The sequence below is a fragment of the Tripterygium wilfordii genome, chromosome 17 (genome assembly GCF_013401445.1).
Source record: "Tripterygium wilfordii isolate XIE 37 chromosome 17, ASM1340144v1, whole genome shotgun sequence".
Classification (NCBI taxonomy): domain Eukaryota; kingdom Viridiplantae; phylum Streptophyta; class Magnoliopsida; order Celastrales; family Celastraceae; genus Tripterygium; species Tripterygium wilfordii.
The window spans coordinates 1,528,739-2,602,714 of NC_052248.1; the positions used below are offsets into that span (position 1 = coordinate 1,528,739).

The 1,073,976-nt window shown below is 37.1% G+C and overlaps 171 protein-coding genes, 5 long non-coding RNA genes, 4 other non-coding genes and 9 pseudogenes across 309 annotated transcripts; 87 read left to right on the forward strand and 102 right to left on the reverse strand.

Moving 5' to 3' along the window:
* Positions 1-3,284: 3,284 nt before the first annotated feature.
* LOC119982086 (probable LRR receptor-like serine/threonine-protein kinase RKF3) lies at positions 3,285-5,890 on the forward strand. Of its 2 annotated transcripts, XM_038825275.1 has the most exons (3): positions 3,285-3,378; positions 3,468-5,629; positions 5,713-5,890. In XM_038825275.1, exon 2 carries the CDS (start codon positions 3,682-3,684, stop codon positions 5,593-5,595), a length of 1,914 nt encoding a protein of 637 aa, XP_038681203.1. In that variant the 5' UTR covers positions 3,285-3,378; positions 3,468-3,681; the 3' UTR covers positions 5,596-5,629; positions 5,713-5,890. The 2 variants fall into 2 exon arrangements, with proteins under 2 accessions (XP_038681203.1, XP_038681202.1); XM_038825274.1 differs by having other exon boundaries at positions 3,286-3,378; positions 3,468-5,890.
* A 456-nt stretch (positions 5,891-6,346) lies between these two features.
* On the reverse strand, positions 6,347-9,384 carry LOC119982087. The gene is made up of 4 exons (XM_038825278.1): positions 8,184-9,384; positions 7,334-7,541; positions 6,870-6,999; positions 6,347-6,790 (listed from the first exon to the last, which is right to left on the reverse strand). The coding sequence occupies exons 1-4, from the start codon at positions 9,008-9,010 to the stop codon at positions 6,504-6,506; spliced, it is 1,452 nt and encodes a 483-aa protein (XP_038681206.1). The 5' UTR covers positions 9,011-9,384; the 3' UTR covers positions 6,347-6,503.
* An 889-nt stretch (positions 9,385-10,273) lies between these two features.
* LOC119982088 (methyl-CpG-binding domain-containing protein 4-like) lies at positions 10,274-13,024 on the forward strand. The gene is made up of 2 exons (XM_038825279.1): positions 10,274-10,426; positions 12,167-13,024. Exons 1-2 carry the CDS (start codon positions 10,367-10,369, stop codon positions 12,866-12,868), a joined length of 762 nt encoding a protein of 253 aa, XP_038681207.1. The 5' UTR covers positions 10,274-10,366; the 3' UTR covers positions 12,869-13,024.
* A 76-nt stretch (positions 13,025-13,100) lies between these two features.
* LOC119982084 (piezo-type mechanosensitive ion channel homolog) lies at positions 13,101-34,508 on the reverse strand. Of its 6 annotated transcripts, XM_038825268.1 has the most exons (22): positions 34,351-34,508; positions 34,034-34,248; positions 33,209-33,289; positions 31,090-31,249; positions 30,839-30,993; positions 29,652-29,808; positions 29,339-29,525; positions 28,040-28,155; positions 26,527-26,611; positions 25,084-25,299; positions 24,805-24,982; positions 23,726-23,854; positions 23,395-23,568; positions 23,013-23,246; positions 21,085-22,632; positions 18,300-20,893; positions 17,560-17,955; positions 16,906-17,064; positions 14,892-15,401; positions 14,395-14,539; positions 14,153-14,297; positions 13,101-13,793 (listed from the first exon to the last, which is right to left on the reverse strand). In XM_038825268.1, exons 2-22 carry the CDS (start codon positions 34,080-34,082, stop codon positions 13,658-13,660), a joined length of 7,554 nt encoding a protein of 2,517 aa, XP_038681196.1. In that variant the 5' UTR covers positions 34,083-34,248; positions 34,351-34,508; the 3' UTR covers positions 13,101-13,657. The 6 variants fall into 6 exon arrangements, with proteins under 6 accessions (XP_038681196.1, XP_038681197.1, XP_038681198.1 ...); XM_038825269.1 differs by lacking the exons at positions 34,034-34,248; positions 34,351-34,508 and having other exon boundaries at positions 31,090-31,145; positions 33,209-33,265; XM_038825270.1 differs by lacking the exons at positions 31,090-31,249; positions 33,209-33,289; positions 34,034-34,248; positions 34,351-34,508 and having other exon boundaries at positions 30,835-30,957.
* Positions 34,509-35,329: 821 nt separating this feature from the next.
* Positions 35,330-37,761, forward strand: LOC119982823 (protein RESISTANCE TO PHYTOPHTHORA 1, chloroplastic). Its single transcript, XM_038826397.1, has 4 exons — positions 35,330-35,704; positions 36,556-36,766; positions 37,119-37,288; positions 37,377-37,761. The coding sequence occupies exons 1-4, from the start codon at positions 35,453-35,455 to the stop codon at positions 37,401-37,403; spliced, it is 660 nt and encodes a 219-aa protein (XP_038682325.1). The 5' UTR covers positions 35,330-35,452; the 3' UTR covers positions 37,404-37,761.
* A 481-nt stretch (positions 37,762-38,242) lies between these two features.
* Positions 38,243-41,092, reverse strand: LOC119982552 (transcription termination factor MTERF4, chloroplastic). The gene is made up of 2 exons (XM_038826000.1): positions 40,958-41,092; positions 38,243-40,104 (listed from the first exon to the last, which is right to left on the reverse strand). The coding sequence occupies exons 1-2, from the start codon at positions 41,074-41,076 to the stop codon at positions 38,514-38,516; spliced, it is 1,710 nt and encodes a 569-aa protein (XP_038681928.1). The 5' UTR covers positions 41,077-41,092; the 3' UTR covers positions 38,243-38,513.
* A 115-nt stretch (positions 41,093-41,207) lies between these two features.
* LOC119982553 (auxin-binding protein T85) lies at positions 41,208-44,768 on the forward strand. Its single transcript, XM_038826001.1, has 5 exons — positions 41,208-41,381; positions 42,095-42,201; positions 42,570-42,773; positions 43,759-43,826; positions 44,499-44,768. The coding sequence occupies exons 1-5, from the start codon at positions 41,306-41,308 to the stop codon at positions 44,608-44,610; spliced, it is 567 nt and encodes a 188-aa protein (XP_038681929.1). The 5' UTR covers positions 41,208-41,305; the 3' UTR covers positions 44,611-44,768.
* Positions 44,769-45,093: 325 nt separating this feature from the next.
* On the forward strand, positions 45,094-46,305 carry LOC119982671 (annotated as a pseudogene).
* Positions 46,306-48,391: 2,086 nt separating this feature from the next.
* On the forward strand, positions 48,392-50,109 carry LOC119982892 (BSD domain-containing protein 1-like). The gene has a single exon (XM_038826483.1). The coding sequence runs from the start codon at positions 48,493-48,495 to the stop codon at positions 49,921-49,923; it is 1,431 nt and encodes a 476-aa protein (XP_038682411.1). The 5' UTR covers positions 48,392-48,492; the 3' UTR covers positions 49,924-50,109.
* A 1,215-nt stretch (positions 50,110-51,324) lies between these two features.
* LOC119983049 (RNA demethylase ALKBH10B-like) lies at positions 51,325-56,284 on the reverse strand. Its single transcript, XM_038826703.1, has 7 exons — positions 55,592-56,284; positions 53,996-54,126; positions 53,762-53,879; positions 53,375-53,491; positions 53,162-53,277; positions 52,847-53,001; positions 51,325-52,128 (listed from the first exon to the last, which is right to left on the reverse strand). The coding sequence occupies exons 1-7, from the start codon at positions 56,082-56,084 to the stop codon at positions 51,642-51,644; spliced, it is 1,617 nt and encodes a 538-aa protein (XP_038682631.1). The 5' UTR covers positions 56,085-56,284; the 3' UTR covers positions 51,325-51,641.
* Positions 56,285-63,343: 7,059 nt separating this feature from the next.
* On the forward strand, positions 63,344-68,581 carry LOC119982319 (elongation factor Tu, mitochondrial). Its single transcript, XM_038825621.1, has 12 exons — positions 63,344-63,642; positions 64,624-64,699; positions 64,843-64,935; positions 65,038-65,112; positions 65,574-65,678; positions 65,804-65,894; positions 65,999-66,204; positions 66,646-66,729; positions 66,907-66,972; positions 67,059-67,121; positions 67,400-67,640; positions 68,162-68,581. Exons 1-12 carry the CDS (start codon positions 63,449-63,451, stop codon positions 68,230-68,232), a joined length of 1,365 nt encoding a protein of 454 aa, XP_038681549.1. The 5' UTR covers positions 63,344-63,448; the 3' UTR covers positions 68,233-68,581.
* Positions 68,582-69,156: 575 nt separating this feature from the next.
* On the forward strand, positions 69,157-71,893 carry LOC119982321 (sm-like protein LSM2). Its single transcript, XM_038825627.1, has 3 exons — positions 69,157-69,317; positions 69,542-69,700; positions 71,558-71,893. The coding sequence occupies exons 1-3, from the start codon at positions 69,315-69,317 to the stop codon at positions 71,675-71,677; spliced, it is 282 nt and encodes a 93-aa protein (XP_038681555.1). The 5' UTR covers positions 69,157-69,314; the 3' UTR covers positions 71,678-71,893.
* Positions 71,894-72,156: 263 nt separating this feature from the next.
* On the forward strand, positions 72,157-76,121 carry LOC119982320 (RNA exonuclease 4). 4 transcript variants are annotated; one of them, XM_038825624.1, is made up of 7 exons: positions 72,164-72,519; positions 73,058-73,209; positions 73,304-73,437; positions 73,613-73,839; positions 73,914-74,120; positions 74,911-74,967; positions 75,487-76,121. In XM_038825624.1, the coding sequence occupies exons 1-7, from the start codon at positions 72,488-72,490 to the stop codon at positions 75,713-75,715; spliced, it is 1,038 nt and encodes a 345-aa protein (XP_038681552.1). In that variant the 5' UTR covers positions 72,164-72,487; the 3' UTR covers positions 75,716-76,121. The 4 variants fall into 4 exon arrangements, with proteins under 4 accessions (XP_038681554.1, XP_038681552.1, XP_038681553.1 ...); XM_038825622.1 differs by having other exon boundaries at positions 72,182-72,519; positions 74,911-74,991; XM_038825626.1 differs by lacking the exon at positions 73,914-74,120 and having other exon boundaries at positions 72,157-72,519.
* A 588-nt stretch (positions 76,122-76,709) lies between these two features.
* LOC119982318 (mediator of RNA polymerase II transcription subunit 33B) lies at positions 76,710-86,877 on the forward strand. Of its 2 annotated transcripts, none has more exons than XM_038825620.1 (12): positions 76,710-77,106; positions 77,672-77,782; positions 78,164-78,511; positions 78,729-79,045; positions 79,187-79,278; positions 80,318-80,678; positions 81,039-81,249; positions 82,442-82,556; positions 82,638-82,799; positions 83,225-83,879; positions 85,013-85,156; positions 85,470-86,877. In XM_038825620.1, the coding sequence occupies exons 1-12, from the start codon at positions 76,829-76,831 to the stop codon at positions 86,588-86,590; spliced, it is 3,915 nt and encodes a 1,304-aa protein (XP_038681548.1). In that variant the 5' UTR covers positions 76,710-76,828; the 3' UTR covers positions 86,591-86,877. The 2 variants fall into 2 exon arrangements, with proteins under 2 accessions (XP_038681548.1, XP_038681547.1); XM_038825619.1 differs by having other exon boundaries at positions 76,711-77,106; positions 84,950-85,156.
* A 287-nt stretch (positions 86,878-87,164) lies between these two features.
* LOC119982591 (isoamylase 2, chloroplastic) lies at positions 87,165-90,455 on the reverse strand. Its single transcript, XM_038826060.1, has 2 exons — positions 90,303-90,455; positions 87,165-89,912 (listed from the first exon to the last, which is right to left on the reverse strand). The coding sequence occupies exon 2, from the start codon at positions 89,819-89,821 to the stop codon at positions 87,191-87,193; it is 2,631 nt and encodes an 876-aa protein (XP_038681988.1). The 5' UTR covers positions 89,822-89,912; positions 90,303-90,455; the 3' UTR covers positions 87,165-87,190.
* Positions 90,456-92,200: 1,745 nt separating this feature from the next.
* On the reverse strand, positions 92,201-96,472 carry LOC119982672 (CSC1-like protein At4g02900). The gene is made up of 9 exons (XM_038826159.1): positions 96,438-96,472; positions 96,236-96,311; positions 95,571-95,627; positions 95,212-95,485; positions 95,025-95,070; positions 94,726-94,971; positions 93,840-94,164; positions 93,051-93,284; positions 92,201-92,554 (listed from the first exon to the last, which is right to left on the reverse strand). Exons 1-9 carry the CDS (start codon positions 96,470-96,472, stop codon positions 92,330-92,332), a joined length of 1,518 nt encoding a protein of 505 aa, XP_038682087.1. The 3' UTR covers positions 92,201-92,329.
* Positions 96,473-99,543: 3,071 nt separating this feature from the next.
* Positions 99,544-101,190, reverse strand: LOC119982592. The gene is made up of 3 exons (XR_005464429.1): positions 100,953-101,190; positions 100,535-100,629; positions 99,544-99,877 (listed from the first exon to the last, which is right to left on the reverse strand). It is a non-coding gene; the product is annotated as an uncharacterized LOC119982592 (long non-coding RNA).
* Positions 101,191-102,619: 1,429 nt separating this feature from the next.
* Positions 102,620-104,489, reverse strand: LOC119981993 (EID1-like F-box protein 3). Its single transcript, XM_038825132.1, has one exon. The coding sequence runs from the start codon at positions 103,949-103,951 to the stop codon at positions 103,085-103,087; it is 867 nt and encodes a 288-aa protein (XP_038681060.1). The 5' UTR covers positions 103,952-104,489; the 3' UTR covers positions 102,620-103,084.
* Positions 104,490-107,306: 2,817 nt separating this feature from the next.
* Positions 107,307-124,805, forward strand: LOC119982415 (protein HUA2-LIKE 3). Of its 2 annotated transcripts, XM_038825776.1 has the most exons (16): positions 107,308-107,758; positions 108,292-108,368; positions 112,748-114,850; positions 115,137-115,608; positions 118,007-118,115; positions 118,250-118,362; positions 118,454-118,638; positions 118,715-119,192; positions 119,309-119,759; positions 120,452-120,618; positions 121,901-121,987; positions 122,105-122,181; positions 122,321-122,382; positions 122,841-122,959; positions 124,230-124,397; positions 124,521-124,805. In XM_038825776.1, exons 1-16 carry the CDS (start codon positions 107,645-107,647, stop codon positions 124,551-124,553), a joined length of 4,815 nt encoding a protein of 1,604 aa, XP_038681704.1. In that variant the 5' UTR covers positions 107,308-107,644; the 3' UTR covers positions 124,554-124,805. The 2 variants fall into 2 exon arrangements, with proteins under 2 accessions (XP_038681703.1, XP_038681704.1); XM_038825775.1 differs by lacking the exons at positions 121,901-121,987; positions 122,105-122,181; positions 122,321-122,382; ... (1 more) ...; positions 124,230-124,397; positions 124,521-124,805 and adding an exon at positions 120,848-121,320 and having other exon boundaries at positions 107,307-107,758; positions 120,452-120,628.
* A 2,887-nt stretch (positions 124,806-127,692) lies between these two features.
* Positions 127,693-133,600, reverse strand: LOC119982417. Of its 3 annotated transcripts, none has more exons than XM_038825779.1 (9): positions 133,416-133,600; positions 132,890-132,954; positions 132,311-132,476; positions 131,045-132,024; positions 130,459-130,629; positions 130,208-130,324; positions 129,209-129,388; positions 129,068-129,114; positions 127,693-128,324 (listed from the first exon to the last, which is right to left on the reverse strand). In XM_038825779.1, the coding sequence occupies exons 2-9, from the start codon at positions 132,935-132,937 to the stop codon at positions 127,916-127,918; spliced, it is 2,118 nt and encodes a 705-aa protein (XP_038681707.1). In that variant the 5' UTR covers positions 132,938-132,954; positions 133,416-133,600; the 3' UTR covers positions 127,693-127,915. The 3 variants fall into 3 exon arrangements, with proteins under 3 accessions (XP_038681707.1, XP_038681705.1, XP_038681706.1); XM_038825777.1 differs by having other exon boundaries at positions 130,459-130,632; positions 133,416-133,596; XM_038825778.1 differs by having other exon boundaries at positions 130,459-130,632; positions 133,472-133,580.
* A 253-nt stretch (positions 133,601-133,853) lies between these two features.
* On the forward strand, positions 133,854-136,598 carry LOC119982277. The gene is made up of 2 exons (XM_038825575.1): positions 133,854-134,573; positions 135,263-136,598. Exons 1-2 carry the CDS (start codon positions 134,484-134,486, stop codon positions 135,686-135,688), a joined length of 516 nt encoding a protein of 171 aa, XP_038681503.1. The 5' UTR covers positions 133,854-134,483; the 3' UTR covers positions 135,689-136,598.
* A 204-nt stretch (positions 136,599-136,802) lies between these two features.
* LOC119982276 (uncharacterized histidine-rich protein DDB_G0274557) lies at positions 136,803-138,479 on the forward strand. The gene has a single exon (XM_038825574.1). The coding sequence runs from the start codon at positions 137,595-137,597 to the stop codon at positions 138,216-138,218; it is 624 nt and encodes a 207-aa protein (XP_038681502.1). The 5' UTR covers positions 136,803-137,594; the 3' UTR covers positions 138,219-138,479.
* Positions 138,480-138,896: 417 nt separating this feature from the next.
* Positions 138,897-140,078, reverse strand: LOC119982275 (adenylate isopentenyltransferase 3, chloroplastic-like). Its single transcript, XM_038825572.1, has one exon. It carries the CDS (start codon positions 140,067-140,069, stop codon positions 139,008-139,010), a length of 1,062 nt encoding a protein of 353 aa, XP_038681500.1. The 5' UTR covers positions 140,070-140,078; the 3' UTR covers positions 138,897-139,007.
* Positions 140,079-142,678: 2,600 nt separating this feature from the next.
* LOC119982488 (bHLH transcription factor RHL1) lies at positions 142,679-147,328 on the reverse strand. Of its 4 annotated transcripts, XM_038825903.1 has the most exons (10): positions 147,180-147,318; positions 147,053-147,094; positions 145,991-146,493; positions 145,735-145,815; positions 145,464-145,610; positions 145,193-145,258; positions 144,330-144,395; positions 143,701-143,760; positions 143,350-143,536; positions 142,679-143,084 (listed from the first exon to the last, which is right to left on the reverse strand). In XM_038825903.1, exons 3-9 carry the CDS (start codon positions 146,459-146,461, stop codon positions 143,369-143,371), a joined length of 1,059 nt encoding a protein of 352 aa, XP_038681831.1. In that variant the 5' UTR covers positions 146,462-146,493; positions 147,053-147,094; positions 147,180-147,318; the 3' UTR covers positions 142,679-143,084; positions 143,350-143,368. The 4 variants fall into 4 exon arrangements, with proteins under 4 accessions (XP_038681831.1, XP_038681832.1, XP_038681829.1 ...); XM_038825904.1 differs by having other exon boundaries at positions 142,679-143,536; positions 145,735-145,812; positions 147,180-147,321; XM_038825901.1 differs by having other exon boundaries at positions 142,679-143,536; positions 147,180-147,313.
* A 368-nt stretch (positions 147,329-147,696) lies between these two features.
* On the forward strand, positions 147,697-150,268 carry LOC119982489 (uncharacterized isomerase BH0283-like). The gene is made up of 6 exons (XM_038825905.1): positions 147,697-147,854; positions 147,944-148,156; positions 148,481-148,789; positions 149,010-149,171; positions 149,820-149,903; positions 149,981-150,268. The coding sequence occupies exons 1-6, from the start codon at positions 147,723-147,725 to the stop codon at positions 150,086-150,088; spliced, it is 1,008 nt and encodes a 335-aa protein (XP_038681833.1). The 5' UTR covers positions 147,697-147,722; the 3' UTR covers positions 150,089-150,268.
* A 211-nt stretch (positions 150,269-150,479) lies between these two features.
* On the reverse strand, positions 150,480-152,084 carry LOC119982487 (probable aspartic proteinase GIP1). The gene has a single exon (XM_038825900.1). It carries the CDS (start codon positions 152,061-152,063, stop codon positions 150,621-150,623), a length of 1,443 nt encoding a protein of 480 aa, XP_038681828.1. The 5' UTR covers positions 152,064-152,084; the 3' UTR covers positions 150,480-150,620.
* An 850-nt stretch (positions 152,085-152,934) lies between these two features.
* LOC119982486 (mRNA-capping enzyme-like) lies at positions 152,935-161,997 on the reverse strand. Of its 8 annotated transcripts, none has more exons than XM_038825892.1 (18): positions 161,855-161,997; positions 161,307-161,514; positions 160,976-161,114; positions 159,998-160,146; positions 159,464-159,547; positions 159,296-159,358; positions 158,902-159,033; positions 158,585-158,797; positions 157,699-157,818; positions 157,116-157,165; positions 156,058-156,220; positions 155,829-155,966; positions 154,714-154,836; positions 154,520-154,618; positions 153,931-154,023; positions 153,711-153,798; positions 153,362-153,492; positions 152,935-153,274 (listed from the first exon to the last, which is right to left on the reverse strand). In XM_038825892.1, the coding sequence occupies exons 2-18, from the start codon at positions 161,421-161,423 to the stop codon at positions 153,137-153,139; spliced, it is 2,040 nt and encodes a 679-aa protein (XP_038681820.1). In that variant the 5' UTR covers positions 161,424-161,514; positions 161,855-161,997; the 3' UTR covers positions 152,935-153,136. The 8 variants fall into 8 exon arrangements, with proteins under 8 accessions (XP_038681820.1, XP_038681819.1, XP_038681823.1 ...); XM_038825891.1 differs by having other exon boundaries at positions 161,736-161,973; XM_038825895.1 differs by having other exon boundaries at positions 153,931-154,020; positions 161,736-161,972.
* A 95-nt stretch (positions 161,998-162,092) lies between these two features.
* Positions 162,093-165,137, forward strand: LOC119982490 (small nuclear ribonucleoprotein SmD1a-like). The gene is made up of 4 exons (XM_038825906.1): positions 162,093-162,248; positions 162,337-162,413; positions 164,436-164,627; positions 164,720-165,137. Exons 1-4 carry the CDS (start codon positions 162,235-162,237, stop codon positions 164,779-164,781), a joined length of 345 nt encoding a protein of 114 aa, XP_038681834.1. The 5' UTR covers positions 162,093-162,234; the 3' UTR covers positions 164,782-165,137.
* Positions 165,138-165,581: 444 nt separating this feature from the next.
* Positions 165,582-166,081, forward strand: LOC119982492 (outer envelope membrane protein 7-like). Its single transcript, XM_038825907.1, has one exon. The coding sequence runs from the start codon at positions 165,685-165,687 to the stop codon at positions 165,919-165,921; it is 237 nt and encodes a 78-aa protein (XP_038681835.1). The 5' UTR covers positions 165,582-165,684; the 3' UTR covers positions 165,922-166,081.
* A 1,138-nt stretch (positions 166,082-167,219) lies between these two features.
* LOC119982098 (protein trichome birefringence-like 10) lies at positions 167,220-170,704 on the forward strand. The gene is made up of 4 exons (XM_038825296.1): positions 167,220-168,267; positions 168,544-168,933; positions 169,136-169,294; positions 169,494-170,704. Exons 1-4 carry the CDS (start codon positions 167,750-167,752, stop codon positions 169,852-169,854), a joined length of 1,428 nt encoding a protein of 475 aa, XP_038681224.1. The 5' UTR covers positions 167,220-167,749; the 3' UTR covers positions 169,855-170,704.
* Positions 170,560-171,163, reverse strand: LOC119982099 (antifungal protein ginkbilobin-like protein). The gene has a single exon (XM_038825297.1). It carries the CDS (start codon positions 171,083-171,085, stop codon positions 170,678-170,680), a length of 408 nt encoding a protein of 135 aa, XP_038681225.1. The 5' UTR covers positions 171,086-171,163; the 3' UTR covers positions 170,560-170,677.
* A 1,220-nt stretch (positions 171,164-172,383) lies between these two features.
* Positions 172,384-174,459, reverse strand: LOC119981632 (aluminum-activated malate transporter 8-like). Its single transcript, XM_038824706.1, has 6 exons — positions 174,179-174,459; positions 173,923-174,063; positions 173,555-173,827; positions 173,355-173,464; positions 173,119-173,262; positions 172,384-172,806 (listed from the first exon to the last, which is right to left on the reverse strand). Exons 1-6 carry the CDS (start codon positions 174,441-174,443, stop codon positions 172,483-172,485), a joined length of 1,257 nt encoding a protein of 418 aa, XP_038680634.1. The 5' UTR covers positions 174,444-174,459; the 3' UTR covers positions 172,384-172,482.
* Positions 174,460-177,669: 3,210 nt separating this feature from the next.
* Positions 177,670-186,411, reverse strand: LOC119982673 (annotated as a pseudogene).
* A 7,552-nt stretch (positions 186,412-193,963) lies between these two features.
* Positions 193,964-198,995, forward strand: LOC119983159 (transcription factor BHLH42-like). 4 transcript variants are annotated; one of them, XM_038826851.1, is made up of 8 exons: positions 193,964-194,286; positions 194,454-194,708; positions 196,116-196,212; positions 196,382-196,399; positions 196,481-196,537; positions 196,618-197,197; positions 197,501-198,372; positions 198,663-198,995. In XM_038826851.1, exons 1-8 carry the CDS (start codon positions 194,183-194,185, stop codon positions 198,744-198,746), a joined length of 2,067 nt encoding a protein of 688 aa, XP_038682779.1. In that variant the 5' UTR covers positions 193,964-194,182; the 3' UTR covers positions 198,747-198,995. The 4 variants fall into 4 exon arrangements, with proteins under 4 accessions (XP_038682779.1, XP_038682780.1, XP_038682781.1 ...); XM_038826852.1 differs by having other exon boundaries at positions 193,966-194,286; positions 196,385-196,399; XM_038826853.1 differs by having other exon boundaries at positions 193,968-194,286; positions 196,618-197,185.
* Positions 198,996-200,841: 1,846 nt separating this feature from the next.
* On the reverse strand, positions 200,842-203,360 carry LOC119981656. Of its 2 annotated transcripts, none has more exons than XM_038824737.1 (5): positions 203,240-203,360; positions 203,029-203,094; positions 201,977-202,148; positions 201,306-201,395; positions 200,842-201,194 (listed from the first exon to the last, which is right to left on the reverse strand). In XM_038824737.1, exons 1-5 carry the CDS (start codon positions 203,336-203,338, stop codon positions 201,046-201,048), a joined length of 576 nt encoding a protein of 191 aa, XP_038680665.1. In that variant the 5' UTR covers positions 203,339-203,360; the 3' UTR covers positions 200,842-201,045. The 2 variants fall into 2 exon arrangements, with proteins under 2 accessions (XP_038680665.1, XP_038680664.1); XM_038824736.1 differs by having other exon boundaries at positions 203,029-203,103.
* A 1,139-nt stretch (positions 203,361-204,499) lies between these two features.
* Positions 204,500-207,887, reverse strand: LOC119983081 (pentatricopeptide repeat-containing protein At4g02820, mitochondrial). Its single transcript, XM_038826739.1, has 2 exons — positions 207,506-207,887; positions 204,500-206,154 (listed from the first exon to the last, which is right to left on the reverse strand). The coding sequence occupies exons 1-2, from the start codon at positions 207,785-207,787 to the stop codon at positions 204,898-204,900; spliced, it is 1,539 nt and encodes a 512-aa protein (XP_038682667.1). The 5' UTR covers positions 207,788-207,887; the 3' UTR covers positions 204,500-204,897.
* Positions 207,888-212,889: 5,002 nt separating this feature from the next.
* LOC119981639 (protein FANTASTIC FOUR 3-like) lies at positions 212,890-213,946 on the reverse strand. Its single transcript, XM_038824712.1, has one exon. The coding sequence runs from the start codon at positions 213,928-213,930 to the stop codon at positions 213,040-213,042; it is 891 nt and encodes a 296-aa protein (XP_038680640.1). The 5' UTR covers positions 213,931-213,946; the 3' UTR covers positions 212,890-213,039.
* Positions 213,947-217,782: 3,836 nt separating this feature from the next.
* Positions 217,783-220,549, forward strand: LOC119982201. 2 transcript variants are annotated; one of them, XM_038825447.1, is made up of 6 exons: positions 217,783-217,976; positions 219,023-219,328; positions 219,445-219,528; positions 219,627-219,698; positions 219,862-219,933; positions 220,259-220,549. In XM_038825447.1, exons 1-6 carry the CDS (start codon positions 217,917-217,919, stop codon positions 220,412-220,414), a joined length of 750 nt encoding a protein of 249 aa, XP_038681375.1. In that variant the 5' UTR covers positions 217,783-217,916; the 3' UTR covers positions 220,415-220,549. The 2 variants fall into 2 exon arrangements, with proteins under 2 accessions (XP_038681375.1, XP_038681376.1); XM_038825448.1 differs by having other exon boundaries at positions 217,783-217,970.
* A 125-nt stretch (positions 220,550-220,674) lies between these two features.
* LOC119982199 (liprin-alpha-4) lies at positions 220,675-222,468 on the reverse strand. Its single transcript, XM_038825446.1, has 6 exons — positions 222,312-222,468; positions 222,050-222,217; positions 221,839-221,961; positions 221,513-221,740; positions 221,258-221,422; positions 220,675-221,166 (listed from the first exon to the last, which is right to left on the reverse strand). Exons 1-6 carry the CDS (start codon positions 222,354-222,356, stop codon positions 220,864-220,866), a joined length of 1,032 nt encoding a protein of 343 aa, XP_038681374.1. The 5' UTR covers positions 222,357-222,468; the 3' UTR covers positions 220,675-220,863.
* A 522-nt stretch (positions 222,469-222,990) lies between these two features.
* On the reverse strand, positions 222,991-226,800 carry LOC119983082 (RAN GTPase-activating protein 1-like). Of its 3 annotated transcripts, none has more exons than XM_038826743.1 (2): positions 226,551-226,800; positions 222,991-224,786 (listed from the first exon to the last, which is right to left on the reverse strand). In XM_038826743.1, exon 2 carries the CDS (start codon positions 224,630-224,632, stop codon positions 223,295-223,297), a length of 1,338 nt encoding a protein of 445 aa, XP_038682671.1. In that variant the 5' UTR covers positions 224,633-224,786; positions 226,551-226,800; the 3' UTR covers positions 222,991-223,294. The 3 variants fall into 3 exon arrangements, with proteins under 3 accessions (XP_038682671.1, XP_038682668.1, XP_038682670.1); XM_038826740.1 differs by having other exon boundaries at positions 222,991-224,925; XM_038826742.1 differs by having other exon boundaries at positions 222,991-226,321.
* A 2,368-nt stretch (positions 226,801-229,168) lies between these two features.
* LOC119983150 (cyclin-U3-1-like) lies at positions 229,169-231,569 on the forward strand. Of its 2 annotated transcripts, none has more exons than XM_038826834.1 (3): positions 229,169-229,556; positions 230,403-230,815; positions 230,970-231,569. In XM_038826834.1, exons 2-3 carry the CDS (start codon positions 230,415-230,417, stop codon positions 231,226-231,228), a joined length of 660 nt encoding a protein of 219 aa, XP_038682762.1. In that variant the 5' UTR covers positions 229,169-229,556; positions 230,403-230,414; the 3' UTR covers positions 231,229-231,569. The 2 variants fall into 2 exon arrangements, with proteins under 2 accessions (XP_038682762.1, XP_038682761.1); XM_038826833.1 differs by having other exon boundaries at positions 229,171-229,556; positions 230,393-230,815.
* A 164-nt stretch (positions 231,570-231,733) lies between these two features.
* On the reverse strand, positions 231,734-237,614 carry LOC119983149 (ARM REPEAT PROTEIN INTERACTING WITH ABF2-like). The gene is made up of 19 exons (XM_038826832.1): positions 237,341-237,614; positions 237,045-237,205; positions 236,698-236,870; positions 236,497-236,617; positions 236,348-236,422; positions 236,150-236,244; positions 235,971-236,046; positions 235,728-235,835; positions 235,193-235,321; positions 235,034-235,102; positions 234,862-234,921; positions 234,565-234,688; positions 234,002-234,141; positions 233,249-233,312; positions 233,027-233,106; positions 232,692-232,756; positions 232,479-232,596; positions 232,256-232,380; positions 231,734-232,110 (listed from the first exon to the last, which is right to left on the reverse strand). The coding sequence occupies exons 1-19, from the start codon at positions 237,585-237,587 to the stop codon at positions 232,020-232,022; spliced, it is 2,121 nt and encodes a 706-aa protein (XP_038682760.1). The 5' UTR covers positions 237,588-237,614; the 3' UTR covers positions 231,734-232,019.
* An 8,606-nt stretch (positions 237,615-246,220) lies between these two features.
* On the reverse strand, positions 246,221-247,856 carry LOC119982163 (probable inactive patatin-like protein 9). Its single transcript, XM_038825394.1, has 2 exons — positions 246,732-247,856; positions 246,221-246,618 (listed from the first exon to the last, which is right to left on the reverse strand). The coding sequence occupies exons 1-2, from the start codon at positions 247,662-247,664 to the stop codon at positions 246,388-246,390; spliced, it is 1,164 nt and encodes a 387-aa protein (XP_038681322.1). The 5' UTR covers positions 247,665-247,856; the 3' UTR covers positions 246,221-246,387.
* A 1,372-nt stretch (positions 247,857-249,228) lies between these two features.
* LOC119982057 (fatty-acid-binding protein 1) lies at positions 249,229-252,303 on the reverse strand. The gene is made up of 4 exons (XM_038825233.1): positions 251,873-252,303; positions 250,582-250,831; positions 250,248-250,339; positions 249,229-249,573 (listed from the first exon to the last, which is right to left on the reverse strand). The coding sequence occupies exons 1-4, from the start codon at positions 252,264-252,266 to the stop codon at positions 249,434-249,436; spliced, it is 876 nt and encodes a 291-aa protein (XP_038681161.1). The 5' UTR covers positions 252,267-252,303; the 3' UTR covers positions 249,229-249,433.
* Positions 252,304-254,760: 2,457 nt separating this feature from the next.
* LOC119982058 ((-)-kolavenyl diphosphate synthase TPS14, chloroplastic) lies at positions 254,761-261,161 on the forward strand. Its single transcript, XM_038825234.1, has 15 exons — positions 254,761-254,868; positions 256,237-256,332; positions 256,613-256,689; positions 256,785-257,088; positions 257,376-257,559; positions 258,195-258,409; positions 258,532-258,652; positions 258,741-258,853; positions 258,959-259,185; positions 259,358-259,473; positions 259,748-259,846; positions 259,936-260,178; positions 260,289-260,412; positions 260,497-260,703; positions 260,872-261,161. The coding sequence occupies exons 1-15, from the start codon at positions 254,781-254,783 to the stop codon at positions 261,103-261,105; spliced, it is 2,448 nt and encodes an 815-aa protein (XP_038681162.1). The 5' UTR covers positions 254,761-254,780; the 3' UTR covers positions 261,106-261,161.
* An 8,357-nt stretch (positions 261,162-269,518) lies between these two features.
* LOC119981709 ((-)-kolavenyl diphosphate synthase TPS28, chloroplastic-like) lies at positions 269,519-289,141 on the forward strand. The gene is made up of 15 exons (XM_038824800.1): positions 269,519-269,810; positions 270,038-270,136; positions 270,490-270,581; positions 270,662-270,965; positions 271,268-271,451; positions 271,570-271,784; positions 271,908-272,028; positions 272,109-272,221; positions 272,327-272,553; positions 272,726-272,841; positions 273,117-273,215; positions 273,305-273,547; positions 273,658-273,781; positions 273,882-274,091; positions 288,852-289,141. The coding sequence occupies exons 1-15, from the start codon at positions 269,735-269,737 to the stop codon at positions 289,083-289,085; spliced, it is 2,457 nt and encodes an 818-aa protein (XP_038680728.1). The 5' UTR covers positions 269,519-269,734; the 3' UTR covers positions 289,086-289,141.
* A 10,341-nt stretch (positions 289,142-299,482) lies between these two features.
* LOC119981710 ((-)-kolavenyl diphosphate synthase TPS14, chloroplastic-like) lies at positions 299,483-305,787 on the forward strand. Its single transcript, XM_038824801.1, has 15 exons — positions 299,483-299,774; positions 300,224-300,322; positions 300,614-300,705; positions 300,788-301,094; positions 301,377-301,560; positions 301,693-301,907; positions 302,049-302,169; positions 302,240-302,352; positions 302,454-302,680; positions 302,867-302,982; positions 303,185-303,283; positions 303,374-303,616; positions 303,756-303,879; positions 304,715-304,918; positions 305,292-305,787. Exons 1-15 carry the CDS (start codon positions 299,699-299,701, stop codon positions 305,520-305,522), a joined length of 2,451 nt encoding a protein of 816 aa, XP_038680729.1. The 5' UTR covers positions 299,483-299,698; the 3' UTR covers positions 305,523-305,787.
* A 1,434-nt stretch (positions 305,788-307,221) lies between these two features.
* Positions 307,222-310,847, reverse strand: LOC119982596 (N-terminal acetyltransferase B complex catalytic subunit NAA20-like). Of its 2 annotated transcripts, none has more exons than XM_038826062.1 (6): positions 310,660-310,847; positions 310,475-310,565; positions 310,216-310,348; positions 308,069-308,138; positions 307,750-307,810; positions 307,222-307,670 (listed from the first exon to the last, which is right to left on the reverse strand). In XM_038826062.1, the coding sequence occupies exons 1-6, from the start codon at positions 310,735-310,737 to the stop codon at positions 307,579-307,581; spliced, it is 525 nt and encodes a 174-aa protein (XP_038681990.1). In that variant the 5' UTR covers positions 310,738-310,847; the 3' UTR covers positions 307,222-307,578. The 2 variants fall into 2 exon arrangements, with proteins under 2 accessions (XP_038681990.1, XP_038681991.1); XM_038826063.1 differs by having other exon boundaries at positions 310,475-310,575; positions 310,660-310,801.
* Positions 310,830-314,602, forward strand: LOC119982594 (annotated as a pseudogene).
* Positions 314,603-317,069: 2,467 nt separating this feature from the next.
* Positions 317,070-322,934, forward strand: LOC119982897 (F-box protein SKIP17-like). Of its 4 annotated transcripts, none has more exons than XR_005464526.1 (13): positions 317,070-317,554; positions 318,520-318,695; positions 319,285-319,479; positions 319,573-319,683; positions 320,127-320,212; positions 320,293-320,414; positions 320,929-320,993; positions 321,087-321,159; positions 321,224-321,286; positions 321,360-321,424; positions 321,501-321,575; positions 321,884-322,140; positions 322,428-322,934. XR_005464526.1 is itself a non-coding variant. In XM_038826493.1 (12 exons), the coding sequence occupies exons 1-12, from the start codon at positions 317,093-317,095 to the stop codon at positions 322,086-322,088; spliced, it is 1,698 nt and encodes a 565-aa protein (XP_038682421.1). In that variant the 5' UTR covers positions 317,071-317,092; the 3' UTR covers positions 322,089-322,934. The 4 variants fall into 4 exon arrangements, 2 of the variants coding, with proteins under 2 accessions (XP_038682422.1, XP_038682421.1); XR_005464527.1 differs by having other exon boundaries at positions 322,432-322,934; XM_038826493.1 differs by having other exon boundaries at positions 317,071-317,554; positions 321,884-322,934.
* Positions 322,935-323,105: 171 nt separating this feature from the next.
* LOC119981666 (probable beta-D-xylosidase 5) lies at positions 323,106-326,868 on the forward strand. The gene is made up of 8 exons (XM_038824749.1): positions 323,106-323,572; positions 323,667-324,147; positions 324,237-324,542; positions 324,639-324,808; positions 324,890-324,990; positions 325,176-325,517; positions 325,595-326,008; positions 326,097-326,868. The coding sequence occupies exons 2-8, from the start codon at positions 323,689-323,691 to the stop codon at positions 326,705-326,707; spliced, it is 2,403 nt and encodes an 800-aa protein (XP_038680677.1). The 5' UTR covers positions 323,106-323,572; positions 323,667-323,688; the 3' UTR covers positions 326,708-326,868.
* Positions 326,869-327,278: 410 nt separating this feature from the next.
* LOC119981668 (COMPASS-like H3K4 histone methylase component WDR5B) lies at positions 327,279-328,644 on the forward strand. The gene is made up of 2 exons (XM_038824751.1): positions 327,279-328,021; positions 328,148-328,644. The coding sequence occupies exons 1-2, from the start codon at positions 327,356-327,358 to the stop codon at positions 328,436-328,438; spliced, it is 957 nt and encodes a 318-aa protein (XP_038680679.1). The 5' UTR covers positions 327,279-327,355; the 3' UTR covers positions 328,439-328,644.
* Positions 328,598-332,220, reverse strand: LOC119981669. Of its 2 annotated transcripts, XM_038824754.1 has the most exons (3): positions 331,201-332,220; positions 329,078-329,227; positions 328,598-328,737 (listed from the first exon to the last, which is right to left on the reverse strand). In XM_038824754.1, the coding sequence occupies exons 1-3, from the start codon at positions 331,536-331,538 to the stop codon at positions 328,725-328,727; spliced, it is 501 nt and encodes a 166-aa protein (XP_038680682.1). In that variant the 5' UTR covers positions 331,539-332,220; the 3' UTR covers positions 328,598-328,724. The 2 variants fall into 2 exon arrangements, with proteins under 2 accessions (XP_038680682.1, XP_038680681.1); XM_038824753.1 differs by lacking the exon at positions 328,598-328,737 and having other exon boundaries at positions 328,792-329,227.
* Positions 332,221-332,422: 202 nt separating this feature from the next.
* On the reverse strand, positions 332,423-340,170 carry LOC119981667 (NKAP family protein-like). Its single transcript, XM_038824750.1, has 2 exons — positions 338,599-340,170; positions 332,423-332,937 (listed from the first exon to the last, which is right to left on the reverse strand). Exon 1 carries the CDS (start codon positions 340,130-340,132, stop codon positions 338,606-338,608), a length of 1,527 nt encoding a protein of 508 aa, XP_038680678.1. The 5' UTR covers positions 340,133-340,170; the 3' UTR covers positions 332,423-332,937; positions 338,599-338,605.
* A 2,290-nt stretch (positions 340,171-342,460) lies between these two features.
* On the reverse strand, positions 342,461-344,428 carry LOC119982953. Its single transcript, XM_038826564.1, has 5 exons — positions 344,301-344,428; positions 344,141-344,207; positions 343,407-343,535; positions 343,051-343,272; positions 342,461-342,873 (listed from the first exon to the last, which is right to left on the reverse strand). The coding sequence occupies exons 1-5, from the start codon at positions 344,387-344,389 to the stop codon at positions 342,733-342,735; spliced, it is 648 nt and encodes a 215-aa protein (XP_038682492.1). The 5' UTR covers positions 344,390-344,428; the 3' UTR covers positions 342,461-342,732.
* Positions 344,429-346,079: 1,651 nt separating this feature from the next.
* LOC119982188 (GDSL esterase/lipase At1g33811) lies at positions 346,080-347,816 on the forward strand. The gene is made up of 5 exons (XM_038825427.1): positions 346,080-346,587; positions 346,658-346,782; positions 346,881-347,129; positions 347,230-347,488; positions 347,562-347,816. Exons 1-5 carry the CDS (start codon positions 346,338-346,340, stop codon positions 347,780-347,782), a joined length of 1,104 nt encoding a protein of 367 aa, XP_038681355.1. The 5' UTR covers positions 346,080-346,337; the 3' UTR covers positions 347,783-347,816.
* A 92-nt stretch (positions 347,817-347,908) lies between these two features.
* LOC119982186 (GDSL esterase/lipase At1g71691-like) lies at positions 347,909-352,078 on the reverse strand. 2 transcript variants are annotated; one of them, XM_038825426.1, is made up of 6 exons: positions 351,514-352,078; positions 349,924-350,139; positions 349,429-349,550; positions 348,769-349,008; positions 348,385-348,634; positions 347,909-348,277 (listed from the first exon to the last, which is right to left on the reverse strand). In XM_038825426.1, exons 2-6 carry the CDS (start codon positions 350,084-350,086, stop codon positions 348,051-348,053), a joined length of 1,002 nt encoding a protein of 333 aa, XP_038681354.1. In that variant the 5' UTR covers positions 350,087-350,139; positions 351,514-352,078; the 3' UTR covers positions 347,909-348,050. The 2 variants fall into 2 exon arrangements, with proteins under 2 accessions (XP_038681354.1, XP_038681353.1); XM_038825425.1 differs by lacking the exon at positions 351,514-352,078 and having other exon boundaries at positions 349,924-351,485.
* Positions 352,079-356,026: 3,948 nt separating this feature from the next.
* On the forward strand, positions 356,027-358,247 carry LOC119983130 (agamous-like MADS-box protein AGL12). 2 transcript variants are annotated; one of them, XM_038826809.1, is made up of 7 exons: positions 356,027-356,368; positions 356,713-356,827; positions 357,061-357,122; positions 357,273-357,375; positions 357,667-357,708; positions 357,846-357,887; positions 357,983-358,247. In XM_038826809.1, exons 1-7 carry the CDS (start codon positions 356,187-356,189, stop codon positions 358,076-358,078), a joined length of 642 nt encoding a protein of 213 aa, XP_038682737.1. In that variant the 5' UTR covers positions 356,027-356,186; the 3' UTR covers positions 358,079-358,247. The 2 variants fall into 2 exon arrangements, with proteins under 2 accessions (XP_038682737.1, XP_038682738.1); XM_038826810.1 differs by having other exon boundaries at positions 356,716-356,827.
* Positions 358,248-359,642: 1,395 nt separating this feature from the next.
* LOC119982083 (putative 12-oxophytodienoate reductase 11) lies at positions 359,643-362,913 on the reverse strand. The gene is made up of 5 exons (XM_038825267.1): positions 362,593-362,913; positions 362,166-362,306; positions 361,956-362,086; positions 360,562-360,738; positions 359,643-360,490 (listed from the first exon to the last, which is right to left on the reverse strand). Exons 1-5 carry the CDS (start codon positions 362,772-362,774, stop codon positions 359,898-359,900), a joined length of 1,224 nt encoding a protein of 407 aa, XP_038681195.1. The 5' UTR covers positions 362,775-362,913; the 3' UTR covers positions 359,643-359,897.
* Positions 362,914-363,089: 176 nt separating this feature from the next.
* On the forward strand, positions 363,090-368,001 carry LOC119982082 (elongation factor 1-gamma 2-like). Its single transcript, XM_038825266.1, has 9 exons — positions 363,090-363,194; positions 363,325-363,371; positions 364,254-364,403; positions 364,484-364,544; positions 364,618-364,670; positions 365,180-365,281; positions 365,392-365,905; positions 367,190-367,810; positions 367,985-368,001. The coding sequence occupies exons 2-8, from the start codon at positions 363,363-363,365 to the stop codon at positions 367,567-367,569; spliced, it is 1,269 nt and encodes a 422-aa protein (XP_038681194.1). The 5' UTR covers positions 363,090-363,194; positions 363,325-363,362; the 3' UTR covers positions 367,570-367,810; positions 367,985-368,001.
* Positions 368,002-373,882: 5,881 nt separating this feature from the next.
* Positions 373,883-379,726, forward strand: LOC119982980 (agamous-like MADS-box protein AGL11). 4 transcript variants are annotated; one of them, XM_038826609.1, is made up of 9 exons: positions 373,883-374,015; positions 375,070-375,269; positions 378,080-378,161; positions 378,376-378,437; positions 378,579-378,678; positions 378,857-378,898; positions 379,021-379,062; positions 379,191-379,351; positions 379,462-379,726. In XM_038826609.1, exons 2-9 carry the CDS (start codon positions 375,088-375,090, stop codon positions 379,463-379,465), a joined length of 675 nt encoding a protein of 224 aa, XP_038682537.1. In that variant the 5' UTR covers positions 373,883-374,015; positions 375,070-375,087; the 3' UTR covers positions 379,466-379,726. The 4 variants fall into 4 exon arrangements, with proteins under 4 accessions (XP_038682537.1, XP_038682536.1, XP_038682539.1 ...); XM_038826607.1 differs by lacking the exon at positions 373,883-374,015 and adding an exon at positions 374,478-374,639; XM_038826608.1 differs by lacking the exons at positions 373,883-374,015; positions 379,462-379,726 and adding an exon at positions 374,470-374,639 and having other exon boundaries at positions 379,191-379,355.
* Positions 379,727-380,391: 665 nt separating this feature from the next.
* LOC119982378 (immune-associated nucleotide-binding protein 9-like) lies at positions 380,392-386,253 on the reverse strand. 2 transcript variants are annotated; one of them, XM_038825710.1, is made up of 6 exons: positions 386,119-386,253; positions 384,675-384,926; positions 384,262-384,539; positions 382,374-382,538; positions 382,158-382,292; positions 380,392-380,787 (listed from the first exon to the last, which is right to left on the reverse strand). In XM_038825710.1, exons 2-6 carry the CDS (start codon positions 384,907-384,909, stop codon positions 380,581-380,583), a joined length of 1,020 nt encoding a protein of 339 aa, XP_038681638.1. In that variant the 5' UTR covers positions 384,910-384,926; positions 386,119-386,253; the 3' UTR covers positions 380,392-380,580. The 2 variants fall into 2 exon arrangements, with proteins under 2 accessions (XP_038681638.1, XP_038681637.1); XM_038825709.1 differs by lacking the exon at positions 386,119-386,253 and adding an exon at positions 385,751-385,904.
* A 189-nt stretch (positions 386,254-386,442) lies between these two features.
* On the forward strand, positions 386,443-392,399 carry LOC119982380 (hydroxypyruvate reductase). 2 transcript variants are annotated; one of them, XM_038825711.1, is made up of 10 exons: positions 386,443-386,686; positions 386,944-387,088; positions 387,162-387,306; positions 387,386-387,513; positions 388,919-388,990; positions 389,956-390,082; positions 390,154-390,269; positions 390,679-390,720; positions 391,297-391,509; positions 392,016-392,399. In XM_038825711.1, exons 2-10 carry the CDS (start codon positions 386,987-386,989, stop codon positions 392,082-392,084), a joined length of 1,014 nt encoding a protein of 337 aa, XP_038681639.1. In that variant the 5' UTR covers positions 386,443-386,686; positions 386,944-386,986; the 3' UTR covers positions 392,085-392,399. The 2 variants fall into 2 exon arrangements, with proteins under 2 accessions (XP_038681639.1, XP_038681640.1); XM_038825712.1 differs by having other exon boundaries at positions 386,444-386,686; positions 389,956-390,055.
* Positions 392,400-394,676: 2,277 nt separating this feature from the next.
* Positions 394,677-396,599, forward strand: LOC119982284. The gene is made up of 3 exons (XM_038825585.1): positions 394,677-395,684; positions 395,980-396,032; positions 396,117-396,599. Exons 1-3 carry the CDS (start codon positions 395,331-395,333, stop codon positions 396,484-396,486), a joined length of 777 nt encoding a protein of 258 aa, XP_038681513.1. The 5' UTR covers positions 394,677-395,330; the 3' UTR covers positions 396,487-396,599.
* Positions 396,600-396,947: 348 nt separating this feature from the next.
* On the forward strand, positions 396,948-398,183 carry LOC119982206 (protein phosphatase 1 regulatory subunit INH3-like). Of its 2 annotated transcripts, none has more exons than XM_038825453.1 (2): positions 396,948-397,360; positions 397,696-398,183. In XM_038825453.1, the coding sequence occupies exon 1, from the start codon at positions 396,997-396,999 to the stop codon at positions 397,348-397,350; it is 354 nt and encodes a 117-aa protein (XP_038681381.1). In that variant the 5' UTR covers positions 396,948-396,996; the 3' UTR covers positions 397,351-397,360; positions 397,696-398,183. The 2 variants fall into 2 exon arrangements, with proteins under 2 accessions (XP_038681381.1, XP_038681380.1); XM_038825452.1 differs by having other exon boundaries at positions 397,797-398,183.
* A 2,015-nt stretch (positions 398,184-400,198) lies between these two features.
* LOC119982550 (serine/threonine-protein kinase-like protein CCR4) lies at positions 400,199-402,826 on the reverse strand. The gene has a single exon (XM_038825999.1). The coding sequence runs from the start codon at positions 402,767-402,769 to the stop codon at positions 400,397-400,399; it is 2,373 nt and encodes a 790-aa protein (XP_038681927.1). The 5' UTR covers positions 402,770-402,826; the 3' UTR covers positions 400,199-400,396.
* A 1,676-nt stretch (positions 402,827-404,502) lies between these two features.
* LOC119982549 (receptor protein-tyrosine kinase CEPR2-like) lies at positions 404,503-408,765 on the reverse strand. Of its 2 annotated transcripts, none has more exons than XM_038825997.1 (3): positions 408,382-408,765; positions 405,300-407,849; positions 404,503-405,063 (listed from the first exon to the last, which is right to left on the reverse strand). In XM_038825997.1, the coding sequence occupies exons 2-3, from the start codon at positions 407,812-407,814 to the stop codon at positions 404,708-404,710; spliced, it is 2,871 nt and encodes a 956-aa protein (XP_038681925.1). In that variant the 5' UTR covers positions 407,815-407,849; positions 408,382-408,765; the 3' UTR covers positions 404,503-404,707. The 2 variants fall into 2 exon arrangements, with proteins under 2 accessions (XP_038681925.1, XP_038681926.1); XM_038825998.1 differs by having other exon boundaries at positions 408,392-408,764.
* A 4,280-nt stretch (positions 408,766-413,045) lies between these two features.
* Positions 413,046-422,396, reverse strand: LOC119982264 (DNA mismatch repair protein MLH1). Of its 2 annotated transcripts, XM_038825557.1 has the most exons (16): positions 422,061-422,393; positions 421,560-421,732; positions 421,273-421,345; positions 420,554-420,688; positions 420,230-420,440; positions 419,347-419,495; positions 418,777-418,875; positions 418,353-418,422; positions 418,072-418,207; positions 417,705-417,799; positions 417,503-417,611; positions 416,829-416,994; positions 415,736-415,897; positions 415,000-415,174; positions 413,933-414,135; positions 413,046-413,497 (listed from the first exon to the last, which is right to left on the reverse strand). In XM_038825557.1, the coding sequence occupies exons 1-16, from the start codon at positions 422,304-422,306 to the stop codon at positions 413,453-413,455; spliced, it is 2,247 nt and encodes a 748-aa protein (XP_038681485.1). In that variant the 5' UTR covers positions 422,307-422,393; the 3' UTR covers positions 413,046-413,452. The 2 variants fall into 2 exon arrangements, with proteins under 2 accessions (XP_038681485.1, XP_038681486.1); XM_038825558.1 differs by lacking the exon at positions 415,736-415,897 and having other exon boundaries at positions 422,061-422,396.
* Positions 422,397-422,772: 376 nt separating this feature from the next.
* LOC119982265 (phenylalanine--tRNA ligase, chloroplastic/mitochondrial-like) lies at positions 422,773-428,073 on the reverse strand. 2 transcript variants are annotated; one of them, XR_005464330.1, is made up of 11 exons: positions 427,645-428,073; positions 426,907-427,097; positions 426,473-426,679; positions 426,258-426,375; positions 425,837-425,913; positions 424,980-425,159; positions 424,766-424,810; positions 424,572-424,676; positions 423,571-423,684; positions 423,321-423,471; positions 422,773-422,990 (listed from the first exon to the last, which is right to left on the reverse strand). XR_005464330.1 is itself a non-coding variant. In XM_038825559.1 (10 exons), exons 1-10 carry the CDS (start codon positions 427,841-427,843, stop codon positions 423,421-423,423), a joined length of 1,287 nt encoding a protein of 428 aa, XP_038681487.1. In that variant the 5' UTR covers positions 427,844-428,073; the 3' UTR covers positions 423,019-423,420. The 2 variants fall into 2 exon arrangements, 1 of the variants encoding a protein (XP_038681487.1); XM_038825559.1 differs by lacking the exon at positions 422,773-422,990 and having other exon boundaries at positions 423,019-423,471.
* Positions 428,074-428,412: 339 nt separating this feature from the next.
* Positions 428,413-432,528, reverse strand: LOC119982266 (E3 ubiquitin-protein ligase RNF170-like). 6 transcript variants are annotated; one of them, XM_038825563.1, is made up of 6 exons: positions 432,320-432,528; positions 430,761-430,960; positions 429,917-430,018; positions 429,060-429,111; positions 428,817-428,948; positions 428,413-428,662 (listed from the first exon to the last, which is right to left on the reverse strand). In XM_038825563.1, exons 1-5 carry the CDS (start codon positions 432,408-432,410, stop codon positions 428,833-428,835), a joined length of 561 nt encoding a protein of 186 aa, XP_038681491.1. In that variant the 5' UTR covers positions 432,411-432,528; the 3' UTR covers positions 428,413-428,662; positions 428,817-428,832. The 6 variants fall into 6 exon arrangements, with proteins under 6 accessions (XP_038681491.1, XP_038681493.1, XP_038681488.1 ...); XM_038825565.1 differs by having other exon boundaries at positions 428,413-428,679; XM_038825560.1 differs by having other exon boundaries at positions 428,802-428,948.
* A 526-nt stretch (positions 432,529-433,054) lies between these two features.
* On the forward strand, positions 433,055-434,523 carry LOC119982055 (carboxymethylenebutenolidase homolog). 2 transcript variants are annotated; one of them, XM_038825230.1, is made up of 3 exons: positions 433,055-433,414; positions 433,543-433,834; positions 433,907-434,523. In XM_038825230.1, exons 1-3 carry the CDS (start codon positions 433,288-433,290, stop codon positions 434,433-434,435), a joined length of 948 nt encoding a protein of 315 aa, XP_038681158.1. In that variant the 5' UTR covers positions 433,055-433,287; the 3' UTR covers positions 434,436-434,523. The 2 variants fall into 2 exon arrangements, with proteins under 2 accessions (XP_038681158.1, XP_038681157.1); XM_038825229.1 differs by having other exon boundaries at positions 433,059-433,414; positions 433,537-433,834.
* Positions 434,524-441,436: 6,913 nt separating this feature from the next.
* Positions 441,437-444,021, reverse strand: LOC119982455 (patellin-3-like). Its single transcript, XM_038825836.1, has 4 exons — positions 442,566-444,021; positions 442,358-442,482; positions 442,133-442,274; positions 441,437-442,044 (listed from the first exon to the last, which is right to left on the reverse strand). The coding sequence occupies exons 1-4, from the start codon at positions 443,847-443,849 to the stop codon at positions 441,790-441,792; spliced, it is 1,806 nt and encodes a 601-aa protein (XP_038681764.1). The 5' UTR covers positions 443,850-444,021; the 3' UTR covers positions 441,437-441,789.
* A 7,423-nt stretch (positions 444,022-451,444) lies between these two features.
* LOC119982629 (protein NRT1/ PTR FAMILY 5.10-like) lies at positions 451,445-454,571 on the forward strand. The gene is made up of 3 exons (XM_038826108.1): positions 451,445-451,683; positions 452,312-452,823; positions 453,471-454,571. The coding sequence occupies exons 1-3, from the start codon at positions 451,678-451,680 to the stop codon at positions 454,264-454,266; spliced, it is 1,314 nt and encodes a 437-aa protein (XP_038682036.1). The 5' UTR covers positions 451,445-451,677; the 3' UTR covers positions 454,267-454,571.
* A 94-nt stretch (positions 454,572-454,665) lies between these two features.
* LOC119982631 lies at positions 454,666-455,417 on the reverse strand. The gene has a single exon (XM_038826109.1). The coding sequence runs from the start codon at positions 455,174-455,176 to the stop codon at positions 454,793-454,795; it is 384 nt and encodes a 127-aa protein (XP_038682037.1). The 5' UTR covers positions 455,177-455,417; the 3' UTR covers positions 454,666-454,792.
* Positions 455,418-455,778: 361 nt separating this feature from the next.
* On the reverse strand, positions 455,779-463,280 carry LOC119982628 (threonylcarbamoyladenosine tRNA methylthiotransferase). The gene is made up of 11 exons (XM_038826107.1): positions 463,012-463,280; positions 462,887-462,925; positions 461,955-462,046; positions 460,732-460,981; positions 460,429-460,548; positions 460,281-460,356; positions 459,479-459,687; positions 459,195-459,303; positions 458,016-458,108; positions 457,426-457,586; positions 455,779-456,524 (listed from the first exon to the last, which is right to left on the reverse strand). The coding sequence occupies exons 1-11, from the start codon at positions 463,198-463,200 to the stop codon at positions 455,970-455,972; spliced, it is 1,893 nt and encodes a 630-aa protein (XP_038682035.1). The 5' UTR covers positions 463,201-463,280; the 3' UTR covers positions 455,779-455,969.
* A 197-nt stretch (positions 463,281-463,477) lies between these two features.
* Positions 463,478-474,306, forward strand: LOC119982384 (ran-binding protein M homolog). The gene is made up of 10 exons (XM_038825721.1): positions 463,478-464,118; positions 466,251-466,397; positions 466,565-466,651; positions 467,631-467,676; positions 468,558-468,634; positions 468,772-468,934; positions 470,199-470,267; positions 472,115-472,174; positions 472,670-472,756; positions 473,607-474,306. The coding sequence occupies exons 1-10, from the start codon at positions 463,628-463,630 to the stop codon at positions 473,886-473,888; spliced, it is 1,509 nt and encodes a 502-aa protein (XP_038681649.1). The 5' UTR covers positions 463,478-463,627; the 3' UTR covers positions 473,889-474,306.
* Positions 474,307-474,999: 693 nt separating this feature from the next.
* Positions 475,000-482,674, reverse strand: LOC119982383 (O-fucosyltransferase 9). Of its 2 annotated transcripts, XM_038825719.1 has the most exons (11): positions 482,467-482,674; positions 481,885-482,347; positions 481,113-481,185; positions 480,623-480,690; positions 479,525-479,613; positions 478,160-478,357; positions 477,245-477,449; positions 476,972-477,139; positions 476,402-476,569; positions 476,048-476,238; positions 475,000-475,371 (listed from the first exon to the last, which is right to left on the reverse strand). In XM_038825719.1, the coding sequence occupies exons 2-11, from the start codon at positions 482,305-482,307 to the stop codon at positions 475,203-475,205; spliced, it is 1,752 nt and encodes a 583-aa protein (XP_038681647.1). In that variant the 5' UTR covers positions 482,308-482,347; positions 482,467-482,674; the 3' UTR covers positions 475,000-475,202. The 2 variants fall into 2 exon arrangements, with proteins under 2 accessions (XP_038681647.1, XP_038681648.1); XM_038825720.1 differs by lacking the exon at positions 482,467-482,674 and having other exon boundaries at positions 481,113-481,244; positions 481,885-482,023.
* A 729-nt stretch (positions 482,675-483,403) lies between these two features.
* LOC119982178 (50S ribosomal protein L18) lies at positions 483,404-485,975 on the forward strand. The gene is made up of 2 exons (XM_038825414.1): positions 483,404-483,644; positions 485,429-485,975. Exons 1-2 carry the CDS (start codon positions 483,459-483,461, stop codon positions 485,822-485,824), a joined length of 582 nt encoding a protein of 193 aa, XP_038681342.1. The 5' UTR covers positions 483,404-483,458; the 3' UTR covers positions 485,825-485,975.
* Positions 485,976-486,607: 632 nt separating this feature from the next.
* Positions 486,608-491,210, forward strand: LOC119982234. The gene is made up of 6 exons (XM_038825500.1): positions 486,608-486,768; positions 486,869-487,027; positions 487,600-488,088; positions 488,716-489,945; positions 490,024-490,091; positions 490,746-491,210. The coding sequence occupies exons 1-6, from the start codon at positions 486,718-486,720 to the stop codon at positions 491,050-491,052; spliced, it is 2,304 nt and encodes a 767-aa protein (XP_038681428.1). The 5' UTR covers positions 486,608-486,717; the 3' UTR covers positions 491,053-491,210.
* Positions 491,211-491,811: 601 nt separating this feature from the next.
* On the forward strand, positions 491,812-496,263 carry LOC119983124. Its single transcript, XM_038826802.1, has 5 exons — positions 491,812-492,598; positions 493,193-493,654; positions 493,968-494,345; positions 494,419-494,486; positions 495,773-496,263. Exons 1-5 carry the CDS (start codon positions 491,966-491,968, stop codon positions 495,987-495,989), a joined length of 1,758 nt encoding a protein of 585 aa, XP_038682730.1. The 5' UTR covers positions 491,812-491,965; the 3' UTR covers positions 495,990-496,263.
* Positions 496,264-497,570: 1,307 nt separating this feature from the next.
* LOC119982679 (transcription factor bHLH89-like) lies at positions 497,571-498,594 on the reverse strand. The gene is made up of 3 exons (XM_038826168.1): positions 498,015-498,594; positions 497,795-497,907; positions 497,571-497,690 (listed from the first exon to the last, which is right to left on the reverse strand). The coding sequence occupies exons 1-3, from the start codon at positions 498,592-498,594 to the stop codon at positions 497,571-497,573; spliced, it is 813 nt and encodes a 270-aa protein (XP_038682096.1).
* LOC119982681 (putative pentatricopeptide repeat-containing protein At3g15930) lies at positions 497,917-501,821 on the reverse strand. Its single transcript, XM_038826169.1, has 4 exons — positions 499,812-501,821; positions 498,909-498,963; positions 498,697-498,778; positions 497,917-498,623 (listed from the first exon to the last, which is right to left on the reverse strand). The coding sequence occupies exon 1, from the start codon at positions 501,819-501,821 to the stop codon at positions 499,905-499,907; it is 1,917 nt and encodes a 638-aa protein (XP_038682097.1). The 3' UTR covers positions 497,917-498,623; positions 498,697-498,778; positions 498,909-498,963; positions 499,812-499,904.
* A 743-nt stretch (positions 501,822-502,564) lies between these two features.
* Positions 502,565-509,867, forward strand: LOC119982376 (protein transport protein SEC23-like). 2 transcript variants are annotated; one of them, XM_038825706.1, is made up of 12 exons: positions 502,565-503,398; positions 503,515-503,688; positions 503,828-503,989; positions 505,272-505,414; positions 505,900-505,975; positions 506,054-506,229; positions 506,335-506,416; positions 507,251-507,328; positions 507,765-507,926; positions 508,094-508,357; positions 508,839-508,943; positions 509,451-509,867. In XM_038825706.1, exons 1-12 carry the CDS (start codon positions 502,670-502,672, stop codon positions 509,589-509,591), a joined length of 2,292 nt encoding a protein of 763 aa, XP_038681634.1. In that variant the 5' UTR covers positions 502,565-502,669; the 3' UTR covers positions 509,592-509,867. The 2 variants fall into 2 exon arrangements, with proteins under 2 accessions (XP_038681634.1, XP_038681635.1); XM_038825707.1 differs by having other exon boundaries at positions 506,090-506,229.
* Positions 509,868-510,219: 352 nt separating this feature from the next.
* On the reverse strand, positions 510,220-512,414 carry LOC119982377. Its single transcript, XM_038825708.1, has 2 exons — positions 512,231-512,414; positions 510,220-510,867 (listed from the first exon to the last, which is right to left on the reverse strand). The coding sequence occupies exon 2, from the start codon at positions 510,721-510,723 to the stop codon at positions 510,451-510,453; it is 273 nt and encodes a 90-aa protein (XP_038681636.1). The 5' UTR covers positions 510,724-510,867; positions 512,231-512,414; the 3' UTR covers positions 510,220-510,450.
* A 444-nt stretch (positions 512,415-512,858) lies between these two features.
* On the reverse strand, positions 512,859-517,398 carry LOC119982137 (replication factor C subunit 3-like). The gene is made up of 11 exons (XM_038825343.1): positions 515,790-517,398; positions 515,490-515,600; positions 515,288-515,320; positions 514,874-515,045; positions 514,614-514,792; positions 514,390-514,526; positions 514,045-514,140; positions 513,849-513,918; positions 513,662-513,739; positions 513,433-513,508; positions 512,859-513,245 (listed from the first exon to the last, which is right to left on the reverse strand). Exons 1-11 carry the CDS (start codon positions 516,579-516,581, stop codon positions 513,169-513,171), a joined length of 1,821 nt encoding a protein of 606 aa, XP_038681271.1. The 5' UTR covers positions 516,582-517,398; the 3' UTR covers positions 512,859-513,168.
* A 2,514-nt stretch (positions 517,399-519,912) lies between these two features.
* On the reverse strand, positions 519,913-521,324 carry LOC119983176 (heavy metal-associated isoprenylated plant protein 4). Its single transcript, XM_038826877.1, has 4 exons — positions 521,174-521,324; positions 520,899-521,077; positions 520,515-520,602; positions 519,913-520,446 (listed from the first exon to the last, which is right to left on the reverse strand). Exons 1-4 carry the CDS (start codon positions 521,295-521,297, stop codon positions 520,106-520,108), a joined length of 732 nt encoding a protein of 243 aa, XP_038682805.1. The 5' UTR covers positions 521,298-521,324; the 3' UTR covers positions 519,913-520,105.
* A 345-nt stretch (positions 521,325-521,669) lies between these two features.
* Positions 521,670-522,420, reverse strand: LOC119982908 (late embryogenesis abundant protein 6-like). Its single transcript, XM_038826509.1, has 2 exons — positions 522,197-522,420; positions 521,670-522,106 (listed from the first exon to the last, which is right to left on the reverse strand). Exons 1-2 carry the CDS (start codon positions 522,272-522,274, stop codon positions 521,852-521,854), a joined length of 333 nt encoding a protein of 110 aa, XP_038682437.1. The 5' UTR covers positions 522,275-522,420; the 3' UTR covers positions 521,670-521,851.
* A 165-nt stretch (positions 522,421-522,585) lies between these two features.
* On the reverse strand, positions 522,586-526,215 carry LOC119982907 (uric acid degradation bifunctional protein TTL). 2 transcript variants are annotated; one of them, XM_038826508.1, is made up of 6 exons: positions 525,996-526,215; positions 525,795-525,877; positions 524,830-524,887; positions 524,515-524,616; positions 523,859-524,015; positions 522,586-523,412 (listed from the first exon to the last, which is right to left on the reverse strand). In XM_038826508.1, the coding sequence occupies exons 1-6, from the start codon at positions 526,143-526,145 to the stop codon at positions 522,958-522,960; spliced, it is 1,005 nt and encodes a 334-aa protein (XP_038682436.1). In that variant the 5' UTR covers positions 526,146-526,215; the 3' UTR covers positions 522,586-522,957. The 2 variants fall into 2 exon arrangements, with proteins under 2 accessions (XP_038682436.1, XP_038682435.1); XM_038826507.1 differs by having other exon boundaries at positions 522,586-523,415.
* A 91-nt stretch (positions 526,216-526,306) lies between these two features.
* Positions 526,307-526,379, reverse strand: TRNAR-UCU. The gene has a single exon. It is a non-coding gene; the product is annotated as a tRNA-Arg (tRNA).
* Positions 526,380-526,474: 95 nt separating this feature from the next.
* On the reverse strand, positions 526,475-526,547 carry TRNAR-UCU. Its single transcript has one exon. It is a non-coding gene; the product is annotated as a tRNA-Arg (tRNA).
* Positions 526,548-526,576: 29 nt separating this feature from the next.
* On the forward strand, positions 526,577-532,336 carry LOC119981715 (3-hydroxyisobutyryl-CoA hydrolase 1-like). The gene is made up of 14 exons (XM_038824807.1): positions 526,577-526,710; positions 526,965-527,048; positions 527,142-527,210; positions 527,319-527,382; positions 527,787-527,866; positions 527,960-528,043; positions 528,863-528,947; positions 529,798-529,883; positions 530,314-530,435; positions 531,055-531,115; positions 531,224-531,322; positions 531,557-531,658; positions 531,734-531,775; positions 531,921-532,336. Exons 1-14 carry the CDS (start codon positions 526,681-526,683, stop codon positions 532,056-532,058), a joined length of 1,146 nt encoding a protein of 381 aa, XP_038680735.1. The 5' UTR covers positions 526,577-526,680; the 3' UTR covers positions 532,059-532,336.
* Positions 532,337-533,585: 1,249 nt separating this feature from the next.
* On the reverse strand, positions 533,586-535,155 carry LOC119983084 (E3 ubiquitin-protein ligase PUB23-like). The gene has a single exon (XM_038826749.1). It carries the CDS (start codon positions 535,109-535,111, stop codon positions 533,876-533,878), a length of 1,236 nt encoding a protein of 411 aa, XP_038682677.1. The 5' UTR covers positions 535,112-535,155; the 3' UTR covers positions 533,586-533,875.
* A 3,358-nt stretch (positions 535,156-538,513) lies between these two features.
* Positions 538,514-541,986, reverse strand: LOC119982938 (DAR GTPase 2, mitochondrial). Of its 4 annotated transcripts, none has more exons than XM_038826547.1 (8): positions 541,670-541,986; positions 541,472-541,549; positions 541,266-541,343; positions 540,783-540,933; positions 540,574-540,644; positions 540,309-540,405; positions 539,575-539,780; positions 538,514-539,051 (listed from the first exon to the last, which is right to left on the reverse strand). In XM_038826547.1, exons 1-8 carry the CDS (start codon positions 541,829-541,831, stop codon positions 538,797-538,799), a joined length of 1,098 nt encoding a protein of 365 aa, XP_038682475.1. In that variant the 5' UTR covers positions 541,832-541,986; the 3' UTR covers positions 538,514-538,796. The 4 variants fall into 4 exon arrangements, with proteins under 4 accessions (XP_038682475.1, XP_038682476.1, XP_038682474.1 ...); XM_038826548.1 differs by having other exon boundaries at positions 538,517-539,051; positions 540,837-540,933; positions 541,472-541,576; positions 541,670-541,983; XM_038826546.1 differs by having other exon boundaries at positions 538,517-539,051; positions 540,574-540,638; positions 541,472-541,576; positions 541,670-541,983.
* Positions 541,987-542,375: 389 nt separating this feature from the next.
* On the reverse strand, positions 542,376-545,905 carry LOC119982481 (ent-kaurenoic acid oxidase 2-like). The gene is made up of 8 exons (XM_038825887.1): positions 545,443-545,905; positions 544,221-544,698; positions 543,865-544,131; positions 543,594-543,683; positions 543,414-543,492; positions 543,061-543,167; positions 542,796-542,917; positions 542,376-542,674 (listed from the first exon to the last, which is right to left on the reverse strand). The coding sequence occupies exons 1-8, from the start codon at positions 545,664-545,666 to the stop codon at positions 542,578-542,580; spliced, it is 1,464 nt and encodes a 487-aa protein (XP_038681815.1). The 5' UTR covers positions 545,667-545,905; the 3' UTR covers positions 542,376-542,577.
* A 4,379-nt stretch (positions 545,906-550,284) lies between these two features.
* LOC119982482 (protoheme IX farnesyltransferase, mitochondrial-like) lies at positions 550,285-554,909 on the forward strand. The gene is made up of 7 exons (XM_038825888.1): positions 550,285-550,664; positions 550,995-551,124; positions 551,866-552,003; positions 552,095-552,228; positions 553,050-553,175; positions 553,748-553,851; positions 554,331-554,909. Exons 1-7 carry the CDS (start codon positions 550,318-550,320, stop codon positions 554,717-554,719), a joined length of 1,368 nt encoding a protein of 455 aa, XP_038681816.1. The 5' UTR covers positions 550,285-550,317; the 3' UTR covers positions 554,720-554,909.
* A 389-nt stretch (positions 554,910-555,298) lies between these two features.
* LOC119982859 (NADH dehydrogenase [ubiquinone] 1 alpha subcomplex assembly factor 3-like) lies at positions 555,299-558,242 on the forward strand. Its single transcript, XM_038826447.1, has 5 exons — positions 555,299-555,522; positions 555,706-555,822; positions 556,629-556,663; positions 557,270-557,370; positions 558,021-558,242. The coding sequence occupies exons 1-5, from the start codon at positions 555,344-555,346 to the stop codon at positions 558,105-558,107; spliced, it is 519 nt and encodes a 172-aa protein (XP_038682375.1). The 5' UTR covers positions 555,299-555,343; the 3' UTR covers positions 558,108-558,242.
* Positions 558,243-558,674: 432 nt separating this feature from the next.
* On the forward strand, positions 558,675-562,069 carry LOC119982858 (WD-40 repeat-containing protein MSI1-like). Its single transcript, XM_038826446.1, has 4 exons — positions 558,675-560,111; positions 560,857-560,981; positions 561,075-561,170; positions 561,504-562,069. The coding sequence occupies exons 1-4, from the start codon at positions 559,290-559,292 to the stop codon at positions 561,730-561,732; spliced, it is 1,272 nt and encodes a 423-aa protein (XP_038682374.1). The 5' UTR covers positions 558,675-559,289; the 3' UTR covers positions 561,733-562,069.
* A 373-nt stretch (positions 562,070-562,442) lies between these two features.
* LOC119982861 lies at positions 562,443-564,934 on the forward strand. Its single transcript, XR_005464511.1, has 3 exons — positions 562,443-562,553; positions 564,176-564,242; positions 564,797-564,934. It is a non-coding gene; the product is annotated as an uncharacterized LOC119982861 (long non-coding RNA).
* Positions 562,586-570,489, reverse strand: LOC119982860 (putative ABC transporter C family member 15). Its single transcript, XM_038826448.1, has 11 exons — positions 570,116-570,489; positions 566,947-569,300; positions 566,765-566,851; positions 565,758-566,414; positions 565,352-565,516; positions 564,776-565,070; positions 564,157-564,371; positions 563,674-563,979; positions 563,501-563,564; positions 563,178-563,417; positions 562,586-563,097 (listed from the first exon to the last, which is right to left on the reverse strand). The coding sequence occupies exons 1-11, from the start codon at positions 570,156-570,158 to the stop codon at positions 562,973-562,975; spliced, it is 4,551 nt and encodes a 1,516-aa protein (XP_038682376.1). The 5' UTR covers positions 570,159-570,489; the 3' UTR covers positions 562,586-562,972.
* On the forward strand, positions 565,004-568,599 carry LOC119982862. 3 transcript variants are annotated; one of them, XR_005464514.1, is made up of 3 exons: positions 565,004-565,145; positions 565,375-565,552; positions 568,471-568,599. It is a non-coding gene; the product is annotated as an uncharacterized LOC119982862 (long non-coding RNA). The 3 variants fall into 3 exon arrangements; XR_005464513.1 differs by lacking the exon at positions 568,471-568,599 and adding an exon at positions 567,100-567,235; XR_005464512.1 differs by lacking the exon at positions 568,471-568,599 and adding an exon at positions 565,778-565,789.
* On the forward strand, positions 568,996-571,618 carry LOC119982863. Of its 2 annotated transcripts, none has more exons than XR_005464516.1 (3): positions 568,996-569,368; positions 570,006-570,191; positions 570,991-571,618. It is a non-coding gene; the product is annotated as an uncharacterized LOC119982863 (long non-coding RNA). The 2 variants fall into 2 exon arrangements; XR_005464515.1 differs by lacking the exon at positions 570,991-571,618 and adding an exon at positions 570,498-570,969.
* A 342-nt stretch (positions 571,619-571,960) lies between these two features.
* Positions 571,961-575,443, reverse strand: LOC119982864 (endoglucanase 13-like). The gene is made up of 7 exons (XM_038826449.1): positions 575,054-575,443; positions 574,218-574,358; positions 573,725-574,138; positions 573,528-573,614; positions 573,281-573,430; positions 572,769-573,053; positions 571,961-572,332 (listed from the first exon to the last, which is right to left on the reverse strand). Exons 3-7 carry the CDS (start codon positions 574,079-574,081, stop codon positions 572,015-572,017), a joined length of 1,197 nt encoding a protein of 398 aa, XP_038682377.1. The 5' UTR covers positions 574,082-574,138; positions 574,218-574,358; positions 575,054-575,443; the 3' UTR covers positions 571,961-572,014.
* Positions 575,444-576,029: 586 nt separating this feature from the next.
* LOC119981761 (UMP-CMP kinase 3-like) lies at positions 576,030-580,903 on the forward strand. 2 transcript variants are annotated; one of them, XM_038824881.1, is made up of 11 exons: positions 576,086-576,154; positions 577,186-577,246; positions 577,360-577,587; positions 577,657-577,708; positions 578,323-578,440; positions 579,013-579,169; positions 579,331-579,411; positions 579,535-579,642; positions 579,733-579,801; positions 580,152-580,211; positions 580,692-580,903. In XM_038824881.1, the coding sequence occupies exons 6-10, from the start codon at positions 579,017-579,019 to the stop codon at positions 580,161-580,163; spliced, it is 423 nt and encodes a 140-aa protein (XP_038680809.1). In that variant the 5' UTR covers positions 576,086-576,154; positions 577,186-577,246; positions 577,360-577,587; positions 577,657-577,708; positions 578,323-578,440; positions 579,013-579,016; the 3' UTR covers positions 580,164-580,211; positions 580,692-580,903. The 2 variants fall into 2 exon arrangements, with proteins under 2 accessions (XP_038680808.1, XP_038680809.1); XM_038824880.1 differs by lacking the exon at positions 577,360-577,587 and having other exon boundaries at positions 576,030-576,154.
* On the forward strand, positions 580,174-583,859 carry LOC119982682 (annotated as a pseudogene).
* A 3,459-nt stretch (positions 583,860-587,318) lies between these two features.
* Positions 587,319-591,061, forward strand: LOC119983062 (very-long-chain aldehyde decarbonylase CER1-like). The gene is made up of 10 exons (XM_038826721.1): positions 587,319-587,378; positions 587,529-587,752; positions 587,872-588,104; positions 588,279-588,498; positions 588,615-588,936; positions 589,174-589,281; positions 589,352-589,558; positions 590,285-590,386; positions 590,498-590,671; positions 590,885-591,061. Exons 1-10 carry the CDS (start codon positions 587,319-587,321, stop codon positions 591,059-591,061), a joined length of 1,827 nt encoding a protein of 608 aa, XP_038682649.1.
* Positions 591,062-594,881: 3,820 nt separating this feature from the next.
* LOC119982683 (very-long-chain aldehyde decarbonylase CER1-like) lies at positions 594,882-596,925 on the reverse strand. The gene is made up of 5 exons (XM_038826170.1): positions 596,854-596,925; positions 596,501-596,701; positions 596,302-596,415; positions 596,033-596,206; positions 594,882-595,935 (listed from the first exon to the last, which is right to left on the reverse strand). Exons 1-5 carry the CDS (start codon positions 596,923-596,925, stop codon positions 595,768-595,770), a joined length of 729 nt encoding a protein of 242 aa, XP_038682098.1. The 3' UTR covers positions 594,882-595,767.
* Positions 596,926-597,040: 115 nt separating this feature from the next.
* Positions 597,041-600,720, forward strand: LOC119982684 (annotated as a pseudogene).
* A 3,244-nt stretch (positions 600,721-603,964) lies between these two features.
* Positions 603,965-607,831, reverse strand: LOC119982248 (very-long-chain aldehyde decarbonylase CER1-like). Its single transcript, XM_038825534.1, has 10 exons — positions 607,729-607,831; positions 607,369-607,592; positions 607,031-607,263; positions 606,679-606,898; positions 605,373-605,754; positions 605,030-605,137; positions 604,736-604,936; positions 604,554-604,661; positions 604,285-604,458; positions 603,965-604,189 (listed from the first exon to the last, which is right to left on the reverse strand). The coding sequence occupies exons 1-10, from the start codon at positions 607,786-607,788 to the stop codon at positions 604,022-604,024; spliced, it is 1,878 nt and encodes a 625-aa protein (XP_038681462.1). The 5' UTR covers positions 607,789-607,831; the 3' UTR covers positions 603,965-604,021.
* A 2,612-nt stretch (positions 607,832-610,443) lies between these two features.
* On the reverse strand, positions 610,444-613,821 carry LOC119982317 (very-long-chain aldehyde decarbonylase CER1-like). The gene is made up of 10 exons (XM_038825618.1): positions 613,747-613,821; positions 613,431-613,654; positions 613,115-613,347; positions 612,823-613,042; positions 612,329-612,704; positions 611,903-612,010; positions 611,612-611,812; positions 611,418-611,516; positions 610,990-611,163; positions 610,444-610,900 (listed from the first exon to the last, which is right to left on the reverse strand). Exons 1-10 carry the CDS (start codon positions 613,804-613,806, stop codon positions 610,736-610,738), a joined length of 1,860 nt encoding a protein of 619 aa, XP_038681546.1. The 5' UTR covers positions 613,807-613,821; the 3' UTR covers positions 610,444-610,735.
* Positions 613,822-617,456: 3,635 nt separating this feature from the next.
* Positions 617,457-620,291, forward strand: LOC119982685 (very-long-chain aldehyde decarbonylase GL1-6-like). The gene is made up of 9 exons (XM_038826172.1): positions 617,457-617,532; positions 617,986-618,067; positions 618,189-618,349; positions 618,460-618,610; positions 618,863-618,962; positions 619,036-619,107; positions 619,419-619,538; positions 619,929-619,997; positions 620,112-620,291. Exons 1-9 carry the CDS (start codon positions 617,457-617,459, stop codon positions 620,289-620,291), a joined length of 1,011 nt encoding a protein of 336 aa, XP_038682100.1.
* Positions 620,292-629,385: 9,094 nt separating this feature from the next.
* LOC119982311 (very-long-chain aldehyde decarbonylase CER1-like) lies at positions 629,386-632,747 on the reverse strand. Its single transcript, XM_038825613.1, has 10 exons — positions 632,673-632,747; positions 632,358-632,581; positions 632,038-632,270; positions 631,746-631,965; positions 631,252-631,627; positions 630,827-630,934; positions 630,536-630,736; positions 630,342-630,440; positions 629,942-630,115; positions 629,386-629,852 (listed from the first exon to the last, which is right to left on the reverse strand). The coding sequence occupies exons 1-10, from the start codon at positions 632,730-632,732 to the stop codon at positions 629,688-629,690; spliced, it is 1,860 nt and encodes a 619-aa protein (XP_038681541.1). The 5' UTR covers positions 632,733-632,747; the 3' UTR covers positions 629,386-629,687.
* Positions 632,748-637,255: 4,508 nt separating this feature from the next.
* LOC119982229 (sister chromatid cohesion protein DCC1) lies at positions 637,256-639,455 on the forward strand. Of its 5 annotated transcripts, none has more exons than XM_038825491.1 (4): positions 637,256-637,391; positions 637,891-638,103; positions 638,210-639,130; positions 639,225-639,455. In XM_038825491.1, exons 2-4 carry the CDS (start codon positions 637,955-637,957, stop codon positions 639,325-639,327), a joined length of 1,173 nt encoding a protein of 390 aa, XP_038681419.1. In that variant the 5' UTR covers positions 637,256-637,391; positions 637,891-637,954; the 3' UTR covers positions 639,328-639,455. The 5 variants fall into 5 exon arrangements, with proteins under 5 accessions (XP_038681419.1, XP_038681422.1, XP_038681421.1 ...); XM_038825494.1 differs by having other exon boundaries at positions 637,259-637,391; positions 637,912-638,103; XM_038825493.1 differs by having other exon boundaries at positions 637,260-637,391; positions 637,881-638,103.
* Positions 639,456-639,869: 414 nt separating this feature from the next.
* Positions 639,870-641,991, reverse strand: LOC119982160 (protein NUCLEAR FUSION DEFECTIVE 6, mitochondrial-like). Of its 6 annotated transcripts, none has more exons than XM_038825384.1 (4): positions 641,697-641,991; positions 641,503-641,609; positions 641,365-641,411; positions 639,870-640,323 (listed from the first exon to the last, which is right to left on the reverse strand). In XM_038825384.1, exons 1-3 carry the CDS (start codon positions 641,846-641,848, stop codon positions 641,380-641,382), a joined length of 291 nt encoding a protein of 96 aa, XP_038681312.1. In that variant the 5' UTR covers positions 641,849-641,991; the 3' UTR covers positions 639,870-640,323; positions 641,365-641,379. The 6 variants fall into 6 exon arrangements, with proteins under 6 accessions (XP_038681312.1, XP_038681314.1, XP_038681315.1 ...); XM_038825386.1 differs by lacking the exon at positions 641,365-641,411 and adding an exon at positions 640,802-640,851 and having other exon boundaries at positions 641,697-641,990; XM_038825383.1 differs by lacking the exon at positions 639,870-640,323 and adding an exon at positions 640,613-640,851.
* A 197-nt stretch (positions 641,992-642,188) lies between these two features.
* LOC119982781 (aspartate--tRNA ligase, chloroplastic/mitochondrial-like) lies at positions 642,189-651,493 on the forward strand. 2 transcript variants are annotated; one of them, XM_038826338.1, is made up of 15 exons: positions 642,189-642,721; positions 642,817-642,960; positions 643,143-643,252; positions 643,892-644,003; positions 644,084-644,155; positions 645,131-645,222; positions 645,574-645,694; positions 646,642-646,764; positions 648,715-648,910; positions 649,003-649,190; positions 649,284-649,355; positions 649,972-650,070; positions 650,159-650,239; positions 650,858-650,915; positions 650,993-651,171. In XM_038826338.1, exons 1-15 carry the CDS (start codon positions 642,314-642,316, stop codon positions 651,031-651,033), a joined length of 1,917 nt encoding a protein of 638 aa, XP_038682266.1. In that variant the 5' UTR covers positions 642,189-642,313; the 3' UTR covers positions 651,034-651,171. The 2 variants fall into 2 exon arrangements, with proteins under 2 accessions (XP_038682266.1, XP_038682265.1); XM_038826337.1 differs by having other exon boundaries at positions 642,190-642,721; positions 651,009-651,493.
* A 553-nt stretch (positions 651,494-652,046) lies between these two features.
* Positions 652,047-656,743, reverse strand: LOC119981642 (annotated as a pseudogene).
* A 656-nt stretch (positions 656,744-657,399) lies between these two features.
* On the reverse strand, positions 657,400-659,562 carry LOC119982844 (protein NUCLEAR FUSION DEFECTIVE 6, mitochondrial-like). Of its 3 annotated transcripts, XM_038826426.1 has the most exons (4): positions 659,286-659,562; positions 659,092-659,198; positions 658,111-658,160; positions 657,400-657,687 (listed from the first exon to the last, which is right to left on the reverse strand). In XM_038826426.1, the coding sequence occupies exons 1-3, from the start codon at positions 659,435-659,437 to the stop codon at positions 658,141-658,143; spliced, it is 279 nt and encodes a 92-aa protein (XP_038682354.1). In that variant the 5' UTR covers positions 659,438-659,562; the 3' UTR covers positions 657,400-657,687; positions 658,111-658,140. The 3 variants fall into 3 exon arrangements, with proteins under 3 accessions (XP_038682354.1, XP_038682353.1, XP_038682352.1); XM_038826425.1 differs by lacking the exon at positions 657,400-657,687 and having other exon boundaries at positions 657,911-658,160; XM_038826424.1 differs by lacking the exons at positions 657,400-657,687; positions 658,111-658,160 and having other exon boundaries at positions 658,844-659,198; positions 659,286-659,555.
* Positions 659,563-661,358: 1,796 nt separating this feature from the next.
* LOC119982845 (protein NUCLEAR FUSION DEFECTIVE 6, mitochondrial-like) lies at positions 661,359-662,095 on the reverse strand. The gene is made up of 2 exons (XM_038826427.1): positions 661,819-662,095; positions 661,359-661,729 (listed from the first exon to the last, which is right to left on the reverse strand). Exons 1-2 carry the CDS (start codon positions 661,968-661,970, stop codon positions 661,600-661,602), a joined length of 282 nt encoding a protein of 93 aa, XP_038682355.1. The 5' UTR covers positions 661,971-662,095; the 3' UTR covers positions 661,359-661,599.
* Positions 662,096-662,548: 453 nt separating this feature from the next.
* On the reverse strand, positions 662,549-666,019 carry LOC119982843. Its single transcript, XM_038826423.1, has 3 exons — positions 665,853-666,019; positions 663,459-664,928; positions 662,549-662,804 (listed from the first exon to the last, which is right to left on the reverse strand). The coding sequence occupies exon 2, from the start codon at positions 664,622-664,624 to the stop codon at positions 663,476-663,478; it is 1,149 nt and encodes a 382-aa protein (XP_038682351.1). The 5' UTR covers positions 664,625-664,928; positions 665,853-666,019; the 3' UTR covers positions 662,549-662,804; positions 663,459-663,475.
* A 6,785-nt stretch (positions 666,020-672,804) lies between these two features.
* On the reverse strand, positions 672,805-674,258 carry LOC119982928. Its single transcript, XM_038826530.1, has 2 exons — positions 673,173-674,258; positions 672,805-673,064 (listed from the first exon to the last, which is right to left on the reverse strand). Exons 1-2 carry the CDS (start codon positions 674,241-674,243, stop codon positions 672,960-672,962), a joined length of 1,176 nt encoding a protein of 391 aa, XP_038682458.1. The 5' UTR covers positions 674,244-674,258; the 3' UTR covers positions 672,805-672,959.
* LOC119982686 lies at positions 674,258-676,488 on the reverse strand. Its single transcript, XM_038826173.1, has 5 exons — positions 676,352-676,488; positions 675,762-675,900; positions 674,473-675,672; positions 674,338-674,384; positions 674,258-674,261 (listed from the first exon to the last, which is right to left on the reverse strand). Exons 1-5 carry the CDS (start codon positions 676,486-676,488, stop codon positions 674,258-674,260), a joined length of 1,527 nt encoding a protein of 508 aa, XP_038682101.1.
* LOC119982066 lies at positions 676,245-677,770 on the forward strand. The gene has a single exon (XM_038825246.1). It carries the CDS (start codon positions 676,573-676,575, stop codon positions 677,533-677,535), a length of 963 nt encoding a protein of 320 aa, XP_038681174.1. The 5' UTR covers positions 676,245-676,572; the 3' UTR covers positions 677,536-677,770.
* A 7,303-nt stretch (positions 677,771-685,073) lies between these two features.
* Positions 685,074-689,369, reverse strand: LOC119982821 (ras-related protein RABH1b). Its single transcript, XM_038826395.1, has 6 exons — positions 689,069-689,369; positions 687,847-687,917; positions 687,509-687,597; positions 687,155-687,266; positions 686,080-686,170; positions 685,074-685,503 (listed from the first exon to the last, which is right to left on the reverse strand). Exons 1-6 carry the CDS (start codon positions 689,183-689,185, stop codon positions 685,357-685,359), a joined length of 627 nt encoding a protein of 208 aa, XP_038682323.1. The 5' UTR covers positions 689,186-689,369; the 3' UTR covers positions 685,074-685,356.
* A 165-nt stretch (positions 689,370-689,534) lies between these two features.
* LOC119982822 (acyl carrier protein 1, mitochondrial-like) lies at positions 689,535-690,649 on the forward strand. Its single transcript, XM_038826396.1, has 2 exons — positions 689,535-689,776; positions 690,234-690,649. Exons 1-2 carry the CDS (start codon positions 689,582-689,584, stop codon positions 690,408-690,410), a joined length of 372 nt encoding a protein of 123 aa, XP_038682324.1. The 5' UTR covers positions 689,535-689,581; the 3' UTR covers positions 690,411-690,649.
* A 676-nt stretch (positions 690,650-691,325) lies between these two features.
* On the reverse strand, positions 691,326-692,147 carry LOC119983183 (putative invertase inhibitor). The gene has a single exon (XM_038826888.1). The coding sequence runs from the start codon at positions 692,059-692,061 to the stop codon at positions 691,495-691,497; it is 567 nt and encodes a 188-aa protein (XP_038682816.1). The 5' UTR covers positions 692,062-692,147; the 3' UTR covers positions 691,326-691,494.
* A 2,771-nt stretch (positions 692,148-694,918) lies between these two features.
* On the forward strand, positions 694,919-697,364 carry LOC119982825. Its single transcript, XM_038826402.1, has 2 exons — positions 694,919-695,241; positions 696,648-697,364. Exons 1-2 carry the CDS (start codon positions 695,139-695,141, stop codon positions 697,241-697,243), a joined length of 699 nt encoding a protein of 232 aa, XP_038682330.1. The 5' UTR covers positions 694,919-695,138; the 3' UTR covers positions 697,244-697,364.
* A 342-nt stretch (positions 697,365-697,706) lies between these two features.
* LOC119983042 (E3 ubiquitin-protein ligase ATL4-like) lies at positions 697,707-699,681 on the reverse strand. The gene has a single exon (XM_038826699.1). The coding sequence runs from the start codon at positions 699,596-699,598 to the stop codon at positions 698,561-698,563; it is 1,038 nt and encodes a 345-aa protein (XP_038682627.1). The 5' UTR covers positions 699,599-699,681; the 3' UTR covers positions 697,707-698,560.
* Positions 699,682-703,428: 3,747 nt separating this feature from the next.
* Positions 703,429-704,892, forward strand: LOC119982498 (cytosolic sulfotransferase 5-like). The gene has a single exon (XM_038825916.1). The coding sequence runs from the start codon at positions 703,718-703,720 to the stop codon at positions 704,654-704,656; it is 939 nt and encodes a 312-aa protein (XP_038681844.1). The 5' UTR covers positions 703,429-703,717; the 3' UTR covers positions 704,657-704,892.
* Positions 704,424-708,801, reverse strand: LOC119982497 (probable dolichyl pyrophosphate Glc1Man9GlcNAc2 alpha-1,3-glucosyltransferase). 3 transcript variants are annotated; one of them, XM_038825914.1, is made up of 6 exons: positions 708,630-708,801; positions 707,318-708,211; positions 706,860-707,066; positions 706,419-706,656; positions 705,415-705,832; positions 704,424-704,672 (listed from the first exon to the last, which is right to left on the reverse strand). In XM_038825914.1, exons 2-5 carry the CDS (start codon positions 708,059-708,061, stop codon positions 705,426-705,428), a joined length of 1,596 nt encoding a protein of 531 aa, XP_038681842.1. In that variant the 5' UTR covers positions 708,062-708,211; positions 708,630-708,801; the 3' UTR covers positions 704,424-704,672; positions 705,415-705,425. The 3 variants fall into 3 exon arrangements, with proteins under 3 accessions (XP_038681842.1, XP_038681843.1, XP_038681841.1); XM_038825915.1 differs by lacking the exon at positions 704,424-704,672 and adding an exon at positions 704,918-705,058; XM_038825913.1 differs by lacking the exon at positions 704,424-704,672 and having other exon boundaries at positions 705,168-705,832.
* Positions 708,802-709,846: 1,045 nt separating this feature from the next.
* Positions 709,847-709,978, reverse strand: LOC119983240. The gene has a single exon (XR_005464587.1). It is a non-coding gene; the product is annotated as a small nucleolar RNA snoR111 (small nucleolar RNA).
* Positions 709,979-710,093: 115 nt separating this feature from the next.
* Positions 710,094-712,281, reverse strand: LOC119982150 (40S ribosomal protein S11-like). Its single transcript, XM_038825358.1, has 6 exons — positions 712,163-712,281; positions 712,003-712,043; positions 711,792-711,892; positions 710,764-710,908; positions 710,525-710,614; positions 710,094-710,431 (listed from the first exon to the last, which is right to left on the reverse strand). Exons 1-6 carry the CDS (start codon positions 712,172-712,174, stop codon positions 710,341-710,343), a joined length of 480 nt encoding a protein of 159 aa, XP_038681286.1. The 5' UTR covers positions 712,175-712,281; the 3' UTR covers positions 710,094-710,340.
* Positions 712,282-717,422: 5,141 nt separating this feature from the next.
* On the forward strand, positions 717,423-718,263 carry LOC119982801 (FCS-Like Zinc finger 3-like). Its single transcript, XM_038826369.1, has 2 exons — positions 717,423-717,625; positions 717,741-718,263. The coding sequence occupies exons 1-2, from the start codon at positions 717,507-717,509 to the stop codon at positions 717,913-717,915; spliced, it is 294 nt and encodes a 97-aa protein (XP_038682297.1). The 5' UTR covers positions 717,423-717,506; the 3' UTR covers positions 717,916-718,263.
* Positions 718,264-720,165: 1,902 nt separating this feature from the next.
* Positions 720,166-725,153, forward strand: LOC119981751 (pentatricopeptide repeat-containing protein At1g09900-like). 4 transcript variants are annotated; one of them, XM_038824866.1, is made up of 6 exons: positions 720,166-723,198; positions 723,588-723,691; positions 723,777-723,873; positions 723,976-724,162; positions 724,270-724,483; positions 724,709-725,153. In XM_038824866.1, the coding sequence occupies exon 1, from the start codon at positions 720,272-720,274 to the stop codon at positions 722,939-722,941; it is 2,670 nt and encodes an 889-aa protein (XP_038680794.1). In that variant the 5' UTR covers positions 720,166-720,271; the 3' UTR covers positions 722,942-723,198; positions 723,588-723,691; positions 723,777-723,873; positions 723,976-724,162; positions 724,270-724,483; positions 724,709-725,153. The 4 variants fall into 4 exon arrangements, with proteins under 4 accessions (XP_038680794.1, XP_038680792.1, XP_038680793.1 ...); XM_038824864.1 differs by having other exon boundaries at positions 723,588-723,873; XM_038824865.1 differs by having other exon boundaries at positions 723,588-723,873; positions 724,270-724,375.
* Positions 725,154-725,824: 671 nt separating this feature from the next.
* Positions 725,825-736,329, forward strand: LOC119982753 (eukaryotic translation initiation factor 4G-like). 3 transcript variants are annotated; one of them, XM_038826287.1, is made up of 11 exons: positions 725,825-725,964; positions 726,082-726,314; positions 726,467-726,603; positions 726,794-726,937; positions 727,140-727,213; positions 727,354-727,410; positions 727,795-729,201; positions 729,285-732,106; positions 732,197-732,349; positions 735,525-735,719; positions 735,817-736,329. In XM_038826287.1, exons 2-11 carry the CDS (start codon positions 726,136-726,138, stop codon positions 736,133-736,135), a joined length of 5,487 nt encoding a protein of 1,828 aa, XP_038682215.1. In that variant the 5' UTR covers positions 725,825-725,964; positions 726,082-726,135; the 3' UTR covers positions 736,136-736,329. The 3 variants fall into 3 exon arrangements, with proteins under 3 accessions (XP_038682215.1, XP_038682213.1, XP_038682214.1); XM_038826285.1 differs by having other exon boundaries at positions 729,285-732,349; XM_038826286.1 differs by lacking the exon at positions 725,825-725,964 and having other exon boundaries at positions 725,971-726,314; positions 729,285-732,349.
* A 428-nt stretch (positions 736,330-736,757) lies between these two features.
* Positions 736,758-739,609, reverse strand: LOC119982995 (metacaspase-1). Its single transcript, XM_038826629.1, has 5 exons — positions 739,145-739,609; positions 737,877-738,207; positions 737,453-737,573; positions 737,148-737,363; positions 736,758-736,976 (listed from the first exon to the last, which is right to left on the reverse strand). Exons 1-5 carry the CDS (start codon positions 739,515-739,517, stop codon positions 736,917-736,919), a joined length of 1,101 nt encoding a protein of 366 aa, XP_038682557.1. The 5' UTR covers positions 739,518-739,609; the 3' UTR covers positions 736,758-736,916.
* A 167-nt stretch (positions 739,610-739,776) lies between these two features.
* LOC119982996 (60S ribosomal protein L37a-like) lies at positions 739,777-741,612 on the forward strand. Its single transcript, XM_038826630.1, has 5 exons — positions 739,777-739,892; positions 740,262-740,301; positions 740,916-741,004; positions 741,113-741,195; positions 741,285-741,612. Exons 1-5 carry the CDS (start codon positions 739,806-739,808, stop codon positions 741,346-741,348), a joined length of 363 nt encoding a protein of 120 aa, XP_038682558.1. The 5' UTR covers positions 739,777-739,805; the 3' UTR covers positions 741,349-741,612.
* A 676-nt stretch (positions 741,613-742,288) lies between these two features.
* On the reverse strand, positions 742,289-745,611 carry LOC119982857. The gene is made up of 3 exons (XM_038826444.1): positions 744,421-745,611; positions 743,318-743,579; positions 742,289-742,890 (listed from the first exon to the last, which is right to left on the reverse strand). The coding sequence occupies exons 1-3, from the start codon at positions 745,461-745,463 to the stop codon at positions 742,714-742,716; spliced, it is 1,482 nt and encodes a 493-aa protein (XP_038682372.1). The 5' UTR covers positions 745,464-745,611; the 3' UTR covers positions 742,289-742,713.
* Positions 745,612-750,373: 4,762 nt separating this feature from the next.
* Positions 750,374-755,564, reverse strand: LOC119982600 (putative casein kinase II subunit beta-4). Its single transcript, XM_038826068.1, has 5 exons — positions 755,009-755,564; positions 753,623-753,841; positions 751,651-751,760; positions 751,393-751,558; positions 750,374-750,837 (listed from the first exon to the last, which is right to left on the reverse strand). Exons 1-5 carry the CDS (start codon positions 755,265-755,267, stop codon positions 750,707-750,709), a joined length of 885 nt encoding a protein of 294 aa, XP_038681996.1. The 5' UTR covers positions 755,268-755,564; the 3' UTR covers positions 750,374-750,706.
* A 1,086-nt stretch (positions 755,565-756,650) lies between these two features.
* LOC119982226 (cytochrome c oxidase-assembly factor COX23, mitochondrial) lies at positions 756,651-759,728 on the reverse strand. 2 transcript variants are annotated; one of them, XR_005464323.1, is made up of 4 exons: positions 759,552-759,728; positions 758,447-758,523; positions 757,263-757,380; positions 756,651-756,975 (listed from the first exon to the last, which is right to left on the reverse strand). XR_005464323.1 is itself a non-coding variant. In XM_038825489.1 (3 exons), the coding sequence occupies exons 1-3, from the start codon at positions 759,649-759,651 to the stop codon at positions 757,333-757,335; spliced, it is 225 nt and encodes a 74-aa protein (XP_038681417.1). In that variant the 5' UTR covers positions 759,652-759,727; the 3' UTR covers positions 757,137-757,332. The 2 variants fall into 2 exon arrangements, 1 of the variants encoding a protein (XP_038681417.1); XM_038825489.1 differs by lacking the exon at positions 756,651-756,975 and having other exon boundaries at positions 757,137-757,380; positions 759,552-759,727.
* A 474-nt stretch (positions 759,729-760,202) lies between these two features.
* Positions 760,203-763,118, reverse strand: LOC119982958 (cytochrome P450 714C2-like). The gene is made up of 5 exons (XM_038826574.1): positions 762,677-763,118; positions 761,741-761,967; positions 761,364-761,605; positions 760,900-761,272; positions 760,203-760,714 (listed from the first exon to the last, which is right to left on the reverse strand). The coding sequence occupies exons 1-5, from the start codon at positions 762,963-762,965 to the stop codon at positions 760,286-760,288; spliced, it is 1,560 nt and encodes a 519-aa protein (XP_038682502.1). The 5' UTR covers positions 762,966-763,118; the 3' UTR covers positions 760,203-760,285.
* A 1,768-nt stretch (positions 763,119-764,886) lies between these two features.
* Positions 764,887-765,636, forward strand: LOC119982960 (protein NUCLEAR FUSION DEFECTIVE 6, mitochondrial-like). The gene is made up of 2 exons (XM_038826576.1): positions 764,887-765,179; positions 765,267-765,636. The coding sequence occupies exons 1-2, from the start codon at positions 765,028-765,030 to the stop codon at positions 765,394-765,396; spliced, it is 282 nt and encodes a 93-aa protein (XP_038682504.1). The 5' UTR covers positions 764,887-765,027; the 3' UTR covers positions 765,397-765,636.
* Positions 765,637-766,981: 1,345 nt separating this feature from the next.
* LOC119982959 (cytosolic sulfotransferase 5-like) lies at positions 766,982-768,386 on the reverse strand. Its single transcript, XM_038826575.1, has one exon. The coding sequence runs from the start codon at positions 768,170-768,172 to the stop codon at positions 767,243-767,245; it is 930 nt and encodes a 309-aa protein (XP_038682503.1). The 5' UTR covers positions 768,173-768,386; the 3' UTR covers positions 766,982-767,242.
* A 697-nt stretch (positions 768,387-769,083) lies between these two features.
* Positions 769,084-776,145, reverse strand: LOC119982957 (proline--tRNA ligase, cytoplasmic-like). 4 transcript variants are annotated; one of them, XM_038826570.1, is made up of 14 exons: positions 775,356-776,145; positions 775,210-775,267; positions 775,062-775,128; positions 774,848-774,933; positions 774,686-774,778; positions 774,179-774,295; positions 773,216-773,403; positions 772,460-772,526; positions 771,812-771,934; positions 771,521-771,673; positions 771,066-771,350; positions 770,721-770,939; positions 770,092-770,174; positions 769,084-769,394 (listed from the first exon to the last, which is right to left on the reverse strand). In XM_038826570.1, the coding sequence occupies exons 1-14, from the start codon at positions 775,490-775,492 to the stop codon at positions 769,328-769,330; spliced, it is 1,743 nt and encodes a 580-aa protein (XP_038682498.1). In that variant the 5' UTR covers positions 775,493-776,145; the 3' UTR covers positions 769,084-769,327. The 4 variants fall into 4 exon arrangements, with proteins under 4 accessions (XP_038682498.1, XP_038682497.1, XP_038682501.1 ...); XM_038826569.1 differs by having other exon boundaries at positions 769,084-769,392; positions 770,081-770,174; XM_038826573.1 differs by having other exon boundaries at positions 769,084-769,392; positions 770,081-770,174; positions 775,062-775,118; positions 775,210-775,498.
* A 969-nt stretch (positions 776,146-777,114) lies between these two features.
* Positions 777,115-779,092, forward strand: LOC119981794. The gene is made up of 3 exons (XM_038824936.1): positions 777,115-777,398; positions 778,357-778,386; positions 778,849-779,092. Exons 1-3 carry the CDS (start codon positions 777,115-777,117, stop codon positions 778,859-778,861), a joined length of 327 nt encoding a protein of 108 aa, XP_038680864.1. The 3' UTR covers positions 778,862-779,092.
* Positions 779,093-779,788: 696 nt separating this feature from the next.
* LOC119981717 (phenylalanine--tRNA ligase, chloroplastic/mitochondrial-like) lies at positions 779,789-784,335 on the forward strand. 2 transcript variants are annotated; one of them, XM_038824818.1, is made up of 10 exons: positions 779,789-779,990; positions 780,523-780,713; positions 780,955-781,161; positions 781,252-781,369; positions 781,635-781,711; positions 782,393-782,572; positions 782,741-782,785; positions 782,893-782,997; positions 783,807-783,920; positions 784,020-784,335. In XM_038824818.1, exons 1-10 carry the CDS (start codon positions 779,849-779,851, stop codon positions 784,068-784,070), a joined length of 1,230 nt encoding a protein of 409 aa, XP_038680746.1. In that variant the 5' UTR covers positions 779,789-779,848; the 3' UTR covers positions 784,071-784,335. The 2 variants fall into 2 exon arrangements, with proteins under 2 accessions (XP_038680746.1, XP_038680747.1); XM_038824819.1 differs by lacking the exon at positions 784,020-784,335 and having other exon boundaries at positions 782,931-782,997.
* Positions 784,336-784,346: 11 nt separating this feature from the next.
* Positions 784,347-792,816, forward strand: LOC119981716 (heterogeneous nuclear ribonucleoprotein Q-like). 9 transcript variants are annotated; one of them, XM_038824809.1, is made up of 13 exons: positions 784,347-784,484; positions 785,177-785,507; positions 786,348-786,898; positions 786,984-787,073; positions 787,168-787,407; positions 787,691-787,912; positions 788,004-788,301; positions 788,380-788,696; positions 788,782-788,888; positions 788,990-789,096; positions 789,196-789,281; positions 789,369-789,462; positions 789,656-790,062. In XM_038824809.1, the coding sequence occupies exons 2-12, from the start codon at positions 785,219-785,221 to the stop codon at positions 789,459-789,461; spliced, it is 2,400 nt and encodes a 799-aa protein (XP_038680737.1). In that variant the 5' UTR covers positions 784,347-784,484; positions 785,177-785,218; the 3' UTR covers position 789,462; positions 789,656-790,062. The 9 variants fall into 9 exon arrangements, with proteins under 9 accessions (XP_038680737.1, XP_038680743.1, XP_038680742.1 ...); XM_038824815.1 differs by lacking the exon at positions 789,656-790,062 and adding an exon at positions 792,682-792,816 and having other exon boundaries at positions 784,478-785,507; XM_038824814.1 differs by lacking the exon at positions 789,656-790,062 and adding an exon at positions 792,628-792,747 and having other exon boundaries at positions 784,478-785,507.
* On the reverse strand, positions 791,925-795,318 carry LOC119981795 (annotated as a pseudogene).
* A 1,593-nt stretch (positions 795,319-796,911) lies between these two features.
* Positions 796,912-800,886, forward strand: LOC119982064 (peptidyl-prolyl cis-trans isomerase-like 3). Of its 2 annotated transcripts, XM_038825244.1 has the most exons (6): positions 796,912-797,242; positions 797,340-797,574; positions 798,606-798,704; positions 799,353-799,397; positions 799,994-800,131; positions 800,429-800,886. In XM_038825244.1, exons 1-6 carry the CDS (start codon positions 797,214-797,216, stop codon positions 800,759-800,761), a joined length of 879 nt encoding a protein of 292 aa, XP_038681172.1. In that variant the 5' UTR covers positions 796,912-797,213; the 3' UTR covers positions 800,762-800,886. The 2 variants fall into 2 exon arrangements, with proteins under 2 accessions (XP_038681172.1, XP_038681171.1); XM_038825243.1 differs by having other exon boundaries at positions 796,913-797,574.
* A 286-nt stretch (positions 800,887-801,172) lies between these two features.
* TRNAW-CCA lies at positions 801,173-801,244 on the forward strand. Its single transcript has one exon. It is a non-coding gene; the product is annotated as a tRNA-Trp (tRNA).
* An 882-nt stretch (positions 801,245-802,126) lies between these two features.
* LOC119982780 (trihelix transcription factor ASIL2-like) lies at positions 802,127-804,402 on the reverse strand. The gene has a single exon (XM_038826336.1). The coding sequence runs from the start codon at positions 803,659-803,661 to the stop codon at positions 802,579-802,581; it is 1,083 nt and encodes a 360-aa protein (XP_038682264.1). The 5' UTR covers positions 803,662-804,402; the 3' UTR covers positions 802,127-802,578.
* Positions 804,403-805,574: 1,172 nt separating this feature from the next.
* Positions 805,575-806,453, reverse strand: LOC119982849. The gene has a single exon (XM_038826432.1). It carries the CDS (start codon positions 806,411-806,413, stop codon positions 805,832-805,834), a length of 582 nt encoding a protein of 193 aa, XP_038682360.1. The 5' UTR covers positions 806,414-806,453; the 3' UTR covers positions 805,575-805,831.
* Positions 806,454-809,147: 2,694 nt separating this feature from the next.
* LOC119982250 ((13S,14R)-1,13-dihydroxy-N-methylcanadine 13-O-acetyltransferase AT1-like) lies at positions 809,148-810,700 on the forward strand. Its single transcript, XM_038825538.1, has one exon. The coding sequence runs from the start codon at positions 809,265-809,267 to the stop codon at positions 810,618-810,620; it is 1,356 nt and encodes a 451-aa protein (XP_038681466.1). The 5' UTR covers positions 809,148-809,264; the 3' UTR covers positions 810,621-810,700.
* Positions 810,701-810,917: 217 nt separating this feature from the next.
* On the forward strand, positions 810,918-814,182 carry LOC119982285. Of its 3 annotated transcripts, XM_038825587.1 has the most exons (3): positions 810,918-811,295; positions 812,631-812,830; positions 813,387-814,182. In XM_038825587.1, exons 1-3 carry the CDS (start codon positions 811,215-811,217, stop codon positions 813,406-813,408), a joined length of 303 nt encoding a protein of 100 aa, XP_038681515.1. In that variant the 5' UTR covers positions 810,918-811,214; the 3' UTR covers positions 813,409-814,182. The 3 variants fall into 3 exon arrangements, 1 of the variants encoding a protein (XP_038681515.1); XR_005464334.1 differs by lacking the exon at positions 813,387-814,182 and having other exon boundaries at positions 810,918-811,342; positions 812,631-813,370; XR_005464335.1 differs by lacking the exons at positions 810,918-811,295; positions 813,387-814,182 and adding an exon at positions 811,394-811,625 and having other exon boundaries at positions 812,631-813,370.
* Positions 814,183-816,713: 2,531 nt separating this feature from the next.
* LOC119983091 (probable WRKY transcription factor 12) lies at positions 816,714-819,372 on the forward strand. Its single transcript, XM_038826756.1, has 4 exons — positions 816,714-817,290; positions 817,398-817,468; positions 817,855-818,034; positions 819,058-819,372. The coding sequence occupies exons 1-4, from the start codon at positions 817,036-817,038 to the stop codon at positions 819,224-819,226; spliced, it is 675 nt and encodes a 224-aa protein (XP_038682684.1). The 5' UTR covers positions 816,714-817,035; the 3' UTR covers positions 819,227-819,372.
* A 2,223-nt stretch (positions 819,373-821,595) lies between these two features.
* LOC119982397 (cell division control protein 48 homolog C-like) lies at positions 821,596-834,794 on the forward strand. Of its 6 annotated transcripts, none has more exons than XM_038825743.1 (14): positions 821,596-823,341; positions 824,818-825,425; positions 825,894-826,043; positions 827,439-827,555; positions 827,655-827,759; positions 829,964-830,032; positions 830,139-830,203; positions 830,355-830,556; positions 830,729-830,872; positions 830,959-831,214; positions 832,259-833,098; positions 833,191-833,238; positions 834,134-834,179; positions 834,425-834,794. In XM_038825743.1, exons 1-10 carry the CDS (start codon positions 821,856-821,858, stop codon positions 831,004-831,006), a joined length of 2,994 nt encoding a protein of 997 aa, XP_038681671.1. In that variant the 5' UTR covers positions 821,596-821,855; the 3' UTR covers positions 831,007-831,214; positions 832,259-833,098; positions 833,191-833,238; positions 834,134-834,179; positions 834,425-834,794. The 6 variants fall into 6 exon arrangements, with proteins under 6 accessions (XP_038681671.1, XP_038681672.1, XP_038681669.1 ...); XM_038825744.1 differs by having other exon boundaries at positions 834,437-834,794; XM_038825741.1 differs by having other exon boundaries at positions 832,259-833,238.
* Positions 834,795-837,315: 2,521 nt separating this feature from the next.
* On the forward strand, positions 837,316-839,699 carry LOC119981721 (nucleoside diphosphate kinase B-like). Its single transcript, XM_038824832.1, has 4 exons — positions 837,316-837,466; positions 838,041-838,089; positions 838,338-838,569; positions 839,339-839,699. Exons 1-4 carry the CDS (start codon positions 837,416-837,418, stop codon positions 839,451-839,453), a joined length of 447 nt encoding a protein of 148 aa, XP_038680760.1. The 5' UTR covers positions 837,316-837,415; the 3' UTR covers positions 839,454-839,699.
* A 1,098-nt stretch (positions 839,700-840,797) lies between these two features.
* LOC119983206 (ELMO domain-containing protein C-like) lies at positions 840,798-847,187 on the reverse strand. Of its 2 annotated transcripts, none has more exons than XM_038826921.1 (9): positions 846,560-847,187; positions 845,217-845,326; positions 844,080-844,148; positions 843,694-843,809; positions 843,539-843,548; positions 842,726-842,846; positions 842,071-842,118; positions 841,718-841,812; positions 840,798-841,247 (listed from the first exon to the last, which is right to left on the reverse strand). In XM_038826921.1, exons 1-9 carry the CDS (start codon positions 846,642-846,644, stop codon positions 841,146-841,148), a joined length of 756 nt encoding a protein of 251 aa, XP_038682849.1. In that variant the 5' UTR covers positions 846,645-847,187; the 3' UTR covers positions 840,798-841,145. The 2 variants fall into 2 exon arrangements, with proteins under 2 accessions (XP_038682849.1, XP_038682848.1); XM_038826920.1 differs by having other exon boundaries at positions 843,539-843,593; positions 846,560-847,186.
* Positions 847,188-852,118: 4,931 nt separating this feature from the next.
* On the reverse strand, positions 852,119-854,370 carry LOC119982162 (protein mago nashi homolog). The gene is made up of 3 exons (XM_038825393.1): positions 854,121-854,370; positions 853,864-854,040; positions 852,119-852,377 (listed from the first exon to the last, which is right to left on the reverse strand). Exons 1-3 carry the CDS (start codon positions 854,337-854,339, stop codon positions 852,318-852,320), a joined length of 456 nt encoding a protein of 151 aa, XP_038681321.1. The 5' UTR covers positions 854,340-854,370; the 3' UTR covers positions 852,119-852,317.
* A 645-nt stretch (positions 854,371-855,015) lies between these two features.
* On the reverse strand, positions 855,016-855,891 carry LOC119983021 (uclacyanin-3-like). The gene is made up of 2 exons (XM_038826668.1): positions 855,683-855,891; positions 855,016-855,537 (listed from the first exon to the last, which is right to left on the reverse strand). Exons 1-2 carry the CDS (start codon positions 855,837-855,839, stop codon positions 855,128-855,130), a joined length of 567 nt encoding a protein of 188 aa, XP_038682596.1. The 5' UTR covers positions 855,840-855,891; the 3' UTR covers positions 855,016-855,127.
* A 2,029-nt stretch (positions 855,892-857,920) lies between these two features.
* On the forward strand, positions 857,921-860,476 carry LOC119983199 (annotated as a pseudogene).
* Positions 860,477-862,789: 2,313 nt separating this feature from the next.
* LOC119983198 (RGG repeats nuclear RNA binding protein A-like) lies at positions 862,790-867,135 on the reverse strand. Of its 2 annotated transcripts, XM_038826909.1 has the most exons (7): positions 866,721-867,135; positions 865,637-865,940; positions 865,429-865,494; positions 864,849-864,975; positions 864,225-864,380; positions 864,085-864,138; positions 862,790-863,181 (listed from the first exon to the last, which is right to left on the reverse strand). In XM_038826909.1, the coding sequence occupies exons 1-7, from the start codon at positions 866,911-866,913 to the stop codon at positions 863,008-863,010; spliced, it is 1,074 nt and encodes a 357-aa protein (XP_038682837.1). In that variant the 5' UTR covers positions 866,914-867,135; the 3' UTR covers positions 862,790-863,007. The 2 variants fall into 2 exon arrangements, with proteins under 2 accessions (XP_038682837.1, XP_038682838.1); XM_038826910.1 differs by lacking the exon at positions 865,429-865,494.
* A 2,064-nt stretch (positions 867,136-869,199) lies between these two features.
* LOC119983197 (glycine--tRNA ligase, chloroplastic/mitochondrial 2) lies at positions 869,200-887,507 on the reverse strand. Of its 4 annotated transcripts, none has more exons than XM_038826904.1 (36): positions 887,185-887,507; positions 887,042-887,092; positions 886,872-886,939; positions 885,989-886,070; positions 885,748-885,811; positions 884,917-884,972; positions 884,705-884,782; positions 884,487-884,561; positions 884,331-884,401; positions 883,461-883,577; positions 883,256-883,357; positions 882,447-882,573; positions 881,349-881,432; positions 880,998-881,084; positions 880,344-880,445; positions 880,003-880,066; positions 879,304-879,359; positions 878,755-878,826; positions 878,558-878,640; positions 877,637-877,685; positions 876,632-876,694; positions 876,075-876,164; positions 875,903-875,989; positions 875,621-875,692; positions 875,458-875,516; positions 875,048-875,141; positions 874,477-874,695; positions 874,225-874,319; positions 873,541-873,631; positions 873,360-873,464; positions 872,638-872,676; positions 871,434-871,523; positions 870,579-870,680; positions 869,818-869,899; positions 869,598-869,683; positions 869,200-869,464 (listed from the first exon to the last, which is right to left on the reverse strand). In XM_038826904.1, exons 1-36 carry the CDS (start codon positions 887,428-887,430, stop codon positions 869,366-869,368), a joined length of 3,207 nt encoding a protein of 1,068 aa, XP_038682832.1. In that variant the 5' UTR covers positions 887,431-887,507; the 3' UTR covers positions 869,200-869,365. The 4 variants fall into 4 exon arrangements, with proteins under 4 accessions (XP_038682832.1, XP_038682833.1, XP_038682834.1 ...); XM_038826905.1 differs by having other exon boundaries at positions 887,025-887,092; positions 887,185-887,282; XM_038826906.1 differs by having other exon boundaries at positions 886,859-886,939; positions 887,185-887,214.
* A 6,920-nt stretch (positions 887,508-894,427) lies between these two features.
* LOC119983052 (phospholipase A(1) DAD1, chloroplastic-like) lies at positions 894,428-896,101 on the forward strand. Its single transcript, XM_038826707.1, has one exon. The coding sequence runs from the start codon at positions 894,560-894,562 to the stop codon at positions 895,886-895,888; it is 1,329 nt and encodes a 442-aa protein (XP_038682635.1). The 5' UTR covers positions 894,428-894,559; the 3' UTR covers positions 895,889-896,101.
* Positions 896,102-910,281: 14,180 nt separating this feature from the next.
* Positions 910,282-923,416, reverse strand: LOC119982420 (protein VASCULAR ASSOCIATED DEATH 1, chloroplastic-like). The gene is made up of 18 exons (XM_038825784.1): positions 923,101-923,416; positions 921,263-921,322; positions 920,767-920,817; positions 920,416-920,481; positions 920,210-920,305; positions 919,987-920,088; positions 918,753-918,853; positions 918,473-918,660; positions 917,898-917,938; positions 917,681-917,768; positions 917,472-917,558; positions 917,327-917,381; positions 916,061-916,127; positions 914,005-914,104; positions 912,003-912,064; positions 911,864-911,906; positions 911,454-911,755; positions 910,282-910,805 (listed from the first exon to the last, which is right to left on the reverse strand). Exons 1-18 carry the CDS (start codon positions 923,293-923,295, stop codon positions 910,560-910,562), a joined length of 1,950 nt encoding a protein of 649 aa, XP_038681712.1. The 5' UTR covers positions 923,296-923,416; the 3' UTR covers positions 910,282-910,559.
* A 699-nt stretch (positions 923,417-924,115) lies between these two features.
* On the reverse strand, positions 924,116-925,012 carry LOC119981796. The gene has a single exon (XM_038824937.1). It carries the CDS (start codon positions 925,010-925,012, stop codon positions 924,116-924,118), a length of 897 nt encoding a protein of 298 aa, XP_038680865.1.
* Positions 925,013-930,087: 5,075 nt separating this feature from the next.
* Positions 930,088-935,675, forward strand: LOC119981689 (serine/threonine-protein kinase D6PKL1-like). The gene is made up of 3 exons (XM_038824779.1): positions 930,088-930,372; positions 931,405-932,881; positions 934,670-935,675. The coding sequence occupies exons 2-3, from the start codon at positions 931,452-931,454 to the stop codon at positions 935,538-935,540; spliced, it is 2,301 nt and encodes a 766-aa protein (XP_038680707.1). The 5' UTR covers positions 930,088-930,372; positions 931,405-931,451; the 3' UTR covers positions 935,541-935,675.
* A 1,045-nt stretch (positions 935,676-936,720) lies between these two features.
* On the reverse strand, positions 936,721-941,376 carry LOC119982609 (nitrate regulatory gene2 protein-like). Its single transcript, XM_038826081.1, has 4 exons — positions 939,947-941,376; positions 939,587-939,771; positions 939,070-939,293; positions 936,721-937,831 (listed from the first exon to the last, which is right to left on the reverse strand). The coding sequence occupies exons 1-4, from the start codon at positions 941,259-941,261 to the stop codon at positions 937,045-937,047; spliced, it is 2,511 nt and encodes an 836-aa protein (XP_038682009.1). The 5' UTR covers positions 941,262-941,376; the 3' UTR covers positions 936,721-937,044.
* Positions 941,377-944,709: 3,333 nt separating this feature from the next.
* On the reverse strand, positions 944,710-947,744 carry LOC119982315. Of its 3 annotated transcripts, none has more exons than XR_005464342.1 (3): positions 947,646-947,744; positions 947,029-947,188; positions 944,710-946,662 (listed from the first exon to the last, which is right to left on the reverse strand). It is a non-coding gene; the product is annotated as an uncharacterized LOC119982315 (long non-coding RNA). The 3 variants fall into 3 exon arrangements; XR_005464341.1 differs by having other exon boundaries at positions 944,710-945,966; positions 946,323-946,662; positions 947,029-947,738; XR_005464340.1 differs by having other exon boundaries at positions 947,029-947,738.
* A 1,058-nt stretch (positions 947,745-948,802) lies between these two features.
* On the forward strand, positions 948,803-956,970 carry LOC119981658 (COP9 signalosome complex subunit 7-like). Of its 3 annotated transcripts, none has more exons than XM_038824740.1 (9): positions 948,803-949,252; positions 951,402-951,477; positions 954,399-954,487; positions 954,702-954,791; positions 954,902-954,946; positions 955,069-955,139; positions 955,595-955,733; positions 956,235-956,337; positions 956,561-956,970. In XM_038824740.1, exons 1-8 carry the CDS (start codon positions 949,094-949,096, stop codon positions 956,301-956,303), a joined length of 738 nt encoding a protein of 245 aa, XP_038680668.1. In that variant the 5' UTR covers positions 948,803-949,093; the 3' UTR covers positions 956,304-956,337; positions 956,561-956,970. The 3 variants fall into 3 exon arrangements, with proteins under 3 accessions (XP_038680668.1, XP_038680666.1, XP_038680667.1); XM_038824738.1 differs by having other exon boundaries at positions 948,805-949,252; positions 956,252-956,337; XM_038824739.1 differs by having other exon boundaries at positions 948,807-949,252; positions 956,232-956,337.
* A 4,465-nt stretch (positions 956,971-961,435) lies between these two features.
* On the reverse strand, positions 961,436-962,338 carry LOC119981659 (ethylene-responsive transcription factor 2-like). The gene has a single exon (XM_038824742.1). The coding sequence runs from the start codon at positions 962,235-962,237 to the stop codon at positions 961,485-961,487; it is 753 nt and encodes a 250-aa protein (XP_038680670.1). The 5' UTR covers positions 962,238-962,338; the 3' UTR covers positions 961,436-961,484.
* Positions 962,339-965,326: 2,988 nt separating this feature from the next.
* Positions 965,327-966,114, reverse strand: LOC119983190 (ethylene-responsive transcription factor 13-like). Its single transcript, XM_038826896.1, has one exon. The coding sequence runs from the start codon at positions 966,068-966,070 to the stop codon at positions 965,465-965,467; it is 606 nt and encodes a 201-aa protein (XP_038682824.1). The 5' UTR covers positions 966,071-966,114; the 3' UTR covers positions 965,327-965,464.
* A 2,639-nt stretch (positions 966,115-968,753) lies between these two features.
* Positions 968,754-969,649, reverse strand: LOC119981708 (annotated as a pseudogene).
* A 3,172-nt stretch (positions 969,650-972,821) lies between these two features.
* Positions 972,822-973,595, reverse strand: LOC119981797 (ethylene-responsive transcription factor 13-like). The gene has a single exon (XM_038824939.1). The coding sequence runs from the start codon at positions 973,593-973,595 to the stop codon at positions 972,822-972,824; it is 774 nt and encodes a 257-aa protein (XP_038680867.1).
* A 9,507-nt stretch (positions 973,596-983,102) lies between these two features.
* LOC119981798 (ethylene-responsive transcription factor 13-like) lies at positions 983,103-983,858 on the reverse strand. The gene has a single exon (XM_038824940.1). It carries the CDS (start codon positions 983,856-983,858, stop codon positions 983,103-983,105), a length of 756 nt encoding a protein of 251 aa, XP_038680868.1.
* A 12,100-nt stretch (positions 983,859-995,958) lies between these two features.
* On the reverse strand, positions 995,959-1,001,783 carry LOC119982036 (50S ribosomal protein L13-like). Of its 4 annotated transcripts, none has more exons than XM_038825191.1 (7): positions 1,001,620-1,001,783; positions 1,001,273-1,001,333; positions 1,000,326-1,000,397; positions 999,776-999,942; positions 999,397-999,508; positions 998,706-998,927; positions 995,959-996,425 (listed from the first exon to the last, which is right to left on the reverse strand). In XM_038825191.1, exons 1-6 carry the CDS (start codon positions 1,001,760-1,001,762, stop codon positions 998,706-998,708), a joined length of 777 nt encoding a protein of 258 aa, XP_038681119.1. In that variant the 5' UTR covers positions 1,001,763-1,001,783; the 3' UTR covers positions 995,959-996,425. The 4 variants fall into 4 exon arrangements, with proteins under 4 accessions (XP_038681119.1, XP_038681123.1, XP_038681124.1 ...); XM_038825195.1 differs by having other exon boundaries at positions 1,001,273-1,001,354; positions 1,001,620-1,001,761; XM_038825196.1 differs by having other exon boundaries at positions 1,001,501-1,001,753.
* LOC119981799 (non-specific lipid-transfer protein A-like) lies at positions 996,680-997,126 on the forward strand. Its single transcript, XM_038824941.1, has 2 exons — positions 996,680-997,017; positions 997,117-997,126. The coding sequence occupies exons 1-2, from the start codon at positions 996,680-996,682 to the stop codon at positions 997,124-997,126; spliced, it is 348 nt and encodes a 115-aa protein (XP_038680869.1).
* Positions 1,001,784-1,002,211: 428 nt separating the features above from the next.
* On the forward strand, positions 1,002,212-1,005,431 carry LOC119983005. 2 transcript variants are annotated; one of them, XM_038826642.1, is made up of 5 exons: positions 1,002,212-1,002,351; positions 1,003,420-1,003,535; positions 1,003,866-1,004,156; positions 1,004,304-1,004,914; positions 1,005,083-1,005,431. In XM_038826642.1, exons 2-4 carry the CDS (start codon positions 1,003,428-1,003,430, stop codon positions 1,004,892-1,004,894), a joined length of 990 nt encoding a protein of 329 aa, XP_038682570.1. In that variant the 5' UTR covers positions 1,002,212-1,002,351; positions 1,003,420-1,003,427; the 3' UTR covers positions 1,004,895-1,004,914; positions 1,005,083-1,005,431. The 2 variants fall into 2 exon arrangements, with proteins under 2 accessions (XP_038682570.1, XP_038682571.1); XM_038826643.1 differs by having other exon boundaries at positions 1,002,238-1,002,351; positions 1,003,862-1,004,156.
* On the forward strand, positions 1,005,187-1,013,168 carry LOC119983004 (plasma membrane ATPase 1-like). Its single transcript, XM_038826641.1, has 23 exons — positions 1,005,187-1,005,317; positions 1,006,149-1,006,502; positions 1,006,731-1,006,812; positions 1,006,896-1,007,015; positions 1,007,148-1,007,246; positions 1,007,427-1,007,564; positions 1,007,643-1,007,777; positions 1,007,992-1,008,171; positions 1,008,332-1,008,538; positions 1,008,649-1,008,768; positions 1,009,021-1,009,140; positions 1,009,380-1,009,502; positions 1,009,597-1,009,701; positions 1,009,801-1,009,945; positions 1,010,120-1,010,281; positions 1,010,365-1,010,603; positions 1,010,700-1,010,732; positions 1,010,828-1,010,909; positions 1,011,004-1,011,164; positions 1,011,453-1,011,665; positions 1,012,083-1,012,265; positions 1,012,387-1,012,565; positions 1,012,824-1,013,168. The coding sequence occupies exons 3-23, from the start codon at positions 1,006,765-1,006,767 to the stop codon at positions 1,012,918-1,012,920; spliced, it is 2,889 nt and encodes a 962-aa protein (XP_038682569.1). The 5' UTR covers positions 1,005,187-1,005,317; positions 1,006,149-1,006,502; positions 1,006,731-1,006,764; the 3' UTR covers positions 1,012,921-1,013,168.
* Positions 1,013,169-1,013,746: 578 nt separating this feature from the next.
* LOC119982530 (pentatricopeptide repeat-containing protein At2g44880) lies at positions 1,013,747-1,015,760 on the forward strand. Its single transcript, XM_038825969.1, has one exon. It carries the CDS (start codon positions 1,013,778-1,013,780, stop codon positions 1,015,566-1,015,568), a length of 1,791 nt encoding a protein of 596 aa, XP_038681897.1. The 5' UTR covers positions 1,013,747-1,013,777; the 3' UTR covers positions 1,015,569-1,015,760.
* A 1,062-nt stretch (positions 1,015,761-1,016,822) lies between these two features.
* Positions 1,016,823-1,021,293, forward strand: LOC119982531 (palmitoyl-protein thioesterase 1-like). The gene is made up of 12 exons (XM_038825970.1): positions 1,016,823-1,017,121; positions 1,017,873-1,017,957; positions 1,018,280-1,018,331; positions 1,018,420-1,018,440; positions 1,018,542-1,018,595; positions 1,019,225-1,019,275; positions 1,019,386-1,019,448; positions 1,019,717-1,019,782; positions 1,020,041-1,020,079; positions 1,020,216-1,020,338; positions 1,020,422-1,020,514; positions 1,020,890-1,021,293. The coding sequence occupies exons 1-12, from the start codon at positions 1,017,028-1,017,030 to the stop codon at positions 1,021,166-1,021,168; spliced, it is 1,020 nt and encodes a 339-aa protein (XP_038681898.1). The 5' UTR covers positions 1,016,823-1,017,027; the 3' UTR covers positions 1,021,169-1,021,293.
* Positions 1,021,294-1,021,846: 553 nt separating this feature from the next.
* LOC119982242 (palmitoyl-protein thioesterase 1-like) lies at positions 1,021,847-1,026,727 on the forward strand. 4 transcript variants are annotated; one of them, XM_038825516.1, is made up of 13 exons: positions 1,022,107-1,022,147; positions 1,022,894-1,022,987; positions 1,023,270-1,023,354; positions 1,023,905-1,023,956; positions 1,024,044-1,024,080; positions 1,024,166-1,024,219; positions 1,024,466-1,024,516; positions 1,025,141-1,025,203; positions 1,025,354-1,025,422; positions 1,025,558-1,025,596; positions 1,025,864-1,025,986; positions 1,026,110-1,026,202; positions 1,026,277-1,026,727. In XM_038825516.1, exons 4-13 carry the CDS (start codon positions 1,023,916-1,023,918, stop codon positions 1,026,553-1,026,555), a joined length of 849 nt encoding a protein of 282 aa, XP_038681444.1. In that variant the 5' UTR covers positions 1,022,107-1,022,147; positions 1,022,894-1,022,987; positions 1,023,270-1,023,354; positions 1,023,905-1,023,915; the 3' UTR covers positions 1,026,556-1,026,727. The 4 variants fall into 4 exon arrangements, with proteins under 4 accessions (XP_038681441.1, XP_038681442.1, XP_038681443.1 ...); XM_038825513.1 differs by lacking the exon at positions 1,022,894-1,022,987 and having other exon boundaries at positions 1,021,847-1,022,147; positions 1,024,044-1,024,064; XM_038825514.1 differs by lacking the exon at positions 1,022,894-1,022,987 and having other exon boundaries at positions 1,021,848-1,022,147; positions 1,024,044-1,024,064; positions 1,025,357-1,025,422.
* Positions 1,026,728-1,027,174: 447 nt separating this feature from the next.
* Positions 1,027,175-1,028,907, reverse strand: LOC119982245 (protein ARABIDILLO 1-like). Its single transcript, XM_038825530.1, has 3 exons — positions 1,028,486-1,028,907; positions 1,027,786-1,027,870; positions 1,027,175-1,027,700 (listed from the first exon to the last, which is right to left on the reverse strand). The coding sequence occupies exons 1-3, from the start codon at positions 1,028,725-1,028,727 to the stop codon at positions 1,027,524-1,027,526; spliced, it is 504 nt and encodes a 167-aa protein (XP_038681458.1). The 5' UTR covers positions 1,028,728-1,028,907; the 3' UTR covers positions 1,027,175-1,027,523.
* A 259-nt stretch (positions 1,028,908-1,029,166) lies between these two features.
* On the forward strand, positions 1,029,167-1,033,959 carry LOC119982244 (palmitoyl-protein thioesterase 1-like). Of its 11 annotated transcripts, none has more exons than XM_038825519.1 (13): positions 1,029,167-1,029,413; positions 1,030,131-1,030,224; positions 1,030,506-1,030,590; positions 1,031,141-1,031,192; positions 1,031,280-1,031,316; positions 1,031,402-1,031,455; positions 1,031,706-1,031,756; positions 1,032,378-1,032,440; positions 1,032,591-1,032,659; positions 1,032,794-1,032,832; positions 1,033,100-1,033,222; positions 1,033,346-1,033,438; positions 1,033,514-1,033,959. In XM_038825519.1, the coding sequence occupies exons 4-13, from the start codon at positions 1,031,152-1,031,154 to the stop codon at positions 1,033,790-1,033,792; spliced, it is 849 nt and encodes a 282-aa protein (XP_038681447.1). In that variant the 5' UTR covers positions 1,029,167-1,029,413; positions 1,030,131-1,030,224; positions 1,030,506-1,030,590; positions 1,031,141-1,031,151; the 3' UTR covers positions 1,033,793-1,033,959. The 11 variants fall into 11 exon arrangements, with proteins under 11 accessions (XP_038681447.1, XP_038681445.1, XP_038681449.1 ...); XM_038825521.1 differs by having other exon boundaries at positions 1,029,169-1,029,413; positions 1,031,280-1,031,300; XM_038825517.1 differs by lacking the exon at positions 1,030,131-1,030,224 and having other exon boundaries at positions 1,029,168-1,029,413.
* A 563-nt stretch (positions 1,033,960-1,034,522) lies between these two features.
* On the reverse strand, positions 1,034,523-1,046,028 carry LOC119982241 (protein ARABIDILLO 1-like). Its single transcript, XM_038825512.1, has 12 exons — positions 1,043,936-1,046,028; positions 1,043,401-1,043,559; positions 1,043,226-1,043,306; positions 1,042,959-1,043,090; positions 1,040,011-1,040,138; positions 1,039,006-1,039,093; positions 1,038,465-1,038,559; positions 1,038,044-1,038,107; positions 1,036,773-1,036,948; positions 1,035,788-1,036,009; positions 1,035,107-1,035,191; positions 1,034,523-1,035,021 (listed from the first exon to the last, which is right to left on the reverse strand). The coding sequence occupies exons 1-12, from the start codon at positions 1,045,277-1,045,279 to the stop codon at positions 1,034,845-1,034,847; spliced, it is 2,751 nt and encodes a 916-aa protein (XP_038681440.1). The 5' UTR covers positions 1,045,280-1,046,028; the 3' UTR covers positions 1,034,523-1,034,844.
* A 1,609-nt stretch (positions 1,046,029-1,047,637) lies between these two features.
* Positions 1,047,638-1,051,862, forward strand: LOC119982887 (cationic amino acid transporter 9, chloroplastic-like). Its single transcript, XM_038826478.1, has 8 exons — positions 1,047,638-1,047,977; positions 1,048,551-1,048,957; positions 1,049,428-1,049,604; positions 1,049,757-1,049,981; positions 1,050,067-1,050,243; positions 1,050,562-1,050,798; positions 1,051,344-1,051,433; positions 1,051,566-1,051,862. Exons 1-8 carry the CDS (start codon positions 1,047,722-1,047,724, stop codon positions 1,051,704-1,051,706), a joined length of 1,710 nt encoding a protein of 569 aa, XP_038682406.1. The 5' UTR covers positions 1,047,638-1,047,721; the 3' UTR covers positions 1,051,707-1,051,862.
* A 117-nt stretch (positions 1,051,863-1,051,979) lies between these two features.
* On the reverse strand, positions 1,051,980-1,055,072 carry LOC119982888 (peptidyl-prolyl cis-trans isomerase FKBP20-2, chloroplastic). The gene is made up of 7 exons (XM_038826480.1): positions 1,054,934-1,055,072; positions 1,053,568-1,053,664; positions 1,053,289-1,053,482; positions 1,053,061-1,053,170; positions 1,052,755-1,052,863; positions 1,052,460-1,052,536; positions 1,051,980-1,052,382 (listed from the first exon to the last, which is right to left on the reverse strand). Exons 1-7 carry the CDS (start codon positions 1,054,980-1,054,982, stop codon positions 1,052,263-1,052,265), a joined length of 756 nt encoding a protein of 251 aa, XP_038682408.1. The 5' UTR covers positions 1,054,983-1,055,072; the 3' UTR covers positions 1,051,980-1,052,262.
* A 499-nt stretch (positions 1,055,073-1,055,571) lies between these two features.
* On the reverse strand, positions 1,055,572-1,060,024 carry LOC119982979 (phosphatidylglycerophosphate phosphatase PTPMT1-like). The gene is made up of 7 exons (XM_038826606.1): positions 1,059,865-1,060,024; positions 1,059,562-1,059,769; positions 1,058,464-1,058,586; positions 1,057,831-1,057,924; positions 1,057,036-1,057,118; positions 1,056,853-1,056,942; positions 1,055,572-1,056,298 (listed from the first exon to the last, which is right to left on the reverse strand). The coding sequence occupies exons 2-7, from the start codon at positions 1,059,760-1,059,762 to the stop codon at positions 1,055,927-1,055,929; spliced, it is 963 nt and encodes a 320-aa protein (XP_038682534.1). The 5' UTR covers positions 1,059,763-1,059,769; positions 1,059,865-1,060,024; the 3' UTR covers positions 1,055,572-1,055,926.
* Positions 1,060,025-1,061,426: 1,402 nt separating this feature from the next.
* Positions 1,061,427-1,063,985, reverse strand: LOC119982833. Its single transcript, XM_038826409.1, has one exon. It carries the CDS (start codon positions 1,063,871-1,063,873, stop codon positions 1,061,549-1,061,551), a length of 2,325 nt encoding a protein of 774 aa, XP_038682337.1. The 5' UTR covers positions 1,063,874-1,063,985; the 3' UTR covers positions 1,061,427-1,061,548.
* Positions 1,063,986-1,064,005: 20 nt separating this feature from the next.
* LOC119982834 (actin-related protein 2/3 complex subunit 5A-like) lies at positions 1,064,006-1,066,976 on the forward strand. Its single transcript, XM_038826410.1, has 4 exons — positions 1,064,006-1,064,221; positions 1,064,302-1,064,374; positions 1,064,467-1,064,567; positions 1,066,526-1,066,976. Exons 1-4 carry the CDS (start codon positions 1,064,118-1,064,120, stop codon positions 1,066,659-1,066,661), a joined length of 414 nt encoding a protein of 137 aa, XP_038682338.1. The 5' UTR covers positions 1,064,006-1,064,117; the 3' UTR covers positions 1,066,662-1,066,976.
* Positions 1,066,977-1,067,340: 364 nt separating this feature from the next.
* On the reverse strand, positions 1,067,341-1,069,828 carry LOC119982407 (homeobox-leucine zipper protein HAT3). Its single transcript, XM_038825759.1, has 4 exons — positions 1,069,262-1,069,828; positions 1,068,548-1,068,858; positions 1,068,360-1,068,439; positions 1,067,341-1,068,005 (listed from the first exon to the last, which is right to left on the reverse strand). The coding sequence occupies exons 1-4, from the start codon at positions 1,069,359-1,069,361 to the stop codon at positions 1,067,651-1,067,653; spliced, it is 846 nt and encodes a 281-aa protein (XP_038681687.1). The 5' UTR covers positions 1,069,362-1,069,828; the 3' UTR covers positions 1,067,341-1,067,650.
* Positions 1,069,829-1,073,976: the final 4,148 nt, after the last annotated feature.

Genomic DNA, 1,073,976 nt, shown 5'->3' on the forward strand with positions numbered 1-1,073,976 from the left:
GATCCTGTTGAATAATACAACTAATTAATTAACTAACTTGCTTGTGCAAATAAATTCTTCTTAATTTAGTCACCACCCGTGGGAAATCATAGGTCGTACGCTAAATTTATGACTAAATTGGTATGAAAGAAACAGTGCAAGTGGATTCTATTAACAAATACTATATGACAAATTCATTAGGCATTTTCTTTGCTATACAAATTAAAATTTTTCAAAATCATTAGGCTTTGCATGCAATTCTTAATTTTCAAATGAAATAACACGGAATGTTATAATAATTTGCAATTCTTAATTTTAACGAAATGGTCAAGATTAGTGTACCGGACTTTTTTGTGACATATTATTGTCATTTAAAAATGTTCATCATATATGTAAATTGCACATGCTGAAATAAATATAGCTACATAATCAAGATTATGATTGTTAAAAAGGGAATCTGAGTGTGAAGCAGTGCAAGTGTGTCTTTTTTTTTTTTTTTAATTTGTATATAATACGTATATATATGTGCATACAAGTTTGTCATTTGAACATTTGATATAAATGTAAATTTGAGTTATCATGTCTGCACGCACAGAAGTTTATCACTTGACGAGAGGGTAAATTGGATCAAATTTCAACGCGGGCTACAAGGTTATTATTGCTCTAAGTGATAATCGAACTCAAAACCTTTTAAGTCCATATACAGTCTGGGAGCTCAGAGAAATTCACCACCAGATTATCGCCCAAATGGTTTACTTAAGTGTGTCTACAAGTTGAACAATTGCGTGTATCCCATAATTAGGTATATTAATCCATATATATATATCCAAAATAACGAAGAAAAAGAGTGTATGGTTGAATAGACTAATTCATGGATAGTTTGGATTACCTTTATCTACAAACAAAGGCTGCGTACGCACCTGGATATATATATATATACAAATTGCCTATTTAAATCAAGATCTACATGTGTTTGTTGCATTTTCTAAGTCCATATCCTTTTTTAGGTGCATGTGTTTTTTCCTAACTAGAAAACAACCTTGACTAGTAAACTGACCTAAGTGGGGCTAATCGTAATTATGTTAGTTGGGAATGATTTTTTTTTTATGCTAATGGAGAACGATACTATACAAGTTTGTCATTTGAACATTAAATATGAGCCTAAAATTATATTGCGTAAAGACTTGTAAAAATCTCGCATCACTTGGGTTAACCCAAACAATGTTGTTTATAAGGAAAGTCTCATTTCTCTCCATTAACGAGTCATATTCCTCAAGACTAAGTACCAAATTGTAATGACCGAGTAAGAACAAAGTCATAAAATCTCACTTCCTTGCTTAACCTAGTAAAATTTTAATATATAAGGAAAGTCTCAATGTCTCACTTTCTCGCCATCAACAAGATTTTTTCTATGGGCCTAAGTATCAAAGTGTGATGACACAGGAAGAACAAAACTATGTGAACTTGGGAATTGGTAAACCCAAAGTGAAAAATATCATTGATGTGAGTAGATTGAAATTTCTAACACCACACGCACAAAAATTTCTCAACCCACGACAATTATAAATTAGGCCAAAACACATATTGCACTAGTTTTGGCCAACATAGATAATCAATGATATGCTGATGTTCTAATTATTAAAGATACCCAAAAGAAAAGGAGAGCAACATGATCCTGTTGAATAATACAACTAATTAACTAGCTTGCTTGTGCAAATAATTTTTTCTTAATTTAGTCACCACCCGTGGGAAATCATGGGTTGTACGCTAAATTTCTGACTAAATTGGTATGAAACAGTACAAGTGGATGCTATAACAAATACTATATGAAAAAAATAAAATAAAATACTATATGACAAATTCATTAGGCATTTCCTTTGCTATACAAGAAATAAAATAAAATAAAAAATCACAAGGCATTGCATGCAATTCTTAGTTTTCAAATGAAATAACATGGAATGTTAAGTATGTGCATAGAAAATTATCATTTGAACATCTGATATAAACATAAAATCGAGTTATTATGTCTGCAAGCACAAAAGTTTCCCACATAATGAGAGGGTAAGTGGGACCAAATATTAGCGCGGGCTATAAAAGTATTACTCTAAGTGGTAGTAGTTAAACTCAAAACCTTTTAAGTCCATACGGTTTGATAGCTCAGAGAGATTCACCACCAGATTATAGTCCAAGTGGTTTACCTAAGTGTGTGTACAACTTGAACAATTGCTGTATCCCATAATTAGGTATATATATATATCCAAAATAACGAAGGAAAAAAGTGTATGGTTGAATAGACTAATTCATGTATAGTTTGGATCACCTTTATCTGCAAACAAAGGCTGCGTACGCACCTGAAGATATATATATATAAAGTTGCTACTTGCTTTAATATATAAAATTTAAATTAGGCTATATATGAATCTGATGCGTGAAGCTACTTCTGCTGGCCCATACTCTTGAGTGGGACTAGTGGGACCCAACCTTGTGTGGGCCGCACCAGTTAAGTCCATTAGTGGATGGGCTTACTCTCTGTTTAATTGGGCTCACGAGGAAAAGGCCGAAAAAAGGAAAAAGGACTTGTCAACAAGCGACTCATCAGATACTTTCCTTTCCCTCCTCGTTCTGTCCTTCCTGGCCTCCTGGGCTTTTGCAAAAGAGCACGTGTATGAATTAAGGCCAAAGCACGTGGTCCCACGTGATCTCTAAAACTGTCAAAGTTTTTGACTTTCTTCCGTCCTTTATCTACACTTTGCTATATCCATGCACTCATCGAGTCATCATCACTTTTTATCAGCTGTTCTTGTGATTGACTTTTGCTTTCTTGATGCTGACTTCTAATGTTCCGTCAAGAGATAGAATTCCGTATCGGTTACGCACAAATCTAACCGAATACTATATACGATTAATCACACCTTTAAACAATTAATTAAACATTTTCCCTTGGTTTATTGATTTGGATCTCGACTCAATTGTTAGGTTTAGAAAGAATAAACTCATAAAGGTAATTCAATGTATCAATGAGGGCCGAAATCTCACAATGGATTGTAGTGTGAATTTATGACATGATTAACCTTAAAACAATCAATTAGACATTTTTCTAAACTTAGTTACTTGGGACTGGACCCAAAGACTAGATTTAGAAGAAACAAATCTTAAGGATAATTCGAACCCAAAACGAATTAGGGTATGAATCTCTGACGTGACTAATTAGATCCGATATGTTGCATATTAATAGAGACGTAATGATGAAGTAGAATATGAGCTTAAAAGATTCTTCCAAAATGTTGAATTTAGTCGTTCGTCAAACTTCAAATAATCGCCAAGACTAAAGGTGCCCATAAAGTGTTGGATCAAATGCATTGAAGAGAAGACTATGGAGCTGCAAATTGCGAAATGCAGGTAACTGGGAAACTTCTTCTCAGCCATGCATTTTCCTCCAATTTTTTTTTAATTTCTTTCAACTGTGCCAACAACTCATCTGATCTCAGTTCCTGGAACATGCTGAGCGACTACAAACAAGCAACCCATGTCTGCTTCTCTCTTATTTACTCATCAGCACACCATGATTGGTCAAACAGGCGGCCAAGCCAAGACAAATAACACAAGAAGAAGAAAATAATAATGTAAAGAACAAAAGCTTGAACCTTTATGGTGGTTCTGTAAGATCAAATCTCTCTCCTTTCTCTGCATGTGACAAACCCAATGTCCCTTCTATTCTTAATCAGCACTATCTTCTCCCTAACCCTAACATCAAACTCTATCGCCCAACAGCAAAACGGCACCGCCTCATGCCCTCTGGATTTCACAGTACTGAACAAATTTGGGGTGGAATCGAGTAGGTCCGATGTAGATCTCTCAATGGAGTGCAACTACATCCGTCAGGGCCTCCGACTCGTCCAATCCCACTACCTCCAACTCAATGGCTCGTTCCTTCCGCCACTCGAGTCCGCCGAGGCGTGCTGGATCGCTTACCAGTCCGGCGTCAACCGATACCTTCCCAATTTCGATATCCGCAAGTCCTGCGGATTCCAGACCTCGTGGATTTCACAGGGATGCATGAACATCATTACTAAGACCCAATTCGTATCCCTAATCCCCAACGCCACGTTAGACGACGTGGCTACGAATTGTAACCAGTCGTTGGAGAACAACTCGCCGTGTGCGTCTTGTACCACGAGCTTGTCGAGGCTGCAGGTGTACTTGACGGGGCCTTCGGTGGGGAACGTGTCGGATTGCACGGCGTATCCGTTTATTTATGCGGCGGCGTTTGCTAATCAGTTTGGGCCAACTGACACCGGCACCGCGAAGTGTTTGTTCTCTTTAGATTTGACTTCGGTGAACTCCGGTGAGAAGAAGAAGCGAAATGTTGTTATTTTGGTTGTTTTGATTGGGTCTGGAATTGGGTTGTTAGCGATTATTGTTGGAGCTTGGTTTTTATGCCATCGACATGAGAGATTGAAGATGAAGCAGAGGGAAGAGGAGCTTAGAAGAGCTGAGACGGATTTGGGTTCGGCGTTGGAATCATTTGATGAGAGTACTACTCTGGTTAAGTTCACACTTGAGGCGGTCAAAAAGGCAACAAGGAACTTCTCTCGTGAAAACCTAATCGGGAGAGGAGGTTACGGGAACGTGTACAAAGGTGTTTTACCAGATGGTTCTGAGGTTGCATTCAAGAGGTTTAAGAATTTCTCTGCAATGGGGGATGCAAACTTTGCACATGAAGTGGAGGTTATTGCAAGTGTGAGGCATGTGAATCTTGTTGCTTTGAGAGGGTATTGCATTGACACTACTTCTTTTCAGGGTCACCAGAGGATAATTGTGTGTGATTTGATGAAGAATGGGAGTCTCCATGACCATTTGTTTGGGGCCGCAGAGATGAAACTTAGTTGGCCAATTCGACAAAAGATTGCGCTGGGGACAGCTAGGGGATTGGCTTATTTGCATTCCGGTGCTCAACCAGGTATCATTCATAGGGATATTAAGGGCAGTAATATACTTCTGGATGAGAGGTTTGAGCCCAAGGTGGCAGATTTTGGGCTTGCCAAGTTTACGCCCGAGGGAATGACACATTTGAGCACCAGGGTTGCTGGGACAATGGGCTATGTTGCTCCTGAGTATGCATTGTATGGGCAATTAACAGAGAGAAGTGATGTATATAGCTTTGGTGTTGTGTTTCTCGAGCTTTTGAGTGGGAAGAAGGCACTCCTTATGACTAATGAGAACCAACCCTCTCTAGTAACTGATTGGGCATGGTCATTGGTGAGGAAAGGGAGAGCCTTGGATGTCATTGAAGAGGGTATGCCAGAGTTGGGCACACCAGAGGTCCTGGAGAAGTATGTACTGGTTGCTGTTCTTTGTTCTCATCCGCAGTTATATGCTAGGCCAACAATGGATCAGGTGGTGAAGATGTTGGAAACAGACATATCAGTTCCCTCAATCCCTGAAAGGCCAATTCCTATTGTATCTGAGATGGATGATATTGAGAGATCTGTGAGCACTAGCGGCTCTGGTCACATTGCGTCCTATTCTGGCTACCAGCCATTTACATTTGAGAGCGACTTTCCTTCTGGCCATAAGGAAGATGGGGAACATCTGGATTCTGTAAGGATAGAATAGTGAATATTTGAATTCTCAAATGCAGTTTCCTTAGGTTAGTCTGCTCACGACGACTGATTTATTGATTTAGATTGCGTGGTTCATCATTGTGAAATCATTTGTTGATTCTTTAAACAGGTGTAAAATCATAGTTGATTCTTTAAAAAGTGATACAGAGCACCGTTATACAATTTGCCATCAAATGTATCTTTCATACTCCAGCGGGTACTCTGGTAACACTAATGTTCATATTGCAATTATAGTTGTTAAGACCTAGGTGAGAATATTTGCCTAGAATGCAAGTTAAATTTCGACAGTGACTGGTTTTGTTGAAGTAAGATGCTTGGTGTTTGTAGAAATTTACTTGCACAGGGCGCTTGCCGATAACTGAATCAACGAGTACTGTGTTGATTTAAGCTCCATCCATGAGGTAAGGGTTGATGAATTTGTTCAAATGCTGATAACTGATTTAAAGAGCAGTGCAGACTGAAGCCCCATCCATGAGGCAGGGTCAGTGAAGTTGTTTGCTTTACAAAATATTGCTTTAGAAAGAGTGTAGCAGTGCCACTACTCATTTTCAAAAGCATGATGCTGCCAACAGAAACAATGGATTCTGAGACAGGTATTATTTGAATTCAAACAACTATTTTTCATGTAAAAATTATTTCAAAGGACGAAGAAGCACAGGATGAAGAGGAAGTGATATCGAGACCCGAAGAGGGGAAATAGGGACTTAGATGGTATATAGTCATCTACTTGGTTCTGCAATTACTTTCATAATAAAGATTTTAGATTGACTGCATGTTAACATTGTCATAGATCTACATGACCTAAAAATGTTGCTTTAGGGGCAGTGTGATACTTTGATGATGAAGAGGTGGAAAATGAACAAGAAGAAGAAGGGGAAAAAAAATACAAGTCTGTCTGTGTCATCTTGTTGTTTTCCAAATACCTTTTGATGATGAAGAGGAGTTGTTTGTTATCTTTACAACTTTCTGTCTCGGTTGCTTTCGCTTTCTGGTCACATTTTCTTGAGCATTGTTGTTGTTGTTGTTTTCGTCTGCTAATTTTACTACATCAACTTTCACAATGTGATGATCAGAAGTCCCTTTTGAAGAAAGCACTGAGTATGACCCTGGAACAAACTTGTATGGGGAATTCGGGGATGCCACTATGTAATCCACTCTTGTCCCATACTTGCATGTCCCTTGCACACCTGCATTCAGCAACAAATTCAAGCTTTTTTAAACCAGAATGGATTCATTTTGAAAAACAAGCTTAATTATGTTGATTACTTTGGCCTTTGGCTATCATGACTACTGGTTCACATTCCCCTGCAAATTCCTTAGAATCAGTGTATTGCTTGCTCTTCAAGAACCTCATCACTTCAACCTTTGGTGTTGGCTTCCCTATCTCCTCATAATACTGTAAAACAGCAACAAAATATGAACCATGGAGTAACAACTCAGTTAGTTATATTTTTGGGCTTAAGGTGGATGCATGTAACTAAGGTCGAAAGTTCGAATCAGTTTGGAGTATTTCTCTGGGTTTTTCTGGTTTCGTGGGTTTTTGGCCCACTTTCGAGGAGGGGTTAGGAGCTCTATTTTCATCCACATGGGTTTCCGCGTCTTACCTGTCGCCAACGTGGTACGAACTGTTTTGGCGGCCCAAAGTTTACGCTCACTCAAATATCCGAAGGACAAAAAAAAATGAACCCATATAGATTAGTTAGGATAATTGTCTGATTTTTTTTTTTTACCTTTACGATGTTAGTCCATCGCTCCGAGGAGTAGTCAGATTCATCGAGGGAATTGAGACCGCCGGCCAAAATGTGAGGACCGTCGTTGGATTGGATGATTGCATTAATCTGCTTCATTCTCCAGTTCTCATCAAGATGATCAAGGTGAGTGCAGTTGAAATTGACTTCTCCTACTTGTGGGACATCAATTGTGGCCTTAAGGACATTCCTTTAAGCAGACAAAACATAAAAACAACATCAATGATCTTTTCAGTGCCTTATTCAACTTGATATTTTTAATAAGGCTGTGTTCATTATTATCAGAGAAGAAACTTAACATCAACTGTTTGTTTGTGTGATAGCTATGAATCAACAACACTGATCTCTGAAGAAAGATGAGTAATTAGTTGGAAAACAGCTCTCACTCCGAATATTTTGTTTATTACATAGCATGCCTACATTGTACTGTAAACATTAATTGATTGTAGCACCCGACTTGAGTGGACGGGACACCGCAAGTCTTTGCATTATCAAGCTTAGTGGTGCTCTTTGAGATACCTTGTGGCAAAGGTTTTCAGTGCTCTAAATCTCATATTGCCCGGGAAGAGGAAGTGTATCTAAACTATTAACAAATGCTTATCTTGGACTCAAAACTCTAGGTATGAGCTCATGGGTTGTCCCAAAGTGGACAAAGTGTTACAATGCGGAGGAGGATTAGTTATATTATAACATGATGGGTATGGATGGAAAGAGCTGTCACAGAGATCTTTCCAGACCAATTGTTGATATCAAATTATTGTTCTAAAACATGGCTACTGAAGAAACAATCAAAACAGCGAGAAAACAGAGGAATTGACTGCAAAAAACTGACCTGAAATCGGTGTAGTCGAAGATTTTCTGCGCCTCCCATCGCTTAATCGGCCACTTAGAGAGCACAGCATTGCCATACTCAGGAGCCCAACTTTCTGCAAACACATAATTCATCCCCAAAGCAGCGGCCAAATCTGATAAAGGCTCCATAGCTTTCTCTTCCTCTGCTTTCACATCTTGCAGAGCCAAAATATCAGCATCCAACTCTCTCAACACTTCAACAACTGTCCTTGTACTCCTAAACCGATCTCCATCACCACCAAACACGTCTTGTCTCTCCCTGGAAAACCCTACACTGCTTGCTGCTCTTCTCATGGGAGCCTTACCTCTCAGCAATGAAATCTCATTGTCTGGTAAATTGATCGACACCCTCAGCTTTGATTTTGCAAACTTTTGTTGCTTTGTGGGATTTTGATTCTGGTTGTCTGTGCCATTCATCGGATGCAGAGTAGATTGTTTTAGTATACTCTTCGGACGACAGCGATGATTATTCATGGACTTGGCTCTTAATTTGACATTATCGGCTTTTCCAAAATCATTTTCTTCTTCATAGTCAAGATTCTTTGACTTGTTAGGCACTGCGGGTGCCATGGAGAAGAGGGCAGCATTAAATGTTGCTAAACGTATAGATTTGAGACCGCTCAATTGTTGATGATCATTGTTGGGAAAAACAGTTGCAGAAGACCCATTAATGGTGCTCGACTGATGATCATTTTGATGTTGGCAATTGGATTTCCCAAACTTCTTGATGAGGACCTTGGGACTTGACCGGCGGCGGATCGTCCACCGGAGGCGGCGGAGGAGTGTCTTGTGGAGGAGTCTGAGCATGTTGGAGAATTGGGGGTTTTGAAGGAAATGAGGTGTGGATTTAAGTTTATTGAAGTGATGAGAGTTGCAGAATGAGAATGGAAAACAGAGAGGTTGCAGCGTTGTTTTCAACACTTAAAACTCAAAAAGATTATGAATGCAAAGTGTTGTAACTTGTAAGAGAGGAAGGAGTCTTCTTGGAAATTGGTTGTTGACACGTGGCACCCAAGTTGAGAGGGATGAATAATGAAGACTTTCTTTTTCTTTTTCTTTTTCTTTTTCCTTTTTTTTAAATTATTTTAAAAGTTTTTGTTTCCAACTGCTCCAACACAATGTTTGTGTGATAGTGTGAGTATTGGGTGTGGGTGTTTATTGGACAGTAGAGAAATGTTAGTTATTTGGGACTTTTTTTAAAATTTTTTTGTTAAAATAATAATTATTTTTAAAAATGTTTAATTTGGGTTGAAAATTAATTTTGAGAGATAATAATCAGACACCTAAAAAGTAGATTAAGCCATATAAATTATATACCTAGGTCCCCCTCAAGCTAACCTTTGAGAGTACTAACATTTAGATAATTAATTTGATTAATTTAAAAAATTAATTTAGTAGATATCAATAGTTGACAAAAATGGTATCCCCCAATAATAAATTAGTTAGTTTAAAGATTAGGTATTTAGGTAAAGCATATATACCTTTTGTTTATGGAGGGAGGAAATATGTGGGTCTAATTGGATAATTTGCTGATGACTTGAGAAGATGCCAAATGCATGGGATTAATTGGACTTGCATACATATATATACATACATACATACATATATGTATATATATGAACAAATCAAATATTTATATATATAAGAAGAAAAAGTTCCAGTGCGATGACAGCTTTACTTTCCTGTGTGGGATTCCACATGCATGCATGCTAGCTTGCAGCTGTGTGGGGGGTTCTATCAACATAATCTCGCTCTGCTAGTATTGTCAATTAATTAATTTGGTGATTAAGGGAATCCAAGAATATCTTAATTTCCCCATTTAGTATACATCTATGATCTATACTATACAACCCATGATTAGAAAGAGAATCTTTTTAAAACTAAGAATTATTAGCCTAAATGGGCTGGTGTGGTGGGCCTAAATGGGCCCTCAACTAAAGCACATGGGCTGCTGTGGTGGGCCTATATGGGCTGCGGTGTGTTGTGGGCCTGTAGAGAAAGCGAGCTGCACAGAAGCGCCGCCGATTTCTTCCACGTGGCGTGACAATCAGTTACGTGGGCCTTACTTATTAGTCTTCAGTCCTCACAGCGCACGCCTGCCTTTGTTCATCGACGATTACGAATTTACTTTGTACTTGCATTTGACAGATTAGGAGGGGAACCATGGCGGAGGAACAACCCGACGAAGCTCTGAAAACCCCGATATCGTCGTCGGCGTCTAAGGTAAGAAGCAAATATGTTCTACCACTCCCTTTAAAGTCTCTGGGGTTTCTTCTCTATCGAATAAACCTTCGTTTTTTCTTCTACATTAGGGTTTTTTTTTTTTCCTTCTTTTTTTTGGCTGTTGTAGATGGTCTCGTAACAGTGTGTCTGATTTTGATTTTTGGCAATCGGTCTGATTTTCCCTGGAAAACTTCGAGCAGATCAAATTTTCTGCGATATGATTCCATAAAATGCTCAAGTGAGTCTGTATTGCGATTTCGGTACTCAGAAGAAATTATTTGAACAATTGATTCAAATTCTTCTACTGTTCTTGACAACCGAACTATTGATGAAGGCAGTGGGATCTGGGTACTGTTTTGTTACCTTTAATGTTGATGGTTTCTAGTCTTGCTTGTCTTATTGTGCTACATGCAGGGTCATTGGTGTGTTCTCGAGGCTTTTAAAACCTCACTAATTGCTTTTAGTAGTTCTGTGAGGTTTTTTTATCCCCTAATTTTACCGATTTGGAGGATTTAGTGTATAACTATAAATACACATTCTTTAAATTTACTTAAGCTTTTCAGAAGTGAGAGTTTACACATGCAGGACTATCAACAATGCAAGGCATGGTAGTGCCTTCATGTGGCTCAGTGGTAGAATTGTAGGGATTCAATTCCTGAAAACAGCCTCTGCACATATTATATATGGAAAAGTCTGCGTACATGTTGTCTCTCCCCGACCCCGCTCAACCATGGTTTTGGTTGAGGGAGTCACTAATATAGTAATATAGTCATTTTACTTAAAATAATTAAGAAGCAACAACCTCTTGTATAGATTTTGCATTAATATACTATTATTATAGGATACCTACCTCTTGTGAATTAATGCATTTATTCGCGTAATCCACAAATAACCAAAATATTTCTTTTCCCTATCTCTATTCCAATCAGTCGCAACCAAAGTTCGTTTTTTTTGTTAAGTAATAGTTTGAGTAAGTCTTGAACAAGCCCCCCCGAAAGCTTGAGGCAAATAAAGAAATTTTGTTATACTGTTTCGAGCAATATATCCTTGTCTTATTCTGGTCATTGAATAAATAAACTTTGAGGAATAACTTATTGATTTATTTTCTTTTGGTTATTCTATATTTTCTCCTAATTTTACAAATTTAGAGGATTTCATGTATATATACACATTCTTTACATTTACTAAGCTTTTCGGAAGTGAAAGCTTGCACGTGCTGGAAAAAGCAAGGCATGTTAATGCCTTGAACTTAGGAAACAATTTTTTTTTTCTTTTGTCCTTTTTCACGTTTTGGTTGGGGGATGGGGTTTTGGTTGAGATGTGAGTGGTTTTGAAAAGTTAATACTGTGTTCTAAGAGGCTTGTTTGAAAAATCCGATATCGCTGTTGGTTGTTTATAGTGGAGGTGGGAGATTTCATAGTGGGTCATACTCATCCAATTACAATGTAACCCAGGATGACATGCCTTGTCTTCACAGTGTAATGTCTAATGTTTTTTGGTTTATTGTATTTGTTTTAGTGCTTATCATTTTGTTGCATGCCAGTCTTGTATTATAATTGGAGACTTTTAGGCATAGGAAATAGAGGAGGGGTGATTTGTTCTGCAGTTGTATATCGTATATGAAACTGGCTAATGAAATTTTGATACAGAACATTTTTTTCCTGTGGTTGATGTAGCTCAAATGATTAATAATATCTGAAGTTTCTCTAGGAATTGACTTTTTGTTAAACCACTTTTCAGTCACTGAAGAGAAAGGGTTCTCCATTGCGTTTGGTTGATACGTATGCTGCTCAATGTGTAAAATGCTTTAAATGGAGGGTGATCACTTCAGTGGAGGAGTATGAAGACATCAGAAATAAAGTCTCCGTGGTACCATTTGTCTGTGCTAGAAAATCTGGTGTGTCCTGTGAGGACCCTGCTGACATAGAAAATGATGGCTCTCAAACGTGGGCCATTGACAAGCCTGGCATTCCCAAGACTCCTGAGGGCTTTAAGAGAATCTTGGTGCTCAGAAGAGATTACTCTAAAATGGATGTTTACTATGTTACTCCAACGAAGAAGCGACTGAAATGTCATAGTGAAGTAGCAGCATTTCTAGAAGCAAATCCGGGTCATGAAGGCGTGTCTCCTAGCGATTTCAATTTTATAACCCCTAAGGTTGTGGAAGACACTATTCCCGACTACATTGTGAGAAAGGGTTCGGCTGATGGTAACTCTAATAAAAGAGTTGAAGAAACAAAGGATGCTGTACCATCTGGCAGCGGCGACACTATTCCTGACTACATTGTGAGAAAGGATTTGGCTGATGGTAACTCTAATAACAGAGTTGAAGAAACAAAGGATACCGTGCAATCTGGCAGCTCTAATAAAAGAGAGGAAGAAACAAAGGATACTGTACAATCTGGCAGCGGTGACAATCCAGAGTCAGCAGTATCCCAATGAATGTGTACGCTTTGTAATCTGTTAGAGTAATTAGGTGAGGATTTTGCGTAGTGGATTGTTGCTGTATGAAAGCATTTTTTTCCCTTGCTGGAGAGCAATCATGAAAAACTTGTATTGTTTTATTATGCAACCTGCTCCATTGCACTTGTCATTGATGATCCAGTGTGTCAAGTAGCTCCTTGAACATTTTTATTATTCCAGATGCCTGCATCATAATCTTAGGAGTTTAGGATGGCTTGTCAACCCCTCTACATTACATTTTATCTGCGTTCATTCATAAATTGAATGTATTGACAGTTGAGTAAATGTAAGATCTCAACTTCTGTTCTGTACAGACCCAAACCGAATACTTTTGGTCCTCTTTGTTTTAGTGAAGCTTTATTTTTCCCCAAACACTATAAAATTGTGTAAAGATCCCAAATCTCTATCCACACCCATGGCTAACCTCTAAATTAGATACAGTGCATAAGCGCAAGGTTCTCAGTTTTCACCACTGCGATCTTCAGCATGGCTGACGAAGCCTGCTTTGAGCAATAGTGAATTGGAAGACATTTTCGGCCCCGAGGGACGATGCATTGCAAGGGGCAAATGCTTTGTCTATTACCCCCGCCAATGAGAAGCTCTGCGTTTATATCCTTCCACAAGGAAACTGCATACCCTTTGAAGAAGACTAGACTCCAGTAATCTTCTCCCCAGATCCAGAGTTGTTACAGGGTGACTAGGTGTCATCTACCTCTATCAGCGCCGAATCAAATTTCTTGCACCAGAAAGTTGCATTTAACTTTTGACCTAGTCTGGTTTGGTGTACTCTAGAAGCATGTGAGGTGACCTGTAAATCTTGATTAGGGTCCAGTATAGGACCTCTTCAACTCCCAGCTCACCCTCTGCTCTTGCCGCATATATATCCTCACAGATGGCTATCAACCTACAACAGAACCACAACCAAATATGGTTATGAACTCAGAAAAGGCACTTCACAAGTATAGTCTCCTCTACGAGTTACCGATGAGTGGTGAGCAAGAGTGGGAAAACTAACAGAATCTGAAAGAAGTACAAATCTCAGCCAATTTTAGACATTCTAGTTGTTGTCAAGTTTTCTTTGGCATCCAAAGCAAGCCCATGGAGAGAACATTTTTATTTTGTTCTTCCAACATAAAAGAACTGAAAGCTTTATTTTTTTTTTTTGTATTCAAACCAAATATTTGAGACCATAAAGACGTGACTTCGTTGTATTGTATTTCGGAAAGTGAATTTCATAGGTAGAGAAGAAGAACACAGTCTTACCTATCGCAGGAAGGTAGATTCTCGTAAGGTATTCTCATCCTCAAGTCAGAACATTGAAGTCTGATAAAACGGCCAACTGCGAGCACAAAGGTAATGTAGAGACCCCAAATGCTGAACTTGCTGAGAGTGTCACCAAGAATACCCTCTGTAGTATTACAATACCAGTAAACTCATTGAAGAGAAAACAATTTATACTATGTTATTAGACATATGCATAATGGAGGAATGCATATCTGACTTACGTGGTGGTGTTTCCTCAGATACGATGATGGCCGTGGGTCCCGACAAACCTTCACAGCCGCTCACATTTGATGGATTGATATCATGGAATGACCACCACTCAAAGTTTTTACGATTTCTGACAAGATCTGCACTGATCAAATTTACCTGTATAATAATTTAATAAAGCATGTTAGAAATGATTTAATAACTGCTGAAATTCCTGAAATAACATTGTCACCGATTTTACAGATGTTACACAGCCTTTAAGACTCCAATAGTAATTTGATTACTTTAAAAAAAATCAGCAGCTCACCATAATAATCTAAAAATTTTCATTTAAAGAAACATTATAAAAGATTTCCAAGAAAACCATTACGGAGTAAAAACAATTCCGAAGATAAATCACTTGGAAATGGCCAGCATACTCGCATCATCAACGAAACTAGACATAAATCAGTCCTACGACAGCAAGCTAGAACAAGGATGAAGTCAATGAGAGAATTACAGTACAGTATACCTCTTGTTCAAATGGCCTGACATCACCAGAACCAGTAACACGGAAGTATCTTGGGTAAAGATTATTAGTCCTAAAGCTGTCACTAGAACCATTGAGAGCCTTTTGGACATCTGATTGCCTTGGAAGATCTAGAAGATCAACAGGTCTTTCATATCTCACAACTTCCTTGCCTTTCGGTCTCTCCCTGGTAAGAACCCATGTAAAATAAATATCCATATCCATATCCCAGTCAAGGGACTGAACGAATCTGGTCTGAACCACATCAGGGACAAGCCACAAAGTGCTTGCATCAGGTTGGCAGCATATCAACTGGATATCATTCTTATTATATGTATCTAAATAACCTTGAGGATCAAGATTAGCATCGGAGTTGAGCCTATTCCACTGAAGCTTTTCGCACAAGGTGGTTTGATACAAGGTCAACCTTCCACCAACTGTCTTAATATCAAGCTGAACACTGGCATCTTTTATGGGGTTTGCAATATTTGTTGGGTTGCCACTACTGTACATCTGTAGCAGCAAAACATAGTATCATTAACAAAATACAGCAGTTTATGTTTCTTTGAGAAGGTACTGTACTAAGACTGGCGTGGTCAAAGCAATCCAACAACACAAAGGAACTCCACACGAATATTTCAGAGGCTAAAATATACCTAGTTGTCCTAAGATGCCAAATTAAGGGTCAACAATGGCAGTAACTGAAAAAAACACTATTATTTTTTTGTTGCTCAAAAAGTAAGCAAAAAATATATATATATATATATATATATATATATCACCGAGGGTGAGGAGTTGAACCCAAAACAGAAAGACACGACAGATAACAGCAGAACCTAGATCACAAAGAAAACAGATAAGGGCAATTTGGGGTGGAGCACTAGTGAAAGTATAAAAAAAATTAGTACAATCTCTGGATAACAAAAAGCTTTATGTTGCAGAGCCAATAATCAATGAAATGTTGTGGGTGCATTGCTTTGTCCCAAAACAATCTGTCGTTTCTTTCCAGATACCAGGCCCCAAGTGCTCATTGACATACAGTGAAAGATTATCCTCTTGGATTTGTCTTTGTAAACCAAATTGCATGCTATTAACTCTGCAGGTAGATCCTTGCTAATAGCCAAGCTAACCCCCAGTTTCTTCCTGATCGTTGTCCACATGTTCCAACTTCCAAATCCAGAAGTAGTGTAAAAAAAGCAGCTAAAAGATTCTTTGTTCATTTTGCATAGGAAAATCAGTCTATGATAAGCATGCCCCTTCTTTAAATATTTTCTACTTGGCAATGAACCTATTAGATAATTCGGTTATAGCAAGAAAAGAAAGTGTACATGTCAAAACAATTCCGCTTTTACATTTGTGCTATTCTCGAGTGGGTGACGGGGGGTTTTCGTGAGGCTTTCGAGACTGTACTTATAAGAAATCTACCGACAAAAGTGGGAGAAAAGGAAAAAAAAAATCGTGAAGGCATCATCTGGATTCTGCATCAGAAGTTGACATTACTTCGACAAACAATACACAGCTTGAGTTCTAGAGACATGCAAGCAACACAAGAAGCAATTTTAAAATACTAGCAAGACAAAGAATAATTCATGATATGGATTCTGCACTTAAGTATTCCCCAATATCTAAGCTAAACATAAGTAAGCAACGCAGAGACAAACAGTAGTAGAAGTTCAAATAACTCTCTGAACATAATTCTCACATTAAATATATTTAACAGTTCAAAATACATTCTGTATGCATTCTGTGGCAGATGCTACAAACATTTATCAGCTCACTAGCAAGTTTTTGTCACTGAAAGATTTAGAAGACTTTACTGTATGTTATGCGGTGGCCAGTTGATGGCCATATCAACTTGATTCATTATTTGAGTGAATTATATAGATGCATTAAGTATGTAGAGCTCAGTAAAGAGAATATTCCAAAAACATTAACCTGCAGTCTCTGACGATCAGATCCTATAGAGCTGAAAGTAAGTATGATAATGGCAAGAAAATTTAGTTTCAGTTGTTCTTACCAGCATTGGGGCCCAGATAACGCAGAGTAAGATGAAAAACAGACATATTCCACTGCAACATTTGGTCAGTTTTGTTTGCTTCTCTCCTTGTATATGCCTAGCTCTATTCAAGACTGCATCACATTTGACGAGATACAGACTGGCATTTATGTCCTCCAGCTACAGAAGAAAGTTATATCCAGTTTCAGAAATGAGTATGAAGTTCAAATCAAGACAAAACATGAAATGTAAGCATATGAATATCTCCAGTGAACAGACAGGATATAAATTGACCCACACAAACAAAGACAAACCCATGACACACATCACAAGATAGAGAGGCTCTAACATAAATTGCACAACAAAATTAAACCCAATTCATTCAACATCCACCAGGAACAAATCCCTTCACAGTAATAACAGATGCCTTGTGGTCAGCAACAGTGACCAGGCAGGAGGCTCTAACCATTTAATCGATGCATACACTTTGATGGTTCTGTTTCTCAGTCTCCCCAGTATTATTTTGTTCCTCTTGTGCACTCATTTCAAGAACAGAGTTAGAGAAAAAAAAACAGTAATGATTCAAGAATGATGTTGGTAGTCGTGTCAGTTTATGAAGATCAAAATCAAATAATCAATGAGCAAAGCTAGAAATATATGCGTCCATAAACATACCTTCAGCCAGTCATACATTGTCAAAGATGTGGTTGTGCTAGACCAGTCAAGCACACACCGCAACTCATAAAGGAATGGCAAAGCACGATAAAGTCGATAGCCTAAGTAATTAACCCGAGAAACTTTACTGGTCAAAAACTGACGATACAAAGTGCTCTTATGGGGCATCCCATGCCGGATCTGTATGGCCTGAAATGCCAGAGAAACCGCCTTTGCAAGAAATATAGTACGAAGTGCAAATCGTGCAACGTGTTGATGGGATGGTTCCAAGCTCCAAGCGTATTCTGTAACTGAATATGTGAAGAGAATCAGGTTGAAAAGATAGAAAAATACTTTTCCCGTGGCAAATGAACAAAGGTAAATTATTCGATCAAGAACAATCAAGAAGAAGATAGCCTGCATTCATGGAATGAGTTAAACAGGTCAGAAGTCAGGATAACAGGGCAAGGCAACTACAAAAAGTGATACTAATGCAAAGTAAACTTCTTGCCAGGGTAGTTTCCCATGACTAAGCAGATACAGTGAAAATAGGGTATCCTAGATTTTGTTATTTAGAAACAACATTCGTTTTCTTCATGAAATTGACAAAAAGTAGTTAGTCACATGGCATAAAAAAACAGCATGAATCAAGTGAATCATGAAGCAAACCCAGTAACGAGGATTTTAAGTCCATAAACTTTCCAAAATTAATCAATTGAGAAAATAATGCAAAGTTCAGAAGGATAGAGAGAGAGAGTTACCATTAAGATGAACACGAACTCTTTTGGAAATTGATCTTCAAGCTGATAAACATCAAGAAATTCACTATTATTCTTTATTATAGATTGGTAGAAAATGGCAACAAAGAAAAAGACCATCAAATCTGCACCAAATGTGTAGGCATATAAGTCAACTTCTCTTTTGCCTCCCCCAATGACAGAGAGTATAGGACACAGAAATCCCACTTCTTCAACCAACCCAGCACGCTGTGCTCTACGAATTTCTTCAGTCACATCAGCTGCAGGAGTTAGTGATCTGAACCATTCTGCCATGGTACACCCAGTCAAAGGGCAGGCATATGTAACCTCAAGAACAACCAAGGCCACATTTTGCTTTTCTAGACTTCTTTCAATGCTCTGAACGTGAACCCTGCTTGCAAAAGGGCAAAGATAAGGATTTTTCTCCTTGCATCTCTCATCATGCAGAATTTTAAGCAATCGGTTTATTCCAGACTCTATCCTTTCTGGTTGAATCCCATCCTCTGGCCACATGTGGACATCCATAGACACTTGAACAAAGTAAGGAGGAGACTCTGCTCCCTGAGTGAGTGAATTCCAGTACCTAATGAAGCTTCTGAATATCATTTTGATCAAATCCTTCATTAGGTGTATCAGTTCCGTTGCCCTCTTGCTCCAGCTATAACTCACACGAACGTCTTTTTTGTACAGGGCACTCCTTTGATGCAAACTAAAGTCCATAGAAGTCATCCATTCACCATCTTTCGCAGTTATAGACTTCTGTAAGAGGGTAAATAAGTAGACAAGAAAAAGAGGCAAGGAACTGACAACAAAGGACAGTGTGAATTTGTTTCTGGGAAATCCTAGCTCATGAAGCAGTTCTGAGTTTATACTGAATCCACAGTGCTGGATGATAACTTGGTACAGATACAGAAGCAATATGTAAAGTTCAGTGTAGACTAGCATGACAATCCAGAAGACATAACTCGGACCAGTATTTACACATAGGGCATAGAGGAAGAGAGCTGCAAGATACACCATTGAAAGCAAACTGAAGTTCCATAGAAAGACGAGAATAAAACAACAATAACAGACAACATCATTGTTCGAGCGCATCTGGGACCATATGTGACGGAAGATTCTTCCAATTTGCAGACTTGTGGCATCTGAACTTTTATCAGACTTGAGAGAAGATGAACGGTGCAAGCAAGTGTCCCTTGTTCTCTGGCTCTCCATTTCCTCATATACTCCATCCTCAGCAGATGAGTGCTCATTCATATCTGAATCTTCTTGTTCGATATTCAGGAAGCTCACTAGATTGTTAACAGCCTGATTTCCAATAGACTGTACCTGTGAAACGCCATCACCTATCAGTTGTACTGCAGAAACTAAAGGATTCTCTTTCGACTGGACTGTCTGAGCAGCACTATTGACCACATCTGGTTTGATTTCAGTGATCTCACTATTCATTGGATACTTTGGGAATTCCTCTCCAGAAATTAAGGGGCTCACCTTCAATTGGTCCTCTTTCTGCTCTAAATCATCATTCGCACTTTTAAATAGTTCTTGTCTGATCTCAGGAATCTCAAATTCCATAGGATAGTTTGGAGACTCCAGCAACGCTGAGCTCTCCATGTGTACGCTAGGAAGAGATTCGTGAACTTCAAAAGGTAACATAGAATCCTCTCTTAAAATCTGCTCCTGTTTCCTCGTAATTCCTCCCTCGTTATCTGCAATCCTAGCATCGTTATTTGACATAAGAGAAGAACTCCTCCTCCTTCTAAGGCCTTCCCTCGCAGGAGATGCATCAGCACCATTTACGGTTGAGTTCACACTATGAAGCTGGTTTTGCAGGTTGAGCATCTCAGATTTAATCTTCTCCACCTGCAAATTACGCTGGTGTTTCTTCTCCTCAGATTCGCGAATTTGTTGCAACTGTGCAGTTTTCCATGCAGCTTTTTTCTCTTGCTCATTCACAATGGCACCAATTTGCTCTGCCTCAAGATATCGCGCCACATAATCAAATTCTTGGGAGGAAAACATATATGACTGGAGCGCTACCAGCATAAATATTATTATCTCAACAAGTGAAGATCTAGCAGTTATTCGAAACCCGTGGCCATACTTATAAAAGCCAATGACTTCATATATATAATCTCTTGTCTCACATTTCCCAGAACTGAATCCCCCTAAAAATGGAGACTGATAGGCAAGGGAAAGAATGATAAGAACAAAGTTGTATATGCGCAAATATTTAAATATTTCATTCCTCTTCTTGAGGATTTCCAGTCTCATCCGAAAGAAAACGAGAGCAAAAGCAAGATAACCAAGATGCAGAATGTCATACTCAAGAGTCCCAGTGACCAAGATCAAAGCAAGCACAAGATCCAATAAATGACAATAGCAGTAAAGCCTCAAATAGTCGAGGAAAGTCCACATGCTCTTCGTTTCAAATGAGAGATCTCTCCAAACAAATGTGTACTTGCGCTGAGACATCATTTGGCGATATGTAGATGATCCGGACAAATTAGACAAGTGATCAGCGCGAAGTTTGAAACAAGCAAACAAGAAAACCATAAAATAGCTGATAAGCATGCGGGAGTCATCGATATTAAGTCCTACAGCAAGCATGATACTAAAGGTTAGCAAGATTTAAATAAATGAACATCAAAAGGTAAGAAAAAAATAGGCATCAAGTTCAACAAAAAAGAGATTAATGCTGAGCCAACAATTCTTTCAAAATAATAGTATCTTAGATGAGTGTGCCGCCAATTGAGGAATGAGCTTAATAAGTTTAAGATAGTATTACCTAGCCAACAATTCTCGCAATAATTGAAATAGAGGGATGATATTCTCCAGCAATCATGGCAATGTACATTAGCCTCACTTGGGATACGATCATTTGAAGGAAACAGAGTATTCCAGATTGCGAAGTACTCAAGGATGAGAATGGCAGCAAACAAGAAGACAAATATAGGCCATAACTTACGTAAGATGCGCCGATCCAAGATAATACAAGTAGCGAGCAATGCAATATATAGCAAGGAAATAGCATTTAACAATGCAAAACTTGCCACGAGCAGTGCTATCATGTTTATCTCAAGGCCAAAGAGGTTAAATGAATTCTCAATCCAGAACTTCAGATATACTTTTAAAAGAGATTTCTGCAAGTCAAATCTCTCCTTTCTCAGTGCAAGAATACTCTTCTTGTTCCACTTATGACTCTCCTTTGTGCTCCCCCATATATGACCGAGTGAAAACTTCCTAGAGCTGCTACCTTCAGAGGCTCCTGATTTCGGGGAGATAGGACGAGGTGCTTGTGACTGACCAGAGCTAAGCAATAGCCATGAATTTTCCATCACACCCTCTCGTTTAACAGATTGTGAACTAGAATATAGTGATGGCGTATCTTCCTCGTTGCAAGTTGAGATATCTGTAGAGTCATCTTCTGCAGAGACAAACAATGGACAAGGTTCTTCCCACTTTCCTTTGTTTAGAGTACTACACGGCATCTTCTCAAACCAATGGAAGACATTGTACTGGAGGGTACAGGCAGCAATCACAAGCACTTTTCCCCTTAAGCCTGACTCTAAACCCCAGAAACCTGGCTCATACACTTGGAAACCCAAAAACAGGGCCAAATAAAAATTCTTTTGTCCAGGAAACATATCAGCCTGCTTGCCCCACATCTGATAAAGATATTCAGTTGTCACTAGAAATGATGTGTACATTAAGAATGACTTGGATGGGATCTGAGAAGATTTGGGTAAAGTTGAACAGATGACCAAGCCAAGCAAGAACAGAAAACCAAAAGCACTAATTGGAGACAAAGCAGCATAGAATAGTGCAATAAGCAGGATCTTCTGACTATGCCAAATTAGAAACCGTTTAATAAATCCAACAACTCCAGAATCCAGCAGATCTGAATCCTCCAATGTTGTAAACCTGCTCTGTCTCCTTTCATAGCTAAAAAGTTGCATCACAACCAAGACTGCAAGGGATTCCCAAACATTTTCCAACAATGAAGCTTCTGTATTGTAACCCAAGTAAAAAAATAGGTCTATAAACCTAGATAGCCATATCTTAAAGATGGGAAAGCTGCTCAAGCTATAGATGAAGATAAACACGGCTATTGCATATGCTTTTAGAGGAAACCATAAACGCCTTTTCGTTGTCTCAACAAGTTGTCTTCCAGTTATCCAGACAAGGAGAAGGAAAAGATACCCAAATGATATATAATTGGGAGTGACCAGGTATACTGTGAGGAGAATGGTCAAGAAAGCAATGTAGGTTCCACATGATCGATACACTGATAGAAACTTCTGTCCAACTGCACTGAGAAATGATGCGATCCTCTCTGAATGTAGGAATAACAAATGAGTGTAGAGTGATGACAGCAGTGTAACGGTAAAATCAACAACTAGAAATTGCAATTACAATAGCAGCAGGACTATCATCTAAAGACACAGAATAGAACACATAAATGAAAAAAGAAAAAGAAAAAGAAAAGGTCTAGGCATTGCTTTAACCAGAAAATGTCTCAATAGATTGTTTATATTTACTTATTTAATTGGATAGTAGGTTCAACACTGACCCAGACCCCACAAGTTTATTAGAAACAGCTGTTTTTCCGCCCTTGTTTCAACAATGATAACAAAAATTGCACACTGATCCGTGGTACCTTAGTTGCCAATGTAAACTTCTTTTTTTCTACCCAAATTGTAGATTGATACATACCATAAGAAGGACTATGATGGTTGTACTTGGTGGTTGGGGACGCGTACACAGACAAGAGAACTGATTTATTCAGACCAGCTTTCAAGATGCTAAATCCGATGGGTAGACTTGGGGTATGCTGGACAATTGCTGAGAATGAGAATAGCATTTCAAAACCACGGTTATGAATTGCACAGAAGCAAGCAAGTAAAGCTATTTCCAAGAAATCCCAGGCACTGTCATATTCGAGGAGACCTGCACCATTTCACAAAAGAACTACTATTACTATTATCCTTGTTTCCCTAATCAGGCTTAGACCTTGAGAAATTATAATATACTGTGTCAGATAATCAACTATAATCCATAACTATTCCACATAAAGTAAGAATCCAATAATCCATACCTAATTGCAACAGAATTTCCTTACTTAAAGAGCCTTTGCGCTCCAAAGCATTCGATATTATACCAATCTTAAGAATGTACGATAATGCAAAGTGAGCTTCACATAAAAGAATCAGGGACTGTCGCATCTTCCTGCTGATGTGATGGCTCAGAAGATAGATCAAAAAGAATATCACTGAGACAGAGGTCAGAATATAAACACAATTAGTACGCTTCTAGAAAGTTGAGTCACATTATAACTTTACATCATTTAAATGCAAGATTATTCAAGGAAAATGATTGCACAATATTATTTTCATGCATTAAGATAAATTTTGGTTTGATAAACATACAGTATATGGCGTGGATGAAACCAGGTTTCATGGCAATAAGAAATATCAACGCCAGCATAATAGCACGAGAACATTTGCGCAGACCCCAAGCAATTGTTGCCACAATCAGTACCTTGGTCTCTTCTTCAACTGTAATCGAGAACACAATAAGCCACTATTAGGTAAATGGAAGTATAAGCACAACAAATCAATAAGAAGAAGCATAAATATGAAAGTAGAATTGGTAGGCAAATCTTCCCACTACAATAATTTTCAAAGCAAAAAATATAGGAAAATAGAGTCTCTTTTTATGTGCAGCAAAGAATGAATGTAGCAGAAACAAGAATGTAGCATTTGGATGTGCGGCAACACAAGCACATGATAAGAAATAAGGCATTAGATCTGAGATAGGAGTAGTACCGATTCAACATAAGTTACGAGAGAACAATTTAAGACAATATAGGCATGTAAAAACATAGATAAAGCGATGCTGAGGTGAGAAATAATTGAAAAGGTTCAAGTAGGAGATTGTAAAATGAGGAGATCGAAAAAGACATGAATAGAAGTAATAAGAAATTATATGGGCACTATAGGATCACTGGAGATTATAGCACTAGATAGGAACAAATGGAGAAAGGAAATCATAGTGGATTCAAAATGATTCTTCTTATGGATTCAAGTATTCCCAACCCCGCCCACTACAACCCAGTGGTAGAGTTGTACGGGTGCAACCTAGAGGTCACAGGTTCAATTCCTACAAAGAGCATCTCCACATATTATGTGGGGGTAAGATCTGCGTACATCCGTACATCCAATTTGTCCCCGACCCCACCCATTATGAGAGCCTTGTGCATGGGAGTTGTTTACCTTTTTTATTCAAGTATTCCCAACCTTAACTGTTTTGGACAAGGGCTTTCATGTTGATGAAGAGGAGAAGAATATCAATGTCACAAACAGGACTCGGGACTCCAGAAACATCAAAATGAATTTTGATATTGTTTAAGAAACAAATCACACAGGCAACTCAATCTACAGTAATAGCAATCAAGAAATCAAATGAAAAACAGAAAAATCATGTTTGAAAGGTTAAGACTCACTACCTTCCACTGCAGAATTTTCAATTGAAGATTGACCTCCCTCATCAGACACATAGAGGAAAACCGAGTTGTTCACAAGATTACCCAAAGCAACCAAAATGCCAAGACAAAATTGTGCAAGCAAAAAGAATCCAGGTATTGGATAATGCCATAACCCAACCATCTCCCATATGCCCATGTCCTGTATAGAGTGTCCGAAAAATAACCTTCAGCCGTTTAACTTATAAGGTTATACCTAGAATAAAAGGCATAGAATTTCATGCAGGATAAGTAAACTGATACCTTCCCAAGCTTCAAATTCAAGAATGCAAAAGCCACGTTGAAAATATATGTGCTGACAGCCCACAAGAGAATGAAGGCAAGGAGCAGCCCATTCAATCGGTGCAAATGGAATAAGGAAGGGAAGGCATAAACGATGTAGCCAACATATACAAGTAATCCAAATGCACATATGCTTGCAAAATGGAAACTCCAAAGGGAAAGAGCAAACAAGGACACCTGTCAAACCCAGCAATAAAAGTTTTCATTCAAACAATTAATTATGGATAGACTCAAACAAATAGGAAAGTAGTTTATCTCAGGAAAGAAAGATCATGTTTGGGGCTTTCCAACCAGCAGGAAAAATGGGGTTTTATCCTCCACCAGAAGCTTGACAACAATTCAGATTCATTCTCTCTCTTGCAGTACTTTCAGAAATTGCTGCCCCAACTAATTTCTCTTTCTCCTAGAAACACTAAACACTTTTCCAAAGTCAAACCACCTAAAAAGTTTACATTTGTGGTTTTCCAACCATCAGGAAGAATGGGGTTAAATCCTCCACCAGAAACTTGACAACATTTCAGATTCATTCTTTCTCTAGCAATGTTTTCGGAAAATTCCAGCTCCAACTAAGTTTTCTTCATCCGTATAAACAGAAAGCCCTTTGCAGCAGTCTTACCATCTCAAAATTAATCAAGGACTTTGTCGTTAGTTGGTAATACAAATGTTGAAGAGATAAATGCAGTGGATCCTTTCTATTACACTGTTGATTTTCTATTGAGATTTGTCGCCTTCTCCTTCCTGTCTTAGAGATGGATCGGTGAGCCATTAACTACTATGCATTGCAGACTGGCGACATAGAATGTGGGCGATAGGAAAAATGAATAATGGTTGGAGAGTTGCATTAGTTTGCACTGTATTGAACCTTTGGTTAGAGCAAAACAGCAGTGCTTTTGAGGTGATCTATGGCTGGGGGCTGAAGCCTGCCCAGTGTCAGATGGTCAAGGAAGTTGGTGACCAGATGACAGGGTGATAGTGGCCATTACTATAACAGTCCTCCTAAGGCAGCAAAATTCCTTGTTGGGTAAGTTCCGACCTGCACAAAAGGCATAATGATGTGGGTGTGCTTCGAGAGGCTTGGTGAACTAGGCATGCTTATGAAGTTGTGAACTACCAGAACCTATGAAGCACTGTTCCCTGGAATTGGCTTTGGGCCTTTCCCACGGGGACCTGATCCATCAGTGAGTTTAACTCTGAACATCAAGAATCACCCTACTTCATGGTTATCAGTCTCCAATTTTATTTGTGGTCTCTCATAGTAGGGAGTTCCTTGAAAGTTGAAAGCCATCAGTTTTCTTAGTTTTTTTAGTTGCTTCCTTTCAATAGACCTTCATGTAATTGAAACAACTTAAATGTTATGAAATAGAACAGAATTGCAATTCAAAACAAGTAGTTTGCGATATGTACCGGAAACCCATACGTGAAAAAGTTGATGCTGAAAGTCCTAAACACAGCTCCCCTTAGTAGAACATTAGTGTGTCTCACACCAGATCTGCACAAAATACAAAATTAAGTCTTGAAAACAAACAACAAAAGAATTTTTTTTTTTTTAAAAAACCCATCACTTTTAACCTGATCTACCCTAGGTACAAGTTACCGTACACAACGATAGAATTCCAGAAAGATGCTTGGCTGCTCGCCCTATTTAGACGGGATATGATAGCTTCTTTGGAGTCTAACAATCTTGCCATGTCTCATAAGGACAAGGCCCAAAGTAAGAAAGTTTTGACTTCGCCAAAATAAATACAGCAAGATTCCAAAGCAGTAACCAAATTGGTGGAACTTTAGATCTCGGTTATATGCCACAACAGACAGTAGATAAAATGTGACAGTAGATAAAATGTATATTAGCAAGCTTCGAAACAGACCATAGGTTCTTTAAAACTTCGTAAATTGAATAAATCTCCTTAAAAATAAAGTTGGAAACCATGTGAGATAATACTAGAGCTGTAGACTCATACGATATGATTAACCGATTTAATAAAGCTTGATCTGCATGGTAAAAAGTAATGTTCAATTTAAGCTTAACTGTTGCTCAACTAATTGCAGCCATATCATGCCTGATGTATTCTCTGTTCTTTTTCACCTTCTCTCCATCATTTTTCCTTTTTTTGGAAAATTACAGCTACTGCATGCCAAGCTACTATTTAACGCGATTCTAACAGCCACCATATCTTTTATGTTTTACGGCAACATCCTAACCTTAAACCTTTCCCATTTCTTTTGCATCAATCAGGCTCATCATAAAATTCCTTATCTCAAAAAAAATTTTGATTGACTAAATGGATGCAAAAATTAATCAATTAGAATCCACAGAGAATGTGGATTCGCACTCTCTCTCTCAACAAATTCTGAATCCCTAAGTTGTAATTCAGGCCCGTCACAAACCATATGTAAGAAGATTCCTTAAATCTATTCTAGATTAATACTGGGGCAATGTCCCAATGTATACAAAAGGTGAAATTTTCATCACAATAGGGATAGTCTTGTTCTTTGAGATATTGAACTCTTAAGAGCCTCTCTACTTGCTATTGCCTTCCAAATAATTGTCCCTTGATAATCACTGCCATTATATTCTTGACTTTTTTGAGTCTTTTGGAGATTTATAGCAAGGTATTCCAGATCTGCTATTGGTCTTCTCCAGTCGAAAGGATATCATTTGTCTGGTTTGCCCACAAGAGTGGCAACGCTGGCAATTTTTAAACGATCATTGCTTACCCAAAAATGTTCCATGAGAGACAGAGACTTTTTCAGGCTATAAAACGATATCTAACAATAGTCAAAAAGATGATTCTAAAGCAGCTAGTGGACCTCCTGAATTCAGAAAGTAATCCGTAATGCTTACGCCTTTGTCCTAAAGGATGCCTTAGGAAAGAAGAGGAAGATGGGAGGACAAGAAGAAATAAAAGTCAATTTGTACCTTGACTCACGAACAAAAAATGATTGTTTCAAAGGAAGCAGATGCTCTGTCAAGTTACGTTCTCCCATGGACATGATGAAATCCATTTCTTCCAAATCACACTTGACATATGATAGCTACACATAAAGGCAAAGGAGGTTTATTTAAATATAATGGGGGAAGAAAAAAAAGTTAAGCAAGCAAACAAAAGAGCAGTGCACATTATGGATTATGTTTCAACAAAAGAGCAGTGCGCATACAATAACTTTCATATTGTTAATTGTGGCAAAATTTCGTTCTTGCAGAAGCAACTACAAGCCTGAAAAACCCTAACTTTTCTTAGCTCCCCTTTTGCCAGAGCAGTGATCATCTGACAGCAACTAACCAACTATTTAATTCAGGCAAATCGTTGATTCCAAGGACGAAACTTGGCCTAGCCATACAAATGGTTCACTGCTACCTAGTAGCCACAAGTTCAAATCCTAGAAACAGCCTCTATGCAATGCGCAGGTGTAAGGCTGTGTACATTTTTCCTTCCCCAACCTTGCGTCCACTGCAAGAGCCTCGTGAACGGAAGTACTTAATTTCTTAACTTTTTGAGGCGGTGGGGGATGGGGTGGGGAAGGGTTGTGACATAAGGGGCACGGACAGTCATCAAGAAGGACAACTACACCATCAAAACGGGTTGTCAACTCTTACAAGAACTCAAAATTACTAAACTAAATGAGATCTCATTGATCATATTAAAGGACCAGTGAATTGTTCGGCCAACAAAATATGATGGACTTTCACACACAAAATAGTGAGGGCCAAATGGACAAAACCATGATTCTAAAACTGAAATATTAACGTACAACTAACTTTGCCCAAAACTGTAGTTTAGGACATAATAGCATCATTAACATCCACACAGCGGAAAAGAAAGAAGAAGTCAAACTGAAAGATAAAAGGAGAACGGTAAGGCAACAGTTGATTCAAAAAATATACACTCTTCCATAAGCAGCAGTTGCACATTACTAAGACCATACTTTGTGACCCTATCCTTACTTTTGTTTTTGCCTATTTATGCATACCTGCTTTATATGCATTTATCACAAGGAATAACACATCCCAATCATGCTAATAGTTGGGACTAAGCCTAGAAAACATAAATTAGACAACAATGTCAATTATAGAGGGTCATATCCATTTTACCACTCAGAGATCAGGGGAAAGGTCCCAAATTCTAGATAAAAGGAATTCAGTCTTGTTTACTTTGGGAGTATTGCTGCCACTAAATCTAAACAGTGTTTGATTTATTATTGTGCAACAGATACCTACCATGATATAGAAAAGTATAAGAGAGCCACCAGAACAGATTTCGGGCCACTCTGCTTTGGCAGATATTTTGAATAGACCAATAAAATCGGCTATCCACTGAAACATACTTGGGAACTTTACTGGAAACTGATAGACATAGAGCAGCCCAACACTGAAACCTGCATACAGCTGAAGAGGTCTCCACCACCTTCAAATAAACAAAATAAGCTGAAGGTTACAACTAGCAAAAGAAAGGAGCATGTTTGTGGGCGTATTTCTCTGTGTGTGTGTGTGTGTGAGAGAGAGAGAGAGAGAGAGAGAGAGAGAGACCGACCAGAAAAGTCCAAGGAAATTGCTTGTCATAGACCAATCTACAAGGCCTACACAACTCCCAATAAAAAATGGTAGAGAAACCCATGAAGGATGACTTATCCCCACAACCAGCTGAACAGCTGGCAAAACCAGGCAGGAAGCGATCCTAAGACGAGATCCTATCTTGTAGCAAAACAGAGATATAAATCCAATTAATGTATAGTACTATTTCAGCTTAACAAACACAAAAACAAGGATCATTTGATGCGCATTTTTCAGCCTTTATGAACTGGATTGTGATAACCAAAAAAAATATAGTGAAGGCAAGTAAATTTCATTCATTGACTTAAAACAAATTCTGTATTTCAAACCCACCAAGAAAGAATATTGTAGCTACTAAAACAAGCTCATGCATAATAAATTATAAGATCCTCCAGTACACAACTCACAGCAATAATGTAGAGCTGGCTTACCATGTACACTAGTTCACATAATTATATTCACTTTCTACATAAGAATTATATATATTTTTTCTTTTAAACAACAATATTATTAAGGAGGGTCTACCCATAAAAAGTTCATCTGCCCAAATTGTAAAAGCAGAAATTAATGGGAAGAGATTTCTAACATCAAAGAGAAATCTAAACTGCATACAATAACTTTGAGAATTGAGAGTAATAATGAACGTCCAGAACATGTGCAGTCAACATGTCCTTCAAATGGTTTGTTTCTAACAAAATATGCCAATACTTATCATGTACACAAATAAGAAATTGTTCGAGCCCTTCAGGTTAGTTCATATGCTGCCAGATAAATGATTTTGGCCCAAGACCCAAATAGCAAAATTTAAAAAATTGAAAAAAAAAAAAAAAAAAAAAACCAACTACAACTAGTCTTGAACCGGAGCAATAAATTCACTAGCATGTCAAATGAAAAGGAGTAAAAGTTAACAGAATACTTGCTAGTAGTTAATTTACTGGAACAAAAGGGAAATAATAGCAATTCTAGGCTATCTCCTTTGAAACCATGTTCAGATGCACCACCAAAGTCCTAGTTAAGGCATTCAGAATATGTATTATGAGTTTAAGACATGAATTTGGGAGTAAAGGCAAATAGAAAAGTATGCATATAGGATTTCAATAAAAAAAATTTAAAAACAAAAAATACTAGTGAAAAAAGAAAACTAATTATGATGAACCACTTACAAACCTAAATGTTCAGCAATTGTCAAGATATGACCCCAGCATGAATCTTGCCACGGAACCGGGCCAAACCTTTTCCCATACATATCAATTAAAGCAGCAGAAACTGCCAAAAGTTGAACAACCAAAAAAAAGATTGCAGGAGATTTCCAGGACTCGATTCTGAAAAAGCATGCCGTTGAAAAAAAAAGGATCAAATTGTCAAAGATGAAATGAAGAGATAGTAGAATGCTGCAATAGTTGGAAACTAATTCTTACATCATGAAGCCAATAAGCTTTGCCCACCAAGCATCTGCAATGCTCCACTGATTCCCCTTAATAACCCATAAAATAAGGTATACGACTTGAGCAAAAATGACAAGTATCGAAAACACCACAGTAGGCCATAGTAACAAATATCGCCTTCGAAAACGAAATCCTACAGAACCAGAGTTCCTTGTTAGTTGCACATGAATCTGATTCATGTTAACTATAGCATTCAAATCAACAAGAGGCAGTACGGAAAAGGAAATAATAGCTAAATATGCACACGATATTTGTTAAGATTAGTTGCTTTACAATTCAACCCAATAAGTTAACTTATTGGGTTGGGACATTTCATATCATTTGTACATATTCTAACACTTCCCCTTACATGTGGGCTGGGCAATCTGACAGCCCAACACTAGGGCTACTCTCACACAAGGCCCTCATTTGGGCAACAATAAACATACACAAAGGCTCACACTTGGGGCAGCAACAAATAGGGGTTTAAATTGCGGAAGTTGAGGTTTGAACCTAAGACCTCCCGCTTCATACAATGTTAAGATTAATTACTCTGTCATTCAACCCAATAAGTTAACTTGTTATGTTGGGACATTTCACATCATTTATACATATTCTAACAATATTAACCAAAAAACTTAAAATTTAGAGTCGCTATTGTTTTTTTTAAGGGATGACTTTCAAAATTCAAACTTATCTGGTTCTGAGAAAAGAAAAAAATTACCACCCAAGTTCAAAATTTCAGTAATGAAGCTTACAATTTTAAAACAAACAATGGCATAATAATGCACTTCAAATTGTAGTTTCTAAAATGTCATTCTCTATGATTCATTGCTTTCCACCAACAAGTAAGAAACCAAAGAGCAAGAAATTCTGAAAGAGGGGTAAGTGAGCTCAGAAACAAGCCTTTCGATTCATGTTGGAGTAGCAATTTCAGTGATTGAAGAACTCAAAGCGTGGACATACTACAAAGGAGCAAAAGGGAGGAGAAAACTCATTGGATTTATTCTGTTGGCCATTTTATGGATTGCGTAGAAAGAAAGGAAATATAAAGCTTTTGAGGGGAAGAAAACTCATTTATTATAGCTTAAAAGACCTATGGCTTTTTGGCATTTGTTCTTAGTTTAATGGCAGTTATAGTGTAGATAAAAATGTCTACTTTGATATTTTAGACCTAATTTCTGGTAAATAATCCTAAATCTTCTTTGATTGTACATCGGATGCACCACCTCAGTGTTTTTATTGCTAGATATTCTTTTGCTGTTCAAGGAAAAAAATATTAAGGTCTCTCATGCCAACCAATCAACATGGTACTAGCAATCAAAGACCAAGCATCCCTTATCTGATTTAAAAGCAATATATTTGCAGCAATTAAACTATGGTGCTATAGTACTCGTAACAACCATCTTGAGACCACTTGCTTAGCCTCCTTATAATCTTCTCTGCACCATCTTGGAGCTCTAACAAAAAAATTCCATTCACAAGGGGGAAAGAACACCATGACAACAAACTTATCAGCCATCTTCTCTTGCACTGCGAGTGGTCTTCTAAAATTTGGGCAAATGTTCTGAGGCTGCTGGGCATTTCTTGGGTCACTAATTCTTCAGTGGACAAGGAATTATTGGCTTGGAAGGGTGTAAGCAGGGACAAAAGGCAAGGAAGTTTTATCCAATTAATTCCAATTTCTGTGATGTGGATGCTATGGCTGGAGAGGAATAACAGAGTCTTCAAAAACAAAGAATCGTCCATAGACACTTTCTTAGTATCCTGGTTTGATTGCCTTAGGTTCTGGAGCACTTCCTTTTCTGGGAACATTTTGTAATTTGTTTGGGTTGGACCCCCTTGGTGCTTGAATAAAACTTTTTCCATTCAAAAAAAAAAAAGACAACAAACTTAATTGTGAAATCCAGTTAACATACGTTTTCCTCAAATCAGACTCTCTTGACAATGGTGCCTCCAAGTCAAGCCTTATACCACAAATTCAAACCCCCCAAGGCAAGAGGAAAATAATTAAATAATAAATGTTATACAAGCATAAAGGAGTCTTTTAGCAAAACTAGAGAAAAGCAACATTGGTTGACAGCAAAACTGTTGATTCACAGGAGACACTCACCTATTTTCTGTGCGTCGAATTGAACAAGAAGAAAAGCTATTAAGTCAACAAGAGAAATCAAACTCCAGTTGGTCAAAGAAGCTGCAGGCAAGTAAGAAACATGTAATAACCTCAGTAAGAAAGAGAGAAACCATGTAAACAAAATTCACTGGAAATTATGGTATATATAACAAAAATAACTCAGATATGTGTGCAGTGGAAAATGCAAGCATCGGCGCAGAGGAATGTCAATATAGAAGTACATAAAGACTAAAGTGAGTAACACAATACTAAAGTTGGTAACACAATCTAACTTCACCAGTTTCCATCTGCAGCTCCTTGTGCTAGAATAAACAAAAAAAAAAGTACTTGAAATTACAACAGCCTCACTAATCTCTTCTAAATATTTTTGATACAAATTGTTGAAGAGTAATATACCTAATTCCTAAATTTTCTGTTTCCGGCAACCAAAGGCCTTTTGTCTGTTACAACCCTCTGTGTCTCTAAACATAAAATATTAGCTCCATTTTGTAATTTTTTTAAAGAAAATATAGTCTATGATCTAGAGTCTAGACTTGTGAAAGAAGAAGAACGAACAACTAATCCCAATCATGCTCACTCCTCGCAATATATCTCAAACCCAGCATAGAACGAGATGGAGTGCAACTGTAAAGGACCAGAACCCTATGACACTCGAAAGTGAACTTGCCACATCTTAACAACCACAAACCAATAATCCCAATTATAGTAGGACAGAAGCAACTCCTAAGCTCTAAGTCCAAAATCAAATGCGCGTCAAACAAAAAAGAAGCAAAAGAAACAAACATCCAGAGACAGAGAGAATACCTGTTAAAAGCAGCAATGGCAACACGAAGCCGAAGAGGAAATTCCCCATGCTCTGAATCAGAAGACGCAATTCCGTCAATGGGTTTTCAATTCCGATCAGGATCAAGGAAACCCATTTCCAGGAAAATACAATATTCTCTCGGGAACTCGGAATATGAACCCTCCCAAATATAGAAGTTCAGGTCGTGCCTCCTGTGTGTATGGGTAGTGACAAACTGACAATGAGCGAAAATCAGAAATTCGTTAAACGGGTTTTTCTTAAATCATAGTGCGGATCAGAATTCCCATACCAAAACCAGATGATTGGATTTACATACAAGATAATAGAAATGCTTGTCCCAACCAAATGGTCCAAACAGAAAGTCTTGGGATTTATTGGTACAACGAGTGATACAGAAAGGGAAGCAAGATTTCTTTTATTTAAGCAAAAATGGCGTGTAGTGGGCAGCTCGTGGAGACTTTTATCTTGCTTGGCGTCCGAGTATTGGTACCTTCGATGATTATTGTCCAAAATTCTGGCTTTAAATACCATCTTTTCCCCTTTTTCGTAAACTATAAATATGAATTAGAGTGGTAAATTAGTTTTTTTTCTCTATTTAATGATTTTGACTTACAAGGTTTATTTTTGTTTATGAATCACAAACTTCATGTATAAAAAAAAGAAAAAAAAAGAGATCATCCAACAACAAGAGATGGTTCGGATCAATTGGGTTAGACATATGTGTGCCCAATGTTCGATTATAATGAAACATACATTTCTCAACGGTATTTCAAAAATATATTTATAGATCCATGGTGATTGAATTTGAACGAATCTTTTTGAAGTTCATTATAATTCTCCTATAAACTATTCTTTATCTAAAATGATTAAACTTTTTAATTTGTTAAACTAAAGTTTTTCATAATCTTAATCATTGAAAGTAAACGCCATTATGTGTTATTCATATTATAATGTTTAGTTCCAAAAAATTATTCTCTTTCAATCGAAAAAAAGAAGAAGAAAAGGTTAAGGACATTAAAATTCATACAATAATTAATTATAATTACCATAAAAATCTTTTATCCCAAATTGTTTTAAAAAAAAGTCTGATAAATGTGGTAGGCCTGGAGGTGTCAAACGCGTTAGCTCAAAACTGTCCATTGATCGAGGTGAACATACGGTGCTAGGTCCGAGCCAACACCTCTTTGCGGGTTCGGCCTGGCTTTTCGGCCCACTTCTAGGTAGACCCAATCATTGTCCTCTTGACTCTTGAGTCTTGAGTAAGAGCATCTTAGGAACACCGAGACTTGGTAAATCCGACGTCGTTTCATTTCTACAAGGCGCGCCATTGCTCCGAATAAGGCCTCACATTCCTTATCTGTTCATCCCTCTTCTCCTACAGACAGCATGAGAATCCATTAAAGACTGTGTCAAGCAACATGAATTCGTTGATCTCAACGTCTCTCTGCAACTTCCAAATTACAGTGTTTCATCCCAGATCGACGTTTGCCAGAAATGGGTTCTACAATCCTCGATCGCGTGACAAAACCTTGAAAATAGTTGCAAATGCCAACGAACTTGATACCCAGACAGTAGAAGAACCCAAAGAGGAGATAAATGAAGAACCCAATGAGTCAATCAATGCCTCAAGCCCATCCGCTGGCCCTGTCATTGACAAAGATATCAAAAAGGTTGGATTTTTATGTGCTTTTTCCTGAACCCTTTTTTGTGATTGCCTAGATTATATAATTAGTGCGTTTTCTTAGTTCTTTTGTTTGATGAGTTCTTTTGGTGATTGTTTTTAGTTCCCGTAATGTAATTGATTCAAGAAGAGACTGGCTTTTGGTTAAGGGTTTTTGGCTCAATAATCAATTTGAATTAGTAGGAAAAAATATCTTATGCCATTGCTAGGGAAGCTTCTCAAAGTAGATATGCAGATAGACATGTACAAACCCACATCAACAAGGCCTCAGTCTAGTCTATGTGATGGTGTAGTGTATTTTATCTATTAGAGTAGGCCTGATTCCAATCCACATTTTTTTTCCGAGTTGATTTCTGTTTCATTGTGAGAATATGTAGAAGCTGAGACATAACCCCCAATGCACAAGGCTCTGGCAGTAGTGGTGGAGTCTCAGAAGGGTAAATGTAAGCAGCCTTTCATCTCCTATGGGGGAGTTTTTTCTTTTCTTTTTTCTTTTCCATTGATGCATTAAGATCTTTTCTTAGACAGGAGATGATTGGGATATGATTTCTGTAAAAATTCCATACCCAATTTCAATTCAGGATACTCCACAGGAACCTAAATGATTAACCCGCAAACTTTTAAGAAAAAATTGTTACTTCTGCAAGTTCTTGAAAGTCACTATGCTAGGGTGCGTGTTTTTTTTTTTTTTGGTTTTCTTGACAAGTTCAAACAAGAATTTCAATTGGATTTAAGCTGAAAAGGTTAATGCAAACTGAGATTGGCTAACATTTTCCCTGAATTGAGTATCTTTTTTACGTGATTCCTCGTGACATTCTATTTTTTTTCGTCTCGTGACAGGTTGTTCAGAAAACTGCTGCAACATTTGCACCAAGGGCTTCTACAGCAACAAAAAACCCCGCTGTGCCTGGAAGTACCTTGTACACTGTTTTCGAGGTTCAAGGCTATGCATCAATGCTGCTCGGTGGAGCTCTGTCTTTCAATCTCTTATTTCCATCAAATGAACCAGATATATGGAGATTAATGGGGATGTGGTCTATTTGGATGTTCAGTGAGTATTCCCCTGATATCTCTCTTCATGTATAATATGCATTTCTAGTCTCTGCATGATTACCTCTAGAGTTGGAAATCTGTAACAACATGAAGGATTTTAGTCTATTTTTGTCCTGAACTGATCAAGTAAAACTTCAGGTGCATTAAAGCGTGCAATCCGCTCCCCCAATCCCTAGAACATAAAATAATCCCGCTCAGAGTTCTTAGAAAGTTTGAAAGAACTTCATTTGCGATCTTTTTTATGAAAAGATCTCAGCAAAATTTGAGGGAAATTACCCTTGAAGCTTTTCTGATCAACTTTTATATATTAATTAGAGCATTTGAAGAACTTCAACTTATGATTTTTGCAGCAATTCCTTCCCTTCGAGCCCGAGACTGCTCCAAGAATGAGAAGGAGGCTCTTAACTATCTATTTCTCCTCATTCCCCTACTCAACATTATAATCCCATTCTTCTGGAAATCCTTTGCAGTTGTCTGGTCTGCAGATACGATAGCATTCTTCGGAATGTACGCATGGAAGGTATACATCATAATTTCAAGGTGTGATTTTCATATTTCTTTGAAAACCAGCTTGTTTATGGAAAAAAAAAATTATTTCTTCTGTGCAGTTTGGATGGCTGCAAAGAACGGAGTAGTGTTGCCGCCTTTCCTTCGGATAAATCAGTTGGCTTATCTTCAAGTGCTTCTTAATCCTATTTTGCATGATGGGGCATAAGATGTGAAATATTTTCAACCCATGCTTGCAAGAACTTGCAGCAATTCAATGGAGCTTTATGACTTAGAGCAGTAGAGCTGCAGGTGACAGTTTATGAATAGTACCAATTAAATGTTTGTTTGTATAAAGTAAATGAAAATCAGTTTTATGTTCCTGCTCGAAAGGGTAAATGACTAGTCGAGAGCTCGTGCAATGTGCCTATAGTCTCAACAATTTTTAATCATTTCGTATCATTATTGATTGAGAATCAATTAATATATTTGTTATCCTTAAAACTACATTAGAAATGTACTCTATTGGACTAATTAATCAATATAATTTTTTTAATATTACTTAACTATTATGTTTTTCATGTGTATAAGCATTTGTATAATGATTATTAAGATTTTTTAATACGGTTCATTTATTCAATAAACTATAATCGTAATCATGCATAATAATTTTTACCTATATAGCTCTACATACATTATTTAATTAGTTAAATAGTTTATAAATATAGAGTTATATTTACAATAATAATAGACTTTTTTTTACTTTATTATTAGTCATGAATCATGACTAAGACATAGGAAGTGCAAGGGATGCTCTGTGTGCTGGAACCTGCTTTCTGCAATACCATTTAATAGAGTCGACAAAGAATCCGCACCCTCCCTTCTCTCTATGGTTATCTCAGCAAGAATGAAGAAAGGTCTGTAAATGCTTCTTACATTCAGAAACAAAGAGCTCGACCATAAAACAAAGTGATTAAAAAACAGCATATGCAAGAATATAATGATGACCATAGAACTGAGACATAAATTTTCAGTGAGTTCATGTTGTAAGCATTCATATATACAAGCTCAAAGCAGCTGCGAGTTTCTTCTCAACTGAGAGTAACTATTACAAATAATAATCATGAAAGCATGCTGGGTGGTTGTGATGAGGTCTACTTGTAGATATTGACATGGTATTGGAATTCCTTCAGTTTAGGAAGGTCTGGAGTCTCGGCCATGAACCACCCATAGTCTGCAGCAGCTGACGACTTCATGTTTTATGCATACTCATCATCACTTTCCTCATAGTCAGAACCTGAATCATCATTTCTTGATTCCATCAGTGAATTCATGTCAAATGATGGCTCAGTTTCTTCATCTTCCATGTCAATAATGTCATAGTTCATTCGTTGCTCAAACTTTTCATCGGAGCAATTGAGAAGCCACGAGAGAGAACATTTTAACCCCCGTTTCGCAACCATCTTATGTCTTGGTTTTGTTGTTGACTCCAGACCATAAGTAAAAAATGCAGGGAAAGTAACCAAATCAACCAATGGCCTTCCCATTTCTTTCTGGAAGTAATCAAAGCTAAGTTTCATAATGCCCTGATTTAAGGCAAGCACTTGGGGACAACCAACGACCATCTTGCTCACTTGCGGTATGGAGAATCCACAATCCTTAAGGAAATCCACATGATTTATCACAGCTGTATTGCTGAGGCTAACAACTTGTGGCATTTTCTCAATAACTTTGCCAAAATCCTCAGAACCCAAATCAATGATTGAATGAAGCAACCTCTGTTGAGCTTGTAGCTTTGGCTTTAAGTCAATTCCTATCATCTCAGGATACTGTGCAACTACAGCAGGAAGTAATTCTTCTCGAACATTAAACTCTAAAAGTGACTCTACATTTGGTTTAATAGTCTCTTGCAATCCAAAACCAAGAATGTGCGGTCGTTTCTCAATTAATCTAGCAACAGCTAACCTTGGAATACCTAAGCTTCCAAGATATTCAACAAAAGGCTTGATCACCCGGCCCACGCGCATCCCTAAAATTTCTGGGTACCTAGTTAAAAGCCCTCCAATTTCTCTTCTTGCTACCCCTATTCCTACCAGATAAGCAACTGATGTGCTCATGGTCCCCTCAAGTTTGAATCCCAACACTTCAGGATATCTTTCAAGAACACGAGGAATATCATTTGGCCTAATATCCATCCCTTGAAGATACTTGACCACTGGAGCAAGGTCGATCACAACACTTGCATGGAGAACTTGTGGGTATCTTCTTAAGAATTCCGTAAAAGTAGATTTCCTAACACCCAATTTCCCAAGATAGTCAAGCACAGGAATCATGTTCTTTTTCACACTACAACCTAGAACAAGGGGGTAGTTGTTAATATCTTCTATTGTGAGCCCTAATTTGTGGAGAAAATCAACACGCTCCCTCATAACCTCAACAGTCACAGGAAGTTCTAACCCATCAAGCTCATCGGGAACAATGCCAATCCCCCGTAAGAAGTCATAAACCCTGGCACGGTTTTCCATTCTATCCTTCTTCATTATTGACAAACTTGGACGGCTATAAAGAGATGACGAGCCTCCTAGCTTCCGACCTAAAGGCACATTTTCTCTCTTGGAAGAAGTTAAATCCACAGAATTAGATTCTCTATGTGCAACAGAGTACCGAGACCTTGTAATCAGCCCAATCTTTCGCCCATAATTACAAGGGATTTTCAGAAATGGTTTAAAATTTAACTGGCATTTGCTGTATACAAGAGGAGGTACCTCTGGATGAACAAGCACAATGACAGGTCTTGTAAGGCCGGTAAAGCTCCTGGTTGTCATAATCTCACACAATGTGGTATTGAATCTGCAAAATAAAAATAATAAGTTACTAGCACCAACTAAAGGTAAACACTTCTCTCATTTAATAATATTAACAAGTGGCAATAACATTAGCGACTTCATTTCAAGTAACTGATGTGTGTGTGTGAGAAAGAGAGGGAGGGATTGAAATTGTGGTATTTTTGTTCTTGAACAGTCAATTAGATCCGGTGTCAGGAACCAAAAAAGGAAATTTGTCATCGTGTTGATGGGGATCTGACTACAAACACAAACAGTTGCAGACAATAAAATCATTTCGAATGAAGGGAAAAAAGGGCCTGGGCCTCTTAATATTTGAAAAGAAATCCTAACATCACTATGGGGCCATGGCCAGTCTTCACATTGCTGATTTTGGCATCAATATGCAAGTTTAACGTTCTTGCTTCATAGACGGACTTCCAGACATCGATTTTTATTTCAGTATCTGACTTGATTTCTTGTTTCAAAAAAAAAATGTAAAGTGTGCATCAAGCATCACCAATTGGTACTGTTGCTCCTGTATGCAAGTGGATAATCACAAACTAAGGCAGTAGAATAAAGAACATAATTCACAAACACAATATCGTGAAACCTCTATTACATAATTAGCAAAATATAAAGGTTACCAAAAACCCAATCAGAGCAGTCTAAAACCCTAAACCCCCATTCCAAACCCTTAATTTCCCAAACAAACAGAAAATTAAGAAAAAATTAGATGATACTAGCACTAAAAATGCAGCTTAGTTGTCACTTTAACTGTTCTTATCCACAATTCTTCTCTCTCACGCTTCTACCTCTTTCACTCGAGCTAAGAACATAAAGCCCCAGTTTCCACAATCAATGAAGGAGAAGAAAAGAACCTGAGCGTAAGGTTTCTCCCCAGACGACGATTGAAGGCAGCCGGAGCAAAAAAGCTCGAGCTGAAGCTCCGTTTCGGGAGGAGGTCAAGGACTCGAGGGGACGGGATATATCTTAGCATAGCAAATAGTTTTTTTTTTATTTTATATTTGTTTTCAGAAAATTGACAGAAAAAGAGTCTGTTTTACGGTTTTACCCCTAACCAAAATCTGTTTATGTGCAAACCAAACAAGGCCTCGCTTAATTCGTATTATCAATTAATTAAAACCATACTCTCCATTTCTCTGGTTTCTTCGCTTCGTTAAAATCTTTTATCGAATGAAGAGTTACCAGTAAACCTGAGTGGGAAGATGGCATGGACTTGGCTCATTTTCTTCTTCTCTTCGCTTGTGGTTTCTGCAACCGCTTCTCACTGTTCAATCCAGGGTTAGTTCCTTCTACTCTCACCCTCAATTGCATTCGAGTTTACTCAAATTTAGTTTCTGAGTTTTTATTTTTCGTGTTCTTGTTCTCTGTCGAAGACTTCGTCTAAGCATGTTATTTTGGATGTGTGATTTGTGTTGGATTGTTCATATTTAAACACAATTGTTTTTTTTTTTCCCCATTTTATGGCTTGTTTCACGCAGATGGATTATTCGCAGTGTGGGATGTAATTTTGTGTTTTCGATGCTTGACATTCAAGATTTTTAGTGATAATTAACTATGGCTTCCAGAAAGAGGTTGATGATGTGGGCTACCAGCTTATGAATCTCCTTTGCTTGCACAATTAATGAGTGAAAGAGTTTAGATGTTTTCAGATGCTATATTGGTGGATTAGGGTTTATGATGTGCTGTTGGTTTAATTTAGTGCTTCAATTTATTTTCAGGATTGAAATGCTGATTAAGTATTGACTCTTTTCTATCTTCATCTATGGATTTAATTTAATAACCACATTGAAATTTTGTGCCGCTGCTTTGTGACTTTGGCTTTCAATTGAGATAATGGTGGCCTCAGGACCTTATAAGCCACTAAATGGAGAAACAATAGAAATAGCTTACTTTATTCAGTTAGAGATTCTTTGACCCCTTACAGCCATACCTAAATTATGATGATAGTTGCTTTCTTACTCTCATTGAGTTTTTCTTGGGTACTGATGTAGGCCTGCCACTTGTGAGGAATATAAGTGAAATTCCACAGGATAACTATGGAAGACAAGGCCTGTCCCATATAACTGTTGCAGGTTCAGTCTTACATGGGATGAAAGAGGTATCTGACCTACTGTTACTCTACGAGAATTTCTGTCCTTTTCTTTGAGTTGATTCAGAATTTATTTCCCTTATGAGTTCCTGGGTTTATGATCAGCGGAAAAATTTAGAACTCATATGGAGATACTCAATAACATATAGGTGATCACTAGGAGCTTTATATGGCTGGTCATATGTCACTAGGAGATTAAATTCCCTCATGATTCTTTAAATTTGGTGGCAGTCTTAGTATTATGATAATAAGCTCTTGAAGTTTCTGATAACTGTTTTGATAATACATGTCCTTTTCTACAAGGGATATAATTATGTTGGCAATGCTTCTTTGCCCTTTAGTAGATAATGATTGATATGCTTTGTGGGATTTCCTAGGTTGAAGTATGGCTTCAAACATTTTCTCCTGGGTCACACACACCTATCCATAGGCACTCCTGTGAAGAAGTTTTTGTTGTCCTAAAGGGAAGTGGTAATCTCTATCTTGCCTCAAGTTCTCACTTGAAGTACCCTGGGACCCCGCAGGAGTATTCCATTTTTGCAAATAGCACATTTCATATCCCTGTGAATGATGCTCACCAGGTAACTATTTTACACGTATTTGCAAATGCATTCTGTACTTCAAATATTTGGGGATTAAGAATACTATGCATTAGTACACAACTGTTTGGCTCATTTCTCTTTTTTGTAGCTCCGACATGAAAATTTTCAACTGTTTACTCCTAGATGCATTGTGCATTGCAAATAATCTTATATGATTTTCTTGCTTCTTATCTTCCATTGGCGATACCCTTGCACCTAGATCGATTAGTCTTCTTTGTTATCTTAACCTTAGTTATTTTATCAGACTTTCTAGTCAACTGTTTCTTTTTCACTACATTGATTTGCTAATAAGTTCTCTCTTAATATGCCAATATTTTGCACTATAGATAAATGCAGGGAGTCTAACAGACCTATAGAATTTACCCGAGGGTTTCTTTTAGTCATATAGAAGATCAGCTCTTGTAGGTTTTAATATCTTAATAATTACTGAAGCAACGGAACGTAAAGAGTTGGGTGCTTGTGACCCTCATCTTCTAAATCCTGGGAGGGTGTTTTGCTCTTGATGCTCAATGCTGTTTCTGGCAATTGGTTCATTTGGTGGAGATGTTATTTCTGTCAATTGTGGTTAGGCAATGTGTAACTGATGCAAGTTCATAGCATAAGGTGCTGCTGAAGTATTGCAGGTGAAGATTTTGGCAACTGACAAATATACTGCTTTTAACATGAAAAATAGAGGCAAAAAAACCGATATTATTGAGAAAGAATAACAACTGCTGTTTTTCATGTTGTTGAACATCAGCCCTTGTTTACTTCTAATTCCTTGCCATGTAGGTATTCAGAAGCTCTCATATAGTGGGTCTAGAATTGCACTGCATCTATATCATTTTGGTTCATCCACTAATATAGGTTGTAGGCTAAGTTAATTTCTCACTGCAGTGACACATTTGGAGTTGGTTAAGTGTTCTTGCAACCGCTCTGTAGTTAGTGTTCCTTGGTAGTTGATAATTTACTATTGTGGTTGCAGGTGTGGAATACTAATGAACACGAGGATTTGCAAATGCTTGTCATAATATCTCGTCCTCCCGTCAAAGTGTACGTAATTTCTTCTTTAAATCCTTTTGCATTGCTATACTTTCCATTAATGTGCTGCTACCTGAGTAACTAGTTCAGACTTTTGGTTAAAAAATTACATCTCCCCAGTTATCAATTATGCTTTGCCAGTCACTGCCCTATTCAATTCCATTTTGTAACAACAATAGGTAATCCGTATCTCAAAGTCTCAAACCCAAAATACCCTGTGGCCTGGAATATTTACCATAAGTTTTGGCTCCTCATCCTTTGTCCTCTAGTTATTTTATCCAACTTACTTTCTTCCTGTTTTTTCGCCCTCATTTTTCCAATGATGCATGTCGTATACTTTTTTGGAGCATTGGGAATATATATCCATATGTAATATTTCTTTATAGTTTCTGTTGTCAAAAACTCATCCACTTTGGCAAATGTTTTAAAATCCTCTATTTGTTTGTCATTGGTGAAAATGGTATGGTAGGCTTCTGGAGGCTATTGTTTACTGCTCTAACACTAAACAGAGGCCTTGTTTGACCGTTCTCCGACCCAACCTTTTAATACCCATGAAAGTAGTAGCCCAGATTTATTCTAAATTGATGGTTAGGCTTTGTGAATACTCATTGCTGCAGAGTACAAATAAGATGTCTCTTCTCCATGTCATTTTTAAAAATAATCTCCATCTTCATTTGGTTCCAGGTTCATATATGATGACTGGTTCATGCCTCACACTGCTGCCAAGTTGAAGTTCCCTTACTATTGGGATGAACAATGCCTGAAACACGAAGCACCTCCAAAAGATGAGCTCTAACCTTTACAACTTCTTCATATCTTGTACTGTGCAAAATCTCTGACCTCTGATGTGGATATTGCATGCTTGATGTAAGACCTACATTCGCTACTTTTACTTTGAGTATAGAAATTGAATGGGAGAAAAGCCTATGAACTACCCAAGTGTTTTCTTTTCCACGCCCTTGTACGCTGGTTTGTATATTGGGTACCAAGTACCAACTTCTATTGGTGTTTGTGTGGTAGTTCTTTTGTGCTCCGAAGAATCTTCTCTTCCGCACAATCTCACAAACCTCATTCCATACCCCTCTCACACACACATGAACATAATGTTTATCAATCAATCATTAGTTTCCTCCTAAACCTTCTCTTAACCAGCCTAACAATGGCTGCAACACCTACTCTCTATCTCCCCTCTCTTCATCTCCCCTAATCACCTCCCAACACTCTCCTACCTTTTTCACCCAATAAGGGCAGGATGGCCTTGGCCTTTTGAACTTTAATAATCGACTCCCCATCCCTCCTTGGCCTCCTGTCCCTCCTCCTCCTAAGCACCCCTACCTCTACCTCCACCCACACCATCACCGCCGCCAATGGAGTCCGCCTTGGCATTATTCGAAAACCCACCTCCCCAAACCTCCCTGTATTCCGTGAAGCCCCTGCATACCGCAATGCGGACTCCTGCAATGTTACACATAAAATCCACATCACAATGACCCTCGATGCCAATTACATCCGGGGCACAATGCCCGTAGTCCTCTCAATCCTCCAACACTCAACGTGCCCGGAAAACATGGAGTTCCACTTCCTCTGGTCCCGCTACGAACTCGACGTCTTCTCCAGCATCAAATCCACCTTCCCTTACCTCAGTTTCAACGTCTACCTATTCGATTCCAACCGGGTCCGTGGCAAAATCTCGAAATCAATTCGTCAAGCACTCGATCAACCACTCAATTACGCCCGAATCTACTTGGCCGACATAATCCCCGCCGACGTAAAACGGGTCATATATCTGGACTCGGATCTAGTACTCGTCGACGACATAGAAAAACTCTGGGAAGTCGATTTGGAAGACAAAGTGTTAGCGGCACCAGAGTACTGTAACGCGAATTTCACCAAATACTTTACGGGCATGTTTTGGGCAGACAAAAAATTGGCAAAAACATTTAATGGGAGGAAGCCATGTTACTTCAATACAGGGGTTATGGTGGTGGATGTAGAGAAGTGGAGAGAAGGAGGGTATAGAGATAAGGTAGAGGTGTGGATGGGGGTACAGAAGCAGAAGAGAATATACCATCTGGGTTCACTGCACCTTTTTTGCTGGTTTTGGCTGGGAATATAAAGGGAGTGAATCATAGATGGAACCAGCATGGATTGGGTGGAGATAATATTGAAGGGAAATGCAGGAGTTTACATCCTGAGCCTATTAGTTTGATTCATTGGAGTGGGAAGGGGAAACCTTGGTTAAGGCTTGATTCAAGGAAGCCTTGCACAGTTGATCATCTTTGGGCTCCTTATGATCTTTACCTTTCATCAATACACTCATTGGAAGAATGAAGAAAGATGGTTAAGAGAGCGAGAGACAGAGAGAGTTGTGGATGGGGGAGACAAATCTAAGAGAGAGAGAAAAAACAAAAGAGAGCCAAAAATTATTGGATCATTCTTTTTGGGTTCAAAAGAAGAGATTTTTCAGAAAATGGAATTGAATGTGGGGGAGAGAAACAGAGAGGGAGGGGGTTAAGGGAGGGATTCATCAATTGTAGAGCGTGGATGGATTGATAATTCTAATGAATTTACAGAGAGAATGTTTGTCTATTGGAAATGAAAGATCGATTGATTTTTTTGTTGTTTATTATTGGGCACAATGAAAGATTGCATGGATGAAATATTCTGGGATTTTATAAACCACTGGGATTATCCGATATGAACTTAAACTCGGGCTGTCATGTCCGTGTGCATACGTTTCTCACCTAATGACATGATAAATTGGGTTAAACCTTAACCCGTGGTCACAAAAGGTATTACTCCCCGGAAAATCAAGCTCAAGATATCTTGAGTCCATAAGGTTTGGCCCGGAGAGATTAAAAAAAAGAAGTTTAGCAAATTGAAGATTGTTTTAGCTCTCAATTTTAGCTCAGCATATATTTCAACTTTCAAGTAACTTTTATTTCAAGCAGGCAAACCCCGATATTCAATTACAAACTAACCATTATATATTCAACAACAAGATCATCATCAAAGCCTTTGACCAGGCTCCAAGCTGACACTTCTGTTCATTGCTTCCCTTTTACTTCTGATGAATGCATCTGATTTTTCATTAATATTTGAATCTACACTCCAATGCCTCGGAATCACCCTAGCTACAGCTGCCGGCTCCGTCGCGACATTTTCACTTGCTTTGCTCTTTCCCTTTCTCTTGGCCTTCTCTTGATCCTCTGCTGCACTATCCAGCATAAAACTAACAACCTTTTTTGGTCCTCTTATTCTGATCTCTTGATGAACACTGGAAGTAGCATTTGAAACACCATTCACTGCTTGTTCTTCAGATTGCTTAGAAAACACTGGAATTTCAGCGTCAGACCCTGAAGAGGCCATGATCACTCTCCTAATGCTTCTGGGAAACAGGCTCTCCATGGTGAAATTGAAGAGCCTATGACAAATCCCAAAAGCCTCAAACTGGGTCTCTTTCTTCTGCATGATTTTGCTTGCAAATGAACAAAAGCCACTTGTGCAAGAAAAACAAAAGGAAGAACCACATATATAGAAATATGTATATTTGTATGAAAATTACTGTTTGTTTTGTGGGTTTTGATTTCCATTTGTGATGATTCTATGCTTGAAAGAGATGGAACGTGAGTTTCATGGAAGCATATGTCATCTACTTTTGGGTCTGTGATTCCTTCTCTGGTGGTGCAGTACAAAAGCAAAAGCTAGGATGTGAAAATTCAACCATTTTAATATGTAAGATTGAGAATATTACCCATTGTTAAGCCAAGTAGCTAGTGGAATTCCACCTTGCTTAAAGTTTGTCCTATTCCCTCTCACAAGATTTTTCATAATCTAGATTGAGAGTGGGGCCATGGACATCAAACAAAAGTTATGTGAACGGTTTTTGATGTCCTAATTTGACACACTAATAATCCTTTGGTCTTAATTAACTAATGCTATTACATTCAGTGTGTAGATGCTCAAATCTACAATTGAAGAAAAATCAAAAGAAGTCGATGTGGGCCAACAATAATTCTACAAAAGAAAGAGAATGTGATAGATGAAAAGCTCTTGACATCGATGGGTTATCGATCGAGAAAGTTCTGACGGTTAAATCAATGAGGCAATTGGCCTGAAAACAATATAGGTGGATGCAATGTGAGGATTGAGGACTGTGACTTTGTTGTGTACAATATTCATAAAAGGTGAAGTTGTTACTCAAAACGAGCTATTAACTGTTGAGCCTAAGTATTTTTTTATCGAGATTGTTTCAATATGACCCTACATAATATATCAATCGTACGAATGTGTTTGTTGGTTTGTTTGCTTTTTTTAGATTTCTTTAGAGCTTAAACTTATTGATCCCATCATTGTACTATAGTTGCTTAAAATTGGAACATAGGTAACTTTACATTTCAATATTCTAAATTTCTAATGTTTCATATCCAAATCATAAATCTAAAATCAAGAACCGACCGGTCGATCCCGGTCTATCAAAAATCTGCTTGGTTTGACCGCAAACCGGCCTGCAATTGACCATTGACCACACCCACTCTCTGGGGGCGCACTCTACATTGTGCGTGTTTTAGTAGAATGCAGCGTATCGTAAGCCTATGAAGTTTCTTCCAAACTCTGTTGATTGAAATTCCCAGTCGATTAACCTTGAAAGAAGCTTCAGCGTTTTTTCCCCTCTATAATGGATTTCTTCAAATCCGTTTTCTCGGACGATCCAGATCCTCCGCCAGCCAAACAAGAATCAGATTCTCCCCGAAATGAAGTTCATCAAGGAAGCCCAGATGCCGACCCTCAACGAACCAATCCGGATTCCAGCGACAGTGGTTCTGGAGCGTGGAGCTTCGGGGGTCTGTTCAAAACCATATCCACCAAATCCGAATCAGTCTTGGAGACATACCGTCGCGATCTCAAGGAATTCGGATCGGGTCTAAGGAAGGAGATCGAGGTTGCCCAGGGTTCGCTCGAGAACGTGAGTCATAAAATTGACGAAATTGGGAGCAACGTTTGGAAAGAGACGACCCAGATCATCTCACAAGGTAAGGACGCAATCCTCTCTGCTGATCACGAATCTGATTCTTCGGATTACAATAATAGTGATAGGAATAGTAGTAACAAAAAGTATAGTCGTTTCGATGCACAAGTTCGCGCGATTCAGGGCGATGCGAGCACGTATTGCGATGAGCCTGAGGATTTGGATGACTATAACAAGTGGATATTAGGGTTTGATTTGAAGGAGAAGAGTGAGGACATGGAGAGCTTGTTTGAGGAGAATGGGGCAATGGAGAGTATATATAAGAGGGTTGTTCCAAGTAGTGTGGATCATGAGACATTCTGGTGTAGGTATTACTATAGGGTGTATAGGCTTGAGCAAGTTGATCATTTGAGAGCTATTATGGTGAAGAGAGCGACGGAAGAGGAGGATTTGAGTTGGGATGTTGATGATGAGGAATTTGAGGAGGAGAGCACTGGGTTGTCTAAACCTAATTCCAAGGCTAAAGAGGAGGTGGGTAGTAAATATTCTGGTGAACTTTTGAAAGAGGAGGCATTGCAGGGTGTTAGTTCTGGGGATTCTAATGAGATGCAAGAGAAGGTTAAGCCAGAAAAAGAGACTAATGTGGTACCCGAAGGCGAAATATTGGAGAATAGAAATTCTGAGCAAATTGTGAAGGAGGTTTCTGTTCAGGAATCTGACAAGAAAGAAGACGACATATCCGAAGTGGACAAAGAGGGTAAAGGAAGTGTTGATGGATCTAACAATGAAAATTTTGATGATAAGAAGATGAATTTGGATAAGAGTAATGAAGGTGATGTGTCTAAATCAGATGAGAAAGTGGCTTTGGAAGGGAAGGGTGATGCTGGAGAATCTGTGAAAGACGGTGATTCTTCATTGACATCCGCTCATGAGGAAGAAGACCTCGGTTGGGATGAGATTGAGGATCTTAGCAGCATCGAGGAAAAGGATGATAGAAAAGTGAGTCATGGTGGGAGCCCTAATAGAGCTGATCTTCGAAAACGACTGAGCACTGCAGAAGACGATGAAGACTTGAGTTGGGATATTGAAGAAGATGATGAGCCAGTGAAAGCTCAAGGCTACCTAAGTGCTCTTGTATAACTTACCAAATCCTGCTATCTTTTCTTCCACAATTCTTGCATTAAGTGTTACATGGTGTCGTTTACTTGTTTCTTCCAAGTGCAAATATGTTCTGTGATTGTGTACAAGTGGGAAATAAGATCTTCTGTTCTCACTAATTTGTAGATTCTTCAAAAGATGTGCAATATGCATTTATTTGTTGATTCTCTGGGGTCTTGGTTGTCATCTTAACATGATTTGTTGAAAAACCCTGCGAGATTCTTCTTCCTTAGTGAAGCCTGGAATCTATGACTAGCAAAATGTAGTTTTCATTTTCCACTTCCATGGCAAAGCATATAATCTCTTGGTAGCTAAGCTTCATTGCAGGGGACTATTCAGAGAGAGAAATGCATTATCCGAAGCATCCACTCTAAGATCAGTTGGAATTTTTTTTGAATTATTGGGCACAATCCAAGATATCCTTGTTATAACAATCCATATCAAAATGCAACTCCATGTGCAGCCACTCATTAAATTCTGGCATTATCGTCTGCAGTCCATATTATATATAAAGCCTCTTAAGTAATATGCTTTCGATATATTAACTTTTGGGAATCCCTGCTATCAGGCCACTTTTGAGTTGTGACAAGTCGGCTGCCGTAGCTGCTACAATTCTGGTTGGGGGATGTTAAATTGGCTTGTACAGTGTACACCCTCCACATATGCTCAACCCAATCAATTGTCAACTGAGTCACATCTCGTTTGCCTTCAAAGGTTATTGAGTGCCCTATAGATATATGTTTTGATTTGCTAGATGGGTGGTTATCGCAAATACATGAGGTTGCAAGTTTAACTCTCATGCCTAGCAGTTTTAGCATTATTTTATTTTCCACACAGGTTTCGGTCCGGTCCGGCCTTTCCGGTCATCGGCATGGAGCGAGTTGAGTTGGTAATCCAAGTTTAGAGCTAGCCTAGTTATCCGGTGAGTATGTTAGACTAGGAATCTCGGTTAAAAAAAAAAAAAAAAAAGCTATCGCAATTGGCTATGTAGAACCTAACACCATGGTGAGCTAGGCATTTGCAGTTGAGTCGTGGAATCATGGTAGCCTATAGAATAATACTTGGCAGGAAATGTTGTAGAATATATTCTGGTTTGTCCTCTTTATCTTCTGTGTTGGATCTTCCGAACTCAAAACTATTACTTACACACACCAAATTACCCTAAGATAACTCAAGAGAAGAAGGGGAAAAGCTTTTTTCGTGTTCACATGTTAATATTTTCCTGTGGTTAGTATTAGATAGAACACAAGTCAAGGAACTCAAAACCACAACACAAGCATCCCTTCAAGGCAATGGCAGCAGGTAGCTTCCAACCACTTCCTGTTAAGGCGATGCGAAACTTGCTAAAAAGAAATTTCACAGATTCACATGATGAAATAGGAATCAAAGAAATGCAAGCAAAATACTAAATATCCTTGTCTAAAAGACAACTAATATAAATTGATTAATACGAAATTCGTCCTCTTTTAAAGCTATAATTCACAATCCTCATACTTAACAGCGCGATCAGCTCCCTCGGAAGCCTTGGGGAGATGGGAATGCATGAAACACTACTTCTACTGAGAAGAACGAACCTAGGAAAAAAAACTTCAACTTGCTTGAACACAAAGCTCTCTTGAGCAAGAAGTAAACAGGGAAGTATACCTTTGGCAATAAATATATCGCATTGTCCCTCGAGCAGTTTTAATGCTAACTCAACATCATTGTTCCTTCAAAACACTGGTGCCTGGTTCAGAAGTGGATTCTGCCATATGTGTTTCAGCTGAAGAGGGCAATGCAAGAAGTCGACCTCTTTGGGCACGAGGAGGGAGATGCTTTGCAGGTTTTCTTGATCCCACAGTCCAGGGTAAGAAAACCCCAGTACCTCCATTAGGCATTCTTTTAGGGCTACACATCATAGGGCGTGCAGGAGCCAACATGACCACAGGGGCACGAACAATTCCCCATTTTCCCATCGCGTCCATTGCTTCATAGCCAATGGAGACTCCATTTGGCATTGCATAAGGGCTTGTGAGGCCAGGCTGCCAGAGAGTCATTGCACCTGCCATGGGAGTAGTAGGAGGTGAACGGTCATGGTTGGAGTCTGGTCGAATTCGGAAGAATGTGAGGCTGACTCTTCTGTTGGAAGATGGGCATATGACATGCCTCGCCATGTCAGCACTATTTCCCCTCATGACTAAAAGAGACCTGCAAAATTGTACAGGATCGCAATCACAAATCAGCTTCTCAATTGGGTTCAGTAGTAATGGGGGGCATATAATGGACTGCACATAAAAGAACTATAATGCAATACAAGCCACTTCCAGTGGTACTGTTAATTGTGAGAACACATCAAAAGAATCTCTGTATCAAAACATAATGGTCAGCATATTGTCACAATAATGCAGAATACACTTACAACTGAAACGGTCATAAAAATGCACTGAACCATTTCCAGACATTCAGCCCCATTTATTCTTGTGAAAAGCTTGAGCAGAATATTAATAAGGCCGCCGTCTTCTTCAGAATCTCTTCTCATGTAAACCTTTTTGGCAATAATAGAGACTAACTTCTCTACTTGAGAAGTTCTTTAAGGTCAAATCCAAGTTACGTTCATGGATTCGTGAGCCCCAACTCAAAAGAACGTAAATATGCTCAGTGTAGTATGTAACTAGTCAGATGCTAGGAGACTATCAGTGACGTCCGTTATTTCCTGTAGCTATATGCCCAGCAAAGTCCATTCTACTTTCACAGGCAAAAATTTTGGAGTAAACTTGTCATCTTCCATTTTTATTATTTTATGTCATCTTTCCATGGTTACTTACGGTTCTCTTTCGAGTTCAAACATCACGGCCTTGAGGCTGCCAATTTTTGTTGTTCTGTAACTTTCAATTGTGTAAATACTACTCAGAAATTTAGTGTGTACCCTTCTTTGAGTGAAAGCATGAGTGGCCCTCTATAGTTCCCATCTTTATCGCTCACAATTCTCTGTCCAAAGGCCATGGTTGATTCAGATAGGAGCAGGGTAGCTAAGGGTTGGTCCAAGTGGGGCGGCTTCAGAAAAGGTTGTGAATATTCCCCCTGCACCAAAAGAAAATGAATATATTTATGATGTATCTCTTACCCTATTCATAATTATTCCAACTTACAGTTAGAATGCTCATAACAGAGAATGAAATGTAACCAAATGCAATTTCAAATGTTTTCAAAAAGAATTGACATTTAACAACACAAGGAATACCTCATCAAAGAAGTTGATGATGCAGCCATTTGGTCTTTTGTATTCAGGTATTAATTGCCACTGAATCAGGTGATTGATGACACTTCGGAGAATAGCTGGAATCGGTTCTATGTAACCTAGAAACATAAAAAACATAATCTTAGATTTGCCTTAAAGTTGAGGTAAGTTACGTAGAACAGTTAATAGAAGCAAAACATATAGAAGTATATTTACCAGTCTGGTTGTTACTTGCAGCTTCCTCTTTTACATGTCCAAATATTGGAACCCCAAGCTGAATAAGCTCTCTCTTGTTTCCCTTCACCTCCTTGTTAAACAAGATAAACGTCTCACCTGTATTTCAAATCAAGGAATGTGCAATGTTATGAACAAAAACTCACCAATTCTTGCCTTAATGATTGTTCCAATGCAAGCCAGACACTTGTATTTCATTTCAAGGAATATGCAATTTCTACCATGGAATAATTTAAGATTAGTTATTTTTTGAAATGACGGAAAATGGAATTGTTATAGTGTTGAAAAATAACAAAGAAAAAAAACTCTGGCAACCTCACAAACAAACAAAAGGGTTGAGAGGGAAAACAGTCCAAGTGAGACGGCCACCTAAGAGTTCTCCCTTCTGGCCAGCAGCCCGGAGTTCATTGACAAAGTCAGTCAATTTAGACAGCTCTGAGTCAGTGAATATTTCCTCATACAACTTAAGACCTTTCACAACATTCACCTGCCATTGGCAACAATTGGTCAATTAGTAACAGCCAGCCACATTTATATAATCATTAAAACAAAATATGAATTTCGTCACATGTGCATAAAAAATGAGAAAAAAAAAGAACTTGCATTATGTCCCTTCACTTGCTCCTTAGCTGTAAAACCTTTTGTCAACTTGATTTGTGCAGCTCTCCCCTCACAGCTTTCATGGTTGGAACATATGTCAATAGGTTCAGTGCTGGACTGCACCTCATGAGATCCTGCATTAAAAAAAAACATAAATATTTAAAAAAGGAAAAGAAAAAGGCAAAACGACAATTAAAATGTGAGCCAAATCAGCAATGGTTGGAGAAAAAACAATTTGTAGTCATCATTTTGTTTTTGTTTATGTATAATTCTATTCTACATTCCTAGATGGGCCCCTTTCGTTAGAATTCAGACAAATCTGTGTTGCTTTCGTGACCAAGCCGTTAGTCTCGAACGTGCACCAAACACGTCCTACCCAAAAAGAATGCAGACATCACTCCAACTAACTTTTGATCCGAATATAGAATTGGCATATCCGCCTACCCAAACATAAAAGTCTCTCCACGTTCATTGGATCGCCCACCCGCCGGTTTTTACCCGGCAACTCGTTCCGGTCAAATGAGTCCGCCTACCTCGAGTCAATATAAAAACTAAATTGCTTTGGGATTTGCACCCCAAAAACGATCGTCAAACCCAACAAAACCAAACCCAGTCCCGTGACGTCAAGTTAAGATCAGACAGTTGTAATGATCCACGCCGCCCAATAATGATGAAATCATTGCACACATCACGAGGCGCTTGCATCAACGTCAGGGGATTCGTTAATTCCGAAACTAGCTGTAATATCGACCGCAAATAACCTTTTCGCCACCTCGAAATACTCAAAATCTCCCCAATTTATATTTCGAAAAATATCCACCTAATTTTAGTATTTTTGCAGTTCTTACCTTTTTTATTTTCCGGAAAAATGAATATAACAGTTAATTTTTGGAGAAAAAAGGGGTAAGGATGAAAAATTATTTTAGTATTTTGGCAGTTCTGACCTTTTTTATTTTTGGAAAAAATGAATATAACAGGTAATTTTTGGAAAAAAGGGGTAAGGATGAGAAATTAATCAAAATGTTCAATAAAGCGATCAAACCGTCAAAACGACATCTGCTATTATCTAATAGAACGTTGAATTCAAAGTCAGGAAATTTGCAAACTAAGATTGAATCCCGATCTAGTGGAGAAAAACATGGTTCAGTTCTGTTTGTTTCCTGAGAAAATTCGGGAAAATATCATAACAATTTTGAAAACTATACATGACAATGAAAAATACATAAATAAAAACCTCACCTGCTCTGTTTAACACTTCAGGAAATGTCAGATTCAAAAGCATTAATCATTCTGTTTCAATCATCTGAAAATAATTCAGGACTCAATATCTACTTAGCCAGATTCAAAACCGAATCCGGTTAGCCAATCTGCAGACTAAAGAAAAACGTAAATAATTTCTCAGCAGAATCTCAATCCAAATCCAACCCTCCGAAGCCATTTTTCGCCGGAAAAGTCCACAAATTAAAAAGAACAATTTCAAGAATTCCACAGTTCTCTCAACAAAATTGACATGAAAGAGAAAATTCAATGAATCAGACAGAACAATTAGCTAATTAATTACTTTTTTACATTTATGCGAAGACCAGTATTCATACTCACCTGAATCAGTAATTTCACTCCCAGGTGAATCTTCCTCTTGATTATAAACCTCTCCAGAACCATCTTCGCCAGCATTTCCTTCGCTTTCCGTCACTTTCTCGGCAGTTTTTTCTTTCTCATTTTCAAACACCTCTACTTTCTTCAGGTTCTGATCAGGACTCTTCTTCCCAGACACCTGCTTCAGCTCAAGCGCCACATCAGCAATTGAGTGGTACTTCTGCATCTGAAGCACCTGGATCCAGTTCATCCTCCTCCTGTGTATCGCCGAGAACACAGCGTCGTACTCCGATCCCGACTCACTGAGCTGAGCCAGGTGTGCGCATAGCACGTCGATAATCGCGTTTGCCGCCGCGAATTCCCCGCGATACCAGGCTAGGATCGCGTCCTTAGCGAAGGCATCCGACATCACCACCGGTGTCTGCATCGGAACCACAGCCGGCATCAACGGAGGAGCTCGATCCGCCGGCGCGGCAGGCACTGGTGCCATCGGCATCGCGAGTAAAGTCGACTCACCACCGATATTTTGATACTATAAATCTCCGAAATTTCGGGTTTCAAAGCCTTGGCTATAACTTGTCGGGCGAGATTTCGGCGAAATATATCAAGCTGTTTCGAGAGGAGCGAGAGCGATTGCTGGAGGAGGAGGGGGAGAGCGAGTGTTTGGCACACACGAGGGTCTTGCGGCTGCACAGTGTATGGGGGGACTATATATATTGGTGGCACGCTCCGTACCGCTGGTGCCCGAGTGCATACGTGGCAAAATAAGAGAAGTTGACGTGGCAAATTGGAAATGTAGGTCTAAAAACGGAAGGGGCAGTTTCTTTGTATGACCGTCGGATCTGTTTTTTAAAATTAAAAAATAATATGGATTCCACACTGTTAAACATATCGTACGACATTACACGAAATTCCATGGGTTGTCTGCAGTTCTACTGCAGGGGCTCCGAACCCGTCTAAAATCTGATTAGGAAAGGTTTTAGAAATTTTGAGGGGTTGGTCGAATTACCTAAATGGGCTTGGCCAGTACATATATGGCACGATGTGATAAGTAAAAGTTGTCACAGAAGGAGAAACTGGAAAAGAAAGTTATGGGTATTTTTAGGTCATTGAGCCTCTATTGGTGTAGAAATTGCACATTTAGAATGCGACAATTTCTCAATTGCACATTTTTTTCATGCTCTACTGGCCCAAAATTTGTACTTAAACTAGTACCGGGTTGATTATGGTATTTTTACAACGGACAACTTGCTAGGGTTAACATGCTAAAATTGTCATATTTCTTAGTAATGATCCAAATTTGTTCTCAGGGAACAATGAAGCAAGCAATGTTGATCGCTTGAGGTTAATGTAGATTAGATAAGTTGAACAAAAAGTATTGATGATTGTTTATGTGAGGTTGTCGATGGAATCGATTAACGACAAATCTCTCTAATTCGGGATTTAAATTCAACCCTCCATATCGATTTCTGTTATGAATGATATTGATTTACTGGATGTACATAATGTGCGTTCTAAATCCACGTCACGAAAGAAAACGTCAATTGTATCCTATTAAGATTGTCAGAATCGGGATCTTAAATAAGATCGGATTATAAAATTATAAGTTATTACAAAATTACAGAAGTATTAATGATTGTCCATGTAAGGTGGTCGAATGAATCGGTTACCAACAGAAGGGATTTAAATTCAACTCTCCATGTCTATATTTTTTTATGAACGATATTAATTTACAGGATGTAAACAATACACATTATAATTCTACATTAAGAAAGAAAGCCAATTGTATTACAACCGATATCTTAGATAAGATCCATGGAAGACTGATAAGATCGAATCGTAAAATTGTAAGTTATTGCAAATTTTGAATAATAAATATAAAATAACACAATAAATTGTCTCTATAACAATTAATGTCCAAATCTCTCATTGGCAAATGAACATTGAAAATATCAAATTTTGAAACTACTAGAGCCATGGCACATTGATTAAAAGCATTTATCGACTATTAAGTGTACATATTGACAACTTAATACTTATGATGAAAACAATGGTCAACTCTAATTTAGAGAGAGAGAGAGAGAGAAGGGCATTGATGTAATTGAGCAAAACAAAGGGAAGGCCTAGTATATGACATGGAGGACCTGAGAGAGCATGAATTGCGGGGCCCCTATCATATATTTAATAGCGTAGGTTCGTTTGATGGTGGGGTCCATAGCGCTCTATTGTTGGCTTGTAGACGGAGAAGGGAAGGTGTGTGTGGGACCCAAGCAAAGCGCATTGCGCACACATGCGGACGATACGCTTCACCCCCACTACCACCACAAAAGACACAAAGCAACGACACAGGGTAAAAGATGCTTAGCCGGCTAGGCTGCTAGCTCGGCTCGGATTATCTGCCCTTCTTCTCTACATTGCAAAAATAAAGTAAAAATTTTTTAATTTAAAAAGTAAAACTTTTTAATTAAAAGGACTTTGTTGTCTTATTCCCTAATTTTTAATTAAATTATTTGTGAAGAGAAAGAATAAAGTGTTTAGTAAAAACTTTTTAATTAAAAAGGTCTTGGAAGTCTTATTCCCTAATTTTTTATTAAATTATTTGTGAAGAGAAAGAATAAAGTGTTTAGATAATAAAGTGTTTAATATTGATCAAATTTATTTGTGAAGAGAATGAATAAAGTGGTTAGATCTTGAACAATCATACCAATTATAAATGAATTTGTGTATATAATTTAATCAATATTATTTGACTCATTCTTTTGAAAACCCAAAAAAAGTGTTTTGTTCCATGTCTCATAAACAAGCATATAATAAATCCCATTTGAGGAAAAACAATATAAAGAATGTAATCAACTTTAAAAATCTATCTACCAGTCTACAATGTTTTTTTAGGATTAATTGATATTATCCATTGCATGTACGGATGTAACCATTTAACGATAACTTAATTGGTTATCTCTTTGAACTTATGGTGTAAAGAATCTCGTTTGAGGTCGAAAATTTTATTCTAATCCGATGCAACTATTTTCAAGTGGTTTGTATTAGTTTTAGACCAATTAACATGTCGGACGAATATATATATATATATAATCCATGTATGCAAAAGCACAAGTGGCTAAGTGCGTGCTTATAAATTGAAGCTAAGCCAAGCTGATTAAGCTGAACTTGAATATGGGAACAAACCAAAGGAAAGGGTCCACTATTCCATTATTACCCTTTTTAGCATAAAGTCAAAGGCATAGATGAACATGAGAGGCCCATGTTAAAAGTTCCTCCCTTTGAAAAGTGTTTGTGCTCAATTGGATGGAGAGAGACCATTCCATTACTCACACCCACTCACACAACACTATTGTCTTGTTAGTTTTCTTCCTTTATTAATTGGTTTCCAATTTGAACTCTTACATCTTGTCCTTGTAACAAACCATCAATGGCATCAATCCTTTCAAAAACCCAACAAAACTAATATTAATTCAATATATATTTACAAAAATATTAGAGATCCCAGTAAAAAACATCCTAGTGATCCTAATAGTGAATCTTGTACTTTGATTGATGTAAGTGTAGGGGTCCACAAAACTTAGTGATTGAACCACATAGTGACACATCCACTACTAGGACGAATGAGATACTTTTTACTATGATCTCTATCACTTCTCATATATTTATGAGACTAGAGACTAGAGTGTGGGATAATATTGAATTTTTGTATAAGTTTCATCATTCAAAGTAATATTAATTCAATCACATCTATTCTATTTGAACCTTGACCTCTTGAAGAAAAAGACGCACAATTTATTAATATTGAGTAACAAATGCGATATTGTATGTGTTTAGAGAGATACTCAGGGCAAAGTCTTAGACGCCCTTGTTATTAGTAAAAATAAAAATTGATATATATTTTAACGTCTATTATTCGCTAAAGAGAAACCAAACCCTCAATCCTATTTTATAAAATGTGACAATTTTTAGACAAAATTGGGTTTAAACCTAAACTTAATTTAGATCAAATAACAAAAGAATCCTTGAGTTGGGCATGATATACATATAAGGTGATGATTCCTCATACTTTATAATGCCTTTTTGTGACTCCCTTTGTGTGAAATACAACTCAATATGTTTCAATTTTAGACCATCCAATTCATATAAAAGTGTAGGGATGTCATTTTTTTTTCTTTCTTTTCCTTTCATGGAAAAAACTTTTGAATTGCCTAAACAATGCCACGTGGTTTCATTACATCCGTCCATTTAAAGAAGGATTACATGGATTCCTCTCGTGATGTTAATCTTAACTTTTACTTCTTTAGAGTATAGAATATTGATCCAGCCCACAAATTAATATCAATTATTATATATATATAAAATGGGAAGGGGAATTTAAACTCTGATTAACAGAGTGATACACATCATCCTTACCACTCCAACTAGTGGTTTAGGTGTATCAATTATTATTAATTATATATATATATATATATTATTGTTAGTTACAAATCTAATAAGACCAAAGCTTTTTTGTGACTTCATTCGTTGTCGTGAGATAATAGGATTGGTTTGGACATGACAATTGAAAATCTATATATACACAACAAGAGGAGATGTAAACACTTCCTTGGACGAAGGGGACGGATTGGATTGGATTGGATTGGGTGGTTGTAATTATAATTATTAGGTCGTCATATCTTTGCTATTTGAGCGTGAAAGTTAGGTTTTCGGTGACAAAAGTGTGTTTGTCTTATTAAAATAAATTTGACTCACTTTTCCTACACTTTTTCATGTATGACTCTTTGAAAGTTGGCATGCTTTTTTTTTTACTTTTTTTTTTTTTTGGTCTCTCTCTCTGGTTCTTGTTTGTTTGAGGCATTTAAATGACAACAATGCGATGTGATGCTCAACATCACATGCGGGTGTATATAATTTTGGTTGGTCAATTTTTTTTGTTGGTAACCAAGGACGAGACTATAAAAATTTATCAATTTGAATATCCGATATGAATCTAAACTCAAGCCATCATACTTATGCATACAAAAATTTCCCACATGGTAACAACTTAAGTTGGGTCAAAACCCAATGCATAGCCACAAGAGTATTGATTGGAGTGGGAATCAATTTTAGTTGGTCATGCCAAAAGTAAACACACACACATATATATGAACATAATAGGGTTATCATGAACGGTTATTTGACGGTGGATTATAATTATAATGCGGTCAATTAATGTGAATAAGACATAATTTGAATATATGGATAATGCCTAGCTCATATATATGTTGTAAATGTATATATATATATATTAAACACGTTAATGTCAACCGACTGACTTGGGTTTGTTTATTTTTTTAAAATGCGACATGCCAACATCAACTTATATTTCATATATCAACCGAAAGAGTCTAGAGTGTAGGTGTGGAATTGTTGAAATTCTTAACCCAGACATATTGAAGATATTGTCCGTTCTAAACCATAAGTTCATGGGCCGCCGTCATTGGTTGTTAGTATCAGAAAATGCGTCTTCAATGGAAAGGGGAACTAGGTTTTGCTTATAAATCACTTTGTTGGATTATATCAAACCGATGCGAGATTTTTAGTCTCGACAAGAATTACACTTGAAAATGACATTTCGTTTGGGGGGTTTGATACAGGTAAGCTGGCACGCTTCCTTTCCTTTCAGTATGCTCCCCAACTGGATCATGATCGATCCTATTCTAACATATTTTATGCCTAAGCAGATATAATATATATATATATATATATATATATATACATGCAAATAATATAAAGAAACACAAGGTCAAAACAACACCACTAATTCCCTCTACATCTCATTTAATATATACATATTACACACACACGTAGAGCTAGACTCAGATACATATATGATATACATGTCCACCACACACAAATAATGGTTGCGACATAGTAAACTCTTGTTCTTTGAGGACCCATGAAGAGGGCTCTTATGGAAGCCAATATTGTTCAAACTTTGACATATATAAATAATTTTAAGTTCATATATTTTTTAAATCGAAAACGACAACATACAACTTAATTTGCCCCTTCAATATTCGATATGTCCTTAAATTTAGGCCGTGCACAAAAAGTTCACTTGAAAACATGATAAGTTGGACCAAAACTCAACGTGTGACCACCCTTTCACATGAGTTATAAGTTCATGAAACCTAATTAAATAGCTCAATATATAAGGAGATCAATTGACTTCACGAGTATTATTGCCCTTTGAATTAAATTTGACAGGTAATTAATTAGTACAATAATCATTGTTTTATTTGATCAACCCCCTTCAATTACTCTGCAACAACTCTGTTTTTTTTCTTCCTTAATTTATTTCATATAGTGTTTTTTATTTGGGCTATATATATAACTTTAAGGAATCATGAAGAGACAACAGCAGAAGTAGTAGTAGGTTTTAAGATTTTCTAATAATGGTCCAGCAATGCCAGTGCAAGAAGGACTAGCCAGCTGGTGTATATATGTATTCACCTTTATTAGGCTTACAGCTAAAAAACAATCAATCAATATTTAAAAAGAAAGCATATGTTGAGTTGGGTTGTCTAAGTCATCAACAAAACCATGTGAAAAATTAAATCAGGTGTTGCTGATTTGATGTTCCATACAAGTAGCTGTATTTTCTCTTCTACATTGTTCAGGTTGCAGGTGAAACCAACTAAAGAGAGTATAAGAGAAATCAAATCGGAGTTTTTTTTTAACGGATTTTCTATTTTACCTACTCAAATATTACTTTGTTGACAATATACAATCAGGGGTGCCAAAAAATCGGTTCTGAATCTGACAACAACATGTGTTTACGTAATATTTACATGTTCGGACCCAAACCCGGATTGAATTTTGGACGTACTTAATTGAACAATCCCCGGATTGGGTTAAATCTGGACAAGTAAATTGAACAATAACCTAATCCGGGTAAGGGTCCAAACAAGATTTTTACGTTTGGACCCGAACCCAGTTTTAATTCGGACAAAATTTTTGTGTTTAGATCATGATTTTGAACATATAACTTATGTCAAAACTTGATTTAATCCGAGTAAACAAAAATTTAGTTATTTGAACTTGAAAGAATTTTGCCATCCCTATATTCAATATCTCTATCCAACAATAACTACATCAATATCTATATCCTAAATCTCTATAACGTTAGTACTTTGTTTACATTTGCAATAGTGAATCTCTAGATGCAGAGGTTCACTTTCACAAATTCATAACATAACATATTCTGATGCAACCGCTCTAATGATTTTACATTTTTTTTCCTTTTAACTTATAAATGGAGGTGAGTGCGCTTGGGCCCAATTGTGGAGAGTGGAAGCCCAGCATGGCCCATGACTAAAGTTGGAGGTGAGTCACGTGACCGGAGAAATGGACAATTGTTGGTTGAGCTCACGGAGACTGTAAAGGCTGGAAGCCCAGTATGAAGTGAGTATTCTTGGCCGGTTCGGAGACTATGGAAGCCCAAATAGAGTCAGTGATATTGGGCGGGCTTGGAAACAATGGAAGCCCAGCTTGGTCCATGATCAAGAGTGTGTTTGGATTAAGGGATTTGGAGAGAAGTGAAGGGAAGGGCCTACGTGGCAATTGTTGAGCTCAGGGTGAGCATGCCTAAGGCCTAGCAATTCAGTTTTAGTGGGCCACTTGGGCCTGTTTTAAAAGACTGGGTTTTCTTCAAGGCCTGCTCATAATAACATGAGTCTGGTGCACGTGCGAACTGCGAAGTCCTCGGCCGTCAGACTGCTCAAGCTAAAACCCTCCAACCCCTAAACCCCGAGAAAATCACTTACATTTACACCACTCTCTCCGTCTACTCCGAAGTGATTTTTCTTGGGGCCCTAGATGGCTGCGGTGGCTCTGAGGAACCCTAATTCTAAGCGCCTTCTACCATTCTCGTCTCGTATCTACTGGTCTTTCCATGGATCGGCGACGTCCTTCTCTCAATTTTCTTTTTTGGATTCGGTGTCTGCAAATGAGAGAACCGCTACAGGCTCCGTCGATGGCTGGTGGAGATCCATGGCCACGTTCACGAGAACGTAAGTTCATTTCTCAATTCGCTCATTCGATCGTTTTGTCTTCTGGCTCGCCGTCTACGCGGCTCTCCATTTTTTGTTCCCTGTTGTTTTTTATTTCGATTTTGCATTGGAATCTAGTATACCTTGAATGGTTCCGAGGTGGAGTAAAAGTCCGAGGTCGTTTTAGTGGATAAGATTAATTTGAGAGAATTAGTGGTTTTGAACTCCTGCTCAGAAAGTCTTGCCATTGTACAAACTATGATATTCCATTGAAAGTATTGACATACGATAGGGACATAATCGTATTAAATCTTTCTAGTGGTTTTGAACTCCTGCTCAGAAAGTGCTGCCATTGTACAAAATATGATATTCCATTGTAAGTATTGGCATACGATAGAGACATAATCATATTAAATCTTTCTAGAAAGAGGTATTGTGTTTAATGGTTTATTGTAACAAATTTGGAAGCGAATGCTTTGGGTAAATTTCGATTAGAAGAACACATTTGTTGTTATGCAGATGAGTTGGCCAGGGGTGAATGGTTTCAGCTCACTCCTTAGCAAGTTTTACCATGCTTGGAGTGAGTGGGCACTTCAAGTGTCCGGGGTTTACCAGGGCAAAGCTCACGGTTTCCCTTGTTTAGGAAAAAAAGTTACGAGGAGCTTTTAGATTGAGTTATTTCTGTTAGATTATATCATCCTAAGTTTCATTTTGACAATGTAAATAAAAAAAAAAGCTTTACCCACTTCCCCAAACTGCCCATGTCTCCAATATAAGAAATCCACGGTAAACACCTACCTTTTGGAAATGAATACTTTTTTGATGGGCTTCCCCACACTGATGTAATATAGCACATCTAAACCATAAAAGAATCACTCAACATAGGCAAGCAAAGTGATGGCAAAATGGGTGTTTGTTTTATCTATAATATACAGGATAGTATCTGAATTCTGCATTAAGGTGAGGTTCATTCTCGTTTGTCTGATGCTTTTATTTTAACAGGAAACCTCATGTGAACGTAGGAACAATTGGTCATGTTGATCATGGGAAAACTACCCTGACTGCCGCAATAACTAAGGTTCTGTTATTGTTATGCATGTATTTTTAGTCCCTTTTCTTGCTTTTATGTGGCACTTTATAAATTTTATTGTGGAATCCCTATGAACTTTCTGTATATAATATACTTTGTATGTAGTTAAGACGTGCGATGATTATGTGTAGGTACTAGCTGAAGAAGGGAAAGCCAAGGCTGTTGCCTTTGATGAAATTGACAAGGCGCCCGAGGAGAAAAAGAGAGGAATTACAATTGCAACGGTTGTTATCTGTGTGACTTTTGCATACCATTTTGCTATGCCGTATGTGTGACCATCTCTTTATGTGGAGTACATAAATGATTGGCTTGGCTTGATATTGCAGGCCCATGTGGAGTATGAAACTGCAAAGCGTCACTATGCACATGTTGACTGTCCTGGACATGCAGATTATGTGAAAGTAAGCTAATTTAAGTTTTATCTTGAATGGAAGTATGTGTTTTTCCATGCGGGACCAACCTTAATTAGTGGAACAGATGCAAATAATGAATTGAGGTAGAGGGTTTAGGAAGAACGCAGAGTATATTCCTAAATGACTTATTGACTCATATTTCTAGGCATGTCTGTGTGTGGTTAATATTAAGAAAAAATTGGTTTTCGTTAGTTGTTAGAGTAATAAATTAGGTGCTAAATTTTGTACCATGTTTTTTTTGTTTGACTAGCCCTTCTCAGATGGTGGCCTTTTGAGTTGATTTATCCTTTTGGGCAGAAAATATAATACACTACATTAAAATTTAATTGCTTTTTATTATTATTTTTAATTTGCAAGTCTTTAGAACAGATTTCTTGGCGTTTGTTATATGTTCTTTAAAGAGAGTTCTGAATTTGGGAGTTTATATATAAATTTTAATTGATTTGCAGAACATGATTACTGGAGCTGCCCAAATGGATGGTGGTATTCTAGTTGTGTCTGCTCCTGATGGGCCCATGCCTCAGACTAAGGAACATATTCTGCTTGCACGCCAGGTGCGCATCTCTATCTTGGCAGCTTGTGGAAGCATACTTAGATTATGTACTTTTGCTTTTGTCTCGTCATCTGCGTTTACAGAGTGGAGTTATAACGTGGAGAATTTCTTTGATCCATTGCACAGGTCGGTGTGCCATCTCTTGTGTGTTTCCTGAATAAAGTTGATGCTGTTGATGATCCAGAGTTATTAGAGCTTGTTGAGATGGAAGTCCGTGGTAGGCTGATATTTTCAGTTTATTTATCTATAGACAGTGATTTTCAAACTCGTGTTGTTTTGATTTGTCTAGAACTTTTTCACGCGAGCTTATATTTTTGGCAGAACTTCTCAGCTTCTACAAGTTCCCTGGAGATGAAATCCCTATTATTCGTGGATCAGCATTGTCTGCTCTACAGGGTACAAATGAAGAAATAGGCAAAAATGCCATTTTAAAGTTGATGGATGCTGTGGATGAATATATCCCTGACCCTGTACGCCAGCTTGACAAGCCTTTCCTGATGCCAATTGAAGATGTTTTCTCAATTCAGGTAAAAGGATCGTTTTAGCAATGTTTTTTGTGGATTCATTCTGTTTTTGCCTTGTAATCTTGACTTTTGAGGCAATTAAATAGACAGTTTAATGGATGTATCTCAAATGCTTTTAAGGTAAAATTCATTTAACGAGAGTTATCTAGAGTGAATAACCAGTTAACCACAGTGCTATAATGAAATAGTTTCTAACATCTATTTGCTCCTGCAAAATCTTCATTGTGAGCTATCTTGTACCGATTAGAACTGATTGTGGTGTACTATCTTGAATGATTATTGCTCAATACAATTTTATTACATAACGTTATATCTGGTTGAAAAAGTAATTCTATGCACCATGTTTGTATTCCATAAAGATTTTCTTTGGTTTGTGTGTGAAAATAAATTATCTGTTCTTTGGTAGCCAGTTGAGTGAGACTTATTTTTACATGGTGGTTGAAGGGACGTGGAACTGTTGCTACTGGTCGTGTTGAACAAGGTACCATAAAAGTTGGCGAGGAAGTAGAGGTTCTGGGCCTGACGCAGGTAATGATCAAGTAAAAAATGGTCCTCATTGCTTGTGTAGCATTGTCTTCTTTATTTGCTCTGTACCTGATAAGCATATTATTTTTGATGGGGATGCCATACTCTAAATCTTAAAAACTGATGCTTGACATAGAGTGTTGTATAAATGTGTGGTTTACATCTGGTTTTCTTCTTTAGGGTGCTCCTCTCAAAACCACAGTGACTGGTGTAGAGATGTTCAAGAAGATCTTGGATAATGGACAAGTAAGTGAAAGGTTTTACTCCTTAGAATGCTGGGGATTTTATTTGTATCAAGTTTTGAACCCTTGGTTATTTGTGCATCTAACCAGGCTGGTGACAATGTGGGTCTTCTTCTACGTGGCCTAAAGCGCGACGATGTGCAGAGAGGACAGGTAAGTGGCACCACAAGAGTCCATATTATTATTCTGTTTTCATTAGTGGTGGAAGTTCATGAAATTAGTTTTATATTTGTGAAGTTATATTCTAAGTTTTTCCAGGCTTTTAATAGAAACAATTACTTTTGTTTTCTGATTTATGTGCCTCATCTTAGCTTGCTTCTTATTTCTTGTCTATTGATTTCAGCACATTCATTACAAACGATAGAAAAAGAAGTGAATATCTGCCTATTTTGGCATTATCTTAATTGATTTGATGTATCACACTCATGCAGGTGATTACCAAGCCTGGAACTTTGAAACCATCCAAGAAGTTTGAGGCGGAGATCTACGTTCTCACAAAAGATGAAGGTGGACGCCATACGGCTTTCTTCTCGAATTATAGGCCTCAGTTTTACTTGAGGACCGCAGATATCACAGGGAAAGTGGAATTGCCTGAAAATGTTAAGATGGTTATGCCCGGGGACAATGTTACTGCTACTTTTGAGCTGATCCTACCCGTTCCGCTTGAACCAGGTATGCTTAACATCATATTATGTTAGTGTGTTTTTTTTTTTTTTTTTGAGGAGAAACCTTTACTTACTGTTCTTATAGTATGTGCTATATGTATATTTTATCTTTCTTCAAATGAAAGTGTTTTTCCTTTTGAGATTCCGCATATTTCTCTACAATGAAGTTTCAGTGACAAATTTAAAGCTGTTACACATGATGGCATCTCAATACTCTTGAACTGATCAGGTGGTGATCGAAGTTCTGATCCCAGCGAGTTCATATTTATGATTGTCCCCAAAAGAATAAAAACGAGTGTCTTGCCTTCCCAAATAAAACTGAAGAGAAACTAAGTTCTTGTTGTGATTGATTGTGATTTTTTCCTGAGTTCCTAAATTGGAATGGTTTCATCTAACCTTACATTTTTCGACTTGTGCTTGTTTTGTTAACTTATATACAAAAAGATTACAGACTTTGGTCTAGGCAGTTGTTTTTAAGTGTTGTGGCTAGAAAGGCACTAACATTTTTACATGACATATATACAACAGGACAAAGATTTGCCTTGAGGGAGGGAGGTAGAACAGTTGGAGCAGGTGTAGTCTCGAAAGTGCTGAGCTGACAGTACCCTATGATGGTTTTGGAATCCAGACCCATATTCATTGTCTCTGGTAGAATCACAGAAGGGGTGGGATGAGAGAGTCTAATTCCGACTTTGTCGTAATCACTTTACATAATCAGCATCTCAGCAATCTAATTTGTTGTGGGCATTAGTGTGAAGAGTTTATCCTTCAGTTCCCTTTTGCAGTGCACCATGGTCTACGCGTCTTGTTCATTCTTTTTTTTGCTCCCTCCTTTTTACTTAATTTAAAATAATACAGTATCCCTTTTGAACTTTATCATCGCTGGATTAACACCATCCTCGCAGAATGGGGATCTGCAAGTCATATGCAGTCAATTTTGTTGAATTATTGTTTGTGTTTTGGTGCAAGGCAAGTTTTTATTAAAGGAAAGAAAAAGAAACCTAGGGGGGACTCCTCCCAACAAAAATATATACATATTTTGCCCGTTTGGTTTGGTGTATCATTTTGCACCACAATAAACGCTACTAGTAGCATATATGGTAGTGGGGGCACCAAACAACCATTTTGGAGCTCAAAAGTCGAGGCAATTTTATTGTCATATTGGTTTCGTTTGGTAGATATTTTCATTAATAGTACATATGGTGCATAATTTCGTCATAATTTTGTTGGTAGTATATATGGTGATGGTAGATAATTCTCAATCAACTTGATATATCACAATACTAAAATAATAATTGTTGGACGAGTAAATAGTAATTGGATATAATTTATTTTTCCAAGGCTCAATTTAATCCATGACTCTGCTTAGCTACTAGACTACTAGTCATCCCATCAGATAGAACTTGTCAAAATTTTCATATTTTAATGGAGAAAGACACTGAAGACTGTTTTACTAAGACGAGTCAACTCGGTCACTCAAGAAAACGGGGAAAAAAAAGGTAAACCGGAGCACCTAAACTTATGTTATTTGAAATTAGGGCACCGAGTCCATCTTTTTAATAGCGAGAATTTTTCTTGTTTTCAGACGGTGAGTGTTGTCAGATATTCATATCCTTCACTCGACTTGAGAGTTGAGACTTGAAGTCGAAGCAGCACAAACTCACTCGCAAACTGAGAAACCATGGTAATCTCTTCTTCCTTTCCATTCTTGTGAAACCTACACAAGAATTATTATCAAGAGATCCGCAGCTCATCAATTTTGCATAAGTTCGCTGTGGCCGCTTTCTCTAGATTTTGTGCGTTTATAATTTCCGTTTCTACTCTGTTTTCCGTTAGATTTCAGTGTTTTTTTTGAATTTTATGATATTGGCTCTTTGTTTTTTGATGTGTTATGTTGTATTGGTGCAGTTGTTCTTCTCGTATTTCAAGGACTTGGTGGGTAGAGAAGTGACTGTAGAGCTGAAGAACGATTTGGCAATCAGGGGGACCCTTCACTCGGTGGATCAGTACCTCAACATCAAGCTCGAGAACACGAGGGTTGTTGATCAAGACAAGTATCCTCACATGGTATTCTTCTCCTTTTTGATTAGTTTTTGGACTCTTTATGCCTAGGGTTTTGTCTTGTTAACTTTCGCTTTTGATTGTTGCATTTATTGGACTGCTCGCTAGACATCGTTTGTCTGGATTATTACAGAGGTACTTATTGGGGATTATGTGAGTGCTGGAGGGTGCAATCTAGAAATTTAGGGGTTTTAGGGTTTAGAGGGGGCATTAGTAGTGCATTACAGAGATTTATGTAAGGATGGTTGGGTGTATGGGGAGGTTTTGCCTGTTTAGTCGTTTGGATGAGGTTTTGTCTTTCCAAAGGTTTGGATGTCAATGACTTATGGTTCTAGAAGGTCAATCCTCTTTGTAATAAGGAGGTCCAGGATGGGGAGAGAGAGTGGAAGGGGAATGATGGCCCAGTTGTGTCTGAACCATTAGCCAAGATGGAAAAAAGAAGAGAGGAGGAAGCAGAAAGATACCTGGTTAGCTTGACTAATCTTGGTTTTAGGTGATATCCAACTTTGATTGTCTAGTTAGGTCTCTTAAGTTTTGCTAAAATTGAATTTATAGGGAATATGCATATGAGATAGTTTATTCCCATGAAGGAAAAAGGAAAGCATGCGCGATATAACTTGTTCATGATTAAATTACCAAAAAATTTACTTTAATTCCCTGGCTCACACCCAACTATTTGGGACATACTTTGAAGATGATGATATACTAATTGCTGTTTTCATTATGTATGAGTGGCTGAGTGCTGTGTGTAAGTACTGACTGCAAGATTTAATTGTGAGTGGGAAGCGAACTAACAAAACTTGGGGCAGATGGGATTTCTATGGGAGGAGAAATATAGACTATGCAGCACTTGCTTTCGATGGTTTGAATGGCCTGATTGTTAGTTGTTACTTCTTTTAACTTGTCCAACTTGTAGGCTGAATAGTGAGATGCCAAGCTGTTTTATTTATTTAAACGTGGCAGACGATGTGGCTGATCTTTGTCGTTCAACTTTCTTATGAGATTATTTTTGAGATACAAAATACAATGACATTTGCCAGGTCTTGCATGAGATTGATCAGCAATGGTAGAACGTCCTTGAATCTTGAGATGTAGTATGATTCTGGGTTAAGGTTTTGTAGCTTATCTTCTACACTAAACATACCACCAGATATGAATATAAATTTTATTTTCTTTATCAAGCATTTACATATCTATATAACTTGCTTTCATCAGAGTTTCTGGAGTTTATGCTGTGAAGTAGTTTGGCTATGGTAATCCTTAGGTGGGTGGCTGAGGTTTCAAGTTGTCGAGGCCAATGAATTTAACTCTGAAATATTGATTCTGTAGAATGAAAGACATCTTGTTTAGGGTCTAAAATATCTTTGAATTACCAAATACCTATCTGTATTTTGGGGTATGCTATACACAGGTTTGAAATTTGTCCGACAGGTGTAGAAAACATGCATTTGTATCAAGATTCTTAGCTATTGAACTCTTGATCTCATCTATTCATTCAGGAATTGTAGTTACAGATAGTAGGAGTCTTACCAGTCAAGTAAACCTTGACATGTGATCAAAAAGTATAGTTTGAAAATTGAAATCATCAGGTTATTTGGCAATTGGCATAGAATTTTTTTCCTGTTCTTGTGGTTATTGTTATAACATGCCCATAACTTCAGCTGAACAAGTTGCTCGAAGGACGTCATCATACCATGTCAATTGAACATTTTGTTTTATTGACCCGTATGTTGGTGAATTTCTGAACTTGATGTTTGTTAAATGTCGGCATCTTTGCCTTACCAGTTAACAGCACTGCCTTTGCTCCATCTTATTAGCATAATTTCCTTGATTTGATTCAGCTGACTTTCTTCTCAATCACAGCTTTCAGTAAGAAACTGTTTCATCAGAGGTTCAGTGGTGAGATACGTTCAGCTCCCTCCCGATGGTGTCGACATCGAACTGCTCCATGATGCCACGAGAAGAGAAGCTCGGGGTAGCTGAAATTCATTGGTTTTGAACTATCAGTGTACTTTTACATGAATATCTATCTGATCTTGGATACTGTGGATGTTATAGCTTTCAGGTCCAAAATGACTTTTCTTGACTTTCAAATGGGATTTGAGTTTCCCATGCATTGGGTCCATGATAGCATAAATTTCATAATATGTATCTTGATTTGGTCTGGGAATATGCAGAAATATTTGTTGACAAAAACAAGGTATCTGTGTGAAAATGATAAGTCTTTCCAGAGAGAAAGTCGAAGATTCAAACTATGATAGCTTAGTTAGTGAATCTCTTTGGGGTCAAATTGGGAGTAAAATTACTTGCTTGATAGTTTGATTGGGAGCAAGACTATTGGTGTGATAGCTTAGTTAGTGAATCTCGCGGGGTTATCACGTCGTTAAATGAGAAATTTGGCCTAACTTACAAACAAATGGGACCAAATTTTCCTGTGTCTCAATTTTATGCATACAAAAAAGAATAAAAAATCTCAATTTTATGCATACGAAAAAATTATAAAAAATTGGAGGCGTGTGCTCTTCTCTCCTATTGTACTGTTATGTAAGAGAAGAAAAACATGACATGGCGGATTCTGATTGCTGTAACATGACGTGGTGTACAGCTCATCACTCTCCACTGCAAGGGTTTCAAATTTCACATCCAGTTTACGGCAGCGTTTGTAGAAGGTCGACGTAAAATTCATTTTCACCGTCCTGGTTTGTTCCCCCGGAGATTATCGTCTCCTTTATGGAGAAACAACTAAACTAAACACTTGATCTTCTTTTCCCCGGTTTTCCGTCCTGGACCTCCATGGGAACCGAAGCAAATCCACTTATTACGAGGTCTCTCTCTTATCTCCTGTAATTTTCATACTTTCTTAGAAAATGTGTTTGGCTGGGATAGAGAATCGCGATCTAATGCTTTGGATTTCTTTTGATTGTTGTTCTTTATCTGTCACGATAACGATAATGTGTCAAAAAATGCCTTAGATATGGTATTCTTACGCCTTTTCTTGTCATTTTCTTTTTAAGCATTTTGGGGCATTTCTGGGTTTTGCTTTCTTTTCACTTTCAGAGGGTGCTGGAAATTTATGGTAAATTAATAATTTTTTAGTCAACAAAGCTCAAAATCATTTCAAGATAATTGTTTTTGGCCTTCTTTTACTTGATCAGAAAGAGCATGCAAAAAGAAGAGTAAACGCACCTCTATGGCACTCTGGTTTCAGAGGGATCTAATTATGGTATTTTGTTCGGGAATGGCATGAACATTGATTAACTCCAGATTGGGGTCATGGTCCTAAGATTTTTTTTCCCCTTCTGTTTCGTTCTCTAGGAATAGATTGTCTTGTTTTACAAAATGAAGAGCTTTTGCTTTTGACAGACACAAATGCTCTGCATGCTTCAAGCAATTTAAGAGGAAGGAACATCTTGTTGAGCACATGAAAATTTCTTACCACTCAGTTCATCAGCCTAGATGTCCTGTGTGTTTGAAGCATTGCAAATCCTTTGAATCAGTACGAGAACATCTTAACGGTATGATATTCTGAAAAAAAAGAAAAATGTTAGATATTATTTATGTATTTGTTTGTTCTCTTTTTAACAATTTGTGATTTTTTGTTCCCCTTAGGTCCTCTGCAAAAGCCAACCTGTTCGGAGGTTTTCTCTGTGCAGGGTTGTAATCTTTGTTTGAAAGTCTATAATAGCTCCAATTCTCTTCACAAGCATAAAGAAATATGTTGCCTAGCTTCGCCTGTTCCCCTAGTAAGTTTATTGAAAATATGTTGTTAGGCCTGATATTCTGTCAGAAAATGAGAAGCTTGTTATGTTCCAGTGAGTTTAATCCTTTTCTTTTCAAGGTTCAGTCGCAGAAAATCCTATGAACAATTGCTTTTCAATGTCTGCGTATTACGTTATTGTCTGTCAATGTTTATGCCAGGGAACAGCGTTCATGCATTCTACAGAATGTCAAGTTAACATGTCTGTTTCAAATGATAAAGATCACAATCTTGAGGGTCTTAAAGGAGTTGCTATGGATTGTGAAATGGTTGGTGGTGGGAGTGATGGGTCAATTGACATTTGCGCTAGGGTTTGCCTTGTTGATGAGGATGAGAATATAATTTTCTATGCATATGTTCAACCTGAAATTCCTGTTACGAATTACAGGTACATATATGTTCATATCAGCGTACTGAAGTAAAGATAGCCTTCTTATCTTTATTATCTCGTGAATTTTGCAGATATGAATTAACTGGGTTAACTAAGGAGCATCTGAAAGATGCTGTTCCGCTTATGGAAGTGAAAGATGAAATTTTAAAAATTTTATATAATGGAGAACCCGTCGAAAGGCTGAGACTGGATGGTGGAAAGGCTAGGCTACTAGTGGGTCACAGTTTGGAGCATGATTTGTATTGCTTGAGAATGAAGTATCCTGTTCATTTACTGCGGTATGAATGCTTCTGAAGATTGAACTTGGTTTGAGTGAGGGTAGTTGCCCAGGACCTTCATGGAGTATAGAGTCATTTCCGTGTCATGCCTTCAGTGGCTATCAACTTAGACCACTTTCATTATCAATTTAGTTTGGTTCTTTATGGGTTTCATTTAGAAACTAAATCACCTCATCATGCTTTACATAAATGATTTCACAATCATTTAATGAGTTTGTTTCTCATATGCATATGATTGGTGTAGGGATTCAAGATTTGATTCCCTCATGTTAATCATGATTTTTCCTGGGCAGATAAGATACTTCCGGAATTATGACAATTGACAGCTATGTTTCATTTTCTTTATAATACTTTCCATATGCTAGTATGTACAACACAAACCAGTCCCTATGTCTTCTTTTGTGCCGTTTCCTACATGCGCGTTGATGCATAGTTGTAGGATATCTTAAAGATGACTGTGCAGACGTCCTTTCTTTCACTCTTTGCCCTTCGGAAGTTATCCATTGCCAACCTAAGCTTTTCTGGCATAGATGCTCTCTCTGTTTCTTTGCAAGTGTTATCCATGCTGCTAAGTTCACTAGTGACGCTTTTTGTTCCTCAAACCTTTAACCATACTTCATTGGTGATTGGCCTCACTAACAGCATTTACTTAAGAAAAGTTTTTGGGTTGAATAAAACTACATTAATACAGTCAAAAGTTAAAAAGACATGCACGTCTTATGTTCTACGCAGACATTTTCACTTGTTACATCTTTTGTGCGTCACTTCTCTTTTTCTTTTTTCTATGCAGGGATACCGCAAAGTATCAACCATTGATGAAAACAAATTTGGTCAGCCACTCTCTCAAGTACCTTACTCGAACTTATCTAGGGCAAGTCACTCTTCTTATTGGCTTTCACTGATGGTGAACTTGAATTATTATCAAGTCTTTTGTTGTGTGTCCGCAGGGGATTGTTGGGAATAGCATACCCTTTTTCCAATTGTACTTATGTCCTTATCATGTGCCCCTAATGGTTTCTTTTGTCTCAAAGAAATAAAATTCATATTCTCGTTAAATATAATACATCTAAATGTTTTGTATGGAAATTGCTTTCTATATCAGAAGTGGGACTTCTGTTGTTTGGAACGCCAGATAACTTGGTCAATAATCTCTAGTTCTAATTCAAGTGCTAAGCGTGGTTTCCTTCATTTACTGCCAACTTTTGCTAGAAATAATGCTGGAGTCGCTTTTCTTTTTACCATTTGTCTGCAATTGCTAGTGGTAGAATGCCAAATAGCTCCTTATGCTCGTCGTCATGGAGAGGATTAATGTTTGACATGCCAATTAGTCTCATTCTTCTAATATCATGGGGATTCTGCTTCTCAGGTACGATATACAGACAGCAGTGCATGATCCATATGAAGATTGTGTTTCCGTGATGAGATTGTACAAAAGAATGCGTAGCCAAGATCACCAAATGGAAGGAATGAAACCCCAAAATCTCTCAACCGATTTTGACTCTCTGCAACCTGAGGAACTTGAGAAGATGTCCCCAGATGAACTCTATGAGATATCAAGACCAAACTACAGGTGTTGGTGTCTGGATTCAAAGTAAACCAGGTAGCTTGGCAATTAATTCTTCTCTAATGTGTTGATAGTTTCATATATCATTCTAGATAGCATTGACTGGTTGATGGTGTGTATATTGCTTGGATAGCCTTCTCTTGGACAGTCAATCAGATAGTGATGAGGTTGATGGAGGTTTTGGTTATAAAGAGGTAGGCATCCTTAATTTCCTGCTACTATTTTTCCACCCAACCTCATAAAGTATCAAGGCGTATTGAGCCCAATTGCTTAGGCTAGTAGGTTGTGTCCATTATTGGATATATATCAACGTGGCAGTATCTCCTATTCACAATGTAAGATTCTGTTGTTTGCGAATGTGCAAATGCAAACAAATAGTTTTCCAGCCTTTTTGGCATATTTTTTGGATGTATATGCATAATGAACCAGGGTTGTCTCTTCAATTTGTCATATATAGTGTCATAATCCAACATGCCACTCACTAAGAAATGTAAAATTCCAGATAAGATACAAAATTAAAACTCTTTTTGAAAGTATTATGTGTGCAGAACCTAGACCTAGGGTGACAAAAAAAAATCGATTCGGAGTTGGACAATAATATGTATTTATGAAATATTTACATGTTCGGATCTTAATTGATCTGGATTGGATTACGATGTATCCAATTGATCAAACTCAGATTGGTTTAATCCTGGACTTACTTGTGCAATAATCTAACCATTTTCTAGGCTCCTATATTTGTCTCCAGTTTTGGTTTTTTAATCATGTAGGCTGTAGCAGTCAATAGCTGGCATCTTTGGCACCGAAATTCAAAGTCTTCTTTCAAAGTGATGTATTTTGAAATGAAAGATTTTAGACTTAAGAGATTGTTTGGCTGTAGCCAATTGAGATAAACCCTGAACCCATCCATTCGCTGTGTGGTCAGGTCAAAGGTGAAAATAAATTAAAAATAAATATATTTGAGGAAATCAATTTAATTCTATGGATACCCGCCGCCCAAAGCTGACTTTAAATGCGCACATGAAGACCCATACATACAAGGCTCGAATGACGAGACATTCGACGTCTTCCATGAATCGCGCTCGCTCTCTATAGATATCCATATCTCTGTCTCGATTAACAAAGGAAAACAATTTGGTTGATCATGGCGACGCCGGGTCAACTGAATCAGATATGGGACTCGGTTCTGGAACTCACTAAGGGGGCTCAGGAGAGGAACTGCGACCCGTTCCTTTGGGCGATTCAGATTAGTTCGACTCTCAACTCGGCTCAAGTGGACTTGCCCTCCACTGAACTTGCGCACTTCCTGGTCTCTTACATCTGCTGGGAAAACCACGTGCCTATCACCTGGAAGTTTCTCGAGAAGGCCTTGATCCTCAAGATTGCGCCTCCTATGCTCGTTCTTGCTCTTCTCTCCACCAGGTCTGTACCTTGACCGATACGTATGCGATTTTGGAGTTTCTTTTTATTGTAGAGTGACGGGCATTTTATGACTATTTTCTATGACTTTCTGTTGATTTCTATCAAATAAGGTTTTGATTTTGTTGATTGATAGTATGAATATCCAAATAATAATACCTATGTAGCTCATTTGCATTGCCTTGGAGCCTCAAAGTATGTATGTATTTGCATTTGATTCCCAAGAGGAACGGATTAACATCAAGCTCAGCTTGTGCTGGATTCTGGTAAATTGATTGCAAATAATGTGTGTCAGTCTACCGTCTAACACAATACCTTAGCCGTTATGTACGGGATTATTCTCACATCAATACTTGTAAACCAGATGTAGCCATAATGTATTGGATGTGGCTTTCATATTTGTCCGTGCTAATTTTTTTTATTTTTTTATTTTTATAGCAAGCGCATAAAAGGTATAGGAGTTTAGGGTGTATGAGGAGGTATTTTAGAAATGCATGTTCTTTCATCATTTGTCAATTTTGGTTTCAAAACCTGATTTTTCGCCTTTTATTTCGTTTGTTTGCAACAGGGTTATTCCAAATCGCCAGAATCATCCTGCCGCTTATAGGCTTTATCTGGAACTACTGAAGAGGCATGCCTGTTCTTTTACTTCTCAATTCAATGGACCGAGCTATCAAAAGTAAGGGTCACTCTTATTTCAACTTGAGGTCTTCTCTTATGGCCTCTATGTCCACGTAGATGTAGGTTAACTTGTCCTCTTGTTCTGTAAAATATATCCACAGGATTTCATGGTAAAATGTTGAATTCAGGCTTAAATTGTTTGCGTGCTTACCCCGGTCAATGCCGAGCATATGCTATTGTATTCTTGAAGGATAGAATGAAGAAGTTTTATGAGTCACACAATTAGCCCTGCCCCTTCCAAGAACAAAATAATAGTAACGATAAAGAAAAAACATTAATGGTTTGATAATCTATCCATTATGTTGTTATATGTTTGTAGACATTATTTTCTGCATACTACTACAAGAAGTATTAACAAAAGTTTATGATGCAATTACAGGATCACAGAATCAGTGGATGATGTTCTTCATCTTTCCCAGATATTTGGTCTTCAATTGTGTGAACCTGGGCTTCTTGTAGTTGCATTCATCTTTTCAGTTGTGTGGCAATTAGTTGATGCATCATTGGATGATGAAGGATTGCTTGAAGTTACACCTGAAAAGAAGTCTCAATGGCTAAGTGGACCACAAGATATGGACCTAGATGTTCATGATAGTTTTGGTGATAGGAAATCCAAAAACCATGAGGGGCTTCAGAAATTAAACACAACAATGGCAATTGAGATTATTGGAGAATTTCTGCAAAACAAAATATCTTCAAGGATTCTTTTCTTGGTGTGTCAAAACATGTGAGAACTCTTAAATCTTTTTCTCAGTCTGCCTTATGGTTTTGATTTTTACTGGGGTCTTGTACTGGAAAGAAGTAGAAAACTGACACTTGTTTTACTTTGCTTTTCATAATCAATAAAAGACTTGTGCAGCATTATGATATGCTAAATATGGGGTGACGGTGATGGAATTTATTGATAAAATTGTAATTTGCACACTTTCCATTTTCTTTCTTAGGACATCAAGCTGGGCAGACTTCGTTCAGCGATTCCAAGTACTTGTGGCGAATTCTGCTGCTTTGAGGAATTCAAAACATTTTACTCCAGAAGCCCTTCTGAAATTGAAATCTGATACGCTTAGAGTTTTGTCTCCGCTATACAAAAAAATATCACAGCTTGGTCATTTGACCATGGCTTCTGGGTCTCTGATCTCTTCTGCTGGTCAATGTTTTGGGGCTAGTCATAGTACACTATGGCTACCCATTGATTTGTTTCTCGAAGATGCCATGGACGGATCACGAGTGGCAGGAGCTAGTGCGGTTGAGATTCTGACCGGTATAAGTCAATTATTGTGTTGTATTCGTAATTTTTATTTCTTTAGTTATACTCTTTATGCATTCAGAAAAATCACTGTTTTAACTGATGCAGATGATTTCTATTTCTGAGCAATGTTATTGAACAGAGTATAAACTGCAGGTCTAGTGAAAGCTTTGCAGGCAGTTAACTGTACTACATGGCACGAGACATTCCTTGGTTTATGGATGGGTGCTCTACGGCTTGTTCAAAGGGTGGGCATTTCAACCTTGCTTGATAAATAAACTACCTTAAAAGCAATTGACATCTTTCATATATTTTTGTGTGTGTGAGTGTTTCCGACGTTAAATTGCCTTCTATGGAAAGCTTCTTTCTTTCCCACCTTCTGACTTCCGTTGGAAATAACTATCACCCATAAATTTTATTCTCTTGAAGTTTATGATGTAATTTAATCTTTCCCACCAGCATTGAGTGCCTTTATGTAAAGAGTACAGACTACAAGGAGTCCAAGAAGGATTAGATGTCAATCTGTCCATATTTATGTGCTCCTCCACCCATGCTTCAATTGTATTTCATGCTAAGTCAAATAATCTTGACATCTTTCATAACGAGAATAATAAAATTCAGTCACGTTTTATGTTGATGAAGGGCTGTTTTAGATTTCCTGCAAACCGAGTTGTTTTTGTCAGTGCTTAACCTCTTGCAAGTGATTAGGTTACCCACCTAAGCCCATTAAAATCCCAATACTCAATATTTTGGTTGGACCATGGATCATCTATGTGGTATATAGAAAATGATATAGGAATTTAAGAAATGGCTGGTTAACATCCTCTATGAGTATACGTTACTTTGTAGAGTAACCGTGTCATGGGTATAGTTAAATGTTTTTCTCTATATGTCTAATATATGTATGTGAGTGCTTCTTGTTGCAATGGTTATGTCAATTGTTCCTTATATACAGGCTGGTCAAATAACGTCCTTTTTTTCCAATTTTTATGCTGGGTTTGAAGTGATATATGACTGAGGGCCTGGTTGAATAAAAGTATCATATTTAATAAATAACGTCAGATGCACAATGCTTCGCAGTGGTGGCTGGGTCAGGAGGGCTGTGTTTTGTGGTTTGAACCTTTGACTCATAGGTTGTAATGAAGTAACTCTTACCCCTGAGCCAAGATTCAACCTTTGTTAGAGTATCATAGGCAGACAATCAATTGGGAATTATTTCTCTTTTTCCAGTCACAAAATCCTTTTCATTAACCTTCACTTCTTCCCCCCTTTATTTTTGCATCTTAGGAGAGGGATCCCTGTGAGGGTCCTAGACCTCGGTTAGATAGCTATATGGGCATGTTGCTATCAATCACAATCCTTGCGGTCACAAATTTAGTTGAGGAGGAGGAAAGTGAACTGCTTGATGAGGATGAGAAGAGTTCTACCAATCAAAAGAAGGAAAAGCATGCCCCAGGAAAACGTCGCAAGGATTTGATAGCCAGCATACAACGATTGGGTGATTATGAGAGTTTGCTGCTTCCACCTTCAGCAGTAAGTTTAGCAGCAGATCAAGCTGTTGCGAAGGCAACCATGTTTTTGCAAGGCCTTGCAGTTGGTAATGGCTACTGTGAAAGCATGAGCATGAATGACATGCCCATCAATGGTTGTAAGTGATTTTGTATTTTAGCATTTTCATTCATTTTTGCTGAAGCCCTTAAGTTATGCTAAGAAACAAGATTTTTTTGGTAATGCTTGATGTATTTTACATTTACACGTGAAAATCATCATATGATTGTGCAAAGAGCCAAAGATTCTGCCTGCTTGATGATTTTCCTTCCTCCTGGATTTTTGTACTATCCTTATTGTTGGTTGAAATTTTGAGATATCAACTGGAACTTTTTACTTTTTTCTGATTATGTTCACTTATAAATATAGTGAACTGTCTCTTGCTTATGGTGACTAGTTTTGGAAATCCTTTCATTCTAATCTTTTTTCTCCTCTTTTCCTATTTACCCCCTTTCGGTAGCTGGAAACCTGTGGCATCTAATTGTGGAGGCTTGTATTGCTAGAAGCTTACTGGATACATCAGCATATTTATGGCCAGGCTATGTAAATGTGTGCAGCAACCAAGTACTTCACGGCGTTTCTGGCCAAATGTCTGCTTGGTCATCATTGATGAAGGGTTCACCTCTAAACCCTTCATTGACAAGTTCTTTGGTTGCAACTCCGGCTTTTAGGTATGCCACCACTTTATTTTTCATCAATAACTTCCAACCTTCCATCTTTTATGTGGGTTATTGCGGAGCAGGCACTCAAGCTGAGATGGTAGTGTTTGTCCTGTTGACCACACTGATATAAAACTACAACCATTGAAAAGATTAGAAGTTGGCTACCTCTAATTTCCTTCCCCACCCTACACCTGCAAGTAGTATGTCTTCATTGCTTGTGCAAAATTCCCCAAAATTTTAATAATTGAACCATTCATGTGTGCTATGGTAATGTTTGATTGTTTTAACACAAATCTCTAGTTTCTTGGTTCCCATTGCGTTTATGCCCGATGATAGTTCTTACATTTTCTCCTATCCGCATATCGATTTATTGATAATCACCTAGGGTGGAAATTGTATTTCTATGAAGCTTCTCCATATTCATACACTATTCCTTATTTAACCTTTCTGTTTCACTCTCTTTTTATCAATGATTTTATTTTTTTTTATTTCTTTTCATGCAAATGTAGAAACTAGAAAGCATATGTCGTTTTTGCGCTATAATAGAAAAAAGGCTTTATTTAATTGAATTTCATTGATTTAGGATTTGCTGATTTTTAGTGGCCTTAAAATTGTATTGTAAGTCTTAGTACAGAAGTTCAAGGATTTAAAGCGTTGTCACACAAATCTTGTGGTATTGTATCCCACACTTTGTTGAAGTTCTTGTTGCTTATACTTTAATATGTGCAATAGAGTTGTTGTACCTGCACTCTGCAGACAGGCATGTTCCAAACCAATATTTGTGTGTATCTAATGAGATTTCATTGTTGATGATGCTATAGCATTTGAGTAGATGGCCTAGAGCGTGCTTTCCTTTTTTATATATGATCCCTGTAGTTGTTCAGGACATTGTCTTGTGTTGTGAGGCTTGTCATTTAAACTACTTATCCTTGTGATTCCCTTTCGTTTTCATAGTTTTGTTAAATAGGAGCATCTGCTCTGTTCCGGGAAAAAAAAGGGAGCATTTGTATAAGATTCCTCATGGTTCTAAAAAGCAACTAAACATGTGCTTCTGTTCAGAAAATAGTGACCTAATTTTATTAATCATGACCTGGTCTTCAGTTACTACTTTTGTCCTGAAGCTAGGCATATCAGATGCTCTTTTTTTGTAATTTTATCCCGTGGTATGGCAACTGAATTAAGCTCATGGATTTGATGGAAGCTTAGCAGAGATTGACAAACTATATGAAATCGCAATCACTGGTTCTGATGATGAGAGGATTGCTGTTGCTAACATTCTTTGTGGAGCATCTCTAATTCGTGGTTGGAATATACAGGTAAGAAGTGCAGGTCATTTCCTTTATTTGCTTTCATAGTTTTCTTCAAGAAAAATGTACATTAAATTATTTTGTTTGCAGGAACATGTCATTCTCTGTATTGTATGTTTGCTATCCCCACCCGTTCCTGCTGATCACTCTGGGACTGACAGCCATTTAATTGGTTATGCTCCAATGCTAAATATTCTTCTCATTGGAATATCGTCAGTTGATTGTGTTCAGATTATGTCCTTACACGGCTTGGTAAGTTAATTTCTGTGATCCACCTCTTGTGCTAGCTGCAGTCTGTGTCTGTGTTTGTGTTCATAAGATAAATTTGCACCAAACTGCCAAAGTAAAAGTTAACTGACAAAACATCTAAAGAGGCTAAAAGAAAATTCACATCTTCCGCATCCTTTAGCTACGTGATATCAAAGTTTGCAAACTGCATAAACTGATAAAAATGGGAAAAGCGAAACAAATTAGCCTTTCCGCATCCAAAAGATGCCCTGGCAATCGGTGAACTAATTTAGAATTTCTCATATATTCATGCATGCATGCACATTTTGTAAACCGTGTTGCGGTTTTTTTATTAGATGATAATGGTGAGCAAAAGACGATCCTTGCATATGAATAAAAATCCCAGAGCCTCAAGGTTCCTCAGCTGATATTTGCACATGTATTTTCAGGTTCCAATACTTGCGGGTGCATTGATGCCCATCTGTGAGCTTTTTGGCTCCAGTATTGCCTCATGGACTCTTCCCACTGGGGAAGAGCTCTCTTGTCATGCAGTGTTCTCCAACGCATTTACACTTCTACTGAGGTTATGGAAATTTGAACGTCCACCTCTTGACCAAAGGAAGGGAGAGGGAGGACCCCTGGGGACCAAACTAGGCCCTGAATACCTCTTACTGGTTAGAAACTCTGAACTATCTTCTTTTGGAAAATCAACAAAAGATCAACTCAAAAGCAGGAGATTCTCTAAAAAGTTAATCGTATCTATGGAACCCATATTTATGGATTCTTTCCCGAAATTGAAACTATGGTATCAGCAGCACATAAAATGTATTACTTCTGCCCTTTCTGGTCTTGTCAGTGGGACTGCTGTTCATCAGATTGTTGATTCACTACTCAATTTTATGTTCAAAAGAATTAATAGAGGTGGTCAGCCCTTGAGCTCGACAACTTCTGGAAGTAGTAATTCATCTGGTCCTGGATCCGAAGATGCTTCTATTTTACTCAAAGTACCAGCATGGGATATCCTGGAAGCAGTTCCCTTTGTGCTTGATGCTGCTTTGACAGCCTGTGGCCATGGCAGACTTTCGCCCCGTGAACTGGCGACAGGTTTGAGAGTCTTCTTTAGACTTTTAATATTATTTTGTTTAGTATGCATCGTGCAATATGAAAGAATTTCTGCATTGAATATTCCATTTAATAAGATGATAATAAAAATTTAGGCACTGACAATTGTGGGATGACAGAGTGCTCGTGCTAATGCTGGCAAACGCGGATTTTTCCATTTGATAATTGCGGTTCAATGGACACAAATTTGACTCACTTTATTATTGACTGAAACTTGAATGTGAATTTACCGCAGATGCAAAATTCCTCTACTTCTGTTCCTGTTTATTATTCGGTTTAGCCATTACTTATTATATCTGATTATTTCAATTGATTTTTGACTCGTGATATAAATGTCTTGTACAAAATGTTAAATACTTTAATTACCCCTTAGAAGATAGATGTCTGAGATTTTATGTGGATATAAAGTTCTAAAAAATAGAGTTCATAATGAGATTGCTACAGTTAAATATTTGACCTTGCGTTTCTTTTCAGTGACATGATTTTACTTGTAATTGGTATATTGCTATTGAACTGTCTTGAAGAATCTACTGGATTGGAGTCCCTTGGAAACACCCTCCAAAGGATTGTTATTTGTGAACATATCGAGTCCCAATGTAATGTTTCATTCTCTGGGTTGGATCAGCGAATTCAGTAAATAAGCTGTGCTTATCTTTGCATAGTTCTCAACTTTGCATGTGAACCTATCGATGATGTGCTTCTGAGCTCATTAGCCAGTGTATATTGCATCCATTTATATTATGGAATTTTTAAGTAACAACTGATATATGTTGTGCTTGCTCGAGTTTGAAAGTTAATCAAGCTGATCTTAGTGTCTTCAAATTGTTGGTCTAGCCGAGCTTGTCATTTCCAAATCAAGTTCAAGCTCCATCTTGTTAAAATGTGGCTGTGCTGAGCTTGAAAAAACTAGTGTTAAAGTCTACTCAACTTGTTTAGACTTGTACCCTGTACCCACCCTTTGTTCAGACTGAAAATGTTGTTATCTGAGCTTTCTGTGGTAATTAAGTCTGTCAAGGAGCATTTATATAAGTTAATTGTTTCTTTTATCTCAGGACTCAAAGATCTTGCTGATTTTCTTCCTGCATCTTTAGTTACCATTGTAAGCTACTTTTCAGCTGAAGTTACCAGAGGTGTATGGAAGCCAGTTTTCATGAATGGGACCGACTGGCCAAGTCCTGCTGCAAATTTATCCATGGTTGAGCAACAGATAAAGAAAATACTAGCTGCCACAGGTGTTAATGTTCCAAGACTTGTTGTGGGTACGTCCTTGCATTCTTTCAGCATTTTGTTTGCTATGATTGTTTTGTACCAATTTAAAGCATGAAAAACAACTGGTCTTCAAAATGTGTAAAAACAACCACAAAAGCTCTGCCTAATAGCTTTAAAAGCATTAGTATTGTTAGCTTTTCAACTGGATAATTTTAAGGAAAAAGGGTTATGTAGCTAGCTGCTTATGTTGTTAGTAAAATTTTAGATGAGAATTTAAAATATGGCCAAAAAAAATTTGACTTTAAAATTCGGCGAACCTGATAGATCTATCAGAATAAAGACATGGGTTTATTTTGCTTGCAGGGGGGAGTTCTCCAGCTACGCTTCCTTTGCCCTTGGCTGCCCTGGTAACCCTCACAATAACATATAGACTTGATAAAGTCGCTGAACGCTCCCTTGTCTTGGTTGGGCCAGCATTGAGTTCTCTCGCCTCTTCCTGTCCTTGGCCATGCATGCCCATAATATCTTCATTATGGGTCCAGAAGGTGAAGCGCTGGAGCGATTACCTTATATTCTCTGCTTCTGGTAATGTGTTCCACCATGACAGAGACGCTGTTGTTCAGCTTCTTAGGAGCTGCTTCACATCAACTCTTGGGTTAAGTCCCTCACACATGACCAGCAATGGAGGTGTGGGTGCCCTTCTTGGCCATGGATTTGGCTCTCACTTTTCCGGAGGAATCTCCCCAGTTGCCCCAGGAATTCTCTACCTAAAAGTGCATCAATCTTTCACAGAAGTCTCGTTCATGACAGAAGTTATTGTCTCTCTTTTAATTGAATCCGTTAGAGAGATTGCAAATAGCGGATTGCCTAGAGAGACCTTGGAGAAATTGAAGAAAGCCAAATTTGGGACGAGATACGGGCAAGTTTCACAGGCTGTAGCGATGACACACGTGAAAATTGCAGCTTCGCTTGCGGCCTCATTGATTTGGATAACTGGGGGATATTGTTTGGTTCAATCTCTGCTTGCAGAGAACTTACCTTCTTGGTTTTTATCAGTCCAAGGATCTGACCAGGAAGGTGGGGAATCTGTAGGCATGTTTGCTATGCTCAAGGGTTATGCTCTTGCATACTTTGCAGTCATTTGTGGGACGTTTGCTTGGGGTGTGGACTCATCATTACCAACAGCAAAACGGAGGCGAAGGGTTCTTCAGGCTCACTTAGAATTTCTTGCAAGTGCTTTGGATGGTAAAATAACACTTGGTTGTGACTGGGCAACTTGGCAGGCATATGTCTTAGGGTTCTTGAGCTTGATGGTTGCTTCTGCTCCGAAATGGGTTCTCGAGATTGATGTGGATGTGTTGAAGCGATTGAGCAAGGGTTTGAGGCAATGGAATGAGACAGAACTATCTCTGGCCCTTCTGAGTGTAGGTGGAGTTGGCACAATGGGGGCAGCAGCTGAACTAATCATTGAATGTGGAGTTTAAGCCTTGAATGCCCCCAATGGACTAATTCTAGATAAATTATCTTTTTGAATCTTGTTGATGATGCTTTTTCTAGCCTATAGAAAAACTCTAGCATCTCTAAGATGATAGCTCATGTAAAGTTAGCTTAGGTTGTAAGAAATTAGAGGCTTGATGCCTGTCTGTCTATATTCGTCCAGGTCCTTCTTTTCTCTCTATACTGTACAACATACCCTGGTCGAGGTCGTCATCAGCACAAATCCTTCTGTTTAGATAATTGATTTCATTTTTTATAGATTTAATTTCTTTTATATGGCACTTTTACAAATCTACCTTCTTTTTTTTCACGGATTTACTGAAAATAAAAAGAAAAGATGCGTGAAAAGAAAATTTAAAAAGAAAAAAGAAAAAAAGAAAAAAAAAGAAGAAGAAGAAGAAGAAAAAGAGCCGACTTTTGAAAGACAATATTGGCCTTGCTTCCATCTTTTATTGGAGGATGAATATACAGAAGAGGCTGCAGCTAATGCAGTTCCAGTTGGCAATGCAGAAAACGAAAGAAACAAGGGACGTGCGCCTAATGGAGGTACAAAATTGGTACTGAAGAGAATAAGGGAAGAAGGATTTTTAACTGCTAGGGTTGCTGGCTTCAAATAGAATGCAGCTGTGAGACTTCATTTCATATGTAACTAATCCTGCCATCTGCTCAAGGACAGGCTTACCTTCTTTCGAGAAGAACCCAGGGAATGGAAGAGCAGTATCAACCAGACGCCGCCACGCCATCCCTTCTGGAGGTGGGGGAAGAATAACACTCTCTGAATGGTCAGCTGCATTGAAGGCAACAAAAACATCACCTTTAGAATGCGAGCTCAATTCACTCTCTTCTTTGTCAGCCTTTAATGTCATGGCCAGGAATCTGCAGGATGGATCTTCCCATTTTGGTGGAGACTGATCACTAGCATGCCAGTCGATGTTTTCTTCTTTCAAGAAGTCCCTTCTCTGGAGGAGGTCACTTCTTTTCGTTCTAAACGAACTCAAAAATGAAATGAACTTCATGATTTGAATAGCAAAACCAGTTCCTAGAGCATTCCAATTGAAAGGCTTCCTGTCCTTGTATGAAGTGGAACCGCCAGAAGTTTGCCCAAATTCATCGCCCATGTTAAGGACAGGAACACCCAGTGAAACATATAGAATAAATAGAAAATTACGGATTTGTTTAAGTCTTGTTTCCAGCACAGCAGTTTTATTTGTAGGTCCTTCCTCCCCACAATTCCAACTTAACTGCGGCGCTAGCTTACCACCACTGAAGCTGACCAAGTCCACAAGGGGCAGTCCAATGTTTCTGGAAATGAAATTGAAAGAGAAAGCTGGGCCTCGCCCATCTGAAAAGATATCGCCACTGCCACAAAGCCGTGTTGCAAGGTTACTAAGAAGACCCTCACCCCTCAGATAATTTCTTACATCATAGCAGAACTTTGTATTTATTTCTGACCATCTCTTCCAATGAGGAAAGCGGACTTCCTTTTGCATCACGTTTTGGGGGTCCCAGGCATCTGCAATGATCTTAGTATTTGAGAGTAATGGATCAAAAGCAACTGCTTCAACCAGTGGAGGGCGAGACAAGTATTCACCATGAAACCCTCTCAAAAGAGAGGAAGCATTTATGAAAACAAAACCATCAACATGATACTCGGTCACCCAGTGCCGAAGACTATCCAAAATCAACCGTTGGACAATGGGATAGTTACAATTCAAAGCATTTAACGAACCTAATTCAGCAACCTGGTCCGCATAATAATAGGATGGGTCATCAATGCCTTGCAATGCTCCATCTTCAGCAGTGTGGGTGAAAACAACTTCCAGTAAAACCTCTATCCCATTAGCATGCAACTTCCTTACCATCTCCTTCATTGCGGTAATGGTGGATACAGGACCACCAGAAGGGCCATACAGGTTCATTGGAGAGAAAAAATGACAAGGAAAATATGGTCCTTTATTCTCACCATATGGAAACACTGGCTCCAACAAGATTGCATTCACGCCAAGATCTTTGAAATGGTGCAACTTCTCACTCAAACCAGAGAAGGTACCTGCCGCATCACTAGGCAGCTGACTAGACTTGTCTTTGGTAAAACGCACCACATTTAAATGATAAACCATAAGTTTCTCAATTGCTGTGTTAGGACGAATGTCATCACCCCAGTCAAAAGCAGGTTCATTGGATAATAGTCCAAGATATTTTACAGCCAAACTAGATTCCTGATAAATTCCAATGATTTTGGCATATGGATCCAAACGAACACATTCTGCATTGTCTAAATCTTCCTGAAGAACAACTCCTTTGAACCGATACCCATAGCTCAAAAAATTCCAAGCACTTTTCAATGAGGCATGCCAGACATCACCTGATCGATTTATGTAAGGATCTAGATCAAGTTCTAAAGCCGGTTTGTCTGTTGTTTTGTCATCGTACAAGCAAAGAACCACACCTTTTGCATTTCTTGAAAAAATAGCAAAATTCATGGAACCATCAGCCGGGAAGGAAAGACCTAATGGAGCTGGATGTCCAGAACCAAAACCTACTGGCACACAAAAATTTTCTTTCTTATGGTTCCTGATTTCTGAGCCTTCTGTATCAGTGTTTGACAGAAACTTCAGCGCAAACGAGACATAGCAAGGAGTATGTTTTGCTTCAAACTCCAGTTCAAGAACAAACTTATCTAAAGAATATTTAAAGAATTGAGTTTCAACAGTTCCAGGATCAGAAGCCGATTGCTGAGAGTCCAGAGGCATAATACACGATGAATCAGATCTATATATTCCCCAAATAAGCACCATTCTTTTGTCTCTACTAGTCTCTTGGATAGGTGAAACCTCGATATACAGAACATATTTTTTGACGTTTTCCTTTTCAACAGAAACTTTCACCTGACCACCAACTTCTGTCCTAAATAGGTAAGTTGATACATCTTTAAGTTCTTCAACTTTAGTACTTGTAGCAAATAACTGTTCAGTTTCCTCGACAGAAATTCTTGATGAAGCAAGCAATCGTGAACTAGGATTCTGATATGGAGAACTAATGGCACATTGCAAAACTTCTCCATACACAAGCTTTCTTTCTATACCTACTTTCTCAAAGGCATGCCGCATTTTGCCTCCATGGAAGAAATTGGTAGCAGCTGTTAGTTTAGGTGATTCTATAAATCCAGAGTCCAAAAAGCACGGTCGCATCAAAATAGATGGACAAAGAGTCACCATCTCTCCACGTTACAGCAGCTTATTTAGAGCAAGGAAGCATGGTGTCACTTGCAAGCAAGCAGATATTCCCCTACAAACCTAAAATTTTGTTCTGTTTTGAAACCAAAAAAGGGGGTTAACTGAATGAAGCAAAAACAATAACTTCCACGAATCTTTCGACATTAGGTTACATCAGGGATTTCTGATTTTGGTTCTGTATGTTTACACATTACAACTTGAGCACTCTTAACGCCTGATAACGAAAAGATGCCAAACTACTAATATTCAAACCAACAAAAATTAAACAAGAAACCAACGCAGGAGATCAGCAGAAGAGTGAGAATGAATGTATAAATCAAAATATCATAAAATTCAATGCGCAACAAGTTTAGCAACATCGAAACCAACTCATAACTAATTGAGCGAATTCTAGAAACAAATGCATCAAAACATCAAAAGGAGAATTCATAGAAGGAGAATCACGAGAAGGATTTGAACTTACATCACTTGATTTCTCTTAAGCGCGAGAAGTTGAATCGAGCCGGAACTCTCATAGCCACTAAAAAAGATGATTAGAGAGAGAAGCGAGTGTGAATTTTGTTTGGCATGAGCATTAGAGAGAGTGAATTCTGTTTCCATCGGATTTTATAGGTTTTCTAAGGACCGCACACGTCACAAACACTGAAGGTGATTGAGAATGATTTAACTGAAGACCAAAGCCAAAAACGGTGCCAAACACTTGCGTTTTACCAGCAATGTCTTTCACACACTTTACGTCACCGTCGGCTTAGGAATGTCAAAAATGATTTAACATTATTTGCAGTTAAAATATTATATATATCCTTAGACTATCATATTTTTCTCAATTTTATCCTTAAACTATAAAAATTTTCATTTATATCCTTAAATTATCAATTTGTGCATCATTTATATTCCGAGTCAATATTCCGGTGTTGACCCTGGCAAAATGCTTACATGTAAATATTTTTAAATTTTTTTATTCACTAATTTTACACGTCATAAAAAACTAATTTTCAACCATGTCAGATTTGGCAAAATACAGATCCGGAGGGGATCGATCCAGATCTGACTTCGAAGTTTGATTTGGGTCGAAGTTGATCTCTTATAGAGTTGTCAGTTGATCTCTTATAGAGTTGTTCATACGGACGAAAGAGGCAACCAAGGTAGTCCTGTGTTTTCATGTTTGCTTCTGGAGGACTTCTTTTGCCATGGTTGCAGAACTTGTTTTGCTTCCACCTGCAACTATGCGGCAAGGTTTGGGCTTGGGGACCCTAATAGGTTTGTCACTTCAAAGTAAGTGCTGCAGCTTGGACGATGGTCTTGTGCTTCCCGTCGCCGTACATCATGACATTCCACTTGTTCTTGTGCGCATAGATCTTGTTGCAGGGAAAGTGCTTGTGTAAACAGAAGTTGTTGCAAAGAAATTTGGACAAAGGATGAACTGGTTCCTTTGTTTCAGATTCTTGGTTTTGATTCCTCAGTTTGTTCTTGATGTTCTTGATGGGATTGGGGTTTTGTTAATTGAAGACGAAAGCAATATCATAGATTTGTTTAGATTTATTGTTTTTTTTTTTAATTTCATGGGTGTAAAAAATGAATTTAAATTTTTTTATTTTGTCCATGTCATCAAGCCATGTGTAATATTCGTCGGCGTTTAGTTGGCATCTCAGTATTTTTGTCAAAGTCAACATTGGAAAGTTGACTCTGGATAGAAATAATGTGTAAAACAAAAGTTTAAGAATAGAACGAAGAAATTAAATAGTTTAAGGATATAATTAAGAAAAATGTGATAGTCTAAGGACATATATAATATTTTAACCCATTATTTGCACCCAAAAAAAACTAAATACACTCCATTTTTACTGTACCATAGTTAAAAATATAACATTACTGTTAGATTTTATGGGACCGCATTTGTTGTACATATAACATTTTAATACAACCTAAGAACCGAGGAAGAGTAACTTATGGGCAACCAATACTTTTAGATTTTAATACAACCTAAGAACTACCCAACCCGAACAAAGGCCATTGCAGTAGAAATCACTGCAGTAGTCATCACTGTCCAGTATGTTTATCAGTATGGAGTCTACACTACCCAGCGCCCAGTTTGTTTACCAGTATCCAGTCTGTCTACTGCAGGGACACTCAGCCAACCCAAGCCATAGTCTAGTCGACTACTTCATGTTCTTGTATTTGGTTTGAGCCTTTGAGCCTCCCTCATGTTGCTACAGGCCTTCTTGAATCCCGAAGTAGGTAGGTAGCTGCTCAGTACTTCAAGAGCTGAATTAACAATCTTCAAACTCTAAATCAGAGTTCGGTCTTTATTATCAATATAAAATCTTCGATGAAAGCTATAAAAAAAAACCATTATACCTCTTGGATGGCTTGAAAGAGGCTTTGATAACTCCTATCCATTTCAGAGACTAAAAAGCAAATACATGTTTCCTCCATGTAAAAATCAAAAAATGAAAAGAAGTAAACACTAAAACTAGCTAAATAATGGTCTCAACAACCAGCTTCAGAACCGACATCAGAACCATATCTACTACTACCCTTATTAGAAGTCCTCTTTGTTGGCACGAGTGGGCTGTTATCTTCCTCACCAATCTCCTGTGGTCTGTCCAGTTCACCACCCTTGAAGACTGAGTGTATGTATGCATCCTGAAGGTAAAGTCTTAAGTTTAGGTTTGGTTCTGTAGCCCGTTCAAGAGTGTCCTTTACCATTGCATCCTGTCATCGGTTACAAGATAAAGATTAGCATAGCTTATGCACACACACACAAACAATCCAAGGAAATTAAAAAGAAACAGAAACAAAATATTCCTCAATCAGATTTGGCAGCAAAGCATATGCAAAGTATGTACTGTGTCATCTCTCTGCATCAGAAGACGGTTAATCTAGAAAGTATGATCTAATAGTAACACTCTTAAATTATCTCTTGACTTGGTTCAGAGTACATGACAAAGGCATTTTTTGCCTTAATCTCAACTCGAAATATTTTGCATAATGCTTTTTAAATACAACAGCTTATTGTTACAATCTCAGATACACAATAAGTTTGTCAACAACCAAGGGATGTTTCAGTTTTTACGCACTTCTTTCTCACTATCATGAAAAGCAAGTGATAATTAGAGATCACCATCAGTCAATAAAACACTGTTTTAGTTTCAGTAACACTGTCAACTTTGTAACAAATTCTCAACCCAAAAGATAATTTGATACTCACCTGTAATGGAAATTTTACAAATGCAGATTCGAAACGCCCCTTACAGAATCTATGGAACCAAATTGTAAGAATAGGTAAAGCCACAAGAAATGGTGTTGAATCTTCAGCCTTTTTTGTGCTCAACAATCCCAACAAAAGAAGTTGAGATATTACCAAACCAATTATTATGCGTAGATGCACATCTGGCCAGAAAGCAGCCCCACTCCCGTATTTTTGGTCATAGACGTTAATGATCTGAAAAAGGGGAGCAAAATAATAACATCAGCAGTCCCAAAAATAATTGAAACAGTCTGAAATATGATACTGCTCAATGCCTTTACTGCCCAAATCAAGGACTTGCCAATTTTGGGAACTAAAATACAGAGTGCGGACTGAAAACAAGTGGTAATGGCTGATACATTGCAATGCACTGAATTTATGGTCCTTAAAGTTGCCAAAAGTTGAATCTAATATCAAGAACGAATCTCTGCCTATTCCATTGTACTACCCTTGTGGATACATTTTGGAAGCTGAACTTCAATCAACTATGAAAGTTTGTTACTACTGCTTAATACCAATAAACAAATGGTCAATTGTGTGATAGGCCGCAGATACAAAGAAGAGTGCACTACGGCACACTGAAAATCATATATGATAGGCATAAATGTTACAAAGAACATAAATATTTTATGTCGTGTAAGTTAGGGATGTAAGTCCTGCATTTAAGTTAAGTTCCCTTATTAAATCTTTCACAACTATTAGAATATTGAAATTTGAAAGCATGGCAGCGACTTGCATAAGCTATGATACCTGATGACGAAATACCAAATAGGCAAAAGCAAAGAAGACAACGATGAAAGGAAGAAGTATGGGCGTCACAGCAGCATACACGAATCCCACCAAGAAGTAAAATTGAATCCGAGGTTCGGATGTAGGAAAGGCCAAGGAACCAGGATCCATCGCTTCATCCCTATCTTGGTCAGTCTTAACAAGAAATGAGTTCTTCAGGTGGAACATGATTAATGGTACCAGTCTAAGGATCTCGGCAGCAATTCCAGCCCAGCCATCAACCATTATATAGGTTATGAAGAAAGTGGCTTTCATTGGGATAGACTCACCAACGATTCTTGGAATCCTGGAAGTGCAGCACAAAGTGTCATGTTTGATTGTCTCAATGTCAGTTTACGTAAGAACAACTTACCCATGAGAAAACAAAGATGCGCAAGCCAGTGACCCATATAGACCATGATGAATTCGAACCAAGACACCCAAGAGAGGAAGAAAGGAAGGGAAAAAAAAAAAAAAAAAAAGGACTTTGCATCGATAATAATTCAGATCAAAGGTTATCCCTGCAGCTCAAATAGATTCAGTTCAAAAAATGGAGAATGAAACGAAAAAGATCAAATCTAATCCAGCTCCCTATAAAAAGAAAAGAGAATTTATAATGTGCATTAAATCCCAACAAAACTGTTGCGTTGATCTCACGAGTAATTTGACTCAGAAAATCATAAAAAAATAATTGATGCTGAGAGCATTTCAATAACCACAACTTGATTTTAGTGTAATTTGTTCAGATTTTACGATGTGCCAAATAAATTTAGATTACCTTTATCAAATTTTCTTGTAATATTTTACCTGGGAAAAAATAACATGCATAAAAGCACCTTTTAATAAACAACTAATTAAACCAACATACTCCGTTGGGGGCTTATTAAGAAAACTTTTAAGCTGTTGAAAGGCTGTTCCAGTGATAATGCTTCCAAGGAACACATTGACAAGTATAAACAAATGATACTTTCCAGCAGATCGCCTCTCCAAAGATGACAGTGACGTGAATCCTTCTACTGTGGACATTGTCATCAGAATTGTTGGTAGTAAAATAAGGAATATCTTCAGCGCAATCCCTGGAAGAAAGCCCTGTATCAAAGACTCGATGGACTTGCTGCAAAAAAAAAAATAAAAATAAAAAAACAACAACTGCTTCAATTTTATTACCTCAAACTCGAAAACAGCAAAATAAGATGCCAATTGTTAATGGGTTCTAGGTGTCACTGTGTCAGTAGGCAACAAAAGTCAATTTCATTTTCTAATGCTTTAGTTTAACACGAGGCATTTAACTCTAAGTTAGATCGTCTTTGTAGGTTAACAAGTGTTCAAAAAGGACTCCAGAAGATAAACTTACCAGCATTTAGATAGTGTGGGGTTATTAATGGAGAAGTAAATAGACCAACAGCCGTGTGCAATCTTCGAACGGTGATTTCGATATATGGTATTGCAAGATTATTCCAATAAACATCACGTGGCTCTGGAGCCCATTCAGTCAGCCAAATTGTTGGATTACTTGATTGTTGAGTCTGGGCACAGAGAGGTGCTCCCCATCTGGATTTAAATGAAACGAACGCTGCTGGAACTATAGCCTTAGGATCACATAGAACCCTTGCTGTTTCAGCCTCTTCCTGCAATAAAGTGTCATCTGTATACATCAGGGAATGAGAAGAAAACAATACTCATAGGATTGTTTGGTCGCATAGTTGCCTTTACTTTCTTTTTCTTCATATTCTTTACCAAGAGAACTAAGTAAATTGAACATCTGTTAGGCTGTCAGATTTTTTAAAACAGCAACCAGATGTGAGTTCATGAAAAATTATGAGCATTGGAACGGGAAATGAGGAAACAAGGAAACAACCACCATCACTGTCACTACAACTTGGTACCAAAAAACAGAAACAAGGAAACAGAGTATACACAAGAGGGAAGCATTCTCCATGTAGCTCCGTCAACAAGAAGAATGTTAAATATGAGAAACTCTTTCACCAACCAGTTCAGTCAAAGACAGTCTATCATGTTTTTTGGTCTCTAAAATCCAAACAAGATTAAACCAAAATCATAGCTTCTTGTTTTTCAGAAAAGAGAAGTAACATCAGAACCTCATTGAATGAGCAAAAAATGGAAATCAGCCTAGATAAGTGGTAGGAATGACTTGATCTCTGATCGCACTCTTAAGGTGCAAAAATGTCGTGCATTCACAAAAAAAAAACTATTTCGCATCATTTCTATTAGCTGTGCTGCTGAAATTATAACAAATAATTATACCATGCCAGCCAATATGCCACTTCTGCCGTCTATTCATACATTTCGTAGACAAAGATTGAACAGAACTAGAATTGCAATTGATGCAATCTTGGAAATAAAATATCAGAGCTTACATCTTTGCTCAGTTTTTCAATCTCAGAAGTATAGTAATCAACTGCATCCACTCTAGTTCCCCAAAGACCGCAAAATCTTGTCTACATAAGATAAAAAATAAAAAAAATGAGGCACAGATACCTAATAATAATGTAGACATTCTCAGAAAAGAATATCAATGAAGATAGTAAACCGAAAGTTGATCAATGATAAGAGAAATACCTTTGTAGTTGACTTGATTGAAGGATTTCTATCATTTTTATTTTGGTAGTAGGTTAACCAATTCTGCAAACTCTTCTTCTTCACAACCAACTTTGCAAGATCATTTGCATTGCACACAACCTATTATTTGTATGCAGATGTTATACGCTGTAAAAACTAAATGTAGCTAATATGATAACAACAAAAGATAATCCAAATTATGGTAACTAATTTGTTCAAAACTTATAAGCCACAAATGTTCGTGCTTATACCTCAAGAAGGATTCTCTCTTGCCTCCCCTCGATCTTGATTGAGATTTTTCTGCTCTGTATGCTACTTAACTAGAGTTTGGCACTGCTTATTTTTACCTACTTCTACTTATTTACTAAACAAAGAAAATGCAGGAAAAAATTTTTAAAAATAAGCGGAAGCTGGTATGAGTAAGCAGTGCCAAACATCACCTTGTTATAACAACAATGTTTCAGATGGCTTGCCTAAGATGGAATATAAAGGTGGCAGCAAGCCAAACTGGAAAGTTTATCATTATTACCTTAATTCCTAACGTCGTGATGTCATATTCGCCTCGGACATTACAGCAAGGCAAGTGCTATCCGTATTTTTTACACCAGAAAATAAAAATGCATACCTGATGCATGAGATAATGATCAGGATGATTAACACAGAAGAAATGTTCACTGTGCTCGCTGACTGATTCATCGGGATCTGGAGGAACGTTCCTCACAAGAACCTGCCAAAGACATTGAGGTCAATAAACAGAACAAACTAAAATCAAAATCTGAAAAAGCAAATCCTGACTAGAGAAAAAAGAATCTCATAAATATATAAAAATATCAACTCTGCAGACCTAGAAGAGTAAGAAATAATACTAGGGCTAAGTTCACCGTCGCTCCATTTCACCTGTTTCTGCTAATTTCTAAAGAACAGGAGCAGGTAAACATTAGAAAACCCAAACTCAACCCAAGTAGGCAGATCCAGTTTCAGTTAGAAAGATAGCAACAAGCATGTGGAAGCAACATAGTTCCTGTTTGTAAGATTACAATGTGCAACATACCATACAACACTTATTACTCCTGAAATAAAGTCAGCCAAATATGTCATCAAAACTGGTGAGGTGGTTCCCAAATGATGATCAATCTATTCTTTTCCTGGTTTCCAATAAGTGAATTTACACATGCACCTGAAACGAATGGTCCCACAACCATACTCCACCTCATGCATTATGGGGTGTGGAAATGCAATTACAGTCCTTAGGCCACTGGCAAAGCAGCCTATCTATGTTACAGCCTGGTCAATAAACTATCTTCGGACATACCATATGAACTACTTTTGAACAAAAATAGTAAATGTTTTGGATGTATAAAGAGTCTTATGTTCATCTAAGCTTTCGGCCAAGTAATTCTTATTATTTTTGTCTTATGAAGTATACTTTTAAGCGTGAAATTGACCGACCAGAGTTTATTCGTCATAACAAAATAACTACCAGTTTAAACATAGTTTGAGGCTTTGAGCATCATTTGACAAGGTACAATGTTAAAACTTCCATTGAACTCTTTCTGCAAACTCTTAGTCTACAATACACATCTTGATCTGAAAGTTCCCACGAGTAAATCCCATTATATCCTGACAAGTCTGATGTTCCAATTTCCACCTCATCAACTGATGCTACAGCATCCTACCACACATAAATAACTCTACCCCATTAAGAAGCGGTTATGTATAGAATCTAGATCTTGTCCTTGAATTGAAAATCCTCCTTCTGAAATGTCTTATACTTTCAATGAGAAGTAAACATAATTTTTCCAGCAGGAGAACTGCCTAACAATGACAATAACAATAATAATAGGATTAAGTGATTAAGTATCCGCATCAAATGAAAAGTTTCCATAAGTTAAACAAGTAATAGATGCCTTCATACGTCAACTTCACAGACAATAACATAAGAAAATTTCTGGCAAACCCCCCGTAAATTGATCTGGTCGACGTTTTGCTGATGCTAAAAATTGCAATCGCATTGTGGCAATTGTCTTGTACTCCTTGTATAGAGCATACCATGTCCAACCTGTGAAGACATAAGCCATTACCACATGTGCCCAAAACCTGGAAAGCCATAACATAAGATTTTCTTCGTCAAATAAAATCAACGTGAGTTTGCAAGTTCAAAACTCACAGTCAAAGCATAAGATCCTGGATATTCACTGAAGATAAAATTGAACTGCTACAAACTCTTGTATGAGTATATGACCCAATGAAGCAGATCCAACAGTTTACACCTAGGACTTATCGAAAGAAAATTTCAGCATTCCTAATTTTGCATAAGATTGCATTCCAATGAATGGTAACAAAATCCAACCTAAAGTTAATTTGAAAACCCACATTTTCGTTTTAAGAATACTCTCAAGTCCGGAGGCATCTTCTAACAAGAAAACATTAAGGCATGACAGTTTATTATATCTCACCTTTTGGATCCTGGCGGAATGTTTGAGATTGACAACTTGTCAATATCACTGAATACTAAATCCTTGGCACGCTCTAATGTCTCTCCGGTCCAATTGACTGGCACCAGGATGAAAAAAGCGAGTAAAGTTATCGGTACAAAAATTTTCAACCTGTATACAAATGTCACCATATTAAATATTCATCTAGAAAATAGTGCATCTTAGATGTTTAGTATGTGTATAGAATTACATGTGTTGACTCATGTCCGGGTTATGCTATTAGAAATAATCCTTCACCAATCACTTTGTAATTTTTATAACGGAATCCGTTGCATGGTAGAATAGTGTACTTGAATAATCTAATTATTCAGAAGAACTTGGAAATGATTTTTTGTTACCTTATGAGCAGTGATATAATAAAAAAAAATAAAAAGAGAAAAGTTGTCAAGGAGGTCAAGGGGAGGAGAGAACTCTTGTACACAGTAAGTATAAAAGAGGGAACTGTAATATAAAAGTATAAGAGATAAACACATAATGAAAAATACTGAACAACATAGACAAAGTTCAGCATCGACATAGCATCCCATGACGATAACAAGAAAGCTCAAAAATTCTAAAGAAAAGAGAAGATACAGAACAAGAGGAAGACTTACCCCAGAAGGTAAATCCGTTTATAAACAACAGAATCAAGTCCCGCATGATCTCTAAGCTCTGGCTCTGGCATTCTTAAAGCTGGTGGCATCCAATTCAGAAATTTTATGTATGATAGGGCATTCAAATTGACAAATTTGCTCACAAGTGCTCCAGAGTGTGTTGGACTGCCTCTTATCCCCTTCAAGTACCATTTAGGGAAGTAAACTCTATCATTTATTGGTTGAAGCCGCAATGTTGCAAATGCTACGAAGAATGCAAATGCAGTCAAAAGATTGATAGCTGCTGAAAGACCAATATCTTGAATGCTAGTCATATGTTTCCTTGAATTTGAAGAATAGTAGAAGTCTTACCCTAAAATAAATGTAGAAAAAGTTAGAAGCTAAGTGTATTAATGTGAAAAAGGTAGTGGAAGGTATATGCTATTCTTTGTGATGAAACCAATTTTTAAAAATATGAATATGTTAGGTTAACATTCCAAATTTCTGCTATCAAGTACCAGAATCTTAGAACAACGATGCTTAGGATTTCTGCTTATTACTCAAAAGCAAGGGAAAAATAACACAAGTCAAGTCTACACAATTCAAGTAGAGCCGCACATCATATGGTTTATCTATGAAACCAACAGGTACGATGCATGGAGCAACAGCTTAACAAACAAACAGGTTTACATTCAAACACGCATAGATATTTGCCCCAATAAACATATATTCATATATGAATTGTATCAGCTCAACTGAATGTGTATGAGTTCAGATGCATAAGCATATACGCATCATTGTATATATGCAATTACATGCCCAGAAAACCAGTCAAGGCTCGAGAATGTAACGCATATGTCTTCTGTTTTCTTTAATGCCTGGGATGGAAGCGACACAGAAGACTGTACGTGTGCTGGAAGTCAATCGGATCCATACCAATTGACCTTACGATATGCTACGAGTTAAGATATTCGATTCTAGGGAACCAAAATCTTAAGAATATAATGGAGACAGAGCAATGGCGATGTACCTAAATTAGAGCCGCACTGCAGAGCAAATCAAATCCTAATATTCAGATGCCTCCGGAGTCCGGACGCAGAATTAGATTAAAATAATCTTACGTACCTGAAAAAATCACAATCTGAGATGATTCTCTAGCATCGATTGGATTTCGTTCTTTATAAATCAACAAAAACGACAGAAAGATTAAAATCCATTAAATAAAATGTCATAAAAACTAGAATCAATTATCAGCTTCCCCCTGTTTGGTTCCCGAGAAAAACTCAAGAGAAATATAAAGAAAACCAATAAGATACAAAATCCTGCTCTCCTGCGGTTCAGTTTCTGAAACATGAATCCGTATCAACATACTCTTATACTCGCATTGTTCTCGATTTTCCCGGGAACCAAACAGAAACAGAGAGAGTGTGTGAAAACGGAAAGCGTACCTGACAATGTCGCTTTTGAGCAAAAACCAGGACGAACTCAAACAAGAAAATAAATCATAAAATGGGGTTTCCTATTTCTCTTGAATGTGTGTTGATCGATGTATTTGGGAATGAGAGAAGGCAAACAGTAGCGTTATATGGCGGCAAGAAACGCAAATTTTGCGCCGTTGAAGGGAAACATGAGAAGGAAACATTTGAATCTCGTAGTGACAAAAATGCCCGTTTTATTTCTCTTCGAGAGGCTGAGATGTTCCTCATAGATATATATCTTATAAATCTTAAGTTATTATATTGATCACCGTGTAATTATGATTATCTCCAGTGTTTTGAAAACCGGACCGGACCGGCCGGTCGGACCGGTCCAACCGGTGACCGGCCACTTGTCCGGTCCGGTTGAGGTGCCAAAACCGGTGATTGGTGAACCGGGATATTTCCGGTTGAACCGGCCGGTTCTTCGGTTGAACCGGTCAGAACCGGACCGGTTTTGACCGGTTCGGTCATTTATTAATGTTAATAAGATATTTTTGAAATTTTGTTATTTGTAGGGTTTGAACTCATGACTTTTTATTCATTAAAAAAGGTTTTAACCACTAGGCTATGAGATTTTCTTTATTTAAAATGGTACTTTATTTGAATATATTGTATTTTTATGAAGTTTTCTTACATATTATATGCATATAATATAAATATATATATAAATAATTCATTACATTAAAACCGGTTCGAACCCGGTTTGAACCCCGGTTGAACCTTTGAACCGTGAACCGAAGACTTTTCCGGTTTGATGACCGGTCCGGTTTTAGGAACCTTGATTATCTCTTTAACTCAAGGGTCATGATTATTTACTTAACTTAAAGGTAAGTTATTATATTCATCACTACATAAAGACATAAAATGTAATTAGCATTATCTCCTTAACTTATGGGATTGATTATCTCCATGTACTTATATATATACACGATTACTCTGTCAATAAAGAGTGTGAAAAGATTTATAATCTTATTCATTGTTATAGTTCCCATGTAAACAAAACAATTAAAGGATAGAACTGACCATTAAGATGAAATTTTTTTTAGAATACCATTGAAAAATATGTTTTTCTTTAGAATAAATCATTAACCATATATATGCGAAACTTAATTTATTGTCAACCGAAACACTAGTAATTGAGAGAAAATTAAGTTATCGATAAATGATGTATTAACATAAATTTGTGATGATAAAAAAGCAAATTATAGGTTTGTATATTGAGGCTGGAAACCACAATTTGAGTAAAACCGAGCATTTGTTATAAAAAGTTGGTCACACCAATAATGGGGACCCGAAAGATGAAAAAGAAAAAAGAAAAACACATCATTAATTTAGGATCTAGAACTTCATTGATTTAATCATCAAAGCGTCCTTGGTGAGAACTTCTTTGTTTGAAAATTCTCTAATTTTCTTTTTGAGTTTTACAACAATGTTGATGACCCTCCAATATAAATCATTGATCGTAAAAACAAACACTTACATCAAACAAAACACGACATTCCGCTTAAGATTTATCATTCCCATTATTGTTCTTAACTCAATTAACAAATCAAAGCAGCAAATTTGTGACGCATCCTAATACTAGAGATTGTATGAACTTACAAAATTAACATCCAACTACGGAATTTAAGCAGAAAAAACACAGAAAAATCAAGCTTATATATAAGAATAAAATATAATCATACAGGAAAACCAAGGTATTAGAATGATAACAAGGGGCCAAAAAAGATAGTAGCATCATGGGACGCAAATAGTCAAATTACGGATTTAGCTACAGTAATCAGGGTCAGCACAAAATTCTGTAGTCAACCTCCACGTCATTTTCCACCATGAATTTAACTCCTCAAATAATGCCATGTCATCTAACATATATCAAAAACCACCGACCAATAAACAATCCAACACCTGTCAAGGGTCAAGTCCAGGTCATTAACCAGCTCTCTCTGCATCAACGATGGCGAACAAGGAGGGGGAGGCCAAGGATAGCACAAGTTTGGTTCGAGTTTCAACAGCTACTTATTGGATCCGGGTTTGGATTATGGGGATCCGACAGATCCAAACCCCTACTTCGTTGCCGACGCATGTATTCGGAGAGATGAGACTCAAATCAACCTATTTGTACTCGCAATCGAGCTCGTAGTTCCATTGCTTACTCCGATTCGGCTACCATCGTCTTCAAGTTCATCGTCATAGTCGTCATCATTATCACCACCACTTTGATCTTCATCGGAAGACAGTGGAACAAGCCAACAGGTCCCGTGTAAGTGCCCGTTCAAGCACACGAAATACTCCAGACCTCCGTCCCGTGACCCGAGCCGCCTGGCCGCGCTCTTGGGGATCAATCGAGCCTTGCTCATGCTCCACACGCGGGATCCACAATACGGGCACCTCACTCGGTCATCTAGACCCACCCGCCGTCTGATCAAACAAGCTCTAGTCCGTGATGTCAAGAATCCCCGAAATACCCCTCTGTAAATCCCTAAATCGCCCTCCTTATCCCCTATTGGATGCTCGCACGGGTCGCTTACATATAACAAGTCGTCTCGACACTTCTTGGTCAAGAAGCTCCGACCCGAAGTCTTCGAAAACCGAGATGCTTTGGCTAAGTGACCCGGCGATTGTCGGAAATTCAGAGTCGACTCACAACCACAACAGTAAAACATTAATTTCGCAAGTGCGTGCCAACCATCCCCGATACGCGCAGTAGGTAGACCGTTGGTCAATACGGCTATCATTCGCGGTGCGCGATGCACGCAGAGCTCGCGCCACAGCAACCGTTTCGATATCGCGTGGAGCTTTTGATTCAAAGAGGCGGTTAAGCACAGGACAGTTAAATCCCACTTAATTGATTGGAGAATTAGGAGGAGCATGCGCTCATTGAGTAATCCCGAGTCGCCTGATCCTGAGCCCGAGCCCGAGCCCGAGCCCTGACTCGGCGAGTTGGGTCTGAGTCTCCGTTTCGGAGTCATTACAATTTACAGGCAGCAAGGCTTCTGGTTCTGTTGTGCTGGTTGTCGAGGTAATGACGGTGTTAATCCGGCTATATATAGAGACGTCCGTTAAGTCCCACAGTTGGACACGCGTCGGAAAATAAGTGGGTGTTTGATAAACTGAAATAGATCTGCTGCGCAAGACACCTACGTGTCACAAGCTGGATCCATTTAAGGACGCGTGTTGATAGACATTGCCTAGATGCCCTGACTGAGAATCAACGTCAGCTGCTTGATCTTCATCTGGATCTTTGTTGCCACGTGTCCCTTTGCAAAAGAAACCCCAATTTCTGCTGCAAACGCTCAAAAATATCTTGGTGACTAAGGAGTCTATAGGACTACATGTCGTGTTGTGAACCAGTTTTCGGAGGAGTCCAATATCTTATCAACCTTAATGTTTTGTTTAGCGTCATTTTATCGTTGTAGCAGTAATTGTGGTTGTATACGTGGCTTCTCATGTGAATAACCACGTTGAGCATGAAGAGTTTGGATCGAAGTTATTGTAATTTTCCTATAGTTTAATTATAGACGTCTAGTATGTTTATCAATATGAAATTTCACACAATTTTTAAGATTTGAGAAACTGACTAAACCTCTATAATGACCATTGCATTGACTTATATCACAGGAATGCTCATCCGCAACATTTTAGGGGCAAAGGGAACAAAACAAAACATGTCGTGCCCTAAAGGAATTGAAGTAATGATAGTCATTCATAAAGCATTATAGTTTTTTATATTGACACTATATTTTACATAATTAAATATTCCATATAGAGATATCATTTCTGCAATAGATTATATAATTTGATATGCGAAATTACCCAATTTGGTAATGCATGATCACTCGTGTATCCTCCAGGACCCTCCACATTATATCTGAAGATTAGACTAAGTTTAATTAGCCAAATAAATTAATACTGTCCAACGTCAGAGTATAATACAATATAAGAAAAATTGGATAGTGACCTTTGCTTTGTCAGGGAGAAGGAAACAAGGGCTGTGCTGTCACGCAACGATTTGGTGGTACAGTCCGCTGCGTACATCTCAAGATGCTTCATATCATTATCTATTTTATCCAGGGTACGATCTCCCATAAAAAGAAAAATCTAGACCCATCATTGTTGCCGCGTGTGACTATACTGACAATGGAAAATACATGTGGCACGCGCATCAGATTCTGTTTTGTTAGATCAGAAAATTCCACGAGGGGGACACGTGTTCGGTAATAAGATTTTGTTACGACAGGTGGTGCACGATGACAGGTGGTGCACGACCTTTACACGATGTGGATCAACTTGTATGTAATTCCTGGGAGAGAGAATGGACTGTGGAGAAGGGTTTTTTTTGTCGTTTTCATTGGGTGTCACCGTACAATAATGGTCAAAATATGTCCAAGCTACACGGTCCCTTGATTTTTTTGTTGGAGGTGGGAACTTTTGTTGTTGGACATTGCGGCTTCTGTTTTGAGGAAGCTTATCGGGTAGTTCGGATATTTGTTAGGTGTTTGTTTGGTAAAACGGTTATATTGATTTTGAATATTGATAGAAAAATTGAACTTAAAGCTCTGTTAAATGGATCAAGAAAACAAGCGCGGAGGCGTCATATTAAGGTGTCAATTTTGACCCAGACAACAAAATATGTCTAGTTGCAAAGTGTGAACAAAGTTTCACGTATGATTGCTCGAAAACAACTGATATGATGCACAAAAACTAGAGTTGGGTAGTCTTGTTTTAGAATGAAATCAAAGAATAATATGTGAATGCTATTTTTTGCATTTAGGTATCGTCTGCTCTAGAGTACTATGTGAGGTGTTTACACCCTCCCCTCAATATTTTATTTCAAGAAATAATTTGAACTCTCTTTAGTTTGAGAGAGTGAGTACCAAACTTACCAACCATACTAGATAGTCATTTGGGTACTAAAAATTAAATTCAAACAACTTGTATGTTTTGAGCCACAAGGCTCGCACAATTTGTATTTAAAAGTGACATCTACGACTGCGATAGATAAGTGTTGGATCTTAACTTATAAAGCATTTTGGTGACCCAAAAACAGGGAGGTAAGTGATTCTCACATCGTAGTTTGTGTCACGCTCCGATAGCATATATACAAAAAAAATCCAAGCTAAACAACATGTAGGTGCATAGTCCATTTTCGAAACTCAAATCCGATATGCATGAGTTTATCCTTAAAAAGACACTCTACAATCAAGAGGTGTCGGATTTGAACTTATAAAATATCTTTTTTTCTTCTCAACTTTTGAATGTGGAACATTTTATTTTAACATTGATATCCTTCATCTTCTCCTCCTGATTTCCATTACAACTTAAGTATCTTATAGGACTCTCTAAGAACTTGCTAACAATCTCCTGACAGCATGGTCTCCCCTAAAACGTCACCGTCCTTCTCAAATTCAGTTCCTCTTACTCCACCCATGAATTTTTGCACCTCCAACTCCGAAAAACTCTCTACTACTTCCTCCAATCTATCTGTTAATCCTGATACTTAAGTTGTGGGCCTAATTAAGAGTGTGTTTGGATTGAGGAATTTTGAGAGAAGGGAAGAGAAGATAATAGAAGGGGAGGGGAAGGAAGAGAAGGGAATGAATAATAATTTTTCATCTCTTATGTTTGGATTGATAAAAAAAAGGGAAGGAAATAAAATTAGTTTAATTTATCCTTATTTTTTTTTATGTTAGAGTGTTATGTACAAGGGTAAAATATGTTTTAACATATAAACAAATTGATAAGTCATCAATTTCCTCCAAATGACTCCATCTCTTCCATTCCCTTTAAATCCCTCAATCCTAAGTATGAGCCGACATATCTTATAAATAAGATTATAAAAACATTGAAATATATAAAGGGACTAGTCCACCAGAGAAGCAGCAATAAAGGGCCGAGTCCAAAAGCACGAATAGATTGATCATGTCCGGTTGTCCACTGTCTCTCCAATGTATTGGGCCAAGTCCAAAAGCATGAATAGGTGGATCATGTCCACTGTCTGCCTGTCTCTCCAATGTATTTACTAGTGTCTAGTCACATTTGAGTGGGTTAACTAACAGTGTAGCCCACTAGGTTGTGTAGAATCAGAATGGGCTTAAGCCCAGCCCATTTTCTCCCACAAACAAAGCACGAAAGTATTTAACAAAAATAGAAAAAAGTCAAACAAGAAGCATGAGTGTTTTCGTTGCGATAATGGGTAGATATTAGATCATACGATGTCAGGCGGGACGGACTCTCACGTTAATTAATTATTCAGATTCGTCCACATTACGCGCACGTTAGAACACTCCACCTGTTCTTAACCTACACACTGATGCGCACCATAGCATTATTTCCCCAAACAAAGCTTGCATATCCCTTCTTCCAGACCTTTGTGTGAAGGGTTGCAAAACCAGAAACCACAAATTAGTACTAGTCTTCAAACTCCGCTCCCACCCTGTCTAAATTAGGGTTTCTAAAGAGTCAGTGTTCGTCTCTTTCCCTGTATCTCTTTTGATTTGGTGTGATTCAATGCCTTATAATTGCTTAGCTTTATCCAGCTCCGAAAACCCTAGACAGTGCCGAAGTGTTCCTTTTGCAGACGATTTTGGCGTTGTGGGGGGTTACTGTTTCGAGAAGCGTTCCAATTGTCTACCCTAATTTGATTAGAGCGGGAGAGCGGCGGCATGGCACCGAGTCGCAGAAAAGGCGTCTCTAAAGCGGCGGCCGCGCGCCGCCAGTGGAAGGTTGGTGATCTTGTTCTTGCCAAAGTCAAAGGGTTCCCTGCTTGGCCTGCCACGGTATGTCACGCTAAGCTCTCTCCTCATATCTCTTTCTCTATATCATGATGTAGACGAGTTTAGTTTTTGTGCGAATGCTCCTGTTGAAGAACATTCTTTGGTGATTCTATTTTGGTTTATTTTGTGCTGATTTCTGTGTGGGAGGTGTTGTAGTTGATGCAAGATGGTTTTGGTATTAGAACCTTAAAACTTATCTGTATATTATTGGGGATACTTTTGTTTCTTGAAACTTCATTCTAGGCCAATCTGCAATTGTCTGGGAAGATGACTGTTGGAGAATAAACGAGCTCATTTGTTTCACACTCTATCTCATTTATTATAATGTGATTTTTAAGCATTGCGAATTGATGCTCCCCTTTTGATCAAAGTGTCAAAAACCTGAATTGGTTGCATGTCTTAGGTGAGAATATAGTTTTCGGTCGAGGAACAAGTGTTTTATATTCTGATAATTTTCTTTTAGTTTTCTCTTTTGAGTTTCGTATTTTCTGGTATCAGTTGTGTAGAAAGCTTATTAAGTTTGTTATTCCTGGCAGGTTAGTGAGCCAGAGAAGTGGGGATATTCAGCTGATTGGAAGAAAGTCCTTGTTCACTTCTTTGGAACCCAACAAATGTGAGTACTCATGGAGATCTTATACTTATTTTTTTATGCTAGCTTAGACTATGAATGATGGTGTCCGTTGGCCATTCATTTATATTGTTTTTCTTATTTCAAATACCTAGAACAGTCAATTGTTTACAAGTTGCATCTCGATTAACTGCTAATTGTTTTTCTCGTGAGGGATTGGGATTTGTGTGTTTTTTTGTTTCATGTTGTTTTCTTGAGTTGATATTTTGTGTCCAGTAGTGAAGAACTTGGGATGGCATGTCTTCGTTGGATAGCATTCTGTATAGTCATCTATCTCTCTGTTTTACGTGTTCAGCTTTTATTTATTTTTTTTCTCATATTTTTATTATGGCTGTCACCCCCTCCAACCCTGTAGGGAAACGGTAAAGTTTGCAGTAGATGGCAGTGAATTTTTATTTTTTGTTTGAAAGTCAACTGTATCACATGGTATATTTTTTTGTTGTTCGTATAGCATTGTTATTTTTGATAGGGAAATCGTTTTTTTTTTTTTGGTAAAAAAGGAGGTGTTGATATATAATTGATAAGCAGTTTAGAATTTGAATATGCAGTGTGTGTTTTTAGGTATTTTCATGATTATTAGAAAATATAATCTGAACTGAGATGGTGCTGATGGGGGAGAACTGGACTTTTGTTAGAAGCATGCCTAGGTGCAAAGCCAAGGGGAGATTGTCTAACTGCTGATCGGGTGGCCTATGGATTAAGGCAATTGCTAGCACATTTAGTGAGCAGAGGGGAGGATTGAATAACTAGTGAGTGTGGTTCACACGAAGGAGGGGTATGGGACAGTTTTCAAGATTGGTATCATTCACAGTCGGGGATAGTGGAAGAGTGCTCTTCTTGGATGGTATCGGGGCTCGGAAACTTTGATGGTCGACGGCTTTATTAATTTGTTTTCCATTGCTGAGAATAGGGGAGCTGATATGTTAAATGCTTAAATAATTGAAAAAAAGAGCATTTGGGAATGATTGTAAAGCCTTTGAACAGGTGTCAGGGAATCAGTGTTTGATGGGAGGAAGGAATGTCGTAGAACTGCGTGATAGATAACTGTAAAAGCGATAGTATGGTTAACCCATGTACAAAGATGACTCAATTTCAAAGTTCTACAAGAAGTCGCCTCTAGATATCTTGTTTGTACACATCTTATATTTGTTACACGAGTCTACAGTGAATAAGCTTCACTAGGAACACTTTGGAAGGTTCATAGCCCAATCATCCCAAAGCTATCTTATTTTTTTTTTCCAAAGCTCCATCACTCCCACTCTGCAAGCTTCAATTCTCAACTTGGTGATCCAATCCTGCCCTTAAAGTACATATTTTCCCTCCAAAATTTCTTTCCAGTGGCTGCCATGTTGTCAACTTGCGCCCTTGAGGCACCAAGTCCCTGCAATGCCTGAGGTGCAAGAAACACTTAAGACTTGGGGAGGCACCGAGGGGTGCCCTTTTTTACCCAAGAAACACTTAATACATGTGTTTGAGTTAAGCATGGCAGTAATTTAAAACTATAATAAAAGTATGTAAGAAATATGTGCTGTTAAAGGATATATGCTACCAACACAGTGATCTTGTTTTTCCTTCTTCATTTTTCTTTGTTGTTTTGGCTTAGTGGTTCCAAGGATTTCTAGTAGAAACTCTAGGTTTATCATACTTTCATTTTCTTTTTGGCTTTAATTTTTTTGTGTGCATGGTTTTGTTAAGGCTCTTCCAGTTATGCATTTGTTGGTTTGAAAATAAAGACTAGAAAATGGCACAGCCCAAAATCAGCTGCATTTTGAATTATTACATGGGCCCAATGCCAACAACATTAGTTGTGTTTTGAATGTATTACTTGGATCCCGAGCAACTGGCGTCTTTTTGAAAATTTTCCTAGCTTTAAAAAGTCCCAAACAGCTGCAAAAGTAAATAATTCGCCCAGGCTCACACCCATAGTTGAGGCACAAGGCATCAAGGCTCTTGCCTAGGCGATGCCCGAGTCAAGGCTCCTTGCAGAGAGATTTGCCTGGACTTTCCTTACTATGCTGGAGTACGAGTAAATAGTTGATTAAATGGGTGTAGTTGAATACTTGAAGTGTGTAGCTTGCATTGTGATAGGTCTTAGATCTGCATCATATCTCTCTATTCTTAGGAGATTTTTGACATTGTACCTTGCAAATTTCAGATATGAGGAAATTTGTACTAGTTTCACACTTTTGATGTTTAAGATGATATTTGATATTTTTCTTTGATTGCTTCTGTTTCACTGTTTTTTTATTTCTTTTGGTGCATTTCTTTGATATCCTCCTGCTGTACTTTGTTGTCTCCAATTTCAAATTGTATTTCTCAACAGTAATTTCAAAACTATGCACTTTGTTCATTTGGTTGGGCTTGAAAGGTGTAAGTTTCTTCAGTATTTAGTCAACTGGTGCATGTATGATAAATGTACAGTGTTCCATTTGTTCCATTAGTTGGATGCTTGCTTGTTAATTTTGTTCAGTAGGTGGGATGAGTATTTAGGTTCATTTTTTTCTTGTAAGCCTGCTTCCTGCTGCAATATTGAATTCCATGGTTCTCTCATTTGAAGCGGGCTCATTAAGTGAAGTTTATTCACCTTAATAAGAAATAAAAGATTCGTAAAATTGAGATTTCCACCAGCATGAAGGAAGATAGTTGAAAAAGAGCATAAAATGTTCTGTCCTGAATCTCCTGATGTATTATTCTATTTTGTTTATGTTTCTTTTGTGCATGCTTGTTAATTTTATTTTCACCCAAGTTGATGAACATTTAGGCAGTTAAACTTCGATCAAAATGTTGAATGGATGGGTATATAAGGAATGTATGAGTATTCTATATTAGCCCATTGATTGTATGTTTTATATGTTAATCTTGTGCAGTATGGTGGGATTAGTATTTAGGGTCCATTTTTGTGGGGGCATGGCAATTATCTACTTTGAGCTGATATATTGACGGCTAGTACCATAACCCAATGACCAATGTTCATTTCTTGAGACCCTTCTTATGTGCGGTCGACAACTGGTGATATTTACAATGTGATCCATATTTTTTGACACTTTGTGTCAGTAGCATAACACTTTCCCTTGCACTGGGGTGGCTTTTGGCGCAACCATTTCCTGAATTCATTAGAATTTTGTGACTATTCGATTGTGTGTTTGTCTGCTTATCGGTTGATGGAAATGAGTACTAAACACATTGTAGTTGTATATGTTGTTAGGGTTGCCGTGTTATAGAGGATATTTATGGAAGATATGCAATAGTTTATTTGATTTTGAAAACTGATTTTATTTAAAAACATTTTGTGGTGGTGAGGGATGGTTTTCCATGTTTCTTTGCATTATTTGGATTAAACTGGTTGATGGCTGGGGTGTTGGTGGTATCTTTGAAGGCTGGCGGTGGCTTTTGTTTGATAGCAGTTCCCTGTGCAAAGCTTTAGTTAATTTTGTTTGTCATAGCTGAGTAGAAAAGCATTTTGATTGTGGATTTCTTTTACTGAAAAGAAGCCCAGTTCTGGGCTTTAAAAATAACATTACTGAGAAGAAGCCACAAGGGGCGTTGTTTTTCAACCAAATACAGGAATTATTTGGGATGTTCAATTTTTTGTTCTTTTTTATTTGAATGCGGGAAGGGGGATCCAAGCCTGCATTTAGCAGGTAAATGGTAACTACCTTAACAAAATCATGGTGGATGGTGGATGGTGGATGCGTGAGAGGGGTTGGTCTGATGATCCTATCACAAGATATCTACTCAGTTGCATCCAATAATAAATTAACTTCTAGATCATGTTGCTTGCTATTTCAATGAATAACAGTACTTGGTCAACTATGCCATGGTGTCAACACTGAATGTTCCTCATACCTGTAAGATTTTGTTTCTTTTTTAATTATCCAACAAATAGCCAATGGAATTGATGCCTTACGATCACCTTATGCGCAATTGGACTGCCGAGCATTAAGCCCATTTTGCGCCGATCTGGACACCATGGATGACAAACCTGTGACTCAGGGACTCACATTTCCAGATCTTTTCGACCCTTTTAATCAATGGAGGGTAATATGGGCTGAATCTCATATCTCCTTGCAAAGAAAGTATTATTTGATTGTTGTAATTCCTCTTTTATGAAGATTTTCAATAGTGAGATTTCTTTCCCACACAACTCCCTTCCTCTGCCCACCCAAAAGAATTTAGAAAATGGAGGAAAAAAACTGAGGTCAGAACTCTTAATGTTTCTTTTTCTGAAAAACCTTATCAATTATTTTCTGTAGCTTCTGTTGGATATCTATTTGGCTTTTCTGGTTCTAGGTCATCCATTTTTATCCTCTGATATCAAGAGGGATAGTTAGTTTGTGTTTTTCAAATGGCTTTGAATCGTGCAGAGCATTCTGCAATCCTGCTGATGTCGAAGCATTTACGGAGGAGAAGAAGCAATCCCTGTTGGTTAAGCATCAGGGGAGGGGTGCAGATTTTGTTCGTGCAGTGAAGGAGATAATCGACAGTTATGAGAAGTTAAGGCAACATAACCAAGTTGATGGTCCCAGTATTGGTAACAAAGATGCTCTGAAAGATGGTGTCAATCTTGTGGATTCATCAGCTCAAACCGGGTTGAAGGACCTGGCACAAATTGCTGAAGAAACTCATGATATGCTTATAGAAACTTTAGATTCTACTGCATGTGTGGATAAGCCAGGCACAGCCAATGATGCTCCAGTTGCAGCAGAAGCAGATGCTTTGCCTGATAAAGAGACCTCATCAGGACAATCAGCTGAGAAAGCCACAGTTAACACAACACCTATTATTACTACTTACACATCGCGGAAACGCTCTGGGGGTTTACGATCTAGAAAATTTGTAACACAGAAAGCGCCGACAGAATCAGTTCAAAGGTCCTCACGGGTTGAATCGTGTAGGTTGCAAAACCTTACTCTGCCATGTAACGATGCCAGTATACCTGCTGGAGGTATATCAACTAATCTAATTGAGGATGTTCCTTCAAAAAGAAAGAGGAGAACAAGGAAATCACCAGATGCCTTTGAACGTAACGATGTGGATTCATCTGCTTTTCTTTCGAATGGTAGCGTTGAAGACAATGGTTCTGAAATTGTTACAGTTGAGTCGGAAGCTATGAGTTTGAATGATGGCAGCACAATGGACTCTGGTTGTAAACTCGAGCAGTCTGAGTCAGTTGCTGAGTGTTTGGAGGAAGATGTTGAGTTGAGCAAAAGGCTTGATTTTCAAATAAAGGCAGTCATCGTTAAGAAAAAAAGAAAACCAATCCGAAAACGTGTGGCTAATGGTACAGTTGAGCCTCCTGCCAGACTGGACATGGAGCCAGATTTAGAGGCAGTGGTGCATGATCCTGGTCAGAATTCACAAGATGGCAATGGGAGGCACTTCAGAGATGATGGAGATGAGCACCTGCCACTATTAAAACGAGCAAGAGTTCGAATGGGTAAACCTTCAAATGAGGATGGGGAATCCATTAGTGTTTCGTGGACTGAAAAATCCTTGACCGAAGTTACAGTCAGTTCACCTGTGGAAGTTGCCCCTTCATTAAAATGCAATGATGATAGTATTGTCGATAGAGATTCATCTGCAGTGAAGGGACCCTCAGATAATGAATCACCTTCAAGGGATTCAACTGAAATTCCTGGGGATGGGCCACAGCTTGAGAAAGTTGAGCAAAACCAATCGTTCTACTGCTCAGCAGAAGGTGAAGCTACTTTACCTCCCTCAAAACGCCTTCATCGTGCTATGGAGGCTATGTCAGCCAATGCTGCTGCTGAAAAAGACATAGCGTGTGTCAGTAAGTCATCAGTGATGAAAGCTTCAATTAATGGCTGTTGTGTTCCTTCATTGAGGAGGAGTTCTCCTTTGGTAATAGAAGCTAAAGAAGGGAATAATTTGGAGCAGCAGAGCATGGATTCTTCTAGAAAAAGTGCTGGATTTTGTAGGAGTTTGAACACTTTGGAGGATTCATCCAAAGGTTTAGTTGAAACAGACACTTGCAGTCAACACATTGATAGCTATGATGTTGGAAAGCCCAAATTATGCAAAGACTGTCCAGAGGCTATGCGTTCTATTGACAGCAAAGCACTTAGTAGCTTAACGTTCAACACTCACAATGTTCAGATTGGAATCGAAACCCAAAGTGCAGAACATGCGTCACCGAATCTTGACAGAAGGCAAGATAGTCCAAGATTGAACCTTGATTCATGGGATCAGTTATTGACTTGGGAGCATGAAAGTGATTCTCAAAATACTGACTTTATTGAGTTTCAAGCTGTAAATCATGCTAAAAAACATGATGTTTTGGAAAATTCTATAACTAGTGTAGATGTTGACTCAAGGACTGATGGGGCTACTAAAGTTTCACCTCAAAATGGTGAGGAAGTTCTCCATGTGTGTGCAGAGGGTACTTTTTGCTCAAACACCATGCCTTCAAGGTCTCAAATTGATGAAAACAGCCTGGTTAATGGCATGTAAGTTTGTGTTCTGGGTATTTTTATCGTAGTTTCTCCATTGCTTGATGTTCATTTTTCCATTTAGCATCATCTACAATGGCTGTATGTACTAGAGCAACTGTACTGGACATGTAAGGAATGAACTTCAAGTGAAGATAATTTCCCTGTTACCTGTTTTTTATTTAGTCATTGTGTGAAAAGTTGCTATTGGATTTTGTTCTTATGCATCATTTCATTTTAACAGTTTATATTGTAAGATAATTTCATTCAAAATTTCCATGGCTAATGTACTTTCTTGTTCTAGGTATCTGGTTGTGAAAGATGATGATCATCTTGAGAGACGGAAGGATACAAATTCTGTTTGCATTTCTAATAATATTGAGGCTGGGAAGGATGTGTCATGTGTCAGGTTGAGTCCATCTTCTGCTGATGGAGTTGATTCTCCTGCACAGATGTCTCCCCTCAATACCTCTATCTGTCACATGTCTACTTCAGAAAGTGCCAATTTTGTTCTGAACAATGGCTGTTGTAGTCCAAATGCTCATTTGCAAGACAAGAAAGAAATTTGTGCTTTAGTTACTGATGAAGAAGAAAAAAGTGAATCTGCAATATCTCACAGACCAAAGTCAGCTGGAAGGTCTAGCAGTACTGCGGAAGCACATGCTGCTTTATTATCTTTTGAGGCAATGCTTGGAACACTGACTAGGACAAAGGAGAGCATTGGTCAAGCAACTCGTATAGCTATTGACTGTGCAAAGTTGGGTGTCTCTGCCAAGGTATGGATTATGTTGATTTAATTTTTTTTTTAATGATCTTTTGCTTTTGTCTTCTATGGATGGATCGGGACTCCAAAGTTTACCCTATTTCATTCTGCTTTTATTTTTGAATTTTTTTTATGAACAATGAATTCGGTAAAAGTGAAATAGTTGGAAATGGGAAAGATACAATTAGCTGCTTGAAAAAGAAAAAGAAACGAAAAAGTAAGAATGTGCTCAGAGAATTAAAAAAGAAGAAGAATATAATAGAGTTCAACTATCAAATGCAACTACTACAAAGTCTATAAGATATCCTGAAACGTAAGTAGAAAAGATGAATACCAAGATGAGCTTATTAATTTTTCCTATGGTAACTTTGTAAATTGAATGTGCAATATTTTGATTCTAGTTTCTGGGGAATAGAAATGCTTTTTAGAGTTTCTGTTAAAATTCAGTGTTTGGAATGGTATCAAGTTTTAACACACTGAATTAATTTTAATTGTTCAAGGCTATACTACAGTGTTCCTTGAGATGCAGCTTTTTTTCTTCGAATGAAAAAAGGGGTGCCATCTCATATACAAAAGAAGTGTCCAAATAATATTTAGGGTGTCTTTGCATTCTACAAATTGCTAGTGTATGATAAACTGAGATCCACAAAATCTCATGCATGATTCTTGTACAAGAAAAGTAACCCTGTTGCCACACATATACTTCTAGAATCTTTAAATAATTTTTTGGTGCTTCTCATGTGTTACAAACTGAGATCCAGAATGCTTGATTTTTAATGTGATAAGAAGTAAGGAACCCTCCACAAAGAGAATATTTACTCCCCTTTTTCCCTGCCTTGTGTTGTTGCCAACGTAAGCTCTCATTCAGCTTCACCACCTCAAATTTTGATATTACTTTTCTGTTTCTGATTAAATGTATGGCATTTCTTCCAGAAATACTAGCTACTCTTCTTTGTGTAGTCAAGGGGAATTGACGTAGGACAGCTCTTGCACCTTCTTTAAAGGGTTCTTGTGAGGGATTTTTAGCAATTAGGGTTAAATATAGGGTTTGGATGATTAGGGCTCAAGAGAACTTGAAATTAGGGCTTTAAAACGGTAGAATCAGATTGGATATCGCAGGAAAATTAGAGAAAACGAAGTAAAGGAAAGATAGATAACCTAAGATTTACACCTATGGTTCCTTTGCATCATACAGTCGAAAAGCAAGTCACATGTTTGAAAGCAATCTCAATATTATTCATCATCATCATACCTTGAGAGATTACAGCCACACACACACACACACATCTCCTAGTGATCCTAATTCTACAAAACTTCAAACAATACTAGAATTCCTAAAAAGTAAACTAATAAGATTCCAATTCTAAAAATGAGTTGACTTAACAAAATAGCCTTATAAAAGACTCATATAATAAATTACTAACAATACATTCGAAATTCTAGCATACCTAGAAACTCCGATATTACCCCTTGAATGACAATTAAAGGAAACTTATTAAAAACTGACCCAATAGTAAACTAACTTAAGAACACATAAAAATAAGACTTAAGCCTAGCTAGAGTAGGATCTGTAAGTTTGCGGATGGGTCATGAATCTGCATTGTTAGATCTTGGAATTTGCTCTTCAGGACCTCTTTAGCTCCTCCATCAAGAATCTTATTGCTCAACAATCATGAAATGAAACTTTGTGCTTGAATATTCACCCATCGGTCAAGTTCGATGTATAACATTGGAATAGTATAAGCAATTATCTATGTCTGGTGCCTGCAAACTCGTGGTTTGTCATATACTTTATCAGACTTTGACAACATGTTCTAAGATATCACTGATTCAAGTAGCAAAGTTGTTCTATGGCAGGGTTTCAAACCTTAAAAAATGGTACAAGTGATTGAACTTTTCATCTTTAGGTCCTTTAATCAGTAGTTCTGTTAGTATTTAGAATGCACCTGTATTAGCAAAATTTTTATGTTGCATCTCATATGTTTTTCCTCATCCTACTTAACCCAAAACCCTATTTAGCATTTCTTTAAAGTTAAACTTATGAAATTTCAAAATATAATTTGATCTTGGGGTATGCATATGAAATGAATGGAGGGTAATCTTTGATGCCTATGAATTTGCACCATAATGTTGGATGCTATGCCATGTTATATTTTTTTGTTAAAAGGAATTATACCTTGTGGTTTCTTGAGGGCAAAGAGGTTACTATGTTCACGCAAATTGTGCTATATGTTAAAATGGGAATTTGAACTTTTGAAGCACAAAAGTGAGTCAGCCAGACGTTCTTGTTAGTTGAAATGGGACTGCATGAACTCTCATCCTGTTTTCTTGTTGTGTAATGTTCTGAAATTGATTTTTGAAACTTGTGATGATTTTCTTGATGTTTTGTATGTATTCCCTTTTTTGATTAGGTTGTGGAAATTTTGGCTCGTTATTTAGAAGTTGAGTCAAGCCTGCACAGAAGGGTGGATTTATTCTTCCTTGTTGATTCTATTATGCAGTTCTCACGTGGTTTAAAAGGTATTTTTATTATCTCTTAGTTCTGCTGAGATATTACACCTCTCTAAGACCTTTGGAAGAGGAGGAAATCTCGTCACTATTTTCTTGCATTCTTATTGCTTGCTCTGCAATGAAACTAACTGGGCAATTTCCAGGTGATTTTGGTGGTATTTATCCTTCAGCTATTCAAGAAGTGCTACCCCGTCTGCTGTTAGCTACTGCTCCTCCGGGAAGTATTGCACAGGAAAATAGGAGACAATGTTTAAAGGCTAGTGAAGAAAATTTCTCTATCAGTTAAAAAATTTCCTGCATTTTTTTTTTCAGATTGTGGTTTACTAGCATATGCTTACTTTATACAGGTTTTGAGGCTTTGGCTGGAAAGAAAGATCCTTCCAGAGTCTTTTATTCGCGAACATATGCGAGATCTTGATTCATGGAGTGGTCCTTCTGCTGGTCTCTATTCTCGCCGCTCAGCAAGGACAGAAAGGGCTCTAGATGATCCTGTTAGAGACATGGAGGGTATGCTGGTTGACGAATATGGAAGGTTTGTTTTTTCTTGAATCTATGGCTTCTAATTTGTTTTAATTTATCATTTAATGAGATTGGTATTTGTTGCACAGCAATTCAAGTTTTCTGCTTCTTGGATTTTGTATGCCTCCCATGCTTAAGGATGAAGATGAGGAACATGACTCTGATGGAGGGACCTTTGAGGCTGTTACTCCTGAACATAATTCTGAAGAAATGGAAGCAATTCCTGCTACAGAAAAGGGTAGACATATCTTGGAAGAGGTGGATGGCGAGCTTGAAATGGAGGATGTTGCTCCCGCTTGTGATGTTGAGATGAGTTCCACCAATGGTGCTCCTGCAGTGATTGCTGCGCAGGCTACACAAGATCGATTTGTGCAGCATTTTCCATTGCCTTATGCTCCCCCTCTGCCTCAGGATGTCCCGCCATCATCACCGCCGTTGCCATCATCTCCCCCTCCTCCCCCTCCCCCTCCACCTCCTTCTGTACCTCCAGCTCCTATTCTCGTCCCCCTTCCTCGTACTTGCTCCAGGCCTCCCTATGCTAATGCTGTTGATTCGAAGCACTACTATGTGAGTTTACAAGTGTCTTGTCATTTTTTTTCAACATTTTTCACACAAAAACTGTGGATTGAAATTTTTTTTCAAGAAAAATAAACCCCTTGAACTGATATTTCCAAGATTTGCAGAATATGTGGGATGACTTGCCACAGCAATCAGCTCACCAATCGGTACCTTTAAGACTGAACTCAAGCATTCCCAGTTCCATGCATTACCATGCTCCTAAAAGTAGAGATCACAAAATGCCAACTCAGGGTTTGGATTCTACCAGCTTTCCTGTACGTTCAGCAAATAACCTTCAGAGTGATAGTCCTAGCCTTCATCATAAGGCATACCCTCCACGACCACCTCATCCTGCACCATCAAATCAGTTCTCGTACTTTGAGACAGGCCAGCATATGAAGTCTCGGAGAGATTATCCACCACCTTCCTATCCCCATAGATCACATTCTACATGGAATTTTGATGAGGGAAACTTTTACAACAATGGTGGAAACTTTTACAACGAACACGAGAGAATAAATCCTGCCCCATATGAGATCAGTGAAAGTCGGACGTTTCCAGCGCACCGTTATTCTGGTAAGTTTCCGTTAAAAAAAAAAGTTATCCTGGTAAGTTTATTCTATAGAAAGTAGCTGCTAAACACGTGCAAACAGGAAAGTAATTCGATGAACATATATGAAAAAAATTATTAGACTTAGATTTGGATACTTTTCTTTCCTCTTCAATTACAAATTTTAAACTGCGAGTTCTAATAGTTATTTGTACTGTGATGCAAGCACATACAGGGGTAAAATATATTTCAGTAGTTATTTAGTGAGATGGCCTTGAAATGTTGTAATCACACAATTCTCTCGAGTAATTACAGTTTTGGGTTCTGAATGATGTCTTTCGACCTTACAATCAAAGAGAAGCTATCAAAGTCAGTTTCCAGTTAGTTGTTGTCACACACATTCCTTTTTTTTTTAAGAATATGTGGTACTCATCCAGCATCTAGCAGGTAATGTTCAAATCCCAACACGTGCACTTTGGGTTTTAAGTGATACTAGAGGTTTGTGGATGATTGCTAACAGTCACTGCTTGCTATGCAGGATTCGGTCCAATGTGGTTATGCCTTGGTTTTATGGGCTTAAGATATATATACGTGAAACCTTTTCTGTTGAAAAAAATAATGAAGAGAAAGCAAAGATTAGTTGCTCTTTTGTACTTGTAGGTACTTGCTTTGTAGTAGTTTAATGGACATGTCATGGCTATGTTATTTACCTGTCCAGGACCAAGATACCCTGACAAAGTCAAATCATCTTATGGACCTGGTTCACATGGACCCCCTCGTGAGCAAACAAGATCAATGAACCAAGAGTGGCATTTTCCTCATCGGGCGATGCATCACAGGAACTCCGTGCCTTTTAGACCACCTCCTGATGCTGGCTTTCCAGGTGTTTCAAGAGGTATTGTATTTCTCTGATATTTTTTTTTCTTATAATATAAGTTGAAATTTTCCTTTTTGCTAGGTATTTCAACATTGTTTTTTGGCTGTTGTGCATTTGCTTGATTATATAATATACCATTTGCATTGGCATTGTCAGATGATAAATAATTGAATCACTATTTAGTTTGGAGAGGAGGTTGTTAGATTTGTGGCTCAGATTATCTTTCTTGTGTTTTAGTTCCAAGTGTCTGGCGGTCGAGATGAGCAAATCATTACCGTGCTTCAAGGATTGGTGTGTTATTGCCTACGTCTCCATTTCCTGAAACTTCAAAACGATCTACAGATGAGGCGTTGGGCACAGGTTGCTCTTCTGAGGTTGTACATAAGTAGTCCATTTTCTATTGCAGAAGAGGCGGGTCTTATAGATGTTGACAGGAGTTTTAACCTGGCTCCAGGCTGTCATGTATCATCTTTTTCCAATCTTTTTTTACCCATTTTTTTTGGTATAATTAGTTTCAGCAAAACCAAGATAAGGGTTTTCATAAGAGTTTTTACCATGCCATTTGTCGAGTTGGAAGTAATGCTGTAAGCAGTTATTTTTGTTTATACGCTGGTGGGAAAAAAATCCCTGGTGAATGGATTAGAATTGCGATATGTACCGATCCCGTTCTAGATACTAATGGTAGTGTATGAGAAATCTCCCCTTCCATATTTCTGATGCGCGCGTTAGGTCAATGTGATTACTTGCAATTTGAGCCTGTGGATTTGACAGCAAATTAGGATGACAAAAGACATTTAGCGAAAATGAGCTTTTTAAATTGTAAGAAATGTAAAGTCTCTCGACACTTGGGTGATAACTCAATTAGTGAACTCTCTTGAGTCAAACTGTATGTATTTTGATATTGGGAGCGTTGGGTATTGGTCTAATATCTCCTTTGGGTTTTGATCTAATTTTTTCTCCGGAGTTACACTGTAAATGGACTCTAATATTGGGAGTAATATTACAACATTTTTGTGATCGTGTATTGGGTTTTGATTTGCCTTTAAAAAGACAAATATGATGTGTTAAAAAAAATCTCTCCAAAGTCCACACCCCTAATTCACTACCGCAAATACTCTTGTATGGTAACATTTTGTAGTTTTCGATAGGAAATTTCGATTTCAATTAAGCAGTAGCAAGAATTTTAATTATTCAAGCCGCAAAGCAAGGGAATAGACGAAGTCGAATAATAATAATTATTTTTCCTAAATTATTAAAAAATGATTATTTTATATATATATATATTAGAAGAACGAAAAATTAAAGAAAAAAAGGGAATCAGGCATGGGGGCATCTGAATCGGTCCCGGAGAAATCAATCCATGAATTCACTGTCAAGGTCTTCCTGGTTTCTACATTGTCTAATCCTCCTCCGTTTCTGTTTCTTCTTCTTCTTCACCTCTTCGTCGTTTTGTTTAGAAAATTTGCTTGAGAAACTTCTCGGCTTGGTTTGCAGGACAGCAAAGGAGAGGATGTGGACCTTAGCATCTACAAAGGAAAGGTCCTTCTCGTTGTTAACGTCGCCTCCAAATGGTTCTTTCACTCGCTTTTCCTTTGCCTTATTTCATTTCGTTGTTGTGTTAATCCATTGATGATTCTGTTTTCGTTCCCATTCCTTTTGCCTTATTTCGTTTCTTGTTTTGTTTAATTGGTGTATTTCGGATTGGAATAGTGGGTTTACGGATTCAAATTACACTCAGTTGACTGCGCTCTATGAGAAATACAAGGACAAAGGTTAGCTGCTTAATTGTTCTGTATATCTCGTCTTCGTTTTTTTCAATTTTTTGGGCTTTTTTTTTTCCCCCGTTATTTGCATGAGAAAATGAATTGCAATGAAGAATTGTTTCCAGAGTTTATGATGTTGTTGCTATCTTCTATGTAATATGTTGAATTGTTCTGGAAAATTATGTTATGATGAATTTGAGTTTTTATTTCCGCTTCTTCTTTTCCTTTTTTGGCATCCTTGAAGGGAATATAGCGTCGTGATTCTGATTTCTCGTATACATGTTTTTCTCCTTTGCTTTGGTTGTGGAATATGTACCCTCCTACAACTCTGACTCTCCGAGCTTATGCTTCTTCTTATGAACCTTTAATTAAGGATTCGAAAACCTTTTCTTTTCATCCAAGTTTTATCTGCAATGTCTTCCGGTAATCTAATAAGACCCGAGGTTACTTCATTTCCTGTGTGACAGATTTTGAAATCTTGGCATTCCCTTGCAACCAATTTCTAAAGCAAGAGCCTGGGACAAGCGAGGATGCCCAAGAATTTGCGTGTACAAGGTACAAGGCTGAATATCCAATTTTCCAAAAGGTACTGTATGTCTGTATCGTTTCTACTCCCAACCTAAAATGATTTCTTCCATGATGGGCTTGATCTTGTCTTAATTGAACCTTAACCATTTTTCCATTCAGATTGTGGTTTGATTAGCCTAATATTTTTCTGCATTTGCTGAAGTAACTTGATCAAATATGTTGGTCTTTCAACTTTGGTCTGCAATTTTATAGGTCACCTGCGAATGATATGGTATTTCCAATAGGTAGTTCTAATATTTGGTCATTTGCCACTTCTGCACTACTATTTTAGTAAGAGCTGTAGCCTTATTACTATTTATGAATTTTTTTAATTGAAGAGAAGTCGTGAATAGTAGTTAGAACTTAAAATGCTTGTATATGAAACTCTTCATTCACCTTTCATGGGTCACTTGTGAACCAGCACACCTTCTGAGGACTACCTCTCTCATTCTTTTATGAGCCAGTGGCACAGTCACTCAAGGGCTAAATATTTTTTTTTTCCCAGATGCACATGCGTGGGGTTTAGTATTTTATCTATCTCAAGAGAAATTTTCTGCTATTTTTCTTGCTTTTTATTTTTAATAAACTGTTTCTTTTGGATCCTTGACAACTATATTGAGAACCAATGCTCCCTCTCTCTTTTTTGCGTGTGTTTACCTCATTAGGTGTTTGTATTTCCTGGTATGTTGAGGGTTTCGCCATATGCTTGGTCAGATTGCATTAGTTCTGGTTTGTTTGGTGCTGTTTCAGTGCTGCATTGAACTTCTGTTTATGCAGATTGCAGTTGGCGATTGATCCTGTATGTTGTTTATTACTCAATTATTGAACTACATTTCTCCTGAGAAAAAGAATAGGTGGAAATATTCAAACAAATGGCAATTTTTGTTGATGTTTGAATATGATTGCCGAATGTAGTTTAATTACTCAACAACATTAGGTCCTGTTTGCTGCTGCATAACAGTGGTTTAACTCTAGTTTTGGAAATTTCAGAAATTGGTTGGGTTTGGTTGCATTTTATAGATAGGAAGTAGCTAGATTTATATGATTGTGTAATTCACATAATAGAATACGTGGTATGCATCAGGAACCTTAATTTGCAACATGGAAAGCTTTGCTAGATGTTTGTATGATTGCTTGTGAATAGTCATGGCTGATGTTTCTTGTATAATCTTATGTCACTTCACCCATGCTTACTAGTTTTCCAGCGATCCGTATGTGATCATATCAACTAAAGCTCTACTTGGAACAAGTTTCTTAACATTATATTGCAATCCTGTCTTACGATTCAGGTGCGTGTGAATGGACCAACTGCAGCTCCCATCTACAAGTTTCTCAAGGCAGGAAAAGGTGGATTCTTTGGGTCCAGGATAAAGTGGAATTTCACCAAGTTTTTAGTAGATAAGGAAGGAAATGTCCTTAATCGCTATGGCTCCACCACTGCTCCGTTGTCCATTGAGGTACTCTCTCTCATTCTCGATCAACCACATTATAGAAACTGAAGACTAGCTGTATAATTATTTGTTAGACCTCTGATAAATTCGGTTCCTTATTTCTGCTAATCTGTTTGATTTTGGGTGCAGGCTGACATCAAGAAAGCATTGAGTGAAGTGTGAGTTATATACACAGTGAAGGCGATCATAGCGTGTATATAGAGAGGGCTAATTCTTCTGTTTTATTGAGTTAAATGTAATATTTCTGTGTCTTGTACATCTTATTCCAATCAATGAATTCCATGTTTTGATGTGCAATTATTGTTTGCTTATTTGGTATTTTGTTCAGGTGGTCTGTAAATCTACTCGGTGAGAATATTGGTGTTTATCCTCTGTTCATATGTTGAATGCTCATGTGGGAGTCTTGTGGTTCAATTTGAATTATTATTTATGGCATTAACAAACCTATTGCCACACTTCATTTGCCTTTGATGGTTAACAAAAAGTTGGACTTTTGGGTTGATATTCTGTGCCTTAAATGGCGATATATTTCACAAATGAGAAATAGCTTCAACTTTGAAGATCCTTGGACATTTTTTGTGGTTATTTGCTGTCTTTGGATTGTTTCACCAAAACAAAAGATGAGGTTTTACATTTTTGATAAGGAAGCGGAGGGCAGATATTATTGGGCCATATGCCATTAAATATATAGTTATTGCTCCTTGTCTTTTGTCAATTTTGGTATCTGTATTGATGAGTTGTATGGCAACTTCTTCCTTGTGATTTCCCTTGGATTAAGGTAATCTGTCTTGAATTGTGATTATCGTATTTACTCTTTGTGATTATTGTTGATGATTTTGATACTTCAAGACAATTTTAAGACTTGCTATTGATAATTTTTATCATCTCATTACTAGCCTTGTTGCAACGCCAGGGCACTTACCGAGTTAATAATGATAGTTATTTCAGCAGTTGATATCTTAGTTATTTCAGTTGTTGAGTTGTACGCACAAGATTTCCTTACATCATTGAGACATGTAGATTCCACAATTTCACTTAGATGTTGTGTGTCCAACTCAATGGTTCAGATAAGTGAGATACCAACTGCTATAATTTTTATTATTTTTGAATTTTAGTTGATTATCCCTTGTTAGGAACCCTACTTTGAAGTTTGAATTCATCAACTCTGTCTATATATATATATATATATATATCATGAAGAGGTGGGGTGCTAGCATTCATGATATAAATCTCCCCCATTACAAAACAACATAAAACCCACCCGACGGTATGGAATTTTAGTTGGAAAATGGAGTTCAAATTTGTAGCGACAAACGTTATCATGTTTCAACCATTTTGTTGTCACTACTCCAATTCATAGTTAGCCTTTTTGGATTACCAGAAAGGTCGACACAGAAACGCACAGTAATACAAGTGAACTGGGCCCAATGACCCAACAAGTGTCATGGTCCAACCGAGTACTTATCCATAAACACGGTGGCCCAATATGTCTAAAGATAAGGCCCGTGTAATATTTGTTCTTAACAGTGAAGGGTCAGGCCCAGTCCGTCCCCCACAAAGCCTGAGAAGAAGTGGTGGACCAGTCCGTGAAAATTAACTTTGAGAGTTTTTGACTTTTGAGTGGCCAGCATCGGCATGTATGTCGGTAGAGGTGACAAAATTATGTCTAATCTGGATGACTGAATCTGTCAAACTCAGATTAAATTAAGTTTGAACATAAATTATATGTCAAAAATCTGGGTACAAATACAAAATTTTTATCAGATGCATATCCAAATGCAAAAAATTTGTCCAATTTACATGCTCAGACCTAAATCCGAATCAATCCGGATTTGGTCAATTAAGTACGTCTGAAATTCAATTCGGATTAGGTTCTAGACATGTAAATATTTCATTAACACGTGATGTGATGTTGTCCGACCCAAAATCTATTGAACCTTCTGTTTTTGCCACCCTATATATGAGATTGAGTAGGACTATGAATCAGTCCGGCAAACGGCAACATGCACAAGGATGGTGCACTTGATCACGGATTCTTCATAGTCGATTTCCAAACATTCAAATTTTGGTCTTCAAAAACACCAACTTTAAGAGGATGTGTGGAGACAGATGAAAAGGAATATTTTTATGACACTATGATGTCATATTTATTTAGATATATATAAATATCATATGAAGATTGGATCACAACATATGCAATGAACATATATAGGAAATGGGAATTGACAATCTGAGACAATATGACCCTCGGTAGGGAAAGGGTTGGATGTGAAGTCCATTTCAAGGTTGTTTGGCAAGGAGACAAGCTAATAGCCCTGCTTTGTCATCTTCTTTGGCCAGTGGGTGGGTTCTGAACCATTGGCTCAACAATGGACCAACATTTGTCACCCACCACATATTGCTTCCCACATATCTCCATCTTCTTTCCTTGTATTTGCGAGTGTATATATAAATGTACAAGTGGTCTGGGAGCCTCATCGAACCACAACCCCATTTCTTGCCATACTTCACACCAGACTGAGAACCAAGAACTCCAAAAGGCTTTGTTAACTCAAATGGCAGAAAGGACAATGTCGACAAGTAGCTTGAAGCTTCGATCATGGCAACGGTGTTCAAAGCAGATTAGGGAGCAGAGGGCACGGCTATATATTATCTGGAGATGCACCGTCTTACTTATATGTTGGCATGACTAACCATATCTTGCAATGGAGAGTTAGAAAGTCTGGAACTTGCAGAAGCTACAATATAGAATCTCCAATCAATACAGTTTCAGATTTGCCAAACAGAGGAGTTAGATGGAGTCTGGACTCTCCAATCTCCAGCCATCGTTCATCTGTAAATTATATATACATAAAAGCATGATAGATACAGCGGCGATGATATAACAGCTTTTCAGCACAATTTCACAAATTGACTCAAGTCACATTCAAACTCACTCTTCGAAGTTCCAATCAGCAGGTTTCCTTCTGCACATTCTCGCTAATAAAGCAAAGCAATTTCACTCTTTCAAAGCACTAAAATACCCAGCTCTCACTTATCAGACATTGGGCTTCCATACATTTAACCTTGCTGATCTTGCTTATTTTGGTCAACCAAGTTCACTAATGGGGTGTATCCGTCCTGAAGGAACATATTGGAAAACAGCCGAAGATATTTCCGAAGCAGGATCAGAGTGAAAACTGATAAGGATTAACTATATCCAAACGAAAAAAACCCATCATCTACCACACAAGTATCATAAAAGATATCAGGCATGTCCTGCTGCAATTATAACAGTCACCTGAGGTCACGAATTTCCACATTTATCACTAGGTAACCTCGTAGAATATATAGATAGCAGATGCCATTTATTTATTTATATCCATCATGCATGCTGTACACAAAATCAAGAACCCAGGGTAGCTATCAATGCCAGCTACAATTATCCGAAAATCCATGTGATAGCAAAGTACTCTTAATATTGTCAAAATCAAAATCTTAGGATAAAACCCTTCCAGCACTAATATGCGAGACCTATATGGAATTTAAATTTTATTACCATCAATCATGTACATAGCTAGGTTGTCCTGCTGCAGTTCTGTATCCTTGTCAAAGATATCCCACCCATCATCGAGAAGAGCTCTGTGATCGGGACTAATTATTTCCTCTTCATGCCTGCTTCCTGGTGATTGGGCATACATTGAATTAATTTTCTCTTCATGTCCGCTTCCTGATGATTGGGCATCTGTTGGTGTCTGAATTTCCTTCAATGGTGACTTTGATGTTCCATTTTTCTCAGAGAGCAGATCAAGTGCGATGCTTTTGACAGACGATCCTGAAGATGCTAATCTGCAACTTGTTTGGCTTGAAGAAATAGATTTGCTTAATGGAACACGTTCATCAAAATTCTCTTTAAGCAACCTTATATCCTGGAAAATAACGGATATTTCTCCTCTGCAAAATGTAACCCAAAAAAAGGGGTGAAAAGAAGTACGCAGAACAAAAAAATTTCAAATATTACCACCTGAAATGCCAAAATAACTTCATTTTCAAACTTTTACTCTTTCAACCACCAGATGGCGAGATAATAGCTGGAAGATGTGGGAATTGAAAACAAACCACAATACAACATAAGGAGCCTTACTCCTGCATACAAGGCTCCCGCTATGGAGGTGGACACAGAGAGGGCAAGATGTAGGCAGCATTGTGCCCACATAATGAAAAGCGTGCAACTGTCCAAGTGCGACAAAGCGAGGCACGAGCCGTACTCGCTTCTCACTTAAAGCGAGCGCTTCATGCGCTTCTGACAATTATGTTCCTCAGTACAAGCTCACTGGATGATCAGCACATATAATTTCATCCTACATTCGTGGGGTAAGGGTTTCAGGGGTCCTTGGGAACTGTAAACATGAACAGATATGCATGTCCATGCACCACTGTGCATAGGCAACCATACACAAAGCAGTTACTACATCTATGCATGGTTGAGAGGGCATTTCATTGTGACTCAAGGACAACTGGAAAATGTTATCTGTCATACTATACATGTATTCAGTTATCAGTTCATACGAATCCGTAGACCAAACATTTCTTAGTGAGTTGGTCATATATGCTGAAACTGTCAAAAAAAATCCAAATAACTAAACTAACCACAAATTTCATCTTATCTATCACAAAATCATAAGAAAAGCACTTACTGCAATGCATCAACAACGTGACCCCGGTCAATAAGAAACTCCTGTAACTGCATGAAGCAAATTTAAAAGAAGAATCAAGTCATAAATTATTATGAAAACCAATTTTAGATATAATGCACCACATGCTCAAACACTTCCTACCTTGGAGTTCTCCTCTGCCTCCTGCTCTAGAATCTTAGAATCTTGGACAACCATCTCCATGATTGCTTCTTGTTCAGCTAGCGCATTTCTTGCAGATTCTTCTTTTTCCAGCTTTTCCTGCTCAGCTGCTTTCTTCAATTTCTCAGCCACAGCCAGTCGTGCTTCAAGGCTTTGATGCATCTGCAAAAAAAAAAAAAATTAAATCCAGGAAAACAGCTAAAAACAGAAATCAAGTAACTCAACATGTTCTCTCAAGATTCCAGAATTTCATCATGGAAAAGGTTATGGAACACATTTTATTAGGTTTTATTGGTTTTCTCGTCTTTGAAGACATGATTGCGTTATAGACATCACATTTGGTAGTGCCGTAGTGGTCATTCGCATGAAAGTAAACACAGCAGTCAACTCAAAAACCAATTCTTGTGTTGGTCCGGCCACACGGTATACAAGCCACTTCTTTGGCTATCCTGTATATGCTTATATTTACAAGTTCACCATCCCAAACCAATTCTGATTATGACACACCAAAGGACCATTTAGGGGCAGGGTATCAATCTAAATCAATAAGTAAAATTTTCTAACCTATGCATGCGAGTGGATTCTGCATTGAAAAAAAAAAAGAGTATGAAATTGGACGCCCTAAACTAACTGATAATCAAACAATCAAAAAGCTATGGATAATACACAGAAGTACCATTGCAGATACAAACTTGCAAGAAATTGTTTGTTGGTAAAAGCCTAAAACATATAATTTATGCTCTGCATTTTTTGCATTGACATAAAATAGGAGTTAAAAACAAGAATGTCATTCTACATTAATGTGTGATGTAGTAGTTAGTAAAAATTTCTAAATCATGGGCAAGAGACTTCACTTATACAAGACCAACAGGAAATGCTATCAAAATTCATCATATATACAAGAATAAGAAATTCATAGGTCCCATCTTTGATAAAAAGGCAAAAAAGACTATCAGTTTAGAAGGTGCTTTAAGAGATTACCTCATCAAGAATCGCAAGAGATTTATCCCTTTCATCTGACAGGCTGAGCATGCGAGTTTGGAGCTCCCTCAGTTCAGTAGCCAAAATTGCTTTCTCCCCATAAACTTCCCCTGCATGCTGCAGAAGAAATGAGAAACATCAGGTCCTATTGCTTATTCATTAATGAACCGTATGGAAAGTAGTCAACCAATCATATAACCACAAATAAAGCATAGTATAAAATTTCCATCCTGTAATAAATGATCACACACCATGTTATTTGCTTCCTTTGCATGTTCCAGCATTGTTTTTAGTTTCTCCACCTCGACAAGAACATCCAGTCCGCCCCTCGCAGCTTCCTCTTCAGCAGTTTCGGCAGCTTTCTCCTGAAGTTCAACTTCTCTCATCATGTTCATGACTGACTCCATGGCTGCAAACAGTGTCTTCTGCACCGGCATTACATTGTTCAGTCGTATAAAAAAAATTCATATTTGAACTGAAATACTGAAAAATGATTTTCTCCAAATTCACAAAAGAAGAAACAAACATTGCACGTTCAATATGTATTGCTTTCAAAAATCTCACTTCTCAATCCAGTAACTCTTTTTCCCTTTTTTAGCCAAGTCTTCAGTTCCCTTGATCATTTTTTTTTGAATGCAAAACTTGATCAAGAAAAAAATTTCAACAAGCACACCCAAATATAACCAAATAACTTGTGAAATTTTCATGCTGGACAAACACAAGTAATATACATTAATGAATAGCAGCGAGAATTCCAATTGAATCTCATGAAATGCTCAAAAATGCTGTTATGATAGTTAAGTTTAAAAGAACGGAAAAATTTATAGGCCAATGCACCTTGTGATTCTTGGAAACTTCAATTATCTCCTCAAGAAGGTCAACTCTGCATATTTGGCCAGATCGTGTAATGATAATGTTGGCATCACCCTCCGTGTCCTCCTTTCGTACGACAGGGAATTCATCATTTGACTTCAAGTCAATAGAACCTCCTGCTTCCAGTTTTTCAAAGTCATCAGTTGAGGCACTGGCATCAATGTCCTCATGAGGACTATGACATATGGTATCCACAGTATCTTCTTGAGGCGATGAAGGAACCACCTCTACCATAGAACTGTTTCGCTCCAGCGATGAGCCATCTAAAAATGATTTTGCTTGATCGAGTTTGCCACAACTAATCATATCAAAATCATCAGCACAAGGACCCTCAAATTCTTTCAACTCACCATGCAGATCAATCAGGTTGTCACTGGCACCCACCATCTCATGTACCAAGTTGGTTGGCAGTTCATGAGAAACAGTCACGTTGTCACCACCTTCATTGGTCAAATTTTTGGGTTCATCCACTGAACCAAACCGATCACTGTTTTTTTGAGCAACCCGCAACAATATCAATTCCTCCCCACCAGTACTTGCACTTGACTTCCCATAACATGAATCGTAGAAATTCAAAATTGTAGTAGAAGAAGCCAGTGTCTCATCATTAGTTGAACCAGTAAGATGGGCACCAATGGAACCATCACTGTCATAGGCCTGTCTGGTCATTGACTTTACTCCTGAAGAAGATCCCACTTCTTTTTCTCCACCAACCATCCGGCTTAACAATTTGATTTGTTCCTCATGTTCAGCTTCAACTGCAGAAGTAGTCAGTGCCTCATCATTAGTTGAACCAGTAAGATGGGCACCAAGAGTACCATCATTGTCATAAGCCTGTCCATTCATCAATAATACTCCTGAAGAAGTGCCCATTTCTCTTTCCGCACCAACCGTCCGGCGCCTTAACAATTTGCTTTGTTCCTCATATTCAGCTTCAGACTCCACTGTAAATCCAGTATGTAGCCAAGATGACCCAATCAGACAAATGAATTAAAACTTTCAAAAAATTTCCATGAAAGTACATAGAAGAAACACTATTTTCCATAAAACAAAGACACAAACTAGGAAATAAATGAAAAGGAAAAAAATCTGATTGCATGTGCATTAACAATCACCCAGAAGCCCATGAACATAATGTCATGGCCGAGTCGAAAACCAAATCACAGTATATCTGTATATGTCATCATAGACTCAAGAACTAGAACTCTCTAAGCAGAAGAAAGATATTACCTCCTCCATCAGATGTATCTACGGACCTAATGTCCTTAGGAGGAGAAAAAGCAGCAAAGCTCCTCTGCGACCAATACGGAATGATCTCTGAGATTACACTTTCCACAGCAGCATCAGCATCTTTGGATTGCTCAATAGCAACCGCTCTCAGCAAGCGCTTATCAATCTGCCGTCAAAAGGATCTAGTAAGAGGAGTATTTAACGGAGAAAAAGTACACTAATTAACCATAAATCTGTTATTTTTTTTCTAAAGAATATATCTGTTCACTTGAAGGAGTTTTTCGTAGATCACATCTTATCACAAAGATCATATATATATATATATATAGGACTCAGAAAACCTACAAACATTCAGAATTTCAGCAAATCACAAGAATTTGACAACCACGAAAATTTAATGGCTAGTAAGACAAGGCAGTGTGATTTCAGTAGATAAAAAGATTTTTAATCTCAACCAATCATGCATCTTCATATTTATCCCTTCTTCAACATAAAAATAGGCAATTTTCATTCTGCTCAAGGAAAAGTTTCCTGTAGAAAAAGATATTAACTTTGCCATTGAGGCGAATCTGGCATTACCTGTGGGAATATCTCAATCAACGATCGGTAAACTGAATTGAAGCCCATATTGAAAAGCTATCAGTCTGCAGAGAACAAGTGAAAGAATCAAACTTTAAGCCCAAACGTCCTTAATCAATCCATACTTATAAAGAACCGACACCAAAATCAAGTAATCACACTGATACAATATTCAAAACACAAATTGTTGAGCCGATTCAAAATAGTTTATCTATTGAATCCCTAATTATCATTTTTCAACTAATAACACAGACAGACAGTAGTAGCACAAAGATCAAACCCATAAAGAAGAGGAGAAACCCTAATGGTTGCTAAAAATGGTCGAGCGGAATCAAATTAAACAACCGGAAATTGTTGAAATCCAAACCAAATAAATATCCAATTGCAATGAAAATAGAAAAATTAAAACTATTCCAGCCAACGAGTAGGAAACCGAAAAAGGTCAATTGACATTGAACGGATCAAGTAACTCAACAAAGAATCCCACTGGAAACAACAAGAAAGAGAATCGGCAATGCTATTTTACCTTCTCGTGCTTTCTCGGGAAACAAACCTGAGGGAGTGATGAAGAAAAGTACAGACCTTTCAGGTTTCGAGAGGGGGACGTAGGTTGTCTTGAGAGAGAAGTAAACGCGAGAGAGAATTGTAGGCGAATTTGTAGTCTGTGTTCTTCTCTATTATCGGGAACTGCGACAACAAACTGGGTTTAACAAGGACGCTAAGAAAACGGCCAAAATGGTAATTTGCTTTGTCAAGTAGGGTCGTTTTTGGCTAAGTACACGGAGCTCCGGATTGCTTGGTGGATTTTGACTTGGGCCGCGCGACGCTATTGGGTAATTGACTTCATGTCATCTGTGGGCCATTTGTTCACGTGGGTATGGGCCCATTGAAAGGCATCACTATCACAATACGCTGTCGTTTAAGCGCCTTGCCTTCACGCATTCGTCTTCGTCTATTTTTTGTTCGTTGTCGTTTAAACCAAAAACCCTGTCAATGTTGGCCGGACCCTGCAGCCTCCTCTCGCTCAGAGGCGGAAATGCTCTTCAGAAGACACTCCATTTCAACATTCTTGCACAACCACATACCACCATCCAGACAAGACATATTTCAGGCCTCAAGGTCTTATGGCAGTATGGCTCAAGGAAGGAAATGAGGGAATGGGTTAGGGATTGGTTGGAGGCTGGATTGCATATCCCCTTATGAGGATTTCTCACATTTGGATCAAGCGTCGTGAGAAATGGAGAAGAGGACTGTTGGTCTTTTCCATGAGTTACTTTCACTTTCTCTACGTACGAGGGTTACTACTCCAATTCTGGGAAAGTAGGGATATAGGTTTCGAACAAGTTCTCAAATGTGTTTACAAGGCATTCCGGCATATTTTACGGGTCACTGGAAGGTGAAATTAAGACTGCTTTGCTTAGGGAGGCATATAAGGAGAGTGAGTTCATTGATGGGGATCCGTTGATTGAGATGAAGGATAGGTTTGTTCAGTTGCTGGAGGAGGGATGACAGGAAAGAGCAGAGCAGTTGAGGATGCAATGGGAAGAGCTTAAGCAGGACATGGGAATGATGGTGATGAGTAACCAGGAGTTGGATGAGCAAGAGTGCAGTGAGCCACTCTAGAACAGTTATGACTTATGGTGATAAGAAAATGCTACTGGAGCAGCGTAATAAGCGCGGTCAGGTAAATAGGAGGGGAGGGTACCTTGGTTACAATGACTGTCGTGTGAAGCTCCATATTCTTCATAGATAGTTATTCAAATACATTGAGTGATGGTAGTAATAGAACTGTTCTTTCCACTTTTACCTTTTGTATAAACCCTGTTGGTCTCAAAACAGTAATCTGGAGTGCATGGCCTCAAGGTTCACTTTGATAAAAGAATAGTTATTTTTTTGGCAGATAAGAGCTTAATTATTTTAGGTAATTAATGATCTTATCAATGGAGTATAATCGTTTGAATTTAAGTGATATTGCTAACTAGTGTTGTCACCCATGAACCAGTTTTCTGTGCATATTCCATGCAGAAATAATTATGAAATTAAGTGTTGTTTACTTCTACCTTTTGCTGTGGATTGTATTGATCTAGCAACACCTGTCTGGAACAATCAGTAAATCACCTAATTTTGCATTGGTTATCACACGTAATGAATGAGAGAGATCAATTCAGAAACTGTGATCTTCCATAATATGAACTGAAAACCAACCTCATATCCTTGGTCATCTTTTCTTTGCTTTTGTTTATCGCTCAACAAGACAACCTAACTGAATGAAACAATAAATTTGTGAGTTTGCAAGTATAAAAGGTAGTGAGGATTAGTCTTCGATGCGAAAAAACCATTCACCGATCTGCTTTTTGTTGCATATTTGCCTAGGTATCGATAGCGCAAATGAAGAGAGTAAATGTTCTTGCATCAATGTTCTTCATTGTGTTCTTAATCCTGCCCAAGTTGGAGGGTGCTGTGTGGCCGCCATCAGTGCCTCAACAACCACTCTGCGTCTCCCAAATGGCATTAGTGAATTATGCATGTGCTATGTTGCCCATACCTCCAGGGTCACCTCCCTTTTCTCCCGCCCGGCACTTGCAGGATTATGATCATGAGCACAGACACAGTCTATACCATGGATCTGCCATAGAACAGAATTGTTGCCGCTGGTTAAACAACGTAGATGACGAATGTGTCTGTGCGATGTTGGTCCACTTGCCCTCCTTCCTTGCAAGACCTGTGCACGAGTACACTGTTATTGTTCATAACTCATGCAATGTTACTTACACATGTCAAGGGGGAGTAAAAGCATAATGAGATATTGATCATGTTGATTTATATTACCCTTTTGTCTATTGTTTCCCAAATAGGTTTAGCTACTTTCAATGCTGATTCTTCAGTCAAGGTTGGATTATGATATCTGCTTCATGTTGTGAGTTCACAGTGAATCTCTGACATTACTTCTTGTTTCTTTCACTAGTTACATGTTTGGTTGTCTTACATAGCCAGAAAATTAGCATTTATTTTAGTAGTAAGTGGGAATTTTGGGATTTGTACCCTGCCCATGGACTGGAAGATGGGGTTGAACTAGAAGGTAGCTTTTAGTTGGGTGTAATTGTTAATCCAGAATTTTGAGCCATAATACTATTGTCTAAATCGTATATTTGGTTTAGGGGGAATGATAAAGGAAGCCTTTTATTTTTGTTGCTTTGCTATAATTAATTTGGTATTCAAGTTTGTCAATAGATCCCAAATACTTTCCTAAAATCTTCTTCTGCTACCTGTTGCTCTGTGAATGGATTAATGAATCCTCTCTCCTCATGCCTGGGTATTACTTCCATATGTCTAAAGAATATTGAAAAAGAGATGGAATTTGCGGGGTACCCTTTTTTAGTGTTGCTCGAAGACTTTGAAAGTAAATCCATGCCCCAGTGATTATATTACTTAAGCTCAACTTGCCATCTTGCATAAGGTACTCTTTTCATTTTTTGTTGTCATCAATGATGCTGTACATTCATCAAGTTTCAGCTTGTCATCTTCAGTCACCATTTTTGTTTTATGTTGGCTATGTTTTCAACATGACATGAAGCCTTATCTGCAGCGTTATTGGCTTATTTCTTTGGGGATGCTTCAGACATTTGTAAGTACCGTTTTCTCTACAAGATTTTGTTGCATTATTGCTAATTTGGTCAATGAATTCTATTGGAAGTATTATTTTTGTTTATGGAGGAGAATTACCAGCCTTATGGATTAAAAAAAAACTATCATATGAGGTGCTAGTACATGGCTTGTGGCTAATCCCTGTTAAACTTTGCAGCTTTTATCTACTTATTCATTTTTGTTTGACTTGAAAAGAAAAACTAGATTAGTTGCATATTTTCTGGAATGTCAGTAAAATTGTCGTGCTGTTACACTTCTAATTGAAAGATTGTGCAACACCTGCTATCTTGCTCTGCCTGTGCTAGGTTGCATAGAAATTCTTCTAGAAATTGATTAAACATTTGACTCTGTATTTTCTCTGTGAATCTTTAGGTTTCTTTTGTTAACCACTACATTTAGCTTCGGGTAAATCCCCTTATACTTGAGTTTTCTTCTCTCAAGGAATCTATAGTTTACAAGGGTAATGTTCAAGTTCTGCCTAAAACTTTTCATCCAGAATGTTGAGTTTAAACACAATACAAATAAATAAATGTTAGCGAAAAAAAGAAAGAAGAAAAAAGAAGAAATCAAACTTAACTTTAGGACATAGTTTCATAGCTTTGATTGCTAATTAGATACTAGTTCTTTTAGAATCTTGAATGATGTGCCCAACTTCACTCTATCAACACTGATTTTAAGTGTTTGCCTTGTATTAGCAGTTCATACTTCATACAACTAAAATGTCTTTCCAGTAGTTCATGTGGTTTGGTTGTAGGAACTGGGTTGGTAGAAAGACCTGTAAGTAACAGTCACTATACCACCAGAATAGTAGTTAGCCACACAAAATGAGTGGGATATAATAATTCAGACCTGTACTCTTCTACAACATTTAAAAAACTAAAATCACTCTCTTGGTCCCTTACATTTCTGTCAAACAAGAAACCCTAAATTAAAGGAAACACCAAGTTTATGACTTAACAGTTATAAAAGGAATGTCTGGACAAAATTGATACCCCAGAAAGTCCCCATTTGTTTATGATCTTTTTCTTGATGCATATCTGAAACCACAGATACAGCGCAAATGGAGAGACGCAAGATTTTTGCGCTAATGTTTCTTGCAGCCATCTCAGTGTTCTTGCCCAAAATGGAAAGCCAGGTAGCTCCACGTCCCCTTTGTTCCTCCCAGTTAGCCCTGGTGAACTATGCTTGCTCTCAGCTGCCAATGCCGTATGCTCCTCCTTTATCCTCCTCCCTTAACTCATCCCTGGATGAGGATGGCAATGGCAGCAGAAACATAAGTGGTCATCAGAACCACCACCATCACCATGATCACGATGATGATGACCATGACCATGATGATGATGATGATGACCATGACCACGATGATGATGACCATGACCACCGTCACCACCACCACCACCACCACCATGACCATGACCACGACCACCACCACCACCATGACCGTGACCACGACCACCATCACCACGACCACGACCACGACCATGATGATGACCACCACCATCATCATGGAAGCCCTGTAGAAGCAAACTGTTGCCACTGGCTTACTGAGTTGGATGATGAGTGTGTCTGTGACATGTTAGTTCACTTGCCTGTCTTTCTGGCAAGGCCTGCTCACCAATACACTATCATTGTTGATGATTCATGCAAAGTCACTTATACTTGCGGAGGGAGAATTAAACCATAAGGAGACATCATGATTCATGGATGCTTTGGTTTCTGAAGATTTATCTCTCAAGTCTCAAGTACTCTCCATAAGTCTGCTTCTACTACCTATTATTGACCTCAAGTTGCTACTTGTAATCAGTCTTTACTTGTTCTGGTTCCTATCTCCTGCTAATCATGTTTCTATTATCTTTCATTCCTGAAAATAAAATTGTAGCTGTTCTCTCATTTGTTTAAGCATTGTAAGGTTTTAATTCAGTTGTTCAAAACAGTGACCAGATGTTGTTGCGAGGGGTTTATGCCAGCCTACACTTTCGTAGGGCTATGGTGATCAGTTTGCATAAAAAAACATGACTATTTCCTCGAGTTTTTCACAAGCAGTGTTATGAATTCTAGTGTTTTTTTTGTCCCGACAACATTTCATTTTGTAACAACATTGACATAGTTAGCATTTTTGTTTTACAAGTGGCTATAGTAGTAACATGGCCCATGCATTTGAAGAAAATCATGGCCCTTGTACCACAATTGGTATGGGCCACCATCATCATCACCACCATCCACAGTTCCCTCTTGCACTCAACCAACACAAACGCACATGTAGAAAGTCAGCGCCATCCCACTGTACGGAAGAAATGCGCATGGGTGCGGCTTATTGGGGCCGCCGAACAAGGCCTTTTCTATAGATGAAGTTGCTTTCCAACTGTACGCCTACCACTATGTAGCTATTAAATTTGACATTTATTTAGAATTGAGAATGTCAAGATACATGGGTGATGGGTATGTCTCAGTGTCAGGAACAAGAAATCAACAGTCATGCCATAAGGCATTGTAAATTGTGGTCTCTAATGGTGGATGGATTGGCCGGAATCTCATCGGTCAAGTTGTAAAGAAATTTTCGGACAATGGTGGCGCTCGGTTCGGCCACCAGCATCTTCCATGCCTTGTCTGCCTCCTTTCCGCGCTTTTGGAACACTTGAGTGGCATCAATCCAATGTATGTTCCATCCCTTGATGTTTCTAAGTTTACGTATTTTCTCCACCTGACGACAAGCTAAGTTACAAGTATTATCTTTGGTTTCTTGTATTGCCTCGTTGAGTAGCCTAGCGCGACTTTTCTTGTCCAACAATATTGCTTCATTTCTAAAGTATTTATCGAACTCGGATACCCCAATTGATCTTCTGATTCCCTTAGAATAGTCCCCGGACAGATTGAAAAATTCTATAGCCTCATCCACCATTCCATTTTCGATCATTAGATCCACTCTCTCCGATACAAATTTGTGTAAAACAGGAATTGATACGTCTATCCAAAGAAAGCAACATTCGTACCTTGATTGAAAATTGAAGCCTCTACCATCAATTAGAGTTTCAATGTAAGAATTGGAGCCTCCAATGATGATCGGAAGCCGGTGTCGATCCAAAATGGATTCAATTGTGATCAAAGCAGTGTCACGAAAATTTATAGCTGTGAAATCAGAGTGGGGATTCACTACACCTAGCAAATGGTGCGGGATACCACACCTCTCTTCTTCAGTAATTTTGTTAGTGACAATGTCGAGTCCTTGGTACACTTGCATTTTATCGGAGTTCACTATTTCGGCATGAAATCGGGTAGCAAGGTCGATGGAGAGTCGCGACTTCCCCGTCCCGGTCGCTCCCATTACGATCACAACCTTCTGTTTTTGGAGAGTAGGAGAAAGAATTTCCAGCTTGTGCCTCCCATTTGTTATGTCAAGCATAGGGCTTGGTTGCTTGCACATGATCATGGAAAGTCTCATTGTGTTCGAGAGAAAATATTTTGTATGGTCCTTGTTCTTAATTTCAAAAGGGTAGCATGAGAGGTTGTGTTTATTTATAGGGGACGGATTGAACATATGCTCGTATAAATTCCTCGTTCTGTCACTAACCAAATCCCCCCTCAATCCATTTCGTAGATTTGTCACTGCTTTTATGTGTATGGTTTTTGGAATTAAAGGTAGTCCACTTGCTAGTTGGAGGAGAAGTGGAATTTGTTCCCTCAAAACTTCAACTCTTTTTTCTTTCTTTTTTTTTTTTTTTGTTTTATGGTACGACTTAGTTGGGAATTTGAACACACTTTGTTGGACGCGTACTGTAAAATGGCACTACAAATAAGTGGAGATGGTGTTGTCCCACATCGGTGGAATGTGGGCCTAACGTCTTATTTATAAGAACAAGACTATTCCCAAACCACTAACAAGATCTTTTTCTAGGCATGAGTGAGTTGGGCCTAGCCCACTTGTTTCCATTGGAATCGGATAATCCAAAGCGGACAATATTGTTGGTGTGTATGGGGGTGTGGATTTACAACATGATATCAGAGTAATTCGGTCCAGTTGAACATGACTTTTACTCCATTTGTTGGGTTTGGCATAACTCAACCCACAAATGTTGTTGGATCTGGCATAACCCAGCCCACAAATGCCCTCCACTTGTTGGGTTTGGCATAATCCAACCCACAAATGTTGTTGGATCTGGCATAACTCAGTCCACAAATGCGGGGGAGTGTTGTCCCATATTGGTGAGATGTGGGACTATTTGTTGTTGGATCTGGCATAACCCAGCCCACAAATGCCCTCCACTTGTTGGGTTTGGCATAATCCAACCCACAAATGTTGTTGGATCTGGCATAACTCAGTCCACAAATGCGGGGGAGTGTTGTCCCATATTGGTGAGATGTGGGACTAATGTCTTATTTATAAGGACAAACTCACTCCCTAACCACTAACAAAGCTAGGCGGGCACAAGTATCCACGAAAATCGGATAATCCAAAACGGACAATATTGTTTGTGTGTATATGGGTGTGGATTTACAATAGATGGAGAACATATCTGTTGTGATTCAAACATTATGCTTTGTCTTTGCATGACTAGTTTTTTTTTTTTTTGACATCAAGCACATATATGGTCGATGCGTCATTGGCCTTTGAGGAATAAATTATACGTACAAATGAAGTAAGGAATAAAATGAGAAGAGATTCAAGAATTGTGTTGTTGAGCTCATGTGTAGAGATTAGGAAAGTTAGCCTTTTTCTAGGCTTAAGTGAGTTGAGTATATCCCATTTACTTGGGTTTAAGGAGAAACAAAGTCGGGCAGACACGATATATCCACGAAAACCGGACAATCCAAAACGGACAATATTGTTTGTGTGTATATGGGTGCGGATTTACAACAAATGGAGAACATATCTTGTTGTGATTCAAACATTATGCTTTGTCTTGGCATGACTAGTTTTTTTTTTTTTGACATCAAGCACAATATATGGTCGATGCGTCATTGGCCTTTGAGAAATAAATTATACGTACAAATGAAGTAAGGAATAAAATGAGAAAAGAGATTCAAGAATTGCGTTGTTGAGTTCATGTGTAGAGATTAGGAAAGATGTTTGTCTAGTAATTTGACACTATTTTTTATGATTGCTATGGATTGGAAGGCACTAATTTTAAATCCATTAGTGCCTTTAAATCCACAGCAAACATGTTCAAGATGGATAATATAAGAACAAAATTAGATTATCGAGATGAATATTTTTATAGCTTGAGAAGGCAAGAATGACACCATACAAACTTGTTTTGCATTTAAGGTGAGTGTTGGACTTAATTTGGTGCATTTACGGTTTACCATTTAAGTGGGTCCTAATAGGCTAATACATTATTGTACTTATGTTAGAAATAATTGACGGGCCTTAATACATTGCACCTAATTTGGAATTGTTGACGATTGTGGAAAATAATTAATAATATTCAAGCACTTAGTCACCATGTGTAGCATGCACTATGACAAACTAAACCAGTGTGACATGCATCAAATCAAATTTCCATATTCGGGGGTCATGTGTTTGATTTTCACTATGAACAATACTTGTGTGACCATTCATTGAGTTTTAACTCAATTTATCCTGTCGTCAATTGAAAATTTTTTGTGCATGCAAGGCTGACGGTCCGAGCCGAGTTTAGACCCATATCAAATGTCCAAAAAACATATTTGTATGATGTTCTTTTCGGTTATAAAAAAATTCAAAACTTCCATGAACTTATGCATGCTTGCTTCTTCGTCTATATCAACACTACTCACATAATTAAGATCACGCGATCAGACATTTTTTATAGGTATGGATAGAAAAGAAGTAGCAAATCAATCATTCATGGTTCAACGATTAGACTATGTGGCGTGCATTTTCCATTTTTGAGTGATTACGTTTGCTTCCATTTTCATATCATTTTTAGTGGGAATTATGAAAGACATCTCTATTTTTCATCACGCCCCAATTGGATTGGCCTGAACTCTTCTACTATTTTTTGCCAAAATCACATCTGAATGGTCATATCATTCTCAATTATCTTGTTAAGTTCACACGGTGTTAATGTTAAGACTCGTAAAAAAGTCTTACATCGGTTTAGTATAAACTAACGATTTGATTTATACGTGTGAATCATGAGTTCAACAATAAACACTTTGAAGTCGTTTTTGAAAGAAAAAACCACACGGGCCTTGCGCTCAGAGAACGTGGATAACATGTAAAGCAGAGCGGGTCAAACCTCTCTAACTTTATACTTCTCCTTCTCGTCCCTTCTCATCCCTCAAGTAAATTGGTAAATACTCTTTTTAACTATCCACTGTTGTGTTTTATCATAAGACTACAAGTTTGTCTAAATCAGGTCATGAAAATCTCTCTCAGAATCTCATTGTTGACACATCCTTATCGACTCAGTGATCAGTGTTTGATTTACTGTATTTCTTCAATGAGAATGCCTTTGTTTTGTAGTCCTAGGAGTGTAGTAGATGATGCCTCTTCTTCTCTCTTGAATGAACTGCTGCAATTTTCTTGTTTCAGCCTATAACATCCGGACTTGTGTATCTCGGGACAACCCTGAAGGACCTTACTGAAGTCACGCATGGGTGGAATGAGATTTCAACAATTCATTACCTTGTCAAAACTTAGACTTGAAACAGAATAAGGAGCATATAATCTAAATTTCTACCCAAAATGTTCCAGCAGCAGGAACTGCCAGAACCCCTCTAGTTTTTTTCTTCTTCTTTAACTTGAGTCTAGCATCGAACCAGGCTCTTGTTTACTATTAATCCGCGAAAAAGGAAGGAAAAGTAGAAAAAAGAAGGCAGAAAAAGTGTCGTACTGCCGGGGACTGGAGTATCTTATGTTGCTTGACTTGATCCTTCAGCAGTAGCCATGGGCATCACATAAAGGCCTCTGCTCTCCAGCAATAGGGTTGCCATAGAACGATCGGCTTCTAGTAACTTTCCCATCATCTCTTCAAGTGGTTCATTCATCATGTTTTCATGGAGAACATAGTGACCATATCCCTGCACAGAATATCAAAGCCTATAAATTTTCCTTTTTGATGAGGGCAGAAAGAACAAGGTAAAGCATCATCCAGCTGTTGATATGGGAATTTTGATGAAGTAAAAACATCTTCAAGAAAGGTCTGCATATGTTCATGGAAATTGAAAATTGACAACTTTTATACCTCAAGAAAAATGAAACGTGCATAAGTTGGTTCACCTCCCAGTTTGCTGCGGCTCAAATCCTGCAATATTCAGGTGATTAAATATGTTCATAAGATTGCAAGTTTTCGCTTGTCATACAAAATCACAAGAATCAGTATATAAGATTTATAGAAACCCAAAAGTTGCAGAGATTTTCTTTTTAATGTATTATGTCAACCATCTTCAAGACGGTCACCAAGGGCACATGGTTCACACAAAATCACAGACTGAAGATTTCTTCCAATATCAGATGTCTTAGTGGCTCCAAATGAAAAGTTCATTGTCATGGGAAACAAATTGGCGATGTGTCGATAACAATTGCGATTTGAGGAAAATTACAGTCATCATTCTTGGAATATTGATTTATTTTGAAAGAACAATAAAATATATTAACAGTATTATCCTCGTTTTACTGAATATTTCATTATATTTTATCCACGACAATCGTAAAGATGATGAGCAACTATGTTCACCCTCATCAAATCAAAATACGACGAGTAAACTGAATTTTACAGTGTCTGCTGTGTGATGACAGTTCATATAAAAGCAAAAAGATATATGCATGCATAAAAAACATGTGTTTGTAAATGCAAATACAAGGAACATCCACCTTTAATTTAAATTGCAGATACTTTATATGGTCAATAATTTCAGTCAGAACAGATGCTTGGCTACCCTGCAAAGAGGAAAAGCAAACAATCAGTAGGATGAACTTTTGATCGCATTCCTGCAAAATATAGCAGTCTTAATTTTAGACGGGGTATCCAAAGTTCATGGTGATAGAAGTCCAGATTTCAAACAGCATCCACATTGCATGAGGCTTGTGCTTATGAGTTCTTCAAATTACAGGATAGCTAATTCATAAAGTAAGATAACAAAGAAAATACATCCTAGTTTTTGTTAAAAAATTGTTTGGAGTAAAAGATGAAATTTCCAATGAGTATGGATTTTCTAATATTACAATATTTCTCTCTATCAGCTTTGAATAAATTTGGGTACATGTTCTTGCGGTTCCAATGAGTATGGATTTTCTAATATTACAATATTTCTCTCTATCAGCTTTGAATAAATTTGGGTGCCTGTTCTTGCGGACAGGCAGCCATTTGTCACCTGTCTATCACCTACGGATGCTTTCATTCAAGATTTTCTTGCATATTACAAGATGCCACAACCCCAAACACTTTTACTCTACTGAAATAAAGTATGTGCTGTTCAAACCTGTGGTCTTCAAACATATGTGCTGTCAAACAGTAGAAACACTTAAGTTGATTACCGAACAGAGAATTAATATATGCAGCTTATGAAAAGAAATTCATAGTATGAAGGTAAAGGAGTAGGGGGTAGAAGGAAAGATGAAGTTAAAAGATGTTAAAAGGCATTAAAAGTTCCACAGAAGATTTGAAATAAATAAAAGTTGTCTGGGAGGATTCTCTATAGAAACCAAAAACCATAGACATTTGCATTCGTACATACCTCTGCTGGATGAGGAAGCTGGTCTTGCAATGCCTTCAGTCTTTCAGCAACTCGTAGCCTGCGTAGCTGCATCAAGTTGTAGAATGTTAGGGAAAAAAGAACAAGTCAAGCTATGTTGGATCCAACTAAGGTTTTCCTAAAAGATACTAGAATCAGTATTTTGAGTCTTTGACATCTTTTCCCTTAAAATGAAAGAGTCCGCCATGTTTAATATTAGGAGACAGTGATACACAATCAGTATCTCCAGTGGTTTGAACAGGTGTAAACTTACCCGATCAGTTATGGTAGCTCTTTGATTTTTCAAACTACAATGTGGTTTCAGCTTGAGACCACCACCTACAGCATCTGTTTCTCTTGGAAGAAACTGAGAAAAGTTGCTTTCATTTCCCTTTGCATGTTGTCTCCTTGAAGTAAGAGTCTGCAGCATCAAAATAATAAAATACTACAATGGAAAAATTCATAATATAAAATCTTTAAGATCAAATAATTACTTTAGGAGCAAACTCAGCTGAAGAAACATAGTTTGAAGAAAGTGAAGGGACCTGATTTTGTCTCTGATTGCGAGGACTTGCAAACTTTTTTCTTTGTTCTCCTTCGTTATATTGTTGGAAATAGTATACCTGCTGAAAACCAATGTCGATAAATTTCAAACTCAGATTCATAAGTGAAGATACTTGGGCAGACAGAAATCCCATAAATGATGAACATGGAAGCAAACAGAAATTGTCAAAATTTAGTTTCTGGGTGCAGGGAACTCCCTTACGGGCATTCCGCACACCCTCATCTTACACATCTTACATTATGCTCAGGGTGTTTTACATCAACTGAACCATCAAGATTGTCACTCTCGTGCACAGAGGGAGATGGTTTTGTTTGCCAAACATCCATGCTAAGGGGAGAATCAGCCGATTGAAGATCAAATGCCCTCCCAGGGTGGTTGTATAGTTCTCTTTGAATCTCAGAATCCCCATCAGCTGCATATTTACCACCAAGTGGCAGAGGAATACCCTCCAATGTATCTGTAGTAGAAGCCTCCTCTAAACAAATTGAATTTTCAGCAAGAAAATCAAAATAGTTTTGAGGTGCCTTTGGATCATAAATCCATTGAGATAGAGATAGTGCATTAAGCTGGTTTTCGGTCACACCATCTGCCACAACAAATCGGTGGTTTGTATCATCTTGAGATGCATCGAAGACATCATTAACATCCCCGCCAGAACTCAATGACATAAAATGCATAGGGGTCTCCCAGCTTCTTTGTCCTTCCATTCCAGCAACAACATAAAAGAGCTTAACTAACCCTACATGTCATAATTAACAAATGAATACTCTCCAATTAGGTCATTACCATTCAAAGCAGTTGTGATACATGACTCTGAAACAAATGGATGAAAGAAAAAATCAATAGAACAAAAGGATTTGGGATGGACAAATATCAACCGATTAAATTAAGGTTCAACCATAAATCAAAGACAAACCATAACAGTAAATAATGCTCAGTAGCTAATTTGCAATGAGAAATCTATCAGTAGATTACTGAAACCCAAATAACTTGAGCAAGGATTCGATTTTATTACTTGGGGCTCCAATACCTAGTTAAATCACTAATTTTCTCAATAGTTTACCCTATAGAGAGAGCTTCAATTTCCTAATATCAAATTGAAAACTATAAAAAGTTGACAAGCCTATACATGGATACAAAGTAGCATAAACATGAGACCATCAGAAGGTAAAGAAGTTGGATGAAAATAATGAGCAATCAATAAACATTTCTCAGTTTCCTAAACATCAGATTGGCACACGACGTATATGCATGCGAGAGAAAAACACTGAAGGATATACACAATGAAAAAACCGTACAAATTCCTTTCCTTCTTCCATTACAGAACTTCGTTGCAATCCCTAACAAAAATAAAAAAGAAAAACCCAAAAGTAAACATTCAAGAACATCACATTTACATGGACATATATGGGAGAAAAAACTTACAAGCCAAGATGTTGAAATTAAGGAATGTGCTCGAGGAGAGAATGAGAAGGGGAAAAAGCAGAAACACGCTCTGGGGAGTGCTGATACGTACGGTACAGATGCAGCAGCATTATAGGTTGACAGGTTGTAGGCTGTAACATGAGACTGTGGTGGCGGTGACAAAGCGAAAAGACGGATACACCCCTATGTTTTCATTGAATACCAAAGCTACCACTGGCTTTTACGTGCCCACCAAGAAGTAGGAAAATTATGGCGGAAAGGGTTGGGACACTCTGAGACCAAATCCACAGCTTTTGATCTTCATATCATCATAACGGATGAAAAATTATTCAAATCTCAAATCCTTTGATGAGAATATAATTTTGGACTTCAAGATCCTGGACAGATAATCTACTGATCAAACTATCTCCTATTCTCTCTTGGCTTAGTATTAAATAAATTGTAATGATGTGATTTTGTTCCGATCAACAAAATGTATTAAAAAATATATTTTATTGATATGATCGAGTCAATTGATACGTATGGCTCAGTTTGTATCCATGTATGAAAATAAGGAAAATTCATGCCTTAATCTTGGAAGTCATGTTGGCTCAGCCATACTTGGCACTTTTAAGAACTTTGATTCATAACAATCCAATCCAAAATATGGCAAAAAAGCCTGTCAAGTACTATGTGGTAGGTAGTTCCATCTCTCTTTCCCTATCCCTGTGAATTCCTTGCTGTTCGTTCGTTCGTTCGTTCCATAACTCTGTGTTTATGAGCAGGTGGACGCGTTCACCGACTCCGCCTTCAAAGGGAACCCGGCGGCAGTGTGTCTATTAGAGGACGAGAGTGATAGAGATGACACGTGGCTCCAAGCTGTGGCGGCGGAATTCAATATCTCCGAGACTTGTTACCTCACCCCGATCGCTGAGCCGGATAACAACGAAAACCCTAATCCGAGATTCTCTCTCAGATGGTTCACTCCCGTTGCAGAGGTCGGTTCTTCTTTATTTTGCATATGTGGCACCAAATCAGGCTTTTCTTTCCACATATGCATTTATACTGATCGATTAAGAATTTAAGACTCGATTTTATTCAATTCTCTCGTCTTGTTCCCTTAAAGGCGATATCGGAATCCTTGGAGATCCCTTTCTACTTTTGTTATCGTTCTAATTTCTAATTCTACTTTTCTGCTCATGTTGTCTTAGGTTATGCCGATCGTTAGTTTATGCTCTTTTTCCCTTTCTGATGTTTGCATTTCTAAATCCAATTAGGGTTTATTTCTGTTGAGTATGTGTATACATGAATCTTTGTTGCAGGTTAACCTTTGTGGCCATGCAACATTAGCGGCTGCACACACTCTCTTTGCTACTGGTCTGGTAAATTCTAGCATTATTGAGTTTGAAACTCTATCGGGAATATTGACTGCTAAAAGGGTTCCACAAATCAAGAAAGCTGATGCCTTGGTTCAGAATGGCGAAGAAAAAGAAATATTTCTCATTGAACTGGATTTTCCTACTGTCACAACGACAGAATTTAACGCTGTTGAAGTTGCCTCAATTTCTGAAGCCTTGAACGGTGCCTCCATAATTGATATAAGGAGGACTACCACCACAGATGACCTCTTTGTAAGTCCTGTTCAATTTCTCTTCAATTTCAATACTTTCCATCACAGAACTTGGCAACTTTTGTTTGATTAACTCTGCAACATAAGAATGGAAACAATATTATGAGAGTACTATTTGCTCAGCAGAAAGATTTGAGCCATCAGGAGGTATTGGTTTTTGGTTTGCGAAGGATCCATGATTTACACTCTTATTTTTTGTTGGAATTTGTCTTTTTTTACAGATTGTGCTTCCGTCAGGTAATTCTGTTATAGAATTACAGCCAGAGTTTGACAAGATAGAGAAGTTTCCTGGGAGGGGATTGATTGTTTCAGCAGTTGCACCCCCGGACTCAGGATTTGATTTTTTGAGTCGATTCTTCTGTCCAAAATATGGTATCAATGAGGTAATTCTCAGCATTGGTCTCACAAATGACAAATCATTTTAATGTTTTTGATAATATAAATCTCTCATCCATGTAATCTATTTGGGCTGCCCCTTCCTTGGTGCTTTAGTAAAATATTTTTCCAATCAAAACAAAAAATGCTCTACGCCTCTACTGTTATGAATTGCTGTTTTGCTGCCATCCTACTTTGGCAAGGGGAATTTATACCTGATTTCGTGAACATGACCATGTCATGAAACATTTGATTAACAATTCACTGAAGCAAAATTTTCTTTTGTTCGATAATTCATGTTTTTGAAAATATTATTACCATGATGGGGACTCAAATCTTGATCTGGTTCAAGTACTCAAACAATGCTACCAGTAGGTCAGGAGCTCTTTCTTTTTCTTTTTCTTTTTCTTTTCCACTGAAGGGTCCTTTTCCCATTAATAATTGAATTTGTTATTGCCTAATTGGAGCAAATAAAATGTTCTATATAAACCTTAGTCTATAGCCCAGAAAACTCTTGGAAGTAGGGAACAATATTATTGGATTTTCAATGTACTTGTTTAACTATTGTTAAAATTAAACACCTCTCGCTGCCTACAAATTAAACTAGTATGCAGGAACTTGTATATTTTAAATGTTACGTCTTTTGTATCTTTCAGGATCCTGTTTGTGGAAGTGCACATTGTGCCTTGGCACCTTATTGGAGCAAAAAGCTCGGGAAGAGCGATTTTGTTGCATTCCAGGTTATTTCTTTTTCTAAGATATCATACATGTGCCCTTCAGTAATCTTGCATTACTGATATAGCTTTACTTTGCTCAGGCGTCACCTAGAGGTGGAACCCTGAACATTCATTTGGATGAGCAGAACCACAGAGTGCTGTTGCGAGGCAAAGCTGTTACCGTAATGGAAGGCTCTCTTTTAGTTTAGGTTTTGAGCTATTACCTTGTGCAATTTATAATCAAATTGATTGACCAGGAAGCTTTGATGTTCAAAATCTGAAAAATCTGCTCTTTTTTTTTATTGCTTGGATTATTACAAGTCTTGACATTGCGTTGTCAAACCATATGACAGAAGATCATCTACAAAAAGTATCTTTTTTTTGGTTTACTTCATCTCTGTGTGTGCACACTGCCACTGCATTTATCTATTTTGACAGATCTTTATCGCCAATTGAAAATGATAAAGATCCTACCAGTTTGATATCTTAGTTATCTCAATTGATGGGTGTGACGCACATGAGTCAATTGAATTCACAGGTTTCACAGGTCTCACACGATACACATAAAATTCTATGAATATAACTCAACAGCTAGGATAATTGGTATATCAACTATCTATTGGGATCTCTTATCATAAATCTGTGAGTAAACGACAAAATTGCTTCAGTAATAGCATAGCTTTTTCCGAAGCACTAATTTTATTGATTTTAGGGTTGATTTCATTCCTCTCTTGCGGATTTTCAGATCTTCGTGGATTTTGCAGTGAAATTAAAGTTAGCACACGTGGTTCCATGAACCAAAATGGATGAAGTCAACCCCAATCGGTTTGACTTCAGATCAAACTGTAGCAAATTGTCCTCTATCTGATATCCTCCAATCACGATCGATGTTTTCGCTTTGGCCCCACCATCAACGAATCCCAAGCACCACAGATCCAAACCCTTCTTTATAATCCTGACCATTGAATTAGATCCATAGATTCTCCAAACCACGCTCTTGCTATGTAGCACAAGATCAACGGTCGGTACCCTGGGTCCCACGCGCCAACTCATGATCTGGCCCGCCGGATAGCATACACTAAATGGCTTGACCGGCTTTGTTACTGTGAGGTTAAAAGTAGCTGATTCTTTAACAAACGCTTCAGTCACTGCCTTGTAGATAGAACTCTGTAGCACTGTATATGGATTAACGGTGCTGATCTTGGTCCCACCGAATCCAGACTCATCAATGGCTAGCAGAGACGCATTAATTGGCGCAACTTTCCCGTTGACTACGACGGAAGTCAAACCAATGTAATACTCATCGGACGGATGAGGATACACGATTAGTGTGCTTCCCGATGGATTCACGAGGAGTGGAGTGTAAATAAGGAACAACGAAAGGTCAATCTTGGGCAAAAAATAATACGGCCCACCCGTACCGAAGAAAACCACACCCGGATCCGTCTTAGACCCCGACAAACACAGCGCAAAATAACGAGACGCGGAGACAGAGTCACTAACCTGCGCTTGTAAAGAAATGTTAGACCGGCCCAGCCCAGCCATACCAGTGGCCCCGTTCGCGAGCTTCTTGAGAAGCGACGCTTTCGCACAAGAGAAGATAAAGTCATGGACAAGGCCCAGTGGGCCTTGGGCCTTGCCGTCCGTGGTGGGCAATGCGAGGGTGTCTGTGAGAGCGTCATCCAGGCCCACTGAATCGAGCCCACGGTCGCGAATGATTGGGTTTTCGGGGAAGAGATCGCAAGTGTTGTTTGCGCAATTGGGACCGAAGGGTTTGTCGTAACAATTGCCGCAGGCGAAGGATTGGGTGTAAGTACAGAGAGGAGTGTCGCAGAAGATGTGGTGGTAAGTGGAGGAAGTGTAATTGTTGTAGCAGTTGATCCAGGAGAAGGAGCCGCCGAGGTCGAGGACGAGTTGGGTGGGTTGAAGAGGGGTTTTTAGGAGGATTGGGAGGGTGTATTGGAGGGTAGTATGGTCCTTTCGCACTGGTGAGAGGAATGCTGCTTGTAGAGGGAGTGCATAGAGAAGAAGTAAAGTGAAGGAGAAGAGGATGGATAATGGAAGTGACATTATCGTCTCGTGGCTTATGGATTGGTATTTCCAAGTGTTGTGCAAAGTGAAGTGTTCTGGGGTTTGCATTATATAGGAAGATGCCCAGAAAAGTTTACATTGACTTTGGATCATGAAAACAATAAAGAAATTGTGAGAGTATATCTATTGACTACTTGCAAGTAGTGGGTCTAAATAAATCAAGCATTATGAAGGTTTAGAGTGGAGGAGTGAAGGAGGACTCAGATGGTTTGGCCTAATAGTAAGGAATCTTGTACTCCCTTAGAAGATTTGGAGGTTCCGTGATTCTTTTAAAATTATATAATTCATAACTTAAATTTAATGGATTGAAAGATGTCCCATCATTTCAAATTCTGCGTGAAATACTTTTAGGAGGCATGCATGAACGAGCGGCCATATTTGACTTTTTTGGGTCAATTAGTCAAGGCACCCTCAATCCCCATAGTGGAAGAACCTATCTACAGTGCTATGACTGAATCCTTCATCGATCAGTCTGCTTCAAGGAACATTACTGGTGTGAATCCCATGTCGGAATGGGTGCCATTCGACGTGCGTTTAAGCACCGACAACGTGCTCGGCACATTTGGTCTGGAGCAACTTTGGTGCAACCTCAATGTTGTATGTTTGTCATGATTTGGTGTGCCTTGCACTTGCTAATGGTGGTCCAAATCCTAGGACTTCAATTATTATTGGAGGGTACCAGCTGGAGAACCTCCTCCTAGAGCGATTCCAATGGATCCCCTAAAATAGGGTGAAAATTATTTTGGACACACTTTTTATATTTTTTTAATATCCAACTCATACCCCAAACGCTATCCTAAAATAAGGGATGACATTCTCGTTCCCCACAAAACATTAGATGTGAGGTTGAAACAAGAGATGGTGGTGGTTAGGATTTGGTGGCAACTTGAAGGCTTGGGTTAAGCTCTACTCTTTTGGGCAGGCAGAGCAGACTACATGGGCCAACTTCAACCACACTAGAAAATGCTTAACAAACGGTACTCTTGACAGTTTTTATTTTATCATCCCTGTAGTGACATAATTTACGATCAATCTCTTTCTCCTTCCTTTATGTGTGTGTTTGCAGTTATTCCCAAAGAAAAAGGTGGTGCTTACTTAAAATGCCATGAATATTCTTATGTAAACATCATCAGCTGGCTAAATGTATGAATTTAGGTGGCCGTACATCACCTGCGCCTTGCCATGGTTTGGTGGGCCTTGATATCATTCTCGATTCTGTCAGCATACATTGGCAAGCGAATAATCTCATCAATCTCCTTTAACAAGACATCTGCTGTAATGTTATCTCTGATGCTTCGCATAACCTGGTTTCAAAATCACTGCGTAGCTCAGTATCGAAACATAACAAAATATTGTCAAGAGATAATGATATGCAGAAATGGTGTGAGGACCTTCCTATAGGTATTGAACTCATTTGGGCTGGACTTATCCACCCTGACCCGCATGAATACCCAAATATTTCCATTTGGATCCCAGGAACATTCTATAATCTTCCCTGAATACTGAGACGAATCTGATTCTTCTGCAGGTTAGAGCACGTTAGATATCAGTTGCATGAGACGAAACGACAGTACGAAAAACATCAGTAGCAGACATGTACACAACAATTACCCATTCAAAAACAGAACATCAAAGGGTAATATATTGTTACGTTCTAGTAAAACTGTCCTATTAGAATGAGGGCAAAAAAAGAAGATTGAATATTTTGTTGCAGAAAAAAGGGAAGTCTGATCAATTGACCTCCAAACGTAACCCGGTTTCCATCCATTAGCTTCTTCCTTCCACGTTCGTACAGGAAAAGCAGCTCACAATTATTAGCTCCCAACTGCTAATCAAATATCAAAAACATTTAGGGAATAAAAAAAGCAAGAATGCATATGCAGGAGTACATTTGTTTTTGCCATAGAGTGAAGTAAACTAATAATAACAATTGAATGAATGAAACGAAAGAGGGTTCAACCTCATAGAGAAAATCAACAGAGTTCATATGACCAAATTTCCACTTTAGAAGGCCTTCATGTGTTCGAGGCACATAAGGGTCATCCCATCCCTGCTACAGAGAGAATAACTATAAGTAAGGAAGTCCATAAACTCATTCTATATCAAAAACCCCATTATATGGGACCAGCAAACCCACTACAACATAAAAAAGAACAAGAAATCTAAAAAAGCAGTTAGCAGTATATAGGAGACGTCTGCACTCTGCAGCCAACAACCCCTAAACCGAGCTGGTTAAGGCATATACTCGAATTGGGTGGTACCCAAGTTCGAGTCCACACTCCCACTTACCTATCAAAAAAAGAGACATCTGCAACATGAGGAATAGTTCTTCCATTCTTTATTTCAACCTTTTCGTTCGTACTTTCTTTATGTTTTCACTGGCGAATTTAGTTAATTTAAGAAACCACTAGAGGCAAAAAAGGAGACTGCATACTTGAAAGACCAAACTCTCATGTGTTACAACTAACTGAACAATTGTTTGCTACAACTATTATAATCAGTCAGCTGCTTTAAATAGCTCCCTTTACACAATTCCAAACACCACCTACCTGGAAAATAAGACCGTCCGATTCATGTGAAAGCTGCGGAATAAAATTTCTCAGAAGCTTATTGACAGTAGAAAGCAGCCAAAAACCCTTTCTTCTCACCTGATGAATATTACAAAAAACATAGATTTTAGTGTAAGCAAATTCCACTTATAAGATCAAAAGCAGTTAAGATCCTTGGTGATTGTAATACGCACCCCAAATGGTTCCAAGTCATATCTGTAATAAGGATAAATGCTCTTGGAAAGAGTCTCACGCTCCATATTTCGAGGTTCAATCAGTTCCCTGTCAAGAGTCTTCCACCTTTCATGGAATGGTAGCTAAAAGCATCAACTGATCAGATATATGTCTTATTGGAAATCCTTATTGAAAATGTACAAAGGTAAAATATGTAGATACTTTTTTTCCTCTTCGGAAAAAGGCAGAAACACCAAGTATGTACATTGAATAAGTACATGAGAGCACATTTATAAGGTCTTCAATGGTATATCAGGCATGAAACAGGTTGGTTCTACTCATGTACTAAGGAGAAGTTCCCAATTCAGGAATTTTGTCACATTTCTTTATTAATGTCAACATCTTTTTAATAACAAACCAAAGCCATTCTTCCTATAAGGAGAGATAAAATTTCAATATCTAGTGAATAGGCCAACCAGATTTGCAAGTGTAAATCTCTGTTTATCCCTTTCATCCAGTTAACTTCTTTGATTTGGTATTAAAAAGGAAAAAGGTGTATGTTCTGGTATCCAAACTAAGCAATATTTCCTTTCACGACCAGGAGCTAGATAGTATACTCATTGTTAGAAGTTAAGCGTTTATGAGAGAGTCACAGGGGAGACCTCAAATCTGAGAGACAAGACAGTTGAATGCATTTCATAAGCACAAAGCCAATGCAGCCATCACATAATTTATTTACCTCTGTTGTTGTGTTAAAAAGGTTGGGTCCACTGACACTGTTGTTATCATTCCAAAATAAATTTTCATCATAAGTAATCGCAGCCATAACCACATCGAGAAATAGTGAGATACCACTAAATACTAACCCAAAGATTGCTGTACACATAGCACCTATTCTACAGGGATGAAAAACGTCATGCAGTACTGATAAATGCATCAGGAGCCTACTGAATTTACATTCCAGTTGCGACAGGGGTATGACTCTCAACTAATTTAGACAGCCACAACAATGCCTCAACCCCATATCCTGTGTTCATGGTAAACAACTGCTTTGCAAACACATAAAGACTTCTCACAATTCAAAGGGAGAGAATCAACAAGCTACAAACGAGATTCTGTGTCTAGAATATCTTACCTCAGCAACAGATATCCCATTAATTGCCATGAGATCATAAATAAGGTATCTTCTCTCTTGCTTCTTTGTACGAGGGTCTGTATCAATAATCATCTCCCCATCAAGTAAGGTATAGTGATGAGTCTTTTCAGGTGTACCCTGAAAAAAGAAGAAGTCAAAAGTTCCAATATATTAGCATATAAAACAAAATCAGACAACTATCTGAGTCAAATCTTACACATATACGCACCTTACTTGGGTATTTGCAGGGAAATCTCATCTGGACTCTTCGGAAATAAAAGTTTCTATCGATCAAGTAGCACCCATCCCTAGTTATTAGCATCATATAGCGTGTTCCATCAGCTTTCCATGTTGCATAGTAATAACACTGCCTTAAGAGTTGAAGGTTCTCGCTGCATATTATTATAAATGTGAATTTCAATACTGGGACTAGAATCAATTTTTACAAAAGATTAGAACACATATATAATCACCTAAAACCAAGGAACATGCAATAACCTGGGTGAAAACAGCAGAACTTAAAGATAATATAAGTTTATTTTCTCCTGAACATAGGGGGAAATTACATAGGGGGAAAACAGCAGAACTTAAAGATAATATAAGTTTATTTTCTCCTGAACATAGGGGGAAAAGTAATTTCCAGTAAAACTACTGATCTCACGAGCTGCTTGGCTAAGCCAAATACAGTGAAATATTCAATGACAATGAAAATAAAACAAAGAGAGCAGAAAAATGGTCATCTTCTTCTTTAACAGGGAAAGATAATCCACAGATACCAAACACCTTACATTTCTGTGACTGTAATTGCGTTCATTTCTCATTTTCTTATTTGCCACATTTATACCGTGAATAACCCATTTTTCATTATTTCTTTCCAGGTCAGATTGTCAACATCTAGGAACTTATGTTATCCAAAATGTAAAATCTGCGCAAAATTTTTGCAGTAAAATGTCCATCGCCTCAAGAAACAATCTGATTTCAATCCTAATAATCTTCAATATCTTCAGCCTATCTAATAATTAAAAGCAACTGATTTGCGCCTAAAAATAATCTCAAGAAGTTCAGACTCAACAATGTAATAGTACATCACTTTGTTGATAAGACAAGCCACTACATACTTTGTATTTGATGCATGAACCAAGACATGCCATTACATTATTTGGTCCACTTATAATTGTAGACTGTTGTGACATAAACAAATCGATTCAGTAGGATACATCCACCACTAAGTCACTAACTCAATTTCTGGGGAACAAAATACAAGAACAAAATGGAACAAGAATCAACCTGTTCAGAGAGACTGGGTGGGAGCCAGGAAAATGTAAGTTTCCTCTCAGCTGGAGATTAAAAAAAGGGTTATTACAAAAGTATTCTCATATCAGAATACAGTAAAAGCTGTACCGAGTACCCAAGCAATGATAGATTTATAGCCTGACACATAACACAGTCCATCATCATGAAAATAAATTAGAACTTAAACATTTCACCTAAAATTTAACCAAATACGACTATAATACAACATGTCTCCAGTTGAATTGACCCAAAAAAATTGAAACTAATTTTGCTCAATGCTCATATGGAAGCCAAAAGTGAGGTCTGAAAGCCTTCAATATGAAGTTCTAACAGTTAAACACAATGAAAAACAAAACAAACTAAAATTAGTTTCACTAACAAGTGTCCATAACAATGAAGACAGGAAAACAAGAAATTTCTCGAAAAATGTTCATGAAATTTATGTGTCATTGAAAATAAAATTCTTGAGGTAAAACTAACTTTAGTGAAAGTAGTCATTAAATCCACATTGGAATATAAGATTTGTTGAAATTTAAATTTCGAAAAACCATTAGAAGAGTCTTATAAGAGATCCCACCGGAGCACCCAGCTTAAGCACATGATAGCAATCTTGACGAAATGCTCGAAGCTGGTCAGGAGGTATTGCTTCACCAAGTACATCATCATTTGTTAATCCTGCATCCCTCACATGATTATCCTGACATAATAAAAAACAAAAAATAAGTATCTCAGTTCCATGTGCAAGATGTCTAGAAAGAAAGTTTTGGATTCCATTTAGTACCACATTATTAAGCATGCCTGGCTACCATATCATGGTAATATAAATAGATGAACTTAACCACCATACAACAATCCTAAACAGAATCACCATCATTTTCTAAATCTTTTCACCATGAATAAGATTGCAAAATTTAAATTGTCCCTGAATCGATTTCTGGGGTACAATGTTCAAACTCAAAGGACAAAGCCTATTCCTAGGAAGATGCTTTGAGAACATTCACACCATTTTCGTAATTGTGAGGAAACTGTTTCTACTCCAAAGCCTTTCTAATGACTATTACAACCATATAAAGAACTTATTCCAGGTCATAAACATCTTAGATGCTCTCAAAATTTTATAAAGACACATCTGACTGCCTCCCAACAGCACTTTTAGGGCATGTGTATTCAAATTTAACCTAGTCCCAGGAGCCTCAGAGGATTCAATTTTGGGACCATGGGAAATGACAATCATATCAGATTTTTATGAAGCGGAAACCTCAGAGGACCATGAAGTTTCTGACCACATCGATTTAACCTGAGCAATGTATTACAGAGTAAATTCTGCAACCAATTTTGCATATAAACTATTAAGGTTTCTAGCGATAAGCTTTTTAAGCACGCCATAACAGAAATAAATAAATTAATTAATCCAACACTTAAACTAGTGCAATGATTAAGGGTACGCGCTAAATTATTCATACAGGGGCACACACATGTAAAAGGGCACCATTGCCGTGCTCCTGATGGACCTTATCTTCAGCAGTAGATTCAAGGTCTGGAGACCTCTTCCATTCTGGAGTCCGAGGGCAAACAACTTGTTCAGGTTTCTTTTCATGATAAAACATGTAAAGTGCATCGATATAGTCCTGCTTATATATTCCTGGAGGGCGTGCCATAGCAAATTTATCTATTGCCTGAACCATTGAGTCATTGACAATATAAGTAAAAGCTGTTTTAATCAAAATGCGGACAAGCTGAGTCTAAACAAACCCTGCAATGAGGAAAACATATTGCATACCTCAGTGACAGAAATAGACTCTGTACGCTTAAGAAAATGAACAATCATATACCCAGTACGGTTATGCCCATGTGTACAATGGACAAGAACATACTTCTTTGGATGTGTTTTCTCTGAGCAAAATCTCAAAACCTGGAAAAGAGAGAGTGACAATAACAAGCATGAATCGTAACAATGTAAGTATAGGAAGTAATTTTTATGAACACTACTGCACATTATCCTTGCAGAATTACCAGATCAGATATATGTGATTTATAGCTGAAATTATAGCACGAGTCTATCCAGTTAGACAGGTTCAATTCATATTAAAAAAAAAATCATCATCATCAAAGCCATAACTGAAACATAAATCAGCAACAAAATTAGTTATTAAAGAGAAAGAAAGAGAGGATACCTCAGAGACAAAGTTATCTACTGAAGCATCATCAGGAACAGAATCCCTTCCTTTGCATCTAATCTGGCTCAATCAACAAAGATACTTGGATCATTAAAAAAACACTTAGATAGCTTGCAACAAATGTTGGAAAAAGAATGCTTAGCCAGGAAGGAAAATTTTTCAAACCTTAACATGACGAATACCTTCTTTTGACCATGCCGAAACTGGATAGTAACGATTAGTATTCGTCAGATCAATCACCAAACCAAGCTGAAAGTCAAAGGATTTGATGTTTTGTTATTATGAGATACGCAATCTGGGAAACAATTAAAACGAAGTGCCCACTTCATATAAGGAGCTAAATTGAACACTGTTTGCAATATTCAAAACTCAACAGATACTAGTAAAAATACTCAACTTACATATCCTCCATCACTGGAAATTTGAGCAAAGATTTTACCAAATTCATAAAACAAAATAGTAGAAATTTGTTCAGCGTTTTGAGATTACAAGGAATAATGAAGGGTTAACATTAAGGAGGGAAAAATTAACCTTCATGAACATATGGAAATTCAATTGAGAATTTTCAACCACATGTCCAACATTTAATTTTAGCTTTTCATCTTAAGAAAGAAAATAACATTCCAAAGAAGGACATGTTCCAGTTTTCAACACAAGGGTTTTAAATAGTGCTGATTCTGGTTAGTCGAAGGTACCCACTTCTTTTCCTAGAAGTCTGTGTTTATGAATCACGTGCTTCGGTGAGTATCTTTCACCAGAAATGTACTTATCGAAGGATTCACTTAGTGGAACCTTTGAAGGAATTATACACCCGATCTCATGACCATGTGGTGGGCAATGCAACCACCCTGCAGTACAAAGAAAAATCATGATTTTTTAACCCTATGTTATAGAACATAAGAATCAAACTGTTTACAGAAAGAAATTTTCCAAATGGAAATGATGGGGATAAGGCAGGAATAGATCTGGCAGCTGTGAATTTCCTGCCTAGTTATCCACAAAATCTAAGGCCCACACACAAAGGTGTCAGAATACCAGAAACACGAAGATCAATAAATAGCATTTTGAACAAATGAAAGTTGAAGAAAAATCATACCACCATAAATAGATAGCAGTAAAACACAGCCAAATATATGAACTACCAGAACGACTTTCCTTTTTCTTTTCCTTTTTTTCCAGTAAATTCTATCACCTTAACTTAAACCCAAACTAAAAGCAATAGCACAATTATAGCAACGCCGCCCCCAGCAATTGCAACACCTGAAGCTAGAAGGATATCACAAGTATAATTAATTTTTCAGAGGAACATATAATACTAGGAAATTTCCAAATAAGCCTGAAATCCAAGCAGCAATGGCCCTAATGGGATAACATGGTCCTTCATGACGTCCAACGATGGACACGTTCAAATGTCCAGCAACTCGACAACTCTATCTTAGGGCACATGTTCGCCTTTAAATGAAAAATCACCTTTTCTACAGCCATTGTTCAGATGAATAGTGTTTGCCCATTCAAATCTATGCAAAGATAACATCCTGCATTGTTATATATGACCCAAAATACAAAATATACACATAGTTTCCAGGACTTCCAAACTGCTATATGACACAACCAAAGTTAGATCATTTTTCATAATAGATCCATTATCCATATATATCAGTTAAAACTCAAACATACCATGAGGGAGCGTATTTTCATTATAAGATCCGCGGTTATTAAACTTAAACCGTTGATCATCCCTGAATGATGGAGAGACATGAACGATACCCTCGCCTGGGAATTTTCTTTTGAGCTCCTGTTGTCTTCCATCCCCTTCCTAAGTCATAGAGCAGTCAAGATTAATAAATATGTACAAAAGCATTTTTTCCAATAAATAACAGAATAATACAACAAGAATGCCGGCGAGAAATGAAATCTGAACTTTAAATACATTGCTCCAACTCTATCACTTAGAAAAGTATCAGACGGAGAGAGGGAAGAGTAGGAAAAAGATAAACCTAGTACATACTCTGTACAAGCTCCTAACGGCAGTTTCTTCATGCTCATGCCCTGCAGTTTCCTCAACTACACGCTGCCTGTATATCGCTTCATCCTCTTCAGGCACCAGTGAGACATTTAAATCCATGGAGAACACACTATTCCAACTAAAACCAAAAACGCTGCCAGTCTAACAACACTCAGATGACCAAAAGGATTCTTCTCATTCAACTTCTCACCTATAAATAACAAATTTAAAGAGAAAAAAAAAAAAAAACAACAACAAATTAACAATCTCAAAAATAACAGCAACGTCAATTCAACTATAGGAGCACTATAACTGCTATTATCTAGAGTTCAACAAATTACAAACGCTGCACTCAATCAAAAACTTCATCGAGTTCCTATGTTTATCAAGCCTAACAACATACATACAATCAATCTTGTTGAATTTCTGTACCTGCTCATCGACGGATCGAACTTGATTGGATTCCGACTAATATTGATAAAGTAAGTTAAACGGTGGTTTTCTAGAACGACAAACAAACACAGGTTACAGAAAGACAGCAAGAACCGCACAGTTGCGCTGTCGATGCCGAGTCGGTGGTCTTTCAATATCTCTTTTCTGGCGGAACTGGAGATACAGAGAGAGAGTGCAGGAGAAATGAAATATGCTTGACGATCGAAACAGGGTATCTCTGATCTCCATCCACATGTAAAAGCGCTCGAAGGAAATACTTTTGTCTTAAGATCTCTTTTATAAATCGGCCCAGCCCACAAAAGTATGCGCCACGTTGGACCTAACCTTTGAAAGTCGGCCTGTAGTGAAAACGGCACCGTGTTAATAAGCCCTAATTAATAATTCTCGTCGCAAGTGGCCCTGCATCTCTCGTCTCTCCTCTCCCGCTTCTGACAGTGGCCGTTTGCTCGGAACCCTAGTTCTTCGTATCGTCTCCACAATGAAGCTTGTCAGGTCAGTTTTCACTTTCTAAATCTGTTGTTTCTTCCGCAATAAGACCTCCTTCTTTTCTCTTAATTTGTTTTACTTTGGGTATAAGCAGGTTTTTGATGAAGTTAAACAACGAGACTGTGTCAATTGAACTCAAGAATGGCACTGTTGTTCATGGCACGATTACAGGTTTGTTTAACTTCTTAAGCAACACTTTCCTTTTTGTCAAAAGGTTCCTTGTATCTAGGATTTTGCTAAACCCTATATATAATATATGTATATGCGTATGCGCTTGTACTAGCCGCTTGGATGTATTCTTTCTTACGCCTGAAGGAAGCCGTTGTTGTCACTGAGTTCTGTTATTTCTAAGCCACGCACGTTTGGTAATACTCTGGCTTAGTTTGATCCATGGTTGACGATAGTTTCTATTATGTTGATGAACTGACGCCCTAAATTTATAGATGTGTGAAGGGCATGAATTTCTGAAGGTAAATTTTGACTAGTCCATTGCCTATTTGCCTCATGCTTTGGAAAATTGGAGCTGTAATCCTTGAAAGTTACTGATCCATCAAATTTAGGTTTGGTCTAGAGAAGACAGCACTCTTTGATTAGTCTCGTAACCATCGGGAACTAAGTTGTGTTTCTTTGTTGGTCATCCTTTGGAAGTCACTTCCCAACCATTCTTTGTCAAGTATTGTTTCCAGTTCAAACCTTCATATGACTGCTAGAAATCAATAGATCATGTCGTTGCATGAGACTGTGAGTGCCTAATATACCACCATGGTTTGCTTCAAATGTGTTTGCATTCTTGTGATATTGACTTGACTGCTTTCTTGGTCCTTCTTTGATTCTCCTGTAGCTCTTTGATAAATTAACTATTTTTTGGTGACCTTGCATTAGATTTCTTCATCCCAATGCTCACATATTCGAACCGTTTGTTAGATTTTGTAGATTTCATATCGACTAGGTCAGGATCTAACTTCATGCCAACTTGACTAATCGTTTCTCTCACACTTGTTAAACCCCTTTATGCTTGTTAGACGTGATGCTATTTTGTGCTTGCACCTTAGCAGCTGTATAGGTTTCCTCTCTGTACTTCATCTGGCCTGTTGTCATTACATAGGTGGAGAGATATAGTGCTAGGATATTGGTGAGTATTGTGTGTATTTTGATAGGATGTTGTTTCCATTGCAAGGGTGGATTAAGAGATCTTGCTAGGTGTCCCAAAGGAACTAGATAATTTGTTGCTTGTATAACTTTTTGTAAAGACTGATCTAAGTTATGAGATTCTTCTTGTGCTAAGTAAGTAAGTATACTTTGCTAGTGGTAAACAGTCATGTAGATGGAAACAAGTCATTAGGTATTTGTTGCCTTCGCAGAGGGAAACAAAAAAGAACTTATAGCTCAAGTATGTCACAAACTCACAATTTATACGACCAGGTTCCTCAGGGCCAGCCATATATTGCTGTTGGCTTGCCATTTGTGGTGGTTGAAGTGATCCCTGTAGTAGTGAGGGGCTTGGTTGAAAGAGATGCTGTAGTTCACTCATTAAATGAAGCCAAGAAAGTTAATATTATGTTTAATTAAATATATAGCGAGTCAGTAATCAAAATCGACTTGCTCTGTACTTCATTCAATGACTTTAATTTTTTTCCTGATTTTGAATTGAAAAGAAACTTTCCCATTGTTTTCACCTTGGCTCTTCTTACTAACATCTAATTAGTGTGATTACTATCATGCCTTTGGTATTGGGACACATTGATGATCCCCTTTCTGTTATATTTATATTAACTTAACCTTTTTCATTTTCCTGTTATATATAACTTCTCCATATCATACTCTTAGTCATACTTATGTGTTTTTTTTCAAATCAGAATATGTTTGTGCGTTCATATAACCACCCTCCTCAGTCCTCACCCACCCACCCCCCACCAAAAAAAATACCCTTCAACTGAAAAAAAAAATGGAAAACACACACAGCTGCAATTCAAGCAATTATTTTTATCGTGTTGCTGGCATATGCTTACCATCAGTGCCTTCACTTCACTCACCATCACTAAAACGTGCAACAACATGTTTATTGTTGCATGTATTGAAATTCTTGTATAGTCTTCAGATTTCTTGCAATTGAATTTGTTATTTAGTTTACTTGACTCATGTTCATGATGTGGAGAAGCAATTGTTCTGACCATTTAATTAAGGATCTTGTAGGTGTTGATATCAGCATGAACACTCATCTGAAGTCCGTGAAGCTTACACTGAAGGGGAAGAATCCTGTAACTTTGGATCATCTTAGTGTTAGGGGAAATAATATTCGCTATTACATCCTACCTGACAGTTTGAATCTCGAGACTTTACTTGTTGAAGAGACACCTAGAGTCAAACCAAAAAAGCCAACTGCTGGTATGTTCATTCCCTCTCTGTGATAACACAAATAATCTGTTTTTCATCTGTGTTATGGGTGTTGACAATCCCAATTCTTTTCGAAACTTCAGGGAGGGCTATGGGACGTGGTCGGGGTAGGGGACGCGGTCGAGGACGTGGTCGTGGCCGTTAGATGTTGTTGAACTAAGTTTCAATTTGTGTGACATGGTTGTGTAAACAGCTTGTATGAGAGTTGCTTGGTCACGTAGGATTGTATTCAACGTACTTCTGGTGAACAAACACTTACCTTGAGGGGACTTGATTAAGGATTCTGAATTCTCACCTGGTATTTTGTTGCTTGAATGCCACTGAAAGAAAAGGTGAGGTGCAGGTGAATGTGCTTATGATAGATTGCTGAAAATTATATATTGGTTCAATTGTTCTACCGTAAAGTGACTTTCCCCCTGTTTGATGGGGTCCAGCCCCTCGTGAGTGGACATATAGTATGCTGTATGCATTCAAGAGTGATTCAGATGTTAGTTTTCTGCAGCAGTAATTCTTCAGAGCCCGCCCATCTTTCTAACAAGTTGTGATCTAGACATGTTAAACCTTTTTGGACATATTACCACAAATTATATCATTTTGTCTATAACAACGAAATAAGAACGGGTCATTTTGGTCAAAAAGTTGAGGGCTTAAATGTCCGAATGATGCTTGTGATCTCTAAAATATGAGTCCTTTCATATGGATCATTGTTTACGATTTTTTTTTACGGACTTGGCTTGTGTGAAAGCTCCTAAAATACGATTCCTATTTTGTCTCGACATTAATTTTGTCTCTAATTAATGTCGAGTATTGGATATTAAGTGGATTGTACGTATGTGTATAATCGATACAGGGAACATATAGCATTACAGGAGTCGATATGGATACAAGAAGGCCATTAAACCCTAACGCGCCTAATCAGTCAAATCAAATTCGCAGGTCCCACTGGATTGTGAAATTGCCGTAATCCAGACACTTCCTTGCATACTAAGGAAGAGGAGGTGTTAAAAGTTCAAACTTGTGCAGGTGATTTGTGAGAGAGCGAGAAAAAATGGGCAAGTCCACAGCAACGAAGCAAGCGATGGTGGTGTTTGGGGCGCTCGCATTTGGTTGGCTAGCCATAGAGACGGCTTTCAAGCCGTTCCTCGACAAGGCCAGAGCTGCCATGGCCAAGTCTGATCCCAATCATGATCCCGACGACGAGGAGGCGAATCACACTGATACTGTCGATCAAGCCTCCTCTGACGGCGTTGCTGTTGATTCCTCCGAAGGTAAGTCTGACAAGTAGAAGGAACTAGATTACTAGAACATACATGTAATCGGAGGTTAAATAAAGCAAAAGTTTTCTTAGATGCTCGCGTCTGCAGAAAGTGTCAGATCTATTTTCACCATTTCTCCTCGTATCTCTCTTTGGTATTCTGAAAGTTTTCTGATTTTAGCAGCTCGTATCAGATTATCTTCTGTGATTCTTCTCTTTAACTCGAATTAATCGTTCAACAATTCACGAAGATGAAGCCAATCGCCACGTTCAAGGGTTGTTCTTGGACTGAGAGACTGAGACATTCGAATTGCCGAATTCAGAACCCTAACCGCGACTGTTGTGGTTTTTGGGCCTGTTGGGCCCACTTGGACCAATAATGACAAAAAGGCCTTAAATGGACCTTAACAAGTCGTTGGATGTTTCTTTATATGAAAGGCTGGGCCTACATTGGATATGATATAATAGTACGGCAACCGTATGTAAGGAGTAAATTTACCAATACATACGTGGCACCATTCATGCTTTGCGGCCAAACGACACGAGTAATGTTGCTGCGGCATATTTTGTTTTACCCATTCACAATCAAATTCGATAATCTGGGTTAATATAACTCGTAGTCAGCAAAAGATTGGTCAATTTTCAATTCGTTATCGAATGTTCAAACATTTTGATAATCTAAAATTCAAATTTGTTCCACTCTACTCACTCGAGCATATTTTCTAAATTTCGAACCGTCAATAAATCTACAGATATTTTCATCAAATTGTGAACATGATTTTTTTTGTAAAATTGAATTTTGCTAAAAGTAATACAAGATGTTGATGTCACTCATCCTTTTGTTTCGTTGGTTCAAATGGTCAATTTAACTGTTTGAACCTCTTAACGTATGTGCTTTAAAGGTCGCAGGTTTTAACATCAATTTTTGCTCGACTTAGCATTATTTTCATATTAAATTTCGACCCAAGACTTAACCGGTCAATATGATTTACGGGTATTGTATGTGGTCCATGAATTTACCATTTGGATGGATTCTGATGGATTGTGCTTTCCTTGGATTCTCTTGTTACCCAAAAAGAAAAACAAGAAGAAGATCCAATTCAACCTAGGAATTTGTCATTGTTTTTTCATTTATCAATACTACTTATGACAGTTGTCACTAGCTCATTGTGGCCCTCACCCTTTTTGACACATGAAAAATGGAATGAAAATCAAATTATTTTTATTAAGTAAATATTTGCCAGGATGCCTCATTATTTATATGCTAGTGAGCAGTTAAAATATGCCCAGATTGGATTATATGCCATTTCATGCTAATTTCATGATTATCCACTTAATAATACACGTGTACATGTAATTAGGCCCACTCTCACGACCTCCTAAACCGGCGCTACTCTCCTTTGTTGTTTCAAACTGTGAAGTGCTGGTAGTGCAGAAATCGGTCACCTGTGCTTTTTCCTCCATTTTCAGACGCCATTGTTGGCTTTTCCATGGTTTTATCCTTAAAAAAGCTTCTGTCTTTTTTTGTTTCCTAGTTGATTAGGAAAGCATGTTATACCCATTACAGGCTCTCTCTTTCTCTCCCTGCCTCTTCTCTTGTCTTTCTCACACACTCTCTGTCGTAAGTAACTGAAATATCAGACAAAGAAACATTTTTAATGTTTTTGAATGATTTTTCTCATTTTGGCTGTCATTACTAACGTTGCCGAGAATGAAAATGTGTAAATCTGATTTACCATTTAGTGATTTTCTCTATTTCATGTTTCTTTGCCCTGAGAGACCCGTGGAAAAACAGAGTCTTTAGATTTTTTTGTTTGTGTGGAATATCTTTGCAAATTTGGCATCATCTTCAATTGGGATGAAGAGCAACAAGATACACCCACCTCTCTCTGAACCAGTTAGCCTTCATAAAGCCACCGATATGGGGAAGAACACATCTCCACAACACCCAGAAACGATGACCCACAAGAACTTTTTGAAAAAATTCAAACGATTGAAACCTCATGAGTCCTCTCTTGGCATTCTTGGGATTTCTTTGGTGACTCTTCTCTTTGTTCCTTGTTTTCTCTACTTGGACTACAGGACTTTCACTTGGAGTTTGCTTGATCATGGGGTCTCTCTGCTGTCCTTGCTTGCTCCATCTTCGACATTATCATCATCAAAAGTTGATGGGAATTGGAGGGTGGGATTTCTTGATGAAGAGGGTGATGGGTGTGATGTGTTTGATGGGAACTGGGTTTGGGATGACGGTTACCCACTGTATAACAGTCAAGATTGCTTGTTCATTGATGGTGGGTTTCGGTGTTTAGAGACTGGTAGGCCTGACAATTTGTACACCAAGTGGCGTTGGCAACCCAAAGAATGCAACTTGCCCAGGTTACCTTCTCTACTAATTTCATTTCAAGAATAACTGAATAAGTTTTCTGTTTGTTTCCCGAGAAAATGTAGAATAACACTTTTAATTTTTTTTTTCTTGCTTGTTGGCCTTTTCTGATTTCATTGATCTGCTGCACCCGCAGATGTTGACTCCCTTAAATCCAAAATCCCAAAATGTTTCCATTAAACCTTAAACTTTCCTTTTGAATTAACCAATTCGAACGAATGAAGAAGAAATAAAATTTTGTTGGTGTCTTTCTTCTATTCTATGAACAGATTTGATGCAAGGAACATGTTGCAAAAGCTGAGGAACAAAAGGCTTGTATTCGCCGGTGACTCAATTGGAAGAAACCAATGGGAATCCCTCCTCTGCATGCTTGCCGTGGCTGTTCCAGACAGTTCTTCAATCTATGAGGAGAGTGGAAACCCAATCACAAAGCATAAGGGGTTTTTAGTGTTCATGTTTAAGGACTACAATTGCACAATTGAATACTACAGAGCTCCATTTCTAGTCGTTCAGGGCCGGCCTCCCGTTGCAGCCCCAAAGACGGTGACGATGACTTTGAGAGTGGATAAACTGGATTGGTATTCCAAGAAATGGAGAGATGCAGATGTGCTGATTTTTAACTCTGGACACTGGTGGAATTATGAGAAAACTGTTAGAAGGTAAATATATCTGTTCTGTCAAATTTGATTTCTAGATCATCTTTACGGATTTATGGTTTAATTAAAGTCGCAAAACAATGCAGTTGACAGTGTATGATAACAGCATTAGAAATTAATATGTTTTGCTGCTGGAGTTCTGAACGAAACTATACTGATTAAAATTAATCTCTCATCGACTGATCTTCGGATTTGTGATATTTAGAGGCATTTACTTCCAAGAAGGGAAGGAGTTGAAGATGAACATGAGTGTTGAAACTGCATACCAGCGATCGATCGAGACATTGATTGATTGGATTGGCAATGAAGTTGATATGAGCAAAACCCAAGTCTTTTTTCGAACCTACGCTCCTGCTCATTTCAGGTCTGTCTCTTTGTTATTTCAGCATCGCTTAAAATCATCGTCTGCTTAAACTGCAACGTGAATCAATTTGCATCATCGAAAGGCGATAACATGATCAAACTATGCAATGAATAAACAGCATTGTGTTAAGATGATTGTTTGCATCTAATCTGATATATAAGTTTGTATTACAAAACTAAGACATTTTCTTCATGAACAGTGGCGGTAACTGGAAGTCCGGTGGCAGTTGTCACTTAGAAAAGCTTCCCGACTTGGGCACATTGCCACCGGAGTCCTCCACCGGCAGTTACCAGACATTCTTCAACGTGATATCACAACACTCACATAAGTCACAAGTGAGGAAGTTGAGCTTCTTGAATGTCACAAAAATGTCAGCAGGAAGAAAAGACGGCCATCCATCTTTGTACTATTTAGGGCCTGGTAATGGTCTGGCTCCTCACCACCGTCAAGATTGTAGCCACTGGTGCCTGCCTGGCGTCCCCGATTCATGGAACGAGCTCCTCTATGCACTGTTTCTCAAGCAGGAGCTTGTCCGCTCAAGAAACTCTACAAAACCTTAAACTTTGCCGTTATTGAGACATTAGTTTCAGGACGATAAAAGACTTACAGAGCTGGCAGGCTACATTCTTTGTGCGTGGAACCCGACAACACGGGGTATGGTTTTTTTTTCCTGTAAATAGTATCTCCAATCCATTCTTCTGACGATCATTTGTGATTTTGCTGAAGAAACAGTTGAGATTTTGAAGGAAAGAGTGGTTCCATTTTTTCTCAAGAGAGAGCTTTGTCCTCACAAGAAACTTCACAAAATGTTCTCAAACTTTCCCTTCATTGGTACAGAATGCTTCCACATTATGCCATCATGAGAGAAAAAAAAGAAGAACGCTAAATTCAGGAAGAAAAAATCTTCACTTCACCACAAAGCTGGCAGGTTAAATTCTTGTGCATAAACCAGACATCTTGGTACCTCTTATTTTTTATTGGTAATCGAGAAATCATTCAGCATGTCCTTTGGATAAATGAGTAGGCGTAGGCGTAGATTGAGCCGAAATCCATGCGGATAAAAATAACACTCATAACCCTTCTCAGAAAGTGGACTTAAAGCACATAAGACCAGAAAAATACAGGAAATACCCCTGGCTGAACTTCCGATTTTAGCAACCAAAACCCAGAGATATAATCTACTGAAACTATTGCTCCGTGGTTTAGTGCCTCTTAAAGTTTTATTCATCCTCTTGACGACATTTTTCATTTTTCCAAGAGAATCGTTGAGATTTTGAGTGGAAGTGTTCTTCCATCTTGAGAATTTTATTAACAGATCTCACTTATGGCGGAGGAAAACCTTCATTACACCAAAAGACAAACAGACAAGAGACCACAAACAAATCAATCATCAAATGGGTATTGCTCATACCTCATTGTACAATCAGTGAGCACCGAACGAGCCCCAATCCGGCTCTGACAAGAACCAAACATGGCTGTTTCAGCAGCACCGAGACATGTGGAGCAGTCTGAGGTTGTAAGATTCTTGTTACAAGCAGCATGACCATATGCATAAGAATTTGGATAAGGAGAGATGTTGCGGTAATCATAGTCCTTGTCTGTGGGTGTAGAACTCTCAAGATCTGTAATGACATAGTCTAAACTAATACCAAAAGGATCTCCCTTTGAGTACACACCTGAATTGCACAGAACTTTTTCCACCTTTGTGTTAGGATCACTTGATACCAGACTGAAGAACACCCCAAATAACCCAATCACCATGGTTACAGCTAATTTCGGAGGAAAACCCATCTCTCTCTGCTTCTGCTCCTATCTCTTTGAGGAGCTTTTCATGGAAGGAAAGGATATCTTATTATTGTTGTGCTGATATTGTGGCAATGTTGGTCAATGAAAATGACTGAAAAAACAAACAAATAAAGGTGAGAGACTCTTCTAGATTAGTTCAGTCCAAATCCATAGGCCCAATAGAACCCAAAGTCCAGTTGAGCTCAAGCCCACTAAGGATCGTCTTAAGCCCCCTTTTGGAAGGATGTGAGGTACTTGAAGGAGGAGAAGTGGTTCTAAAAATGACTCTGTACTGTATTTCTGATACCTTTTGGATCCTTTGTAGTGGTCAAAAATGTTCATGGCCTACTCTATCAGGTACGACCAAACTCAATCAATTATTTTGACTAATGGGCCCACAGCCCAATATTTGTATGAAGGAATATGACCCATCATGTGACTCGATGGCCCGCTTCAGAACCATGATCCACAAACTAGGCCCATTGCCCGCCTCAGGTAGACAGCTCAGCTTCTTACTATTAGTCTATTACTACTTATTATAGCACGTGCATACCCATTGGTCTCTCGCCCAAAGCAGCCGACTTCTATCACCTCATTACTTTACTTGCTTTCCCCGTCTCGCCTTCATCATTTGTTTTGGACTCGATCTTGTCTCAACCTTAGGTCTCAACCTTAGGTCTGGCCAATATCCAATCACGTATTTTGAAGCTTATCTCGAGACTTGCACCCATCCAACTTCAGGGGATGAGTAATTACGAACTTATTCCATACTAGCCAATTACATCGGGCTAGTTTCCTAACACACATCACCAGGCAATCATCTTTCTCCAAATCATCCTCGTAACTCGTCTTCACATGGCATTACGTCATTTACTTTGTTTTACATAAACTATAAATAGCTTGCCTTCTTCCTGGGAGAGGGAAGTTTGATACTCTAATAAAATACACACAACTCTCCCTATGGGAACCTTCCCCAAAAAAACCCTTCCTAACAATTCATACACGAACCTTCCTCATTAAACACTACCCCCATTGTGCCTTCCACTGCAGTAAGATCCTCTCACATGTATTCACAACTCATCTTTCAGCTTTCCGTCTCATTAACTTGACCAACAGAGCCTCTTTGGCCTACACCTCTAGTGTCAAGAATTTTTCGATTATCTCAATTTTGTGAGTAATGCAAGTCGTTGGCGGTCTAACTTTATTTTTCTTCAATTATAGATTGAGCAACTACATTCTTCACTCATTTTCCATCAATTGATTCAATACCATTTGAGCGAGAGATTTAGTCTGTGTATGCCATGTTATTATTGTACTAAACCACTCTAAATTGTGACCTCTTCTGGCCTATTTTTGGGTTATACATTAACCTTTTGAGCAAGGCAAAAAGATATTTTTAGGACTCAGCTGTTGAGGAAATTAGCCACTTCACCAAGTTCTTCCACTTCTTTTGCTAGTTCTTCAACCTTCTCCACCATCTCCATCAATGAAAACACAAAGCTTGCCATTGCAAGTCCTTCCCTCTTATCCACTAATGGTTCTAGTCTTGTTGGGGGCATTACAAGGCTTAATTCTACTCTTATTGATTTCAATTTCGGCAATATTGAGTTCTCTGCCTTGCATCTTCTCATTCTCTTGATGCTCTCTCCAACCTCTTTTAGCGTCCATGAGAGGGATGACACAGTTGCTTCACAAGCCTCTTTGATGGACTCTCTTGGTGCCTGCAACTGATAAAGACAACAAATTACAATATTTTTTTGGTAATCGAGGAAGAACCCAACCCGATATGTTATTCGGACAGTTGAATGGGCGTAAATTTCGGACCGTCAGAATAGTCCATACAACGTTAATTGTCAGGTTTTTGCAGGAAATATTTTGACTGGTTGGTTCGAACTCTCGATCTCGGGCACCGTAAACCCTAAGTCCGAAGAGATAACCAAGTAGGATTTCGCCAAGTAGTTCACATTCAATACATAATAACCTTAATTACATGCAATTATTTATGCATAGTAGTCACTGCTAATAACCTAATATTATACCTGTCTAGGAGAAACAAGACAACCTTTAAGCGACAGAATCATCGCAGCTAGTTCTCTAAGAAGTTCACCAATCTTTAGGTATTTCTCCCATGGATGGGAAAAACCAAATTTTCCATGCCATGGTTCCCATTTTGCAAAATTCACCTGAAACCATATTATGCAAGTGTGTCAGAGTAATATATACATATATGTATCTATATACATGATCAAATATGCAGGAAAAACGATTGATATACCAGTGATTCATCCTTAGACCTGGAGTTCAGCACACTCTTGCATTTATCGAAGCCGGGAATTCGCCGGTTTTCCTTTTCATCGCAGATTTTGAAGAATTCCTCTACACACCCTGTGATAGCAGTTGTTAAATCTCAAATTATTGAAGTTGCAGTGCCACTGTTGCATTAGTAATAACCAATGTTCTGGTTTGCAAACTAACCTTCAATGGAAGAGGCAAGGTGTTCAAATCTGGAGACTAAGGAGTCATGAAGCTCATCACTCGACCATATTGGAAAGATGAACAAACTTATGAATATGCAGACAGAGAAACCCATAACGATCGTCGTGAGGCGTTCTCGGGCTAATTCAATAACTTTTTCAGCTCGCAAACCAGACACCACCACCAAATTGAAGGTGAGCATGAATATAATTGCGCCATACTCGTATCTTCTTTTAACCATCGGAACCAATCGAGAATACGTTGCTGCTGCACCTGAAAAAACATCCATGACCACAACAGTCTGCATTCAATCATGCTTTACCTTTCAAAATATTGAGACGTTTGAAATTAATCTACAGAATTCTTACCAAATATGAACACAAAAATGCCAATAACAATGGCATTGCCAATCCCGCCAGCTCGTTGAGCAAAACTTGCTGCTAGACATCCCAATCCACCTCCTAATACGGTACCAACTCCGCGATTCAAGCCCTTGCCAAGTGTAGCACCTGTCGATTAACAGGGGATTGTTCTAATTCTATGTCATATAATTCAAAAGGTTTGTGTTTGTGTGTGTGTGTATAACTGTGTATATATCTATATATATATGTATAAGAAACAAACCTGCATAGAACTCGAAGACGACAACAACAGTCATTATAGCCCACATAGCATTTTCGCCTACTTGTTCATAGAGAGGATCAAGGAGATACAAGAGAGAGACCAAAACAAGTGCAATCCCAACTTTGATGCTATGAACCAGCTTTCTTTCGTTCTCTCTAATGAAGGAAATAGTGGTATGAAACAGAGGATTTTGGGATTTATTATTGGTCTTTTTGGGAGCAACTCCCTCTTCATCTGGAATGGCTACGACAGTAACAGAGTCCATTTTTGGCAAATGACACTCTCTCTAATGTTGAGTGGTTGAGTTCAATCGGAGCAGAAACCAACTATATATAGCAACCCCCCATCAATACACAAGTACAAAGTGGGGCTATAGGCCATTTTGGCACTTGTAAAAGCAGATTTATGGCCTTAAGGAATGAAACATTGACAAAAGGCATGAATGTTCTCCATTGTGAACTTAGTGACTCTAGTGGAACACGCTTGGACAACACAACTCTAACCCCTCTAGTGTAGCCTTATAGGAATTGGAAGCGTGTTGTATTTTGACCTCCTGCTGTGAGGTTAGAGAGGTTCCGAAACTATGGTGAGGTGAGTTGAGAAGACAAAAAAAATGTTCATTGCGTTACTAAAAATATTGTGGCGAGATAAAGGTAAAATTGAATATTTTTCATTGACATAAATTTAATTTTTGATGAATCTATTTTTGAAAAAATATAAATTAGAATAATAAAATTTATTGAGGGAAAATTTGGAAAAAAAACGTGCTTTGACGACGAAAATGCGGTCAACCGCATTGTGTTGGGAGTGGAAGGAGCTCCTGCAACTTCAATTTGAAACTCATCGCGATGTGGTGATACTGTAACACCGCTATACCAAAACACTTTTTTGTCCAAACACAATGCATTCAAGTCAAAAGCGTTACATTTGGCATGTGCAAACATGTTGCCAAATGCACCCAAGGACTATATTGGCCAAGAGTTTTAGATAAGAATAATGTTTGAGACCCTCGAAACATGACTCCCATTTTATCTACAATCAATGTGAAGTGTTTAATGTTAAGTGAGCTCTACATGTGGGTTTATGATCAATCGTTATTTCATTACCACATATATTTGAGGGTAAAATAGAGAGTCATAGTTGGGGATACCATATATAAGTGTAAGATAGGGAGTCATAGTTTGGCGGTCTGTAACATTAGTCTTTAGATAATCTCACTAGGAACAAGACGTGTATTTGATCTTGATTTTGTATGTCACTTACGTTAATGGTTCAATGTCAAGATGTCGTGTCTTGTGACCCAATTTTGCATTGTTTGTGCTTATTTATTGAAACATATTGGACGGAATTAGGTACGTCCAATATGTTGGTGAATCTTTCTAGGTCCAAATCGTATGAAATCGGAAGGTTATGAGTTTGATTTTCATTTGAAGCAATATCCTCGTGACCAAGTGTTGGGCTTTGATCCAACTTTTCTTGTTGTCATGTAAAAAAAAATTTGTGCATGCGAACCTGACGGTATGAGAACAAACTTTTATGATATTGTTCTCAATTACATCTAAAAAATTGAAGAAAATGACGTCAGAAGGCGCATTACAGACCAAACCCATGGGAGAGTGTTGGGAATGCTAATATTTTAAGGTCAAAAGGTGTTATGAAAATGACTCAAAGGGAAGGATATATATATATAATATAGTTGGATAATAATAGGATAAAAAGGGGGTTTCAAAATACTTATGATATAGATAGATGGTTGATTAATATTAATATATTATCACTTCACTAGTGTGCAGGTCTGGGCTGGTTTTATTCGTCATGGGATGACCCATTCAGGTGGTATTAGTTTGGCCATAACTAGCTAGTGCTATATGCTTTATTAAATCTCAGTTGATTGTGACAAAAAACCAGAAAAAACCTCTCCATCCATATTACAATTTAAATGTGTAATTTAGATGTGCATAGAAAAAAATTATATATATATAAATCCCAATATCCATCTAATTAAATATAGATAATTGAACCTAAAAAACTCCATACCCACTAATCTGCACCAAACCAACATGACTCATGAGGTAGAGTAATTAAGCACCTGAGAAAATGCAGTCCACCTGATTATGTGTTGTTTGGCATGTGTAATCACAATCGAAAATGATAAAGATATCAGTTATTGGTATATTTCAGTTATATCGACGGTTTGGTTGGATGCACACGATCCAAGTGAATTCGTTAGCTCCACATATCTTATATGATGCAAATGAAATCATATACATACAACTCAATTGTTAGAAACTGTGATATCAACTGCTGTGATCTTTATCATTACTAAATCAAAACTTGTCTAGTGTTGGGCACGCGTTTCACAATATCATCGTCAGCAGCCAATTACGTGGTTATTAAGTCCGTGCCACGTACGTTGTGTCCTTGTGTTTCTCAAGTACTCTCTCGAGCACTCAGCATCAGAATGTGTAAAAGTCAGATACTATAAAAATAATTAAGTTAGTACTCATTCGTCACTTAGTAAATACTAACAAAATTACATATCACTGGGCCTTAATTTACCTATGAGATTTGAAGGCCCGGTCCAACTCATTACAACCCAACCTAGTCACTTACTGGTTCCGGAGTGGGCTGCTAAACTCCCGACCTGGAGGATTTATTGCATTGGGCGCGCCCATCAAGTCTGAACCACAGCCACTATAGAAATTAGAAAAAAGACCAAGACACACTGTGTGTAGGGTTGGCAAAATACTGGATCACCAAATTTGTCTGATTCGAATTAAATTAAGTTTAAGCATAAGTTATATGTTCAAAATTTGGATCCAAATGTAAATTTTTGTCCGATTTAAAACCTGGTTCAAGTCCAAACGCATAAATCTTATTTGTTTTACTTGTCTGAAATTATTGTTCAATTTACTTGTCTCGATTTAAATCAATTTGAGTTTGGTCAAATAAGAACGTCTGAAATTCAATCCGAATTAAGGTTCAAGCACATACGTATTTTGTAAATACGTGTTGTTGTCCGATTCAGATCCGATTTTTTTTTCCACCCCTAACTAACTATGTGTTCGCAAAGGAAAATCCCTTTTTTGAACAACATTGAGTTGGGGTGGACTTGCGTATTGTGGGTGTATAGTCTCTTGGCTCAGAAGTTTTTATAGTATTGACCACGTCATTAAGTATAGGTTCGCGTGACTTCATGGCCCAAAATATTTCTTTTTTTGGGCCAGGCCCATCACTGTACGTTTCTGCCCATAAAAATTCATCTCCTCTACTATTGTCCTTTGTGGGTTTTATTTAGACAATCTTTTAAGCTACAAGTACTTGAATAAGATTTTCCCTCTCTCAACAATGGGGCTTACCAGATTTTTGGGATTTGGCAAATATTTCCCTCATCTCCATTAGATTATATATGTTGGATATGTGTTGGAGCTTCTTAGTTCTTATTGATGCCTCATATATGTTTGAAAATTTCAATCTGAAATTGCAGACAACTAAGAATGGTTATATACTACTGTTTCAAAGAGTACTTTGGCAATATGGTAGTTGACAGTCCCAGGATGAGTGAAAGCATTGTAATAAAAGCTCTTTGTGACTGTCAAGAATGTTTGCTTGATATTAGAGTCCATGCCATCTGAAGAATTCAGTACCAGCTGCACTAACTCTCTCATATCACTCTCTATTTGGAGCTTTGAAATGCTTTCAGGGTTTGAATTATTGTATCCTCCATTGTCTTGTACCTGAAAATTGTAGAGATGCTTCATGACCCATTAAGTTGTAATGGAAGACAAAATAAAATTAAAAACTGAGAGTATTGTCAGAACCCATTAAGATATGTGCCAATGGATGTGTTAATGATACGACAATTACTCCTCAATCTCCTCCATCAAGTCAACAGCGAGTAATGGAAACGGAGATCACTCCAGCAATCTCTTCATCACCTTAGTAATAGCCTCATGTTTAGCTATTATATCATTCTATACTTGGCATGTAAATCATAGACATAATTGCATACGTAGGTCAACTATACTCTTGTACCTATATATGATGTACTACACCTATACGAATGAATCAAGAAAACTCATTCTTTACATGGTATCGGAAGTCTAGGTTCCACAATCCTCTCTTTCCAAACATAACTTCATCTTCTTCATCATCATGTCTACTGACTCCTCTCCTTCTTCTGATCTTTCTTTTCCCTACTCCGGTGGCTCCGGCACATCAAACTTTCTCAAACTTGATGACACCAACTATCTTCAATGGTTATGTCAAATGAAACCCTTTCTCATTGGTCTAGGTCTTTTCAAGTTCGTCGATGGTTCTTATCCAGCCCCACCGACAACCATTTCTTCCACAACTACTACTGATGCCACCTCCACCACCACTAATGTCTCCATCCCCAATCCTGCGTATGAAAACTGGGTACGCACTGATCAATTTGTTGTGAGTCGCATTACCACCACTCTCGAACTTCCCATCATCTCCCTTCTTATCGGTTGTGCAACGGCAAAAGATCATTGGGACCGTTTACACCTTCATTTTTCTCAAAAATCCATTGCTAGTGCCGCCACACTTAAGTCCCAACTCTTTGATCTCAACAAAGGTTCTAAGACTGTTGAAGAGTACCTCCACCATGCTAAGTCTATCTCTGACAATCTCACCTCTATTGGTAAGCCGATTGATCCGGATGATCTCGTTATTGCCACACTGAAAGGCCTTGGTCCTGAGTATCTTATGCTCCGCACTGCTCTCTACAACAATCATCCTCTCATCTCCTTCACTGAATTGCGCTCCCGTATTCTGGCCTTTGAAAACCAAAACCCCACTCTCCATCAAACCCCATCTATTCCTACTGCTCTATATAACACTCATAGTGGGACTCGTGGCAATCACACTAATACCCGTGGTCGCGGCAATCGTCATTCTCGTGGCGGCAATCGTCACCAATCCCGTGGCTCCTCTCGTGGCTACAATCCACACTCCACTCATTATCAGCCCTCTAGTCCAACGCCATGGCATGGCACCCAAACTTCAAACACTGCATGGAACAACCAAAGTCTTCTGGGTCCAGCACCCCAATGGTGTCCCACGTGCGGCACAAATCAACATGGCCATGCAACCTGCCCACATCGTTACTCTGGACCAGCAATTACGCCATTTGCTGGGGCTCATTTCACACAGCCAGTTCTCCCACCAGACACCACGTGGTATCCGGATACAGGTGCCACCCATCATATGACGGGTCCAAATACTCCTCTTCAAAATCCCTCACCCTACAATGGTAAGGATCAAGTATTTATGGGTAATGGCACCTCCATGCCTATTGCCCAAATTGGTACTATTTCTCTACCTCTTGGATCCACTCGTTTTTCTCTTCCTAATGTTCTTAGTATTCCTGAACTACGCAAAAATCTACTTTCTGTTGCTCAGTTTACAAAAGACAACATGGTATTCTTTCTTTTTGCACCATATTATTATCGCATCTATGATATTCTAACTGGTGCATTACTCTTTCAGGGCCCTTGTAGAGATGGTCTCTATCCACTTCATTTTTCGTCATCTCCACTCTCTCGTGCCCCTCACGCTCTCCTCACTCAACATTCTTCCATTTGGCATCGTCGACTCAGTCATACGTCACCAACTATCCTTGCTAGTCTAGGCTCTTTACTTGGCCAGAAAAGTTCTTTCAATAATTTCTTTTGTACGGATTGTGCTGTTAGTAAATCCAAGGCTTTGTCTTTTGAATCACGTGTTAATTATGTGTCAACTCCCTTTTCCATAATTCACAGTGATGTTTGGATGTCTCCTGTTTCTTCTGTTAGTGGTTACCGTTACTATGTTTTATTCACAGATGAGTTCTCTCGCTATTCTTGGATCTTTCTCATGCGTAACAAATATGAGGTTCTCAATCATTTTCAAAGTTTTGTTAACATGGTCAAAACCCAATTTCACACCACCATCCAAACACTACAGAGTGATAATGGCACAGAATTTGTCAATCATGCCTTCGCTCATTATTGCACACAACTTGGCATCCACCAACGCTACTCGTGCCCTCATACTCCTCAACAGAACGGTCTAGCCGAAAGAAAACATCGTCACATAGCTGATATGACTCGTACTCTCCTCACCACTGCAAGTCTTCCTCTCTCATTTTGGACCGATGCAGTCATGACTGCAATTCACATTATCAATATCTTGCCTACTCCTACTCTAAATTGGTCAACCCCACATACCTACCTCTTTCACAAACAACCTACCTACACTCATCTTCGAGTCTTCGGTTGTTCTTGTTTTCCCTATCTTGGTTCATATTCACAACACAAACTCTCTCCTCGTTCAAAAGAATGTGTCTTCCTCGGTTATAGTCCACAACATAAGGGTTATCGGTGCCTGTGTCGAACAACAGGTCGTGTTTATGTGTCTCGTCATGTAATTTTTTAGGAAACTAGTTTTCCTTTTCTCACATCGCAGGTACCCAAGCTACAATCAACAGTTGCATTGGAGCATCAACCCATGGCTTCAATACAGCCCGAAGTGCCACAAACAGACACCTCTAATCCTCCGCAGCCCATGCTGCCGAGCCATGACGCCCAGCCCAACTCCCCTCCTCTGCCTCTTACTCAAGAGAACGAGCCTACACAGACAGCACTTCCCAACATCGACCCTCTGCCAAGCTCACATAATTGCTCCACCGAGCCCGGTGATTCTTCATTGCAGTCTCAAACCTCTTTGCCCAGTTCGGAATCCAGTACAGAACCCCAACCTAGTGCCTCCGATGATACCAGCCAATGTGCCATTGCCAATCATCTCCCCACCACATCACACCCAATGCGTACAAGATTTAAAGATGGCATTGTTCAACCCAAACAACGCACAGATGGCACTATTCGGTATTCTCTCCATCAAGCTCTTTTAAACAATATTGATGAAATGGAGCCTACTTGCTATTCCCAGGCTATCAAGAGTCCCCAATGGCGGTCTGCCATGACTGAAGAACTGAATGCTCTCCTCAAAAATAATATATGGTCCTTGGTCCCGCCAAACCCATCACAAAACACAATTGGATGCAAATGGGCGTTTCGAATCAAACGGAAGGCCAATGGAAGTATTGAGCGCTACAAAGCGCGTCTTGTAGCTAAAGGGTTTCATCAACAACCTGGCATTGACTATGGCGAGACATTTAGTCCGGTCGTTAAACCGACAACGATTAGAACTGTATTGGGCATTGCTGTCTCTCGTGGTTGGAGCCTACGTCAACTTGATGTGAAAAATGCCTTCCTTCATGGTTTTCTTCAGGAGGATGTCTACATGTCTCAACCCCCAGGGTTTCACGATCCGGATCGACCACATCATGTTTGTCGACTTCAAAGAGCTTTGTACGGTCTCAAACAAGCACCCCATGCTTGGTTCCAACGAATAAGCTCTTTTTTACTAGCTGTTGGATTTCGTCAGAGCCTAGCTGATCCTTCCTTGTTCACTTATCACCATGGTGTGCAACAACTCTTCCTTCTTCTCTATGTTGATGACATCATCATCACAGGAAGTAATTCACACCTCCTCCAACAATTTATTGACACCCTCAGCCGTGGGTTTGACATCAAAGACTTTGGTCCTCTACACTTCTTTCTTGGATTACAAGTTCACCAAACTGACGGCTATCTCCATGTGAATCAAGTGAAATATGCGCATGGACTCTTAGAGAAACATGGGCTTCTTCAATGCAAACCGGCGGCGACCCCACTTGCTGCCAAACTTGTTCTCTCCGCCACTGATGGTTTGTTATTACCTTCTCCAACTAAGTTTAGGGAACTTGTCGGTAGCTTACAGTACCTCACCCTAACTCGGCCGGATCTTGCATATGCTGTGAATACAATCTCTCAATTCATGAGCACCCCACGAACCACACATCTAGCGGCAGCCAAGCGCATCCTTCGGTATGTCAAAGGGACCATTGACCACGGTTTAGTTTTCAGGCCACAACATCAATCGGCAAGATTATGTGCATACTCCGACGCCGACTGGGCCGGTTGTCCTGACACGAGGCGCTCAACCAGCGGATACTTAATATATTTGGGCTCTAACTTGATATCATGGTGCTCCAAGAAACAGCCGACGGTGGCTCGTTCAAGTGCTGAATCTGAATATCGCTCTCTCGCGCATGCATGTGCTGAAACAACCTAGTTGTGTTATCTTTTACATGATCTTGGCGTTCACCTACAATACCCAACACTTCTATACTGTGATAATCTCTCCGCCACATACATGGCTGCTAATCCCGTATTCCATGCACGCACACGGCACATTGAACTCGATTATCATTTTGTTCGTGAAAAAGTGGCGCTAGGAAGTCATCGTGTGCTCTTCATTCCATCCGTTGATCAATTGGCGGATGTCTTGACCAAGCCTCTCCACAAACCACGGCACCGATTGTTATGCAACAAGCTTGTCCGACCAAGACCGTCAAGCTTGCGGGGGGGGGGGGTGTTAATGATACGACAATTACTCCTCAATCTCCTCCATCAAGTCAACAGCGAGTAATGGAAACGGAGATCACTCCAGCAATCTCTTCATCACCTTAGTAATAGCCTCATGTTTAGCTATTATATCATTCTATACTTGGCATGTAAATCATAGACATAATTGCATACGTAGGTCAACTATACTCTTGTACCTATATATGATGTACTACACCTATACGAATGAATCAAGAAAACTCATTCTTTACAGGATGAAAGCATGTAAACTAGAGAAGATGAACTAAGGAGTGGAGGGAATACCAAAAGTACCTGCTGAGGTTGCTTGTCTTTATTGAGTTGGTGATAGTGACCAAGTTGATGGCAAACTCTGTTTGTGAGTTTGAAGAGTCGCTCATACAACAAATCCTGAGGGAGTGGGCGGCCAGCCATCAAGTTTATTGTCTGCACCAATAGCTCTCCTTCTCCTTCTCTTCTGTCTCCTTCCTCTTGCCACGTCAACACCCACTTTTCCCACTATATATAGCCACAAGGAGTAACCAAATTATAGTATTGGATTAAAGAAAATATATTTTATGATTATAAATAATATTAAAAATTAGGTAAAATAAGATAAACTCGCGGATTGATATAAATGGGGAGTAATGTCTTGACCATGCACCACCAACGCATCCTGTGAAAGATGATTTAGTGTTGCAAACACCATCTCAATAAGTCCTTTTGTTGCTTGCTTTCCATCTAATCTCCTGCAATTACACCAACAAAAATAACAAAAGAACAATTTTTATAATAAATTAATATTAACAGTTAAAAACGTCAACAAAGCCAAACTAAAAGAGAACTAGCTAGATGATTTACCTTCCGTTAATGTAACCTCTAATCTTGGCTTTTTGGAATTCGTTTGCAAATGCAATCCTTTCTTCTCTAGAATTTCCAAAATAAGATCCAATTGCTTCTACCAAGATTGCAGTCTTTGCCTAGGCGAATCGCTCTACCGATCTTTCCAGTTCAAAAATACTTGCTGTAGCTAGAAAATTTGTCTTAAGGAGGCCCCTTTTGCTAACCCCAAATCCCCCAACATTGTATACTTCGTACCACCTATACATATATCATATGCATTTACGATTATATACATAAATATATAGCATAATTTGAAGTAAAAAAATATAGAAGTTTAGAACAGTAGGTTTTGTTTTGTGAGCACTTCTTACTGTTGAATATTGTCCCATTCAATGCGATGCAAGGATTGACAATTGTCGTAGTCAAGCTTCGCTAACTCCAGATACACATTGTTGTTGACATAGGGCATCCTGCAGAGAAATAGATACCCACCCACATCCACATGTTACATACATCTTGCGGTCAACGGCCTGTGGGTTGAATATATTATTCTTTGAATTGGTATGTAAAAAAAGAAAACAACTTTCGTACAGAAGATTCACGTAGTAGGTGGGTCGGGGACATGCATGATGGAGAGTCGGCTGTTTCACCTCCAAGTTACATCCCCACAAAATACTTGTTGTATTGAATACATGAATTGAATTATTTTTAAGAAAATAAAAGAATGAATGAATGAAGGATTACCTGTAAAGAGTCTTGCCAATCCATACGTCATCTTGGCCACCATATTGTTCAATGTAAAGCCTCGTCTCCACTCTAGGCAAAGCATGCGTACCACGGAACATCCAAGGCAAACCCCACCTTTTAGAATACATACATTTATACATATACACATATACAATTAGATTCTAAAGTAGACATATTCAACAAAATGATGTAACTGTGTACGGTAACCACATGAGATAATTAAGTCGCAGGGTGTTAGTGTAGAGAATGAAATATCAAATAATCTAGTTTATATTTCCGAAATTGCGTGAATCAAGTCATACCTCGCCTGGTAAATCTTTAGTTATGATCCATTTATCTAGGAGTTGATCAGTGGCTCTTTTTTCCCTTAAGAAATTTACTGAAAACTTTTTGGCTTCCTCAAGAACATTCTCTTCGGGGAACATCATCTGAGAAGCCCTGTAGAGGTTATAGATTCCGGTGATCGCCTGATTTGATTGCCCCACGAAGCAAACAAACTCGTCGCCTTTCTTAAATTGCTTAAACACGTCTAACAAACATAATCAAGACTTTAATTAGATCAAATCACCCATAAATTAAAGTTAATTGCTAGACTTTGATTAGTTGTTGGTGAAAATAATATATATATACCAGGAGAAACCTCGTATCCATGCAATCTAAGCATCCTGAATCCCATTGATGTGTCATCAATATCTTGAACAAGCGAATTTCTTGCCCAACAAATTCCGTCTTTGGTCCAATATCTGAATCAAAAGGTAACTAACCTATTACTAATCATATCAAAACAAACTTTTAATTTTTTGTCGAAAATACCTGTGAACATGATCAAGACATTGTTTGATTTCTGGCTGAAAAAATCTGGAGATTCCTAGGCGTAGCAAGCGATCAACAGACCAAATATGTTCGAACAGGTCAACCGGGTACACATTCGGTACTAAAAAGGTTATACATGTACTAAACATTAGAGACCAAATTAAATACATGTATCCACAAAAACAAATGGTAAAAAAGTAGACTGGCTAGGCTAGGCTAGGCTAGCTAGTTATGAACAAACGGGTACATATGTATAATTTACCTCCTCCATTGAACTTTTGTACCATGTTGTTCAAGTATGAGAAGCAATTGCCATCTTTAGTGTGCATGAGTGCACAGGCAGTGGAAGATGGAGAGAACAAGAATGACCCATCTTTGCATTGCAATCTTACAAGCTTTTCCCAATCCAGGCCTGGCAATCCTTCCAAGCTATGGAGTAGTGTTGTGGGCACATTATGCATTATGTCCTTTGGTATCCTACCACACCCAAACACAATTATTACACACACACACATGTGTGTATATATATATATATAGTGAAATTGATAAGGTTGCTTTTTTCACTTGACAAAACATAATTATTATAACCACACAGGGACATATATACCTTGTGAGTTTGAGATCTCTCTTGGCATAGATGTCTTGCAAGGCTGGACAATCATCAGGTATTTCAATCCCTAGTTTTTTAGCCATCTCAAGAAGTGATGGGAAAGCGATTTCAAATCCTATTGGCATGTGCTCCTCATTCTCCTTTTCTAGCTTGCTTATGTTCTCTTTCACAAATGACAATCCTAATTTTCAAACATATATAAAAAAATTTATTTTGTGTAGTCGAAAATATTTAATTTAGTATCATGTAAAAATAATTAAGCAAAAATGTTAAGCATCTCAGTGTTTTTTGTCTCAACTATCCCAAATATTGAGAGAGATGCACATAATCCATGTAAAATCGTGGGTCTCGCATGCTCCACGTGAAATCGTGTGCATCCACCCCAGTATTTGGGATAGTTATAACAAAAAAAATACTGGATCCGTAAAACTGCTGATAATTAATTAGTAACGCCGAATTGTACCTTTTTTGTATTTGTTGGGGTGAATATTCCATTTCTTGAGAGCGATGACGCAAGCTAACGTATTGATTAACCGATCGTGTGCCAAGAACACGTAGGGGTCGCCCCAAGAGCCATCGGGGAGCTGATTGTTGGCAATCCATTGAAGAGTGGATGGGAATTGAGGAGAACCAGCTGGGTGGTGAATGTTTTCAACAAGTGCAACCCATGCTGTGTCATAAGCTGAAATGCTAATCTCGCCATCCTCCATTGATCCCAACATCGACTTAACAATGCCGACACCTTGTCTAATCTGGTTTTCTAAGGAAACCTTTTTTTTTTCTCAAAAAACAAAATTTATTATTATTAAACCATAAAAATTACAATTAATTAATTAATTGATGAATTGAATCACACCTTAAGAGGCTCTTCTTGTTCTTGTATGTCATCCTCCACAATCTCACGCCAGTTTATCAGTGGCAGACCTTTTTGAAACACGTCCGAGTATTCTACACAAATAATAATAATAATTATGATAAAAACTCTATATTAGTGTAGTAATTAGCATAACTGGTATGTATATACGTATGTGAGAATTCATCTATATGATGAATTCTCACATAAAGGTTTAATGTAAAGGTATAAAATAAGGGTCTATGTTTAATGGTGTGGATGAGTGAGATGACAAGTGGGGTCCACTACTTTGGGTCCCACATGTTTTAAATCAATGATGTAAACATAGACCCTTATTTTACACCTTTACATTAGACCCTTATGTGAAAATCAACAATGCTAGAGATCTCATTAATAACCTGTCGCAACCGGGGTCACGACGCGGACCGGCGTTGGAGGATGAAAAATGTTTAGAGTCGCCACCAATTGATTTAAGGTGCAATTGGACACCGTAAAGACCTGCGAACCAGAGAAAAGGGCACGGGGATCGATTGAGTGTGGGGAAGGTGTTAGGCGCCCCACAACTCCCGTTTGAAAACGGTTACCCTAATTAAATTCATGGCTATCTTATGGATACTTGCTATTTGCAAGATATAATTGTTAAAGTTTGAATTATTATTTTCAACACACTTATCAACTTATGATGGTGTTTATTTGGAGACACACTACCAACTTTTGGTAGATTTAATTTAAAACACCAACTTATGGTGTTAATGATAAAATGTCCTACCAACTTTTGGTAGGTTTAATTTTAGATACCAACTTATGGTTTATTTAATAAAATGCCCTACCAACTTTTAGTAAGTTTAATTTTAAATACCAACTTATGGCATAAATGATAAAATGACCTACCAACTTTTGGTAGGTTTAATTTTAAATACCAACTTATGGCATAAATGATAAAATGACCTACCAACTTTTGGTAGGTTTAATTTTAAATACCAACTTATGGTATAAATGATTATTTGGAAAAGTGTCATCTATCAATTTAACCTATTATTGCCAACTTATGGCAAATTCATAAATGAAATCAAATAAGGTCCATAATTCAAATAAAGGAAATCAACTTATGATTTCTTTAATTGAAATGACCTATATTCAATTTTAAGCCTATATATTCATAATCCACACTTGTACAAATAATCCAAATAATAAATGTCAAAATTATACAAGTTGACATGAATAAGATAAATTACACAATATGGGGGGGGGCAAATATACACAAATTGCAATAAACCAAACAAAATCTTGAAATTGCTCAAGCCTCCATCAACTCGTCCAAATAATATCCAAGCCCGAGCCTCGTCCAATAAAACAAACATAAAGAGAGGGAAAAATAGAATACTCAAATGTAAATCAAGATTTAAATCGAGTCAAGACCACATTACGAGATTCACACATATCCAAACCAAGAAAATCAAATCCAAATATGGTCTCCCCCGCTTTTTCCAACAAGAAATAGAAGAAAAAAAAATGTAAAGAGAAGGGGCTCAACATATTAGTATCGAAAACACTCTCAAGCATCACATATGTCTAAGGTGAATGTAAGAAACACCAAGTCTATTCTTAGTCAACATCAGAGGATGCTAAAAATGAATCAAACATTGAAATCAAGTGTCAATAGAGTAATACTTGAGTGAAAGATATGAGGGGTATGAAGCTTCTACCAAAAAAATCCAAAGAATCGGTTTTCCCCTTTTCTCCTTCTCTCCTTCTCTTCTTTTTTTTGTTTTTGCTTCACCCAAAAGCCAAAGTCTCCTCCTTCTTCTCTCTCACGCCTCCTCTCTTCTTATTCTTTTTCTTTCCTCAATTTGTGCCACCTTTCTCTCTTTGTCTCTTTCTTTTTATTATTTTTCTTTCCCCAATTTGTGCCACACCTTTCTCTCTTTGTTCCCCCACTTTCCTTATTTCTTGGCTTTTTCTTTTTTACTTTTCCATTCTTCTAGCAAAAATCATAAAAAGATGTGACATTTAAAACAATTCTCTTATTTTTAGATATTTTCTAAGATTTGATCTTATTGGGTCAAGATTTGAGTATTTAAGGAAAGGGATTATGAATATCTATGGGCTTATAGGTCAAAGAAATGAGCTTTTGCATTTTTTGTGTTCTTTTTTCTATTTTTTCTTTTTCGGATCGGACGAAATCCGGTTACTACATAACCATCTCAGAAGCATCCCAACAATGTGTCATGCATTCATTGGGTATGGTGACATCATAACAAATGACCCATTAAAAACCACACTCAATTAATGCATGCCACACACTAATAGGATGTTTTTGAAATTGTTATTACTGGGATATTTATTATTTTTGTGTGCGATTTCCTATATATATATATATATATATATATATTTGTTTTAGGGTAGATACCTGGAGTGGTGCGAGCATGCTTGGATATTGCACAGCAGATTAAACGAGTGCTCTCGAAGCTGACTCGTCTGTCTTTAGTACTGTTGGAACTTAATCCTGGGAAAAATAAAATTATAATTATGAAAAAAAAAGAGGCGAAATACAAAATACGGGCTTATCGGTAGGTGGGAATTACGATGGTGCCATTCAAAGTAAAATTTTATTTTGGTCCCTGAAAGAGAATCTTTTTTCAACTGAGTTACTCTTATTTTAAATTTCTCAAAATGTTCACTCAAAGAAGAAAAAAATTTCAGACATGGCCACTTCGACACCAGAATAATCCATGTGGGACCGTGATGATGTCATAGAATTTTGTTAATGATATAGTAATCCATCTCCATATCATTATTAACAAAATTAACAACATATGTGGTTAATGGTATAGTGAGAAGGACTCATATATGTTGATGTTGTTAGACTGCATTGAATTTTTTTTGTAACAGAGCATTATCTTACAATGACCAAAATAAGATTTTATTGTCTCATCATTTTACATGTTGTATGCACAAAAAATAAATGTTACGAAATCACTCTGGCGCCAAATGGATTACTCCAGTGTTAGAGTGACGATGGCTCAATTTTTTCTTTCATCTTTGAGTGATCATTTTGAGAAATTTGAAACAAGAATGATTGAGTCGAAAAAAGACTTACTTTTTAAGGATAAAAATAATTGTCATGAGTTAAAAATACCATATCGGTAAGACCTGTCCCAAACAACTAATTAGGCATTTTCTCAAGCTTAAATGAGTTGGACTTAGCTCATTTGTTGGGTTTAGGAGGAATAAACCCGTGAGGGTAATCCGATGTATTCATGTGAATCGAAACCGTAAAACAAACAATATAATTGGTTATTTAGGGCATGGATTTATGATAATAAGACTTTACTCGTGCCATGCATAAGTGGAAAAGGCACTGACGTGTAACGATTGTCTGAATGTGTCAAGAAGAGGAGGAAAAGAGAATGCAGAGTGTGATTAATATGATAATCCGAGCTGGCATTTTCATGATGATAAAAACTGAATCAATCGATTAAAAAGAAAACTGCAATAGCAATTCATGAAGCCGACATTAAAAGAAGAAGAAGAATAATTATAAGGCAGGAGTGATCGACTTACCGGGGAAAAGCAGAGGAGGATGGAGGTAGGAGAAAGACGAGAGTTGTGGTGTTGTAGAGTGAGAAGAGGAGCAGGAAACATCGAAAATGTTGTGATGAGAGGACATCATGAACATGATTTGATTGGTTTTGTATTTCTGTTCATTTGCAGAGAAAGGGAGCGAGCAAATAGGGGCTTAAAAATGATTCATAAGTGATAGAGACAGAATCGACTTCCCAAGTTTTTGCCGCGAGAGCTAATAAGCGCTGTTAGGTGCATGGGATTATCAAAAACTTTTCACTCTCTCTATCTTTGCGGTCCTGATGTATCTATATATGGAAACCGGACAACCCAAAACAAATAATATAGTTTATATGTATGGGGTGTGGAACCAAAGTTGTGCGGGTCTGATGTATCCACGGGAACAGGACAACTCAAAGTGGACAATATATGGGGGTGTGGATTTCTGACACCAAAAGAGGAAAGCCTAGTTCGGAGAATTCGTGGGAGAATGCGGATGAAGCATCCTGCATGTTGAATTCCAATCTCTCCAGTCAAATGATTGAGACAGATTTGCCATTCATCGAATTTTCTATTGCGTGAGGGATGATATTCATGGGAGAATGCGGATGAAGTAGCCTGCATGTTGAATTCCAATCTCTCCAGTCAAATGATTGAGACAAATTTGGCCTTGGTCGAATTTTCTATTGCGTGAGGGAATTGGTTCCATAGCAAGAAAATTCTGCCCGTAGGGCCCATGGAGGCAAAGACTTCTCGACCATTTTGGAAACCAGTGCAGTCAATACCACGATGGAAGGAATTCCTACTGAATCAATTGGTTCCCTTTTAATCAGCTATAGAAGAGTCAGTAGTCCAACAGAAGACAAAAACAACCACACCAAAACCTATCCTGCACGAACCGCGAGATTCCCACGAGAAACCATGCACCATTAACCATTGACTCACAGCCATGCAACTAGTAGGTCTTGCCTAGAAGTTCCTTGTTTGGCAACAGCATCGTCAGCTACAGAGTTGGAAAGGTAGAACCTAATCAGGACAAAGAAAGAACTACGTACCACAAGCAATAATCACACACACAATGGAACTAAATCATCTAGAGTTTACAGTGCCTTGAAAGTTTCTCCCAAATCTGAAGGATTCCAATGCCTTGCCTTTGATTAAACGCTGATTTGATCTTGGTGTTGTTTTCACCTACCTCACAAAGTTTGTAATTAGTTGGTGGATTATCCTTATACATCTAGAGTACTATTGAATTAGTTTCCAATATAAATTAAATAATATTCGCAAACTTGCACTAATCATACACACAGCAACATAGCACTGGTATACTCACTCGAGCACACATATATGCAAAAGGAATCATTTTAAATGCACATCCAATATTCATTTGTTCATATATTGACTAATATTTTTTGGTCTCTTTTAGATTCTATATATTTTGAGATTCCAATCCCCTTTAGATGTCAACATGGCCCGTGTGTTTGTGAAATAATATAAATATTGTTGGGATATAGCGTAGCGGAAATCACACAAAGCATCACCTGTTGTTCGGATAGAACCTGAGCCTATCCATACATAAACCTCCAAAAACATCCTGCACCAATATATATATATAGGCAGAACCATGCCCACCCAAGGGTGGGCAGCCGCCCCCTTAAATTTTTTTAAAATAAATTATGTATGTATATTAGATTAAGTTTGGTAAGTCAATACATGTCCCACCTTAACCTAATAAAATATTAGTATTAATAAACTACAAGCCCAACTAAATAAGTAACCCCAAAAGATGAATGACCTAACTAACGATGATGATACATGGTCCCCTTAACCAAATAAATATTAATCACAATGAGTTAGTCATTTGAGAATTAAGGTAGGTGGAAATATTTGAGAATTAAGGTAGGTGGAAATATTGTGATACACACACACACATATATATATAACTCAAAAACAAATACGCAAATATATATATGTATATATTCATATATGTATTTCCAACCAATTTCACATCAATTCTGGTAACTCTATACTTAAAACGTTTGATATATTGATGGGTTATATATATGAAGACAATACGTAGTGATTTGTCTTCATGTGGAGCAGCATATTTCAGCTTCTCATGCTCTTATTCTCATAAATAAAACAAAATAAAAATTTTAAAAAACAAAAAACAGAGAGAACGACAGACAAGTTTGATAATTTACTAATTCCACCAGACAAGTTTGTTTTTAAGTAATTAGAATGAATTTAGGGACCATGGTACCTGATAAACATTGATCATGATTGTCAATTATCTTGTTGGGTATAGTGTTCATAATTAATAAGCATGCAAGTTGAAAATCCAAATCCTCCCACACTTTAAAAAATAATTAATATTATTCATAAAAAAAAATTATGACAGCAATAACCAATAATAATCAACACGACAAGTTATGCTCTTGTACTAAGTAACATTGTAAATGGTCCTTATCATTAAGACATCCGTCTGAGAGTGTCCGGCGATAATCTTTTTGTGTTTTTCAATTTTGTTATTGTTTCTTAGTCCTATTGATTGTATGTACTTCATTTTTATAGTAGTTCGAGTGTCTATGAATCTCAATTATTTAATTTATTGAATAATTTAATACAATCATATCTATGTCATTTTTTCGAAAAACAAAAAGACATCGGTCGGTCGATCCTCTACATATACCCAACACAAAAAACTAAAAGATTCGATCTGAAAAAAGACATATATTCCCCATATATTTTTTTATTAATTTATTGACTGAAGTCTTAACCACACTACAATATATTTAAAATTAATCAAAATACCTACTCTAATATTTTTCTAATATGCAATAACCACCAATAGGTTTCTGCCCAGAATATTTCTTTTTCTTCGGCCAGGCCCATCACTACGTTTCTGCCAAGAAAAATTCATCATATTGGGCCACAACATAATTATAGGTTCCTGGCCCAGATATCTCAAGGTATTGTACTATACTACTGTTGTTGTTGAATACGTTGGGCTCAATTTGTCTAACCCAAGCCTGACCCAAAAAAAAATTTCATCTTTCTTATTGAATATTTAATTTTACGTCCATTTTAGACATCCAAAAGTTAATATACAACAAAATTATATATATATATATATATATATATATAAAGGAGTTCTCACATGCGCATCAACTATACATACTAACTTTACGCACTTGTTTTTCAATCACAGATGCATGCAGCTGTTCTCATAACAAATGCGTGTCCCCACTTTTGTTATTCTTTATTAAAGTCATTTGATTTTAAATGCGTATAGTTGGTGCGTATGTAAGAATTCTTATATATATATATTCTAATAACTCAACCTATAATAAAGTAATTTTAATCTTTTAAAATATGACTGTGTCTAATATTAACAACTTTCTTTTCTAACAATCATCCATGCATTATGAACTTTTTCATAATTAAATACAAAAAGGAGGATATTTTGCCAAGAGTGTGGAGAAGCACGTGACGAATGAGTGTTTTGCATCATTTAGGAGATTCTTCAGACAATCTCAACGCTCATTCTTCGCCACCTAATCTCTTACCCACTCTCTTCGACACACACGCGCCACACACCAAAGCCAATCCTGACTGGTAGTAGGGAAGCTAAAACTGTCTGGTAAACCAACCAGTCACAACAAACAAACCCTAATTCTTTCTCTCTATCTCTCTCTCTCTAAAAGACTAAAACTAGTCTATTTTTCCAAGCTTAAAACTTAAAAGTGCTCTTTTACAAATAGAAGCTGCCATTTGACAACCTTTCAATTTTACTTTTTTAATTTTTTTTATTTTTCTTGCAAAAAGTGAGCATTTCTTGGGGCAATTCAAATATCTCCCTCAAAGTCATCCACCTCTCTCTCTCTCTCTCTCATCACAGTTTTCCCCACCTGACATTTCTCAGCTGGGATTAAAGGGCTTTGATTGTCAGCTGAGATTATCATTCCCTCCTTTCTGTCTATTTATTATTCTTAGAAACTCTCCATTGAATTTTTTTTTCGAAAAAGAAATTCCACTCTCGAAATCTACTTCAAATCTGGCTGGAATTAGTTCATCTGAAGAAGCTCTCTCAGCTTGTGGTGATGGCTGCACCGCCCAATAACAAGTTACAAAATATGTTGCAGGCGGCGGTGAAATCCGTTCAATGGACTTACAGTCTCTACTGGCAAATATGTCCTCAAGAAGGGTATATACACCATATATTCTATATATATATATATATATTTGATGATCTAATCAATTCATCGTTTGAATCATCTTCAAATTACATTTATGATGTCAAACTGATTAACGGTGCATGTTTAATTTGGAAAATTTTGATGTATCGATGATTAATTAGTGTACATGTCACAGGAAATTAGTGTGGACTGAAGGGTACTACAATGGAGCAATCAAAACTAGGAAAACAGTGCAACCAATGGAGGTTACTGCTGAGGAGGCATCCTTACAAAGAAGTCAACAACTAAGAGAACTCTACGACTCATTATCCGCCGGAGAGACCAACCCACCAGCGCGTCGTCCTTCCGCGTCCTTGTCACCTGAGGACTTGGCGGAGTCGGAGTGGTTTTACTTGATGTGTGTATCATTCTCATTTCCTCCAGGGGTAGGGTAAGTCATTGTTATAATTTGACTTCTAGCCTTGTTTTATTATCGAAAACAATAAAAATCTCAGCAGTTAGTATCACAATTATTCTAACTACTGAATTCGTTGGTTCCACATATGCCACATAATACACATAAAATCATGTGCGTACAATTCAATAGCTGAGATAACTGATATATCAATTGCTAGGATCCCTATCATAACTGTTTCTTTATTAACTTCAATGCAAAAATTTATTCTTCTTCTTTTTATGAATATAGTGAAACTCATTGAATGAATTTGCACCCAAAAATGTTAAGTATTTGACCGATATTGTCATATTGTGTTTGTCACGCTTTATCGTGTATGTATGTCTGTGTGTGTGTATATATATATGTATGTATGTATGTATGTATGTATGTATGAACAAGGCTAAGTAGATATATGAATTTTGTGCACCTACACTCCTTTTTCTCTCAAGATTTTTGTATAACAGAAATTTAAATTTTCCATTCCTAGGTATCTCCCATTTATGATAGCAAGAACGTAATTCAATTCATAACTATATGAAGAGTGAAATGAAATTGGGGACAGTTGTGTGAAGCTTAAATGCGAACTGGCTATATAAATTGTGAGAAAGAGAGAGTACGTACACACAAGAAGAGAGTAATTGAAACTGTTTCATTGCAGAGCCAGTTGTATATATGTCTAATGAGAATAGTATGAGACCACATGTATGCACCAAAACCTGTTGTTGCTGTGAAGTTGATGTTGCATGAATTTATAGTATGAGTGTTAGGTGAAGGACTTGATTTCATCTTCTTTTCTTGTTAGCATTTGATATTAAATGTTGTCTCTAGCTAGGTCCTCTGGGATTGATGATTGGATCCTCGTCGAAGTAAAAGAAATGTCAACATTGGAAAGATACGTCCTTGAACAAATTCAAGATTGAAAACTACTATTAATTAAATATACCTTAAAAAATAGCATGTTGATTCTTGAGGGGTGTGTGTAAATATGTAATAAAACAATTGAGTCATAAGATATGCATGGTTTCATTGGAAAAAGAGAATGCGGAGTTTTTTTTCCTCTCAAAGTTAGTGTGACGTTCGGAAACCTGGAGGAACTATATGGACAACAACACATGCCTAAAATCGGTGGTAAAGTCGATAGAATCACAACGGGACGTGAAGTTTTTTGAATTCTATTATATATGTTTTTTTCTCTCAAAGTTTTTGTGAAGTCCGGAAACCTGGAGGAACTGTATGGACAACAACACATGTCTCAAGTCGGTGGTAAAGTCAATAGAACCACAACGGGACGTGAAGTTTTTTGAATTCTATTATATATGTTTTGAGTTAGAATTCAAAAATGGATTTGAGGCTTTGAGAGATATTAATGTTAATAGAAGAGGGTGATATATATATATGTAGGTTACCAGGGAAGGCGTATGCAAGGAGGCAGCACGTATGGCTTACTGGTGCAAACGAAGTCGACAGTAAAACATTTTCAAGAGCTATTCTTGCTAAGGTGTCAAAATTACTTTCCTTCCTTTCAATACAAGCATTTTCAATAAGAAAAAACCCATAAGCTAAGCGAATAATATTTATAGTAAAATTATATATGTACCACATATTAGCCCTTAAAATTGCAAGCAACTGATCGATAAGTACCTTGTTTTCTGTCTTGCAATGTGAAGCAGAGCGCTCGAATACAGGTAAAAACTACGTCCAACCCATGCAATATTTTTTACATATATATATATATATAATGGATCATTAAGAAGCTCATATTGCAGACTGTTGTATGCATTCCTCTTCTTGATGGTATTGTAGAGCTCGGCTCCACAGATAAGGTAATTAAAACAAAATCTCTTCCAATAATTTCAAATTACTCACATTTTACGCATATGTAATTAGCTTTCTATAATTTAAGGTTCAAGAAGACCTTGCCTTTGTGCAACATATCAAAACATTCTTCAATGACCAAAACACCCACCACCGCCCCCTTCCTCCCCCACCCAAACCAGCCCTTTCCGGACACTCCACCTCCAATAATCCTCCTTCTTATTCATCCGACCACCTTCACAGCTTCCACTCTTCGCCACTCCCCGCCTTGTACGCCACCACCGATCCTCCAGTAATGGCCAATCAAGTGGAGGATGAAGAGGAAGATGATGATGAAGATGAGGAAGAGGAGGAGGAGGAGGAATTGGATTCTGAAATCCAAACGGAACGTAATACCATCGCGGTGCCAGCTCAGAACGTTGAAGCGATAGCTGAGCCAAGTGAGCTGATGCAGCTGGAAATGTCGGAGGATATACGGCTTGGCTCGCCTGATGATGGTTCCAATAATCTGGACTCGGGTTTCAACATGCTGGGAGGAAATACTAATGCGGTGGATCAACAAGGGCGAGCTGAATCGTTTAGGGATGAGTTGACTCGGAGGTGGCAGGTCGTGCAGGACCCTTTGAGCGGTAGCCTTCAACCGCCGCCAAATTCAGGTACAAACTCTGGTACGTAGGTTTGGGAACACTACTTTAGAGTTCTAATTTCAAATATGCTATGGATCACAGTATTTTTTATCTCAGTTATCTCAAATGTAATGATGAACGCACTGAGACCGCGGGCTTCACAAGCCCAACATGATCCATATGAAGTTGTTTACGTTCATCATGGCATTTGGGATAGATGAAAATGATGATCAGATTAAATTCAGGAAATTATTCATACATCCATGCAAAGCATGCATGTTCTTTCCTTATGAGTGGGTCCCACAGAGCACGTGCCTTCTAATATTTGAAAATTTTATTTTGTAGGTCCCACTTCACTGGAAGATCAAGTGACCCAAGAAGACACCCACTACTCCCAAACGGTCTCCACCATCATCCAAAGCCAACAAAAACGATGGGCCGAGTCATACTCTACGGCCTACTTAACTTACTCCACCCAATCAGCTTTTGCCAAGTGGACAACCCGCTCTGACCACCACCACATCCTCCACGTCCCCGTGGAGGGCACCTCCCAGTGGCTCCTCAAGTACATCCTCTTTACCGTCCCTTATCTTCACACCAAATACCGCGAAGAGAACTCTCCCAAATCACGCGAAGGAGACACGCGCTTCCGTAAAGGAACACCGCAGGAGGAGGTCAGCGCCAACCACGTCCTGGCAGAGCGCCGCCGCCGCGAAAAGCTCAATGAGAGGTTCATCATATTAAGGTCACTGGTCCCATTCGTGACCAAAATGGACAAGGCCTCCATTTTAGGAGACACAATCGAGTATGTGAAGCAATTGCGGAACAAGATTCAAGATCTCGAGGCAAGTAACCGTCAGATGGAGACTGATCAACGTTCAAGATCGGGGGAGCCGCAGAGGAGTAGTAGTTTGAATTTGAAAGAACAGAGAAGCGGAGTGACGGTTGTGGACCGGGCCAGGGTGGGCCTTGGGCCTGGGTCGGAGAAGAAAAAATTGAGAATTGTGGAGGGGAGTGGATCGCCTGCAGTAATTGAGGCGGGGACATCGGTGGAGGTTTCGATTATAGAGAGCGACGCGTTGTTGGAGCTGCAATGTGCGCATAGGGAAGGATTGTTGCTTGATATAATGCAATTGTTGAGGGAGCTCCGGATTGAGACCACAGCAGTACAGTCTTCTTCCAACAATGGTGTTTTTGTGGCCGAATTGAGGGCCAGGGTATGCTCTTCTTTTCTTTTCTACTTTTTTTTTTTGGTAACCTAGTAACCACCAAGCCCAATACGTCCTTCATATAATTAAATGGACGTAAATTTCAAACTGTCAGGATAGCTCGCATCATACTAGTGACAAGTAAAATTGCATGAAACTCATGCGAGTAGGGGCCTGAAAGTGTGATAAGCTCACGAAACCAGAATTCCATATGAAAGTATATGCTATAATAGTATTTAAAATATATAATTTTGAAGAGGATGAGAAAGTTAACCATGGTTTGAATGTTGGAATTGCAGGTGAAGGAGAGTATTGTAAACGGGAAGAAGATTAGCATTACAGAGGTTAAGAGGGCAATTAATCAAATCATACCACAGCCATGACGACTTATAAGGCATTTGTAGAGTAGAAGTAAGAACTGTGTACAGATGTATTGGTAATAATCCTTCAATTGTAACTGATACTGTGTGTTTTTTTAAAAAAAAAAAAAACAGGGGTTTGGGGAGGGGGTAGGATTCGAACCCACAACCTAATGAGTGGATGATTCCTTACATGTAATGTGATTGTCGTTCAACTAATGGTGATCCCTTATATGTATGTTGTTAAGTAACATACAATTAGTTAATTCATTATCCCTAATTATATATCACTTGGAAAAGGCACCAATGGTTGATTTGATCATAAGGAGGGAGAAAATTGAGATTCGGGCCGGGCTTTTGAGTAGAACTAAGGGAGAAGTATTGAAAACACCCCTCTACTTTACAAAACGGGTCAATTAAGCCCTTTTACTTTTTTTTCGGGTCATTCAAGCCTTCGTACTTCGAAGAATGGGCTAAACAAGCCCCTCTTGCTCATTCCGTTATAACGGCGCTGAGGTGACCGTTAAACGTGGCATGACATGTGACGTTGACCACTAAAATAATGACACATGTCATTTATACACTATTAATTAAAATATAAAAAAACTGAAAAAGTAGAATCATCTTCTCCGGTGAAACTCCATCTCCGGTGAGTGAGTAACAAAACCAAGGAAGCGAGATCACATGTCCTCCCTCCCTCTCTCTCTCCAGCAGCCATGGAAGCGACCCCAAGGCCCGATCCCAAATCTCAGCCCACCCGTTTCAAGATCTATTATCTGCACACTCCTCCCTCCCTCCTTCCATTCATTTACTTTCTAGTTCTAGTCATGATTTCTCAAATTTCATAAAGCCAATCATGAATCTACTTTATTCACCACAACTTTCAAAATCAAGCCAAATAATATCTTGAAACCCATACTTCCATCAACTAGGAACTTTCACTGGTTCACTCGCTGACGACCGAAGAAATCTTCATCTTCATTGCTGCACGAGTTCACCGCATCTGGTTTGGTTATCGATACTGCACACTCTAGGTATTTGGTTTTTAGGGGTTTTTTGGGTTTCAAAGAGGAATTTATTCTTTTTTAGTTTATTTTGATGAAAATTATTCTTATTTTCATTAATATTTGTTGGCCATGTCATTTCACAAGTAATTGTTTAATTTCTTTAAAAAAGCCACATAGGGGGAAAAAAAAAATAGCCACGCAAGATGAATTTAACGTCTAAAAGCTTAGAGGGCTAACGAGCTCATTCTTCAAAGTAGAGGGATTTGAATGATCTAAAAAAAGTAAAAGGGCTTAATCGACCCGTTTTACAAAGTAGATGAGCTTTTTCAATACTTCTCCCTAAAACTAATGAATTATATCCTTGCCCAAACCCGAACCAGCCCATGATCAGCTAAATTGGAATGGATGGGTCTTTCCTACTAAAGTTGGTTTCAATTACGGGCCCTCAGGCTCAGGCCCCCAAAAAAAATATGAGTCAAGTCGGTATTTTCTTTTAAATCTTATTTACCAGAAAATTTAAAATAAATTTTAATTACATAAATATTTTTCAATGTGAATTAGTTATTCACAAGTGTAGCTATAATATCCATAGGTAACATTAACCACTTAGCAATAGCCTAACTAGTTATCTCTTCATACTTAAGAGGTAAAAAATCTCGTCTGAGGTCGGAAGTTTGATTTCAAACTGACACATCTATTTTCAAGTGGTTTTGTGTTAGACAGTGGACTATCCTGTCCAAAGAATAGAAGTGATGATTTGACTCATGTTTGTTTGGTAATTCATAGGCATGGCTAGCTAGAAAACGAAAATGACTTATATTCCGAATATTTTCGTCCATAACTGGTCATAACAGTATTACGTTATTTAATTACATTGAATTTCGTTATTATGTTGTCTAATTACATTGATTTTCGTCATTACATTGACTTTCATTATTACGTTGTCTAATTATATTTTATGGATGATTATAGCTGAATTTGTTAGGGATACGAAGCACTATCGGCTAGAATATCAATACATAACATCTTGTAATCCTAAACCCATTTCATTGGACATATATATATCCTAGCTAGCAATCAAATAACATTTTCCAGAAACATTCAAGATGGAGTTTAAAAATAAAATTTATTCTTATATAAATGACATATCGACAGGACCTTATTATGCTGTTTATTGTGTATAATACATTTAATACTTGTCTAAGTGTTAATTAAGCACCAGCAAAGCAAGGAAACGGGAGCAGTTCCAATATTCCCTATTTTATGGTATATGCATGTTGGCATGACAACATCCCCTGCTGACTTGGAGATCGAGGCTAGTAAGTCCACTCCTTGGGGAGAAATAACTCCGGCGATGTATTTTCATTTTGAGAAAGCGAGCAACGTTGGGTTGATTTCTCATTACCTTCATTGCTTTTCATTGCATCGCCATCGCCATCGCGGTCTTTGGCATTGTTATTGTTGTCTGCAAGTATATGTTCGTTGTTACTGATTATATATAGTACTTGTATAGTGAAGAACGTCATTTTTATATGGAAATAAAAAAAAGGGATCATAAATGTAAATAATTAGTTACCTTGGTGATTAGCTATTTTGGGGCCTAATGTATGCCCATTCTTTTTGAGTGCCTCGATTACACGGAAAGGAATCAGAGCCACATGAGAACCTGCAAAGTTGACACCACAATTAGGAGATAATATGAACATCAAAATGCATGGTCATGTAATTTGGCTACCAAGAGTAGTTTTGCTCTCGATGGGAATTAAACTGAATACCTCCCGAATCCATATCACAATTTTATAATATGAAGATCCAAAATGGTCATATATATAATGTCGAATCATGGATTATAACACAAGCATGGGACTCTCTAACTCAAAAGTTTAAACTCAGCCAACACTCCCCCCTTACACACAAGTCGTCAAATATGGGCCTCTTTTTTGGACCCTTCAAATCCCGGTGCGCACTTTGGTCTATCACCAAATGTGTGTAGCCTTCCTTGGATTTACACAAAAGCTGCCCACCTTTAGGCTCTTTTTTTCTTCAAATGGGCCTCTTACTTTCCCCAAATCTGCTAAAAAGTAGGCTCTGAAACCATGTTAAAAATTATGGACCTAAGGCCCATCCTACCTGTTTGGGCCTAAAATTGAGCAATGACTCATGCCCATGCATTTGTGTGTCCATACTCCATACACATGTTTATCCAGATAAATATGTACCAAAAAACAATAGAAGAATTGTCTGTACCCGATTTCATGCCGGGACCAAACTTATTGCCATTGTGGGGAAAAAAAACTCCTGTTCCGGGCGACTTTTGCCATGTATCAAGAAAAACGGCCTGCATTCCGGAGCCTCGAGGTGGTGGATAATTGGGAATTTTTGGCCGTTGATGGCCTCTTTGGCTGCCCTTTGAGTTTTGCTGATACATTAACATGTAAGTAATAAGAGAATCAGTAATTAATCATGCAGCCTTTAAACAAAATTCAGTATTTTTACCTTTATATATGTTTTCTTTCTTAGAAAATCTTAAACACAATATTGAATAATGAATTTAAAATTAGATACAAATGTCATATTATCTTGAAGGCCTACTATTTTTGAATTCTGGTATGATTAATTGGCACAATTAATGTACAAATTTTCTACAAAATTAATTGGCTTTAATATCTCACCCATTGAAACACCATTCATAGCTTTTCTCTACCAACTCACCTTTAATTTTGTTTCCATTCTCAACCACAAACCTCTCCTTTTATTTCTATGTATGTATAGTTGTTTTGTGGGTATATATATTCATAAAATAAGAAAGCTATTAATCACCAATCCAACTAACACAAAAAATGATTCATCAATCATCCAAGAAAAAAAATTAAAAGTCAATATGTAATATCCAATGTCATCAACTAAATATTTTCATTCATAAAACCGTTACAAAGATAGAATATTCACTTGCTTTTTGAATTCATATAAATTCTCAAATTTGCAATCTTTCCATTCACTCTACTCTCACTAAACAATTTATTCATAACCATTAAATCCAATTGTATATATTCACATCGATCTAACCAACAAATCATGTTATTCATGTTACACTACCATTAGATTCTTTTTCTTTTTTCATAATGAACCATAGGATTGTTAAACTTCTGACATTTCTAGGTCTTGATTTACTTCACCACCCTAGAATATATATATATATATATATATATATATATATATATATATATATATATATTCAATCAAAAAAAGAAAAGAAAAGAAAAGAAAAGAAAAGAAGTAGAAAAAGGAGAAATCTTTACCGATTGAGGACGTTCGACAGGCAGGTTAGAGTGACCGCGGCGATGGCCCTGCTGGTGCCTCCGATTCTTCACCACCTACAAAGAGATTTAACAAATCGCGTCGCCAACAGAAAGTTTCATAGCGAATCTCAAATATATACACAAAAAACACGACAAAAACATAAAATGAAATCAAAACATACGATGTTGAGAATCAATCAGACAAACCAACCTTGGCATCGCCGCTTATTGTCTCAACGTTGGGAACGTGAGAGGGACGCCTTGACAGTCTTTCTTGGAGACCGACATTCCCCTTATTAGCGGCAGCCATGAGAGAGAGAGTGAGAGATGGGTTGGGAGGATTTCTATGCTCCAACTTCTGACCTGCAACTTAGCTACTTACTTACGTGTGTATATATAGGAGAAGATTGCGAAGATGATTGACAGAAATTTTATATTTATATATATATGGGACATTTTGAATCCCACTCTCTGCCTAACCACGCGTGAAGCAACGCATTCCTTAATTAGGGAGTGAACGTCAATTTACGGATTTACCCTCACGTCAGGCACAGGAGTTGAGTAGTTGACGAAGGAGACTGTGGAGGACTCCTGTATCTGAATTTTTCGCATGGGCAAGTGCGTGGACATAAAAGTCATTTAATACAAAGAGTCCGGATTAAAATGGTAATAATGATTAATGATCACCTGGGGACTGTAGAGTAAAAAGAGAGAAACAACCAGGGGCATTAAAGTCTTTTCGATCGATATAAACCGTCAAGGTCAAGCAACGCATGTACGTGGACGTGGGTTGGGTCGTGGTCGGTAAACTTCTCCATGTATCTTTGGTTGTTGCAGTTACTCTTGACGTAACGCTCTGACGCAGCCGCACCATAATCCCATAACATACATTTTCTTTTAATTTAGCCTCAAGGTCAAGAGATCCTGAGTTAATACTCTTAATGGTCACGCACTGTGATTTAATCCAACTTATCTTAACTCAGAGAGATCATGAGTTCGATTCTCACTTAAAACAATACTCTTGTGACCATCCACTCTGTTTAGCCCCACTTATCAAGTCGCGTAAAAATTTTCTATGCGCGTAGACCTAACGGCTGAAATTTAGGGCCATATCATAAACTTGTAGGATATCGTTCTTAATTTAAAAGAAAATATTGATCATTTTTAATTACATTATCTGATGTTGGTGATCGGTTGAATACAAGACTCTTGGTACAGTATCATTTTAAATACGCAAGGTCTAGTGTTTCAAGTATGGTTTCCGAACCACCACAACTAACCTCTACCTGAACACAAAGGACATGTTTGGTTTGGGAAAGTGATTAGGTTGATAAGCCTATACAGAGGCAATCCAGAGGTATGAGGGTTGTTATTGGTGAACTACTTACTTATAATATCATACATGCCCTAGTCCATGTGGGTTTGATTTGAAGACTAGAAAATCAGTTTAATCCAATAACTAATATTGTCATAGGAAAATTAAATGACGAATTGCATAACCAATCCACTTCAAATCTGTAATCAACAGACCTAATACAACGGTCAGCATAATATAAAACAGAGTAAAATGAACAAAGAGGGCGAAAAAATCGCAGCAAAATTCTCTTTGGATGAGTATCTAGGCATCCTCACAATGTTTTATCTCGATAGTTCCAATGATTCTAACATAATTCCAAATAACTGCATTCATGATAAACAATTTGTCTATCATTGATGGCAAAGGACTCTTCAGCCTTTCATCAATTGCTTCCTTGAGATGCACAGTGAGATAGTATTCAGCCAAAACTAGATGGAGAATTTTTCACTACACATGCAGTGACAAAGCACTCATACCTTCAACATGATTTTCTTACCTCAAATTTCTTCTACTTAGGAATAATGAGTTGGAACTTCGCTTATGCACATTTTGCTGGTCATTTTTATGAGCTCATGTGTCTCTTCGTCCAACTGCACATTATCCTTTTCCATACGCTCTGCAACTATAAGTGGCATCTTTCCTGCATTAGCATAAGTACGTAAAAGAGAATTATATACCTCAGTACTCACATGGCCAGCACCCCGTAGAATGGCCAAAAACTGCTCTGCTGTTCCAATATTCCCCTGTTCTTCAAGCATCTTCAGTATATCTCTAACCAACTTTCTATCGGCATTCCATTTTTTCACACAGCCAAGGGCCTTCTTAAAGCAATCTATTACTTTTTCTATGCGCTTCTCTTTCAGATTGCCCCACGTAAGAAGCTCCCAAGTAGTGTAAGAAGGAGTGATGCCCTTCTGCAACATCCGTTGGGAAAACTTTTCAGCCATTTCCATCTGGTTTCTATTGATATAAGCCGCAAGAAGTACATTAGATAGCTTAGAATCACGAGTTCCAGAAACTGATTCCCATTCCGTGTATACCTTTTCAGCTTCTTCAAGATCTTCAAGCTTCACAAGTGAAGATATCATGCTCATGTATTCAGCATCATTCAATTTGCGAAAGCATGACTTCATATTTTCCCAAATTCGTCGAACCCCATCTTTATCCCCCATGTTTGTACGCAAAGTGAGGAGGGAGGAATAAGCAAGGCGGTTTTTGCGAGAAGCCCTCTTCTCCATCTCATTCAAAGTAGATGCCGCTTTTGTAAGGAGCTCATTTTTCATGTACAAATTGGTCAATGCACTGTATGTCACCCAGTCTGGTTCTATTTTCGCTTTCTTCAACTCAATAAATGTTTTTTCTGCACTTTCCACATTGTTTTGTGAGGCACATACACTTAGCAATAGATTGTAAGTAAAAACATCAGGCGAAGTGTTCATCTTTAGCTTCTGAATCAGTCCTTGAACCTTCTCCAATTGCCCATTAGAAATGTACAGAGATAGCATGTGGTTATAAGCATGGGGATTCTTCAAGAAATCACATTCTGACATTTTTTCCATCAGTGCCTCAGCTTCAGCAGACATCTTATTCTGGACATAGGTGTGGAGAAGAGCTGTGCAAGTTGCTGGCCCTCTCATCCGATCAGGAAGATCTTCAAAGAACTTTTCTGCACTAGCTAAATTACGAACTTTAGCAATCAAGTCCAAATGAATGGCATAATCACCGGGTAACAGCTTAATATCTTGCTGTAAAGTCATCCATTCACAAATCTGCATGGCAAATCAAAAGAATATATTATGTATAAGGTCAATCATGAAAGAGAAATATAACTCAGACAAAGGTAATACAAATGGGCCAGCAACTCCAGAACTCTTTAGTTTCCATCATTTCCGACACATTAAAGGTTTCAATATGCCATACAAGCTTTGTATTATCGCCACAGTTTCACTGAATCCAACATGAATCTCAAGAAACCTTGTGTACAAATTTCAGATCATGCCCAGCATCTACTAATTCTCAGAGAGTCAAATTGCTTGTGATTGCAAAAAAATAACACAAATCCTACAGTTATTACGCATTCATATTCAGCTTTACGCACGTCATAATTTATCATATTATAGGAAGTATTACACAAAGGCCCCTTCTACTTTATTTCACCTTTCCTACCTAAAGGATAACTTGTACTGAGTTTCCCCTCGGTTTTAAAACAATTGCTAAAGAAAAAATGATACAAGCCAATTTTTTATTAGACTAGGGCGGCAAATGCAAACAAATTAATCTGAAATAAGTCAAATAACAGAAGCCATTATGTTTACTAATTAACACATATGATTTCCTGGCTTCAAGAAACTGAAACAAAAGTAGGAGGCTACACTCCCTCCCTCTCTATATCTTGTTATCAAGAAAAACAAACTGTTTCTTTATCATAGTTGTCAAAGCAACTGCATCACTACCATATTGTTGTCCGCCATGTTGTTTTTCGACTTCATATGGCTGTACGCTCGGCTAGAAGCACATGCTTTTTTTCATTCAAAAAGTATCTTTTATTTCATTCAATCAGTATGTTGATATCTATGCCATGGGGCAACCAAAGATTATGGCAAAACACCTTCTAGCTGAATGCTATTGCTACCACTTTTGAACTTTGATGGCTGGAGAACCAAGAAAAGTAATCACAAGAGAATTCTCCTCCAAATGAGAAGCAAAGTGTGAATTTTCAAAAAAATCTAACTCGCAGGAAGAAAAAAAGGACTCGCAAAGTAAAAGGTATTCAAGACATCATTGGCAGGAAAATTCATATCTCCAAAATAAACTTTAATCAAATGCATTTAGGTCAATGTTGAATTGCTAAGCAAGAAGGAAATAACAAGGGCATATAAAAACAGCTCTAAATTTATCCTAACAATGGCCTTTACAATAATCCGATTGTCACCACAGAACTTCAATGTTAAGGTAACCTATTATCCCTTCAAAATATGTAACCTATTATCCCAAAAACCTTCCTTCTCCACTGATAAAAGCAACCATTCTTTCAAAAGAAGATGCAAATAGAACATTTATGTGCAATTAAAAGTAATACTGGATTCAAAATCGAAAGTGAACGAGCAGAGAAATTCAGACCTCCAATGCGTGCTTGTAGCGCTTGTGTTTGCGAAGTTCCTTGACAATACGGTTGAGCTCGTACTTGCGGACCGTATGGCCTTCTTCTTTCCATTTCCTTATGGAAATCACGGCACTGCGTTTCGAGAACACCAAGCTCAGAAGCCTCTTCCCCAGAGTATCACGTCCGTTACCGCCGGAGCCTGTGACGCCGCCATGCGTAACAACAGCCTTGTCCACCACCGCTTCCGCCGAGAAGTGGCGCACTACGAGGGCAAGGGTTCCGCGAAATGGTCGGAGCATCCTTTACAGAAGCCCGGTAACTGTACAACGGGCTAGTGATTTTGTCCGCGGTACCAAGCGTCGCCGTCTCGACTTCTGTCTTTGATGGAACGCAAGTATGAAAGTATGAAACAACGAGCCGGTCGTGTTAACTGTTTATGGACCGGGCCTGAGCCCTTGGTCGTTTAAATGTGAAGTGGGCTGGGCTACCAACAAAACCAACTCATAAGTCATTCTGGGCCCATTACTCTCGTTTGAAGAAAAAAAAGTTGCCACTCCTAATTTTGATGATCAAATGGGCCGGATTTCAAGGGAATGAAAGATATGTATTTATTTAGAACTCTATATGGCTCTTAAATGGAACAAATTCCCTTCGTGTAATGGGGTTTATCCATCGATCTCGACCAGTTATAGCCATATAGGATGCAATAGAAATCAAAAAATATAATTCAGCTCTACTCTTAGCAACCCCAAGACACTCGAGCCAACTTTTAAAAAGGGATTTGGGGTTCCGAGTAAAAGTTGGAAAAATTTTAAAAATAGAAAAACAAAAATATGATGTTATGTGATGTGACAACCTTTTAAATCATCGGATTCAAAGTGCAAATCCTATAATTTTAAATGAATTGCTAAGCCCTCGGATACCATAAAAATATTGTTAGTGCATATTTGTTACTGTTATCTAAAACTCAAGTTATTTGCAAGGTTTTGAAAACTAGATTGAACGTCAAATCGGAAAATCTATCGATTCAATCAAATAATACAACTTCCTAAATTCTCGATTCATTGGCACAAACCAAATTGGATACATGATTGGTCACCAGTCGAAATGATTAGATCGGCCAGTCTTGTTTTCAAAACCTTAGTTATTTGGAGAGCATGTGTATGATTAGGGATAGAGGTGTAAAGTGTACAACGTGACCCACAATTACGCCCAGAGGTGCAAAGTGGGTGGGTGGGTGGGTCGACCCGTCCTCAAATCAATTGCCTGGCATGCTTACGGCCCAAAGGTAGCTCAATGTATAAACCCTATGTACTAACCATTACACCACAACATCTTTTGTAATATCTATTCGACTATTCCCTTATTTAACTATTCAAAACTTTAAAAAATAAAATAAAATCGGGTCGGGCCAGGCTGGAAACCCCAGCCTCGTCGGTGAAGATGTGCTGGCCGTTGACGTTCCAGGCCTCCGGGGCGTTTCACACCTCTAATTAGGGACACTGTTAAGCTACACGAAGAGCTTGATGGGCCTGCGCTTTTTCAGCCCTCCACAAGTTCCTTCATGAGTGAATATTTGAACTCCAAAAAAGTTTCAGATGTCATTTTTCCTTGGAAAAGCAACGTCTTTGAGTGCCGTTCTGTACACAAAAAAACAGACACACAGAGAGACATTCAAGCAGATTAAATATTCCAGGGTCGGATATTGCTCTTTTTAGGGTTACCTAGCATATCTGGTCCGTATAGAGGAGCTACGCAAGAAACAAAATCCCAGTTTGACATTTTGCACCCTGGTGAACACTGATGGATCTTCTTCTACGTTATACCATATAAAGATTCCGGCAACAATATCATGATTTTATCTGTCCACTGAGCATATTATATAGAAAAATATTCTTATGAAAGTGAGGGTAATGGGTATCTTCTTGCTTTGTTATTATAGCTAGGCCGAGGCAGATGATGTGAAAGCCGAGGATTCTTGCCTTCTTGGAGATCTCACACACTTGACACTCATATCATTCAATCCCAAGAAGAAATATTCTCTCTCGATCTCTCTATAACTAGCTTGTCTAGCTAGTTGTGGAGAGTAGGCCTTAGTCTTATATCATTTTTCCACTTAATTTCCGTCCTAACTGGGATATTTTTTGAGTTGGGAGACCATAGTTTTACGTCTACATTTGGTTTGCTAATCAAATTTTGATAGAGAGGTGTTGGAATATTCCTCACAAAATTTTCCCGTGACAAAGTTTTTCTATCTGTTATGTTGTTGGGAAACATGGACGGTTGAGATTCCTCGACACAATTAAAGTTAGGTACGTTGGTGTCAAGATTTATCATCCTATTTATCAGTCGGCAGTGACTTAATCAAGACCAGCATGATTATACACTTTCAAAAACATATATGTTATAACACTCGAGTCATTAATTGAAATGATATGTGTATGACCTTGATAATCAGAGTTGAAATAATAATTACATGATGACAAGATATCTCTCATGATTCCAATCAACAGACTGGATATCCAGAATCCTCAAAGTTGTAGGGATGTGGGTCCCTATTTGATATCCTATTAGATCCTCTGAAATCCAATTATCCTGTCTTCTCTTGACAACCATTAGAAAAGAATCCTGCGGCCTACTCTATTAATTATGAGTCATTTTCACTCAATTATCCATAAAAAAAAAACTATATCACCAATATTGAAGTTTGAGGTTTTTTTTAAAATTTTTTTTTTTCAATTGCATGGCAAAATTTTAAAACGGACTGAACCAAGTGTTGTTAATTTCAAATTGGTTGATATTTAACAACAACATTGTTTATTGATGCGATGTTTCAGGACCACTGAATATTTTTTCGACACCTATACTGGATCTCTTCTACACATGTTGTCATTGTTTGTTAAATCTCAAGAAAGCATATTCCACATATTATAAGCAAAACAAGTAGCACAATCTAACCCTTATTAGGAGGTCAATTTAATTGAAATTAGGATTATAAGAAACTTTTGGATTGGATTGGTGACATGGATGTCAAAAGCACAATAAAGTGTACAAAAATGCATAAAGAAAGGGAAGTTTGAAATTATCAAAGAGATGTGGAGAGCAGTGAATTGGAACACGTAGGAGAGAAGAGTGAGTAAAATTGAAGGCAACACCACACAAAAATAAATGTTGAAGGACATATATATATCTTTGCGTTGGCAGGATGAGACCGACGCCACTAGTACTTCTATATAAGTATAACATTTATGAAACATTTAATAGTGCGTTACATTACATATATATATATATATATATATATATATATATATATATATATATGGTTTCATTTTCATGGTGTAACATTGCATTGCATGTCATCCACACATGGAAAACAACAACTCTTGCCTTAGCTATCATACAACGAGAGACAATATATAACCCCCAGAGAGAGAGAATATATATATATATATATATATATATATATATATATATATATATATATATATAATTTGTGTGTGTGTGTGTCAAATTTTCTATATGTTTGGTTTAGGTTTGATTGGTGGACGCAATGGTGGGACACAAATACACAATAAGGATGGACCACCCCTCCTTATTAACATATGACTTTATAGTCCCAACAAAAACTAGCTTTCCATGTCATTCTTATCTTTTCTTGCATGGCTACCAATTCATGTATACGTCCATTCCATTACATAGATATATAACTATGCATTGCATACGTAGCTTGCTATAGCTTAATATGGGTGATGGGGCGTTATTTGCTCCTAATATTTTGGGTGAGATGATATACTTTCTCCGACAGTGAAAGGCAAAACAATAACTTGTGGAGGCATTTTTGAGTTTTTGACGTATATATATATATATTCCAAGGAAACGATTGAAAGACTAAGACCACTACATATTGCATGGTCGCATATATATCATCATAAATTCCTAGACTTGAATCATGGATAAGTGTTACAGATCATCAAGGAGGCACTATGCGTAGATATGTAAGGCGATAAATGAACGAGTAAACCACGGAGTTAGCTGGTTATATCTTTGAATTTTGGACGGATGATTACTTCGGTATAGTGTTAAGGTTGAGAGTACGTTCGAACCAATAGGGAGTATTTCTCTAGGATTTTTTAGTCTCATGGGCTTTAGGACCCACTCCCAGGTAGGGATAGGAACCTCATTTTCACCCACATGGACTTTAGCCCAATCATACCTATCGTTAGTGTAGTGTGAGTTATTCTAGTGGCCCGAAGTCTACGCCCACTCAAGTGTCCAAAGGACATGCTTGACAGGGTAATTTCTCGATTAAAAACAAATAAATGAACAAGTACGTACATCCTTCTCTTCTTTGTGTGGTGGATTGAGTAAGTACATGAAAGTATATATTTAGCAAACTTTCACTTATGGAATTCTGAGTAAATGACTGAAAGGATTTATGTACAACCATATGCAACCCAATACATTTGCAAGGTTGGTTTAAGTCAAAATATATATAGTGGATGACAAATATAGACAAACATTTGCTATGGAATTTCTTGATTGAAATGTATGAAGCAGAGGTTAACTACATTTCCATTTTTAGTGGGACAATCAAGAGTATATCCAAACGCCCAAAGCTACGTGTTTCTTCCATGTATAGGAAACTATATATAGTATTCAATTAATATGGGATATACAGGGTGTTAAAGCAATTGTGGGACATTATGGTCTTCAAGAGAGAGGCTAATACTATTTCAAAGCCAAACAGAAAAGTCATGCGACATCTAGAGTCGGACGCTTTGACTTTTTAGTGTCATTATAGGGTAGCTATAACCTTTCCTTTATAACTATTGAAAATTCAACCTCAAACACATTAAATTATATTGTTTGTTATGAACAACGAATTCGTAAGAATTTATTTTACATGGGTTCTTAAACAAAAAAATACATATATTTGAACGATCGGAGTGGCGCAAGGCAAAGATATTGTCCTCTTTGACCTGACGCATGACTCGACTTCTCAATGGGATCTCAATGTGTGACCTCAAGACTTTATTTATATGCATTCTTATGTGAGAATTATAATACATTTATTTATATAACACTAGATGGAGTTATGTCATATCACATTATTCCCTACCTATTGAGGTCACCGCATAGTGCCCCACCATACCCTCACACTCACAAAAGTCACAAATAGTGTTACGTACCACCCATTCGTATTGTATTTGTACGCCCACCCACCACAATTTGCAGTTTGTTTGCCACTCCATCACTAACTACCACTGTGTCTACCCACATGCACCAACTTGTAACCTTAATCATATGCCAAATTGCTAGGGTTTTGAACCAGAAACTCACAACCCTGAGAAAAAAGAAGGGAAAATGGACGAAGAACAATGTAACGATAATAACTCCCATTAGCATTAGCATAAGCATAAATAACGTAGTTGGGTATTGGGTTGGATAAGGTACCCAATACCTAGCTCAAATTATAGCCACTAGTACAGTAAGAAGACAGAGCAATTGACGATGAAAAACAGAACTAGTAGAGATATATGAATGGTAGGGTTTATGAAGCCACCCAAAAGGGTTCCCAATTAAGCAATCCTTTCCTTCCACGTTCACCTTCCTTGCACCTACTTGTTATTGACAGCTTCTTCGCACCCATTTCACCTCTCACTTTCACGCCATTTTCCTCCCCTTCCACACGAAAGATTTCGTCTGTTTCCTCTGTTTCTCCAACGTCAGTATCAATTTTTTCAATGTCTTGTGTTTCGGTTTCACTTTCATCAACGTCAGCTTCTTCTTCTTCTACATCTTCATCTTCATCTTCATCATGGTTACAGTCAGGGGAGAAATGCTTCGGTAGACTAAGCCTAAGCCGTCCGTTGCTTCGTTCAGCTTGAAAATAGTTAAGGCAAGAAGAAGCGGATTCAGCTTTTAGAATCAAACGTCCACCTTCCCTGTGAGGCCTCAATCGGACACCACTGGTTCCGCTAATTGAAGTTAATGGAGGCGGAAAGCTAGCGCAACGTTTCATTCTTTTCTGTGTCACCCTATTTTTGTAGTACTTCGGTGACGACTCAAAATTGTCAAGTTGTTCTTGTGATGGAGTGAAATGAATCTCGTCGCTGCTTTCGCTACAATCACTGCCCGTTTCGCTTCCAAGGCTTTCAGTACACATTTCTAAGCTCTTGGTGCTAAGCTTAGAAGAAGAGAAGCGGTTTTGGAGGGGATGGACATACACCTTTTCATTCTCAATTGCTTCTTTGTTGTTGTTGTTGTTGTTGATTTCAGATATGTTGCTGAGAGATTGGAGAAAACTCCATCCACGCATGTCAATATTGTCATTGCTTTTCATGTTGTTCTCTTCCTTGTGAACCTCGGAGTCAGTGAGGGAGGGCTTAAGCGAAGCATTGAAGAGATTGAAATCCAGACCTTGACACACACTTGATGACATTTTGGATATTCTCAGAACAAAAACAAGGGGAAACAGGGGAAACTCACAGAGGAAAAGCAGGGGAATTTTGTTCTGGTCTGAAATGCGAGAGTTTTGGACAAGTTTTAAGGGCTAAAAAGAATCAAAGATAAGGTTTTAGACAAAACCCATGTAATGGTTTGGAGAATTGACAGAAGAGAAATGGACATAACATGGAGGACATCAAGGGGTGGGGGTTGAATTTATAGTCAGAACCAGCAGACATGGCCTAGACAGTAGACCCTACAGTGGGAATTTGTACACCTATAACTCCCACTAGTCTCACAACAAACTTTACAGTACCACGCGACATCAAATGATAAAACCACTAGTCTCACAACAAAATGAGAACTACTCAGGTGCGGACGTCCCCCACTGTTTCAAACAAAAAGCGAAAAGTTATAGACGTTCGTATAAGAGCCACGCTATATTTTATATATATATATATATAATCCACTACCAAGATTAGGAGAAAGGGGCAGACCAAATGCACACGACAATGATTTCCTAAACATTAATTAAGGAGAAGAGTTGTCGATAATTGGTTGATAGAATGATACTACATTACTATTACTACTACTATAAGCTTAGTAGTTTGGCCTGGGAATTGTCACGAATTAATGAATTTACTATAATACCCATCTTCTGAAAATTAGTGAAAAACAATGTATATGAACGTCATATCAATGGAATAATCTTCCCCTTCTCGAAACAACTTGCATACTCCATTTTGAACACTGCATACTCCATTTTGAACACATTAGTGGGGGGCTTGTCTTTCTGTTGCAAAATTCTCAATCCATTCATACCAACAATATTGTCTGCTTTCGGTTGTCCGATTCTCGTTGATACATCGAGCTCGCACGACGTTGTTTTCCCTTAGGCTCAAGCAAATGAGATAAGTCCAACTCACAAGCGTAGGAAAATGTCTTATTAGTAGAGTGAGGGGGCTTGCCCCTATAAAAGGGTATTATATACCCACATCTTTCGATGTGGTATATTAAAATTTTCACAGTGAAAGTTTCATTTAGGAAAGAAACAACATCAATTGCGTGTTTATTTTTTTAACTAAGAACGTTATCAAAGAAGTTTGTCCGTTGAATAGTTGACATGTGCCTAAACTCGGGCCGTTATACCCGTGAACATAGAAGTTTCTCATATGATGACATGATAAGTTGGGTTAAAGCCTAGCCTCGTGTGTTTTTGTTTGCTAAATCCAGAGACCTAAACTTGCAAGACAAGAAGGAACAAAGCTCATCTATCTTGAATTAGTTTCTCCACACTTAAACCAGGCTTTTTAAGTGCATTGTCTAGGATAAAATTTAGTTTCTTCAAGCCAGGCATTAAGGGCTTCACACTAAATGATTCGCTTCTAAAGGGAGTAATACTAATAGACACTCATTTTTCTCTCTAAACAACCCACACACACACACACTAGCTATCTCTACTAAATCATTTAACTAAGTAAGCAATTCTAAGAGACAAATAACAACTATTTGTACTAAAATCATTGAACACAAATCAAAGTCATTAAAACAAGTCATTGTCTCTTGTTAGCTTATTGAAACAATAGTTTTGAATCTAATGACTTTGATTTGTGGTTTTGACTTACTTAATTAGGTTAATTAGAGATCAAAACCCAAGAAAAGGAAGTGCATGTGCATGTGCTGCTGAGCTAGGGTGACAAGAATATGTCCCTTTTTACACATTCAATCTAAGCCCCTAACCCTCAAATTTGCTTTGCCAATCCAACTTTTTGGTTGCATGCATGCTTTTGATTTATATCATAGAACCAAGCAAATTAGCAAAAGCTACTTCTTTCATATATTAAGAGAAATACCTCTTAATCTTATACTTGGTATAAAAGTCACACAACCATATATGATATTATTATTTATAAATAAATTAAATTATTTTTAAAAAATGTGAGTTCAAACTTCAGACCTTCACTCTTTGATCCAACCAATTTAATTTCAAAAATTATTATCGCGGATGGATGATGCGTCGGCCGATTCTCATGGTACTGGTTTACACATCTCTGTCAACAAAGCCCACACTGCTTTAGTGCTTTACACATCTATGTCAACAAAGCCCACTCCGCTCATTCCCTTTTGGCCATTTTTAGTACAACAACTTTGTTTCATTGATCATTCTCGTTGTCGGTTCTTAGCTTTTTTATGAAGACAAAAAAGGTTAACCGTACATGCCTCTCGCAGCTCTATAGGCCAGCCACATTTTCTATGGCAAAAGATTCATATTAAAGCCCACTACAAACTTCATAGTCCTTTAATTTATAGCAATTAGTCCATCAAAAAAAAAATTTATAGCAATTAGGGATGATGTTTTACTTTCCAAATGGTTTCCTAATCATCTAATTACACAAATCACAAGTGGGATTAGCGTACGTATGAGACGAATACCACAATAAGATTTAACTTTCCATTTATTGTATTCTAACCTATAATTTACGAATTCATAAGTAGGATTAGGATAGGAGATTGATACCATACTAAGAGGGATCTTTCAATTTTGTTATGCAAATAGTAATGCAATTGCAGGACAAAAAGAATAATGATCTTTAATGAGCTTGCATTACAACTTTTCCAGCAAATATGAAATGTGGGGTTCTATATCTAACAAGATATGCAGTAAAAAGACAAGAAAATGAGTTATACCACATTTGCTGACTACTTTGGTTTTTTTTGTTACCAAGATTTCTCCAGCCCAACATGTCTATAGGACAGTTAGGTCAGTTCTAAACTTGGGCTACCAACCCAGTTTGCTCTACACTAATGATAGGTAAGATTATGTCGAAACCCGTGTACATGCCTATCGGACAGTTAGGTTAGTTCTAAACTTGGTATGCCAACCCAATCCGCTCCACGCATATGACAAGTAAGATCATGCCAAAATCCGTGTGAGAAATAACATCAAAATTGCTAGGTGTAGGAGTGGAACTTGTAACCTCCCGCGTTTGTAAGAAATTACCGTAGTTGAGTTCACCACCCCAACCAAAATAAGAAACTTATTTGTTCTAACGTTTTGGTTCGCTAAAACATAAAGCAAAATGAGGACTTTTTGCCATAATTTCTTGCTCTGGAAAAAAGATTCCAAAACTTGATTGCAAAGTATAGCTAGCTAACAAGATTTGACATATATATGAAGATCTTGTATTTCGAGTTCTAGCGTTTTAAGTTTTTTTTTGTCTCAGCATTAGATAGTTCATCTTGCATTTCTTAAACTAAAAGTTTGTCTAATCTGTTATATACGTACCTTATCTTGCTAAAAGGTTTGTCTAATCTATTCTCTACCTCATCTTGATAAGGTTTGCCAACACTTCTTCCAAAAGAACTTTCTGAATGGCTTCTTCAAGTTAAAGCGCAAGTTCAATATTCATCCTAGCTAGGTCTTACTGATCAAAATCTTATAGGAAATCGAACCCTAAACTAAGAGATATGGAGTGGAGAAGGAAGCGTGGAGGAAAAGGGAGGGTGTCATGGAGGAGGAGGAATTGTCATTGTGGTTCGGGAGAGAGAGTTGAGAGGTTCTGGATTTATCAGATCTTATTACCGTTGGAACTTGGGGTTGGGGTAGAGATAGCAGGCAAGGCCCAGTTATTTGGGCTAGATTTGATGATCGGCCCATCATTAGGCAATATATAGGCGATTCTCATCCTGTGTACTCGCATTCAAAATTGCAAATCAGAAACACGAGGCCAACAACAGTAATCATGGTCCCACATTCGCAGATAGCGACAATCAAGGCCGTCAATTTGGTAGACGAAGGAATCAACGCAACTGGACTGATTTGGAATTGGAGTCGCGCGTGTGGCGTCATGTGCCTAAAACTCTGTACTCTCTAGTCTGCAACTCTGCACCTTCTCCTTTCTTATTTTGTGACTTCTTCTTTTGAGGCGCAAGAAAAGTATTCGGACTCTTGAGTGATTTTCTCAGATAGCCAAAGCGACCATGGGAAGGAAATCGAAGGCTGCACTGGCAGCGGAAAAGGTTTCGGCGCAGAAGGTTTTGGTATACGCACTCATCTTATCTGTAAAATAATTTTGCATCTCGTTGTGTTGTGTTGTTTGTAGTTTATTTTTAGCATGCAAAGTTTACATTTTTATTCCGTATTTCTTTCGAAAATGCACTTCCAGATTAGGGTTTTATGGTAAAGGTAGAAACTTGGTTTATTGTTGAATATTTCGCAACTAAAAGGAGACCACCTAAAATATTATTCAAGTCCGGGTGATTTTCCCGGTTGTGTATAATTTCTGGCTGTGCATGCAGTGATTTTTGTTTTCTTTGCTTTTTGGGAATGTTTGTGTTGAGACATCTCAGATAATCAACAAGTTCCTTCAGTCAAGTTTAATGCACTATGATATCGTGAGTATCTCGGGCAGTGAGTAGTTCTTTTGAACTGTGAATCACCTAAGTAGGAATACTTCTATTTTCTGTAAGATAATGAATGTCTTAGATTTAAAGTTATGGTTTCTGATTTATGATTCTGGTAATGTCTCCAAACCCCTTGTGTGTAAGCTGCTTAATTTCCTTTGATTAATGAAGACCGTTCAACTATCAAAATCAGGTTTAGTAACTGTGCTTTTGGTTGAGTTTCTTGCCATTTTTTTCAGTGTCATTTATAGTTGTTTTCTTTACCATACATGCCTTTCTTTACCAGTCTTCGATATTATGGGTCACAAGGGAACTGAGTTTTTCTTCTCAAAGAAAAGGGAATGGAGTTACTAGCTTGCTAGGATAATCATTTTGTCAAAATGTGCCTGTATCAATCAATTTTTTGATTATATTGAACTCTTCAGGCCACAGAGTTTTTTGTTTGCATGGCTTTTAAAAAAAAATTCTCAGTTTGCTTGGATGAAGTTGTTAGTAAAAAATGTAATGTAGTGTACTGTATCATTCATGAACTTTTAACATCATCTGGAAGTTCCAGCTGAAGCCTATAGATCCTTCACAAAAAAAACTGGATATATGTATGTGTGGTTGTGTTTATGTATGTAATTAATCATAGATTGGATTACTGGAAGCTTAAATCCTCCTCTACCTGGTTTGGTTTGCAGCCTAAAAGCACTAATACAGGCTTGGAAAGAGTGGAAACTGAGCCTGGAACCACAAATCCTCCATTGGAAAAGACTGAAATACAAGCAGAAATATCACCGATGGCTGCCAAGGCAATCTCTAAGAAGACTCCAGGAAAAAATATTGGTCCTGCTATTGTTAGGCGGTCTCAACGTCTTATAAGTACGCCATTACCTTGTCGAAATGAGGACATTGAGCGAGTGATTGAAGAAATCACTGCTAGTGAAAGTGACAAAGAAGATGAAGATGAACAGCATATGCATCAGGAGAAGGAGTTGAAGTTCAAGGTTTATGATTTATTAACATTATTGATTTATGTAAAAACCCCAACCACTACAGCCCCCACGTGCCCAATCCTTTCTCCATTAACTAAGTTAAAACTATTTCTCTGGAATCGTTGCAGACAACTAAGAGCACATTTCTTTTTGAAACCTCCTCATATGCTGAAGGAAAATACAGAGGCTTGTACATTGACTCCCGAAAGAAGGTTTTGTTTTTTAGTTGGCATTTTGGATATTTTCCTTTTCATGTCATCTTAAGTAGAGTTATTTTTCTTTATTTGCTTTCTTCAATTTCATTATGCAGATAGAAGCCTTGACAGAGGATAATCGTCAGCTTGCTCTAAAGTTGGATATTGCTCTTGACAAACTTGAAGGAGTAGGTTTCTGCGACACGCCCCATTATGGATATGCTATTCTATGGTTCCCAATTATATTTCTTTGGAACTTGTTGGGCTTCGTTTGTGGACTTTGCAACTCATTACCACATTATGTATATATTTATTTTTGTCTAATTGCTTTTATCCTATTATCATTTGCAGTTCAAAGCCTCAACAAAGGAAAATCATGATCTTGCTTTGAAATTGGAAAATTCTCTTGGAAAAGTTGAAGTGGTAAGTTTCTGTTTGTTGCTTATTCTGGATATGCTATTAAGATAGTAGTATCTTTAGTGAAGTTTGTATTGACTATAAGGCATGAGATGTACCGTAGCGTAGATTATTTTTTTTTCTCTGTGTTTGTTAGATCATATTCTTTTGCTTTCTTAAATATTGTTACATTTCATGGTTGTCGCTATTGTTTTCAGTCAGTTATACATTTTCAGATAAACAGAAAGGGTAATTAGCATAATATCATCAAGTTACGAATTATTGAGCCTTTGTTGTCATCTTACATATGTGACACATGTTTTACTGTTCCCCATGTTTATTTCCTTCGTAGTATGAAAAAGTGCTGGAGATGGCTAAAGAAGTGCTCCTTGTTGCCAGAGCCACTGAGACAGCACCCAATGTTTGTACTGAACCTATAAATGGTGCTCTTACTGAAATTCGTTCATCAAAGAGAACAAGACGTAATCAAGAGAGTGGAAAGAACTGAGCTGGCATATACCAATGTACCGTGTTTAGAATATGTGATTAGGTAATTTTACTGAATGTCAAACTTGCTTTAGTATGTACTCGTATTTTGATTTACTTGGTGGGTTAAGCCTGTATAATCAGCTTGTTTTGATCCTAGTCGTTGATACGTAGTTTTGGACAGAGTTTCGAAATACCCCAAGAAATGTTTCATCTAGTTAGAGAAATGGAAGGTAAAGTGGGCATGCTTTCACCAGCAGATATGGTATTGACATACACCAGTGGGAGAAAAAAAAAATCTTACTCGTTTGCTTATTCATACATTGTGACAGGGTAGGCCTACAGAGTTGCACGTTAACATGGTACATATTTCATTGTCATAAAACATACTGAAAAGAACAGTTTGCCTCCTGCAGTTGCAAGATCAAAACATGTAAGCAATCAAAATTTCACCGAACCCTGCGATTCCCGCTACTTCTCGTTGTCAAAGCAGTTGTCAAGTGAAGTAGAGAAGTCAAAAACATTGCTTCTGGGTGTTCCAGCAGCTTCAGTATCAACATCACCATCTGCATCTTCTGCCACTGTTTGCTGTGGCGAAGAGAAGTCTAAGCACATTCCGCGAATTACATTCTCATAAGAAGCAGAGAGATCTTCAGATGTAAGTTGATGATACTCTACAAGTTGGTGAAGACATTGGTTTTCTCTGGTCAGATTTGCGTTCTCATTCGCCAATCTGGATTTCTCAGCCAGCAGTGCCTCCAGTTGAAGCCTCACCTTTTGCAACACAGAATTTTGAGTTGAATATGAATACATAATTTTGTTCAGAATGTTTTGCTTGATGATTTAGAAGGAAGAAAAGGATTACCAGATCATCTTCTTCAGGTCTGATTCCTTTCACAAATCCATCTCTAAGCCTTCGGTTTTCTTCCTCTAGCAGAGCACATCGCTCTTGCATAAAGCAAAAATCAGACTTTATTGACTTCAATTCTCTTGCCAGTGTAGCTGCTTTTGTAGCCATGGAAATGGCAATCTGCCCAAAAGCAAGAAGTAAAGCAACCCAGAATCAGCAATTGACAGAGTTATCAAAATATTTACGGAACATAGAGAAAGATAAACCAACATTTTTGGCTTTCTTCAGCTTCTTGTCTCTTGGGTTTTGTTCATTTTCCTTCTGTGAATCATCTGCTTGATCCTCTGAGCTATCATCAAGCTTCCTTTTTCTACCTGTCTTTTCGTCTTCTGCGATTTCTTCTCTCTCTGGTAAACCCTCTTGTTTACTCTCCAAGCTCTTGAGATTAATGTGGAATATCTCGGTCATTGTCGGTGGCTTAGCCAGATCCCTAGCTCCCTAAAAACAGAGCAAACAGAGCAAACAGAGCCTAATAATCAGTCATTATCACCGCCTCCTGCTCCAACATTGCAGATGAGTTTTTCAATCGACTTTACCTGGAGAGCATTGTCGAGATTATTGGATAATTGAGACAATGTTTGAGATACAGAGTCAAATCCTCTAAGCAGAAGCTTTGAGTCCTCCTTCATCTTCCTCATCCGCTCCGACTTCTCTTCGTTCTGCGCACAATCACAAAAGCAATCAATTCGATAACATCAACATCGAACACTGAACAGCAATTTATGCAACTACCAACTAAACACTCACGATTTTCGCAGTTAAAGAGTGGTCAAGATTGAGCCGATCTTCGCTTGCGGGTAGTTTTCGGTGACGATCCTCAAGAAGCTCATCGATCCGGCCACGAAGATTGCTCCAGAAGCGCTTATCGGAGCCAGGGCTGAACAGAGGAGAGGACGCCATAAAACTGGCAGACTCCTGTGACCAATTTCGACGAAGGAGATTAGAAGAAAATTAAAAGGAAAAAAAAAAAAACAGAATGAGCTCGCAATCGGAAGAGCAGGGCATAAACCTTGTTGAGGCTTGCAGGGGATGGTGTCTCCACTGAAGCTGCCATGAGAGAGTGAGCGAGTGGAGTGGAGAAACGCAACGGCTAGCTTCAGGATGAGGATTTTGAAATCGATGGACCGCAGATCGGGGCAACGTTCCGAAAGACTATTACTATATAATGGAGATCTGTGCATTTGGGTCCCACTCCTTTCTGATTCGATAAAAGATATACTTTTTGACGCGCCCCAGCAACCCCAACGAATCTGACGGATGTAATTCACTCTTTATAATGAATATCCTGTAGGTGATTAGGACCTGTTGGACTGTTAAATTGCCTTTTAGTTATTTTTATTTTTTTTTACATATTTAGTTGTCTTTTTTCCTTTTTCTTTTTTAACAGGGAAAGCCTCATATATTTGACTCAGTTTAATTGATTTTATCTTTCAACTAATCAACTTCATTGATATCAAATATTAAAAACCTATTGATTATAATTTTTACTCTTTTAAAAGCATTAAAGCACATCATCAATGGATTAAACTCAGTTAATTTTTACTCATTTAATTGCCATTTACCTTCTTTTTTTTGAAACCTGAGCCACTATTTTTTTGAAACCCGAGCCACTAATGGGAGGAATAAGAATAATGTATATCATCTTGTTAACTACGGTTCGAATCCCCCTCCTCCATTTCACCAAAAAAAAAAAAAAAGAGTTAACCTTCAACAATCCAAGCCTCATGAAACTTCACAATAAAAATATAAAATGTAAATATCTAGAAAAGAAGATTTCAGATTTGCAATCTGAGTCTGAGGTACATTAGCATAAGCTAGAAGACTAATGGTGCCTACGCAAAAGAAGAGGAAGTTTTACTAAGCTACAACTGTAACCTGAATTTCTAATTTCTAAATGGAAACTGGAGATATTCCCAGAACAAGACTAATCTGGATGAATCCTAGTATAGTCAATGGACATGAGCAATACATGGAATACAGGCAATTGATCTTTTAATCTTCTTGCTTGATGTCAAGGTCCTTCAGTTTTGATCCCAATTCATCCTCATTAAATCCACCCTCCTCTTCAGCCTCGTTGTCGAGATCTTCTCCATCGGGGTCATTCTCATCCAGGGATCCTAGCATACTAGGGCAGTTCTTAAACATATCCTTCACCTCATCTATTCCTTCATCAGATATGAAATTTCCATTGATATTTAGCAACTTAAATCCAGGTTTGTGAACAACAGACTGTGCCAAGTACCTCGCTCCTGCCCTTCTGAGCGAATTCGAGCTTAAATCAACATCGGTTAACTGCCAATGGCCCACTTCTAATGCCTTGCCAATCAGAATCGCGCCTTCATCCTTCAGTTCATTCTCAGACAAGTTTAATTTTGTGAGGAATTGTTTTACCGCGATACAGGCTGCTAAAGACGAAGAACCTTTGGCTGTAATGTCATTGCCAGCCATGTCCAGAACCTCTAGTGACGGAGCAGACTCCTTAAGAGCATTGGCAAGTGCCTCAGCCCCCACATCTTCCAAGTTCAGATAACTGAGGTAAACCGCACTAAGCTCTGCAAATGCACATAGAGATTTGCTCAGAGAAACACCAGCTTCCACACCAAACATATTGTCACGCAAATCAAGCCTTTTCAAGTGGCTACACATCCTGAGTGCCTCGGCAAGAGCAATGCCGCCATCTTCACCTACCCTTGTGGACGAACAACGGAAATCCTCCAATGCAGGAGAATGCTTGACAATTTCAGAAATAGCAACCGCGCCTTCATCTCCTGTCATGTTGTTGTGAAACTGAAGGATCTTAAGCTTCTTCGTGGAAGGAATTAGCTCACAAACCGCTCGTGCAGCTTCCTCTGAAATACCATCATTCATCAAATACAGCTCCTCCAAATTATTCTGAGACTTCAGGAGCTCTGCAAATGCCCTGACACCCTTTTCCCCCAAAGCATTGTTTGAAAGGTTCAGATACCTCAAGTTACAACCTTCCAGGACCAAGGAAAATATGTTCATGACTTCGAGAGCTTCTGCCTCCGGCCTTCCAGCTACAAAATCCGACAAGTCTACTTCTGTCAACTGATCCTTGATAGAAGACAAAATGGGCTCTGCCACATGAGCTGCATCTAATCCAAAGCTCCTGTTGCTGAAGCATATCTTAGTAAATGAGTTTCCAGGCTCTCGTAAAGGTTTTAACAGCTCCTCTGCCTCCTCTGCATCAATAAATGCCCGTGGACCTCCAGATATATCGAAGACAATTCCTTGAGCAGCAGTAGCTTTCTCAGCAACCACCACCTCTCCATCCTTTGCTCTAGGGCCTCTTTTAAGAACCTCCAGCATGAGTCTACTAGATTCTTTGGCATAAATCTGCACTGCAGAACTTCCATCGCCATCTGGCTCTTTCACAAAGTTTTGGTTCGCAGTAGCATAGGCTACCTCTTCAATTTTCTTGGCGTCCTCCTCGGCGTCTACCTTGCTGAGCAGGCCATATTTTCTGGAGATAAAAGATGGGGTGGTAAGATTCTTTGTCATCCTCTCCACAAGTGACAGCCTGGTACCCTGACTTGGGGGCCACAATTTGACCGACAAGCGATGTTGGAAAATTTGCGTTGTAGAATCCATGTCAAACTTAACTGTGAAGTGTCATAAGTCATAACCACATTAAATTTTGACCAGAAATACACAGCAAATGAAAATTGCAATTATGTATCTTAAATAGCACAGCATAGACCTCAACATTATCTCCAATACTTGTATTTACGATTTCAGAATACAGCATTATCTTCAAGCAATAAAGATCGCTCTCGACAATTTTTATGTTATAATCTTAAAAACAGAAAGCACTTGGGTAAAACCCAAATCTCGGCAGAATTGGCAAACTATGAACATAAAATCAAGAAAAACCATTTATCACTCCCAAGAACCCAAATATAAAATCACAAAGATCACGGATCAACAAAGACACAAGTAAAACAATGGTGCATTGACAGGTCTATGCTCTAGATGAGAAACTATGTAGCAAATAAATTGATTTCCAAAAGGCTTAAAAAAGTGATGAGGGAATTGCATAAACAACTTTAAATCATCCAAAATTGCACAGATTAAATACAATGTGGAAGATATTACCTGATAACGTCAACTTTTTACTTTGAACTTCCGAGCTAAATCTCATGTTTCAATAGCAACACTAAAGTACATTGTTAATCGATAGAAACTATTCTAACAGTTGATAAAACAGCAAGTACACTAGTTCAATAGCCACTGCAGGAATTCACAGCTTCCTCTTAATTCTCGCAAGAGCTAGTAAATCAGAAAATTGTTTTGATTGTCTTTTACAAGCAACATGAGAAGAAATAATAAATTAAAGTTCAAACATTTTCAGGCGATTGGGGACGGATGAGGTAAAGTCATAAAATAAGTTGAAGTACTAAACTGGACTTAATAATGGTGATGCCCTGGCGAGGGATAAGAAAAATAAAATGAACAAGTATAAAACTATAATCATATCTTCTCTTTTGCTTCACTTCAAATTTCTTTCAATAACTTCAATCAAATAGAAAAGATATAAAGGCATATCAACAGTCTGTAAAGTATCTAATATCAGCAGTCATGGAATGTACAACTACAAGTCAGAAGACTCAGAACACCATTAATAGGTAAATCACTCATAAACACCAGACAAACTGAAATTAATCATTTGCAGTTATGTTTCAAAATTGCAACCAAAAACTAAAGAAACAGTCACATCTTGTAGACGATTGTGGCTTGTACTCCTCACATCCCTCCCACAAAACAACAAATCTCAATCTTCCGTACAATATGTATTCTCGCGTTCCCCAAAGGAAAAGAAAACATCCAGACATCCAATGAGAAATCATGATATCCACAAATTCTTTGAACAGTAAAGGGGATAAATCTTGACGTAGAAAACCCAATACATTAAACTGAAGAAATTAACATCTCGAGTTTCAAGTTTCCTTTACTTCGGGTAACTCGTCCAGCTGTCCACCAAACCAACGGAGAAAATTTCTAAAAAAAGACAAATGAATAGCAAGGAAAACTGTAACTGAAGCAGCAAACACTTGCAATCATGAATGATTCTAAACTGCGGGTAACTTGAAAGCCGTAATGGATTCAAAGAAACCCCACTCCCTTTCTCTTGCTTCCGAGATATAGAAGTAAAAGAGACATCTTTTTCACATACAATCTGAAAAATCAGACTAAATAAAACAATTAATGTAGAGATTAAAGGTAGTACCTGATTGAGCAATGAAGCAATCAAAACCCTAGATTTTTCCGAGAAAGCAAACAGGTAACTGTAAACCCTAGTTGTGGCGCAGAGTCGGGGACGTTGTGAAGTCGGAAGGAGGATAAATTAACTTCCTTTGATTGAAATCGAGAATTTGGGGATTTAAAAGTATAATCGTAGTGGTGGTAGTTCATTGTAATTTAATCAAACGCAGATATGATCAAAATTACTTCATGCGGGAAATCAAACCATTCCCAAAAATTAAAAATGAAGAATTGGGGGTTTTCTTCCGCTTCTTGAACCCCTGCGTGCGACTACGAAAATGCTCTCAACCACGGGCCACTACGGGTGGCAGGGGTCTGCTGTAGTAAAAACTACAGCAGATCCCGCTGTAAGTAATTTGGGTCGCAAAAAATTTTTATTTTATTTTGAAAAATTATAGATGTGTAGTTTATGATCTAACGAATCCAACGATATATTTTTTGTTCGAAACAAAAATCAAATTCATCTTGATCCAGACACCGAATGTTTTGTGTTTATATCCGACGGTCTAAAATTGTTAAGCATTTTTCATATAGCATATGATTTTTGTTTTGAACAAAAAATATATCGTTGGATTCGTTAGATCATAAACTACACATCTATAATTTTTTCAAAATAAAATAAAAATTTTTTCATCCCGAATTGTTATTACAGCGGGGCCTGCTGTAATTTTTTTACAGCAGAGCCCCGGCACCCGGGCCACTACATATCTTGTTGAACAAAGTCAACAAACTACTTGACCTGGATGAGTTTGGGCCGATTTGGGGCCTTGAAGGCGCTATAGATTAGGGCCATGGATCTTGCTGCTCTGCCCAACCCATGGGCCCAATCTGTTGTTATTATAAGATTGAAGAGTTGGTGATCTGATCTCCAGTCTCTAGTGATGATCCAGTCAGAAACAATAATTGGCCAGTTCAGTTGTATGTATATTGATCATATACAGATTTGGCCATAAAAAAATATTTGTTGATGGAGGGAGTGACAGAGACATACCACCAATTCTTATGTCATTCTTGGTCCACCAACATGTCTGATGTGTCCCCCTGTAGCCCTGTATCCTTCTAGTTCGGTGGAGGATACAGTTTTTGTCACATAGGCATCAAGTGCTCTCCAATGTGATTCCCTGAAGAAAAAAAAAAAACCTTATGCCCACAATTATTTGAAACATGAAACAAAATTATTTGTAGCCAAACAAATATCCGCCTCATTTTGTTGGTCAGGTCCAATCAACTTTAAGAAGCTAAAGTTAACGAATGGTGACGGGGCATGGACGGGGGAGTAAGATGAAATTTATTGGGACATGGATGAATGAACGGACACAACAATGATCTTTTATTGGGTCATTTTTTCTAGGATTATTGGGTATGACGTGAAACTTTGTTTGCCTTTGACTTGTTTTTATATTTAACTTATTTATGATAGCTTATAATTTAGTTTATTTTTTCAATTAAAGTTTTACTAAAGGGAACCTAAATAAGATATTTAACGATAGTTGGGGTATAAGTTGAATAAGCTAAATTAATGGGGACAAAAAAAAATGTAAATACTAGTGAAATACTTAAAAATTGTAGCATTTCAAAACTAGTATAAAATGTTCCCAAAACCTCTCGAATTATGTGTATCAAAATTGTTATTTGGATGGATACTAACATTTATACTAACAAGTAGTATAAATATTTCTAAAAAATCCTTACCAAACTGGGCCTTAAATTGATGGCCATCGGTCAGCATTAATGGATGGAATTACATTAGAGGCCCACCTTAGGAAGATATAAGCATTAAGACGACCATATGGTTAGGATTGTCCCTCTGAAGTAGTATATAAGTTTCCCCTACAACACACTTTTTTTGCCTGGATGTAATACTCTGGGTAGTGTGTTGTAGCTGTCTCAGTATATCTACTTTAGTTGTAACTCAAAAAAAAGACGACCATATGGTTTGTCTAATAACTATTGTTTGTTTGACCAAGTGGAGTCGTCAAATCCAAATGATGCACTCACAGTGCCCTCTGTTGCGGCGTAATTTACTAATTTTTAGATGTGAATCTGAATCTAAAATATCGCCCAAGGAAAATCCTGTATTTTCCCTTCTATAGAAGTGGTGTCATCCGATTTGAATGATTGAATTTGTCTTATCCAAATTAAATTAAATTTGAACATACGTTATATGTTCGAAATATGGGTTTAAACATAATTTTTTTGTTCAATTTAAAACTGAATCTGGGTCTAAACACATAATTATTGTTCAGTTTAGTTGTTTGGACCCTAATCTGGATTAAATTATAATCCAATTTAGTTGTCTGAATTTAAACTAATCCAAGAGTGATTAGTAAAATACGTCAAAAAATGCAATCCATATTAGAGTTTGGATATATAAATATTTCGTAAATAGGTGATATTATCCAACCCAAAACTGACTTAGATCCGATTTTTTTTTCCATTCCAATACATACATAGAAGCCAAGATTCTATAACCGAATTAAGGAGAACAAATAAGCACAGATAATTACAAAATACTGAGATTAGTCATATCAATGAAGTTAATTAAAAAAAAGAGGAGAAAAAGAAAGCACTGGTTGGTGGTAGCTGATGGGTCCGATATTTTTCACTCCATAGAAGCCAAGAATCCAAGCTTTTCCCTGCCACTTAACCCAGCACTACCCAGAACCGACACTATCTTCTGTGAAAGTAAAGTTTTTTACATATATCTATATTCTATCAGAAGGAAAGATGCCTACTTTATATACAACTTCCATGTGAAGGCTGATAAAATAAAGCAATCTCTCTCTCTCCCTCTGCCTAAGATGCATTCATGTGTAGAATTGTAGATACATGGCAGGGAGAAGAGAGAGAATGGTCGACTCCACTGTATGAAACAATTCCTGTTCCTTTTCTCTTTATGTTCAGTGCATCTTCTTAGTGCCTGACGCTTCTGTAGTCACTACGGACCAGAGGGACGATATCTTCAGAATCTGTGAGTTCTTTATCTATATAATTGGGATTTTTGCATTTCTTTGACTGTTTGATTGTTTTATTTGTATTATTTCCTCGTTTGATGATATGGGTTTACACGCGATGGGATTTAATGGGTAAAGTTCTTCAAGATTGCTTTCTGTCTGGATTTGACATGGTGGTCTGATTTTTGTCTTAAAACGTAGAACCCTTGCGGTTTCTTTTATGGGACAGTCAACTTCTGTACTTCAATTCCTTAGATTCTGATGATGTTTTGAAGTTCTTAAATTTCAATTCTTGAAGATTTTGTTCGGTTAGCAATTTTATCTCTCTATATCTATGCTTTTAGGCCCGTTGGCGTTAGAACAAAATTGGTTGGGTGGCTATGAGTTCTGGTCTTGATAGATAGAAAAAGGTCTGTTTATGAATCAAGCTTTCCATTCCTGGTTGGAAGTTTTTCGATCTCTTCACTAGTACACTGTGCTGCTTCATCTGTACCCATCTATGAATCGAGTTTATCGTTCCTTGGGAGTTTGAATCTGGGAAGATATGAACTCATTTTTATCTGTATTATTGATCAGAAAATTTTCTTTCTGAAATTTTCTTCAATTAAGTAGCTTGTATTGTAACGTTAAGGAGCTGGCAGTAGCACTTGTTAAGTTGTGGATTCTTGTACGAGTCAATTTAATCATTTGAAATTTGATAGGGTTTCAACTTTCAAGTTACTTTTATGGTCACCTTGTTATGGGAGAGAAAATAATCATTAGCACTTTTCTTATTCATCTTACTTTCTCCTGGAAGTGTAAGCATTTAAGTATTATGCAATAAGCCAGCAACAATAAGCTAACTCTTATTTAGTGTGTTGCAGCACAACCTGGTTATGGGAACTAAAGAAATAGCTATTGAGAGCTTGGACGCTGATATTTACGTCACTTTGGGCCTTGAAGGATCAAGCAATGCTGTTCCGGGGAGCCTTCGGATTTTATCCCTTCTTTCTTCGCTTCTTGAGAGAACTGTTCATAAAAATGAGATGTTACTTGAGACAACATCAGTTAAGGATGTTGTTACCATATTTCATGGTCTAAGAGCACCTAATATAAGCATCCGGCAGTATGTTGATCGTATCTTCAAATATTCTGGCTGCAGTCCCTCCTGCTTTGTTGTGGCACACATTTATGTTGATAGATTTCTTCAACAAACTGACGTTCGGCTGACTTCCCTTAATGTTCACCGGCTTCTTATAACTAGTCTTATGGTGGCAGCAAAATTTATCGATGATGCGTGAGTACCAATTCTCAAATATATGGGTGTCTGTTGGTGCAATCATTATTATCATAGCCTTATCTCAGAAGGCATATACTGATTACGGACCTTTTGTACTATTTTTTTTGTGATTTAGATATTTGATTCTCGTCTTTTGAAATGTATTTTGCAGATTCTTTAACAACGCATACTATGCAAAAGTTGGAGGAGTAAGCACACGAGAGTTGAACAGGTTGGAGGTTAAGCTTTTGTTTACGCTAGATTTCAGACTTCTAGTAAGTGTCGATACGTTCAGAACGTACTGTTATCAGATGGAAAAAGAAGGTGCAGAATGGCATCAGATTGAAAGGCCAATGCAAGCATGTAGAATCAAAGATAATTGGTCGAAGAAAGATGATTCTACCACTTGTGCTTCCACAGTTGCTAGATGAAGATACATATTGCGTCAATGTATCCTTGCAGTTCCACATTCTGTTAAATACACACTATGGTTCAAACTTCAACCATGCAGATGTTAAGATGTTGCAGGGCACTCCTACCGACATGTTTGAGCCATTGCTGATTTGAGCTTGCCCTAGGATTAGATCTTTGTTAGCGTGCTTTTGTTTTAGGCCCTGTATCTCCCTCTAGTTTCACGCTTTCTGCTGTTTGGGTCTGGGTCTTACTGCATGCAAAAGCATGAATAATATGTATGATTCTGTGTCCTCATACCACTTTGTGTTTACTCAAGATTTCATTGGGTTGCATTATTTGTTCATATGATTCTATTTAACTAAGGCATACTTGGCCAGCACAAATGATGGTGTCAATAGAAATCAAGAAATGTTCTTTTAGGAACTTGTGATGAATTGGAACAATCGTTGCTATAAAATATGATTGATTTAGGTGTTTGGAGGGAGTAGTTTGCTTAAAGCATCAGATTCTAAAACAAAAACATTGTTAGAAAGCGAGAGCTATCATATTTTATGTTACGCAACTCACATCACCACAGTTTCGGAATTCGTCTCACCTCATTACATAAGGTCAAAATCGCTAAATGAGAAATCATAATTGGGCGGAAAGGCTGGTTCAGCCTGGTTTTATGTCGTTCAGTTTTGCCTGATTACAATAATAAATTCACTCATGAGCTAGACAGTGGTCGCTAATTTTTCTGCACATTCTACACTAGTATGGGGAGTGGGAGGGGAAGACCAAACCTAATGCTAAATCACCAATTGTTGCATCAACTTTGCGAGGATTGGATAGGCTTTGTGAATTCTTTTGCAAAGAAACTGCGCATCTCCGGGATGATGCGACGAATCAAACGAGAATACCTGCATGTTGCACACAGAAGTGGCCATTTTTCGTCCATTAAACTTGAATGAAACCATAAGATTGAATTGAATAAACACAAGCATTCAAGAAACTTTTTTGATAAAAAAAAAAATGTAGTTTGTTGAAGAGGCAAGGGAAAGATACCATGGCTTCATGCTTAATTTGTCATAATGCTCCAGTATAAAAAGTATACAAGCACGTCTTAAAGACATAGCATTAAAGGCCTCTGAAAATTCGTACGTAAGAGAAACATTATCCACTGAAATGTCCTGAAAAAATGTTTTGAGGAACTATCAGATTAGCAATTAGTGTTAAGAGACATGACATGGTAAGACAAATTATCAAAGCAGCTAATATGTTGGCAAACCTGTGCAATGGCATATTCACAAATACTCTTGAGGCTGTCAAGTAGATACTGGTCCGCCGCTCTGAGGAGATCCTGAGCAATATCTATGTTGATATCTACTGATCCTGTGTAAATGAATCTAGACCGCAAACAGATAGCAAAAGCATTAGAACTTAGAATGCTGATCACCAAGGAACCTTTGTTTTGGTTATCAGAATGGTTTAGTTTATGCACCTCATCATCAACTCAAAAACATCCCATCTAATATTTGGAATCTCCACGTCCTCGACATCTCTCTCCTGCAAAAGCATTTTTGTAAATTTTCTTATCTCTATGTAACATATCAATTTAATGTTTTCACAAAAAAAATTTTAATGTTCATCAGTTTCTTATATCTAGACCATAGTAACTACTATAGTGTCTATGAGCCAGCTGAGCCACGAATTCTTTGTGAAGAGAACATGATGAAAATAGCCTCAGATATTATCCTTTCCAGCCATGTGATGTTTATATTTTATTAGTCTTTCAAGGATATATATATATATATATATATATATATGAATACTCACTCTGTAGCCACCATCAAACATTGCACGAAAAGCCTCTGATGAAGCAATCAGACAAATTCTGTGGGCATAAAATCTTCTACCTGGAGAATAGAAGCAAAATTGCACATTAATGCCAATTATGCTAACCAAACTTTCACAATTGATCTTGAAATGAGGGGATATAAGAACTTAAGAATATCTAATGAACATATTACATGAGAAGATAAGGGATTGAAATCATACCTTCAACTACGAATGTAACATCAGATAATGTAGGATTGTTCACATATTGTTCGCCCAAGTATACCTGAATGATAAAAGTAAAGAAGCCTAATTCATGGAAGCTTTTGATATATATACTAAGGGGTACATCCTATGATACAAAAGTTATGCACGATAGCGGACATATGATGGTCAAGTACATAAACATGTTATATGATGACTGAAAAATGAAGTGACAACGAAATTGATCCAAGCAATCATTAAGAAACATCAAAGCTGAACTATACCAAATACAAAAACACACATCTTGTGCCTATTCATGGGAGAAAATGCCTTGTTTTGTTTTTTCTATTTAATATATATATATATATTTACTACATGTGACCCAGTGGCAAAGTTTCTGTATTGCAGGAATACTAATTTGTAATGTGAAACAGTGGAAGTAGAACTATTTTATCCTTGGGAAAAAGGGTATATCAGAAAAGGCTGCAAAAATAAAACTCAGCATAAGAAACGGAGAGAACTAAGCTATCTGGACGGCAATGTGTCTACAGTCTCCACAAGTTGACTGTAAATCATAAGTAATTAATTAAAACCTACCTAAATAGAATTTCAATCCCGAGACTAAAACTCAATATTTCAGAGATATTTCATATCACTCCAAAAACTAGCGCAGAAAGCTTGCAAGCAATAAAGACGTAACAGTACAGTCAAAATGAAGACACTATCATCTGGGGGACTCCTAAATCAGCTAAACATAAAAATGAAACATACACGTGGATTCGATGATAGAGGAGTTGCATCCTCCTTAGTGACTGAAGTTGCTTTGACAGCCAACTTATGCAATGCCACCGAAACATCTTTTTTCTGCTTTGGTAGCCTGGACTCAAGAAGCTCCAACAGCAACTCTAGCCCTGCATTAATTTAGAAAGCAAATTGTAAATAATTCCCCAAAAGGCCTTATTGAGGGGAGAGGAGGCTGGTCTTTGACCGATGTGGGACATTTTGTCCAACACCCCCCGCACTCGTGGAGTAGGTATCTCTGCCCAAGGCCCAACGAGTGGACTTTTTATCGAGGACGAATGCACATCTACTCCTATACCATGTAAATAATTCTGGACCCTATCCAACTCCCCCCCAAAAGGCCTTATTGAGGGGAGAGGGGCTTGCTCCTATATACAGGCACTTTGCTTGGTCTTTGACCGATGTGGGACATTTTGTCCAACACAAATAGAATAAGCTGTCTAATTAGCTAATCTTTTGTAATGGAACAACAATTTTAAAACGGTAAATAAGAAAGACACTTCTGCAGATTATGGCATCGCAATAATCTATACCGTTATTATCAAGAAAAATGTTTTTCCGATCATCTGGACGACAAAAATGAGCAAGAGCCAAAGCAACCAATTTTTTAACAGCTTTATCTGCAACCCTCATCAAATATAATAGATGGCTCAACACCTGCCAAAACAATGTATCAGGAATGGTGTGCTGTTTTCTGAAGATAATATTCATTTCATAGGTGAATAATCAATTTTTCTTTAGCTCGTTACCAAATAGCATAAGAGTGAAAAATAGTAGAAGGCAAAATACAAATCAGATTAGGGAATAAGAAAAGAAGTGTAATAACTAACTCGTCCATGAATCTTCTCCTCCAATCTTTCGCATGTTTTGGCTATACAAATTCTTGTTCGCTGCATGTATGAGATGATGATTATGAGACCTACCCAACATTGCTACATCAAACTACATAAAAAAGGAGAGTGTAATTATATCCAACACTAAGTCACAAGCTGGAGTGCATACTTGAGCAATGAATTCTCCTCTTTGGAGTTTCTGAATACCTCCAAACTTGATAAAATCTGCAACATTGTCCTAAACATAGAAATTTTATAAGAATTTCAACAGACTTGAAAAATTAGATGATGAATACAGACAGGGTACTTTGCAATTGAAAAACTGTACCTCATTATCTGCAAGACCAAAGAGTGCAAAAGCAGCATTATGCTGAAGAGATTCATTTTCTGAATCAAGAAGCTCAAGTAGAGGCACTATACCACCATTTTGAGCGATTCCAGCTTGATTATGTGAATCCTAAGATGAAGAGACTTTAGCCAATTTTAAAGAAATAATTATGAAAGAAATGAACAATATACTATTACCTAAGAAATTAAACACTATAATACCATTTGGCATTAAGAGTCACCGACTCTCAGCAGATTTAAGAAATCACATATTTAAGATTACAAGAACTTCAACTCAATTTTTTACAGTAATAAGATGGGTAGTGATGTTTATGGGAACTTCTTCCTTTGATGAAAATTGAAAAACCAAAATTTATAAATGATTCAGCTGCTACAGAAACAGTGGCATAGCAGTATCAACACCAAACATCAAATGCAATTTTTTTCAGAACCCCAAGATAAAATATCCAGTCAAAGATGAATATAAAATTGCTCGAAGTGATGATACTTGAGCAAAAGGATTAATAGGGAATAACCTGTGCCAACCTCCCAAGTGCAAAAGCAGACATTTCCTTAACCTGCAGATCTTGGGAATGAAGCATCTCAATCAGTGGCTGGACAGCACCTCGCTGAGCAATATGCACCTGCAGGAACCTCATTGTTGTGAAGTTGAAATACACAAGGACAGACACAGGAAAGAGTGGAATATGCAGGGATATACACAACCATATGCATGTACATAGAACTGAAACAAACTGAAAAAGGCAAACTCATTCTACCTTGCAATCAGAATCGGCTGCAGCAAACTGACCCAGTAACAAAGCTGCCTCTTTTTGGCTCACTGAACAGGAGGAACTGTCATTGAGGCTACAGATTAGTAAGGACAGACTGCTGGCAAGGGAAACCAATAAATAATGATTCTCTGAAGAAAAAGTGGAAGAAAGCGTCAAAGCCCAACCTGAGTAATCTGATAACAGGCTGTAAGGCTCCAGCATGAAGAACTTCGTTCTTTATGTCCGGAGATGAGTGAACCAGATTTCCGATCACACCGACCTGAAAACCTCTGGAAAAGTCAGCTAATGCAAAAAGTGACTACCAATCCAAAATAAATTATGTGAATTAGAGAACAAAGAGAAGAAATTTGACAAGAGCTAACCGCTTCAGAATGTATGGAAGCATCATCAGATTGAAGCATTAATACAAGTGCAGGAAGAGCATTGCATTCAATAATCTGTAAATTTGCATTCAATGTCAACAATTGAACACAATCAAAAGAATACTACATAAAGCAATGAACTTGCTAACCTTTTTCTTATTCTCATCATTTCTGTAAGCAAGGGTTCGCAAGGTCCCCGCAGCTGCTCGCTGTACCTCATCATCACCAAACTCGAGCAATTCAACCAGAGCTGGGATACCACCTTCAATCCTGAGTGCGAAGGAAAGGAAATCATTAAGCTGGAGGCAGCAATTAACAGAAGCTGTTGGCAAATATGTAAACAAGCAAACCTGACAAGGGATTTAATGCTGCTATTCTCATATGCAAGATTAGTAATTGTGTCGGCTGCTCTGCAGATTACACCACTGTGTGCCTGATAACTACAACCAATTTTATGCCTATTTAATAAGTCCACGAGATGAGTTAGAGCTCCAGCATCGACTATCAGCTGTTGATGCTCTGGCTGTTTAATACAAACAGAATAATTTTATTTTAGTAAAGAATTTATCACGCACAAAACAATGAAACATCACTTCAACCAAATTGAAGCATGAGTGCTAATAAGAATCGTAGGAAAACCAAAGCAACAATTGAATCCAAAAATGAAGAGTTTAATCATAACGATCAAATATATTACCTTGAAAGCTAGTAATCCAAGAACAGCAGCACATTCTTCCTCTACTGCATGCTTGTACAGTTTGGGAGTATCATCCCCTTCTTTTGGCGAAGACAGTACTTGAAGATGCTTTGTTAGTGCTGGCACAGCTCCACAATCCACAATCAGACTCACAGTGTCCTCTAAAAACAAACAAATCGTAAATCAACCGATAAATGAAAACCAATCAAGGAAACGGACAATTTTCGCTATCAAATAAAAAAATATCCAATGACGGAATAACAAAAGCAAATCTGAAAGTACGGCAAAGTAATTACCGGTTTTGGCGATCTGGGAGAGGAAGTTGGCGGCTTTCCTGGAAGCAACGCAATCTGGTTTAGCTAGAGAATTGGTAGAGTTAAGAATTTCGACTTGAGATCTGATCTCGCACATCAAACCTGACGGACTGTCGCAGGACTCGATCTTAGAAACCTTGCGATCGTCTTCATATTCCTCAAATTCTCGCTCCAACATTCGTTTCAGGCTCCGTTTTGCAGTGGTTGCTCGATTCTTCTGGTTAGCCATGGTGATGGAGAGTGAGCACAGCCCTATTCTTTCACTTTCAGGAAATGAAATCTGAAAATTTTTGGGGGTTTAGAACTTAAATATACAGGTCCGATTTAACGCGCGCCCGCTAACTCTGTAAATTTTGAAAATTTAAGAATTAGGTTCCCGCCACCATTTATAAAGCCCATAGGCCCTCGTAGGCCCATACGAACGTCCTATGGTATATTTTGGGCCTTAACTTTCCCACGTGGGCTTTGCTACAAAGGGTCGTCTCTCGGTCTCTGGACTGGAAAGGCTTTCAGCTTCAAATTGCATAAAGCCCATGGACTTTAGGGGATTCAAACAACGTGCACAAAGCCCAACAGAAAAAGCCTATTTAACTGTGAAGTTATTACAAGATATTTTCCTCCAAAAAAAAAAGCATTGTAGATGGTTATGAATTGAAATCATCTATATATGTTAACAAAGCCCATGAATATCACTCAACAGTATCTTTACAGTTTGTATTTTATACCATATGTGTAGTTCTGTACTACTACTACTACTACCGAGAAAATTGTCGGCGATGTTAAATGGGCCTAAATGAAGCTTCCCTTTATTTTTTTTCCAGCAGACGTGGCACCAGATTCTCCAAGCGCATTTGCAGCCATTCTCACTGCCTCTGAGTCCGTGAGTACAGTACTAGCATACTACATTACTACTGGTACTGGAATATCTTCTTTATTTTATTTGTCTCACACGTGTAAAATGACAAAAGAAGTCAATTAAACCTACCTCCGCCACCTATTTGTCTTGAAGTAATAAAATTTTCTTTTTTTTTTTATCGCCATTGAAGTTACCAAGCATGATCACGAGCTTCCTCTGCATGCACTTACTATTATTAAATTGCACACAACAGCTACCATGTTAACGTGTAACATATGCTTCATATAGCGACACTACCACTACTACTAGTAGTACACTAGTATTCATATACAATAACAAAAGCATGCAGCCCAAAATAAAACGGAGGAAGTATAAAATCTGAGCCCTTAACATTTGGTCCAACTTGTTGGGAGTGTTCAGGTTACCAAACCAATCCTCAATATATTTCCTAGTATTGAGGAGTATGATCGATGAGACTAGTATTGATATGCACGTACGTTGTTTCACATATAGTGTATATGGGTCAGGGAATTCAAAAACTATCTGCAAAATCACTATTTTATACTATCTTCTGATCTTTGAGTTATACCAAATCAAACCACATATGCAGTGAATTGAAATTAGTGAACGAGAAGGGATAGGGTTGACTTGTTCAGCGAAAAAGGTTGTACCACGAAGATCGAGCATTTATAATTGTGCACACGAGGACCATCGAACCATGGGCCCGCCGCACCCGCATGTGTGCCGAGTGTCACCCAGTCTTCTGCTGCGCTGTGATCCAGTCATCGATGCCTATTCTATAATATGTATTACAGTATTAGTCTAGTGAAGGTAATAATACGGTAAGAGTAGGAATATATATATATATATATACGGCATAGAATATATTGGAAAAAAGCAAGTACGTACGTGGTTTTCAGAGGTTATAATAGTTTTAGCCTTTTTGGATATGAAAGCTTGGGTTTAGGGGAATCTCGTGACACAACACAACCCAACCCAAACTGACACTGCAAATCTCCCACACTACACAGTAGCTAGCTTTTTTAGAAGAAATGCATGCAGTGTACGTTTTGTAAAGATAGATGTAAACAAAACCATCCCTATTGATTTCTCAGCATCCTATGGTTTTTTTTTGGGTTGATTCCCTCACTCAGAGATTCCCATCACACAGAGCACATTGTCCATGTACGTATATATGCCTATCTCCACAAGTTCTCTTCTCTTTCTAAATTAATTTAATTCACTATTTTTCTCTACCATTTAATATATATAGCAAATGATGTAAAAAAGAAAGAAAAAGGAACAAAAAACAACCAAATAGGTTGTAAGATTAATAATGTTGAGGGATGGATAGGCAGTTTCGTCGAAGAAGACAAAAAGGTGAGAAAAAACACAAAGGAGACAAAAAATCTTATCAAAATCTTAACAAACAAAGAGTATAGATGCATGCATAATATGTAAATACAAAATGTTTTGTACGAACGCCTACAGATCAGGGATATGAGAGAGATACCACACGTGTAATGTGTGGTGGGACTCGAAGGCATGGGTGATCTGGATTGGTGTTTCCTGTTGCCAACCTGGCATGGTCAGACCTAGAGGATTCGGACTTTGGTATGCGTGATTGCCCCTTTTGTTTTCTTACACATTTGTGAAATCGATAATAGCACTTCCAAATGGTTGACTCTTGGAGTCAACAGTTTTCACACTCTCATTGAATTAATGAATTCTCTCCTTTTTTGTTATTAACAGTCTTACAGATATCAACCTTTTTTTTTCATAGCTGTCATAAATATTGACATAGATGTATACGATTTCATATAAATCACATGAAACATGTGAAGTCTACGATTTCACACATATCATTTGCGTCAACGATCTCAACGTTTGTGATTGTTGGAACAGTATATGTTCTAAGCATATATATATACGTGCATGCACGTAAGAAACTATCATGAAAGTTCCTTAGCTTAGCTGTGAATAGGTCCATTGGTCCAAGGACAAACAACAACTAGGTTGTTTTTGGTTACGACTATTGCAATGGATAAAGACATAAAGCTCATTTTTTTATGGTCAAAAACAGCCGTCCACATATATAAATGTATCAAACTTTAAACCTTCATGAATTGACGAGACTCATTTAATTTGTAACGATAGGTCGATCGATCCATTAAAACTAAGTATTGGTTGACATTAATTTGCATGGTGTGACGCAATTAAACCGTTGTATGCACATAAATATCTTCACAAGATACAAAATTGTGAATATTTACAAGGTTCATGTGGTGGAGCCCTTGAGCTTAAATGAGACCAGGACATGAAGGACGATGGGTCGTACTTTGATGGCGATAGTAGCTAGCATTCAAGAAAATAAAACTCATAACTCATAAATATTAACATACTGGTGTTACGTTCAATCGCATCAGATGAGTAATTTATGTACGAGTGGAATTGACGAGTTTAGTTTAAATTCATATCGAATGTTCAAAAAACAAATTTGTATAGTATCGTGATAATGGCATCGCATTTGTGTGTGACCCATACCTAGTTGCACCTTAACATAAACAAAATTCATTTATGATACATATCCGTACCCCCTAGAGTAGTTGGTTCCCAATTCAAGATAATATACACACACACACTTGTATGTGCATTATTAATTGTTACCTAACCTAGCAATTTGACACGAGTTTTGAGTGTTCTGCTTCAAGGTAACAATTACCCCCCTTTGTAGTCACCTCATTCAAATTATTCTTTGCCACAAACCAGTGGAGATCATCTAGAATAGCTAATTAAATTCCCTTTGGTGCCTATAGTTATATATATAGTTCAACAATTATTTATCAACTTAATATATTATTATATTGAAACACTACATATACACGTTATTTTTTCGGTATTTGTAGGAAGTATACATGCATAAAAGTACAGGTGTAACAGGATAACAGTCCATCCCTCCATACTAATAACATTTTTTGCGCTTTGGGTTAGCTCATATTGACATGCACGTCTTTGTCTTTTTTTTTTTTTGATAAAAGTCTTTGTCTTTCCAGTCCAATATCAGCCCATATTAATTTGAGTCCATGAAAAACATTTGTTATTAATTTGAAAATTTGACTTATTATATTTTATACTTCACATCTTCTCATGAGCGATGTGTGACAATAGACTTATTCCTATCGTTACTCAATAGCTTGTCCAACGCCACAAAACTCAACACTGCAGAGGTTTATGTCCTCGCCCACTTGAGCTGGATACTACAGATGATGTACACGCTAATTAAATAAAAAGATTGAAAGAGCGATCAACATTGCTTGGCCTGGTGGAAATGGAGAAGATTCTTTAGAATAACTTGGTTCCTAATCTAATGTGGTTCTTGAGTACCCCCACCACTATAAATCACTCAATCCTTACGCTAATCCCTCTAATTTTTGTTCTAACTTGGGTCTTAATCAAATTGGGTACTTAAGATTATATACGTGGTCATCGATCGATCATCAATTGAATATGATTTGCCACCACCAAACAATGCCATTTAATGAATCAAATTGGGTTCTTAAGATTCTCTTTGCTTTCTCATGAATCAAATTGAGCTAACCAATTAATCACAAAAGCACACATTTTTCTTCTTGTAAAGTGTAATTAATTATGATGATAGTTATCATAAGAGAGGCTAACTACCAGTCACTTTAAGTTAATTATAGAATCTACTTTTCCAAAAGAAGAAAACATTGATAAGAAGCCAAGACATGAGGCTATAAAATTAAAAAAGACGTCTCATAGAATATATATATATATATATATATATATTAGACTAAAATAAGAGAGCCTAGCTACTTCCAAAGCCTTCTAGTGTAACAATTAATAATGGTAATATGTTAAAAGTTGGGAAAACAAATACAAAAGGTTTTGGAATTACCTCTCTAGATGGAATCTAGCAAGAACTTGTGGGTACGTAGTAAGGGGTAGTATCAGTTTTATATAGAGTTAAATTTGAGTTCCCCAAGTGAAATTATACTTCGCGTGCTAACTCGACAATTGAGTGAGCATATGAAAGTCCAAAGAAAACAAATTGATTTATAAGTTAAGATCCAACAATTCTCGACCGTAGATAATTTTTTTGAGGACAAAATTGTGTGCTGACCTAAATCCAAAAATGTACAAGTTATTTGGGTTGAATTTTCTTACAACCACAGATCGAATTGTTAATTGATACTTTTTTGGAAAACCACCACAATTTTCAATTTGTTGTTATAATTAGCCCACGAATATACCTTATTAATAAACAAGTAATGCCAATTCTACGTAATGTGTTGTTAATTCAACATTTTGGTCCCTTAATTGTGGACATTACACTTGTGTTTTTGTTTGTATATCTATATATATATACACCCTAATATCAATTCGATAAATTAAAGTGTTGCACCCCAACGAATTAGCATTTTTAAGTTTAACAATTAGGATGGTAATAAGAAACAAAAACGTAGAAAATGATACAAAGGAGTACCTGTCAGTCAACGGAGACAACAATTACACGGGAAACGACAACGTATAAATAGAATAAGTAAATCTAATCTGTCTACCTAACACGACTTACAGAGGAAAAACGAAACATACAGCCACGTGTTGTGAAATTATCAGTCGTGCGCATTTGAAAAAGGACAAAAAAGGTCGCCGTGATTAAAGGGGTTTACTTTTGATATTAATATTAATTAATATTGGTTGTGGTGGTGGTGGGCCAACGTGGATGGATTACCCTGTGATTTGACCCGACTCTCCAAGCTTGTCGGATTCATAACTATTTTAGAGCCGCTCACAGCAGTGAGCCGATTCTAAGCCGCTAAGCCTCAAGTCAATGACCCCACCAGTTTTCGTACATCAAAGTATATCTCATTAATTATATATTTATATCCATAATCCATGGATCAAGGCAATTAATGACAGTGAAAAGGGGTTTCAATTATCCAAAATGATAAAAAGATCCCGGTGATCCCTACTGTTGAGTTAGAGGTACAAAATCCAAGTGAATTCGTGAGCTCCACATGTTTCATATGATACACATGAAATCGTATACGTACAACTGAGTAACTTGGATTAAGGGTGTCAACGGCCGGTTTTTTGACACAAATTTAATCGACCGTTCTTTCGGTTATTGGTTTAGTCGATTTTTTCGGGTTTTCAATCGGTTCTCACTAACATATATTTGACAACAATCGACCAATCAATCGGTTTGTTGATCAATTCGATTTGACACGATTTTTTTTTGACAACCCTAACTAGGATACCAATTGTTGAGATCTCTAGCATCATTGATTAATTATATCTCTCTTCTTTCTACTCTTCCTAGGATTCCCATTCACATAGATCCATGTCGACCTCTTCAATTTTAAAATACAACACATGAATGGATCAAATTGTCCTATGTTGGGGATGCATATATGATATTCTCCATACTCTCTACTATTATCAACACAACAAAATTTATACATACCCGGATCTCGTCCTCTGAATACACTTTTATATTAAAATTGATGCCCAAAGGAATGATTTTGGATGTTAGGATGATGGACCGAACATGTTTGTGTCACAATCCTTATTATAGTCACCTAACGGGATCATGCTTATTGTAGACTACAGCTTTTTTTGATCATTGCCTGCACTATAAATATTCTCATTGTGAAAACCTTAGATATAACGAGTTATTGTATTCAGAGATAGCTCGTAACTTCATCAATGAGATTTATCATCGCCACATGTAGACGTTGACAAAATTGACAGTTACTTCCACATGAATCAAACTGAACGAGTCTAGCTAGTAACTGAAGTTATCCTTAGGAAATTCACTTCCACATAAAGGAATCCATGGCTAAACTAGATTGAGGTCCCATTTTAATGCAAGTAAGCAACTAGTGGATGTGTCCCATGCCGACACTAGTGGTGATGTACACTGGCTTCACCTACCCAACTTACAATTTACAAAGGAGTTTTTTTGGGTTACTTTTGAGGGATTGAATGTTGGGGGGCAAAAGAAGAAGAAGAAGAAATTAATTGAGATCTTTCGGCTTCTGCAACCACCAAATAAAAAAGTGGGGTTTGATTCCTCTTCCTTGTCTGTTCTGGGCAACAAGCAAATTTTATAAAGGGATGGGGTAGGACTTCCTTAGATAACCACATTTTCCGTTCAGTGGGGCTGGAAGGGAACACTGTTTAATGTTGAGGGTTTTTTTTTTTTAAGTGGGTCATGCTCCAATTACATCTTTTTCATTGCTAAAAACATGTTACAGTCTCCAGATAGATTTCTTCTCTTTTTTGGTAAGTGGAACCACCAGTTAGCCATCGGACAATTGACTCGTAAATTCCGGATCATGTCATCCATGAGACTTGATTTTACGACCTCTTGCTTATGTCAAAAATTACCACAGTCAAATTTATCATCTCAGCCAATGATTCGTTGTTGATTCCCTCTCCATTAGATAGAGAGTTAATTTCCATTGATAGTCTCTTTTTTTTGTGTGTGGTAAATCTAGGTGAATTTATTATGGGAGAATTATTAACACTGAAAAAAGGGTCATAGAACGCAAATGACCCAAAAAAAGAATCCAAAAAAGAACACGAAAACCTGACAAAACAAGCCAAATTTCATTGGTGGTAGTCATGTATTCAAACTCTTAAATCTTAATAAATAGACGAAGGTGTGAGCTACCAATAACAAATTTTTTTCCCCAAGTGTCATTGTGTTGGTCAATGTGATATGATTAGCCTGAAATTTGGGAAAGAATTTCAGTTGGTATTGTCGGGTCAATGTGGTGATTATTAGCCTAAAAACATAACATAATCAAGACCTTCACGGCTCAAGCATTAAGGAGGTGTAATTATTTGCATTAGTACAATAACCAACGGTAGCTCTAGTTACATCATCATGTGAATTAACAGTAACATAAGAGCTGCATGCTTTCATTCCATGGCAGGAGAATTGAGATCACGTGATATAGATGTGACTTTTAAAATCATCACCGTAAATTGAGGGTCAATAAATGGATGGTTCAATGCTTTCACTTTCCTATTCGAATTCGTTTGTGTTAATTTGACAAAAAAATACTGGACCATAACCCATCATTAGAACAAACGCATGCTATATATATACACCTATGGTCAATGAAATTTTGAAGCACGTCTTGTACCCCCGGCAATGGACCACCATGGCATGGGAATTCAGGTCCAAAGTTTTACGCTATTTGCGGGGCATAATTTCACAATCAATCATATGTAACTATGGACTAACGACAATTCTGTAAAATTCATAAAAAGACGTTAGAGATTCCTTGACCTGAAAGATTTCAACCAAAGAAACCAAGACAATCAAGTCAATCACGTATCTTTTTTCCGGTGTTTTCTATAGTATTTTGTCATTCATTCCCCTTTTTCTCTGTTGTGGGAGGCCCCTTTCATTGGAGAGACGTCCCGTCCCTTTGTTGAAGATACGAGTCTTATGATTAAATTGATTCAGGATCATTTTATTTGGCGCGTGTTAGAAGTAATTCATGAAATTTGGTATTTCCCCAAGAGTGGTTAGTGCTTTGAATTTATTGTCATAAATGGGTGTACGTCTAGTGGTGAATATGGAGTGCTTGATGGGACATAGGCAAGAACAAAACCTTGACTAAAGATTTATATGACGATGGATTGCGTCAGATGCAAATGAGGTCGAAGTCGACCTCTCATGGGGTTTTGTTTGTTATTACTGGGAAAATGATGTCGGAGCGGAAGAGATTGAGGTAATTCCGAAAGATATGAGGTCATGACGTAAGAAACAATTAATTCAAAGTGATACGATCATACCTATCACTAACCTGCATGTTTTGTTGAATTAGTTGGATGACGGTTTTTGATGATTACATTACTCTTGGTTAATAAATCCAAATTATAACAAGCATAACCATCTTCTCCATTTTGGAAAGACCAACCGACAGTTTATAGTCTTAAGAGCATGACAAGATAAGTAATCCCCAAAACTGAGAGATAAAAACCGTAATTATTAGCTAAAACATAGTTAATTAAGTGAACCCGAGGTGGGCCACAAGTGGGTTACATTACAGTGATTACACTGAGGAAAGTGGTCCAAAAATAATTATAAAAAAGCTAAAAAAAAACTGCTGGGGTGGAAATTCTAAATCTAACGGTTTTCCAGTGGGCTAACGGCGGTGAACTTGCAGGGACTAGGTGGCAGACTCGTGTTCCTCCCTGAATCAACAAGGCGTTGCACGAAACTTCCGATTCTCTCGTCGTTAGTTTCCGTTAGTAACCGCTTCCCGCCAAACGGTAACGACTCCACCCCTCTCTCCTTTAACACCTCCTCCGCCTCCATTCTCGGGCCCACCACTCCCTCACTCATCAAACCGTTTGCCTGCACAAAATTTTTCACGCCGTCAATCACTGTTTTTAAAATTTTTTTTTTTCGATTCAGCGACAGGAAAAAATGGAGATTAAATTATATTAAATTGAGAAATAATTAATTACCTGGATTCTGACGTAATCCGTTCTATTCCAGCAAAATGCGTTACCCATCATCTGGTCGACCGTCTCCGATACACCGTCAAGCACAATCTCAACGACGGACGACGTCGAGCACTGGTTGGTGTTTCGAAGCTTTCTTCCACACGATGTATTTGATGGTCCGTTACCTATGGACAGAACCAGGAGGTCCTCAACGCCATTAACCGACGGGAAATCGCGCTTGTTGTGAAGCACGTGTGTGACGGCAGCCGCCGTCGGATTGTTCATCACGAGACCGCCGTCCACGGCTGTGCACGAGGTCTTTCCGTCAATTGAGGTCAAGGAAAATGGCTTGAAGAGGCTAGGTGTCGCTAATGTGGCTCGGCACACCTTCCAGAGTTCGAAGTTGTAACTCGGCGACTCGGACGCGTCGGCTCGTGAGAAAACGAATGGAGCCGAGCTCTTCAGGTCAAAGCACGGAACGAGAAGAGGCTTACACGTTTCTTTTAAGGTCAATAACTCCCCGTCTTCTCTCTTGAATGCTTCTTTCAGCGCCTTGTCCATGCTCTTACCGGAGAATTTCCCTCGCCGACGGAGAAGTCCGGGGAATTTGGCCTTGAACAAGTCAGAGTTCTTGTTCCCGATATATGCAACAGCCTCTGCTGCAGTAAAAAGAGGACGGCCTGTGCCATCATCGGCAGCGAGCATAGCAGCGAGAAGAGCGCCAATACCAGTTCCGGCTATGATGTCAAAAAAATCAGCTATTCTTGCTTGTGGATCGCCTGTCTTGAGTCGGATCTGTTCCTCCAGATGGATAAGGGATGCTCCTGCTACAATGCCGGTGGTTCCACCTCCATCAATACTGAGTACTCGAGTCTTGTTTGTATTCTCACAGTGCGAGAGCCATTTCTGCTCCAGTTTTGAGAAGATCTCAAGCGTTACCTTACTCAGGTCCATTAATCTGTATCTCTCTCACTCTTTCTTCCTTACAAATCTGTCTGTGAGTATTTGATGAGACGAATCCGTGAACAATGTGATTACTTGCACACGCTCTCTTTGTATCACTCTCTGAAGCTAAAACAGAGACTCTCTGTGACCCACTGAGTTAAAACCGGTAGTGAGGATGGATGGATGGTGGATGGTCTCGTAGGTGGAGGGGGTAGTTATATATACGCCGAGTTCTTGGACTGTGACTATTTTATTTAATTATTATTATTATTTGTACTGCTATACTCTGGGATTAATAAAAATACTAGCTGTTGGTATTTCAATTAGCCGAACGGGAATGATAAAAATTTTAACGGTTAATATTTCAGTTATCCGACCTATTAGTCGAATGTACAAAAATTCAAGTGAATTTACGGACTCTACATATCGATGCACCTGAAATCCTGCACATACAACTCAACAATTAAGATAATATAGATATCAACGGACAACGGGACGAATCCTTATCATTACTGTTACCAATTTTTTCTACTGTGTTTCGACGTGCAAGTGCGCGTGTTCTTATCCTCGGCTTTTTAGCCGGCTCGGCTCGCGCTTTCTTCAAGTCTGTACTCTGTCGTTTTATTATTATTATTATTTATTTATTTATTTTAGTGGGGAAGGTGCCATGGAAGGAAACTTGAAAAGAGGTGGAAGCACCATGATTCATGAATTTCATTTTATCCAATTATTAATGAAAAAATAAAAAAAAAGTTAATGTGATTGTTGAGTGCGTCTGTTGGGTGGTTGGGGGAGCATTTAGTTATTAATTACGAAAATAAAGATTTCAATTGAATGTCTGAATTCAAAGTTTCTTTAAAAAAAAATAATTAGAACTTCTCTCTTCATTTCACCTTGTAAAATGCGTGGACAGGCTACAACCTTTTGATTATTAATTACGTGTATTAACTAGAATTAAATAAGTTCAAAAATTGTGTACTGAAAAAATAAAAATAAAATGCAGGCAGCTCTGGTAAACTAAATTAATTTTCCAAAAATTGGGCCTGGAGTATAGAGAGGGCTCCGGCTCCGGACAATAGACTTTTGGCCTCTATTTCTGAAAACCTGGGCTTAACATGTAAACCAAGGCCCACCACACTAACCTTCTATGGATCCAACAATTCAGATAAAACTTGGAACAATATTCATTCACAAGCGAAGTTTTGGTGAAATTGTTGAAGCTGCAATCTAATGGTAGCTGTAGGAAATTCAGTTCCGGGTAGGAAAATAACACGTGTTTATGAAATATTTACATGTCCGGACTTTATCCCATATTGAATTTCGAACGTTCTTAATTGACCACACCCAAATTGGTTTAAATCCAAACAACTAAATCAGATAATAACCTAATCCAGTTAGGGTCTCGACAAATAAATCGAACAAAATTTATGTGTTTGGACCCTAACTCTATTTTAAACCGAACAAAAATTTGGTGTTTGGAAGCGAATTTCGGACATACTAATGTCCAAATTTGGTTTAATCCGGGTTGGATAAATTAAGTCATCCGGACCGGACATAATTTTACCACCCTAGGTAGCTGCGCACTCCAAGATGACTAACCTTAATTTAACGCATGCCAATATTTTCTACACAAAATCCAGTCATCAAATGCATATTGGGAAGAATTTTGTTATATAACTGAAATTAGCAACCACATAAAGATGATATAATGATGCAGCAAATGCTCACCACTACTAGAAATTTCCTTTTAATTGAGGATACCTTTGGTGAACACTTATCTAAGAGTGAAGAAAAGACGCAAGTTTCTGCTCAATGACTGCTTTGGCCTTTTCATCAAATGGCTCCTCACCAATATATAAATCCAGAATAGAGTGACAGAGGAGTTTGCTCTGTATGCTTCCCACATCCTTTCCATTAACTACGTACGTAAAAGCAAATAAAAAATAAATAAATTAGTAGACTGTACAGCAATCTGAATTACTATCTCAGGTATAAATAGATCTTCGATCTACTGGTTAGTTAAAAAGACGAATGTGGTACTATTTGTGTTCCACATAGGTGGGATAATTATAAGGTAAGCATACATGAATGAAACGAGTAGGTCCATGTCTGGCATGATCATCAGTGTACATAAACAACATAATTACAAGAATGCAAACTGTGATTACAGAGGGCACAATGCTCCTCAGAGAGAGTAAGATCCAGTCAATCACCACATGGCAGAGCCCTTCACTATAGCTCCATTTTACCATTTCAAGTTTCATCGAATGACTACAGTTCCATTTCTTATTTTTTTAATAATTGGGTAGACATTATCAAAGTTTGCAACACGCTTCATATGTGTTTTGAAATCCAGATAAGCATGAATTAAAATCTATATCATGGTTGCAGTTCTTAGATTCAGTCTCGGAAAAGGCCCATCAATCGTAGCAATTTTAGTCAAAGCTCAAATCATGTCACAAAATTCAACTGACACAATGTTTATGGAAAAGGATGGATATATATATGTAGTCCTCCACCCAAGCCCCAAGGTGAATCTAAATAGTAAATATTCTCCATAGGGAAAATTTAAAATAGGTAAGAAAAGCTTACTTGTTGTGCGAAGTACATGGCCTCGCTCCTTTGAGAGTTCTATCACAGAGCCTCGCGGTATTTTATATTCATCCGTAAACAAGGAAGTGAATCTGTAAATGAGTAGGCTATTAGGATCAACCGCGATATTTCATTATCAAGTGTAAAGTGAGTAAAAAATGACACCCGATTCCATGAAATGTGGTAAGACAGTAATGGGACAAAAAATTCCAATCTAGGGGCCAAAGTGTCAAACAAGATTCCAAACAGAGCACTAAGATCCTAAAGATGCGTGTATTCCAATATAAATATATGCCATGTGGAGAAAATATTATTGGTGGAAATGATGATTTACCTCTGAAGCAATTCCTTATTATCGGATCCCCCAAACTTTTGTAGCCTGTTTCCAACAGACTCTTCAAAAGCACTACGCACACTGCGAATGCTTAACCTACCATAGACTATTTGAAGCCTTACTGTCATGCAAATGTCATTTTCCATGAGATCCATATTGAACTCCTTGTTTTCCTTAAGCTCAGAAATTGAAAGTTTCCCATATTTCTCACCAAGCAGGTTCTTAACGTCATTGTGATCCGCATAAACACCTGTGCAAAGAAAAGTTTCAGTTGTGACAGAGAAGTAAACAATTATTTCATCAATAATTTTCTAATTTTCACATTTTGTAGGAGTGCACTTTAGCAGAATGTAAAATAATTGAGTTATCAATTACATTATTGTGAACATTAAAGTCATTAACTATTCTACAATACCTACAAATGTCAATATCAAACCATGAATATGGGAAAAGACAGTCCTAGTAGCATTATAAAAAAAAAAAAGTAACATACTAATTGAAAATTTAAAGTGTGCTCCAGTTGTACAAAATGGAGATAATTGAAAATCTGTGCACCTAACCAACGTTGATGTGCATTATTTAATGAAAGAGTTTATACTTTATGGTATAATATTAGTGCATGGACACTTCGGAGTTAAGAACATGTTGTGAGTTGTCACTTCTAGTAGTTCACACTTCACAAAAATGGATGATGTTTCTCTGACCAAATAAACTGCCTTTGCGTTGCTTCCAAAAAACATGACAAATAACGATGAATTTACAAACTAGAATTTGATAGGCAAGTGGAGCAAGCTACAAATCCTCTTTAATCAGTACAGAGGTATCAATGTTCGCCTCCAAAACCTAGCAAATAGAGAGGCATCCGTAGCATATAAAAAAGGTATCTAAAAGGGACCTCTTTTTTTTTAATCTAGCTGCATCTTCACTACCAATAATCTAACACCTGAATAGCATTTTGCAAACCTCTTCAATGACACAGCAGAGACTTAATCAGCTTGATGCCACTGTTTAGCTCGTATTCAAAACCAACACGAAAATTCTTTGCGTAATCTTTCTTTTTTGGGAGAGAATGCATGGCTTACGGTCAATTTCAAATTTCTTGTGCTAATAAACGCAACATCTAATTCAAAATCACTGGTCAATGAAGAAAGAAAGTAAAAGACTAGCAATCCGAGCTGAAATTATTCAAATGTTCAATGTGCATTATACCGTTAAAGTATTCTAACTCAATAGAAAGACAACATGCACTAAGAGTTTCACAAAAACAAAAATAGGCAAAGACATGCGATACCAAAAGCGTAGACATCAATGTTCTTCAATCCCAACACGCTCTTTCTCCTCAATCCAACTCCAAGAAGCCGCCGAGAATCGGAAATCACCGGAGGAAACGAAGCGCCTGTCTTGGATTCCACGACGGGAGACGAATCATCAGCCAGAGAGAGTGATCCCCAAAGTGGAGAGGAGTGTTTGGATAACAGGGAAGCCAGTACATCTTGAAGAAATGGGCCTTTTGGTTTGTCGGCACTCAGCGAGGCAGCTATGCCTCCGGAAACTGCGGCTGCTCCGGCAGCGATTGCCACAGAGAAAGCGGTGGCGGAGAATCGGCGGGAGGAGGTGGCACGTGTATGCAGATCGAGGTGCTTTCTTGGCTGAGAAAACGAGAATGGAAAGCGTAGCGAAAACATTTCTTTGTTCTCTCTCTTACCAGTCAATTTCAAATTGCAAGGCACTTGCGAAATTTACATGATTAAGTTGGGCCATTTAGATGATCTGGGCTGAAGTTGAACATGATTTGGATTTGGGCTTCATCCAATACCACAGTTGGGCTGGCTCAGTCTTCAGAAATCAGAACTAGGTAGTAGGTACGGTCCGTTTAATTCATGAACGTCTAGTTAGTTGACTAGTCATAGCCACCAGTGACAATGGGCTTATGAATCTCAGGCCAGACCCACCATCCATAAAATTATTCGGAGAAAATTTTAATGTTACTGTTTTTAATGTCACTGTTTCTAATGTCACTGTTTTTTCTACCATTAATTTCATGAAGTTTAGGGTGTCTTTTATTTGTTATTATTGCTTATAACCATGAATCTAATAAATCATCAGTTTCCATTGTCAAGGTCAAGACTTTGTAGTAGAAGCAAGCGGCATTAATAAATGAGCCGAAGGTTCTTAGAATTTTGCTTCCTTTATTCCCGCTTGATTGGATCTCATTTATTCCTTTGCATGAATTAGGGTTGAACTTGCACCTCCCTATTTATAGAAAACTTCAAGCCAAAATAACAATAGTGGCCTTCATCTTTTGTCAAGGAATGGTGCACCTCCTTATCAAACATTAAAAGCTTCATACTGTTCCTTTGCATGCATATGGATCCCTTCCACACAAAAGCTTTTGCCGACACTTTCTATTGGCTAAGTTTTATCCACCCATGCATGTAACACTCACACACACCTTTTGTATATGAGTTTGTTTTCTTCTTTATCATTTAATGTTTGAATGCCAAGTCAAGCATGGCTTTTATGGTGGTGACCCCCCTCTACATGGAGTTGTAGGTTCCGTTTGGTAGAGCAGTTGTGTTGATTTTCAACGCTAGCTGTTAAGGCGTGGAAAAAAAGCTGAGCTTAAAGTTGTAAAATAAGCTGTGAGGTGTTTGGTAGAGTTGTTAACTGTTGTTAGCGGTTAGGTTGGGTAAATATATTGTTTGTATGTTTTCATTTTAATTTTTTTTTATTTCAATAAAAATTAATTATATATTTAATAAATAAATAATCATTATTAATTTATAAATATAATTTATTAAGTAAAAATAATAATTACTTTAGTTTAATATTTAAATAAATTTGTAATATAATATATACTGCATATATAAATGAAAGAAAATGTCAAATTTAAAAAATATATTATTATAATTATTAATATATATTTATAATTATAAATCTAATTTATTAAGTCTGAATACATCTTATTTGGGGTTCATTAGTAATATTTATTATTCAAGTGGGTCTATTATTTTTTTTTTATTTTAAAAGGGAAGTTTGACAATAAAATTGGTGGGGCCCATATAAAAAAATTGAAAAAAAAAAAGTGAGGGCGTTAAACGCCCTCACAAGCTCCAAAATGGAGCTTTTCATTTGAGAGCGATACCGCCCTAATACCACCCTGAAAATTGGGTTGTTTGGTAAAGCGGGCCGCGAGAGCGGGCCCGCTAGCTGGACCGCTCCGCAGCCCGCTTTACCAAACACTGCCTATTGTTCCACCACCCAACATTATTGTAGTCCAAGCAATTCTAAATAAAATCCGAACTTGGAATCATCTACCTCCCAAGTCCAATGGCCTTACCAATCACTGGACATCTCCACCTCCTTGCACCCTTACCTCACCAAGCTCTTCACAAGCTCTCATTACGCTATGGACCCCCTAATACACATATTACTGGGCTCAGTCCCTTGTCTTATTGTTGATTTCTTGCCTCTCCAGAAATGGCTAAAGAGTTCCTTAAAACCCACAAAAACTCCTTTTCGGATACACCTAAAACAGCGGGCATTGATTACCTTACATATGGCTCTGTTGATTACTCTGAAGGTTTTTTTGAATGAAAGGAACGGGAAAAAAAAAAAAATATTAGAGAAGAAGAATACGCAGTTAGGAAGAGCAGAAGAAGAAGAAGAAGAGTGGTTGAGAATTTGAAGTACGATTTCGTATCTAAACCTATTTTAGAAAAAAGGACAATATTTGATTGTACTTGTGTGAAAAACATGTATTTATATGGAAAAAAGGAAATTTAACTCGACTTGTATGTCCAACATTTATGAAATGGGTACTTAAATGACATTTGTTAAATTATTTTAATATCAAAAGCTGATAACCTTTGTCATAATGATATAGAAAAAATAATCATGTACACGTAATAATCTTTGGAAAAAATCATATTTGTCTTAGTGATTTTAGTTATTGAGGTGTGTGGATATGATTTAAAGTGTATGTGTATAGGTTCCATAACACTTTAAATTATAGCAACACATCTCAGTAATTGGGATCCCAATTATTGGGACGAGTAGTGTTATTGTGTAACATTTGTCATAACAATAACCTTTTTACCCCCTCTCCATTACTTTTGAATCCTTTAAATGACCCTGTTTGCCCTCTTTTTCTTTGCAGACTGCAAACAAACACAACCACGTGACAAAGCCAATCAATCATGTTCATGTCCTCCTCCTCCTCTTCTCACGCCAGAAGACCACAACTCTCCTCTTTCTCCTACCTCCACCCTCCTCTGCCATTTCCCGGTAGGTCACTCTTGCTTTATGATTATTCTTCTTTAATTAATATCGGCTTCATGAACTGCTATTGCAGTTTGTTTTTAATTGATTGACCCAGTTTTTATCATCAGATTATTGTGAGAAAATCATGAAATGTAGCCTGGACTGAATATCAGATTAATCACACTTACTACGAGAAATTGTCGATTTTTCAACTACTAAATCGGTTGAAAATGTAGGAAAAATCGATTAAAAATCTTATTTTCCAATTGATATAATTCCACTGGTTTCCAATCGATATATTTTCATTGGAAAATACTTCGTTAGAAACTTTTTTCCAACCATTTTTATAATCGGTCAGTAATTTACAATCGATATTTCTGTTGTAAAAATTTTGTTTTCCGTTGGAATATTTTTTGGTGGGTATGAAAAATATTTCGTTGGAAATATTTTTTTCAACCGATTTTGAATCGGTTGGAAATTTGCAACAGATATATCGATTGGTAATGTTATAATAAAATTTTTAAAAAATAATTTAGTTATACTTTATGCATCCTGTTCAAAGTTCTTTCAAGATAGAAAACTCACGAATCTAAAACCACATCAAATAGTATTTCATCAAATAATCCAATACATCAAATACTATTTCATCAATTTATCGTAAGATTCAATTAAATAACTTAACTTAAAGCAATTCAATTCTATTCATCATTCTCATTTTCACCTCCCTCCTCTTCCTCATAAATATCACCACTTCATTATCTTGCCTTGATTCGCGGAATGAATAGTGTGAATGTTGATGCTGCAGCTGTAATTCAAATAACTTAAATTAATTTCTACAAGACTCCAGACATGGCAGAACCAACATGTACGCTAGCTGCATCTATTCCCAAAAACCAGTGTAAATGAATCTGATGATTACAAAAGCAGATGCATAAACTACCATAAAAAAATCCGTAAAAAACAGAAGATGAGGGGGAGCAGAGATCCATAGATGCATAAACTTAGCCAAAACGCAGCTGAATACAAATTAATATAAATTAATCAATCTTTTTCTTTTCCTCCTCATTTTCATACATCCCTAAACCTTCTTCGTGAGATAAGTTGTTAGTGCCTCTATACTTCTCATTATGGCACCATCGTAATTGCCACCTATTGACAAACCCATATCTGTATTTCGCTTTTATTTATTTCATAATTATAATCGGGTAGTGTTAACGGGTGCCATAAAAGTACTTGTTAAGGATCGATTATAATATATCACAGTATATCATGTGTGATGAATAGTCTCTCATCTATTTTTTAAATTTAAAAAATATTTTTAAGGTTTCAATACACTTTTTTCATCCTTATTTAGTGATTAACATTTCCCATTATATTTTTATTTTTGGGCAGGATTAAGTTTTTTCAGTACTAGAGACAAACGAGTCAACTTTGATAGCACTCGCATAATCTCCATTGCAAAATCCAAGCCTGCTCGCACCACTCCAGGTATGTACGGTAAAACAAAACTTAGTAATGATAGAGATTCCAGTAACTGGTATTCCATCTATTCCAGCTGTTGAATTGTATGCACGTGATTTCATGTGCATCACGTGAGACATGTAGAACCCACGAATTCACTTGGATCCTGTGCGTCAAACTTTGCAGCTGAAATAACTGGGATACCAACTATCAGGATCTTCATCATTTTCGAACAAAACTATATGTAGTCATATATACGCATACACATACTAGTTCTAATCATAATTATTATTATTAATTTGTGTAGAATACTCGGACGTTCTTCAGACCGGTCTGCCATTGATTGTGGAGGATGACATACAAGAACAAGAGGAACCTCTTGAGGTGTGACTCAATTGATCAATTGATCAACTAATTAATTAATTTTATTTTTTATGGTTTAATAATAATAAATTTTGTTTTTGTGAAAAACAAAAAAGGTTTCCTTGGAAAACCAGATTAGACAAGGTGTCGACATTGTTAAGTCGATGCTGGGATCAATGGAGGATGGGGAGACTAGCATTTCAGCTTATGACACAGCATGGGTTGCACTTGTTGAAAACATTCACCACCCTGGTTCTCCTCAATTCCCATCCAGTCTTCAATGGATTGCCAACAATCAGCTGCCCGACGGCTCGTGGGGTGACCCCGACGTGTTCTTGGCACACGATCGGTTAATCAATACGTTAGCTTGTGTCATCGCTCTCAAGAAATGGAATATTCATCCCCACAAATGCAAAAGAGGTACAGTTTGGTGTTACGTCAGCAATCTTATAGATCCTTGTGTTTTTTTGTCCCAACAATCCCCAAATGTCGAGATAGAAGTACACGATTTCATATGAATCATGTGAGCATGCGAGACCCATGGTTTCAAATTGATCATTTGCATCCATATTAGCATTTGGGATGACTGAAACAAGAAACACTAGGATCTTTAGTATTTCTACTTAATTATCTTTACCTAATACCAAAGTAAATGTTTTCGATTAAACAAAATATAAGTTTTAATTTTTTTTAAATGTAAAAATTAGGATTGTCATTTGTGAAAGAGAACATAAGCAAGCTAGAAAAGGAGAATGAGGAGCACATGCTAATAGGCTTTGAAATCGCTTTCCCATCACTTCTTGAGATGGCTAAAAAATTAGGGATTGAAATACCTGATGATTCTCCAGCCATTCAAGACATCTATACCAAGAGAGATCTGAAGCTCACAAGGTATGTCAAATGTGTGTAGTTCTAGACTTCTAGTGATTATGTTTTCTCAAGCGAAAAATGCAACCTTATTCATTTAAATTTTAAAACAAGTATGCATAGGTTGCTAGAGTGTGTGTTTTATCAATACTAATATCTCACATCGTATAAACATAATCAAATCGAGTGGTAAGTAAAGTTCTAACACTTGACACACAAGCATGTGTTTTTTGGGTATAAGAACCATTGAAGTCGTTCTATGAAGAACAAATTTGTGCAGACCCGTGGTCAAGAGTGGACAATAGCCTTAATTTGTTTGGACCTAGATTTCGAACATGATATTGAAGTAAAGACTAGATACATTTGGACGTGGCCTCTACCTGTCCACTTCGTGGGCACACATAACTCAATCTACAAGTGCATGGAGTGTCAAGACTAATATCCCACATCCTATTGACATAACTCAACTGAGTGGTATACAAGTATGTCCTAACACCTCTCACACAATGATGTGTCTTCTTCACGTAAGAAAAATGGCGACATCCCATGAAAAACAAAATCGTGCGGGCTCGTGTTATACAACGAACAATATCTTTGATGCATTTAGCCTTGGATTTCTAACATGTATTACATGTGATTATTTTCTTTGTGTGTGGTAGGATACCAAAGGACATAATGCACAATGTGCCCACAACACTACTATATAGCTTGGAAGGATTGCCAAGCCTGGATTGGGAAAAGCTTGTAAAATTGCAATGCACAGATGGGTCATTCTTGTTCTCTCCATCCTCCACCGCCTGTGCACTCATGCACACTAAAGATGGCAATTGCTTCTCATACATAAACAACCTGGTACACAAATTCAATGGAGGAGGTAATGTATATATGTAGTGCCATTTTTTTTTTCTTATTTGTGTTTGCCCACATAGAATTTGAAAGACTACTGTAAATGTATTTATTCTCTAATGTTGATACATACATGTATAACCTTTTTAGTACCGACTGTGTATCCGGTTGACCTTTTCGAACATATTTGGTGTGTCGATCGCTTGCAACGCCTAGGAATCTCCAGATTTTTTCACCCAGAAATCAAAGAATGTCTTGGTTATGTTCACAGGTATATATAAGAACTGATTAGTTTTGGACAAAAAAATTAAAAATTTATTTTGATATGATTAATTAAAGGTTAATTACTTTTGATTTAGATACTGGACCAAAGACGGAATTTGTTGGGCAAGAAATTCATGTGTTCAAGATATTGATGATACAGCAATGGGATTCAGGCTGCTTAGGTTGCATGGATACGAGGTTTCTCCTGGTATATATATATATATTATTTTCACCAACAACTAATCAAAGTCTAGCAATTAACTTTCATTTCTGGGTGATCTGATCTAATTAAAGTTCTGATTATGTTTGGCAGATGTGTTTAAGCAATTTAGAAAAGGCGACGAGTTCGTCTGCTTCATGGGGCAATCAAATCAGGCGATCACCGGAATCTATAACCTCTACAGGGCTTCTCAAATGATGTTCCCTGAAGAGACAATTCTTGAGGAAGCCAAAAAGTTTTCAGTAAATTTCTTAAGGGAAAAAAGAGCCGCTAGTGAACTCCTAGATAAATGGATCATAACCAAAGATTTACCGAATGAGGTATGACTTGATCCACGCAATCTCGGAAATATAAACTATATTATTTGATATTTCATTCTCTACACCAACACCCTGCAACTTAATCATCTCATGTCATAATGGGACACCGTTGCGTCATTTGGTTAAATATGTCTAGTTTAGAATCTAATTTTATACGTATGTATTATAAAAGGTGGGGTTTGCCTTGGATGTTCCGTGGTACGCATGCTTGCCTAGAGTGGAGACGAGGCTTTACATTGAACAATATGGTGGCCAAGATGACGTATGGATTGGCAAGACTCTTTACAGGTAATCCTTCATTCATTCATTCTTTTATTTTCTTAAAAATAAATCAATTCACGTATTCAATACAACAAGTATTTTGTGGGGATGTAACTTGGAGGTGAAACAGCTGACTCTCCTTCCTGCATGTCCCCGACCCATCTACTGCGTGAATCTTTTGCACGAAAGTTGTTTCATTTTTTTACATAGCAATTCAAAAAATAATATATTCAACCCAGAAGTCATTGACCGCAATATGTATGTAACATGTGGATGTGGGTGGGTATCTATTTCTCTGCAGGATGCCCTATGTCAACAACAATGTGTATCTGGAGCTAGCGAAGCTTGACTACAACAATTGCCAATCCTTGCATCGCATTGAATGGGACAATATCCAAAAGTAACAACTACCCCTCAAAAAAATTGTTCCAATTTGTTTTTTCCCTTCAAATTCTGATATAGCCGTAAATGCATATGATATATGTGTAGGTGGTACGAAGGCTACAATCTTGGGGGATTTGGGGTTAACAAAAGAAGCCTCCTCAGGACATATTTCCTGGCTACATCCAATATTTTTGAACCCGAAAGATCGGTAGAGCGACTCACCTGGGCAAAGACTGCAGTCTTGGTCCAAGCTATTGCATCTTATTTTGAAAATTCTAGGGAAGAAAGGATTGAATTTGCAAATGAATTCCAAAAATTTCCCAACACAAGAGGTTACATTAATGGAAGGTAAATAATCTAGTTTTAATTTTAGTTTGGCTTTGCTGACATTTTTAACTGTTAATATTATTAAAAGTCTAATTTAGTATATATTTTTTTTGTTGTTGGTTTTATTGCAGGAGATTAGATGTAAAGCAAGCAACAAAAGGACTTATTGAGATGGTGTTTGCAACCCTACATCAATTTTCATTGGACGCATTGGTGGTGCATGGTGAAGACATTACTCACCATTTATATCAATCCGTGAGTTTATTTGAAATCATAAAATATATTTTCTTTAATCCAATACTATAATTTGGTTTTATGTACAACTTAATATATATATAGTGGGAAAAGTGGGTGCTGACGTGGCAAGAGGGAGGAGACAGAAGAGAAGGAGAAGCAGAGCTATTGGTGCAGACAATAAACTTGATGGCTGGCCACACACCCTCTCAGGAGGAGGAGTTGTATGAGCGACTCTTCAAACTCACAAACACAGTTTGCCATCAACTTGGTCACTATCACCACCTCAACAAAGACAAACAACCTCAACAGGTACTTTTGGAATTCCCTCCACTCCTTAGTTCATCTTCTCTAGTTGACATGCTTTCATCCATTGGCACATATCTTAATGGGTTCTGACAATACTCCCAGTTTTTAATTTTATTTTGTCTTCCATTACAACTTAATGGGTCATTAATTAAGCATCTCTACACTTTTCAGGTAGAAGACAATGGAGGATACAATAATTCAAACCCTGAAAGCATTTCAAAGCTCCAAATAGAGAGTGACATGAGAGAGTTAGTGCAGCTGGTATTAAACTCTTCAGATGGCATGGACTCTAATATCAAGCAAACATTCTTGACAGTCACAAAGAGCTTTTACTACACTGCTTTCACTCATCCTGGGACTGTCAACTACCATATTGCCAAAGTACTCTTTGAAAGAGTAGTATAAGATCAATTGACATTTGATCGATATTTGATAATATGATGTTCAGTGAATATTGTAGATCACCATTCTTAGTTGTCTGCAATTTCAGATTAAAATTTTCAAAGATAAGGCATCAATAAGAACTAAGAAGGTCCATCGCATATCCAATAGAACAAAAATGCATTGCTTACATTCAAGCAAATGACATTCAATTTCAAATTGCATGCGATACTATTAGTTTCACAAAAACAAAAATTAGCAAAGACATGCATGTGATACCAAAAGCGTAGACATCAATGTTCTTCAATCCCAACATGCTTTTTCTCCTCAATCCAACTCCAAGAAGCCGCTGAGAATCGGAAATCACCGGAGGAAACGCGAAGCGCCTGTATTGGATTCCACGACGGGATAAGAATCGTCAGCCAGAGAGAGAGAGAGTGATCCCCAAAGTGGAGAGGAGTGTAATTATCAAAACAAAAAATAAAAAAGTGGAGAGGAGTGTTTGGATAACAAGGAATCCAGTACATCTTGAACAAATGGACCTTTTGATTTGTCGGCACTCACTACGCCTCCGGCAATTGCGGCTGCTCCGGCAGCAATTGCCACAGAGAAAGCGATGGCGGAGAATCGGCGGGAGGAGGTGGCACGTGTATGCAGATCAAGGTGCTTTCTTGGGTGAGAAAAAGAGAATGGACCGTTTAGATGAACTGGGCCCAAGTTGAACATGATTTGGATTTGGGCTTCATTTTCTTACGGTTCGGCTCCATCCAATACCACAGTTGGGCCGGCTCAGTCTTCAGAACTAGGTAGCTACCGCCCGTTATAATTCATATGTCTACTTGTCTAGGCAAGTGGGCATAGCGGGCCCACGGCCACCAGTGACAATGGGCTTATGAATCTCAGGCCTGACCTATCAGTGAATGGGCTGATAAACACTTGTGATAATCTTTTACAGCAAAATAACCATGTCCAGGTAAAAGAAGAGCCAAAATTAAAATTCCGATTGAAGAAGCGCAGAGACGGACGTCACGGTCATGGTCAAAAAATGTGAATGTGTTTATAAAGATGACCCTACATATTAAAACTCAATGCCTTTTAAAAGGACAAAACTTTGCCCAACATGTAAATTATACCTCAAGAGATTTGATTTGATTTGAGTATATAATTAATTACACACGTCACTCGTGGACCTGGATGAAAAGTAGACGAAATTAGATGACTACAAATTATATATATGTATATATATATATATATATATATATATAGGGATATCTGATTTTATGTATTAGATGATAGAACCATGAGTACGTAAGACTGACTTGGAACAATGACAAGGAACTAAAACTTGACTGTTCAAGAAAGCATATGCGATTTGTAAGAAACCAACAAACTATTATTTGTTTTCTTTGTTAGAGCAATGATTGTTCAAAAATATATATATATATAGTGTTAATTATACTTTTCATCAACGAAATATAGGGATCGTTCATTTTTAACACCTAAAGATTTTTTGTTACAATATAATCATCCAATGTTTTAAAATGAGACAATTTAATGACTCGGTCAGATTTAACACAGTTCTGGTCAAGGTTCCCATTGATGTGGCATTAAGTCAACAATTTTTGGTCAAAAATACTTACGTGTTTGCTTACTAGAAACCACATAAACAAATTAAAAGAAAAAATAAATTAATAACAAAGCAATAAGCCAAGGACACATAAGCTGGATGCTCAAATAATAAAAAAAAATAAAAGAAAATTATCACATGAATTCTAGAACCCAGGAAAAGGAGAGAGAGTTATAGAATAATCGTTGATGGACAAATGCATGACTTTGAGATCTGAGAGAAGTCGAGCTCGTGAATGGACAAATGTGCCGAAGGAGATAAGTCCCACAAGTGAATTCCGATTGAAACAGAATGGACAAATGTTCCACGTGAATCTCATCCTTAATTTCCCCAGCCTCCTCATCAAATTCCCTGTCAACCCTAGCCCCAAACCCGATAAATAGTTTCAAATTTCCAAAAAATACAATCAAAATCATGGAATTCTTCCATTAAAAAAATTAAAGACTCAATCTTGCCTGCAATTATACAACAACAAGACGCACGCCAGATCTCTGCCTGTAGAGTTGGAGAGAAGTTAGAGTTCTAGAAAGAGATGAGACAGAATAGAGTAGAGATAGAGTTGGAGAAAAATTTGCTATTTTATTAATTTTCTTTTTAGAAATTTTAGTCTGAATTTACAAGTCACGTGTCAAAGATTATCTTTGTTGGTACATAAGTATATGTCGACCCAAATATATTAAATGGATGTCACGTCAGTGAAAACCTGCCCAATACTATAACAAATCTGACCAAATCCTTGAATTGTCTCATTTTGGAATATTGAGTGATGACATTGTAATAAAAAAAATCTTTGGGTGTTAAAACTGAACGACCATTATATTTCGATGATGAAAAGTATAATTAACCTATATATATATATTAATTTTGTAACTTGACAAGTTAGATGGAGTATGGTAACTTTTGTGATGAGTTGGTGGTTGTTGCATATTAGAATAACATTTGAGTAGTTATTTTGATTACGGTTATGATAGGGATCCCAACAGTTTGTATCCAGTTATTCCAACTGCTGAGTTTGTACGCATAAAATATCATGTGGAGCCTATGACTTCACACTTGAATTCTGTGCGCTCGACTCAGCAATTGAGATAACTGAGATATCAATTATTGAGATCTTTATCATTTTTCGTTTTGATTAATTTGTTTTGATTTAATTTCAGATTAAGCTACAGGTGTCAGCTTCTTATACGTTTAATTAGTTCAAATTTACTTGTTCACGTACATGCACATTGAAAGTACACGTGGCTAATTTGTTTTTATAATACCACTACTTTGGTGATAGTGTAATGGTGAATCTCTCTTGGTCAAGCGTATGTATTTGGAAAGTATTGAGTTTGATCACTGAAGAAATACCCTTGTGGTCATGCGTTGAGATTTGACACAACTTACGCAATCATAAAATGAGAAACTTATGTGCGCGTGGGTTTGACAAACCAAGTTTAGGAAATATCAGATGTTTAAAGGCAACCTTTACGGTTTTACGTTAGATTTTGATCCAATTTACACTGACACAAGGTGAAAAATTTATGTACATGCGGGTCTAACAATCCGATTTTAGACACATCAAATATTCAAATGTCTAAAAGACGAGCTATATATATCATATGTTGAAAGTAAAAGTTTGTATATATATATTTTTTATATTCGGTAAGTCTAGTTTTCTGCTGCCTTTAAATTATAGAAATGGCAGCAAAAAATAAAGATAAAAAAGTGTGTAGTGTGGTTCAAACTTCAAACTCCAGCCAATTAATGAATAAAAAAAATATGGGGAATAGAATCCTTTTTTCAGATCTAATGCTTTAGATTTTGTGTTGGATATCCGGAAGCATTGATCGACGCCTTAATAATATATATATATAAATTCTTTTATAAATACCCAAAGTAAAGACTTAAAATAAGTACAGTTTTTTGATCATTGATTTAAGTGAAATGACTAGTAGAATCCATTGTTTTGAGTCTCACATGTTTTAAATCAATGGTGAAAACATGTGTACTTATTTTAAGTCCTTACTTTAGATACTTATAAGATAATTCCTCTCTCTCTATATATATAAAATAAGGACGATCTACGATATTAATTATACTACTAGAGCATTACCTTGTCCTGTGGATTATTACTGCTAATATGATGATAATTAACAATCATGATCAATGTATGTTTATTAAGTTCTTCTAATTACTTAAAAACAAAGAGTTGTTTGCTTGGGTGGAATTAAGTAAATCACCAAACTAATTGTGTGTCATTCATTCTCTCTTTTATATTTTGTTTTATTTGTGGGAATAAGAGCATGAAAAGCTGAAATATGCTGTTCCACATGAAGACACACACCACTACGTACTGTCTTCATATAATAGAACCCATCAATATCAAAACATTTTAAACATCCTGAATTGATGTGAAATTAGTTGGGAATACAAATATTATATTCATATATATATATATATATATATATTATATTATTTCACAAACAACCTGGCTGTGTTACATCTAAAGGGGGTTGGAATCTCAATATATGAACAAAGGAATATTGGATGCGCATTCAAATATTTTGCTCAACTTTTGGTGTCTCTATATATTTACATACATACATACATATATATATATACACACATCAATGTTACGACTTGTTTGTTCCACATGCGGGTTTATAAGAGAAATTAAAGCCCATCCTTTCTAACTCGCATGAGACTTTTTTGTGATCAAACTTTGGCCCGGATCCTGCTGTGCAGAAAATATCAAATGACGAAAGAGAAAAACACAACAATCTCAATACAAGATTTAACGTAGAAAACTTCAAAACCGGAGAAAAACCACGAATGCTGTTAGAAACAATCAGAGAAATTTATTATGTGAAAAATTGTTACAACCACACTCTCAGAATATTTTCTCTCACCCAGAACCCAATTACACCCAAGAGAATCTTCCCAAGCTTGTTCTCTCTCAAGCTTAACTCTCTTATGTAATTCTTGTTCTACATCTCTCCACACTCTCATCACATCATTGTGTGATCCTTGTGATCTACGTCTCTCCACTTCATTGTGGAAACTTGAGATGATTCATAATTGAAGCCATGCCTCTATTATAGACATCCACAAGTCGGTTTACCTGCAGCAAGTAATCAACTAAGACACGCGTGTCATTAGGCGTTTTACATGCATCAGTCTCCAACAAAGTCACGTAAGCCACCATAATTGACCTTAGAAAGCCTTTTCCCTCATTTGACAACATGATATTGACAGTTCAATTGAACACGGTTCTCTCATTGTCCTTGTCACTTACTGCACAGTCGCTTTTCTTCAACAATACTGACTTTTTAATCAAGACTTTAACTAAAGATCCATAATGAGATGATTTTGAAGTGTTTGAGATGATACTTTTTGATAAATTAAGCGCTAGATGTTCATAATGGGTACTTGAGATGATACTTTCTTGATAAGTTAAGCACTACATGCACACTTGTGATAAAAAATGACACTTGAAAAATTAGTCCATACTTGATCTTTGAAGTGTATGGTAATTGATGAATAGTGAAGAGAGATGATGAAAAAGGAAGAGAAATGTGATGAAAAGTAAGAGAGAGATGATAGAAAGAAAGAGAGAAAAGATGAAAAGGAAGAGAGAGGGATGAAAAATAAGAGAGAGATGATGAAAAGGAAGAGAGAGAAAATAAAGAAAATGAGTATAGAGTGTTAGAATGTATGGAGATGTGATGAATAGTATAGGTTGTGGGACCTAGTCATCCAATTAAATTGTGCCACCTAAGAGAGAGGAGAAGAGAGAGAATATAATTTAGGGAAATTTGGAGTGTGTGCACAAGTTAAACCATTGTGGATGCTTACACCGACAATCATCCTTCATAGTTTTTGCTATGACATTACAATCATATTCCACTATAAAAGAATATACCCATTCAGAACTTCATCACTCCAAGATTTTCCTTTTTCGCACACATGTCGAAAAAATCTACTGAAATTTATGATGCAACCCCCCATGCTTGATTTTTCTAGAAGTTCCTCATCCCCTCAACATCCTTCCCACTACACACCCTGCATAACCGTCAAGCCAATGCCCGTGTGCAAATCTGTGGACCCGTTTTTAGTAACCTATCATCTTTCATGGCAACACTACACTACAGTTAAGTTTTGAATTTTTATCTCCTATGGAGAAAAATTCAGGTAAACTACATAAGAGAGAAAAATTCAGCTAAACTACAATTTAGTTTTGAATTTTTCTCTTATGGAGAAAAATTCAGCTACACTACAGTTTAGTTTTGAATTTTTTTTTGAAGAGGGTGTGTGTTTGTTAGTCATGGATGTGTCTTCACCTAGCCACTTATTAGGTCCGACATAAACTGGCCCACCATGTGGAGGAGTGTTATGACTTGTTTGTCCCACATCCTTGGTTTTTTTTTTTTTTTTTTTTATAAGAAGAATGATAAACCAGCCCACCATGCGGAGGAGTGTTATGACTTGTTTATCCTAAACATCGCTTGGTTAAGCCAAGTGATGTGAATTTATAAGAGAAAGGCTATCCCCTCTCACTCGTATGAGGCCTTTTCTCTCTAGGCTCAAGTATCATTAAGTGAGACGGTTCAAAGTAAAACAAAATCGTGCAGGCCTGATGTATCCACGAGAATCGATAAATCCAAAACAGACAATATCATGAATGTGAGTAGAGCTAACCGGCTAGGATTTTCAACAAGACTTGGGATAGTCCCATGTAATTAATAAAAAATCGAGCATCCAACAGAAGGAGGAAGTTACCAGGGGTAGTCTGACTAGTCTCTGTCAAGTTGATGAGAAAACTCATAATTTTAAGGGAATTTCCAAAGCAGTTTTTGGCTACTTGTTGATGCTGGATAGTACTGGTACTACTACACGATAGTTTAGTTTTGAAAAAAAAATTGAAGAGTGTGTGTATGTTAGTCATTAAATCCTTATGTGAGAATTCCTATATATATATATATATATATATATACATAGAAATTCTTCTATGTGAACCAAAAGTGTAAACTAACTTTATAAACTTACTTTTCAACTATAAATGTGAAGGGTCCCACATAAAATTTATGATCCTCACTTTTGTTTTGTTTTATTACAACAATTGGATTTGAAGTTCACAAAGTTAATTGATTCACACTTTTGGTTCACATAGAAGAATTTTTATATATATGGGCAATATTAGAAATACCACATATCATAATACAATGATATTTATCAACCAAATAACTTAATAAGATAATTACCTAGTAATACAATTCTCATAACCAGATTACTTATAACGAAAATCCTATTACCATTTTTGGCTCATTGAGCTACATACCATTTTTCACACAACAACTTATTGCATACACGTAAATGTCAAACATTTTTTTTTGGTACAAGACAATATGTTGTACCTTTTTAATTTTATTTTGCTAAAAATTTATGGATATTTGAATCCCTTCATTTTCTTCAAACACAGTCATAAGCTGAAAAGTCTCAATTTAATTAGTCAAACTCAGATGTCCTTGCTGGAAGAAAACAGCTGATCCACCTAACTCGACTACTGCCCGGGGGCAGTCGACAACTTTAGTATAAATAGCTCACTCTCATGATAGTATTTACGCAAAAATAGCAATTATTCATATGTAGAATGACCCATATATGATCACAATCATCAATTTATATATATATAACTAAGGATCCACAAGGCTTCTCCTTAATTCAAGGTGCCACGTGGACGTCTTTACAAAAAAGTCTACATAGACAAAAGAAAATTTTAAAATATATTAGAAAACTTTAAGAACCACAACCACACACATAAATATATTGCAAAACTTTAATACCCACAACTACATTCATACACTTTAGGACCCACAACCACACTCATACAGTTAATAGTATTCAAATAATTTTAAAATTATATTGAATTGTATGGGAATTTAATGTTTCATAGGAGTGGTTTGATGTTGTTTTGGTTTCTCAAATGTCATGTATTGCTAATTATGAGAGTCTTTTGATATTACTCAATTAATGAAATTCATTTGTAGTATTTAGTTTGAAAATATTTTGTGTGTCTTTGGCATTGATTACCATCATTTTGTGGGAATTTTTGTGTGTTTTTGATGTATTTTGTGTGTTTTTGTAGTATTTAGTTGATGTATTGTGTATGTTTAGAGTTTGGTCAGGTGTAGTAGTCTGTTTGGATTGCAACATACACAACATGAGAGGCTTTTTCAAGCTATATTGTTCTAATGTGTAAGTAAATTCAACCCATTTGGTATTGGAACATGTAAGTGGTGATAGGAAAGCACTGTAGAATTCAATGAGTTGTTGAAGGTCAAAGTGATTATAGGCACAAATCTACCAGTCATACATAACATTTCAAAAATATAAATTAAAAAATCTTATTCTAAAAATATTAAGAATTTTATTCCAAAAATATCATTTCAAAAATACTACTTATGCTACATTGTACTTCTCGATATTAAATGTCACTTTGTAGAGATTGTTGTACTAACCATACAATATTGTCTCATAAACATGTCTTTGGTGACCTATAACACTTTGTAAATACTAGCGACGCAAATAAAAATTGATAAACTCTTAGCATACTTATTCCTTATGCATCAAATTTCTTACACCCTATTAGAAAATTTTTTTCTTCGCAAATTTAAAAAGTATTGTACATATTTTATCTTCATCTCACAATCATCTCTATTTTCTACAATTAAAGCTCTACTGCTCTTCATGTTAACAAAACTTCCACACATCTCTATTTTTCAATCAAAATATGTGCCCCGCGAAGCGCGGGCATGCAACTAGTTATATATATACAGTTAGAGAAAGTGAATAGTTTTGGTTTAGGATGATCCCATGCACCTATTAGCGGGAATCTCTTGGGAAGTCGTTTCTGTCTTGTTGCCCTGCCCCTCCACCTCCTCCCTCTTATTACTTTTGAATCCTTTTAAGCCCCCTTTTTGCTCTGTCTCTCTCTCTCTCTCTCTGTGTCTCTGCAAATAAACATTAACACAAATCCAATCAATCATGGTGATCATGTCCTCTCATCAAATCTTCTCTGTTTCTTCCTTCTCCTACCTTCACCCTCCTCTGCTTTTCCCTGGTAAGTCACTCCTGCCTTATAATTCTTCTTCTTCCTCTTTCTCTTTTATTCTTAATCTGGGTTTCATTAATTGTTTATTGATGAGTTTCGTCGATGATTAGTTTGTTTCTAATTCGATTGATGATCAGTTTTGATTAAGTTCATATTTGTCTTTCTCCTTTATTTTTTTTACATTATAAAAACGTATGTTAATAGTTAATACATAATTATAATTTTATTTTTGGCAGGATTAAGTTCCTACACTACTAAAGACAAACGAGTCTGCTACTTTGATAGCACTCGCTTAATCTGCTGTGCAATATCCAAGCCTGCTCGCACCACTCCAGGTATCTACGCTAAAACAACACAATATATATATATATATATATATATATATATATATATATATATATATAGACACACACACAATAAATCTCCTATGTGGACTTAAAATACGGATTACGTTTTGAGGGTGTTGATAAATAAAATGACAAGTGAAATCATTGTTTTGGGTCCCACGTGTTCCAAATCAACAGTGAAAACATAGATCTGCATTTTAGATCTTTATTTTAAGTCCGCATAAGATAATTCTTCATATACGTACAAGTTATTCAACCATACGTATATACATACGAGTTATACTAATTAATACACGGATATACAGTTTTAATCATAATAATAATAATTATTATTTGCGTAGAATACTCGGACGTGCTTCAAAACGGTCTGCCATTGATAAAGTGGCGTGAGATTGTGGAGAATGACATACAAGAACAAGAAGAACCTCTTAAGGTGTGATTCAATTAATTAATTAATTGTAATTTTTATGGTTTAATAATAATAAATTTTGTTTTTGTGAAAAACAAAAAAAGGTTTCGTTGGAAAACCGGATTAGACAAGGTATCGACATTGTTAAGTCGATGTTGGGATCAATGGAGGATGGTGAGACTAGCATTTCAGCTTATGACACGGCATGGGTTGCACTTGTTGAAAACATTCACCACCCTGGTTCTCCTCAATTCCCACCCAGTCTTCAATGGATTGCCAACAATCAGCTCCCCGATGGCTCCTGGGGTGACCCCTACGTGTTCTTGGCACACGATCGATTAATCAATACGTTAGCTTGTGTCATTGCTCTCAAGAAATGGAATATTCACCCCAATAAATATAAAAAAGGTACAATTTGGCGTTACTAATTAATTATCAACAGTTTTACGGATCCAGTATTTTTTTGTCCTAACTATCCCAAATATTGGGATGAATGCACACGATTTCACATGGATTACGTGGAACATGCCGGATTCACGATTTTACATGGATTATGTGCGTCCCTCTCAATATTTGGGATAGCTGGGACAAGAAACACTAAGATTCTTAACATTTTTGCTTAATTATTTCTACATGAAACTAAATTAAATATTTTCGACTAAACAAAATAAAATTTTTAATTTTTTTTTTTATATATATTTGAAAATTAGGATTGTCATTTGTGAAAGAGAACATAAGCAAGCTAGAAAAGGAGAACGAGGAGCACATGCCAATAGGATTTGAAATCGCTTTCCCATCACTTCTTGAGATGGCTAAAAAACTAGGGATTGAAATACCTGATGATTGTCCAGCCTTGCAAGACATCTATGCCAAGAGAGATCTCAAACTCACAAGGTATATATCTCCCTGTGTGGTTACAATAATTATGGTTTGTCAAGTGAAAAAAGCAACCTTATCAATTTCACTATATATATGTGTGTGTGTGTGTAATAATTGTGTTTGGGTGTGGTAGGATACCAAAGGACAAAATGCATAATGTGCCCACAACACTACTCCATAGCTTGGAAGGATTGCCAGACCTGGATTGGGAAAAGCTTGTAAAATTGCAATTCCAAAATGGGTCATTCTTGTTCTCTCCATCGTCCACTGCCTTTGCATTCATGCACACCAAAGATGGCAATTGCTTGTCATACTTAAACGACCTGGTACACAAATTCAATGGAGGAGGTAAAGTATATATGTACTGCCATTTTTTTTCTTCCTTATTTGTGTTTGTTCGTAGAATTTGAAGGACTACTGTAAATGTATTTATTCTCTAATGTATGTTGAGTACGTGTATAACCTTTTTAGTACCGACTGCGTATCCGGTTGACCTGTTCGAACATATTTGGTCTGTCGATCGCTTGCAACGCCTAGGAATCTCCAGATTTTTTCAGCCAGAAATCAACGAATGTCTTGATTATGTTCACAGGTAGATATAAGAACTAATTAGCTTTGGATAAAAATTTTATTTTGATATGATTAATTATAGGTTAATTACTTTTGATTCAGATACTGGACCAAAGATGGAATTTGTTGGGCAAGAAATTCACGTGTTCAAGATATTGATGATACAGCAATGGGATTCAGGCTGCTTAGATTGCATGGATACGAGGTTTCTCCTGGTATATTTATATATATTATTTTCACCAACAACTAATCAAAGTCTAGCAATTAACTTTCATTTATGGGTGATTTGATCTAATTAAAGTCTTGATTATGTTTGTTAGACGTGTTTAAGCAATTTAAGAAAGGCGACGAGTTCGTGTGCTTCGTGGGGCAATCAAATCAGGCGATCACTGGAATCTATAACCTCTACAGGGCTTCTCAGATGATGTTCCCTGAAGAGACAGTTCTTGAGGAAGCCAAAAAATTTTCAGTAAATTTCTTAAGGGAAAAAAGAGCCGCTAGTGAACTCCTAGATAAATGGATCATAACCAAAGATTTACCGGGCGAGGTATGACTTAATCCACGCAATCTCGAAAATCTAAACTAGTTTATTTGATATTTCATTCTCTATACTAACACCCTGCGACTTAATTATCTCATGTCGTAACGGGACACCGTTGCGTCATTTGGTTAAATATGTCTAGTTTGGAATCTAATTTTATACGTATGTATTATAAAAGGTGGGGTTTGCCTTGGATGTTCCGTGGTACGCATGCTTGCCTAGAGTGGAGACGAGGCTTTACATTGAACAATATGGTGGCCAAGATGACGTATGGATTGGCAAGACTCTTTACAGGTAATCCTTCATTCATTCATTCTTTTATTTTCTTAAAAATAAATCAATTCACGTATTCAATACAACAAGTATTTTGTGGGGATGTAACTTGGAGGTGAAACAGCTGACTCTCCGTCTTGCATGTCCCCGACCCATCTACTGCGTGGATCTTTTGCACGAAAGTTGTTTTCATTTTTTTACATAGCAATTCAAAAAATAATATATTCAACCCAGAAGTCATTGACCGCAATATGTATGTAACATGTGGATGTGGGTGGGTATCTATTTCTCTGCAGGATGCCCTATGTCAACAACAATGTGTATCTGGAGCTAGCGAAGCTTGACTACAACAATTGCCAATCCTTGCATCGCATTGAATGGGACAATATCCAAAAGTAACAACTACCCCTCAAAAAAATTGTTCCAATTTGTTTTTTCCCTTCAAATTCTGATATAGCCGTAAATGCATATGATATATGTGTAGGTGGTACGAAGGCTACAATCTTGGGGGATTTGGGGTTAACAAAAGGAGCCTCCTCAGGACATATTTCCTGACTACATCCAATATTTTTGAACCTGAAAGATCGGTAGAGCGACTCACCTGGACAAAGACTGCAATCTTGGTCCAAGCTATTGCATCTTATTTTGAAAATTCTAGAGAAGAAAGGATTGAATTTGCAAATGAATTCCAAAAATTTCCCAACACAAGAGGTTACATTAATGGAAGGTAAATAATCTAGTTTTAATTTTAGTTTGGCTTTGCTGACATTTTTAACTGTTAATATTATTAAAAGTCTAATTTAGTATATATTTTTTTTGTTGTTGGTTTTATTGCAGGAGATTAGATGTAAAGCAAGCAACAAAAGGACTTATTGAGATGGTGTTTGCAACCCTAAATCAATTTTCATTGGACGCATTGGTGGTGCATGGTGAAGACATTACTCACCATTTATATCAATCCGTGAGTTTAATTGAAATCATAAAATATATTTTCTTTAATCCAATACTATAATTTGGTTTTATGTACAACTTAATATATATATATATATATATATATATAGTGGGAAAAGTGGGTGCTGACGTGGCAAGAGGGAGGAGACAGAAGAGAAGGAGAAGCAGAGCTATTGGTGCAGACAATAAACTTGATGGCTGGCCACACACACTCTCAGGAGGAGGAGGAGTTGTATGAGCGACTCTTCAAACTCACAAACACAGTTTGCCATCAACTTGGTCACTATCACCACCTCAACAAAGACAAACAACCTCAACAGGTACTTTTGGAATTCCCTCCACTCCTTAGTTCATCTTCTCTAGTTGACATGCTTTCATCCATTGGCACATATCTTAATGGGTTCTGACAATACTCCCAGTTTTTAATTTTATTTTGTCTTCCATTATGTCGCAACCGGGGTCACGACGCGGACCGGCGTTTGAGGATGAAAAATGTTTAGAGTCGCCACCAATTGATTTAAGGTGCAATTGGACACCGAAAAGACCTGCGAACCAGAGAAAAGGGTACGGGGATCGATTGAGTGTGGGGAAGGTGTTAGGCACCCCACAACTCCCGTTTGAAAACGGTTACCCGGATTAATCTAATGGCTATCTTATGGAAACTTGCTCTTTGCAAGGTGTAATTGTTAAAGTTTGAATTATTACTTTCAACACACTTATCAACTTATGATAGTGTTTGAAAAAAAGCTTGGAATATTACTATCAATTTATGATGATTTTTATTTGGAAATAGATTTGAAATAACACTATCAACTTATGATAGTTTTGGGAAAAGATTTGTAAGAATACTATCAACTTATGATAGCATTAAAAAAAAATTGTAATATTACTAAAACTTATGATAGTTTTTATTTGGAGCCACACTACCAACTTTTGGTAGATTTAATTTTAAACACCAACTTATGGTGTTAATGATAAAATGTCCTACCAACTTTTGGTAGGTTTAATTTTAAACACCAACTTATGGTGTAAATGATAAAATGTCCTACCAACTTTTGGTAGGTTTAATTTTAAACACCAACTTATGGTGTTAATGATAAAATGTCCTACCAACTTTTGGTAGGTTTAATTTTAGATACCAACTTATGGTTTATTTAATAAAATGTCCTACCAACTTTTGGTAGGTTTAATTTTAAACACCAACTTATAGTATAAATGATTATTTGGAAAAGTGTCATCTATCAACTTAATCTATTATTGCCAACTTATGGCAAATTAATAAATGAAATCAAATAAGGTCCATAATTCGAATAAAGGGAATCAACTCATGATTTTCTTAATTGAAATGACCTATATTCAATTTTAAACTCATATACTTATAATAAATAAATAAAAATCCAAATAATTAATGTCCAAGTTATACATGTTAATGGGGGTGATATACTCAACATAAGGGCCAAATATACATACTTAAACAAAGAATAAAGAATATCTTAAGCAAAATCCTAAAATTATTCAAGTTCTCCTTGATCCCGGCCCAAATGATGTTCAACTCAATCCAAACCCAACAAATAAACACAAAAATGGGGGTCAATATGGGTATTCAAATATAATATCAAACCAAACACATACTTAAAGATTTACATATACATATAAACATATATACAATATATGCATATACACACATCCAAACCATGTATAAATACACACATACCGTACACATATAAACATAAATCTCTAAAAAAAACCTATACAACTTATTCCTAATGTTGCCGGGTTTTGAACAAAAAAACATATATACAAAACATCAATTATACTCAAACCGGACATCAAAATATACTCAAACAAACAACAAATATATTCAGTATATTAGCATGCCATATTGACTGATTATGAATGAGTCAAATCCAAATCCAGTATTGCAAAACCAAGTCCAAATCCCGTACCAATACCACCGATTATCATTCTATATAGAACTTGAAAATTACAAGACCAAATCCGGCACAAAAACCAGCAAATCTATTACAACTAGCAGGGTAAAAACAAGGAATAACCTTAGTCAATCATCATCAATATCGAACAAAACAAAAACCCACATCATGAACCAAATCTATGAGCAAAAGGTTTGAACAATAACGTAAACATATTGGCAACGAGTCCGAACAAACACATAGAATAAAACCAAATTTGAATCAAGGAATTTGAGTCATTACCTTCTCAAGGAGACAAAGAAAACCAAACTTCTTCTCTTCTTTTGCTCGGTTGCTTCTCCAAATCTCCTCCTTTCTTCTTTCTCTTCTTTTTTGTTTTTGCTTCACCAAAAAACCAAAGTCTCCTCCTTTCTTCCTCTCTCTCACGCCTCCTCTCTTCCTCTCTTCTTTTTTTGTTTTTTCTCCCCTACAAAGTCTCTTCTCCCCTCTTCTTATTCTTTTTCTTTCCCCAATTTGTGCCACATTTCTCTCTTTGTCTCCTTCTTTTATTCTTTTTCTTTCCCCAATTTGTGCCACATTTCTCTCTTTGTCTCTTTCTTTTTATTCTTTTTCTTTCCCTAATTTGTGCCACATTTCCCTCTTTGTCTCTTTCTTTTTATTCTTTCCCCAATTTGTGCCACATTTCTCTCTTTGTCTCCTTCTTTTTATTCTTGGCTTTTTCTTTCTTATTTTTTACTTTTCCATTCTTCTAGCAAAAACAATAAAAAGATTAAAACAATTCTCTTATTTTTAGATATTTTCTAAGATTTGATCTTATTGGGTCAAGATTTGAGTATTTAAGGATCCAAGAAAGGGATTATGAATATCTATGTGCTTATAGGTCAAAGAAATGAGCTTTTGCATTTTTTGTGTTCTTTTCCTATTTTTTCTTTTTCGGATCGGACGAAATCCGGTTACTACAGCTGCCCCCCTTTGTATGTCCTTTATGAAATAAAAGGCAAACAAATGCGTAGTCAACCGAGTTTCGTACGAGAATTGAAATACACGGGATCACTATGGCCATTCCTGGTTTGGCCAAATGTTTGTTCAAGAAAATAAAGGGGCACGGGATCACAAGGCCATTCCCGGCTTGGCCAACTGTTTGTGCAAGAAAATAAAGGGGCACGGGATCACAAGGCCATTCCCGGCTTGGCCAACTGTTTGTGCAAGAAAATAAAGGGGCACGGGATCACGAGGCCATTCCCGGCTTGGCCAAATGTTGGTGCAGAAAAATAAAGGGCACGGGATCACGAGGCCATTCCCGGCTTGGCCAAATGTTGGTAGTAGAAAAATAAAGGGCACGGGATCACGAGGCCATTCCCGGCTTGGCCAAATGTTGGTAGTAGAAAAATAAAGGGCACGGGATCACGAGGCCATTCCCGGCTTGGCCAAATGTTGGTAGTAGAAAAATAAAGGGCACGGGATCACGAGGCCATTCCCGGCTTGGCCAAATGTTGGTGCAGAAAAATAAAGGGCACGGGATCACGAGGCCATTCCCGGCTTGGCCAAATGTTTGTGTGAACTTTATGCAAGAAAATATCCATGAGTGTATGAATGTATGAAGAGAAATTGTATTTTATTTTTTCATTTTGAAAATTCGACTTCGGTTAATTGTCGTCAGCACCATCACCCCTATCATCCTGCCATTATCCCTCATGAGAAGACTGCATCTTTTGATTCCATCCTATCTTCAATCTGCCATGTTACCCTTATTCTTGTATCTTTCATTCTCTTTTGTCTGATCTTCCCATCGATTTACTGTTTACATCTGATTTCCATCAAATCCGACGTATCTTTAATGCTAAACAAAATCTCCCTGGCCTCCACTAATGCCTTTTAACGCCATTTAATTTCTTTTAGCCCTCCTAGAGTTAAGAACACCACAATCTCTCCGACTCCCCCATGCCTTTTAGCGTCATTTAATTTCCTTTAGCTCCGTCATAGCCAAGAACACCAAAATCTTTCAAGTCCCTGTGAAGAACAATATCCTAATGCACTTGTCATAATTCTTTTATTACTTTACTCAATTTCAAATAAATTCAATAGCATGGCGATGCTTGTACTATATGAGAATTTTGCGCAAGCAATCAAAATTTTGATGAAAACAATCAATGAATTAGGAACTCAGAAATGAATGACCTCAGAGCATTTTATTAAAATGGATAGATAACAAGAGAAACTGACGAGGTACGTATATGATTCCAGAAGGTTAGAAACAAAGGAAATAGCAGAAATCTTTGCAAGATATGAATGAAATAATTCCGATTCCGCACAAAACTGCCCCAGTTTTGTGTGCCCCCATTTTGCAATTATTGAATCTGACTACTTCCATATCACTCGTCTCCTTCGCAGCCTCATCATGCATACCCCTGAACATAGCCAACTCACCTGTGTACAGCCTCGCCATCTGTCATTCATTGTATTTCCTTATATTCATCTCAAATCCTCGAAAGGCCTCTGCCTCATTCCCCTTAGTTGCTTTCACCACACCCTTCTGATCTCAATATTATTTGAAGCTCCCATGAAGGGTTTTCACTATAGTAGAGACTTTTCTTTTTTTCCTAATTTTTGCCTGAAGCGCCCACGGGGGATTTTCACTCCAGCGGGATTTTTATTGCTCTAATTTTTGCCTAGACTGCCCTTTCGGGTTTTCAATCTAGCGAGCTTTTTACTCTAATTTTTGCCTAGATCGCCCTTTCGGGTTTTCAATCTAGCGAGTTTTTTTTTTTTTTTTTTTTTTTTTTTGCTAGGGGTAATACTTTTTGATGGCGTCTGCATTCACCGGATTAGGCAATTCTTCTCCATCCATTCTTGTCAATATTAATGCTCCTCCTTCAAAAGCTTTTTTCACCACATATGGTCCCTCATAATTCGGTGTCCACTTCCCTCGGTGATCCTTTTGAGGTGGCAAAATCATCTTCAACACTAACTCTCCCCCCCTGAAGCTGCGAGGCCGAACTTTCTTATTATGTGCTTTCATCAATCTTCTTTGATACAATTGCCCTTTGCAAATTGCTCTTAATCTTCGTTCTTCTATCAAATTCAACTGCTCATATCTCGTTCGAGTCCATTCTGATTCTTCCAAACCTGCCTCCAGAACTACTCGAAGGGATGGAATCTCCACTTCGATAGGCAAAACTGCTTCCATACCATACACCAAAGAGAAAGGAGTCTCCCCGGTAGATGTGCGTATTGATGTCCGATAACCATATAGAGCAAAAGGGAGCTTCTCATGCCAATCTTTGTAATTCTCTGTCATCTTCCTGATGATCTTCTTGATATTCTTATTCGCCGCCTCAACAACCCCATTCATCTTTGGTCGGTATGGCGTCGAATTATGATGACGAATTTTGAACTGGTCACAAAAACCTTTCACCATTTTGCTATTGAAATTCGTGCCATTATCAGTAATAATTCTTTCCGGGACTCCATATCGACAAACAATCTCTTTCCTCAAAAACCGAACAACCACGCTACTCGTCACATTAGAATATGAAGCAGCCTCCACCCATTTGGTAAAATAATCAATGGCAACCAAAATGAAACGATGCCCATTAGAAGCCTTTGCCTCAATTGAACCGATGACATCTAATCCCCACATAGAGAAAGGCCATGGTGACGTCAACACATGTAATGGATTAACGGGAACATGTGTCCTGTCTGCATTAATCTGACACTTGTGGCATCTATTTGCATAACTTATACAATCCCTCTCCATGGTTAACCAATAATACCCTGCACGTATAATCTTCCTTGCCATTGCATATCCACTAGAATGAGTCCCACATATCCCTTCATGAATTTCCTCCATGATTTGCTTAGCCTCAGCAATATCAACACATCGTAAGAAAACTATCCCATCATTCCTTTTATAAAGAACATTTCCACTCAAGAAGAAAGATCCCGCCAATCTCCTGATGGTACGCTTATCATTTTCTGATGCTCCTGATGGATATTCCTTCTTCTCAATGTACTGTTGAATATCATGATACCACGGTTTACCATCAGGCTCTCCCTCCAAATTTAAACAGTAACCTCGAACTTCTCGTTTCTCGATTTTAATCACCTGCACTTCCCCTTTTGGGTCTACATCAAACATTGCTGCCAGAGTTGCCAGAGCATCTGCTATTTGATTTTCTCCCCTTGGGATATAATCCAGCTCCACCCAATCAAAAAACTTGATTAATTTTTTGATATGCTGGTAGTATGGAATAAGCTTGTCATCTTTGGTTTCCCATTCGTCATTCAATTGCCTAATCACCAACTGTGAATCACCATAGACCTGTAGCCTCCTAATCCCCATATCAATGGCAGCTTGAATTCCCATCGTACATGCTTCATACTCAGCCACATTGTTGGTACATTCGAAATACAACTTAGCTGTAAACGGTATAACCTTCTCTTCAGGTGATATTAACACTGCACCAATTCCGCATCCTATAATATTAGAAGCGCCATCAAACAACATAGTCCATTTTGCCAAATTCTTTTGATTCTCTTCTTCTATCGACACAGTCATGACATCAATATCTGGAAATTTCAAATCCATAGTTTGAGTATCATCAATCGCTCCCTCTGCCAAATAATCTGCTATTGCACTCCCCTTGGTTGCCTTCTGTGTGACATATAAAATATCATATTCTGATAATAACATTTGCCATTTAGCTATCCTCCCTGAAAGAGAAGGTTTCTCAAAAATGTACTTGATAGGATCCATCCTGGAAATCAACCATGTAGTGTGATAAAGCATGTATTGTCTAAGTCGATGCGCAGCCCAAACCAACGAGCAACAAGTCTTCTCTAACATCGAATAATTTGCTTCACAGCTGGTAAACTTCTTGCTTAAGTAATAAATGGCATGCTCTATCCTTCCTGATGAGTCATGTTGTCCGAGCACACATCCCATCGAACTATCTGAGACAGTCAAATAGAGAATAAGCGGCCTGCCAGCCACAGGAGGCATCAACACTGGAGGACTTTTCAAGTATTGCTTGATCTTTTCGAAGGCTACCTGACAATCTTCATTCCACTCAGTAGAGTTACTTTTACGCAACAATTTAAAGATAGGTTCACAAGTAGCCGTCAACTGTGAAATGAATCTGGCAATGTAATTCAATCTTCCCAAGAAACCCCTAACCTCCTTTTCTGTCCGAGGGGGTGACATCTCCAAGATCGCCTTCACTTTATCAGGATCTACTTCGATTCCTTTCCTGCTTACAATGAAACCTAACAACTTCCCCGAGGTTGCCCCAAATGTGCACTTAGCTGGATTCAACTTCAATTGATGCTTCCTTAATCGATCAAACAACTTCTGGAGATTCACAATATGATCTTCACCTTCTTTGGATTTTGCTATCATATCATCGACATATACTTCAACTTCTTTATGCATCATATCATGAAACAAAGTGACCATGGCCCTTTGATAAGTGGCACCGGCATTCTTCAAACCAAAAGGCATGACTTTATAACAGAAGGTTCCCCATAGAGTAATAAAAGTTGTTTTCTCGCGATCTTCTGGTGCCATCTTGATCTGATTGTAACCCGAAAATCCATCCATGAAAGAGAAGGTAGAATGTCTGGCTGTATTATCCACTAAAACATCAATGTGAGGAAGAGGGAAGTTATCCTTTGGGCTTGCGCGATTAAGGTCTCTATAGTCGACACACATCCGAACTTTGCCATCTTTTTTGGGGACAGGTACAATATTCGCCACCCATTTTGGATATCGAGCCACTGCCAAGAAACCAGCATCAAACTGCTTCTTCACTTCATCTCTTATCTTCAACAACATGTCTACTTTCATTCTCCTCAATTTTTGTTTCACAGGGGTACATTCTGGAATTAATGGCAACTTATGAACAACAATGTTTGTATCAAGACCCGGCATGTCCTGATAAGACCATGCAAAGACATCCTGGTAACTATGCAATAAATCTATCAACTTCTTTTTGCTTTCTCCTTCAAAGGCAGCTCCTATCTTGACTTCCTTTTTCTCCGTTTCAGTTCCCAAATTCACGACTTCAGTTAACTCTTGATGCGGCTGTATTATTTTCTCTTCTTGATTGACTTGTCTTAATATCTCAGGAAAAATCTCAATTTCTTCGTCTATTTCATAGTCAGATTCAACATTGCTAATGGGTGCATCAAAATCTGGGTCATTAAGTTCGTCCTCTTTATTATCATCATTTTCAATCCTGTTAAAGAAATGAATGAAAGTGGTTTTGAGAATGGAGAATAACACTTGAATGGAAATGAAGAAACATGAATATGGATGACTATCAAGAGATTTTCATTTCATGGAAAAGGAAATGTGAACAAAGATAGAACATGCAATCGCCATACTATAAAATCTATTGAAAGCAAAGTAAAGCATGCTCATTACAAAAGATCCAAACGAAAGCCGTGAGCTAGGCCCACGATGGTAGTGCACTCGGGATTACTCTTGCAGGTTCTTGAGAGATACTGGGAGCTCCAAACTGGTCCAGTTGCTAAGTTTGAAATTTGAAGGACGCGAGATGACAAAGCAAGGTCTAGCAGCTGAACTCTGTTCCCCTTCCACCACAGCAACTTGGAATTTTTCAAAATGATCACATATATTTGCCAAAATCGCCCTAGTTACACCAGTCGAGTTTTGAAATGACAGTTTTCCAAAAACTGCCCCAGTGTCAGTCAAACTTATCTTGTTTTGCATCCCTCCATACACAAAACTGTCATAAAGCCAGGGAATCGGTTTCTTTTCAACTTCCAATTCCTTTCCTTCCAGACGGGCAAGCCTCTTCGCCTGTTTTTCTGCTTGCACACGATTTCTGTCAACCCTAGTTGGCTTATAACCCAAACCCCAACGTTCTGGATGTTTCACCATTTCTACTGGCTTCTTAATTCCCTGTCGATTCTTACCGAGTCCTTCTCCTGGGCGAAACCCCTTTTTCAACATAAATTTTGCTACATTCTTCGTAACCTTTGATATTTGTGGCTTTAGGGGAGAAAGTCCTTCCTTCCCGTAGCTAGCACTAGCAATTTCAAAAGATTGGAATGAACTCTGAATCCCCTCTGTCGGAGCATCAATAGGAGAACTATTAGACAAGCTGGCAACCATCCATTCTGACTGACCCTTTACTATGTAAACCTTTCCATCATAAACAAATTTGAGCATTTGGTGCAACGATGATGGAACAGCTCCCGCAGTGTGAATCCAAGGGCGTCCCAACAGGCAACTATAGGTTGGTGAGATATCCATTACCACAAACGGCACATTGAACGTTACACTTGCAACCTGTAAAGGTATTTCAATTTCTCCCATAATCTCTCTACGTGTTCCGTCGAATGCTCTCACTACCATTGGTACTTGTCTTAGATAAGATCTGTCAATTGGTAGCTTCTCAAAAGTCTCCTTTGGTAAAATATTGAGGGATGACCCATTGTCCACCAGGATACTTGCTAATTCCTTTCCACGGCACATGGCTGAAATATGCAAAGCTTTGTTGTGCCCCATCCCTTCAGGCGGAATATCATCTTCAGTAAAGGACAGCAAATGGGAGGCCAACACATTTCCTACAATGCCATTGAAAGAGTCTGTAGGAATCTTGTCTGATACATATGCCTGATTTAACATTCTCATCAAGACTTGTCGATGTGGTTCAGAACTCATTATCAACTCCAAGATCGAAATTTTTGCAGGGGTTTTCTTCAATTGATCCACCACCATGTACTCACTCTGCCGAATAATTTTCAGGAACTCCTGAACTTCCACGTCAGTTACCACTTTCTTTTTCTCTTCTGGGCGTACAAAAAGACCTTCTTCTGGAATAAAACCTGACTTTTCAACTTCAGGTATTGCTTTCCTTTTCCTTTTACGCTCTGCTTCAAGGTCCACCATTAGATTCCCTTCTGTCTCATTTCTCGTGTAACATCTTCCACTCCGGGTAACTCCACCGACGCCAGAAATATTATCTACCACTTCTCCTTGCTTTCCACTAGCTCCTGCTTCATAATTCCATGGCACAGCCTTGTCATTCTTGTACAAAGGATCTATTTTTGGAGTCACAGTCATTGGCTTGTCCTCTGTAGAGTATTGTAGAACAAAAGGTTTCACACAATTCGGTCTTGGTCCTTGGTAGTAACCCCCTAAGACATTGATATGGCCCTCTCGACTTTCTCCTTCTTCAAAAATAATTCTCCTCAAATCCATCAACTCTTGTACGTTCTCTCGAAAATCATTGCATTCTTCAATAGTATGACCTTCCATTCCACTGTGAAATTTGCAAGTCTTAATTGTGTCAAGTTGATTACTTTGGCGGAAAGAACTCATCATTTCAATCATCCCTTGCTCCTTTAAGATGTCAAATAACTGGCTCAATGGCATCGTAATCTCTGACACCCATCTCTTGATAACACGAGACTCACCAACACAATTCACACCCTCATTTCCATGGTTTGGCAGCGGATTGTTGTTAACATTTGGTTTGTCCACAGCATCCAAGTTGAGCCATTTTGCTTCAATCATCCCCTGAATTAACCTCTTGAAAGTCAAACATGCTTCAGTTGAATGTCCGGGTGCGCCCCCATGGTAAAGACATGTAGAATTTGGATCATACCAGGTAGGATATGGAGGCTGGTGAACTCTTCCAGGTATTGGTACTACCGCCCCTTGGGCTTGTAGCTTAGTGAAACACTCCGTATATGTCATAGGTATAGGGTCAAAACGTTCCACCGGCCTTCTGAGTCTTGGATTTTGGAAATTTGGACGAGGGTTTTGGTAGGTATTTGGGTTCTGAAAGTTTGGGTAAGTGCTTGGGTTTTGCGAGTACTGATTGGGTAGCGGTGCATTGAATCGGGGTGGGTAAGGATTTCGGATGTGGTGTTGGTTATAGTAGACTTCTGGGTTTGACATCCTTGGGGCATTGCTTCTAGGGCGATAGTCTGAAGTAAGCGCACCATAAACAGCGGGATCAAAATTTACAGAATGCACTTCAGTCTTTTTGCCTTTACTTCCTTTAGCTGGGTCCGGTTTATCAAGGGTGGGATAATGCAGAGTACCTCTCTTCATACATCGTTCAACTCGCTCTCCTGCCTGTATCATATCAGCTAGGTTATTGTGGCCACCGCCCGCCAAGTTGGAAGTATAAGGTTCCTGGAGAGCATCAATAAAAGCATTCAACAAATCCTTCTCTGATAGTGGTGGAATTATCTGAGCTACCAAATCCCTCCATCGATGAGCAAACTCCCTGAAGCTTTCCCCACTCTTCATTGTTGTATTCTGCAGATCATAAATGGTAGGGATCTTCTCTTCATTGTGCTTATATTGCTTCATAAACACTTCAACCAAATCCTCCCACGAAGCTACTGATGAGGGATTAAGGGTATTGAACCACCTTTGAGCTGCCCCAATCAGACTATCTTGGAAATAATGCATAAACACTCATTGCTTGCATATGGCTGCATACGTCGATAATACATCGTTAAATGATCCAATGGAACTCCAGTGCCATCAAAACTCACTGAATTTTGGTAGTACAAAATCATGCGGAATATTCAGATTCTTCACAAGGCACAAATTGGTCGGATTCAGCATCCCTGAAACATTAAAACCCTCCATGGCTCTTAATCTCTTTTCCAACTTCTTAGTGGCATCTATTGAGTTATTTTCTTCATTCTGAACTCCCTCATTCACTACTCCGGCTGTTACAACTCCTGCAATATTAGCATCGACTGGGAAGGGATTATCATGCACATGGGTCTCAACTGGATGAATATATGTCGGGTTCTGAGTGGTTGCCTGTTGGGAAACATACTAATGCTGATGCAAACCAGGCAAAGGCTGATTACGAATAGGAGTAAACCCGGGTGGGTAAGTTGGTATTTCCTGGTGCAGATGATTCTCAGGAATCTCTAGTATTTCAGAATTTTCAGCTACTCCCTTTCCTTTCATCAGCAACACCATATTCTTCATCAATAAGGCCATCTGTTCTTTGATTTCAGCTATATCCTAATTCTGACTATGCTCACCCATTTCCTGCTCCATATTCTCAATAATTCTTGATTGTAGGTGAGTCTGATAGGGGTGACGATGTTGCTTTTTGAAAGCTATGATTAATGATGCACTAAAATCCCAATTAAGAATGTGTACAACAAAACATCAGCCACAAATGAATAAATCACACAAAAATAAAACATGCCATTACATGGGGTATCCTAAATTTCTGGAGGTTTCGGCCATGGATCTAGGGCTTTATAAAGTGCATGGGTAAGTTTATTTAACTACTCCGCGAGGTCCCAGATCATGTTGCTTTTAAAATCCCAACTATTGGGACAAAAGCTCCTCCCTTAACTTTTAAGGGAAGTCGATCCGGTGAGGATATCTTCCACTATCCATGCGGAGACGGAATCTCACGAGAATAGTGGTCAACCCTCTCTAATACTAAAGGTGGAGCCCGGGTGGTAGGCTACAGTGAGTGTAAATGTATGAGATGACAAATACTTTACCACAACAAAATAAATCAACATCTCTAACATATAAAGGAAACAAACAATTAATCATACAAAAAGAAGTAACCGTAGCCAATCAATTTAATCATATGGGCTTAAAAACCTGGTTTCCCCAGCAGAGTCGCCAGTTGTCGCAACCGGGGTCACGACGCGGACCGGCGTTTGAGGATGAAAAATGTTTAGAGTCGCCACCAATTGATTTAAGGTGCAATTGGACACCGAAAAGACCTGCGAACCAGAGAAAAGGGTACGGGGATCGATTGAGTGTGGGGAAGGTGTTAGGCACCCCACAACTCCCGTTTGAAAACGGTTACCCGGATTAATCTAATGGCTATCTTATGGAAACTTGCTCTTTGCAAGGTGTAATTGTTAAAGTTTGAATTATTACTTTCAACACACTTATCAACTTATGATAGTGTTTGAAAAAAAGCTTGGAATATTACTATCAATTTATGATGATTTTTATTTGGAAATAGATTTGAAATAACACTATCAACTTATGATAGTTTTGGGAAAAGATTTGTAAGAATATTATCAACTTATGATAGCATTAAAAAAAAATTGTAATATTACTAAAACTTATGATAGTTTTTATTTGGAGCCACACTACCAACTTTTGGTAGATTTAATTTTAAACACCAACTTATGGTGTTAATGATAAAATGTCCTACCAACTTTTGGTAGGTTTAATTTTAAACACCAACTTATGGTGTAAATGATAAAATGTCCTACCAACTTTTGGTAGGTTTAATTTTAAACACCAACTTATGGTGTTAATGATAAAATGTCCTACCAACTTTTGGTAGGTTTAATTTTAGATACCAACTTATGGTTTATTTAATAAAATGTCCTACCAACTTTTGGTAGGTTTAATTTTAAACACCAACTTATAGTATAAATGATTATTTGGAAAAGTGTCATCTATCAACTTAATCTATTATTGCCAACTTATGGCAAATTAATAAATGAAATCAAATAAGGTCCATAATTCGAATAAAGGGAATCAACTCATGATTTTCTTAATTGAAATGACCTATATTCAATTTTAAACTCATATACTTATAATAAATAAATAAAAATCCAAATAATTAATGTCCAAGTTATACATGTTAATGGGGGTGATATACTCAACATAAGGGCCAAATATACATACTTAAACAAAGAATAAAGAATATCTTAAGCAAAATCCTAAAATTATTCAAGTTCTCCTTGATCCCGGCCCAAATGATGTTCAACTCAATCCAAACCCAACAAATAAACACAAAAATGGGGGTCAATATGGGTATTCAAATATAATATCAAACCAAACACATACTTAAAGATTTACATATACATATAAACATATATACAATATATGCATATACACACATCCAAACCATGTATAAATACACACATACCGTACACATATAAACATAAATCTCTAAAAAAAACCTATACAACTTATTCCTAATGTTGCCGGGTTTTGAACAAAAAAACATATATACAAAACATCAATTATACTCAAACCGGACATCAAAATATACTCAAACAAACAACAAATATATTCAGTATATTAGCATGCCATATTGACTGATTATGAATGAGTCAAATCCAAATCCAGTATTGCAAAACCAAGTCCAAATCCCGTACCAATACCACCGATTATCATTCTATATAGAACTTGAAAATTACAAGACCAAATCCGGCACAAAAACCAGCAAATCTATTACAACTAGCAGGGTAAAAACAAGGAATAACCTTAGTCAATCATCATCAATATCGAACAAAACAAAAACCCACATCATGAACCAAATCTATGAGCAAAAGGTTTGAACAATAACGTAAACATATTGGCAACGAGTCCGAACAAACACATAGAATAAAACCAAATTTGAATCAAGGAATTTGAGTCATTACCTTCTCAAGGAGACAAAGAAAACCAAACTTCTTCTCTTCTTTTGCTCGGTTGCTTCTCCAAATCTCCTCCTTTCTTCTTTCTCTTCTTTTTTGTTTTTGCTTCACCAAAAAACCAAAGTCTCCTCCTTTCTTCCTCTCTCTCACGCCTCCTCTCTTCCTCTCTTCTTTTTTTGTTTTTTCTCCCCTACAAAGTCTCTTCTCCCCTCTTCTTATTCTTTTTCTTTCCCCAATTTGTGCCACATTTCTCTCTTTGTCTCCTTCTTTTATTCTTTTTCTTTCCCCAATTTGTGCCACATTTCTCTCTTTGTCTCTTTCTTTTTATTCTTTTTCTTTCCCTAATTTGTGCCACATTTCCCTCTTTGTCTCTTTCTTTTTATTCTTTCCCCAATTTGTGCCACATTTCTCTCTTTGTCTCCTTCTTTTTATTCTTGGCTTTTTCTTTCTTATTTTTTACTTTTCCATTCTTCTAGCAAAAACAATAAAAAGATTAAAACAATTCTCTTATTTTTAGATATTTTCTAAGATTTGATCTTATTGGGTCAAGATTTGAGTATTTAAGGATCCAAGAAAGGGATTATGAATATCTATGTGCTTATAGGTCAAAGAAATGAGCTTTTGCATTTTTTGTGTTCTTTTCCTATTTTTTCTTTTTCGGATCGGACGAAATCCGGTTACTACACATTACAACTTAATGGGTCATTAATTAAGCATCTCTACACTTTTCAGGTAGAAGACAATGGAGGATACAATAATTCAAACCCTGAAAGCATTTCAAAGCTCCAAATAGAGAGTGACATGAGAGAGTTAGTGGAGCTGGTATTAAACTCTTCAGATGGCATGGACTCTAATATCAAGCAAACATTCTTGACAGTCACAAAGAGCTTTTACTACACTGCTTTCACTCATCCTGGGACTGTCAACTACCATATTGCCAAAGTACTCTTTGAAAGAGTAGTATAAGATCAATTGACATTTGATCGATATTTGATAATATGATGTTCAGTGAATATTGTAGATCACCATTCTTAGTTGTCTGCAATTTCAGATTAAAATTTTCAAAGATAAGGCATCAATAAGAACTAAGAAGGTCCATCGCATATCCAATAGAACAAAAATGCATTGCTTACATTCAAGCAAATGACATTCAATTTCAAATTGCATGCGATACTATTAGTTTCACAAAAACAAAAATTAGCAAAGACATGCATGTGATACCAAAAGCGTAGACATCAATGTTCTTCAATCCCAACATGCTTTTTCTCCTCAATCCAACTCCAAGAAGCCGCTGAGAATCGGAAATCACCGGAGGAAACGCGAAGCGCCTGTATTGGATTCCACGACGGGATAAGAATCGTCAGCCAGAGAGAGAGAGAGTGATCCCCAAAGTGGAGAGGAGTGTAATTATCAAAACAAAAAATAAAAAAGTGGAGAGGAGTGTTTGGATAACAAGGAATCCAGTACATCTTGAACAAATGGACCTTTTGATTTGTCGGCACTCACTACGCCTCCGGCAATTGCGGCTGCTCCGGCAGCAATTGCCACAGAGAAAGCGATGGCGGAGAATCGGCGGGAGGAGGTGGCACGTGTATGCAGATCAAGGTGCTTTCTTGGGTGAGAAAAAGAGAATGGACCGTTTAGATGAACTGGGCCCAAGTTGAACATGATTTGGATTTGGGCTTCATTTTCTTACGGTTCGGCTCCATCCAATACCACAGTTGGGCCGGCTCAGTCTTCAGAACTAGGTAGCTACCGCCCGTTATAATTCATATGTCTACTTGTCTAGGCAAGTGGGCATAGCGGGCCCACGGCCACCAGTGACAATGGGCTTATGAATCTCAGGCCTGACCTATCAGTGAATGGGCTGATAAACACTTGTGATAATCTTTTACAGCAAAATAACCATGTCCAGGTAAAAGAAGAGCCAAAATTAAAATTCCGATTGAAGAAGCGCAGAGACGGACGTCACGGTCATGGTCAAAAAATGTGAATGTGTTTATAAAGATGACCCTACATATTAAAACTCAATGCCTTTTAAAAGGACAAAACTTTGCCCAACATGTAAATTATACCTCAAGAGATTTGATTTGATTTGAGTATATAATTAATTACACACGTCACTCGTGGACCTGGATGAAAAGTAGACGAAATTAGATGACTACAAATTATATATATGTATATATATATATATATATATATATATATAGGGATATCTGATTTTATGTATTAGATGATAGAACCATGAGTACGTAAGACTGACTTGGAACAATGACAAGGAACTAAAACTTGACTGTTCAAGAAAGCATATGCGATTTGTAAGAAACCAACAAACTATTATTTGTTTTCTTTGTTAGAGCAATGATTGTTCAAAAATATATATATATATAGTGTTAATTATACTTTTCATCAACGAAATATAGGGATCGTTCATTTTTAACACCTAAAGATTTTTTGTTACAATATAATCATCCAATGTTTTAAAATGAGACAATTTAATGACTCGGTCAGATTTAACACAGTTCTGGTCAAGGTTCCCATTGATGTGGCATTAAGTCAACAATTTTTGGTCAAAAATACTTACGTGTTTGCTTACTAGAAACCACATAAACAAATTAAAAGAAAAAATAAATTAATAACAAAGCAATAAGCCAAGGACACATAAGCTGGATGCTCAAATAATAAAAAAAAATAAAAGAAAATTATCACATGAATTCTAGAACCCAGGAAAAGGAGAGAGAGTTATAGAATAATCGTTGATGGACAAATGCATGACTTTGAGATCTGAGAGAAGTCGAGCTCGTGAATGGACAAATGTGCCGAAGGAGATAAGTCCCACAAGTGAATTCCGATTGAAACAGAATGGACAAATGTTCCACGTGAATCTCATCCTTAATTTCCCCAGCCTCCTCATCAAATTCCCTGTCAACCCTAGCCCCAAACCCGATAAATAGTTTCAAATTTCCAAAAAATACAATCAAAATCATGGAATTCTTCCATTAAAAAAATTAAAGACTCAATCTTGCCTGCAATTATACAACAACAAGACGCACGCCAGATCTCTGCCTGTAGAGTTGGAGAGAAGTTAGAGTTCTAGAAAGAGATGAGACAGAATAGAGTAGAGATAGAGTTGGAGAAAAATTTGCTATTTTATTAATTTTCTTTTTAGAAATTTTAGTCTGAATTTACAAGTCACGTGTCAAAGATTATCTTTGTTGGTACATAAGTATATGTCGACCCAAATATATTAAATGGATGTCACGTCAGTGAAAACCTGCCCAATACTATAACAAATCTGACCAAATCCTTGAATTGTCTCATTTTGGAATATTGAGTGATAACATTGTAATAAAAAAAATCTTTGGGTGTTAAAACTGAACGACCATTATATTTCGATGATGAAAAGTATAATTAACCTATATATATATATTAATTTTGTAACTTGACAAGTTAGATGGAGTATGGTAACTTTTGTGATGAGTTGGTGGTTGTTGCATATTAGAATAACATTTGAGTAGTTATTTTGATTACGGTTATGATAGGGATCCCAACAGTTTGTATCCAGTTATCCCAGCTGCTGAGTTTGTACGTATAAAATATCATGTGGAGCCTATGACTTCACACTTGAATTCTGTGCGCTCGACTCAACAATTGAGATAACTGAGATATCAATTATTGAGATCTTTATCATTTTTCGTTTTGATTAATTTGTTTTGATTTAATTTCAGATTAAGCTACAGGTGTCAGCTTCTTATACGTTTAATTAGTTCAAATTTACTTGTTCACGTACATGCACATTGAAAGTACACGTGGCTAATTTGTTTTTATAATACCACTACTTTGATGATAGTGTAATGATGAATCTCTCTTGGTCAAGTCGTATGTATTTGGAAAGTATTGAGTTTGATCACTGAAGAAATACCCTTGTGGCCATGCGTTGAGCTTTGACACAACTTACGCAATCATAAAATGAGAAACTTATGTGCGCGTGGGTTTGACAAACCAAGTTTAGGAAATATCAGATGTTTAAAGGCAACCTTTACGGTTTTACGTTAGATTTTGATCCAATTTACACTGACGCAAGGTGAAAAATTTATGTACATGCGGGTCTAACAATCCGATTTTAGACACATCAAATATTCAAATGTCTAAAAGACGAGCTATATATATCATACGTTGAAAGTAAAAGTTTGTATATATATATTTTTTATATTCGGTAAGTCTAGTTTTCTGCTGCCTTTAAATTATAGAAATGGCAGCAAAAAATAAAGATAAAAAAGTGTGTAGTGTGGTTCAAACTTCAAACTCCAGCCAATTAATGAATAAAAAAAAATGGGGAATAGAAACCTTTTTTCAGATCTAATGCTTTAGATTTTGTGTTGGATATCCAGAAGCATTGATCGACGCCTTAATAATATATATATATATATATATAAATTCTTTTATAAATACCCAAAGTAAAGACTTAAAATAAGTACAGTTTTTTGATCATTGATTTAAGTGAAATGACTAGTAGAATCCATTGTTTTGAGTCTCACATGTTTTAAATCAATGGTGAAAACATGTGTACTTATTTTAAGTCCTTACTTTAGATACTTATAAGATAATTCCTCTCTCTCTATATATATAAAATAAGGACGATCTACGATATTAATTATACTACTAGAGCATTACCTTGTCCTGTGGATTATTACTGCTAATATGATGATAATTAACAATCATGATCAATGTATGTTTATTAAGTTTTTCTAATTACTTAAAAACAAAGAGTTGTTTGCTTGGGTGGAATTAAGTAAATCACCAAACTAATTGTGTGTCATTCATTCTCTCTTTTATATTTTGTTTTATTTGTGGGAATAAGAGCATGAAAAGCTGAAATATGCTGTTCCACATGAAGACACACACCACTACGTACTGTCTTCATATAATAGAACCCATCAATATCAAAACATTTTAAACATCCTGAATTGATGTGAAATTAGTTGGGAATACAAATATTATATTCATATATATATATATATTATATTATTTCACAAACAACCTGGCTGTGTTACATCTAAAGGGGGTTGGAATCTCAATATACGAACAAAGGAATATTGGGTGTGCATTGAAATATTGTGCTCAACTTTTGATGTTTGTATATATTTTACATATATATACACATCAATGTTACGACTTGTTTGTTCCACATGTGGGTTTATAATAGAAATTAAAGCCCATCCTTTCTAACTCGTATGAGACATTTTTGTGATGAAACTTTGACTTGGATCCTCCTTTACATAAAATATCAAAGGACGAAAGAGAAAAATGCAACAATCTCAATATAAGATTTAACGTGAAAAACTCTAAAATCGAAGAAAAACAATGAATATTGTCAGAGACAACCAAAGAAATTTACTATGTAAAAAATTGTTACGATCACACTCTCAGAGTATTTTCTCTCAAGCTTAACTCTCTTATGTAATTCTTGTTCTACATCTCTCAACACTCTCATCACAGATCATTGTGTGATCTACATCTCTACACTTGATTGTGGAAACCTGAGATGATTAATAATTGAAGCCATGCCTCTATGATAGACATCCACAATTCGGTTTACCTGCAGCAAATAATCAACTAAGGCAGGCATGTCATTAGGCGATTTACATGCATCAGTCTCCACCGAAGTCACGTGAGCAATCATAATTGACCTTAAAAAGCCTTTAATTTCCTCATTTGACGTAACATATTGACAATTCAGTAGGCAATTGAACACGTTTCTCTCATTGTCCTTGTCACTTACAGCATACTTGCTTTTCTTCAACAATACTGAATTTTTAATCAATACTTTAATAACTCTATGCACTGAGCCCCTCGACATCTTTTCCACTACATACCCTGCATAACTGTTAAATCAATACCCGTGTGTAAACCTGTGGATCTGTTTTGGGAAGCACTATCCCAACCCCCTACTTTCAACCCCCTACCTTCTCTAGACTACTTTAATGACTTTTTCCAATCTCATCCGTTGAATGACTTTTCAATGGTTTGAAATTATAAAAAAACATCACCTTTTGCTTAGTGGTCCTTGCATCGTAAAACTCGCCAGCCCCTTTTTTTGACCGTTCATGTATTCAATCCACCACTCTCTCATGGACTCCAACTCAATATATATTCTCTGTATAGGACAGAGAATATATTCTCTGACTATACATGTGTACATATATGACTATAAATTGAGAAGAGTTTGCAGAGCATTTAAAGAAGCTGCAAGAGATAGCAGTAGTGTGTGAGAGTCAGATATCTGCATTTTGGGAACCACACAACTAATAGGGTCGAGAGTCAGCATGCCAAGCTAAAAAGATATTTGTGCTCGTCACAGTCAGACTTGGAGAAGTCAATTGGCTAAGGAAATTGAGGGAAATATTCAGACCTTCATCAACTTCTCTTCGTGAACCGGCTGTGAAGACCAACACTAGAGGGCGTCCGTCCACAAAGAAAAATGTAGCCACCAACACTCGTAATAATCCGACAGCATATGTCATTGATGGGAGTGATTTTGTTCAGCCTCGGGAGCCTCACAGACACAGTTCTTCATCCGGACGCCCCGAATCGAAGATTTTTGAATACGATTTTTTGCAATCTTATCAATCAGAGAGACACAATTGCTCCTCAATTTACAATACTCAGTCTATCTCTACACAAGAAAGTTCGATGTTAAGAAAGGAAAACTACTATTTACGATCCTATATTGATCAGTTTCCAGCTATACTGCACCCTTACATCAGGGACGTGCAAGATGTAAAAGCTGATGGAAATTGCGGCTTTCGATCGATAGCTGTGTGTTTTGGTCATGGGGAAGATGAATGGCCCAATGTTCGGTATAACCTGATGGCAGAGTTGGACGCATTTTGGAAACAATATGTTGAAATACTTGGCGGTGAAGAGAGGGCATACAGTGTTAAACACTCACTGAACTTTTTTCAAGATGATGTTGCAGCACCATTTGAGCATTGGATGACAATGCCAGATATGGGTCTATTGATTGCTTCTGCATACAATGTGATATTGCATGTTCTTCATCATGCAGAGAGTTGGACATATCTACCACTACGTACAGCTCCTCCATCACCCTATCTACTCGTTGCCATTGCTATAGGGCACGTAAATGGTAATCACTACGTCAAAGTTGGTTTGACAAGGAATTATCCAATGCCTCCCATCACACCCGAATGGGTTCACTGTAGACATACCTGTGCAGCTGCATGGGCGACTCCGTATGCGGAACGATTAGATGCGTACATGCACTCATATGGATTCATCAAATCTTCATCTGAAGCTTTTATTCATGTACTTGAATAAATTATTATCTATGTCTTACAAAATTATGATAATTAAAAAAAGCAAACAAATAATCTTAATCAAAATATTTAAATTAATAAATGTATATATATATTATCTGTCCTATATGTGTGTGTATGTATATATCTATATATATATATGTGTATGTATATGAGATGAGACATGATGAAAAGACATGACATGACAAGACAAATAGTGACAACCTAAGGGGAGGGGGTTTAAAATAGGGGGGGTTTGTTTATCAATTTCCATCTGTTTTTAATAACATATCCTCTTTCATGGAAACACTACACTAAAGTTTAATTTTGAATTTTTCTCTCTTATGGAGGAAAATTCAGCTAAACTACGTAAGAGAGAAAAATTGAGACAAACTACAGTTTAGTTTTGAATTTTTCTCCATAGGAGAAAAATTCAAAACTAAACTGTAGAAAAATTCAGCTAAACTACAGTCTAGTTTTGAATGTTTCTCTTATGGAGAAAAATTCAGCTACACTACAGTTTAGTTTAAATTTTTTTTTTTGAAGAGGGTGTGTGTTTGTAGTCATGGATGTGACTTGTGAGTAGGACTGAGATTTTCAACATGGTATTGGAGCAATGTCTCAATCATGTTGAACGGGTCTTCACCTATCCACTTATTAGGTCCAACATAAACCAACCCACTATGCGGAGGAGTGTTATGACTTGTTTGCCCCACATCGCTTGGTTTTTTTTTGATAAGAAGAATGATAAACCAGCCCACCATGCGGAGGAGTGTTACGACTTGTTGGTTCTAAACATCGCTTGGTTAAGCCAAGTGATGTGAATTTATAAGAGAAAGGCTTTTCCCGCTTACTCGTATGAGACCCTTTCTCTCTAGGCTCAAGTATCATTAAGTGAGAAGGTTCAGAGTAAAACAAAATCGTGCAGGCCTAATATATCCACGAGAATCGATAAATCTAAACCAGTATAGCTAACCGGCTAGGATTTTCAACAAGACTTGGGATAGTCGCATGTAATTAATAAAAAATCGAGCATCCAACAGAAAAAGGAGGAAGCTAGCAGGGATAGTCTCTGTCAAGTTGATGAGAAAACTTATAATTTTAAGGGAATTACCAAAGCAGTTTTTGGCTCCTTGTTGATGATGGATATTACTGGTACTGCTGCTAGTCATATAAATAGTGTTTCAGTTGACTGATCATATATTTGTCGGAAATGATTGTGAAATGTGCCTGTTGCTCGATTTTACCAGTGTGTGTGGCAAAGGAGATGAGGGATTAGGGATCAAGAGAGATTTGGTCCTACCTATCATGATTCTCCATATCCTACTTACCATCAGGTCAACATACCAGCCTAACAATCATGCATGATCTAAGGAAGCACCCAAACTCAATCCACTCAATCCAAAGAATGAAAACTTCCTAACGACAACCTAGAGAAGATTCAAACTCAAACTAGAAATGATCATGAAGAATCCTCATATCACAACGAATGATCAAGATCCCAACAGACTTGAGATATTAAAATCCCAACAGATACGACCTACAACACTAGAAAAAGAGGATGATCAGACTCATGCAAGATATGCTCTTACAACCGAGGCATTTTACTTCCACTTTGATTCTCTGAATACGATTTCTGACTTGAGCGTCGAAGTGTCCTCTGGCCACGAAGGGTCGCCCTCTCCATTGTTCTTACAGGATTGATGTAGGCTTGCCGCTTAGTCAGCCGTATCATCAGCTGATGTGAGGATTGTCCAAATTTTTGCATCCACAGTGTGTGTGTGTATATATATATATATGTGTATATATATATACACACACTACTTCTTGTGTTTGCGAGATAGAACATATTAATCAATTTTACAGTGGACATTTGACTAATTAAAGCATGTAAGGGATCACCCACCCATTAGGTCATGGGTTCGAACCTACCCCCTTCTCAAATCCCTGTTTCAAAAAAAAATAAAGAATCTAGATGAAGCGTACGTGATTAACATACATGTTCGGAATCCATATAGACCCAAAAGCGATTATGAGTTCATTCGGATATATTGACCACTTAACTTTCTTATACTTATTCAATATGAGACTCCAATTATTTGTGAATTCTCAAACAACAGAGAAGATCGACTTGGGCTTGACTTGATTTCTATTAATCTATTGGAAAAAAAATCATAAATAATGTTAAATAAAGTGGATATTACAAAAAAAGAGGCTCTTGTTTTTGGATGTCAAGTATGGTTCTTGAGAGATGATCGATTTCTCTGGTTTACATCATTTTCCAAAAAGAAATTCATTAAAAGCCCGATTGGTTATCCTTATATTGTAATGACAGTTGTATTCACATTAGATGACAATGTTTGATATTCATTTAATGTAAAAATAGTGTAATCAAATTACTTGGTAAAGTGTAATCAGATTTCTTAAAAAAATAAAAAGAAATCTCAATACCATGCATCTAAAATTTGGTATTCTGTCCCATAAAAAAAAATATTCTCATTACAAAACCAAACATTTATTCCTTGAACAAATATATCCTCAATGGTTACAAATTATCTACAGCTGTATCCTTACATATTTGTATATCATGTATGTCTAAATACATGCATATATATTTCATTTTCAGATCTATAATTTTTTATATATACATATACCTTGCAAATGAGCCATTAGTTGAGTGGCAATGACTTTGCATGTCCCTGACTTCAGGTTATGAGTTCTAGTCTCACCTCCTCCGAATATTTATAAGGAGGTGTGTGGGCTAAGTCTGCCCTTGCGTGGGCTTGATTTGTGTCTCCTGCGTGAGGCATGTTGACACCTGTACTTTCATAGGCTTGATCTGGGTATTTGTACTTGTAGTCAAAAAATATATATATACATATACCTCAGTTTTGGTTTCACATGTATACAAAATCATATGCATACCTTTTATATTATATTATATGTGTTTTTTTTTGTTTTTACATATATTTATTCACCATATATATATATATACACATACAAATGATTTCTCAGATAAGGGTCTAATATAAGGGTGTAAAATAAAGGTTTATGTTTACATCATTGATTCTCCTATGTGAACCAACTTTTCAACCATAAATGTGACGAGTCCCACAGAAAATTTATGGTTCTCACTTTTGTTTTGTTTTATTACAACAATTGGATTTGAACTTCATAAAGTTGGTTCACATAGGAGAATATATATATATATATATATATATATATATATATATATATGGGCAATATTAGAAATACCACATATCATAATACAATGATATTTATCAACCAAATAACTTAATAAGATAATTACCTAGTAATACAATTCTCATAACCAGATTACTTATAACGAAAATCCTATTACCATCGCAATACAATATTACAATGTAGCTGATAATTTTTGGCTCATTGAGCTACATACCATTTTTCACACAATAATTTAATTATTGCATGCACGTAAATGTCAAACATTTTTTTTTTTTTTTGGTACAAGACGATATGGTATACCTTTTTAATTTTATTTTGCTAAAAATTTATGGATATTTGAATCCCTTCATTTTCTTCAAACACAGTCATAAGCTGAAAAGTCTCAACTTAATTAGTCAAAGTCAGATGTCCTTGTTGGCAGAAATCACCTCCACCTAACTCCACTACGTACTGCCCGGGGGCAGTTGACAACTTAGTATAAATAGCTCACTCTCATGGTAGTATTTACGCAAAAATAGCAATTATTCATATATAGAATGACCCATATATGATCACAATTATATATGTATATATAACCGATTCCGCGATTCCTTTCCTTTTTTTTTGGCTACTTGTCTTTCATTTTTTTTTCCCTTTCATTAGCCACATATTGATTTTCCAATCCCAATCTCGCCCTAATTGGAAAGGCCACAATTGTTATTTGGTAGACCTTGATGTCTAAAAAATAGTTTTGAAAATAATCGAGTGTTCTTTAGAGATCGGAACTCTTTAGAGATCCTTTCTGATGTCATGTTATAATTTGAGACGCCCATATATATATATATATATATATATATATACACACAGAGTTAGACAAAGTGAATAGTTTTGGTTTAGGATGATCCCATGCACCTATTAGCGGGAATCTCTTGGGAAGTCGTTTCTGTCTTGTTGCCCTGCCCCTCCACCTCCTCCCTCTTATTACTTTTGAATCCTTTTAAGCCCCCTTTTTGCTCTGTCTCTCTCTCTCTCTCTCTGTGTCTCTGCAAATAAACATTAACACAAATCCAATCAATCATGGTGATCATGTCCTCTCATCAAATCTTCTCTGTTTCTTCCTCCTCCTACCTTCACCCTCCTCTGCTTTTCCCAGGTAAGTCACTCCTGCCTTATAATTCTTCTTCTTCTTCTTTTTCTCTTTTATTCTTAATCTGGGTTTCATCAATTGTTATTGATGAGTTTCGTCGATGATTAGTTTGTTTTTAAATCGATTGATGATCAGTTTTGATGATCAGATCGATCCCCCCCTGATGACTGAATCCGAGACCGCTATCGTGAGAAAATTATGAATGCCAGCCCGGATTATCAGATTAATCACACTCTCCATTTTCTTTTCCAGTTTTCCTCCTCATTTCGACACATCCCTCGACCTTTTTTTTTTTTTTGTCAGATCAGTCGTTAGTGCCGTTCTGCTTATCAATGGCACCATCGTAATTCCCAACTACCGCTAAGCCCATATTTGTCTTTCACCTTTATTTTTTTTTTACATTATAAACACGTCTGTTAATAGTTAATACATAATTATAATTTTATTTTTGCCAGGATTAAGTTCCTACACTACTAAAGACAAACGAGTCTGCTACTTTGATAGCACTCGCTTAATCTGCCGTGCAATATCCAAGCCTGCTCGCACAACTCCAGGTATCTACGCTAAAACAACACTATATATATATGTCGACTTAAAATACGAACTACGTTTTGAGGGTGATGATAAATAAAATGACACGTGGGGTCAGTATTTTGGGTCCCACATGTTCCAAATCAACGGTGAAAATATAGATCTATATCTTAGATCCTTATTTTAAGTCCGCATGAGAGAATTCATCATATACGTACAAGTTATTCAACCATACGTATATACGTACGAGTTATACTAATTACTACACGGATATACAGTTTTAATCGTAATAATAATAATAATTATTTGTGTAGAATACTCGGGCGTGCTTCAAAACGGTCTGCCATTGATAAAGTGGCGTGAGATTGTGGAGGATGACATACAAGAACAAGAAGAACCTCTTAAGGTGTGATTCAATTCATCAATTAATTGTAATTTTTATGGTTTAATAATAATAAATTTTGTTTTTTGTGAAAAAACAAAAAAAGGTTTCCTTGGAAAACCAGATTAGACAAGGTGTCGACATTGTTAAGTCGATGTTGGGATCAATGGAGGATGGCGAGATTAGCATTTCAGCTTATGACACTGCATGGGTTGCACTTGTTGAAAACATTCACCACCCAACTGGTTCTCCTCAATTCCCATCCACTCTTCAATGGATTGCCAACAATCAGCTCCCCGATGGCTCCTGGGGTGATCCCTACGTGTTCTTGGCACACGATCGATTAATCAATACGTTAGCTTGTGTTATCGCTCTCAAGAAATGGAATATTCACCCCAACAAATACAAAAAAGGTACAGTTCGGCGTTACTAATGAATTATCAGCAGTTTTACAAATCCAGTATTTTTTTTGTCTTAACTATCTCAAATACTGGGATGGATGCACACGATTTCACGTGGAGCATGCGAGACCCACGATTTTACATGGATTATGTGCATCCCTCTCAATATTTGGGATAGTTGGGACAAAAAACACTGAGATGCTTAACTTTTTTGCTTAATTATTTTTACATGATACTAAATTAAATATTTTCGACTACACAAAATAAATTTTTTTATATATATTTGAAAATTAGGATTGTCGTTTGTGAAAGAGAACATAAGCAAGCTAGAAAAGGAGAATGAGGAGCACATGCCAATAGGATTTGAAATCGCTTTCCCATCACTTCTTGAGATGGCTAAAAAACTAGGGATTGAAATACCTGATGATTGTCCAGCCTTGCAAGACATCTATGCCAAGAGAGATCTCAAACTCACAAGGTATATATGTCCCTGTGTGGTTGTAATAATTATGTTTTGTCAAGTGAAAAAAGCAACCTTATCAATTTCACTATATATATATATATATGTGTGTGTGTGTGTGTGTGTAATAATTGTGTTTGGGTGTGGTAGGATACCAAAGGACATAATGCATAATGTGCCCACAACACTACTCCATAGCTTGGAAGGATTGCCAGACCTGGATTGGGAAAAGCTTGTAAGATTGCAATGCAAAGATGGGTCATTCTTGTTCTCTCCATCTTCCACTGCCTGTGCACTCATGCACACTAAAGATGGCAATTGCTTCTCCTACTTGAACAACATGGTACAAAAGTTCAATGGAGGAGGTAAATTATACATATGTACCCGTTTGTCCATAACTAGCTAGCCTAGCCTAGCCTAGCCAGTCTACTTTTTTACCATTTGTTTTTGTGGATACATGTATTTAATTTGGTCTCTAATGTTGAGTACATGTATAACCTTTTTAGTACCGAATGTGTACCCGGTTGACCTGTTCGAACATATTTGGTCTGTTGATCGCTTGCTACGCCTAGGAATCTCCAGATTTTTTCAGCCAGAAATCAAACAATGTCTTGATCATGTTCACAGGTATTTTCGACAAAAAATTAAAAGTTTGTTTTGATATGATTAGTAATAGGTTAGTTGCCTTTTGATTCAGATATTGGACCAAAGACGGAATTTGTTGGGCAAGAAATTCGCATGTTCAAGATATTGATGACACATCAATGGGATTCAGGTTGCTTAGATTGCATGGATACGAGGTTTCTCCTGGTATATATATATAATTTCCATCGACTAATTATCAAAGTCTGTCAATTAACTTTAATTTCTTGCTAATCTGATCTGATTAAAGTTTTGATTATGTTTGACAGACGTGTTTAAGCAATTTAGAAAAGGCGACGAGTTCGTTTGTTTCGCGGGACAATCAAATCAGGCGATTACTGGAATCTATAACCTGTATAGGGCTTCTCAACTGATGTTCCCTGAAGAGCCTATTCTTGTGGAAGTCAAAAAATTTGCAAGAAATTTCTTGAGGGAAAAAAGAGCTGTTAATGAACTCCTAGATAAATGGATCATAACCAAAGATTTACCAGGCGAGGTATGACTTGATCCACACAATCTCCAAAATCTTAACTAGATTATCTAGTATTTCATCCTCTATACCAAGACCCAACGACTTAATTATCTCATGTTTTAGCGGGACACCGTTACATCATTTTGTTGATTATGTCTATTTTAGAATCTAATTTTATATGTATGTATGTATATATATGTATTATAAAAGGTGGGGTTTGCCTTGGATGTTCCATGGTACGCATGCTTGCCTAGAGTTGAGACGAGGCTTTACATTGAACAATATGGTGGCCAAGATGACGTATGGATTGGCAAGTCTCTTTACAGGTAACCTTCATTCATTCATTCTTTTTCTTTTTTAAAAATAATTAAATTATATTCAAGCCAAAAAGTTGCATTTTATAAGATATAACCTGAAGGTCACAAATTCAATTTCCGAAAACAAATTTTCCATCACGCATTTCTCCGACATAGCCCACTACAGAAATCTTGTGCTTAAATGGATGTGGGTGGGTGTCTATTTCTGCAGGATGCCCTATGTCAACAACAATATATATCTGGAGCTAGCAAAGCTAGACTACAACAATTGCCAATCCTTGCATCGCACTGAATGGGACAATATCCAAGAGTAAATAACTACCCAAAAGAAAATTTTCTAATTTGTTTTCTCCTTCAAATTATGACATATATATATATAATGCATATGATATATGTATAGGTGGTACGAAGAATACAATGTTGGAGGATTTGGGGTCAGCAAAAGGAGCCTTCTTAAGACATATTTTGTAGCTACAGCCAGTATTTTTGAACCCGAAAGATCGGTAGAGCGACTCGTTTGGACAAAGACTGCAATCTTGTTAGAAGCTATTGCATCTTATTTTAAAAATTCTAGAGAAGAAAGGATTGAATTTGTAAATGAATTCCAAAAATTTCCCAAGACAAGAGGTTACATTAAAGGAAGGTAAATCATCTAATTTTTTTTTATTATCATTTTAGTTTGAAATATAAATTATGTCTATATATATATTTAAAAATTTAATATTATTAATTAAAAGTCTAATTTAGGATAAATTTTTTTTTTTTGGTTGGTTTTATTGCAGGAGATTAGATGGAAAGATGGCAACAAAAGAAGTTATTGAGATGGTGTTTGCAGCACTAAATCATTTTTCATTGGATTCATTGGTGGTGCATGGTCAAGACATTACTCACCATTTATATCAATCCGTGAGTTTATCTTATTTTACCAAATTTGTAATATTATTTATAATCATAAAAATGTATATATATATATATATATTTTATTTAATATTTCCTTTCCCTAACCAAGTCAGAAAATGCCTAGAAAATCATGCATTCCTAGTAAACAGGTAAAAAGATAATAATAAGAGTAGGACAATATTTAAAATACACATGCTCAAGATTCCAAGTATAGAGCCAATTATCTCCTCAAAAAAGAAAAAAAAAAGTGTAGAGCCAATTAGTTATTTTTTTTTGGTTGATAATTAGAGCCAATTAGTTATTGGTACTCGAGTACTAATCCAAGTGGGGAAGGACAAAAGAAAATACTACTTCCAATTACAATATTTTATTGCTTAACAGCCAAGTGTTCGAATAATAATTGTATTGTATGTCATGATCCCCAAAGGGCATATGGGTTAGTGATTAAATAGATATGATCACTTACCCATATGATACGTGGCTCAATGAATCTCTGTTGGATTAAACTATATCGATTCTTATTTGGAGTAATATTTTTGTGACCTTACGTTGAGTTTTAGTCCAATTTATCATGTCGTTAGGTGAGAAACATATGTACTTGCGAACGATATGAGTTTAGACCGATATCAATTGTAGAAACAGCAAGCTCTCGATAAAAAAAAAGATTTTATAGATCTAGAAATGTCATTTCTCAAATGGGTTCTCGTAATAATAATGTCAAATCAATTTTCCAAAAACCCTTTGAACCCATTTGAAACGTTGGGTCGGTAGAAACTACAAGGTACTAATTCCAATTTCCAACACAATAATTTGGTTCTATGTGCAACTTTACTATATATAGTGGGAAAAGTGGGTGCTGACGTGGCAAGAGGAAGGAGACAGAAGAGAAGGAGAAGCAGAGCTATTGGTGCAGACAATAAACATGATGGCTGGCCACACACCCTCTCAGGAGTTGTTGTATGAGCGACTCTTCAAACTCACAAACAAGGTTTGCCATCAGCTTGGTCACTATCACCACCTCAACAAAGACAAACAACCTCAACAGGTGCTTTGGAATTCCCTCCCCTACTTAGTTTATCTTCTCTAGTTTACATGCTTTCATCCATTGGCACATTTTTTAATGGGTTCTGACAAGACTCCCAGTTTTTTAGTTCGAAAATGATAAAGATACCAACAGTTTGATATCTCAATTACCTCAGCTGCTAAGTTAGACGCAGAAGATTCAAGCAAATTCGTGGGCTTCATAGATCTCACGTGATGCATATAAAATCTTATGTGCCAATTATAATAACTGAGATATCAACTGTTTGAATCTCTATCATAATTGTTTTTAATTTGGGTTCTTGGTCCGACCACTTCGGTTTTGTCTTCCATTACAACTTAATGGGTCATTAATTAAGCATCTCTACAATTTTCAGGTAGAAGACAATGGAGGATACAATAATTCAAACCCTGAAAGCATTTCAAAGCTCCAAATAGAGAGTGACATGAGAGAGCTAGTGCAGCTGGTACTAAATTCTTCAGATGGCATGGACTCTAATATCAAGCAAACATTCTTAACAGTCACAAAGAGCTTTTACTACAATGCTTTCACTCATCCTGGGACTGTCAACTACCATATTGCCAAAGTACTCTTTGAAACAGTGTAAGATTAGTTGACATTTGAATATTGAAAATAATGTTGAGGTCATTGTAGATAACCATTAGTTGTCAGCAATTTCAGATAATAAGGTCCAACACATATCCAATACAACTAAAATGCAACCCTGCTATACCCTTATGCTCACAAATAATTGCTTCCAATATCTGATCTCAGTGGATAGATACAAGGTAAAACCACATTACTTCGTTGAGCTTTGTTGGCATAATGATTTCCTCACAAATGAATGATTATTGGCAGACAGTGTTGACTCATTACAAATTCCATAATCTATTGGAGATGAGGGAAAGATTTGCCAAATCCCAGCTCCATTGTCGAGAACAAGAGGGGAACTCTTATTCAAGTACCTTTTTTGTTGTCTCGCACATCACACACACTCGTATAATTACACATAAGTGCACATAAATACTACCCACAAGGTTCGAACCCTACCCACCAGTAGAAATACACAAATGGTAACCAACTAGTAGCTTAAAAATTGTCTAAAGAACACCCACAAAGGACAATAGTAGTAGAGAAATAGGTGCACAAACTGTTCACTTGTGCATGCACCCATGTGTGTGTGTGTGTATATATATATATATATATATATATATATATATATACTCTTGAGAGTCTCTTTGCAGCCTTTCAAGTGAACGTAGACATTACTTGTATTATAGTCAATTCGCATTGAAGATCTGCTTCATTAGTGGAAAGCAATATGCACAACTGGGGAGCTACTCCTCAATCACATGTTAATTTTGTGTTTTGACTCTCTTTTTTTCGACTATGACCGGGCGTGAAGAATCGTCTTATGGAAACATCTTTTACATGATTTTACATGAATCATGAAATTCTACACTCTTCTGCTCAACATCACAGAAAACAGAGAATGTGTCCATGATGGAAAAAGAACAGAGCATGACCACTACAAAATGATTCACCTGGAGTGGAAAAACAACTCCCCAGAGGAAGTCATAATTCTGTTAAGTCATGCTCCCCCACACATGCCCATCATGAATACATTACATCAAATTCAGGTCCTAAAGCAAGTCTTTTTACACTCACAAACAGAGTACTATGCATCATGAGAATTCTTGGGTTGTTCACTTGGAATCATCATGAATAAGGTTTGCCAACATACAAATAAAAGAAAAGGAATTCGCTTCGACAGTATCAACAGAGGACTGAGAGTGGAAAATTGTATTTTTAGGACAGATGGGAACGAAGGACATTGAAAAGTTTGGACTAAACAAGCTCTGTTTGGAAGGAAAAACCTTATTTCAGTCCATTCTCTGTTCTACTCTTTTTTATTTCAGCTATTACAGAGTTCTTGTTCTATTCCCACTGAATTCTCATTGCATTAAATATAAGGCTCAAGAATGCAGAGTTTAGAAGAACAAACTTGCTGGTTCTACATAAGTTTAAGAGCTAAGTTAGGCTGCTGGGTTTTAGAAGGACATAGTTTGACAATCAGTATTAGTCCACTCTATGAATCAAAAATAATTGGGCCTTCAAAATTTTTTATCCATTCACCACCATCCTACCCACCATAACTAAACTAAACTTCATAATCTCAAATTATGTGGGTCCCAAGTACCTTCCCCAGATTACCATCTTCATCAGCAACAGAGGAATTTTTTTCATAAAAGACCCACACTATAGAGTTTCTAGAGAGTAGATGGCAAAGGAATCAAAATTCCGTATGGCTTTAAACAAAGGTAGATATGATGTTAAATTAGTCCACAAATTAAAATGCTGAGTACAAAGATCATTTTAAGTTTGGCAATCCATGAACTTTCGGCATTGTAAACATAAACAGAACATGTAGTAAAGATATCTGTTGAAAGAGATTATAAGCTTACAGTAACAACCTCCATTGGCGGGAATGCATCATGCCCAAACTACGAGGACTCCAAAGAAAGTAGAGAATAAGAGAACTCTCTTCTGCCATAATGCAGACTAAGATCCTTAAATCTCTTCATCTCCAAAAAAAAGTCAGAGGACACATGCTGAGGCGTCATCAACAAATTCAACGGGCTAAGATTCCATACAAAACAAAACTAATCATACTCCAATTCGTCCGGAGTGATTGGTCGCTTAAGGGGGACGATAGACTTCTTTTCAACATCCCGTGACAATGCTTTCCTCATATCTGGAAAACAAACAAAATCGGAAGAGATGAGATAAGAATTTAGCGAAAAGAAATTGCTTTCAGTAGGCAAGGAACCCACCTAATCCATCTTCCTCTCCTGAGTAATAGCGAAGCACTCGTCTATAGATCACATAACCAAGCTGACAACGGAACAAAAGTTCAAATGAGTATCCCATCCCATCCAAATGAACTTTGAGAGAGACAGAGAGAGTGAACTCAAGAAGAGAATCTCATCGCAGGAATGCCAAAATATTTACATAATTTTTTAGTGAAGACAGAATCTCCAAAACTGATGGAAACAATGCATCTTTAAAACTAAATATGCATTATAAAACTAGTAAAAATGATATACTACTAAAGAACATTTACTTCTTTGAAGTAGGCAAATGAAGTACCACCTTTTCATACATCTTGATAGCTGGTGTGTTTGACGCCCTCACAAAAAGATCCACAAAGTAAGCTTTATCACTACAAGAAAAAAAAAAGGCTCTAAATAAAGCAGAAGCTTAGACCAAATGCAAAGACTTTCACATGAACAACAAAAAAAAGAAGGGGGGGGGGGGGGGCGGGGAAGAAGGCTCCACATGGTCATAAAATGGCATTTAACATGCTGATCTGTAATGGGGAAAAGTGGAATTTAACTTAAGTGGCTGAAAACAAAACTGTTCAATGTACTGTTAATACTGTAGCGGTACTCCCAATCTGAAGGAGAAGGATTGGTGTAACAACATCATAGAGAGAAGCAGCCATGAGAGAGAACAATGCAGCAGACCAACAGCTAGGTTACCACAATAGTATTAGTGGTTGCATTCATACCACAATAATATTGAACCTTAGTATTATTGGTAATAACTTTAGAGATTCACATTAAACCTATGCCTGCTCTGACCGAGATCTTTGGTGATGATTCCGTATCAGGATTTCCAATCCTAGCAGGAAAAGGAGGGAAATGGATAGTCTTACTGGTAATAACTTTCGCAATTCATATCGAACCTTAGTCTTATTATGTTTGCATATTAAAACCCTATTCACGCAATATCAGACTACCAGTGTACTCAATCTGCCCCTTCCCTGGAGCATAAATATTGCTCATGCTCAGCTTACTACAGATCTACGAAAAAAATCCATGTCCTAAAGCCTTAGTAAAGTAGTAAACACATTACCTAAGTGATATATGGATTCCCCTACACTGAAATAATTTGCTTTCTTACCAAGTCTCTGATGAAGTAGCAATTTGTCTATCATTTCACATCCTCCTACATTTTTCATGAGAAAAGTTCATTTCCCTCAATGCAGATCACTTGCAACATCTATGAGCCATGGTACTATATATATGTCGGCACCGATTTTGCATCAACTTTATGCACTTACTTTCCACATCACGATGTCAACTCCAAGAGAGATGCAATTTCAAGAAATGGACCTTCCATGCCAAATCCACATTAAAAAATCCAACAGTATCCAAAGAAATAAAACTTTGAGCAACAATTCCAATCAGGAGCTTTCTTCAAATATCTCGCATTTCAAACTGAAACAGTAAAAGCTATGACCTCTAGGTTACACCTCTACAACAGTACCACTGGATCACATGTTTAGTTGTGATGTCACTCATAATACGCTTCCGAAATTAGATATTGATACTTGTACCACATTACTTTTTCATGTTAATTTTCAAATGCACTATACTTGAAGTCTTGAACACCACCCTCTCAACAGCATCGACTACTTGCACCATACCAATATAATGACTGAGTTTTCATAAGAGGCAACTAAAAAAAAGAATTGCACAAATGAATTTTGCAATAAAAAAGTAAACACTCGCCCAAACTATCTCATTGCTTGAAATATGCCATAGGACAGCATCTTTTAGACAAAAAATGGAAATGGAGCCAATTTTTCTTCTTTTGTTGACATAAAGCTATGCCAACCCAGAAAACTGCTCAATGTTTTTAGGTATGTGAATCATCTACTTCTCAAATTTATCACTCCCAACATAACATAAATTCATTGTAGAGCAGAAATACCCTAAAAACGATCTATGTTGTTAACATACATCAGTAGTTTGCTTAAGTTCATTACAAGCCTAAAATCAAAGAACTCTCCAAATCTGTTTATTGTGTCAAAATTCATGGTTTTTAGGGTAAAATTCAATCACCCTGGTTATTAAATTTGAGATGAGAAACAATTTAAAATTAGTATACAAATGGTTAGGATTTAAGGAGAGTACTAATTTAAGAACTCGGTACAATGATGTCCTAATTCTCCCTTGTAAGGTTGTGAGAAAGATACCAAGCTAATCTATAATGACAAGTTGTTACGTGTAAGAGGCCATCTACCAGGAGGTGCTTTTTTCGAAGAAAAAAGAACTGACGGAGTGAGTGTGTATCAGTGTTACGAGAGGGTGCTTTCAAACCATTGTTGAAGCTGTACTAGGAGAAATAAACACACTAAAGCAGAAACCAAAACAACAATTAAAAGTTTCCATTGCTGAACACTAAACAAAGTAGGGCATAAAAGCACAATTTGTCTCTCCAAATTCACTTACATGTTATCACTGGTGTCTTCCAGCAGATTCATTAGTTTCTTAGCCAATTGCTGCCGGCGGTACTCCGGAGAAACAGTAACTGCCGTTACATGACCATGCCAGGACTCCCCTTGACCCTCAACTTTTCCCATAACTGCAATGTTTCAATTGCATCAGAGCCAACTATATATCCTCTCCGAATTCACGGAAACTAAATACCCAAAAAAAAAAGTGAACTTTAAATTAAAAAATAAACAAGAAGAAGGAAGACAGAACGCACTATAGCCCATGATTCGGTTATCGGGTGCTTCCCCGACATGGAAATAGTCCGGCCATCTTGCCAGATAGGTCATGTAGAATGACATGTTGAACTGTTTCACGCTAAAAAGTGGAGCTTAATAACCATTGATTAACACAATAGTTCATCAGATAAAACTGTAGGAAATAAAGAAGAGGAAAGCTTACAGTTTCAGTGAGGTGGTCAAGGTTCACAGAAGCAAAACGAAGAAGATCGTTACAGCAGAATCGGCGAATCGTCGTCATCTTTCTACCCTTCGCTTCCGGCGACTATCTCACTGTCGATCCCCAATCGTGTTCTGACAGGAAATAGAGAGAAACAGAAGATGGGTTTATTATAATCTGCGACCAAAATACTTATTTAAATTGTAGTTAATTAATAATGATAATACTTATTAATTATTAATAATACACTAATAATTATAATTATTGTTATTGTTTATTTGTTTTCGCAATAATAACTAATCTTCTGTGTAACCCTAGCCTCTATGGATCTCCTCAAACCAGAAATCCTCAAGAAACGGCAGAGCCTGGCACAAGACGCCGGCGGCAAGAGATTCTTCAAGCGCTCCGAGATTGAACAGAAGGAGGTCCAAAGACTAGAGCAGGAGAAACGCGAGCTCGAAGCCAAAGCCCAACAGCAATCCACCGCTACCATCACCAATTCTAATGGTACTGCTACCACCACCTCCTCACCCGCCATCACCACCTCCTCCAATTCCCTCACCGATGAGCAGAACATCGACAACCTCGTCCTCCCTAAACAGCAAGTCGTTCACCGGCTCAGGTTCCTCAAGAAACCAATCACTCTATTTGGAGAGGACGATGATGCCCGCCTTGAGCGATTGAAATACGTTTTGAAAGCAGGACTCTTCGAAGTGATAGCGATATGATAGAGGGGCAGACTAATGATTTCCTGCGTGACATTGAAGAGTTGAGAAAGCACCAGAAGTCTGGGATGTTTAGCAAACGGAAGCGGAAGGATAGGGAAGAAGGTGGAGGGAAGGATGGCGAGGGAGGAGGAGACGAGGAGCTCAGTGGAGATGGAGGTTCCAGTGGCCTTGATACAGATAATGATTTGAAGCGAATGAAGGCAACTTTTGAGGAGTTGTGTGATGAGGATAAGATTTTGGTGTTTTTCAAGAGGCTGTTGAATGAGTGGAAGCAGGAACTGGATGAGATGCAAGAGTCTGAAAAGCGGACTGCCAAAGGGAAATCCATGGTGGCCACTTTTAAGCAATGTGCTCGTTATTTGAATCCATTGTTTAAGTTTTGCAGGAAGAAGGTGAGTTGTTTTTTTCGTGTGCTTTAGTAGTTGAATTTTCTTTTTGGGTTGGATGATATTATATGTATTGATTTATCATTAATTCATTATTGTAGTACTTGATTGATTTTTAATATGTTTGATACTGTGAGTCTGTGGCCTCTACAAGAGATTGGGTTATACAAGATCTTGTTTTGTTGTTGGTAAATGTATGGATAATACACAGAACTGGCAGTGTGGCACTGCATTTATATTATTGAAACATGTACATAGATATGTCATACCTATCTATTATTCTTGAAGATATTAACAGTTTAGACAACTAGTGAGAATTCAGGTGATGGAAGATACTGACAGTAGTAGGGTTAAATAATGTTTATGTGGCTTTAGATTCTTCCTTATAATGAGCATTAGGTGTAGGGAAAAGGGGTGTTCTTTTTCTTTCTAAATAGAAGTTCCGGGACACTTCTACGATATTGACTTTAATGACTCATACAGAGTCATACTTAAACCATTTATTAACTTATAGATATCTGAAAATACACTAATTGCCGGACTTTATGGTTCACCACGATACCATATAAATGTCGTTAGTAGCAGTTTATTTTTCCTTTTTGTCATAGTTCAACACGAACTTTAGCAAACAAAATTTAGTGTATAGGGTCCACATTTTTCTTGATAGACAAACCCCCCTACTTCGACTCTGGTTGTATTGAATCTATATGATTATACATTACTAATTGTTCCAGGCTTCCAGCTATTTTCTGGAAGAGGTGAAATGAGGCTACGCCACAGAGGCTTGACCTTTGTAACAGTTATTATTCCAACTATTTCAAATATTACGTTAAGGATGATTTGTTGCTTTCTTATTCTTCTTCTTCTTATGGCATGATACTTGTGAAGTCGTTTAGAGAGTATGAAAGTTCCTGTAATTTCACCACACTGTTGATGGAGGGACCTTTATGTGATGAAAGAATTGGAAGGGGGTGAGAATTATGTTGTACTACTTTTCATGTCTCTTTCCCCATTCTTGCTATAGTAGTCAAGTGACCATTAAGAGTATTATCGAGGAATCAACTGGACAGGAATACAGGATAAGCCTGCTGTCTGAGAGTTTTTGAATGTAAAGTTCTATTTTCAGTGAATCTGAATGAAGTGAAACTTAGTGGAAGGATCAGATTTGGGGATGTGTGAATTGGAGAAATATTTTGCTAAAACTGTTTATCTCTAAAGTAAATTAGATTGCTAGAGCATTTTCTTAGCTTGATATCTTTATGTTCCCAAGATTGTGTAGGTTTCAAAATGCATTGCGGGGAAATTTGTTTTAAAACACTGATATAACTTTAACGGAAGCCCGCTTTGATGGAATGATAATGACAATGACAATTCTTTAAGTGCAATTTTTTTTATTTGAGTGCAAACGAGAAATAGGGAAAAAAACAATGGGAATTCACATTACAGTGGGGCTCATAACATAGTAGAGCTCATTGTATGTGATTTCACCCTGCCCTATGATATATTTTAAAATTTAAATTTTCTAAAAAAATGGGGGAAAAGGAAAAGAAGAAGCTAGTGCAAGTCTTGTAACTACTATTTCATGGTTATCTAAGCCTATGCTACATGTTTTTCTTATCTTCATATTTATACTTGTAAGTTTGCTCTAAAAAAATATTTATACATGTGAGTGTAACTAGACTGTAGCATATTCTCTGAAGTCCGATTCAACCTCCCCAATCTCTTTCTTTCTTATGTAAATGCCAGTGCACTTGACTTGGTTTTGTACTCGCTTAGGCTTGTCCATTGCAAGGTCTTTCATGTAACACCTGTTGCATGATGTTATTGACAAATGGCTAGCTAAAGCATGATTGAAGTCATCTCGAACCTAGTGCCACTGCTGTATGAAAGATAGTGTTTATCAAAATCTTCTTGAACCAATTGCCACTGGTGTATTGAACATAGTGATTCCTATCAACTGGCCCCTCTCCCTCTCTCTGTACCACAGAACAGAACACTTGAACTTTTTTTTTTTTGTGTGTGTATTTTATTTGTTTTCATGAACATCACTGATGTTATATATGTCAGTTGTTCATACTTAACACACCACACCGATCTTTTGCACCTTTGACATCCTGTTGTTTTCTGTATAGGTCCTTCCTGATGATATCCGTCAAGCATTGATGTTAATGGTTGACTGCTGTGTGAAGCGAGATTACCTAGCTGCAATGGACCATTATATTAGGATGGCCATTGGTAATGCACTCTGGCCTATTGGCGTGACTATGATTGGTATTCTTGAACGTTCAGCCCGTCAGAAGATCCATACCAGCAGTGTTGCCCACATTATGAATGATGAAACAACTTGCAAATACTTGCAGTCTGTATAGAGATTAATGACCTTTTTGTCAACGGCGCTATCCAACTATGCCATCAAAAGCTGTTGAGTTCATCAGCTTGGCAAATGGAAGTGATTTACATTCCTTACTAGCAGAAGAGGGTATTTCTGGGGGGAAACATCCCTCAGAGGAAAGGCTTCGACTAATGCCTGCTCCAAATGATAGTTAGGTAGTAATTGTATTTGGCCAGCAATGGTGGTTTTTTAGTAATGTCTGACCACTGTATCCTTCTTGATTGATGTGTTGGATAGCAGAATTAGTTCCTCCTTTTTTTTCCCCTTCTTTTGTATAAAGCCAAAATGCATGTACCTGTTACCTACTGTAATAGTTATCATCTGTTTGTTGGAAGCAGCTAGCTTTGTTGATGCCCTTTTTTGGCGTTGACTTGGAATTGTATTTCCCTTTTCTGTGGTTTGCCACATTATATCTTACTAACCCTGAAGGAATGTCTCCATGATGTGTGTTTTTTGTTTGATCCAGTGAGGTCTGGAAGTTGAGGATTTTTCCCATGCACTTTTTAAGACAATTAAGTCAATGCGAGGGGAAATCTTACTTGGTTACAGGTAACAATCTTGACTTTAAAATTTTGTTTATTTTCTTTGATGGGCACTTTTTTCAAGTTTCAGTCATTTCCAGTTCTCTTGCTAGGAACTTTCCTGGAAACTTACAGTTGGAAGTTGTAACTTACATTGTTGCTTCGATGAAGTTATTTGGAAGCACTCTCATGACCAACTCTTAGTAAACATCCTGGTAGCTTCCTCGGTTTTTCTTGTATAAGTTGAGAGTTTGCTGCTCAACATTAGTCTCCAGAACGAAGCTGCTCTGTCATACCATGAAGACCTGTTTCACTGCTGATATGTTGCCCGTCCATCGAAGAAAAAGAAGACGATCTGTTGCTTGTAGCCAGTGCATCATCTACCACCAAGAAACCACCTTCACTCGCCAAATTATTGACTGGGGCTTGATAGTAAATGGTGCTGTCACAGCATACAGAGCATACGCCAGTGGGAACAAAGACATGGCAGCCCTTGTTGTTTATGTGTACGTCCTTATTTTTGGCTTGCAACCCTGCATAACACTGTTCCGTCGACTGTCAGAGAAGGTTTTGAAGCTCACGATCTGGGTTTTATTTTCAGCGATTATGTCTGTGGTTGCATATTATTTGACTGCCAATAGTGGTCCAGTTGCAATGTTGGGTATCTGCTCAATTTCAGTTGCCAGCAGTGGCTTCTTCTACCTCTACTTCGTCCATGGTTGTCAGGAGAAAATCATTTTTCAGTCTCCTTCAAGTGACAGGGTGTATGGCAAGGGAATCAACAATTGCACTTCAGAGAATGTTTGAGCTGTGTGAGAGAGCGAGATCTCTTTGCCACTATACGATTCCTTTAGAATAAACCAAGTATGAGATTATTGATTGAATACTCAATAGGTTATTGTAATAAATGATGGTTTCAGTCCTTGATTGTGACTTGTGAGATGAAGTTTTAGAATATGAATTAAATATTAAAAAAAAATCGTCTTCCCATATTATTGGGAACAAATTGTATGGTTTTAAAAACATAAGACCATTCTCAATAGTCTCCCTATCTCTATCCCTATTTTGTAGTGTTGCAGGACAATTTTGTAAGATAGAGATTCACTTTTTACACTGTGCACCCAACAAATTCTTTATACAGATTCCTTATATCATCAAATTTGAATATTTCATCTTTAAACACTTTATATATTATATTGATATGAAAATAAATGCAAATAAAAATTTATATTGATATGTTTAAACTTTAATGCTCAATGCTCTGAACAATTCCAGAAAATTTTAAGCATTTAGTCCGAATAATGTTGAATCGATTGATAATTGATTTCTCCGGTCTATATGGATAGCTACTTGTATTCGAAAGGTACTCCCTCCACACTCGATTTCTTGGCTTCAGTATCAAGGAGAGTCGATGAGAGCGCTCTAGAGAAGAAGAAGTCGTGAGGTCTCAAATGAAGCACATGGTCTCTACCCCTTGGTAGGGCTGACGTGGCAAGTTTTAGTGGGGTCTAAAATGTAATTTCATACACATAGGGAACGGTTTTTCAATCCCTCACATTGAGGAAGAAAATCAGATATAGAGAATAAATTAGAGAGTCATATGAGGATAGGGAAACTGTTGGGTCTTTTTTTTTTAATGGGCTCTTCAAATGTGAGGATAAGGAGTATAATAGGGAGACTGTTGGAAGTGCTCTAAAGGGATCAACTTGGACTTGAAAAATTAGTTAATGATCCAATTCAAATCTCACTCTATTTCATTTCAAAAGATATTTTGTTTTTTTTGTTTTTTTTTTTAAATGTGATTGAAGTGTTTGAACTTAAACACTATATTACTATTATTCGGTTTGGGACAAAAATCCGCACCACTTTATTCTTCTTGGATTATCATCATTAGTTCTTAAACCCAGAAAACACGTTGATTCTTAGACTCATAAAATGCGTTGATGGTGCGAGAATGATTGAACTTTGGTTATATGTCATTTTGTTGGGTTATGTCAATCCAATACGAGATATTATGCCACTTAGTTGGGTTACACTAATCTAATTTGGGACAAAGTCTTAACACTTCTCTTGACTTGTAGCGTGAGTTATGTCAGAACAAACAAAAGAACAGATAAAGATCGTGTCCAAATAGATCGAGCTTTTATTTTGATACAATGTTAAAATTAACTCAAACACTAAAAATCAATATGGTCGGTTTTGAGCCAAATACTCATACACTTTTATTCTTCTTGAGTAATTCCTATTGATTTTTAGATCGAGAAAACGCGTTGGTTTATTATGCGAGAGAATTTATCAATTTAACCTATATATATATATATATATATATATGTGGGTTATGCCAATTTTAATACGAATTAAAGTCACCACAAAATGTTTAAGAATGCCGTCTTGTTCCACTCATTCCCGATGACGTACGCGCACGTGTGCCACGTGGCCTCCCCTTTGTCCGTCTTCCAAACTCTCACAACGTCGTCAATCAGAAACGAACGCCTCTCTTATCCACCTCCAATGGATTCATTCCACCACACCTCGATCACCATGGCCAAACGCCCCTGCCCTTGTGTCTCTTCCTCCACCACCATAGCCACCGCTTCTGCTCAAAATCATATGTTCCCGAACCTAAACCCCCAGACGGACCATCTCCTTCACGCATTTCTCAGCCTTGCAGACTCCCCCTCGCACTCCCTCGACTTCTGCCTCGATCGCCTCCTCGACTCCGCTACTTGTGATGCCAACCAGTCCGTCCTCATCGATCGCGCCCACAAATTGAGCTCTGTCCTCCTCGACGCTGCCAACCGCGCCGCCCGAAAGCGCGCTTCCACACACAATTCTCTTACCTGGCCTCTCCCTCCCGATCTAACTATCAAGGTATTTATGCCAATTTTACGGTTGATTTTGTGAGATTCTCTGGTTCTCTGAATTCGGATGATTTTGATTTAATCGATCGGATTTAGTTCGTCCGTGGATGGTGAGATGCTTTTGTAGCGTGTAGTTGAAGGTATACGAAAATACCTATATGTGATGGTGCTTTGAAATTATATTGTTATTTGGATAATGCAGTTTGCTTGTTTTAATTCTTTATTTGTTTTTCCCTTCTCTCATAAACTCATTGCATTATCATTAATTACCTGTAGCAAGTGTTGATTTGAGAATGCACAATGTTTCTATTTCAATGGATGCAATAAGCTTCTTTTTGTTGAGAATTCTGATTCAGCAGTTTCGTGTGCTTTTTGTTAGGAGGATCAAGTCTTTGCATTAACAGTTCGGAATATATGGTTTTGGTTATTGATACAGGTTGGAGTTGTGGTGAACACAACTGGTCAGGGTGAAAATGTTTCCTAGAGCTGGATCATAATTGTACCAATAACTACTCCCTATCAGAATATCTGCTTTTACAAAAAAAAAAAACCTTCCACTTTCCCAAAGACTTTAAAGGATTTAATTATGTAGGATTTTTATTTTCTTTACATTTTGAATGAATTATGTTTACTCGTCAAGCAGATGTTGAATCAATTTGAACATGATACTTTGGCCATCCTTCTGGCTTGCAATGCCCTGATGAGCTGGCTGTTCTATCTATAGGCCTTGTGGTAACAGGTCACTGTTATTATTGAGGCATTTAATTTGGTTCTTGGAACTGAAGCTTCTGCCTCTCATTTTCTTTTTCACTTGGGGGGCTGTACATAATGAATTCTCCATTATTTTAATGTATTTCATAGGGAACACATTGATGTTGCTATGTAGCAATCTGTGATTTCGCTTTTGCTGTTGGATTTCATTTTAGTGGAAAGAAGCCAATTTTTCAAGTAGTTGATGTCTATAGCAATTTACAGGTATTCTCCATGCTTGACACACAAAGCTTATGCTTTGCTGCTGCGTCATGCTCAATGTTCAATAAGTGTGCTATGGATCCATTGTGCTATGCAAATATCGACTTGACAACTGTTGTCCCAAAAGTCAATAATGCAGTGGTGTCTACAATGATTCAACGAGCAGGAAGAGTCCTTGAGTAAGTAATTTAATCGATGAACTTTATATTTCATCTTTGCCTTTGTAGAGATTGCTAACTGCACATGAAGTCATTATCTTATATTGTCGCGTTTACTTAATCTTTTTTCCAGTGAAATTATTAACTAGCAATCTCTAAAGGCTCACCAAACACATAAAGTTGTGCTGGATGGTAATGCTGGCTAAGTGAATCCACATTCCTCTTTGACTAATAACTAGCAAGCTGTTCAATCATTGGTCCTGGGTGGCATGGGTTATTTGATAAACTTGATCCATTATGCTGATAATTGAGTTAGCCCCTTCTCTCATTTCCCTTGCCTAATAGGAGGGAAGAAATTCTGGATGGTAAAGCATTTTCTTGTCTCTATTATTGTGCCTTAGTATTGCTTAATTTTATTATTTTTGGTATCATAACTGGCAAAAGCAACAGGAAAATCCTTGTGTGGAAATCTTGTAAAACGAGTGATTATACAGTTTTTTTGGGAACAAAGTACTTTATTCTCCTTATTCGTGCTTCTTTGATTATTTTATCAGATTTATTTACGATGCAGTTTTTCTCATTTTTTATTCCCCTTTAACTGGTTTTGCAGGTCTCTTAAGCTTGGCATAGTTCCAGGCCCTACTTCGTCTCCTGGATCTTGTCAACCATTGGTTTATACCATCCGAAATTCTGTAGAGGTATCCAAATTTTCATGGACCGATAAAAAGCCCAGGCACGGGAAGGAGTCATCTATTCTGACAAGATCCTGCTTAAACTCTTTAAGTGGGGACAATAGTGCTGCTGGGTATGATTGAATAACTTTACTTAAAGAGAACCCCTTATCTTGGTGTTGGGTGACTTGTCCTGTTCTTAACTCTTATAACCCTCATTTTGTCAGGACTCTTTTGAGAAGGTTGCACCTTTACAATATTGAAAGAATGGACAGTACATCGCTTAGTGGGGCATTATCAGCATGCACATCTCTTCTTGATCTGGAGATTGTTGGTCTGTAAGTTCCTTTGATCCAATTTTTCCCATTGTTATTGTAAACACTCTGTAAGATGGTAATAAGTATGGTCAAGGGCTGTATATCAAGTATGTGTACCTGTTGTGCGCATGTTAACAAAGGCCTAGGCATCTGTACTAGATGCCATCAAGTCAGTCTTTGTTAGTAGATGATGGGTTAGGTATGAAAAAATGTGAGGCACAAAAATACATATAATAAAAGCTAGATTTCCTTTCCTTGGTCTGGTTTGTTCTGCAATGTTTAAATTTTTTAAAACTTTTCTTGCCCTTCCCCGTCCTTGCATCCACTGTGGGACCCTTGTAAAAATAGGAGTTTGTTACTTTTCGTCTTTTTCAAAAGCCTTTTTTCCTAAAATCCTTTGAGCGTATTGACTTATTTAATCATGACATGTTCTTTTTCGCCTCTCATTCTACTTTTGGGAGCAGACATGTTGAATTGAGGCAAACATTGATGTCCGTGAGCATGTTTTGTCCCTTGATAGAGCGTTTATTCTTTGAGTCGTCCAAAACAGGTGGAGTACCTCCTTCGTGAGAATATTTTTTCCTCTTTGTCATATTAAATTGTAAGATGATTATGAAATGTTTAATACAGGACGAGATGACAGTTTGAAGTCACCAACATGTGTTGCCCTAGTAAACAATTGCCCAAATCTGACTTCACTGGCACTCAGGGGGTTTAAGCTACATGATTTTAAAGTTCGCATTCTCCTTAAGGTATGTTTAAGGACAGTTGCATGACACTCATGATAACCTTGATAGTAGTGTGATAGATGAACAAGCCAACAAGGTAACATTTGTGATCTTCTATTGCTGAACTAGTGAACTCTGATAATAAGCTTATTAGTCATCAGAGTTCAGTATAATATAAATATAACCATCGTACAAATCTCTGAAGTAAGAAAGCAATTTTCAATCCTGTTGGCTTGATGTTTCAAGTGTTGTGTGTTAAAATTTACTGGACAAAGGCATTCAGATTTTAATTTTTCAGCGTTAGTATCTAAGCATAAATCTAGTAAATTTCGTTGTCATTCGTTGCTTTGGGAATGAATTTTTGGTAGTTATGACTCCTAGAAATGTGGTCATCTCAAATTTATTGTTCTATTTGCTGCTCCTTGTGTATCTTTGTAGAGCTAAGGGGTGATTTTCTTATTTTATATTTTGGCCTTTGACAATGCTTGCCATTTGTGTTGAACTCTGGCAAGTGTATTTATTTCTTCTACTTGTGCAGGGATTTCGAAAGCTAAAGTATGTTGACTTTTCGATGTCGTATTCAATTAGTGGAATGTTTTTGAGGTCTGTGTATCTCTTATACTCTGTGATTGGCGAGTCCTTTTATGCGTTCCTTTATTGAAATTAAAAGTCTGTTTTTTCCATATTGAAAATTAGGAACCTTGGAAGCAGCTTAGGTGGTCATCTACTAGAGGTTTTGATTTTGAGGGACTGCATGCACCTTAGAGAGGTAACTACAATCTTGCTGTTCCATCCATGACTCTCCGTCTCTCACATTGATTGCCATTTTGCAGGTGGAAGTTGCTCGATTATTGACAGCAATTCTTTCTGGGGATTTCAAATTCCTTCGACATCTTGTGAGTAGATTTTCTTAAGCTGAATTTAATCCCCGGCTTGGTGCTCAAATTTCTGACTGCTGCAATCTTATAGGACATATCCAATAGGGAAGGTTTAGCTTCTGAAGGTGACTGGTATCAGAGGTGTTACAACTCAAGGTAAGGGTTATCTCCTCTGGATTGATGTGCTTGTACCACTTCATTTCTTTGTATAATTTTGGACTATTTTATGCAGTCTAATCCCCGTAAGGCAGGTCTTGCAAGAGAGGCCTGGCATGTGCTTGTTGGCTGAGTTTCCCTCAGAAGGAAGGTTAGTTTATTCTTTGGCTACCATCAAGGGTACTACAACTTCGTCATAATCATCAAGGCTTTTTTCCAAGAAATTTAGGATTAGCTACAAGAATCAATAAGAAAAGTTAGTTGGAGTCCCCTATGTGGATTCTCCCCTACCACGCATTCATGTGTAAACCCAAGTTCGCAAGGATTCCTATAAAATCAATGCCATGGCCTATCTTATGACTCTCATAGAGAAAAGCTCTGAATTTCCAAAAGAGGTAGAAAATGACTCATGCATTTTGAACTTTACTGCAGTATTATTAAGTATCTTGGGTTTTGCAGTTTCATCGATCTTGACAGCGATTTGAATAGTGAGATCAGTCTGCCATCCCAGCTGAGCAGTCATACATCAGATGGTTCTTCATTTACGAGTTCGTCGGATAGCAGCTATAGCAGTGATCGGAGTAGTGGCAACGACGAGAATCGAGATTCCGGTTTTGTAATTTTGGAGGAAAGCTCAGATGAAGTTGACTTTTTGCCTGGCTAGGTAACCTACCAAGCATGGAAAGGCTTGGAATCCTCGACCACCAATAAATTGAGTACTGCTCTGTCTCTCTCCCCCCCACTCTCTCTCTCTCTCACACACACACAAACACACACTCACACACTCATATTGACTCACTTTTATAAAGACAAGTATCCTGGAGTTCTTCCAAGCATGCTAAGCAAAGATTTCATAATTGGCCTGTGAAGCTCTTAAAAAAATGTTGGGATGTTATTATAGTTAAATTTTCTGATAGAAAAGCGAACCACTTGAACAAGTGGCGCTGTTCTTCCATGTTTCTTTCTATTATAACGTGACAAATACTGGGAAGAAACTTTCTAGGCAGCCCAAGCTCTTGCCAGATCTATGAAGAACATAAACTATTTTCTTGATGGTGGCTTCCATCACTTAGTACAACTACAGACTGCAGCAGGGAATTTATGGAGCAATTGGTTTTCCATTATGAGGCTGTAAATAGCGAAGGGAACCGGCATTCGCTTGCAGCGGATTCGGCGATAAGAACTGACTCGGCGACAGGCGATAGAGAAGTCAACCTTTGATGCGAGGTTTTTAATCAGTCTTGGATCTTGCAGTTGAAAGTAGTTCTTGAGAGAGGAAATGGCAAAGCCAAGAACCAAGCTGACTGAATGAAAGCCTTTTATCTCCCTCACTTCGAAAAAAAGGGTTATTTTTATGGTTCTACCATTTCAGTATTTTTTTTTTGTATTTAATGATTGTATTTTTATATTCATAAAACGTTGCAATAATTTGTCTGAAATGTTACGGGTTGACGGTCCCAAACTGGAAAAATCTGTTCAAGTTATTAAAATGGAACAAATTTTCACTTTGACTTGAAACGACTATTTTTCCGCAACTGTAAATTATATTAACCCATCACTTTTCTGCCATTTGTGATCAAAACCCTTGTCAAATTATATTTCCGTCTCCTCTATTTTGGGGTCTCAAACATTATTCTTCCTGATCACATTGTATTGCCATGTAGCATTTAGCAAGCCAGAATTAAAGAATGACATACAAAAGCCATCCCCAGAGATTTGGCATAATCTCTCCTGTGGTAACTGGTAACTGTCCTTCTCATGTCTGCTAAATGGGCTTGTGGTATCAACCTCTGCTATTATTAATCCTTCTACTATTGTCAACATAATTCTCTGTCATAGAAGTATAGAAAACATAATAATTTGGTCAGGGGTGATTGTAGTATTAGCCTGGAAGGGACACCATACACCTACTATATATTCTTTGATATCTAAATTCCAACACCCACAGATTAGTTCAAACTAAGATTTCTCTCTTTCAAACCAAATATGAGAGGGAGATTTCAACAGCAAGCCTTTGCCTACATTTAGCAGAATGCAACCCATCCATGGATATATCAACCCTGAACTAAAAATAACCTTCGGACATTTCTTCTTATCGCATTCGTGTCAAAAATAGCATATATGCCACAGTCAGTGCAGTTATAAATGGTAAGAATGGTGGATACAATCCTACAATGTATATGTCAATATGATGTATGATCATGCGTCTATAAATACCAGCCTAACTTCCTCCATTTTTCAGTCAATTACAGAAATAAAAAACAATGGCAGGAGTCAGACTCACATTTGTTCTTCTAATTGCCTTCCTAGCCATTTCCATTGCTTCAGCTGGATACCAAAAGAAAGGAGGTTCAGTCTCTGCTGATGAAGGTCCTATTAACAATCACACCCATGTATGCCATCCTGCAAGATTTGCTGAGCTAGGTCTAAATATGGCAGACTTCCTCTACTGCGATAAGTCTCTGCCATTCGAGGTCAGGGCTAAGGACTTAGTGGACCGAATGACATTGTCCGAGAAGGTACAGCAGATGGGAAATAAAGCCACTGGCGCTCCGAGGATAGGACTGCTAAAGTACGAATGGTGGTCGGAAGCACTTCATGGTATCTCCAATGTTGGCCCTGGTACCTTCTTTGATGATACAGTTCTTGGTGCTACAAGCTTCCCCACCATCATCCTCTCAGCTGCTTCTTTCAATCAGTCTCTCTGGAAATCCATTGGCCAGGTTATATTCTTTTAAGGATATAATTAGTATGTAAGGTCTTTTTTAAAACGAACATATCATTAATTGATTTTTTCTTCCCAATATTTCAGGCTGTTTCAACAGAAGGAAGAGCAATGTACAACATGGGGAGGGCAGGACTGACATTTTGGAGTCCAACTATCAACGTAGCGAGAGACCCAAGATGGGGAAGAATTACTGAGACACCAGGAGAAGATCCTTATGTAGTTGGAGCATATGCTACCAGCTATGTAAGAGGATTGCAAGATGTAGAAGGAATTGAGAGCACAAGAGATTTGAATTCCAGACCTCTTAAAGTTTCTTCCTGTTGCAAGCATTATGCCGCCTATGATGTTGATAACTGGCAGGGAGCTGATCGCTACCATTTTGATGCAAAGGTGCTTATTTAGCTAGTTTAATAAACTCTTCTTATTGAAAGTTAAATCATTTCACTATTGATGTCTCCAACATTGTTGTTTTTCGTTTTTTCTAAGGTGACTGAGCAAGATATGTTGGAGACATTTCTTAGACCATTTGAGATGTGTGTTAAGGACGGTGATGTAAGTAGTGTTATGTGCTCTTACAATCGTGTCAATGGTATTCCTACTTGCGCTGACACAAATCTCCTCAAGAACACTATAAGAGGAGATTGGAATCTTCATGGGTATCTTTTTAAACTCTATCGTTGCTCGATTAACCCTCGATATTAATCACCCTAGATTTTTTAAAATCATTTCTTCTACAGGTACATAGTTGCAGACTGTGATTCAATTGAGGTTATGGTTGACGACCACAAATTTCTAAATGACACAAAAGAAGATGCTGTTGCAAGAGTTCTAAAAGCAGGTAAGTTAGCATTTAATTTCATATGCTAAATAAGCACTACGTTCTGTCTCATCCTCGAATGCGATGGCTTAAAGTCAGAAAATACTATCATTAAACTGGTCTAATCCCACTAATTGATACATAGTTTATGCATTAGATAATGAGTTTACTTATGTGATTTTAATTTCATTAACAATTTATCTTAGGGTTGGATCTTGACTGTGGAGATTACTACACTAAGGCTCTTGGCAACTCCGTAAACCAAGGGAAAGTGAAGGAGGCTGACATTGATAAGTCACTCAAGTACCTTTATGTGGTGCTTATGAGGCTTGGATTCTTTGATGGGAGTGCATACTTTGAAACACTTGGAAAGAAGGATGTTTGCTCTGACGAGCACTTAGAGTTAGCAGCTGAAGCAGCTAGAGAAGGAATAGTTCTTCTAAAAAATGAAAATAATGCCCTCCCTTTGAAGGCATCTGAGATCAAGAAACTAGCCATAGTTGGGCCTCATGCAAATGCGACTTCTGCAATGATTGGAAATTATGCAGGCAAGTTTTGTTTGTTGTTAACTGAAAACCACAAATGTAGTTTCCAGTGAGTAATTATGGCTAGGTTATTTTTATAGGTATTCCTTGTCGGTATGTTTCTCCAATCAATGGCTTCACTAAATTTGGAGAGGTGATATATGAAAGGGGATGTGACGGGGTTGCATGCAAGAATCAAAGCTTGATTTTACCAGCCATTGAAGCTGCAAAGAATGCTGATGCTACCATTCTTTTTGTGGGTTTGGACTTGTCAGTTGAGGCTGAAAGCTTGGATAGAAATGATCTTCTACTTCCAGGTTACCAAACTCAACTGATCAACAAAGTTGCAGAAAGCTCACAAGGTCCTCTAGTTCTTGTCATTATGTCAGCGGGAGGCATTGACATCACCTTTGCCAAGAACAATCCTAAAATTCAAGCCATTTTATGGGCCGGATATCCCGGTGAAGAAGGTGGTCGAGCCATCACAGATGTTGTTTTTGGAAACTATAATCCTGGTAATTATGTATTATCCCTAGAGGTCACATGTTCAATTCATTGTTGTCATTTAAGATTTTGACGTCTTGAACTTGTCTTTGTTATCAGGAGGAAGATTACCTATTACATGGTATGAAGCCAATTACGTCTCCAAGCTACCATTGACATCAATGCCATTAAGACCTGTGGATAGTTTAGGTTATCCTGGAAGAACCTACAAGTTCTTCAATGGCTCAACTGTCTACCCGTTCGGCTATGGCCTTAGCTACACTAACTTCACCTACAAGCTAACATTCCCAGCAAGGCCACTCCAAGTCAAACTAAACAAGTTCCAGCATTGCCACAACCTGAACTACAAAGACAATACTAACACTCAAACATGCCCATCAGTTGTAATTGATGACTTGAAATGTGGGTATCAATTCGGGTTCGAAATTTTGGTCCAAAATGTTGGAAACAAGGATGGAAGTGAAGTTGTCTTGGTTTACTCCAAGCCTCCAGAGGGAATTGTTGGGACTCATTCCAGGCAATTGATTGGATTTCAAAGAGTATTTGTGAAATCAGGAGGAATCCAAACAGTGAAGTTTGCATTTGATGCTTGTAAGAGCTTAAACATCATTGATGGTTCAGGCTACAACTTATTGCCTTCTGGTGGACACAAGATAATAATAGGAGATGATGAAATCTCATTTCCTATTGAAGTTGGCTATTCTAGGTAGTGGGTTATAATACCCTATTTTCTCTCCTTTCTTGTTTCTTTCATACATTCTTTGAAGGAATTTGGTATAAGGATTGACATGGCAAGAGTCCAATGAGATGTTCTCTCTATTGATTCTTCTTAATATCTCTACCTATTCATGGCTTGTATTTTAGTTTTAGTTTTTTCCTCCTTTATCAAGTTTGATTTATGTTATTAAAAAGCGAGAACTACCACATAAACCTCTCTACTTTTTGCAAAACAGGTAGAAAAATTAAGAGGACTCATCGATTCGTTTTGTAAAGTACCGAGACTTCTGTGATACATTCCCCCACCCCAATTAAAAATCATGTGGAAAAACTATAAACAATCTCAATGCATAAAATTTAGTTATTGAAAACAAATAGAAGCAAGCAAGAAGCTAGAGAATAGAGAGGAATGAGGAATTTGTTACCGAAGGAAGCTTGAAAGTTCGTAGGGGCCATAACAGCTGGGCCGATTGTCTAGCCAAATGGGCCGATGCAGAATCCAGTAATCTTCTGGGCTGGGCCCTAAGCCCGTGTGTTCTGTTTTCCTTTATTATCATTTTTTTTGCTGAAAACAATTTCGTCCCGAAGCAGCCATAGCCGCGGTGGTGAATTCACTGAATTGTAACCTTGAATAGATTTCAATGGCGAGCGGAGGGGGTAACACGCAAGCCCCATCGGCGCCCTACAAACCCTACCGTCTTATGAAAACCTTAACGGCCCACAATCAGTCCGTCTCCTGTGTCAAATTCTCCAACGACGGCACCCTCCTGGCCTCCGCATCCCTGGACAAAACCCTAATTATCTGGTCCACCTCCTCCTACTTACTCATAACCCGCCTTGTCGGTCACTCGGAAGGTATCTCCGATCTCGCGTGGTCCTCAGATTCCCACTACATCTGCTCTGCGTCAGACGACAAAACTCTCCGTATCTGGGACGCTCGTTCCCCCTTTGAATGCCTAAAGATTTTGAGGGGTCACTCGGGCTTCGTGTTCTGCGTGAACTTCAATACGCGATCAAACCTCATCGTGTCGGGATCCTTCGACGAGACGATTCGTGTTTGGGAGGTGAGAACTGGTAAGTGCACAAGAGTAATCAACGCTCACTCCATGCCTGTGACGTCGGTGAATTTTAACCGTGACGGTTCTCTGATCGCCTCCGGTAGTTATGATGGGTGTTGCAAGATCTGGGATGTGGAGACTGGAGGCTGCTTGAAGTCGCACGCCGAGGATAATGGCAAGGCCGTTTCCTTCGTCAAGTTCTCTCCCAATGGCAAATTCATTCTCCTTGCCACCCTAGACAGCACTCTGGTAAGCCTTTTTTTTTTTCGAGATTTGTGATTGTGACTGAATTTTTCTTGAAGGTTACAATCACGAAAATTGTGAATTTGCAGTCTTTTAGGGTTTTAACTTGCTGGGTGTTCTTCATGGCTGCAGAAACTGTGGAACTACACGGCTGGCAAGTTCTTGAAAGTGTATACTGGTCACTCCAACAAACAATACTGCATCACCTCTGCATTCAGTGTGACGAATGAGAAATACATAGTGAGTGGATCAGAAGATAACTGTGTTTACATTTGGGATCTGCAACAGAAAACCATGCTTCAAAAGCTTGAAGGGCACACTGCCACTGTCATTTCTGTAAGCTGCCATCCTATTGAGAACAAGATTGCTTCTGCAGGCCTTGATACCGATAGAACCGTGCGAATTTGGGTGCAAGATGCCTGAACTTGATCATCTTCGACAAGGAGGTGCATCCTTTTGAATGCAGAAAAACAGACAAAAGAAGAAGAAGCTCTTATGTTCTGAATTTAATTTACTGATAATTTATGTCCAATGCCTCAAATCACTCTAGATGATCTTCTTATTTTATGATGAGTTGTAAATGTGAGACTGTAAACTATAAATTTTACATAAGTGCTGATATTTTGTCATCAGGGCTGCAATTTTGATTTCATTGGCTCTTCTTCAAACCAAATCATCTTCAGCACCACTTGTCACTCTTTCTCGATGCTCAGCAATCATGTCTGAATATGCCAGAGAACACGCTCAATAGAGAAATACTATGTCAATAATAAGCATATTTGGTCTGAAACCACAGTAGCTTGAAAAAAATACAGAAGGAAATATGAACTGTGCCGTATGTATGTAGAGCTAAAGATACATCAAAAACAAGCAAAACTATATAATGAATGAAAGATGCCAGTCTCCTTTAACCAAGTTAAACAACTCTCATGTACAAAATTCTCGCAAGGGAGAGCTCGGGGACAGGCAGTCTTATTTGTCCCCTTCTGCATTATAACGAAAAAAGAGCAGAAGTGTAACAAGGAGCAGAGAAAAACATAGATTAGTGGGAGATGATCAAACCTTAAGGATAAGAGTACAGAAAGGTGTACCACCATGCACATATCAGTATGCATGAGATCGTTGTAAGTTGTAACCACAACCGATTGCAAAATTAGCCAGTTACAGGCAATCACTAGTACTCTGGTAAGTGTTATTGTCCAAGATTGACACCTGATAACAAAATAATGGAAGGAAATAAGGTAGTTTCTTTTTACAAGGTAAGGTTTTAAGGAAATAAGTTTCACACGTGGATAAAACTAACAAACATGTTTGTTTTTGTTTTGAATGGAACAAACATGTTAAATTGTGAACAAGCCATTATAATTTCAATTTTTTGAAAGATTCATCAAAGTAACACAGAAGGAATCTTCCACAAAGATTAGTTAATAACTTATGTATACCTCACAATGCTGAATGCTAATTTGAAGAAGGAAATGTCTGATTTATTATTCCAGTTTCCAGATGAGTAAAGAAAACCATCTGTAAACTGAGGCAGTATATAAAATGCTTTCCTCGCCAATGAAACTGGAGCATAATCAAAACAAAAGGCTCACCCGATAAATTATGATAGTGCTGTAATTGTATTCTGAGGAACTCGTTTTGGGTATAGTCCTGTCGTTAGGAGGATATATGCCTTTTTTAACAGAATCTGAAAGTTACCCTCAATAACTTCCTAAATGGAAATTGAACATGGACATAGGCTTTCAAGTCTATGTATCAATTCAGGTTGTAATTAGCCATCCAAGGAAATTGAAGGGAGTGCTAGCACTTCACATGAGACCTTGCAACTCTATCACCACAAATGGGGTTGTAGTGGAAAATTTCCATTCCACACAACCCAATTGTTACAGCAGTAGATCATTTTCATTGCTAATCATCACCATCTCAAGTTTCCTACTCTCACTTTACCCCAGTACTAGGAGGCTGACACTTCTAGAACTGCCTCGCGAAAAAGGGAATCTACCAAAATCCTATCATAACATAACAATATGAAATGATTACTTCTTTAGTTGAACTTCCAAGGTAGCCTCAGTCTTTTCACTATTCTTGAGTGCAATTCTTAGAAGAGTAAAGTGATTCAATAATTTAACATCTAATTGTGCGAATGAGCCGGATTTGGCAAGTGAAAGTAAAGGAGGGTCAATTACCTTCTCTTATGTGGGAATTTTCATGGGTGCTTGCAAGGGCGGATTTAGGGGGGACTACACTAGGCTGTAGTCCCCCCAAATGTTTGGTAATTATATATATATACTTACATATATATACACATATATACATGCACATATATACACATATATATGGATACATGCATACATACATATACATATAGATATATACTAATATAAGTATACATAAATAAATAAAAATACAATTATATACAGATTCATACCTAAATATACACTTAGCCACCTAAAAAAAACACACTCCGTACCTACTCTCCTTCGTTGGTGCAAGTGTGTAACCATATTGCTTCGTAAGTTCGTCTCAAGACTCTCAACTAACAATAAGCCTAAATGTCTAATCAACTAATTTTAGTAACTTGTACTATCAATTAAATAGATGTAATGTAAATAGCCTAAAAAAAAATTCCGGGGGAGCTGCCCCCGGACCCCCACCAACTTTTAACAGTCCCCCCTAACGTGAATTCCTGGTTCCGCCCTTGGGTGCTTGCAACACTCGGCTATATTTGCAGAAACTCACTTTGTTTTCCTTCTCTCAATTAGGGAAATATAAAGAGAATATAAGCCTTCTTAACAATTACACCGACAAGGCCCAATTATACATTTTTCCTCATTTGATGTCAAAATGTATTTGTAATTTTGCAATTATAAGCATAAATTTGTTTCCTTTCTACTCTTGAACAACCAATGGAATGATAGTTTACTCCTATTTTCCTCTTTGCATCTATTGTTGACAACCAAAAAATGAGAAGTTATAACTCCCATTACCTTATTTTCCCTTCATTTACTCCAAACTAATAGATACCAAAAAGTGTACACAGAACCCCTGCAGAAATCACACCAAAGGTTCTGATGGGTTGTACACGATAAAACGACAAAGCTTGGAAGAAGAAAACTTATTAATGACAGTGAAAAAGATAATGAACAAAATTTGAGAACAAATAAATATGTAATTCGAAATACCCAAGAAGGGAAAGGCTGACCGGGATGGCTTGGTGTCCCAGCATAGTCATATTCGAGAGAGAGGTAGTTGAGGTCGCCATCCATGTCTTCATCGACACCGTCTTCATCGAAAAACTGAGGCTCTTTCGGGTCACGCGAATTACCAGCAAATACGGCATTTTACTGCTAAGTCTTGTGGAGTTACGAGGCCACAAAATGGGATTGACGAAGTGGGTTTTGGAAGGGCAGTAGAGAGTTGCACAGTCGCGGAGAACAAGAGAGGGATTGGGGAAGAGACTGAGAGTCCATATTTCTGTAATTTCAATTTGGATGAAACTCTCATGCGCCAAACTAACCATTGGGCTTCGGGCCTCCGCAACAAGGTAGCCCTTTACATGGTCCGGCCCTTAACATGCGGCGCACACACCAACATAAGCAAAGATGAATATGTCATGGATCTAACTAACCATTGAAAAACCGACTTACCAATGTTAAGATTGTCCAATCTTATAAAGCAGTTCACTTAGTCACATCTTCCGATGTGGGATGCTTGATAAACCACCATGCTTTCGCACCAACGTCAGCGTCGATTGCATTCTGCCTGAGGCTTTCACCCGAATAGTCCTTCCCCTTACACATCGATGGCCGAACGGATCAATGGTTATTAGGAGCTGATAGTTTAAACCACGACGTTTTCTAATTTTTAAAAAGTCAATAGACATATGAATTGTGCAAATAAAAAATATGACAATGAGACTGTAACTGACAGAAATCATGTCCAATGACTGACGAGGCAAGCTTGTTATTGGATAGAGAACAGTACTGGATTCCATAATCCATTAGGTTGACAAGAATAATGGATCTTGATCAAATGTAGTAGGCATTTATCTTACATTATCGTAGCTGGGTTTAGTGCAAGGCTCATCACCTATGAAGACATTGGAGCAGCAGCTCTGCCTTCAGCTATGGAAAAAATGATAGCACTAGATTTGGCTCAACCAGGAGGATAACTGGATAAGAAACATGTTTTTTCAAAGAAAGCCATACTTTTCCTATGAAAAAGTTTTGAGTACCATGTATGTAGTAGATCGAGTAACCATCCGAAAATGACCACATTTCAAACCAAGGCAGCAGCGAAATATGTAGCAATCAGCTCATATCCGAAGCCCAAACAAGAAGTAAAGCAGCTATTCTCACCTCAATAGATTTCATTTTCATTTTTGGCATTGACAACCTCAAATGGTTAGCAGGAAAGCAGGGCTTCAATTAATAAGAAGCATGCAAGAGTGTCCTTAAAGAACAGAAGATGTCAAGATCGTTGTCAACAACAGCCAGGCAGTTCAATTACCTGCGCCTTTGTACATCTATCATGATGCACTAGACTAGACAGTCTCTCTATAACTAAAATGTACTTACCGAAGTTATTCACAACCAAAGAACATGGGGAAAAAAAATGCTGGCCCTTGCACAGTATCTCTAGACCAGCATCCACCGTCAATTTTTTGCAGTTCCCAACGTGGCCTACAACTCACCGAAGTTTAACTTTAAAGCAGTGTTCATCTTGGCCCAACCATTGGATCAAAAATAGAATCATCACTTCATCAGGGAGACGAGGAGTTCATCAGGGAGAAGAGAAGAGTTCGCCTAATACATAAAGTTGCATTTGACCCTTCTGCCAATTTTATGAGAATGCCAACGAGCTGACAGCAACCAGACTTGTAACACACTTGGAACGATGAGAATACTTGACCAACCATCCTGTGTGTAAAGACCAATAAAAGATGTTAATTAGTTTAAATGCATCACAGAAAGATGCTCGTATGCTACCTATCAAATGTTAATAAAGCATCATCAGCATAATACCACTAATCAAATATATGGATTGAGTCCATGCTGTCATGTCAAACAATTACTATCAAACGCACCAACCGTATCTACCTGATCTCAAGAAAAGTGTAAATACAAGAACTTCCAAGCGCGCACAAGCAGAAGGAAATAGAAAGAGGGTCCCCCCCCCCCCCCACCCAATTGCTAATCAAAAGAATGAGCCAATGCTGTTCTGATAATGAAGGCACCACAACCGGTACAGTTTAGATTATTTTAGCACAGTAACAGCAAAAACTGAGCACCAAGATATTACTGTTAGTCTAGCCGTTCTACTGCTCAAGGGAGTTTTCATTCCAAGACCAAGAGAACTTCAGAACATCCTCATAACTATTTTTCAATAGAATAGTTCAAAAATAGTAATAAGAACTACATAACCCAACAGCACAAGAACTAAGCAGTCTTGAGAAAATTGATATCATAGCAAAGCCAAGATGTTAATTACTTCTATACACATAAGAATCCAACAATACATCACATGCACTAAGACTTTTAAGTTTAAACATCTGTCATATAACCATCAACCATTCAATATTTGGATGTTTCACCTTCCATGTGAACTTACATAAAACCATGATTATGAAATGCAAAGCATTTAAGAATAATTAAGAAGTATTTCAGGCATGTTATAAGATTCAAATAAGTTGTATAGTTCAAGAACTTATAACATCGTAATAAAAATATTCATAAGATTCAACAGAAACTCCTTTTCAGCTAATCATTTTCAGAGTAATTCAGCCATCTTATAAATCCAAATCTCATACTATACCAAAAAGTGAAACATGAACACAAGAACAATCGAGAATGGAACCCATAAAGAGTTATTTCATTGAGAATTGTCAACAGGGTGTCAAAACTGCAATCCCTTATAGTTCCCCATAAGCTAACAACACCAACAATAACAACACACAATAGTAACACAATATGGCCCTATAACAACCAACAAGAGTTCAATTCATCATTGCAGCCTCAATACGACAATTCAACAGCTCCTTCTGAATCTATAAGTAATATAAGATGGGAGGCATGTCAGTGTATTTGCGGGCGAGTTCCTCTTGATTTTTATACTCACGCGGTTTGGCTTTGTGTGTACCTTGGTTTATGGGACCCGCATTCTCTTCTTTTCCTGGTGTTGGCATGTGACTGGGATTTTTGTGTGCTGTTTCATGGGTCCCACGTATATTAACGTTGTGCACTGCCAGTTCAACCAAGAGATTCATGCATGGGAGACACCTGTTATTGCTGAATTCATAAGATTGACACGTGTTGCTACTTTCAATTCTTCCACCATATCCTGCCAAACCTCTCACCTCTCTTTCGATCTCATAGCCAGACCACCGCCATCACCATCCCTCCTCCGCCAGTCACAATAGCGTCTCCCGTCGGTGCCAGCCAAGGCCATGTTCAGTATGGCCATCTTTTGTTTATGGTTTTCTGCAGGTGCATTATTGGATCCTAGAGACTTCGTTTCTCCCATTTGTCGTGATGATGAAGCTGGTGCAGATAGTTGAACCCTCTAGTGTTTTCTTTATCGGTTCTCTTTTCTCCAACTTATCAATACTTTTTTGCTCTAAATGGGCTCCTCGATTTCTATTGGACCTTGCACCAGAAACTTGGGTTTCTTGGATTCTTAACTGGTGTTTTCTTTTCTGGCTCTGATTTTTTGCAGGTAAATTATTGGATCTGGACACTTGGTTTCTTCCATTTATGGTTTGAAGAAGCCGCAGATGGTTGATTCTTCAAGCATTATCTTTTTGGCTCCTTTTTTTTCCATACTTATCAAGACTTATTCGCTCTAAATGGACTCCCACTTCTTCTTCTCCAACAATGTCATCAAACTTTCTTGGGGGCCAACTATGCTTGGATCCAGCAGAAGGAAACCCAGCAACAACAACGTGGGTTACTCTAATTCTCGATTGGTGTTTTCTATCATGGATCTGATTTACTGGTGGTTTATTGGTTCCTGAAGATATGGTTTCTTCCATTTGTGGTGATGAAGAAGCTGCGGATTGTTGACTCTTCGAGTATTTTGCTTTTGGCTTCTCTTCTTCCAACTTATAACGACTTCTCTTCTTCCACCACATCTCCCGAAGGCTGTTTCCACTATTCTTTCTTCTTGCAGTGATTCAAATTGGCGCACTAGATCTGCCACCTGACATATCTACGAACTTTTATGTACAGGTATGATACTTCTTAAAACCCGCATAGGAAAATTTTGTCTTTAGAACCTACTTTTTTTTTTCCCAGCTGTACAGCTTATCTTTGGCATGTAAGCATTGTCTTCTCTATTCCAAAGATTGTATGTTACAACGGAACCAATCAACCAGATAAATTTAGCGACTTTTATTCTACCGTATACAAGCTCACATCTACAACAAAATTGCCTTGGATGATTCTTTTTTCCGCTGATCTTAGCATATTTACAAGGTTTTTTTTGTTGCCATGATTCAAAATGGTTCATTTATATGGTACTTTCTTACCAGTAGTTCTTGCCTACTAAATTTATGAAGGCCTTTTCCTTTTGCTTTTGAAAGAATTTATGGTGGTTTCTAAACGTGAATGATAAAATGTTGTCTACTTACTGGTACGAAGGCCTGATAAAGAACCCATTGTCTATAGGTCCTTTTCTCATCAGAATCTTGCTTCTTTCTTCGATGGCGTCAGTCTACAAAAACTGTGGTTAGTTTAGCGAATTAATGTTCTACGTTATTTCTACTGCTTCGAATTTTGCTTATGTGTCATATAACAATGTTTATTCCATAAAATTTTTAGATATTGCAACACATGAAAGCAAGTGGGAAGGAGCATTCGATGCCCTATCAAGTGATACCAAGGTATAGGGCTTTGGAAGCAAAAAAAATTTCCAGATAGTTTTTGGAATTCTGTTTACGTTTTCGTGCCAATAAAATCAAAGATTAAAATAATGACACTCCAAAAGCCCACCTCTCCCTCTCCACCATGATAAAAGAACTTTCAGAGGGAAGTCATTTTAATTTTTGAATGATTGTTGAAATGTGGTGTTGACATCTTTAACCCATATATCTTTAGAGCCAGTCGGTGTTTGCACTCATCGGGAAGACACATGTTAGTTTCTTCATGTTATAGGGCTCAATTTAGTTGTTGGGAAGACACATGCTAGAAACTACAAACTCACAAAGTCTATATGTTTAAATATTTTTCAGGCAACTGTCGAGGAAGGTATTGTAGTTGTTGGTGGGTGTATGATACTGGGAATTGCATCAAAGGTGATGGCATAATGCCGAGGGAAAAGTAAGCGCTATATCATCTTTATTCTTTGTTAGCTATATCATTTGATAATTTTGGCTCCAATAAAATCTGGATCTTAATTTTGCATCCTGTGAATACAGTAGTACTACTATAGTACCATATTTGCGGCATCAATTATCAAGTTTTCTTTCACAAGTAAATGCGTTGCTTTTGATAGTTAGTTACTTTTCTTAGGCAATTGAACTCATGGTATGCAGGTATTCGTTCGACAGCCATTGAGGTCCAAATGTCCAATCACCATATGTGGCTTAGGATGTGAATCTTCGGATTCTTAGCATTTGGGGTTCTAATATTAAGGTAAGAATTTTTTCATTGTTTTTACTCACTGTGTTTTCACCTATATGTTTTGTTTCTTGCTGATATGTTTATATTTTTCCTTTAAATTTTTTAAGCCTGTAAATCATTCAAAAATTTAGATTAGTTTTTTGGATAATTATATATATAGAAATGGTTTGTTCTTTTTGGTGTAGAGTGAAGGCTCTGAAAGAGATGGTATAGTGATTAATGAAGATTGGGAAGGATCCATGCGGCAGATAAAGGAATTGAAGGGTGTCAAGTACTAATAGGAAAGGTATTTGAGAGCAATGTTTCATTGCAATAAAAAATTGTTTTAATTATTTTTGTTACATCTTGATTATTCCTTTTGGCTTATCTGCTGACCTTTTGTTTCTTAGTCTAGCCATATGGTGAAAAATATTTATATAGTGTTGTGTGAACTACGATTTTTCTCTGTTTTATTTTTAGAAAGTTTGCTTAAAATAAATGTTGTGGCTAATGATATTTGTAATTATTTTTTAAAATTCTAGCATCTGATTTACTACAATATCTGAATAAAAAGTTAAATCAAATTTATGTACTTATGTTTTATACGCAAATTGTCATTTCAGATATTCTGTCTCATGGTATCCTGCTTTAGTCCCATTACAGAACTTTATTAGGTTAGCTATGCACTTTACATGTTTCTAACGATTCACTTATTGTTGTCTTCTTAGAAACTAATATCAATGACTCATGGGGGACTTCGGTATGGTTGAACGAGGAATTGGATAATTGGATTTGTCAATTTATAATGCATCTCATCTTACATCTACCAAGCAATAACAGGTAATTATTATCCTACTGAATTATGTATAACTATTGTAATTGAAGGAATGTGGATTTTACTCAGTGATACAAGGCCAGTGTGAAGTTATGATCTTTTGGCCGACTTACATTTTTTTGCAGAAAGAAGCTAATGACTGAATTTCATTCATGAAGAAACTTTAGTAACATTTATGTGAGTATCTTGATGAAAAGTCCAAACACGGAAACACCAACAAAGTATGACTTTCGAGGGACCAAAGTGGGTTTCGTGTTGGGTGTTCACATGAGCTGCATTGTTATTTTAGTTAATAGCTTATACCTTTTTAATGTAGGATATGATTCTAATGTTGGATATGGGTGCAATGTTTTGACAATACTAATATGAAGATGTTTTGCTATTCTAGGACTATTACTTAGCACCATCATTGCAGAAGCTTATTATTAAAGCATTTTATATGTAATTTTTAATTCATTATTGACAGTTTATTAAAATACTATACATATCATTCTTCCAACTGCAAACAAACACAATGCTACCATCTTTAAGTGTTACTGGATCAAACCATCAAGTAGACACAAACTTCGCAATCTTTCTCACCAGAAGACTATATACATATGTCGTAAATTTTTAAATTCTTTTCCATGCAGGACAATAATAACAAATCTTGAAACATACATCTTCTCACCAACAAATACTCCAACAAAACTAATACAGAAGAAATTCACCCGCGCGAAGCGCGCGGGTGAAGAGCTCGTTATAATTCATAATATCAGTATACGAACAGTCTCTCATAAAAACACTTTCAAAACACAACATAAAAATTAAATCCCTGAGACCCATTGAGCCATTTTTTACCAAATGGCTCGTTGATTAATTTTGTTTCCAATCATGTATCTTTCTCCATTTCTCGTTTTGCAACCACCAAATTTTTAGCCTGGTTAGTTTTAACTATAACAGTGTATTAAGATTACACAAACCCTTAGCCCATCATGCACATGCCAAAAGCTTCACAGTATAAAAAAATAAACAAAGAACTGAATCTTATGGCACTCTAAAAAGAACCAATTCAAACGAGGCGATGTCATTCAATCAAAAACATCCTAGGAAACATTAGGCCAGAAGTGCATACGATAGCATAACAATACAGGAAACATTATACATACATCATTGTCAAGGATCAACACAATCTTTTGCACCAAAAGGATCATGAGTAGGACCAACATCCTGCCCAATATGGCGTTGAACCAACCGCTGTAAATCAGACATAACCTTCTGCTCGCGTTTTGCCTTCTCTTCGTAGTTAAACATAGCCAATGCACGCTTGTCTTCAGCACTGTAAACCTGATTTTCTTTCCTGATACGAATGGCATTCATCCTTTGATGCCTACTACCACTCATCACATATCCAAGAGTCTCGAACTTCTGAATCTCCTCTGCAGAAAGACCCACTTCACCTCTCCGTGGAATACGCTTCCCTTGCTGCACATACTGGGCAATGGCATCACCTTCTCCTGGTCTAAGTGCGCCACCATAACTGATATGCCCGTCAGCTCTCGGCAGCGGCATTGGCCCAACCACAGGCTCATTTTCCAAGGTGGGCTTCTTCCTGGACTCAATCATCTCCTTAAATTGCAATGCCTCGGCATCAAGTTCAACCTTCATTGCCTCCTCTGCCATCAACTTACTCTTAGCATCAGCATCAGAAGCAGAACTTTCATCACTCTCTGTCTCAGACCTTTTGTTTTTCTTGCTCCTTTTAGACGAGCTCGAAGAACGCTTCAGTGTTTTCAGCTTTGCAGGGTCATCTCCAGAACCCTCCGAATCACTCTTTTCGCCAGCACTCTCATCTGAATCATATCTATTCTTCCTCCTTCTGCTCCTTTTATTACTTCTATGACTGCTGCGTCGCCTGTTACTACTTTTCCTTGATTTCTTTTTTCTTCTCTCTCTGTCGGAATCATCCGATTCACTTTCGCTCTTAGTCTCGGTATCCGATCCACTATCAGTATAAGATGATGATTTCCTACTTCTACGCTTAGCCCTCGAACTCCTCCTCTTCTTTGATCGTGAATCATCCTCAGACTCGCTCTCCGATTCACTGCTCTCTGAACCGCCAGATTCAGAATCGGCCTTTCCCTTCCTGCTATTCACCTTTTCTTTCCCCTTCTCTCTCTCACTCGAATCGCTCTTTCTGGCATCATCCCATCCGAACTTCTCCAAAATCTCGTCAGGTTTTTCTTCTTCTAGTTCATCGTTTTCATTCCTTGGCGGACTCGGTGTGAGGTTCCATATGCAATACTTCATCGATTTCCGCATCCTCTGCCTCTTGAGCCTCCTGCGCTCCTCCAAACTCAATCCTTTCAATTCCTCGTCAGATTCCGAATCGGAACGCCTCCCACGGTCCAGATAAGAACGGTTTCTCCCGAATCTCTTAGGAAGAGAATTTAGGGTCTCGCCGTACCTGAAACCAGGGCCTGGACTCGGGCTTCTTCTTCTAGGGCTAGAGTATCTGGGCGAGCGCGAGCGATAGCGGCGATCCGTCTCTCGGCGGTCTTCATAGTCATCGTAAGAGGGGCTTCTGCGCCGATGACGGCGGTAGTCCGGGGATCCCTCGGATTCAGGGTTGTAGCGGCCGTTTTCGCGATCGATCCGGCGTGGTTTGTCGGGAATCACGACGGTCGACGCTGGACGTCCCATTAGATACAGAGGTTTATGATGATTGACCTAGTCGAATTCTGGATATTATCGTCGAAGGCTCTAGATAACTCTTATGGGTAATTTCCAAAATTTAAAATGGGCCGCTAACTAAGCCCAGGATCAAATGGATCAAATCAAACCGCTCAGGGGAAATTTCCATTGGGCCTAATCCATGAATCCATCAATAAAGGCCTGAGGCAGTCTTATGGACCCAATCTAAATTTACACGTTGGTTCAAACTCCAAACCCACATTGTATTTCAAATATTTTGAAGCGTTAGCACTAAGGGTTACAAACTCTGTTGAACATAAGTCATATATTCGAAATCAGGGTACGAACATAAATTTTTTGTTCTGTTTAAAATTTGATCCGGATCCAAACACATAAATCTTGTCCATTTTAGTTATCTATACCCTAAATTGGATTAAGTTATTATCCGATTTACTTGTATGAGTTTAAACCAATCAAGGTGTGGTCATTAAGTACGTCCAAAATCCAAGTCGAGTTAGGGTTCAGATGTTTAAATATTTCTTAAATATGTGATGTTATTCGACCTGAAACCGATTTTTTGCCACCCCTAATTAGCACCAATCAATGTCACCCAAATAAACTATACGATCTCCAAACATGAAAAAATCGTTCAAAATGTTGTAAAAACATCTCACTAGATGCAACATACTTTTCAAATAAGATTGAACTTAAAGCATGAGTCCCTGCTTGCAAGGAATTCAAACTATAAATACATATATATATAACGTGTTAGGTGTTTACAAAGCTTATGTCCAACTACCATAACATCTTACCATACTCATCTAATTTCATATAAATTAAGTACCCATAAGTGCTCGTCGGTTATCTTTCTTTTGGCCTATAATTTTTTACATAATAAACCTAGAACGTAATTAAACAAGTACTAGTAAAACTCGATTCTCACTAGGAATAATATCCTTATGAACACGCGTTAGGCTCATATCGAATTGCAATCGACAAACGTTGCATGATGTCTAGGTCGGTTAAAAAAAAGAAACAATTCGTAAATATGGTATCTTTTAATGTTATTAGTTGATGGTTTCTAATACTCACAAACATGAGGAGCACATATGCACAATTTACTTGTAGAATTTGTGAACAATACCTAGAGAGCAACGAAGAAACCCACAAAATTGAGGCTTGAGAAACAAGTGATGACATAAATGGATTTGTAGGTGTGAAGGGTGTGACTTAGAAATAATAAAGTTGCAATTACTTTGGGTTAATCTCTTCCCCTACAAGTGAAAGATAAGAAAAGTGAAGAAGACATGGCACCAAGATAGCATGAGTTTTGTCTAGAAAGGGATTGATCAGACTATGTAAACCCTAATTAAGGTACAGTAATGTACAAGGGACACCCTTTTAGATTTAACCCCCATGAACCTCAAATTGTTTCCAACTTTTTCACCTAACAAATTAGGACCAAAACCCAGCAAGCAGAGCCACTTTCTTCTCTCAATGGGGTGGCTTCGCTCACTCGTCTCTCCATTGAAGAAGTTCTGGGATCGTCTTCACTCTGCCCACCAAAAGCGTAAATCCCATCCTGTCCACTCCTTTTTCTTATTAATCTAACGTGTTGTCTGTGTATATTTGTGACTGTAAGAGCAATTCTAAATTGCAGGGACAGGGATATATATTTTGTACAAAGATGTGGAGTCATGTCCGTGTGAAGATGTTCATGTTCTGTGGTCGATTCTGGTTGAATCACATTCGCCGCAGAAATGATGCAGCAGCCAGTCTCCCCCCGGAAATATTTCTCGGATGTTTGGTACAGCTTCTCCCATGAGCTTATAAGCTCCAAAATAAGCTGCACCAAACAGGCTAAATTAATATTCTATGTACACATATATGATCTGCATACAACAAGTACCAATAAATGGCCCCTCTGTCTCAAGTCGTCGTCTTCTTCTTCTTCTGTGTAAGTACAACGTTGATACTTGCCACTCTTGGCTTCATGTATAACAATTACAGCCATGGATGGTTTGGTTTAAGGAAGTATCTACACCATTAGACAGACTCCAATCATTTTCTTTCTTCTGCCATGTTTTCACTATCCATGTATTGCACATTTTTATCACAAAACAAAAATATTAGGGATCTCAGGAACTCATTTTGTCCCCTTAATTGATGTAAGTGTAGCGACCCACAAAACCTAGTGATTGAATAAGAGAGTGGCATGTCAGTCACTGAGATGACTGGCGGAAGAGCTCTTATTTCCTTGCATAGGGGGAAAGGCCCATGGGTTGTGGGTGAAACAGGATGAGATCCAAAACTTGAAAATACTTTCAACAATGAATATCAAGTAAAAAATCCTGTCTTTTATTTACACCTTATCACACTCGAGCTCACCCAACTGCGGAAGAGAAACAAACGACACGGATATCACACCAACCAATGTGTCATGTATCCACAATCAACACTACTTTACTTACAACATCCCCAAACTGATCACAAAATCGGAAAAGAAGCAAAAAATTTACACTCTCACTGTACATTTGAACTACAGAAGGAAAGGACATACTTGAATCACAGGTGGCATCAACAAGGATAATAACTAGAACCATAATGCTTCATTCAGGAGATCCTCCTCGCCAATGTCCCCATTCACTCATCCCACATTCTGAGAGAAATTTATGATAATCTGGTTCCAGTTTGTTGTAATCATGGAGCACCTCCTCGAAGGAATCTTGATCTCGATTGTTTGAAAGACTCTGAATATCAGTAAAATTAGTCAGCATTTTGAGTGAAAAGTAAGTGAACATTGCAATATCTGTTAATACATTGGTTTTTCATTTCATCATCTGAGCACGGAGGAAAAGAAGAGATAATTCAGATGTTAATGTTCATAGAAATTATCACAATTCACAATCATGGAACCGAATGCTTACACTGGAATGTGGTGTTGCTTCAGAATCTAGACCGTCTGGTTCACTTGTGTCAGCGAGAGCAGATTTCCATCGTCTCCTTTTCATACCACAATGCTCATTTGATTCTAGAATGTCTTGCTTTCCAAAATCTCCAATAAATTTACTGTAAAAGGCACCAACTATGCATCTAAAGCAAAATGCTAAAAGAGGAACCAGAACAAGAAAATAGCCGGAGGATTTACCCTGATAATAGAATGGACAAAAGAAGAAGCCTGTTTAGATCACTACTACTATTGATGAAGTCATTGTAGTAAAACAAGTGCAACGTTATATCAATATCAAATTATTCTAGGAAATACCAAAACAAATGCGCTTACATGAGGTAAATTATAGGAAGGTATCATGACAAGAAATCTTTGATTAAAAAATCCATGGAAGATAGTCATGGAACCTTGATGTCTTCCTTGTAAATCAGATATAGGTAAACTGCTCTTCTTGGTAAGGCACTGGTTAAAATAACAAGTTTCAAACACTATCAGAGGCAAAGAATTCACACATAATTGCCTGAAATCGAAGTATGAAGTCATATAAATGTTAATAATTTTCATAAAATCATCAAAACACGCTCAAATGACACGCCATAGATCTTCTTCTTCTTCTTTTGATAAGTGAGTATTGCATTAAAAGAAAAATATGTACAATTATACGAGGGGGCATACCCCAAGATCAAAGTCCGGAAGAAGTCTCCCAATAATAACCAAAAGAAACCCCACAAAATCCCAATAATCTCTATATCCCGAAGGAGATACAAAAGAACCAACAAATCCCAAAAGGAATAACAAAGGAACCCCATAGATCATTATAGTGCAACTGATAAAATCAGACAATATATCAAACATCTTTTGTGCATAAAGTTGAAAACTTTCCTCAGTTGATCTGCATATCAAATGTTCAATTCATCATGGAATATAACCTTAAAAAATCCATCAAAAATTGATAAATTACAAAAACCAGACTCACTTCTTGTCATACCAGCTCTTTATCTCTCAAAATTTTCCCCAGCAACCAAACAGAGATCACTAAAACATTAAGAGAGAGATACTAATGGTACCTCCGCAAGGACTCTGAGATGCTTTTTGAAAGAACTCTTACTGTTGATCCAAGATTCTGAACAGCAACTGAAACAAAGCGAAACAGTAAGTGCATTAGGCACCAAAGAAACCCAACAATCTGATGATTATATTAACCAATCACCATTACATCTAAACAACCTATCAATTGGGATTGTTCTTGCTGTTGCTGGGTTTGGAAGAACTTTTGCGAGCGACGGGTTTCCATTGAGGCTTAGCTTCACCTCCATCACACATACTCTCTCACATTTGCTTTTTGTTTTTTTTCCTTTTCCAAAATTGAAAATTATGAACTATATATAACTTGGGTCGGGCCAGCCCCACCATGAACAAAAACTTTCCTAAACAGCCGGGTTTAAAATGAATTTGAGCCTAAATTTTATACAAAGCCCGGTCCATGAACAAAAACTTTCCTAAGCCCTTCTTTTACCGGACCGGGCCAAGTGACTAATGATGAATTCTTGTTAAAATGAGTTATTTATTTGGGGTTATTTTATTAGGGTCTGTTTGGTTGAGTTTTCTAAAATTGCTCTCAAAACAAAATGAAACTATAATTTTTTTAACAGGGAGGGTGGATTCGAATGTTAATCGTCAGGATGATACACACCATCTTTATCATTTCAACTGGTGATTCGGGTGTGAAACTAGTTAATTATTAATGACAAAAGTTTCAAAAAGTTACATATTAAATCAATTGAGAGTAGGTCGGGTATGCTATGCACCGGACTATCAACCATTTTGGTGTAACGAACCATTATTTTTTTTTTATAAAAAATATAAATAATTTTGACCGTTGGATCAAAAAATAATGGTTTGATGCACCGTTCACCAGACCGACCCTCGATCCGCTTTAAAAGATCATTATATTCCAACATAAAAATATTACTCATTTACTTGATTACCTATTAATATAGTTCCATTTATGATATATTACAATTTTGGAGAAGCAATAACTCAGATGATATTGAATATCTCCAAAACTTGGAAAGATATCCTATATGCATGCAATCAATGTTGCATACACTAAAACTCCTATAACAAGAAAACAAAAGTATTATCATGCTATATACAGTGCATATAATAATAAGTAGAAACCAAAAGTGTTGCAGTGATATCTTTGCATTATAGTATTGAGCTTGTTTAATATTCCTACAGATGCAGATGAACTGAAATGGTGCCCGAAGCAGGAGAAATTTGTTCTTTGTCAAAGGAAAAGATTAAAGCCCCACCTTTGAATTAGTTGGGATGAAGTAACTTGAACTCTAGGTTGATGACTTGTCAGTTAAACGATTTAATGAAATTTTTGGTAATTAAAAGAGTTGGAAGGGTCCAACTAGGTCATGGAATATCCAAACGTTTCAATTTAATAAACAAAAGTTCGAATTTGTTTCAGTCGGATAACTCAGACATGTTTTCCAGCTTTCGGACAGTCAAATCACTTACTTGAAGGGCCTTACATGGTGAAATGCCTTGTGTGAAGAGAATAGTAGACTATTGCATTTCATGGGTGTTAGGCCTGTGTTATATCGAATGGGTGACACCACCATTGTCATTCATGGTTTAGGCACATAAAGGAGGTACTGCTACTGGGCCCCCCCCCAACCCTCTTGAATTTATTGTTTCTTTTAGTTATTAGGTGTTCACATTTATTTGTTTTCAATACTTCAGATACCATTTTAGGCATATTCGAAGTTGGTTTGTTATATGTGGATGTTCAACAAAACAAACAACTAATAGTTTAGTCGGTGAATATCTTTCAGTTAAATCATATAGACTTTGGCCCAAATTAGGTAGGAAATTTATGTGCATGTGTGCTTGACAGTTCGCATGTTTGCTTGACAGTTCAAGTTTAGATTTCTATCGGGTGTCCTAAAGATAAACTCATATGGTATCGTTCTCGATTACTAAAAAAATGTCGATGTTCAACCCAAAGAAACTCTTTCTATCATATTCCTCCCAACCCTCATGTCACGGGACACTAATTTGCATCACCGCTGCTGCAGCATCACAAACTCAAAAGTCTCCATGTCCCATACCCTCTCATGAGCCTTTCTCACAAAAATTCACAAGCTCAAAGCCTCAGCACATGAGTCACATAAATTCTATAACCAACCCCCTAAGTTGACAGCCACTATAAATGTGGATTCAAATTGGGGTTGCTTTCACTCAAAATTCAGAATGAGTTTCAGTAACTTGGTTTTATCTGTTTTTCTGCTGGTGTTATGGTCTGCTAGCACCAAGGGTTGCGCTCAGCGACAGGCGGCGCAAGGGCCGTGCTTCTTCATCTTTGGTGATTCGTTGGTTGACAACGGAAACAACAACCGGATGATTACACTTTCTAGGGCTAATTACAGGCCTTACGGCATTGATTTCCCAGGGGGTGTCACTGGCCGGTTCACCAACGGTCGGACTTATGTCGATGCACTAGGTAAATTCTCTTACTCAATACATAACTGTTGCATTGATGTGTGAAACATGTATCCTTGTCCACTTCGCAGCACAACTTCTGGGATTCCGAAACTACATTCCACCCTATGCCAGAGCTCGCGGCCGTGCATCAATGAGGGGAGTGAATTATGCATCAGGAGCAGCTGGCATTATAGATGAAACTGGAAACAATCTGGTATATATGAAATATGAAGTCAAAAAACTCAAAACTCAAAACCCAGAATTTGTTTTTGCTTCTTAGACGATGATTTGTTGTGGATTTCGATTTTACAGGGCGATCATGCTTCCATGAACCAGCAAGTAGCAAACTTTGGCAATACTGTTCTTGAAATGAGGAGGTTCTTCAGAGGAGATACTAATGCACTCAACAATTATCTAAGCAAATGTATCTTCTATTCCGGAATGGGAAGTAATGACTATCTGAACAATTATTTCATGCCATCCTTCTACACAAGCAGCTCAGATTACAATACAACAGCTTTTTCTGCAAAACTTCTTCAGGATTACACCCGCCAACTAACTGTAAGTTGTGGACGATTTTCGAACCTTCTTGTTTCCAACCAACAGCCTGAATTTCTTCAATTTCAGTATAGTTTTGAAATCTAAGTTGAATGTTTCGCAGCAATTGTATAGCTTGGGAGCTCGGAAAGTGATTATAACAGCAGTTGGCCAAATTGGTTGCATACCTTATCAGCTTGCGCGATATCATGGCAATGGCAGCCGGTGCAATGAAGAAATCAACAAGGCGATCAGCCTCTTCAATTCGGGGCTTCGAAACCTGGTCGACAGTGCTAATAGTGGTCAATTGGCTGGAGCAAAGTTTGTGTACCTAGATTTTTATCAGAGCACCAAAGATATAGTTCAAAATGGGTCTGCATATGGTAATCTACTGCATATACTTATGTTCATACATATATACATACATCTGTAACGTGCATATATCTGTATATGCAGGATTTGAAGTGGTAGACAAGGGATGCTGTGGAGTGGGAAGGAACAATGGGCAGATAACTTGTCTTCCCATGCAACAACCATGTCAAGATCGCCGGAAGTACTTGTTCTGGGATGCATTCCATCCAACAGAGGTGGCAAATATTATGCTTGCTAAAACAACATACAGCACCCAATCTCCATACACTTACCCTATTAATATACAACAACTGGCAATGCTGTAATGTGATTCCAACTTAATTTCTTTAATTTTCTCTAATCACTGTAACTTGCAACCTGCAGTATTTAATTTGCTCTAATAAAGAATATTCTCTGAGTTGAGTATGTATATATAGTTGAACAATGTGATATAAGCCAAACACAAGAACTGATCTTTCATTTCATAAAAGTTCACCGCTCAAACAATACCAAAGTCAGACACACAATGACTAGAGAGACGAGCAACGTTATTGCATAAAACAAGGCAACCTTCTAGGTTACGTAGTTATTTGTCTAGGAATCATAACTTGCCAGCTGTTCTATGTTCATGGGATACACAATGCTTTGGTCTCCATTGAATGCCTTCCTTGCCATCAAAATGTTCACAGCTGCTGTTGGGTGGAATGCATCCCAGAATATGTACTGTTCTCTGCTTGGACATGGTGTTTGGAATGGAAGGCATGTAATTTGTCCTCTGTTTCTCCCAATGCCACAGCACCCACGATTCACCACACTAAATCCTACATAAAAATATATCAACATTCATTTCGATTACCGAAAACAAGTAGGAGATAGAAATAGGCAATGCCAAATTCAATCAAAGTTTAACAACTGTGGCAATGCCTACCATACTGTTCTCCATTGGTGATAAGGTCTTCAAACAATCGAGCAATGTCAATGTATGTGAATTTTGCACCAGGAAGATTGGTGTTGAAGTTGTTGATCATAGCCTTGACATTTGCATTGAAAGGTAGAACAAGCTGGTTAACTTCTTCATTGCAAATCCCAGCTGTGCTCTGAGACAATATGCTTGGTATGCATCCCATTCTTCCTAATCCTGGAATCACAAACTTTCTTGCACCAAGGTTGTATAGGGACTGCAAAAAAAATTTCAAAAAAGAAAAGAAAAAAAAAGAATGAACTTGGATTTCTAGCAATTTCTTTGGGATGTAGGGCCATAAATATAATTGGGTATTAATTTAAGGTCAAATTTAAAGGATATCATATGTACCCTGAGTTGCCTTGAATATTGTTGAACCAGAAGATCAGCATATTGTTGTGCATTATACTGATTCTTAGTGTTGTAGTTGGGCATAAGGTAGTTGTTCAAGTAGTCATTGCTGCCCATACCAACAAAGAATATCGACCGTCCGATTGACTGAGCCAGATCAACTGCCCTAAGATTACCTGTTATTTGATCAACTGTGTTCTGAAAGTTCCTGATCTGCTCATCAAATGGTATGCGACCCACCTGATCAAGAACCACAGTACAAAATTAGGATCATTACTTATTACTTTGCAGTCCTTCTGTTGTCCAACCAACTAGGACTGCATGCAGATGCTTCTTGTGAAAAAAAATGTGCCATCATTTAATACTTAATAGCTTATTTATTACACCCATTTAAGGCACTGCAGAATAACACATAACCTTTTCTTTCATTCAAAAAAGAATTAAAAAATTGAAATAAAGCTCGGCTTAACCTTAAGGGAAAAAAAAAACATCAATGGTACAAAGAAATGTAGCATCTGATGAATAGGCAGAGTAGCTAATAGGTGTTAGGTGATTACTGATTAGTTTCATGCATTATTGCCATACATGAAGTAAGTTGATAAAAACTAATGCCTATATAGATACATATAACTCCAGATATTAGCAAGTAATGGGCCTTACAAAATTTCTTCCTGTGATATCAAGGATTCCAGCAGCAGCTGAGGCATAGTTTACTCCATGAAGCACTTGGTCTCCTGATGCTTCATTGTATGCAGGGATGAGTGGAAGTCCAAGTAATTCAGCTGCATGCAGCAGGGTTCATTAACAACAGTCAATAGGAACAAGAAAAACAATTATGAAATCAGAGTTATAACAAGGGATTTTTTTAGAAAAATAGGGTCATTGGATTCCTTTCCCTGGCATACAGCTTGACAAATAATTAGCATGGCAAGACTAGCTTTTCTATTGAACTGCAAAAAAGAATTGATGAACTAGATATATATATATATATATACACCATCTAAAACAGAGGATCTTATATATATCATGCATGAAATGCACATTAGTTGCGAAGCAATATTTAAGGTCAAAATTAATTTATCTTTCACCATCTAAAATAGAGGATCATATATAGCCAGACACAAACAAGCATACAAAGTAAGAGAGAAAATATACCTATTTCATCAACCATGGTGTAACCATTGGAGAAGCGACCAGTGGGGCCGCCATTGAAGTCAATACCATAAGGGAAATAATTTGCCTTGGCAAAGGAAGGAAGGTTGTTGTTATTTCCATTGTCAATGAGTGAGTCCCCAAATATGAACAATGCAGGCACCATTTCTCTCCTCCTCACACCACCTTGTCCAGGCCCAAATGGATCTACAATTTGAGCTGAAGCCACCAAGAAAAACGTAAGGAAGAAATGTAAAACGAAGGTGGCCATTAGAGAGGCACCCAGACAGATACTGATAGGAAGAGAAAAGCACAAGCAAGAAATATTAATGAAACTTGAATAAGTGTGAAAAAGGAGAGGTTTTTAATAGTGGAGAGGAAGGTGGGTGGTTGAGTTTGTAGTAAATGAATTCATCTGTTCTCTACCTTGTAGTAATTACACTCAACATTGATCACTGCATTGTAGGCATTTCCTCTTTATACTTGATTCACAGCTTGGCCACTCTATGGGTGAGGGGCCTGAAGTGGATTTTTCCTGTAGTGTACTTAGTGTTGATTTTTACCCTTGGATTGACTCAAATCTCAAAAAGAGTACAAGTTTTAACATTTGAAATTGTCCATTTCTCTCAAATAGACTACAAATTCATTACATTAAGTGTGTGTGTACACTAGAAGCTCCCCCAACCCCCACTCTACCTCTTCTTTTTTGGTAACAAGGGAATCTTATTCAGAGTCACATTAATTTACACTTCTTAATGTGGAAACTAGCCAAAATTAGGAGATTAATCATTTGTTTGCCTTCTGATTCAAGTGAAGAAAGCAGATATATATGTGTTACTCTTTGAATAATTCATAATTCTAATTATAATTTGTTGGTTTCCCCATCTAATTGTGACAAATGGGTGGTCAAATATTTAACGTCTTCAAATTAATTGCTAGCTAGCTCGTACTAACAAGTTCAGTCAATACTTAATAACCCAGTTCACAGTAAATTAATTAAAATTTTCAATTCTTATGGTCATGTGAATTTCATGAGATTATGCCTGAACTCAGCACAGACATAGTTAAGCATAAAATCCCTTTATATCCTGATGCCAAGCCGGTCAAGCAGAAAGAACGGAGAATTAGGCCCGAATGGTTAGCCTAAATGCTCCTGAGTAGACTTTCTTATTGGGCCTTGCTGTGGTAGAACCTAGTGAACCAGGTTGACTACTTCAATGCAAAAAAAAAAAAAAAAAAAAACCACTGTACACTACTGTATTTCTTATGCTATTCCCTTTCTCAAGTTCTGCATGATGTTTTCTTATGCATACAAATACAAGACACAAACATAAAATTTTGACCCCATGTACCAAGCAAGTAACCATAGATATTGGATTCAATGCAATTTCAGAAGCGAATTTAAAAAATTAAATAGGGTCATACTTTGATTTGAGTTCAGATATTCAAATGCTGATAAAATTGCAAGCAATGGGTTAGAAGAATTAATTTCCCTACAACAATTACACAGAACTAGAAGTATGTGCATTGGAAAAGGATTGACTTTTACCATAAAAAACTCAGGGACAGAGATAAAAGACAACACGCAAAAACCTGTTAGGATGTAGGAATGGGAATGAGCCAATTGAAGCCGCAATGAGTGACAGCAGCATTAAGATCATGGAGTAGATATCCATCCAATTCTCAATCTCTTTGAGAGCCCAACAAGGTAAGCAATCCAAAGGTACACAAGGTCATTAAATTTGATCTTCTTTTTGCCAAAATTTGGCATTCCCAATATAGCCCGTATATGTTCGATGATTGTCTTCAATCGGGTGCATCATGCATGCGTTCATCATGCTTTTGGCTTTTGCCGGCGTAAATATTACTATCATAGAGGAATATGACCCACCCATCCATTAAGGCTGTCTGCAGATGATCTTAGTTTAGCCCTTGAAGCGTATCCTGAGTCCTGACTTGCCCTAAGCCTAGTTACTGAAACAGATGTTACCAATTAAGTTCGTAAACGCATCGATCAAAGAGGGTTTTCGTTGCGGATAAGAATCACTGCTTGACCATCGTAGTAGCTGGGAGAGGTGACGCTGGACAGCTCCTCTTTGCCGCTGCAGGTACGACGTCGAAGACAGGTCCATCGCGGAGAGAAGCACCGGCCATCGGCTGCTCAATTGGCAGTGAAGCATAGGTTACAAAAGAAATGGGCCTCCCACGAAGTTGGTTGCAGACTTGCAGTGGGCCGATCCTGTATTTCGAAAATGACCAACAGCCTGGCCCATGTCATAGTCGGATGGGCTCTTTAAGTCTTTGGACTAGCAATAGTTTGGCCCATGACTTTGTTAAAAAGGCCGGTGAATGTTTGGGAGTTGGGACTAACAAGTACCAAATTGGGCTCAACCCAGGATATGGGCCAGCCGAAAAGGTGTTCAGTAACTTATAAGCTCAAGCTTTTGAGCTTGGATTGGGCCCATTGAAACATACATTCTTTAGAGTAGACCCACAACTATACTCCGGTGGGCAATCATGTACCAGTTAAGGGTGGCAAAAAATCAGTTGCATGCTAGTTCTGGGCAAGACAACAGTACATGTTTATGAAATATTTACATGTCCGGACCCTAACTCGGATTGGATTTCGGACATACTTAATTGATTAAACCGGATTGGTTTAAATCTGAACAAGTAAATCGGACAACAATCTAATCCTAATTAAGGTCCGGACAAGTAAATCAGACAAGATTATGTGTTTGAATCTGGACCTGATTTTTAAACTGGACAAAAATTTTGTGTTTAGATCCAAATTTCTGACATATAACTTACGTTCAAATTTGATTTAATTTGGGTCGAACAAATTTGGTCATCCAAACTGGACAGAATTTTGCCACCTCTATGATCAAGATGAATAGATGATGCATACCAGGTGTGGGTATATACATATAATATAGTGAATTGAGTTAATTAGCTTAGGGTGGTTAACTAATTAACTAGGTTCTTGATCGTACCAAGTTGGGTTAAAAAGCCACTTTCTTTAATCCGACATTAGTGTTTGGGGTGAGCTGTTTGTTTTATTAATTAACTAATTAATTATAATAATTATTATTATCATAAATAAAAGTGATCATTTCACGAGAATCAATCTTAATTTGTTGGGTTCTCAGGTTCCCCTTTGTATTAATTAATAAGTGTAATTAGACGGCTTTGGAATCAGAATCTAATTGAAATTTATAATGCTTTTGCGACCAACTTGGTGCTTCAATGACACTTTAATTAATGCCAAACTACATATTTATAGGGAGAAGATCCAAAATGGCCCCTCTACTTTTAGTTGTTAAAAATAAACCATTATACTATGCGAACCGAAACATTTAAGCCCTTGTCATCCATAACTATTAACTTGGATGATGACATGGCATAAGAATTGTGAAGTAGATTTTATTTTAAAAAAAAACGTGGAAAATGAATTGGTAGTGTAAAATGAAAAAACTCAAATCACTCTCTGAAAGTTCAAAACCCTAAATCACTCTCTCTTCCAAATCGCGCTTCTGCATTCATAAATAGCAAGCCTGCTTCGACACCTGCTTCTTCCCCTACTGGTATGCACCCTTGATGTGTAGTCATTGTGTTTTCTAAGTCTTTTTCTCTCTTGAAGGCCGTTGTGCAGAAAACTCTGGAGGTTGAGGTGACTACAGGACAATGCAGAAGAGCAAAGAAGAGAGTGTTGGCTGAGTTGATGGGATATTGTGCGGAGGAGTATGGACAGCTTATAGATTATGGGGAAGAGCTCATGAGATCCAACCCAGGCACCACTGTTGCTATACTGACGAATAGGTAGCAACCAGATTCACAAGCCGTATTTCAGGGATTTTATGTTTGCTTCAAGAGCTGCAAACATGATTGTTGGCAGCATGCAGGCCTGTTTTAGGAATTGATGGGTGTTTCTTGAAAGGCTTAGTGAAGGGAGAGTTACTAACAGCAATTGGTAGGGATGACAACAATCAAATGTTCCCAGTTGCTTGGGCAGTGGTAGAAGTTGAGAATACTGATAGTTGGACTTGGTTTCTGAGATTGGTAAGGCAAGACTTGGGCATATTGGATGGTGGAGGTTGGACAATTTTAAGTGACAGACAAAAAGTATGTATTTTTGGTATTTTATTGATATTTTTTTCAATGTCCTTACTACTGATATGGTAAATAACAATATTTTTTTTTCAATGTCCTTATTTGTAGGGTTTGGTTGCTGCTGTTTCAATGATGTGGCCAAAGGCATAGCACAGGTTTTGCTGCAGGCATATATGTATGCTAATTGGTCCAAAGAACACAAGGGCAGAGAATTTTGTTTCATGTTAATGGTGAATCTTATCAGGGTCTGTTTTTATAGTTGGTTGCATCATTGCAGATACCCGAAAAAAGAATTCAAAGGGCGAATATCGCCGAGAAGCATTTTTACCAATTTTGTTATTTTTTCAAAAGTAGAGGGGCTTATTTGTTCCTTTTGTTGAAGATGAATGGCTTATTTGTTCCTCTAAGTGTAATTTGTGTACCTCCTGTAATGTCCACTTCATAAGTTAACAGCGCCGTTACTCCACGTGGGCAACGATTTAATAGAAGTTCATCATAAGGGCTTAAATGTTTCGGTTCGTATAATATAAGGGCTTATTTTTAACAACTAAAAATGGAAGAGCCAAAAGAGCACTTTTGCCAAAGTAGAGGGGTCATTTTGGATCTTATCCCATATTTATATATAAACATACACATTTTAGGTTTTTATTTTAAACCCGCATTGGAGAATTCGTGTAAATATATATACATTTGATTAGACTTTCGATTGTCTTTGTACTGGCAGGCTTGTAACAGGCAAGCAACCAACGACTTGCATGAATGGATTTTCTTGCAATCCTAGGTTAATTAAATAGTAAGAGTTTTAATGTACGTACCATAATCAAGTAAATTATAATTTTGTTCAAGAACCAATTGATATTGTCTATTTGATCCCTAGACATCGTTCAATTTTATAAGGAAGGGATAACATATATATATGTGTGTGTGTGGGATCTAATTAATCTTTTTCACGTAAAGGAATGGATGTCCACATGGAAGAGAATATACAAGTGGCAAACCCTAAGTAAAAGCATGCAACTTATGATTATCTTGAGATATTTCAATAAATCTTTTCAAGGTTTTCTATTGAATGCAAGTGAGATTTGACAATGTTCTTTATTGTTTACCTTTTCCCCTTTTCCTTTTTTGGCTATCTAAGATTCTTGTAGTCTTCAAGGTTAAGTTGAGTGAGACTACTGGTGATTAGATGTTTTTTTGTCAAGGAAACAAATAGCATGCATGAAATGCCTGAAAATGCCAAGAAACGAGGAAAAAGTATTGGTGGATGGAGAAAGGCAAAACAGTACACACATGGGCAGCTCATTGGCTAATGTGAGCTCATGTGGGCTGCACATGATAAAGCTATTCCATGCACCATCCCATATACAATATTATAACACTCGGCGTGGGCGGGGTACACGCCTCTGCAGGGCAAGTTTTGATCGCGTTGGATTAGCTAACGAGCGATGAAGGGGTTAAATCTCTTATTTCATATCGCTTAGGGGAAGATATGAAGTGCAGTATATAATATATATGTCAAACTTTCAAACAAGTAAAAGTGTTTTCCCTTGGAGGGGATGCACTTAACCACATTGGAATTTTTTAGTTAAGCGTGATCCTGCAAGAATAAGATTGAGCCACGAGGGCCTGTGAGTCCCAGTGTGACTAGGCCACAAAGTATTACTAGTGCGGAGGGGTGGACTGTTACTGTATATATATATATATATATATATCTATACACATTATATTACCTTGTTTTTTATTCAAAAAATATGATGGGTGACCAATGGTTCTTTCTTAAACATGTCATATTCTCAAGACATGATGATTTAATTAGTAGTAGCTATTTAGTGGATGGAAATAGTTTTGCTTGGCTGTTCATGCTTCTTTTTTTGTTGGATTGATGTGTAAAAAGGAAAAAGATATGCCCAACCCAATAGATTTATATATATTCTTGTTGGGGTAGAGAACACCAATTAAAGGGGGACTATATATAGAGCTCAAGCCATCAAACATTGAGAGGCATTAAGTTTCACAAGTAGTTCTCTTGCTCGCAACAACAAGAAGCTAGTTCAAACTAGTGGAAGGTTGTCTGCTGATAAAAAAAACAACACAGCCACCAAAACTAGAAGAAAAAACACCAAACCCTAGAAGAAGATCCACACATAAATATATCAATGGCTCGTGGAAAGGTTCAGATGAAGAGGATCGAGAATCCGGTGCATCGACAGGTGACCTTCTGCAAGCGCCGTGCTGGGCTCCTTAAGAAGGCCAAGGAGCTCTCTGTGCTCTGTGATGCTGAAATTGGACTTGTCATTATCTCTTCCCATGGAAAGATCTATGAACTTGCCACCAAAGGGTCTCCATCTTTCTCTCTCTAGCTCTTCTTTTTCAATATATTGCTCATGTCTTGTGGGTCACTTAAGCGTTAGGGTGGGTCTAAACTATCCTAAAAAAATTTAGGATTTAGAATTTACGATTTATAAGCAGATGAGGGTGTCTATAGTCGAAACTATGACCGTCTCATATGTTTTTCAAAATTAAAAATTGTGTGGATCCCACACTTAAAGACAGATCGGACGGCTGTAGTGAAAATTGTAGTGACTGTTTACAGTTTGCACTGCATGTACCCTTAACTCGTTTATAAGTCCCTAAAACAGTACGGAATGTTTATTGTTGAAATTTTGTTTGTTTCTTTTGAAGAAGCATGCAAGGGCTTATTGAGAGGTACATGAAGTCGACCCGATCATCAGGATCTTCGCAACAGCCGTCTGAAAATGAACAACAAGCTGCCATTGATCAGCCACAACCAGCCCTGGTATGTGTTTAATTATTATTAATCATGATTAATTAATCTTTCTCTTAATTAATAAAGTAACTTACAGATAGATGCATATTAATTGTACTATACTGTATATATAACTACTATATATTATCATCATTCAAAAAGTTCTGCATCGGATGCTGCATCCATTAATGTCTTCTTATATATATATATGTATGTATGTATGTATATGATGTATGGATTTATAATCTTATGCATGCTTGCAGGAGGTTAAAGAGGAGATCAACGTGCTGAAACAGGAGATCGAAATACTCCAGAAGGGACTCAGGTATATTACAAATGCTTGAAAACAGTACTGCCACTAATAATATTCTTTCTTGGTCTTCAATTCTTCTTTCTTCTTCTTTTCTTTTTAGATTATATATTTCGAAATATGTGAATAATTAGTGGTATAAATATTATATCATGCTTGTATTAGGTGCATGTTTGGTGGGGGAGCTAATGGCATGATAACTTTGGATGAATTACTTATACTTGAAAAACATCTTGAAGAATGGATTTATCATATACGCTCTGCCAAGGTAAGAATATTTGTAGTCGGTTTTGGTCGGGTTTTTTAACATAACTTAAACTGATCAAACAGTCATTTTTTTCGATATTTTGTTCGTTTTTTCGATTCGATTTGGTTTTTAATGGAGAAATGTGTCAGTTCGATTTCGATTGAGAGTTTTTTTCAACAGCCCTACTTATGGGAGAATTTGTGTGTGTATATATATATATATATATATATTATCGTAAACAAATAATTAACTCAAGTTAATTATCATTATTTGATGATGAGATATTTAATTATGGTATTAAAATGAATCCAGATGGACATTATGCTTCAGGAAATTCAACTATTGAGGAACCAGGTTAGTTCCGAATTAAACTCATATAATTAATTAGATCCTCCTCTTCATTTACATAGTCCAAATACACAACTTAATTAATTGTTATTAATCATTTTGCTAAGGAAATTAATAATTTTATTTTTTTCCCATTGTTGAAGGAAGGAATACTGACAGCTGCTAATAAACATCTCCTCGAGAAGGTAATTAACACATAAATATATATATTTTGTGTCTTTATTTAGGAGAAAAAAAGATATACAAGTAATTTATATAAAAATTTTGTGGCTTTGTGCAGATAGAGGAGAATTATATTGGGACTGCTAACTTTGCACCAGTGATCACTAATTTTCCATATCCGCTAACTATACAGAATGAGATATTTCAGTTTTAGAGAAATTTAATTTCCTAGGTTTGGAGTACTGTAATAATAAAGTTAAAATAATTATGGATGTGTTTGTAATATATATGTCTACATAGGTTGTAAACTGTGTAGATATATATATAATCCTGCTATTAATTGACGCAATGGAGTGTGATATAAGAAGTTTTTGTTTGGAACATATATCTATATATTTCATATAGATATATATGTTTCCAAGTGAAATTATTAGTTTCAATGAAAAAGTGTGGCCTATGGTTGATTTTCTTTCAAGACATTATTAGGGTTTGTTTGTATGTTTTCTGTTTTTTCTGTTCCCGACCGTGTGTTTTTTTTCCTTCAAAAAATGTCTTTGTTTTTCGTTTTATGTTTCTACGTGATTTTTTGTATCTTGTACTTTTCTAAAAAGAACCAAACACATTTTAAAATTTTTCTTCAAAAAATGAAAAATACATGAAAAACAATCATACCAAACAAACACACACTTACTCTCGCTTTCAACTTTCAGCTCCTTTGATTCTCTCATCTCATGCTCAAACTCATTCCATTATGAACCAAATATCCCCATATCCGCCAACCCCAATAAATTTTTAGATTAAGTGGGTAAGAAATTAGATGAACATAATTGTTTTTAGATGGTCCACAAGTTTTCAGGTAGACCCATTGAACTCAAACTATGATGATATCGGGGAGAGAATCATAAACCACTTGGATGATGGTCTAGTGGTAAATCTCTATGGGGTCAAACCGCATGAGGTTCTAAGTTTAATTTCCACTAAGAACAATATCATTGTTGCCACGCGCTACATTTATTCCCAACTTATCATGTCTTTAAAAGGGAAACGACCATCCATGGATAATATAGCCAACCAAACAAAGTACTTTTTTTACGCAGGACTTTATTTAAGAGAAATAAAATTATATTATTGAGGTCAGTAAGTGCCCTCATATTTCTAGCTAGATTTAAAATATCTATGGGAATATTGTTAATAGGGGTATACGTCGGGTCGGATCCCGGGTTATCAGACTAGATCGGACCCAACTTGATTTTTTTAAGACCTTTCAAACCCAAACGATACCCTTAACATTCCCGAACAATTGGTTGGGAAAACCTAAGCCCTAATTCCTGAACTCTAAATTACCTTAAACACTAATTTCTAACCTCTAAACTCTAATATATCATTTAAAAAAGTATGACTTAACATAATTTTTGGGAGAGAATTGTAGTTACAATTTGAGCCCATCCAAGCTCTATTGCTGTAAGATCTCTGCCTGCCTATTGGTGCCAAAACAACTCTGACAAAAAATCATCATCAAGTAACTAAATCAAGCATCACACTGTCATGAACCAACAAACATCATATGATCTCCTCCAACATTATCTTTTGGGTAGAGATGGGAGGCTACAAATGAAAATCTTCTTTTGCTCTTTCAGAGCTCAAGAGAGAACAGAGAAGTAAATCAGGTGTTTAGAGAAACTATCAGTGGCTGGTGACACCCAAAAGCTGCTATTTGACCATTGAGAATGTCATTACACACTTGTGCACAAAACAACAACAAAAGAATGAAGAATGCTATAACATATTTTTTTTCTTCATCACATAAATTCAAAGGGCACACAGAAATTACAAATTACACTTCTGACTGTAGTCACTATACAAATGAGAAAGATTGTAGTTTCCGCATCTTGTAAGGAGTATAAGTTGGGAGATTATATGCATAGTCCCTTATTCAAACTATACGATGTGCATTGATTGGGGACTGTTTCAATGAGTATTGTACAACAGTAGAAACTTTATACAGTTTCAATTTATTTTCTCCCTTCACAAATCTAAGGTGTGGATTCCAGAGATGGATAATCAGTATAACCAATGACCGGATCAGGTGTATAGAACGTCTTCCTCTCATACTTATTGAGAGCCGCATCGACCTCGAATCTCCTTGGCAAATCAGGATTGGCCAAGAAATGGCGACCATAAGCGACGAGATGTGCATAGTTCTCTGCCACAGCTTTGTTACCATCTTCCCTTTCATATCCACCTACTGCAATAAAAGTGCCACTGAAAGCCTCTCTCATTGGCAAAAGGCTATGAGGGGTTTCGGCTTTTTCTCTAGGTTTTATCATTCTTGGTTCAACAGCATGGAGATACAGAATTCTGTATTTATTTAGGGATTGAGACATGTAGAGAGCTAGTGTTGAAGGATTTGAATCTCCTGATTCCATATAGTTTGCAAAGGGAGACAACCTTATTCCAACTCTATCAGCACCAATCTCATTAGCAACAGCTTCAACTACTTCAAGAGCAAATCGACATCGATTCTCTAATGATCCACCGTATTCATCTGTCCGGTCGTTCACTTGATCTTTCATGAACTGATCAATGAGGTAGCCGTGAGCTCCATGGATCTCAACTCCGTCAAAACCTGCATGAAATATGTAAGTTTTCTGGCAGTTCTGGAAAAAAGGAATAAAAGGATGGAGGAAGAAAACTTTCCAGCTTCAATAGCATTCCTTGCAGCAATTCGGAAATCATTGATAACATGTGGAATTTCATCGATCCTAAGGCGCCTTGGAGGTGAAAAATGGTCAACCTCCACACCGTTAGTTGAAAATTGAGGAGGCAATGACTTGTCAGTGCAAGAAATTGGAGCTTGCCCATTTGGTTGAAAAACTAAACATAATTCCAGTAATGGAGAATGATTAACCATCCAATCTAATAATCCATATATATATTTTTTAAAATATAAGTAAACAATCAGGCAATAGTATAATGAACGGTTAAGCAGGTTATTATATCATAGAATCCATTGACATAACCAACTTCACAGAAACTATTTAACATGGCAAAAGAAGATGCTTGTCCAGATTTCTTAGCTGATGACATTTCCGAAAAACTTGTCAAAGAGAGGATCACATATGATAGAATCTATGCAGAGATTTCCTGATGCAGTCACCAGAGGCTGCCGGAATATTTTCCTAACAGCAGATAGCAGATCTGAATAACAGAGAGAGAATTAAAACTACTTAGTCTGTGAACAACTATTAAGAAAGGAGGATAGTAAATGATACCCCAGATTACAGAAAAGCTAAAAAATCAATAAAACTCTAAGGCAGAAGCAGAATATGATAAAGCTCCTCATTTGACCCTTTTTATAAATGTAAAACTGAGCTTCAACTCTTTGAACTCTTCGTTCCTTAGAACCTAGAAACCGTTACTGGCACTCCTCAATTTCTTGGCACCTCCTCTTCAACCCATTAGCAGTTAGCATTACATCACTGCATTTTTCCTTTTTTGCTTGACTGTCTTTTGGAAAACCACGGGTTAACTTTCAACTTTGAAGTTATTAAAGAATAGATCATCTCCATGCAGCCATCAAAATGGTGGTCCATGAGATTTAATGAGAAGTCTCATCTATAACTATAACCAAGGACATATTCACACATGGATTTCAAAATTTAGAATTATAGTACTTCATTCTCTAATTCATATCATCTTTGACTCATACAAAATGTTGTAAACAGCCAGAGTATTAGTCCCCTGTAACAGCATTCTGATTTTCTTACATAAAAAGTTTAGGTTAAACCGTCAATATACAGCCTTAACCCAAGAATGAAATTCTACCTTGCCGACTCTTATTTTCCCGCAGTAAGGCCATGAATTACATATCAGATATAGGGCTCGACATGTATTGCTTTAACAAGCTTCTGATCCGGATATGTAACTTGAACGGCATGTTTCATAGGCATCAGCGAACTCATTGAAATAAGCAACCTAAGATTTCTTGTAAGCATGCTTATAAACATATAGAGCATAAAAAAGCGAAATGAAATCTCTTCACTAAACAATCTTCAGAGAAAAAAAGAAGAAGCAACTAGCCAATAACTCACTGCTTTTAGAAACCCTTCCAGCATGCCAAATCTGACAAAAGAAAACCCCTCCGTTGGCATGCACAGCATCTACAATGGGTTTCCATGCTTCAACTTGTTCTTTGGTCCAAATACCAGGTGTTCTTGGATACCTTTATACATACGCAAAATCAGACCACTTTTGAATGCCAGTGTTCAAACCAAGAAAGCAAATCTATCAAAACAAGTTACCCTTGGGCAGTTTCTGATATTCCGGTGGCTTCACCAATAAGAAGACCCCCTTTGGTGGATCTCTGAGAGTAGTACAATATGGCATGAGGCTGAGCAACATTGTTGTATGATCTCATTCTCGTCAACGGCGCCAAAACAATTCTGAAAAACAATTGAACGTTTAAATAACTAAAAATCTAAATAAAAAAACCAACACCCAACAGTATTAACCAATAAACTTCACATCTCATCTCTTCTCTCCCACTCTCCAGAGCCTAATAGGAACACAGCCTTGAAGGTTAATCTCAACCCAAAAGTTAAAACTAGTAAATAAAGCTCTGAATAAGCAGATATGGAACAACTATGATATAGATATAAAATATCATAACCATAAACCATCACAGATACGGAATATGAACATTATGGATGAAAATATTGAACACTGTACCGATGAGAGAGATTGAAATTTCCCATCTTGTAAGGTGTGAGAAGAGGAATAGTTGGAGTTTTAGAAGACATATGGCCATCGTTATTGCTGGTAATCCCTTCCTGCTGTTCTTTCCCTGCCATTTGTGCTCTTGAGTGGCAACTAATGAAGTTAAATAAACAGGGGAAAGATAAGGAACCCATTTCAGAGTCTACTTCACGCAAAAATGTGACCAATGCCGAAGGAGATGATTGGAATCCACCACCATACTGCCATAGTGGAGCTGCCTCCAATGGTTTTTCCAATAAGCAAGATATTGACCCTTCATTGCTTCGGAAGGCTGGAAATAAGCCAGGTTGGTGAAACCATATTATCTAAAACCTTTTTTTTTTTTTTTTGGTGTTGTATTGGGCCTGAATTAGTCGTATATGGGCCTAAATAATTACTGGATCGCGTGGGCCCATCAGGACACTTCCAGCACTTTTTTTATTTTATTTTTTTATTTTTAGTGAGAGTCGGTTCTATATTTATGGTCAGTACACAAACCCTAAAACCTCTCTGAACAGTCAAACAACACTTCTTAGCCTCCGCTCTCACTCTTTCTCCGAGAGTTAGGCCGTCAGGTTCTTCTCCTTCTTCTCCTGTATATCTTTTAGTGTCTAATTGTGTTATACTTCGTTCTTTTATCGTTTTGTGTTTGAATTTCGGCGTTCTTGTTTTCAATGTGTTTGTATATTTCTACTTTGTTAGCAGATCTTGTTGCATCGAGCGAGCACTCCGATCTGTTAGCCATGGCTCTGGTATGTATTTCGAATCCTTTAATTGGGAAATTCGATTTATGATTTCTGTGCATAGTTTTTTTAGATCTATGTATTTTTCTGCCCTAAAAATAGAAAATCGTTATGGGCCAAAGTGATGGTTACCTGCGATTAAGTGACTATATCTGAATAGAACGCGTAGAGTCAATTTGGATTGTGTAAATAGCAAGGACTGAATTGGATTAGATTTTCATAGTTTCTTTTGTCAAACTGGTGCACAATTTAGCTAGGATGAGTGACTTGTTATATGCTTGTTGTTAAATAGAGTTTCATTGGAAATGTTAGGATTAAGGCACTAGACAAACCAATCGGCCTCTACTAATATTTTTCAAGGTGTTGGGTTCCGATTACTTTAGATGGACAGCAATTGTTTGGCAGCAAGTGGCTTTGGTCTGGGGGATTAAGTCATTGCTATTATTGGTGTATAACGATTGATAATTACTATTTTTAATGGAGTTTTTATGAAGTCAGATCAACAGAGGAATTATTTTGCATTCTCTGAGGACACTGTTAGGCAGGATATTTTTACCTATGACATATAGAGAATGTTTTAGTGGAGTATTTAATTTCTAAAAGGTTTGTACGTTCTTTGCTCATATACTGGATCTAAAGTCTTAAGGGGCAAAAGACATGGCCTGTCATTGAGAGGGAATTTTTGTTGAAAATTGGGAATCATATTTGTAATTGTTCTCTGTTGCTTCTAATAATTTATTTTTGCTAATTTATATAATATTTTTCTGCATTTGTAGCCATATGGTAATTACCATTATCATAAATCTTTATTGGATAGTTGTGTAAATGATTTCGGTTTTGAAGTTTTTTAATGCTGGAGATTCTAAATATTGTGTTTTGATCTACTTATAGGTGTTGCACTCGGGAAGCACAAATAAAAATGCTTTCAAGGTTCTAATTGCTGCAGAGTATTCTGGTGTCAAAGTTGAATTGGTCAAGAATTTTGAGATGGGTGTGACGAATAAGGCTCCTGAGTTTCTCAAGATGAATCCCCTTGGAAAGGTCTGCTATCATATTTGTGAAGTTCTCCATTTGTGGTAATTTGGTGTATGTGTTTTTCCCTAATGAGTTCTTCATATTAGGTTCCTGTTCTGGAAACACCTGATGGCCCTATCTTCGAGAGCAATGCCATTGCTCGTTATGGTGAGATGATATTTTAATTCTTCATCTGGTTTTCCAAATTGCAACTTTTATCGACTGTTGTTGTATTTCACAGTTACCCGATTGAAGGCAGATAATCCTCTATACGGATCTTCATTGATTGAATATGTAAGTTGTGCATAATTTGCTTGCATTTCAACACTAACAAGAAGGGAAAAAAAGAAAAATAGTGCGATGGATTCTAGTTCTATAGTCTATCCCTGTATTTTTTTGGTGTGCACTGTATCTGTAAGTCGTTTAGAGGGAAAGAACATGTTCAGTGTGTTGTCCCTTAAAGTGGTACTTTAAGCAAACGAAACTCTTTGGGTCTTCAAATTTACAGTGCTATATATTTAGGTGTCTTCTCTCTGTATATATACATGTAAGACTCAAATAATTCCTACATGACACTCTAAGAAACTGTAATACTCCGTCTTTGAAGCTGTACTTTTTCCACATAAGCATTTCATAATCGAAATGAATGAGTTTTGTTCATATAAGCAAAAATTCTTGATGCCTCCTCTAGTACTAAATCTACATGGTGGCTTAATTTTGTGACGCTTATATGGTTGACTTGGATGGATTCTTTCAAACTGCTGTTGTCTTTTTGTTTATCATCTTGGAAATTTTATTGGCAGGCCCATATTGAGCAGTGGATTGATTTTGCATCAATGGAGATTGATACCTCCATCGCACGCTGGCTATATCCACGACTTGGCTTTGGTGTATACCTTCCTCCGGTTAGTATTTTGCTTTCATACTGTTTTCTATATCCAATATGTAGTATCTTGCAATAGTGGCTACAGTTGACTCATATCTTAGCATGTGCTCTCTTGTTAATTTTCTGAAGGCCGAGGAAGCTGCAATTTCTGCGCTGAAGAGAGGACTAGGTGCTTTGAACACATATCTAGCTTCAAACACTTACCTGGTTGGACATTCTGTGACGCTGGCTGATATTGTCATGACATGCAATTTGGCATATGGCTTCAGCAAATTGATGACTGCAAGCTTTACAAAAGAATTTCCTCATGTTGAGAGATACTTGTGGACTATGGTTAATCAGCCAAATTTCACTAAGATATTGGGTGAGGTGAAACAAGCAGAATCTGTTCCTCCTGTTCATAAGTCTACACAGGCTAAAGAACCTGCAAAACCCACAAAGGAGGAGACAAAGAAAGAGGCCAAAAAGGAAGCCAAGAAAGAACCAGCAAAGCCTAAAGAAGAGGATGAAGTTGAGGAAGAGGCACCCAAGCCCAAGGCAAAGAATCCACTTGATCTTTTGCCTCCTAGCAAGATGATTCTGGATGAATGGAAGAGACTTTATTCAAACACAAAGACCAACTTCCGTGAGGTTGCTATTAAAGGTATTTTTTTTCTTAAGCTTCTCAATATTTTAAATATAGCAGGAACAATCTTTCTTTTCTTTTTTTGTGCTTATGTGAACTTGGTAACATTAGCTATCGCTGATGGTCTTGGAATTCTATCAGTGTACCTCTTTCATCTCTAATCACCGTTGCTTCTCCTGTTTATTGAAGTTAGTAAAGGCCATGTGTTATGGATGTTACCTCTTTTATCTCTAACGACCAATACTTCTCCTGTTTATTGAAGACTTAAAGATTTGATGGTAGTAAAGGCCATACTTTATGGATGTAGGATGACTTCAGTATCCGTTTAACATTAGCTATCGCTGATGGTCTTGGAATTCTATCAGTGTACCTCTTTCATCTCTAATCACCGTTGCTTCTCCTTTTTATTGAAGTTAGAAAAGGCCATGTGTTATGTATGTTACCTTTTTTATCTATAACGACCATTGCTTCTCCTATTTATTGAAGACTTGAAGTTGGTAAAGGCCATGCTTTATGGATGTTGGATGACTTCAGTATCCGTTTCTTTTCTGTTGTTCTCCTTGTTCTTGTAGCTGTTTTTTCCGTGCTTCTGTTTTTTGCTTTTACCATTGGAGTTCATCTTTTCCGATTATTTGGTCAAATCTAATCAGCCATCCCAAGGGTATATTTCCATCTACGTCATGGTTCTTGCTGATACCTATTTTGGCTTGCAGCTTTTTATAGCATTTTCTAGTAGACATTGATTTTGAGTTTCATTGGTTGGGAATGCTTGCACCTGTCTGATTGTAAGCATAACTTCAAACTCCTCGATTTAATATAATTGAAAATCCTTCTAATGAATAATGCAGTGGCCATTTTTCCTCTTAGTGGTTGTTTTCCTTTTCTTCATCAACACTGATGTCCTCACTCTGTGCATGTTGGTGGTTCAGTTAGTCCAAGAAATGGTCCATTAATAGCTTCAAAGTCGCCAGTGTAAATGTCACTGTCTTTAAAAAAAAAAGTTGACCTTCAAATGCATCTTCTCTCCATATGTCTGCCTGTCTCCCAGTGAACTTTTTTTGTTGTGCAAGAGAAGGAAAAGCCATTAAGTTCTAGTATCATAAGCTTAAGTTGGTCTCCCCCCCCCCCCTTCTTATTTTCAAGTAAGTTTGGTGAGGTATTTAATCACTGGTAACAGAGAGGGGGTGTTGGTTGTTTTCTTCTGTTGCTTTCTCATCCTCCCTAATAATGGGAGGGAAGCAACCCCCCATTCCGCCTCACTCTTGGGTCGGTTATTAACATTTTCTTTGGTTCCTGTTGCAGGCTTTTGGGACATGTATGATCCCGAGGGATACTCTCTTTGGTTTTGTGACTACAAATACAATGACGAGAACACAGTCTCATTTGTGACGCTCAACAAGGTTGGCGGCTTTCTGCAGCGTATGGATTTGGCTCGTAAGTATGCTTTTGGGAAGATGCTGGTGATTGGCTTAGAGGCACCCTTCAAGGTGAAGGGCCTGTGGCTCTTCCGTGGACAGGAGATCCCTCAGTTTGTACTTGACGAGTGTTATGACATGGAGCTGTATGAATGGAAGAAGGTTGACATTGCAGATGAGGCACAGAAGGAGCGTGTGAGTCAGATGATTGAAGATTTTGAGCCTTTTGAGGGGGAGGCTTTGTTGGATGCCAAGTGCTTCAAGTGAGAAATATCCCGTGTCTGGATTAGGGTCACTTTTAGCCTTTGGGAGTCTCAAAATGAACTTTGTTTTTGTTTTCTGTCTTCCTACTTGTGACTGCCAATCATTTTTGTCAAAATCTTGTCATATGATGTGTTAGTCCATCTGATGTTTATTGGGATACAGTTGTTTAAATTACGTTACTTACACCAGTTGAATCGTCAGTTTAGAGTGTTGTCTGTAGATTATATATGTGGAGGTTTTGATGGTGTTCGAGGGGGGGGGGGGGCCGGGGCCGCCGTATGTGCCTCGCACATCTACGATATCAGGGCTCGAAGCCCGGCCCAGGTATGATTCGGTCCCGAAGCTCAGTCAATGCCAGACCCAAGTTAAACAAAAAAGATTTTCCAAAGAAGAAAAACAATGTACATTAAAGTTAAAGAAAAATGCATTATGTCGCGTGATTGTCTCGTGACGGTTTTTATTCTTTTTCTATCATCTAAAGAAGATGTGATTGTGGTCGTGGAATTACGTACTTGTTGTAGAGGATCTTCTTCTTAGAATAACGCGTTAGGTTTTGAGGCAACGAAGAATTCTTTTGATTTTTGGGGGCGATCTTGAATTCTCCAATAAGTAAATTATAAATTTTTTTTCCACTTCGTTTTTAGGGCCAAAATTTCCTTCGTGTTGTTGGGATCCAATAGGTCTCACCAAACCCACCTCTGTTTCTATTAAAAAAAACTTGATTTGGGGTTTCCCAATCGTGTTAGCTCACATTATATTAATATTTTGTTGCCGCATATCATATAGAATGTCTCATACTGGTTAAAAATTCTCAACAGCTGCATTTGAATATGATATGTGATCTTTTATGGTAAAACGTCTGACAACTTTTATCTTTAAAGGCTTAGCTAAAGACCCATCAAGTCCCACAGATACAAATAAGGCTGCGACTCACAATGCATCAAGTACCTCTGTTGGGCTTAGGGTGTTGATCATTTTTCTCGCTTTAGTTGCAATTGTCGCATTTGCTGTGTTATTATTCAAGATATGGCAAAAGAAGAAGAGAGAACAGCAGCAGGCCCGCCTTGAAGTTGTTTGAAGATGATGATGAGCTCGAGGTTGAACTTGGCATACGTGACTGAAATACTGCCTTTTGTTTTTCTCTACCGTGTGTAATTTTAACCTGCACTTCGTGGTTGTTGTTGGTCATACACAAGTCCTTGTTGTCTTCTTGTTAGGTTGTCAAATAATTATAACTAGTTTGTCTAGTATATTCTACTTGTATGTGTATATTCTATTCAGAATAGTGGTCTAAGACTCTAAATCGACAAAATTTTGTTTTTTGGAGATTCCATTTGTTTCTCATTTATTTTTCTGTGCACCCAACATTTATCATGATCTGCTTAGAAATTTCGTGCTCACTACTAAAGCATAATATTGACAAGGAATTGACAAATGATGATCTAAAACTAACTTTGATTCTGGATGGTCAGTGGAAATATCGCTGATAGATATTGGTTTGGGAATTTGAATGTCTGCAAAAAATGTTTTCATTACCATATTCGGTTGTCTTATTCTCACTATGACTTAATTATCTCATGTAATGTTTTCATCTCATGAATTTTCAACTTCTTTGATTTCGTCTTGTTAAGTGTGCACCTCAGGGCTAGACAAAGGAAATACGTTTTATATTTCGTTTTGGCAATGTGAGTGTGTGACTAAGTAAGATGAAGACAACTTCTTAACCGAAGGTTAAGCAGATGTGGAATCAAATAAGAATTTGTGGACTTAGGTTCTGTAAATATTAGGTGGGATATTTGTGGATGTCAATGTGGCTGATGGTTTTCATGAGGAGGTTCTGTTTGGAGTTCTATAGGAATATAGAGAGTTGGATGAGTGTAGTTTGTAACTGGCAAGGCGAGGCTCAGTTGAAGCTTAAATTTAGTATGGAGTAGCATGTGCAATGATTGTTTGGTGCAAATCTTGTTCTTTGGATTCATACGGGGATGAAGAAGAGACTGCTAAAAAATTTCAGTGAAATTGTTGTTAGAGGCAGGATTTCGATTTTATGAGAAGCTGATTTTGTTTAAGGTGGTGTCGGTGCACAGTGAGATGGGCTGAACCAATTGAAGTTATAATGGTGAGTTCCTTTGAGATCTCTTTAGATGATTGATGGAGCAGCACAAAAACAGCTGTCTGTTTGATTGTACTCAGGGTTCTGCATGATCTTAGAGCCATCTCAAGTTGATGTTGCTAATGCTATGAGATATGTTCTCTTTTTCTAGCTTTTAATAATTTGGTGACCAAAGATCTGCAACCTTCGTATGTTTCGCCACCTGGGGCAGCACACTCCTTATAACTATCACGCACTTCAAAAGCATTAGCGCTTGTTTAATAAGTGTGAGTAACGTATTTAAAGCACGCAATAGGAGTTTCAGCATCCATACATCTCAACAGTGTGGATAATTGTAGTTCCTCTGTTTACATATCAGTTAGAAATAAGTGTAGCGCCCACACCGGGTAATATATTTAACACCGAAATATCAGTTTCAGGTTTGGATAATGATTTGAATTGTGGTTGTCTTGAATTTGAAAATCTCCTTAATATCTCTATTTCTGTGTGCACACGTTTGTGTGTGCATGGTAAAGATCAGGGAGTACATGTTTCTTGAATGTGATAATGCCTAGCTTGCTGATATCGTAGATGTGCGAGTTGCTGGGAGGGAGGGTAGTGGCATCCAATGATATTATGAAAGCTATGATATATAAGTATCAGTAACACTAATACCCCTGTTACAGACGTCATGCTGGCAGTTTCTTCAGTATGTCATATATGTAGCTTAATCTTTGCCTTTGGTATTTGTTTCTGTTCTTCTTTATCGATTTCAATGTATGGAAATGGTTGCTTAGCTCTTCACTCTAGTGAACTTTTCTATTGTCATAACCAGTGGTTGTCTTTCTCAATGGTTTGAAAACCAATGCCCATTTTTTGCTTTCTCCTCATGTTCCGTGTTGCTCATTGGCTGATAGATGGATTTGATGTCTTTGACTTCAAACATATGATATGATCATAGGACACCCTTATATTGTGTTACACTGTTGGCAGTGCCTAATGGCTAATATGTCCTCAAATATATTTTCTTTCAATCTTATATTGGATGGAATGCTTCTACTTTTAATGCTGTATTTCCCTTTTTTTTTTGGGTTTGAGGATGCTGTTACTGTATTTGTTCTGTCTTTTTATGATATTTGGGAGGAAGAAAGACACTAGAAAGGAGTACATACATGTGACTTTTGTAGTATGCTGGAGTCTGAACCATCTCCAAATGTTCATTTTTTATGACCTGATGAATATATTCTGTTTTGCTCTTTTGCTTAGCTAAAGTTTGTTGAAGTTTCTTTTCATATCTGGTATTACTTACCTAGGTGAATTATCGCTTAAAAAAGAAGAAGGAAAACTCCTGTGCACAAAGCTCTCGTAATGGGCGGCGTCGGGGATAGACATAATGTACCTAGTCTTTACTCCCACATAATATGTGGGTAGATAGTTTCTCAGAATTGTAACATGTGACCTCTAGGTTGTACCCTTGCAACTCTACTAATGAGTCATATGTACGTATCTTGTATTTAAAAGATAGTCAATTCATATGCCAAATCTGGTAATGGTAGGTCTTTGCTATGCCTATGGTAGGGTGGTCCAACTATGTCATTTAGACAGATGAGCTTGTAATTTTCTTCAATTACCACCTATGTGACTCATTAATGGTGATGGTGTTTCTTTGGTTATGGTACTAGATGAACTAGTTTGTTTGAAAATTGCAGGCACTCTCTGAAAGGCCGAACCATTTTGAGGTCAAACCACATTCAAGTTGCTTTAGCTCCCAGACTACTATGATCTATCCGAAATTAGTAAGCATTAGGCCTTGTTTTATGATTCTAATTTGATGCTGGTCTACTAAACCTCTAGGGTTCATTGCAGACTTAGTTGAATATTTTTGCAAAGTATTTGATGATGAATTCCTCTTTGATTTCTTGTGCTGGCACACTATTTTGTAACCCAGAAACCTGATTTGTGCTTAGCTTAGCTTTTCTTAGCATGTTGTCTGATTCCATGGATAGATTTGAGTAATCTTGTTATATCAACGTGTTTTCATGGATAGATTTGATTCATGTTGCATTTGAGTTCTGGTTGAAAGGTTGATTGGATTCTCTGCCCTAGTCAAGAGTCAATTACAGGCAGACAATGCATCTGCTTGGTCAAGTTTGAAATGGTAGGAGTCTAGGAGATGGCTGCCAAATAATTATGCTGTTATTTCAAAATTGTTCTTCAAAATCTATTTTTACTGGTTATATTTTTAGCAAGTGATCACCTATTAGAATGTGAAATTGACCTCTGCAGAAAAATACAAATTCAACTACTCTGAATTCTCCTGGTTGATGTAGAGCTTTTAGCCATTCTTGGGTGCCTAGACAGATTGTGCATAAGACATTGCCTAGTAATTTTTGATTAACACGTCTATTAGGGTTTCACAGATTTCGTGGAATATATATATATATATATATATATATATATATATATATAAAGAGTGAATCATGAAAAGGATTGGAGGAACTAGAGGGTTGATGTTAGTGGGAAATGACTAGGCAATAGGACCACAAAAATGGTCCTTGCATTACCAGCTATAGAATGAAATCTAAATCAACCATTCCACCTTGTTATGGAGAGATGTTGCCCTTCTTGCTAAGATTTTGAACATATCAAAAGCAAAATGGGATTGGTTGTCGAAAAAAGCAGAGAATTGTTGGTCCTACTCCTACTACTTGTGAAAATGAAGGAAAGGTAATAACAAGCAAAGAAGAAGACATATTCCAAGCAATTACGTGAATGAATAGACACAACAAATCTCAATAAACAAAACCTTAACCAGATTCATAGAAAGTGTTTTCTCCTGCAAGATTTTTTTTTTCTTCTTTTTTTTAATTTTTTTTTTATAATAACTAGAGTATCCAAGGCTTAAATAATTTCATGTGGAAGTAATATCAATAACCCAAGAGTTGGATTTTATCTAACTAGCATCTTTAAGCTCGAAAGGCTTCTTAGGAGGGTAAAGGGTCACATTCTTTATTAGATTTAAAACTTTGGTTTCTATTTGAGGGATTCTGTAGCATTCTTGCCTTACCCAAAAAATAAATAAATCAATCAAGGGTTTAATTAAATTGATGCAAATTAACTAACCAATATTAATATCTAGCTACCAACTTTTTTTTGCTCAATTTTTTTCTAAGACCCCAAACAGGGTAAATTAAAATAAGTTGAATTCATCAATAAAGCCTAGAGATTCGTCAATTCATCAGTTCATCATATACTAAACCAAATAGAGTACAAATATATATATGTATACTCTTTTTGTTATATTCTGAATATGGTTTAGATGGTAGGCATGCATGCATATATATCATATATATGTATATCAGTATATGCTAGCTTCAACCTCAACTTTGAGGAAATAAGTTGGAATTCCAGAGAGTTATTTAACAAGTTATTTTCCAATTTCAGATAAGCATTGGTGTGTGTCTCTTAATTTGTAGGATGTATATGGCAAGTTAACTAATCTTCAATTGATTGTCATTTGTCACCACAACAACAGATTCTACTGACTTACCTTCAACAGTTCTACTCATGATATACACACACACACACACACATATATATATTGATAAGCTTAAGTGAAAACTTGATCAAGCCTAACCAAAATTAACTAGAGGCAGCCCTTCCCACTTATACCAAAATTATATCTCAATCAGCCTCTTCTATATATATATATACACACACTTTATGTTAATCCAAAAGCAAATGACTACGAATATGTAAACAAATTCCGAAATTGACTAAATTTAACAAACGAAGAATTGACTTGCAATTCTAATTAGCAAGTCTTGATTTCTTTTCTCAAAAGTCAATTACACGTGAATGGCTGGCACCAAACCCTAGCCTATATAATATATATATATATATATATATATATATATATATATATATATTTATTTATTTAATTGTGTTTAGATTATAAATATCATACAAGGAAGGGTAAGATAGTAAATTGATGTGTATGAGTAAATAAATAAGAAATGAAAACAAATATTGCTATAAATGGTTCGAATTCAGACCTGCAAAGCTGTTTAATTTAGCTAAAACTACAACATCTTGCACTCATTTTTGTATAAAAACAATTCCCAAGTCATTTTCAGAACTATTCTCTTTCTCTCTCTCAATCTCTTAATATAAACTTGGTCTTTCTCCCCATCACTATCTCAGTGGAGTAAGCTAGACAAACAAAGCACGAGCTATAAATACACATAGAAAGAAAGAAAGAAAGAGAGAGAGAAGTGTAAACATATTTGGGTTTTTTCTTTGGGATTCTAAATTTTCCGAAAGCTGAAGTTAATCGGAGAGAGTCTCTAAATCCCAGGTCTGTTTTTGTTTTTCTGTTTGTGTTTCTCTCTTCTTTCTGATCTTTTAAAGAAAAATTACATTTTATCATACATCTATAGTTAGATTTTATAAAAAGATATATATATATATGCTTCAAGTTTCAATACATATATATATATATATACATACATATATGTGGAGGGAGACATAAATGCAGAGTGCAAATTTAGTTTTGTGTGTAGAGAAAAGATTTTTCTTAGATCTGCATATCCAGTGAAACAAAAATCTTAAATTCACTTTTTTTCATTTCTTCTTGTGATCAGTAGATTCAGTATCCATCTCCCAGATTTGCTAGCTTTCATTGTTTTAGTGCATTTTTTTGTATTTGTGTGTGTTTTAATTTTGACATCGCACAAAGCTTGTATATATATATATGTTTTAACTATTTCTTCCCATAAATGGGTTTAACCTAATTATAAGACATAAATTATTGTGCCATGGGTTTCTATTATCATGATTACTGTGTATTTTTGGGTCTCTTGGTTCCAAGATCTTCAACCTCCATTCTCTCAAGCTTCTGAAGAATGACCATATGTGGGTATACAAACACATGCACAGAGAGAGAGAGAGAGAGAGATGAGAGGGTTTTATAGATGATATGGTACATAAAATTAGCCAAATATGCATACAGCTTTGTCATTTTTCTTTTTGATTGAACTCCCAGTGTGCTAGATCTCCTGTACTCAATTTTTTCTGATAAATCGAAGATTTTTCCCTTTATTTTTATTATTAATGATTAATTTAAGGTTCTTCTCATCCCAAGCTAGTTTACTCTTCTTTTGTTTTTCAAAAGAAGTTTCTTTTTCTCACAATTTCTGACAATAATACTATATTTTTTGGCTCTATCAGGCCATGAAAGAAAACCTAATTGTGTCTCTCTCTTTGCATCAAAATTTCATGAATTCCCTAGTGAAACTTCTCTTTTTCAAAGTTTTCCTTTATATAAATAATTTTTTTTTTTTTTTTTTTGTCTTTGATGATTTCCTAATGTGGGTTGAAGGGACTAATTGTGTTAAGCTTTTTAATAATAGAAAGAGATACCTAGATCCATGGGGAGAGGAAAGATTGAGATAAAGAGGATTGAGAACACAACCAACCGTCAAGTGACCTTCTGCAAGAGAAGGAATGGACTTCTCAAAAAGGCTTATGAACTATCTGTTCTCTGTGATGCTGAAGTTGCACTCATTGTCTTCTCTACCCGCGGCCGCCTCTACGAGTACTCTAACAGCAAGTAATTCTTCTTTCTTTTTGTTTCCTATATATATCGTCAGAAGAAAATGAGCAACCATATCATAGCATCCTTTGTATTTGATGTTGTTGGGTTAAAGTGTTTGAAAAGAGTCTGAAATGCACTTAGATGTCTTGGTTTCCAACGCATGAAGAAGAATTATTAGTGTTGTTCTTTGACATAGTCTTTTTAACTTCTATAAATTAATTACAATTAATAGAAGATGGATGAGAATATATATATGTGTGTGTGTGTGTGTGTGTATTGTATGAGATTACATATTAATTAGCCTTTAGGTCTAAATGTTGAAAGATAGAATTATTGTTCATTTGTTTATAGCTATTTTTAGTTAATTACTATATATGTTTGCTTATGCTATGCTACATACATTTCAATTAAATTTCAATGGAGGAACCATTGCCACTAACAGAAAACAGAAAATTATGGAATTTTGCCTTGATAAAAATGTTGCAATTAGGGAATGATGAGAACTGCCTTTTGAAATAGGGTAAAAAAAAAAAAAAAAACTTAGCTTCTTTTAGTTCACACAACAAACAAGAACAATAGATTTGACATATATATGACAGGAAAGAAAACTACAAAGTTTCTTCGATTCGGATTATCTAACTTTGTACATGTAAACTTACACCAATTTGAATGTTTGTATAGAACTCTTGTAATTTTAGTTGTCATTTCAATTTTCCTTTATAGTGTTGCAAACCTTGACAATGTGTAGTGGACAAAACAGTATAATAGGCCAAAAGGGTTTCTTTTGTGTAGTTCTAATCCTTCCCTCTTCTATCATATGTATTAATACATGTGATCTTAGCCATCCCAATATTCTTTTGTTTCCTCTTCCAGAGTTCAAAGCCTCCCATTTTGTGTGTATAAGTCTAACAACCCGAATTTATGCACATACGTGAAGTTCAATGGATAAATTTATATGCTCTCTATCATTAAAAAAAAAAAAAAATGTCAAAGCCCCCCATATCTTTTGTTTGTCCTTATGGGGTGATAAAAAAAATTGCATTATACTGCCTTCTTTGATTGGTTCTATCTCATTTTCTTACTGAAGTTCAATAATTTTAAAATAATTATTCTCTCATATACAATATTAATTAAGAGTTGAAGTTGATTGATGCTTCTTCATCTTAGGCTTCATACATAAATGTTTTAAAACTCTAATTTGTGTTTTGATATTGATGCAGTGGTGCTAGCTTATATACTTTCTGGCCCTAGTGTACAGTTCTTTTTCTTTCCCCTTTTGGGCCCAACAAAAGGTGAAGTTTGTCTGATTTTGACCAACAAATAAAGAAAAAGAAATTCCCACAAAACATATATATATATATATATATAATAGCACAGAGAAACTCACAGTTCCATTGACAACATTGACGGCCTTTAATTAATGTATTAGAAGAAAAAGACTCCATCATTTTAATTGGAGTCAGCTCCAACTGAGCTCTTGTTGCACCAAATAGGGTCTGTGTAACCTTGTGTGATGCACTCTTTTTGAATCTTTTAGGTTCCTTTTTCTATGTCATAATTCAAGACAAATTGCAAATTGCAAATTCAATGGCTGGCATGCATGAATAGTTTGTACATAGAAATGGCTCATATTTATATTTACATCTCTATACTGATGCATGCTTAACCTATTCAACCCATCCTCACAAGTGATTTCAATTCATACTATGAACCCATTTCTAGCTTTGGAGTACTCCATCAATCCCATCTCTTGTATTTATTCACTTGTAACTACTATAACTCTAAAAGTTCACTACTTTTTGTTCATTTTTCTTCACCTAGCATTGTACTTAGGTTTAAACACTCTTCTTTTTTTTTTTTTTTCTGTTCTCATGTTTGAGCAGAAAAGTAAGCTGACTTTGAGTCACAAACTAATGAAATGAGAACTAAAAAATTAATGCTGTTTGGCTATATTTTGATGTATATATAAACCCTAGATTTTTCAAATTCACTCTTTGTAAATATTTTATATTAACTCTTTATTAAATTAACCCCGTTAGAGACTCATCATATTTAACCGAATGTGAGACACCAATCACATGTTTGTCCCGATAATTACGGGTATGAACAACAAATTAATAAGGACCACATTAGAAAGTACTCACAAACGGGACTTGAACCTTGAAATTAAAAAGAAATTAAACTTAGGGTTTGCATGGTTAGAAATATTATAATTGTAGTGAACAAGTCATATTAATTAGTTGATGTGTTTCTTTTCCTTACATATTGCCTCAATTTATATATGATAACATCTCTATTCTACAATTATCATCATCCGAGTTTTTATTTCAAAAGTTTGGGGTCGACTATCTCTAATCTAGAGTGTATATAGTATTTTAAAAAAGGAGATAAAAGGTCCAATCCTTTCCTCTTGAGTTTCTTCTGCCATTATCAGCTTTGGCAACTTCCCATACCTTTTGTTTGTAGCATTTTAGGGAAAGAAGATCTAAAATATTTTTTTAGTATCAGTTTTCTTTTCAACTCTCTAGAAGAAGTGAAACTTTGAGTGCTGTTTCTTGCATTTTCTATTACTATTCGTAGGTTAAGTGATAAATGAAAGAGAGAAAGAAAGAGTACAGTCCTCATTTTATTGACAGAAAGTAGAAGATATGTACTATTTTGATACTTTTCATTTACTTTGAGTTGTGACTTTTATCACCATGAAATTACTGGATTACAGTCCATGATATATACTATTCATTTGCTTAATTTAATGAAGTTTTGGTAATTCTGAATCTCTTAATAACATATAGATTTAATAATTAATTTGGTTTTGGTATATGCAGCATAAGATCAACCATAGAGAGGTACAAGAAGGCATGCTCAGATAGCACTAATTCAAACTCCGTTAGAGAAATCAATGCTCAGGTAACCCATTCTTTCTTTCTTTCTTTTACCTGGTTCAAATCCTAGTTAGAGGTAATTATGCTCTAAACCCTAGCTAGAAATATATCAAGACATCCATGCATGCTTAGAAGGTGAAGCATGGATAAATTAACAATTCCAAGAATTTAGACCATTAATTAAAATTATTAACTTTCTTGTTATCTATGGTGTCTGTATATATATGGATCGAATGTAGTATTTTCAACAAGAATCAGCAAAGCTTCGGCAACAGATTCAAATGCTGCAAAATTCTAACAGGTATTGATCGAGTAATTATCCCCATGACTTGTTTTATTTATTAGTCTCTAAATACCCAAAGGGAATTAATGTCAGACAAATTAATTTATATTTTGCTATGTATCTAACATCTACGGTTTTTTTTCTTTGAATTGGTTCAAGGCATTTAAGTGGTGAATCTTTGAGCTCCCTGAGTGTGAAGGAGCTGAAGCAGCTGGAGAACAGACTTGAAAGAGGAATTAGTAGAATCAGGTCTAAAAAGGTACAAATTGGCAGAACCCACTCCAAGAAAAGAAAAGAAAAACTACATATAAATTATATATATAGATATCATTTTTACTATATAGCTTGATATATATTGACGAATAACTCTCTATCTTATATATATTTTCCCACTATTTTGATCTGATTTAATGCCTGTTATTCATCTCCTGGAACAGCATGAAATGTTGCTTGCTGAAATTGAGTACTTTCAGAAAAGGGTAATTACTGTCTTCCCACAATAACTTTTAATTTCTTTTATATATATATATAAATGATTTCTGATGAAAGCCTTGTAGATATGATTTCTCTGGTACATGTTTGATTAATTGATTAATTGTAGGAGGTTGAGATGGAAAATGAGAGTGTTTTTCTTCGAACTAAGGTATATATATATATGATCGAGCAATAGATTTATCAACTTCCCTATTTGCATCATATTGTGTATATGTGTATATTTATATATATTTACGTCATATATATACTAGTTTAATTTGTGATGAAAATGATCAGATAGCTGAAGTAGAGAGGCTCCATCAGCAAGCAAACATGGTGACAGGCCCCGAACTGAACGCGATCCAGGCATTGGCTTCGCGCAATTTCTTCGACCCAAACATGCTTGAGACTGCAGGAACTGCCTTTTCTCATCCTGACAAGAAGATACTCCATCTTGGGTAATCCATCATCATCTGTGGCTTTATGAGTTTGACATTAAAGAATAACTATATATATATATATATATATATATATTCTCACTTCCACTAATTGTCATTGTTCCTTGCAGATGAAGCAGTGGAGAACAAGTATGCATGCAAATGGAAATGGTGGTACGTGATGGTAATAATATTATTAGTTGGAAATCAATAAAGATATGTCTTTTAATTGTACTATGAATTTGTATTTCCAAGGATAAATTGGAACAAGTGTTCTATTTGAACTGCCACTCCCTCTCCCCCTGGAAGCATGATTTTATTTATATAGTTTTTGTGGGACTCTTATGTAATAATTAACTCTAAGTTGGAAGATAATGGTATGTATGTGTGAACTTATACTCTTTTCTATTTCTTCGAAAATGATAAGGATTCCAGAAGAAGTTGATATCTTAGTTATCTCAGACGCACATTAGTCAAGTGAATTTGTGAGTTTCATGTCCCACATGATACACGTGAAACCCTTGAGAGCATTCGTAACCCTGGATCTCAGCCCATGATCTTGTGGCCCAAATTTGAAGATGTAGCCACGGATCTCTACTCGAGTCCATGACTATTCACAACTGTAAAAGTGTTATGTAAAACCCATACTTGTTGACCCAATTACTCGAAAGTCCATGCTCAATCACACTTTACTTGAAGCCCATAGTCAAGCCCTTAAAACTGTGAAGCCCAAATAGGGTATGAGGCCCACGAAACTCTACAGAAGCCCAAGAAAACTTAAGCCTGTAAAGCCCGTACTCAAGATCGTTTGTGACCCAGGATCTCAGACAATGGACCATTTGCGGCGAATTTCAAGATGTAGCCCACTGAACTCTACTGGGCCACCCTCAAGCACTCAAGATCTTTTTATCTCAGCCCATGAACTATTGCACAAATTAGGAGAAATGGCCCATGGAACTCTACTGGACCCCTCGAAAACTCACAACTATTAAGCCCATAATCGAGCCTCTACGATCATTCGCAACCCTGCCGCTCAGACAAATCAATCCTGCAAACGAGTAGAAAGTAGAAACTCCACACATTTAGTGAGGGGGAAGCAGTTCAAAGTTCACACATTTACGTAGTAGTGGATCAAGGTTTTATAAAATAAATACATAGAAGACAGAAGCAACCACTCGATGAGCAATGGATCAATTCACTTTGCATTGCATCTAATACAACAAACTGAGTACTAGCATATTATAATATTGTCAGAGAATGTGACAACTTTTTGCTCGACTGCGGAGCTCCTCAGTCTCCTTCTGCGCTTTCTCTAAGTTCTCCCTGAGTTTGCGGATTTCATCATTTGACTTCTCTTGCGCTAATTGGGCCATCTCTTGTGCCTTCAGCCGTGCAGCTTGCTCCGCTGCCAATTGCTGTTCAAGTCTACTGTTCGTCTCTCTGAGCTTTTCCTCAACCTAAAGAAAAACGTCGATGATAAACGACAGTCAAGATTTCCAAACACTTATTGCGCAGATAAACCGGAAGGATGGGCAGAACAAACAAAATACAAATAGAAACACAACACGAAAGGAATGAATGAATAAATCCCTAAAGCCCTTGGTATCTTGCTTCCAAGGAAACACCGCATCAAACATTCAAAAAACCCAAGCAAGAGAAGCCTTGCTAGTGGTTTTTTCCCCACACCAATCTATATCCCCTCAACACATCAATTATTTCACAAGGAAAACGAAAACCAAGAGAACACCAATGGCGAAAGCACTCTGCTGGGCCAACACTGACACTGGGAGATGAAAGTTCATTCCATAAATGTTTCTCATTCCATAGCTTTTATCTTAGGTAAACACCAAAAAGCTTAATGGACTACCCATGTTAAAAAATTGAATAAAACCCAACTACCTTGTTTGAAATGTAATTTGCCACAAAGCACAGCATGTATACCATAAATGAAAACATAAGAAAACTGCATATGCAGAACAGATGTCAAATTTGAAATTTGTCAAATATTTCTTAGTAAAATCATGGATAACTTGATCAAATCACATGAATGAAAACATAAGAGGACTGCATATGCTGAACAAATGTCAAATTTGTCAGATATGTCTTAGTAAAATAATGGATAACTTGTTCTATTGATTTGATACGTGAACTCTCTCTTAGCATTACTCAGTATTTAATATATTTTGATAAATGACACCAACACTATATGACAAATCACAATCTATAAGATAAATATCAACTCGCTTTTGGCCTAAAGCATATAAGGATTCCAAGCAGAGAGGGAAAGAGATTGCAAATTCCATACCGTCAGCATGCAAAGAGGGAAAGAGTGACCAGCTACATCAAACAGAAAACAATACCATGGACTATGTCTACTCCATGAAGGTAATCCAATCAGTAAAATCAGTGTGAAGAATAGAGGTCTTAAAAGTTAATTTACCATTTTAAACAAGAGGGCATTTAAAGTGCCTAATGGATGAGATTTATTTGTGGATGAGATTTTTTTGCGGATGAGATTTTTTTTTGCATTTGCTAAAGCAGCACTCTATTCAATTGGTCATAGACATTATAAATAATTTCTGTGGTAAAAGAGAAAATATGGTAGATGGCCTGGGCCAATAATTGCCAGAACAATTTCATGAAGGGAAGGGAATCCTGCAATATCACTGTTAGGCATCTTATATCAATCGCTCTCCCTCTGTCTCTCTCCCATGCTTCTTAATCAAATGTCCGGAAACAACATATATATAATCTAGCCTGCAATATATTAAAGAAATAAAGAATACAAAACAAACAAAGAGAAGCATAAGTAGAAAAACAGGAGTACCATCTCAGTGATCTGCTTTAGCTGCTCTTCATATGATGCATTAATCTGCTCCTTTAGCTCCAATATTTCACGTTTTGAATATCCACTTAAGGAGTTAACCTCTTCTTGTTGATCGCGAAGTTTCCTAGCCCCTTTCTACAATATTCATGAATTTATTATCAAGAAACAATTACAGTTGATTCGCAAAAAAATTATAAATAAATTAAGCACACAAACCTTCAATTCAGCAAACAAGCTATCAGTATAGGGTTGTCCACCAGCTTGTGATGTGACCAAGTTAACAAGGGACAGAAGTTGCTGAAGTTGTTCAACTTTTTTTTGTCCATCTTTGGTCTTGTTATCAAAAAGCACTTGCCGGTTATTACATAGAGCAAGAATTTCCTACATCAATGTTAGAGATGATTGAAATATAAGCATATTTGAGATATTTTATTTTAGAACGATCAAGCAAACTAATATATATAAACTAGCAATTGCCAGTTGAAAAGGCCAACATTCTTCCAAGAATGTCTACAGAGGAATCAAAAGGTACAACTGAGCTGGCCAAAGCCTCAGATGCCAAAACAGTCATAGATAGTGTCTACTGTCTACAGTATCATAACAAGTTAAAACTCACTAAATTAATGCTTTGTCACGCAATCTATAACAAAAGATAAACCAATATATTAACCTACAAGTAAAGTAATTTAACTAACATAGTCTTTGCTATGGAACTTGACTCCAGCAAAGTTAAACAAGAATCATGTAAATGCTGGAAGTGTTTTCAACATAACAACCAAAGCAGAGAATAAATGAGATGCTTAACAAAGGAGAATATGGAACCCAATAAAGTGCACCAAATCTACAGGATTTAATAAAAAATGAAAATTTGATACTCGGTCAAATTCTGGTAAATTGGAAATGAATTTAGTTTCTAAGATAAAGTCCAAGCCAATCCAAAACACTGAGAGCTGAATAACAGCATTATCATGTTTACGCACTTAATTTACTGAAGCAAAATTTTGTGATTGCATTAAAGAAAGCTTGATGTAGGACAACTTTTGAAGTTGTTCTCTTCTACAATCAGAAAATTGCTTTTCAAACTGCTGAGAATGGTAATGTCACTAGTGATTTATGGATGGGTGCTTGTGGATGGATGAAAAGAACAATGATAATCTTAGGGTCTCAGTAAAACCTCCAAGTAATCTCCTCTAGAAGAAAGTTTGATGGAGTCTCAGCACCAAAATAAAACAATCTCTCAAGAGAATTTATTCAAATTCAGATCTATGGAAACTGTATTACGAGTTAGTATAAGAGTCCTTTATATAGAGAGCCAAAGTTCTAATCCTATATGGAAAAATAAAATACTTCTACTTCAAACTAGAAAATAATCTACTAACTCTAAAAAAGAAAAGACTTACTAGTTCTATAAGAACAAATCTACAAATTTATAATATTGTTGAAATACAAATTAATTCAAATTTCTGCTCAAAGCTACATAAGCTAACTTATGATAGTGTTCCTAGTGTAATGCATCCCTTCCCCATGTAAGTAAAGAAAGATATGTCGCATGAAGGCATGAAGGATGTCACACGTAAGAATATATAGTAAGACAACCACACATGCAGTTAGATTATAGGGTATCATAGATTATAAGCCATTTATAAAGGAAGCAATAACAGAAGTATAAGCAAACATTAGTTTATAATCTGAGGCATAGACTTCAAGCTAATGTGGTGGGTAAAATTTGACTATGGTTCTGGAATTGTTCCATCTTTTTAAAAAATCCTTTAACTTAGATTTTCAGTAGTCCATAAAACAACTCATGTAATAGCTGACTAGTTACCCTTTAATTACAGTGTACCAAAAAGGGGATATATCATATAAGTCAATGCAGAAAAGTATAAAACTAAGCGAAAACACACCCCTAATCAGTTAATCAAGTTTTATTGCTAAGAAACAACCTATTAAAAATTCAATATGGCGTACAAAAGCATGAAAGCATTAGTTCACATACATCCACGGAGGTCAAAAAGATTAATGCTCAGACTCAATCCACAAAGAACCAAAAAGTAAAAAAATGTGTATCACAAACCAATTATCATAACATGGTTAAGAAATTAACCTTTAAAGGTTTTGGACATTCTCGACCCAAATAATCTTCTAGAGTCTCGTCATTATCTTCAAGTTCATCACCACCAGTGAAGACAACAATCATATAGTCAAATATTTTGCTTCCAAACAATGTCTCCAAACTACGAAGCGCGGCTTCTTCTTCTTGAGAAAAACGAGTCCGAACTGAGAAAACTACAAGGACTGCATGGATCCCATCCTTTGCCAAATCAATACATTTCACAATTTCTTTGCCAATAAATTCAGACCCAACTGAAGAATCAAACAACCCTGCGATGGATGATTCACGTTAGTATTTGTATCTACTAATTTGTGCACATTCACGCTATTCCTTAGATGTACAAGTACAACAACATGCGTCATATAAGTTCACACACAATACAGGTAAGTTTTGCATGTTCATACCGGGAGTGTCAATGACATTAATAATTTGACCATCTTTCATTATAGTTTGTTGCAGCTCACAAGTACTGGTCACACCAGATGAGCTAGCCCTTGATTTGAAGGCTTTTCTTCCAAGAACGGTGTTGCCAGTAGCACTTTTTCCATTGCCGGTTCGTCCAACCAAAACCAATGTTCGAACTGCAATCGATGGAGATGTAAGCTCCCAATCATCATCTATCGAACTTCCACCCATCATGTACGACCTGAGTTAATCTTCACAGTGCAAATACAATTAATCATCAATCAAAACCCCAGTAAATGATAATACTTAAACTATAAGTCTCTTGACTTCACCGAGAAATCTATCTAGCCAACGTTCAAAAAATATTGTTTATTGATAAAATAAAGTGCTACTAAACAAAAGTTGAAAAATTATATAAATAAAACAAGCGCGAGCTCAAACCATTAAAAATATGGATATAGGAAATGCAGAATTGAGCACAAAAAAATGCCAAAAAGTAGACATGGTGCGATAAATATCATGATCTTAAAATTAACCAAGAATCAAGATTGATGAACTTTTGGACAAGTGACATAGTGAAATCAGAGAGCAGAACATGGCCAAAAAAAATGACCTTCATCTTTAAATACATACTTGAACATCGACTTAAGATAACAGAAATGTAGCTAATGATATCACTTCCTTCGGATTTGCTTACCTTCTACGCAAAATACAACATAATCTTGAGAAAATATTCGTGACACAAATCAGCAATACGTAAAAAATTACATCAAAATCAAAATTGATGGACTTCTAATCATCAATTAAACGTCTAATATAAATAGAATGCACAAATCACGATTCTCGACAATCCATAGGTAAATATGATATTGACAAGAGTAAGATCAAACTTCAAAGGCACAAAATTTTCGTTAAAATCAGAACATAAGAGGTAAAACCTAGAAAATCCCAATAAAGTAAGAAGAGGAGAGTCGATCATACAATCGATGAAAATAAACATGAAATCAAACAACTAAATTAGAAAACAATAAGTTTTCTCGAGATTTATGAAGACAAATGAATCGCCGAAGATTACTTGCTTAGCCGAGAAGGAAAGTGTGAGAAGAAGAGCCGATAGAGACAAGGCTCAAGCTAAGGATGACGATAAATCTCTACGGCAATCCAGGCAGTCAACAACTCAACATTGTAGTCAACTGCAGTACAGGGAATTGGAAGAAACTGGTCCAATAAGGAATTCCGAATTCGAGTCGACCATCTATTGGGCCAAGTACGAACTTGAGGCCCAATTCAACAAGCAAAGACAGAAGCACATAGTTTCCTCAAAAAAACACCACCCAATTTAAGAAAACTAAACAGAAACCCTAGATTAATACACTTGAGGGAAATCATACCATCTCAACAAAAATTTAGTAACAAGTTCGCAGTCATAAGAACAGTATTTACCTTAATTTGTTGAATAAAAGTGATTGAAGAGGAGGATGAAGAGGAAATTAACCAGAACAAATAGATAAATGGAGTTCGGAACAAGGAATGTTGCGGAACTCCGTGCATTGTGAGACTCTTCAGATTCCAGCGTTGTTATCAAGGTTGGAAAAGGAAGACGCAAAGCCCCGCGCAATCTAAACGCATTGTGAACATGGGCTTTTGGAATTGGGCCTCGAGTTTAGGGGCAGCCCAATACTCGGCCTGCTTTCAAGTCCATAAGCCCAGTTTTAAGAGATGCTTTTTCCCTTTTGACGACATCGTTTTCTGGAAGCAGATTATTGTGGCAAATACCCGAGGGAAAGAAGAAGGAGCATTTCGACTTTCCATAATCACTCACGCGGAAGCAGGGGAGGAAGTGGTTAGGGAAATCGATGTTGAATTGAAGACTGAAGGACCCATTGAAGAGGACGAAAGTGGTGATTAAGCAGCTATCTTCCCTTCTCTCCAAGACCGTTCTCCTCTCTCAATTCGAAGGCCGCTTCTTTGACCGCTACGACTGGTTCTGCTTCCATCCGGGAAAGTTCAGGTTTTTCTTCTGTCTTTTATTCTTTTTTATTTTTGTTTGGATTATATCAGTGACGAAGATGATCACATAGATAAGGTCTGATTAAGCTGACCCAATTATAATTAAGCCACATATAATAATCAGAATCAAGAAAACTCTCTGTAAGTTATCATGAGAGGTGAAAGTAGGGATCTTTTGTTCCATCTCTATTCACGTTTCGGGAAAAACCAAACGATCATACTCGATACTCAATAGCCTCTGTGTTTTTGGCAACCAAGGTCAACTCATACCCCACCAATACGCCAACTCAGTGGAGAAGGAATGGCGAGGGATATCGTCACTCGCGTTCTCTTTTGTGGGCCGGACTTTCCTTCTGCTTATAATTACACCAAAGAGTATTTGCAGAGCTACCCATTCATCCAGGTACGTGTTTATGCATATAAATTGTTTAATTTTGATAAAAAGTTTTTGACTTTTGTGTGTGAAAATATTGTAGGTTGATGAGGTGCCTTTCTGCGATGTGCCTGATGTTATAGGGGAGTACCATATGTGTGTAGTCAAAAACTTGCGCTTCGATTCAAATCTTATGTCTCGTGCAACTCAAATGAAGGTCATGATGCAATTTGGAGTTGGGTTGGAGGGTATGTGAAATTTGGATTCCTGCTTTTGTGATGGTTACTTGATGGGTTTAATGTATGTGTTTGTTTGGGTTTGTTGAAGGTGTTGATATAGATGCTGCTAAAAAGTGTGGGATCAAAGCGGCTAGGATTCCGGGTGATTTGAGTGGGAATGCAGCTTCTTGTGCAGAAATGGCTATTTATCTAATGTTGGGCCTTCTCCGAAAGCAGGTTGGTGTTTTCTTTCTGGGAAAGAAAATTATTCAATTCATGTTGCTGTTTAACCTAGGGGCGCCAGGCGAGGCGAGGAGCACCCTAGGTGCCTCGCCAAGCCTCAATCGTCTGGCTTCAGCCAGGCGTGGCCTAGGTGCGCGCCTCAGACCAGTGCAAGGCTGGTCAGGCTGGCGCCTAGGAGAAATAGGGTTAAGTGTGTTGTTTTCACGGAGGGAAGGCTCGTAAGCAATGCTTGGTTTGTTTTGGAGGTTGAAGATGAAGTGAAGAAGACGAAAGACTTTTCTTTCTAAAATTAGTAATTAGTAAATAAAGGAATTTATTTTATTTTATTTATGTGGATGTTGGCTTTTCGTACAAAAGGTAAAAAACGCAGACATGATGTCATATCAGAGCCATAATTACTCTATTTTTTTAACCCTACATGCCCTGTCATCATATCAGAGTATAATTACTCTATTCACCCTATGGTTTGAATTTTTCAAGAAAAAACTCGGAGCTAATTTACAATTATAGTATATGTAATGTATGTATACTGATCCATTTATAATATAAATAGAGTTATTTATATTACAATGGACTGGGCACCTTGTGCAGTCCAGGAATTTTGAGCTTTATCATATATTTATCATTTTTTAAGAAAATTGCTCCTAGCTTTGCTCGGGCACATGCCTTGCGCCTCTGGCGTTTGATAGGTGGTGCGTCTTGGTGTGCCTCTTGCCTTTAACAACACTGGTAGGGAGTTATTTCTACAAATGCAATGCTCATTTGGGTAGAGGAATGGCGTGGAAATGGAGTTGAATCAAGGGAAACGACATGCTTTAAATGAGAAGATAAAAAGAGTAGCACTTCTCAAATAAGGAATCATTATGATAGAAATCCTCTGACAACACAATCCTTTGGAAATTTGTGTACTTTGCACTCAGTTTTTAGTTTCTCCTTTATCGTCAAATTTATTTTACCTGGTGAATCTCAAGCTTGGGTCAAAGAGGAGGCCCCTTGTAGGCGTGTAGGTTCTTTTTTTATGCGTTTCTCAATCTTGGCTTTAATATGGATGCTGAAGAGGGTCTTGGGTTGTCTGATTTTGAAGTTTTGACTCAAATCATTTAATTGTATAATCGAAAGATCCTTGGTCGTTACCACTTCACAGGCATTTCCCATACTCTCGAACGCATATCCATCACTCCTGGTTCATAATGACTTTGGAGCCTTTTCTCTTTGTTGTTTCAGATTTTCACTTGTGTTTTACTTTTTTCTTTTGGTTTCTCTTTTTTCGTAGTGCAGAAGTTCTTTGTTTGGTAACTGTCACTTAAATTCCCTGGATAATTGCAGATATCGAATATGCATTTTACCTTCATTTTCTTGGGGATCCAATGATTTTTTGCACCTTGTGTGATCATTACAGAATGAGATGAATATTTCTGTGAAGCAGAAAAAGCTTGGAGAGCCAACTGGTGATACTTTACTTGGGAAAACAGTAAGTTCTTTTTCTGCCATGCAATGCCAGAAATTTCATATCAATGATAATAATATTATTTTCTTTTTTTAATGAGTTTCTTTGAAATTTCACTAATGCTGGGCACTGTGAACAAATACATTATATAAGTGATAATAGCGGCTTCTGCATTGTGTTCAATGTTTATAATTTTATTGAGAGGAATAACATACAATTGTTGCCTTGTATTTATGGCAAAGACAACCAATAGCCATTAATATGACTTAATCATCAGTCCTGCAAAGGGGCTGTTGGATTTTCATATTCTTTAATAAGTTTAATCAAATCGGCATGAGCTGACATCAAAGCAAGTTCTACGAATGTGAATCCTATTGGTGCTTTTTCGTTGAAGTTTTACCATTGAAGACATGACACAACATCCACTGGACAGGGGCAACAGGGTTTGTGAAGGGCAGATGTATGCAGTCTTAGCCCCATGGGTGTATATACTGTAAACGCCTGCTTTATAGTAATGGCCATAAGTTGGCACTGTTAGTCTTTTAAAGAAAAAAATCGACAGCCTGGAGCTACTGCAAGATCTTCATTGGCTACAAAAGCTTACTGTTAATTATCCTTCTTGTCATTATTTAAAAGGCTTGGAAAGAAAGAAACTCGAGGGACTTTGCAGGTTAGGAAAATCCTAACGAAGGATACATTGTTACAGCTCCTGAGTTTCTGGAGCTTTTTCTTGCAATTTTGACGAACAGCAATCGTTTGATGTAACTGATTCTTCTGTCATACGTAGTCTATCCCGTTCATATTAGGGGGTGTTACCCGCATGGTGCCTTTTTCATTAACAATACTTATCCTTTTCTGCTCAAAGAAAAATGATCATGCCAGTATTTATCATCAAACGAAATGGTTATTCCTTCTGTTTTCAGATATTTCATCTATGATAACTGTATCCTAGTTTCTTATGGCCTACTAAATTCTCTTTGCATGTGCAGGTCTATATTATGGGATTTGGCAACATTGGGATTGAGCTGGCCAAGCGCTTGCGACCATTTGGTGTAAAAGTTATTGCCACAAAAAGGAGCTGGGTCACAGGTTCACAGTATTCTTGCCAATCTAACGGTATCTAAGGGAAAAATATAGATAGCAAAACTATTGTGAAGGGTTTTTAACTTGGTTATGAATATTGTCAGATCTTTCCACGAAAAGTGATGATTTGGTTGATGAGAAGGGAAAACATGAAGCTATGTATGAGTTTGCAAGCAAGGCTGACATAGTTGTTTGTTGCTTGACTTTAAACAAAGAAACAGTTAAGATTTCCTCTACTTCTTTGTTTACTCTGGATTCGTGTGCTTCCATGGAGTATGATACTGACTGCAGATTTTGGAGACGTATTTTACATATATACATTTGTATCTACATACTTGCTCAGAATTTGGAATGGACCAAGTTTATATTTTTAACATGAAACTCATATAGGCATAAAGGGATATGCATAGAGATTTGCATTGTAAGTTTAAGTAGTCTTGATGAGTTGATGAAGTGTGTCCAATCTGTTGTTACTTGTTACTTTGGTATATTCATTTCTCTTCCTTTCATTCATTAGAAAATTAGAACTGTGTCTTGTTAGATACAGAGGTTATGAAAATTCATTCTGTGAGTACAGATAGGCTAGAAGATAAAGCGTCTGGTCAGTTAACATCTTGGCCTTTTTTCAGGTGGGCATTGTTGACAAGTCATTCATATCTTCTATGAGAAAGGTTTGTTTCACTCAGATTTCTTTGAAATTTCACCGCTGCACGATGGTGATTTATTATTGTTCATCATTCTCTCCTCTTTTAGTGTAAAAATTTATAGCATTGAGAACTTCCTTTCAAATTCCTATGAAATTACATCTAGAGGTACACCCTAATGGGTGGGTGAAGACTGAAGAAGAATGCCTGAGTGAAAAAAAAAGAAAGAAAAAGGATTTGTGTTTTTTTCATTGTGAACCTGTAATCGATGATAACACCCAACATCATTTCAGACTTTTTTTCATGTGAATTACCATATTCATGGTTATTTGACCAAGAAGAAATTGGGAGAGGAAGCAAGTTTTTTTTCTCTGTTTTCTTCATTCCAAGGTGGTTTCGTTGGGGGGGTTGGGGGTACTCAAGATCTAAACAAAGAGCATGACTGCATGAGCAAACACTTCCATATGGTTAAATCTTTAGTGAAACAACTTCCGCTAAAGATCTATTTGATAAAGGAGCAGCTTACCGTTGTTTTTCAATATTTTTGAATTTTGATATCCTGGTTAGATCATCTCCGCCAAATTTTTACTGTTGTTATTTCAGGGTGGTCTTTTAGTTAATATTGCTAGAGGGGGATTGCTAGACTATGCAGCTGTTGTTCATCACCTTGCGGTTGGCCACTTGGGAGGCTTAGGCATTGATGTTGCTTGGACTGAGCCATTTGACCCTGATGATCCAATTTTAAAATTCGAAAATGTTCTAATCACACCTCATGTTGCAGGGGTTACAGAACATTCTTATCGATCAATGGCTAAGGTACAAATTGTTGTGTATTTGCTGAGTTCTTCAACTAATATTACTTTAATTAGGTTTCAGTGTCATATTGTTTTCACTTTATATTTTTTGAGTATCTGACACAGTGACACTCAATTTACATCATCTCGTAGTCCAGAAGGAAGAACTTATTTAACTTCCTATTTTAATTCTTCGATAAAATTTACGTAAATGGCTTTGCCCTGCCTTGTCAAGCTGCTATTCAAATCATGAAAATTGGCACTTTACCGATTATGATTATTCCCTGTTTCTTGTAAATGGCTTCACCCTGTTCTTTCGTAGGAGCTTTGATACTCTCCCTTGGTTTTATTTCATTGCACGGTCCTTCTTGGAGGGGAAAAAAAGATTCTTTATTGCAATTAGAGGCACAGATTTTCCGTGAAGTTAAAAATCATTAATCTATTGCCTAGTTAATATCAAGTTATGTAAATGTTCTTGAATCTTTTGAGCATGGCCTCTTGGTTTTGCTGATGGTTGTGCCGTTGCAGGTCGTTGGTGATGTTGCCCTCCAACTTCACGCTGGCACTGCCCCGACTGGGATAGAGTTTGTCAATTGATTCAGTACCGATATCTGCTTCTTCAATTGTTGGGAGCAAATAATTTCGGATGCAACTGAAGACAAAGATTGTTTACAGATGTGAATTGATCTTTGCCTCAACACTGTTCATGTTTGCATATCTGCTCTTATTTGAAACCAGATTATGGACATTTATTTTTTTCTTAACAGTTGGAAGTCAAAAGGAAAGGGTTTCCATTGAAGGCCAGACCCTAATCCCAAATATTTGTTTGACATCAAGGCATTTTACCATTGCTATTGTTATTGCATTGCTTATGAAATGGTCAAAAGCAAGTGTCTTTTTACTTTTGTATTCAATGACGACTTTCAATACGTTTTTATGGCACATAGAATTCACATGCAACAACACTCACAAATATATTTTCCGCATGGATTTGAATCTGTATCGTGAGTAGAAATACACGAATGATTAGCCAGCTGAGCTCTGGCCGGTAGGACTTTCAATACTTGATCTCAATATATAATGCACAAAGCCAAGACCAACCAAAGAACATAAAGCCATGTCCATCCAAACACCACCACTTAGAGTCCACCATGAAGCTGGAAATGTCAACTTCAATACCAAATACATCTAAACCTAAAGCCCTTACGTAGCAACTGGTCTCTTTTGGTCAATCAATCAATCCCTGGTTTTTCGTGACCAAACCATGTGCAAGGATTTTAGGTTTTGTGTTGGTGACTTTGTTCCCCATGTGGGCATGCATGGTATGGTCTACACAGTAATGGCTTGCTTGATTGAATGACCCAAAATCATTGCACAAAAATTCCAACTTCCCTTGTCCTTTCCTCTCTTTTTCTCAGCTCTTTCAAAAAATTTCAACATTTTCACCTCTCCTGTATAGTCTCATTAAATGTTTTCATAACTTTTTTTTTTAAAAACAACACTCCTGCTTCCATTCTTTGAGTGTTTTCAAACTGTTAGTAAACCAATGAGTTCTACTCAGAGGCAGATCAGACCCATAAATGTTCAGGACCCAATACACAGATGGTGCATACTGTACTCAACAGTTTCCAGTCAATCTCCAACTACCAGTTCTGAAATGGTTAGAATTCCATAGATAGCTGTGCTATCCCCTACTTTTTTCTGTTTATGTTCACATTTATCCATCAACAGAGATTTCACTTTTCTGGGCTTACCCTATGAAGTGAACCATGCCTAATTATTGTACTCCACAGCTTCAGAAGCATTATTGAGTTCTCACTGTCTCTGTTTTTTTTTTTCTATCTTTTTTTCCTGTGTGTGAGTGAGTTTTCGCTATCTGTGCCAACCCTACTATCCTTCTATAAATCTGTCCTTACTTTTAGTCCATCATCACAGATTACCCACAAGAGTGGAGCTGTGGAGCAGGAAAATGAATGGTTACTCAACTTGTTGTCAAGTTAGCCTTCAAAAATCCAGATCCACTGAATTCTCTGAGTTTTACACTCCTCTTCATGAAACCAAACCCATATTGAGCCATAATTCTAAGAACCCAGATAGAAAACCAATCCAAAACAACCAAAACAATGTTAGAAATTCAGAGCCAGAAGAGGAAGACAATGAAGATGGAGAGATATTTGGGGTGATTTTAAGCAGAATATCTTCTGTTAAATCCACTTGTTGTCATGTGGAGAAGGAAAAGTCACTTGCAGGTGGTGCAGTTGGGAGAGTGTTTTCTATGAGAAGTCTTTCAGTTGGAGAAGGATATTCTAGGATTCATTACAGTGATGATGGTGAAGAACAGTCCACATTGCATAAGAGAAGAAGTAGAAGAAAGAAAGGCCATTTCCTCAGGCGCCTTTTTGGATTCTAGGCTATTCCTCTGTTCTGTATACTCTGTTTTTGCTTCCCAATATTACATGAAACTATTTCTTGGGTGTCTATGAGTCAATTCTTCTTTTGGCTGTGGTCCTGTGATTTGGTTACAAGAATTTAACCAAAAATTTTAAACTTTGATTAAATACAAAATTGGGTTGTTAATGTGATTAATGTTTCGATTTAAGCATTTGGAAACTTCTAATTGCATTCTTACTGGATAATAACTAGTGGGGTCTACAAAATTAGGTAAGATAAGAAACTTGCATTGATGGGGTAGAGTAAGTGGTGGACACACAGTTCATCAGTATTCAGTGGTGGTACTTCAACTTATACAAAGCTAATATTATTGTATAATTAAGTCCCACTTGCAGTTAGTTCAAAGCCTTTTAACAGTTCTCTCTGAGACTCTAGATCTATATTAGTGCTCGACTCAAAATTTTGTTTTAGAACAAATTGAATTGTGACTATGAAGCTTTACTACTTGTTTTGTTGCATGTTAGCCATGGCTCTCTTGGCCTCTTCAGGTAATGGTGTAGTAGTGTTTGCCTCACTTTTACCCATATATCAGTATCCAAAATGGGAAAACAGAGCAAACACTGTTTTCAATGTCAAGTGTTTGTATTAATGTTTTCATATTATTTACAGTAGCATGGCATGATTATATTGACTGTGTAGTTTATGAAGTAATGAGGTTCTGTTTTGTTAATTATCTGTGGTGAAACATGCAATCCAGTGGGGACAATGGAGGTGATCAAAGAAGATGGAGGGAGGTGTGTGATGGTGATGGACCCAAATGGATGCAACCTCTCATCTTGTAGGCAAAGATGTTTTCAACAGAAAAAATGGGTATGGAGCATGTTTGTCTAATCTTAAAGAGGGTTCCTATCAATGTGTGTGCTACATTACTTGCATTTAACTTGTGGAAAACCCGAGTTGAGGCTCATATTGGATGTTCAAAGGTTCAAAGGGTAAACTTGTAAGGTGCAGTTCTCGTTAAAAAACCAGGAGATAATTGCAGGTGTAGTTCTCAAATTAAGCGAACTAAAATTTTATAATATACAAATGCCTCTCTTCTGCATAACTTAAGCACGTTACAACTCACAATAACTAGGAACAAGCCCAACTCCATTTAGCAGGTAGTGGCCCATTGAAACTGACCTGTTTGAATGTGGTGATGGAGTATGGACCATACATTGCACACAAGTAAGTTACTAGTCCATGACCCATCTTACCCATCCATACCTTATCTGTCTTTGGAAAATTTGTCATCAACTCATCCACACAAAATTAAAAGAAACAAAAGAAAATCCAAATTATAGCAGCAACAACGACAACAACTCAAAACCCATACTGCTGGCTAGCATTCAATGATGATCATGGAAGTGCTGCAAGTTATATGGAGATGGGGAGCAGTTTTGTGAAGAACACATGAAAAGCATGGCTACAAACTTCCATTACCACATTTTAGGAAGAAGTCATGTGTATAGAGAGACCAATTATAGATATACAAGGCATAGCTGCAGGGTATTTATACAGCAGAACAAGGGTTTGGAATTGGAGAGATGCAGAGTTGGTTTTGTGCAGTGTTGTGGATCTCCTACATCATCATTGAAGAAGGAAGTTGGGCTTATTGATAGAGAATACTTGGTGAGTGAGTATGGATGGAATGTGAGGAGATTGGCTGAGGAGAAACAAGAAATCAGAGAGGCAGCAAATATTCAAGCTGAAGCATTTCATACCCCAGTTGCTCTCTTCAATGATATGTTCTTTGAATTCTTCAAGGTACCATTTCCTTCCTTGCTGATGCTCTCTGTTTTTTCTTTCTGATTTCCCTTGTGGGTCCCATGTTTGCTGCTGTTTTTCTTCAAGTTACAACAGTACTTTGTTTTTGTTTGTTCGAAATGTTAAGGATTCTAGTGTCTTTTGTCCCAGAAATCTCAAATGCTGAGATGAATGCACATGATACATATAAAATCGTGTGTGCGTCCATCTCAACATCTGGGATAGCTGGGACAAAAACATTGGAATTCGTAAGACTTGGTGTTGTTTGTTTGATTGCATTTCTTTCTGGGCACAGGCTGAAGTCATTTCTGGGCTGCTTTACAAACTTAGAAACTCGCCTCCAAACAGGTAACGTTGTGGGTCTTGAATGGAACATTTAAATGAAAATTATTGGAGTTTTTAAGATTATTCTGCTGGTTTCATGAACACCAGGTATGCATGTTTGGTTGCTGAGGCCAAGCAGAAACTTGTGGGGATTGTGGATGTTACTGTGATGAGGGATGAAGCAGTACTGCAACATCTACGTGGTGCAGAAGAATACCTTTATGTGTCTGGAATTGCTGTCCTGCAAACTTTCAGGAGGCAGAAAGTAGCAAGTGCCTTGCTCAAGGCCTGTGACATGCTCTCACTCCAATTGGGTTTTGATTATCTCGTCCTTTGGGCCTATGAAGATGATTTGGGTGCTCGTAAATTGTATTCTAGTGCAGGTTACAAAGTCATCTCTGGTGATCCTCCATGGATTTCTACTTGGATTGGAAGAAAACGCCGCATTCTTATGATCAAACGATCTCATTCTTCTTAGATACAAGAATGCTAATCTTACTTGAACATAGAACCCTCGAAAGTGTCTCTATATACATCTCTTTTCTTTTAAATGTAAACTGTGCGTTTACCATGCAAATAAGTATACAGTGACTCAACCATGGTGCACAAAATCATTTGGGTGATAGTGTGGGACCAAATCATATGAAATCGGGAGATCTTACGTTTGATTATCATTAGGGGTAATACTCTTGTGATCACGCACTGAGTTTTGCTTAATTTACCTTATCGTGAAGTGAGAAACTTATATGTGTGCGCAAACATAAGGGCTAGAATTTATGCACATATCATATCTCCAATGGTAACATTGTGCATAACAGTAAAAATTGTGGGACCCCTGCCGTTTAGTAACAGTCGAATCAGTCATATTTGGGCTTTTAATTTTTGGCCCAAATTACTGGCGTAAGCCCAGGCCTCAAAGTTGTTGTCGGACTCGTACGATCCCTAAATTGGTTCCCTGGAGTCCTAACCGACTGCAGTGAGATCCGTCATGGCGCAACAGGTGACGGCCTCAACATCCTCTGCAAGTGCAAACACCGTGACTCTTCAATACCCTGCCCCTCCTCTCCAACAACAACAGCCGCCACAGACACTGGTTCTCCGGCTGAACCGGAAGAAGAAGGTGTCATGGAAGGAGGGTACAGTGGACAACGAATTCATGCAGAAGAAAAGCTCCAAGATTTGCTGTATCTTCCACAAGCAGAAGCCCTTCGACGAGGACGACAGTGACGATGAACACGATCATGATCATGATCACGGTCACATTCATGATCTCGATCACGATCACGATCACGATCACAACAACCATCAATCCGACTCCCAGTCTTCGTCCAACGACGGCTGACATCTTGATTGTGAGTTTGTGAAATCAAATCAATTCATACGTTGATTTTGATTTTATTCTTTGTATATGTAAATCCAGATCTCAAGTCATAGCGTCTGTTGATATTTGAGTATTAATAACTCATATTATGACACTGAGGATACGTATGGTTTTCAATAGTGATTGGTGGAATCATGTCCTGAGAGTTTTGGGATTCAGTGCTATTTTCATGCTTTTTTTATTCCAATTGAGATTTTCTCTTATTTTCTGTGCTGTAGTTTTTGTCACAGTTCTTGTACATCAACTGCCATAAAATCAAGATTAAAGAAACGAATGACATATTAATGCTGCAAATTATTGAATCAGGTCTAGCAACCCTTAATATTTTGGTTTTTCTGACTCTTGTACTGAGTTGCTTTTCGCTCCCTTCAACCTGATACTTAAGAGGCCTTTCATGCTTTCACTAGCCATGCTTTTGTTTCATGCTGAAGAGAATGAAGGTTTGCTTGTGTACTTTGATGACAAGATCAATTTTTGACCACCTGAATTTGAATTGCTGGCGTGCTCGTTGGTTGGAGTTGGACATTGAACTAGTAAGTTCAAGCTTAGCCCCTTTCATTACATGGCTGTGGTGAACATCGTTTTACCATCTAATTTGTGCCATCACTTAATGGCAGCATGTTGTCATGTCTAGAGGTGACGTACACTATCAACGAATTCTTTTATGGAGAAAGAAGTAGATAAGTTAGAAGATGTATGCATATTTGGACTGCGAATGGAGCTAAATACATCTATAGTGTTTTTATCATTATACTTTTATTCCTTTTGAATGACATATAATTCTGGGAAAACAATTGGACTTGAAGCTGTTAATTGTACTAACAAGTTGCTGTGTAGGGTTCTGCAATTTTCACAGGAGTAGGTAGGTGGTATATATTTTGGGAATCATGTGATAGAAATGGAAAAGGTTATAGGGCTTCATGTGAGTGAAATTTGAGTGATGTTACAGAAATATAAGAGGATAAGTGCGAATGAATAGGAGGACCTCCTTTTATTAGTAGACTGAGAACTGAAGTAATGTGTCACAGTCTCATGGTTAAGTGCGGGACCAATTGGTAGTGTTAGGATGATGGGACAGTGATACAAAGTGCCTTGAATTTCTTGTCAAAGAGGGTATGTAAGGCTTCTGGAATGATTGATTCATCTTTTCAGGGAGTCAACTAGAGAGTATATGGGAGAAGGACAATGAATTAATGATAGGAGATTTTCCACTCTTACATGATGTAGGTAGAAGGCACTTTTTTTTGCTTACAATGTTGCTTCTCATTGATTCCAGGTCTTGTATTTGTGTTGCTTAGAAACTCACTATGAAAAATTGAATGATTGATGGATATATATATATATATATATATATATATATATATATATATTCCTTTTTGTACAGTAGAATATGCAATGTAGCTAATAAATACTATCCTTGATGGTTCTAGTTTTTATGCTAACAGGCATTATGAAAAAGTTTTGTTCTCTAGGTCATTTCGGATATTTTTCCTACATTTTGGTGGTAGCTTCGTTTGTTCTGTAAGCAGGTCCTTTGTACCGTTAAATTTATCAAAGTATGGCTTGCATTTTATTGTTTGTCAATAGATTAAAATAAGTTTAACCTTATTCGATTTTGGCACTCTTTATTGTTGTCAATGTTAGAACCTCTTAGTAGAATAAGTTTAAAGCTACTAGAGAATAGGAAGGCTGCGTCGGGATCTCTGACTGTATAGGTGCAGAATCTGCCTCAGGGATTCAAGTTAGTACTGCTACCATAAAAATTCTGCAATACAAACTACATGCAGTGAAGTCATGAACTTGTGTAATAAAATTGTTCCAACATCAGGTCCCTGTGTTGTACTTGTACCCTTGTAGTCATGTAAAATTCTCTAAAATTCTTTGTGCAAGTTTGGTTTCTCAAGATGGTACTGGTGGGGTAGAAATAATATTTCAATCTTCTTGTGTATTAAGTTCTAAAACTGCTACTATGTGCAATAACTGCATCATTGACTTCTGTATCTCCTGATTGCTATAAAGTTTCATGTTTATACATATTACTATAAGATTTGGCTGGACTGACTTTGCAGTGCATTGATCTCCTAATACCTAGCATTTCTATAAATAATCATATACTCTACAGTATCTTCCTTCCTTTTCTAACCTATAAAACATTGCTCTGTTCAGTATATTTGTGCATTTTAAACCTCTTTTTGGTACAGCCATGATACAACTAGCTTTCAGGTTCTGCTAATTTGCCATTTATATTCCTACACAGACATTGCTTGATTCTTCCTCCAAAATCTTCCTTATTATAATCCCCATTTGTCTTTACAAATCCTAGCATTAATTATGTTGACTCTTATGCATCTAGAGTTCAATAGTTTTTAATGTATGTGCATTATGCATCACCCCACCAACACTTGATTTTAGTGGTCCATGAACACGTTTTGCTTTTCTAAATTTGATTTTTCAGTAGGACCATGAAACAAAAACTTCCGAGTCTTGGTTTCATTAACGAAAGTTGGCGTATTATGACCTTCCAGGCACCAGCATATTTGTTGTGCTGCCGTTGATTCTTCAATGTCAACAATTTCTCCCCACTTAGACGTTCATTTTTTTTTGATAACGTCGAATTCACTCAGCTGCGGGTCACAAGGAAAACTCTAGAACCATCATGAATCAATTGAGATTTGAATTCACGATCTCCCGTTTGCGTTAAGAGTTATCGTGATTAAGTTCACAATCTCAGTCAACGACCCATTGTTACCACTCATACTTTCATTCTCAAGTAAATTCAAAGACTTATTCTCAAAGAACCAATCATTTGAAACAACCGAACCACACTGAAGAGGAAAGTAATCCAAAGAAGAAGAAGAAAACATACATCCCAATTTGGTCGCCATTTGGAGTAGGTACAATGGCATATCGACAATCACTTTTTGTCTCAAATAATGTAACAAATTATTCAGAACTTTACATAGACTAATCCATGGTACTTGTGTGTGGGCATACCAACCCACAAAGACTACGTGGATGACCCGGTCGTGGACCGGGACATCGACGAAGGGTGAACCAGACAGGCATTGAAGGCTCTTTCTAGACTATCTACAACTTCAGTCATAGAAGGTCTATCTCTACCTTCTGGTGTCACACAGTCTGCCGCCAAGTACCCAACATACCTAACTGCCTCTATTTCAAATGGCGTTGGGGGTGGAACCTTTGGGTCCAACACTCTATGAATCTCATCGTGAACAATATATGGTACCACATAATCAACCACATTTCTTGGCACACCACTCTCATTCTTGTGAATGGCTTTGAACCCACTCAACAACTCCAGCAATACTACTCCAAAACTGTAAACATCGCTCTTAGTATTCAGCTGCTGCAGCCTGTAGTACTCAGGGTCCATGTACCCTACAGTTCCGGCTGCACGCAGCGACAAGTGTGACTCCTCCTCCCCCGGACCCATCAAGGAGAGTCCGAAATCGGACACCTTGGCTTTCCATGTGTCGTCCAAGAGTATGTTCGATGACTTGATGTCGCGGTGTATGATTGGGGGTACAGAGTAGATATGCAAGTACTCGATCCCTCTTGCTGCATCCAACGCTACCTTGATCCTTGCGGCCCAAGAAATTAAGGGTGAGCTCTCAAGTTTGTGGAGATGGTCATGGAGTGTTCCATTGGCCATGTACTCATAGATTAACACACGCTCATGGCAGTCCTCACAGAATCCTAAGAGACGGACGAGGTACTTGTGATTGAGCCGCGACAGGTGTTCGAGCTCGTTAATGAAGGCATTGTCCTTGTCTTGTTCCCTTCTACTGACACCTGTGAATGTTGAAATGTTTGATATTTCTGCTCTCTTGATTGCAACTTCTCTTCCATCAGGTAGTGTAGCATAATACACTGCTCCAAAGCTGCCTGTGCCGATTTTATGATTCTCCGCGAAATTGTTTGTGGATTGAAGTAAGACTTCCAATGGAAACTCCTCCAAATTACCTGCATTTCCCATGCTAGTTAACTGGCTAAGCCTCTTCTCCAATACTGGTACTGCTGCTGCTGTTTGGTTTTGGTTCGGATTTAGTTCTATCGAAGGCCGTGTCTCTTCTAAGGGCCCTGAATCGTGAACGCGACACCCTTTGACCGCACAATATTTGAAGAAAAAGTAGCCCAGGACGATCAACAATGCCAGGGATCCCACACACCCCATGACAAGAAAAGCTACCATTCTGGGGCTCCCATGATGGCTTGAGGAACTCGATTGTTGCGGCGGTGGAGGAGAACATGGTGGTTGTGGTGGTGGACATGATTGAGTTTCGGTCTTACAAGGCTGGCATATGCATCCTTGGCCACAAATTCTGCCTGAATACGCCAATGGACCACAGGGACACTCATTTGAGTCCTTTCTACAGGGTCCTGGTAGTACCTCTTCAAACACTGCATAATTGGTCTCAAAATTCTCATTACCCCAACATTTCAAGGAAAAATCTTCAGTCAATACTCCACAGAAAACCCTTCTCTTTGCTTCAATTGAAACAAAAAAAGACCCTGTCAGATTTTCTGGCAAACTGAAGTTGTTCTGCCCCCAGCAAACTACTTTCCTATCAGTCCTCAATGCACAACTACGATTATCTCCCAAGGCCAATGACATGAACTCCCCTTGTGGAATCTCACCAACCGAATCACCCCAACAATTCAAAGAACTACTAGAATTGATTGCACAGGCATGTCTAGACCCTGCAGCAATGACACTATAATTTCCTTCAGGAACATCAGTAATGCCACTATTGGTACCATTTGGTGCGCAAAAAGGCCTTCCAGTTGTTGACAATCCACACATAAAGTCGCCGCCGACAGCGATTTTCGAGACGTTTTGAGAAATTGTTGAGTTGAACCTCCTCCACTGCCAGCACCCAAGTTGATTGGAATCGCCCACAAGACCACAAATGTGTCTGTCTCCTTCTTCAAGTTCATTAATGGTGGTGTTGTAATAGATTCTCTTGTGCTCCACGATAGTACCACTAGCAGAGAATCTCCAGCAAAATATAGCAGAAGTGGATAAAGAAGAGAAAGACTTCAAGGCACACATAAACCGATATCCTCCGACAAGACCAGAATAAGAAGTATTGGGAGGACTCACAGGGATTTGGATTCCGGGAGGAAAACTAGAACAGTTAAGAGAAGATTGATGGGTTAATGCACAAACTAAGGTCTGATTAGAAGAAGTATGAGAGATTGATACAGTTGAGAGTGAATGAATGAATTGAATCAAAGAAAAGAAGAATAAGATGAAGAAGGAGAAGAGAGAGTGAGCCATAGAAATAATAATTGTTTGTGGGTATTTGATAAATTCATGGGTGGTTTTTGTATAAGAGATTGTGTTCTTTTTGGCCATTCTGAAGAGGAAATTAAACGCGGCTTGGTTCAGGATGACCAAAGACCAAGTCTTTTTTGAATGAAAGAGAGAGAGTTCCTTATTTCCTACTCCGTAGAAATTGAAAGTCCAACGCTGAAACAACAAATTAAATAAATATTTAATAAAATTGGAACTAACTATACACTTTAATAAAATTAGTCTCAATTCTTTGTATCCATCAATTTCAATATTTTGTCACATTATTCTAATATTTTAATTTTACTATCTCATAAATATGGAATTTCCAGGTTATTATGCAAGACTTGACCATAATTTTTCTTGAGGGAGATGTGAACTCAAGGTCTTTGGATTTCTTTGGACCTGGAAATAGAACCAGTAAACCAGCAAATTGGACTTGGAATAATTTGAGATGATTTAGGGCTTTTTGTTTGGGTTTGTTTGCTGTGAAAAAAGGAGAGGAAAAAAAAAAAACTTATTCCTTGAGAAAACTTATAAAAATTGGCAAAAGAAAGTAGTGTTGATTTAAAAACTACAGAATAACTAGAAATGAAGATGATGATTAATATCACTTCTGTTTTTGGTAACCGAGAATTCTCAACCCGCTCCACGTTGAAGTTAGGAAAGACCGGATCAAAATCCGTGCGGAAAATAATGCCGAAACTGTTGGGCGTATGAATTAAACTTGCAACCTCCCACAATTACAAGGAGTTACCACATTCAAGTATTTCACAATCCCAACGAAAACTTCTTTGATGATGACTATTATCACTATAAACATATCGAATGTCAAAAAGACAAATTTATATAATATCGTTCTTGGTTATCTAAAAAATGATGATTTAAAAATATTACTTATCATATGTGGTTGTTAATATCCCCATAAGCATTGACAATGATATGTGGATATTAATATCACTAATAGTTTTCATCAAAATAATAATTTATAATATCCTAAACTTACTATTTCCTCTCCAAGAATTCAAAACAAAATGCAAGCTGAGCCAAACAAGCAAGACTAGAATCCTCATCATTTAGCCCAAAATACAAGGTGAATAGCATAGCCCTTTAAGTCAATTGTTTGACTAAGAACCTGGATGACTAGTCAACATATATGCATTGATTAAACACATGAACTGGTGGAGGTTCATAAAAAAATCCAGTTACAGTTTGTATTCATAGTCAAGATCACTACAACAAAGCATAGTAAAGGTACTGGACCTGGAAACTTTCTACCTTACTTTTTAATAAACATTATTTGCACCCCATTTTTTATTAAATGCACCTCATTAACCCTTTAAAAATACATTAGAGTGGGTGTAATTAGTAAAAAATATGATGCAAATAATGTTGATATATTTTTTTCTAAATTGGGTCAGAACCTTCTATCAAGTTCCATATAATGAGGTCATAACTTATCAGAACTTTTTACATTATACCTTTTGTTACGATTAGTTACTTTGTCATTTAACCTAATTTGTCAGGTTAGAACATTTCACATCCACGCGCACAACAAACGAGACACAATATTAAGACTACTCACACAAACACAAAAACTCACACTTAGAATTTCGATGTCATGTTAAGTTTAGTTACTATTATTCATCCGAATAAATTAACTTGGTGGGTTGATACATTTCACATCATTTATGTATATTCTAACAACTATTATTCAATATACAGAACCCCATCAGACGAAATTTTGGAACAAAATATGTATTTCTACCCAAAAAAAAAACCCTTCCCAGTCAAAATTAGACTATAAGACGACCAAATTATTTATATCTACCAGAAAAGCAACCAAAGATTGGTGCCTCTAGAGTCAAAATTACAACATATCACTAAATTCTGCAAACAAGTTGCCTGGAATATAACTACACTCGCTGATAAAGTTTATACAGAAATATAAGCCAACTGGTAATGAAAATACATACCAGACAAGAAAATTTGAGAACCTTCTCAGTTTTTTGAATAACTGTTGTCCGGAGACTTGAAAGTGCAAGGATCAGCATCAACAAGCATCTTGACAACATCTCTCATGGAAGGTCGTAGCGTCGGAAGCTTGGTGGTGCAAAGGATGGCGATCTTCAAGACCTTAATCATGTCGTCTTCAACGGATTCAGACACCACAGCACTGTCAAGAACCTTAATGATGTTTTTGCGGTCATTGAGACGAGTTAAAACCCAATACACAATATCTTTCCCTTCTCCGTACTCATCTTCGATGGGTTTTCTGCCCGTAACCAGTTCGAGTAGAACCACACCAAAGCTATACACATCACTCTTTGCGGTTACTTTAACAGTATATGCCAGTTCTGCATAAAAAAATATATGGCGATCAGTGTAAACAGAAGCAACCACAACCTTTCACTACAAAGATTTTGTTTCTGTGGGAAGGAACTACTAATTGCAAGGTGTGCACAGAAACTAGAACTTCAATTATCTCACAAAAAGGTTCGAAACTACCAGGAATAGTAGAAAGTGCAGCAGCAGCAGCAACAAACAAGAACCGTAACAACAATGCTCGCAAAAAAGAAGTTTGAAAACATACCAGGAGCAATATAGCCATGAGTGCCAGCAAGGAAGGTATTATCAGACACCCCAAGAGACTTCTCTGCAAGCTTTGCAACACCAAAATCAGCAATTTTTGGCTCGTAATACTCGTCAAGCAAAATATTGCTCGATTTTATGTCTCTATGAATGATGGCTGGTAAGCAATCATGGTGAAGATATGAAATTCCCTCAGCAGCTCCCAAAGCAATTTTATACCTGTGATACCAATCCAACTCTGGCTGCCCACCTTTTATTCGTCTGCGAAGGGCTTGGAACAGATTACCATTTGCCATGTACTCGAACACCAAAAAACTTGAACCTCCATTTAGTAAACAAGCATAGAGCTTCAATATATTTCGATGCCTGATTTTCCCCAAAATCTCCATTTCAGATACCAGAACTTTCACCTTATCCCCTTTCCATAGTTTCTTTACAGCCACGGTACCACCATTTTTCTTCAACTCTAGGCGATAAACTTTCCCTGTACCGCCACATCCAATCAAATTGTCGTCTTCCAAGTGAAAAAGTTCGTCCTCGTCAATTTCAAATTGGTGGAAAGAGGCAAGTTTCCATTTTGGATCTACCCCTTTTGTCCCCTCCGCATCATTTTCCATATCAGTTTCACCATGTTTAAAATTCTTGTAACTCACAAGCATCAAGCAGGCTAAGACCACAACCAAGACCGATGCTAAGATAGAGAATAGAACCAGCCTGTCTTTGTATGCCCTTCTCTGACTGTGATCCCCCACGCATACATCGATCGTAGAGTTTGTTTGGGCATTGGAATTTTGGTCAACGCACAGTTCTTTATTACCAAGAAATGGGCTTTCTCCACCCATTCTCAAAAGCTCAGAAGGAATCCTTCCTGACAACTGGTTATCAGACAAATCAATGGAACTAAGCTTCAACGTTTCTAACTTTTGTGGAATCAAACCGGTAAGATTATTTCTTGAGAGATTCAGAGAGTTCAAAGAGTTCATTTGAACAATTGTTCGTGGGATTTTCCCAGTCAAAGAATTCGATGCAAGATTCAGCTCCACCAGTCTCCCACAATCACCAAGTTCAGGTGGCATCGAACCAGTTAATGAATTTTCTTCCAAATGCAGGGAGGTCAACTGCTTTAGAGAACCAAATTCAGAAGGTATTTCACCTGAGAAGTCATTATGACTTAAATAGAGCGCCTGTAAGTTCTTCAGACTCCCAAGTTCTGATGGAAGCTTACCCGAAAACCGATTGTTCTGCAAAAACAACTGATTCAACTTGGCAGATAACCCAATATCAGGTGATATCCCTCCAGTAAATTCATTATCTTTGAAATCTACTATTTTGGCCAGTGGCAGTGCCCAAACTCCGTCCGGAATTGCTCCCGACATGCGGTTGTTGCTGATTCTTAACCTCTCCACTGATTTACACTCGGTGTAAGAATCCGGTAACTCCCCAGAAAAGTTGTTGCTCAGAGCCAGTAAGTACTGTAACCTTCTTCCTGTGCATAAGTACTTTGGGAAAGGACCAGAAAATTTGTTCTCTGATATGTCAAAACTATTCAGAGGCGAAAACCGACCAAAGTTTGCCGGAAATTCCCCTGAAAAACTGTTTTTATAAATTGAGAACCCATCAAGATGACGCATAATGCCAAACCCAGAAGGGATTTCACCAGAAAAGTTGTTATTGGATATCTCGAAGACCTTTAAGGACTGCAAACTTCCTATTTCCTCAGGCAATTTTCCATACATTTGATTGTTGGATACATCGAAATCCGTCAAAAGCGAAAGACTTCCCAGCTCTGGAGGTATTTCCCCGGTCAACTTGTTTACGAAGAGCTCGATTTTAGTGAGCCTTTTCAATCTACCAATGGCTTTTGGAAATTCTCCGGAGATGTTGTTTCTCGATAAATCTAGTGTCCCCAAGGACTCCATGTCAAATATAAAATCCGGGATCTCTCCTCTCAGATGGCAATTTGCCAGAAAGAGATATGTCAAGTTCTTCAAGTTCCCAAGACTCTCAGGAATTTCACCTTCCTCGAAATAGTTTTGGCCCATTGAGAGGAGTGTTAAGCCAGTAAGATTTCCCACCCAACTTGGGAACGGACCACTGAAACGGTTCAAAGACAAATCGAGAAACCTCAAGGAGCTTTTCAGGCTGGAAAGATCTGGAATGACTCCAAACAGATGATTTCCATCAAGTTTGAGGATTCTAAGGTTCTTGAACACCAGTATCGATGGAGGAATCTCTCCGGTGATATTCTTATCCACCACAGAGATCGCAATGACATTCCCATTATCATCACAAAGAACTCCAAAGAAGTTACATGGAGATTCTGATTCTTTCCAAGAACCAAATGCATTTAAGGGGTCTTGCAGCTGGTTCTTGAAGTCAAATAGTGCCTCAGTCTCTTCAACAGTGGTGGAAAGTGAAGGCGGGAAATTTGAAAACCAGTTCAAGAACAACAAGGTAACAAGAACAAGGTGATGGGTTTTGAACATTGTGATAAAGCTCAGGGGCAAAATGGTCATATCTTGATTTCACAGATTATGCTTCAATTTATTGCCTGCAACCCAGATGAAGAGAAAACATCCACAACCCAATTTACATTGTTCATTATAATATATATTACATCACAGAATTAATAAACAAATAAGAGATTTAGCTGTTGAATTTGATTGAAAGATAAGAGAAAAGTGGGACCTAAGTGAGGTTAGAACATCAGTTTTTGTTTGTAGCTGTGGATTCTTATCATCATCAAGAGTATCCTTTGAAGTCACTCATGACATTCTTTTCTTTGGCTTATTGGGTGTTTATTTGTTTAGCAAGTAAAGCAAAATAAACAAAAAGAAAGAATGATTGGAAAGCAGATTGCCTTTAACAGAAATCCATGATAATCAATTAAAATAATTAGTTTAATTATGAATTAATTCATGAACTAATCACAATACCTACTACTTCAACCGAAAGCAGTATCTTTTTTGGATTTTGAACGTCCCAAAAAAATAATTAATTAATTCAGAAAATGAAACCCACAAGAGATTGATTTGAAATTTGAAAACAAAAGATAAAAAGTAATTGAGAATTAAAGGAATTACCAATATTCACCTTGAGTTAGAGAGAAATGGGTGTCCAAGACTGAAGCTTGATCTTCACTTCACCCTGCTCTGCTCTGCTCACCACAATCCCCCTGAATCTCAGACTCCAAACATCTTCTTTCAATCTCAAGCTCTCAACACAAAATGGAAATATGGGTCCTGTTTTATTATTCTGGAAGAGAAAATAATGGGTTTCCGGAGAGAGTTAGAAGGAAGTGTTTGTTTGTTTGTTTGATTGTTTGGTTTGAGAGAAATTAAGAAGAGAAAATTCCCAGTAAGGAATAAGGGAGGATGAGGAGGGTGTTACAGAGACCCGAGAAGCACAAATATGAAAGAAATATTGGGGGAGGTTTTAGACAGAAGATGATGTTCTGCCCAGCTAGAGAGAGAGAGATGGCAGATAGTGACCTCGTAAATGGAGAAAGTGACGTAAATTATTTGTTTTGTTTTGATATCGATGGGATGTATCAGTTACAGAGTTGCACTGTTTGAGTCAAGTAATTTGGACTTTGGTGTCAGTCATATGGAGTTGTCAATTTAAGAATGTTTCGGATTTTAAAAATGTTAGAGTTTACTGTAAAAAAAACATTTCAGTTATCTAGTAATAAATCTTATCTCTTGATTGATATAACTATAAGGGTTGATAAAACTTTGTGATTGAACCAGAGAACGACATATATACTATTGAGATGTTTTTTACTGAAATCTCCATCACTTTTGTTTGGATTTTCAATTTTACAGACTGAACAGTCTGTTTTTCTTAATTTCTTTCTATCAGGTGAAGAGAGATAACATATTAAGCATTGCTAACAAATGGTATTTGAATAATCAAAACAGTAAGCATAGAATGTTTATTAACTTGCAGATAACACAAGGAGGAAGAAAATTGGGAATTGGAGACCTTTCTATTGCATGAGAGTGGACACCACAGTACCACACCCGTGCCCAGTGCCGACAGCCACACCACATACATATTATTGTTCTGTTTTTTGTGTTACTGGGTTCCATAAAAGCTCTTGGACGCATGTCTGAAATCAGTACAAGTGTTCAATCAGATGATGCTGATCCCACACTTCAATAGAAGTTACCATCAATCATATATACTTTGCTTGTAAAACTGGAGTGTATACAATCCTTGGACCACTTGGGTGATGATAGCCTTAGTGGTTCTTTTTAGGCAGCAAAATCTTATCAAATCTGATTTTTACTATGAGTAATTTTTTTTTTTTATCCACATCTTAGGTTTTGCCAAACTCACATTGTCTCATATGAAAAAAATTTATGCGCTCGAGTTTGATGGTCTGAATTTAGGTCCGTAGATGTATAAGGGTGGCAAAAAATCAATTTCGAGTTCGGACAACATCACGAGTTTACTAAATATTTACATGTGCATATCCTAATCTAGATTGGATTTCAGATATACTTAATTGATCACACCTAGATTGGTTTAAATCCAAACAAATAAATCGGACAATAACTTGTTCCGGATTAAGGTCCGAACAATTAAACGGGACAAAATTTATGTGTTTAGACTCGGACTTGATTTGAAACCGGAGAAAATTTTTATGTTTAGACCCAAATTTCAGATATATAACTTATGTCTGAACTTGATTTAATCGCGATCGAACAAATTCGATCATCTAGATTAGACATAATTTTACCACCCATATATATATATATAGAAAGGACAAACTAATATCGTATGTTTTTTACCAAATAAAAAGGGTACAAGGCTTGAAGCTTCGCATAAAAAACCTGCACCACAGGACAGGAGACAAAAGTCACAAAACACTGAAATGACAATCATATCCATAACGAATATTTAAAAAAAGAAAAAAGAAAAAACAGTCCTGCATTCCAGAAGTTTTGACTAAAATCCTTGTCCTTAATTAATTTATTTTATGGTCAAATCCTGAAAAGTAAAATTGGGGTTTTTTTTTGTCAAATTAACGAAGTGTTCTGTAATTGAAGTGGATAAAACGATTATACAAAGAGGATTCTTATGCATTGCATGGCATGGCTGAGTTGTCCTTTTAGTAATTAATTCCATGAAGAATATATTACTGTTTGTAGTCAATAAAAAAAAAACTATTTAATATTATTGTATAAATTCAACAGCGGTTCTCATATGTTTATTTATTTATTTATTTTACTTTCAACTAAGAGTGACGTGTCAAATCAACCCACCAAAAATACTTCTCAAACAAAAATGATAAAAATCATAGCGTTTTGATAACCCAGTTATCCTAACTATTGAATTAGATGTCCTAGATTTAAGTGACGTTGTGGACTACATATGTCCCATAAGATATACATAAAATCTTGTGTCGTTGTGCGTACAATTTAATAGATAGAATAATTGGGATATCAGCTACTAAGATACCTATCATATTGTAACTGTTTCTAAAATAGGTAGAAAGTAAATAATAATAACTATTATTATTACAGTGATCTGTATTTTAAACTAATTCACCCAAAAAACACATATGATATGAATTATTGGATTACCTAACAAACATACAAGGAAAAAAACCCTACATCAGACAGTACAATGAATGAATGGTTGATGATCAAAGTATGTGAATTTAGGACAAAAAAGTATGGCAAATGGAAAAGATAAAAGTCTCGGCCATTTTAATGCAATAATTATAGACATGTCACCACCCAGCTTACCTATATCGATCCACCCCACTTAATTATATCTAATTAATTTCCTCTAATAACAAAACATATCAATTACTTCATGTCTGTTTCTGATACTCAACATTTTGGAATCTCAAGTTCTAGATGTTCCTCCAAATATTACCACACCATCACCACCTTTGGCACCATTGATTTGGAATCACTTCCCTTGTACCTAGCTACTTCACTTATGCATATATATATATATATATATATATATATATATATATATATATGTCCCATTCGGACTTTGGTGATATTAGTGGGTATCTTAATCAGAATTTACTTGCACTGGACGTATAGTATACTATCAAGAATGGAAAAGGCATATTAGCTGTAGGATTCTCATGACTCAAGAGTGTTCAGTTGATTAAGGAATCAAATTCAATCCTACCACCACCACCACCACTACCATCAACACCTTTAATTAAAAGACAAGTCTTTCACTCTCAATCTTTTTAAATAATTGGTATAACTACTACTACTACTAATTACTTATTCAATTAATATTATTCAAAAAGTCTCGGTCTTTTTCTCCCCTCCAATTTTATGTATTTTCTAATAAAAATTTGTCATTTTCGTGCGTGCTCTAGATTTTCCTTCTAGTATAGAGTATATATATACCAAAATGCTCTGGTTCTTAATTGTTTAATTTATTTTTTTGAAATGTGAAAATTGAGTTAGAAATTAAAATATAATGCAAAGTACAAGCAAATCTCAAAGATTATATTGAATGCCTTATAATTCCAAACAGTTTATTACCCTACACGTATATCACGTACACTTGTATTATTAACGAATGGAGGTGTGTGTGTGGACAGTGGACAGGGACATTGATAATCACATGTACAATAATTGAATCCATATTGCTCTGTCCTTTTGTTCACCTAAATTTCTAGATCCATATATACATACATCTATATATATGCCAGTTTGTCATATCTCAAATTTAATTTTTTTCCTCTACTACATTGAAATATAGGAACCGAATCCTAAACTTTTATAGAGTTTAGTTACCTTAATTAGCAAAAAGCATTTCTTTTAGGCAAATTTTCCTTTACGTCCATCTCTCTAACTATGTGTGGAATACAATGAGAGGTTTTATTTAAATGGTTTGTTGTTGTGATCGTCTCAATCCTAATGATTTTGATACAATTAACAAGATTGTACACAACTTCTTTATATTTATGTCTATGTACCATATATGGAATTTTGTTTTAACTTAATCATGCCCTTTATACGTTTATTTATCTACACAAAAGAGTGTATATCAGTATATATAGGTTGTTTTTATTGAAATCTTCAAAAGTTTTGGTGCCATAAACAGATGTATTAGTGTATTATTAACCTTCAGTGGATCACACGTCAATATATGTCTCGTGGTTAATTTGTTGCTAACAGGATGATAACTTAACCCATTATCCATGGATGTCTGGTATGAAAGGCAATTTATCTACGACATCTGATAACCGATTTTTATCCTAAACGTTAAATCCTAAATTCTATATTCTAAATCGTAAATTTCTTATCGTAAACGTTAAATCCTAAACCCTATATTGTAAATCGTAGATCTTGGACTATAAATCCTATATAAAATTATTGAAAGCCTGAATACGCGTCATTATTTAAAGCCTGAAAAGCCCATACCTATAACAAGACATTTATTCTTTAGCACTTACTAACAGGTGTCCTCGGTCGAATTTTGACATAAAAATAACTAACCAATCGTTTGGTTATTGATGCTTTGATCAATTTTTTTCGGGATTTTGATCAATCCTCACTAAAATTTCTTTGATGATAACCAATCAATCGGTTCGGACGATTGGTCGGTTCAATCCAAATAATTAATTTGGACAGCCCTATGTGTACGTATGTAGGCCCATCAGGTTTCATTGTGGAGTGGCAATTAGATAGACAAGATAGGATAAATTTGTCATATTGTCAAATGAAGACAAAAAAACGAAGAAAAAACACGAGAGGACTGATGCACATAGCTGGTGGTGGATGGCATCCAACAAATCCACATCCAGATTTGTTCAGAGATTCAATGAACCAAATCTGGTCCAGATTTCGATAGAGGCAAAAATATGGATTGCGACAGGGCCCATGTTGGGCACACTGGGCTTTCAATATAGGGCGTTTGAAAGAAAAGGTGGGTTGCGATTAGTTGGGAAGCCCAAACTAACCGGCCCACTAATTGTGAATAACATTCTACATTGATTCATGTTCAAAAGGAAAAGCTATCACCACCTTGTAATGGAAGTTGGCAGGGAAAAGTATCATATCAGGCAAAAATGAGCATGTAAGCTACTCTGAACACCAAAAAACTCGCATAATAACTGCGATCAGCTAGTCCTCTCTCGTTAGGTCCAGATAGAACTTATCCCCATTAGCATCTTTCAAAAATCTTGTACAGCTTCTCCAACGACGCTACCTGTAGAAAAAAGTTGTTTGGAAATAGCAGCAACAATGGTAACTGACATCCTTCAATTTTATTGATAGACCCAAAAAATTAGATCATAACGATGATGGCGATAACAAAACATTAGGAGTCATGGCTTCTCAATAGACTAGAACTATACACCTCACAATGTACTTAAATTCATGTTGTAGTTATGGCACAACTGACAGTCGAACAAAAAGAGAAGTACATACAATACTTTGGTTTGTTTCTGAACCGTAGCGATGCATTAAGCTAGAGGTATGCAGTCATATGGCTTACATAAGGTGTTGCAAACCTTAATAGGAACTTCTGAGCTAGTAGCTCTAGAAACCCAGAACACATTCACCTATTGAACTCCTCAGAGATTTAAACAAAAACAGCAGACCAAAAAATGAACATAGGCAGCAAAAAAAGTACTATCCTTACCTGTACAAAAGTTCCATTTGTTGCCATTGAGGATGGTGGTTTGAAAAAGAGTCTCATGGATGGAAACAGTACATGCTGGATTGACCATTCACGCTGGGCCCATGCAGTCTCTGCCTCCGAAAGTAATTCAACCTCCATTTCACTCTCCATATCAAGGTTTTTCTGTTCAAGCTCCATTTTACTCTCCGTATCAAAGTTTTTCTCTGTCACCACAGGAAGAAAAAAGAATTTGGTAAATGGTCATATGTTCCACAACAGGAATAGCGCGGTTTAAGGTGCAACAGGGAAATGATCCTCAACAGAGTTGTTACCAGATATTTATCTATGGGAGCCACTGTATGAGTTAAAAATCTTCCAAATGCTACCACTAAGGTATTTCTTTACTCTCTTTTTTCTCTCTTCTTTCTCTCTCTTCTTTTTTTTTTTTTTTTCTCCTTCTCTATTTGGCATGCCTAAGAAAAGCTCGCTTATTTCTATTCTCACATACACAGAGAAAGGGAAAAAAAATCAATTGTTAGTCATAGAAAGTGTAGATGAAACCCTCCAAACAGTTTTATTTTCTAAATAAGCATATTTACTTTACATCATATACGAAAAATATATAAATTAAGATTTTTTTTAATCTTTCAAAACTAATGACTTCAGGAAAAAGCTTGAGAACTTGGCCAATTATTCGCTTTTAGAAATAAGAACCTTGTCTTCTTTTAAAACAATGACAACAAAGCATTCAAGAAAATAACTGTGAGGCCATCATGATAGGTCATAGCCCTATAGAAAGGTCCCGCAGCAAATGATAAAACTAAGGGTAGAAAAGAACTTTGGCTCCCTGGAACCCCTTCATACGCTTGTATCATTAATCTCGAAAGTTCAGTGTTAGTGAACCAATTATGAAAGAAGAAATCCTATAGCTTGTTATGACAAATAATTTGAAACGGGCACACGAGGTTCATTGGATCCACAGGAACATTAGCCTTCAAAAGCCACAGTATATCTTAAAAGTATCATCAAGTAATTCAGGAGACAATCATGAACAAAAGTGGCAAGAACTTGCAGTAGTGAAGATATACCCATATCATAAGAGGGAGTTTCTTCATCCTGAGGAATCCTGACTGGTTTTCTCTTTCGGTAAAATTGCAAGTCATCGCCTGATGGCTTGGGCAACAGAGGGGGATGCATGGCATAAAAGTTTCCAAGAGCAGCTGCAATTGTTTGAAAGCAATTCCTTTCATCCTCCCAATCAACCTACAAAATGGGCAGAAATCAGAGTTTTACAACACGAATCGTGTTTCTAAGATGAAAAGGAAGGTAGTCAAATAGCAATGTTCAAATATTTCATGACTTTTTCTCATATGCTATCAGCAGATGAGGATATGGTAGTACTTGAAAAATGTGCAGATACAAGACATCATCCACCTCCCTAGATTTTGCTTTACCAAAAAGATGTTATAAAGAATCGTATAATTTCTCTACACTCTCGTGAAGCCTTTAACTTCCAATATGAAATACCAGAATAACGAGGCTATTCTAAATTGTATCTGTTCCCTGTTCACTAAATATTCTCTCATGACTACACCTCAAGAAGCAATAGATGCAGTATGAAATAGTATTAGATAAACATGAAAGTATGATCAGAGAATCTTGTCAGATGTCACATATAATATGTTGCATCATTAGCTCCAGAAAAGAAAAGCGACCATTTGCCTGTGCGTGAGCTGACTTTATTTTTTAAAATGAATATGACTTGATCATTTGCGGATCACTAAGGCATAGAAGAAAAATATCATATAAAATTTTGGAACCTACATCATTGGCCAAACAAAGTACAAATTCAGGAACGCGATCCATGTCAGGTGTGTGCTGGTCAAGTATTACAGGAATCCTAGACAAGTTCCCCTGTTCATCAATATAAATGCAAAAAAATTCCTCCAGCATTTCAGCCTTCTTCTTAAGCAATTCTGTATTCATCTGGTAAAAATCAAAGAACAAAAGTCAGCGTCAGCAGACAGCCAGCTGAAACATATCACTGAAACAAGATTGTATTAGAAACCCATTCTATGCTCGATTTGATGCGCTGAACATATTGGCTCTAAGACCTGACAATTTGATGAGTAAAGGGAACCGTTGGACAAAACTAAGAAGAAGAAATTTACTGATGAAGCTGTTCTTAAACTCAAAACGCACTCTCTTTTCATTTCTGATGTCATTCCCCTCCTCTTTATCTCTAGTTTTCATCCACATCACTCCCAACATAATTTGAATATTTACGTATATTATTGCTATTGCATGCCTCACAGACAAATTTCTAATCTAGAAACATATGTATACATTTTACAACAACGTTTAATTGTTTTAATAATATGAAGTCCTAAGATTTATTGAGACCACCCAATGGCTCAAAAAAATAAATTTCTTTATTTTATACTAGTATTGACTATATCTAATACTAAACAATTATCTGAGGCCAAAAATAGTTTGCAGCATCAAAGTTAGGAAGTTGACATAAAGCAGATAACAGAAATGTATACTCCTATACAATGAACAAGAGGGCACTCAGTAGTCAATATAACAGAAATCCTAAACAATGCATTTGTTCTTACAAATCATGGACCCAAACCAGAAGACAGCTCAGCTAAAAGATAATGATTGAAAAAAGTCATGATCAGGAAATTCCAGGCAAATAATTTTAGTTTCCATGTTGTCACAAACACCAAATGACATCATAGTTTGCACGTAACTTTTCTATGCAGATGACACAAAATTTTACTTAGATTCCAACAGGTGTTCTATTATTTTTCCAGCTATCAAAAAGAAGTTTAAATGAACCTGGCAATAACAGCAAGGAAAAACTTAGTGGACATCAAAAAAAGAGGAAACCAAGCCAAAAAACATGGATTACATCTGCAATCTTCTCCTTCAGGTCATCATTTTCTATGCTTTCTGGATCTAAGTCTTCCTCTTTCAGGGCCAACATAATCAGCTCTGACAGGGGAGCAGGATCACTTAGTTGGATAGCATTAAAATGACAGAAACGGCGCAGAACCTGCTGATACATAAGCTCCTTGCTGTACATGAACAGCGAGAAATTTTTGATCAATTAACAAGTAGTTACACAACTCAGTACAGCACATTAAATATTAGCAAAAATGCTCCCAACACCAATTTTAAAAACTACACAAAATATGAATCAGTACATTAACTCTTCAGATTCAGTAATTCCAGTTGCCATTGATTTTCAGGATAAGCACTGAAGCACATCATAACAAGCTATCAACGTGATACGGACATAGAATAAACACAGATGCTCACACACATAAACGGAAACAAATTAAGTTCAATGTGACAATATATGTACATGCATGCATAAGCACGCACCTCAATACAAGTGTGCGAGCATATAGAGAGACAAAAGGTGAAAAGCAGAAAACTTATATTTCAAAAGCCAGCAAAACTAAAGAATCAATATATCTTGGAAAACTTCATCCACACAGAACATGAAACACATCAAGGAACAACGAGTAACGACACATATTAGCCAAAAATCTGTCACATATTTATAGACAGAATCATTACCTTAAGTTCACTACATTTGCAAGATAAAGATGAGTATTGTGTTGAAGCAATGCAAAAACATTATCTGCCATTCCAATATACGTGCAGTGTCGTGCAATGTCTAGCAAACCTGCATAAAAATGTATTAATGGACACATCTGATGTTGTAATTTTCTTGACCGAATAAATCTCATTGCTAATAACACAAGAACGTTGGTCCCACCTGAATGACAATTGCCATCAATCTCATCGATAAGCTGTTGAACACTAGTAATGTCAGAACTTTCCTTTGGGTTCCTTCTTTGCCTGACAGAGGACCTATAATACACAAAAGGAAAATACAATGAAGTCCTTTTTTAACTTATTATTTTTTTTTTTGCAGGAAAAGTAGTAGGGAGGAGTTAAGATGGCAATCATTCCAGTATTGAAGCATCCTATTGAACTGTCAAACAACAAATGTCAATGAACATACTTCACTTAAAAAACTACAAGGTTGCCTTATTGGATAAGCAAAGGGAAAAGAAATATAACTTAGAAAGTAATTTTCTTTCCACGTATTGATTTTATTTACAAGTTCACGTTAAATATACCTCACAGCAGTTAGGCTAGAGTTTCCATCAAATTGGTCTGCAGGCTTCTCATGCAAATAGGCATGCAACCTTCCAGCTGGATCCAATGAATCTGTTCTAACCATTTTATGCACCGGAACTTTTGCCAACTTCAACCCTGATAAAAATAAAGTTACATGAAACTAGCAGTTGTTTTGATAGACTGTCAAACAAGTATAATATTTGAATGATACAACCAACGAGTGAAGCCTCCAAAGTCTAAAGTGAATACAGAACAATTACAAGAAAAACATATTCCGTACCAGAGGGTGAGGGATTGAGATGCAGATCTTTATTTGTACCAATAGTAGCAGATGTTGAAGACTCCACAGTCTATGACATTCATAAGACAAACAATGAAATGAAAATGCAAAGTTAATGTTCTGTGTTCATATATGCAAATCTATGTTCATATTTGACTATGCATTGAAAAAGTACTGAACTTTGTTCTAACAATGACCTTAACTGAAGAACTAACTAAATATTTTGGAGCAAGCGAAGTCAATAACTTCACACCTTGACCAAATTTACATGACACTTAACCTGTTCATTCAAATTCTTCAGACATTTGATGCTGATACTTTTGCAGGTAGGCAATGGGAAGTGAGCTTTACTGATTGTTTTCAGCTTGACGAAGCAGAAGTTATACTAACAAACAGAGGAAAGATCAGGTTCTTCAAAATATACCTGTTCTTGGAATGTCCTTGTGTCATTTGAGTTTCTCAATTTAGACTCAACTGTTGATTGTATCTTTTCAATTATAGCTTCCTGGTTCAAAAGGCTCACCTGCATATCGATATACGGCCTGTTTTCAATAAGAATACTAAAAAATGTAAAGCACTTGACAAAGGTTAGTGAGCAAGGATGAAAAACAAGGAGGAGAAACTTGTTGGTTTACCCTCTCATATTATTGAGAAATAAGGGGTGAAGAAACTCACGATAATTTCCTAGTTCCTAAGAGGTGTCTACTTTCTGCAATCTCATTTTGTTAATATGTGAGGATATGAGATTCCAGAATGATGACATTTGCGAGTGAGCTAATGGTAAATCTGGATTCAACTAATATTCCTTTACATTGGATAGTACATTTTAAGTAAAATCTAAAAGAAAAGAATCACAGTTCAACATTAACATTCATGATAGAATAAACTAGCTACTTTTGGTCAGCAAAAACTGTAGAACTACTAAAATGAGTACTGTTTTCAGGAGGAGGAGGAGGGAGGGAGAGAAGAAGGAGGGGGGGGGGGGAATATGTACCTCTCTCTTTGTGGGGTGTACATTCACATCAACATGCTCTGGTGGCAGTACAATAGACATGTATATGAAGGGTTTGGATGCTTTTGGCAATGTCGCAGCGTAAACAATTTCGATAGCTCTCTTCAAAGCTGTACAATCCACCAATCTATCTGGCATAAATTAAAAGGAAAACAGAATACAAGGATTGGATGAGCCTTCAATACAATTTGGTAAATCTTGATTATGCTAGCCTAGGTTCAAAATTAAGTAAAATTGAATCTTTAACAACTTAACGTCTGTTTAAAGATTATTTCAGTGCTACTGAAAGAAAATTCATTTATACCATCCAAGTCTAATGCTAAGACTTTAAGAAAGAGAATATTGAATTATTGACCAAAAATGGGACACGGTTCAAAATCAAGGGACCAAAAAATTTGTGAGCCCCACAGACTGAATGATGTAGCTACTCATACAATCTTCAACATGAAACAAAAATGGAAATGGAAACATTTGGCTCAATGTAAAGCTTAGCTATTCTTATTCTCAAAGAATATTTATTATCCTATTGATGGGACAAAACAAGAGCGAGCACGATCACCCACGACCTCTTCTGTTCAAAAACAATAATAATGATACAAGACTCCATTCTCCCCACTCTTGTGGGCATAATCACACTCTTAGTTTAAAAACCATCAGCTAATGGGAAGATGCCATTTTGGGTATGCGACATTAATCGCAAAAGAATATTTTCAGGAAAAAAAAAGGAGTAGTTTATTTCACAAGTACAATAACTAGTGTGCAAGAGTGTTGCTTTCTGGCAATAAAACTTTTTTGTACACCTGAAGAGTAGAAGTTAAAAAAAAGAAAGAAGGTGACCAATTTTGAGTTCTACACCACCACATACCATTTATAAAAAGCACCATTGTTATTTTCTTCGCAACATAATTTAAATCGGAGATAAGTCCATCCATCTCAAAGACCGCACTGGAAGGGTCATTTTCTGAAGCTTCTACTTTCATCAAATTCAAAGCAACTGACACCCCATACACAGATCTGATGGAATCAAGCCTCGACGAAGTGGCCACTGAGTGAACATCAGCTCTAGCAGCTCCATGCTGATTACAAAACAGATTATCACACTACTAAGCCATCAAACACTAATGCCAACCATGCAAAGAAAGAATACAGCTTCAAATGATACCAGTTTCAATGCCCACAAGAATCTAACCTTTCTGCAAGAAAAGCTCACGTTTGTGTGGTGAATAGCAAATCGGCTTAGCAAGTCTACAATTTTTGAATAATCATCAGCAGAGTTTTGTAGTGTCTTCCTCCGAGCAATCATGTTGTAGAACAAATTCTCTACCTGATAAATTAAAAAACAGTAAAAAGAGTCCTGACTGGTTCGTAATAAAATTTCAGTCCATGAAGATCATTAGCACATATGTAAAGCCATTCCTAAAATTTTGAATTAATTTTTATTTCCCTCTTCAGACAGATGACAATCAAATCATACCATATAATTTCTTAAAATGAAGTTAATCATGATGATATTATTACAACCTAAACTATAAATATAAATAATGGAAAAGCACAAAATCTAATACTGAATAAATAACTAATGCGACTGATTCTTTACTTTTCAAGTTTTGATATTCTCAACCACATATCCATTATTGCACCCTGAATTTCTACAAGACTACGTGGCAGTGGCAGTGGCAGTGGCAGTGGCAGTGACAGAGTTGCAAGGGTGTAATCTAGAGAGCACTAATTTAATTACTGAAAACAGTCTTTCCACGTATTATCTGGGGGTAAGGTCTACGTACATCCTGTCTATCCCCGATCCTGCCTACTACGGGATCCTTGTGCACGGATGTTGTTTACCTTTTCTTACCTATGCCAGAGAGAAGAATGACCTAAGCAATGTCAAGTAAAATGTACTGCTAATACCATTATCTGCGTTCCTTTTACAGCAGCACAAGGCTTTGGTTCATGCTCCATGACACCATCTCTGTATGATACCCTGCACAACAAACTCAAATACTCAAACTTCAACACTTAATTGCTAAAAGAATACCGACGGTATTTTCATAACTATATTTCACCTGATTTTCTTTTACTATCCAACAAAACAATGTCCAATCATCTAAAAACCTAGTCTGCATTACTTTTAAAAGCCAGAACATCATAAGATATAAATATTGACTAACTGAAAAGAGTGACATGAATCCACCCACCTGTAACCGTGCAACTGTCCTTTGGTTATGGTGGTGACAGTAACATGACCAACATAGGTCATGCTTGCCAATGCCTCCCCTCTGAAACCCATTGACTTTATCGACTTTAAATCCTCAAATTCACACAACTTGGAGGTCGTGTGCCTCTCACACAGTATGGGCAAGTCCTCGTACTAACAAAAACCATGATAAGGAAACATATGTAAGCGGAGATAAATAAAACAAAGGAGACCGAAAATAGTTAAATAAAATAAGTTGAAATATTCAAAAGCAAATTTGACAGAAAATTAGCTACTCCTTTTCCGGATTCAATCCCTAAAAACTGAAACGAATACATATTTCACCTGCCCTGCATGATAGGGCGTCAATTTTTTAATTTTAAAGAAAAGAAGTAAACAGGACTAATACAACAGAAAGATTTGTTCCTTTTTCTTCCAGTTTCTCAGCAACCAAACGCACGGAAGAGAAAGAAGTAGAAAAGACACAAATATAGGTACATACGCGAATTCCGTGGCCGTCATCGGAGACTTGGATGAGCTTAAGGCCACCGTCCTTGACTACGACATTTATGGAGGTGGATTGGGCGTCGAGGCTGTTCTCCACCAACTCCTTTACGGCCGATACTGGCCGTTGGATCACTTCTCCTGCCGCGATCCTATTCACCACCGACTGATCTAGTCTCTGAATTTTTGGAGGCTCCTTTAGCAGCTCTTCTTCCACAACGTCTACTTCCATTCCCATCGTCATCCCTAACTTCTTCTCCTTTTTCCTTCTGGTTTCAGACTTTCAGTGGCACTCATCTAGTTCCCGCGGTTTAACTTTTAATGTTCCATACTACTTTTAGGTCGCCCGACCCAAAATGCCAATTGTCTTGTTGGTTTGTGATGGGATAGGGGTTGGGCCCCCCTTTTTAGCGAAATCGGACCAGAGTTGAGTTTGCTGGACTGACTAATGTAAGCCCATGGGCCATGGGGCCAGCTTTGGGCTCCTTTAAGGGCTGACTAACTTAAGCCCATGGGCCATGGGGGCTAACTGGCATCACCTTCTCAACAAATTATGGCTTAAATAGCCCAATAGGATTCTTTTATTGAGGAATTCTCCAATCAGAGTTTTCACTCATTTTTTTTTAATACAAGAAAAAGGGATGGAAGGCTCAAACTCAGGACCTCTGAAGAAAGCTCAAATTTGAAATCTCTATGAGAAACCACGCACATTACCAACCACCATCTGAATTCTGAGCCACTCGCGTTCTCTGTTTTTACACATTCTAGAATTTGCGTTCTCTATTGTCATAAATAATTATATATAATCATTCATGTTCCGTTTCAGTTCACATTTCCATTCCCATTGTCAACCAAACACAACCTAAAAGATCTTCTTGTGGTTCCATGCACTCTGTCCCTCTTTTCCCAGACAATTATACATATTCATCTGCATGATTTGCTTGTAACAGTTAAAATTTGCATGAAACTATGGAATAAACTCAGCAAACAAGATACGACAGTTTGAAATACAAATTCAGTTTTCAAGTATTCTAACGGCAGAGAAAGGGAGCGAGAGCTCTTTTGGTCACAGACTCAGCAGAAAATCATATGAAACATAGAAGCTGGCTGATTATTTGCAGACGACATATCTCTTCCTCGAGTACTCCATTTAGTTTCTCAGAAATTGCATGGTGTATCCTTTAAACTTCCACAAATGCCCGAAATCTAGGTTTACTCAATACTCATAGTTTGAGGGACGAAATAAATAACTTTATACCTGTAATAGTATGTAGAATTGAAAAGAATTTACGAAATTTGAGTAGCTGGAAGGTGTCACAAGCATGGGGCTAAAGTGGACAGATATTGCCAAGAAACTCTCATCTCAGAACGACATTTAATTTGCTCTGCACCTGTTCTCTGACATTCCACTGCACATAGAGTTATAAGCAAGTCAAAGAATATTTAGTCATCTCTCCAGACAGAAGATTTTAAATAGAAGTAAAATAGCAGGGGGGAAAAAGTGATACCTGCAAATCATTAATTTCATCATCGGTGAGTGAACGTTCCATGGATCGATATGTGATCCTATAACAGTGACTTGTCATTTCTTTCTTATTGGTAAAATTGTCTATCAGACTCACCTGGCAATCAGAAGACGCATTGAATGCAAAATTGAGGACCACGAGTTTGGTTATAATACAAAAAAAAAAAAAAAAGGCCAGGAATTTTAGATCAAATCAGTCAGAACATATCCACATAGACCACAAAATTAACCGCTGAAAAAATTTCAAACCCATAGCAACATATCAAAGATTCCAATATCAAAGCATCAAAGCTATACAATCTCATGGAACAATATAGCCATTTCTCCATATTTGGTACTTCAAAGTTTACAGAAACAAAAAAAATTTACCCAGAATTCACACGTCTACATATAGTGCATAAACAGCCAAGTAAATATTTGAACAGTTCCAATAACGTTAAGGAAGAATGGGCAGCCCCTTAATTTGATCCTAATCAACACGCATATCTGAGTTTTTCTTGTGAAAAATGTGCATATCTGTGTAGGAACTGAACTGGACTCTGCTTATTGCTGTATCATCCCACCAATACCAGCTTTGTACCCATTCAAATGAAGCCTAAAACCATGCTTTACATCTGCCACAATCACTTAAAAAGTTTGCATGGAATAGCATCTACAGATGTATATATATATATATATATATATATATATATATATATATATACAAGTTATATAACTCCGCGTAGCTTTTCAACCATGAATATGGAAGCACATGTGTGAGAACGACTAATCACCATCCTCTATGATAATATCCTACTTAAAGTCAAAAGAAACATTAAGAAGTCAGCAGATTTCATTTTACAATAGACTAAATACAAACCAGGGGCCAAAACATATAAGAATCAATAAGTACCCCCCAGATGACAAACAAAAGAATCCATAAGATCAATCTAGTTGAACAAGTTTACAGTGAACGAGAGAAAATTCTGCCAAGAATGTGCATACCTCCTCAACAAGATCCCCAGCAACTCCTCTAACAAGTTCACAAAAATTGTTCTCTGTGAATGATTCGCTGATCCAAAAACTTATATCTTTGTAACAAGGAGGATACTGTAAAAGAAGTTTCAAGCTTTAAGGGTTCATTGGTTGCTTGGGTTATGCCAAAATAAAATATGCATGTGTATAAGAAATAACTATACCTTTGAGAATGGCTTGAATTTGATTCCAAGTTGGCCCTTGGAGAACTGAATTCAAAGAGTTTCAAATTAGTTATGAAGGAGCACTAAACTAAACAGATGCCAAAGATGCCTATTCGTCCAAAATAATTTCCAAAATATCTAGACAACATACGCTATGGTGTTAAAGAAAGTTAGAAAACTACAAACACATTCATGAAATGAGGCTAGGAACCACCTGAGAGGTAAATCTCTCGTCATTAGACCAGAAAAGCCGTATATCTGGTATGTCAAAGAGTACCATTGCCAGCCGCTCCAATCCAAGACCAAAAGCCCACGCAACATTGTTCAGTTTGCCACTTCTCTTTAATATTTCTTGCTCCATCACCCCGCAGCCTAACACCTCCAACCACTTCTCCTGGATAGTTGGGACATTGTTAGCAAGTCACAAGCAAAGGAACTTTTTGAACATCCGGAAATTCAACCTAAGAAGAAAATAATAATTGGATATCGAAGAAAGCATTAACAAATATCTTAAATCAAAACTCATTAAATTGACTCAACAACATGTTATGACATACATCCCTCAGTGTCAAACACTCTGCATAGCCCCTCCAGACCGATAAAGGACACAAAGCTGTTACAAGTGATAGTGCTTCTACTGCTTGTGTGTGCACTTCTCTTATTTATGCAATTTAAAGGTTTAAACATCCAAGTAATGAATCCTACCCATTAAAAAAGTTACATTTCTTTGGACATTGAAGCTTTTTTTCATGTCAGATTGTGTATACTCAAGCAATCATGCATCAAGGTTTGAATGCATCATGACCTTACCGTTCAATGTCCAGCCCATCTATTAGAGGAAAGATGACATTAAGCGACAAGGCCATCATTTCTTCAGATGAAACAGACTTGCATACCAGATTTAGTTTAAGAAACCAATGAACAATGGGAGAAAAGCCTAAAAAAATAGCAGAGCAATTGTGGGCAAAAAAATGTAGGAGACAAATATAAGTATAAATACTTCAAGGTCAAAAAAAAAAAGTTCATACACGCATTGGTATCTTTTGCAAATGATCCAAACAAATAAAGTACCTTAAAGTATATCTCAAGTTCAAATGATGGATTGGTGAATGGGAAATATGTGTCGACCCAGCGCATCTCAACAGCACCTAAAATTTTTCAGAAGAAAGATGGCTTCATAAGTATCAGCCTTTGGTAAACCTGCAAACATCATAATGATCCAAACATACTAGCTGCTAAGACAAATTTTTTTAATTTTGTAGAAGAAATAAAAAACGCAACCCATCTTGTTAAATAATAGTAAATCAGTCCTCTCAAAGTGTAGAAATTTTCGAACTTTAATGCCTTCTACGCATAATCTTGATTACTCTAGAATCACAAACCTATACTAGTTTCCCACATGAATAGCATATTGCACATAATTCCTTTTTGCACATAGTTGAGATTATGATACATTTATCTGCATTTTAAAATTTTATCGTTATAATTTTACCAAATAAGTGGCGTGCCAAACCCTCGAGACATGTCTTTAAATCCCCAGCTGCAATAGACGTTGCATCCAGGTCGGATGCCTCCCAATCATTTGGAGAAAAGACACGAACCCCTTCCATCTATGTTTCAACAAGAGAGGATAATTAGAGCAAATGAGTGATAAAAGCAAAAAGGCTAATTGACATAAATTCCCCATTACAGCAAGAGAAAATAAACCTGGTGGAAAACAGGGTAATGAGTGGAATCAATAGAATCTCTTCGATAAACATCTCCAGTTACAAGAAAATGAGTGTGTCCACTCCTCAATAGCTCAGCCTGATGAGCACTTGTGTGGCACCTCAAAACAGTTTGAGGGTCAACATAGTATGTGTCATTGGAGCTCCTACTTACATGATCAGCAGGGACCAAGACATCATCAAAATTCTGCGGAAGGTAGATCAACCAATCACCAAAGAAGAAATCAAAAGAAAATAAAAGATTGAAATGGGTAAATCATAAATGGTTACAACATAAATACGAATTTTTCAATGAAGATCCGCAATGAAACTACAGACATGGATGATGAGACCCAAAAAAAATGCATTTAATTCAGACAAGCAGATACATTGATTAGTTAGCAACAAACTCTTCACAAAAATTAATGGCCTCACCTGCTTCACTGAAACAATAGGGCAGAGATCATCAAATTTATCGAACTTTTGTGGGTAATTACTATCAAAATACTCAAATATTGCATTCTTAAGAATCCCAATCGGGTGCTGGTCCCTCCTATGAAGTTGCATTCCAAGTTTGGAGAAAATTGTATCCGGAACATTGTTTGTTGGGTCATCCTTCACCACATCTATCAACCAAATCATTCAAATCCATCAGAACCAATTAATGAATATACACGGACATACACATGAGGCACAAACACCCTACTTTCACAAACAAGCAATACATTAAAAGATAGAAAGTGAAATTAGAGTTCCAGTTTTTTTCCCTGGACAATGAAGAGATGGAAAAATCACAACACAAGATTGAAAAAACAGCACCCAAAAAAATATCATGATGTTAAAGTAACCTAAAGCAAACATGTCATCCAGGGCCTAGTAATCGAAGTCCAATGGTAAATTGTGGACGACGCGGAAACTTGGAACTGCCACAATACTGATACTCAAAAACCGAACAGTACATCCATCAAAAAGACGGACCAAAAAATGCTGCAAAATGATAAGACAATTAATGAAATCGCAGCACAAAATCCACTGTGAAAAGGGAAATGAACAGAACCAGTTCGGAATAACCATCACAACTTAACAACCAATAGAAGAACAATGAAATCAAAACACGGTCCTAAAGCGAAATTCTACGAAGAAACGATTCGTCTTTATTGCTTTTGTCCATACCGTCTCGAGCAATCTTGACTCCTCCGAGCTCTAGCACAGAAGCCACTGGTCGCGTCCACTTCTTGTTGGCTGAAAGAGCAGCAGAAGAAGAAGAAAAAGAATTTGCGGACATGCAAAAAGCAAAGTTTTTAAGGCCATTTCTCCGGAGAAAGAGCGAGGTTTTGTAGAAGATAGTGGAGTGAGCGATTGAAGTTGCCATTGCCGTACTCTTGTCAAGAATAAGTCTCCCGAGCCTCCATGTCTTAATCTTATCGACTTCAGTCGGTCCGACCCATCTTCTACCGGATCATACGGCTAAGCAATTGTAGCCATTTGAATAGCCCATCAAGCCCAATACTCTTTTGGGCTCAACAAGCCCAATTCTGGGAAGGAATTATCAGTACTCAGTAGCAACTACTAACTAGCATGTGTAGGATCAATCAAACACCTTTTTTTTTTAATCGGGGCTCCAGTCCAACGGTTTGTGACCTCTACGTCAGTTTTAAGCTTGGACCTGACTGCCACAGCCCAAACTACAACGACAGATGCCTTTAGACAAGGCCACAACCCTCATAAGTGAGCTGCAAAGCTCATGAAACCGGGCAATCCTGAGAAATATCCTTCATTTGTGAGATAATAAGCTTCTGACGACGATCATTTTAATTTATGTCTGCTGGAGTGGAGATGACGAACCAGAGTGCATCCACGGTGGAGGGGCGTTGAGTTTCCTGGCGAACGTCTGGAGAAACGAGTTCTCCGTCGTCTTCTACAAATGGGGTAGCCTTGGCAAGCAAGCAAATGTCATCTCTTCATATGTTGGAAACATCTTCCAAAACAAACAACGATATACAGAACATGTATGCGTTTGCAAGTGGAAGAAAGCCACTAACTCATTGTTTCCAGAAAATCCATAGACTTAATCCATCAATAATTATACAGAAGAAGTAACAATTGAGAGATAAATTACAATCACAATGCGAAGAAACTAATGAATCCCGGCGCCTCATTCTTGACATCGAATCCAACCAGTCCGATGCCACTGCATCAACATGGAAACTGTTATGAACATGTACTGCATTATTATTTCTATGAAAAACAAGAATGTCTACGCACAAAACTGCATCCTTTACAACTTTTGATAATCATGTTTCGAGTTCTGCGAATAAGAGCAACCTTACATTGTTTACATACACCATGCTCGAGGGCGTTTCAAGAAGAACCTCCATGACGAAAAAAGAGTACCGACCGATAGATGGCAGCAACATGGAGAAAACAAACGAGTGCTATGACAAGATCATCCAAAAGGCCAACTATTCCCAAAATTCCTGTGATCCATACAAATCTTCTATGAATTATGATAACAATATAACTAATCGTTGCTCAAACAAATCCAACAAGATCCTTCAATAAAAACATGATCCAAGTAAGAAAGGCACCTTCTGGAATAATATCTACAGGGCTGATAATGTAGACAACACTGAGTATCATCTGTACATAATAAAAGACCGCCAGAATCAGCAACAATAATAAAAAAATATTTTTTTTTGAAAGCGTAACATAATAAAATAGTATCCCCGGATGTAATCTTAAGTTTCTTGGAAACAAAAACTGGCAGCACAAGCTAATTCTTGAAGGTAACAGTTATCTCCTTGTACCTTTTTGTTTTGAGCGTCAACTTTCACCTTCAACTGTTCTACTACGTGTTTTCTGTAAGAGCGTGAGATTTATACATATCCAGTTTTAATAACTAAAAGCCAGCCTCATCATATAGATCACCGCATAAGATATTAGAGTTGAATTTCTTGCGTACTCTTTTTCCCCTTAAATATCCACCCTTGAAGTATATGAAACTCATATTTACTCAAGTATATCAAAGAGTTTCTAATCTGTCCTAATCACTATTACATTAACATTCCGGCCTTGTGATACCTAATGATTTGTCAAGGGCAGAATAAAAAGGTCATATCCAGAGCACTCGGCTCTGGATGGGGAAGATGTAAGCAGTGGGAGTTTTTCTCCCACATTGCGATGCGGATGTTTATATTGTTTAAACCTTTGCCACTATACTACAACAAAGCGATTTTATCACTATGTTAAGATTCACCCCCTTTGTAAAGATTGAACATCAAAAAAATGTTAGGAGTTCATGAAAATATGCAGCATCAGATATAAGGATGCATATATATATATATATGTGCACCAATAAGATATAAGGATGTAGATATATGTATACATATTAAAGAAAATACTGTAAAAGAAAGATCATTTAATGCTTAGTTGCTCAATGTCTTACAGCAATATAGACCCGGGCCTTGATGACAAGAGGAAGTGATCTCTGAGGATCCAACATTTCTCGCAACAACCTTCGGAGCAGAAATGGGAGGTCTTGCAATCTCTGTGGAAATATTTGAACATCAATCTTAGCAAGCCAATGAATGAAACGACATCGTCATAATATTCCAATTCAGCTATTGTAAGGAATTTTTCTTAAGATAATTTGAGTCACAAATATAATTATAGTAGGGAGAAAATGTGAGGAATTCTATCAGAGAGCAACAATGATGGTCAAAGACACAAGCACACAACTTTATAATAGAAACTTCTGCCTTCATAACAATAGCTTTTTATCACTTGCTAACTACAAGAAAATCAGAAGTGCTAGTTCAAGAGATCAGAGTGGCAGCTACTAATTCAACTAAGCTGAATTACTTTGACATTGTCATCTTTGAAGATTGTTTACTCTAAAACTTGACACCTCAAACTAACCACAGGACTCCAAAATAATAAAAAATGCAATGGGAGCACAGGTTTCTGCAAATCCATCATAGCTCACCTGTAGAACAAACACATCCGCATGTTATTACCATCTATAGTAATTATTGACATGAATCAAATATAGATTTAGAATGATCTAACTGATGTGCATACATGATACATCAATGCAACATTTCAATGTTCTATGCTGGAAATGATACGTCTGCATCCTAAGAGTTCTAGGCAAGTTGGCCAGAAAGCGGAGTCAAAGAAACAGGAAATACAGATCAGATAAAGGTATTACAGCCACGCTGACGTTGTCTTTTTATGGAAATATTAATTGCAAAGAATACTCTGTAATGATTGTATCATAATATGCGCACCTGAATAAGACCTCTGGTATGTCCGCCAAAATAACGATTGTATGTTTCAATCTTACCCAGAATCTCAGCAACAGTGGGGTTGTGACGCTCGCTTAATGAAGCCTCGGCAGGAACCAGCAAAGTAATCTGACGACGACATAGTGGGCATTTACATGGCTGAAGTGCAGAACCATGGTGCCAAACAAGCAATATACAATTTCCTACACAACCACATAAGCAAGTAAACTATGTTATTATTACATGACAGTGGCATCAGATACCAAATATTTTCTAAATAAACTCTAAATTCTAAACTAAATTGACTTTTCAAAGATCGATTTAACATCCGGGATACCTAAAGTTAATTTGAAAACTAGATTTCGTTATAAATTATTTGACATAAAAATTGTAACTTATCCAATCCAAGAACTTATCTTGTAATGAACCACAAAAATCTAATTGCTTATTGGATTGCAACTCCTATTACATTGGTGATTGGCAACCACTTCTAGCCTTCTATATGGTCATGATGAGTCAATCCAAGGTAAGTGTATGCAATTACTCAGGCACACTGTGCCTAGCACAGTTAGATGCATTCTTTAGACTCCATGAAGACCATTCATGTCCATCAGCTTGAACACCATTTTATCTTTAATCCATTTGTCCTGGTATATCATACAATTTGAACTTTTGACGTAGCTCTCACACTGGTGCAGTTCAAACTCCTTGTGCCCCCTGCACCTCAGATGATGATTCAAGTCATTGCTTTAATTGGTCTTACAATTGCACTTATTTTTTGTTCAAAATTGAAGCTGAGAAAGAACTCGTAATAGTAAATAATACATGGCTGGTCTGGACTCCTAATCCAAAGATTTCCTAGGCCAACAGGCTAACGTAATCAATTGATTGATTAGGATTGTATCATTGCATCTAAGCTCTTACCCGGATGAAAATCTCCGCATTAAAATTTCATGAATTACTAAACCAGCACCCGCTAATGACCTCTTAAAAGTACCTCAGCCACCATATCCAACAAAGAAACTTTCACAACCTTCATGAGGTAGTCCATCACATTCCCTCCGTATGTAACTAACAAAGAGTTCAGATTTCACTTTCCCTACGACCAATTCCCTCAATGTGTTTGACTTTCCATTAACTCAATTATAAAGCCCATTACAGAAAATAAGGTAAAGAAGAAAACTAATTTCGAAAGTTGATCATTGTCATCACATTCCTAATTATCAATATATACATGCGAACATGCATATGCAAATCCATATAAGAAGTCAAATTGAAATTAAAAAAAGACAAATTTCTTTGAATGCCCAACGAAGCTGCCAAAATAATAAAATCTTATAATCAAAATTAGCTCGAAACTACGAATTTCAAAAAGGAATCAGAGCAACGCAACAAATTCTACCCAATAAATATTCAATTAAACCCAGAATAGTTAATCGCCTAAATTTTATTGGAAACCACTTCTCACATATCCCCATTTTTCCAGCATTGTTTTCCCAGCAATCAAACGAGAGAAAGCCAAAAAATTAATGAGAAGAGATGAAAGAGAAGAATTATAGTACCGCAGAACCAGTGTGAACAATTGGCTTGACAAGGAGTGTTGAAGCTCCCGTGGCAGATAGAGCAGATATCATTCACTAGGGGCTCCTCCATCTCTTCTTCTCCTTCTGCTTGTAATTCTTTAAACCGACTTCCTCTCTCTGAATTTACGTACTATCAAAGGAACCGTTCAGAAGCGAAGGAAATTAGGAAAACCCCAAAAAGGGTAATCTTTGACCATTCGGTGGGAAGGAACATAACATAGGCCGCAAAATCACAAAAGGCCCATTAATGAAATGCCTGATGGGCTTGAATCTGGAGGCCCAGAAAGCCCAAACACTGATCCAATAAGGAAACGTTGCGTGGTGATATTACAAGAACTGCGACCACACTATAGGCGGTGCATAAATCTCTTAAGGTCAGACGTGTAAATCTCGACCCGTTCTAGTTGCCTAGGATTATTTCAATTTTTCTTTAATCATATTTTGTATGTTTGAGCGTTGCTAATCGTTTGATTTTCTAGTCTCAGAAATGTCATATTATTCGCAAACAAGTTCTAACTATAACATCCTATCAAGACTGATATCCCATATCGAATTAACATAATCCAATTAAGTGGTTTATCATGATTTCTCACGGACGTGTTTTTTGACCTAAGAACCAATCACGACACCCAATAATAACAAATGTAAATATTTCTGCATTTTCACATTAGTCCAAGCCCTGCTTTAATTGATAACAATTCGAAAATGATGATATAACTATCTTGCTATATAGGAGATGTCAATTTTCTTATTCACGAGTTGATATGGTAGAGAGCGTAATATTATTTTGTGGATTCGAATAATCCGTTTGTGGATCAAATTATCATGTAAGGCAGGACAGGAAGACACAGATATGTCCAAAGTCGAGAGTTCAGATATTTTTCAGCTCCAGACAATCTGCCCTGTTCTGAGGTCTGTCTGAACGAAAATCGCAAGTAGTAACTGAAATGGGCGTGGCCGCAGCCTCCCCTCCAACCTTGACACCTGTGTTTTCCGCCCCCAGAGGCGGCAGCAGCAGGCCGTTTCCTCGCCGCCGCCTTCACTTTCTCACACGCTCTGCTTCGCACATGACAAGTGCGTCCCCTCTCCTTTTTTTTTTTTTCTTTCCTCTGCGGATAAATACTCTTTAATTATAAGAACGGTAGTATGGACGAATTGTTGGTCATGCTGAAAATCTGTATTTTTTTACTGTAAAGCTTCAGTTTTTGTTCAGAAGGAATGGAATCGGAGATCGTTTACAAAGAGCTCCATGTACAGAATATCTTCTAGCTTACTGGAAGTCAAAGATGGAACAGACGATGAGGCTTGCGAGTTAGTCAATGGAGTTGAGATTTCAATAGGGGATGGTGCTACTGCTGATAGTATCAATGCCCATCTCTTCACGGCTGTGAAAAACAACAATGGAACCGGCATACTTCTCTTGTCTGATGTATTCGGATTCGAAGATTCAGCCACAAGAGACTTCGCTTATCGTGTTGCCTGCAATGGCTACAAGTAAGTATGCACTTTTCCTGAATCTCCTCTGTTCTGAACATTCACTCATTTCTAATACAGAGAATTCTGCAGTGTTTTAGTTCCTGACTTATTCCGTGGGGATCCATGGAATAAGGACCAAACAAAGACTACATTTGAAGAATGGAAGGCAAGGCAAGATCCTCATAGAGTTGCTAAAGACATTGAGGCATCAACAAAATGGATGGTTGATGAATTCATCGCTGCAGGAATCTCAAAGAAGCTTGGCATCATCGGTTTCTGCTATGGAGGAGCCCGGCTGATAGAAGTTCTGGCACGAGATGGAGGAGTTTGTTTTGGTGTTGGGGTCTCGTTTTATGGCGCAAGAATGGATCCATCCCTAGCATCTAGTATACAGGTTCCAGTTCTGCTTGTTTCCGGGGATGATGACTCGTTTTGTCCAGTCGATGTCTTGAAGGATATTGAGAAGAGAATTGGCAGAGGTTCAAAGGCGGTCATTTACAATGGAAGAGGCCATGGCTTTGCTCATCGACCTGGATCGCCTGAGGAAGATCGAGATGCTGAGGAGGCGTTTATGATAATGAGAAACTGGTTGTATGATGGCTTGATTGCAAACATTTGAATACTTTTCTGCGTTTTTTGGTGTATGTATGTTCTACAGGTTACTGCTGCTGCTAGTAGCTCACGCAATAGAAGTTTTGAACCGATCATTGTGTCCCTGCAAACAAAATTTGACCATATGATTACAACAGGCAAAAGCATCCAATACTGATTCCTTAGCAAGCTCAATCTTTCACAAATTGTTATAAACAGCACGTCGAGTTTTGAACTGATAGCACAATACCAATTCCAGAAACAATCAAACAATACAATCCAAGTGAATCCAAGATGAGGACTTGAAAATTAGCGCTATGGGGAGTTCCTAAGGCAATAAAGCTTAAGTTGCGGTCCTTCGTACAACATTTCTTTAGTTCAAAGTTGAAGGATCATGAAACAAGAATGGGCAGAAAGAAAATTCAACAGTTGCAATATATCCATTTATTTCCTCCAATTTTTCCCAGCTTAATTTCCCTCAAGGGTAGAATTACAACATAAAAGCAAATGAAGAAATGAATGAGAATGTGTCAACACAACCAGGATACAGAACCCTTCTATACAGAATAAAGATTAAGAAAGCTGGACTTACAATCACTTAAATCACAAGTCTGCCTGAGGAGCAGGAGAATCTACAACAAGAAGGTGCCAACTTCGCAGGAGAATCTTCAACCCTAGCAGGTTCCGACTTCGCAGGAGAATCTACAACCTTGGGAGGTGCCAACTTCGCAGGATATCCATAAAAAAAATACAAGAACACTCTGTATATGCAGATCCTAAACCAACTCCAGCACCAAAAGCTACAGATGCCCAGCGAGTCGCCAAACTCCCTGCCCATAGTAATAGCATGGTACATTGATCAAGTGAAAGCAATTCACTGGGACTACATACAATCAACACAAAAATTCATACCATCTCTCAGGAAACCAAGCTTGTTTAAGGAGAAAGAATGTCTGAACTTGAAGTCTTGATCACAATATTATTTCAAATAAAGTCACGACAACCATCACAATACCATTTCAAATAATGTCAAGATAACTCTCGCTCATCATGCAGTACAAGATACCGATCTAAATAATTCAACCAAACTAGTAGGTTTTGAATATAAAATGGAAAACATCAGGCTATTCCTGTTCCCAAAGGCAAGTGAATGTAAATGCACATTAAACATAAGTGACATTATTTATCATGACCTAGCACATACTTATACTAATGTTTACACACAAGTACAGTTGGAGGATCTTTCTACAACCAGATTCACAGGCACAATTGCAAACTCATTCAGTTCCTAGTTTAGCATCAAGTCAAGTAAAATGAAAATTTGAATTCAATACTCTCAATGGAGAAAGATTCGGCAAACAAAAATCAATTTGAGCGGGGACCTAACATAATCCATTGTGTCTCAGATTCCAACAGCAACCTCATATGCATCGTGTGTGTATTGACAATGTGGTGTTTCAACAAAATTATAGATGTTTGTAAGCAAATCAAACTCTACAAAGTAGGGGGACAAAAAAAGATGCTTCTCTTAAAAAAATGTCAGGGAATTCGTCCAAGTAAGAATTGCAACACAGAAGAAAAAAAATACAATGTACAAAGTAACTGCATCTGTTCATTAAGCGTTCAGATTCTCTGATTGTCAATTTGTCACAGTGAATTCTACAACAGACAAGAGGAATTCCTAATTTTATCTGGAACATTCTAACTCGCAAGAACCCGAATCATAATCAGATCCTTAAAGTATATAATCGCTGAAACAAATGTCAAGAACGAAAAATAGAATACGAGGCTTTCTAGAGAACCAAACAGAAAAGCCTGGAAAATAAAAGAATACCTTCGTATAAAGAGAGAGAGGACTTCTTTTTTCTGCCATTCTTCTCGTTTAGGTCTTCTTATGGTGATGCGTTTTCTCTCCTTTTCTCCTCCTCTCTTCCTGTACAATCTTTATGCTTTGCTTCATAGCAAGGATTTTGTTACTGCTAATATATCTCCCTTTCCTGTATTATATACGGAGACGACGATGAAGGCGCGAATCGCTACTCCTGGCGATGACTGAGATAAAATTGAACCAGGACAGGACTGCAGTCTAGGGCTGCAAGGCCTATTGGGCTCGGCTCGCTTAGGGTTCTATTTGGGCCTGACTCTGGGTTTCAGGACCAATTCTAGGAGACGTAAATCACTAAATCGAAAGGGAATCCGGCCCAATTCTAACAGGACTCCTTTAAGCATTTAAGTAAATTGAGGCCCAAAAACCTGTACTGTTAATATTTTCTATTTAGTGACAAATAAATATTTATCAATTTTGTCTCTTTTTTAACGGTAACATGTAGTCATGTACTTAAATTATTTCCTTACACACACAAAGCAAAATGTGCATTGCATAAATGTGTCATTGTTTGGGAGCTTCGCATCGTTGGGTTGGGTGGGATACGAGTTATGGAGCTGAATTTGCCCCTTATGCTAAAGATTAGTCATCACTCATCAGTATACAGTTTCTGAATGATAACCAAAAAAACTGGGAATTAGCCTAGTGACTATATTGTCGGGCTTTGAGGAGAAAGATCGCTTAGGTCACGCATTCAAGTTGATGGGCCATAATTTCTTGGGGTTTCTCGGGTTTCGTGAGTTAATCACTAATGGAACAAGCCTCTTTTTTTAGGAGGGAGTTAAGAGCCCTATTATTGGCCTCGACCCAATTTTACTCGCACATTGAACTTGGGCTTGGGATTAAATTAATAGTCTACTGTACACATGGGGTGACCATCCCGAATTTAAAACTGATCTAGAGATCACAAAAGTTGCCGTTGAGATGGAGCCTTCCAGGTCACCAAACAAAAATGGCCCCCACAACCCGTGGTGGTAGCAGCTTCAAAGTTGGAGAACTTAGGTAAACTATTGCTCACAATTGATAACCCAACCTCCAAAAAGAAGCTTATTAATTTACAGCTTCAAGGTCAAACCCTATTTTGAAAATGAGGATCCCCACCACACTAAGGGCTTAAGGTTGGAACGCATTGAATGGGGAAGTTAATCAAATTATTTCTTACAGTACTTTTTTGGATGAGTCATTGTTGGATTTGGTTCTGTTTTTTTTCTTTGCCATTGAGGATGTGTGGGGCATGGCTTGTGGAGAGTGGCACATGGGTTTCAATGATTTGGGCACACAAAACAGATTTGAGGGATGGTGGAGAGAAAATTTGGCAGCAGAAGTTAATGATCCATTGCACATTGTAGTGAGTGTGGTATATGCTCTGTAGTCCTGCATGTATACTGTCCTTTGTATGGATGTGTGTCATATTATTAGCAAGTTTTATGCCCCTGTACATTCATAAATCATGTGCGCTCTGAAATTCAAGTCTTTGGATTCATGACGTTGTATTTGATATTCTTTTGTTTTCCCCTTCTAAGCAGTTAGAAAATTCGGCTCCAACACTAGAAACGAATATAACGAATATAGTCCGCTTTGGACCAAAGGCGTGTATGGATTTGTTCTCCTTGGGTCATTGTCATTGATTATTAGGTTTAGAAAACGCGTTATGGTTGTGTGTGAGAGACTGAACATTTGTTTACATATCACTCGGTCAGGTTATACCAAATTGATGATGTGAGATAGAGTCTTAACCTTTTCACGCATGACTAATAATAGTGGCGGCCATTCTGTTTCCGCATTCACAGAGTAGTATATTAGTCCGTTGAGCTTTCAATTGTTAGGTGGATTATTATGATAGGCGGGTTTCAAGTTTCAAGCACTTTTTAAAACAGGCGTGACAACTTGGGACTTGTTTGCTTTACAAATCATCTTTACCTCCTTCATCCTTGCAGTTTTTCTTTGTTTAGAATATCAAACAGCTTTAACAATATTTAATATATTCAAAGAGGAATCAAATTATTGCAATGCCAGATTGTAGAGACTGCAAGGTATTGCATTCTTTCCGTCCGGGAAAATTTGGTGGGCTCGATCGAGATTCTTAAGAATTTTAAGCACGGTCGAAACGAAATAAAGTTAGTTTAATAGGACATGCAATATATATTTGGGAGCGTCTGTGTACATACACGCCCACCTGTTTGCGCGTAGATGATGCTGAAAATTCAAAGCAATAGCTGGTTGGGTCAAACTATCTGAAAAATGTTGGTAGGAGCATGAGCGCTGTCTAACCCATGCGACCTGTTCTTGGGATCGGATCACAGCTGCTTCATATATATATATATATATCTGTGTGTATGTATATCCAGGCAAGAATACATACGTATGTGGACACAAAATGAAGCTTCAGACAAACAAAACGGCCATGCACATGCCTCTGTCCCCCCCCCCGGCCCTTGCACTACTTTGTCTACTCATATTTGCTTTTGGTTTGTCATGTCGTTTTCACCATTTCTGTACAGTCTATCTTGCATCCACAGCCGCAAAGTTATCCTAAACCAGAAATCAGTTCCCATTGTAACGGTAAGGGAGACTGCAGCGGTTTCTATGGGCTACTACATAATTTTATCGTTAATCATGCAAGTGTATGTTAGATGGATAGTTTGATGGTTAACAACATGCCTAGTCAGCGTGAGAGGTGGCGTTGAGAAGGAAGATTTCGAATTTGTCTTTGAATCAACACAAGAAAAAATAGAATTCGTTGAATCAAGGGAATGCTAAAGAATTCGCACGAATCCCAACAGCCATGATCCCAATACTCAAGATCTCAACCGTCCTAATGACCATGAGATCTCGTAGATATAGTGGGGAGTTTGCTGGAATCACAACCTCTATAAAGGGAATGCTCCGTCCCAAGTATGCAAAAACAACTGAAAAACTTACTCTTCAGAAATATTACTGATTTGAGCATTGAAGTATTCCCGATCACTCACTCATTCTTCCTAAAATTTGTCATTTGCGTCACAGCCTGAACCCTAATTAGTGACGTATAGATCAATCAAAAAAAATCGCATCAACATATACTATTTAAGCTTATAAGAGGGGATTTTTGTCTATTTGGATTTTATTGTTTACCTGGGTAAGGACAAAGTTATCTCTATCACCTTTTTTTTGAAAGTACACAGATAGCAAGTGGAGATACCTGATATTTCAAATCTTTGAAGAATTAAAAATACCATTCATGTTGCTACTACAGAATGAGCAACATGGGCCATCATCACCTTCCATTGTTGCAATCTGGAAATCAATCTGGGATTTTAACAAATACTAGCATTTTAGACTATGACCCATCTATCCTCCCAGCTTTGTTAGGCCAGTCATGACTCAAAATGATTTTATTCCAAAATGATAAGGGGCTGAACTTAGTCAATGGAAATGATTTCAATTGTATCTCATTCAATAAAGTGGATACTACAATAGAATTCGTATCAATTTATTAGATAAGGTTTGTTGAAGTGACAAACATAGTCTTCATAAACACTTCCCATAGTATAAGCTAAAACCTAACAAAAATGTTAGGGATCTCAGTCATTCCAGTAATCAATCTTGGCCACTAATTGATGTAAGTGTAGGGGCCCATATAATCTAATTTACATCAATCAAGGGACATGATTGATTACTGGGATGATTGAGATTCTTATCACTTCTGAAAAATTAAAAGCATGAAATCCTACAGATGATTAATTCACCTACCCAAGGGTTTAGTCGGAATACAATCTCAAGTTTTTTTTTTCTTTCAGGCAGTTGGGTCGGCGTAAATATCAAGCTACGTCTGGAGCCCACAAGAAAGAAACGGGTCTCCTAACTCCTCCCCAAAAGTGGGCATGCAGACCCGGAAAAACTCAAAGAAATACTTTCAGTTAGTTTGAACTTCCGATCTTAACATCATCCATCTTAAATCCATAAAAATAACCAACTAAGCGAGTTTGAATGTAAGAATTGAAATTGATATAATAATATAAAAACTGGTTTTTCAATACGTTTTATTATTTTTGAAGCAAATGGGGCCATTTTTCTTCAGCATTGTTGTGGTAAAGCAGGGAAAACAAAATCAGCATAATTGGCATCCAAAGAAAATCCAAAATTGATGATGTGATGGGGTAAAGCAGAAAAAGAATCTAGTGATTTGAGATTGGCCAACTCAATAGAAAAGAAATATTGATTGTTTCAAACCTCTATGCTCAAGGGATTATTGGAGTAAACAAATGGCAATTAAGGTTAGATGAGTTGGATTTGACCATCACTAACAGACAAATCACTGGCGATTGAAGCATTTGATCTGCAACCTTCGAGAAAGATGGGAGTTAGTGACCTGGACAATATATAATATATGAGTTGCACAAAAAAAATAAATAAATAAAATTTCGCTTAAGAAATATCTCATACTCCTACACCAAAACTGCTACACTGTTCACTGATGATGATATAACATCCATAATCAGAATCACTCCTTTAATTAAGGTGGGTGGAGTACATGATTAGGAAACCAAAACTCGGATTCTTTAAAAGGGAATCAAAATAAACAAACCAATCAATCATTTGGGTGATAATTTAATGGTAAATTTGGTAAATTTTTTTGAAAATAAATCGTATGACTCAGAGATATTTGAATTCAATTCTCCTTGCGAACAATACTCTTGTGGCTACACATTAAGTTTTAACTTAACTTTCGTTGCAATGCGTAAACCTGAGTTTAGAGTCTTTAGACCCATATCGAATGTGGAAAATATAAGTTTATATATTGTTATTCTCAGTTTTAAAAAATCAACATAAACAAAAAGCACACAGATCAGTACTTTTGTTTTGACCATGCCTACCCAAGGCAGAAAAGCAGGGAGAACCCTAAAGGACTGTAAACTGAACATTACTGGGAAAAAGTTACTGCACCTATGCCCTCTTTTTTTTTTTTTTAAGGTAAAGCAAGGTTTTTGAATAAAGTCGTAAGGCCATGCCTTTGTGTCATTGTGTGCAATATAGAAACAAGCAATCATTGCTAATGCATGCCCTATTCAGACAAAGCCAGGTTGGTTGGGTGGCCTTTTCACAGCTCATCAAATTCAAAAAAACATGTTGAACATTTGGGTGTTCAAGATTACAGAGTGATATGAACAAAAAATGATACATTTATATATAACAATGATCAAGACAAAGAAACACCCAACTATTTTACACAGATTTTACAGGCAAGAGTAACAAGGTTTAATGTCAACATTTCCATCCATGCTTCTTCTTCCCACAAGACTATTTTACCAGTAGTTCAGTAACAATTGTGTTCATCACAAAAAACAAAGTAAGCCCCAATCTAATAAATAAAATCCCCAAACTGTGAAATCAAAAATAAATTTGGACAAAATAATAGGTAAAAGAAAGAAACCCTGTTTTCAGAATCAAAAGAACCCCCCTTCTTATTTTGCATTTCAATGGCGATTGGAAGCTAAGAACCCAGGACTATGTGTGCTCACTCGGATGAAGTTTTGGTCTTGGACCTGTAAAGGAGCTTCTTCTTCTTGGAGGTTTGGTTATCAATGGTGATCACAACCTTGCCAGGGTCACCAGTCTTGAAGCTGTCAGAGATGACTGGTTCATCTGTAGGGGTGATCTTCCTGGTCTTTGATACAATCACTGTATAGCCGTCCTCTGCACTCGGCACAAATTCAGCTCCGTAACTCACATCCCAACCAATCACTCGGAGTTCCCAAGCAAGATGGCTTGCCTGCAAATTCAATCCTCATTTTCATAAGCACATTTAATCAAACAGTTAATATGCAGTATTATTAAGGATTGAAGAAGAGTCCGCCCACCTCTGTAAGTGCGAATTCGACAGTATGTTTGGATGTTGGCTTGATTGTGACCTCTGTCAGAGGGTCAGATGTGGTGAATTCCTGCTCACCTTCCCTGCTAAGTCCACCAAATTGAACTGGTACTTGTTCAGGAACTATGTACCTGCACATTAATTGCAGACACATGAGAGAAAGATACAAAGATCAAAGACATGTCTGCAGACATATTAATGGAAGTGCACTGACTTGAAAAGGGTTTCAGCAGATTTGGATGGTCCTGCAAACACAAACTTGCTCTTGGTCCTCTGTGTCAAGAAGGGGCTGATCATCCTATTGAAGGCAAGGTACCACCATGGAACATTGATGAAAACCTTCAAAACCCAAAACCCAATTAAGAACTCAACATGATTGATGATTCAATTAGGACTGGAAAGAATTTTTGATAATCAAATACCTGTTTGGCTACGAACTCAGGATAGTTATCTTGAAGCAAACTCAAGGCCTGGTTTGTAGCGTTCCTGAGATCTCTTTTGAAAAATCCAGGAAAGACTTTGAGATCATTAACTTGAACAATAGTATTGATTCCACTAGGACTGAAATCAAGTTTCCTGATACTCTTCTCCAAGAACTGAATCCTCCATCTGAGGAACTTAACGCGCTTCTCTTCATCAGAGAAGGAATTCTGGTACAGCTCCTTGTCCTCAAAAGCACCATAAACGTTGTAGCAGACTGGATGGCCTTCCTTATCGAACCCCTGCGTGAAAACAACCTTATCCAATGCATTTCCGAGATCTTCCTCGAGAAGAGCCTCGATTCCAAACTCCTTTCTCCAGCGAACTGTGTTCTTGATCATGGAGAATGCATCTTTCACCTTGAAATCCCTGGCTCTCAGGAATTTCAAGAGTATCACATCGCTCCTCTCGTCCTGAAGAAGTGGTATTCCCCATATGAAAACCTCCTCTGGGGTTGGAGGAATTTCAGGTTCTTTCGGCTCCTCCGCTGCCGGCTCGACTTCTTTAGCCGGGGCTGAAGTCTCTGGCTCCGCGGCGACTGAAGGAGCCGCAACTGAGACAACTGTCTCTTCAATTGCCTCCACCGTCTTGGCTCCATCCTCGTCCACAACAGTCGACTTCACCACAACCTCAGCAACAACCGCCGAGGCTGGTTCAGCCTTCTCCTCTTCTTTCACTTCAACCTTCTCCTCTGTCTTTTTCTCCTCGGCCTTCTCTGGCTCAGTCGGCGTCTTTTCAATCTTCTCTGAAGGCTCTGCCGGCTTCTCCTCTGCCTTTTCCGGCTCAGCGGGCTTCTCCTCAGTCTTCGCCTGCTCGGTTGGCTTCTCCTCAGCCTTCCCTGGCTCAGCCGGCTTCTCTTCCTCCTTGGTAGGAGGAGGCGGCGGTGGTGCAGTGAACTCGTGCTTATTCAAAGCATCTTGAATGAGTTGTTTCAGCTCTTCCAGAGCCTTCTTTTGAGGATCAGGAAGTTCGCCAGCAACGTTACTCTCTTCCTTGAAAGAGATCGATTGCGTGATCTTCTGATCTCCTTCAGCAGCTTTTTCCTTCTCGGCCTCTGCCACAGCTTCTTCTACAGCGGGCTTCTCCGGCGCCGGCTTTTCTGGTGCCTCGGGTTCCGGCTCCGGAACAGGCGGCTGCTCTTTCTCCACCACCACCACCTCCTCCGTCGGTGGCACTACTTCAGAAGTCGCTGGTGCTGCTGCCGGAGTCTGAGTCTCCTCTGCCATCACTTCGCTGCGTTGGCTTCCTAGACTGGTAATAGACGATAATCAGAGAGAGAGAGAGAGGGAGGGGTGTCTTAGAGAGAGAAAGTGTGGCTGTTGAAGTGTTGATTGTGTTTGGTATAGAGAGATGGAAGATCAGAGAAGATGAAGGGGCTTAAAAATAGAAGATATGGCTTGTTAACGAGAAGAACCAGTCTGTCTCTGTGAGGACGGTAATGCCAGGCCAGCTAGTACACCACTTCTTAAGTGGGTCCCATTCCACTTCCATAACCAATCCCCTTAATTTTGCTATTTTTTTTTGGAATTTGTTTGTTTTTCCTTTCTAAAATCCTTAATTTGACAAATTATTCTTTTCTTTCCTAATTTTCTGACACAATGTCTGGAATTTACGTCTATTAATATGCTCCGACCATATCTTTGTGTACCTTAATTTTCTATTTCTGATTTTAACTCAGCTGCAATAGAAATGTTTTCTTATATATATGTCTATCCCAATAGATTATCAAACCAACTCTTGTTGGTTGTGTATATATATAACTAGAAACCATATTTCAAATGCAATCCAATTTTATTTTTTGAAGAGAAAAAATAATATTGTCATGTATTGTTGTCTTATATTAAGAATCACGGATAATATCAATGTTACTATTGATTATTGTCTTTAGAAACATAATTATTATGAAACAAACAGTAATTATGATCAATTCATATTGTTATGTGATTTTCCAATGTGTGTTTTTTTTTGTATGATGGGATCCACAATCAGTATTCTCTGGGTGAACACTCGATAAACCCATTGCGTATATGTAATTACCCAACAAACTAAGCATATCAAAGAAGCCTATGAAAAATCTATGCATAAACTCATTCTTGCAAATATAATTGAACTCTGTTCAGAGAATATGACTAACATACATCTTATCATCATGTCAACACGATTATTAGCATATAATTGAACTCTGTTCAGAGAATATGACTAATATAAACCTTATATCATGCCAACACGATTATTGGCATATTCCAACGTGTATTTGTTTGTCTTGTAAACATAACTTAACGTGAATATCACTCTGTCGCAACGAAATGTACAAAAACCTCACTTATCAGCCGTTTTTTTTTCCTTCATGATTTACTGTTTTCTTTTCTCAATTATTATTTTATAATAAAAACGACATTTACAATGAAAAATTGAAAAATAAAAGAAAATAAGACAAAGACCACTTGGTGTGATTGGACAAATTCCATTGCCCAATCCTGCAAGCAAAAACAATGGGCGGCACAATCTTAATAAAGTCAAAAAAAATTTTAAATCAGAAACTGCTTTGCACGTAATAAGAGAATATTATTATTATTATTATTATTATTTCTACAAAATCTTATTTTTGGTCTCCCTCTCAAAATTCTAGATTCTTTCATTCAAAAAACACTTTGGAAAATCTAAAGGAAAATACATCTTGACAGAGCTGTCACCGTAATCCAGGACAGACTGTCATAAGATCACAATCTCTTTCTTCTATATTTTTGAAGATTTTAATGATCAGACAAAAGAAAGAAGGAAATAAAACGAAAAACCTTTGGCGTTATCGTCTTTTCCCTTCATTTGAATACAAATGCCGGCGAGAACAGATAGATAGATAGTAGTGGGACCCCCGCAAGGGCCTTTTCTTTTTACTTCATTATTATTATTCCAAAAGGCAAGCTAAATAAAGCTGCTGGCTGGTTTTTCTTTGCTGTCACTTTCTTTGGAAAAAAATAAAATTGAATATTGAAATTCATTAAACATCAATTCTTATCTTTTTATTTTTAAGAAATAAATTATGCAATTTTTTTTGGCATTGATTAGGTTGGATTTCTATTTTCTAAGTTTCTAATATGTTAAATTTTTAATTTTTTCCTAATATTTTGTTTTTATTTTCATTTAGTGTGTACATTATACATATATGATGTTTTCTCTGATAAAAGCTGTCTTCACTTCTAAAGATCTACGGTTTTTGTTTTCTCTAATCGTTAAATCTGATCAATTACTGAAATTAAAACTGATTAAAAAATTGAGATCAAACCCTAAATCAACTCAGACCCATCCGTTTGCCTACCCAAATCGCGATTTCTTCTCTCGTCTGCATCACGCAAAAACCTTATTTATCGCCCAGCTCACTCATTATAGAAGCGTGATTGATGTTTGATTTGTTCAAACAAAAATGGAACTGTGAATACTGATGTGAAGCCCACATGACATATAAGCTAGAGAGCCGTCTTTTTCTAGATTTAAATTAAGAAAGCAACAATAGATAAGAACCAATTCAACCTAACCACAAAAAGACTCTAAATTCTATGCTAAGTTCAACACATATATCATTAATGTGCAACACATTCTCTTACGCAAGTATAATCAATAATTAATTTGGACTTTAATTGCAGAAGCAAGTAATTAATATCGTCATAGAGTTAAATTAATGAAGTGGTTGCATTATATAAATGTCCAGGACTATTCAACCTAAATTAATCTCAATCCAAATTAGTCTTGTTCTTATCAGACACGCAGCCGGCAGCGAGAGTTTGAAGCTATCAAAAATATGGGACATAAATGGGCCAACAAAACGTAAGATTCAAAAGGAGGGCTTTAAGCCCATTTCTTATTAATGGGCTCTTTTTCTGCCATACATGGCCCTCCACTCCCAACTCATAAGTCCCAAGTCTAAAGTTAGCTGTATATTTATTTATTTATTTTTGTAATGAGAACCCACGACAAACAACAGCAAATCTAGAAAATTAATATACCAAGTGTCCCAAAAATAATATGTTACACAAATGACTTTACTTTATTTTCAACTTAATAGTGTGTTTGGATTGAGAGATTTGAGGGAAAGGGAAGGGAATTCTCTCCTAATTCTCTCCAAATCTCCCCCTTTAATGAATTCTTTATTCCAATCTTCTTTAAAACACTCTTCTTAATATTTTATAAACTATTCAAACAAGGGAATTAGAAGAAAACTTTATTTTTCTTTCCTTCTTTTCCCCTTAAATTCCTCAATCTAAACACACTATAAATGTATGAGGGCTAGACAAATCCACTCATTATTTGACATATCATATCTAAGACATTTGGGACATTAAAAATTTAGGATACTTATCATTTTTGAACAACCAATTGCGCGCACACACACATATATGTAGGGGTGTACATCGGTCGGTCGGTTCGGTTTTGGACATATTTTTAACCTAACCAAATTTTTTTGGTTAATTTCATCCATTTAACCGAACCATCATTTTTTAGACGGTTAACCATCGGTTCGGTTAACCTAAAATTTCGGTTTGGATTTCGATCGGTTCGGTTAATTCCAAATATTTTGGGTCAAAGTCAAAGCCCAAAGCTAAAACACAAAAACCTTATATTTTGGGCCAAAGCCCAAAAGCCATTGATTTTTTTAGATCAATGACCTAGAATTATAGTACATAAATATATTTTAATAAATAATAATGACATATTAATAAATAATCTCATCTTTTAATCATTTTATCATTTATCACCTAATCAATAATAAATAATAGCATATCGTACAACATGATCTTTTAATCATTTATTATATATTTATATTTATTATATATTTATATTATGTGGAATGTGTTACTAATTTAGCATATAATATGATTTATAATGTTAGAGTTTAGGATTTATAATTTTAGGGTTTCAATTTATAACTATATTATAGTTAATAGGGTTTAGGGTTTACATTCATAAAGTTTTATAGGGTTTAGGGTTCCCATTTAAAAAAAAAACAAAAGGTTTAAGGTTTTATAGTGTTAGAGTTTAGGGTTTATATTATTAGGGTATAATTTTATAGGTTTAGTGTTTTATCGGTTAGGGTTTAATTTTATAACATGAATATAGTTATATAGTTAATAGGGTTTAGGGTTTACATTCATAAGGTTTTATAGGGTTTAGGGTTCCCATTTAAAAAAAAACAAAAGGTTTAAGGTTTTATAGTGTTAGAGTTTAGGGTTTATATTATTAGAGTATAATTTTATAGGTTTAGTGTTTTATCGGTTAGGTTTAAGTTTATAACATGACTATAGTTATATAGTTAATAGGGTTTAAGGTTTACATTCATAAGGTTTTATAGAGTTTAGGGTTCCCATTTAAAAAAAACAAAAGATTTAAGGTTTTATATTATTGGGACCTTTAACCTTAGGATTTAGGGTTTAATGGTTTATAGTATTTGTTTTGTCATATTATTAACTTCATCATCATATTTAATGATGATAAATATAAATATATAATATATTGAAGGTATTACATTACATGGTAAGTTACTAAGTTGGTACTTGATAACATGAATTAATACTTATTAATTGATGTATATTATATTTATTTTGAATTTTTTATATGAGTATTAGTAGATTTTTTTTAGAAGAATATAAGTATGAAATTATTAATATGTGGAAAATTAATAACATAATTATATATTTATAAGAATAATCATATATATATATACACATATTATTACATATTTATATAATATCATATATTTTCGGTTCGGTTAATTTGGTTAATTTTTTATGTTAACCGAACCATTAACCGAAAACCGAAATACTCACAAATCTCTAACCGAACCGCCCAATCGGTTAATATTAACCGATAAATTCGATTAACGGTCGGTCGGTTCGATTCGGAAATTCGGTTACAACCGAAATTTGCACAGCCCTACATATATGTTTGTGTGGGTCGATGATTAATATATAAATTTATTGTACAAAATAAGTCTATATATATGTACATTTGCTTTGTAGTTGCAGGGCCTTGGAGAAAGTGTTCTTTTGAATATGAGTATATCAACTTTAATTTCTTGAATATTTTTCTCATTGGGTGGAGAAATCGGAGTGCAATGATTAAGGAGTGTCCCAACCACTAGTGTGACAGGTATGGTCCACCTAACATCTATATTATAGGCTGAAGAAACTCCACCAAACACAACGTACGTATTAAAGTTAATTTGAAGTGTATGTGTATATATATATATATATATATCTGTTTAATTAATTATACGAATCTATGCCCCAATCCTTTTGTTATAAACTTAAAACTTCACATTCCTACCTGTCCAGACTCCAGACACGTTAACGTACGACTGAACTTCAAGCTGAGCATCCTAGCTGGTCTTCCCATAAACTAAATAAAAGAAATTATACATCTTAGCTGGTTATTTTGCTTGCTTTGTCATAATAATTCCAGCTAGCCTGTGAACACGTCAATTCTACACTGCACTAAGTCCAGCAACAAGCCAATAGAAGTTGTCAAGATGACCAAAGATACCGAGGTAAAGGGACAAACGTACCCAAGTGATAAACCCTAATTTTCTAAGTCCTTCTGCCACTGTTCAATCACCAGAGGTCTGTACATCCTTGGTTCAGCCATGCATCAACAACGACGAACTTTTCCGGCGACCTCCCACGCCTTGGACAGCCACCAATCTGATGTAATATGGGTATTCAAGAAATAATTGGTACAAAATTAAAGATAAACCTATAATTATGCATGACCACATGAGTACTAGAATGGAAGTTATGACACATCTCAACAGATATTATGAGAATTGATATGACAAAATGAAGGGTCAATGAGTTGATTAATTAGGGAGAACGATATATGGGGGTCAATAGAGTTAATCATGGAGAGCAATTGATTAATCAACTCTACCTTCAAATAAGTAACTATGAATGCCAACAAATATCTTCTTCTTCTTCTTCTTTTACTTTTGAAATCTTTGGACCTCCTCTTACCACATCTGAGAAATCGATTGGTAGTGAAAATTATATCTTAGACTGCTTCTGTGGGATTATAGTTTATGGGTCAGGGTTATGATGAGGACCATTTTGTTAAGAAAGAAAGAGGAAGATGTTTTTGCTGCAGATCGATAAGGTGTGATGGATAAAGGTTGATACACAACTATGCAGGCAATCCATGGATCCCAAAGTTCTGCATCATTTTCGTGCTTATATCAAATATTGGACCTAGGCTAAAGGTTTATACAGGAATAATATTCAGCGTTTTTATAAGGTTGTTGTTGCCATTGTTCATGTAAGACAGCGGAACATGGGCCTCTCTACAAATTTTACTTGCTGGCTATGTTATGACAAAAAAAAAAAGTCCCACATGGGTTGGGACTTACCCAATCAAGTGGTATATATATATGGGCAAAACCCATCCCTTATATGTAATAAGACATTTTTCTATATATCCCAAGTGAGTTGGGTTTTAATTAATCATACTAGTTAGGTTTTGACCGAGTGAGTTAGGCTTCAGAATGTAGTAGCTAAGCTATGAAGGAACAAAGTCGTGCGGGTTCAATATATCCACGGGAATCAGACCATTCAAAATAGACAATATTGTTGACATGTGTAGGGGTGTAGATTTCTGATGGGCTAGTTGGAGCAAATGTTGTAGTATTTGTTTTGTTTTATTGTTTTGCTAAATATTACATTTACAAGAGGGAAATTACATGTTAAATATGGTTAACTATTCAACTGATATATTGTATTTTTAATGGCCTGATGTGAGAGTTCCCCATTTATTGTTGATCGAATAAATTGCTATATATATATATATATATTTGATTCACTATTTGCAGGTGTTTGTAGGAAATAGGAAAAAACACAATTTGACTTTTTCATACCACCTACATTTCATCTTTTTATAAATCTAACGATATATATGCTTATTATTTAAAATAAAAATTATATTCAACATGGAAAAAAAACACAATTTTGAACCGTTTAGTATAAATTCAAAACTTTTTCTCTTTCTTTTTGATATGAATTTCATTTTTATTTGGAACAAAAATTAATTATGTTGTTGGAATAGTAAATCTCGTCGTAATCATATTTTTTTTTAAAAAAAATAATCATGATTGCTGTACTAAAATTACAGCGAGACCGCGGACTCCTAAACCTAATGTCCCTTGTTGGTCAACGTCTATTTTAGCCAATCTGATTTTTTTTTTGCGTGATATTAATTGAACATTTCATAATACTTGATCCAAATTTTTTTTTTCTAATTATAGTACATCTGATCTGATTGACTAATTGTCATTAGATTTATAAAATAACGTTTATGGATGCACTCTTCATTGGGTCAAAATATATCATTTACCATATCTCACGAAATTCATAGAAATTGCAAAAAAGAGAGAATAATTAATCAAATGAAAGTCAAAATAAAAATTTTCAGTTACTTTCGGTTTCGGAAATTTGGTGATTTGGTCTAATCGACAAAATCCTCGTCCTACATAAACCACGTGAACTACTGCATACAAACAAATATATAAAAAAGTATTTGTAAAAAAATCTGTTTTACGTACGAGGATTCGGCAAATATGGAAGCCATTGATGAAGAAAAAGCAGCACAGGCATTGGAGCTAAAACAAGTGGTAGAGGGTTCCGTTGATTATAGAGGCAGTCCAGCCCTCAAGTCCTCCTCTGGTGGCTGGAAATCTGCTTTTTTCATCATAGGTACTGTACTCATTCATTCTATATATGTGTGTGTGTGTGTGTATATATATATATCAAGAGGACTTTAATTAATGACAGAAGTCCATTTAAGGTCGGTTGATTGAACGTTGTAGGTGTGACAGTTGCTGAGGGGTTCACGTACTATGGGATCTCATCAAACCTGATAACTTACTTGACGGGTTCACTTGGCCAGTCGACGGCAACGGCAGCCGCGGCCACGAACGTGTGGTCCGGCGTATCTTCACTGCTGCCTCTTGTAGGTGGTTTTTTAGCTGATTCTTTCTTTGGCCGATACCGCACCATTGTCATTTCTTCGCTTCTCTACATGCTGGTATATACCAACTCTTCTCTCTCAATTCAATTTAAAAAGAGAAAAAAAAAAAAAATCTTTTCAACCAAGGAAGACACATTGACAGGGTCGACCTTAGTCATTTTGATACCCAAAACAGCACAATATAGTGGTGTCCTATAAAAAAAAATCGTAACAATATTCACAATTTTTATTACAAAAGTGGCTTATTTTCGGGTTGGGCTGAGAGAGAAGGCAAGGGAAGTTGTTAGGTTTTTGTGAGCTTATTTTTTATTTAAGTTGATTTTGGGTTGTTAGACTATTGTTTTGGGGGGAAAAAAATTTAAAGTTTGGTGTCCTTATAGTGCTGGCCCCCCAAGCACCAACTTTGGCTGCTTTACCCCATGACCGGCCCTACATTGACAATATGGCATAGAAGTAAAATCTTATCGAAAATGTTAGAGCTTTTGTCTTAGCTATAACCAAATGTTGGGATGAAAGTACATGATTCATATGAAATTGTGGGTTCCATATGATCCATATGAAATCGTGTGTGTTCATCTCAATATTTGTAATAGCTGGGACAAAAAATACTGGGATCCGTAGAGTCATAGACTACTATTGTTGTTCATGCTACGGTGTGACTGATTTGGCCTGAAATGAACTGCAGGGGCTAGGGTTGTTGACTCTACTTGCCGTGCTTACTTCTGATTACCAAAACACGAGTAATACCACATCAAGTTCTCCTCCACAAATCTACGTGACCTTATTCTACTTGGCTTTGTACTTAGTCGCAATCGGAGAAGGTGGGCATAAGCCTTGTCTTATGGCTTTTGGAGCAGACCAATTTGATGGAAAAGACCCTGAGGAGAGCAAATCCAAAAGCTCATACTTCAACTGGTTGTATTTCAGTTTCTCAATGGCCGTCATCTGTACACTTTTGGTCATGGTCTATGTTCAGGATAACTTTGGCTGGGCCCTCGGATTCGGAATCCCCTGTTTGATGATGGGAGCTTCATTGTTTCTTTTCTTGCTTGGAACCAAGACCTATAGATATACTACTGCCCAGGCGAATTATAAAGACCACCCATTTGTCAAAATCGGCAGAGTATTTGCTGCATCAGTCCGACGCCGGAGACCACCGATTGCCGCTGAAGAGAGAGCTTGTGATTCCAATACCAAGTAAGAACTAAGAACATTATTTCTAAACGACCAAAGCCTTATTGTTTTCATGGACAACCATTTTATTTCAGGACGACTTGAGTACTTGCAGTCCCTCCGTCTTGTTAGAAATATAGACTGGGGACTTGAGTTTACTTGGCATTGGATTGGATGTGAGCCCACTATCTCAAAAGTCAATGGCTCATGAGATTAGATTCATCCAATACCTTATAAACTATTGATCACAATTATCATCATTTTTCCATGTAAGACTTTGATTTGGGCGTGTGCTCCATGTCACCAGTAGCAATCCTGGGGTGGGACGACCTAGGCCGCCATCCTAGGGTACAAATTTTTGAAAAAAAAAATATTTTTATAGTAACTCAAATCCATTTTTAAAACAAATCATTCCGATAATTCTTAACAAATTTCAACTTAAAAACCAATGAAGAAAAAATAAATTTTAAAAAAAGGTAAAAAGAAAATAGGAGCCTCTTTTCTAGAGTTCGCCCAAGACCCTCTATAGACTCAGGAATGCTATTGCGGCTCACTCGCTTCCCTTGTTCCTCTTGTTCAAAAATTTGGCTATTATGTGGTTATAATTTCTTTTGCGTAAGTGAAAAAGAAAAAATAGAACTTCTCTAACGTTGCAATTTCTTCCTCCTCAGCAAACCATTGCTCACACCAACTAATCCTGTAGAGGGTAGAAAAGTCCGTAGTACTACCGGGGAGGTTGAAGAAGCAAAGGCAGTATTAAGGCTCATTCCAATATGGGCTTCATGCTTGGTATACGCCACTGTCATGGCACAAATTCCAACATTCTTTACAAAGCAAGGAGTCACACTGGACAGGAAGATCGCCTCAAATTTCGTCATTCCCGCTGCGTCGCTACAATCTTTCGTTGGCACTGCAATCGTTCTCTCAATGCCAGTCTATGATCGAGTTTTCGTTCCGATAGCAAGATCTATAACCAGGAAACAATCTGGCATCACCACGCTCCAAAGAGTTGGGATCGGTATGGTCTTATCTGCTACTTCCACAGTGATTGCAGCTCTAATTGAAATGAAAAGGCTTAAAACAGCAGAAGAATATGGATTGGTTGATAACCCACAAGCAACAGTTCCAATGAGTATATGGTGGCTGGTTCCTCAATATATTCTATTTGGTGCTGCAGATGTTTTCACCATTGTTGGTCTGCAAGAATTCTTCTATGACCAGGTCCCAAAAGAACTGAGGAGTATGGGTGTGTCGCTTAATCTGAGTATTTTCGGCGTGGGGAGCCTCTTGAGCAGCCTGCTAGTCTCTGCCATTGACAAAGGAAGTAACAAGAGCTGGTTCAATGATAATCTTAACCAGGCACATCTTGATTACTTCTATTGGCTACTTGCTGGACTAAGTGTTCTAGGGTTGGTATCCTTCTTCAATTCTGCTAAATCTTACGTTTACTGTAAGGAAATTGCATGAAATAATTACATTTGAGCCACAAAGAATAAAAAAAGGCCAACAATGGTGGGCTCTCAAGATTCCATATGGTCCAATCTTCCTTGGCCATACTCTCTCGTGCCATAATTCATGTTTGTGGTTTGAAAACAATTATTGTTCGATCAATCATTGCTTGGCTGGAAACTTGACGTATAATCAGGTCAGGGAAGCGCATTGCAATTGCTAATATTGGATGAGTTTTGATTTAGACCTTTAACTCCTCTTGTTAAGATGATGGTGCCAATTGGTTACATTCGTTTGTGGATGCGTATTTTTGCATTTGGATATTGTCCGCTTCAAGACACTTTCGACGGATTTTCTAATAAGTGCTTTTGTGTTAGAATTGAGAAATTATATGGCTCGAATCTTGAGTATTCTCTCATGAGTGGTGAAAATGTGTTTGCTTCAGTAAAAAGAAGAAAAATACTAAAAATGCTAAAATCCAAAAAAAAAAGAACAGAAAAACGATAACTAATGTGATTTTACACATAATTAACCTGTACAATAATCAACCCAAAAGAGGACTGCCATCAACATTTGGATCATCAAATTCATCACCACAATCGTACACAGATCGAACGAGCACCAATTGATCTTCCAAATACCTTTGAAGCAAACCGACTTCGTCTTCCCCTTGATCGCCGCCACAAACGCACAAACCCTCCTCGCACCGACGCAGAGGCTCGGCTTCTTCTTTGATCAGCAACTCCTTTCTTCGTCGCCTGCAGAGGCGTATGCAGACTTCGGCGGCGCAGAGGATTGGGAAAGTGGCGCAGAGGAAGGGCAAAAGAAGGGGCGAGCAGAGGAGCAGAAAGAGGAAGCGGCTACATGGCCTCCGGAGCCGGCAGCTGCAGGCGCTGATCAGCATAATCTGGCGTGCCCGCGCGAACATCGAAGGGGGATTGGTGGAATAGTTGTGGTGACTTGCTCGTCGGGTTTCATTACGTGATGGCTGTGGTGGAGAACAAGTGGTTTTGCCGTTTTGGTGTTCGCTGGCTCAAACCACATCAGTACATCACATGAGGTGGGGAGTTTTATACATGTTGGGGCATGTCATGTGATGTGACTGTTGTCTGTTTTTTTGGCTTTTTCCTGGGTCAAAGGTTGGAGTAACCCTCAATTGTTCCTTTCTTTGGTGTTTATTGTAATTATTTTTTAACAAATGGCTAGCGCAAATAGGAGATACTGAGTTAAGTTATATGGTATTTTCATTGTCCTCTATGTATAGGATAAGCCACTTATCTTTGCGCACTGAATCTTGACCCAAATCTCAATTAGCCCATGGTGGTTGTGGCAGGTCAAGCGCAAACCGTTGCTGGAGACTTGCTGTCTCAAGGAGAAAGGGCGCACGCAATATTGAGCTGGAGGGATCCAACTCATCCAAGACCCACAGCTATCTTCATCATCCTCTCATAATAGAAAAATTAGTTCCAAAGGATGTCATCTTTTATAGAACAAAGTTCTGTCAGTTGCAGTAACAAGAAGCATCACTTCTAAGCAAATACTCGAAATGAGAAAGAGCATCAAGATACCTTGATATTGGCGCCAACAATACCTGCAAAAGCAGCAAAACTGTTTCTACAACAACAGAAATTTTCCAATATGCTACACCTCAAGACAACCCTCAACTAAGAAACTCCTTCATTTTTTTTTTCAAATGCAATGGTAGGGCACAAAAAACATGTTCAGTTGGATGGCAGCGTGCTAAAACTAGGATATATTAGTAAAACCACAACTGTGAATAAGCTGAAGAGCATCCCACCCAGCAGAGCCTTGTCAATAACACCCCACTGACCAATGGCTCCTCGGTCCCATTCATGCTTTTCCTCGGATCCCGAGGCTAAGCCATCCTCCACTCTTTTGTGCACCTGAGTCTTCCGTTTCCTCACTAGCCATGCAAACAGATTTCCCTGATTTCGGTCTTTCAGTACCACTTCACCTTGTGAAATAGCCCTTTCCCCGTTTATTTCTGCTCCACAGCTTCCTGATACACAAGTGCACGATTCGGGTTCTTTTACACATGCAGAAGTCTTATATTCTTCGGACCACAGAGAATGTTTTTCCTGAGCAGACATTCTCTTCTCAGAAGCAGTTCTACGTTTTATTTGGTTTAGAGTCTCAATTACTTCTCCAAAAACTGACCATCTTCCAACGGATGTTATCTTCACAATAGCTGAAGCACCTAGCATACTTTCAGGAGCAATTATCAGTACCTGCACATATCCCTTGGTGTGCCCAACCTTGGAAATAGAAAAGAAACTTCTAGTTAGAAAATTGAAAAATCATGTTTACACGAGATACACAAAGGGTAGTATCAAAGAACCTACCAAATCTATCATAATTGCAATTATGGAAAGTAAAATTTAACCCTTCTTATGCTATATTTCAAGTTAAAAACATCATAAAGGAGGTGTAGGGGAATAGAGGATCTGCACTTTTCAATCACCTTGGACTATATCTTTGCAACATACTGAAATAGAATGTTCAACAACTAAAAATCGATTTCAGAAGGAAGACAGAACAAAATATTGCTCTTCCTAACTAGACACAAAATGGGAAACCACCTAGAAATGCACAGCAAATACATTCAGATTTCAGACTCTTAATGAACCCAAATCTTGGCTTGGATTCCTTTCTTTTTTGAACTTCCAGAGAGGCATTAGTTCAGTTTTGTTTTTCTTGAAATGGAAAACCAATTATTTCGGTTTAGTTGAGTTTTCGTTCTTTTATTAACTAACAGATAAGGTGAACCTATTAGATTTTCAACCCCCTTCAGAAAAGGTCAGTTTGGGTTTTATTTACCCTATCTGTTGGTTATACCTCACCTGAACAGATCAAACAAATGTAAAGCAATTTGTGATCCAACTGAACTAAGAACTTGATATGCTTTTGGCTAGATTACCAATTAGGTTCCGTTCAAGATTCTCCCAAAATGGACTAGTTTGGATTTACCCCAATCAAACTGGTAGATGTGCCCAGTGACCAATGTTATACAGGAAACATGAACGCAGATATATTAGAATTATAGATCATTTAAATATCATATCCACTACCATGACGTTTGTACGACTAAATAACCTCAGTAAAATATAGCACAAATCTTAAAAGAGAATAATTTAGGTATTTTTCAGTTGGCCTTACCAAATGAATCCCATCCGTTGCAATGTCCGTTATCCAAACCCTTTCTAGCCTGCCCTCCATTCCATCATATGGTGTGAAAGCTTCAAAGACACATGTCAATTCACGGCTCCGCTTCTTCACTATGGTACTTGGAACCTTTTTCATCCTTGCAGCAGGTGTCCCTTGGATGGAAGAAGATAAAACAGAATTAAAGTGAGAAAGATGAAAAACAATAATATATAATGACGAGGTGAAGAACAAATTTTTAACAATAAGGAAGAATGGTATGGTTTTCATCTTTGATAGAAGTTTAGATAAAGGAAAGGAAGGTGATGCACCTTCCACCTGCTCGGTTAGGAGGTGAAGGCAAGAGTAAGGAAAAATTAAAATTATATACCCTAATCAATTCAATTTAACATCCCAAATATTCTTTTCTTGTTGCACCCGATTGTTTTACAATCCCCCTCCAAGTTAACAGCAAAAGCCCCAACCATATATATTTTCCCTTTTAGACATCAAAAAGGGAGATCACAGTGGAACAATCAAAGCTACATATGATTTTGAACGGAGTGATAAAATTGTGGAGATACACCAAGTCATCTGCAATATACCTGGTCTAGGATAGAACTGTGAAATATGAACTTGAGGAAACCTGTACTCCTTTATAAGGCTAACAGTTTGAGAAAAATCGTCATCTGTTTCACCTGAAAAACCAGAAACATCCTCAAGTGCCTCAGTGAAAAACTATTAAGTACTTACCCGCAGAAAATCCAGGAAAAAAAATCCTATTAACATGCCAAAAGATCTTTGCAATTTGCATGATTGAGCTTTTGCATAGACTCACAACAAACAAATCAGAGCCAATATCCTGGCCTATGGGTCCATTGTATGATTTCTCACCAATCAAACCTTGTATCATAATTTAAGAGCTCTCTTCTGAAAGGACTTTACTTGGACCTATATGAGCTGACAATCCTAATAATACGATGGGGTTAATTATGCATGGAGCTATAACTTTTATATTTTTTGGTAGCATTTTTAGAATATTTATTTTATTTTCTTTTTGAAATTTAGGCACATGATATAGATATGTTTCAAAAGATATCACAGGTTATTATCAAACGTGTATTAGAAGAGTAGATCAGTCGAGGTTTCCAAACAAAAAAGTAAGCACTCCCCTTCTCCTTTTTAATCCCCAGATCAGAAAGCTTACCAAAAAAAAAAAAAACACTAGATCAGACAACTTTTCTACACCATAAGACTCCAAAGCACTAATCTTCTTTCTTTTGATGAAACCCAAAAGTTATCATCTCTTTTTCTAACCCTATCATCTCATCCTGAATTATTTCAAATAAGCCATCAATAATTCAAAGTGATAACAGAAGCTGCTTTTTCACCGAGCAGTGACACCCATTATGTTCCAATTGTGTACAAAAAAAAAAGTGTCCCAAGTATACTGTTCCAATAACTCCCAACCTGTATAATTTCTTAATTACTTCATACGTTCCAATCATATTATCGCAAACTCTTATATGTAAAGATTTTATTTCCAGATAACACTATTCCTAGTGGCATGCAATTGATAATCTTGAAAGTTGAAACTAACTGTAGCATATAATTAATTATTCCTCGAGATCGTACTATGTCCTTCAAGTTATTTCACTTGAGCACTGTTCCAGATATAGCTGAGCAAAAGACAGAGATCCCAAAAAAAAGGAAGAAAAAGAACAAGAAAAAAAGAAAATCAACTATAAAGAATCAAGAAGTGGAAACCAACTACAAAAACAAACCTGGGAATCCGCATATTATATCTGTTGCAATCTGCATCCCTGGTACTAGTTCAGTCAAAGTATCTACCACAGTCCTGAACTTGGCAATAGTGTATTCCCGATTCATTGCCTGAGAGAAAATGACTATCGTATAAGCCAGTGCCAATTTATGGGATAGAGATCTCAGAAAAGGGGAAAGAGTTATAGGATTTTGTGGGTGAAGAGCAAATCATTACAGTATAAATAAAGAAACATAACTGCAAATCTAATGAAAACGACATTGGTAAACAGAGCATTGGACTTACACTCAAAACAGCATCACTACCAGATTGCACAGGAACATGAAGAAAGGAGTATACACACGGGTGTCGCAGAACCTCTGCTATCTCTTTAAGGTGCTCCAGAATAAAGGGCGGATTGGTCATCCCAATTCGAAGCATAGTACTTCCATCTGGAGGAAGTTCTGTCACAATAGCATTCAATAAAGTTGGAAGGTTAACCCCAATGTCACGGCCTGCAATAGTCCAAACCAAAAATGTTCAGCGACTCGTATCATCCTAATCACCATTGTTGCTCCTCATGCTACCGCTACTAATCATCATCAAAGCCTTTTTCCAAAACAATTTGAAGTAGCCAAGCCATAATAGAAAATTAGTTCCTAAAAAAATCACCCCTGTCTAATTCTACACTGTTGACTACTACTTGCCTTAACTTCTAATCTGGGGCATTGAAGTCCCTTTCTTTTCGTTTTGTAGATAAGCGGAAAAGGTAAGGAAAATACTGGGGGCACTGAAGTCCCTTAAAGGTCTCAAAGCAAGCCCTAAGCGGATGCAAATTTCAGATACTACTTTGTTTTCCCTTTCAGTATTAGTGGATCAATGGATCTTGGCTCCTTCCAGAACATTATAACCTGTGCATCTTTTTTTTTTTGGGTGCAATCATGTATGTGATAGCTATCGCCCAACCATCCTCTTCAATCCAATCAGATATTCCCCTTGGAACTCAAAGAAGATGTATAAACAGTAGGTAAACTTGAATTTGGAGCTTGACAGATTAATTTTGAGCTGATTTTATTTTTGGTGGTAACACAACGTTAGAATAAATTACCATAAGCTCCAGTATCCTCACTGCTCAACCATATCTCCTTAACTCCATCAGCAATGACTGTTTTTACACGCCCTACCTGTGGCATTAAAATTTCAATGACACAAAACCAGATAAATGACAAGCATCTGCATCAATGTCATGGACTTACAAGGCTCTCAATAGTGTAGCTTCCCAAATGACCCCGAGCATGCTTTGTCTTACAATAAGTGCATGCACCTAAACAACCAACATTAATTGGAAGAATCTCCACAAACTTGTTCTTTCTCACCTGTTAGAAAATTCAAATTTATAATCAAATAAGTTAAAACTTGACCTTTGTAGTAGTTCGAGATTCCAACGAGTTAACGAAAAGCAACCAACAACCATTAAAGAAAGTCCAACAATGGAAGAACTTTCTCCCAAAGGTAAAACTCTAAAAGACAAGAAAATGACAATATGAAACACTTCACACCTTTGGGAGATCAAGTGCTGGCAATGTCTTGCGGTTTAGAAGCCGCACCTCATGTCCTTTTAAGGTCTCTTCAACAACCTCAACTACACGGTCAATTTGCTGGACTCCGACTATACTAACTCCGTCTAGTTCTTTCAAATTTCGACTTCCCTGAGGCACACACCCAGCCACAACCAGGGGCTTTTTTGCAAGTTTACATTTGGATATCAGAGTATCCATGGCAGACTGACTAGGGGATTTTACAGTGCATCTGCATCAGGTCAAGTGTATCGTCAATCCACAATAACAAGATATCAATATGATTTGACAAGAAAGTTTTTAACAGGATGATCATTTCAAATGTGTTTTTTTTGGTAAAGTCTATAGCATCACAGAGACCAATTGGAGTTCAAAAAACTTGTTTTCTGCTTTTTAATTGATATATATTAATATATAGTTTTAACCTTTTGTTGAAAAAGAAGGGGAAGGATGAGAGGAGGATAATTCCAAGAAAATATTGGAAAACACAATCAGGTGTAATTAACTTCCATGCCTATAAAAGTATAAATCTTTGTGAAACTGCTCAAGAAGGGTCTGTCAGGTCAAGTGTATTGTCAGTCCACAATAACAAGATATCAATATGATTTGACAAGAAAGTTTTTAACAGGTTGATCATTTCAAATGTTTTTTCTTGGTAAAGTCTATAGCGTCACAGACACCATTTGGAGTTAAAAAAACTTATTTTCTGCTTTTTAATTTAAATATATAGTTTTAACCTTCTGTTGATAAAGAGGGGGAAGGATGAGAGCAGGATAATTACAAGAAAATATTGGAAAACACAATCAGGTGTAATTAACTTCCATGCCTATAAAAGTATAAATCTTTGTGAAACTGCTCAAGAAGGGTCTGTCATTCTAAATCCAGTGTACAAGCATATGTTGACACCCCAGATTCATCCTTACCAACTTTGATAATTTGCAAGATTGGCCATAACATCATGAAGGAATGAAATCATAGCAGGTTGCTCCTAAATTCATCAAACAGATGAATGACTTTAACTCGGGCTATATTTTTTCTTCAAGACAAGTAGAACTATAATGAAGTTTTCTCCAAACATATCGCAAATCACTAACCACATCAAAATAAAGAAATATACGTTGGTTTGCCATATAATTAATTGGTGGCTGAAAGAGAACGAAAGACCATGAAAACACCAATAATTCAAAAAGAGGAAGGATACTCACGTATTTATCAGCCAAAGATCTGCCTCATCAGAATTCTCTGTTAATGCATACCCAAATGCGGAAAGTTGGCCACCCATATATTCACTGTCACTCTGGCAATACCACGGTCACGAGGAGTATCATTAAGAAAAATGAAAAAAGAATGAACCTAAGAAACTTCAATCATTCACGCTGCTTCATTGATCATTCTCATCAACATGTCTTAAAACCAGCTTTTCCATTAGGTATACCACTAGAAACAACGACAAAAGATCAGTAACTTCCTCATCTATTTTTTTTTTCCCTTTGAATTTTGATTAGAAAACGAGTTATATAATAAGATTGGAAAACTCATGTCTGTTGCAGTTATACAAAGTGAATTTGTTAACGAACTGATCATCTACAATCATATTCGAATTTGAACCTTCGATTTACCAAATTGAAGCACTAGGTTTCTCAAAATCCTATACATACAAAACCTTTAAATGGTTGCCTAAATTATAATAATTACAGAAACATAATTTTCCAGGTGTATATACATCCTGATACTTCTCACCGTTCCCTTATTTTAGTCCCTTGATTTTTAGTTTGTTTAGTGTAGCATTTCGTAATTCAAAACACTGCAAAACGCAGTAGACGAACTCATCACTTGAATATATTGCCTCATTTAAAATTGACAATAAAGAAAGAAGATGAAGCCGGGCAGCTACCTAAACCTTGAGAAATCTCATAAAATTCAAATTCAAATGTATCAATTAGAAAATTTCAAGTCAAATCAAGTACTAAAGCAATAGCAGGATCGAACAGAATAAAGATAACTATAAACAGATACACTAATGAATTTTATTGCTTGCTCAGAATATGAATCCGAGTATCCCAAAAAAATTTAGTTCAAACTCTATCAGTGAAGCTCAACATTTATCTACCAATTGAAATTAAATTAGAAGGCTTGCCTGGTTATGAGAGCATCCAAAAGTCTTGATATATATCGTCTGCAGTAAAGCAAAAATATCAGCAAAAACAACAATCAATTACAAAACATAAAACATGTAATAACTGAGAGAGGCGAAGGGCATACCTCGGTGCCAGGGATTTTGGAGGAAGGAGGAGCAAGCAGGTCATTGATTTGCGGACGCTTGTCCTCACTCAGGTTAGGTTTGTTCCTATTCTTCTTGGGTTTAACGCCAACCGCATTCAGAGGCAACCGAAAACCTGGAGGAACACCGCCGCCGCCACTCCCAACCAGCAAATCCTCTATGTCTTCCATTTCGCCACCACGCTCACACGCCCAGGACTGTAAACGAGCGAGACTCAGAAAATTACCCCATGAAAAGAATTCGTGCAAGGAAAAGTAGCAGCGTTGCAACTAAACCCTTTTCAAGTGCAGATCCGAGCTCAATTTCTGTGGGCTGGGTAGATCAGAGGTCAACTGTGGGCCCAAGCCCAGCTCTGTAAAATAAGTCATTGGCTGAAGCCCAATGGAATTAACGGCTAAATGAGTTTTAAAAGAAGGAATTATTGCGATTTTGCACGGTTCACCATGATCACGCCACGTCAGCTAACCCGAAAGCTAGGTTAAGAAAAGCGAAAAAAAGAAATTCTTTGATCTTCCTCTCACTTCAATTCCCAGTTCGATTGAATTCTTGAAGGAAAGCTTGGAAGTCATTTCTAGGTTTTCTTTCTCGCTTCGCAAAATGAGTATCACGAACAACGACAATAACAGTAACAGCAATAGCAATAGCAATTACAGTAATTCCGGTGATCGAGATCTAGGGTTGTACTTCTTGGAACTGGTTCGTCAGAGGTCTTCGTTGGCGGCTGCTCTTCCTCTTAGACCGGGTTTGATGGACCAGGACAAGAAGCAGTCCCAAGACCAGCGTGTGATTGGGGTCATGGAAGCACCAGGGGAGGTGGATGAGGACGATGGAGAGGAGGAATTGCCGACGGAGCTGAACACAATCAACAGTTCAGGTGGCTTTCTGGTGGTGTCCACCGATAAACTTTCTGTGAAGTACACGAGCGTTAACCTCCATGGGCACGATGTCGGAGTTGTGCAGGCCAACAAACCCGCTCCCGTCAAGCGCCTGGTCTACTATTTCGAAATTTTTGTCAAGAATGCTGGGGTTAAGGGCCAGATTGCCATCGGTTTTACCAGCGAGAGCTTCAAAATGAGGAGGCAGCCCGGGTAATCTGCTCTCTCGTAAAATTTTGATTTCGGATCTCTAGATGGTTCGATTTTATTCAGTTTTTCTTTGCTGAGAAAATGAGAGGAGAATCATAGTTTCTAGTTGCATTTTTGTCCTAAGATTTTTTGTGGTTGTTCATGTAATTAGGTGTTCATTTTTGCCTATAAAATTGAGGATGTATACTAGGAAACAAGGACTTTTCTGGCCGTATAGTCATTGAGTAGAACGAATTGAAACCTAAAGCATGGGGAAGACAACTCTTTTTATTTCCTCCTCTTCTTCGAACTTCTTCATCATATGGGCTCCAAGGGCCTGTCCGCCTGTGTCCTTGTGGTTCTTATTGAGTTTGGTAAAATAAGTTGTGTTTGACAAGAGGGCAAACCTTGACACAAGATGACCATAATCAGGGGCACGACTGCTTACATCTATGGTGCCATTTCTATTCCTTGCAATGATGTCACAGCCTTGCCTACTTGAGCATGGTGTTTTTTAGCTGTGCATCAGTGTCTGAGTACTAAGAAAAATTTGCCTTTGAAATAAAGTGTGGTCGGGACAAGCTATCGTAATCTGGTTTTCATGCTAAGGTTCTATGTGGATCATTATTCATGGGAATTATTGAGGAGAAAAGGAATGCTTAATGAAAAGAATTGTATTTTCTGGAAAGTAATTGTGGTTTCACTTTATAACCAGCAAAGAAAAGGAATGCAGCTTGGGTTAGGTATGTTTCACTTGATGGTTGGAATAATATTTGCCTTAGTCTACTTGATGAAAAACCATGAAAGTGAATGTGAAAAATAGGAATTAAGGATGTTTCTTCTGATAGGTTGTGTGATGAAATTATTTGACAGTCAATCTGGTTGCTGATGAATTGTGGAAAAATGGAAAGAAATTAAGGGGAAAGGGGAATAATTTTTGAGTTAATCTAATTTAGTATGAGAAAAGACAGCCTGGTGTGGGATGGGATGGTTGTTTCTTTGTTTGTGGTGTCTTTATTAGGCCGATTACTTCCTGAGAAATGGAGAGGAAAATATTTTTTGTGTTTATCCAATCAAAATTATCTTTTATTATGGCCTTATGTTAATTGTCTGCCTATCTGTGTATTTAGTTGAAGAATTCATCATTTGATGTAAAAGAAATTTGGTCATGAAAGAGTGAAAGACAAAAATATTGCTTAATAACTAAGCAAAAGATGAGGGCTGCTTGCTGAAGTTGTACTGTTTGTCACAGGAATTGGTTTGGTTGAAATGCTGAAGGGAAGAAGTTTCCCTGTAATATTTTGTTGTTTTGACTTTCCGTATAGAGGAAGATAAGATTGATGAATTCAATTAATAGTGAGGTGAGAAAAGTTCAAATTAGTTGGGCCCCTCGAGGTGTACTATACTGCAATCATAGTTGTTCATCCCAAAACTTATTGATGCAGGAGCTAAAGAGGTCTCGAAAGAGTAAATTCAAAGATCTATGCTACGTAGATCTTTGGCATCTTATAGGGTCTTTTCTAGCTAATATTTAGTTTAATTTTATGTTTTCATAAGCTAGTTTATTATTGGGTCTTAGTAAGGATATTGTTGGAATTTCGAATTTTTATACTAACAAGTAATAAGTATTTCTATTAGCCTTTCATTAGGTTATTTTCCTAAGTCAAGTCAAAGTTATAATTGGAGTCTTCTGAAGTTTACTTATTAGGAATTCTAGTATTGTGTGGATGTAATCTCTCAGGGACAATGATGATGATGAATGAATAATATTGAGATTACTTTCAAGCATGTGACTTGCTTCTCGATTTTGTGATGCAATCCTCCTTCAGTGTGATGCTTAGGTTATCCATCTTTACTTTCTTCGTTTGTTCTACTTTCCCTACAATTTCAGATCTGATTTCTACTGTTTTAAGCATGTTTTTGAGTTCTTTAAACTCCTTGATTTAGCCCTAATTGCTTAAATTCCTCCCAACAACTCATTAGTACGAGGTTAGCGAAAGCTGTCCTGCGTCACTTGTGGAGAAAGGTATTTGGTCCAGCATGAAAGTTTATATCAATATGCTATTTGCAAGACCTACGTTGTTAACTTGTCGTGCATGCTTAAATTTCTTGCTTTGGAATTACATTCATATTTATCAAATTTCCTCGTCTGGCAGGTGGGAAGCAAACAGTTGCGGATATCATGGAGATGATGGGCATCTTTATCGTGGACAAGGAAAAGGGGATGATTTTGGCCCAACCTTTACGACCAATGATACAGTTGGGGGTGGCATTAACTATGCATCGCAAGAAATATTTTTCACGTAAGGGTTGTAGGTGCCAACTTTTGGCATCCAAAATGTTGCTAAATTGCAGTCTCTGTATGGGGATACTGAATACTACTTTTGGTAGCTTTATTTGCTTTTTACTGTTGTCATTCTAGTGCTTCTAAGGTTATCATTTTTACGTGGGCTGTTTATGCTGATGTCAGTAAAAATGGGACTATTGTGGGAACGGTGTACAAGGACATAAAGGGTCCCTTATTCCCTACAGTTGCTGTTCACAGCCAGAATGAGGAGTATGTTGTTCCTTCTTGTTTAACTTTTTTTTCCATTCTTGGCCATAATTACTTCTATTCAGTTCTTTAGTGCTATATTTAAACAACGTTGCTATTATATTATATTATATTATATATATATATATATATATATATATATATTACATTCTAGTTTGGGGATTAATTCTCTATGTTCGAAGTATATTAAATTCGATGGTTTTCGGTTTGTCATCTACACTTCTCTTAACACTTGTCAACATTAGCAGATTTTTAACCGTATATCAATTTGAGATGATGATGTGTATCTTGTGAGAAGCTTTGCCTTGTTTACTTGAATTTTTCATGTGCACGTGTGCATTGAACTATATTGGCATTGGTTTTAATTTAAAGCTGGTTACTCTACAATAGATGATTGCGTTTCTAAATCTGTTTCTGTATTTGTGGATGACGACAATCTTGTGTGCTTGGGCTTGTGCCCCACCTCATTGTGATGGACTGATGGGTGATCCAGTCTCACCACTAAATATCCTTAGGATCTTATCTCAATCCAATAATATCGTTGCAAGAAAGTTTAGGTTTTGAAGTCTGAAACCAGGAGAGACTAAAAGAAGGAAACAGTTTGGGTATCGTGTCTCACACACTACTCCCACGTACTTTATTAGCTGCATTATCTCCCTGTCACTTATTATTTCTGAAATGTAATGAGGATAGTAAGCATATAAACACATGTTTTTTTCCCATTTCATTAATTTTTTTTATGGTAAATAAACTTTGTCAAGGACCAAAGGGTGCAGAACAGAACTTCTTTATTATCTTATCCCCACTTGCTAATTATGCTACTGCTTATAACATTTAAAAAAAGAAAAGAAGAAATGCTAACATTCAATGAATGTAAAGCTTCTTGTACATAGGCCAGCCTTAGTGAGTTTTCTTTCATTTGCTAATTTTGCTGATATCATCATGGTAGCTGGTATTTTTTATTTTGATTTCTATATGGCAGGATTGAGGTCAACTTTGGGCAGAGACCATTTGCTTTCGATCTCAAGGTAATGTGCCGCTTTCTTTTTGCCTTCTTAAATGTGGTAAATTAGGTTTCAATGTTTTTCTTCACCTCACTTTTTCTATGAGATTTGCCTAAGCTTTAAGAAGCTAAATTTGTTGGTGGATGATGCACTAACATTCAACTTTGTGCCAATATTCTGGTCAGGTTGTTTCTTTCGTGTTTTCTCCTTTTTTTAAGGCAGAGTTAATATTTCTTTCTAGCTCTAAGATTTAGCCTGTTTATTATTCACGCCTTGTTACTTGCGTCTTGAAACACGTGGTGTGAAGATGCCATTCTTTTATGGTGGGATTATAGTTGTATCTGAAGATGCTAAACTGATGTTATGTGGATAATGTAAAACTTTGGGGTAGGAACTTAGTTTGCTGGAAGCTAATAATCTCTGAATTGTTGAGTTTTTGCTTGCAAAATCCTTTTGAAATATTTATCGTTTTCTACTGTTTTTTATACTAGTGTGGTTTTTTGCAAGATATGGAATAATGAACATTTTCTTGGTTGTGTTTCTTGATTTGGTTATTACAGTCACACCAGTTCTTTCTGGATGCTAAAGCTCTTTTGTAATTTGTTGGAACAAAAACTTGGCAATTTACATTTATAAGGCTCTACATTTTGGCTTTTCTGCATCCATCTTATGATATGCTCTTCTTTAAATCCTGTGATTAAATTAGGGGAACGCCACTTGTTCCAGTGGTCAAGATCCTTACCACCCTGCCCCTACATCCACATCCTTGCTAAGCAATCAAAAAAAATCTCGCAAATAACACTGACAAATTTAATTTTATCTGGTCATAGTGATAAGTACTATGTCTTTTCCTTTCTTTTGAGTGATTATGTTGATGCAGTCTTTTGTTACTACGGGTTGATCAGGAATATGAAGCACAAGAAAGGATGAGGCAACAAATGACAATCGAGAAGATATCTTTGCTACCAAATGTTAGTCATGTGTAAGTCTACCTTGATTCATTCTCCTTGAAACATAATGTTTCTGCTTTAGGGTTAGTGCCGTTGCAATATTTTCTTGCCAATGAACTTGAACAATTCATATTTTTCAATTGGAATTTATTTATATTTTGTTGAGCAGAATTGTTCGTGCCTACTTACTACATTATGGCTATGAAGAAACACTTGACGCATTTGACTTGGCAAGTAAAAGTACCATACCTCCTATCAATGTGCCTCAAGAGAATGGTGTTCATGAGGAGGACATGGCATATGCCTTAAACCAGAGAAAAGCAATTCGTCAGGTGTGAACTCTCTCCATCAGTGTTTATAAATGAATTACTTTATAAGAACTTATTTATTTTGGTTTTCGTAAATGTGATGAGGGAGATATAATGAAATTGCTGAATCACATTCCTTTGTATAAGGACATGCATGCATGCAAATGTCCATACAAACATTGTTGTGATGTTGATAATAGTGATGAGCTGTTCTGCCAAAAAATCTAGTGTGTTGCATGTGAGCTGTATTTCTATTTATCCTTTTGTTCTTTGGCTGAGCAGGCAGAAATACAAAGCTAAACTTAGCAGCAGCCTGAAGACAGAAAAGACCCAACTACCCCATTATGCCTAACAAAGAGTTAGACCTTGTCTTGCAAGGAACACTGACTATATCCTTAGCCCATGCAAACCAAACATCTAATCGATCTAGGCATGTACCAAATCCGAGGTGTCGAGGGACGTCTTAGAATTTTAAGCAAACATTTTCTCGGAAAGAAGAACAAAATGAAATACTAACTGCACTGGTCATAGACAGCCATAGTCTTATCAGGTTTTTCTTTATTAGTTATTTCTGGATTTTCGTGCTAGTTCTTAAACAAAATGCAGATAAACTATAAGGACAATTAATTATATGCACATGAGGATTATTTGGAAAGAATCTTTAGGCTCATTAGTCATTATGGCTTGTGCTGTACTCAGCAAGATTCCTCCATTGGTTTCAAAAAATAAAAAGAAAAAGATTGGTTATGGCAATTAAGTTCAGTAGGAAGAGTCTAACGATACTTCTCATTGATCTTCTTTTTCTTTTCTTATTCTCTTGGCCTGGATTGCTTAACTGTGTCAAATTTAGGAGCTTTATTTCCTAGGTCCGGTGTTGTTTCTCGGTCTGGTTATATGCTCGCTGATAATGGTTTTTTTTAACATTTTGAACTATGCTTAACCTTAAAGTCATATTCATTCTTGTGTTTTACCGTACTGTCGAATCCTTTCTTGAAAATTCAGGCTTGGTGCAGTAACATAATTTAGTTTTTTGGAAATTGTGACTAGTAAGTGATTTTGGAAGGTTCTTGTTTATGATTTCGGGCGTTTGAAGGGTCTTGCGCCTTAGTGCGCCTTTTGCCTTTGACAACACTGTGTCTTCCTTTGATGATCATTAAACTTTATATTATCTATTATTCTCTTGCTCGTCCTTTGCTTTCTGTATTTTTTTTCTACATATTAGTTTATTTCTTCCCCCGATTAGAAGATGTAGCATATGCTGACCTTTTTTCTTCTCTCCTCAATGAAGCTAATTAGGAATGGTGAGGTTGATGCTGCATTCAGTAAACTCCAAGAATGGTATCCCAAGATTGTTCAGGTAACTTTATTTTAGTAGTGTTGCGGTTGCTATCATATCACTGTTTAATGCATGTCTTGTTTTGTCAATTTGCTCTACTAAAGATTACTTGTCGTAGGTTAAAAAGTGTTATATGTACTGCCAATAATGAGTAAACACCGGCTAATATTTGGTCTTTTATGTGGATGGTATGGAAGGAGTAGTATAATTGTATTTTCAATTATAAGGAGTCTATTTTCAATGCTTTTATTGATGGCTGGTTTACTGTCTTTAGGCTAAACTTGGGAGGAGGGTTCGCGATGGTTGGGGAGGGGAGGGTTAGGGAAGGTTCCCATAATTTTTTTATGGAAGCCCTCCCCAACCACCGTTAATCTTCCTCTCAAGCTTAGCCTTAATCTTTGATGCTTTTTTGTGTAACAACAGTTTTGATTCTCGAGGCTCTAATCTTAGCCTCTTTATAGCTTCTAGTTCTTAAGGTTGGCCCAGTATGATCTAGTTTTAGGCTACTGATGTAGATTTTGTTTAGAATTGAGTGAACCAAAAACCCTAACTTCTAAATTAATCCCAAAATCAAGAACCCTTGGACGGAAATTCTCAATTCCTAGGTCCAAAATTGAAACAAAATTCTTGAACTTCTGGATTGAACATGATCATCTTGAATCTCTCAGGTAGGGTGGGATAAACTCATATTCCCCTCTCAGCCAAGATGTACGCGGACCTTACCCCTACATAATATCATGTGGAGAGGTTGTTTCAGGAATTGAACATGTGATCTTTAGGTTGCATCCCAGCAACTCTAACATTAGGCCATATGTTCGTCTGTCTCAAACTCTCAAAACACAATAGTAAGCAACAGTGTGCACAAGGTTCCTGCAGTGGTCGGGGTCAGGTAAGATGTACGCAGCCTTCCCCTTGCATAATTTGCGGGGAGGCTGTTTTCAGGGTTTGAACCTGTGACCTCTAAGTTGCGCTTCTGCAACTTAACCACTGGGCCACATGTTTCTCTGTAAAGTAAATAACTCTCATGCACAAGGCTCCCGCAGTGGACGGGATTAGGGATATGTAGGATGTAGATCTTACCCCCACATAAGATGTTGAGAGATTGTTTTAGGAATTGCACCTATGATCTCTGAATTGCACTCCTGAAACTCTATCCCTTGTTCGCTTGTAAAAGTAAACAATTCTCGTGTAGAAGGTTCAATCCCTGCAATTCTTGTAACCTAGACAAACGGAATAACTTTCAAAAAAGTACTTAACTAAAAGGGAAACATTAATATGCTTGTAACTTGTATTTGTTCATGAATACTGCCAAGTTCAGCTCCTCATGGAACCTCTGATATATTTGATCAACAATCGTGATAGGCAAGTAGAGTAAGATACTTTTCTCCAAACTGAAAAATGGAATGAAGTGAATGAAATTTTAAATGGTATCATAAACTTGTTAGTTGCCATTGGAAGCTTTGTCAGCTCTTTTTCATTTGTCTTTTTAGCTTTTCTTTTTTGAACAAAGATTTGAAGAGTCTTGATTATAAAATTTTTAAGACTTATCGGGTACTTGGGGAAGGTTGGCTGATCCAAATATATGTGTGTTACGCGGAGCAAATCAATGCCCGTGGTTTCTTCGTATTGAAAAGATTTTTTTTTAGCTAAAACAAATTGATGGCAATCTTATGCTGTAGAAAACTCTGATCTGGACTTCATCCCTGCATATTTTTGGGTTTCAAAATTAAGATGTCTTCTTGGTTCATCGAGCGCTAATTAACTAATCTAAGGATGGAGTGCCACCAACATGCCCATTGATGCTTCTTGCTAATACTATTGGTGCTTCATCTTTCTTTTGTCTTGATTATGAGCTTTTCTTTGTTCAGGATGAAAAATCGGCGACTTGCTTTCTACTTCACTGTCAAAAGTTCATTGAACTTGTTCGGGTATGTTTTCTTTTCTTCATGATATCTGTCAATCCTATCATTTGTTGACAGATATTGGGCCATGCTCTCTCTCTCTCTCTCATTCATTTGAAATGGTTGGGTTACATTATTTTAAATAATGTTTTCGATACTTGCACTTTAATCCCTAGTCCCTACCATTCTGAAATGAATTCTTGGATGGAATATTGGAATTTGATCAATGTGTATTGTGTACCTTAGCAAGTGCCAATTGATATATATGTATGCGTGTTCAATTTCTGGACATGTAACACCAATATGTTGAACTGGAAGGTCTAGAATGGGAGAATAAAGTATTCAATAGGCGAACTTGCATGTTTTATTGCTTCATCTCTGTTACTAGTGGATACTGCAGTGTTGCTTCAATCAGGCTGTCTTCACAAACATTTTTATTGCTTGATGTGTGACTTGAATGAATTTAGATTTCCGATATTGTGTGGTTTGGACAAAGCAAAGATGTAATGATGGTTATCATAGGTTGGAGCTCTGGAAGAAGCTGTGAGATATGGAAGGAATGAACTGGCAAGGTTTTTTGGGTTGGCTGGATTTGCGGATATGGTTCAGGTACTGTAGAGATTCATTAGTAGGACTCCATGGAATTCATGAAACCTCTAAAATATTTTATATTTTATTGTACCTCTTTTTCTAAGCTGTTCCGATGTAGAGTGATGTTCTCAATGGTTGAATGCTTGAAATGCGATAGGGTAGAATTCACAATCCTCCGATATGTAGTTGATACCTGGTTCACTTCAGCCCACCAGGTCACATGTATTGGAAGTTGGTGGTGTTTTCTGTGTGGTTCTTATTGCTGGATTTGTTGAATCTAATCAAACTCCAATGACTTCTTTTGGGACTTGAAATAGTCACTGCTTGAACATGAGTTTAGTTTTTAACATCTCTATGTTCTGTTCAATAGGAGAGGAATCTCAAAGGGATGAAAGTGACAATTTTTGAACTGTAAGGGAAGGAGATCGGGACAAGTTCTTAACATGGGATGGTCAATTTATATTTTGAAAATATTAGGAACAGTGACTATTAAACGAGTTGTGTGTGCTCCCTCCTTTAAGTTTATCAACTCGTTCTCGTAAGTCATAAGTTGCATGAAGGTGATCAAGATATGTTTGCCTTCTACTAGACGTAGCAAATTTGTTGACATACATTATAATGCGTGATAGATTACTTGAACTGAACTCTGCTTGTGCATCGTCCTAAACTGTTCCAAAAGGCCGATAAAAAACAGGCTTCTGAAAGAATTAAGGTTTTAGTATTCTAATTAATTCCTTTAAATTCTTTAGCTGGTTGGAGCTGTTCCGAGGTGTTTATTGCCTTGACTCATCTTTAGTTAGCCTGATCATTACTTCCTAATCAGAATGAGGTATAGAGCTAAATCATCTTTAAAACTTAATATTTTCAGGACTGTGTTGCATTGCTGGCATATGAACATCCGCAGGAGTCCTCAGTTGGATACCTTCTCAAGGATTCACAGCGTGAGCTTGTAGCTGATACAGTAAATGCCATGATCTTGTCCACAAATCCCAGGGTCAAAAATTTGCAAGGCTGCTTGCATTCATGTCTTGAGAGGTTACTCAGGCAGCTAAGTGCTTGCTGCTTAGAGAGAAGATCCTTGAATGGGGACCAAGGCGAAGCTTTCCGTTTGCGCAGAGTACTTAATAGTGGTAAGAAGGCGAAGTTCTAGTTGGTATATTTGTTGTACTTTTCATCTTCTGTTCATTTGGGCAAGTTGGTCTATATATGAAGATGTTACCAGTGAGCATCATATTGTTTGTGGCATTTGCCCTTCGGAGTGGAAGCCCTCTATGTATAGGCAATCTGTGTTCCTGCTTCACTCCCTCGTAAGGTTGCGGTCTTCTGTACAGGACTGTAAGCTTGTGCTAACAAACTTGAATGTGAAAAAAAAAAAAATTCAACTACATTCAATGATGTTTTCCATATGATTAATCTTTTAGATCTAAAGCCGGGTGAATGATACGTTGTGTTTCGTTGTATATACATTTGGGGTTCTGGGGAAGCTGTAATTGGTAAAATCGTTCGTCTTCCATTGGATTGTATGGATATATTGGAAAAATGAATAAGTTGGTTCGTGGTTGCGTGCTTGGATGAGGTTCCCCTTTTTGGTGGAAGTTGTAGATTCCACATGCTACAGGTTTTTTTTTTTTTTGGGACATTTGGGTATGTTATTGGGTTTGATCAAGAACCCAACTGTGTGGTCAATTTTCACGTGGCAATCTGCCTCTTGAAAAGAATAATATTGTTGGTCACTCACCATACTCTTCGCACTCTTGGTCGTGGGGTGAGTTAACCAATAGTTTTGGTCTTAACTTAATTGGTTGGTCCTAGGACTAAGCTTTGTTAAACGTGGTTTCTAGAAAATTTCAGCCCAAATAACTCTTGATGTGCTTGAGGTTTCTCCTTGATATAGATTAGCTTCTTTTGAAAGCGGCAAGTCCTGTTCTTAATTTGTGAGACACTGGGATTTCAAATGGTGATGGTTCTGTACTTGGTTCATAAAGAAAGTCCAAGATGGTTGGAACTTGGAAGAGACGTTTTATAATGTGCCTAAAAGCGTGCATTGCTTCAGAACAGAGAATAATGGATCGCAAGTTCAGAAGTTTTTTTTTTAATCTGACAATAGAAGCACGCATATACAATACACCCCACATGCATTCACACAAATGCACACAACATGCGGCCCCTAGGGGCACACCGGACAGATATACACAAATGGTAACGAGCAGAACTAGCACCGGCGTGTGTAGAAGTTAAGAGTTATAATATGAAAATAGACATGTTACTAGTTACAGTGTACTTTCACATAACTAAGAAAAACTTCTGATACATTGTCAATGTTTCGTTTACAAAGAATTTGAAAGAGAACGAATGACAGTGGAGTCTATGATCATAAAAGAATTGAATCCTCAGAAAAGCAAAGAATTAGATTCGGTGCACAATTACGTCATAAATTACAGAAGCAATAAATACTTATCTTCCTTTACTTGAGTTGTGTACTATTATTGTCTTCATTGCCACCCTCCATTTGTTTACACATACAATCTGGCATGGGAAATGTGTAAAGTGATGCACTGGGTTTTTTCAATTGAAACCCCTTCGAATCACTGTGGTGAAGCATATCTTGCATCTGTTGTTTGAAGCTCTCCCATCTGCAAAATTTAAACATGAAAATTTCGGTTAAACAATACTCACATGATGTGCACACGATGCCAAAAATTGATAGAAAATTAGCAATGAAATGCAAAGTCTGACAAGTTTGAGTTGGAAGTGTCAGAATAAAGTCCATGAAGAATTTCTCTGTGTCAACATGAATCCATATGATGTGGAAAAGACTTGCCAAAGATGAGATGCTTGTCCAATCGATAAAAAAATGACCACCCAGAAAAACATGGAAGTTCTTTTTCAAATAATGAAACCGAAAAAAACATAGATTCTAACTTCTAAAACTAAGTATGCCAAGGCCTGTAGCACCTAATAAAGATGACACAAGCCTCAGGGTAAGAATCATGTTGAGTTCATGACATTTAGCAAGAATTTCCTTCAGCTATCAAGGCCTGTAGCACCACTGATGGAGAAGGGTAACAGTTGAACACGTGCTTCTATACAAATTGTTAAGTCTTTTTACTTCAAGTAAATCTCAACAAAACACTTAGAGAGTACCGAAAGAAACAAATTGATGAAAATTATTTCTCCATTCTCAGAGATGTCACTAGAGAAAATAATAGTTTTTGAATGATAAAAATTATATTGAAACACCAAGAACTGAAATGGCTAATAAGCTAAAAACAAGAAAACTGAGGTTTGAACAATTGAACTAAACTATACCTGATATTGGGACTATCAAATAGTAGCGCTAATTTCCTCTTGTCAGGCATTATTGTTTTTGCATGCCCTCCATACATATGACGTCTATGGCCCACCAAGAAGTGAGGGAAGTTTCCACCTTGAGTTGTAACAAATACTTCACTATGTAGGCAGACTGTATAATCGAGCGCAGCCAACCTAGATGCATGGCCCTACATCAGAATTTTAAGCATTAAACTGATTGATGTTTCGTTGTGTTTTCTTCATTGCCCTTCTCATTTCTTTTTCACTTTATTTGTAATAAATTTTGATTCATTCCAGCAGAGAAAATTATAAGTAACTTTTAAGTGCATTTAATGATTGGCATGATGATACCTTAAACACTGCAAGTTCTTCTGGAGTGGCAAGCGTATCTTTGGTTTCTAAACGTGGAAACATCTGTCTAAGAGGAGCCATATACTTCGCTTCATAATAAATTTTTCCTGCTGCAATGTATACTGAGGTAGTATTATCAAATCCCATGCCCCTTAGCATCATCCCAATCTACAATGCCAATTAAAAACAATTTAATTATCAATAAATTTTAATCAATTGAAAAGATTGTGTTTCTCAAAATGAAAGATATGAAGAACAACAAAATTTCCTAAAGAAAACCACCAACTGAAGGAATCATTTGAAGTTCAGTTTTATTTCAGATAATTCAGAAAATGATTGAAAAGCATCGAGAGAAGAGCCTCCCATAAGAATATGAAGCTCAAATTAAAGAGTTCAGCAAAGAGTACCGACCATACCACACCCAACTTATGCATGTGGATCATGCCTTAAAGGGTGAGAGCGTGTGCGTACATTCAAGCTTTTGCATTTATGTGTGGGTGGGTGTGGGGTGTGTGTGTGTGTGTGTGTGTGTGTGTGTGTACACAGAGAGAGAGACAGAGAGCTAAATACCTCCAGTGGAGTTAAAGGGCATTTTCCATCCATCCGATTGACTCCTGGCCTTATTACTCTACCTCTTCTCCTAAATTTTCCTCTCCAGCCTCTTTCTCGGGCAACATCCATTTCACGTTTCTCTTCATCTCCACCATCATATTCACAGCACGAAAATGCAACCATATCCTTTACAAAGAGAAAATGGCACTTTAGCAATTGTTCGCAGTATTGGCTACTAAATAGTTTATGAAAATAGTGCATCCTTGGAAAGTAAAGAAACAATAATAACACCATTTCAAATCGCAGATGCACTGAGACATATTTCCCCTCACTCTGAGAACTGTTCTTGATCATCCGTTCAACCATTTTCTCAGCAAGTGTTCTTATTGGGTCTGCAAACCTCAGAGCTTCAAAATTGGCTAAGCATCTAAGCCGTTGAACATATGAAGGAACATCATGAGCCAGTCTGTTTGAGAAGGGTGCAATGCGTACAGCCCTACACCATGAGGAAAGAGGAGCAATTCAGATAACATACAATGTACAAGCTCATAAGTCATAACCACAGGAAAGAGTCTATAAAAGGGTAACATCCACAAAATTGCAACATGAAAACAATTTCATATTTTAGGTTCATAATGCAATAGGTATGTGTACATGCTGGCCCAGTTGCAACAAGGTGCGTGACTTCAGTTCTTTTCACAACATAAAACATAAATGACAAGTAGCTATATGGAAGACAGAACACAATCCACAAGCCTACACCCTCTCCCCAAGAAACGTCATGAACATCTTCATCCTCCTCTCAAGATTTAAATCATCAAACTTATCTTACACATGATGATCAAACTTTCAAAACCTCTTCAAATTGCTTACAAATGCTCGTTGGCTCCATACTACTTACACAAGAGTTTATCCCAAACTTGTAAAAACAAGGGTATCTCACCTTCGGTCCCTCGACTTCTCAATCTAGGACAACAAAAAGCCTCAAATTAAGATTACTGTGCCTCAACACTTTAAACACTCAGTTAGATTAGCATTTTATGCTCAAACAAAGGGATTTAAAAACAAAGAGACGCATGGAAAACCAGAGACTAGTAAAAAGTTCATATGCACACTTGAAAACCGAAAGGAATTCATTTAGTTTCTGAGCAGAACTGCAAGCCAACCCTTTAGATGATAATAACAAAAAAAGAAAGGATCACATACCTCATCCGGATCATCTTTGGAAGAACCTTCTCAAGATAGTATGTGGGACTTGACCAACCTTTTACTCTCAGATTTACAATGCTGCTTATGTTATTATCAAACTGCTCAAGTATTTCTCCAGGAAGTTCTCTGACTACATTCACATAATTATGAAGTGCTGGAATGAAAAAATCTTCATCAAATATGTCCCCAAATTTGCTGTTATAGAAGAGAAGAAAATGAAGAAGAATATAAGCTGCTTTTAAATACCTGGAAGCCTTAAAAAGCAACACTTCCATGAAACATGGGAGAGCTACAAAGCAAATAAACCAAATATTTCAAGATGAAGTGCTTGAATACCAAAAACAGAAAAATACAAAATAAGGGGCAGATGGTAATGTGACTCCCATTTCTGATGTGAATTATAAGCTGAATGGGATTCTTATTTACGGGTGTTTTAGTAATAGCGAGGAGTTTTATACAATTTTATCATATTTCTGGAACTGGTTGCATTTTGTTTTTCAGAATTCAGCTAATTAGCCCTATAGAGCTAAGGTCACCCCATAATTTTCTTCCTTTTTTGGTCAACTTGGACGTCCAAGATTATAACTTCCAAACTTTTCGTGTTTGAGAATCCTCGTTTATGCTATTGAGGTTCTCCTCACACCAGTCATTCAATGTACATTCAAAAGTAAAATAAGACTACTCTCAGGATTTTATTTATATATTACCCGCAGATTCGAGACATATGCAGTAGAAAAAAAAGAAGAAGAAGAAGATATCACTGCAGAGGACCTACAGTGTGCCGAGTGCCAACCTTAAGTTAACAATAAAAGGAAAGCTAATGTTAGCAAGCATTCAAAGCAATAAGACAGCCAACTAAAATTCCAAAACCTTCAACTGTAAATATATGATTCAAATAATTGGAAACTGGGGGGAGACACACACACACACACAGAGAGGTGCCATGTCACATGCTGAAGCACCATCATCCAATGTCTAAATCAGACAATATAAATCCACCTCAAGATAGACAACAAAAGCATAAGGACTTGTGTTGTGAACATCACCTTGTCCCCCAACATGTACATATTGCATTTTCACTTCCTATCAAAAGGGGTAACACTAATTTCCTAAGCCACTACACAAGAAACACATCCACATGTGGAAAGAATACCAATCTTCAATTTCAAAGACTAGAATCCAGGCCTAAAGCATCATTTGATTATTTTAATCTAAGTTCATTACTGAGCTGTATTTGAAAATCAACAATGATGTGGATGACTACAGAAAGTTTTCTTTCTTTTGTTCTTCTATTTTAATTTCTCCTTGTGGACAACCACAAGGAAATTCAGAGGGAAAAAAAAAATTTGGGATAGTAATCACCTGGAATCTTGCCAAACACTGTTTAAATGAAAAATTGGGATCACAAGGGTTGCATTTAGCAACCCTGCCACAGCAACTGCATCACATATCTGTGTGGAAGAACAAAGAAGTGAACAATAAAATAGAATCCATAAGATGTAGCAAATGATATAAACTTTCCAAACTCTACACTGCATCAATGCATGTATCAATCGACAGAGACCAAACCAAACACGAAACAAACAAAATTAACCAACTCATCATGCCCAATTTAGTGGCAGCTCATTGCCAACATCCAATGTTACACTTGTTTATGATTCAATGTACAGGCAAATATGTGGTCCAAGGGTAGAATTGCAAGGGTGCAACCTAGAGGTCACAGGTTCAATTCCAGGAAATAATATCTTCACATATTATGTGGGGGTTAAGGATTGTGTACATTTTGCCAATCTTGACCCTACCCACTGCCGGAATTTTGTGCACAGGTGTTGTTTACCTTTTTTTACCTTATGAGTTATGTATGACTCAACGTCTTCATCCAGTACATCTTTTGTTTCTTCTTGTCTTCAATTTAGATTCTAAAATTAAGCAAACCAAACTCAAAATGTATTGTAAGTTTTGACAACTATGCTCTCAGGTATTATGTCTAATCCAACTTACCTAGTATAGGAAAATACTCATTTCTTAGCTTAAATGTCCATTCCAGAATATATGAATATGCTGGGATGTTGTTTTGAATGGAGAAAGATAATATTATTGAAACACATCAAAATGGGACCAATCAGGACATTAAGGATGTAACAAATTAAAAACACTCTCTCACATTACAATCACCCCCGTCCATTGGAGAGAGATAATTACATACGCATCAAGATGCTGATGATGTTACCCACAATCTAGATGGTATTGTGAATATATTTGACTTCAAGTTGTTCATTTAAGTAAGATATCCACTTGATGTCCCTTGTTCTAAAAAATTATTTATCATGTGAAAAAAATGACAATGAAGGGGAAATGAATTTACTTCACACAGAAATATGCTCAACTGTAATTATTTCAATGATGAGGAACAAGATAATTAATTTAAACTTGGGGAAAATTTTAAGAAAGAGAGCACACCGATAATCGTTGTTGGTTCAACCCCCCATTTGCTTCAATTATGAGGAAACCATTGGAATTTGGCAAACCTTCAAGTAAAAACATCATGTTTAGTAATCATAATGCCTTTTCTTAATCAAAAAAGAATCTCATTGCAAAGCAGTAATCATAATGCCTAAAATAGAGAGCAAGTTAAGTTGCCCTGAACATGAATTATATACAGGTACTGTATAAAAAGACCTAATTATGAATGGATAACCAGTAGTTTCTTGGCTACAGCTACTTCTAAGAATGTTAAAAAGAGAGATGTTTTTATTGATAGAGCAATACGGCATACATTCATATAACAGGTTCTATATACATGACATAATTCCCACACCATATTAGCTAATAAGCACTCTAATGCTTGCATATAAAACCAATGGTTACCAAAACTAATGATTGGATGGATTACATTTTGAAATTTAGGTGAGGAATTCTCTTTTCTTGAATTGATATAGAGTAGTCAAACCTTCATTAGTTATACTCATCCTGCTGCAAGGCTTCCAGCGTTGAATCGGTTTGGGATTCCATGCTGTCATCAACTGCATCATTTTCATTGCATTGTTTGTCACTCAATATGTCAACGTCTGCTTTCCACAATCTAAGGAAATCTTTCAGTCAATTGCTTGTCACTCAATTGTTTCACTCATAACATGCATTTACCGATTGAGACTGGGTAATTCAAAGGATTTCAAGTTTAGATTCCATAAATTGCTCTTATCAATTTAATTCTAGAATTAAGCGTATTCTTTTCCAATTAAAATATAGGATTACTGATGTGGTAGGACAAGGGTATTCTTTTCAAATTAAGAATTAGGAAGTCTTTTACTTTTCTATGCAAGATCAGGATTCAGTTTTTTATACAAGAAAGTCTGCTACAAACAATCCTGAACGAATTGTGTTTGAATAAAGTTTCTTTAGTAGATTTGAATTTTATTTTATTTTTTGCAGTGACACTCCATCATTATTATTTTCCTCGCTAAGATACCCAGAAGGCCTAATTAACTTCTTTTTTTTACTTAGTTGTTTTCTTTTTCCCTTCATTTTCCAGTACTCACAAGCTGTTACAAACCTGAAAAACCTTTAGTCACTCCAATCGGTAACCTAAGCCTTAAAACATGCATCAAATTCCTTCATAATCATATTAGAATTTCAGTTCCACATCCATCCAAGCCAAACGCCAAAAAATGCGAAACATTCAAAATACGCAATTCACAAATTGCATGGTTAAGAGAAAGTACCGCGTGGCGACTCCCATTGTTTTCAGCCTCCATATAAGGCCACAACTTCTCGAAAACCTGTGGACTCCTGTACACGGACCCCGGCGGGGCACGCTTGCGCACAACAACACCACCGACATTGTTCAAATCAACGTCGAAACTGAATGATCCCATATACAACACCATCCCCGAAATATACAGCAGCGGCGCGAACAATAGCAAGCCCCTCCTCTTGAACACTGAAGTTATCAAGACGACCACCACTCTCTCCACTAAGCTCTGCTTGGCAGCTCCCACCCGGGCACCACCACCGCCAGCGCCCTGACTGAACTTGCTCCGACAGTGTCGGAACCGAGGCGATGACGGAGAGGAAGGCGTCGACGCCGTTGAGGTGGCGGCCGCGCAACGGCCGTTGCCGAGGCGGCTGGGGCTATAGGGGTGCATTCGAGAGTGTGAACCGAGTGAGAGCAGGCCTTCAGAAACCCTAGAAGAAATTAAAGAACTGATACAATCATTTATTGCAGGTGGAACAGCAGAGAGACTGAAAATCAGTAGAAAACCAAAGCATTGTCCAACAATAGAGAAAGTAATTACGTGACTTACAGAATTAGTTGAGAAGAGAACCAGATGGAGACATGGAGTTGAATGGAATGACTAAATCTTGTTCAAGTGACCAGAAGAAGAAGTGGTTGATTCAATTCTGAAGAAAGAAAGAAAGAGGAGTGATCGTGTTTACGAGGATTGAGGGACAGTTGCCGGGGTGACCAGTCAGTTGTTTAGCTTTGGACGAGTGGAGTAGCTGCGTGTCCCCGCGCCCTCCCAAATGGTTCCTTGTGGGGACACGCAGAGATTGGACCGGAACCATTTTGGGAGGGCGCGGGGACAAAAAAAAGAAGATGTTTAGAACATTCAAGATGTACGCAAATTGTTTTTTTTTTAATAGAGATGAGAATTCGAACCCTAAATTCTGATCATATATACACCATTTTTATTGTTCCAACTAATTACTTAGATGTAGATGTATGCATATTTATCTCTATATAATATGCAAATAGTTCTATTTTTTAGAATTACATTTGTGACCTTGAAGTTGCATCACTATAATTTTAATGAGTCAAACTTGTATATAGAATTATTTTGTTTATTGACGGTGAAGTAAGACTTAGCTTATCAATTTATTATCATAAGTCAGAACAAGTTGATAGGATATTTTTTTACATCCTCACATCACTTCCGTGTGACGATATGGGGACGTAAAAAATGAAAGACAATGATGGAATTTCTCTCGCTTTTGGTATCGCAGGCTAACGAAAGCCTTGTACGATGAGCTATTAGTTCAATGGAAGAGCGCGTCCTTGATAATTGCTCAAAATGGGTGTTTATAATCCAAATTCAAGGATCTTGTTTTGTTACAAGAAATGACATTTCGTTTTAGAGGGATCTTGATATAATAGATTTTATATTGTTTTTAATAATAGATTTTTTTTTATTGTGTTTATAATCCCCGAATGGGCCGAACTGTATAGGTAGCCAAACAGAGCATTACTAGGAAGCACTAGTACAAGTACTCAGCCCAACGGGAGAGACCGGTAGAGATGGCTTGCAGCTTATCTGCTTCTTGCGCAGTCTCACGGGCACCTACTCGATCACTCATCTCCTCCGATTCACACTCAACTCACTCTGTCAAGCCTACTTCACTCTCATGGGGCTCTTCATTTCCCTCAATTAACATCTTCGCCAACGGCCTTGTCACACACCTTCCCAAGCCACGACTCAATAAGGTATGCTGCTCTAGATATGGTTCATCTGGTTGATTCCCAGGAAAATAAAGAAAATTGATAGGCGGCTAAACCTAGTTTTTAGGTTATTTTGGATTGCAAGTGGAAAACTCGTCCCAGTTTACACCGGTCTGTGTTAGTTTGGGTGCTACATGGTTTCAGATTTTAGCTTCTCTTATTTTACTTAATTTCCCTGGTAATCAAATGGGGGAGCTTGGTTATTGATTTTGTTAAGGGGACTAATCTCTGCTCTGCTTTATTGAGGGTGCTTAGTATCTCATTTATCTCTCCTTGTTTTGCTACTGTGATGGGATTTTTTTCCCCTTATATAAAGTAAAATTAAGGATTTGGTGCTCTCGGTTCCTTTAGGTTAGAACGTTGCTCGATTCCATTTAAAGTGATCATCTTTCAAACAAAAATATTTTACATGATTGAAATAATGGAATGTGATTCTGAGAATAAATTTATGGCATCCTTTCCATTTAATTTATAAAAGAATGAGAGAAAAAGGAGTAAAGATTAGTGGTGCACAATGTAGAATCAAGTGCAATGGCATCTGTAGGACCAAAGAATGTGTCATAATATCAATTGTGAAAGCATTAGACAACTATTTGATTCTTTGAAATTTGTTTTGATTACTGGGTAATATGAGAAAGAAGTCATAAATAATTTATGTGGTTTAATTCTGGGATTGAAGGTAGGATTTATATCTAAGATTTAGCAATACAACGGATGTAGTTTAGGATTTGATTCTTTTTATCTATTTTTTATTTTATTTTTGTAGTACATGTTTATGACATTGAGTCTATGACATGGGGGATCTTGCATCTGTGTCCTGCTCAACATGTTTGTGACATGATTACTTAATCCTTGATAGAGCCATTTGCTGGCCACTCCAGCTTACAAAGATTGAGGCACCTTAACTAGGAAACCAGGGTTTGGTCTTAATCTCATACAATATGTTAATACTGGTAGTTCTGGCAGGGTGATGGAAAAGATATAGACCTTTGCAAATCCTCCCAATCTTACCTGTGGTGTTTTCTGTTGCACCTCTCTCTTCCTGTCTATCTTCCTTACTCCCTTTACTGACTTTACTCTTGCTCTTTTTTTTTCTTCCTTTCACCCGTTATGCAGCCGTCTTTCTTCTCTGCCTTGTTACTGCATTTTTCGGTATCTTTAGCTAGTTCCATAGTTCCTATATTGCTAGTGTTACACTGTTTCTCTCATATGCTGCTTCCATCTATCTGTTTTTGGTTTACTGCTATAGCTACGTCACCCTATTTCTTACCTTCGGGTTCAGTCCCCGGTTCCTTTGCTGCTTTATATCTTGTAGGTTTGTGCCATTTCTGATTGTTATTTTAAGGCGTAATTTAATCTTTTTGAGGAATATGTCATTAAGCTATTGGTGAACATGTGACCTAATGATATAGTTGCGGAGGTGCAATCTAGAGGTCATAGATTCAATGCTTGGAAATAACATCTGTGTCTATAAACATTTTGTATGTCACCTACCCCGCCACTGCGGGAGCCTTATACACCGGGGTGTTGTTTACTTTTGTACCAATGCCATTAAGCTATGCTTTGTTGAATAGACACTCAGACAGTAACTGGAGCAAAACCAGTAGTTGTTTATTGAAGAATGAATATTCTACAGTGTGGTGGTGTTGTTTGCTTGCAATACGTTGATGCTAGCTTTAGTCAACTTTGTTCCAAAGGGGAAAGAATCCCTTTCTAAATTACTTTTAGTGTCAACATTCAAAATTAAAAAACTATTATCGTCGTTGTAGGATGCTTTTATTCAAGCTGCTTGGACCAGGAGATCTAGAAGTGAAGCTGCAAAGAGACCGAGTAGGAAATCATGGAAACAAAGGACAGATATGTACATGAGGCCTTTCTTACTTAATGTTTTCTTTTCAAAGAGATTTATTCATGCAAAAGTGATGCATCGTGGAACGAGCAAAGTGATATCAGTAGCTACCACGAATGCCAAGGATCTTAGAACCAATTTGCCATCTCTGACGGATCACAATGCATGTAGACTTATAGGGAAGCTTATCGCTGAACGCTCAATTGAAGCTGATGTATATGCATTGTCTTATGAGGCAAGGAAGGATGAGCGCATCGAGGGTAAGCTTGGGATTGTTATTGATACAATAAAGGAGAATGGGATCATATTTGTTTGATTATTTTCCCAATTACTGTAGCTTGTATCATTGTATGAATTTGGAAAACAGCAACGTTGATGAGAAGATCAGTCCTTGTGGATTCTCTTTGTACTGATAATTGCATGACTATTATCTGGCAATGCTATGTTTTGGATTTTAGCCGTTCAAACTTGAAAATGGGGATGAGGCCAAACAGGTTGTCTAGTTTTGGCTTTTCCATAGTTTATGCAAGTTATAGTCATGATGAAATGTATAGATATTTTTTTAATTATAATTTTTTTTAACAATTAATACCGTTTATCTATCATTAATGCAGAATTTCCATACTATACCAGTATACCTTACTAAAATCAGATAAATTAAATAGTATGATTTATAATTAGTAGGTTTGGTAAGTAAATTAGAATGTCAAATATAATATATAACTATTTTTAAAATATTAGTTTATAGTTAAAGGATGTTTGACCCGGCTAACCGATTTATCGGAAACCGAACACCTGACCCGTTCAACTCTCAATTATTTGATCGGGATTATGAGGTCAACGATGTATTTTTTGTTTTAAACAAAAATCAAACTTTTGAAAAAAAAAAAAAGAATAAATTTTGAATCATTGAGCATAAACACAAAATATTCAATGTCTATTTTGACATGAATTTGATTTTTATTTAAAATAATAAATATTTTGTTAATGTCATAATCTCGATCAAAACACAATTATAATTTTTTTTGAAATTTGTAAAAAATTGTGAAGTGTGAATTTACAGCGGGGTCCGCTGTAAAACTTTTACAGCAGACTCCGGCTTCCCCTTCCAACTGTGCCCGCGTGGTTTGGGGATTTTGGGTTTGGCGGGAGATACCCTTTTTTCTTTGTATGAAATTCTCTGTTCACTCAAGAGTCTAGTTCCAAATCATGGAGGAAATATCCCCGTCTCCAGTCCGTTCGGCATCGATACATCGCTCGGTGATTCTCGCATTTCTCTTTAACTTTCGTTCTCGCTCGGTATGTGTGGCTTTTGTATCATTTAACCTAATTTTCGGGTGTGTTTTATTGCGATGAACAGAGAAGGACTAGGGCATTGGCATTCAATGAAGAAAAGAAAACGACTTGGGCACGCACACGGAAACGCACCGGTGGCTACCAACCCAGAAAAGCAACTGATGGCAGTGGAGATAACCTTGGCTGCAACAGCGATGGCTCAACCCGTAAAATCCCGGAGCAGGTGGACAATAATTCCAAATTGACGTCCTAGAGTGTGAATTTTTATATCATTATTGTGCTCTCGAGTTCATATATGCGTATGCTGTACACGTTTTGAATAATTAGGTTTGTTTTAATAAACTAAAAAGTTAGAAAAAGAAATCGAAATTTACTTTGGCATGTTCTTGTTGCTGCTTTTGTTGAAGCATTCAAGCGAAATATAGTTTGATATTTAGTTTTGAGTTCTTTTGTTAACTTGTCGTTAGTGTCAAGTTAGAATTGAGGTAAACAACAATAACTCCTTTGCACAAGGTTCCCGTGGTGGATGGGGTCCGGGACATGCAAGCAGTACACATAACTTACCCTCACATAATATGTTGAGACACTATCTCCAGGAATTGAATCTGCGACTTCTAAGTTGCACCACTATAACTATACTATTGGGCCACATGTTCGCGTGTAGTGTCAAGTTAGTATCATAGTCAGAGACAAAAATAAGTTGTGCTATTTTCATGTTTTTCAAAATTCAAGTACAGTTTTACTCATTTTCTTAATTTCTGCATAGCTCATTTTGTCGAGTGTTCTACTCTTCAGGGTCTAAAGCTGCCTATCATCAAAAGTTTGTATTATCTACTTGTCAATTTGTCTCAAAATGAACCATTGAGCTGGATTAACTGGGAAACGACTGATTTGGATCAATTAGATAGGCAATTTTCTCAACTTCAGTTCAAAGGCACATATACCATCTCTAGTGTGTTGTTCAAAGAACTTGATAGAAGGTTCCGAGAACTATTTTCTGATTCACATGAAGTTTCTGCTAGTTTGGCTCATAGACACGCTGACCTGCATATGGATATGTCAACCTCTGCTGAAGAACTAACGATGCTTTTACGATGTTGTATGGTGATCTTGACATTCCTTGGGCCTGAGCATCGTCTTCTTATGGGTCAAGATATTGTCTCGGTACTCAGTAGATTGGTTTCTATATGCGTAAGTGAAGCCGATGACAGAAGTCTTGTTGCTTCCACATGCATTTCAGAACCTTCAGATCCTTGCCGTGCCCTTCTATGCGCTCTACTTGAGGTAAGGTAGTTCTCGATGGTCCATTCCAAAAAAAGGTGATTTTCAATGATTATTCTAATTCTGTTGAAAATGTTATTACACCTGTTAAGTATTGCTCATTATTATTCTCTAAAATAAGTATATTCTTCCTTTTGCTTCTGGACATGGATTTAGATTCAGTTGTTGTATAGTTAGTTTCTTCTTTTTGCTGGATCATCCCTCCATCACATCCTTTTGCATCTGCTTAACCTGATTTTCCTGTTTAAGAAATTATTTCGTGTTCAGCTAGGTTTGTGTGGCTGTTGTGGATTATTGAAAGCCATTAGATGTGTACAGTTTACAAAGCAGAGTGATATGGATCCAGAGCTTGGCTGTTGTCCTGTGGCTCCTAATGGGCTGTGATCAAAATATTATGTGCCACATGGCATGCATATTACTTTTATAATCTCTATGCTACCTTTGCTCGTGCCACATTGTCATTTATAGATAATAGCATCATTTGTTTAATAGAGTTGTTGATTTCTTTGTAGCTATGGACATTTGCATAAAAACTTTACTTATCATTCCTGTTTTTTCTCCCCTTTTGTTTCCTGATACATACTTTTCTTCTGTTAGCCAAACAAGGTTCACCTGAAATATTTTCTTTAGGTATCTGCAGATGAGCTTTTGGCGCATAAGAATTTGAGAGAGTACTTCATGCGAATTGATTCTGCAAGTGAAACTATATTTAAGCACCATTTTGGTCTTGGTGATCTTGGATGTATACTGGAACTGATATCAGCTCATTTTATTTTGTCAGTTTCTAACGAGCTAGCATATAAAAACTTCATCAGCAGATTATTTTGGTCGTGCAGCAAATGTTACATGGATCCTGAGATGAGCCTGTCATCTTCATTAGCTTTGCTTCTGGACCCCATCATGCTTTCTGCACCAAAAATGCTTCTGGCATATCAGATTTTATTGGTTTCTGAATCCATTGGTATCAGCGTTACTTCAGACAAAATGAGACCAGATTTCGGACTCATAAATTACCACACTGCATTTGAAAGGTCTGTGACCTTTTATGCTAGACACATTGCTAGCTTGCACATGGATTGTCAAACTTTAAGCACTGATTTTCTTACAAAGTCACGTATGCTTGGGAGTAATTGTCAGCCCTTATTTGAAACCTTTCTTTCTTCAGCTACAAGAGAAAAATTATTTCATCTACTCACGAAGACCAATGATTCCTGTGATTTGTCTTTTCGCAATATGTCCTCCTTGACAAAGTTGGACGTGGTGGCTGCATCTATGGCATATGTAAAAGAGAGCCTACCTGTTTTCAATAGTACCTATGAAGTTGAGATCTTATCAATCTTACGTTTCATAATACTAAGGGTTTCTTCTGATGATATCAATGATGCTGGATTGCTTAAAAACAGGAAGACAAGCACCGAAGATATGTATCTTATGGCTTCTATATTGAAGTTAATGAGTTGTTCGATGTTACAAATCCTATGGTACTTAAGCCATAGAGGGAATTCAGGTTCTGTGCCAACCTCGAAAGATGCAATGTCATGTAAGGAATATGAAGCTATGATGGGTATTATCGGCTGTTTTCAACAATTTGGGGTCCATCTTCCAGTTCCGAAGTTCTTATACGATATTATGGAATCTCACCCTTCAAGGCACAAAGAGTCGAAGTGGATGCTTTTGCATTTTGCGAGCTTGCTGTCATTTAGTTATATTAGCCTGATTGATTTCTTGGTGAAGGACTGCATATTTGCTATGATGGTCGTATTAGTTTTATTTACCTTTGAAGAGGGAAATTTAGATGCGCTGAGTTCAATGTTGCATTCTGGATTGGAATCATGTACATCTTCCATGAAGAAAGAAAAGGTAATCTTGTATATCTTTTTGGCTTGTCAGGCTTATTGTTAGTTATTTCACGCCTTTAAATTCTTGAACATGACGCAGGTCATGGCAGATAAAAAATGTAGCAAGACTATTACATCAAACTTTCACAAGAATTGGATGCACCTGAGGTATTTCTTTTTTTCCCCCCCTATCTTTATCATATAAATGCCGTCTTTAATGGGTAATTTTTGTGACCATGTAAATCTTGTCCTCAAATCCTGAAAGAGATGCTGAATGTTTGTTTGGATACGTTTTTGGTGGTAAAAAAATATTTCATTTGCGGTGAGGTAAATGCAATAGCAATAGTCTGTCTATTCAGTTTGTTGGTGTAGAATTTTGATATAAGATAGAACTAAGCTGAAGTATTTGCAAGAGAACCAAAATAACTTGGGTTTTAGGGCTTTAGAGTTTAGATTGAGATTTTCAGATTGGGCTTCTGATTTAAGGGAGAAACAGTGGCACAATAGTTTAAGTTTGGCAACATTGTAGGATAAAATCTGACCATTTTGAGATCAACCTGGGTTTTCCTTTATATGTTTTCATGCCCAAGACATGTCCTCCAAAAACCATAAAACTTATTGTATTGTTCAAGCATGTTTCTGGAGTATAATGGTACGACAGAGGTGTTACTAGACTGATGATGATGTAAAACGTTTGCTCAGTGTTGCGTATACCTAGCACCCCCACCAAATTGAGGATCAGTCTCTTATTGTTGTTTCGTATCATGTATCGAGTATTGTAGCAACCTTTTATCTCTCTCATTACCTTATGTTTTGCGGCAGGCGTTCTCTCAGAATCTCTAACAAAAGAATGCAAGACCAAGAAGACATGGAGTCTGCTAGCATAGAAGAGGAATCAGATAAAAGTTGCAATGGTGAGAGTTTTCTACGGTGCAGGCTAGAAGGGTTGCAAAAATTGTCCGATGTTAGTGATCTAGCGGATTTTATTAAGTGCCAGAGTGGGAAAGACTACTCTCTCTGGTTGAAAAATCGTGAAAAATTTAGACAATGGAAGCTTGAGAGAGTCCAAGGCTTAAGAAGGAAAAAAAAGAAAAGCGTTTGGAAGTATTTAAAAGGAAAGAAATTGTAGAAATGTGTGTCTTCTTTTTGTATTTTGAATGTGCATGACTTTTGTAGCTTTATTCTATCAGTTCCTTCTCTTAGTCTGTTTCTTGTAATCTTGTATTTTTTTTTAAATAGTCTTGTAATCTTGTTTATTATGGACCTCTAATACCATTTCAAATGACATTAAAGTAGTTCACACATTCAAAATTGAAATCCCTAATTATGATTTAATAAAAAACATAAGAAAAAAAATATAATGATCAGCGAAACTCGTTAAACCTCATTACAACATATGATTGATAGAGTATACGTTAGAATATATGTTATTCATCACTACTCTAGGTGTGGCGTGGATTAGTATACGTTGTAAAATGCGTTGTTTAGGTATTTTTGGTGAAATTAAATTTTGGACATAGAGAATAAATTATCAATTTACTAATAAGGATATATGTAGTGTGTTAATAACTATTCCATATATATTTTACATAAATATATAGACCATAATAAAATCCTCTATTTGTCCTTTTTTTACACGTGAGAATAAAGACGGTGAGACAACAGTACGGAAATAACTTTTAAGTAATGATAACGACGTGTTAAATCTTTTTGTCTGTAGAAATTACCAAAAGCCAAAAGACAAGACAAAGCCCCCCATAATCCGCTTATTTTATTGTATAAAACATTCTTAAAACTGAATTAAAGCGAAATAATATTTTATTTTCTTTTTAAAAAAATGAGAAATAGAGCAGTGACAAATTCTCTTTATTAGTTTGCTAAGACTTCTCAGTCAAACCCAAGCCCCCAAAAACCCTAATTTGAAAACCCTCCATAATTCTGAAAAAGCACGACACTGACAACACCAGTTTAAGCCTTCCCGCCCTCATCTAGCGGTGTTGAAGCTAAAACGAGGAGAAGAGAGAGTGAAATGCTTGTTAAGGATGCAGAAGTTGCTAAGCCGAAGCCCCTCAGGCCCCCTCCTCTGTACTCATGCTAATCGTTCTCTGTCTCTTCCTACTATATGTGTTGGGTTTTGTGCCAACGAGAGTCGATTTAGGTCTTTGACCCCTAAACCCTTAACAATGCCCGCCAGTACTCCCACCGCCTTCCCTGGCTCTGCTTCCACTCTTGCCGCTTCCTTGGCCAAGAGGAATCTCAGCAACAGTGCTGTTTTCTTCGCTCGCAGTTACAACAGCAGTAGCAGCACCTGCCGCTGCTTAATAGGTGATAAGGAGTCAATAAAGCGGCTGCCTTATCGAGCATGGATGGTGACCCGCCCCGCGTGGTTCCACACGGTTGCTGCTTTAGCGGCAGCAGCGGATGGATCTAGTGGATGTCAAAAGGACTTGGGGAGTGGGAGCACTGACGATGGAGAAGAGGGCATGAAGGTCGACAAGGAAGCGGAAGAGAAGCCGGTGAGGTTGAATAGGCGGCAGAGGGGTTCCGGTAGTGGAGGAATGGCAGCCAATGTGGATTTGTTGGCAATACCGGGGGTGGGACCCAGGAATTTGAGAAAGCTGGTTGAGAAGGGAATTGGTGAAGTGGCTCAGCTAAAGCAGTTGTATAAAGACAAGGTAATTGGCTTAGTATTTTTGTTTGTTGATTGAGTGTTTATGTTAAATTTTTCCTTTTTTTTTTTTTGGGGTGGAAATTGTGTTCTGTCATCATTTTAAGTGATACTCTTTTGTTGTACTTTTGTGAGATCCGCTTTAAGTATAATGATGATAGTGCTAATGGACTGTGAAGTTTTGTTGGCGATTCTGGGGTTTTAAGAAGAAGCAACACTGGACTGGGTTTTCTTATTTTGTGAGCCTTTGAATTCGACTATGGTTTTCTAATGTGTTTTTGATTTGCAATTGAATGGGAAATTTATTGATGCTTTTTGTCCAAATTTCGTATAAAAACATATGGTTAACCGATATTTTTCAATCTTGAGGTGAATTTTCTGCATTTTTTATATGGCCAACTGTTTGATAAGCCAACAGGGATGAAATAAATGGACTGTTCTTATTTTGTTTGTTGTTGTTCTAACTTTGAAACCATGGTTTTGATTAATCTCTTGAGATTATACCATAAGCCTTTCCTATGAACAGGATTACCCTTAATGTATTTGCTATGGTCTATCTTAGTAGCACGTTGACTGAGATTTCTGTTTTGTGTTTATGTAGTTCTTTGGGAAGTCTAGTCAGACGATGGTAGAGTATCTACAAAGTTCTGTAGGAATTATTCACAAAAACCATGCTGAAAGTATAACAACTTTCATAAAAGAAAGTGTTGATGGAGAGTTAGAGGATTCAAACTCAGATGTGAAGCCAGCCCCGAAAAAACGACTTACTTTCTGTGTCGAGGGAAATATCAGTGTTGGGAAAACAACATTCCTTCAGAGAATAGCCAATGAAACACTTGAGTTACGCGATCTTGTTGAAGTGGTTCCTGAACCAATCAATAAGTGGCAGGATGTTGGACCTGACCACTTCAACATTTTAGATGCTTTTTATGCTGAGCCAGAAAGGTATGCCTATACCTTTCAGAATTATGTCTTTGTCACTAGAGTTATGCAGGAAAGAGAATCATCTGGTGGAATTAAGCCCCTCAGGTTGATGGAGAGAAGCGTTTTTAGTGACAGGATGGTAAGCATCTCAACGTCTTCTAGTTTGTCTCAAGTAAATGTATAATTAAGTCATCCTTTTTTCAATCATAAAGTTTGGCAGGATGTCATTACCTTCCACAGTGCTTATTGTTCTCAATCCAGGATAATTATGATATTCTGGGCATAAAAATAACAAAAAAGAAATTTAGTAAAGGATCTGGATCTTTCCCACTGTTGATTTTGACACATCCCAGTTAATTTCTTTTCTAGCTTGGTTCGTCTCCTTCACAAGAAAGAAGAACATGATTATTAGTTTCGTGGCTGATGCATTTTATCCCTGATAATTAATAAAGGTCTTTGTTCGAGCTGTTCATGAAGCAAATTGGATGAATGAGATGGAGATCAGCATTTATGACTCTTGGTTTGATCCAGTTGTATCATGCTTGCCTGGGCTGATTCCTGACGCTTTCATCTATCTTCGAGCGAGCCCTGATACATGCCATAAGAGAATGCAGCTGCGTAAGAGAGCTGAAGAGGGTGGTGTCAGCCTTGAATATCTCCATGACTTGCATGAAAAGCATGAGAGCTGGCTTTTCCCATTCGAAAGTGGAAATCACGGTGTATTATCTGTCAGTAAGCTACCCTTGCATATGGACAGCACTTTACATCCTGATATAAGGGACCGTGTTTTTTATTTGGAGGGTGATCATATGCATTCAAGTATTCAAAAGGTACTCTTTCTACTTTATCTTTCTTTCAAGTTCTTAATTGAATCAGAAGCTTAGTGTTCTCTGCTATTGGCAGGTTCCTGCTCTAGTTCTCGACTGTGAACCAAACATTGATTTCAGCAAAGACATTGAAGCAAAGAGAGAGTAAGATAACAATCCCTTGCATCTTTCCTCTTATTAGTAGACCTGAGAAATTTTGATCAATATTTGGGTCCTTCTTTGTTTCTTTTTATTGTGTTTTTTTTTAACCCAAGGGGGGTGGGGAGAGGAGGGGAGGTTTGGTGTTCTTTGTCCCATCCCTGCCCTGCCCCATTTTCTGGGGAAGGGGTCGTATAAATTGTTGTCACTTGATCGGAACCATGCTCTCTATAATTGCCTTTTCGAGAGTATTGGAATGCATTTTTCTCCATGTGAAAACCTTGGTCTGGGGATAAAGTTGTTTCATTGCAACCCCATCTCCATATTTTTAAACCATGATAAGTTGGGTTCATCACGTTCCCTTGACCATGCGCTGTAGTGTAGATTGGGTCAATTTTATATGTTGGTTGCTGTTTTGTGCTTTTATTACTTCATTTCTGTTGCCAATTATGCATTTCTATCTAATTGTGTTTAAATTGGATCTTGTTTCTGTAGTATAACCGTATGTTTGATTGATTATTGCTCAAGTTCTATTCTTTGGTGTGCCATAAAAGGCTCTTTTGAGATGCTCTAAAGCACTCTGGAGATTAATTGTGGAAACTTTGCTAAAAATGGAGAGTTTGTGTTGCATTCCTTTGTTTGCCTGTGTATGTCGTCATGTTTCTGCACTTGTATTTTTTTGGGTTGGATGTATTGAAAACTATGACCTGAAAGCTATGTATATCAAGATTGGTTCCATAGACACTGATTGGAAAAACTTGGAATGACTGGTTAATACTCTGAGATTGTGATTTTTTCATGTCAAGATGATAGCATCTTCTGTAATATTTTAGATTATTGTTCTGTAACTTATTGTTTATTTTTTCTCCTTGTTTTGTTACCTTTGTATTGAGTGGCACGCCATTGGTGTTCTTCAATAAAGTTTTTTCCATTTAAAGAAAGATTGCTGCCAGAGATTAAAAAAAAGGATTGTTATTTGGTGGTTGACTTTTGGAAGAACCTGTCCTGATGAAACTTTTATTTTGATAGCCATCTGATAATCTGGTTATAATGATGAAACTTTTCCCAGTTTGAAAAGCAGAGAAGATGACCTGTTAGTGTGCATAGCATATTTTGAAACATTTTTGACAACCTGTAATCAGACAATATCCATTCCAAGGGCTGTAGGGCATCACGCATGATACATGCTTTCCTTTATCTGCTGGGAGTTATGATAAGGAATTACTCTTTCCGTTGAATCATATATTTATATTCCTTTGGATTAATTTGTTTCACAATTTGGTTTGGTGAAGGTATGCCCGGCAAGTGGCAGAGTTCTTTGAATTTGTGAAGAAAAAGCAAGAAGGTCCATCCATCAAAGCTGGTGAACAGCGTCCAACGGGTATTGAACGGCAGGTCTTACTGCCCTCAAATGGTCAGTTTTGGGTACCAGATGGGAAGCACTTTCCAGAGTCGGCGCTCAAGTCTTTAGATTTCAGACGAGCGATGTCCATCATGTCTGGCCAGTAATTTTTATTTTTCCTGTTGGTTTCTCCCAAGCATCAGCAATAGGTTAAGGTATATCTGTTTCTTGTGTGACATGCCCCTGGATGATTTATCTAGTTCCTGTGCAGTAGATGTTTCTAACCCCCTAGTCTTAGGAGATGTAAAAATTGTTTGGCTGTTTAATATTTTGGTAGTTCGCTTGTTTAGTTATTGAAATCTGTGTTGCTGAAGTTGCTTGAGATTGGAAGATATGCTGAAATTTCTGCAGACACAGTGCTTTTAGAACAAAATTCTCATACAACTGAGCAACTATCAAGACTGCAGTTGAGTTGAGACATTATTCAGATTGATCAAGAGTCAAAGTTAGCAACATCCCTAGTAGCCTTCTAGAAATGAAGGTGTTTGTATGTGAAGGGATTGAGAGTTTTTAACTTGAAGGTGTTTAAATATAGGAAAAGGAATTGGTGGAATGATTTGCACCATTGAATATAGTGGGTGTAGTGCTGTCAAATCCAATGCATGGTTGCATCGGATGGGGGAGATCAATTGGAATGGGTTGGAATCATTTCAGCCCCGCTATCCACCTCCTTAACCCTTAAATTTGGAGGGTTGGATAAAACACAACCCACGAGTTGTTTGGGGTTCTTCCCTCTCCATACTTCGAACTTGTCTCTCAAACAAGGTTAGGTTGCCGAACCTTGGCTTCAAAAGCACCCCTAACCCCTCCTCCCAGAGAGGCCATTAACTGATTAAAGAGAACATTTGCATATCAGAAAGAGATCTGAGAGAGAGAGAGCTCATACTCGAGCATATTTCTTCAGTCATTCCAAACGAAGCATGCAACCAATGCCACCAAAGAATACGATAATTTGCAGATCCAAAAACTAGTAAATTTGGTCCGAAATTCAACTCAAATTCCAAAGCAGATCAAGAAATACTATCAAACTTTGAACCATTTATAGCAAATCTTTTGAAGCATGTCTAAATTAAGAAGCAGACTGAATACCAATAAATGTCTAAACATAATTGATAACAGAGAAGATTTTCAAGCATCAAAAGGGTTACTTTTATCATCCATACAGTCTAATATACTCCATTCTTAACTGAAAGTGGTAGAAGACTCTGAAATAGAAAGACTGATACAACCTAGATTGGTGGGGTGGCTGCGTACTCTGTCCACAACCTCAATTAGTTTGTTGGCTACAGCACTGGCATACACAGAAGAACCTTCACATATCTGCAAAAACATTAAAGCCAAAACTTAAAAGATACATATAAATTTGTGTATGTAATGTAACAAATGGAGAAATTAGTTTATGCATGTACCTTAGTGCTAAAGAGAAAACTGTAATAATCACCAATATGGGCTCCTGCAATATGATGAAGGTCCAATTGAAGCTCATCAAGGACCTTGGACACCAACAACAAGAAATTGATCTTTCTGTGAACAAGCTTGACTGTGACCTCATCATCAATGATTTGGACATCGACCTCGGTCTCTTTGAATTTTCTCTGAAGCCAGGAGCTTCTTAAGGACCCATCACCACCAAGAGGCTTCATGTTACAGCTCTCTACATCACCGGCAGGATAGTCTTCGGTCTTGTGTCACTTGGTCCTCTCTCTGCTACATCCCTTATTATCTACTAGTAACTTGAGCTCATTGACAGTTCTTAGAAGCTCTTTGATATACTCAATTGCATCTCCCACAATCGATGCTCGATCACCCTTGTTTGCACCAATTAATCAACAAATTGCATTAATCAAGAAAGTAGATCTCGGTTTTTCATATTTAAGAATGAAAATTAGGAGGTAGACAAGTGTAAGTATACCTTAGTTAGGTTGGGAACCAAGCTCTTCAAGGCAGTGTACCTCTGGTTCAGATATTCTCTCCTACCGCGTTCAGTGGCGAAGTGTTTCTTTCCAGTACCTCCCCTTTGCTTACCTACACAAGGCATTTCCCCTGCATTGAAACTGAGAACCCCCCTTTATCGTGCTGATCTCTCTGATCCTGATCATCCCCTGCACCCCCAAACAATGAGCCCGGCAAACTGTAGCTGCCATGGGGTAGAGACTGAAACAACTCTCTCAACAATGGAGGCTGCAGATGGTATAGTGGGTCATAAGACGATGCATTAGTCTCCACCATTGGAAATGAAAAGGAGATTGATGAATTTGGGACCAAAGAGGAAGCTGAGCATCTAGGCAATTGATGGAACAGGTTGAGAATTTCTTGGGTTTGAGTTGGGATTGAAGACTGGTTGTAATTATTGTTGTCATCAATTTGGAGCTGTTGATGGTCAGGATTGATGAAACTCATGTCTTGCATCTCAATTTCATGAACCCAGTTAGGGTTAGATTGATCATAAATTTGGTTCTGATTCTGGGTATGGTATTGGGTATTGTTAATCCCATTGGACAAGGCCAGTTTTCGTTGAAGGTCAATTTCAATGGCAGCGGCAGCAGCATCAACTTGGAGAGGTTTATTGTGATGGTGGTGGTAAGAGACTTCTTCAACACTGTTTGTGGTGCTACCACCCACCAATTGTGAAGGTTGAGTCAGGTGAGAAAACCCATCATCTGTAACTTCAGGCATGGTGTTGGGATCAAAACAACCCGTCTCCTCATACATTTTTTGGACCTATTTGAGTCTTCCTGTCACTGCAAAACAAAAAGGGATGAACCAAAAAGTACACACGAAAAGCAATAAATCCAAATATGTAGAATAACCAACCTCAAATGGTATCTAGTACCAGCACACAAGATTGCAAGGCCAAACCCAAGAATTCAATATTGGGAAGGGAAGCTAGAGAAAGCTGAGAGAGAGAGAGAGAAAGAAAAAGGTTAGGGTATTGAAATGCCTGTGTGTGTATATATATAGAGAGACTATTAAGGGGGAGAGAGAAGAAAAGAAAGCAAAATCTGGAAATTTGGCTTGATGAGTACTTGATTTCTTCTTTCTCCTCTTGTACGTTATTTTTCATTTGTGATGATTTCCATTCTGCAACAGCAAAGGAGGTTGTTACTAAGATTCCCACCAGTGGACTCCACTTTTATCTCTACTTTCGTACTCCTCCTGAACCTCCTCCCTACTCATTAGTCATTATCTTCACTTTCTGCCATTCTTTGTAATTGTATATAGAGGTTTGATTAATTATTAAATGTTTTGTGATATACTATCAAATTATGCATACAATGTGTTTGGATATGAGTCTGCATTTAACTTGGATGAAGCCCTTCATGTAATTTGTGATTATTCCACCACCACATGTGTGCTAATGGAGATTGGATTTATAGGTTTTTTAAAAAAAAATAAAATCACAACTAGCATGCAAATCGTCTGCGTAAACTAAACCCTCTAATGGTTATAACTGTCAATAGTTAATGAACTTCAAACCAAATTGGAAGGTGAAACAAGTAGTTATAAAAAGATATAAAAATTAATTAATTAGTAGGGAATTGAAGACCCTTTTGTAGCTCATGCAAAGCTCGTGAAAGGTAAATTTGTTGAATATTTTTCACTGTCCTGGATTCGTTTCTCCTTGAATAACAGAAAGAATGGGCTTCTATCTATTATTTTCGAACAAAGTTACAAAACATATATCGTTGGATTAGTTATACTAAATACTACATATTTATGATTTCAGTCACAGATAATTCTTTCCAGTATTCTTATAAAAAAATAAATAAATTCTTTCCAGTATGTTTCTGACACTCTTCCATAAGTCGCATGATCATGGTATGAGCAAACAAGACAAGAAAACAGTTTTCATGACACAAAGGCATGTGCGATTAAATATCAAAGTGTAATCACAGAGCATAGTTTAAAATATGTTAACTGTGACTTACATGTAGCTAGTTTGCTGCTTGAGCAAAGACTCCTCAGATTGCTTGATATCGACCAATAGAATGGTGCTGTACAATTAACAGGTCTTTGTTGTATCAATGGAATGCTTTGCCGTGTGTCCAGTCCCCATAGTTCATCAACTGACTTGTAATTTCATCCAGTAACTCGTATAATTGTTTACTCTTGGGGTGTGATTTGTCCCCTTTACGGAATTCATGAACCTCACCATCAACTTCAATTGAACTACACCCTGGAGTTTTCTTCATCTTTCTTTGTTTCATTACCTTCCTCCATTTCAATGAGTCCCTCCATCTATCTGCATAGGAGTATATGTTTGACATGATAATGTATGCACCATCTCTCTCAGGTTCCAACTTCATTAGTTTTTTCATGATAATTTCTCCAAGCTCGACCTTTGAGTGAACTTTACAAGCTCCGAGTAATGCTCCCCACACAGAGGCATCAGGTTCAATAGGCATTTCTTTTATGAACTGTAGTGCCTCATTTATTAGTCCAGCACGACCCAAAAGATCAACCATACAACCATAGTGTTCCATGTGACGACTTAAATCGTGAATGCTCGACATGTCCTCAAAATGTTGACGGCCCTGTTCTACTAGTCCAGCATGACTGCACGCTGAAAGTACACCAACAAAGGTTACTTCATCTGGCTTTATGCCCATCCTAGGCATCTCGGAGAAGAGGCTCAATGCCCTCTCAGCTTCGCCATGCATTGCCAGTCCAACAATCATGGCAGTATACGTATAAACATCTCTGTATTTCATGTCATGGAAGACTTTGAAGGCTTGGTCAATGCTTCCACACTTGGCATACATATCCACAAGGGCATTCCCTACAATCCCATCTGCTCTCCCAACATGAATTTTGTCAATATAGGCATGAACCCACTTCCCCAACTCAAGCATTCCAAGATTAGCACAGGAATTCAAAACAGCAACCAGAGTAACATCGTCTGGCTTAACATCCATACCTTGCATCTCACGGAATATGTCCAAGGCCTCCGTAAATTCTCCTTGCTGAGCTAGTCCTGATATCATTGAATTCCAGGAGACCACATTTTTAATGGGCATTCCTTCGAACACCTTACGAGCATACTCAGCATCGCCACATTTCAAGTACATGTCAACCAAGGCGTTGCCAAGGAACACATCCTCGTTGATGCTAATCTTATGCACCATATACCCATGAATCTTTTTACCCAGAGACAAATCCCCAAGTTGGGAGCACGCAGAGAGCACAACTACCATTGTCATTCCATCAGCACTTATGTTGTCTTCACACATTCGAAAGAACGCAGCAACAGCTTCCTTGGGATAGCCCATCTTCGCAAATCCCTGAATGAGCGTCGTCCAAGAGACCAAATCCCTCTGAGAACAAACGTCGAACAGCTTCCGAGCCGCATGAATAACCCCACAGACGGTATAAAATCTCATCAGCGTGTTGTTGACGAATACATTCGACACCAGAGCAAACTTGACTGCGTGAGCGTGAATCTGGCGTCCCTCGCCCAATGCACGACAACGTGTGCACTCCTTGAGCAGATAAGGTATGGTGTACGAGTCCGGAACTAGGCCTCCGCCTAGCAACTCAAAATACACTTCCATGACCTTTTGTATGTCTTCTTTGCGACTAGAAAAGCCCTTGATAATGTCATTATAAACAGCGATATCCGGCTGTCTGGAGACACAATGGAGCTTCTGTGTTTCAAATTTTCGAACTTGTTTGATCTCCCGCACGGATCTCCATCCCCGAACAAGGGAACATAGTTGCTCTTGAGACCCGTAAGTAATACTACTGCATTGGTTGATCACTAAACTTGCCATTTTCAGTGTTTTAAGCATAACATTAGCAGCACAAACTCGAAAAAGAGAATGAAAATACGTCGAAATCTCCAAAGACAACGAACAGATCCTCTCTCTCGGGTCAGATGTGAGAATACAATTAGGGGTGGCAAAACGCTCTCTGAGTTCCGATGATAGAATTTGTTCCATGGATATTAAATCACGTTTGGACATTAATAAATTGGATTTTCGGGTCTAAATACTGGTTTAAAATTGGATTCGGATGTAAATATAAAAATCTTGTCTATACCCAGACGCTAAGTCAAATTAGATTATTTGTTGAATTTATTTGTTCAGATTTAAAACAATCAAAATTTAAATCAATTAAGGACATTCGAAATTCAATATGAATTAGGAGCTAAGCATGTAAATATTTCATGAAGACAACGAATAGAGCCTCTCTCAAATCTTTCACTCTGTTCAGATGAGGGGATACAATTAGGGGTGGCAAGACCTGTTTGGTTCCATGATTGAATTTGTCGGAGTTGAATTAAATCAAGTTTAGACATAAATTATTATATCCGATATTTGAATCCAAACACAATATTTTTGTCCAACAATAAAATTGGGTTCGGGTCTCGATCTAGGTTTAAACATAGAAATTTTGTCTAGTTTACTTGTCCGGATTCTAATTGAGATTAAATTAGTGTCTGGTTTATTTAAAACAATCTAATTTGATCAATTAAATACGTTCGAAATTCAATCCGAATTAGAGTCCGACATGTAAATATTTCATAAATATATAATGATATCCGATTCGAAACCGAGTCCAAACCAATTTTGTTAATTCTCTAAATACAGTAATTGTTTTCACTTTTCTGGTGCAAGCCCAGCCCAATATACAGTTTTAAAACGCTACGCATGAGTCTGCCCATATAAAAGGCGTCCCACGTACCAAGTCAGCTTCTGGGGGAATGACAGTCAGCTTCCACACCTTCTGCATAATTTTCTGAATTACGACAACGTCAACAAGTTTTGAAATCTGAATTGGACGAAGAATGGCGGAATTTATGGACCTGGAAGCGCAAGACGGGGTGAGGATGGCGTGGAACGTGGTGCCAGGGACAAAGCAAGAAGCGGCGAACTGCGTTGTACCGGTTTCCGCCATCTACACTCCGATCAAGCACTTCCCGAATATGCCTCTCCTTCCCTACGCTGCTCTCCGCTGCCGCACTTGCCGTTCCGTCCTCAACCCTTTCTCCATCGTTGATTTCACCGCCAGGATCTGGATCTGCCCGTTCTGCTTCAATCGGAACCACTTCCCGCCTCAATATCTGTCTATCTCCGAAGACAATCTTCCGGCCGAGCTCTTCCCTAACTACACTACAATTGAGTATGCTGAGCCTCAGTCTGCTCATCCTCTAACTCCTCCGGTACTACTCTTTGTCGTCGACACCTGCATCATTGAGGAGGAGATGACATTCCTCAAGTCCGCCCTCTCTCAGGCCATTCATCTCCTTCCGGATAATTCACTTGTGGGACTCATCACCTTTGGCACCTTTGTCCACGTCCACGAGCTCGGCTTCTCTCAGATCCCCAAGTCCTACGTTTTCAAGGCTACCAAGGACGTCGTCTCCAAGGATCAGCTCCTTGAACATATGAGCTTCTTCCTCAAGAAGCCTAAGCCCCTTACTGGTGTTGTTGCTGGAGCTAGGGATGGTCTCTCTCCGGAGAGCATCGCTCGCTTCCTGTTGCCCGCCTCAGAGTGCGAGTTTGCACTTGAGTCGGTCTGTATTAATTTACTACTTCTGTATTGTGTGTTCTTTTCCTGCAACTTATCCTTCTTGTTTTTTTCTTTTTTTTCCTTTTCTCTTGATGGTATTGAAAATGAATTTATTAATAGGTTTTGGAGGAGCTTCAGAAAGATCCTTGGGCCGTCCCTGCTGATCAGCGGGCCGTCAGGTGCACTGGCACAGCCTTGAGTGTGGCTGCCAGCTTGTTAGGAGCTTGTGTTCCTGGTTCTGCTGCTAGAATCATGGCATTTGTTGGTGGGCCAGCTACTGAAGGACCTGGTGCTGTAAGGAGTAGTACTTGTTCTTCTCCTTCTACATTATTGTTAATATGCTCAATTGCATAGGCATCCTCTTATGAACGCAAGCTTACTGCATTTCACTTGTTAATTTTATATTGAACTGTTATATTATAATTCTTTGTAGATTGTGTCTAAGAATCTATCTGAGCCAATTCGTTCACACAAGGACCTCGACAAAGATTCTGCTCCCTATTATCACAAGGCTGTCAAGTTCTATGAGGGACTTTCCAAACAGCTTGTACATCAAGGACACGTGCTAGATTTGTTTGCTTGTGCCCTGGACCAGGTAATAGTCACCTTTCACATACTATGCATTGAGAACATCAACAGCAGTGTGTATCGCAAGATTTTAGTGCAACTGGAAAGTGGAATCATGTTGACAAGTGGAATATGTTTACGTTATAATTTGTTAAATGAAGATGCAAGTTTGATAGTGCTGCGAAGAATCCTAAAAGAAGTAAAGAACTCTCAGTGAAGAAATTGAGTTTCGGCCTTCCCCATGCTTGTTTGAGGCTGAATACTGGAAGTTTTTAAGTACTTTATTTGATGAATGATAAGCAGTTCTAATGGAAGTTAGGCAATAGGGGTGCCTCCCAGCTACAAACATCTAGAAGATACAGAACTTATAACGTCTAACAACTAATTCTCATACTAACTGGGGGTGCGGCTCAGTGGTTAAATGGTTACCATTCGCCCTATGAATAAAGATTCAAGTCCCCATTAGGTATAATAAATCAATATAGTTTATCCATAAAAAACAACAAATCTTATTTACATCAAATTGTCCACTATGGCATTATGCCAATAGAAAGAGAGGAGTCTCATTAAATATTTCAGTGTCCAAAGATGTTGACTACTGATTTCAATCTTTCCAGATATCCTTTCTCAATCTTCCTTTTTGTCTATGTTGTTTCACTGGATTTACTAGAGGAAACAGGCCCTTCATGGCTCTTGGAATTTTGACTCCCACCTGTGTGATATGATTCCATCATACTCACTAACCTCATCACTTCACTGTTGACTTCCATTAGAGCCCATATCTCTCTTCTAAAATTGCTCCAGCTAGAATACCCCTGCATCTCTAATGGTTTTCCATAACCATTTCGTACCTGCCATATCCAGAAACACTGATATTCTTCTTTCAACGACTCTATGATGCACCCAATATTATTCACCTTTCCCTTGAGCATGGAACCAAGTGATTTACCTTCAGTTGCAATGTATCTCCTCCCTTCCTATATAATTTGGTTTTGGGAGGCCTGTCTGCTGCCTTTCTCTGGATGAACTCTAACAGCTAACGTGAAATTATGCTATCAGAGCAATTAAGTCTGGCATTAAACCGAACTCCACATTACTGATCCATTGACAACCATGATTTGGAGGAAGAGAATATATGCGTTTCTAGCTCAGATATATTTATTACTAATACTTGCAAAGTATAACTTTACATAATATTGTGAATCATGTTAATTAATTGTCTACTTTCTATTCTGATTTCTCTGTGTAGTTCCTGTACGTTGGATGGAACTTAATGAGAGTTCTCTTTGCATGCCTTACTCTCTTCCTAGGTGGGTATTTATGAGATTAAAGTTGCAGTTGAAAAAAGCGGGGGGCTTGTTGTGCTAGCGGAAAGTTTTGGACATTCAGTATTTAAGGACTCTCTTAGACATGTTTTTCAATCAGGCGAAAATGATCTTGGTTTATCGTCGAGGTAAGGCTTTGTTGAACTTATGTCATTCCAGTTATTGTTACTGAAGTTGCAAAAGCTTTTATGTTTTAGCAATCTTAATTCCATCTTATTCCGTAATTAGTCCATTAGTTCTTATTAATTTGTGAATTAGATCATTAGTTTGTTTGGATAGTTAAGAATATGTGTTCTCCAAATTACTTTGTTATCCGTCTATGAAAGAGTCACATATCAAGCAATCCTAGTTTTGACCTCCACAACAACTGGAAATTTCATATATTCGTGTAACACATTGTTGACTGTAGTCTTATGTACAATGTCAACCCTGCCAATTTTAGTACAATCATCATAGAAGAATTGCTGTAGTTGTTAAATTTAGATCGTGTTATCATGCTTCAAACCTGAAATACAATGAGGAGTGCTCCTTATTGGCCTTATGCTAAAAATTTGTATACTATCTTAAATGAAGAACCATCTTAATGGTCATCATTGCACATTTTTGTATGCAGTGGTATATTTGAGATAAACTGCTCAAAGGATATTAAAGTTCAGGGCGTTATCGGACCTTGTGCATCTCTTGAAAAGGTACAACTTAAATAGCTTAGTTGGTTTTTCATATCTGCCAGTTGTGTTTCATTTGTGGTTGTTGGTGACATCATGCAGAAAGGTCCTCTGTGCTCTGACACTGTAGTTGGCCAAGGGGGGACCAGTGCTTGGAAGTTGTGTGGCCTTGACAAAGCCACATCTCTGAGTATAATATTTGAAATTGCCAGGAAGGACAACCCAGAAGCTACCGTTCAATCCACAAGCAATCAATTCTATTTTCAATTTGTAACTTAGTATGAACTTCAAGCTCATGATCTTTTCGGAATTATTTCTCTCGTTGTCTCTCTTATCAATGAAGATGTAAACACATTTAACTTCTTATTGCTCCTTTTCCACAGTTACCAGCATAACAGTGGTCAAATGAGACTTCGTGTTACAACCCTGTCAAGAAGATGGATAGCTGGTCCTGGAAGCATTCAGGCAAGATCTGCTGTCCTCTTGGATAGAATGTATCATTAACTTATTTTCCTCTAGTGGCTGTTTGTGAGCTGAAATATTGTTCCCGTGTTGAAGTCAGTTTTATAATGCTTGGAGCATAATACTTGTATAAGCATGATTCCAAGCGCCCAAATAATTTTTCGATCAATTGAACTTCGTGGAATAACTGAAAATTTTTGGATAAAGTGTTCTTAAAAACTCTTCTTTTCATATTAAATTCTTTCAATTCTTATTTATTTTTAGAGAATTTCAAGCATCACTGTTAAATTTAGTATAGCATGTTGATGCATGCTGTCAAGTGCTTACTAAACTGGTGTAATCTTGAAAGGTTATCACTGGGTGAAGTAAGTGATTTGATATATCCTAACATTTATCTCTATTGTCATTTCTTCATCTCTGATCATAAGGGGAGGAATTAGCACTACGTATTTTGATGGAAAATGCATAAATTAGAATTTATGCTGATTTAGTCCTTGATTTTGAAGATATTGCTTTCATCTCTCACAGTAGATTTGTATGGGTGTTAATTTGTGTTGCCAAAACTTGATTTCCAATATGGTGGAGGGTTGAATAACAATTTATCCTTTTATTTATAGAATTTTTTAAAACTTTATTTTTTGGCAATGTCATTTGCGTAACAAAATTGATTTTGAAAATCTTATTCAAAGATATAATGTTGCTGAGATTTTTCAAGTCAAAGATTTTATGGATTTTACTATTTCTGTTGTTTTCTTGTGTGTTTGTGCCCTTCAGTTCTTCTGATAAATTTTGTTGGGTATGCTGGCTCATTTGTAAATATACTTTGAAATACTGTAGGATTTGATAGCCGGATTTGACCAAGAAGCAGCCGCGGTAACGATGGCACGCATTGTTTCTTCCAAGATGGAAATTGAGGTAAACACTGCATATTCGCTGGTTCTATTTATTTGTTAGTAGGGTGATTGCACTCTTGAAGTATGTAACTATTCACTTTGCAAAAGCGCCTGGAAGGTTAAGCTCCTAATTTCCAAGTGCTTACGTGTAACAAAACACGTAATGAACTGCTTTTTATGATAAAGATTCTTTGAACTCCCACACTGCAATATTAAATGGGAGCTTACTTGTGTACTCTTTACTCTTTATATGAGTTTGTTATTAGAGGTTATTATGTTGTTACTTGGTTAGAGTTGAGTAGTAGAGTGGGTGTCTTTGAATCTTATATCTTGATTGTAGCCAGATTGTTATGACTTTTGTGAGGGTAACTTCCTAGTGGTTGGGGCTTTGATAAATGTTTTTAGCTTGTCTATGTTTTATTTTATGGCCAGATCTGAGTGATGTAATTGGCTTACAGACGGAGTTTGACCCCATAAGATGGCTGGACAAAGCTTTGATACATTTATGTTCTTGTTTTGGCGACTTCCAAAAAGACAGTCCATCTTCTTTCAGCTTATCTCCCCGTCTTTCAATATTTCCTCAGTTCATTTTTCATTTACGGCGTTCCCAGTTTGTCCAGGTATGTCAGTACGTCTCTCTGTATAGGTTAATCACATTATCTTGAACATCTTATGAACATTTTGAGTTATTTTTGCGGAAGAAGAGTAAAAATTAGCACTATAAACTTATTTTGGTAGGTATTGACTGAATTTTACATGTGCACTTCGGTATTTCAATTTGTTTTAGGTCTTCAATAACAGCCCAGATGAGACAGCATACTTCAGAATGATCCTGAATCGAGAAAATGTGGCCAATTCAGTTGTGATGATTCAGCCTTCATTGATTTCGTACTCATTTCATTCAGGACCGGAACCAGCACTTCTTGATGTGGCAGCTATTGCAGCTGACAGGATTCTGCTTTTGGACTCTTATTTCACAGTTGTTATTTTCCATGGTGCAAGTATTGCTCAGTGGCGAAAAGCTGGATATCATAATCAGCCTGAACATCAGGTAATTTTCTCTATTCATGGATTGTGCAAAATGTTTAATGTATTTGCTCTTTTGGTTAGGCATGATGTAGGTAAGCCTTCCCCATATCTGATGTTAAATAAAGCAGACCCAATGTAGAAAACTCAACTATTTGTGCCACATCAGAAATTTGATTGTTCAAACAATTGCGTGGTTAGGGATGTCATTGCGCTTTTACATGGAACATTGCTATGCACTCAGAATATGATCCAAAATGTCATAGTAATTGGTTTCGTTCTCTTCTAAATTTATCGTATTTTCTATATTGATCATGTTGGTTTCACCAACTTCTCTGTTTTAGTGAGCAAGATGTTTCTTGCTTCACAGGAGTCAAATGTGATACTTGTGCCAGAATGTAGTTTTACTTTAAATTTCTTCTTCTTTTTATTTCCATTTGGAGCAAAAGTTTGCAGCTCCTAGAATCTGGTGTTGGTTAATCTGGACTAATATATCTCTGGTTCAGGCGTTTGCCCAGCTGCTACAAGCTCCTCGTGATGATTCTGATGCTATAATCAAGGAAAGGTTTCCAGTTCCTCGTCTGGTCGTTTGTGATCAGCATGGTTCACAGGTTAGTATCTTTCTTGACAAGTTGTCTGATGGTTTAGATGCCAATGAAGCTGCGATTATGAGAAAAGCTTGAGCCTGCAAATACCGGAGCCCCCTCTACTAGAGAGTAGCGCTTGACAATTATTTAGGGAATGTCCTACTTGTCAGGTCTAACATCAATCTTCCCGTTTAATTTGAATGGGAAGTTCTGGCGTGAATAGCATGTAGTATTTGGAATCAATCATACATGACTTCTACAAGAAAATGGATTGGCAGTTCGTTTCCATGTTTCAAACGGATGGATTATTATATTTTATTCTATTTTTTGTGGTCCACATTTAGGTCCGTAAAAAAAATTCTTCTGCTGCCTGAAGTGCAACATCTCTGTACAGAGAATCTAGAAAACTGCACCATGCCTAGAGAGAAAGAAGAGAATTGCATTAATTTGGGAGTTTGAGTTATATCCCATTATTTTCGCTATATAAATTGCATTCATTGTAGGAGCACTGACACATTATTTTTGCTACAGGCCCGTTTCCTCCTAGCTAAGTTGAACCCTTCTGCTACATACAACTCAGAAGCTCTTGTCCCAGGCGGAGACATCATATTTACTGATGATGTTAGCTTTGAGGTCTTCTTGGATCATCTTCAGAGATTGGTAGTTCAATAAAATTTTGACATTGCTTTATCAATTTTGTAAAATTTGTCTTCAATTTTTTGTACAGTAGCCCATGCCAATTAATTTAGGTTTTTTTTTTTTTTTTTTTTTTATGTTTTTGAGTTCATTATTTACAAAAACATGTTCCTCATTTAGCTAAAAGGTGACATGAGTCATGCATGCAAGTAGTCAACAGTCGTCGCTGCTCTTTTACCCTATGGGGCCCTCTAACACTGATTTTGTAATTTTGAAAGTAGGTAATTTTTATTATGCATTTTTGGAGGATCAGAACTGTTTATTTTATTTTATTTTATTTTATTTTGTTGACGGCCATTTGAACCCATCCGCTGAACCCCTGGACCCATGCATTGCATCTTCAGAAGTTCTCTACACGGAATCAAGGGTAAGTGCGCTAGCATTTTTATCAAGGGGGAATCACCTCAAAGTGTTGACGAAAGATTTCGAATCTAGGACTTGGGACCCATAAATTTACATGGAATATCAAGAACCAATTCAGCCAACCTCATGGGGCATCAAAAACAGTTTTGATACCCCAAGACCTCTGGTGCTTGAACTAACTGATCAAAGGGAAAGCTGTGGGAGTAACGTGTGTGTTGATCTGGAACAGCGGTTAAAAAACAACAAAAGTGCAGATTCTTTTCCCTAACATTTTTATATCCTGAACTGAACTAGTACATAAATACTAAGATTAGCGGAATAGCAGTTCTAAAGAGCTAAGCTACTATTGATAACTTCCATCCATGTTCCATGCTGCTTCAAATCATTCATTATTTTTCCTGTTACATATCCTTGAGCATTCCAGGATTTCCCGTTACAAATTGACACATCCAGTTTAAGAAACAAACAAAGATTATATAATATATTTAGGAATTTCACCTTTTCGCAACAGGGAGAGGGAGTACTCAGCGGCATCGAAAAGATCTTCGATGTTATGGAGTGATCTCTCCTCGGACGCCACCATGAAAATGGTACGAACCTGTGCCTTCTTTGCCAGCCTTGCTGCTAAATTGAGTGGCAGTTCTGGAGAGTTAAGACTGCGCAATAATTGGCGATAAAGAGAGAGAACCCGACCTCTGTTCTTTGCCAGATCCTCTGCTGTTGCCCATAACAAACCTTTTGCCATTGCTCAACACTTGACCAGAAGGGCTTGAACCGTCTTACAGTTCACCTCTCTTTTACAGGCTAAAGACCATCAAGGCATCAATGCAAGCCACGGATTCTAGCCCAACATTACGAACAATTTTAACTATCCCCAATCTCGATCACACTGCAATTCATTGCAAGTTGAAGACTTAAAGTTCATATCATCAATAATCAGGAAGACACAAATAATATAGAATCCAAGATACGAATATACAATCTGCATGCCTCCATCAGTGAGAATGAATGGACTAGTGGAACTGCCATGTGAGTATCCAGTGTCTATAAAATGACAGTAAGAGGTACAGCAATTTAGGTTGTGGTTTTGGCATTTGAAAATTTTCAAACGCCATTTTGACAAGCATACCATGTAGTCAAATCACGAATGCGAAATTGAAAGAAGATTCCCTCTCTAACAATTCCACAGCAACCAGTTACACAGATGAGAGAGCTCTGCAATCTACATATATTAAATCTTTTTCTTCAAATAAAAAAAACTATTCAAAACATGTAACCTCTTCAAGCAAGTATGTCTACACTGGACCCACCACTTTAGTGTAAACCGGCTACTAACAGCCACTCACAAGCCACTATTATCATGTTAAATCCAGCAACCCATCGGCTTCTCCAAGTTACTACCACAACGACCTCAAGAACCCCATCAAAGCAGATAATCAATGGCAATTAATTCATTGAGTGATCGAACCAAAACAAAATGAAAGTACAGTACGTCGAAATTCATGGCATATTCAGTAAACTACTGTTATATATTTGACAATTGGAATGATTTGCTTAGTTAGACACATTTAAACTCAGATCAAAGTAAGACTCTTCATTTTTATCCAAATAATGTACGTCGTATAATTGGAAAGTGTTACTCGCAGTCGCAGACTTTAACTGGTATACCATTCATGCTTCCCCAGACCAGTGAAACCAAAACCAGATTCCTGAATTTTACTGCTCATCCTATGCATTTGAGCATATTTGTTAAGTATGCAAAGCGCATGCGCAAAATTCAAAAATTATTTAATAATAATTACAAATTATATATATTTGAGCACACAAACAAATTCAATTACCTAAAAAAAATTCATAATACTGATATATTCTGGTATGTTCGTTTATGTATCAAGAACTCAAAGATTCCAGTGGAGTCATGGAGAAGAAAATTGTCAACCTCTTAAAGGGTTAATCAATCAATTCCATGTACTGATGCATGAACAATTATCCCAATCAACGTGCAAACTTTGTATAATATGTGTGTGCGCAAAATTCTACACTACTTGTCAACATACACCAACACATGTACACGAAGACGGCAAGACCCTTGTCAGCATGTGAAAAAAAAGACTAGATCATCATACAATCCTCTTCACAAATCACAGCCAATTACTTGCAAAACAAAAGAAGTGGAAAAATATTTAATAAAAGAAAATGAAGTAAAAAAAACACACATTACAGAAGTTACGGTACTCAAAAAAAAATCGCACCTGCAATTTAAAGAGAGGAGACACGAGGCAAGGCTCGGAGACAGAGAGACGAGTCGATGACAGAGAGAGTTTCGATCGACTGAGAGAGGCGTGGCGGCAGAGAGATGAGGAGGCGCAATCTACAGAGGGATGAGTCGACAGAGGAAAAGAAAGAGAGCAGTAAGGAAGAAAGAGAGGATTAAGGCTATACTTGTGCTGAGTTTCTCAATTTCATAATGACCAGGCCCAAGCCCATCCATCAGCCCAAGCCAGAAGGAAGAAGAAGAACAGGGATTACTGGATTAGGGATAGAGTTGTGGATTTCTCAATTTCATAATGATCAGGCCCAAGCCGTTGCCATCAACCCAAGCCCTAAATTTAGAAGACCAAAAACCACTAGTTCCCCAACTCACAATTTTCTGGTGTTTGTTTCAAAGTTCTCTCCTTTACCCACTTTCATAAAACATACGTAAAAAAAACTAATATTTTTAAAACTATCAAAGAAGAAATGCCACTTAATTTTGGGTGGTTCACACAATGCTGTTCCTCATTCAGCATAGAAATGTATGTAGAAGAGAAAATGTTTATTATAGCATTTCTGTTTATTCGTCTTCTATTTGGTTTCCTATGTGCAATATTATCTCCATAGTTGCAGTCAATATTTTCCATTCTATTCAGCCAAACACACAGTGCTTTTTACTGTTCTTTTCACAACAGAAAAGAACTTAAAAAGACAAATCCAGACCTTCAAAGTTCGGTCACTCTTATGCAAACAGGGATAGATGTAAGAAGCAAATTATCTTTTGCTTCATAGCTTATTCTAGGTACTTTTATCACAAGTAAATTATTCAAGTCCTCCAAATCTCGAGCTCGAGAAGAGAATAACATAGTAGATAGGCAACACTCTCTCTGCATTCCGCGATGAGAGTGAATAAGTTTTTTATAGGAGGAGGTCTCCTTCACGATCCATTGTCACATGGCATGCTCTTCCTTTCAATCGAGCACTTGTAGAAGCTCATGAATTTTGCGATAAACTCTGTTCAAAGGAAAAAAGGACCAAAAAAATGTCACTTAACTTACGGTATTGAATCTTGGTCACCTTTGTCTTGACAAGTTCTAAAATATTTTAGCACAATATTTTTGTCACACAAAGCTGACCGTATTTACTATTATGTTGTTACTAAAAATGCAAACGAAAATTGGAAGGAGATTGGATTCTTTACCTTCAATTCTCATAAAATGATGAAAATTCTTTCTCACGTGGTTTCTGCCACCTTCAAACATGTGACCTTTGTTTTTCTGCATACAAAAGAAGATGAAGTGAATTCACCACTCATTCTCTTGAGCGAAAGCAGAAAATTCATGTGTTTGTATGTGTCTGTGTGTACATGAATATAAACAGAAAGAAACTCAATTAAAAAGGAATCAAGAAGGTGAGTTTTGTGATCATACGCTGTATTCTTGATACAAATTTTTGAGTCCAAGCTTTAACTGCTCATCCAAAAGCTTGTTCAGTTCTTCCACCAGCGACTGCATATGCATTTGGTTAATTGATAGAAAAGTTTAAAACCTTTACAGCTGAATCCATTGGAGCATGTTGGTTAATGACTAGTATAAACCAAGGCCAAAGTCGTATTACCTTGAAGATATAATCGTTAGATACATCATGCTCTACAAGATTTTGAAGCTTCCCCCGAATCGTATATAGCCTGTGAACAAATTGATATCCTATAGTTAATTTTTGTTATAAGGAACCTTCATTTATCAAATCTATGTATGAATTCTTTCCCAGCACAAGCAGCTAGAATCATCAATTGAAGATAAAGACTTCTTACTGTTTGGGGCTCTGCTCTGCCACTATATCCTTGGCAATGGTAGCAATATCATCTTCCCACCCAGTCAAAATTTGTTGATGTTCCACAAACGGATAGCTATGTTGTTGCGCAACCCATAAAATGTTAATGAATTGAGAAATGTAAGGTAAACAGATTGCAAATTCAAATTTCTTCCCAAATTTTATAATACAAAGGATGTCAGTTTGGAAATATTATGTTCCTCATGCAGTGATGAGATTTAATTACTCGGTTACTCCTTACTATTAGATTGTAATTTGGCCAATTCAAGAAAACAGGATATAAGGATTAAAAAAAAGGCATACTTAATGAAGGGCCTATTTATACCTTTTCTGCCAGGATGCCTCGAATGATCTGATGGCTTGACGGAGATTGTTCTTAGAGTTATCCGCAAATTTTTCAGCCAGTTGAAGCGGCAAATCTATGCCTTCCTGTTTAGCAATATACTCCAAAACTTCCACAATCTGAACATGTTCAAAGGAAAACTAGTTAAAAGTCCTGGACATGAATGGCGTGACTTCAAAATCAGGTTTTATGAAAATTGTTCCCACCTCTTCCTTTGAAGGTGGAAAAAGCTGAACAACAGTGCAAAGGTTCTTAATTGGCTGAAGCTTTGAGACATCAGAGCAGCAGAAGAAAATCTTATTAAACCCTTTATACCTCTCTAATACCCACCGCATATATAGTAAAGCATCTGAAGATAGCTTGTCTGCTTCATAGAGAATGATTGCTGCACAAGGTAAAAATTAGCCAAATAGAGTGAAGCACTCACGTTAGTGTTTCTAGAGCTATTTTGAGACTAGTTGGATACCTCGGCAGCTATCAGATTTGGATTGCAATGTTTTGTTGGATATCCTGCCATGCCTCTCTTTGATGAGTTCAACAATCACATGCTTCTCATAACCTTTGAGATCAGAGAGATTGACTTCTACATGCTTAGAAGATTTCTTCAAATGTACTCTAATACTACCTATTGCTTCCCCCTTTTAAAATGAAAAGGGAAAAAAAAAAAAAAGTTGTCACTGATTAGGATCAGTAAAGATCACAATAAGTTATTTAGCTACTGATCTAGTCCTCTAATTTTCTACATTTGACAGAGAAAGCTTTGGCATATTGCCAACAACAGAAAATCTTTTAGTGACAGTAACATATACACTATTGGTGAGAGTAAAAAGTAGAAATGAAGTGAATCGAATCACAAACAGCATTGTACAATGAGAAGTACCTTCAAGTCAAATGCCTTATATTCCTCCCTTGTCTGTCAAGCAAAAAACAACGTTTGTGTGAATGAAATAGTCTTGGTTATCAATGTGAGCAGAATAAAAAGCAGTACTGGATAATTTACTGTCTCTTCAAACCAAAATAGCAGTGTTTTTAGTATTCCAAGCCAGTAATATTATTGTGATGATGATAAAACATAACAATACCTTTACCCTGTCGAGTCCATAAGCTTCAACAAGCATAGCCCAGATCATTGTTCTCTTCCCCACTCCTGGAGGTCCTTCAAAAATGAAATGACCACAATCTGCCCCTCTCGCCTATAATAACATCATCAAAACCTAATTTGATTCAGTACTCTTTTCACATGCATTAAGATCGAATAGCATCAAAAAGGGTGGGAAAAAAAACTGGGAAAAGTGAAATGGTCCGTGAAACACCGTTTATCCCCTAAAACTTAAGCTTATGAGAAGAGCAACCATTTAATTACTACTCTAAAACAAACTTACCAGGCCTTGCAGATGAAAGGCTTTGTCTCTATTGCAGATGAAGTCTTTCAATGTTTTGGGTCTGTACTTATCTGCCCATACAAACTCCCTTCCAGTACTCACCACTTTTTCAATATCTGTGTCCTTCTTCTCATCACCGATGGCAACTATTTCAGCTCGATCAGATGGTGATGTGTTTTGTGCTAGTGGTGGAAGTACTTGTGGTGCTGACTCACTCTCCCTCAATGGCTTCCATTCGGTTTTTTTAGGAGCTACCTTAAACTCCTTATTCACCACCTTGATTGCAGATGGTTTGGTACTACCTGATGTTTGAGATGAATTTTTTGTTTTGGTATTACTTTTGGTTGAAAAGCAGGTCCCCCATTCCTGAACCTTACCCACGAGGGTCCAAAGAGAGCTGGAATTAGTAACTGAGGTACCATGGCTGTCGCGTTCAGGACTTGATAGCTTCTCACGGTTGATGATGAGTGAGAAATCAGTAAGTCCTTTGTAATAAGGACTGCACTTTGAATTCTTACCATCCACGCCATTTCCATTAACATCTGCACGAATAATGGCTTGCCTTATATTATGTGCCTCAAGACTCTCCTCTGTTAGGCCCGACTCAATAGCAGTACTCCTTCTTGCAGGGGCGATCAGCTTGCTTATGCTTCCCCAACCGAGCCAGAGAGAGGGCTTGTAGCTGGTAGAGCAAGCTGAACGGAGAGATATATTTACAGGAGCTGTGTCATTTAAAAAAGCTGCAAGGTTAGGATCGGATGAGCTGCGTTTGAGTACTTTTGATGGAGTCATTGAGATCACAAAGGATAAAGGAGGAGAAAAGATTGAGATGATGGAGCAGAAGAGTTGAATTTTTCTGTAGTTTCCAACAACACAAACTCTTGGTAGTCCTCAGGCAGGCGATTTCGCCTATGATTAAGATGAAGTTTTAAAAGGCCGCGTCCATGGCGTGTCGAGATAAACAATGGCTTGCTTTTGTCACCACCTGAATTACTCATTAGCTGTTGCTTAGCTATAGAAGACATCTTTTTATACACATGAAACAGAATTTCTAGTATTAAAACATGCGTCTATTTAGATCGGCAGCCGTATACTACAAACAGCTTTGAATCCAGTTTTCATGATTGGAATAAACGGAATGATTTAGACCCAAAAGAAAGGCTGAAATCAGGAAACTAACATACTGGAAGAACATTCTCGGGAAAGGAATGAAATTGAGAACAAACTCAACTGAATACAACCAGCAGTAATCTTTTGGCGCATTTCCTCGAATAGGCCGTGTGCACCCATATATGAACTCCTTCAAAACCGAAACTTTTCAACTTCTAACATCCCCAACATTGATCAAAGTTTCAGACTGTGTTCTTTCGTTAGATCAGAACTCATCATCCAATTCAACTCTCCGCAATGCAGATCCAGGCATGCTTTCAATGTAACATAACTTCATGAGAACACTCGTAGGACTCGGTCGAGCACAATGTACACAACCAAAGCACAAGATACAGGCATATCTTTCTGGTTCCCAAAAGCTCTTACCGAGTCCCTCTTGGAGCAATCCAAGCATCAAATCCAAGGAAATCGAAACAGCGACTACCGAGATTATTGTTCACGGAGTCTCGGCTTTGTTAGTTTGCATCTCTAAATTGGGCCTTTAATCAAATCTAAAGGTGGGCCTTGATTATCACTTGATACGTAATCTGCTACCAATGGGCTGGAACGGGAGGTCAGTAGCTGTGGCCCGCTCTATAGTCTATAGTCGATAGGATGTGAGGTTTTCCACAGCCCAAATTCTCTAACGAGACTGAGCCCAATTCCCGGTCCTGCGTTTAATGACCCAAGTTTGGTGGAAACTGGAAACCATAAAGGCGTAAACAAAGGATGAAAACCGTGGACTTGCTTTTGCGTAAATGGCAGTGTGGCACCAAGTTTGACGGAAACCATCATTTCTAATAATTAACTCTATATTTTAATTTTAATTTTAATAATTAATTCTATGGGAACCTGGTTGGACTTATAATCTAATTTAAATAAATAAAATATATTATCTACATGCGAACATTTGATCAAGTGATTAAGTTGCATACAAGTTCAAATCCCGGAGATAACCTTTTTGCATGTTATATGGGAAAAACGCTGCATACATCTTGTATGTCACTGACTTTGTTCACTGTGAAATCTTGTGAATTGTTTACCCTTTCAATTTTCGTCACCTCTTATTGAATTTGTATATTTTCTTACACTTCAAATAATGTCTTTTAGGTATTCAATTTCGCTTCCCTACCATCTCTTATGCAAATTATCTTGATTTTTCCCACCGTCGCGTCGCTATCTTTACATCGAACATGCTCGTACAGCTTTAAACGATTTTCTCGCAACTTATCTTCAATTGATGTTATTCAAACTTTAATTCTAATAATCTCATTTATTATATTATGACCGTACATCCAACAAACATTCACATTTCTATTGCAAACATATTTTGGACTCCCACCTAGTAACTTAATTAAAAATAATTGAATAACTTATAAATTAAATTTTATCATTGATTTATAATTAATGCACTTCCTTGTCTTTTACAAAATTAAACATTTAAGATAGTGGCCTCAATCTATCTGCCCTGCCCATGGATATATATTAAATTAATCAGACAAAATTATACACGAGTGATGATTAGGCAATTACTATACATATGGTCAGTATATAAATAATTGAATATATGTGTGACAAATTTTTTACAAACATATGTAGCTACATAGCTAAATATTATATAAAATATTAAGATATAATAATATAAAATTAGGCTAGTTCTGGGCATGCATTGGGGATTTTGTTTATTATTTTTTGACTTTTGACTAAGTTATATTGGCTTGGAACATCTCACGTGGTCTCCCTCTTCTCCCAAAAACCCTAAAAAAATGTAATTAAGCATTATCAATACTTACATTGGTCCTTCTTGAATTTCTTGCTTGTTCAAGAGTTTTATTTACAAAATGTATGAATATATAAGTTTTTGGAGGCTCCTTTCGAATATATAACATATGGAGTATTGCAATTTTTGTTTGCGCAAAGAGTTTAGCAGGTTCAACCCGATGATCGAATGTTCTAATGTTCCAACTTTAGAATTGAAAATTGAAAATTGAAAATTATTCCAATATAAACACTCGAGTAGATTTTTGACTATTTGACCAAGCAAAATGATTTTGAGTTTACGTCATGTTATGTTAATTGATTATGGGTTGTCCTTGAAACATGTTAACTAATTATGGATACGGTAACTTTCGAGTGGCTGGGGTCTGTTGTAGTGACTGTAAAGTCACTATAATTTGTTTTTAATTATGAATGTATTTTAATTGAGTTTATGAGTTCAATGATATTTTTTTTTGTCCTAAACAAAAATAAAATCGAACTTGACAAAAATACAAAAATTCTACACCGTTAATACAAAGTCAAAAATTTCTCTGTCTCTCAATCTCTCTTGATATGAATTTGATTTATGTTTGTGATAAAAAAATCGTTGAACTCGTAAATTTGATCAAAACACAATTATGATTTTTTTTATTACTCCACTGTAATCACGCATAACTTTTTTTTGGTTCTCTTGCACGAAAGGAATTTTTTTTTAATTACAAAGTAACAATATTATACTAGAGGACTAAACGTTTCTTTATGAAGAAGCAAATCATTTTTTTTCATAAAAAAAATTCATAGTTGTTTCTTTTTCCATCCTTTATTTTTTGAACTTTTCAAATACGTTGAGTTTGGTAGAAGGGTGTTAGAGTTGGTAGACGGTTCGTGAGAGTTGAAAAATGGAATGATTCAGGGATATTTTGGGGTCTCAAACATCATTTGAACATGGTTTAGGATGGCCCCAATATAAATTTCTTTCTATGAGAACCCTCCTGAACTCTCCTCTTCCCAACTCCACGAACCCTCGTGCCAAGTATAGTATTGTTTAAAAAGAATGAATTTTATCTAATTTGATAAGCTATCTTATATGTATTTACTAACAAATATGGAGTAATTTAGAGGAACATATGTATGAGAATTACACAAATTAAAGCATAGTGATTAATGTGGAATTGTGCAAAGTATAGGTGCATAATTTACATATACTACAAGAATCTCAAAACTAATATTCCACCCAACCTAGTGGTGTATCAATAAAGGTCTTACGCCTCTCACACATATACGTGTTTTTTGGACCTAAGAACCAATGATGACGGCTCATTAAGAACGAATCCATGCCCGATGTGTTTGGGTTTGGATTTCTAACACAAGAACCTAGAAAATACATTCTTTCAAGTATGCAGCTATAGCTAGATTATGATACAAGCATTTGGATTTTCATCACTAAACAACTGAGGAGCATAGACATAGTGAATAAAGTATGGTGTAGCCCCCTCTTTAGTTATAACTGCTGCCTCAACCTTCTTCTCCTCCTTAAAGTACTCTGTGATTTCATTTTTCTCTCCTGATTTAGCTTCAATTCTTGGCTTCTCCGTCGATGATTTGTCTTTCTTTTCTTCCTTTTTCTCCGTTACAAGTTCCACGTGTTTGTGCACTTTCTTTCTCATGAATGCTACTAGTTTATCAGACTCTATCGTTCCTTTCACGGTCAGAGTTTGCGCTTTCATGTCGGTTTTAACACTGTGAATACCTGCAACAATGTTTCTCATATCAAAAAAGAAAGAAGACGTGAAGATGAGAAGTAGTTTAATTCGTTACCTTTCTGTTTAAGCAATTTCTTTGTAAGGTCATTCTCGCACTTGTCGCAGTGCATGTGAACCTTCACTGACATTGTTCGTATAATTGCCTGCAAAAGTTTAAAGATGAAAATCAAAAGAAACATAGAAACTGAGTGAGTTACGAAATGCTGAGATGAATGCACACGATCCATGTAAAATCTTGGGTTTCACATGCCCTACATGATTCATATGAAATCGTGTGCATCTAGCTCAGCTTTTTTGATAACTGGGACAAAAAACACTGGGATTCGTAACACTATTGTTTATCTTATGAATTCATGCAGTTGATTCTGAATTGCTTGGTACAAAAATTTTGATGAAAGAGATGATGATGAGTAGATTTAGTTAGTGATTGAAGGCTCACTTCTTTCTTCTCCCCAGCACCGGAAGTAATGGTAGTGTTCTTGGCCTTGATCTTTGGTGATACCAATTCAACATTCTTCTGACTCCATTTCTCTATAAGCTTATGGATTTTAATGGCGTCAATCTCACCTTTAACCTTAATTTCACCCTTCTCCGTATCGGCATCCACACTGTAAACCCCTAAATATATAAAGCATTTCAGATCATCCATCGATATGGAAGATATGGACGAAATTAAGTAAGTATATATCTATATATATGTATATATATGAATACCCTGGATTCTCATGAGAGGCTTCTTGATCTCGGATGCACATTGCTGGCAATGAAGGTTCACTTTATAGACGGCTGTGATCACTTCATCATCAGCTTTGATCTCTTTAACTTTCTTTTCTGCCATTGTAGTATAGCTCAAACCCTCAAGGGCTCCTATTCTTTATATTGCAGAGTAGTAATCTTGTCTAACGTTAGAAGGCTAGATAGAATGTTTGGAATGATTTGCAAGTTTAGTTTGGAGGCAAATGTTTGGTGAGATTTTGTTCATGGTGGTTCACCGAAAATGTATTTGAAACTTCTGGAGAGACAACACGACTATATATATATATATGTATGTATATTTCCTTTGAACCAGTAAACTAACTTCAAGACCTTAACGACTATTGCTAATATTGTTGATTGACCTGGTCTAGCTTGGGATTCTGACATTGTGGATCCAATAAGATTATAAGAATAATTCATTCTTTCCCTCCAAACAAATTATTCAAACAAATCGTATTCGTAAAAGCTTTACTTATAAATCATTCCGTTGGATTATGCCAAATCGATGTGGGATTTTAATGTGGACAATGACAGATCATGAAATTTGATTAAATAATAAGAAAGGAAAAAATCAAACACAGACGTTATTGGTGCCATCTGGAGCAAGTTATGAGTTGGTGGTCCACCAGTGACGGTTTAGGAAGGCGGAGCTCTGCCAGCGGCACCTGTTGTGGTGGTGGGGTGGTGGTGGTCGTGGTAGATGGGGCCAGTGTCAGTAGCAGCAGCATTACTATGATTTGCATTTGGTTTCTGGTTTGTATGTTTTTCAATCTCCCTCTGCGCTCTAACCCCAGCTTTAGAGACATGCAGCTCCATCTCAGCTTCTGCTTCTTTTGCCATTCTAACTTCGTGAGCGATATCCATCCTTGCTTTCGCCAATTCCTTCTCCGCCTGCATCGACTCATGATCAGGACGTTAAGCTCATTCTGATACCACTATTTATGTGAATTACACTATAAGATATGATATGAAATCATTAACCTTCTCCTCGGCCTTGGCTTCAGCCTTGACCTTGCGCATTTCGCTCATATCATGAAGCTTGTCCTTCACAGCCTGCATTGTTCCTCTTCCTCTTGATCAACTCAACTCCTTGGTATTTTGTTAGTACTCCAAAACAAACAATCCCTGATGCTTTTCTCTCTAGCAATCAAACGCCATCTTTGCTTATATATGCAGAAATACATGGCAATCCTGCAAGTCCTGCTTAAATTTGTCCTACATCTTGGTGCCAACTTGTGGTTCTGGTGCCAAGTTCACTGAAGACCGATTCTCATGTAGAAATTACAGGCCACAAACAGTCAACTCTTGGTGACAAAATGGGCAATTGATCAGTTGGAATGAGCTGGGCTTAGGGTTACAACTCAAGCGGATGGATTTGGCAATTGGACCTTAATATTTGAAATTCTAGTTACAAATTACAATCAACATCCAATCAAGAAGGAAAATAACACAATCTAAAACAGTAAAATCTCTATCTTTCAAACCCGGTAACATCAGCACAACAGTTCAGAACTTCAAATGCTGTAGAACCCAGTAACCAAAGAGGTGAGCTCAGTTCTCGTAGCATGGCAGAAGAAAAGGTATATAAGATTATTGAATATCATCAGGACACCAAGGAGTTATTTAAAATTGAAACGATTTGCTCGCCACCGTTTACAACTTCCTGAATTTTGGCAAATTTGCTAGAGACAACCGTTCGCCAAATGTTGCAACAGTTTGTCCATAACGACAACCACCAAGTTCTAGCTTCCGCGATAAGTGGAGAATGAAAAGGGTGAAAGCAGGAGAGGAACATGAAAATGCTGCCACTTCTGTGACTCTCTGATTTCAAACACAATGGAAACATAGGGAAAGAATCCTTCTGGGCAGTACTTACCCGTGTTGAAATTAATTTTGTATATCCCTGGCTTCACAGCATCAGTTATGCTCATCAGTTGACCACTTCGCCCATCTGAATCAGTACTTGAAGACCCCAGAAATACCCAACCACCGATATCTGCCCCACCAAAGAGAGGACGGGGTTGAGCGCCCTGCCACATTTCCAGAAGTACCTCAACACCAGCAGCAGGAGATCCACAAGAAACATCCAGCACGTGCGTTGTGATGGGTGGACGGGTTCTAGGTGGAACTTGAGAGGCTCTACCGGCTGAAGCTTCAGAAGCAGCAGTTAAATGACCTCCAATGATACTCACACGATCTTCTAAAGTTCAAAAATGTATTTTTAAAAATTATTTCTGATTCAAAGAGCAGCGAATGCATAGAGAGGAAGCAAATGCGAATTAACGAAGAATCTCTTCATGGCTAAAGACCACTCTAAATGTGTTAACTTTGTACAAGTTTTAGACTAGAAGGATTGGGAAAATATTCATATGTAGACCAGTGTGTCAATCTCTGAAAGACCATACACTTACTCAAAAGAGAGCATGATTCCGAGATAATTCACTGAAGAAGTCTTATAGTGCCTCATTTAAAATGAACAACACTTTAGAGGAAGACGACATGTGGCACTTCCGAAAACTTTAGCAAACGAGCATGCACAATTGTCTTAAGAAGGCAACTCAAAACCAAGTACCGCTGATTTGGCAGCCAAGTAGTTTTCAAGAGATCGAAAGAATCTCCAAAGGACAAAAATAACAGACATACCTTCTACTTTCTTTGCAACATCTGTAGCACTGTGCTCACCACTAGGAACAGCTTTTTCTTTAGTTGAGAACAGCTTTGCAAGTCGTAATTCTGTTACCTTCATTTGCTCCTGGGCCGCATTCTCAAACTCAATAATGGGCCTGTTTGGGTATCTTCTCTGCAAAGAAAAAGAAATTCACATTAAATAAAATCTCATACCACAAAGGGTAGTTACATAATTTAACTTACAACAGTTCTAAAAGGAAAAACAAACAGCCAAGAGACATTCTGAGAATACGAGACACATTCTGAAAAGTTGGAGGAAGAGAATGCGCCTCACACCATAGGCAGCTCATGTATAGGCTTCATACTGTCATCAATTCCAACACCAGTGTGGCTTAGAGATATGAGAAAGTTACTAGAACAGGTTTTACAATATCACAACTAGGAACTGCTGTTTATAACTGGGTTTAATACAGAAACCAGAATCAATATATCTTAACCACACAATAAATGTAGACAAAGCAATCCCACAGGAACTGTATCAGGACAACCAAGACCTTGGCCAATATCTTATTGTTGCACAGGACTGTTTTTGTTTGTAATGGTCAAAGGATAAAGATTAGAATATCGCATTGTGGTAAAATGGAGAAGTAAACTTTGATGTGATATTTTACCTTCAACTCAGAAAGTATTTCAGCACTGCTCCTCCCTGAGGCACATATGAGAAACACAAATCCAAACTTCTGCCTATACTTAGAATTCCACTCCGCTAGTTCCTGCAAATGCTCGTGGATGATATCCACGAAAAAGTAATTAGGTGCAACCGTGCAAGGTAAATTGCCTAATTCTCTGAAGAGAATAAAAAAGCAAGAGAAAATCCAATACTGCCTCTTTAAAATTATCTATTGATTCCTCTTCAAGAGCTTTTCACTAAATAAATAAAAAGAGATAATCATAATCAACGCGTGAAATTACTGCAGAAGTCCAACCTGTAAACCAGAACCAGTTGCTGTTGCCAAAGCAGTTGATTGCTCTCCCTTACTCCACCTTCAACAATAATTCCAAATAAATCACTAAATATAAAAAGCTCAAATGAACGAATAAAGGGCAGGGGACATATAACAAAAATGTTACGGTATACAGTAATAAAAACAAAGACCTTTACTTGCTGAAACCCCGAAAAACTTTGTAAACCTTAACTGAATGAGATAAGAAAAACATGAAACCACTGTACACTATAGCGCAAACGCAATGATCTCAGCTTCAAGGAGATGAAATTCAAGGTCAAAACAGAATAAACCAATGAGCCAAAAATGTTAGTGAAAGGCAGTTAGAAACTGCTGTGTGTATATTTATACATACTGGACTAATATCAGTTAAGGCTTTGACGATGATATTATGTTCTATTAAAACCATCAGGTGAAGCAAGAAAATTCACTTTGCTAAACAAACAAATCAATCTCACTGCCCCAATTTTCAATGTACTGAAAATACGCTTCAAAATTGTGGCTAAACATTCTCTTTTTAACCGGGAAGGCCAAGCCCAACGGCCACTTCGTGATGCATGAGCTAGTTTTAAACTCGGGTCTGACTGCCACACAACACGATGACAGGTGCTTTAGATTGGGCTGAAGCCTGTGTGAGTAAGTGGGCTGAAGTCCCCCAAAAGTGGGCTGCAAGAACCACCGAACCAGGGAACACCCGGTAACTATCCGAGCCAGTTTTGAATTCCGGACTTTTAAGTCCGGAAAGGTAACCAATCAAGCTATCACCCAGTTGTTAAATTGTTGCTAAACCCTAAACGTTGCATACAAAAAGAATAAGATCAGAGCAACCAAAAAAAAATAAAAGGTTACTGTCCTTGTGGATGCCAGAAGTTGTCGCAATAGAAGCAAAATTTTGATGATCAAGACCAGACGTAATAGGGAAAAAAAAATTAAAATAGAGAACAAACTGAGCAGAAGTGTCGACTTTGCGGCTACGTTCTCCAATCTGAGGATGAGCTGAGAATGCTTCCAGCCAACCATTCACATCAACCTTCCACAATCCACTCATCAATCAGCATATACAAATTCAAAAGGAATTACTTCATACTCTATGGATCTCAAATATTTATCAAAAAGAGATCAATTTTACAATTTCAGTAGTGGTAAACCTTATTGAACCATATATCTCTGGCGGCAGTGATGGCTTCCTTCAAAGAGGGAAAAGGAGACGCCATCGCCATTTCCTTAGCGAACTTGGTGCTTCCACAGCATGCCAAGTATTCCAATTCCGATGCCGACATAGTAGACTCCGCTTCCATATTCACTTTCTCAACTCTTTCTGGATTGCTCGGGTCTTCTACAAGTCTCGACTCTCGAATGGAAATTGCAAAACTGTCAAAATTACTTATTTTTATTTTTTAGTCACTATAAAATAATTATTTTAATTTAGATATAAATATAAAAATGTTTACATTTGTGGCACACCAGGTGGGACTCGAACCCACAATCGCCTGATTAGAAGTCAGACGCCTTATCCATTAGGCCACGGGTGCCATGTCTCTGGCGTTTGCCGAAATGAAAATTATACAAATGTTAAAATTAGTTATTTACATACAATAAAAATAAAATAAAATAATTAATTTCATGGCACACCCGGTGGGACTCGAACCCACAATCGCCTGATTAGAAGTCAGACGCCTTATCCATTAGGCCACGGGTGCCATCTGTTTGGCTTGTGCCTTTTACAATTCAATTTTATTTTTAACAGAAAGGGCATCACCATGTGATCTTAACCCCTCACAAGGCAGAAGCAGAAGATTCGTAGCGGACGGTGGGCTTTCTCGAGAAACTGCTATGGCTTCCGCCGTTGCTCAGGAAGACCAGGTCTCTCCAATTGCTGTCTCTTTCTTTCCTTTTTGTCTTTTGGTTTAAATTATCTAATTAACTAAGAAGATGAATTGGACTGATTTTCGTCACACAATCGTCGAGAATGGATGATTATGTTCCATCATGTATGTATGATATGTATCGAATGCTTTAACTGCTAAAACTTAACTTGTAATCTTCAATTGTTTCTATTGAATTTTTACACCCTTTTCTTTTCTAGTTCAGCTCAAATTTTCTGTTTCTACATACAGGTTCTTGTACAAGAAAACTTGTCCGCCACAAAAATATTGATACTGAACAGGCCTAAGCAATTGAATGCGCTTTCATTTCAAATGGTAATTTACAATACTTGATAACTTCGTTGCTGCTATAATCTTTCATGGTATATGACCATTACATATGCATTCACTTTTTAAATTTGGTTGTAGATTTCTCGGCTTTTGGAACTTTTCGTTGCCTATGAACAAGATCCTACTGTGAAGTTGGTTATTCTAAAGGTACTGTCTTTGCAACACAAATTATTCATGATTTCTGTGGAATGGATGCTCAATTTAAATTCTACCCCCACCTTTGATGGGTATTGATCACTGGGTATGTGTTTGTAGGGAAAAGGAAGAGCATTTTGTGCTGGTGGTGATGTTGCTGCTGTGGTTCGCTCTATAACTAAAGGTATTGGTTCTTCTGGTTTCTGTGTGGACCTTTGTAATTAATCATTCATCCTCACAGCAGTGATGGATCACAATTTAAGCAGACATGGAAGCAAATCTGTATCCCTTTAGCCTGCATTCCTTATACTTGAAAATTTTCGTTTCTTATCGTTTGTTTTGTAAGTAGCCATCAACCATCAGTTTGATGCTTGTAAGTTTCGCTTGATTTTGGGGTGAGGAATGTATACTTGGTGTTGGTGGAAGAGGAAATTATTGCAGTTTGATTGTTTTGATGCACTGTGTTTGGAGAAACAGTGAGGGGTCATTGCCCAAACATACAAGTCATATACCAGAGAAACACTAGCTAAAGGAGATAGTGATGCAAAATTGATAGATTCTGTTCATTTTTCCTTTTGTTTCCATCAGATAATTGGAGAAGTGGTGCAATATTTTTCGGGAAGGAGTTCATCTTAAATTATCTCACGGCAACATACTCAAAACCCCAGGTATTGAGGTAGCCAGTTAGCCTCCATAATCTAGTTATTTATTAACTTCAGAAGTTTTTCTACTTACAGCTTGTCATCCTAACGTAATTGAAGGTATCGATTCTCAATGGCATCGTCATGGGAGGTGGAGCTGGTGTCTCAATACATGGAAGGTTCCGTGTTGCAACTGAGAATTCGGTAATCGCTCTTTATCTCAGGTTTAAAGTAATAGGGATTTGACCAGCCTCTTAGGGAACATTGCTATGAAAAAAAATTCTTTAACTGAAAATTTATGCATTAATTAATTATTTATAAGTTGTCATCATTATTTTAACTTATTTTAACAGCATCCACAATGATCTAGTGGTAAAAGAGGTTACCTCGACCTGCAGGACAGAGGTTCAAATCCCCTTCCCTTCAATAAAGCAAATAAATAAAATTGACATTCAAGAAAAAACTTTATTTATAAAATTTTAATGTGGTACTTCTGTCGCACTACTTACTATGTACCACTCCCCATGGTGCCCTAGTTTTTATGATTGTATGCATGAATAAAAAAGTCACTCAATAAGGCGATTAGAAGTTAATAACTACTGAAGCTATTGAAGGATGGTGGAACTTTATTACTGGTCCAATCGCATGTTTCACAACCTTACACAAAAAGTAAAAAAATACATAACAAAATCTCTCTAATAGACATAACTATTCAATACAAACCATATGAAGCCCAAAGGATACATGAGTTGGGATACAGAAACTCATGTAGGACATTGTTTAAAACTAGTGTTCGACGGAACAACATGCAACCTCAACCATGTCAGTTATAGGATGTTCTTTTTTGGGTAAACTGCCCATGTGAAATCCCTTTGTAATGCGAAAATGTCAACGTGTGGCAGCGTAGAACTGGAATAAAGTAAGTAATCCGTTTATGCCTCTGGCGCAAAGAGCCGAAGAGAACACTTTTAATCAATTATGTTTTTCAGTTTATCTAAAATTATGTAATCTGATTTTTTACAGATCTTTGCCATGCCTGAAACAGCTTTAGGGCTGTTCCCTGATATTGGGGCCTCTTATTTTCTGTCAAGACTGCCTGGATTCTTTGGTAATGCCAGTTACACCTTTTTCCCCCCTCTTGAACAGCAATGTCAGTTACATCCTGTACCCAAGAAAAATTTAGGGTAGTGAACTAGCATGTTTTAGGATGATATCGTTGCATGGTTTCGGTCATGCACATGCAATTTATTGCTGCATGGAACTGTAAACATTTTCATGGACTCAGTTCTCTCTCTTCATTTTTTTTGCCTCATTGAACCTTGAGTGAGCAATGATGTTACAGAGATTGTTGTTTTCAATGTCAAACTGGTTTGTTTATTTAATTCTTTGGCAGCAATTTTCACTTTTGGATCTTGAACCATCCATGATCGCATGTTGTCGATAGTGCACTTGCAATTGATTGCAGCATAGAACTATTACATGTTCATGGATTCAGGTTTCTTTTTTCATTGTTTTTTTTTTTTTTGCTTCATTGGATCTTGATTTATACATGTTGTGGTTTCTATGGTAAACTGATTCCTGTTTATTTCAATTATTTGGCAGCACATTTCGCTTTGGATTACCCCACACCGTCTATTTTGGTTACTTTGCCATGCATTAGTTTAAAGAAGTGAAGTTATACTCTCTGAGCATACATTAGAAAGTGCTGAAACATAAAACCTCCTCTTGGCTCCCAAAACTAATGCAAACTTGTAGCTTCCTCTTAAACTCTTATGAGTTTCAATCGTTTTGCATTTTTAAATATATCTCTTTTTTCTTTTTCTTTTCTGCCTAGGTAACTCAGATGTAATCATATGCCTCTTCAATTGCTTTGTTGTTGTAGCAACCATTATTTTATTGCTTGGAGGCCTGGCTTTCATTTGTGCATAGGACGTTATTGTTCTATGTTTTCTTGGCAGGAGAATATGTTGGTCTTACAGGGACTCGGTTGGATGGTGCTGAAATGCTTGCATGTGGCCTGGCAACTCATTTTGTTCCTGCAGCGGTATGCGTTCCCCATTTCTATACTCAACCAATTATAAGTGTACCCACATCAAAATTGAAATAGCAAGGTCAGACTTGTGTTGGTCAAAAGTCATAAAATTCTGGACTTCACATGGAGATTATAATTGCCTTTGACTAATGCTTGGGCTATTATGCTTGTCAAGTATCACAAAATGGGTAGTAAACTTTTATTTGTTTGTTTCACCCAATCAAGTTACCTATATAACATTAAGAACTATGCCGACCATTTAAGTTTCCTGACATTTTAACTGCGAAAAATCTTTTGCCCCTGTTCGTTGTGTTATCATTGCAAGAAGAATGCATCACAGGATGTTTTAAATCAAATACAATATTCTCAAAGAACATAGTTTTAGCATTTTAGGGTACTCATGCTGCATAGTTAATGACTGAATGCCCGTGCGTGAATGCAGAAATTGAATTTGTTAGAACAAGAACTATGCAAGGTAGATTCAAGTGATTCAGCAAACATTTCAGCTATAATTGACAGATACTCTGAGCAACCTCCTTTAAAAGATCAGAGTCCTTTCCATCGGTTAGTTTTCGGTGACTAGTTGTGACTCTCTTTTCTCTTCAGTTTTCATCTGTGACCATATTCTATCTAGCTAGTTTGTATCAGCTTGAAAATAACCTGTGCAGCATTTGCACCTGAAGGTTTGTGGCTTCAGCTGCATCAGTTATTCTTTAGACTTTTTTTGTAGAGGGTTTAGGCTTGCCTGCTTCTAAGCTTGGGATAACAAGAATTCAATAAGATATTCTTTCTCCTGGTTAGGCAAGCATAATTTCTCTTGAATTAAATAGTCCATACTTATCAGAATTTGTATCTTGTAAAATATACTGAATATGTTCAACAATTGCTTTTCCTGGAAATCTATGAGAGATTTATATTCTTAGATTCTAGCCCGTACATGCATGTATCTCATGAGATAAGCGTCTAATTTTTGGTATTTTTACATAAAAAGGGCTAGAGAATGAGCTCAAACATGCAATCCAATATATGATTGTATAACATTCAAGTCCAACGCAATCCATAAGTTTCCAATAGAGGTTTTTCCCGGCAGTTGTCCTTTGGTTCTTGCGTTCCAGACTTGCTAATATGGCGTTGCTGTATGTTTTTTTAGATCCTCATTCTCAGTGGTTTCTTATGGCTTCAGGTTAGATGCTATTGACAGGTGCTTCTCACAAAGAACAGTTGAGGACATCATAAATGCCCTCGTAAGTTAATTATGGCAAACATTTTTTATGGGGAGAACTCTTTTGTAATCCTCTTCATATCTCATGATAGTGAAAACTGTGTTGAATCTTATGCTCTCTATCAAATAGGAGAGAGAAGCTTCAAATATGCCAGATGTTTGGATCTCTGCTGCAAGTCAGTCGCTGAAGAAGGCTTCGCCAACAAGTCTTAAAATTTCCCTCAGATCGGTAGGTGTTCAGCTTTCTTTAATATTTTTTTTATTAACAGTAAAGATTAGATATGGAACTGTCCTTCTCAAAGTAAGTACCTAACAAAATATGGTTTTTTACTGCTTAATATGTCAAGGTTAGAAGGAGAAGGAAGATAAAAGAATAATAAATTAGTGATTTATTATGCTTAAAGCCATGAATTCAAGTTTCCTTGATGCGTTAATGAATAAAAACATCTTGTTATGCTTCCAGATTAGGGAAGGAAGACTCCAAGGTATTGGTCAATGCCTTATTCGCGAGTATAGAATGGTTTGTCATGTCTTGCGGGGAGAAGTCAGCAAGGATTTTTTTGAGGTTTGATCTGGCCCAAAGTATATATTTTCTAACATCTTCTTCCTTGTTCCTCTTATATCTTGTGTTCCCTTGCAGGGTTGCAGAGCTCTACTGTTGGATAAGGATAAGAACCCGAGGGTAAGGAGACTCTTTTCCTTTCACTCCATGATTTTTCTATTATAAGATTTCCATACGAAATCTAACTTGATCTATCATTCATCACCATTCGATGAATTATACGGTATAATTTGTTTTTCCTCGTCTCTCAAATAATCTCGAACAGTGGGAACCTTCAAAATTGGAGCATGTCCGCGATGATAAGGTTGATCTGTACTTTGAAAAGGTGAACAATGAAGAATGGGAAGATTTAAAGCTTCCCCCTAGGTCCAACTTGCCTGGATACGCCATTGCGAAGCTTTGAAATTTCATTTCAAATGACCGTCACCATTGCTCGATGAAAGGAGCATACTATTTGTGGATTTGCCAGGAATATATTTGAATAAACTGTTTTTATATAGCAAATTTGAATAATCTAGCTACACAATCGATTGCTTCCCTGTTCCCTCGACACTATGATATCATAAGAGGGGAAATTTACTGTGAAGCAAACTGAGATCATGACGAAACAGCATGTCCTCACATCTCATTGCAGGTGCTCTTGTTTCTCTCTAATATTGGTACTCTGCAGTCTGCTCTTCAGCATCTTTCACACATGTCCACAATCCATCTTTTGGCCTTGTAAAGCAATGGTACTCGGTCTACTTGCCATTGACAATAAGTTTGAAGGGCCCTTGGGTTGGCTCTTTTTTGGGCCACCAGTTTTGCTAATCAAGTCTATTGCCATTTTGCCCGGCTTGGCTTTTAACTTTAAGGGGTTTTTTTTTGGGGCAGATTATATTTTCGATTGCATCACAAACCCAAATCACCAATGGTGGCGGTGTGTTTAATTTCTGATGATCAAAATTTAACACTCTTTATCCGACCTGATTTAATCCACACGGAAAGAATAGTACTAAAGTGTGCTTGAAATGAGTGGGTAATTAATCACTTGGGTGATAGCTTAATTAGTGAATCTATCTCTCTAGGACCAAATTGTATGGACTCGGGAGGTTCTGAATTCGGTTTCCATTGAGAATAATACTCTTATGGCCAAGTGTTGAGTTTTGGCTAAACTTACCCTATAGTCAAGTGAGAATCTTTGTGTGTGGGTTTGACTGTTCGAGTTTAGACCCATATCAGATGTTTAAACAATGAGTTTGTATGTTTGTATGGTGTTGTTTCCAGTTAAAAAAAAGTAAAGAAAAACTAGTGCATCATGTGAAGTTTCATCACATACACGATATTAGCTGTGGCTTGGGCTTGCAAAAATGGGTTGTTTTGGTGGTTTAACTAAGATTACGCATGACCGCCAAACCCACAAGTATATATATCACAATCACATAACGACACAAAGGGTTGACCTGAATCTCACCCCATGCATGCAGCATTCTCTATCAAATATAATTCAAGAAGGAAATTTAAAGATTGGTATTAGGTGAAGGAAGGCCAAAAATCAATATATATATATATATATGACACTCCATCGATCAGGTAAAAAATTAAATCTGAAAGTCCAAGCAAACCCTAGATGTGCCCGGAAGATTGTAGGGGCATTTAGTTTGGAAGGATGTGGCTCGAGATCCTACTGCCTCACCAGCCAACCACCAACCTCTCTAATCAACCACAACCATGTAGTGGTTCCTACTTCAACCATTTTTTGATGAGCAATTCTCATGTAAGTGTGGCCGTAAACTTTAAATTTTACGGGCTTCTAATCTCAGCCGTTGGATATGATCAACGGCTGAAATTAGGTCATTAAAAAGAACACGGATTCATTAGATAGATTTTTTTTTAATGTTATTAAACAATCAGATACCAATCCAAATTGAGTAAAATTCAAGCCCAAAATATGATATGAGATTAATCCAAATTTTACATATAATGACACAGCCCTAATTGCATATGAGCAGGATTACATGAGTTGAACATATACATATGATTTCCTAATTTCCAGGAACAACTACTGACAAAGACAAGAATAAAAAAAATGACAATTAGTGATGATGATATAAGTTCATGAGAAAAATCAAACCCTCCAAAATAAACAAAGCTATTGGCTAAAATTCTACTTCAAACTTAATTGAGAAAATTATAATTATCTCTACATGTGTGTGTTTACCATCAATTCATTTGATTAATCTATTTCTCTAAACCCAAATACTCATTCAACTCTACAGGGAAACAAGGGTACCTCTTCCATGAATTACCATGCAACTTGAACATCTTCATCACTCTCCCTTTTGTTGATGATCTTCCATCAATATGCATCAACGCCAAGAGATTCTTCACCGATCCGCAAATCATCATTTCTTCCACAACCTTCTCTGTTGGATTGAAATTACAGATCAACCACAATATTTTAACAGCTAACTTTGTTGCTGCATTTGATACATGTAACAGTTTCTTGGTCACCGCCGCGATTCCGAGTCCATGCTCTACTAGAGCCAACCTTCCCTCTGCGATTTCGCATAAGAGTTTGATTAAAAGCAAGATTTTCTCACACTTGAATCGATTAGAGTCCAGTAGGAGCTCTAACAGGAGGCATATTGCACCGGCTTCAATGGCCTTTAATCTGCTTTTCTTTGAAGAACCCAGTATTTCTATTAGTACTTCCAAGGCACAAGAACTAGCTTTGCTACATATCTCGTCGGATACGAGCTCTAACAAAGACTTAAAGAAATCGATACCTTGGTCTTTTAACAACCAGTTGGAGATCAAATTGGCTTTGGCCAATTTTTGAAAGATTGCGATTGCGTAAAGCCTTGCATCCGCGCTTCCTCTTTGAAGCATCAGAGTCACAGCCTTTATACATTCTGGTTTCGACAATTGATCGAACATCTTGTCTTCTTCAGATTGTAATGGTAAACGATGTAAAATCCCCAACGCTTCTTCACACGCTCTGAAGCCATCGAAATCGACAAGAACTTGGATTACAATCTTCACAAGAACCTCAATTCCACCAGAACCAATAAAATCCATGATCGTTAAAGTACTACTCCAATCACCAAGAACAGATCGGAGCTTCTTCAGGGGAGTTACCTTGAAAGGGGAAGATTCAATGGCACGAAGCAGGGACACCATCTCATCGTGATTGATTGAAGGTTGTGGCGATGAAGAACAAGATTGAGAATCTGGGTTTGTTTTGTTGTTGTTGATTTGCCAGTTCTGGATGAGACGTTTGAGGGTGTGGTTTGGAGTAAGGTCGAAGCTATGGAGGCATTGCATGGTTGCAGGGCACGTGCTCTTCTTGTAATTGAAGAACCATTTCTCGATGTTCTTGCGTTCGTAGGTGAGGCCGGTGGAGACTGTGACTGGGTCCTTCATCACCTCCTTTGAGATTGGACACCTGAAATCTTCAGGGTAGTCTACCTCCATTGTTGAAGAATACTTCACTGCAGAAGCTATAGTTTAAATATTCATCTCCTACGGTGCCTGTATCTGCTATTTATATATATAGAGAGAGAGAGGGAGGGAGGGATGGAGATTGATAGAGAGAGACTATTGAGCAAGTCTAAAATATGGAAACTATTCAAAAGTCAAACATAAGAGATGCTACATACCCTAAACATGATGATGATATTGAACTATTGATTGCTAGTTGTTGTGATGCTGATCTTACATGGAAACTCACAAGCAAAACCTCAAGCAAAACCTATTTATTGAATAACGGGTGGTTCGCGGTAATTCTTAACTTAAGCGGGAACGGGAGGTCGTGAATTCAAGTGTCATGGGTGTTTCATTATCGTAATTTATGAAATAGACCCTTGCTTAACCTACGTCTACAAAAGTCACCTGCATTATCTTTTTACACTGTGCCTCGATCCAGGTCTCAACTAATACATGGGGATTGTAGGGTCTTCTATATGACTCGGGATTTATTAGTTAGTTGTCTGATGGACAATTGGGTGATTTCCATGTACCAAAACAAACCTATTTATTGGACAAATTATTTTGACTTTTTTCCTTTCTTTCTTTTCTTGTTTGTTTTGAATTAAATGGGCACACATGGTTTTTAGTTTGCTTCATGTGATCTAATTTGTATAGATATGGTAGTTGACCTAGTCAATTAGAAGCAAGGTATTTGAAAATGTTAATGGTCAAAGGGTAATTGATATATACAGATTTTACTTTCAAACCCAACCCTAATTTGCTACAACTTATCTTAATTGGTGAACATTTCGTTCAATTTTAGTCAAATTTACATTTCTCAGTTGGGGATGGGAGGGGCTCCAATTCCCTCTCAAAGCTCATGTTAAATCATGAATCTTTCTTTGAAAATTACATATTAGAGTTTAAGAATTAAGAATTAGTATTTAGGGTTTAGAATTTAGGGTTTAGTGTTTAATTTTTAAATTTTAAGGTTTAGAGATTAGGATTTAGGGTTTATAGTTTAGAATTTAGAAGTTAGTATTTCAAAAAAATTTCTTCAAAATCTAGTATATTATAATATTATGAACACCAAAATATTGAATCAGACATTTTAATTTATGATTTAACATGATTTTGATGGAGAATTGGAGCTCCCCCTATCCCATTTGGGTTGACTGTGATCAATACATTTGGCAAGAATTACTGATTTCCATAGTAACTAATTTTCACAGGTATCATTCTCTTTTTATGAGGAATTAATTAGATGTTTTAGACACATTTGTGGGTGTTGTATGTCTCCGATCTCGCCTGATGCTTGAGTGTTGTATACGAGTGTTGTTTATATCGAAAATTATAAGCATTAATATTACAAATTAAGGCTCCGTTTGGCAGACAATTTTGACAGTAGCGTATATACTAGCAGATATGGTGGTAGCAGATATGCTGGACAATAATGATAGCAGATATGCTGTCTGAATGGTTGTTAGTGTTTGGTTAGACTTTTGCTGGTAACATATATGCTGGATAATATTCTGAGGCAAATTACGCACAGGGGTATTAGGTATTTTAGTTATAACAGATGCATATAAATGTCAGATTAAATAAAAATTAATTTATAAAACAAAGATAATTAATTAAAATATTTATAAATAGTTAATTAGAAGAGTTTCATAATATTCCGTCTTACAAATATCTATAAATAAATTCAAATAAGTTCATACATTAAAAATAAATGGGCATCATATGGTGATGAGTTGTTGTGCAATAAATATCTAGGGACAATCCGGGTAGAAAAATCGAAATGGTCTCAATATTGTATGAAATGGGACAATTTCCAAAAGACAATATTATTGCCTCGAAATTGCCTCGGATTTCGAGTCGCAAAATGGCCGTTTGTTTGCATCAGACAATATATTGTCTGGACCAGCATATATTGTTTCCACAATGGTCTACCAAACGGGGCCTAAATAAGGATTTTCGAAAAAAATTATCATTAGCCAACTCCCCTATCGTCTTCTTGAAATAAATGATTGAATATTTAAACTTCTCGTAAATTTCTTTATATTTGAATTATCTAACTCCTCTGAGAGTCTTAAGTTCGAAAAATTCACCCCCAAACACAATGTAGAAAAGGTCATCTAGGCAGGCCAAAAATATAATTTTGAATTTTTGATGGGTCAACTAAGAATATGCTGCAAACTTGGCCGACCTTTTTTTTTTGTGTGTGAAAATATTAAGGGCTGACTTTTGAGAAAAAGAAGAAAAAAAAAAAAGCAACTGGTAAGAGATCTCAAATTACGCTAAGACATGCAATAGCTAGCTTTAATAATGGACTGGCGATAATATAAGAAACTAAAATCAAAAATTAAAAATTAAACTTGAATAAATAAGTCGTGGAACAACTTGTACTTGTATCATTGTATGCATATATTCAAAGCCTCTGGCTGAGTGGCTGTCGTCGCCGGTGTTTACTGTCCAAAGCTTTGAATATTTACATATATGTGTGTGTATATATATATGTGTGTGTACATACGTGTTGAAGACTGAATCCTTAAAAAATTGTCAAAACAGCCCCGCTTACTCTTCTTAAATCTCCAAAAAAAACAAGATTATTTTTGTTTCGTGCAGAGCATATTCATTTGTATATAAAACTAGGGTGGCAAAAATTTGGTTCCGGATCGGTTCTAGGTCGGACAACATCACGTATCTACGAAATATTGACATGTTTGAACCCTAACACGGATTGAATTTCGAACATACTTAATTAACCAAACTCATATTGATTTTAATCCGAACAAGTAAACCGGACAATAATATAATCCGGGTTAAGATCGGACAAGTTTTAAAAAAGATTTATGTGTTTGGACTCGGATCCGGTTTAAATCGGATAAAGAATTTGTGTTTGAATCCAGATTTCGAACATGTAACTTATGTCCAAACTTAGTTTAATCCAGGTTCGGCAAATTTGCTCATCTGGACCGAATAAAATTTTGCCACCCCTATATATAACCATCAAAATCACGACATAATACCATATATTTATTTCACATTTACATAATCTCCTCCAAACTAAACATACTCTTCAGTCATCACCATCCCTATACTAAACTTAATCCACTAATAATTAACAAGTGCTAGTGTATATGTTAATATGATTTTCCAAACCCAGAAAGCAATCAAAGTTGATGATCATTCGCAATGAAAAATATTTAAGTGGGTTTGGTCAAAATGAGATTAGTTTTGTTTTGTGTGATTTCATGCAGATGTGACAGTCAAAGGAGGTTGTAATATTGATGTCTTAACAGGCAGTCAAACTCTAATTATGTAATTTAAATTTGGGATTAAGACAAGGAACATGGCATTCATGTGGAGGAATAATAAATATTTTATATTTTATGCCATCCACATTGAAATTTTCACAACCTTCGCTGGCTCTCTTATCTTGTACAATTACAAACCCTTGATTCTTTCTTTCTTCCTTTCTAGATTTTTTTTAATTATTTTTCTTAAAAAAATATTTGAACAGAAAAATGTGCAATTTCCAGCAAAGAAGAACATATCATGATGACTACTCAAAGCAAAATGGTGAGCCAATATGTGGTGTTTTCAGTATAAAAAGATCAATCATGACAGATATTATATATTTTCGTTTGTCCATAAAGGACTCAAAGCAATGAAAATAATGTAAGCATCATAAGGAACTCATTGGAAGAGGGTCTAAAGTATAATGACCAAGCCTACCTGTACGATACAGATTGAGTAACTTAGCAGCAACTTTACCATGAGCATCATCATCCCCTAATTCTGCAGGAACCTGAAAGGCTTCTCGCAAGGAAGTGAACTGTATCTTGATGAGTTCTTTCAAATCCAGTTCATTTTCCGGATTACCATTGTAAGTTGATATCGTCTCAAACAGTGTCCGGCGAACTTCTTGCACTATGAAGTCCTGTATGAAAGGATTCATAAACATCATTTCCAATTGATCGAAATCAGGAATTCACATGCCTTTTCAAATGTCTCAATACGCTCCAACTCCAACTTTGAAATTCAAATGATCTGTGACATTATGGAGTTTTTGAGTCTCTATCTTCATTTTTCTCACCTAATAGGGTAAACAATAAGTAAAGATAGAATGCCATGTATGTTCACCACTTTGGTGGAGTTGAGACTATAAGCCTACATTCAAGCAAGCAAGTGTGAACAAGTGCTTCAGATAGTACAAAATTTGGTTGCAGTTTATGATAGAAATTGGTCAAATGGATTCTCTTTCATTATTGCACCACTTTGTGGAGGAACCTAGCTGCTGTTCAGACGAGCAATTTGTGAACTGCTTTAAGACACTGTGTGCATTACCCACTACAAGGAAATTTCAAATAAAATTTGGTTTAATTTAAACTGGATGACAGACGTTTGACCTCTTAACAAACTTTACCCAGTAATTTTATTGTCAAAGACTCAACCTCTCATACCTGAGTGTGATCCGTCCGATATTGTCTCTTTCGTTTTACATCCGAATCAGAGGCGCTAGTAAACTCTGCTTTCTGGTCTTCCAATGATCTTTCATCTTCATAGGTGGAAAACCTTGCCCATTTCTTATATTCATCACCTGAACCGAGAATAGATAAGAAATAGCAGGCTAGTACTCTTTCCCCAACTAAACAGTCTTTAATTGCTCCTGCAATGGGGATAAGAAAAGGCAGAGATATGATAATGGATGAAATTGGAACCAGAATTGCAAATCATCCCACAATTTAAGGATATACTCCATAGGGCACCTGAGGAATACCAAACACTAGCTCATATAAAAACCACCTTTCTCCCCACAAAACATTTACCTTTTTTCCTTGAGCAGTTGCCAAATATTATAAAAAAGGTAAACAATTACTGTCCATAACACTCTCGCAGTGTACAGGATTGGGGACAGGTAGGATGTGCACAAACCTTACCCCACATAATATATGGAGAGGTTGTTTCCAGGAATTGAACATGTGACCTCTAGGTTGCACACCTGCAACTATAACACTATGCCACATGTTCGTCTATAAAATGTAAACAACTAACATGCTCAAGGCTCCCGTAGTGAGCGGGGTCGAGGATATGCAGGATATACATAGACCTTACCCCCCAATAATATGTGGTGAGGCTGTTTACAGGAGCAGGAATTGAACCCGTGACCTTTAATATCATCAAATTTTAATCACACCTGTTAAAGTTAGCTTAGAGCAGACTTCGACATCATGAATTTCAGGAGGCAAAATTCCAGGAGTATCTAACACATAAATATTCGGATGGCTAGCAATCTGGAGAGTGAAAACCAAAATTCAATTATAACATGGTCAATAAAAATAAATCAAGCGAATACGAAGAACGTAAATATAAGAGATTCTCTTTCCACTGGTTACAATGCTAGCAAATTGTAGCTAAATTTTCAGGCTATAAATAATCTCACAATATGAAAGGCTAAGTACCTTCAAACTACTGATATTTTTTGTCTCTCCTGGCTGTGGACTCACCGTTGCATGCTTCAACCTCCCTTTCTCTAGAAAACCCAAACCCACACTCATGGACTTAGTTTTACTCAAACTTCTGATACTTAAGAAGTTATAGGAGAACTCTTCCCCAGTTATTAACATAAATATGCGTATAAACCCAACAAGATTTTATAACATTGAAGTACCTGCAGCACTGATCCTTCCAATTTGATGCAAAGAGTTGGCAAGAGCTGACTTACCAACATTGGGAACCCCAGCAAGCATTACTGTGGTGGTGTAACTAGAATGACCACTCCTTTTTAAATCTCGGATCTGGGCTTGCAGAAAGTTGAGGAGCTATATGGAAAGAAAAAAAACCCCTCATGAATCTCTGTTGGATTAGCATGCAAAGAAACAGAACATAGTGCACAATAAGTTTATAACAGTTGATGCAGATATTAAAGCCGTATCCTACTCAGGGTCTAATGAAAACAAAAATGTAAGGAAAGCTTGCAAAACTCATACTATGTCTCCTGAGTTTGTAATTAGTAGTGAGACAGTCAAGTTTTCAGCAACCAATGCAGGGTAGAGCAACATATGCATTCGCATGACTTTCTGATGCATACAATCTGGAGAACACAATAAATTGAAACTAAAATGAGAACTTCAAGAAAGAAGAGCAGACTTACTCCTTTGACACTTTCCTTGTTATGGGAATTGACTCCATAAGAAAAGCAGTTTTGTTGCTCAAAATACCTTGCCCACCCCTACAAATGACACAACATTAATACACAAAAGCAAAAATATTTTATAGTGCTGAACCTATTTGTGGCATTCCTTCTTCACTTTTAACATCCAGAGAAGTCAAATATTCGCAACAGCTGAAAAATATAACCTGAGAGTGTGTGCGACTAGCAAGGTCCATCTTGTTCATCACTACGATCCGTCTTGCACGGTGATGGTAGTTCCTCAACTGGTGATTTTCGGAGGAAAAAGGAATCTAAAAAAGATATCTCATTATACATAATATAACACATACATATGGGTTGATTTAGACATATCATCGAACAGTTGGCAGAGGCTAACGAAGTACCCGAGCATCTCTGACATCAAGAATGAGATCAACCATGGGGATTCGTTCAACGACGGCGTGAGCGGCTGCAGCCATGTGAGGGTTGTACCATCCTTTCCCGTTTCTCGCAGCCACCTGCACTGCTCTTCCTATTTCGTTTGCGATTGCTTTCTGGCTCGCCATTCCTTCCCTCCAATTTCATTGAACGCAACGACTGTTAAAGGTCGTTGATCTTAATTTTTTTCCGCCGGGCCCTAACATTTTCATGATTTGATCTCGTGTATCGGACCATACCAGACCGGGCTAGGCCCGATGGCCCTGGTGTGACTCTATCTCCAACCGGACCAACCCTATGAAAATAATTTGGACCTGAAATTTTGGCCCAGCCCAGTCTATTAGAGAAACAATTTTGTTCAAACCACCAAAAAAACAGGTTTTATGGCCGTCATCATGTCCCTCCATCAAAAAAATATTTTTGAACTCGTAAACTCTATTGTTGCTATAGAGCCACTATAGCGGGATCTGATGTAACATGCCACTATTGAGGTACACACATGTCAATGCAGCACGATATTTACAGAAGACGCCTTATCATGTCTTTGCTCATTTATTTTATCATTACACCGATGTTTGATGTAACATATTTATTTATGGGTTTCTATTTTAAAAAGAATAACCTTGAAATTCCCTTCAATTTTTATCACTTTTACATGGATAGAAAGGAAACAGCATAAACTTGAAAGACTGCATTCACTAAACAAACCCAACAAAACAACAATGTAACAGAACAAACCCTAAGAAAAGAAGTGCACACTTCCCTTATGTAAGCATAAAATGCACCAAAAGTCTATAAATATTTATTATTGTGTTTATTATTATTATGAAAAACAACAACGTGCTCTCTCTCTCTAGATATCAGTCTCTCTCTATTATGATAAACATTTTGTGATCCTTGCGACGTAGTTGTCTATCGGCCTTGTGTGAGGCAGGTACATTATGGGGCTCTGGGGATTCAATCTTTCAAGCCTGTCAACAAAGAAAAAGAACGGGACTAATTAACTTCTCTCAAGTATTGAAGAATGGCTCAAACTATATGTTGTAAACACTAGCAACTTTCAACAAAGATCAACGTTGTGGAATAACACACCGATAGTTAAGCAGAAAGTGATGAAGAAAAACAGATACTTCAAGCTTGGCAAGATCGTTTCCGGGGCACAACCTGCTCCCCGCTCCGAAGGGAAGGAAAGTTCCTGCTTTGGGTGTAAAATCCTGCACCCATTATTCAAAAGATTATATTATCATACCGCATCATACGGCCCCGAATGATCACTGGATTGTTTATGCAGAGGAATACAATGTAAATGTGTCAATATATGTATGTAAATAAGATCCATTACTGTATATTTAATTACCTCCCATCTCGAAGGATCAAACTCCTTTGGATTTGAATAAACTTCAGGATCCAAGTGGACACCCCTAAACCATACCAGAGCTCTCCAACCCTTGGGGATAAGATAACCTGAATTCAAAACGGTTCGTTTTAGCACATGAAGAGGTGATCGATTTTGTTTCTAGTCCAGGAAAACATTCAAGTACAGTTGAAGAGATTTGATCTTTAATAAGAAAAAGAGAAAGAAAATTGCTTTTGTTTATTTATAAGCACTCGAGCCATTATCTGATAAAGATGGAATTCTGCAATAATTCATCAAGCACCATAACAGTAGAAAGTAGAAACAAATTAATAACTCCAGAACATGGAACTGACCATTTATGTAGACATCCTTTGTAGCCTCGCGGAAAACAGTGAGTGACAATGTTATAACACGAAGCGTCTCGTCTATCACCTTCAGAATTCAATGTTAAGAAAACAGATTGAGAATTGTGTTCAGACATTGAACCAACATGCTTTGGCAGAAGCTAAAGATGAACTGTAGATTTTTTGTACCTTTGAAAGGTAATTCATCTGGTGATACTCCTTAAGCGTCAACCCCTTCTGTGTTGGTGGCCTCCTTTTCACAATCTCCTCTTGCTCAGCCTGAATTATAATCAAGAGTATCGAAGACCGTAATTTTACAAACAAACTCAAACACGAAAGTAAAACATTATCAGCCAAGTTATCAACTTGCTAATTGCTGTGAATTATCTAATGGTTTTGCACTGCATGAGGACTAGAAGAAAGATATGATACCCAATAACCCAAATCGAAATTTTGGTACCTTGGCCTTTTGGAAAATTTCAGGATTTTCTTGAAGGAAATGAGTAACCCACATGATGGTATGGCCGGAAGATTCATGACCCGCATTCAGGTACATCAACAGGATATCAATGATCTGCTCGTCAGTAATTTTCAGACCATTTTCATCTTCAACATCCATCAGAGCATCCAACAAGTCTTTCTTCTTTGGTATAACAATATTGCCTTTCCTCTGATATCTTCGATCATCCACTACAGATTGGAACATAGCCACTAGCTTTTTCCGGGCCTAAAATTAAAATATCCATTTGAGAATAAAGCTGAAGAATTACATCGATCAGAAACATGGATAGATAAAAAAATTTACAGGAAATTGACCTTGAGAGCATTATGGTAAGCAAAACCCGGAAGATTGACTGCCATGGCTCTAACTCCATGATTAAGCGTAGTGTATTCTTTCTCCAAATTCTCCATTATCGCTTCACTCTCTGAGCTAAGGAAGATGTACATTATTATTCTGAAAGTAAGCCTCCTAAGTTCAGATAGGAACTCAACTTGCTCCATATCTGACCATTTGTGCAAGGCAGATATACTCATTTCCTCAATGTACTGCAGGTAGACAGACAAGGCCTCATGACCATTGACTGGAGCAGATGTCAAGCGGCGGAGACGCTTGTGTTCCTCATGAGGAAGGCAAACAAATGACTTCTTTCCAATAAGTTCCACTGTGGAAATAGGCCAACCAGGCTTGAATGAATCATCATCATTTAGAACTTTTCTGCATGCCTCAGGAGTTGTAACAATTATACTTGGATTGCCAAACATGAACGCCTTGTAGATTCCAGTACGCCCATATCTGCAATTTTTATGTAAAAAAAAGTATCAACAGAACGTTACAGCAAAAAAACTTTGCCTTCCAGTGATTGAGACCTGAAACGTTTTCCAAACATCTCAATGACTTCAAAAGACAACTTTAAGTATTTCCATAACAAACCAAAAGCTTGATTTGGTGTCTAATACTTTGCAATTTCACATTGTTGGAATTTTCTCAGGTTCCCTATTAGCAAAATAATCATTGCCCAAAAGTAACCCATCAAGAAACAGAAAGGCACACTACCAATTATATATAGCATAAATCACTATGTACTCCAGTTTTTTTTATTAACAATCTCACTATCTTTTTGCCCTCCTATACTTTTTATACTTTAAGAATAAACAATTAGACTGCTAACACCAAATAAATTTCTAAGAAATTAATAAAAATGAAACTAAACTTCCTAAGCTTAAGCAGCAATAGATCAAGAAGGGTGGACCCTGATCATAAATGAATCCTTCCGTATCATATCAGACAGAAAATAGACCAAGCACTAAACTAAATTACTTCTGTGACTTCCATGAAAACAGGATCCTTAAAACTCCTAGTAAATAACAGAATAATATATATATAAAATGCATATAATTATACACAATCACAATAGTGGTACTGAGAGACAGGGCTACCAGAACTAAAAAATATTATCAAAGAATTTCAACAAAATAATAAAATAGTATTGATAAGGATTCATGTGGGTGTGTATATTGAGAGAGAGAAAAGCATTACTTGTTAATAAAGCTGCGCAGAAAAGATTCAGGGTCCTGGGACTTGAAAGCTTGGAGGAAGGACCACATATTGCCAATGAATGGCAAACCCAAATCACCAGGAGGAAGAAGATATTGCTTTTCATTCAATTTGGCTTCATACAGCCACCAATTCACACGCTTGAGAAGCCATTTCAGAGTGACAAAAGCAGCAAAAATTACTACAACCATCCACCCCAACCCCATTGTTTGCTCTTTGAGAATCCACTACAAACCAGAAAACCAAGATGAGGTTTGAGTCTTAAGGAATTTGTGATTCTCAGTGACAGGGGCTTTCTCATCTCAATCTGTCCTCCTTTATATATGGTAACACATTACACATGGAAAGACCCTAGAGGCCATGTATTTGTGTTCTGGATTGGAATTTTTCTAGAGAGATCAATATGGTTATATAAGGTACAATATCTGCAAAAAAGGAATTTTTGTAGAGATTAATATGGTTATATAAGGTACAATATCTCAGCATTTAAGGAGGGAGAACTATTAAGGAATTACAGATATGGAGAACATTTGTCAAACAAGTGTTGATTATTTTCAAGATTCTTCATCATCGTCAGCATTCCTGTGCTCACATGTTTCAGATTCTTTGGTTCACTCGGTAACAACTGTCATCCCTTGAATCAGTAGTTCTTTTAAGCATAAAGTGTCCAACAATGACCACAAATTTCTAATCTTTTCCCCAAAACTTTGAAAACATTCAGTAACTTGAAAAACCCATTTCATTCAGTGAATGGTCTTCATCACTAATACTTTCCTTCTGCAAAGTTTTGCTCAATCTCCTGTTCTGGTAATACACATCACTGTATCAGATCAAATGTTTACATTTGGGGCTGTGGCACAATTTGGCCTTATAAGAAATTTCTTAGCTATTTTTGTCTCTCTCCATTGCATGGGTGACAGTGAAGATTTGGGTGTCAGTGAATAAACTTGAATTCAAAAACTCATGTGGGTCTCAAGGCAATAGTAAACATCAATGGGTGTGATTAAAACTTTAGGCTATGCAGTTATAAAATAATAAAAAAAAAACACTGCAGGCCCCCTCCTCCCACAAACAAGGAGAACATGCCTATCTTTTCATGTCCTATACAGGCCATACCTTGTTTAGGCATTGATTCCATTAACAAAATACAGAGAAATTTTCTATAACCCAGATGTTGCAAGTGCAAATAACACATGGATATCAACCATAAAATGTCGGAAGGAAAAAAGTTTTGATTCTCTATTAAACTTAGAATCACTGTCATCATTGCTACACTAGTTCTTTTCTGATTGAAGTCCATATGTGCCATCCTCAATAAAAAGATGCAAAATATTATTCATAATAATGGACCTACCACACAAAATGTCTGTAATCTTTCTCACCAGGACAGAGCACATGTGATAAGCTATTCAACAGCTTCTTCTTTAAAGATATCTTTCTGCAGTTTCTAATTCTTGTTTCCTTGCAGATAAATAATGGTTGAACGCAAATCTACCATGTCTCAATTTTCAACTTATATGCAACGACTGAAAGCACAAAATGCAAATAAACTGATTTTTCAGTTTGCTGCATCATGATCCCAAAATGGCCACTGCAGTTAGGGTCAATAGGGGGAAGGGGGATGATAAATTGGGTATGGGATGGTATTTGGACAATTGAATACAAGCAAGTGGACTGGTCACTCAAAAAGCACAAAGAGAAGAAAAGACCATTAGAAAAAGGCAGAGAAAATGTTCTCTAAAGAAAGCACAAGAATGAGTTCTAGGAAGTTCAGATCCATCTTTGGATCTTCTATGTTTTTCCTATTAGTGGCTATTGTGATTTAAATGTTTGTCCATGGATATGTAATTATTTACATCTTAGCCTACAAAAGTAGTAATCCCCACATATCTCCACTGATGAGTCTTTGGAATGTGCAACAACAGTATAGACACTCACTTTCAAAAGTCCCAAAAGCAGGAAGAAGAGATTCAAGGAAAATATTAGCTTTTTACTGTTATTGTAGGAATAGTGTATAAAAGTAGCATAGACTGATATCTTAATCATCTACTCTCCAGAGACGTGGAAGATTCCGTCAATAGCAAAGATAAAAAAGGAAGTTGCCAACCACATTCATTTACGAGCAAGATAAAAAAGTTTCCTTGTGAAAACATTGTGAGAATCATTATGTTTTATTTTGTACAAAAGAGACATCTTCAAGCCATGCATGTAGGTCATCAGCCTACATAGATTGTGATCTGCAGTTCTGCACACACTGTATTTTGCGCATTCCTAGATCACAATACATCAGACAGTGTATAATAAACAGCAAACCACTAAACAAGTTTTTGACAAATAGAACAAGAAATAAGAAATCAGCTGTCCAGGCTAACCCTTTATTTCTCCTGAAGCAACAGGTAAGCCTTTGGGCTCAGGTGACTCTGAAGATATGGACATCAGCTCAGACCTGTACTTCTCTGCTCCATGATGATCTATCCCATCAATCAGCTCTTCACAGTTCAGTTTCTCCAACGAGCGCTTTGATGCAATAATCTTGTCTGGTAATGCGTAAGAGATAGCAATAAGTGATTCCCTCGTCACTTCCTCAGAAGTCTCCTTGCCAATTGCTGTATTATCCATAAACAGTCTGCTTTTCCTGCATGCATCACTTTCAATTCAGTTTGATAAACGATTTGCTATGCCTAGGACAGGTAACATTCATACAGATCCGTAACACCAAAGTAACTGCAAGAAAAACCACAGCAATCGAGACCAAAAAAGGATATACGCTGCAATCTATGCTACTGGACTACGATCTTCTCTCAATTCCTAAATCAGAACGTAATATGAAAGCTGTAACAAACACAGGAGCACATAAATTTTACCCCTCTATGACACAAAGAAATACTCGCACATAACATCAGTTTTAAAAATTAAAGTGCAGGAATCGATACCAAGCTATGACATATCAAATAACTATAACAGGAAACATACATTGCAGCTTATCAAAAAAAGAGAGGAGGAAACATACACAATATGATACAGCCACAAACAGATCAGATGAGTGGAAAATCTACACAAATGAGGGTTCCATCATATAAGTCCAACCAAAACTTGCCAGTGTCTGACAAACAACAAGAACTCTGAGACGTCATATGTCAACATTTTGTAACGGGAAAAGGTTTATCTCAAAATCCAGCTTTCCACTAAAAAATTGTTTACAACCCATTTCAGATTAGAACAAACAATCGAGAGAAACTCCCAGATGTTTTGACAGTTACAAATATAACAGTAAACGAATAATGTCAAAAAGGCACTATACCAAAATCAACATCCATAAATTGAATCCCAAACGGCAACAATGTCAAAATACAAATTCAAACTCGGATTTTAAATGGAAATTCAATTTTGCAAGAGCTTTGTGGTTGCTAGTTGCTACAAGTCGATAAAGCTCAGTGATTCTATACCAGGAATGAAGCTATAAGATGGGGGCATTAAGGTCTAATGACCTCCAAAAGCACTCACTTCCAACAACAGCGACATGTCTAAGAGAATTCAATATTGCGTATAATTATAAATCAACGTCCATAAATTGAATCCCAAGCAGCAACGATGTCAAAATACACATTCAAACTATGATTTTAAATGCAAATTCAATTTTGCAAGAGCTGTTTGGTTGCTACTGGCGATGAAACTCAGTGATTCCACACCATGCAAGAAGCTATAAGATGGGGGCAATAGGGTCTAATGACCTCTAAAAGCACTCACTTCCAACACCAGCTACATGTCTAAGACAATTCAATGTTATCCTCTACCAGGCAGAAATAGGTATCGAAGGGACATGCAAGTTTATTCATACAAAACAACAAATAAGGCACAGGCATGATCTTTCAAACTTGCAATACATCCTCCAGTCTTTATAACTAGACAAGGAAATTAGCACCCGCATCCCCTCTTCATGCCCTGTCCTCTGAGTAGCAGGTATTCATCAGATTACCAATCTCATTTAAAGCCCCTGTTAAAAAAGGTTAGTCATTTGGCTCAGATATTTACTACTTCTTCTCAATCTTATGATGGAAGTAAAAGAACTGGCACTTATCTCACTCAGGTGGTACTCACCAGTCACCACAAAATAAAAGTACAACTCTTTTACCACTTTCAAGCTTCTTTTTTTTTGAATGGAAAAAGTTTTATTCAAACACCAAGGGGGTGCAAACCACTTTCAAGCTTAGTTCAGTTGTAAATAAAAACCCCAGGATTACATAATTTCCAACTGTAATAGGTGATCACTGTAACCATAGATAAACAAAACCAAAGTCAAAAAACAGAAGTTTCAAAACCCAAATCACTAATATCAACAAATCAATCAAGTGGTTTAAAGTTTAAACCAAAAAGAAAGATCGGAGAGATCAGATATGTAACGGAGCAAAGCTAAGATTACGTGAAAACATATCAGATCATTCCATATATCTTGGACTTGACAAACAAAGCTCAGGTTATATGATAATCAACCTACAAAACGCACAGAGAAATCAACATGAAGAACCCATAAATTCTTTTGCATCAGACAGACAAACAAAAGGTACAGGTAAATCGATTAAGAGAGACAAAGAGAGTGCCGGAGATTGCGATCGTTAATACCTGTTAGGAAGGGAGGTTTTGACGCCTTCTCGGTGCGCAACCCACAACTATTTAGTGGTTAATTAAGATATAAAATTAAATTAAATATTATGGCGACGTGGTTATCTCACCTGTAATTTAGGGTTTAGGGTGGACGAACTTATTCATTAACTATTTACGGTTCGCCCCTTTCGGCCTTCGTTTCTCTCTGGGAACTGGAACGCTATTCATCCGAAAACAGGGAATCGTTCGTCTACGATGTGGAGGAACTCACTGAGTTTATCTTCGTCGCTGTTGCAGAATCCCAATAGCTATGTATCATCGTCGTTATCAAAGTCCGCCATTAACGGAGTCGTTAGTTCGCAACTGTTATCTCACTATTCGTCGTCACCCCCGTCTATCCCTTCCGCGACAGCAACATCTCATTCGGATTCATTGAAAGTCGGATTGGGGATAGGGCTTCTGAATCATAAATCTGATGGAGTTCGAGGATTTGTGTCTTCCTCGGGCGCTATCGGCGAGCTCTCCTCTTTGGCTTCGGCATATGTTGACCTCGCCCGCCACTACGGTCGCTGCTATTGGGAACTCTCCAAAGCTCGCCTCAGGTAGAATCGTGGCCTAAATCATTGAGTCAGCCTTCCCTTTAATTTGATCGGTTACTTTGTTTAGTCCAATATGCTGTTTCTGAGTCTACAATTCTGATAAAGTAAGAAGCTTTTTTTCATTAGAGCGCTGCATCGATGAGAAATGGAAATCACGGTTTCTGCTTGGGGATGGATGTCACCGGATACAGTAGCATGTTAAGCCAAATTTTATATTGGCTCTCCAGTCCTTTAATTGCTTTACTCAAACTGCTTTGCACTTTTACGAACTTTGAATATTTGAACTCCTGTTTCTGGACTTTTTTTTAAGACTTATGTGTGCAATATTTCCAGCTTGCTAGTAGTTGCAACTTCTGGAACGGGATATGTTCTCGGGAGTGGCAATGCTGTTGATCTTTCCGGGCTTTGTTGGACTTGCGCTGGTACCATGATGGTTGCTGCATCTGCCAACACCTTAAATCAGGTTTCATCTTCAGACTTGAGTACAAAAATTTGTCCGAATTCATGTTAATTCAATCTTGGTGATTGGGTTTGGAAATGTGAATCACAATTTATATGAATGCTTAAGTTAATTATCCAGTTAATAATTATTGCTTTGATGGCTCTCCTATTCATGGAGTCATGGGCTGACTTGCTCTGGGAAGCCTAGCACGCGAAATGATTCATTTGATTTGCAAGTTAGAAGTTTCCACTTTAGACCTTGCCTTGGTCTAGCTCCATTATGTTTTGACGATAATCAAAAACTTTGTCTCCATCAGTTTGGGTTCAGCTATTTGAATCATTACAGAAGTCAATTGGAGTCCACTGTTGATTTTCTTTTTCCAACCATTCCTATTTAGAGCCACGCTTGCCACTAATCCTATAGAGCCCTTATCCTTTCTTGTCACTTTCATCCATGCCTTTTTGGTTTCCCATTACTCTCTTTACTATTGCCGACTTGTACCACTATCTCTACTTTGTACACTCTCAAACCATGTTAAATGCTATTTTTGCATCTTATCTTCATGAATTGGTACTACCCTACTTCGGGTTGAATGGTCTTGTTTCTCATCCTATAATGATATTAAATTTAGTGCATGCTTGAAATGGCTGTGCTTCTGGGTTGGAAATGGAACTTGGGATCGGAGGAGATATGCAGATGTCAACCTTGTTGAATATTGAGTTGGAATTCTCAGTTAAGCGATTTTATATTGTGTGTTGTTAGGTGTTTGAAATAAACAACGATGCTAGAATGAAGAGAACAAGGCAAAGACCATTACCCTCAGGGCGCATCACTATTCCTCATGCTGTTGCCTGGGCAACTTCTGCTGGTTTAGTTGGCACAGCTATATTAGCTAGCAAAGTGAGTGATTAAGTATGATCTTGTACTTTTTATTTGACCCATTTTTTGTTGTAGAGTTAACTTTGTAACCTCCACAACAAGGTTGTTGCAGGCTAATATGTTCGCAGCTGGGTTTGGAGCTTCAACCCTTGTTCTTTATGCATTTGTGTACACACCATTAAAGCAGATTCATCCAGTCAACACGTGGGTTGGGGCTATCGTTGGTGCTATTCCTCCTCTCCTTGGGTAAATACTCTTCATTTTTTGGATATTTTAACTGTACTTGTTCTGTTAGGATTTTTTAGGACTTAAGATTCATTGTGTGAATGGATTTAAAATTACATAGTTATATTGTGCTTTTCTATGCCCATTTATAATGTAAAATTATGTTATGCCTATTTCTAGACACTGAAGACATTCACTGGATCCCAATAAATATCTACAACTTGGAACTCTCTTTCACATGCAGTCTCCATTTCCTCATTCTTTATCTCAAAAGGCCCAGATATGGTGTCTTGTGATCTTGTCATCTTGTCATCTTGTCATCAGTCGGCTTATCTGGGTCTGGGATGGTCCAGTTTGCCATCCTTCCATCTCTACAGGCTAGGTGTTCAGCTGAAAGGGACTTGCTGAATCCGTTTATTGGCATGCCCTGGACCTGGAGTGTTGTAGCATATAATGTTTGATAGTAAATTGCATTTAAAGAAGACTGAAAATTGAATAAATTATAGTCTAACGCGTCATATAATACCTTGAGATTCCCTTCTAGATCGTCTTTTCATTATTGCTGCCTCTGGACATGCTAGACCATCAATTTATCAGCTTTGGAGTTTTTGTGAGAGCTTAAAGGAAGCTGTCTAGCCTCTAAACCCTAAGTTTTATTCTGGTTTCTATTTTCCCCTTGCTCCCTATCTCTGGACACTTCTAATGATCGTATAAATCATCTTGAATTTAAGTTGAAATGATTATAAGCAGGTCTTATTCTGATGATCGTATAAATCATCTTGAATTTAAGTTGAAATGATTATAAGCAGGTCTTATTCTGATTCATATGCTTTGGTTTCTAGGTGGGCTGCAGCCTCTGGCCAGGTTTCACTGAATGCAATGATTCTCCCTGCTGCTCTTTACTTTTGGCAAATACCTCACTTTATGGCCCTTGCATATTTGTGCCGAAATGATTATGCTGCTGGAGGGTAAGTGGATTTACTGTCATTTGGTATATTTATCTATGAAATAAATCATTTGTTCCTCACTTTGGCATCAAGTTTCATCCAAAACTTTTACTCAAGAATCAATATTCCCCAGGGGTGACGGCTGATAAAACTATGTTTTGGCTATGTAACGGTTTTCCAGTTTGCACAAGGGGCATGAAAACATAATCACAATGTCATTTACTGAACGGTATTTGCTACTAAGTACACACACAGACACACTGAACATATTGCTTATATATCTTATTGAGAAATAAGTCTGACCAGCCAGATAAAAACAATGTAGGTTAACCTTCTGTTATTCGGTTCCCTTCCTTCCCGCCCACGTCTGCCTTTTGATCTTTCTCCTGTCCCATAGTAGGAAAAAAAAAAACAAAAAAAGAAAAGAAAAAAGAACGGAAAAGTGATCATGAGAACATATTGTGAAGGTGATTGCCAACACGTATTAGATGTGAGGGGGGCAGGGCTGAGTATTTAATTGTGGTCTTGATCTTCAGTGCATTTACCTCGGGTCTTTTCAATGCTTTCCCATTTTGATTGTTTTGGCTTTTCAGGTTTAGGATGTTCTCGCTTGCGGATGCTTCTGGTCACAGAACTGCCTTGGTGGCTTTGCGGAACTGCCTATATCTTGTTCCGTTGGGCTTCTTAGCCTATGACTGTGAGTTCCATCCTTATTAATAGATAATATATTTCCCTTCCATCCTAAATCCCCCATATCCACGTGCTCTAAAATGTTTGGTCCTTTGAAGCAACTTCCTTGAGTTTCTCTGTTGATCTGGTTTTCTATGCTATTAATATTTGATTATCTTTTTCTTTTTTTCATTCCAATATATCAAGTAGTCACATTAAATAATTCTCAGCTGATTTGCAGAGCACCAATACTTTCATACAACTCATTTGATTTACGCATGAATCATACAAATATTCTGCATAGGTATTTGTCATCAAGTTAATTAGAAGATTCTACACAAATACTGTTATTTCTATATTCCTCTCATGAATTTGGGCGTCACTATTGTCATATCATCTCATCTCACTTTCAGAATATTGAATGCTGATTTTTTTTGTTGTTGATTTTAAGTTGTATAACAAGTTTGCCGATTGTTATCATTTAATTTAGCAAGGTTTTGTCTGCAGGGGGTTTGGCATCTGGTTGGTTTTGTCTTGAATCATCAGCCATCACCCTAGCCATAAGTGCTGCAGCATTTTCATTTTACAGAAACCGGACAACAAAAAAAGCTAGAAGGATGTTCCACGCTAGCCTCTTGTATCTACCCGTATTTATGTCTGGGCTCCTGTTTCACCGAGTCTCCGATAACCAACAATACCTTAGAGAAGACAGTTCAGATACAGTATTCCAGCTTTCATTTTCTGAACCATCTGTAATAGATGATGATGAAAATGCTAGTTGGAAGAAGAATGCCAGGGATTCCAGTGTTAGTTCGAGCTTTCATCGTCCTCTTGTAGCCTATGCCTCCATCGCGCCTTTTCCTTTTCTGCCAGTGCCATATTATTCTGCTCCTTGATATATTCCCTCAGTAAAAATTTTGTATTTGTTCTATATAAGTATGATGCGGAGATCTCTCTGTAACTTGTTTCAGGCTTTTTCAAATCAATTTATCCCATTTCCCTTGTGATTTGGGTGCCGCATACTTGGATTCTTTGTCCAAGAGGAAAAGTTCAGAATAATTTATAGTCAAGTATATATTCCTATAATCTTGTTTGGTCTTGGTTTGGTTAAGTCAATGATGTAGTTTATAAGTCTGAGTTCAACCTCAGACACCCGATGTGAAGGACAAAGCTATGCGGGCTTTGAGCCCCAAGTGAATAATTATTCGCGTCTCTCAAATTCTTCAAATTATAAAGATGCTTGTGTTAAATCAATAATTATACTTGGCAAATAGTGGGCCTGGCCTTGGCCAAACCTTAAAAGAGGATAGAAGCTGGGCTTCAATGGTTTAATGTTGAATACTTATGTATTCTCTCTTGGGCTTTTATTAGCCACTATATAATCTTGGGCTTTTTTGGAACAGAAACTTGGGCTAAGGCCCAAACCGTATGAACACTTGAACAGAACCAAAGAGCGAATCCATTGAAGTCTGAAGAACAGAAGAAGAGTGACGGAGGGAGAGGAAGGTCAAGGGAGAGCGATGGCGGTGAGACAGAGAGCAGTAACAACTCTTCCAAAGCTGATACAGAGTCTGAGGAAGGAGCGCCCAAAGCCAATATATAATAATCATGCGTTGCCATCGCTGAGACGGGCTTTCTCCCTCTACGATCAGATCAATCTCATTGATAAAGTCCCCGACGACCAGCTCCTCTTTCAACAGTACCGATTTTTCCCCTTTTTGGCTTTCTTTTTTATCATTCCCTGTAAAACTACCTTGAATCTGATCTATGCTGGTCCTTCAACTTTTTCCCTTTTAATTTATTGGTTTGGCATAACTGGAACTGTAAGTTTTTGAATTTCGATTTTATTGAATTGATTGCGATTGGTTTATCTTCTGACTAGGTATCATGACGACGGTTTCACCGTGAACGGGGTTCGGTATGAAGGCAGCTTGCTCTGCGTGGGGAATTTGCTCATGTCTTGGTCCCCTAAAAAGTTCTCTGAGATTACTCCAGACAGGTTTGTACTTTTTTTGTTTGTTTGGCCTTTCCTGGCTCCCCTTGGTTTGGTAGGAATTGATGCTGTTTATATGGAGTGCATTAGGATGATGACTGGAATGGTTTATAGCATGTATGTTTAGCTATGTTGATTCTACTTTGACTTACTGTTTTATCATGCCAGTCCTTGCAATAAGAGTCATTCTCAACTAAATATTATGCTTGGAAATTTTTTTTGAGTTCAATGTTAGCATCAAAATCATCACTTGTTGACATTGAAGAAGTTTTGAAGTCTGTGCTTTATCCTTTTTTGTTGTATATCATCATTTGTCACACTTTCAAATAAGTGAGCATTTAGTGGGAAAGAATATATGAAAATGCGTTGTTTCCAGCCACATCAAAACATTATTTTGGATCCTGTTCTTAGCTTCCGTTGTCCTTAAGGCAAATCGGATGTAAGAACTGTGTCTCTTTTTTTTTTTCTTTAGGTAAGGAAGAAAGGGGATAGGGGAATCCTTAGGCATAGAGCAGACATTTTCTGATGGATGCATGATCTCAAGCAAACGTAGTATAGGTTAGATGTTCAGTATTTCTTTTTGTATCTCACAAATATCATGGAAAATATGCACTGATTTGGAGTTGTTCTAATTGATGTTTTCAGTTTGGCCCAAGGTTAATTCTAATATATGGGCAGTAATGGCATGCTGAATTTTGCTTGAGTTGCTTTTAAGGAGACTGGTGATGATTTTTTTAACGCTAGATTGAGAAGATATTGAGGTTTATATCCATCTCTAATCTATCTGGCTTTATTATTTTGCTATGATGCAGTTTATCTATGTTTCAGATCATGCGGCCTATTCCTGGTAAGAATTCAAATATCATATTTGTGTTTCTTTTTTAATGGGAGAGATGTGGTGCTTGATACAGCTAATACATTTCCAACCATAGGAAAATAAATAATAACAAGAGGAGAAAGGGATGATGCTTGTTGTCTCTGGAAAAAATGGTTTAGTAATATTTTACATTATCTCTAAACAGGGTAAAAAAAAAGGCGAACATGTGGCCCAGACACAGTGCGGCAGTGCCTTGTGGTAGAGTTGTAGGGGTGCAACCTAGAGGTCACCGGTTCAGCCTCTCCACATATTATGTGAGGGTGAGTCTACGTACATTCTACCTGTCCTCAACCCTATCCACAGCCGGAGCTTTGCGCACGAGATTTGTTTACCTTTTTTTTTTACTAAGAGGGTAAAATAGGACTCCTTACATGTCCCAAACTAATTCCTAGACCAAAACATATGCACCTGTGCTATCTAAGCCACTTGCTTAGTTGTTGTACTTCTGACCTACCATTTTCACTGAATTAGGAGCCAGTCTAACATGGTCAAAATAAAATTTCAGTCTTCTTCTTTATCGCTTTTTACTATTTGACCTTTTTACCTATTGATCCTTTATGTGTGGTATACATTCAGAAATTCTGATCCTTGGCTGTGGAAGGGACATTCAACCCGTGGATCCTGAACTTAGGCACTTCATTCGGTCTACTGGCATGAAGTTAGAAGCTGTCGACTCGGTAATACTCTTGTACTATACAAATTTTCGCATATGAATCTATGAGAAAATAATAGTCAAATAAGTGAATGAAATGGCACAATTATGAGTTCTTGTATGAGTCCAAAAACAAGAAAAATTCTATTTGATCTAAATCTTGCATTCTGGAGACCAGAACTTCTGTTTCTCCTTTAAAAGAGTTAGCCGACGTCACTAGAGCCCAACCGTTCCAGGCTCTTGACGGCTTGGTTTAGAACTTCAGTTTTAAATACTGAATCACCTTCAAAGCATCAAGACAATGCTGATCGGTATCTTCATGCACCAAAAAGGAAGAAAGAGAGAAGTGGAGTTCTTTTTTTTTGTAGGTTGGGGGAAGGGGAAGGGGCTAGGGCTGTTACTTAGTGTCACTAGGTTTGTGAACTTTGAAGTTTTAACCCATTTTTTGCTTCAGGCACCATTCCGTTCGCTTTACTGTTAACATAATGAGATAGTCAATAATCCTTGTGTTTTGCTAGTTGCTACTAGCATAAGGTTATATTCATTTCCTGAAAGTAATCTAGTGTTGTTTTCCATTTCTTACGGAAGTGAAACATTTGTGTAGTGACTTGTATGATGTTTTGCTGACTTGTATCATGAACGTGGGCTATGTTTCACTTTCCTTCTTTTCTCCAGAGAAATGCTGCATCAACTTACAACATATTGAACGAAGAAGGCAGGATTGTTGCTGCTGCGCTTATCCCGTATGGAGTTTCTACATGATGCCTAGATGTCGTCATGCCATGTTTAAAGATGCTTAGTTGCAATTCTTCTCGTCATGCCATTCATTGACCAATGGACGCATTTCACCTTGTCGTCATAAAACATTATTAAAAGGAACACGATCCCTTATTTGGCTAGCAGTGACTGACATGTATAGTCCATGGTTTTTTTTCCCCCTACTGTACTTGAGGTTGTGTTTAGCTCTTCAAGGTGCATTTTAATGCAGTGTGTGCTACTCAAACCTGTGAGAGCTGCTAGATGAATAATGGGGACGGACTTCCTCACATCCTCCTTTATTTGGTCTGCCTACTGAAATCTGATGAAACCGTAATTGCTTTCCAAATGGAGCCTTGGGGTTTAGTTGGATGGTTTTGGTTATGTTAGAGCACAACGTCCCCTTTACAGATGATATGTGATTCATTACGTGACTATCTAGGCTTAGGAAAATTTTAGTCACACCCCACTTTTTACTAAAACACCCCGTCAACTCAGTTTTATAAGGAATTGTCAACTCAAATTGAGGTGTTTTTAGTAAAAAGTGGGGTGTGACTAAAGTTTTCCCTAGGCTTATTGTAGAAGTGTATTATCAGCTGAAAGCCTGAAACATTGTTGAAGGAACAGTGGATAAAGAGAGTGAAATGCTGCTTTATTTTGTTCTAATGTACATATTGCAGTTTTATCTGGACAGACCCTCGAAATTGGGGGTTGACACTTTTCCTCTGAATTCCATTCACCATTGATACAGATATGAAATCGTGTGTATTTAATTTTAACTTAGTTTTGGAATTTGGGATAACGGTAATATAAGACGCTGGATCCCTATCGTAAAACCCACGAAGGATGCAACGTAACCATAACGAGAAGGCAAAGGGACTTGATTTTTCAATTAGGCTTTTTCGCTTCTCTTCACAGCGGCGGGAATTCAGTTTTCCCTCTAAATCCCTAAAACACACCAGGAGAGACATTCAATCCATACAGTCCGGATTAGGGCCTGGTTCTCTCCTAGTCTCCCCGGAATCTGGAATGCCTGGTTCTCTCCGCTCCCTCTGGTCGAGTGGCTACGCTTCTTGGCAGTCCTAGTTGGGTTAAATTTGAACTGCTCGTCTCAGACCCTTATTCTCTAGTGAAATTCTCTCTCTTTTTTTTGGGAAATTGTGATCGAGCCGAGTCCATCAAAGAAAAATGGGGAAGGACGAGGAGGTGAGGGGAGAGATTGAGGAGAGAATGATAAACGAAGAGTACAAAATCTGGAAAAAGAACACTCCTTTCCTTTACGATTTGGTCATTACTCATGCCCTAGAGTGGCCGTCTCTCACCGTCGAATGGCTTCCCGGCAGGGAGGAGCCACCGGGGAAGGACTACGCCGTCCAGAAGATGATTCTTGGTACTCACACCTCCGAGAACGAGCCCAATTACCTCATGCTTGCACAGGTTCAGCTTCCCCTCGATGATACCGAGAACGATGCTCGCCACTACGATGATGACCGGTCCGACCTCGGCGGATTCGGTGCCGCTAACGGCAAGGTGCAGATTGTACAGCAGATCAACCACGACGGCGAGGTCAATCGCGCTAGGTATATGCCGCAGAACCCCTTTATTATCGCTACCAAGACCATCGGTGCAGAAGTGTTTGTTTTCGACCACAGTAAGCATCCTTCGAAGCCCCCTCTTGACGGCGCGTGCAACCCCGACCTGCGGCTTAGGGGTCACACCACCGAGGGTTATGGGTTGTCTTGGAGCAAGTTCAAGCAGGGGCATTTGCTTAGCGGTTCTGATGATGCCCAAATCTGTCTATGGGATGTCAACGTCACTCCCAAGAACAAGGCCCTTGATGCTACACAGATCTTCAAGGTCCACGAGGGTGTTGTTGAGGATGTGGCCTGGCATCTTAGGCATGAATACCTGTTTGGTTCTGTAGGTGATGACCAATACCTGCATATATGGGATCTCCGCGCTCCGTTGGTTACCAAGCCTGCCCAGTCCGTAGTTGCTCACCAGAGTGAGGTATACATGTTTCAAAACTTGTGCTCTTGGTTTTCATTTTCTTTAAATTTGTATCTATATTGACATGAAAGATTTGTAAAATTGAGAAAATTAGGACCTCATAGCAAGAAATTGGACTCACCATTGTAATTGAATGAGTGGTATTGCCAGGTGGATTGCAGAAAAAGTAAAGAGAAAAAAAAGAAGCATCCCAAGAACTGTAATCCTCTTGTTTTTACACTCTTGGGCCAAAATCTATTTTGATTGTCTATCAACAGCATTGCAATAAAAAATTAAAAAAAAAATTTGTCCAATGACGCTGCAATGCTTACAACCTCCCCTTTTAGCTTAGGGGATAGTGGTTATGGTATAATGGATTAAATGACTGTAGAGCCCTACTAAATTTGGATGCTTTATTCATTTCTATGTGGCTCAAGAAGTATCCTGTTCTTTTGCCTGTAAGGGACTTCTTGGCTGGAAGTTTTCGTTATGGAGTTTGGGTACTATGTTTAGTACACCATGACATGGGCACCACAGTGCTTTCACCAGATGATTATTCATGTGAGGGAAAATATATTGATACTATTCAGACTGCTTTGTTTTCTGATATATGGTCATGAAATTAATGCACTATCATATTGTTTGATAATGAACTGAATTTATCTCTAGCGCAAATGGTAAGAGTTGATTGCATTGTTTTCCATGCCATAAGCTTTATATTTGTTTTGTAAATTAATAAGATAACGATGTTGTGATTTTGTGTTAGGTTAACTGCTTAGCTTTTAATCCATTCAATGAATGGGTTGTGGCAACGGGGTCTACTGATAAGACTGTTAAGTTATTTGATCTGCGCAAGATCAGCAATGCACTCCACACGTTTGATTGTCACAAGTAAGTATCCCTTTTTTATATGTTTTATCGAGTACTTTCAGCTTAGATCCTTTTTATTTCTCTTGAACCTGATCTTATGCCATGATGTTACAGAGAGGAAGTTTTCCAAGTGGGGTGGAATCCAAAGAATGAGACTATTCTTGCTTCGTGTTGCCTTGGGAGACGGCTTATGGTGTGGGATCTTAGCAGGTCTGTCCTTGATTGATCCTTTACTTTTTCAAATTTAGGTTTTGAGGGACTGTATTGCATAAACATTCATTCAACTGTGAGGTTCTCTCCATTAAGGGGGGGAATTATGAGGCCAACATATCCTAAAAAGTGCTGCATTGAAAGCTGTGATAAAGAAGTGCTGGAATATTGGAAATATTGACAAATCGATATCATGATTCTTCTACGAGCTTTTTAATTAAGTAATTTTTGTGCTCTGAAGAATGTGGCCAGAGTTGCTTCCTCTGTTTGTTGAGTGGCTCTATGATTATTGTCTTTTACAATACCAATGCTTATTGGGGGCCTTGTTTGCAGGATTGATGAGGAACAGACGCCAGAGGATGCTGAAGATGGTCCCCCTGAGTTGCTCTTCATTCACGGTGGTCACACTAGTAAAATATCGGATTTCTCGTGGAACCCTTGTGAAGATTGGGTTATTGCTAGTGTTGCTGAAGATAACATCCTTCAAATATGGCAGATGGCAGAGAATATCTATCATGACGAAGACGATATACCAGCAGATGACACCACAAAAGTTTCTTAAGTATTGCTCATACCGAGGGACCAAAGTAGCTTATCAAACTATAATAGGGGTTTATTGCAGTTTTTTGTTCTTACTACTGAGTTGTGGAAAATGTCTTTGGCTCCATTGCTGTCCTTTTACCAAACGTGGATGCCTTATTGTGTTTCAATCCTTGTACCCAACTGTCGGAATGTCCTACAAATAGTCAAATATTCTTTATTCGCAGAAATTATCCTCAGTTTGTAGGCATTGGAAGGTCCAAGCTTCTGCAACCAGAGTAGGCTCAAGTTCAGGGAATCTGTATTATGTACTCTTTTGTCCCCCTCTTTTTAAATTAACTACTGAGAAGCTTCTGTCATCACTTTCTTAGAGAGTGTTGTTTGCTTTTCTCTTCCGATTCCGAGAATCCTGTCCGACGGCTCTTATAACGGGAAGGCTTCCGCCGCTGCTCAACGCCATTACCTCCGAACCCCCCATTCTTCTGTTATCTGTGCTTTCGTAATCAGAGTTGTGCACTTGCGCGTATGCATGGGCCGACTGCCCGGGAATATTCTGGATCAAGCCCAGTTTCGGCTCATAGAAGGCCTCATAGAGTGCCGGGTAGGGTAGTCTCAGGAGCTCATCATCTCCCTTTTCGAGTTTCGACCATTCTGGGTCCAGCCCAATATTGGCCCAGAAAAGGCCCAATACAGTGCTTCACGTTAAGTTGAGAGTTGAGAGTTGAGAGTTGATCGGCTAATCCTCTCCATTCCCCTTTTCTGCGCCCAGATGTGAACTTCTGGTGATATGGAACTGGAAGAGACTGGGTTATTCATTAGGGCTTAGCTCGAGGATCGTGAAAGGTATGTCCTCACTCTCTATTTAGTTAGTGTTCTTTTTTTTTTCGGTTGAATTTATTTGGTGTCGTTTATGTGCTGTGCTTGGTAGCTGTTTTAGTTCTTTTTCCTGGGTTTGGGTTCTGGTGTGTAAATTGCAAATGGTAACCCATCCAAAAATTCTCCATCATCCAATATTACTATTACAACAATAAGAATTCCACAAAAACATTGATATGCTTATATCCTGCTTTTGGATGTGCAACTTCTCTTTTCTGGGGTTGTCCTTGAAACGAAAAGAATGAAAATTAGCTCTCCATTTCATGTTGTTACGGTTACTACAAGCGGGTTCTTGTTGATTCCATGGCTTCATTCGGTCAAACTGTCTACTGGCATCATCCGAGGATGTTTTCAGTTTTCATAGACTCTGACTAGCCAGAATTTAATTATGTGGACTTTTCTTTGCTGTTGAAGCCCTGTGATCTCTTGGAGTACTCCTTTATCAGTATTGAGAAGAATGAATCCTTTCTTTCAAGTAGCTTTGCAGGGGTATCATACTCCGCTACTCTTCCTGTTAAGGGCAAGTAGATGTTAATTTAAATAATCTCTTCTGGATCATATCACTTGATTATATGATTTAATTATGCTTACCATCATGGAGGACTAAAACAAGATCACTGCCAATAATTGTGTGGATTCTGTGTGCTATTGTCACAACCGTCTGATCTTTGAATTCCCGACTAATAATCTTCTGTATCACACCATCAGTAGCAGAGTCTACTGATGCTGTTGCTTCATCTAACACTAGAATGCTGCTCTTCTTTAGTAAGGCTCTTCCAAGACAGAACAGCTGCCTTTGCCCCACACTCCAATTTTCTCCGTTTTCAATCACTGCCATAGCCATCAGTGTTAAGAATTCTTGATGGAAACAAACTAAATCAGCAATCAGTAGCAGTCAAGTTAATGAACCTGACCTGTGGTATCCAATTTCTCTTCCTTAGCACGCACCAGATCACCCAGTTGACACTTGTCTAAAGTCTGCAATATTTGGGGGTTTTCAATGATTAGTCAATAACCTGTGTTATAGATAGGACATTATATTTCACAAAAAATGTCACTCTAATTGTCTCTTTGTAGGAATGATTACCTCCCATACTTCATGATCAGAATATTGCATTAAAGGGTCGAGGTTTCCTCTCACTGTCCCTTCAAACATTGTTGGGTCCTGCGGAATGATGCTTAGTCTTGACCTCAAGTCATGAAGCCCAATGTTGCAAATGTCTACATCATCGATTATAATGCTCCCTTCTCTGGGTTCAACAATCCTGAAAATAGCCTGTATAAGGGTTGATTTCCCACTACCTGTCCTTCCCACGACACCGACCTTCTTCCTTCCAGGAAAGGTGCAGCTAATATTCTTTAAGACAGATGGAAGATGTTCTGCATATCGAATCTGGGAGGAAAACATATATACTATACATATTAGTAAATAGAAATAAACATGCTTGAGTGGGTACAGATGTTACAATGGATCTGCTACACTGCAATTGATTGGATCTCTGCTTATCAATCATGTCAATTTTGAAGTCTTTCAAACATTTTTCAATTTTATATATATTCTAATACTTACATGCAAATTTTTAAAGCAGATTGTTCCGACTTCTGGCCAGCTAGTTTGGGGTCTTCTTTCTTCAGTCAATTGAGGTGCTTCACTTGGTATGTTCGAGTACTGAAGTATTCTTTCCACTGAGATCATTTTATTTTCTGCGTTGCATATATTCCATATAACTGAAGCTTGCAAAACATTCAAATTTATTCCATACGTTACTGCCAACCCTGCAATGCCTGAAAGACAAAAGTACAATTGCATATAAGTGATCTCTCTTGAGTCACTTCTTTAATCCCTTTTGCTTATTTCACTCTAGTTTCTGGATAAATGAATAAATAGTCATGCTAAGAAAACAGGCCAAAATTTGAGTACTGGTTTGGTATGTTGGGATGATATCATCCTATATGAGTCAGATACATGCATGACATCCACTTGAACTGATCCTTCCTGGGGATTGGTCAGTGGATAGTGCAAAACTAGTGAACAACTTTCATGGATTTTGTGTGTGTGGTTGTTATGGTAAATAATCTGTAAAATTTAATGTCAGAAGATTCATGTGGTGGATTCTCACTTGTTTCTAATATGGATTCATATAATCGATCACAACCAAACATAGTGTGTGACGATGATGATGACTTACTTGGATTGATGATTCCTTCAGGGAGGGATACCAACACAACCAATGAGAAGGCGAACACAAAATTGGATAGTATATTCAGTCTGAAGGAAAGCCATTCCATTGCAGATACGTTGTGAAACCACGGCCTTGAATGGCTGTCTATAAGACAGAGGTTTGCATTGAAAAAGCGGTCTTCTTGATCAAAAGCACGTATTGTTGCTGCACCTGATAGCGATTCTGAAAAGTGGTGAAGGATTGGAGCCAACTGTATCTGTGCTAAGCGAGCCAATTCTCTTGCTGTTGGTGTGTAATATTGCTGGAGCACTCACCAATAATTTATCATTCATTATACAGAACATGACAGCAATTCAGATATTGCATTGAAAGCAACGTAAGGATGACTCATTTATTCTTTCGTTTAATATCATTTAAAATATGCCCTTCCAAACTTCACTCAAATGTTCCATTAGGGCCTTTCAAGAAACATCTTAAAATTATATTCTTGTGCATTCATTGTGGGCATTCCTTAGTGCGATTTCCACATGCTAAGATTATAATATCCAAACTATTTAGAGAAGATGAGAAGAAGTTGCTTACTTGGTACCATATGCATATTGCAGTTACTGGAATGAAGATAACAAATACAGCCCATGCTCCATGCGACATCACTGCAATGGTCCCTAGTAACTGTATTATCGAGATATCACACCAACTTAGTCTTCTTGCGATTTCCAGGTCCAGCACACTTTGATCTGTAGATGACTGTTCATATGATTGCATTAGTGTGTTGGTCTGAAGGTAAATATTTCATGGAATCATATCTAACGTGTTGGTCCGAGGGTAAATATATATCTTGGAATCATATCTAACATGTTGCATAACTTTCCAATGCTAAGGAATAGTATATAAGATTGAAAGTACTTGGGTATATTGTATATAATATTGTGTAGTTGCCAAATCGGAAATTTTCTGATAGTTTTTTTTTAGTTTTTAAGTTACTCACCCGGTTTAGGATCCTTCCAGTTGGGGTTGAATCAAAAAATGCCATTGGTGCACGGAGCATCCGCTGCAGCATGTTTGTGAAAAGCTTCTGTGCTGTCGAAATTCCTGCTATTGCCACTAGTGATGACCGCACCAATACGCAAGATGAACTGCCAACCTCTAGTAGTATGTAAACTAGTAATACTCTATTCATGCCAAATATTGGCTTAGCCTCACTTGTAGGAGGAGTAGCCCATGCCATCCAGTAGTTACTGGCTAATTGTAACACTTGGAATGATGACTCTGCCAAGATAATGATTGGAATAAGTATTCCACCCTTCACAGTGGTCAGATATGACCAGTAAACCTCTTTTCCAATGCTCCCTGTCTCTCTCTCTTCATCTTGCACCAGTTTTCCTCCCTTTTCTGTTATCTCAAGGGACAGGTTATGCTCTGAGTCTGAATCATGCTGTGTGTGTAGTAGTTCGGCATTTGAACTTGAGTCAATTTGGGATTCACATTCATGTGCTGGTTCTTGAGATGTTATACTTGAACTTTCCACTGTGAGAATTGACTCTAGAGCTTCATTATGAGCACCAACTAAAACTTCAAATCCTATATTCTGTTTTAGAAGTTCTTCAAACGTTCCAGACTGTGCAATTCTTCCATTTTGCATCACCTGTCAAGATATATCAGTAATCATGTTATTGTAAGCATTCCAACAGCTCACAAACCTCTACCTGGCAAGTAACTTGAGTATTTCCCAAATTCCCCAGCTTTCTCATCGTTTTGTATGATTTGATGATATTTATGTACTTTCTAAGAGAGGATTTTCTAGATAAACAATTGATGAAATTCCTGATTATTGTGAAAATCTATAGAAACATGCTTTCCATTGCTGATTATATCTTCTTCTTTTTTTGAGTCATCAATTCATATCCATTGAATTAATGAGTATGTTTGGCATTCCATGTTGTTGTTCATAAAATGACCATGCTTATTAAGAACTTGTGCAGCAATTTTTCTTACCAATATGAGGTCTGCTGCTGGGAGAAACTCAACTTGGTGGGTAACATATAATATAGTCTTGTCCTTAAGTATCCCCATCAGGCAGTCCTGCAAAATGTTAATTAAATTACTGTTGCATTGGTGCATGAGAGTAGGAGAATATATATACTAGTGCAAAGCGCCTAGAACTAGAAGATACTTACCTTAAAGAGTTGGGTTCCTGTATGAGCATCCACTGCACTGAAAGGATCATCTAATAGATATATATCTGCATCTTGGTAAACAGCGCGAGCTATTTGTATCCGTTGCTTCTGCCCCCCACTCATATTTATCCCTCTTTCTCCAATCTCTGTTAGGTCACCATGGGAAAATAACTCAAAATCCTTTGTCAAAGTGCATGCTTCAACTGTTCTGTCATATTTGGCACTGTCATATGGATTCCCAAATAAAATATTATTCCTGATGTTTCCTGTCAGAATCCATGGTGACTGAGGAACATAAGCTTTTGTTCCACTGATCTTCACTGACCCTGATAGTTTCTGTATTTCTCCAATAACACAAGAAAGCAGGCTAGATTTTCCTGATCCTACAGTTCCACAAATTGCCACCTTCATCCCCCTCTTTACTTTTAAATGTATTCCATCAAGGGTTGGGCTGCTTGACTCAGGATCCCAACTGAACTTCGCGTTGTCAACGTCAAGAGTGTACTCTGCTTGATCTGTTGGAACATACTTTATGGCATCCAGCTGAATTTCTTCTTCCCGAAGGAAGGAAGCCACTCTATCTGCTGAAACTTTAGCCTGTGCAATTACTGATAGTAAATCAGGTAAACTGAATATTGGGTCCTGTAACATTCTGAATGTAGCTAGTGCAGATAAGACTCTCCCCGCTGTGAGTTGAATCCCCATGAGCATGCATGCTCCAAAAGTTACCACAGAAATGAATGCAGGAGACCCGCAGAATATGAAAGCTGAAAATGCCCCCAACCTTAGTGATTTCCATAACCAGTTATACTCTATTTTTCTCAAGCATTCTAGCTTTTCGAGAAACTGAGTATCCCATGCTTGAAGCTTTATTATCTTCATGTTTCGAAGAACTTCTGAAGTGGCTTTCATCCTACCATCCTTTGCCTGCATGATATTCGACTGGTATCTTTTCTGGATCCTCGTAATGGGTATGTTGAAGGCCATCACTGTTAAAGTTGCAGCTAATGCAGCCAATGATCCCAAACCTATATTTGTATGTAAAACATAGACTGCGAGGGATATTTGTATCGGCAGCATCCATATGGTGTTCACATACCAGATGAAATCAGCAATTCGTTGGATATCCACACCCACATAGTTCATAATCTCTCCACCAGTGTGACTTTGGCGAGATTGGCTTGACAGGCGCAGACCCTTTTTATATATTTGAGATACCAATGCAGCTCGAAGTCGAAGGCCCAGCTGGCGAGCCCCGAAGATCCATTGCCTCTGTGCTATTGTCTCTACTGTCTTTGCTCCTAGAAATGCTAGAGCAAGAAGGTATCCAGTCTCTAATCTCTGAGTTTTCTTCTCCGATAAGAAATTTACAAAGTCATTGATGAGATATGGGCCAACATATGATGCTGATGCACTGACGACTGCAAATATTGCATTTATTGCTGCTTTCTTTCTTGTGAAGAAATATATTGCTCTAAAGATTGATGGGTTTGTGGTTTGATCTTTCTCCTTGATTTTATTCAGATTTCCAGTGAAGGAGCAACAGAGAAATTCAGCAGAGTCTTTGACATCCACATCCGGGATATCATTTTGTTCAAGAGGTTTCTTCATGCCGACAGCAAAGAGAGGATTGAGCCAAGAAAAAGTGATGAGTTGGAGAAGACTAGCTCTCCCATATAGAGATTTCTCTTTGCTTTCTGAATCCTTGTAAGTTTTCTGAACGAGAAGTGGCTCGGTGATGCCACTGGAGACCACAAAGACAGTGCCTGTCCTACCGCGGATCGAAATACCCAGCAAGAAGGTGGATGCAAGAAGACAAATGAACTCTGCATAATCTTGTATTTGAAGAGGTTCATGGTTTGCACCTCTGAAATAGGTATCAAGAAAGGTGCATATAACATGTAACAAGAAGCTACAAATCCACCATGCCCTTAGAATCCAAGGGAACTTGTTGTTCTTGCTCTTCCAAATGCAGTATATTGCAATTAGTGTAATTGCCCATGACAATACTTGCATAATCTCTGATGAAAAAGCTTTAACTCTGGCCTTGCAATGGTGGATCTCGGAACCATTCAGAAGCATCAGTAGCATCAGACAATGGGTTCCCAGGAGTACTGCAGAAGAGACTAGGGTGGCTTTGTAAGAGAAGCTGAACTTGACACCAATTGGGTGCTTGGTTGTGCCTTGGTCTGTACCCTTTATTTGGAACTTGCATATTTGGCACAATATTCTGTATACAAACTGGATCAATAAAATTCCCAGGAAACCTAGCTGGATGGCCATGCTTAGGTGCTCCCATAAACAAGGTGAGTCTAACTGCAGCCATGCTTCCCCAAACCGAAGGAGGTTAAATGCTGTCACAGAATATAAAAACAGGTTATGAACATCTTCAACAAGGGCACCTGGACAATTTCTTTCATTGGTATGCTCTCATTCTGCTCATTCATCATATATGTAAGGTACTCATAGTTGCACACATGCAGCAGACACAAAATTCATACTCTTTGAGTAGTCGATAAACTGGATTTAGCAGCTTTTTTTTCTCTAGCATATGGTTGTAGTTTGGTCAATAACTCCGGTGATATTCATTCCTATATCTGCTTTGATGCCTTGAGTATTCTACTTGATAGATCTTGAAACAGCTAAATAGTTGAACTTTATCCTGGGCATATCATCCTTTCATCATATTTCTCACTATTGGTCAAATCTCTGCTTTTCACACTGTTATTATCTGCCTTTCGCACTGTTATTAACTGAGCAAAATCCATAATCTGTACCTAGAACTTTGATTTTGGAAGCTCCCTACAGGTTTTAATTTCTGCTAGATTGCCAATTCAAGTTTTGATGTATTCTATATTTGTAGATTTCATTACGGTGAACTTTGTTGTTGCCTAATATCGTCACAACTATTTAGTATGTAAATAGTGTTGCATTGCATGCATAGAACTACTCATCCAAGTTACTAACAGCACAAACACATATCATCCATGCTAATATGAGAAATTAATGCATTTTACTATCACTAACCACATATCATCTCCACACATATTTTTTTGCAGGTAAATTCAAAGAACAAGGACCAAATGGTGTGTTGTGCCTCAAGATCAATTGAACAACAGTTTCCGTCGTTAATTATTTTGGATGAATAAAAAACAGTGAGAAAGCTTACACGATGAAGTACGTGACGGGAACATCTCTTCCAAATGCATCATCCTCCTATCTCCAGCGAAGGTAAAGCATTTAAGGTACCTTATTCCATCACTCGATAAATCATTTCATCTTTGCAAATGAATTTATAGTAGTAATGGTATCTATTGACACTTAAGTCATTTTTTACAATATTATGGTGGTTGTGTTTTGTCAAATATTGCTTGGTATAGTACTTATAATGGTATAGTCATTTTTTATGGTATATATATGGTTGGTATAACTTCAGAGATGGAATTGTGCAATATTTAACAAACCCCAACCACCATAATATTACTATATAATTTATTAATCTCTGAAAATACTTGGTGAATAATTTGTGAGTTATTGTGTGGGTTCGATAGGTTTATCGCGTGCACATTCGAAGGATAATGACTATAATATCAAATGCAGAAGAAAAGGATACAACATTCCTTCTGCTTTTAACTTTTTTATTGACCATAACAGGTTGGTTTTGGTAAGGTCTTTTGATAAGCATCGATCATACTATCATTTAGTCTAGGTCATACTTTTATAAGAGAGTTTCGTGGTGACTTCTATTTTGAATTTTTTTTCTAATTGCTGGCCTTTTTTTATTATTTATATATGGTGACTTTTATTTGTCTGTCTGGATAAATTTATTTGGTAAATTATGTCGATTATATATATTAAAAATCTTAATAAATCAAGGGAGCGACCAAGACTCTAGATTCCACACACACGTATATATATATATATATATTGGTTTAAATAAATGTAAAGCAGTCTAATTTACATGATAGTGCTAGCTTTTGAGTACTCTGACATGTATTCCATTACACATGCATGTGTTATGAACCCCTTTCAAATCTAACCCAGCAAGAATGGAGAAGAGGAAAGACAGAAGAAGAATACAAAGAAGGAACAAAGAGTTGTGAAGAAAGACTTCTTCATTTCCTTTTCATTATCAAAAACTGTCCCTAACAAACAACTACAGCAGCTCTTATAACTAAAACAAGGCACCGACTTAACTAACGGAGTCTAACAAACGTTAGGACCTAAACGCAACCTAACAGAATATTCTAATGGAGGTAAAATACAATTCCAGGATCCTATCAGCATGTGAACTTTTGTCTCATTCTATCATTGATAACTTTTTTTTAATTATTTTCATGTAAATTATAATGCTTTTCTTTTCCAATTTTGCCAAGTAGGGATTAGGGAGATCGTGGAAGAATGAGCAATACCCATATGACCAATTGTTAGATTTTGAGTCTTTTTACTCAATTTATCATGTCACTAGATGAAAAATGAACTTCTCTCTTTGGTTTTATTTACTTATCTAGAGCCCCTAGCCCAAACAAGAGTTGAACATGAAGATGCGGGATTGGTGGGTAATGTCTATTGAATACAACGGACTTATCTCTTGGGCTTGTGTCTTCTAAATTAGAGCCCAAGCCCAAACAATGGACTCATCTCTTGTGCTTTATTTACTTAATTAGAGCCCAAGCCCAAACAAGAGTTGAAAATTAAGATGCGGGCACGGTAATATTGATTGAAATAACGTGAGCTTTATTTACCTTCAGTTTTTATCTCATTATATTTACACCCTATAAAAATTGAAAATAACAACTCCAAATAACAAAAAATTGAGGTGTAATTGATAAAAATTGAGTTGCAAATAAAGCTCACCTTGAAATAAAATGGACTTATCTCTTGGGCTTTTATGTTCTAAATTAGAGCCCAAGCCCAAAAAAGAGATGCAATCTTCCTAAGAGCCCAAACGCCATTCAATTGCATAAAATATTATAATGTCTAAATTAATAATACTAACCCAAAAAAAAAAGTCTAAGCTAATAATTCTATTTTATTAATATTTAATTATTGATTTATAAGGAGAAATTCAAGCTAACCGAGCAAGAACGCCGGTAAAAGGCGCCACATTAACGGTAGCCGGTTCGGCTTGTTGAAAATTGTTTCTGGAGTCATAATACCCATCACTTTGATCCGGGCCTCCGACTATTGCTCCATCCAGCACATTCGGGTTTGGGCCATTCTGATTGAACCAAGATCCGTATCCACCTCTGCAAGTCACGGGTGTAGGGTCTTTCTTTATTGATATAATAGACGCTCCTCTATGATGAACTTCGGTTGGATACTTCGACCCGTATCCAACCATGTAGCTCATGTTCTTCGGGTTTGAACCCAACATGTAATCTACCTGCATTTTAGGGTTCACAAATATTACACAGAGTGAAAAAACATAAGTATACGTCCTAATCATGCAAACACACAAAGATGACAGAATTATATTTAGATATAGGGAATTAGGGTCTTGGTCTAAACCCGATCTGTACGTAATTTTTTGTCCATGCAATTGTTTGGAAAATGGTCTCAAAAGGTACGTCACTTGACGGGTGACTTCTATACATTAATGCTCTGTTTGTTTTAAGGAAAACTAAACTTTAGCATATTTTCCCAATGTGTGTTTGTAGTTGTTTTAGGTCGCATATTTGAAAATATATATTGAAAAACTAACTATTTCCCCTCGAACAATTATAGTTTTTCAATGAATTACTATTACAAAGGATCTAATCCTAAAAATTACATTTATAGGTATACTAATGGTGATGAATGATGATAGTATATAATGATACCTGCGATTGGGCGAATGAGATTAGGTCGGATGGCCCAACGCTGCCACCGGGGCATTGGATGGAGGCACTACTTGTTTGAAGATAGTCGCTGTAAACGGAGGCGATGAAGGAAGCAGCGGCGACATATTGGAAGTTATTCCATTGATGAATCCATAACAAACCTCCTGGAGTCCTTCCCAAATTGCTGTTGCCCTTTTGAAGGCAGGAGCATATGAATTGCTCTGCCTGGTTCTTGTATTGTCCCCATGTCCCTGAACTCTTCTGTAATCTCCCCTCCAAAACTAGCTACACAACAAGAAACATAAGAAAATAAGGAAACCTTTGTGTTTAGGTACTGACTTATTATGTCACATTGGATTAACATAATCCAATCAAGTGTCATATAAGTAAAGGTCAATCACCTCTTATATAACAAATCCATTTTTTAAACGGATAATATTTGTTGATGTGTTTAGGCTTGAATTACAAAATAAAATTTGTATTTGATTCTGAAAATTATTAATTATAAGTACCTTTGCAATAAGAACTTGCGCACCCACAAACTTATCATCCCAAGAGAACTCAGATCTTGTGCCATCGGTGCCTCTTGTACTGAGGAAATCTAGGTATTTTCCATCGTTGGTTGCACGGTGAAGCCATGCAGCTGCCCACACTAATTCATCCTATATATCAAAATCTCTAAATAATTAATTAACCACTGAAATAATGCTCTATAAATATATATATAAATTGACTGATGATATGGTTAGAATTTAGAACCTCATATCCACTGCTGGAGTAGAAACCCCCTGCAACTCCTATGCTGTTCTGGTAAAGTCCTTGGTGATTACAAGCAAACTCAAACAACTGCAAGTACATATATAGTGGGATGAGCAACGACATTATTGTAGATTCACTCTGTTTCTACTAACACAACATGTATGCTACTTTTTTGACATAAGCAAGTCCATGTATACCTGCTTTGCATGACCAAGAAGCTGATTAGCATACTGCCGATCAGTTTGCCTGAAAGCAATGGAAGCAGCAGCAAGAGCAGCAGCAGTTTCTGCAGCGAGGTCTGAACCAGGGTGTTGATCATCAATCCTGTATGCAGTTCTTGGGGTTGTCATGTCCTCTGGTCTCTGCCAACAGTCATGATCAGAGTAACCATCCCCAACTTCTCCGTACAAAACATCCGGATCTGGGTGTGCATTGATCAAGTAATCTGTGCCCCATCTGATTGCTCCCAATGCATTTGAGAGTTCATTTCTTGAACTAAGATGATCACCGAAATCAACTGCGCTCCATGCCAGCATTGTCATAGTGAACGCCATTGGAAGCCCAAACTTTACATTGTCACCGGCATCGTAGTAGCCTCCCACAAGATTAATCTGTCCGGTGACAATGTTAGGTTCGAGTCCTCTCACACGTTAATAATAATTTAAAAAAAAAGAGACAAATATAGCTTACTCCGGAATCTGCACCATCATTGAGCCCTGAATCTCCACGCCATTGAACTCTTTGGTCAGGTGGCAACTTTCCAGACCTTTGAGCCTCAAAATACAACAATGTCTTGGTAAGTGCAGCCCCATAGTCACTTAGAACAGCTCCCTGAATCAATGACAAAATGGAGAGGCTAATCAAACATGAAAAAGTATTTCTACAAGGCATGATTTACTCTTTTGAGTATAAAGAAGATACGAGTCAAAGAAAAAATGTGTGGAAACAAAGATACTGAACTGGGTTACTTCTATTTGTAGAGAAAGCTAGATAGTAAGAACCATAGTGGCTTATTTAGATGGTAAGTTTGTCCATTTTTGCTGCTAATTCCAATTAACAAGGCTGTGATAGTGCATTTAGGTAATAAGATAGTATATTAACAGATTCTATTGCATTCAATTTGATGATGAGTGGGAAATAATTTTTTTCAAATTGTTTAGTTACCAATTTAAAGAGATTTTGCAAGGCAATTTGTACATAAACTTGCTAAATATGCAAACAGTTGGTTGACAGCAGTAATGGAGATCAAGGTTATGGAATCCTTTCCCTTTCCTGGGTCCTATTAACAATATTACCAAATCTCAAATGAAGAAAAATGAAAATAAGTTACGATTTTAAGAAAGAAAGATTTGATAATGGATAATTTATACATAGAATCACATCACATCAGCCGTACATAGTACAAAACGATTCACACTGGTAACTACTGTTATAATTCAAGAAATAATCATTCATCATGTACTTATACCGTCGAATTTAAATTAATTAATGGTGTAATATTGAAAGAATATAAAATAGTGAAATACCTAAATTAAATTCAAGAGATAAACCCGAAGGGTGTTCCCTCTTTGACGGCACCCCTCGTGTTGTTCGCTACTGATTTTCGATCAATTTCAGAGTCACTCTCAGTGGCGGAGCGAGGAGACGTTGCAGGAACGGCAGAGGGTTTAGGGTTCTGGTGGCTCGGAACGGTGGCGTTTTTGAGGATCTGAGATTGGGAGTGGCGTTCAGAGAAATGTTGGGTTCCGAACTTCTAAGGCTGCGTGTGTTGATTCGAATTCGATTTCCTTGATGTTGAAGACAATGGGTTTGATTTCTTTCTGGGAGGCATTTCTCAAGAGCTGAAAATCTAGTCCAGCTAGGGCTTTTCCCTCCAATGGCTTCCCCTTGTGAGCCCGTGTGGTTTCCCGCTTAAACTTTTTCTTGCTGCGATGGGAATTGGGGAAAGATTAATTGGGATGGGCCTTTGAGGCCCATTCATACTTTCCCCAAAACTAGAAGCCCACTGATCTGCGCAGACTGCGGGTCTAACCCATAACTTCTCAGCCCACCAAATATGAACTTAGGCCCAATAATAAACTCTGAAGTGAAATCTGAATGATCACTTTTGCTTGGACTTGAAGAATTCCTCTGTGGAGTTTTCAGGCTTTCAAGTGGAAGCCATGACCAAGACCCATGCCTGAACTCCCATCATATGTAGATATAGGGATAGTGGGTTTTAGAGATGAGATGCCGTGGTGGACGGTTGAGATGCCGGTTTTCGGTATCACTCAAATGCTCCCTGTTGCAGGGAATAATCCCTAACGGTTTGGTCCCGTTGGGATCTCTGATGCGCAATCAGCTTCACATTTACTCAAAGAACGCGCATTTAATTATTGCCTTATTCGAAGTTTTAACCGTTTAAATCACGCAATCCGTATGTGAAGTTCCCTTTTTGCCATTTATACGGACCAAAAACGCCACATAGGATTGGGGTAGGCTGGCCATTACATTTCAAACATCTCTAATTTAAAGGCAGCAGCACGTTTCGCGTCCTTTGTCACGGACCTCTTCCTCAATAAGGCTCAGATCTCATTTCCCTCCACTTGCTTTCCCCCTTCTCTCTCGCGCGCCCTCGGTTTTCGAAGGTTGGTTGCTCTGATCTGCCTCTATTTCGTATTAGTGGATCTACGATTCGAAATCTCTTATTTGCATTTTGGAAGCTGTAGCTGTTTCGTTGGTGATTTAATTGGTGTTTTTTTTTGTTGGATTTTTTCCAAACATTTCTTGTTTATCTCCGATTTCATCCGGATCTGAGCAGGTTATCATTGTGATCTCGTTTTCCTTTCGAGTTTTATCGCCTATGTTTGGTCGCTAAGAAAACTCATGAAATTGTTCTAGATTTTGAATCTATCATTTTGTTATGTTTCTTGTGTTTTTGAATTACGAGTAGAATTGAAATTGATGCAGAAACGTCTCGTCTACAAAAGCTACTATTTAATAGAGCTAGATGATGTTATTGTTTTGCCATTCAACTAGAAGGTTTAATGATTCCTCACTTGGATCTGAGCAGTTTTATTCTGTACATGCTTGCCTTTTCCTTATACATTGGATTATTGTTAGTGTTGAAATATACTTTGCTAGAAATGAAATGAATCAATGAATCAAAATGATACCTGCTCAGATACGCACAGGCATGCTTGGTTGTTTGAACTGAGCATATGAAATATCTAGAAATCTATTATTTAAAATTTTCTGCAATAAAATGGGAGTTCCTGGCATCCATCAGCTGGATCTGTCAAGATTTTATTAAAGTATTCCTGTTTATACAAGGAAACTTCTTGTTAGGTGTGTCTGATGACTCTGATCACACTTATGTTGAGTTTGGCAACAAGTTCAAATGACTTATAATCTTGCAGATTGTAAATGTAGCCTTTGTGATTAGTGATATAATACATCACACATAAGTTGAACTTCGCCACTGCAATCACATGTTGCTAGATTGTTAAATCAGGCCTTTGCGAAATACTCAATCAATTCCTTTCTGTGGGTATTTTATGTGCAGACTATAGTGGGTTTGTTTGATCTGTAATTGAAAACATGTATTGTTCATTAAGAGTTACGACATTGGTACTTTTTTATTAATTTTGTAGATTGACTATGTATTCCTTTGATGCAGACAATATTCAAACTCAAGTTAGTTCGTACTCATGGGAACTGCTGTTGATGCTGTGGCTAAGGTAATAGTCCGGTTAATTTGAGGTTGATGGCAGCTTTATGGTAACATCTTGTTCTTGTTTTTAGTTTTCATTTTATGCGTGATTCTTTTTCCCTTTTTTTTTGTGGTGGATAGGATGTTGTTCAGAAGGATAAGTAATGCAATCAATAGTTACTATTTATGGGAGAGTTAGAGGGAGCAAAAGAGAGTTGCTGCAGAAACATGTTTTCTTGCAGGAAAAATATCCAAGAGGATTAGAACCAAAAATTATCCAAGAGGACTAGAAAAGGATGACAAGGATTGAGAATCAGACAAATGGAAATTCAAGAAATAGGATCATTCAACTATTGGACTTAAAAAAAGGTTTTCACGTATTTTCATCCTTGATTTAATTTTCTTAGCATTGAGTTTTTTTTATTTATTTGGTTGTAGGAGGCAAATGGAAGTGTAACTGAGAAGAAGACTGAAGTTGTCTTTGTTTTGGGTGAGTATTTTTTGTTTTAAGTGTTAAAATTTTTTTAATGCAACTGTGGGGTTCTGAAATCTGTATCAAATTGTTCAAAACAATTTAATTGTTAATGGATTTAGATTCATTGTGTCTATGTATCTTTTCCATAGGGAAAACTGGCCATAACTTAATTTTTTTTTTAAATATTATATATATATGTGTGCGTGTGTGTGAGCGCGCGCGTACATATACATGCATCACCAAGAAAGGAGTCAAGCCTATGGCTTTCTATTTTTCTTTATCATTTGGATTTTGATCTTATGCAATTTGTGTTTCTGTTTTTATTTCGAGAGTCTGAAATTTCAGTGTTCTATCTTCCACTATGTTCGGGCTTCAAACCAGCTTCTATTTTCTTTGCTAGCATAATGCCATAAATCTGTTAAATATGTAGGAATAATTTGACGATGGGTCTTGATATTTAGCAAGTGCATTTATTTGTATAATTGCTGACTTGTGGTGCCTCCTTGATATTTACAGTGTGTGTTTGTTGCTTCTATGAATATCTACCCCAATTTTTTCCTCCAACCAGTTTATTAGGTAGCTCCCTTCCTTATGTCTTATTATTGTGTTTGAACTTGTGTATTGACCAGGTGGCCCTGGCAGTGGAAAGGGTACTCAGTGTGCAAATATTGTCCAACACTTTGGATATACACATCTTAGTGCTGGAGATCTTCTTCGAGCAGAAACTAAATCTGGTTCTGAAAATGGGTATTGTGCTTTTTTTTTTAAAATTCTTTTAAGCTGTGATATTCACTTTTGAACTCTGTACCATTATATGAAGTCTTGCAGAGTATATGTGCGTGTATGTTTGTGTTTTTATTTTGGTTTTCAATATTCCTGTATTTTAACTTTAAGCTTTGTTTTCTGTCTCATTATTAATGGGTTTTGAAACTATGCTTATCTTCTGTTTGTAAACTCAATATAAGCCTCCTTTTAAGGAATTTACTTTTACATAACACATTGAATAATGACAATTTTCGTAGTCCATGTTTTTATGACTCAGATTTAAGATCAGTTTTTGTATAATCTACTGGCATTTTCTGGAAATATGATTTGTTGGATCCATTACGTGCTTATTTTGTTGTGTATTGTGCTTTTTGCATTGAGTGGCAGAGGTGGATGTATACTCTTGTGTTAACATCAGTATCTGCCTTTCCATCTATTCCTTCCTGGAGACTATGTGATTGTCAAGTACTTTAGAATAGGGAATATTTATGATAGGAAAACTTTCTGTCGACTTTTTGATCATATAACACTCTTTCTTTCCTTGTGCTCTACAGAACCATGATTCAGAACATGATAAATGAGGGAAAAATTGTCCCTTCAGAGGTAACTATTAAGCTTCTTCAAAAGGCTATGGAAGAAAGTGGCAATGACAAATTTCTTATTGATGGTTTCCCCCGTAATGAGGAGAACCGTGCGGCGTTCGAAGCTGTTGTAAGCTTCTACACAAGCTCATGATTTAGACTTTTAGTTTGATTTTTTATTTATTTATTTTTTGGCTTGGCATTGAAAGACTCTCATTGTACAATAGCTATTTCAGCATATGTTGAGTTTAAGTCATTGATGTATGTGATGAAATTAAGTCCTCCCTGCAGACTAAGATTGAGCCAGAATTCGTCCTATTCTTTGATTGTCCCGAGGAAGAGATGGAGCGACGCATTCTGAGCAGGAATCAGGTTAGATAAATGTGCTTTCTTTTCTTCTCTCAATAAGAGTTGAAATTCTTTCAGGTTTATTTCTTTTTTCTATATCAATATCCTCCTGTTTCTGTTTTAATTTTAATTTTTTTGTTAATGAAGGGAAGAGCAGATGATAATGTTGAAACAATAAGGAAGCGATTCAAGGTTTTTCTGGAGTCCAGTCTCCCTGTGGTTGAGTACTATGATGCTAAGGGAAAAGTCCGAAAGGTAACGTTCTCTGTGCAATTAGATTCTCTTTTTTTTTTTTCTTTCCTTTGAGTATTTGAAGCCATTGATCTTGTGGTGCTCTTGTTCCAGATTGATGCTGCAAAGCCTGTTGAAGAGGTTTTTGAGGCTGTTAAAATCATTTTTACACCAAAGGAGAAGGTAAAACGTCATAGATGTGCTATCTTATTGACTCTCTTCCTAATACACTAAGTGTATAGGAAAATGTAATTCTGAAGTTTTGTGTTAAGGCTCTTGAACTAGGCACGCAATATGCTGCTCTGACAATTTTAATACTGTTGCTTTAGTTATGATAAATTATGAATCTTAATTAATGCTCAATTGGTCAAGCTTTGGCCAGCTGTCTTCACTGTAGAATGACTTCACATGGACGACTAATTTGCTTTTCTTCTGTACCCGAAACAAAGTGTATGCAATGAATGCTTGAGCAGAAAAGAGTATGGCTATTGAAGTCTTTTGTTAACTGAATAATGTGAATGAATGGTGTGCAGGCTGCTGCTTAAGACACTGCAGATGGACCACAGAGTTTGTTAGACGTAATTTCTTACGAGGTAATGCTATCGTTATTCGGTTTTCTTATGTGGATAGTTGACAAACATACATGCCCTCTTTGTCCGTTGCATGCACAACAAGAATTCAAATGTAGAATTGTTTGCTGGTAATTCACTTTATAGATCGTTGATAATGTCACGTTTTAAGAATATTATTCTGCTGTTGCGTCCTGGATAGATAATAGTCGTAAGTAGTCGATGTTACATTCTCAGGAATGTTGAAATTCCTTAGTAAACTTGTGAATGAGAATTTTGTTGTCTAGTTTATGTAGAATCAGGTTACTATTCTTAGTTAAAGGTGGACCATAAAGCAGTAACATCACAACTAACAGTAACTATGTGAAGAGACTTTGTGTGCGCGATGTCAAATATGGGACCAAATCTGTTGTTGGACTTCTATTTTATTTATCTTCTGTAATTATTATTTTTTTGGCAAGCTTCTTGGATCATGATAAATGCCTTTTTTACCCTATTTTTCAGGTATTGTTGTCATTCACCGTGTATTTTGGTATACTCTATGGGGCAGGTTTTCATAGTTTATACTTCATACTTTATGGGGCCATGGGGGTATAGTCTATACGTGGTGTTTTTTTCTCAATGTTTCATTTTGGTTACTGTATTTCCAGAACAATATTAATAATAATATAATAATAATACTCATAGTGCACCTATTTGTGTGCTTATTATGTTAATTCTATTTTCTTTTTTCTTCGTTGACATACTTTTATTTCTCGTAGTTGATCAAACAACATTACCCTCTTTCTCGTTTTCCTTTTTCTGTGGCAAAGCGCTGGCAAGCCCCGTTGGTAGAGAATAAGATAAAGAAAACAATAGAGAAACTGGGTTTTTTTTTTGAAACAGGGGAGGGGAATTCGAACCATTTTCGTCTCCTAAGTTTAAAGGTTGAGGAGGTAAAAGTATCAAAGTAAGGAGAGAGACGTTAATTAATCGTGAATTAATATTTGAAAATGTTAAGGATTGTAGTGTTTTTTGTCCCACTTATTTTAAATGTTGAGAAGGACACACATGATCCATATAAAATCGTATGTCATCACATTTGAAATAGTTGGGACAAAAAAAATGTTCATATTTGTAGGATTGTTGATTAATATTTCGTTGAACAGATTTCATTCCTTGCATCACACGCAATTTTAGACAAATTACTGTCTCTTCATGCCAATCTACGATTACGTATACAATACCATGGACAAGTCTATGGATTCCGTATACCAAACATCTCTCCAAAGACCTCAAGACTCCAATATGTGGTTCACTTAACCCATTTGACCACACCAGCAAACACTTCTATTTCTATATGGTCTTTGTCGCCACTCACCATATGGTCCAAGGCCTTGTCTTGGTTCTATGGCAGTGGCTTTGTGGTCACACAAAGGAATTCCTTCAAGAAAATTGTCTCGCAAACTTGGCTCATACCAACACATACCATACAGGTAATATACATATACATATATTCAATAGTTCTATTGGTTATATCTCTGGGTTCAAGGTGAATGACGTTAAAATCGGGAGTTCGAACTAATTGAGAATATTTCTGTGGGTTTCATTAGCATGGGTGGTGCGGGTTATTCTGACAGCCCGAGTTTCACGTTCACTCAGTTGTTGGGCTGGGTGGTTCTTCAGTCTAAAAAAAAAAAGGTGTGTTTCTATTAAATCATGCTCTAATGGTGTGTTTCTATTAAATCATGCTCTAAATTTTTTGTAGTACTATGTGTCAAGGAAAAGAGAAGTGATAAATGAATCAATTGAGGAAGCCATAGTAGAAGCCGAGGAAAGAGGGGTTAAGGTTCCAAGTCTAGGTCTTCTCAACCAGGCAAGTTGTGTTCTTTCCATTCAATTCAGATGAATAAATTTTTGGATTTATATGATGACCAACAAGCAACAATGTTTTTTTTCAGGGGAAGGAGCTGAATAGATATGGAGAGATATACATACAAAAGTACCCAAAACTGAAAACGAGAGTGGTAGATGGGAGTAGCTTAGCTGTTGCTGTTGTGCTCAATAGCATTCCAAAGGGAACCAATCAAGTGCTTCTGCTAGGAGTCACCAGCCTCAACAAAGTTGCTTCTGCCCTTGCTCTTGCTCTATGCCAAAGCAGTATCCATGTTAGGTTTTTTGTTCTCCGTTGTAGGCCCATCAAATCTTTGAAGCTCATTGGGCCTACTGTTATATTATCCTCAAGGCCAGGCCTTTTTTACACTTGTCATTTCTGGTCCATAAACCTTTTACAAGGGGCCCATTTTCCGCTTAATGAAGCTGTTGAAACACAGTCGTCCGTCATAGGCCCATTGAGCTCCCGGTCACATCATTTTCTCTTGTATCTATAGAGGTGACAAAACGTTGTCCGGTTCGAATGACCACTCCTATGTATAGATCCTGAAGTCCCAGTAAATTTTGGGCCTATGGAATCTTTTCATGGATTCCCATTGTGGGCCTAGAGAATTATGGGCCCATTACTTGTTCTTGAATTGTGATCTTTGATTCCTTGTCAATTTAGAGGATCTTATTTGAGGTGCAGTCTTTTCTTTTCTTTTCTAATATGTATGTATTTATATACTCTTGACATGGTAGGTCTGCATCACACATGAAGACAAATATAAGAAGCTAATTAGGCTGCTTCATGACAAGAAAAGAAGCAACAATTTGGTCCTCACAAGTCACAAGAGCTACTGATCAAAAGGTCAAATATATATCTTATATCCTCATCTGCACTATAAAATAATCCCCAATAATTATCCTCTCTTTTTCTGTTGATTTTAATAAGTAAAAATTGAATATTGTGACAGGTTTGGCTGATTGGGGATGGAGTAGCAGACAAAGAACAGCTCAAGGCACCTAAAGGAACATTATTCATTCCCTTCTCACAATTTCCTCCAAAGAGTATGGGCCATGATTGCTTCTATCATCACACACCAGCAATGCTGGCTCCTAAATCTTTTCAGAACATCAACTCTTGTGAGGTGAGGTTATACAATAATTGACTACGTTTGAGGTAACTGTTAAGACTAATTAAAAAATCTCACATCGGATTGACATAACTCAACTGAATGGTTTATAAGCAAAGATTCACTCTCTCTTATACAACAACCAAGACATTTTCTGGGCTTAAATATCATAGATGTAGGGCTGTCCAAAATTATCGATTATAACCGTATCGATCGGTTGGGTATTTTTCAAAAAATTTACATATTTCTTTAAAGAATCAACCGAAAAAACCAATCGATAACCAAAACAACGACAATAACCGACCGATTGATCGGTTAAATTTATGTCAAAATTAATTGTGGACAGCCCTAATAGGCGACGGTCTGGAAGAACAAAATAGTGTGGGCTCATGCCCAAAATGAACAATATTGATTTGTAGTATTTGGGGCGGATTTTCTAACAGTAACTTGGTGATGTTCAGAATTATTGGCTACCAAGAAGGGCGATGAGTGCATGGAGGGTAGCATGAATAGTTCATGCACTGGAAAATTGTGGTGTGCACGAGTTCGGTGACACCATGTTTAGCTCTCACAGCGTTTGGCAAGCTAGTCTTCAACATGGGTTCCGTCCGTTGTCAATCACTAGATTCACTACTACTTCTTCTACTTGATTAATTACTTAATTAAATCCTTAATTAATTTTTCGCCTAATCAATTAGTATCTAGAACATCCATCCATGTACTAAATTATATATTAATAGCTTATGTTTGGGATTAATTCCTAAATATATGTATAAAATTCTCTTATGAGGACACTCACAAATTATATTATGATATCTAAATATCCTAATTAAGTAATAGGGTCAGTTTCAATTAAGTCATATATAGACATTCACATGTAAATTGATTGCAACAAGTAGCGACCCATACATTGTGTATTCTTTCCAGTTATAGATAAGTTAGGAGATGGTAGTGTTGGACTGTTTAGGCAAAAAAAAAATTCAATTATTAATTGTTAAATACCACATCGAAAGATGTGGGTGTGGTTTCCTCATTTATAAGGGTAAGCCCACTTCCTTACTACCATCAAAGCCTTTTCCTGGGCTCATGTGAGTTGGGCCTAGCCCACTTGTTTGAGCCTAAGGAGAACGTGAGGACCCAATATATCTACGGGAACCGGACAACTCAAAGCAGACAAGATTATTGATGTGTATAGGGGTGTGGATTTACAACATTAATTGCATGCACAGGTTGGATGGGAGAGATGGGAGGGAGTTGCCCAATGAATATATGTCTGGATCGAACATTTATAGGACTAGGAGAGGCAGGCAGTTTTAATAATTTACTAGTAAGTGTATGTTGGATGGGAGGTAGTAAGTGTAGGTTGGATGGGAGGGGGTTGCCCAATGAATATATGTCGGAATTGAACATTTATAGGACTAGAGGGGAACAGTTTTAATAATTTACTAGTAAGTGTATGTTGGATGGGAGGTAGTAAGTGTAGGTTGGATGGGAGGGGGTTGCCCAATGAATATATGTCGGAATTGAACATTTATAGGACTAGATGGGAACCGAACAACTCAAAGCGGATAATGTTATTGATGTATATGGGGGTGTGGATTTACAACATTAATTGCATGCACAGGTATTTTAATAATTTACTAGTAAGTGTAGACGAGAACCGAACAACTCAAAGCGGATAATGTTATTGATGTATATGGGGGTGTGGATTTACAACATTAATTGCATGCACAGGTATTTTAATAATTTACTAGTAAGTGTAGACGAGAACCGAACAACTCAAAGCGGATAATATTATCGATGTGTATGGGGTGTGGATTTACAACATTAATTGTATGCACAGTTATTTTAATAATTTACTAGTAAGTGTAGGTTGGATGGGAGGGAGTTGCCCAATGAATATATGTCGGAATCGAACATTTATAGGAATAGGAGAGGCGGGCAGTTTTAATAATTTACTAGTAAGTGTTGTGTGGCTGTTTTTAGGAAATGCAAGCAGTTTTAGCTACCACAGGTTCATGCAGTACGACGATTGATATGTATCGTCATTATTAGTGACGCGTGTACCTAAAAGCACGTGAACAATTAATAATATAATAAATTAAAAGCAAACAGGGACAGGGTAGAACTGAATTAATACTATTAATTAATTACAATGGTTTTACAGGGGTGTCGGATGCAGTGGGCCTAACTCATCCCTTGAACACCGACTTGCAAGGTTGAAGATTGTCCACCCATATAAAGCAGTCACTTGCTCCTACCTACCCGATGTGGGATAAGGGAATGACCAGCAACACTACATCAATTCCCTCCCTCCCCAAAGAACACGTGTCCCACGTGTGGTTCCTCACCCCGTGGAGACCCCACCCCGTGGCACCCACTTGGACTTACACCGTCAGCATGGACCTGGGCTTCGATACCAAATGATGCAGTGGACCTAAGTCACCTCTTGAAAACCGGATTACAAGGTTGAGGATTGCCCTCGATAGATGAGAAACTTGATGGAGGGAGTATAGAGAATTGAAGCCAAGTTGGGAAGATGTAACCAGCAAATGATACAATTGAAGCAGTCTCTGTTACTACTGTTGTGTTTAATGGTATTGTGAACAGCATGAAATATAATATGCTATGTGCTCTCCAAATGGATATACGTATCATGCACAGCTGCATATACAACCTCGGATTGGTAATAACCCAACCGAATGACATATAAGCAAATATTCAGTCCATATCATACGACCCTAACACTCTTGGTTCTCTATATATAATATCATTAAATTCCTAAGTGAGTTGAGTATCGTTCCACGAGAATATTTTTTGGCAATTCAATCAAGTACTCTCTTTGTCCCATTTTCTTAGCCCTTCTTTCTATTTTGGGATGTCCCAAAATTATTGTTATTTTTCTTCATTAATTAACAATTTTATTGTTGTATTTCAAAATTACCCTTGTAACTTTAATTATCCTTGTTTCAAGAAAGAAAAAAAAAGTATTGTCATGAATAAGGGTAAATTTGGAATAACATAGTTATTTTGTGTAGTTAAATTGCATTAAATGATGTCTCTTAAAAAAGTTAGATTTTCAAAGGATAACAAATAAATTGGGTCGGAGGGAGTACCAATTATGGTTACGTCCTACACTATTTGGATAATCGAATTGAGGCTTGTTTAACAACTAACATGAAACAAGTAATTAAAACAATTAACAAGTAGATTAAAGCAAGTCAATTGAACAAAACCCAAGTAATCAAACACTAGGGCATCTAATGTTATCACCACATATCCAATTTCACTCCCTTGGTTCGTTAATCATAAACACAACCATAAATAATCAATATAGAAAGAGGAATTAGGAATCACAAACCAAGTTTATTGAATCATCAAAGATGGGGTTCCATTAGAACCCTAGTTAGAGGATTAGTTTCTCATAGCATTCAAATACATAGTAAGAGAATCAATAGTAGTCATTAATACGTACAAGAAAGAGAGAGAACCCCCTTTTTCCCAAGCTTCAAATGGCTGCCTCCAATTCTCTCCAAACCCTTGGCCACCAAAAGGTACAAGAAAACCATATTTTCTACTATACCCCCTAAAATCCTTGTGCCGTTTTTATCTAACAAGTTGATATCGTTTTGGACCGGACCCACTTGAATTTGGGGGTTTTTCGTGAAGTTGTGCGATCGAGATTCGCGATATTGGCAAAGTTAGTTCGATCGGGAACCAACTTCAATCGCTCGGAATTTGAAACTAACTTCATTTGAAACTTCATCAACATAGCCCGATCGTTCGGGGTTTGGCTATGGCAACAAAAACTTCCACTTATGTTCTCTTGTCCTCCATATATTTCATGCCTTTTTACCTGAGATTTGTAAATATTAACTAATTAAGCAATATCAATCCTCAATTAACTCAGAATGAGAGAAAAACTAATGTAATTGGTGCATAAAGATACGTATATTCTCGGCACATCACTTCTCGAAGTAATGTAGCTACCTAATATCAAGGTTGTAAAAACCAGATCGATTTATCAGTTTATAATTCAATAGTTCAATCGGAGTAGGATACCCATATATATCATCAGTCATCACAGATTCACAATACAACCCGAACTGATATTTGTCATATAACACGCACAAATCAAACAAGTATGGCTTCAAAGCCAGGAATCCTCACTGACTGGCCCTGGAAACCTCTCGGTACCTACAAGGTATTGTTTAATGTCATGCCTTAGTCATCGCAGCTCGTTTTAAGCTAAGCAGTTACTTCTTCTTCTTCTTTTGAAGAAAAAAAAAAAACCTATATTTTGAATTGAATTTTATTAATGAACGTTGTGTTTGTGAATTCTGTGTCCATTAAGTACATGATTGTGGCTCCATGGGTGGTGCACAGCACGTATTTGTTGATATTCAAGGAAGGGAATGAGAGAAGCCTTGCTTACTTCCTCATGCTCCCATTCATCCTGACGAGGTTGCTTCATGGCCACCTCTGGATCTTGCTTTCGCGTTATCGAAACGCCAGAGGAAACAATAGGATCGTCGACAGGGCAATCGAGTTCGATCAAATCGACAGAGAAAGCAGCTGGTAATTATACCAATTAACTTGTACTAATCTTCTTATATGTGTGTGTGTGTGTGTGTGTGAAGAATATATATGATAGAGATCAATATAATATATATTATTCTTTGTTATTTGATACACAGGGATGACCAGATACTGTTTACTGCGTTGCTGTATTATGTGGCTATGGGTTGGTTTGATATAGGTTGGCATATGCGTATATGGAGGTCTGATGGAGTGATAATCACAATGTTACTCCATGTGGGTCCTGTGGAATTCTTATACTACTGGCTTCACAGAGCATTGCACCACCATTATCTCTACTCTCGCTACCACTCTCACCACCATTCCTCCATTGTCACTCAGCCCATCACCTGTAAGCAACCAGATACACATATATATATATATATATATATACACACACACAAACCTAATTTCCACTTTTTTTTTTCCTTCTACTTTTACTTCAAAATCACTATGTGTTTGACAGTTTCGTATGAGTTTCTTGTCTTAATTTTTATTTTTTTTTGGGTGGTTGTCACTGTGACAGCGGTGATACATCCATTTGCAGAGATTATGGCCTACTTCCTACTGTTTTCAATACCAATATTTGGTGCAGTGTTGAATGGGACAGCATCCATGACCTCAGTTTGTGGTTATTTGTTATTCCTTGATTTCATGAACTATATGGGTCATTGTAATTTCGAGTTATTCCCAAAATGGCTCTTCTCCATTTTCCCTCCTATCAAATACCTCATCTACACTCCCTCGTAAGTAATCTCTTCACTATACTAATCATTTACGGCAATCTCAACATTTGGGATGGTTAGAACAAGAAACATTGATATTGGTAAGACTGCAGATTAATATATATTTGGTTGAACAGATTCCATTCCTTGCATCACACGCAATTTCGGACAAATTACTGTCTCTTCATGCCAATCTACGATTACATATACAATACCATGGACAAGTCTACGGATTCCGTATACCAAACATCTCTCCAGAGACCTCAAGACTCCCCAGATGTGGTTCACTTAACCCATCTGACCACACCAGCAAACACTTTTATATGGTCCTTGTGGCCACTCACCATATGGTCCAGGGCCTTGTCTTGGTTCTATGGCAATGGCTTTGTGGTCACACACAGGAATTGCTTCGAGAAAATTGTCTCGCAAACTTGGCTCATACCAACACATACCATACAGGTAACACACACATATAATGTGTATTTCCAACAAAGAAGTTTTGGCTGAAATGGTGAATTTGGTTGCTATAACTCATTGTGAATATTGTGAAAGGTTGCAAGTTCAACTCTCATGTCGAACAATTTCGTCATTAATTTCTTGCATGGGATCCATGGGACACTTTGTGTCGCCAGCCTAGCTGTACGGTGGACATGTTGGGTGTATTTCCATGCTATAATTTTTTTTTTTTTTTTGTAGTATTATGTTTCAAGGCAAAGAGAAGCGATAAATGAGTCAATTGAGGAAGCCATCGTAGAAGCGGAGGAAAGAGGGGTTAAGATTCTAAGTCTAGGTCTTCTCAACCAGGCAAGTTGTGTTCTTTCCAAATGAACAAAATTTTGAAGTTGTACAATGACCAACATTAATGTTTTTACAGGGGAAGGAGCTGAATAAATATGGAGAGATATACATACAAAAATACCCAAAACTGAAAACAAGAGTGGTAGATGGGAATAGCTTAGCTGTTGCTGTTGTTCTCAATAGCATTCCAAAAGGAACCACTCAAGTTCTTCTTCTTGGAGCCACCAGCCTCAACAAAGTTGCTTCTGCCCTTGCTCTTGCTCTATGCCAAAGCAGTATCCAGGTAAGGTTTTTTGTCCTCTGTTGTAGGCCCATCAAATCTTTGAACCCCATTGGGCCTACAATTATATTATCCCCAAGGCCAGGCCTTTTTTACACTTGTCATTTTTGGCCCATCAACATTTTACGAGGGGCCCATTTTCCGCTTAATGAAACTTAGTCCTCCGTCGTAGGCCGATGCAATCTTTGAGACCCATTGAGCTCCCGGCCACATCATTCTCTCTTGTTGCATATGTAGGAGTGACAAAACTTTATCTGATCTGTTCAACTTGGATTAAACTAAGTTTGGACATAAGTTATATGTCCGAACTCGGGTCCAAACACAAAAAATTTGTCCGATTTAAAACAGGGTTCGGGTTTAAACACATAAATCTTGTCCGGATCTTAACCCAGATTAGGCTATTATTCGATTATTTTTCCGGATTTAAACCAATCCAGGTTTGATCAATTAAGTACGTCTGAAATCCAATCCGGATTAGGGTCCGGACATGTAAATATTTCGTAAACCCGGAACCGATTTTTTTTTGCCACCCCTATGTATATATATATCCTGAAGGTCCAGTCCTTTTTGGGCCTACTGACTCCCATTGTGGGCCTAGAGAATTATGGGCCCATTTCTTGTTTTTGAATTGTAATCTTTGATTCCTTTTCAATTTGGAGGATCTTATTTGAGGTGCAGTCTTTGTTTTTTTTCTAATATGTACGTATTTATATACTCTTGACATGGTAGGTCTGCATGACACATGAAGACAAATATAAGAAGCTGATTAGGCTGCTTCATGACAACAAAAGAAGCAACAATTTGGTCCTCACAAGAGCTACTGATCAAAAGGTCTAATATATATCTTATCTGCACTATAAAATAATCCCCAATAATTAGTTATTGAATTATCCTCTCTTTTTTCTATTGATTTTAATAAGTAAAAATTGAATATTGTGACAGGTTTGGCTGATTGGGGATGGAGTAGCAGACAAAGAACAGCTCAAGGCACCTAAAGGAACATTATTCATTCCCTTATCACAATTTCCTCCAAAGAGTATGCGCCATGATTGCTTCTATCATCACACACCAGCAATGCTGGCTCCTAAATCTTTTCAGAACATCAACTCTTGTGAGGTGAGGTTTTATACAATAATTGACTACGTTTGAAATAATTGACTACGTTTGAAGTAACTGTCAAGGCTTTTTCTGGATTTAAGTACTATTGATGACGGCCCAGAAGAACAATACTGTGTAGGCTCACATTCAAAACGGATAATATTAGTTTATAGAGTTTGGGTAGATTCTCTAACGATAATTAATTAATTAATTTTGATGATATATGTTCAGAATTATTGGCTACCAAGAAGGGCAATGAGTGCATGGAGGGTAGCAGGAATAGTTCATGCACTGGAAAATTGGGGTGTACACGAAGTCGGTGACACCATGTTTAGCTCTCAAAGAGTTTGGCAAGCTAGTCTTCAACATGGGTTCCGTCCCCTGTCAATCACTACTACTTCTACTTGATTAATTACTTAATTAAATCCTTAATTAATTATTAGCCTAATCAATTAGTATCTAGAACATCCATGCATGTACGTACTAAATTATTAACAGCTTATGTTTGGCATTAATTCATATATATATATATATTCTACTTGTTTATCACTATACATATACTATAATAGTGACTTGATTTAGTGATGCACTTCTCATATTGCATTGAATTTGAGCGGTGATAACAAAAATGAACTTTTACTCTCTTGGAGTAAAAAAGACAGGTGACCAAACATTGATTTGGTCTGTTTCATTACCAACCAAATGTTGACCAAAATGTACTATGTACTTAATGAATAAATGATATAGCCTATTTTTCAAAAGGGTTGGTTATATTTTTTTCTTCAAAACAATGGGTTAATACAACTTTTGGTCACTGAAAGATTTTGGTGTTTAACTTTTTTAACATGGTCATCAAAAGGGCAAAAAGATACTTTTCGTCCCTCAATTATGGGGTGAATTTCATTTTTGTCCCTAAGCTTTTTTTTTTCTTCCATTTGCATCCCTCACCTATTGAAAAGTATCATTTTCGTCATTTCAAGTGAGATTTAGGTTGGAAAAAACCTGATCTGACGAACAATATGATGCCACGTAGGATTTTTCAATGGCCGGATTTATTCAAGGGATAAATATGGTACTTTCCCATAGTTGGGGGATGAAATAGGGAAAAAAAGAAGAAGCTAAGGGACGAAAATGAAACCCAACCAATAGTTGAGGGATGAAAAATATTCTTTTGCCTCATCGAAAGTGATTAAAATGAAACATATTACTACTTTTGATGATCATGTTGAAATATTTGAACATTCAATGACCAAAATGAAAAATCTAAATGTTCCGGTGACCAAAAATTATATTAGCCCCAAAACAAGCCTACTAATTTGTGGAGCCTCAATTATTGTTACCTTACTTTGCCTACATATGTATCATAGAGAAAAAAATCATATAGTATATATGTATGGGATAATTATTGATCAATTACTGCCTCCTCTCTCAATTTGGCATATGTGGGGGCATGTGGCTCCAAAATATAGGTTTACAAATGAAGCATTATTTGACAATCCTGTAAGTTTGGCTTACCTTTTCCTGCTACTTCAAACAATGATCAGTCTCTATTCTACCTCTTTAAAATATCCCATAAATTACAAGGATAGTTAAGATGTGATATTCCAAAAAAAAAGAAAGCTTTTTAAGGGGTTAAACACTTAAAACTCATAGCATTAAGGAATCAACTTATAGTATATTTAACTGGTCAGGAGTGAGTCTTTCACTCTAAATCTCAAGAATTTGCCGCATTTGTCTAGATAACTTATTTTCCGTTTTGCCGATTGATCTAGTCTCATACCCTGAACGCCCTCTTGGACGAACCTCTCTGTGATACCATTGATAAGATCCATGCTCATTCTACATCCAAAGATTAGCCTACTAGTAACGGATTTCAAAGTTACTTATAAATAATTCAGCATCATCACATCCAAAGGTGTTGTATTTATGATTGAAAAACAAATGCGTAACATTGGTGGATATATATCGCTGATGCGCATGTCAGAATTCTTAATATATATAATATAATTAAAGGCCCATCAAACTTAGGTTATAAGCTAAGTTACTTATAAATAATCAGCACCATCACATTCGACGGCCATTGGATTAATGGGACTCGAATAAAAGTACTTATTCTTTTTTCGAAAATATTAGTTTATTTGCAACATGGAAGCTAAAAAATTAAGGGACTTTTGGAGGCCGGTACACTAGATTATACTTAATTGTAAAAAAGTGCAATCACTAAAACATCCTTTTAAAAAAGTACACTGTGGATCATCTTTTACCAAAATAACCTCAAATTTGATTTTCTCTCTCTACGAATTGTGATACAATAGTGATACTTTTAAATAGAAGATCCAATTTAGTGTTCAATTTATATTTTTTGCTCATAAAATGATGATATAGATGTTAGAATGTAAATTTGATTGCATTACATGTCTTTCTGGTTCAATTATGTCATTTTAGTGGATTTTTGGTGTTGGTGATACTATAGTGATACATTTCTACAGCTGTAAATGTTTTTCCAAAATGAGCAAGAGATGTACAAACCAATAAAAGAAAACCAAGAAAGGAAAAGTAATTAGGAAGAAGAAGTATGCATATTGGTTCAATTGTATCATTTTAATGAATTTTTGGTGTTCGTGATACTATAGTGATACATCTCTGCACTTTTAAATGTTTTTCCAAAACGAACAAGAGAGGTAACCAAGAAAAGAAAATCAAGAAAGGAAAAATAATTAGGAAGATGAAGTATGCATACTAGTTTCATTGTATCATTTTAGTGGTTTTTTGGTGTTGGTGATACTATAGTGATACATCTCTGTAAAAAACGAACCAGAGTCCAGATCTGTAAAAAAACAAAGCACAACCCAGATTGAACAACGAAGCATAGTCCAAATCTGTCAAAAACGAAGCAGAGCAACTCAACGCAGTCCAGATTGAGCAACGACGAAGAAGGCGATGAAGAGAGGAGAAACTCGGCCAAAAGCGGAGAAGAAGGCAACGAAGAACAAATTCAGATCGAGAACCAGAAGAAGAAGAAGAAGAAGAAGAAGGAGAGAAAGAAGGACATAATTTTTAGTAGAGAAGAAGGAGAAAAAGAGATGACATACTTGAGTTAGATAGTTGGAGGGAGAAGAAGAAGAAGAAGAAGAAGAAGAAGAAGAAGGTTATTGTAGGTATAAACTAAAAAATATCTTAAGTCAGATGACCACATTACCCTTAAATTACACTTTTTTACAATTTTAAAAATGTTCATGACCTTTTTACAATTAAGTTGTTCAAAGTGCTCATACTCTCAATTGTTCAAAAAAATTAATGACATCTTACTATATATAATATATATATATATGTAGTATAATTAAAGGCCCAGCAAACTTAGGTTATAAATATAAAGCCGACCTACTTCTCTTGCTTCTTCTCTTTGTGGATATCTAAACATGAAAAACCAGATGGAGCTGATGGAGAAGATAGTAAAATCCATATTTGCCACAACTTTTATCACAATTATCGTCTTTGCCATCCGCCTCTTCACAAAACTCATTAATGTTCTTTGGAGCCGCGACCACCTCCCTTCTTTCACCTTCCACCGCCACAAACACCACGCTCCACCTCCCTACTGCACCGTGTGCCTCAACGAAGCAGCCGACGGTGATAGACTTCGAAAGCTCCCCAACTGCCACCATTGCTTCCACGTGGCGTGCATCGACGCATGGTTCAATGCCCACTCCACGTGTCCTCTCTGTAGACGTCCGGTTCCGGAACTTGTGATTCTCCGTCGGCGTCAAAGCAGACTCGAGCGTGGTCTAATCAATTACTCTTTTACTGTTTTGATTAACAGTTTAAGAAAATTAGGTAATTCTCTTGACTTTGACAATTAATTTTGGGCCTAAATTCATCAAGAAATATTTTTAATCAGCAACCTTTTTTTATTTTGATCTTCAAAATCAACTGATTATATTAGTTGCTACATTAATTTCCTTTTTCTTTTTGTTATGAGCATTTTCATACGGGTTGGGGTTACAATTTTTTTTAGCTTGAATTGGTTATAATATTCCCCAAAATCATATTAAATTATAGTTCAAAAGTGTTATTGAGTATTTTGGGTGCTCATAAAAAAAAAAAGTGATTTAACATGGTTTAAATGATGAATTGTAGCCGATTCTAATTAAAAGAATTATAGTTCCTTCCAACTCCGCGAGAACAAAAAGTATATTTAGAGATAAGAGAGTATCTAATTTTAAATATTTTCAAATTATGGAGAAAATAAATTATTTTTATGTAGCTAGCTAGTTGGAGGAGAACGTAAAATAAAAATTAAGTAGTTATCATGGGTTACACGTATCTTTATCTATGGGATTTCACTTTTAATACTTGTTTTTTAATTAATGGAAGTGTTGGGACGGCATGTTATTATTGTTAATATTCTTGAAACAAAAACTTAAAGACAATTAATTAAGTTAGGTCCCCTTAGGGTACATGATCAACCTAACTTCCATCCTTTACTTTTAATTCATTAGAGCAAAGCATAGATCTAGCTTTATGACTTATGCCACCTACTTAATTAAGAGATATATTGCATTTCAAAAGTTGCCGTGGATGCCTTTTTTGCATCGAAATTATTGTCAATTATAGGATATTTTTATGGGCATTCCAACTCTTCTTTCACGATTTTTATGACAAGAATACTTGTAGAGGTACTATAAAGCGGATAATACCTTTGAATGTAAAAATACATCCATGTGTATAAAGTAAATGTGCACTATATACAAATAAGTATGCGGAGCCACTACACATTGGTCTTTGACTCAACTTAATTACCCGATCGTTAAGTGGGAGATATCTGTGCGCACGGGCTTGACGGCTCGAGTTTAGGCTCATATTAGATGTTCAAAGACTAAATTTATATGATGTTGTTCTCAATTATTTTAAAAAAATGTACATGAAGCCCAATTTAAATAATAGGTGATATACTCGTTACATTCCCATCTCACATAGGAGAATTTCTGTATGTATATATATATATATGTATGTATATGTTTATTATTATTATTATTATTATTATTGAAGGGGAGAGAGTAGAAATAGCTAGCTGGACCGAAGTGTACGTAGGTGGTCTTGTTACAACAAATTAATTAAGGTGGAATAATTTGCAAAGGAAGAAACCCATGCTGGAGAGTTGCTTCCCACATTTCTTCAACCTTCAACATTGCTTGGCCACACTCGTTTACTCCCCATCCTTCTAAGGCATGCACTATTCCTGCTACACGCCAAGCACTCATAACCCTCCTTGCCAACCAATTCTGTGTATATATATATACATAAGCAACACAAACGACATTAGTTAATTACATATATAATCATTGTATTTACACAATATTTTTTTTGGTTATTAATTACCTCACAAGAGTCCATATTCTCTAATGATTTGGGAACAATCATTGCTGGGGTGGAGTGGTAGAAGCAATCTTTACGAACTTTCTTCGGAGGGAATTGCGAGTAAGGAATGAAAACTGTTCCCTTTGGTGCCTTAAGTTGTTCTGCCTTACTCAAACCATCTCCCACTAACCATATCTACCGATCGATAAATACTAAAATTAGGCGCGGAAAAGCGTGTAATTATACGTAAAAATGGATTAGATTAATATAAGAGAGATTCATCAATTCACCTTTTGAGCATAACTTGATGAGAAAACCAGATGTTCATGTTCATGTTCAGTGTTGTTGTTGATGATTAGCCTTGTTTTAAGCTTCTCATAGTCTTTCATAGTCACGGTGGCGACCTGATGAGACCCAATATATTAATTTTGGGCTTTAAAAGTAGATGGGCCCAATAAGGCCTAATCTTAGAGCCCAGAAATATTATACCTGAATTCCTCTTTGGCATAGAACATGAATAATAGCATAAGCAACCTTGGAGAGCCTGCCATTTAGAAGAACCTTTGTTGTTCCTTCTGGTATGGTATTCAGCACGACCACCGCGGCGAGGCTACTCCCATCAACTACCTTTACTTTCAGGTCTGGGTTTCTTTGCACATAAAGCTCTCCATTCTCATTCAAAACCTCCCCCTGTAAAACTTATTATGCATAAAAATCTCACTCTCATAAAGTCTTATGAAGTAATTGTACTTGGGCCTAAACATTATTGGGCCTAGACCTTTTGACGCTCATACATGGCTTAATTAAGAGCCCCTAATTATGGGCCAGAAACATTAACTTGCCTGGTTTAGAAGCCCAAGGCTTAGAACCTCAACACCTGTCTTATCTGCCTCTAGTATTGATTCTTCAATCATTTCATTGATAGCTCCTCTTCGTCTTTCCATGAAAAACTGAAATAATAATAATAATAATAATAATCACTATAATAGTTATAAAATATTTTTTAAAAAAAGCTTGAGATTCCAATTTATGACTCTCGTTTTACCCGATTCGTGGGTGGTGCACAGCACGTATTTGTTGATATTCAAGGAAGGGAATGAGAGAGGCCTTTCTTACTTCCTCATGCTCCCATTCCTCCTGACGAGGTTGCTTCATGGCCACCTCTGGATCTTGCTTTCGCGTTATCGTAACGCCACAGGAAACAATAGGATCGTCGACATGCAGGGCAATCGAGTTCGATCAAATCGACAGAGAAAGCAACTGGTAATTAATTATACCAATTAACTTCTACTAATCTTCTTATATATATATATATATATATATATCTGTGTGTGTGTGTGTGTGTGTGAAGAATATATATGATAGAGATCAATATAATATATATTATTCTTTGTTATTTGATACACAGGGATGACCAGATACTGTTTACTGCGTTGCTGTATTATGTGGCTATGGGTTAGTTTGATATAGGTTGGCATATGCGTATATGGAGGTCTGATGGAGTGATAATCACAATGTTACTCCATGTGGGTCCTGTGGAGTTCTTATACTACTGGCTTCACAAAACATTGCACCACCATTATCTCTACTCTCGCCACCACTCTCACCACCATTCCTCCATTGTCACTCAGTCCATCACCTGTAAGCAACCAGATACATATCTATACAAACCTAATTTCCACTTTTTTTTTTCCTTCTACTTTTACTTCAAAATCACTATGTGTTTGACAGTTTCGTATGAGTTTCTTGTCTTAATTTTTATTTTTTTTTGGGTGGTTGTCGCTGTGACAGCGGTGATACATCCATTTGCAGAGATTATGGCCTACTTCCTACTGTTTTCAATACCAATATTTGGTGCAGTGTTGAATGGGACTGTATCCATGACCTCATTTTGTGGTTATTTGTTATTCCTTGATTTCATGAACTATATGGGTCACTGTAATTTCGAGTTATTCCCAAAATACCTCATCTACACTCCCTCGTAAGTAATCTCTTCACTATACTAATCATTTAATTAATTACTTGCACTTGAAAATTCAAAAAAATAGTTAATTAATCGTGAATTAATATTTGAAAATGCTAAGGATTGTAGTGATTTTTGTCGAGATTATCCCAAATATTGAGATGGACGCACATGATCCATATCAAATTGTGTGCGGTCACATTTGGGATAGTTGAGGAAAAAAAACGTTGATATTTGTAAGACTGCTGATTAATATTTGGTTGGACATATTTCATTCCTTGCATCACACGCAATTTCGGACAAATTACTGTCTCTTCATGCCAATCTACGATTACGTATACAATACCATGGACAAGTCTACGGATTCCCTATACCAAACATCTCTCCAGAGACCTCAAGACTCCCCAAATGTGGTTCACTTAACCCATCTGACCACACCAGCAAACACTTTTATATGGTCATTGTGGCCACTCACCATATGGTCCAAGGCCTTGTCTTGGTTCTATGGCAATGGCTTTGTGGTCACACACAGGAATTGCTTCGAGAAAATTGTCTCGCAAACTTGGCTCATACCAACACATACCATACAGGTAACACACATATAATGTGTATTTCCAACAAAGAAGTTTTGGCCGAAATGGTGAATTTGACTGCAATAAATCATTGTGAATATTACGAAAGGTTGCAAGTTCAACTCCCATGTCCAACAATTTCGTCTTTAGTTTTTTGCATGGGCTCCATGGGACACTTTGTGTCGCCAACCTAGCTGTACGGTGGACATGTTGGATGTATTTCCATGCTATATATATATATATATATATATTTTTTTTTTTTGTAGTATTATGTTCCAAGGCAAAGAGAAGCCATAAATGAGTCAATTGAGGAAGCCATCGTACAAGCGGAGGAAAGAGGGGTTAAGATTCTAAGTCTATGTCTTCTCAACCAGGCAAGTTGTGTTCTTTCCAAATGAACAAAATTTTGAAGTTGTACAATGACCAACATTAATGTTTTTACAGGGGAAGGAGCTGAATAAATATGGAGAGATATACATACAAAAGTACCCAAAACTGAAAACAAGACTAGTAGATGGGACTAACTTAGCTGTTGCTGTTGTTCTCAGTAGCATTCCAAAAGGAACCACTCAAGTTCTTCTTCTTGGAGCCACCAGCCTCAACAAAGTTGCTTCTGCCCTTGCTCTTGCTCTCTGCCAAAGCAGTATCCAGGTAAGGTTTTTTGTCCTCTGTTGTAGGCCCATCAAATCTTTGAAGCCCATTGGGCCTACAGTTATATTATCCCCAAGGCCAGGCCTTTTTTACACTTGTCATTTTTGGCCCATCAACATTTTACAAGGGGCCCATTTTCCGCTTAATGAAACTTAGTCCTCCGTCGTAGGCCGATGCAATCTTTGAGGCCCATTGAGCTCCCAGTCACATCATTCTCTCTTGTTGTATATGTAGGAGTGACAAAACTATATCCGGTCTGAATGACTGAATTTGTTCGATTTGGATTAAACTAAGTTTGGACATAAGTTATACGTCCGAAACTCGGGTCCAAACACAAAAAATTTGTCCTATTTAAATCAGGATTCGGGTTTAAACACATAAATCTTGTCCAGATTTTAACCCAGATTAGGTTATTATTCGATTACTTGTCCGGATTTAAACCAATCCGGGTTTGGTCAATTAAGTACATCTGAAACCCAATCCGGGTTAGGGTTAGGATTAGGGTCCGGACATGTAAATATTTCGTAAACCCGGAACCGATTTTTTTTGCCACCCGTATGTATATATATATCCTGAAGGCCCAGTCATTTTTGGGCCTACGGACTCCCATTGTGGGCCTAGAGAATTATGGGCCCATTTCTTGTTTTTGAATTGTAATCTTTGATTCCTTGTCAATTTGGAGGATCTTATTTGAGGTCCAATCTTTGTTTTTTTTTTTTTTTTTTCTAATATGTCTGTATTTATATACTCTTTGCATGGTAGGTCTGCATGACACATGAAGACAAATATAAGAAGCTGATTAGGCTACTTCATGACAAGAAAAGAACCAACAATTTGGTCCTCACAAGAGCTACTGATCAAAAGGTCAAATATATATCTTATCTGCACTATAAAATAATCCCCAATAATTAGTTATTGAATTATCCTCTCTTTTTTCAATTGATTTTAATAAGTAAAAATTGAATATTGTGACAGGTTTGGCTGATTGGGGATGGAGTAGCAGACAAAGAACAGCTCAAGGCACCTAAAGGAACATTATTCATTCCCTTATCACAATTTCCTCCAAAGAGTATGCGCCATGATTGCTTCTATCATCACACACCAGCAATGCTGGCTCCTAAATCTTTTCAGAACATCAACTCCTGTGACGTGAGGTTTTATACAATAATTTACTACGTTTGAAGTAACTGTTACGACTTTTTCTGGACTTAAATACTATTTGATGACGGCTCAGAAGAACAATGTTGTGTGGGCTCACGTCCAAAACGGACAATATTAGTTTTGGAGATTGGGTAGATTCTCTAACTGTAATTAATTAATTAATTTTGATGATATATGTTCAGAATTATTGGCTACCAAGAAGGGCAATGAGTGCATGGAGGGTAGCAGGAATAGTTCATGCACTGGAAAATTGGGGTGTACACGAATTCGGTGACACCATGTTTAGCTCTCACAGAGTTTGGCAAGCTAGATTCAACTTGGGTTCCGTCCCCTGTCAATCACTACTACTTCTACTTGATTAATTACTTAATTAAATCCTTAATTAATTATTAGCCTAATCAATTAGTATCTAGAACATCCATGCATGTACGTACTAAATTATTAATAGCTTATGTTTGGCATTAATTCATATTTATATATTCTACTTGTTTATCACTAGACATATACTATAATAGTGACCTGATTTAGTGATGCACTTCTCATATTGCATTGAATTTGAGTGGTGATAACAAAAATGAACTTTTACACTCTTGGAGTAAAAAAGGCAGGTGACCAAACATTGATTTGGTCTGTTTCATTACCAACCAAATGTTGACCAAAATGTACTATGTACTAAATGAACAATGATATAGCCTATTTTTCAAAAGGGTTGGTTAGATTTGTTGGTCAAAACAGATGGGTTAATATAACTTTTGGTCACTGAAAGATTTTAGTGTTTAACTATTTTAACATGGTCACCAAAAGTGACTAAAATGAAACATATTACTATTTTTGATGACCATGTTGAAATATTTGAACATTTAATGACCAAAGTGAAAAATCTAAATCTTCTGGTGACCAAAAATTGTATTAACCCCAAAACAAGCCTACTAATTTGTGGAGCCCCAATTATGGTTACCTTACTTTGTCTACATATATATCATGGAGAAACAATATCATATATAGTATATATGTATTGAATAATTATTGATCAACTACTTCCACCTCTCAAAATTTGGCATATGTGGGCAAGGGGCTCCAAATTATGGGTTTAGAAGGGAAGCATTATTTGACAATCCTGTAAGTTTGGCTTACCTTTTCCTGCTACTTCAAACAATGATCAGTCTCTATTCTACCTCTTTAAAATATCCCATAGATTACAAGGATAGTTAAGATGTGATATTCCAAAAAAATATCATGCTCTTTAGGGGGTTAAACACTTAATTAAACTCATAGCATTAAGGAATCAACTTATAGTATACTGAGTCTTTCACTCTAAATCTCAGGAATTTACCGTAATTGTCTAGATAACTCATTTTCTGTTATGCCGATTAACCCAGTCTCATACCCCGAACGCCCTCTTGGATGAACCTCATTGTGAAACCATTGATAAGATCCATGCCCATTCTACATCAAAAGATTAGCCTACAAGTAAGGGATTTCGAAGTTACTTATAAATAATTCCACACCATCACATCCAAAGGTGTTGTATTTATGATTGAAAAATAAATGCGTAACGTTGGTGCATATATATAATTGATGCGCATGTGAGAATTCTTAATATATATAATATAATTAAATGCCCATCAAACTTAGGTTATAATCTAAGTTACTTATAAATAATCTAGCACCATCACATTCGATGGCCAGTGGATTAATTGGACTCGAATAAAAGTACCTTTTTTTTTCGAAAATATTAGTTTATTTGTAACATGGAAGCTAAAAAGTTAATAACATCTTACTCTATATATATATAATATATATATATATATATATATGTAGTATAATTAAAGGCCATCAAACTTATGTTATAAATATAAAGCCTACTTCTCTTGCTTCTTTCTCTTTGTGGGGATATCTAAACATGAAAAACCAGATGGAGTTGATGGAGAAGATAGTAAAATCCATATTTGCCACAACTTTCATCACAATTATCATCTTTGCCATCCGCCTCTTCACAAAACTCATTAATGTTCTTTGGAGCGGCGACCACCTCCCTTCATTCACCTTCCACCACCACAAACACCACGCTCCGCCTCCCTATTGCACCGTGTGCCTCCACGACGCAGCCGACGGTGATAGACTTCGAAAGCTCCCCAACTGCCACCATTGCTTCCACGTGGCGTGCATCGACGCATGGTTCAATGCCCACTCCACATGTCCTCTCTGTAGACGTCCGGTTCCGGAACTTGTGATTCTCCGTCGGCGTCAAAGCAGACTCGAGCGTGGTCTAATTAATTACTCTTTTACTGTTTTGATTAACGGTTTAAGAAAATTAGGTAACTCTCTTGACTTTGACAATTAATTTTGGGCCTAAATTCATCAAGAAATATTTTTAATCAGCAGCCTTTTTTTATTTCGATCTTCAAAATCAACTGATTTTATTAGTTGCTACATTAATTTCCTTTTTCTTTTTATTATGAGCATTTTCGTACGGGATGGGGTTACAATTTCTATAGCTCGAATTGGTTATAATATTCCCCAAAATCATATTAAATTATAGTTTAAATGTGTTATTGAGCATTTTGGGTGTTCATAATATTAAAATATAATAAATTTTGAAAAAAGAGTGCTAAAACTTAAATCCTAATTCTTAAATTTTAATATGTTAATTACAGAAAAAACCATGATTTCACATGGTTTAAATGAAGAATTGTAGCCGATTCTAATTAAACGAATTATAGTTCCTTCCAACTCCGCGAAAACAAAAGGTATATTTAGAGATAAAAGAGTATCTAATTTTAAATATTTTCAAATTATGGAGAAAATAAATTATTTTTATGTAGCTAGTTGGAGGAGAACGTAAAATAAAAATTAAGTAGTGATCATGGGTTACACGTATCTTTATCTATGGGATTTCACTTTTAATACTTGTTTTTTAGTTAATGGAAGTGTTGGGACGGCATGTTATTATTGTTAATATTCTTGAAACAAAAACTTAAAGACAATTAATTAAGTTAGGTCCCCTTAGGGTACATGATCAACCTAACTTCCATCCTTTACTTTTAATTCATTAGAGCAAAGCATAGATCTAGCTTTATGACTTATGCCACCTACTTAATTAAGAGATATATTGCATTTCAAAAGTTGGTGTGGATGCCTTTTTTGCATCGAAATTATTGTCAATTATAGGATATTTTTATGGGCATTCCAACTCTTCTTTCACGATTTTTATGACAAGAATGCTCGTAGAGGTACTCTAAATCGGATAATACCTTTGGATGTAAAAACGCATCCATGTGTATGAAGCATATGTGCACTATATATATACAAATAAATATGCGAAGTCACTACACATTGGTCTTTGAGTCAACTTACCCGATCATTAAGTGTGAGATATCTATGCACACGAGACTGACGACCCGAGTTTAGGCCCATATTGAATGTTCAAAGGCTCAACTTATATGACGTTATTCTTGATTATTTTAAAAAAATTGTACGTGAAACCCAATTTAATTAATAGTTGATATATTCGTTACATTCCCATCTCACATAGGAGAATTTATATATATATATATATATGTATATATGTTTATTATTATTATTATTATTATTGAAGGGAAGAGAGTAGAAATAGCTAGCTGGACCGAAGTGTACGTAGGTGGTCTTGTTACAACAAATTAATTAAGGTGGAATAATTTGCAAAGGAAGAAACCCATGCTGGAGAGTTGCTTCCCAAATTTCTTCAACCTTCAACATTGCTTGGCCACACTCGTTTACTCCCCATCCTTCTAAGGCATGCACTATTCCTGCTACACGCCAAGCACTCATAACCCTCCTTGCCAACCAATTCTGTGTATATATATATACATAAGCAACACAAACGACATTAGTTAATTACATATATAATTACTGTATTTACACCTTTTTTTCTGGTTATTAATTACCTCACAAGAGTCCATATTCTCTAATGATTTGGGAACAATCATTGCTGGGGTGGAGTGGTAGAAGCAATCTTTACGAACTTTCTTCGGAGGGAATTGCGAGTAAGGAATGAAAACTGTTCCCTTTGGTGCCTTAAGTTGTTCTGCCTTACTCAAACCATCTCCCACTAACCATATCTACCGATCGATAAATACTAAAATTAGGAGAGGAAAAACGCGTAATTATACGCGAAAATGGATTAGATTAATATAATAGAGATTCATCAATTCACCTTTTGAGCATAACTTGATGAGAAAACCAGATGTTCATGTTCAGTGTTATCGTTGATGATTAGCCTTGGTTTAAGCTTCTCATAGTCTTTCATACTCACGATGGCAACCTGAAGAGGCCCAATATATTAATTTTGGGTTTAAAAAGAAGATGGGCCAATCTTAGAGCCCAAAAATATTATACCTGAATTCCTCTTTGGCATAGAGCATGAACAATAGCAAAAGCAACCTTGGAGAGTCTGCCATTTAGAAGAACCTGTGTTGTTCCTTCTGGTATGGTATTCAGCACGACCGCGGCGGCAAGGCTACTCCCATCAACCACCTTTACTTTCAGGTCTGGGTTTCTTTGCACATAAAGCTCTCCATTCTCATTCAAATCCTCCCCCTGTAAAACTTATTATGCATAAAAATCTCACTCTCATCAAGTCTTATGAAGTAATTAAGAGCCCTTAATTATGGGCCAGAAACATTAACTTGCCTGGTTTAGAAGCCCAAGGCTTAGAACCTCAACACCTCTCTTATCTGCCTCTAGTATTGATTCTTCAATCATTTCATTGATAGCTCCTCTTTGTCTTTCCATGAAAAACTGAAAAATAAAATAAAATAAGAATCACTATAATAGTTATAAAATATTTTAAAGAAAATGCTTGAGATCCAATTTATGATACTCATTTTCCCTGATTCATGTCCTAGCTATATGTGAATTTACATTCAACAACTATCGTTATATAGTGCTGATGGTAAAATGTGAATCATAAATTGGGAGTCTATAGCATTGCTCGAGAATATATGGTAGTACTCTAGTCTTACTAGATATTTACCTGAATAGTGTATCTGGGGACCACCCAAGATTGCAAGTTGAGATTCTTGAAGGTGTTCCTCTCAAGAACAAAAGTCCCGTCCAAGAAGTGAGTGAGTAGTGCGAACCAACAAGTGATGGGCCAGAGAATCCAGGAATACCAAGTTTGAACCGAATGGGCCGGGTTTGAGGCCAGTGAAGCAAACCCAATACGAAGATGATAGATGGAGTGTGGTGTGGTTAGATGGGTTAAGTGGACCACATTAGGCGTGTCTTGTTGTCGTTCAAGTGAAGCTTCATAGAGATTATCCGTAGACTTGTCCATGGTGTTGTATATGTAATCATAAAAGGGCATGAAAAGAGAGTAATTTGTGCGAAACTGGGTGTGATGTAGCGAGTGAAACCTGCGCGCAACAAAAATTGGAAAATTTTAAAATAAAATCACATGTTACTTGCCTTATTTATAGTATCTAATATGATATTTAAAGGTAAAATTGTATGAACTCGGTAAATCTTGAGTTTGGTTCTCATGTGCTGGGTTTTGTACCAACTCATATTGTTATCAGGTGAGAAACTTCTATACGGGCTAACATGACAGTCAGAATTTAGGTTTAAACCGGATATGCAAACTCCAAAAGGTAAATTTGTCTCATGTCATTTTTGTTCACCCAAAAAAGAGACATTTACATCTAAATTAATTGCAACAAGTACATTCATAATTCTCTCTAGTCAAGGTAGGTGATGATAGTAGTCTTGGATTATTTAGTCAAAAAATTCCATAATTAATTGCCTGCAAAGGTTTGATGTATTAACATAATAACATGTATAGATAAATTCATTTCTTTAACATCAACAAACACTTTTTCTTAGAAAAAATGAACCACGTGCCGTAGTAATTTTACAATTAATCGTGCTTCTGCGAGAGCACTATTATGATAGACATCCTCCTTGGCAGGCGAAGTCCTGAGGGCCCGATATATCCCTCATGGGAAGGCAAAGCCGTGTCAAGCCAGATGTATTTCCAGGAACCCAACAACCCAAAGCGGATAATATTATTGATGTGTATGAGTTGAAAATTCTGATAGGATTTGAGTTAGCCCAATTATAATGAATATCTTGGTGAGAATTTTAATAGTTTAGTACTACGTAGGAGAGGAGTATATATATATATATATATATATATATATATGTACATATAGTCATTAGTCATATGTGGTCATGTGATGTGGACCATGTGGTCCTAAAACCACGTGCACAATTAATAATATAATGAGTTAAAAGAGACAAGACAGAGAGGATATACATGACAGAATATATAGAGTACTTACGAAGGGGTGTAGGTGAGATACTTGAGTGGAGGGAATATAGAGAAAAGCCAAGTTGGGATGAGTTGGAAGTTGCAGTGACCCATGTTGTTCATGAAATCAATGTAGGAGATGTAACCAGCGAATGATACAATTGAAGCAGTCTCTGTTACTACTGTTGTGTACAATGGTATTGCGAACAGCATGAAATACGCTATATGCTCTCCAAACGGATGTATCACGGCTGCATAATGTAGGTCGGATTGATAATAACCCAACCGAGTTACATATAAACAAAGATTCAGTTCATATATATCACACAACGCCAACACGTTTTCTTGGCCTAAGAAAATGTGTCTGCTATATATATACTTACAGGTGATTGGCTCGGTGACAATGGAGGAATGGTGATGTGAATGGTAGCGAGAGTAGAGAAAATGGTGATGAAGCAATCTGTGAAGCCAATAGTAGAGGAACTCAGCTGGACCCATATGAAGCAAAACTGTGATTATCACACCACTTGTTCTCCAAATTGGAAGGTGAGATGCTTGTTCAATTGTCTTGTGACCTATGTAGAATATAACCCCATTGAACAATATCTGATCATCCCTGCACCAACATATACATACATATACATATATATATGATCATCAATTAATTGAAATATATATATAAATGAAGTAGCTAACTAGGGTGATTAAATGAATATATGACCAATTTCTTTCTCTATCAACTTGATCGAAACCGATGCCCTTGTCGAGGATCCTGTTATTGCCTATGGCAGTTCGATGACGAGAAAGAGAGATCCAGATCTGGTTATGAAGCATCCTTGTTAGGAGAAATGGGAGTATGAGCAAGTAACCCAGGTCTCTTTCACCTTCTTCCTTCACTGTGAAGGAATATATGCTGTGTATTGCCCACGGTGCCAATATCAAGTACTTTCAACACCAAACATTCAAATTAATTAGTATATATAAAAGCTAGCATTGGATATAAATACCATGATATATATATCTCTCTCTATAATATAAGAAAAACAAGTATATATATATGTGTGTGTGTGTGTGTGTATACCTTAAAGTTCCCAAGAGGTTTCCATGGCCAATCAGTGAGGATTCCTGGGTTGGAAGCCATAGCAAGCTACCTTAATTCACTTGCTCTGTCTTACTTACATGCATAAAATATTCTCTTCTCATGTAAGACTTAGAGCTGCGAAGGCTACATATATATACACACACACACATGCATGGCATTATAATAATAATAACTATTATAATGGAAAATGATAATATGTGTCATTAAGGTATTAGATAAGGATGAAAAATGTGCATCGAAATTTGAAAAAGATATATATTTTAAATTTAAAAAATTAAGTGAAAGAGTGTTCATCATATATGACATTGTGGTTTGGTGTAATGAATCCTTAACAATTGTTCCTAGAACACACGTTATCAATACCCTATTACTCTATTGTCAACGGAGAAGATATTTGAATTTGAAATCTTATCGTGATTCAAGTTCTAACAAGAGTAGATATCATTTAGCCAAGTGTTCCTTTCGTTGATTGCTTTTTTCTTGCAATCGGAGCTTCCCAACCTCCTAACTAACTAGTCTAGCATTAATGGAAAGCCTACCCCATACAATTATTATTTTTTGAGTTTTGACACTTTTAATAACTCTATTAATTGTCATCATAAGTGAATTCTCTACTCTTAAAAAGTGTAAGAAATATTTTTATTTTATATCCAACGATCCAGAATTATTATGCACTTTTTATGTTGAATTTGATTTTTGTTTCCAACAAAAAATATATCATTGAGTTCATAAAAAAAATTAAAATTTCTAAATTTTAACAAAAATATTTTGAATACTAAAGTTAAGACCTCACTTTAATACCTCATTTTAGGACATCACTATAAAACCTCATTTTAGAACATCACACACATATGTCAATATATCGCCAAGTGTTCCCATTGTTGATTGATTATTTATTGCATTCAAAGCACTTTGATTGCAATCGGAGCTTCCCAACCTCCTAACTAACTAGGCAATCTACCAAATTTAAAACTCAAAACTCCATATATCTTGGCGATTAATTCACATCTGATACTTTTGGCTTTCCGACAAGTCATGCATATATATAAAATTTGTGTTGTTTGTTTTTAACCACTTGGGTGATAACTTAATTGGTGAATCTTTCAACTGCAAAATTGTATGAACTCAGAAGGTTCTGAATTCGATTATTAATGGGAGGAATATATACCCTTGTGGTAACCCGGTGAGTTTTGACCCAACTTACTCTGTCGTTATGTGAGAAACTTCTACGCGCATGCGCGGACTGTCAATTTAGGTCCAAATCAATGTTTAAAGGGCAAACTTGTATGATGTTATACTCGGTTATCAAAAATAAACGTTATTCAAGAAATATTTTCCCCATGCATTTTATATTTATGGTGATCAGTTAAAATTATTAATGTATATATAATGTCTTGCAACCGAAACAGTTGAGAATAATTTTGAAAAGGACTGATACCTAAAATACTAAAGGAATATACAATTTATTAAGTGCATCAATTAATTAATAATTATAAAGTTTGCTTATTTTAATAACCAATTACGTATTAAGAAAATATTACTTTAGCGGTTTGTCTTAGTGCCAATAATGATAAATATATGTACTTGGAAAATTAATGAACACTGGTGAGTAATTGTACTGTTGATGGCATTTGTGAATGCTCCGGTTTGTTCCACGTTAGCCCATTTCGTGCAGTTCAAAAAGTTGTTAGATATTTAAGTTGATTGGCAACCTTCTTTGTATTTTTTCTTTTGGCAAGACCCACCAAACCAGCCACCAAATCGAAGTCATCCAATTAGCTACATTTTGCATCTCTATTATATGTTTGGGAATGCTACAGAGGTCCATTTAGACACTGTGTCCTTTTGGGAGTGTGTTGACCTCCTACAATGATGTGACACGAGTTTCGAAATTGTGGTTAAATGAGGTGAATTGAGATGACAGAAAGTGTTTGACGAGTCGTTATGAAAAATATTATGACGAGATGAGGGTAAAATTTGATATTTTCCATTGATATCAATTAATTTTTGTAAAAATATAAATAAAATAATAAATTGATTAAATAGGCGAGCCGACTTAGTCCAAAAGCATATGATGCAAATAAACTCTGTAATCTCAACACAATTGGCTTGCAAAGAACAATGATAATAAAAAAGAAAAGAAAAGATGAGAATCCCTCTCAAATGGGTTGGAATCAATCCTCAATACAATGGCTTTCTCAATACAAAATATGCTAAACATAACATAGTAGGATATGGCTTAAATTAATAGGAATGACAAAATCACGTTTCCCCTTTGACTTCCATGCTTGATTCGTTGGACCTCATAATACCTTACTTGATTTGTGCCATAATTATCTCTTCGATATTCATGGGATCCTCAGAAGACCTTGCTTGACTTGTGCCATAATCACTTTCCAAGACTTTGCAGCCCCTTTTCCTAATTTCCTTGTTTCCTAGAAAATATCTTGCATCAATAGACTTGCTAGCATCCAATATTGCATCAGCATATATATATGTATTTAGATGAATAGAATAAGTGTTAATAATGTAGTTGCATTAACTAAGAAGGATGATGTTACGTACGTGCTTGCGACATTGATCGAGTGACGGGTTTATTGTTTATGTTTGCCAATGGTTGAAACATTAAATGTTAAGATGGTTAGCTTCGAGGATAAGCAAACCTCCTTAGACCAAAGATGAAATTGGTTTTTCCTTGTTGCCTTCTTTATTCAACTCAACAAACATATATATATAAACATTGGATACGCCACCCTCCCTCATCTCATGCATGAGATGTAATCGAACTACCCACTTAACACACATGCTCCATCTATATATTTGGTGACCATGAAGGTCGTGGAACAACTACTTTAAACTTTAAACCACCTTCATACCTATTACAACATTAAATGATAACTACCCCCACTAATACAACTGTGCATTAAAACTAGAAGGCATAATACTATAACTGCAAGTTAGGCTGAGTTGACGCATGTTGAAATATTCAGAGAGGTTGAAATCCATGACGTAGACTTGCTTCCCAAACTTTGTGTATGTTGTTGTTGTTGATATGATCAATAAACCCACATTCATGCTCTTCCCATCCTTCCATGGCGTGCACTATTCCTCCCACTCTCCATGCACTCATCACCCTTCGAGGCAACCAGTTCTGCTCCAATATTTATCAACCAATTATAAAGATTGCATTTATGTATTCACATATATAATTTATACTACTATGTGTGTATATATATATACCTCACACGAGTCCACATTCTCAATGGACATTGGAGTTTTCATTGCCGGAGTTGTGTGGTAGATGCAGTCTTTACGTAGCTTCTTGGGTGGGAACTGGGAGAAGGGAATGAACGTTGTTCCTTTTGTTGCAATTTCTTGTTCTTCCTTACTCAATCCATCTCCAACCAGCCAAATCTACACACAAGTAATAATTCATTAACAGCAGTTCTTGTAAACCGGTCATGCATCCTACTACTTTGCATATTAAAAGTGATTGGAAAAACGAAAATTAAATTATGGAGGAGTTGATGTAAAGCGCCGTTAAATTGTAATTCTGTAAAACTATTATTTTCGTGTATTTTAATGAATTTGGTTAGAAGAGCTGATGGGGGTGCGGTAGATTCCGAAAAATCTTTCTTTAAATAAGAAGGGCAAAACCGTAACTTCACCTTCTGCGAACCACTTTTCGACAGCAGCAAATTACTCTTTAACTTGCCCCCCATGTATTTACTCAGCTTCTCATATTCTTCTCCACGCAATGTAGCCACCTAATAAAATGTAGGGAACAAAAAAAATTTTAATCATGTGGTGTAGGCCAAGCCAGTTTGGGCCCATAATTGAATACATGGGCCGATTAAATTACCTGGATGCCCCTATGAGAAAGGACAGAGACAATGCCCCATGCAACCTTGGTGAGTTTACCCCTGAAGAGAATTTGTGTTGTCCCTTTGGGAATGCTGTTTAAAACAACAGCAACTGCCAGACTACTCCCATCCACCACTCTCACTTTAAGCCCTGGATGCCTCTCTACATAAAGCCCACCATACCCATTCAGCTTCTCCCCCTGCAAAACACTCAGCCCAATCAGGAATCAAAACGTAGAGGCCCATTTAACTGGCCCAGGTGAACTCCCAGACCCATTCAGTGTACTTGCCTGATTTAAGAGACCAAGGCTCAATACTTTGACTCCTCTTTTATCTGCTTCAATAATAGCTTCCTCAATCAAGCTATTGATGGATTCATTTTTCCATTCCATTAAGTACTGCATTAATTAAAGAGAATAAGATTAAATGAGGTATATACTTAATTAAATGAAAAACATAGATTAACTAACACAAATGAGGAAATGAATCAACATCGATCTTGGCAATAGCATAGCTGGTTATTTCATCGAACTTAGAGTATAAAGAATCTAGCCCGAAGTTCGGAGTTCGATTATCAACTTACGCCATTATTTCCAAGTGTATAGCGCGTGACTAGTTCGGCCTGAGTTTGGGCTTAGTGGACTGACCAATAAGAACACATCTGCCTAAGTTGTTCTCCGCTACCCAAACAAAAATAGTGGAAATTAATCACTTACTTGCATATTGTATCTTGCTATAACCCAAGTTTGTAACCTCATCTTCTGGAATCGATGCCTCTCAACCACAAAAGTGCGACCATAAACCCAAGTGAAGACCGTGGACCCTAGCGTGACAGGCCACATTAACCAAAAGTACCATTTCTTGGTGTGAGGCTTGGACGCCAATGAAGCAAACCCTAGCCGGAGATGGTAAATCGATTCCGGCGTGGTTAGATGGGTCAAGTGAACCACGTCCGGCGATTCTTCCTCCCTTTTTAGAGAATTCTCATACAAAGAACCAGAAGATTTGTCCATTGTACCATAGATGTAATCGTAGAATGGCATGAACAATGAGTAATTAGTCCGAAATTGAGTGTGATGAAGAGAGTGAAATCTGTCCCAAAAAAAAAATTACAGATCAAATACAGAAAAACAATATATATATTGTATATTGTATATTGAATATAGCTATGAGCCTATGAATATAGAAAATGAAGATTAATACTACTTACGAGGGAGTGTACATTAAGTACTTGAGAGGAGGAAAAATGGAGAAGAGCCAACTTGGGATTAGCTCAAAATTACAGTGACCCATATTGTTCATTAGATCAATGTAGGTGATGTAGCCGACGAGAGAGGCCAGGGAGGCGATGCCGGTGAATATGGTGGTTAGTAATGGTATTGAAAAGAGCAGGAAGTAGGCTATGTGTTCTGCGAATGGATGAATCACAGCTGCAGCAGCACAATCAAATGTCAACTTTTGCTAATTAATTAATACGAGGAGTAATATTTGTATATACTTACATGTGATGGGTTCGGTGACAATGGATGAGTGGTGATGTGAATGGTAACGTGAGTAGAGAAAATGGTGATGGAGAGCCCTGTGAAGCCAGTAATAGAGGAACTCCACTGGACCCATGTGTATAAGAATCGTCAAAATCACACCATCCATTCTCCACATCGGCAGTTTTGATGCCCCAGCTAGTGTCTTGCTTCCCAAGTAAAATAATATCCCATTGAAAATTATCTGATCATCCCTGCATGCCAAACACAGTAGTTAAGTGAATCAATCAATATTGTAGCGGCTACGTACGACTAGGCCAAGAGCTTTTAAATTTACCAGTCTCGTTCTCTATCAACCTGATCGAACTCGATGCCTTTGTCGACGATCCGGGAACTGCCTTTGGCGGTTTTGTAGCGGGAGAGGGTGATCCAGAGCTGGTTGTGGAGGATTCTCCATACAAGGAATGGGAATATGAGGAAGTTTGAGAGGTCTCTCTCGTTTTCATTTCTTACCAAAAATGAGTATGTGCTGTGAACCACCCAAGGAAGCAACACTACATGCTACACAAATTAACCGAAATCATATATAACATCAATATATGCATTGTACATAGGAGTTAAAAGCTAGCTAGCACTGGTTCAAAGAAACGAACCTTAAAGCTTCCGAGAGGCTTCCATGGCCAGTCAGTGAGAATTCCAGGCTTAGAAGCCATATTTGGTTCTTCTTTAAGTTTGCTCTTTCAACCCAAGTGGATGTGCCCAATATATAATATAAGCTGGGATTTGCTTCGGTACTCTAGTGAATCCAAGCTGTCAAATAAAGTGTACCAAAAAATTCAAACACTAAGACCCTGTTTGGATTGATATTTTAGAGAGTTCAAGAGATGATAGTTAAGGAGGGAAAAATAATTTCACTTTTCTTGAATTGTTGGAGTGAGAGTTAATTGGGACGAAGTAGAGAGAAATTTCCCCTCACTTAACTCTTCAACTCAACATTTTGTAACCCTTGAATTTGAGGGATTTGTAAGTTGAGAGCAGAAGAGTTTGTTTATTATTATTTCCTAAATCAATCATAATTTTTTTTTTCAATCATTTCAACTTTAATAAGCGAATGCATTTATGTAACTCACATCTCTCAACTCTTATTTACTCTACTTTCTATATATCCAAGTAAAAAGGGAGTAAAATACTCCCCTCCTATATATAACTCTCACTCACTTATTAACTCTCCCTCCCTTAACTCTACTTAACTCTTCAATTTTCAATCCAAGCATAGCCTAAAGGTCTTTTAGATTGATATTTTAGAAAGTTAAGCGAGGAATATTAAGAAATGAGATTAATTTCATCTTACTTGAATTGTAGAAAAGAGAGATACATGGGATGAATGAGGTGTTCAAGAGAGAATTTTTCCCTCATTTAACTGTCCAACTCAACATTTTATAACCCGTCAATTTAGAGATTTATGAGGTGAGAGAAGAGTTTTTTTTTATTATTTCCTAAATCATCAATAAATTCTTTTCAGCTATCTCAACTTTAATCCATCGGTTCAATTTTTTGGGTAAATTTTTACAGCCCTACAAACAGAGCCCAAGAGATGTGACCAGATGAAAAGCTGGCAAGATATGAGGGGGGTGGGTCAAGTCTTCAATGACAGAAGGTATAAGTAGCAATGGATCTGACTACCTTTGCGGGGCATTTATACATTGTGAGGTATATTTGGGAAAAAAAAAACAAACAATTCCTATTTTAAAAAAAAAAAAAAATCAATTCCCCTCTTTATTATTATCGTTCTCAACTGCCACAAGCTATTTATTACCTATAAAGACCATTGATGAGGCCTATGGACCTCTTTGGCTTATTGGACACGTCTCTCTCTATACAAAATCCAGGCCTAATTTTAGGATTCATCATAAATACACCCATATAGTAGTTATGTATCTTAATTATTTTATATGTCATGCGATTTATGTGTGTACGTCAAAATGCTATCGATTAGGTTTGTTGGAAATCTAAGTCCAAACACATCAAGTATATTGTCCACTCTATATCATGGGTCTGCATAGATTTGTTCTTCATGAGTCGTCGTTACTGGTTCTTAACATCAGAAAAACTCATTCTTACGCAAGAGGTGCAAGTTGTTACTTATATACCACTCGGATGGGTTATGTTATCTCTCTGGGACCAAACTATATGAACTTGGAAGGTTCTGAGATCGATTCTCATCGGGAGCAATATCCTTGTGGCTATGCACTAAGCTTTGTCCCAACTTATCTTATAGTCGGTTGGGAAAATTCAATGCGCGCAAGCCAAATGATTCCAATTCAAACTCATATATTAGGTGTTTAAAGGGCAAACTTATGTGTTGTTGTTCTCGATTACCCAAAAAAGAAGTTGGATTACGTCAATTCGATGTAAGATATTAACTTGAGTGATCTTTACAAGTTTAGTCATTTTAATTTAAAAAGAGAAAACATACGACACACCAGATCTCTTGAAACATGTGGAATTGAATTCATTGTTGACAAAGTGGGTTGTTGGTGATTGATTGAACCTTGAAAGTTGAAATGAATGTCACAACTTTCAACATCTTTTATTTTATGGTTGTGTAGGTGTCTGGATGGGAGACAGAGTTATTGGGGGTTGTTGTAGTTTTTTTACAGCAACCCCCGCTGTAATTCCATTATAGTCTCAAGTAAATTTTTTTAAGATTTCAAAAAAATTATATTTGTATTTTGATCGTTTATACGAATCCAACGATATATCATTTGTCAGAAACAAAAATCAAATTTAACATAAAAAATATATAATAATTCTGAATCATTGGATATAAACTTAAAACTTTCTATATCTTTTTCCAGATAAATTTATTTTTGTTTCAAACAAAAAATATATGGTTAGATTCGTTAAACAAAATACTACACATATGTAATTTTTTATTATTTTTAAAAATAATATAAATGTTCAAAATTGCTATAGCGGGAGCTGCTGTAATTTGATGTACAACAGCCCCCATAGGAGACAGTGGCTCCGTTTGATAAACAATTTGGTTAGTAACATATATTGTAGCATATATTATAGATAATAAATTATGGTAATAAATTATAGTATATATGATTCCTGAAATACTGATAGATGTCTGATTCCATTTTTGCTTGTAGCATATATGGTGTTACAATTGTTGTGTAAATTACATACAGTGATATTATGTATTTAACTTGTAACAAATTTAAATAAATAGTAAAATAAATTCTAGACAATTTATAATTATAATAAAAACATTGCTAAAAAATTTACATTAATATAAACCAACATTTATATATTTTTTAATGCTTAAATATATACAACTAAATTCTTACATATTTTGCTTAAATATATTACAAATATATATAAAAATCTCAAATTCGCTCTTATGTGGAAGGAAACAATTGGGGGTGACTTGATAGGAAATCAGTGTTTGAGAACCATCATCAACTATTTCGATCATTCGACTCCCTGGAACAAGAAAGCAGCTTTTAAACAATGGCAACGATAGCTAGTCTACCTCCCAACACCAAGAGCGCTAATTAGGACACCAGACTCTGCCAAGGCTCAATTCTTTAGGAGTCCATGTATTCTTAACCAACCATGGAAGAGGTGGCAAGTTGGACCGGGTCGAATTTAGATGCGACCCGTGAAGGTAGCCCCGGAAGGGATATCAGAGAAAGTAGAGGAGCATTAAGGAAGCAGAGGAGGAGTGCGCTGGCAACCCGGTAAGAGTAATATCAGAGAGAGGTCGAGGGTAATTTTGTAATGGTGCTGTTTGGGAGTGCTGTCAATTGCTGTGAAGTGTTGTGCGGTGCTGTGAGTTGTAAAATTATGGTGTTGTGAGGTGATTTGGAATGCAAAATCTATTTGGCGCATCACTTTTAAAACTGTGGTGCGGTGCGTTTGGCGTATCTAAATTACGGTTATATTAGATGACTAATAATATTAATATAAAATCACTTAACATTTACATTGTACATTAATCTAAAATAAAATAATTGACCTAATTTGATTACGTGGGACAATTCAACATATATTGTAAGCGTTTGGGAATGTGGTGAGGTGCTGCGAGGTAGTTGTGGTGATGTGAAGTGATCAGTTATGCTGTAAAAACATTTGACGTGTCACAAAAAACTGTGGTGCTTTGAGGTGAGGTGCACCTGAACGCAGTGCAAACACACTGCCAAACACATATAATATGTAATTGGAATGGTCTCAAAATTGTCAAAACTCTAACCATTTGAGAATGACCATTTTATTGTCATGAAATAGTCTTGGAATATGTGTCACCAAATTGCCGTTTGATGGTTCATGGCAATATATGGTTAAACAACCATAAATGGCTGTTGAAAATGGTCACCCAGATGGGCTGTACAGTTATTCATTAGAGAATCGGGTCTTGCATAATATAAGGTGTAAGAGCAAACTACAATACTGTAGTTTTAATCGGGAATGGAGGGATATGTTGTCCCATTTAATAGGGCTATACCGCTATAGATAAAAAAGTTTTCCAATGATAATATTTTGTTATCCCAAATTTGCAAGCATGAAACATGGTTGGCCTTTATGTTGCTCCAAACATAGACCCCACTTAAGGTTTTATTAGATTTTAACTTGACGTTGAACTTTGGGTTATTGACAAAACGTTAGGAAACATACAAAGGGTTAGAATCTCTGTGAAGAGAGTGAGATAATACGTATTACGTATTATTTTCGTGTATTTTAATGGATTTGGTTGGAAGATCTTATGTGGGTGCGATAGATTCCGAAAAGTCTTTCTTTAAATAGGAAGAGCAAAACCGTAACTTCACCTTCTACGAACCACTTTTCGACAGCAACCTAATAAAATGTAAAAATTAATCATGCAGTGTGGGCCAAGCCAGTTTGGGCCATTAAATTAACTGGATGCCCCTCTGAGAAAGAACAGAGACAATGCCACATGCAACCTTGGTGAGTTTACTAGCGTTTTACATTGTATGACAGGTGTCATTTTCTCCGTATAGTATCATTTCCAAGTCGTGAAAAAATCTACTTTCTTTCAATCTTTATATTATATTATATATGTTCCAAGGCAGGTGATAATCACAATGTTACTCCGTGTGGGTCCTGTGGAGTTCTTATACTACTGGCTTCACAGAGCATTGCACCACCATTATCTCTACTCTCGCTACCACTCTCACCACCATTCCTCCATTGTCACTCAGCCCATCACCTGTAAGCAACCAGATACATGTATATATATATATCTATACAAACCTAATTTCCACTCTTTCTTTTCCTTCTACTTTTACGTCAAAATCTGGCCTACTTCCTACTGTTTTCAATACCAATATTTGGTGCAGTGTTGAATGGGACAGTATCCATGACCTCATTTTGTGGTTATTTGTTATTCCTTGATTTCATGAACTATATGGGTCACTGTAATTTCGAGTTATTCCCAAAATGGCTCTTCTCCATTTTCCCTCCTATCAAATACCTCATCTACACTCCCTCGTAAGTAATCTCTTCACTATACTAATCATTCAATTAATTACTTGCACTTTGAAAATTCAAAAAAATAGTTAATTAATCGTGAATTAATATTTGAAAATGCTAAGGATTGTAGTGTTTTTTGTCTTGACAAGCCCAAATGTTGAGATAGACGCACATGATCCATATTAAATCGTGTGCGGTCACATTTGAGATAGTTGAGGAAAAAAAAACTTCGATATTTGTAAGACTGCTAATTAATATTTGGTTGAACAGATTTCATTCCTTGCATCACTCTCAATTTCGGACAAATTACTCTCTCTTCATGCCAATCTACGATTACGTATACAATACCATGGACAAGTCCACGGATTCCGTATACCAAACATCTCTCCATAGACCTCAAAACTCCCCAGATGTGGTTCACTTCTCCCATCTGACCACACCAGCAAACACTTTTATATGGGCCTTGTGGCCACTCACCATATGGTCCAAGGCCTTGTCTTGGTTCTATGGCAATGGTTTGTGGTCACCCAGAGCAATTGCTTCAAGAAAATTGTCTCGCAAACTTGGCTCATACCAACACATATCATACCGGTAATATACATATATGCAATAGTTCTATTGATTATATCTATGGGTTTAAGGTGGATGACGCTAAGATTAGGAGTTCAAACTAACTGGGAGTATTTCCGTGGGTTTCGTTAGCGTGGGTGGCGCGGGTTGTTCTGACAACCAGAGTTTCACGTTCACTCAGTTGTTGGGCTGGGTGGTTCTTCAGTCCCAAAAAAAAAGTGTGTTTCTATTAAATCATGCTCTAAATTTTTTGTAGTACTATGTTCCAAGGAAAAGAGAAGCGATAAATGAATCAATTGAGGAAGCCACAGTAGAAGCCGAGGAAAGACCTTTTTTTTCTGCCCTGGCTCTTGCCCTCCGCCAAAGTGGTATCCAGGTAAGGTTTTTTTGTCCTCGATCTGTTGTAGGCCCATCAAATCTATGAAGCTCATTGGGCCTACAGTTATATTATCCTCAAGGCTAGGTCTTTTTTACATAAATTTTAGTCGGATCCTAACCGGAATTAGGTTGTTATCCAGATTATTTGTCCGATCAATCCTGGTTTAGCTAATTAAGTATGTCCAAAATTCAATCGGGGTTATGATCCGGACATGTAAACATTTCGTAAACCCAAAACTCGGAACTGATTTTTTGCCACTCATATGTATATGACTTTAGTAATTTTTGGGCCTATGGAACCTTTTCATGGACTCTCATTGTGGGCATCGAGAACTATGGGCCCATTACTTGTTTTTGAATTGTAATCTTTGATTCCTTGTCAATTTAGAGGATCTTATTTGAGGTGCAGTCTCTTTTTCTTCTTCTAATATGTATGTATTTATGTACTCTTTGCATGGTAGGTCTGCATGACACATGAAGACAAATATAAGAAGCTGATTAGGCTGCTTCATGACAAGAAAAGAAGCAACAATTTGTGATTTTAATAAGTAAAAATTGAATATTGTGACAGGTTTGGCTGATTGGGGATGGAGTAGCAGACAAAGAACAGCTCAAGGCACCTAAAGGAACATTATTCATTCCCTTCTCACAATTTCCTCCAAAGAGAATGCGCAATGATTGCTTCTATCATCACACACCGGCAATGCTGGCTCCTAAATCTTTTCAGAACATCACGACTCTTGTGAGGTGAGGTTTTATACAATAATTTACTACGTTAATTAAGTGCATTAACGTAGTATATATCAATAAGCCTACTAATTTGTGGAGCTTCAATTATCGTTACCTTACTTTGTTCTTAAGATTGGTGACCATTGATAAGACTCATGCACATTCTACACCAAAAGATTAGCCTACTAGTAAGGGATTACGAAGTTACTTATAAATAATTCAGCACCATCACATCCAAATGTGTTGTCTTTATGATTGAATAACAAGTGCGTAAAGTTTGTGCATATAGCGGGTGCGGATGTGAGAATTCTTAATATATATATATATATATATAGGCCATCAAACTTTTTTTTGATAGAAAAGGCCCATCAAACTTAGGTTATAATCTAAGTTACCTATAAATAATATAGCACCATCACATTCGACGGCCAGTGGATTAATGGGACTCGAATAAAAGTACTTATTCTATTTTTCGAAAATATTAGTTTATTTGCAACATGGAAGCTAAAAAATTAATGACATCTTACTATATATATATATGTGTGTGTGTGTGGTATAATTAAAGGCCCATCAAACTTAGGTTATAAATATAAAGCCGACTTACTTCTCTTGCTTCTTCTCTTTGTGGATATCTAAACATGAAAAACCAGATGGAGTTGATGGAAAAGATAGTAAAATCCATATTTGCCACAACTTTCATCACAATTATCGTCTTTGCCATCCGCCTCTTCACAAAACTCATTAATGTTCTTTGGAGCCGCGACCACCTCCCTTCTTTCACCTTCCACCGCCACAAACACCACGCTCCGCCTCCCTACTGCACCGTGTGCCTCCACGAAGCAGCCGACGGAGATAGACTTCGAAAGCTCCCCAACTGCCACCATTGCTTCCACGTGGCGTGCATCGACGCATGGTTCAATGCCCACTCCACGTGTCCTCTCTGTAGACATCCGGTTCCGGAACTTGTGATTCTCCGTCGGCGTCAAAGCAGACTCGAGCGTGGTCTAATTAATTACTCTTTTACTGTTTTGATTAACGGTTTAAGAAAATTAGGTAATTCTCTTGACTTTGACAATTAATTTTGGGCCTAAATTCATCAAGAAATATTTTTAATCAGCAGCCTTTTTCTTATTTCGATCTTCAAAATCAACTGATTATATTAGTTGCTACATTAATTCCCTTTTTCTTTTTGTTATGAGCATTTTCATACGGGATGGGGTTACCATTTTTTTAGCTCGAATTGGTTATAATATTCCCCAAAATCATATTAAATTATAGTTTAAATGTGTTATTGAGTATTTTGGATGCTCATACTATTAAAATATAATAAATTTTGAAAAAAGAGTGTTAAAACAAAAATCCTAATTCTTAAATTTTAATATGTCAATTACAGAAAAAAAAACCATGATTTAACATGGTTTAAATGGAACAAAAACTTAAAGACAATAAATTAAGTTAGGTCCCATTAGGGTACATGATCAACCTAACTTCCATCCTTTACTTTTAATTAATTAGAGCAAAGCATACTAATGCCACCTACTTAATTAAGAAATACATTCCATTTTCAAAAGTTGGTGCATCATTCTCTCCTTCTAAAAAAGTGCGAGTGGATATGCATTTTTTGCATCGAAATTATTGTCAATTATAGGATATTTTTATGGGCATTCCAACTCTTCTTCACGATTTTTATGACAAGAATGTTCGTAGGGTATCCTAAAACGGATAATACCTTTGGATGTAAAAACGCATCCATATGTATGAGTATGAAGTATAAATGCACTATATACAAATAAGTATGCGAGCCACTACACATTGGTCCTTGACTTAACTTACTCGATCGTTAAGTGGGAGATATATGTGCGCACAGGCCTGACGGCCCGAGTTTAGGCCTATATTAAATGTCCAAAGGCTAAACTTATATGATGTTGTTCTCGATTATTTAAAAAAAAATTTGTACGTGAAGCCCAATTTAATTAATAGTTGATATATTCGTTACATTCCCATTCTCATTCAAATCCTCCCCCTGTAAAACTTATTGTGGATAAAAATCTCACTCTCATCAAGTCTTATGAAGTAATTAAGAGCCCTTAATTATGGGCCAGAAACATTAACTTGCCTGGTTTAGAAGCCCAAGGCTTAGAACCTCAACACCTCTCTTATCTGCCTCCAGTATTGATTCTTTAATCATTTCATTGATAGCTCCTCTTTGTCTTTCCATGAAAAACTGAAAAACAAAATAAAATAAAATAATAATCACTATAATAGTTATAAAATATTAAAAAAATGCTTGAGACTCCAATTTATGATACTCATTTTACCCGATTCATGTCCGAGCTATGTGTGTATTTATAATCAACGACAATCGTTATATAGTATTGATTGTAAAATGTGAATCATAAATTGGGAGTCTATAGCATTGCTCGAGAATATATGATAGTACTCTACTCATATTAGATATTTACCTGAATAGTGTATCTGGGGACCACCTAAGATTGCAAGTTGAGATTCTTGAAGGTGTTCCTCTCAAGAACAAAAGTGCCATCCAAGAAGTGAGCGAGTAGGGCGAACCAACAAGTGATGGGCCAAAGAATCCAGAAATACCAAGTTTGGGCCGAATGGGCCAGGTTTGAGGCCAGTGACGCAAACCCAATACGAAGATGGTAGATGGAGTGTGGTGTGGTTAGATGGGTTAAGTGGACCACATTTGGCGTGTCTTGTTGTCGTTCAAGTGAAGCTTCATAGAGATTATCTGTAGACTTGTCCATGGTGTTGTATATGTAATCGTAAAAGGGCATGAAAAGAGAGTAATTTGTGCGAAACTGGGTGTGATGTAGCGAGTGAAACCTGCACGCAACAAAAAATTGGAAAATTTTTGAATAAAATCACATGTTACTTGCCTTATTTATAGTATCTAATATGATATTTAAAGGTCAAATTGTATGGACTCGGTAAATCTTGAGTTTGGTGAGGATAGTAATGTTGGACTGTTTAGCCAAAAAGTTCCATAATTAATTGCACGCAAAGGTTTGATGTATTAACATGTATGGATAAATTCATTTCTTTAACATCAACAAACGCGTTTTCTTAAAAGAAATGAACCATATCCCGTAATAACTCTGTATTTAATCATGTTTCTGCGAGAGCACTATTATGATAGATGTCCTCTTGGGTAGGCATAGTCGTGCGGGCTCGATTTATCCTTCATAAGAAGGCAAAGCCATGTCAGGCCCGATGTATCTACGGGAACCCAACAATCCAAAGTGAATAATATTGTTGATGTGTATGCGTTGAAAATTCTGATAGGCTGGGAGTTAGCCCAATTATAATGAATATCTTGGTGAGAATATTAATAGTTGAGTACTACGTAGGAGAGGTGTATGTGTACATATATGTGTAGTCATTAGTCATATGTGGTCATGTGGTCATGTGGACCATGTGGTCCTAAAACCACGTGCACAATTAATAAGATAATGAATTAAAAGAAGATAAGATAGAGAGGATACAAATGAAAGAATATATAGAGTACTTAGGAAGGGGTGTAGGTGAGATACTTGAGTGGAGGGAATATAGAGAAAAGCCAAGTTGGGATGAATTGGAAGTTGCAGTGACCCATGTTGTTCATGAAATCAATGTAGGAGATGTAACCAGCGAATGATACAATTGACGAAGTCTCTGTTACTACTGTTGTGTACAATGGTATTGCGAACAGCATGAAATATGCTATGTGCTCTCCAAACGGATGTATCACAGCTGCATAATGTATGTCGGATTGATATGATAATAACCCAACCGAGTCACATATAAGCAAATTAAGATTCAATTCATATATATCACACAACGCCAACGCGTTTTCTTGGCCTAAAAAGCACCGATGAGCCCCAGATTGCAATCGGAGCTTCCCAACCTCCTAACTAACTAGTCTACCATTAATGGAAAGCCTACCATATACAATTATTATTTTTTGAGTTTGACACTTTTAATAACTCTATTAATCGTCATCATAAGTGAATTCTCTATTCTTAAAAGTGTATGAAATGTCTTTTCTTTTATATCCAGCAATTCAGAATTATTATGCACTTTTTATGTTGAATTTGATTTTGTTTCCAATAAAAAATATATCATTGGGTTCATAAAAAATAATTAAAATTTCTAAATTTTAACAAAAATATTTTGAATACTAAAAATTAGAACCTCACTTTAATACCTCATTTTAGGACATCACTTTAAAACCACATTTTAGAACATCACACACACATATATAGATATATCGCCAAGTGTTCCCATTGTTGATTGATTATTTATTGCATTCAAAGCACTTTGATTGCAATCGGAGTTTCCCAACCTCCTAACTAACTATACAATCTACCAAATTTAAAACTCAAACTCCATATATCTTGGTGATTAATTCACATTTGATACTTTTGGCTTTCAGACAAGTCATGCATATATATAAAATTTGTGTTGATTGTTCTTAACCACTTTTCTTTTTTTTTTTTTTTAAAAAGGGCTTAGCCCGGAATTTTATTAATCAAGGAAGAGAAAAAGTCTCTCTTCGATGGCTTACAAGAAACGAGGGGGGCATGAACCTGACCTCGGCAACAAGAAGAAAAAACACAACAATGACATAACCAACCAAACAATACCAAGCAGAAAAACCACTGGAAGCCTATTTTCTAATACGAAAGGCTGGGATCCCCAACCTATCCATTTGGAGCAAACCTTTAACAATAGGAGGGAGATTACAAAACCTGTCATAGGCTACAGAAACTTTAGTGTTGGAAGCTTTGGAAGCTAGGAAATCTGCAGCACCATTGAGCTCCCTGTAAACATGTTTGAAGCTGATGTCCAAAGACATACAATTTTTGGCTATAGCTCTCTTCAAGTAAATCAGATTCCAATGGCAACTTAACCACTTGGGTGATAACTTAATTGGTGAATCTTTCAACGGCAAAATTGTATGGACTCAGGAGGTTCTGAATTCGATTCTCAATGGGAGGAACATATACCCTTGTGGTAAGCCGCTGAGTTTTGGCCCAACTTACTCTGTCGTTAGGTGAGAAACTTCTATGCGGAAGCGTGAACTGTCAATGTAGGTCCATATCGATGTTTAAAGGGTAAACTTGTATGATGTCATACTCGGTTATCAAAAATAAACATTATTCAAGAAATATTTTCCCCATGCATTATATATTTATGGTGATCAGTTAAAATTATTAATGTATATATAATGTCTTGCAACCGAAACAGTTGAGAATAATTTTGAAAAGGACTGATACCTAAAATACTAAAGGAATATACAATTTATTAAGTGCATCAATTAATTAATAATTATAAAGTTTGCTTATTTTAGTAACCAACTACGTATTAAGAAAATATTACTTTAGCGGTTTGTCTTAGTGCCAATAATAATAAATATATGTTGTTGGAAAATTAATGAACACTGGTGAGTGTACTTTGGATGGCTTTTGTGAATGCTCCGGTTTGTTCCACGTTAGCCCATTTCGTGCAGTTCAAAAAGTTGTTCGATATTTAAGTTGTTCGATATTTAAATCTTCCTGAATTGATGTAAGGAAGCTTCTATGTGGTTATCCTCACATAAAGAAGATTCTCTATAATTCTTCCTTTGTCACGTGTCGTTCCGATTTAACATTAATTTTTATGGGTTTTTCCATCCATATTTATCATTTTTTGCTGTTGCGCACCGATGATCAAATTAATATATGGCACGTGAAAGTTACGTGCCAGCCACCAAATCGAAGTCATCCAATTAGCTACATTTTGCATCTCTATTATATGTTTGGGAATGCCACCGACGTCCATTTAGACACTGTGTCCGTTTGGGAGTGTGTTGACCTCCTGTAGTGATGTGAGACGAGTTTTGAAATTATGGTCAGATGAGGTGAATTGAGGTGACAAAAAGTGTTTGGCGAGTCATTACTAAAAATATTATGACGAGGTGAGGGTAAAATTTGATATTTTCCATTGATATCAATTAATTTTTGTAAAAATAATAGAATAATAAATTGATTAAATAGGGGAGCCGACTTAGTCCAAAAGCATATGATGCAAATAAACTCTGTAATCTCAATAGAATTGGCTTGCCAAAAACAATGATAATAAGAAAATAAGAAAAGATGAGAATCACTCTCAAATGGGTAGGAATCACTCCTCAATACAATGACTTTCTCAATACAAAATATGCTAAACATAACATAGTAGGATATGGCTTAAATAGGAATGAAAAAATCACGTCTCCCCTTTTGTACTGCTAGATTGCTTGTTTCCTAGAATATCTTGCATCAATAGACTTGCTAGCATCCAATATTGCATCAGCATATATATATATATATATATATATATGTATGTATGTATGTATGTATGTATGTATGTATTTAGATGAATAGAATTAGTGATAAATCTCAAGAAGAGGAGCTCTATCATGCATAGTGCAATGCCCATACATATATGCATGTAGAGTATCAATAATGTGATGGACCTAGGCATACACAAGAGGGGGGGTGAATTGTGTCCCCAAATTCCAAGTTAGGAATCCCCTTTAAAAATTCAATCAAATTAATCTCAATTTAACAAATAGCACACAATTTGGACTCTAATGATTATCCTAATCAAGATTCAATCCAATGCACAATGTGATGCAATATTTTGAATGATTGAATATCAAATAATCAAGAATTCCAAAAACCAGATTTTTATTTTTTATTTTTTATTTTTAAATAACACCTTGCGCACAGATTTTGCAACACAGATTTCACTTATCAAACGATGTCGAAATGCAACGAAATTTTATGTGAAATATCACAACACCTTGATAAATACTATATCAAAAATTCAGATTAAAATTCAAAGTCTAGCTATGTGAACAATGTACGGACAGATTTGTGATCCAGAAAATTCTACAATCAAAACACTTAACCTAATGGTTTAGAGAAACCTTAACTACTGCAATTTACAACCTTAAACAAATTATCACCACACAAGGACAGAAAATCAGTTTTAATGTAAGGTCTTGCAATGACCAAAAATAGTTCAGAAAGCAATTAAACACTTAATCAATCAACAAGCAAGCAAGACAATCAAGAAAGTCGACACAACAATTTATAGTAGTTCGGAGATTCTTCTCCTACGTCTACTACCTAGGTTCACCAACCTAGGATTTTCCAACTTCCACTAAAGATGTGGCTTTCACAAGCTCACCACAAAAGCTTACACAAGGGCTTCAAGGTTACCCCCAACCTAGGAATTTCAAGCTAATTCCCAAACTTCCACACTAAGGTTTTAAGAAAACCCAAAAACTTTCACACGGAAAGGATAAGTGGTTAAGCTCTAGGTTCTCTTAAGAAAGTGTTTAGAATCCCACAATAAGAGAACTCTTAAGGATTTTTTTTCAACAATGAATGCTCACTGGTAAGGATTTAGGTGAAAAATGGTGCTCTCAAACTTTTTCAGTAGATTTTCAAGTAAGAAGGCTTAAAGAATGAATGATCAAATCTATAGCTTAAATTCAGCACACCATCTTGAGTAGAGGCTTAAAGATTTTTATGATGATCACTCTCGATTAAAATGGATTTCACACCTTTTGATTGAAGAAAAAAATTTCACCTTAATGATTGCTTCTACCAACCGGAGAAGAAAAGGAATCCCTTTTTGATGCACTTTTATCTTACTAGCTCAGCCGTTGGATTAGTCTTAATCTTCAATCTCAGCCTTCAATTTCACACGCTAAGCTGAATCATTGAAACAAATATATCATAAAATTATGACCTTCCATAAGATAGCCGTTGGGAGCATGCTTAGACTTCAAAATGATTCTTCCATTCATGTGTTGTCACAAGCTCATCCTTTAGATCATAATCATTTCTTTAATCTGGACTCTCCAACTTAGCTTTAATCATAAACCGTAAGATGTAAAAACTTATCAAATCTGATCCTTCAAATATATAACCCTTTGTCTCGAAATAAGCTCCAAAATATCTCCTCTTCAAGGACTTTACTGATGGTGTTGGCACATTTATAGAGATGGCGTTGATGACAGCTCTTTCTCCAAGAGATTTTAGCTCCATTCTCTTTGCATTTGAATTTAAGACAAATTTGAACTTCAACCAATATTGTAAATTGCAGGTCTGAAATCTTGCCTTTATAGCTGAATGTGCAGCTCCAGAATGTCCTAGGACCAAGTCCATTCTTGGGTAGCTGGATTACATTTCTCCTTAGAACCAAGTCCTGGACATGACTGAACTCCCAACTCATTGTACCTACTAAGAGTTTGGTGTATAGACACCTCATTTGGCTTGTAAGCTTGTAAAAGCTTCATGCCTTGCACTTAGGTAAATCAATAGAAATTTGATTCAATAAATTTTAATTTATGTATGATAAATCATAATAAGTACATTAGAATGTTCATGTCAAATTTCAAAGTAATATTCCTTCATATGATCATTCAATATAGAAGAGAAAGCTCAACTAGCACAGTTTCGGGTTTTTCACAGATACAGCAACTTCGAACATAAGATTGAAAAGTAAGGAGGTGAAATTTGATCATTTACTCTGCATAAGATGTGTTCATTTATGTATTAACTAAATTCTAGTTCAAGAAACACATTAATCAGAATTCATATGACTAAGTTATGGCACTTGGAAGTTAGCTTGCGCAGACTTACTTTTCAACAGTTTTACATGCACAATACATATCAGGTTCCAAATCACTCAAGTCACGTAAAATATGATGAATCATGATTATAATTGTATACTATGATGTTCAAATATGATTTCATGATTATCTTGATCAAATAGTATATTCTTAAAAATTAAGCATGATTATCAATACATATCAATTCACTTGCTTGATATATTTATAAATTCATTAAATAATCAAATAGCATGAGATGGTGAATCATCAAAATTATACATGTAGGACCTATGGTCCAACATAATGTAGTTGCATTAACTGAGAAGGATGATGTTACGTATGTGCTTGCGACATTGATCGAGTGACGGGTTTATTGCTTATGTTTGGCAATGGTTGAAACAATAAACGTTAAGATGGTTAGCTTTGAGGGTAAACAAACCTCCTTAGAACAAAGATGAAATTGGTTTTTACTTGTTGCCTTCTTTATTCAACTCAACAAACATATATATAAACATTGGACACGCCACCCTCCCTCATCTCATGACTCATGCAAGAGATGTAATCGAACTACCCACTTAACACACATGCTCCATCTATATATTTGGTGACCATGAAGGTCGTGGAACAACTACTTTAAACTTTAAACCACCTTCATACCTAGCTATTACAACATTAAATGATAACTACCCCCACTAATACAACTGTGCATTAAAACTAGAAGGCATAATACTATAACTGCAAGTTAGGCTGAGTTGACGCATGTTGAAATATTCAGAGAGGTTGAAATCCATGACGTAGACTTGCTTCCCAAACTTTGTGTATGTTGTTGTTGTTGATATGATCAATAAACCCACATTCATGCTCTTCCCATCCTTCCATGGCGTGCACTATTCCTCCCACTCTCCATGCACTCATCACCCTTCGAGGCAACCAGTTCTGCTCCAATATTTATCAACCAATTATAAAGATTGCATATATGTATTCACATATATAATTTATACTACTATGTGTGTATATATATATACCTCACACGAGTCCACATTCTCAATAGACATTGGAGTTTTCATTGCAGGAGTTGTGTGGTAGATGCAGTCTTTGCGTAGCTTCTTGGGTGGGAACTGGGAGAAGGGAATGAATGTTGTTCCTTTTGTTGCAATTTCTTGTTCTTCCTTACTCAATCCATCTCCAACCAGCCAAATCTACACACAAGTAATAATTCATTAACAGCAGCTCTTGTAAACCAGTCATGCATCCTACTACCAAAAGTGATTGGAAAAACGAATATTAAATTATAGAGGAGTTGATGTAAAGCGCCGTTAACTTATAATTCTGTAAAGTTATTATTTTCGTGTATTTTAATGGATTTGGTTAGAAGAGCTTATGTGGGTCTTTCTTTAAATAAGAAGGGCAAAACCATAACTTCACCTTCTGCGAACAACTTTTCGACAGCAACAAATTACTCTTTAACTTGCTCCCCATGTATTTACTCAGCTTCTCATATTCTTCTCCACGTAATGTAGCCACCTAATAAAATGTAGGCAACAAAAAAGATTTTAATCATGTGGTGTAGGCCAAGCCAGTTTGGGCCCATAATTGAATACATGGGCCGATTAAATTACCTGGATGCCCCTATGAGAAAGGACAGAGACAATGCCCCATGCAACCTTGGTGAGTTTACCCCTGAAGAGAATTTGTGTTGTCCCTTTGGGAATGCTGTTTAAAACAACAGCAACTGCCAGACTACTCCCATCCACCACTCTCACTTTAAGCCCTGGATGCCTCTCTACATAAAGCCCACCATACCCATTCAGCTTCTCCCCCTGCAAAACACTCAGCCCAATCAGGAATCAAAACGTAGAGGCCCATTTAACTGGCCCAGGTGAACTCCCAGACCCATTCAGTGTACTTGCCTGATTTAAGAGACCAAGGCTCAATACTTTGACTCCTCTTTTATCTGCTTCAATAATAGCTTCCTCAATCAAGCTATTGATGGATTCATTTTTCCATTCCATTAAGTACTGCATTAATTAAAGAGAATAAGATTAAATGAGGTATATACTTAATTAAATGAAAAACATAGATTAACTAACACAAATGAGGAAATGAATCAACATCGATCTTGGCAATAGCATAGCTGGTTATTTCATCGAACTTAGAGTATAAAGAATCTAGCCCGAAGTTCGGAGTTCGATTATCAGCTGACGCCATTATTTTCAAGTGTATTGCGCGTGACTAGTTCGGCCTGAGTTTGGGCTTAGTGGACTAGCCAATAAGAACACATCTACCTGAGTTGTTCTCCGCTACCCAAAAAAAATAGAGGAAATTAATCACTTACTTGCATATTGTATCTTGCTATAACCCAAGTTTGTAACCTCATCTTCTGGAATCGATGCCTCTCAACCACAAAAGTGCGACCATAAACCCAAGTGAAGACCGTGGACCCTAGCGTGACAGGCCACATTAACCACAAGTACCATTTCTTGGTGTGAGGCTTGGACGCCAATGAAGCAAACCCTAGCCGGAGATGGTAAATCGACTCCGGCGTGGTTAGATGGGTCAAGTGAACCACGTCCGGAGATTCTTCCTCCCTTTTTAGAGAATTCTCGTACAAAGAACCAGAAGATTTGTCCATTGTACCATAGATGTAATCGTAGAATGGCATGAACAATGAGTAATTAGTCCGAAATTGAGTGTGATGAAGAGAGTGAAATCTGTCCCAAAAAAAAAACGTTACAGATCAAATACAGAAAAACAGTATATATATATATATATATATATATATATTGACTATAGTTATGAATATAGAAAATGAAGATTAATAGTACTTACGAGGGAGTGTACATTAAGTACTTGAGAGGAGGAAAAATGGAGAAGAGCCAATTAGGGATTAGCTCAAAATTACAGTGACCCATGTTGTTCATTAGATCAACGTAGGTGATGTAGCCGACGAAGGAGGCCAGGGAGGCGTTGCCGGTGAATATGGTGGTTAGTAATGGTATTGAAAAGAGCAGGAAGTAGGCTATGTGTTCTGCAAATGGATGAACCACAGCTGCAGCAACACAATCAAATGTCAATTTTTGCTAATTAATTAATACGAGGAGTAATATTTGTATATACTTACATGTGATGGGTTCGGTGACGATGGAGGAGTGGTGATGTGAATGGTAACGTGAGTAGAGAAAATGGTGATGAAGAGCCCTGTGAAGCCAGTAGTAGAGGAACTCCACTGGACCCATGTGTATAAGAATCGTTAAAATCACACCATCCATTCTCCACACCGGCAGTTTTGATGCCCCAGCCAGTGTCTTGCTTCCCAAGTAAAATAATATCCCATTGAAAACAATCTGATCATCCCTGCATGCCAAACACAGTATTTAACTTGTTAAGTGAATCAATCAATATTGCAGTGGCTACGACTAGGCCAAGAGCTTCTTAATTTACCAGTCTCGTTCTCTATCAACCTGATCGAACTCGATGCCTTTGTCGACGATCCGGGAACTGCCTTTGGCGGTTTGGTAGCGGGAGAGGGTGATCCAGAGCTGGTTGTGGAGGATTCTCCATACAAGGAATGGGAATATGAGGAAGTTTGAGAGGTCTCTCTCATTTTCTTTTCTTACCAAAAATGAGTATGTGCTGTGAACCACCCAAGGAAGCAACACCACATGCTACACAAATTAACCAAAATCATATATAACATCAATATACGCATGTACATAGGAATTAAAAGCTAGCTAGCACTGGTTCAAAGAAATGAACCTTAAAGCTTCCGAGAGGCTTCCATGGCCAGTCAGTGAGAATTCCAGGATTAGAAGCCATATTTGGTTCTTCTTTAAGTTTGCTCTTTCAACCCAAGTGCATGTGCCCAATATATAATATAAGCTGGGATTTGCTTCGGTACTTTAGTGATTCCAAGCTGTCAGATAGAGAGTTAAAGAGATGATGGTTAAGGAGAGAGAAATAATTTCACATTTCTTGAAATAGAGAAATTTTCACTCACTTAACTCTCCAACTCAATATTTTATAACTCCTCAATTTGAGAGATTTATAAGATGAGAGCTGAAAAGTTCGTTTATTACTATTTCCTAAATCAACCATAATTTTTTATTCAATCATTTCAACCTTAATAAGCGTATTTTATGTAACTCATATCTCTCAACTCTTATTAACTCTACTTTCTATACATCCAAACAAAAAGTGAGTAAAGATACTCCCCTCCTATAACTCTCAATCACTTATTAACTCTCCCTCTCTTAACTCTACTAAACTCTTCAATTTTCAATCCAAGCATAGCCTAAAGGTATTTTAGATTGATATTTTAGAGAATTAAGCGAGAAATGTTAAGAAATGAGATTAATTTCACTTTACTTGAATTGTGGAAAAGAGAGATATATAGTGGGATGAATAGGATGTTCAAGTGCGAAGTTCTCCCTCATTTAACTCTCAAACTCAATATTTTATAATCCGTCAATTTGGAGGTTTATGAGGTGAGGGAAGAATTTTTTTTTTATTATTTCCTAAATCAACAATTAATTCTTTTCACCTATTTCAACTTTAATCGTTCGGTTTCAGTTTTTTTGATCAATTTTTACAGCTAGCCCTACAAGCAGAGCCCAAGAGATGTGACCAGATGAGAAGCTGGCAAGATATGAGGGGGGTGGGTCAAGTCTTCAATGACAGAAGGTATAAGTAGCAATGGATCTGACTACCTTTGCGGGGCATTTATACATTGTGAAGTATATTTGGGAAAAAAAAAAAAAAAAGCAATTCCTATTTCAAAAAAATAAAACAATCAATTCCCCTCTTTATTATTATCGTTCTCAACTGCCACAAGCTATTTATTACCTATAAAGACCATTCATGAGGCATATTGATGAGGCATATGGACCTCTTTGGCTTATTGGGCACGTCTCTCTCTATACAAATCCAGGCCTAATTTTAGGATTCATCATAAACACACCCATATAGTAGTTATGTATCTTAATTATTTTATATGTCATGCGATTTATGTGTGTACATCAAAATGCCTTCGAAATCTATAACACATCAAGTATATTGTCCACTCTGTATCATGGGTCCGCATAGATTTGCTCTTCATAAATCGTCGTCATTGGTTCTTAACTTTGGAAAAACACATTCTTATGCGAGAGGAGCAAGTTGTTACTTATATACCACTCGGTTGAGTTATGTTATCTCTCTGGGACCAAACTATATGGAGTCAGAAGGTCCTGAGATCGATTTTTTCATCGGGAGCAATATTCTTATGGCTATGCACTAAGCTTTGCCCCAACTTATCTTGTAGTCGGGTGGGAAAATTCAGTGTGCGCGGATCTAATGATTCAAGTTCAAACTCATATATTAGATGTTCAAAGGGCAAACTTATATGTTATTCTCGATTACCCAAAAAAGAAGTTGGATTATGTCACTTTGATGTAAGATATTAATATTGAGTGATCTTTCCAAGTTTAGTCATTTTAATTTAAAAAGAGAAAACATACGGCACACCTGATCTCGTGAATGGCGGGACTATTCTCACCCCCTCTTTTACTTGTTTTACCCCCCTCTATGGAATGACACCATATTTTAATATAATTGATCACCGGCAACCGCATATGATGCCTAGTTTTAAGTTCATGGAAGAGGCTCTTCTTCCAAGAAAATGGGAATACTTTTGGTTTTGTTGAGAGAGAGATGGGGCCTGGTAGGGCCTCATAATTTGTGTTATGCTTTTTTCATCTCTAGCCTATTCTCAACAAAAAGACATTACTTTGATATTTCATTCCGGAAAGAAAGTACCTTCTGCCCAAAAAGTGAATTGTTTCTGTTTCTGTCCTAGTAATTAAATTTAGTACAATGCTATAGATCAAAAAATGGGATTCTCAAAAGTCTATCAAATCTATATAGCATTAAAATAGTAATTGAATTAAAAATATATATGTAGGGCCCACTTCATATCCAATAATTGACATTAAATAGGGGCCATTTTTTGGGGGTCTCAAACATTATTTTAAATTTATACTATTACGTACGTACCTTGTGGGCTCTGTGTATCGGCACGTGTGTACGGTTCCTGAGTGGGGAGTAACGTGTGGTATAGGAGGCATGTCCACTATCCCACATCAGACAATGCTTGAGAGGAAGTACAAAATATAATAGGTCAAACTCTCAAACTAATAACACCCGGTTTTCTTTGGAGTTGCGACACCAAATCTCATAAAAACTCCGCAGTTAAGCATGCTTCTGCGAGAGTAATTTTGGGATGTGTGACATCAAATCCCATAAAAAATCCGTAGTTAAGCGTGCTTCTACGAGATCAATTTTGGGATGAGTGACCTCCTGGGAAGACAAAGTCGTGAGGGTCAGTTGGGGCCAAAGCTGACAAAGTGTTAATGGTATTGAGGGGGTGGGTTGTTATAGCACCTCCTTTTCAATATTGGATATTAGTCGCAATTTTGAGATGGGTGACCTCCTGGGAGGACAAAGTTGTGAGGGTCAATTGGGCCTAAAGCGGACTTGAGGGGGCGGACTTTTATATTACCTCCTTTTCAATATTGGATATAAGTCTTACGGAAGCACTACAAATCCATAAAATAAACATCCATAAACAAGAATAAGCATGTGGCATGCCTATGTAGCTTATTTAATAAAGTTTGTTTATTTTTTTAATCTGTGGCATGCATTTTTTGCTTGTCACATAGATTATGTAAGTTTATGGATGGAAAAATTATGAACATATATCATTTTGGTAAGTCTTATTTTTTGTGGATATATTTTGGGATGGGTGACTTCCTCAGAAGATAAAGCCGTGAATGCCAATTGGGCCCAAAATGAACATAGTGTTACTGGTATTGAGGGGTGGGCTGTATAATACCTCCCTTTTAATGTTGGATATAAGTCTACTTTTTTGTGGAGGTAGCAGTACTCAATAGATATCCGTGGCAGGGTAAATAATTGGTTCTGAGGTACGATGTTCAAGTTATTTTCAACACAATTAATTATCGTTGTGTGTGCAAACTGCAAACAAATTATCAAATTATCGTTGTGTGTGTGTTTCTTTCAATATATAAGCTTCTACTTCCACATGCCTTTTCGCCTGTGATGAAATACTCACGGGTGGTATGTGTGAAGTGTTGTTTACATATTGTTTGAGTGTATATATATGCTTATAAAAAAAAAAAAGAAAGGTACAAAGCCACAAAGGTAATATTATATTGAAAAAAAGGGGTGGAGCTTGGTTCATTTAATGAATGGGTTGAGCTGGAGTTTAAGCAAATTCGGCTCGTAAATTTGAGAGCTTATTTATATGACATAAAATATTACTATAATATAAATTACAATAACTGATTTTTTTTTTAATATTTTAAGAACTTTGAAAATTGAGTTTGGCTTATCATGAGTCTTAGTCACAATAATAAAAGAGATTTTTTTTCTCTAAAAATTAGATAATAATTTTTATGATTTTTTACATAAACAGTTTTTAATGAGCCTAGCTTGAGTTTTGATATTTCTTAAAACCGAGCCCGGGCTCAATTTTCAAACCCTACAAAACTCGAGGCCGACAAAAATATGCGAGCCGAGACTGAACATGGCAAAGCCCTGATGAGCTCGGCTCATTTACATCCATAAATAGAAATAACAAAGCTTGAAAGCTGCACTAAAACATAGATGCTACATTACAATCATCACATAAAACAACCATTACGGTTGTATGATGTAAACAAGAGAAGTGCTTATCATAGGGATATAGACGCATCACGCATGAGTTCCCTTCTCTCACATTCATAATTAAATGAATGTGAGATCGACGTGTGGTGAGCCAAGTTGTTTTCCACCCGCTAAAAGTCAACCATATGCCTATTAACACCGAGTAAACTCTTTGCAGTTTCTAAGTAAGTTCTATATGACCAAATTAAAAGGTACCAATAAAAAAATAAATAATTAAAATAGTTAAAAAGTATGGATCCGGGAATAGCAATGCGAAAATGACATGTAACCCATCAGTTTGATAGTCCATAGGAGTTCAATAGATTTATTCAATTAATAATAATTATATTTCACTCTTTTATCACATAATTTATTGTCCAAAATTTATTATTTTAATATAGATTTTATTATTTTCTAAAACACAATTTTAAATTTATTGTTTTAGTTTTAAATTCATTGTTTTTTAAATTTCATTGAAAAATAAACAACGAAATTAAGATTTATCCGATAAAACTCATTCATAATGAATCTTATTAGAAAGAGTCGCTAGCAATGGGTTGATAAATTTATTGGTTGAGTCCACGTGGCCGGAACGCAGATGCCAGATGTCCCAGTATATTGGCGGGAAGAAAATGAATAAGCGCCAAAACGCAGAAACTTTGTACTCTAGAGACGGGAGTCAAAACTCAAAAGTGGAGAAGCTGTTAGGGCAAGGTCGAGCAGCCGGAGCCTCTGCAGCGACGAAGACGACGTTCCTCTTGGAAAAATACTCCGGTGAGTTTTTTTGTTCCCCATCTCGATATCCTTTTTCTTTGTCAATCGAGTTTAAAGTTTATTTGTTTTACTATGATTCGATTTGCAATAGTTGTAATCTGCGAATTTGAGAAGTAGATAATATCTTAATTGATGAATCGTAAACTATCTTGAAATACGGTGAATTCAATGTACAATTTGTGAATCTGGTTGGTAGACAGACTTTGATTGCTTATTGCGCCGCTTGTTTAGGTGAATTTGTTGATGATGATTTCCCTTAATTTCTTCCAATTCTGTATGTAGTAGTGTTAATTAATGTTGCAGCCTTACAGGGGACACTGTAATTTCTAGGGTTACGATGCCCAAAAGATCTGTATTTTCTAATTTTGTATGTTGTAGTGGTGATCATTGCATCTGTAAACTGCTTTATTTGTTTCTCGTTTTGTTGTTGTGGGTGGGGGGCCCTTTTTTTTGTTTTCTTGATTTAATGCATTGTGAATCCCATCTAAGTTTATAGCAGGAGCTGGTTGGTGTATTGTAGATTAGTTTTTGCTCCTCTTGGTTACTGCTAAAAGCATCAATCAATGCCAAAGTACGGAGGGGGTGAAGCAGTATTGAATATGCAGCCAAACTCTTCAATATCTGTTGCATATCATCCCCAATTCGGTCCTCATGATGATCTGATACTCCTTGAACTTGATGAGAAACTCCTTCAGGATGTTCTCCAGCAAAAGTAAGGCTTGGCTTCAATTTCATTCTTTTAGGATTTTATTTTATCTCAATGATCTGCCCTTTCTTCTTTAATGTAGTTGATTCATTTTAAGGATTTGTTCCTTCAGGGTAATTATAAGAGGGCAGCCTGATGAAGATGCAGTTCTTTGCACCCAGTTGAAAACTTATGGAATCAAGTTTGTGGGAACTTCTAATTCTGTATTTCTTGTACCCCCATCTGATCAAGCTTTGTCATTTGATGATTTGGAAGATTGTGATGGTAAGGATAATGACTTTAAAGTTGTTGCCTCCGTCATCAAGGTGGCAGCTGGTAGTATGGAGCTAACAGAGGTTGCTCCCAGACTTGAAAAGCTTAAATTGCTTATCTCAGAGAATCCTTACAGTTCTGATGAAATGGAGGATTTGGAGGACATAGAGAATACTAAAAAGGGTTTGTATAAATGGGATGACCTCGTTGACAGGGTTCAGGCCAGTGACAATGAATTGAGGACTGGATTACATGCTCTTTCAGCAGTGGAGATAAATGGTTATTGGAGAATTGTGGATGAGAAATACATGGACAACACTCTGAGAATGCTGTTGCACAATTCAATATTGAATGACTGGTCACTTGATCTACTTCATGAAGACGAAGTTGTGAATGTGATGATATCAGATGGGTTTCCCCATGAACTTGTTCTCCACTGTTTGAATGTTTTCTGCAGCAAGATGGATGGCGGTGAGGGTAGAATTCGCTCGTGGAGGTTGAATGATCGGCGAGTGTGTGTACATTTTGCTAGACAAATTTTGAGAGAAGGGAAGATGAAGATGGAGACTTTCATGGCAGAATGGAAGCAAAAAATTCCAGATGGAATGCAGGCTAGCTTTGATATGTTGGAAGGTGAAGTTTTAACAGAAAGGCTTGGCGTTGAGACTTGGGTTCGCCCCTTTAGCCTCTCTTCGTTGCCCTCTACACCTGCACAACGTTTCTCCGCGCTCTTCAGTGAGCGGCCAAAATGGGAAGAGAAAGATTTGCAACCCTACATCAGGTTTAGTTACTTTTCCTGTTAGTATTATTTGCCATTTTATGGTTTGGAATTGGAAGTAATCCCACTTTTTTTCATAAAAATAAATTTCTTTCAGGGATTTAAAAGTTCCTGGTCTTTCTTCAGAAGCTTTGCTTCTGAAATACACTCGAAGAACGCAGCCAACTGTTGATGCAGAACCTGTTTTCAGTGCAAGATAGGATGGACAATTATCACAATATGTAATCTGGGCATAAATCTTTGAAGTTGTGACACAATGTTAACTGAAAAACCCATCAATAAAGGATTCATGTTGCATCTTGAGCGAATTTGACTTCCCTTCATTCAACTAACTGTATTTTCCGTTCTCACTTTAAACCACAAGACTCGTGCAACTGACACCAAACTTTTGGGATAAAGGTTTTGATGATGATGAAATTTATAATACAGGTGATTCTTCTCAGATTACACTAGTTCGAAGAAGCTAGGGCGCAAAATGCGCCTGGCTTAAGCATATGCGTTAACTTCATCATAGTAGAAATTCTGTGTGGGTTGCAACAGGCAACCATTACTGAAGTTCTGAACATCCCCACTTTCAGAATTATCATATGCTAATAATATAGCAAACTGCTAATTGCAAAACAGATAAGTGAACTTGAAAGAAAAGAACGAGTACAAAATCGGCCATCGAAGTATATTCACTACCTGTCTACAATCAAGATAAAGGGTAGGAATACTGCCAATAATAATATGCATGCTCTATTAAAATGAAGTCTCCAAGGGCTTCAGCTAAATAATAAATTCAAATGGAAACGAGAAACATATATAGCTACCAGAACAAACAAAACTGTTTAGTAGAAGGCTCATTACAATTCAAGTACACTTTGAGAAAAACTTCCATCAAACCAATTGGACATCCATCATGCATCAATCTTGCAAGCTGATAAAATACATGACATTATTATGATGCCACTGATTTTATTAAGATTCAAGCGCGAAACAAAAGTTGTAAACTGTGACTTAATTCAGTAATCTGGAATACATCTCAACTTGATGTCAAAGAACTCAACATTAAGCTTTCAACAATTAAGGTTAACATCTTTAACCCATTGGGACGAGTCTCTTCAGCTGCTCTTTCAAAACTTCTAATTTATCAGCAGTTACTGTCTTAGAATGCTGAATTTGTTCACCGATTTATCACACATCATCATTGGCAGCTGATCGAATAGAAACAATCAGTATGCTTTCCAAACAATCACAGCAATCTTTTTCTTAAATCAAAATCTAGAAAGCAAAAAATTTAAAAGACGGCCATATGAACTTTATTTTACAACAGAACCACATATTCACAACCACATATATATGCATGACATTTCAAATCATAACAAATAAGATAAAATAAAAGCGTCAGAAGCCTCTAGACATACCATGATATGATTATAAACTCTTGTAGGAGAGGGCTAAAAATACTAGTACACCCAACAAAAAAAGGAAAAAAGAAGAAGAAGACAAAAGAAGTTACCATCCTTTTATCTTTGATCATCATCCATCTTAACAAAAGTTAAATAAAATCAATGTCTATAAAATGCCCCATATTGTATAAATTGTCACCATTACATCTGAACATAGAATCATCCTCCCTAGCCTATGATGACACTATTCTTGTATTTTGAAACCTCAAAAGGTAAAACTGACCCAAGTCATTCCATTAGTGCTTCTCTATCTTCATCTAGTCTTCCGACATCCTACAACACGAGAAAGAGGAGAATGCACAGGAATTCAGAGGGCAGATCAAGCAATTTTCAATTGAAAACTGAATTATTAGAAGTCCTATGAGGCATCAGTTTACAACACCTAAGTAACACAGTTGAGCCATTCCATCCATTTTAAAAGAAGAGGAAGACGGAAAAAAAAAAAAGGCTCTTATGCCTTTGCCTGAAGTTCATCACTGCCATATTGCACAATGATAATTTGAGCAGAAATCATTACTGATTCCATCCCAATTTTTTTTTTAAAAAATTGCAACAGTTACATCAAGATGTCCTAGTCTCTTAGCAACATTGCTAGATACCTAATTCAAGAATAAAAACACACAGCAGTTAGGCAGCCTACGAGCATAACCACTTCTCAGGGAATCGGCAAAACATGTAATGGAAAGCTTTCCAAACACCAAGCCACCAATTCATGTTCTTATCTAATAATCAAATGTAATAAAATAGTTTCTATAATCTAATTCTTCTAACAAATACCACCCTCACCATGTCTATCAATTCCTAGTTCGATCCAACAACAGCAGAGCCCTCCACTGGCAACATGTTTTAAACAATATATGAAAATTTTCATCAGCTATCACACTTTAAAGATATCACTATTTCAATCATCGTCGAGAAGCCAACCATAACTGGGGCGAGTAATGGAAAGCATCGAAGTCATCAAAGCGGAAGCTGTAGCTGTGTGGTATGGCAGCAGCGTTTCCACACAAGAGCTCATTTCCACAGGACACCTACAGTGACAAGCAGGACCCTTTTCAAATTTCCATTCTCAATCTCTCAATTCCACACAGAGATACGCAAAAGTTATAAATTCCAACCTGAAAGTGCGTTGAGGTAGGGGTTTGCTGCCAGAAGTACGAAAGGGCGATGAAGCAGCTTTGGCGGAGCTACCCCGGGAGGCAAGGCGCGCCGCAGCGCTCCGGGCTGAGGCAGAACGGAGAACTGATCTGGCGGCGGCGAAAGAGGCCATTGCGACGACAATAACAGTTGGAGGAAAATCAAAAAAATCAAAGAATACGAACGAAGCTGTCGTATGAATGTATGCGTGTGAATCTGATTGTGAACTACACTGAAAGCAGGGACTAAAACCCTATCCGATCGTTTGGTTGCGCGAATAGAAGAACCCGAACCGAGAATTTGAAAGACCGTCTTTGGATTAAAAAGTACCCCAGGAGGAAAATGGGCCTATTCCATGGGCCCAAAAATCAACTAAATGCTGAGTAGGCCCAAAGGTTAGAGTAGTTGTGGATCTGCTGATGGGTGGGCTACCATTGGGCCTCCTCTGACTTGGTTTGCTAGGGCTCTCCATCTTTCCTATCTGGTAGTGGCAGGGAACGAACATCCCGAGTGATCAAAGGACTCGAGATGGGGTGGAGCGCCATGGCTTCGCTTGTCAAGGTATTTGGTTTTTCTTTCTTTGTTTTTTGAACCCATCATGGCGTCACTGCTTCTCAAAACCTTCCCTCTCACATCCTTCTCTCTTTACTACAAACCCGGAACTCCCTTCATCCTCTTCAAATACTTCCCAAAAACTCTGTCAAGAAACAGACGCGTCTTTTACTCTGTCTGCGCTTCCACTTCGCTCCCTATTCCATCAGCGCCACCACCTCAACCTAAAACTCAACCTTACCCTTCTTCTTCTTCTTCTTCCAATGAATCCCTTGCCAAGCCGTCGATAAACACTACACAATCTCTCAATTGGGTTTCTCGGACAGGGTTATGTGGCGAATTATCAGCCGATGATGTGGGCAAGCGTGTCCGCTTATGTGGGTGGGTTGCATTCCACCGGGTCCTCGGTGGTCTCACCTTCTTCAATCTACGGGACCACTCTGGCATTGTTCAGGTTTCTTTTGAAAATTGTTTCCTTCTGCTGTTGTGTAAAGGTGCAAACAACTTTAATTTGTTAAATTTATGAGCTGATTTTTGGGTTTTGTGAAGGTTACAACGCTTCCTGATGAGTTTCCCGAAGCCCATTCAAGTGCAAATGGTTTGCGGTTGGAGTATGTGATTGCTGTGGAAGGTGTTGTTCGGGCCAGGCCAAGTGAGTCCATCAATGAGAAAATGCGAACTGGTTCCATTGAGGTAAATTCCTATATGATTTCTTGTTATTACATTGCCTAATTAAAACGTAATGTGATACTATTTTGCTGCTCTATTTGCCTTCATACACTTTGGGGCTCTTGGATATGGATTCTACCAGCATGTTCAACTTTTTGACTTTAATTTGTTATCTGGTGCTGATGATGCATCATGCATCTCATTAGGTGGCTGCAGAGCATGTTCAAGTATTCAATGCTGTGAGATCAAAGCTACCATTTTTAGTGACTACTATAGATGATGCGAAGGATTCTGTGACAGAGGAGATTCGATTGAGGTATGTGGATTGAGATTATTCTCACTTATGTTTTGTAGTCACTATTTATATATAATGTTGACTATGTTTATTAGCATTCAAGCAAAACTGTGATTACAATTACACTCCCGTTTCCTGCAGAGGGACTTGATTTTCCCCCTTATTTACTGTTTTGCTGATGGTTTGTGACGTTCTGACACTTCTGTAGGAAGTAAATTCATTGTTTAAGTACATTTTTTTGGGGCATTATCCCTTGTTGCTGTTAATGTCACTGAGCACAATTTTCATTATGATATATGTAAATTTAGGGGTTAAGCTTAGTAAGGATGGCGATATTGCTGAGAATGGTTTCTATCATATTAAGATTACGAAATTTTTATTCATGCTGACTAATTCAAATTTAGTCTGCATTCTTCATCATGACATCTTTCTTTGGTTTTGTTTTCTTTAATTTTTTTATCCGTAACCAGTACTCTGGTGTCTGAAGACACTCTGATTGGGGGGGGGGGGGGGACTAATATATTTCTTCTCCTTTCTGAAATTCTTGTAATTCAATGAAAAATTGGGTTTGTTACCTTCTTTTACCTAACAAATAAGCAGATTTTTTATTTATCTATATTTGGGAAATTTATTGATTAAAGGAACTAAAAAATTGTGTAGATACCGATGCCTTGATCTTCGACGGCAGCAAATGAATTTTAACATAATGTTGCGGCATAAAGTGGTGAAGCTTATTCGAAAATATTTGGAGGATGCACATGGATTTGTCGAGGTATTACCCTGTGAACTTTTGTGTATATTTTTTTCAATTGTTCTTCTTTTTATCCCGACGTATTCATTGTTATAATGTAGATTGAGACTCCAATACTTTCTAGATCTACTCCAGAAGGTGCCCGAGATTACTTGGTTCCCTCACGAGTTCAGGTACTTGACATTTGTTGAGCTTTCATTGAATTTACTTCACTGATGAAGATAAGATAAGATGGACAACTTTATTGAAGTCCGCAAAATTATATCATTTGTAATCTCGGAAGCTGTGTATTAGCATCAATGTATCATTTAAATGACAAAACCTTGATAATGACCTCAACTTTCAAAGAGGCTCTGGTATCTTTTACCTAATCTCATATATGGCGAAATAAAAGGTGCCGATCATAGTCAAGATTTTGACATTTGCTGCTCAAACTATTAATTTGGACGTAGATTAGACCCCCAAGTTAAGAGGCAAAAAATCTTTTGGAATTATATGAGTGCAAATTATTGTTCAAAAGGGTGGTGTTTCTGATTTAGAAATCCTGAGGTCTTCGATGATGTTGTCGACAAGGCATAACTATACATTGAGTTGTCCAAGGGAGACTGTCGATGACCCCCTATCGATTCTTCGACACATTATTAAAGCTCCAAGCATTTATTCATCAACTCCCAACTTGCTGTTGGCCAAGAACAGATCCTGTAACCTCTTTTGCCGTCTCCCATAAACAAGTGGAGCTTTGAATAAGGAAGATCCGAAGATGTGATTAACTATTTCACCACAGTTCTTTGATTCCTTGGACTTCTTGTACTTGCTTCATAGGACCCGAGAACTATATATTAAGGATGTGTCGAACCATTTGGATCTCTACGATTTTTTCCTCCATTTTGCCTCAAATTTTTATCCTGGATTTCAGAATATTTAGATCTGTGTGGGACAGTTATTCATGTGGTGAACGGGCTAGGAGATGGCCACATGAGTACCAATTCTTTTCCTACAATCATTATTTGGTGAGGCCTTTTGATGTTGAGACATGTTCCACCGGAACTTTCCTTTTCTGTAACTTTCAGCCTTTAATAGCTTTCTGTTATGTGCAGTACTATTTTCATGGCTTGCAGGCCTGATTTTCTCTAATGTTTATATTGAAGCCAGGAACATTCTATGCTTTGCCTCAGAGTCCACAGCTCTTTAAGCAAATGCTGATGGTGTCTGGTTTTCATAAATATTATCAAATAGCTAGGTAATTTTCATTTTTCATTTTCTTTTTGTTTTATTTGAGCTCGTTATCATATCATTATGATGATTGCCTTTATAAACATTTAAGGTTTTTCTTTTGCCAAGAACTTGTTGGGGCCTCAATTTCCTTTCATTAGTCACTTGAAGAGAAGTGAGGCTAACAATGGTTGAGAATTAGTATTGATAAAATACTTCATTCTTTTACTAGTGGAAGAGAATCACAAATGTCATTCTTCTTGCCTTTCCCTCTGTTTCTTGATGGTCTTTGCCTTTTCCCTTCGGGAGCTATAACTTATAGAGATTGTTCGTTAACATACCTGTGAAATGGGCGGACCTTTGTCTTCTTTCTTTGCAGATGTTTTAGAGATGAAGACTTGAGAGCAGATAGACAACCTGAGTTCACGCAGCTGGATTTGGAATTGGCTTTCACTCCTTTGGAGGACATGCTTAGGCTCAATGAAGATTTAATTAGAAAGGTTATATATTTTGCTTTGTGGTTTAATTTTTGATGTAGAAAAGAATGCAAGTAAAGCATTTCCGTGCAATAATAACACAATTTTAAAATTTGCACCTTTCTGTCATGCCACCTTATGGTGTGGGGTGAGGCAGGGGGAGGAATGGAAAGCTGGAGTACACATTAATCACTCAGATTTTATTATCCTTTTATTCAGTTGTGAGACCTAATCCAACAGAAATTGTATCAAATACTTAAAAAACACGAAGGGCTTAATAGGTTGTAATATGTTTGCGGAGCAAGGGTTTGAAGAAGCCAGCCTTGTGCAGGTAAGGCCATGTGCAGGTAACGCCAGATGTTATGTCTCCTAGCTCAGGCTAACAGTTTAGCTTGGTACATTTTAAATTTTGTAGAAATTGAACACCATGATTTCAGACTTTGCTTTGGCGACTGTCTTGGCTTGTACTTCGGTCTTTAACATATGATGGTGTGTAGAGAGATAATAATCATTGAGTAGACTTCTCTGAGCTTGAATAGAAAACGTTGAGGTGTGATGTGTTGAACAAAACTGGATGTGTTGTTGAATAGAGAGTTGCAATTTAATTTTTAATATGTACTACAATCATGGCATTATAGATATCATGACCTGGGAGGCATGAGCAATTTTTAGTGTATCGGCTTGGTCTATGAACTGTTGTATTGCCCCTTTTAATTTCCTTAAGTTACTTGTTGACCAACCTGGTCAGGTAGTTTACAACCAAACTGCCAAGTGGGGGTTCCCATCTAGTCCTATGAAACTTCAAACTTTTGTGTCAACTCCAGTCTATTAGTATTAACATGAGAGGACAACATCAACCTAATTTTGTATGCATCTATATTATGGATATGGTTTGCATTTCCATCACATTTTTTTAATGTCTTTCTATAATTTTCGTAGAGGATGTAATCATAAATTTCTCTTTGCTGTAGGTTTTTCTAGAGATTAAAGGTATCAAGCTACCTAACCCATTCCCAAGGCTTACATATGCAGAAGCAATGAGTCGATATGGATCAGATAAACCGGACAATAGATTTGATCTTGAGTTGAAAGAGGTAATAAACTCCTTTCACTTATCTTTAGACGGGATGTTGATTGAATAGTAGTAACATTTATATAATTTATAATCTCAACTTCGTATTATTCTGTTCTTAAATCAACTCCAATTTGTTTACCACTTCTAAGATCTAGTCTGGCGACTGCAGTGCTACTGTTATTGTTTTATATGATGATTTGAAAAGTGACCCATGCAACGGCTTAGAAAATTTTTATTGAAGACTGAACTTAATTGTAATTTCTGTTTACGTACTTTTGCATCAATTTTTGGATTCCCATTGTGAGACATATAGCAACCCCAAACTTTTGTGATAAAAGCTCGATGATGATGATGATACTTTTGCATCAAATTATTCATTTCTATGCAGTCTATTTCAAAGCATGGAAATATTCTTATTATTTCACTTTTTTTTTTCTCTGGTTCTTGTATTTCCAATTGTTTTCTGAGTTGTGGGATCAAATTTATCGTCGGTCCCTCATTTGAAATCAGAAACATTGTAATCTTTGGTCATCTGTATACTGTTCATATTTATTTCAACATGGATAAGGTTTTGCTCATTTTGCCTTTCATTCTATTCGTTGACTAGTTTGGTTTAGTTAATTCATAATTTCTATCAGTGACCTTTTCCTCTTTTGGATAATGTAGAACATTATTAGTTTATGTATTTGAATTGTCTAAGCTAAGCATTAACCTTTAGGGCTTGGGCTGATGTAAGTTCTGGTATTTTGACTCATTGATTGATTTCCAAATAAGTCTGTTCTCTCTACCTTAGTCTTTATAGTGGACTTACTTTTTCACGTGGAATGTAAATCTTTTCCTTGAAATTGGTGGAGATTTCCAAACTTTCCTTCTCTCTATTTTCTTTTTAACGACTCTTAGTTCAGTGAGAGATTTAGTTGATCCCTGTTTCAAGGTAGCAGTTTATTCATGCTTATCTTAAAAGAATTCCCTGGATGGTCTCATTTAGTGTACATGTTTTGGTAAGTTAAAATATGGTATAAATGATGTGAAATGCCCCAATCCAACAAGTTAACTTATTGGGTTGAATGACAAAGTAACTAACATGGTATTGGAGCGGGAGGTCTTGGGTTTGAACCTTACCTGGTGATAGAGTCGTGCCCATACACGCTCAGCACCCAAGGCCCAACCGACACCCACCCATATGGGCCGGCTGTACCCAAGGCCTCCTAGCCCATACTAGAAAAACCTTGGGTACTAAGGGAGGCCCATACCTCCCCCTATAAACAACATCTTAGCTCCCACATCTTTCGATGTGGGACAATCCTATCAATACCCTCCCCTTCAAGACCAACGCCCACGTTGGTCGAGCACCATGGCCGATCACTCCGGCAGGCGCACCCCCTTTGGTCGAGCACCATGGCCGGCCACTCCGCAGGCACGGTCCCAAGTTGAAGGTACAACAGGATCATGCTTCGATACCATTGATAGAGTCGTGCCCATACACGCTCAGCACCCAAGGCCCAACCGACACCCACCCATATGGGCCGGCTGTACCCAAGGCCTCCTAGCCCATACTAGAAAAACCTTGGGTACTAAGGGAGGCCCATACCTCCCCCTATAAACAACATCTTAGCTCCCACATCTTTCGATGTGGGACAATCCTATCACCTGGCTTCCGCAGTTTAAAATCCCCATTATTATTGCCCCAAGTGTGGGCCTTTGCGAGAGCCCCTACTGTTGGGCCTCGTTTGTTGGCACATGTTGGACCGTCGGATTGTCCAACCCACATGTGAAGGGAAGTGTTAAAATATGGTATAAATGATGTGAAACGTCCCAACCAACAAGTTAACTTATTGGCAAAACAACTAATTTAACAGGTAGAATAATCATATTAATAGTTTGTCAGTATTTGCATGGAGTGATTTGATATCCTTCAGGTCTAGCCTTTTAGAATGGGTATCAAGTTAGAACATATTCTCTTTTGCAGGTTTCTGACGTTTTCAGAGAGTCCCAATTCAGGGTTTTTGCAGATACCTTAAAAAATGGGGGAGTAATTAAAGTTCTATGTGTGCCTTCGGGTGCTCAAAGTTATTCAAACACTGCTCTTAAGAAAGGTGACATCTACAATGAAGCAATTATATCGGGAGCGAAGGGTTTGCCATTCCTAAAGGTCTTGGATTCTGGTAACAATTGAAGTCTTTTTTGTTCTTCTCTCTCATTTTTCAGTAGTTTTAGCTGGTCAACCTAATCGGCCAATTATTTGCGTCGTTTCCAGGGGAAGTTGAGGGAATTCCTGCATTAGTCTCAAGTTTGAATTCAGCAAATAAAGAGCAATTGCTTCGAGAATGTTCAGCCGGGCCAGGTGATCTTATTTTGTTTGCGGTGGGACATCATTCATTAGTCAATAAAACTCTAGACAGACTCAGGCTATTTGTTGCCCACGAGTTGGGCTTGGTGGACCATGTATGTTTGGACTTGCCCTAGCTCTCAAATGCACAGGATTGAATTATTAATCTTCTCTGACAAAATTTTTGCTTCTCCATCTCTGATCTTTAGTCCAGGCATTCAATTTTGTGGGTGACCGATTTCCCAATGTTTGAATGGAATGATTCAGAGCAGAGGCTTGAGGTTTGTCTCCTATTTGTCTCATGTCTTTTGCAATGCTGATAAAATGACTGATAGTTTCTGTTTACTGAAACATCTTTTTAAGGATTCTTTTTGGAAGGACTATAAATAAATATAGCATAGTGTTATTGGAAAATATAGTGCTTGCAGTTTGCTTCGTTCTATTTTATGTTGTTGACTTGATAACGACCTAAATGACATACGACAACACTGACAACACTTAACACAATTGTTTACTTATGGCAACACTGTACAACTGGTAGAGAATGGTGATGTTTTTGGCTGACCATGGTACACATCCTCATTTTCGTTTAACATGACAGATTTGATAATAACATTTAAGACACGTGAATAACACAGTGCATTGCCACTTCTATTCAAATATGCTCGCCGGAGCAGTTGCTTGTAGAAGAATTATGAGTTTTGTTGCAATATGAGTCGCCTGATTTGTTTAGCTGAAAAAGTTTTGCTTTTCTGCCTTAATTTTTTTCCCCTGTTTTTCAAGGTGGGATTGCTTGCTCCTAAAAAGTTTAGATGCAAGTCTATGCTAGTGCCTAGTCGTATTCTAAACTACAACTTCTCTCTTTTAGGCCTATGATATGTATGAGCTTTTTTGCAGGCCTTGCATCACCCATTTACAGCACCGCATCCTGAGGACATGAAAGATCTTTCCTCCGCTCGTGCCCTTGCTTATGACATGGTTTACAATGGAGTTGAAGTAATTTACCTCTCTTGGAGTCTATTTATTTTTTCCGTTAAAGCTGTAGCTAACTCATGCTACACTGCTTAAATTCTTTTGCTTTCAGATTGGTGGCGGAAGTTTGAGGATTTATAGACGTGACATCCAACAAAAGGTTTTTGAAACCATTGGCATCTCTTCTCAACAGGTGAGGAGAGCTTTTAAATTATTATATCATGGCCTCAAATGAAGATTGCCGCTGTTTTGCCACGACATATGTTTCCGCAAACATGTTTGGTTTCAAATATGGGTCAACTGTACTGTATTAATAGTTAGTATTATTTAGGCATGTAGAAGAATTTCTTTACAAGTAAAATATCCCAAGTCGACTGGCAGCATACTCTCTCTTGAACCATCTGTGGTTTTTCTTTGGAGGGCTCCTGTGAAAATTCTGGGAACTTGTCAGGCCTTGGCATCATCATCAGCCTGTGCAATTCGATCAAAATTGTCTGATTTTGAATTCTATAATTTTTCATACAACGCTATCATACTTGGTGTCGCAACGCAAGGAATCCAAACATCATTGTGTCTCTTTGTTCTACTTCTTGTTTTTCCATTGCACAGATGGTAACATTGGAATACGAATAAAATAATATCTTATGTATTTTGAACTTAATTCTATTAATTTTAGGTTTCTTTGAAACGAAGGAAATTCAATTGGATCTTAGTGAATTGAATTATATATTTTTAGTCTTAATTGGATTCTACTAAAGAATTGATTCCAAAAGTTGCAATAATGTGGGGCTTCTTGCTGCTTTTTCGACAGGCTGAAGCAAATTTTGGCTATCTTTTGGAGGCCTTTGACATGGGTGCTCCTCCACATGGTATGGCTTCATCCTGTCCTCCCTCACACCATTTGTTATTCATTTTGGAATGAACGATTAAACTAATTAGTTTTCAGTATTACACCAATGCAGGGGGAATTGCTTATGGTTTGGATAGATTGGTCATGCTGTTGGCTGGTGCTAATAACATCAGAGATGTAATAGCTTTCCCGAAGACATCAACCGCGCAGTGCGCCCTTACTCGGGCCCCGTCAGAGGTGGACCCTGAGCAACTGAAAGAATTATCATTTCAGATCCAATAGTTCCTCTATAAGTTAGCCTTGCAGATCAATTGATTTGCTTTCTATAGGGTCCAGGTTTTGTTGTGTCATTGAGTTTGTACCATCTAAGATAAGTTGCTGTACAATTAGGGCAAAAAAGTTTATCTACATCTTTAAATTTAAACTATCACGTTTTTCTCAATTCTATCTGTAAAAGGCTTCGTTTGGTGTTTAGTATAGGATGGTATCATTTTGCTATCTTATGTATAAATTAATCATTGGACAAGTTGATGTATAATTTAGTCCTATTTAGTGATTGGAAAAAAAATGGTACTGGGCTTGAGCACAAGCGCACTCCGGTCGCACTGCATCATTATCTCAGGAAGGCGGGTGATGGCCATTGTACAGTTGGGATATACATTTCTATCGGTAAGCTTTTGGATATCTGCAGAGCGTGCATATATTATTTTCACAGCATAGCTTGTGCACAAATTGAATTACTCAAAGTAGGTGACATCAAGTATAATTCTCTGTGATATTTTTAAATATATATATATATATATATTATTTCTATTTAAAACATCTGATCATGATCCAAATACTATTTATGGCTAAAGATAATCTATCTTCAGCACCTTCATATGATGTTGTGTATGCTTAGTAAAGTGAAGGATGGTTTGTGTGCATTGTAGGGAAAGAACTTCTGTTCCTGCTGAGAAGAAAAGAAAAGAAAACCAGCAAAATAACCAAAATTTTGATCTATCCCTCTGAAAGAATCATCTAGCAGACTAGCACCTTCCCTTTCATTTTGGCCAGATAATGATTTAATTATCCTTTATTTTCCTAAATAATTGGCATGTCCTTTATAATAGAAAAGGTTCACAACAATGGACCAAATGCAGCAAGCACACCCAACACAAAAAAATTCACTCACCCAAACAAAATTGTTTTTCAGTTCTTAAAGCTATATACAATAATGATAATAAAACAACAAAGATCAAAATATAACAAGTTCTACTGTCTCAATCCCAAACAACAAAGAATGGAGTGAGGATGTGAAGAATCTCAACCATTAAATAATAAAATCAGTAAGAACAATCAGCTGGAAATGATTCATAAGTGTCTGTAGCTATCATACAAGGAATATTCGATTGCCGATCTCTCATCGGGCCCAGGATACAGAATCGATCTCATCCCTCGCTTGCTCGTATAATTCAAGCCTTTTAGGCTTTTAGCACACTCTAGTCGTCTTTCCATCAATGCTGGGTCTTCATCTAACAACTGGGCAAGATGTTTACCCTGACATAGATGAGCAAATTAATAACAGCAGCAGTCAACTGCAGTAAATGTCCTTCGGCAAGGATGTGTTAAACGAAAAGCAATGGATCCATGCAAACAGTAAAGAGTTTTCAACAGGAGCATATGGGTGATAAAGAGTACCTCTTTCTTCCCTATCTGGGTGTAGAAGTAATTGAGTAATGACTGTTTTGCTTCCCTAACTTGGCAATGAACCACAGCCTTGGGAACTGTGTTTTTAATTGTCTCGGACACCATATGAATATAAGACGACACATTTGATCCTATCCTCCTGAAATGCCCCTCTGCATAACGGTCAACATCAGTGGAAGCAGGATTCCCCCCCCTTTCCACTCCCCCCTTTTCCACTTCCTGAGGAAGCCTCCTAAAGAAATCAACAGTTAAATATGAAGATTCCATGTCCACCAACCGAAGAACGGTCTTCTTGCTCTCATCTCGGAACTTCTCTAAGGCCTCACCAGCAGCAGCAGCTAATTCAGCTTGCATAGTTTGGAAAACGCTTCAACTCCTGGTTAGTTGCAAACATTAAAAATTATCTTCCCCATCACAAAAACATTCAATTTTTTTATTTTTACTTTTAACAATCAGAGATCTTCAAATTTACCTGAGTTTCTGCAATCGACTTTCTCACAAGTTCTTTCAAAACAAAATGAACCTGCATTGCAATGTCTAAGAATAATCTTTTCCAAATCGAATCAAGTCTTAAAACACAAAATATACTTCAATTTGCTCAAACAAGTATATATATATATACATAACATAAGTCCTCACTGCATCCACAGAAGCTTCAGCAGGGCCTCGAAAATAATTCAATGCACCCTCGATGAGACGTCGATAACCTTGCTCCGGGGCAATCAAGTGTGGCTGATAACCATCTGCCTGTGAAACAACCTTCCTTACATTTTGAATAGAAAGGTGTCGCTCAAATGGAAGTTTCCCCAAAGCAGCAGGAAGCTGGTTGTCAAACACACCATAAATGCGATCACCACCAGGTCGCCTAAAATTTAGAGACCCAAAGCCAACATCAGAGAATTGCATCCCAGCTTTAAATTAATAAATTTAAGGCCCATCAAATACAACAGAAATACAATGAAGTACTGATGTATTGATAACGCCCCTAGCATAATGCTAAATAACTTAAAGAATCAGATCATTTAGAAAATTGCACAAACGTTCATCTAACACAAGGGTTTAGAGAAATCAGCAAACCTCTAATGCACCATAAGCAAGTAATCCAATTCTAGGGTCTTTGATAGAAACAAGAGAGAGAATTTCAAATGTGTCAAAGTATTGACAAAGACACAAGATGGAAACAATATCTCAGCTAGGTTTCACCACATTAAATGAAGATACTGAAAAATACACACAGAAATGTAAAAATATTCCGCCATGTCTAAACCAAAATTTCCAGGGTTGGGTAAATATTGAAAGAATAGGAATCCCTAAGAGTTTCTTATACATAAAAATCATCAAATTTATAAATAAAAGAAGAAAATAAAAAAAAATAAAAAAGAAAGTAATGAACACTTACCCTCCATCCAAATGCTCCTTAAAAATCCGGTCGAATGCACGACAAAGTTCCAAGATGGTGTACAATTGAGCCTAAAATACAGAGTCTAAGTTGTGGGCAATACAAAAGAAAGTATAATCACCAAGTATCGCAGAAGATAAATGGCACTCACCCCAGCATCAACAGCAATAGGCCTGCCAAGATAGTCCATCTCTGCTTTGAGTTCATCAATAGTTTTGTTTATCAAGGATAAGATGCCTGGTATCCGGGTCCTAATTACAGATTCCAAGTGCTGAAACCAAGGTCACGCACAATCAAATAAATATTCCAGAAAAACTGAAACCCACTATAGTTCGCAATGTACTGGAAATTGAACCTTTGAAAGAAGTTTAGCAAGATACTCTGAACCCATTTTACTGGCCAAGTGTCCATAATCAGGACTTGTTGCAAAGTATTCGCGTTCTTTGCGCCTTGCAATGATCATATCAACATTTTTATTTATATCAGCCTGTGAACGGTTCACAATTCCAACCCATGGATGTTGCAGTCGGTAAGATCTTCCTTCAAGAACCTGAAGAGAGAGAATCAAACATTTTTACGCCAAATTAGTTTTCCCAGAATAATTAAGCCACTTCATCCAAGATAACAAGAAATCAGGACAAGCAGTACTAATAATAATGTAAACAACATGAATTTTAAAAATTGTAAAGATCGTTTCTGATGTTCACATATATGACAGTTACACAACCTCTGCTTTTTCCTATCTGAGAAATGATTCTAATTCAAATGCAATTTCATTTGCCTCAACCGTCAACTTCGTTGCTTTGGAAGCCCAAACATCATAACTCATAAGCAATTAAAAGAAAGCTCCGTTGATTACTCGGACTGAATACAAGTAGAAACAAATAATAGGAAGAGGGGATGACGGAAAAACGTACATCCAATGCATTAGTGCCCTTGTCCATCAAATCAAGCTTTGTCAACACCCCAAATGTTCGTTCCCCTGTGTAGGTTACAGATGAAATTGTGTAAGGAAGACGAAAACAAACAAAAATATCTCACAATGCATTTTTTTAGCTTACATTATAATATAAATAAAACATACCTGAGGAATCCACTTCCCTGGAAAGTTTGATAGCATCTGATGTAGCTATATCTTGGTTCGCCGGGCTTATTGCCAATATGATACAGTTGGGCTACAAATATGACATGGATATCAATGAGAATACACAAAGATGACAAGCAATGATGTGTTGATTACAAAACTGATTAAGGTGAGCTGAGTTTTTCAAAAGAGTCATATATTACTTTCTCTTTTCATTTTGGCCAGATAATGGTTTAATCATCCTTTATTTTCCTAAATATTTGGCATTTCCTTTATAATCGAAAAAATTTCACAATAATAGACAAAATGCAGCAAGCACACCCAACATGAAAAATTCACTCACCCAACCAAATTGTTTTTCAGTTCTTAAAATGCTACCTTAATCATGTCATTACCTTCTCAACATAAGAGCGGACCATGCTTTCAATATCTTGAACAATAGTTTCAGGTTGTCCCTCTGAAAAGATAATTATCCCCATCCAAGAGTCAAATATAAAAAAGAACATAGAATTTGAAATTTGAAATAAATTTTAAGTAGAACATACCAACAGCAACTTTCGTTAATCCAGGTAAATCAACCAAGGTTAAGTTGACAACTGGAGATTAAGGAACAAAAGTTGATTAGAATTGAAATTCCTAACATAATAAAAAGAATCAACAATCCAGTCTAAACATTGATATAGAAACTAATATAACCAAAAAGAACACAGGTGCACTGTTTACACACCATTGGGAGAATATATGCTCAAATGGATAGGAACAGGAGATATTTGTTTTGTCTTCCCTGTTACTCGATCCGTTTCATCCTGAATTTCCGTGCGAACCAAAGCTGCAACAAGAAATCAATTCCAAATAACACTTTCACACTCCTTTCTATTCAAACAATTGTGGCATTATAGATAAATCAACAAACAATCATTAAGCAACAATAGCAAATGTATACCGAAATCAGTGTATTTCCGCTTGGGAAGGTGAAGAAACTCCGCATACTCCTGTGACCCATCTTCTGTCTTGTTAAGCTGCAAGACCAGAGGCCGTCTAGTGACAATTCCTGCAATTGTTCATAGAAGTCCTCCATTAGGAAACAACACAGACGACATAACAATCACATGGATAATTATCTCAAAAAAAGCTTTTAAAAAAACCGTACAAACCGGATCCTCTGGGAAGAAAGTCTCTCCCCACTATGCTCTCCAAAACTGAAGACTTCCCCGAACTCTGTTTCCGCAAATAAAATAAATAATTAAAAATTCACAGCAATTAAAAATTCAACAAAATCACCATTAAAAAAGGGACCTTTTCTCTCTCTCTCAAAACTATTTTCCTATATTTTCTCCGTGAAAAAACTATTGACTTCAGCAGTGTCTAGAGCTCAATTAGAGTAAGAGAACGGAATAGAACAGAATAACCTGACCACCGACGACGGCAACAGAGGGAAGAGCTTCCCAGAGAGAAGAGAAAGCACTATCGCCCTCTCCATAATCTCCAAGAACCGTACATGCTCTCTGGATCCGATTCACTAATCCTATCAAGCTCTCCATGGTCGACATCTTCCAACTTAGAGGAGAAGCACAAGAAGCAACAAAAACCCTAAGAAGATTTGTACAAAGACTCGACCACGAAGAATCGAAGAAGAAGAAGCGAGCTTGACTTGGAATGAACCAACGCCTGAGAATAAACATTAAATAATGAATGATTGGCTTTGGTTCGTCGGTTATGCTAAATTCGTCACAGGCAGTCAGTTTGACAGTTGGACGTTACGAAGCATTAGCTCATGAGGCTCGATTGCAAAAGCTGTGGTGCTGTGAGGTGAGTTGGAACGCAAAAACTGTTTGGCGTGTCACCAAAAACTATGGTGTTGTGACACACTCCCAAACTCATACTATGATTTTACCGTCACGCCGCGCGCTTGAAATTCGAATCTTCCTAAAATGGGTCCCACAGACATACGGGACAAACTAAGCTCGCTGTGGGCCTTCCAATTTGGTTAAGTGGGCTGGGCTTAAACGTTATTATTAAATCAGGTTACGTGGGCTGGGCTTAACGTTATACATATCTTTGCATTGCAATACAACCGTTTTAAGAGGCTAAGCCATAGCTCCCTTAAACAGAGTTTTGTACCGAAACCAAATTGATTACCAACTGAGCCACCTCCCTTGTTTTTGTTGGTTATAGAGTAAAAAGGTTATAGAGTAAAAAACGCTGATATATCATCAGGCATGCTTACTGTGATTACCACTGCAATATTCATAAGAAATTCATGAAGCTTCAAAAATATTTCTCTACAAGGAAATTTTGATGAATTTTTCACCAAGGACAGAGAGTTCTGTTCATGGTTTGCAATACCAGCCAATCCTGACAACACATTCACTGTACCAAACAGTCAACAAACAATGTACCAAAAGTATCATAATCTGGAATACATCTCAACCTCATGTCAAAGAACTCAACATTAAGCTTTCAACAATCAAGGTTAACATCTCTAAACCATTGGGAGGATTGTCTCTTCAGCTGCTCATTCAAAACTTCTAATTTACCGGCAGTTACTGTCTTAGAATGCTGAATTTGTTCATAAATCATGCCTGAATCCCCCGATTTATCACACATCATCGTTGGCAGCTGATCGAATAGAAATAATCGGTATGCTTTCCAAACAATCACAGCAATCCTTTTCTTATATCAAAATCTAGAACTTATTCACAACCACATATTACATATATATGCATGATATTTCCAATCATAAAAAATAAAATAAATAAAAGCATCAGAAGCCTCTAGACATATGATGATATGATTATAAACTCTTGTAGGAGAGGGCTAGAAATACTAGTACACTCAACAAAAAAAAAAGGGAAAGTTAAGACTATCCTTTTATTTTTGATCATCATCCATCTTAACAAAAGTCGAATAAAATCAATGTCTACAAAATGCCCCATATGGTATAAACTGTCACCCATTACATCTTCACATGGACTCATCCTCCCTAGCCTATATTAATGTCACTATTTGTTCTATTTTGAAACCTCAAAAAGTAAAACTGACCCAAGTCATTCCAGTAGTGCTTCTCCATCTTCATCTAGTCCTCCGACATCCTACAACACGAGAAAGAGGAGAATGCACAAGAATTCAAAGGGCAGATCGAGCAATTTTCATTCAAAATTGAATTATTAGAAGTTCCATGAGGCATCAGTATACACCACCTAAGTAACACAGTTAAGCCATTCCAACCATTTTAAAAGAAGAGGGTGACAAAAAAGGCTTTTATGCCTTTGCCTGAAGTTCATCATTGCCATGTTGCACAATGATAATAAGAGTAGAAATCATTTCTGATTCCTTCCCAATCAAAAAAAAAAATGCAATAGTTACATGACCAACAAGGCAACAGCTCGAAGCCAACATCTAGTAAACACTAGCTTACCAGAAAGTAGAAAGGAAGTAAAGAACATCAAGATGTCCTAGTCTCCTAGCAACATTGCTAAATGCCTAATTCAAGAATAAAAAACACACCAGTGAGGCAGCCTACCAGCATAACCATTTCTCAGATAATCGGCAAAACATGTAATGGAAAGCTTTCCAAGTACCAAGCCACCAATTCATGTTCTTATCTAATAATCAAATGCAATAAAATAGTTTCTATAATCCAAACCTCTAACAAATACCTCCCTCACCATGTCTATCAATTCCTAGTTGACTTCAACAACAGCAGAGCCATCCACTGGCAACATGTATTAAAATCACAATCAAACAAACATCAAACAACATATCAAAAAAAAAATTTGAATAGAAAAATATTATTAACGGCACCAAGGGGGTGCAACCCAAGAGCAAGACAGAAATACAAATCCAGATCTGAGACTATCAAATATGTTGGAACAAGTTCCATTCATGAATCAACCAAAACTTAAGAACGGATAGCCAACCATCCAAAAAGACCCCAATCGGTCTCATAGCAACATATGAAAATTTTCATCAGCTATTACACTTTAAGGATATTACTATTTCAATTATCTTCGAGAAGCCAACCATAACTGCGGCGAGTAATGGAGAGCATCGAAGTCATCAAAGCGGAAGCTGTAGCTGTGTGGTATGGCAGCAGCGTTTCCACACAAGAGCTCATTTCAACAGGGCACCTACAGTGACAAGCAGGACCCTTTTCAAATTTCCATTCTCAATCTCTCTTTTTCAGACAAGGATACGCAAAAGTTATAAATTCTAACCTGAAAGCGCGATGAGTTAGGGGTTTGCTGCCAGAGGTACGAAAGGGTGACGGAGCAGCTTTGGCGGAGCTACCCCGGGAGGCGAGGCGAGCCGCAGCGCTACGGACTGAGGCCGAACGAAGAACGCATCTAGCGGCGGCGAAAGAGGCCATTTCGACGACAATAACAGTCGGAAGGAAAATCAAAGAAAAGGAACGAAGCTGTCGTACGAATGTATGTGAGGGAATGTGATTCTGAACTACACCCTGAAAGCAGGGACTAAAACCCTATCAGATTGTTTGGTTGCGCGAATAGAAGAACCCAGACCGAGAATTTGAAAGACCGTCTTTGGATTAAAAAGTGAGTACCCCAAGAGACAAATGGGCCTATTCAATGGGCCGAAAAAACTAAATTCTGAGTTGGCCCAAGACTTCAACTGGGACAATCTTATGGACCTGTAACAAACTAAATTCTGTGTAGGCCCAAAGCTTAGACTAGTTGTGGACCTGCTGTTGGGTGGGCTAGCACCATTGGGCCACCTCTCTCTGACTTGGATTTGCTAGGGCTCTCTGGCTCTCCTCTCCGTCTTTCCTATCTGGTACAAATTCAATGGTTTTGCCGGTTTTGTCAGTTTTTGCCACATTGTAATAACATCATCAGAGCACAGCAATTGACAAGTCTTTGACCAGTTTTACAGAATCGCAGAATTGGTGCCATTCATAATATAATACAATACAATACAATACAATACAAACATCCCATTACATTAAACAGAAACTAAGCTGAACAAGGTGAATGCCAAAGGCGTAAGGATAAAACGCCAGAAACATACTCTGTTCTACGACTAGTGCATAATAAACTAAAACATATATACATTATACTTTAACAGGAACTAAAGAAAAGTTCTTCATCAGACTTGGCTCAAAAACGCATCAACATTCCTTTTTTTTTTCTAAAACAATCCCCACCACATTAAAGCTTTTAACAATTAAGGTTAACATTGTTAACCCATTTGGAGGAATGTCTCTTCAGCTGCTCATTCAAAACTTCTAATTTATCAGCAGTTGCTGTCTTAGAATGCTGAATTTGTAAATAAATATCATGCCTGTATCCACAGATTTATCACACATCATCATTGGCAGCTGATCGAATAGAAATAATCAGTATGCTTTGCAAACAATCACAGCAATCTTTTTCTTAGATCAAAATCTAGAATGCAAAAAATTTAAAAGACGGCCATATCAACTTTATTTTTACAACACACCACTTATTCACAACCACATATATATATGCATGACATCTCAAATCGTTAAAAATAAAGCATCAGAAACCTCTAGACATAGATGATATGATTATAAACTCTTGTAGAAGAGGGCTAGAAATACTAGTACACCCAACCAAAAAAGGAAAAAAGAAGTTGTTAAGACCATCCTTTTATCTTGGATTATCATCCATCTTAAGTTCTTAACAAAAGTCTAATAAAATCAATGTCTACAAAATGCCCCATATTGTATAAACTGTCACCATTACATCTGAACATAGAATCATCCTTCCTAACCTATAATGACACTATTTATTATATTTTGAAACCTCAAAAAGTAAAACTGACCCAAGTCATCCCATTACTGCTTCTCCGTCTTCATCTGGTCTTCCGACACCCTACAACACGAGAAAGAGGAGAATGCACAGGAAATCAGAGGGCAGATCGAGCAATTTTCAATTGAAAAATGAATTATTAGAAGTGCCATGAGGCATCAGTTCACACCACATAAGTAACACAGTTAAGCCATTCCATCCATTTTAAAAGAAGAGGGAGACAAAAAAGGCTCTTACAATAAGAGCAGTGTATTCCCTCTCATTTATATCCAAATCATTACTGATTCTTTTGCAATCAAAAAAATGCAACAGTTACATGTCCAACAACTTGAAGCCAACTTCTAAACACTAGCTTACCAGAAAGTTGAAATGAAGTAAAGAACATCAAGATGTCATAGTCTCCTAGCAACATTGCTAGATGCCTAATTCAAGAATAAAAAACACACCAGTGAGGCGGCCTACGAGCATAACCACTTCTCAGAGAATCGGCAAAACATGTAATGGAATGCTTTCCAAACACCAAGCCACCAATTCATTCATATTCTTATCTAATAATCAAATGCAATAAAATAATTTCTATAATCCAATTCCTCTGACAAATACCACCCTCACCTTCCTAGGTCGGCCCAACAACAGCAGAGCCATCCACTGGTAACATATTTTACAATCACAATTAAACAAACATCAAACATCATATGAAAATTTTCATCAGATATTACACTTTAGAGATATCACTATTTCAATGATCTTCGGGAAACCAAATATGACTGCGGCGAGTAATGGAGAGCATCGAAGTCATCAAAGCGGAAGCCGTAGCTGTGTGGTATGGCAGCAGCGTTTCCACACAAGAGCTCAATTCAACAGGGTACCTAAAGCGACAAGCAGGACCGTTTTCAAATATCCATCCTCATTCTCTCTCTCACACACACAAAGATGCGCAAAATTTACAAATTCTAACCTGAAAGTGCGTTGAGATAGGGATTTGCTACCAGAGGTACGAAATGGCGACGGAGCAGCTTTGGCGGAGCTACCCCAGGAGGGGAGGCGAGCCGCAGCGATACGGGCCGAGGCAGAACGGAGAATTGATCTGGCGGCGGCGAAAGAGGCCATTTCGACGACAATAACAATTGGAGGAAAATCACAAAAAAAAAAAAAAATCGATTAAACGAAGCTGTCGTATGAATGTGATTGCGAAGCTGTCGTGTGAATCTGGTTGTGAACTACGCTCTGAAAGTAGGGACTAAAACCCTATCCGATTGTTTGGTTGCCCGAATAGAAGAATCCACACCCGAGAATTTAAAAAGACGCTTTGGATTAAAACGTACCCCAAGAGGCAAATGGGCCTATTCTATGGGCCAAAATCAATAAACTCTGAATAGGCCCAAACCTTCAAATGGGACACTCTTATGAGCCTGTCACAAACAAAATTCTGAGTAGGCCCAAAGCTTAGAGTAGTTGTGGACCTACGGTTGGGTGGGCTACCAACTATTGGGCCTCCTCTGACTTGGGTTTGCTAGGGCTCTCCATCTTTCCTATCTGGTACACGGGACATCCGAGAATGATCAAAAGAGCTCGAAGAGACTCATAGTCAGCGAGATAGATGGGGTTCTTTCTGTAATTGGCTTTTCTTTCTTTGTTTCTTGGGAACACAAGAAGAATTCGAATATGCACTTCAAACCTCAACACCATGAAAATGAAACCTTTGTTATTTTGCTTTCATTGTGAATAATGTCTCAAACTAATATGGTAGGTGGATCAATTTTAAGCTAGCATAATCTCTTCCCATGAAACTGTCATTAGTTTTAGAGCCGAATCCTGAAACGCCAGTGAGCTTTCAGTCTGGACCTCACTAATTATTGCATCCCTCTGCTAGGCAATCTTCTTTTATAGCATCCTTCACTGCAGCTACAGCTACCTCCTTTCCTACGTCTATATGCTGCAAGCCTGCAATCATGAATCAGGTCAGATTATGGAGCAAGATATTGGAGGATAAAAGAGCACTTTTTAAAAGAACTTTGTGCTCTGTTATGTATGCAGCTTATAGAGGAACAATATCAAACTTACCCATATAGATTTAATGCTACAACTGCTGTTCTAAATGGAAATGTCAGACAAACACTATCAAATCAAAAAGAGGATTTTCTTTGTTTTAGTGAAATTAACAAATGGAAACATGATGATACGTAATCTATCAAGAAGGCAGTAAAATCCTGATTAACTTATCCATACTCTATCATACCATTTCTCTTTCAGGAAAAAAGGGAAAACAAAGAAGTCAGGTGCATATTGGGCATATGAGTACTGTCTGCAAACAGACACACATTACCAATACCCATAAACAAATTTTCCTACAATATATCTTTCACAGCACAACCTTCTTCAAGGACTATTTCAAAAACGATTTATCAAACGAGAATTGCACGATATGTATTAGAGAGAGATAAATGTGGCTGTGCCCTTAATTTTAAGCTACATAACATGGCATGGCATGATACTGGATTGCAGCAACATGGGAAATAATCTTGAATCATAACAGAAGGAATATATCAACATATTGTCAAACTAGTTTTTGAGGAAAAAAAAAATAATGCTGATCACCTGGGAGACTTTGAAGTTCAGAAAGGAAAGCCAGTACGCAATCGTCTCTTTGAGGCTTCCGCTAGCCGCTTAATGGCTTTGGCATCCCTATAACACTCCATCAACTCGCTGGCAACTTCCTGTGGGTGACAATTGACAAATACAGCCAAGAATCGTTTTTCTTTCATTCTCAATGCCCTGAACACATTGACTCCTTTGATTGATGGAGAAAGCCCCATTTCCTGTATTTTCTCAGCAATAATCATCCTTGGCCGCAAAACAGCCTCCAGATTGTTTAAGAGCAAAAATGGGTACTGAAGCACCGCATTTGCCAAGAGTTTCATTGTGCCAACAACAAAAGTCATATTTCTCTGAACCTTGTCAATTGACAACGTCAAAACAAGCGGCGAACGTCCAAAGAGACCCCAAACTTCATCATCTGAAAACCCAAATTTCTCTAAGTTTGCTACCTTTTGGCGGATGGTCTCTGACCGCGAGATGCCGACAAGGGTAACTACATACTTAAACATCTTTGAATCCTTGGACACCCTAGTTTTGCGTATATATTCCCTCTTCTCCTCATCAAATGAAGAGCGTGGAATTAATGTTGGCCGTGATAGTAGCATAGGAATCAAATCCACTCTACTCACACCAAGACCTTCATAAAGTGCAATAACAGGTATAATCCTTTCATGAAAGTCATACAACAAAATTGAAGGGTTTCTAATGATGGCTTGGAGAAGAACTTCCCTTGAACCAAACAATGTCATAAAATAATCAAGCCGCTCATCAAAGCAACGATTGATTCGACAACTAAGGAAGCGTGGCCGACAATTGATGATCTTAACAAGGTCATTTGAGGTCAGGCCTAACCCACGAAGTAGGCCAAGTTTTGAATGAAGATGACTAAGGTCAGCATTTCTCAAAGAAGGCCGACGCAAGAATATCTTAGATATGTCATCATCGCTGCAACCCCATCTCCTCAAAACTTCTACAGAATTGTTCGCCTGCTCTATTCTTTCATCCTTCACTGAATTTCCAACTTGGGCCTGGCTCAAAGTTGAGTAGTTGGTGGCACTGACATAAACAGGGAATTTTTGAAGTGGACTCGGTGGAAATGACACAGTTTTTTGCAGGTGAACAAATTGAAACCATACTTTGATACAAGCTCCAGGTTTAGATTTCATATCAAACTTCGAAAAAAATGAAAAAAGGACTTATAAAACCAGATTTACGCTTTCAAGAATTGAACTACCGGAACAAAATTGTTAAAAATGAAAACCTAACATGAATGAAACTGGGATTAGTTTTTCTTACAAAGACAATGACCATATCGTAGAAATCAAAGAATGGTATAGGGTTAAACAAGAAAGAAGCTTGAAATGTTATTCTCTATAAAAATAAATTAATAGAGAATAAACATCCATGGGTATGTTCCCCGCTGTAACGTTGTTAGTTCTAACAACTGGAGAAATATGGCACAAATTTTGCCTGGACAAACCAAAAAAAGGTTTTGAATCAATAGAAATAAATAATACATAGGCAAGACATATGTATTCATACAGACATTGATACATATATAATGTGAGAGAGAGAGAGAAGTGCAATGCCATCGATGGTCATTATGAAACAAGCAGCATCGAGGATGGACTTTGGTTTTGAATTTAAGCCAGCCAGCACTGCAGATCCTAGAGTGAAGAAAATCCTTAAATTGTGGATTCATAGTGTAATTTAGCATATCTATACCACCTTAATTGTTCGTCGAAGTAGTACCTATACATTTGTCTAATTAATAATCTTATGTATTTTGGCACCTATAAAAAATGCAATGCTTTCTTTTTACACGACTAACTTTAAAGCATAAGTTTTCAACAGTTTCAATAAATAAAAACCGAAATTTCTTTTATATTCAAAATAACAAAAATTGATCATATTTGTCCTTAAATCATAGTACCCACAAATTCTTTGAAACCTCTCCAAATAAATTCTTATAATGCAAAATAAGATTGATTGAAGAGTTACCAAGGGGAAGCAACTCAAATTATAAAATTACAAGTTTGTTGCACCAATGGTTACCAGGAAGTTACTGGTATGACTATTCATAGTCAGAGAAGGAGAAATTCAAAGTACAGCAGCCATAAGACAATGATAAGATTAGGTTTCTATTTCATTTCGATTGTTTCTTCTTAAAAATAGTCCAAAAAATGGCAAGGGGAATAAGCTGCGAAGCCTTCTTCTTTCTCTTTCGCTACTGATTGCTTCGCATTCAAATCTTATGCGCAAGTTTCCTTGGAAATCATAGAGAACTGAATTTAAAGTAACACATTGAAAAAGAAGCCGACCAGGAAGAGAAAAACGAGTAACGAAACAAATGACATTGGCGAAGGCCGTAAAAGGATATCAGAGAAAACTCACCGGAAAGACCGATCTGGGGATGGCTAAGCAGAGACGGAGAGAGAAAGAATGCGCATGCAGCCGAGCTAGAATGAGACTGAGAGCCCCGGAGCGGCGGAGCCGCAGATACCGAGGGAGAGTGAGAATGGCGATGCTGCTAGGACTGGAGTTGGACCGTTGGACGGAGAAGCCCGGGGTTTTGTATTTACGATTCCTTCTGTTTGGGCTTTCAAAGAAGCCCAAATGACCAAATCTAATCTAATAACCTTCTAAGATATATCTTCTGGCAAATGAGTTATTGGTTGAGTGGCAATGACTTTGCATGTCCCTGACTGAGGTCATGGATTCTAGTCTCACCTCCTCCGAATATTTACAAGGAGGTGTGTGAGCTTAGTCTGCCCCTACGTGGGCTTGATAGTCTGCCCCTGCTTGGGCTTGATTTGGTGGTGTGTCGTATATTGTGTTTGTATTTGTACTCAAAAAAAAAAAAAAAAGATATATCTTCTGGAAATTAAAAGGCATAGCAATAGCATAGGCATAATTTGGAATTTTAGATAATTAAAATTATTTTTTTAACCAATAATGATATTATAAAAGTTTGTCTTTAACATTCGATTTTAGACTACACTTGAGTTGTCATATCTGCATGTGTAAAACTTTAGTTCGCTCAAAACTCATAGTGTGGTCACAAAAATATTGTTCCAAATGGATATTCAACTCATAATTTTCCAAATCTATACAATTTGACCAAAATATATTGACCACCACAAAAGAATTGAAAAACGATGAGAACTAGTTGCACCCCAGAGTTAATTAAGTACACCTCAAAAAATCAAAAAAACCTCAATCTAATAACACCCCCAGCTGACCCAATCATTATGCTCCAAATTCTCTCTTCTCCTTCTCTCCTTCATCTTCTTCCTTCTCCTTCTTCCCTTACATGAAGACAATGATCCCATCTAGGGGTGTCAATTCGGTTTTCGGTTCGGTTTTTAACCATAACCGAAATGTCCGAAGTGATTCGGTTATGATATTTTAGTATCCATATCCGAACCATTATGTTCGGATAACCATGACCGAAATAACCATATTTTTCGGATCGGTTATCGGTTTTGTCTAAAAATACAATCGAATTTGAGCAATATAACATTATAAATTTATAATTGGGAACAATTCTTATCTCCCATACAAAATGCTAGTTTTTCAATTACCTTAGGGTTTCGACGATGTGTGATAGACTGATAGTGAAAGTGAAAGATGGAGAGCCCGGAAGCCAGATCGACGAATGGAACTCAGGGAAGGGACACCAGCAACCAGGTAGAGAGAATTTGAGAAGACGGGAGTATTGACGGTGACGACGAGGTAGAGAGAGTTCGTGAATCTCATGGCGCTGCTTCTTTTTGACCTCCTCGAGCGCTTAAACACTTCATCTCTGCATCGATATGCATAATTTTTTGATGAAGTGCTGGTAACTTTGAGTCTTGCCCACTAGGTGTTCGACCATTTGCCTATTACAATATCATCTCTTAGTAGTTAGTTCCACTTTTGTTGTTTTTTTTCATGAATATATGTATACATGTGTGTATGTTTATGTGTGTTTTGCATAATGTCACATGGCGCTGCTTCTTTTTGACCTTCTCGAGCGCTTAAACAATTCATGTAGTGGGCACAAATTAATTAATAGGAGCTGCTGCATCGATATGCATCATTGTGAGAATTAGACTTGGACTATTTGAGTTGGGTTGGGCCTAAACCTAAGTATTTGGGCCTAACTTAAGTCTTTGGTTATTTCGGTTATATCCGAAACCGTAACCGAAATAATCATAACCGAAAATTTATCCGAAAATTTGTAAAACTCATAACCGTATCCAAAACCGTAACCGCAAAACCGAATCCGAAAACCAAATAACCACGGTTACGGATTGGTTATCGGTTGCGGATCGGTTTTGGACACCCCTAATCCCATCTCCACTCATCCTTCAAGAATCCCAGTTTAATCGATGATCCTACCATATCTTCTCTTCTTTCTCCTTCTTCCCTTCCACATAGAAAGCGGTGAATAGGGAGTTTCTATGCAGCAGGAGGTACTCACCTAGATTCCATGTTCAAGGCAGTAAAGCTCCCAACAAGCGTTGTCGACTTGGATTTCAACTTGACCGATGTGGATTGAAATGCACTCTCTCATTTTGATATGTTTTCGAGTAGTGGTGGTGGTGTAGAGATTGAATGGGTGCCTTTTGATTAAGCTTTGATTCGAAGGGAAATTTGGAGAAGTATGTAGGAGTATAAGGGACAAGAAGCATGCAGGTGTAGGAAAGGGATTGGGCATTAGATTTAAGGGGCGCAGATGGTATTTTTGTGAAAAAACATAAATTGGGGTATACCAATAAATGTTATATTTTTTGTTAGCATTTATTTAAAATGGGGCGTGCTTAGTTAAGTAAATGGTGCAAATAATCCTCATCCTGAAAAATGAGTTTTAAATCCCACTAAGGGTCATGTTCAAGCACCAAATGTCAAAGGCCACATTAATTGAGATCCTTTACGATATTGGTTCTTTCTTTAGGAAAGTTTCTTCACTTTGTTTCTTAGGTAATGGGTTCTTTCTTTAGGAATCTTTCTTCACTTTGTTTCTTAAGTAATGGGAGTAGGGTTCCAACTTGAGTATCACTAAATTCGAGTATATACCTTAATCACCTCTGAGTCATCTGTCTTTCAAGAGATGTTTCATGCACAATTTTCTCCTTTTTTCTTTTCTGGATAAGCCTTTCGTACTCTGTTGTATTTGTGTAGAACTTGGACGACTTGTAAAGACAAAACAATCAGAACAAATTTTTTACACAAGCTAGCAGTGGCGGACTTAGGAATTGAAGTTACTGGGGGCACAAAAATGACCCGGGGGCAGCGCCCCCGAAATTTTTTTTTGGGTTCTTTATGTAATCGACTTACAAATATAAACGATAAATATAAAAACACATTAATAATATTTTAAACACATAAGAAACTACATTATAATTTATTACAATTGTTCTTTACGAGTTTTCATATTTTGAAAGTGCGATATTAGAACATCATTAGTAATAGTTCCGAGCAACTCCTTTTCTACGTAACATACTAGACAGTCATTCATAAATTGATCACTGATCCGGTTGCGCAAATCTGTCTTGACAATATTCATTCCAGAAAAGCATCTTTCAACACTTGCTATTGTTATAGGCAAAACCAATGCTAACTTCAGAAGTCGATACACCAAAGGATACGAAATATGCTTCCTTGTAGACACTAGCAGTCGAGAATGAGGGTTTTGATTTTTGGGATTTTTCTATTTGGGTTGAATGAGGGTTGGGTTGAGTTGGGTCGGGTTGGGTCTTAGTTAATGGGCTAAGTGTGTGAATGAGAGTTGGGTTGGGTCTTAATTAATGGACTAAGTGTGTGAATGAAAGTTGGGTTGGGTCTTAGTTAGTGGGCTAAGTGTGTGTAATGGGGGCCTTTTATTTTTTTGTTGGGGCCTTAGTGTCAAATTGTTAAGAATGTATGGTATATTTAATGAAAAAAAATTTAACTGACTGGGGGCCGTGCCCCCAGTGACGCGGCCCCCAGTGACTATGCAGTGGGTCCGCCACTGCAAGCTAGTAGTTAGCTCATGTTTTCCTTACAAACCAAAACTTGAAAAATGTGGCAAAACAGGTTACTGGGGGGAAAAGAAGAAGTCTACTTGATCAATCAATCAATCAAATAACACAACTACACCCACCATGAAAATAGTGGGGTATGATCAATATATAAACAAGTAGTACAATGGTAAGAGACAGATACTCAATTATCACTACAGTCCAATGTTGACAAATAATTAAAACAACCCACCATGATTTCGATATGGGCACAAAAGGAAGAGAGAGAGCCGTTGACTGGATTAAACTATTATTTCATTCAGAAATCATGGCAAAAACATTCTGAATTTGACTATAGTAATCCAATCTACATGACAAAGCCATGCTTAGAAGTTATGCAAACAGGCACCATGTGTAACAAGTAGATTGGGGCGCAGGCGCGTATATATATATATATATATATATATATGCCATGAACTTGGACGTTGTTATCATGCATCACAGGGAGAACGAAGATCCCATTCAACAAAACGTGGCATAAAACCAAAACAAGTACAAATCTATATTTTATAAGCACAAATTGCAGCTACGAAGATGATAAGTCAGATGGCTGAATATGTCGACAAGACAACTATGAAAACCACTACAATAGAGGCGGGAGATTTAATATACAAATATTATACGGAAGAAAAAGAAAAACAAAGGGTTTGGATTCTTGGGGAAAAGTACCATGTAATTTGAGTACTGTACATATAGTTAAATTCTAAACTAAACAGAATTTCATAGTTCTCTCAAAAAGAGTACATGGTATACATTTTTGAATCCATATATGAATTTTCATGCCGGAGATTTCAATATCCGGGCTTGGGACCGACTCGATGTTTTGCCATCATCTGTTAGTCACTCCTTGCTAAAACATTATCCAAACATCTTACTGATAGAAAGAGACGTGAATTAACGAAATCAGCACAGTATGTATGACTGCTTGCTCTTGGAGTTTTCTTCTAATTGGTGAAAGTGTCAATTGCTCTTGGAGTTTTCTTCTAATTGGTGAAAGTGTCAAGTTGCTAACTATGACCAAAATCCAATTATGAGAGTTTTTTTTTTTTCTTCAGAAAACCAGAGAGGGGGGGAAGAACTATGGGAAATATTGGAAGGTCTAAAGAGAGACAAAGGGAAGCATACAAAATTTTATCACTCAACAAATACACATCTATAAGAAGATAATGATAGCAATGGCACCGTCTGGTTTTCCCTTTCACGTCTCTATTTTCATCTTCATAATTAATATTAGCTATGACTATATCATGTGCATATATCCAACCCAAGCAGTACCTTATGAAGTAGGGCACCATGCATGCGGGTACTTAAGATGGCCTTTCAATACGTGGTGGTGGCCAAGTCCTTTCCAATATCCAATACATTTGACACATCAAGCAAAACCCTTTAGTGTGGGTGGTTCAAAGTAGTATTCCTCTACTCTATTGCACCTTTTGAAAGGATAGTAGTAGTGGCGCACTTAGAAACTCCAAGCTAAAGTCACTGGTTGCCCTATCATCACCTATAATGTCATCATTCAAGTGGTGACAACTAATACCAAGCCCAAAAAAAAAAAAACAAAAAAGAGAAAAGATGAGATAAGGTAAATGTGGTTATCTTAGGAGCACATGATATTAAAGTTTCTTAATACCACGGCATCCAAATCGGTAAAAGAGTACTTTTCATCCCTCACCTATTGGTCGAGTTTCATTTTTGTTCCTTAGCTCTCTTTTTTTTCCTTTTTTCGTCTCCCAACTATGGAACAGTGTCATGTTTATCCCTTGAATAAATCCGGCCATTGAAAAATCCTACGTGGCATCATATTGTTCGTCAGATTAGGTTTTTCCCAACTTCAATCTCACTTAAAAGGACGAAAATGATACTTTTCAATAGTTGAGGGACGCAAATGGGAGAAAAAAAAGCTTAGGGACAAAAATGATACTCATCCCTTAGTTGAGGGACGAAAAATATCTTTTTTGCCCATCCAAATCCTCAAATATTAGACAATAATGGGGTGTTGCTAGTCATGCTCTCCCACCAGTATTCAATCCTGTGTGAGCTCACAGATGAATTTTCTATAAGTTTGTCAAGACATGCATGGTGTCCGATGAGTTTAACCAACTTGGCCACTTCACACCCAGTTCCCAAGGGAAAAACATCCGCAAATATTAACCCTATCTTCAAATGGTAAAGTAAGAATGATTTAAAACCTTATGCCTATAGAAAGATGATGGAAAATTTTCAGATCTCATTCCTATGAATACCGTTGATTTTAAGTTAGATGACATGTTGTGATGTCATCAACCTTAAAATCTATGGTCATAAATGGGGCGGGGACTCGGAAGTCGGGACGACCCTGAACGATGATCTGATCAAATAGAGAGGTCCTTCAATAGAGGTTGACCAACCCAAGCCCAAATCCAATACCAAGCCCAAGCCTAATACCAAAACAACCCCCGCACAGCCACAGTTCACAGTTCACACTTGGCCAGAGCGCGTGTGCATCTTTTTCCAGATAGGCAAGTAGCTGCGTGGTTAAAAGTCCCATTGCTAGTTTGCTACTAGCCAACCTAGATTGTGACACCTCACTTTTGTCCAATCCCAACCGATTTACTTCTCACACTGGCCTTCAAATTTTATTTTCTTTAAAAAAATGAGAAAGGAGGATTCGAACCTGATTCAAAATGATACACATCATTTTTATCACACTAATTAGTTAATCTCTTTATCACTTCAATTGATTACTCGAGTGTGTCACGCCCCTTCAATTTATTTTGATTTGTCAACCCAATAATTAATTAAAGTATAAACCATAAAAAAAAATTATATAAATGAAAAAAAAAATATTTATTGGATTAGATTAGCTCATCGTTAAAACCCAGCTAAGAATAATAAGACAAGGCAGTCAACAACATTAAAAAAAAAAGGGAGAAGTACCACAGAGGCCCCTGTACTTTGCAAAACGGGTCATTTGAGCCCCTTTACTTTTTTTCGGGTCATTGAACGCCCTCTACTTACGAGAATGGACTAAATTAGCCCCGCAAGGAACTTCTGTTATAACGGTGCTTATGTGGTAGTTATCTATTTGAGCTGGATTTTTCTAATAAATTCTAATATGCTGACTAGGCGATGACGTGTCATTGGCCAATAAAATAATGACACGTGTCCAATTCTTTGTTTTTACTATGAAAGTAGATATGTTACAATTTCATTGAAATGATTGTAAACTTCATATTTTAGGGTCAAAGAACCCCCTGTACTTTAATTAATGGGTTTTTTAAGCCCTCATACTTTCATCAAATGGGTCAAATTAGACCATCGAATTCCAAAAAATTTGCATCCATAAACATCCATTAATAAAAATGAGTCAAATAGATTCAGTGCATAAACATGATTCCAATAGATCCATTACACAAGCCATCCTCAAATACTACAAAATCTGATTAAACAGTTCCAACATCAACAACAGACACATAAATCAAAAACAGGGATGAACACCAAATGACCCTCTATCAACTCCATTCTTCTTGTTCTTCATACTCTCACTTCCACGGTCAATTACCCTTGACATAGAAGTCCCAGGCTGCAAAAATTGAGGAAAAAAACACCATAATATTAAACAACAAAATAATTCTTTGACATTAACATACAATACATCTGCAAGGTAGAAAATGCAAATTATCAAACTTACGTTTAGGATTGAACGACCTGTATCAGGATTAATGTAGAGACCCAGGCCAGTCAATAATGTCCTCTTTTTTGGCTTGGTTTTTGGCCTGCATTCCTTGTGAAAAGGACTGACATACCTAGTCCTGCTAGGTTGTCCCTGCATTGGTTCATTAGATCCTCCCTGCATTGAGGCCATGGCTGCACTTGTTTGCCTTGTCATCCTTGGTTCATTTGTTTGGGATGCTTGACTTGTTTGCCTTCTCATCCTTGGTTCATTTGTTGAAGTTAAACCACTAACTTGGCTACTGGAAGTTATCCTACCAGGACATGCCTTATTCCTAGCATTATGCCCCTTGCCCTTACACACTTTGCAAGTCATAATCCTCCCTTCTCGTGTCAATTTGGTTTTGTTGACAGTCTCATGTTGTTCCTTTCTCCTCTTTTTCTTCGGTCTCCCTGGCATCTTCCTCATCTTAGGAGGCAGTAAATGGTCCTGCTCACTCCTCGGCCACATGTTCTCCCCTCTAATTGGTTCAATTGGTACCTGATATGCTCTCAAGTATGTCTCCTTCCTATACCAAAGTGCAAGATAATCCTCAGGTTTTTCACCATTGGCATGTGCAGCACGAATTGCATGGGGACATGGAATTCCAGAAATCTGCCATGCCCCACATGTGCAGGTTCCATCCCTCAATTTCACCACAAATTGACTTCTCCCATTTTTCACTTCATAACTTCCTCCTCCATTCCATTCACACACCCACAAATGGCTATCTGTTACATTTTTTATCAACCTTCTATGAATAAGTGGTCCATATTCTTGCTTCCATGAATTTACTCCCAACTTCTTGTCCCTAATTCTCCTCATCATTGCCCTTCTAATATCCTCAAGCATTGAAATTATACTTTTGCTCCTAGCTTCCACAATAGTGCCATTGAATGCCTCACAGAGATTGTTGTCACATGAATCACATTGACACCATGGACTGAAGTATGCCTTACTCCAATACTTAGGATGCACAAGCGTCAAATCCTTTGCAGCAGCTGGATGCACCTTCTCAATCTCCTTAAAGTTAAGCTCAAAATCAGACATATTGGTTGATTTGGCTAGCTGCCAGAAGAGATTTTTAAGATGTCTGCCTGGATAATTCTTACACCAATTTGCATACAAATGCCTACAACAAAACCTGTGATAAGCTTTTGGCCATGTATCAGCTACAGCAGCAACCAAGCCCTACAACAAAGAATACAAAAAATGAGTAATGGACATGAAATACAATTAAGATAGGGATATCATTAACTGAAAATACACAAACACATACCTTTTGCCTATCACTTATCAGAGTCCAAAGTTCACCTTCAGCAGTACCTAAATCGTGCTTTAACAAATTCAGAAACCAAGTCCATGTTTCAGTGTTCTCAACCAGTACCACAGCCCAAGCTAATGGAAACATTTGATTATTCCCATCACGGCCTATTGCTGTCAATAATTCCCCTTTAACTAATCCCTTTAAAAAACATCCATCAATTCCTAATATTGGTCTGCAACCCTTCATAAATCCCTCCTTACATGCCTTAAAACAACAATAGAATGCTTTGAATGGAACAGGTCCATTCTCATCTTGCCTATCAGTAAGCAATGAGACAGTACTTCCAGGGTTAGACAACATCAACTCCTCAGCATAATTCCTTAATTGTGCATATTCCTTTACACAACTACCAGTTAAATCAGCTAATACAGTCTTTCTCACCCTTTTACATTGGCCTAAGCTCACATCTAATTCCAAAGCTTGTTCCATAAAGGGTTTTAGATATCTAATTTTTATGTCTGGGTGGGCAGCAATAAAACCATAGAACCTCTTCACCATGTACTTTGTAGTTAACCACTTTAAACCCCTTTTTGGTTGACATGTATGTTCACTGACATAGGTCTTTACCTGAAAACTATCCACTTGTCTACTATATGATGCAAATATCAACCATGGACAATCAGTAGCTCCCTTACATTTGGCTCTACATCTACTAGGTTCATTTTTACTGAATCGAATGTCAGTCCTAGTCATTATAGCATAATTGCTAACAACATCCTTAAACTCATTATTACTAGTGAACAACATGCCAAGCTCAAATTTCGGAATACCTTTCACCTTTTTGTATGATGGAAATCTGCTTCTCTTTCTAATTGCATCATCCCGCACCTCTGGATCCTCATCTGTACTATCCCTGTAACTTCCTGGATCAGAAGAGTCTAAATAATCACTATCAACACCTTTCTCGCTCTCCCCAGGCTCCTCATCATACTCCTCATAACCTAAACCCTCATCATTCTGCTCATCATCATGCTCCTCATGAACCTGCTCATCATCATCTTCACCTTCTTTGTCACTCTCCTGCAGTAGAGATACATCCTTCCATCCCCTTTTGTAGTTTCTAACCTTCTCCCTCGCAACAATCACCTCCTCATCGTCCTCTGAGGAGTTATCTTCAGGAACAACTTCACTGTCTGAGCTACTAGAAGAGTACTGAAAAACAAAATCGTAACCATGTGAGAAAATAAACCCTAAAAACCCCAAATCGAACCCATATCAGAAAAACCTAATCTCAAACTCACCTCCTCTTGTATTTTCTTTCGCCGAACAGCTCTGACCTTCGTTGGAGACATTTCGTCGACGATTGTATCTGAAATCAAACCCAGTTGTGACAGAACCCAAATCGATGATCGACGGCACTCCTTCCTCTCAAATGTCTCTCTACAAAGGTTTCATAAATTTAGGGTTTCTGTGTGTGAGATTGTAACTTAACCCCATCAATTGCCATGTCATTTTCAATTTTCTTTAAATAAAATCCATGTCATTTTCTTTTGCCAACTCAGCTTTTTTTTAACGGAAATGTTATACAAGGGCCAACGTAGCCCATTCTCGCAAGTAGAGGGTGTTCAATGACCCGAAAAAAAGTAAAGGGGCTCAAATGACCCGTTTTGAAAAGTACAGGGGCCTCTGTGGTACTTCTCCCAAAAAAAAAGACTAATCCTTCCACCATTTCTAACCTTCAAAAAACTTAATGTACAAAACTGTCAAAACCCATGTAAATAAGGCCTGCGGATCCTGTTTATATGTCCAATACTGTTGTGTTTTTTTGTCTCTCTATTCTCAATAAAAATATCAGTCTCATTCCCTTATATATATATGTATACACTCCAACTCTCTCTTTCTTGACGCAGAACCAAGAAGAAGACAAAGGCCAGCCTTTGTTTTCCTCATCAGATCTCTTCCACCAAGAAAAGGAGAGCCAATCCCGCCAATGACACGGCTGAACACAGTCAAAATAGCATACAACATATAGATACACAAGGGCAGAACATATATATTTATATATATAGACACCCAAGCAGGACGTTTATAGTTGCAGAGCAGTGAAAGTAAATGAGGTGTAAGAAGCACCCAACGGACCTGAGTAGCACCGTGGGCGTCTGCGCCTCGTGTCTCCGCGAGCGGCTCTTCGAGCTCATGGCCGCACAAGCCCAAGCCCAGCAGCACCTGCAAGCCCAATTGACGCAAGAGGCCCAACCACGGCCACGCGCCTCCGCGGCAGAATCGCACAGGAAGTCCGACACCGAACCCCCGCCTCTGCTATTCCCTCGCTCCGTCTCTCCTTACGTCGCTCGACGGAAATCTGACGACACCACCACTAACAATTGGGATAATCACTTCGATCTCCGATTCTACAGTACTCCTCAGGTGGGGACCATCTACAACACCGTCAATGGAATCACCACTTCGACCACGAAGTCCAGATCTTTAATCAAGCTCGGGGGATTCTCTCGTCTCTCTAGACTATTTAGGCCCAGATCCGATAAGTTCGATCCGGATCCAAATAGAAACTCGGATTCCAGAGATTCATGCGAAGCTTCGTCATCTTCACCGTCCTGGTTCGCGAATATATTCAGAGCTGGACGGAAGAAGAAATCGAGGTTCGCAGTGGAGGATTCTTCCGTTACCGTATGCCGCAGACCTCGGAGGAGGGCGGATCGGGGAATGTCGCCCGTAGGAGGATTAGAAACCGATTGTGACGATTCCGATCGTTGTCCTTCAGGTAGTGGAGACTCTGAAGAGTCGTCTCAAGTACGAAGAACGCCGGTGGGAGGGCCACTGGCGGCACGGCGAGGGAAGCCAGGGCAAGGCCGCAACATGTCGACAGGGTTGGCATTTTGCTTGAGTCCGCTCGTGAGGGCGAGCCCGAGCAGGCAATGGAACCAGAAGGGAGGTTTGCCGCCGGATTTAGGATATTCCAGCGACTTTCGTGTTCCGGTAAATCCACATATTGCGTATTGCGCGAACCGGTCCAGGAAATTGGCGGATTTCGGGAGAGTCAATCACAACCGTTAACTGGCATTTTGACTCCGGTGGTGACGTTGAGTATATGCATGTACGGTTTTGCCCTTCCTGATTTTCTCCCAATTTATCATTTTTTGGGCTGCTTCATATATCGTCGAAAAATTAAATTACAAATTCCTTAGTAAAAAAATTCGTGATTATGTAGTATACGTAAAAAATGGTTATTGAAGAAAATAATTTTTATTTATTTGTGCACAAAAATATAGCTCTTTATCTTATGGTTTTACTCGTCTTGTATTTTTGGTTAGCTTTTGTTGATTAGAGATGGTTCTCTTCATTGTTAACCATATTTTTACGTTCGGATAGTTGGATTGGGGGAGGTATTGGACCCAACCGGTGCATAAAAAAAAATCTAAAAAGTTATAAATGTGTTGTATTTATTATGATGGATTTAATAATATTTTTTTAAAATAAAAATTAAATTTATTGCGATCAAAAATATCAGACGTTTAAAGTTTATATTCGACAGTCTATATTTGTGTTAGTGGCAATGTCAAACCATATAGTTTTAGTTAGTGGTTCATATTATCTTTAAAAAATGTAATGTCATTATTGACTTTATGTGAATGACTATTATTTAAATGACAACAAATTATCTAAACTTTAAAAATTTTGGAACGTTGGATTATCCTCTGTAGGATTTATCTCAAGCCAATTGATCGAACCCAAAGCATATCCTCTGTGTTTTGACTTGCAAATTTGCGGCTAAAAAAAGCAAAGATAGAAGGCACCAAAATGTTCCTCTAGTGGGTGGATCCCACAGAATTTACAGCATCAAATTAAAATATCCCTCACACTCGGGTGATAGAGATTCAAATTCTCTCTCAAAAATCATGTTAAATCATAAATTTTTTTATATTGTAAAGTTTAAGGTTTAATTTTTAATGTTTAAAATTTAGAGTTTTTTATCAAAAATTATTATATTTTAACATTATAAACACTAAAATACTTAATCACATATTTTAATTCATGATTTAACATAATTTTATGAAAAAATTGAAGTCGGGATTAGAGCCCCGGAATTGAAGCCCCCAATCCACACTAAACACAAATTTTCATAAAAATCGAATTGTAATTGTTCCTTATTGGTGGCGGCCCCGCAAGGGTCTTGAATAAGGTGGGGCCCATGATCATAGTGACATGGCCAAATCTTCTTTATTAACGGTCAGAAAAAGGTAGGTCGTATCATATATGAATCTGAATACATATGATCTAATTCTACGACAGGGATAGGGGCCATGTTCCAGTACTGTCGCGTCCTTTCAATGTTTTCGCTCCGACCGCTAGATTATGTGACTTTTGTTTTGGTGGTAAGCTTGTTTGATTTAAAGCCCATAAATAATGTTGTTTTTTTCTTTTCTTTTTCATTTTTCTCTTTTGCTTTGCTTTATTGTGTGGGAATTTTTGAACCATGAGTTAGGTTCTTTTCCTTTTTTAGCTTTTGTTTTTGATAAACAATGGCTTATTTGAATTCAAATTTGTATTAATGATTACATATATATATATATATATATATATATATGCATGCATGTATGAATAGAAGAAGGCAGGACTATTGGAGTTTTTCATATCTAGATTGGTTGGATGTCCTCTTTAATAAGTTATCAATGTAGGTTAACTGTATTGTGTTTTTGTGTCATAGCAAATAAATAGAAATGTTGAATTGTCTTATTTATGTAGCTTTGACTTGTCATGTGACATTAAATTTTTCATATTGTGGACTGTGGAATTTTCAATTTCTAATCATAACTAGAGCTGCTACCTTTTCTTGTTCACCTTTTCTTTTTTTGGCATTTTAATATAATTTTCTTTGAATTGGATTTAGATGAAATTATGTGTTGAATTTGTTGATAGAATTGTTTTCTGAAAAATAAATTACGAAAATATAATAAGAAAAATAAAGAGACAATGACGTAATTAAGAACCATTTGTCGATAATTTAATTGGTCATCTCTCCAGACTTAGGGTGTGTATCGTGTCCGAGATCGGGAGTTCGAACCAATTAGTAAGAGATTTCCCTGTGAAATCATGGTTTCATATGCTTGTCTCACTTTCGAGCCTCTATCCGCATGAACTTCGATTCACCTTTACTTGTCGCGATCGTGGTGCGAACTATTCTGATCACTCTGAGATTTACGTCAACTTAATTATCCAAGTCACAGGTTAAGAGCATCTCTAATGGCAAAACTATTTCAAGCACTCTAAAACACCTTGTAATTTGTGCACATCAGATTATCAAGATTATCCTCTATAATGGTATGCAATACGAAACACTCCAAACTTCAAATTTTCAACTACAATTTCACTTTTTTTTTTTTTCTATTCTACTCTCTCTTGACTAAACTTACAAGTGTCAAATATTTGATTGGTCGTACAACTCTAAAAGATACTCTCAAGTTACTCTGATATATCAAGAGTTCCTAAAATTTAAAGTGTATTTCAAGTCTTCCATTGTAACCATTTAGCACTTCAAATTGATGTTTTTGTGTTTGAAAAATAGGTTTCAAAGATGCTCTTATGCGATGTGATTCATAGGTCAGAAGATATTTTCGAAGAGAGGAGTTGATGTAATGTCATTTCGAGGAAAAAGGTGACACTACTACTTTTAGTTGACAGTTGAGTTTGATCATCCTACAAATTTAGACCCTTTTTTTCAGGTCCTCTTGAAGAAAGAAAAAGAAAAGGAGGCAGACATGCATGCATGCACGCAGACAAATGCTCCGGCGACACAAACCGTCTGGTGGCTGCTTGCCTGTACTTCTTCACACCTCCCTTGTCCAATCCATGTCTTGTCCAATCAACACTTTTTGCGCTTTTTTGTTTGTTATTTATGATGAGAAATAATTGGATTGACCCACAATCTAACTTAGATAGTCTCATTCTCTCCATATATAATGTGTTAATGTGAATAATTTGTTGTGAACTAAACGGACAAAACTCGAATATATAAAGTGATGGATATAAAAGAGAAGGATGACATAAGATTTAACGAGATTCAACATAATTTACCTACATCATCGGTAAAAAAAAATAAAGAATTTCACTAATATGAAGAAGATTATAAAAAAAATGAGTTATAAGAACTAATCCATAAATCTATTTCTTGGGACTCTCACACCTCAAACCCCTCTAATCTAGAACTCCCTAGACACCAAGACTTCTGGGACACTTTAGAAAGTTGCATAAACCTGAATTCTTATAGGTTATCCAAAACACAAGCGAAGGAAACCCTAATTTCAACTCAAAACCTAACAGAATTTTCTTGATTTTACTACTCAAAACACAAGAGAAGAGCTCATACCTTTCTCGAGAAAGGGCAATATGGTCCAAAAGAAATTCAATTTTGAGCCAAACTTCACATAACCCAATTTTAGATATCCCAATCTAAATAACTTAGATCGTCTCATTTTATTCGTTCATCGATGGTTCATCATGGATGGTTGGATTAGTTTGAGATGAATACTTTCAATTACGGCAGTTCAAATTCGATTCATTATATCATACAAACATGTTTTTTTTATTTATTTTTTATTGTGTCTTGTAATTGAAGCAACATTGATGGACAAACATTGAGATTTTTGAGGTGCACATTTCTTCATTTGTAAGTGCATGTGGGTGGGTGGGTTGGCTTTAATTTATTGGGTAGATGTGTTAGGTATACTCTTGGTTAACTTTATGATGGTTAAAAACCCAACCCAACTAATTTTTCTAATGATAATTAGGTGGGTAGGTTTGAGGTTTAAAACTCTTTACTTTACTCAAGTAACTTCACCTTCACCAGCTCTTTATTCATTGCTTTTAATAATGAACAACTCCATTTATATATATATATATATATATATATATATATATATATATATATCATTTGTCGGATATGATCATATGAGCAATGGACTCAATTTTGGGTGACAATTAATGTGGGACCCCACAAGTCATTTGGGGCGGTTCCGTATTGGAAAATGAGGAATTGTTCTCCAAAGTAATCATATGAAATAAGGATGAGTGTTGTGGTGAAAGAGATCAAATGTCACACTGAAAAAAATATGAAATCTTGAGTGAGTTCATAAGCTCCCAGCCCTCATTGCATAATGGGTTTGGGTCCCAATGGCCACCGAAGTTTTAAGGGGTGGCCCGTTCACCCTTTACCTTCATAATAGAAAAGAATAATATAACAAATCTTGAACAGGTAAACTATAACTTACCTTGTAGTAAAGTTAGGTTATTTTTTACTTTGTTATATGACAACCAGCAAAAAAACAGAACAATACAGAATTTGCCAAAATAAAATTAATCAAGTAGCCAACTTATCATATTTTACGTTATTGGAGAATTTGCCAAAATAAAATTAATGCTGAAATGGTAAAATTAATTCAACTCAAATTCTTTGGTTATTGACTGCTTCAATTTTTAATCTTCTATTATTTATGGAAGGAAAATGTTTTTCAACACTTGGTATAAGTGTATAAAAAAAAAAAAAGTGTATAAAAGAAAAAGAAAATACATAGTTGTGGTTTGTGACTTTTTTTTTTTTTGAAAGGTCCACAGACCACACACATGCTTGAGGGATCCCCTGGTGAGAATAGAACCTTGAACCTCAAGGTCTTGGGTAGACAATCTGACCAACCAAACTATCTCACATTTTTTATGGTTTGTGACTTAACGGGAGGGGTGAACGGAGTGAAAAATGTTTGGCTCTTTGGTCTATGCCCAGTAAGTGACGGCCAAACCGACCTTCAATGTGTGCCAAGCCGACCACAAGAGACTTTTCTTTTTCTTTCTATTTAGCTGATCCTGACATCTACTCTCCCCTTTTCTGGTTTCTTCTTTTTTTTTCCTCTTAATTTTTATAATTATATCATGACTTCTTTTGAACTGGCACAATTTATGTTCTTGTATTTGCATATCTTGCCACTGATCCAAGAATTTTATGCATTTATGGCCTCCTTAACACTAAAAATTATCTCAATAATAGTTGTTTAGATCACAGTAATCATGTTAATTTACTTTTGAGTCCTAAAATCTAAACAAACTCTTCATAGTCCATGTGAGTTATTATATTTATATATGGGGGTCTTAACAAAGTATTCTTAGTATTTCTCATCATGATTCATGATGATGATGGTTGATGATACTTGGAACATTAATTAAATTTTTAATTGGTTTTGTTAATGTAGTTATATTATATACTTAATTCCTACAAGAAATCTATTTAATAATCCCACAAGTTTCTGCTAATTGCAACTGATAAGTTTTTCAGTGAGATATATGAATTGTTGAAGTGACAAAATCTTCTCAATCCTTCTAACTTGTAATGCATTAATTAATTTGAATTTTATCAAGAATGTTAGTCATTAGAATTACTTGAAAATTAGTCAAGTAATATCTATCACACAACAATGACTAGAGCACGATTTTTTTGACTTGGGAATAATTAGAAAGATTATTGTGTATGATAAACCACTTGGGTGTGATAGTCTATCATTGAATTTCTCTAGGGCTAAACTATATAAGCTCGGAAAGGTATTTTACAAATAGCATTTTATATCATTGTTCTTCTCTGTATCCTATTTGTACATTTATTCATCATTTACCTTGATAATAAGAAAATACTGAAATATAGTTATAATTATTAGTCATTGAGGCCAACCCATAAAATTCAATTTTTTTTTAACCAAAAGTATGGGGAGGGGGCTGGACTCGAACCCTCACCCTAATGGATGAAGGGTCTCTTACCTGCAAAGTTTTTGCCGTTTAACCAACGACTCGTTTGCCCCCATAAATTCAACTTAGTTTCGTTTTTTCATCACTAATATATTGCCTGTTTTATGTCAATTTCAACTCAAATTCCATGATATCATCAACTTAACAAAAAACAAAATCTGGTTTGATGAAGATGAATCCTTTGTAATTTCAAACTTAAACGAATCCCTAACTCATCATGTGGAACGTGACAACTGACAAAGTGAGGTAGAACATAATTATTTTCCTCAATTAAGAAATATATATATATATGCAAGGAAACAAAACAATATTGGAGGTCATTTTGGAATGTCATGCATGTGTTCTTGACCTGGCAATTTGAATTGGTTATGGAAGTCTTGAATCATTTAATATTTTGTGATGGGTAGTAGTAAAAGAGAGCCTGTCTGGAGAGGGAATCATCAAAGGATTGCCAGTATGACCAAGGCACCCCCAAATTGATGTCTTTGAATAAATCCAACCTCATTTGCAAGCTTGACTCTGGCACCTTCTTAATTTTAATTGATCAGATAATTTTGTGATGAGAAAGAGGTTCACCTTGACTAATTCTTTGGATATCTGTGAAAGACTATAATCCCACATCGAAACGGCATAACCCAATCGAATGACGTACACACAAAAGTCAAATCCTCTCACATTAACAACACGTTTTTAGTCTTCCCCGTCCTATACACACCAGAGACCGGCTCGTTCCTGGAATGTGTCAAGGGAACACAAATCTGTTCGAACTTTCTTTGCATCCAAAGAAATTTAAAAGAGAATTGACAGTCAACTGAACTCACACCAGTAAATCAAATCCCATCATGAATCACCAAGTTCAGAGTAAACTGTTAGTTTCCAAAGTAACACGGACAGCAAGAATCATGTGTATCTAAGTATCTTCAACTGGGGAAAAATCTCTTAATCATCTACAGTCATCAGTAGCAGTCAATTCTAGAGATAGAACCATAACTTTTTCTTGACTTCAAAAAAGATATGACAGAACCCTTTTACTTCTTAATTGATTAGTACACTTCTACAACTTCCACTGATGGAAACCTGGCTTCCATGTGGTTGGATTTTTATACACATCTATGACCCCATGAAAATGATATAAGCCCTTTAACACATGGGATGGCCAGTGCCAATCCCCTTCAATGGACCTTAGAAGAAAAACTGACTCTCACTTCTCTCTTTTGTACTATAATCCTTTACGACTCCATCATTTTCATCAATAGAAATCAATCCAAAACGAACATAACTGATATAAAGAGATCAGTTACAGCAGAAAGAAGACGAAAAAAAGAAAGAAGATGAACCCGCACCGGCTATATATGTTACTGCTAATCAGTCTTAATATGTTAAATAATAAGTATTCAACAGGGAATTGTTATGGGTTTGTCACCAGAATGAACCGTGTGAATCGGAATCAACCGGCAATTTTGTATCAAACCGTACATGTTAGTCATATTATACACATCTATGACCCCATGAAAATGATAAACGCCCTTTTAACACATGGGAAGGCCAGTGCCAATCCCCTTCAATGGACCTTAGAAGAAAAACTCTGACTCTCACTTCTTTCTTTTGTCCTATAATCCTTTACGACTCCATCATTTTCATCAATAGAAATCAATGCAAAACGAACAGAACTGATATGAAGATATCAGTTACAGCAGAAAGAGAAAAAAATATGATCCAGCACCAGCAATGTGTGTTACTGCTAATCAGTCTTAATATGTTAAATAATAAGGATTCAACAGGGAATTGTTATGGGTTTGTCACCAGAATGAACCGTGTGAATCGGCAATTTTGTATCAAACCGTACATGTTAGTCATATTGGCACAAGGCTCTCCAGGGCCACAAGAGCAATACATGCTAGACAGGCTAGGACTAGCCTATATACCACAACATTGTCCTCGTAAAAAAAATAAACCTCATTAAAATGAACCAATCTCAAAAGCCAATGCTACAAAATGTTGACATGGAAAATTTACAGGCAGACTTGAAGATCATTAAAGCATTACAGGGAACAATAGGACGAGAGAAGATCTTAGATCTCAATATTTCTATCAACAGGCACACCCTCCTGACTGTGGATTTGACTGAGATGCGTTAGTGTTGGAAGACTTGAGATTGACATCGACCATATCCTCTTGCTTTGTTGATGAAAGTGTTTCCATTCCTGGCAAAGCTGCTGCAATCTTCCGAAACAATGCCTGAAGAGGGTTATAAAAAAAGAAAACCGCCATAGGTTAAAAAATAACATACTTGGCAGGAAGACAAGACTAATGAATGGCTATCACAATTCGGTTCCGACAATGGGTGCAAACTGTACTGTAAGTTACCACCTATCATCAGGCAGCATGCATTTCATAACTTTGACTAAGATCTACAACTTCTTTAGGACACAATGTTTCAATTAAATATTGTTCTTGCAATACCGGAGATTATATATACATAAAGTATATCCAATATCGACATAACCTGATGATTTCAGAATGGCACGATTAAATCAATTTTCTGTTATCAAGTCTCTCATTAATAATGCCCATGACTCTTTGCATTCACAATTAATAATGCTCATGACTAACGACTCTAGAAACCCATTACTAGGGCCATAATTAAAAACAAGAATTTGGACCATACACAAGCCCCCAAGTGCCATAATGTGCACCAGCAATAGGATCCACTGTATATACTATGATTCTAAGGAATGGCTATCTCAAGATAGAAGAGAAGAAACTGTTTAACTCTATATTTTAAAGGTGGAAAAAAAGAATGGAGCAGTTTACCTTTATATTGAAACCGGCCTTGGCACTAGTTTCAATAAACATAACATTGAGCTCACGAGCTTTGGCTTCTCCTTCCTCTATTGAAACTTGCCTGCCAAACCAGTCACATGATGAGTATAACAAGAAGTACAGTTATTGAACTTGTAATGATACTATAACCTTGGTGCCCTGAGGTACATATGTAGCATTAATCATTTAATATTCCTTCTTCTAGTGTGAAGAGGGAATTAAACCAAGACGAGGCCTAGTGGACAAGACATTTAACCTTCCTCCATCTAGTGTACAAGAAGGGGTTATTTCCTTCTTATTGTGTTATTTCCTTCCTCGATAGAAGATATATATCACAATACATCACTATACTTTACTTTGAGGATTCAGAATAAAATAGGGTCTAATATTTTCTATATAATCTTCATTTATAGTGCATATGGTCAGGGGCGGACCAAACATGTCAATGAGAGGGGCAAACCAATGACTCTTAGGATTAAGTTATAATTTTAAAGTTTTAGAGGGGGCCAAGTAAGCAAGAAATTTATAGGGGACAAATGTAATTTCTCATATACTTTTTTTAAAAAGTAGGGTGAGTAGGGTCAACTCAGTGACACTTGAGTCCGGCCCTGCATACCGTAGCAGCAGCTTAATATTGTTTTCCTTATAAAAACCACATAAATATGTTTTTGTTACTTACTTGCAATATAACCGATCCTAATTATCAACTTGTTCTCCATATGGCCAAACATACATCTTTTTTTTTTTTTTTTTTTTGAGTATAAGTACAAATACAATATACAACACACCACTAAATCAAGCCTAGGAAAGTACAGGTGTCAACAGACCCCACGCAGGAGGCACAAACCAAGCCCACGCAGGGGCATACTAAGCCCACACACCTCCTTTATAAATATTCAGGAGGAAATGAGACTAGAACCCATGACCTGAAGTCAGGGACATGCAAAGTCATTGCCACTCAACCAATGACTCAATTGCTCCAAACATACATCTTTAATCAGTCTAAGAAACTACATTACATTAGAATGTAAGTTAATGCGTTTATACCAAAATTGCAAAATCCAACCTTTTGTCCACAAGATCTGTTTTGTTGCCAACAAGCACAATGATAACATCACTGCCTCGCTCAGTGCGAACCTCTTCGATCCACTTGGATGTGTTCAGAAATGACTGCCTGCCTAAATGGGGAAAGAGACATAGTTAGAATCCACTTAGCAAATTTCATGAACCATGCAACTTCTTTACGTCCAAATCTAGTTAGAATACAATGTCTGAAACAGTAAGATGTATTTCGTTCATGTAGTGACAAGTAACCATGACACCTTAATATGCCTAAAAAGACAGTATAGATCTGAATGAGAAAACCATAAACTAGCAGGAATTTCCAGAAACAGAGAAAGAAGTAAGAAAAATGGCATACTTGCAACGTCATATACAATAACAGCCACAGAGGAATCCCTGATGTAACTTGGAATGAGACTCCTGAATCTTTCCTGCCCTGCAGTATCCCTATTGCATAAGTTAATTATTTGTTAGTCAAATAGAAACATAAACCAAATAGACAAAGATAAATACCAACCAAAGTACCAAAAAACTAGATAACTACAGGACAGGACACCCCTCCTGTACTACGTTAATCATTGAAATCCTCCCTTCATCATCACACTAGGACAATTCTTGCAAACAGAAGCTAATAGAACATTATAAATCTCCGGTCACATGAAAAAAGATTTAAAGGATTTGAAACTAATGTCTTACCAGAGCTGCAATCGAACTGTTCGATCTTCAAGATACATTGTCTTTGACAGAAAATCAATACCGATAGTAGCCTGATTACAAATGAGAGACATATTGATGCAGGCGGGCCCCACCCCACAGAGGTCCTCCCTCTCGAGGGCGTGGGCTGTCAACCCCGAGCCCGTCGAAACCCACGCATGGGCCACGAGCCTCAGGGCCTAGCCCAACCACATCAGGCCTGCAGACCATACACTCCAACCCATCATGCGCGCTCTCGCACGCATAGGTTGTTGGTGGCGGGATTCGAACCCACGCCACCCTTTAACACTAAGGCGTTACGCCTTAGCATCAACCATCGAGCTGCGAATCCCGCCACCAACAACCTATGCGTGCGAGAGCGCGCATGATGGGTTGGAGTGTATGGTCTGCAGGCCTGATGTGGTTGGGCTAGGCCCTGAGGCTCGTGGCCCATGCGTGGGTTTCGACGGGCTCGGGGTTGACAGCCCACGCCCTCGAGAGGGAGGACCTCTGTGGGGTGGGGCCCGCCTGCATCACATATATAAGTTCATAAAGTGAACAAATAAAGAAGGATACTAGGCTAAGTAAATTAATATTTGTGTGCTAGAGGCTATATTCAGACACATACAGAATATGTATGCAGTTGAGGTATTACTGACATTTATGTGAAGAGCAGCTTATTAGCAAACATCTGCCATGCTTACAAACTAAATAGTTCTACCTTCTTACAGTACAACTGTACAAGTCTCTAACCCCCGCCCCCCACACACACACAAATGCCTATTAATCCGAAGTCTGAAGAACTACAACTTCTTTACAATCTCAGTATATGACGCCAAAACGAAAGAATCACCACATAGGCCTTGAACCACAAAAATTACTACACATTGAAAATGCAGTGAGGCTATAAAAATCGCACGGAAAGCCATAGCACGAACCAAATCCACTCTGATCACAAAGTGGATCCAGATGCAACCATCCAATAAAGTAACTACATGAATCTAAGAAAGTCCGCGACAAAATCCCTCGCAGTAGTGTTCCTAAATCCAATTAGAATTTCATAAGGAAAATCCAATAACATGCAAAAAATTCACATCATTCTGGACCGAGATCAAGTACAGCAGGTTAACAAAACCTAAGCTAAAATTCAAATATCACAAAAACCGAAACGAGAACGCACAAAAACCCGCGCAGATCCTGAATCGAAATGATCCATAAAAAGTACCTGATATGTGTTATCGAATTTGTCGTACATGAAGCGGGTGATGATACTGGTCTTGCCGACGGACTGATCTCCCAAGAAGACGAGCTTGTACTTGGCCAGAGCCGAGACCGGAGCCATGACGATTCGGATCTAATCGAACCACTCTCCGGATCCGACAGATATTTCAATCAAGCTCCAACCCTCGCCAAGAATCAACCGGTAATATCGCCGGAGAAATCGAGATCTCGGATAACCTTCGCTTATGGGGTTGGCTACTCTAATAAGGGAAGGCCTTCGTGGATTGTTGTTTCCGCGTGATTGGTGTTTGAACAGTTTCACGTAACATTCATAATATTGGGCTGGGCCTAATATTTTAAGGTAGAATTGGATCTGGGCCCTATCACCTATTTTTGAATTTATTAACAAAAAAGAAAAGGAGTCGTGAACACGTGCACAGCGCGTGATCAATAAGTTGTTTCGCTATTTTTCTTTCATAGCCGCCGGTGAAAGAGCGGAGACTGGCTACTGGTGAAAATGGCTTTGAGAGCAGCCGTACTTCGACACGTGAGAGTCCCCGTCCAAACCCTAAGCGAATTAATTCCTCGGCAATGGAGTCTCGGCGGTCCCGTTCGGTTGATGTCGTCGCACGACGATCATATCACCAAAGAAGAGGTCATTGCAAGAGTTCTCGACGTCATCAAGAGTTTCCCTAAGGTCGATCCTTCCAAGGTCAGTAACCAATCAGCAATCTATCTATTTCGTCAAAATTAGTTCCATTTCGTTCGATTTCTGTATAGATAACGTGAGATATTGGAGTTCCTCATCTGGGAAACCATGAATTGAGGTTGTTAGATTACTCGATTTGTGAAGTAGATATTGAGTTTTGGGCTGCACATTCATTGCAAGTGAATGAATGATTCAGCAGATTTCAATCAAATGTATAATTTGCTAGTGTACGCCTAAATTTTGACTTATTGGCGCCCCATGTTGTTCATACATGCTATGTTTTCGTCCCATGGCACCACTGCATAGAATCAAGAAGTATTCCCTATTTCTCGCTCAAATTTATAACACAGTAAACTACTTTGTTGTAGTTATCTGACCCCCTTTCCAGTACTTGTCTACTTTTTAGGGGTTCTCAACTAGATTACTGACAATTTGGAAGTTCTTGGTCAATAATCTGCAGGTTTCTCCTGATGTGCATTTCCAGAAGGACTTGGGCTTAGATAGCTTGGATAATGTGGAGATTGTAATGGCGCTAGAGGAAGAGTTCAAGCTTGAGATTCCAGACAAAGAGGCTGATAAGATTGACTCTACCGCTCTGGCCATTGAGTACATCTCTAACCATCCAATGTCTAGTTAACTTTTCTGCAAGGGGGTTCTTTTAATGAAAAGTTGTGGAACGCAACATTCTGTGCCACCTTGCTTTGTTTCAGTTGTTGATTGTTTGTATGACACCAATCCCTGTAATGGGATGGAAATAATCTGAACCTGTTTGAGAACAATTAGTTTTTATTGGACTAGCATTTTTCAATGATGTAACCCTTCTTCTTTATAAACCTCCGTATTTCTCTTTGCAATGTATTTTCTTTGGTTGCATGATGCTTTTCCTGGTCTTTGATTCATGTATCTCTGTTTTAGATCCAGTTTATATTCATCCGAATTTATTTTAAGTGTTTTCTTTTGTCCCTGCCATTTGGGCTAGTGGAGTTTAGCAGTCAAGTTTTAGTTAGTCGTGATGAATATGTTAATCTGAGTTCTGAGTTTAATCCACTTACTTGGATCTCGACTGTGTACATCACGCAAGACTTTTGTAGATATGCTTATCTTGGTATTGACAGTCTTCTAATCGGTGTTACGAAAAGCTAGATTGGAGAGAATAGTCATGGAAACTCTCTGCATCACTGCTGCTGCTTCCCAATACTGGCACAACAATGAATTCTTGACAAAGGATATTGTGATTATGCTATTTCCTTTCTCTCTGGAAACAGATTGGTTTGCATGCCTCAGTCTTTTCTCAGTTTCCCCTCAAGTCCTTGCATATATTATTGGAGCTTCTTAATTTTGATATGAGCTGCATGCTATTAGTGAAACCCCCTACATTTTGTCAACAGTGCATGCTATATTCTATATCTTCCCATCGATGGTTCCTTACTTTTAAAGTATTTTCACTTGTACTTATTAACCAGCTTGTATTTTGACCTTATATATTTTACAGTCACTCTATCTTTAAGTTAGCTTTAAAGAACAAAATACAGCATTAGCAACTTCTTTGACTGTTTCTTCAAATTAATTTTTCACCGAATGTAGGATCATAAGAACAAAACAAGGAGACAAACAAATAATTACAACTTCTTCCTGATTTAACAAAGACACATAACAGACAAATGAAGGAACAAGAAAACACCTAGTTATTTTTAATATTTTTTTATTATTATTATACATTTTCATTGAAGCATATTGATTATTGTAAGTGCTATAGCAGACAGCTGAAACACATTGTTATTCCTTTTTGTCAATGGTGAAACTGCACCTTCTTTCTCCTTGAACCCATCTTCACAAGTGTTGGAGGCGTCCATTACTGAACTAATATGAATATTAGCATCTTCATAGTGCTTGGACTTGTAATCTTGGATGGACTGTTTGATTTTGTCAATAGCGCCAGAATAAAGCTCCAAACAATCATCCAAGCATGCCCTTATGTATGGATCATTCGCCATCTCCTTCAACATCTCCTTAATACGCTGCCTTGTAGTTGTCAAATTGTGGTGAACTAACTTGATTGAAATCAATCCAAGTTTGTGAAGATCGGCACGGTAGGTTCTAGGATCTGCTTGAAGAGAGGTTACACAGAAGTTATAAGCAATGTTTGGGTCATGTTTTGAGCATTTCTGGCAAGTACTATCGATTATATCTTGTTCTGCTAAGGCATGGGAGGTAAACAAGAAGAGAGAGAACATTAAGAGGGATGAAGAAGAAGAAGAAGAAGAAGAAGAAGATAAGTTAAGCCACATTTTTCTTGATCTTGGATTGGAATTAGGATCCTCTTCTTGTCATCAAGAGGATAATTTATAGATGAGGAAGGTATGGGTTGTTTTGGAAAAGTTATATGATGGTTACTTGTGAAGAGGAGAGAGAGGGGGGGGGGGGGACTTTGGGATACATATGACCCAAAAATGGTTATGGGTTATGCAATTATTTCATATATCCAATGAGAAAAATGGGTTTAGGATTGCTTTCACTCAAATATCACACACACATATACATACATACATACATATACATACATACATACATATATATGTATATGTATATATATATATATATAGTATATTAAATTGGTGTTTTTACAATTTCTGCAAATGTGTGGATGTACCAAAAAAAAAAAGTGATTTGTTTCTTTGGGTTTGTATTGGTTAGACGTCAGATTGGTAGGTCTTACAAATACTCCTTGAAAATAGTGGTGCTTTCCAATAACTCAAGCGTGCAAATTATGCAAATACACAAAAGTAGATTCTACAAACCATTTTCTTTTGCCGTTGCTTTTGGATTGCAAGGGAACTTCTCTCTAAACCACATCTGTTGGAAATGACAGCCCACTCGCATCAACCATATTGTCACTTTGAGTTTATTGATTCCCGTGAATTTACGAGTCTTGACACAATCAACTATATTCACAAGGAAAAAAGAAAAATGCATCAAAGTTTAGAACAAATTAGGCACCACCTTTTCATTCATAACTTGTACGTTTCTTCAAGAAATGGTAGCTATTTGAGAAATGCCCATTTTGAATAATGAAATGATGGACGACCACCATGAGAATAAGAACAATCAAAATCCCTAGCTAAATCTAATTTTGTGCACGAAATAATGGGCCTTTCAGAAAATTTGAAAAATAAATAGTAGCCCAACCCAAATGAGTGGTCAATGGACATCAACAAGCGGAATAAAAACCCTTTTAGAACAATTTGAAAATAAAAAGTAATAGGGATGATAATACCGACAAGAATAATGTGGGCATCAACAAGCATAATATTATCAGCCCATCAAATATCATACCCCATTTGCTTCTGGAACACGAGACTGCTAAAATATAGAGAAATTATAGATTCTAAATCATAAACCTTAAATCTTTGGTTTGTCTTCCCTTGGCTTTGGTTCCGTGTTACGATACTGTGACGAGAATCAAGAAAAGAAAAGACAAAACTATTATTACTATTTATTTTCAATTAGTATTTGTTTAATATTTATATTCTTATTGATATTTGCTTTTAATTAGTCTAGCTTATAAGTTGGGTTTCGGCTACGGTATAAAGTAGTTTTTATATAGTTTTAGTCTTCTAGTTTGACTAGGTTTTGGATTGTTTGCTTTGGCTATATAAACCGATAGAGTTGTACTTATTTTCAGAAATCAAAGAAATTAAATAAAAATCGAGACTTATTCTCAAACCCGAGAGTTTTTTCCCAACCTAACATTGTTCTTAATTCTATTAAGATGAAGATTTTCATTATCGTTTTGGTGCACACAAAACTACAAAAGGACCGGTCATCCCTACGCAATCAATGCCATCGACAGTGAGGCGCCATTTTCATTGATGTCTGGATTCTTATTTTTGTTCCAACTTGGGCTCGCGTAATGGGCCGAAACCCAATAATAAACTAGAATTGTAGAAGAGATGTAACCCAATCGCAAGCACAGCCCAAATTAGCCCAAATTGGCCACTAATTTTGTTTTTTTTTTTTCTTATATAGAATTGTAGATATAAGTGGGGAAGAAGGAAATCTATTCTTGGCCTGTAAGACCCAATACACACATTAAATCCTGCAACAACAGGACTCAGTTTCAGTTATAAATGTGGGTTGGTATGTTTAGTTAATAGTTATGTTGCTCCTTGATGAATCCAAAACATGACCCCATAGGAATCCAAAGACTTAAGGGCCCAGCCCATTAAGACTATTTGACAAAGAAAGTTGCCTTAATTTACTGGAACCCATCAAAGTGTTCGGCTTTAGAACAAAACAAGCAATTACAACCACTTAGGGATTTAACTAAGACACCCAATAGACAAGTTAAGGAACAAGAAGACACCAAGTTATTTGTAATGCATTCTTATTATTATTATACCCTTTCAATGAACGAAAATGATAAAGATCTCAATAGATTTTATCCCAATTATTTCAGCTATTGAGTTGAACGCACATTATCCAAGTGAATTGTTAGCTCCAGATGTCTGACATGATGTATATGAAATCCTGTGTGTACAACTCAGCAACTAATATAACTGATATATAAGTATATATACCGACTGTTGATATATCTATCGGTCATCCGTATGAAAATCTTAATAACATTAAAGTAGCATTAGTTGTGTCACACTGTCACGCGGTAACAATAAAAATAAAAAATATCATTATACTCACGTGATTTTTCCCTTTTGTTCAAACTTGAGCTCGTGTAATGGGCCTGAGCCCAATAGTATGTTAGAATTGTCGTAGAGATGTAACCCAATCGCAAGCACAGCCCACATTGGCCACTAGAATTATTTTTTTTACAGAGAGTTATAGATATATAAGTGGGGAGGAACTGAGGAAGGAAACCTTGGCCTATTCAATCCTGCAACAGGACTCAATTTCAGTTATAAATGTGGAGATATAGTTGGGTTGGGATGTTTAGTTATTGTTGTTCTTCCTTGATGGAATTCAAAACATGACCTGATAGGAAGCCAAAAACTTAAGGGCCCAACCCATTAAACATATTTGACAAAGGGGGTCTACCTTTGCCAGTTTGCCACCAAAAGTTGGCCTTAATTTGTTGGACCCATCAAGGTGTTCAGCTTTAGAAAAAAATGGAGGTGCCTCAAACTCTGCACAAAAAGAACTATACAGAGCGGCTATGGGACCACCATTCCCATAATTTCTCCTCAATCCCCTTGTATACTTTTTCCCGGAAAAATTTCCCACTCCCATTTTTTCATTTCACACGCAACACACAAGCATTTCTTTAGTATTTGAGGGCAAGAGAAAAGTTTAGAGCTGTTGCTTTCCCAGATTCTCTCTCAAGGGAATCCATTTTGGGTCACCTTTTTGGAGGATGGAAGCGTTGGTGATGGTGCTGAGGAAGAAGCTTTGTAGTTGTAAATGGGTTTTCCTCTTTCATCTACTCTTAGCTGCTGTTGTCTGCTCTAAACATCATGGTAATGTGCTAGAATTCTACTCCTCTTCTTGTTTTCTTTCTAATTTAGGAATCTGTTCTTAGCCTGTGTTTCCTAGAAATTGGGTTTTCTGTTATGAGATTTGGATACATTGTAGTGTTACAGATAGATTCATGAATTTCTACCCTTTTGAAGTTCTTTGCCCTCTGTTTGCCTTGTGAGAAGAAGGGGTGGCAGGTGATTGATGTTTATGTTTCAGAATCCCATGTTATAATTGTGTTAGTTTTAGACTTTTACCAAAATAGGATAAAGTTTGGAATTTGTATAGAACCTTTGACCTAAGAGTAGTATACTTTTTTTTTTCCCTTCTTTTATGAAGTGGTATATAGAAAGAGTACTTGAATGAGGAAAAATGCAGAAAACCCAACGGTTAATTTGGCTGACAAGAAAAGGATTAATATTGGATCATTCAAAGCAATTATACCAGCAAGGTTTTACGCTTTGAACATTGCGAGATTAGAGCTTTCATTCTAGCAAGCTGATTCAGAAAATGAAAGTGTCTATGCCTTCCAAGTAGAGAAGTCATGAGTCACCAACCACCCCTTAGCCGAGATGGTTAATGCATATACTTGACTTGGTGGTACCCAAGAGTTCATGAGTCGTGGCTCTAGGGTTTTAGCACATTGGTTTTGCTTCTAAGCTAATGTATTTTATCCTCTCAGGTCAGTTATCCCCTTTTAATTCTGAATGGGAGTTGAACCCTGAACTAATCTACTAAACTTATTTTTGGCACCTTAGTCAAAAGGACTGATTGATTAAGGCTTCAACCATGAGCACAGATGGATCAGGCCCCCAAAATTCTTAGCTTCTTCAGGTCTATGCTTGTTCACAAACTGCTATACAAATTGAACTCTTGCTCCTTGCTTTTGGAAATCATTGTCTGATGACCACTTGAAAGTGCTGTAGTTAAGCTAGAGAAGAAGTGCAGTGTGCTTTGAAAATATCATGGTTTGGTCTATGTCATAATGCCACAAAGGCAAAAGCTATAACATATATATACTTCCCTTATTACATACAGTTTTCCAGATTCACTTGGCATGCTTGAATTAATTGGATGCTCTTTCCAAATCTTTTTCATTAGTGAATGATGTTGAAGCAAATTCCATAGTCCAGAATTATAATCGGAGCCACTTTAGATATGATTTAGAATACAAGATGTAATTGTCAAATTATTGTGTCAAAACCCGGATAAAGTCGAGAATGAATGAGATCAGGTAATGCAGAAAGTTTTGATGCAAAAAGATATGTGTATTTCTGTTTTTGAAGTGTCTTTAGAAAAATGAAGAATGTTTTGAACGATTAGAGCTTGACGAATTTATGCATGCCTGAATCGGATTTTTTTTCCCTTTTCATGATTCAAGGGCCCTTATATACTATTTATCTGACAGGAAACCCTGCCAATGATCTTGTTGAAATCATCAACAAGAATCGAACATCCGAAAAGCTTCCACAACTGAATGATAGTCCAGGTCTTGGGTGCATGGCCTTGCAATATGTTGAACTATGCAAGGACAACTGCACCGGCAACACTGCTGTAAACTGTAAACCTCCAGAAGACGATTTCACCGAAATTTTTGCTCCAAATTGTGGTGTAGAGCTACCCACTTTCGGCACCATAACAGGCCACATTGTGGGTTGTCAATCCAAGTATCTCGAGCCATCAATAGCTTTCTCTCTTGCTCTTGTTAAAGACAACAAAACATTATCTATCCTGAAAAACAGATCACATACAGGGGTGGGTGTAGGCATTGTTGGGTTTCACAAAGGTCCCTTCTTCTGGAGTGTTTTGTTTAGTGATGATCACAAGATGAACTCTACATTTGTTCTGGAAGACCATGGCAAAGGGATCAAGCAGAAAGTAGGATGCTATAGTGGAAGCTCCTTCCCTTGCAGTGATGGACAGAGGATTTCTGCATTTCTTACCGATATGATTTTCATTTGTTTTTCTGGTATTTATCTGTTCAATCAACTGTACCACCATTGATCCACTACCTTGTTTAGTTATGATCCCGCCACAGTGGTGGAAGATTTTGTTACAAGTGTTCTTTTGAAAGGATTAATGAGATGTTGAGCTTCAGCTTAAGGGGATTTTGACCCAAATATTAGTTCCCTCTATCTCTAGCATGAAGAATTGTGTGTCAAACCTGGCTTTTTCCATGATAAAGACCCCTCGCAAGCCAGTGTTTCACAGACGCTGGAGAGCCCAGGCTCATACCCCTAACAATCTATAGTCCAACGGGACTCCACAATCAAAGCTCAATCTCTATCATGTGAAAACTCATTGAACATGTTAAGAAGCGACATTTGTCCTCCTTATAAATTGCACTCTAACTCTCCTATCCCTCCCATGTGGGAGTTCCTATTAGTCCATTACAAAGGAAAGGGTATATAGTACACAACTACAGTACAAATAAAAGCCCCCCAGCATACAAAATTGGCAAAGGAAGTCTATAAAACATAGATACAGAGAATGCTTTTCGCAAAAGAACCAAATGTTTGGATGATATAGGCAGCATTAATAACAGAAGACACAAAAATGCCATCAATTTGACATTTTTAGGCTTTTTCTGATGGTGTAGATGAGGCAGTGTGGTTTATCCACCTTTGGAAAGAGGTCTAAGATTATCCATATTCCATAGCATCCATGATGAAGACAAAGAAAGACCCTGATTCCAGAACAGAACAAATTACAAAATTAAATGAACCTTGTAGCATTAGCCCTGTTGTTGATGCTGCCTATTTCCTTCTTGGACAAGAGAAGGACATCTTACCAAAGCAAAACAGACCACACCACACACATATTATCACCAAATACCAATACAAATTGCTTTATCTAGTACTCTTCCTTGCCTTGTCTTCACAATTCCACCAGTTTACTAACTTAATAGAAGAAAAAGACACTCAAAATTTGTGATTTTGCACACAAAAAACAGGGGTCGGTAATACTCACAGTACCTTTGAACGATGGGATGCAAATATTCTTCAATTAATTGGTTAGTGATTCATCATTAATGGTGTGTCATCTGCCATCACCAACCATAGTACTAGACCAGACTATACCAGCTAACGTGTGATCAATGGGTCATAAAACTCCTCTGCAATTTCCAACTTCCCATCTCAGCCGTCGATCAAAAAGATCAAAAACAATCTTAACCCTCCCTCTGTGGAGATGAAACTGACAAGCAAAGTATCAAAAAAATTCGTCCGGTCCACGCCATTTACTGCTATATTCAATTTGTATGTTGTGGCACGAAATGCTTGGATATAGAATTTGCCCCTGAAACTGGTTTGAATTTACAGATCATACCCCGGACAACCAACGGAAGAGTTCACTGATTTCTTCCCCAACACGGTTGGCCTCCATGTCCCACTCCATGTTTCCAGCAGCCTCGCTGTGGCGGCTGCTTCCGGTGAGGAACCGACCAGAGCTTCGAAATGATAAAGTCCGGGAGGAGAGAGAATTCGATAGCCTATCAACGTACTCCTTCAACCAACTTCTCCCGGACGCCACTTCTGATACCAGACTCGGTTCCGGATCCGGTGTGTCCGGAGAAGTTGCATTTTCGTCCTTGTTCGAAATGCTCCTGCTGCGGTGCATTTGGCCCTCTGAGATTTCGGATTCACCTTCAACAATGTAATCGAATGATCCTATGGAGTATGATCTTGCAGAATCGATTGAGTCCACTGTTTGTCCTCGGCGACGGCTGATTGAGCCTATCTCCAGCCGGAAACTGGCTCCTCCTCCACCATCTCCACCGTTTGTGGCGGTTGAGGCTTGTAATTTTTTCATCACATCCTCCTCGGAGACCTGAATTGGAGATCGACAGAGCGGACAAGTCTGGTTCACGATCGTTTCGTTTGATCGGAGCCACGTGTCGATACATTGTGCGTGGAACACGTGGCAGCAAAGAGGAAGCAGACGAAGCTGATCGTGCTGCTCAAACTTCGACAAGCAAACAGCACAGTCGCCACCGCCGGAGGCAGCCGCCGCTGAGTGACGAGTGATGGAGGAGAAAGTGAAGAGCGGGAGAGAATCAATGATAGAGAACGCAGGCGATAACTCAGGCGAAACCCGTCGGTTAGATGACAATGATGCCGAAGACGACGAGGTGGAGGCTGTGTTCGCGAGGTGGCGGATGCATCGGCGGTTGAGATGGCGGAGGAGAAAGCAGAGAGAGACCGAGACAATAACTGTTATAGAGAGAATTAAAATTATGATCAAGATGCTCGGCTTCAAACTCTGTATCCACGACTGAGAGTGACCTCCACCGTTGTAGGTAGCGAGAGCATTCAACATGGCTGGAGGCGGAAGTTGCGGCGGCGGTGGTGCTGTTGACATCGTAAAGCCTAGAGAGAGAAATCTGGTAATTGGCGCCGTTGAAGGATATAAATGCGTATAGAGAGCTGCCTTGAAATGAATTATGGTAATACACGTGAGAGGCACGTGATGGAAGGGAAGAGGTTAGAGACTACACTAAAGAGTAATAAAAGAGCCAAAGACGTGCATTTATTTTATTTTTTTTGACATTTCATTTAATATTTCTTCATTAATCAAAATTTGATTTCTTGAAAATTGAAATACAGAAATTAATGCTTTTTCTTTTTGCAGGTTTTTAATGGACTGACGTATGGTGCTATTCCCTCCAATTTCTATTTTTGAGGTACAAAATATTTTTAAAAAAAATTTTAAAAAATAATAAATACATGGGTATTGTTAACGAGTGTTCTAAGAGCAATAGTTAAAGATTCACGATAGCATATCATGTGTGATGAATACTCTTTCGTTTAATTTCTTGAACTTAAAATATAGATTACAATAGAATTTTTTAAGACTCCAAAGTACATTTATATCATCTATCTCATGACCTCATGACACTGGTTAGCATTTTCCTATATAAAGAGTGTGTAAGATTTTGATCATTGGATCATGTATTCAACTATATATTGAATTTTTAAAATAAAGATAGCGTATTACACATTTTGCCTGCAATGGCTTACAACTAAAAATTTGATTTTTTTATTCAAAAAAATAAAAATATTAGATTCAAAATCATTGATATATCTCTTTTTGTAAAAATCAAGGATATCAAAAATTAAGGAAGAGGGTGCCATTTTTTTTTTTTATAATAGTAACATACCCCCAAAATTGGACTAAATTTTTGGGGTTTTGATGCCCATTAAAGTAAGTACCATATGTAGTTGTATGCATAGTTATTTTTTGTATAAAACAAGATTTTATTAAACTCAAACAAATACATCATGGAAGAGGACTTCCACAGGCTTGGGAATGCTACCAGCCCATTGGACTGAAGCGGCCCATTTAGCAATCTCATGGACCAAATAGTTTGTATGCATTATAATTTTAAGGTTAATATTTTATGGATTATGTTTGTTTATCATTAAAAAAAGAAAGAAAATGAACAAATTGAGAGAGGAGAAGAAGAAGAAAGAAACAGACAACCCATCATTCCATAATATATATAAAAAAAATATTGATGTCTGTATAAAATATAAGCACGACCGTGTCATTACCTTGTACCTTAATTTTATATAACTATATCATTATCCACTTAATAAAAAAAATCCCATGATCTTAGTCTCTCTCTATGTAATATATATATATATATATTATTTATTGATTGGTTGATGATGAGTGAGAGACCATGATAGGTTGATATATAGATTCAACATCATTAACTACCAGATTCATACTTGTATTTTCTATATTTTTGGTTTCCAATTATTTACTAGCATGGATCTATCCACAAGCCATGGATACATATATTTTTGTTCATTTTTAAAGTTTTCTCACCTATATTGTTGCCATCTAACAGTGATATTAGCTCAGCTAATTCTTGTGTTTTTATGTTCACACATATATATATATATGTATATGTATATGTATGTATGTATATGCTTGGGAATGTATATGAAGTTAGTTAGGTCGTCAACCACTGTCGCAAAAGAGAGAAATCTATCAAACACAACCCAAAAAAAAAAAAAAAAAAACCCCTACAAACTCACACTCATTACCGCATATGCCACAATCAGACAATCTAATAAAAGAAGATAAATTGAGAGGTTATTCTGTAAATAAATATATAATAAATTTTTTTTTTGTGCAAGTTATTGCGGAACTCTAAACCCTATACCTCGAGCATGCCATGTAAGCAGAGTCGAATGTCCTAAAACTGGAAAAAAAAAAAAAAAAACCATTCAAGTTATCAAATGTGAACAAATTTGAACTTTGAGTTATCAAATTTAACGATTGAAGATTCGGTGACTGAGTTTGAATGTGGACAATTTTTCGATAACTACAAGTTATATTAACATTGAAAAAGCATAGGTGAAGCAACATATATACAATATTAAACACTTATCCAACCATACCAAACCCTAATTCTCTATTAACTCTCAATTTTCACACCCTCATAGCCCTAATTCATGTTTTTTTCCCTTATTTTTATTAATTGCGTAATCCTACGTACACTGATGGGTCAACTACCATTTTTTTGTTTACTCCCTTTTCATTCATTGTGGTCCAGGAAGATACCAAGATTTATTTCATTGCATTCATGGTTGCCCTCCACATTTACTTTGTTGGGTCAAACACAGTACTTAATTATATATGACACATCTTCTCAAACTAATATTAATTGAATGCATGATATTAATATTCTATTCTACATATATATACACACACACACACACATATTCTAACTAGAATACTACTGATTAGGTATCTTCTTCTAGGTACCTAGTATTGTACAAATTAATGGTATATATTCTTCTTCTCCATAATAGAAAACAGAAGCAACCATATAACACAAGCAATTCTTCTTCTTTTCTTTCTAACTTTGCTTCCTTAGCACTCTTGGCATGTCGATGTGAACTATTAATGAATTTAGGTCCCTTGAGACTTGAGACTTGAGACTTGAGACTTGAGAGTGTATATATGTGTGTGTATATATATATGCTTTTCTTTTCTTTTCTTTTTTGTCTTTTCTGTGGCTTTCGAGCTTTCCATAAATGCTTTACGGTCCTTTCAAGTCTTAACATTTGTGACTCAGTAGTCATTAGTTACACTTTCACAAGTTGCTATATATTCAGGCACAGACACATAGTATATATGTACGACTATAAGTCTATAATTACATGCATGCATGGTATTCACTTTAATGTATATGTGTATGTGCAAGTGCAACTAGTATATATATATATATATATATATATTTATATCACATATTCCAATCCTTAACTTCATAATTCAAATGCGGATGCTTTCGTCAAATGGGTCGTTACTTTGAGATTTGCCGGCAACATTCTCAGCTATATCAGCTATATGTTTTCGAAATTTCAGTGCTGGATAGATAGTTGCCATAATCCACTAGAACACTTCTTTGGTCTATCTTCTTGTTGTTGCTGGTAGTCAATTGGTTTGTTTATGTCAGACCCAAAAAAAAACTTCATAACTCAATGGAAAACATAATGGAAAAAAAATAGTTTTAGAACCTTATACCTTTTTTTCCCCTTTTGCCAAGGAGTTAGACTAGCTTTTTTCACGACCGGAGAATTTATGCATAGTCAAACACATAAAATTATGTCAATGATGGTGTTGACCGGATGATAAGATAAGGTGCACAATAGTCCTGCTCTCTCATCATTTATGAAGATATGAGCTCACACATAGATTTTTCAGACTTGCCTGATATGCGTAGTTGATGTGCTAGCAAGAAGGCATGATGGGTTTACCTATTGTGCACCCAAAGGATAGTGGTTACGTATGGGTCCCACCGTACCAAAAAGAGCACATAAAATTAATTTGATTTATTTATTTTTTCTTTCTAAAAGTAGTTTATAACTGAAGCATGTATAGGGCACCAAAAGGTCCAAGATAATTGAACTTGTCTATGAAGTGAGCCCAATTAAAAATTATTTTAGAGCCCTATTAACTAGAAGGATCAAGAAAGAGCCCAACTATGTTTGGCCCATTTGAACATTAGAGATCAGGCCCAAGCCCAACATTTGAAGAGGCAGTTAGTCCATGGTTTCAAATATTGGACTTCTTCTAGATTTTTATCCAGAATGTTAGGATAACATTTTGACAACGACTTTGAAGCTTGACATTCTTTTTTTCCTGGGTCAAAGCCATCACTTCTCAACCACATCAACGTTATACATAAATCCAACTCCACCCTGTTAAACATATAAGACGACAGAACCCAAATATGACTTTCCTAATTAGGGGATAAAGAAGAGCAATTACTAATAATTCCCCGCCGGCGCAACTAATATTTAAAAACTATGCCTTAAGCACACCAGACTGGACTAAGGCCTTCACCCATGACACACGCACACCCCTCCTATAAATATATAATCATAGACATAGCTTTTCTTCACTAAGCCATACAAGAATTTTTAGCATCCTTATACTTACATAATTCAAATAAGGGTTTCCATGGATTCGGTTGAGTCGTTGAAGGCTAAACTTGATCAACTTCCCCAAGAATCGTTCGCTGGGGCTTTTAATCTCTATGAGTGGGAAGGATTTTGGTACCACCAAGATCTGATCAAATGTGGAATGGCAATCCAATCCAAGTTCGAAGCACTTGAAGATGATGTTATCTTGACAACCTCTATGAAAACCGGCACGACGTGGCTCAAGGCCTTGGTTCTGTGCATCATGAAGTCACAGAGCCTCAAAGAAGGAGAGGAGGACCCTTTGGAGAAGGCAAATCCTCAGGCTTCTTTGAAGAGTCTGGAGGAAATATATTTCAATCCAAATCCAGATATTTCAGGTATCTCGTCTCCTAGACTCTTTCATACTCATTTCCCTTACAGAGCTTTGCCAGATTCGGTAAAGAACTCAAACTGCAAGATAGTCTACCTAGTCCGAAATCCGAAAGACACGTTTGTGTCAATGTGGGACTTCCTCAACAGAGCAAAGGGACCCAACCGGCCTGGAATTCCTTTTGAGGCAGCATTTGAGAGTTTCTGTAAGGGAGTTCACCTGTATGGTCCATTCTTTGATCATGCCTTGGAGTACTGGACAGAGAGCTTGAATCGGCCAGACAAGGTACTTGTACTGAAGTACGAAGACCTGAAAAGAGATCCTAAAGAACAGGTGAAAAAGCTTGCTTCGTTCCTTGGAAAACCATTCGCCAAGGAAGAAGACATTGATAGCGTAATATGGAGGTGCAGCATAGAGAGGCTTAAGAACTTGGAGGTGAATAAGACTGGTGTTACCGATACTGTTCGAAAGATGCCCAATAGCACCTTTTTCAGGCTTGGTGTGGTTGGGGACTGGAAAAACCACTTCACTGCCGAGATGAGTGAGTCCCTTGATCAAGTTAAGTGCAAGAAACTGGAAGGATCTGGCCTTGATCTTGACGATTAATCTTCAGACCTGCAATCTTGAAGCAAATTGAAATGGGTTTTCTGGTTTGTCTACAGCAAATTCAAATAAATAATAAATGTGGCCAAGCAAATAACAATGAATTATCCAGATAAAAATCTTTGTTAGTAGATACATTGTAACTATTATTACTAGGCACTTTGAATTTATTTCTGTAGAGACAGACAGTTGGCACATATGGTTGCTCCCTTTCAGTTTTATAATAATAACTTTATTCTCAAAGATGGGTCTTTATCTACCACATCGCTATGCATTATGATCCCTAGCTGAAAATTCTCAAAGAATTGACGATGTTCCTGCAACATGAGGTTTGACAATGATGTTTATCCGCCGAGCTCCTCCAAAGTCATCATCATGGAAACACTCTAGGTCACACAAAATGAACTGGGAAAAAATAAGGAGGCAGTTCGACTCAGTAGCATACAAATGGGCAAAAAAAGAAAAATAAACATAAGGTGATTGCATTCCCATGAAAACCAAATAAAGAAAGTACTTATAACACGGCAAAGGAATTGCTTCTTCATTCGGAAAAAAATAGGTACTTTACATGCATGGCGAAACAAATGTAATTGACAAAACGCAAGCAGAAACAATCAATGGAAGATATTTTATTGCCTGAATAGTTGAATGTACAGAACTATGACATTTAATTCAATGATCAATGCACTCCTCGATGCAATATGGAATAGGATATCACAGTTGCTCAATCATGTAAAAAAACTTATTCAAGAGTCGCCTACCATGACCAAAATCAGGGGCTATTCAAGATCCTGGTTAGCTGCCAAATCCAAGAGTACATCATCCCCAATGCACAATATATGGAAGTCATGACGAGAGGTAGGAAGGGAAGCTTATCACCAAGAAGGTAAGGTTGCAAAAACTGACCCCATAACTCAACCACCAAAATGCCAAGCAAATAACTTTTTCCAATCCATCCAATACCAAACCCTCTTTCATCACTGTGAGCATCAGAACTTCCCTTAAATTCCAATTCATCAACATGTTCTTTTGCTGGCACTTCAAGTTTACCATCAGCTTTCCCACTGAATTGTGCAGAAAAGCATAACCACATTAGAATGGCATGTAATAGCAGCAAAAGCACCTTCACTGGATATTCTTGAGGTTCAAACAGCAATGGGAAAAGGGAGTAACATGACACTGCAAACATATCACAAAAAGAAACCCCACGTTAATGTGTAACTATAATGATTGATTTTGATCTCTGCGTATTAGAAAAACTTCATGGATAGTGCTGTATATACGAAAACTATGCTGCACCGTCCCCATCATAAGGAAAAATTTAATTTCCCTTGTAAAGAAATAATTTCTGAATAAGGGGGAGGGGGAATACAGGGATCCCTATGCTAGTTCTGTGCATTGCAGATCCTCTTTACTGAATGGTGAAATAATTATATTGTTTCAAGATATTTTGGGACTTTCACACTAGCAAAGACATTAGGACACTTCTGTACATAGCAAGTTTCTTACAATTACAAACAAAGAAGAAGAGCCAGGGAGAAAGTGCTAAATGTGCTCATCGAGATGGAAATGCAAACCAATCTCGTTTTGAAGAGACTAAAACAACTACAATTAAACTACAAACAAGGAAAATCTATGGTGGGGTAAAAAGTAAGATCAACATGCACTTTGAACAGAATATGAGTAGAAAATACTCCTAGCCAACAAACATACTGGTTATATGCCGCAACAGAACAAGCTTTTTTTTAAAAAAAAAAAAGCGTACCAACTGATAGCATGAAATAATGTCTTGCATCCTTCAAACTATCACCAGCAACGATGGCAAGTGGAATCACAAAGTGGAGAGATCCCTTTTCATGAACATGCCACCCAAATAAAAAGCCACATGTGTAAGCATATGATACACATCTAGGAATCATTCCTGGACGAGGATCTCTCCATAGCTTGAAAAGACAGGGAGAAATGGCCAGCAGGACTATAGTGAGTGTTGTCAACGGGGTGACCTGCCATTTCGTTATTTCAAAATTAACACATCAGATATCAATGAAAAATGTTAAAGAGTATCATCTGCAGCAAAAGAAAGAAAAGTGTAACACCCTGCAGCGCAATAATGGTTGTTTGTGAATTCTATTTCTCAATCTATTGTGCCAAATTTTCGTCATTATCAAATTTTCTTCACATTAGTCGACTTGGTGGTTAGAATTACCTTAGGGAGTACCACAAAAGGAGACAAATCCCCTACTAGCCCACCAGTGAATGAAGCTGCAGGCGCCTGGATATAAAACCCTAACTTCCTGAGCAATAATGCAAGACCTTTATCCAAAACAATATAGAAAACCCAAAAATTTGGAGCCCAGTACGCATGGCAAAGTCCTCTACCAAAAGGAAACATGCGGCGAATGACTTGTTGCATCTGTCACAAATTAAATGGCTAGCAAATTATACAAGCTATACAAGGAATAACAGATGACTTTCAGATATTAATTAATGAATATGAATAAAACTTCAGATAAAACTGTATCTGAATTAATGAATATGATTAAAACTTGAGATAAAACTATAAGGCTGCTAACAGCATGCCATCTGATTCAAACACAAGAAGAGATTGGGGGTGGGAAATTTTATATTGGATAAGAGTTCAAACCATAGTCTCTCAAAAATTACCTGTCCATAATAAACAAATGGACCATAAGCAGCAGCGAAAACTACCAAAACCACTGCCCCCATAACTGAAAGCCGCCCAAAGTTCCTCACCAACCTACGACCCCAACAATAATGCCTCAACAAGTACACAAAATAAACTGGTGCAGCTACGGCAAACAAATGCTTAAAACACAATAGAACCGCAAACAGAAAACCACCCATCAAGTCTTTCCCTTCCTTCAAATATGACACAGACAAGAGCAAGATCCCCAAAAGAAAACCATTATACTGGAAATGTATGTGGTCCACAATCATTAACCCTGGCGACCAGATGACCAAAACCCAGATCAAGTGTCGCTTAGTAGGTTCCAAATTTCTTATCAAACGATAAGCTCCAAGCAGAAGAACCAGATCGCAAAAAATTACACTGATTCTTTGGAAATAAATTGCTGTATTTGAAGCATAGTTGAGGCCTTCGTGGAGATCTACTATTTGATGGTCGAGGAGGTGTGCAAATAGGGAGAGAATGTATTCAAAGTAGGCAAAGAAAGGGGGGTAATCAAGAGTCCACGGACTAGTCTCATCAAGGTACCAGCGGGAAAGAGGAAGAGAGTGAGTTGTAGCAAGCCAGTGGCGATGGACCTCGAAGTCTGTACTCCGGTATGCTGGAATCAGGAGGAGTTTGAGGCATGAAGCTAGGCCATAGAACCAGAGGGACTCAGACATGAAGTTTTTGGTGGGATTTTGAATCTTTTGGCCTCCCATGGAAGCAAGGCAAGAGGGAGCCTCCAATGATGAAGAAAAGAGGTATTGATCGTCCAAGATGAATCACATCTCAGCTAACAACAAACCCAGGCAAGGTTCGTGGCTGGAAACATCCACATCTTTGCAGCCCACTTCAAATTAAGAGTGAACCTGGAAAATCAAAAGAGCATAAACATAAATAAATAAAAATAAATTTGATAATGTCATTCATCTGAAGTATTTGGATACAGTAGGATAAATACGGAAAAAGAAACATAAGGTGATGAATTCCTATCATGAAAAATGGAAAGGAAAAGGAAACAATCAATGGAAGATCATCACTTGAATCTACGAAAGTATAGCACGTAATTTTTATCCCAACACAATAATGAAGCAGAAAGAAAAAGAATCTGACTAACTATACTTCTCTATGAATAAAGTAAGTAGTTCACCCTCATAATCAATCCAGCATATCTCTACATGGTTTCAATAATGGATCTGCACATCCTAACACATTTTTTTCAATGCAACCCTAACACCTTAAGAATTCCCACAATTGTAGAGAACCCTAATTATTCGTTCAAATTACCTTCAATGGTTTCCGACAGACCTCACTTATGAATGGCTTCAGCAAGTATAGAAGACGCAGATCAACATTCGGTGCAATCGGCGACGGAAAGAAAGGGAGGGATTCGTGAATCACTTGCCGGCCGTAGCTCTGTGAGAAGAAAGGCGGTACACAAAAGTGACGTTGGAGTCTCATGTGTGTGATTGAAATTGAGCCCATGTTAATTATCTTCAAGCCCATCTTGCTATTTGACTGGGCCTTGTTTCGCGAGCTGCAGGCTGCAGCCTTCTGCCGGCCCAAACTAACGCATGAGACGCACGAACATCTTATCATGGCCTTATTTATGTACCACGCACCAATTAAAGCGAAGGCTGCCCAGTAGTCAAGTACCAGCAAAAAAAAAAAATTTAAAAATACAAAACCCAAAGCCAATTTTGACTGCTGAAACTTACACAAATGACTTTCAAGTTCCAACAGTACTATCCAGAGGGGAGAGACTGGGTCATCCCTATGAAACTTCAATCCTGGTGAACTTCCAAGGCTGCCAATGCCTTAAAAAAATCCACCAGAAGAGTATTTTTCATGTCGATAGCTCATCAGAGCTTTGTGTTTTCTGCATATTACCAAAGATTGGTCTTATTGATTCATTCATTTGTGTCAACGTGGTACTTCCTCAACAGAGCAAAGGCACCCAAACCCACCTGGAATTACTTTTGAGAGAGCATTTAAGAGATTTTGCAAGGGAATTCACTTGTATTTTATGGTCCATTCTTTGATCACACCTTGGAGTACTGCACAGAGTCCGACAGCAATCTAAGAGAGTGCAAGACCACCGGAGACCGACGCGGTTCAAATAAAGACAGCTTCAGAACCGGCCATTAACACCTTTGCTCATTTGTTGCTTGATTTTGCAAGTAATGTCAAAGGTCAAAACTGACAAATATATTGCCAATTGTTGTGGATGTATATGTAAAACCTTAGCAGTCATTTGGAAAGGAAAGAAACGCAACAGAAAGTAAAAATGCCATGAGAAGTACAGCAAAAAAAAAATAAATTTATAAAGAAATGGTAAGGAAAAATGTAAAATTTCAAAATATAACAGCATTCTTTTTCATATTAACTCCTTAAAACGATACAATCACATCAGGTTTTGGGGGGCGGGGGAATAAAAAAAGTAAGCTCAGGCAAAAAAACACTATTGCAGATTAAACAGACAAGCATACATCAAAAAATAGATGATGTGGACGAGCAACAATCAAATCGTCAATCCAAATAGATGACGACTGAAACGATATCTCGGCCATTTGATTTGCTATACCTCATCCGTTCATCGAAACAAAGAGACACAAAAATAATCTCCCGTTACTCAACACAGAACAGAGGCTCTCACTCAAATACTATCAGAAAGCATTTGAAAAACACATGAAGAACTCGACGAATAAAACCACATAACTGCACAGCTTCACAATAAGGAATTCAAACACGGAAGATTAACAAGCCAGGATCAATATTAGCATAGCACTACAAAATGATGCGCACACAATTTTGAATCAAGAACAATGGACAAGAAAATAAAGGATCAAATGTCCTAATTATAAATTATAAAACTCGCCAAAGCTAGTTTATGATGTTAAGAACAAAGACAAAATTTAGGCACCAATACTAATACAGAATCAATTCGAATCCTAACAGATATAACCAGTAGCACCACATCCCGTGCAAACAAAACCCTTCAAATTGCTGCAAAAGCCTTTTTTCCACTGCCACCTGATCCTGCTGGAATCACTTTCAACACGTTGAACCTCACAGTCTTCGACAGTGGCCTGTACAAACAATAAAAATGTTGTAGGCTTGTAGCCAAAAATGATTTAAGCATTAACGAAGCAAAAAAAAGGGGCAATTAGATGGTTTCAGACCTGCATTGGCCAATAATGACATGGTCACCTTCCTTCACACGGAAGCAAGGGGAAACATGAGCAGGAATATTTGAGTGCCTCTTCTCATATCTAAAAGTGGAAAAGAGCAGGATTTGAGACAAGTAATAGGTATGAACCATTTGTTCAAACAAGCAAAGATCAGGAATAAAATTGGAGAAACAAATTAAGACACGAAAGTTTAACATAGTAAAAATGACTACAAATGAATAAGTACTGGCCTTTGGTATTTCTTAACAAAGTGAAGATAGTTCCTTCGAACAATAATAGTCCTCGTCATTTTTGCACTGTGGCAAGTGCCAGCCAGGATACGACCCCTGATGGATACAGTGCCAGCAAACGGACATTTCTTATCAATATATGTACCTGTGAAGGAGGCATGGCTTAAAGCATTAAAAGAATTTCTTTGGAACTTTATCAGTCAATGGGATCAGGGGGAAAAGTTAGTAAACAACATGTCACAAGCTTGGAGAATGAAGAAGAAATACAAAGTATATCTATCCATCAAGATGAAACAATATCCATGATTCATTTTAAAGCATTGTATTTGCCACTCTAATTATCAAATTAGAAGTGCTGGATTTAGTTAGGTTTCAGCAACCATCTTCCCAAACACTCCAAAAGTCCACAACGACAATGGTATATGTACTTCAAAAGAATTAAAAGAAACAAAATATCACCACCACGTAAAAAACAAACACCCACCCCCATGCATTGAAAGTGCATGTCAAATCATACACCATGCAAAAAAATCAAAGCATCAAACTACACATTGGTCCTTTTCGCTGGCGCAAGCACGTTGCTGAACCTTTAGCAGGGTTTATAGGTAGTGGTAGTGTGGCAGGAATAAGGCAGGCTTTGTTTTGGTTACTTTTTGTGGGAGGTACTAGCTCCTCGAAAGCTAGGGTATCTTGTAATAGCCATTTCTATTTCAGTGTTCATCAATACAAATATATCTCTTATTTCCCTTAAATCTGTGCATCTTACTTATTTGCTGAGTATTACTGGTTGTACTCTGTCAATACGAAAGACATTGGTCTGAATGGAAAAAATATCAGAAACTCAACAAAAATTTAAGAAAGTTAATCTTACAATGTTCAACTGCATATGAAAAGCCACTAAAAAACATTAACATAAGAAACTCAGAGACTACATATAAAAACATCATTACCATAAGTGATACCAACAAAGAGAATATTGAGACTTGCAGTAGCTAACTGGATCCATCAATTTAAGAATCAATGAGTACCTTCAATTGCCTCTCTGGGTGTCTTAAAACCAAGCCCAATGTTCTTCCAGAAGCGGTTCCCGCCCTTTCCGGGCCTTTTCCCTTTACCAGTTTTCTTCGAGCTACAAAATCAACCAACAATAATAAATCCTAAAATATTACCAGAAAAACTTCAAATATTCTATATAAATAACGGAATAATGCAGATCCAACAGATAATGTAAGAGAATACCATAGAAACACCTTCGGCTGCTTCAAAAAAGCCTTCTCCGTCTGCACCACAAAGAAGAAACAATCAGATCAAAATAAAAAATATATCAAGATATAGAATTCTAAGACTACTTGCTTGATAAAAGAAGTGGGCATGGCGAGGAAGAGAGACGGGGTTAAACCTGCTCCGCCATGGTTGAAGATACAGCGCCGAGAACACGAGAGGATCACAAGCGAAGCGAGACAGAAGCCCTAATTAGAACCCTCACTGCTATATATGGACTGAATGGGCTTTTAATAAGTCCTACTAAAAGGGCCCAAGCTTAATTACTCGGCTTATTCTCGGGCTTTTTGTTCAAGATGCCCAGCTACTAGCTAGCCTAGTAGTGGGGGGAGTAAGTGGCCCATTGTTCTCCACGCCTTGACGTTAGCGAAGCCCAGTGAGAAGAAAATTCGCAGATTGGGGAGGCCCATTTTTAGGTAGTAAGAGGCCCATTGGATTCCACTCAAGCGAAACCCAAATCGGAGTTACTAAATCAGTAAATAATTTTCATTTTTTGGGATTTAAAATGTGGTCACATATATGAAATTGTGTTTTTACCCAACAAGTGTAAAATGTGATTCCTGATCCGCTAATAATTATTGCAAGCACAATTCATAATGTCTGCTTTTGAGGTATTTATCTAAGAAAAATAAGTACATCCTGGATTTTGATGGTTACTTCTTTGTTTTATATATTAGGCATTGTGGATGCATTTTTTTCGATAATCCACACGTCAATTGCTGAAAATGTTGACGCATAGGCAATCATCAGTGAATCATGTACGGATAAAGAGATGGGGTGGCCTTTCGTGGCTAGATGACACTCAAGTCAGTGTCAAACTTAGGGTGTTCTAATAATCTTAATGATTTATAAATTGTCATGCGTGAATCAGAGAATGTAGCGTACATTGACTCAACCTCAGCCTCCTTTATATAGGAGTTGACAAGTGATGATATAAAATCTTTCCTTGACTATTGATATCATTCTTCCTGAGATGTCGTGATATGACCAAACTTGTTGATTCTGATCTCCTCACGTTTGAACGTCTTTGAACGTTAGCTCGAGATATTCCACGGGAGTAGAGAATTATCCTTTCCTAACTTTTATTCTTAGCACAGTTTCTTGGAAGCTGAAGTATATAGCTTTCTTGTCACATGTCATGCTGATTTGCCATGAGTCATTTTTCTTCTCCACATGTATCGTGTTAATTAATAATGAACTACTCGTGTGATAGTCTAGTTGGTTAATTCCTCTGAGACCAAATTCGTTTGGACTTTACAAGTTTTGAATTCAATCTTCACTAGGAGTACGTTGAGCTTTATCCCAACTTATCATGTCGTCTAATGATAAATTTATGTGCACATGGAACCGACGACACGAGTTTAGGCTCATATATCATATCAATTATCCATTACCTAAAAAGAAGTGTTAATTAAGAATGGTCTACAACCCTCCTATCACTATTGTTATAACGGCGTGACTATTTACACCCCCTCTTTTTGCTAGATAAACCCCTTTGACATTGACAAGTGACAAGACATACTCTCTGTAGTATTAACTAGCAGTTCTTTTACTTTTGTGTCAGAAAAATGTTGGAATTTTGATGTAAATGAAAAGTTTCACAGACATAGACTCTCTCTCTCTCTTGCGCCCCTACTGCCTTGGAATTTGCCCCATCCCTCTCTCTCCTCTTGTCTGTTTTGTAATCTCCACTTGGGTGTATATATATATATATTAAGGTAAGAAATATATATATATGTATGTATTAACGTAAGAAATATATATATATTTCATTTTTAATGAAAACGACATCATTTAAATTTGTTATTTGAATATTTGATATGGGTATAAATTTGATACGTTAAACACACGCAAACAAAAATATTTGACGACAACATTTATTTTTTTTTCTTTGGAAAACTATGAACTTCAATATATATCTTAAATGAATAATTTTTAATGACATAGAACCCAACACATATCGTTACCTAACAAAACCTAAGTTTATATATTTACTTGTTCGGATTTGGCCTAAACACAGAAATCTTATTTTTATTTGTAGATTATGAATCTAAGAAAACTCTTCCATGCAAAAAAAAATAGTAACCCTAAAATGCTCATTAATAGATACTAAAGAAGCACTTATTCATGGAATATATTAGTTAATAACATTTTTTGATAACTAAGAATTCCTCAACCCAACATATCTATCATACATGTTGGTTAACACTAAACTCGGGCCGCCAACTCAACCTACTCCACGCTAGCGACAGATAAGACCGGGCTTTATGGGGAGAACGAGACCGAAGCTCATAAAATCGAGTTATTCCACAAGGTCTCCCATGGGTCTTTGGCTCATTCTTATAATAAGGTATTGTCAAAATAATTCTTATAATAAATTAATAAGTTGTGAGGTGTTTGGTGAAAATTTTACTGTTGTTAATGGTTAAGCTGTGTAAATTTTTGTTTGATTGTATAAATTATTATTAATGAATAAAAATAATTTATTTCATATATATAAGTTATTACAACTATAAATGAATAAATATTAATTTATTATAAGAATTGTTAATTTATTATTTCTAATAGTTATTAATTTACTTTAATATTTATTCAGAATGGATAATTAATTCATTATAATAATTACTAATTTATTATAACAATTATTAATTTATTATAAGACCGTCCATTACTTGCACGTAAATTTTTTTTATGTAAGACCGTCCATTAGTAGCACATAGTTCGAGAGATTTTTATGTAACATTTTCATCCAACTTTGACATGCTACTCTTAAGGAGCTTTTCTGGAGCATTTCGAAATTGTTCTCATTATTGTCCCCAATAATTTAATGTTATTCCAAGATTACCCCTCATTTATTGACACGTTTTGATGATTATAAGACTATCCTACCGGTAGGATGCAATATGTAGCATAGTGATAGGATACTTAATGTATCCTACCGATAGTATACGGTATGTATCCTAGTGATAGGATATTTATGTATCCTACCGGTAGGATACTACATAGTGATAGGATACTTAATGTATCCTATCGGTAGGATACGGTATGTATCCTAGTGATAGGATACTTATGTATCCTACCGGTAGGATACAATATGCTGCATAGTGATAGAATACTTAATGTATCCTACCGGTAGGAGACGGTATGTATCCTATCACTATGCTAGATATTGTATCCTATACTTAATGTATCCTACCGGTAGGATACGGTATATATCCTAGTGATAGGATACTTATGTATCCTACCGGTATGATACAATATGTAACATAATGATAGGATACTTAATGTATCCTACCGGTAGGATACGGTATTTATCCTATCGGTAGGATACGGTATTTATCCTATCGGTAGGATATTGTCATTAGACGATACTTAGTTGTTCCACGATTGAATTTCTAAGACAAATTAAATAATAAATAAATTAAATTCAAATAAATTGATAATTTATCAAGTAATTTATAATTTATTATTATCTTTAATTAATTTAAAAATCATTATATTATTTTTAATAATTAAATTGTTTACATATATGTATATATTGAACAATTGATAATTCACTCTCTCTTGATCTTTTTCTCTCTTAATCACTATATGTCAGTCTCCAATCTTGTCTGTCTCCATGATTATTACCTTTACTTTATATTTCTAAATAAGTAACACAAATAAATAAGGGGTCCTGCTATTTAAACCCCCATTTTTGCTATTTAAACCCCTATTGATTAGACAATTCTCGGTATTTGAGCCGTGTTGATGGTTGATTGTCTTATTTATTTGTGTTACTTATTTAGAAATATAAAGTAAAGGTAATAATCATGGAGACAGACAAGATTGGAGACTGACATATAGTGATTAAGAGAGAGAAAGATCAAGAGAGAGTGAATTATCACACATGCAGCTCATGCCCCAACGTGGGACAAGTTTCAAGTGGTCCCCTTTTCCCCAAATAATTGAGGCCCCCAAAAGTCCAATCAAAATCATCCAACGTGGCACACCCAAAGCCGTCCCTTTTCCCTAGTAAATCGACACCGTTCCAAGTACCTAGAACAAGGTGTTCTCTCTTTCCTTCTCACTCTGAGCTGCCACGTCGCACGTGTCGAGTATTTAATAATGGTGTTGCGCTGGGCGACCTGACGAGAACACACGTGTATCTCCTAAATGCTGACCGGGGTACACGGGCAGTTGTTGTGGGCCGCGAGACAAGAACCCTAGGAAGTTGAGCCAGCTTGATCGTGAGTCAGGTGGGTCCTACGCTTTGATGGCTTATTTCGTGGAAGGAGTTTAGTGGGGCCCATGCCGAGTCAGCTCCCAGTTCTTTTGTTTTGTTGTTTACTTGGGTGAATTGTGGGGCCTACGTTTGTTCTTTGTCGGGCCAAGTGGTCATATTTTCTAGAGAAATCAAAAGGAAGCCCCTGCATTTCGTGACTTTCTCATATATGTACCAAGGGGTTGTTTTTACAAATTCACAAAAAAAAACTATAATTTGTTTGCGTCCATAACCAATTCTCATTTATATTAATTCATTTTTGGTATCATAATTTCATCATATTTTTGTTTACTTATTGTTCTTTTTTTTTTTAAATATCATATTACCCCATAATATCATTCATATAAGACAATTATTCTACTGAACGTCACCAAAACGACCTAGGAACTACAATACAATAGCTAATAAAAAACGATCGAGCTTGCGTCCACTATCCTTCTTCTTCCTTGAGAAGTCATTTAAACAACTTATCCCTTCCAGACAATTACATCTTTCTTATCCCGTTCAACATTCTTCTTTACCCATCTAGGGAGTTCTTCCATCCAAACCTCTGTAGCTCGGTGTTATGAAGCCGTCTTCGCCAGGACATGCGCTCATATTTAATTATAGGGTATGAATGTTAAATGAGACAAATTCTATTTCACTTATTTTCCCAACAATTCAATCAACTTGAGTGAAGTATTTGAAATACTCATTCACTATGAAGCTAAAATTGTGTTGTTTAAATAGCCAGATTAAATGATTAAAGAAATCTCATGCCAATATCATTATAATTTTTCTCTCCTATCATTATCATTGTCATCACTTGAGATTATATGTACTGAATAGCAAAAGCAACACAAAGAATTTCCGAGAAAACAAGAGAATGCAGCCAATAGATTCACCCCCATGGATTCCGGAAAACCGCTTTTAGTTTTACTCCTTTCCATGATTTTAAGGCATTTTCATCTGCTTTACCAACCACAATAACAATTACCAACACAAATAATCCTCCAATCAAAAATTAACATCTCTTATTATTTGAGTCGAGCTCATGTAGTACAGAGTGGACCATGTAGTACCTGATTATTTCCAGTCCACCATCACTCTCTTTATATACGTCACTACCCACCTCTTCATCTTCCCCTCCTTCACTCGAATGTTCTTCTCGTAGCAATAATCGCACACCCGGCGCAATTTAGCAGAAGCTTCGTCTGCCATGGCTTATTACAGTTCTGCTGCTGCATATCTGGATCATCGCAACGAGCCTCACTTTCTCGAATCGTGTTTTCTCTGCCGGAAACCACTTGGATGCAACGCTGACATCTTCATGTACAGGTTAGATTTCGTGGTCTCAGATTCACTTTCTGATGTTTTTGATTGAAACTATGCGGAGGAGAATTTTTTGGATTTTGGTGTGAATTTGTTTGTGATTTTGGTTTTTTGTTTGCAGAGGGAATACGCCGTTTTGTAGTAAAGAGTGTAGACAAGAGCAGATGGAGATCGATGAGGCCAAGGAGAAGAGCTGGAAACGATCCTCTGCTTCTTCTTCTTCTTCTCCTGGATCCATCAGAAAGGCAGATCCGAAGAACAAAACTGTACGGACGGGGACAGTTGCAGTCGCTTAAAAAACACAAAATCGCATCCAAATATTCATAAATTTTTGAACAGAAAAAACCGAGGAAGAGAGATCGGATCCTCGCATCAACGTCAGATAAAAAAACGGATTTAAAAAAGAAAGAAAGAGGCTCTGTATCGGTTTTGGAAGATAAATCAAGAACTGATGATGGATATTTTCATTCGGGGATGGTGGTTTGTACAGAAACAGAGCCTCTTCGGTGGGGATGATGGTTTGTGTAATATTTTGTAATCACGATATTTTGTATTTTTTGTTTCAATGAATCCATTCAAGGAAAGGAAAATAAAATCTTGAAGCAATCAAGTATTGAACAAATGAAGTGTTTTTCATTTTTTCATATGGGGTTTGTACTTGGCACCAGTTAAATGAGAGGAGAGTCCGAGATGATGTGTGTTCATTGAAGAAAGCCCTGAATTTACTGGATTAATTGAAGAAACTCTCAGTGGTTAGAATTTACATGAAACTTCATTAAAGAACAATGGCAAGAGAATCCTTTGAGAACCCTAATCACAAATTCACAGTAACATGTCCTGTCTTGGTCTCAATTGGTCATCCTAGAAGGAGATTGGATATTTTTTATATATATCTAGTTGAATGTATTTTATGATAGTATTTGTAAACTAGATGCAATTTGAATCATAATCTGAGCAAACTTATGATAAGTCAGCCATCTTAAACTTGCTTTTCATTTTGATTCTTTTCAGAATCCATCATTAAGAAATTTTGTCAATCAAACCTATTTTTAAAAAATATTTTTTGTTCTTTTTTTTTTAAAACATATCGACATCATACAAGTTTCTCATTTAAACATTCAATATGAGTTTGTTTGTCATTTAAACATTCGATATGAGTTTAAACTCAGAACATCTATATGCAAATGAGTTTTTCCCTTGACATAGAGAAAGAGGTCAAAGTCCAACGTGTCAACTCAAAGATATTGCTTGTGTGAGGAATCGAACTGAGAACCCTCAATTGCTCACCTATTATACTACCACTCTAACATTGATGTGACAATAGTTTTTACATTAAGATAGATTTTAGTTAGCATAAAAAAAGCAAAAACCAAGGGTATAAAAATGACCACCATTAAGAAAAGAAAAAAGAATACTAAAAGAATACAAAACTAGATGCTACAATACTAATAATAAAATCTCATGGCAAAAACACCAATTTTTAAACCACCATTCCGCCAAACGGACCATGACAAATTTTGTACCACACACAATGTTTATTGTACAAATGTTTTAGGCCCAATGGGCCCTTACACATTTGTATTCGTTTGGTCCACCGTCTCATTTGTTCGGGCTACTTTCCTACTTTCTTGTTGACATAAAAAGTTGGCCGGCCCATGCAAATTCGGGAGTCTTGCAATATATATATATATATATATATATATATATATATATAGTACAAATACAGATACAATATACGACACATCACCAGATCAAGCTTATGAAAGTACAGGTGTCAACATGCCCCACGCAAGAGGCACAAATCAAGCCCACGCACCTCTTTATAAATATTGAGGAGGAGGTGAGACTAGAACCCATGACTTTAGGAGGTGAGACTAGAACCCATGACCTAAAGTCAAGGACACGCATCACCAGACAAGTTTATGAAAGTACAGGTGTCAACAAGCCCCACGCAAGAGGCACAAATCAAGCCCACGCACCTCTTTATAAATATTGAGGAGGAGGTGAGACTAGAACCCATGACTTTAGGAGGTGAGACTAGAACTCATGACCTAAAGTCAAGGACACGCATCACCAGACAAGTTTATGAAAGTACAGGTGTCAACAAGCCCCACGCAAGAGGCACAAATCAAGCCCACGCACCTCTTTATAAATATTCAGGAGGAGGTGAGACTAGAACCCATGACTTTAGGAGGTGAGACTAGAACCCATGACCTAAAGTCAAGGACACGCATCACCAGATCAAGCTTATGAAAGTACATGTGTCAACAGGCTCCACTCAAGAGACACAAACCAAGCCCACGTAGAGGCAGACCAAGCCCACGCACCTCTTTATAAATATTCAAGAGGAGGTGAGACTAGAACCCATGACCTAAAGTGAAGGACATGTAAAGTTATTGTCTCTCAATCAATAACTCAATTTGCAGGAGCCTTGTAATATGGGGAGATATTTATATTTTATGTAAAATTTTGACAGTTTGGTGATTACAAAATATGGTAAATAAGAATATTTTACAAATAATAACCGGAAAACCCCATTTGAAACTTGAAAGGCTATAACGTCCCCCCAATTTTGCTACATATGCGAATCTGCCTCTCGACCTCCACCACCCACCGCCACCAACGCTTCCTTACTCTTTCCGGCAGCTTCGCATGTCCACTAAGGTGCGCTTTCTGCGCAAATCGCTCAAGGTACACTACTCCTTGTTTTTCTTCAATCACAATTTCCCTAAAACCCTATACCCTAGTGTCGTGCACTTGTATTCCTGTTATTCATACATTTCGTATTCTTCTTCCAACGCTAGTTCTACAACTATTTGTTACCTTGATCAATTCTCGCCATTTAGTAATTTGATTTCAAATTCAAATTCTTTGGCCTATGTGAATTCAAACGAACGCCGTAAAATCGTTGTTGGATTGTCAAAGATAATCAAACAAAAACAAGGTTACATATTGAAGGCTTTCTCTCAGAAATTTTGTCCCCACTTATTGGTAAAGATCATGAAACTATTAGAAACCCGAGAAACAGCACTTGCTTTCTTCAAATTTGTTTTTCAGGAAGATTCTGAGGCTACACTTAGGTCCTGTTGTGTTGCTGCGCATATTTTAGCGGCAGAGGATCTTCGGCTATGGGCTCAAGATGTGGTTTCACGGGTTTTTGGTAGAATAGGGGCTGTTAGGAGTAGAGGTTTGGTGAAGTTTATGTGGGGGAATCATCACGAGTATGAGTCAGATTTTTCTGTTCTGGATACGCTTATGAGGGTTTTTTTGAATGTGGAAATGGGTTGTGAAGCGTTGGAGATTGTGCATTGGATGAGGAAGGTAGGTGCAAAACCGAGTTTGTCTGCTATTGGCATTCTTTTTAAATTTCTTCTCAGGGTTGGTGATTATGGTAGTGTGTGGAAGTTGTTTAGGAGTATGGTTCGTGAAGGCCCAAGACCATCCAATCGTACGTTTAATATGATGATTCTTGGGTTTTGCCAAGAAAGCTATGTCCAAATAGCAGAAAGTCTGTTACATGTCATGTGGAAATATTGGTGTGAACCTGATGTTGTTGCTTATAACATTTTGATTAATGCGTATTGTTCACGAGGCTTGACTTCTGATGCACTCAAATGGATGCAACTTATGATTGAAAGAGACTGTAAACCGAGTGCTATAACGTTTAATACAATTATAAATGCACTCTGCAATGAGGGGAATCTTTTTGAAGCAAGGAAAATTTTTGATGACACCCAAGATATGGGTATTTCTCCAAATGTTATAATGTATAATACCTTGATGAATGGATATGTCAAAGCCAGGGACATTGATCAGGCAAACATGCTTTATGAAAAAATGATGAACAGGGGTATAGCTCCTGATGGTGTAACATTTAATATTTTGGTTGCTGGGCATTACAAGTATGGGAGAGAAGAAGATGGTGATAGATTATTGAGGGATTTATCAGTGTCGAGTTTGATTCCAGATCATTCACTATATGATATTTCAGTTTCAGGGTTGTGTTGGGCAGGTCGGTTGGATGAGGCCGTGAAACTGTTGGAGGATATGCTTGAGAAAGGTATTCCTTTGAGTGTGATTGCTTTTAACTCAATCATTGCAGCTTATAGCCGAGAAGGGTTGGAAGAGAATGCATCTGAGGTATATAAAATTATGGTTAACTTTTGTCTAACTCCCTCATCTTCCTCATGTAGTTCTTTGCTTATGGGCTTGTGCAAAATGGGTAGACTGCAAGAAGCCTGGGAGCTTTTGCAGAAGATGTTGGAAAAGGGTCTTCCAATTGGCAAAGTGGCCTTTACATTGCTTTTTGATGGATACTTCAAGCTAGGGGATATTGTGGGGGCTCAAAATCTGTGGAATGAGATGCTAGGCAGGGGATTATATCCAGACGGTGTTGCTTTTTCAGCCTTTATTGATGGGCTTTGCAAAACAGGTCAGGTGGACGAGGCTTATGATGTATTTTTAGAGATGTCAAGGATAGGTTTTGTGCCAAATAATTTTGCATATAACTCTCTGATTGCTGGGTTTTGTAACAGTGGGAGGCTGCATGAAGCGTTGAAGTTACAGAAAGAAATGAGGAAAAATGGTCTCCTACCCGATGTGTTTACTGTTAATATTATTATAAATGGTTTTTGTAGACAGGGAAGAATGAGGTCTGCAGTTGATGCATTTATAGAGATGCATCGTGCTGGCCTGTCAGCTGATATTGTCACGTATAACACACTGATAGGTGGATACTGTAAGGCATTTGATATGGACAGTGCAGAGGAATTTGTGAAGAAAATGTATACCAGTGGATGGGACCCAGATATCACAACCTATAATATACGCATCCATGGTTTCTGCAGTAGTCGAAAAATGAATCGAGCAGTAATGATGCTAGATGAGCTTATCTCAGCAGGCATTGTTCCAAACACTGCGACATACAACACTATGATGAATGGTGTTTGCAGTGACATATTGGAACGTGCTATGATTATAGCGGCAAAATTGATAAAGATGGCATTTGTTCCAAATGTCATCACAGCTAATGTGCTATTGTCTCAATATTGCAAGCAGGGAATGCCTGAGAGAGCTTTGATGTGGGGTCAGAAATTGAGAGAGGTTTTCTTTGTTTTTGATGAGGTAACCTATAAAATATTGGACAGGGCATACTATGATTTGCAAGAAAGTGCTGATCTAAGTGAAGAAACATCTGAGAAGAGCTTGTTTCTAGATTTCCTCATGTACATTACTTATGAATACTTGTGCAGAAATACAGTGCATACAGAGGCTAGTCATGGACATCTTAAGCTAATTGAAAATGTTTGTCTCGGCTCTTGAAAGTTGGTTCAGAACCCTAAGGTGAAATTTCCAAGCTGGTGAATCCCTTTGGTCTTTGAATCTGTTCTTGGCAAGAACCTCAAATTATCTGCCACTTGCCATCACTTCATCGAGATTTCTTTAAAGCAACAGAGACTTTTCTTTCAAGTACTGGGATTCCTCCATTGGGGTTGTTGCAGAACATTTCAGTTTGGTGAGATTTGAGAGAATTGATGTCTGAAATTTATTGCAGAACATGTCGGCTGAGGTGATATGTGGTGAGTAACTTAATTTGATGTTAAAATTTTTGGATACATGCTAATGTTGCTTTTGCTTCATAATCAAAGTGCATGGCATATCACTAATGCTGTGAACTGTCAAAGTAATAGCAATCATACTAACAAAATTAAACTTAGTCAAATTTGAGATGATTCATATTTTTGTTCACCAGTAGTTGAAAAATGAATCGAACTGTTATGATGCTAGATGAGCTTATCTCTGCAGGCATTGTTCCAAACACTGGGACATACAAAACCATGATGAATGGTGTTTGCAGCGACTTACTGGAAACGTGTTATGATTATAATAGCAAAATTGGTTAAGATGTCTTCTTTTTTTTCCAAATGTTATTACTGCTAATGTACTATTGTCTCAATATTGCAAACAGGGAATGCCTGAGAGAGCCTTGGTGGGGGTCAGAAATTGAGAGGTTTCCTTTGATTTTGATGGGGTAAAATATAAAATATTGGCCAGGGGCATAATATTAGCCAGGTTGATTGACGTCGCAGCCTTCCTATTTTGCGATGCTCATTAGAGACTTGGATCAGTTATTATAACCTTCTTCTTTGAGATGTAGAGAGTCAAATGTAGCGTGGTGCTCTCTGCCTGCAGGAGTTAAGCTTTTTTAGTCACAGTCATCGAAATCGAAGTCATTGGGGCAGATCTTAAAGTGTGTAAGTATTGCATTTTGCTTTCAACTAATTTTTCAATATTTTGATCGAATATCAAACTTCATATTGTTTTTGGTGGTTACTTTCTCGTACATTTTTTCCCAGCATCTACCTGGTGGTCCTAGTCAATGGAATGCAAGGTAGCGGTCATCTGCATGATGTGCTGGATTGAGTATTATGATGGATAAAAGATGTCTAAGTTGATTCAAAAACAAATGGGAGAGTAGGCAAAAAAGGCCAGTAGATTTGTAGTCCAAGCGCTTAACATGTAGAACATTCCAGTCATCACAGTGTAAGAGCATTTCTGTGATTCCCTGAAAAACAGAAGATGACTTTGGAGGCTCTAAAGTTGTTCTCTAGACTTTTTATGCTCATCTTTTGTTTGGTTTGTGGCTGCAGATGCATAATGGTTTGGATTTTAACGGATAACAAATAGTTTGGCTGGTTGCTCATGGAATCAAGTTGTCTGCTAAGATATGCATATGAAGTAGTTTGGGAAGACAAGGTTTGTACACCTTTTAACACCACATAAATGGAGAATCAAAGTTTCTGAAGGCAAATATGCCCATTTATCGTGAGCTTTGAGAGGATTTATGCAAAGGAATATCATGCTGTAAGTTCATCCTTTCATTAGATATAAAGTGCAAAAGCACCTTTATGAAGACATCTTATTGTGACATTGAATAATTTCCTTGGTAACATGGCATGGGAATTTCAAATTTCTAAAGATTTTAATGTCAATCCCATTCATTTTGTCTATGGGGAATACTCTTGCACCTGTCTCTGTTGTCGTTTCTCTAAAAGGTCACCCCTAACGATAAATTTTTGGAATATTCAGCTTGTTGGTTTCAGGTTGAAATTCCATTGGAGTTGGAGTTTATTGGGATGGGAGAGCTGGCTTCTCATCCAAATCGACCAGAACAGTTTCCATGTTCTCGAAACTTTTCCCAGAAGGAGCCTGGAGGATTAACTTCATCATGTAGGCGCCTGCACTATCCTATTCCTGCTTCAAGCCTTCAATGCCTCCACCACCTAACTCATCTTCATCATGTTTCAGAGCCTGATAGAAAAAGAGACTCTCTGTGCCACCTAACAATGAAGAAGATACATGCCATATATATATACACAAGTCTTTGCCACCTAACGCACCCAGTTTAGGTTTAGGACACAGGTCATTGGTAGTGAATGTGCTTTACTGATATGGGAATTTGAAAGTAAAATTTATTAAATATAAGGGCAAACATAATTTATTATTTTTTGAGTACATACAAAATTTATTAACATTGAGCACACTCTTATTTATTATTTTACCATGTCCTATATAATACATTACTGTATATAATTTATTACATGTTCATTAAACAAATAATAATGGATTTGGGAGGACTTGTGTATACAGTGTATACAATCGACTGGTGTACTAAAAATATTTAGAAAATTTTTGAAAAAATTATAAATATAAAATATAAATAATCTTAATTGCTAGATTTTAAATTTATTCTAAAATAAAAATTGTTACTTAAATTTTACTCACGGGTTATAGATATAAAGGCAGGACCGTCCAAATTAACCGTTCGGATCAAATCATCCGAATGGTCGGTTATTATCAAAGATATGTTAGTGAGGACCGATCGAAATCTTGAAAAAATCGATCAAACCGTCAATTGATCGGTTATTTTTATTTCAAAAATCGACCAAAATCGATCGTGGAGGCCTCTATTTATTGGTATAAATTTATTATTATAGAATGAAATGTTGAGTTTAAATTAAAAAAAAAAAGAAGCTAAATATTACAATCATTTAAAAGAAAGAAAAACAGTAAACGTGCGTGCGTGTGTGTGTGGGGAGAGAGCGACCTATTTAGATCTATCGATTTCGATCTCCTAAAAAACCTGTTGGGTTTTGAACAGACTCTTTTTTTGTCACTTTGTGACCTTTTTACCCCCCACTTTACCTTTACCCTTCTACATCTCTTCTTCACTCCTTACCCAATTTTGCTCTCTTTTGTTTTTTTTTTGATATCGCAATGACTTCGCAATAAAACCCTATTTCTCTTCTTCTGTTTTTCTCTACACTCTTTCTTTCTAACTTCAGGTCCCCTCACTCTCTTCAATCGCACCCCAATCTATATTTTTTTATATTTATGCGTTGTGGTTTTCGTTTTTGATCGTTTTGTTAATTGGGTTTTGGCGATCTGTGTGTCGGTTGCAGAGAAAAAGAGAGTGAAAACAAAGCAAAATAGGAGGAATTTAGGGAAACGGATATATGTCCGTCAATCAATCAAGGACCGATAGAGGTGATACACAGTACAAGAAACAAGGGCGATCCGCAAGCTCGAATCAGCAGCGGAGCTCCTCAGGTGTTTACGGTAAGGGCGGTGGCGGCGGGCCCGTTCCTTCTCCTTCCATCAGTTCATCTTCGTCGACTTTACCCCCTGGCAGAAGGTATTTTCTATTGTTTTTAAGGTTTTTTTTCCCTGGTTTGGATTTTTTTTCGTTAGTTGTTGTTGACAAGTTATCACGGCTTCCTTATGATTTAGGTGTTTTTTCTGAATATTTGATTTTTGTTTTCATTGTTCTTTTTATCATGGTGATAGCTTCAAGAAGGGTAACAATGTACAAGGAGCGCAATCGAGGGGAAACGTACCTGCTGTGAATTCTTCAGAGTCTAGTAATGCTACTAATGCCCCACGGAATGTTCAGAACGGTGCCCATATTCAGCCCCAAATACATGGTATATCAGTGTAAATTTTATTACTTTTGGATTAATGGATTGGAATTTTTTCTAATCTTAATTTAAATGGGATCCGGATATTACCCGGTGAAAGAATGTGATAGTTTGGTGGCAACTTGTATTTCAATTTTCAATGTGATGTATTTTGCCTTTGTTTGATTTGGTTTTGAATTGTGTTTCCTCATGGTAGGAACATCTAATGTACCAGTATTGAGTGGAACTGCTGCCAAGCCAACAACTCAGAGGGGTAGCAACAGAGATGTTCCGAAAACTCCAGCTTCTCAACCTTCCACCTTGACCCCCCCCAGTGGTGGGCCTGCCACCCCAGTCAAGGGTATGCTCATCTCATTCCTTGATGTTGGTAGAATATTTTTATATGGTTCTAAACGTGTTCAAATTTTATAAATCCTGGTGCTGTCTATAATTTGTATGTAAACTATATCACCAATATTAATTTTTGTTAACTGGTTCTTTCTCTTTTATGGATTTTACATTTCTAACTAATTTATGCTGATCAATGTTTGCTGATGGCGTAGGCCCAGGAGATGCACCTAAAGCTTTCCCATTTCAATTTGGGTCCATAAGTCCAGGTTTCATGAATGGAATGCAGGTATTGTTCATCACTCATAGTCTTCATTCAAGCTTTTTACTTATGCATGGTGCTTGACACTTCCCTGCCTCTCCCTATTTTTTCTTCCCCCTTAGTTTCTTTCTTATAATTTTTTTGATCTTGTTTCCATATTATTGTAGATTCCTCCTCGAACAAGCTCAGCTCCGCCTAATTTGGATGAGCAGAAACGTGACCAGGTTCTCTCTTGTCTGTTTTACTGTATTACATGAAGAGATTATTAAGGGATTTATGTCAACGCACCCTTTATTGTTGCATTATTTTGTAGTTTTTCCTTCCACATGCATTCTTTCAAGGGTTATTTATTTATTTATATTATTTTTTATAAGCATCTTCTTTCAAGTTTTTCCATTACGCCACACATGATTGGACATTTTCTTTGTCATTTGACTGAATTCATCTGACTCAATGGTTATTGAGTTGTTGCAATGATTCCATTTTCAGTTCCATAATGCCATTCTTATATAATCATAATTTTTTTAATGCTGCTTATGGGCATTGTAGCTGGAATCCTTCATAACAAAGAATGTTGAGAAAAATTATTTGATCCGTAAAACTTGCAGGCAAGGCATGAGCCCTTTAGATGTGGACCTCCATTGCCAACTTCTGTTCCTAAGCAACAGGCACCAAGGAAGGATAATGGGATTGATCAGAATAATTCCACGGAGGTTCAACCAGTGTCCAAAGCCAAAAGGGATAGTCAAGCGTCAGCTGCACCTTCAATTAGCCAAACCCAGAAGCCTCCAGTTCTTCCCATTCCAATAACTTCTATGCCAAGGCCATTTCACCAGCCACAGGTTTCTGTGCAGTTTGGTGGACCCAATCCACAGATACAGTCTCAGGGTGTGTCTGGAACTTCACTCCAGATGCCGATTCCTATGCCATTATCGATGGGAAATGCTCCTCAAGTACAGAAACAGGTGTTTATTCAAGGTCTTCAGCATCCAATGCAGCCTCAAGGAATTATGCATCACGGCCAGGGCTTGGGTTTCACTACCCAGATGGGTCCTCAGATATCCCCAAATCTAGACAACGTGGGAATTGGCATGACCCCACAATATCCCCAGCAGCAGGGAGGAAAGTTTGGTGGTCCTCGTAAAACAACTGTGAAGATCACTCACCCTGAGACACATGAGGAGCTGAGGCTGGATAAACGGGTAGATACACATACAGACGGTAGCACATCAGTTCAAAGATCTCATCCTAATGTACCACAATCCCAGCCAGTTCCATCGTTTGGACCTTCTCATCCAATTAACTACTATCCGGGCACCTATAATTCCAGTCCACTGTTTTTTCCTGCTCCAAGCTCTCGCCCATTAACAAGTAGCCATATTGCACCCACCTCTCAGGCACCAAGGCCCTATTATTCTGTTAGCCAAGGTCCACAAAATGTGTCATTCATGAACCAAAGTGCTACTCCTCTGCCTGTAAATAAGACTGGAGCTGCGGTGCGTGGTTCTACTGAACCTTCCAACGCAGAACATACTCGTGATGTTCATAATGTGATCCCCTCTCTGCCATCAGGAATAACAAAGGTGACTGTGAAACCTGCAGTTGGTTCTTCTGGAGAAAAAGTGGCTGGATCATCATTGCAGAATAATCCACCTGCCATTGAAAATAGTGGATCTCCTAAATCTTCTCGGCCATTTGGAGAAGTTGGCTCGTCTTACTCTCGAGAGGATGTCAATGCTTGCTCTGAAAGCTCTTTGCAGCAGCCAAAACCTGCGGGTGAATCTTTTGCTTCCAAGCCAGTGGCATCTGAACAAACTGGGGTGGTTACTGCTGCTGTTTCTGTTGATAATTCAGCGACTAATCATTTGTCCTCCGCTTCAGATGGTCAGTTTGAAGAGTCTGTTCCCGGTGTGACCAATACTGAAGGCAGGAAAAAGGAAATTTTGAGGTCAAACTCTATTAAAGATGATCAAAAGAGGCCAGGAAAGAGCAGGCATTTGCAATCTCATCATCAGGTACTTTAACCTGAAAATTTTTCTTTCTGATATTGATTCGTTAGTTTTTCTTCCTTGGCATGGATTTAAGCCATTCTTTGCAGGTTGGTGAACAACATACTGCGATGAGTTTCCCTTCACGAGATTCTGAAAGTGACGAAGCTAATGGAATTGGTGGTGCTTCTGGTACCAATGTTGGAGGTGGCTTGGTGGGCACTTCTTCTGAAGTTTCTGATGATGGATGCGTTGTTCATACACTGGATGCTTCTAGTAATTCTAATTTGGATAATTATTCTCTACAGAAACAACTAGATCATGAAACTATTGGGTCACAGGGAGCCATAGGAAAAGCAATGTTTGAAGGACCTAAAGAAGATGGTGATGGTTCCAACCTTTCTTCGGTTTCTGGAACTTCAGAATCTCCTTTAGTTGCTAAACAAGCTGATCAGGGTTATGTTTTTAAGGAAACAAGTTTCAGCAATGAGGGTCCAACCGCAGAAACTGTGCAGAGAGGTTCAGATGAACCTGTGTATTGCTGCAAAAAAGAAAATGGTACATCTGATAATATTGACACATTGACTTCCCAGACTGATTCCACAGATTGTAAAAATTCTTCAGGTGATAATATCGCCATTCTTGATGCTGCTACAAGCAAGAGTGATTTGATGGGTAGGAGTGAAATTTCTGTTATGAAGACTGTGATGCAAGATCAGCAGCCTGATCCTGTCACAAGTGCTGATCTTTCTGAAGCAACTTCAAAAGACAGTGTGGAGAGCACTATTTCTGGCATGGCTTCCGTCTCCATTTCTAGTTCCAAGGATAAACCCATTCCAGAACTGACCAGGCCAAAGAGCAGTAATGCTAGAGGGAAAAAGAAGATGAAAGAACTTCTCCAGAAAGCAGATGCTGCCGGGACAACTTCCGATCTTTACATGGCATATAAAGGGCCGGAGGAAAAGAAAGAATCTGCTGTAACTTCCGAACTCACTGATAGTGTTACTTTGAAGCAGGAAGTTGCTGATGTTCTGCGAGTAGATGATGCAGTGAGTGACAAAGGTGTGCAGAATAAAGCCGAACCTGATAATTGGGAAGATGCTGCTGACATCTCTGCATTGAAACTTGAAAGTCTCGCTAATGGGGAAAAAGCTCATGGAGGATCATTGAATTATGAAAATGATGGAAATGAAAATACTGACAAAAAGTATTCTAAAGATTTCCTCTTGCAATTCGCAGACAAGTGTAAAAATCTGCCCGAGGGTTTTGAAATTGCATCAGACATTGCTGAGGCCTTAATGAATACAAACGTTAATGTTTCTCATCCTATTGATTCATATCCTAGTCCTGGAAGAGTAATAGATAGGCATTCTGGGGGCTCCCGTAGTGAACGTCGTGGGAGTGTCATGCTTGATGAGGACAGATGGAATAAGCAGCTAGCTTCTTTTGGGAGAGACTCGCGTCTTGATATTGGTTCAGGATTTCGTCCTGGCCAAGGAGGCAATTCTGGCGTTTTAAGAAATCCACGTGCACAGCTTCCTGTGCAACATGGAGGGATTTTATCTGGGCCAATGCAGGCCATGGGGTCTCAGGGAGGGATGCAAAGAAATAGCCCTGATGCAGACAGGTGGCAGCGTGCTACTAATTTCCAGCAGAAGGGTTTGTTTCCTTCTCCACAGACTCCATTACAAGTTATGCATAAAGCTGAGAGAAAGTATGAAGTGGGTAAAGTGACAGATGAGGAACAGGCCAAACAACGGCAATTAAAAGCTATACTGAACAAGCTAACACCTCAGAACTTTGAAAAACTGTTTGAGCAAGTAAAAGCAGTTAACATTGACAATGCTGTTACTCTCACTGGTGTCATTTCACAAATTTTTGACAAAGCTTTGATGGAGCCTACTTTCTGTGAAATGTATGCAGACTTTTGTCATCATTTGGCTGGTGAGATGCCTGACTTCAATGAAAATAATGAAAAGATAACTTTCAAGAGATTGCTTCTAAACAAGTGCCAGGAGGAATTTGAGAGAGGTGAGAGAGAGCAAGAAGAGGCAAATAAAGGTGATGAAGAGGGTGAGGTTAAATTGTCTGCGGAGGAAAGAGAAGAGAAAAGAGTGAAGGCACGGAGACGAATGCTAGGTAACATTAGACTGATTGGGGAGTTGTACAAGAAGAGAATGCTTACTGAGAGGATCATGCATGAATGCATTAAGAAGTTGCTGGGTCAATATCAGAATCCAGATGAGGAAGATGTTGAGGCTCTTTGCAAATTAATGAGCACAATTGGAGAGATGATTGACCATCCCAAAGCCAAGGAGCATATGGATGCGTATTTTGACAGGATGGAAAATTTATCAACCAATATGAAATTATCTGCAAGGGTTAGGTTCATGTTGAAGGATTCAATTGATCTTAGGAAAAGAAAATGGCAGCAGAGGAGAAAAGTTGAAGGGCCAAAAAAGATAGAGGAAGTACATAGAGATGCTGCTCAAGAACGGCAGGCACAAACAAACAGGCTAGCCCGTGGGCCAAGCATGAATCCTTCTAGAAGGGCACCTGTGGATTTTGGTTCAAGAGGTTCAAACATGATACCTTCCCCAAATTCCCAAATGGGTGGTTATCGTGCGTCGCCTAGCCCTGTTCGTGGGTTTGCTGCTCAGGATGTACGAATGGATGACAGACAGTCTTATGAGGCAAGGACCTTGTCTGTTCCCTTGCCTCAGAGACCCATTGATGATTCTATTACTCTAGGACCCCAAGGTGGCCTTGCTAGAGGAATGTCCATACGAGGAGCACCAGCAGTTTCTAGCTCTCCCGTGACTAATATTTCTGCCATCTCTGGGGAATCGAGAAGTATGGCAACTGGTTTGAATGGTTATAGTTCTGTATCAGAGCGAACAACCTACAGCCCCCGGGAGGATCCCCTTCCCAGGTATGCTCCTGATGGATACGCAGTTCCTGCTGCTTTTGATCAATCCAATAGTTTAGATCGTGATATAAGTTACTCTAATCGCAACATTAGAAATCAAGACCGTAGCTTTGAAAGATCCATTGCTACTCCACCTCCTCCAAGAGGGCAGCCATCGACTTTCACCCATAATGTTCCTTCAGAAAAGGTGTGGCCTGAAGAACGCTTGAGAGACATGTCTATTGCAGCCATCAAAGAATTTTACAGGTAATAATCTTGTCTCATTCTTATACTATTGAGCATCCTTTGGCGTTCAGTTTGCTAGGTGTCATGCATTGTCAAATTGGACATCCACCTCCCTTTCATAAGCCCCGCGCCACTCCCTTCCCTCCTAAAAAACACCCCCGGATTTAGTCAAACGTAGCATAATTTGTTATAATCATCATAAAATACCTTCTTCTCCGCGTAACTATAATTTTATTAAAATAAAATACATAACTACTAGACCTTCAGTTTTTCTTTTCAACGTATACCAAAATCTTATTTCACCACAGATCTTTTTTTTTTTCTTCAACCTAACATCAATTTCTTCTTTTATTGTTTGTTTATAAAAGCTGGAGATTTTGAAACCATATGCTCCGGAATATAAATGTGTGTATCTTGTCTGCAATGTAGACCTGTAAAGCACTTTTAAATTGAATCCATTAGGTTGCTTTTCAATTGTTTAACTAAGCAATGAAGAGGACTTCAAAATTCAATTAGGTTCGTGGTCGAGGGTCATCATCTAACAAAAATGTGTCATGTTTACTTATCTGAAGTGTTAGATACCATTATCTGTAATCTGAATGATTATATCCTGTTTTTTGAATGTAAAAATAATCAGAAATGATTACATCATCGGTTTATTTTATGTACTTGCGCATATCTTTTCTCCTAAGTTTATCACACTAATAATCAGTTTATTGGACGAAGGACTTGCATCCACATACAAATTTATTTTCGAAGGACTTTGAGATTTCACTTGTCGTCTTCCCAGTTTAGATTGATATAGTTGCATTGTCAAAACGTTTTTTGTGTCAAAGATTGACATTTTAACGTGGACTCCTGCACAAGAAATAGAAATAATTTCTTCTCTCAAATGTTTATTTCAGATTTTAGTTCTAATATTATTTCGAATTAGAAATTGGTGAGAAGCAATATCATATTTGATATGGATTCAGTCTCGCTGCAATGGTCGAAGTAGAAAATTGAGAGTATTGTTCTTTTTTACTTTAATGCCTTTTAAATCGAATATTGCGACGCTAACAGACGTATATGCACGTGAAGATACACTAACAGATTGGTTTAATGAGGTGCAATGTCTTCTTATGGCTTGTAAATAATGAATTTTTTTTGGTATGAGCATAAATTTTTTTGGGTTGTCGAAGATGATATTGTCTTTTCTCAAAGTGACTAATGCCTCTGTTAAGTTTTAGTGATAGTAGTGGGGTCATTGTTTTTGAAACTGCAGGGGCGATGTGTTCATGTCAAGGGTAGAGCATGTTTTACCTATAAATACCCTGCAAATATATTCCGCCCCTACTTTGCTCGACACATCCAAGGGGAGGGCATGTTTGTGATTTTATTAGATGGAAATAGTAATGTTAGGACCCCAACTCTTCCATCCCTTTCAATCGATCTACCAAGAAAAGGAAAAATGAAGTTATGACAATTAGATGCATATAAGAGTGACTTATAAATACCTAATTTGTCTATTTGACTTCTATACCTATATAATATGCTTGAATATGTAATACCTACACACTTCATTAATTAACTCAAAAAACATGCAATCAATTTAGGAGGAAGGATATCATGTATGATCACTAGTTTTCACATATCATACCCACACTGTTTTTATTATTTTCTTACTGATTTACTTGCACATTCTATTGAGATCAAATCCATTTGCTCACCCATAACCAATTTCATTAGGAAGAAGATTCGATTCTAATGATTGTTCTAATTCATGTACTTAAATATTATCATAAATTAAGATTCTGTTTTTGAGGAGTATGAAAGTATGTAGGCTGGAAAAGTGTTCTGGTACCTCCTCTGAAGTCTTAGAATTGTGATGCTGGGCGTTAGATGCTACAATCAATACAAGTGTTGTGAATGCTTCTCGTTGTTATGATTTGTCTTAAGGAGACTAGGAATTGTGCTTGGGATGTATATTTGTAAGATCAGATTAAAGGATGGCCAAGAATATATTTTCTCTTATACTGAAATTAATGGACTATTTGAGTGCAAAAGCTTTAGATGCCGCCAGTAATCGTTTGAAGACGAACATGTAGAATTTACAACCACAAGTGATGAACTACATAAGGGGTTTAAGACCTATGAATGAAATCAGGAGTACCTTGAAAGACTAAATGCCAATTTTTTAGTGTTTTGGAGCTCTCGTTGAGGTTTGACAGATGGCCTTGATTTGGTTTGGCTGGTTTACGTACTGATGTACTAGATCCTTTAAAATCCTTATACAACCTGTTGCATATTGCTGTTGATGATTGTTTCCTAGGGATTGTGGATGCTAAGAAAAATGCGAGAGATTGTTTTGGTAGTGGAAGTAACACATTTCATGATCCAAGATATCCATTTTTGCTTTCATCATATCCCCAAACTCTCAAAAGGAAGTCCCTATTGAAGTTGTTGAAAGCTTTTTCGATATCCAGTTTACAAGATAGACCCCTCCTCTTGTTTTGAGTAGTGATCTACAAATTCATTAGCTGCTGATGAAGCATCTGAAATCTATCTTTCTAAATAATCATGCTGAGCCTGAGAAATCTTCTCCTGAAAAACTTTAGTTATATAATGAACTACCTAGCAAACTACTGGGTCTATATTATCAAATATCAAAATAGACCTAAATTTTGTGCACAATTCCAGGTGAAGCCATCTGCCCCTGTTTCTACAAAATCAAAGTATCATCTTCAATTCTTCATTAATGGCTTTTAGGGGAAGGTCATCAATAGAACGTCTACAGTGGAAATTCCCTCTGAAAAGACCACTAATAAAGCTGTAATTTCAGTTTAGATTCTCATCATGGTTTGCAGTATTCTCTTTGATACTCATAGAACTGATGAAATTATGGTTTAATGTTGGCCCAACCAAGATGTTCTGAAACTCTATCAGAAATTTACTGATGTCATTGGTTATAAAAAGTGTTTGTTGTTTGGCTTCACTGTGTATTGTTGATGAGTGTAAATGTTCTGTACCCAACAAAATCAATGCTCTGATACTTTCTTGTACTATGTTATTTGATATGAATTAGGAAATGTGATACTGTTGGATATGGATGTTTGTCAGTAGTCTAGCTTGAGTTGTTATTTTTGCATTGTTTCTGTTGTTGCAATGAAGATTTTTCTGATTAGCGAACTAACATATATTTTATTTTACTTTTCAGTGCACAAGATGAGAAAGAGGTTGCTCTATGCATTAAAGATTTGAATTCTCCAAGCTTCCATCCATCAATGGTCTCCCTCTGGGTTAATGACTCCTTTGAGAGAAAGGACATGGAACGTGATCTATTGGCTAAGCTTCTTGTCAACCTCACAAAGCCTGGGGATGCTGTGCTGAATCAAGGCCAGCTCATGAGAGGGTAGAAAAGCTTTTAACAATTTGTATAATAAAACTGAAACACTCATAATTGCGGTTTACTTAATTTTATTACGTCTTTGATACTTGCAATTCCCCAGGTTTGAATCGGTTCTCACCACTTTGGAGGATGCGGTAAATGATGCTCCGAAGGCATCAGAATTTCTTGGCCGCCTGTTTGCCAGAGTCATTTTGGAAAGTTTGATCCCCTTGAGAGAGATTGGGCGGTTGTTACTTGATGGTGGAGAACTTTTGAAAGTTGGACTTGCAGGTGATGTTCTTGGGAGCACCTTGGAGATGATTAAATCTGAGAAAGGAGAAAGTGCCTTGAATGAAATTGTTGGCGGCTCCAATTTGCAGTTGGAGAATTTCCGGCCTCCAAATCCTAACACATCAAGGACATTAGAGAGATTTATTTAGATGATACCGATGCTCATTTGTATCTTGCTAGAAGAAATTAATGTTTAATGCTCCTAGGTTACTGTTAATTTTGAAAAGAAAGTATTTTTCTTTGTGGGTGGGTGGGATCTATACATGGGGTTCTCAGATCGGAGTGTTATTATTATTTTTGCAAATATTCACTGAAATTATGAAAGGTTCAATTGAGCATCAAATATTTAGGTCATGTCTTTGGTGATGCCTTTCATCAGTGATATCTGAACTTTTGCTTCTGTTTGCTGCTCATCTCGTTATGCCTTTCGTGTTTTGATAATCTTGACCTGTTAGATACCTTTGATGGGTTTTGTTTTTTTTTTTTAAATACCATTGAGAAATATGTTTCACATTGAAATCGAATCTAGGCACACATATTCCTAACCCAAGTCGATTATCAATTGAGACATCTCTCCATAGAAGTTTGATAATTGAACAGAGTTGAGTAGAAGTTTGTTATGTTGATTTCTGGTGGGTGCACGTTCTTAACCATTGTCCTTAGCACTTGGGCCACTCGTTAATTAGACATGTACTTATTTAAAAGGCATAACTCTGAATGTCATGTTAAGCAACTAAAATAACATGTATATATAAGAAAATCTGAAAAAGATGACACAAATATTTCAGTATGCCATATATAGAATTTCTCCCCTCGATGCAATCAATTCCATCCAACAAATTTCCAAACAGAGAGTTTATTGATAACAATCAAGAAACCCTGTTCTTATTTTTCCCCTACAATGATCAATCTGCAAATATATAATAGAAATCAGAGGGAGAAAGGTCTTGCATACACATCAAACGGCTGGCAGGAGGTTAACTGAGGCTCCTGTCAATAACAAGAACATGGAAAAGTCAGAGACTCTGGATACATGTTTTTGAGAACTTCATAGATGCTTTCAGATATCTTATGTCTCATATAGTTGAGTCAAACAGTTAATACTACCACTGTATGACTTAACTATATGAGACTAGCAACTATTCAGTGAAAGGGCTTTACCTGTCTCAGCCCACCAATAGCACTGCCCCCGGTCATAAGCATGGTAAGGAGAGACGTCACAGCACCACCACCGCCAGCGCCAAGGTCATTGCCTGTACTTCGGATGACAGCACGCATTGAATTGAGAATGCTCCCATATGTATTACCTTGTCCTTTCTCAATGGCTTGGATGAAGCAGTAAGTCATGGCACCAGTGGAAGTGATCTTTGACAAAGCCTGCGTTTAAAACAATATTACAGTTCTGCTGTTACTTTTAAGAAAGAAATCTGTAAGGATCCTATATCAGTTCTTTTATTGGAACTTACGGATGTATCAGCAGAAGTTTGATCGTCATCACAACCGCTGAAAGATATTGCCTCTCCACCACTAGTCCCTTTCCATAAACCAGACCGTGGTCGATGGTCCTCCCAGATGTACTGCCCACTCCTACTTCCAAGAATGAGGGACAGAAACAAGTAAGGGATTTGATATCAAAATGCACCAATTTTCTTTTCAAATTTTACTGACGAGAACAGCATTAAATCCTAAACTATGCAAAGACAATACAAGTTACAAAAGGGAGGGTGAGAACATAATCTATATAGATCATCTGAAACACAGCTTGAGCATCCCATAACAAGTTCAAAATCCCCAAGTGAATTTTTATGCTTCTATGTACAATTCTCCCTCTAGCAGAAATGGTAAAAAAAAATTTAAATGATGAATTTAACAAAAAAAAATGTGACTCACCGGTTCATTCTGCAAAGAAAGGGCAAATCCAAAACAGTGCCACTATGGCAAGCATCAATAATTGCATGGAGCCTGACCCCATGTGGAAGAGGTCTGACAATTGTAGTATTGATCTCATCATCAACAATCATGCCCTGAGTCTCAAAGTCTAGTGGACAGAGAGTTTCATCATATCCATCAACTTCATCACCATTATAATTCCTCTGCCGTGAACCATGGCCAGAATAGTGAAATACCAGAGAGTCTCCTGGTTGACAACCTTGTACAAGCCAATACAATGCCATCCTCATGTTGTTTTTAGTAGGAATTCTGTAAGGATCAGTCTGTTCTTCTGCATTTGAAGTTTCAGGCAAGGATTAACTGTAACTTCTACCAAATGGAGTCATAAATAAGAAATGAAACACACCATTCCAACTTCTGCCAGCTCTTTCTACTGAATGCTAGGAACCTATCATCATTTGCGCCTTTATACAAAAAATTTGGGATTGGCTACATGAGTCTATGAAAAAAAATCAACGAGGTGTATTTGTCTCAACCATTCATTTCTATTTAAGATTATCCTTTCATCAAATCCTATTGAATCCATATCCTTTCTTACAACTTCAAGCCATATCTTTTTAGTTCTTCCTTTTCACTTCCTACTCACTTCTATACAAATTCTCTCAATTCTCCTCCCCGCACCGCTATCTCTATGTTGTAATGTTCATACCATCCTAAACGGTTCTCACTTATCTTCAATTGGTGCTACTCCTACCTTAGATTAAATAATCTCATTTCATATTATATCTTCACTCATGTGGTCAAACATCCAACGAAATATTCGCATGTCTATTACATGTATTTTTTGAATATGTTGTCTCTTAACAGCCTAACATTACAAACCATAAATCATCGCGGTCGTATAGCTGAGTTATATAGTTTTCCAACATTAGAGGTCCGTCAAGTTGCATAAAACCCAATATGCACTCCTTCACTTCATCCACCCGTTTTTAATACTATTAACTACATCTTTATTAATGTCCCTTCATCTTGGAAAATCGAGGCAAGATATTTAAAAACCTTATTTTTTTTGTTACTTCGCCGTTATCTTCATTAATATGCTAGGAACGTAATAATGCTAAAGGACCACTCTTGTCTAACAATTGATGGATAATTAATTCAAGCCAAACTTCCATTAGCAACCTACTTAACGCCAAAAGGCAAAACCGATTAATCCAAACTAGCGCCTTATACATACAAAGAGGCATGAGTTAGAGGGAAAGCCATACCAGTGAGCATGAGAATAGATTCTTCAGGGAACTGGAACTTGTTGACGAGCATATACTTCATACACTTGGCGTCATTGATACAACCCTTCAGCTCGTGCCTCGAGAACCTGTACGATATCCCGCATATCACGGCTCTCTTCCTACCGTGGGCGTTTGGCGCCGGACCCGGCGGAGCATGGTTATACGGAGAGGGAGACTGCGGCGGAGGAGGAGACGGAGATGCCGCAGTATGATGAGGGGGAGGAGGCACAGAGCGAGGGTCTGCGAGATGCGTGATTGCGCTGCAGATGGCGCAGCGGATTGATTGCGCTCCCGGAGGCATCTGTAATGGAGTCCGGCAGCCGGAGCAGTTGACCAGCATGTTCGAGTACATGGCTTCGGATCGGGTCCTAAAGGACGATGGTTGATCTCGTAAATTGGAGGATATATCGAGGGTGTTGATGTAATCGGCGAGGTGCAGGAAGAAGAAGGAGGTCAATCACGCGTAAGAAAATTATTGTTGCAGGCCTTTTGGCGGGGGTCCATGATATGAATATTGGGTCCATCAAATGAAAGATTCGGGCCATTATGAAATTCATATGGGCTAATTAAGACGGGGTTGGAGGCCCATTAGAAACTGGGCTAGGGCTACAATTTTACGACGGAAAAAGCTTGCATATAAATGACGAACGGGGTGAGGTTTTGTTTCAGTCTCGACTGCCCTAGGGTTTCTGCTTCTCTTTCGCCGCTTCAGAGTTATCCGACAATGGTACTCTCTTCACTTGAGCTTTGTTGTAGTTTGGGAGATTATGCGCGTCAACTTGAATTCATGGCTGATTTATGCATTTTTTGTATCAGAGCAGTCGATCTTCTTCTTTTTTTTCCTATATGCTTGTATATTGTTTTACGATCTTGTGGTTTTAGTGTACCATGAATGTGCTGAGTATGAATCTTTGTATTTGTTACATTTATCTAGGTTTTCATGGATTTATGTGTTGAGGTTTTTTCGAATTTGTCTCGATTATATTATATTTTACGCTAGGCTTGTTGTTATATCTTTTGAATTATCATGGATAGCGTTTGTGTATATCTCATTTGGGTGCTTACTTATCACCGTTAATCCGTTGTTGACATGCAGACGAAGAGAACCAAGAAGGCTGGAATTGTCGGCAAGTATGGTATGTATTAATTTTTTTGTTTGTTTTATTTAGCCTAATGTTCATAAATGACTATTTGTCTTGTTATATAAAACTATAGAAAAGGCAGTGAGGTTGGTTGGAGTGGAATTACCCCAATTTTTTGTTCTGGCTATGTCTGGAGTAGCTTTTGTCATTGTTTACTTCTGAAGCAAACTATATGTTGTTGAAAAGAAATGCTTGCTGGATAAACTTTTAAAGTGGGTGTCGAACATCAATAATTTGCCCTATTTTGATCTTAAGACTGGATGACAAATATTAAACTGAGCTGTGTAGTCTTGAATTATGAGTATCTGTAGTGAATTAGTATATTACTGAAAACAAATTACGGAACAAGGTCATGTGATATACTGATATGTCTACGAAGATGTTTTATTTTTTACTTACCCTGACCCATGTGCTTTCATATGGTGGTTTTCGCTTACCCCATTTGCTTTATTATGGTGGTTTTGGCTGTTGTGCATGGTGCATAGGTCTGCATCATATGCCTAATCTTGTAATCTTAATTTACCTATAGCAAATTTCATTGTTACTGAGTTGTCTCCATTTGTGAGAATAACTAGAGATGTGATGCCAATGACATGATAACATTGCAGGCACTCGTTATGGTGCTAGTCTGAGGAAGCAGATTAAGAAGATGGAGGTTAGTCAGCACAGCAAGTTCTTCTGTGAGTTCTGCGGGAAGGTAATTCATCGTCCCTTATACCACCTTCACACAAATTCGAAGGAAATGTGTATTGGCATGATTTTTTCCTTGCATGTGCATGCAATTTAATGATCTTTGTTCCTGTAGTACGCGGTGAAAAGAAAAGCTGTTGGAATATGGGGATGCAAAGACTGCGGCAAAGTGAAGGCTGGTGGTGCTTATACTTTGAAGTAAGATAATTTTCCTCTTTGTTGATATTGACCTAATATATAATTTCATTCACACTATTCCTGATTACGCATTTGTGTACCCTTGGCAGCACTGCAAGTGCTGTTACTGTAAGGAGTACCATCAGGAGGCTGAGGGAGCAGACAGAGAGTTAAATTTATATTATGATTCCATCGTCAAAATTCGTTGTAATTTTGTTGTTTCATTTTCTAGAACTTAAGGCAGATTTTGAAGTTCTAAACTGAATGTTTGTGCTTTTTGATCATTTATGGTTTCATGTCTCCTATGAATTCGAGGTTCATGTTAGAAGTCTTCATTTGTGGAGCTGTTTCACGTACCGTTTGAAACCTGATTTGTTTTTGTTGATGTTGTGTTCTACATTTTACCTCATTAAATAAGGTAATTTAGAAATTATTAGACTTTTGAGACCTTTACCTGACTTCATAAATACCATTATGAGAGCATGAATTCTTAAGAAACTTGTGTACTTGAATTTTTTTTTTCCAATTTCGAGTTTATATTTGATGTTTCCTTGTGCTGAATTTGTTAGAATTGGCAGAAGGTTAAATCTGAGTTTACCATTATCTGGGTTTTGCTTATTCCTAATACGATTACATCTAGATCTTATTGCCGGCATTGGAACTGTTTGCCATTCAAATTTGTCATATTCATCTCTCAGGTAGTCTACATACGAAAGTGATTCTCGGCCGTGTTTTAAAAAATTGATTATCCCGGCCTGTTGAATCGAAAACCGGAGGATCCACCGGTGCGATTCAATGAAAATATAACTTATATATTGGATTGGTCAAACAACGGTTCAATCGGAGGTATATCAGTCTACTGTCTACATATCGGTTGACCGGTCTAACTATCTCAGATTAGAAATTATTTATGTAAAACGGTAAAACCATAGCTATTATTTAGTTAACATGTAAAATGATGTAACAAATAACTAAAATAATAAAAAGTAAATTAATTAAACCAAAAAACTAAAAAGTAAATTAATTAAACCGATCTGCAGATGAAACCGGTTGTCAGTGACCTCTCTGCCACTAGTCAAAATCGTGCATTTAAAACATTGATATACCAAAGTGATTCTGGGAGAGAGCTTTGGCTTCTGTGAACATAAATCTAATAGCGGTATATACATCTGAAATGATTTTCATTGCAGATGGCAACAGAGTAGACTTTAATTACAACACCAGCTGGTTGGGGGTTTCACCTGGCCACCAGCACTTACATTACGTCTAAGCCCTTCTACAAAAACTCTTAACCAGATTCAAAAGCCAAAAACCAACTAGAAACGATTTGATGCAACTGCCCTTGTCAAGAATCCTCCTCTACACACTGGAATCCTCCTGTGACCCTGTCGCGTTTTTTTAATCCTTCCTTCCAAGTAGAAAAGTGTTGATAATCTACTACTCAACAACAACATCTCCCGCGCACTTCTGTTAAGTCCTATTAGTGTCATCCATATCATGTATTTGCACTGATGAAAGTATGAGATACTGCTGGAAGCCTCACATAATAGGAATTGGAATGTTTTCATCGCTAGTAGTTTGATGCATGTTTTGAACTGCTTTAACTGCTGCTACTCTAGCTGCATTAGCTGCCCGGTTTGCAGCTGCCACTGCCCTGTTAACCCTTTCATCGACTTTGGTCACATCATAAGCTTTCTCCGCAGCTCGACGCGCTTCCTGATTGTTAAAACAAATCACAAAAAACCAGCAATCATTATTTCAAATATTATTATAGGAGACATGGCAAATAAATCTTCTAAATAATCGCACAGGCAAAAGATGTTTTCCCTACGCGCACTGATAAATGCAAACCCAAAAAAGTGCAGAGCTAATGGGTTCTACGCAGATAGGGTTGTATCTCAAGCACCTATCCAAATAGAGCAGTTGAAATTCCGAACTCTCTTCTTGGCTAGAGGAATTTTACGCAAACCAAGAAGTTTTCTCGTTGCCATATTCGGCAGCACAAAGACCAGGGAAGATTGGTATTTGATGCATCTAAAATAGTGAACTAAATGGGCAAATATATACATGTAATATCCAATAGAAATGGAACTAAACAATCCTGGAGATTGCACAAAATTTGAAGGAAGGTCAGTCAAAATACCTGAACTGCATTGAGTACTTTGGAATGATAAACAGCAACAGGAGATACAGGATGACTGGTGTTTTGTGTACTCGGGACATCAAGAATTCCATTTTGCCAGTGACCGGATTGGGTTTCCCCATTTCTGAATGTATACATCCCCAGTCCTTGCCTTCTACCTTCATGCCAAGCTCCTTCATACCTATGCCCATTTGCAAAGCGATAGACCCCAAAACCATGCATCTTATCAGCAAAATATTCTCCAGCATAGGTATCTCCATTCCTGAATGACACAAATTTGATAAGCCACCAGCAGAAAGAAGCAGAAATTGGTAAATCACATACAATAAGACGAATGGCAATGGGGAACTAGCAAGTATCGAGAGAGTAAAAGTTAAATCAGCTTTGTGTTTAAATATAAGAGATGACGAAAATGGTGATAGAATCCACAATTTTTGAAAACCTATAGTCACATATTGTCAGGCGCGTTGCGGTGATTTCTAATTAGAACAATTCTGTATAGATGATATTGTACCCAAAAAAAACAACATTCTAAAAGCAATTACGCGTAGAGTATAAGTACAAAGAGGAACTTCCTTTCCAAAACAGTTCAGTGTTCACCCATCATCATTTCTGTTTTTATTCTCTTGTAGCCAAGGTGAATTCAAGAACCAAATAATTTTCATTTGCAACTTGCGAGCCCACTTTCCTAAGAAATAGTAATCCTATGGAACTCCATAACTTCATAACAGGTAAGCTTAGAATGTTTCCTGTTTATGTTATACAGTGTTTCAATAGATTCGGGACAAAAAAGTTGGTCTGCATAGGAATTGCTAAGGCTCAAGTTAATATATCCTAAATTGCTATTTGCTAACTCCACTTGTCACTCCAATCCCCCAATAATCAGTCGAAACAAATAAAATCCTCCAAAATCAATTGCCTAAGAAAAGCAATCCACATTCAGCATGCAAGAAGCAAGTAAAACTTCATTACTCACAACCAGCAAGTAAAACGGGAAATTTACAAACCAATCATATTATCAAAAACCTAAGCAAAGGGATCACAAATCACGAATTTCCCACAATAAATGAATGAATTCATATCAAACAAATCAAAAAATTTACCTAAAATGGTAGTGGCCAAGACCGTGTTTAACACCCCATTTGAACTCCCCAACATACCGGCTTCCATCTTCACATGTATGCACTCCACACCCGTGGCTCTGCCCATTAGACCACTCCCCTGCATACAAATCCCCTGTATAGAATCTATAAACACCGTATCCATGCCTAAGCCCCTGTCTGTATTGCCCCCGATACCGGCTACCCCTCGCCCACGTTTCCACCCCATATCCGTCGTACTTAGCATCAACCCAGTCGCCCTCGAACCTTCCACTCAAGTAGTAATAATACACGCCGCTTCCGGAGCACTTCCCCTTGTGGAATTCCCCTTCGTACACGTCCCCGTTGCTGTAAACCTGCACAAAGCACCCGGAATCCAATCTCTTATCCTGTTTCGGCCTTGATCCAATTGACCAAAACACGGGCAAATGCGACCTCGACGATATCGCTGAAGAGGCAGAAGTGAGTTTAATAGGAAAAGGTAAGGAACGGGAGAGGAATAACCGAATCGAGGGCAGGCGGGGAACAGCTAGATTCAAAGAGAACAAGAGAGCTGCAGAGAAGGCGAAGGCCGAGAGGAAATCAAGGAGAAAAGAGTGGGAAGGATGAGAGACAAGAAAATAAAAGAATGGAAGGGAGAGTAGGAGCACGAGTCTGAGGTGGACCCGGAGATGCCGCACGCGGCGGAGTATCCTAAACGCGGCAGATTTCGCGGCAAGGGAGACCGAGAATAACGAAGCCGAAGGTGGCGTCTGCTTCTCCGGAGCTGAGAATCGATAAATAGTCGGCGATTTCGAAAGCGATGACCGGTGGTGATGATTGGTCAAAAGAGGCCGCTTGTAAGGGGTCGGGGTCGTCGAAGCCGAAGGGGAAGGGGCAATCTCGTCATTAACAATCAAAATCTGAGGAGGTGCCGCCGGTGCCTTGAACGGCGGCGCAGTAGAAGAAGAATCTGCGGTGGAGGATTGTTGAGGAATTGGATTGAAATCGGAAGAGACGCCGATGCTTTCTTTTCCGATTTGGATTTCTGATTTCTTCTGATGCATTACATAAGGAACAAAAAGAAAGGGAAGGAAAATTGTTTCCGATTCTGCTGATTCCGATTTTGAATTTCTCTCTTACTTTTTCTTTCAATGCGATTTTTTATTTTCCTGGGAAGCGGCGTCTGCGTAGAGTATATGGTTTTTAAGCCGAAAGGACTCTGTGAGGGGGGAGAGGGCCATTCGGGTAATATTTGTTATCACTACAACATACCCTCCGATTTATAGATAAACTACGTAACTGCCATTGCCCATTGCTTTTTAATTAGTTAGACTTTTTTTTTTTTTTTTTTTTTGTATAATTTTGTATTTTATGTTTAATCTATTATTAAAAACAATTTTCTTGGAGAAGAAGCATTGGGCATGATAAAATTGCATAATTAATTTCCAAGGTGTGATTCAAGCCATTATGTCATAGAAAGCATTTTATGTTATTTGCTTTGATTCCCTCTCTCATTGAATTATTCTAAATGTGGCATGAATATTCAATGTTGTTGTTCTAAATTTGAGTACAAAAGTCATTAAGGGCACTTACTATTTTCTAATATTGTTTAATATTAGAATGCCTTAGTGGGCAAGCATATCAAAAACTAACTTATTATAGAATTTGAAAATATACCCCACGTAGAGACTCTCTTTTTTTTAATAACCGATAATTTCGTCGTAAAAATTTTACCATTTACACATCTGATATGACTTAAACTCGAGCTGTTAACCCAACACGCACAAAAATTTCTCACCTGACAACAATGTAAGTTAGACAAAAGTCCAGCGCATTGCCACAAAAATATTACTCTTAGTGAAAATCGAACTCATGACTTTCCGAGTCTATATGTTTAACCTCATAAATATTTACTACTAAATTATCACCCAAGTGGTTTATCTATTTCTTCTAGTTAATGTTATATATATGGTAATTTTTGGTCCATATCAAGTGAGTTTTTGATTTTCACATAAACTAATAGGTACTGAAGGGCTCATCTCCTTAACTTTTCCACTTGAATAAACTCCTAGTTTTGGTTAGGAAGGAGTCTTCTCTTTTTGCAAAGTGTGTATTCTATTCCCCTATCGAACTAGTATGATGATACATAATTCACCCATCAATCCAAAACTGACACGTAACAACCTCAAGGTAGATATCAGGCTATTTATCTTGGTAAAATTCTCGACCCAATCTAGAACACAAGGGAAAGATTCCCAAAAACCTTGCATATCTCGACCCTGAGATGCCTACCTCGATGTCGAGAAACATATCTCGACGAAAATGAGTAACAGAGCAGTATTCGAAACACAACAAAGACCTTTAGAAGAAGACTCCTAATCCAACTCAAAGAATAAAGTTAAATGTCTCCTAGTTGACATAGAAAACCAAACTCCAATTCCAGTATGAATTAGAATTAGTTCGCCATTATAAAAAAGCACTCCGATCAGGTAAAGATTTACTTACAATTTTTCATATTTTTTTTGCGAGAGTTCTGACTTAAGCATCAAAGTGTCTTTCCCAAAGAAAAACATATTGAAGAGACTCCATAATTTACGTTTGTTCATCGTTCAGTCCAGAGATCACCAATTCACCATTAGCATCAACGAAATTCGCCTAATTTGAATCCACTTGAGACATTAGCAAACCAAGCCAGATTTGCACGTTTATCATAGTATATGAAATTAATATATGCTTGTCTAACACATGGTTTGTGGGTCATTATGCCATCCTATGAGAAATATATTTTTTTTTTTGGGATAAGTATCACAGATGCCCTTGAACTTCTCAAAAAGGGTCAGATCAACCCTCGTGTTTTTTTTGGTACCAAATCAACCCTTCGACTTCAAATAATGGGCCACGTTACCCCTTCACACTCTTTTCCGTCATAACATGCCGTTAGTTGATGATGTGTATTTTTAATTTTTTTTTGTAATATTTGACGTGGCAGTCCAAAGGCATTGATCAATGAAACATTGACAGGTGTTATTATTTTAAAAAAATTCAATAAAAAACTTCATCATCTCCGGCGACCATCCGGCTCCCTCTTAGATCCCCCCTTAGAAGTCGAAATTAACTCAGATCAAAGGCAATGACCACAAATGTTCAAAATTCCGTCGTCGAACTAGGTTTTTAAAGATGAATTTAGGATTTTTGAAGAATTAACTCAAACAAAAGAACTGGCCAATCCACCATGGGCAATACGCCTCCTGCAAGCTCAACTGCATGATTTTGTAGAACAACATCAGCCATTAAAGACAAAACACATACACCTTGTCTTCAACTTAACAAAACTGAAAAGTCCATCACTTTCTTCCAAGTTTTAGGCTGACCTAGATGAAAATTTGCTTGGCATCAGTGTATATCGCACCATCATTTACTTTTTTTTCCTCTCCATTAGCGGAGGTCCCATGCCTTCAGAATCCCTAGGGGGTAGTTTCCATAATGCACATTCCGGTCTCAACGATTGTTTCCATATAAGAATCGGCGACGCAGTCATGATCCGGTGAACTCCAATTTGAAACAATCATAATCCCCAATTCTAAACCCTAGTTTTTCATGGTCACGTTTTTTTTTTCTTTCTAAAAATGCCATGTCATATTATACACATAATTTATATTTTTAAGAAAATCAAATACATGTCACAAAATTGAGTCCATGTCAGACTTTTTTAACGGAAAAGAGTGCGAAGGGTTAACGTTACCCATTATTTAAAGTCGAAGGGTTGATTTGACACGAAAAAAAACACAAGGGCTGAATTGACCCTTTTTGATAAGTTCAGGGGTATCTGTGATACTTATCCCTTTTTTTTTAAAAAAGTGCTTAATATAACGATTTGCAATAAACACATGTTTCCGCCCAAATAATGGGATTTGTGATCCAATTTATGAAAGTGCAATCCAAGTATGAGTTTATGGATTATTCCACATAATAATTATCAATTCAATTTGGATTTTTTAAAGCATGTGACACATAGTTGAAGAATTCTTGAAGAGATTTTATGGATTTCAAAAGTGTGGTTGAAGAAATGTTCATGCACATCTATAAGCATTCAAGTGGTCTACTTGGTTATATTCAAATATATTGAGAAAAAAAATGCTGAAAATTATTTAAAAAATGGTTAAGAGTAATATACTAATATAAAGAGTCAAACTTAGATCTCTTAGCTACAAAAATTTATTATCACCCAACTGCCCCTTGATGATTACAAGTTTATATGTTTGACTGTATATTTTGCACATGAATATTTAAAATTATTTTACTATTTCTCTTATATTATTTAGTTTCAACTGTTTTATTGTATCTCTTATTAGTTTATAGATTTATTTTTATTTGATATTGTATCAAAATGTGTGCTTGTGACAAACAAAATGTGGTTTGGTTGACAATTCGATTGGGTTAGACATATGTGTCTAATATTCTATTCCAATCGTAAACATATTTTTCTGTGGTATTTTAAAAAAAACCACTACAAATAACCAAAAAAAAAGAGTGGTTGTGTAGAAACTTGTTGCTTTATTGGCCTAGGGTTTACATTATTTAATTAAAGGATTTAAAAATTCAGCATGCCGATCAATTGTTGTTTTTATTGATTTTATAAATAGTTTATCTAGAATTGAAAATATAAATTATGAATTACCAGCTTTAAAAACATGATTATTGTGCTTTAAATTTTACATATTGATTTTCATAGTTTTGTCTTAGGTTTTTTTTAGATACCAAATCAATAAACAAATAACAATAAATTTTTTTTAATATTTCTATTATCTCTGGAATATTATATTATTTAATTATTTGTATAAAATAATATTTTGTGATTTTATATTTATTTTTTAAGATTATAAATCTTATAATTTTATGATTCGTTTGTCCTGACTTTGACAAGTGTGTTGATAAAAATGGGTAATTACTTTGTTTTGATCGCCTTATCTGACTGGGTTTGTTTAAAGTCACATGAAGGGCAATGACAAACAGGACTCCGTCTGTCCGTCAAAACAAAAGAGAAAATGACAAACCAACATTTCGCTGCCACTTGGCATCACATGCTTTGTCATACAGGAAACAGTAAGTCAGAAATCCCCTACAAATTGACTTCCCTTTTCCGTATTATTACTTAACTGCCATTCCGAATCTTCCTTTGCATTTGGATTTGGTTAATCAAATGAGAGGCTCAATCAGCTAACGAAAATAATATTTATTTTTTACTTTATTTTTTCACAAAGAAAAGATAATATATTGATGGCCATGGAATGGACTACTTTGAGTGTGACATGTCAATTTCAATCCTTGCATTTGTTATCAGTATGGGTGTGCTGTGTACTAGAAAGAGCTTATTTGTTCTACCCTAAGCAGGTGTCTATGTTCAACAACTATTTTGCCATAACCTAATTAGTCCAGACTCAAGAAGACGTAAAGAATTTCACCTGAAATTTAGAGTTTGATTCTAAACTGGCATCACCATTTTTAAATGATTTGTACTAACCTAATTGATCCGGACTCAAGACGTAAAGAATTTCACCCGAAATTTAGAGTTTGATTCTAAACTGGCACCATCATTTTTAAATAATTTGTACTGAACCTCAACCCAACTAACCCGTCGAGTGAATATACAAATGACGTAAAAAATTTCACCTGAAATTGAGAGTTTGATTCTAAATTGACGCCACTATTTTCAAGTGATTTGCACTAGACCTTAATCCAACTAACCTATCAGACGAGTTTACAAGTGCCTAATAGACACCATGTTCCAACCCAAATTTGAGTTTAACGGGTTATTCAAAGGACACGCCTATTGAGTTATGCTCTAATTTATTATCATTATTTTGTTCACAAGTCAACACATCTCAACTACAAATACACGGTTTTGACATTTTGCATAGCAAATCTGAACCACCCTTGTCAATGAATCTCCAAACAGATGGGATTACAAACAATGCTTAAAAAGAGCTAGGTATTACTGGACGTGTTGTTCAAACATGAGAAAGGTGAAACTACATTAAATAATTCTCAAACCAAACAAGACAAATTTAGGGGGAAAAAACTTGCAAACACTCTGTTAGATTCAAGAATTAAAATTAAAGAGGTCAGACTTGACCATATTGGATACTACTGCATTTTTAAACATTTCACTGGATACAACAATCATAATAATCTTGGAAACTCACTGGTTAGAGAATAGGGAGCCCTTTATACTTCAACAGAGCACAAGGCCAAGCGAGATCGACCACCACTAATGGACAATGAGAAATCCCAGCTTCCAACTCCAGTTTCAGGGCTTGTGAAGCTTGAAGCCAAAAACTCTTGGGACATAACTCTGCGTTGGCTTCTGCGGCTTTAGGTGTGCATATGTCATAAGAAATAAATGAGGAAAGGTGGTACCAAAATAAGCTCCATCAATATCTTGGTATCGTTGAGGAAAATTATAAACCAGGAATAGGAAGAAAAAAAAAAGGGGTGAGAACTTATTTAAGATGAAGCCACAGTAAAAGCAAATGAACCAAAACATACAAATGATAGGAGGGAGAAATTACCAGTGCCAAAAGGAGATGAATACAAGATCCAACTCGGTACACATTAGGAGGAAAAAAGAAGAAGTAGGAATGTAAATATGAAATGAATAAACAAATCACAAGAGTCATTTTGCAAACATGCTTACAAAGGTAAACAACTCTGTGCACCCAGCTCCCACAATGGATGCAATCGGAGACAAACAGGATGTATGCAGATTTTAGCCCACATAATATGTGGAGAGATTGTTTTCAGGAATTAAACGCGTGACCTCTAGGTTGCAAGACTTTGCCTGTCCATTCATTGCTTTTAGTAAAATCATTTCCAACGATAAGGTAAACATGCTTATCTTCAACAAAAAGTAAAGGTCAAAAACATCATATAACGATGAGAAAATTACATGCAGATGCAAATTCATGTAATAGAAATCTCACGAAGCAAGGATACTGCCTTGGTACTTGGACCGAGGGTAATATGTGTCTTCACATTTAGGACAGTATATTTTAACAGTACTCGAACGAGGAATGTCCGACTGACCAACAGGAAGGCACGGCTGACCACAACAGTAAACTCTCGGACATCTTCCGAAGTCATAGTTTTTGTACTTCTCTAACTATGAAAATTCCAATGCCAACATTAGAACCAAAATGACACAAAATGTACAAACAAATTTCAAGAATAGACAAATGAAACAAAGAACATTACCATGGCAGTCATTCCCTTCGTAGTCAATATGTACCGCACATGAATCAGACCATACAGCATCTCAGCCGCTGATTCTACCAACTCATTCTGTTCTTCAGTGAACATATCTCCTGTGCATGCCCATAACACAGAGAAGTGAGTAGGTGACTTTAACAACAACAGTGTACAAACAGACGCAGACACATAAACAAAGGGCAAGAAGTTGGGGGGTGGGGGAGGAAAGAAAGGTGAATAGCAAAGTCATGGCTCAGAAGTACATGCTTCTCTACAAGAAAGTTACATTACCATGCCAAATCACATGCTAAAGCCACTCTTGGAACCCCTGCAAAAATATCTCCTGTATCTCAATTAAGAACTAACTCCAATAATCAACCATACTTCTCACAACGAGTGTATTATTGTGTTCCATGATTCCATCCATAGAAATTACTGATTCCCAAGTGAAAATTTATTAAGATCATGTGTTTCTGAACTCAAGAACCACTTGGACAAAAACCAAATATCTCAATTTCCACTTCAACTTCCATTTATAAAGAAAAACAAGAAGCAGAAGCATGATGCAACGTAACACAGTGAGATACCTGATAGTGGTATATGACTTCACATCAACAAGGTTAAAAAGTACTATCAGGAAACCAATACGAAGTGGAAAAACTTCAGTGAAACGGTACATTATGTTTGAAAAACAATGCAAGAACAGAATAAGAATTCTCCACTCAAACATGTATGCCTCCATTACTTTTATTGAGAAAGGAGACCTTTCAAGACATATTATTTCATGTACTAGAAGGAAAAGCAACCACAAAATTACAGTTCAAGATAATCAAGGCAGTGGCATTGGGATGTTATGAAAAAGCTAGATGTATCCATTCACTGCAGATGCAATCTCTAGGATAACTTTCAAACTAAGGAGTTAAGACATAAAAATTAATTTTGATGAAAATGATGGTAGAGGATTTATTCTCCACTTCATGTATGAGTTGACTAGGGATAGTGCTTTCAGCTGGGAAACAATAGTTCGAGCCTATGCACGAAGGGGAAAAAAAACTGTGATTTTAAAGATGCTCAGGGTCAGGGGTCACTTCAAGAGTAAAAGGTTTACCTGTGCACAACACAGAGGTCGGGGACATGCAAGATGTACGCAGAATCTTACCACCACATGTTATATGGAGAGGCTATTTTCAGGAATTGAACCTGTCACCTCCAGATTGCACCGCTGCAACTCTACTACTAGGTCACATGTTCACCTATAGGATTCCCTCGATTTAAAAAAAATGTTGGTATATGGTTTTTTAGATTTGGGCTCAACTACATATTAAAATTGACATCTCATCATCACCATCATCATCATCGTAGCCTTTATCCTAAAAATTGGGGCCGGGGCCGGCTACATGAGTCACTAAGAAGAATCAAAGGGAATCCATATGTGTGCACGTTTCCGCCATGCATTTCTATTTAGGATCAAATTTTACTACTTCATGTCTTTTTAGGTCTTCCACTTCACTTCCTACCCTCTCCGATTCGTTACCGCCATGCATTTCTAAATCGACATCTATAAAACCAAAAACAGAGATCCACAAATCACCACAAGCTTTGATACATGAATAACAAGCAACAAATGTTAACAAGACAGTATGATTGCTATACAATTGCACCCAAACTAAAGATCTAATGAGAGGAATTCTCAAAAAATGAAAATTCATTTCAGCAAGACAATTAATAAATTTCCGAGTTTGGTCTAAATCAGGGACAGCTAATAAACCTTTCACCTTTCAGAATGAAAACTTCAGGAGAGAGTACAACAAGAAATTATGCAAGTTTAAGAAGGCAATATTTATAAGATAAATGTATAGCGGAGATGTGAATCAACTAGAGTAATACCCACCTCAAAAATTAGAGCTTAAAAGATCACACTACACATATGTCTGCAAGCAAGAAAATTAAAGCCAACCTGACACAAAGGAATGCTTACCATGAGAAGATTCGACGTCCAAAATTAAATCAAGTGCATAATCATAATAAGGAACTTGACTGCTCAGGCCACAAAGATTAAAATCGTCTTGGATGTATTCATCATCAACTTCACAGAAAAACTCATTTCCTCGCAAGTTGCAGAACCATGAAATCCAAGCGGTGTCATCTCCATCAGAACCACTGACATCTGACTCTTCACTGTCGGTTTCAGATTCCTCTGCAGTTTGTGCCAATAAGGCGGCAACCTCAGCAGATTTAAAACAAAAAACGCTACCCAAAGAACACGTATACAAAAAAAGAACTCTAGCCTTCGGAAATATGGAAAGGTCCAAAAGGTGGATTTTCACATCAACCCTCATCTGAGCCTATTATCTGCCCTACTATTAGCAAAATTGCAACTTTGCCACTAGAGCATATAGCATCATAGCAAAACTGGGTCAGATAAAATTTAGAAGCTAAGAAATGAAAAACGCTCAGAAAACGACTTGGCATGTAAACTTCACGCTTAGACATCGCCAGAAGAAAATCTGTGAAAAAAAAAGCTGTAAACAAGTTTCACGTGTGGATGAGATAAACCCAAAATTAGCTGTCTGCTCCAGAAGGGCTGAAACCAATCTCCTAAATCAGTTCACTTTTCAAATATAGATGGCAAAAAAACAAAGCTCCAAAGTATTTCCATTTTGCTTCAAAATGAAAGCGAACACTCACACACTGTCAAATGTTCCTTTTTTAATGGGAAAAAGAACTTTATCAAAGAGCACCTAGAAAGAAACACGTAAAAACCAGATCCCTCAAAATCCCACTGATCCTCCACCCCGCCTCTAAACCCCTTACATATTCAATATTACATAAGGAAGATTCCAACCCTCTAAGAGCCCAATAGATATTTTTAAAAAGAAAAAAATCAGACACAATTTCTATAAGAACATTGCTTCCAATGAAACAGAGAAAAAAAATCAACTTTCTAAAATGGCTTCTACTATCTCAATAATAATACTACTAGCATGCCTAAACTTTTAAATGCAAGGAAAAAAACATTTAAGTTATAAACAGAAGATATACAGCAATTGATGTCCCATGAACAAAAAAGAAACACAGGAATCTCAATTCTCAGATGCCCTTTAAGAAATAAAAAGCAACTTAATTACTCATTATTAAGCAAGAAAGCTAAGACTAAACTAACCACCTATTAAAATTAATAAACTTTATAAACTTGAGCTGGAAACTGCAATACTACCTGCAACTCAGATCCCACGCGCCATAAGTGTTAGAAACAAATAAAAACTTCCCCCAATACAAGCACCAGGTAAACCAAATCACCGGTTCTCACATGAAGAGGAAAAACAGTGAAATGTAAATAAAAAAGAAAAATGTAAGGACTAACCATCAGAGCCTTTGTTCTTCGCGAGGGAGGCGGAGCGGGAGTCACGGTGATCAAGCTGCGCTTTTCCGGTGGAAGTGGAAGTGACCAACGATCTCTCCTTATCCTTAGTGTTGATCCCCCTCGAAGTGGACGGAGAGGACTTCTCTAGGTGCTTGTCCAGAGCATCATTCACGATGCGCTTTCGATCCAAGGGCCCTCTTCCTCCTACAATCTCTGATTTGGCCGACCTCCCAACCCCGCCTCCTCGATCCCTGTACATACTTCCTTCCTAAAGTTCAAGCACCCAAGGTTCTGGCGCAAGAGTTTCAACCTCTGAGACCTAACATGCCCCGATTAGGGGGAACAAGGGAAAAAGTTAGGGTTTTGCAGGGCCGAAAACGGATGCGATTGTGAGAATATTGAGAGAGATCTAGATAGATAACGCCAAGATTCACAGAGAGACAGAGTGGAATATCGGAGAAAACTAGGGTTTACAATATGTGCTGGAGAAAGAAGTGAGAAAGGGAGGTAGATTTTTGCAGGTACAAGCTCCTCTTAAGGTTCCTTCTGTCCTCTTGTTTCTATTGTCTATACTGTTTATTTTCCTCTCTCTATCTTGGGGCTGTTGGGCTTCTTTTGTCACAGGCCCCATATCTGATCCACAAACCACAATCAGGCAAGAGTGTTTTTTTTTTTTTTTATAATATCGAATTCACCCAATTGCCCACCTAACAAATACATCCGGATCACATGAAAAACCCGGCTGGGACTTAAAATCACCATTTCCCGCAGCTTGTGCTGAGAGTTACCTGTCAAAAATCCACACCCTCATACATTTCAATAATATTATCAGCGTTGGCTCTGTTCTTAGTTAGCCCAGCTAGGCAACTATTGCAGATCGAAACGTAATTTATTAGGTCAAAAAATGAGTTATTATGGGTCAAAACCCAACTCATTTGAATTAGAAAAATGCCTTGTTAATAAACGAGATAATAAGAATATGCATAATAAAAATATTCCAATTGTTAATAGACGAGATCAACGACTAAAGAACTAGTCTCTGGACTTGGTTATTGAACAAAAAAACTCCTTCCAAGCCCTTCTTGTTTGATCAGTTCCTATGTCTTGAAGCAGCTCTTCATGATCTCTTGTAGAATGACTGAACCTATTTATCACATTCTGATAACTTTCCAACTGCTGTGCGACCTCTTTCATTGCTGCTCTGTTCTTCCCATTTAGGTTCAACCATCTTTTTGCAATGTTAGCAAAGTGTACACAAACAGACAGATCTGGTGAAGGAAATCAGCCCATGCACATCCTTCGGCCTGGGAAAGCCGCCTTCCTCTCATGCCAAAGTCAGCGGGCCAATCATAGGCCCGGGTATTCTATCATCTAGTGGCCCATTTTGGGCCCATCAGAGGAAGATTATTGCTCATGAATTTTACCTCAATACTGCCCTACTATTGTATGATATTATCTAGGAAGTAACTGGCATATTGTACCACTACCTCTAAAACTCTTGAACAGGAAATGGTGAATCTACTGACGGACTCAAACAGACCTCATAGAAAGCTTTCCATGAAGTTTGTGGGTGCTAGTGATGTTTGTTCTAAATCTTCCTATAATAACCATTCATTGGCAGCTTACCCACCTGCAGCTTTTGTGAGCAGAGAAGCAATGGAAGATATTTTTTTCAGAGACATTCAGAAAGATCTAAACATCACGATTCCAATCCCAACACTACAACAGAGTACTGATCTATGGGGACCTGATGCACAACAATTTAACCCAGGAAGATTTTGCAATGGAATTTTAGGGGCTTGCAAGACTCCCCACGCTTACATGCCACTTGGAGTCCGTCCCTGTACCTGCCTTTGCCAACACTATGCCATGACAGAGTTAAAAAAGTTATTTTCTCTTGTTCTGTCAAGTCTCTCACATCTCACCGGAATACCATCACTCCCCAGAGTCCAGGGCAGTTGCACAGCCTGCATATGTAACAAGTCTCCAATTGAAGAGGCTTTAACCATCATGACCCAAAAAAATTCCTCTAGTTATCAATAAAATGGGTGCATTTCATTCTGTTTTTATGGAATCATTCTGAGCTGATGATGATCTACAGCCATCTAATTCTCAATAGCAGACCACATAGGAAACTAACATATTATTCATTAGAATTAATTTGATGCAACTTTGTTTCTACAAAGTCCTAGGATCCGGATACATCTCACATTATTGACAGTATTAAATTTAAAACAGAGCACTTTGCACTTACTCAACTAAAAACTCCCACCAATCCACTGCCCAAGTATGAATTTCAGATCTCTGAGAGAGAGAGAGAGACTTCATGAGAATAAGGATCGACTCTTGTTGCGTTCCAATCGAGCTTCCCTCTGTATTCAACAAAAATAAACAATTCTAAAAGAATTACCATGTGAGCACTAGTGGAAATGAAAGATTTATCAATACAGAGATGGGGAAAATTTAGACGTGGCATGCAGGATAAAACTAAAAAGTAATTGGATGACTTTATACTCTCCCTCGAGGTATTAAGGCAATACCACCAATATTGATAGAAACTATAAGAATTAGACTGCAACTGAAATAGAATTGCTCACGGAGTAATTCTTTGATGCAAAGCTCAAAACATGTCAAATGACTCCAGTTTAATGATGATTTTACATGCACTAGCAGAAACTTGAGTTGAACTCTCATTTGTGCATTTCACCACAGTTCTGATGCGATTAACTGATTAAGACAAAATGGCTTGTACCAGAATACAAGATCTAGAAGAAGCCCAAAAGTCTGGACCCTTTAAAAAGTCCAGGGCAAACAAGGACAGTTAAATATGCATTACCAACACTTTGACAACATCAGTTATTTACTAAAGTTGTGAGATTTGAGGTCATCCAGCATAAAGATTTCATCATCTGGCATACACTAAGGCTTCAAGGCTTTTACTTTTTATCTTTTACTCTAAAGGAGATTCTCATAATTTAGGGTTTAACCCTAAACCCTAAATGCTAAACCCTTACTTTTTATCTTTTACGCTAAACCCTAAAAGAAAGAAAAAAAGGAGATTCCATGATTAATGCATTTGCCAAAACATTGGGAATTTTCCTTTTTTGGAGAGTAGCCACTAGCCACTCACATGAACAAGATTCAATTCTTACTAGGCACAACATGTTACCTCTAACAATGAGCAAGCAAAAACTGCAAATGCAAACTTAGTTTCCATTGGGTGAGTTGTAATGTAAACACTGATAACATCCACAGTAACTAACAAGAAGTCAAATCACAACCAATACAAACTCAAGTAGCAACAACAAACTTGAAATCAAGTACTCAAATAAGATGTTGAAAAATACATGTCAGTGTTCCAACATCAAAATTCGTCTATCTATGTCAATGTTATACACGCATAGCATCTGAAAATTAATGGAATTAGAATATTCATACCTCTTTCTTCTTGCATGCCTTGTATATGTCAAAATGTTCTTGACATTTACTCTTATCAGATTTAAATACTTCCAAACCTGAAAAGTTTATCTCTGGAATTAAATTTGAGTAAATATATGTCATGTTCTTAACCTTTAAACCTGCCATACTTTTATAAGGTGAAAAGGTCAACCAGAACCAGAAGGAGATATGCCACAAGGAATAGAAGTCATAATATTTAGGACCAAAATACAGAGCATCAGTAACTTCATTTATACCATGTACAATTTGGCATAAACTCGTTTAATGCAACATCCACCCATCAGCTACTTTCATGACCACATCACCCTTGAAACTCCATAACAAGTCCAGCTTCATCAACGCACGAAAATACACAGGAAAATCACAGAAATTTTTTTTAAAAAAAATGCAATGCCTAGAATGCTAATTAAGACAGGAAAATACAGGAATGGGGTTGTCTCCTACAATAGTGAAACCCTCATAACCTTATGAACGTAAATGGACTAAGTTGTTGATAATGCTCAAGCACCTAAGACATCCCCCGATGATCTTAGTTCAATTACACATCTAAATATTCTACCATATTGCCTTTAGATGATAACCCGGAAAACAGAAGCAAACTCTGTATGATCTTTTATTTTTGCATCTCACCTGATACTGAGGAGGAGGAGATCACTTTAATCTCTCATACTTGAACACAGGCAAATCATAATATTCGACTATTATCAAAGAGTATTCACAATGAATAGTACATCCACATCTACCAAAGCCAAATTTTAGGCCTGCTTCTTCAAATTTTAACCCGATCAATTATTCATGATCTCAAAACTTCACTGTTATTCACTCAAAGATAAACAAATTTCATAAGAGAACCTCGTACGACCAATCGCTAAAACAAAAACCGTCGTTAACCTCTTCAAATTTTGGGACGAATTGCATCACCCCTTATTGAAAACCAACTCGATAAGAAGTTCCACAAAGGACCCATAAATTAAAATTAAAAAAAAACACCAGCGCAATACCAAATCAAGGAGAGAAGTGAACCCAAAACAAAAGGTTCCAATTTGATCGAAAGAGATAAAGTTATTCGAAGGAAAGGGCATACATTTCAGAGAGGCCGTGTATTGATCGTAGCACTGAGAGTCAGAAAGTCTCGCAGTACTTGGATATGGCGGCTCGCTTGCAGTTGCAGCTCCCGGACCCATTCTCGCTTACACCGACTACCGCTTTGGCAGGACTGCAACAAGTGCTACATATACATATTTCTCGTCTCCTCTACCAGGGTAAAGGGGTCGGATCTCTACTTCGGACCCAAGTTGACCTTTTAAGATTATTTTACATTTTTATTCTTCTTCCTTTCTTTTTTTATTTTTTATTTTTTGTAAAAAAGACGGAAGGATGCAAGCATGGTTTTGAAAACGGTCATCCAATCGGAAAATTCTTGGATTCACGGTTTAATGATTCAACCGGGAATCACATCAGGATCCAACCAAGTTCAACGTAATAAATTATATATATATATCAAAAATATTTCATAATTTAAAATACTCACAATAAATCAATAATAAACCAATCCGTTTTGGTTTGCAAGGGAGTAGGCACACTTGAGCAGTTCTCACTTCTCACTACATAATTAAAATATTTACCAAAACAGAAAATGGGAAAACTTTAAAATAAAAAACATAAATTACATTAAGTAAATGCCACCTCCTTTAGCTACCAAATCCTTTCCTGATGCAAAAGAACAGCTAAGGGAAAGGGGAAAAAATGGCAGTTGAATGTTTAACACCACAAAAGATCTGTATTTATTAACACTTCAAACACTTTCAATCTTTACAGTCATGACAATCTCTTCAAATGGAGATGAACTCCATTTTCTGGTTGCACCACTAACTTAAACACGGGGGAGTGATTATATTTGGGGGAGAGGGAGAAGCTGAACTTTGACAAAACTAGGGATAGAATCACTTTCAGCTGTGTCATGGCAAATTGTTGGCCAATACAGATTCGCGAGCCGATTCCAAATGGCATATAAGCCTGTGGACTCTTGCAAGCCCCCAGAATGCCATTGACAAACCTTCCTGGATTGAACTGGTGTGCATCAGGCCCCCATAGATCAGGACTTTGCTGTAATATAGCTATTGGGATTTGGAGGTTCAAGCCTTTCGGAATCCAAATGTCTTTGAACTCAATATCCTCCAGAGCTGTTCTATCCACAAAAACTGCTGGTGGGTAAAGGCGCAATGTCTCTTGAATCACCATGGTAAGCTGCCAGTCGATGGTAAATACAGGGATATTAGAAAGAAATAAATCTCATTGTTCGTTGATAGATTGAATCAATGCAACTTCTAGCAACATCACTTTGATTTCTCTCAGAATTGAGGATGAAAAATGTGCATTTTTCAAAAACAACAAAGCTGTAATGATGGTGAGATTTACTTCGCAGTACTTACAGTTTTCATGTTCCGAAACATATCAGCGCTGGGAGCTTTATCTTTATAAATTTCAAGTACCTCAGCACGGGCTCGAGCTTGCCAGTATGGGTGTGCAGCTAACAACATTAGGCTCCATGTTGCAGTGATGGCAGTAGTCTCATGGCCAGCAAAGTATATGTTCTTGCAGTTATCAACTATGAACTTGTCAAGGGAAACATCAGATGGAAGACCCTCATTGACATCACTACCATGTTTTGCACCCTTGAGTATCATTTGTAGCAGGTCCTGCTCATGTGTACCAGCCGCGCGCTGGTTCACAACCTTTAGTATCATCGAATCAATATCTTTCTTCAGTTTCCATATTTCTCTATTGTTTTGGGTCGGCATGTACCTATTTGAGTGGTATTTAGGACCTTCAGTAACTGGTATTGACAGGAGAAAAATAGCGGATTGGGAATTTAGTAATGGTTCTTGGTTCTTACCTCAAGCCAGGAATTCCTATTGTTGCCTTAGACATAACACTTTGAAGGGTTCTCAGCTTTTGGAATATTTCTTCACCCTCGGAATAATTACTACCAAAACAAGCCCTTGAGATTATATCTGCAGAGAGGTTTCTCAAGTCCTCCTCAATATTGATGTCTGCAAGTCTTCCCTCTTTTTCAATTCTGCTCTCCCAGGAATTTAGAACTAACCTTGTAGAATCCACCATTAGGTTCACCATATCCTACAAAACAAATGAGATGTAACAATAATAAAACAGCAGCAGCAGTGGAGCATCACTCAGTAAAACTTACAAAACAACATTATTTGGTGAAAGTGGACTATATTTTTGTATGTTACATTTCCCATCCAGAATTACCTTAATTTTATCAAGGTAGAATTCAGGAGCGATTATCCTCCTTTGATGGGCCCAAATTGGGCCACTCGATGATAGAATGCCCTGGCCCAACAGCGGCCTACGATCTTTGGATAGATAAGAAGGCTTCCCCAGGCTCAAAGATGTGCACAGGCTGATTTTCTTCACAATGTCTATGTCTGTTGTGCACAATGTCTGTATGCTTCCATTTGAATATATGAAAGTTGTTCCTGTCACCCAGTAAGTCGCAAGATCATATAAGTAATAGCCTCTGGTTGGAAATAGGGAGAAGTGGACAGAGTAAATAGTGCTTTAGTTTAATGGTCTCTTGGTAAACTAAAGTGAACAGTGGAGACAAAGAACAGCAAATGAAATAACGGGTCAATACCCATATCAAAATGATTCCTAGAAATTCAATGAACCATCAGGAATTTTTTTGATGGGAAGCTGACGCGAATTGTTCAAAGAGAAACTACGAAAGTCAAGCATTCAAGCAACTTTGTGGTCATACAGGTATAAGCAGAAGCTGTTACAAGAATGGCAATTGCATATTACAGCTCAAATCAAAACCATAAATAGAAGGTCAATCACTACTAAAATTGAAAGCAACAAATCTTATTCCGATCAATTGTTCAATGAACTGACTGAGGAATTTTGTCGAACAACATCTATACAGAAACCAAGCAAGTCAGGTCACTATAGATCTGCATTTTAAACACCACCATAAGTTGGAGCTCAATCACTAACGAATTAAAACCAGAAACTCCTAGCCTATCAATAGCTTTCTGAATGTTGCAACAGCAGAAAGGGCAAGACCCATAGTAGAAAAGGTAATGATTAATCAGAGATCTAAAACGAGAAACCAAGAAGATCAAGCTACTATGGCATCATTGAAGGTATATGTATGTAAGAAACTAAAGAGAATATATAGTCACATACCATATTCATCTATCCACTTATGCAAATATTGAAAGACAGTGAAAGGCCAGTCATGAGCAATCCCATTCCCAGCCTTTGGACTCTTTTTTTGAGCTGATTGAAGGGCTTGGACTTGAATACTTGTCATTTCACGGATATTCTCCAGTAGAAAAGATGGGGAAGGTCCTCTAATCCCTTGCTCCTGCAGCTTTGATCTAACCTTTTGTGGCTTCACAACAAAAATACTATAGATGTGTAATATCAGCGCAACAATTCCACCCAAAACCATTGATAAGATGAGCTTAGCCATTGAAACTGTTTCTGCTTCTATGGCTTGGTTCCTCTTCCTAAGAACAAAGGACAGATAATTTTGGTGAATCTCGCCTTTCTTTCATTGATAGCCTCCTTTTGATTTGTTTATGTTGTATAGTGGAAGACTTGCTTGATAAGTTTTTGTTTTAGTGGTATCTTTTCTCATGGTGGGCATAAATAAAGTATATGTACTATTGTACATCCTTATCAATATCTTTGACATAATTATATAATATTGATAATAAAACGGATAGCGTAGAAGTTTTTTTTTTTTTTTTTTTTAAAGAAAAACCACAAACAGGATTACAATCCAAAGTCATTACAGAGAGAAGAAACTCTTGACAAGTTTCATACCAGTTCTTAGAAACTGAGCCCAACAAGGCGTGCTTAGCTAACAAATCAGCTGTATTATTAGCTCTGCGTTTGACATGGTTACACCTCACAGAAGAGAAAAGAGGAAATAACTCCTTAATACTTCTAAGACAGAGAAAAGAAGAGAACCACCCCGGATTAAGGGCGTACGAAGTGGATTCCCCTGATGGGGCTTCCCCCTAGCCTAAGCTATTAGACATTTGACATGGGTTACCGAAAGACATTTTGATCTAAATCGCCAACAAGTCTCTGTCCTCTCGTACTAAGAAAAAGTCCTCTCAATGCTATAACACCCATACCGCTATGAAACAAGTCACATGCAAATTAGAATTGGGATTGTTTGAGCAACTCGTGTAATCGTTGACCTCTAACCAATTGATTCCGAGTAATTTTATCGAAATCATATATGAATTGTGCAAAGTAGGGTACTCAAAATTTGTGAGTCCAAGAGTTTTATAAAAGCGTTAACTATTCGGGAGGATCCAGATGCAGGAGTTAAGGCATCGAATGTGTTGGGATGGATATATGGCTAAACAAGCCAAGTGAAGAAATTGAGGCTTTGGGTTTCTTCGTGAGAAGCATAATGGATCGCTGAAATTTTTTATTTTTTTTTCACTTCAGTTTCCAAAAGAAATCGAAGGGAGAAATAACCGGGACCCACAATCCTTCCAATGTTTGTATTACATGCCCTTTACCCTTCCGTATTAAAGTCGAAAACTTTATCAAAAGGAGGTCAAAAAGTAATCAAAAATAATAAGCATCCCAATACTTATCATCTCAAAAACATTCTAATAATATGTGACAATCATTAATTGGGTGTAATTTTCAATGGATGAGTGCTACACACTGCTATAATGCTTTTAAGGCGTTTTGAACTTTGGCTCTTGGAAATTTTTTCTCTTGAATTTGGTTTGAGAGAAATAAAATCCCATGGGATTTTTCAAATCATAAATGCTTGTGTATGTATGACAGTATGAGTGCACAGAAAAAGGAACTGGTTTTTGATAGAGAGAGTGATCGGATTTGATGAAATCTGCCCCAAATGTTTTAATTGGAACAGAGATGAACTTCAAATAACTGAGTTGAAATAATCTGAAATTGAGTCACTGAGTTGGAATAGAGGTATCTTTCGGTGATGAAAAGTTTAATTAACTTGGGATAGATTGTTACAGGCATCATCAAATTGGCACAAAAACAAACCACCAAAAATTGCTAACACTTGTCTATGAACACCTTATGCTTTACATACATGACCTAATCTTGATAATCTAAACCCTATTAGTCACCGAAAATTGATAACACTTGTCTATGAACCTTCAAGCTCCTTTGATCACTCAGGATGTCCCGTACCAGATAGGAAAAGGAAAGATAGAGGGGTAACTTTAGTCACACCCCGATTTATTTTGTTACAGGCCCATAAGATTGCCCCAATTGAAGCCTTGGGCCTATTCAGAATTTAGTTTATTTTTGGCCTATTTCCCTCTTGGGGGACCTTACTTTTTAATCCAAAGCGTCTTTCAAATTCTCGGTGTGGATTCTTCTATTCGCGCAACCAAACAACCGGATAGGGTTTTAGTCCCTCCCTGCTTTCAGTGTAGTTCCGAGTTCGTTCACAATCACATTCACACGACCGCTTCGTTCGTTTTCTTTGATTTTTTGATTTCCCTCCAACTGCTATTGTCGTCGAAATGGCCTCTTTCGCCGCCGTCAGATCAATTCTCCGTTATGCCTCAGCCCGTAGCGCTGCGGCGCGCCTCGCCTCCCGGGGTAGTTCCGCCAAAGTTGCTCCATTGCCCTTTCGTACCTCTGGCAGCAAATCCCTATCTCAACGCACTTTCAGGTTAGAAATTATATAACTTTTGGTATCTTTGTTTGTGAGAGAGGAGTGAGAATGGATATTTGAAAACGGTCCTGCTTGTCACTGTAGGTACCCTGTTGAATTGAGCTCTTGTGTGGATACGCTGCTGCCCTACCACACAGCTACAGCTTCCGCTTTGATGACTTCGATGCTCTCCATTGCTCGCCGTAGTTATATTTCGTTTCCCGAAGATTTTTGAAATAGTGATATCCCTAAAGTGTAATAGCTGATGAAAATTTTCATATGATGTTTGATGCTTGTTCGATTGTGATTGTAAACTAGGGTTGCTAGTGGATGGTTCTGCTGTTGTTGGACCGTGATGGACATGGTGAGGATGGTATTTGTTAGAGGAATTGGATTATATAAACTATTTTATTGCATTTGATTATTAGATAAGAATATGAATTGGTGGCTTGGTGTTTGGAAAGCTTTTCCATAACATGTTTTGCTGATTCTCTGAGAAGTGGTTATGCTCATAGCCTGCTTCACTAGTGTGTTTTTTATTCTTGAATTAGGTATCTAGCAATGTTGCTTGGACTATGACATATTGATGTTCTTTACTTCCTTTCAACTTTCTGGTAAGCTAGTGTTTACTAGATGTTGACTACTTGGCTTCAAGTTGTTGGTCATGTAACTATTGCATTTTATTTTATTTTTTATTGGGAAGGAATCAATAATGATTTCTGCTCGTATTATCATTGTGCAATATGGCGATGATGAACTTCAGGCAAAGGCATAAGAGTCTTTTTTGTCACCCTCTTCTTTTAAAATGGATGGAATGGCTTAACTATGTTACTTAGGTGGTATAAACTGATTCCTCATGGCACTTCTAATAATTCAATTTTAAATGTAAAATTGAAAATTGCTCGATCTGCCCTTTGAATTCCTGTGCATTCTCCTCTTTCTCGTGTTGTAGGATGTCGGAAGACCAGATGAAGATGGAGAAGCACTAATGGGATGACTTGGGTCAGTTTTACTTTTTGAGGTTTCAAAATATAATAAATAGTGTCATTATAGGCTAGGGAAGATGATTCTATGTTCAGATGTAATGGTGACAGTTTATACAATATGGGGCATTTTGTAGACATTGATTTTATTCGACTTTTGTTAAGATGGATGATAATCAAAAATCAAAGGATGGTCATAACTTTTTTTTTTTTTTAGTTGAGTGTACTAGTATTTCTGGCCCTCTCCTACAGGAGTTTATAATCATATCATCATATGTCTAGAGGCTTCTGATGCTTTTATTTTATTTTATTCTTTATGATTTGAAATGTCATGCATTTATATATATATATATATATATATATATATATATATATGTGGTGGTGAATAAGTGGTGTGTTGTAAAATCAAGTTGATATTGCCGCCTTTTAAATTTTTTGCTTTCTAGATTTTGATATAAGAAAAATATTGCTGTGATTGTTTGGAAAGCATTCTGATTATTTCAATTCAATCAGCTGCCAATGATGATGTGTGATAAATCGGTGGATTCAGGCATGATTTATATACAAATTCAGCATTCTAAGACAGTAACTGCTGATAAATTAGAAGTTTTGAATGAGTAGCTGAAGAGACACTCCTTCCAAATGGATAAAGATGTCAAGGTTAATTGTTGAAAGCTTAATGTTGAGTTCTTTGACATCAAGTTCCATATTATTGGATTAAGTCACAGTTTAGATGTTTCGTGTGTGAATGTTAATAAAATCAGTGGCATAGTAAATGTTTCTTTTGTCCATTTGAATTTATTATCTGTGCTTTAGCTGAAGCCCTTGGAGACTTCATTGTAATAGAGCATGCATATTATTATAAAGTTATTATTATAAAACTGAAAGGGAGCAAACATATGTGCCCACTGTCTGTCTCTTTACAGAAATGAATTCAAAGTGCCAAGTAATAATAGTTACAATGGATCTCCTAACAAAGATTTTTATCAGGAGAATACATTGGTATTTACTTAGCCACATTTATTATTTATGTGAATTTGGTGTAAATAAACCTTAGAAAACCCATTTCATTTTGCTTCAATATTGCAGGTCTGAAGTTTAATCGTCAAGATCAAGGCCAGATCCTTCCAGTTTCTTGCGCTTAACTTGATCAAGGGACTCACTCATCTCAGCAGTGAAGTGGTTTTTCCAGTCCCCAACCACACCAAGCCTGAAAAAGGTGCTATTGGGCATCTTTCGAACGGTATCAGTAACACCAGTCTTATTCACCTCCAAGTTCTCTATGCTGCACCTCCATATTACGCTATCAATGTCCTCTTCCTTGGTGAATGGTTTTCCAAGGAACGAAGCAAGCCTTTTCACCTGTTCTTTAGGATCTCTTTTCAGGTCTTCGTACTTCAGTACAAGTACCTTGTCTGACCAATTCAAGCTCTCTCTCCAGTACTCCAGGGCATGATCAAAGAATGGACCATACAGGTGAACTCCCTTACAGAAACTCTCAAATGCTCCCTCAAGTGGAATTCCAGGTTGGTTGGGTCCTTTTGCTCTGTTGAGGAAGTCCCACATTGACACAAACGTATCTTTGGGGTTTCGGACTAGGTAGACTATCTTGCAGTTCGAGTTCTTTACCGAATCTGGCAAAGCTCTGTAAGGGAAATGAGTATGAAAGAGTCTAGGAGACGATATACCTGAAATATCCGGATTTGGATTGAAATAGATTTCTTCCAGACTCTTCAAAGAAGCCTGAGGATTTGCCTTCGCCAAAGGGTCCTCCTCTCCTTCTTTGAGGCTTTGTGACTTCATGATGCATAGAACCAAGGCCTTGAGCCAGGTCGTGCCGGTTTTCATAGAGGTTGTCAAGATAACATCATCGTCAAGTGCTTCAAACTTGGATTGGATTGCCATTCCACATTTGATCAGATCTTGGTGGTACCAAAATCCTTCCCACTCGTAGAGATTAAAAGCCCCAGCAAATGATTCTTGGGGAAGCTGATCAAGTTTAGCCTTCAATGACTCGACTGAATCCATTGAAACCGTTATTTGAGGTAGTATTTGAGTATAGAGGATGCTAAAAATTCTTGTATGGTTTAGTGAAGAGAAGCTATGTCTATGATTATATATTTATAGGTGTGTGCGCGTCTTGGCGAAGGCCTTAGTCCAGTCTGGTGTGCTTATGGCATAGTTTTTAACCATTAGTTGTGCCAGCGGGGAATGATTAGTAATTGTTCTTCTTTTTTCTCTGAATTAGGAAAGTCATATTTGGGTTCTAGCATTTTGTGTTAGCAATCAAAGTAAACGTTTGAAGGTGGATCAGAGACAGTGATGGCCTTGATCAGGAAAAAAGAACGTGAAATTAAGAGTAGAGATATGGCCGTTTTCTCTATCAGTGGCCCAGATTGAAGAATTGTGGACTATCAAATGAGGCCCGAATTTGAGAACCCCAAATCCTTAGTAAGGGGTATCAGGCATGCGAGACGTGGAGTGGAGATCAGGTGGCCTAGCTGTTTTTTTTTTTTTTAATACCGTTAGTTTCATAAATAATATTTAAATTTGCGTATATTAATTAAAGGTGGAAAAAAAAAGGGTTTTGGATGAGAGCTCATATGTTTATGAAATATTTATTTTTTCAAACCCTAACTCAAATTAGATTTTGAACATATTTAATTGACTAAATCCATATTGATTTAAATTTGAACAATAACATAATTCGTGTTAGGGTCCAAAAATCAAAAAAGATTTGTGTTTAACCTGAACCCAATTTTAAACCAAACAAAAATTTTATGTTTGAACTCAAATTTCATACGTCTATAATTTAGTGCTCAAAATTAGTTTAATTAGACATTCAATCATCGGAATTGGACATAATTTTAACACCAAGTACCTCAAGATTTCACATACCAATTACAAAGATTCTACGCAAAGTTGTTCTACCAAGCATCCACCACTCTGAAAGATTCTCCCCAGCATTGCTTTCATAAATCTATTTCTTTTGTTAAAACATATTAAGTGTATCCGATCTTTCAAACTTTGCACTTTAATCTGGCATGGCAAACAAAGACTTAATTGATGAAAGGCACATCAACAGTTCGAAAGCAGAATCTCTCTATGAATTGCAGTCTACAAAATTGGGTCTAGCTGTATCTTGCAGTCTACAAAATTGGGTACCGCTGTGCCAAACAGGCACTAGTAACTTCTTCCCCAGTATGTCCATTTCCGAGCGGGCTTCCCCGAAGCAAAGCATTTTGTGCCTGCACATAAATCACGACGCAACAAGTGACTATCACTCGAGAAACAAGTAATGAATCTACAAGTCAGATAAAAGGAACATTTCAAATCATCGGGAGCATAGGAATCACAGTTGGGTTCCATATTGCTTTTGCCACAATGCGTCAAATTTATATATATTTTTTTTCCACAGGTTCAAAAAACATATGATCCTGTGATTCCAATGGAAAGTAGCCATCATAATCATCATCAATGATACAACTGACCTCATCTTTCTCTTCTCGTTTTCCTAGCGCTTTACAAATGTGTTTCCCTGACCCATGAAGCTACCCCCACCCCTAGCAGCAGTAAAATCATACGTGTTTTCTAGCTACAGAAAACTCAAACCAGAGTCTCCCAGCTAGAGGTATTCACCCTCATCACAACCCAGGGGACACCAGCCGCATTCTTATTGGTGAATGTATGCATCTCTGCATAACCAGGAGCATGGGTGGCAGAGTGGGTTTTGCATACGGGGAAGTAGGTGTGAGTGTGAACAAAGACACAGCGGTAGAAACATAAGAAATTATTAATTAGATTTTATATACAGTGCCCACAATGTTAAGGAACAAGTGACTATCACTCATCCGCACCCCAGGAAACACTATTCTCAATGAAAAGTGGGTCCCAAGGAAATAAAAACCGTAACCACCCAAAGTGTAGAGAAAATACCTTCAGGAAGTTCTGGCTGATCAAATGGAGAACAAAGTGTCTTAGCTGCTCCCATCTCACCTTTTGTACATGCCTTTACATCTTGCTCCACCTCCTGAGAAAAAAAAAAGTGTTTTCCAGAAAAATATGAAGGACGAAAAAAAAGACAGTGCATTTCCAGCTGTCTGTATGACCCTTGACAAAAGAACAATCAATACAAATGAGTTTTTCAATTTTATTTTTCAAAAAAGTAAATTTTCAATTTTATTTTTCAAAAAACTAAGGAATAGAGCTTAAATCCCATAACAGTACAGCACAACCGCCACTGACAAGAACACATTGCCAAAAAGTCCAATCTAATCTCTGGTATCATTGCAGGTAAAATCTAGCTTCCTTCAAAAATAGTTTTCAGACGAACAAGCACTCTTAGCTATTAAAGTGCCACGACGAGAATAATCCAGGCTAATTATTTAGAGGGAGGAAGATTTAAATTCATTTGATGGCCCATACCAGAGCTGAATCATAATATTCACAATGCAACATCATAATTGCAAATATAAGAAACACTGGATAAAATTACCAGAAATCAATTGAACGCCAAGAAAGATCATTACAGATAGGAAATAAACAATGTTGAGCAGTTAGAAAAATGATAACATACCTCCTCATCACACCAAGGAGCTAAGATCAATTTCCTTTGACCGAGAGCCTCCCTAAATTCATCCCAGGTATTTATGACTTGGATGCAAGAATCTCGCCTTTGTTTTGCAGCATCAAACAGGCTTTGTTGAATATTGTCGATCAAGTCTTTCAATTCCTCAACCAAATTGACCCTACTTATATCTATTTTTGCTCCATTGTCGCGCCGCACAGCACGTACCTGTAAATGAAAGTAAATTGTTCTTACAGTCAAGCAACAGACACAGAAGAAGAAAACAATTACAGCAAAGAAGATACAAACTAAAGGAAAGTGAGAGAAATGCAGAAAAGAACATAGATTGCTTACCTGGTTATTGGCCAAGTCTTTCGGGCCGATTTCAATTCTTAAAGGAACACCTTTCACTTCCCAGTGAGAATATTTCCAGCCAGGTGAGTAATTATCTCTGAAATCAGCCTCAGCATGGATTCCTGCTCCACACAAGGTCTCAACAGTAGCAGCACAGGCATCAAAGATTCCCTTCGTATCGGCATCTTTATAAGGAATTGGAATTACAATAACTTGAACAGATGCAACTTTAGGTGGCAACACCAGGCCTTTGTCGTCCCCATGAACCATCACCATCACCCCAATCTGTACACATTTGTGAGGAATCAAATAAAATACGAGGTAAAATTAAAGATAAGAACAAGATATTAAAAAAAATCATCCGAAAAATTATGGAATATTCATCTTTTTCTTGGATAATGTAGCAAACAGAAAGCATTCAACTCAAATAGATTATAATATTATCAAGATATTACCGTTCGTGTACTATAGGCCCAAGAGTTCTGCCACACCATAGACTTCTCCCCCTTCTCATTCTCATAGTTTATCTCAAACATTTTTGCAAAATTTTGGCCCAAACAATGTGAAGTTGCACCTTGTATACCACGACCAGTGTTGGGAATAAATGCCTAGAATAATATATATCAAACAATGAAGGAACAAACAAATTTAGACTTGAAAACAATAGTAAATGCAAATAGCTTAAACATCATTACTATTACGATGAACTACGAATATCCATGTCTACATGTTAAAGAGTCATGTACCTCAACACTTGTTGTGTATAGGCCACCAGCAAACTTCTCCATTTCACTCTTTTTGCCCTTTATAACAGGAACTGCCAAGAACTCCTCGTATATACGTTTATACAATTCCAATATCTGCAAGACCTGAGATATAACAAAAATGTGCAGATAACAAGGTCATATATTCCATACATCACACTAGATAGATATCATATTCATGGAATACGATTCACTTTCAAGATGCCTTGGTGGTGAAATGGTAGACATTATCAATGAAAAGGTCTAAGAACCACTGGATCTCAGAAGCAAGATAACAAAAATGTGCAGATAACAAAACTATAGTTAAAAAAATTATGAAAGAAAATGTCTATGAACCACTGGGTCTCAGAAGCAAGAACGCTATATTTTCTTTGACTGCAAAGAACAGTAGCATAATGGGGACGTCTAAGAAATACAGTGAGATCAGCGATGTTGGATATGCTAAGGAAAAGTACACATAGTTCACTACCTACTACCTATAGTTCCATACTGTGATTAAAAAGGTTAACATATAATAAATAATAAACTATTAGACACCAAAACTTCCATGATTTCTTGATTAACAATTTCATCAAATTCTACGAAATGTACCATTTCCTGGGCAACTAAAGTTCAATTAGAGGCGTATACCTCCTCATCTGCCTCAGCCTTTGTTGCAAAAGCAGTATGCCCTTCCTGCCAAAGAAACTCTCGGCTCCTACAATCACAGTAAACATGTTGCAACAATATGATATTACACCGCACCAGAATCTAAATATTTTCAAATGTTTAGCAATTTTAATTTTCCTCCAGACTATTTAATTATACTACAAAACAGAAAGAAAAAAAAAAAGTCATTGCAATTGATTTCAAGAAACACACAAATGTTTTCATTAGAACACGAACGCCTGACTAAAATGTAAAATTTAAGAAGAAAAGGACAGGAAAAACAAATAAAATAATCAAATAGTATAGCAAGCACACACACACAGAGAACTTTAGAATACCACTAAAATCTTTCGTTTATATTTTGACTAGCTGACTAAAAACAAATCATCTCATTGTTGCAACAAAATATTTCTTTTTTTTAACACATAAGCAGGTCAGGGTGCTGGGATGCAAACCAACCACCTGTAATGAGGTGGGTGGGCTTTAAACCACTCAACTGAGCAGTTGAATCCCATAGAAACAAAACATTACATTCCATATGTCCAAAGAAGGAATATGCTATTTTTTCACGAAAGGAGGTTTCTTCTTCTTTTTTGAATGGAAAAAGTTTTATTCAAGCACCAAGGGGGTGCAACCCAAACAAATTACAAGGGGGAGATAAACAGATGATCAAAAATGTTCCCAGAAAAGGAAGTGCCCCAGAACCTAAGGCAATCATAGCAACATGAAGAGAATAACCTGATAAATGGTGTAGGATTGCTGAACTCCCATCGAACAACATTGCACCACTGGTTAAGCTTCAAAGGCAAGTCACGGTGTCCCCTAATCCACTTAGAATAGTACGGATACATAACAGTCTCACTAGTTGGGCGAATTGCAATAGGAACTTCCAAGTCAGATTTCCCAGATTTTGTCACCCATGCCACCTGCAAAGGATCCAACTACCATGGAAGTGAGAGCTTCTCCCTGCATCTCTCTCTCATTGGTAGCATTCTTTTTGCAGTAAGGAACAGGGAAAAAAAAACAAAAAAAAAAAACAACTAACATAGATGAAAAGTTCAACAATTCTTTAACAAAGCACAATGGTGCCAGTGCAATTAAATTTGTTGTTTCATTTCAAACTTAATGTAATAATTATATAACACATTTATTCAAAGAAATACCACAAGCTTGCAGAGTTGCAGGAAAACCGCAGTGTGAAGAAACATGCAACCTTAGCTTCCGCCCCACTGCTTGAGTTTGCAAGTGTATCCACAGATATAATGCCTTCAAGCCACATGACAGTTCCTCTTCCCATAAAGTGGGCGAGTAGGATGTCTAGGTCATGGGCTTAAACCAACTTGGTAGCGTAACTACAACCACTAAAGGTTGTACCTATAAGCATAATGAAATTTCCTTTTTCCATGAAAGAGTGAAAAGAGGAGTCATCAGTTTTACCCAACTTAAATGTGTAAATATACCAGTTTGGCCTATCAACTCTTAGCCAAATGACACACGCGTGGAAGATGAGGACCTGGTTTCAATCTTACTTGGGTGTGTGACCGAATCTTATCAATTTCGGAACGAACTATATACAATAAAGAACCGAACTTTACTTCACTGAAGCTAGGAAAGAAATCTCCAGTAATATTAAAATGAGGGAATGTTCCGCAGAGAGTTAACAATATTTTATCCTTCTGCCAACAGAAATCAAAATCTCACCTCTGGAGCAAAACCCTCTATGTGATCCTTCTCCTTCTCTAGAACACCAGGAGATACAAAAAGAGGGAAGTAGCAGTTCCTTATTTTCATTTTCTTAATTTCTGCATCAAAGAATGCCTGTAGAATGACATCATTGAAAATGTTAAAAGCATAAATCTCCACTCCATAGTATATACGCACACAAGATGGAAAAAACATGTACTATAACAACCAGGAAAAGGGCAATCATTACGAAGAAGAAAGAACAATATCCCGTCTATAACAACTTCTAAGCATGGATGGAAAAGGCAATGATTACTCTACATACATAAAACAAGAGCCAGGAAATTCAGCAAACTAATATTATCAACACTATTTTTCAAAATAAATTCTAGGGAAAAAAGGGTGGAAACTGGAAAGAAAAATATAAAATTCCCCAAACAATCCGCCAAGTGAAACATCATGACAATAAGAGTGCCTAAAAAATGCACACATACATAAGATGAGTAAGAAAGAATCTAGACTCACTTGCATGATCTCCCAAACAGCCATCGTCCATGGCCTCAGAATATAGCAGCCAGAGATATCATAGTATTCGATCATTTCAGCATTGACAACAACCTAAACAAACCAATAATTCAGTACCAGGGCAGCGACTTGTCAAGTCGAACGTTCATAATCAGAAAATACCTCTGAATACCACTCTCCAAAGTTGTCTTCCTTCTTATACGAAATCCCAAGACCAGTCTCTTTCTTCATCTCTTTCTTTTTCCCTCCTAAAGAAGCCAATGAGACAACATCATTGCACATTCAAAAACAAATAAACAACTAAAACTACATTGGCAAGCGTACATGTATACCGTTGAAACGGAAAGAAACTAAAACTACGTAGGGAATTACTTACCGCCGCTTGCATTAGCCTTGGGCTTGGACTTCTTTGCATCATCGCCGGCCATACCTCCAATGGAACTCTAATCACAAAATCCAACAAAATCTGAATTGAAACAGCTTAGAGAAACGCCTAAAGAAGATAAAAGAAAAAACTAACTTACATAGGACCGTTGAAGTACCAATCTGCTTGAAGCTTTGATGGCAGTCTTTTTCTTCCCACTACAGTAGGAAAAAGATGCAGAGGAATGAGCGGAGCAAGAATGCAAATTTGAGGGAGAGAGAGAGATGCATAAACGCTGGACAGTACCGAGTAACGACTTTTGCCTTTATGGCATAGCTAGATCGAGGAGTGGGAACCCCAAAAATGCGGGTTAAACCAGATCTAGCTCTAGCTGCGAGATGCTTGAAATCAACTCGAATATTTTGTACAGTTCGGGTAGACATTTTCTCCCTTTATTCTAGTAATGAGAAGAAGGAAAACCAAAGAATCTCCAAATTGTTATATCAAACAGGGACTTCAAAACACCATAATCGAAATGGAATCTCCCATTGCTCATCACAGAAACTGAAGATAGCGCTGAAGAGCAAATTTTGGGGCATGGATCTACCCAAATGCTTTCTGGAAGCAAAATTTGTCATTCATTAAAATATGGGGAGCTTTAGTCACACCCCATCTCCCTCAACGTCTTCGAAGAACAAATTAGAGTGGAGTTCCGCCACCACTGCCGACGTCGGCCTGCGCAACCTCGACGGTCTAGAATGGAGATTGCCGCCTCGACCGTGTTGTTCGGCAAGACTCAACGGGCTGGATGGTCCAAAAAAACTCAACCTTCGACGAACAAAAAATCACATGGATCAACTGTTTCAACTTCAGCTCTATCAGCAAAAGAAAACTTGTCTTGATAAAGACCGAAAGACAAATCAGAGAGGGGGACAGGGACTGCAGATGTATATATAGCGTCAAAGCGAAAGCGATCGCCGACGGCAGTTTGTGACTAGGGTTTAATGTCAACAGATTTGGGAAGTTTAGGCCATAAAAGCCGGTAATGATATGGGGTTTTAGGGATTTGGATTTTTCCATGATTTTTCTGATTTGGGGTTAGGGATTTGGCTGAAGGTGGGAGAGTTTTGGCCAATGAAAGTTAGTGGGCTGAAGGCCCAAAAAGGAGTTTCTTATTTCTAGCCCAATTCACAATCTTTTCAATCTAACTATCTAAGTGACTAAGTGAGTAAGTGCTCTCTATTGAAATCCAACCCTGACTTCATAGTGGGCTATTGAATCTGTAATACATCGGCGTCTAGTAGTGGCCTTGAAGGGCTCAGTAAACCAAATGCAATCTGGGCTTGATAGTTTGAAATTCATTGGGCTTCTGCCACTTTTGTGAACATTAAGCAAAGCCTAGCCCAATAATAGCTGCTGACCGTTGGATAGGCCCATGACCATAGTGAAGTGCCGTACTGCTACTGTTGAATTGTTATAACTAAGTGTCCAAACGTCAAATTTGAAATATAATCTAGTCTAATACTATAACTCTAAAGTTGATGCCTTTCAAGCAATTACATGTCGAAACCCATGTTTTTTTAACAGATTCGCGAGCACCTTTTGTGTTTTAAGCTATTCCTGATTGTTGATTCGTTTTGGGATGCTATTATCTCGACCGTTCAATTGGTGCATGTATGTTCCACTTTGGCGAATTTTTTGCCTTGTCCTGTAGTACAATCACACAAGTTAAGAAAACGAATGCCGAAAAGAATTATATGCAGAGGGTGTAAATTCTATAATGAGTTTTGTGGACGTATCTCATGAACAATGTTATGAACCTCCAATTTATGATTCTCATTTTAATGTTAATTTAGTGACATGTGGGATAGTTATTGATTATAAACGCACATTTAGAACAGCCTTAATATCTAATATTTCACATGGATTTGTGAGTAAAATAAGGGTCTCGAGTTTTTTTATATCTTATGGTCGCAACTAGCTTTTCAATTTCACCGAAATTAGAATGATAAATTAATATGGCCCAGGCCCATCTACTATTGTGGGCCCAAAAGATATGCGCAAAATGGCCCAAAAGCTAGGCGCAAATCCATGCGAAAGAGGGCCACGCCCATCTGAGCACAAAAGCTATGCGCAACACGGCATATTCATGAATCATGAGCATTCTGGCTTTATTTCGCATGGATTTGTGAGTAAAATGGCCTCTTTCGCCGCCGCCAGATCCATTCTCCGTTCTGCCTCAGCCCGTAGCTCTGCGGTGCGCCACGCTTCCCCGGGGAGCTCCGCCAAAGCTGCTCCATCGCCCTTGCGTACATCTGGCAGCAAATCCCTATCTCAACGCCCTTTCAGGTTAGAATTTATGTAACTTTTGCGTATCTTTGTGTGTGAGAGAGATTGAAAATGGAAATTTGAAAACGGTCCTGCTTGTAGCTGTAGGTACCCTGTTGAACTGAGCTCTTGCGTGGAAACGCTGCTGCCATACCACACAGCTACAGCTTCCGCTTTGATGATTTCGATGCTCTCCATTACTCCCCGCAGTTATATTTGGTTTCCCGAAGATCCTTGAAATATTAATATCTCTAAAGTATAATTGCTGAGCTGATGAAAATTTTCGTGTGATGTTCGAATGTGATTGTAAAATATGTTGCCAGTGGATGGCTCTGCTGTTGTTGGACCGAGCTAGGAAATGATAGACATGGTGAGGGTGGTATTTGTTAGAGGAATTGGATTATAGAAACCAATATTTTATTGCATTTGATTGTTAGATAAGAATATGAATTGTTGCCTTGGTGTTTGGAAAGCTTTCCATTACATGTTTTGCCGATTCTCTGAGAAGTGGTTATGCTCTTAGGCTGCCTAACTGGTGGGTTTTTTTTATTTTTGAATTAGGTATCTAGCAATGTTGCTAGGAGACTAGGAGACTATGACATCTTGATGTTCTTTACTTCCTTTCAACTTTCTGGTAAGCAGTAAGCTAGTGTTTACTAGATGTTGGCTTCAAGTTGTTGGTCATGCAACTATTGCAATTTTTTTATTGCAAAGGAATGATTTTGATTTAAAATGAGTGGGAAGACACAGACACTGCTCTTATTATCATTGTGCAATATGGCAATGTTGAACTTCAGGCAAAGGCATAAGAGCCTTTTTTGTCACCCTCTTCTTTTCAAATGGATGGAATGGCTTAAATGTGTTACTTAGGTGGTGTAAACTCATGCCCCATGGAACTTCTAATAATTCAATTTTCCATTGAAAATTGCTCGATCTGCCCTCTGAATTCCTGTGCATTCTCCTCTTTCTCGTGTTGTAGGGTGTCGGAGGACCAGATGAAGATGGAGAGGTACTAATGGAACTACTTGGGTCAGTTTTACTTTTTTGATGTTTCACGATAGAATAAATAGTGTCATTATAGGTTAGGAAGGATGATTCTATGTTCAGATGTAATGGTGACAGTTTATACAATATGGGGCATTTTGTAGACATTGATTTTATTAGACTTTTGTTGAGATGGATGATAATCCAAGATAAAAGGATGGTCTTAACTATTTTTTTTTTCTTGTTGAGTGTACTAGGATTTCTGGCCCTCTCCTACAAGAGTTTATAATCATATCATCATATGTTTAGAGGCTTCTGATGCTTTTATTTTATATGATTTGAAATGTCATGCATATGAATAAGTGGTTTTGTTGTGAAATCAAGTTCATATGGCCGTCTTTTAAATTTTTTGCTTTCTAGATTTTGATATAAGAAAAAGATTCCTGTGATTGTTTGGAAAGCATACTGATTATTTCTATTCGATCAGCGGCCGACGATGATGTGTGATAAATCGGGGGATTCAGGCATGATTTATGAACAAATTCAGCATTCTAAGACAGTAACTGCTGATAAATTAGAAGCTTTGAAAGAGCAGCTGAAGAAACACTCCTCCCACTGGGTTAAGGATGTTACCCTTAATTGTTGAAAGCTTAATGTTGAGTTCTTTGACATCAAGTTGAGATGTATTTCCAGATTACTGAAAATTAAGTCACAGTTTGGAACTTTCGTTTCGTTTGTGAAGGTTAACAAAATCAGTGGCATCATAATAATGTCATGTATTTAATCATAAGAAACAAACATATGTCTTCAAATACATAAAACATAAGAACAAATATGGTAAATGATTAAAATTCATTTGTTCGGGATGATTCAGCGTGCGTAAAGAGAATCCACTCACTTTTCATATTCCTTGTAAAAATTATAAAAGTCATCAACGTAATCAAATAAAATCCCAACCATTAGTATTATCGAAACTCATTCACTTTCCACATGGCTTGTACAAATTGTACAAGTCATCAAGAAAATCAAATAACGTCCCAATCATTGGCATTATCGATGAAGTATTCTCAACATAAACATCAATTTTGTCTATATCAACTACAAGGTTCTGATCCGCCATGATGCAATTATTCACAGGGTAGACTGTGTCATCCATTTGAATAAGATGCATTGTTTTGGACTAAAATGCACTACGTTTGATTAAAATGCACTACATTGGAATAACATGCACTACATTGGAATAAAACACTCTAAATTAGTAATAAGTGGCTAATTACATTGACAATGTAATTAGCCATTTAGCCATGTAACATAACCTCTTCAGAATTGGGCCTCGCTGAACCCAAAAGAGTATTGGGCTTAATGGGCTATTCAAATGGCGATAATTGTTTAGCTGTAAGATTTTTTTCTTCGCAAGAGTACGGCAATGGCAACTTCAATCGCTCACTCCACTCTCTTCTACAAAACTTCGCTATTGCTCCTGAGAAATGGCCTTAAAAAATTTGATCTCCCGCATGCCCGCATATTCTTTTTCTTCTTCTTCTTCTGCTGCTCTTTCAGCAAACAAGAAGTGGACTCGACCAGTGGCTTCTGTGCTAGAGCTCGGTGGAGTCAAGATTGCTCGAGACGGTATGAACAAAAGCACTAAAAACGAATGGTTTCTTCGTAGAATTTCGCTTTACGGACCGTGTTTTGATTTCATTGTTCTTTTATTGGTTGTTAAGTTGTGATGGTTATTCCGAACTGGTTCTGTTCATTTCCCTTTTCACAGCGGATTTTGTGCTGCGATTTTATTAATTGTCGTATTATTTTGCAGCATTTTTTGGTCCTTCCTTTTGATGGATGTACTGTTTTGGTTTTGAATATCAGGATTGTGGCAGTTCCAAGTTTCCCCATTGTCTACAATTCACTATTGGACTTCGATTACTAGGCCCTTGATGACATGTTTGCTTTAGATTACTGTTAACATCATGATATTTTTTGGGTGCTGTTTTTTCAATCTTGGGTTGTGATTTGTCCATCTCTTCATTTCTTGGGTTAACATCACTTTCTATCTTTTATTGTGTTCCTTGTTTGTGAAAGTAGGGTGTTTGCGCCTCATGTGTATGTCCGTGTATATGCATTAATTGGTTTTGATGGATTTAAATGATTTGGTTGATAGATGTGATGAAGGATGACCCAACAAACAATGTTCCAGATACAATTTTCTCCAAACTTGGAATGCAACTTCATATGAAAGACCAGCACCCAATTGGGATTCTTAAGAATGCAATATTCGAGTATTTTGACAGTAATTACCCACAAAAGTTCGATAAATTCGACAATCTCTGCCCAATTGTTTCTGTGAAGCAGGTGAGGCCATTAATTTTTGCGAAGAGTTTGTTGCTAATCCATGTATCTGCTTGTCTGAATTGAATGCTTTTTTTGTTTTTTTTTTTTGTTTTTAAGTCTCATATCCATGTCTGTAGTTTCATTGCAGATCTTTATTGAAAAAGTCGTGTATATGCTGTAACCATTTATGATGTACCCATTTCAAATTTTTTTCTTTTCTTTTGATTTCTTCTTTGGTGATTAGTTTATATACCTTTTGCAGAATTTCGATGATGTGTTGGTCCCTGCTGATCATGTAAGTAGGAGTTACAACGACACATACTATGTTGACCCTCAAACTGTTTTGAGGTGCCACACAAGTGCTCATCAGGCTGAGCTATTGAGGAGTGGACACACTCATTTTCTTGTAACTGGAGATGTTTATCGAAGAGATTCTATTGATTCCACTCATTACCCTGTTTTCCACCAGGTTTATTTTCTCTTGCTGTAATGGGGAATTTATGTCAATTAGCCTTTTTGGTTTTATCACTCATTTGTTCTAATTAGCCTTTCAACGTAGATGGAAGGGGTTCGTGTCTTTTCTCCAAATGATTGGGAGGCATCCAGCCTGGATGCAACTTCTATTGCAGCTGGGGATTTGAAGACATGTCTCGCGGGTTTGGCACGCCACTTATTTGGTAAAATTATAATGATAAAATTTTAGAAAATGCAGATAAATTTATCATAATCTCAAGTCTCAACTATGTGCAAAAAGGAATTATGTGCAATATGCTATTTATGTGGGAAACTAGTATAGGTGTGTGATTCTAGAGTAATCAAGATCATGCATAGAAGGCATTATGATGTTTGTCTTAGCAGCTAGTACGTTCGGATCATTATGATGTTTGCAGGTTTACCAAAGGCTAATACTTATGAATCCATCTTTCTTCTGAAAAATTTTAGGTGCTGTTGAGATGCGCTGGGTAGACACATATTTCCCATTCACCAATCCATCATTTGAACTTGAGATATACTTTAAGGTACTTTATTTGTTTGGATCATTTGCGAAAGATACCAATGCGTATATGAACTTTTTTTTTGAACTTGAAGTATTTATACTTATAGAGTTATTTTCCTACATTTTTTTGTTCACAATTGCTCTGCTATTTTTTTAGGTTTTTCTCTCATTGTTCATTGGTTTCTTAACTAAATCTGGTATGTAAGTCTGTTTCATCTGATGAAAATGATGGCCTTGTTGCTTATGTCATCTTTCCCCTAAAAATGGGATGGACATTGAGCGGTAAGGTCATGATGCATTCAAACCTTGATGCTTGATTGCTTGAGTATATGTAATCTGACATGCAAAAAAGCTTCAATGTCCAAAGAAATTTAACTTTTTTAATGTGGAAAGAATAGGATTCTATACTTGGATGTTTAAAACAAATTGCATAAATAAGAGAAGTGCACACACAAGCAATAGAAGCACTATCGCTTGTAACAGCTCTGTGTCCTTTATTGGTCTGGAGGGGCTATGCAGAGTGTTTGACACTGAGGAATGTATGTCATAACATATCGTTGAGTCAATTTAATGAGTTTTGATTTAAGATATTTGTTAATACTTTCTTCGAGATCCAATTATTATTTTCTTTTTAGGTTGAATTTCGGGATGTTTAAAAAGTTCCTTTGCTTGTGACTTGCTAACTAATATCCCAACTATCCAGGAGAAGTGGTTGGAGGTGTTAGGCTGCGGGGTGATGGAGCAAGAAATATTAAGGAGAAGTGGCAAACTGAACAATGTTGCGTGGGCTTTTGGTCTTGGGTTGGAGCGGCTGGCAATGGTACTATTTGATATACCAGATATCCGGCTTTTCTGGTCTAATGACAAGAGATTTACCTCTCAGGTGGTTCCTAGCCTCATTTCATGAATGTGTTTGTAGTTTTCTTTTCCATGATAGCGTATGTTGTCTAGATATTTTGGAAATTATTATGGATGAATAAGCGTCCTTGGCATCTGTTTAATTTAGTGCTCCTTCATAAATCATAACTAATTTGGAACTCTTTGAATTCAGTTCTCCAAGGGCCAACTTGGAATCAAATTCAAGCCATTCTCAAAGGTATAGTTATTTCTTATACACACACGCATGAACACACATACACATATTTCATTTTGGGATAGCCCTAGCAACCAATGAACCCTTCAAGCTTGAAACTTCTTTTACAGTATCCTCTTTGTTACAAAGATATAAGTTTTTGGATCAGCGAATCATTCACAGAGAACAATTTTTGTGAACTTGTTAGAGGAGTTGCTGGGGATCTTGTTGAGGAGGTAAGTAAATTTCTTCGCAGAATTTCTCTCCTTCACTGTAAACTTGTTCAACTAGATTGATCGTATGACTAGATTGATCGTATGGATTCTTTTGTTTTTCAAGTGGGGTACTTATTGATTCTTATGTATTATGGCCCGTGGTTCGTATTTAGTCTGTTGTAAAATGAAATCTGCTGACTTCTTAATGTTTCTTTTGACTTTAAGTAGGATATTACCATTGAGTATGGTGATTAGTTGTTCTCATACATATGCTTCCATATTCATGGTTGAAAAGCTATGCGGAGTTATATAAATTGTGTATATCTGTGGATGCTATGCCATGCAAACTTTTTAAGTGATTGTGGCAGATGTAAAGCATGGTTTTAAAGTTTCTGGTCATAGTAGATTCGGAACAATGTATTCCACAATCCACTATTTATCTTGGTCTTGAGTTATGGTTATAGGAGATCTTTTTTTAGTGAAAAATTATTCATTTGAATGGGTACAAAGCTGGTACCAGTGGGACGATACAGCCATAAGCAGAGTCCAGTTTGGTTCCCACCCAGATATGCATGTTTCTCACAATAAAAACTCATAAATGCTTGTTGATTAGGATCAAATCAAGTGGCTGCACATTCTTCCTTAATGTTATTGGAACTGTTCAAATATTTAATTGGCTGTTTATGCGCTATATGTAGACGTGTGAATTCAGTGTAATTTTTTTTTTTTAATTTCTGTAAACTGTGAAGTACCTATGGAGAAATAGCTATATTGTTCCATGAGATTGTATAGCTTTGATGCTTTGCTATTGGAATCTGACATGTTGCCAGGTGAGTCTGATAGACAATTTTACCAATAACAAAGAAATGACAAGTCACTGTTATAGGATCACATATCGATCCATGGAACGTTCACTCACCAATGATGAAATTAATGACTTGCAGGTATCACTTTTTTGTCCCTGCTATTTTGCTTCTATTTAAAATCTTCTTTCTGGAGAGATGAATAATTATTGTATGACTTGCTTATAACTCTATGTGCAGTGGAATGTAATAGAACAGGTTCAGAGCAAGTTAAATGTTGTTCTGAGATGAGAGTTTCTTGACGATATTTGTCCGCTTTAGCCCCATGCTTGCGACACCATCCAACTACTCAAATTCCGTAAATTCTTTTCAATACTGCATACCATTACAGGTATGAAGTTACTTATTCCGTCCCCCTAAACTATGAGTAAGATAGATTGCGGGCATTTGTGGAAGTTTTAAGGATACACCATGCAATTTCTGAGCAACTACATGTAGTAAGTACTTGATGAATAAACCCTTCATCTGAAAATGATCAGCCAGGTTCTCTGTTTCATATGATTTTCTGCGAGTTCGTATCGTGTTTGCTGAGTTTATTTATTCCATAGTTTCATGCAAATTTTAACTGTTACATGCAAATGATGCAGATGAATGTGAAATAGTTGTTCTGGAAAAGAGTAAAAGTGAATGGAACCACACGAGAAGGTGAGATCTTATAATTTTAGGTTGTGTTTGGTTGACCATGGGAACAGACCACTGAAACTTTTCTAGCAATCAACATTGCCACCTGACAATGTAAAGAACCAATTCAAGTAATGCCAAACCCTAGTATATTTCCAAGATCTGACTGAATCTTTCACTTGCTGAGCTAAAAAGACATATGAATGCATCATAGTGTACCTTTGGATCAGTGCTGTTACGACCAGAACCAGCAAGAGCAACACCACTGATTGGAAAAAAAAAAAAGAACAGGTTGTAGAAAGGTTTGAGATTTATTACCTAACTCCCAACCAGTAATTTTTCAACAATTAGTGTTTTTCTTTTTTAATTAATTATAAACCTCTGTGGAGCTCAAAAATTCAGTAAAAATGTTAAAAAAATTAACATAAAGCCAAGGGAAAGACAATAGTCAACAAACACCCTAGTACAAGTTCTTTCCAAGCACGTGCCGAGCTAGCCACACGAGTAGACTCTGAAACCAATAAAAGAATGCCACGAGTACAATTTTTCCTCTCCACGTTCGTAAACTCGAACCGCCCTATTGCTATTTGCTATTTCTTGATTTTCTTCTCCTCTCGCATAAATAGGAAGCTTAGGGTTTTTCGCTCTAGGGTACCCGGTAGAAATATCTCCTTTTTAACAGTTTTTGAAATTAGGGTTATTGAGATCAATTTCAGGGCGTCTTTGGATTAGGAATTTAGGGTTTCAATTTCGAGACGATGCCTCCACGAGTGGTCAAGAGAGGAGCAGCGGCTGGAGGGCCGAAGAGGGCGGGGAGAGGTGGAAGAGTGGCGGGAAAGCAGCAGAATTCGCTGCAGCAAGAGGCAGTGAAGGTGGAGAAAGTCCAGATCGAGGAGAAGCCAGTTGTTGAGGAGAAGCCGGTGATCCAACAGAAGCCTGTTGTTGTCCAAGAAAAACTTGGGGTTTTGGCTAATGGGCCCTTGGATTCTGGTCCGGGAGCTGGAGCTGGATCTAGATCGGATACGCAGAGTGCCGTTGTCGTGAAAAGTAAGTTTTTTTTTTACGGTTTACTGTTTGTAGGAAACTGTTGGGGTTTGATGGGATTATGATATTACTTGATGTGTGGTTACATTAAAACGAATAAATTTCTTAATGTGCGGTTGGTTTTGTTTGAATTGTTCAATTTGATCCTTTTGTTGGGTGATAAAATTATTGATTTCGGATTTGATTGTCTCCAGAAAATAAAGTTTTGGATTGTATTGTTTGTTGAGGGATTATTGGACAGTTGCATTTATTCTAGCTCTTGCGTACTTTTACTTTATTTTGTCACTGAGAGGCCTGTGGAACCTAAAACAATTTAAAAACTTTCTCGACAGAGCGCATATTGGTAGAAAATACCTTGATTATCGGAAAGTATTCCTGTATTTTCTCAAGGTTGAGAGTATCTGTTAAATGACATGGCCCCTGGGTTGTATGGAGATCCCCTTTCACAAATGCTGACATTTATGAAATGTAGGAATGATGATATTATATCTGGGTTAAGATTGCATGTGTCAAATTCTTTTTTCAAGGCAGAGAGTGATCTTGATTTTCACCATCATATAGTAGTACTGAAAATTTGGAGTTCTTATTGTATTTTAACCCATTTACAAGGTTCAAAATAAAATATTTGGATGGTCACTGGAGAAAGATTAAATTTTAGAAGGATGCTAACTCTTAGATCATCAAAAAAAAAAAAGAGGATAGTAATGCTAGTCTCAATGTGAATCGCTATCTAGTGTCCTAATTTTGATTTTGATCCAGAAAGAATTTCAAGTTACATAGCTGATAATGGAAATTTACAAGACTTGATTGACATTTTTGGGTTCCTACTCTATCCAATGGCAGAGGAAGAAGAGGTGAAGGAGACTGGAGATGAATATGAAAAAGATGAGCGCTTAGAGCTCGATGATAATGAACCTGAGGAATATGGTGGTGATTATGATGATAAGGAAATAGAGCAAGAGGATGTTCAGGAGGAGGAGGAAGAGCCTGAGGAAGAGCTCGAGGAGGAGGAAATTATAGATGACGAGGAGGAGGATGGCGATATGGTAGAAGAGGAAATCATCGAAGAGGTTGCTGAAGAAATTGAGACTGAAGAGGAACCAGAGCGTGCTAGTGAGGAACCAGAGCATGCGGAGGTTTATGTGGAGGAAGAGGATCACCATGATGTTATTAAGGAGAGACGCAAACGCAAGGAGTTTGAAGTATTTGTTGGGGGTTTGGACAAGGATGCTACCGAAGATGATATTAGGAAAGTTTTTAGTCAAGTTGGTAAAGTTACTGAAGTTAGGCTGATGATGAATCCTTTGACCAAAAAGAACAAAGGTTTTGCGTTCTTGCGTTTTGCTTCCGTTGAACAGGCAAAGCGAGCGGTTACAGAGTTGAAACACCCGGTGGTAATTTTTGATCATCTTGTTTCCTAAGCAATTATTTCTTCTTCGAACATCTTAAGTTATATTCTGTTAATGACTCCAATTCCAGATCAATGGTAAACAATGTGGTGTCACTCCCAGTCAAGACAGTGACACACTTTTTCTGGGTAATATATGCAAGACATGGACAAAAGAAGCTGTAAGTAATCTGGCTTGTCCAAGCATTGAGTGTTTTTTTGATAGTGTTTGTTGGTGTAATGGTATTGATAAATGTGTCCCAACTATGCTTCCAGCTGAAGGAGAAACTCAAACATTATGGAGTCGACAACGTTGATGATATCACTTTGGTAGAAGATAGTAACAATGAAGGAATGAATCGGGGATTTGCATTTTTGGAATTTTCGTCTCGTTCAGATGCCATGGATGCTTTTAAGCGCCTTCAGAAGAGAGATGTTTTATTCGGTGTTGATAGACCAGCAAAGGTTTCTTTTGCTGATTCGTTTATCGACCCTGGTGATGAGATCATGGCACAGGTATATGCATTTTCTTCTGTTGGGTAGCTTCTCTGACCTGATAAATTGTAATCTTGAGACTTGCTTCCCTCAAATACCTTGGGTAAGACTGTCCGGCATGTGCTGCTTTATTAAGCCACAAGAACATAATATTTCTCTTTATGTACAATCTAGAAATTTTGTGCTCTTTGAATGTTTGATGCTTTTAAATGTTTCTCTGTGTGATATTCGTTCAGTTTAGTTCAACTTTTCTAGCTTGGAAGCTTTCAAGTTTTGGTCAGCTAATTTTGGTATCATTATTTAGGTCAAGACCGTGTTTATTGATGGACTGCCTGCTTCTTGGGATGAGAATCGTGTGCGTGAGCTTTTAAAGAAATATGGGGAGGTCGAAAAGGTTGAGCTTGCACGGAATATGCCATCTGCTAGGAGAAATGATTTTGGTTTTGTTACATTTGACTCTCATGATGTTGCAGTGACATGTGCAAAAAGCATAAACAACGCAGAGTTAGGTGAAGGAGACAACAAGGTTTGTTTTTTATTAGTAGGTTGTTGGCATTTGCACCTGTTTGGTTGTAGCGTTGGGACTTTTTTTGTAATATGTAGTTATCGTTTTCCAGGCTAAAGTCAGGGCCAGGTTGTCAAGGCCGCTTCAGAGAGGCAAGGGAAAACATGTGAGTCATGGAGATTTTCGTAGTTTGCAAGGGGCTGGTAGAGTTGTGAGGGGTCCATATGGTCGCCCTGGCCCTGCGCCTCTTAGCTTATCAGGGCGTGGAGTGAGAGGAATTGGAAGCCGCCTCTCCCCTGTAAGCGTGAAGAGGCCCATTGCAATGAGAGACAGGCGCCCTCCTGTTATGTCAATGCCAGCAAGAGGCAGGCCGTTGCCTCCTCCTAGGTCCTATGAGAGAAGACCTCCTGGTACAAATTTGAACAAGAACATCTAGTTTATTATTTCTACTGGGTGTTTTAATATTAAATTGTTCTATCTCTCGACAGCTCCATCATACCCAAAAAGTAGCCTTAAGCGGGACTATGGCCAGCGTGATGAGCTTCCACCTCCCAGGAGCAGAGTTGCAATAGATTATGGTTCCAGGGCAGCTGTGGAGAGGCGCCCACCATCATATAGGGATGAGTACTCACGCAGCTCTGGCTATTCTGATATACCTAGAAGTACTTCCCGAACTGTGGCAAGGAGAGCTTATGTAGATGATGGCTATAGTCAGAGCTTTGAAAGGCCTCCTCCAAGTTATCGTGAAGGTCGTGCCCGTGATTATGACTCCATATCTGGGTCAAAACGGTCGTATTCTGCAATGGTAAGTGTCATCATTTGATTCATCCATAATCGCCTCGAGTTTTGTATGTTGACCTTGATCTTATATTAATGGACCCCCATTTCAGGATGACGTTCCTCACCGATATTCTGATTCGACTGTCCGCTATTCAAGGGCTCGGATGGACTATGAACTTGGTAGTGCATCCCAATATGGGGATGCATATGGTGATAGGTGTGTTAACCGACTCTAGAAGGATTATTTTTGGAAAATTTGCTTTTTCTTGTCCTTCTGCTTAAATTACAGTGGTTCCTCACCTTATTTCTCATCGTCAGCAGACCTGGGCGGTCTAATATGGGATATGGCAGCAGCCAAGGTTCCATGTCAAGTCAGGATTCACGTGGGGTGTATAGCAGTCGTCAGGGCATGGGTTATGGAGGAGGTGTGCTTCTAGTTCCTGTTGTTTTGTATGCTTGAAATCTGAATGATGATTTTTACATTTTTGTACTTAAGTCCCATCATATATTTCTGTGGCTCTCAGGTTCTTATGGTGGTGGTGGTGGTGGTGGTGATTCTGGAATGTACTCATCAAGCTACGGCGGTGATTACATGTCTCGTGGACATGATGTATGATACTTAATTTCTTCCATATTGAGATTAGCTGAGAATAAATCTATTCCACTTATGATTTTTTTTGAATTCTATATGTGGCAGGTTGGTGGTAGTTCTTACTCATCACTGTACTCTGGTCGTGGTATGGGTGGCAGCAGTTATATGGGCAGTGGTGGTTCCGGTTCATACTATTGACGTAAGTATAGCTGACAACTTCCTTATTTATTTAAGTAAAGTACTTGTGTAAAAACATGATTTTCGTGTTATAGAATTTTTTTAATGGACGACCACAGCTTTCTGAAGATACTCACATCTGTTTGATTATACAAAGAGGTTTGAATGGAAATAATGGAGCATTATGGTCACAAGTGAATTTCTTTATGGAACAGATTTGACATGACAAAAGAGGCTGCTGTAGGATTTGCTTTATCTGAAGACTGCTTGATGTCAAGCATAATATCTCTGTATATCTGGGGAAAAAGATTTAGTGCAAAGTTATTTATCAAAATGGGAGTGCCTAGGTTGGTTCAAACCATAAAGAGATCTACAGACTGGTTATCTTATTGAGACTTATTTGTTAGGAATGAAAAAGAGAATCTTTGAGTGTATATTATGTATGAATTTCATCTCTTTTCTTAAGGAACTCCAGCTGGTGGACTGTGGACATAGCATTGCACTGCATCAGCCATTTAAATGGACACAGTATGTAACGGAATTGAGATGTTTCTCTATATATGCCTCAAGGAATATTTAGACTTTTTGGCTATGTTGAATTGATTGGATTGATTTCTGGTAAGACTTGGAAGGCATCTTGGTTAATATATAACCTTGTTCTATCTGTGGGTAATATACCCAGTGGGTATACAACATTAAAATGTATTTAATGTTGGGATATTAGAAATTTGCTGAGGGTAATGGGAAATTAGCTGGTACATGTAGCCTTCTCCACTGTAGTGCATGCAGCCTCCTATGTAAAGCCTACATGAAGGTATCTATGGGCTCCTTTGGCATGGAGTCATGCCAATTCCCACGATCAAGTATGTAATCGTGAAATTATTGATGTTTACTATTTTATTTCATGTGGTTATAGACAGAGGCAATCTTTTAGGTTTAGCCTGATCTCTATAGCAAGATGGATGACTAATATGTCATTGCTTCATCACATTCATGGTGCTTTACGGAGATTTGATATGGATAAATCCTTGGCATCCAAATGTCTATGCCAGTATTTTGACAAGTGACCAACCAAGGCAGTTAATGCTCATCTCAACAACCCTATCATTTGTTCTACGGCTCTAGCTTGAAACTTTTCTTTTGCCACATCCACTGACATCAAGTAATCACTTTTGATCAATTTGAGGAACTCAATGGAAAGCTTCAAAGGCTAAAAATGGGTCTGCAGCTGAAGAAAATTGTTTAAAAAGTAAGCCCCTCTAGAGCTTTCCAAAGTCCTTTTCCGAGTTCTAGCACCTCATAACTGAATTAGCTAGACTTTTTCCCTGAACAAGTGCTCCACCTTATAGTCTTCATTGACATTATACTGTTTGAAGCCAAAAGATTCTTTCGGTGGCTCCCACAGGGTCACTAGTGGAAGTTCAGTCAGCTTCTGTATCACGGGATTAATGATAATCAAGGCTCCTTTAGTTATCTAGTAGAATAAGACCTCTGCATGTCGCTCTAATAATACTGGAACAGCTTACTTGTATTCAATATCTATCTTTGATCTTTATACATCATGAACTGGATTTGAAATTTATTTGCGACGTCTGCACTTGGATATCAAAAATTGAGGGTACCTTTGACTGAAGAATTATTTCAACTGAAAAAGTGTTAAGATACTGTGGTGGGGTTTTTGTAATTGCATGAGAGGATGTTTTTCCGGTCACAAATGCTCTTGTGAAGATCAAAATGTTTGTGCAAGCAGGATTGTTGATGATACTTGCAAGGAAGATTTCTTGATATGCCATCTATAGGAAGATCAATGACAAGAGTTTCTTGTGATTCTCTTTTGGTCCTTTGCCTTCCATGACATGGCTCTCTCTTCTACTAATCTTAATAATCTTAATAAGCTTTCTTGATCTTTAGAATAACCCTTGTCTATTATAATGATGATATGGCAAAACAAACGAAGGTGGTCATTTATGTTGAACAAGCAAGAAACACAATTTATTGCGTATTCACTAGAAATGCGAGAATAAAGTTGGAAATTGTTCCTCACGATGAGAATGTCGATTGACATTGTCTACTTGGATTTCAGGGTGCTCGACTGATGTCTTCCAAAAGAACTATACTTTATTCTGCATATACTTCTAGTTCAGTTAAGTTTGGAAAACCTTATCAGAAATTCCTTATGTTGGCTGGTTTATTTTTACATGGTGGTGTTGCAATTTATAGTTGCGGTGCTCCGATTGCTGTCGTAAGATCTGGGATTGCCAGGTTTTTTTGGATGACTATTGTGTCATTGCTTCTTCATATGCATGGTTTCCTATGGATTGCTGCATTAAATGAAGTTTTTGAATGTCTGGCTGGATTGTTATATTTTGGATGTAGAAGAAGCGCTCTAATTTCCATCATAGAAATATGAGTTCTGGTCATTGAGATATGTTTTAGTAGTAATCGATCTCTGTGCATTATCAATTTATGAATACAGATTATCTTTCAACTAGTTTCCTCTGCTCCATTTGGTTTGAGAACTTCAAGTGAGAGAGACCAGGGTATGCACACTCTAATTGTGAAGATGAATGCCCAAGTCAAGCTTCCGTTAATGCCTTGCTTTCGTTGGTTCTGCAATTCCCCCTATATTTTGGTGATTCATATTATTTATAATTTAGAGCATGCATGGGAATGTTTAGTGATTCACAATTTGAAGAAAGGAAGCAGAATTTCATTTTGTTAGCTACTTTTTTAATGCCATCTAATTTCTGCTTATTGCCCAACTGTCTTATGCAAGAGGAATCATCAGGCATGTTACTTATTGCTTTTAACTGTTTGATCTCATTTTTCTGTGGCCCTTCTGCAAATTTGGAGACAACTTGGCTCGGGTCAGACGGCTAGAGGGGGAAACCAAACCCCGCTCAGAGCTTTGTCAAAATGTTTTGTTATGCTGCATGGTGGTGCTTTTTTGTTCATCATTTTAAAGTAATTATGTATATTGCTGTCTTTGTATATAATTTGAACTCATTTGATTGTTTATAAGTACTGGAAACACTATTGCTAGATGTATATGTCGAGTCAGAAAATCGAACAGAAGGGTAATGGTCTTGTGTATCATTCAGGCTTCAGACATATTTTTGATTTCATATCTTGTGATGTCAAGGGTATCAATGTTTTAAGTTTTTAACACATTCACAAGATGAAACAGGACATTCAATCATAATGAATCATAGGAGAATCACACTGTCAAGTCCTCGCGCAGGAAGCTTGGAGGATTATGTAACCAGATTGAAGGTAGGATCGCCGAGAGCTATCTGCGTAAAGGTATGAGCACATACATTCACCGTCCATGTCTTCACAGAATGTAAAAGAAGAATACCCTCCTCAATCATACCTCCCCAGCTCTGGAAATAACCCCATACCTTTTCAAATGGCATCCAGTCATTTTCGAGTCACCTTCTAGCTCTATTTTCATATACCTCAGTGGTAGCACAAATTTAATTACCTCTAGTAAGAACTCTGCATCTGCATCTGCAGATAGGAAACGTCCATACTTGTCCCTAATTATGCATCCGAATCTAACCCATGAGGAATTCTCACATAAGAGTCTAAAATAAGGGTGTAAAATGAAGGTCATTTTTTAATGGTGTGGATTAGTGAGGTGACAAGGGGAGTTCATTGCTTTGGATCTCACATGTTTCAAATCAATGATGTAAATATACATCATTATTTTACGTCCTTATTTTAGACCCTCATGTGAGAATTTCTCCCTAACCCATTATTTGAACTATGTAAATATTGTAATATATATATATATATGATTTTTTTTTTGGTAAGTTATATATAATATCTATGAAAACCTAAAATTTGTATTTTTGTTGACACATGGTTTTAGCCAATAGAAACATTTTATACTAAAAAAATAAAATAAAAATACGTGTGATTTATATGGTAGTTGTAGTTGGACTCTCTATAAACCTATAACACATTGCATTTATGTTGAACAACCTTGCTCATTAAGATAATGGAACATATATATTAAGTATTAGTACAATGTTGTTGAAAACTAGAACCTTAAACAACTACTTGTTTTTCAACAAAGTACACAGAGTGCAACACAATTTCTTGACTGACATAAGAGAGAAGAATATTTTTCTGATAAAAAGTGATAATTGTCTTAGTTCTTGTCTTCCACATAGACAAGGTGAAGTCTGTATACAAGATTTTTGATGTTTTAAAATACAGTCTTTCCAACCATTCTGATTCTGCTTCTTCATAAGCTCCATCACATACAAAACTAAGCTGTCCTACCAACTGCAATTGCACATGTGTTGTTCAGTTTCAGTGAATATCAATGGATCGCACCTACACTTTGGTTTGCTGATGCAGAACTTCTCTTCTGGTTGCCTTTGCCAAAAATAATAAGCAGCCTCAATCCAGCTTGGATGGACCAGAAATTTCTTCTCTTTCAATGCCCAACGAGACTTCTTAGTCCCGGAATTTGTCGAGATCACATGTGTAGCCCTTTCATCAACCTTTGTAAAGCAGATAGCTCCCATCTGCTCTGCCATCTTCCATAGAGGGTGTTTATTAGACTGGAATTTGGTGTGGCAAACTTGACTGAATACTAATCTGCAATCCTTCAGAACAACTTTTCTAACTCCTTTCAACACCTCCCTCACATCTCTGTCATCAAGTTATTAGCCACTACTACTTGTTCAAAATATAAGCTGTGAATTTGTTTGAGAACTTTGAGAACAGTAGATAGCGCTCCCCCGGACTTATTTTCATCAGCATTCTGCTCAGAAAGAGATTTAAAATTGAACCCAACTTGGTTAGCCTTTGAAGGGAAAAAATTATATCTTTTCATCAGAATCAGATTGTCTTTGTGCTTTGTCCATACACTCTCTTTATCATCCAGTATCAACACAACAGATTCATGTACTGGAACCTTATTAAGACTCTTTTGATGTTCCTGGGTACTATCTTCTCTAGATATGATTCTACCAGTGAAGTAGTCATCATCTTTGGGGTCTAGCAGCTTTGCCATTTCAAGTGCATAGGATTTGTTCCCCATTGTGTAAATATACATCTCAAACATCTCACTTGCTTCTCTGAGAAAGTTGTGAACAAAAGGCCTTAACTTGGTCATGATCTGCAGAGAATCAAACTTGAAAAGACCTTCACAGCTTTCTTCTTTTGGTTTCATATCTACAATCTTACTTGTATGGAGCAGTGTGTGATCAAGATCAAGCACCAAGCAGAGCTTTTTACGGCTCACCAGATGGTTCTTTTCTCTAACAAATTCTTCATCAAAGAGTCCTAATTCCTTTTGAATGCACTCAAATTTCACACCAGTTTCCTTATCCATTATCTGCCCACAAAGAATACACATTCCATGCACAATTCCTGTAGAATGTGAACACAAAACCTTCTTAGTCAAGGGGACTGATGATTCCTTATGGGTTTCCAGTTCACTCTCCAAATTATCTAACTTGGGCCTTTTGACCATCTTAACTTCTTCTTCTTCATCTGAAGATCCACAATCATGGGAACCCTCAAGAAAGACTGGTAATCTAACATCTTCCATGTACAGAACGGTCTTTGGAGACCAGATCGTCGAAGATGCAGAACCAGAACCAGAATCCTTGTCCAACCATCGCCTAAATCCTAATTTCAAATGGGTTTTCAGTAGAGTCTCCAAATTATCCATTCTGGGCGTTTTGACTCCAATGGCGGCATCAATAAAAGCTTCTGACTTGTTGAAATCATCGATGCCCGGAACGAACCCTGGAGAATGAACTCGCGAAGATTGAATATTAGATTCCGATGACAACAGGGTCTCGTTCTCATTCAAATTTCTGGCTTGTTTGGCTATGATGTTGCAGAGCGATTCCATTACCTTCGTCACGCTTGTCCAAGAGTCGCAATAAGGAGTGAAGGACTACGTGAAGCCTGGTCTCTAATATTTATAGTTGGTTAAACTCCCAAACCATCTATGATAAGGAAACATAATAATTGGTCTGAAATAGGGAAACAAGTGATATGGGCCTTAAAGAAAGAGAGAACTTAAATGGGCTTGCCTAGAGGCCCAAGTATTCGTAATCCCCATACGAGTAATAAGTAATAACCGCTAAAACAAGTTCTTAAATTCCGTGGGAAAGAATTTTTGTATATACATGGCCGGACTCAGCCTCCAAAGTATATGGGGTCAGATTTATAAAAAAAATTATATAATAAAAAATATTTAAAAATATTTAGGGTGAGAAAAATCTTTGCTAAGATAGGGGGTAGCACTCCGGATTTTTTTTAAGTTATTTATTAATTATGTCTTCAAAATATGAAAAGCAATACTAAAAATCAAAATATTATAGAATAAATAAGTAATGATTGAAACTTGAAAGTTGATTTACAAATATTATTTTTTTGTTGGAACCAACTCACCTGATGGGCTAATGTGAAGAGATAAAGAGTTAATCACCAAGCCTATTTTATGTGGACGTTTAAAATTTCTTATGGCCTAATTAAGATTAAAGAACATAAAATATACATGGGGTCAAAATGAAGAAGAATTTTGTATGTATGTATGTATATATATGAAAAAAAATTATAATGGGAAAAATTGACCACACATCTTGTTTATAAGCTACCCATCTAATTCCTTTTTTTTTTTTAAGATCCCCTATATATTCATGCTTCATTATTATTATTTTGTTACCCATCTCTTATTATTCTTTTTTTTTTCCTTTAGTAAAAAAAAATGGCTAGATAAAAATTTAGAGTCATATTAATTAATAAATGGTAATTGGAAAATCTCTCATCAAAATATATAACAACTTGAGAAGAATTTACATAGATTAATGGTCAAATAATCAAAACTAAAAACAAATTATTCCTAAGTTTCTTGTGAATCACTTTGCAGCACTTGAAGTTGAAACAGAAAATAGTCTTTGAAGCAAATCTCTCTCAAATCCCACATCGGAATCCTTGTTCAATATTTTCCCACAAAGCATGCAAATTCCTTCAATTATTCCTCCTGTAGAATGTCTGCACATACCCTCCCATGTTAATTCCACCTTGTCTAATCTAGGCCTTTTGACCCTCTTCTTCTTCTTCTTCTTCTTCATATGAAGTTTCAGAATCAACCATGGTGGAATCAAGAAAAGCTGCAGATTTGTTGAAATCGCCCATAACCATCGGATCTTCCATTGGGGCTTCTTCACAAATAATAGTAGGAGTAGAGTCTTGTGTTGGTTTGGTCTCTAAAATATTTTATTTATGGAGTTGGGATTTTCTAAACTATTAAGATAAGGAATTAAGGATTAGGAAACCAAACTCAGTTAGGAAAGACAACGGCTCTAACTAGGAAGTAGGAAACAGTTAATATGGGCCGGCCTTAAAGGGAAGGAATTTAAATGGGCTTTCTTTGAGGCCCAATCAATGTAATTCCCAATGAGATTAAAAGGTAAAAAGCTGTGATTAACATGGGATCTTCCGGACTGAATCAGGACAGATAAAACAAGAATGATTCTTTTCCGGACTGAATTTTATGGTAGATTTGGTCTGTTTCGGGCTACCAAGAATTTTATTTGACACGAATCCTATGATCCCAATGCCGTCTTCTTATTCTTCTTCAATTAAATATTCTCGCCATAAAAGCTCTGCGTAGTCCTCCGTCTTTGAAGAAACAAGAACAACAACTACAAAGCTAAGAGGGAAAACGGTCAACACGGAACGATTTCTGGGTCTTTGAGCTTAAATGGGTCGCAGGCAAACCGACTCAGAACTGGGTCGATGTGCCCTTCTGATCCTCTTCGTGATGGGTATGATTTCCTGCTCCTTCGTCTATTTCTGCCTCTCTGTGCTCTTTAGACCGCTACCCAATAGCAATACACACTCTCTTGGGTCAAATGTCAATAGAAATGGAGGAGATTCAATCGGTGATGAAGAAGGGGAGGAAGAGTGTTGCCGAGGGATTGAGCATTTGGAGCTTTGGGGAGATGCGGTGAGATGGGGATCCGATTTCAAGGTCAACTCTTCAAGGGAATGCTGTATGGCCTGTAAGGAGATGTGTGGGAGGGAAGGTGGGTCTTGTTTGTGTGATACTTGGGTGTTCTGTGGTGATAGAGAAGCTTGTGGGTCTAGATTTGGTGAGGTAATGGCTTTCCGTTCTTGCATTGAATTTGAATTCAGTTCAATTGTTTATATTCTTTGATTCCTGATGTTGATTGTTCGCTTGTTCATTTCTTTATATATCTGTTATGTATTCGGAAAGCAATTTTCTTGTTGATTGCAGATTTGTGCAAGATAAATTGTGGAAAGGAAACAAGATGTGGAAAATTGTGACTAAATATTTTACTCAGATAGTTTTTGACTTTTTATGTTGTGTGCTTTTGATTGCAAAAGAGATTTTATTTTTTGTTCCGCCGTAATCTGAAGTTGATCTCCTAGCATCAGGTTTGGAATAATAGAAACACTATCTCGATATTCCCTACGTGCTGGGAAATGAACCTTTCGCCATTGAAAATGCATATTAAGTTTCTATCGGGAGATTCACATTTTAGGGACATCCTAATATGCCTGTTAGATACAGTACGTTACAGTGAGCAGTTATCTTATTTTATGCGAGGCCGTTGAGTTTGAGCTCCATTATTGTCCAAGAATACAATCATGCACATGCATACCAACTCATTCGACCAACTTGGAAGATCGAAACTTTAACTATGTAGCATCTTGATGAAGCCTCTGTTTCACCTTTTTGACCTAAATGGGGAGAGCATATCTTTATAAATCCAGCATGGCTATCTGGGTTCACCACTTCACCTCATACAACTTAGTGTAAAGCCTACGTTCTTATTTCTGATCACTCCAAATTTTTTGGACCTTCTCCTTTTGTGGAACTGTCTATAATTAAAGATCTTAACAAGTGTGATTGTTTTGAATCAAATTTACATGGCGAAGTCATCAACAATTTATAAAGTGATTGAGGAAGGCAGTTGAATAGAATTGCATTATGTGTAGAATGATATTTGCTCAATTTGGTGTTTGGTGTGGGTAATGCACTGAAGGGGTATATTTTGATGCAGGAGCCTAGTGTTGCATGCAGTTATATTTGACAACATAGTTATGTTTCAAGTTATAAATGCATGTATATCATCTGAAAATTCTTCCTCAAATTGCTTCCAGTGTTGGCTGAAGAAACAAAGGGATACGCTGGGCCCTCAGCTGCACGGCTCGGGCGATAAAGTGATTTGGACTTCTGGACAAGTCTTTGGAAAAACCGAGGTTACAAGTTGTTCACTGTTACCTCTATTTTTTTAAAGTGTGTACAAGTAAATGTAATCTAATACTGGTGTACTTGTCATAATTTTTCTTCTTGCACTGAAGCATCTTTCAAACATGCATCTGCCTTACCACTTGTACATATACATATTGTTTGCATGCAAGTCTACTTACTGATAATAGAAAAATTGTTGTTGCTAAAGGCAATGGATTGTACATGGGCAGTCTTGTAGAGAATGAAAGCTAGAGATGCTAATTTTCAGAAGATAATAATAGCCGTGCTTGAATTGTTATTTTTGGAGATGATGCATTCGAAAGACGAAGTATTCACTTTGGTCTGCTTTTCATCTCTAGGGATTTTTTATTTGTAAATATCTTCTGGTGGTTTTCAGCATATGCCTTCACCCAATATTGAGAATGTAATATCTTTGTACTAATAGCTGCTAGGAAAAAAAAGTCATATAATGATTGCTTTATCTCCATGAAGATGTATAGTCATAATGATTATTTTTGTGACCTATGTTCCTTTAACTACAGTTACTTTTATGCATTATCTGTTGCTGTTTTTGCAATTGAATCTCAAGCTAGATACATAATAACAGCTGATTTAGGTTGCTTTTCCATGAATGATAATTTGGTTGTCTCTTGTAGGGTATTATTGGACTGGAAACTGAATATGGGATGCTTCGTGTAAAAGTAAGTGTTTCATCTACTGGCTAGATGCTCAATGTTTTTCTATAGGAGCTTAGTTAAAGTAAGAATATTTCAACCACATACCTTGATATTTCTACCATCTTGAACGGCTCAAACACATTCACTCCTTCAATATCTTGTGTAAGACTTTCATTCTTATCACTAACTATTATAGTGAACAGTAGGTGCTTCATCACCAGTCTTGAAGGCCCCTGCATGATTAATGATTTAGATATTGGTCCCAAACTTTTTGTGGGCGTTTTAAGAGGTTAATGTCCTTATCACCAGAAGAAACCGGTGAGGAGCACAGAATTATGACAGAGGGGATCCTCTTGAGCGAACTATCTAGCTTTATTTATGGCTTTCAAGAATTTCATTTTAAAGAATAGCCTGATAACCATCCTCTATACATAGCATGGTCAATGGCCTTTTTTTCCCTCCATTTCCTTGTGCTTCCCTTGACATCTTGATAGTGCTCTTGATTGCTAATAGTTAGCATAAAAGAACATGGGATTTCTTTCGTGTACTGTAGAATAAACACTGTAGAATAAACGTTACCTTCGACCCCCCACACTTACCTGTGATCCTAATCCCTGCAGCTTTTGCCGGATTGCGCCCCGCATTCCGTGATATATATTCTTGAGCTGTTGGCATCACGCTTCTGTGCTGGTTGTCGATTTTATCGTGCAGAAAGCCGAGGGGACTCTTGGGATTCAGAAGGAAATCGTGTTGGACATGTAAGATGCTTTCAAATTTTTGACCGGGCTATTTTATTGACAGTTAACTGAAATTGCTTTTGTCTCTTGAATTGCAAAAATTCGGTGCATTTTCGTATATCTTCGTAACACGTTTGAATTCTTGATATATATTTTTTCAACAAATGCTCCCTCAGTATTGCCTTGAGGTATTAAGTGTTAATTTCCTTCTCTCATTTGAATGAAAAGAAAATCTTTGCAGAAATTACAGTTAGAGAGGATCCTATTTGATCATTTCCATAAGTTCTTATTCAGAAGCTCGTGGAATGAGTTTTGTAGGCTTCCTATGGACCTCCATTTGCGCTAATTCAAGGAACACTCGAAGCTTATGGGGCAGAGTTTAAGGATATTCCAACCGAGGCATGCCCAGCAATTAAAAGAGGATCAGTTGCCTGGGTTGGTTCAGGCCCCGAATTTTTCATCAGCCTAGCGAACCACAACGAGTGGACAGGAGCATACACTGCATTCGGTCATGTTCTGCCGCAGGACATGGAAATTGCAGATAACATTGCTCAGCTTCCAACCAAATCCGAAGTGTTCAGTAATGTTCCTGTGTCTGTTTTGGAAAAACATGTCCCCTTACGGTTCCATAGAATCAATACCAGTCCTTGAAAATATTGATATATATGATCTATGATAAACTGTTTTTATGATGAACAGTTCATAATTTTCGGTTTCTCTGTAATACTGTTACTTGTTTGTATATGCTTTTTGAGAAGGATTAGACTTCACTGCCATATGACCTTCACCTAAAATCTTTAGTCTGCTAATGATACCTCATACTCTATTTGTTAGAAGTAGACAGTTGGGATATTGTGAAATTGAGGGAGATTTTTCAAATAGAATTTCATATCCTTTACTTTATTTTCTGTTGGATCTTGGAAGGGTTCATTATTGTCTCTCAGCCAATTTAGGGTTCAAATATAAATCAAAATGCCTACACTGGTTGGTTTTGTGGGTCAAAGAATTGGGACATAGAAAACAAAAGTATAATAATCTCATGATGGCACATACATTCATCAGGGATCCGTGGCGCAATGGTAGCGCGTCTGACTCCAGATCAGAAGGTTGCGTGTTCGATTCACGTCGGGTTCAATCCCCTAAAATATCCCTTCTTTTTTCACTCGTGATTTGTGTGGCAAACTAAGAAAATCTGAGAACAACTCGTGCACTTACTTGTTCCTTCTTTTTTCACTCGTGATTTATGTGCAAACTAAGAAAATCTGAGAACAACTCGTGCACTTACTTGTTCATGAGTGACCTCTTTTATTACCGAAACAACCGATTGAATTTGAGGCCCATATCACATACAAAAGAGAGTATCAAAAGGAGCCAATAATTTGGCCAACACTTTTTATCACATTCGTACCAGAAAAAACATGGCGTCAGTGTCCATTCCAGGCATGAATCTCCTTTGGAGATGTCACTAGATTGATTTAGGGACACAACTCTGACGAACTATTTCATAAGGACTTTGGAAAAAGACACAAAGGAAAACCCGCCTCCGATAAACTCCGTTGTGATATGAAACTGCATAACCACCATTGATGCTTAAAAACCATACCTTCTTCAAAATAATTAGGAAGAATACTTGAAAAAAGTTCAAAACAGGTCAAACTTCCATTATACCAACAAAAGTGCAAAAGCAGGCAGGGTCAAATTATGCCAAAATCAGACAACCTTTATCACTGTGAGAAAACCAATTTATGCATGGGCAGAAAAACCCAACTGCAAACGATGAGAGACACCTTGGTCTCTCTGCATTGCATCGAATTACAAACAACAGTAGATTTTACTTCCATTGCAATGGCATGTCGATGTCGAATAGTACATCCTATACTCCACAATTCACACAAGCAGAAACTGTAAAAAGGTGAAACAACAAGGTTTTAGATTCCAAAAGAATTCCTACCTTCAATAGGGTATGCCAAGAAGGATAATTTACGCAATCAAAAGCAAGCAAGCAAGACGATGACATCCCCAGATTAAGCATCCTTTACATGATAAAACAAACTTTACCATGCGGTAATCCAAACATCATACAAGTAACCATTCTCGATATAAGCAGAATATGAAACAACTTGGTTCCTCCACATTGAATCAAATTCCAAAGATGACACAGTTGGGTTACCTCAGCCTACAACTTAAGAAAAGAAAGCTACCAATCTAAAACAGCATTCTAAACCATTTAAAGTTCTACATCATTCAAGATATAATAGAAATGCCGCGTGAAATTGAACTAGACATTAAAAATCTCGAGCTCACAGCAGTCTAAACATTTAAAAGTTCTACAATACATCATTCAATAGCTCAAGATATAATAAAAATGCGGCATGAAATTGAACTAGACATTGAAAACCTTGAGCTTACATGACTCCATCTTGAGAAAAACCAAGCCAGGGAGTGCTAAAGCCAGCACATTTATGTCCCTAAGATTCTGGTGAAGGCATTCTCTTAGCTTTCTTCTGATTATCAGACATGGCCTTCGCAAAGGCCTCCACAATCCGTTGCTGGGATTCTAGAATCATCTCTGTTCGCTTCATCTCCATCTCCATCCTCATAGTCTCCATCTCCCTCGCCATCTCCATCTTCATCTGCTCCATCCTCACAAACCCATCCCCCAACAATTTTATGGCTCCCACCATCTCCGCAACTGGTTCCTTATCCTCCTCCTTTCCCCTCTCCCTCTTCCTTGGCTTCTCATCAAACTCCCTGTCAACCCTAGCCCCAAACCCGGATTTAGAATTAGGGTTACTGTTGTTATTTAAATTAGGGTTAGGGAGTGGACTATATCTGTTATCAATTTTTGCATAAAATTTAGACGGAGCAGGCTGAGCTATACTCACACCAGTGGGTATCCGGATCCTATACCCACCTCCAGCAGCTCCACTGCCAGAGCCCGTGACCACAACATTCCGATACATCTTGTTCACACTCCTCATATTATCAGACTCTCTGTTCCGACTGTTATTGAACAACCCATCTTCATAGAAATCTTGATTGCCGTTATCGTCATGATCGCTATCATCCACGTCATTCTCGTTATCACTACCGGAATTGTAAGTGGGTTTCGCTGATGGACCCTTCTCCATAGCGTCCATACGCTTGAAGTGGACCCAGGACGACGAAAACCTAGAGACGGGCATAGATCTCGCACGCTGGATCTCTGCGCGGTACCGCTTACGCAGCTTCTCCATCTTGTGCCGGCATTGGACGGCGGTCTTAGGAGGCGAAGCAATAGGGCAGCGTCGAGCCACATCTTCTGCGACCTCCTGCCAGTGGTTAGCCTTCAGATTTCCACGGCGCAGGGTGTACCACTTGTCACGATAGGCATCAATTAGGGCCACAGTCTCATCGTTAGACCAGCAAGGCGGTGGAAGGCGCCGAGGGTTCGTTGACGGAGTCGCCGATGACGGCTGCAGCAGAGCAGGAAGCGCCGGAAGCAGTTGCGGGTTGACAGGAAAAGAATGAGACGTCTCTTGTGGTGAGGATGACGACGGAGTCGTAGCCATGGCGTAATTCCAAAAGAACCAAAAAGATACAAAATGGGTAAATCGGTGGATAAGAGAAGAATTATTCGAGAGACAAAAGGAAGAATCTTGCGATGGCGGTGCCGGCCGCTGGTGCACGATAAAGACGCCGGCGCACGATAGCAACAACACTAAGACAAAAGTTAGAGAATAGAAGGAAACAAAACGTGAATCGGTCGATCACGAAGGAGGTATTTGATAAATAAAAGGAAGAAACTCGGTTGGGGTTGGCGGAGGATAAATGAAGCGCCGCACGATAGCAAGGGAGGAGGAAAAGCAGGGGAAGAGGAAGTGGCGGTTGTTGTTGATGTTGTTTAGTGACATCATTGATTGATATTTGGGGTTGGGTGGGGTTAAAGTGGTGGGTGGGTGGAGGGGTGTGCGGCTGATTTTGAGATCTACAAACGGATGGATGAGGCCACCACCGCTTAGGTGTGGTGCGTTTGGGGGTGGTGGCCAAGGGAAAAGGCTAGCGTGTTCTGTGGGTTATGGTCATTGATTTGCTCCACATGAAAGTGCACTCCTATCATCACCACCGTCCATCAGCCATGATCATAATAACGACGGTCATGATCATCACCGCATAGGGAGGTTTTGGGCGCGGTTAGGGTTGTCATTTTTATGCTATTTTATTTGGCGAGCGGCGGTTGATTTCTTGGGTTATTTGACTTTGAGAGAGGAGACGAGACACGAGAGGTGGCTATGAATTATGATTAGTGGGTGTTTTTTTTTTTAATTGAGATATATAGAGAGATATTAGAGGAGGGTATACAAGCTTTATTGAGGTGAGGTGGCCCTAAACAAGGGTAGAAAGGTCCATGTCAATGTAATCCACTTTTGATAGGCATGTTAGAAATTATTTTTTGTATGGTCCTCCGACTTTAAATATTTTTGTTTATGATTTATGGGCCTTCGTCTTACATGATTTAATTGAGGTAAACTTTAGTCATACCTCAATATTTTCTAAAGACACCCCTTGTTAAAGATACCCTAAAAACTTATAAATATTTATAAAGACACCCAAAATACAAAAAATCCCAAACATTTTACAAATACACCCCAAGCCATTCCAAGAAACCAATTCCTTGTCAACCATTCCGTCCATTCCATCAAACAGTTGCTTGCAAGATTCAACTCATCACAACACGAATACGCATGAATCATGGTATTGGAAAGCATGAACGTTAATCTTTTTACAATGAAGACTACATGGGTTGTTCCATATGATGGAAAAGCGTGTTGAGCTTTGTGGAGACTACAAGAAGATAAAGCCAAGGCCTTAATAAAGGGTGAAATTGACGATGGGTCGATGTGGAATGGGTTCAGATAAGGTGGAATTGGGTTCAGATGGAGTAGACCCTTTCTCTCGAGCTCTGAATTTCAGTCGCTGGGGGCCGTCAAATGCTCTTCCATATCCAGATCCTTGAACTTGTGAGTCATCCGAACGTCGACAATGATCCCCTACAACCACCGATGTTCCTGTTGAACAAAGTCAATCTTGATTGGTTTATTAGGGAGGACGAATATCTCTGCAGTTGTGAAGACACTGGACAAAGTCTACATCTGGTTTGCTCGGTGACGGCGAGGGTTTGTCAAATATGGTTTTAGGGTTGATGTTTGTGGCGAAGGGAATGAAAGTCTCTTGGGCTTCAATTGAGAGTGGGGTGTGAGCAACTGAAGACCAAAAAAATACAAAATCAAAGCAAAGTCAATGTAAGTCGGGGTGCCTTTAGAAAATGTTGGGGTGTGACTAAAGTCTACCTTTAATTGATAGGATCCATTTTCGAAACATGGGCCTGAATGACTTGAAATTCTCTGTCCCATAAATTCTCTGGCAAAGACCCACCCAGCCAAATCGAAATCTTCATCTTAATATTATTACAAAAAGAAAAAAAAAAAAAACGCATTATTTTTTTTTTTATTAATATTTAGACCATACAAATTCCAAGTTCCATCAAATTACAATCAAACCTTAAGAATTACCATAAATTATTGAGCGATATGCAAATTATTTGGTATATAAGTATAAACTATAAACACTCTCGTTAAAAGGGTGTCTCTGCAAGTAGATCAAACTTAAGGGGTCTAGTTGCATATTCTAGGAAAATTCTTTTTAACACCTGAACAGAAAAAGAAAAGTCAAACAAAAGACTTAAACCATTGACTCAGATCCACCATCACCAGGAGTGTCACTCTTCTGCACCAAAGCCACCACCTCTTCACCACCGCCGCCGCCGTCCACCGCCACATCATTTAGAACCCACAAAACTGCGTGAACCAAAACAATAGGCATCGTAGCAGCAAGACAAATCAAGAGATGCAAGCCAGCCTTGGTCAAGATGAGCTCAACCATGGTTACAAGACAAATCAAAGGCAACACAACTCCTCTTCCAATGATCTTATGAAGGAAACTTGTAGCAGGAATTGCCTTTATCAGTAACAGATACAGAGTGGTTATATAGGTCATGATGACCAAGTATATCAACGACACCTTACGCGCTGGAATCAGGCTTATAAAGAGCACAAGCCATACAAATAGTGAATAGTAGAGTCCGAGATTGTACAAGTTCTTGATGATCCTGGTTGCCGCGGATTCTGGGTTGGAAGGGATGTTGAAGGGACAGACAAACCTGAACTCCTTGCTCTGTTTTCCGGTCGAGTCACCGGCGTCGTGATCGGACACTTGTGGTGAAGTCAAATGTGGCCTTTGTGTGGCTGATCCATAGTTAGCCATGGCTTTCTCAGTTTGGTTTGAGATGCAAAATAGTCTAGTTTATAGAAGATGAATGACACGCTTAGTAATTTATTAGTCAAAATAAGAAAAGTTGGAAGGGGACGACCAAGTCTATTTATAATAATCTATAATAAAAAAAATTGGTTCCGAGTCTAACAACATCACGCATTTACGCAATATTTACATGTCCGAATGTTAAGTTGGATTGGACTTCGGACGTATTTAATTGATCAAACCTGAATTGGTTTAAATCCGGATAAATCAATCGGACAATAACCTAATATGGGTTAGGGTCCGAACAAGTAGATCGAACAAGATTTTATGTATTTAGACTCGGACACGATTTTAAATCTTACAAAATTTTGTGTTTGGACCCAAATTTCAAGTATTTGACTTTTGTCTAAACTTAGTTTAATCCAAGTCAAACAAATTCAATACAGAGTTTTGTCACATATAATCACAATGCATTTGTTGTTTCTAAAAAACATTTACAAGTCGTTGAAGACTTGAAGTCTGCTTGTTCTCCTAATAAAACAAAAATTATAGACCATCAAATCAAAATTGAAGACTTTGAAGAGTTGAAGCATTCCTTCCCTCACGTCTGCCTACCCAAGTCTTTATCATAGACACTATACATCATATCCAGAACATTTTAGAAGTTAAAAGCTCAAGACCTTAGGCTCTTTTTTTTTAACTTCAAGCACTAATGTATTTTAACCGTCAAAAAATTAGATCAATTCGATAAGAAAAAAAATGATTATTTTGTTTTGATCAGGATTGCAAATTCAACGGTATTTTTTTTCCCAAACAAAAATCAAATTGGACGTGAAAAAGACATAGAATGTTTTAAGTTTATATTCAACGGTTCAGAATTTTATATTTTTTAACTTTCAATTTAATTTTTATTTGAGAAAAAAAATACCGCAGGACTCATAATTCAAATAAAAACATATTCATAATTTTTCATTAAAAAAGTTGTATTTAAATTTAATTGAAAATGTATTCATCCCAATTGATTCCTCCATTTTTTGGATAATCAGCTATAGCCCCAATTTATAATAACTCACTAAATCATCAATTCAATTGACACCCTTCCACAAGATCACCGGTGGTGAATGAACAATACTTGTTTGGGAATGCTCTGAGGTGCTGTGAGGTGTGGTGTGGTACTGTGAGTTATAAAACTGTGGTGCAGTGAGGTGAGTTGGAACGCAAAAAACTGTTTGGCGCATCACTTTTAAAACTGTGGTGCGGTGCGGTGTAGTGCTATGAGGTGCGTTTGGCGTATCTAAATTACGGTTATATTAGATGACTAATAATATTAATATAAAATCACTTAATGTTTATGTTGTACATTAATCTAAAATAAAATAATTGACATAATTTGATTACGTAGGACAATTCAACATACATTGTAAGCGTTTGGGAGTGCTGTGAGGTGTGGCGAGGTGCTGTGAGGTGAGTTGAAACGCAAAAACTGTCTGGCGTGTCACAAAAAACTGTGGTGCTGTGAGGTGTGTTGCTTCGATATGCAATCCAACACAAGATAATCATTGGATTGGATGTCTTGACCCAACTAGGGCTGGGTCTTCCAGTAAAGATTGGACTTAGCTCTGTAATCCCACACAAGATTGCTATTGGAATGGATGTCTTGCCCCAACTAGAGTTGGGTCTTAGTCTTAGAGCAGAAATTGAGCTTAGCTCTTGGTAGCTAAGCACTAATGAGGAATATGAAGTGATAACCTTCCAAAGACCAAGCACAGTAAACCTTTCAAGGGAAAATTCAGTGAAGAGATTCAATCTCCTGAAAAATCAAGAACAAGACAGCCCGCCCATTCAAGAGATTGGGGATTTGTTCTTTTCAGAACCGCTTGTGGCTCTTTGATTGGAGTGCGAAATAGTACTGTGTTCATGGTAGTAGCAACGGTAACCGCCGTTTTTGGCTTGCCGGAAGATGAGCGGCGACATCAAAAAGTTCGCAGAGGAGGAGGAAGAGAGAATTTATGTTTTTTTTTTTTTTAATTTTTATATAATTTGACCACTAATGCGACGACACCTCATTTATTACTTGCGACGCCAGCAAATTTTAACAACTAAATAAAATATAAGAGTTAAATGTTGTCCAACATGAAAAGTACAAGAGCTCATTTAATCCGAGAAAAAAAATATAAGGACTTGGTTGAAATTTTTTGCAAAATATAAGGGCGATTTCGAGAATTATCCCTAAATTAAATTCACTCTTTAATTTTGTTCCTTTTAAATGTCAATTTATAAGGCAATGCAAGGAAAATTATTCTTTGAAATCATTGATCTACCTTCCAATACAATTCTAGTCAATTGAACTCCACTATCTTTTTACCAGTACACCTCATGAATAGTGAGGCATGTATTGCACGTGGTTATCCTTGTTTCTCAAATGAGCATACAATTGCTGACCATGTAGTAACTAATAATAGCAATATAAATTTTTTTAGGTAACCGATAACGACATTATACAAGTTTGCTATTTGGATATTCGTTATGGATCTAAATTTGAATGTCATCAAATCCGCACGTATAAGAATTTTTAATTTGACATCATAGTAAGTTGGCTAAAGTCTAGTGCATAAGCACACCAATCCTTTGTCCTGTTATCACCCGGTCAACAATAGTCAGCCCAATTGAGAAAGACAGTTACATATTAGTATATAGACAGGCGTTGTGTTTGATTTAATTATTATCATCCAGTCAACAATTGTCTGCTCATTCAAGAAACAATCTTGGACACTCACTCCCTTCATAAACTGAGCATGAAATGGAACATTGATCACATGCTGTAGTCTCTGCAACTAACACTCTCTGTTCTAAAACAATGGTTGAGATGGGAGTTGAAGCCACTACTACAAGGGAAGCCATTAAACCATCTTCCCCAACACCTCCTCACCTTAGAACTTTCAAGCTCTCATTTCTTGACCAGTTTTCTCCCTTAATGTACTTCCCATTTGTGTTCTTCTACCCTGCTACTGGCGATCAAATCCCGGTCGAGAACAAAATTGCACTTCTTAAAGATTCACTGTCAAAAGCACTGGCTCGCTTTTACCCAATTGCAGGAAGGATCAAAGATGCTACCACCATTGACTGTAACGATGAGGGAGCTCTGTATATGGAAGCCAGAGTAAGTTGTTCTATGAGTGAATGTATTAGTCCTCCTAAAATGGAGTTACTGGAGAGCTTCCTTCCATGTGAAATTATTAGCAAGGAGCCGCCGGAGGAGGTGGCGCAAATAGCTGTTAAAGCTAACATATTTTCATGTGGTGGGATTGCGCTTGGCATGTGTTTTTTCCACAAACTCATCGACGCAGCCACTTTTACTGCTTTTGTGAAAGATTGGGCTGCCATTGCTCGCGAAAACTGCGATAAGGAAGTGAATGTCGATAACACAGCCGCGACGATTTTCCCACCAAACGAAGAGTTTTCACCGGCTTTGGCATCAACCGGAGAGCTATCCTCCATGGCTAAAGAAGCGCAGGGCAGGATTCAGAGGTTTGTTTTCGACGCAGCGGCTTTATCGTCTCTCAAGGCGAAGGCAAGAAGTGAACAAGTCCCTAACCCATCTCGCTCTGGAGCGGTATCTGGGCTTATTTGGAAATCTGCCTTCAAAGCATTCAGAGAAGCGTCTTCGGAGTCCCAAATAAGACCGTCGCTGCTGACATTTTCCATCAATCTTCGTCCCAGACTGAAGCCATCGCTACCACAGCATACAGTCGGCAATATTTTCTTGACAAAGACTACATGTTATGATCCAACAACTGAGAAAAACGGTGAGGAACTACCTCACTTGGTCAGTCTCATAAGGAAAACAGTGGACAAAGTTGATTTAGACTATTTGCAGAAATTGCAAGGCAAAGAAGGTTACAAGGAGATTCACAAGTCATTAGAAGAAGAGCAAGCAATGTATTCTGACTCAAGAAAGCCAATCATTTATGGAGTTGCAAGTATGTGTACAATGGGTTTCTATGAAGCTGATTTTGGGTGGGGGAAGCCTATATGGGTTGCTCTTGGTCCAATTGTGAAGACATTCTTGAAGAATTTTATTCTTCAGAAGGAGACGAGCTGTGGTGATGGTATAGAAGCATGGGTGGTTTTGGATAAGGAAGAAATGGCAATATTTGAGAGTGATCCAGAATTATTGGCATATGCCACCGTGAACCCAGATGTGTACTCTTAGCTTATGCCACTCTGTATGTATGGCTGTATGCTTTGTTTTTTAATGAATAATAAGATTGGTCACTGAAAAAATTTCAACAATTGATCACTCCAGTCTAATTTCGGTCAATTTCGTACTCAAAATTGCTGACTTGTCATGACATGTCAAAAGGCCCAACATATTTGGGCCAACTGTCCCTTGGTGGATATTCAATCAAGCCCATCATATTTGGGCTCATTTAAGGCTTAGGCCCAAGAAGGAGAGAACAAAATGGTAATGACAAAAGTGAGCTCATTGAAAGTCCAACCAAAGTACCAAACTAACAAACTTTCCCATGCCTGGAATCCTAGACCCCCACGATCCGAAAGTTCGAACACTTGCGGCGGGGTCCGTTACAACGAGCATCCACAGACTCCTCCTGCACACGTGATGGCCCTCGACTGGCTCAAACGATGTCAACTCCTCTGGCACCAGCCCCAAATGTCCGGTGTGAAGGGCAGCCCAGCTCCGCACAACCACCGGCACAGTCCCAAGAACACCCCACCTCCAGTTTGTATAGTCCACCACCTGTTCGATAAAATTCCCCACTGACCCACTGACTACTGACTATTGATCATGTACTCAAAAGATCCTGAAACTGCTCGAGAAGGACGTAGGAGGGGAGAACGTGACGTTGATATGAGAATGAGAGACAAGGTTGATAGACTCTGTAGTCAGGGACAGCCTGTTATCAAGGAGATGAGGTATTTTTGAACCTCAATGCTTTTCTTAGATATCGATCACTGCGAGTTTTGGTCACCCCATATCAAGTTTGCATACCAATTGGAGTTTGTAGTGAAATTTACAACTTTGTGACATCTGTCTTAATGTACAGAGATGGTAGTGATCCTCAGAGAGTCAGAGGTTTCGATTATGGAGTTTCTCATTGTTGTTATTTTGTGGACATTCAGTTTTAACACCCTAAGATTCATGAACCAGATTGTTTTCCTGCTCCATTTCAAAATCTGAAGTCCCTGGGTCTGTTTGGTATGCTTGTTTTCCATGCATATTCTGTTTTCATTTTCTGGAAAACAGAAAACAACTCAGAAAACGCGTTTGGTTAGAAACACGGGAAACAGGAAAGTAGGTGAAATCACTTGAAAACAACAACAAACCAAAAGGACCCTAAAGCTTTACGCTGGAGCAGATAAATGCAACCTGGAATTTATATTGCATTTTCTTGAGCATTCTCCAACTCTAGAGACCCTTGCTGCCTTGCAATTGATTTAAAGTAATGACCTATTTTGCATGCTATTGACTTTCACTTTTTTTCTTGCTTGCAGTATATGGCCGTTCATTTTTCATTATTGGGCATATAAAAGTTGCGGCTTTAAAGCTGTATAGTTTTGTGCACTGTTTATTGTGCATTTTAGGCTGCAATAATTGTTCCTTTGCTTTTCTAACTTGTGTTTCCTATACTAATTGCTTTGGAGTTGTCTTGGCTTGCTCATAGATGATGTATACCTTCATACTGGTGTTAGCTTAAATAGATATGTCGACTCTTGACCAATTACTAAGACTTGCTTTGCTTTAGTTTGAGATGTTGATTGTTAATTTGTAATTCTAATAAACTGTTTCCTCTAGATATGAACTTATCCTTCAATATCAGAACATAAGATGCTGCTTTTAAATATTGAAACATGGGGCAAATGAACAAAAGTGAATAAGATATTGAAATTCATTACATAATCAGGCCAAACTCTTACTTGAACTATACGGTTGCTTTAATTGATAAACCATATTACAGCATCTTGGTACTTGACTCAGTTGGTAAAGGTTGCAATTGATAAAATGGTCATTTCTTTTGCATCTTCAACTACGCTCTTGTTTTTTATTCCGCAACTATGTGTATTGGAGTATATATTTTGAAGGAATTTTGTGGATCTACCATTGATGAAGGCATTGTGCTTACTAACTTCTATTTGCATACAGTTTTTTTTTTTTTGTTATTGATCTCTATTGAACCATGTTTTCTATGTCTTTTGCTTTCAGAAATGTGATAGGATTAATCGCTGGGAATTGAAGGACAAAGCTGTGGCATGTTTGATATATACGCATTTTGAAGGGCAAGAAAACATACTTGAGTTGATAAGGTTTCTGTTAAGAATCTTAAGATACAGGCGCTTGCTTGAAAAGATGAAAATTACTTGGTCCTTGAACGTGGAGAACCCAACGGAAATAATCAAAAAGGGGTAGGCAATGAAGGCTCTCCAGATGTTTGCATAACATTTCTTTAGGTTTCAGTTCTTGGGCCAAAATGATTCTGATAAATCTAACGTTCTTGAAGCTTTTGACTTTACTGTAGATGTTACATGGTTGACACCCTTGTTTATTGGTGCCCCACCAACACTATTTCCTTTTTAGATTAAGGATAAAATGCCTTAAACAAAGAAAATTGGACTATAGTCCATGTAATTTGTTTAGATTGCTGCTACAACTCTCTATGATTCCCGTTAGTGGAAAAGTTTGTTGCTATATATGAAGATTACTTCAGTTCTATAAAATGAAGAGGTCCCCGAAGTAATTGGTTTCTTGGTGTGGCTTCTATAGTAAATTAAATGAATGCTGTAGATTTTGCAGAAGCTATATATGCTCTCATTGAAGTGATATATAATTTTAGTGCATAGTTTTCTGCTTCAGGTGTCTTGTTTTTCTGTTTAATCTCTTATTGTGTTTTTGCAACGTCATTAAAATTTGTTGAACAGGTTGATTGATATAGCTGATATATATATATATATGTTTGAACAGGTTGATTGAACAAGTTGGGTGAAGATTGTTAAGTCTTACCTGCAAGAAACATATATTCTTTTGGAGGAAACAACAAAAGATAAAGAAGAAAAGAAGAGTAGTAGAGAATTGGACAAAAGATCTGAGAGACATACTGGGACCCTCCAAATATCTGATGCCTCACTCTATCATCATTAGACTCTTTGAATTGTGATTGAGAAGGCCATGATTATTGCATGGAATTCAGCACATATATACTACCTTTATCTCTGTCTCTCTTATTGCTTCAATTTGCAATCTTTTTCTGAAGTTCTTTAGTTATTACAAGTTAGAATTTAAAACCCAGAAATGATGAATGCTTTGGGTCCCTCACTGTCCGGTCCTTTTTCTTTCCCTGATTGAAATCTAGGGTTTTTTTTCTCATAAAATACTCATAAGAGGTATGGAATTTCTTGCTATCTCAAAGCATGCAGGACCTCTTAAGGTTGAGTTCTCTCTCTAGTTGTACAGAATTGTTCAGTTGCTGGTCAAGAAAGAAAAACTCCATAGAACCATCAAATTCAAATTCCCTTATAAATTGTAAAATTGCCCTTCAACTAGCTATTAGAATCCTTGACATGTTTTATTTTTTTCCTATGTTTAATTGTCTTGTCTTTTGTAGGTTAAAGCTCTCCAAAGGAATAGCAGCACGTGTGAGGATTTGTCTGAAACAGTGAGAGACACTCATGAAGTTGAACCAACTATTCTGTAATCATTATTTGGCACAGAGGAAGTCACTTAAGTGTGCCTCCCATTCATTATAATTTCATCTTTCTTTTTCTTTTTCTTTTATGAAATATATATATATAATACCATTTTTTAAAATACCTCAGGGATGTATAATGTATTTGTTGCAACTTCACCTCAATATTGTTGCCAATGCCAATCAAACTTAGGTGGACAATTAGATAAATAAACATTTACAAGAATTAGCTTATCGACTCCCTAAACAGTACTATAAGACTCGGTATTCCCATGAGAATTACATATTTAGGTTCAGGCATTTGCTCATCGAGTCTTACTAAAATCATCATTGTTACATTGTCGGTTGTTAAAATTAGATTTACTCGTCATACGATTTAGCATAAGAAAGATTCACCGGTAGCTAGGCTATCATTCGAAGTTGTTGAACTCAAATCCCTAATTATCTGTGTGAACTCTCTATTTTTGTGTCTCTCATAATCATTCATCAGTTCCTTCCAATTTTATACGGTTCATAAAATGACTATTCTTTCTATAGTGGCTAATGTAAACTCCAAATATTTGGATCGCCCAAGCCGGTTCGTCCTATAACTTTACGACTACGTAAAGTTCTTGAATTTCAGCTGAATTACAACTAACTCAAAATAATCGGCGGATGAATTGCTATTTTCTTGACTTTAAATGGAAAGTTATTTTTGGTTCTTATATTCCTACTTTGCAGGATTTTTTATGGTTTTATTGAATATAGTAGAGAAAAAATGACATTCCTTGGACCACCGGCCAAAAGAATATTGTAAAGTTCTAAGTTCTAACACTTTCAACTATATATTTTGAGTCCAATTAAATCAAAGTAGTCTTTATATGGAAATTATTTGACTACAACCACAAATCTACAATGCAACCTGAAATGTATATGAAATTTCTTTTATTTTATATTCAAAGATCCAGAATTATCATGCACTTTTTATGTTAAATTTAATTTTTATTTTGAACAAATATATTGTTGGGTTCATAAGACCAATCAAATACAAATATATTTTTTTAAAAAATACATTTGTATTTGATTGGTCTTATGAACCCAACAATATATTTGTTCAAAATAAAAGAGAGTTGAGACTCGAACTTGGTTCACATTCTAATTAATAAGTATTAGGGTTACCACTAGAGCAAGTTTTCGTTGATATTTTTTTTTTGTATTGTGTTTGAAGTTCTAACATATATACAAGTGATTACATGCAAACTATGAAGAAAGAAGAGAAAAAAAATAAATGAAAAATATATATGAAAAAGAAGCAATTATTTGTGTCTGGGTGTTGCTGTGAGAGAGGGAGCTCTCTCTAGCTGTTGTTGGTGTAATGGGGGAAGTTGGGGAGGTCATTTCATGGAAAAGAGAGAGAGAGTGAGTGAGTGAGTGAGTGAGGAAAAACAGTGGAATAGGGGGGAGGCTAGGGTTATCATAGTTTTTCTTTTTCTCTCTTTCTCATATTTTTTCAGGAAAATAATGGAATATGATTTAGCAGGATTTGAAAGGCTCCATTATTATTATTATTATTATTTTATCAATCTATCTCCTTTTCAACTGCCATAAGTCATATTGAGTCATTGACATAGATGGGAAGTTCTCATGTACTCCACCACTACTCATTGCTTCCCAAGACTATATTGCTCTCTCTCTCTCTAATTAATTAATTATCTATAAAGCTTCAAATGTAATTAATTATAATTAAATAGAGATTAATGAAACATGTGTTCTGAAGCAATTAGTTCTTCTTAATCATTCTTACTTAAATTGATGAAGAAATCATATTAAATTTTTAGTGACAAGAGGAGACATGTTACTGAACATAACTATATTCCCCCTTTGGCTGATACACACACACAGATATACACACACACATATATTATATAAAAAAAAACTCTGTTAATATATATCTCCAATGCGTTTCATAAGTTTGAAGGAAAATATATTTCTGTTTTTTTTTTTTTTTTAAAATTATCGGGATAAGATTACACGTATTTAAAGAATGGAGGCTTCCACATCTCATTCTACTAGTTCAAGGAAACTAGACATGAGCCATTACTTGGAGTAGCAAAGATAATTAAGGGTTTTAGTATATCTTTTAAGGGCATTATTCTTTTTTTTGGTTATAGTAGAAGGGGATGGGGCAGACTCGAAATCGAGATATTTATGAGATACCACACACATTTGTATTATTGACTTACTCGTGGTTCTCATTTTAAAGGCATTATTGATATTGTGTAAGTTTGATTATAAATATATAATAATTAATTTCACTTTTAAAAACATTAATCTAAATTATTGAAAATATTGGGAATAAATGTTATTTTTCTCACCTGTCCAATTAAATCCCCATCTTCCATATATATATATATGTATATATATATACAATTAATTTTTTATTTCAAATATTTAAAGTGGGTACTACATGAACTTATTGACTATTAATCATGTTTATAGTACTTTCTACAGAGGTTTAGAGTTAATTCAGGCTATGAGACAGCCTAATTACTAGGCCAATGTATATATGTGTGTGTGTGTATATATATATACACTTTTTTCCCCACACAATCCCTAGATTATTGGTTTCGAGTTACCCCTTACACAAATGAACCTTTTTTGTTTTTCTACATATCCCTATTTCCCTTGATGGGAAGGAATTCTTCTTCCAGGAAATCAAACATATTGTATATATTCCGTGTTACTCTTGTTGACCTTAATAGCCTATGCATCATTGATCAGCGATCGTGGAAAACACACTGCTCCAGAGCCTCAACAGGATCAGCAAGTGATTGCACCGGTTGATATCTCTCTCCATATATATAATTTCAAATAAAGTTAATAGCAAGAGAGAACAAGAAGAAGAAGAAGAAGAAGAAGAAAAGGAGGGAGAGATCAAATTAATTAATAATGGAAGCAGAAAGGCTAGGAGGAGGTGTTGTTCCAAGTAGTTTACAGGTCTCATTCTCTACTAGTACTAGTAATAGTACTACTCCACAAGGGAATATTCATGAACTGGGTTTTGTCCAATTCGAAGAAAACCAGGTCTTAAGTTTCATGTCCCCTTCCCAACACATATCTTCTCATCATCATCACCAGATCACTACTCCTCCTATAACCACCACTGCTTCCACCGGTTTTACGGCCGGCCAAGGCAATAACCAGGTAATTTAATTCCCATTAATTAGTTACTACTGCTGTCATGTTAATTAATTGTGTATGCTTTTGCAGTTTTCATTGATTGATATGTTGATGGAAATAATTTGATTTAGGTGGGAACATTGGATCCGAAGACTACTGTTAACGACGATGGAAATGCCAATAATGGCAGCAACGATTCTTGGTACGTACAGAGAAATTATCATTTTCCCCATCACATGCCCTAGAAAATATTCCATGAAGAATCTAATTAGGAGATCTATATACATATGTGGAAGAGACTGCAGCTAGCTAGCTAGCTTTAGATCAACTTCTATTTTCTTTTCTTTTCTCTCTCTCTCTCTCTTTCTTTTCCTTCATAGTGGCTGCAGTTAAATAGTACATGTATACATATATGATTTCAGCAAAGTCTTGATACCCATTGATGCCCAAATCTCTACACGAGTAATAATTCCATGAATGAAAAAATATATATATATGTCTCTGTATATATGTGTGTGTGTGTGTGTATATATACATATATATATGCTGATTGGGCCTTGTTTCATTTGCTGGGAATATTGTTGTCAGGTGGAGAAGCTCATCAGGATCCACAGATCAGAAAAATAGTAGTAATAAAATGAAGGTGAGGAGGAAACTGAGAGAACCAAGATTCTGCTTCCAAACAAGGAGTGATGTGGATGTGCTTGATGATGGTTATAAGTGGAGAAAATATGGCCAAAAACTCGTCAAGAACAGCCTCCATCCAAGGTATATCGACTCTTTCTCTCTACCTGGTTATGTATGTATATATCTAGCTAATATTCCTTCAATATTATTTGTTTTCTTACATAGTTTTCTTCATGTTTGTACAACATAGTTTTATTTAATCAATGATTTCATATATATAAAGCTTGGATTTCATTGATAATTAAGATAGAATGTGTGCATATTTAGGCATCTTCCTAAATCAAAATTTGTTGCTCAAGATTTAGTCTTAATTTGCGTTTAGCTTGCATATTATGCATGTATGAAGATATGCATCAAATATGAACATAATTCAAATTTGACAATATTTCCAACATCACTATCAAGGTGATCAGACTAATATATATATATTTTAAATTTACTATGAATACTTTGAATCCAGTTGTTCTGTTCTCTATGACCTTACAAAAAAAGAGTTCTTCTTTTGTAATTGGAATAATCTTCTTACTTCACAAGAAAATCCATTTACATCTTTCACCAAGTAATTCAAGAATTTTCTATGCAGAAGCTATATATATGAGAGTGATAGATATGTGTGTGTGTGTGTGTATTGTACAGAATATATGGCTAATGCTTCCTATACATCAAGACGTGAGTACTATATGAGATACTAGTCTATATATTATGGGAGTTATATATATGTGACTTTTCATGTGAATGCTTAATTTTGAGAGGATTAAAGATTATGATCGAGCGAAATATAAGATTAATGTAACATATTATTAGTCAGGTGTGATTTAATTAACAAACTTAATATGTATATCATCGGGAAAAAAAAAACTTCATATATATATATATATATATGACTAATAAAATCATTGTATATATATTTGAAACTCCTTCGTTTTTAGGCTAAACCTGATAGGAGAATTCATATGTTTGCCTTTACATACATATATATATATATATGTTTGTGTATAAAAGCTTTTGGTTTTCAGCTAATATATTTCTTCATACCAAGTAACAAGAGGAAACATGAATGTTTGCCTGATTTGCTAACGATTCTTTGTTTGAAATTTGTGTCAGAAGCTACTACCGGTGCACGCACAACAACTGTCGAGTGAAGAAACGAGTAGAACGGCTATCGGAGGATTGTCGAATGGTTATAACAACCTATGAAGGTAGACACAATCACTCTACCTGCGATGACTCCAACTCATCCGACCATGATAACAACCGCTTCTCCTCTTTTTAGATCTATCTATCTTCCCCAATTACACAACGAACACATTTGCCTTGTTCATTTGGTATATATATATATACACACGTGTGTGTGTAATGTATAAGATTGTGAAACTCCCTGGCGATGTTAGGGGAATTATAATTTATGACTACATTTGCTTTCTCTCACCACATACATACAAACATACATACATATATATATATATATATATATATATATATATATATATATATATATTGTTTCCAGAAATTCTCACTAAAAAAACAGTTTTTTTGCCTTCGTAAATTAATGAAACTAGTTGCATGCCCGCGCTTCGCGCGGCACATATTTTGATTGAAAAATAGAGATGTGTGGAAGTTTTTCGATACTTTGTTAACATGAAGAGCAGTAGAGCTTTAATTGTAGAAAATAGAGATGATTGTGAGATGAAGATAAAATATGTACAATACTTGTTTTTTAATTTGCTAAGAAAATTTTTTTCTAATAGGGTGTAAGAAATTTGATGCACAAAGAATAAGTATGCTAAGAGTTTATCAATTTTTATTTGCGTCTCTAGTATCTACAAAGTGTTATAGGTCACCAAAGACATGTTTATGAGACAATATTGTATGATTAGTACAACAATCTCTACAAAGTGACATTTAATATCTAGAAGTACAATGTAGCATAAGTAGTATTTTTGAAATGATATTTTTGGAATAAAATTCTTAATATTTTTAGAATAAGATTTTTGAATTTATATTTTTGAAATGTTATGTATGACTGGTAGATTTGTGTCTATAATCACTTTGACCTTCAACAACTCATTGAATTCTACCGTGATTTCCTGTCACCACTTACATGTTCCAATACCAAATGGGTTGAATTTACTTACACATTAGAACAATATAGCATGAGAAAAGCCTCTCATGTTGTGTATGTTGCAATCCAAACAGACTACTAAAACTGATCAAACTCTAAACATGCACAATACATCAATTAAATACTACAAAAACACACAAAATACATCAAAAACACACAAAATGATAAAAACACACAAAAATTCCCACAAAATGATGGTAATTAATGCCAAAAACACACAAAATGTTTTCAAACTAAATACTTCAAATGAATTTCATTAATTGAGTAATATCAAAAGACTCTCATAATTAGCAATACATGACCTTTGAGAAACCAAAACAACATCAAACCACTCCTATGAAACATTAAATTTCCATACAATTCAATATAATTTTAAAATTATTTGAATACTATTAACTGTATGAGTGGGGTTGTGGGTCTTAAAGTGTATGAATGTGGTTGTGGGTATTAAAGTTTTGTAATATATTTATGTGTGTGGTTGTGGGTCTTAAAATTTTCTTTTGTCTATGTAGGCTTTTTTGTAAAGACGTCCACGTGGTACCATGAATTAAGGAGAAGTCTTGTGGATCCTCAGTTATATATATATAGATTGATTCCATCGCTAATTTGGTTTGCGACGGAAAAAATCCATGTCTCAAAAATTTTGCCAACGACTACGTAGCTAAATTAGATTATGGTTTTTTTTTTCATTCTTCAATTCCCAAGTTTCTCACTCTCCTATCGATTTGTTTAATTATGTGAAAGATTTTTTTATGAATAATATCGATTTTATTACTAATTTTTTTAAAAATAATTATGAGAGAATTTTAACTTTTAACTTATTCGAAATTATAAAGAGTAACTGCACGCTAGGCCAAAAGCTTTTTATTTAATATTTCCATGATTCCTTTTCAACATTTGAAGCTAGGTAATCTTTTTTTTTTTTTGAAATATCATTCAGAAATTTGTTTCTCATTGGAATCAAATATTTGGCACACATATGCTTAATCTAATCGATTGCCAACTGAGTCATCACTCGTTGTTAAAGCTAGTTAATCTTGTGTTTAGGTAAAATATTTTGTTATAGAAGGAGAAAATTTCTTGCTCATCAAACAAATTCTGAAAATTGTTTATGATTTGGGCTGTTCACAACCAAACAAGAACATAAAAATCACTCAAAAGTTACAATATTAGTATAGTTTTTTCAGTTGAATCCAGTTCTAAAGAAAAAAAAAGAATTTCCACTTGAACTCAAAAATAAAATTTTTGTAGCAATAATCATGAAATTATATATAGATTATAAACTAATATTTACAATAAAAACAAAAACAATGCAATGAAGTGGGCTGAGTGAAGGGAATGAATTAGAATTGTGGGCCAACCTGAAGTGGACCGAACTGAAGTGGGCTTAATAACATTGTGGGCCAACCATAATTGGGCCTAATAAAAGATCCCATTACACGGGCTGGGCTAAGAGATATTTAAGAAAGGATATCACTATTCCTTATATAGGTATATATAAAAAATTAAAAATCACACTATTCAGTATTCAATGAATCAATATTCAGTTTCGTTTCTTCGGCGCGAAGCTTCGACTTCAAGATCATCATCAGATATGCAGGAATACACAATTTGTCGATTTAGTCCTTTTAGTCTCGTTTATTATATAATCAGTAGTCGTTCTTGGCATCTTGTAACGTAAGGATTTGTTTTCGCTGCCTCAGTTTCGTTGTTAGGGTTTGTGCAGAAGCCAGGGGTTAGGGAAGATCAGAACGAAGAAGCAGGCCTGTTCTGTGCTGTCATGGAGCGAAAATCCATTCGCCATCGCCTTGATGAGTGCCAGAAAAACTTCGGAGACAGTGTAATGGAGATCAGAACGAAGAATCCGGACTGGGCTGTCATGGGCCGAGAATCCCTTCGCGATCACCTTGATGAGTGCCAGAAAAACTTCAGAGAGAGTGTAATTGAGCAGACGGTTGACCATCTGCGCACAAACCCCTCCGATCCAGACATCATTAAGTACCAGCCCTTATACAAAATCGTCCATGAAACCCTACAACGCCAAAACAGTGCCGTCGGAGAGACCACGATTTCCTCTCCTCCTCCCACAAACCCTACCGATTACTCCGACAGCAATCCCCGGACCTTCTACAGACAAGTCCAGCAAATCCGACAGCAGCTAAACAGAACCGGAAACACCACAATGCCGTCTCCTCTGCCCACAAAGCCCTCCGATCATTCCAACATCAGTCCGCAACAAAACAGTATCGGAAATGCCACAATGTCGTCTCCTTTACCCACAAACACCTATGATTACTCCATCTTCAATCCCCAGGTACGACATCCGAACAGCATCGGAAACACCACAATTCCGTCTCTTCTGCCCACAAACCCCTCCGATCACTCCCGCATCTTGCCTCAGCTACAACAGCAAATCGATATGGCAAAGACCACAATGCCGTCTCCTCTACCTACAAACCCCTTCGGTTACTCCCACCTAAGGCCCCACTTACAACAGCAAGACACCATCGGAAAGATCACAAATCCCACTCCACCACCTGCAAATCCATCCGAGTACTCCCAGATCAAGCCCCAGCAACAACAGATAAGCAGCATTGGAAAGACCGCAATGGCCTCTCCTGTGCCCACAAACCCCTCCCACATCAAGCCCCAGCTACCACAGCAAAACAGCATTGGAAACATCACAATACCTTATCCCTGCCACAACGAAAAGGAACAGCTTCATCTTCATGACAAGAAAAGAAAATTTTATGATTTTGACAATGCAGCTTTAAGAAATAAGCAAACAAGTAATCTGGGTGGTTCTTCTACTCCAACATTATCATCCTCCAAATCAAAGGCATCCACAGCAACTTTAGGAGAGAATATCGTGGGAGAAGGAACTCCAAAATTGAGGGAAAAGGCGAATAACATTGGATTGGATGTGATGACAGGGGACAATAAGGGGAACAGAGCTAATTTGGTCCTTAATAAGGAATTGGTTTCAAATGGTAGTAATTGTGGTTCAGTGGTGAAGAAGAACAAATGTCCAATGTTTAGGGATTTGGCGGGTATGGCTGAAGTGATTAAGGAGTTGAATACAGAGGTGCTGTTGCCGTTGAAATATTCGCGATTGGCACGGTGGATGGGAGTGCCACCCGCATCTGGGATTTTGCTTCATGGCCCACCTGGATGTGGGAAGACTAAGTTGGCTCAAGCCATTGCAAATGAGACTGGTCTTGCATTTCACATGATTTCAGCTGCTGATTTGGTATCTTGTGTGATAGGTACCTTTTCCTTTGTTTTCATTTTTGAATTGCATAAACGGCGTCACAGTCCCATATTGTTGTTTAATTTACGAGGATATGAATTTTAAGTTTTAGAAAAATGTTTACATTGAAAATCTTAGCAACCTGGGTATCATGGTTTCTACGATCAAGATAAGATCAAATTAGTTCCATTTATCCTCTTTGGGGAAAACAAGAAGCCAAATGCCATCCCTAGCTATTTAATGATTTATGTGATCATTTTTGGGAAGAGTAGACATTGTCCTTCATTTTCCAGTTGCAAAAATCATTGTGTCATTCTGATCAAAGTTTCTAATATTACAGATTGAAAGAGTATGATAGAACATGCCAGAGGGGCTGCCACCAATTTAAAAATCAAGGAGTAATGAAGTTCTTTGTGTATGAGTTAGAGTAATGAAATATTTATGTCTTACTAACCATAACTCGGTTTCCTCTCCATTTACAGCTCTCTTTTTTCGTATTAAAATTAAGTTAAAAATGACCAAAGCGATCAAGTCAACAATTCCTCTCCAAGCTGATGAAAACCTTGTGCAAGCCCAAGCTTTTATTTCCATCTCTAGTTATCTAGCTGCCTCTTAAGATGATATGATTTTTAAATCCTAAACCACATCCTCCTTCCCCATCCACATGTATGATAGGAATCATTATCATCTTGCCTCCCTTACATGGAAAGCATCTGTTGACGTAGATTTTTTCCCTTTTCCTAGAGGTTATTCTATTCATATTTCAAACTGGCAATGTGGCTTCTGGAATGAAGTTGCTTAGTTTATTAGGTCTCAGATATTTGAACACCACTTATGTTCTTATGATTAAAATATTTGGTTTGGCCTCTAACGAGCAGCAGCTTATCAAATAACAACTTCACTATACAACGGATCTACTTTGCAGTATATTTCTATGTGTATCTGTTGGCTACTTTGGAAGAAGCGGAACTGCCAGAATCTTTCAAGTCAAAGAAACTTTTTTTGATTACTTGAAGGATAGTTGGCTTAGGATTGTACTAGTTTCAAGTAACAATTCTCATAGTAATTTTTGTGATGGAATTATCTTAACTATACTAATGTTTGTTTGGTTTGCACCCCATTGGTGCTCCTTAATAGTGTCCCTTTTTATTCAAAAAAGACAACACAGAAAACTTAATATGTAAAGGGGAAAGAAAAATATTTGCCTTAATGGTTACAGTAGGCATATCGAACTCTGATTAAACCTTTGTGACATTTTTGTACTTATTGATCATCTTTATACACCTTTAGGACTTGAGGTTTGCGAGTAATACTAGTATTTTGTTGACTCAAATATGAATTGTTAATTTCAGTAATTTCCTCGTGCATATGCTTATTGTTTCTTACTTACTTGCATTTGGCTTACATAACCTCTGATTGCCTGATGAAGCTTATTATTGAGTAAAATATGACTTATTTTTGTAATTTATTTACCATATAATAAATATTTTAGGTGGCTCTGAAAAAAATATACGAGAACTTTTCGCAAAAGCTTATAGGACTGCACCTTCCATTGTATTCATTGATGAGATTGATGCCATTGCCTCAAAGAGAGAAAATCTGCAGAGGGAAGTGGAGAAACGCATGGTGACACAATTGTTGACTTGCATGGATGAATCGCACAAAATAGAACAAACAGCTGCCAGTTATTCAAGTATAGAGAGCTCTTCTCATAGACCTGGATATGTTCTTGTAATTGGAGCTACCAATATGCCTGATGCTATAGACTCTGCACTAAGGAGACCTGGGCGGTTTGATCTCGAAATCAATTTGGGTGCTCCAGATGAGAATGCAAGGTTTGAGATTCTCTCAGTGATTACTAAAAATCTTAGGCTTGAGGGTTCTATTGATCTTGCAAAAATAGCTAGGACAACACCAGGTTTTGTTGGAGCTGACTTGGAAGCTCTGGTTAAAAAAGCTGGCCGTCTTGCGATGGGGCGAATCTTTGACCAGAGGAAAGCTGAGCTATCTAAAGAATGTATAGATGAGGAGTATATTGAAGGGCAGTTAAGTCATCTTGAAGATACGGACAAGTGTGTCATCACTAAGGCTGATTTTGAGGTAATCTGAACAGTGTAAACACATTCATCAATTTGGTCATGCTTCTTTTTTTGGAGTTGATGCTTTCTTTAATTAGATTCAAATTATATGTAGTGATTACAAATTTAGGATGATTGAAATTGGCACATTTTTGGTCTGGGAACTGGAACTTTTAAGTTCAGTTTTGGTTGGTGTTGGGCCTGTTGGCTTTGTTGCTAACTTAATAACCATGGTGTGTGCTGTTGACTTGCGACTGTTCAGCATTTGTAATTGTGGATATCTAAACATACAGGTAGCTTAAATGCATGAGGTTGATGCTTTTGTAATGATTTATCGCCTGTTGTCTTAGAAGTGTACTGTTTTCTTTGGACATAAGATTGGGGATTTTTTTTTTAATATTCAACCTTTTCTATATATATGGAGATCATATCTATAGAATGTCTCGTGTTAGCATGACAGACACATTGTATTGCATGTGATTTTCTGCAGGAAGCAATTTCGATGATACCCTCATTGAGGAGAGAAGGGTTCTCTGCAATTCCTGGTGTAAAATGGGAAGATATTGGCGGGCTTGATTCTTTAAGGGAAGAGTTTGAGCTAAACATTGTTAAGCGCATAAAATATCCTGAAGTTTACTCGGTAATACTATTGCAGATCTAGTCTGATAAAATTTGTAATGTATCTGTTCATTTATTTGAAGTGAAATTCTTATGTATGCCTTGGTGTATGAAAATAATTGAAATAAAGAGACTAAAAGAGGGGAAGGAAAGACCACCAAGAAACTGTTAGTTTAAATTTTACCTAGAGGAAGCTTGAAAAGTTTGATAATTGAAAGTCTACTATCTGTACACGCTGCTCAAAACAACTTAAAATGGAGGTTCAATATGTTTGTTTGATCAAACATTCTGGAATGATTTGAGTTTAGGCTGGACAGATCAACTATCCGAGCCGAGTTATCAACATTTGTTAAAATGCCTCTAACATCAGATAGTCTTCTTTTAGGGCATATTGTCAAATAATGGCAAGAGATCGCCCCAGCTGTTGATAAGTCTTGTCAGTTGTCACTTGTCATCCAGTAGGTTTGTAGGGAAAGCAAACAAATATTTTGCTTTATTACAATTCAGGGGTATGGCTATGATGCTGTTTGCTTACCATGATGGTTGACTTATTTTTTGTAACTTTTTCTTATCTTCAAATTCAATTACAAGTAACTGAAATTTATGAATTGGTTTAGATAAATGTCATATTTACTGAAATCTAGACTCCAGAGACGCACTGATTTAACTTGTGATCCATTTGCTTAAAATGTGATCAAACGGCGTGAAAGTCAAATGGCAAACTCATTCGGAGGTTAAATCATCAGTTTTTAGCATACCCGGTCTCGACCTCATGGTTGTGCCAGAAGCAAACCCCTTCTCAAGTGAGCTTCTTATGCAACCGTGCATTGTAATATGTATTTTCACAAATGGATGCTTCCAAGCATATTTTAGCTGTTATTTTTTATGTAAAATCAAATTTAGTTCCTCAATTCTGATGTGGGTACAAAAATTTGTCAATGTGATGCTTTTTAGTTAAGCTTCGTGAAGCTAGTTTATGGGAATAATGCAACAGAATCACCTATGGAAACCCCTCCAGCCTAACAGTGAAGGAAAAACAAATTGACATTTGTAGTATGGTTTTACCATTTTAACACAACCAATGTACTTAGTTTGGGGTATCAATTTAAATATATAATTTCTGCAGCATAAATGTTCATTTTGATGTCGTTACTGATAACTTTAAATTATGGAATGTGTTTTTGGCATCTGCATATATTGTTACTATACCTGAGCATAATTTTTTGGAGAGTCTGCCTTAGAAGTTGGCTTTATCTGGCTTGACCTTATTCTATATAAGTCCATTTCGTTTGCACTAAACACCTTAAATTCTTTTGTCTCCCACTCATCAAAGTTTTCCGAGACTTATGAAAATGTAGTGGTTGCTATCGATTTTGTCTTGTGATTGACTTTGTGACTAAATTATATGTGTTTTCAGAGATTTGGAGCTGATTTACAGACAGGTTTTTTGCTTTATGGACCACCAGGGTGTGGTAAAACATTAATTGCAAAGGCTGTTGCTAATGATGCAGGAGCTAGTTTTATTCACATCAAGGTTATTTATCCAACATACCATTTCTTTCAGCTTCAGTGCGTCTAGTTTTGTGCACCTTAACTTTATGCAACATACCATTTACTTTCATGAACTTACTAGGGTCCAGAACTGCTGCATAAATATGTTGGAGAAAGTGAGCGGAGCGTTAGGACATTATTCAGCCGTGCAAGGGCGTGTTCACCATGCATACTTTTCTTTGATGAGGTTTGTGATTCCCTGTCTTGATGATTTACAAACTGCGGTATTATGTTTATCTGAATTGACATAACGTGGATTCATGTAGTCCAATCTTGTCATGATCATTTCTTCTAATTTGAAGGGGCCAACTATGTGAAATTGTTACTGTTATAGTGTTATGTTAACACACTCATCATGAATAAAACATCAGCTTTATCAACTAAAAATACATCAATACAGCATGATCAATTTAAAAAGAGCTGAGGAAACTTCTCAGTTTAAGCTATACAGTTGGCCATAGTCTTATCTTCTCATGGTCCAAGAAATCCTATATCCACTAACTAGATTCAGTGGATGCTTTATGATATCAAATAGTTGTTTTGTTTGGCGAAGATTTCTTGTTAAATCTTTTGTGAGGGTATTGGTTTGGTTGATGGGACGGTCTATGTATGGTGAAAACAAAAGTCTTATTCTTGGATTTGGAGCTTGTGTGATGATTGCAAGTGTTATGGGACTTTGACTAGTGAATTTGGCTTCATTTCTATTTTCTGATTCTCTGTGCTGTAAATGAAAACATGGAGAAAGATGGCCAGTGATCACATACACCAAAGAGTAAGGTGATTGAGAACTCATTAGTATGAGCCCAGAATAACTGAAAATAGATATATGTGGACAATACAATATAGAGTACAAGAGAGAGAGAGAGTTTAACAGATGAGAGAAAAAGGGCGTTTGTATTCATTTACTTGGTCAAAAACCTATTCTGACGCTTACTTATATTCCCCGTACATACACTAGGAAAGGAAAAATATCTCTCCAACATATGGTACCACCTGCTTCTGTTGCTAATACAATTATATACCTTTAGCATCAAAATACAGAAAAATTCAAAGAGAATGGCTTTTTCTTTTTCTTTGATTAACATAGAATTGTATGGAGCACTTTGAAAGAATGATGAATTGTGTCCTCATTCTCTTCCTTGTTTATTCCTCTTTTGAATTACTGATGATTGCTTGACCAACATAAGAGTTATATTCATTATTCCATAGTTTCTACTTTCTTTGCCATCTGACTTACATGTCTCATGTACCTGTATTTTCTTCTGCCTCCATACTTTCTTGGTGTCAAAAGGCATTAGTATATTTTGAACGGGCTCTGCATTTAACTACAATGCTGTGAATTGGATTTATTGCAATCAAAAATATTGAATGACTTAAAAATCTTGTAACCATTGCGATTCAAAAAACTAGCTTTTGACCATTGACTTGCAGTCTACATGAAGAGATGCAACTATGTTCAAGGATGGATCTAGAAAATGGATTTTGGGGGGGGGGGGTGGGCTTGGTCAAAAAAAAATTTTGGGCTATTTACTGAAAAGTGACCGGGAACAAACAAACATCAATATAGTTATTAAATTAAGTAAGTATATATATATAGAAAATGGATTTTAGGTGGGGTGGCCTTGGTCAAAATTATTTTTTGGGCTATTTATTGAAAAGTGACCGGGAACAAACAAACATCAATAGTTATTAAATTAAGTGTATATATATACATCTATATGGTCATTAAATTACACATCACAAGTTAAAACATAAAATATTTAAGATAACAAAAAAAAATCATTTAAATTGTGTTAGGCAAAATTTCAGATTTCCTGAACAACTTTGCCATGAGATTGATCAAGTTTTGAGATTTTTTCAGTGGGGTGGGGTGCCAGGAGAGAGAAATAAAATTGCTTCGGTTTCTTGGGATAAAATCTGTCGGGCTAAGGAGGAAAGAGGTGTGGGTTTTCGTTGCTTCTCATCTTTTAATGAGGCACTTCTAGCAAAACAATGTTGGCAAATTTTGAAGCAACCTAATTCCCTTGTGGCATGTGTGATGAAGCTAAAGTATTTTCATAATACCTCTTTGTTAACAGCTTCTTATAAGGCAAATGCTTCTTATGTGTGGATAAGCATTATGTCAAAAACAATCATTTATGAAAACGTATAGTTTATTGCATTATAAATATAATATATATATATATAATAAGGTTTTTTTTATAAAGTTCAAGCCCACCCTGACTATACTATAGATCTGCCCCTGAGACTATGTTATTGTTAGGTGATAGTTTTTGTCCATTTTAAGAGTTTAATTGAGACTAATCTTTTTGTGGTTTTATGCTAATTTTTTCCCTGTGAGATCTTCATAATTATATCCTGTAATGTTTTAATTTTCTCTTTTGTTTGTAGGTGGACGCTTTGACAAAGAAGCGTACTGGAACAGAATGGGGAGCAGTTAATGAGCGTCTCCTAAACCAGGTCAACCAATTTGAAATTACATTTTAAGAAATATTTTCTTATGCTCTGCTTATCAGCAACATATCTGCCATTGCAGATGAACCTAATTCCCGGCTCATTTTTGCAGTTACTTATAGAGTTGGACGGTGCTGATCAACGGCAAAGTGTTTTTGTCATTGGTGCCACTAATAGGTAGAATGCAAATGCTCCCCTTTTTTCCACACAAATCTTTTTTTGTTCTTTATTTGATTGGGCAATCTGTTGCTATGATGTATAGCACCTTCTTGCCACTCTTTCTTCCATCTCCCTTTAAACCCTTCTTCTTGTCTTTGTTTGCCTGCAGGCCTGAGGTGATGGACCAAGCTGTCTTACGGCCTGGTAGATTTGGCAAACTTCTATATGTCCCCCTTCCCAGTCCCACTGAGCGTGGGTTGATCTTAAAAGCTGTAGCCAAGAAGAAACCTGTAGATGTTACTGTGGACTTGGGTTCCATTGCCCAAATGGAGGCTTGTAAAAATTTTAGTGGAGCTGATCTTACTGCACTGGTTTGTCTTTTCCATCACCGTGCATTTTATTTTTTATAAATGTTTGAATCTCATTGGTATTGCCGTATTGGTACTCTTGTGTGTTGCCTAACCCTTTTATATAAAATGTCACCTTATTTTTATGCTGGTAGTGTAGTTTTTTGACTTCATGTTCCTACAAAATTAATGCTAGATGCATGAAGCTGCAACTGCTGCTTTAAAAGAAAAATTGAACAGCATATCAATTGAGAGCTGTTCAGACACTAATTCATGGACAATCAAGACAACCCATTTTGAGCAGGCACTAGCTAAAATCTCTCCATCTGTGTCAGAAGAGGTAGTTTCTACTGTACTTATATCTAGACTCCATATCAATTTAATCCTTTTGTATTCCATCTCTATTTAATCTTGTCTTGTATGCAGCAAATAAAACACTACAAGGATCTGAAGAATACCTTCAAAGTAGCATAAGAAGAAATGCCAAAACCAACTTTGATCTGTCAAGGCTCTACAGAAAATAGCACCAACTACTGACGCACTACCGTAGGATTTGCAAGAGATGAACAACATTTCTTATGCTGAGATTGTGATTCAATCAACAAAGAAGAGATACAGAATACAAGAGAAGTCTGGATGGGTTCCCCATTAAGGGGAAAAAAAGAGCTAGTTTTTTTGATAGGTTCGTCAAGTAGTCTTGTTTTTCTAGTATTTTTAGGGGAACAGACCTTATAATAGTGAGATTACTAAAGATACAACATATATGCATATAACCTCAGTACTACATTGATGACAGATTGTTAAACCATTTTTGGCTGATTCTTTCTGCAAAGATTTTACTTTGGCGGTGTGAGGAAATCATCTTTAGGTTAAACTTGGGATGAAGATTTGTGCTGGTTGGGGAGGGTTCTCATAGAAATTTACATATTTTTCTATGGTAACCTTCCCCAACTACCACGAACCCTCCTCCCAAACTTAGCCTTAGTGTGTTGCAGGGGAACTCTAGGTAGGATGCATAGGATGGTATTATCCTTCCACTGAATGGTTATGCTGTGTGAGGTCAAACACAACTGATAATATGCTCCTGTCTCTATTGCAGGGCTTTAGTTTTTTATTGCTTTGTTCAATAGGTATCCTATAGATTGTGTCTCCAATAAGTTTTGTCAGTTCCTTCAACATTTGAAGTTGGTTGACCTGAACCTAGTGATCATATGGTAAGTAGACCCTTGAAAGTTGGTTTGCCAGCATAAAATTCCCAATGTGTTGGAAGCCTTTAGCTCCACATAAACCTGTGGAGTAACATTTTGATATTTTGATAAATTAAAGGGTGTTGTTGTATGAAGTGAATAATTTTCCAATTGAAAAAAATGATCCTTATTTAATTCATTCATTCCTAAATGATTGTGTTTCTTTTAAGTTTGAGAAGGTATATCTATTACCTTTAATAAACACGGAAACACTAAGATGTTTTAGTGCTTCCACATCAGCTTCTATATTCCATATATGGTTCCCCTTTCTCTTTTTTGGTCAAGAGTTTCATTCCGAGTTAGGATTGATCTCTTCTCTAAGATCTCCATTTGGCACTTTCGATTTCTTTTTCTGCAGTCATTTAAATTCATATGGAGTTTCCTAATTTGGGTTGCCTTGGAGCTTTGGATTTAAAGTTGTTTTTTTGTGAGTTAATTTTATTCTATTGTGAGTTTTTTTTCCTAATTTCCTTTCTCAGGGTTGCTTCGGAGCTTTGGGGATTTGCAGTGCTTTTGTTCCGTCTCTCTTTCCCGACTCTTTTTCATGCTCTTTCTCCATCGTTCACTCCTGTTCACAGAGGGAGTTCACTGGGTTACTTTGATGGCGGAACAGTGACAATGTTGGTTTGTATTCGAAGAGAGTATTCTCATTGGCCGTTGGGTAAGTTATCAATGATATGCGTTCATCAGAATGGTAAGATTTGGCTTAGGATTATTTGTTTTCTTTCGTCTATGTTTTTTATGAGTTAACTTTATTCTGTTGTGAGTTTTTTATTTTTCAAATTTGGGTTGCTTTGGAGCTTTGGATTTTAGTTTCTCTTTTGTGAGTTAATTTTATTATGTTGCGAGTTTTTTTTTCCTAATTTCTTTCTCACGGTTGCTTTGGAGCTTCAGATTTTAAGTTTTGGGCTACAGCTTACAGGTATTTTCTTTTCATTCTCCTCTCTCATTGTGTAGTTTGTGTTGGATTCACTGTGCCTTCTCATGCCATGCTTCTATTTTCGGACAGTTGGACAAGAGTAGTCATAACCTCCAGAACTGCTTCTCTATTTAGGTTTTTTTGTTTTTCACTTCAAAGGCCTCAACCTGAAGGGCTCTTTCATGCTTAAATGACTGCTTGGTTGTAAGAGTAAAGATCAGGTTTGTATTTCTAAGGTGACTGACTTTCTCTTTTGCAGGAAGGAAATAATTGGATGGATTCCCATGTGCCGGCCTTTTTCAGGATTTGATCCATCATATTTTTTACCCGATAATTGAAAGCAAAAAAATCTTGAAATTTATATTGGAGCTAGCTTTCCACAGTTTCCAAATAAGATAGAGTATTAAGCACATGCCTTCACATATAGACACATTTTTATCATCGTTTTCATTTGTTCTTAATTGAGATTTGATCTTCAACTGAACATTGCAGGAACTTGGGGATGGAAAAGTTCTCCTTCGGTTAGCTCATTTGTATGAGGTTAGAATTCCTCTTTTGTCTACACGAAGCTTTAGCCCTCTTCAACTGATACTGAGTTTCTCTCGAGTGCTTCACTAAAACTAATTTGGGAAAAAAACATGAAGTCCATATCCAGATCTTTTGAGTTTTAGAAAGATTAAGAAATTGTATCATGTTTCCTTTTACTATCATTTCATTTGAAGCCAGTTCTTACGTTTGGGTTATTGCTTTGCACCCATTGTCTTCCAGGCCACATTTTATGTTATGTTCCTCTTGAGACATGATTTGTATTTCCATCTACAATCTATGTTCTGCTGAAAGGAGTTTTTGTGTGCAAAAACTGCCTAATATTCTCAGTGATTGACCCCAAGTAGTCCTCTAGATTGATAGCTTGCAGATAGAACTGACAATTGGTATTGCTAGAAATCCATCAGTAATTAGAGATTGTAATCACCAAGAACTCCCACGGTAGCCAAGCCATCTTAGGCATTGGGAGACTGAGAATCTGAGGAGGAAAGCCAAAGAGCTCACAAGGCACTACCCTCTAATGAAACTCAATGATAATTGAGAGAGGATTTTTATCTATACCTGAGAGCAAAGGAAATGTGACTCATCATAATGATCACTGAAAATGTTCGGAGTTCACTGGGTTACTTTGATGGCTGAACAGTGAGAAGGTTGGTTTGTATTCAAAGAGTGTATAGTCTTTGGCCGCTGGGTAAGTCATCAATGGTATGCATTCATCGTAATGGAAAGATTGGGTTTAGGAGAATTTTTTTAAAAAATTTGGATTACTTTGGAGCTTTGGATTTTAGGCTGTTTTTGTCAATATAACCGTCTGCTTACTGGTAAACAAAATATTGAATTATGTTGGAAAAAAGGAAATAATTTGTTATTTCTTACTTTTGAATTGCAGCTTGCTGGTCCGTGACTACTGAATCAAGACCTCTTGGGAGTTCCAGGTCAGTTTTGATTTATAAAAATTGGTAGGAAAGTGCTAAACGCATCGCTTTGAGCTGGATTTTCTTGGAATTCGTATTTACAATTTCTTGGTTGTTGGAATGTATTATTTTCGTATGGATTACGTATTGGGATTTTGATTTTCTCGCAAGATAAGTTAATTCTCTTTCTATAATTTATATTCCAATTCTTATATTCATTCATTCTCAATTATTGGATATTAATATTCGAGTTCTTATTTTCGTAGAGAATTTCACAGCGCATATGGAAGATTCGATTCTTTGTTTGGGACTGTTAATAAGGACCACTTTCATAAATATGATTTGCAAAAACTGCGAAGCTTGAAAATTCATACCATATTCAAGACGTTAGTTACTTTGGAGGCTTGCGACGAATGTCCTACCGACTAGAGAAAGGTTAGTTGCTTAGCTAAACTTGAAAAATGAATATGTGATGTGCCCTTTGATTCAATGAAAATTGGATCACCAAAACATTCGCTTATTGCGAAGTATGATTGTAGACTTTGTTTCCATCGTTGCAAGTAGTATGTGGATTCTGTAAAGTTACAACTGACACTTTTATTTGATGGTTGGAAGTCATTCTTGATCTTTTTGGAATACAACTAGCAGTTATATTGGACTTAATTTTTTATTTTAGAAACTAAGTTGTAGTTAATTATTATTTAGAGGCATACCTTACTGTAATGAGCATTGTTGATCTGCATATTGATAATGGATTCTACACAATAATTTTCACCTTGTGCGTGCGAGTTGAGACGTTGTTTTCTACTATTTAAAACCTGCTAACCAAACTAGGTCAAAATAATTATTTTTTTTAAAATTTCCTTCGAAAAAGATGATATTCATTTGGGTCGTTGTCTTACCAGTTGGTTTTGGAGAAGATTGGTTGAGGGTTGCTTCTTTTTTCAAGAATCTTTCTTTTCTTTTCTTTTTTGATAAGCATCTTTTTGAATATGGTATGAATTTTTCAAGAATCTTTCTTTTCTTTTTTATCTCCATATGCTTTCAATATATATCGTATGAGTTTTGAGTCATCTGTGAATATGACGAGGGTAAACACTAACTTGGAGAGAGTCCCTTTTCATCAGAATCAGATCAAGCTTTTCTTTTCATTTTTTTTAAATTGTATGAGAGATCTTGAGTGCGCAAATTACAGAAATTAGTGTTCCCCATGATTTCCGAATTGTTTAAGAGAGCTGTTGAGATTCTTGATTCTGTTCACACTTTCAAATCTAGGCTTCCAAATAAATGTCCTGCAGAAAGGAAAAAAAAAACTTTTAGGGCTTGTTTGGATTGATGTTTTAGAGAGTTAGTTGAGGAGGGTGAAGTAACTATAGACACTAATATAATTAGATCTGCTCTTCATAGGTAAATTTGGGATTTGCGATCCCATGTAAGATCGGTTCAGGATCATGGGATCCTTTTCTATCAGATAGGAAGGGATATTGCACAAAACATACTTCTAAGTAATTGTACCATGGATCTTATATCTATCTATATGAAGAAGAAATCATGTAACTGTAACGAAGGGGATTCCTATTTGAGCAAATGGTACTTCAAACGAGTATGAAGAACTAACGATACTTCTTTATCTTTTGAATTGTTCTGTCGATCCACCTTGCTTGGATTATAAGAGGGAGAGTTAAGTGGGGGAATTTTCCCCCTCACTTAACTCTTCAACTCTACATTTGTAACCCTTCAATTTGGAGGGGTTTGTGAGGTGAGAGAATTTTGTTTATAATTTTCAAAATCATGCATAATTTTTTTTCATTCATTTCAAACTTAACTCTAACTCTACCTCTTATCCAAGTAAGAGTGAGTCAAGGTAATCCCCTCACTTAACTCTCCCTCCATTAACTCTATTATGCTCTTTATTTTAAAATCCAAGCGATGCCTTAGCTTTTAGTCCTCCAAACACAAGGGAAGTCCGTCGTCAAAATTCATAGAACAAATACATGTGACGTATACATGTAGTGTTTAATATAAGAGAGTCACCACATATGAAATAGTAAGGAACTCTTGGGAGTCTTGAATCCACATCTAACGGCTGTAAACCATGACAAATAGGGCTAGTTTAGTAGAGCATTTATAAAGTAGCATATATGTTAGTAGAAATTGTGATAGTAGAAATGCTGGACAATTTTAGTAGCAGATATGTTGCTCGAATGCTGGTTTGGTGTTTGGTTGAATTTTTACTGTTAACATTTGTATTGTGTAACATATTCAATAAATTACGTACAGGGGTAGCATACATTTTAGTTGTATACCCTGTATCCAAACATACAAATTAATTCATAAAATTAATATAATGAATTTAAATTAATTAAAGATAATGATAAATTATAAATTAATTAAAGATAATAATAAATTATAAATTAATTAATTAGTTAAAGTTTTAATAACAGTTAATTTATTTATTTATTAATTAATTAGTTAATTATTTAATAAAAATTAATTAATTTATTAATTGATTTTTCGGTGACATAACAGTGTAGAGTAGTGAGGGTATAATCGGAATAAAGTAAAAGTATGGGGACAATATCGACTCTTACTACTGAAATGCTAGTAAAATTGTTCCAAAAAGTAACATCTCAAAACTAGTAGAAAATGTTGCATAAAATGATCTCGGATTATGTGTCAAGAAAAACTTGTTTGGTTGAAAGTAGCATTTATACTACAAAGTAGTATAAATGCTACTAAAAAACCTCTACCAAACGGGGCCATAGCTTCAACCGATGGTTATAAATTAATGATGTTATTTGAAATTTATGAATTAATTATTGATGCTTTTTGCTAGGTAAAACATTTGTGTCCGCGATATCAATAACCTCATTTCCATGCGTGGCATATTACAAAAGAACATTTTACTAAAGGGTTAATTATACTTTATATCATCAAAAGATAGATGTTGTATAATTTTAACATCCAAAGATTTTTTATCACAATATCATCACCTATTGTTTAAAAATGAGACAAACAACTCATCCAGTCTTTTGGTTTCGTTCATATTTAACACCAAAAATTAAAATTAAAGGAAACAAAAAAAATCTTGAGCGAATATTCTTTCGAGCCTTTTGGCAATCAGAGGTAGCGTTAGGGTTTCCGTCTCCAATTGCCCATATATATATAGAACCCATCTTTACACGCTCACTCCCCCCTCAGTAGTCTCTACTCTCTACACACCGCGACCGGAGGATCCACCCGAGCGTTGAGCAAAGATGGAGCAGACTTTCATCATGATCAAGCCTGATGGCGTCCAGAGAGGCCTGGTACGTTTCACGATCTTCGCTATTGGCTTTGAGGAATAATTTGCGTGAAAAACGATGTCTGGTTCTTTTTTGTTATACCTGATCTAGTTTTGAGTTTAGGAAGAGAAATCTCGTGTTTCTGTGTTTAATCGGTATTGCCTATGAATTACAGGATGCGTTATCTATTGCATTTGTTAGGCTATATTGGCTTTGCATGTAAAATGAGAATGGTCATTTGTGTTAAATATGAGCTGGATTTCTATCCAAGAAAAGTGTTGTATATGTCGAATCTGATTTGGATTTGTGGTTATTTGCTTTTTCAAGTTTAATTAAAGCGTGTGATTATGTGATATCAGACAATAACTCACATGTCTATGGTTAATTTTAATTTTCGTTGTGATTATTTTGCTGATTTTGGATTGAGCTTGGTCCATATGTTTGTGAAAGCCTTTTTTCTTTGGTAAGAAGTTCGTGAAAGCCTGTTAATATGTAGGATCATGATTAATTATTATTTAGTTTCAAGTTCAATAACTCATGTTCAAGTGTTTGATTATGAGGGGAAATCCATGTGTTCTTATCAACATAAGTTCTCCAGGTTGGTGAAATCATTAGCAGATTTGAGAAGAAGGGTTTCACTTTGGCAGGTAATTTTTGCATTTTTTGAGCATTCGTTCTCTCTTGGTACCAAGATTTCTTTAGTATCTAGTATTAATTTTAAAACACAACTAACGGGAATGTATATACAGGTAACTTAAATAAATATAGCTGATAGTTTTACATGGCTTTGTTTATGATAACTACTATCATTACATTTTTTTTAACATAAATTAATCAACCTTCTGAATTTGTTTATGACCTTCGGCTTTGGTTGGAATTGGCTGTCTCCATTCAGGTTTGAAGTTTATTACTGTGGATCGTCCTTTTGCCGAGAAGCACTATGAGGATCTTTCTGCAAAGCCCTTTTTCAATGGGCTTGTTGAATATATCATCTCAGGACCTGTTGTTGCTATGGTCTGGCAGGGTAAGAATGTTGTTACAACTGGCCGCAAAATAATTGGAGCCACAAATCCAGCAGAATCAGCCCCAGGAACAATCCGTGGAGACTTTGCAATTGAGATTGGCAGGTAAATTAACTCATGTCTGCCCTTGATACTACTGTTATATCCTTTATAATTTTTCCGAAATAATGTGGCGATGATGGCATCAATAAATTCATAGATACTCATTTTATGTCCAAAAATATGTCTCGATATTGTGGACATAACTTTTAAGTATTATTGAGTAATCAGTTTATGATCTTTTCCTCTGCCAATATAAAACATTTTCCCGTCATGATGGTTAAGTATTAATTGTTTGGATATTTAAGTAAACAGATCTATGTCCATGAGTTTATAATGTGAAGATGGTGTGGTATCATGACCACGTAGTATCTGCAGCCACAAAACATAAATTCAGGACCCCAAAACTTTTAGGGCCTGTTTGGAAGAGTATTCTAAAATCGTTTGTCGAAAACAGTGCTGGAACCATTGTCAATGGCAATAAATCCAAAATTCCGTTTGGAAATAAAAATGTTGTCTACATGATTTTGAAATTGATAATATAGAAGACACCTAACCAATCATTTGTTTTTAGATTTTTCTTTTCTAAAATTAAAAAATGGTTGTCCCATTGTATTAGTGATCACTGATCACTGATCAATCTCTTGACGCCTAAGCTGTACTTTCAATCTATTGTTCCATGAAGTTTGATGTGAAAAAGAAGTTCAAATGAAAACTGATATGCTATAGTTGTTGACATTGTTCATGTTTGTCTCGCCATTGAGTTGCTTTCCCCCTTTTGCATTACCTCCTTTACTGAAATTCAGAGTATCTAATGTGTTCTTGTACCCTTCAGGAATGTCATTCATGGAAGTGATGCAGTTGAGAGTGCAAGGAAGGAAATTGCATTGTGGTTCCCTGACGGCCCTGTCAGCTGGAGAAGCAGCCTTAACCCATGGATCTATGAGTAAACTCATCATGGGTTGAAGCGACAGTTGCTGCCTATTCTATTTATGTTTAATCTCGTGTTTCGGATGTTAAGACTTATTTTTGAAGTTTTGAATTTGAAAGTAAGTGCTGTGACAGCATGGCTTGCCTATTATATCAATTGTTGTTATTCGGATTGGGTAACTTTGAAATTAGGGTAAAGTCAATAAACATGACCGTTAGACAACGGTGGCACAAGTCTCACATTTGATCGAGGTAAGCTTTGTTTATACTGTGCATTGGCCGTCTTGACTTTCATTAGTTCATTGTTCTTTGGTAATTCCAAGTTGTAACTGGATGTGGTCTGCAGAACTTGATCTTGTCCTACTGACTCGTTCAATAGATTACGTCTAAAGCTAATTTGGCTTGTTTTTAGGTCGAATGTGGTAGAACTCTTTTTTCCCTTCATAAATGCCATTTCTATGTAGGGCTTACCTTCGGCTTGTACTCACGACAGAAAATGGCCGCGGCCCATTCAGGTAATTGAAAAGGCTATCTAATATTGTCATTCTTAGAATGCAATTTAGCTTTCACGAAGTAAAAAAATTTGAAATATGAATGTCTAAATAAAATGTGTGGCCTGAATAAAAGGGTTCTTAACGTCCTAAATATGGAGTTAAGAGAACCTGATGAAAACCCACACCGACCCATAAGGTCCGAGGTAGAACTACAACCCAGAAAACCGACTTATCAAGTGAGGATGCCTTAGATCCTTATAAATTAGAGTTGGTAGCCTTATTTTTTCGATGTGGGATACTCATCAAACCACCCCGTTGGACAGCCGACGTCCACGACGGCTACCCTCGTCTGGCAACTCCGCTCGCCCTTCAGAAGGCAGCCTTTTCCCGAACGGAAGCCCTATCCGCAAACGTGACTCTCAATGAAAGCACCAATGATGAAAACCCACACCGGCCCATAAGACCCAAGGTAGAACTACAACCCAAAAAACCGACTTACCAGGTGAGTGCCTTAGATCCTTATAAACTAGAGTTGGTAGCCCTATTTTTTCGATGTGGGATACTCATCAGAACCTCCCAACACTTTTTGCGGTCAACACGTTCACATTAAACCCAAAAAAAAAAAGGCAGTATCTTCCATAAAATTAGACCAAACAATTAAAAGTGAATTACAGTAAGCCAAGCAATGGCAGTAATCCATATCCATAAGAAAGTACTTGAGACAGCCACATAGGATTGTGAACTTTTCCGCACTGTTTGGTTTCTATCATGATAGATCACATAATCTCATCAGACAACTCACTCAGACAATACACACTCAAATTACATTTATCAGTCCCCTCGAAATGCCAACCGAAATCAATTTCACCATGTTGAGACACAGATATCACCTTCCATCCTAACGACAAAAAAATTCACAAAGTGTTCTGATAACCAGGATGCAAACACAAAATAATCTTCTGAACCTCACAAACTTCATCAAAAACTACCTTTCTCCGATACGAAGGATACTAAAGAAAACTTATTTTTTTCCCGAGAACTCAAAGTGGAAATTAGCAAAGTTATGATGAGCACCATCTCATTGTTAAAGAACACCTTGTAAAAAGTAAAAAAGATGGAGAAAAGTGGCAAATCCCAGGTAAAGCAATGCGCAAAGTGATAGCATGTATAGCTACCAGCAGCAGCCATTCTGTCAAAACTCCAAAAGCTGCATTAATTTTATCGCGCAAGAAGGCCGTATGAGGGCAAGTCCTCCAACCGTGACATATCTTCACACAAAAGCTCCCTCTCCAACTGTCGGCGTGTGGATTTCATAACCGCCTGGAATTTAAAGCCAGCTATCTCAATTAGGTGGATTAAAGATGCCAGAATCTTCCAGATTATTTAAAATTCCTTTCAGCAATAATAAATAAAAATCATGGAAAACCTTGTGCAAAATGCTTATTTTCGGATAAATTATTTTGCCATGGGTTTTACATCAATAGTTAATTAAAAAAATGCCTAAAATTTAAGACTGACCTAAGAAAAATTACTTTACCATGGGCTTATGCTGCACAACAGTCTCCAACATTGGAAATTGAAACATTTTAAATGAAAAACAATATTTAGATTTCTTCTCCTACTGGTGGTAAGCAGGAACCAGGAAGATACCGCTCTATGTCAATTTGAAAACTTTGGTCTGATGCATTAATCAAAGTGCATGTCATGTATGGACATAAGGACAACCCAACTTTGGTACACAAAGCTATATTCCAAATCTATAACAAGCTTCTTCGAAGGAGTATACATACATTGAAATCCATGTATGATGCACGCATGGAAAGCCATTGATGATCCATCAGCTTGAAAGTAATACAATAGAGAAGATCAAATGCTGATTCATTTTCTGTTGGACAATAGAAAAGTATCACAAATTAGGAAGAGTATTGCTTGGACAGTTCATAAAGGTGCTAAAAAATAGTCAAGAAGATCTGTCAACTAAGGTCATCATAGCTCATCTTTCAAGTGGAACCCTTGGAATTTAACACGTCATCACAAAATAATACTTTGCAAAGGAGCAAAGAGCTTCCTCCTATATGATTTGACAAAGAATTCCATGAACACCAATTGAAAAAATGCAATAGCCAAGACCAGAGTGACATACCTGAAAGAAACTTCAAGAAAGTTGCCCCCACCATTGTTCGTGGCTTTACTGCAGAGTGAAGGCAAACTGTAAACATATAGAAGCATAACCTACACACTATCTTGTAACTCACAAAAAAAAAAAAACAACAAAAAAAAACAGATGGAATTACACTGGCAGAAGACTATAAAAAGAAGAAGAAAACAGCCCTTGAAGTCTGCCTTTTCAAAAGGCATTCATCTTTCTAAAATTTTCATTTTCAAAGGCACATAACATAAGTCTTGGCTTTGGAGTAGCTGATTTACGTTTCTTGTACCAATGCTAAACCACCTTCTCAATTTTCTGGACAATTAGTCATTCAATAAAAATGATAGGCATGAAGAATACCATGCTTTTGGATGCAACATATAGTTTTCTATATATCTTACTTTTTTCCTTTTTTCCTATCTTCATTTTGAATTATGATTACACTGCATTTAAATGAAAAAACTATGATGTCAACTAAAAAGAACATTTCCGGAAAAACCTTGCAAAACAATATGTCAAGGAAAATCACATCATAATGCAAAAAGATGGAATGAAAAAAAAAAACAACACAAACAAACAAACATTATCTAAACACGGGAATTATATGTTCAAAACCAGCTAAAGATGAGGCTACAATAACGTTACATACCTGCTTCAAGATCAAGCATCTGAATCAGCATAAATGTAATATTCACGCCAGCTACAGCAAATGGGTATTCCCACACTGACCGATCACCTTCTTGCTTTCGAAGAAGATCCTGGAAAGATTTCTGCAATAAATATCACATAACCATCAGAAAAACAAGAAGAACATAAACATAATATAACTGGGAAAAAAATAATTCTCAGGGGTAAAAAGAGTCACTACAACTTAATGAACTGCAAGAAAAGCACCACACATAGGAAAAGCATAACTTTGCCAAGTGTGCAAAGCATCATCACTTAGTCAATACAATACCTATATGGGCTGAAGGCAAACTGAACTTTCCAATAAAAGCTAAGGCACCAAATTACCAGAAGCTTAGTATGGTATAATCTACAGTGTCGCAACTAAAACACAATGTAATCAACTAACCATTTAGGCGACAGCACTAGGCTTCAAGATACAATTTTGTAAAAGGCAATGAGGGTATGAACATATATGTCTGAATAAAAAGTCATTCAAGTCAATGATTATCTCAGTGTTTTTTTTCAAGAGATAAAAAGGTGATGCACACAAGCATATTGATTACACAAAAATGGGACCAGAAGCTTTATTCCTCGTCCTCTTCCATTTGTCCTTTTTTATTCATCTCCTTTTTCTTTCTCAACTATTGAATCTTTAGGTTTCAAATGCTCATTGAAACATATACATAAGAAGGATTATTCCTAATTTGACCAGAAAGGATATTAGAAAGTCACTCATCACATATAAGAAATGTATGCAAGCCTTCAAATTAATCATTGACGTAAAGAGACATACCGGAAAATTTCTAGCAAAATATAACAAATTTTCTAGTGATATAAAACCTCCACCCCTGCCAGATAAATTTGGATGGCAAAAATTAGAATAGTATAGAAAGTAAAAAGAAAGTTACAGCAGGCAATAAGAGGATTGAAAATGAATTACAGATCTACCTAAAATCTGTTGATGGATCCTTTCCCTGCCACCCCATTTCCTTCCACTGCTCAGATATTAAACCACGAAGTTGTTCTTCAGGAAAGGCAGCATTCCATAATGCCTTCAAAGCTTCCTATAGCGAAGAGGTAACAATGAGAAAATGGAGCTTTGTACTTCATAAGTACCAGATCTATATACAAACATGCATGGGAACACACATTCACAAGCATATGGATAAATGAGGTACATGCACTCCACGAATCAAGGGCCCAGGTACAAGAAAATTCAAGAGCATAGGCATTAGTCTTTTTATTGGCTTCAAAAAGATAATAGTTAGCTTTGCGTCATAACTCTTATCATATCAAATTCAAATATTCAATGGACCCTGCAACAAGGCCAGTACCTGGTGGTCAGGGATTGAACTATCGTAGGCAACATCTATACGGCTCTGCAGCCTCTGTAAACATTCCTCCTGACAGAATCAAACAAATTGATTTTCAACATAACTGGCATTACTTATACAAAATCACACATCAGGAAAGGGAATGTCGAACAGAAAATAGTAATTTGAAAATACAGAATTAATAGCTTCAAAAAACAACATATTATGGGTATACCAGCCTCAGAAGATACAATGTAAGGTGGTAACATTGAAATAATAAATGGAATGTACCTAGTGATGCACATAGAAGCTTATGTGTTGTTTGATAGATTTCATAATCACTGAATAACATTATATTGGTAATTGCAATGCTGTATGCACTGAATATATTAGTGAAACAAAAACAAAAATGAATTTTAACCCTGAGGTGATTTAAGATGGTCTCAGTCTCACATTCAAGACAAGCAAACTCTCTGCTATTGCTTTCAAGGAAGCATGGCCGTATCCACCATAGATAAACTGATAAACAATACCCATGCACAAAGCTCCCACAGTGGACGGGGTCGGGGATAGATAAACCTTACCCCCACAAAATATATGGAGAGACAGTTTCAAGGAATTGAACTTGTGACCTTCAAATTGCACCCCTGCAACTTAGCCGCTATATCACATGTTCTCCTATGATCGTATCCACCATAATTGTAGGAAAATTTCACTTTTGATTGGAAGTGGGCAAGACCAATAAAATGCAGGAGGGACACAGAAACAAAATTAGTAAGCCACCACCCAAATCTAAGCCTTCCTCCCAACTATTCCAGGTTGGATACATTATTCAATAAGAAAATTACTTGGAAATCCATACGTGGAATCTGTCTTTGTTTAGTCCAATCTTACACTTTCCACTAATCCTAGCTCATCAATGTACGGTGTACCATCTTTATTGCTTTCATCCCCATCTTTTTCCACTTCCTTGTATATTCTTTACATCTAATAAAAAATTTTCACTGAACGCACCAAATACTTACATATCGACATTGTATAGACCCATAGGCCATACCCAACGGAGTATGTTTGATGAATTGATAAAAAAAAATGTAGAATTAATGTCGAAGAAGGGAAAATATATCTCCAAATCAACAATATCAAGAGAATAGTTACCTGGGCTGGTGTTAAATCAAATGAAGGACGAGCATCACCCTCTCTCCCTTGTACACAAACACAAGAAAGACCGCGACCAAGCCATGCTGCTGATCCTGCCACAACCTCAGCTGAAACAAAATAAACATTGTCTAATGAAAAGTAGCTTACAAGTCTTTCAAACACAAGCCAGATGACATGGAGTGCAAAAAAAAATTGTACGACACAGAGTCATGAATTCAATTCTGTCGCCAATAAGAAAAGAAGCACCAAGAGCATGCTTCACACTAATTCTCAAGAAGACACATTCGGAAGGTTTCAATACAAGTCAATTCAATATTCCTAGCCCCTAATATTAATGAAAGATCTAGTAATGCTTTTTCAAACTAACATAAAACAAAAATTTGACCATAAAATCATATTTGAGGGCTAAAAGCAATGAACTAGGGAGTACGACACAGCTAACTTCAAAAAGTAAATATATATAAAGAAATTGTGGCCAAATAGGAAGCTATCATATAACTAATTGATAAGTGGAAGTGGTGATGAAGAAGTGATGCATAATAGTCTGACTTCAAACGGAAAATAATTATTGACATCACACTAGTCTGGCCTTAACAGCTGTAGGGTATACAACTCGGATCCGCACAATTAGAGTATTCACCATACCATCAAGCATTATTAATTAGCAAAAAGAAGTTAATCTAACAAAACCAAGAACCAAACAGGGAGAGTGTATGATCCCGAGGCAGCAGATGATTGAAAAGTGAGAGAACTCAAATGCTTGGATATACTCACCATTCTCTCTTATATGTCACTATATTAACAATTTCAAAAGCCTTTGCAACATTAAATGATACTAGATAAATTATAGAGAGAGATGGTAAAAGGTGAGGATTCATATTAGTATCAAATTTGCAATCAACCGGAATATTATTCCAGCGGAAAATATTATGAATAGAAAGAAAAGATAACCCAGAGAAACGACCGTGTGAGTTTTTAGAATATATTGTAAAAAGATTGCATCAAAAGAACTGAAAACAAAATTAACAACAGTAATCACTAACTGCAAACAAGCTCACCTACCACAACAATTTAGTATATCAGCAAACATCAAGTCAGCGTCAGAAATTTGGCATCACTAAAACAGTCAAACCTAGGCAGCATATATGATTCAATCTCAATCTACAGATCCAACTTCAAACCAAAAAAGAAAACAACTAGAGTGGTTGACAAAGAGGGAAAAGGAACAACGATTGTTTCTACTTTCTAGGAGGAATTGAAAGTAATATTTTCTAAAAAGTGAAGGAGAGAGAGGGAGGGGAATATTAAGAGAACGCGAAAATTAACAATTCAAAGCATACCAGAAGTTGAATGGCAGGTGTTACCCCTTTCGAGACCTTGAGAAATCCTCCTAACAGCAACAAATGACTCTCCTCTATCATCCATACTCTCCTGTTCTCACTCGCTAGCCACCTCTCTGTCGCGCACACACTCCTCTCTAACTCCACCTCATCGTCTCAAAAAATCACCTCGGACACAAATTTTCACTCAGAAACGACAACACCTACCTCTCTCCCCAAAATCTGGCACATAATAGTAACGAAACCACCAGAACTCCCTCCGAAACAATCCAGGACTCAATGAGGACGAAATCAGCACCGGAAACGGATCGGAAACCAGCAAGAACAAGTTCGAGTACTAAAAATTCCACGAAATGAAGAACGGATAACAAACGATTCCAATCTTCCTTCGAATCAAAAAAAAAGGGGGGGGGGAAATAAGAATGTCGAGAGTAAAACAAAACGGATCGAAATGAAGCGCTGTTTAATCGCGAACCAGTGCTTTCTTGAAACAAAATACTAGAATCTTGACAGAAACTCCAATGATAATGGAGAGGAAAAAAGCTAGGGTTTCGAGATCTGCGACCGAGTACGCGGAGGAGTAACAGACACACCTCTCTCCTCTCTCTCTCTCTCTCCCTCTCTCTCTCCCTCCCTTTATAATTCTCAGGGGTGGTGCTTGGACGGTTTGTTTGGGCGATATTTTAGAGAGATGAACACAGACGAAAGAAATGGGAGGTTTTAATTATTTAACGCCCATTATTCCCCTTCTTATTTTTAAATTTTTTATTAATTAAAATTTATCTTTCTTTTGTGTTTGTTCGGTAACGGATCGGGATGGCGAAAAAAAAGTTCTAAAGCGGGAAAGGTATAACCGGCAAATGAATTATTTTATACCAGCATTTCAAACACTATAACGTAATTGTCAGCATTTAAATTATCAAAATTAATATCAACATTAATGTTTCTCTCAAAATTATCCTCCAAAGGAGCCTACAAATACTAAACAATGACTACTTGAATATTTCTTAGTTGCATTTTCTCTCCTGAAGCAATTTTATATTTTTCTATGTAATTTTTTTTAATGACGTGATAATCGGCACCCTCTTTTCTTTGAGGGTGTATTAGATAAATTTATGGTCACACAAATCACATGGTGTTAGGTAAACACATGATAATTCTTTGTACGAACTCGACAGAGATAGAAAACATGACCTTCAAAAGGCAAAGCTCTCTCCTAACCATTGAATTATGAACTAATTTCCTTAAATATATATATATTCTAGACAAATTTTTTTAAATGAAAAGGAGTAAAAGAAAACATTATATTAAATAGCAAATGTGGAATGACAAAAATACCCTTCATGAAAAGAAGCAAAGAAAGGTCACATGGAGTGTTTTGGCATGAGTCAATTTAGCAATGATGGGATAGCATCATTTGTACTTGCGGCACTCGAAACCCACTCGAAACCCAAAATAGAGAGACTAGAGAGTGTGATGGATGGTCCACACGCATGAGACCGGTCACTTTCTTTCTTCCCCATCAAAGCTAGCTCCTCCTCCTCCTCCTGGTGCAGTCAACTTTTTTTCATGAATGCGATTCTTGCATTTATAAACCTAACCACAAAAATAAAGCACAAAAGGCGAAAAGGCCTACTTCTTTTATTAATGGTGCACGGCCTACTTTCTTTATTATTATTATTTTTTTTTTATATGGCTTTTTGGTGGTCTTTGTTATAGTGCCTACTTTCTTACACTTCATGATTTAATAACTTTACTTTTTAAATCATGTGAAATTTTGATGATTTACAAGTTTGGCTAGAAAAATTCTCTAGTTGTATTTCTACGTTAATTGTTTATGAGACTATAAACCCTTCTATTTCAATAATAAATTATGTTTTGATATAAAAAAAAGCATATATATATATGTGTGTGTGATTATTATTATTATACATCAAATAAATTGTGTATAAATAAAATACTATTTAGTATCAAAAAAAATAGAGCTTGTTATAGTTTAGTAACCTAAAATTTTTGAAGTGCGACGAATTTTTTTATTTTTGATGATCAAGTTGTAATTAAAAAATTGTACGAAAATCTCTAAGAAAAATGAGTTTGTCGTGTTTTATAACTTGATTAGTCTTGACAAAAAAATAAAAATAATTATATCGTAGCGATCCACATCTCTCGATAACTAGTATAATGTACCCTATCAATAAATCTAAATCATATGAGCTAATGTATGTGTTGATGGAGAGAACAAAGATAAATTTTTGTGTGTAGTGAAAGTCAAGAAACGATGGGATACATATTCTTTACATTCATGCGTTGGAATCAAGAACCCTACATAGGCTTTTGCACCATAAAAGATAACATGGATTGTAGCTTTTGCCTTTATAGGTGCATTACCCAAAAGTGGAGGCAAAAAGAGGAAGAGACTTTGTAAGCAAGTGAACATTTGAGCCTTTTTAAAATGGAGTAAGTTTACATTTTTTTAAGTAAAAATTGGTAAATTTGAAATATGTTTGTGGTTTGGAATCGAATTTTTGACACACATATGTCTAACCCAATCAATTGTCAATCGAGTCACCTCTCGTTGATATACAATCACTTATATATACTCACTTGTGTACTTTTGTTTTCAATTTTTTTATGGTTTTGGCATCCCTAATAAATAAAAACAAGGATGTTTGGGATATTATTAGCTGAAAGGCTAGAATGACTTAATAAGGATCCACAGAATTTATTTAAAATAATAAGCATGAATATGTGAAGGGTAAAGAGAGACTTGGTTGGAGACATAAAAACATGTCGGTCCAATGAAAATAAAAGAAGAAAAACATGTTGGTATGTGCATGTAACTGGTGACTAGACCATGAAACAATGAGTATGATTGAAAAGAACGGAACATGGTATTAGAGTCCGGTTGCGGGGTGTGTGTTTGAGGCTCAAAGAGGCCCGTTTAAAAAAAATCGTGACAAGTATATCATCATCTCTGAGCACGCAAAAGACGTGGCAAGTAGACGAGCACATCTGAATATGAGTTCGATATAACTTGTGTGTGAGGGAGAGTATTGAAACCCACACAAAATCTCACATTAGAAAAATAGAAAGAACTTGTATAAGGTACGAAAACGTTCAACCCAATAGCTTAAGCTTTTGAGTAAGATGAGTTTTCTTCCATGACATATAAACCCATATTTAGACCCATGTAACATGGGCTCAACCCAATCCAAATTTTCCCACGCTTTACAGATAAATGTATAAAATGTATGAGTTTCATCAGTATGATAAATTAAAACCACTGTTTTTTATTTATCAATTTGATTATGGTCATAATAAAATTTGATGGAAGCTTATGGTCATTAGTAAATAAATAAATAAATAAAGTGGTGGTAGGATTTACATTGGATTGTGCATCTGTGCCCCGTACACGTTACGCTATCTCAACTTTTTTTTTTTTAAAAAAAAAGAGAAGGTCAAGTGACCTACCCAAGATTCCCTAACCTGAAAAGAATAAAAACTGATGTAATATGTTGCAAAATAATTATTATAATAATATATATTTTTCTTTTAATTATATATATATATATATATATATATGTTCTCTGCTTCAAGCTAGGTAGTATAATTATATGGAGAAATTATTAATTTAAAGGAATCGGATCCCTCACCATGATTAAATTAAAAAAGTTTGGTAAAGCATCTGGATCCTACTTTAATTATCTGTTTTATTAATCCAAGATGCTTGGCACAAAAGCTCTTGCTTATAGGAATTGGACATTATTTATATTATTATAATTATTTTTAAATATTAACAAATAATAATACAAATATTTCAGTTACAACTATATTACCAAAAAACATAATAATATAATGAAAACATTATATTTAATCAAATTTAGATGTGGATCAGTTCAAAGAGTTCTTTTTTTTTTTTTTCCCCTTTTTTTAATAGGTAGTAGAATCCAATGTGTGGGTATATAGAACCATGAATGCGAAATAAGATGCCTAATACATGTTCCATATCAGTTGTAAATCTTATCTTCATGAACAATGTAATTTTTTTTTAATCGGGGAAAGGGAGATTTGAACCATGACCACCAGAGTGATACACATCATTATTATCACTCTAACTAGTCGCTTGGGTGTACGAACGGTATAATTAACCACACGTATCAACATCTACCTTTCCCTTGGTGCAGCCCCTCCAACCACAATATGGGATGTACAGTGATAACAAATAAATTTTTAATCTAGATTTTGTTCCACCAATTATAGTTGAGTTGGGTGGACTGGAAATTAGTGATTATGAGAAAGGAAGAAGATAGAAGGTAAGATGACAAGTGACATCCATGTCACCCACCGATCCATTATCTCATATAATCATTTGAAATCTCATTGACTTTATTTTTTTACCCTCCAACTAAAACAATGGCAATCCTTTTTTTAGTGGGAAAAAAAAAGTAAGAAATCATGATTTTGGTGATAATATAGTTGGTGAATTTATCGGGGTATGGATTAGATAGATCTTAAATTTGATTTTCATCGGTAGCATTATCTTTGTAGCCATACGTTTGGCTTTGACTTAATTTATCTTGTTAGTGAAAATTTTTGTACGCATAGATATGATGATCTGAATTTGTATGTTATTATTCTTGATTATAAAAAAAAAATTATATTAATTATTGAGCTTATCTTTCGCTATTTCATTTTCACATTTGAGATTAAAAAAAAAGGCGATCAGGCTGAATGGCTATTCGTCAAAAGCCCAGCCAATAGCAAGTTTTAAAAAAGGCCCTCAGTGGTGGGCCTCTCATTCAGCCCAAGGAAAACTGCCGACTACTCGGGGCCCTAAACAAAGCTATCCTTCATGTCTCTTCCCATTGCGATCTCTCTTTCCGGAAATGCAATCGCCATGTTTCCATCTCTGCTTGTCCTTGCCTCAGCTAGGGTTTCCCTCTGCAGACTCTAAATCCTCCATTTCTGCATCTTCTCCAGCATACATCTCCTCGTTATTGAACCGAATCGAATGACATCTTTGCACCTAATTTGCTTCTATCTTATCACTAATTTCGCGAACAAAAACAGTGATCTGGAGTTTGATGTGAAACCATTCTCAGCGGAAACGAACCCATCCATCTGAGCTTACCGGTTCCTGGAAGGTATCTGAGGTGAGCGGCTGAGCGCTACACCAATATTTGGTGACGAGATGCTGTCACAGGAAAGCAATGGCCACCATATGATACATTCGCACAGGAAACTTGACGAAAAGGAGTTTGCCTGAGAACCCAGTCCACTTTGGCGAGGAAGAGATGCTAGACATGCAGGATGCAACCGTCCTTAGGCTGCTGGGTGGTGTCACTGCTTATGTTGATGTCAACAAGGATGGCATCCTTTGCATTGGAGTTGGGTGGTACTCAGATGAGGGATCAACCTTGTTATGAAAAGGGATTATGAGATGGATGGAAAGCTCAAAGAGGTGCAATGGAAATCGGAGGTTAAGAGAAGGCGGCCTGATCCACTGCCCTTGTAAATTCACTCTCAAGATCAGTTAGCAGTTTCCATGCTCCAAACCAGTAAGCAGTCAGCAAAAATTGTAAAATTAGCTCTAGCACCGATCAAATGTTTTCAAATACAAATAATCACATTCATACACCAGCAAGATTGCTTGTCTAATAAAGGTAACTCTCAAATGGCAAAATCTACATATAAAATTACGGGAATGAAAGGAACCCAGCAGGTTTAGCACATGATGGAGCAGGATATGGTTTCCTCTTTAGATAGGCTTGATCTTGAAGTGAAGGGAGATAAGCGAAAAAACAAAGCACTTCAAATCCTGCAATCACATGGAATGCCAATAAATATCTGTGTAAGGATGTGTGAAGAGAAGTGGTATGATAATGGAAACCTTGAAACACTACCAAAAGGCCATTGCAAAAGTCAACTAACAGAAAAACCAAGCAAAAGAAGAATCCGTTTCGAAGGATTTAAAATGTATGAGCGAAACAACAAGAAGAATGAGAAAGAAACACAGACCACCTTCATCCAGATGGCACAGAACTTTTCGCATCAAGATAAATATCCTATCTAAACAAAGATAACGCCAACCAATATAAACATTCTTTCTTTTATTGAATGCAGGTTTTAGTCTCAATCAATGAAAATGAATCAGAAATGTAGAAATCACCATTGCATGCAGCTTTTTGGATGCGATTAGTTTGTCCCACAACTATTCAGAACACAACACCCTCAATTTTGCAAGTGTTCAGGGATTATATGCATTTTAGTTTTTATAAGCAATAACCATCTTTCTTGTTTAGTTGATTTACACTTAAAAAATGAACAAACCCACATCAGAATAGGTCATCAAAAACTCAATAATAAGTACACACGTCTAAATGACTGCATATAATTTCATGGATATGCATATCATCTCATCATGTAGAATTCTTATTCAACCTTCTCTCCTTGAACATGGAGGGATGTAGGCCCAAAGGTCCCAAACACAATGGATGTATAAAACAACCTTACTATAAATCTAGGTGGTAAAAAAAAAAGAAGCAAACAAGTCCGGTGCACAAAGCTCCTACAGTGGGCAAGGTCGAGGACAAGTAGTTCTAATGGAAACAGTTTCTGGGGTACAAGTACACTCTGGTTGAAAGTCGTTCGAGCTTTTCCTAGGAGGGCTCGTGTAAGTAGGAAACAGATAATCTTTATCCAATGGTTAAATGCTCTTAAGGAGAATAGTAATTCACTATTCTTAACAATAGGGCCTGGAGACTTCTTGGTTCATCATGCTAGTGCTCTAGGTTTACATACAACTGCGTTCATCTTAGTAAAAGGCCCTTTAGATGCACGTGGTTCTAAGTTAACGCCAATTTGATCACAAGGTAAGGAATAAACGGTAACCACACTGTAATCCAAGTCAATTCCAGGGGTTTAATCATATTCCCCCAGTATCCCTTGATTAGTCAATAACAATAACTGGATTAGCCTAATCTCTTAAAAATTCGTATTAACTGGTACAAAGGAAGCGAAAGGGAATTAAATTTAAGTACCCTCTTATCAACTTCATGGTATAAAAGTTCTTTTGTTTTTGAGGGTAAACGGAAGAAGATTCTGTATTACAATTCATACCATGAACATTAAAAGTGTTCTCCTGTCATACATACTCTATACTAGTATCCATTTCATATAATCAAGAAGACAACTATCATCACATATGGGACATTGTAGCATATATTCTCTAAATAACAGAGACTCGTAGGTGATATATAAGCAAGAAACCACATACGAAAATGAAGAGTTCGTACAAAGCTGACCTGAACAAGATAATAGAAAATTCTAAGGCCCTCAGGATCCTTGCTACTCTGAACATCAACAAGCGAGCCAATCTTAGAAGTAGTGAAGGAGATATGCTCGTTCCCCATCACAATTTCCAGCTCTTGCCTCCCCACCCGGTCCGGCTCTGGCCAGTTGTTGTCGTCTTCCTTCATAATCTGTATTTCAGTGATATTAACCATCAAATTAACTGTTAAACCATAAAACCTAGCAAAAATATTCCGGGGGAGACACTGACCTCACTTTCGGAGATAATTCGGCGGCACTCCTTGATAACGGCGGGGGTGAGGAAAACCTCCTTGCGGATCATTGTATCGTTCTTGTAGTTGGAGTTGTTGGCATAACGGAGCTTTCCGTCCGGCCTGAACTCGAACTCCAAGAACTCGTGCCCGAACTTCCCCTTGTGTCCTACGTAGTATCTCAGGTAGAACTCTCCGCTATCGTCCTCCGCTGCCATTCTCTCTCTCTCTCTCTCTCTCTGTGCGCAAGTTCGGCTTAAAATGGAGCCCTTGCTATGTAAAGAATCCAGAATTTTAATAGGCCGTAAAACCGTTTGAGGCCCAATTAAGTGGGCTTCAAGCCTGACCAGCTGAATAGGATGGAAAATAAGCCCATAAAAATTGGGCTGGGCTGATGCATCTCTACAACTGAAATTTTCTTGAATTACCAATAGGGACTTGTGATCACATTTTCTTAATTTAATCTCTCTGTTTCATCTTCATAATTTATTTTGTTATTTACTCATACAATTGTAATTCATCTCATTTTTCATGTAGCATTTACTTCTGAGTTTTAGTTAAAGAGTACTTTTATATCATCAAGACCTACCAATATATATACACACGACAGTTCTCACATGCAAAGGTTCGTCTACTAACGTTCACGACAATTCTTCATTTGAACATTCAAAAAATACACTCGTTAATATAGCTAATTCATGTTCTCATGGTAAGACAGAAGGAGATAGTTTCCATACACAAAATTTTCATAAAAGAATATTTTATTCATAAATTGTAAAGGGGTAACCAACGAGAGTTAACTTAGTTGATAATCGGTTGGGTTAGACATTTGAGTGTCCAAGGTTTGATTCCAATCGCAAACATAATTCTCGGGTTGTATTTAAAAAAAATAAATTGTAAAGGGGTAAAAAGGGTAACAAATTTGCACATATCTTAATAAAATTCACACAAGTATCCAATGAAAGAAACAAATTAACAATACAACAAATACAGCACTGCCTCTTTCCTAGACCATGAATGCAACAACTATGGTCCCTAACACACCCATCAACCAAACATTCATGTGCCCAAATACACCAATAGCTCCACTATGGGCCGGTACTGTAGATGGTGTCGACGGCGAGGATGTGGTGGTTCCGGGCGTGGTTGAAGGAGTAGTAGTCCCGGGGGTGGTGGGTGTGGAGCTACCGGGGGAGGGGGTGTCACTGGAGGCGGCAGCCACAACATTGACAGACACCTTCATGCCTCCACCACAATGACCTAATGCAGGACATATGAAGTACAAAGAGCCAGCCTTGTTTAAAGCAATTTTTGTGTTTCCATCATTGTAGGTTTTGATTGAATTGCTTGAACTGCAACTGGTGTAGTCTGTGGAAGACACTTCGGATACTTGGTGGCTGCTATCATAGTTGAACACTGATTTTTAATGGGGAAAAAAAAACATTAGAGATTTTTTTTTTTTATGAACTTTATGATAAAAATTAGAATTGGACCGACATTAATTGAACAACATATTATTGGGTTGGATAAAATTAACAAAAATATGAAAAATTTAAATTACCTAAATTGTCTCCAACAGTAAATGTTTGAGCAGCAGCCCAGGTGGAGTAATCAAATCCTTGGGTCCAGCCGAGGGAGTCACCGACGATATGGTCCACCGCCTGGACTGCCGGAGCGGCTACCAGGAGAACAAGGAGAGCAGTGATAGCCATGGCCATATATGTATAAATAATATAACCAGAAGAGATACAAAAGACAATGACAATGAAATGGCAAAGCACTTGAAGCTTGTTATATAGAGAAGCAATTTTGTTAAAGAAACTTGGAGAAATATTAATATATTGTATAAAATGGAGGAAAATTCAATACTGAATACCTAAATATAATTATTTATGTTACCAACTTCTTAGGTCTAGTGTCTACAACATCCAAAATAATAATAATAAACTCCAATTTAATTGTCTAATATGTATCTCAAGATTATAATTTCACATCGGTTTGACATAACCTAGTCGAGTGGCTTATAAGCAGAACCTAGATCCTCTCACTTCAACAACGCATTTTTGGAGCCTAAATACTATTATGAGATGACTCATAAAGAATAAAGCCTTACGGGTCCAATGTATCAACCAAACAACACAAAGAGGACAATTTGCATTGCGAATTTCAATTGTATTAATGTCAACTAATGTGTTGAGAAATACAATGATTGCACCATATAGATCATTGATTTTCTAACATTAGTTTTATTATTGCCACCTAATACTTATATAGAAAACCTCATCGTGGAGAGATTAGGTTTGCATGATCTCATTCTTTTGATTTCTGTTGAGTGTGGACAGTTGTTTTGGTCAATTTTCATCAGCAGATCAATAATGGTTGTCATGTTATGTTACTAATAATTGATAAGGAGTTGGTAGGGTTGTTGAAAGCAAGTACGTTATTTTACTCACAAAAACAATAACATATATATATATATATATATATATATATATATATAATATTAATTAAGCTACCCTAGTAGTGCAAGACAAGAATATTAGTCTATTACAACACACATTTTTCTCTGTTACAGAAATTGTAAGAATAGCATTTGTAATCAGTCTGTTAAAGGTCTGTTTGGCTTTACTATCATGTTAAATTCATGCCAGCAAATGAAGTTATCATATGAATCTTCATAATCACATAATCCTCTGATTTGTCAGCGAAGTCAACTTTTGACAATCTGTTTTTGGTTTGATTGAAACTGGGTCGACCCGTTCTTTTCAGATTTGACCCAACAACTGCTTGTGCTGTCATTTCCATTTCCATTTTTTTATAAACTAAATTTATTTGGACTAAATCCGAGAACCAAAGTAGCTCAGATGGTACTCATGAGTCATAGAGGGTCTCCGGTTCACATATATATAAAATATAAATAGAATGAAGTTAAATATTTTTACCAGGCTTTATACCACACTCTAAACCCGACAAAAATCATAATCACTTGCCACTCTAGTTGAGCCCAATAGTCATCATCGGCCAATCACACAGTCATCAGCCCAAATCAGAAATCCAGAGAGTTGGGCTCGAACTCAGCCTTCCAAGACCAGCCCACGTAGGTAATACTCCAGTAAAAAGTGCTAAACCTTGAAGCAAGGGAAAAAAACCAGAACATCATCACATTTAAACGAAAACATACATGAACTCTTAGAAAGTGCAAAATTAGATGCAAATGAAATGAGACGCCCTCACTTTTTCTTTTCTTTTCTGATTATTTCTTCCTCCTTTTCTAAGGTGAAATGAGGTCAAAGACCAGGAAATGTAATTTGTCTAATGAAAAAGAAAAGAAAAGAAGAAACCACGTATGTAAACGGACTCAATATATGAAAACCTATAACTAAAATGATGAAATCAATGTAATAGAACAGTTACACACTCTGGTATCCAGATTCAAATCAACAAAACCAGCACACAAGTTCAGTGCTAACCGCCATGATATAACATGCCCAGCAAGTTGCAAGTTGCAGGTAGCAAATAGCTGCTCACATCAGAGGGTTTTGTTTGCTTGTTTTCTTCATTGGCAAGTGGCAATTAGCAAACGTTAAAGGTTATAAAGAGTTTGATACAAGGGCAAAAAAATAAGACTAAAAAACAGAGTAAAGCATGTTCCCACACCATTTGAGGGAGCGTGTAAATCACCCATCAAAATCCCTGCATGCTGTTTCTTGTACCCATCCAAGTTCCACCTTCAGAGGGATGTGGTGTCCAACTTCTCCTGAAATTTGATTCCAGGATTTCATGCCTTCTGAGACTTGAATGAAGACCATGTTATGCTCATTTCATGTAGTGTTTATGATTCACTTTTTCAAAGCACATTTATGAACAAAAGCCAGTTTGGATTGAAGATAGAAACCTATTTCATCCATTGCAACTGGGTGCAGATTTAATTCCATAATGATGAAATGTATGAGGTGGTATACTAATGTTTTTCCTTTTAGAACTACATCGCAAACGTTAAAGGTTATAAATAGGCCAGAGATCTACACATTGAGCAAAACAATCAGGCAAAAATGGAAAAGCAGGGAGAGTGTTCATCTACCAGTGTGAAGACACTGAACGAGTCGGGGTTGTCTTATGTGCCTCAGCGTTTCGTTCTTCCTTCACTGCAGCGTCCAGACCCAAGCCTCAACCACTCTGCAGACCTTCCAACCGTGGACCTTTCCACATTGCACCAGCCTTTCCTCAGGACTGTTGCTATTAATGGGATACAAAAAGCCTGCAAAGAATTTGGATTCTTTCAGGTAATATTCATGGTGAAAACGATTCTATGTTTATAATGTGCATGATTTTATATTATTGCTCTCTTAAATTGGGACATCACATTCTATTCAGTAATAAAGTTCTGTCAAATGAGAAAGTTTAGGTCTCCATAATCAATCACAACGTGCCATATCGACACGTGTAGGGGGCGATCATGCCATATAATTTTAGGAAATCCCACCTGTATTTTACGTACCATATAACGACATGCATGCATGGTTTTGTTGCTATAACTACAGTTGTCTTATGTGACAATTTACTTAAAAACTCACGGGTTCTCAGGTGATAAACCACGGGATCCCAAATTCTGTAATGAACGATGCTCTAGAAGTGGCAATGGACTTCTTTAACTTGCCCATCAAGGAGAAGATGCTTCTACTGTCAGCCAACGTTCATGAACCTGTCAGGTACGGCAGCAGTCTAAATCAAGTGAGAGATAAAGTTCAATTTTGGAGGGACTTCATCAAGCATTACTCACAGCCTATCTGCAAGTGGATCCATCTCTGGCCTGCAAATCCACCGAGTTACAAGTGAGTAAATCCCACATTATTTTAGAACTCCTATAACATACAATACTTGACAACCTTTTCATCAGTGTAAGGTATAAACGGTCTTTCATTACATTACATAGGGAGAAAATGGGAAACTATGCAAAGGCAGGCCAAGTGCTATATAAGCAACTAGTGGAGGTTGTTATAGAAGGTCTAGGGCTTGAGGCAAATTACCTACAAGATGAAATAGAAGAAGGCTCACAAGTCGTGGCCACCAATTACCATCCGGCGTGTCCCCAGCCAGAGCTCACATTAGGCATGCCACCGCACTCTGATTATGGATCACTGACCATCTTACTTCAGAGCTGCCAAGGGCTCCAAATCTTGGACTGCAACAAAAACTGGATACCAGTTCCGGTAGCAGAAGGTGCACCGATTTTTCAGTTGCAAGATCAATTAGAAGTAATGAGCAATGGCCTATACAAGAGTGTTGTTCACCGTGTAACTCTAAGCCCCGAGAAAAATAGGCTTTCAATAGCAAGTTCACAGCCTACCTTTGAACAAGAAAATGGGGCCAGCACCAGCGCTCGTGGACAAACAACACCCAGTGACCTACAATGAATTCAGTTTTGAAGACTTTCTTGATTATATTTCAAGCAATGATATCACAGATGGAAGGTTCATTGACACCCTAAAGAATACTCCATAAAAGAACGTGCAACAAGGTGAAAGTACTAGGTGGAGTTGAATATGATTTAAAATTCACGAAGAGCAAATTGAGTTAATATTTCTTAATGGTACGTGTATTCAATAAAATGATAGCAAAGAATGTCACTGTTCTTGTCTTCGTATTCTTTTCTCTTTAATGACCGCCAAATCTGATACCCGTGAAAAAGAACAAATGAAGAAACAAATGCTAATGCCCTTTAATAAATATTTATCTTAATTATTTTGTTTTCCAGAAAGTCAAATCAATTTCTTCAGCATCAGAAACCTCAGAGAAATTCCAATGGATAAAATGCAGTAACAAAGAAATGGAAGTTGACACAGACTAGAATAAACTTAACAAATTATTTCATATATTCATAGCACTGTAAAGTACATATACCGGTTAAAGTTTGTAATGGTAGACAAATTTCACCGTTAATTTATCCTCCAGATTACTGCTTGAAAATAGTCACTGAAACTACAGCTGATGAATTAGAAACCTAATCTTTCTAAAAGTTCATTGAATCACAATGAATCTTAATGAAAATCTTTGATAATGCAATAAAAATTTTACTGATTTGTTTTATATGGAAATAATTATTTTAAGTCCACAATGAATTAAATTTTTCTCCATTGCCCATGACAGCTATGCAAAGACTTGTGGGAAGCCGCTATATGAGAATGAGAATTCCCAATATTATCAACAAATGTTCTTAGTAATAAGTTAGATACAACATGTCAAGGATAACGTCAAAAGGTGAAAAGTTAAGCATCAAAATAAGGCTCTAAAGTTGGAAGTGGCGACCTGATTTCAATTGATCAATTTAACTGCCTTATCAAGTGTAACGTGAGATGCCAGCCAATAATAACAATAATAGAAACAATTACCTGGGAAAAAAAGAGGGGAGTTTATTTCCACCTCACTAGTTGGGAGTTGGGACATTCAGTAAAGGATTTGAAAATTGGAACTACAAAGAAGCAGGAAATGCTGATTACTTTTTTCAGACCGAGTTGTCAAATGGAAAATTAAGGTATAATCAGAGCCTGAAAGAGTTCATAGCTCTGGCTCACAGTAAGACAAAAAGAAGGCTTTCTGGTCCATTCCTTTTTTATTCAACAGATGAGTCATTGACTTGCAAAACCATACATCGGCATAGAACGGGTTTTTTTTTTCCTTCCATTGAAAGAACAGCAAACCGACACCAGTGAAGGATATCTTTCTCATCTTCTCAAGCACATATGTAGTCTTCATTTTAATCAATCAACATTTTATTTTTACTCCTTACACAATACAATTAAGCAGATCATCACAACTGAAACAAAAAAAAAAGAATATCATTCAGTTAAAACAAATCCACAATCATCGCCAGAATCATCTTCACCATATTCGAAATTCCTGAGAAGGATTGGCATTGCCATGTTTTTCAACATATCAGATTTATATAGTTTCAGACGATCATTAATGTAAGATTACTCATTCACAATTTAATAAGACAGTAAGTTACTAAATCCATGTTAATCTGGAACCTCAAATGACAAAATCGATCATGTATTGTAAATGATTAAGTAAATGAAACATCAAATCGATGCTGATAAATGTGCGTCAAAAGAATTAAATTGGATGTTCAATTCGCATTGAATTACAACTGATTTAGTCAAAAAATGGACCTCCAAACACAATCGACAATCGGACGCTATCTGTCCAGAAATCGGAACAAGAACGCTACTTACCTAAGCATACAAAGAACGACAAGAATCGCCAATTCCTCTTTGGTCATCTGCATCTCACGTGCCACTCTCTGCCATGCCATCTCTCCCTCCTCCTCTCTCTGTACCCAGCAGAACCGTCGGTGTTGCGAAGAATCTATGACATATGGATGAAAAGAACCAGAATTTCATAGTAAGTGCCCTTTTGGTGCACAATTTTGCGCCACAATATATGCTACCTAAACAATTTTTAGACGATGAACCTCCAGCTGCAGGCCGGTGTTTTGTGGTTTACGTTAATCAATGGTAATTGATTCTGCAAGAGGTGTCAAGGGCCGGGCCGACCCGTTGCAGCAGTCCAGGGCGGCCAGTTTTACACTTTCCGGCTCTGGGTCGGCCCTATAGACTACAGTAGTAAACGGGCCCATCCAAGCTTTTTGGCCCGCAGTGTCCGGACCAAAGATAATGCGGACTCAGCCAAGAGTTTTCCTCAAATGGGTTTTGTTCATTTCTCATTCGATTTAATCTCTGACTCCCTCTGGTTCAAATGACAGCAGCATGTCATACCTTCACCACTAAACCCATTTTTGTTCTCTTCATGAACTCTGAAGGGATTGTTGGTTGTGGCAAGAGGATGACAATGGGGGAGATTTGAAGGGATTGTTGGTGTGATGTTGTTGTTGTTGGTGGAGGTAGATGGGGGAGGGTGGTGGATGCGTATGGTTTGGAGTTGACAGATGAAGTGGTAAGGGTTAGGGATTGACGATGGTTGTGACTGTGAAGATGGAGGTTAAGGGGAAGATGAAGATTAACAGTACATGACAATGGTGTGTGTTAAGATTGGACATCTTCGCGAGAAATTAGAGTGCACTTGATAAACCGTGAGGTGCAAATAATACTCATTGGGAAAAAAGGCTGGCGCAGCCCGGTTATGGTAGGCACAAAGGCCACTATACGACAGGACCTCTCCTTTGGTGGCAACAGGCCCGGCGAGACGAAGGCGCTCGAGTTCTCTCTTGTAGCAGGCCGGCCAGCCACCTCTACATTCTCCATAGGCCCATTTCCCATCATACAAATCTCTGTCGCGTTTCTCATTCTTCAGCTCCCTAGAAATGAACTGTCCGAGCTCTCCAGATTTGCGGCTAGTAACAGCTGACAAATATTCCACTGATTCGCCTCAAACAATTCAACCACAAGCTCTGTATAACGCTAAGTATACCATTGGAATCCATTGAGGCATTCACACTAACAAATAATGAAGAAAAAAACCTACACCTGCATGCAGCAGGGTCATCAGCACTCAGCAGGCTCTAAAGTAGATGCCAAAACTTGCACTCAGAGCATGCTGGATCCATGGCAAGTCACACTTGCTTAAAACATTTTGTGTTCTCGTTATATTTCCTTTCAGCAGGAGAAAAGAAACGAGTCCCAAATATGATATCAAAACCAAGAACGAACCGTACCGCATAAATAAGTTGCCTCACATGCTCCTCCATTTCAAATCTGTAGTATCAAAGCACATGAATGAACACATGAAGCGACTGTAGTATACATTTTAAACCATAAGCTAAAGAAATCTTTTCTAACATAAGACCACTTTATTCTAGTAGCTTCCGTCCTCGGAGAAAGAGAACCAAAATTGGAAAAAAAAAACACACATAGGAGATTGGAAGTGGGGTCACTTCCCACCCAACGTCGGGAACTGCCCAGGATCTTCAATGGCAGGGGCTCGGACATTGCTTGTCCCATCTCTTGCACTGAATCCTCTCGAACCACGACCACGGCCCCTGCCGCCTGGACCTTGGTACCTCCCTCCTACAGCTGGCTTCAAGAATTCATTGATGCTCACAGACTAAGAACATGAAAGCAGAAAATTTAATCATTCAGTATTGTAAGATATGACAAGTGAAAGTGTTAAATTACATGACTCCAACATGAAATCATTAAGCTATAAAATGAGAAAATTTTCAACTCCAATGAACATTTCAAACATAATTAAAGACCAGCCTAGTTCAGTAAAGAAGATGATTTCTCTATCTACCTTCTTCCATGGGTCAGTCTTGTGCAAGTGTTAAGTTACGAATGAGACATTAAAGAAGATGATAAGATGCGTGTTTGTAAAAAACTGAAATTCCTGCAGCATCTACAAGAGAGAAAGGAAACAGCATTCCATGTTGGCATGACAAATGGTGCCGATTTCTCCCTTTTAAAAAATTTGTCCGAGAGCTTTTTCTAATGAAGGTGCAAGGTGTAATGTAAATTTTGTTTACAAAGTTGAAGGATGAGAATTGGGGAGACTGAAGGTATTCTCTTTTCTTCTTTTTTCCTTTTATTCCCTAAAGAAGTCAACAAGCCCAATGCACACGACTTCTGCAGGGGTCGAAAGGTATATGAAGGACAGATGTAACCAGCTTGCCTCCTATTGCAACTTTGCAAGTTGGTTGTTTCCATTGTTTCAGAATATGATGCCTATGTTAATCTAATGAAAGTCCAGGTTATAAGTAACTTTGCCATTATCAGAGAGCCAACAGGCCAACCAAGTCAACAAATGAATAAATAAGCAATGGGAGATAGGCAGGATGACCATTGATAATAGAAAAGAATGGAAAACAATTATGCAAAGACCCACATTTTCACATCAGAAGACATAAATATTGGTAAATCAAAAGCAAAAACATGGTTCCCTAAAATGGAAAGGCACCCTGACATTCATGTATAGCAGATGATATGGAATTCATATGATGGACAGTAGTACCTTCTTCACTTTCTCATCCTTCTCAGCTTCTTTGCGTTTATCCTTCTCAGATCCCTAAAAGAAAAATTAGTGTAAATAAACATATTTGGTACAATAAATTAGAAGGTAACTGAATTTTTGAAAGGCACCACGAATCTTACCAATTTAATAAAAATGTCATCATTCCCCTTCTTGTTTGAAAGCTGTTGCATGGATTCAAACACTTTGACATCAACCTTTCTTTCCTCAGTCTTAAGTGCCTGGAGTGCTTTTCTCTTCTCCTCCAAGATCTTCTCGTACTCCTCAAGAGTCATCTCCTATATTTAGGACCAATTTCCAGTAATTCATCAATTTGATTAAATACGTAAAGTGAGCACAACTGAACCACGACTCCTGTAGTACAAATGTGAAACTGGTAATAGGAGTAAAGTAACACACTGTTCATATGAATAAAACGACATCATGAAAAAAGAATCCCGCCACCCCAAACCATAAGTTCTTAAGTTTTACAATCCTGAGAATCACAGAGAATTTAACTTCTTCTGACGAATGTGTGGGAAAAGCAGCTTCAGAGCATGAAAGAAACAATTTAAACATGTGGCAGTACAGGACATCATGACCTAGATCTCACATAATAAAACATTTTCAAAGGTTTTCAACACAAAATTTCACAGGAGGAAAAAGAAAAAAGAAAAAACCAGGAAGGACACGATGTAGAAATCCAAACAAAGCAGCCATAGATTGGGTGAACTAAAGAAATAACCTGATGATAGAAACATATTTACCTTATCCTCAGGTTCTTTTTCTTCAGATTCATTAGCAGGGGTTTCCTTGTTCAAATCAGTTGTAACCTCCTCCCCCACAGGCTTCACATCACCCGGACTCTTCTCATTAGCAGCTTCCTCGGTCACCCTACATGTTAGAGTAGCAAAATATTAAGTTAACAGATATTACAAGCATAATCCTGGTAACATTAGGAGCACAATACACCAAGATCCTGTACCACCATCATGTCCAAAATAAAAGAACTTGAACTCAAAACACAAGCATACTATGCATTATACACTTATAAGACCCAACCAAGCGGCAGTCCCCCCTATCCAATTTTTTCCCCAGCAGACTAGCACATATCTTAGGATTTATAGTTTCTAACTTTCTGTCTCTTTTTCTCTTAAATTTATTATCTATAGTTGATCAATTGATTTGACACCTAAGGCCTCTGTTCAATTGGGCACCCAGGCGAGCACACAAGAGAACAAATCACAGCTGGCAACCCTTTCAACCCAAAAGAAAGTGTTCTAAAAGAATATAAAGAATGGTCATTATTTTCCAATACAATAGATGGTTTTTAACTTATGCACTCACTGAGAAAGTTCATCAGTTGGAGATCCCCAGTTACCGCGGCCAGACCCTTCACGCTTAAATTCATTTCTACACATCAGAACAGGGGAAATAAGAGTGTAGATAACTATTTGAGAGAAAAAAATATAGACTAGCTAGAGATAAAACTATCAACTACATTGTAGAAAAAAGACTTCGATGAAGAGAACAAACTATAAAAATAAATATTTACCCACGCCCAGTGCCACTACGACGTTCAAAGGGCCTGCGAGTCCTCTCCTCATCACCAGCTTCTCCATTACTGAAATCACCACGGTAAGGACCACGAGGTCCACCAAAGCCACGCCTTTCAGAGGTTTTCACAGCCTCTCCATCTTCCGGAGCACCTTGACCAGCAGGCGCTCCAGTGTTGTATGAACTCTTGTTGAAGACGGACTCCCGATCATATCCACGTCCACCTCCACCACGAGCACGCCCATAACCACGTCCACTTCCACGACCTCCGCCTCGAACAGCTTCGGTCTTTGTCTCCCTCACTATATGTCATGCAATAAAAATTCAGACCTAATCATGTTCACATGCACGACATTGGGCTCTAAATCATTACAAGGGTAAAAGAAAAAGGAATAAAAAAGTTAAAAACTTAACCGCTTTTAACGCATTGATGTACATATATTTACTATAATTTACAAAACGACAAAAGGAACTGAAAGAAGCACAACAGACAAGCATGTCGTCCAGTGGTAGAGTTGCAAGGGTGCACCCTAGAGGTCAAAAGCTTAATTCCTGGAAGCAACCCACTAAAGGAGAGATCTTTTCTGGGATAATGAAGCAATTCTCAAGCAGAAGACCGTTTGCCGTCAGATTGGGGAAAAAAACACTACAACAACCACGAGACAGGGAAGACTATCAAATGTTTCTCCCTTAAGAGTCCAAGGGGAAGTACTTTCTAAGAATGAAGGCAAAAAGCAATTCCAAGGACATTGGAAAAGATTCTCCCTTAATTCCATATATTTACAATAAAAGCAACTCCATAAACAATGTTATCTTTCAAAACCAAAATCCGTATTCAGGCATAAGTCAATACATACCACAACAACCACTCAAAAAGTAACACAACACACAGACTATTAGTCTGTCACACATTAACGAACAGACAATACATGAAGTGCAACACTAATGAAGAGCAAGCAAACATGCAGATTCTAAAGCCCGAAAGCAAAAAACAACATGAATTTCCACATCAAACGCCATGCATCAAACACTTAAAAAACGGGAATAAAAAAATAAAGACAGCATGATGAAGAGAGAGTCACCAGCTTGAGCCGGAGGGAGTGGCTTTGATGGGAGTTTAGCGGGCTTGTTCTGCTGAGCAGAAGCTGCCGCCGGCTTACCCTGACCCAGCTCTTTCTTCGTCGCAGCAGCGACCTTCTGCTGCTGAGCCGCGATCAGTTGAGACGGGTCCTCCGCGTCATCTTCCAACAAATCGAAAGGGTTCATGGTCGCCATCTCCGTCTAATCCCAAAAATACCCCTCGATACTCCACGAACTTCACCTTCTCGGGCGACCAAGAAAAACCCTAGCTTATCAAATCCTCCATAAACACAGATGTGTATACATAGATCTATAAGTTACAGTTTCCGGCGATACAGAAGAAAAAAAACGACAGCAGAGAGTGAAAAAAAAAAACCCTAGCCGCAAGAGAGAGTGAGAGAGAGAGTGTGAGACCTAATCTGAAACGTCCACCTAACTTTTTAGTGGATGGTGGTGGGGGCGGTGGTGTGCGTTCAATGGAGCTCGTGAGTCGTGTGCGACTGGGATGTGATTATAATATTCATCTAAATTATTATTTAATATATATATATATATATATATATATTTTTTATTTATATATTTTTATCTTCGATTCTGAATTAATTACGTATGTACACTTATGGTGCGTTTGGTATGAGGGTAAGAATTTGGGGTTATAATTTGTTAATCATGTAAATGTTACAAGGGTAATAATAATTATGGAGAATAAGTGTTACCCTTGTTTGGTAAAGAAGGGTAAAATTTACCCAAGTATTCATTACTCTTGTTTGTTACGACTATACATTACTGGTGTAATACCATTACCCTTGTTTGTTATTATTGTAATGAACTAAACTAGAAAAAAGTGAGATTATATTTTTTATTGTTACGACTATCATGTACCAAAATTTTAAAAATATAGATACGTATGCATATATATACACACACAGCCAGACATATATATATATAATAACAATTGTTAACAATTTCAACAAAATAATCTGATAACATTCAAATCCATGACAAAGACGTAACACAAGAGTAGGGGTCATCATTTGGCCCGCGGACCTAGGTCCGAGCTCGGCCCTGCCCGACCCCTTGGGCGGGCATGGGCTCCTTTTTTTGGGTCAGCCCAACCCGAAGCCAGACACCTCAGGCCAATTTTGGCTCAGCCCGAGCCCGACCCAAACCCGACATTATTTATTTTTATATGTATATAATATGTATATATTTATATTTATATATATATAAAATATGTATGTATATATATAATACACACACATACATAGACAGTGCATATGTATATATTTATATGTGTGTGTATATGTATATGTGTGTATATATATATATATATATATATATATGTATGTATATATATACACAGATAGTGCATATGTGTATATATATGTGTGTGTGTGTATGTATGTGTATATATATATATATGTATATATATACACAGACAGTGCATATGTGTGTGTATATATATGTGTGTGTATGTATATGTGTATATATATATATATGTGTATATACACACAGACAGTGCATGTGTGAGTGTGTGTATATATGTGTGTGTATATATATGTGTGTGTCTATGTATATGTATATATATATACATATACATATATATAATATATAATATATAATATATATGTGTATATATAACTTATGGACTTTTAGAATTTTTTATTTAAAGGGGTAATAGGTTAGAGTAAAACTTCTCATTACTTTTTATTACCCAAGTCCCCCCACTAGTAAACTTTATGTGTAAAAAATAAGCTCAATTACTAAAATTTATTACAGGAGTAAAAGTTATACTGACATAACAAACACTAGTAAACTTAAAATTTAATTACTCTTGTAACTATTACATCCCATTACCCTTATACCAAACGCACCATTAGAGTTCGCAGTTTGGTCTCCGGAACTTATTAGAAGTGAGAATTTATTTTACCTTTTACTTGGAGAACAGAATTTTCAAGTGTACTGTGCACATGGCAATGAAAACTAATATCTTTCTTTATTTTTCTGGTAGGTATTGATTTATTTAGATTTAAGATTCAAGACTAGCAAAATTGCACTTAAGTGGTTTTTACATGTACTTGATTTATATAGAAAATCCTCATTTCGATCTACAAATCCTTCCAGAATCCACACATTAATATTTCAAGAAACATGACCCGTGAACCATTCCTTGTCCTAAAACAGTGTACCTTTTAATCAACGTCTGGGACTACTACTAGACAAATAAAAAATGGACAAAAAAGGGATAAGGCATATCAATTACTCAATGCATTTCTTTAGAGCAGAGACAAAACATGAAAAGTAGTACTATAGACTATTAGGACATGAGTTATTGTCATAATTGAAATTCACATAACTGAAATGTATATATTTTAGGACTATTATGACATTTTCACCCTAATATATATGTTCTCAATCAAATAAAATAGTTATATTTTTCAACCTTTGCTGAAGGGGAAAAAAAAATCAATACATGTTGTGGAGAGGAAGCTGTAAAATTTTTTCAAATAGTTTATATGGTTACAATAATAGTTTGTGTGCAAATAGATAGCAAAAGAATAAAGAACATAAATTAGATACTCTCACCTATTCTTCTATTTTCCCCCACATTGTTAAGTCTTATTAAATTCAGACAAAAATGACTTATCTAAAATCCAGGCAAAACTGAGAGGTCCGCTACGCCTCTTGGGAGGTCTGCAATTTTCTTAAGTAGCGCAAGCCGGTTATTTCTAATTCTTTCTTCTTCCTGCAGACAGGTAGACAATTTATAATTTTGGTGATCCATGAACATCCAACTTTTAAATTTGTGCATCGCTTGTTTCATAAACACAAAAATTGAAGAGGTAATTTACAGGAGATTGCGTTGGGAGATGACATACCACCATCACAAATACATTATTAAAGAAATCATCGAGTGGTTGTAGTAGCTGTGACGATATCTCAACAAAATCATCGACCTCAACATCTGTAGGAGGAGGAAATTATCAATACAGATTTGAAAAAGCTATGTCAAAGTTTACATAGAAAAATCAAAGAAATTGCTACTAGAAAAAAAAAGAAGCGCTTCCCATAGATAATAAAACAAGAGTGATCAAATACCAGGATGAATTTTATTTCTTATCAACGAGAAAGTGTTCCATAAAGCTTTCTCTTCATTTGTCTCAAATGCAGCCTCGTCCACCTAATTACATGATTAAAAAGCATTATGATTTATGAGATGCCGACATATACTAGTAATGAAAAAAATCCAGAAACCTCATAGAGTAAGGATAACAAGTGCCACACCAGAGAGAATCCACACATGTTAAGAATTGGACGTTCTTGAGCAATAAGAAATCTTGTCACATTGCACCTTAGCAATCAAATCTCTGGCTACCAATAATAGATTAACTGAAATCTACTGTATTTAGATATTATCACATCCCAAATAACATCAACTTAGGCCTAAATACAAATTCACACTATCAACTGAAAATGGTGCCCACTTAATTGATTCTTCCTTTTTATCAGTAACGGAACACAAAATTCAGTCAACTGAAATAAAGCCCGCTAAACAGATTCTTCTTCTTTTTCTTTTTTCATTTACTTCTTGTTATTTGTGCTAGTATTATTAAGTCTTGAGACTTCTATAAGATTACTTGAGTTGGATTTCTTACGGGTACAGAAATACTCCCTCATTTACAGGACAACTAGAGTTGAGAAAACTATAAACAAATGGCAAATTCAAGTTCGAGAGATAACCGCGTTGTCAATGCCTTAAATGAATGCAAATGAAAGCGATAAATCCCAAATTCTATTGAATATAGAACTCTTAAGACCAGGAGATAAATCCTTATAGTGTTAGTGCTGGTATAAAGTACCTCTGCATCAACATCAACGTTCTTTCCTCTGACAATTCTTGTTGGACGTGAATATGCTTCAACAACCTTTGGAAAGAGCTCTCCTCTTGACAATGTCTCCATCTATAACAATTTCAATACACCACCAAGCGTATCCATTACAAATTGTGGAAAAAGCAAGGAATAGCCTAAATTGTTTTCCTTCTCATAAATTGTTAAGGAAGAAACTCAGCGTTATACATTTCTAACATTAAGTTATCAAAACTTTTTCAACAACATGATAACAGAAAAAACAAGACGATTTTCCTGAAAAAAAGAAAGAAGAGAAAACAGATACTAAGGGATGCATCGTCATGAAAAACATCCAATTAAAGGTAGTGCAAGACAGATTTCACATGGTGCACATTATTCATTGCATGATTGTTTGCAGGTACCTTACAAACAGGTCCTGTACATAAAATGGGGTGTTTAGCAACTATTTTGTATTAAAAATTATAATACAAAATGTACTTAAAGTGTGGATGTTTAATTAGCCAAAACAGGACATTCAACAATGCAAACTATGCATTCCGTCAAGAAATGACATTACCAGTTTACCATAAGCACCATTAAAAAGAATCGCACATAAGAAACAGCAGAAGAGTAAATGATATGTGAAAACAGTAAATGGAAATTGTAGATGGCTACAGTTGAGTTTAAAATCTTTATTTTTGAGTGGTGAGGCTCAATCTTACATGCACAAAATAGAAGATTAGTAAGATACTACTCTTACTTATGTGCACCTCCCCTACCTTCACTCCCTTTCTCCCCTTTCTTCAACAAAACGGGAAGAAAAATATTAAGAAAATATATTTGCCTTGCGTAATATCAACTTACTTTGTAAGCTGTCTTTGCTGCCAAAGAAGGAAAGTTTGCACGCTCTGCCAGGGCAGAGCGAACAATTTCTGGACTTATCCCCTTATCAACCTATGAAGATCAAAACAGACAAATATGAATAAAATTCTAGTTCACTTGTCTGGGTCGTCCGAACAATATATTACAGTTTCAAGAAAAAAAATTTGCTCAGGATTATATAACCCAAACAAGTATAAGAAAATGTCACAGATAATAAATGAACGAACACCTTTGTCAAGTAGAATATCTAACTATTAGCATTTTTTTAGGGCATTATCCAACAACCAACATGATCTTTCATAAGAGTTTTCAAGTTTCAGAATATAGAACATATTAAACTATAAATTACATTCCATCTCTTTTTATACGCCATTTTTCAATTATTATTATGAGCATGAGAGGGGACTTGAACCTTGTCCTAGTTTAAGTTTTAAAGATATTCTAACTTGAATTGCTGAGAGCCTATGAGTTCAATCAATGTAATAAAGAACTTATATATTTACTCTCTCTCTCTCTCATGTTGTTGAAGCCCCAGTCATTTGCTAAACTTTTACTGATAGTGAGATATGTTATAATCAGCACTCAAGTTGCATTAACTACATCCATCACTGAATTGAGATTTTTAACTAGGTATTCAAGATCAAATTCAAATATACTGATAATCAGCTTGAAAAGTCATGAGCTGAGAATGATCATACGTAATCTGATGTATGTTATTTTATAATTAATACATTATTTCTTTTAAAAAACATATAGCATGTGTCCAATTAAGGCAGGATTTTGAACCTATGAGCTCAAGGAAAAAAATTTTGAATAGAAGAAATTAGAAGGTGCAAGGACAAAAAATGCGAATCAAATTTGAGTTTAGACATTAATATTTAAATCGAGCTCCATCCTATAACATTTTTTGATGCAGTTGAGCCTAAAATTCTCAAGTGCAGATTAGTTCAGCTGCATTACAGGCTTACAGCCCTACACGGACCAGCAAGTTACTGCATCCGTCCAAAAAGGACTAATTGAAAGGAGTTTCAACAGTTTCCAATACACAGTATCCCAAGTTTGAAAAATGTTTGCCAATAAGGCCAATGATTTCCTTATCGTTTTGAACGATGAAATCTATTTACATTTAGTGACAAGATGCAATAAATAAATAAGGCAAGATACTTTTCGGTTCAAAGTAACATACCAGAAATTGCTCTAATCTTCGAGTGACAAAGAGATGTACCTAAAACAAAAGTTACATCATAAATATTTAATGCTCACGACAACCCATAAGTCAAATTAAGATGGCCATGAGAAATACCGGCAAGGGGCAACATAAAATAGAGCAATAATATATGGGTAAACAGAACACACGAATTGGTGGTGGGCCCTAAATCCAAGAACCAGATTCATGCAGGAATTCCCAAAACTTAAGTTGATGGGAAAGTTAATCTTTCATTTATATACTACACTACAGTCTACACACTAGCTCACATGCATGCTAGACTAAACCTATAACGAAGGCCGAACACAGATAACATTAATCTAGGAAGTCTAAGAATAATAACTCAGGACCTAATGTTGGCCAAGGGCTCTGATGGTATGCGCAATACCATTTATCCAAAAGCTTAAAATGATGAGGGTAAATCATTACATTTAGGCAGCACTCCAATATGTAAAAGATAACCTTAACTTTCTTAGGAAAGGGAATAACAATAAGGGATTCTTGATTAGAGACCCATTACAAAGTAAACGGGTGCACAAATGGAGCATGAGAACTTCTAGATGGCGAATGACGGAATGAGGCTAAAATGTTATTGCTCACTATCATGCATTTGAAAAATCCATAGCATAATGATAAATGGTCTTATGAGTGGCAATGATAGAAATAACAATGTTGAATAATTAAAAACACTTTGCTTTTACATTTTCCACAATGCTGGCATCCACACTGATGGGTTGGACATTGGCAGCCAGTTTTAGAGCACGCTCCAAATCCAGAATTTTATCCTTCTCTACTAGAATTTGAACCTACAACAAAAGAAAGTGCTATTATATTCGTGTATTCGTTCATGCTTACTTCAACATCATGATTATATCTACTTACAAGACCATAAGATATTCTTCGTATGCCAAATGGATCATTAGCAGAAGTAGGCTGACAACCCGCTGCAAATAAGCCAACAAGACTATCTAATCTGCAAACTAGCATGCTGTTAAATGGATGCTTAATAGAAGGGTGCCAAGATCAATAGCACATATAAATATGATAACACCCAAACCAAGACATGGTAGTGACAGTAAATGCAGCAGAAGCTGCAGTCAGCAATTTTACACAAAAGAGACAACAAATTCATTTCTTTCTTGAGCATTTGTATTGCACGAATATACTTTTTGAACGGACAATAGAAATGTTATTATTAGAAGGAACTTGACAACACGCTGGTTATATTATTTTCAAAGGATTATAAGAAGTTGAAATACTAAGGTTACATTACTACTTTAGGCTTTCAAAATTCTGGGTGCTGTGGCAGATGACCCTTACTCGCCCGCCATGGAGAATCCTTGAGAACTATCCTTCCCTGTGGAAGCTAAGTTTCATAATTGACCAAGTCTTTAATAACACCAAGAGGGTTGGGGTTAGACATTGCAAAGTCACTTTCCATAGATGCCGGTTTCTGTTTTTCGATGTCAATGAAACCAACAAAGTATGCAGTCTTGCAATCACCAAGAAGCTCATAGCCATTAATTATGTCATGTGCAGTCTAGCAGTTAAATTTATTGATGTTACCTGTCAGCAATCGCCAAAACTATTCCAACATCCGTTTTAGGGAGCATATCTCCTGAAAATCTAGGAAGTGTGATATCAAACAGCGCCTCTGCAATCTGCCGTGCACCAAGTATTAAACAATAAAAAGAAGCCAGGTCAATGTTGAAACAGATTGAACAGCAGCAGACATAAAACATAACTTGGCAATAAAAAAAAGAGATAAATGCACATAGGATTTCTGATCGCAAAAAGAAAAAGCAGCGGATTAAGAACCTGCTCAGGATAGCCATCTCTAAGAGCATAATGCTGGGCCATTATTCCCGAGAGCGAAGTGAATTCTGTAACAACCGCGGTCGCAAGATCTGACATGGCAAGTGACGCAGCAACCTGGACAGTTTGAAGCATATCTTGATCAATTCCAAGGTGCACACTTAGTTCAGCAACCATGTTTTCAACACGCGTCATCTTCTCGAGCATTGTTCCTAGCTTCTCCTGTTACATTTCACACCATCAGAAGTTTCAAGTTTGATTAAAAGGTATCAAGGTATCAAACTGTCAGAAATCACACATATATCCAAGACTTAAAACGTGTATGATGTTCTCTGAAACTTGCAACTTTACTATTTTCCAACATCTATAATCTAGGAAGAATTAGTTACAGTATCTGGTCATAGTATCTTTGTTGAAGTTCTCAATTCTCCAAAGAGAGAAGGCTAATTGTCATTATGGACAATCTGAACTTCACAACTCCAAGACATGGTTTACCAATACGCTATCGACTAGACACTACCAACCCTAACATATATTGTTTTCCCTGTGACATACAAAAATGCAGTTAACTTACATGAAAGAGAATTCCTTTTAGTTGGCTTCGGAATTCTGAGAACTTTTTACGTGTATCCAACTCATAGAAAAATTTTGCATCTTCGTATCGAGCTCTGCATAAATAAATAAAATTCTCAATTCATCTATAAAATAATACAAAGAATGAAACAGAGAGAGAGACAATTAATAATGGAGAAACTTTAGCTCCTACTACTGGGATACATAGTTTTTAAGCCTACATAACTTGCCCACTGCATATGCTAATATTTTAGGTGAACAACATGCACTGAAGATATTAGATGAATGATTTCAAGAAGAACCAAAAAAAAGTCCTAGGAAACTCATAAGGAAGTGTGATTGATTTATCAGTTCGCACTGTATGTTATTAATGAAATAATAACAAGGTAAAAAAGTAGAATTTGTGTCAACCTGAGTACAGCCTCATTTCCTTTTTGAACTACCATCTCATTGATAGCTCCATTTGCCACCTAAAAGTAAACCACGTATCAGACCATCACAAATGAAAATTTTCATTCTTGCCTCAGGAAGAGTGAGCAATTTATAAAGTATATATGTTGGCAGGCTTGCTTACAGCAATAAAGTATGGCATCAGCCTTCCATTATCGTCAGTGACAGCAAAATACCTTTGGTGCTTTTGCATAACCTGAATAAACATGGTATACAGTTAACATCACATAGCACAAATACGTTAAACTTGCACAATTTGAAAACTGGACAATAGTTATTATAATATTATATCGAATAAATTAAATGAACTACAGCCTGTCCAACATGTTAGTTTTATATAAGAGCATATGCAGAATTGCAGATAGGGAACAATTGCTGCCAAGTCCTAAAAAGTCAAGCAGCTTACCATTGTCAAAAGATCCTCTGGGAGCTCTAAAAATGACTCATCAAACTTTCCAAGCACTGGAACAGGTGCCTCAACAAGATTGACAACCTAATATATGATAAGAATGGCCATTATATATGAGCATGACAAATTGATACTATTTGCTGAACAGAAGAAAGCATCATATTCTCACCTCATTAAGTAAGTTTTCCTGGATAACAACGCGTCCATTGACACTATTTGCTAATATGACAGAACGCTCCAAGATTAAATTCTTACGATCCTGTAGAAGAAACCAATTCATCCGCGCTGGTGAATTGAGTAGTAACTGGGTGGCAGTAAAGTGCTTGAAATTTTGTTTACAGCATCGGAAAATAAATACATCTTTTATTCAACTGGCCACCAAGTGGATAATTTGGAGGAAGAAGATCAAAAGAGCTTTTGAGGGAGAAGAATCTATGTCTTGAAAGTTGGGATAGATTTACATCTACTTGCAATTGGCATAGTGAACAATATGATATAGAAAAGAGTTTGATATTGGATGCAACTGATTCAAAGTCTTGTAATTGTTTCTAGGCAGATGTCACCCCCTCAGGGCCTTCACTTAATAAATTTTACCATTCACAAAAAAAAGTTCATTCATGACCACACGGACTGTTTTGCAAACAAATGAAATTTATATGGTCTAATATATTGGCATAAATAGGAAATCTTTGAAAGACAGTACAAAACACTCTTTCATTTTCATACCTCAATTCCAATGGTAATTCCAGCATTTCTGATAATATCTGCATAAGATTCAGCATTTTCTACCTGTAAAAAAATTCTGGAGCTATAATTGAATGTCCAAAATCACATTTTACATGATAATGGAAAAATGCAAAGGACATGCTAGCTTACTCATTTCACAAATTCCTAACTAAGTTTTTCGAACAAAGATAAGAATTAGAATGCTGAACAAGCACACGTTAAAGCAGAGGCAAACATAAAGGAAAATTTGCGAATGCATAAGCAGTGATTGGTTGAACTCTCTTGTTCAATCAGGAATGCAATGGATTGGAAGTTGGACCTTTTTAATGATTTTTTGGGAAACCATCTACTATACTAGACCTATTATAAATGTGTTCTTGCTTGCCAAATGAGGAAAGAGGAAAGATTTCCCCTGGAAGAAAGTTTGGGAACCAGGTGCCTTCCATAGCTAGGGAAACTAATTGGGGAAGGACGGAAGGACGGTACAATGATAGTCTCCAAAATATAGACACTGGCATGACTGACTGATGTTTCTTGCACAAGGCAAAGGAAAATAGTGAAGCATTCCTTTCCATTATAATTGGGTTTGCTAACTAAGAGAAATCACTCTAAACCTCACTAATATAACAGTGAGGCATGGTGTTGTCAATTATTGCAGAGGTACCAATAGGGGTAAAATAATTGTTGCTTTGATACCACTACCCAAATTTTGGATTGGTACCGAAGAAAAAATAATAGAGGAGCTTTTGAGTGTAAGGATACGCCTTATGAGTTAAAAGAGAGATGGTTTATAGCTTAATGGATTGGTGGTACATGTGAAATGGATAAAAAAAAGTTGTCTTGGTGTAATAATACAAGTTTGATGTATATTCTTTGTACACAGGAGACCCACTTGGCGCCATTATAAACAAGAGCCCTTTTTTCTGGTGTGTGTGTAAGAGAGAGAGAGAGAGAGAGAGACAGAGGGCTATTTGAAATTTAGTAAAATTAATTTTGTCTACATACCATGACTGTAGCTGAAGGAGTATTACGCAGACCATAAGAAAGGTTTCCACTGCACAACCAACAGAAAACTTCTGAGTACAACGCACACTATGTATATATAACAACTGAAGCAAACTAGGCATTTTTCGGTCAAAAAGGTGACCATTGACAGGCATCGATTAAAGAAGAAAAAGATAAGATCATGCTACATCAAGATGAAAATATCAAACAACCAGGGGAAAGACAACCAATAGAAAATTATTCTAAGGAAAAAAATGTTAACTATGAAGGTAGTACTGTCCCTTTAGAAACTATGATAATGAGTAAGTTCTTCCATATCTTATTCAGAAGGGCTGAAGGGCAATAATTGTCAATTTGGATATGAGAGCCTTTCTGAAGCACGAATTTGTATGCATTTGCCACAAGGATAAAGGTTTAAGTAAAGGACGAGAAAAGATCAAACAACATGATTTAGGTCCAGAATCACCAGGCATCACATTAACAAACTGCTCGGACTTGGGAAAATAGAGATTGCACACATATGTAAGACTGATGCAACTACCATATGCAAAAAAAAAAGTGTTGATTTTAGAAGATCAATGGTAATGAAAACTTCAATTTGGTTTACAGTTATCCTAACATAGAAACGTGTTAAATATTTAAGCACTTAAAAAACACAGACCAAATAGAACAACAGATTGAATGATTATCACTCATTTCAGGATGTATCCCAAATCGGTGTGATACCTTCTAAGGGAATCTATTCAGCCAAACAATCCTAGAGAAAATTTTATACTACAGTTGTACTTGTAGGGAAAAAATATATTCTTTCAATGGTTGCAAACATTCACAAAACAAGCTAGCAAAGATTTGCAAATCCACTTCAATTTAACCATAACAAACCCAAATAGATCCTGAGAAAAAAAAAGAATATAAAGTTACCTCAAGACTCCAGCAAACATGAAGGGAACAAGCACTTCCCCGTGGATGGCCATAATCCAACGGACAGGTCTGCTGAATAGAACCTAGTTACAGTAGGAATCAGACAAAGGAACAACCAATTATATCAAACAGAAACGGAAAATGCAAAGAAAATAAGCCACCCAAAATGATTAATAACCACCAAAATTTTGACCAACCTGGGAGTTCCAACGCATTGACTTTGGAAAAGATATTTTACCAATGGTTCCAGGCAAATCTTCAGCAAGCACCTATATGTTTAGGATTAATGTTAGGAAAGAGAATGGCTTAAACTGATCTCAGGGAAGCAGACACTGCTATCATAACAAATCACTTAAAATGCCTTAGCCCTCTATCAATCCTCTCCGCCACTACAAGTTTTTATTGTCTGCTTTCTTTGTCTTTCCTTATGCAATTCCAAATTCCCTCTTCATATGAATCAGCTCACATTTATACCATCTGTTGCAATTTTACTTTTAGTTGTTTCTTTTGCCTTTTCAAAAATAATTATCCTCTAATTTCAAGGGACACCTGCCACTTGAAAATAAATAAAATGGAGCAAAAAGATGACTGCATCACAATATTAAGTAACGAGTTCTTTTCATATTCTTAAAATCCCACTCTTTATATCCTTCAGCAAAATGACTATCATTGCTAAAAAGTAAGTTTCAAAATATAAGAAAATATGAAGACTGGAACAGATAGGGAAACATGGATGACCATCTAACCTCCGAAGCAACTCGAGCAGACTCCATCACACGAGCATAAACATACCCTGTTTTACCTGCAATCCAAAACACCTTCTTGAGAAACAATCATCATGCCTTGATATCAGAGGGACTAACATATTAATGAGGACATGTGAAATTATATTTGAGATAGCACTAAACTTGGATTCTTAAAACTAGAAGTCTAAAAGTTGCCAAGTTATCAGACAAAAGTATTTTTCCTCCTAACCGCAGAAGAAAAATACTACATCTGCCTTTTGCCAGAAAGCAGCCAATTTCATCTCTCAAGCAGGTCACAGTTTGGCACTTCGTCTTAAACTGAAGATAAACATGACTGACAAACCAGCATATGGCACCTTCATATTGATAATTTGATATTCCTCTGAAAATGTGTTTAAAACATGTACAAACTGCATAATGCACGAAGCAAATGCAGCTGCAGATATGAGTGAGAAATTTATTTGAGCATGAGAAACTTAAAATTGCAACAGTTTCACTGTAGTATGGCAAGACAACTCAACTCAGGATACTTGACACCATGTGGATATGCATCGCTACCTATGGAAATATTTTGTTACCAAGAAAAAGCATTTTCATACTCAACATGCTTCCTACGGTTGTCTATAAACTACCTTTTTTTGGGTTAAGTTTCATTATAAAAGGCCTCATATAGTTACATGCATGTCTCAAATGACTTACCATCAACCTTTTTAAACAACGAGTCCAATGGGACACTGTATCTACGGCAAAAACCCTCAGCAGCCTGATAGGACAAAGCAAGTTAATTGTGAGAAAGTCATTCAGATTAGTGAATTTAAGAACACAAAAGCAGAATAAATTAAGGTTGTATCAACATGCTAAAACATAGTTTAGATACCAACAATGGTATAGCAAAGGCACAGTTTAGTGATAAGAAAATTTAGAACATTTGCAAATCAAGTTGTTACAAGTGCATTAATAATATACTATAGCAAAGACAATAGATGGAAGTTGGATTATCATAACCAAAACAACGTTCAGGCTAATTATTTGAGAAAAACCTTTGTCGGATTTCCTTGATTATCAAAAGCCTTCACAACAGGAGGCCCTCGAATCTCAACCTCATTCGCTGCTTGCTTAGCACACAGATTTTCAACACAAACCTGGAGATGTGACCATAAGGTTCAAGTTGTCATTATTCAGTGTAAACAGGAATAAATATCAGAAAATATAGCTTGTCTGGGGTCAGAAGTCTGAACATTAGAAGTTACCAGATTACGCCATCACAATGATAAAATGATCCTCAAATAAATTAGTGGTAATTAGGCTATAATTAAGAATATAACTAATTAATATAGTTGAATAAATTTGACTAGCACCAGACAATAGATATTGCTAGTGCAATGAAGTTGCAAGGGAAACATCATCATTGTCACCATAGCTTTTTTCTCAACCAACAAACTGCAATATCATGGTGAAGAAGATAGAAGAGCAATACACACGCACTATAGAAAAACATATCGTCATATCCTGATGAAAACCGTAATTCCAAATATTCAGAAGCTTATGCCAATCATTGTGATGCTCAAGATTAGGCTAACTTATAGGGACACAGTGCCCTCGAGACCCAGAAAAATAATGTTTAAACTTTAAACACTTACATCAAAGTGGAAATGTCAAGAATATGAAAAGCAAGATATAATTTATAGCTGTACCACTAATCTTCGAGGAGTGCCAAAAGTTTGCACCCCACCATGGCCCAGTCTTTGTCCATCCAGTAACTGTACAATGAGATCTTTAAGCTGCAATGAGTAGCAGATTACTTTTGAGTGAAAAGAGACTAGATTGAAGATACACAAAAAAAGAAAACAATTAACCACCAAAAAATCAACAAAATGTGCAAGAACTTAAGGGGACAAAATATGAAGCTGGAAAAAAAGAGAAAATAAGCACTTTTTCAACATAACAAATGTACTTCTTCAAAAATAACTGTTGAGATACATGAAGTTTAAGATGGGACAAATGAGCATGTTAAGATCCATGCTTGATGCAGAAAAAAAACATACAAGCTGGCTCGCGTGATCTACATCTTGAGGTGGCATCTCTTCGGTACCAACTTCAAGAATAAATAACCTTGGAACATCCTGAACCTGCAAGATAAAAGTATAAACAGAAACTATAATAAATACAAAGCTTTGCATCCAAAGATGAGTCTTAAGGTTTATGCATGAACTTTTAATTGTAAAAGTTTCATGTCACCATTTGTAAAACACAATACCAAATACAAGAAGGCATAGAAGAGGGTGGCAAGTCCAGAACATGAGATGATAATAAAATTGAAAGCAAAAGCAACACGTCGGCATTCAGTTAGCAAACTACAGAATATAGATACCAAAGACATTTATGCTTTGCTTGTATCTGCATTAGACCATACTTCAGAAGGGAGCACTGGGGGTAGTTGGGCATAAGTAATTACTTATCAACTTTCCAAGTCTTTCATTCGTTACCAAAAGTGGGGAAGAAAAGGATGTCCTATAAGCATCAAGTTCTATAATATGACATTAGGCAGAACATTTATTGACTATTTGGAAAATGAAATGTCAAACTGCATTTGCAGTTTACTTTCTCATGAGACCAAATGAATATGGAGATAGTGTTTGCATCTCATCTTGAAATCATATAATGAATTGTGATAATTAATTAAGTCAAGATGAATGCCTTGATGAACGATAGGTTATAGTAATGTTTTATGGTACATCCTCCATTCTCTTACCAAACAATACATAATATTATACTAAATATCATTTGTTAAATCACAAGATGAAATATCATGAACAACTAAAAACAAAAAGAAAATAAGTAATTTGTATTACTCTTCATTAAATGAGATTTTATTCCAAAAACTAAAGGCATATATAAAGCCTAGAATTATGTTACATAGAAGACCGTTCAAATAAGGAATTAGAATAAAATCAAAATGATATAAGAGGATAAACAGATAATTACAACCATCTAGTCCATCAAAAATAGAAGTGGAAATGGAATAAGAGAAGATTTTGAAGCATTGAAGAACCCCACTAACAACACAAAACTACACTCACAAGCTTCAATTTTGAGACCTGATATTTTAAGAAAGTAAAAGTTATTAAAAAATACACGCTGACCTTTGCTGCAGCTTCCTCCATAGCCTCTCTAGGGAATACAGAATGACCAGGTTCAGAAGCAATGCCTAGTGGATGTCCTAGGGACTCCCGTGTCTTCAACCAAAGTTGGGCACATTGACGAGCTAAGCTGATAGATGAACAAGAGGTAAGCAAAGACACTGTCAGTACAATAAAGTAACAAGTCAAGTAAATTCGTATTCATTCAAGTATAGACCTGCTCTCCCATGCTAGCCTATTGAGAAGTGTGACAGGACTCATACACCTAAATATAGCGATAAAAGAGAAATGCACTCAAATGCTCTACCACTGACCTATGGGATCACTTGCAGTCACTTGAGATGGTGGACAAGCTAGTCTAGTTTATGGAAGTCTCAAGATTTTGCACTGTATTTCTCTACGTTGTGTTATTAGATTGTTGGTTCAGCTTTCTCGAGTTCAATTTGATTTAGTAGTCATTATTATTAAGAAAATAATCAAATATCCAGAAATTCTGGATATCAGTATCTGGTATAGTTATGGTCTTTGGAACATGACTTGAGAAGTTGGGTTCTAAAGTCTAATGGTACGCTACTCCCGTATGAAATCCCAAATTATAGGTCAACATTAAATCACTTCAACAAGTCAAGCAAGTTCTCCCAAGGTTAAGAGTACTAAAAAGTATACTGTGTACCAACATAGTCACATAGAACCCTTAACAGTTCACCGGTTGCACATCAATATGGAGAAAGTCCGTTAGCTATAAATTGCTACTTTACAAATGTCAGGAAATTTTACATCCAAATCTGATGTTCAATAATTTTGCGACTCACCTACGCATCCGACTGAAATATCGAGCACGTTCAGTTACTCCAACAAATCCTCTAGAGTCTAGGATATTAAAAGCATGAGAGGTCTTCAGAAGCTGGTCATACCTAGCATGTTACTGACCAAATGTTAACCTTAAGTACATCATGAAAGAAGAATACAGGAAACACAAAGTGACAACAGAAAATAACAAAAATTGGAAAAACATACGCAGGGATTGCAAGGCCTGAAGCAAGCAAGGAAAGAGCTTCTTCCTCAAAAAGATCAAAGTGTTTTTGAAGATGGCGAACACTGGCATTTTCTAAATAATAGACACTCATCTCTTTCCTGAAACAGAAGTACCAATTACCAAAAAGCAGAAAACACATCCATGAACTGAAGATGTCAAAAGAAAATAATAATGTACATGTACCATGACCTTGAATAGCAGTAAAAACAATCAAACATCATTCCTAAATTTAAGAGTTAGGGAGCAATATATTTGTAAGAGTCTAGCATACATGGTAAATAATGTAGGAGTATGACAACTGGAAACTTGATAGTAACAAATACTAACTAATTGCGTCAACAAGTACACTCCACATGACTAAAAAAATTCTTAAAAAGGAATTGCATGGAACATGTGATGGAGATTGGAGACAACATATGTTCAGCAGTACGCCAAGGCAGACCAATAACCTCACCTTTTTAAGCAGATAAATAACCCAATAATCTCTCAATACATACCTGTGGTTGGTGGGTGTGATATGATTCAAATAGATTCACATATTCTCTTAAACTTTGAGTAGAGTTCTTGGCTATTAGGCAAGTTGAAACAGGTGCTTTGTAAATGGGTTTAGGAGTCAAGTTGAGGGCAATGCAGCTTATCCATCAATGAAGAAAGGCTCAGATCTCAAAGCATATGGTTTTATGTAAATAAAAGAATAAGGATCATGACAATGTGAATAGCATAGAGTAATTAAAGAATATCAATTTACCCTGCCAATTTTTGAAAACATAAGTACGCAACCACGGAAACGTCAAATCGAAGCATTTAGATTTTAAAAAAAATCATTGAGTGATCAGGAATGTATAATTTACTCATTTTCCAGGAATAGCTCCCCATATGTAATGCCATCAGCATATTGAATTTTCTTGAAATGATCAACTCCCTGCGAATTGGTTATGATCTTACTTTAGGGAAGTCTTATAGAACAGACAAAAGAAGTAAATAGAATGAAATGTAATTAAATTAACCTGAAGTAACATGAGGATACGCTCAAGGCCGTAAGTAATTTCAACAGATATTGGTGACAATTGAAGACTTCCAGCCTAGATAGAGAGAGGAAAATCGTAAATTAAAAAGCCTATGAACTGCTTCACAAACCCAGGGAAAATTAACCTAACCTCAACCAGGGAAACAATTGTGCTACGCAGTTAGCACTAAAGGTTTCAAATTCTAAATGCGGAAAAACCTGCTGGAAGTAAGTGAATTGTGTGATTTCCATCCCATCCATCCAGATTTCCCAGCCTAAACCCCAAGCACCAAGTACCTGTGAGTATTTTCACCAAAAAATATTAGGCAAAAAAACTGTCATTAAACATGGCTTCGTAACTCTATAAACAATTAGGGGAAGATACTACATAACTCTACCACATAGTTCACCATTAAAAGACAGTTATTTACCGGGCTCTCCCAATTGTCCTCCACAAATCGTATATCATGTTCGCTAACATCAATACCTGTCCAGCACAAGGTCATCAAAGGATGAAGTTCAAAAAAAAGAAGAACAAATTATAACAGATGCAAGTTGCCAGCATTAATGAACTTTGTCGTTGGAACAAAATGATTACTAGACAGTGTAAGATAAATGATGCTTCAATGAAATATTGGATCAGCTCATCCACTTCATATATCGTTCTAGTTTTTGGGAACTAATAAATAATGAGGATCAAGCTCCATTACACAACCAAATAGTCAATGTGTTCCAGCCAGGATTCTTTTTGGGTTATAGATTAATTCAGTAAAAGCCAATGGCAACAATTCATTTTTCCCATTAGGCACAAAATGTGCACTGATAGAGGACACAATTGATGACTGCTGATGACCACAACTATTTTGACTGGCATATATATTCACTATCAACCTCAATGACAGGAAAACAAGAACATTATCATTGTCAAATAAAGCAGTTATTACCATCTCAGCAAAGTTAATATGGACGATCGAGTTACTTAAAGGTTCACCCTTATAATATCCAATAATCAAATGAATATATCATTTTGAACAGCAGAGCACAGAAATTCATGTACGTGTATTTGAACAAGTCATGCATACATGAACATGATTTTAGGTTCCAGCCAAGGCCTCTTCGTTTTATTGAGAAGACTTTTTGACTTTATCGGACTATACACTATGGGATAGATATAGTAAGTCTTAAGTAAATAGCTTTTAACTTCTAGAATGACATCCAAAAAAGTGGACATGTCGCACAGAAAAAGAGAACCAGTTTACTACCTAAAGCTGATAGGCTACGAATAAAGAGATCTTGTGAATTCCCAGGATCAGGTTTTAATATAACCTGGAAAAAAAAAACCTCAGATCAATGAAAATTTGACATAATAATGAAAGAGATTATGGGAATTCCCAGAATTAGGTTTTAGAGGTGCAAGGTTAATAAAATACAAGCAGAAAATGAGAGCTCCAAAAGAATTCAAAATTCTGAATAGGTTAATCAATAAACTTGAACCAAACTAACCTGAAACTGTGTGTGACGTTGGAGCCTATTAGGGTTTTCCCCATATCTACTATCATCTGGCCGGATACTTGGCTCCACATACCTATGAAAAGACACAAACGGACAAGAAATCATCATGCATGCAACTTCAAATACTTGCATATGATATTAATGCAAGATAAAAATACTGTGTCAACAAAAGATTAGAGAGTTTGACAGCATTTATATTAGCTACTCAAGGAGATCACATGTCTTCAAGAGGCTTTTCTTCGCTCAGAACCGAGTAAATGATAAATTCATGAGCAAACACTTCAAAAGAAATGCTTCGACCAGGAGTGAAACAGGAATAGAGAAAGAGAGAAGATTTGAAAAGGGACAAACGCCTAGAAATGCAGTTGGAAATAGACATTCTATTGATCCATATGACACCTAAAATGTTGCATTCAAAATGCTGTGTTTATGAGTAGGATAGTTGACCTTATTGACTACACTACCCGAGAATGCCCATAGGTGTATTATGGCAATGAGATTATTGAATACTGCAGCCAAAGGCTAATTATCATACTTATCTATGATGGAACTTCCAATAGGTTCCATGGGCAAAATAAACTTAAATTGGTAAAAGAAATTTGGATTAAATGCGACACTAATATATCTTTGATCGATGTGGTAGACCAAACAGCCTTGCAACCTTTTATGATTCTTGATTGTTTGTTTCGGCTGCTTCCTGACAGCATATTGTCTTTTTCCAGTAGGAAGTAAGCACTTGTACTTTCAAACAATGTCTATTAAACTTTAAAATACAAAAACGTGAAGGACTTATTTATAAAAAAAATTGAACACAAATTAACATGTTGCCGTCAAAATCAAACCTCAATAGAACTTGCATACAATGTATACTTACGCCACATTCCAAGGCTCTGGTCCGAGAACCCTTAAGAATGTAAGCGGATTCATAGTCCCAGCTCCAACCTGATCAACATAGCGAAAAATATTTACCAAACAGAGCAACAAAAAACAAGTGAAGCTAAGTCGAACACTATATCTCTCCACTCACCAAAAAGAATACACTACCTCTGTGTTACTGCACTGCATAATGGCACATCCTACAGAAGCCCAATATTCCTACAAAAACAAACGATAATACGCTATTTCACAGTAAACTCGAATTCGTATTGAGAAAATTACAAAACGCAAATAACGAATTTCGCCTTAACCTGAAGTCGCTGGATGGCTTGTTGAAAAGTAAGGACGGAGGCTTTTCGGTTCTCACTGTTAGGTATCGCCGAATGATGCTGATTGGCGGCGGAAGTCGTTGCAGAGACGGTGGTTCTGAGGAATTGACGCCGGCGGTCAAACGATAGAAGCCGGCAGAAACGGGTAGTAGTCGTGCGGAGTAGGGAGAGGTGAGTTCCGTGGGGTTTGAGAAAAGAGATAGCCAAGGGAAGCGTTAGGATCGCCATGGCTTGGCAATGTTGAGAGTTTGAGTTTTGAGGCTTCTACTTGGGAGCCTTACCTTAGCCACTTCCCAAACCAGGAAGGAAAGTAGGAAACACTAGTCGTGTTATGTGTGGTCGCGATAAGGGGATTTATGTAGGGTATAACGGCTAAAATTTGATCCAACGCTGTCCGATTTACGAGTTTTTTTTTTTTCAAAAACTAAAAACTTTTATAATTATTTGTTTTTAAATAGCGTTTTCGTTGAAGGAAACTTTTTTTTAATAATAACTTTTTATTAGTTGTAATTAAAAAACCTTTTTAGTTGAAAGAAACTTTTAATTTTATATATAAAAAATACACATACAGAAATTATCGTCTTTGTTGGGGTTTATATAAATAGAAAACCCTAACAGGCTCATGACAACTTATTACATAAAGCCCAAGGTCCATATGAATCTAAAGCCCAATTTATTAAGCCCGATTATCAGCCCAACCCAACTTGGGCTCATTACAACATATAATCGGGTCCAACTTATATCAGGTCGACTGTTGATCCTCTATTAGTTTTTCTATTTCCTTTACTATGTCATCCATCCATCCTTCTTCCCATTTGACTCTGATCACCACAAATCATGAACCCCACCTTCAGCTGCTCCACAACCAACTTGGCATTGTAAATATTGGTCCACCTCCACAGTTGAATTCCAACCACAATGTGATACAAATCCACCCGTTGAAGCATCACTGACACTCAGTATGAGCAATTGTGGTGCCCAGCCACTTTGTAGGAAAACCCTTCTCACAAACTTTTTGGGCCAGACCCGATAAATGAGAAGTCCAAAAGAAAGCCCATATTTAGAAGACATTGGCCCAATGACTTGTCGACGTTATTATGCTTTTATTTGTATTTGAGGCAGCCAAAGTAGGCCTAAGCCCAAATTACAAATAATCCGCCGCAAATTATAAAAGCCCACATGTCAACATTTTTTTTTAAATGCCGTTGAGAAATATGTTTTTCATTGGAATCAAACCTTAAACATATATATACCTAATGTAATCGATTGTCAATCGAACCACCTGTAACAAAAAAAACTCAATATATATATATACACACACACATATATATATAGGATGCAAAGGAGTTGGATCCAAAATAACAATAAATGCATGTGAATGTGGGATCTAAATTAAGATCCAATATAATTCCTCTAAATAACCAGGAACAAAAGAACCTACACAACAAATATGGTTGTTATATATACAGATGTATATATTTTTCTACACTTTTCTAAGAAGGCCAAATTAAATTAAAATTGTCCCAATATTATAAAAAAATAATAAAAATAAAAGCTGTTCTAATATCATGATCCCCAGGAAGTGCTTCAGTGGACAGAAGATTAGGCAGGCATAAGAAGATATTTAATAGATTAATATCTGGTCTGCTAAATAATAGTCTTGGATATTTGGAACCAATAAGTGTTTGTAGATACTTACCTTGTAAGAGCTACGGACAAAGAAGACGACAAAAAAGGTGAAGATATATAATTAACAAATTATATACAATGTCCAAAATATCTTCATGTTATGATTTCTGAATATATATTATCAACTTAGGGAACCAAAGCATCAGGAATATAGACACTACCACTTCTATTTCCCCTTTTGATTTTTGTTATTTTTATTATTTCATTAAATCAAATTAATTGTTGTAAAGGTTTTTTTTTTCTTCTTGATATATATTGATAAGGACAACTTATTGGTCTAATGTAAATTTGCATGTCACCTTATTCATGGTAGGGATGTCCATGTCCTAATCCCTGCACTATTCTAGTACTTTCTTAGCTTGAAAACATTAAATGAGTTTTCTACATTAATATTATATTCCTTCTACTTAAATTTTTTTATATACATATATATTAACAAGTTTTGTTTTGCGTATAACGATATAATTATGTGTTCTTAGTTTGCACAAATTCTTGATTACTTGGTCCATCTAATCATTTTAAAATATCTTGAATAGTAGCATGATAACGAGTCAAACCCCAACCACTTGGATAATAACCTAGTGGTGAGTCTCTCTGGGGCCAAATCATATAGATTTGAAAAGTTATGAGTTAGATTATCACTGGATACAATACCCTTCGCTAGGCGGGAAACTTTTGTGCCAGCGGGTTTGACGACTTGAGTTTAGATTCATATCGACTATCGAAATGGAAAATTTGTATGGTGACATATATTTTCGGTTACTAAAAAAAGTGTCAAACCCTAACAAAAGGATGGATCCTCGTTTTTCCGAATCATGTTGTTAGCAAATTCACAAGTAGAGAATGCATGTAATGTCTATCAAAAAAGAAAAAGAGAAGGGGAAGTAAAAACAAAAGCAAGCAATCAATTCATATGCAAGGTATGCAAAAAAGGGAAAGAAGGCATGTGTTTGACAGCTTTGCTAGGGTTTAATATATATAAGATCATCCAATGGTTATTTCAAAGGGTATAATGCACTTGTTAGGGCCAAAACTTGGAAAAAGTTATAACCAAATGGCCATTTGCCATTTGACTAACATGTCTCAATCTACTAACATGTTAAATATCACATAAATAGTATTTTTTTCAGTATTTATAATGATTTAATTTCAGATGGAATGAAGGACATTTTGGCCTATTTTGAAGGGCACATGAAGTGGCAACAAAGACACAATTCTTATTTAGATTATCAGAAATAGAATCCTCATGCCAATTGAAGCATGTTTATTCAATGTCACTTTAATTTCTAAACTTATAAAATGTGATAATTATTTCTTTTACATGATGAGGATAGAAATGTTTATATATATATATTGGATCGACCGAACCATTTGTGAGCTACAAAACTACTTAATTACCTTATTTTTTATGGGCACTCACGTGAAAACAAGAGTGCAATTTTTATCAAAATATTAGAAAGGAATTCCCATGGGATTCATGATCTTTATGATGCACATTTTGCTCACATGTTATGTCATGCATGTTTATTCAATGTTATTTCCCAAGCTCTTCTAATTGTAACAAAAATATTGGGTTCCAAAGACCTTTTTATTTACTTTGTATCCACTCTATTTTTTTAAATGGTAAATTTTGCGTGTGTGTATATATTGAGAACGACATTATACAAGCTCTCCCTTTTGAGATTTGATATGAGCATAAACTCGGACCGTCAAGCCCCCGCGCACAAAAGTTTATCATCTGAAGACAAGGTAAGTTGGGTCTAGTCTAGGCCTAGCACATGGCCACAATGGTATTATTCCCAGTGGAAATCAAACTCAGAACTTGGCAAGTACATATGATTTGGCCCTAGAGATTTACTAACTAGACTATCACTCAAATGATTATATATATACTTGTACTTACATGCTCTTTTTTTCTCTGAGTAATGCTACATATACGCAAAATAAGATCCTCATTTCTCCCAAATTTATGTGGCATATGAAATAATCATTGATTACAAATACATATGTAGGGTTCACTTAACATCCTACACTTTGTATTAATTGGAGTCCCATTTTGGGTCTCAAACATTATTCTTTTTTCTCATTACAAAAACAATGCAATGTTAATTAGTTGGTATAGTTAATGCCTGGTGAGCATAGTAAACTCATCATATATATATATATACACACACGCATATAAGTCAAAATTTCATTATTCGAAGACCAATTATATCTAGCTATCCAGAGCATATATATTAATGACTCATTTAGGATATGTTCCTCTCAGGAAAAAGGGGAAAAAAAAGTACACATCAACACCATATATAATGACGTACCTACCCTATGATCATACTACACATATATACATATATCATGAGATTAATTAATAATCTGAAAGAGTAGAGTAATAATTTCTTAATGATATGGGGAAGGTCCTACATAAAGATGGAAAACTATTAAAGTGGGGGGGCCATCTGTTTTTTTGTTAAATATGTGCACTTCTAGCTGTTCCTCGAGAAATTTAATGCTCCCCTAAGATGGAATTTAAATACCAAACAAGAAAGAAAGTTGTAATAAATATTGCTTTCACAATTATTCAGAGGAAAGAATAAGTTTCCAAAAGAGAACCAGATGGCCATTAATTTCTCAAATTATTGAAAGGGCACTTTTTCCATGCAAGGAAGCTAATTGGGTTTCCATGGAAGAAGAGAAGAGAAGTGAAGTGATCATCAACACCCACTTTTCATCTTGTTTTTATATAATGTCAACAAGTGTATATGAATTTTTTTCCTTCATTAGTGGAACCAGATATATTTGAGGGTATGGGATATTTTATTGGATAATATCTAAAGAAGTTGAGGAGATGGGAGATGTTTTAGTTGATTAACATATCCAGTAAGTTTACATGTATGGATCATATTCATATCATGGAAAGTTGTGAATTTTTGGGCTCTGTACAATGGATTTTACTATTCAAAAAAGGGGGAGAAATTATTGGAATTAGAGGTGTGATCATTGCCTGCAGTTTACAATAATTCACACTTTTATCTTGATCTTGTGTATCTATGTATGTGATATATATGCTTTTTTTTTTTAACCGATAACCACACCATACAAATTTATCCTTTGAACATCCGATAGGGCATAACTTGAGTTGTCAAGTCCGTGTGCACAAAAGCCTTCCACCTGACGACAATGTAAGTTGAGCTAAAGTTCAGCGCATGGCCACAAAGATACTGATCCTAATAGGAATTGAACTCAAAATCTGTCGAGTCCATACGGTTTGAGCCATAGAGATTAATATATAAATATATGGAATGCGTGTCAGATTATATCGGTATATATAGATACATAGAGTAGGTAGTTCAAGTGGAGTAGCAAAGTGACTTTTGCAGTCATATTTGCTCTTCCACTTTACGCGCATGGCTTCTATTGCAAGCTAAGTTAACCCTATACATTTGTTTGTTTCCATTTACTTTTACGATCAGAATGCTTGCAAATAGATGTTCAATAATTTAAGTGCACACAACACACCACACCACTTTCATTATAAGCAAATTTGGATGGTGTATAAGCACTCCATTCTTTAACTAGGTTCCTTCGAAATTTGGAACACCAAAACAATGACATCTCAAGAGATACATACATACATACATATATATATATATATCGATTATATTATCTAAAATTGGAAGATTTTGGGCCATTCCGTGGCTAGTTCTTGTGCCACACTAACGTAGCTGACGATGACCACCAAATCGAATAACAAACCTGGCGAATCGAAGCTGCAACCAAAGCAGAGGAAAGAACCCGTAAACCCAGTTGAGAGAGAGCAGGAAGATGACCAAGATGAACAGGGTACAAGACAAATCGCACCAATAACCCATAAAGAAAAGCGGATGCATGCACCAGAATCTTTGGATTATTTGGCCTGATAAGTTTTCAATAATATGTTTTGTCAGAACCAAATCTTTCCTATTCCGTACCACACGCAATCAAAAAGCTAATCTTTCTTTAATTAATACAATGACCAAAACCAATGTAATGTAATAATTAAAACATACACAATTAAGTACTTGGGCTGTTGAGAAAAAAATCAAACATCATTAAAACAAAGATACGATAGATAGTTTATAAGTTTAAGTAAAAAATCTCACATCACTAAAATAAAGATACGATAAATAGTTTATAAGTACTTGACATGATAAGACACGTTTTAAAATCGTAAGCCCTGAAAGGTTCTGGAAGGTCATGAAAGTCATACTCAAGTTTGATCAAGGGAATTCATTGGTGTTTATTAACAAAGGGTATGGTATATAGGATAATTAATAAAAGTACATAGATTAAACTATTTGAATTATTGGAAAATAAATAAGTACTAAAAAAACATGTTTGATGCCTTGTTTGTCCGAACAAATGCCTTGGCATTACATTTGTGGATATAAAAATGTCAAAAAAAAAACCATTTGTATTTTCTTAAAAAAGGGAAAAAAAAAAAAAGAATAAGTAAAACCAGTCATAATCGCAGACCGCGTTGATAATCAAGCCGCGAGCGCGAGCTCGAGCTGAGAAGGAGCCGACTGGACCGGAGCTGGCTAACTAGGAAAATTAGTTACATGGCCTTTTCACATGAGAATTGAGAGACGGTCGGAAAGTGGAGTCAATTTTTTTTTTTTGGAGTGTAGTTGTGGGAAAAGTGGGAAGTATAACTAAAGTACGTGTAATTCCGGCCAAAGTCAAACCCTTGGGGTTTGACTGGATTTGTGGTCCGAAGAAAGCATCATAAGCATTTTAATTATGGTGCTGACTTGCAGAGCCTCTAAAAGGCCTATAAAAAAGCTCAAAGTTCATAGAGTTTCTTCCCACAACAAAGAGTTTGCCCTGATCTAAACCGTCGTCAGCGTAGAGCGATCTAAGTTGATGACCCAAATTTAGAGTTGACATAATTGTTTCGTGGGGTTTTGGAATTTTCAATTTAAAAAAAAGTGATAATGTAGTGAGTAGAACTTATTTATTCAATTGAAATGACTTATCCTCAGTAAATTTGCCTATTTTAGATTGGATTGTTTTCATGTGATCTAGATAACGAGGTATTGTTTTAGGAAAGTTTTTCCAGTTATAAAATCTTGTCTCCAACAACCGTATCCGTTCCCCCACCTTCCACTGACATACCTTTTTTTTTTAATGGCTACTACTTTTACACACTACGAAAAGTCATTCCCATATATTGAAAAATATGAAAGAAAAAATGAATTAATTTGACGAATTTAATGATATAATACACAAAAAAAAAGTGAGTAAGAAATCACAAAAGGTATTCAGAGTTGAGACCACACAGTCTCTCTCTCCCTCTCTCTCTAGCGTCATAAAAATATCATTACTTTCTATTTTCATCAAAGCTTACCTTTTTATTTCCTCTCTCTCTTTGCTGATATGAACGTTGCTTTTTCTTCTCTCATATCAATTGTCATTCTCTCTCTCTCCTCTGTGAACTTTTTGCACTTATAAAAGCCCCCATGGACGCGGCCAAGTACATCTCATTCCCATCACTTGATCTCCACTCCTTTCTCTATCTACACTACTACTCATTTCCACAATTCCCAAAAGGCCTTTTCAAAGTAGACTCTACTTAATTCTCTCTGGCTCTCTTCAGCCAGAGTCTGCAGAGAGATAGGAACCCAGAAAAATGAAGCTCGCCGCCGGATTTGCAAGGCCGTCCACAGTCTCAATCACTCCGAATAATCTCAACGGTCACTCCATAATCACACAAAAAATAAACCAGACATCCCGCACTTGTTGCACTCTCACTGCAACACCAAGACTCGGCGAGAAGACGTTGATCGACTTCAACAAGCAAGTTAAGAATTGGGAACGATTTCTCGACCCGGTTGAGCATTACCCGATCACTCCCCGAACCGTCAAACTCGGCCAGAGGTGGAAGGAGTATCAAGGTATCCGTAATTGGGACGGATTACTTGACCCGCTCGATGAAAGATTACGTGGCGAGATCTTACGGTATGGAGAATTCGTTGAAGCGGCTTATAAATCCTTTGACTTTGATCCTTCTTCTCCTACCTACGCCACCTGCCGGTTCCCTAAAAGTTCATTGTTGGACCGGTCCGGTTTGCCTCAAACCGGTTACCGAATCACTAGAAATCTTCGCGCGACATCCGGGATTCAATTGCCACGTTGGGTCGACAAGGCTCCCAGCTGGGTGGCAACTCAGTCTAGCTGGATTGGCTACGTGGCAGTATGTCAGGACAAGAACGAAATTGCAAGGCTGGGCCGGAGAGACGTCGTGATCGCCTTCCGTGGCACCGCTACGGGTCTCGAGTGGCTCGAGAATATCCGCGCTACTCTCAGCCCAGTCCACGAAAATGCCCAATCTTCCTCCGGGCAGCCCGGCCCAATGGTGGAAAGTGGGTTCCTCAGCCTGTACAACTCCAGCACAGCCACGTCTCCGAGTTTAAGAGACCTTGTCCGCGATGAAATTAAGCGTCTTCTCCAATCCTACGGCAATGAGCCTCTCAGTATAACTATTACCGGCCATAGTCTCGGAGCTGCTCTCGCGACACTCGCGGCGCATGATATCAAGACTGAATTCAAACGTGCGCCTCTCGTAACTGTCATCTCCTTCGGCGGTCCACGTGTAGGAAACCGTTGCTTCAGGCGTCAATTAGAGAAACAAGGCACAAAAGTTCTACGAATAGTGAACGACGACGATCTCATAACTAAAGTTCCTGGGTTCGTGATCGACGACGACATGTCAAAAAATAGAGACGTACACGTGACAGGGCTTCCCAGCTGGATCCGAAAACGGGTGGAGGACACACAGTGGGTGTATGCCGAGGTTGGAAGAGAGCTTCGGCTGAGAAGCAAAGACTCACCGCACCTGAAAAGCGTGAACGTCGCCACATGTCACGAGCTGAAGACCTACCTTCATTTAGTAAATGGATTTGTGAGTTCCACGTGTCCTTTTAGGGACACCGTCCAAGGTGTCCTCAATATCAAATGAGAACTAGCCAATAGCTATCTAGGGTTCAGAGTCAGGTCAGACAACTTTGTACATTGAGATTATTTCGTTCCGTACATTTTTTGTATTGTACGGTTGACAACAACTCACTCTATTGTAGATAGAGGAAGTCAATGCCTTCCTGCCAATTGCAAAGGTGTGACAGGTGTCCAAGAAAATATTAGTTTAATTGGATTTTCTTCATTGTTATGAAAATATTAATATATATATATATATATATTACAAAAAGAAAAGCCGATACACCCAAGCCACTAATTAAAGTGGTAAGATTGATGTTTATCAATCATCCTAATGATTAGGGTTAGAATTTCTCCTGTCCGTGTTAAAAAAAAACCCCCACATATTATCTCTCTTTTCCATTTAAAAAAAAACCGCGTATGTATATAAATGAGTAGATACGTGGATGGTGGGGCCGGTTTGGGGGTATCATTGTGAAAAAGGCCTTTGTTGTTTTTATCTTGGAGTTTGGGAGATGACAATATCACGTGGGGAGGACGTGGAAACTACGACAATTACCTAAGCACCGACTATTATTACGTTTGTTGCCATTGCTTTGGCATACGCCAACATATGCCATTGGTAGACCTAGTTTGAACAACACTAAACCCCGGGATTTGGGTCGGTTTTTCTGAATGTTCTTCGATCCACGTCTACCAATGGCATCAATCGAAGCGCCGACCATACTCAATTCATCATTGGTTTCTGATCAAGGTGTTACGTGTTAAATGAGTCGTATAGAATTTGGGTAAAATGGAGGTAATAAATTCAGAGTATGTAGTATTATTCTTTTTCGATACACCCGTCTGTTTCCAAAAAGTTGTATTTTACATTTATAAAGCCACACAATTTTTTTTTTTAAATTATTATTCGAGGGGAATTGAGAGGGAGCAGGACTTAAACTCATACCTTAATGAGTGGGTTGTCCCGTACATTACATCCTAACCATTGGTCGTTCAACCACCAACTGGTTTGCTATGAAGCCACATACTTTAAGTCTTAATAAAATAAGAAAAGAATATATCTAACTTTTGAAAGTCTAAGATTTTATTGCTATTAACGTCAACTATTGTTTCCAACTCACACTAACCTAGCCATCCAGCAGTTTCAGTTTAGTCAACAAATTGAAGTCCATTTGTGGCAAATTTTAGATGAAACAGCGTTGATTAATATATAATGTATGAAATTTTCTCTGCACAAAGCAAAAATTTGACATTCCTTAAAGAAGCTAAGAAATTCTCGATGTGATACACACACAATATTCTAATTCTTTGAATCAATGAATGAAAAAAAGATCGAGTTGATATGCATGTCCCAAATGTATTGACTTATAGAAATTAACATATTCTAATCTCACAATTCCAGCCTACGTTTTCTTCAATTATACATGTTCAGACTTGAAACAAGCAAGCTCAAACTTTCCAAGTCTTTGTCTGTTAGAAATTTTTTTAGGCCAAACACATCAAAGATATTGTCCGCTTTGAGTCATGGGTCCATATGATTTTGTTCTTCATAGGTTGTCGTCATTGGTAGTTAGACCCAAAAAACGTGTATACGATGTGGGAGGAGTTGGACTTTACTTATAAACCATTTAGTTGAGTTATGCAAGAGCAATGTGAATTTTACTTATAAAAGAGTCATGGGTCAAAATATCCATCCATTGGGTCATTCATAATCAGCTTCACACAGATTTTATAGTCAATATCGATCATACAAATCTTGACGGCTACGCCAATCCTTGTTTTTCATGCACAATGTGAACGTCAAGGGAAGGTCACGCATTATGAGTTCGCTAACAATGTTTGGTTTTTGATAAGCTACTTAAATGTAAAGCATTTTGTTATGTAAATATACCACATGTCCACATCTATTAATTAGCGTTAAATCATCTTAACTAAATAGCTAGTGGTGATAGATGAATAAGCCTAACGTGGGTCCATCCATCAACATTAGGTGATGATGATAGGTATAGTTAATTACATACGTGATTAGTCTATAAACTCTATACTTCTTCTTTTTTAAAACCGTGGACACAATACAAATTTACCATTTGAACATTATATATGGATCTAAACTCATGTCGTTAAACTCGTGAATGTCGAAAATTTCTCATATGAAAATAAGGTAAGTTGGGCTATAGATAAACGAGTGACCACAAAGGTGTTATTCCCAGTGAAAATCAGATTTAGGACATTCCAAATTCATATGGTTCGGCCCTAGATAGATTCGCCATTAGGTTATCATCCATGTGGTTGCATAGACTCTAGACCCTATAGTGATTTAAGTACAAAACATTCTTTAAATATATATATATATATATATATATTCTCACCATTAATTATTTAGGGTACCCTTCAAGAACGTTTCCATGCATGCATGAATTTATATTTAACGAAATAAACGCCAAGAATACATATACACCTTCATAGATATCTATATATATGACATAAATCCACTCCCAACATACAACCAATTATATTGTCCGCTTTGAGTTTATATGTTCTCATATATACATCGGGCTGATAAGGTTTTGTTTCTCCCAAGCCCCGAAAGTGGGCTAAGCCCAACTCACCAAGTCAGGGAAAAGGCCTAGTTAATTGTTAAGGAGTGAACTTGAGTTTATAAACCATACTCGGTTGGGTGTTCCAATGAACGTGGAATTATACATCCATCAATTACTTTGATATAAGCATGGATACCATGAACATGAATGTAACCATGACAGATACACGAGTGCATGGTCGAAAAACGTCTTTGGATTGTACTCTTAGCTGATGGTCCCAAGTCGGTGGTCTTCTACCAGCAAGAAAAAAAAACTTCGTCGTAAAACTCATGGAATATTAGTTGTACAAGTAAAACCATTCCCTTCTTTTGGTATTTTTTGTTCACACACGTAGTCATGGTTTGACGCATTAGTTTATAATTCTTCATAGTCATATATGTGGAAAGTAATTAAACGATATAATCAATCATAATATATATATATATATATATATATATATATATATATATATTCTCTCATGAGATCTTAAAATGAGCTCCTAACTTTTAGGGATCAAAACACTTTTTTTAAAATTTGAAAAAAAATATATTTGTATTTTGATCGATCTTACGAGCCAACGACATATTTTTTATTTGAAACAAAAATCAAATTCAACATAAAAAGTGCATGATAATTCTGGATCATTGAATATAAAATAAAAGACATTTCATATACTTTTCAGGTTGCATTTTATTTTTATTTCAAACAAAAAAATATATCGTTGAGTTCGTAAAACCGATCAAAAGACAAATATTTTTTTTTCAGATTTTTCAAAAATATTTTGAACCTTAAAAATGAATCCTAAAATTTAGGTACTCATTTTAAGAGCTCAGGAGATAATTCACATATAAAGAGAGGGGAAAAAAAGAATAAAAAACTAAATAAATCAAAATGAAGTAGAAGAGCCCAGATTCAAAATGAACAAATTCAAACCTGAAAAGGATCTTTCTGATTCTCGAAGAATGAGGGGCAAAGGAGAAAGACCTCTTGTTCTTATTATAAGATCGTGGTTGGATCCACATATGTTTGGTAAAAAGAATAATCTTCTCCTTTGAGAATAATCAAAAAAGGAAAGTGTTCAATTGGAACATGAAAACGTGACTGAATTGGGCCTAGTTACTCTTCGAGACGGAGTGGAAGAAGGAAGGAGATTCTCGAACGAGTAAAAGGATCCAATGACTTTGAAAGAATTGAACGAGGAGCCGTAGGAGGTGAAAATCTCATGTACGGTTCTGTAGAGTGGCAGTAAGGGTGACTTATCTGTCAACTTTTCCACTATCACCCCCAAAAAACCAAACTCTGCCTTACGTCATTAAGATACGAAGGCTTCTTATTCCACAACAACAAAAGCACTTTTTCACTCTTTCCTATACTCGGGGATTTCACTTGGAAAAGAAAATGTTCCATACTAATGGATTCGGGTCCATAACTATGGGTTCCAATGTACGAGATCTTGTAGCACTTACCAATGAGGCCCTATCGATTAGTATTACACATAAGAAATCAATTATAGACACTAATATAATTAGATCTGCTCTTCATAGACAAACTTGGGATTTGCGATCCCAGGTAAGATCGGTTCAGGATCATGGGATCCTTTTCTATCAGATAGGAAGGGCTGTTGCACAAAACGTAGAAACTCTGTTATAGCCATTTCTGTACATTCAATGTACTCTACGGATAGAGGAATACATAGAGTTGAACATAGTAAAATAAGAAATTGAAAGATTTCGTTGAAATTGTTCGTTTGGAAATTTCCCGAAAAGCTAATCATAGGTTCTTCTCTCCATCGGAACAATAGGGCTGTTATGCTCATTACTAAACTTGTTGAAGAGATGAAATATAACCAAGGTATATCTTTTTATATATATATATATATATATATATATATATTTATTTATTTATTTCTTGCTTGGTACGTATAGGGGGAACCACTGAAGAAAACAGCAAGCTAGCCCAACTGCCCAAGCAATGACCTGAGCTTCTCGGTCAAACAATAGCTGTACATAACTTGATTGAAATTTAACCAGCAAAATCTTATCTAGCCCCTGTCGGAAAACATATATACAATTTGCGGCTTCAAAGACCGACCAATCGTGACAAATACTTGGTCAATAGATCTTCACTGTCACGGCAACCAAACTTTGTTTAATTCCATGAAAGTATTAGGAATCCGCCTATCCACACTAACAATAATTTGACCGCTTTGGATCAAAACTCACACGGTTTCATCCTTCCCATATTAAGTCCAGAAAACCGATTGTTACTAATTATAAATTTTAGGCTCTCTTATATTCTACATTTTATTCCCATATCATATCATACCATACCATCACGCTTCAAAAGTCAGTGCCCACCACGACTTCACTCTAAACCTCGGGACTTTAACATCTTTGTCTAGATAGCCCTTTCCGCTTGGCCTAATCCCATATTAGGAACTCACCCCCTTCACACTAGTAACGGTTTGTGCACTTTGAGCCGAAATCCACATGAGACTCAAAAAAATCGATTGTTACTAGTTAAAAACTTTAGGCTCACTTATATTATACATTTCCCTTCCTCATCTAAACGATGTGGGATTGTATTAATTAACCCTTATACGTGTTGGAGCTTCTAATATATGTAGTGTACTAATATATATGTTGATGGGTCATGAGGCCGTTGATCCAAATATGTTTATCAAATTGATCAGGGCGGTGCATATATCTATCTTCCTTTAAAGGTCAAGACACTCACGAGTAACACAATTAATTAATCCATCAAGCTGTCCCCCAATTTCTATACTTGTGTTCTACGATTTGTTATAATACCACATGATAGGAGGGAAAATTAGTGGTGGTTAAGCAAAATGGGTTGAATTTAGAGCTTGTACTGCACCGACTACATAACTAATATTACATTCATATAAACAACAGAAATAAAAATAAAAAAGTTTTTGTAAATTTTTCATCACCTTGTCAATTTTTCATATAAAATCGTGTACATTACTTATTTTTGTTAAAGTAACTATTTTTTAATTTTCAAAATCAATATTAAAAAAATGCGAAAAATACTAAGTATCCAATTTTTTTTGTCTCAATTATCCCAAATGCTGGGATGGATGCATATGATTCATGTAAAATCGTGAGTCCCACATATCTCACATGGTCCATATGAAAATCGTATGCATCCATCTCAACATTAAAGTAACTATTTTTTAATTTTCAAAATCAATATTAAAAAACGAGAAAAATACTAAGTATCCAATGTTTTTTTGTCTCAGTTATCCCAAATGTTGAGATGAACGCGCATAAGATTCATGTAAAATCATGGGCCCCACATATCTCATGTGGTCCGTATGAAAATCGTATGCATCCATCTCAACATTAATAGTAGCTAGATTTGCCAATTTGAGCACAAATATAATTCTCCCAAAAAAAATTAAAGAAACATTATTTTGTGTATATATTTATACATTGCCGCAAGGTGCGTACTCATTCTAAGCCCAAAAGATATATTAGTGTTTTTTCTTTCTTGGGGGGTATAAATGAACATATGAAGAAAAAAAATGCAAGAGCATGGAAAGCACACATAATGTACAATATTTGACTGTAGCTATCAAGCTAGTCTTAAAGGCATGATCAAACCTCCATGAAAGTTCCATCTTGTGACCGAAAAAACAACAAAGGAAACAAGAACGGTGAAAGGGGAAATGATCGATCAAGACCCTTTTTTCCTTAACGTGTGTGGTAAGGGAGTGATTTAGTACCCACCAATTGTGTTGACTTGTTTATATCGATTTTGACTTGATTGGGATTGTTACTTGTCCACTCAATTCTCATAGTCGGCGGTGAACCTACTTAATTTGTCATATGATGTGGATAAAACATCACATGGTAATTCCATTAAATATGGAAGAATGAATGGATGATATTATGACAGTCCCTGCTCCTCTCCACTACTAACACTTTGTCCATTTGAGGCTAATCCATACCGACGCACACGACTTTCTCTTCTCAGGCACAATGCTAGCCTATATTAATTTGAACCTAGGAAAAGTGCTTGTCACTAGTTAATAAAGTTTAGCCTATTATATGTTGTACTTCACATCTTCTTCTGGGTGATGTGGGACAAGAGACTTAACCAATTCGCCTTCACCACTCGATAACTCGTCTAGCATCACCAAGCTTGCACTTGAAAGACTTGTGGCCCCTTCCACTCGATCCGGGTGTTACACATATTATATATAAGGGAATATGATTATTTCACACATTTTAGGAGGTACATTAAAAAAGTTACATATTATTGAACGATTTCATTGAATATAAATCCAGATAACGCGTCCTTATGTGAAATGTGTAAAACTTTTATTTAGATACTATTCGATTGGGTTTTATCAATTCAATGTGGAATATTAATTTTCAGAGGAATGCGAAATACATGAGATATAGCAGTGGAAAATTTGTGGGGGAGCAAAACCCGAAATGTTGTGTGTGAATCTCTTTGCCTCAATGCAAGTTTGAGTACTTTCTATAAATTAATACCATACGACCATAAAGGTATTTAGAAAAATTTTGACATCCAAACATATGACAATTGAATTCTCATATATATATATATATATATATATATGTATTCTCATATAAGAATGTAAAATGCATATCACCTTTTCATTCATTGATTTAAGTGAAATGAATAGTAAGATCCATTGTTTTGGGTCCTTTTCATTTAAATCAATAGTGAAAAAGGTTATTCATATTTTATACTCTTATTTTACACCCGTAGCTAAGGATTGGTGATATATATATATAGATATGTATGGTTAAAAAACAAAGATAGAAGTAAACATTAGTGAGAATGATGCAAGGAAAAACTCATGAGTGAAGCCAATCAATAGAAAGCCGGCTTCATAACAAGCCAGCCGAACCTCCGAGTGACGAAAAAGCGCATAACGCGGCTCGTTGAATGCACGTGTAACAAACATACGCGTCATAAATACTTCTTGGACGGAAACACATTTTTGTCGTTTTATGTGTTCGTAAACCCCAATCAAACATTTTCCGTACACATGGCGGCATCATATCCAATCATTATTTAATGCCTTCATGGGACCCACCAAAACACAGCCGTTTTTGGAGTCCTCGCACTCAAAAGACTTGTTAGGAGCTCTTCCACAATCCATTTCTATGGTTGGATTACAATTTACGAACCAATCTATCAGAATCCTGGAGCGATTCTTCTCGAATCATCATAATTAAAAAGGGTACGTACTTTGCATATCGATGGCTGCATATAATGATATAATGCATGTTTCACAAGGAAATAAATACATGCATAGCTTTAAAACAATGAGGATGACGAGGACTCCACTCCGGTTGACCCGCTAAAGGTATATTTAACTCCCCCTTTTATCATATCTCACGAAATCTTATCCAAATAAAAGTGTATTTATCATAATAATTAAGTTAATTCTAACTTTGGATGATAATAACGATGAAAACATGATGTAAAAATCGTTGAACTTGCGTTCAAAAATGGGTAATGAACTTGTTTGAAATAAAGCTCAACAAATGTGTTGTAAATCCACATCCTCGTACACATTAACAATATCGTTCACTTTGGGTTATCCGATTCTTAATGATACATCGGATCCGCACGACTCTATTCCTCTTTTGCCTAACTACTAAGGGTTGAAGTTTATGGGTCAAAGCCCAACTCATTTGGGTTGGGAAAATCTTTTCTTGGTGTAATGAGGGAGGGCTTGTCATCCTTATTAAATGTAAGGAATTCCCACATAATACCTAATGTGTTACTTTAACAGGATTTGAAAATGATTACCAAGTGTTGGTATTTGAGAGTAATTAAATTAATTAATTAATTATTTCCTATTCCAAATTAAGAGTGATATTGTACTTCCTGATCAACATCTTTGGTGCAATATTCTAACGTAATATTATTATTGAGATAGTGATCATATTATATATATGACCTACATAACCTCCACGCATTGAAAGTAAATAGTTTGTTGTATTTTCATTAATAATAAGTCATACACTTGATAGTAGTAATTCCATTAATCGAAAGCTAATCCTAACTCACAAAATTAAAGTATTAAACCCTAGCTAGCATCTCTCTTGTGCTCATGCTTTTGACGGAGTGCATGAGTGTTGAAATATTCATATAGGAGTAGGATGTTAACAGTAATAAAGGTGGTGGTCGGTGGTCGGCGGTCGACGCAAAGGATCAAATGAGGAAAGATGAGTGGACACTGAAAAGTAGAAGTGGCGAGTGGAGATTTGTTTGGGATTCAGGGATTGGATACCAACGATGAGTAAACTGAAAAGAAAAGAAAAAAAAACAGAAGAAAAAAAAACGGCTGAGTGGTTTGGGAGTTGGGTCCCACAAAAATGATGATTATCGATGGGCCCACATAATAATGTGGAGCATATTATTTAAAGCTTGAGGAACATTCCATCGGTTGGTTTAGTTTATACGACTCGTTTCGTTTCGTTTGGTTGCGCACGGTGAATTCAACGAGCCGCGTTCCAAGTTTGGCTTGGGGAAGGGGGCCCCACAAAGCAAAGCAAATACACTTTTTTTTATAAAAATGTTAAATATCCCAATAAAAAAGCATATCAGTTATCTTAGTTGTGGATCTTGTCCATTGATTGATGTAAGTGTGGGGACCCACAAAACCTGGTGATTGAACAAGAGAGTGACACATCCACTACTGAAATAACTGAGATGTTTTTTACTGAGATCCCTATCACTTCTGTTTTTTTTTATTATTCAGCTCCACGTCTCCATTCGTTAGTTTCTTTATAATGTAATTTTTTGAGGACCTAATTTAATTTAGTCGTAATAGTTATTGATAATTTTGTTAGATGACACGGATTTCAGGCACTAATAATGGGTCAATCCAACCCATCTATTAACTCAACTGCCACGAGCAGTACGAGCAGTTGAGAGAGATACATGAGGAGTTGTAACTCACCATAGAAAAGTTACAACTCTCCAAGATTGTCATTCTTCCATAGCCGTCATAAACACACAAGAAAGAAGATGAATCTCTCTCAATAAGGATATCGCTTAAATTCGCTTAACGGCTTCATTTACTCTATGGACATCAAGGTACACTCTATAGATGTGATAAACTAGCAGGAACGTTGATCATGACATGTTATCAAATATGTCTTTTGTTCATTTTTGATGCATGAGATGATATTACAATTTTAAATTCGCAATAGTTATCGTTAAATATAAATTTTTTATTAAATTATTATTAGCATATACATATATAGTGTACATAGTAACACACACAAACACAAACATAAGCAACACCGGCGTTTACCATCATTTAGATAATGTGCAACCGCAGCTTGTATGATATTGACCTCATGTAAGTATATGGACAACAGGTAGTTGACTGACTTGTCTTCTCAAACCATAGATAATCAGCCGCAATTGATGAGAAGGACAGGAAAAGGACTCTTCACAAATTAGTGCTATATGTATAGAAGTGCAATTGTCCTTTACCAAAGGCTCGATCACAAATACGCCCACAAAAAACACTCAACAATAGTAATTAAACAGTGGCTTTTGTTTTGTTTTGTGTCTTTGTGGTCTGTGGGCATGCAACTATAAACTGTAGAGTTTTCGGCTTTTCTTTTCCTTTTTTTTTTAATGCATGTGATTTAAAATTAAATCCATTTGTCATTTAACATATTGTACACTAATCTGATGCAACTTCTGATCGTGACCCAAAAAAATCCAAGGCAGGCAATATTTGTACGTATATTGAGAGTGATCTGAAGTAAACACTCGAATTATTAATTTCTACGTATAGTGAGAGTGATCTGAAGTAAACCAGAAGTGATACACATCCCAACAATATCATCCGAAAAGTATCTCAGGAGTTAGGAGTGTGTGACACTCATTCATTTGGATATGATGACATCATAGCGAGGACCCCATTTGAAAATCACATACAATTGATGAGTTTCATACACTGTCAGGATGCTTTTGGGATGATACCTTTTGGGATCTTTTTTATTTTTGGGAGTAAACACTCGAGTTTATTAGCTTCGGCTGTTGAAAATCGCATCCCACTCACTCCGTGAGTGAGAATTCCCTTAATTTGTGAAGGAAAATTATGTTGCAAATTAGCTATTTTCTTGTAGTAAACAATGTTGTCCGCTTTGAGTTATCTGGTTCGTGCAGATTAGTCGGGCCTCCACAACTTTGTTCCTCTTTGAACCATTTCACTTAATGATACTTGAGCCCATTAGAAAAGGTCTTATTGGTAGAATGGGGAAGGTTTGTCGTTATAAAGGATATTGGATCCTCAAATCTTTTCGATGTCGAATTCCAAATATCGGCAAGTTTATTAGCTTAAGTATTAGCTACCCAAGCTTGCATGACTATCCTAGTGTGAGTTTGACTTTAAGCTCAATCTTATTGTTAATATATATGAATTCCATTGGTATGTCATAAAAGGTTACAAGATTAATGAAGAGTTGTTGATATAGTAATATACTAGTACTCCTTAAGATTTGAACTAAGACAAAGAGCAAATCTTGGTTATTAAATTATAACAATAATTACATGTTTGACTACATATAATAGCCCATTTGGAACCCAAAACAATGTCGGACAAGTCGAATCATGCATGTGAGAAACATGATAATTACAAGAAGTTGGAATATCTTTGAAACTAACTATTACATAAAGTGGAGAGTTAGATGCATGGGCTTTTCATTCTCCTATCATATTTCACCAACAAAAGGGATGCATGTGGTGTTTTATCTACGGCTGCACCTTTTTTTTAGCCAAACGATGACTCCTCTAATCTCTATGGTGGGCTGTGGTGTGGGCACCAAATCCTCTCTTACCATAAACTTTCTTTGATGACATATATATATATATATATAGTCTATCTAATGTAGTCTCTAGCTATATGATATGATATATTTTCACACTTTTTATCATTGCCATATCATAGTCTTCTATGTTTGATCATAGGTAGGAGGAAAGTAAGTAACACATATAAGTCATGTAAATCATGATGCCACGTGTCATTGACTTCTGACCAGTCAAATCTTCATGGGCGGAGGCAAGTGGCAACTTTCAAGTCATATATTTGTGGGCCTTGAAAGAGGTACGGCCCAAATGTGTCTTCGGGCGTTTATCTTTCTATGTCCACCGACAATAAACATTTTACCCTCTTTTTAAGTTTTTGAAAATTTAGACAACACACGAATCAAGAATATTATGTTTTTTTTTTTATAAGCAATCAAGAATATTATGTTACCTCTATTTGTTTTGGTCATAAGCTACAACAAATTGAAAAAAAAAATTTTACCACTTCTCGAGTCCCTCAATCCTCAAGCTTGTTATTACAAGTGATCATTAGTGAGGTTTCTTAACCATTTTTTTTAAAAAATATATTTTTAGTCAATGAACAAATATGATTTGCATATTGGCAAAGATGAAGTGATTAAAATTTTAAACGAGGAAAATCACGAGTAGCTCAGATAACACTAATATGTGTGGTATCTCATCAGTGACGAACTCAGGAATTGAAATCACCGGAGGCACAAAAATGATACGGTCAACTTACGAATATAAACCGTAAATATAAAAATACATTAATAATAGTTTAAAGCAATAAGAAAATATATTATAATTTATCATAATTATTCTTTATGAGTTTTCATATTTTAAACGAGAGATTGACTAATGACTAATGAAGGTTTTATTTATTGGGATTTATGGATTTGGGTTGAATGAAAGTTGGGTTAGGCCTTATTTTTTGACAGTATTAAACTTAGTTAATGAGCTATGTGGTGGACTGGGGGCTTTTTTTTTTTTTTTTCTGGGGGCCCTAATATCAATTTGTTGAGAATTAAGAGTCCATTTAGTATAAAAAAAATTAACTGACGGGGCCGGGCCCACTATACTGCGTACGCCACTGTATCTCATATTCATAGAGGTCTCAAGTTTAAATCTCTCCCATTCTCTTTCCCTGTACTAAAAAAAATTCTTTAATCGGCACGTCTAATTAACCACACGTTTAAGCATTCACGGTTACCACTGAATTTCCTTTTTTGTTCCACTAATTTCTTAACAATGTGAATTAAGGCCAACAAATTAATGTTGGGTTTGAAAATGTAGGTGGCTTTGTAGTTTATTTTGTGGACAAACTGAAAGCATTTGGTTCCACTTGTCTAAACATACATAATTCTTTTTTGGTTTCCAAATCTTCTTTTACTGGAGTCTTCCCAAGACCAGCATTAATTAATTAATTAATTAATCCTTAACTAAAAGGTGTGGGGAGTATGTTGGTTTCAAATTATTCAAAACGAGTCTTCGAAGCTGTCAATTACTTTGACCACCCACATTTTAGGAGAAACGTGTCCACAAAATCTAGTTGTATTCATGTTAATTTTTCAGATTAAAAAAATTATGTGTGAGAACTGAAACATACCCAAAGCAACCCTTCCTACAACAAATCACTCTTCATTTACATTATCATACTTTTAGTGTGACCAAACCACGACTACCCCAACTAACAATCCATAATCTTTGTAGAGTTTCTCTCAATAAATGCACCAATAATGAAGGTTTTTTATACTTTTCGACAAGTTGGTTTGGACTTTGGATAGATTCGATATAACCCACAAGCCCAACAATAATAGGATTTTATCCGCTCTGAATCGAAACATTCATGGATTTGTTCCTCCAGGCCCAACGTCCTCGCTTAGACCAAAAAAATCGATCGTAATATATTGGGTTGTGGGAACTTCTTATCTACTAACCGCTCATTCGTTTCTTAATTGATATGAGATCCCACACAACACCATATTAATCAAAACTCTACCCACTCCTCACTGCCTTACAAAAAAAAATGTACGTTTCTATCACTTGTATCATTACGGTCACCCTTAGATTGGATTATTTTATCTTTGGATGCGAACATAGAGTATAATATATTATACAATTTGCATCAAATGCTTTAATGTGAATTAAGGGCAACAAATGAACGTTAGCTTTAAAATGTAGGAGGCTTGTAGTTTATTTTGTGGACAAACCGATAACATTTGGACCCACATGTCCAAACATAATGTTCCCAACACCAGCATTAATTAATCCTTAACGAAAGGGTGTCGGGAGCGATTGTTTGTTTCAAATTCAAGACGAGTCTTCGAAGCTGTCAATTACTTTGACCGCCCACATGTTAGGAGACACGTTGTCCACAAAATCTCGTAATATTCATGTTAACGTTTAGGTATAAATGTGAACTTTCTCCGTTTGGCATCATGTAAATGAAGAGAGATGTGTAGTAGGAACACTTGCTTTGGGTTTGTTTAGATTAAAAAATTATGTAGAAGAACTGAAACATACCCAAAGCAAGTGTTCCTACTTCCTACTACACATCTCTCCATCTTCATTTACATTATGACCAAACCGAGAAAGTTCACATTTATACTGATTTGTTACATAGAAAAGAACCTGAATCCTAAGAAAGAAACTAATGACTGTATGGAAAATGGTCCCCGTTATTAAAAAACTGTGTTAATGATGATAGTTATGTCAAAGAAGGATTTCATTTTTCTACTCTAATAGGTTGACTTGAAATAGAGTTTCTCAACGAAAGGTGACCCAGTTAGCAATCGACTGAGTTAACCATATATATACTCAAGGTTCGATTCCAATAATAAACATATTTCTTAACGGTGTTTAAAAAAAGAAAAAGAAATAGAGTTTGTCCAAAATACAGAGGCAAAGAAAACGCTTTTGGCTAATGTAGATGACTAGGGGATGAAAGCAATATTGGGAAATACATAAAATTTAAGCATCAGAGGACGAAATAAGCTGTACAAAACCACGTAATCCGATATCATTGGAGTCATCATTGGAGTCGCGGTCCAGTTCGCTATGGCCTCAAAGCATCCATAATGGCCGGAATAGAATCGACATCCACATTCCTCAATGCTACCACATACCTAACTAGTTATAGTGGAACACATTGTTATTCCCTGGATGACAAAGTTTCCTTGTATCATATTCTTTTGAATATAAGAGAGGAAGAGTAATAGATATACAAACGAGTAATAGATATACAATTTTAAGTATTTATCTGCGCCTCCGTAGATCTAGGTCTTTCATATGAGCTTTCAACGAAGCATGTTCAAGTCGCATCCTCTCTAGCCGAGCCTCAACCATAAACATCTCGTCCTTAAGATGGTGCATCCTTCTCTCCAACCATGCTAGGGCTTCTGCTGATCTTTCACCAGATCCACCACTTAACCCATACATATATTCTACTGGAGAAGCCACATGGACATTTTGTGGTCGGTTCAGTAGCACGAGAATGCTTACCTGCATAGTATAGATGAAGGCAACCCATAGTTCAATATCTTATTCATGGTCATGGAGGTAGCAACTAAAGAACATTGTATTAGTTGTACAAGTGAAAGTTCCTATTAACAAAAGAAAGCAAATAAAAGTAGATAAGGGCCATAAGGCTATCCTCCCACACTTGAAACATTCGATTCAGAATGGAAAATAAACAAGAAGGGATATCAATTATTAATTCTATAGGGATAGGAGCTGCCCCAAAATCGAGAATAGATATATAACTATAATTAAGAGGTCTGTGAACCAAATCAGCAGTGAAGACAATATGAAAGGACCAGGCATAGCTAATTTTAACCGAGCCTCCTGAAGATATCATCTCACAAACTGTCTTTTCATCCAATTTAAGAATGGACTGGTACCTGCAAACTTAAAATGTTTTTTTTATGCTCCTTCATAAAATCCATTCTCTTACCAACTAGCACTAATATTAAAATTTTCTGATTCTTAAAAGACATGAGACAGAAACTGTGGCGTAGCAACACACAGGAAGACTACAGAACCAGCTAATCACAAAAATTCACTAGTGTCCAGCTAATTAGACAAATGAACTAAAATCAATTTTTCACAATGAATGGGAGAAATTTCAGAGATTGGCTGGAATTTGCTTACCTGCATCAGGATGATCACAGCAAAGGCAATAACTAGGATAAGTGAAACTGGACTCTGACATTTCAAATACGAACAGAATTTCTTCACATGTTCACTCAACAAACTTGAAATAGGTGTGGTGTTGTTCGGATTTCTTAGCATGAAACCGCCAGCTTGTCGGCTAACATCCATTGAATCAGACAACCGCCGCCTCCTTATATTCTCAATGGAATCCTGCACCCTTTCTAGAGATTCTCTAGTCTTTAATTCCCCCTCAGAATTAACTTCTCCATTCTGAATCATATTCACAGCAAGATCCACCTCTGCTTAAAGCAAATGAAATACAATAAATAAAGTTAGTCATTGCATTATGTGGAACACTGCAGAAAAATCATGAAATATTATTCATTTCATCAAAGCACAACATTAACCTTCTCGTCTCCCAAGGTTCCTACGCTTCAAAAATTCGTGTGCCTGATCAAATTATTGATGAGCAACTTCTTATCAGGTAATCAACATTACCTTCATATAAAATTTAACATATGCATATTGGAAGATCAAGGACTTCACCATCGTAATCCATAAAGCATAAACTTCACGACATTCATCCTGAGTAGACTGCACTATTTTGCCTGTAACATCATAACCCGTAACATCAAATTGGGCTCATATTCATAACAAAAAGCAACACAAGCTATTAAGCAAGAAGAAAAGCATTGATTTGAAAGATGGAAATTATCAGGAAAATTGAAAGGATGATATCATAATTGAGAAATTTTGCATGGCATACATTATAAGGATTAAAGGTTCTTGAGATCCTCATCAAACTTTTGAAGCTCAAAAGTCAAATCCTTTGGGAGGTGATTTGGAGCTATGGATAAGTAGGTGAATAGCATAATATTTTTTTCTATCCATCCATTTTAACATGTTTGGCTGTCCAAATGGATAGCATAATATCTATCGTGTCTTAGAAAGCCATCTATAGCTGGATTACCAAATCCTAGGGATGTGGTGGTTTTAGGAATGGGAAGGCATACATCACTTGTGTTAAAAAAACAAAGAACTAGTGCCCCAAATTACACCCCCAAGAACCAGCTCTTCAAGATCTATCAAAGCTCTGACTTTGAAATGGATGACTCAGCTGGTCACAGTCAGTCGGCTCTGGCAAGTTCCCATCGGGAGTTAGGTCTTCCACAGAATTCATTTCTGAACAATTGTTGAAACTTGAAACCCACTATCGCTTCAGCGGCATAGAAGTTTTTATATACAATTTATTGTTTCTTCTAATTTGTTCTGCGTCTAATTGGATTCAACTTTACGATCCAGCCATTGAATTCATGGATTTCTATTGATGGGTTGGATTCGATTGCAGAAGCTAGTATGGTGTTAAAAGTTCATGGATTAAAAGTATGTGCTTCTCTTGTTTAAGAAGAACAAAGGGAACCCAGGCCTTTTGATTTCAAGTTCATCTGCGTAAGCCTCTGATCTCTTGCCACCTTCTGATTTCGATCCTGAGAAAAAGTACTGTTTTTGAGCTGTTTCTCACACGGCTTTCCCTGAAAATCTGAATCAACCAGTAGGTGATGGTGTGCGGTCGAGGAAAGAAACAGAGGTGGTTGAAGGTGGGTGTCACCTACTATGCTGTAGTTGTGGGTGAGAGAGGTGTGGAGACAAATGTGGCGGAGATAGAAGATGTGGGTGATGTCGGTGAGCTGGGAACCTAGGAGTACGGTGAGGGTATTTCCGAGAATTAATGAAAAGGGTGAGGATAGTTTAGTAAGAAAAAGTGAAATGCTCCTAAATTGGTCAAATGGTGACCATTTTAATATGGTGCCCGAAATGGTCTGGAAATTGTACTTGGTAGTATTTTAGTATTGTGCACCAAAATTGTTGTTTGGTGCACAAGTAGCATATATGCTAATCACCAAAAGGGGCCCTAGTTTATCTAACATACTAAGAACTATCCAGTTATTGCATATACTTGTGTGTTTGTATTCACTTACTGCACTAAATCAGACAATATCGAAGTATACCCTGCAGTATGTATTTTCTGACTACATTTTTTCTACAACAAACTTTAGGGTTCGTTTAGAATAGAAAAGACAGTGGCCATTAGCCTAGAAAAAATTGGAAGCTTATGTGGTGGTTATCAATCTAGTAAATATTGAAGCTTGTGTCCCCTGGGAGGGTGTCAGAAAAGTTCCGAGCAGATTTGTTTCTAAATATACACACACACAACACATATACATACATAATAGAGAGACCTAATTTATAGCAGTGCCTATATATGAACAAAATATATTTTAGATCCACCCCTTATGACAACCTTATCGATATCTAGAATGAATAGTAGGACCACTTGTTGGGTTTTCAAAAATCAAAGTAGCCAATGGCAATCATATTAGGTAAGGTAAAACGTTGAACTTATGTGTTATCCAAAATCTAAAAACACTAGAAAAGAAGAAAGAGTGTCATTTTCTCCACCAGTCATTTCAATTAACATATCAGGCATAGCAATGAACCAAATAATCCATGAGAAGATGTTTGAATAAGTCAATTGGCAGAGGCAAACCTTTCCAGATAGTTTTCTTCGTAAATTTCACATCTACATATATCTGCAAAGCACAGCCTTCTGTTGATTCATCGCTATCTCTCTGTATATCCCAACACACCTGATATGAAAAAAGCCAAAAGCCACACAGTTAGAATTTCAGCCGATTCCAGAAAACTATCAACTAAGAGGAGCACCGAGACAGCCACACCAATAATATAACTTGCCAAAGAGGTCAGTTGGCACCGCCAAACATCCAGTTCAACAATGATGAGTGTAAAACTTCAGGTGATTGGCATGAATATTACAGAATTATGCAAATGAAAATATATGGCAATACTCCCTACACTACATGTTCTAGTTCAAGCACATCACCTCAACCAAATTCCCAGGAACATCCCCCCAGGTGGTATTTTCTTCCTGTGGGTCCTCAGTCCTATTGATCATTGAAATACTTCACAAGCACAATATCATATTAATTGCAAGAACATCAATACTTGCATACCTCAACTCAAACTATTAAAAGAAAAGCAAACCTTTATCATTTTCAATTATACCTTATCATATTCCATAGAGATAGACAACCAAGGTCTATCCTGAAAAAAATCAACAAAAGAACAATTATTTGAAATTACTCTGTATTTTATTTTTCTTTTCATCTTCATTATCCTTCTGACAAAACACTGACCAGACCATTTATCAGTGACCACAACGATAAGTCATGAAACCGAGGAGCATTCTTCACTGCTATCTTCTTTTTTCTTTTCAGTTCATCAGAACAAATCCCAAGATTTCAGAATGTTATTTGTTTTTTTTCTCTTTCCTCGATGTTTTCCAGTAACAGCCAAACTTCTCTCTTAGAAGCACTCTTATTCAATTCACTGATGCTCTAATAACCCATCATTTTAAACAAGCCAACCCAAAATTTTTGATATCTTCAGCTGTCAAACAATGCCAACTAAAAATCCCAATGAAAGCTGCAGTTCAAATATTAAAAGTAAAGTACCAGAAACACAGATGAAGACAATCAAAAAGATGAATCAAATTACTTCATTGCCATATTACTAAAACGAAGAACATCGGTAACAGCAGTTACGAAGAAGAAATCAGCCAAAAGACGGATCATATGAAGAATCGGGCGTCAGCTGCCCATATACCTGCCATCCTACACCTCCCACCCATAATGTCTTTCAAAACAAATATTTTTATTAAAGAGCACCAAGGGGGTGCAGCCAGAAGTTTTAAGGCAGATAAGCTAATGCTGTTTAAAAAGTAACTAGAAGAATTATGAAGCCACATTTTTTCAGTACTTAGCATATTGTCACCAAGAGAGTTTCTTTTTCCCACAAGATTTTGTTATTTCTTTCAATCCAGACCAGCCAGCATGTTGCCACGCGAATCTAATAGAGATATCTCATTTATACTGCACCTCAATGTTAAAACTCTGACATAATCAAGAAGCGAATTGAGGAACTACAATGAAAATCTAAAACTAAAAAAAATCGAGGGGCTGAGTCTTTAAGCCACATTATAACAATTTCAGAGGACTACCAATGCATCTACAAGAAACGTAAACACTAACTATGGGATATAGCATGGCAGTGTGTCATATGCCTCTCACATGAATCACATGCCCGCTGACAAGCACCTAGTATGGTTCTGGACTAAGGAAGAATATTCTCCCAAATCAATAGCAACCTTTTTGGAAGATGGGGAGGACATGTAAGAAAGGAAGGAAAGGTTAAAAGATGTAATAAAGTCTGTGGACAGAAACTAAGATATGACCAGTGACCATAAGCAACTAAACCGCGATCAATTGACAACCATCACAATTGTTTCACAAAAAGAGATTGTTACATAATTTTTATTCTGATATTTTACAGCAAAAACATGTTCATCTTGTACAAGCTCCTCCAAACTCATAAGAGTTCACTATTTTGCTCAAATAGATATACACTTGTTGATCACAGCATACTAAGGAAAAGCTGATGCCTATATATAATCAATTGAATAACACATTTATAGGAAAATGAAGGAATTTTCATTTATGTCAGAGTGGTAAGAATGCAACTCATACCTCCACACTAAAATGATCACCATAAGGTACATCATTGATTGTTTGTGATGTCTCAATAAGCAAATGACTGGAGGAAATAAAAGTAAATAAAGTCATTAGATTATAATTAAAAAAGGTGAAATGATTTATGCTCAATACTTGAAATAGTAAATGCGCCAGTGAGATGGAGTCCAAATATAAAATAGAGAACATATGACGATAATTTTCCCAAGAAAAGGATGCCAAAATACATCCAGCAATTGGTCATCAGCTTGACTGCAGTTACAGGAGAGAGTTAAGATCTTTCTGCCTTCTATACATCCATAAACAAGCAAAAGCAGAGACTTATCTCAATGATATATCACTCTAGTAAGTCCGTCTTTCTCTTCATATGAACTGTCACCAACAATGACATCCACAACTAGAGTCTCCAAAAGCACCCAAAAGACACCACTCTATGCCTAGAAACAGCCTAAACATTAAATTCAATTATGGGACTGAAATAAGCCCAACAAAAGTTGAAACTATTTGCCGAACCAATGAAACATCTATCACAAATTACAGTCATTCCAAGACCAAACTTATTAAGATGTGTGGGATCAAGAGAATAAAGAGGGAAACCCAGAAATGCCCATTGCAAAGTCTAAACCATCATGAAAACCCTAGTGCTAGAACCTGATGAGAAAAATCACCACCTCTCTTCACTTTACTTCTCTTTGCTCTCTCTCTCTCTCTCTAACCCGCAACACCGCTTTCAGATCCAAATAACCTCTTCCATTAAACGCCACTGCCCATTATCATCATCACTACCCTTTCATTAGGTTAGTTGGCAAACAGATTCTCAAAACCAATTCCTAATACTCAATGCTTCTCGGCCCAAATGATTAGGGCAGGGAGAAAAGCTTTGGACTTTGAACAATAACTTTAGGAATCCCATTAATATTGATTAAATTTCAAACATAGGCAGCCTTAATTTTAATTTTAACACGTGGCCATGGAATCCCATTAATATTGATCAAATTTCAAATATATGCAATTTTAATTTTATGTGAACATCCTGCTTGTACTTGACCCTGTCCACTAAGAGAGCCTCGTGCACAGGAATTATTTAGCTTCTTACTTATGTTGGTACATCCTTCTTCCACAAGATCAGTCAGTAGTCACTGGAGTCACACTAATGCTTGAATTTTACAAGCCAGTACTAAATTAAGAAAATTATTAGAAAATGTCTGCACTAAATGGATGAATGCTTCCACAAGGCTTAATAAAAAGTCATAATATTACAACCTGTTCCTGTAAACTCGAAATTTTTGGACCTCTTTGCAGCTACCAAGTTTAGCACCTTTGAAGAAAAACAGGAGTAAATTTTCCATTGATAGAAAAAAAAACCTATAGTACCATCTACCTGAAGATGAATCATACACATACATACCAAGATATAATTTGATAGGATGTCGAAATGAAACATCACGAGTATACCCAAAATCTTCATGTAGGGACCATGAAGTGCTCCTAAAATCTGAAAAGCAAAATATTACAGTTCTTGATTAATGAAAAAAAAAAGAGCAAAATATTACAGTTCACCATATAAAGGTTGAAAATATTAGGATCAAGGGATAGGGGAAATCCAGAGCAGACTACCTTGATCTTTGCATTGCTGATGAAAAGATTCATTGAAACTAACTGAATCATCCGAAAAGAACAAACTGAAGAACTCCTCTACTTTTATCTGAAATTCATATGTTGTATATGAAATCAAATCAAAGTTTTCAAACATGTCAAAGATACTTCAATCTGTACTGCTGTAAAACTAGAAGAAAATGCACAAATTATTTATCGTGACAAATTGTAGCATTACCAGAAACTTTGTTTCAGCGAGTTTCATATAAGATTCTGGCACTGCAAGTTACAAAACAGCAGGTTATAAGAATCAGAGCAGGCTCAGAATGATAAATGCAAGTCTTAAAAGAAGCATTCTCCATCTAAGTTCAAAGATAATGCCCATGATCCGCACAGCCCAAGGACCTTCTCATATCCACTGTGGTTGTTGTGCCTTGTGAAATATGGGTTTTATTCGTCATAAAGCTCAACATATTTTGACCAACATGTGGCGTAATTAAGATACACACTCTGATTTGGGATTAGTCCATTTATCGGGCCTTTATGGTGGCTGTTTAGTACACTGATAGAGGATTATATGTCGTAATAGAAAATCAAAGCTATAGATCGATCACAATCTGAGAGACGTTAGCTATTAGTATATAAGACAACAGTTAGCTGATGAAGTGTCCTATAAGAAATTCAAAGCTCTAACAGGATCAATTACCATTCGAGAGACATCAGCTGGCATGAATTAAACTACAATGATCTAAAATTCAGGGTCTTAGAGAAGACAAGGGTCACAGTCAATGTTAAGAGGAAGAGTCGACTAACTCTCAGGTGGATCAAAATTCTCCACTTTCCATGTCCAAGCATTTGTTGAAGATGAAGGGTCAGAGCATACAGCTGGTTCAACATCCTGTTCCACATTATCATTTATTTCTCTATATGGAGTTGAAAGAACACCATTTTCAGCATTTGGTAAAATCATTGGATCAGTTGGATAAAGAGCATCCTTATCCCTGATTGACAAATATCAGTAAACCCTACATTAATTCCCAAGAAATAAATCTGAAATAAGTGATTTTAGCAATGATATTGCTCATGAAGCCACCTCTCAATAGTATCCCATTCATCAATTGGCTGTTTGGAGCTGTTATCCTTTTCAATTGCAATACTTCCATTCTCTTGGCTGCCAGATTCAGAAATAGAATCCTGAAGCAAAACCAACAGGTAAGTGAAGGGAAAAAAAAACAAGAAGAAGAAGAAAATGTAACTTAATCCAACCAAAAATTTTCATCAATTTATAATGTGCTATAGGGAAGAAAAAAGGACTATGTAAGCAATATTCATGCACATTATGTGCCACATACTCACTCTGGCAGTCAATTCTAGAAATATATTTTTGAAAAGGGTAGTTCAGAAAACATTGCTTTTGTATCAGTAAATCAATTCACAATATATATAAAAAATAATCTTGAACTTCGAAAAATAAAACCATATACTCATACCCTGAACTAAAGACGAAAGATTTATAAGGAAAAAAAAAATAAAAAATAAGAAGGCACTCCATTCAACAATGATGCAATTGACTAAGGACTGGACGCCTTGACAATGGTGCTCACTGAAAATCAACCTTCATATTACTAGCAGCTAGCTGGTACATTTTTTTACATAAAAATTAAAACTACATCTCTGACAATCGATACAGTCTTCAAGTTCCCAATATTATCCCAAAAACTCCATTTTTTTAATAAATGACCTAATATCTATTGCAGCTCCTATGTCATTCAGCGACAATAAAGCCTAGAATACAATTTTCGTTTCAAAAGGATGTATAAATAACATAGTAATTCTTTTTTAAGCAAGTACAACAACTGAGGGTAGGGGGATTCGAATTTTGAAACTGCTCCCATGGGCAGGGGTGAAGAGCCTGTCCCACTAGGCTAGAGGCCATCCTCAAATAGCCCATTACTTTAGAAACAACAAAGAACAGGAAATAGACAGTAGAGTCTTCAAAGACAAATCGAGCTGATGCAACAATTTTCCCTATAATGCATACTGGCAGTACAGCAGTATGGATCTGTACAGATGTACAGTGGAGAAAGGTCCTTATCAACTATCAAATCACTGAAATAAGGTAAAGTGACGGATATTTTCATCCAACAGCAAAATACAAGCTTACACCATCAGAACACACTGCAGAGGCCAAAAATGGTATACCTGCATCATGATTGACACCCAATTGTAAACTGAATTTGACATCTAGAAGTAGATTTGGAAAATTAAAGATTTTATTACTCTTTAGTAATGAATAATAAACAACTTAATAAGTTTACTTATCACACCTGCTGTTCTATAATTCCTCTGGCACAGATAACCTGCTGCAACCATCCATCATTAATGATCCTGAAAGCTTCATCACGGGATAGAAAGGACGCAAAGAAATACTGCAAAATCAGTATATAGAAATTACAGCTCGAATAGAGCCATAAAAATTGGGCAATACTTCCATAAGATGTCTCCTCACAAAAGAATATGGGGAAGACAATATTCTTTATCTAGCACTACCTTTCTTCCTCCAGCAACTATCTCAATAGCATTAGGAAAGATCCCAGCTGTCTTCGCTCTTTTTACACTAGTGACTTCAAGGAATGGAATTATTTTCTACAGCATTAAAAAACCAAAATTCCAAGACATCATCAAAATTGAGGGAAAAAAACAGTACATTATACTCTTACAAGCAACTAGAGAGATAACCAATGTTTGGAAGCTACCTTTGTCTCATATCCAAATATGTTGGAATAAAAACATATGTAGTGAGTAAACAGGTACATGTGACCCTGAAACAAATTAAAAAGTAAAAAGGCTAAATATATGTCCTAGTTTGCAGAGATTACCACATAGGTAGAGAACTTAATATAAACAAAAGACAGGAACACACAAATATAGCTTAAATTAACTAAAGCTAAAATAGCATATATAAAAGAAGAGAATTCACCATGTGCAGTCATTAAAAGTATTAGGAAAGTGCAATTGCACTGCGAAAAGGGGGGGGGGGATGCAGGCATGCATAACAAATACCAATTAAATGAAACTTCTAGTATACAACGCAGATTCACTATCACCTGGAGAAGAATACTCTCCTGAGAAGCACAATTAAAGTCTTGGACAAGGACCTGTCAGTTTAAAGAACAAATGAAATTTTTAGACATATACTTTGATAAAAGAATAAGTAGTTAGTATTTGAAGAGAGAAACACAATGAAAGGAGAGAGGGAGTCAGAAGGAAAAGAAGAAGCAGTGAACTTCACAAATTAGAAATATCTTAAAAATAATGCTAAAAAACTATTTCTTTGATTCCTTTAGCTGTATTGCTATATCTTGGAAAATCTGGTTGGCTCGGAATTAAAGAGCTTTTTCACGGGGCAGAAGTTGTAACTTCAATAATTGCTCTGTTTTAGAAGTTTTAAAATTTTCTTGCTTGGTTTCATCAATGTATGTTTGTATCTCTGGTTGATGTAGAGAGTTGCTCCCCCTTGACAAAAGTTTCTTTTATCTTCTGGAAAACTATTCAGTGAAAATACGTAAATATTCACATAAGAAAAGAGACTAGACCACTCACTTCCTCAAGTGGAAGACGAAACAATTGTCGATACTCTTCACTCTTCGATGCTGATGGAGACTGGAAAGAAAGAACATAATTAATTAACACACCAAATGAGCTTCTCAAACTAGAAAATATCTTTTTTTGACACAGCATAACAGTAAAGTGAAAGAAACAGTAAAAGTAACATAAAATGCAGAAGGCTTATACATAAATTAAGTAGTAATTCCTCAAGAATACAAACCAGGGAAGCTGTTTGTTAATGTGCTGTAGTAGAGAGATGCTTATGCTAGCCATATAAGCAAATACTTGTAACAATTAAATCCCACTCATCTAAGCTCAATGTAATTCTTGGGAAAAGCTAAACGTCAGCTATCTAACAGATAAAGTCAACGGCAGGCGTGAACAAATTTTAGACATTCAATAAACCATCACCACTTGGTTTAATGAAAGAGAATCCTTAGTTTTTAAAAAACCTACTTAACATGAGGTAGATATTAGTTTTTCACATACAAGTTAACCACGAAAACATTGAAACCTAATTAACCCAAATTTTAATATATAATAAAATGTATGTTTTCATTGCCCATAGGGATTATTTCCTTTTCTTGGTGATGAAAGAGAAATTTAAAAACACATGTGAAGGGAGGGGCAAAGACAAGATTTATGACACTGCCCATGATAGTTCAAGTACCCTAGTTTGTTGCATTTTATATTTTAAACAACAGTTGATAATCCTGACCAAGCCAATTTTCTGCAGTGCCCGACGTTAATATACTAACAGAAGGAATTTGAAATGGTTGTTCGATCAGTACAACTTATCAGGACATGAATACATAAAGATAAAAGAGAGAATGGGGTCCTCAAAATGTTGATCATCCACAACGAATCACACACCAAAGAAAAAAAAATTAAGGGCATAAGATTTTCTATCCTAGAGGCACACAAGAAGAGGACTACCCACGCTTCAAAGGCAGAAAGTTCCTCTACTGTCTCAAAAATGTCGTGCAAAGTAATTCAAAATAAGAATTATTTAAATTTCAATTTGGTCTGGAGACCTTTTTTTTATTAGAATATGTTAGGGTGATTGTGTCACCAAAGGAAATTGCACGTATTATGGGGATGACAATATGTTTTGGAGGGACAACCTCCAAGCCTATAGCTCTTCCTCAACAGACTCAGCCACCTGCCCACAAAAATATGTGGAGTATTCCCACTACTATTTCTGCGTTGGGCATGAGGTTGGGAAAGTGGTACCGTATCTTTGGATGAAAAGCAACTTGAAAGGGTTTTGATTGTTCTTGATCTTCCGAAGAGGTTGAAAGGCTTGGTCTGCTGGTGCCATATACAATAGAAAGTGACACAGGATTGCTGCAGCATCTTATTTTGTGTGTTGTCTTGGACAAAACAACTTCCGGACATCAATCTAAATGTATGAAAATTTTCCGGGCAGCATCTGTAGTTAGAGGTTCTGCTGCATGCTTGGAAAGATGTGTATTGTTGTAGACAGAGGAAAAATTAATTTCTTCAATTCTTCTGACAAATGACAATCATTTAGCGCAGAGAAAATAACGTCTCCGACAATATATGTATAGATTTAGATGAATACAACGACACTTAAATCTCATTCCCTTCTAATCAGCTCAGTTGAATTACTGAATTAATTACTACTAAACAAAAGAATTCAACTAATATGTAACTCAATCAGTGTAACCGATGCATGAATCGAGAATTTGAAAATTACAGTGAAGAACCTCTAATTACCCAGTCTCAGTTCTTTTACGTGTGTCTCAGTGATTACCTCAAATAGTTCTTTTTATGTTACTATTTTTTCTCATCGACAGAAAAATAACTACCTGCATTTCAACGCTTCTTTTAGGGCTGCAACCGGAAATTGATTGGTCTTGATCGCTGCGGTCCTGAGCGTCGGCGGTGCTGGGGAGAGTAGCTGGAGAGGAGCGATCAGACGACGCGTCGGAGTCGCGTTTCAAAGAAGACGCATCCAATTGCGGCGACGAATCGACCCTCTCTGGACTCGCAACAGCAGCCATGGCGATGGCGGATGGAGATCGTAAGGATCAAGCTAGCGCGCAAGGGAGATAGAAAGTGTGAACGACTACAAAAGAGCGTGTTAGGTTGTTGGGTTTCCACTTTCCAGAAACTGATCGAAAAAAGTGTCGGTTAAGTCAACATGTCAACTTCACTTCAAAAACAACTCACTCTTAAGACGGACGATGACGTTGTTGACTCTTTCTGACGTGGCACTATCTCTGCAAATCATTTCAATTGGGCCCCACTGAAACAGAACGCTTGAGCTTCCGTTCGTTTAGCCGTTTAGGAAGGTCACTGGTCAAAATCAAGATTTCGTATATATGTAATGGGCCTTATTTTTTTGGGCCCGGTAATTGCTTGTGCCCATTTGGGTCTTGGAGGAATAAAAAATACAAACTCTCTTTTTTTGAATACCACATAAACTATGTTCAAAATTGAAATCAAACATTTGACACACATATGTTTAATCCAATTATAGAGGGGGTGATTTATTAATCAAACCTTTTTTTTTAGTCACGTGGAATCTACCTATATGTCAATTGGACAATTGACTAGCTTTTTTAATGAGAATTCACCACTCCACACAAATCCATCGGCCAGTTATAAACTCGGATCACCATCTCAGCTCGTTCCACGTTGGGCGATAGAAAAGATCGAAACGAAACCCGTGCATAAAAGAACACCGAAATTATTGGTGTAGGAGTTAAACTTGCGACCTCCCACATTTACCACAATCCGTTATTGTTAATCAAACCAATGTTATATAAAACTTAAAATTTAGTTACATATATCAAGAGTTAAACACTTTCATTTTCTTGATTAAAAATGGTACAACTTCGAATCCGTAACACCTCTCGTTAAATTAAAGAAATCAAGGACGTGGAACCATTGATGCCACTTCTTAAGCCTGTGAACCGCCACAGTTTCCGGAATAAGCTCATGAGAGCACCGACCATTCGTTCCCGGATAATCATACATCCTCGGTTTATCGCTAAACCGGTTCTGCCCTTTCCCCCCAATCTTCAACCACTTCCCAACCAACTTATCCTCCGGTCCAACCGTCTCGGTTCGAGGAATCTCGGACCGTCCAATCCACTCCACAATGTCCCAAGACAACAAAAACCCCATCCCGGACATATACTCCACGTGAGGGTTCATGCTCTTGCATGGAATCACAAATCCATAATACAAATCCACCCTAGGTAAATGTTGTAATGACAATGATAAGGGCTTAAGCCTAATGAAGACATCGTCATCAGCTTTCATTACATAATCGTAACGCTTGGAGAGGATTTTTGGGAGAGAAGAGAAGTAGGAGTAAGTCTTGCCATTGTTCATGTTCTCTAGGCAATTGAGAATAACAATGTCGTTAAAACGTAAGATTTCAAGAGAGACTAAGACTCTTTGTTCGGGTTTTGTTAGGTTGCAGAAGACGAATTTGACATCTATGTCGGCTATAGGTGAGGATTGGATGCCATAGACGAGGCGGAGGAAGTGGCGGTGGTTGTAGTTGTCCGGACGGGTTAGGATTCCAATGAAGATGCTGAATTTGGATTGTGTGGTGGAGTTAATATTGTTGGCAAGTTTGATGGTGTTTTTGGATGAATTAGCGAGTAGCGATGATCTGAGAAATGCGTTGAAGTAGATGTAGGAGAAGAAGAAGAGGAAGAGAACAAGTGAAGGTAGTGAAACTAAGATTACTCTCTTTTGCCGCATTGTTTGGACTAATTTGTGTGCTGTTTGTTCAACTAGTAAGAGTTGTATTATTGTATCTAATTTGGTTTTGGCTTTTCGAAAAAGAAAGAAGTTAAAGTGGGAAGTATATGGTAAAATTAATGTGAATGGTGAATGGAATTCATTTTGCTAGTCCATCACTGTTTTTACGTGTGAATAAGTACACTTTTGGTGCGTTTAGAGTTGGGTCTTTTCTCGTGCATGTCATATGGTTATAATCATATGTAAGACGAAAGTATTAGTTAATGAGGATGTGCATTTCTCGTGTCAAATATTGGGATTATAAAAAAAAATGTATTTTTCGAAGAAAAAAATGTATATTTTATATCACATTATAAATTATATATAAATTTAGGGTGGCCGTGGTACCCCACCCCCATATGGCTCTGCCAGACTGCCACTGCATGCGATCATTTGATTATTGGGCCACAACGTATTTGACCCAATTTGTCTGGACTGAAGGACTCAACATGGGCCTATGGGCTCCACCCTCAGAGTTCTTTACTTGGTTATGGGCCTGTGCCCATGACCTTAATGGTTTAGGCTTGTTATACTGTTTTTTTTTTTTTTTTTGTTGAAAAACCCTGTCTATTTCTTCCACCCATCAAACAGAAGCTCTCTCTCTTTATCTATCTGTCTATCATTCTCCCATCACTATGAACATAAATGGTAAAAATATGCACTAAAAGGTTAATGGAGGATTCATAGGAAATAAACCAAGAATTTGCACTGAAATGCCTAACAATAAGTGAGAAAGAGAATCATGAAAGAAGCCACCTTTGAATGCCTTCACTTTCCCTAATTCCAACACAAACTCATACTTTCAAACCCCCCATTCTGCTCTTTTCAAAGAAAGCAGAGCCAGCCAGCCCCACACATAGATTTCAAAAAAACTTTCCTTTTGGAAATGTGGACAATTGAGTTCATAACACTTGAGCAGTAAAATATTTGGCGAAGTCTTAGCACTTTCATGGGATTTGAGAGTCCTTACTCGACAACCAACCCCAAAAGATCTTGACCACCAATAAATAAATATATATATATATATATATATATTATATTTGACATTTCAAAGTTTCTCAATCATGATCCCCATCACCCATTTTTGTCTTGCCTCATGATCGTTCTTTATTCTCTCTGTTTTTTTTTTTAATCTTTAGTAATGTGGATATGTTGGTATTGCAAGTAAGATAAGGTCATATTAATTGCTGTAAAATTTTAGGCCGATATAAGAAGTTCATGTGAATAATAGTTTCTGCTTGTAGTCTTCTATAATTCAATTTTAAGAAGATGACAACAAATTGAGTGAGGCAAACCCTGATAATTTAAAATCCCGACTTCAAACCACGTCTTCTTCCATTTTATTTTGCATGCAACAATCAAAATTTTTTTCCCTCAACTATCCCAAGTATTATTTGGGATGCACACAATTTCACATGGATCATGTAGAGTATGTGAGACTCATCTTAATATTAAGGATAGTTGGGATAAAAACTACTTTAGGCCAACAAATGAGCTAGAGGAAGTTGACCACTTACTTACCTGGTCCGAACCCACCTCTCCAATTGTCCTTAACCCCCCGAACCGTTTCTGTTGAACCAAATGGTCTATTGTGGACTGCCATGGCCCATTGATGAATATCCACATAGGCCCATAAGCCCCAAGGTAGAACTACAACCCAGAAAACCGGCTTACCAGGTGAGGGTGCCTTGGATCCTTATAAACTAGAGTTGGTAGCCCTATTTTTTCGATGTGGGATACTCATCAAACCACCCCCCTTGGACAGCCGACGTTCACGGTGGCTACGCTCGCCTGGCGGCTCCGCTCGCCCTTCAGACGGCAACCCTTTCCCGGACAACAGCCCTCTCCGCAAACGCGACTCTCTCAATGAAAGCACCAATGATGAATACCCACACCTGCCCATAAGGCCCAAGGTAGAACTATAACCCAGAAAACCGGCTTACCAGGTGAAGGTGCCTTGGATTCTTATAAACTAGAGCTGGTAGCCCTATTTTTTCGATATGGGATACTCATCACCCATGGTAGACACTGACTTACCTTTGCACGCGTGCGCGTTCTTTTCTCGATCCCCAAATTGACCTCTGTCTGATACCTAAATTTTTATGCAGGTATCTCCGCCGCTAAAGGGTACATTCGTCTTTGAATTATTAAGATCCACTTGTACTATGCAACGCGCCCATCGTATTCGTAGAGTCACGCTCGCTGGGCCCCAATATGACATGACGTGACATAAATAATTAAATATTCCATTTAATGGTCAGTCAATGAATCCTTTTTTAAAAAATTACACCTCTTAAAGTCTTAATGGATATTTTATTAAAATAAAAATTATTTATAAAATTAATCAAATTTTCATTTAATTAATATTGATTACATTTAGATCTATGCATTAACATTTTTTATTGGATCGACGAGAAGAAGTGGGTTTTGATGATAGAAAAATATATGAATGGACAAAAACAAAAGGGACATGAGTTATTGCTCGTTGAGTGGAGGATCTTTTTTCTTTTTTAACATTTTTGTTAAAAAATTAAGTTCAAACGCATCAAAGTTACATTGTTCACCCAGATCAAGGTCTGCCATAAATTTGTTCTCATGGATCATCTCCGAAGTACGTAAGCCTAGAAAATGCATCACTTATATGTGACGAGCTAAACACTTGTAATCCAATATGGGATTACAAGTCTTGATACTCCCCTAAACTTGTGGACTCGATTATGTGAGACCTAACAAGTGGACGGGATAGAGATCATATTCAAATGGATCAGCCGATCAGGTCTTGGCTCTGATACCATATTAGAAAAGACAACCTAAACATATCAAAGTGATATCGTCCGCTAGGGGACAGAGACCCGCACATATTTGTTCTCCTGGGTTGGACCTTGCTTATGTATACCACTCATTGGGTTATTCCAATCCAACATGAGATTACACATATTGACAATTTTTGTCCTTGTCCTTATCCATATTTGTTAATGTCGAAAAGACATAAATATTACAAAAAATGCTAATAACAGTTGGTTTTCAGTTCGATTAGACATATATGTGTCAAATGTTCGATTCCAATGAAAAACATATTTCTCAACGATATTTCTTCACATGACTCCGACCCAGTCAGACATGCCGTATAGTGAGGATGCGGCCTAGGGTTTAGATTTGAGTTGTTGGGTCAGGGATCACAAAGTGATTGTTGGGCCATAAATTTTCCAAGTTATAAAAAAAACAATTCGCTTCTTAAATTGATTTATTATTATTATTATAAGCCAAGACCTAGTAAGGGAATATCTAAGTAGAGAACCAATTACCATGTAAAGATTGGTAAAAAAAAATACCATATAGGCTATAAAGGTCACAAACTTTGACTAAGAAAATAGATTAATCAATAAGAAAGTATTGTTAGGACAAATGTGCCTAACTTGATTGTCAATGGTAAAAAGAAGAAAAAAAGTTTTATAAAAGTGATAGGGATCTCAATAAAAAGTATCACAATCTTAGTAGTGGATGTGTCACTCTCTGGTTCAATCACAAGGTTTTATGAGCCCCTACACTTATATCAATTAAAGAACAAGATTCCATTACTGGGATAACTGTGATGTTTTTTACTATGATCCATAACATTTTTGCAAATTTTATAGCCATGACTCACTATTTTCATCAGTTCATTTTTTAGCGAGAAAAAATGATTCCATTTATAAATATACTTAATATGTATTTATATTATTTTAATGTAAAATGATATTTTTTAGCATTAATGGCCACGTCACCCCTTAATACATACCACATATCCTCCATCCATAATGACTATGGTCCCATGGTGGTACAATGTTACTAAAGTTCCCAATAATCAAATTTTATGGGAATGGGCCCATTTTGGCCCATATATGGTGCCATCTTATCAAAACCCACAAAAATCTTGTCAAATTGTTCCTTAAAGAAAACCTCTCTCTTTAATTTCTACTGAATTTTTCCCTCTCTTTTTTCTTAAAAAATTAATGAAATGATTATATTGACATATGGAGATTGTTCACTATTTGAATTACTCAGTAAGTATATAGTCATTATTATCCTTCAAGCTTTCTCCCTAAACTAAGCTCTCATCAATCTTTTATTTTTTTTAACTGAAAATGATATCATACAAGTTTGTCATTTGTAACTAAATCTGGGCCGTCAAGTCCACATACGTAAAAAAATTTCACCTAACAATAAAGTAAGTTGAGTTAAAATTTAACGCATGACCATAGAGATATTGCTCCATCATTCTTTTAAATTTCCTTTTCAATATTTTCTAAATTTCTTTTAAGATATTTTAGTTGATGCATTGTATAGAATATCATTATACATTTACGATGACAAACCATAAGTTGGAGATAACGAGTATTGGTATGCTAGAATCTCATAGGGGGTTTGGTTTTGAGTTTATTTAGGGGGAAATGGGTGTAAGTGGGTGTATTGTCTCATTACACATAAATAACGAATTAATAGTTTTTCCAAATATTGAAGAATTTATTGTAAGGTTGTAAAAATTTATCGACAAAACCGAATCGTTTGGTTAACAAATCAAATGATCAATTGTCAGTTAAAACAAATTTACATACTTTTTTAGAGAATGAATCGAAAACCAACCATAAACAACTGGTCAATTAAATTTATGTTAAAAATCGATTAAAACCGATTGTTTTCACCCCTACATTTACACTGAGTAAAAACATACATGATTTTTTATTAAAAAACAATTAATACAAGTCTTTGGGAAATTCGGAATGCACGCGCTCCTCACAACGTGGGGTGTCCACAATCCGGTCCCCATCCGAATCCGAACTTGTAAAAAATTGGCTTATTGGAGGATGACACGGGGGAAAGGTCGGAGCGGACCCACAAGCTTGTGAAGAAGTGTAACTTGAAGAAGGAACACGGTGGGTCCCAAGAAAGGTCCCATCTTACCCTATAGTGGACCCCACATTCTCTCTCTCTCGCTCTCTACTGCTAGAGTGTGCCACTGCCTCTTCCATACAAAGCAAGAACCCAAGAAGAAAGGCCAGAGCTACGACTCATAGTACCAGCTACAGCCATCCAAGAAGGAAAAAAAAGCTTCTGTTGCAGTTGCAGAGAGAAGAGAGAGACAGAGCTCTCTTGTCCCTCGGCTTCTGCAAATCTCTTAAAACCTCGATCGGCTACTTGGAGGAAAAAGGCTTTGTGGAGTGAGAATCTCAAAGGAGTGTGTAGTGTAGTGTGAAGAGAGCCAGAGCTTCGCGCTCCTTCCCAAGGAAGTTTTCCGATTTGTACGTGCCCGTCTGAACGGACTCTTGCTATAACTGTTGCTGGTGAGTAATTCCATTATTTTGGATCTTTTTTTTTAATGTAATTTATCTGGTAGTCGGCTTGATTTTCTTTCTTTCTTATTTTTTTTTAATTTGCGTATTGTTTTACTGGTTTTGAGATCTCTTTTTGTAACTGGATTCGAATTGGATTTTGCATGGAATTTAGGGGTTTGTTTTGGGAATGTGCCTTGATGGGAACAAAAAAAGTGCGAGAGAATTTCGATTTCTTCTCTCTGTTGAGCTAATGGGCTTGCTTTTTCTTGCACTTTTTTCATACTATACTGATAGGATTGTCCCACATCGAAAGATGTGGGAGCTAAGATGTTGTTTATAGGGGGAGGTATGGGCCTCCCTTAGTACCCAAGGTTTTCTAGTATGGGCTAGGAGGCCTTGGGTACAGCCGGCCCATATGGGTGGGTGTCGGTTGGGCCTTGGGTGCTGAGCGTGTATGGGCACGACTCTATCATATACTGTTTCTTATTTGCATTTAGTATACCATGAATGTATTGGAGTTTATTTATCTCTGTTGAAGCTAAGCATATGATTTAGTTGCCTGATGTGGTGTGAGGTTTTCAGAAACTTGGAAAATAGGGTTTTTCTGCATGAAGGGGTTTGGTAGTACAAGGCTCTTGGAGTGCAGGTTAGCATTGATTGTAAAAATATATGTGCGCACTGAAAAAACTTTTAAAAACATTGCAAGCCGCTGAACAGGTACATAGTAATCTACGTGTTTATGCTATAATGTTTATACACTAGATACTGCTGCTTTGAGGTGGCTTGTTTCCCAGTTGTTCTTCGACATTCATTTCCACCAATTATAAAAATTTGATATATGTGTTCGAGTGAATTAATTTGTTAATGGAAGTTAAGAAGGTTGATGTTCCTTAACAAAGCTAGAATTTGAGAATACTCTTCTGCCGCTTCTATGTTCTTGATCAAGTAAAAAATATATTTAATGATTGATGTAAGAGGGAGATTGAAGCAGAAGCTGGTGTGGAACTTACATTCGCAGTGGACCGTGTTTCTTATTCGCAGGGTTTCTCGCTGAAGATAATTTCTGTAATGCTATACAGAGATTGCGCATGGAAAGGGTTCCAGAATCAAAGGCAAAGGCTCTTCCTGGGAAATTGCCTGTAGTGATTGAGGTACCAAATACAAGCATGTTCTCGAAGAGAGAAGTGGGTCAGGTATCAAGCATGTACAGAGGAGGCCTAGTAAGAGAACATGTAAATCAATTTAATGCACAAAGCCCTAGGGATATAGACTTAGCCGCACCCATAAGAGCATGGAAAGGAAAAGACTCTTTATCTAAACAAGTCGGTCAAGCATTTGACATGCACAAAAATTTTGCAAGAGTGGATTTGGGTCATTATAATGGACGAGAATCCCAAGATTCAGACTCTCCTGCACCCATCAGAACATGGAAAGGAAAAGATTCTTTGCCTGAGCCTGAAGAACTGATGACTGATGTTCTTTCATTCAAAGGCAGTGGTGATTCTTTCGAGGAAGGTGGCTCAAGTTCGTTCTGCGGGGCCAGTCATCCCCTAGAACCTGTTGATACGGATTTAATGAGACCGGTATATGTACCAATTGGTCAAAAAAAATCCGAGGCTAGTTGCCTGATGAAGAGTATGTCTGTGAAGGGACCCTTTTTGGAAGATCTTTCTATCTGTGTTCCCGCTAAGAAACCAAGTCCAGCTATTCTTTCCCCTGCAGAAAGTATAGTTGAAGAGCCTAATGACATAATTACTTTGTCTCCTCCATTTCCGGTTCCCCGGTTGCAAAATACGGACAGCTTGCTCCTTCCACCTGATTCAGAGGAGAAGGAATGTGTTTGGGATGCTTCTTTACCTCCGAGTAGTAATGTAAGCCCACATAGTAGCATTGAAAGTATGGGTGTTGTCACAGCTAGGAGCATTGTCAATAGTTGTTCCAGTACATACAGGAGCGATGCCATTATGAGTGATGTCATGCTTAGCATGGAGAGGAACTTTGAGAGCACAAAAGGGAGTGTTAAAGGGGATTCACTTGAGAGTGCAAAGACTAGTCTTAGCCGAGTAAGTGATAGCAGTGGTCTTAGCGATGACAGTAATTGGAGCAACATTACTGGGAGTGCTAATAAGCCTCACAAAGGAAATGACCCTAGGTGGAAGGCCATTCTTGCCATCCGAGCACGCGATGGAATTTTGGGCATGAGTCATTTTAGATTACTCAAACGGCTTGGTTGTGGTGATATTGGCAGTGTATATCTCTCAGAGCTGAGTGGAACTCGTTGTTATTTTGCAATGAAAGTGATGGACAAGGCATCCCTTGCGAGCAGGAAGAAGTTGACTAGGGCTCAAACAGAAAGGGAAATTTTGCAGCTGTTGGACCATCCATTTCTTCCAACTTTATATACACATTTCGAAACAGACAGATTTACTTGTTTGGTAATGGAATATTGCCCCGGGGGGGATCTTCACACTTTGAGACAACGACAACCTGGCAAACTTTTTTCTGAGTACGCGGCACGGTATGATTTATATTCACTGACATTCTCTGTAACGATCTTGCCATTTAGCATTCCTCCACAATTTCTTCTCATCCATGATTAAAAGGCTTAGCACTGTACCTTATTTTGCCGTCATGTTATTTCCTTCTTTGTTTAATTCCCTTTTTGTAATTTTTGCTCTGCATTTGTTGAAGTTAGGATCTGGTGAAGGCTTCTGTTCTGAATTTATTTATTTTTGTCTGCCCTTGCTAGCCTTTTTATAACTTTTCAGCAACTTTATAGCCTAGAAATGGAATAAAAGATGGTTATGAATACTTAAAATGGCACCACTTGTACTTACAGTCTTGTTTCATAGGTTTGTTCTGTAGCTACCAGTTTCAGTTAGGCGACGTTGCGTAAATCATTTGTTAAATAATGCTGTTTCAACTTCTCTGTTCAAAGAAAATTTTGTTTCAGCTATTATTTAGTAATGGCATGATACTTGGATACTTGGTCATATGGTATAAGTAGTATATGCCTTCTCACTCTTCTCTATCATAGCATTGCACCTGCAGCATTGAAGTATCTGGATATGTTGGTCTTGAATTAAAGGTTGTAGTGTCGTCTTAGACCTCTTAGTAAAGCCATCTTTTTGAATTTACACCTCACTTGATTCTTCTCTCAGCCAGAACTAACATTCGATCTGAAGAGCTAGAGATAAGCTGCAATGCTAAAAAGTAATGCTTGGCTGCTTCAGGCCTTTATTAATATTCACACAGTTTTCTCTTAATTGTGCATTGTTGTCTCTGCCTCTTTAGTGCAACAAAGACCATGGTTTACTCTTCTTGTTATAAAGGTTTCCTACTTTGTTGGAAGTTAACAGAGAAAAAGATATGTGCAGGAGGGGTAATTGTTGACTTTAAGATACTTTTCACTTGTGGTAATTTACTTAGTGAGTCCTGAGTTAAGTGGTATGCTTGTTTTATGTACTCCAGATGCGTACTAGATTCATAGCCAGATTGCTTCATGCATTTTCAGTCGTTAATTGGCAGCATGTTTCCTCCTTTGAAGCAAAATCGAACCGAATCATGATCCCTAAATGTCTCTGCAAGTTGTATAACTTAAAAAGAAAGGAAGAGACCAGGAAAGGTCATTTAAAGACCAAATAGCAGTGAAACCTTGGAGAAATGACAAGTTATAAACCCTTAGTTGAAGAATGACTAAGCACCAATTAGATTAGCCAATCAGCTTTCTTTATCATATTCTGGAAGTATATCCTGTGGTTTCATTCAAGTTGAAAGTGTTTTTTGCTGTATATAGAGTAAATGGTGAAAAAGAAATTACAGACTAAACAAACAAATGAACTATCCACGACATTGTGATTAAACTCACTAGCAAACCAACCTTTTGAAAGTGGATTGTGCTGAGCTCTGTTCAAATTTTTCAATGCATCAAATCTTTGAATGCATTCACTCAACAAAGTGATTCACGCTTGACTTGCATCATGCATTGTAGGTTAGCGAGCCTCTTAAATATCTAAGTGTCCATGGAGGTTCATAACAATGTATATAAAGAGATGACAGGTTAAAACGATACTGTGCAAATAATTGTGGACCTCAAATAGTTTCTATTAAGGATTCATGCAGCCAACCCTAAATGTTTGGTGTTGGGGCTGTTTGTCATCGTTGTTGGTGGCGTAAAAGTAGTTTGCCTACTTGATGTTTATGCTACTCAAGTTTTTGCCAAATCAAACCAAATAGTATAGCACTAGATAATGAGTTTACTTCTTGTGGAATTATTATTACCAGATGTCTTTCCTTGTGCAAGCAGGTTTTATGCTGCAGAGGTTCTGTTGGCGCTGGAGTATCTGCACATGCTTGGAGTTGTCTACAGGGACTTGAAACCCGAAAATGTTCTGGTCCGTGATGATGGGCATATAATGCTGTCAGACTTTGACCTTTCACTTAGATGTGCAGTTTCACCGACCCTGATTAGAACCTCTTATGATTCTGACCCTTCAAAAAGGGGTGGTGCATTTTGTGTTCAACCTGCCTGTATTGAGCCTACATCAGTATGCATTCAGCCTGCCTGCTTCATTCCTCGAATCTTCCCTCAAAAGAGTAAGAAAACTCGAAAACCTTGGGCAGAACCTGGGTTGCTTGCTAGCGCCCTTCCAGAGCTTGTTGCTGAACCTACCGCAGCCCGATCCATGTCTTTTGTTGGCACCCATGAATATCTAGCCCCTGAAATTATCAAGGGAGAAGGCCATGGTAGTGCAGTCGACTGGTGGACATTTGGCATTTTCTTGCACGAGCTACTTTATGGTAAAACCCCATTCAAAGGCTCAGGTAACCGTGCTACACTGTTCAATGTGGTAGGCCAGCAACTTAAATTCCCAGACTCTCCAGCAACCAGTTATGCTAGCCGGGATTTGATCCGGTGCTTGCTGGTAAAGGAGCCACAACACCGACTAGGAGTGAAAAGGGGTGCAACTGAGATCAAGCAACACCCTTTCTTTGAAGGTGTGAATTGGGCTCTAATAAGGTGTAGCACACCACCAGAGGTGCCAAGACCAGTAGAGCCAGAGCTTGCGGGAAAATTCAGTCAAGTCGACCCAACTGGCGCTGGCAGCACTAGTAAAAGGATTGCCGGAACAGACATGAAAGCTGGGGGTAAATATCTGGACTTTGAGTTCTTTTAGTTTTGGATTAAAGAATTGTTGTTCTGGTTCCAAAGAGGAGCGTTATCTGATGATGAAATCCATCACAGCTACCCAATGTAATGGAAAAAACAATCATCTCAAAATAGTAGCATAGATTTACAGACATTGGTTTCATTCCAACTATGACATCATGATTTTTGGCATCTATTGCAATTTTCTTTTCTCCAGGTTAATCAAGAGAAATGGTGGCTCTCTTGTTTTATTTCAGAACAGAGGCGAACAAAACGTGGTCGTATTCTATGAATGCAAGTTCATCGGACAAAATTGAAAATAACACTCCACAGTATAGCTGTAAAAATTTGTGGACAAAATCGAATCAAAGGTTAACTGACTGAATAGTGAGTTTTCAGTTAAACCTTTTTACATATTTCTTTAAAGGATCAACCGAAAAAATAAATTGACTGAAAGCTGAAAAAATCGATAATTATCGACCAATTGATCTGTTAAATTATGTCAAAAATGAAAAATGAAAAAAAAGAAGAAAAAGCCGATTAAAACCAACCGTTTTCACCCCAATCCATAGGCATTCCAGAATCAGTTGAACAAGAAATCTTTGAAACCATAAATCAGTCTTCTACAATTGGTTGGTCAAAGTAGTCCTATTTCGGGCGTGGGCCTATTTTGGGGATTGTGGGCTTCGGGCTTATTTTGCCCCCACCAATCATAATTCTGTGGGCAGAGTATGTGAATTTGACAGGTTTGAACTCTGAAGCGGGCGGATGGTAGATGAATCATTATAATATCAGCTGGAATCCATTATTTGAAATGATTACCAACTATGCTATGCCTTGCCTTTTACAGTGCAATGCCAGACGCAAGATCTGGATCTTTTTGAACAGGCTGAGGCTGAGAGAGAGCCCCACAGACTGTCAGTTTGTGTGTGCAGTCAATAATTTCTATTTGGTAGAAATTGAACTGTTTGTTACTGGTGATGATATCCTCTGGGTTCTACTTTGGAATCCAAATCATTGACGTAGAAACAGAAGGTTGTCAGATTGGAAAAATTGATCTTGAAAATTAAATAAGGAAAGTCTTGTGGTAGTTTGACTCTGCGAGTAGATACAGACTTTCAGTTTGCGTGTGCAGACAATATTTTCTATTTGGTTGAAATAGAACAAATGTTAGCCTAGACTGTATTGCAAGAATGAAGGTCTCACTCTCACACCAAATGCAGAAGGCATAAATTTATTTATCATTATGGAAAATATATGAGCTTCTCATTAACCAATCCAAGCAAATTCCTGTACACATACTTTAACTCTTAACAAAAAAAAAAAAAAAGGATGGAAAAAAACTGCGACAAAAGACCCCTAACATTTACATGTTAAAAAAAAATCACCTGCTGTCAAAACCCTGCCTTTGTGAAGGATAAAAAATAACAAAACTATAATAGTCATAAGAGCCTAAAGCCCAAAAAAAAAAAACCCAGCCCTCATGAATTTGATTTACCTTGGAGATACATGAAGCAAAATTATGTGTGTATCTATTTAATTCCGTAGGATCGGTTACATACCGCCTCCATTGCCTCTGAAAATAATGCAGAGAAACTAGTCAATGCCTGGAAAACCCCAGGCAGGCCCGTTTGAAGATTATTCAGTGTCAATGCTCGTGTCACCTCCGCTGCTTTGGCATGCTTCAGCATCTCATCTTCGACCCGTCTTTGGCAAGCAGCAAGCTCGGACTTCTTCTCTGCCAGGGGGTCCCTAGCATCTAATACTTGTCCATTATCAGGACCGGAATCAGGTAGCCCAATACCAACCATAGAGTATGAATGATAGAACTTTCTTTCTATATTTCGAAGAGATGAAGCTTTCTTCTCAAGCTCTTTTGATGCAGTTTCAGTTCTTTTTCTAATCTTGAACTCTTCACTTTGTTTAACAGTTATCACATGGACAACATTGATAAAGCTCTTAATGGCTTCAGAAGCAACAGTGTCAGGCACACGGTCAAGAGCAAGCTTCCACTCATCACAAAAGGAATATACCTCAGATGTTTCTCTGTTACCATTAATGTTGTCATCGCTGACAGGGATAAGAGTAAGTTTGAACCAGCCATGAAGGGACCGGATAAAATCCCGTTGAAACTTTATCAGTCGACAGAAACTAGAATGCCAGGCAGATACAGCTGCCTCGAGGTCGCGAGTTGCCTGCTTGTGCAGTTCAGAAGTTGCGTCACCCTTGGTAGATCTGTTCACAAGTCCACGGACTTGCTGTACAATGTGGTTCTGGATTTCATGGTACTGGTGCATTGATCTCCACATGTACATAAACCTGCATTCCATAGTCAGATGCAAAAGAAAATAAGTACATCATTATAGCAATGTTCCCCATTCCAACAACAGAGTCTGGATACTGTTATTATGAATTTTATGATATGGTACAGAGACTTCCTCTGACACTACTGGACGTATATTATGCACCTCCTCTCCTATCGCTTATGGTTTACATTACTGTATATGTAGTGATATGTTTCTGATAGTTCTAGAGCAAATCTACTATGACTACCTCAAGGTTAAGCTAACTGTTAAACCCAGACTGTATTGCAAAACTGCTATGAATCTTCAATCTGATCCAGAAGACGAAGAAATTTTTTTCTGCCAACACCTTTTTCCTGTCAATAGTTTTAGCACTAGCTAAGAGGTTAAAGTTCTGGGAATAACACCACTTTCACAGTTTTAGATTTATCCTCTCTTTTCCTTTCCACAAGTTCCTACAATCGCTACAAATAAAAGTCCCTCAACATCTCGGAGCACATAACACTCCATAACGGAAGTCTTTTATGGTCAGGACGAGTTCTGAAAAAAGAAAAATTATACCACTGTTGATGCTTACTCATAACACCACTATATCAGCAAGTTTTCAATAATAATACCAATAATAACCACCACAGTAGCGGCAACAACAAGAACAAAAGTAGAGGTTTTGGTTCACAATATCTATAGAAGCTACCTATCATCCAATCTAAACAAAGTGGGAAATATTATAGTAAAGTCTCATGCACCTAACCATCATATGGAACACAAACATCAGATAGGAGAAGTGAGGGGCCAATAATTGAATTAATTGAGTACTAGCAATTAGACAGTCAAGGTCAATAGGGCCATGTGGTTACAGCTTGGATGATGCAAGTGGCAGAGCAGAACGGTGTCCAATAATGCTTCACCTACCAGATAAAAAAGGCCAGTAACTACATAATATTGTTACAAATTAAAAAAATTAGGGATATCATTTGTCTTTTTCTTCTTTTGAATGGATAACTCGCATTATATCATCTCATGCCTTTTATATGAGTAAATGGAACTGAACCAACAGAACCAGATAGTGGAAATGCATGTTGCTAAAAGATCAACGTAAATATCTGACACAAATTCTAGAATTCATCCAAGAGGACAGTGGATGAGAGGTCGTAGAAAGACGGGCAGCATAGCATTTGCAAAAAGCCATCAAAGACAATGAATGCGCGTCAACAGTAAATTTCATCATAAATTTCCAAAAAGCAAATGACTAACCCATGACAGAGTTCAACAAGTTGAGGAACAAGATTGCTATCTCGGAGACCGATGATAGCAGTTGAAGTGGTGGAGACAGCCTGAGAAGTGACGATAATAAGAGACTGCAGTTTTTTAATTGAAGTCTTGGTCTTGTCTAGCTTTGTTTCATCCTCTCCTTTGTACTCCTGACTCTGCAATACCCCCAGCTTCTTTTCATGCTCAATCTTGGCACCTTCTCTAGCCTACATTCATCAATATGGTATAGCTTACATTAGTTACTTTACCAATCTGAAACCACAAAGCTCAGACATGAATACAACAGCAATGAATTACCTACTAATCCAACTAAAATCAAGTTTCAAGACTAGACAACTTCTATTTATTATCAATGCTATACAATCACTACCTTCTAAAGGGTACAATACAATGAATAGTTTATGACACAGAACCATAAAGTATCACTATAAAAATGGGTTGTCAATCTAAAGCATCAGCATAGGGCAAAAATAAGAGAAAATAGTGGAAAATTTTGCACCTTGATTTCTTCATAGAGCTTCTTCTCCCACGCTAAGAGTCGCTCCAAAGTCGAGCAGAGGCTCTTTAGACCACCTGGTTCATTGAGCGAACCAGTGTCGAGCCGGTACTTAACCGCCAATGGCGGTTTTGATGTCCAGCTTGAGCTCAGGTTGCCAAACACACTGGTCGAGTGATACACCGTCTCTGCAAAACGAAGAAGGAAATAAATAAATTAATGAAATCGCGAATAATATCCAAAATAAAATCTGAATCAATCATTTTCCCTCTATTTGATCTAATTAAATTCTGATTCAATGCTCAATTTGCATAATTTACACTAAGTTCGAAGGTTTTCATTAATGAAAGGCAAGAAACTCACTCTTTAACTGGCTGAAGCTCCGGTCGAGCTGGGCCCTTCCTACCTCGAGCATCTCGGAGACCTGATCCCCGGCGGCTGCAGCCTTTTCGAAGTTCTCCTTAATCGCATCCACGATCTCCTTCAAGTCCTTGTGCCTAACCACCATCTTCATATCGGAGATCTCGCCGGTTCTGTAACTACTCGATGACTCCGACTTATCCGATTTACTTGCCTCATTTGACTTCCCATAGTTTGGTTGCTGCTTCTGTTGTGGCTGGGGCTTCTGCAGTTGTGGCTGCTGCCGCACTGATTCTGACCCGAAGTTCGAGCGGGTCCCAATCTCTGATCTCGACTCCCTATCGTCCTCCTCGTCAGTCGATGTCGTTGTACTGCTGTAGTGATCCCCCCACTCGCTGCACTGCACCTCTTCCCTCTCCGTCTCTTCACCGACTGCACTGTAATTGCTGTTGTAACCATTCACATCGTGTTTCTTCCTGTAGCGATTCTGATTTTGATTCAGATTCTGATTAGCGGTCCTGGATTGAAAGAAGTCGTACTCTGACCGTTCGGTTTCAGTTGCATCACCACCTTCGTCATAATCACTGTCAGCATCAGGATCATCGGTGTCCAAGTGATGATCGTTTCTATAGTGATGATTGCTTTGATTTGGGGATTGAGCTTGCGTGTGTGCTTTCCGCTCGTAGAATTCAGAGCCCGGAGGCGATGGAGGGTAGAAATTCTCCCAATTCCATACCGAGGAAGCTTGAGAAGGCGTTCTTGAGTAAATAGAATTGTCTTGGTACGCCGTCGGGAACTGATAATTGGCACTGAAATTGGACTTCGGTGACGAAGAAGGACTAGTCTCTGATAATATGTGTGGAAGCTTCGACCTTGGAGGCTTTCGGCGACGATGATTGGCGGCCGAGTCCATACTCGAGGCAGGGAGGATGTGAGGAAGCTTTGAACGAGCTATGGTAGGAGAAGGGGATGGAGAAAACGGTGGCGGTGGCGGCGGGTGGACGGACGAAGGAGCGGGTGATGGCGGAACTGCACGTGGAGGGATCGGATTAGAGGAAGCAGAATAAAGAGGAGGAGGAGATGGAGACGGATTTGTCGTATGTAAGAGGACAGCAGGGGTCCGGTCGGAGACCGATAGGGGTTCACCGGAACCGAAAGAGGAGAGAGCAGAGCCAGTTAAGCGAAGAGTGCGGCAGTAATCGGCGTGGGCAGCGGCGAGGTGGTGGCGAGCGAAGACCGCCTCCTTCATTAAGCGGCGGCGCTCCTTGCACCGCCTCACGGCGTCCTCGTTGTCGAGCTTGGAAGCTGCGCAACCCATAGAGAAAAGTGAGAGCGAGTGTGTTGCACCGCCAGTTGGGAAAAATTGAGCAGTCTCTCTAGTGGTTTGTACGACAGAGTGGGGAAGTGAAGAAGAAAGGGGAGGGGTTAAAGTAGGACTTTTTTGGACTGTTGGGGTCGGTCTGTCAAATCTCTATTATTTATTTTCATATTTTATTTAATTTCATTATAGTAGTGTTGTCTGTGAATGTCCTTTTATGGCATTTGTTCTTCATTTAGTTTATTTCATTTTAAAAAATTTTTGCTGTCAAATTGTGTTATTATAATGGCGTTATTTGTTGAGTGTTTCTTCCTTTTTTTTAATAATATAATTCTCTAGGCTTTTTGGTTGGAAAAAAAAAGATTAAATAAGGTGTTCAATGTTAATGTGGGTAGTGGGATGTTTTAGGAAACAATTAGTTGTTGGTTGAGATGATAAAGTTGACAACGGTAACTATTAGTACAAATAAGGAATCGTTAGTTGAAATCTCATTGGTATTTCTATTTTATAATTTACGAGATGGATTCTTACTCAATTCAACGTGTGTTAATGACACCCTGCGTTATCTTCCTGCACTAGATCTCGACCCATGTCTCAACTTGTTCACGGGATTTGCGAGAACTTCAATGGGACTCGAGTTTACCAGCTAGTTGTCCAGTATCCAGTTGGGTGGGTTCCACGTGACATGTTCGTAACTATTTATTATAAACACACATGTAGATTTGCTTAACATTCAACACTCCACATTAATTAAGGGTGAAATAAAGAGTATTATTCTTTTCGTTTTAATGGTTATGTTTCTGTGTTGTCATTTAGCCTTTAGCAATAAAATTTCTTGCCTAAAAAAATGGTGGTTGTAGTCTTGTAGATATTATTCCCTTTGTTATGTCTTTTGGATGAACTTGCTCAAGCTTTTCTTAAGTTAAATATTCTTTTGTAGCTGAGAAAATGTTGGTTCAACAAACTTTAAAATCCCCACTTTCTATGTTTGTCTCTCTTCTATACATATTTTCTTTGTTAATTGGTGTCTAAATGAGGAAATTCAAACCATGCACGTTTTCCTAAATTTATTTAACTAATACATTATATCAAAATTAAAAAAATAAAGAAAAACAAAGAGGTTAATTTAAAAAAATAAAAAAAAGAAGGAAGCGAAATGATAATAAAGAGGAAAAGGCATAGATATTCCATAATTAACAGTGCTAGGTAACCCATATAGTGATATGTAGTCTATCAGTTTGGTAGCTCATGAAAGCTTAAAATGTTTATTCCATTAATTTAATAAATAGAATAATTTTATTTTCACTATTTTATCCCATAATTTATTGTCCAAAATTTATTGTTTTAATATGGATTTTATTGTTTTTTAAAGTAAGTGTATGATTCATTATTTTAGTTATGAATTTATTTATTTTTAAAATTTCATCTAAAAAATAATGAAATTAAGAAATTCTATTGGAAAAAATAATAGAATTCAAATTTATCCAATAAAACTCATCGGCAATGAATCTTGTTAAAAAGAGTTTTATGTGTTGATTTTGAATATATGATTTTTTTTAAAAATCTAACACGTATTTTGAGAGTTAAAATATTTTAAAATTTCATTTAAGAGACTTAAACTCTCATGGATTATCATTATATAAGCTACCTAACCACTACTGCGTTCTACAATAAATGGAAGCAGCTGTAAAGAAAGGCATAGAGAATTGTAAACAGTGAGAGATTGAGTGGGTCAATGGTCCTACTGGACCACACCTCACATACTCATCATCCTTTCTTTCTTTTTTCCTTTATTCTTCCTTTATCAATAAATTTTCTGAAGAAAGTTTTTAACTTCCAACTTTTTCCCAACAAAATTTTGAATGAGTTTTTAACTTTGAACTTTTTTTTTCTTTTCCAATAAAATTTAGATACAGAACTTAAAACAGGGTGAAAGCGCCCTTCACCAGTATCTGATTCCTCTTCATACCAAAAATTTATTCATTATTTTATTTTACCTCAAGGCTTCTAAAGGCATAAATGAATTCCTCTTAACTAATGCCTCTAATTGTTTTTAATTTTATTATTTTAGGGTAATTCTTATATTAGTTTATTTATGATGTTTAACATGAATATATATTACCTTTATCAGTGTAAGAGAAGATAATATTATAGAGTTGTATCAAAAAGTCTTTTTATTAAAATGAAAAGAGGGTTCGAACCTTGATTACGAGGGTAAAACATATCATATTTACCACTCTAACTATTGACTACTCGGGTAAAACTTTAGCTTAATATAGAACTGCTAATGTCTATGTCACCATGCATCGAATTTATCACCTGTTATCCACAAATTAAACAATTTTTTTAAGACATAACCGAAAGAAGATTGTCGGTGAGAGGATGACCATCAGATTTGGTTAAAGAAAATTCCACAAAGATGAACTCTTCTTTAGGTGACTCCACAATTTATGGACTCCAATAACTTCCATTCTATTATTGGACAGCACCAGTACTTAAAAAATCTAAGGCAACTTAAGACCAAGTTAGTATTTTGATTTTTAAAAAGGAAAGAGACACAAAACAATGCAAAAAGTACAAAGCAAAACCCTATCATTATCCCTGAAATTGAATGTTTATTCGCTTTGTCCGACTCAAAAACCCACCCTTTTTTAGTAACCGAAAATCACATCATACAAATTTATTACTCTAATGAGAATCGAACTAGGACCTCCCAAATACATATAATTTGGTCCATAACAATTCACTAATACACCATCAGTCAAAGTAGTCAACTCAATCTTGACCCAAAAAGGTCCGAGTATGAGGGGGAAGCAGGAAGGGTTAGCAGCAATCCATAGAAATTGATACAACCGTTATCCTTCTAAAAGGTAAACATAAGTGGGGCCTTGGCCCTTTGCCCCTACCCAAAAAGTAGTCTTTATTTGAAAAAGAAGAACGCATATTTAATTTCAATCAAAACTTCCAGTTGGGTGGGACCAAAACACCCATTCTCTCTAGACTCCAATACAAGACAAACTGCCAGGATGCATGATAATTTAGAGAATAATGTGGTGAGTCTTGGATAGTAGGAAAACAGAGAAAAATGTGACCACTGCGTTTAGAAGTGTGAAACAAGAGAAATTTTGAGCCAACAAACTACTTCATCTCTCCCATCCTTCGGAAAACATTAAAAGAAGTACAGCACTGCTCGAGAATCTATTGATTCAAAGCCATTCTAAAATCTATACATCTACTCTAGAACTAGTAAGTGTCGATTTCTTTTTTTCCAAAAGAAAAGAAGCAGCTCTGTACTCCTGTAATCTCACACCCATGTAATAAACTACTTGCGTAGTACATTATAGGTTCCGAATCACTTTCAAACTAGTAAGGGTGACTTTGAAATTACCATTTCAATATGCAGACCATAATGAACAGTCTTTTAGATTAAATCCAGAACAAATGTGCATTAGAGATCAGTGATGATTGATGAAGAAGGCCAAACACAACAACAATACCTTAGAACAACATTTATGACAAACTATTTCGAAATAAATCACTAGCAAGATTGTAAAACAATGTCAGACTGACCTAATATAGCCTCCCACATACCCCAAGTCTGGTATCATACTGTAATGCACAAACCCCAGGTCTGGTATCATACTGTAATGCACATCTACTTGAATTTCTTCAACATCTTCCTTTCCTATTGTTGTTGGATGAAAGTCACCACATAAAGAATGAGGTTTCCAATCTTGGGGTGGTGATGATTTTAACAAATCACATTGATTTTGCAATATTTACCACTCCGGTGGAGGTTCAGGTATTGGTCATCCAGAGAATAACAGATCTCTCACGAGGAAAAAAGGACAAGAAAGAGGATAAAGACAAGAATGAAAGGAACAAAATCAAGGAGCTAATTTAAAAAGAGCAACAAAATTATGCATGAGGCAATAGCTACCCTCATGAACCAGACCCCACCAGGTAATAGAATTGACACAATTTGGGTGTGGTGTGGATCCCATAAGTTTCTTTGCCTAACAGCTAGGCAATGGCATCTCACAAAGATAACCACAACCACAACCACAACCACAACCATAATAATAATCATAATAATAACAATATAATGCAGTTGGCAATGCATCCACGTATGCCATCAATGCCTGTGAGGACTTTTAACTAAGACTCTACATAAGCACTAGCATCCGAAACAACTTCTTACCTGACAAACCAGAACATGTAATGGCACGTGTCAGTCACGTGCTCTTCAGCTACTGGCAATTGTTCAACCAAATACAGGCAACTGCGACGCAATGGTTTAGCCTTGTGTTGTCATGGAGATGCTCCTGCAGGAGTGCTCAGCTTGTCCTGCTGGTTAGTAGGGAACCCAGAATTTCCTAACAACCCCCGAGTCATATAAACCTGGCATCAGTATTCAAACCTTATCCATGTCAAGTGGACCTTCTATGTATATCTTATACAGCTCGTGGTCAGAAAATGGACAAATAAAAAGAAAAATCTCAACAATTTCACCTATTTGGTCGTATTATTCTTTCTAAGAATGATGGAAGAACTTCTAAAGCCCACAATGACAAAAAAAAAGAGGAGAGGACTAGAAGTAAGCAACAATAAGGCAGATAAGAGAAAAAAAGCTGAACTGGCATTAAGGGCTCGTGAATGCACATACCATCATGTCATTGATTGCATAAGCCACACAGTAGTGCTCCTAAAAAACATCGATTGGCACAGAAAGTTTGAGAAATTATAAACATATTACTAGAGAAACAAACTGAATTCATGATCACCAAAAGCTAAGCATTAATTCAGGATTTGAAACAGAAGCATGCATGTGTTATGCAGCCACTATTGTCCACCTGCAAAGGGAGTCCACTGCTCGACAAGTGGACCTTTAGTCAGGAGAAGACCCACTCAGGGCTGTGCTGGCCTTACAGTTAGCCCGCACTCTATTTCACACACACAAAAGTTAGTTTTATTTGGTCCAGGCCCACAGATGCTAGTAACGACTACCAAGTATTCAAATAGCCAGCACTTTTACAATAAGCGCATGAAGTCTTGACTTACCTGTATCATGTGCCACTCTTCATATTTATTGAACAATTCCAGCCGTTCAATCCTAGTTAGGGTAACATCAACAAGAAGAATCTTTCAAATAATCTTGAGAAAAAGGATTAAGTATAAAAGATAAAGTAGATGAAAAGGAAGGAAAAGATACACAACCAAACAATGCAAGAACTTCCCTTTACATCAGACTGGAAGACACCTTAGAATCCCAGAATCTTCAAAGGGAAAGATGATTTTACGATAGGATCTTTCCACAACCCAAATCAGGCAAAAGAATTCCCAAAGACCTGAAACAGGAATTTGCCTTCCAGAAAGGCGGCCAGGGCATGTGCAAGGCTCTCTGTCAAAAAGAACATTAGGTTTGTTACGTGATTCCAGTTTGAAAGTTAAATTCAAACTTATCTAGAAACAGATGATAGCTTAAGAAGCCAAAAAATGTGCAGAAAATATCATGCCAATGAAAATACACATGAAACCTGCTGAAACATAAAGTAAACAACTCAGAACAAATATAAACACGTAAGCAATTGTAAGACCTGATCAATTCTATCAGGCATTCGCCATCTCATCTATTTTCATAGTTCAACTCTTTGACACCATGAAAAAACCAAAAGCTCTGCCTAAAATATGATACTCTAAACATGATATGGAAAAGAACATATTGGATGGTCTGTATTTATGCCAATTGACAAATAAACTCAGGCACCTGCAACTGGGAATATGTTGTATCGAGGCTGGCTCCAAGTGACAATATCTGCTTCTTTGTGCAGCTGCTTTCATCAGAATTGACTTCACTCTTGAGAAACTTAAAAAGAAGCTTCCAAAACGCAGCCCAACGAGCAAAGTAACCTCCACATTATAAATTCCTAAGCAACCAAAACGGAAACTAGCACAAAATGATAGATCATTCCAAAACATAGACTCTTCTAATTTCATTTTCCAGGAAACCAACCTCCGTCTAGAAATTCACAGTTCCGCAGGACAATGTATGTATAAAGAATACGAACAAATATTCATCATTGATGAACACATACTAATGAAAGGCATAAATAAAGCAGAATGACAGGTTAAATTAACATTGCGTCAGTACTTCAATCCAATCCAAGACAGTAACTGAAAATAACAAACGCACGATAGATTTCCCAAAGCAGACTAAGCCAGAGGGAATCTCCTCCTAATTTTCTTCCGGTGCAATTTTTTCTCTAGGCATCCAAACAGAGGAACAGGAGAAAATCTTAGGCTACCCATGAGGAGAATAGGAACTGATGGAGCGTACGAAAATAAAACGAAACTAATAATATGGAAGCGAAGATTAGTACTGACCGAAGCGTCGTCGTTTGTGGCCATAACTGCCACTCTGTTGGAGTGCGAATATGCTGCCATCCTCCACTCTGTTTTTTTCTCTCCATCGACAGAAGACGAAGAGGGGGCGAAGGTTTTTAGAAAACGCGATGAGAGGTCAGAAAAGACGTAGACGGTGGCGTTCTTGAGAAACGCGGTTAACTGAAAATCGCGTTTTCAAAAAACACAAAAATATAAATTACAAAAAAGGAAAATTTTGTGGTAATTAATTAGGGGTGCAAAAAAAAGTTCCGAAATGGGTCATTGGAGACTATATGTTTTTACGAAATATTTACATATCGACACCTTAATTTGGATTGGATTTTGAACTTACTTATCAGATAATAATTTAATTCGAGTCAGGGTCTATACAAATAAATTAAATTAAATTTTTTTTGTGTTTGGATTCGGACCCAAATTTAAACTAGATAATTTTTTTTAGGAGTTATATCACCTTATAATTAGGGTTTGCCCGTTTGGAAGGTTGGGTTGGAAGGTCTTGGGTTGGGTTGAGGGTGTTGGGTTTGGAAGGTTGGCTTGATCGTTTCAGGCGTTCAGAATTGAGACAAAATCTCGCTATATAAGATTATATATAAAAATCCCAACGCCTCTCAATTAGGGGTGTAAACGAGCCGAGCCGAACATCAGCATGCTCAGGCTCGGCTCGACATGTATTGGTACAAGCTCGAGCTCGAGACGAGCTCAAAACTGTGTTCGAGCTCGACTCGAGTCTTTTTTTACGAGCTCGAGCTCGGCTTGTTTAGCTCGAAAATTTGAACGAACTCACGAGCTCGAACAAGAATATATATATTTAATTGATATTTAATATATATATTTTAAAAATTTTAATTAATTATTACCGAGCTTCTTATCGAGCTTTCGAGCCGAACACTTAAAAACTCGAGTTCGAGCTCGAATATTAAACGAGCCTTTACCTTTGTTCGAGCTCGAGCCAAGCTCGAACTTAAACGAATTCGAGCCGAGCCTAATCGAGCTCAAGCCCGAATAGTTCGTTAAAAGCTTGACTCGTTTACACCCCTACTCTCAATCCCTCCCAACCCAACACCTCCCAACCAACACTCCAAACTCTCCAAACGGGCAACCCTTAATTACAATTAACTAATACAAAATTATATGTTACCAGGAAGAGTTGTTCATATATTGATCCGGAAGCAGAAACAAGGCGTCTCTCTAGCCCTCTCCGTTCTCCAAAGAGACCGTCCTTGTTCACTTACGAAATCGCTGCTCTCTTTCACAATCCCTAAAACCCTAGAAGTCTATATCTGTCGTTCACACAGGCTCTGGTTCCGCGAAGAAACCATAATTTCTTTTCAATGCTCCTTACGGCTTTACATCATTAATATTCCATACAATTGATTTGAATTCTCTTTTGTTTATTTTACGCTCGTATTGAGATTTTTCTTTAAAAGATGGACATCGAGCAAAAGCAAGCTGAGTTAATCGATCACTTTGTGAAGAAAGCCTCGGCTAACAAGGGCTCCGCTCTCGCGCCTGTGATTGTGGAAGCCACCTCGCACCCTTCCCTCTTCGCCTTCTCGGAGATTCTCGACGTGCCTACAGTTGCCGAGGCAAGCCGAACACCTTTTTTGTTGTTCTTTAGTTTGCATTATTTATTTTCCTGTGCTTATTTAGTTTTCTTTAGGGATTTGTAGTTCTTGTTGAATATTGTTTTGGTCAAAATTTGTGTGTGTGGTTTGTTAATTGGGAATCACGTGGAAGCGAGATAACGTTGATGATACTAGTTCCGTATTGTTGTTACTTGCCGGTTCTTTCTATTGATCGATTCTGTTTTGACGGATTAGTTTTGGTGGTGTTAATGGATTTGATTAGAAGAAAGCAAGGAAATATATATAGTTGGGATTTCGGGAGTATTTTGTTGATATGGATGCTCAATTGCTCATGTAGTCATGTGTTTAAGTCCATAAATTGCTGAGAAATAGTGTATTCAGCACCTGACTTGCTATTTGCCTCGTCAGTTGATTATGGAACGATGATGTTTTAAGGGATAGTAGTTTGGCATAGTTAATGTATTTGCTGAGATGAAAGAAAGGAAAAATAAGTAGTTTGGATACGGTGATGATTTCGTGCAATATGGAATGTCAAATCCATAAACGACTGAAGAATCTATATATTGCCAATTCTCGATCTATAAGGGAAGCCCAAGAAGGGATGGAATTTTAGGGCTAGGAATGCATTTTTGGGAACTCTGATTTCTTGGGTTTGAATCTTTTTTGCATCTGAGAATTAATGCCACGATAGTAGATTGGCAGTTTGTTTGCCAGTGGCTGCTACTGTCTCTATTTTTTTTTTGGGTGGTGTAGGGGTGGGTCCAATGTGGCTTGACCTTGGTGAGGTTCCATGCTCACTTAAATAATCTATTGAGTTGTAGTTTTTTTTTTGTGTGCATGTCAGTGCTTTTTATCCTTAATGGGATAGGGTTTCAGGTTTTGCTCAGTCATAGTTAAAATCTACACCAGAATTTTAAAAACTACGTAAATTGGTATCAAAGAGAGGTTTTGAGCAGCCGACTTCTCTAACTTTTTAATGTTAACAAGGAGTGGCTTACTTTGGATTTGATATTGGGAAGATGACCAAACCCAATTTAGAAGGGGAGAAACAATCATCAGGAGTTACACTGGAGTCCGTTTGGGCAAAACTTGAAGAAATCAGGACGACACAAATTAAGGATCATGAGATCAATTTGTGCAGATCTAGGCATGTAGACTTTTTATGGAGTAAAGTTTTTGAGAGACGAAGGAAGAAATTGGTTTTAAGACAAGGGTGAGTTTAGTTGCAGTTGAAGCTGTATTTCAGGAGGTTAAGGGAGAAGAATGTGAGAATGTGGTAGCAACTATTGAAGAAGCAGCAGAGCAAATGCTATGTGTTTTGAAAAAGTTCAAACTTTTCTTGGCCAAGATGAATTTCAGCTAGAAAACCAAGTTTTGGAGGTAATAGATGCTGTTGTAATTTGTAAAGGAATCTATTACAAATTCCTTCTATCTGCTCCGATGACAATCTGGTCAAGGCTTCGCTTTGGCTCCAGTTTTGAGATTCCCTAGTGGAATGGCGAGTCGGATTGAATGAGCAGGATTGGTGAAGCGATGCAGGAATCCTTATTAGAAGATGATTTCCTTTAAATTACGTTTTGTAGGAACCCTTGTAAGAAAATAATTTCCTTTAATATTACTTTTTTTTAAAGAGTCAAGAAATCCTTTGCGGAGAAAGTTTCCCTTTTAGTTTGCTCTTTTGTTTAAGTCATTATGTTCAACTTTTTAACCTTATATTCTGTGAAGAAGAGAAGATGCGGAAAATTTATCCTCAGTCTTAAAGATACTCTTATTTGATCTATCTTGGTTCATGAGAAGAATGTACCCATGAGTTTTTGACCAAGTAAAACAATTAAAATAGACTAATGGCGCATCGGATCTCATCTCGGTCCTTTGTTTTAGACTAGTAATTTGATTGTTTTGTATTTTTTTGTTGTGTGTTTTTTTCTGTTACATTCATCAATTGTTTCATGTATTTTTAGCTTTTCTGTAACATTCTTCATTTATTTTCCCTGGATTTGTATTCCTTCTGAACTGTCAGTTTTTTCTTGTCATCATTTTCTTTATCCGATTATTGGCTTTCAGTGTTGTGTTCAAGTTATGTTGTGATTTGGCTTTAGTTTTTCAATATCGCTCGCAATCGGATTACATGCTCTTTTTTCTTGTGCAGCTTGAAGGAACTGAAAGTTCTGTATTACTAGATGTGCTGCGTTTGTTTGCACATGGCACATGGAGTGATTACAAGGGTAAGCTCAGTAACTCCGGCTTCTTTAAAAAAGAAAAAGAAAGAAATCTGCCATCTCTCTCTTTCTCTAATATTTTATGCAAATCATATTTGGTACTTGTTATTTGTTGGTCTGATCTTTTGTCTTTTCATAAAAAAAAAAGCTATTTTATTCTTGCCTGTTTTAGTATTTTTTGTGTTTGAGATATGATTTTAAACCTATACATATATGTTGTTTGGGAAACAGGTTTCTCTGGTGATTGCACTTGGCTATAGGGTCTTTAGATCAAAAGGTTTTAAGTCATAGGGAATGGTTATAGTGTTGACTATTATATGTAGCTTGGATTTGATTTTGAAACGTAAAATCTTTTCGTTAAGCATCTGCATCTGAAGTTCCAAATTTAATGATACATCAGGAATTGAACATTGCAACGGAAACCTCTTTTCTAGGAAAATTTGTGTGCTCGTTCGATGTTTATCTATTCCATAATTATGTGTTGATTCGTGTTTTGAACAGTTCAAATGCTGTTTTCCAAAACATTTGACTGGTATTAGACTATTGGCTGTTTTGGAAATTTCTTCTATTATTTGTAAGTGTGAGCTGACAGGATTTATCTCGAGCTAGATATTTGATTGTGGTTTTAGTAGTTGGTTGGGACATGATCTATAAGGTGGTATGCTTCTATAAGCTACCAATTATTGTGACATCTGCTGCAAGTGGGATTGGCGTAAGTTGATAATACCTTGCCTATCCAATAAAATGGGATCCATTTGGTCTACTATCATTTCAAATGCATGTACCTTCCTACTGGCTGGTTATGGCATTCAAAGAACTAGGTGTTCCCTTAGTTTCCTTCCCCTTTCATAGCCTTTTGCAATCACTGGACATCCTCACAGTCTGGATTTAATGTACAGTGTTTTGGTATTCAGTCCCATACTTATCGATGGATCAGGAAAACTAGGTGTTTATGCTTCCGACTTATTTTTGCGATATGGTTATAAGTTGCTGTGTCCTTGATCAGTAATATAATTTACCATTGATAGTTTTTTCCCTTCGTCCTCCCTCTCTCATCTTCTCCCCATGTGTCATCATACCATCACTTATCTAGTTTTTCATATCTGCTCCGCATTTTCTCTCATGAAAACTGTAAAATATCGTGTTTTTATTAAATTCCATCTTCCATGCAATTCAGAGAAAAACTTCAATCCTTAGGTTTCCCCATCTCACCATTTTCAACACTCTTTTGGAAAGTACCTATTCAGCTTTTTTGCATTTTTTTTAATCTTATCTGTTATGTTCTCCACATTTAATGACTTGAGGTTGTACTTCTTTGAACTCCTCATTGTCCTCTTTTCTTGTTGTTGATAGCTTTAGCTATGATGTTTATACGAACATTCATTAGAGGGCCTAGTTATGTAGGGGCAACTGAAAATGTTGTTGCACTCTTGGGGTCTATGAGCTTGTTTGCTTTTAGTTTTGTCTTTCCTCATGTTCTGTTGTTGTCTTATTTTTCTATGCTTTTGTGTCTTCTTGTATCTCTCTCACTTGGGTTTCACCTTCTTGGTGACCCTGAATAAAGATTATTTTTGCATTAAAAGAAAGTTAGCTGTTGCGCACTTGCGCTCAGTAATTGGACAGGTTAGGATCCTACCATTATGGTGATGTTTCAGTTGGTGTTCAAGTCACCTTACTGCATTGTGTAGTTGTTTAAGTGATTTATAATACAACATGAGAGAAAATGCTAAATGTTTGATTGGAGTTAATTGGGAGTAGCAGTGATGTCAATTGAATTGACTGCCTGGGGATGGCTTGGAAACATGGGACAGGGAAAGCTCTTGTTAAACACTTCTATTATTACCTGCTGGTTGGTGTGGCTGTAGAGAAATAATAGACTGTTTGTTGATAAAGAAGCTGAATTGGATCAGTTTATGAATAGTTGACTGTACTACTGTCTAGCTTTGGCTTACTAGGCATTTTCACAATTTTCTTGGAGTTGTGACAATTAGAATTTTATCTGCGTTTATCCTCTCTCTGACTTCCGTATATTATCCTTTGTGCATAGGTCACAAAAGCTTTACATGTCATATCTATCAGTATAATTCATACATGCATCACATTTAAGAGGGAAGCTTGGTGCAGGATACTCCAATGGTGAAGTATTTGGGTTACTTCCATGTTTTGCTACATGTGCTGTAGACATTTAGTCCAAATAATTTTATTGAATAAGCCCAATAAAAATTTGCAATCACGATAAATATCGTTTGGACAACATTGGCATGCGTGAGCATAGGCATATGATTGCAATACGGTTAGGAGCTCATGAAATTGGCTTGAGCTTCGGCTTTTGTAGATAATTGTTGCATATGATTTTGGCGTGAACTATGTACTTTGAAACAGTTAGTTAAAGCAATGAGCATGTTGATATGGCAGGAGCTCATGAGAGTGGCTGGAGCTTTAAGCTTTCTGGATAAGTACGAATTTTAGGCTTTGACTGAAATGGTTGCGGAATCCTTACTGACATGGATACAATTAGAGTATCTGTTACTTCATGAGTGTATTCATAATTTTCTGCTGGAATGATTCTTTGGCACTTTCTTTTATCTTTTCTTCCCTTAAAAGACAAAAGAGAAGTTTCATGCTCATGCAAGAGAATACAAGATACACATGTTGTGTGTCCATGTCTTTGGCTGTCCCTTTAGTCTTTTTCTTATTGTGACAGGTTTTAAGGAGCTACATTGGGTGTTGCTGTTTCAGTTAATAGGGCTACTTTGCCTAGTTGTTGTTATGGAAGTATAAGCTTGATGATTGGGAACTTTGGAACTGGTCCCTTTTCCCCTTTCCTCGTGTACATATCAATTGTTCTATGAACTGCATCTATGAGCTTGTTTTGTGTCGTATTTTCGAGTCATGGCGCAATTTGTAACCAGATGTTCTTGTGATAGATAATATTGGCTGTCTTCCACCATTAGTTCCTGATCAAGTTCTCAAGCTGAAGCAACTTACTGTGCTTACTCTGGCAGAAACAAACAAGGTATCCCTTGCTTGAAATGTTAACCCTCGTGTTTTTTAATGGTCGCTCCATGGCAACATTTGGCTTATTGTAGGCAGTCATTTGTCTTGCATCTTTTGTCAAACATTTATTATATAGTAATGCTTGGACTGTTTTAACAGTAATCATTAAAATTCTGTGGCGTTGATTTTGGCAGAAGTTCTCTCAAGAATTATAATAATTTTTCCTTTTGCAGGTAGTGCCTTATGATCAACTAATGCAGGAGATATATGTCAGAAATGTGCGTGAACTTGAAGATTTTCTCATCAATGAGTGCATGTATGCGGTAGGTTTTTCCCTACCTAGATTGCAATCTTCTGTCCCTAAATAGAATCACACCTTTTCTTGTAATTGTCCTGATTGTTGCAACCTGTTCTTTTTCTGGGTGTTTTTTAGGGCGTAGTTAGAGGAAAGCTGGATCAGTTGCGAAGGTGCTTTGAGGTCTGAGAATTCTATCCTTCCTATCTCGTATCATCATCATCATTATTATTACCACTACAACTTCTTCTTTTTCCTTTAAGTTTTTTTTTATTGTTTTTTCAAATATTTATTTTATACTTCAGATCCAATTTTCTGCTGGGAGGGATTTGAGGCCTGGACAACTTGGAAATATGATAGAAACACTATCTAATTGGTAAAGATTTCCAATTCATCAGCATTTTGAATGTGTTGAAATCTGATATTTGGTTGTGCTGCTAAGTATAGAATTGCCACCGTTATCTGGAAATTCAAATAATGTATCTCTGTCCGAAACCTTTGGAATAGTTACTTGACTTTGTAAAATTCTCATGTCAAAGGAATTTGTGTATTTTTATTTTTGCATCTTAATATTCGCGAACTGAGGTCCTATTTGTGGATGATGTTTATTCTCTTGTTACATGTTAGCTTTTATTTTATTTGGCTGGCTAGCTTAAGGTGTTCATTGTAGATCTTGCATGGTTCCATTATTACCATAATTCTGGCTAAAAGCTTATGGATAAAGTTTTCCTGTCTGCTTGTAGCTTTACCTTTATGCATGAGTTTCTTCCTGTTCTCAAGTCTGATGTGTCCAGCATAATTTCTAACTTCAATCTATGAATTGAAATCTAGGTTGACTACTTCTGATAATCTACTTGTCTCTATTAAAGAGAAGATAAAGTGGGCTGACAATATGAGCGAGTTAGACAAGAAGCACCAGAAGGATCTGGAAGACAGAGTGGAAGATGTGAAGAAGTCCCTTGCCGTCAAGGTCAGTTATATCCTGCTTTGTTAGTTGAATGCTTCTTGTTTTTGTTGCTTTACCATCATGATGAATTGTACAAAGTGAATAGAACCGGGCATCCCTTGAGGACAGCGTTGTTTTAGAAAGTTACCTGTTTAACTTGCTCTTTGCCGTCGTATGCATATATAGAAAAATTGACAAGAAAATGATGAGCTATACATGCTTAACTTGAGGACAGTTTTTTCCCCCCTAATTTCATGACATATATATTGTTTCCTTATTAAAAGAACCAATGTATGTGCATTAATTTTGTGCAAACCTGAATAATTATGTCAATATTTGTTGCTGTTTGAAAAAAATAAATTGCCTATTTTTGTTAACGAGAGTGGCTTTATCTATGTTATTTGTTATTTTATTACCATTTTCTTTTCTTAAAAGTAGCAAGTCAAGGGTATGGGTTAAGGATTGAGTTGTATTCAATTACGTGGATATGTTGGTCGATGTGTCTTACTTACGTTGTGGCAGAAGTTACAAACTGTAAGCAGGCCGACATGGACTTCCGAGGGCATGAGATCTTCGCAGGACCTGATGGGGTGATGGACTATGAGGAAGACAGGAGCCGACCTAAGAGGTGATGTCTTAGATTTCTCTACTAGATATAACTATATAATGCACATATTCAAATTGTTGATACATTTTTGCTTGCTTGTACAGACGCCTATGATGGGCAAATCATTGTTAGCCTTCATCATAGGACATTCTGTGCAATAGCTCATTTGAACTCCTAAAGTTCTTTATTTATCAGCCCTGATTTCTATCTTCTATTGTTTGGCAAATGCCTTGGAAAAATGCAGGAGGCGGCATCCAGTTCCGTAAAAATATAGAGATTGTGGAACTCGTTGGATTGGTGTTAGACATGCAGCCAGATTTTTTTTGGATGAACATTATTTGCACCCCGTTTTTTATTAAATACACCTCATTAACCCTCTAAAAACACATTAGAGTGGGGTGTACTTAGTAAAAAATGGAATGTAAATAATGTTCATCTTTTTTTGGGTGGCATTTGGTAGAAGATGGTGAATGTCAGTCACAACCGGAGTAATAATTGGGAAATGGTTTGCCTGTCTTGAACAAGTGTTATTCCTAACTCATTATTTTGTGACAAAAATTGGTTATGATATATTATAGTCTTGAGTTGGCGAGAATAGTTGGTGCAGCTATAAGTTTTCACTGTTAGATAATATTGTAGCTGATGTTATTTTCATAATGTTCTTAACATCATTTTTTTAAATCTTTGTTTACTAACCACACATTGGATTTCAAAAAATAAAAATAAAAAAACACTTGACATTGTATAATCAAATCCAATTCTCTCTCGATATGTTCCTCAAACAAGTTTGATTCGCGCGGATTCTTTCCCCAACTAAAGAAGAGATCCTGGTGGAATTGTCACATGAAATTGAGCACAAATTTTCAAAGAAATAGTCCACTTCTTTCTTGAGAAGAGGTGGGAAACATGTTCAATCTCATTTGATTGAATAGTTGACCCAGCTCTTTGTTGTTTGAACAAACTTTCTACTTCAATTGGTATTTTATAACAAATCCAGTCTTCCATTGAAATTTGTAATAGTTGTCTCGAATTCAAGTTTATGTTTGCTTCCCGATTTCCACGTATGCAAAATCCAATCAAATACAATCGAAATAGTAAAATCGGGATAGATTTGAGTTGTTTTATGAAACATTAAGGATAGAGAGGAGATATTTTATACTTAAAAGGATATAAACGAGCAAAGTAGGATACATCAAGGGCAAAATTGTTGTTTGAATATTTAAGACACTTGTCATTATTTTAGACAATTTCATTCGCGTAAATAAGCCTAAAATAATAATAAGAAACTCATATCAAATACTTGGCGACACATTTTCGCCACATTAAAATCGATTTGTTTGGCAAAGCTTATTAAGTTATGCCAAACATACCATATAACTAGTTTATAAGCTCCAAAAAAATAAGTTTCAAATTGAAACTTCTTTTAGAGTTTATGTTTGTTTTTTTCAATTTTTTTTCTTTCTTATTAAGATAATATTATAACTTTTTTTTATTTTATCTTTTTAAATTAAATTTAAATATATTTTTTTTAAAGTTTATAAGTTAGCTTATATTATAAGTTTTACCAAACATATGATAACTTATTTCACAACTTATAAACTATCTTATTTTTCACATATATGATAGAGATTTAGGTTAAGGGCTTAATCAAACTGATACGAAAGATAGAGAAGCTTATTTAGCTCAATTTATATATTATATATATATATAAAATAAAAGAACTTGTTTGACATTTTTTCAAAGTACATGAGCTCTTTCAAATCTTATCCCTTTGCTTTTTTTAAAAAAAAAAAATTTAATTAGGGAGACCATTCGCTACAGTAATTGACCGTTTTCTTTTTGTCCTGAACCCCGTCTACAAAGGCCAGCCAGCTCTTGTAGATTCTGTATGTTTTCTCCAATGTGTTCCATATGCTTCAATTTTTTGGCTTATTTAATATTTAACATCACGTGTGTAATGGGCTGGACCAACCTTGACAAATTGATAAACATGAGAGACTTGACACTCCTTTAAAACATTTGCAATGGAATCTCTCAAGTGAGTTAAATAGTTATAATAGTTATGCAATGTGGGTGGTGATTACGATCTATTCGATAAAATGGAAGGAATAATGTATATTTTTCGTTAGGGATTTCTTAGAAAAAATCGCCGTATTTTCCTTCGATTCTTTATGAAAAATATTCAATCCAGGGACTCCAAATTTTTGATACAATTATAGCTATAATTCTCCCCAAAACTACGTTGAATCATGATTTTATTTGTTTGAAAATGACATATTAGAGTTTAAAATTAGAAATTAGTGTATAGGTTTAGAGTTTGGGGTTTAGATTTTTATTTTAAGGGTTTAAGGTTTAGAATTTAATACCGTGTTTTCAAGGACGCGTGTTTATAGATCAATGGAGGATACTTGGCTCAAGTTTCTGTCAGATAGAGCGAGCTACTTTTGGCTGGCGAATGTGACAATATAAAGGCAGGTTTTGATTGTCAAACGTAAAGCTTGACACAACGAGATTTAGGGAGAAATGTTGATTATAAAAGGTGTTTGTTGTCTGGATAAACATGAGCCCAATTCTTTGAGTTTCTTTTGACGTTAGAGGGGGAAATATGGTTGGTTATAAGTTAACGTTAGGAGTATCTGACTTGGGTTCGGATCAAGGATAAGAGTGCGTTACTCTAGTCTTGATAGTCTACGAATACTTTTGTCGATATTTGGGTGTCGTTGATGAGTGTGGAAGTACCTGGAGAAGGTAATTAATCAGGTATCATTAAGAAACTTCATTACATTTAATTGTACATGTGATTGTGAATACATATTTTAGATTAAAGTGAATGAAGGGGCAGGTTCTTTTGGACATAGTTGGGAGATGGTCAACCTTGATGTCATATTTTATTAGTTATAAACATTAATAATTGTTTCCAATTCCACCACGTTTGGCTTGCTTTTCTTTTTTTTTTCCCTTCTTTAGGTTAGTGGAGATTGGGGACACGCCGTTTGGGTTAATTAAGGTCATATATTATTTATACGTAGTCTAGAAATTATTGATCGAGTTCATCTTTCTCAATAAAAGAAGAAGAAGAAGAAATTATTAAGTTCATTAATTAGGCATACGTACCCAAATAATTGTGTAACGTGCACGCCCTTTCAATAATTACAAACTTAGCTTTTGCTTTAGAATTCCATGTATTAATATCTATATCTATGTTTGATGAAGTAATGAGGAGGCCCAAATGGGTGTATATGGGATATAAAGGGGAAAAAAGAATAAAAAAATATTAGTAGTTAAATTTTGTTTTATATAGTTATTTGTAGCATTTTGGCTTCTTCCTTACTTCCGAATGTCACATTTGTTAAAAAAAAAAAGCTGTATTCAAATATATATATATATATATATATATGGATCTAATCATATGTGTTGTATATATAGTTTAATTGTAATTAAACAGTCTTCAAACTAAGCTTTTTTCTCATAGCTTTTTCGTTAGCGTTGAAAATCAATCCAATTACTCTATCAAACGCACTCTTAATTTATTTTTCACAACTTATAAACTAGCTTATTTTGACAACAAATAAGCTCCACTAAACAACATAGTCATAGCTTAATTAATAAACCTTAGCCTTTAAGCTTGTGTATTTGTCTTGATTTTATGTATGATAATTAATGCTCTTATGGGGTGTATATATATATATAGCATCGTACGAGGTTTGGGCATGAGGCACATCAATTACAGAAATTGGAATCGTCAAAATATGACATTATACTTACCCCAATCAATGTGAAGTGTTGGCTATTAAATGGATTCTACATATGTATTTATAATAGATCATTGATTATTTCACATGTCACATAGATTTGAGAGTAAAATGAGAGTCATATTTTGGGGGTTTATAGCATTACTCATATAAGTCGCATGCCAAAACCCTAACACCAATATTCTTTCGCCCTTATAGTTGTTATACCATGTTACGTGCCTGCAACATTGATTGAGTGACGGACTTATTTAGGGAACCTGAATCCTGTTTTGCAGCAGCAAAGTTCTTGTGTTTACCAATTTTGTTGAGTGAACATGAATTTAAATACATCATAAAGAAGGAAGTTTAGTGGACACCAAACGTGACCTACTCTCCCATCAAACTAAGCAACTTACAAAGAACACAGTTTAATAACTGACAAATAAATTGATAACTGACAATATAAAAACTAACAATAACTATACACCACCAATCTCCCTACACATACGGCACACACCACCAACTTCCATACTAGGCACAACCTCTCCTCATGTATTACTTCTCTTGTAATTCGTTAAGGCCATGTTGTGCATGTGGGTCCCTAACATACCATCTCTTTTCAGATGACTCACCCGCCTCCACATTATTATTATTATTATTATTTGGCTTACTTTTACTTTGCTTTTCGAATTCTAAAGAATAATTAGGCTAGAAAAAAAATTGATTGAGATTTGAGTCCCTATCTAACCGATAAGATACTAGCCTATGAATTTCGTCCTACTCATATGAGTCTTAGTTGTATTAGCAGTGGTTGATTGCTCCCGACCAGGCATTACATCGGACATCACCGGACGACCGTCGAATGATTCTGTAATGATTCCGAACTTCATTGGTCTACGCTGGATAACAAAGACTAAATAGAAAAACCAACACATAGATGACAACTTGGATTTACAACAAGGATCTTGGCTTCATCTTCGATAAGAGAGGTTGATCTCCTTCTGTTCTGACAATCTCATAACTATAAAATCAAATATCTGTCGCCGGAGCATATCAGAAATGCCGATGATCTAAGATTCGCGACGGGTGGAGGAGATCTATAACCGGAGAATAAAGACCCCTGTAAAATCCTTATTCAACACTAAAATGAGAAAAGACAAATCAAATCCATTGGAGGAGGAAGAGGTGGGGATGGTGAGAAGGAGAAGAGTCGAAATTCTCCTCCTGACCAATTGATTTTGAAAATGAGAGGAGTGGAGAGGAGAATTAGAGAGGTTTATGCATTAATTAGTTTGTAATGCCGTGGAAGAAAGAATTTGAAACATGAAAGTCATTTCACTCAACAGAACAAATAATTGCATAAAAAGTAGCATTTGCATTCTAACTTACGCAACCAAATTTAAAAATAATAAAAATAATTATACCTTTTTTTTTTTTTTAAGGATTCAAAATTTGTCTTAGTTTCCCCAGAATGGCTGGAGCGGCGGAGGCTATCTCATTCAATCTCCGCTTAGGCTTCCGTCGACAATCAACATCCAACGAAGTAGAAAAAGACGAAGACGGCCTACAAGGCTCGGGCACAGGCTCGGGCGATTTACGCTTATGTGTCATCTTTACAGGCTCATAATCATTAGAGCCGATTAAAGGTGGAAAGTTGAGCTTAGCCTTGGAGCCTCGAATTTTAAAGGCGGCTCGGTCATAAGCCAAAGCCGCATCCTCAGGCGTGTCGTACGTACCGAGCCAAATTCTTGCGCCCTTCTTTTTAGACTGTCTAATCTCGGCCGCGTACTTCCCCCATGGCCTCCTCCACACACCTTTATATTTCTTCAGCTTTGGCAGCGCATGCTTCTCACGCGCCTCCTCGTTTATCTCCGGTGATTGAACCTCGTCCACTGGAGCCTCACAAAAAGTATCAACATTGTTGTCCTCCGACACTTGAACTTCTAGGGGCACAATATCGTCGGAATCGACCACCGGAGTGTCGGGAAGTGTTATGTATGTGGCATGGTTGTTATTCTCTGATTCTTCAACTTGTAAAAAAGCATCTATGGTGTCGTTGACCGCATCGAAAGGCATCGGAAAAGGCTCTAAGAAATCCTCGTCCTCCATCAGATGAAGCCTAATTGACTCCAAAACGGCATCGTCAAACTCCAGGACTCCTCTAGTATTTCTAATCTCACTACCATTCATTCTCGATAAATGTGTTTGTTTGAGTTAGTGGACTAGTACTGCCCTACCGTGTGATTTAGGCTACATATATATACAATGGCGTACCCACTTGCACACATGGGGTGAACGGACCCCCCTTCTTTTTTTTCTATACAAATACATATATATATATATATGTTATTTTGTATATTTGTTCTTATATATTAATATATATTTATATATGTTATATTTAATAAGCAAGCCCAACACAACATGGGAATATCTTTGTTATGTGCCAATTAGGATTTTCGGGTTTTTTTTTTGTTTTTCTTTAAAAAAATGATTAGGTTTTGGAGGAATCTGCTCTTGGAATCGGATTAAATAATGGGACTAGTGAATCAACGTCATATATATATATAACATACGAAATTAATTGATTGCATTCATCTAAATGTAATTGAAATGACGTCATGATATATAGTGTGAATCATTCGATTATGATATTATAGTAAAGACGTTTAGTGAATCTTTTTAAATGTTCGATGCATGCAGTGCCTCGATGAGAATAAGAAATTAAGAGTTGATTCTGGCAAGATTGGACAATTAAAACATTGGAAAACTCGCTGAATGTGCCCAATAAATCTCTTGTTGACTCTCTCCCTTCATCCACGCACGTTTTTGATCGTCTTTTTGCTCACTTGATTAATTACATGCACATTAGTCTTGATTGGGAATAAATAGAAATAAACCAAAAAAAAAATTTCATGGACCGCTGCCCTTGATCCCCGCACAAAGTTTCGACTCCCAATATCCAATGCTTGTACTATATACATGAGTTTCATATAGAGTTCTGTAACTAAATAATTTCAAAATGAGTAATAATCAAGTTGGTGATACATTAATTTGCTTTTTTATATGGAGTTGTAGCCACTTGGATCTTAAGTATATGCTATTTTATCGAAAATTGTTGAGCATAGGAAGCTTGATCCAAGGGTGCACCACATGATACTCTATTATACTATTGTTGGCAAATTGGTTCAAACGTACGCTGTTGGAATCGTGTCATATGCACTGTCGCTCGCTTTGCGCTAAAGTTAAAGTCTACGGGAAGAGAATCTATTGTAAATTGTAAATAATGCATGTATGATAAAACTTTAGTTACACTCGAGCCATTAATTGGAGTGGTAAGGATTGTGTGTATCATCCTGATCATTAGAATTGAATCTCCTCTTTCCCGTTAAAAAAAAAGAAGATAAAACTTTAGTTTAAAGGGTTTCTCGGTGGATGTAAATCTCTCATGAGACCGAACCAGATGATGAGAATAGGAATCTTGATGGAGGGGGTGCACCACATGATACTATATGCTAGTGAATTCCCTCTAGATTTTTGTTTTTTTTTGTTATGTTTTGGTTGATTGATTAATTATAATGTTGGACAACACTAGTGAACATTATTGAATGATTTGCAATACCTTTGTAGCCTCGCGGTGGGTTTATGCCTAATTTACTCTGTCGTCATGTGAATTTCTGTGCACGTAGGCATCATGACTCGAGTTTAGATCCATACCGATGTCGAAAAGGCAAGCGTGCATGATATCGTTCTCGGTTGAAAATTATTCTTATATGGTAGAAGTTTCTATAATATATAGTTAGATTGACAGGCTTTGTTAATTAACCCGTCAGTTACACAATAGCTTCCCCTGTTTGCTTATAAATAATAATAAAAAAAAGGGTCAGTAACACAAGTGGTCGATTTGGGTGGAGATAAATTAATTTTCCATCTGAAAATTTTGAATTATATATTGACCCCTCACAACGCATGAAAGTGTGGAGATCTTAATTAGCACCTGATAATTTATTTTCTTTTTCTAAGAAAAACACTTGGCGCCCTTGAAAAACAATTATAAATAAGATTTGATGCTTTAGGATTCGATTATATATATATATATTTAAATATTTTTACGGTTGAAATCGAACTTTAAGTACACATATGCCTAATTCAACAAATTATCAACAGAGACTTCTCATTGATATGGATTCGATTATATATATATACACACACACATATACACCCTTTTGTGTCATTTGATTCTTTCACGCAATGGTTGTTGGAATTTTGTCGCTGAAATTAGGAAGTCCGGGACCTGCTGTTATTTTATTACAGCAGGCCCCACTGAAATATCCTTTTTTGGCATTAAAATTTTTTATTTTTATTTTTAAAAATCATAAATATGTAGTGTTCATCGCAAAGAACACAACGATATATTTTTTGTTAGAAACAAAAATCAAATTCAACATGAAAAAGACATGACAATTCTAGACCATCGGATATAAAACATGTGAGTAAATTCCCATTTGATTTGAGTTGGTAACTATTAGATATTCATTGAAAACCAATATTTATATCGACCAAATGAATCTCTAATTAATTTTTTTTAGTTTTTTCAAAAAATTTTTTTTTTTTAGTTAATCAAGTTCTATATATATTGTAATGAAATAGTACGGATAGGTTTTTTTTTTTTTTTTTTTTTTTTACTACACTTTCTGCCTAGAATAGATTGCAGATCTAACGATATTTTATTTAATCATGCAAAAATTTGTGCAAAGTATCCCTGGAAAGTTGGCTGTATCGGAAGATGCCAATAATAATAATTTTTTTTAATTAGAGCTCCAAAAACCAAAAACAGAGTTGGTGGACAGTTGTTTTTTTTTTTGAACTATGCCAACAATTACCAATAAAGACACAATGAGTAAAACTTATTCATATAAAGAAAACTGGAAAAAATTATTGATGAGGACATAGATTGTCAAGTTACATATATGTCACTCTTCATTTAAAGAAATTACATAATTCTATGCAAGGGATGAAAATGGGTCTACCTGCTGGCAGGCCTTTTAAGCCTCGGCCCTAGCAAGGTTCGTATGACAAAGGGGCCAAGCTCAGGCTTATTTTTAGATTCATTTAACATAACGGGTCGAGCCCGGATTTGAAGAAGTCAGACTCGTAGGCCCTATATATATATATATGTATATATTATATAATATGTTACATGTATCTAAAAGACTATAACTTATAAACCGGGCCTGCACACAAACACAATTAAACATTGCCGACTGGCCACTGTTGTATCAAAAGCCCAATGATTATTGCCAAGCCCACTTAAGTAAATTAAGAACCCTTAAAAACAATATTAACTCAGTGGAAATTAAAATCTCTATCGCAGATATCCATATATCGTAAATTCATCTACAATATTTGTTTTTGTAATATTATTGAAACCACAATTCATCAAGCATGTCAAAAATAGTGTTGTTTTCTACATCAGCTTGACCCGCGGAGCCGACCTCACACATTCTCCTCTTCGGCTTTGGAGAAGAGGACGAAGAAGAAGCTGTGGGTGATCGGCGCTTATTAGTGACTCTAACCGGCTCATACTCATTTGAGCCAGCTAGATGAGGAAAGTTGAGTTTAGCCTTTGAGCCACGCATCTTGAAAGCGGCTCGATCATAAGCCACAGCCGCGTCCTCGGGAGTCTCATAAGTCCCAAGCCAAACCCTCGCCCCGTTCCTTTTAGGGTCCCTAATCTCCGCCGCAAACTTCCCCCAAGGCCTCCTCCTCACTCCCTTAAAACCACACCCCCCCTTCCGTGCGTCCGGAACACGCACAACTTGTTTTAGTTCAGCAACACTTGCGGCTTCCGCTTGGTCCGTCTGAGTCTGTCCGGAGTTAACGGCCTCAGATAAAGTTACGTAAATGGCGTCAAAGTTCAACGGCAGAGCGTCAAAGTTGACCGTTAAAGTTGCCGGAATTTCGAAATCGTCGCTCAGAAGGTAATGGCTAACGGACTCCAACAGAGCAACATCAGACTCCGGCATCAATGTGGCCGAACTACGTGAACTGCTGTACTCTTGAGACTCTTGACTCATCCTATTTTTTTCCTTTTTTGGAGAATGTCATCGCTTTAATATGGCTTATATAGGTTGAAAAGAAATGACACGTTTTTATTATTACTATTATTATTAATATTATTTTAGTGACGTGTGGACGGTAGTACGAGCTACGAAGTTTCATTGGCATGCACGTGTTTGAAACTCTTTTCCACGTCTCATATTCTTTTATTTTAATTTAGGGTTTTCTTGAGATGCTAAATATTCGATATCTAATATATATATATATATATATATTATATTTTGTTTGTCACTTCTCAATTGGAATTTCAGGTGTAAAATGTGCCCTTTTAATGATTTATATATCGTTGATAGTCCCCTCAACACGACCTCAAATTTATATCCTATTCGGAATAAACCATAAATTATAACAAAATATTTTTCAAGTTTTTGCCTTTCACATTCAACAACCATCAACTTAAATTAGTCATTAAAGTTCATTTATTTTGGAACTTTTAAAATTCTTCTTAAGTAATATTATTTTAATTATTAAGATTGACAAATCTAACAAAGCTTGCTAGGTCACAAGATATATATCATCTTTGTAGTGATATCCACCCAAACAGATCAAGAAACACAAGAATCAAAGCAAGGATATCAGCAAAATAAAGAGATAAAGAGAAAGAAGAATACCACATAATTACACTTGGTTCGGATTTAATATGATATTCAATATCCTACTTCAACGATGGTGTTTTCAGTCTACTATGATATCCAGAGAATTTAAAAGATCAAGAATATAAGAGATAGCTCTCATAATTAAGTCTCTAATTTTTTACCAAAACAACACTCATTTTTGTTTGATTCTTGTGATTTCTTGATTTGCTTGGGTCACTATAATCTTCTAGGTGAACAAATCTACTTGAACAAGTAGATTTCCTTATTAGTAACTCTTACCAGCTCGTAATCTTGGGAGTCGATAAAAATTGAGCTTAGCTTTGGAGCCGTGCATCCTCGGGGGTCTCTTGTTACTTTTTTATATAAAGAAATTATGAAAATTATCATTGCTCCAAACGAAATACCCCCTTAGCAGTAATAGTAGAGCTGACACAAGAAATAAAATCTTTCAACTAAATTTGAAAACCTCCCAAAACTTTGAAATTTCTAGGAAGAATATGTGAGTGACTTTGTTGTCATCATGGGTACATGGCTAAAAGTCACATAACCCAAAGAAAGAACGATCTTCTTAACGGCATCTGTGATATGTCTAAAAGTTGATATTTGGTAAGACTCAGACGTCAATTCAGACACAATGATAGAAGAGTCTATTTCAATATTAGAAATATCCTGAAAACCAGATTAACTATAAATTTACAAACTCCAAAGCACAACCATAGCCTCAACATTGATCAGCTCAAACTCAAACTTGCCGCTCAAACATTCAGCAAAAACCCTCTTTGAACACAACACCATCAACATTAATAAAGACCCAAACCAGCTGGTAAACGCCAGTACTGCTTAAGAGTTGGAAAAAAAACATTGGGATGGTTCTTCGTAATGTACTCGTATGAGAAAATTGTGTAACTTTGGAACTAGAGCTTAATTAAATAATTAATTCACATGCAAAGTATTATGTATATTATTTTCTCTTCCAGATTCTTTAGACCAATGAATGCAATATTATAGTAACTAATAAGACTAATATTGAACGTGTTGGACAAAAGTATTAAGAATTAATCAGAATTAGCCACAAATTGACAGATGGTTGATATAGGAAAATAGGTAGTTTTGTTTGTTTGTTTTTTTTTTTTTGGGTATGTTTGATAATGACTAATTATGTGGACATATGGCCACCAAATATGGACAACAGCTTACATCAGCCATGTTTAGAACTTGCTTGTATGTTTGTGTAAATTATATTGGGTGAGTCCACATCATTTTATGACCCACCAAAAGGAAAGGAACCAACCATGATACAAAAAGTTTGTACGTCCAACAACCAAATAGAATGATAGAATAAGTAATTAATCATGTTGCATACATCCAACAACCATCACCTTAATTACTCATTAATCATTTTTTTTTGATGAAGTGGACCCAACTGTCCATCGAGCAACTGATAGTAAACCACGGGTCATATAAAACCGTTGGATTATCATAAAAAAAAGGTTTTGTTTTTCCAAAGTAGTGGGGTGGTACCCCATTTTACCCATAATCTCCACTAAAATGCCTCTTGAGAGGAGGAGAGGGCACTCCATATGCCAAGTGACGTGGGACTTCTTATATTTTTTTGTTTAATTTTAAAAAATTATATTTATATTTTGATCTGTTTTATGAATCCATCGATATATATATATCATCTAATTTGATGAATCGTAAAAACATATTTTCAGATAATAGACGTTTTATATATATGCTCTCATTGGTAAACTATAATCAGAATTATAGTATAGTTATGTTATGTTTAGTCCATATCCAAAAAATAGATTGAGAAGAAATTCAAAAAAATAAAAAAATAAAAAATTGTAAATCCACAAGTCATTGTAAAGTTTAAGAAGCTTGATTAAAACATAAATCTTTCAATAAACCAGCTTTTTTTTACAACTTTTTTTTTTTTGAAATACCACTGATAAATATGCTTCACATTGGAATTAAAACTTGAGTACACATATACCTAACCGAATCGATTGTAAACCGAACCACCATCTCAGTGGTAAACATTAGCAATAAATCTAGACTAAACATTAAAAATTGAAATTGGGTCTTCCCTCACACCATTCAAAACCCACTAATTTCCTGCTCCACTTGCAGCAGACGAAGATTCCCCGAACCGGCGGTTGGGAGTCACCCTGATCGGCTCAAATCCATCCGAGCCAATCAAATGAGGGAAGTTCAGCTTGGCTTTCGAGCCGCGCATCTTAAAAGCCGCTTTATCAAAAGCCAGAGCCGCATCCTCCGGCGTTTCGTAGGTCCCGAGCCACCCTCTTGCCGTTCTTCTTAGGGTCTCTAATCTCCGCTGCGTACGTTCCCCACGGCCTTCTCCTCACTCCCCTGTAACGCGGTGGTGGACGCCCGTTTAGACCACAATCACTCGCCACCACTTCTTGACGAGGCCCCCATTTTGGCGTTGATGCAGATTCAGGTTGATCCAACGTTGGAAATTCAAAGTTGGTGCATGTGGCATGATTTGAACCATTGGTCAGAAGCTGCTGGTAGATGGACTCCATGGTCTGGTAATCTGACTCCGGTAAGCTAGTACTCTCTCCGTTGTTCATATTTTGATGAACGGTTGCTTAATTGGTAACTTAGGGTTCCGATGGATTAGGGTTCACGAAGCTTTAATTTATATTGTGGAGTATTAGGTACGTATTATAATATTGCTCATACAGCTTTTCCATTAATTAGTTTCTAAGAAATTTCATTACATCTAATTGTACATGTGATTGTGAATAAATATTTTAGGTTAAAGTGATTCAAATGGGCAGGTTCTTTTGGACTTTGTTGGGAGGTCAACTTGATTGGTTATAAACATTAATTTAACTTCTTGTAAACATTATTTTTTTCGAATTCCACCACGATTGGCTTTTTTTTTTTTTTTTTTTTTCCCCTTCTTCTCTTTGAATTAGTGGAGATTGGGGAATGGAGACACACCGTTTGGCTTAATTAATGTATATATTATTTATTCATATTGATTATTGAGTTCATAATTAGGCATCGTGTACCCAAATAATTGTGTAACGTGCACGCCTTTTCAATAATTACAAACTTAGTTTTCGATTTCTATAATTCCATATACATATACATGTGTTTGATGAAGTAAGAGCTAGGAGGCCCAAATGGGTGTATATGGAATATGTATGAGGTAGATTTGTGGTTGATAAACCCAAGCCCACCCCATAACAAATAACCATGCTTTTTTTCTAGTTTGTTGAGTTGGGTTTAGCCCACTTACTAGGCTTTGGAGAAACAAAGTGGACAATATTATTGGTTGTATGGGGTATGACTTTCTGAGAAACATTATAATTATCTCAGAATAAATGTGGGCTTTGTTTTTTACCATTTTCTTGTGGTTTTCTTCTGGAGAGCTCTTTTGGGCTCCATGTGTTTGTTTGAAGGAAGGGCAATAGGTTTTCCTAATCTCTTCAGCTGCATTTCATTCTCAAATCACCTTCTCTATAATGGCAATATTCATAACCATGAGGTTTCAGATTGGTGGACTGCTTTGTTCTCTTCTTTCCTTCCCACAAAATTTCCTTTAATGTACTCTATCTTTTCAAGGGGTAATCAGTTGATGTTCTTCGATCTTTCAATGGCCTTTGTGGAAGTTCTTGGCATCGCTTCAGTTTAGATTACTCTCTTTGGTTCTTATGGCGGGTTGTCTTTGATTGATTTTCAAGTTAATTTTCAAAGGCTCTCTGCTTCATTCTCTTTAGTTTAATGTTGGTCTAGGTTTTGGACCTTCTGGCAGGCTGCGTCTTGTCCTTCGGCTCCTTTTTTTTCTTTCGTATATCGGTCTTCGATTAGAAGGCTCATCTTGTATCTTTGATTTAATCTTAATAAAATCTCAGATTTATTAAAAAAAAAAAATGAGAGAGAGATTCTAACAAAATTATAATATATGTAATATTAAGTCACGGTACAATTTGGTGTAGATATCACCAAATTATGGCATTTGATATTCTCTAATCATATGAAAATGTAGCCTTTATTTATCGAAGTATGATGATAATTATTACGGCAATAGCTCAAACGTACTCCTTTTAGCCTTTATTCACGGCATGTACTCAAATCCCGTCTCAATTAACCATGCACAAATGCAAGAAAAAATAAATGTTATTCACAAAAATTGATTTAAATAATCAAGAAATAAGATAACACCAAAAATCTAAAATCAAGAAGAGCTAACTCCCTTGGTACAATCAATGTTCTTGGAGATGGGGACAGTGGTGTCAACACCACATTTTTGAGGAAGAGAAGGAGCAGCATCTTGCTTTACATGTTTGGTAATTTAGTGGCAGCTTGTTTGAGGCAGTTGCAGGCCGTTTGTCGGTCCGCGGTGGTCGGAGTGATTGCCTTCAAATTCTTGACTCCTTCACAACAAGCCGGTGTAAGATTATTGGCTGAAATGAGGTATTGCATGCATGCACCCATTGATGACTCCACCTGCCCACAACTCACCACTGCCTCTCCTGGCTTCACCATGTAATGAGCCATGGCTAGGGCAACCAACATTGAAATGACCACTCCCTTCATCTTTGCAAAAGTTGAAACAAGTACTACTGAAGCCTTAGGCTTTGAACTTGTGTATTTGTCTTGATTTCCTGTTTGATGAAGTGAAGAGGAGGTGTATATATATAGGCATCTTACGGGGTATGGGGATGAAGCACATTAATTAGTTACAGAAATTTGGGGGGCTTTTATTGGCTTTGAAATGTCATGTTGGTTAATAGAGGATAAGCTGGTTTTTGGAGTCATATACTATTTCTGTTATAAGAAGAAGAGGAGCTGGGAGGGTCCCAGTATAGCTCACTCTAACCGGATTGTAGTCTTCAGAGCCGATGAGATGCCGAAAGTTGAGCTTGGCCTTCGAGCTATAAGAATTTTGAATGCGGGTTGGTCATAAGCCAGAGTCGCGTCCTCTGGAGTCTCTTATACAGGGGCGGAAGGAGGGGGCCGAGACTGCACTAGGCTATAACACAATACAGGTTATATATATATATATATAAATACCTTTTACACATTTAAATAGGGTCAATGTCCGCGACTGCCAACACTCCTAATTAATTTCACGGATCAAGGTGCATCACCTTTGATGTTTGATTTTTTTTTTTCTTTTGAAACTGGATTTGAATATGTAAATATTATATATGTTATGATATGTTATCTATTTTGGATTTGTTCTGATATGTTTTTTTTTTGAATATTCAAATAGATAACATTTAAGACGACAGATAACATTATGACAGATATCAAATTAATCGAAACAGAAAACATATTAGCTGTAGATCCCAGTTTCGAATACATCATAATCAGAACCAAAAAATTACAAAAATCACCACAGAACTTGCCGAAAATAATGATGTGATGATAAATCGAAGGAAAACCATAAGATTTACAAGTCTCGTGATGAATATGAGCAAATCTAATTCGAATGCAACAAAAATCAGAATGAAAAGTTACAAAAAATGTCATAGAACTATCGAGTAAGCCACGAGGGGGGAGACGAAACTTCTGGCAGAGGTCAGAGAAGAATAGCGTGCAGGAGGTGTGTGTCATGTTTGAGGATGACGATGAGGACATCTTAGATAATAAAATCATATATTAAATTTTTTTTGTCTTCTATGGAATAGTGTTTAAAACTTTACGAACTTTATGGAGCATAACATATTTGGTTATCCTTTTTAGAATAAAATTTTTAAGTGAGAGACTTATCACTAATATTCCCCATTATTATTTAGCTCACTTAACTCTTCAGTCTTAGTTATCTTGGCAGTGGTTGGTTGCGCCCAACCAGACATTAGATTGAATATTAATTGAATTATGTGTATGACTAATTAATCAATAATAATTGATTATTATTATAATCCCATTAATTAATGTGCAATGCTATGGAAGAAAGAGAAAAATTGAAGTCTGAAAAGTCATTTCACTCGACAAAATAAAAAATTACAAAAAATAAAAAATAAAACTACTATTTGCATGCTAAGTTACGCAACCAAATTTTTTAACCAAAAGAAATCTACTTTTTTAATGGATTTAAGATTTGTTTTAGCTTCTCCAATATGGCTGGAGCAGCGGTGGCTATCTCATTCAATCTCCGCCTAGGCGTCCGTCGACAATCAACATCCAACGAAGAAGACGACGTAGATGGCTCCGGCAAAGGAGACGACGTAGATGGCTCCGGCAAAGGCTCGGGCGATTTACGCTTATTTGTCACCCTTACAGGCTCATAATCATTAGAGCCGATTAAATGTGGAAAGTTAAGCTTAGCCTTGGAGCCTCGAATTTTAAAGGCGGCTCGGTCGTAAGCCAAAGCCGCATCCTCAGGCGTCTCGTACGTCCCGAGCCAAACTCTTGCGCCCTTCTTCTTAGGCGCTCTAATCTCGGCCGCGTAGGTCCCCCACGGCCTCCTCCTCACACCTTTATATTTCTTCAGCTTTGGTAGTGGTTGAGGCTCACGCGCCTCCACATTTGGCTCCGGCGAGTGAACCTGATCCACTGGAGCCTCACAAATAGTATCAACATTGTTATTCTCCGACGCTTCAACTTCTTGGGGCACGGTATCGTGGCAATCGACCACCGGAGTGTCAAGAAGTGTTATGTATGCGGCATTGATGTTATTCTCTGATTCTTCGACTTGTAAAACTTGTATGGTGTCGTTAATAGGATTGAAAGGCATCGGAGGAGGCTCGAAGAAATCCTCGTCCTCCATAAGATGAAGCCTAATTGACTCCAAAACGGCATCATCAAAGTCTAGTACTCCTCCAATAATACTAGTCTCACTGGTATCCATTTTTGGCAAGTGTGTTTGTTTGAGTTGCTGGACTAGCACTGTGTGATTAGGCTATATATACATACATGTATATATATATATATGTATGTATGTATGTATTTATGAGTGTCATGTGGGGAGTAGTGTAACCAATTAATTAAAAATTAGCAATAATCGAGTTGGTGCCCGTGATACATTTGTTTTTATATTGAATTGTAAGTTGTAACCACCTGGGTTTAGGTATATGATATGTTTTGGCATCCATCGAAACTTGTTGAGGATAGTAATCTTGATCCAGGGGTGCACCACATGATACCTTATATTATCGATTAATTTAAGTGCAATATTTGTGAATTCTCTCCACATGTTTGTTTCTTTGTTATGTTTTCCTTGATTGATTCATTATAACGTTGGACTCAACAATGAATTATTTCTTACAAATTATTCATAAATCCATCTTAAAAGTTTGTAAGCACATGAGTTCGTGTGAGACATGCGGAGCTTTCGAATTCACTTGGATCATGTATACTCAACTCCGTAGTTGAGATAATTGAGATATCAACTGCTGAGATATTTATTATTTTCATAATAAGAATATTGACAAGCTTTGTTTGTTTGTTTTTTTTTTTTTATATAAACATTTGACTTATCTATTCCAATACAGCCTATGCATTTCATCACCAAAACTTTCCCTGATTGGCATCTCTTAACACTCCATCATGCATTATTTTGTTCTTGTTTTGATAGTGACAATATTTCTTATATTTCTCTTCAATACCAATATTATGGATGCCATAAAAAATTCAACACCACTTCAAGAAGAGCATGGGATAGGAGGCCCTGGCTACCGTCCGATCTTGGGAAACACAAGGGAGTCCCAATTTTTTATTGCAAAAGCTGTGTCGAAGCACATGTATTATTATTATTTTTTTCTCGTTGCAGCAATTAATATATTGCTAAAAGCTAGACAGAAAAATAAAATAAAATATATATATATGTATCTATGTATGTATATGTATAGCGTATGTATACCAATGATTTATGTACATGGTGCTGGTCCAGGCTGGAAAGAAATTGTTTAATTAGAGCTACAAATTAAAACTAAAAACAGAGTTGGTACAGTACATAGTATTTTGAAGTAGCACGAAAAGGATCATGATAAGATTTGATGCTTCTTAACAATTCATTTGTCTCATTTGATTGTTTCATGCACTACTTTGTTGGAATTTTGTCGTTGGAATTATTGGCTATATCGTGTGAGTAAATTCTCATACGAAAATGACAAAGAGCCCAAACCGTTGGTAGTCGAATGCAGCCTAAACTTAGGTGGTATGTTCATGTTAGCAATTTTATGTGAATAAATTTGAATTTTGAAAATTTCACACAAATATTCACTCTCTCTCCCCTCCCCTTCACCCTCAGTCCTCATGCTCTCTCTCTCCTACCCATCTCTTCCCCTCACTGTCGGAACCATGGCTCACCATCCGACCACTGATAGGACCCACCGAACTGAAGCGTCGGAGCACAATGACTCATCTCCAACCTTCATTTGCTGTCAACAGTTTCCTATTTCGTCGAAATCTCGCCTTGAAGCCGTGGCCAACGGAAACATTTGGAGCCCGATCCGGTCACCATAGGCCACCCCTCCGCTAACCACCACTACCATTGAACTTGCCTTGACGAGCTCTACATGTTTCAGCCTTTTGGACGAAAGGTCATCGTTGTTGGCAACAAACAAAGGCTAAGGATGAGTCATGGCGCTCTAACGCTTCAGATCGGTGGGTCGACGGCCATGATCAGTGGTCGGACGATCAAATTTTTCTTTCACCATGAGGAGAAGAGGGAGAAATAGAGGGAGAGTGGGGTCTGTGATACAAGAGAGTGAAAATTTTGAATTTTAAATTTTTTCCAGCTAGATTTTTGACATGTCTATACCATATAGATTTGGGCTATCAATATTTGGGATACTTAGCCTACTGATTCCCATATGGAGACAACGTATTTTTTTTTTTAAATTAATTCTCATTTGATTGGAGTTGGTAACTATTATTCAATGAAAACCAATATTTATATCGACCAAATAAATATTTTATTATTTTTTAGGTAATCAAGTTGTATTCATTAGTATAATAAAATTGTACTGATAATGTTTTTTTTTTATTGCATTTCCTGCCTTGATAGCAGATCTATTGATATTTTATTTAATCATGCAAAAATTTGTGGAAAGTATCCCCGTATAGTTTGCTGTGTCATAAGATGCCAATGATATTAATTATTGTTTTATATGATACTTTTGGAATAAAATCACTTATGTTTCCGATGGATCTTCTTAATCTATATATAGTGCCAATAATAATAATAATTATTGTTTTATATGATATTTTGGAATAAAATCATTTATGTTTCCAATGAACCTTCTTAATCTACAATGTTGCCTATTATGTTGCAAAGTTTACTCTAAGTTGTCCTAACATTTGTATATGGACTGAGTCCCTTGAGCCTTCTTAGCTTCAGGAAGTTGCATAGGCAGATTATTTGTCCAATAAATATTAATACAGTAATGTTAGGTAGCCTATATAGTGATAGTCCATGGGAACCCAAGTCTTTTAAATAAAATTTTAAAACGTTTTAACTCTCGAAATACATGTTAAATTTTTTAAAAAATTACATATTCAGAATTAGCGCATAAAACTCTTTCTAACAAGATCCATTGTCGATGAGTTTTATTGGGTAAATCTTAATTCCATTGTTTTTTTCAAAGGAATTTCTTAATTCCATTGTTTTTTTAAATGAAATTTTATAAACAAATGAATTATAAACTGTGCTTTAAAAAATAATAGAATTTATATTAAAATAATAACTTTGGACAAAAAATTATGGGATAAAAGAGTGGAAATAAAGCTATTCCATTGATTAAATCAAAGGAATAAACCTGTTGGCTCCCATGGGCTACCAAACTGATGGGCTACATGTCATTTTCGATATTAATAATATGCAACTCGATCTTCCTTTTTTTTTAAAAAAAAAAATTCTACAATTGTTTTTCTTTCTTAACCTTAACTTACAAATTATTTCTTCAATTTCTTAGGCAATAAAATTGGAAAGTAGAAACGAGGGCACGATATTGGAATTATTGTAAATCCAAGCAGTATATATCTATTTTATGAAAATCCATTTTAAATGAAAATTCAACTTTTCTTTAAGATTAACAAACGAGATTGAACAAATAATTTTTTTAAAGGCAAATAAAAAATATAATTAATTAAAATACACACGATTACCATGCAAATATTGACCAAGTCACGCCTAAATATATATGGTTGTCTAGATCTACAGGTTTTCTTCAGAGCGCGCGCGCATATGTATAGCAATATTGTATCCAATCTTAACAAGATTTTCCTTTAAAAGAAAATCTTAGCAAGATTTTCCCTCATTATATTCCACTATAGAATATTTAAATTATTTAAATAAAAACCATTGAAAAAAATGGATAATAAGATCCACTATCATTGTATAATTTTTATTCTATGTTTTTAATTTAAAGGTAATAAACTTTTTCATTAACGTCAACTACCTAATAACTTATTTTATAATTTATGGACTATTTTATTTTTCACAACTTATAAGATAACATATTTTGACAAACAAATAAGCTCTACCAAACGGTTATTTTAGTATGATTAGTACATAAAGTTCCAAGTACGTATAGTTCTTTTTTTTGACCCTCTAAGAGCAAGTTCCAAGTATGATGGAAAACATGGCATGCTTATGTGGGACTATGAGACACGTACATCCTCATGTCCCAATGACAATATTATTTATAAATACCAAGTTGTAGCTAGGGATGGTATTTATAAATACCAATTTAGCTAGGGATGAATCCTCAGTCACTCTAGTTTGACTGTCTATATTAACACACTCTAATTTTATTAGTTACAATATTTGAGGGAAAATTTTGCACTTCCAACATTTACGGGACATTTGGTTGGAGTTTTGAGGAAAGAATGAGGGTATGATTAATATATTCTCTTGTTTAGTTGAGTTTTGAAGGGTGGAATCCTAAACTCATTCCACCCTCTATTCTTCCTTGTGGAGAATAACTAAGCTCACCAAAACAAGGAGAATGAGTTTTGATGTGTAAAAGACTCATTTACACTTGTTATAATAAAATATTGTTTTATTTTCTAAAAAGAAAAAAATGGTAATATGAAAATTATACTATTAATATTCTCTCATTCATGTTCACTCTTTATTTTATACTAAACATGACAATGCTCACCCATAATGATCTCACACTTACCTCGCACTCATGCTCGCCTCACATAATTATGAACCAAAAACCCAGTTAAGGGTTTGTCATTAGCTTCTATTATGTACAAACAAAAATGTTAGAGATCACAATAAAAAGCATCTCAATCATCCCAATAGTGGATCTTGTCCCTTGATTAATGTAAGTGTAGGGGTCCATAAAACCTAGTGATTGAATCAAAGAGTGACACATCTACTATTGGGATAACTGAAATGCTTTTTGATGGGATCCCTGTCACTTCTGGTGTACATATTTTCAGGAAAAAAACCTAATCTTTAACTACCCATTAAAGCATATGATGGGTTTGGGAGTCACGGGCCACAGACTTTGTAATTGTCTGGTCAGGAGAGTAGGGAGAGCGCTACTTTAGGCTATAGCCCCTGCCCAATTTTTTTCTTTATAAAAATGTACTTAGTGTATATATTATACATGCAATATATATGCCTAGGTGTACATGCAATAAATATGGGTATATATTATTTATTTTCATGTAATAATGTGGTGGTTATTATTCTCGAGGACAAGAGGAATAAGGCCATAAAGGGGCCGGGAGCTACAAAGGCAAACAGAAACAGCCCTAAAAGGAGTGGCAATGGACATATCCCTCGAAAAGCAGCCTAATGTGGCATAAAGAACAAACAGCAATGGTACAAAGGTGCGACATTTGAGGCCAAAAATGGCCAAAATCCTGCAACTGAAATGTCTTTGTGCCCATGCCTAATAACATGCTCTATTATATATATATACCACCCCCATTTGAGCATCCTTTCCATTCAAGAATAATGTATTATCCATGCAAAAGTATATATCCAAAAAACAATAGTTATGAATGAACTTATATATTGTGTACATATAGCCTCGCGGGAATTCTTATAGTTTGTTACTTTACCATTCAACCAAATTAACTTGATGGTTGATTTTATACCATTTTAAACAATTCTCCGCATGTGTGGGTTGGATAATCGGACAATCAACACGTAAAAATTCAAACTCGTTGTGGAAGCTAAGTTTAATTTGAACCCAAGACCTCCTCCTCCGATATTATCTTATAATTTGTTATTTTGTCATTCAATCCAATAAATTATGACATTCCACAACTTTTGTATCATATTTTAACATATTTTTATCAACACCTGATCAGTCTCGTCAGAGTAGTAGGAGAGAGTGAGATAATTCAAGTACTCAGATATTTATGAGGAGCTAAAGATCATATGTGGTTATCTTATCTATATATATATATAAAAGTAGAAGACATCTTCCCATTTTTTTCCCTCCCAAACTTCCAACTGCTTAATACACGTGTTTAGTTATTTGTAATGCTTAGGTAATCATATTTTAATCCTTAATTAAAATAGTTGTTTTTTTTAAAAAAAAATTCTACACAACAACTTTTATGAATATCTTTATCCTTATAGATAATTTTATCACCTTTTTCAAAATTTAAATTGTTATTGAATATATTTTATCACCCATGATAGGTATGATTTTATCACCCATGATAGGTATGATTAAAAATTGAAGGTTCGCATTATACGATTATGGATGGTTCAAAACTTTATGAGGCCTCATCAAACAAACACAAAAAAAAATTCACACAACAACTTTTATGATTATCTTTATCCTTATAGATAATTTTATCACCTTTTTCAAAATTTAAATTGTTATTGAATATATTTTATCACCCATGATAGGTATGATTAAAAATTGAAGGTTCGCATTATACGATTATGGATGGTTCCAAACTTTATGAGGCCTGATCAAACAAACACAATTGACTTGATTCTTATGGATGAAAAGGAATTCTTTGTTTTTTATTACAAATTAATAATCATTTTTTATATTTGATTTGGTTATTCTTAACAGGGTGGAAGAATTCATGCCTCTGTAAAAAGATCTTTACTTGGAAGGTTCAAGGATATATTGATTGAAGGTTATAGTTACGTTATGACCAATTTTATAGTTGGTTACAATAATGGAAAATTCAAATCTACAATTGAAGAATTCAATGAGATATTGAAGAATTCAATGAGATGAACAAGGTAATTCATAACTATTAAAATAATGATTGTCAATACATGTAATTTATTTTTGAAGCTCCTTACTTACAAATATATTTTAATGTTTCAGAATTCATCTTCGGATGAGACAGATGGTACGTAGCTCCCCAAAGAAGACTACGAAACTAAAATTATTTAGTTGTTTGGTTTGATAATGTTGAACTTAATTTTTAAATTTTTTTATTTGATGTTTTTAAATAAGACACTCTCTATGATTTTTTTATTCCTAATGCAATAAATATTAACAAAATTAATATTTCTACCTAGCATTTGTAAGACATACTCTAAAATAAATTTTATTATTTGCATTTTAAACCAATTAGATGCAACTAATTTCTTAAGCAGTTAGAACAACAATAATTTTAATGATTGGGAGACATTGCTTTTTTTATTCACTCTCATCAAGGTTGTGGAAAAAAATACTACTATAATTATAATTCTAGGGATAAGGTTGTAGTTGTGCAGTAAAGTTGCATGAAAATTAATTTACAAGGATAAATATGCAATACTATTTTTCTATTTTAAAACTATTACATGAAGCCTTATTTATAAGCTACAAAATCGATCAATATGTATTTGCTAATATTTGATATTAGCAAATAATGAAGAAGATTAATAGCACTAACTAATAGACCACCAACTCACTCTTAATTGGTTAAAAATTGTTGGTAGTTTCAAAGAAGCTAAATAAATAGTTTGATTGTCTTTTTTCACTATTTAAATAAGAATTTAGTAATTTAATGATTTTTTGGTCACGATTTAAATTAATATGACTATCTGTATCTTCATGCAAATCATAAATGGATAATATTAAATTAAGATGACCTTAGACGAACTGTAAAAGTATTTGAATTTTTTGAATTCTTTTATCATGTCTTAGTTGTTTGGCCACAACTGAATTCTTAAATTCCATGATATCTTATGGTCTTCTAAACCATGAATCAATATTGATGATTGATGTTCCAGTAATGTTGCTCATAAATATTGATCAGAAATCTGGTGTATGCAATGGAACCAGATTAATAGTAACACAATTGAAAAAACACATTATAGAAGCTAAGATTATTTCAGAAATCAAGGTGAGTCACAAGATATTTATTTCTCGAATGATACTATCTCCATCAGATTCTTAGTTACCATTTAAACTTAAACTCCAAAGAAGATAGTATCCATTAGCTATTAATTTTGCTATGACAATAAACCAAAGTCAAGGATAATCACTTTTTCATGTTGGTTTGTATTTGTCAAGGTCAGTCTTTAGTCATGGCCAATTAAATGTTGTAGTCTCAAGGGTAAAAAGTATTAATGGGCTGAAGATATTGATTGTTAATGAGGAATGACAACTATGTAATACTACAAGCAATGTACATAGTATTGTGTTTCATAATTTAATATAGGTATGTCATACTATTGTCAACTTTATATTATTATCGACTTCAATAAATTCTAGCTACAAATTTAAAGTTAATGTTAAGATTCTGGAGTGTCTTTTTACTTTTCTTAAATCCACTTTGTGTTGGTTCTTTTATGATCAAGTATTTCAGTGAAAATTATAATTTTATTATTATTCGTGCACCGCACGAGTCCAATAACTAGTTATAAAAGAAAAGTAAATTACACCAAAATTAGTTAGTAATTCTAAGCATAATTAGGGGTAAGTAATTACAAAAGGACCTCATAGATGATGATCATTTTTGTCTTAATGATGTCACATACCCTTGTGATCTCGATCTTCAAGCAACTAATACAACTTAGATTAGAACAATTAATCCTTTGAAAACATAATGACAAATGGTTACAATTGCTACATGTCAACAATCTCACAATACTCTTTAGGGCAAAATGGTTCGTGCTCATTAATTAATACATACATAGTCTTGTTAATATGTCAACAAAAATATGGTTAGCTTTTTGCTTAATATACCGAAAAGATGAATTATTAATAGAATTCCGAGTCATTGGAATACTCCTCATGAAGAAGATCCAGTAAAAAAGACAAGGTGTTCATGATATTGAAAGCTTATCTTATAACTTTATATTTAAGCCAAAACAAAGTGGCTAGTTCAAGTATATAGAAGAAGCCAAAACACTCTAATTAACTCGGATCTTCCAAGTTAATATCTAATTAATAGTATTTGTCTTAAACATAAAAACTCAGTACTTGCAATAGTATTTTTTTTTTAAATTTTTTTTAACGATGGAGGATGGTAACTTCAGTATTCTTTAAAACTCTCACGTAAGGCGACGGAATACTATCAAAAATCCGCTTTAGGTTTACCTAGGAAAAGAAGAAGAAGGCGCGCTACAAGAAAAATGCCTGCTGCTAGGTAGCCTAGCAGCATGTACGAGAGTCGAAATAGGAGTAGGTCCTTCCATGGCATCTGGTAACCACGTATGGATTTATGACGAAGTGGAAGTACCAACTCAATTGTGCTATGACGAATTCAGGAAAGAACGTGGAAATCTCCACAAGTTGAGAACGAATCTCGTTTTCTTTGATAATAGAAATAATCAAGTGTCCCTCCAATTATAACTTAAAGAAGTATTTATACAAGAAAATGAACCCTAAAACCATTAGCAAAGGGAAACCAAACTAAATAAGGAAATAGCGTAAATTATGCGCAATAATATAAAAATGTCCTGTAGACCCCTTAAACGTGAGAATTTGGGCCCGAACCCTGCCATTATGGAGGGTAAAGTCATGGTAATTTGTATAGGGCACATAATTTTCTTTTCGAAAATATATTATAGGTCCCGTAACTCCTTCTGGATTGAAAATTATGAGCCTTCAAAGCTCTACCGATAAAAATTGCCCTTGCATTAATTTAGAAACTGCACTGGAAAATAATAGCAAACAACAAATCAATCTAATTATCATAAATTAAGTTGGCTTTGTTTTTATGGTCGTAAGCTACTCAGAAAAGATTTTGTTGTATGAGAGATCTTTGAACTTTTCTTATAAATTACATTGTTTGGTATTCTCCAAGCCTTACAATTGTTGACAAATACAAAGGTTACACACAAGGTGAAAAGACGAATTAATAATAAAAAGAGGACACACAATCTCACTTAATCACAAATTAAGAGGTTTTAATCTTATAATAAAGCAAGTAACTAAAATAAGAAAACTAATTACATGCATGTTAATTTTGTCGTATATGCTTATGCATCATATATAATTTGTTTTAGCTTCTCCAAAATGGCTGGAGCCGCCGATGCTATTTGGTTCAATCTCCTGTTCGCCTTTGGTTGATAATCAATAGTAGTGTGCTCAGTCTGTGATGAAGAAGATGAATGCGACGGCGTTGCGGAAGGCTCCATCGAGTGGCGCTTATTCGTCAATCTTATCGGCTCATATGCTTCTGAGCCAAGCAAATGTGGAAAATTGAGTTTCGCTTTCGAGCCGCGCATTTTAAAGGCGGCTTTATCATAAGCCAGAGCCGCATCCTCAGGGGTCTCGTAGGTCCCGAGCCAAGTTCTCGCCCCGTTCTTCTTCAGGTCCCGAATCTCCGCTGCGTAAGTCCCCCACGGCCTTCTTCGTACGCCTTTATATTTCCTATGTATCGACGATGCGCTAGCGTGCGCTTTTGGCACATAATCAGAATCCGGTAGTGCACACACCGGCATCGGCGATTGACTCTGGTCCGCAAAAGCTTCTAATGGTACAATATTACCGTTACCGGTAGCTATGGGGCTGGTATCAATGTATGTGACATCGACGTCTGAATATTCATCAAGTTGTAATGGCACAAAATCGTCACATAAAAGATCGTCTAGATAAGTGGTGGCGGTGGCGGTGGCGGTGGTAACCTCCTCGAAAGTGGTCGGAGGAGTTTGGAAGAAATCGTCTTGGAGAAAGCATTCCAAGGCAGCCATATCAAAGTCTAGTAGTGGACTACTCTCACTGAGGTTACTCATTTCTAGCCACTTCTTTCTCTCTCTCTCTTAGTTTCCTTAGCTTGAGTTGGTTAAGTGAGTAGGTGAAAGGATTTATATAGCAAAGTGGGATTTCATTGTCATTTGGTTGATTCCCTTCCATATAAAGAAAAAAATTTCAAAAAAAATTCATTCAAGTTTATATACTATTCTATATAAAAAAAAATCATGTTACACACTTGTGTGTACTTATCCCAAGTTGGAGAGAAAAATTTGGTGAGTGAAAGCAAATACTATAATCATCATTGAAGATTTTATGTCAAAAATTTAGGGTCGATTACGTAAGTTTATGAGTTAGTGACCGACCTATTACAACCCTCCTCTTTTATTTGATTTGGGACCATCTGCGAGCACGTGGGAAGTTAGCAAAATACTAAATAGAATAAATAAAAAATAATTTTTAATATAAAAACAAGTGTTGTTATACCAAAAAAAAAAATTCTACGTATTATAAAAAAGTAGATAATATGTCAAAAAACACAACTGAGAAGCTCGTGTTTAAATCAATAAAAGATTTATCAACAGGTCCCTCATATGTAGATAATACACCATTAGAACTACAGCTTAAATGAATAAACCAATAGGTCGTTGAATTTTTGTTAGACAAAAATAACCATATACAACATAACCCTAAAAACTAAAACACTTTATATCATCTTCTACTTCAAGTATCTCTCCTCTCTCTACCTCATGCCACTCTCTTCCTCTCCAAGATTCGACTCTCTCTCTTCAATCTCTCTTTTATTTTGAATCACAAATCTCTCTCTCCTTATTTTTTGTTTATTTTTTTGAGTAGTTCTGTTTTTTTTTTTTCTTAAATCTGTACTTCTGGACGAATCTAGATACATTGTAGAATGTTTAGATGTATTATTTATTTGTAGCAAGTGATGTGGAAGAAAAAGAACGAAAAAAATGTGAAATCTCGGTGTTTATTCGATTTAAAGAAGAATGAGTCTTTTTTAGGTTACAAATAGTGAACCTCTCAGAAAAATGAGAGAGTCTTCAATCAGAAATCCTATGAAATCAATATGTTATGGATAAAAATCGGAGATTTTTGATAGAAAGTTGCAGAAAACAGTGAAAATTACATGAATCAGCTGTGAAATTTTACCATTCCTATAAAATAATGATATTACTTGTTTGAGTGATCATATGTGCTCTGTTTGCTATGAAATTTCACATGGTCATTCTTATGTGCCTAATATGATTTGTCATGAGTGAAATGAATTTTTTTTTGTTACGAATTTTATATGACTAACTAATGCGCGAAAGTATGAAACTCTCTTGTTTAAATCAGTGCTATGTTGGACTAGTTTTTTTCGATTCTGAAAAATTATCGACAATGGTTCTTATTTGAAAGAGCTTTCCGCGTTGATTCTATATATATAAGTTTTTTAATCCAACATGTATTTTGAGAGATACAATGTTTTAAAATTTGTTTAAAGAAAAAAAAAAACAAAACAAGATGATGATGTCAGCTGATGATGTCAACATGACATCACAGAGTAAAACATGATGTATAAGTTATAACTGTCTTTTTGACTGTTTTACTTTTTTATATTGTCTACTATTCTATTGTCTTCTCGGTTGAATGATAAGTTTCACAACTCATTTGGTGCCCAAATCCTAATGGTCTGTTTTAGGCAAGCTCAGCTTGGTCGTCCCTTACAAAATCCACCACTCCTTCTATTTTTGTCTATGGAAAATGCATAGTGCCAATTGATTATTTGATGACGTTTAGTTAGATATATCGTCTGAAAAAGGTGCCACTAAAGAAGAAATCAAATTATTGATGATCTATATTAATGGTCTTTGAAGATACTCCAACAATGGAATAATACTTTATTAACCCTAATACTGTGCAAATGGAGGCTACAAGTTTTAGTTGGACGACTATTTATACAAGTTAAATCAATATTGTACTTCAATATTACCATGAATAGAATGAATAAATTATAGATATAAGTTTTTTTTTTTAGTTGGACGACTTTTTATATCAGTTAAATCAATATTGTACTTGAATATTACCATGAATAGAATGAATAAATTATAGATATAAGTTAATTTTTTTTTAGTTGGACGACTTTTTATGTAAGTTAAATCAATATTGTACTTGAATAGAATTATAGATATATATAGACATGATGATGATATGGAGAAATCTTTTTAAAAGGAGATGATTTGCCACAAGACTACATTAATTTTTGAAAAGATGGACATAATGATATATCTACGCAGAGGTTGCAAATGTTTGGTGGGGATGATCCATTTTATTGGTCATTGAAAATAATCAACTACTATGGAATAATACTTACAAATGGGGGCTACAAATAGTTTTAATGACAATAATTTTCTAAATCTCAATCGTTGATCCGATCCATCCAACAAGACACAAGCCTTATTCTCTTGATCCAAATCCGGTCTAAATCACAAAAAGGGGAAATCATGGACAAAATAAAAGTAATTTTATCATACTGGGGTGACGACCTCGTTGGCTAATGGCTATACGATTAAACCAAAACTATAGCTTCCATCCCAATATTCTGTGACTTTATATAGATGGATTGTGACTGAGGCTGACATTTGGGATGGCAACGGGTCGGGTACCCTTCCATTTATAAAATACCAAAATCGTTTCCATTTAATATACTCTATACCAAAACCGTTCCAAAACCATTTAAAAAACCATTTAAATTTCCAAAACCGGAACCGTTTATCATCGGGTACCCATTTACCATTTAACTTTTAATTTTTTTATTTTTTTCTTTGAAGATTATATTAATATAAATTAATATTGAGTATGATTTATATTAATTATGATTTTATAATTCAAATTAGTCTAATTTATAGTTTTATTAGTATGCTTCTATAAATATATACGTTTTAATATGTTTTATCATGTTATAATTTAATATCCTAGTAGTATATCTTTATAGATGATTTATAATATTATTACTATAATGAATCTTTTTATTAAATGGTTCGGGTACCCTAAACCCGGCACCAAAAACCAAACCCGACCCTAAATCATGACGGGTTTGAAAACAAAAACCAAAACCGTTTTCAAAACCTATAGGATCGGTTTTCGGGTTTTAAACGGACCGGCTACCCTGTGGATAGTGCTCAGATCGGTTTTTTTTGACATCCCTAGCTGACATCTATACATATCTATTCTAAATTTAGTAATTTTGTTGGATGTCTTCAATGGGACTGACTAATATATATATATATGTATATATTCTTCCATAAACACATAAAGTAATAGAACATGGAAGACCCAAAACAGTAGACCTCACTTGTCATTTAACTTATATATATATATACACACTTGGAAAAGAGGAACCTTCATGATGATAAATGGCAAGGTGCCAATATGGAGTCAAACGTGAATATTAATCTTCCAACTGAATGAATTTACCTCTGATAATCTCGACCACAAGCAAAAAATATATGGAATCCTAATTGAATTAAAATAATTTTTTGTTTCAAACTAAATACGTATGTACTCAATCAATTAATAAATAATATTTTCTCTTCACGAGAAAAAGAAAAAGAGAAGAAAAACTAATTACACTATAATTATATTAAAAATATGTATCTATTTCTCAACATATCATTTAACTAAATATTATATGAAAATTAGAGAAAAAATTGAAAATATAAATTTAATGTTTTAGTAAAAAAAAATATTTGAACAATTTTTTTTTATAAATTATAAATAAAATAATTTCTAAATACGTTTCTTAGTTTATCGCAAGGCATATAATAAAACACCTACGACAAAGGCATAAACAACAAAGAACATCAAACCAATGTTTAATCAACAATAGATCGAACACTGGAATCCACCAAATTTGAGAAAGAAAAAAAAAGCTCTCTAGGATTTTTCAATATATAAATTTCTCAAAATAAAAGTTAATGCTCAAAAGATGACAAGATGATTTTTATATAGACCCATAAATTTAACAGCCAAGTAATTAAACTTAATCACCATGTAAATTTTTTAAAATTAGGTGGACCATACTAGCTACAGTGCCTTTATATAGTGATGGAATAATTCTAATATGTAATGAAGTAGAAGTGTTGTCTTCTATTTCGTTTAGTTGACGTTGATCTTGGTTCTTTGAGTTATGTAGTTGGAGTCTCTTTGTAGGAGTTCTATATTACTTTTGTATAACTCTATTGCCTTCAACCGAGATGTATATACTCCTTGCCTGCTTTGACAGATGAGGAAATCATCCCATAATGTTCAACTACTTAGCCTGAAATACTATTTAAGAGATAGGGTTTTTGCTCATCCCGACATGGCGGTTACGTGTCTCTTTTTAATTGGGGGTTCAAAGTGGTATTATCATATGGGTTCCACCACTTGGCTCGATGCTAAGAAACCCATCCCTCTCCCTCCTTCAAATCTGGATCAGTCGAGAATGATAAATAGAAATGAATGGGGAAGAAATAATTATTAATTTGATCTGTGATGATAAGACTCCAATAGTGATCGATGATCATATGAAAGAATTTGGAATTTGGTTGTCTTTATTCAAACCTCACACCAAAAAAAACCCACTATATACAATTATAGAAGCAAACTCATAAGGTAAGCCGATTATTAACCTTGCCTTGTCATTGTCTCCCTTTTGACAGCCATTTTCATTTTTTTAATGTAAGTTGTCATTGTCTCCCCAAAGGCCTAAACTAGCATAACCAGCTAATTAAGCATCACTAGGGTTTGCCTCTTTTTTTTTTCCCCCCTTTTTATGACAAACCCCCAATCACCCCTATACCAAACTCTTTTCAGTTATGAAACTCCAAACATAATTGTAGGGGTGGCAAAAAAAAAATCAGTTTCGATTTGATTCTGGTCAGACAACAACACATGTTTACGAAATATTTACATGTCCAAACTCTACCCCATATTGGATTTCGAACGTATTTAATTGACCAAACCCTGATTGGTTTAGTAAATATGACAATAATCTAATCCTAGTTAGGGTCCAGATAAGATTTACCCTGACCCGGTTTTAAACCGGATAAAAATTTTGTGATTGGACTCAGATTTCAGACATATAACTTATGTTCAAACCTGGTTTAACATGGGTTGGACAAATCCGGTCATCCGAACCGGACATAATTTTACCACCCATAAAAACCTTCACGTGTCGCTCGTTGAGTGAATTGTGCACACCACGTCAGCATGATAACGTGGCGCGCACAAACCACTGACCCTTAATTCTTTTGTGCAATTGTTTAGACTGTTAGAACTTTTTTCCTAGTGGGGGTAGTAATCAACTCACAGAAGAACAAGCAACCATAATAATTGAGACCTTTTTCAAATTCCATTAATCAAAACCCATATTGGTTTTCCATGTAAAAGTTGGTAAATAATGGAACAAGTCAGTCAACAATAAAAATAGAGGTAGCTCGGTAGACAATCGATTGGGTTTAGCATATGTGTACTCAAGGTTCGATTCCAACTGTAAACATATTTCTCTGCAGTATTTAAAAAAAATAAAAAATAAAGTGAAATGATTTTTAATTTCTTTTTTAAAAAAAAAAAAAAAAAAAAACAAGAGCATCAGTAACCGGTGGTAAGGAATGATATAGGCCATAAACGAACTGGGCCAGCTTCAAAGACGATGGCCAAAAACTTGGCCTCCAAGAATGAATATTCATTTCCTCGATTTTTTTTTATAGACAATATTTCTTGGTTGATTGGATTGTTCCATTATAAAGAAAATACAACACAATGTCATTAAAAGTGATATAATATGACATCCAATCAATGAAATGATAGAATAAATTAATTAGCTAGAAAACAAAATATTAGCTTAAATTTTTTTTTAAAATTGCGCGGAGAAATATGTTTACTGCTGGAATCAAACATTGAACACACATATGTCTATAACCCAATCGAGCCAACTCTATTTGATAATATTAGCTTAAATTGCATAACCATTTTTTGTCTATTTTAAAATTATTTTTTGAAACGGGTTTTTGACTGCTTACCACCTTTAAAATACATTGAAATTAATTACTATTACAATTATATTTTGCACGTAATATAATTTCTATATAAAAACAGTGAGTCAAACTAAATCAATTTAATATTAATTGCACAAAAAAAACAAAATATTCACATGGTAACAAGAGCCCATGTATGCAAACAAATTTTCCGACAAAATATTCACCTTATTCCTCAAGTGTCCACCTGTCTACCGTATTGAATGATGTGTTTACCATAACATCGTCTAGACTTTTACCGTTACGGTCGAGTTGATGTAATACTTTAAAAAGTTTCGAAAATATCTCGTGAGCCTATTTATTTGGGCCTGGACCTTCTTCAATTGGGCCTATTCTGTGGGCCCTCGGGAGATTGGTTCAGGAAACTATATGTGGGCTCGCAGTTGACAAGCTACGATCTTTATGGACTAAATACTTTTTGGGGGCTTTTAGGCCCATGAAGAATTTTGGCCCATACCATACCAATTACCAAGGATGTAAGTATGTGACTTGAACCACTTTGATTCCCAAAAAGCTATTAGGTAATTACGTTGTATATGTAAGCAAAATTTGCTTTAGTCCGTACCTATTTTTTATATTGGCTTGTGCTAATGTCCATAGATTGTTGACTTGGATTGTGGTTTTGTAGATTGGTATACTTTTCCCCATTTCTTTCCATGCTCTCATGACCATTTTCTGTTGTAGTACCGAAAGAATCCCTGTGCGAAGAAAAACTCTTTTAAAATACAATGGTTTGTTTAGTCTAAAAAAAAAGGTATACGGAACATGATCGATTGATCGACCCTTTTTCAAAATTACAGGGGCTTTTTCCATACTTATCCCGTGGTTTTAATAATATCCATTTTGGATCAAATTTTCGTTCACCATTTGATTATTCCTTTCTTTCTTTTGTAATGCAAGGGAACCTAAAACACAAAGTAATGCAAACTAAGAGAGGAGACGAGAGCGGGGGAATGAGGCAGGTCCAATGGGCTGCCACAGCCCATTTTCCTGTCTTATGAGCCCGTTTAGAAATCTATGGACTTTGTTTACTCTGACCAATAAACAAACCCAGTCAGCACTCAGGCCCACTAATAAATCTGTTCAATTTTCCGAAAATTCGTGAGATACTAGAGAGGGGTTGCAACAATTGTTGGAGGGGTATTGAGGATGTTACACCACCACCCACTATCATTATTTTTAGAAGGGGTGATTATACCACCCGCTATCTATAACTTAAGCATCGGAGGCTCTCCCTTGCCAAAAAGGATTGACCGCGTACCTTGTATTGTGAGGATTTTTCCCTCCACAATAACAATATTGGTTCATCATCATCATCCGAGCTTTTATTCCAAAGGTTTGGGATAGGCTACACAAGTCTATGAGAACATCATTGAAAATCCATCGTATGTATTTGTTTTCTCCATTAATTTCTATCATGGATCATACATTCATCCACTCCTATTAAAATTCATATCATTTCTTATAATTTCAAGTCATGTCTTTTTAGATCTACATCGTTGCTTCCTACTCTCTTTTATAAAAATTCTCTCATTCCTCCTCATTGTCGCACCGCTATCTCTACGTTGGACATGTCCATACCATCTTAACCGATTTTCTCGTAACTTATCTTCAATAGGTGTTACTCCTACCTTAAATCTAATAATCTCATTTCTTATCCTATCTAACAATATTGGTTCTTAAAAAGAAAATAAGAACCACACAATAACCAAAAAAGGGGAAAAAAAATTATAAGAACCAAAGCCATAATAAGTATTGAGTGTACCCAATATCCCATGCTGAAGTGTTAGCATCATGACTATGATTGATCTGAAATAAGAAAAGAAAGAGGATACCAAATCTTGTAAGTCATTGTCATATATCCAAAACCAAATTAAGTAAAGGGAAAAAAAAGAAGTTCAGACCAAATAAAATCAAGTTATTTAGTCAGAGCTCATAATAATTTTCATAAAAAAAAAAAACAAAGTAAGATTCGATGTCTTATATGAATATTGCTTAAATTAATGGGTTTCCAAGGGCAAAACTTATATTACTACACAAATAAAAGGTAATATTTCTTATATTTTTGGAATATCCTCACTGATCCTAGGGTTTTTTACTAATTCAACCACTGATTACAAAAAAAATAATAAAAAAAATAAAAGTACATTTTTTCTACTTTTATTTCCCTAGTGATTCTAGGGTTTTAACTAGCTAGTAGTATAGGAGAAGGGAGCCAGCGATCGAAGTTTCGGTGAACGGCGGCTGTAACTATAACGGCCCTAACGTAGTGCAATTCTATGTCGGTAAGTCTCATAAATCCACACCCCTCATATAACCAACTAAATTATCAATTTTGGATTTATCGATTCCCGTGGATACATCGGAGTCGCATGACTTTGTTTCTCCTAAGACTGTCTCACTTAATGGTACTTGAGCCCAAGGCAAAAGGCCAAGATGATTGTAAGGAGGTGGGCTTGCCCTTATAAACCCAATGAAATCCTCACATCTTATCTTTTCGATGTGAGATTCCTAACACAATAATTCTAACCCGCACGAAAGGCGTCATGATCTAGGACTGTCTTGCTCTGAAGATACGGACTACCTGCACCTGCACTTGAACGAAAGACCCTATGAAGCTTCACTCTTCCCAAAGATTGGCTCCCTTACCCTGCCCTTCTAACCCACACGCATTCGATTTTGATTCGAGTCTTCTAAAGAATATTTGAGAAGGATTAGGGTTTAGTATTTAGAGAGTAGTATTGCTGGACTATTCCTATACCACTTCACTTCAGTAGATGAGATTCATTCAAACTGTAGCGCTGCATTCCGTATTGAGAATACGAGAGCCTGATTATGTGCCAAATGTGAAACTAAACCCGTAAGAAGCCTTCCCATTTGGCATATATTCAGGCTCCGGTAGACTCTCCGGCCGTCGACATGAAGTATAATATTATTGGATGAATCAGATCGATCGGAGCGCCAGGAAGAGCATTGTCTAATTTTATGAGCTGACGATGATGAAAATATCGCAGGAGCAAGTGTGTGTGTGTATATATATATATATATATATATATATATATTTGCATGCACCTTTATGTATGTGTGTGTATTCTGATTCACTAAAGCCAGTTTATATTGACCATTTTTGAGCAGCTAAATCAACGGAAGCCACCTATATTGACCAAATGTCCAATATTTATTTTTCTAATCCGAAAATGATAATGTGTGCCCTTAGAGTATTAGATAAAGATGAAAAATATACATTAGTATCTTAAAAAGATATGTATTTTAAATTAAAAAAAAAACTAGGCGAGAGATTATTCGTCACACATGACATAGTTTGATTTGATGTACTGAATTCTTAACAAGTGTCGTTAAAGCACACGTTATTGATACCTTTTTTGTTTTCCGCATTCTATGTTTTATTTCATAGGACAATGCTAGACATCCGTAAAATATGATTCTCAAAAGTCAAAAGTCCTCCAAATCTATGTGACATTAAAATAGTCATTGATTAAAAATATATGTGTGTGTGTCTTGTGTTATTGGTCCATGTTGAAACACATGGACAATCTAATAAATCAATCAATGAAGCCACCTAATGTTGACCAACGATAGAACCTTCTACTAATATTCATATATATATATATATATATATATATATATATATATATATATATATATATATATATATATATATATATATATATATATATATATAGGAATTCTCCTATGTGGACCAAAAGTGTGGACCAAGTTTGTGGACCAAAATCCAATGGTTGTAATCAATCACAACATAAGTGGGGGCCACACATTTATTATGGGACCCATCACATCTATGGTTGAAAAACAAGTCCACAAACTTGGTCCACACTTTTGGTCCACATAGGAGAATTTCTGTATATATATATATATATATATATATATATATATAGGAATTCTCCTATGTGGATCAAAAAGTGTGGATCAAGTTTGTGAACCAAAATCTAATGGTTGTAATAAACCACAACATAAGTGGGGGCCACACATTTATTATGGGACCCATCACATCTATGGTTGAAAAACAAATCCACAAACTTGGTCCACACTTTTGATCCACATAGAAGAATTTCTATATATATATATATACACAGAGACAAGTCACGTGTCTAATGGGGTAACAGGCTAGCACACAACTTCAAAACTAGATTATTAAAGCCTCATGTCATGTACGCTTCAGATCGAAACACCCGTAGAGGCTAGAGAGGAAAAAACAAAATTAAAATTAAAAAAGACAGAGATATTAATTAGAGTAGACAAAAACTGAAAAGATCATGGAAAATGTCGGCCTTTCTATTAATAATAATTGATTGACTGATTGAATTATCCGACTTTTATTTTAGGACAAATAATGAAGATTTTCATTTACATTAGTGAAAAACCATAGCTCACCGAGGGTTTACTGTAATTTGTTTTACAGCGGATCTCGTTTTAATAAATATGAAGCATTCAAAAAAATTTAACAAATAAAATAAAATTATGAATGAATTTTTATCGTGTTTACGAGTCTAACGGTATATTTTTGTTCCTGACAAAAATCAAATTCATCACGAGATAGACATAGGATGTTTTGGATATATATTCAACGGTTCATAATTTTCATGTCTTTTTCATATTTAATTTGATTTGTTCGAGACAAAAAAATACTGTTGAACTTGTAATCCTAATCAAAACACATCCATAATATTTTTCTAAAAAGAATAATTTTGTGATGACTTTAGAGTCATTACGACGGACCTGTGAAAAATTTACAACAAGTCTCAGCCACTCAGGTCTCCTCTCAAGATTCAAGCTAAAAACTCATGATCCTGGGTAGGGTAGCGTAGGGTAGGGTAGGCTAACCTAACCCTTGATTCCCAACTAAATACAAAATAAAACTTGAATGAATTAGGATGATACATAGACAATGACTTTGTAATTGTTGGGCTCAAAATGTCAATATTGGACATCTCAATTAATCTACCATGTGCCATATATATATGTAGACAAATATTGTTCTAGAAGATTATCAATTTATGGAGAGTAACTACGGTTCACATCCATCTATCCCAGCAAAAAAGGTTAAGTCATTAGTTTATGGATCTATTCGAATAAGATTTAACACTACCACTTGTATTATCCAGTGGCAGAGCCACTTGAGGAGTGGAACAAAGGACCATGTTGGCATGGAGACAAAAGAAAACAAGGCATGCAATAAATTTTCTAGAACCTCTTTACAAATAGGGCATATATCAATGATGTAGTACTAGTCATGAATTTGGGAGTCATTTACAACAATTACTAGTTAAGTTAGTAGAATTGAAATTTGCAACATTATTCAAATTCAATGAAATTTGACTGGTTGAAACGAAACGGCATTCTAAACAAAACTAGGGGTCATAACCCTCAAATTCATATCGTATGCAAGTTTTTTTGCGAGTGCAAAAGATCGAGAGAGGGTTAGTTGTAACAAGGATTAGGTATCCCAATCACTTGTAATTTGTTCAAGTGCCTGTCCTTTTCCATAAGGATCAAATTCATAAGTGCGTTCTTGTGAAAATACCTTTACATTTTTTGTAATACAAAGAAAGAGTATGGGAATGAAGATACCACATACATGAATACCATCTGAACTACTCGTGGTTCACGATTCTCGAAAATACCTATAGTTTAGTTCTTCAACATTCAATATTTTTCTTTGAAGCACGTAACCCTAGATATTTCCAAGATTAATCTATTATTATCAATTTATCATCCCGTGGGAGACTCTTTACTTTCTGTTTCAAAGGTTTCCGTTCGTGTTCGGCACAAGTTGTAAATCATACACACACATGCAAGTGAAGGGTTAGCGAAATTAAGGCTAAATTTTGAAAGAGAGTATACGACGGTTAAGATGGGTACGGTTCGAGAAAGTTTCTAAAGAAAAATATGTTAATTTCTATTCAAATTCTTACGAATCAATCATGGAGGTAAAGTCTACGTAAATCTTGTATGTCTCCGACCCTACTCGATGCGAGAGCTTTGTGAACGGGTGCTATTTACCTTTTAACCTTTCAAGTTCTTAAGGGAAAAAATATAAATATTTAACACACGGATCTTACATGTGATGTCTCTTTAAAGTTTCAACTTAACTTTGGAAGGGCATCTTTTGGAGCAGAATAATGATTCTTATTGACAAAAAGCCAATCAATCCTTTCAGAACAGAATACCAAATTGCAATTGATATAGGGAAACAGTCTTACCATCCTGCATATCATGAAGATACCTGTAAAATAAAGAAGGTGTTCATGATCCACAAAGCTTATCATCTTTGATATAGGCCTCTCCAAGTCCCGAAAGACAGACGCAGCATCTGAGCTGACGGAAACCAACAAACTGATCATGATGGGTCATATGCATCTGAACTAACAGAAACTAGTATTGATCCCAGCTATATGTGACTCGCAAAAGATAAGGTTAGTTTCGCCAGTGCCAGAATGATGAATGCTCGACACAATTGCTGATTCGAGTACTCTCATGAAGAAGAACCTGTAAGCAAAAAACAAGGGTTGATCATCATATACAATCTTGTCTTCTTTGATGTTCAAGACAAAATGACACACATTAAGGCATAGAGAAGCAGCCAAAACACTCCAACTTCCATGACGCACAACTTCAAAGGTTGTTAGTAACAAAAAAACACTATATAAACATAGTAACCTCTCCAACAATCATATCATAAGCAGAAGCCAAGGAAAATATATTCACAAAATTAGCTTAAAGCATTAAAGAGGGGGGAAAAAATGAAGGGAGCTGCAGTTATCTTGGTTGTGGTTGCCATGGTTCATTTTATGGCCAAGCCAGGAGAGGCAGCGGTGAGTTGTGGACAAGTTGAGTCATCTGTGAGTGCATGCATGCAATACCTCATTTCGGGCAGCAATCTCACACCGGCTTGTTGCGAAGGAATCAAGAATTTGAAGGCAATCACTCCAACAACCGCGGACAGGCAAACGGCCTGCAACTGCCTCAAACAAGCTGCTGCTAAATTCCCAAATATAAACCCAGATGCAGCCTCTTCTCTTCCTCAAAAATGTGGCGTTGACACCAGCATTCCCATCTCCAAAAACACCGACTGCACCAAGTGAGCTCTTTTCTTCTTTTTCTTTCTCCCTTATTCAGACCTTTTGGACTTTTGATTATGAACAACATTGTTAATTAAGTTGTGCTTGCCTTGGTGCAGGGTTAACTGAGGAGGAATTTGAGGACATGCAATGAATAAAGCTAAATGAAAATCTGTTCTTGCGATGATATTTATCATCACTTTCATAAAATAAAAGCTTTCTTGTGATGTTATCAGAGGATATTATATGGTAATTTGGTGTTACATACACCAGTATGTACTTTGATTTCAATTATGCTATGTGAAGCCTATAATTGTGTTAATTATCTCTCTATCCCATTAATGGTATTTGCCAGCAAACTTAGACAAGACACCTAAATATAACCTACATTTTTTCTCATATTCCGAAATGGCACAATATTATTATATGTTCAGATACTTGGTATGATACTCATCTCAACCAATGCAGTGATCTACTGATTGGACACTATGTAAATAAATTCAATAGAAATAAGTAATAGAGGACTGAGCACAACACTTTTCGTGGTACTGCTCCATAGTAAAAGTACTAATAAATTAAATTAAATATTTCCTAAAATGTATTCTTCACATACTCTACAAGATGTTGAGACAATAAACGATGAAGCAATGAAATATACATTACCACGCCTCCACTACCTTCCACGAGGAAAGAAAAAGAGAAAAAGGGGGGGGGGGGAGGGAGGGAGAGAGATAATTCTAATAAAATTCATCGAAAGGATTAAAATAAATGAATGTCAAGGCACATTCAAACTTCAAGTCATGCCAATTGACCAAACAAATATGATAGCGGTTTATGCAAGATTAAAAATCATTCTATCAAAAGAGAATATCCCAATATCATGATTCAAGCTAGTGATTAGAACAACTGACCAAAAAGAAGAAAACGTAAACTACAGCTGAGTTTATCTAGCGACTAAACTGAAAGAGTGTGACATTAGACGGTATGTTCATACTTCATAGCCTCAATGTATCTATACTTGGAAATATATCAGGATATAGATATATTTCGCAAAATGCTTATCTGTTAATTAGATGGGTTTGTTTGATATATACTTCACTTGCTAATCTATGAATTAGAAAGACTAAAACTACGCTATCTTGTCATTCAAGTCAATTTTATCACTTGCATCCAAATCTTTGTAGAGGTCAGTATATTTGACATGCCCTAATTTTTTTATGATTTTTTCCCAGCAACAAGACAAACATGTTGCACTTTCTGAAAACTGATCACATAATTTTGCAAGCATTATGGTCAACGCCTTTAATATTATTTCCTTTCTCACGTACATCCTACATAAAACTTTAAAAAATTTAGAAATCAACCAACAGGTGCCAACGAGAACAGAGGACTTGTAAGCGACTAATTTTCTTATCCTATTCAGTAAGTCCACATTTCTCTGCCCCTTTCCCTATATAATTTTCAGAGATTTCCAATCCTTGGGGCACGGTACACGCACACAAAACCTGGTCAGTGAGACTTATGCATCTGCTTATGGTGGACCCACTGAAAATAGTCCTTAAAGAAATGCTTTAAATAAAATCTCACAAACCTACAGAAAATTAACAATCAAACAAACACCGGAATTTGCATGCATTTATGAGGTAACATGTTGATGAGTGATGAGTGATGACAAACAAGTTGGCTATTGAAGTGCCAAATAACTCACTCAGGCAGCCTCTTCTGTATTGACTTCTTTCTTTTTGCGTCTTTTCCTATCATCAGCACCCTGTTGCTGTTGCTCAGCCTTCTTCTGAGCTCGGATCATGGCACGCCTTGCACGAGGCCGCATTTCTCTAACTTTTCGAGGTGGCATCACATAAGGTTCGAGGGGCCTGTCACCAAATGGGTGTTCACTCCCGGTAAATATTCTGAGCTTACGATCTCTATCCTGCATTGACACAAAACTTTAAGAACTGGCAGTTCTCCGAAAATCACAGCATTATTGCACTTTTAGAATGATGACTTTTTCTAAGTTCTGATCTTTATAAGACATTCTTCTAATAGAAAAAGTATAATTCCCACAAAAGAAGAGCTACAATTTAGCTATCCACCCCTGCTTTTCCTAAATAAACAATTGCTTAAAATTTTAGCAGTGACAGTGAATTATGCATCAAAAATCATTTGTTCTCATAACTTCATCTTGAATGCCAAATCAATCCAAATCATTTGCCTCAATAATGATTCAGCGAACTAGGTACATAGGCTGCAATTTATAATACTCTGGCACACAGTGGTATAATTTAGGAATTTACCCTCTTAATATTTTTCAGATGTAGACTCTACGACTATAAGTGCCAACTAGAATAAAAAAAACATAAACTGAATATATTTTATATTGTACAATGAGAATCACTCACATCACGCAATTTGTTTCTGGGAAGCATGCGTAGGACAGCTTTGCGAATGACTTCTGTAGGATCCTTGGCCAACTGGTCTTTTAAAGTCCGTTCCTTGAGATGCCCCACATACCTGAAGGAAATATATATTAACATCAGGTTCATCAACAGCAACACAAGTGAAACTACGAAGACTATGCTTCTTTTTATTACGCCTGGGAAAATGCATCAGATCTCTTTTTCAGTGACAAGAATATTTGCAAACTTCTAAAGAAGTTTCCTGAATTCAGTTGATTAACTTTTTCTAGAGATGATTTGGCCACAATCTCAAAGGCCTGAATGTCCATAAGCTTTTCCACCATTCTACTGCAGGAAGTGATAATAAAGAGTTGTTACTTACCCAGTATGCCAGTAATAAACTTTATCCGTAAGTTTCCTCCCCGTAAAGCATACATCCTTTGCATTTAGCACAATGCACATATCTCCATCATCACGGTTAGGGGTATAGGTTGGCTTATCCTTGCCTTGAACCACAGTAGCTATTTGAGATGCTAATCTCCCAAGGACCTATCAAAAAGCAAGTTAGTGTAACTATTCACAAACATGATAAGAACAAATTATAATTTGACACCCAGCAACTTCTATCACTGATTAAGAACGCATTGATATGACTTATGAGAAACCAGTTGCATTGGAAATCTTATATTAGTCCTCCAACAGCCTAATTTGACAAACAAATCACTCAAAATGGGTAATGGGTACTTTTAATTCAGCTGCAAAATGAATGTTAGAAAGACAGCATTACTTGTGAATTAAAAAAAAAAACCATAATCATATAATTTATCACGCAAAACTTCCCGTCCAAATCAGTTAGAGAGGAAAATATTTCTAACATAACAATCTAGAAAACCTAATAAATGCCTAATGGCAGATCTGAATCGAGTTCTAACCTGGCCTTCCGCGTCAAAAACTCTCCATCGCAGACCTTCTAGATCAATACGTCTCAGGCCAGCAAGTGCTTTCTGTGTAAATAAAATAGACAATCCCTCTTAATAATAACAAATCAATATTAGAACTTCAGTTACAAAGTCATAGACCAAACTGCTACGCAACTGAAAAATATTAAGTTGTCTACACTAGCATTCATGATATTCAGCCAGAAATATAAAATTATAATACTAGGAGCCTACTAGTTATGCAAAAAGATTTTAAGAACTAATTCTCCAAGCATCTATACAGAGTACAGTGTGGAGCCAGACATGTAAACATTCAGGCAAACGCAAAATTTAATATATTAAAAAACCATAAGTCAACATTATAGTGAAGAATTTGCAAAAGGAATGCACGTCATATTATCTTTGCAAAATCCACACAGGTCACCGTCACTCATAAACACGAACGTAAGCTATGAGTATAGACAATTATCTAAATACAGCCTACCTTTCAATGTCCAACAGCATTTTCCGAGTAACTTCAACCACAGAAAAGAAAAGGTAAAACAAGATTAACTTAGAAACAAGCACTATAATGACACTAAGGGTTGTTTGCCGTTGCTTACTTTTACCTATATTTTACTGCCAAACTAATCCTTAAAGACCTAAGGCATAGAGCTATTCCATTTGAGCATAATTATAGCTAAACTAAACAAGGAAATTGCAATCAATTATCAGCTCATGATCAAATAACTACAGTGCTACCAGAGTGTAGAAAAAACAATTTATCAACCAAAACACCAGAAAAAGGATTCTTACATGAACATACATACATACACTAACATTACATATGTGCCCTTCTTCCTGCTTTAAGTTTTGCATAATGAATTCAGTTTTTGAAGACTATGTATGTATGAGCAGATGTGATTCACTGAAATTAAATTTTTTTTAAAGAAAAAACTTGCCTTCATGTTACCGCTGAAAGCGGTAACAGCTTGACTTGCCATTCCTCTTGGATCTCTACTTCTTCACACAAAAATCATTCACCTTTGCAGAATTAAACAAAGATAGTAGATTACTAGAGCACAAAACGACCGAATAAAAAGAATTAATGGACACTATTCATATTAAGAGCAATTTCACCTCAAGAGCTATAGAAAAACACTAAACGCAGAAAAGCAAAAAAATAAGACCTTTCTCTGGAGATTTCTGGGAACCGGCTCAGCAATCAAGTGTTAATATCCGTCCGGAAATCTCTAAAACTTTTTGGAAAAATTATTGAAGAAAAATAGTGAAAAAGAATAAAGAATACTTGCTGAAGCACCGTTGTTCTGTGGCGATGGCGGAAAAGACGTAGACAGAAAGGGACGGGAGGAGGGAACGGAAAGAGGGATGCACGACGAAGAAGCCTACCAGAGCAGGAGAGTGGAGACTGAGGAGAGTGTATCGCCGCATTTGACGAAGTAAGGTGAGAGTTATTGGGTTGGCCCACTGGGCTAAGATTAATTGGACTTCACATTACTTGGTGAGGATAGCTTTAGTGACACCTAATTTTTATAAGGGGTGATTAATTTAGTTTAGGGTTTCTTTAGAAAAGATCGAGGTGTGACTAAAGCTACCCCAGAAAGCCAAGTACAAAATGACTCATATCTAGCACACTTGATGATATGCCTTTCAAGTTTTAAGTTTAAGGATAAAGTCATAAAACTGTGCCGGTAATGCATTGGGCTGGGCCTTTATAGTAGTTAAGGCTCGGGGGTTCTGGTCGGGCTGGATTTGTTATTTTGATGTGATTTTATCTCTTAGCCCTAGTAGCTTGGGCCTCCACAATCACAGGTGACTCCTGTCCGGCCCATGATTGACTATTCGAGGCTTGAAGGCTGAAGCTCGTTCCAACGAAATCCAAGTCCAAATTAACGAACAACGACGAATTCTCTAGTCCTTTTCGTGAAGCAAATGGAGATGGAGTATCCAGTATCCTTCGTCTGTCTCAAGCTCGTAGTCGTCGATGTTATTGTAGGTCCATTTACCATATTCTCTTCAGGTGTGCTATCTTTTTCTCTCTCTCTCTCTCCCTCCATGTTTCCATGATTTTTCACTGAAACTTGGTTCCTCAGCGTTTCTTTCAATTTTGATATATCGTTCTGGTGTTCGTGTTAAATTTCATCTATTTTGAGTTGTATACCCCGGTCATGTCAATTCCTTGTTAAATTGAATTCGAAATCATGGAAATTTCACCGCTGTTTCATGACATTGGCAATGGAAACAGCTGAGCTATTGGTAGTTTGTGATCATTCTAGTTGTTTGAGTATCTTTTCTGGGAATATAAAATTCAGTAGACTATATCGAGGGGGAGGAATTGAAGATTTTGATAGGTTCAAGGATGAAAATTTTATGTGATCGAACGTTCCAGCTTCGCGATCAAGTTTAATTTCGATTGGAATAATCCATCTCCTTTAATTTGATGCAATTTATTGTGAGTGTAGTTTCAATTCTGATCAGTTGGGTACATATCATTATCTGATAGCTGAAATCTATGTCTCTCTTGGGCTTTATGTTTGGTCTTTTAAAGAGTGTTGTAGAAATTATTAGAGAGAGAGAGAGAGACCATTTTTTTTTATCATTTTTAACCATCTAAGTAAATAAAAATTAGTGAAATTTCTAAGGTGGAATAAGGGAGGATATTTTGATTTTAATTAGAAGTTGAAGAATGCTACTTTTTCTTGAAAGAAATACGTAATTTGAGTCTCTGGCAACTTTTATCTCATTGCTGATGGGAACATACTTTTACGTGTTCGTAAATTATATCTAGATGTGAATGAATGGTGAAGGTACTTCAACGTCTTCAGTATTCCATGTATTTGTTCCATTTTTCAACTTCGAATGTGTTCATCTTACATACAGGGATGGATTTAGCTTCTGAGTGCCTGTTGGTTGGATTTAAATTGTATAGTTGGTTGTTTCCTTTTGTGCGCAAGTTCTAAGTTCATGGTTGCTTGTTGGTTAGCACAATTATCGATGAATGGACTGGCAAAGTTTATTACCTTTTGAGTTGAAAGAATAAGCTATGCGTATTCTGTTGATGAGTAAACTGCTTCTTCTTTTCTCGTAGCATGATTCATGGACCGTTGGACTGGTGTTTTGAAAGTTCCTGTGGCTCCTACCAGCAGAAATCACTATAGAGTTGCTGCATCCCTGTGCCTCTCATCTACTTTAGGAACCCTAGATGTAAGTTTCTTTAACTTAAATCTCTTAATAATGCCATTGTGATTTTGCTGCACTCATACCTGAAAGAAAGAGAGATCTTTTTTTTTTTTTTGGGTTTCTGTGAGACTGTGTGTAGTCACTGCCCCATACACTGCTTCACCTTTCACTCGAACAGAGAATGTTACTGTTTATGTCATTTAAGTTGCAATACGTAGTATATCCAGTCTCATATGTTCCTCTTTGATGTAGACTGCTTTGTCAAACTTTCATAGTTGAAATTCAACACTAGCTCACTATTGATTCTCTTGTTGAAGAATACCAAATTATCATTTATGTCTCTCCAAAAGGCAGGTGCCTACTGCTAACGCCATCTTTTTCAATGGAGATCGAGTTCAAGGGACCAGGAATCCAGTGATTGAGAGACTATCTGATTTACAGAAGTTAGCTGAAATTCTGATTTCCAAATTTGGTTCTTCCGTTAATGCATGGGTCATTGAGGCTTCCATTTTCAATGGGCCTTTTGCTGTCTACAAGGATTTTATTCCCTCAGTAAACCGGTATGGGGAACCAAAGTCTTACAACCCAGTTGGATTCCCAGCTTCTTCCTCAATCGTTACTCTCTTGTCAAATTGCCTCAAAGAGGTATGTACGGTAAAGCTTAGTACCCTAAAGCCCCAAAAACAATGATTTGCTGGATTTATCTAGTTTGCAGATTCTCCGGCTGTTGCACAATGTATTCTCAGATGTTTCCAAAGTTTAGTCATTCCAATTGTACTGTCATCAATGCAGGTACAAGACATCATTTCAAAAAGACAGAAAGGAAACTTACCCGCTAATTTAACTGCATCAATTTTCTGTCAACCCAAAAGTATCATCCTTGGATTTAGCAAGGGTGGTACCGTGATTAACCAGCTGGTTACTGAGCTCAGCGTCTCAGAAGTAAGATCTACTCGAATCCATTCCCAACTAAAAGAACTTCCAATGAGTGAGGACTTCTCTAACTTTCAAGAGGTCACTGAGATCATACCGAGTAGTAGAGAAAGCCTTTTAAACAGCATCTCTGAGATCCATTATGTGGACGTTGGCTTAAACTCTGCCGGTGCATATACCAATGATCCCAATGTAATTGAGAGGATTTCCAATCGGATCACTCAAGGAGCTCAAGGACTACGTTTTTTCCTTCATGGAACTCCTAGGCAATGGTGTGACTGCAGGAGACCTACAATACGCACTGAAAAGGACAAATTGGTCGAGCTGCTCGAAATGGAAGCCCCAAGGACTGACAGGAAACTGCAGGTGTCTCAGCGATTCTACTTCGCTGATCGGCCACCTGACCTGCAGATGCATTTTGAAATAATTGAAAAGCTGGATGTTACCTAAGAATTGATACACCTGTGCAGGTACTGGCATATCCTTGTTTTCTCAGATTGTACATGATATATATATTGTACATGATATTTCTGTGTTTTTCATGGATGATAGACATACTGTTAACTTGTGTGTTCTGTTCTTTCCTATGTTCATTATTTGTCTACATCGAATCACGCTCACACCCCGCTTCTTACCAGCCATGTTTAGCTCATGATTCTTCACACAAGTATTCTGTCTTTTCCATTGAAATTCTCTCACTGGAGGCAACTCCAAAGACCTTTCTTTGTTGGAGCATCAGATTGGGAGGTTATCCATGCAGAATCCTGTTGAATTACAGTGCATTGCCGTACTATGCCGTCCTTTGCTGTGTCAAAACAAAAACCAGTATAAAACAGAAAGCAGGGGGACAAGACATTCCTCCAATGGCCCCAGGTATATTAGTAGTTCTGTTGCTTCCATTTGGAACTAAATAATGCTATAATATACTCTCTTGTTGAAAATGTCGTCGTTTTTGGTTTATATTAAATAAAAAAACATTTGATGGAATATTTTGTCTTCAGATTCTTTCCTTACTGTCACTCACCTTTGAACCTTTGGTGTACGGAAACGCCAGCCACGTAGCTTTTAATCGGAATCACAATGGAAATGAAAATGACAAAATGAATTTTAATATAATAAATTTAGGTAAAATGTAGGTAAAAAAACATTTACCACTCCTCTCTATTAGACTGAAATATACAAGCAGAAGGAATAAAGAAGTTTTGGTTGGGATGTTGAAGTTGATTGAGGTAACTCCTTATAAATACGGGAAGTCGTATCGTATTTCGATGTTATATCTACCGGTCTTTGGCCAAGTCTCTCCTATCGTCAGATACAAAGGTAAAATAAGTTAGAAACATATACCCAGCTTGTTAAACAAACAACTAAACGTTTCCCAACCAAAAACAACGTTTTGTTAATCAATCAAACATCTACCCTCCTCGTTATACAAACAATTACACATTCCCCACATATTACCAAAAAGAAGGTTTTATTAATTAATCAAATTAAGAGTGACATGCTCAGCTCTTCCATCTACATTTTTATGCTTGCCATATGTAACGAACTTAAACATTTCGTCAACTCTTGATGGACACTCCAATCATCACTTCTTCATTTAAGTAAGGAAGCCGTTTTCTTTCGAATAATATTATTTATTTTATAATAATGGTAAATAATATTGTTATTATTATAATTAATTTAATTAAAGGGCCCAAATGGCAGTTATATGGCGCCAGGCCCAGTAACATCCAAATTTGGAACTCTGGAGAATCTGTCTGTCAGTACGTGACGGATCATCGGTTCGTACGGCGACCGGCGGACCTTCTCAAGCTATCTGACTCGTCGTCTTTCACGCGGAGCTTTCACTCCACAATGCCAACTCATACTTTGTATAATTTTCATTTTTTATGCTTTTCTTCTTTGCATGCTATACAGTGTGTGTGTGTGTATATATATATATTCACTTCTTGTTCCTAATCGAAATCGTGGAAGGCTCGGTCCAACTCATCGTTTTCTGTGCTCCGAGCGGCAAGGGCTTGGAGGGTTTCGAGGATTAGAGTTTATCTTTTGGGATTGGTAAGGCTTCTGGTATGAGAGTTACTGGGTTGTTATTAGTGTTTACTGTTATTGTACGTCAATGTCTTGATTGTTATCCAATTCAATGATGTTTGTATCAAAAAAAATTTCCTTTCTGGGTTTTTCCAGAAGAGTTTTTTTTTTTTGTGAGATAGAGAGAGAGATTTGTCTGTGGAATTTTAAGTATGATTGAAAGAAATAGAGGGTATGATATGAGGTATTTTGCAGCCAGTGAATCCGTGTAACCTGAAAGAGATTCAAAATGGTTGAGATTGGATTGGATGACATCATCAAGGAGGCTGTTGATTTGGTATGTGCTTAGATTTACCATCAATGGATTCAGTTCACCTTCTGTTTGATAAATTAACAAAATGGGTTTTTGCTGTTTTTCAGGAAAACTTACCCCTTGAAGAAGTTTTTGACAATCTCAAATGCACAAGGGATGGCTTGACCTCCGATGCGGTTAACGATAGATTGGCATTGTTTGGATACAACAAACTTGAGGAGAAAAAGGTAAAAAGATTGGAATCAGTGATCATCTTTTCATCTTTTGTGCTTTCTCAGTTCACATATATATACAATTATACATACACCCACAAGATCTTTTGGTCTTTGATTGTTTATTGTATGTGAATTCTTCTCCAGGAAAGTAAGATATTGAAGTTTTTGGGCTTTATGTGGAATCCTCTTTCATGGGTAATGGAAGCTGCAGCAATCATGGCCATTGCGCTTACACAAGGAGGGGTAATTCAATGCAATCCTTACTCTCACTCTTCTTTTTCCCCCCTATTTGACTTTCTCAGTGGGGTAAAGTTGATATGAGCAAATCTTCAACATTTCTCCCTAATATCATCAAAATAGCTCTTGAAACGATTGTGTGATTCTGAGAAAACCAATATTTAAAATAAAACTCTGTTTATGCAGAAAAAAGATGCGGATTATCATGACTTTGTTGGCATTATAATCTTGCTCATAATCAATTCTACCATCAGTTTCATTGAGGAAAACAATGCTGGCAATGCAGCTGCTGCTCTTATGGCTCGTTTGGCACCAAAAGCGAAGGTTTTTTTTTTTCTTTACAGATTTATCTTGAAGGGACTACTTCATTCAGGTTTCTAACTTTCTAAATACTCTTACCAGATCCTACGTGATGGGAAATGGAAAGAAGAAGACGCCTCGTTACTGGTTCCGGGTGACATAATTAGTATCAAACTGGGAGACATCATTCCAGCTGATGCACGCCTTCTTGAAGGAGATCCTCTTAAAATTGATCAGGCAATTACTCAGTGTAGTACTGTCTGGATTTTAGAATCTTTGATCTAAATTTTAAAACATTTATTCTCAATGTAGCTGTAACAGTTACATCCATTTGCTTTTGCATAAACAGATATATAGTATCTGTCAATAGTGTTATCAGACAGTTAGCTAAGTTGATTTTCTAAATCAGTTTACCCTACTCAATTTGACATATATTTCATTGTTCTTTCAGTCAGCTCTTACTGGAGAGTCACTTCCAGTGACCAAGAATCCTGGTGATGGCGTGTACTCAGGGTCAACATGCAAGCAAGGTGAAATTGAAGCTGTTGTTATTGCAACCGGAGTTCACACTTTCTTTGGGAAGGCTGCTCATCTTGTGGAAAACACTAATCAAGTTGGTCATTTTCAAAAGGTTGTTAAATAGTTTATTTGTCTTTAAGATTTCATACTAAAACAAATTTCTGTTCGAACAAGTATAACCTTCACAATGTCAGAATGTTATTCATAATCATGATAAATAATAACCTTATGTCTATTTTAAACTAATTATCAAATTTACTTGCTTGTTTTAGGTTCTAACATCCATTGGAAACTTCTGCATTTGCTCTATTGCTATTGGGATGGTTATTGAAATAATTGTGATTTATGGACTTCAAGAGAGGGGATATAGAGTTGGCATTGATAACTTGCTTGTCCTACTTATTGGCGGGATCCCAATTGCAATGCCAACTGTTCTTTCTGTCACAATGGCCATTGGCTCACATCGCTTATCTCAACAGGTTTGTTGTTTCACTAGCAAAATTTGGATTGTTGAGGAGATTGATTGACATTGAAAGTTATATTTTGAACAATCGTCAATGTGACATTAATGGATATGATTCTTCTTCAGGGTGCCATTACAAAAAGAATGACTGCTATTGAGGAGATGGCTGGAATGGATGTGCTGTGCAGTGATAAAACAGGAACTTTGACACTTAACAAGCTTACTGTGGACAGGAATATGATTGAGGTTTAAATCATGTTCTCTCTATATTGCTTTGAGTCTGCATTGCATTTCATCATAACATAGTAGAAACTTACTTGCTACAAATGAAACAAATAAAATAGTGTGAAAACCCCACTAATTTGGGAAGAGGGAAAGGACCTAAATAGAATCCACTTCAATCCTTTTACATGCAAAACTTATTTTCTTAGAAGTCAATTTATGAAGTAGTATTCACGTTTCACTTTCAAAGTTATGAAACTCTTCATCTTGTTGCAGGTTTTCGCTAAAGGCATTGACAAAGAAATGGTCGTACTCATGGCTGCAAGGGCCTCAAGATTAGAGAACCAAGATGCTATTGATGGTGCAATCGTCTCAATGTTGGGAGATCCTAAGGAGGTATTCAGTTAAGCTCTGGAATATTAGAAAATCGTATGCAACTGTCAGTCTGTTCCAATGTCAACTTGCTGTTTTATTCAGTTGCAGCTATCTGTAGATAAGTTCAAGGCTAAACATCATGACACTATTTAGATAGTGCATGAAATTGTATGGACTTGCATATACATATGCATCTAAAAGCCAGTACTATCTGCTATCCTATATTGTCTACTGACTACAATCGTCTTTTCACTTTTAAGGCACGAGCTGGAATTAGGGAAGTTCACTTCCTTCCATTTAATCCAACTGACAAAAGGACAGCACTTACCTACCTAGATGCTGCTGGTAAAATGCATAGGGTCAGTAAAGGTGCACCAGAGCAGGTAAAACATATAGAATCATAAATGTTAAACAAACCAATTGAGATAATTATATGCATTTACGGCTGCTGAGCTATTGCACATATTTGCTGCATAGATCCTCAACCTGGCTCATAACAGATCAGAAATTGAAAAACGAGTACATGCAATCATTGACAAATTCGCAGAACGTGGACTAAGATCCCTTGGAGTTGCTCGCCAGGTGAGTAAAACACTAAAACTCCATTAACTCTTCAGTATTCATTCTGCATGTTTTTTGCCTTGAATTTTCCTGAACAAAGTGAGTTTCTTTTGCTTCTAGGAAGTGCCTGCTGGTAACAAAGATAGTCCTGGGGGACCCTGGGAATTTGTTGGCCTTCTCCCTCTATTTGACCCTCCCCGTCATGACAGTGCTGAAACAATTAGAAGAGCTCTAGACCTTGGTGTCAGTGTTAAAATGATCACAGGTTCATACCTCTGCTAATTGGGCATTCAACTGTCCTTTTCGTTTCTTCCTAAAATTCATGCTTACCCTTGCTCAACTTGACTATATATTTTGCGCTGCCACGTATTTTCCTCTTTTATTCTATTTCATTCTTAGGAACGATACTTCAACTGTAATTAAATGACATCCTTTGCAGGTGATCAGCTTGCAATTGGTAAAGAAACAGGAAGAAGACTTGGAATGGGAACAAACATGTATCCCTCATCTGCCTTGCTTGGGGAAAGTAAGGATGAGTTTGGCGCACTTCCCATTGATGACCTCATTGAGAAAGCTGATGGCTTTGCTGGGGTCTTTCCTGGTTAGTTCACTGCTTATGATATAATTACTATCAAATGGATGCCTTTTGTTCTCCGATTTCTGATTCTGCCTTTTCATATGCAGAACATAAGTATGAGATCGTCAGAAGATTACAAGCTAGAAACCACATCTGTGGAATGACTGGAGATGGAGTGAATGATGCTCCTGCATTAAAGAAAGCTGACATAGGAATTGCTGTGGCAGATTCCACAGATGCTGCTCGCGGTGCTTCTGATATAGTTCTTACAGAACCTGGATTGAGTGTGATCATTAGTGCTGTTTTAACAAGCCGCGCAATCTTCCAAAGAATGAAAAATTACACGGTAATTAATATCATAAAAAGATTAACACCTTCCAATACAACACTGGAAACCCAACTTATGTGATGTGAAAATCTAAGTTTCATTTCTTTCCCCCAGATATATGCCGTGTCTATCACCATCCGTATTGTGGTAAGCATCTATTCTTGACTTGAAATCTTCTGTAACACAAGAAATCTTCTGTAACACAAAATATCATCTAATTTGCATTTGGTTTTACCTAACAGCTGGGTTTCATGTTGTTGACTGTCTTCTGGAAATTTGATTTCCCTCCTTTCATGGTTCTTGTCATTGCAGTTCTTAATGACGGTCAGTATTTCTAGTTGCTATATTCATTTTCATTTCTTGTGGATTCACTGTACTTTCCTTCTTCTTGTTGCCTGAATTATTAGTTGGCTTGCAGGTACCATCATGACCATATCCAAAGATAGAGTCAAGCCTTCTCCCATTCCAGACAGTTGGAAGCTGAGTGAAATATTTGCAACTGGAGTCGTCCTTGGAAGTTACCTTGCTCTAATGACAGTTGTATTCTTCTGTGTGGCTTACGAAACAAACTTCTTTCCGGTATTTACCCTTCTTCTTCTTTTTTCGCAACATTCGCCACATTCATTGCAATAAAGAAACAAATAACTGCTGATCTTTGGAAGCCTAGAAATTGCTATAAAGTAATTTTAATTTTTAAGTGAAAATCACAAGCTCCAAATCATTATTGTGCCGCCCATCATTTTTTCTTAACATTGGGGATTGCCATGAGCAAATCAATCATTATCTACTTACAAGTTCACTCAAGTTTGCATTATATAAATTTGAATTTTGTTCTTTCTACTAATGTCTTCTTTCTCATTGGTGCAGAATCATTTCAATGTGAGGAACTTCAACAAGCACCATTTTAACATGTATGATGAGGAAACTGCGACTAGACTTAAAGAACAACTGGCATCTGCTATCTATCTTCAAGTCAGCACCATCAGCCAAGCCTTAATATTCGTTACTCGTTCCAGGAGCTGGTCATTCACTGAGCGACCTGGTTCTCTGCTTGTCATTGCCTTCATTATTGCTCAACTGGTACCGAAAGTTCCTTATATATCTTATAGTTTTACAATATGAAAAGGTTTATATGGTTGGGGAAGCTATCTTTGAATTGTAGATAAATTTTAGATGGGTTGGATTTTAGTAAAGAGACTGAATAACTAAAGATTATCAAAACGATTTTTGAACTGTGATTACTGATTAAGTGAACTCATATTCAGAATTACCAGTAATCACAGAATTACCTAGTGCAAAAGAAGCATAGTGGAAACTTTGTTTTTATTATAAGTTTCATAAATGTGGAACATCATTTTCTAAAACCTTGCTAGAAAATTCAGCTGTCATGTTCTCTGTTCAAGGACTATATAAGAAATGGCAGGGCTATGCCATTTTACTAGTGGCTCTTTTGCAACCTCTTCCAGTTTTCAGTAGCAGATGCATCATGTTTTGCAGGTAGCAACCGTGATAGCTGCTGAGGCAAACTGGAAATTCGCTGGAATCAGAAGTATTGGTTGGGGCTGGACTGGTGTCATTTGGTTGTTCAACGTTCTGACATACTTGCCGCTTGATCCCATCAAAATTGCTGTACGATATGGCCTCAGTGGAAGAGCCTGGGGTCTGGTCGTAGACAAAAGGGTGAGTAAATCTATCCTTCCCATGTACTCTAGATCTTGTCTAATTGACAAATTTTCATCTTAGCTCATTGATTTTCAATGCTTTCAGTTTTTTACTTGAGCTCAACCTTTTTTTTTCTCAGACTGCATTCACCAACAAAAAGGACTTTGGTAAGGAATCTCGCGAGGCTGCATGGGCGAAGGAACAACGAACACTCCATGGCCTGGAGTCTGGTGAGTTCAAAGTGTTCTATGACAGAAGCACCTTCCGTGACATTAATGTCATGGCAGAGGAAGCTAAAAGGCGTGCCGAGATTGCAAGGTTAGTCTCAAATGCATCATTTTGTGATAATTACTCACAAGATTAGAAGTGTGAGTTGATGTCCCAATCTCACATCTCCATGAAATAAGAGTTCAATTCAAGTTATGAGCCTAATATGTACATATAATAGTTTTGAAACCATGAATCCTAGTATGTCAGAGAATAATATTAAGATTATATAACTAGACTCTTTGCTCCATGTTTAGAACTAGTTTCTGAGTCGTTGATCGATTCCTTCTTTTCATTGGATGTTTACAGGATGAGGGAGCTAAAAACTCTGAAAGGCAAGGTTGAGTCATTTGCCAAGCTGAGGGGCATAGAAATTGATTCAGCTAACCAGCACTATACTCTCTGATTCTGATCTCCCTAAACTGATTTGTTATCCCTTTTCTTGTTTCACTTTTTGTGCCATTTATTTGATGATTTGGCTTCCACATGTAATGTGTGATAAACCCTTTACTTTTCTTTTGATTTTCTTACACTCTTGATCCCCTACCCAAACCAACAATGGCCATGCATTCTCCTTTCTGGTTCATTTGAAAGACATCTGATAAGGTTCCATTCAACTCCTATAGCTATATGTTCTGGTGCAAAATAAGTTGCTAATATATATCCAATGTGTAATTGAGGTATTGCAATATTGAATCATTTTGTGAGGTGGATATGTTCAGTATGAACCCACTCAATTATCCATCGCACAATTGGTTGGTAAATTATGGGTCACATGGAAAACCTCACAATCCCATGAACCAGTTGAGAGCTGGGTCGAGGCCCAGTGCGGGAAGATAATGCAAGATGGCATAAACACACGCAGGTTGAGTAAGGGTCCATATCGCAAATTGCAATAATGAAAACACACATGAGATTTGAACTTACGATCTCTTGTTTGCCCTAAAAGTTACAGCGGATAAGTTCACCATCTTAACCAATGACCATGGTTAGATATGTTGAGTGTCCTACACACAATTTGATTATTCTAAAGTTTCAATGCATAATAAAATTTTCTTGACATTAATATTATGATATTGTCTCAGAAGTACTTTTCTTATATATACCTTTTTTTACAAATATGTTTAAAATTAGCATTACCATGAAAACAAAGTCAGGCCCATGGAGTTTGCCAGTTTGGGCCTGATGTACAACATTAAAGCCCAACTTTGAGACGAAAACTACCGTTCAAAACGCTACGTAGGGCACAGAGAGACGACGAAGATGCAAACAGAAGAATCTCTATGGAGTCCAGTAGAAAGAGGATGCCTTTCTCTCCTTCATCGAAGCAACAACACGAGGATTTCTCTCCTCCAAATCCACTCTTTCATGCTTCGAAGAGCCCTCGAGACCAACGTCAATCTGTTCACCAAATTCCTAGTGGTCTGTGCTTCTGTGGTGGGTACCTGCCACGCTCGCCGCGTGTTCGATTACAGGCTCCACAGGGACGATAGCTTCCTCTGCAACTCCATGATCAAAGCCCATCTGGGTATGCACCAATTTGGTGAGTGTTTTGCTCTATATCGAGATCTTAGGAGGGATTCAGGTTTTGTGCCCGATAATTTTACGTTCACTTCGTTGGCAAAGTGTTGCGGCTTGAATTCAGCTGTTTGTGAAGGTCTAGAGATACATAGTCATGCTATAAAGAACGGTCTTTGTTTATATTTGTATGTCTCTACAGCGTTGGTTGATATGTATGCGAAATTTGGGAAGATGAATTGGGCGAGAAAGTTGTTCGATGAAATGACTGACAAAAGTCAAGTATCTTGGACTGCTCTCATTGGCGGGTATGTGAAGGCCGGGGATATAAATAGTGGGAGGAAGCTTTTTGATCAGATGCCTGAGAAGGATTCTGTAGCTTATAATGCAATGATTGATGGTTATGTTAAAGTGAGAGATATGTTATCAGCTCAAGGTTTGTTTGATGAGATGCCAGAAAGGAATGTGATTTCTTTTACAAGTATGATTTATGGTTATTGCAGTGATAATGATGTCATATCTGCTAGGTCATTATTTGATGCCATGCCTGAGAAGAATCTAATTTCTTGGAATACAATGATTGGTGGATACTGCCAAAACAAACAACCTCGTGAAGCATTGAATTTGTTTCATGAATTGCAGTCAAGCACTTCATTGGAGCCAGATAAAGTGACCATTGTAAGCATTCTTCCAGCTATTGCTGATTTGGGAGCTCTTACATTGGGTGGTTGGGTTCACCATTATGTTCGTAAGAAAAATCTTGATAGAGCAACAAATGTATGTACTGCACTTGTCGATATGTATGCGAAATGTGGTGAAATTGCCAAAGCACGAAGAGCTTTTGATGCGATGCCTAGAAGAGAAGTGGTGTCTTGGAATGCTCTGATAAACGGATTGGCAGTCAATGGGTATGCCAAGGAAGCATTGGAGGTATTTTTGGAAATGCAGCATGAGGGGTTTAAGCCAAATGACATAACTATGATAGCAGTTTTGTCTGCTTGTAACCATGGTGGTCTAGTGAAGGAAGGGAAGAGATGGTTTAAATCGATAAAGGACTTTGGAATTACGCCCAGAATTGAGCATTATGGCTGTATAGTAGATCTATTGGGGAGGGCAGGCTGCTTGGAAGAAGCAGAGAAGTTGATCACGAGTATGCCTTTTGATGCAAATAGTATAATCTTAAGTTCTTTTCTTTTTGCATGTTCGAATTCTATGGACATTAAAAGGGCCGAAAGGATACGAGACAAGGCAGTTAATATGGAGCCATTTAACGATGGAAACTATGTTATGTTGAGGAACTTGTATGCCACAGAGAATAGATGGGGAGCTGTAGAGGAAATTAAGGGACTAATGAGAAGGAATGGGGCAAAGAAAGAGGCTGGTTGTAGTGTTGTTGAGGTTGATAATAGGATTTTGGAGTTTGTATCTGGACAGAGAGAGTTCCCTGAGTGGGAAGCCACACATTCAGTCTTGGGGCAGTTGGGGATTCACATGAGAGGACAAGGCAGCAGTTACATAGAGTTGGCAGCACCCTAAGCCTTATATGAGAAACGATTTTTTTCAACTGAAATTTCGGTCGATGTCCGTTGCATCACACTACAGGAAATATGCATGGAACCATTTATTAACAACGAAGCCTTCTTTGAGGGTAGGATTATTCTTGGTTACATGATGCATGCGATAGAAGATTGTTGCTTGGCCACAAGATGAATAAAGCTGTTACGGATGGAAGCATGGAGGGGTGCTCGAAACTACAGCAGCCCCCGTTGTAGTCCAAGTGTGTAGTATTCATCTCATGAATTCATCTCATGAATTCGGCAATATATTTTTTGTTCGAAATAAAAATCAAATTCATAAAAAAAAAAACATAAAATGGTTTAAGTGTATATCGTCTAGGATTATCATGTGTTTTGAGGCTCTTTTTTTTTTTTTTTTTTATGATTATGATTACCCAATGACTTGGCTGGTCTTGTCATCATCTGCTGGTGGTTCACGATCAAAAGATTCAGAACTCTCTTGATTAGAAATGAAAGCTTGGTAAACATAACACTTAACATAATTATGTCAAATAATGGGCATAAATCCGTTTGGCAATTGGTCATAATAAAAAAAAGTTGATTCTTTTGGCAATATAACCCCTTTTAGCCGCCATAAATACTAGAATAGGCTGTTTATATACCACTTTTTGTAAAAACAAATATAGAAAATGATAAAGATAATAGTAATAGTTGGTATCTCAATCATTCCAATAATTGATTTAGACGCACGTGATTTTATATTAATCATGTAAAACATGTAAAATCAATAAATTCACTTAGATCATATGTACGTCAAAAGTAGTTGTTTGAATAAGATATCGATTGTTGGGGTCTGTATGATAACTTAATATGAATTCGACTCTAAAAATCAAATATTTTTACTTTTTGTACCTCTATTAGACATGTCGTCACCTATTAGAATTTATGTGCTCAATTAAACATAAAAATTGCAACAATTTTTCTATCTTTCTAAAAACATGTCTTTGACTTTCAGCCAGAAGAAAAGACAAATGTAGTGAGGTAGATAATACTGTCAGGTGGCCTTTGCCGAATTTTCGTCAGAACTTAGAAGGGTCGTTGGCGGCTTCGTTATGGATAAGCAGGTAGTTGGCCTGCACAGCCATTACAAATTTTCTTCTTTTTTTTTTAAATCATAAATTTATTTTGATCAAGAAATTCAACGATCTCAAATAAAAATTAAATTCATGCCAAGAGAAACACAGAAGTTTCGAATTTTATTTAAATGCAGAAAAAAAAGAAGAAACTGTAAACCAGTCAAAACAAGCCACTACCCATCTGTCAAACCCCAACATTCTCTCTATAAATCTCGATCGTGTACCCGAAATTTCCACAATCCCTGGAACCAGAAAACTTGGATGAACCCTTCATGGTGCTGATGCTGCTTAACTTGAAAGACTTTTAATACCCATTTGATAAAACTTCTTCAACAACTGTATATGGCGGCCTCAAGCTTTATCTTTATCACGTTCATCTTCGTTTACAGTTTCATCATACCTGTAGCCTTCACTGTTCCTTTCGTAGTTCTGCACGGTATGTCTTCTTTCACTTGTACCATAACTGTAACTTTTATTTAGTTTCTGAGTTCTTAGTGTTTCATGTCCGTGTAATGCTTGATTGATTGTTTCTATTTTTGGGTTTTTCTTTTCTTTAATTTTTCTCTGTTGTTTAATCAGATAAGTTGATTATTGTCCGGTTTGTGCCAGTGTTGATATTTATTATCTGATTCATTCCATTTTTACTACTGCTGTACTTGGGGTTGAAGTTTGACCAAGTCGTCGAATATGAAACTGTGTCTCCCATTACTGTAATCAGTTGATTTTGCTCCGATTATTTAAGGAAAAATTGGGTTTTAAAGAATTTTTAGTAAAGAAATAGGTTCATTTTTTTTGCCTTTGTCTTGTTGGATTACTTGGAAACTTTGGAGAAAAGAGGAATGGAAGTTAAAACACGGTTCTTACATCTTACTTATTTTATTATGGAGAGACTATAAGTTTCTCTCGGACTGAGTCTAAGGCATATGAATGCTCCCTTCCTAGATTTATTATTGGAGAGCTAAATCCAGAAACATTGTAATGAGAATGCCCTATATTTGATTTAGAATTTCTTTTCTTTTTTCCCTTGAAAGTATGAATCTTTTGATCATGGATTGCATCATGATAAAAACTTTAGGTTCCCAAGGGATAGGATGCTTTTGCGAATTACACAAAAAGCAGACCAGGGTTCTCCAGCTGCAATGATCTGTATCATATCATACTAACTTTTTGTATGTGCTTTGGGGCAGGCCTTAATGATAAATGCAGTCATCGAGGAGTCACGCGTTTCACTGAGCTTCTAAGCAGTTGGTCTAATTCTCAGGGATATTGCATGTATGCTATTGTCTTAACTAGCGCAAGTTCGAGAGAGGATTTTTGTTTGATATCTCAAAATTGAGTCTAACCTCTTGACCACCAGCATGTTGACTCAGTTCATGCCAGATCTGCATTTCATATCTTTTTTATTTATTTCTGTGGCTCTTATTCACTCTTATTCACCATATTTTGGAACTTAAAGCAATCAGAAGAGTCGAAATTTGGGTTAGTTTGTTCCCAAATCGTGAATCAGAAAAACTATACGACACAAAATACAGCCAGAGAACTTGACAAAAATGAGCAGAGTCTAATATCGTCCCATTTTGTCTTTCTTTTGCAGAGAAATTGGTGATGGTGTGTGGACTTCTTGGACTATGCTGCTTTTGGAACAGGTGAAACTCCAACTCAGTTTGAAGAGTGGTTAGCCATTGTCATTGTTCCATATCTAATAACTTAATTTATATGCTATTCTGTTTGCAGACAGAAATAGCTTGTCAGAAGGTGGTGAATCTACTTGGCAGGAGGATTTTACTTGCTTCCTTTCTCTTTTAAGTTTTAAGCTTCTTCTTTTTTTCTCACCGGATTTTCCTTCCAATGAACAGGTGAAGAATATGAATGAACTAAGTGAGGGATACAACTTAGTTGGACTTTCGCAGGTTATAAAGAGTGGTTTGAAATTTCATTTGCTTTTTGCTTAATTAGTTCTTTTATTTCAAGACACCATTTTGGTTGTTTTGAATATTGATCGTCTTTCTCAAGCGTATGAAGAGTACGTCCTGTGTATTTGTGCATGTGTGTTAACCAGAATTGTATAAATGGTAAGATAAGAACCCAACAAGCGGACTGTGATAGTTTATTCTCAGCGAGCTAGAGAAAATAATGGAAATCGTATAAAGTCAGGTCGGTGTTCATTTCTTGTTTAGATTATCAGTTGGGTTTCTTAGCTGTTCTGAGTTTGCTAGTTTTCCCATTTTTTCCCAGTTAAAAGGAAATAATAATTGCTCTTGTTGTTCATGCATGAGAGTTTTAATTTGAGACATTACTGGACAACAAAATTCAATCCATTTAATAGAGTGAAAGAAAAGTAAAGGGTTTATAATCAAGATTTGGACCTAGAAACCTTGAGCTATAGCTTCTGGTTTTCATATAGGTATCCATATCTCTTGTGTTAAAGGCTTAACAACTCCAACACCTAGACATACTTTACCTTTCAAATAAAGTCAATATATTGGTCTGTTAATTACTGTTGTTTCCTTTTATTTTGATGGTTTATAATGTTTGACAGGGTACCATGGTTGGCCGTGGGTTAATTGAATTTTGTGATGGAGCACCTCCTGTAAGAACTACCTCATCAAAGCTGTTGTTATTTTTCTTTTCTTTTCTTTTTGTGTCGAAAGATCATCAAGATTTCAAATCTGGGTCAAATCTGCTTTAAACATGAAACAGGTTAGAAATTTCATATCACTGGCGGGTCCTCATGCCGGTATTGCTTCAGTTCCATTCTGCGAAGTAAGTCCTTTTCTTTGTATAAACTTAACTATTTCATGCATAGAGCTTGTATCAACAATGTTTAACCCATCGTGTTTTCAAAAGATACTGTTTTTTCTCCCTTTATTGAAACTTTCATTAAGGCAAACCCTTGGCCTAGTGATATGTTGTCTCACAATGACCTCATAGAAGTCATAGGAAACCTGGAAACATCCTCCCTGCATCAATGCCAGGGTTAAAGATATATACTATTGTTGCAATCTGGTTTAATATTGTCTAATTTATGCAGTCTGGCTTGGTTTGCATTCTTGTGGACTTTCTACTAGGGTTAGAGATCTACAGCAATTGTGTTCAGGTTCGTAATCATTCTCGATTCTTCAAATATCACAAATCTATTACAAAGAGAAGTGATAGGCAATTTTCAATGGAAATTTGCCAAAAGTTAAAACCATTGCAGGAAATTTTCCTTTGATTACGATGGGAAATGGAAAAAAACCCACTTTCCATTGGAGACATTTAACCTCCTCTCTAATAACTTCTCAGCCTCCTTTTCTTGTTAATTTGTTTCAGTGTGCATTTAAGACCAGTTGGTGGGTATTTTGTGACATTGCAGGAACACTTGGCTCCCAGTGGTTATGTTAAAATCCCAACGGTGAGTTTGGTATCTTGGTTTAGCTAAATATGTTAAGTCATCCCAATCTTCCATAAGATCACTTCTCTCTAGTTTTTCAGCATATATATATATCAGAGCTATACTTATTCAGTTTCTAGTTCTTACCAATCTCCAGGATCTTCGGAACTATATAAGAGGATGTAGGTTTCTGCCAAAACTTAATAATGAAGTTATTAATAAAAGAAATTCGACTTATAAGGAACGGTTTGCTAGCATAGAGAACTTGGTGCTGATCATGGTGAGTTGAAGACTTTCCTTTTGTTTCTATAACATTTACTGCATAATTCGGATTGTTTCTGTAACGTTTACTGTTTGCCTCAGTTTGAGCAGGATACAGTTTTAATACCTAAGGAAACCTCCTGGTTTGGATATTATCCAGATGGGTCTTTTGCTACAGTTTTGCCCCTACAAGAGGTACCTCAAATGTTCTCTATGTGGATATCACATGATGTTTTTTTTCTTCTGTTTTTCAATCCGAGTTTAGGCCCAACTTAACTGTCCAAAATAGGCAAACCCGGTTGTGTTGTTCTCGATCACTAAAAAAGAATCATGTCAGCTCTCAATTCCATTTTCTGTACAATGAAATACGATTTTATCGCTGCAAGTCATTAAAACGGTTTCATATGCCAGTATTCAACTACAAAATTCATGGATCAAGCCAAATTTTATCTTGTCACTTTCCTTAAGATCACAAAGAGCTACTTTTACTCTCTGCATCTTAGTGATATTTGTTGTTCATTCTCTCTTTTCTCTCATTTTAGCTGGTTTTAATCATATAACTCTCCGCAGACAAAACTCTATACGGAAGATTGGATTGGAATGAAGATCTTGGATGAAGCTGGGAAAGTTAAATTCATTAATGTCACAGGGGGTCATCTGAAGATCTCTAGAAGAGATATGAAGAAGTATATTTTACCATACTTGATAGACCAAGAACCTGCAATATCATCAACCCAGTTTATGGAAACAGCAAAATCTTCTTCATCTTATACATCACTTTCATCTGTCTGGAACTTTTTCTTAACCAGTCTCCCCATGGATCAACATTTGTTGCGCGTCGTAAACTGAATTATGGGTCATTATTTCCTACTTGCTTTGAGATTATTCATGTTGTCACACGATGAATGATCAATAATATTTAAACATAAAACATTTTCTTCATGGCTATGGAGTTAATATGTGGAGTTGTTCTCTTTTTTTTTTTTTCCCTCTTTTTTGTTGCTAGTAGTCGATGGACTCTTTGCCTCGTACTTACATGCTTTTTGAGAACTAATTAATGGACTTTTTCGTGGATTTTCCAAACTATTCTGTGGGTTGGGACTGGACGATGAGTTTATTCTGTGCACTGGAGACCTCTAAAGACGGTAACTTGCAGAAGAAAGACAATTTGGGAAAAAGCAAAATATAATGGAAGGACAAAAAAAAAAGTTTATTTGAAATTCACTAAGTTTTATTTGTTCCTCAGTTGATGTAAGAGTAGGGATTCATTAAGTAAATTGGACAAGATTTTTATGTTTAAACCTAAATTTAATTTTTAAATAAGACAAAAGGTTTATGTTTCAATCTAGATTTTTAATATATAATTTATGTTTAAAATTGGTTTAATCTGGGACGAACAAAATCGATCATTCAGATCGGACAAAATTATATCATCTCTAAGTGACATGTCAATCCTCGGAATGATTGAGATTTCATTTAGTGGAATCCGTATGTTTTGGAAAAAGGTGAGAAAGGTAATTGGCGGAGTCGATGACCCACATCTGTCAAAACAAAAGAATCTCTCTTTCCTTCTAGATAATTTGATCGATGGATCCTGCGTACAAACAAACGGAAACCCAGAATTCCAGTAACCAGAAAAGTTACAGTTGGTGGTGTACTGAACTAGATAAATTACTTGGGAGTTGGAACCCATTTTTCTCCTTTTGATTCTCTTCAACAAAAATGGTTTCTTTGCCGAAAACAACAATCTCTCTTATCACCACGTTCATCTTCGTTTACAGTTTCATCATCCCTGTAGCCTTCTGTGTCCCTTTCATAGTTCTGCACGGTACCCTCTCGGCATTTACTCGACTTATCCTATAATTATTACTTGTTTTTATTTCTTTTACTTTATCACCTATTAGTGTTTAATATCCTTGTGATATCTATTTTTTGTTTAATTTTCATTGTAGTTTGATCAGATGAGAATAGATTATTGGTGGGTTTCTGGTTGTGGAAGACTGAGGGTGTTTATTAGCTGATTCATCTCATTTACTGATATGCAATCAGTTGATTTGGTTCCATTTTTAAGACTGTAAATTTGATTTTGAAGAAATGGGTTCTTTATTTGCCTTTGCCAAATTAGACTACTAGGAAACCACCAAGGAGGGATAAAAGTGCAAATTGGAGTGATGTATGATTGTTGGATCTTACTTCTTTGAAGACAAATTTCTTCTCCCTGACTGAGTTAAAAGGATTGTGAATGTATTCATGCATTTACCTTTCTTGATTATTTTGTAAGAATTGAAACCAAGCAACATTGACATGAGAATTTCCTCATATATATCATTCAGAACTTTCTTCCAAGTCTTTAGGTAGCATTGTTGCATTAGTGTCCAACCTGGCTACATCTCTCTTCAGTAGAGTATGCAAACAGTTGACACAGAGGTGAGATTGGATTTGCGAACGTCATATGCAATGGCTTGTGATCCATACATGGTGGAAATAAGCAGATATTAAGTTACCTTGATCCCCAATTGAAAGTCAGAAACTACATAATGTATGATGAAACCTTGACTTGTTTAAACTTCTTAGTTGTGGGATGTGAGCAAGAGTGTGAAGATAAGATCTTGGCCCAGGTGTGTCTGTGACTGTGAGGCAGCAGATTACTTCTTTCCCACAAACCAAAGTGAGTGAGCAGTGAATTTTGCTCTTTATATTAGGCTACTAAATTCTTAGGGAGATCTTTGAAGGAAACATATTGTCAAGATTCTCTTTTTTTCTGTTTTCTAAATTTTGTTTATACATATTCCTTATGTGAAACAAATCTTGATTCATACTTAATCTTCCTTCCAGACAATAGCATGCTTTTGCAAATCCCGTAGAAGGAAATATCGTTCTTCTATCTTCAACAATCTGAATAACAAAACACAACTGACTACACTAACTTTTTTATGTGCTTTGGCTGCAGGCATTGGCGATAAATGCACTAATCGAGGACTCACACATTTCACTGAATTTCTAAGCAATTGGTCTGGTTCTGAAGGATATTGCATGTATGCTATTATATTAATTGTTATGACTGAAAAAGTAGAATTACTTAGCTGGTGTATCAGACGGCTAATAATCCTGAACCTAACCCAGGCATCTAGCCTACCCCTGTAGCTGTTCCTGGGCCTTCATGACTCAATTTAGGGTGCTCCTACCAGTGGGAGTCCATTCCTGACCTCTGGGTCAAAAAATATGCAGTATATATCTTGTTTGTTCTTTTATGAGTGTCTTGGAACCCAGTTAGTTGAATTTATTACTATGAAAAACTCCCTTTATATGATAAATACCTGGTTACTCACCAGATAATTTGGCCTTAGCCATCAAGGTGATAGAATTTGTATTCGTTTGTCCTTGACCATGCTTATAGATCATAGAACTAAATGTTTTATGGCGAAAAATGTTGTCAAAGACTTGATTATGCATGTAATTTTGTAAGTGATGGATTCAACACTAGTATTCTTCCAAAAATATGTTTCTTTGCACTTATATTCCCTTGTTCATGCTGGTATTGCGAACAAAATTTAGTATAACAATGTTGTGACTTTTACTTTGCAGAGAAATTGGAAATGGATCATGGGATTCTTGGACCATGCCCCTACTCGAGCAGGTGAAACTTCAACTCTGTTTGAAGTGTATGTCATCCTTGTTATCACTTACATCTAATGAGTTAGTTTTTGTATTGTTGTGCTTGCAGACAGAAATTGCTTGTAAGCAGGTGGTTACGCTGTTCGGTACCAGGACTTTATATTGCTTTTTTTTTTCCCCAGTTTGAGGTTTGAATTTGTTTTCCAAAAATATTTTCCTTCTGATTAACAGGTGAAGAAAATTGATGAATTAAGTGACGGCTACAATATTGTTGGACTTTCTCAGGTGATTTGAATGGCTTGAAATTTTAGTTGTTTTCTACTTTGCAATATTCTTTTACTTCAGTATGGAAAAAATGTATTTGTTGTCCATTTGGGTCCTGTGTGTATGTCTATGGTGGTTGGTGTGGATGTGCATTTAGATGTCTATGCGGCGATTGATCAGAATCATCTCTCTCTCTCTGCATATTTTCTTTTCATTTTGATGGTTTAATTAACATTTTACAAAACAATCATGCTTCACACTTCACAGGGTAACCTGATTGGACGTGGGTTAATTGAATTGTGCGATGGAGGGCCTCCGGTAAGAACTACCTTGTAAACACTATTATTACGTTTTCCACTGACTTCTAAACATTCATAATAATCCTTCAGTACCATTTGTTTCATCTTTTTGACGCGAAACATCGTTTGATTTTTCCATACCTGCACATAAATGGTTGCATTGACATCTAGTCTACTTGAGACAGGTAGAAAATTAGAGACAAAAGGTGATAGTACAACATGCATTTGGAGACCTCCCTAAGTTTCTTAATAGACTTTGTATATAGTATATACTCTTATCTAATTAGTTCCAGAGAGGGTCGGTAAGTTGAGCTCCAAATCAAACTAGGGTGCAGCTCCAACCCCAATTTCTGCTACTCCCAGCCTAAAACAAAATAATAAAATAATTAGAATATTGTGTACTTAACAGCCAAACCGTCCCTTTGAATATGCGGAATGACTTTATTCCAAAATTTTGTATTTTCTGTTTAAGTTACTTTTCTCTATTTGAAGGTAGTGGTTTTTCTCCATTATCGGCTGTATTTCGAATAATAATGAATGGAAAATGTTTCAATTAATTTTAAGAAAGTGCATAAGTTTTGGTTGTTGGGTATTGTTAGTAGTAATTTGTAGCATGATTTGTAAATTTTTTGTTGGTAACCAGGTTAAGAATTTTGTATCACTTGGAGGTCCTCATGCGGGCACTGCTTCGGTTCCATTTTGTGGGGTAAGTGCTCTTTCCAAATTTACCTAGTTTATTCCAACTAATTTCTCTTATAGATTCACGTAGCTAACCCCAAATTGTTTGGGATTGGGGGCTTTGATGATGATGTTTGAGACTCTCATTTGCATTTTGGTTTAACATGTTCTGTTTCAGCAGTCTGGGTTGATTTGCTTACTCGTGGACACATTGATAAAGTTAGAGATCTATAGCAACTATGTTCAGGTAAATATATTCTTGAGTTTGCAAGTCTGTAATCTTCCATTCTGTTTCTGTGATACCGAACACACTTTGCATCCTTCTTTTCTTTGTGGCAGTTTGTACTGGTTGGAATTTAATCTACTTGCGATGGTTTTGCAGGAACACTTAGCTCCAAGTGGTTATCTTAAAATTCCAACAGTGAGTATATTACTTTAATTGGCTCCGGTTGGTTGAGTCATTCGCTCATACTGACATACTTTGGAGTACTTATCAAGTCTTTCTTACACAACTCACCCCCTTTCTCTCTCTCTCTCTCGTTCATGTGGAATCAATTAGTTATCGACACTTACAAATGTATCAATGTTCAAATGGCTATGGATTTGATTTCTTGTTTCCTTTGCATGCATGTAGAAGAATTTGGAAATTTTTTAGTACGTTGCTTGAACTGCTTTTATCATTATCTAGGATATTTCAAACTATATCGAAGGGTGCAAGTTTCTACCGAAGCTTAATAATGAAGTCGTTTCAGAGAGAAATTCCACTTATAAGGAACGGCTTGCTGGCATAGAGAATTTAGTGCTTATCTTGGTGAGTTAGAGAGTTCCTCTCTTTTTTTCTTTAACATTTCTTACATAGTTGGGATTGTGTAAATGCAATAAAGTCTCAGAACTTTGGTGCTGATTACTCTTGTTTCATTGCATACTTTATCAGTTCGAGCAGGATACGATTTTAATACCTAAGGAAACCTCCTGGTTTGGGTATTATCCAGATGGAGCCTTTAATCCTGTTTTAACTGTAAAAGAGGTAATTTTTTCCCATTGCAAGTTTGCAACCAATGACAGAACTTAATCTTTGTTATCGTATTAAACTCTCTGCAGACGAAGCTCTACAAAGAGGATTGGATTGGTTTGAGAACCCTGGACGAAGCTGGGAAAGTTAAATTCATAAACGTCACGGGTAATCATCTCGATATCTCTAAAGGCGATATGAAGAAGTATGTTGTACCTTACTTGGCAGATCAAGCACCAGCACCCTCAACCCAGTCAATGGCAACGACATCATCTTCATCCTACCGATCACTTTCATATATCTGGAGCCTTCTCACCAAGCTCACTGATCTCACAGGGGATCAACCTTGGTTTCATGTTGTGTACTAAATTAAGTACCAATACTTCTGTGCATTCAAAAGAAAGAGCGTAACCGTATTTTCTCAATTTGTTGTGCCATTTTTCATGACGGATCTTCACACGGCGAATATACAATATGTGAGAACATTGGCTTCGCGGCCATGGCGTTAATGTATGAGAGTGTTTTGTTAGGCTTCTCCTTTTGTCTTTGTGTAACATTTTTAGTGTTTTTTTACTCCCGTTGTGTGATGATCATGCTGGCTCTTGACATGTATAAATCATACTGTGTCCATTTGAAAGGGACATGGTCTTAAAACCCTAGGAAACCACCTAGTTTGCATGACATCGTGATGTGGCCTTCATTCCTTTTACAGGCGCAACAGGTGGTCTACCTATCCAGATGCGGGTTTTCTCGCCTATTGACTTGCACGCATGTTAGAGTCCTCGCACGCATGTTAGAGTCCTTGGTCCGTGTTTCAAGACGGGTTGAATGGAGCCCCCAAGCTGACGATAGTAGCGCACGAGTGTCGACACGCTGTGCTGGTGCGCGCTGCCATTTCATGGGTACAAGATTCTGTACCCAGGAAAGACGATGCACGAGCAGAATCAGGCTCAAATCTGTGTAACTTTCTCAAACCACTTATAATTATTACGAAGAAGCCATCAATTCCAAATTAATCCAATAAATAAACAAAAAAACCACCTCCGTCGCAGTTGGAATGGAAATACCTTTAATACAAAAAGGGCATAAAACTACTCTCAAATCTTACTAGACTACTCTTCCAAATGCCTAACATTTAGAGGGTAAAAAAAAAAAAAAAAAACTATGCAGAGTTGCTCGGTCATGTAGTTTGATTCTTTTACAAAGTATAGCAGGAAAAATACGTCGTTTATGACTCATTATTCCGCTGGTCTGGACAAGGAAGCTCCACAGCTTCATACGTGATCAGCCTTCACCAAGGACTCCAGAATGGAATGGTTGTTTCAACAAGTATCTTCTATATTGAAGGTTCCTTGAGGTGGTGCTCAAGGTTTCGCAGCACAATGCGAGAAAAGGTTTTGACTTCAAATGGAGCAGTTGCTGATGCAGCAGCAGTACGAAGAGAACGTGCAGCTCCAATAGTTTGCATGAGGCCTGCATGGTGTGTAGCGTGTCGCCCACCAGGAATGGTGAACTGCAATCAAGAGATCATATTCCACCAGTAAGAGTCTAAAATACATATAAAATGCACAAGAGAGAGAAGCTTATGTTATCATTACCTGTAGAAGAGCAAATGCAGCACATGCCTTGAGTGTCGTACAGGGATTTTTTAGCATGTTAATAAATCTTCCAATTTCAGCTCCACTAGGGGGAAAAAAAGGAAAGAGATTAATAAGCAAGTGAAGGAAAAGAAGTAATTGGTAACTGGGCATTGAATTTAGGATGACAAAAGGATCCATACAGAAAGTTAACAAGAAGTCCAGAATACTGATCAAGGAAGCACGCAATAGTGGCCATCAAAATACAAATTAGAGCTACTTTGAAAACTATGTTATGGAATCAAGACGTTCTTTGCACTGTTTTCCGATTCCACAATTGTTTGCAACACAGTTTTCTAATGTGGGATCTATACTAATCATAAATGTAAAGAAAGAAGTACAGCTTTAGGAAATTGGAAATTTTGTCAGGTACAGTTTAACGATAATTGATAACACTGAAGAAACAAGAAGTGAAAATTACACATTAAGATGGATCAAGCCACACATGGGGATAGAAGACCAGCCTCAGAATATACAAAACAGTCGACCCCCCAGGAATTTGATGAAAATATAAAAAGAACACATGCTGGGTATGCTAACATGAAAGCCAATCAATTGAAACTTCAACCAGGGAGGGAGGGAGGGAGGGAGGGAGATAGAGAGAGAGAAGGAGAGAGAGAGAGAGAGAGAGAGAGATGATATAGGTTGCAAGGATGAGAACCTGCATCTTAAATGGCCTGCTTCTTGGATGCGAGCTCTTTCTGTCACTAGTGCCAATGCCGCTGGAGCAGATGATGCAGAAGTAGTAGAAAATGTATGTCGATCAGAAAATGTACGGACAAAATCATGAATTTTCTTTAATGCTGCACTTCGAGCATCATGTAAATTCACACTCTTTGAATTGCCTTCTGACGAACTCCCTATTAATGCAAATTCATCCATTCTGCATGAAAGAGAAATCATAAGGCAGCAACACGTATTATCTTTCAATAGCACTTTTTACCCCAGCAAGGAGATGAAATATAACATACGTTATTTTGACTATTCAAAAATCCTTATCCAACAACCATTCAAGAACTTAAAATAATTCACTATTTTGCTGGAAAGAAGCAATGCAGTTGCAAGTAAAACCCTAAACCCAAAACTTAAAAAATTTATGTTTGGATCCAGATATAACTTATGTTTAAATTTAATTTTATTCGAGATGGACAAAATCGATCATTCAGATCGAACAGAATTTTGTCATATCTAAGTGACATGTCAATCTGTGCAATGATTTAAATTTCAATGGGATCCGTATGTTTTGGAAAAGGAAAAAGAAAAAGGTCAGAAAGGTAATTGGCGGAGTTGACCCAGATCTGTCAAAACAAAAGAATCTCTCTTTCCTTCTAGATAACTTGATCGATCGATCGTGCGTACAAAACAAATGGAAACCCAGAATTCCAGTGACCAGAAAAGTTACAGTTGGTGGTGTACTGAACTAGATAAATTACTTGGGAGTTGGAACCCATTTTTCTCCTTTTGATTATCTCTTCAACAAAAATGGTTTTCTTTGCTAAAAACAAGTATCTCTCTTATCACCACGTTCATCTTCGTTTACAGTTTCATCATCCCTGTAGCCTTCTGTGTCCCTTTCATAGTTCTGCACGGTACCCTCTCCTCTCGTCATTTACTCGACTTATCGTATAATTATTACTTGTTTTTATTTGTTTTAATTTATCACGTATTAGTGTTTAATGTCCTTGTGATCTCTATTTTTTGTTTAATTTTCATTGTCGTTTGATCAGATGAGAATAGATTGTTGGTGGGTTTCTGGTTGTGGAAGACTGAGGGTGTTTATCATCTGATTCATTTCATTTACTGATATGCAATCAGTTGATTTGGTTCCATTTTTTAGACTGTAAAATTGATTTTGAAGAAATGGGTTCTTTATTTGCCTCTGCCAAATTAGACTACTAGGAAACCACCAAGGAGGGATAAAAGTGCAAATTGGAGTGATGCATGATTGTTGGATCTTACTTCTTTGGATTGTGAATGTATTCATGCATTTACCTTTCTTGATTATTTGGTAAGAATTGAAACCGAGCAACATTGACATGAGAATTTCCTCATATATATCATTCAGAACTTTCTTCCAAGTCTTTAGGTAGCATTGTTGCGTTAGTGTCCAACCTGGCTACATCTCTCTTCAGTAGAGTATGCAGACAGTTGACACAGAGGTGAGATTGGATTTGCGAACGTCATATGCAATGGCTTGTGATCCATACATGGTGGAAATAAGCAGATATTAAGTTACCTTGATCCCCAATTGAAAGTCAGAAACTACATAATGTATGATGAAACCTTGACTTGTTTACACTTCTTAGTTGTGGGATGTGAGCAAGAGTGTGAAGATAAGATCTTGGCCCAGGTGTGTCTGTGACTGTGAGGCAGCAGATTACTTCTTTCCCACAAACCAAAGTGAGTGAGCAGTGAATTTTGCTCTTTATATTAGGCTACTAAATTCTTAGGGAGATCTTTGAAGGAAACATATTGTCAAGATTCTCTTTTTTCTGTTTTCTAAATTTTGTTTATACATATTCCTTATGTGAAACAAATCTTGATTCATACTTAATCTTCCTTCCAGACAATAGCATGCTTTTGCAAATCCCATAGAAGGAAATATCGTTCTTCTATCTTCAACAATCTGAATAACAAAACACAACTGACTACACTAACTTTTTTATGTGCTTTGGCTGCAGGCATTGGCGATAAATGCACTAATCGAGGACTCACACATTTCACTGAATTTCTAAGCAATTGGTCTGGTTCTGAAGGATATTGCATGTATGCTATTATATTAATTGTTATGACTGAAAAAGTAGAATTACTTAGCTGGTGTATCAGACGGCTAATAATCCTGAACCTAACCCAGGCATCTAGCCTACCCCTGTAGCTGTTCCTGGGCCTTCGTGACTCAATTTAGGGTGCTCCTACCAGTGGGAGTCCATTCCTGACCTCTGGGTCAAAAAATATGCAGTATATATCTTGTTTGTTCTTTTATGAGTGTCTTGGAACCCAGTTAGTTGAATTTATTACTATGAAAAACTCCCTGTATATGATAAATACCTGGTTACTCACCAGATAATTTGGCCTTGGCCATCAAAGTGATAGAATTTGTATTCGTTTGTCCGTGACCATGCTTATAGATCATAGAACTAAATGTTTTATGGCGAAAAATGTTGTCAAAGACTTGATTATGCATGTAATTTTGTAAGTGATGGATTCAACGCTAGTATTCTTCCAAAAATATGTTTCTTTGCACTTATATTCCCTTGTTCATGCTGGTATTGCGAACAAAATTTAGTATAACAATGTTGGGACTTTTACTTTGCAGAGAAATTGGAAATGGATCATGGGATTCTTGGACCATGCCCCTTCTCGAGCAGGTGAAACTTCAACTCTGTTTGAAGGGTATGTCATCCTTGTTATCACTTACATCTAATGAGTTAGTTTTTGTATTGTTGTGCTTGCAGACAGAAATTGCTTGTAAGCAGGTGGTTACGCTGTTCGGTACCAGGACTTTATATTGCTTTTTTTTTTCCCCAGTTTGAGGTTTGAATTTGTTTTCCAAAAATATTTTCCTTCTGATTAACAGGTGAAGAAAATTGATGAATTAAGTGACGGCTACAATATAGTTGGACTTTCTCAGGTGATTTGAATGGCTTGAAATTTTAGTTGTTTTCTACTTCGCGATATTCTTTTACTTTAGTATGGAAAAAATGTATTTGTTGTCCATTTGGGTCCTGTGTGTATGTCTATGGTGGTAGGCGTGGATGTGCATTTAGATGTCTATGCGGCAATTGATCAGAATCATCTCTCTCTCTCTCTCTGCATATTTTCTTTTCATTTTGATGGTTTAATTAACATTTTACAAAACAATCATGCTTCACACTTCACAGGGTAACCTGATTGGACGTGGGTTAATTGAATTGTGCGATGGAGGACCTCCGGTAAGAACTACCTTGTAAACACTATTATTATGTTTTCCACTGACTTCTAAACATTCATAATAATCCTTCAGTACCATTTGTCTCATCTTTTTGACGCAAAACATCGTTTGATTTTTCCATACCTGCACATAAAAGGTTGCATTGACATCTATTCTACTTGAGACAGGTAGAAAATTAGAGACAAAAGGTGATAGTACAACATGCATTTGGAGACCTCCCTAAGTTTCTTAATAGACTGTGTATATAGTATATACTCTTATCTAATTACTTCCAGAGAGGGTCGGTAAGTTGAGCTCCAAATCAAACTAGGGTGCAGCTCCAACCCCAGTTTCTGCTACTCCCAGCCTAAAACAAAATAATAAAATAATTAGAATATTGTGTACTTAACAGCCAAACCGTCCCTTTGAATATGCGGAATGACTTTATTCCAAAATTTTGTATTTTCTGTTTAAGTTACTTCTCTATTTGAAGGTAGTGGTTTTTCTCCATTATCGGCTGTATTTCGAATAATAATGAATGGAAAATGTTTCAATTAATTTTAAGAAAGTGCATAGGTTTTGGTTGTTGGGTATTGTTAGTAGTAATTTGTAGCATGATGGTAAATTTTTTGTTGGTAACCAGGTTAAGAATTTCGTATCACTTGGAGGTCCTCATGCGGGCACTGCTTCGGTTCCATTTTGTGGGGTAAGTGCTCTTTCCAAATTTACCTAGTTTATTCCAACTAATTTCTCTTATAGATTCACGTAGCTAACCCCAAATTGTTTGGGATTGGGGGCTTTGATGATGATGTTTGAGACTCTCATTTGCATTTTGGTTTAACATGTTCTGTTTCAGCAGTCTGGGTTGATTTGCTTACTCGTGGACACATTGATAAAGTTAGAGATCTATAGCAACTATGTTCAGGTAAATATATTCTTGAGTTTGCAAGTCTGTAATCTTCCATTCTGTTTCCGTGATACCGCACACACTTGCATCCTTCTTTTCTTTGTGGCATTTTGTATTGGTTGGAATTTAATCTACTTGCGATGGTTTTGCAGGAACACTTAGCTCCAAGTGGTTATCTTAAAATTCCAACAGTGAGTATATTACTTTAATTGGCTCCGGTTGGTTGAGTCATTCGCTCATACTGACATACTTTGGAGTACTTATCAAGTCTTTCTTACACAACTCACCCCCTTTCTCTCTCTCTCTCTCGTTCATGTGGAATCAATTAGTTATCGACACTTACAAATGTATCAATGTTCAAATGGCTATGGATTTGATTTCTTGTTTCCTTTGCATGCATGTAGAAGAATTTGGAAATTGTTTAGTACGTTGCTTGAACTGCTTTTATCATTATCTAGGATATTTCAAACTATATCGAAGGGTGCAAGTTTCTACCGAAGCTTAATAATGAAGTCGTTTCAGAGAGAAATTCCACTTATAAGGAACGGCTTGCTGGCATTGAGAATTTAGTGCTTATCATGGTGAGTTAGAGAGTTCCTCTCTTTTTTTCTTTAACATTTCTTACATAGTTGGGATTGTGTAAATGCAATAAAGTCTCAGAACTTTGGTGCTGATTACTCTTGTTTCATTGCATACTTTATCAGTTCGAGCAGGATACGATTTTAATACCTAAGGAAACCTCCTGGTTTGGGTATTATCCAGATGGAGCCTTTAATCCTGTTTTAACTGTAAAAGAGGTAATTTTTTTCCCATTGCAAGTTTGCAACCAATGACAGAACTTAATCTTTGTTATCGTATTAAACTCTCCGCAGACGAAGCTCTACAAAGAGAATTGGATTGGTTTGAGAACCCTGGACGAAGCTGGGAAAGTTAAATTCATAAACGTCACGGGGAATCATCTCGATATCTCTAAAGGCGATATGAAGAAGTATGTTGTACCTTACTTGGCAGATCAAGCACCAGCACCCTCAACCCAGTCAATGGCAACGACATCATCTTCATCCTACCGATCACTTTCATATATCTGGAGCCTTCTCACCAAGCTCACTGATCTCACAGGGGATCAACCTTGGTTTCATGTTGTGTACTGAATTAAGTACCAATACTGCTGTGCATTCAAAAGAAAGAGCGTAACCGTATTTTCTCAATTTGTTGTGCCATTTTTCATGACGGATCTTCACACGGCGAATATACAATATGTGAGAACATTGGCTTCGCGGCCATGGCGTTAATGTATGAGAGTGTTTTGTTAGGCTTCTCCTTTTGTCTTTGTATAACATTTTTAGTGTTTTTTTACTCCCGTTGTGTGATGATCATGCTGGCTCTTGACATGTATAAAGTATATTCCAGATCTGATTCAAGTTTCTGCCAAAGCTTGATGATGAAATCATTCATAAGATAGTGTCATTGCATGCCGTGTCCATTTGAAAGGGACATGGCCTTAAAACCCTAGGAAACCACCTAGTTTGCATGACATCGTGATGTGGCCTTCATTCCTTTTGCAGGCGCAACAGGTGGTCTACCTATCCAGATGCGGGTTTTCTCGCCTATTGACTCGGACGCATGTTAGAGTCCTTGGTCCCTGTTTCAAGACGGGTCGAATGGAGCCCCCAAGCTGACGATAGTAGCGCACGAGTGTCAACACGCTGTGCTGGTGCGCGCTGCCATTTCATGGGTACAAGATTCTGTACCCAGGAAAGACGATGCACGAGCAGAATCAAGCTCAAATCTGTGTAACTTTCTCAAACATTAATTGTTGTCGGACCAGATTGAAGTCTCAAGCATCATCCACTTATAATTATTACGAAGAAGCCATCAATTCCAAATTAATCCAATAAATAAACAAAAAAACCACCTCCGTCGCAGTTGGAATGGAAATACCTTTAATACAAAAAGGGAATAAAACTACTCTCAAATCTTACTAGACAACTCTTCCAAATGCCTAACATTTAGAGGGTAAAAAAAAAAACTATGCAGAGTTGCTCGGTCATGTAGTTTGATTCTTTTACAAAGTATAGCAGGAAAAATACGTCGTTTATGACTCATTATTCCGCTGGTCTGGACAAGGAAGCTCCACAGCTTCATACGTGATCAGCCTTCACCAAGGACTCCAGAATGGAATGGTTGTTTCAACAAGTATCTTCTATATTGAAGGTTCCTTGAGGTGGTGCTCAAGGTTTCGCAGCACAATGCGAGAAAAGGTTTTGACTTCAAATGGAGCAGTTGCTGATGCAGCAGCAGTACGAAGAGAACGTGCAGCTCCAATAGTTTGCATGAGGCCTGCATGGTGCGTAGCGTGTCGCCCACCAGGAATGGTGAACTGCAATCAAGAGATCATATTCCACCAGTAAGAGTCTAAAATACATATAAAATGCACAAGAGAGAGAAGCTTATGTTATCATTACCTGTAGAAGAGCAAATGCAGCACATGCCTTGAGTGTCGTACAGGGATTTTTTAGCATGTTAATAAATCTTCCAATTTCAGCTCCACTAGAGGGGGAAAAAAAGAAAAGAGATTAATAAGCAAGTGAAGGAAAAGAAGTAATTGGTAACCGGGCATTGAATTTAGGATGACAAAAGGATCCATACAGAAAGTTAACAAGAAGTCCAGAATACTGATCAAGGAAGCACGCAATAGTGGCCATCAAAATACAAATTAGAGCTACTTTGAAAACTATGTTCTGGAATCAAGACGTTCTTTGCACCGTTTTCCGATTCCACAATTGTTTGCAACACAGTTTTCTAATGTGGGATCTATACTAATCATAAATGTAAAGAAAGAAGTACAGCTTTAGGAAATTGGAAATTTTGTCAGGTACAGTTTAACGATAATTGATAACACTGAAGAAACAAGAAGTGAAAATTACACATTAAGATGGATCAAGCCACACATGGGGATAGAAGACCAGCCTCAGAATATACAAAACAGTCGACCCCCCAGGAATTTGATGAAAATATAAAAAGAACACATGCTGGGTATGCTAACATGAAAGCCAATCAATTACTTCAACCAGGGAGGGAGGGAGATAGAGAGAGAGGAGGAGAGAGAGAGAGAGAGAGATGATATAGGTTGCAAGGATGAGAACCTGCATCTTAAATGACCTGCTTCTTGGATGCGAGCTCTTTCTGTCACTAGTGCCAATGCCGCTGGAGCAGATGATGCAGAAGTAGTAGAAAATGTATGTCGATCAGAAAATGTACGGACAAAATCATGAATTTTCTTTAATGCTGCACTTCGAGCATCATGTAAATTCACACTCTTTGAATTGCCTTCTGACGAACTCCCTATTAATGCAAATTCATCCATTCTGCATGAAAGAGAAATCATAAGGCAGCAACACGTATTATCTTTCAATAGCACTTTTTACCCCAGCAAGGAGATGAAATATAACATACGTTATTTTGACTATTCAAAAATCCTTATCCAACAACCATTCAAGAACTTAAAATAATTCACTATTTTGCTGGAAAGAAGCAATGCAGTTGCAAGTAAAACCCTAAACCCAAAACTTAAAATAATTTCACTATTTTACTGGAAGATGCAATGAAGTCACAAGTTGAAGGCATTGCCTGCAATAAAATGAACATGAGCTTTGATGCAGCTTTCCCTTCTCTGTGATGTGATCAAGATGAATTTAGGGTTTAGAGTGGCAATTTGAAAGTTCTAAGCCAAATTTACTATGTCTTCCTTCCAATTAGATTGCCGCCCTAGTGGAATCCGTCCCCTTACAAGCCAATTATTTTACCTAGCAAAGTTCCTACCAACCTCAAGAAAAAAAAAAAAAAAAAAAAAAAAAGAGGATGCAATGAGAAGGATCCCGAACTAACCAGTTGCGTAAAAGCCACTTCTCAGTGAAGGGCATCAACACCATAAGGTGGCCCGCTTAGTATGACAGACCAAAAAATTACCAGAAATATCTCTCAAGCGCTAATTTACTTTCCATTTACAAAAGACAGGAATTACTACATAAGTACATTTATAGAGGCAAGTCTCACAAGTATTTATAAAGGAACTTAACAGAGAGAATACGTCAAATGAGCTAAAATCCACAATTAGCTGTAACCAAGTACCTCCCATCAAACATGTATGCCAATGCCAAGGCAGCCATGAAGCGTGCCATCTTTGATACTGATGATGAACATAGATGAACAAGTGCTGAGACTCCCCCTTCCTCCACAATACGAAGGGCATTAGCAGGGTTGAAAGCAAGATTCCACAGAGCTCCTGCTGCAGTTTCATGAACATCCTGGAAGTGAAGAAACCATTAAGCTCGAATGAGGTTTAACTTCCAAGGACAAAAGATTAACAGAAATTTTGCATAAAACCAGGAAGTAGTCATGGACTTATATAAGAGTATCCATATGCAAAGGCTGAATACACAAGTTTCTCATTTGCATGTGAAGTCATAGGAAGATTCAAATCGAGGAAAAATGACGCCACAAAAACAGAATACAGGAAATCAAGTGATGCACTAGATAAGGTTTCCATGCACCTGTTTCATGGGTGCGAATACATAAAAGCCTTTCTGATGTGCTCCTCATGGTTAAAAATAAAAACATAATGTTATCACTAACTTAATCAATGGCTTTCCAAAAATGACACCGATCTTCCACTTATTTTTCACACCAGAGGCCACTATCTTTGTTGTTGAACCAGAGACACATTCCACCTATTTTGTTCTTCATTATTTTTTTTCTTTTTCTTTTTCTTTTTCTTTTTTTGTGGACGACACTTTTTATGGAGCAGACACACGTCAAATTCTTTATCTTATATGAGAAATAGTGAACCTATTTTGGATAATCTTCTTATCATTATATAGGTATCCCATTTTAAGAAAAGTTGGGGAATAGTATATAGAAATATAATTCAAAGGGAGGGAGGTCCTCAGGACAGCGGTAGGATCTTGGTTGTAAGAGGGATGTTTCTAGAATTCCATTTATTGAGAATGCAGCAGTTCTTCCCTAGTGGTCCATCATTTAACTATGTATGGGGGTTCTAAATGATAGAGAACAATAGAAGATGTATGGTCTCCAAAAGGAAAGATATAAAGTAATACCTTAAAAAGAGATGCAAGATTTCTAATCCCTTTGTGAAAATTCTTGACTAACAAATGACAAAGGGAAATAATTCAAGCTACAGTACCTAATATTGAAAACTTATACAGCATGCAACCAAATACATAGTAAGAAAAATATATGGACCAGATGAGAACACCCAATGAGAATTACCAATGTTCCAGTGGTATAAGTTACATTATACTCGCAACAATATTGAGTAGTACCATCAACCATGTACAGACTAAACTATCTTCTGAAGGCAACTGCCATAAGAAATTACTCACCTCAGCCTCAGAGCGTGCAAGAGCAATCAGAGGTGGAACACCTCCCTCCCGTCCAATAGCAATGCTAATAAGAAACCAATAAGCATTATAGCATTAATATTGACAACATAACAGACGAGTAAAAAAGCAATATTCTCCTAGCACTAAAATAAAAAGAGTATAATTCCAAGAACGGAGTGAAGATGAGCAAAAAATTAGTTTATGCTGACAGAATTTTCACCCAGAATAAATAAATAGCAAACAAGAAATTGCAAAGCAACGTGGGAGGTTAGGTACCTTTACTACTATTATAAAAGAAGAAAAACCCATATTAGTTGAATGGTCAGAAATTCACGATGAGCTGAAGGGTTATATACTTATATTCCAACATAGGTTTGTTTGGCAACTTAATTCCCATGAACTCGAGAATTTATATCCATACCTATTGGTTTCTGACACTGACAATCCCCAAAGAGCACCAGCAGCTCTCTCTTGAAGACCCGGGGAGGCATTTGAACATGATCGCGCAAGAACGACCTGAATAAACCACGTGAGATCAATGCCTTTGGCTTTCAGAAACATAAAACATACATCATAAACTCACAGAGTTATCATTTATCACAAAAAAAAAAATGGTTTCAAGCCTTCAAATAGAGTACAATTGTGGAAACTAAGTTGTTCGCAAGGTCAGCATATTTGACATATCACCGAAACATTTTATTGGTTATAGCAGAACTTTGAAACTGAAACCCTTTTTTGACAACTAGAGAGAAGCACGAGTAACCGGTAATTTAGTAAACTAAAAAATGAGATTACACCAATGACATATATCAAATAGTGAGTGCATCTTATGATATAATGCAATATAATACAAGAAGGAAATTTGACTGTTATTGGGAAGCCTATAGGTTCATGAAGCTTCTAATAGCATGGAGTTATCTGATAATAAAAGAGGCTTTGACTCAGCAAAATGCATATCGTACCAAGGCCTCAACACCACCAGCTGATGCAATGGCTTCTCGATTGCTATCATCAAAAGATAAATTCCAGAGTGCACCAGCAGCTTCTTGCCTGTTAGACAAGTAGACTGCATGTATCAAACAAAACCCTTCAAGGAGATAGTATCTTGCTGGTATAAACAAAAATTTTGACATTAGAAAAAAACAGATAAAAGTTATGGTCCATAAGATTCTGACTTTAAATAGTAACTGACAAGTGAATGGGAAATAGTATCTTGCTAGTATAAAAAAATTCTGGCCTATAGGATTTCGAACAAATATAAAAACTACTAGAAGTTAAGTACTGAATCGATACAACCTTCATGATTATAACCAGTAACTATAACATACTTTCCATCAATCACGTCATCCCTGGACCAAGTAACCAGAATTAAACAGGCAAGTTTCAGTAATTATTAACCTAGCTAAACGCAAATTATCATGGCTGACGGTGTGATTGGCTTGGTCTGTGATGATGTTGCCAAATGAATCCACCGAATAATATTTCTCTTTTAACACACAAATTTTCTACCATGGCGACTAAGGAAAATGGTTATTAAATTTGGTTTTCATTTCTACTGAACATGACTGAGCAGAATGTAGCAAAAATACTTTGTCAATCTAAAGCAAAAGTGTAAAACAACTATGTTTCTAATGTCAATTGCATAACATTTAGTTCTATGCCGGCAAAGACAGAAAACAGATTCCCACTATCTCCACTCCAGGCCCTTCTTTAAGTACTAAAACCATCTATCTATTTTGTGGAGAATATGTTGAAAGATGATAACTTTTTATTTAAAATGTTTGCAACAATAGCACAACAAAAATTTGAATTTTATATTAAAAGGAAGCCCCAATGTGGTTTTATCTGCTACGCAGGTTTACACAGTTGTGGAAGCAGATTCTGCACATTATCACTCGAGAAGGCCCTGATCCAAAATTTATGGGGTTGGATATCTAAAGTAGAAATTAGGATTCATGATAGACTACCTGACACCTTCATGGGGAGTACGAGTAAGTTGAACAAGGGCTTCAAGAGCACCTGCTTCTTGTCCAACAGCAGCATTGTTATTGTTGCTATCTCCATGTGCAGCCAAATTAGCCAAGGCACGAGCAGCCTGGAATAAGAAGCAATTATTTTTTAAGGACTCAAGGTATAATCTCTAAACGCTGAGGAAGAAGGCATTCTAAAGCAGAAGATAGTAAAACTAATTTTACTACTCGTCCATACGACAAATGAACAAAAGCATTAACTTTGGACCACCCCCATTGAATTACACTGCAACTGTGCCCCTCATCATAGCTGGTGACTCCAAGTAGGTGTTCCAGTCCAAAAAACACAAAAGGAGGGATGCACGTGAGAAAAACCAAATTGGAATTTTAAACTTCCAGACTTGGCTCGCGAAAGAATTCCTCTGATCAAACTATGCTTGAACTCGATTTGAAGCTTAAGAGCGCTTTGCTAAATCACGAGCTCGATTCAGGGCAAAACATGGCTTAATTAATAAAAGCACCAATTTTCGATCTTACCATCTTTTGATACTATCATAACCTACATGTGCTCCATACCCAATCCTTTTCTAGGCTTGATTACCTCTAAGTGCTTGCCTCAACAATAGAGGCCTCCCTCTCAACTTGCACTGACCTGCAGTGGCCAGTGGGTGAAGATGTTACACATTTATCTGACAAGTGAGCGAGCAAATGGTGGGCTGCATTGTGGATGTCAGCTTAAAGTAGCTTGGCCATTAGTCAACCGGAATGGTAATGTTGAATTGATTTTAGACTACCAATGATTTTATGATGTATTAAGGAACCAAACTTCCAGCTGTTTGCGTTTAGCTTGTAGAGCGTATCAAGCTTGAACCAAGAATCAAGATTGGATCATTTCAGTTATTGTGTGAGCTGAGCTTGAATAGCTAACGAGAATAACTGTTTGTTGCCAGCCCAAACAAGCCTCCAACACAATGCAGTTTCTCATGCCAAATAACCAATGATCTGGTGCACTCTAATCAAGGAAACTGATGCAGATGGAAATATTTCTGATAAATATTTTATTTTGGTATTTTAGGAAATCAATTGTTTGTAAATCAATTAGTATTATTTTTTAGGAGTCTAGTATCTTTTTAAGTATTTGTTTCTTGTTAGAATTGTTTAGGGTTTGATTAGGATTTCGTTTAGTTTACTATTTAAGGTTGTAAGTTGTAACACTCATTGAGGAAGGGAGTTTTGAGATGAATAAAAATTAAGAGACAATAGTCTTTTTCCAATTCTTTGGTATTCATTCGAATCAACAAAGTATTGAAGTCTTAAATCTGGTATTCGTGTGTCGAATCAATAGATTTAAGTAGACTTGTTCCTGGTATTCGTATATCGAATCAACAGGTCCAAGTACGCGTTCTTCCCCCCACGTCGTGCTGCATCAGTTGGTATCGGAGCTTTGCACATTCCTAGTCATGCCGCCAAGGAGAAAAGTTGCCGCAAATCAAGCAACTTTGGAGAAGGTGTATGCAAGGGATGATGCATATTTAGTTCAACGATTCGAACAGTTGGAAGGTCGATTTATGAGAAAGTTGGAGTTATTTGTGCAACGGTTAGAGGCCTCGTTGCATCTACACTAACAAACTCATCACCAAATCTGCAGAAGGCAGACGAGGCCGAATCTGACGAAGTCTTCGCTAACCCTTTTTGGGGACGATGGTGCAAGAGAAATGAGACAAATCAAAAATCCTTATCCAAGATGGTGGGATATAGGATTACCAGTCTATGACAATTATTTGGAGATCGAGGAAGGATTGGATGCACCATCAACGCCAATCTTTAATGAAGAGGAACAAGAAGTGATAGTTTTATCCAAGCCCTTTTTGGAGTTCGCGGATGAACAAGGTGAGCCAATTTTTGATGTTTATCCAGATGAATCAAATTTTTTGGTGCAAGAAGATATTAAAGAAGAATTAAGGGAGGATAAATCGGACATCATTCAAGTATTAAATCCTGATAATCTTTTGATGCCTGTTGAATTCGTTGATTTTGTTATTCCAGAAATACTTGAAAAACCACATAGAGAGAACTTTTTGTTGATGTTGTTTCCAAACTTATTCAAGAGTTCAAAGTGGTTTCATATATTGGGTACAAGGATGGTGATCAAGAAATCAAACGATTTTCTATTACAAGTCTTCAAAACTCGAGGTCGAGTTTTCTCCAACGAAGGGAGAATGATGCAAATGGAAATATTTCTGATAAATATTTTATTTTGGTATTTTAGGAAATCAATTGTTTGTAAATCAATTAGTATTATTTTTTAGGAGTCTAGTATCTTTTTAAGTATTTGTTTCCTGCTATAATTGTTTAGGGTTTGATTAGGATTTCGTTTAATTTACTATTTAAGGTTGTAACACTCATTGAGGAAGGGAGTTTTGAGATGAATAAAAATTAAGAGACAATAGTCTTTTTCCAATTCTTTGGTATTCATTCGAATCAACAAAGTATGGAAGTCTTAAATCTGGTATTCGTGTGTCAAATCAACAGATTTAAGTAGACTTGTTCCTGGTATTCGTATATCGAATCAACAGGTCCAAGTAGGTGTTCTTTCCACCACGCCGCACTGCATCAGAAACATAGACCTCCAGGCTCCAAGATATCAATGAGGACACAAAAAATACCAAAACATTATCACATTTTTAGGAATTTATCAGCATAATTTTCTAAAATTCATCAATAATTAAAATTTAAAAAAAAAAAAAACACACTCTCCTAATAGTTGAGAATGCACCTATATAAACTTTTTGAGAAGTCAAATAATATGTTCTAGCAAAAACTGAGCTCCAGTCACATTGTATTTCTGGATAATGGAAAAAGATATCTCCAAGATAATCTCTTGAATTTGAATATTGTATGGTGCTTCTGATAGGAAAAAAATTCCTTCCAGAAAGTAGAACTACCTGTTCTTGCACTCCCTCAAACTTGCAGTTACGAGCAAGCAACACCAAAGCACGAACACCACCTGCCAATGCAACCTCCAAACTACACTTGTCATCAGCTGCCAAATTGGCCAATGCACCAGCTGCACGTTCCTGACAGAAGGATAATGTGAAACAAACAAAGATCGTAAGTTTTCATAAAACACTAACCCCGATTCAGACATATTATCGTAACACGAATAGAGAAGCATGTGATCAGAATCTAGAGCATGCTGTCCAAGAATGTACCAGAACTCCATCACCACCAGAAGACCATTTGAATATAAGATCCACTAACGCTTTAACTCCACCAGCTTCGGCAATGGCACCCTGATAAGTTACGGGGAAAGCAAAGCCAAAATTACAAGTTATTCACAGCAGGAAATGAGAGCATTGATCATGTGATTATTATATTTAGTTCAACCTTGTGCTCTTCTCCAACTGAGAGATTCCACAGTCCTCCAGCAGCTTCTTCAGCAACCAACCTGTTCATTGACTTTGCTAACCCAGCAAGGATATTGATTCCACCTTCTTCTGCAACAGCTTTTGCAACATGGGCATTTACAGACAAGTTTGCTATAGCCTGCAAAGTTTGGTAAACCCAAGCACGTAAATCCAAATCTTTTTGTTTAATATCAACCTTTTTATCTATTGGATTTTAGCCAATGACATTTACAGCAAACTAAATATAGCTACAGAACTAAAGCCTGCATCTTCTAAGACAAAGCCAACCAAAAGCTTGATTACGCATTGATAAATATTGTTTGAAAATTATTCCATAAATTATTCCATAAATTATTCATGTGGCAAAACAAAGAACAGAGGAAATATATTATGCAGCTGACTGTAAATCCATTGGAGTTAAGAGCTTTGATGAGCTAAGAAGTCTAAGAAGAATGACAGGTCAAACAGTAATTCAGCGATAAACACATCATTATGTTCTGCCAAATGAATATTACCTTAGCAGCCTCAGACTGAAGACCCTCCCGCCAAGATTTTGCAAGATTCAGAAGGAGGCGAATCCCACCGTCTCTCATTACAGCTTCAGCCCTTCCACAATCTATGCTAGCATTCTCATCGTCAATGACGACAAAAGTTGCAAGGCCAGTGGCTGCCCTCTCTTGAACATCCTCCTGTGAGCTCCGCGTTAAGCTGAGTAACAATGCTGCACCCTGCTTTAGCCAGAAGTCATCCATACCTCGTGGATTGCTCTCAGCAATACGAAGAAGTGTATGAGATAAGATCCATTCAAGCCAAGTCACAATATCATCCATGTTTCTATCCTTGGTTTTTGAATGCCTCCAGTCTATAAACACATTTTTCCCATTCTTTGTAGAATCGACAAATAAAGAAGCTAGTCCCTTGAAAATGTCAGTAAAGAGAGCAAGGAACAACTTGCCTTTAGTCCTACCCAAAGTAAAACCTGGATCGTCTTCAAGAAAATTACAATTTAAAGCACACAAAACCTTCAAGCTCTGTGATGAAGATAATAATTTGGAGACAGCACCTGGACCAATATCAGTTCTAGACACATCCAACCCAGTCAACTTTGGCAGCTTATGCCAAAGATTAGAAACAACACCCCACTTCATATTTGATGTTCCTGCAACTGAGAGGAAACGGACTGACAACACATTTCCCAACGCCCCCTCATCCACATTTAGACAGTCCAAAAAACCTATATCAGCCAAATTCGGACAATGCTTGGCCAAAGCATTAATGGCATCGCCATGAATATCCCTAATTCCAGACAATCTAAGCTTCTTTAATTTGGGACAGCAAAAGGCTACAGCTTTTATAGCATCGCCAGTGATCCTCTCGCAGAAGTCTGGACCAAGTTGGAGACTCTGAAGTTCCTCGTGTCGAGCCACAATCACAGATAGAGTAGCATCTGTTACCTTTCTGCAGTAGTCACCACTTATTTCATTCAAATTCCTCGCTTGAAGATACATTATTGAATCAGCAGACTCTGCCCCGCGGAACCTGAGCTTCCAAAGATTTGCACACCTAGAAGCAAGTGTAACCGCCATGGAAGCATCACATTTGTGTGCACGAAGATCTAACGAACTCCACAAGCATGGAGAAGCACCGAGAGCCCTCCACGTCCTACATGTTGATGACAAGCTTGCCCGATCGCGATAATTAAGAGACAAAAACAGCTGAATCACAGAGTCATCAGGCAAACTAGTCCAATCAACAACCCCATTCCTCTCTGAGCCTAAAACCTCATTTTCAACTTCAGGGTAACAAGGCAAAGCCACCTTCGCCCTAGTCGTCACTCTCCTCCGCACCCTACGAGTCATATCTCAATCACAACCGCCCAAAAAACTAACTCTTACAAAGAGCGAAGGACCATAAGAACCATAAACTTTAGCCAGTCTTGAAACCCAAATCAATTAACACAGAATCCCAGAAATCAATACTTGTTCACCCTAACATCCCAAACCACAAATACCACCGAAACTTCATGTACCGCATAGAAATTTTAAAAAAAAAATCCAAATATACAAGAATCCAAACCCACAGATATCGAAAACCCCGATATAATCTTGAACTATAAACGCATTACAGGGAAATCAATTAATGGCTGTTACCAAAGTTTGACAGCTCAGGCTTTGTGGGTTTGTCTGTAGTCCCCTAAATCTTCGAACTTTCACGATAAATCACTAATCTTGAAACGAGAATTCCATTCAGACAGAAAGAGCTTGAATTGATTAGATAGGGACCAAGAAATAGTGAAAGGAATGAGAGGACACAAAGCTGGAGAAAGAGTCAGACAGAATTCAAGTAAGGTTATGACGATTGATACATGGATTCAAAAACCCTCAAAAGCATGTGCCGACCTCTCTCTCCCCAGTAACCTCTTATGTCTTGGGAACCAAATGCAAGAAACAAGAGAGAGAGGGAGATGGGATTTTGTATGTAGAGGAATAAGAAATACGTACGGGGAAGGAAATTGGAATTACAGCAACTGCAAATGTAATGTTTAAGGTATTAAGGAGGGAACTACGTCTACACAGCTCATGAGACGGAACATCACATGGATTATTCACCCCTCCGTTTTGTATATATACATATATTCAATATATGAGTATAACACACAATATGCTTTGTAGGAATGAAAGGTTGTTCGATTGACAATGTGTTTTGTACCAATGAAAGGTGGCTCGATCGACAACCAATTGAGTTACATATATGTACGTGCAAAATTCGATTCTAAAAATATTTTCTCCAAAATATAATGCATGTTTATTGGGACAATAGGAATCTGGAATTTTTAATTTCAAAATTAATCTATTTTCATGGAAGTTATATTTTATACTTTTCAATACTAATTCATGATACAATTCCCCGTTATTTTTTAAGTAAATTGAATATTTGATACTTAAATTATGTACATTATAAGTAACTTGACAAATTTTAAAGAATCGTGCGATACTAAACATACCTAACTAATCGTTTTTTTTTTAAATACCATGGGATGAACTAAATTATAAAAAATTTCCTCATTTTATCACAAACCTCTAGTTAATGTAAGGGTAATTATAGATTAATTATAACTACCTTCAAAAGCTATAACAAAGTATTGACATTAATTAATCTATATATATATATATATATATACACACTAGTAATCACACAAAAAGATGTATGTTACTTGTCCACCTTTGTTAGAGTTATTGGGCAAAGACATCATATTCTGACTTATTTATTTGTTTTTAGATTAGAATAGTCGGAAGTCTCTTTGAGACATGGGATAGTATATAAACGGAGGCTACAATTAGGTTTGACCACTAGTCAACAATACCCTAATCACATATTAAACGAATAATGTTGAGTAGTTGCAACCAATAAATCTTTAGATGATAATTTGTCAAATTTTAGGCAAATATGCTACTTACTAAGTCACATTGAAAAAAGAAATTAATATCATAACAATTCGATACATAATCGTTTTTCAAGTATGCATTAGGTAAAGTGGTAAACCATCAAGCCTACGAAATAACCCATAAATCACGCATGTCAAGCAAGTCTATAGAAAATTCACGCGTGACGCTCACGCCTTCGGAGAGAATTGAGCTATGTTGGGAGAGCATGAATAGCATACGGTAAAAAGGTATTTTTCGTCCCTCAATTATGGGGTGAGTTTAATTTTCATCCCTAAGCTTTTTTTTCTCTCCTATTTTCGTCCATCAACTATTGAAATGTACCATTTTCGTCATTAAAGTGAGATTGGGGTCGAGAAATGCTTGCGTGGCACGACGAAGAAATCTGATCTGACAAACAATAGGATGTCACGTAGAATTTTTCCGTCGACGGATTTATTCGAGGGACAAACGAGGTATTTTTTCATAGTTGGGGGATGAAAAAAAAGATATGGGAAAAAAAGAAATCCGACCAATAATTGAGGAATGAAAAATATCATTTTGCCAAAAGAGCATACTTGAGAACGAAGTTGGATTTATTGATGGATACATTTCACGGGCTTCCTAACAGGCCTCAAAGCATGGACCAGGCCCGGTCGAATGGGATCAAATTTGGGCCCAACTCAATTTCAAGGCCTCGATCACCCAAAGGCCTTAACGAAAGGGTTTGAAGCTTGAACCAGGACGCGAAGAGAGTTCGATTCATGTTCACGTGCTACTCGTGCGTTATTTAACTTAACGAACCGTGGGATCGCAATCCAATTTCCGACATATAAATCCTTCCCGCGATCAAGAAAAGCGTGACCGTGAATCGAAGCAATGGGTGGCCAGAGGAGGAGATATGACGTTGACTCATCTGCTTCTTCTTCGTCGTGGCTTTCACGTTTCTGGTCGTCGGCACTCAGGACTAAGACCTTCGGCTCCCCGACCAGCGTCGCCGATGTCCGTACTAGCTCCGGCGATGCTCTTGTTCGGCGGCTCGGACTCCTCGAACTCATCCTCATAGGTATTGGCGCATCCATTGGTGCCGGGATCTTTGTTGTCACTGGCACTGTCGCGCGCGACGCCGGACCTGGTGAGTTCGGCTTCTCGGACTCTTTATGAATTGGTTGTGGAAGAAATTGAGATTGAACTTGTGCCCTTTGATTTGATTCGGTTTGGTTCTCCCGAACTGCGCCATGTTTTTATGTGAATTTGCACACGGAAGTTTGGGACTCGATTTTGAGTGTTTATTTGAGTAAAGACTTTGACCTTTTACGGGGTTGCATCCCCTGTTCTCTAGTAGTTTTTGCAATGATGGCACTCTTTTGGTCCTCTTGAATAAGTCACACACTCAAAAACTTATCTTAGATTGTTCTATTGGGCTCTAGGATTCAAATTTTTCCCGTTTGGAGATTAATTTAACATGAAATGCAGTGGTAGCAGCCTTTATGATGTAAAGTTATATCTTTGATTCACCGATTATCTTGAATGAATCTATGATAAGATTGTAGGACCAGAGTCCAGAGGTTATCATAACATGCTGCATCTGAACGTACGTGGTGAATTGAAATGCTGATTAGTATTCCTAATCAAACTAAACTGCTTTGTTTTTATATAGAAAGCTTCCTTTTCATGCTGTTAGTGATGGTTTCTTATTATATTGCAGGAGTGACAATTAGTTTTATACTTGCTGGAGTCTCGAGCATATTGAATGCACTTTGCTACGCAGAGCTTGCTTCTCGAGTACCTGCTGTTGTTGGGGGAGCATATTTATATACATATGTAGCTTTCAATGAGCTCACTGCTTTTCTCGTTTTTTCTCAATTAATGCTTGACTATCACGTTGCGGCTGCTAGCATAGCACGCAGCTTGGCAGGCTATATCATCACAATTCTAGAGCTCTTTCCATTTTTCAAAGAAATTCCAGGGTGGATTGGACAAGGTGAAGAGTTCTTGGGGGGAGCTCTATCAATCAACATATTAGCTCCAATTGTCCTTGCAATTCTGACAGCTATTCTCTGCTGGGGTGTTGGAGAATCATCTGCGGTGAATTCATTTATGACTGTTACTAAGGTGCTTTCTTCAAAAAGTTTCTTTTCAATACTGTGGCTGTAGGGAACAGATGTTCCTATCAATCTCTTAAATTTTAAGCATGAGTAATTATGGCTCTCTTCGCTTCTCAGCTTTAGGTCTCGCAGGATTATAATGTCCAGGAATGATAATATGGTTGTTATCCTTAAATTAACTTTCTTTCTTGCAACATATTTTGAGCACCATTGAACTTTATTATGGGACCACTTCTCTAAAGCACTGCATCTTGCTCATTATCATCCCCCTCAATGTCATCATCATCAAAGCCCTAATCCCATACAATTTGGGGTCGACTACACAAATCCACAGTAAAGTAGTTGGAATCCGTTATATAAATGCTCCTATGCTATTTATTTCAGTATGTGACCCTATGCTTTTCATTTCTTGCAAACAGTTGAACATAATTAAGTGTATAACATGAAGCAGGAATCTTAAGAGAGCTCTGTCCGCAGGTTGTCATTGTTATTTTTGTGATATTTGTTGGTGCTTTTGAGGTTGACGTGTCAAATTGGTCTCCTTTTGCTCCAAATGGTTTTAAAGAAATATTGACTGGAGCTACAGTTGTATTTTTCTCATATGTTGGATTCGACGCGGTCGCAAATTCAGCTGAAGAATCAAAGAATCCTCAGGTGTAGCCATTGGACTTACTTTATTCTCTCTGGTACTCTATATTCTGGTTGATTTGAACTGCTAATTTGAGCTTTCTGCAGCATTACCATCGTACTAACTCTTTTTTTCTTTTTGTTTCATTTTTTTTTGCCCTTTTGATTTTGATTTTCAGCGGGATTTACCGATAGGCATCCTTGGAAGCCTTCTTGTATGCATTGCACTATATATTGGTGTGTGTTTAGTTCTCACTGGGATGGTACCATACAGCTTCCTCGGGGAAGATGCTCCTTTGGCTGAAGCTTTTACGTCTAAGGGGTTGAAATATGTATCTATTTTAATCAGCATTGGAGCTGTGGCTGGACTTAGCACAACCCTTCTAGTTGGACTTTATGTTCAGGTGAACAACTTCTATAACATCTCGTTATCAGCATGTCATAATGTAGCCTGTGCCAGTATAAATAATGACATGTTCTCATGAGCAGTCTCGGTTGTATCTTGGGCTTGGAAGGGATGGTCTACTGCCTTCGGTATTTGCTAAAGTGCACCCAACACGCCACACTCCTGTGTTTTCTCAAGTCTGGGTTGCTATAATCGCTGGTGTTTTGGCTGGGCTGTTTAACGTTCGTGAGCTCTCACACATTCTTTCAGTCGGTTCATTGGTAAGCTACTAAGCTATCTTCACACATTCCCTTTATATTGGTTGTAAATACATATTGGATCAGGAATAACAGGCTTCTATCTTCTGAAGTTACTTCACATTCTCACATATCACATTGCTCTATGGCACTCAGACGCTGTCAAATTCGATGGAACTGTCGAAAGTGCAATAACATGGCATGCTGTTATTGACTTTTTATGATTTATATGAAATAACATATTGAGGATAGGTGGTTATTATCAGAAATGATAAGCTTGAGCATTTTTGCTTTTCCACCCTTGGCTTGCATTTACTCATGTCAATATTTGGCTTGTTTCAGACAGGCTACTCTGTTGTTGCTGCATGTGTGGTGGTTTGTCGTTGGAACGATAAAACAGCAAGTCTAGTTTCTTCAGAATGGATTACAGCCTGGAGAGAAGGTGTACTTTGCCTCATTATAGTAGCTTTTTGTGGTTTTGGCGCTGGAGTTCTCTACCGCGTTGATGCTTCATTTGTTTTTCTGCTTGTAGCAGTAGTTATAGCTTTATTTGCTTCTGCTGCTCTCTCATGCCGCCAAGTGAGTATTCTTCTGTGTTCTCTGTGCGCACGCTTGATAATACTCTGATGTGCGAATGTTATGGACCGATGTTTATCGGATCAAACAGTTTATTTTATTTTTTCATAAGGAATTTTTCCGTATTAGTGAAAAGGGTTTCATGGGGTTTAGCATGGTTTTCATTTATGGTGTTATATAATCAAGTTCTAAGTGGCTTGAGAGTCTTGATGAAATCACTTATGTTTATTTTCTTGTACTTATTGTCTGTTTATCTAAACTGATAAGCATTAATAATTGAGGATAGATTGGTTGAAACCATAACAAATGTTAATTCTCGCATGTTTGTCATCTCCTTGTGAGAGGTCAAATTATAGAATTAGGTTGCATTTACTTATTTTGTGGAGTGGAAAGAGTGGTTCTCCCTGTATACACATGGGGGATCTCGCACTTTTGTTTTCCTCTTTTATTTGTTTGGAAGTAGTGAAAGTAGTTGATTTGTTCATTTGTAGCTCTGCTAGCTAGCATTACTCCTTTTATTTCCCTTCATTCATTCCCTCCTCTTTCAGCGTTACGTGGATCCTCCGGGTTTTTCATGTCCTGGCGTTCCCATTGTTCCAGCCATTTGCATCTTTTTCAACATTTTTCTTTTTGCTCAGGTAAGTGCCCTTTCTACATACACTCTCTCTATAATTACTGTTTTAGATTCAGGAGAACTTTTGTTTTTTGGGAATTTGCATTTGTATTTGTATCACTTCTGATTAGTGATAACCAAATTGTTCTTTGTGCAGTTGCACTACGAAGCTTGGGTGAGATTCATCATTCTTAGCCTTATTACAGTTGGTATTTACGCATTTTATGGACAGTACCATGCCGAGCCAAGTTCAAATGAGGCAATTATTTATCATCGGGCACCTGCTGAAGCTAGCTAGTTACATATTTTGGACGTGTTCCTTGTATCTCCTCTTATGGCGTTTGCCTGTTGTGAAGAAATACTGATTGTTTTGTATTTGTATGTGCAGTATATTATGTAGCACCCATTTGTAGCATGAACTTGTGTGTACAATAAAGCACCGATTTTGATTATATTCTTTTTCCAGCGACAAGTTCCAGTAAAAGTAAAAGTTACCTCTTCAACGAAGAGTTATAGGGAAACGTTAGTTGAGATGGTGAACTTGACTGTAGTAACTGTAACGCAAGTGAGAGGTCGCAAGTTCAAGTCTCATGCATTAAATTTGCATTTGTTCAATGTCCTACGGTGGTTGGAGAGGGTAGGGTTTGGGAGGGTTCTGTTCTAATCAAGCCAACCTAATTGAGTAGAGCCATCCAGCGCTGAAGCAAATCTTAAAGCGCACAGCATTGAACTTGCGAATAAAAGTGTCCGTTGCTACGATAATATCCTGAATAACGATTAAGTGAGGTAGGAAAAAGAGGGAATGAAGGTTGCCCAAGAGGAGAGTTTGTAATAAACACCAAAAGCCTTCTCACTCAGTTGCACACAACATCAGAGTAAAAGCCTATGGTTCTCCTTTCACAATCCTTAATGCTGAGCAGTTCAACATCAAAAACTTCAAACTGTTTTGCGCTGAAAAATGTGGAAGGTCCGACCTACAATAAGGGGGAGTCCTCGTAATTAGCTAAGTAATTTAATGTTCTGTGAATAATTTAAAAGAAGAGAAACTAACCGGTGGCCCAAGCTCTGGCGGAATAATGATCCTTCTTTTCCCCCCAGGTCTCATGTCTCGAATACCTTCTTCAAACCCTGTAAATGTTTTACAATTTCAGATACTTCTTTTTTTATGTGTATTCCATGTTCTCCGGGGAAAAAAAGAAAAGAAAAATGGGGTGTGGATGCATAATCATGTAAAGTACATCGTTAGCCATATAATCACTACATTATAAGTTTGTTTTGCACGTCGTTAGCCATATAATCACTACATTATAAGTTTGTGGCAAAATTCTATAGTTGTCCAGCTTCACCTGGAACCAATGCATTATTGCCCAAACGGATTTTGGCTGGAGAACCTTGTAAGTAGGTACTGTCAATACGACGGCCTGACTCATTATAGCCAGTGTAGTGGAAAGTCACCTGCAAGGAGTTTCACTTCAAAGGTGAGATAATTTTGCGTCATGGGAATTTGACGTCTTATTTAACAATATTATAAAATTTTGAAAAATGGTGTTCTTTTACAAGGAATCCTTTGCATAAAGACACCAAAATTTCATCAAATAGATTGCCATTTTTCAGGAACATTAAAAAAAATTCCAGAAAAGAAGGCATAGAACCTGCTGACCAGCCTTTGGGCAATCACCTTTACCAACTTCATAATCTCGGTATACAAGCCCCGAGTCACACTTTACATAATTCTCCGAGGCTACCACCTTAACCTCAAAACCTATGCAAAACCAAACAATAATGTTGAAGCCATTGTTAATAAAAGGGTGATACTCTTGGAAATATTGTAGCATGCTCTGCAGAATCAAGAATGACATTTTCACTATTACATCACAAACCTTCTCTAATAAAATTTGGAAAGTCATCAGGTGCGTTATTGTCTTTCTGTACGCGTCTGTTTTGCTCTAGCAAACGCTTTTCGTTGTATGGGTTCTCACCCTTTGTCTTTGCAGAAGAATATAGAGCTGGATAAAAACTTGATGAGACCAAGAAAAGTACAAACCTGCGCTTAATTTTCTCTTCATTCTGTGATCTGTCCATGCATAAAGGGCCTGTTAGTAAGTGACTAGCAACCTTTACAAGTAGAGAAACTAAAGAACCGAATCAAAAAGTCTCACTCATCATTTTTTGACTTTTGACTTGAGTAGCAACGTACTATATGCTTATTTTGCGCAAATAAATTTCCTAACAAGGATTGTGCTTGAAAGGTTTTACCTGCCGAAAGTGTGGGCACAATATTAATGCCAGATGAGGTAAAAATAAAACAAAATTAGTGACGAGAAGGAAAGAAATCATTTACTGTAGATTAACATGATAGCATTTGACTTCATATAGCCATGGAAATTCATTCCTTTTGTTTTTTTTTTCTTTTTGAATGTGACCTCAAGTTTATTGATCCAAGTTAATTGAGATCATAATGCATTATAGAAAGGGGGGAAAAAAAGAGAGTCTGTATAAGCAAGGCCACACGATCAAAGTTCAAATTTATTATTTAAGGGGATCAGGATCAGGACTATACGTTCATTCCCCTTTCTCCAGAAAAGGAAAATGGAGACCATATGAAGTTATACACAAATATTGTAAAGTGAAAGTTTGAGGAACAAAAAAAAAATCTTCAGCACAATAATTTCTACTACAATTTCATCGCCATTTGTTCTGCCTCTAGCTACCTACTGCTGGAAAAGGCATAGCAAAAATATAGACTCAAACTTGCCCAACCCTCACTTATCCATGCAAGAGAAACAAACACATCTATACACCAGAAGTTATAAGCTAAATTCTGTAATCCAGTGGACTCTGACAGTCGATGACGAGGTAAAACACTATAAGAAATCATAATTAAATAGCTGATTTTACTAAGAATAGCTTACACATCAAAACCCAAAAATGTATTGCAAATCGACATCAAAACCTGAAAAGTGTTCAATGAGTTGGATCCCTTAAATAATAATGTTAACAAAGGAAAAACACTGAAAAACTCGGAATGAACTGGCAAACAAAGAATGTGAGAAATTTAAAAAAACCTTAAGCAAACTCTAATCCTAATGCCGCACAGGTATCCTCAACTGAGAATTCATAATCCATAGGAATTCCAGAAATCTTGCTGCATTGATTGTAAAGACAAGGTCTAATAAGCAAATCCATTACTAATATTAACTGATAGTCTGCTATTGACTTCTAGAGAGAACGAGTTGCTTATTTTTCAGGACATTATGCAATACACCAAAATACTTCGCCTCCACACACTTGCTACGCAAAACCCAATAAATTTATCACCAACCCAAATTTCTTCATGTTTTCAACAAGAATTCATGGGCAAGTAAAAAAAAAAGAATAAAAATCACGACATCGCCATCATCAAGAGCTCCAATAATCAAATAATTTTACGATTAGCCCCATGAATAAACCCCGCAATTCAGTATAAAATGAATGAGCAGCCCAGTACATAAATATCTGAATAGAGAAAGAGAGAGAGAGACTTACAAGGCGCCGAGAACGAGAGAGGGCATGGTATTGATTGAATAATCAGCATGGCTTCTGCGGAGCAGTAATGGGTTGTTTTCTCGCTACTCTTTTTCCTATGTGTGTTGTACGTTATCCACCCGAGTCCAGTAATTTCAGTTGTGTTCGGGGTCTTAACTACTTTATACTATTCTTAATTTTCCTATACTTCCAAGGAATTTTGCTCAAAAAAAAAACGAATTTCAAGGAATAATTAGATATTGTATGACTGAAATTTGTGAATGTTTTTATTCTTGATGACCCATCTCAACCAAGTAATTTTGATATAATTGAATGTATTTAGAGTTTTGGCCAACTGTTTTTGGTAACCGAGAAAATAAAAACACATGTGCTCTTTGAACAGTCTACTAAACGTAAATTTGGTTGAGTTAAACACATAGAGACCCGTCAATTTAAAATCAAACTCCTGACATTAGACGAAATTCTTTACGCCTTAAGTCCAAAAAGGTAACCAAGCCAAGTGGTTCACATCCGTCCGAAAAGATAACCAAGTTATCGCCAAGTGGTTAACATCTCAATATAATACAAGCATACGTATAATCTTGTAGCATCCGCAAATTACACAGAAAGGAAAACAAATTCATGAGCAAGTACATGTGTTCAAGAATGAGCAAATGAATTGCTGCGGCAAAAAGAGAGAGTAGAATGACCATATGAAGCTTACAGTTTGGTCTTCTTGCAGGTTTTGATGGAAGATACAATTTACATCCTTCAAACGATTTAATTATTGTCTTTCTTCGAAACAAAGGAACTCCCATTACAAACAGAATCTACTCCATGTAAATTCCTTGCTTACAGTAGCATGTCGTCTGTACAACTCAACTATGACTTCAAACCCACATTGGGTTTTTATCATTCTCAACTCTGATGTAAAGAAAGTAAATTTCCAGGAAAATCTTGGTAAAGACACTTGGGATGGAAACCTTAAATTAACATCCCCCCCACATAAGTCATTCAATAGACTTGGATGTGAACGCCATGACTCTCCAACTGCTCAGCTGCACTGGCATTCGCAAGCTTTTCGCTTCCTGAGTTTGGGCTTTCATGGCACCTAAGCCAGAGACAGGAGAGTCTGGAGATGGCTGCCTGACTAGCAAACTGAAGCCTACAAGTCAGGTTCAGTTCATTCATCATCTTGCTACCTACTACATCTAAGTCAGAGCTTTCATCGTATCCGTCGAGGTCTGATTCTGTTACCACCACTACAGAGGAATCTTCAAAGGATGCAGTTTCCGATATTGATGGAAGACATCGAATCTTTCTTAATGTCATGCGGCCGGGGCTTCCCATTTTCCTCACCTTGAGAAGATAATAATCTTGGACAGCCTGCATTTACAGGATTATTGTAGAGTTTAAACAGAAACAAGCTTCAACACTCCAAAAGGGGGAAACTTTAGCTGTATCTATTTTTCATATATTTGAGGCTGACATGAGAACGCTATTACTTCAGGAATGCTTGCTAACTCTTTGACCAGAGTTTGGTAATGCAGAAACCAACAAAATGCACCTCCATATAAAGAAACTTGAAGGTGATGAATCAAAGATTTCTCACTTGATTTTAGAAATAATATGGCATTGTCTTTGGTCACAGAAGAGAGAAAATGCTCCAACAAAAAATAGTCAAAAAGAAGGGCTCTTACAGAAGTACTTACTGAATCGATGTCAGCAGTTATGGGATGGTCAAAACATTCAAATAATAAATAAAAATTCGTTCAAAAAATCAGATTTAAGAGTATGATTAAAATAAATATACATCAGTACTTCAAAAATAGTAACCCGACATTTCTACTTTTTCAGAAAGAAGTTAAAAAGTGTAAGTTATTTTACAAAAACAGAAACCACAGCAAGATACTGCTTGCAGTGGAAAATAATCAACATACCTGCCACTGGGCGGAGGCCAAACGTACCCTTGGCCTGTTAGATCTCACAAATTCATATGCCGCATCAGGAGTCATATGCCTGTGTTCCATCTTTTATTGAAAGCCACAATCTCAAAGTTAAAGAACATTGACTAAAAAAAAATCTATTTTCTTTTCTAAGTTAAATGTTCAGTCCATCCATACCAGGTAACAAAGAACAATAGTTGTGCTGCGCCCCCGACCAGCCTTGCAATGGACATATGTTGTCTTCCCAAGAGACGCATTTCCTACATAAAAGCACAAGAAATTAAGACGAAGAGGAAGTAAACTGTAATTACTAATATATCACAGTGCACCCAGAAGAGAACTAAATCCATTCTAATCTCCTATCTCAATCAGACAAATGTATTACTCACTGAAGAAATTGGAAGAATGAGTAATCAGTAAATGAAGAGACCAAGTACACCAGATTCAACAGAAGTTTTAAACCATTTTCTTAACCTTGAAATGTAGCAAATAAAAGCAATTGACCATCTGCCACTAGCCAGTAAAACCACAGAACATACGGACATGTCATTTATGTCACATATAAAAAAGGAGCTTTCAATTGATCTACCATTTTGGTTATCCATCAAGAAAGACTACATATACATTCATGTCATCATGCTATTTAAATATAAATGCCAGTAAAGCAAGTATTGATGGTGAGTTACAATTTGCAACCTATGAGGCATAAAATGCAATAAACCAAAAGATGTCTTTATTCATATAGCAATGCATATAAATAAACCAAAAGATGTATGGAAGTGGAACCCAGGGCACGACATTATCCAAGCAAGTTGCAAAGACAAAACTTTCAGTCACGTTTTAGACTCAACTTAAGAACCAAAAACTAGCAATGGGCCTATGACTGATACCTCACGAAGCATGAGTAGTAAAATACATTTCTCCAAGAGCAGAACATTTGAATGCATCAAGGAAAACTGAAATTACATTTACCTCGTATGAAATCCACAGCTTGGCTTATATCAGTAAATGATGGAGCAAAAAGATAGTCTCTTGTTGGAATTACCAAATGATCAATGCAGTGAGCCTAGAAAAAACAACAGCAAACACGTGAGGAAAAAAAACACCAATAGTCAGTGATAGACGCTAATTCGGCATAAACATCTATGTCATATACTCATATTAGAATTTCGCACTATTAATTTAAAGTGTCCTTGTTGGCAACCAATGAAACCATAAGTAGTCAATCTCAAACATAATTTTAAAAAACTATGGCTGCAATTGGACAATAAGATAATATCAACGGAAAATGCATTGCCACTTGTCAAGGGCAAGTAAACAGGTAACAGAAGAACTGATTTGCAGAACGCATACATTTAAATCTTATTCAAACAATTCAAAGTGTGAAAAATAAGATGAAGGACAATTTCCAGGTCATGAGACAAACTTTTAAAAGTAACTAGAGGCTGACCTGATCCAGCATAGCCCAGTAGGTCATAGAGTTTGAAAAATTATATCACACCATTCAAATATTATTATGGCTACGAACAATTTAACTCAATTTAGCCTACCATAAATGGAAAGCTATTTCGCAACAGCAATACATACAAAGAAGAGCATACTCACCCGATAGAGTGATGTTGGGACCAAAGTCTCATATGGTTCATTTAACGTAACCACTGCCGAGACACCAAGCTCCTTTAACTGAGGAACATCAGTAGGAAAGGGTACAGCACCTAGTAATATAAACTGAGAACTGATATATTATTGTGAGATTCATGCAAACTAAACAAAAAGGATAAAATAAACAAAATCAATGCCATAAAGCAGTGGAAAGACAAACAAAAGCTACACTCACACACCAATAACTAGTGAGTCAATGGAAAAAGGAAATACATAAATAAAGTTTCAGTTAGTAATTGCACCTACAGGGTAAGCACCATAAACCAAAACAATAGTAATCTGAAAACGTTAGCATAAAAAACAAATATCAACCCAAATCATTGCTATCATGATAACAAGAACCAAGGATATTCTGGGAGATATAAAATCAACAGTCAACAATAGCTGGCAATGATCTAAAATGGAAAACCATGCAGATCCCACAAAAAAAAGGCCTGACATAACTGCCATGCTCTCGTCGTGCTCTCCCTTTCTGTCTGTCTGTCATTGTCCTAGATTACGGTACACTATTTAAAATCACTGTTGCTAAAGTTACAAGCACTACAAATAGATCAAATCAAACACAAGCCCTTTTCTATAAGGATTCTAGAACCCATAATCAACAACCAGCAACAGCAGCCAATGCTATTTCTTTCTCTTTATCCTTGATTATCCTACAAAATTAAGGTCCCCCAATTAAGAAAATCTCTATGATGGATCTCATTGACCCTCATCAAGACTCAATAAGCATAAGATAAGACCATGATATATGGCCTCAAACAGGACGTGTTCCATCACGCTTTTCCCCTTCTCTTCATATCAGTATTTGAAGCGCCAACTATACCAGGAAAGAAAGTCAATTACCTAAATTGATTCTGATCATATGAAAATTAAACAAAATAACACGAAATCAACAAGCAAAAAGGGTAAATACACGGAAAATTCAGGACAAGTTATCAAAAAAAAATATATGGGCCATGATCGCTTCATATCAGTCATCAAAGACAACATATTTCAAGATCAAAACACGCATATACACGTATGCACACATGCCATCGATACCTGGTCGACCCGATCCCACCAGTGAAACTCAGGTTGCATCTTGCTCCTCACAACATTGCACAGCAGTGAAGGGTAAAAGAGAGCACGAGCCCCAACTAAAACCAGAGCCCGTTTTGCATCTGAAACGACGTCTCCGTCAGCATAAATTTGATCCTCCCCGCCGTTGATCTCGTCCCCCACCTTCAATTCCTCTATGAGCATTATTCTTCTACAGATCGAACAAAAAAACACACAAAATCAACAACGATACGAACAAAAAAGAACCTCGTAATCCCAATAACAAAAACAAACAGCAAAAAGTACCAGATTCCACACTGAATTTGGGGAATTTGCGATGCGAAGAGAAGCGAAGCAATCAACCAATTAGGGAAACGAAAGAACGGTTTCAATTTTGCCTGGTTGGTAGTGAGGGCGTGTGATCGCGACCCTTCGATGAGGAAAATGGAACGCCTTATTTGAATGGTTTATAATTACAGTAATTGAATTAATTAATTGATAGCAATAAAAAAATAATTATCTTCTTCTTTTTTTTCAATGGATAATTTTTTATAATATTTTTTTTAAATATCATATTTATTTTTTTTTGAAACGGGAGCGAGAATTCAAACCTGAAAATCAAGGTGATACACACCATTTTTATCACTTCAATTAATAGCTCGACCGCTCGAGTGTAAATACCAAATAAAATAATATATGCTCAATAAAATCTTACCTTTCATTAGTTTTTATTTATATTTACTTGGTTTTATGGGTACTCACATTGTGGTATTTCCCTTTTTTGTGTGTGAGGTACAAATTATTACCTTAAACATGCGATTTTCAAACCAAATATTACCTCTTGAAGTTTTAGCTAGTTGTATTACTTAATATTAAATTATTGCACTACTTAATATTTGCATGAAATGGATTAGATCTCGATGCTTATAAATTTCTTTCCCTCTATCATCATCATCATCCGAGTCTTTACATCAAAAGTTTGGGTTGCATGAAATGGATTAGACCTTGATGCTTATAAATTCGCTTCTCTATATATTCATCATCATCATCCGAGGCTTTCAATTTGGGGAAAAAGTTTTGGATCGACCACATGAATCTATGAGAAAATCAACGAAAATCCACTAAGTGTATTCATTTCTACCATCCATTTCTATCTATGATTGTACTTTCATCAACTCTTATTGAATCCATATTGTTTCTTACTATTTCAAGTCATATCTTTTTACGTTTTCTCATTCACTTCCTACTTTCCCCTATGCAAATTTACTGATTCTTCTCACCAACACACTGCTTCCTTCTATTAATAACTGCAAAAAAATAAAATATATATATATATTAGTAAGCGGGGGAGGCACAAAGGTAATACACATCTCACCAACACCAAGAGAGTCTTGACGTGAACCCGCCACACTCCCAAAACCATGGCAGTGACTCCTTAACATTTTCATCTTTGAAAAGAAACCTATATATATAACAAGCCTACTAATTAAGGTTATGACAAGATGTTTGTGAAGAAGAAGCCTTTTTGACTCCATACTGCTCCAACTACATTCAAGAATCAATATGATAGTAAGGTCAAAGAAGGAAGAGCCCCCTAATAGAAGACATCATCTCACCATAACGATTACTAAGTTGTATCGATAATATGTATATGAGCATTGAATCAATTGATAAACCAAGGGCTCCACCAATTGTTAATAGTCATGTTCCTGCCAGAAACAATGAGTGATGCAAGACGATCTGTATATGGAAATCAAATGAAATGTGATTTATCTATTTCGTCCATAAACGTCGTTAATTTTCCAATCCCCATCTCATTATATGTTTTCAACAAATCAAGAAACGCGAAATGCAAGGTATACGCCCTCTAATGCAAATGGCAAAGCAATTCCATCAACAAGAAAATGAAGAATCAATGAACTTTTAATTCCAAGGATGAAGATTGGAGAGAGCCATACCTTCATCACCTTGTGTTAGCAAACTCTACATTTTACATAAAATAGTTACCATTTACATGCAGCCCTCTTGATTTTCTGAATGAAGCCACTTTTTGAAGCCTAATTTGCTCTCTAAACTTTGCTATGAATTCACCAGCTTTTTTATCAACCTCATCAAGCTCAGGCCCTGCATCGTTTACAGTACTATTAGACGTAGCTTTTGCTTCTTCATCTGAACTTGCTCCCAAGTTTTCAGCTTTCTCAATGCTCTTTTCCTTCGAAGGCTCTTCAGCAACTTTTTCATTAACTTCTTGATTTTCTCTCTTCTGATGATTGTCATTGACTTCATTTTCAAATCTCTCTCCAAATTCAAATGCCTCTTTGGCATAACGACTGCCACGAAAAGTCCTCACAGATTTACCCTTCAATGAAGCTTTGACACCATTTTCTGGTTTCATCTCCTGCTTTGAAGAATCAATCCTCCTCCCCTCTTTTCTACCCAACCAATACTCTCTTTTTTTCTCATCTAGATCTCTCATCTCATCATTTGAGCTTCTTTGCAATTTTTTATTAGAAGATTTCATTCCCATCTCTATACCGTTCAATGAATTCTCCTTTCTCTGCAACCCCAAGTTGTTCAAGCTATCATTGAAGTTTCTCTCCAACTCCTTCTCAGAGGAAGATTCATTGCTACGATGCTGAAAATTATTGTTGAAGTTTCTGTCCAATTCCTTCTCAGATGAAGATCCATTGCTACAAGGCCGAGAATGATTATTGAAGTTTCTCTCAAATTCCTTCTCAGACGAAGATCCATTGCTACAATGCCGAGAATGATTATTGAAGTTTTTCTTCAATTCCTTCTCAGACGAAGATCCATTGCTACAATGCCGAGAATGATTATTAAAGTTTCTCTTCAATTCCTTCTCAGACGACGATCCATTGCTACAATGCCGAGAATGATTATTAAAGTTTCTCTTCAATTCCTTCTCAGACGACGATCCATTGCTACAATGCCGAGAATGATTATTAAAGTTTCTCTTCAATTCCTTCTCAAACGACGATCCATTGCTACAATGTCGAGAGTGATTCGACAAAATCCTTCCTCTTTCTTCAAAACCATACAAATACCCATCTCTTGCTTCATCCATATAATTGTAGTCTAATTTTTCCTTCACATCATTCTCAGAAAAGCAAGCATAACTTTTCTGACTAGAGTGCAAGGAATTCAATGGAGCTTTACCTTTCATTGGTGGTGACTGCGAAGCCAGAGGAGAATAGTGACGAGGACTCTCGTCTTGTACAGATTCTTCTCCTCCTGAGCTCTGTTCTTCTGAAGAAGTAGAGTGTGTGGGAGAGACCCTATTTGGTGAATGCACGCTTGAACTACTCTGAGAAGAGTATGAGGGCATTGTGGACCTGAAAGATCCAGTTTTGAGGGTTTCAAACTGGGTTTCATCCACTGATTGAGGCCTAGAATGAGGAGGTCGAGAAGGCAAAGCACCCAAATTTTCTCTCATTTCCATCCTTCCAGATCTGGAACGCCACGGAATAGGAGAAGGCATGGGTATGGTGGTATCCTGGAACTTTTCATCCAAATTAACAGAACCCCGATCCCCAAAATTCCCAATTTTTCTATCAGAACAATTAGATGATGAACTCTTCATAATTGAACAAGAAGAACTATCTGGGCTATTCACTCTTGATCTTAGATTTCTAACAGGCAATCCCAGTGGCTTATACTGAAAATCAAGACCTTGATTTGGTTGAGCCACTACAACCTTGGATTCTCCTTGAAAATACTGAGAATTCCAACCTTGAACGGTCACATCATTCTCACCCTTCCCGTATGAAAAATCAAACCCATTTTGACTAACTACGCTACTAACAGGGATAGTATACTCACCTCCATAGTACGCATACTTCTCATCAAACCCACCTGGATTATTATCAAAAATGGACGAAACATGAAACCCATCACCAGAAACAAATGCCTGCGAATCACCATTAGTTTCATTGTACACTCTGCGACTGAACAAGCCATAGGAGACAGCAATGCCGATGAAAAGAAGATGGAGGAGCTCCCAGAACTTGGTGAAGACGGTTTGGTTGAGGAAATCTGGTGCTTCTGAAGGAAACATAGGAAGGAGTAAGAGAAACAGTGCGAAGAAGAGGGCCTTGAACAAGAAGTGATTGTGACTATGGGCCTTAGCGTTTGTTGGCGAGCGAATAGGCTTCGGATGTGGAATTGAATCTGCCATTGTTGAAGAGGAAACGCTGCGCTGAGAGGGTTTTTTCTCTGTTTTTGTGCAGTGTGAAATTGGAGATGAGATTGTGAAGAAAGGAAGGCTTTGAAGCAAAGAAAAAGCAGAGAGAAACATAGAGAGAGGCACAAAACTTCAAAAGCGGCATCAACTCATCATAGGACCGTTGAGTTAATTGACATTATTGGCCTTCACTGTCTGTTCATTTCTCATCTTTTTATCAAGTAAGCTAGAAAAAAAGCTTATTTAATATTTTGCTCAACTCCTCTAGAACGGCGCAGTTTAGCGCCAGTCACGCCGTGACATTTTCTCGGGAAAATTTCAACTGACAGGGAAGAATTTGAGAGCGAAGAGAGAGAAAATGGCAACGAAGGAGACGGAGGAATTTGTAGAAGCAGACAAAGCAGAGGCGATCATCACAAGAATCGAACACAAGTCTCGGAAGATTGAAAGTTTACTCAAACAGTAAGAAGAAAAATCTCCGTAAAATTTGTTCTTCAAATTCTTTCATATTTTGGTTTGCCTTACATCGATCTCTGTATCAGGTCGAAACCCGTCGAGGCTCTCAAAACTGCTCTAGAAGGCTCACCTCCCAAGACCAGAGATGAGCGATGCAAGGTCTTTCCTTTCTTTTGTTCTATAACTTTTATTTGCTTTATTTGGGAGATGAAATGGAAAGAATACTGATTTGTGATTTTGGGTTTTTTTAGTCTGCTAATTGGATAGTGGTCCATAGAGCAATAATGGCCATTAAAGATGTGGGTGCGATGTTCTCTGCTTTGGATCCTGAATATTATGATATCCTCATGAAGTAAGCATCTTTCTGCTTATGTATTAACTCAATTCATTTTTTTAGCCTAAGCAATGAATTCTTTTTAGTTCTGGGTTGAGTGACTGCTTGTACAAATTGCTTCCTAATTTCTCTGCTGAAGACATGATCCGTTTTTTCTTAATAATTTAGGATGTTGAAGGAATTCTGAATTTGGATCTAATTTCATATGATCTGTGATAAGATCATTGTGAATCACCTCCTTGTTGTCACAGGGCTTGGAGGAATCACTTTTTTGTGGGTATGAAAATTTGATGCTAAGTTCATTCATAATTTTCTTCTCTTTGGTAGCATTGAATATCCATAACATTGACCTTGAAATTTGCAAAGACCTTCATACAAGTGAGCTTGATTTGATTCAGTCTTGAAGGACAAACTTTAGCGCAAATACCTTAGGCATCGCAGTTTCATACTGCGGAAACAACCTCTTTGCATTGCAAGGTAAGGTTGTGAAGTGATTATGAAGTAGCAGGATTTAGAATAACAATTTGTGGTGTCAGCATTAAGAACTGTGATGTTATGTGCCTTATATATGTGCAAGTGTTAATATATTATAATTAAAGCAATCATGATAACGTTCTATGTGGATGTGGCATGATCTAGAAAAAAAAGACAAGAGATGAGTGGGTACGCTTTGAAGCTTATGTTTGGATGTCGTTGAGAATCAGTATCTATAACAACTTAGACAAGCCAAATTTTCTTTTTAGCTGATTTTTTTTACCTATTTTATAGATCTAATGCAATGCAATGACTCTAGTATTCCTGAAATTATTTGGCTCCTAAAATATATAGATTTAGTTTGGCTTCTTTAATTTCATTTCCAAATTTTGTAAATACTTCAAAAGTTTCTTATGAATCTGTCACTGCTTAATTTTTTATGTCTTATTTTTATAGAACATGTTGTTATGTTGTCATATATCTGCCTTTAGCTAAAGATATTCCTTGTTTATGAGTTGCTCTTTTGTTGTGTTGTCTTTTCTTCTTGAAACCTTAACAACACGTCTAGAGAATGTTAGACAGTTAGAGTTTTACTTTAGATGCCTCCAGGCTATTCTTCTGGAGGTAATTTTGCTATTCCTTGTTTATGAGTTGCTCTTTTGTTGTGCTGTCTTTTCTTCTTGAAACCTTAAAAACAACGTCTAAAGAATGCTAGACAGTTAGAGTTTTACTTTAGATGCCTCAAGGCTATTCTTCCGGAGGTAATTTTGCTATTAAAATACATACTCCGAATGGCAAGTGTGCAATAATCATGAATTGAATGATTTAAACCATATTCTACCATTGGTTTTGTCTTATACTAATGGCAAGGATAAACCTAAAGGATGGAAGACCAGATAAGATCTTCATTTTGGTGTAAGCATCTCCACAAAGTAACCACTTTTGCCTACTCACCCTCTTTTTTATAATACTGTTGTGGGATCCCAAGAGTGTTCCAATTTACATAGTCATTGGGACGGTATAAATAGTAGCTATATTGTTTCTATTTAGCATATTCTCTCAATCAAGAATCCTGTCATAATGGTAGTTGCTCCATTGCGATTTGGTGTTCTGGCTTCCTACCAGCAGAACCTCCTCTTTGTAATGTGGGGGGAGACTGCACATATTCGTTATCTTCGAATCTACAACGGTGGAAACCTTGTGCACGAAGTTGCCTAACCCTCATCTATCTCGTAGTACTTCGAGTTAAATACCTCATCCTTTCACTCTCATTCTGCCTTTTCATTCGGAACTTAGATCTCTTGTAAGAGCATTTAAAAGCTCCCTGTTATATAAGAGGGAGAGTTTCTTGGCCAATTCTTTTTTTTCCTAATTTTATATTTCAAGTCAGTACAGTAGAAAATTAGAATGCCTTGACCTTTTCAAGGAAAATTCCTCAAGTAAAATGGTTGTATTTATTCTGAAAAGCTGAGTTTTGCCAATATAACTTGAGTTATTAACAGGTACTTGTATAGAGGCTTGTCAACTGGAGATCGCCCCACATGTGAGCAGTGTCTAAAGATTCATGAAAAGCTTACAGAAAGAGCTGGTTTAGGATGCATACTCCGCGCCCTGGCAGACACAGAAAATACAGTTTGATTTCTGTGCTTCACTCCTTTTATCTTAAAATTTTCTGAGAACTTGATAGACTCTCATGTGTATCCATATTGCAAATGATAGTGTAGTTGATGGCCTTAGAAGTATCAGACACAATATACAAGAAGCTTTCATATGTCCTGTTTAGAAGCCCTCTTCTAAATATTTCATGATAAATCATCAATGTATATCTTCAGGGGCTTTTGCTATTTCTCAGATCTTTTGACAAGAATTTGTGCCTTCAGGTTTCCTCCTGAAGTATATATATATATATTCCATCATTTGATGGCTGCTTGACTTCCATCATTTTCTCCCTCACTATCACAGTTTAGGATTTAGACTTGCTGCATGTTACTTGTTGCAACTGCTGTAACATTCTTGTTATGCACTCATCTCGCATAGATGTGAGCGTAGATGTAGATGCGAGCATAGATGTGGGAGTGAAGTGCAAGACATAAGGGAGGCTAAATTCCCCAACAGTCAAGAAACCAATTTTCCTGAGATTCTTGGCCCGTGGGCGGAGGTACATGGTTGGTCGAACCTGGGCGTGCGGGGGGGTCAGTTGCTAGACCTGGCTTCCCGGACCCATTATGAGATGGACATGGGGAAACAAATCCGTAAGGGCAATGGCCCAAAGCGGAAAAATTGCTGATTGTTTGGGTGGAAGTGAAAGTACAGAAACTACTGGAATTCATAATCAATCTTTTCATTAGCATCACTGATGTAATTTCACTCTTCCTACACCAAAAAAAAACATCATTTTTCCCATATCATAACAAAATATATTCAATTTTACTCTGCATATTTTCTCAAATTAGTCTACTAACCTAAACAATTCCTCCCTCCTCTCAAAACAAGATTTGACCTAAACAAAGTCATCCGAATAACCATTACTGGTCTCATAATCTGTTCCCAGATTAACAAAAAGAAGAAGAGAACCCCTGATCTAATCCTTTTGGGTTATCCACAATGCCATTAACCCAATCTCACAACTATGGGCGGGAAGTAGGAGCATTGAACCGTCGTTGTTGGATCGGCAATGCTGCCCAAGGACTGAGAGGCATTGGCCTTTGACCATTGGAAACCACAGGCTGGCGGCCAGAGGGAAATGTCGAAACGGCTACAGCAGCTGCTGAGGATGAAGATGATGATGAAACAGCAACACGCTCGCATGAAGGGCACATGGTGAGGGTGGTGGGAGGTTTCATATTCATGTAGAGGTTTGGAGACAGTTTTAAGGCCCTAAGTTCCTGAACCTCCTTCTGCAACCTCCTGTTCTCCCGAGTCAAATCGTCACAGCACCTCTTCAGGTACTCACAATCCACTTCTGTTTGCTTCAGCTTTGTCCTGCATCAATGTTTGATCAAACCCTTTCAGAAAAAAGCCTCGCTAGGGCAAGCTCAATGATTACTTGTATATAAAAAGCCTCGCTAGGGCAAGCTCCATGAGAGGAGGATAGCAACGCCCGTAGGAAACTATATAAAAACTGGCTTTCTTTGTTTCCAAAGGAAGAGACAAATAAAGACAATTAAAACAGATTTACAAAATCTCTTCAACAGCCCATTAACTCAAACATACATATTAATTGTATTTATAGCTTGAAAGCAACTGTTGCATTCCCCAAAATCAATATTACTGCACATTCTGTTTTTACTGCCCAAAATTACCCCTTACAGAGTGGGAAAATAATAAATATCTCACCTGGCCCTCCTGTTCTGAAACCACACCTCCACTTGTCTTGGCTTCATATTCAATTGCTTTGCCAGAGCCTGCTTTTGCTTCTGCAACCAAAACTCCAGTTTTAATAAATTGCAAATTAAGGTCATAATGCCAATGACTAACCAAAACTGCCCACAACAAATCAATCAAATAACCACTATGCCACTCACAGGATTAAGTGTGCTATGCTCCTTGAAGGTTTCTTCAAGCACCATGGACTGTTCCCTTGACAGCCTGAGCTTCTTCCTTGACCCATCCCCATCGCCACCACCACCTTCCTCGTCGTCGCTGCCATGAGAACAGGAGGCTCTCTCGGCCTCATTCTCCTCTCCAACAGTCTCCCTCTCATTCCTCTTCCCACTTAAGCTTGAAATAGTGCTGTTTGGGGATGAAACCCCTCCTTCCTCTTCACAATCAGTCACTGTTGGTGCCTGATTCACATCTATACCTCTCAGAAATGATCTGGTATCTGGGGTTCTATCTGTAATGGTATTACAATACTGAATTAGGGTTTAGGACTGTCACTACGCATTCATAAATCATCCTTGAAACTGACAATTCTGTAATTAACAGGATGCTTATGGGTTTTTTCCATCCATTTCTTAGGGAATTTAGTAAGTGTATATCAGCAAAAAATTAATGGAAGGCAATAAATCAAATGATATCAATAATTTTTTTAGCAATAACTACAAATCAATGAAAATCAATGCTGTGCAGAATAAAGAGATATATTGCATGGAATGTACAATATATCCATGTTTAATGCAAGGATAAAAAATTTATACCTAATATATAAAAATGATAATATTTGTTACCATTTTTTCCAAAAAAATAAAAGAAAAATCAAGAGACTAAAAAATCAAAAGAGAGAGAGCTACTAGTAGCAGATGATTGGAACAGTTTCTTCAAACAAGGCTGTTGATTCTGTGAAATCCCCAAGCATAGACTCAAACCCAAACCCAACCCATCATCTTTCTCACCCATTTTTCTCTTCCACTCCAATCACAAACCAATACCCACAAAAAATTTTCCTGCTTTCCAAACAATTTCAGTGCTTTCCCCCTACTAGCACTTCAGGGCATATTCTGTTTGGATTCTGAGAAAAGAAAGAAATTTGGAAGGAAAGGGTGAGAAGATGGGCAAAGTTCACTCCTTTCTTGCCTCCTTTCCTCTGGGTTTTATTCTGTTTAGTCTCAGATGGAAAAGCAAGCATGGAAACCCTCAAAATTTGTCATGAAATCACCCCTTTTTCCTCCTCTCTCTCACTTTTTCACAGGAAAAAGTGACGGAGAGATGGGAAAAAAATATTGAACGGGAACAGCCATGTCCATATCTCTATATAGTGTGTATATATATATCTGCGGAGGCAGAGATGGATATGCACAAAAGAGAGAAATTTTAGAAAGAGAGAGAGAGTATATGACAGGGGGAGGAGGATGTAGGCTCAATCATGACTTGTGTCAGAGACCCATGCTTTGTAAATATATATGCACCATTGACTACTAATTAACTTAACCTAACCATCGTTAACAAATTAGTAACCATGGTTTAGTTTAGAGGAGTTGTTTTAATTGCGTAAAAACACTTTTTTAACCGCGGTTAAACTTTAACCTCTTCTAACCAATGACTAAAAAGAGTTTGACTGATTGAGAACCACACGCGCACTTTGATGTCCACAGTCCACGCACTTGAAATCATCATAGTATGATTATTAATTTGGTCATCATGGTTATCATGATATGGTACAAAATCCTAGGGACCACCCCATTGGCTTTTGGAAGTCTTAGAACATCCGCAGCATATTACCTTCACAAATTCTTTAAAATACATATAAATGATATTTTTTTCTATTTTACAGATTCTCTATTCAATCAATGCTGCATCAGATGAGAGAAAAAAGTGAGGAGAGAGAAGATAGAAGAGAGAATAAAGTAATAAAATGTATTATTTTATGTTTAGAGAAATGAATAGTGGTTCTCTAGATGTAGAGAATTACTGTTCATGTTTGGTAAAATAGGGAAACTCTAGGTAATCTGATGCAGATCTAAATTTGATAAATTCTCTACAATGGTTTCCTATTTTACAGACAGACTCATATTTAAGTAATTTGATGTGGATACTCTTATTGCTATTGGACTCTCGTAGTGGGACCACCCCAATTATTCAATTTTGCCCTAATCTACTTATTAAGCAAATAAAGCTCAAAATTGTTATAATGTTTTTTGTATTGTTGATCAATCCTCATTGGATATGACTTTTTTTAACACGAGAAATACATCATACAAGTTTGCTCTTTGTACATTCGATATGAGTCTAAATTCATATCGTCATACCAATGAGCATATAAATTTCTTACTCGACGATATGGTAAATTAGGTCGAAGCCCAACGCGTAACCATAAGGATATTTGTTTATAGTGAGAATCGAATTCAGAACTTTTCAAGTCTATACGATATAACCCACATAGAGATTCACGAACTAAGTTATTTAAGTGTTTTTTCTTTCTTCGTACCCAAATGGCAAACCAAATTGATCACAACTTGGGTTCCATTAGATATAACCAAGAGTCCATTTTTGGGTAATTAACTCATATGATATAACCAATAGACTTTTTTTATAAAATAAGAAAATTAATTCATTTTCTATATTTACGATATATACTGTGCTATATTATATCAAATCATTGAATTTTTTTATTTTATTTTTTTGTAGAGGTTTTACCAAATTTTACATAATATCGTAAGGGCAAATTATGACTGAGCACGTGAAGGCACGTGACAATCGCGCGTTGGTCTGGATATATGAGAGTTGGTGAGTCTGCGTGCACATATTTACCTTTAAGGGTAAGTAAAACTAAACAAGGTTACAGTTTTTACAGTGGTTTAGTGGGCAATTAATGTCTGTTTTGCAGGAAACTCCATGGAGTTACTGTTAAGGGAACATACAAATTGTAGTATTCAAATATTTAAGGCACTCTTCAATGCCCCAATTAATACAATTACCCCTATTTGTACTATTTTTACTAACTGGGGTAATTTATGTGAGTTATAAATTTGGAGCATTTCTCATGACGAATCCGACGGTAGATTTTTGTTCAAAACAAAAATCATGTATATATCAGATGGTTTAGAATTGTCGTGTATTTTTCATGTTAAATTTGATATACTGTTGAATTCGTTATGTTAAATACTACACATTTATGATTTTTTTTCAGAGTCTTTTAAACCGGATGAATTCAGTGTTTCAAAACACTAGACCTACCCTCGATCCTAAGAAGAAGGAACATTGGAGTCAACTTTGAATGGAGAAATATGTCAAGTATTATTGTTAAAACATAATTATAATGTTTTGTGTTATTAATTGAGTTAATAGAAAAGCAGTAACATATGTTCCACAATGTAATTGAAAAATGTAACATTCGTGATTAATTAAGGCGTTTTAAACAAGGGTAATTAATTATAACGTGTAAATAGTGGAAGATGTCACCAAATATATAGCATTTTAATTATTTAATTTATTTGCAAGTGATTGTGATGTGATTCTCCAAAATCTCCTGGACATATGAGGGTCCAACTCCAACAACCCAATCAGTTAATACAATAAGTTGTTGATACATATGATTGAGAAATGATAATGTGTACCATAAGAACACTAAATAAAGATGAAAAATGTATATTAAAATCTGAAAAATATATATATTTTTAAACTAAGTGAGAGATTGTTCATCACACATCGTATAATGTGATATACTGTAATGAATCTTTAACAAATGCCATTAGGACACATCGCATACTTTTGCATGGTCGCCAAGTGTTTATGAAGACGGAACATTTTTCCATATTAATAAGACATTTAATTTGAAAGGGAAATCTAAACGATTACCATCGTCTTTTTTTGGTCTTTATCCTAAAAATTTAGCGTTGATTACTTGATTTTATGAGAACATCATGAAGAATTCACTACGAGTATTTATTTTCATCATTAATTTTTATGTAAGATCATACTCTTTATCAATTTTTGTTGAATTCATATTTTTTTTATCATGCAAAGAAAGTATATAATTGTTTTATCTATTTTTAGGAAATTTTGATTATGAACAAATTAAAAGATTTTATAAATTTTCGAACATAGATAATATAATGATACATGTAGAAATTCTCTTATGTGAACTAATCTTGTGAATTGTTTTTCAACCACAAATGTGATGAGACTCATAATAAACATGTAGCCGTCAATTATATTGTGTTTTATTACATTCATTTTAATTTTTATCTATGAAATTGATCCACACTTTTTAATCCACATAAGACTTAAAGATGCATGCGCCAAAACCCGGAAGAAAATAAAAACATCGATATCCAGAATTTAATGCAGAAATAAATAAATAAATTTGTGGGGTGAGATGGTGGAGGTCACGTGGGAGACATGCATGACTTCACGTGCACTAGCAATGTGATGCAGGAGCACGTGGCAACACGTGGGTCCCTTGATTGAGCTGGTACGTCTCACCATCTCTTGACAACCAGACATGCACTCCTCATACAATCATTGGATAATATTCTTCCCTCCCTCTCACGTCTGTTTTTTTTTTTTTAATATGATTGAGAAATATGTTTTTCATTGAATTGAATCTTTAACAAACATATATCCGAGATATCTCTCATAGATTTGACCATTATGTGTTGTGCGCTACATCTCTATGTAAAAGAAAATCAATAATAACTAATAGGTGCAAATATAAAAGAAAATAAATAATAAACATGTTAGTTTTAGATTGTATTATTACAACTCTTAGAACCCTACTACCAAAATATATTTGATATTATTCGCAACGTATGACTCTAGCATCCCTATTCACGTAGGACCAAGGGCGGGATTTCGGGGGTGGACTACACTAGGCTGTAGTCCCCCCACCACATGTTTGGTAATTATATATATATATATATATATACACACGCACATATATATATATATGGATACATGCACACATACATATACACATATATAGATATATACTTATATAATTATACATAAATAAATAAAAATACAATTATATACAGTTTCATACCTAAATATACACTTAATCACCTAAATAAACACACACTTTGTATCTACTCTCTTTTGCTGGTGTAAGTGTGTAACTATGTTTTTTTATAAGTTCGTCTCAAGACTCTCAATTAACAGTAAACCTAAATGTCAAATCAATTAATTTCAGTAATTTGTATTATCAATTAAATAGGTGTAATGTAAATAGTCTAAAAAAAAATTTCGGAGACAGCCCTTGTCAACTTTTAACAATCCTTCTTAACATGAATTCTTGGTTCTGCCCTTGCGTAGGACGGGATCTGGGATAGACAAAATGTCTATATGGAGACTAGCTATTTTTCGTAACAAATGGTTTAAAATTTTCCAGATTTTTTATATTCAATTTAATTTTTGTTTGGGATAAAATATAAACCCAATCAAAATATATTTATTATTTTTTAAAAATAATAATAAATTATTAGGAACATGGTTACACTCCCACGTGTTGTTTCCTCCAATAAGGGATTCCTATGCATCATCACCTGCCGACAATCCACGACGTGACCACCATAAA

Bases quoted from the DNA above. Each gene is read 5' to 3' on its own strand.
- LOC119982086 (XM_038825275.1), top strand. From the start codon at position 3,682: ATGTCCCTTCTATTCTTAATCAGCACTATCTTCTCCCTAACCCTAACA.
- LOC119982087 (XM_038825278.1), bottom strand. From the start codon at position 9,010: ATGCTCAGACTCCTCCACAAGACACTCCTCCGCCGCCTCCGGTGGACG. The intron at 7,542-8,183 runs GTCAGTTTTTTG...GTCTGCTTAAAG, and splicing joins TTCGACTACACCGATTTCAG to GAATGTCCTTAAGGCCACAA. The intron at 7,000-7,333 runs GTAAAAAAAAAA...GCTGTTTTACAG, and splicing joins GATGGACTAACATCGTAAAG to TATTATGAGGAGATAGGGAA.
- LOC119982088 (XM_038825279.1), top strand. From the start codon at position 10,367: ATGGCGGAGGAACAACCCGACGAAGCTCTGAAAACCCCGATATCGTCG. The intron at 10,427-12,166 runs GTAAGAAGCAAA...ACCACTTTTCAG, and splicing joins TATCGTCGTCGGCGTCTAAG to TCACTGAAGAGAAAGGGTTC.
- LOC119982084 (XM_038825268.1), bottom strand. From the start codon at position 34,082: ATGGGGAATTTCCTCTTCGGCTTCGTGTTGCCATTGCTGCTTTTAACA. The intron at 33,290-34,033 runs GTATTCTCTCTG...ACTTGCCTGCAG, and splicing joins GCCATTGCTGCTTTTAACAG to CTTCTTTGACCAACTGGAGT. The intron at 28,156-29,338 runs GTAGGTATCTGT...CTTTATGTGTAG, and splicing joins TTATACTTTTCTATATCATG to CTATCATATGTCAAGTGTGA.
- LOC119982823 (XM_038826397.1), top strand. From the start codon at position 35,453: ATGAATTCGTTGATCTCAACGTCTCTCTGCAACTTCCAAATTACAGTG. The intron at 36,767-37,118 runs GTGAGTATTCCC...TGATTTTTGCAG, and splicing joins GTGGTCTATTTGGATGTTCA to CAATTCCTTCCCTTCGAGCC. The intron at 37,289-37,376 runs GTATACATCATA...TCTTCTGTGCAG, and splicing joins TCGGAATGTACGCATGGAAG to TTTGGATGGCTGCAAAGAAC.
- LOC119982552 (XM_038826000.1), bottom strand. From the start codon at position 41,076: ATGCTAAGATATATCCCGTCCCCTCGAGTCCTTGACCTCCTCCCGAAA. The intron at 40,105-40,957 runs GTTCTTTTCTTC...TTTATTTTGCAG, and splicing joins GGGAGAAACCTTACGCTCAG to ATTCAATACCACATTGTGTG.
- LOC119982553 (XM_038826001.1), top strand. From the start codon at position 41,306: ATGGCATGGACTTGGCTCATTTTCTTCTTCTCTTCGCTTGTGGTTTCT. The intron at 42,774-43,758 runs GTAACTATTTTA...TTGTGGTTGCAG, and splicing joins CTGTGAATGATGCTCACCAG to GTGTGGAATACTAATGAACA. The intron at 43,827-44,498 runs GTACGTAATTTC...ATTTGGTTCCAG, and splicing joins TCTCGTCCTCCCGTCAAAGT to GTTCATATATGATGACTGGT.
- LOC119982892 (XM_038826483.1), top strand. From the start codon at position 48,493: ATGGATTTCTTCAAATCCGTTTTCTCGGACGATCCAGATCCTCCGCCA.
- LOC119983049 (XM_038826703.1), bottom strand. From the start codon at position 56,084: ATGCCGATGGCACCAGTGCCTGCCGCGCCGGCGGATCGAGCTCCTCCG. The intron at 53,880-53,995 runs GCAAGTTCTTTT...TGCCAATGGCAG, and splicing joins AGCAAGTGAAGGGACATAAT to GTGAATGTTGTGAAAGGTCT. The intron at 52,129-52,846 runs GTACACACTAAA...ACAATTTTGCAG, and splicing joins ATGCTTTCACTCAAAGAAGG to GTCTCTTTTAGTCATGAGGG.
- LOC119982319 (XM_038825621.1), top strand. From the start codon at position 63,449: ATGGCTGCGGTGGCTCTGAGGAACCCTAATTCTAAGCGCCTTCTACCA. The intron at 63,643-64,623 runs GTAAGTTCATTT...TTATTTTAACAG, and splicing joins ATGGCCACGTTCACGAGAAC to GAAACCTCATGTGAACGTAG. The intron at 66,730-66,906 runs GTAATGATCAAG...TTTCTTCTTTAG, and splicing joins AGGTTCTGGGCCTGACGCAG to GGTGCTCCTCTCAAAACCAC.
- LOC119982321 (XM_038825627.1), top strand. The intron at 69,701-71,557 runs GTATTCTTCTCC...TCTCAATCACAG, and splicing joins AAGACAAGTATCCTCACATG to CTTTCAGTAAGAAACTGTTT.
- LOC119982320 (XM_038825622.1), top strand. From the start codon at position 72,488: ATGGGAACCGAAGCAAATCCACTTATTACGAG. The intron at 73,840-73,913 runs GTACATATATGT...TGAATTTTGCAG, and splicing joins ATTCCTGTTACGAATTACAG to ATATGAATTAACTGGGTTAA. The intron at 74,992-75,486 runs GCAAGTCACTCT...TCTGCTTCTCAG, and splicing joins CTTACTCGAACTTATCTAGG to GTACGATATACAGACAGCAG.
- LOC119982318 (XM_038825619.1), top strand. From the start codon at position 76,829: ATGGCGACGCCGGGTCAACTGAATCAGATATGGGACTCGGTTCTGGAA. The intron at 79,046-79,186 runs GTATAAGTCAAT...TATAAACTGCAG, and splicing joins TGCGGTTGAGATTCTGACCG to GTCTAGTGAAAGCTTTGCAG. The intron at 79,279-80,317 runs GTGGGCATTTCA...TTTGCATCTTAG, and splicing joins CTCTACGGCTTGTTCAAAGG to GAGAGGGATCCCTGTGAGGG.
- LOC119982591 (XM_038826060.1), bottom strand. From the start codon at position 89,821: ATGGTGACTCTTTGTCCATCTATTTTGATGCGACCGTGCTTTTTGGAC.
- LOC119982672 (XM_038826159.1), bottom strand. From the start codon at position 96,472: ATGATAGAAATCCTTCAATCAAGTCAACTACAAAG. The intron at 95,628-96,235 runs GTAAGCTCTGAT...AAAATCTGACAG, and splicing joins TTGAAAAACTGAGCAAAGAT to CCTAACAGATGTTCAATTTA. The intron at 94,165-94,725 runs GTATGTTGGTTT...CTGCACTTCCAG, and splicing joins CTTAATAAGCCCCCAACGGA to GATTCCAAGAATCGTTGGTG.
- LOC119981993 (XM_038825132.1), bottom strand. From the start codon at position 103,951: ATGACTCCGAAACGGAGACTCAGACCCAACTCGCCGAGTCAGGGCTCG.
- LOC119982415 (XM_038825776.1), top strand. From the start codon at position 107,645: ATGGCACCGAGTCGCAGAAAAGGCGTCTCTAAAGCGGCGGCCGCGCGC. The intron at 118,116-118,249 runs GTATTTTTATTA...GGCAATTTCCAG, and splicing joins GTTCTCACGTGGTTTAAAAG to GTGATTTTGGTGGTATTTAT. The intron at 118,639-118,714 runs GTTTGTTTTTTC...TTTGTTGCACAG, and splicing joins CTGGTTGACGAATATGGAAG to CAATTCAAGTTTTCTGCTTC.
- LOC119982417 (XM_038825777.1), bottom strand. From the start codon at position 132,937: ATGGGCTTCAATTCAGTTTACCGATCGTTGATTGAGATATTCCCACAG. The intron at 132,025-132,310 runs GTAATATCTTTC...CTGGATTTACAG, and splicing joins AGATACATCTGATGGAGGAG to TGGAGTCTGAAGCTGAATAT. The intron at 129,389-130,207 runs GTAATCTCTTAA...TTTTTTTTGCAG, and splicing joins CTCTTGCGATTCTTGATGAG to ATGCATCAAAGCCTTGAAGC.
- LOC119982277 (XM_038825575.1), top strand. From the start codon at position 134,484: ATGAGCAAGAGTGCAGTGAGCCACTCTAGAACAGTTATGACTTATGGT. The intron at 134,574-135,262 runs GTAAATAGGAGG...ATATTTGCCTAG, and splicing joins AGCGTAATAAGCGCGGTCAG to GTATCGATAGCGCAAATGAA.
- LOC119982276 (XM_038825574.1), top strand. From the start codon at position 137,595: ATGGAGAGACGCAAGATTTTTGCGCTAATGTTTCTTGCAGCCATCTCA.
- LOC119982275 (XM_038825572.1), bottom strand. From the start codon at position 140,069: ATGTTCAATCCGTCCCCTATAAATAAACACAACCTCTCATGCTACCCT.
- LOC119982488 (XM_038825902.1), bottom strand. From the start codon at position 146,461: ATGGAAGGACAAAGAAGCTGGGAGACCCCTATGCATTTTATGTCATTG. The intron at 145,611-145,734 runs GTCCCTTCACTT...TTGATGCTGCAG, and splicing joins GCAATCAGAGACAAAATCAG to ACTCTTACTTCAAGGAGACA. The intron at 145,259-145,463 runs GTAAGTTTACAC...AACTTGATGCAG, and splicing joins GAGCTACCATAACTGATCGG to CTACGCAGGCTACGAGTTGC.
- LOC119982489 (XM_038825905.1), top strand. From the start codon at position 147,723: ATGAAAATAAGGAAAATTCATGCCTTAATCTTGGAAGTCATGTTGGCT. The intron at 148,157-148,480 runs GTCGGTTCTTCT...TCTTTGTTGCAG, and splicing joins GGTTCACTCCCGTTGCAGAG to GTTAACCTTTGTGGCCATGC. The intron at 149,172-149,819 runs GTAATTCTCAGC...TGTATCTTTCAG, and splicing joins CAAAATATGGTATCAATGAG to GATCCTGTTTGTGGAAGTGC.
- LOC119982487 (XM_038825900.1), bottom strand. From the start codon at position 152,063: ATGATCCAAAGTCAATGTAAACTTTTCTGGGCATCTTCCTATATAATG.
- LOC119982486 (XM_038825892.1), bottom strand. From the start codon at position 161,423: ATGGATTTAAATGTCTCACTGGTGCCTGAAGAGGATGAAGCGATATAC. The intron at 161,115-161,306 runs GTATGTACTAGG...TCTATGACTTAG, and splicing joins CCGTTAGGAGCTTGTACAGA to GAAGGGGATGGAAGACAACA. The intron at 158,798-158,901 runs GTATGCAATATG...TCAATGGTTCAG, and splicing joins AGTCTATTTCTGTCACTGAG to GCAATAGATAAATTTGCTAT.
- LOC119982490 (XM_038825906.1), top strand. The intron at 162,414-164,435 runs GTTTGTTTAACT...AGGATCTTGTAG, and splicing joins TGTTCATGGCACGATTACAG to GTGTTGATATCAGCATGAAC. The intron at 164,628-164,719 runs GTATGTTCATTC...TCGAAACTTCAG, and splicing joins ACCAAAAAAGCCAACTGCTG to GGAGGGCTATGGGACGTGGT.
- LOC119982492 (XM_038825907.1), top strand. From the start codon at position 165,685: ATGGGCAAGTCCACAGCAACGAAGCAAGCGATGGTGGTGTTTGGGGCG.
- LOC119982098 (XM_038825296.1), top strand. From the start codon at position 167,750: ATGAAGAGCAACAAGATACACCCACCTCTCTCTGAACCAGTTAGCCTT. The intron at 168,268-168,543 runs GTTACCTTCTCT...TTCTATGAACAG, and splicing joins AAAGAATGCAACTTGCCCAG to ATTTGATGCAAGGAACATGT. The intron at 168,934-169,135 runs GTAAATATATCT...TGTGATATTTAG, and splicing joins TATGAGAAAACTGTTAGAAG to AGGCATTTACTTCCAAGAAG.
- LOC119982099 (XM_038825297.1), bottom strand. From the start codon at position 171,085: ATGGGTTTTCCTCCGAAATTAGCTGTAACCATGGTGATTGGGTTATTT.
- LOC119981632 (XM_038824706.1), bottom strand. From the start codon at position 174,443: ATGGACTCTGTTACTGTCGTAGCCATTCCAGATGAAGAGGGAGTTGCT. The intron at 174,064-174,178 runs GTTTGTTTCTTA...GTTAATCGACAG, and splicing joins CGTCTTCGAGTTCTATGCAG to GTGCTACACTTGGCAAGGGC. The intron at 173,828-173,922 runs GTAAGAATTCTG...ATGTTTTTTCAG, and splicing joins CATTTTTGTGTTCATATTTG to GTGCAGCAGCAACGTATTCT.
- LOC119983159 (XM_038826851.1), top strand. From the start codon at position 194,183: ATGGCTGCACCGCCCAATAACAAGTTACAAAATATGTTGCAGGCGGCG. The intron at 196,538-196,617 runs GTAATTAAAACA...CTATAATTTAAG, and splicing joins AGCTCGGCTCCACAGATAAG to GTTCAAGAAGACCTTGCCTT. The intron at 197,198-197,500 runs GTACGTAGGTTT...TTTATTTTGTAG, and splicing joins AAATTCAGGTACAAACTCTG to GTCCCACTTCACTGGAAGAT.
- LOC119981656 (XM_038824736.1), bottom strand. From the start codon at position 203,338: ATGGCTGCCGCTAATAAGGGGAATGTCGGTCTCCAAGAAAGACTGTCA. The intron at 203,104-203,239 runs GTTGGTTTGTCT...ATCTCTTTGTAG, and splicing joins CAATAAGCGGCGATGCCAAG to GTGGTGAAGAATCGGAGGCA. The intron at 201,195-201,305 runs GTAACTAATTAT...ATATACTTGCAG, and splicing joins CAAAATAGCTAATCACCAAG to ACAACAATAACAATGCCAAA.
- LOC119983081 (XM_038826739.1), bottom strand. From the start codon at position 207,787: ATGCTCCGACCATTTCGCGGAACCCTTGCCCTCGTAGTGCGCCACTTC. The intron at 206,155-207,505 runs GTCTGAATTTCT...TTTGCCATGCAG, and splicing joins GCTACAAGCACGCATTGGAG to ATTTGTGAATGGATGACTTT.
- LOC119981639 (XM_038824712.1), bottom strand. From the start codon at position 213,930: ATGTCATCAAGTGTGTGTCAAGGTCTGGATTTCAATCTCTTCAATGCT.
- LOC119982201 (XM_038825447.1), top strand. From the start codon at position 217,917: ATGGGAAGGAAATCGAAGGCTGCACTGGCAGCGGAAAAGGTTTCGGCG. The intron at 219,529-219,626 runs GTTTTGTTTTTT...TTCATTATGCAG, and splicing joins ACATTGACTCCCGAAAGAAG to ATAGAAGCCTTGACAGAGGA. The intron at 219,934-220,258 runs GTAAGTTTCTGT...TTTCCTTCGTAG, and splicing joins CTCTTGGAAAAGTTGAAGTG to TATGAAAAAGTGCTGGAGAT.
- LOC119982199 (XM_038825446.1), bottom strand. From the start codon at position 222,356: ATGGCAGCTTCAGTGGAGACACCATCCCCTGCAAGCCTCAACAAG. The intron at 221,741-221,838 runs GTAAAGTCGATT...CTCTGTTTTTAG, and splicing joins ATCTCGACAATGCTCTCCAG to GGAGCTAGGGATCTGGCTAA. The intron at 221,423-221,512 runs GTTGGTTTATCT...GCTTTTGGGCAG, and splicing joins AGCTGAAGAAAGCCAAAAAT to ATTGCCATTTCCATGGCTAC.
- LOC119983082 (XM_038826740.1), bottom strand. From the start codon at position 224,914: ATGGATTCTACAACGCAAATTTTCCAACATCGCTTGTCGGTCAAATTG.
- LOC119983150 (XM_038826834.1), top strand. From the start codon at position 230,415: ATGGGAACTAAAGAAATAGCTATTGAGAGCTTGGACGCTGATATTTAC. The intron at 230,816-230,969 runs GTGAGTACCAAT...TGTATTTTGCAG, and splicing joins GCAAAATTTATCGATGATGC to ATTCTTTAACAACGCATACT.
- LOC119983149 (XM_038826832.1), bottom strand. From the start codon at position 237,587: ATGGCTAACCAGAAGAATCGAGCAACCACTGCAAAACGGAGCCTGAAA. The intron at 235,103-235,192 runs GTACAGTTTTTC...TTCTATGTTTAG, and splicing joins TTGGTCTTGCAGATAATGAG to GACAATGTTGCAGATTTTAT. The intron at 232,381-232,478 runs GTTTGCCAACAT...ACATTTTTTCAG, and splicing joins GTGAATATGCCATTGCACAG to GACATTTCAGTGGATAATGT.
- LOC119982163 (XM_038825394.1), bottom strand. From the start codon at position 247,664: ATGGACCTGAGTAAGGTAACGCTTGAGATCTTCTCAAAACTGGAGCAG. The intron at 246,619-246,731 runs GTAATTAATTAT...AATTTTGTGCAG, and splicing joins CGGATTACGTCAGAATCCAG to GCAAACGGTTTGATGAGTGA.
- LOC119982057 (XM_038825233.1), bottom strand. From the start codon at position 252,266: ATGTTTTCGCTACGCTTTCCATTCTCGTTTTCTCAGCCAAGAAAGCAC. The intron at 250,832-251,872 runs GTATCGCATGTC...TTCTTTGCACAG, and splicing joins CATTGATGTCTACGCTTTTG to GTGTTTATGCGGATCACAAT. The intron at 249,574-250,247 runs GTAAGCTTTTCT...TTACGTACGTAG, and splicing joins CCATGTACTTCGCACAACAA to TTAATGGAAAGGATGTGGGA.
- LOC119982058 (XM_038825234.1), top strand. From the start codon at position 254,781: ATGTTCATGTCCTCCTCCTCCTCTTCTCACGCCAGAAGACCACAACTC. The intron at 257,089-257,375 runs GTACAGTTTGGT...TGTAAAAATTAG, and splicing joins TCCCCACAAATGCAAAAGAG to GATTGTCATTTGTGAAAGAG. The intron at 259,474-259,747 runs GTAATCCTTCAT...ATTTCTCTGCAG, and splicing joins ATTGGCAAGACTCTTTACAG to GATGCCCTATGTCAACAACA.
- LOC119981709 (XM_038824800.1), top strand. From the start codon at position 269,735: ATGGTGATCATGTCCTCTCATCAAATCTTCTCTGTTTCTTCCTTCTCC. The intron at 269,811-270,037 runs GTAAGTCACTCC...TATTTTTGGCAG, and splicing joins CCCTCCTCTGCTTTTCCCTG to GATTAAGTTCCTACACTACT. The intron at 270,582-270,661 runs GTGTGATTCAAT...AAACAAAAAAAG, and splicing joins AACAAGAAGAACCTCTTAAG to GTTTCGTTGGAAAACCGGAT.
- LOC119981710 (XM_038824801.1), top strand. From the start codon at position 299,699: ATGGTGATCATGTCCTCTCATCAAATCTTCTCTGTTTCTTCCTCCTCC. The intron at 302,983-303,184 runs GTAACCTTCATT...CTATTTCTGCAG, and splicing joins ATTGGCAAGTCTCTTTACAG to GATGCCCTATGTCAACAACA. The intron at 303,880-304,714 runs GTGAGTTTATCT...TACTATATATAG, and splicing joins CTCACCATTTATATCAATCC to TGGGAAAAGTGGGTGCTGAC.
- LOC119982596 (XM_038826062.1), bottom strand. From the start codon at position 310,737: ATGACGACGATTCGCCGATTCTGCTGTAACGATCTTCTTCGTTTTGCT. The intron at 307,811-308,068 runs GTGGTACTTCAT...TTCCGTTGTCAG, and splicing joins CTATCAAGATGTATGAAAAG to CTTGGTTATGTGATCTATAG. The intron at 307,671-307,749 runs GTGGGTTCCTTG...TTTGTTTTCCAG, and splicing joins AGGAGAGGAAGATGGATTAG to ATATGAGGAAAGCATTGTCA.
- LOC119982897 (XM_038826493.1), top strand. From the start codon at position 317,093: ATGACGTACGCGCACGTGTGCCACGTGGCCTCCCCTTTGTCCGTCTTC. The intron at 317,555-318,519 runs GTATTTATGCCA...AGCAATTTACAG, and splicing joins CTCCCGATCTAACTATCAAG to GTATTCTCCATGCTTGACAC. The intron at 321,425-321,500 runs GTAAGGGTTATC...TATTTTATGCAG, and splicing joins CAGAGGTGTTACAACTCAAG to TCTAATCCCCGTAAGGCAGG.
- LOC119981666 (XM_038824749.1), top strand. From the start codon at position 323,689: ATGGCAGGAGTCAGACTCACATTTGTTCTTCTAATTGCCTTCCTAGCC. The intron at 324,543-324,638 runs GTGCTTATTTAG...GTTTTTTCTAAG, and splicing joins GCTACCATTTTGATGCAAAG to GTGACTGAGCAAGATATGTT. The intron at 325,518-325,594 runs GCAAGTTTTGTT...TTATTTTTATAG, and splicing joins AATGATTGGAAATTATGCAG to GTATTCCTTGTCGGTATGTT.
- LOC119981668 (XM_038824751.1), top strand. From the start codon at position 327,356: ATGGCGAGCGGAGGGGGTAACACGCAAGCCCCATCGGCGCCCTACAAA. The intron at 328,022-328,147 runs GTAAGCCTTTTT...TCATGGCTGCAG, and splicing joins CCACCCTAGACAGCACTCTG to AAACTGTGGAACTACACGGC.
- LOC119981669 (XM_038824753.1), bottom strand. From the start codon at position 331,538: ATGGTTAGTTTGGCGCATGAGAGTTTCATCCAAATTGAAATTACAGAA. The intron at 329,228-331,200 runs GTATTTCGAATT...TTTTGTTATCAG, and splicing joins GTCAGCCTTTCCCTTCTTGG to GTGTCAATCTTGGACAATAA.
- LOC119981667 (XM_038824750.1), bottom strand. From the start codon at position 340,132: ATGGGACGTCCAGCGTCGACCGTCGTGATTCCCGACAAACCACGCCGG.
- LOC119982953 (XM_038826564.1), bottom strand. From the start codon at position 344,389: ATGGAGGTGAAGCTAAGCCTCAATGGAAACCCGTCGCTCGCAAAAGTT. The intron at 344,208-344,300 runs GTTGTTTAGATG...GCTTTGTTTCAG, and splicing joins AGAACAATCCCAATTGATAG to TTGCTGTTCAGAATCTTGGA. The intron at 343,536-344,140 runs GTACCATTAGTA...TATTTTAACCAG, and splicing joins ATCTCAGAGTCCTTGCGGAG to TGCCTTACCAAGAAGAGCAG.
- LOC119982188 (XM_038825427.1), top strand. From the start codon at position 346,338: ATGAGTTTCAGTAACTTGGTTTTATCTGTTTTTCTGCTGGTGTTATGG. The intron at 346,783-346,880 runs GTATATATGAAA...TCGATTTTACAG, and splicing joins ATGAAACTGGAAACAATCTG to GGCGATCATGCTTCCATGAA. The intron at 347,130-347,229 runs GTAAGTTGTGGA...AATGTTTCGCAG, and splicing joins ATTACACCCGCCAACTAACT to CAATTGTATAGCTTGGGAGC.
- LOC119982186 (XM_038825425.1), bottom strand. From the start codon at position 350,191: ATGGCCACCTTCGTTTTACATTTCTTCCTTACGTTTTTCTTGGTGGCT. The intron at 348,635-348,768 runs GTACATATGATA...TTTTTTTTGCAG, and splicing joins AATATTCAAGGCAACTCAGG to TCCCTATACAACCTTGGTGC. The intron at 348,278-348,384 runs GTAGGCATTGCC...ATTTTTATGTAG, and splicing joins CACCAATGGAGAACAGTATG to GATTTAGTGTGGTGAATCGT.
- LOC119983130 (XM_038826809.1), top strand. From the start codon at position 356,187: ATGGCTCGTGGAAAGGTTCAGATGAAGAGGATCGAGAATCCGGTGCAT. The intron at 356,828-357,060 runs GTATGTGTTTAA...GCATGCTTGCAG, and splicing joins ATCAGCCACAACCAGCCCTG to GAGGTTAAAGAGGAGATCAA. The intron at 357,376-357,666 runs GTAAGAATATTT...AAATGAATCCAG, and splicing joins ATCATATACGCTCTGCCAAG to ATGGACATTATGCTTCAGGA.
- LOC119982083 (XM_038825267.1), bottom strand. From the start codon at position 362,774: ATGGGTTCCTTATCTTTCCCCTGTTTATTTAACTTCATTAGTTGCCAC. The intron at 362,307-362,592 runs GTACAGTGTTCA...ATTGTTTTTCAG, and splicing joins AATTTCAATCTCTCTCATCG to AATTGTTTTGGCGCCGTTGA. The intron at 362,087-362,165 runs GTAACTTGTTTT...GTATGTATAAAG, and splicing joins ATATCAGAAACTGCCCAAGG to GTATCCAAGAACACCTGGTA.
- LOC119982082 (XM_038825266.1), top strand. The intron at 364,404-364,483 runs GTCTGCTATCAT...TCTTCATATTAG, and splicing joins AGATGAATCCCCTTGGAAAG to GTTCCTGTTCTGGAAACACC. The intron at 364,671-365,179 runs GTAAGTTGTGCA...TTTTATTGGCAG, and splicing joins GATCTTCATTGATTGAATAT to GCCCATATTGAGCAGTGGAT.
- LOC119982980 (XM_038826608.1), top strand. The intron at 378,162-378,375 runs GTAACCCATTCT...GATCGAATGTAG, and splicing joins TTAGAGAAATCAATGCTCAG to TATTTTCAACAAGAATCAGC. The intron at 378,438-378,578 runs GTATTGATCGAG...AATTGGTTCAAG, and splicing joins ATGCTGCAAAATTCTAACAG to GCATTTAAGTGGTGAATCTT.
- LOC119982378 (XM_038825710.1), bottom strand. From the start codon at position 384,909: ATGATGGGTGGAAGTTCGATAGATGATGATTGGGAGCTTACATCTCCA. The intron at 384,540-384,674 runs GTATGAACATGC...CATCCATCGCAG, and splicing joins TAATGTCATTGACACTCCCG to GGTTGTTTGATTCTTCAGTT. The intron at 380,788-382,157 runs GTACTCCTGTTT...GTTTTTCTTTAG, and splicing joins TAAAGCAGATCACTGAGATG to GTTGAGGAAAAGCTCAGAGA.
- LOC119982380 (XM_038825711.1), top strand. From the start codon at position 386,987: ATGGCGAGGGATATCGTCACTCGCGTTCTCTTTTGTGGGCCGGACTTT. The intron at 387,514-388,918 runs GTTGGTGTTTTC...TGATCATTACAG, and splicing joins TGGGCCTTCTCCGAAAGCAG to AATGAGATGAATATTTCTGT. The intron at 390,721-391,296 runs GTTTGTTTCACT...TTGTTATTTCAG, and splicing joins TCATATCTTCTATGAGAAAG to GGTGGTCTTTTAGTTAATAT.
- LOC119982284 (XM_038825585.1), top strand. From the start codon at position 395,331: ATGAAAAGCATGGCTACAAACTTCCATTACCACATTTTAGGAAGAAGT. The intron at 395,685-395,979 runs GTACCATTTCCT...TTCTGGGCACAG, and splicing joins TGTTCTTTGAATTCTTCAAG to GCTGAAGTCATTTCTGGGCT. The intron at 396,033-396,116 runs GTAACGTTGTGG...CATGAACACCAG, and splicing joins AGAAACTCGCCTCCAAACAG to GTATGCATGTTTGGTTGCTG.
- LOC119982206 (XM_038825453.1), top strand. From the start codon at position 396,997: ATGGCGCAACAGGTGACGGCCTCAACATCCTCTGCAAGTGCAAACACC.
- LOC119982550 (XM_038825999.1), bottom strand. From the start codon at position 402,769: ATGGCCAAAAAGAACACAATCTCTTATACAAAAACCACCCATGAATTT.
- LOC119982549 (XM_038825997.1), bottom strand. From the start codon at position 407,814: ATGACCATTTTGCCCCTGAGCTTTATCACAATGTTCAAAACCCATCAC. The intron at 405,064-405,299 runs GTATGTTTTCAA...TTTTTTATGCAG, and splicing joins TCATGGCTATATTGCTCCTG to AACTGGCATATACTGTTAAA.
- LOC119982264 (XM_038825557.1), bottom strand. From the start codon at position 422,306: ATGACGATGGGAATGGAAGTAGACGTTGTGGAAGAAGAGCTGCTAAAG. The intron at 417,800-418,071 runs GTATATTTAACG...TGTGTATTATAG, and splicing joins TCTAGCCTAACTGCTGTGAG to GTCCTCTGTCAGGCAAAGAA. The intron at 413,498-413,932 runs GTAAGGATAGTA...TTTTTTCTACAG, and splicing joins CAAATGGAACTTTTGTACAG to GTAGCGTCGTTGGAGAAGCT.
- LOC119982265 (XM_038825559.1), bottom strand. From the start codon at position 427,843: ATGGCAACTTCAATCGCTCACTCCACTATCTTCTACAAAACCTCGCTC. The intron at 427,098-427,644 runs GTATGGACAAAA...TTTGGTTGATAG, and splicing joins AGTCAAGATTGCTCGAGACG to ATGTGGTGAAGGATGACCCA. The intron at 423,472-423,570 runs GTATCACTTTTT...CTCTATGTGCAG, and splicing joins ATGAAATTAATGATTTGCAG to TGGAATGTCAGAGAACAGGT.
- LOC119982266 (XM_038825563.1), bottom strand. From the start codon at position 432,410: ATGGAGGAGCCCCTAGTGAATGATATCTGCTCTATCTGCCACGGGAGC. The intron at 430,019-430,760 runs GTGCGCATATTA...ATATTTCCACAG, and splicing joins ATACCAGAGGTCTTATTCAG to AGATTGCAAGACCTCCCATT. The intron at 429,112-429,916 runs GTAAGACATTGA...TATTATGTACAG, and splicing joins AGGCCCGGGTCTATATTGCT to ATGATACTCAGTGTTGTCTA.
- LOC119982055 (XM_038825229.1), top strand. From the start codon at position 433,288: ATGGGCGTGGCCGCAGCCTCCCCTCCAACCTTGACACCTGTGTTTTCC. The intron at 433,415-433,536 runs GTGCGTCCCCTC...TTTACTGTAAAG, and splicing joins CTCTGCTTCGCACATGACAA to CTTCAGTTTTTGTTCAGAAG. The intron at 433,835-433,906 runs GTAAGTATGCAC...AGAATTCTGCAG, and splicing joins GTTGCCTGCAATGGCTACAA to TGTTTTAGTTCCTGACTTAT.
- LOC119982455 (XM_038825836.1), bottom strand. From the start codon at position 443,849: ATGGCAGAGGAGACTCAGACTCCGGCAGCAGCACCAGCGACTTCTGAA. The intron at 442,483-442,565 runs GTATTTGATTAT...TGGGTTTTGAAG, and splicing joins CTGAGTTCGTAGCCAAACAG to GTTTTCATCAATGTTCCATG. The intron at 442,275-442,357 runs GTCAGTGCACTT...ATTAATGTGCAG, and splicing joins TCTGCTGAAACCCTTTTCAA to GTACATAGTTCCTGAACAAG.
- LOC119982629 (XM_038826108.1), top strand. The intron at 452,824-453,470 runs GTAAGAACTAAG...CTTCCTCCTCAG, and splicing joins GCTTGTGATTCCAATACCAA to CAAACCATTGCTCACACCAA.
- LOC119982631 (XM_038826109.1), bottom strand. From the start codon at position 455,176: ATGTTCGCGCGGGCACGCCAGATTATGCTGATCAGCGCCTGCAGCTGC.
- LOC119982628 (XM_038826107.1), bottom strand. From the start codon at position 463,200: ATGGAAGACATAGAGGATTTGCTGGTTGGGAGTGGCGGCGGCGGTGTT. The intron at 462,047-462,886 runs GCAAGCCTTCTA...TGGTATTGCCAG, and splicing joins TTGGATGCTCTCATAACCAG to AGTGACAGTGAATATATGGG. The intron at 459,304-459,478 runs GTAAGTCCAATG...ATTTTCTCTCAG, and splicing joins GTAGTGATGCTGTTTTGAGT to GCAATGAATCGGGAATACAC.
- LOC119982384 (XM_038825721.1), top strand. From the start codon at position 463,628: ATGAGTATCACGAACAACGACAATAACAGTAACAGCAATAGCAATAGC. The intron at 466,652-467,630 runs GTATGTTGTTCC...TCTATATGGCAG, and splicing joins GTTCACAGCCAGAATGAGGA to GATTGAGGTCAACTTTGGGC. The intron at 467,677-468,557 runs GTAATGTGCCGC...CGGGTTGATCAG, and splicing joins CATTTGCTTTCGATCTCAAG to GAATATGAAGCACAAGAAAG.
- LOC119982383 (XM_038825719.1), bottom strand. From the start codon at position 482,307: ATGCACCCCTATAGCCCCAGCCGCCTCGGCAACGGCCGTTGCGCGGCC. The intron at 481,186-481,884 runs GTACTTTCTCTT...AAAATGATGCAG, and splicing joins ACAATGGGAGTCGCCACGCG to TTGATGACAGCATGGAATCC. The intron at 479,614-480,622 runs GTGTGCTCTCTT...TCTTCCACACAG, and splicing joins TGAACCAACAACGATTATCG to ATATGTGATGCAGTTGCTGT.
- LOC119982178 (XM_038825414.1), top strand. From the start codon at position 483,459: ATGGCTTGCAGCTTATCTGCTTCTTGCGCAGTCTCACGGGCACCTACT. The intron at 483,645-485,428 runs GTATGCTGCTCT...TCGTCGTTGTAG, and splicing joins CCAAGCCACGACTCAATAAG to GATGCTTTTATTCAAGCTGC.
- LOC119982234 (XM_038825500.1), top strand. From the start codon at position 486,718: ATGGAGGAAATATCCCCGTCTCCAGTCCGTTCGGCATCGATACATCGC. The intron at 488,089-488,715 runs GTAAGGTAGTTC...TATTTTCTTTAG, and splicing joins TTCTATGCGCTCTACTTGAG to GTATCTGCAGATGAGCTTTT. The intron at 490,092-490,745 runs GTATTTCTTTTT...GTTTTGCGGCAG, and splicing joins AAGAATTGGATGCACCTGAG to GCGTTCTCTCAGAATCTCTA.
- LOC119983124 (XM_038826802.1), top strand. From the start codon at position 491,966: ATGCAGAAGTTGCTAAGCCGAAGCCCCTCAGGCCCCCTCCTCTGTACT. The intron at 493,655-493,967 runs GTAAGCATCTCA...TAATTAATAAAG, and splicing joins GCGTTTTTAGTGACAGGATG to GTCTTTGTTCGAGCTGTTCA. The intron at 494,487-495,772 runs GTAAGATAACAA...GGTTTGGTGAAG, and splicing joins GACATTGAAGCAAAGAGAGA to GTATGCCCGGCAAGTGGCAG.
- LOC119982679 (XM_038826168.1), bottom strand. From the start codon at position 498,594: ATGTATGAGGAGACGGGTTGTTTTGATCCCAACACCATGCCTGAAGTT. The intron at 497,908-498,014 runs GTTTGCCGGGCT...TGCCTTGTGTAG, and splicing joins TCTACCCCATGGCAGCTACA to GTAAGCAAAGGGGAGGTACT. The intron at 497,691-497,794 runs GTATACTTACAC...GGTGCAAACAAG, and splicing joins TGGTTCCCAACCTAACTAAG to GGTGATCGAGCATCGATTGT.
- LOC119982681 (XM_038826169.1), bottom strand. From the start codon at position 501,821: ATGGAACAAATTCTATCATCGGAACTCAGAGAGCGTTTTGCCACCCCT.
- LOC119982376 (XM_038825706.1), top strand. From the start codon at position 502,670: ATGGCGGAATTTATGGACCTGGAAGCGCAAGACGGGGTGAGGATGGCG. The intron at 505,976-506,053 runs GTACAACTTAAA...GACATCATGCAG, and splicing joins CTTGTGCATCTCTTGAAAAG to AAAGGTCCTCTGTGCTCTGA. The intron at 506,417-507,250 runs GCAAGATCTGCT...GAAATACTGTAG, and splicing joins CTGGTCCTGGAAGCATTCAG to GATTTGATAGCCGGATTTGA.
- LOC119982377 (XM_038825708.1), bottom strand. From the start codon at position 510,723: ATGGCAAAAGGTTTGTTATGGGCAACAGCAGAGGATCTGGCAAAGAAC.
- LOC119982137 (XM_038825343.1), bottom strand. From the start codon at position 516,581: ATGACTCCATCAAAAGTACTCAAACGCAGCTCATCCGATCCTAACCTT. The intron at 514,527-514,613 runs GTGGGAACAATT...GAACATGTTCAG, and splicing joins TTCCACCTTCAAAGGAAGAG to ATTGTGGAAGTTTTGGAGTA. The intron at 513,246-513,432 runs GTAAAGAATCCA...TCCTTTGAACAG, and splicing joins TCATTTTATGAGAATTGAAG to AGTTTATCGCAAAATTCATG.
- LOC119983176 (XM_038826877.1), bottom strand. From the start codon at position 521,297: ATGGCAGAAAAGAAAGTTAAAGAGATCAAAGCTGATGATGAAGTGATC. The intron at 521,078-521,173 runs GTATTCATATAT...TTATATATTTAG, and splicing joins GCCTCTCATGAGAATCCAGG to GGGTTTACAGTGTGGATGCC. The intron at 520,447-520,514 runs GTAACGAATTAA...ACATTGTTGCAG, and splicing joins GAAATTGCTTAAACAGAAAG to GTATTCACAGTGTTAAAACC.
- LOC119982908 (XM_038826509.1), bottom strand. From the start codon at position 522,274: ATGCAGGCTGTGAAGGACAAGCTTCATGATATGAGCGAAATGCGCAAG. The intron at 522,107-522,196 runs GTTAATGATTTC...GAGTCGATGCAG, and splicing joins AAGCCAAGGCCGAGGAGAAG to GCGGAGAAGGAATTGGCGAA.
- LOC119982907 (XM_038826507.1), bottom strand. From the start codon at position 526,145: ATGGAAGCGGAGTCTACTATGTCGGCATCGGAATTGGAATACTTGGCA. The intron at 525,878-525,995 runs GTTTACCACTAC...GGATTGTGGAAG, and splicing joins GAGATATATGGTTCAATAAG to GTTGATGTGAATGGTTGGCT. The intron at 524,016-524,514 runs GTAAAATATCAC...TTTTCTTTGCAG, and splicing joins AAATACTTTCTGAGTTGAAG to AGAAGATACCCAAACAGGCC.
- LOC119981715 (XM_038824807.1), top strand. From the start codon at position 526,681: ATGGCTTCCGCCGTTGCTCAGGAAGACCAG. The intron at 531,116-531,223 runs GTAAGTTAATTA...TCTATCAAATAG, and splicing joins AGGACATCATAAATGCCCTC to GAGAGAGAAGCTTCAAATAT. The intron at 531,659-531,733 runs GTTTGATCTGGC...GTTCCCTTGCAG, and splicing joins TCAGCAAGGATTTTTTTGAG to GGTTGCAGAGCTCTACTGTT.
- LOC119983084 (XM_038826749.1), bottom strand. From the start codon at position 535,111: ATGGAGGTAGACTACCCTGAAGATTTCAGGTGTCCAATCTCAAAGGAG.
- LOC119982938 (XM_038826545.1), bottom strand. From the start codon at position 541,831: ATGGCGAGCCAGAAAGCAATCGCAAACGAAATAGGAAGAGCAGTGCAG. The intron at 541,344-541,471 runs GTTATATTTTTC...TGTCATTTGTAG, and splicing joins CTAGTCGCACACACTCTCAG to GGGTGGGCAAGGTATTTTGA. The intron at 539,052-539,574 runs GTATGAGAGGTT...CCTTTCATACAG, and splicing joins ATCGGACGGATCACACTCAG to GACTTCATAGTGCAAGAAGT.
- LOC119982481 (XM_038825887.1), bottom strand. From the start codon at position 545,666: ATGGGGTTGGGGTGGATGGTTGTAGTAATTTTTGCTGCTTTTGTCACT. The intron at 544,699-545,442 runs GTAATGCTTTTC...TAAAAATTGCAG, and splicing joins CTGCGCAGCTTTATTAACAA to ATATGGGCGTACTGGAATCT. The intron at 542,918-543,060 runs GTAATTAAATAT...TAATGGGTGCAG, and splicing joins TTGATCCTTCGAGATGGGAG to GATTTTACACCCAAAGCAGG.
- LOC119982482 (XM_038825888.1), top strand. From the start codon at position 550,318: ATGTGGAGGAACTCACTGAGTTTATCTTCGTCGCTGTTGCAGAATCCC. The intron at 552,004-552,094 runs GTGAGTGATTAA...AGGTTGTTGCAG, and splicing joins CAGCTATATTAGCTAGCAAA to GCTAATATGTTCGCAGCTGG. The intron at 553,176-553,747 runs GTAAGTGGATTT...TTGGCTTTTCAG, and splicing joins AATGATTATGCTGCTGGAGG to GTTTAGGATGTTCTCGCTTG.
- LOC119982859 (XM_038826447.1), top strand. From the start codon at position 555,344: ATGGCGGTGAGACAGAGAGCAGTAACAACTCTTCCAAAGCTGATACAG. The intron at 555,523-555,705 runs GTACCGATTTTT...TCTTCTGACTAG, and splicing joins GACCAGCTCCTCTTTCAACA to GTATCATGACGACGGTTTCA. The intron at 555,823-556,628 runs GTTTGTACTTTT...GCTATGATGCAG, and splicing joins TCTGAGATTACTCCAGACAG to TTTATCTATGTTTCAGATCA.
- LOC119982858 (XM_038826446.1), top strand. From the start codon at position 559,290: ATGGGGAAGGACGAGGAGGTGAGGGGAGAGATTGAGGAGAGAATGATA. The intron at 560,982-561,074 runs GTAAGTATCCCT...ATGATGTTACAG, and splicing joins CACACGTTTGATTGTCACAA to AGAGGAAGTTTTCCAAGTGG. The intron at 561,171-561,503 runs GTCTGTCCTTGA...CCTTGTTTGCAG, and splicing joins ATGGTGTGGGATCTTAGCAG to GATTGATGAGGAACAGACGC.
- LOC119982860 (XM_038826448.1), bottom strand. From the start codon at position 570,158: ATGATGCATTTGGAAGAGATGTTCCCGTCACGTACTTCATCGT. The intron at 566,852-566,946 runs GTAAGTATCTTC...AACATTTTGCAG, and splicing joins CAGGAACCCAACTCTTTAAG to GACTGCCTGATGGGGATACT. The intron at 563,980-564,156 runs GTAAGTATTAGA...TTTTCCTCCCAG, and splicing joins TCTGCTTTAAAAATTTGCAT to ATTCGATATGCAGAACATCT.
- LOC119982864 (XM_038826449.1), bottom strand. From the start codon at position 574,081: ATGGCGTTCACTATGACAATGCTGGCATGGAGCGCAGTTGATTTCGGT. The intron at 573,054-573,280 runs GTACTTATAATT...CTTGTTGTGTAG, and splicing joins CGCAAGTTCTTATTGCAAAG to CTAGTTTTGGAGGGGAGATT. The intron at 572,333-572,768 runs GTATCATTATAT...CCTAAAATGCAG, and splicing joins TCTCATTCGCCCAATCGCAG to GTAGATTACATGTTGGGTTC.
- LOC119981761 (XM_038824880.1), top strand. From the start codon at position 577,217: ATGGGAACTGCTGTTGATGCTGTGGCTAAG. The intron at 577,709-578,322 runs GTGAGTATTTTT...TGTATTGACCAG, and splicing joins TGAAGTTGTCTTTGTTTTGG to GTGGCCCTGGCAGTGGAAAG. The intron at 579,412-579,534 runs GTTAGATAAATG...TTGTTAATGAAG, and splicing joins GCATTCTGAGCAGGAATCAG to GGAAGAGCAGATGATAATGT.
- LOC119983062 (XM_038826721.1), top strand. From the start codon at position 587,319: ATGGCTTCAAAGCCAGGAATCCTCACTGACTGGCCCTGGAAACCTCTC. The intron at 587,753-587,871 runs GTAATTATACCA...TTTGATACACAG, and splicing joins ATCGACAGAGAAAGCAGCTG to GGATGACCAGATACTGTTTA. The intron at 588,937-589,173 runs GTAACACACACA...TTTTTTTTGTAG, and splicing joins TACCAACACATACCATACAG to TATTATGTTTCAAGGCAAAG.
- LOC119982683 (XM_038826170.1), bottom strand. From the start codon at position 596,925: ATGATTGAAGAATCAATACTAGAGGCAGATAAGACAGGTGTTGAGGTT. The intron at 596,416-596,500 runs GTATAATATTTC...GGGTCTCATCAG, and splicing joins TATGCCAAAGAGGAATTCAG to GTCGCCACCGTGACTATGAA. The intron at 595,936-596,032 runs GTAATTAATAAC...ATATATACACAG, and splicing joins AGAATATGGACTCTTGTGAG to AATTGGTTGGCAAGGAGGGT.
- LOC119982248 (XM_038825534.1), bottom strand. From the start codon at position 607,788: ATGGCTTCCAACCCAGGAATCCTCACTGATTGGCCATGGAAACCTCTT. The intron at 607,593-607,728 runs GTATACACACAC...TGGTGTTGAAAG, and splicing joins AACCTCTTGGGAACTTTAAG to TACTTGATATTGGCACCGTG. The intron at 605,755-606,678 runs GTAAGTACTCTA...TGTTGCGCGCAG, and splicing joins TATCTCACCTACACCCCTTC to GTTTCACTCGCTACATCACA.
- LOC119982317 (XM_038825618.1), bottom strand. From the start codon at position 613,806: ATGGCTTCTAAGCCTGGAATTCTCACTGACTGGCCATGGAAGCCTCTC. The intron at 613,655-613,746 runs GTTCGTTTCTTT...TAATTTGTGTAG, and splicing joins AGCCTCTCGGAAGCTTTAAG to CATGTAGTGTTGCTTCCTTG. The intron at 611,517-611,611 runs GTAATTTAATCG...ACATTTTATTAG, and splicing joins TTTCTCATAGGGGCATCCAG to GTGGCTACATTGCGTGGAGA.
- LOC119982685 (XM_038826172.1), top strand. From the start codon at position 617,457: ATGGCTGTTGAAAATGGTCACCCAGATGGGCTGTACAGTTATTCATTA. The intron at 619,108-619,418 runs GTTTGTGGTCAC...AATTTTTTGTAG, and splicing joins GTCTTGGTTCTATGGCAATG to TACTATGTTCCAAGGAAAAG. The intron at 619,998-620,111 runs GTAGGTCTGCAT...ATATTGTGACAG, and splicing joins ATTTATGTACTCTTTGCATG to GTTTGGCTGATTGGGGATGG.
- LOC119982311 (XM_038825613.1), bottom strand. From the start codon at position 632,732: ATGGCTTCTAATCCTGGAATTCTCACTGACTGGCCATGGAAGCCTCTC. The intron at 630,935-631,251 runs GTAAGTGATTAA...TAATTAATGCAG, and splicing joins TAGCAAGATACAATATGCAA to TACTTAATGGAATGGAAAAA. The intron at 630,441-630,535 runs GTAATTTAATCG...ACATTTTATTAG, and splicing joins TTTCTCATAGGGGCATCCAG to GTGGCTACATTACGTGGAGA.
- LOC119982229 (XM_038825491.1), top strand. From the start codon at position 637,955: ATGCCAAAGTACGGAGGGGGTGAAGCAGTATTGAATATGCAGCCAAAC. The intron at 638,104-638,209 runs GTAAGGCTTGGC...TTGTTCCTTCAG, and splicing joins CAGGATGTTCTCCAGCAAAA to GGTAATTATAAGAGGGCAGC. The intron at 639,131-639,224 runs GTTTAGTTACTT...AATTTCTTTCAG, and splicing joins GATTTGCAACCCTACATCAG to GGATTTAAAAGTTCCTGGTC.
- LOC119982160 (XM_038825384.1), bottom strand. From the start codon at position 641,848: ATGGCCTCTTTCGCCGCCGCCAGATCAGTTCTCCGTTCTGCCTCAGCC. The intron at 641,610-641,696 runs GTTGGAATTTAT...TTGTCACTGTAG, and splicing joins CTACCTCAACGCACTTTCAG to GTGTCCTGTGGAAATGAGCT. The intron at 641,412-641,502 runs GTTGGCTTCTCG...ACATGTTGCCAG, and splicing joins CATTACTCGCCCCAGTTATG to TGGAGGGCTCTGCTGTTGTT.
- LOC119982781 (XM_038826337.1), top strand. From the start codon at position 642,314: ATGGCGTCACTGCTTCTCAAAACCTTCCCTCTCACATCCTTCTCTCTT. The intron at 645,223-645,573 runs GTAATTTTCATT...CTTTCTTTGCAG, and splicing joins AAATATTATCAAATAGCTAG to ATGTTTTAGAGATGAAGACT. The intron at 645,695-646,641 runs GTTATATATTTT...TCTTTGCTGTAG, and splicing joins ATGAAGATTTAATTAGAAAG to GTTTTTCTAGAGATTAAAGG.
- LOC119982844 (XM_038826424.1), bottom strand. From the start codon at position 659,437: ATGGCCTCTTTCGCCGCCGCTAGATGCGTTCTTCGTTCGGCCTCAGTC. The intron at 659,199-659,285 runs GTTAGAATTTAT...TTGTCACTGTAG, and splicing joins CTAACTCATCGCGCTTTCAG to GTGCCCTGTTGAAATGAGCT.
- LOC119982845 (XM_038826427.1), bottom strand. From the start codon at position 661,970: ATGGCCTCTTTCGCCGCCGCCAGATCAATTCTCCGTTCTGCCTCGGCC. The intron at 661,730-661,818 runs GTTAGAATTTGT...TTGTCGCTTTAG, and splicing joins CTATCTCAACGCACTTTCAG to GTACCCTGTTGAATTGAGCT.
- LOC119982843 (XM_038826423.1), bottom strand. From the start codon at position 664,624: ATGAAATCTAAACCTGGAGCTTGTATCAAAGTATGGTTTCAATTTGTT.
- LOC119982928 (XM_038826530.1), bottom strand. From the start codon at position 674,243: ATGTCTGATTTTGAGCTTAACTTTAAGGAGATTGAGAAGGTGCATCCA. The intron at 673,065-673,172 runs GTAAGTTTGATA...CAATTTTTGCAG, and splicing joins CAGGTCGTTCAATCCTAAAC to CCTGGGACTTCTATGTCAAG.
- LOC119982686 (XM_038826173.1), bottom strand. From the start codon at position 676,488: ATGTTGTATGCTATTTTGACTGTGTTCAGCCGTGTCATTGGCGGGATT. The intron at 675,901-676,351 runs GTTGGAGTGTAT...AAACCTTTGTAG, and splicing joins TCTGCGTCAAGAAAGAGAGA to AGAGACATTTGAGAGGAAGG. The intron at 675,673-675,761 runs GTGAGTTTGAGA...TTTGTTTTTCAG, and splicing joins GAAAGAAAATACAAGAGGAG to TACTCTTCTAGTAGCTCAGA.
- LOC119982066 (XM_038825246.1), top strand. From the start codon at position 676,573: ATGAGGTGTAAGAAGCACCCAACGGACCTGAGTAGCACCGTGGGCGTC.
- LOC119982821 (XM_038826395.1), bottom strand. From the start codon at position 689,185: ATGGCTCCGGTCTCGGCTCTGGCCAAGTACAAGCTCGTCTTCTTGGGA. The intron at 686,171-687,154 runs GTTGGATTTTGC...CTGGTTTGGCAG, and splicing joins ACAGATCTTGTGGACAAAAG to GCAAGTTTCAATAGAGGAAG. The intron at 685,504-686,079 runs GTAAACTGCTCC...AACCCTCTTCAG, and splicing joins AGGCCGGTTTCAATATAAAG to GCATTGTTTCGGAAGATTGC.
- LOC119982822 (XM_038826396.1), top strand. From the start codon at position 689,582: ATGGCTTTGAGAGCAGCCGTACTTCGACACGTGAGAGTCCCCGTCCAA. The intron at 689,777-690,233 runs GTCAGTAACCAA...AATAATCTGCAG, and splicing joins CTAAGGTCGATCCTTCCAAG to GTTTCTCCTGATGTGCATTT.
- LOC119983183 (XM_038826888.1), bottom strand. From the start codon at position 692,061: ATGTGGCTTAACTTATCTTCTTCTTCTTCTTCTTCTTCTTCTTCATCC.
- LOC119982825 (XM_038826402.1), top strand. From the start codon at position 695,139: ATGGAAGCGTTGGTGATGGTGCTGAGGAAGAAGCTTTGTAGTTGTAAA. The intron at 695,242-696,647 runs GTAATGTGCTAG...TTTATCTGACAG, and splicing joins TGTCTGCTCTAAACATCATG to GAAACCCTGCCAATGATCTT.
- LOC119983042 (XM_038826699.1), bottom strand. From the start codon at position 699,598: ATGTCAACAGCACCACCGCCGCCGCAACTTCCGCCTCCAGCCATGTTG.
- LOC119982498 (XM_038825916.1), top strand. From the start codon at position 703,718: ATGGATTCGGTTGAGTCGTTGAAGGCTAAACTTGATCAACTTCCCCAA.
- LOC119982497 (XM_038825914.1), bottom strand. From the start codon at position 708,061: ATGGGAGGCCAAAAGATTCAAAATCCCACCAAAAACTTCATGTCTGAG. The intron at 706,657-706,859 runs GTAATTCTAACC...ACGAAATGGCAG, and splicing joins CTTTTGTGGTACTCCCTAAG to GTCACCCCGTTGACAACACT. The intron at 705,833-706,418 runs GTACGCTTTTTT...ATATGTTTGCAG, and splicing joins TTATTTCATGCTATCAGTTG to TGTCATGTTACTCCCTTTTC.
- LOC119982150 (XM_038825358.1), bottom strand. The intron at 711,893-712,002 runs GTATTCTCTTAC...TTGATTTTGTAG, and splicing joins CAGCCGAAGGTGTTTCTATG to CTCGAAGAAAACTGGTAAAG. The intron at 710,432-710,524 runs GTCTGAAACCAT...TTGTTTGTACAG, and splicing joins GTCATTATTGGCCAATGCAG to GCCACTGTCGAAGACTGTGA.
- LOC119982801 (XM_038826369.1), top strand. From the start codon at position 717,507: ATGGCTTATTACAGTTCTGCTGCTGCATATCTGGATCATCGCAACGAG. The intron at 717,626-717,740 runs GTTAGATTTCGT...TTTTGTTTGCAG, and splicing joins GCTGACATCTTCATGTACAG to AGGGAATACGCCGTTTTGTA.
- LOC119981751 (XM_038824864.1), top strand. From the start codon at position 720,272: ATGTCCACTAAGGTGCGCTTTCTGCGCAAATCGCTCAAGGTACACTAC.
- LOC119982753 (XM_038826285.1), top strand. From the start codon at position 726,136: ATGTCCGTCAATCAATCAAGGACCGATAGAGGTGATACACAGTACAAG. The intron at 726,315-726,466 runs GTATTTTCTATT...TCATGGTGATAG, and splicing joins ACTTTACCCCCTGGCAGAAG to CTTCAAGAAGGGTAACAATG. The intron at 727,411-727,794 runs GTTCTCTCTTGT...TAAAACTTGCAG, and splicing joins ATGAGCAGAAACGTGACCAG to GCAAGGCATGAGCCCTTTAG.
- LOC119982995 (XM_038826629.1), bottom strand. From the start codon at position 739,517: ATGTACTCGAACATGCTGGTCAACTGCTCCGGCTGCCGGACTCCATTA. The intron at 738,208-739,144 runs GTATGGCTTTCC...CTTCAAATGCAG, and splicing joins ATCTATTCTCATGCTCACTG to AAGAACAGACTGATCCTTAC. The intron at 736,977-737,147 runs GTAAAGCCCTTT...TGTTATTGACAG, and splicing joins CTATTGGTGGGCTGAGACAG to GAGCCTCAGTTAACCTCCTG.
- LOC119982996 (XM_038826630.1), top strand. From the start codon at position 739,806: ATGACGAACGGGGTGAGGTTTTGTTTCAGTCTCGACTGCCCTAGGGTT. The intron at 739,893-740,261 runs GTACTCTCTTCA...GTTGACATGCAG, and splicing joins TTCAGAGTTATCCGACAATG to ACGAAGAGAACCAAGAAGGC. The intron at 740,302-740,915 runs GTATGTATTAAT...ATAACATTGCAG, and splicing joins TGGAATTGTCGGCAAGTATG to GCACTCGTTATGGTGCTAGT.
- LOC119982857 (XM_038826444.1), bottom strand. From the start codon at position 745,463: ATGCATCAGAAGAAATCAGAAATCCAAATCGGAAAAGAAAGCATCGGC. The intron at 743,580-744,420 runs GTAAATTTTTTG...TGTGTCATTCAG, and splicing joins CTTGGCCACTACCATTTTAG to GAATGGAGATACCTATGCTG. The intron at 742,891-743,317 runs GTATTTTGACTG...TTTAACAATCAG, and splicing joins AAGTACTCAATGCAGTTCAG to GAAGCGCGTCGAGCTGCGGA.
- LOC119982600 (XM_038826068.1), bottom strand. From the start codon at position 755,267: ATGTACAGGGATCGAGGAGGCGGGGTTGGGAGGTCGGCCAAATCAGAG. The intron at 751,761-753,622 runs GTAAGCATTCCT...GGGCATGCACAG, and splicing joins GGACGTCGAATCTTCTCATG to GAGATATGTTCACTGAAGAA. The intron at 750,838-751,392 runs GTATCCTTGCTT...AACGATACCAAG, and splicing joins TCGGTCCAAGTACCAAGGCA to ATATTGATGGAGCTTATTTT.
- LOC119982226 (XM_038825489.1), bottom strand. From the start codon at position 759,651: ATGGGTCCGGGAGCTGCAACTGCAAGCGAGCCGCCATATCCAAGTACT. The intron at 758,524-759,551 runs GTATGCCCTTTC...TAAACTTTTCAG, and splicing joins ATACACGGCCTCTCTGAAAT to GTTTGGAAGTATTTAAATCT. The intron at 757,381-758,446 runs GTATGAATATTC...TGTTGAATACAG, and splicing joins AGGCATGCAAGAAGAAAGAG to AGGGAAGCTCGATTGGAACG.
- LOC119982958 (XM_038826574.1), bottom strand. From the start codon at position 762,965: ATGGCTAAGCTCATCTTATCAATGGTTTTGGGTGGAATTGTTGCGCTG. The intron at 761,968-762,676 runs GTATGTGACTAT...ACTGGGTGACAG, and splicing joins TAAGTGGATAGATGAATATG to GAACAACTTTCATATATTCA. The intron at 761,606-761,740 runs GTAATTCTGGAT...TTTGTTTTGTAG, and splicing joins TCTACCTTGATAAAATTAAG to GATATGGTGAACCTAATGGT.
- LOC119982960 (XM_038826576.1), top strand. From the start codon at position 765,028: ATGGCCTCTTTCGCCGCCGTCAGATCAATTCTCCGTTATGCCTCAGCC. The intron at 765,180-765,266 runs GTTAGAAATTAT...TTGTCACTGTAG, and splicing joins CTATCTCAACGCACTTTCAG to GTACCCTGTTGAATTGAGCT.
- LOC119982959 (XM_038826575.1), bottom strand. From the start codon at position 768,172: ATGGATTCAGTCGAGTCATTGAAGGCTAAACTTGATCAGCTTCCCCAA.
- LOC119982957 (XM_038826569.1), bottom strand. From the start codon at position 775,492: ATGTCTACCCGAACTGTACAAAATATTCGAGTTGATTTCAAGCATCTC. The intron at 775,129-775,209 runs GTAAGTTAGTTT...TTTTGTGATTAG, and splicing joins TGGTACTTCAACGGTCCTAT to AGTTCCATTGGAGGTATGGC. The intron at 771,674-771,811 runs GTACATGACTCT...ATATTATTCTAG, and splicing joins TATACACAACAAGTGTTGAG to GCATTTATTCCCAACACTGG.
- LOC119981794 (XM_038824936.1), top strand. From the start codon at position 777,115: ATGGCCCAAAAGCTAGGCGCAAATCCATGCGAAAGAGGGCCACGCCCA. The intron at 777,399-778,356 runs GTTAGAATTTAT...CTCGTGTTGTAG, and splicing joins CTATCTCAACGCCCTTTCAG to GGTGTCGGAGGACCAGATGA.
- LOC119981717 (XM_038824818.1), top strand. From the start codon at position 779,849: ATGGCCTTAAAAAATTTGATCTCCCGCATGCCCGCATATTCTTTTTCT. The intron at 779,991-780,522 runs GTATGAACAAAA...TTTGGTTGATAG, and splicing joins AGTCAAGATTGCTCGAGACG to ATGTGATGAAGGATGACCCA. The intron at 782,573-782,740 runs GTGGTTCCTAGC...CTTTGAATTCAG, and splicing joins ACAAGAGATTTACCTCTCAG to TTCTCCAAGGGCCAACTTGG.
- LOC119981716 (XM_038824809.1), top strand. From the start codon at position 785,219: ATGCCTCCACGAGTGGTCAAGAGAGGAGCAGCGGCTGGAGGGCCGAAG. The intron at 788,889-788,989 runs GTGTGTTAACCG...TCTCATCGTCAG, and splicing joins GGGGATGCATATGGTGATAG to CAGACCTGGGCGGTCTAATA. The intron at 789,097-789,195 runs GTGTGCTTCTAG...TGTGGCTCTCAG, and splicing joins GGGCATGGGTTATGGAGGAG to GTTCTTATGGTGGTGGTGGT.
- LOC119982064 (XM_038825243.1), top strand. From the start codon at position 797,179: ATGGGTCGCAGGCAAACCGACTCAGAACTGGGTCGATGTGCCCTTCTG. The intron at 798,705-799,352 runs GTTACAAGTTGT...TGTCTCTTGTAG, and splicing joins AAGTCTTTGGAAAAACCGAG to GGTATTATTGGACTGGAAAC. The intron at 800,132-800,428 runs GTAAGATGCTTT...TGAGTTTTGTAG, and splicing joins AAGGAAATCGTGTTGGACAT to GCTTCCTATGGACCTCCATT.
- LOC119982780 (XM_038826336.1), bottom strand. From the start codon at position 803,661: ATGGCTACGACTCCGTCGTCATCCTCACCACAAGAGACGTCTCATTCT.
- LOC119982849 (XM_038826432.1), bottom strand. From the start codon at position 806,413: ATGGCTAACTATGGATCAGCCACACAAAGGCCACATTTGACTTCACCA.
- LOC119982250 (XM_038825538.1), top strand. From the start codon at position 809,265: ATGGTTGAGATGGGAGTTGAAGCCACTACTACAAGGGAAGCCATTAAA.
- LOC119982285 (XM_038825587.1), top strand. From the start codon at position 811,215: ATGTACTCAAAAGATCCTGAAACTGCTCGAGAAGGACGTAGGAGGGGA. The intron at 811,296-812,630 runs GTTGATAGACTC...TTTTGCTTTCAG, and splicing joins ATATGAGAATGAGAGACAAG to AAATGTGATAGGATTAATCG. The intron at 812,831-813,386 runs GTAGGCAATGAA...ATGTTTGAACAG, and splicing joins ACGGAAATAATCAAAAAGGG to GTTGATTGAACAAGTTGGGT.
- LOC119983091 (XM_038826756.1), top strand. From the start codon at position 817,036: ATGGAAGCAGAAAGGCTAGGAGGAGGTGTTGTTCCAAGTAGTTTACAG. The intron at 817,469-817,854 runs GTACGTACAGAG...TATTGTTGTCAG, and splicing joins AATGGCAGCAACGATTCTTG to GTGGAGAAGCTCATCAGGAT. The intron at 818,035-819,057 runs GTATATCGACTC...AATTTGTGTCAG, and splicing joins AAGAACAGCCTCCATCCAAG to AAGCTACTACCGGTGCACGC.
- LOC119982397 (XM_038825739.1), top strand. From the start codon at position 821,856: ATGGAGCGAAAATCCATTCGCCATCGCCTTGATGAGTGCCAGAAAAAC. The intron at 823,342-824,817 runs GTACCTTTTCCT...TAAATATTTTAG, and splicing joins TTTGGTATCTTGTGTGATAG to GTGGCTCTGAAAAAAATATA. The intron at 827,760-829,963 runs GTTTGTGATTCC...TTTTGTTTGTAG, and splicing joins GCATACTTTTCTTTGATGAG to GTGGACGCTTTGACAAAGAA.
- LOC119981721 (XM_038824832.1), top strand. From the start codon at position 837,416: ATGGAGCAGACTTTCATCATGATCAAGCCTGATGGCGTCCAGAGAGGC. The intron at 838,090-838,337 runs GTAATTTTTGCA...GTCTCCATTCAG, and splicing joins GAAGGGTTTCACTTTGGCAG to GTTTGAAGTTTATTACTGTG. The intron at 838,570-839,338 runs GTAAATTAACTC...TGTACCCTTCAG, and splicing joins TTTGCAATTGAGATTGGCAG to GAATGTCATTCATGGAAGTG.
- LOC119983206 (XM_038826920.1), bottom strand. From the start codon at position 846,644: ATGGATGATAGAGGAGAGTCATTTGTTGCTGTTAGGAGGATTTCTCAA. The intron at 845,327-846,559 runs GTATGCTTTGAA...ATTTTGTTTCAG, and splicing joins CACCTGCCATTCAACTTCTG to CTGAGGTTGTGGCAGGATCA. The intron at 841,248-841,717 runs GTATGTATACTC...TTTAAATTCCAG, and splicing joins CATCATACATGGATTTCAAT to GCGGTTATGAAATCCACACG.
- LOC119982162 (XM_038825393.1), bottom strand. From the start codon at position 854,339: ATGGCAGCGGAGGACGATAGCGGAGAGTTCTACCTGAGATACTACGTA. The intron at 854,041-854,120 runs GTCAGTGTCTCC...ACTGAAATACAG, and splicing joins GAATTATCTCCGAAAGTGAG to ATTATGAAGGAAGACGACAA. The intron at 852,378-853,863 runs GTCAGCTTTGTA...ATGTGATTGCAG, and splicing joins TTTTCTATTATCTTGTTCAG to GATTTGAAGTGCTTTGTTTT.
- LOC119983021 (XM_038826668.1), bottom strand. From the start codon at position 855,839: ATGGCCATGGCTATCACTGCTCTCCTTGTTCTCCTGGTAGCCGCTCCG. The intron at 855,538-855,682 runs GTAATTTAAATT...ATTAAAAATCAG, and splicing joins TACTGTTGGAGACAATTTAG to TGTTCAACTATGATAGCAGC.
- LOC119983198 (XM_038826909.1), bottom strand. From the start codon at position 866,913: ATGGCGACCATGAACCCTTTCGATTTGTTGGAAGATGACGCGGAGGAC. The intron at 864,139-864,224 runs GTAAGATTCGTG...TTTTTCTTTTAG, and splicing joins ATGACATTTTTATTAAATTG to GGATCTGAGAAGGATAAACG. The intron at 863,182-864,084 runs GTACTACTGTCC...TCATGTTCTTAG, and splicing joins AGGATGAGAAAGTGAAGAAG to TCTGTGAGCATCAATGAATT.
- LOC119983197 (XM_038826904.1), bottom strand. From the start codon at position 887,430: ATGGCGATCCTAACGCTTCCCTTGGCTATCTCTTTTCTCAAACCCCAC. The intron at 883,578-884,330 runs GTAAATTATACA...CTTCTGTTTCAG, and splicing joins GAGCTATTCCTGGAAAATGA to GAAAGAGATGAGTGTCTATT. The intron at 869,684-869,817 runs GTATTTGATCAC...CTCCTCCTACAG, and splicing joins AAGAAATAAAATTCATCCTG to ATGTTGAGGTCGATGATTTT.
- LOC119983052 (XM_038826707.1), top strand. From the start codon at position 894,560: ATGAAGCTCGCCGCCGGATTTGCAAGGCCGTCCACAGTCTCAATCACT.
- LOC119982420 (XM_038825784.1), bottom strand. From the start codon at position 923,295: ATGGCTGCTGTTGCGAGTCCAGAGAGGGTCGATTCGTCGCCGCAATTG. The intron at 920,306-920,415 runs GTAGCTTCCAAA...TTAATGCTGTAG, and splicing joins TATTTGGATATGAGACAAAG to AAAATAATTCCATTCCTTGA. The intron at 920,089-920,209 runs GTAGTGCTAGAT...CTGATTTTGCAG, and splicing joins TAGTTGCTGGAGGAAGAAAG to TATTTCTTTGCGTCCTTTCT.
- LOC119981796 (XM_038824937.1), bottom strand. From the start codon at position 925,012: ATGCGGCAAAAGAGAGTAATCTTAGTTTCACTACCTTCACTTGTTCTC.
- LOC119981689 (XM_038824779.1), top strand. From the start codon at position 931,452: ATGGAAAGGGTTCCAGAATCAAAGGCAAAGGCTCTTCCTGGGAAATTG. The intron at 932,882-934,669 runs GTATGATTTATA...TTGTGCAAGCAG, and splicing joins TTTTCTGAGTACGCGGCACG to GTTTTATGCTGCAGAGGTTC.
- LOC119982609 (XM_038826081.1), bottom strand. From the start codon at position 941,261: ATGGGTTGCGCAGCTTCCAAGCTCGACAACGAGGACGCCGTGAGGCGG. The intron at 939,772-939,946 runs GTGAGTTTCTTG...TTCGTTTTGCAG, and splicing joins GAGCTTCAGCCAGTTAAAGA to AGACGGTGTATCACTCGACC. The intron at 937,832-939,069 runs GTTAGTCATTTG...TATGGAATGCAG, and splicing joins CTTGTTGAACTCTGTCATGG to GTTTATGTACATGTGGAGAT.
- LOC119981658 (XM_038824738.1), top strand. From the start codon at position 949,094: ATGGACATCGAGCAAAAGCAAGCTGAGTTAATCGATCACTTTGTGAAG. The intron at 954,947-955,068 runs GTCTGAGAATTC...TTTATACTTCAG, and splicing joins AGTTGCGAAGGTGCTTTGAG to ATCCAATTTTCTGCTGGGAG. The intron at 955,734-956,251 runs GTCAGTTATATC...AACTGTAAGCAG, and splicing joins AGAAGTCCCTTGCCGTCAAG to GCCGACATGGACTTCCGAGG.
- LOC119981659 (XM_038824742.1), bottom strand. From the start codon at position 962,237: ATGAATGGTAGTGAGATTAGAAATACTAGAGGAGTCCTGGAGTTTGAC.
- LOC119983190 (XM_038826896.1), bottom strand. From the start codon at position 966,070: ATGCCGGAGTCTGATGTTGCTCTGTTGGAGTCCGTTAGCCATTACCTT.
- LOC119981797 (XM_038824939.1), bottom strand. From the start codon at position 973,595: ATGGATACCAGTGAGACTAGTATTATTGGAGGAGTACTAGACTTTGAT.
- LOC119981798 (XM_038824940.1), bottom strand. From the start codon at position 983,858: ATGAGTAACCTCAGTGAGAGTAGTCCACTACTAGACTTTGATATGGCT.
- LOC119981799 (XM_038824941.1), top strand. From the start codon at position 996,680: ATGAAGGGAGCTGCAGTTATCTTGGTTGTGGTTGCCATGGTTCATTTT.
- LOC119982036 (XM_038825191.1), bottom strand. From the start codon at position 1,001,762: ATGCGGCGATACACTCTCCTCAGTCTCCACTCTCCTGCTCTGGTAGGC. The intron at 1,001,334-1,001,619 runs GTATTCTTTATT...TTTTGTGTGAAG, and splicing joins GAACAACGGTGCTTCAGCAA to AAGTAGAGATCCAAGAGGAA. The intron at 999,509-999,775 runs GTAAGTAACAAC...TATTTCCTTCAG, and splicing joins GTTTATTACTGGCATACTGG to GTATGTGGGGCATCTCAAGG.
- LOC119983005 (XM_038826642.1), top strand. From the start codon at position 1,003,428: ATGGACCGTTGGACTGGTGTTTTGAAAGTTCCTGTGGCTCCTACCAGC. The intron at 1,003,536-1,003,865 runs GTAAGTTTCTTT...TCCAAAAGGCAG, and splicing joins CTACTTTAGGAACCCTAGAT to GTGCCTACTGCTAACGCCAT. The intron at 1,004,157-1,004,303 runs GTATGTACGGTA...TCATCAATGCAG, and splicing joins TGTCAAATTGCCTCAAAGAG to GTACAAGACATCATTTCAAA.
- LOC119983004 (XM_038826641.1), top strand. From the start codon at position 1,006,765: ATGGTTGAGATTGGATTGGATGACATCATCAAGGAGGCTGTTGATTTG. The intron at 1,006,813-1,006,895 runs GTATGTGCTTAG...GCTGTTTTTCAG, and splicing joins TCAAGGAGGCTGTTGATTTG to GAAAACTTACCCCTTGAAGA. The intron at 1,010,604-1,010,699 runs GTAATTAATATC...TCTTTCCCCCAG, and splicing joins AAAGAATGAAAAATTACACG to ATATATGCCGTGTCTATCAC.
- LOC119982530 (XM_038825969.1), top strand. From the start codon at position 1,013,778: ATGCAAACAGAAGAATCTCTATGGAGTCCAGTAGAAAGAGGATGCCTT.
- LOC119982531 (XM_038825970.1), top strand. From the start codon at position 1,017,028: ATGGCGGCCTCAAGCTTTATCTTTATCACGTTCATCTTCGTTTACAGT. The intron at 1,019,276-1,019,385 runs GTAAGAACTACC...AACATGAAACAG, and splicing joins TTTGTGATGGAGCACCTCCT to GTTAGAAATTTCATATCACT. The intron at 1,020,080-1,020,215 runs GTGAGTTTGGTA...ACCAATCTCCAG, and splicing joins GTTATGTTAAAATCCCAACG to GATCTTCGGAACTATATAAG.
- LOC119982242 (XM_038825513.1), top strand. From the start codon at position 1,022,042: ATGGTTTCTTTGCCGAAAACAACAATCTCTCTTATCACCACGTTCATC. The intron at 1,023,355-1,023,904 runs GTATGCTATTAT...TTTACTTTGCAG, and splicing joins GGTTCTGAAGGATATTGCAT to AGAAATTGGAAATGGATCAT. The intron at 1,026,203-1,026,276 runs GTAATTTTTTCC...AACTCTCTGCAG, and splicing joins CTGTTTTAACTGTAAAAGAG to ACGAAGCTCTACAAAGAGGA.
- LOC119982245 (XM_038825530.1), bottom strand. From the start codon at position 1,028,727: ATGATTTCTCTTTCATGCAGAATGGATGAATTTGCATTAATAGGGAGT. The intron at 1,027,871-1,028,485 runs GTTCTCATCCTT...TTTTCCCCCTAG, and splicing joins GCAGGCCATTTAAGATGCAG to TGGAGCTGAAATTGGAAGAT. The intron at 1,027,701-1,027,785 runs GTAATGATAACA...TCTTGATTGCAG, and splicing joins CTGCATTTGCTCTTCTACAG to TTCACCATTCCTGGTGGGCG.
- LOC119982244 (XM_038825519.1), top strand. From the start codon at position 1,031,152: ATGGATCATGGGATTCTTGGACCATGCCCCTTCTCGAGCAG. The intron at 1,031,757-1,032,377 runs GTAAGAACTACC...GTTGGTAACCAG, and splicing joins TGTGCGATGGAGGACCTCCG to GTTAAGAATTTCGTATCACT. The intron at 1,032,660-1,032,793 runs GTAAATATATTC...ATGGTTTTGCAG, and splicing joins TCTATAGCAACTATGTTCAG to GAACACTTAGCTCCAAGTGG.
- LOC119982241 (XM_038825512.1), bottom strand. From the start codon at position 1,045,279: ATGACTCGTAGGGTGCGGAGGAGAGTGACGACTAGGGCGAAGGTGGCT. The intron at 1,038,108-1,038,464 runs GTATGGATATAA...GTTTCTTATTAG, and splicing joins TCAGTGTCAGAAACCAATAG to CATTGCTATTGGACGGGAGG. The intron at 1,036,010-1,036,772 runs GTACTTGGTTAC...TCTTTCATGCAG, and splicing joins GCATACATGTTTGATGGGAG to AATGGATGAATTTGCATTAA.
- LOC119982887 (XM_038826478.1), top strand. From the start codon at position 1,047,722: ATGGGTGGCCAGAGGAGGAGATATGACGTTGACTCATCTGCTTCTTCT. The intron at 1,047,978-1,048,550 runs GTGAGTTCGGCT...ATTATATTGCAG, and splicing joins CGCGCGCGACGCCGGACCTG to GAGTGACAATTAGTTTTATA. The intron at 1,049,605-1,049,756 runs GTGTAGCCATTG...TTTGATTTTCAG, and splicing joins AAGAATCAAAGAATCCTCAG to CGGGATTTACCGATAGGCAT.
- LOC119982888 (XM_038826480.1), bottom strand. From the start codon at position 1,054,982: ATGCTGATTATTCAATCAATACCATGCCCTCTCTCGTTCTCGGCGCCT. The intron at 1,052,864-1,053,060 runs GTTCTATGCCTT...AACTCCTTGCAG, and splicing joins GCCCAAAGGCTGGTCAGCAG to GTGACTTTCCACTACACTGG. The intron at 1,052,537-1,052,754 runs GTGAAGCTGGAC...AAACATTTACAG, and splicing joins CAATAATGCATTGGTTCCAG to GGTTTGAAGAAGGTATTCGA.
- LOC119982979 (XM_038826606.1), bottom strand. From the start codon at position 1,059,762: ATGCTCATAGAGGAATTGAAGGTGGGGGACGAGATCAACGGCGGGGAG. The intron at 1,057,925-1,058,463 runs GTGAGTATGCTC...TGTTTTTTCTAG, and splicing joins TCCCAACATCACTCTATCGG to GCTCACTGCATTGATCATTT. The intron at 1,056,299-1,056,852 runs GTATGTTGATTA...CTGTAAATGCAG, and splicing joins TGGCCTCCGCCCAGTGGCAG to GCTGTCCAAGATTATTATCT.
- LOC119982833 (XM_038826409.1), bottom strand. From the start codon at position 1,063,873: ATGTTTCTCTCTGCTTTTTCTTTGCTTCAAAGCCTTCCTTTCTTCACA.
- LOC119982834 (XM_038826410.1), top strand. From the start codon at position 1,064,118: ATGGCAACGAAGGAGACGGAGGAATTTGTAGAAGCAGACAAAGCAGAG. The intron at 1,064,375-1,064,466 runs GTCTTTCCTTTC...GGGTTTTTTTAG, and splicing joins CCAGAGATGAGCGATGCAAG to TCTGCTAATTGGATAGTGGT. The intron at 1,064,568-1,066,525 runs GTAAGCATCTTT...AGTTATTAACAG, and splicing joins TATTATGATATCCTCATGAA to GTACTTGTATAGAGGCTTGT.
- LOC119982407 (XM_038825759.1), bottom strand. From the start codon at position 1,069,361: ATGGGTGAGAAAGATGATGGGTTGGGTTTGGGTTTGAGTCTATGCTTG. The intron at 1,068,859-1,069,261 runs CTACTAGTAGCT...ATACCATTACAG, and splicing joins GAAACTGTTCCAATCATCTG to ATAGAACCCCAGATACCAGA. The intron at 1,068,440-1,068,547 runs GTGAGTGGCATA...TTTTGGTTGCAG, and splicing joins AGCATAGCACACTTAATCCT to AAGCAAAAGCAGGCTCTGGC.